The sequence below is a fragment of the Ambystoma mexicanum genome, chromosome 14 (genome assembly GCF_040938575.1).
Source record: "Ambystoma mexicanum isolate Mex_15411 chromosome 14, UKY_AmexF1_1, whole genome shotgun sequence".
Classification (NCBI taxonomy): domain Eukaryota; kingdom Metazoa; phylum Chordata; class Amphibia; order Caudata; family Ambystomatidae; genus Ambystoma; species Ambystoma mexicanum.
The window spans coordinates 225,323,634-226,477,066 of NC_090940.1; the positions used below are offsets into that span (position 1 = coordinate 225,323,634).

Here is a 1,153,433-nt window from a genome sequence, read left to right on the forward strand (position 1 = left end):
ACTTCTTGTCTCCCCCGGCTGGTTGTTTGTGTCCCCCCGCAAGGCAGGGCTATAGCGGCGTGTTGCGGTCTGCCGGTGACGACCGTGGAATCGTGCTGGAATGAGCCCAGGCGGGGGGACGGGGTCTTCTTTAATCGTGATCCGCCTCAGAAGCGTTCACCAGTTGTGGATTGGGGCCGCTGTGGGGGCGGCCGCCGTTTCTGTCGGCGCCGTTTTCAGTGGGTGGCCGCCATCTTGGATCCCGCCGAAGGTAGGGGGGGATCGTTACGATGGCGATCCTGCTGGTTTGGAGGCTTCAATCCCAACGAAAGTTGTGGGGTCGTGTCGGGGGCCGGTTCCGCTTCACTTGGCCAGCTTTTCTTCATCGCAGGTGTGATTTGGGTCAGGCAAAAAGGATCAAGATGCGGCGTCTCGGCCGGAGCATGGCGCCTCAGCCTCTACTCGCCATGAGCTCCAGGCCACGCCCCGCGGATCCTGAATTATAAGGACCGAGAAAATATTCTGGATTATTTCAGGTCGTGGGGGTACGATACAGCAAGCATAGGTGAAAATCATAGCATACCCTGACTACACTCTCCAAGTACAAAAATCCAGAATGCAATTTGCCTCCTTCAAGAAGAGACTCCGCGAATCCACTCTCAAATATATGTTGCTGTACCCAGCGAGGCTTAAGATTATACACAAGGGCCGAGATATTTTTTTTGACACCCCGGATGAAGCTTACAATTGGATGGATGGCGAGCACCTGCCATCAACAGCGTAGGAGGAAATAGATGACACGACAAGGGAGCAGTTGTCGGACCTCAGAGCTCGTCCGAGAATAGTCCGAATTGAGTGGCGAAGGAACCCGCATAAGAGTAGTGGCACTGACTAAAGATGGAACGTTTGGTTTGTGATGATACAAAGCACGGGAACTAACACTATGCAACCCCAGACGACAAAGGGAGGGAACGTGCTGGTGAACAGCCCTCTGCCCATATTTACGGTTTGTTTCGGATGCTAGCAGTTATATATCCGCCTGCTTCACAACCGACACCGCAAGACGAGCCTGGCCGGTGCAGAAGTCAGAAGCAGGGATGTCTGAGCATGGGGAACATAGCTGGGCAACTGTTGGGGGTTTTGGGTAAGTTGGGGTAAGAAGGGGAAGTTGGGGGGAGAGGGAAGTTAGAGAGTGGGGGAAATGTTCGGGGTTAGCCTACACAGCCACAAGAGACATTAACGATACAAGAGGCAGACAAATTGCGCCTAGGATGAATCATACAAATGGCAGGGGACCTTAAAGTAATTACTTGGAATGTCAGGTGCCTGAATGAATATATTAAGAGAAATTGCATAAGGACTTACGCTGTCACAAGGTGGATATATCCCTCCTACAGGAGACGCATCTAATGCCAGAAAAACACAAGGTCCTCACCACAAAATGGAGCGGTAGTACGATAGGTTCACCCTATTCGGCGTACGGTAGAGGAGTGCTCATATGGATTGCTGCGTCAGTGCCCTTCTGAGTACTTAAAATGGCGACAGACAAGGAAGGCAGGATGGCTATGGTTCACGGCTTCTTAGAAAAGCATGAACTGTGCTTCATCAACAACTACGCCTCGAATCATGACAGAGCGGAGTTCTACCACTCCTTGTACCCTAGTGTTGGTCTGTATAGACACTGTACCATAATTTTGGGGTGGGATTTCAATTGTACACGAGATCCTAGACTTGATAGATCAGACAAATACACGCACCCGGCCCCACCACCCCCAGCTAAAGCACTCAACACATTGGTTGCAGCCTTTGGTCTAGTGGATGTGTGGCGTAGCCTCCACCCGCAGGCTCGAGGAAAGTCCCATCATAGAGCCCCCCAGAAATAGTACAGTATTAACGGATAATGCACTGCTGCTGATCACATGGCAAGTGGTCCCACCTAGAGCTTGTATTTCGATGTGGAGACTGCAGGGAGAAGCCCTGAGAGATAGTGAATTCAAGGAGCACCTTATAAAGAGTACAGTAGACTACTTTACACACAACACGGGCAGCGTGTCATCAGCCGAAACATTGTGGGAGGCACTTAAAGTAGTGATAAGGGGACTAGCAATATCCAAGATAGGTGGGATACAGGCCATGATAACATAGGAGTTGTTAAGAGCAGAAGCCGCTTAAAAAGATATTGGGCAGCGCGAAGGGGAAGAGGGGGACTACAACATGAAACCAACAGAGTAAAACATGAATGGATAGGGCACTGGGATAGGTTTGGCAAGTTAAGCTACTCGAAATATGTCGAGAAACAACACGCCGAGGGAGACAAACCGGGCAGGATGCTTGCTTGGTTGTACAAGAGTGACACACAGCGACACATGATACGATCGATTGTAGGTAGCGATGGCACGTTGTGTATAACAAAAGCTGAGATAAATTAGAGCTTTTTTAAAATACTTTAAGTCTCTGTACGAGGCCACCGCAGAGATGCAGATATCAGATATAGAAGAGGCCCTTATGAGGATTGAGCTGCTCAGTTTGGACACTGTGGCAGCAGAGCTCTTAGTAGCACCCATAATCCTGGAAGAGTTAGAGGCTAAGTTTAGAGAACTCCCCATAGGCAAAACGGCAGTCGCCGATGGGCTGCCTGCCGAATTTTATAAGGAGTATGTTGCCGAGGTGGCACCCCCATTATTGGCTATGCTGAATGAAGCATTTGAGTTGGAAGTCCTCCCAACATCATTAAGGGAAACCATTATTATACCCCTTCTTAAGCCAAATAAACCAGACATGGATCTCGGGTCGTACAGACCTCTCTCATTGCTAAACCAAGATGGGAAGATACTGACACGATTGCTGTCGAATAGATTAAAAACTTCAATAGCCACATTAATACACCCAGATCAAACAGGATATGTGCCGGGGAGAAGTAGAACAGGCAATCTGCATAGGCTACACCATATAATAGACTACACCAAGGACAGTGCAGATCAGTATACAGTGGCTTTGCTGGATGCAGGCAAGGCGTTTGATTGCGTCAGGTGGCCATGGTTGTTAGCCTCTCCAAAGAGGTTCGGGCTGGTCCCTAATTACATTAAATGGGTCCAACTGCTATATAGCAAGCTGGTAGCCAGAGTTAAACTAGGCAGTCAGGTCTCAGAACAATGGGTCTTACGTAAAGGCGCAAGGCAGGGATGCCCTTGGTCTCCTATGCTTTTCGTCCTGGCGCTTGAGCCCATTGGCAAACTATCTCTGAAAAGAATATAAAGAAGCAGGAATAAACATACAGGGTAAGTGGGATTTAGTATCCTTATATGCTGATATGTTGCTGTACCTACAGCAACCTGAGACTAATCTACAATACGTACCAGCAGTGTTAAAGCGATATGCTGAACTCTCGGGCATCATGAGAAGCACACAGAAGTCGTGCCTGTTCCCGTTAGCAGGATACTGTCGTAAAACAATGTGGTTGTTGCCTGTGCTCCCGGTGAAGTGGGCGGTAGACTCTTTCCGGTATCTAGGAGTGGATGTATACCATGATCCTAAGGACTAACATGCACAGAACAAACAAAAGGTAGTAAGTAGGCTGACAAATTCCATGGACTTCTGGGCGAAGCTCCCTCTTTCACTGATGGGCTGAGCCTCACTCTTGAAGATGGTGGCCCTCCCTGGGCTTCTCCATTGCTTTGCCAAAATTCTGTACCATATACCCAGGAGCTTTTTCAAACAACTGTACACATTATGCAGGGGGTTCTTACGGCACAGTAGTAGATGTAGACTAGCCTTGACTAAACTGCAAGGCACGTATGAGCAAGGAGGTATTCTGGTGCCTAACTTTGAGATGTATTATGTAGCAAGTCAGCTGCAATTTGTTGCAGGTTGGCTTGCAGAAGAGCCAACCCCAGACACCCTACTATTACAACCAACTTGCAGCCCATACCTTTTGAAAGCGATAGTCTGGGTACAGGAATTAGGTTTGTGCAACCCACCCCTCCTACTAACACTAGGGAAAAACATGTCGACTAGAGCGTGAAAAGGGATGGGTATTAGAACGCCATATTCCAACCAGGTCCTGTTAGTGGCGCTGAAGGCCGCTAGCCATCAGCAGAGGATGATTGCGCAGAAGTATTGGGTGCCTGTCAGAGTGGCCACAGTAGGCAACCTTCTACATGACGGGAAACCCAGGGATTTTTACACTTTAGCCACTGCAGCAGGCCTATGCAGGGGCCAACACCTAACACACGCTTCTCTATTGAAACAGTAAAACACAGGTGGCCAGCAGTTGGCGAGGAGCTTATGGAAATGGTGGGGACAGAAACGATATATGAAACTTCAGAAGGGGGTCGTTCGGTGTCCAGAATATACAAACTGATTATAAGCCACCAACCTGATGGGACTACTGGGACCAGACAAAGCTGGGAGAGGGAACTCCAAAAACCATTTGGTGAAGGAGTGTCGGACAAGGTGCTCTTGTACCACAAACAGGTGTCTCCGAATGAGAATCTGCAGCTGCTTCAGTTGCCCGAAATGTAAACTCATAAATGCTGATATGGCTCATATGTTCTGTGCATGCCCAATGGATGTACAATACTGAAGGGAGATTGCACGGTTGATGTCCAAAGCAGATGTAGTATTGAATGTACACTCCCCCCTAGCTTGCCTGTTAGATATTTTCCCATGTTCTAAGAAATTGAAGCATGTAAGCAAGCTCAAAGACCTGGGGGATGCACTGGCTAAACGAAGGATAGTGATGGGGTGGAAAGCACAAGCTGGCCCAGACGCCAGACAATGGTGGAGAGACCTACAGAAATGGACATTGGCAGAAACTTGTGTGTGGCAAGAAGCGGTGCGTTTGGGCCAGGGAGAAGGAAGTACATGCATTGACTCCTGGAGAACTATGCTTCACGAGTTGTTTGGGGAAACACAGGTATAATCAAATACGGATACACTGGTTATAGGACCCACTAACGGAGTTCTGGACCCTTAAACATTATATGTGTCTTAATTTAGTCTGACCTTGTAGAGCTTAATAAACAGATGTCGTAGGCCGTAGGGCAGGGGGTGGGAGGGCGAGTTAGGGAGCCCGGAAACTAACTCTGGGTGTGCAATAGTATGTTGTTATGTATCAAGTCTGTTTCAAGCGTGATGGCACAGTGCCTGCTGGCACAAATGGGAACTGCAGCTGCACTCTTTGCATAGCTGAGCTGGCTGGAAGTACATCAGCCCTTTTCGATGTGTTTTGATTGTGTGGACAGTTTGCATATAGACAATTACCTCCAACCTGGTGAGGTGTGTGCAGTCTCACTATACTGTACATGCCTGTTCTTCTTGTTCCCCAAAGCCATGTGATACTTGCTAGGCCAACATCTGTGCCCATATTGTCTCCTGTGCCCCTTGCATGCCTTGTGTCATCAGACTTGGACAATTCAATGACTTTTACTGAGCATAAAGAATCGGAATCGTTGAGATGGTCCAAAAGATCCAACTATATTTCGTCAGCATCTACAGAAGCTCTACTGAACATTCCTGAGCAGTATTGACTGTACAGCCAGACTGAGATCTTCTTCTCTTCTCGGTTGGCCCTTGGTGTTCAAGCCATCCCATATGCAAAGTGGCTGCAGGTGATCCGTTGTGAACTTGCTTGTATTGTTTGTGAATTCTTCGGAGTCAGCTTTTAGTGCAATCAAAGAAGAACTGCAGGCCTTGAGGCTCTGAGCCCTGCAAAATAGGTATGACCTCTTAGCAGCCATGGAGGGGGGTGTGTGTCAACAAATTGGGCGCACCTGCTGAACCTGTGCGCCTCCTAGTGATTTGGAAAATGGAACTCTGACACAGACAATTGTGGCATTACATAACTTAAGGGGGTGGGTCATGGAGAAGGAAGCAGGGATTACAATTGACCCTTGGTTGGACACTCTTTACTCTTGGGTGCCTGCCTGGATGAGCATAGCTGTGAACATCCTCATGCCAATTTTTGTCTTTGTGCTCATTATATTTTGTACCTGTCAGATGCTCTTGCAATGCTGGCCTGCCCCGATACCCCAGATACCCAAGACAGCTACCACGATGACTGTGACCCTGTCCAAGGTTAGGACCACTGCCATTTCCTATCACAGACTGAGTTAGAAATTGATCCAGGGTTGGTTGGGATTCCAGATGCGGTCTCATAACCACCACCAAATTTGGATGATTGTGTGGAACTGTAATGATTTATTGGGCAGCCACTCTCACCTCGGGGAGTTCCTTCCCTCCCCAATCAAGGTGTCGAACAGTAAAACGTGTAACAGATTCAGACTTGATCAGGTTTCCAACCTGTGTAATACCACTCAGCTTCCACCCCAGTACGACCAATAAGCCAGGAACTAGGCCGGTGTATAGAAGTAGAAATATATATTTATTTAAGTTGCACAATTAATAATAGCTACAGCACAATAACACAAGCCACCAACTCTGTGGCACAGCACCTGACCAATGTTCTTAGATTAATAGACTGACATGTATTTCTTAATAGACTTTCAATTGCAACAAAAAAACACAGGTTGAATTTTAAATTGGATCACACAGAATATCTCTGCACATTAACACATAGGAAACTTTAAAAACACACCATCATTACTTTATTTATCAACATGCTCTTTTCTCCCCGCACCTCCCGCCATAGGCATCAGTTATCTATGTGACCCCTTGGTTTAAAGGCAAGGTTGTGGGAGTATATTGGGAATTTCGTTTGGCTTTTCAATTCGAAAGGCAGGGTTTTAGAAATGAAATCTATGAGAAAATGTGTTTGGAACAGAACACATTCAATCGAAAGGCAGGGTTTTGGGATTCTTGTTTTGAAATTAATGGGAAAATTCGATTGTGAACCCAGTACATACAAATAAAAGGCAGGGTTTTTAGGATTCTTGTTTTGGAAACAGGGACACCTCTCTTCTGTAAGGAAGTCAGGGGTTACAGGAAAATAGGGTCACCCAATTACTGTATCGGCAACACACTGGGAATGAGATTTGTTCATTTCTAATTTTAACAAGATCCCGTGATCTTTTCTAAAGGGAAATTAATTTAATTAATTTTAATCAAATGGCTAGGGGTCTGCACAGTTTCCCCCCACCCACAATTTAATGGAAAGGATTAAGGCAGGTAGTTTCCCACACACAATGGATAGCTTTGGGATATATCTACGTACATGGGAGAGCTTTATTCTTAGCACAGGAGACCAGCCAGAACCCTCTTTTGGTAACTGATAAGCAGCCCCCACCTCAGGCCTCTAGTCACAGCAAGGTCCGACCAGCCACAGGCCTCTCTCAGATAGGTTTCCCAATTTTCCAGGCAAAAGTCCCCAACTAGTGTTGAAGTATCTCCTTTTCTCTCTCACAGTCTACCTTCTGGCCTTTTTTCGGTCTTTGTTTCTCTCCTTTTTCTTCATAGGGAACTGCTATTATATAGTACTTATACATCAACATTATAACTGTTCTCATGTATTGGATTTAACATTGATGTAGAGCAGCAGCTGCATGCATCTGCAGGAAATCCCACCCCCCTACCTCCAGTATGTTGGAAGCCTGAGATTTTGCCATGCCTAACACCAGCAGTTGTGACCTTACCACAGTGAATATTCGAAAGACGATATCCACTGAGAAAACCCTAACAGATGTATTCCCAAAGAGAGGATCAACTGAGGGAGGAACTCCCTGAAGGAATATGAAAACAAGAGGAGCTGGTAACGTCACGAGAGAGGAGTGTGACGGCCTGAGCATACTGGCTGAAGAGAATGCAACAACCTTATAGAAACAGATGACGAAGTTAAGAATCAAGTAAACCTTCATATGCAAAAAGAAGATTGCATGTAGTGATGCACTGCAGAAAATGCAAGGCGTTCAATAACTGTATAGATGCAGCAACGCAAGTCGATTAAGTGATCTTAGAAGCTGGCTATACATAGTGAATAGACTGCAGTCGAAGCCGCCATTGTATAGAAGCTGGACATCGGTGTCATGAATTTAGTAAGCCCGGACCCATGGAGAAGAAAGGCAGAGAACTGTGTTGCAGCAAGAATTAGCGGAGATAGTGGATACGAATGGTGAGGCTGTTTGGCCTGGTGTCAATGTTAAAGCAGCCAAGGCTGGTTTTCTATTCTTGAAGGCAGTGAACGTGAGAAACTGAATCATCCCTTGTTAAGGTGCAAAGAAAGAACACCAGGCATGCCAAGTTCATTTCATTTAAAACATTTAAATGGTGCAAAACGACCAAATCGTAGTCTCCTGTCACATGAGCGAAGGATGGAAATAGAGTTGAGCTTGGAGTTCTAGAACAGCGATAGTGTGTGCTCGCACTCCCATATATTCTCACAGATAAGGATACTTTGCAAGGCCAAGTTCAAAGACAATCTTCATGGCAGAGGGAATGGGTGATGATTGGTGTTGGGCTAATTGGCAGGGGAGCTAAAGTCGAGTCCACCTCCTGGCAGCTGGGTTTGAGCTTACATGCTTCCAGACATGGCACAAGCGGGCCAGCCAATTATAGAAGGACATATAATGAAGGGCCTTATAGTTTGAGAGCCAATGATATACTGTGTACTTAATAGTGTTGAAGATGACATGTTTTAGAGGTAGGCATAAATTGTCGACCTGACAGTAGATATCCAATCACAATCCCACCCCTTTGTTCCCTTTGAGCCTATCACAACCCCTCGTAGGTTTTTCTCATTTGCCACGTAGTATGACGTCAACTATGACACATTTTTTTGTATATATATGTGTGTTTATGTGAAATGAACTGAGAGCTCTAGCAAAAGTCAGTTGATATCAGTTGTAACTCGCTGTTTAAACAATTGATATCAAAACAGCAAACTTTGCCATCTTCCGGAGTTGGTTCGATTATTTGGTTTCAGAGTTATTCTGCATCCCCATTCATTGCATGCACAATACCCAAAAGGGCTCTATGCTCATTGATTTTCGCCCCACCTCTCTAGAGCCTGCCTCTGGTAGCTGATAGGGGAAGGGGTCTTTTTAAAATGACATGAGGCCAGAATCATAGTTTTCTTATTAACTTAAATGTTATACAGCACAAAAAAAAATTGTATTTACATAGGACTGACAGGCTTTTGGTGATCTTCGAAATGTGTCCTGAATGAACCAATTACGACACACTGTTCTCCTGTTATTAATGAAAAGGTGTCCCATGTTATTTAAGTGGCAATACATTCATATGGGGCATACTTGAGTTTCCATTTCTCAAAACCCAGGCAGTTTCGTAAGTTACATGATCTGGACATCTGCTTATCCATGTTGGCTGTTCATGTAGCAGTATTTGAAGCTCCATTAGCATTCTCTGTTTGAAGATGTGAGGCAGTTTATTGGAGCCATGACAGTCCTGAAAGGTCAGGCCTGTCTTTTCTCATCTGACCCTTCGGCAATTTTGCGGAAACAGACCGGCATCCCTGGTAGGCTTCAGCCAAAGGTCTCTGGGGTCAGAGATCCAGCTACACAGCCCCGGACTTCAATGGGAGAAGCTACATGTATAATTCTGAAAGAAATTACATTTGAAATTGAAAAGAGGTGTTTTACATGAAACAGTTTACTGGTTGAGAAAGGTTGAAGGCTGGGGGAAGGCAGCGGGCAGCTGCGATAACATCAAACTGTCAGCTACGGCCAGGCTTGTGTTTTGATGACTTGATACTATTTTGGAGATGATAAATGGGAGCCCATTATTCATTATCCATGGAAGTCCGGCCACCTAGTATGGGCAGTTTGGGGCAAGGTAATAAACCCAGTGCAAGGGATGCTTAAAGGCAGAGTGAAGATATGGTTTATGGATTTCTCTCAGCATCTCAGGAATTACTAGGATGTGTCCAGAGGCCATATGTGCTGAAATGATAGTCGTTAGAGATTATTGTGAAATGAGGACATTAGCAAGTCTGGGCGGATAAGATACTTATTGCCATTTCAAAGGAAACTTGTTTGTTTCTCTTCTTCCTCGTATTGTTGAAGTATCCTTGGAAAAGCCATGCGCATCACGACCGGGGTTAGAGGTTACAGGTCCCCGACCAGTTGGAACTTGTAGTAAATTAGGATTGTTGTTCATATGTAACCATGTGATGATGATATGATTACTAAGGAAAGATCCTGAGAAGGGGTGTGCTGTAAATATGAGATGATGCAAATGTATGTTGATAGGGGATGGTGGTTAAATAAATGTGTCCAATGAGAGCGTGGGAACTAAAGCAAATTAGATTTCTTTGTATAGGGTTGACCATTCATGTTTGGGGGATGACTTTGTAACTAAATATGTGAATGTGTGTTAACTGTTGCAAAATTTATATAATGTAAGTTCTTTGTGTGGTTCGAGGAGACACAGGTTAGTGTGACTCTACGGCATCATCTAGGCTCTCCCGGCCGATTGTACAGAAACCTGCTTTACGGACAAATGTGCACTCGCTTCTTAAGAGGTGGGCCTGTTTTGGGGTAAGGAGATTGAAGGTCCGCCCCCACAATCCCTACTCCCTTGTTTCTCTGCCCCCCTCACCATGCTCTTGCCCCTATGATTGTGAAGTGCTCTGCTACTTATGAAAGGTAGGTCTGCACTCAATAAATACCCTAATAATAATAATGATTTATTTCCTCCGATTATCTTGATAGGTTTTTTTCATTTAAGATCCCCATTAGACTTTCTTCAAAAATGTTTTAAATGCATCCAAGACATATTGATGTGTGCTTTGTCACAAATGAGTCTTCAAAGCACATACTTTTCAGCTCTGCTCTATAATGCATGGTTCCATAGGGTGCCCTGGGGATACGGTTCAACAAAATCACTCACGATCTTTGGGAAATAGTGTCCCTGGGTATTTCTTTGAGAGTGGTGGGGTCTAATCCCCTGATACCTGGTTATAGCAAATTACCTGCTCCTTGGCCCTCTCCCCTTCTGGGATGGTTTATGGCCTCCATGGTCGTTGGACCCCTAGTGTGTGCATTGGTCTGGAGTAGGCAGGTGCATAGTTCTCCATCTTACTTTAGGAGGCCCTCTTGGCTTGGCTATTCTGGCTGGCACATTCAGGTAGGCAACCCCCCTCACCTGGATTTGTCTGGATAGGATTCCTGCTCAAGCCAGGTAAGAACTCTAGAGTATAAGGGTATTGATGTTACCCTGCTCACAAGTTTGAATCCCACCTTGTCTTTCTGGTACCACTGATAAAGGGGATTTAGCACCCCTGATTTCCTTCTGCAACCATCATGGTACTCTCTGACTGGTGTGAGAAACCTGAGGGAATTCTCACTCCTGAACCCCTTGGATCCTCTGTGCAGGTGGCCAGGGAAAGGCATCACTCTTGGATCCTGACCCTGGGGGTGGAGAAGCAAGGGAGGATCACCTGGGTGGAGGGTCCTTGGGGAGCCCTTGGGAAAGACATGGTATTCCCTTTCCCTCGTAATAACCAAACTAACCCTTCCCCCCGTCTTCCTGGGCTGTTATAAGCCAGTTTCCCTCTTTTGTCCACATTTGACACTTGACAGTACTGGGACGAAGAAGAGGCAACTCAGAGCAATGAAGACCACACCTTTTTACCACTCTAGTACTGGGACGAAGAAGATGCCTGCCAGGAGCTGTAAAGGTCAGGAATGTCCTGTTAATTGTGGCAATGCAGGGCTGATTGGACATCAACACCTGCATCCTGCTAAGGGGCTGCAGGTGTATACAATATATTTATTGTTTATTTATATACCGCTTGTACACTGGTGAGCCTGGCACCTGTAGGCTCTGAGGTGGACCAGGCAGCCAGTCAGCCAAAACTGAACAGAGTTAGGGAGGAGAAGGGGGTGGAGACAAAAAAAAGAAGATTAGCAGGAGAGAGGGAGAGAGAAGGAGGAGGAGAAAAGGAAGGTGTTGAGTTTCCAGCATTTAAGGTGCTCTGGTTCAAGATGGAAAGGGGCAGGGAGGCTGTTCCAGAGGGAAGCACCTACAGAAGATAAGGACCTATACCCAAATCTCTGTTTGTGAATGCGGCTCGCCCACAGTGAATTGGACGAGCAGAGGACTCTAGGGTGGGGGAGTATTTATGAAGAGAGTGTAGAGAAGGAGCCCAGTACCCCCCCTGCAACCACCTCGCCCATATTGCCTATATGTTGGGAACCAGAGTGTGAGACATGTGCAGTATCATTGAAAATACAGATACCAAGAAGAATCCTGGAAGCAAGGTTCCCATTGAGAAAGCCATACCGGCATGCACAACAGTATGATGGCCATTTGAATGAAATCCCAGAAGAAGCAGGACCAATAAATGAAAGAGAAGAATGGTGATTTCACACAAAGTAAGCCTGATGTACATATAAGAGATGCAGAGACAAGAGGATGCAGATATTCAGAAGGCATTCAGAAAGTATCAAAGATAAGTGAAATCTTGGGCTCAAGATGAAGAAACTTATGCTACAGAAACGATGAAGATATCAAGTCATTTTACACGTGTACATATGCAAAGAAACGCAAGCAGCCAAAGTATTCTTGAGGCTAGCTAAGTAGTGAATAGATTGCAGCAAGCGCCAATGTATACATATATAGGAGCAAGTAAAGAATGGATGATTCCACTACGTGTTATAGCAGTGCTAGACCAGAGAAGGAAGGCCTTTACAGTGTGTCGCAGTTGAAAAAGCAATTAATTCACATAAGCAGATCTCAGAAAGGCGAAGCTGGATGAACCCCAAGAAGTCAAGGCCGTCCAGGGCTGGGATGAGCAGACATTAGTTACAATCATGTGAAAGAATGAAAGTTTTGGTCAGAAGACATGGACAAAAACAAGGAAGATGCCAGAGGTCTATTAAAAAATTGTATTTTAAATGCACTAGAGCTCAAATTTGTAGTCTTCAGTCACATGGAAGGATGAAGTTGGACAAACATGACAAACCACACCTGCGCATGGAGGCAGAGCGTGCCTTCACCCCCCTGAATTCTCCAGAGCAAAACACATTTCCAAGGACAAGTTCAAAGCCTTAATTGACAACAGACCACTGAGGTGATGATAGATGACATGCTAATTGGTGGGAAGCAATGGTTATTTCCACCTCACCAGCGCCTGGAAGTCGATCCTGCGTGCTGCGAACTTAGGTGGAAAAGTACTGATGAATGTAAGAGTGCCAACCAATTAAAGGGGGCTGCGTAATTAAGGTCCATATAGTTTGTGTAACCAATGGGACGTTGTGTATTTAGTGACATTCATAGTGACATGTTTGAGGGGAAGGCATAGTTACCCACCTGATGTTAAGAAGCCTATCATTTTCTTAGACTAGTATGGAATGTATACTTCGATGTTCCCTGTAAGCCTATCACAATTGCTACTTTGTTTTTGTAGTTTGCCACGTAGGATGACGTCAGTAAATACGTAGGTTAACGTCATCAATGATGGGTTTTTACTATAAGTAAGATGTTTTTTCAGAAGCCAATTGAGAGACCATGCTGCAAGACATCCGTTGATTTCTGTTGCACTCCCTGTTTTAGATCATTGATATTAAAACAGCCAACCTTTTTGCCAACTACCCGAGTCGTTTCTATTACTGATGTTTGAGTACTTCTGCATCCCCATTCATCTCATAGTATTGCTACCTTGTCTTAAAGCGCTGGGGCGACCCCCCCAGTTCACGTGGTAGCAGAGAGATGATGGTTCAAAATCCATCGAGATAGAAAGTTTTGGGTTCCCGGCAATATCGAACGTCCTCTGCCATTTAACTGTAAGAACGTGAAGCTCCCTGTAGATAGCGGAACCAGTTTTAAACAAAAACCTAAGCCTTGCAAGCGCAGGTGAGATGGGTCCCTGGTTTTCAGGCAAAATCCCCCTCCCGACTTCTACAGGAAGCTAGACCAACAGAAGGTTGAAGCGGCTGATAAAGAGGCGACGATCCAGAGGGTGGGAAGTCAAAACAGCGAATGGTGAGGTGGCAAAATTGCGAATGGGCAGTGAGTGAGAAAGTGATAATGGAAAACGAGTAATAGAGGGAGGTTGGGGTAAAAGCAACTCGAGACAATGGGCATCAAGTTATTAAGTAATTGACTTGAGGAGGGGAGCCAAGCAATTGAGAAATGGTGAGGAAAGGAGCCACGATAGCGTAAGCCCAGTGTCCTGCGTCATAAGCACGTAATTGAAGGAACCATATCTCGAGTCCCATTTGCGGATTATAGGCTACAGACTTGTTTAAAGACAGTCCTAAGAGAACGGTTCACATCCCAGTCAGGGTATTTATTAGGGGCGAGGATAAAGTCTCGAGGATCGTAGACTGAGATATTTGTGGCCGGTCGAGTACATCTGTTTGTTTTATGTGATTGTATAGACATATATGTGATGAAAAATAATAGAGGAGTTAAGAGACGTGACAAGGGAAATGTGAGATGTAAGAATTAATTATTTATTTATTGAGATTGAAATTGATGGTGTTCAAGTTAAATAAGTAGATTGGAGTAAAAAGTGATATAGAGGGTTTGGAGCTGCAACGATCGGTGCACGCTCATATTGTATTTTCTTGAAAGTGCAAAGAGTAAAGGTGAGTATTGACAGTCAAGTGTGACGAGTCAAAATGGAGGATATTACTCCGCTTACACATCTCTGCAAACAGTTGCCGAAACACGCACCCAAGCTTAAACAGTATAGTGTGGAATGTGTTCAAGGACAGCAGATAAGATGTTCATGCCGTGGCCACAAGGGGGATCATTATCGAAGGCAGTTTTGCAGCAAATAATGACATATTTGCATGTACCATACACAGGAAAAAAGTTAGACAAAAGGTTAGCGAGCTTAGATCTCAGGAGGAAAAGGAAGAGCTGCCTCTTGAAGACTGGATACTTAACATATGCAAAGAGGGGTGTGAGGAGCCTTCTGCTCCCCCACCGTGCCTGAAATAAATGACGATAGCAAGAAAGATAACAGATTGTACCCATTAAGAGAGCTTAAGTCAGCGACGGGGTACAGCAACCTGGCATATGAGTCCCCTGCGCAAAGAATTGGTGAGCGTACAGAGAAAATTCCCGAAAAAGATATCCGGGCCCGATTCATGGAATAAATCTGCACCGAAAACAGGGCGCTTGCGTGCAAAGCGCGTGCAAGCACCCATTTTCCGATTCATGGAACACATTGCGCGTGGCTTACCTGAGACCTGTGTCGAAACTGCGCAGGTCCAACATGTCACTGCGACACTACGAACGCCTTGCGCGAGACGCCCATTGAAGGCACACACCTTAAAAGGGTGTGTAACACTTGCAATGGGGAACAACAAGCGTAAATGTGGGCATTACGTGGGAAGTACCAGAGTAAAATACTCAACGCCGACACGTGCGCTAACATCACGTATTCATGGAATTGAACTGGGCTCTCCTGCACGCGGTAAAAGACGCGCTAATCCGGAAACACGTCCACCAAGCGAAAGCAGGCATAAGTGTCAACGCGCACCTAAAACAATGCATAAAAAGCATGCGTGAACACAAACGCGCATATATAGCTACGATGAATGTACCATTCCTTGCAGCAGTGATCGTGGGACACCGCAAGAGGAGGAGGAAAGCCAGACCTTGCATTTCTTCAGTCTTTTTGGGATGGCTGATGACCAGGTCTATGGCAGGTATAGGTTTCCACCATATCATCCTAGACCTGGTCACCGAGTGGGAGGATGACCTCACATCACCCACCCTGTGCTCCCAAGAAGTGAGCCCCTTGGAAAAGGTGCTCAATGTACTGCATTTTTTGGCCACTGGGTCATTTCAGAGGACAACTGCCATAGTTGGGGGTGTTTCACAGCCCATGCAGTCACGCTGCCTACACAGGTGTTGGCAATCATGACTGCATGCCCCTCAGTCCGCAGGCACATATACATGCCCAAAACACCCACAGAAAGGCAGGCCGTGGTCCAGGGCTTCTATGGGGTGGCACACTTCCACAAAGTGCTTGGTGCCATTGATTGCACCAATGTGGCCCTACGTCCACCTATGGCCACAAAGCACATCTATCGCAATCACAAGCACTGGCATTCCATCAACGTGCAAGTTGTATGTGATGCCAAGGGAATCATCACCTCTGTATATGCGAACTATCCAGGGTCCACCCACGATAGTTTCATCTACAGAATGTCACCCTTACACCGGGCCCTGTAAACTGGGAGGCATGACAACACATGACTCATTGGTGAGTACAAATGGCCTGCCAATTGCATGCATGCAAAACACATCACTGACAACCCATCTCACCTCCACAGGGGACAGTGCCTACCCTCTGAGCACCTACATGATGACGCCAATACGGAACCCCACCACACCACCGCAGGTAAGATACAACGCAGTCCATATTGCGACTAGGGCCATAGTGGAGCGCACATTCGGAGTGCTAAAGTCACGCTTCCTTTCCTTTGACCACTCTGGTGGACAGCTACTACATGCACCATCAGTAGTGTGCAGGATCATTGTGGCAGCATGTGTCCTGCACAATGTTGCAACACGGCGGGGCGTACCGGTGGACATGGTGGTGTCCCCACATCCCCAACTACATGCACGGCGGCTGCTCATGGGAGGGGAAAGGGCACGTGGCGAGGATGCCCGTACCCAGCCTGTGGCACCATTTTTTACTTAAATCCAACCCCTGCGGAGTGCACACAGCCCTGGCACATGTCAGGCCACAATTGATGATGACAAAGGGACAAAAATCTGTCCTAGCCTTACCACTCTGAGAATGTGGCCTCGGAAGTGCCACATTGTGTGCATTCCCTAGCACTAAAAGCAACACAATCTGGCGTGTACAAAAGGGACTCATGGAAGAAGGAGCTTCCAACCACCACATGGCAAAGCGTCCACCAAAATGCTGGTATGTCACCCAAACCCCCACACAATTCATGTCACCTATCCCACACAACGTTACAAGGTATGCAATTCCCAAAGTGATGAACAATCAATGGACCAAGTCCATGAATCAACCCACCATGTCAACTGAACCCAACAATGTACACAGGAACAATTGGCCAGTACAACATACCAGACACACAGTAGCCAACATTGAAGCCTTCCTCCCGTGACCAGACACAACTGCACTCGTGCTAAAATGTGCAGCGACTTGCGCAGGTCACCCTTGGAAATACGCGTGTTCTAGAAAACCAAAGGGATCATCAAATTATACACAGCCATAAGGCCAACACCAATTTAGACAGACAAGCAAATAAATAAAGTTAACACACCAACAAAGTACGAGACTAAATGCACAAACCAAAAAAGGGACAATCATGATTCCCACTAGGGGTTTATACATATGTTGGACTTGAGACTGCCACATATATCATGGAAGCCCATTTCCAATGTGTAAGTTACTTTCACATGATACACTCCTTGCAAGCCCATGGAAAGGGGAAGCAGGAGGCGCAAATGTGTCTGGACCCCAAGGCACAAACAAGAAGGGTACCAACACGAGACAAGAGACAAGCCTGCATGGGTCCAGCAGGAAACAACAGTGTATGCCTTTGGATACCACAAAGCAACACACTGTCACATAAATGCACAATAGACAGAAAAAGAACAAAAAAAGAGAAACATCAAAATGGCCTATGTGGGACTTGGGGGTGCACACAGGAGGGAGGAGGTGCAGGGTGTACACCAACACCCACATGTGTAGATGATGTGTGAAAAAAAACCTCCATGGGTTAATGGGACGCGTGGCTATCAGGGATCAGGAGACCTGTCGTTGCTGTTGTCATACTCTGGTGGTGCATCTGAATGTGGAAGTAGCACGGGAGGTACACCAGTTATGGTCCTGGTCTGGTCCTCGATGGCAGTGGCCATGCGGGACTGAGATGGATGTAGCTGCAACCTGATGGCTCGGAGGTCTCCATGCAACACCTCACGGGAGGCAAGCAGTTCCTCCGTGATGGCACAAGTCATCAGTTGCAATTGCTGTTCAGAGCGCCTACTGCTGGATGCCTCGAGTGCTGCCAGTGTTGTCCTGAGGGACCTATACTCCAACCGCAGGGCTTCCCTTTGGGCCTGACCCTCTGCAGCCAAGGATGCACGCAGATCCCTCAGGTCCACCCGTCGGCTCCTGTTGCTGGCCAGCATGTGTGAGCGGCATGTGGACCACAGGGCCTGCTGCTGGTGCTCCACCTGTCTAGCCGGGGGGATCATCAAATTGGCCACCCTATCCATGCCCTGAGCAAACATTTCCTATGAAGCAGCCTGTTGTCATGCAACAGCATACATGGACTGCTCCCACACAGTAAAGCCAGTTGATGCACGGCCACCACGTTGGCGGACCCCATGCTCGCCCTGACTAAGGGAACCTGGCCCATCATGTGATGGTGCTGCCTGTGGCTGCAGGACTGCATCCCTCCCCTGCTCAGCTGGCCCAGGAGTCAAGACTGTGGAAGGTGGCCGTGCAGCCATAACCACCACGGACGGATGCACCAACACAGACTGGCCCTGTGAGGGTTTTCCCCCTTCAGATGCTTGGGATGCAACAGGATCAACACTCCATGCACTCACCTGCAACATCACAGAGGCATACATGTCTGTTTCACCACTGGAGCCTTAGGCATCTTCAGAGGCTGACTCAGACTGAGTCAAGTCGAGGATGGCTTGCAAAACCAGTGTATTGTCATGGGCTACCACCCCATGTCCTCCACTGGTGGTTGGTCGTGGCTCACTATACTGTACCTCCTCCACCTCCTCCTCTGCCTCCAGTCCCTCATCACCTGCACATAGAAAGAAAAACACATGATTAGTCATGGAAACAGCATAGACCACACATACACCATACACCACCACAATGTCGACATGCAAGACATCAACCTGCCCTGTCACAATCTCACACACGTACACAGTGTCAATACAAGTGATGGACAGCATGAAAGAAGACATGGACATGTGTGGGAAGGGCTAAACACATTTGGTGCATGGTGCCGAGCACCTGCTCCAACCATGGAGCACCTGAATGGCATAGTCCATACACCAACATCCATGATGTAAACATTCCACGTACCATAGCCTTGCCTTGATCTGCTAAATGCAACACGCATACCACTGTCAGAGAGCCATGATGAGGGATGCGATATGACATGTAACACAGAAACTCCATACACACAAGTCCCACAAGGTGGCGAGATACAAGGCTGCAGTGAAATGTTGAATGTGGACACACACGTCCCATGAGACCACGTCACATCGACACCAGTCAAGTAAAAATGCACGTTGGAGGTGATCCCAGTGGATATAAGTGGGAGTGGCCTGTGCACCACATGTGAGCGCCACACAAATCAAACACAACACACTGACAACCCATGGGAATGTAGCGGCCAGGTGGAAGTGGACGTGCATACAATATGTGTCAATAGTGTGAAGAGGGTTGTAGGTGTACATGCAACCTCCCCCAAGTGTGGTGTATGGCGTGCATGCAGTGCATGTGTAAACCTGTCATCTCAGATGCCTGTGCCTGAGGACAGAGTTTGGGAAGGTGACTAGTGCATTCCATCATCTATCGTGGATGTCAGCAGGGATGAGGAGTAGTGAATGCACAACACATGTCCAATCACGTTAAGAGGGACCAGACCTGGATATGGATCACCTCCAGTCCAAATCAGACACAGAGCCCATACCAGAGGGAGGCCACTGCCAAAGGGAGGCCCTCACCACCAACTGATCGCAATGTGAGAAGTGATTGACCCTGAGTGAACAGTGAAGGCATGATCACAGTCCATGATGGGTAAGCCAGTGCAGAAGATGGATTCGAAGTAACTGTGCCCACAGCTCCCAAATGTCCTTGTGGACATTGCACTGTGAAGGAAATCAATAGCTGTACCCTCTGTGACCCAATGCCAATATCACAGTCCTATGGAGATGCAACACTTGCCCCCAAGACAAAAGAACAAACCACATAGTCCAGCTCAGGATGAGTTGCTGAGCACAGTGAGTAGGAGCACATATATATTGCTAGAGGACTTTGCAGTACCACACCACATGTATGACCAGTCCCCTGGAGACTGTGGGCCGCCGTGGGGAGGTGGGGAAAGGGAGGCCACCCCAGCAGAGGTTCGGCTGGCAGGGTGAACAATCAGACATCAGAGATGAGCAGAGATAGGGAAAATGTTGAGTGGCATATGGTCATAGCTCATCAGACATCACGGGTTTGATCAGGAAGAGGGCCAAGAGGTCCCGGAAAGAGGATGTAACTGGAGGATTGAGCATGTGTGCAGATGTCCATTGTCAGGGAGTGCAGCACATCGTGCATGTGTAGGCTGCAGGACAAGTACGTGTCAGACCACCATGACATGGTACACCCATGGTAGTCATGTGAATGCATGCAGAACTGCCAGACAATCAACCCACGGCCATGACGCAACAGACACATGTCCTTGACATACACCCATCACCACTCACCAGACATTGCCTCATAATTTGGAAGGTCCCTCACTCCCTGGATCAGCTCCGCATCAATCATCTGACTAGCGATGTCCTCATGTGGAGTAAGTAATTCTTCCTCTGCTGCTGGTCCACCTCCAGTCACCAAAGTGGAGGAGTAGTTGGCACCCAGCTTACCTTTTGCTTGGCGCTGGAGGTCATTCCAGCTCTTCATTGCCTCAGAAGCTGTGTGCCTCTCAATGCCCAGGGTGCAGATGCGATCAGCGACACACTGCCAGTGGGCTGTACGCTGGGCGTGCATATGAGTGCTACCTGCCCGCACAAGCATGTCAGCCTTGTGTTCCTGCATGCAGTCCAAGAGGATCTGGATCTCCGCATCACTGAAGCTCCTCTTCCTCACCGTACGAGTCCCCTGTGCCATGCCTCGGGACTGATCCTGTTTGCCTACTGCCCGCTTATCCTTCCTGCAGGGTTGTGCAGTACCTGTGTGGCTGGGACCACTTGGGTCAGTAGGGGCTGGAGCACTAATGGCCGGGGCTGAGGGATCAGCCACTGATGCTGTGAGTGGAGGTGGCCCTGCAGGCATGTGTGCTGGTGGCAGTTCCCTGCAGCACATGCCTCTAGGCCTTGGTGACATGGACATGTGCCCCTTGGTCTCCCTGGGTTGGGGCCGGGACCACAACAGGCATGGCAGGAGGACCCTGAGCCTGGGTGGCTGGCGCTGCAGCTGCCCGGCACTTCAGCTGCAGGGGCAGCTGCCGGACCCTGGCTGGTCATGCCAGCAGATGGAATTGCTGGCCCTGGTTTGCTGGCGCTGGTGGCAGGTCCCTGCAGCACACGCCTCTTGGCCTTGGTGACATGGACATGTGCCCCTTGGTCTCCCTGGGCCGGGGCAGGACCACAACAGGCATGGCAGGAGGACCCTGAGCCTGGGTGGCTGGTGCTGTAGCTGCCCCTGCAGCTACCGGACCCTGTTGAGAGGGGGGCATGTCCCTCCCTGCATGGAGCTGGGAACCCCGGATAACTCAGCCACCTCTGCCAGCTCCAGCACCTCGGCCACCTCTACCAGCTCCAGCACCCCAGCCCATCGGCCACCTTTGCCTCCCTTCCAACCTTTTCCCCTCCCAGTCATGTCGTGGATGGAATGGTGCAATGGGGGTGCAGCAGACAATTGACCTCGGCAATTGGAGTGAGTGGGCAGGGTACGTGATGTTAAACGTACATGCATGCTCCAGCAAGGCTCAGTGTGACCCCTGCTGGAAAATGGACAGGTCGCACAATGCTCAGGCACCCCAAAAACAAAAATCAACATGTGCACAAACCCTTGGCAGGCCACGTGTGATAAAAAACATCCCGCAGTACGCTGTGGCACCCAGCAACACAAAAAATGCGTACACAAGGAATGCGTAGGCTACTATGCGCCCAAGAATGGGGTACACAACACACGGGGGAAACCACAGAATGAAAAATGCATGCGCGACTCACCGTCGGCCTTGTAAAAAGAAAAAAACACACGTGTGAGCGCGTAGGCAACTCCCCCACCAAAACAAGAAGTGCGCATAGTAGTGAACTATTCATGTGCGAACCCACAAAGAAGTAAAGTTCACGCGTCCGTCCCCACGAAAAGCACATACAGCGCACTGTTGTCCTATGCCGACCTTTAACCCGATACTGAATGCCAACGCCCAATGTCGAGCGCGTGTCAAGTAACTTACGCGCTTAGGGCCTTTCCTCCGTTTACACACTGACACGCTGTTTCCGCATGTGCGGAGACACTCTGTTTCCGGCTGGCCAAGCGAAAGAACACAGAAGACCCACGCTCCTGCCCACAAGGCCATTCACCTGCCTCCAACTGCCCTGAGCTGCCATCTAGAGCCATCTGCTGCTGACAGCCCACTCTGTGTGCCTGCTGCCCACGTGCCCTTCATTTTGGTGCCTGCTCTGAAGCCATTGCCAGTTATCCTGTTGTGACCATATCTGCTGATCCTGAAGACTCTCGACTGCCCTACCACCGCTCCACAGCCCAGCCCCAGGACCACCTTACCCATCTAGACCTGCCTCGGGGGGTTGCCATGTCTGACCCAGCACCATCTGAGGCAAGTGGCAACCCCCCGGCAGAGAGCTGTCAGTTCTCCTCCACAGAAGTTGGCATCCTGGTGGAGCAAGTCCTGGGGCATCATGATGCCCTCTTCCATGGACCATCGCGGGTCGACAAGGAAGGACGGAGGTAGATCTGGGGGGACATCGTGATTGCCATCAACACGGAGGGGGTGGCACCCCACGACTACCAACATGTCCATAAGCGCTGGGAAGACTTCAAGTCCAGGACCCACAACAAGGCCCGGCGCCTCCTCAAGGCAGTTGATGATCGAGCGAGGCACCAGGGCCGGTTGACCATCGATGAGATGAGGGTCCTGGAGCGCTTCTACCCAGCGCTATACCCCAAGGTCTTGGAGTTGGTGCTCCATCTGGAGTCGACTGTTAAGTGTTCATGGGTTCTTGTTCACCATAGTGCATGTGCATGTTGACGTGTGGCTGGAGTATGCACCCTGGTCTTATGTCTGGCATGCCCCCTGTGCAGATGTCTGCGTGCATGTCCCTGACAGTGTTGCATGTGAGTCCATTCAAGCGTGTGCCACATCAATGGTGTCTGTGTTGCAATGCATGATGCACGCCGGCATGTAACGAAACGCACATGTTTGCATACCCGTGTCTGGACTGGGGCATGCGAGAGATGTGACACATGGGTGCTTATGTCACCATTATTGACATGCATGGTGCACATGTGCGTGTGTCTGAGCAGTGACTGTGTGACTGGCCAACCCCATGGGTGCATGACACATGAGCATCTCAATGCGCGATTGACTCATGCGGCCCAGTTGTCCCCAAGTGCACTGTGAAGGGAGGTCTACATGGCCTGATGCATGACTGTCAGGTGATGTGTGCGTATGTGATGTACATGTACCATGATGCATGTGAGGTTCAGCCCCTCTTCTGATGTGCATGCAGTGCATGTGTGTTGCTTGCATTGACCTGGGTGTTGGGGAGAATGATGATGGTTGTGACGTTTGACAGTGCCACTCATGTGCATTTGCTTTGTGTCAAGCAGACATTTGTTCGGTACACTGATGCTTGTGTTCAATGTCTCCCTATCCACAGCGACGACGGAGGAAGAGGGCAGAGTTGTCACTGTGGAGCACCGCAGCAGGGATGCCTCCACCAGGCACTGACGCAAGGCCCAGTCGTCCTCCCATGTTATGTCATCTTCCAGGAGCGAGGAGGCTGGTGCCGCGTCAGAGTCATCGGCCGCAGCTGCTCATGGGAGGCCCAAGAGGGTGAATTTGGTCATGGGCTCCTCGGCGGTGGGAGGGACAGGTGAGACCACAGAGGGGCAATCCGATGCGGAAGACAGTGGGGAGTCAGCCAGGTTGTTGGTGGTGGTGGTGGTGGAGGAGGAGTAGGAGGAAGAGGAAGAGGCCACAGCAGTCCAGCACATGGGGCCCCGTGGGAGTGATGAGGTAGGTGTTCCTGGTGCAGTCCAGGGTCAGGGGCCGGAGGCAGTGCAGGTCACCGTGGAGGGGCCTGTAACCGCTCATGTCCCTGGAACTGTGACTGCACCAGTGTGCACCTGCGGGCATGCCTCAGGCCGGACCCATCCGCAGGTGGCAGATGCATCCACGTAAACGGATCTTCCACTACCTGCGGATGAGGCAATTCATTACAGGGTTGAACCTGTGCTAGTCGGTATTGCAAGGCGTACAGGCAGCATTTGTGATGATGTGCAGGCTTCCAATCGGGGGCTTGCACATAATCACGAGGAGGTCTGTCACCACATCAACTGTCTAGCACAGTTCATTGTCATGAATGTGCTATGTGTGCTGGCCACTGCCTCCCCTTCATCCTCTGAGCGCCTGTCATCCTCCCTGACGTCTTCCGGCCCAAATACCACCATGGCCCTCTGTGTACTTGTCCCAACCTCGGCTGCCAGTCTGGTGAAGACCACATCCCTGCCACAGTCGGGAGTCGAAGGAGGATCATCAGAGGTGGTCACTGCAGCAACAGGACCAATGGCAAGGGAGGAAGTGCAGGCACCAAGCAGCAGGGCACGTGCACAACAGCCCCGGGGGTTGTCATCATCCCAGAGGCTGTCCCGGAGGCGCAGGCACAGGCACCAGGCTTTTCACCGGCAGCAGGCTCGACATAGGAGGCAACAGGACTCGGGGGCCCCAACATCAGAGGGGCAGGTATCGGCCATCGGGCAGGAGGGAAAAGTGGACCTTAACACAAGGATGTCTTCAGTGTTGGAGTGAATGGGCCAGCAGATCGCAGCAGAGCGGCAGCGGGCACAGGGGGGGAACGACTCACCATCGCAAGGGCAGAGAACACCCTGCGTCGGGCAGAGAGGCGGGCCGAGTTCCTTGAGGAGTCTTGCAGGGAGTTTGGTAGGAGCAGGATGGAGTCCCTGCGGGTCCTCAAGGGGAGAGCACAGGCCTGCCTCAGGGAAATAGACACAGAGTTCGATGATGCCCTGGCCGAAACTCTTGGGGAAAAATGGTGAGTCGTAGGACTAGCCTGCTGCCTTTGTAAATAGTTCTTTGGGAGTAGGTTTCATTTGTGTTTTTTTATTTGGCGTTCATGCACTTTGCTCCACATCTTGTAAATAGTTATTTCTTCTTAGACTTGTTATGGATGTTAATTTACGTTTTGGGACCATGGACACTGGAGCTTTGTATATAGTTGGACAAATATATTTTAATTTTTTTGTTCACCATGGAGGATTTTTTTTTAATGATTTCTGTTTGCAATTTGAGAAGCATCAATGGACATGGACCACTTTTTTGAGTTTTTCATTTCTTACATCACATTTCTTTTTGTTTTCAATTTTATTTTCATTTGGAATACATTCACGTTGATTTTACTGGTTGTCTTTTAGTTAGTGTGAGTTTTATACATTAATACATTTTTATGCCTTAAAATCCAAGTGTTGTCTGCTCTCAATGCTTTGGTGCATGTCTCACTCTTCCTTGGCTCTGTTACATGTCCCTGCTGTTGAGCAATGTTGTTTATGTGTGTGCAAACAGGCATGTGTGAATTGGTGGGGGTGGGTGACAGGAGTCTGGACCTGCCTGCGGGGTATGGTCACATGTGATGGGGGTCTCTTGTGGTGTGGGCTGCCTGTGGGGAATGGTCATGGGTGGGTTGCCTGTGGGGTATGGTCACGGGTGAGCTGCCTGCGAGGTATGGTCACAGGTGATGGGGGCCCTTGTGGTGTGGGCTGCCTGTGGGTATGGTCACGGGTGACGGGGGGTCCCTTGTGGTGTGGGCTGCCTGTGGGGTATGGTGATGGGGGGGTCTCTTGTGGTGTGGGCTGCCTGCGGGGTATGGCCACGGGTGGGCTGCCTGCGGGATATGTTCACAGGTGATGGGGGGGCCCTTGTGGTGTGGGCTGCCTGCAGGGTATGGTCAAGGGTGATGGGGGGGGTCTCTTGTGGTGTGGGTATGCGATTTTGCAGGGGTGCAGATGGGGCATGTGCGGGTTTTTCCACGCAATTTGGATGGTGCGAGCGGGGTACACTCCGATTTTTCACGCGATTATGATGGAGGGGGGCTGTGTGCTGGGCCACGGATGGTGCGGGGCCTTGCGCCATATTGGCCATTTCACTGGCTTTTTCCTGCGCACACGGCGGTGTTGGGGGCGTTACTGGCGCTGCTTGCTGTTCATTGCGCCACGGTTACTGATGCCTTGAGAAATCCATGAATACGCGTGCCACGCAATTACTGGTTTGCGCCACGGCTGGCGCACACTCCTTCCGGCGCACGGCGCTTGCGCTGTTTCTGCACTGGATTCTATGATTCGGGCCTGTGATCTCTAAAGTCCCAAGGGACAAGGAGAGACGCTACCAGGAGAGAAGTGATCGACCAAGTACATTGTTAGCTAGAGGACAAGAAATAAAGAGATGGAGAGGAGAAAAGGATAAGGCTGATGAGGAAGTGCTCATACAGAATGAATGGATGGGTGGTCACATTTTGCTCAAACTTGATGGTAAGAGCATCGAGGACGAAAGGCAAAGGGAAGATTGAGACGAACAAGACAAAAAAGATAGGGACAGAGGAACGATTGAAAGAAGATGTGGCGAAAAGGAAGGATAGACGAAGACGGGAACAGTTGTATCAAGAACTAACAACTGAAAAAGAAGGAAAGAGCAGAGGAGCAAATAAAGTATGACAATAGACAGAGGGCAATCGAAGAGCAGGAAAGGATAGAAAGGAAGGAAGAGGAAGAACAGAAATGAAGGGATAAAAGAATACAAAGACAGAGATAAGGAAATACAAAAGGCAAATGAGAGAAGAGAAATGAAAAGAAAAGGTAGAAGACAGGGTGAGAGAAGAAGCAAGGAAACAAAAAGAGCTTGCTGATTAAATAGAACAAAAGAGGAGGCAGAGAGCACGCAATCTTGAGCATTTAGAAAAAGAATGAATGGATCCTAATCCAGTAGTGGCATGGGAGGACATAGAAGAATTCTTCCCGGCACATGAACCAATAGCAGGTCCGTCTAAAGCAAATTTAGAGAATGAGTTTGACTCTAGAAGCATTGGGGATGCAATTGACAAGGTCTATCATAATATGAGGACTAAGAAAGAACTGCAGGGAAAGGGTAAAAACAATCAACTTGAGAGTGTGCATTTGTATGACAGAGAGGGAGGCTTGTGTAGTTTTGAGCCTAAAGAGCTGTCTTTAGACTAACTCTGAATAGAGATGAAGAAGAGAGAAGCCACACAAGTTGGGGACAGAATGTGTCAGATGAGGACAGTGAAACCTTCCGTCGGGGGGAGGGAGGTAACGCATGTGGTCCTGAAGAATGTTCTCAATGGACAAGGAAGTAAGATGGTCGGATCTAGACCTACCCAAATCTCGGGTGTCAGAATGTCTGACGCGGCTAGATCAACCTAAAGGGCGATCCCATGGTGAGAGGGGGACTCTCCACATTATGTGAGCAGGTTAAGGTCACTGCCAGGAAGAAGGCGGTGCAGAACCATTGTCCCTGCTATGGACAGACAGACGATGGGAGATGAATGTGAGTTTGAGATTTCACAGTTTCCCTTGTTAGAGAAAAGAGGAGCCAGGTCACAATATATGCCTTGGCCACAAATGGATAAGGATAATTTAAGGTGTAAACTCCTGGGTTTATCTTCTGCCGCAGGGAAATGGATACATGTGTTAGAAAAAATTACAGGAGGAAACACGTTAGCTGTAGGGGGCATTAAAGGTCTCCTAGTCGCTATCCTTGGGGAGAGAGCTGATGACGTTTATTCAAGAGCAGGATATTCGAGTGGACAGCGCTTAGAGTGTTGTATCTGGACACGTCAGATGTGGGAGCTATAATGACAAAAAGATGCAGGAAGGGGATGATCCTCTTGTTTATATTCAGACATTTCAGGAGAAATGGCGCTTGGGGAAGCGAGAGCCGTGGGGGAAATCTATACGTGTATTTTATCACATTATGCCAAGGGTTGCCAGAGCCAGTGCAGAAGCAGCTCAAGAAATTAGTGGGCATGGAAGCAAAGCCATGGTCAGATATTCAGCTGACCATTGCGCGTTATTGCAGACCGTTGCAAGAGAAGAACTGAAAGAAAGATGATACTAGGAAAGGCGAATTTAGTGCAGAAAAAAATATCAAAGTACGCCATTGAAGGGGCAATGTTGACTTGTGGAGAAGGGACAGGTTCACAGCAAGCAGGCATGCCGCAGGTGAATAACCAAAGACAGTGGGCCTCATTAGGACCCTGGCGGTAAGGGGTTTGCGCCAGCGTTAGCTGCGCCGACCCCTTACCGCCAACTACGAGTTCCCATAGCGCCATGGTCATTTTTCCGCCCGCTTTTTGCGGGCGTAAAAATCCATGGCGCTATGGGACCTTGGTGTTAATTACGCCACCGTAATTTACGGTGGCGTAATTAACTCCTTCCCCACTCCCATTATACCCTATGGGGCCGGAATGGGAATGGGGAAGGGTAAATGGGTCAATGGGGACTTACCGCCCCGCCGACCTCGGAATGGGGCGGTAAGTCCACCATCCGCCATGGCGTAAACGGACTTTACGCCATGGCCGGAAAGTCCGTCGATGGCGGTAAAAATCCGCCAGGGTCGTAATGAGGGCCAGTATGTTGAAGGACATAGTGGATTTGTACCACGAGGTAGGGGTAACTTCTGAGGTAGAGGCTTCCAGAATAATCAGGGACATTTTAAGAATAACCAAGGTGGGTTTCAAAACACGCAGATTGATAATCTAGGCATGCAGGAAGGGCAAATTAGGAGACCTCCTATATGTTGGACATGTGATATGTCAGACATGTGCTATGTCAGGTATGGTATGTCAGGACATCTTGCTCGCATGTGTAGAAGCCAAGGGTTTGTGCAAAAAAGGGCAATTCTCAAGAGGGGATACTGTATACCCGCCTATATACACTCAACAGAGTGGAGATGGATTGGCTGAAAATCAGACAGTACAGCAAACACAAGCGCAGAGATTCGAGCAAGATTTACAAACGCATCAGTTAATAAATCCGCCGCAAGGGCAGTCACAACATTCACCCATGCATATACAGCAGGGCACAAGCACTGGACAATTGATGACTCAAGCACTGGACAATTGATGACTCCTACGATAGGTGGTGTCACTGTTAAGGGAGGGAATCCTTTTACAGGTACGGGGATGAGAATGCACCCACAATAGGACAGCTCACCTGGAGACTTGATGTGTTTGATACTATCTGCGATGCCCTATCCTCAAGGGTTGACGTCAATATAGGGGCAAATCCTTTTCTTTTTTAGTAGACACGGGTGCAACATGCTCATGTTTACGAGAGGGAAAATGTACAATGTCTGGAAACGCCATGAATACTCGAGGTTTCACAGGAGCTACAAGTAAAGTGCCTTTTAATGAAAAATGCCCAGTCTCTATAGGAGAATGTGACATGTCTGTGCCATTATTATTTTCGAGACAGACACCTGTCAATATATTAGGTCGAGATTTAATGACAAAATTGAACATGACAATTTCATTCACTGATGAAGGCATAGTATGTTAAACACCAGGAATGCATTATTTAAACGTGAGTGAGTTTATTATGGCGTTTGCAGGACAAGTGACCATACGAAGGGTACCATTAGAACCAGAAGTTTTTCACTATGGGGTACGCATTCTGTTAACATGGCTAGCAGGTTAAGTGGGTATAACTATGAGAATATGCAATGAGTTTTTATTTAGGCCAAAGATACCTATGGATGAAGAGGAAGGACAAGCAGCCATAGTGCGAGGAGAAATGGCTCTGCTTGATGGAACTGCTTGTGAAGGCAGACAATGGTGCACAGTGATTGCCATTGGGGAAGGTCATGTATTGACTGACGTCACTAATGAGGATATATTTAGAGCCCATACGTCTGATGACGAAGTGATATTTGAAATGAGTATTACTTTTTGGGTACAAGCAGTTAAACGTGAGGTTCCTCAGAAAATGATGTTAGCTGAGAAGCGTCCTGAGTTTTTTGATGAAGACATGGCGAAAGTGCCAGTTGTATTATGGACAACAGGCTGCTATGACGTAGGCCTATAAAAGGGAGCTGGGGAAGTAAAGATTAAATTGAAACCAGGAGCAATTTTACCTCGAGCACAACAGTATCCCATGTCTCGAGAGGCAGACAAAGGTATTTTCAAGACAATATCCGCCATGATGGAACAAGGTACCTTAGGGATGTCAGTCACAGTGTAATATGTCAGTGTATCTGTTTAATTCAAGATCTCAGCCCGATTAACCACATTGTAGAGGCCAAGTTACCTCTAGTTCATAATCCTGCGACAATCTTATGTAGTATCCCTGTTGAAGCATGATATTTCATTGTGATTGATTTTAATAATGCGTTTTTCTCAATCCTATTGCATAAAGACTTGCAGGATCTGACGTCATTTACTTTCTGCCAAACTCGACTGAAAAGTACTCGCAAGCCCAGGAGTACTGTGAGTCTCCATCGATTTTCAATAGAGTTCTGCAGATGGTAAGTGTTGTGTTGCAATACATAGATGACATATTGGCCTGTAGCACCTCAGAGGAAGAGTGTAGACACGATTCAGTTCAACTGATGATTATTCTTGCAGAGAAAGGATATAAAGTAGACAAAGAGAAAATGCAGTATTGTCAAGAAGAAATGTTATACATAGATCAGTTAATTTCACGTGAAGGAAAAAAGGTTACTCCTGAGAGAGCTGAGGCTATTTTGAAAACAGTCAAGCCACACACAATAAAGCAAATGCAAAGATTTTTGGGACTATGTAATTATGTGAGAGCATGGGTCTTTCACTACAGTTCATACAGAAGACTCTTGTTGCAAGCTCTGAAAAAAGCACAAAATAATTGTCTGGACTGAGGAAATGGAAGAAGGGTTTGATGAGTTAAAAAAAACTATTTTCACAGCTCCAGTTTAAGGGATTCCCATTTATACTGAGGAATTATTTTTGTTTTTGCACATAAATTTCACTGTTATGAGAACTGTACTCACACATAGAACCACGTTGGGGTACAAAGCCCTTGCATTTTATAGCAGGATTCTAGACCCAGTAATGAAGGGTCACTTTCCTTGCGAACAATCTTTGGCAGCTGCCGCATTCGCCATTGAGAAAGCTGCAAGCATAGTAATGGGATGTTCCATGATGTTATATGTTGAACATGCATTGTTTGCCATTTTGGAAAAACCTAAATGTACGTTGACTTCTCAAAGTGCTTCTGCCTACACGGTGGTTATATCGAATCCAGCAATTAAAATAGTTTGATGCAGAATAGTGAACCCTGCCATGTTTGGAGCAGAACCACTGGCAGAAGATGAACATGCACATGATTGCTCGAATTATGAGGAATTCTATGATGAACTCCCGAGGGTGAAGGAAAATGCGTTGGCAGCTGGGGAGATTCTCTTTATTGACGATTCTTCTAGAATAGATCAAAATGATGGACAAAGATATGCAGGTGCCGCTGTGGTAAAGCACATGGCCAATGGGGAATTTGAAGTATTGATAAGTGCACAAATATCGTCTCACTTTTCAGCCCAGGCTGCAGAATAAGTGGCGCTGATTATCGCACTCGAGAAAGACCAGACCAGGAAGTAACAGTGTTCAGTGACTCCGCCTATGTGATGTAGACAGTACACGCAGGGTTAGCACGTTGGGAAAGGAGGGGCTACCTCTGAGCAGATGGCATTCCAGTGTAGCATGCCGCCTTATTGGGCAGACTTATTAAAGCACTACAACTCCCAGTATCCACCGCAGTCATTAAGTGCATAGCACACACTAAAAGGGCAGATTTTATCTCACGTGGAAATCAAGCAGCAGATTAGGAAGCAAAACGTGTTGCATATTCAGAAGATATCATGACATTTGACACACCTGATGTGAATGAAAGCATCGTGGTGATGATGAGTGTGTCCGATTGTCATAGTAATTTGTCTAAGCTGGTAGAAATTCAAGGGGAAGTGCCTCAGGATGAGAAAGACCTGTGGATGCGGAGGGGATGTTCTTTCAGCCCTTCAGAAGCATTGTGGCAACAGGAAAGCACTGGTAAACTGGTGATGCCTGTAGCCTTATTAAGGGTGGCGTTAGAACAGCTATACTACCCTGCACATGTCACTAGAGAGAGACTCGCCGCAACAATAACTGAGGACTGGTTTGTGCCAAATTTAGTAGGGCACGTTGCATTTTATGTAATGAACTTGATCGTATATCAACATTTTACCGCCGGGCACACACTGCATACAGTTAGAGGAGTTATCCTGAGACCCAATGGTCCTTTTCAGCATTTGCATATCGACTATGTCGACATGCTGCAAGTCTATAATGGATACAGATATATGATTGTAGTGGTATGTGCTTTTTCAAGATGGATTGAGCCTGGTCCATGTACACATCCAGATTCCATCTGCACAGCGAAATTTCTAGTATGAGAAGTGTTTCCTAGATGGGGAATATCTGAAGTATTGAAATCAGATAATGTTGCTCATTTTGTCAATTAAGTCTTTGAACAGATAAGCTTGTTGCTTAGTATAAAGCACACGCTTCCATTGGCTTATCATCCATAAGTGAACGGAGTCTGTGAGAGATTCAATGGCCTGCTTAAAGAAGGAATAGCCAAATTGAAGCTTACCCTGAAGAAAGGATGGTTGCATTGCCTACCACAGGAATTGTATGCATTGAGGAATCAGCCAGGTTCCGACCATCATCTTACCCCCCCATTAAATAGTGACAAGGAGGTGGATGAGGACACCCCTCACTCCTCCATCTAGAACTAGAAGTGATGCCCAGACAACAGCAGAATTGTTAGGAAAGGAGTTAGGTGATTATTTAACATGTATGACTACAAGTATCTCTGTCATTTCAGATCAGCTCAAGTGAAAGAGGTTTGGGGCACAGAACACAGAAGGAGATGTTACAGCAACCGGAGTTGAAGAACTACGTCTTCCCAAGCTTTTCCCCGGTGATCAGATCATGATCAGGAACTTTACTAGGAGATGACATGAGCCACGCTTCAATGGGCCGTTCATTACAGAAGATGTAACACCATCAGCAGTGAAAGTGCAACGCAGACATGCGTGGATATTTCTCAGAGATGTAAAGATCTATGCTGGAGAAACCCCTTCACCGCCACCCCTATCGGAAGCAAGCATCGGGGAAGAAACTCAGCACGTGCAGACTAGATCCATGACGAGGAAGAAGGGTGCAGAAGCTGGACTAGACAAATAAGGCATGCATTGGACTGTGGCCTGTTTCGGGACACTCCTTTCAGCTAATAAAGGAGTTAAGGGAAGCTATTTGTTCTTGGGCCACAGGAGTTTGACGACATTGGACTGAGATATGTTTAAGCCTTGATCGAGAAGGAAAGCATGCCAGATTTGGAGTTCCTTTTTGACGACTGGAAGAGGGAACAGTTACCCAATTCCTTTCTCACCGAGTTTCTTTTCGGAGGTGCCCATGGTGGTGACCAATGACAACGTTCATCGCATCGTCCTTGCTGTTTTTACTTTCATTCATTGTTCTTGCACCTCCGCTGGTGGGGAGAACTTTTGATGTTCGTCATTTCCTGCAAGATCCTAAGTTTGGTCCAACCGTGAGGAGATTGCTCGCAGCCACAGTAGAGCAAGTTCTTCAGCTTCCTGAGTACAGTGGGGAAAATACAAATGCCCCCATTGGCTGACAATACGCATAGACTGGTGGGCACGATGTTTTACTATTTGATTGAGGAATGCCCACATTTTGTTGGAAGACAAACTGATGTTCGCACCTTCTTGAGAGACCCGAGGAATAACGTGGCACTTAATGAATTGTTACGAGATGATATTGAACAAGTCAACCTGTATTCTGAGAGAACATTTAAGACCTCCTGAATGAGGCTTTTGAGGGACGAGATCCAAAAGTCTACTGTTTAAAATACTTTATTTCTTGCTGCTGGAGCAGCAGTATTTCGTCTGGTGAAAGGACGATTCCTTTGTTTTCATTGGGCACTTTGTTAAATCGTCCAGCAGCAGCCAGTTGATCAAGGAACTTGTGGAGCAGACTCAACAGCTTCCAGAGTACTGCATGATGTTGCCCGATTAAAAATGTTTTTTTCCTTCCTTAAAAAAGATTCAAAATGGGCAGCGTCAATAGCAGCAATGTAATGGCCAACAACGAGAGACCTCCACAATGTGCAAGAAGCCATTGTTGTAAGAAGTGGGCATACCTATATGTCATTTACACATGCATTTTGTTTATAGTGATATTTCTCCAGCATTGGATCTTTCATGGATTCACATGCTTAGAATATTCCCCGTCGTCAGACTGGGACCCCTCGGTACACATATATAGCCTTTTCCAATAGGAAAACTTCCAACACTTTTGTGTCCTATCTACGTCCTTTTAGGACCCGCCTACGCATGCTCTGTAGGCCGTCCCAGTATAAGAGGCCCGCCCCCGCGGCTCCCCTTCAGATTTCAACCGTCTCCTCGCGCTGTCTTACTATTTTGTACAAGGTTGCATTACTGGAATTTGAGTACAGAAAATGTCCTCCGTGCCAGGAAAAGCGGTGTTCCGCCCATGCGCGACGTGCGGCTTGAAAAAAGTTTACGAGGGGGACGGACATATGGATTGTATATATTGCCTCCACCCTCATCATTCAGCGGATAACTGAGACATATGCAAAGGGTTTTCTCAAAAAACCCTCAAAGACCCCAGTCGACGACTGGTGGCATGGCTGAATGATGGAGCGGGGGCATACCCCCCTTCGGAGGTAGGCTCCACACAATCGGCGAAAACATCACGCCGCGCTACCTCGTCGGAACCACCGGCGAAGAAATCTCGACCGACGGAAAAAGAGTCGTCTGGAAGTCACTCAACTAGAGACTCTTCGTCAAAGAAATCATCTTCATCAAAAAAGTATGAAAAGGAAAGGAAATCCTCCTCGGGCGATCATCATAGATCGACCACGAGTCAAGAGTCGAGTAAAAGCAAGCCAAGTGTGGAAAAGGCGGGACCGCCAAAACCACCTGCTAACTCACCGTCGTCGACGGCGGCCCAGTCATCGGCCTCCACCCGGCCACTTACGCAGGTGGCATCCACCATCCCACCGACAACAACGTCGACGATGGCCTTGTCGACGGGGGTTCTACAGGAGGCCTGGAGGCCTGAAATTTTTGATCCGATCCCCCGGATACTTTACTACAAGAACAAGCTGTGTTGCTGTCCTCGGAGGACGAGAATGAGAGAATAGCTGGCCCAGCAGACCTAGGGCTACGAGTGGCTGACAAGTCGTCGACGAGGGGATCCGTTATACCGGTATCTGCCCCTCTTCTCAATCCTCAATCTTTTTTGTTGTTGGAAATTCTGTCCACGCTTCAGTCATTGTTACAGTCGTTGGACCAGAGACTACCTCAGGCAAACCTACCACAGTCACCCGTCGACGAGCCAGGCCCATCCCGTCAACCGACGCACCTACGCACGCCAATCTCAGCGCTGGCACAAGAGGAAGGTGAGCTGCCAGATTCGGAGTCTGACAGGGGAGCCATGTCGGATATCTCATCATCCCCCTCCAGGGATCCAACCTGGGAGTCAGAGGTGGAGTTGGAAACCCCTAGAAGCCCAGCTCACCCGTCCCCTCCGGACGACATTGCGTCATTCCATTCTATGATGGAGAAGGCATGCAAAGAATTTGGTTTGTCCCAGGAAGAACAGAAAAAGGACTGTTTTTTGTTTGACCACATGGGTAAGAGAAGGAGGTCTGTGTTCTCGATACCAATACTAGACCATGTATGGAAGGAGGGGTTGCAGACAATGCGTCACCCTTTTTCAGAGCCGGCAGTGAAAGGACGCCTGGAAAAAAAGTTTAAGGCTCCAGAGTCTACCCCCAAGTGTTTATCCTCCCAACCAGCGCCAGACTCGGTGGTGTCGGTGGCAGCGGCGAGGAAGGCGAAGCCCCAGCACAAGTGCGCGACTCCTCCTGAGAACGAAGCGAGACGCCAAGATGCCTTTGGCAAAAAAGTGCTATCCGTGGGAGCGACCACAGTAAAGGCCGCAAACTCTCTGGCAATTGTTGCCAGATACGATAGGGAGATGTGGCACAGGCTAGCTCCGTTGCTTGATCATCTTCCGGAAGAGCATAGGAAGGCAGCGATGTTACTCGTCCGAGAAGGTGAGGAAGCCTCAAATCACGCAATAAACATTGCGGTGGACCTCGCTGAGTCAGGCTTCAAGCAAGTCAATAATGGGGTCGTATTACGTCGACAGTCATGGCTTAAGTGTAACTACTTCAGGCCAGAAGTACAATACAAAGTTTTAGATATGCCCTTTGAGGGAGACCTTCTTTTCGGTGAGAAGGTGGACGAAGCCCTAAAGGGAATGAAAGAGGACTCGGACACGGCACGTTCATTGGGTGCCCTCCAGAGTGGCAGAAACTACAAGTCTTTTCGTCCCTTTAGAGGGGCTTAGGTAATTCAAGATTCTCTGCATCTGGAGACAGATCCTTTGGCAGATCAGCTTACCCCTCCCAGGGATACAGACGTGCCTCCCAAACGGCAAACCGTCGCCGGAACTTCCAGACTTCCAGGAAAAGACCATCATATCCGTCGTCGTCGAGAGACAAGCAAAATAAAGATCAGCAGTGACATACAACACACCGTTCTAGGGGGAAGAGTTTCAGCATATGTCGACGAATGGGAACGAATAACGACAGATCAATGGGTGCTGGATACTATAAGAAACGGACACTCTCTACAATTCAAACACAGCCCTCCGCAAATTCCACCTGCGTTCACCGCTCATTCCCATCTGAAGATACTGCAACAAGAGGTAACACTCATGTTAGCAAAGGGCGTGATAGAATTAGTTCCAACATCACAGAGAGGTCAAGGAGTCTACTCAAGATATTTTGTCGTGAAAAAGCCAAACGGCAAATGGTGTCCCATTTTAGACTTACGCGATCTCAACAAGTCTTTAAAGAGCCTAAAATTCAAGATGCTCACTCTGCAGGAAGTGATCCGCGCCGTTCAAGAGGGGGATTTTCTAGCGTCCCTGGATTTACAGGACGCGTATTTCCATATTCCAATGTGTCGGAAACACAGGAAATTCCTAAGATTTGTAATAGGGCGGACTCACTACCAATTCACGGTTCTTCCTTTTGGGCTCAAGACCTCCCCCAGAACGTTCACGAAATGCCTGGCTCCAGTAGCGGCCTGGCTAAGGAAGCAAGGCCACCATGTATACCCATACCTCGACGACTGGCTGGTAAGGGGATCCTCCCCAGCGTCGACCAACACAAGTTTACAAGCCACCATGCAGCTTCTACAACAGCTGGGATTCGCCATAAACTTCGAAAAATCCTCTCTGCAGCCATCGAGATTGCTGGTATTCCTGGGGGCACAGTTCGAGACCCAGTTAGGGCTAGTGAAACCTTCTCTCGACAGAACCTCAAGACTCAATCAACAAGCATGCCGACTACGGCGAAACACCAAGATCTCAGTGAGAAAATACGTTTCGGTCCTAGGGGCCATGGCATCCTGCATCCATCTGGTGGAAAACTGTCGCCTATTCATGAGGCCAGTCCAGGAATTCCTCGCGGACCGATGGACGCAGGCTCAAGGATCGTGGTCAGACAAGATAACCATCGACGACGACAAGCTGCTTCGGACCCTTCAGTGGTGGCAGAGTTTCCACAATCTGAACAACGGCGTACCCCTACAGGAGCCGGAGTTTCAGCGAACCATAGTCACGGATGCGTCCCTAACCAGATGGGGAGCTCACATGGGTGCTCTCCAAACGCAAGGTCGCTGGTCTCCAACGGAGTCACTCCTAAACATAAATGTGTTAGAGCTCAGAGCAGTACGATGGGCCTTGAAGGCATTCCTACCACACATCAAGGGCTCGCGAGTACGAATACTCACCGACAATACAACGGCCATGTTTTATCTGAGGAAACAAGGAGGGATGCGATCAAGAACTCTTTCCATAGAAGCCCAGAAAACATGGCATTGGGCATTAAAGCACGAAATTTCCATCGTGGCTCATCACCTTCCAGGAGTGAGGAACTCCCAAGCAGACTCCCTCAGCAGAAGCATGGCCCAGATACACGAGTTGGAAATGGACACAGTTCACCTGATGAAAGTGTTCGAGAAATGGGGTCACCCCCCTCTGGACGCCTTCGCGACCAAAGACAACAAGAAATGCGAGCAATTCGCAAGCAGATGGCCTCAAGAGGGCTCCAGGGGGGAGGCATTCTCCTTCCCATGGACGGACATGTTCCTCTATGCTTTTCCCCCGTTCCCCCTCATACGGCGGACAATACAGTGGATATGCAGATACAATTGCCGGGTAATTCTAGTGACACCATACTGGCCAAGGCAACCGTGGTTCTCCGACCTGCTTCACCTGTCGCTGGAACATCCCATAGGGTTTCCCAAAGCCCCGAACCTACTATTCCGGGAAAAAGGCACGGTGTGGCATCACGACCCGGACAGTCTCAACCTTACAGCCTGGCTCCTGACGTTTCGGAGGATTGTCAAAAAATTCTGCAAGCGGCTAGAGCCCCTTCTACAAACAAATCCTACTCCTATAAGTGGCGGAGTTTCTGTGAATGGTGTAGGGGACAACAGGGCCTACAACCGTTGTCGGTGACGCCGGAACAAGTTCTACCTTACCTGCTCCTCTTAGCGGAGAGGGGATTATCCTTCACATCGATAAAGGTGCACCTGGCGGCTATCTCAAGGTTCACAAGGAAAAGGCAGTTGTCTCCTCTATTTAGCGACAGACTTGTAAAACACTTCATGAGGGGTTTATTTCGAGCTTTTCCCCCGGAAAAACGTTTCCCCCCCGAATTGGAGTCTCAACACAGTGTTGGCAGGCTTAATGAAACCGCCTTTTGAGCCTATGGCCACGTCCGACATAAAATTCATTTCGTGGAAGTTGGCATTCTTGATTGCTATCACATCAGCTAGAAGAATCTCGGAACTGCAAGCGCTGGTCGTAGACCCGCCATACCTAAGATCCTTTAAGGACAAAGTAGTCCTGGCAACTAATCCTATGTTCGTCCCAAAAGTTCCGACAGTGTATCACAAACACTCGTCCATTGTTCTTCCTACTTTCTTCGCCACACCATCATCGGCAGCAGAAAAAGCTCTTCATACCCTGGACGTTGTTAGGGAGAATTCTCTGTTTAGGCTGAATTTCCCTACCTAGTGAGTCCCCCAGCAGCTTTGCTGGATTTCTGGGGTTTAATTTTTTCTCCTGCCAAGAGTGAGACTCTTTTACCCTCACTCTTGGACATGTTGAACTGTGTTATCTTGGTTAAACCTTGTGTTGAATGGGCTATGGGGTCTTTTACTCCATAGGGCCTCATGTATTTTTGTGGTGTGGGTCACACAGCACCCTCTGTGCCGTGACCCAGGGGTGTCCTAGGGACTCCCCAACATAGACTCCATACCCTGGGACTGACTACTGTCTCCCAGGGCATGTAAAGTCACCAAAGACTTTGCTAGTCTTGAATCCTGAACAGAACCAGTACAAACCATCATATTGTGGACGTACTGGCTGGGGCAATTCGATTGCCCCAGGGTCTGTTAGTCGAGGGGGCACGTCTCCGTCCCCCCTGATCGAGTTTTGGCTGGTGGCAGTGGAAACTACTTTTTATATTCGACCGCGAATATTTCCCTATGGGATTTCCCATTGTTTTAGGCTAACACATTTAATTATTTATTTACGGTAGCCTTAAACATACCGCCGGTTTATATATTTATTTTTATAACTCCGGTTGGGACTTTTTGCCAAAACTTGATTCTAAAATGGCGTTGGTGTTCGCCTCTGTAACTCTGACCCAAAGTGGAGCCCTTTGTTCCACTTTTGGCGGGCTTCTCCACAGAAGCCCTCCAAAGTGGTGCCACTCTGTCTGGGGTACTTAGGAGGGGTGGAGGGGGATTTAGGCACCCTGGACTGAGTTACCTTGGTAACTCAAGTCGCACTCCGTCCTGATTGGCCCAAGTGGTGAGCCGCCCGGCTCACCACTTAGCATGGTTGAGTGACAGCTAGGCTGGGTGAATGGGGGTTTGCTGCATAAAAGCAGGGCTTTGGGGACTGGGACTTCAGAAGTCGCCACAGGACCAAGAATCCGACGAGGGAAGAGCTGAGCCGACCTGCTTCGACGACACCACCCGGTGGAGCCCTGCTGAACCGTCTCACCACTTTTTCCCGACGACCGAGGAGAACTCTTAACGGAGTGGCTCCTTCCCTTGACTGGTGGGGACAACCAGTTTTCGCCTTCTTTCCGTTCTTTGAGGTATCTCGTGGCCGCCTTGCCTGTGCCAAGCACCCCGGCAACCGGAATACCACACTTTACCCCCATACCGCGAAAGTCGGTACCAACCCTTTAACCGGAGGACTCCGCGGCTGGTTTCTTCCCGGGCAGTGCAACGACCCTCTTCTTCTGCTCTTCAGCGAGAACTTCTTCTCCCCTGACCGACGTCGAGCCCTGCTGCCACTGCCTGGAACAACTGCCACCGCTGGAGGATCCTTTCCGCTTAAGGTACTGTGTTCTGCCTGGCTTCCCTTGCTACCGACTGTACGGGGTAGATTTAGTCCCCGGCTTTCGAACCTGGGAGTGCCTGGGACACTTTGGCTAAACTTTCTGAGCCACTCTAACCTCTTTTTGACTCTTTGCAAGACTTTGAATCTCTAACTAACAGTGTGATCTTGGGCACATTTTCGCTCCGGCTACTCTAAGAGTGGGCCCTGCCTAGTGACTTTTGCTCACCTGTGACTTTATTCTTCTTTAAGCCTATTGCAAGTGCTCTGGACCTTAGAGTGGTGTGTCTAACCCATTTCTGCTTTTTCTCTCCCTTTCTTGGAAACTACTAGAGTGTCATCTAACGTTAAGCACTCACCTCTGTTTTAATTAAGTGGTGTTTACTTAGAGTTGTCTAGATAGGAGAAAGGATTGAATCTACTTTCATTATAACTGTGTTGAAGTGCTTTTACTATATTTTTGCTAGAGTGTTTTTAACTTATGTGTATTTTAAATAAATAACTATATACTTTTGAAACCAAGCTCTGGTCAGTGTTTGCTTGTGCTATTGTGTTTTGGTACATATTGTGTATACTTTACATACTGCCTAACTCTTCTTGAGAGAAGTCTGACTGCTCAGCCACAGCTACCAGGTAAATCTGGGTGGTACAGACTGCTACCAAAGGGGTTTACTGCTCTACCTGTAGTCTTAAATCTTTTGCAGTGTTCCCCAAGGGAACTGCACAGGTTTCTGCCTAACACTGGTGTACAGCGGTGGGATTTGTATTGAGTATACATTTTATTGTGCTTTAGATACCTTAGTGCAACTAACCACAAAGCTTAGCACTGAAAAAGTAAAACCTCTAACATGTCAGTTATAGAAAGCTATAGTCAAGAGTCCCTTGCAGCCAAAACTGCTGATTGTTTAAGAGTGCTCTGTAAACATAAGGATCTCCTGACTAAGGGCAAGAAAATGGAGCTGATTGAAAGATTGTTAGCTAACCAAAGTCTGGGTGATGGTTCAGAGGAACCTACCACTCCAGCAACTGTAGATGACAGTGTTGAAGTTAACATGGAACAAAATGTTGATGTTTCTGAGGAAGAGTCAGAAGAGGAGGGTGAGGCTGTTGTAACTGTCCCCCCTAGGCCTCTGCCTGCTCTACCTGCTGTGCCTACTGGACCTTTACCAGGTCCCACATTTAGTCCTCAGTACTTTGAACTAGAGAAAATGAAGCTAGAATTGGAGTATAAGAAACTGAATGCTCAAACTGACAAAGAACTAAGGCTAAGGGAAATGGAGCTCAAGTATGACTTAGAAATGAAGAAATTATCTGTTGAGAATGTTTCTCTCTCTGGCTCCTCTAGAAGTTCCAGTCCTAAAAGACCCCGGATGCCTAAAGAATTGGTTGGTATGTATGAGCCTAAGTTGGATGTGTTGGATTGGTTGTCTCTGTTTGAATACAATCATGGGCTCCAGAACATCACAGGAAATGACTTACTCACCTGGTTGTTCTCTAGGCTTCCCCCTGTTGCAACTGATGTGGTATTGGAGATGGGGGAGGAGGATAGGAAGGACTATGAATGTGTGAAACTAGCTTTGATAGCTAGGTTTGGGAAGACCCCTTCCCAGTATCTTAAGAGGTTTAGGAGCCTCAAAAAGCATGATGGTACCCCTTGGGCTACCTGGGTGAGTGAATGTTTGAAAAACTTAGAGGGATGGATTAAGGGTTACAAGGTGAACACTTATGAAGGTATGAAGAATTTGTTTATGTTGGAGACTATTTATGATGCCTGCTCTCCTGAGCTCAGACAACACTTGGCTGATTCCAAGGAATTAGATTCCCGGAAACTAGCTAAGGCTGCTGACTTGTGGGTTGCCAACAGGGCCACTCACAAGGATTCTGGGGTAACTCAGAAGAAGGATGGGGAGAAACAGCCTAAAAAAGACTCCAAAGAGAATTCTAATAATTCCTATCCCAAAGAGGGCCCCAAACCACAAAATAACCAGGGTAAGCCACATGGGAAACCTAGTCAGGCTACTGTACCTTCTGGCCACAAGCCAGAAGGAGGTCAGAACAAGCCACCCTTCCATAGAGCATTTGGACAATGCTATGTCTGTCAGGGTACTGACCATATCAAAGGAGATCCCAAGTGCAAGGGTAAACCTGCAGGGATCAGCACAGTCTCCTTAGCCTTCACTCCTGAGGATGAAGTACAGATGGCTAGTGCCCACTTTGAACTCTTTGCTGAAGAGCCCTTGGGTCTTCAAGCAACTGTAAACTTAGAGCCTATGGGTCTGGTTAGTCCCCAGAATAGGGTTGTGTATAACTCCCTACCTGTTAACTCTAGGGTGTATTATGTGGACAGTGTTCTTGTCAATGGCCAGGATACTCCTGCCAGGAGAGACACTGGGGCCAGCAGAACAGTAGTGGATGAAAGCTTCTTTCAACCTGAAGATGTGGCCAAAGCACCCAAAGGTCCCACTAGGATGTCTGGAGGCCCTGTCCAAATGGTTCCTATTCTACCAGCCCTCATTCAATGTAACAACATGACAGTAAGGATCCCTGTCAGTGTTCAGGCTGAGGTACCTGGGAAGGTCCTGTTAGGGAATGACCTAAGAACTCTAGGAGTAGTGTCACATACCCCCAGGCCTCCCAGTATGGAGAAGCAGAACTTAACCAAATTGGCTAGGAAGGCTACCTTGAAGGACCCTTCTAAGCCTGTGGGACCCTCTACTGAGAACCCCACTACAAGCCCTGGTGTTAGTAAGTTGACCTCTAACCCAGGCACATTTCAGGATAGTATGCTAGGAACATGGGCGCCCCAACCAAGCTCCATCATTGTTCCCCTAGTCTCAGAGTCTCTGACTCCCCCTGCTTCTGAGGAAGAGGTGGATAGACCAACTAGGCCCCTATCTAGACCCGAGAGAACTGGTAATTCTCAGTGCTGGTGGAAAACCAGAAAAGAAAAGTCTAAGGCCAAAAACCTTCAGACTGTTGGACCTTCTACTGAAGACCCCAACTCAAATCCTAATATTAGGGGGGAAACTCCTAAAATAGGTAAGGGTAGATCTAAGAGGAAGGGGAAGCAGGTACATTGCCTAACCCCAACCCCTCCAACCAAGAGGCCTAAGACCCAACCTGCTCCCACAAGAGAGGTGGTGAGGAACCTTGGAGGCCCCTCTAGATCTAAGGGAATCCTTTATAAGGACCCCTTCAAAAAGCCTAACATAGGTTCAGAAGTTGTCCCAACTTCTGAGGGACTGGTCAACCAGATCCCCTATAACAAAAAGACTGATGTTCCTCAAAGGGTTTGTAGGTCCTTTAGCTTGCAAAAGAAAACCTTTGAGTTCTCCCTTAAGCAAAGGTCAAGGTGTCACCATCAAAATGCTGATGGACTCTCTAGGATGTATATCATCGACTAGAGGTATGAGGTTCATCCAGGAGTGGATTAAATCCTCCTGTCCCTTAGTCTGGGGGGGGCGAGTGTTAGGGAGAATTCTCTGTTTAGGCTGAATTTCCCTACCTAGTGAGTCCCCCAGCAGCTTTGCTGGATTTCTGGGGTTTAATTTTTTCTCCTGCCAAGAGTGAGACTCTTTTACCCTCACTCTTGGACATGTTGAACTGTGTTATCTTGGTTAAACCTTGTGTTGAATGGGCTATGGGGTCTTTTACTCCATAGGGCCTCATGTATTTTTGTGGTGTGGGTCACACAGCACCCTCTGTGCCGTGACCCAGGGGTGTCCTAGGGACTCCCCAACATAGACTCCATACCCTGGGACTGACTACTGTCTCCCAGGGCATGTAAAGTCACCAAAGACTTTGCTAGTCTTGAATCCTGAACAGAACCAGTACAAACCATCATATTGTGGACGTACTGGCTGGGGCAATTCGATTGCCCCAGGGTCTGTTAGTCGAGGGGGCACGTCTCCGTCCCCCCTGATCGAGTTTTGGCTGGTGGCAGTGGAAACTACTTTTTATATTCGACCGCGAATATTTCCCTATGGGATTTCCCATTGTTTTAGGCTAACACATTTAATTATTTATTTACGGTAGCCTTAAACATACCGCCGGTTTATATATTTATTTTTATAACTCCGGTTGGGACTTTTTGCCAAAACTTGATTCTAAAATGGCGTTGGTGTTCGCCTCTGTAACTCTGACCCAAAGTGGAGCCCTTTGTTCCACTTTTGGCGGGCTTCTCCACAGAAGCCCTCCAAAGTGGTGCCACTCTGTCTGGGGTACTTAGGAGGGGTGGAGGGGGATTTAGGCACCCTGGACTGAGTTACCTTGGTAACTCAAGTCGCACTCCGTCCTGATTGGCCCAAGTGGTGAGCCGCCCGGCTCACCACTTAGCATGGTTGAGTGACAGCTAGGCTGGGTGAATGGGGGTTTGCTGCATAAAAGCAGGGCTTTGGGGACTGGGACTTCAGAAGTCGCCACAGGACCAAGAATCCGACGAGGGAAGAGCTGAGCCGACCTGCTTCGACGACACCACCCGGTGGAGCCCTGCTGAACCGTCTCACCACTTTTTCCCGACGACCGAGGAGAACTCTTAACGGAGTGGCTCCTTCCCTTGACTGGTGGGGACAACCAGTTTTCGCCTTCTTTCCGTTCTTTGAGGTATCTCGTGGCCGCCTTGCCTGTGCCAAGCACCCCGGCAACCGGAATACCACACTTTACCCCCATACCGCGAAAGTCGGTACCAACCCTTTAACCGGAGGACTCCGCGGCTGGTTTCTTCCCGGGCAGTGCAACGACCCTCTTCTTCTGCTCTTCAGCGAGAACTTCTTCTCCCCTGACCGACGTCGAGCCCTGCTGCCACTGCCTGGAACAACTGCCACCGCTGGAGGATCCTTTCCGCTTAAGGTACTGTGTTCTGCCTGGCTTCCCTTGCTACCGACTGTACGGGGTAGATTTAGTCCCCGGCTTTCGAACCTGGGAGTGCCTGGGACACTTTGGCTAAACTTTCTGAGCCACTCTAACCTCTTTTTGACTCTTTGCAAGACTTTGAATCTCTAACTAACAGTGTGATCTTGGGCACATTTTCGCTCCGGCTACTCTAAGAGTGGGCCCTGCCTAGTGACTTTTGCTCACCTGTGACTTTATTCTTCTTTAAGCCTATTGCAAGTGCTCTGGACCTTAGAGTGGTGTGTCTAACCCATTTCTGCTTTTTCTCTCCCTTTCTTGGAAACTACTAGAGTGTCATCTAACGTTAAGCACTCACCTCTGTTTTAATTAAGTGGTGTTTACTTAGAGTTGTCTAGATAGGAGAAAGGATTGAATCTACTTTCATTATAACTGTGTTGAAGTGCTTTTACTATATTTTTGCTAGAGTGTTTTTAACTTATGTGTATTTTAAATAAATAACTATATACTTTTGAAACCAAGCTCTGGTCAGTGTTTGCTTGTGCTATTGTGTTTTGGTACATATTGTGTATACTTTACATACTGCCTAACTCTTCTTGAGAGAAGTCTGACTGCTCAGCCACAGCTACCAGGTAAATCTGGGTGGTACAGACTGCTACCAAAGGGGTTTACTGCTCTACCTGTAGTCTTAAATCTTTTGCAGTGTTCCCCAAGGGAACTGCACAGGTTTCTGCCTAACAGACGTTAAGAGGGCTCTGAAATTTTACCTACATCGTACACAGGAATTCAGGTCTACTAGACAACTGTTCGTCGCGTATGGTCCGTCGACGAGAGGAAAATCAATCTCTAAACAAGGTTTGGCTCGATGGGTCTCATCGACGATTGCGTTTTGTCACTCTAAGGCCGGAAGGCCACTGCAAGGACATCCTAGAGCCCATTCTACAAGATCGATGTCCTCCTCAACAGCTTTATGGGCAGGAATTCCGTTGACGGACATATGCCAAGCTGTGGCATGGTCAGTGCCCCACACGTTTACTCGCCACTACTGCCTTGCCAGGCAGCATGCGGACCAGGTGCAGATGGGAAGAGCTGTCCTGCGCCATCTGTTTCAGTAAGGTAAGCTCCATGCTGTGGAGAATCGGTTGTCTACCTTTTAATGACAGTTTATTTTATGTGGATAAGGTTATTTGAGGTAACTTATTCCTACTGTACATATGCATTGTGTAGTATGTTGAGGGTATATTACATTACATTCTCACCGCCGTCTCAAGTGTTACTGCTATACAATCTATTCTAAGCATGTGAATCCATGAAAGATCCAATGCTGGAGAAGGGAATAGTTTCTTACCTGTAACTCCATTTCTCCAGCATTGGTATCTTTCATGGATTCACATGCGCCCGCCAACCTCCCCGGAATGTAATGTATTTGATTGATAAGTCTAACCCTTCCTACTTTGGAGGGGCCGAAATCTGAAGGTTAGCCGCGGGGGCGGGCCTCTTATACTGGGACGGCCTACGGAGCATGCGTAGGCGGGTCCTAAAAGGACGTAGATAGGACACAAAAGTGTCGGAAGTTTTCCTATTGGAAAAGGCTATATATGTGTACCGAGGGGTCCCAGTCTGACGACGGGGAATATTCTAAGCATGTGAATCCATGAAAGATACCAATGCTGGAGAAATGGAGTTACAGATAAGAAACTATTCCCTTCTCTCACTTACAGTGCACACTACTTACTATGTCAATCCAAACAGAGAAAGTATTCCTGTGCATCTTCCTATGCAGAAGGAGGGTACAGATGAGGCCACTACTAGACAGCCGAGACCTTATGTAATTGTCCTTACTCCAGTAATCCATGTAGGAGTACCTGGGTCTATGACAAATGTCACAGCCATCTTTCCTTAGAAAAAGGTGTTATAGAGATTGTTCTTGAGCACCAGAAACGGGCTTGAAAGACACAGAAAGAGATTGTCTATGAGCAAATCTACACAGGTAGCACACGTCAAAACACCAAGCACATTGACAAATGTTCCTACGATTGGTCCAGTAGGAAGGAATTATGCTGACATACTTCATGAGATGATTATAGAAGCTCAGAAGAAAAGAATGAGACCTGGGAGAAGTGCTATGTAGGATGATTATGGGCTAAATGATTACCTGGATAGTACAGCACACTTGGGGAATAACATATGGTATCAGCATATGAAAGAAGTGGGAAGGAGACCGTTGAAGGAGGGATGTTTTGTATGTGCACTCCTGCCTTATGGCATGGGGAAGTCTAAAATCTTTGTAGCTATTGAAATAGACATCCAGACGGCACATTGTCTATCACACATAGCACTCTGCCATACAAAAGGCCAGTTCATGGGTCGAACAGCCCATCTCAAATGGGCAACTGAATGGACAGATCCAGATGAAGATGATTAACTGAGCATGTGGAACTGTCCCCCTAGCTTGTTGGAAGCAATCAGAGAGTTACACTCCAACACCTCAATTAAGATTATATTGGACTCCAAAGGCACGTTATCTACTCCAATTTGTACATTCAAAGGCGTCAAACAGGGCTGCCCTTTGGCAGCCATTATTTTCAATTTATTTCTATCTGATGTTAACGATGTATTCAATGGAGCAGCTACGTTTCCACCAAAAATCCATGGCTCTCATATTGATTACCTTGCTTATGCAGATGACCTTATTCTATTAGATCTGAACCCTAGAAGGTTTCAGCGCAAACTTGGGTTCCTCAAAACCTATACAACAACTAACGGTCTTTGTATCAAGAAACAAAAATGTGAAATATTGGTGTTGGAAAAACTGTCAGGGAACTGTGGGAGAAGTAAAACATTCAACTGGAGTCTTGACAAGGAATCTCTGAAGACTATACAAAACACTACCTATTTAGGCATGAGAATTAGCGCTAGTAGAAACGACGCGCCATGGGTCGAGGTTACAAAAAGCAAGTGTCGACAATTGGCATGCCAAGCTTCTATGATTAATGGAAAATATGGGAAATTTTCACTGAAGCTAGCAATTATCTTTTTCCAACAAAAAGTTGTGCCAGCACTGATCTATGGTGGAGAAAATGCCTTTGGTTGTGCAAATGATCTGTGGAACACACTTGAAAACATCTTCTGGACCAGAGTGCTTCATTTACCTAAGGGAATTTCAACAGTATGTATAAGTTACGAACTGGGCCTCATCTCAATTCAAGCAAGAGTTTGTTGTCAACCTGTGGACCTTGTTCAGAAGAATGATGTTAGAGGTACCAGTGTCTCAAGTAAAAATACTGCACAAGCCAGATATGGACAAAGCATATACTATTCTCTCTAAGTGGAATGCGCAATGTCTTGAAGCTCTGAAAGATCATGGCATTACTATACAAACTTTGATTGAAAATCCAGACCTGGCTAAGAAAAAGCTATGGAGATCTGATTGGATCGACACATGTGCCTTAAAATCTATGATGAATGAGGTCCCTGGTGAAGCAAGAGCATACGGCCAGCTCCAACTCTATCTAACTCGCTTCCCAGATCCTTATATATGCAATTCAGGCTTAATGCGTTGGCAACAAAAGAACGACTAAGCACCTGGACTCAGTTCGCTGGATCTAGACCTTACATGTCGCTTTTGCAAAGTCAATAGGGAGACACTGAAACATCTAACGTTGTCTTGTCCAACGCTTCCGCACCAAAGAACAAACATTTTCGGCCCTGTGATTAATAAACATCAAACTCTGAGTGTCGAAGACTGGTGGAAAGCAATGTTTGACGGGTCGAATAGATCAGTGCCGTTTGCATTAGTGACCTTTTTGCGAGTTCTAAAAGAACGTCTAGATGCTGAGCAAGTAATTTAGAGCTCAGCTATTAACTGAAAGGGGATTTTCTTTTTTGAGAACATTGAAATGTCACATAATTTAAGTTGATTGCTAAACCTTGATCAGATGATGGAAAAGTGTGGGATGTAAAAATGTGTGTTTTTTGTAATGTTTTTAAAGGTTTTGTCATGATGCCTACCCCCGGTGCACCAGGCCAGGCCCAGCACCCCCGGGAGCAGGCATCATGCCCCCGGGTAAAAGCCCAGCGGCCCCTTCTAGGGGCTCTTTGGACTCTGTCCTGGCGCCTTTGGCGCCAGGCTCATAAAGGAAGGTGTTTTGTGCACTTACCTGATGCAGACCATGCTGCAAGATTCAGGCCTCCCTGAGACCTGAAAGGGACTATTTTTTCATTGGGACTATTTTGCCACTCGGGCGTGGCCAGGGAAGGATACTTACCTGGAACTACTTTGGGGGCTATTTAAGCCACACCCAGACAGTAACTCACGCTTCGCGTTGTTCTGCATCCAAGCAGCTGAACGCTCACTGTGTCTGCTCCTGCATCTAGTCTCCAGCCACGCCCGCCTCGATCCTGGAAAACCTGTAAGGAAAGAAGAGAAAAGAAAGGTGAAAACCAAGAATTTTATCAAACTTCTTACCTGCATCCGGAACCTTCACGCCAGCGTTCCTGAGAAAAGACTTTCATTAAAAAGCACTGTGTTGCTCGCTGCAGCGCCGCGCTTCACTCACCTGTCCTCGGGAGTTCTTCTGGCTCCACCGCGACTGTCTGCACCGGTCGCCACATTTCTGCGCCTAGGGGAGAGAAAAAGAGACAAAAGGTGAGCAGAAGGAACATATGAGGAAAGCCTAATTTTCCGCCATAACACTTACCGGTCTTCTGTTGGTGGATCATTCCTCATTTCGGGTCTGCGCCGCTTCGTTGGCAGGTACCGCACCCTGGCCCCTATGGGGAAAGGACAAAAAACATTACTGGAGGAATATAAAGACATTAAGAGGGATCGCCCCCATCGCTAACTCACCTGAGTTTACCATTGGCAAGTCAATCCCTCAACGCATCGCCTTCATTCTGCACCTGAAATAAAGGACAGATCACAGGTTAGGAAGGCAACAGAAAAGGAGGCTCAACACTTGAACTTTTGTAATCTTCATACTTACGGCGTTCCGCTCGGAAAAGTCAAGTGGATTTTGCCAGCGCCATTCTGAAAACCAGTGAAGTAACTGGACAAACACGCGCCCCTGCACCAGAAGCAGGATGGAGAGTTCATCCTTTCAAACCATAAGGTGAGCTTCAACCGGGGACTTCGGAGGAAGTTAGAGAAGGGGGAAGGGGGGAGCAAGCACACTATTCTGCAGACTGTTAATCCCCTTTCTAATCTGCAGAAGGATATTCCTACGGGCCAAACAAGCAAGATTTGAGGGTCCTGTTCAGTCGGTGTTCCGAGTTCTGCGCATCACGCTCAAAGAGGCCACAGCAACCCAGACCAGACCAGCGCCTCCGTGGGAGTCAGGTGAGCTTTACAGAACGCGAAGCCTTCCTACAAATTCCCACCCAGGCGCTATGGAAACTTCTGAGACTGATCAGTTGGCCCAACTACAGGGGGAATTACGGGCCGAAGTACACACCGCTCGTCAAGAGACTAATGCTCTCAGGAGGGAAGTGATTGTATCAAAGGAAAGAACTGATGACCTGGCTAGACAGTTTTTGCAAGGTGAAGCTGGACACACTCCTCTACCCGGTTCCGGGGGGAACCCCGCTCCTGTGGTTCCCAGTAACCCTGTGCAGATTAATCTACCTGGAAACATGCCGCTGGCCCCACCCAAACGCTTTGCTGGGGACCCCAAACGATTCGCCATATTCATGAATCAGTGTCGTTTGCACTTCCTATGCAGATCTGGGGACTTCCCTAATGACCAGACCAAGGTAGCCTTTGTATTGTCATATCACAGCGGCTGTGCTGCCGATTGGTCAGTTCCACTGGTTACTCAAGATGACCCGATTCTCCGTGATTTTCAAGGATTTCAAGGAAGCATGGAAAGGTTATTTGCTCGACACTCTCAGGGGCAGGCTCTGGATGACGAACTCCTATCCCTGCGACAGGGCAATCAGGACCTCCTATCCTACATTGCAACCTTTAATAGACTAATTGTGGAAACTGGGTGGCCAGAGGATAAAAGAATCACGTTATTTTATCGAGGTCTACGCGGAGAACTTAAAGATGTCCTGGCCCAAGTTGTAAATCCGCCCCAAGAATGCACAGAATATATAGACTTAGTGGTCCAATAGGATCACAGACTTCAAAACAGAAAAGCAGATCGGTCCAAGTTTGAGACCCGGGTGTTGGTCAAGACCCATGCTAACCCCAAGGGTGGTGATGTCTCTGAGCCTATGCAAATCGGAGGGGTTAAAGGACCTTTAACTCAAAAAGAACGGGAAAGAAGACGGCAGATGCAATTATGTCTTTATTGTGGGTCCTCTGGACACCTTCTACGAGATTGCCCGGCAAAACCGCCCAAGAAGGTGGTAGGAGCCGCTGATAAAAACCATGAAGACTCTGTTTCGGGAAACGGCCACGCCCGACAAGCGTAGGGGTCCGCTTGCCGAGCTTGAAAACTAACTCTCAGACCTCGCATTTCATTGTGCCAATGGTCCTCGTAGATCCGGAACAGCCTAAGCGGTTGCATGCAATAAGGGCATACATCGATAGTGGGGCTATAGGAAATTATGTGGATCGTGAATTGGTCTCTAGGATTAACCTCCCTCTGCGTCCTAAAACCAGCAAAGATGTCATCACCACAGTCGATGGAAGCGAAATTGCCTCTGGACCGGTAACACATTCCACTGCTGAGGTGACACTTATAGGTCCGGACGGCCATCGGGAGGCAGTTGTGTTTGATGTAATCAAGGCTCCACAGTTTCAGGTTATTCTCGGAATCCCTTGGTTAGAGACACATAATCCTCGAATTGATTGGCAAGCGAAGAGAATAACCTTCCCGGATTGTGCACAAACCTGCTACCCAGAAAATCTGAAGATTAGTCTAGCGTCTGTAACCTCTGTCTCCATGCAACTACCTCCGGAATACCAAGACTTTCAGGACGTCTTCCAAAAGGAACAGGCCAACACGTTACCTCCCCACCGATCGTACGATTGCCAAATCGATCTGGTGCCCGGTGCACAACCCCCTTGTAGCAGGATTTATGCCCTTACTGAACCTGAGAATCTGCATTTGAGACAATATTTAGATCAATACCTAGCCAATGGTTTCATTCGCCCGTCAAAGTCTCCGGCATCCTCGGCTTTGTTCTTCATGCCCAAAAAAGAAGGCGACCTTAGAACTTGTATCGACTACCGCGCATTGAACCAGATAATTGTTAAAAACCGTTACCCTCTGCCTCTGATCCCTGAACTCCTTGACCAGGTGAAGGACGCTTGAGTATACACCAAGTTAGATCTCCGGGGGGCTTATCATCTGGTGCGAGTAAAAGAAGGCGACGAATGGAAAACGGCCTTCCGTACAAAATATGGATTATTCGAATACCAGGTGATGCCTTTCGGGTTGTGCAACGCGCCTGCTGCCTTCCAATTCTTCATGAACGATGTCCTTCGGGAACTCATCGATGTTTGTGTTGTCGTATATATCGATGACATTCTTGTGTACTCCTCTTCGGAATCTGATCACAGAAAGCATGCCAGGGCCGTCCTTGAGAAATTGCGCCAGCACTAACTGTTTTCAAAGCTGGAAAAGTGCATTTTCCATACCACCGAGGTTGAGTTTCTTGGATTCATCCTGACACCTAAAGGGGTCCGAATGGACTCACGAAAAGTGGATGCCATCCTCAAATGGCCATCACCTAGTTCGGTGAAAGGTGTCCAAAGCATGCTTGGTTTTGCCAATTTTTATCGCAGATTTATCCCGGAATTTTCACGTGTGGTACAACCCATCACTGCACTCTTGCGGAAAAATAAACGCTTCGAATGGACCGAGGAAGCCGAACAGGCCTTTCAGGAATTGAAAACTAAATTCACGTCTGTACCTATTTTGAAGCACCCGCGTCCCGATCTCCCATATATAGTCGAAACCGACGCATCCAGCTTAGCCATGGGAGCGGTCCTGTCTCAGAGAGACCCTGAAACCAACCAACTGCACCCCGTAGCATTTTGGTCCAGAACGTTCTCGCCGCCTGAGGTAAATTATGCAATCACCGACAAGGAATTATTAGCCATTAAGTCCGCCTTTAAGGCTTGGCGGCATTATCTTCTTGGCACCAGGCATACCATCACCGTGATCACTGATCACCGAAACTTACAATATTTAAAAACTGCCAAGGCTCAATCGTCACCTCAGCTCCGATGGGCTTTGTTCTTTGCTGAGTTCGATTTTGTAATCACTTACCGCCCCGGCTGTAAGAATGGCAAAGCGGACGTGCTATCTCGAATAGGAATGGGAGAAATAGACACAAACTCAGAACCTGTACCGATAATTCCCAAACAAAGAATTTTGGGGATATCCTCTTTACAAACCCTTGAAGACATTCAAGCACGGGTAAAACAACTCCTGGACTCTACAGCCTTGCAGGATTGGATCCAAAGGGGGTCTTACTTTTCGGTCAACGATGGCCTACCTTACTTCCAAGGACGCTTATTTCTGCCAGAAAAGGAATTGCAAGAACTGGTTATTTCCCGTCATCATGATACCCTGATGGAAGGACATCCTGGCATTGCCAAAACTGAGGAAAAAATTAAACGACAATTCTGGTGGCCTTCCTGGCGAAAGGATATTAAATCTTTCGTGATGTCCTGTGGAGTTTGCGCCCAAAATAAAGGCCAAAAGACAAAACCCGCCGGTCTTCTTCAGCCTTTAGACATTCCACCAGCACCTTGGCACACCTTGTCACTAGATTTTATCACGGACCTGCCCCCTTGTAATGGATACAATACTATTCTGGTTGTTGTGGATTTATTTTCCAAGATGGCCCATTTTATTCCGTTGAAAGGATTACCTTCAGCTTCTGTCCTAGCCAAGGAATTCCTCGAAAATATCATCCGTTTGCATGGATTCCCGTCCATACTAGTCTCCGACCGGGGAAGCCCGTTTATTTCTCATTTTTGGAGGAAGTGTTGTCAACTGGCACAAATTGACGTAAGACTCTCAACCAGCCACCACCCACAGACCGATGGTCAGACGGAGAGAACGAACCAGACCCTTGAACAATACTTACGATGTATGTTGCACCAATCGGAGGGTAATTGGAAGGATATTTTATGGGTGGCCGAATATGCATACAAAAACTCAGTACACTCTGGAACTGGACAAAGCCCCTTTTATACTCTATATGGACATCACCCTCGTACTTCAGACCTGGACTCACCTCTGAGCCTTGAAAAGCCCGCAGTGGACCATTTGCATTCCACGATAACTCAAGCCTTCAAGGATGCACATTTGCAACAAGCGAAAGGGAAATACAAAAAGAATGCGGATCTGCATCGGAGTGAGGCGCCTCCATACCAAATAGGGGATCAAGTATGGTTGGCTACCAAACACTTATTGCTCAAGGGACCTCAAACTTTTAATCCAAGGTATTTGGGCCATTACTCGATCAAAGCTATAATTAACCCAGTGGCAGTCAAGCTCGATCTACCAGCTAGCATGCGGATTCACTCCGTTTTTCATGTGTCACTTTTGAAACCAGTGCAACCAGGAACCAGATTAATAAAGCCACCAGAACCAATCCAGATAGATGGGGAGCCTGAATTCGAGGTGAAGAACATTTTGGATTCTAAGATCTCAAAATCAAAACTTTTCTATCTAATTGAGTGGAAAGGGTACAGGCCTCAGGAAAGGTCTTGGGAACCAAGCGACCACGTACATGCACCTCGGCTGGTAAAAAGGTTCCATCGGAATTTCCCAAATAAACCGAAACCTCCAGAGGGAACAACCTTGGGAGGGGCCTGGGGGGGGGGGGGTGCTGTCATGATGCCTACCCGCGGAGCACCAGGCCAGGCCCAGCACCCCCGGGAGCAGACATCATGCCCCCGGGTAAAATCCCAGCGGCCCCTTATAGGGGCTCTTTGGACTCTGTCCTGGCGCCTTTGGCACCAGGCTCATGTTGGACATCAGTCCTGGCGCCATGGGCGCCAGGCTCATAAAGGAAGGTGTTTGTTGTACTTACCTGATGCAGACCATGATGCAAGATTCAGGCCTCCCTGAGACCTGAAAGGGACTATTTTTTAATTGGGACTATTTTGCCACTCGGGCGTGACCAGGGAAGGATATTTACCTGGAACAACTTTGGGGGCTATTTAAGCCACGACCAGACAGTAACTCACGCTTCGCGTTGTTCTGCATCCAAGCAGCTGAACGCTCACCGTGTCTGCTCCTGCATCTAGTCTCCAGCCATGCCCGCCTCGATCCTGGAAAACCTGTAAGGAAAGAAGAGAAGAGAAAGGTGAAAACCAAGAATTTTATCAAACTTCTTACCTGCATCCGGAATCTTCATGCCAGCGTTCCTGAGAAAAGACTTTCATTTAAAAGCACTGCGTTGCTCGCTGCAGCGCCACCTGTCCTCAGGAGTTCTTCTGGCTCCACCGCGACTGTCTGCACCGGTCGCCACATCTCTGCGCCTAGGGGAGAGAAGAAGAGACAAAAGGTGAGCAGAAGGAACATATGAGGAAAGCCTAATTTTCCGCCATAACACTTACCGGTCTTCTGTTGGTGGATCATTCCTCATTTCGGGTCGGCGCCGCTTCGTTGGCAGGTACTGCACCCCGGCCCCTATGGGTAAAGGACAAAAGACATTACTGGAGGAATATAAAGACATTAAGAGGGATCGCCCCCATCGCTAACTCACCTGAGTTTACCATCGGCAAGTCAATCCCTCAACGCATCGCCTTCATTCTGCACCTGAAATAAAGGACAGATCACAGGTTAGGAAGGCAACAGAAAAGGAGGCTCAACACTTGAACTTTTGTAATCTTCATACTTACGGCGTTCCGCTCGGAAAGGTCAAGTGGATTTTGCCAGCGCCATTCTGAAAACCAGTGAAGTAACTGGACAAACACGCGCCCCTGCACCAGAAGCAAGATGGAGAGTTCATCCTTTCAAAGCATATGGTGAGCTTCAACCGGGGACTTCAGAGGAAGTTAGAGAAGAACGAAGCGGGGAAGGGGGGAGCAAGCACACTATTCTGCAGACTGTTAATCCCCTTTCTCATCTGCAGAAGGATATTCCTACGGGCCAGACAAGCAAGATTTGAGGGTCCTGTTCAGTCGGTGTGCAGAGTTCTGCGCATCACGCTCGAAGAGGCCGCAGCAACCCAGACCAGACCAGCGCCTCCTGGGAGTCAGGTGAGCGTTACAGGTTTGAATAAACCAAATTAAATAGAAAAAAAAGAAGATGATTACATCCAAGACACAAAGACAAGAAATAAGGTGAACACTAAGAACCATGTGATCCGATATGAAAAGCCTGGAGTAAAAGGAGGTGAAATAATACGGGAAGTAAACAGAAGACTTGAAAGTCCAGGAAAATTGCAGAAGACGTTTTTAGATGGAAGAACAGAGGCCAGATGAAAATTTGGGGATCAGTGCTATCACCAGATGCATGGGAAGGAGGAGTGGTTATCTGCAGAGCCTGGGTGGTCATTGGTTGTCATCAACCAGCCATTGACATAGTGCAGAAGGAATGTAAGCCTCCATGGCCAAGATTTGGTAAACTACTGACCTGGGTCAAAGATAAATGATGACCTTTACAGATAGTGCCTTTGTAAAGTGCAAAATTGTGCTTCAGAAACAATGGCCCAAGAAAAGTCAGAGAGAATCAGAACTGTGGTTGAATCTTTGATGTACCAGGAATGAAAATTGAAACAGCAGTAATCATGGATCACTATTGGGCTTGTGGATCCAGAGCTTATATGAAGCTACCCAAAGATTGTGGAGAACGATGTTCACTAGTAAATGTCCATGTTCCAGCATTGGTGATTCCTAAAATTGACTCAAGCCTTGAAGGCTTTCATAAAGCAGATGCTCACCTGAGGAACAAGGGATCTTTTGAGCTGATAAATCGAATGAAAAGAGAACCATTTCTCAGCCAAGTCAATAGAAGCCTTTGGATTCCATCCCATATGAGCACAGATTTTTCAGCCAGACTTTGTTGATATTCACGTTGATCTTTATGCCGAGTATCCAGGTTGGAGCAAATACTAAATGGCTGCAGATTACCAGATGGGAGTTGCTGCAGACAATCAATACTACCGTAAAGGTATTCAATGCTATCAGAGAAGAGATGAGAGCCTTAGGAATGATGACACTACAGAATAGATATGCCCTGGACATGATTAGGGTGTTCGTGCCAAAATCGGGGAATCATGTTGTACATTCACACCTTCTTTTGACGAAAATGGGAATTTAACAGAGGCCATAGAGATGCTGTCAAAGCTACACGGGCAGATGACAGACGAAGTAGAAGACATTGCTGATGATAGCTGGTTTGGAGCGCTTTTTTCTTGGGTTCCACAATGGATGGCAGACATGTTCAAATTCCTTGGAGCCCTGATCGTGATGGTGTTGCTTGGATTTTGTGTGATTAGGATAATAATCTCACAATGCAAAAAGACTGCAAAGAAAGCCATAGGGATGAAAATCATGATCGATATTGAATCAGGCTGGAAGGCCAGAGATCTGACAGATGAAGAAATTATTGTGAAGGCCAGTATCCATGTACCTGAGGGAACGATATTCCTGTATCCAAAAAACCATAAGAAATTTGTGGGAAAATTGATCTTTTGCAGTCCAAGTGGACAGTGCATGCCCATGACTTGGAGCAAGGATGAGCATGTGAAATCAGCTGGATGCCTGAAAGGAGTCAAAGATGTGGATACCAAAGAAGCATTTCTTCAGACAATGATGTCTAGATGTGAAGGATGATGGGAGAGTGGTCGATCAATCACCCAGAGGGGGGAGTGTAGAGAAGGAGCCCAGTATCCCCACCTCAACCACCTCGCCCATATTGCCTATATGTTGGGAACCAGAGTGTGAGACACGTGCTGTACCATTGAAAATACAGATACCAAGAAGAATCCTGGAAGCAAGGTTCCCATTGAGAACGCCATACCTGCATACACAACAGTATGATGGCCATTTGAATGAAATCCCAGAAGAAGCCTATTAAAAATAGTATTTTAAATGCACTAGAGCTCAAATTTGTGGTCTTCAGTCACATGGAAGGATGAAGTTGGACAAACATGACAAACCGCACCTACGCATGGAGGCAGAGCGTGCCTTCACTCCCCTGAAATACTCCAGAGCAAAGAACATTTCCAAGGACAAATTCAAAGCCTTCATTGACAGCAGACCACTGAGGTGATGATAGATGATATGCTATTTGGTGGGAAGCCATGGTTATGACCAGCTCACCAGCACCTGGAAGTCTAGCCTGCGTGCTGCTAACGTAGGTGGAAAAGTACTGACGGATGTAAGAGTGGCAACCAATTGTAGCGAGCTGCGTAATTAAGGGCCCTATAGTTTGTGTAACCAATGGGACATCGTGTATTTAGTGACGTCCATATTGACCTGTTTGAGGGGAGGGCTCGACCTGATGTTAAGGAGCCTATCATTTTCTTAGACTAGTATGGGACGTATACTTAGATGTTCCCTGTAAGCCTATCACAATTGCCACTAGGTTTTTGTAGTCTGCCACGTAGGATGGCTTCAGTAAATACATAGGTTAACATCATCAATGAGGAGTTTTTACTATAAGTAAGATGTTTTTTTCTGAAGCCAATTGAGAGACCATGCTTTGAGACGTCCGTTGATATCAATTGGACTCCCTGTTTTAGATAATTGATATTAAAACAGTCAACCTTTTTGCCAACTACCTGAGTCGTTTCGATTATTGATGTTTGAGTAACTTCTGCATCCCCATTCATCTCATATTGCTACCCTGTCTTAAAGGGCTAGGGCGACTCCACCCATTCAAGAACATTGTAGACGGAAAACCTTGTGGATTATACAGCGGGTCTTGAATTTGATCCTTGCAGCCAAGGGGAGCCAGTGGAGGGATTTCAGCACCACAGAGATGCAGTCCCAGGGCTTGAGGCCAAGGATAAGTCTTGTGGTTCTGTTCTGGATGAGTTGTAGAGGACGGAGAGTAGAAGTAGGAAGGTTGAGAAAGAGGCTGTTACAATAGTCCAGCCTAGCTAGAACCAGGGCTCTCGAGGTGATGAGCCTCTGAGGGAAAGTGAGAAAAGGTAGAATACCTCTGAGAAGGTGCAGTTGATAGTTGGACTTTTTGGAGAAGTCTGAGATGTGTGAAGAGAAGGAGAGCGTGGAGTTGCAGATGACCACAAGGTTTTTTGTCTCATTGGTAGGTGATGGCGCAGGGCCAAGGGAGGCAGGCCAGTGAGAAAGTGGGAAAGCGGGAGCAGGGGTCCCAATGAGGACGAGCTTTGTCTTACTGGCATTCAGGAATAGATCATTAGCAGCACAGAAGCCTGAATTGTGGATAGTCAGGGATGAGGAAGGAGGAGAAGGAGGCCAAGGGTAGCCTGAAACAACTGTGTGTCATCCGCATAACACTGCAAGTTAGAGGTAAAGGTAGAGATCCTGTGGGCCAAGTGGGCCATGTAGATATTGACAAACCAGGGGGAAAGGTTAGAACCCTGGGGGACACCACAAGTAGAGAGAGAGGTAGAGGAGAGAAAACGGGCCTGAGTTCTACCTGGGAGGGCCGGTCAGAGAGAAAGGAGGCAAGCCACGCAAGGGCCTGATTTGTGATGCCCAGGGTATCATGGAGACGGGTGATCAGGATGTTGTGGTTTACTGTATCGAAAGCAGAAGAGAGGTTGAGAAGAATGAGGACAGAAGGGGAGTTGGAGTCAAGATTTGAGAGCAGGTTTTCAGAAGGGCAGTTTCCATGCCTTTGGATGCTCTAAAGCCAGACTGATGGTCATGGAGACAACCAACAGATTCAGTATGTAGGGTAAGTTGAGTGATGGCTAGCTTTTCCAGGAGTTTAACCAGGAAAGGAGTGGTGGGGATCGGGTGATAGCTTGCCGGAATGGACGGGTCGGCACAGGGTATTTTGAGTAGAGGGTGCACAAGACAGTGCTTGAGAGGAGAGAGGAAAACTCCAGTGGTGAAAGAGAGGTTGAAGAGGTTGGCCAAGGCTGGAGCGAGAGTGCCAATATTGTCCTTGATGGTTTTGGAGAGCCAGGGGTCCACTTGTTTGGAGGAGGCTTTCATAGACTGGATTTATCTAGAGACCTCATTAGGTGTGGCAGAGGAGAGGGAGTGAAGAAATGGAGGGGTGGGGGTGGCAAAGGGGGGGCCCAGAAATGTTGGTGCAGGGGGGAGCAGAAGAGAGAGAGGACAGGATGTGTTTTGGTGGTGAAGTATGCAGCCAGGGCAGAGCAAAGGGCCTGGGTAGGTGTAGTAGAGAATGCAGCTGCGGTAGGGTTGGCCAGTTCCTTGCAGACTTTGAAGAGTTTGGCCATGCTGTTCAACGCCGCAGAGAAGCAGGCTTGAATGTAGACTCTTTTCTTGGAGCGGATGCAGAGTCTATATTGCCTTTGAAGAAGGCAGCATGCCAGTTTGTCAGAGGGTGCACCAGAAAATCCCCATTTCCTTTCCGCTGCTTGCGTTTAAGGGCAGCCAGATCAGAGTCGTACCAAGAGTTGCACTTGTTGGTAGGCTTCAGTCGGACTCTCATGATAGGGGCAAGAATGTCAAGAGTCTTGGAGATGGAACAATGAAAGTTGGAGAGAGCTGTATCAGGGTAGGAGTCGGCCACAGGAGTGGAAGGACGGGAGTAGGTGGAGAAAAAGGCGGCCGCTGACACTCTTTTCATCGGTCGGATGACCTTGAAGGCAAGAGGTGGTATAGGGTGTGCTATTGCCAGAGGAGAAGAGAGAAGAGAAGGATTAGTCCATGAGAGTGAAGTAGTGAGAGGAATAGAAAGTGGGATGTCTGTGGTAATGAACATCCAAGGTGTGGCCAGCAGTGTGCGTTGGACCAGAAGGTGGAATGGAAAGAGAAAGGGAGTCATGTATAAGTTCCGGAAAGGTCCTGAGGAGTCACGAGAGTCAAGATGGATGTTAAGATACCCCAGGAGGACGAGGTGGGAAGAGGAGGAGAGGAAAGAAGAGGCCAGGTCAGCCCATTCAGAGAGGAAGAGGGTGGAATGGCACGGCGGCCAATAGAAGGTGGCCAGAGTAAGAGAGGTGAGAGAGAGAGAGCCTGCAGACTAGGCATTCAAAGGAGGAATAGACCTGAGTGGGAATAATGGAAACAGGGACCCACTGAGGAAAGATCAAGGCAACTTCATCTTCTGGCCTGTTGGACCTGGGCACAGAGATGATCTTGTAACCTTCAGGGAGGAGTGTCAAAACGCGTGAGAGCTGTCTTTAAACCATGTCTCGGTGAGAGCAAGAACATCAAGGTCCAGGAGTTCCAGGAGGTGGCAGATGTCAGAGCAGTGCTTGATAGCAGAACGAGAGTTTAGTGTGGTGACATGAGCAGGTTACCACTTTTGAAGGACATACGTGGGGCATACAGGGGACAGAGATCCCCCCCGCAAGCGGCAAGTGTTTATTTATTTATTTGTATTGCGCACCAGACCCGGAGATATCAGGGCGCAAAAGTTACAAGGAGGTTCACAGCTTAGGTTACAACATTAAATAACACATGGCAAATATGGAACAGTCATGCAAAAGGTCACAATTACAAGTCATCACAAACAGAGCTAAGAACACAAACAGGAGCACACTTTCTAAGACCTAAGAGCAGCATTTTAAAAGTCAATGTACAGTGTAGGGAGGGTGCCATGCCTTAGTGGTCTGTTGTCTTAAGCCAATTAATGTATCTATGTCTAAAGTTCTGGTATAATTGATCTGCTCGCAGTGAGGTGGCAGGGAATTCCAAAGCTGGGCCGCTTTGACAGGAAAGCTGCTGCCCCCAACCTTTGAGAGTTTAAACTTAGGAATGGACAGGCAGTTAGTGTTGATTAGTCTGGAGGGTCTAGAGGAGGTCCTTCTGTGGAATCTCTAAAAGAGAGATAACTAGGAGCAGCATTATTCAACGATTTGAGAATAAGCAAAGCAGTTTTGTCACCTGATCTCGGATATATGTTCTCTCCTGGCTATGCCGAGCGCCGCTCTAAGGGCGTTATTTTGGAGAGTTTGGATTATCCTAATTATATATTTGTTGCAACCAATGTAAGGTGTGTTGCAATAGTCCAGCCTGGACAATCTGAGGGCTCTAGCCAGGATGCTGCAACTGTTATTGGAAAGAAATGGTTTGCCGGTTCCGATGAGTTTATAAGTGTAACCGGTGGCAGAGGCCATTGCATTAACTTAGTGAAGGGGAGAGTGGAGTCGAGGTAAAAGCCAAGGGTTTTTACCTTGTTGGCAACTTTGAGGAGGTTGCCATCAATTATGAAGGAGGCATATTAATGGCCGAGGCTTTTGAAGTTGGAGGAGGTACCCAGGATGATGAGCTCTGTTTTGTCATCATTCAGGCATAGACCGCGAGTTGCCATCCATGTCTGGATGATGAGGTAAACTCTATTCACCAAGGCCAAATCCTTATCATAATCCCCAGAAAGAGGGAGGAGAATCGGAGTATCATCTGCATAGTTAGTGTAGGTTATACCAAGATGGTCCAGATCGTCGAAAAGGGGCTTAGTGAATATTTTGTACAAGGTGGGAGAGACACAAGAACCCTGGGGAACTCCGCAGGTAATGGGAATAGGGTCTGTGGCTGCTGAGGGGGAGAAGACCCTAATGGCCCTATCACTCAAAAATTACTCGATCCAGACTACAGCCTCCTTGGAGAAGTGCACGGCTGAGTCTAGATGGCTGCAGGAGACCTTATGATCCACAAGATCAAATGCAGCCGAGAGGTTGAGGAGGAGGAGGAGGCTGATTTCCCCTTGTCCCTTAGCTCATCGACTAGGGCCTTCAGGTCGATGAGGGCGGTTTCTCTTCCATGTTGGGGACGGAAACCTGATTGGCGAGCTCCTAAAAGGTGGTGCGGTTCCAGATATTTCTGAATTTGTAGATATGCGACCTTAGCCAAGATTTTTAACAGAAATGGTACTGTTGTGATAGGCCAGTAATTGGTTGGTATCAATGGGTCCCGGGTTTTTTTTTTTTCTAGCAGTGGGAGCACCCACGATTCTTTGAGGTTACTGGGGATGGTGCCAGTCATGAATGAGGCATTGATAAGCTTAGATATGAAGGGAGCTAGGTCCCTAGCTGCATCCTTGATAAGCTGGGCTGGACAAAGGTCACCCTGGAAATTAGAGGGTTTGAGAGATAGTATGACTTTCCACCTCAAGAATAGAGGTTTTAGAAAAATATAAGCGAGTGGGTGGGCTATCAGAGGTTGGAGAAGTATTGTTGGGGGGTGTTAAGGTAGCTAAGAAGTTAGGGATGCTTTATTTTGGGCTATTTTTTTGGGAGGGTGGTCACTTTATTAGTTAGCGCTTGCTGGATGTCAGAGCACCAGATTTTGTCTTTGGTGCAGGAGTCTGGCATAGGGGTTGGGGTATCTAATTCTTTTAGGATCGTAAATAATTCCTTCATGTTGGAATTGGCTTGAGAGATACAATTGTTATAAGATTCTCGTTTGGCCAGGCATATTTCTTTTTTGTAAAGGGATGAGATCTTGGGAAGCTTGATTCTGTTTTCTTCTGAGGGGAGAGGTTTCCAGGAAGTTTCGCAATTTCTTTTTTTTTTTTTTTTTATCTGTGTGTCTTTTAGATGTGGGTTGAACCATTTGTTTAAGTGAGCTTTAGGCTTACTTGGTCTCACTTTGAGCGGGGCAATGGTGTCTAGTGTGGTTGGCATGATTTTATTATACTCATCGACAAGCAATCCGGGATCGGTGCTTTCATGTAGGGAGTTGAGAGTAGGGAGAATAAGAGGAATGAGGCTATCTGCTTTAATGTTCTTTTTGTTCCTGGTTAAGGTAGGTGGAGCGGTGCGAATGAGAATAGGGAGTGGTCTAGCGGTAAACAGTGTAAATGACAAAAGGAAATGGTCAGTCCAGGCTTGCGGGGAGATGGAAATAATGTTGGCGTTGCAATTAAAGTGTCACCCAATCAGGTATTCTCCCTTTATTATGTGTGGGCGCATGGATTCTTTGGGTAAGGCCTAGTTCAGACAAGATATTGGCTGTTGAAATAGCGTGTTTATCAAGTAGGTTATTAAAGCCCAGGTTAAGGTCGCCTAGTAGGAGTACTTGTGATGTATTTTCGAGGTTGTTTGAAAGAATGGTGGAAATATACTCCTCAAAAGGTCCCAATAGGGCCATGGGGTCTATAAATAAGATGAATGGTAAGGGTCTGGGAGTTACCTAGGGGTAATTTAACTGAGAGAACAAGGGTAGGCTGGATTTGAAGATAATGGCAATGCCTCTGCCTCGCGCTTTGTGTCGAGTAACCATTGGAAACTGCTAACATGAGCATAGCGCCTGCTGCAGCGTGCAACCATGACTCAGTGATGGCAAGAAGGTCAAGATTTTCTGCCAGAATCAGATCAGCAATCTCTGTGGCATGTGCAACCAGAGATCTAGCGTGTATTAGTGCCCCTTTGAACAGGGGGCATAGGGTGAACTGAGGCAGATATGGGAGGGTTTTTGATAGCTACACTCTTGGATTGTATAGCAGTACGGTACTAAGGAGTAGTGGGGGGAGGTGCCCAATTGTCGGGAGGTTTGACACTAGTGGGTGTTTAAGTGTGCCTGAGAGATAGAGGTAGGAGGAGGCAGAGGAGGCAGAGGAGGCAAGGGGGCTCCAGATGCAGTGGCAGTGGGTGGCCGTGGCAGCAAGGTTGGAGGGGGCTGATTAGGTTGTCAGGGTAGTGCGAGTAGGCAATGGAGCCTGTACAGTTGAGAGTGACAATGGGGGGTTTGTGAGGTTGGTAGGAGGCAAGGACGCCAGGTTGGGCATATAAGGCGAGGAAGGAGCCTATGAAAAAGTACGAAGTTGGGTTGAGGCCCTTGTACTAGGATGGTATCATTTCGATAGACATTTAGGAGGGCCCTGGAGGTGGGAGATCAGGTAAGAAGGGCTTCCCAGCGGGTAACACCATTAATGTGTGAGGATGAGTAAGGAGAAAGAAAGACCGCCATATGGAGAGTCCATAGGTCGGGAGAAGGAACAACAAAGAGGATGTTGGCGAGAGTCTCTATAGCTGAAGCACTGACGTAGGTGTCAGCGATAGCGAGGCCTGGTTTAGAGGCAAGTGTGTCCTTCTTGAGTTTCTTCCTGCCAGACTTAGTGAGTGGTGAATGATAGGAGATGGAGAAACAGTTAAGAGTAGATGGGGAAGATAGAAAGTGCCATAGTGAGAGGCACAGGGTGTGGTGTACTTAACCAGGCAGAGCAATTTAGGTACGTGAGAGGAGGTAGGCAAGAAGGGAGCAAGCGCACAGGGAGACACAGACAGGATAGGAAAGAGGCAGTGGGAGAAAATGAGGGTAAGGGAACAGATAGACTAGACAGAACAGGGCGGTAAACCTGTCAACACCTTCTCATGAAAGCAGGATGTGCACACAGCTAAATTCGATTTTAGACAGTAGCAAGACTAGCAGGATGTGTACGCAGCTAAATTACATTTTTAAGCAGTAGCAAGACAATCAGGATCTGCACACAGCTAAATTCGATTTTAACCAATAGCAAGACAATCAGGATGTGCACACACCTAAATTCTATTTTTAAGCAGTAGCAGGACGATCAGAACGTGCACACAGCCCAATTCGATTTTTTTTAAGCAGTAGCAAGTCAATCAGGATGGGCACACAGCTAAATTCACTTTTTAAGCAGTAGCAAGACAATCAGTATGTGCACACAGCTACATTCGATTTTAACCCGTAGCAATACAATCAGGGTGCGCACACAGCTAAATACGATTTTTAAGCAGTTCCAAGACAATCAGGATGTGCACAAAGCTCAATTCCATTTTAGACAGTAGCAAGACAATTAGGATGTGCACACAGCTAAATTCGATTTTTAAGCAGTAGCAAGATAATCAGAGTGTGCACACAGCTAAATTCGATGTTTAAGCAGTAGCAAGACAATCAGGATGTGCACACAGCCAAGTAAAATTTTTAAGCATTAGCAAGATAATCAGGATGTACGCACAGCTAAATTCGATTTTAACCAGTAGCAAGACAATCATGGTGTACACACAGCTACATTCCACTTTCTATTTTTTTTTTCTTTGTTGTTTTTAAGTTGAACAGGTGTAGCGGCACAACAGTAAAGGGGTGTAGGCAGTGGCTGTGAAATTCAAGGAAGGAGGTGGGTGTTACGGTTTGGTTCTTTGAGACAAAAAGAAAAGAAGAGAAAGTGCCTTCTGAAATTAGTTTATAGAGTAAGTCAGGAGAGGCACAAAGTCCAGAGGGTGATGAAGGCAGAATAGAAGTAGTCCACACTTACGTGATAGCTGAAGGTGCGATCACATAGAGCAGGAACGCCTGGACCCAGCGTCCAGGTGTATATTGAGGGGTTGGCCAAAAGTAGTGGGGCCCACAACGCTAAGCCATGACCGGACAGGAACTGACAGGAGCCTTAGGAGTGTGGCCTTAGGAGGCGACCGGCATTCACCTGCCGGCTATGCTGATTGGGCCTTTCAAGGACATAGGTCTAATCAGAGTGAAACAACAAGAAGGTCAGGCACTCCAACTCCTGCAGAACCGAGCAGCCATGATGAAAAAGGAGGCCAACTACAGCCTCACAGAGGATGCCAGGCACACGACAACAACAAAATGCAAACCTTGAAGTTTCAAATTAGTATTTTTTCATTTCCTTTATTTCGTTTTGCAATATTGATCAGACACCATTCAGAAGGCTCTTGTGCGCCGCATGCGCAAGGTGGCGTGGTAATGGCTCCCAAGGGTTCCACAAGGCCTACCTGTGATAAGGAGTGGGGGCAGGGTGAGTCCCAGTCTCGTGGGAGCAGGAGACCATCAGAACAATATGAGCGAGAGCGAGGAAACCTGAGCGTGAAGGAGTGACCACAGCAGCAGGAAGGCCGGTGAAGGTGTGGCGTGGCAGCTGGGATGCAGTGGAGCAAACTGAACACTAAGAAGGGAGCCATGTGGAGAGTCTGTCCCTTTCATATGCTTTCAGGATGCTTGTTTCCCTGTGTTGGAGCATCGACACAAGGGTGCCTGAGGGGCAGGAGTGGGAGCCTTGAAGTGAGGAGCAAGAGGACAAATGATCTAGTCTGCTGGGAAGCCTTCACTCTTGACCAGTGAGTTTCTAAGCAATGCGAAACCAAGTAAGCAGGCGTTTGTTTGTTCAAGGAATACATTGTATTGGAATGGTCGCATGTTTGCTGAAGCACGTTTTTCGAAGGTCTCTGATCCAATCCATTGTTAGACAGTGAAATACTATGAATACTTTGTATCTGAGTGGTCTCATGTGGGAAGAAACACATTCTCGAAAGTCTCTCAGTGCACAACCCTTCGTTTGAAGTAAATTAAAGGAATACAACCCAGCAGGTTGAATGGAAAGTGTGCTCTTAGTGCCAACCGTGTCTTTTGAATACCAAACTAAATGAAAACCTTAATCAATACAACAAATATCTATTGAATGCTGAACTGAGGGAAAACCTTACTAATTGCTACATATTAAATTCAAAAGTGAAACGAAACTTTACATTCGAGAAGACACCATCAAATGCTGAATTCTAAACAAAACTTTAAACCTAAGTGAAACCTACATATGCTGCATTCAAAGTAGAATGATGTGAAAACTACATATAACATTCAAAGCAGAATTAAGACTTTAAAGTTTATTCGAACACCGCTGCAATTACTATATGAAAAACCAACCATACCACGAAGGCACAAGAGTAACAAAGAACTTTAAAAAGAGTAACAAAGAACTTTAAAAAGACAAAGGATATTTTGTTGCTGGAATTAAGTCTTGGGGAAGGAACCCAAGACTTGGGGAAGGAACCAGTTATTGCCTTGGAATTGGATTATCAACGTTCTTTTGTGCTTGGAACTGTGTTATTTTGTACTTGGGAAGGGAACCCAGAGTATTGGGTAAAACTATCATCCTGCGACCCTCTCCCTCACAAACCTAGTGGAGACTGGGTATCTTCTATGCTGCAGGTAATAGGGAGGTTGGTGCAGCAGGGGCATGGATTGGTTAGCAGGTACCCTCCTGGTTTTCTCTGGCCTTTGCACCCACCTCCTCTAGGTGAGGGGAGGGTTTGACTGGCATATGCCTGCCATGTTAAGGTCAGACAGGGGTTTCATGGCTGCTGTCGGACCCAGTGTTCTGCCTGGCAAGATCAAGCTTTAGCTGCTTCAGAAAAATATTTTTTGTCGGCAGAGGGCACCGTGTGTCGAGACAGTCGACTCGATGCCCCTCAAGGACTTCCATCTAGCTGACGTCATCGTCAAGTACATATACCACGAGCAGCACCCATTGGCTTTAGTTCAGTTTTTCTGCAATAGTAATTGCTTCATGATTAATGGCGCACTTCAGTTTTCTTCGAAAACCTGTCAATATGTCCTAGTCTTCTACTCGAGTACTCCGAACTCTGGCTTCAAGAAGTGTATGCAATGCAGCACCATTATGTCCATCACGGACCCACATAAAGTTTGCCTCTGGTGCCTGGGCATCGAATACATAACTAGCAACTGTTGATCCCGTCAGTCGACTGGTAAGGCCTTAAAAGAGTGCAAGGATAAATTAGCAGTGAGTAGGAGTGTTCCCAAATCCCCGTTCACTCCTAAATTGATATTGAGTCAAGAGATTCCTCGCCTCACAAAAAGACATAGAAAAAATGATCTCATTCAAGGAGCAAACATTCTTCGTCATCATCCAAAAAAACGGAGAAAACACGTATCACTGTCTTCATCCTTGTCTTCATCAGAAAGGGTAGTCTGCCCAACAAAATCTTCTTCTAGAGAGGAGTGGGAACTCTTATGGAGAAAATTAAATAAGATCTTTGATGATCAGGCTCAGATACCTTCGAAGCACAAGAAGACTGGCCATGCTATGGTTGCTGACAGTATGAGTCAAAGGCTAAAAACCATGCGCCCTTGGGCCCGGCTAAGCCTAAGACTACTTGAGAGTCTTCGAGCACTCGACGAGACAAGAAATCAAAGAACTTTTGAGTTGATGGCATAGCCCCTCGAAGTATAAATCTAAAAATAGGTCGACGCCATAGACACCTTCGATGTCGATACATAAACCATCGACGCCATCGATTAAACCATCGACATATTCTGTTCAACCTTTGGGAAAAAGTCAACAAAAGGTATTTAAACCCTTACCCCAAAAAGGATTTTTTCAATTCACTAACTTTTATTTATGAGGGATATGAAACTACTTGTGAGACACCTCCAGGTGGTCTCCAATTGGATCCAATTAATGTCCAGAAAGATTCTGTTATACCTGATTGTTTTCTTTCAGAAGAAACTATAGTCAAACAGCTTTAGGACTCATTACAAACAGCCAGTGGAGTTGACGCCTACCCAGAACTAGACTTTGTAAAACCAGATCCTGCTGAACATGCAGATGCATCTTACATATCACTAATGTCCACGGTAGTAGATTTCCTGGGATGGAGCAGGCCAGCTCCTGTATTTGAACAGGACGACATAACAGACATTCTGGTCAAGGGGCCACAGAAAGACCCTATCTTACCCTTCCATCTGGCACTGCAGAAAAGAGTTGCAACAAACTGGGAAGCTCCAGAATCCAATCCCACAATAAATAGAAATTTAACAATAAAATATAGACCATCAAGTAGCGATCCTAGCTACCTTTCAAGTCATCCAACCCTGGAGAGTCAAGTAGTTTAGGCTGCTACTCCTAACTCCACACGAACAGCGCATCCAACCATACCGCCTGATAGGGATGACAAAAGATTGATTCTTGGCCAAAGAAGGTATTATCTGCTAGCAGCATGGCCTTAAAATCTGCTAATTCCACTTGTGCCCTAGCAAAGTTTACACACACCCTGTGGGACTGTGAGCGAAGATGGCTGATCACATCCCTGAGGGTGAGGAAAGAGACAGCGTCTTGAACCTGACAAGGATGGCAAAGAGTCTGCATGCAAGTCTCTGCAATCAGGTCTGGATACTGCTGGATGTGTTTATGTTTATGTTTGTGTACTTATATTGCTCCAAAAAGCCACCGGGCATCAGGGCGCAGGAACAAATAAACCGACGGACGAGTTACAACAAATAAAACAGGTGGCTAGCGAAGCTGAGATGTCGAGTGACAATTATTGAAACAAGTGCATTTTCAATAGTTTCCTGAATGTCTGGTAGTTTTCCTCCAGCAGAAGGGTGGAGAGCAACTTGTTCAAATATGTGGCGGCTTGCACCGGGAACGATCTACTGGATCCTGTAACCCGGTTGAAATGCGGCACATTAAGCCAACCCTGCTGAGCTGATATTAGCAGACGCCTGGGGATGTACCTGGAGAAATGTTTCTTAAAATAGTTGGGTGCAGCTCCAAATAGGCATCTGTGCACTTGTCGGGGGGAAATTCTGCCGGGGTCGGCCGGGCCGTCCGCAGACCTCCAGGCAGGGAGGCCCCAACTCCTCCCGTGTATATCCTAGATGAGATAGAGTATGAGACACACACAAGGAGCAAGGTGACTCTGCTGTTTATTAGACAAAACGGCAGGGATGGGTCAAGGAGCGTACGCGTCCGTCCTGACACACACACAATCGTGGGGCTCGCAGGCCCTTTTTACTGTATTATGACGCGCTACTTGCATCACTTCAGAAAGTTAACAAAAAACCTATCGCCACTCTTAATTGGTTGCTCGAGTGGTAGGGTTAGTATAGCACACATATAGAGAACAATGTTAGTGGACAAAGGGTAGTCAGGTGATATATCTGGGTCGTCCCTACAATTAGATACATGAGAATTGTTACATGAAGACTCCTGAGGATTGGTTAATATTACTGTCGTCAGCGATAGGAGCCCCATGTTCTGATTGGTGCGCCCGTGAGCCTCCCAGCCTGGGACCACCGCCGTTCCCAGCTCTCGGTGTACCTGCAATTTGCAACAATGTTTCATTATGGGTACGTGCAGACAATGTGAGGGTTTATTCATAGCTGGAAGGCTGACCGCTCCCACTGTCGCAGATGTTCATTGCCTTTCAAGTGTATCTGCCTGTGTCTCGTAGCGAGGGATCCAGACGCCTCTTTTCTCCTGGGTTTGGCACCTCGTCAGGTTCGGCTTGGTCACGTGGGGAGGGACCGTGTTTGAGGCAGAATTCTGCATAATTAATATTGCTTTTCCACTGTGTGTCTGGTTTAATTTGCAGGTGTGACCTTAACGTTGGTGCGCGGAGTGCGAGGTTGCAACATCGTGCCTTTGATGCTTTGCTCTTGGAATGTGGGTTTGCAACATTGCGACCTTGGCTGGTTGTTCCACCCGGCTCTTTCTGCAGGATCAGCAACTTGACTCTTGCTTTGTTAATGTCCATGGGAGCTCTTCCTTGCGGCCTACTCAGGCCTAGTATATAGGTGGAACCGTCTCATGCACAGGCACTTTAGGTTATAGTCTCATATTGTCTTATGGCCAGTATCGTGGTCTTTGTTATAATTCTCATTACGGCACCTAAGTGTAGGAGAAGCGTAAGCAAGCTCTTTAGATGAGTTCATGATGCGTCTTGCGTTTCTGCATTTCTGAAAGCCTATATGGAAAACAATAAAGATGCACGTCCGTGAGTATGTCTGTCGCCTACGTCATAGCACTGAGTATATTCTTCATGTAGATTGGTGCGGGAGTGTCCAGTGTGTATGTTGGCACAGGTGTGCTATCCGTTGGCTATGTCGTCATGGCATCTCTAACGACGTGTAGATTTTAGTCTAGTTGGTCCGTGCCGCAGGCATCGGCATGGGCGGGGCGGGCTGCTGGGCAGGCAGATGGACACATCCGTATGTTCCTGTACCAGGGTATCTGGTCGTCTGGTAGATGGGCAAACTCTTCTCGTGGCGGGTGCTTGGGCCGTGAACCTTTAGGCCAAGCTCGAGAGGTGAAGGACGGAAGCCTGGTCTTCCATTCTCCCACTTCAGTCCCCCCTCTGGTCGACTTGTCGACCACAAACATATCCTTCTCGTTATCTCCTCTTACTCGCCATATCTTAGTTATTCCTCCTAGATGTCCATAATGATTCACATGATCTTCGAATGACCAATACATATATTCACAGGTTCCTCCAGGAGTACAGTATACCCATTTCCCTATGTAGCTCCTGGGGTTTCTTGGGTTCTCGATCTTCACTGATGGTGGGTCTGGATGGTTGGTGATGATTTGGGTGCGCAACTTCTCCCTCTCCTGTATTATCACACCTGTATGTTGGCCGTCATCTGCTGGCATCAAGGGGTGCATTCCCACCATTTCGAGCAACTCGTCAGTGGTACGTGCCTTCCGGGCCTTCCAAAATCTAATTATGATCAGCGTAGCTCCAGCCAAAATAGTACACCCCACTATTATTTTTAGTCCATCTGACAGCCAGGATGGCATCCATGACCATAATAGTGAGAACCAGCTCTTATCCTTGTTTACACCGTTACTTTCATCCATCATCTTGGAGTGCATCTGGGCCAATTGTGAAACTGCTTCAGTCAGTGTACCATTGTCAGCATCGTTGGCAGGTATGAACGTGCAGCATGATTGTCCTATCTTTGCACAAACTCCTCCTTCCATTGCTGTGAGAAGGTCCAATACATATCTGTTCTGTAGTGCTACCATCCTTATAGCTCGCAGCTCCTCTTTTATTGCGTTGAACCAATTTACTGTAGAATTGATGGTCATCATTAGTTCCCATCTAGTTATTTGGAGCCATTTTGCGTTTGCGTAAGCCTGCAGTCCCGGATGTATTATTGAGGAGAAGAACATTGCTGCTCTGCTGAATAGTCTGTGTTCTGGCGGTATTGAGGTTAGTGCCGTTTCCGACCTTCCCCACAGGTAATTTCCTGTCAGTGGCTCTCCTTGTCTTTTTCTTCTATTTAGGACAGTATCATTGCTGTTGGTCCTGTTCCCTTGCTCCTCCTGAAGTGGTGCAGACCTCTTTTTTCTTTTGTCCCCTTCATCCATTTTGGGCTGTTCGCCACATTGACATGCTTCTTAGGTACCACTAGTGATGGTACATTGACGTGCACCATTGTGCACACACCATTCCACAGGGGAGGCAGTGTATGGTATGCCTTTTCTCCACAAGCCCAATAATGGTCCATTATTACTGCTGTTCCTGCTCCCCCCTCAGGTAACTCCATCACACTTGCACAATTGGTGTTATATCCTACGTCCACCTCTCCTTTATGCTGGTAGCATACCTTGGGCGCAGTCAACGGTAGTATTGTTATTGGGTCTTCATCTGTTTCTACCCACGTGAGCATTGGTACATACTTGATCCACGTCGTCCAACATCGGTGATTGTGTGCCTCGATAGTTGAGATAGTTTCTTTTGTTACCATGTTGCTGCCAATCACTCCTATCTCCCAGCTGTTGTCCAGATACACCTTTCCTGTTATCGTCACCAGCGGCCTCTCCCAGCATCCTTGTTTACCCGGAACTTCAGTGGCGTACCAATCACATGGTAGATACTGCAGTGTTACTTTCTTTGTTTCTCCTTTTGCGGGGCCACTTGTTATGTATCTGAATGCCTCAGCATGTAAACTGCTCTTGTGGTAACTCAAATAGGTCTTGAGGAAGTTGTTTTCATATGGGTATGAGTCTCGTGTTTTCCATGTCATGTGCACTACTGTCCCTTGAAATCTTCCTTTCGTTTGGAACAGTGCCAAGTATATTATGCACTGTGCTGTCTTTTCATCTATTTCTGTGGCAACAAATGTTCGTGAAGCACTCATGGCGTATGGTATTAATGAGCAAACGTAGCAGCTGTCCTCAGTTGTCTGCTTACCAATGCGGGTCATGTGTTGGTACCATATGTTGTTTGTGACGTGTGCTGAATCTTGTATATAATTATCAATACCTTTATTTTCTGAGTATGTGTTGCGTTTAACTCTATCTTGCTTGGGTGCAATGTTACTACTATCACCTGACGTAACACCTGTTGCAGCAGGGGACGGGGGTATATTAGGTTTGGGTGCAGCAATAAAATCAATAGCATAGCTGTACTGCCATACAGAGGCAGCCAAGAACCCGGTGATCATCAAAATCCCTATTACTTTTATTACATATGCTACTCTCACCGGCATTTTTGCTCTTACCTTGCTGCAGTCCTGGCAGCGTATTCTTGCGACGTTAAAGTTGCCCGCCTAAAAATTCTCAAAAATGCTGGTTATTTAATGTTAGTTTTTTGTTTCCTTTAAGCTCTCCCTATCAAATAGTCATTCAGTGCCCAGGCGAAGAGCTGTTCCCACGCTACTCTAAGCGATCTGTCTCTTAGGACCGGCAAGTATTGGCGGAGGTGGGGCATGGAATATTCTATGGCCAAGAGGAATGCTGTGTAGTAGACACGTACCCTTCTCTTTTTTAGGTATGTTGGCCTTTTTATTTCGTATACAAATTGGTGTGACAATTCTTCTGGGTAGTCATCGTCTGGGAGTACCATCTACGCCTGGGCAGTGAACTTGTCAGTCAGATATTTTCTTAACAATACAATAATACGCAGTTCCTGTATGTGCGAGAGAAAAAAGAGAACATTCACATGTTTACATATGTATTTGTGCAGGCAATGTCTTTCAGTTCAGTTATAACTATACTTGGGGGTCAATGGGCGGGGGGTTTGGGCTCAGATGGCGGAAGTATTTTTACTCTTTGAGCGTGTGACCATGGGGTGGGCAGTATGGGGATCACCCCTTTCTTCGTCAGTTATTGTCTCCGGGGAAGCTGGATAGTGACATGGTAAGGGAACAATTGGGTCATTGTCTGTGGTAGAACTTCCTTCCGCTGTCAGGGATGTTGTTGCTGTTCTTCCAATGGACCTGTCGTTGGCGCTGGGGCGGGTCTGCAGTTTGTAGATCTTTACATCATGTAGGTGATTCCAGGCACGCTTGTCCTTCAGTTTTACTGCTCTTGTTGATACGTCCTCTACCAGATGGGGGCCAGTGAACCTCCTATCGTTCCATTTTCTATTGAAATTGCGGAGTAGCACGTGGTCACCTTTGGCAAGTTTGCACAAGTTCTCCTTTTCCAATTCTGTACTGGCGCCTTCTTCTTGATTGCTGGTAGACCCGCCCCGTGTGCGCTCGAGCTGTTGAGACACAAACACAACACTAGTAATCAAAGACACATATTGATACATTACATCACCTAACACACTTGCTGAACTTTCGTGGTCAGTGAATGCCCTTGACGTTGGCGTTAGGGGAAGGCGCATTTGACGTCCAGTAACCACCTCGTGAGGGGTGAGGTGGTGGTCGGACCCTGGCCTATTCCTTAATTCAAATAGGGCTAATGGAAGGCAATACAACCAGCTTTTCTTTGTTGTTTGTTGTATTTTTGCAATTGCCTCCTTCAATAGGCCATTCAGGCGTTCACATACACCATTAGCCTGTGGGTGGTATGCACATGCAAATTTGTGTTTTATGCTCAGTAGGGATGTGATATGCTGGAACATTTCGTTTGCGAAATGCGGGCCATTGTCTGACCTTAAAACTTCGCACACTCCCCACCTGGGGAAGACCTCCCTTACTAGGAATTTGGCTGCTCTAAATGCATCTGGGTGTGAACAGGGCCCTGCTTCAATCCACCTAGAAAATGGGCATACTACTACAATCATATACCTATTACCTTGACATATGTTGATCATATCAACATAGTCAATATGGAGATGCCGAAAAGGTCCCTCTGGCCGGGGTATGGTACCTCTTATCACCTTTAGGGTATGACCGGCCGTAAACTGTTGACATGTGAGACAATTGCTGATAAAATTCGACACATGAGAATTTAACTCGGGACAGAACCAATCTTCTCTAATTCGTGCTGCAATTATTTCCTTGCCTGTATGGGCTGGGTGATGTAATTGGCTCAGGGCGGTGTTTAAAAGTGCCAATGGTATTACAACTTTTCCAGTGCCACCCTGGCGCCATAGTGCGTCGGTTGGTGACATTGTACATCCTCTTTTTACCCATATTTCTTTTTCGGCCATTGGTGCAGCCGCCTGTAGCTCCATAATCTGTGTGGCTGGGAGATGGGTGTACCCTTCTCTTATCAACATCTCCCTAGCCATTCCCCTCCCTCTCCCTCTCTGTGAGTCTGTGGGGTTCCATATCTCACCAAAGTATGCAGCATATTTCGCGTGTGCATCTGCTGCTGCATTCCCTTTTGAGACGTGGTCTTCACCATTGGTGTGTGCGGTACATTTGACTAGGGCTAGTTCTTGGGGGTCGTTTATTACTTCAATTAGTTCAGCCAATAAGAGGGCATGTTGTACTGGAGTGCCATCAGCTCTCCTAAACCCTCTTCTTCTCCATTTTGATAGCCCTGAGTGGACAGTGGATGTAACATATGCACTGTCGGAATATATGGTTACTCGTTTGTCAAAACTTTCCTTTAATGCCAATATTAGTGCAACCAGTTCCGCGGCTTGAGCAGAGTAATGCTGTGGTAATTGTACACATTTCATAGCCACACACACCGGCGCCTCCATCATTTTTACCACTGCTGCCCCAGTCCTCCGTATCCCATCTCCTTGATCAATAGTTGATGACCCATCAATAAACAAAAGCTCACCTCCCTCTAGTGCGTTTTCTTCAACTTTTCTAGTACATGAGTACATTTCAGTTATTTGGGTGCAGTCATGGGCGTAATCTCCCTCCTCAATTACTTCTGCTAGGAACCTTGCAGGGTTAACCGTGCTACATCTAACAATTGCTAGTTCAGCTCTAGACAAAATGATCTCATATCCTGATGCCCTCTGTGTTGTTAGTGTGGACTTGGGTTTATTCAGTATTGCAAATAGTGCATGCTCCACAAACAGTGTAGTTGGACACCCCATGGTTATTGCTGATGCTTTTTCCACTGCAAAAGCAGCTGCAGCGAGGCCTTGTTCACAAGGGAAGTGACCTAACATCACAGGGTCTAAGTGGCCGCTGTAAAATGCTACTGGTTTATAGCCCATGCTAGTTTTTTGGGCCAATACTGCTTTCATCACTGCTGAGTCGCAATGTGAAAATATGAAAAATCGTCGCTCATAGACTGGGGATGCCAGTACTGGAGCAGTTGATATCGCGTCTTTCAATTCGTCAAAGGCCTCCCTCATTTCCATAGTCCACCCCAACTTTTTCTCCCCTTTATTTGCTTCCTTCAAACCCTCAAGCAGGGGTCCTATGTATGAACTGTAATCAAACACCCATGCTCTACAGTAGTTGCACAGCCCCAGAAATTGCTGCAGTTCTCTCACAGTCTGTGGCATTGGAGTGTTTGAAATGGCCTGTGCTCTTTGTGGTGCAATCCTTCTTCCATGTTGGGATATCAGTTGGCCAATGTAAAGTACCTGTTCCTGACAGTATTGTATCTTTTCCATGTCTACCTTGTACCCTTTTTCAGCCAATATCGTCAACATTTTTAACGAGTCCTCTCTGCATTTACTTTCGTTTGTACTGCAAATTATTATGTCATCCACATACTGTAACACTGTGCTTTCCACTTCAACCTTACCCAAATCCATCTGTATTACTCTATTGAAAATTGAGGGTGATTCACAATACCCCTGTGGTAGTCTGGTATGTTTCCACTTTGTATTTCGGTAAGTGAAGCTTGTCAAATCTTGTGAGTCTGGGTGTAATGGTATTGAGAAAAAAGCATTTTTAAGGTCAATCACTGTAAATCGTGATGCTTCTGCTGGAATGCCACATAATATCGTGGCCGGGTTTGCTGTTACTGGATACTCTGCTTCCACTATGTTGTTCAAGGGCCTGAGGTCCTGTATGAAGCGCCAAGACCCCCCTTTAGCCTTGCGCACTGGGTACACAGCCGTGTTACATGGTGACTCTGAGGGGACCAATATGCCATTGTTTATAAGGGCCGTTATGGTTTCATATATGCCCTCATCTGCCTCTTTTGACAGTGGGTACTGTTTCACTCTTGGTAGTATGGCACCTTTTTTTTAATTTTATCCTTACACCCCCTATGCTTTTTATGCATCCCACGTCATAAGGGCTAATAGTCCATAATGATTTGGGCACCTTTGACATATCCTCCTTAAAGAATGGGACTGGGGTGCATGCTGGTGCCTCAAGTGCCATTGCAATTTTCTGTGCTACTTGTTTGTGAGCCACTCTTAACCATATTTCTACACTCATCATGAACACCATTTCACCTTCCTCCTTTTCTTCTGAAAACAGCTCCTCATCTGACACCTGGGTCAGCCTACATCCTTCTGCTAGTGCTATCACTGCCCTCCATGCTCTCCCTTCTTTATCTTGGGCGTGCACAGCAATATAATCAGCTGTTGCAATAATGCTCTCAATGTCCATTACAAACACCTTTCCTTCTGGTTCATTAACAGGTGTTTCTGGTCGGAACAGATAGGCTGCTGGCCTTCTCCATATTTTCCCTTCTATCCCTGGCATCCATGCAAATGCCATGTCTGTTCCATACTGGAATAGCTCGCCATCTACTGGCTCCGCCCTAATCGCTGTCTGTCCACAGTATGCTTGCATAATTTGTCGTGCTGCGAGCATGTTAATCCCTGGAGTAGAGCAAATTATGCCATCCTCTGTAAAGGAGATCGTCATATTCAACCTGTTCATTATGTCCCTCCCCAGTATATTTACTGGTGAGGCACTATAATATAAAAGTGGAACCGACAGATCATAATCTCCAATAGATAAGGGAACGTTATCAGTAAAGGGAACCAACCCTTTAGCCCCAGAAAATCCTTGGGTGTTCATGGCTTCGCCTGACATCTTAAATTTACCTTCCCTTATGCAAGACCGGGTTGCCCCGGTGTCAACAAGGAATGATAATTTTTTGTCACCTATCGTTACCTCTATGCATGGCTCCTCCGCACTATTAGGTGTTACTGACAGGATGGGACACACCAAGGCCGTCTGTGGGCTGTCCTATTGGGGGTACAATGATTGGCCATTCCCCGTGTAAGGGTTGTGTCCCAACACCGTCACCCTACCCAATTGCGTTTGTTGAGTTTGGGGTTGTTGTGTTAGCGCTACTTGTTGTTGTGGCTGTTGTTGTGTTAATTGTTGTTGTTGGTCACTTCCTTGTTGTAACGTCTGCTGTTGTTGTATGCCCTGCTGTTCTTGTGAGGTCCTAGGTTGTGCCTGTTCATTCCATGCTGGTGTACCTGGCCTGACCCTACACGTACGTGACATGTGTCCTAATAATCCGCAACTCCAACACACGGGTGGTTCCCTGCTTTGCCATGGGAAGCTCCCTGTGTTATCCTGGTATACTGGTTGCCCTGTGGGGTAGGAATTTCTAAGTCCTCCCACCTGCTGTTGGGTATTATATCCGTATCCTCTTCCTCTCATTAATCCTCCTCTCCCTCTGTTATAACTATAATACCCAGCTCCTTGCATTGGGTACCCTCCTCCCATGTTTGGTGCGTGTAATTGCAGTGGCGGGACTTGTGTGTTATAGTCTGTGGAGGTGCTATTTGAGCGGGATCTTGTGCAGCCACTACTTGTATGGGGCTTTGGGCCATTGGTGTGGGCGTAGTTATTAGTGCCCCTTCCATTGTATATTTAGTAAGTTTTTTCTGTACTAGTTTAGCCTCTTCTGTCTTCCTGTCCTCTTCCTTTTGTTTCATTTTTCCTTGCCATGTCCTGCAATGATGTACTATAGTCAGTTGTATTTCTGGCCATGGTTTTGCTTCCATTCCCACTACTTTCTTTAGTTGTTTCTGAACCCCTTCTGGGAGCCCTTGTACTAGTATATGATAAAATATGGCTGGTGTTTTGTCCCATTGTTCTCTAGTTTCCATGCGCCACTTCTCTTGGATATCCTGGATATAATCAACAGGATCCTCATTCTCACGCATCTTACGGGAAGTAATTGCTCCTATGTCTGATGTGTCTGGGTACTGTACTCTCAGTGCCTGCCATAGCGCATGTCTGCAGTTTGCAAATGGTGCCCCATCATGCAATGTGTTTGTTATTGTTACCCCATGGAATCCCGCTCTCTTCCAAATGTCATCCGCTCTATCCCCTAATATTGATATTAACAGGCCCTTCACGTCTCCTACTGCTAGTTTCTGTCCTGCGGTGTGTTTTTCCATTTCATATATCCACTTACCCGCACCTCCACTTAGTGATGGGAGCCTACATTTTATATTTTCTTTATCCGTATGCTTCCAAGGGACGTACTGTGGTCTAACCCCTCCTCTCTCCAACAATGGCATTAAGTTGTGTCTTGTGTCACCCTTTATGTTCCATAATATCGAGTCCTCACACCCCTCCTCTTCTTCCTGTTCCTTTACCTCTTCAATCTCGTCCTTATTACCCCTGCTCCTAACTCCTTCTCCATCCTTTCCCCTCTTTTCGTCATTTCCTGTGTTTAATGTGGGCGTGTTTATTTGTCTGTCTTGCCTGCGACTAGGGAGGTCTCTAAGCCGACATGCATAGGGTGTCAGTTCGTCCATGAATGGCGCAAGCTTTATTTTGTGCAGCGAGCGTGCAGTGGTTGAGCATGTAGGGTGTGATGGGGGAGGGCGTGATGGAGATGGTGATGGTGTGGTTTCATGGGTTTGTGTTTCCACTAGTCCTTTCACTCCCTCCTCACTTCTCTCCAGTTCCTCCCTTCTCCTACTGATCCATGGCGAGTCTATGTTTGTTCGAGTGAGGTATAGCTTATCTAAGCTTTCCCTTTCACTCTTCCTTCCTTCCCTCTCTACTCCCTCTTCCTCCTCACTACAAAAATCATTCATAAATGGTACCCCCCACTCTGCCTTTTTCCCTTTTATTGTTACGGTTTCTAAATCTATTAGGTCTATTTCTCCTTTTCCTTTGCTACCCACTGCTCCCCCTAGTGCGGACGTTGTTGCTACTTCTCTACTTCTATATACATCCCCCCATTTTTCACTCTCCCTACTCCTCCCTTCTCTTTCCCCTTCACTTCTCTCCTCCATCTCCCTACTATTTTCCTCCCCTTTCCTTTTCAATTCCTCCATTACTTCGTTGCTCATCTGTTCCAGTATCCTTTCATCCTCCTTCTTCCTTTCCCATTTCACCCTTTCTCTTTCTACTATACTTTCTATTACTTTCCCCTCTTCATATTTCTTAGCTGTCTCTGATAGTACCCTCCTCTTCCATATTTCCATTTCCTTTTCCTTTTCTTCTTCTTCTTTCTTCTTCTCTCTCAGCACTACTCTTGATACCCTGTCTGCTGCTGCTTTTACCCTTTCAGCTTCTCTCCTTTGCTCCGCATTTCGTTCCCTTAATTTTTCCAATTCGTTCTTACCTTCTTTCCTTTTCCTCACTCTCTCTCTTTCCTCCCTCTCAAGCTGTTTGATCAATTCATTCTGCTCATCCCTTAGCTTTGCTAATCTTTCCTCCAAAATCTCTTCCCTTTGCCGTAATAGCTCCTCCCCCCTCATTTCACCCTCTCTTGCACTATCCTCGTCTGTTCTCTTTACTACCTCCCTCTCTTCTCCAGTTAGTGAACCTCGTAATTTTAATAATATTTGTGCAGCTACCCACTCATCATTTCCTATTTCTACAGTCTGTTCTTCTCCAATCCTCCCCTCCCCCACTGGTATCTTCCTATGAGCCACATATGGTGGAGAGCTGTATGACGGGTTTGAGTATCCTTCAGCCGCCCTTAACTGTCCTTCTATTTCTCCTAATTCTCTTAAAGGGTACAACCCTCCTCTCTCTGTTTTCACTCCCGGTGTTATGGGTATCTCGTTGCTTGGTTCCTTTTTTATGTCCTCTGATGTATCAATCTTTTCTCCTCCCTCTCCTCCGTTCCCTGTATTCTTTGTGCCTTCACGCCCCTTTTTCCCATCCTCTCCTTCTTTCTTAATCTCCTTTTCTTCCGGTGTTTCTCCCACAGTGAACATTCCATTTGGTCCTGGTCGGGACCCCTGGAACATCCTCCATAAGTTAAACACCTCCACATGGTTTGCCAACTTCTTCCCCTTGTATGTATTGTGCAGATGGTTTAGCAGTGAATGTTGGGCATATGGATCGAAACTACCATTAGGCGGCCATGGTGTTAACATTTTGTTATCCGTCCCCTGGGTCCACTCTATGCTATACTTAATCAGTTTCTCCCTATGGGGTGGCAGTGTTGTGCATATGTGTTGTAGTGGGGTAGTGAGGGTGTTCCCCCACCCTCCCGACCCTGTCCCATGTGACATAGTGGCGCTCCACTTGTTACCCTTCCCTACACTAGCAGTTTACAATATACAACTTTATATTGTTTACCTGGCCCCTCAAGTGTGGGGACTTACGACAATCCTTTGACAGATTATGCAATAAAAATTATTAAAAAAAATAAAATAAAATATGTATATATGTGTATGATTTTATTTTGTATATTCCTTCCCTTACGCCCCCCTGCGGCCGAAGCGCACGCAGCCCCCTGCGGCTGCGTACCCTTTACGACGCTCTTATACAGTCGTCCTGTTTCCCCGTCTCCTCCCCCGTTTACACTTGCCGTGGCCGGCGTTCTCCGTGCGCAGCCACGCCTCTCTCCCCTTCTCCTTTTCCCGATCCACTCGTTTATCGTTTATCTCCGTGTCCGCTCCCTTATCATATTTCTCTTCCCCACTACTCTCAAAACCAAAGTTCCTCGTGCTCGTGATATCCTATTAAAGCCCTACTGGTGACGTCACCGATTTCTTCGAGCTACTGGTACATTCTTCATATGTTCTTTAAGTTCAAAATACACTTGCGACCTACCCCCGCTAACCCTACAGCTGTCTTCCTGTCACTCCTGGAACAAGGTAATCAAATCAATAATATAATCGGACTGCGCACGCTGCGTCGCCTCGCGTGTGATACGCCCCTCAACAGGAGGGCTTAGCCAGCCAATTATCTTCCGTATTGGGCAACTAGGCAAATAGCTACCGCCTACAGGGAAACGTCATCTACCTATCGAGTTTCTTGCTCGAACAATAGGGATCCTCGTCTACTCATTGATCAATAAATGCCAAATCGTAGGAAACCACACACACCCACCCTTACACATAGTCGCGATTTAGGCCAATCAGTGTCTTGCGAGCGGCCGCACGTGAAGTTTTCGTGCTCTGCCCCCCTCTTCCGCGTAACGTAGCCGACTGCTCTCGCACTCGTTTCGCTACCATTCATTCCATTGGCAACACTAATTTGTTAGACCTTCGCCGTGCATCTGTACAATACCTCCCTCCTCCCTTATTTACTTCCTCCCCCTCCCTCACAATTTCACATTGCTTGTTGTGCGTGTCATGCTCACCAAGTTCTCTCGATGCAGGGCCGCTCGACTGCGTGCACCCCTCCAAGCGGCTCGCCACCTCCCCTCGTCTGGACCACGTCTGGACACTCGCCAACCGCGGGCGGGATACTTCTCAACCGGCTCCCGAGGGCCAATATCCGGATTGCGCTGTCCGGTCTTCTCGCAGCTCCGCGATGGTCCTGTAGTCCTCAGAAGGGGGCAACGGCAGAGGGGGCCACGCCGCCGGGCCTCCTCGCAACGGGAGTGCCTGGAAAAAGTAAAAAATAAAAAGTCGATCTTAAACAGATCTCAGCAGTGCCTCCAACTTGTCGGGGGGGAAATTCTGCCGGGGTCGGCCGGGCCGTCCGCAGACCTCCAGGCAGGGAGGCCCCAACTCCTCCCGTGTATATCCCAGATGAGATAGAGTATGAGACACCCACAAGGAGCAAGGTGACTCTGCTGTTTATTAGACAAAAGGCAGGGATGGGTCAAGGAGCGTACGCGTCCGTCCTGACACACACACAATCGTGGGGCTCGCAGGCCCTTTTTACTGTATTATGGCGCGCTACTTGCGTCACTTCAGAAAGTTAACAAAAAACCTATCGCCACTCTTAATTGGTTGCTCGAGTGGTAGGGTTAGTATAGCACACATATAGAGAACAATGTTAGTGGACAAAGGGTAGTCAGGTGATATATCTGGGTCGTCCCTACAATTAGATACATGAGAATTGTTACATGAAGACTCCTGAGGATTGGTTAATATTACTGTCGTCAGCGATAGGAGCCCCATGTTCTGATTGGTGCGCCCGTGAGCCTCCCAGCCTGGGACCACCGCCGTTCCCAGCTCTCGGTGTACCTGCAATTTGCAACAATGTTTCATTATGGGTACGTGCAGACAATGTGAGGGTTTATTCATAGCTGGAAGGCTGACCGCTCCCACTGTCGCAGATGTTCATTGCCTTTCAAGTGTATCTGCCTGTGTCTCGTAGCGAGGGATCCAGACGCCTCTTTTCTCCTGGGTTTGGCACCTCGTCAGGTTCGGCTTGGTCACGTGGGGAGGGACCGTGTTTGAGGCAGAATTCTGCATAATTAATATTGCTTTTCCACTGTGTGTCTGGTTTAATTTGCAGGTGTGACCTTAACGTTGGTGCGCGGAGTGCGAGGTTGCAACATCGTGCCTTTGATGCTTTGCTCTTGGAATGTGGGTTTGCAACATTGCGACCTTGGCTGGTTGTTCCACCCGGCTCTTTCTGCAGGATCAGCAACTTGACTCTTGCTTTGTTAATGTCCACGGGAGCTCTTCCTTGCGGCCTACTCAGGCCTAGTATAAAGGTGGAACCGTCTCATGCAGAGGCACTTTAGGTTATAGTCTCATATTGTCTTATGGCCAGTATCGTGTCTTTGTTATAATTCTCATTACGGCACCTAAGTGTAGGAGAAGCGTAAGCAAGCTCTTTAGATGAGTTCATGATGCGTCTTGCGTTTCTGCATTTCTGAAAGCCTATATGGAAAACAATAAAGATGCACGTCCGTGAGTATGTCTGTCGCCTACGTCATAGCACTGAGTATATTCTTCATGTAGATTGGTGCGGGAGTGTCCAGTGTGTATGTTGGCACAGGTGTGCTATCCGTTGGCTATGTCGTCATGGCATCTCTAACGACGTGTAGATTTTAGTCTAGTTGGTCCGTGCCGCAGGCATCGGCATGGGCGGGGCGGGCTGCTGGGCAGGCAGATGGACACATCCGTATGTTCCTGTACCAGGGTATCTGGTCGTCTGGTAGATGGGCAAACTCTTCTCGTGGCGGGTGCTTGGGCCGTGAACCTTTAGGCCAAGCTCGAGAGGTGAAGGACGGGAGCCTGGTCTTCCATTCTCCCACTTCACACTATTGTCAGACGTCAATTTGATTAAATCCTCAATTCTCAGCCAATGTAAGGATTTCCTTACTGCCGTTACATGCTCACGGTTCTTAATCCCCTTGACTATACGAACCGCATCATTTTCCATTATTTGGCATCTCTCAATTTCCTTCCTAGGTGCTCCGAGTAACAGGGCATTACCATAATCCAGTCGTGACAGGATTATAGCCCTGACGATAGTGGCTGTATTATCCTTGTTCAGTAAAGGTCTAATTGCTCTCAGTAGGTGCAAGTAGTAGGAATTGTTCTTGTGGAGATATTTAATCTGTACCTCTGGCCCCACTGAGGTTTCTACCATAATCCCAAGAGTTTTAACTTGGGTTGTTACTGGAATGTTAGCCTCTTTACTAACAAAAGCTTTGTATTAGTTGCCTAGCTTGGCTCTAGCCTGGCATGTTCCAAAAATCATCAACTCAGTTTTGGTGTTATTTAGACATCTCCAGTGTTGTTTCATCCAGTGGTCGATTATGTTGTAAACTTCTGCTATTCTGTCGCTATCTTTGTGAATATTAACTGAGTATCGTTGGTGTAATTTGTAAAGAACACACCGACACTTTCCAGTAGAGTACAGAGGCTTCTCATATAAAGATTAAACAGCAGGGGGGAAATACTCGCTCCCTGTGGAACTCCAAAGATAATGGCTGCAGCCTCTGAAAATGTATCTTCCCAATATATTCTGGCTCGCCGGTCCTTAAGAAAAGACGATAGCCAAGCCAACATGGTTGCTGAACAGCCTGCTATTTTATCTAAAACATTTTGCAGTAGCTGATGATCCACTAGGTCGAAGATAGCGCTAAGATCAAGTAACATCAGGATCCCTGCTTTGCCTTTGTCCGCTATTTCCAACATATGGTTCTGCAAATCCATGGATACATGGCAGCAAGCACTGTCATACGCAGATTTGCGTGGTTGAGGAAGTCTGGTTTTGCAGCGAATGTGCAATCCAGACTCATCAATTTGCCCTTTGATGGATCCCACCTATTTGAAAATAAAGCCAATGAGAGCCTTGAAAAGCTTCAGAATTCAAAGGCGGTAGCTAAAGCTTCAAGTGCCGCAGTTAGGCAGACGCAGCCTTTTCACCCCAGCGGATCATCTTGGAGGGGTAGTTTTTTTCGCTTCTATTCCTCAGTTGGAAGAGCGAGAGGGCAGGCTGGTTAAAGAGGACAGAGAAGATTCCCTCATGTTGGACGAGGGAGAGGTGCTAAATCCGCCCAAGCAGCGGCTGCTTTACCAACAGCTGCTGCTTCAGCCACCTCTAAACCACTCTGAGGTCTTGTCTCACAACACCCGCTGGCAGCCAGACGATCACAGCATTTGAAAGAATGGCAGGCTATTCCTTCATATGCATTGGCACTGTAAACAGTAGCCCATGGTTACTGCCTCCCTTTCATACAGAGACCTCAGGCTCATCCACCAGGAAACCATTCACTAAAAGTTCCAGAGCCATTCCTGTTGCAGGAAACTTTAACCCTGCTGGATAAAGGTGCTATAGAACCAGTACCTGTAATGGAGAGGAACAGAGGATGGTACCCTCCCTATTTCCTAATTCCCAAAAAGGACAGAGGACTGAGACCCATCTTGAACTTGAGATACTTGAATGAGTTCCTCAGGAAGGACAAGTTCAAGAAGGTCACACTTTGCAGATCCTTCAGGCCCTCCAACCCCAGGATTGGATGGTGTCATTGGACCTCCAGGATGCTTACTTTCATGTGCCAATCCATCACAAGCCCAGGACGTACCTAAGGTTTGTTGTTGGTGGTTCTCATTATCAGTTTTGAGGTCTGCAGTTTGGGTTAACCTCTGCCCTGAGGGTTTTTACCAAGCTGATGGCGGTGGTGGCAGCGAGTCTCAGGAGAGGGGGGGGGGGGATTTATGTCTACCTCTACCCTGACAATTGGCTTAGCAGGGCACATTCAACTGAACAAACCCTGGAACATCTCAGCATAACTGCCACTCTCCACAGACTGGGCTTTTCCCTCAATTACAAAAAGTCCAATATGATACCATCTCAAAGACTCCAGTTTATTGGAGCAGTCATGCATGCATCCCTGGGAAAAGCCTCGCCCCCCAGAGGTGAGGGCTCAAGACATTCTGCAGATGTTCTCCCAATTTACGCGTCCCAGCCTTCGTCTTTCTGAGGTTGCTCAGCCTCATGGCATCCTGCATTTTTCTGGTGCCAGAAGCTCTCCTAAGAATTAGATCTCTACAGTGGGCTCTCAGGACTCAAGTCTCAGGCAGGATGACAGATCTACTTCAGGTTCCAAGCAGTGTCGAACAGATCTCTTGTGGTGGCCTGGGCGTAGGACATGAGGGTAACAGGGGGGACAAATCCCCCCAAAATGTTAAGTGGGGGGGATATAATGGCATTTATCCCCCCAAAATGTCACCCCCAAAATTGTGTCTCTGCAGTATCAAAATACGTCTGCGGGCAGCCTGCAGACAGACTGCAGGCTGCAGCTGTCAAGTCAACACTGCGTGCATGCAAAACAGCAAAAATACAAGTTATAACTAATAAGTACTTCTGCTGCTCACACATGCGTGCCGCGTGCCTGCGCAATTGGAACATGCCCTGGCTGGGAACAAACTGCACGTGCCCCTGCGCAGTGCACTGCTGCGCAGCCTGAGCCTCAGCCATCGTTTTTCCAGAACGAAGGAGAAGTCAGGCAGCAACACGTGCTCATGCTGATTGAGAGGGAGAGAGAGTGAGACTCCGACTTGACCAGCTACTATGTACCAAGGTAAGTGAAGTGTAATTCTGTAATCTATCTGTACCCCGTCCTTGAGTTGGTTACTCGACTGGCCTGGGCATGACACAGCCTGTGTGTCCAGCGCATTGCGTTGGTGCCACTGTGCTGACCTCTGCGTTCTGGTGAAAGAAATATGTGGCCGCCCACAAAATACATTTCATTAAAGTTTAATGAAATGTAGTTTGTGGACGGCCACATCCCCACATGCCCGGTGTGGGAGTCTGGGGACAAGGACATGCATGTCCCAGGTCTGAACCTTAAGAGGGTCGCCTGCCTCACTCAGCCTTTCAGCCTCTACAGCTCTGGATAGTTAATTACGGAGATACCAAGGGTCGAAAACTGCGTTGGCTGCTGAATGTGTATATAAGATACAATCAGTAGCCGTACCGTCCATCAAGGTTTCACTGCAGAATGGAGGCAGTGCGAGAAGACATTGGATAACAGGCCCCGACGGCAATAGGAATCCCTCTGGCCATATAATGACACTGGCAGGTTAGCGCCCGTGGGACCTCTCCTGGCACAGGCCCTAACCTGCACTGCCCATTCTGTGTGTGGAGCTGCGGTCTTGGGCATGATGGCGGTGCCTGACCGGATTACCGCATGGTAAACACCCCACTCCCGCAGCGCCTCTTCAGGTCCACATTAAGGTTTCCTTGATGGGATTGGGCACCCACAAGGTGTGTTTATTTAGTGTGTGTCACGTGTTGTGGCGTGTTCTTTTTTTAGCAACAGACTATTGATAGATTGGCGAGTCCGTGTGGCAGGGGGTGTAAATGGGTTTTGCAGGAAGGCGATTACGTGCATTTTTTCTGATGTTTAAAAATCCAATTATGCAGCTGGGATCTAACGTGTGGCGGCGTCTGCGGTGTCCTTTGCAACCACAGTGGTGTCTGTGCAGAGAGGGAACGTTGCACTTCCATCGGAGCACACGTCTCGCATGAGTGCAGTGAAGACCCTCTACCCAGGGCTGTGTGGGGGCAAGCTGGGAGGGGCGCATGCACACTGCTTTTCAGACAAGGTGGGTGATGTGCGAAACTGCCCCTAACCCTCGACTCCAGAAATCAGGGCAAGGCAGTTTCAGACCAGAGGGCAAGTTATAAGCATGGGTGCCCCCCGCCCCTTCTGACCACCTGATTATGTGCCACAAGACTCGCCTTATATTGGCACATGCCTAAGCAGTGCACCCGATTCATTTATGGATGCCATGTTTGAAATCATTTTTCTTTAATGGATGGATGGAAAAGAAAAGATACAGAATTTTACGAAAAGTTATTTCAGAAGAAATTGATAAAAGCATAGGGTAGGGTGTACGAGCACTTGGAAGAAGTGAGATTTCTGCAACAGTCACTTAGCCTACTGAGCTAGCCCAGCTTTGGGTCTGAGGAGAGGATTCGTTGCTCAATTATCACAGAATTGTATCCTTATGGCCACTGTCACTCCATCGTCAGCAGTTAAGAATAATTGGATCATTATCACAGTGTTGTGTATTCCTGTATCTAGCGGTTCTGCCCTTGAGATCATATTGTTAGCGAGCTGTGCTTGTGGCATTTTGTTTTCAGTCACCTGGAGTTTGCTCTTAAATCCCACTCTGGGTGGAGGAACTTCTGCGCACAGGCTTTTCGCAGGGCATCTGCTTTGCCCTGCAGGTACATCGGACGCTGAGGCTTTAATTCCCCAAATGAACTCAGGAGCAGGGCCACCTGCCTCTTGCTTTGCCCCATTGCAGTCTCCACACTTGAGGTAGAGCTCATGTGCCATACATGGTTCTTAGAGGTTTTACACCATCCAAGGGGAGCTCAGAGCACCCTCACATTCGGCACCCACCGAGTGTGCGGTAGACGAAGGGTTTCACTAAACTAAACCGCTGCATAGAATGATAGGAAATGCATAGTCTACTGTTTTTAAACTTAACACTGAACATGGCCAGATCGCATAAATCAACACTGGGGCATTTTGTTCTGGTGTGTGGGTGGGCATGTGGGGAAGGGCGGGGTGGTCTTTGCTGGCAAAAGACCTGGTATTTAGCGGGCAGTAGCCCCAGGCCACCCATTGGAGGAGGCACACTGAAACCAACCAGGATTTTCATTGGGGACCATGATTCTTTTCTTCCTCCCTCATTGTGTCTACCCTACATTAAGTTGTTGCCACGTGCCTGTAAGCCTCTTAATGATGCCTAACTAGAGAGACTGATGCCTTTGGCTGCGAGTTGATTTGCTGCCACGCTGCCTTAAGCCAGCACGTCACAACCTACACAGCTCCTCGGTTTTGAAGTTAAGGCACAATCCCACTTTCCAGCATAGCTCCTTTTGGCATAACAAGGCGCACTGGGAAATCTATCATAACTGCTTGAAGGCTGCCCAGAAGACTTAATTAAGCGGGGCAAGCACTGTAGATGGCTTTCTCATGCTGCATGTTGGGGGTCGCCGGCCTTGTTCGTCCGGCAGGCGCCCCTGGGTGCTTTCTCTGCGAGTACAACACAGGCCCACTATGGGTGGGGGTTGGGGCCTGCCCTGGTCATCCGGCAGGCCCCTCGGCGTTATGGACATCAACGCCTTGGGTTTGGGGCACAGCCTGCCAAGCCGCTGACCGGGTGGACCTCGGCCGCCATCTGGACGGCGGGTCCCCCGGAATCAGGGCATACAGGCCTGTGCCTCCACGTGGAGGCCTGAGGCCTACATCAATAAGGAGACACGGACTCAGTCGTTCCTCTTTGGGAGTCTGCAGCCGCTCTGTCCCACGTGCCTGCAGGAGCTCCTTTTATTAGCTTGGGCCATGACACAGTCATGGCCCATCTTAAAGGGGCAATACACGTGGGAGGGACACATCCCCTTAAAGGGGCCATGCACATGGGAGGGTCACCCATCACACTCCTCCTTTTTCATACCAAACATGCACATGGGAGGGTCACCCATCACACTCCTCCTTTTTCATACCAAACAAACAAACGTGGCTAAAACATACATGCGTCCGCCTTTAACAGAACGACAAACTACTTCTCACTTCAAACCTTGCGGGATAACCAAATACTAAAATGTAACACTAACACATACCTAGCTAACTCACAATAGTTACAAATCTCACACATACTAACCCATTGTACTCATACTCCGCGGGTGACAGTCGCGGTGGGTGTGCTGCCGGTGGAACGTAGGCAGTTCTCCCCCATTTTACGAGACCCTTTATTCACCTGGGGTTCGGAGCTGCACCTACTGACAAAACGCTGAGGTCGGCGGCTGGCTCTACGCATACCTCACAACTGTGGGGCCACCTCTTCACCTTATTGTTCTTTACTGAGACCACTTTAAGCATGCGACTACTATGCAGGTTCACAGCAGCAAACGCACAGGATTACAGAGTCCTCTTTAAGCAATTGCAGGGCCGCAGGATACCAGTTCGTCTTCTATCAGCGTCTATTCAGGAGTCCCTTCCCGGGTCCAGGTCCAGCGAAGGTACAGTTCATGGCCGGCAAAGCCGCACCTGGCGGGTGCCAGGGGCCACATCAGCATAGTTCCCTGCTGTTCAGAGCAGAGGGACACCGGTCACGGGCGTCCACGCTTCTCCACGGGAGGTTGGTAGGGCACGGTGCTGTTAATCGGGCACGGGGTGACAGGACATCACTTGCCCCCTCTCCGGCGATGTTCCCCAGTCCAGAGCGTCTCCCCCCCATTAGGAGCGCAAGAGGGCACACAAGCACTCATTCTGAGCTGCAACCCGTTTCAAGCCTGAGGTACTGATTCCTGGGGTTGGGGTCCAGGGCTGCCTGGTTCCCTGGTCAGACACCCGTATTCCAAACTCCGGGGTCCTGCCTGTATCTCCCCTCCCCCAACACCGCACTGAGCCAGGACTCTCGACTGCGTGGCATGCACGGTGTCTCCGGTAACCCGCAGTTGGGGCCCACCAGTTGGCACACAGGGTGTCTCGTGTTCTGCTGGCACCAGGCCGGGAAACGACCACCTCTCCGCTGGTTGCCCTTCCATTTTTCTTTGCTGTTGCAGTGCACCCGTCCTTGTCTGGCTGGCACCACTGGGCTGGATTGGCGTCGCCGGTGGGTGGTGAGTGCCACCCTCCTGGATCATCTGACAGCACCCAGCGCCCCCTCCTCGGAGTTGGGGGCCCCACACTTTGTTCAGCCCTGTGGTACCCAGAACCCCGGATGCCCCGGTACTCATGACTGCGACCCGTGAGGGCATGAGGTGAGAGTTCCACATTGGCCATGGTGACGCCATGGTTGGTGCTGGGTCGATGCCGTGCTTCAATTGTTCAGGGCGGTCATTGGTGCACAGAGTCATTCGTCCATTCCGTGCAGCACTCTGGGCACTGCACTAGTGATGAGGTACATGATGCGCAGAGTGCAGCACGCTCAGGTGCACTGTGCCTGGAGCAATGCTGTGGTGCTGGTGGGTCAATTCTGCCCTGTGGCCAGTGTCGGCATGGTATATGTGATCACTCACATTCCTCTGCATTGAATGGACTCATCCCGACCTGCCCAGTGCACCGCTTCTTCATGGGAGTGTCAGGGTCACCTGTGTTTGCTGGTCCGACCCCATGGTGGTTGGGCTCAGTGGACCGGTAGGTATCTACCCAAAGCCCACGTTGGCCTGGTCCTTTGACCTGATGGCACGCTGGGAGATGTTGGCAGGCAGGGCAACCAACTCCTTGGTCCTCAGATGGTCTGATGGGGGACCTTCGTGGCAGGGTGTCGAGGCCACTTGCGTGGCCGGCAAGTGTCTTCCATGTTAGGGTGTCCTGTTTCCCCCATGGCACTGTCACTCCAGTGTACAGTGCACAGGGCTTGGGATGCAGAAATGTCGCAGCTCGGGGTTCCGATGCTCACACGGTGCAAGTCCCCTGTCCAACACAGTGCCGGCTCGTGTTGTGCACTGCCGCACTCGATCATCCAGTTGCTACCCATTGTGCCCCAGGTCACTTCTTTAGGCAGAAGCGCGCACCCGTGGCAGTGGGACACACGTGACAGGGCGATGCTGGTGATGTGGCGCTGAGGGTGGAGCGGGCAGCTACATGTTCCTTGTTCCGCTCTTCTCGCATGGGTGTTGGAGCCCTTCTTTGTTGACTTCGCTGGGCTGGGCTCATTGAAAAGGGCCCTTTTATCTCCAGCTCATTAGGCCCACCGCATGCAGCATTCCAGGCCCTGATGACACCAATGCCAACGCGCCTTGCACTTCAGATCTTGGATTGGAAAAACTCTGGGCTCGTAGTTTTACATTATTTAACTGCCCCCTGGCCCGGGATCCTACTAAGGCCTCTATCATCACAGTTCCAACACAGGATTGCTAGATTGTTCTCCTCGCCAATCACTGCGGGGCCATGTTTACACTTTAGCTTCTCCGACCCTCTGGAGCTGCTGGGATTTGCATCTATCTGCGGCCCAGGATCTCGAAGAGCAGCAGGTTCTTTTTTTCTGTCGCTCGGACACAGAGCTTTCCTGCTTTCTCACCTTCAGCCTGGCCCAGGCTGACATGGAGCATCAGGCACCTTTCCAGCTCTAACAGAGCGCCTTCCATTCACCCCCATGCGGCCCGAGATCACTGTGGGGACACCAGCACATCGACACTGCAGGGGTGTGCCGAACCAGCATGAGGCGCTTCCTATTCACACTGCCTTGCCGGCCAAGTAAGCTTGTTGGATGATGGGTCCGGGATCTTTGTACGGCGACATGTTCTTGGTTCTACATGGCTGTCCAAAGCCATTTGCTGTTGTCGCCACCTGAGCACGGAGTGCGCAGAGGGCCATCGCCATCACCTCCTTCTCCGACATGGAGCGCCTCAAAATGTGCTTCTGGGCGGCCTGGAATCGCACTGCCAGAGGCCTGGAAGCTTCCAGCGGACAGCGGGTGTTTCCGTCTGCCGAATGCACGGCGCCTCCTTACCGTAACCGCTGGCAAACCCAGGTTTGCTTATTGGGTGCAGCGGACAGCTACTTCCCGCTGACAGGGGCGAGGGCCGGGTTGGACTCTCGCCTCCCTCTTCCTTTGGGGCATGGAAACACTGCCCTCTCCCCAGCAGGAGACCCTCTTCCATCGCGGCATTGGCCGCTCGACTTCTTTTCTCTTCTCGGCGAGGGTGTCGCAGGGGTTGGGCTGACTCCCTCTTCTCTGCCGGCGGCATCAGCCGCCCGATATCTTCTTGGGGCATGGCCTGCCTCATCACGGCACATGCCGCTCAGTAGGCATCCACTGGGGGTAGGGGCCACCAGTTCTTCACTTTGTCGCCTTTTCCTGTTGCAGGGCACAGGCATGCTCCGCCCCCAGCTGCACGAGCACCCTCCTTGGAGGGCCGCGGCCAGGGCGGAGGCATGCAGGGCACATCCACTCACTGCAGCGGTGGCCTGCCGCTCCACCTCCTTGCGGCTGCGTTATTCTTCTCTCTCCGGTGCCAGGAGATGCTGCACCAGAGAGGGGGTGGGCCAGGAAGGGCTGCAACGAGACAAACACCCCGGCCGCACGAGCGCCCTCCTCAGAGGGCCGCGGCCAGGAAAATCCAATTGGCATTCTTCCCGCATCGGCTTCTTGTTGCATGGCGATGTATGCCACATGCCGCTTTGTTACGGCTTCTGCTCCCCCATGTGCGGCGATGGATGCCGCAAATCACCTTCCTCATCTCCTTGCGGCGGGACGCCGCCGGGTATGTACCTCACCGTGGGGCAGCCCGGGCCTACACAGCCCTTGCCGCAGCAGTGAGGCGCAGGCCACGCGAAGCCGCGGTGGGGCCGAACACTCCTCTCCCCCCATCTCCACTTACAGGCAGCAGGGGGGCAACGCGGACTTGTCGTCCTCGTCGCCATTGTTGGGGGTCGCCGGCCATGTTCGTCCGGCAGGCACCCCTGGGTGCTTTCTCTGCGAGCACAACACAGGCCCACTATGGGTGGGGGTTGGGGCCTGCCCTGGTCATCCGGCAGGCCCCTCGGCGTTATGGACATCAACGCCTTGGGTGTGGGGCACAGCCTGCCAAGCCGCTGACCGGGTGGACCTCGGCCGCCATCTGGACGGCGGGTCCCCCGGAATCAGGGCATACAGGCCTGTGCCTCCACGTGGAGGCCTGAGGCCTACATCAATAAGGAGACACGGACTCAGTCGTTCCTCTTTGGGAGTCTGCAGCCGCTCTGTCCCACGTGCCTGCAGGAGCTCCTTTTATTAGCTTGGGCCATGACACAGTCATGGCCCATCTTAAAGGGGCAATACACGTGGGAGGGACACATCCCCTTAAAGGGGCCATGCACATGGGAGGGTCACCCATCACACTGCAAATGGAGGCGAGCAATTACGTTTGAAACAAGGGCCATGTAAATAGGCACAACACGTGTCAGATGAGGCATCCGACAGCATAAAAAGATGCTTTGATGCAGCTTAAAGGATCGTGATTGGACCCACTGAAAAAGAAGGTGGGAGTTTCAGAATAAATACGTTTTCATTGGTGCAATCTAGGCGCCATGTCTATATGGGGTCGACTGTGATGGCCTCTAGCAAGAAACAGACAAATTATACATTCAATTACCTAGCTTGACCAGACAGCCGGCAGCTCATTACACATTTTCAGCCGTGTACATTCCATGGGGCTGTGACCCAAGGTGGCAAGTATAGCCCGTGCGGCCATTTATTGGTGTGTGCGCGAACAGGAAGCGTGTTTGAACATAAGGGATCCAGGTAACATATGGGAAGTGGTTGCAGGGCGTGGGGGCATATGTGGGTGTTCCAGAGTGCTCCCTGGAACAGCAACAAGGGGCAGTACTTTATCTTGGCTGGCCCAGTTGCTTCAGGTCCCACTGAAGGTCTCAGGATGCTAAACGTATTCTATTAAGCTCCAAGTTAAAAGTTCCGCGCATTTCAGTACGTGCATCTGGATGGATTTTCCTAAATGTTGCTTGTGTCGGACCTGGCTCTAGCTGGTTTCTGGCGGCAAGTGGACCCTGGACATAGGCTGGCGATTTCTGTAGGGATCAGCTTGTTGATAACTGTTGTGTCTAATACCACACGGGAAGGAGTACCTCTTAGTCTCACACTCTCAGCATTCACTCTACTGTATAGAGACACACACAGTATCACTGAACCTTATAATTTAATCCACTTTCCAAATCCGATTCCTGGACTCACTCTAGTAGGTGGGACTCCAAGGACAACATTCTGATGGGAGAACATTTTTGGCAACCATGGCCGGGGATAACGATAATAATGGACGCCTAATTCACAGGGTGGGGAGGCCATACCAACGATCTGACAATCTGCCGTCGTTGGTCTCTATCGGAGTCCAAACTACATATTAACCTTTTGGAGCTCAGGGCAATCAGATTACCACTGAAGGCCTTTCTGCCCTGTGTACGGGGAAAGAATGTCCTGATAATGACAGATAACACAGTGGCCATGTACTACCTCAACAAGAGAGCAGATGTAGGGTCACTACTACTGTGCAGAGAATCAATGCAGCTCTGGTATTGGGCAATTCAAGAAGGAATCTCCATATCGGCAGTTCACTTACCCAGAGAGGAGAACACGGCGGCAGGTGTTCTGAGCAGGCAGAGCACAGTCTCCCATGAGTGGGAACTAGCTCAATAAGTCCTTCAAGAGATCTTCACCCTTTGGGGAACCCCTCAAGTGGATCTGTTAGCGGCAATGGGAAGTGTGAATTGTACTGCTCCAGGGAATGTTCCCCAAGAGGAGCTCTAGGAGACACGTTCGTGGTGGACTGGGAATTTCCACTCCTGTACGCATTTCCTCCAGTCCCAGTCATTCCTCACATCATCAGGAGGTTGAGAAGGTTGGAGAAGAAGGCTTCGACCCAACGGACTATGTTGAGAATATGCTGTTACAAGAGATAAGCGGAGGAGCACTCACCCAAGGATTTACAGTGGAAAGGGCACATAGAGCCATGACCAGGTGGCCATGATCAGGAGCACCACCCCATCCACTTATAGCAAAGATATTGAACTATAAAGATAGGGAGAAGATCCTAGAGCACTTCTGGAAAGGGGGAACCATAAACAGAGGATCAGCGACCATCACGGCGTACCCTGACTACTACTCCTTGGTACAACGCCAACGATTGAACTATGTGTCCGTAAAGAGGAGACTGCGCAAAGCTGGGTACAAGTACATGTTGATATACCCGGCAAAGCTGAAAGTGATACACGGCAGCAAGGCACATTTTTTTGACACCCCGGAGGAAGCAATGACATGGCTAGACACACAGAACTGCACGACAGAAGCAGAGAAACAGATGGGAAGCAGAGGGAAAGAATAAGGGAGAGCCCCACAGTAAAGTAATGTAATATAAACAAGAGTGCAGTGCACCTATAGTGATGACATTGCTCTTGGACTAGACTATAGATTGCATTATGGGGAGCTCGGATTATAAGTACAAGGCCTGCTCTAACTATAAAGGCAGTAACGTGAGATACTGAGGGAACGCACTAGTAACCCCAATAACTAGTTTAGTTGGGATACTGGTAGGGTGGTATCCCCCCGCTGAGTTCCGAATATCGGCTACGCCGAGAAAGGGATTAGATGTGGGGTAGCCCAAGATCCAGGGATGGAGATGGGCAACAAGTTGGGGAGTTTGGAGGGGGGGGTTCAGTTGGGGACGGGTAGGGTGGAGGGCGGGGAGGGAGTTGGGGAGTATGGCGGGGTGTTAAGGGAAGTTGGGGATGGGACACGAGCTTACACCCACGCACTACTGTGCATGAAGCGGAAGACAAGGGAGGGTAGAGGCGGGACTGGATATGGATGAGAGATGGGAGAACTTAGGTTATCAACCTGGAACGTCAGGGGGCTCAATAGTTATTTAACGAGGAATAAGATCATGATGTATCTAAGGAGGCAGAGAAGAGACATCGCCTTACTGCAAGAAACTCACCTTATGAAGGAAAAAAAGGATGTGATAAGGAAGAAATGGAAGGGGACCACCATAGGGGCAGCGTATTCAGCATACACCAGAGTGGTAATCACCTGGATAGCACCACATGGCCCCTTTCAGTTATTACAGTCCACTGTGGAGTCAGATGGGAGGATGGTGGCAATACGGGGATTGATAGAAAATAGAGAGCTGTGTATTAACACATATTCCCCGAACCAAGATACTGTGGCCTACTTTAAGACCTCAAATAGCAAAGTTAGCCCGTACCTCAGGGGCACAGTTATATGGGGAGGAGACTTTAATTGCACGCTGGACCCCAGGGTGGATAGATCAGATAGGAAGCTAGATAGACCTACCCCTGCAGCCAAAACCTTGAGGACCCTACTGGGAGACTTTCATCTGGAGGACGTATGGAGACTGCACCACCCACATGAAAGGCAGTATTCTCATTACTCAGCCCCACAAAACTTGTATACACGGCTAGACTATATGTTTGCTACTCTGGAGATGACGGAGGAGCTAGTGCGGTCGGAATATAAAGCGAGGGTCCTCTCAGACCACTCGCCACTGATCCTAACATGGCAATATTTGCCTCCTAGAGCTAGGATCCCAACGTGGCGGCTCAGAGCCGAAGCATTGAAAGACAGTGTTCAGAGGGGAACTGAGAAAATAAATTATAGAATACTTTGAGAATAACACTGGCAGCGTAGAATCGGCTGGCACTCTATGGGAGGCATTTAAGGTGGTGGTGAGGGGAGCAGCTATATCTAAATCCAAAAGGTCTGCAAGGAGGTATAACGCAGGCGTTGCAAAAGGCAGAGGCGAAATTAGAGGCGATTATGCATAGAGGAGCGAACTCCCTTGAGGAAGCAGACACCATAAGTCAATTGCAGCAGGAGTGTGGAGGGCACTGGGAGAGATTATGCAACTTGAACTACAAGAAATACATAGAGAGGTAGCTTGCTGGTGGGGACAAGCCGGGGAGGTTGCTAGCATGGTTGTATAAAAATGAGACACCCAGACCAACGATTAGAGCAATAAAGGGGGAGAACGGACAAATACACGATACCCAAGAGGGCGTGAACGGTGGGTTCCTTGAGTTCTACCAACAATTGTATGGACACGTTGGAGGGGCGCGATTGTAGTGAGATGGTTGGAACATTGGAGGATATTGGCTTGCCTAAATTGGGAACTGAAGAGAGGGAGAACCTAGAGGCCCCAATTACGTTGGAGGAAATAGAAGCAGTGATAAAGCAATTACCTACAAGCAAGGCCCCGTGAGCGGACGGACTCCCCAGTGAGTTCTACAAAACATATAAGACGGAAGTGCTTCCCCCGCTACTACTGCCAGAATCCCTGAGAGAGGCAATCATTATCCTGCTTCTCAAGCCTAACAAGCCGATCATGGACTGCGGGTCGTATAGACCGCTATCCATGCTGAACCAGGACAGCGTGATTCTCACGGCTGTGCTGGCGAATAGACTGAGACAAGTGATTCACAAACTCACACATCCTGACCAGACCAGATATGTCCCGTACAGATGCATATCCAACAATCTCAGAAGGCTCCACCATGTCATAGAGCAAACAGAAAGGGACTTGCACAAAGTTGCAATTATATCATTAGATGCAGTGAAGGCCTTCGATTCTGTTAAATGGCCTTGGCTGATGTCAGCCCTAAAAGAATATGGAATAGGGCCCGGGTACCTGAAATGGGTGAAACTACTGTACAGTACGCCACTAGCCAGAGTCGAGATGGGAGCAATCATTTCAGAGAGGTGGCAACTCAGTAGGGGCACCAGACAGAGATTCCCTTGGTCCCTGATGCTGTTTATCCTTGCACTGGAACCCCTAGCTATATGTCTGAGGCAACAATATGAGGAGGTGGGGATGTATACAAAAGAAGGGCCACATTTAATATCGATGTATGCTGATGATATGCTGTTATATCTGAAATATCCTGAGGAAAACTTGCAATACATTTTAGAAGTAATGGAGCGATTTGCGGTGCTCTCTGGCATTACAGTCAATCCTAAGAAATCATGTATATTCCCCTTGGGGAGATATAAAGGGATTCAGCGAGAGAATCTACCAGTATTACAAATACATTGGGAGACTAGAACCTTTAGATACCTGGGGATTGATATTTATCACACAGTAGAGGATGAATAGAAACATAACACAGAGAAGGCAGTGGCAAAAATTAATAATAGCATGAGATTCTGGGCGAAGTTCCCTTTGGCCATGGTAGGGAGGGTGGCACTATTGAAGATGGTTGTATTGCCGAGGTTGTTACACTGTTTTGGGAATATACCATATATGATACCCAAGCGATTCTTCGTTAAACTTCAAAGCATATGTAGAGGGTTCATATGGTACAATAACAGGAATAGAATAGCCCTGTGGAAACTGCAGAACATGTATGACAAAGGGGGCATAAAATCGCCCAACTGTGAGGTTTATTATTTGGCCAGTCAACTACAATATATGGATAAGTGGTTAACAGAAGACTTGACATGGGAGTCTAGATTGTTGAGGTCTGAATGTGTTCTGTTTTTTTTGTTGAAAGATTGGATATGGCTGCCAAAACCAGAGCTGAAGGGGGGGCACAAGGATGTTAGAACTGGGATGGAAGATGTGGCGAGTAACTGAGGAAGACAATTCGTAAGCATTGGGAATGAGGGTTCAGAGGTAACACAAAAAAGGGTCCAGGAATGCGAGGTTGCAACAGATCCAGCTATATGTTAATCACAGAAAGAAAAAAAAGAAGAAAGTAGTAAAAAAGCAATCAAGAACCATGTGTGTGATCACACGCGGGGCACACACGTCCCTGATCCGAAAATCAATAACTATACACTGGCCTCTTACCAGACTGAGTCTGCCCAACGAACTGATACCTCGGTTCGCATAGAAACGAGGAAAAAACCTAAGAGACCAATTGGTACACTCTAAATTTTCCAGTCCAGCCCCGAGACTGGGACTATAGAATTTGAGGTCCACAGTGGGACACTTTCCATGTGGTAACTGCACCTCATGCAAATTTACAAGAAATTTCCAAGAAAGATTAAGGAATTCAAGATCAATGATAGACAATGGAGCCTCAGGAATCTGACAAATTGCAAAACCAAAAATGCGACATATGTGATTGAATGCCCATGTGACCTAAGATATGTGGGTCAGACTGAGCGACCGATTCACATAAGAATCTGTGAACATCGCTCAAGAACAAGATGCAAGAACACAAGTGCACCACTCGTAAATCACTTCTTGGAAGCAAAACATACAGCTGATGACATCCTGTGGTGGATAGTGTATCATCTGCCAACCTCACAATCAGCTTATTACAAAAAGAAGCCAAATGGATCTATAGATTGGACTCTTTCCAACACGGTCTGAATGAAGAATTCATTTGCCCCACCTAAAGTTTTTGTTTGACATGCAACCCCCTTTCTTGCTGTGGACTCACAGCCCTCAGTGCCTGTCTGAATACAATATATTTTTTCGGAAATTCATCTCTGATGTTTTTTCTTGATCCTCGGTGATCTACCTCAGACCCTGCATTCATGCAGCATCTGACACACGCAGTGGGCCTCCCCTTTGCATCAGGTTCAGTGTTCCCCTTACACACACATAGATGGGTGTGTCACATAACATGTTTTGTGGCACATCCTGTCTACTTCTGTCCGTGCCCAATGCCACACGCGCTAAACAATCATTCCTCATGCACTCTTTATTCGTGCAGCACTTCATTACAACGTTTACCGTTGCATTTTACTTTACTTCTGGTACTGTTGCCAGCCCTATCTGCATGGCGACACTTGTTTCTTGTGCTGACGCTCGCAACGCTATGAACGGTCGATGTCAGGAGCATACTATGTGCTCAGCGAGGCACACCCTTGTTTCTTTCTTCCCTTCTCATCTCCGTTCACCCACGCACATAACATGTACTCACTGGCATGGTTTGTTTTCTTAACTCGTCTCGCCGTTTTTTGATATTTCAAAACAGGCGAACTGAGCATTGTTTTCGGGTGCAACATGTCTCCACTCCATATGTTCACCCCTAGTACCACGAGTGGTCTGCCCCAACCCGCGGAATCATGGGACCTGTTTCACGAGGTCTCTATGACTACGAGACGCCCTGAGTCATTTGCAGACTTCACAGCGAACAGCTCCTTTGCGTTTCTTGTTCACAGATTCCCCTGCGCCAGCGATTCACACACAGTAAGTGTGATTTTGTGCCTCTAAACTTACTTCCACAGCCTGAGTTGACAACCTTCCTAACTCAGCCCCCGTTTGATGCCTTTTTTTCAACAGGCTCGCCCTCACAACGCGCCTTAACCTGTGCAGGTGCACTTTTCACACAAGGCAACCGTAATGAGCAGTCACGCCCGTACATCCAGCATGCAACTAACCTTGTAGGCTTCAGTCAATTCGGATTCAGGAAAAAAATCTCCCCCTGAACGCCAGGTACATGTGACTTTTTCTACTCACCTCTCCTCCTCTTTTTTTCTACCCACCTCTTCTCCTCTTTCTTCCCCCTTTTTCTTCCCCCTCCCAGTCCCTTTTCTTACTTTCCTTCTTTGAATTTTCCTTTCCCCCCTTTCTTTTCCCTCGCTGGTTCCTCTCTCCCTTCTCCCTCTCTTCTTTTCTCTCTCTTTTTTCCTAACCCATGCCACGCCATTCATGTAGTGGAGCATTCTCTTGACTGGAGACACTTATTTAGTAACTGTCCCTATGAATGATTACTTCATCTGCGATGTGCATCTCCTTTTTCTGTTTTTCCTTGTACACAGAATCATACGTTGTCCATGCAGACGACTTCCCGACCGACACACCGGCCATATTTGATGTCCTTCAAGGAAACATCACCAGCTGCGGTGATCTTTAATCACACCCGCATGTTTACAACCAGTCACAAATATATTTGTTTGGTAAGAGGCCCTTTTATACAACTGCATTTAACTTCAAAAGACCCCGAACTGCTGCTGTGCCTAAGCATCCTAAAGGGACGTGTGACACAAGTAGATGTGATCCACACCTTCACACCACTTTCTGTTCTTTTCTCTCTCCCCTTTCCCCCTTTGTTCCAGACTCCCTAGCTTCCCCCGTTTTGTGGACCCTTCAGTGATCCTTGCTGAGTGTCGTGAGACCCTAACCCGCAGGCCCCCCCCTGGGGTGAGAGGCATGTCGCCTGCAAACCTAAAGGCTCACCAGTCTGCATACCCCTGTTCAATACACAGGGTGAGTACTATGCAGGCACCCTTTCCTCAAACCAAAGCAGTATCGTCCCTACTCCAAAAATGTTTTAACTTTGGTAGGAGATACTGTCTATATGCTGGAATAAGACTACATTGATACAATACATATATCTGCCTTCTTTTTGTTTCCTGGACTATTTCTAAGTCAATTTTGCCCTGAGGAAGGCTTTGAAATCCGTGCCAACAGAGATGGCGATAGCCGAAACGTGTCTTCAGTACTTGCCTATTTCAAAGTTTTAGAGCAGCAATACTGTAATAATCACCCTTTGCTTAAAAACAAGCACGTTGGCAGAGTACAAAATATGATCACGTACTGATCATGATACACATTAAAAGTAGAGAAATCTGTGGGAATAGACTACTTTAGTAAACTGTGTAAACAAATAAATATTAAGTCTATCACAGAGTAATTTTGTATATTGATTAACTGTTTGTTATAATTCTTTGCCTTCACTTTTGTCTGCACTTTTTTGTAATGTCTGATATTTTATTGTTGAATATGATATGCTTTTTGACTTTGCTTTCTACGCTTAGAGAAATGTATGTCTGATTGTGTTGAACAATTTATTTTCAAGCCTTGTTTAATTCACTTTATCTGTTTTTGAATTCTCACATTTCTTTCATTAATAAATGGTTATCCTTTTTTTCCAGCTGCTTTTTTTTGGTATTCTCCTACTACAAGTGTGACTCTTTACAAGAGAACAGAAACATTTTTTGGCAAAAATAAGTAAAACTAGGACAATAATCTTTATGTCCAACTACAGTGTGGATCGCTCCTTTTTGTCGGTTTCATAATTTTGCCCTGAATCCACACCTAACACCCCAGGGGCCACCCTACCCTTTTGTAAAACACATATGTTACTGACAGAGCATACATGACTCCCCAGAGGATTGCTCAATTCAAGAACGCAGGGATACAAACATGTCCCAAATGTGGGGAAGTGAACGCAGGGATGATGCATATGTTCTGGGCATGCCCGGAAATTGGAAAATTCTGGGAAGAAGCAGCCCACCCCTTTACCGAGAAAGGGATCACACTAGATGTGAAATCTGTGTGGGCATGCATGGTAGGGGGAGTTTCTAGACTGCGTAAACTGAAACATGCGAGTAAACTCAAGGACTTGGCCTATATACTGGCCAAGCACAGAATTGCCATGGGTTGGAAAGCAAACATTAGACCAAAGGTAGATGTTTGTGGCACAAACTCCAGAAATGGGCAGAAGCAGAAACGGCGGTATGGAATGAAGCGGCCAATAGAGGGGGGGGGGAGGAGGAAGTAGAAACTCTGATGGCCTGGAGACATTTAGTGGCCACACTGTCTGGGTCCACCCAAGCCTACCTAAGTGAACATGATTCCTCCACAAATAAAGAGGGGGAGGCACCCCTAGAGGAAACAACGGCAGATGGCGAAGTGGAGTAGGCTCGAGTTTGTGGGGGAGGGTATTTTGTTTTTTGTTGATTGGTTGTTGTAAAAGGTAATAAAAATTGTTTAAAAAAAAAATCAGGAGGCTGAGAAGGTTCAGGAAATGAATGATCCTAATTGCCCCAGATTGGGCCAGGAAGACATAGTCCCCGGACCTTCTGGGCATGTCCTTCTGCCCTGCAATACATCTTCCAATAAGGACCGTCTCTTGCGAGAGGAGGGTCGGTATTCTCCATCTAGAGGTCAAGAAACTCAGCCTTCATGCATGGTTTCTGAGAGGTTGATGTACAGGGATTGGGATCTCCCGGATGATGTAACAGAGATTGCGCTTTCGCCAAGAAGGAGAGCAAAAAAATACCTATACCGCATTTCTGCAGCTGGTGTAGGGAAAAGGATGTAGACCCTTTTCAATATGATAAGCCTACAGTGTTATATTTTCTTCTATATTTTGCAAATCTGGGGCTCCATATTGGAACAAGCAAAGGCTATTTAGCTGCGCTTTCTATATTCAAGTGCACCTCGGCAGAGGAATCCCATTTCAAAATTCCCTTAATGAATTTCTTAAAGGACTCACAAATGGGTTTCCTCCTACACCATTCCATGTACCAACATGGGACCTTAACTTAGTTTTAAAGTTTTTAACATGTGCTGCTTTCGAGCCACTTCACTCCTGTCCCCTAACACTGTTAATTTACAAAACCATTTTCTTAGTGGCAATAACATCTGCCCGCAGGGTGAGTGAGTTGCAGGCATTATCCTGTAGGCCTCCCTTTAGCATCTTTTACAAGGACAAAGTTGTTCCTAAGGTAAAACCATTGTTTTTACCCATACTTGTATCTGATTTTCATTTTACACAGAAGATTGTGCCAGGATGGCAAAGTTAAGACAACATGATCAACTTTTTAATTGGTTATACAGGGCATAGGCCTGGTATGTCAGTCACTAAACAGACTCTGTCCAGATGGATTTTACTAACTATTTTGGAGTGCTACAGGTTAGCTGGGAAAGATCCTCTGGAGGGTCTGAGGGCTCATTCCACTAAGGGCATGGCAACTTCCTCTGCCCTTCAGAGGGGAGTCCCAATAAAGGACATCTTCGAGGCAGCTGCATGGTCCACCTTCCACATGTTCACAAAACATTACTGTTTAGACACTTCTAACAATGAAGGAAGATTTGGAAAGGCAGTGCAAGCTCCATTCTGGTCAAGCAATAACTCAATTCCTACTCCATCCTCCAAAACAACGTAATACTGCTTTGGGAGGCTATCAAAGATTAGGATATGTTGGAGGAACATCCAGTCGAAAGAACGTTACCAGGGCTAAGGAACTTGTTCTTCTTTGCCCTGTTGCGCTCACTGACAAATTGCTCACTTATTGAAGCTTCAAGACCTGTCCAGCACCTCCACGTCCCCCTGCCTAGCCATTCAGACTCATTAAGGGTCAAGGCAGCTTCTGCACACTGCCTCCGGGTAACGGTCTACTGAGGTATGTTATTGAAATCACATGGGGTGTCCTTTCACCCCTGATAGGCTATTATAGGAAGGCAATTCGGGAGGCCCATTGGCATCCTGTCCTCATTGAGGGCTTCTTCTGCCCATGCTGCACCAGCCAGGCACGTCGGATAGTACTGCACCCTGCTCCCACAACCTACGTGGAGTTACCAGGGCAACATAACATTTAATTTGTCCAATTCATGTGGAGTTAGTGGACCGACAGGTCAAAACTCTCTCTCACCAGACCCCACCTCATGAGATGGGTGTTCAGCGGTCTCCTTACTCTCTGACCCTTTTAGTCCAGTATTTGCCCATGTTTCTCATCAGGGTATGGGGCTGTTCGTGGTGTGTGGATCCATGCTGCACTAAGTCTCACCTTCTTTCCTGCCTTGCATTAGGTCTATGCTGCCCCAGGTTCTCACTGGGCATGAGCTTGCATTGCACTGGCAATTGTGAAGAATCCTATGGATCCCTCACAGAAACCCTTCCTAAGTCTCCTCCCAGGTGGGCAAGGAAAGGCAGACGCTTCCTGACCCTGACCTTGGGGGTAGTGTACTGCAGGTGACAGGGCATAGGGGGGTGAGGAGATCCCGTGGGATGAGACACAGTATTGGTCCTCTGAAAGAAAGTGCCTTTCTGGATTGCCAAAACAGGTAATGGCATATTGCCACATCTGTAACCCGGGGCAAAGCTCCGTTAAATCTGAACAAGCCTTATTAACAGAAGAACAAGTTAATCTCTTACCTGGTAACCTTCTTTCGATGGGCTGGTCCGACGACGTATTCCATATCTATGACAGTAATCACCACAGCTGTGCTGCTTAGGAAAATCTTTCGGCGTCTGCGTCCTCCGTCGATGACGTCGATACACCTCCCTCGAGGACCTCCTCCGACAGCCGATGTCACTGGATGTTATAAGTAGGACACACGACGCCCGTAGCCTCAGTTATAGTTTTTTCCCTAGAACGTGTGGCACCAGTCTTCTGCCAGTCTGACCACACAAAGCCTTGCGGAAACGTAAGCTGCAATTGCATAAGAAATTCTGTAGCGGGGAAGGCACAGAGGGAGCGATATGGAATACGTCGTCGGACCATCCCATCGAAAGAACGTTACCAGGTAAGAGAGTAACTTGTTCTTCGAGGGGATTGGGTCCTCCGACGTATTCCATATCTATGACAGACTCCCAAAGCAGTACCAATGCAAGGAGGTGGGAAAATAATTCAGCAAAAGAAATTTAGAATGCCCAATCGAATTGCGGAGCAAAGGACTGCCTTGCCAAAGGCCACATCCTGCCCACAGATGGAATCGAGGGAGTAGTGACGTACAAAAGTATGGACCGAAGCCCAGGTGGCTGCGTCTCTGTACACCCCTCTGTAGGGCAGTAGAGGCAGCCATACCCCTGGTAGAATGGACCCGTAAGCCGACCGGTGGGTCCTTACCCGCCAAGCGGTAACACTAAGAAATAGCCAGAATAATCCAGCGAGACAAAGTCTGCTTAGTCACAGCTTGTCCCAAACGCTTACCAGCGTAACCAATGAAGAGTTGATCGTCCACTCTGACCCGGGACATGCGTGAAATATAAAAGCTTAAAGCTCTCCTAGGATCGAGCCTATGGAGCCGCTCCTCTTCCTTACCAGCATGTGGAGGAGGATGAAATGCCGGAAGAACAATCTTCTGGCCTAAATGAAATTCCGACACCACCTTCGGAAGAAATGAAGGACGAACTCTAAGGACAACCCTGTCCTTCTGAAATACAGTGAAGGGTGGCTTAACTGAAAGTGCCTGTAATGCACTCACTCTGCGAGCGGAAGTGACCGCAACCAAAAATACAGTTTTAAGATTTAACAGTCTCAAAGGGCAAGAATGCAAAGGCTCAAACAGAGCACCCACCAGAAACTTGAGGACAAGGTTCAAATCCCAACTGGGCACCTGGAAAGGTGATGGAGGGAACACATTAGTGAGCCCTTTTAGAAACTGAAAAATTACAGGAATTTTAAAATAAGAACACTCTTCAGACGAGCGCTTAAATATGGACAGCGCCGCCAGGTAACCTTTAACCATACCCACATGCAAGCCCCTGTGGGCTAAAGAAAGCAAAAAAGACAGAACCACAGGAATGTCACATGCAAAAGGATCCACATTCTTAACCCTGCACCAGTCGCAGAACTTTCGCCAATGGCAACGGTACAGGGACTTAGTTGCGGGACTTCTGGCCGAAAGCAACACCTCCATCACGCCTTCAGGGAGGTCCCAATCCTTATACCTCAACCTTTCAGAAACCAAGCGTGAAGGTTGAGGGATCTGACCTCTGGATGGAGAACCTGACCCCCCCTCCCGTTAGAGCAGATCGTCTCGGTAGGGAAGACGACATGGAGGGCAGATGGACAAGTCCAGAAGGTCCGGGCACCACGTCCTCTGGGCCCACGCCGGAGCAATGAGGATCATCCGGGAACCGAACATTTGTAACCTCCGCAGCACTTGCGGGATGACGGGGACTGGAGGAAACGCGTACAGCAGTGGGTAAGACCACTCCACCACGAACGCGTCTTCTAAGGCTCCTTTTGGAGGAATTTCCCGCGAGCAGAACCTTTCGCACTTCCGGTTGACACTGGAGGTAAAGAGATCCACTTGAGGGGTCCCCCAAAGGGCGAAGATCTCCAGGAGAATCTCCTGAGCCAACTCCCACTCGTGAGAGATCGCGCTCTGCCTGCTCAGAGCATCCGCCGTCTCGTTTTCGTCTCCGGCCAGATGAACTGCAGAGATCAAAACTTCCTGCTGGATTGCCCAGAACCAGAGCTGCATCGCCTCCCTGCACAGAGGAAGTGACCCTGCCGCCCCCCCCTTTTTGTTGAGGTAGTGCATGGCCACTGTGTTGTCCGTCAGGATCAGGACATTCTTTCCTCGCAGTCGGCAGAAAAGCCTTCAGGGCAAACCCGACGGCCCTCAGCTCCAACAGATTGATATGGAGTCTGGACTCTGACGGAGACCAACGACCGCTGACAGTCAACTCGTTGGCATGAGCTCCGCATCCCGTGAGGGATGCATCCGTCACGATCGTTGGCCAGGGTAGCCAAAAAGGAGCCCCCTTCATCAGATTGCCTTCGACGGCCCACCACAGAAGGTCCTGGGCGACCAAGGACGGCACCTGAACAGGGTCCGACATCCTGCCGGAGGACTGAGACCACTGGAGCTTGAGTTCCCATTGCAAAGATTTCATCCGCAACCTGGCCTCTGGCACCAGAAGAATGCAGGATGTCATGAGGCCAAGCAATCTCAAGAACTCGAACGCTGGGAGACTCTGGGCAAGCTGAAACTTGTGCACCATCTGCTGAATGTGATGAGCCCTCACCTGGGGAGGAAAACACTGCCCCACGGACGTGTCGAGCACTGCTCCGATGTACTGGAGCCTCTGAGTTGGTGTCAAATGGGACTTCTTTAAGTTGAGGGAGAAGCCCAGCTTGTGGAGGGAGTGGCAGGTGACCGACGGATGATCCAGGACTTGCTCGGGAGAGCGTGCCCTGATCAACCAATCGTCCAGGTAGGGGTAGACGTGAATCCCCCCCCTTTCGTGAGATGCGCTGCCACCACTACCATGAGCTTGGTGAAGACCCTCGGGGAGGAGGTCAATCCGAACGGCAGGACCCGAAACTAAAAGTGCGAGTCGCCAACCGCAAACCTCAGGTACTTCTTGTGCTTTGGATGGATCGGCAGATGAAAATAAGCGTCCTTGAGGTCGAGAGACACCAACCAGTCCTGAAGTTGAAGGGCCTGGAGGACTTGAGAGAGAGTAACCATCTTGAACTTGTCCATCCTGAGGAGTTTGTTCAAACCGCGCAAGTCCATGATGGGTCTCAATTCCCAGTCTTTCTAGGAAATAAAAAAATAAGGGGAATACCATCCCTTGTTCCTCTCCGCTACAGGCACCAGTTCTATGGCGCCTTTCTCCAGCAGGGATTGAATTTCCTGCTCAAGGAGCAGATCCGGACTCTTCAAAGAGAGATTCCCCGGTGGATTGTCGTGAGGCCTCTGGCGGAAAGGAAGCCAGTAGCCGTGGGCTATGATCTCCAGAACCCACACATCTGAAGTAATGGCACGCCACTCTAAAAGATGCTGTGCCAGCCTTCCCTCAACCGGCGAACCATGGGACCTGGCCTCATGACTGAGCTGAAGCGGCTGCGGCGTTGCCTGAGGGCAAAGAGGCAACTGCCCGAGCAGCCTTGGCACCTCGAGTACCTTGTTTTCCACCTCTGGCACTCCTACGGTGGCCCCTTTGACTGGCAGCTCCTCTCGCTTTACCAAAGGGTGAGTAATAAAGAAAGGAACCTCCCCTCTATTGCTGTCCCCTAGGACAAAAAGGCGGAGGTTGTCGAACTGCAGCACCCAACGACTTCGCTGCAGCTTTGGAGGTCTGCAACCTCTTAAGGCTCTCGTCAGCCTTGCTGCCAAAAAGATGTTCACCGTCAAAGGGCATGTTGAGGAGCTGGGCCTGCACATCAAGAGCAAACCCTGACTTCCGCAACCACGCAAACCTGACGCAATCTGCCATGTCCAAACCCGACTGAATGGCCTCACACATGGCATCCTTGCTATCCTGAACAATGGCAAGGAAACCATCCTGTTCATCCCCTTCGGGAATATGTTCAGCCGCTAAGGAAACAGTTCCAGAGTGTGCGTGAAACGTGACAAGGCACATACGGAGTTGGCCGCCTGAAGCGCCATACCCCCTGAAGAAAACACTTTCTTCGCCCAACCATCAAAATGCTTGTCGTCCCTATCAGGAGGGATGGTAGGATAGGACGCCTGCTTTGCTGGGGCTGTAGCCGCCTGCACCACCAAACTCTCCGGAGTGGGGTGCTTGGTCAAGTAGCAGGGGTTGCTACTGGCTGGGCGGTATTTTCGTGGCAAAGACTTGCCCACTGCCGGGAGACTCTCCGGAGCAGTCCAAGCCGCCGCCACCCTCCTCTGTAGAGCCGAATGGAACAGCAGTACCGGGTCAGTTGGTGGACCTTGGTCGAGGATATCCATAAGGTCATCCTGAAGAAAATCCCCTGGGGGAGCAGACCACCCCAAGTACTCAGTGACCCTAGACTTAAGGAGCCGGTACGAGGAGTCGGCATGAGTGTCAGGCTCAGGCCTACAAAACTCCACCTCCGGAGAGGTGTCCAGACCACTGGCGTCGTGCAGGGACTGACGCAGGTCCTCAATTTGGCTATGGCCTGAGAGAATCTCATCTGGCACCGTATCAGGAACCATGCCATCATCAGAGCCCTCATCCATTTCTTACCGAAGGAAGCCCATTCCTCCGGCGTCACATGCTTGGTGGGATAAGCGACTCGCCGACGGGCGGAGTCCTCGGATGAGGACGGGGAAGGCGACCGATGACGGCGCTTCCGGGAGTGCCTCGAAGAGGCAGAGGAGGGACGTGACCTACTCCGGGACCGAGACCCGCTGGACTTCCGACCAGGATGCGGAGAGTCACCCCTCGAATCGTCCATCGAAAGCCCTGCAGACCTTGACTTCCGCTTGGACACCTTACCTACCGACAGTTTCTTCTTGCCCTGCCGCAAGGCTTTGGACGTAAGCGACTGGCAGTCGACACAATCATCCGTGTCATGGGCCTCCCCGAGGCACCAGAGGCAGGCGTTGTGCGAGTCCGTCACCGACATCTTGGACCCACACTCCCCGCACTTCTTAAAGCCCGGACGCGGGGTGGAAGACGAGGTAGACATCACGAAGGATAACTTCAGAGACGAACAGGTTCGAAGAAATGATAAAGAACAGAAACTCCAAAGAGTCGAGGTGCGCCGAGATCTCCTAAGCGAACACGTTCATAGAAAAAACAGAACTGAGGCTACGGGCGTCGTGCACCTACTTCTAACATCCAGTGACGTCGGCGGAGGTCCTCGAGGGCGGCGTATCGACGTCATCGACGCAGGACGCAGAAAGATTTTCCGAAGCAGCACAGCTGTGGTGATTCCTATCATATATATGGAATACGTCGGAAGACCCAATCCCCTCGAAAGATCTTTCAAGGTATCTCAGATTAAACACCCTCTTTACTCCCAAAGGTATACTGTAAAAAGATCTAGAGAAAGTGCCTTAAATCCAATGTCTTCCTCTGTAACAAATGCTAACAGTCCATCATTTAATGAGTTAAAGGGGAATAAATCTACCCATAAAAGGAACTGAATTGTTAAAAGAGCTAACTTTGCTGAAAGGGACTACAAGTACTGAGACGAGGAAGAGGGCTGAAGAGGCATGGAGTTGCAGTACTCAGAAAATTAAGCCTAACAGCTGTGAGGACATCTTGGAGTAAGACACAGACAAGGGATTCAAAGTTCAAAACGTACATGTTTATTAACTTAAATGTCATGATGGAAAAATGCCTATCCTGCCCTATACTATGTTTGGATTTGCCTACCAAACCAATATTAAGCAAAGTCAAAGTCCACAAGTTCAACCTAGAAATATGTCTATGTTCAAAACCTATATTTGCCCTCACAACTAATTTTATACAATGTGCATGGATGCCAGCAACAAACAAAATAGCGTTCAGCATAACTATCAGAGCTTGGTCCAGCTCACAGCTCCCTTCCCCAAGCATAAAGCGGTTCTAAAAAAGTCTTGGGCTTGTCTTGAGTTCCAAATCAATATAGAATGGACCCATACTCTGGATTCCCTTCCCCAAGTTTTAGAACACAGTTCAAACACAAAGTATCCTGAGGCTTCGTCCTCAAGACAATAAATAGTTCAAACCTCAGCGATCCCTTCCCCATGACATCATTTCAGTGAGGTTTTAATATGATGGTTTTTCACAATTTTCTTAATGTTCTCTGCCACACTTGTATTCTATGCATATAGCTGCTCTTTGCACCACAACATGTTTTGGCTGAAATTGGCAATTCAGTTAAATTCACCTTTTAAAGTTCATTTCCCAAAGTTCCATTCACTTTGGGTAATACTGCATGTTGGGTTTGCTGGCCTTGTTAAAGGTATATTCACTTCAGAGTTCACTATGGATGAGTTTCTTTGAATTAACACTTTTGTTGTGTACAAATAATTTAGGTAAATGCTGTTTGCAATGTAAAGTTCATTCACTTTAGAAGTTGACATACAGTGTATTTCGTTAGCTGGTAAAGCTTTATTTATTTTAGCATCTTCATAAGTAATGGATTTCTTTTGGTGCAGTATTCACACATTTGCAGAAATGTGGTTTAAACATTGGTTTTCTGTTCGGCATTCAGTAATGCTTTAAGATTCTCATGTAAGTAACTTTGTTATTTTCAGTTCATTTGGTTGTAATCAGCCTTTAAGTAAGCCCAGCATTCAGAGACTTTCAAAAACGTGCTTTCATCCGCACACGACCACTCTGTAACAAAGTATTCACTCTTTTTCCAGAGTTAACAAGTCCTATTGCTCGCTGGTTTGTAAGGATGCTAATAGTAGACCTTTGAAAACATGTCTCACCGTTCATGTGACCAATCTGATACAAAATATCCTTGCGCGTAGCATCAAACAATCACATACCGGGTTTATGTTTACTCACCGGTTGCTTCGAGAAGAGTTCCTGCAGCGCAGATATCCCGGCATTCTGGTCTTTGCTGCAGGACTCTGCATCCTGCCCCTCAGGCACTCCTGGGTCGGTTACTGGCCCCAGGAGAATGAGCACCTTTAGCAGTCGAAAAAATGCAGCCTTTCCGGCATGGCTCCCCTTTCATGCCTCCTTCGGTTCCACAGAGCCCCAGCTCCCGGGCTGCTATGTGCTGCACACGGACAGCTCCTCACTGCTCTCCTTGGCCTCTCTGCTGCTGCAATTTCACTGGCACTGCTCCGATCATCCCTCTCATTTTGTGGGGCTTTTTATAGACCTGCAGCCCTTTAACAGGCTGCAGGTGCAAGTTCACAATTAGCCCTGCCTGATCACCATTAAGGGGACATGCCTGACCTCTATTGCTCTCTGCAAGACTCTTCCTTGGCCCAGTATCCAAGTGGTGAAAGCAACTAGTCTTCATTACTCCTAGTTGCCTCTGTCATCTCAGTACTTTTTGTAGTCATATATGAAGTCAGAGGGGTTGATTTATAATACCCCATGAAGATGGGTAGAAGGGTTGGGTTGATCATTAGTAGGGAAAGTGGGATAGCAGGCCTCTGCCAAGGACATCCCACTCCTAGTCCCCACAGACCCTTCATCCATGTGATCCACTCTCGCTTGTCCACCCCCACGGTCCGGACCCAAAAGCGATGGCCTTTCCCTGGCCAGCTGCACAGAGGATCCATTGGGAAAAGGCGTGAGAACACCCTTGGGTTTCTCACGCAGCCCACACCTGAAGGAACCTGGGATGCATTAAAGGCCCCCTCAGGTGCAGGCAAAAGGAAGGAGCTGGTACTGTGACTGCAATGCAAGCTGTAGTAGCAGAAGGATGAGGGCACAAGGCTGGCAACCAAGCGGAAGTGGGAGAACAAGAGGTACGCCGGAGCGTGGGGATTGCAGATTTCACCTGCTTATTCTGAGAGGGTCCTATTCAACCAAACTCTGAAGTGCAGAGCCTTCACAGTGGAAGGCATGCAGGAGAGCCGTTTTTTCCCATGTGAGCCTGATTGCTGTGGTTGCCGTGCAGTGAACATGCCTGGAGACCGAGGAGAGGAGCAGTTGTCAAGCCGTGGATCTCAGGAGTGAGAGGGGCTCCATAAAGATTTGGCCAGTCCAGAGACACCTTCACAGATGAAGGGTGCGTGTCCCTAAGAAGCCAGAAGTAGTAGAAGTTGCGTCAGAAGTCATGGAAGGAGTGCGACCCACAGAGTAAGTGTTAATGAAGCCAGTGAGTGACGCACAGCCTTCTAATACCTTGCGCAAGCATTGCCGGCAACAGTATCCAGTTCCCAATTCACTTGCGTATGGTTTAAAGCAAGTAGATGTTGTTTGTTGAAGCTGTGATAAGCAAGTAGAAGTCGTTTGTTGAAGCTGTGATACATGAACAATGGGAATCTAGCACTCACGTATAATATGAAAACCCTTTTACTCTAATGAAAAGCAAATGCTGTTCAAACCCATTGTTCAACCCTTAAAAGACTGTTACTGCCTGAAGGAGTGGTTGCGTGTCACTAATTTGGAAGAGTGAACATTGTAAAGACCATTATTGAAAACTTAACCTTGATAACAGAATTGTTGAAACCATTAACTTGTGAAAACTACATCAAGGAGTGGTCGCGTGTGCCGAATTGAGATTCCCAGAGTACGACTGCACTCTATCCTTCACTTTCATATGGGAATACAATTCAATACCAATCTTTGAACTTTGAAAACTACATTGGGAAGTGGTCGGGTGTCCCTAATTGTGATTCTTAAAGAAAGACTGAACCCTATTCTTTACTTTAACGCAACATACTTTCCATATATAAGAAGTTAAAATGTATTTATCATTTAAGAAGAGAACAAGCATTGCCCAAGCCAAGAGTCTCCCCATATTAACAGTGACACCAGCCTATCTCAGAGTTAAAAAGCAATGTAACTGTTACTTACTGTGACGTTCACAACAGTTCAATTGGCTTAAGATACAAGTGTGCAAGCATTACCTGAACCTAAAACAGTGGTACCAAGGCTTCTGGGTAATTACGTGGACTGATAGCTGGCAGAAAGGTCCAGCTAAAGTGGGGGAAGGGAAACTGGCTGCTTGTAAAGACTATTTTTAAGTGGACACCACCTGTAGTGATAGAGACTGTATAAGATAGAGAGAAGTGAGTCTTAAAGGAAAACCCAGGTTTTTATTGTGGCAGACAGACAATAGAGGCCAAGAGGAGAGGCTGCCCCCTTTGAAGAGAGATATTCAAAGTAAGAGTGCCTTGCCTACTTGAATGCGTTGAAGTACTTTAAAGTATATCTTGTTGAAGCCTACCTAAAAGTATAAATCACTGAAGCTGTGGAAGTAGTCTCAAGTACTGAAGCTGTGGTGGTATATCCAGTTGTCAGTAGGTGCAATATTGTAGTAGTCTAAACAAGGTGGAGTACTGTGAGACAAAGGTGACTGTTCTCATGGTAAATCAAGTATAGGTGAATTTTCTGAAGTGGAAGCATCAGCATTGAGAAGTCATCCTGACAAATATACCATTGTGAATTCTAAAATTGCAACTAAGGAAATACTAACTGTTAATCAAGAACTATGATGTATCACTGACAGTTGTGGATATAGCATTTCTTTTTAACTGTGGCAAATCATCTTGAAGAGGTGACAAAGATTCGTGGCTGGGATTACCATTGGTGCTATTTGGTGAAAGTGGATATTTCACCAAGGAGAAGAGATTTGCTACCATTGGAACTTTGGTCAACAATCTTTTACTTTCAAAAATCAAGAACTGATTTGAGAAATGTTTTTCTTTTTTTTACATTAGCATAATAAATAAATAAAATTGATTGAATCCTGGGCAAGGGAAATTACCCAGGACATTGGATTATTCAGAAACCGTGAATGTTGTTCATGTCATGTTGTATTGCCATATATTTTCTTTGTGTATTTGTTTCTCAGTGTGAGGGACAGTTATCCTGTGTTAGGAGTATTTCCCCTTAGCTTTGGGTATGCAGGGAAATCCTCAGCAGAGTAGGGATAGCCAGGCATTGTTGATCATATTTCTTATAAGAATAAAATTGCATGTTTTGATAAAATCATCAAACAGTTCTGCGCCTCGCATTACTGACCCCTCACACTATCCTGTCCTCCAACAGATGGTTCGGCCATCTTTCGCGCTTTGTTCTTTAACAAGTCGACCAGCACATCAGATGATCTTCATTTCTCAAACATGAGGGTCTGTAAGGTCTCGTGTTGATTCTAGTGTGAATAGATCATGATTACAACGGAACAATATTAGTTCTCAGTGGTATTTGTAATATCTTAGAAGTGAATTAGCCAACACGTGTTTCGACTTCTTCTGGGCTTTTTTTCCAAGGATGTAACAATTGAAATATCATATATAACCCAAAAATGAAATCAATGTGTTGGATAACCATTTAACCCATTGCGTGCAACCCAAGTGAAGTGATAGTAAAAAAAAATCATGGAAACATAATTCAGACCAATAATTGATGGATGCATGGTGGCAATTATTTAGAAAGCCAGATATTATGAAAGGAAAATAAATCGATGGAGAAGGGTGGGTGGGGGGGAGAGAGAAAAAGAGAGAGGAACACTGTTAATAATGTATACATTATGAATTAAAGCATTTTTACAGAACAAGCTGGAAGGAAAACCAGGGCATGAATAGCCTTACCAGAATGTCAGTACATCCAATCTAGTAGAATGAGGATCCATGTACATAATAAAAATACAGCGACAGGATCTAAATGGAAAGAAACATGAATCAGAGACAGGCATGGGATCCATGCAATTATATTTAGGTAAGGGGGTGGAAGAAATTGATTTACTCGGAGTCTGTAGTTAGCACCTAAATGTGATTGGAATATCCATGGGACACCAGGATCAGCGCTGAAATATTGTACATTCTGTAATGAGATAAGGTAGTAAAAATACCATAAGTCTAAAGCAACGGGACCAAGATAAATATGCAAGTGTGAATATATTTAGAACATATCCTACCAAAGGGGAAGGTAATCTGTACTGCTCCTACTTTTCAGCATCAACTGGATCACTGTAGCATTGGGAGGGACTGTGATCGGTCCTAATCCACCTTTCTGCGTATGTGCCATTCCGCACGGCTTGCTGTTTGCCATATTTAATAAGGGAAGCAGGATGAGTGCGCTGCTGTATGTGACCGTATGATATCACAGAATAAACGCAAACAATATTGAAGTGGCGACTGCCATTGTGGAATGTTCATGTGAACGGCACATTGCCTAATAATTTAATTAAATAATGAAATTGTGCCCGCTATCGCGTGCCTGTCGCACTGGATACTTGGTGGAATGATACCCATGAAATGTATAAATCCCTGGTGATAAATGTGTTGGAACATAATTGGGAGAGTCACATATGATATTAAGGAAAAAGTGTTGGTAATTCTGATGAGAAAATATCAGATGCTTCATAGGCCAATAAAGCCCATAACTTTGAATAGAGAGGACTAGAACCATTTCAAATCAAACTCTGCTTAATCAGGGTGGCGCCTGATAGTAACGCATATATAGAGGTTTCCGGGAAGTTGAGGCATGCCCTGGTATTCCTAGCATCCTGTAAATAGACAAAAAAAGATCCGTCAAAATCATGGTTCTTAAGAAAACATTAAAATCGTGACCAGCATTCCATCCTTTGGCAACACATCTGAATTTGCAAATTAGTTTGGCTTCTTGTTGCCTGAGCTTGAGTTCACAGACCCCGCCTCTAATGCCACATAAGAGTTTCCAATCCATCAAAGCAAATCTTCTCGTTATCGAACTGATGCTTTTGTTGCCAATGGATGGCTAATGGATATTTGGGATCTTGGGAACTCAACATACTTGAATGCTCTTGAATTCTTGTTCTAAGTTCCCTGATGGTACTGCCAATATATATCGGCTTGCAGACACACACAATAGCATAAACTACACACTTGGTACGACAATTAATATGTTCACGGATAGAAAAAGAACCATATGTTATAAATTGCACTGTTTGAACATTCATTGCATAAGAGCACATTGAGCAGGTTCCACATTTGAAAAATCTGACACATCTGGACTTGGTAAGTCAATCTGAACTGGTGCTTGGAATATTGGACATAAATGAAGGAATAACTAAAAATCATAAGGTTGGAGCTCTACGGAGATAATGAAGGATGATTGTTGATACTGGATTTTAGGTCATCATCCAAAAGGAGAAAATACTAATGTTTCTTTAGAAGCTTTTGTATTTGACAACTGCTGGAATCGTATCTGGTGACAAAGTTAATGCTTTTCGGTAACAAGAATTTAGGCCTAGTCTTGGTGAATAGTAAAGTGAGTCGAGTCATTAGGAGGGGCCGCCCGCTTGGCCTGTTGTGGTATCGGCTTTGACTAGCCCGATTCAGAAACCTCTGTGCTAACAATTGACATTCAGCATCAAAGGCTGTCTCATTGTTACAATTCCTACAAGCTCCGATAAACTTTCCTTTGGGGATGTTTTTGATCACAGCACTCCAGTGACAACTGGATGCGTGTAGAACTGAATAGACCTCAGCGGGTTTCCTAAATGTTTGTGTCAAAAGTCCTTTCGGTGCAATAGAACAAATGATATCCATTTGATACGTGTGGAACAGGCGTGACCTGTGAGTTCAATACCAAATTGATTGGGATTTCTGTGTTCCCTGCCATATCATTATTATATCATCTATATACCTTATTTCGCCCTCCTCGTTGCTGGGATCTATTTGATCACTGCGGAAAAGAAACACAAAAATGTCTAAATTCATTTTTTCTTTTCACACATTTCAACATAATATGTGGGGAGAGACACCCCCTACTCCCCCCGCAACCACCCCAATACTGCCCTCAAATCATTTGTAACCCTAACCCAACCCCGACATATATTTGCACTCAAATGTGCAGTAAACAATACAGCATTTTAGGATTTGATATTTTTGGCAGCAAAATTATGGTGCGATACCTCGTTGTGCCTTAGGTTCTACTTCGCCATTTGCCTGTTATGCAGTCTCATTTCCATCGACCCGCTGTCCATTTTCAGTGCATTGTGAAAGGTGGCATCTTAGTAGGGGCTTCGTCGCTGACACCGCCAAACTAGGCTGCATACCAAGGTTTCTTTTCCATTTCACTGGTATCCTGGGATTCGCTGTGAGTCCCCCAGATTTCATGTTTCATTTTTAATTAGGCGGCTGGTCTGTCCTCACTCCAGAGATCAGTGATTCACCATCTTACCAGGACAGTTGCTGGCAATGCCCTGTTATCATTATCTCATAAGAAACATTGACATCTTGGAGGTTGCCAGGAAATCAGCTAGAATTTCTTAACATAGAGATAAATAGATTGCCCTGTTTATATCTTGTCTTTTTCCAAACACCTGGCTCCAATGGTGAATTGATATTTTCTGGACCTAACTGGCAACTCTAGGGGTTTATTGAAATTGTTCTGCAGATGTCTTTCCGGCATATAATGAAAAAGTTATGCATTGTCTCCCTCATTACTTTCCAATCAATCTGTAATCCTTTAGGACACAAACTTATTTTTGACACTGACACACAGAACCTCCTACAAACCCACCCCTATGTGTTTAATGGCAGACTAGGTAAAGGTGCTTCTAAAGTCAGTTACGCTAAAAGAAAAAATGCAGTTGAATTCTAATGATTAAGAGCTGTTGAAGGTGGCATTGGCGGATGTTTATCCCGAGGCCCTCCGCCCAATAGATTTTGATTGCTAGAAGATTTTACCTATCTAAGGAGGTTAAAAATATCTGTTCACTAAGTGCATAAGGTCAATGATCTCTGCTATAACAACATCACTTTTTATCGGGACCTATTCCTTCTGCTTCTAATAACAGTAAATATAGAGATTGCCTTAGTTAATGATATTTTATTTAATCACCATGGTGGGTTGAGGAGCTCAATAGGTCCTGCCTGGATTCAAAGCAGTGACTAAGTTATACACAGGACAGAGGCAAGCCTTTTACTTGCATAGCTTTGCTACCCACCTTTGAAAGGGGTGGGGAGGTTGGTCCTCAACAAGTATGTTTGCGTATAATACAGACTCTTAGAAGAACTAGATCCTCAAAAAAGCTTTCACTGATGGTCCTTGTATGGAAGGCTGATAGTGGAGTACAAATGTGTGTTGACCTCAGTGAGCTCAATGCCAGAATTGATGTGGACCAGCACTCACATCCAGATATATTGTAGTTTGCTGATCACGTTTGGTCCTGCAGAGTTGTTTCTACCTTTGATCTGCCATTTGCCTATCATGAGTTAGACTTCCATGGTGATACCAAGTATCTTATGATCTTTTGTGACATATATTGGAAGTACTGTTACAGTTGTATGTTTTGAGGGCTACGCTGGAAGTCTTAAAGATACAATTTTTGTTGTGTGTGATATTAGGGAGGAAGCATGAGTAGTGCCAATAAGGTTGTGTCCTATTTAAAAATAAAAAATAAAAGAACAAAGATTTAACAGAGTTGGTGCCATGTCAGGTCAAGGTTCCTTATGTGACTCATTTGGGGGCATACTACTGTTCCACTGTGATTTGGGAAGAAATAGGATGTGGTGGATATACATTTAAGGGCACAGTACTTCGTTTAAAGGACCAATTGTCCCAAAGCCAGTCTTTAGGATTGTGTATTATGTTAAATTTGTTGGCTAAACATGTGCTATGAGGCGTTTGATGGAGGAAGTAATCAAATATCATTGGCAGGAGAAACGTCAGCAGAAAATCCATAATTTGAAAGAAGCAGTTGATGGTGTCCCTGCCACGCCCTTCTCCCCACACACATTAAGTGTAGTCAGTATTAACTTTTTCACTGCTGGGGATGTAATTGTCATGCATCAAGGTACTCCCTTACCAGCTGCATCGGCGCATGTAGGGGGCCCGTTCCGGCGGCGGTGTGGGCCGTGGGTGCGCTCTGATTCCGCCTCTATCCAGAAGCTTGCTGAACTAGCACGCGGCGGCACCTGTGATGCTGTTGGCCCGACCCACGATGGGGATTACCATGGCGGCTAGGGACGTGCTGGAGTGCCGCCTTGTTTCCCTACCGCTCACGTGACCCACGTCTTCTTCCTTGACGGCAGCAACGTTCATGTGACGCCCGTACGACAGAAGGTGATCACATGACCAGGAAGTGCTAAATAAAAGGCGCCTCTTCCAGATACTCTGAGCTTCCCAGCTGTTTTCCTACGGCATTTTGCTACCACAGTGTTCCGTATACTCCTGTTTGACTTCCTGGATTCTGGACCTCGTTTCCTGGTTTTTGGACTGCCATTGGTTTTTGCCCTTTTTGGATTGGTGTGAATATATTGGATTGATTACCTGAACTGCTACTACCTTGGACTTTGCTCAAACTGGAGTGCTGTTTCTCTTACCCTTTGGCTCTGGCATTTAAGGACTTTGGTTTAGCCAAGAACTTCATTGAACTCTAGCCACAGTACCACGTAGCTTGCCATCATCCAAACCACGGTGGACTCTGAACATATCACAAATGAGGTACACTCCCGTCTCCTTTCTGACATCCCACAACACCTTTCAGGGGGAACACTTAGGTTACCAATCGTCATCGGTCATTCCCACGGGTAGGTGCTCCAACAATCTGTCAGCGAGTTGTTTATACTTTCTCCGACTGGTACTTGGGGACGGAGGTATTCTAATCTACCCGGACCTCGGTTCTTGACAGGAATGCTTTCGTATGGAAATTAGGATTTAAATGCATGCCCGTAGAGCAATGACACGGATATACTTGACAGTGGACACCACCATTCTTACCTTTGATTTCACTTGGGTAAAGTGGGTACTCATTATATTTCTTTTAAGTTTTTAAAAAGACTGTGCAGACTTAAGCAGTCACAGAAAGTGAGCTTTGGTGGTTTGCTAGGTGTAAGAGCAGTTCAGATCTCTTAACTTTGATGCTTGTTTTTTAAGGGTAAATTGGAGTCAATTCACCGTTACCATCGGTTTGCTGATGACCTGGAAACAGTACAATATCACCAAAAAAAGCCTTACAATTTCAGCAGGCGATCATGCACTCAAATGGGGGATATCTTGTGAAAATGATTGATCAGGGGGAAGCTGGTGAGTTATCAATGGTCTAGGCTAAATAATTGGGAAATCCTGCAATATTTGAACTCAATTCATATGCATGCTATGAAAGATTGGTGAATGCAATGCCCAATTATGGAAGGATGCAAAATCCATTTTAAGATTAGCATGGTAAACATTTTTGCATTTGTAATTTCAATTTATACATGTACTCATGTTGGGTTAAATACTGCTTTTTGACAAATGATTTAAATGTGTTTAATGGTGCCAATGGTAGATGGTTAACTGGAATATCTAGAATGGTACATTAACCAATCACCTCAGTGGGGGCGTGCCTGTAATGTCGATAAATGAAATACCATTACATTGGATAACGGCAGCTATTATTTCATGCATTGCTTAGACATGGGAGGAATCTAACATGAAGGGCTGTACACAAATCTGATTGTTTTTCAAGCTTTTAATTGTATATCATTTTTTAAATACATTTTATTATCCTTTTTTGGGAGGTTAAATTAATTGTTCAAAGGGAAACTGGAGGTATATTAGAGGCTAAAAGTGTCTACTAGAGGCATGGCAGTGTTAATAATTATTAATATACATGTTGTTTTGATTGTTTATTGATTAAACAAGTTCAACCTTAACAATAAAGTTACAACAGAATTTCAACAATACATCAGAACTTTTTTTAACACTAAAATCTCACATTTCCAATACGTAATAATACACTATCTGTAATTAATATGAATAAAGTAGAAATATAATAGCATCATTCTTTGAACCTTAAATAATACAACAAATATTTCTCTAAGAACCCCTTATTCATAATCTTTACACATTGGTATCCAATTTCCAGTGACAAAGATGTTGATCGGCCAGATAAACAGTCCTTCCAAAAACAGTCACAATCACGTGTGATGCCAGCATGCATAAATCTTTTAAACTATATAATTTGTAAAGGAGCAAGTGTTTTACAAGATATTAGAAGGTGTTTAGGTGTTACCACATCCCCTGCGGAACCGCAAAATCAACAACATAAGTTACCCTTCAGTAACTTCCTTCTGTTATGATTTAGATTCCACCTAAATCTTAAAAAGTCAGGCACTGCATTGGACCCAGGGAATAGAATTATTGGTGGTACCTCAATACCAAAACATTTATGTTCATTTAATAAATAAACCAAGCTGTTGAGAGAGTGCCATTTTTCTATTGTTTGACACCAGTCCCATTCGCATAGAGATTGTGTTTTTTTTAAACTTTTTCAGGTAATTCATTAGAAAGCTTTTATCCAACCTAACTGTTGTTAAAAAACAGTGCAATATTCTTCAAGAGCATTTAAAATTCCTTCAGTTCTTTTTTCATCACTTCATTTAAATTGGCATAAAGGGTGGTGACGTTTAACGTTAAGCTTTTTGCATAAAGGGCTTTTGCATTTTCCCAATTCCCAAAACCCTAAGTGAACTCCACCCAAGATTATATCTTATCAGAACAGAAGGAACCACATTGGGTATACATAGTATTTTTCGTTAAATTAAACTTTCCAAAGATTCAAATATACACATAATTTTTTCAAATGTCACTTCTATTCCATATAAGAGTTTCAGAAGCACGTTTCCTATATAAAAACTCAACTCTGAGGCAAAAGTTTCTACGGTTTAGGCTAAATCTATGGCCTACACGAGAAATTCTAACACGTCGAATGAAAATTCCATCAAACCTGAATTATTGTCGTTTTTGTCAAATAACTACGGTTAAAGAAACTCTGCAACATCTAATAATAAGGTGTCCAAAATTACTTTCAGAGAGATGATATACTTCAAGACCTTGGTTTGTATGTATGGTGACAAAAGTGATGATGACATTTGGCGGGTGTTATTTTCAACAGATAGACTAGCACTTATGAAAGCTATAACACAGTTTTTGGATTGTATTTTACCAGTGGAAATCAAACTCTAGTGAAAGAATAATGAAATTACTAATTTCTGTCCTTATTTACTTCATAGTGCTAGTTTTGTTTCATCTCATCACAATCATGTTCCTTTCGATTTTATTTTTATATTTTTCCTTCCTTTTAGAGAATATTAACTGTTTTAACTTAAGACCATTAATGTACCACCTATTCCAAACCTTATTAATAGATCTAAAATTCAAAATGTTGGATTTAGCAACATTGCACGATGCACTTGCACGATCCAAATGCAACGTGCCTGAAGATCGTTTGTCTGTTCTCCTGTCTTCTCCCCTTAATTGCACTGGTAAAACTGTAGAATCGCTGTCAGACCCATTTGCTATGTCTCAACTGTTAAATGTATTTTTATGCCCTTCCTCTGTCTGTGCAGACCACGACTGTTTTTCTCCCTGTTCCCGCCCCTCTTTGAGGGTTTTGAAACATGTTCCTTTGTGTAGGCGCTATATACATAAACAAAACAATAACAAGCGTGTTTTCCTCAGCATAAACTCTAAAAGCTGTTAAGTCTCTGGCGGCCCAACACCGTACAATTGGTTAAAATAAAATCTTCTAGGTAGGCCAACCAGCTTAATCTGATATTTCAAATTTTAGGGAACACAAATGCTGCCTTCTCAATGTTTTTACCCACATCAGAGATGTATAAATTAAAAAGGCAGGGTGCTAAAAAGCATCCCTGTCAAAACTATTTTTTGTGGTTATCTTTTAAGAATATGATCCTTCCATATTTAATCGTACTTGCATGTTCGACATTTCATGTAGTTTCATTAAAGGTTTGATAGCCCTGGGTGGATTCACCACTTGATAGTTTTCACCATAAGCGTTTACGACTAAATCAAAAACGCACAAGAAAGATCAATAGTGGCAGTATAAAACACGTATATTTTGTTTTTAACCAAATCCTGGAAGCATTTTAGCAAAACCCCATATAGGTTGGTTCCATGGGATTTACGAAATTCAGTTTGCCATTTATCTATTCTGCCAATAAAAGTCGCCCACTCTTCGAAATGTCTCACATTGGCCTGTATAGCTTCTTGTCCCACTCTCAAGTGATTGACCATGCTCCAAAAATTATTTGAGTCCATTTATTAGACATTTTATCATTATCTCTGAATCTCTTTATATTAGATTCAATTTAATTCCAGAAAGCCAATTTTTATATTTCTGCCAAACCCTTTTCACCAGCAAGCATTTGTTAACCATTCTCAAGTCTGTTTTTCTAATTAAACGTATTTCTTTCTTCATCTCTCATTTTTCCCCAGCAACCAATGGACAATTCACCTGTGTTTTCCTCTTTACTTGAAAACAATCGCCTAACCTGGGCCTCGTATTGTTTTTTTGACCAGCCAAAATCTCACATCAAAAAACCCTACAAGTTTCATGTGTGAATGTTCCGATTTATGTCTCCAATGTGAACACCCCCATAAATCGATATAATTCATTATTATTCCTAGTAGAATTATAGATCCAGATCACTTTATCTTTGGCTGGCTTTACCGTGAGATCTAAATGATTATTCATATTATTCAAGCCCAGGCAGAGTTAGAAGCAAGATTGTATTAAACTATGATCATTCTAATCTTTATTCACTATAACAAATTCTTGGCAACGTTAAACAAGTATTCATCAGTGAATATGTAGTCCAGTAGAGAAGAAGAGGATCCCCTATGCCATGTAGCGCACCCTGGCACATCACGGGGTATTGCACCATTCAACTTTACCAAACCCAAACTATGCAAGCAATCCAGCCGCTTGGCCCCATATTCGTCCGTCTTCCCTGAAATTGGTCTTCCTAATGTATGCTCAAAAGTGTAATCAGTAATTTCTCTAAGCAAACTGAATTGAAATCCCCTAGGACCAATACATAACCTTTGGTAAGTTTACCTCTCCATCGAATCACAAAGGAAGAAATACTTTCTAAAATTCTGTCAAGCAAACATACACCCATATGCCAATATATATTTAATAATGCAAACCATTGCATTTCCCCCTCCAAAAAACATTCAAATTCTACAATAAAAACACATTGACACAAATCATCCATGATAGAGTTGAAACCCACATTAGTCCCTTACAGTACCAACAGACCACCTGTAGGATGGAACATCTTATTTTTTTACTCTTGGAATCCAGTGGTATAGCCATCAACTCCTGGGCACGTCAAGAGCCACAACTCCTGTAAACAAATATCAACCTTTTCCATTACTATTCTTAATTGAAAATGATTTACTAGTGAAGAGTGGCCCCTGGTGTTCCATACAAAGAGCATCCCAACAACTCCTACTATTAAAGACCACTTACAGTCCATTCAGTCTGTTTTTCACTAAGGAGCTGGCCACCAACGTCCAATTCACATCATTTTTTTCCAACCTTCGTTCACTTCCAACAAATTGGTCCTGTCTCTGAGGTTTATTACCCATCTCACTTCGAATCACAACCACCATCAGCAGGATTACATCTCAAACCTTCCTTATTACCATTTGCTTCGCCCACTATAAAACCCAACTCACTTAAGGATTGTACTTCTCTTGGTATAAGCTCATACACCAATCTCGATTCTGTACTTAATATTACAGTGTTTGTTCTCGACTGGTGCAGAAATTCCACTCTCTTAATATCTTTAGTGGAGAGGATGTTCACGTTAGGGAGTCTGCAAATATTGAAAGGATGCATGATCGGTTTAAAATTAGACTAGAGTTCTCAAACATACTTTTTCATAGACAGTTTAAATGGTCAATTACTAATTTCCTTTCTACTCATTCGCCCATCACTTCTCCCAGGAGATGACCTTAGGAGGCAAAACATTTTTTCATGGGCTCTTTACATTCTTCCGTTCCCTTACCTCCCTTCAAAATACTGAAGGTTGTTCCTCTAGAAAAAATCCTGACTATTTACCTTACAAGTCCCCCTACCACACTCTTTTCCACACAATTGTTCAAGCAGGTCTAAAGCTTTACTTCTGGGCACGGTCACTGGTCTTGCAGTGATATCCTAAGTTTCCTCCCCTGAAAAAATAACTCTGGGCCCATTAAGAAATTCCAGGATTTTACCAGACTCTTACAGAGTGCCAACAATACCAACATCAGTTCTTTCATCTATAAACACATCTCCATGCTTATTGAGGGTTTTGGAGCCTTAAAAAATTCATACAGATTACCTACTTCCATAACTTTACACAATGTATTTCTAGTTCTCGGACAACTTCCTCCACACCATTTGAGTTATTCATACACTTATCCCCCATGATATGTTCACATTGCGTAGACGTAGATTTGTTTCAGTATTGCTCCTACACAATATTTCAAGGTGGGCCCCTTAGATATCTTATGACGACTAAATAAAATCAAAACTGGGCAGAAGACCACTCCCACAAGCCTGGTCCATGTTCCCAGAATACCCAATTTCTCCTGTTTGTAAATCACATTGGGTAGATTTTTTTGTCAATGTCATGAAGGCATTTTTTCCTGATGGTATTTCATCTTTTTCACAATTTTGACCTTTTACATTAGATTTATCTAAAGGTACACAGTTCTTTCCTGGCATTACAGATTGACTTTCAAACTGCATAGCAACCGTTTTATGTGCCACAAAAGTAGGACATGAGAGCAACACCCCATCAGATGTTAACATGTTACCCACCAACACATCTCCCTCACAATCACTCTCCGAAAAATTGTAGTGAATCACTTTCTTCACATTTGATTGATCTTTCCTTCTCCCCGATTATTCACATTACATGAGTTCACCATTTCAGGGATGGTAAGATTTCTAAGAAATGTACGTGATTGTCTGTTATTTTTTTTTTAAAACAATTTTTATTATTTTTTAACAACACATCCAACTTAACCAACACTTGAGACATTTTCGTTTACGTATGTGATTGTTACACTGCGTTTTAATGTTTTATTTCTCCAAGTTTGTCACAAGGTTCTTTCATTTTTGTGAAACCTTCTTTGGATCCAATTCCTTGTTTTTAGAAGTATCTTTTATGGGTTTCTGTACTGGAGTACAGTGAATTATTACTGGTCCCGTTCGGAGATCTTTCAATGGCACACCCGGCAAAATTGATTTTTTCCCTGTTTTCACACTCCAGAACATCAGGTTCCTGAGTCAGGCCCGTCAATCTTTGAAGCATTTGAATTGCTTGAGAATGGTCCAACATTCTACCCCGAACTCCATACTTGAAAACATCCCTTACAACTGTTTCTTTTGTCGTTAGGCCCAGTTTATTCTGAATGGACCCCAGAACAATAGTATGCATACATATTTCATATTTAATATCGTCATATAAACTGGAGGTCAAAATGTCTTGGTTCAAGGCTGCCCAAGCTGCCTCAGCGTTACCTTGGTTGTTTGGTTCCAAAGTCTGCAACGGAGAAGCACAGCGTTTCCTCTGCGCAGGGTGAGGCGCAGACACATACGAGGTATTTCATTCCTCTGTGTCCGTCCCTTCATCTTCAGAGTAGAGTATGGTGGACACTACTGGACCCTGGTTAATAATGTGCCCTTGATTATTCACAGCATCTACTAACTCCTCATCTGTAATGGTAGCTCTAACGGGAATATCCGTCTCTTCCTGGATGTCAGCAACACCATTCTTAGCAAGGTTTTCTTGAAGATCGGGTAGAACAGTTGGGCATTTAGGATCGCTTGGCTTTAACGCCACTGTGTCTTCACTCCCAGTTTTACTTGTCACCCAAGCACCGCCCCCTTCTACCAGACTGGCAGGAAGGGGGAACTCACTGGCCATTTCTAACATTTGCTTGTGTAAAGATTTGTCAGAGGGTCTCGGCAGGCTGCGCAGGGCATACATTTATAACCGATTTACGGCACGACAATAAGTTAGTTGTATAAAACGATGACACTCAAATTCATAAGGGCCCTAATTGCCCAATTATTTAATTTTTTTAACAACATGCTCCACTCCTACTGTGGGATCAGCAAAAGAGCCACTAAAGCTGCTGAGCCGCCCTTTGCATGGACAGTGTCCAGATGTCGACTTAAAGAAGCATTCTTCCCCTTGTATGTGTATATTTCCGAAGTGTGCACTCTCCCCTATGGCAGTCACACCTTGCTTTATATACGCAGGGGGAGGTCATGAGCGGGTGGACTCAAATGGGGGCAAAACTAAAGAAAAACGGGCCACGGCGCTCAAGGATCCACCTCTCAATTTCTGCTTGGGCCCCTAAGCCAAGCACCAGATCCTGAAATATGCCATTGCCAACACCGCCAAACCCCCTGGCTGGCTGCTCTGCCAAATGCAAAATGCAGATAGCAGGGTGTGGAATGCACTCACTGCACAGCGTAGCACAGCACTTACCCGGGGACAGGGTCACAATACCTTTGTAATAAGACCTCTAGGCCACCAAACCGCACACACTTCACCGAGGCATCATTCGCTTCGACACCTTAAGGCTACCGCCTGCTCTGCACCTCTACTCTGCTGCCCTCTGCTGCTACACCCATAACATTCGAAAAAATTAAGGAAAGGATGAAACTAAATGTCACCTCGTTGTCAAGCCGCACTGCCTCCGACACAGACACACACACGTGCACGAAGCCGCTTCCGACGGCTAGGATTCACAAAAGTAATATCCCACACAATTCTTATTAAGTCTCCCTTTAATTGCAATTCATTTTACTTGTGCTTCTCCGCTGAATTCATCGTCCCTCCCAACCAACAACTCAGACTTCAATTGGTTGTCTCAAGATTTTTTAATTAGCACCAAATCCATAGTTGTGTTTGCATTGGGTCAGGGCAGGATATTCTTTTATACCAACAAAAAAATGACAAAGAGAATACCTTGTATTTTGAAAGATGCTTCAAAGTGAATATTTGTAATCGTATCCCAATGAAGTGAGAATTCCTGTCCAATTGGATCTGCATTTGGGGAATGTTAAACCAGTTTCCTGTGCATAGCGTTTATGCCTGACACAGACACTGTACTTTACTGCCCACAAACATTATCCATATGGATAACTATCACATGAAAAGGACATGTACTCTGTACAGTGCTAACAGGGAGAGGAGTGTGATAAATAAAAGTACAGATCTGCATAAATATTCTCAGAGCAACCATGAACCTAACACCAAGTGCCTTTCATTTATATTATTTGCAGCAAAGGACGTTGCCTTCTGTTCATTCAGTTTTCAATCTACTATTATTGTCTAATATAGGAAGGGAAAGCTGAGTCCTAGTAGTTGCCTATTGTGCCCACTGCCATCTAATACCTGCAACCCAACCCCGATCTTTAATACTAGTTTCTCCACAAAGGGGTAAACCCTATAAAGCAACATTAGATACCAGAAAAGCACAGAGGCCTCAATGAGCTGAAATTGGCAATTTTATTTTTTTAATAAAAATCACAGCAGCTCCAACATTTTCTCAAAAGGTCAGACATTCCAAAACAAATGCATTTTATATTCAGTGTTTCGTTCTAAACATTAGAAGCAATCCAGTTATTCGCCAATAGTGCTTTAAAAAAAAGAAAGGTTTCACTTCCAAACAAATCCCTATCTAAGAGGTCTATAACCCTAGTGGAATTCAAATCACACACACTATAAATAGGAGGTATGTGGCCTTTTTCTAAGTGGGGTGTTCCCTGTAACACTTAAGGAATCAAAAACAGTCGCAACCTGAAGAGGCTTGTCTAGCAGTCATGCATATGAGTGCAAACATATTTAAAAAAAACAATAATAAACCTCTTTAAAGTGTATAGTTTAGCTTATAACATAGTGTAATTGAATCTTGGTCTGCTGTACAAGCTGAAAATATGTGCAAACAGGTAAGTCCATGCTGGGTTACTCTGATTGGTAGAACTTCGCGTAAGAGTCCAACAGTAACGTCAATCCCTCGACCAACGTCAGTTTAATTCAGCTACATCTTCTCATTGTTTGATGATTTGTTTTAAACGATCATCAGTTTTGTCTGCATACGCTGCAAACAGAAGTCATTTGTAATTGGCGAACTGGGATTTCCTCCAGGATTGATAGCCACGTAAGATTCATCAATAGCACATTTTTCATCCAAGGGAACAAAGTCTTGCTCACTGCTGCAAAAGCTTGTGCAAACCTTGGGGTTAAAGGGAATATTCATAGCAAGTTTGACCTGCCTGTTTGCCCTCCTGAGGTAGATAAGAACAAAGTTTATTTACTCCAATTCAGCATTGGGAAAGGTCATGTGAACACATGTGTAGCCGTGGCTTTCAAATGGCTGCTTTGCCCCATGCATGACTGGGTGCAGAAGACAAACAAAAGTGAAGACAATTTCAAGAAAGACATTTAAAAAATGAAAACAAACAGAAGCAAAATCATCAAACCAACGTCGTCAACGAATGCTGCTAAAATATATGACAAAAACTAGACCACGGGAAGAGGCAATACACAGCATATTTGACGTAATTTACACTTTTTGTGGATCATGATCATTTTTGACAGGTAAAAGGATACCCACTTACGCTAAGTCAGTCAACAAGTCATGGAATGCAAACAGAGTTTTGTATATGAAATGAAAAAATGCCACACAATCTAGGCTGTCATTTACGGTCCTATCAAAGGGTTCTTCAGAGATTGTTGCTTGCCAATATAACCATCTTAAGGATGGTTTCACCGTCTGGGGTCTTCCGTTGGGATGCATCATTCCCTGTACAAGATTATTTGAACTACTAAATACATTTGTACACATCGGCTAGTACACCTATCCATTTGGGACCAGAGTATCTAACATTTCCACCAGTGCTAAAAATTGAGCAAATGCAATTCGCACCAGTTTTGCAGATTTCTTTTACAATCCAAAATTGAGAAAATAGTTTTCCCCAATCCATATCATATGAAAATATTTGCAGTGGGACAAAAAAAAAGCAGCATCGTTTTTGTACAATATTTGCTGCTTGAGATGTAAAGAACTGCTTTTTCCAGACAGTCTTTACTTTCTCATTGGAACAGTGCATTAAGATTGTTATTTGTTCCATGGTCTCATACACCAAAACAATGCAAATCAGTTTGCGTTCTCAGTTTTCTGTCCTTGGTTCAAACGTTATTTAAAAGGCGCCAAGTGAAATGTGGATTACACCCTCTGTCTCCTGCCATGCTGGCAGCCAACATCGTTCCACTCCATCGCAAAAGACTTCAAATGATGTGAACTTGGGAAAAACCTATTCACTCCATTCCGTATTACACAAACACCCAATCAGTTTTGTCGCATCTGCGCAATTTCTAGCATTGGTACAAACGTAAGATAATCTGGCCCCCGGAATGTAAAAATATTTCTCCCCATTTCAACCATGTCACATGTAGCCGAGTACAAACAACTGCGTTATGAGAAGGCTCTGTACAAATGCTCAATTTCTCCAATGATATTAACTTTCACCCACAGCCCTCCAGGTACCAGATAGCAATTGTACTCAATTCAGGTCAACAAACGCTCATAACAAATATAAATAGGTAAGAGATAGGAAAGTGCACGCCCCTTGTTGCTGCCTAAACTGCTGTGTTGATGGGCTTAGAGCAGAGGCAACATGCTCCACACAGAGGAGGTCCAATATTGGGTTAACAGATTTGAAGGAACAATTAATTATGCCACAAAATAATCTTTGTGAAAAATGGATAGTGAAGAATTCTTCCAAAATGGTCCCTGTGGCGTTTATTATGATGTGTGTTCAGCATTGGAACTCTAGCTAGTGTATAGGTGAAGCGCAATTGAGCACATGAAGTGGCTTGGAGGCAAAAGCCGAAGCGCTTACAGCATTCTCGTATGAGCGGCACGCCTAAAAGAGCGGTGCAGTTGGCATATGTAGTGGAAAGAAGGAATATAAACATGGTTTTTCTTGAAGATGCGATGAACTGTTCATTGCAACACGAAAAACCGTACAAAGAATAATCCTACACTCATCATTCTATCTATATCAAAAAAACATCCGATAAAGAGAAGGGAGGCTTCTAGCCAATCACAGGCATTTGAGTTCAAGAAGATGTGAAGCCTGTCTGCTTTAAGATAAGTGATATAGATCCCTGGAGAGCCTCTGTTGAGGGGGCTCCATTTCTAATATTATACTTTCTATTTTGTTTCCTGGTATTTAGTTTATTTTGTAATGCGCAGACTAGTGTCTGCCTGCGGCCAGCTTTGTCATACAAGCGAATGTTTGTATTTGTGCCCATGTGGGAGTCACTATGCAAGTGCGAGCTTGTGTGGGTGGTACAGCCCTAGTGCCTGTAAGTGGCCACCTGTATATTTCTATTTGCCAAAGCTCCAGATTTTTTTTTGGGACAGAAGCATAGATTTACCTACGCTAGATAATCCTCAAGTGTCTTTTGAAACATCTTTAGGAGATGTATGCGCCATTCCGGTTAAGTGGAAAATCTAAAATAATGTTTTTAAAAAAAGAAAAACATCCGGTTATAAAAAAAAACACAATCTAATTTAAAGCAGCCAGCAGCTTTGTGACTGTCACCCTTTTTGCTTGCTGTGACAGGGAAATGGGAAAGAAGGACATGTCTGAATGTAATTCACCTGCAATTATGCTTAAAGTACCACGAAAACTGCAAAAGCTAATCCAGTAGCTGGGAAATTATTTACACAACTTTTTTTTTAACATTATATTACAGATCGCGCACAGCAATCTAGTCAAACAGTTGCAAACATGCCACAAATGTACAGTGGAAACTAGCAAACATCACTAGGCCTTCAAGGAACACCCTACTGATGTCCCCTAATGGAGGCCCATCGTCAATGACGACAGCTGTGCAGTAATTCTCAGGTGACTAAATCTAGTGTGGATATCAATGCCCACAACTATCCGATTTTTTACATTCCCACAGCGAAGACTCACAAATGTACCCTATTGGGTTCAGATCAGGAGGCAGAAACGCCACCCCCTTCTTCAAAGCGAAAGAAAGTGATTGCACTTGGAATCAGTCATACCACTACCATGGGGTCACACAACCTATGGGCACGCCCAGCATTCTCACAGGTTGGCCTAACAGTAAAATTAAGAATAGAGAAATTGCAGCACGCCCAATACTCCCCCTTTCGTGGAATTAAAAAATAAAATGAACATTCCAGGAATTGCGAGTAGAATGTTTGAATCAGGCACGGATATTTCTCTAGAAACTAAGTAGCCTTTTCAGCTTGCTTGAGGAAAGACGCACACTTGCTTTATATCCTTGCGATGGACTCGCCATCTAGGTCTTTGTCTGGTCCCATTTCTGCCATTTGGAGCAGAGACAGTGATCCGAAACAAGTCCTGCAGACCACTCCACGTAAACGTACACATGGTACTAGGTAATGCATTGTGATCCCTGTACATAAACGGTATACTATCAAAACATGTACAAAAAGGGTTTACCCTTAAATGTCTAAACTATGCCCTCCTTCGACATACCAGAAACCCTGGTTCGGCTCAGTCCATGATTCACGATCATTGTTTGAACAGGGTAAAAACTAGGTGGCAGCAATTGCAAGGTAGGCACCTTTCCTCCATGCCGATGTAGCATTAGAAAGTATGGTACGAATTCCTTGAAGCGCAGCACTGGCGTATAATCACTGCTCTGGTCAGAATGAACCAGCATTTCTAGTCCAATGATAAAGACCCCTGTCTTGGTAGAGTGTGCTTCAAAAATCAAATAAAACTGACGACTACAGCATTGGAGACCGACTCTGCAAAGGGTAAGACTTTGAGCTGCCTCACTGTACCCTTCCGCAGATCAAGATCACAAGCCCTTAGGCCATAAGGCGCTTGCATTTTTGTTCAGTCGACTACCTCAACGAAAAAGAAACGTTGAGGTAAATTTGCCTCTTTGCTCATTGGTGACTGCCCAAAAGCAGCACAAGTAGGTATAGCCCATGTAAATAAGCAGGACAGTGTTCCTTCTGTTTATGAATGCTCTACAGCAGCGTTGGACCTTTGGTGGTGCGACCTGTGGCTGGAAGGAAATAGCGGCTTTCAATTTCCCAAAGCTTCTTTGCCGACGTGTTGCTCAGCGGTGATGCTGCGCTTGCAGATTGTGGTGACAGAGTGAGGAGTTGCGAGGCGTAGTAGTTGATGTAGCTGGCAATTAACTGGGTCACCTCGACAATCTGTGAAGGGATTGCAGAGAAAAGATGGTCTTAGTCATACATTGGAAAGCCAGATAGTCACACCTGGCCAGATGCACAGCCTTTTATAGGATCTTTCTAGTCACAGTGACTATATAAACCATTTATGGTTTTTCACATTTTGTTTTTTTACTTTTCACAGGCTACGTTCGCTACCAAACTATGACAAAATAAAAACACATAGATGCAGCAAAACAATTTCCAAAATTACTCCATCCAGTGAAGTATGAGAAAAAGTTAATAAAAATGTGACTCAGTACTCAAATACTTTTGCAATATCAACCCACAATGACCAATGTGGAAACAGCTCTTGAGAAATTGACACATGCCAACATTTGAAAGAGATTAACTTGTATCTATTTTTAAAGAGGGTTTTTCACAACCTATTTCGAGAAGCCAACTTGGGATGCAAGAAAGTTCCACTTGGCTCTTGACCAAACTCTCAAAAGTAGAGTGACCGAGTAATCTGGGTTGAGCTATGGAGGAGGTAGGCTTGCTGTGAAGTATAGCTAGCCATTATCAAAATCTGTTAGGGTCAGACGTACACACAGGGAAGTACAAATATATATTATTTATTATCGAGGGCTGCACACATCTCTTTACTGCGCCACAATTCCTGATTGGTATGTGCTTAACATTTTTGTTTACAAATGGGTTCATGTATGTAATTTACGTTGTTTATGTGTCTAAATGGATGTTTTATTTACTATTTATTTTCTACTTTGGGGAATTCGCGAAACATATGAACTTAATATGATTTGTGCTCCGTCGTAAATGTAACGTTTGTCAAATTGACTTTTTGATTTTTTGTTTGTTGTTTTTTGTATTTGCCAAATCTCTAAATGTTATGTTATAAATAATCAGTGAATAGATATTGCCCTGATCTGAGGAAGGCACTAGGAGTGTGCCGAAACACGTGTTATCAAAAAAGGGCTATTAATAAACCTACTCTCACTATGACCAAGAGTCCAAGTTTTTGAAATACAATTGTGGCGCAGTAAAGAGATGTGTGCAGCCCTCGATATCTCTTTCACAATCGGAGTGAGGGAACTCTTTGTCTCCGTTTCTGCTGCACACACCATTGCGACACCACCAGATTTGGTGTACATAATTGAAGTCGCGGAGGTCAAAGAGTGATTTGCCCTAAAAAGTTCCCTATAAAAATTATATATTATTTATTAACATGGTTTACAACAAGTTCAACATTTTACTATGTAACTAAAATCACTATAAAACATATAAGCGTTCACAGTTTGGCAAAATACAAAAATGGATTACTACCATTTTAGTTAAAAAAAACACAGACATAGGCATATTCACTTAAGATACTTAAAGGTGGGGGGAGAAAAGTTTAGAGATAGATTATCTTATCCATTTTAAGGCTTGAGAACATGGCACACACAAATATTGCTTTGAAAGTCCATCCCTACCCCGTTCAGCAAAAGGCCTTACATTAAGCAGGTTTGTTAGGAAATTCAAAGCATAAAGTTCCCACTCCCTTCCCCAGCTATGCAAGAGTAAACTACCAGTACCTAAGCCCATACAATGCTGTGGAGAGGACTTCTGACTGATGCACCACCATCTACAGCCCTATATAAAGTAGCTATTTTTTTTCTTTTTTTTTTTAATTTGTTTTGGCTGAAAAAGCCTTTACAAAAGTAAATAAAAACAGTTCAACAACAGCTGACAAGCTTACGTTACAAGAAGTACAGATTTCTTTCACAACAAAATGATTATTTTCTTTGCCAAACCATGCCACTTTCAGATGTGGCCTCAGTAAACAATATTGTGTTGGTCTATTTTCCCAAAATAACCATTCAGATGACTATTTAAGCGATAAGGCCATGAGCCTTCACAGTCCATGAGCAGATGTTTTAGTGTTTGTTTGGCAGGGTTTATGCAAATAGAGCACAGTTTTTTAGCTTTTACCCCTTGATTTCGTTTCTCTAGGATTGCCCCACAATGGATTAAGTTTAATCTCATTCTGAGGAGATTTGAATACGATTTTCTGTCGGGAGATTTCATTAAATAACCTGATAAACACCCAAGTTTCTTCTCCCCCCTCAAAAAGGCACTTTGAACTGGATCCGATCTAACAGTTTCTATTGTTTCAATCCAGTCCAACAGTTCCAATTTTTTTTTTTATATGGAGTGGATTTTGGATCAAAGTTTCTACATCAAGATCTATTTTTGTCAGTGTTTTCATTACTCCCCCCGCCCCCCGAGTAAATTCAAAAGGGGCGATTTACTCTGTGATTTGTGAGCCCCGAGATCGCCATACAGGGAAGTCTTATTTGCCCATAATTATTTCTCGAAACAGGGAAATCAGCTTCCAATCTGCCATACACTTCAATGACTTTAAGCCCAATTCAAACCTCAAAAATTTTATAGATGTACAATTTGGAAGGCCCAATGCTCTTTTCCAAAGTCGACCCTCAAAGGTTTCCCAATTTGTTACCCAAAGACCCGGTTTAGCTTCCAGTCCATAGAGTATCACTGGTACTACTTTTGCTGAGCAGTATTTAACCAATGGGAGGATCAAAAATTTACAAAATTTATGTTTCAGTTTGACCATTTTTCGAGCCGGCTTGGATTACCTTATCCATAACCTCAGAGTATGTCTTATATTGGGCTGGTTTAGTGTGTATATTGTAACCCAAATATTTTATTACTTCTACAACTCTGATGCACTGACCCCCCCCCCAATTTCCAGCTCTTGTATTTAGTTTTTGTCAATGGGTGTTTGAAGATTAGAATATTTGATTTTGTAGGGTTAACTGTTAGTCTGTTTATTTCAACATACTCATTAAGTCTTGTTAAAAAAAGTCTTGTTAACAGATGTTGCAAGCCGATTGCTGTTCTATCGAGAAGTACTATATCATCTGCATAAGCCAGCCAACAGATCTTTCTCCCGTTTAAGGTCAGACTGGCCAACGCAGATGATTCTAGAAACATTCCCATATCTGCCAAGAACAGATTAAAGAAGAGGGGTGTTCCTAGGCACCCTTGTCTAACCCCCCTATTTACCTCTATACATTTTGACAGATGTCCCATTTCATCTAGGCGAACTCTTAAGTTTGTGGCTCTATGCAATTCTACCAAGATTGATAATAGTGTTTCTGGCATTCCCCACTTCCGCAGTTTTTGCCAAAGTAGTACTCGTTCAACCTGATCAAATGTACTCTATAAATCGATCCATGCTCCATACAATGGAGGAGAGTTTTTACTCCCTGTTTGTTCATTCAAGATATTTAAGATTAAGCCATTGATCGCTGTCGAATGTCCCTTCCTAAATCCTGTTTGAAATCGTGATAGAATTTCAAACTCTTCTACCCATTTCAGAACGTGGTTTAGTAGAAGTCTCATAAAAATTTTGCTTTTAATGTCGAGCAGTGCTATTGGCCTATAATTCGCAGCTGCCCGACGATCACCTTTTTTGAAAAAGGGTATTACCAATGCTGTTTTCCAAAAGATTGGAAATGCCCGTTTTTTAAGGATTTCCCTAAAGAGACAAGATAGAAGTTTTGACCATAGTATCGGTTCTCCTTTCAGTGTCCGATAGGTCAGGCCATTTAGTGCTGAGGCTTTAGATGTTGAGGAGTTGATTATTATTTCATAGATTTCTTCTTCTTTAATATTAAGTTCCCAGGGCATATCTGGTATGTTCTTAAAGAGACAGGTACTCTGACTTTTGTAGGTCTCTGTGGGGTAATCAATCCAATCTTTCTCAGAGACCAAGTTACAAAGGAAGTTACCTGTTTCCCCCTCAAATTGACTTAATGCTTCCCAGAAATTTTTACTGTTGTTTTCTCTTAATATTTTGAGGACATGTTCCCCATCTGTTTGCATCCGGATTTCCCTTTGTGAGATTGACCATGATTTATAATTGTTTTTTTCTTTCTTTATTTCTATTTTCAATTGGTCTACCGGATATCCTATTTTTTTGATTTCTCGCAATGCTTTTCTATGCTCTCTTTTTCTCCTTTGTGTTGTTTCATCAAAGGCATGGAGATGTTTTTGCTTGTCCCTCCCTGCTTAGTCTTCAGGTGCTAGTGTTGCCCAAATAAATTTATTAAACCTCATTGGATCGCATTCCAGTTTCCAGATTTATTTGGGGATCTCTTTTAACTGGCTGTTAAGCTTAGATCCCCCATTCTTGTATTTCCTGACTCTAATGTTCCCATTTTTTCCTTCTAGGTTCTGGGTTTCTCTCTCTGTTCTTGTTCCTACAATATTTTGGAATGTTAACTTGAGTCTGGAATGGTCACTACCCCCATCCCGTTTTAGAGTGAGGACGGAGGGTAAAGCATGTAGATTTTTAGAGACAAAAATAAAATCTATAGCAGAAGATGATTTCCCTCTGTGCCATGTTTTGTATATTCCTTGGACACCCTCTTGTGAGCAGTTAACCATTCTAAGGTCCCAACATTCCATACATTCCTGCCACAATCTACCCCTGCTTGTCTTCCCAGCGTTCAAATGTTTTGCCTCACATTTTTGTGAGAGCAGACAGTTTGTGTTAAAGTCTCCGGCCAAGATGATGTTGCTGGAGACCGAGTCCACCTTCACTGTTTCCAGTAGTAGGCCCAAATTTTCCAAAAAGATGTCCAATTTCGAACTAGCGGGGTTCCAGTAAATGTTTATCAAGACCCAAGTTTAGGGTTTCCCTTGTAGGTTTACATTTGCTCTGCATGCTTGAATACCTAATATGTTTTTCCCTATTTCTACTATGTTTCTGAAGATCTGGTTCTTCAATGCTATGAGCAAACCCCCTGCCGGTCGTCCTAATGGTTTTCGTGCTGCTGGTAGGCAGGAGACTGTATATCCTTCGATGTTCAATGGGTTCACCAACCAGGTTTCTTGAAGTAAGACAACATCACCCAGATTAAATAGATGTGCCCTTATTTCTTTTGCTCTTATAGCACTGGAGCCCCGCGAGTTCCAACTGAACACATTTAGGTCATCTTTTCTAAAGTTGCTGTGTTCCCAATCCTAGCTTCTGTAGTACTTGCGTGAGGATTTCTGGAAGAAGTGTGAGGGTATTTTCTTTTGTCTTTAGTTCCATCACTTTGCTTCCCTCTTTCGTCAGATTCTGTTAATTTGAAATGTCTCTTCCCTTGTTTGTTGATGGGGAGACGTTCTGTTGTTTATTGATAGTTTTTTTTTCCGAGTCATTGCATGAGACTTCCAGTCCGTAGGATTCTAGCTCCACCGACTCTTGTAGCATGATTTTTTTCGCATTCTCTGAGGTGAGTACCACTTCCACCAAAAAACGATCTTGTGACATTGGGAATTTGAAACTTTCTATATCTTCTGTTGATAAACAATGAAGGTTTTTCACTTTCTTCATCATACTCAAAATGACTGCCCTGCTCAATGATTTATGATGCCCTCTGTTAGAGCACAGTCTCAGCCACACTCTTTGGATGGTATGGTTTTCAAGTTGTTTTGTTCCAAACATTCACTGTTTTTTAATGGAGACTGCGATACCAAGCAGGTATCCTCTTGCTTTCCTGAGCGGTTCAATTTGACCGACTTTCCCTCCCCATTTCGAATATTGTTTTCAAATATGATGTTTAGTCCTGTTTCGTTAGCAGAAATGGGGGTAGTCGCATTTAACAAGGGAGCACTTAATTCTTTACCGATCTTCTGACTTTTCATTTCAAAGATAGGAGCAATTTTTAGCTTACGATCGCCTTGTGCCATTCCGATATTCACCGGACAATTGCTCTTTTTGCCAGATTGGAAGTCTTTTTTCAAGAGGATTGGGGCCCATTTTATTCCAATTTTTTTTTTTGAGGGGCTTCATTTAATTCTTTCCTTGCTCGAGATTTTTCTATTTTGGGTTTATTTTTCGAGATGCTCTTTTGCTTTTGTCCTTAGGTTACTGCTTTCCTCTACCTTGTTCTCGGTTTGAAGACCGATGCTTGCCTTTGTAATTGCTACAATTCCTTCCAGTTTCTTGCATTTTCCTGTTTTATTCCTTTCAGAGTTCTTTTTAGTTTGTTTCTGATTTTATTCTCTTGTGTCATCCTGTTATTCCCCAAAGGTGATTGTCTACCAACAGAGTTGTTTGTTGGTAAATCCTGTTCCTCGCTGTTGCTTGAGGTTTTAGGAATTGTCTGCGAGATTGTTTTTTCTGTTTTTTTCCCAAAATTTTTGTTTTGTTTCTTTTTTGATTTTTCTTTTTTTTGGGATGTACGGTCGTTGATCTCTCTCTTCCTGCCTCTTGATGTCTGGTCGCCGGCATGTTGCCATCCATGAGTTAGCTGTGTTTGCTTCTCATTTGCATTGTCTGACTGCATTTTTTGCGCCACTTCTTCAGTCTCCATTTCTCCTTCAACAATGTTGGCAAGTCTTCGAAACTCGTCCAGTATTGAGTCCGATAGTGGCGAATCATCTAATGAGTATTCTCGAGTATTTTCTATGTTGCCCTGTTCTTGGATTGTTTTCCTGTTTCCTTTCAGTAGTGAAAGAACCTCGCCCAATAACTCATTGTTTTGTTTCTCCATGAGGTTTTTTCCTTCAGACTTTGCTGTATTGATGAAATGTTTAGTCCTTGTTTTACCATTTCCAGGTTTAAATCCCAGAGCGGTAAAGTCATGTTGGTATTGGTTGCGGTTACCAAACCAACTAGGGATGAGTCACACAATGCTATTTCCTTGGACATCTCCAAAAGAGTCCCATTTTGTGCTTGTACCTCAATTTTTAACATTTCGAAGATTGAGACCAATTAACTCAGTACAAAGTTTAGGGCTTTCAATGTGTCTGAGTTGGGTTCTGGTTTTGTCTTATGTTCATCCTGGCGGGCAGTATCACTTTTTTCTTCTAAGTCGCATCCTATGTTTTCAGGCGACTGTATATCTTGATAAGCCGGTGTTTCCACATTTCCCTTCTCCCTTAATGGATCGGTTCTTTACCCCGATTTTGCTGGTGATGAGTGGATTTCCGTGCTAGAAGATGCAGTTTGTGGTTGCCTCGGATTTTCCCATAGAATTAGTGATTCTCCATTAACATCACTATGACTTTTATGATGTTTTTTCCCAAAATGGTTTTCTATTTTCTGTTGAATTCTTTTTGTTGTTGTTGTATACTCTAATCCCCGTTTCCATTTGTTTATGATAGCAGTGCTAAAGTTCTTCTCTTTGTGGCTATCTAAACAGATGGCCGGGTAATTCTTCTGCATGTATTTGTACCTGGATTTGCTGGGGAGTATGAAGATGTATGGTTTCCTGAAGTTGTAGGTTGGTAGAAATATCTATTTCCTGACTTCCACCGAGGTATGACCCGTCCCCTTCTCTCTCCAGGTCTTTGGTGCTGCGTAGTTTCATTATGAATGTGAGTCCCCACTCTGGCAGCAGCTTATCAAAGTTATTTTCAGATGTTCTTTTGTTGAATGCCCCTTTTGATGTTGCGAGACTGGTTGCCTGTGCGCCCCACACTGTTCCAGTCTCCTGCAGTGTTTAGATTTCCCAACCCTACAACGCACCAGGTTTTTGATTTAGACGGCTTCTCCGCCGGAGATTTAAACCGTTGATATTATGTTCTGTTGTGTTCTATGATGTGAGCGGGTTCAAGGGAGCTATCTTCCGCAGTCTCCCGCTCACACTGGGCACTTGCAGAACTTGCTGTAGATTTGCTGTGGGGATTAGAGATGCCAGCATACAAGTCAGTGAACGGGATCAAAGGAGCTAGCTGTCTCCCGCAGTCTCCCGCTCACACTGGGCACTTGCAGAACTTGCTGTAAATTTGCTGTGGGGATTAGTGATGCCCGCATACAGTTCAGTGAGTGGGATCAAAGGAGCTGTCTCCCGCAGTCTCCCGCTCACACTGGGCACTTGCAAAGTTGACTGTGGGTTTGATGATGCTCACCTACAGTGTGCCATGTTGCTTGTGTTATATTCTTCCCTTTTTCTATTTGTTGGGCCAAATGACTCATTAGTATTTCTGGGTGTGGTTCCCTCGTAAGCCAGCCCCCCAGTACAATAGATGTAACAGGTCCGGGCTCTCTGCCGCTCTTTTAAAGCACCTACAGATTTTATTTTGCAAGTGTTTACCGTATCTTCTCTGCTTGGCGTGCTGTATTCCACTTGAATGTACACGCACTATGACCCAGTGTTCCAGTGATCCAACGGCGGAGAACACGTCCGCCCTTTCGTTCTTCTTGTGTATGTTACTGAATTCCTTTTAGTGCCCCCAGGTGTTCCAGCGCTGGCGCCGTATTGCCAGAATAACTTCCCACTGTGTTTCACCTCCAGCGCCCAGCAAAGCAGCAAACAGTCAAACAGTCCTCAGACTGTTGCTCGCCCTTGACTCGCTCGGGCTTTATGCCGCAAGGGCGCCAACCTTCCCCATTTGTTCTCGCTTCCTGTAGGCGGGGGCTCACTGGGGGCTCCCGCAGGTCGGGATGTTAAAGGCACAGGCACAGTGCCTTCACAAACGTAGCTCTGCACATGCTCTCCCTCAGTGCAGGCGCATCGACACGGGACTTGGTTGATTGAATGGAAAAAAAACGATAATAAAAAGAAAGCTTTTCAGCTACACTCATTCGACGCAGCACAGTCAATCAGTCCTCATATACTGTTGCTCACCCTTGACTCGCTCGGGCTTTAGCTATTTTGAATTTTGCGTGCAACGCAAGTTACTGGGGATCAGGCACTTGAAGAGTTGGAATCTATCTTGACCCACAGACCCAGACTTGCGAAAGGAACACTTTGTGTTAAAATAGACTGCCAGAATCCACCCTGGGGTGGATTCTATGAAGCCCCCTATTATAGTGAACAGGGTTTAGACACTTAAGTCTAGCCAAACGATCACCGAAGCAAGCTGAGAAGTAAGGTTTACACTTCAAGAACAGTGGGAGTTGTGAAGTGTTAAAATGAGCCATACTCCGAGTCCTGAAATAAAACCAATCACATAGCAGAGTATACAAACACACTATTATATTATGCCTGGATACACTTTGCAATAAAACCAATGGTTAAGTATGTACCACACTAATATAATATAGCAAATCTTACTTAACAGTAATTGTTTTTCTGGGGCAGGTATCTGCTTAGAATCACAGCCTTCACAAAGGCCATCTAGTTGGTGCGGAGTATTACATCTTATTTTTTTAATAGAAAAAATGGTATTGCCACCTGCAACACTATCCCTACTCTACGTGTGCCGATACCCACGATTCTTAATGTAGTGAATAGACTGCAGGCAGTGCTGCGATAATATATATGAGTACATAATCTGGATGTTCCACATCGTGTTTTAGCAAACTAAGACCCCTTGAACAGAAGGGCTCAAAGTGTGGCGCAGTAGAAGAAAACAGCTGACGAAGGAAGCTTGGTTGGCCCAGTGTCATGGGTTGGGGCAGCAAAGAAACTGGTTATCTATTCAAGAAGATTCAATGAACTAGAGAAGTGAGGCGAGCTCCTGTTAAGGTGTAATGGAAAAACACTAGGAGTGCCAGGTTGTATTCATTTAATAGTGTTAAATATGAAAAACATGGTCTCCTGTCACATGTTCTAGATGGAAATAGACTTTGGGCAAGCTACATCAAGACTGAAGATAAGACCATGCTCCCACTCCTTTCTATTCTCAGGCGCAGTGATACTTTGCAAGGCCGAGTTCAAAGACAATTCGAATGGCAGCAACTAGGAGTGATGATGGATGATGGGCTAATTGGGTGGGGAGGCATGGTCAAGTCCTCCCACAAACACCTGGGGTACCATCTTGCGTGCTGCTAGCAATGGAATATTCCAGAAGGGTACAAACGTGCCAACCAATTGTAGAGGGCCACGTAGCAAAGAGCCCTATAGTTTGAAAGCCAATGAAACGTCGTGAATTTTATGACACTGAAGATGACTTGCAATAGGGGTGGGCATAGTTGTCCACCTGACTATAAAGACCCAATCACAATCCTATCCCCCATAGACAATTTGAATGGCAGACAGTAGGAGTGATGATGGATGATGGGCTAATTGGGTGGGGAGGCATGGTCAAGTCCACACACAAACACCTGGGGTACCAGCTTGCATGCTGCTAGCGAGTGGAATATTCCATAAGGGTACAAGCGTGCCAACCAATTGTAGAGGGCCACGTAGCAAAGAGCCCTAAAGTTTGAAAGCCAATGAAACGTTGTGCATTTTACGACACTGAAGATGACTTGCACTAGGGGTGGGCATAGTTGTCCACCTGACTAGAAAGACCCAATCACAATCCTATCCCCCATAGAAAGTATACCTAGATGTTCCCCGTAGACCAACCACAATCCAACTTAGGTTTTCTTATTTTGCCACGTAGTATCCCATCAATTATGAGTTTTTACTATATAACTGGTTTATCCATGTAAAACATTGAGAGACTTGAGCGAACGTCCATTGCTGTCCGCTGTACTCCTCGTTTTAGATAATTGTTAATAAACCAGCTAAAGTTTGCCAACTTCCCGAGTCGGTTTTATTATTGGTGTAAGAGTAAATTCTGCATCCCCATCCATCCCATATAGTGTTACCTCGCTTAAAGGGCCTACTTGTTCACTCCTTTAACAAAGATGTATGCATTGGTTCTGAAGAGACCAATTAATCTTGAAAGTGCAGTATTTAATAGGATAGTTGGGCATAGTTGCTCTTGGTTTATCCAACATGGAGAAACTGCCCTGCACCTTTAACAATAGCATTGCGCCAATCGCTCCAATACTCCTAATTTAGTCGCCTTTTAATATTAGCTGGGTCATGAGTCAGATCTTCCAACGTTCTAGAGATCCTAGACAGGATATCCATTACTTTGTCCTGAGGCACTTCATGAAGAAGTTAGACTGTCTTAACTCCTCCTCATGTCTGTGTATAAATAGGGAATTTTCCTTCGGCAGCTTGATTAGCCCGTACAATTCTAACAGTCTCTACTTCATGCTAGCTCTGAGTGAATTAAGGCCTAGCTCAAAATGGAGCAAGACTGTTGGTAGAGATTGCGGTAAACCCAGGAACTTTTTCCAGAACCTACCCTCCAGCTGATCCCAATCTAGATTCCACACCTGAGATCCAACATTCATACCATATGTTAAAGACGGTAGGACTTTAGCCTTATAAAACTTTACCAAAGGGATTATTGAAAATCTACTTAATTTACCATGAATAATCATCTGGTCAGAAAGTTGATCTATTTTAGCTTTTAAACCATCACCCACCAGTTTTATGTTCAGAATGGATGCTAATCTAAAGCCCAAATAGGTAGCCTCCAGGACCAATTCAATTGGTTCAGACTTCATAAACCACTTAGACCCTTAACCACCTTTCTTGATTGTCCCCCAGCCTCATAATATTGGTCTTGTCAGAGTTGATCATCATTTCATTCATGGAAGCATAATCAGAGATGGCCCCTAACAATTGTTGGATTCCTTTAGGGGCATAGTCCATTAACAATACATCCTCAGATTTTGGGATCAGTTCGGTAGGGTAGGCTCTGGAAAAAGGTGCTGGGCTTACCGCAATCTCTACCAATACTGCAATCTCTACCAATAGTCTTGCTCCGTTTTGAGCTAGGCCTTAATGCACGCAGAGCAAGCATGGGGTGGAGACTGTTAAAATTGTAAAGGCTAATCAAGCTGCCAAAGGAAAATTCCCTATATATGGATACCCATGAAGAGTCAAGACAAACTTCTTCATGAAGATCCTCAGGAAAAAAGTAATGGATATCATGTCTAGGATATGTAGAACAGTGAAGATCTGACTCAAGACCCAGCTAATATTAAAAGGCAACTAAGTGAGGGGGGCTGGATTTGAATAATTGGCACAATGTGATTGTTAAAGGTGAGTGACTGTTTCTCCATGTTGGATAAACCAAGAGGAACTATGACTAACTATGTGATTAAATTCCCAGATAGCCGAGGTAGACGTACCCTCTTAAGATTCCGATTAAATCTACTCCCAACTGGGGAAATTCTGGCATGTAGATCTAGGGTGAGGCCGCTAAAAGATCTCTGCCCTGCGTGTCAGAGTGAAACCAGTCAGTCTCTTGTTCCATATTTTTATAGAGTGCCAAAAATCAAGAGACTGAACGATAGCTGCATTTAGCCGATTTGTAAATGACCAGTGGTGGCTTCAGACCAGGGATTTCTGCCATTGCCTGCCCTCGGGCACAAAACATTTTTGTCTATTGAATTGGTAAAAGTGTTGAAAGTGCTGGATCTATATAAGGATATTCCCTGAGGACTGGTTGAAACCAATGCTCGTTTATATTCTGTATTTAATGTGATTTTAGTGGTGAAAGTTTTTGAATATTTGTAGTTTTTTTTATTTTATGTATTAGGAATATATGAAAAGTCAATTTATTGACTATGGCATAATAAATCAAATAAAATGAAAAAAGAAAGTGCTGTATTCACCCCTGGTGGGGTTAGCCACTGGGGATAGATGTGATAGACTGGTCATTTCCACCATGAACTTTTATTGTGATGTAGTGGAAGCTGCTACGTGTACTCAAAGAGTTGAAGAGTAGACCCAAATCCAACAGGTATAGTAGGTAGGTGGTAGCACAAAAACAACGGTTTTGTAGGAACATTTATTTAATTACTCAGAGTATCTGAAGCAAAAAACTGGGGGTTCATATCCTCGAACTCAAGTGCAAGGGGTGACAAGAGAGTGGCAAATCCAATAGGGTTGGTACATAGCTGTCCAGAACTGAAGATTAGATTCTGTAGCTGTGTGGTGGTAATCCGACCTGGATAAGGTCAACTGTTCATATTCTGTTTTCCTGTGTTGTTATTTTAATGGTTCCCGTGGGTCACAGGGAGTCAGGAATACTTGAGATTCAACGATTGGAAATGCACAAATTAAAAATGGCCAAGGGGCCAAAATGGTGAGGGAAAGCTCTTTTAAAAATTGCACACTCTTTCCATCTGGGTGTGCGCAGGAACAGTTGTTCTCTCGCAATATCTTATTCCTTTCCGTGAAGATATTTGGTGTAGGTCATGAGAGCCCTCATGACCTGTGGGGTCGACCGGTTTCAATGGCACTCATAATTAGGGCCATCTTCATCAGGACTGTGATTCAAAAAAGGGGGGTCAATCCGAAAGTTTCAGAGTGTCTGAAACGGGGACAAGTTCCTCCTGTAGGGATGCAGAAAAGGGGGGGGGGGAAACGAGGGGAAAGAATGAGAATACAAGGGCTTGAAAAATCTGGCCTTGAAGAGAAAAGTGATCTAAACCTTACCCCAAGAGTAAGAGGACCAGTGTGGATCAAGACACAATATAATGGAGGTGAGAATTACAGAAATATTGCTGGTGCCTGATCACCAGTGTCTATTAATGCCTCACCAGAAGGGGGGGGGGAGGGAGGAGTGGTGGGGTGAGGTGACCTGGTCACTAAGGGGAACGTGCTAGGTGGCATATGAAAAACAAATGAAACAAGAGAAGGGGGCCATGGGTACCTCTATGCACAAATTGTGTGCTGGAGGGGGTCTGTCACAGGCTGGCTGGTAACTCTGGAAGACAGGAAGGTAAGTTTGTAACAAACAGGCTTGAAACATATATGGAAATAAAACTGGAATGCAGGCTGCTCTGTTGGGCAGGGGCGGCAGCAAGGGCAGTACCTGATCTGCGTCTCCGGTGGAGGCGTCTGCTTCGTTCGGTGGAACCGCTCGGAATGAGCGCGATACCGAAGTAAGGCCAAACGCCTATAGAAACAAGGTTGCAGCGCGCGCCCGCCTAGCGTCAAGGTGACGTCGGCGGGCATCTAGGCAACGTCCTGTGAAGTGCGGTGTGGGCCCACACAGGGGTGACGTGCCCAATCGCCCATAGATAGATCAAAAAAACACGTGTGAACAGCTGATGAATTCTAAAGCTGTGTAAGGAGCTCGGAGGCTAAACGCACCAAGGAAAGGCATGACTCCATGTTGGGAAAGGGAGAGGGGTAGGGAGGGTGGGAGGAAAGGGGGGGGGGAAAGGGAAGGGGTGAAAGGGAGCAGAGAAAGAGAGGAAAGAGAGGAAAGGGAGGGGAGCCCAATGGGGTCGGGAAAACATGTCTGTGTAGGTGCAGCAAAACGGGGGGGGGTTGGGGTGGGGGGAGGTATAGGAACCATAGGGAATATCACTCAAAAGGGCTGGTCACATAGTGGGAGGTTACTGTGAGAAGGGATGGTCACTCAAAAGAAGGGGAGAGAGACGAGAGACAAAAGGAGGGAGGACTGGACCAGTACTATCAGCCAGGCAGCCTATGATAGCACCGCTAGGTCGTGCCACTGGATATTTTCATTCAGTCCTTTGGAGCATGTGTTGAGTCTGTAGATCCACTGCTGTTCCCTTCTGAACAGAATGTTGTTAAAGTTACCCTCTCTCACAGGAGGTGTGACCCTTTCTATGATGGCCCATTTAAAAGAGTCTGCAGTATGTCCTTCGGCTACAAAATGTTGGACTAAGGGAGCAGTAAGTTTGTGGGTGCGTATGCATGACCGATGTTCGACCATGCGTATGCGGACTGTCCTAGTTGTCATGCCAATGTACCTAAGGTCACAGGGGCACGTGATCATGTAGATCACTCCTTTGGAGTTGCAATTGGTCAATGTCATTTGCCTCCAGGGTGTCTGCCATCCTATGTCGATCTCTGTGGGGCGTGATGTCTGGGGGCACATGGAGCAATTGCCGCAAGGGGCATGTCCTCTGGGTGGAGCTGTGTTCCAGAGGGTACGCTGGCTAGGTCCTGTGATCGGGATATTGTGTGTTAGTGTTTTAACCACTTTATCTCGCAAGTTTGATTGTCTTTTAAGAGCAAAACGTGGTACAGGGATGGTGGTATGCCCTGTGTTCAAGATCGGCCATAAGGTCTTGACTTCTTTCTTGATCTTGTTAAGTAGGGGCGAGTAACTGAATACTGCTGTAATTCCTGTAGTGCTGGCTGGTTTTGTGTGTTGTTGCAGGGTTACAGATCTAGGAATATTTCTAGCTCTTTTGTAAGTGTCCCTAATGATTTTCTGAGGGTACCTCCTGTCTGCCAATTGTTCTCGTAGGAGGCTGGACTGTGTGGTGTAGGTGGGGGTCTGGCTGCACAGCCTGCGGTATCGCAAGAATTGTCCAAAAGCGAGATTGTCTCTGAGTGCTTTAGGGTGGTAACTGGAATAGCATAGAAGGGAGTTTCTGTCGGTGGACTTTTTGTAGACACTTGTGACTAGTCTACCATTGTTTGTGGAGATTGCAAGGTCCAGAAAATGAGTGGAGTGTTTCTCTTTGTCTAGTGTGAACTGTAAGTGTGGATTGAGTGAGTTAAGCCAAGCATGAAAAGAAGCAAGGTCCTGTTCCGTCCCTTTGAAGATTACGAAAATGTCGTCTATGTATCTACGCCATGTGCCAAGATTGGCAAGAAAAGGGTTGGTAGTAGGGTAGATATGTTCTTGTTCAAAGAGGTCGACATACAGGTTGGCAAGGCTGGGGGCAAAAGTAGCTCCCATCGCGGTACCGGATACCTGTTGGTAGAAGGTATTTTGAAATAAAAAATAGTTCTTGGTCAGTGCGATCTCTGCCAGTTGGTGGATGAAGGTTGGCGACACACCATGTAGTTCGATACCAGAATGTAATAGTCTGCTCAGCATATTCAAAGTCTCTTGTTGGGGGTTCCGAGTGTACAGAGACTCGATGTCGATTGTTACTAGCCATTCTTGTTGTGGATCGTACTGCAGGGTATCAAGTAGATTCAGCATATTGGTGGAGTCTTTGACATAGCTAGTCATTTTGGGAATCTGGTCCTTTATAAAAAAAAGTCTACAAATTGAGAGAGGGGTTCCAAAATGGAGCCAATGCCGGACACAATTGTACCCTCTTAAGGTTCCGATTAAATCTACTCCCAACTGGGGAAATTCTGGCATGTAGATCTAGGGTGAGGCCGCTAAAAGATATCTGCCCTGCGTGTCAGAGTGAAACCAGTCAGTCTCTGTTCCATATTTTTATAGAGTGCCAAAAATCAAGAGAATGAACGATAGCTGCATTCAGCCGATTTGTAAATGACCAGTGGTGGCTTCAGACCAGGGATTTCTGCCATTGCCTGCCCTCGGGCACAAAACATTTTTGTCTATTGAATTGGTAAAAGTGTTGAAAGTGCTGGATCTATATAAGGATATTCCCTGAGGACTGGTTGAAACCAATGCTCGTTTATATTCTGTATTTAATGTGATTTTAGTGGTGAAAGTTTTTGAATATTTGTAGTTTTTTTTATTTTATGTATTAGGAATATATGAAAAGTCAATTTATTGACTATGGCATAATAAATCAAATAAAATGAAAAAAGAAAGTGCTGTATTCACCCCTGGTGGGGTTAGCCACTGGGGATAGATGTGATAGACTGGTCATTTCCACCATGAACTTTTATTGTGATGTAGTGGAAGCTGCTACGTGTACTCAAAGAGTTGAAGAGTAGACCCAAATCCAACAGGTATAGTAGGTAGGTGACCACCTCTATTGCTGAACAATCGATTGGATTGATATGTTTCTGGTTACACCAGATTAGAAATCTCTTCCACTTGTTGAAATAAATGTCTGGTGTTTACGCCATGTTGATAACTGTAAGTGTCCAAATTCTACGACCTCTGGGCCAGGCAGCTAACTTTGTTGTGTAAGAATTTGGGTTTGTTATCGGACCTGCTTATGCATCAGAAGACTGAATTGGATGGCGTCTGATTGATGGACATGTTTAACAGGCGAGAGTACCATGCTTGAGTTGCCACATTTGTGCAATAAGTATCATTGTCAAATTTCCCTGGTGTCATTTGTGAATTACTTTTCTTAGCAGCGATGTCGGGGAGAAAGGTGCATGCAAATATAACAGACCAGTTATTCCTTTGAGCATTGCCCAGGGACCCCTGTTTTGGGTACCTGGATGCGAAGCTTGTGCATTTTTAGTTTAGACTGTTGCAAACAGGTCTATAGATGGTATATATGGATGACCTCATGTTGCAAAGATCTGCGAGTGTATAAGTGTTGAGGTCCCACTCATGTTCCGTTATAACTCTGCCTAAAGAGTCTGCCAGAGATGTGTGATCCCATGGAACATGTTGAGCTTAGATGTAAAGGTTTTTCTGGATGCACCTGTTCCAAATTCTCTGTGTTAAGCATGGGCGGATTATCTGAGTGTTTGCCACCTTGTTTGTTGATGTAAAACATGGCTATTGTGTTGTCTGTATTTCTGAGGATGCTCATTCCTGTTAGTATATTTTGAATTAGCAAAGTGCCATCTTGATCACTTGTAATTCCAACCAGTTTATGTGTGCTAGGAAAGTGTTCTCTCTGAGCAAACTTTCCTTCATATTCTATGCAAACCTTCTGCTTTTGTTTTACATTGGTCCTGACATTTTACAGTGAAGTGAAGCCTTCAGCTTCACCCCACTGGCCTTTTGCTAATTTGTTATGGGGAAACTGACCAGTCCTTCAGACTGCCAGTACTGGAAAACTACGTTTCCCTTTTTCTTTTTACATGTTATCTGTTTTGGGTACCTTTTTCATATTGCACAAAGCATCTTTCAATGCAGTACACTGGGCATAATTTTGTATCACCCTAGACCTACGCTCAAAGTATTTTTTGTTAATTTTAAACGTGCCTAAAGAGAAGCTGATGGGACCAACCCGACTCAATGTCTTCTTGTGTTTCTGCAGCCTAGAGTCTTCGGAAGCGGCCCTGGATCACCCGGTGGACTGACCAACTACGTTTTGGGCTACTGAAGCATCGCCATTCCACGTTTTCACCTGGGACTTCGGTTGTCTCTTACAAGTCCCATAAATCAACTTTCTGCAAAGTTTCTGCGTCTCAGCAACAACTTGTCCAGGAATGGAAGGCTTTTTTGACTGAGACTACTGAGACACCTGCTGTCGCCGTGCGCGGAGACAATCGCTGGAACCGACCATCCCGTCTGGTAGAGTGTCCATAAGTGTCCTACAGCCCTGCATCGGTGCCTGCTACATTCGTCCACTGGAAAGGATTGCACACAGCTCCTGGGCCCGACCAGAACTTTGCTTGCACCTGCAGCTCCTAGGCATCTGCTACTATCTGGCCGGCATCTCTTGGCACTCCTCCTGCTCCCACCTGTGAGGCTAAAAGCCTCAGGGTCATCTTCAACTCCACACTCTCCTTCTCTGCTGACATCTTCAATGTCTCTAAGAAATCACACTACCAGCTGCAACTCCTCTGAGGTATTCTTCCTTTCCTCTCCTTCCCAGAGAAGCTCACTTTCTCCAAAGCTCTGGTTCTCTCTAGGCTGGACTATTGCAACAGCATCTTTCTAAATCTGCCTGCTTCAACTCTCTGCCCTCTGCAACTCATCCAGAAAAGGACTGCGAGACTTGTCCTTGGCCTCAAGCCCAGAGATCGTATCTCGCCAGGACTGAAATCTCTGCACTGGCTTTCAGTGGCTGCGAGGATTAAGTTCAAAACCATCTGCATTGTCCACAAGGCCTTCTGTGGCCTGGGGCCTCAATATCTTCAACTCTCTCTTCCTAAATATCTTCCTTCTTAACCTCTTCGCTCATCCGCCTCCAACTCCCTCAAGGTCAGGTCGCTTCTCCAAGCAACAAGTTGGTGGTAGATCTCTCTCTTCGGCTGTGGCCTCCCTCTGGAACAGCCATCCTGCCTCTCTGACACTGGAGGAGAACCATCCTTGGTTCCGGAAGTACCTCAAAACTTTTCTCCTTGCTTCTGCTTTTTCTCCTCCTCTCCCCTGCTGATTTCCTGGCTGAAAGTGAAACTGCACTGGTTACCTGTTTACCCTCTGATCTCGGGCCCAGGTCCCCTCCCCCGCCAGTCGCACACCTGCACTGCCTCCCAGGCAACCCCTGCACTTGGGGACTGTTTTCTGTATCCCTACAGGCCCACTACCAGCACTCGATGCCTTCACTTACCCTTCACCCCTGCACTTGCCACCAGCTGGCCGTACTTATTGTTATTTATTCTATTCCATGTACTGCACTGTCCCTTCCCCCTTGCCGCCCGCACTTTCCCCCTTCCCATGCACGTGCACGATCTGAATTACACCTGGCCTAGTAGGATCATTGGCTGTCTTCCCTCTGTTCCTCCTCCCTTGCCTCGTCACGCTTTGAAACACTTGTGTATAGGGGCGTTATAAATGCCTTATCATATCATATCAAATAACTGACTGCAGGAAAACCAACCTCCAGCGACCTTCCTTTGACCTGCCAAGCCTTGCAAAAATTCAGAGTAAGGGTGGCGAGTAGTCGGCATACTTACCTGTGCCCCTATCGGCTCCATTATAAAGTTTGTGAAGAACTTGGATTTGTTTTACATTACTTTTGCAACACTTGTTCCACAGGAACATTTCACTATCTTTTCCCCAACTTACAAGAGTGTTGCGTCTCTCTGGACTACAGCTTCCTCATCCCATTTAAATCGGCTTCCCTATTAAAGAGACATCTGCATCTTCTAGTTGGAAATAACTAATGGCACCCTCTTCTTCCCAGTCTTTACTTTGTACGTCCCTCATGTTTTCTGATATTCCCCAGTTGGTCATAAACGAATTTGGGACTTCCTCAGTGGAACAGGAGTTATTGTCCCTACAGGGGGAGTCTATACTGGTGAGGTCCCACTTGTCTCGACCCCTTGAGAGGTGATGTGGAGTGGGCTCACCTACATAGCCTCACGGGGAGGGCGACTCCCCCTTTGGGAGAAGGGCAAATTCCCTTGATTCGTCACACATTGCAGACTTTTTACATTTGCTTGCGAGACAACCACTAGATTGTTACACTCACTAGTCTTTTGAGACCAGTGGTCTGCCAGCGCATGTTGCCGCGGGCATATAGAATTATAAAAATACGTGATGCCATCATGCTCAGTAGTTTCATTACTCTTTCGACTGTTACCAGTCGAACTGCTGCATAACATGGCATTAGTTCTCGCAACGCCTATATTCTTTCTAGAGGTGGATAAGCTACTGCTCTTTCAGTGTTTAGAACTGCTCCTACAAAGGTTTTCTTTTGACTTTGTAGCAGGCTGGACATTTTCTTGTGGATTGAAAATCCCAGACTGTGGAGTAAGTCTACAGTTTCTTGTGTGTGATATAGACACTCCTCAGTACTTTCCCTTGTTATCAGCCAGTAGTCCAGATAATAGTAGACTAATTGCTTTGCGATGCAGAGGCACCAACATGACTGCAAGCACCTTGGTGAATACGCAATTCCAAAAGGGATCACTTTGAATTAAAAAGGTCTTTGCTCTATTTCGAAACATAGATAGTTACAATAACCTGGGAACATTGAAATATGAGAGTATGTATCTTTCATATAAAATGTGGTCATGTCGTCTCTTTTCTTTAGCAGGGGTATAACCTCCTGCAAAGTAGTGATCCTGAATTGTTGGGGTTTTACACATTCATATGCTGGCCTTAAGTCTAGGACTGGCCTTTTGGATTTTTCTTTTTGGGGTACCACAATATATACTGGAGTATCTGAGTGAGTGGACATGGTTATATTTCTCACTTCAAGAGGAGGGCTAGGATCTCCTCTTGTTGTAGAATTGGGTGTTCCTGAGTAATCTTTTTGATCTCAGTGGGCAATCGCGCTGATTTAATACTAGCTCAATGTAGTACCCCTCCTTGACCATACTTAACACCCTCTGGTCTGATGTTATCTCCTCCCATGCATGGGCGTATAATCTTAAATGGGAGTGGACTACAATGCATGCCTCCCAATCCCACAACACTAGGGGAAACCCAGGGGAATATCCTTGGCCAGAACTCTACCAATCACGACCCAAAAAGAGATAGGATCAGGACTTTGCACCCATACATCCCTATGGCAGCAGGGGCTAGAGAACATATATAGGCAGGCTAGACTCCCTTAGTCTGATTCGGCTAGGAACCACCCATAGGGTTCCTAAATTGCTGGGCCCAGTGACCTCTGTGGAAGGTCCTGTTGCAGGGAGTCCAGAGGCTGCGGATGTAATTGTTACTTTAGGCATAGGTATTAGATCTGGCTAAGCAGTGGTTTCCGGGCTTCAGTGAAATGTCTCCCAAATCTTAACTGCTGGATGACCAAGGCAACCCTAGAGGCAGACCACCAGGGGCCCCACAACATCTGGAGAAAGCAGGCAGCAGCAATGATCATGGCGCTCAAGTAGCAGCTGGTGACTCTTGTTGCAAGCAAAAATAACTTGCTCCCGGAAGTCCCACTTCAAGTTGGAGAGCAGCAACAATAGGAAAAGCATTCTTGACCAATGAGCTGAGACCTGCAAGTTCCCAAGTCGAAACCTGGAACCGCGACAGGTGCACAGCAGGGGCCCTGAACAGAGCAGGTTAGCCCACAGGATAGTCCTGGAGAAGTTTTAAAGGCTCTGGAGGGCAGGATCCACATGCAGGGGGTCAAGGTTAATTAGTCCCACTAGCCCAAAGGTCGGAGCACCGTCGAGGATCTTCATTAGATCCATGCTTAGGAACAGGGCTTCACCAGGACTTGGCTGGAGGCAATGTCTTCAATGGCCATCCATGGGTCTTCTGCTGGCTTTAACTCTTTGTGGTAGTCTGAGCTCCAATGACGAGCTGAAGCATGGTTGCATAAGGAGTTCTTCTATGCTAGATATGAGCAGAGGTCGCCCCAAACCCTCCAAAGGAAATGATCTGCAGCATTCAAAGTGGCCGAGCCGTTCAATCCCAGGCAGCCTCTTGCCCCACACCTATCCAGCAACAGATACCCTAATGGCCACATTGCGGATTGAGACTGGACAGTCGCAGCCCCCACATCTGGCCAGGTGCACACACGGCCACCTTGCCCAGGAAGGCAGAGACTTTGCCTGGGATAGGGTTTGCTGTATATGGCATTTCCTCACCTGAGATGCAGGAAGGTGAAAGGACAAGATGGCCAAAGGGTAGGGCCAAAAACACATCGCATGGAGATTTTGATTATATGGTACTCAAAATGGCATTATGCGGCAAAATGCCAAGTGCTCGTGTGAAAAACACTGTAGAAAAATATTTGCTGCCACTAGCCCATCTTGGTCACATCATGCAAGTAACGAAAATGTTACTAAAAGGAAAAGGGAAACAAAGTACCATGGGTGTACTTCAACTTAAGATGTGTGCAACCTAAAAACAACAAGGCATTTCATGAAGGGAAACAGGATCCCCCTGCACTGGTAGCCTTACGGAATGACAAGTGCCCCCAGAATAGATGAGCCCAGCAAGGTAAGAAAAATAAAGAAGGATTTACTTGCCTTCCAAAGGTCAACTGAGGAGACAATCAATATCAAAATGTTGGGGGGCCCCATTGATGTCAATTGAGGGAAACCTGCAAAAACAAAACCTTTCCCAACGCCCCTGGGACAGAGCATCAGTGTGGGCGACTGGGCTCCCTGTATACTTAGTTTCTGAAGACTCATAGGCCACATATTTGAGGCTTTCAGTAACAAGTAGGTCAGGTCCTTCCAGAGACCCCTGCAAAGGTTAAAGACTTCTCGATTCTGGTACTAGCAACACGGGAGGGCACCTCAGGAGAAGCAGACAGGAATAGACTGTGACCTAGGGCAGGGTCAGCAGTTTCTCAGGAGCAATGTAGTGGGACTTCAGGTTCCAGAAGGCCCTTACTTTTGGTGAGAGGTAGCAGCAGCAGGTTCCAGCGACGAGGCAGAAAGGTGCCCATGCAACGGGCAGTACATTATGAGGGAGGTGCAGTCTAAATGCAGACCAGATGACGAGTCAGGCACTGGGTAGGTGATGGATGCAGAGGAGGGTTTCAGAAGGTTGGTCTTATAAGTTCAGAGGAGGGAGGCACCCAGTTCAAGTCTTCCCGGGTTAGTTAAAAGCAAACCCCAGGGACGCAGTTTGCCAATGCTGGTCTTTTCGGTAATCTCTGCTAGGTCTTTTGTTCTTTTTCTGCTTCAGATGATTGGATGTCATCATTGACTATCGCAAATTGCTCCAGGTCCTCTCACTTTAGCTATAGGGACTGAACTTTTGGGTTGAGGCCTCGATGCAGAGTGAAGTTGAGTGGTCGGCTTCGACAAGTTGTGGTAATCCAGCCCGAGTAGTTGTGCTCAACACCAAGCCAGAGTTATTTGGTGAGTGGGGATCAGTTTTAAGGTACCTCTTCCTGCCTTGGCAGGTTTGGTAAGACCGGTCTATGTTGTCCTCGACCTCAGCACCAAAGCTCCAGCTTTAGCGAAATTCTCGAACATCTAGAGACAAAATTACTCCTCCCCGGCTCGGCTGAGGAGAACTTTACCTGCTTCCTTTTGACTCGGATAAGGTATCCTTGGTGCAACGCCTTTTCTTTTTCTTTGAGGAGGATGAGGCAGAATGGCGGGATTCACTTTTTGACTATGGCCGCTCCCTGATCTTTTTTGTGCCTCTTCCTCAATTCCCCATCTGAAGAACTGTTTTGGTCAGCACTTCTCTCACTGGCCTCGGAACTCGTACCGCCTGACTATTTATGCCTCGACAGTGTAACAATGAGTGTCTTGGATGTGGGACAGCCTAATGCCAATTTGGCTCTCCTTTCTCCTTAGGGCCTTCAGGGTCATACATTGACACAAACTACTCCCAGACATCATGGTCTGTCCCCAAAACATTAAAAAAATTGTTGTGCAGGTCTGTTCCTGACACCTCAGAGATGTAGTCAGCACAAAGTTTGAACCCAGAGGCCTTTGGCGTGGACATGTTGGAATTTAATTCTAATTGTTTCTGTGAGGAAAAAAATTGATCAAGACACATTCCGTGAAGCGTGCTGAGCACACGGAAAAAGGAACCGAGGTCACAGGGCGAGGTGAGAGTCATATATAGCCACCCAACCTCACATGCATTTAGAGGGGAGGGGGACCAAGGCGCTGGTGTCATACTACACCATCTGCTGGAATATTTTTTTCCTGTGATTCATCTGATGCTGCCAAATATATCCAAAATGAGGAATCTATGAGAGGACACAATCCATTAAATTTACAATTTACATTTATACCCTACACAGATACAATTTTCCTTTTTCTTGATTAGTAATTTAAGTTTAATTAACAATTGAGTGCACTTTTAAGATACGCTGAACCACTTTTACTCCTAAGCCAATACATATCCTGCTCCCACAATCTCCTCCACAAGCCGCTGCCCCTTCCTTCCTTTCTGTCTTTCTTCTTCCTCCTGGTATCTTTGCTGTCCTTCACCTCCACATGTAACCTCGCCCAAAAAATCTGCACTTCCTGCTTCCAGTTACCGGTTCAAATAGCCGTCCCTCTGTGGGGGTTGGCTGTCTTTCCCTATGCTGTGCTTTTCTTCCTTCCTCTGGGTTTGTAGGTGTTGGAAATAGTCTGCAAAAGAGGGATATTCCCCCCCTGGACCCACCCCTCCCACTGCCTCTGCATGGGCTTGACGCATACTGCCCCTGGCGGCATAGACACTTACATGTCCCAGTTTGTGGCTCATTCCCAGAGACCGTTTTGGTAAATTTTGGGTAAAGGGTTTCTTTACCCCATCCCTGTCCGTGATGGTCTAGGGAACCTTTATCTGATAGTGCGAGTGGGTCGCCAGACTCTGCCGTGCTTACAACATGGATTTCCCTACTGCTACGGTGTGCGTTTGACTCTCCCTCTGGTAGGTGCATGACTGCGCTCGGGTCTCTATGGGGCTATGAAGGCTCCTCTTAGCTTCTCTGCATTACACGGACGGTTTGCTCTGGTGTTGGTTTACTCGCTTGGCCTTCATTGATGTTTCTCGACATCTGTGTTGGATCACCATTATCAACATCATTATGGGGTTTCCTGTAAGTAAGCATAAACGCTGGCGAGTATCCAAACCAAAAGGCAAGGCTGGAGACAAGAGTCTGCAAACATACATGCCAGCATGGGTGGGGATGAAGAGGGGGGATCTGAACTGGGGCCCTCTTTATTGTGTTTTCCCCTAACACGAGGGCTGGATCTGGATGGCCCCTTCACTCTCACCTCTTTCTCCCATATTGGACAATGTCAAGACCTTGCCTTGTCACACAATGAACAGGACATTAATGGCTCTTTTTTCTTCCTCAATGAAACAGCATCACTTGTACACAGCTAGTGAAGTGCAAGTGCCCAAAACTCCATCAACATATTTTAATTCTCACCTTTGGCTTTTCCATTGCGAAGATGAGCTTCTCTAAGGTCTTCTTTCCCAAACTGCCATTCCCTTGCTCCACTACGATCATGAAGTCTTCCCGATAGCCACCGAAAGTCATCACAGAGTTGTATGGGTGTGACATTTTCAAGTGCTGTGGGAAGCAGGCAAGTAGAATTGTCAGTAGCAAAAAGACAGAGGTGTTCATTTCTTAGAACCAGTCTAGACATGGATGGGTCAATTCACAAACGTTTGGGAAAATCTGAGAAACTTAATTCAAAGTATGTTTCTTATAGTTGCAAAAATACATACTTTTCCTTAGTTCACCACGTGTTAATTGACACACCATACGTAGCTCACGTGAAGGCAGGCGATTTACAGAAACAAGAAGCATTTTTACAACATCGCCTGCCAAGGCCCAAAGGCATTTTGCCAGAAAGGTTAATCTGAAATTGTGCTTTTGATGTACAACTTCCTCTTGATTTTAGGTAGGTGCCATCACCCCCTAGCCACCCACACACAGACACAACCGGTTAGAGAGATTTATCATGTTCATGCTTTATCCCCTCTTTTAGTGAGACCCCTCAGCACTTTTTGCTGGACTTCTGAACCTTTTTCTTAAATCCAAAATGAGTGGAGCCTTTTTCCACTCATTCATTCTTATGGGGTCTGTCTTTTTTAACTCTTTCCTTTGTGTTTTACTGTCCTATGGAGTCTATGTTCTCCATATCGCTTTTAAAGGTATATGTATTTTACTATTGCAGCACACAGCTCCTTATGGGCAGTGTTTCTGGGGACCCTTTGGGTCCTCCTTGAGATTCTTTTATATATCCTAGAGTAACTGCAGTTGTTAAGGATAGAGATATACTTGGTATCTCTCCTAAAACTTTATAGTCTGAGAGATTGGCACACAACACCTTATGTGGAGTGCCAAAAGGATACTTAGTATCCTCCATCTTTCTGCTCCTGTGACTCTTGTCACCAAGACCATCTCCTAGTTATGGCTGTTGGCAGAGCATTCTACCAAATGTTGTGTGAATTTTCAACCGCAGGCTATGTCCATAGCCTCGGTTATACACAATAGGGTCATCCAAGTATTAACTTGGTGGCTCCTTTCTTTTCTCCACATTACTAGCGTGGTTGTTCTTTGTCAGCCCTTCTTCTACCGTCCTGGGAAGGGGAGACCTGTGTGTGCATTTTGCCTTTGGCAGGAACTCTTGGGTGTCCACGCCTAGGCTCCAGTGAGTCTGGGCAGGCAGGAAGTGGGGGAGGAGTTTTCACTCCCCTGCCCTTTGTCTGCCTGAATGGAACCAGCTCCCAATGGGGGTCTGGCTGTCCGGATTGGACAGCCACCCGCCCCCTTCTGTAAATTACTGAGCGAGATTGCAGAGGAGTGTGTGCTGGAACTGTATAAAAGGTTAGGCTCCTGAGGTGAAAGGCAAGTCGACCACTGGAAACTGAAGTAACTGAAGAAGGAGATGACGAGAGACACATGCACACCCTGCCCGCTTTTTCTATGTGACAGAGGAACTCCGAAGTGGACGACTTCTTCCCTTTGACTGGCAGGAACAACCAGTCCCAAGAAAAACATCTCCTCTGGTGCTGTGAGTTTCCAGAGCTGTGAAACCCGAATACCAGGAGGCCTGCTGCCCATTCAGAGTTCATAGTCGTGGAAAGGCCAAAGTCGTCCAAATCTTTGTTGAGCCCTCAAGGACACTCCAGAGATCCAATCCAACTCACCCAGACCCCCTCAGCAGAGTGTGGGACTGTGAGAAGCGATGAAGATTGACCGGGCGAATCACAGCCTTTGTTGGTGCTGCAGAAACGGTGCCAAAACCGCAGAGTGACCAGAGAAGTTGCTGAAAGCCGTGTCAGAGGTCCTCCCTCGAGACTGCTGCTGAGAGATCCCATCCATTGTCCTGCCTTTCCATCATCAGACCAAGGAATCCGGAGGTCGGGTCCAGCACCGACCCATTGAGGAGAACCCAGCCACAATCTTTTCTTCTAACCTATGGTACTGTGGGGAGAAATGTATTACTTACCTTGATCCGTGAAGTCACTCTCGGATGTTGGAGTGCTTATCGAGGTGTCCATCGTAACCCCCTTTCTTACCACCAACTCAAGCCGCTGCTTGTGTCACTTTAGCGGGTCCTTTAACAGGCTCTCCAATGTTGGTTTAATCTTGCTACATTCTAAAGACTAGAGACTTGAAATTATCCACAGGAACGTTATGTATTCTGCTGCTTGTCAAGACTTTAAGCCCTCTACGAATTGCCTTTAGCTAGGGTTGCGGTTTGGAACTTAAAAGAATTGCTGTGCGAAGAAACTGCCTCTAAAACCTTAAGAACTGCTAGTGCTGCACTAACCAACAAAATCCAATATGTGTATGCAGAGTAAATGTCTTCACCGTATTTCTGAGATTCGCAAGTGCGCGTTATTACCGATAATACAATAGAACTGTCATTACTGTAACAAATGTAACCGTGAGCAACTACAAACTAAGCAGTGGCCTTTGAAAAGTATCCTAAAATATTTCCAAGTGTTTTGGTTCATGGTGCCAAGTAATTTAAAGTGACTCTTGTGTAAATATAATAAATCTATATTTTCATATACATTTAATATACATTTAAGTGTAATTGTTTCTTTGATATGCTTTAATAACTAGGTTCAGTGTAATTACCTACAGATCACATCTTCCTCTTATGATAAGCCTGATTGCTCTGCCACTCTACCAAGGTTCCAGCAGTAGTACAGGCCGATACTAAGAGTTGGGGATCTGCAAACCACTGGAATAGCTTACTAAAGTCTTGCCTCCAAGTGGGACTTCAGGAAAATTATTCTAACACCCACCTCCGTTGGACTTCAACTTTCTCCCTCACAGCCTCTGAAACTAACCTAGTGTTATGTTAGATTTTCATATTTATGCTAAAGCTCCCTCATCTGAGAGAGCCTTGGCACTTTTTGCTGGCCTTGTGGATTCTTTTTCTATGTTCCCGAGTGAGGGGAAACCTTTTTCCCCACTCACACTTTCTTTTACTATTTCCATGGAAGTCATTTTTGTGGCTCTCCATACATTATTTTTTGAATCATACTTTCCTATAACTTTTTGGGCATCTACATTTTATTATTGCAGCACTCAGCACTTGCTTTTTTTATTTTCTCTTGGGTCCCTAGTGTGAACTAATGTTTCTAAGGGTAGAAGGATACTTGTTATCTTTTCTACAATCCCCATTGTGAGATCGGCCCACCCCACCTTTTGTGGAGTGCTGAGGGGTTACATAGTATCCCCTTTCTTACTGGTTCTGTAACATTTCTGTTACAGTCCTTTACTTGATTTTGAAGAATTTCTTAAGCGCACCAGACAGATTAAACTATATTCAGGCGCAGATGACAACTAAAGGTCAGCACATGAAGAAGGCAGATTTTAACTAAAGTCAAGTATTACATTCATCTAAATAGAAAGGTTTTCAACCATTTTCTAAACAAGTCCAATGTCTCACATGTTCTAATCTCCAGTGGGAGTTGGTTCAACATTTTTGGCCCAAACACTCCAAATCTTCTATCTCCCTTGGAGACACAGTTAGACTGTGGGACACAGATAAAGAGTTTATCTCCAGAACAGAGCTTTCTAGTTGGGCAGTACTGAATGTTCTTCTCTGCAAGGTAATCAGGGGCAAGCCCCCTCAAGCATTTGTAGTCCAGACAGGCTACTTTGAATGTAATCCTATCCTCCACCATAAGCCAGTGGAGGGATCTCCGCATTGTAGAGACATGGTCCTGTTTCCTGAGATGTCAGATCACTCTGACTGCGGCATTCTGTGCCTTCTAAAGTCTAGCAGCTTGTTTGGCTGGAATTCCTGCTAAGAGGCTATTGCAGTAGTTTAGGTGGGGATTAGTCATTGCCCCCACCACCACTGCCTTATCCTCTGTTGGAATGAAAGGAAAAACATTCCTTAGTAATAGTAATGAATAGAAAACTGCCTTCACCTTCGCCCCCACTGGTGCTTCACTGCCCAGGTTCTCGTGCCATATACAACCCAGGTTTTACATTTTTTTGGCATAGTGAAGTTGTTCCCCTAAGATCAGGGGGGCGGAGGGTCTCCGTCTCTCTTCCAGCATTTTATTCTTTGGGCCAAACAATACAATCTCTGTCTTGGTTGCATTCAGCTGCAGATGATTGAAGGTCATCCACTCGTCAAGCTCATCCATACACAGATACATTTTTTCAAAAGCATCAACGATGTTCTGAATCTCAATATAGATCGGAGTATCGTCTGTATATGAATGAAACCGCAGACCATACTTCTTGAATATGTTAAATACTGGACAAAAGTACAGATTACAGAGTCCTTATCTTGTTCTCAAGGGAAGAGAGAAATGTGTATCCTCTCTACATTTTATATTGTGAGATCAGCACACACCAACTTAAGTGGAGTGCTGAGGGGATCCACTGCATCAACTTTCTCACCGCTCCTGTAACATTTGTGTTCCAGTGAAAAGCATATCTTTATGGCTGGTGCCGGTGGACGTGCTCTACTGACTTGTGTATGATTTTTACCTGCAGGCTGTCAACCCAGCCGTGGTAATGCACAAAAGGACCACCATTCATCTAGAATGGTGGCTGTATTCTTTTTTTTGCCATTTTTACTGTGCTTGTTCTTTCATGGTCTATCTGCCGTCCTAGGAGGGGGGGGGGTCCTGTTTCGTTATTGGTCTTCAGCAGGAATCTTTTGTGAAGCCCGCCGAGGCTCCATAGTGTCTGTGAAGACAGGAAACGAGGGAACGAGGGAGGAGTCTGAAACTTCAGTCCTTTGTCTTCTAGTAAGCCTGCCTGGAACCAGTCCTAACTGAGGCTGGCTGTCCACAGCCACCGCCAAACGTTTAATGTAGCATGTGTGCTGATTGACTAGTTTCCTGGATAAAGGTCCTGGATCTGGAAGCTGAAGAAAAGTCGACCACAGGAGCTGAATCCGATGAGGAAGAAGAGAACATGGCTGTAGCAGGTCCCAGTGATCAAGCTGGTTCCAGTGATCGGAGATGCCTGCTGTGTAACCGCTGCCTGTGCTGACCCCTTCTTTCATGCGATGGAGGAGCCCCAAAGACGACGACACCAACCCTTAGACTGGTGTTACTAATCAGTGTTAAGAAGACCTGTATTTCTAGCTATCCCACGATGAGCTGTGACCTTCCTAGGCTGCAAATCGGATATACCCTGGGACCTTGAGGCTGAGTGCTGTGCAACATCTTCCCGTGAACAAATCTCACAGAAAATTTGGTGGATTCCTGCTAAACCTCCAAAAGCAAGATTCCACTCCTTGAAGTCCCCTCATCAGAGTGCTGGACCGAGATAGTGAGGTAAATTGATCAGACGGCAACCGTTCTTCATCTGGTACCTTGAAAAGGGTACCAAATCCACATATCTGTGAGAAGCACTGAAGAATCCTCTGCCGGGAGCCTTTCCTCTCGATTGCTGCTGCAATTTCCCATCAAGTGTTCTTTCTTTCGTCACCATGACCAGGAATCTAGAAACCATCTCTCCTGTGTGGCTAGGGTGGTGATTTGTGCAGTTGCGAGTTCACCCATACCATTCGCCTAGACCTAACACTGGAATGCATTTAGGGAGCCTTCTACGAAGTCCCTGAACACTTCTACCAACTCTAAAGTCTGTTACTTGTTAGCTGAGAAATCCTCTGGAACTCTGACTTTCATACAGTTTGTGCCTATTCCTCTTCTGCCTACAGCTGGCCCTTGAACCACCAGGCCCCCCCCCCCCTTCTGCCTCTGAGAACACTCATGCCCTGAGATTAGGGAAGGACTGTGTAAGGCATCTGTAAAGAAATGATACCAAGTGCTGCAAAGTACTTACTTGCTATGTGTTGGTGCTGTAACTGTATATTCCCAAAATAGAATAAGTTACAAGTGTTCCAAAGTTATTACTTACCTGTGAATTGCTTGATGCAAGTACTTTACTTACCTTTGAATTGCGTTCCTCTATTCTAGAAAATAATGTTGGTGTAACTGCAACACATGTAACTTTTTCTGTTTCAGGAATATGCAAAGTACTTACTTGCTACTGAGGTAGGGTAACTGTAATATTCCTGAAAGAGAATATGTTACTTAGTATTCTAATGTACTTACTTGCAATGTCCTTGGTATAACTGTATTATTCCTAAAACGGAATACGGGACAGTTTACTACAAAAGGGTTTGCTTACCTTAAATTGCATACTGCTATTCTAAATGTGTTATATACTTTGGTTTACTTACCATAAGTATTGTGTTGGTTTTTAGATTGTGTTTATAACTTATAATAGTACTTACCTTTCTAAATAATTCTCTTTGCCAGTGTATATATAAAAAATAAACCAATATTTTTACAATACATCAGTGTATAAGTGTTTCTTTGGACCATATATACCATACAAGTTCTTTGTACCTTCCTATAGTTCTCTCTCCCTTCTAAGATAAGCCTTGCTGCTCTGTCATTGCTACCAACCTACTAGGTGGTACAGACCTGGACTAAGAGTTGTAGTTTCTGTATTGCCCAATTTATAGTTTTATAAAGTCCCTTACTTGGGTGGACTTTCAAAACCTGTCCCAACAACCTGCTCCACCCTTCCTTTTTTTCATTTTCCCTTCCAAATTGTGAACCTTAAAACCATTCTAATTGTTTGTTACATTTGTTTGTTCACATCTTCATTTTCTATTTTTGGATAGGACGCTGACTGTATTAAACTAGCTGGTCAAGTTGTGTTAAGGCTGTTTATATTAAGTAAACTTTTGTTATGCCATTTCCCCTTAATGTGAACTGTCAAGTGCTTTGAAGCAACCCTAGGGTGGCAGGTACCACTCCACAATATACCCAAATAAATAATACATGTGAATGGCACTCAGTTTGGGAAAAGAGCCGTAACACCCAAATTGACCTGCAAATGGAAGCGGATGAGCAGACTCCATTACGCTGTTGGATTTAAGATCTCCATACTGGCCTCTATTAGCAGGAAAATGTAACTGTAGCCCAGAAGAGAGGGGTTGATTATGAATAACAACTCCCAGAACTGCTCAGACTCATACCAGGAAGGGTCCTGCCACTTACGCCACTATACTGATCCCCATAAAGTTCGTAACAGCTCTCAAGAACTCCCAGATAGCCCTATCCAGGGCTTTGCTCCTATAGGGAGGCACAGTTCAAAACCCACCTTCATTTAAAAGTGCCAATAGTTCCTCCCAGCTTTCCAGACTATGGAATCTGGCCATTTGGGGGCATACAGAGCAAGTAGAATGGTGATTTCTCTCTTGTTCCTCTGTGCATCAGGCTTACAATCGCATCCTGCCACTGTGGAATGCTTAACATCCTGACCGCCCCTCAGCCAAAGAGACACTCACATCAGTAGACGATTTCACACAGAAGTGTGGCAGATTCACACTGCATACAGAAAGGCAAGACATTGATCCTTTTGCCCCTACCTACTCCGTCATACATCCACATCCGCCTTTCACACGGTCTTTTGAACACAGCCTATGTAGGGAGCTCAGGGTATATTTCCTCATTAAAGATGGATGCGCATTACTATACTTTGATAACTTACTCCCAAGTAAGGCACCACACTGTCTCACCATGAACTTAAAGAAAGTCTTGCATGACATGGAACTAACTCTTCCTAATAACCTTTAGGACAACAAGGTGCCAGACTTTTAGAATTGTACGCTATTAGTTTGACCACCCAATTCCCTTACCCTTCTATTGGCAATGTCATTCACCTTTATACACAGTCTATTAAGGACTAGGCCACTCTTGGCGTTGGCTTGACAGCCCCATAATTGACTTTCTGGAGTTGTCACTTGGGGTACAGAGTGGCTTGAGCAAATCAGCACCAAACCTCCAATATTGCCCGAGCACGCGCTGAAGCTCCTCATACATCCAACATTACATAGTGTACTGACCTACAATTCTCCAAATCTGCCTAGGAATCAAACTCCAGTTATCACAACAGTTAAGGACATATTCCCCATCTCTTCTGGTCCAACTAACAAGGGTGGAATGGACACATGTTATCGCAAAACATCCCTTCCCCGCTGCATAACTCCCTTCCATTCTTTGTAGCATCCATTGCCTGTTTTCCATTCCCCGTGTCTAGCACTGGCTCATTTTCTTTCTTCCAGAAGACATACATATAAAAACCCTAGTGCAGGCACAGTACACCACTTCTAGCCTAGGCGCTCAAACTGCGATGGTGGCGATTTGTCGCAGCATAACAATTCCTGAAAATGAAACCTCAAGATAGTAATACGCCTTTGCTTTTCGAGTCTGCTTTTTGGTTCCAGTGGCTGCAATAAGGGAATGTACGTGGGTATTCAACTCCTATAAGATTAGGTTTACGGGCAGAAACCACAACAAATCCGCCTCATGCATCATATACCACTTAGGGTTTCAGATGTGTTTAGCAGAGGCAGCTACAGATGCTGCAGGATTGAGCCAGCAGGCTTTGTGCAATGGTACACAAAAGCAGACCATGGGGTGTTCCTCAAACATCTTATTGATAAACAACTAACCTATGCTTATGACTGCATTCGCTAAGCAGAATTTTTACCTTTATGGCAGTCTTAGAAGGGGAGACCGTCAAACATGTGCAACCATGAGTATGTTTGTTTCATACTATTAGTTCTCATTTGTTTTTCTCCTAGAAAGTTTCAGCTTTCCCTCCCGTTTCTTTCAGTTAAAAGATTGTCCACTTTTCTGTTCCTTTGTCACTGTATTTTAGTCGTTAGGGAAGCTTTCATCAGTTGAGCAGGAAGCAGTTTCCCTTTGTAACCCATATGTAAATATCCAGTGCAGCGAAGCTGCTCCTGATGCAGTATCATGACATTGCATTGACGGTGAAGTGATGGACAAGGAAGGGAGTCCATGCTTTTCCCTCACACCTCTTCTGATCAGTCTATACCAAAAAATGTGAAGTACAAAAGTGCTCATTGGGAGGTGAGGGGAAAGAGTTAGCAAAGAGACTAGGCCTTGGTCTATTAGCTCAAATGGACTGAAGCTTCTGTCTAAGATTCACAAAGACTACCTGTAGAGTTGGGTATTGGTGGCCACCTGGTTGAGAGCCAGTGGGCCCTGGATGTATCATCACATTTTCCTTTTTCGTACCATAGTGCTGTAATCCAGTAAACTGATTCCGTCTTCATGGACTGCAAGCCACACTAGATTATCTTCCAGCGGGGAATATGGAATGATCTAGAGAAATCAGAGGAAACATATTTAAAAATATTCAGGTTACTAGTCCGAAGCAGCCAATACAAACAATTGGCACTGGGGACAAATAGATCTGTAGAGTACAGTAACTGAAATACATGCACCTGCTATAGTCATGCAAGTAAACCGGTTCTATTCTTACAGCAACATGCAGCCATTGTGCACAATTACGAGGATGATTCAAACTAGCAGAATATTAAAAGGAAGACACGTTAGAAAGAACAAACGAGTACTCCATCACCCTTCCTTGACCAGGGCAAAAAGCCACCAAAAATACCACAGTCACACAAATTTCATAGGAACCAGACGAAATTTAGCGGCCACTTGTAAAACCTTACACCCACAAAACTGCCTCCCACAAAGTGGGAGGACTGAGTGAAGTGTGAAGGAAGAGGGAACATAGAACAATAACTCCACATCAGATCCCCAAGGTAGTGCATGCAACCACTCAAAGTGGGCGGGCGGAGGAGGGGGGGGGGGTCAAAACCATTTGTATATTGCCCTCTTCCAACAACAAACAAACCTGTAAAATGCTGAGTTGGCATCACAATCAACAAAGGAGAGCCGCTTAGCCAAGAATGCCACTGCCAGTCTCTCGGGGTGCCAAATAGCTGCCGTAACCCCCCCACAGACACCAAGTCATTTCTATGTGGAGCATGTCACCTGATGTTGGGCGTTGGCACCCCTCCTCCTCCTCTCATTGATCGCCTTTCTGCTACATGAAGGGGTTAGGGATCCCCACTGGAGTAAACTGTGGCCATGGTTAAGCTGCTGCCATCTGTAAAGGTCCCATCTAATTGCCGGGGTGCAGACCAGCCGATTGCCCTGGAGACACTTTGCAGGTTCTCCAGCCAGGGCACTCTCACCGCCCCCATCTATATGTAGCACAGGGCAGCATAATCGCCATCTAGAGTGCACTCCACTGTCTAGGCCTGGGCTGCTCCACTGTGAAATCTGGTGAAGTTAAGGGCAGCTATGGTGCCTCACCCGACAGGCAGAATCACCACTGTGCCTGCAGCAGCTTGTGCCCAGTCAGCTGGCACTTGGTCAGTTACATGGCCCCCAGTGTCCGCACACACCAGGGCGGTCATTGGAGCAAACTCCTATAGTAGACATGTTGCTCAGTGTACTTTCACACAATTTAGCTATGAAACCTAGCAATGCCATAGGCTGCATTGATCCTGCAGGGCTGTATTGTACATAGCAGATTACAAATCAAACATTAAATAGAAAATAATTGAAAAATCTTCGCAAAATAACAAATCTTTAAAATGCTGGCTTCTATAGAATGTACTGTTAAACCTCCCACAACACTACCGCAACGTGAGGGGACTTGCAAGTAGCACAGTCATTTCAGCCAACAAAGCGGTTGTGTCATAATGTCGGTCTTTAAATGCCACCAGCAATTACCGCCACTGATGGCATGCCCTGTTTTCTTTGTATTTTTAGTGGTGTTGGGGAATGGACTCTGAACCCCTCTTGCCCCCCACCATTTTAACCCATACATTGGGAGAGAGCACGCCACTGGCAGAACTTTTGCCTGCAGCATTCATAAGCCAGCATACTGGCCTCTTATGCAGTCAGGTGTCAGAATACAGCTAATAACTCAGTTTTGGATGTAGAGCTTTGCCGGCATTTAAACATCCATCATGATTTTGGCGTGCTATGACCACTTGCAGTTAGGTTTTCTGATGGAGGACTGGAAGAAGGATGAACCAATGGCTTTTTACTGGAAGCTCCTGATCTCCAATAGGCTGTGGCCAGTGCCTTTCTGCGACCTATGACCATACTCCTCAACTATCAGCCTGGATCCCGTGCGCCGAGGCCTCCAGTACAGGGCACAGGGCTCAGTGTAAACCCCATAACATGGTCAACGTCTGCAGGCTCCCATAAAGACTGCATTGACCAGGAAAAATAAGAGAAATGTCTTATTGGGTCCTTATTGACCTTTGCCTCATTCAGTTATTGGGTTGGGTTATTACGCAACTCTTGCCGTTTTCATGGTCCCTTGGTGCTCTGTGACCCAATGGAGACCCGGATGGGAACGGTTAGTGGGAGCAGTGCACGATTGCCTTGCTGGCGAGTTGACGCATGCAGAGCGTAAGCAAACTGGGTATGGTCCTAGGAATTGTTGGTATGCAGTTTATTTAGCCACAGCCTAATTGGGTACACATGCTGTGTATCTGGTCAAAGTCCTTATGTGGCACTTTTAAGATCAAGGGTTGTGAGGGGGTTGCAAGCTAGTGCTACTTCAAGGCTTGTGTCTGTGTATGCGTGTTAATATAGGTTTGCTCAACACTTTGTGTTTGTGTCATCAGATCGGATGTGATGCACTGAATGCTGGGAACTCTGGGTTTGTCTCGGAAGTCACGTGCTAGTCTAGAACCTCCGAACAATGCCTGCTGTCTTCAAAGCTTTCACTTCTTTGTGCCAGTAAATGGACATATGGGCAAAAGAGAGACATAGCCACAATAGATGACGTAGGAAAGCAAGGATCTAAACGAATACCTTAGCAGTAAACAGCTTGGCGCCAAATAGTGGCCATTTACGTGCCACAGTCAAGTAAATTCGGATGCATTCTGCTGCGGAGCACCCTCGCAAAACCATCCACTTTGTAGCTAGTCTGTCTGCCAGTCGCCTGAAAAAATAAAGAACACATACAATCTGGTTGGGCATTTAAACCGGTTGTTTTTACATGGCTGTATTTGTTCCCCATTGCTTTGACTTAAATTGACCCCATTGTACATTATAAAGCTCCCAAAAGGAAATTGATGTGCAAAAATAACAAGTTACTTACCCATGGTTACGTTCTTTCGAATTGATGTTCCTCCCAAATATTCGTTATCTTTGATATTTTCCAATATCCAGCTTGCTGCCTCATAGTTTTATTTTCAGTAGAGGGCGCTGTGCGTCGATGCCTGGTCGAGTCAATGTCCCTCAGAGGCCTCTGCCTTGACGTCGACGTCACTGCAGGTATAAGTAGCATGCGCAGCGCCCACTGGCCGTTTTGACGAGTGGAGCACCGCCTTGTGTTCGACGGTTACTCCCCTTGAGGGAGCGTAGACTGCAACCACAAGCAAAGTTTTACTGCAGGGTAGGTTGGGAGTTTCGATAAGGAGTACGTGGGAGGAACATCCAGTCGTAAGAACGTTACCATGGGTAAGTAACTTGTTCTTCGAATGGATTGTGTCCTTCCACGTATTCCTTATCTTTGATACACTCCCAAAGCAGTTTACATAATTTGAAGGAGGGAGTAAAATTTAATGAGATCATGTATGCACAGAGTGCAATACTGCTTTTCCAAAAGCAGAATCTTGGCTCGTGGAGTACTCTAGACTGTAGTATTTAGTAAAGGTTTGCACAGACGACTGTGAGGCAGCTGCACATATATCCTTTATCTGAACAAGTTGGAACACCCCTGGTCGAATGAGCGCTTAGATGTTCTGGAGGGTCTTTACCGGCCAGTCTAACATTCTGGCATAGTTAAAATTATCCATCTGGAGATGGTTTGTTTGGTGATGGCTAGACCCAATTTATGACCTGAATAGCCCACAAATAACTTGTCATTCTGCTGGAGTTTTGCCAATCTGGAAATGTAAAAGTTTAGTGCATGTCTAGGGTCGAGTCTGTAGCATCTTTGTTCCTCTTTCCCCGTATGTGGTGGACGATAAAAAAGATGGTAATGTTATTTTCTGAGTAATATGAAACTCAGAAACAACCTTGCAGAGAAAGGTAGGCTTCACCTTTAGTACCACTCTGTCTTTCTGAAAAACACTAGGAGTAGGCTTGCAGGATAAAGCCTGTAGCTCACTCACAATTTGGGCTGATGTTATTGCCACCAAGATAACGATTTTCAAAGTAAGAAGTCTTAATGGACAAGAATGTAGAGGCTCGAAAGGAGAACCCATCAGAAAAATCAAGTTGAGATCCCACAGTGGGACTTGAAAGGGAGTCGGAGGTTAAACATTAGTTAATCCCTTTAAGAATTGTATTAACAGAGGAATCTTAAAATAGGAGACTTCTTCTGAAGTGCGCTTAAAAATAGAAAGCGCTGCCAGGTATCCTTTAATGGTACCGATCTGGAGACCCAGATTTGCTAGATGTACTAAAAATGATAACACCATTAGTGTGTTATATGAGAAAGGATCAACTACACTCTACACCAGCTGCAGAATTTATTCCATCAGCAGCGGTATAAAGATTTGGTTGCTGGTCTTCTGGCCCTAAACAAAACCTCCATTACATCGTCTGGGAGGTCCTAATCCTTCCATCTCAGCCTCTCAGAAACCATGTGTGAAGGCTGAGAAGATCCTCTTTGTGGAAGACGAATCGGAGGGCAGATGGACATGTCTAGAAGGTCCAGGTACCACGTCCTCCTGGCCCAGTCCGGGGCAAGTAGGATCATGGATTTCCTGAACCTCCTGAACCGCTTTATTACAAGAGGAATGACGGGGATTGGAGGAAACGCGTCGAGAAGTGGAAACTTCCAGTCCACCACAAACTCATCTCCTATAGCTCCTCTCAGGGGAAATTCCCTTGAGCACAGGACAATTCGCACTTCCTGTTGGCACTGGTCGCGAACAGATCTACTTGAGGGGTTCCCCAAAGGGTGAAGATCTCCTGAAGGACTTCCTGAGCTAGTTCCCATACGTGGGAGACTGTGCTCTGCCTGCTCAGAGCGTCCACCATCGTGGTCTTCTCTACGGCTAAGTGAACTGCCAATAGATAGATTCCTTCTTGTATTGCCCAGAACCAGAGCTGCATTGCCTTTCTGGAGAGTGGTAGTGACCCTACACCTCCTCTTTTGTTGCGATAGTACAGGAAATTCTTTCCCCGTACAGAAGGCAAATAGGCCGGTTCCATGTAATGTCCCTGCAAAAATGTCTCCCGACAAATAAGTCGCAGTTTTTTGCGGAGACATTATTAAATTGAACATGCGGGGTACACCCCTGCAAACCCTCAATATATATATTTTTTTTTTACAAGGTCACCATACATAATGTCACCATATATAATGTCGCCAATGGCTTTACCTGGTGACATTATGTATAGGGACATTATTTTGATACTAGAAGGCCTTTCATCGCTAGTCTGATTGCACTAAGCTCCAAAAGGTTGATATGTAGTTTGGACTCCGATGGAGACCAACTGATGGTCAAGTCGTTGGTATGGACTCCCCACCTCGTGAGTGAGGCGTCCGTCACTACCATTATCTTCGGCCATGGTTGCCAAAACGGTTCTCCTTTCAAGATGTTCACCCGACAGGCCCACCACTGAAGATCCAGTGCGACTCTGTTTGGGATTTGTAGGCGATCCGACACCCTTCCTGAGAATTGTGACTACTGGGTCCTGAGAGCCCACTGAAGAGATCTCATTCTCAGGCGAGCCTCTGGCACCAGAAAATGCAGGCTGCCATGAGGCAGAGCAACCTCAGAAAATCAAAGGCCGGGAGACTCTGGGCATTCTGGAATTTGGTAACCATCTGCAGAATGTCTTGAGCCCTCACCTCTGGTGGCGAGGCTTCTCCCAGGGATGCATCCAGGACTGCACCAATGAATTGGAGTCTTTGTGATGGTATCATGTGGGACTTCCTGAAGTTGAGGGAGAAGCCCAGCCTGTGAAGTGACAGGTGGAGTTGAGATGTTCCAGGGCCTGTTCCGGGGAAGAGGCCCTGATCAGCCAATCGTCTAGGTAGGGGTAGACATGAATCCCCCCCCTCGCCTGAGACGTGCTGCCACCACCGCCATTAGCTTGGTGAAAACCCTCAGGTCAGCCCAAATGGCAGAACCAGAAACTGATAATGAGAACCGCCAACGGCGAACCTCAGGTACTGTCTGTGCTTGTGATGGATTGGCACATGAATGTAAGCATCCTGAAGGTCCAATGATACAATTAAATCCTGAAGCTCAAGGGCATGAAGGATCTGAGAAAGAGTTATCATCTTGAACTTGTCCTTCCTGAGGAACTTGTTCAAGTCTCTTAAGTCCATTATGGGTCTCATTCCTCCGTTCTTTTTTGGAATTAGAAAATATGGGGCGTACCAACCCTTTGTTCCTCTCCGCTTCAGGTACTGGTTCTATAGCACCTTTCTCTAGCAGGGTTAAAATCTCCTGCATAAGGGGCGGATCTGGAACTTTCAAAGAGTTGTTCCCCGGTAGATGACTGAGGTTCTTGCAGGACGGGTAGGCAGTAACCTTTCCAATGACCAAGAATCTGAAGTAATAGCCTGCCATTCTGTCAGATGCTGTAATAACCTGCCTCCTACCGCAGTCTTGTGTACGAAGACCTCGGTGAGGTTTTGGGGTGGCTGACGCAGTGGCTGAAGGTAAATCAGCCACTGCTTATGTTGCGGTCTTAGTTCCTCTCACTCGTCCTCCACGGGGGAATCTTTTATGTCCTCTTTGAGCTGGCTGTCCTCTGCCCCTACCGAATGTGAATAATAGCGAAAGGACCCGGGGCGTGGCCAACCGCCATGTGAGGAAGCCGTACCTTGGAAGGAGCTCCGTGCAATACGCTCAATGATCCGCCGCCAACTATAGATACAGATCGCAAAAAACGCTTGAAAATAGTCTCATCGGACCGTGAATGCCCGGGGAACTTGCAGCCGCGGCTTGGAGCGGCTCCGTTCCCTCATTTTGACACTGCGACGCATGAGAGGAGAGAGACGCCGTGGCCGGAAAATGGCAGCCGCATAGATATCCGCCGCTCTGTGGATACCAGCGGCCTGAATCGAGCCGCCGCCAGACCGGGGGAGCCCGGCCTCTGCCGCGGGGTGCGGGTGTCGAGCGATCGGCACTAGCGTGCTGAGGAGGGGGCCGGTGCCCGGGTGTACCCAGTCGGCAGAAGCGTGGCCGCAGAGAACGGAGGGAGGAGCGTGGAGCCAGCCCAGCGCTCCCCTGATTGCCCAGCACCCCGGGACGGGGCTCCGGGAGGCTTTTCGGAGCAACCGCGAGGTCCGGAGGCGGGAAGAGCCGCTTGCGCTGGCCGGGACGCCCCGCCACTGGATGACCCGGTGGCGTTCCCCGCTGAGCGCCTCGGCTTCACAACAAGGTCCCTGACCGATAGCAGGAGGAGACAGCGGAACGACTGAAGAAGGGCGGTAAGGAGTCTGAGGGGGGGAGCTTCCAAAACCGAGAGCCCTGCCCCTCACGGCCCCTAGACCTGTAGGGCCTGGCACCAGGAGGCGGAGCGGCGCGCTGGCGTGGGACGCCAATAGGGGCCGGCGTGGTGGGCCCCAGCGTAAACAGTGGCCAACACAGGGTATGGGCTCCCCCGGTGACCGGAGCGGGGCGACCAGTTAAACGGAAACAAACGTGAACCCCTGGGGTGCCGAACCTCGGGCGCTACCTGGCGGCTGCCCCGGTCTGCGCCCTGGCTGAAGCGGAGTGACAAGACACCACGACAAACCATACCCTAGACAAGACACCAGCCGAACTAGGCATCGGTGGGCCGTTTCCCCCGGACTTGATACCCAAGCTTAACCTCTGAACGTCTCCTTAAACCAGCCTGCAGAGGCCTCCGCGCCACAAGCGCCCTCACGCCCCGGCTTTGCCTCGGATCACCCCAACCCGACTGCAGCAGCCCTTAAGGATAGTGGGCAATGCACTCGGCCATATAACGTAGCACTGCGCTCCCACGAGACAGATCACTCCGACTACCACCCAGGGCCAACAGAGTACTCGGCAGGCCGCCACACCACTTAAGCCATGTCGGTTAAAAACGCCAGAGGCAAACATAGACATACCACTATGGAATCATTTGCCGCCTCTGGGGCACCCGGCCCGGACGCCACCCACGCCAGCAATGAGGCACCAATGCAGAAGCGCCCGAACCAGCGAATTCGCAACTTCTGGAGGCCATCATGACACTCCAGAAAACCATGGAAAATAAGATAGACGCTGTGGCCATAGACTTGAATCTGCTACGGCAAGATGTGCGTTCCATTGCCAATAGAACAGACACCCTAGAAACCCAAATAAAGGAACACTATGAGTCCAAAGCTAAACTCTCAAAGGAAGTGGACGTCCTTGTACAGAAGGTAAAGAACCTTGAAGATAGAGCCGAGGAGGCAGAGGGAAGGGCCCGCAGGAGTAACATCAGAATCATCGGCCTACCCGTGGGAATCGAAGGCAATGACCCCACGAACTACGTCGAAAACCTACTTATACACGAGATTGGCGCGGGGAAGCTGTCTCAAGGCTTTACTATTGAGAGAGCCCACCGATCCCTAGCCAGACGGCCGCCACCTGGAAATCCGCCCAGGCCCATAATAGCCAAAGTACTGAATTACAAAGACAGGGAAGCAATCCTGGCCTTCTCCAGGCTGGGCGGTTCCATACAGAGAGACTCCGCCAAGGTCACCATCTACCCAGACTACACCCTACAGGTCCAAAGAAGCAGGGCTATGTTCAACCACACCAAAGCCAGACTACAAAATGCAGGGTTGCGATACATGCTCCTATATCCGGCCAGATTAAAGGTCCTTCACAACAACAAAGCCCATTTATTCGATACTCCCGCTGAAGCGACCGAATGGATGGACAGAGCACAGATCCCTGATTGGGAACCGAAACAGCGCTCGCCTAAACCGCCCGATTCATTGGAGATCGCTCATACCATCCCCAAGCAGCATCTACCACATACTCAGAACTACTAGATAATGAGCGGCAACCCAGATGCAACCGGAGCCACACCGACCACGGAAATACTTTGCACTTGTTACAATCAGGAGGTGAAGCCACACCCGCCCTAGAACTATCTTTTTTTTTGGGTAATTACCCGCCCGTAGGGCACCTAGGGACTTAGGTCCATGGGGCGGAAACGGGAATGTCAGAACGGGGGATACCCCGCTAGACGAGTTATGTTACAAGTTCAGTTAACAGTTAATGTTTATGGGGACAAAGAAGATCAAGACCAACGAATACACCGCAAACCACTAAAACACGCAAAGACGTCAACGGAACTGACCAGATTCACTCGCCACATGACAGGCCACCGAACCAAGAGCCAGGCGCCGCTGGGCAGCCCACCCAGGTACTCTCACCCACACCACATTCATGGCTAATGCGATTAGAGTAATGACATGGAATGTTAGAGGGTTGAACAGTTATATTAAGCAACACAGAGTCTACACCTTCCTTAAACGCCACAAGATAGGCATTGCCTTATTACAAGAGACCCATCTGAACGCACGGAAATTAGCAGCATTGGCTGGGGTGTGGAGGGGGACCCTAATAGGCACCACGTACTCCAGCTACGCCAGGGGGGTGCTAATATGGATAGCCCCTAACATTCCCATCAAGGTGACGCACACTAACATCGATGACGAAGGTAGAATGGTCCAGATACGTTGCACCATAGAAGACAAGGAACTATGCTTGGTCAACACTTATGCCCCCAACCACGTCGCCACGGTCTTCTTTAGATCATTGTATACCCAACTGAGCCCAAGCCGAAATGGCACGGTCATATGGGGGGGGAGATCACAATTGTACTCTAGATCCATGCATGGATAGATCAGACAGTAAACCTTATCAGCCCTCCCCGCCCGCAAAAATATTAAAGGCCCTTACACAACAATATGCCCTATGCGACCTCTGGAGAGCACAGCACCCTGAAGGCAGAGCCTACTCCTTCTATTCACCACCGCATGCAGTACACACTAGAATAGATAGCATACTGGTTAGCGATGAACACTTAGACGCGTTTGAAGACGCTCAATACCTGGCTAGAGTGCTGTCGGACCACTCCCCTCTGATGACCACATGGTCCCTAACTGCACCCAGACCCCCTATACCCACATGGAGGCTCCGGAGTGAAGCGTTTCTAGACAAGGCATTCTGTGAACAAATAGGGCAATGCACATCCGCCTACTGGCAAATAAATATCGACAGTGTCCAGCATATCAACACTGCCTGGGAGGCATACAAAGTAGTGATAAGGGGGGACATGATAGCCGCTGCAGGGGGCGCCCAAAAATCCATCACTTCCCAGCCGACGCGTGCAGAAGACGAGCTACAACACCTAGAGGCTGCAGCCTCATCGGACCCTGCCCAAATATGCAGAGCAGTCGAACTAAAGCAGGCCTGCCTGCTGCACTGGGAGGCGCTCGGGAGGCTCAGCTATGCCAAACACATTGAAAGAAGCCATGCCCTAGGCGACAAACCTGGGAAGTTGCTAGCGTGGCTATATAAACGAGAAGCCCCTAGACAACCCATCTGCCAAATCCGGGATGCAGTAGGGCTAGACATATACTCACAAATGGATATCAACCGCACTTTTGCAGAATACTACCAGAAGCTCTATACTGACCCCTCACCCCCCACTGACATGGCAATAGAGGATGTGTTAGACATCATTAGGCTACCACACCTCGAGGAACAAATGGCAGTGTCCCTGGAAGGCCCTGTCACCCCCGAGGAGGTACCGACCGCCATCAGATCGCTGCTCTCCGGGAAAGCACCGGGACCAGACGGACTCCCAGGAGAGTTCTATAAGACCTATGAAGATACACTGGCCCCGTTATTGTCCCAGGTGTTCAATGAGGCATATGAATTAGGCCACCACCCGGACACCACGAGAGAAGCAACCATCATCCCACTGTTAAAGCCCAACAGGGATGCCACAGACTGTGGGTCATACAGGCCCTTGTCCCTATTAAATGTGGACAGCAAGATTCTGACGGCAATACTGGCCATGAGGTTGCGCAGAGCCATCCCGATCCTAATCCACCAAGACCAGACAGGGTACGTTCCGGGCAGAACCATCACGGAAAACTTGCGCAAACAACACCATGTCATTTACAGTACCGAGGGTAGACAAGAGAAATGCGCAGTGGCGTCTCTGGACGCCTCAAAAGCGTTTGACTCGGTTCGCTGGAGGTGGCTTCTAGCTACCTTGTCCAAAATGGGGATAGGGCCTACCTTTATTAAATGGGTTACACTCATTTACACCAACCCAGAGGCTAGAGTGCGCACCAACAAAATTTATTCGGACAAATGGAGGTTATCCCGAGGTACTAGACAAGGTTGCCCCCTGTCCCCCATGCTATACATTCTCGCCATCGAACCCGTTGCAGCATACCTCAGACAGGAATATGGAGACGTAGGCATCGAGATAGACGGTGTATCCCATTTGCTCTCTATGTACGCAGATGATATGCTCCTCTATCTGAAGAACCCTGAACACACACTGCCCTACATTCTAGAGACCCTGGAGGGGTTTCACAGAGTCACTGGCATTCACATCAACCATAGCAAATCCTGCTTGTTCCCCCTGGCGGCCTTGAGCGGGCTTGAAGCCAACGAGCTCCCCACACTAGAATTGAAATGGGAACCCACCTCCTTTAAATACCTGGGCATCATGATCCACAGAGACCCTAAGACGGAGCACATCCTTAACACAGTCAGGGCAAAGGAAGGCCTAGCGAAATCAATGAACTTTTGGGGCAGGCTGCCGCTTTCGGTGGCTGGCAGGGTGGGGCTGCTCAAGATGGTAGCATTACCCAGGCTGCTTTACCATTTTACCAACGTGCCATACAACATCCCACATCAATTCTTTAACGACCTACATAAGCTGTGCAGAAAATTCCTGTGGCAAGAAGGAAGGCACAGAGTGGCCCTGGGCACGCTGCAAAGACCCTATGACAAGGGCGGCCTGAGGGTCCCCAACTTTGAACTTTACTATTTGGCCGGACAGCTAAAACACGTGATCCAGTGGATGGCGGATGGCGCTTCTACAGACACCCGCCTGCTGCAGCCAAGCATCGCCCAATCGCTACTGAGAGACCTGCTGTGGGTCGAGCCATGCCAAAAACACCAATACCCATACTTAGTCCAACTTGGAACTCAGATTTGGAAAAGAGCCAGCAAATCCATGAGCCTCAAGGACCCCTACTCCCCACAGATCCCGATAGCTGCGCTCATGGTAAACAGACCGGGGAGTCGGAAAATAATAAGAGACACATGGGAGCTGTGCGGTGTTGCCACCCTGGGGGACCTAGTGGATGACCAAGGCATCCTGACCTTTGCCGAACTGCAGGAAATCTCTGGATTACACACGGGTCAATTCCCTCTGCACAACGCTGTAGTGCAGAGGGTTGCTGCGCGCTGGCCATCTGTAGACAACTTGGACACAGGACATGAAAGGATCGAGAGCCTGCTGGCGGCGGCGGAAGGGGGCCACGAGACCTCCAGGGTTTACGAAACATTGCTAGACAGTACTACACAGCACAGCCTCAAGTGCAAGGCAAAGTGGGAAACGGAACTTGGACAGCAATTTGAAGACGCTGAGTGGGAATCCATCACAAGATACCACAAAAAGGTATCTAGAAACGCCAGATTTCAGCTTATACAGTTCTACATAACGAACAGAGCATACCTCACCCCAGCAATCATTTCCAGATTCAATGAAGCCAACAGCAGGGGATGCCCCAAGTGTAACGAACCCCACGCAGATATGACCCACATGTTCTAGGGGTGCCCCGCAATACAAACCTTTTGGACACTAATCAAAACCAAAGTGGCCGAGGCTGACGTCACCCTGCAGGTGCATACGCCCACAGCATGCATTCTGGGAAGATACCCCAGGAACCGGAAGAATAAGACACTGAATAAGCTAAAAGACCCAATGTACATACTTGCAAAATGACGCATCGCTATGTGTTGGAAACGCCCCCAGGCCCCGTGCTTAGTAACATGGTGGGAAGACCTCTGGAGATGGACACAGGCCGAAACAGGGGCCTGGGAGAACGCCCGAAGCCAGCAAAGACTGGACACCTCTGCCGACCTACTCCAATGGGTGGAACTCACGGTGACGCTATTCAGCCGCAAGATGGTGGACTCATCGAGTGAAAGTACGATCACTGTGGAATAAAGCAGAAAAGGACCTTGCGGTGCAGAGCGAAATTGTCTTGAAAGTTGGGAGGGTGGGAGGGAGGCATGGGGAGGGGGGTGGTGTTCAAAAGGTGTTGTATACGGCCAGTTCAAGGCCCTGCTGGTTGTATATTTAACTAAATGTAATAAACAAATACAACAAAAAAAAAATAGCGAAAGGACCCATCCCTCCAGGGCGCAGCTGTAGGGCTGTTTGGAGTTTGCCTTATTGCAGCTCCAAGGAATTTGGCTGCTGCCTTGGAAGTTTGCAGCTTCTCCAAACTCTCATCAGCTAGAAGTGTGCCGTCAAAGGGCATGTTGAGATGTCTGGATTGTACGTCTGGGGCAAATCATGACTTCTGCAACCACCAAATCTGCGGATCACTGTACTAGCCACCATAGCTCTTCGGCTGCTGTCAACAGAGTCAAGACCAGTCTGGAGGGATTCGCACATAACATCTTTCCCATCCTTGACAATGTTAAGGAAACCGTCTCGTTCCTCCCCTTTTGGGGATAAGGTCAGCCGCCATTAAAACAAATTCCCAAAGGGTGTGGGTAAATCTCGCTAGCGTGAACATAGCAATGGGAGATTAAAAGCCACACTGGCGGCCGAGAAAACCTTCTTGGTTTTGGCGTCATAGCATTTATCATCTCTATCCTGTGCTATTGTGGGATAGGCATTTTGTCTACCTGAGGAAGTGGCTGCCTGCACTATCAGGCATTCTGGTGTAGAATAGTTTGAGAGTATAGAGGGTCACAACTAGAAGCTCTGTATTTGGCTGTTAGTTTTTTTATTTACGGCCGGGACAACTTCGGGTGTTTCCCAATTGGAAGTCACTCTCCTCTGCAAAGCCTGATAGAAAGGGAAAATTGGTCTTCCTGTGGTCCTTTCTCTAATATATCTTTTAAATTGTCCTGTTCAAAAACAGGCGTGGGTCTGGACCATCCCATATACTCCATGATTCTTGTCATGAGCTGTCTGCACGTTACTTCAGCATGGTCCCCAGGATCTGCCTTTCCAAAATCGCTTTCAGGAGAAGTATCAATACCACTCGCTTCATGAAGTCAATCTTGCGAGATTCTTCGGATATAAGTTCATCCGGCACAGATGGTGACCCATATTGCAACCCAAAGGGTCTGTCTTCCTGAGAGAACTCATCTGCGTCTTCATAAATTGAAGATAGTGTTTTAAAGTACTCTGTACGTGGTTGTGGTGTATGCATTTTTTTCAAATGAAGTAGGTATTATGGAAGTCATAACCGGGGCCAAAATCATGGCCTCGACACAAGTGCTGATGGCTTCGATGGATTTGACGATGGTGTTGATAACTTCATCGTTATTGCCGATGTCGAAGGGATTGACGCATGCAGTGCTGAGGAGGTCGATACTCAAGGCTTCGATGGCTTCTCCATCAGCGCGGACGGCGTCAAAGACGCACTCTTCGGACCTGTTGTATAGATTTCCTTTGCCATCGATGAGGTCTATTTTTTATGTATTGAGGATACTTTCTCTCAACTCGAGGGATGAGATCGCCCTAGAGGAGGTTTGATGGCTGGGTGCGAAGACGCACGGGTTTTGTGCTTACAATGTCTTTCGATTGGAGCATCTCCTCTAGGTGTTGTAGAGGGGGTCAAGGCCCTGTTCTCGAACACCATCATACGGAGTCTAAACTCCTCCCACTGAGCCGGGGTACTAAATTTCGAAGAGCAACGACCCGTTCAGGTGAGCCAGATGACACAGTGGACGGTGACCTATGGCACCTCTTCTTGCGATGCCTCAAAGACGAGGAATTATGCGAACCACTTCTCGAATGGGATTTAGATGTTGGTCTCTACTCGTCTGACGATTTATGTTTAGAAGGGGTAGAAGGGTATTTTTGAGGCTTACCACTCGCCAACTTCCCTCTGCGCTCTCTCAAGGCCTTGGCCATTATCGACAGGCAGTCCTCAGACTCCAAACACGGATGGTTTGACCTTAAACACCACAGGCAGATCCTTGCGGGTCCATCACAGACATTTTAGCGGGCTTGAGGCGAAGGTCAGGCTGTTGAGCTTTACACACAGGAAAAAAGCAACAGATGGCAAAATTAAGCCATGAGTTTTCCGGGTGCCTATCTGCTGTAATGTACACTGAGTGCTAGTTCGAGTCAGTCTTGTGAAGTTATACTGCAAATGCAGACCCTGCATGCTGTGCTAGGAAGGAAACATGCATAATATGATAAGTCATTTATACCACGCCTGTACACAAAACAAGGGAGGGAAGACAGAGGGTGGACAAGACAACCAATCTTACTAGGCCTTGTGTCATTCAGATTGTGCAAGTGCGAGAATGAGAAGTGCAAGGCGAAAGGGAGGGGGAAGTGCAAGGGAGAGGGGAGGGGAAAACAGGGCAGCAATGCTCTGGGTAAATGCAGCCAGGGCAGCGCGGCTCTGGGTAGTGCAAGGAGAACAAGGGATTGTAGGGTTACAGTCCCTACGTGTGTGGTAGGCCCAGGGGCAGTGCAAGGGTGAGTGATCAAGAAAGAGCCTGGTACACAGTGAGACTCTGAGGGTAGCTAGAAACCAGTCGATATAGCAGACAGGTAGGTCGGGAGGGAGAGAGGGCGAAAGCAGAGGCGAAGAGGAAGGTTTGGAGCTGCTTCTGGAACTTCAGGTGGTCCGGCTCAAGTTTGAGAGGAGCAGGGAGGCCATTCCAGAGGGAGGCACCTGTAGATGGGAGAGATCTACCCCCCACTCTCTGCCTGGAGAAGCGTCGAGCCATTAGACCAGTTTGAGGTTGCTGAGCAAAAGGCTTGAGAAGGAAGGTATTTTGGAAGAGAGCTTTGGGTGTAGTGCGGGCCCTGGCCCCAGAAAGCCTTGTGGACAATGCAAAGGGTCTTGAACTTGATCCTTGCAGGCACTGGGAGCCAGTGGAGAGATTTTAGGGCTGGAGAGATGCAGTCCCTGGGCTTGAGGCTAAGTATAAGGATAAGTCTTGCAGTCCTGTTCTAGATTAGTTGCAGAGGGCAGAGAGTAGAGGATGGCAGATGAGAAAGAGGCTGTTTCAGTAGTTCAGCCTAGAGAGAACCAGGGCTCTGGAGAGACTGAGCTTTTGGGGGAAAGTGAGAAAGGGAAGAGTCCCTTTGAGGAGATGCAGCTGGTAGTGGGACTTCTTGGTGACATCTGAGATGTGAGGAGAGAAAGAGAGAGTGGAGTCGAAGATGACGGACACCAAGGTTTTTTGCCTCACAGGAAGGCGAAGGTAGAGGGCCCAAGATGGGCAGCCAGAGTGAGAGAGGGAAAGCAGGTGCAGGGGTCCCAATAAGAAGGATCTTCCTCTTACTGGCATTAAGGCAGAGATCGTAGGAGGCGCACCAATCCTGAATCGCGGACAGACAGGAATGAGCGAGGGGAGCCTGAAGTGTCATCCGCATAACACAAAGTTAGAGAAGGTAGAGATCAGATGGGCCAAGTAAAGGTTGAAAACCAGGGTGAGAGTAGAGAACCCAAGGGAATGCCACAAGTAGGGAGAGAGGTGGTGGAGAGAAAGGGACCAAGTTGGACCTGGGAGGGGCGGGCAAAAGTAAGGAGGTCAACCACTCCAGGGCATGATCCGTGATGCTGAGGTTCTCATGGAGTAGATATATCAGGATGGCGTGTTTTCCGTGTCGAAAGCAGAGGAAAGATCAAGGAGGATGAGGACAGAAGGAATGCTGGAATCAAGGTTAGAGAGCAGATCTTCATGGGTGTTCAGTTGAGCAGTTTCCGTGCCTCTGGCAGCTCTGAAGCCAGACTGATGATCATGAGACAACCAACAGATTCGGTGTGGAGAGTAAGCTGGGATGGCCAGCTTTTCCAAGAGTATGCCCAGGAAAGGGGTGATGGAGATTGGGCGATAGTTTGCCGGGCAGGTAGGATCGGCAGACGGCTTCTTGAGGAGGAGGTGCACATGGGAATGCTTAAGGGGAGCAGGGAAGGTTCCAGTGGCGAAAGAGTGATTACAGAAATCGGCCAAGGCTGGAGTGAGGGTGTCAGTGTGGTCCTTGATGTTCAGAAGGAGCAGGGGACCTGTTTGGATGACACTTTCACAGATCGGACTTGTCTAGAAACCTCATCAGGTGTTGTCCGATAGAAATAGGTGAGGGAGAGATGGCCAAATGGGGGCCGAGAGTGGAAGAGGAGATGCAGTTCCCGGGTGTAGCACAGACGCACCATACAGCCCTGGCAAGATGCACCATCACTCCATGCAGTTCCTTGGTGTAGTACAGTCAGTCCACGCAGCCCTGGCAAGAAGCACAATCACTCCAAGCAGCATCCAGGTGTAGTATGGTCACACCATGCACCTTTGCAGCCCACGTTACATGGATAACATAAGAACATCTGCACAGAGTGGATGACCTTGAGAACTTGGTGGAAGGCATGGACAGTTTATGCCCGTTAGTCTGCAACCATGAAATAATCATGTTGGGTCACTCCTTCAGACTAGGAGCCAGCAATTTCCATTTTATAGATTATGTTCACCTGTGCCTCCCATTTGGGATACGTTCTACGCCTCAAGATCTTGTCCCATTTCTCAGTCCCTCTTACGTACTGAAGGATGATCCTGTAAACCAATCCCATGTGAGGTGCTGCTGAAGCAAACGGACACGGACACCACCCGGTCTTTAAAATGTAACTTCCAAATCTGCCAGAGAATACAAGAATTAAACAGAACTATGGTTTTCCAGGTGAATACCAGGTTCCCCTTCGGAGTAGTGGTTTAAATGCAAAATATGTGTGTGGTGATGCTGTATCGCAGAGCCCTCAGATCTAATGTACAAGGTAGCCCACCTGCACTTATAACCTATATGCTGATCTTGACAGTGCAGCTCAATGAAAGTGGTCAAACTGATGTCAAAGGAAAACAAAGCATCAGTGAGTTTAAAATGAATTCTGATTATAGGATAGGCTGGCACTCTCTTTGCAGATACATTTCAACTTTAAAGCAAACATACAAAATATTGCTCATATCATCTGTGGGAAATCCACAAGCAGCCTGGACAGAACGTTGTAGGAACCCTGCAGGAAACCACAGCCAATGCCTCTTGTGTGAGGGGTAGGGAGGCTGCAGGGGCGGGCTGTATAGCCTGATTCAATTTTCATTTAAATACCAGTCATGAAAAATAGACTTTTGTTTTTATGTGATTGATATACTTTCTCTCATGAATAAATGCAAGGGTCTGAAATTGTGTGATAGGAACTAAGTAGAAATTTCAGCTGCAAAAAAAAATAGACTTTGGTGTGCTTTCTTCATGCGAAGTTGGGTGTCATGTGAACATGTTTGGCCATATCTGCAGAACTCAGTGGCAAGCGTTCGCTTGGTTTCCAATTGCAGTAGTCATGGCGACATATGTTAATATTCATTGAAGGACAACCTAGCAATGGAGAGAGGAGAAAGACTGGCCCCTCCCACTGACGTCATCGGAAATTGCACACGACCGTGTGTGGGCATCGTGCAAAATGAAGATACATCTCAGCTGCATTGCTGTGGAAGGCATGATTAGATATTTTTGCCATTACCCATTGCTGCATTCCCTACCGCCCAGAAACAGAAGTACTCTTCTTGGAATGGCATCCTCCCCACTGCCTCAGACAGCATACAAATAACACTGCATGGTGACTCCACATAGAAAGACCTAAATCTCCCACCCACCCACTGCTTGCTCCTTCGATGCTGAGCGATGGCGGTCACTTGAGTAACATTGGCAATCATTTGTGTGCATCCAATAATGACTTCTCCATGCAAAAATGGCATCTCCCCTCCAGCATGCCAATTCCTTTTCCTTGTTTTACAGCACACTTGATGGATTGTTGGACATTATACTGTTAACAAATACACCCGTAACCTTCACTGAATCCCTATGGTGGGACAAACACAAGCTATACAAATAATACTTCAATACTCCAACCTGTTTTGCTCTGGTGTGAAGTTCTGCTTGTAGCGCTTGGGGTAAAACTTGTCCAGGACCTGCTGGAGAAGGTGCCCCATTTTGGATTGGGTTGTCCCGCCAGGGCTTGATGGTGCTGGTCGATCCAAGTCACCATGCTCCACCTGAGAAATGAATATTATTTGTTATACAAGATTCACATAAAATGTTCCAAGTATTTTGGTATGATTTCTTGTTTTTATGGACAGTACAAGTGAGTGTAGGATAGCTAGTGAGTACCCTTCGATAAGTACGTATTACAACAAACCGTACTTTTTAATTGTCTCCAGAAATCATCAGAGATCTTCTAACTCTACATTAGTACATTTTAACTATCTGTATTTTAATCTTCCCACTTTCTGCTTGTCTGCATACAATAGTTCACCAGGCAAGTCACCATTTCTGCGTGGTTCTCCTGTTGCTTTGAAGTTGCCTGCCTTAGCTTACCCAAGTGCCATTGGAATTTCCCGCAAAATACTTCTGGTACTTCAAGTACCTTTAAATTATTACACAGATGCAAATTCTAACTCTTGCGCGCGCTCAACTTGCCAGCATGAGCCTAGATTAATAAGATTTATTTTGACAACCTCTGTTTTGGCACTTGATGGCTGGAGGTCTGCCGCCTGATGGAGGCCTCTGCCTTATGTTGACAGGGGAGCCCAATTTTTGCACTCTGGAGATGTCTTTCCCCATGCTTCTCTCCCAAAACAAGTCTTTTTAAGTCAATGAGGGGATACGTTTGAAAAGGTTTGCTTTGGGAGCAGTAGCTCAAAAATAACACTTGCACAATTGATCCAGGCAGTTACGCCAGGAGGTCATGTCATCACCCACTCCTTGTGCCCTGGCCTAAGAATATCCAGGTCTAATGTGCCTTCTCTCCAATTCCTATACAACTACCAAGCAGAAGTGCAATTACAATTGAACTGGCGCTGTGGGAGTAGGGGGTAGTCATAGCAAATGGAGAGAGCTTTGATGCCACACGTGTGTAAACTTGTCTTATGCATGCAGCAAGCTCCCACCAGTCCTTGTGTTTGGGAAGATTTCAGAGTATGAAACTAATGGCAGTTTGGAAGCTGCACAGAGCAGATAGGATTCAGATGAGTCTATAAGCCCTTCCTTTTCATACAGAAGTGGAGCGATTGTCAACGGAACAGCGATAGCATTAGAGATATAGAAATGCTTCCTCTCCATGCAGATGTGGAGCGATTGTCAATGGAATAGTGATAGCATTAGATATCCAGAAATGCTTCCTCTCCATGCAGATGTGGAATGATTGTCAATGGAATAGCGATAGCATTAGAGATCTAGAAATGCTTCCTCTCCATGCAGATGTGGAGCGATTGTGTAGACAAAAGAGGGGTGGGAAGGAGCGCAACTGAGTCCCAGCTGCAATCAGCTGAACAGTCCAGTGATGATCTACTCCAAGCGTGCTTTCATGCCTCAGCAGTCGTCAGGGAAGCAGAACTGATCCAGGTGTGCAAGGTTGAATCCTACTGGTAAGTGCTAGGATGTTACAGCAAGAAATTCTATTCTGGTTCATGTACTGGAGCCAGCCAGGATCCAACTCCCCCATTATTCAATGTTTGCCCTGAGTCTGGCGGTGGGCAACCGTCTATGGGTTAGAGCTTGCTGAATGTATGGGATGAGGGAAGAAGGTACAGAGGCTGACCCGCTGATGAGTATTGAAATCGCAACGTACTTTCAAAATGTCTACCTCAAATCAATGGCATTGTTAAATTAGATTGAAAAGCAACTAAAGCTGCCCTTACAATGCAGGTATCAAAAGGGAACCTCAAGGGAATGAACAGGAGACTACCCCAACTGGTACTGCAAGCCTAATATTCCTTGGTTGAGGACCGCAACTAGGGGAAGACTTAGTTTATTTTTGTACAACTGAAGCAGCATTTCAGGACAGGGCAGTTAAGGTCTCAGTTGCCATCCGTAAAGGCAGAACATATGGTTTTGTTTGCTAGTACGATAACAGAAGGAGGTGGTGGTAGCGAGAGGTGCTAAGGAAGGAGTGGTGAGAGAAGTGGAGAGAGGAGCTACAGAAGGAAGATCAGGTGGAGAATAGAAGTGTAGAAGGGGAGGAGGAGAGAGACAAGATGCAAGTGGGAGCCTTGGAAAGGGAGAGGAATAAGCCTGAGGTGAAGCATGGAGGAAGGACAGGCGATTACATATTATAGAGAGAATAAAGAAATAAGAGGTTACCAAAGTGCAAGCAAGTGGCAGAACGTCAAGGAAGAGAGGGAGAGTGATTGGGTTTGAACACTGAAGAAGCTGTACCGTGGGAGGAGGTGGTGGTGAGGGGACTAGAGCAGACCCTGTAAAAACCTTAGGGTAGCTTTCTGCCTTCCTGTGGCTCCCGCCCATGTTTGAGACCAGCTTTGAAGGCAGTGGCGATTAAAGAAGTGCACATATGGGAGCCGGGAGAAGGACTACCCATGTACACCAACTACACAAGGACATCATCAAGGAAGATACTGAGATTTGACTGTGGACATAGACTGCAACAAAAATTGGGAGAGCCATTTTCTTGGAAGTTCTGGTTTATTTTGGGACATTCAGTACACCAACCCATGTTGTATTTATTACATTAAGCTGCCTGGAAGGACCAGGTCCTAGGCTTAACGAGAACTGAAAGAACGTGTGCTTTGCATCTTTGTTAACCTTGCCAAAAGTCCCGGATGCTTATTTTGGCACACAAAAATCCTGAACAGAGTTCTTTTTATGTGGGAATTCATTTTATGTGTCTTTGTATGAACCCTAACTAAGAGCTGTACTTAGCTATATTGCATATCTGGCCTATGTTTGTTCTCTGTGAGCACGGTTGATACTGTTCAAATCTTGGAGACGTACAATTCCCTAGAAATAAATGATATGGGTCCCTTAGAACCCACGGCTGTTGACATATAGCTACGTGGGGAAGCATAAAGAGGAGGCGCTTGAAAGGTGGAATAACAAAACTGTATTGCTCACCACAACATGGAAAATCAGAATGAAAAAGGGGAAGACATAGCACAAAAATAAAGTCTAAACAGATCAGGCTTCAAAGTCTTAACTCCCAAATCAGTTTGGGTTAGTTGTGTGTTTTAAGGTCCCTCAAAACCTCCTCCTTTCAGAATCTGTTCCAGCTTTAGGGGTTTGCTGCACTCCCCTTCTCTTGTGGGTTTCAAGGTTTTCCTGAACCATGCATCAATTCACCTCCTTGCTAAGTCTCCTGGACACACTTCTGTCTGCCAGACAAGCCAATGGTACAATAACGGTTTCTCTGCAGGTTCTAGCTTGAGCCACAACCATTATATTGTGCGCTCTCCTCCCAAAAGTCTCTGAACGGGGCTTGGACACCATCCATAACCGGGATTTTGAAGTCTCTTCTCTCCACCTCCCCCAACAAGGCACCTCTACTCCTTCACTGATCTCCCTCCTTATTGTCAGACCAGAAGCGTGGGCTTTCTCCCACCTCTAGTACCTGCCTTAAACCAACCAGGCCATTGGGTGCCTTTCTGATATGTCTGCCAGGACTCCCCCCTACAGCTCCTCCTGATGCCATCTACACTCCTTACTTTTTACAACCACCTTCTAATTGCCGCAAACCACCACCTTCTTCGCAAACCATCAACTTCTCCACCTCTTGCCTCCAACCTCCCTTCCAAATTCTCCTCACCATTCCTTCTAATGCTTGCCAACTTGCTCCATCCGCCTGTAACACCCTAGTCTTCCCCAAACTAACACCAACTGACTGAGCTTGTGGGCTTTTATAGGGCTTTGTCCCTATATTCTATCCTCTCTCTGGTGAAAGGTGCGTTAGCTGGGTTTGGCTCTTGGGCTCTCCCCCCTTGGGATGCAAGATAGCCCTAATACAGAACTTTGAATTTGCGCATCCTTCCCCTTGAGCGGTCTCTGCCTGCCACACCTTGACCTTGCCTACCAACCTGTCTGGTGAAAGAAGACTCCTATGAATTATTCCAGGCAACTGGTGTAGCTGCCCCAACCCTAAGGATGTCTTTGCATTCTGATGTGGGACTTTAGGATGGCTAGTCCCTCCTCTTGGGCAGCCATCACAATGATTACCACAAACTGCCCCTGCCCTCAGTGTAGACTGATCTAACCCATCTGCTCCTGGCTGTATGGTAGTATAGGCCTACTGTTATAGCTGGCTGACTGACTGCCGAGTTTCCTGTCCAAATTCATGCTCCCCTCTCTCCCCCTGTAGATTTGTATGCAACTTCTGCACCCCCACGAGAGGAGCCAAACGAGCAGGCTCTTCTGGTTCTGCAGGACTACCGTTCCTCAACTCGCTAAAAGGGGCAGCAGTGTCTGTCATGGCAATGAGACTGTCCTCAGCCATGTGACAGGGGCTAAGGGGTGGTTACCAGGGGATCCACCCCATATTAACCACTGACCCATCATCCTCTATATTGTGGAGGCATCAGGTGGCCCTTGGTTACCATCCTAGAAGTCCTCAGAATCAAGAAATGGATTTGATCACACTCTCCATGTGAGGGGGCACAATGACTGGGGAAGAGGAGATGCCAGACCGGGGGGCCTTTATTTTAAAATAATAGTACAAGTGATTGCCTATATCAGATGATCGATGCCTGACAGAAGTAAGAAACAGGATGAGGCGCTCACCTTTTCTCTGATGTGCCTTATTACCTCATGTCTTACAGAAGCTTCCAAGCTGAGCTTTTATACAGCATGACTCTAAGGCACAATTTGATGTACACATGAAAACAGGAAGGTAGATGTTCAAGGGGCACACATCCACATACTTTAGAGAAATGTGTTGATTGCTTACAGACACTCACCTGCGCCATCAAAGCTGCCATTTCCAGTGCTAGCTCTTTGTTGACTGGAAACCTCCCGCTGGTTATTTCATCGCTGACTTGGGAAGCTAGCAGAAGGCGCTCTCTATCCGTTTCACCTTTCGCTTGAGCTCTGAAGTATATTCTAAACCAAACATATTCATATTGAATAAACTTCATGAAATGGGACACTTAACTAACTAAATATTAGAAAACAAATCACCTTATCATTTGGAAAATCTTGGAGAATAATGGAAATATAGATGTGGGTATAAAAACAAAAAACAAAGGCTGCACTGAAATGTTATATACCACAAAGAAAGTCAAGATGATATATATTTTTGGTTTCCAAAATTGCTGCAGTTGACTATTCCCACTTTTAGTATTTTCTGAAGGTTGCATCTAACTGTGAATCCTAATTGTGAGCTATATGTGCTTTTGTTTCCTAGGTTTAAAGACACACACAGTATAAGGAAATATGTGACTGTTCAATAGGATAAACTTTTGCTCCTGAAATCTGTGCACAAGCCACAGTCCCTAGTTCAAATGATGACATGGCTGCACTAGTTCAAATTCTGATAAGGTCATCTCAGCTTTTCATCCTGGGTGTGTAGTGTGTAGAATGCAGAGAAGTGATACACAAGAGTCGGATCAGCGTTGTTAGTTAGATTTATTTAAGGAGTTGCTGAAACAGGGTGAAGATGGACAAATGACTATAGGACCTAAGGATTGAAGTTTAAAAGTAAGGGTCGACTCAGCAAAAAGTGCAAAGACAAGGATAGCATAAAAGTGGGGTTTTGTAGGTTATTGTTAGGTAAGATTTTCATATCCATGATAAATCTTCCTGACCTGTGTCAACCCCAAAACGTTTCGCGCTGACTGGGTAACTATTTTACCTTGTCCCTAGGTGAAGGGGAATCTTTTTCCTTTCCCTCGCGCCTAGTCTTTTACTCTTTTTATGGGTGACCATTGTATGACTCTCCATAGCGGATGGCTGAAGTTATAGTTTCCTAAAACTTTTGGGCTTAGGCTGGGTTGCCGCTATGGGCTCCCCTCTTAATTTCTCATTCATGTACTTGGGTGAACTACAGTTCCCAAGTAGTAAAGAGGGAGGATTTTCACCCCCCTTTACATTTTATATAGTAAGCCAGCACACCCCATCTTATATGGAGTGCTGGGCGGGATAACATGTATCCCCCTTTCTTACTTACCCGATAACATTTTCTTACAATTGCAAGTTTCATTAAATGGCTGGTGGCAGTGTAACTTCTTATATGGCTTTTTAGTCTTCAATACTCGCAGGCTGTTAATTCAGCCTCTGTAATGCACAGAAGGGTTACCATTTTTCTAAAATGTTGGGCTACCTTTCCCGCCATTTCTTGTGTGCTTGCTGTTTCTGAAGTCTTCCCCTGCAATTCTATGTGGGATCTACTTCAGTGGTTGTTTTGTCTTCAGCGGGAATCCTGTGGATTCCGCCGAGGCTCCAGTGTGTCTGGAAAGGCAGGAAGTGAGGGAGGAGTCAAAAACTCTGCAGCCCTTTGTCTTCCACCTTGCCTGAAAGGGAACAACTCACAGTAGGGGGCTGGCTGTCCTGATTAGACAGCCAGACCGCCCCTTGATTTAAAATGTGGGGAGAGAATGCATAAGTTGTGGTGTAGTTCCATGCCAAACCTGGAAGTTGCTGACAAATTGACCACTGGAGCTGAAACCGAAGAGTAAGATGAAGAAACAATGGCAGTATCTATTTCCAGCGACCAGAGAGCCTGCTGTGTAACCGGAGCCTGCTGTAACACTTCCTTCCAAGCAACCTGCGGACTCCGAAAAACAACAACCCCAACCCAGAGCCTGGTCAGATCCACTAGACTTAAGAAGACGTGCATTTTGCGCAATCCCACAGTGACCTTGAAAATGAAAGAAAGAGTAAGTCTAGTTCTGGTACATGTTATCGCAAATGACAGTTTTAGCGATAATATGTACCAGAACTAGTCTTTCCTCTTTCTTTCTTTTTATGAGCATTGTTGTGGTATAAGACATGGTCACTTATGTTTACTAACCTCACAGTGGTACAGAGTCTTTCATAGAATAACAGCATGGGGTGTCCATGAGGGTTGACAAAGGGTCTCCTCTATTGTCGTGTATGCAGTCTGTGTACAATATGTAATTTATAAATCTTAAAATGAAATTTTACATCGTTTTTAACAGATTTCTGGATGCTCGCAGTGGATTATTTAACCATTGTTTATTGAACATAGCTGAAAACGATTTAATACGTGGAAAAGGGAGGGGCAGCCTGCATGCTTTTTGAGCATTTTTCCTGCATCCATCTTAGGGCCAGGGAGTTTTAGGCCAGAGACTAGAATTTTAGCTTGCACCTGTAATTTGTAATGCATTTCTAAATTCTTGGATTATAATGCCTGATTACACTATTTCTAGTGACACTATCTTTGCCTGGTAGTGTAATCTGTGTTTGATTGCTAGGCTTTCTAGTGTTACTCTGACTGCCCATCCCGCTGACGTTTGACCCATCTCTTAATTGGACTGCCTTCCCCTAAATTGCTACTAGGCCGCCTTGTGACTTCCTGTGCATTTTCTCTGTGAGCACCCCAACCCACCCCCTGCACCCACATCTGTAATCATGGTTCTCTCCATCTTTCCCCATCTACTCAAATTGCTGCTCTATCACCTATCTTACCTCTCATTCGAAGCCTGGAAGGAAAAAGTTCTCTGGTGCCACCAACAACACGGCTGAACTCTTCAACATCTATAAGGAACTTGCCAATCTTACTGTAGTCTCCATCTCACCTCTTGCATCCCAGGCCTTCTGTTCTGCACTAGCCCACCATTCCACTACCAAAACCCAGGGCATCCTGTCCTCACTCTCCTCCACCCCCTCCCTACTCCCCTACCTACTTTCAAGCCTCCATTGGTACCCTCTCTCCCTCCTCTCCGATAGCACCAAATGAGGTCTCTAAAGCTGTCCGCTCTATGAAAGTCTCCTACAAACAGGTGCTCCCCTGAACCTCCAGGACTATCATGGACAACATCTCCACTCTTGCTCCTGCCTTGTCTGATTTCTGTAACCATTCCTTTGCCACTGGCTCTATCCCTCAAGCACTCCCTTGTGCATCCTCTCCTAAAAAGCTGTCCGCTGACCCCTCCTGCCCGGCTAACAATTGCCCTATCTCCACTACCTCCTTCCTGGGTAAACTCCTGGAGTAGTTGGTCATCTCCCAATTGACCCACCACACTGAATCTGTTGGCTGCCTCCATGACCACCAGTCTCGCTTCAGAACATCCAGAGGCACGGAAACCGCTCTCCTGAACACCCGTCAAGTCCTGCTCTAAAACCTTGATTCAAACTCCCCCTCTGTTGTCATCCTCCTTCAGCTTTCCTCTGCCTTTGACACAGCCAAGCATGCCACCCTCTTAAAGCAGCTCCACAACACCCTTGGTATCACGGACCTTGCACTGGATTGGTTGACCTCCTTCCTTTCTAATCGACCTTCAGAGGTGCAACTGGCCCCTTCCTCTCTTCCACCTCTCACTCCACCTGCGGCGCCCCTCGGGGCTCTATCCTATCGCTGTGGCTTTTCAATATCTACCTTGCCCCTTTGGCCCACTCGATTTCCTCCTTCTCTCCTCATTTCCAGTGTTATGCTGATGACACTCAGATCTTCTTCAACCCCCCCCCCCCACCTCCTCTCCCATTCCTGACTGTCTAAACTGCTATTTAGGCATGGTGCTTGGCTAATGATCCCCGTCTTAATGCCAGTAAAACTGAGATCCTTCTCATTGGAACAGGGTCCCCTGCACCCTGCTTCCCTCCCTCTCTCTGGCCACTGTCCTTGGATCCCCTCCCCTCACCAGCTAGTGAGGTAAACACACTTGGTGTCATCTTCGACTCTGTGTTCTCCTTCTCCCCTCATATTACGGACCTTGCCAAAAAGGCTCACTTTCAACTTCACCTCCTCACAGGTATTCTCCCCTACATTACATTCCCCCAGAAACTTAATGTCGCTAGAGCTCTAGTGCTCTCTAGGCTGGACTACTGTAATAGCCTCTTCCTCAATCTATCTCTTTCCACTCTTCACCCCTTCAACTTATCCAGAATAGGACTGCATGACCTATGCTTGGCCTCAAGCCCAAAGACCGCATCTCTCCAGCCCTTACATCTCTCCATTGGCTCCAGCAGTTTGCAAGGATCAAATTCAAGACCCTCAGCATCACCCACAAGGCCTTCTGTGGCTTGGGACGACGCAACCCCCAACTCTTTCTCCTTAAATGCTTCCCTGCTAGAGCCCTTCGATCCTCTAGCTCAAACTCTCTCCAGATCAGACGTTTTCCAATGAGAGAGTGGGGCGTAGATCTCTCTCTTCAGCAGGTGCTTCCCTCTCGAATGGCCTCCCTGCCCTTCTCAGACTTGAGCCGAACCTACTTAAGTTTCCGGATGCTTCTAAAGATTCTGCTCTTCTCTACCTCCTTACCTTGTCCTTGCTAAATACCCACACCCGCCGCTGCAACCAGTCTCCACCAGCACCACATAATCAGCACTGCCCACCTCTGGACTCTTCTATGATCAGCCTGGAGGGTTGACACCCCCCTCTCTTGCACTTAGACAGTGGCTCTTCACTGCCCCCCTCCAACCCCCCGAGCACTTGTCTGGCCCTGGGTCAGGGCCCTCCCCTGAACACTTGCCTGGCCCCACTCCTCTACTCCCCAGCAGCACTTCTTCCTGCACTTGCACGATCCGAATGTCATAAGGCCTACTAGGACCATTACTGTTTTCATCCCCTTTTCTCCCCCCCCTTTGTCTTGTAGTGCCTAGACACACTCCTGTTGTACAGTGCACCTTATAAGTGCCCAATAAATAAAATAATTTAAAATCTCTGGTGCCATCAGCCTAAATGTAGTTTTTCCTTTGGTGGACTCTGGCTGCGAGTTTCAATTACCCTCTTCCCTAGACCCTATATTGACTGAGGTGCAAATTTGTATTTTCAAAATACTAGGTCCTAGAGGTTTAGGGTCACAGTGACTTATGTTTGGCATCTGGGGCCACTGTAATGGCTATTAATACTATGTGGCTTAATGTCGGATTCCCCTCTCCTCCCAGTCCTTCTCTCTATATGTACTGTGCCTGTTACTAGGTAGCAGACATATAGAGCCTCATTACACGGATGGCGGTAAGGATTTACCGGTACTGGTAAAATACCGGTACCAGTAAATCCTTACCGCCTTACTACGAGGTCCCTTTGCGGGTTGGGGGATTTAACACCTGCTTTTTGCAGGCGTTAAAATCCAACCCGCAAAGGGACCTCGGAGCTAATTACGGCACCGCAAAATTGCGGTACCGTAATTAGCGCCTTTCCCATTCCCATAGAGCCCTATGGGGCAGAAATGGGAATGGGGAAGGGCAATGGTGGAAGGGGGATTTACCGCCCCTCCAACCTTGGAATGGGGCGGTAAATCCCCTTTCCACCAAGGCGGTGCCGGTATTTTACCGGCATGAGCCATGGCGCTAATAGCGCCATGGCTCACCGCCTACCGTGTAATGAGGCCCATAGTATCGGCAGGGGATGTGCCTTATGAGATTTTACTCTTTTTCCACATACAGTTAAAAAAATCCTAGTGTATGTTATATCTGTGTGACTTAATAAAGGTGTGTCTTTCAGTATACTAGTGTGGTGTTCTTCTTTTAGATAAGTGTTGGACTGACTATCTTCGTGTCAGCTTACTTCCTGCCTCTAGAGTTGAGCCAGACTGCCATATCACACTACCCAAGACAGTGGGATCCAAATCTTACAAAGTGTTCACTCTGTGTGAGAACCAGGTGGGGCACTGTTAAACGTGGGCAGCAGTTTGGGGATAGTGAACGACCCACACACAGGCCCAAGGAAACCATGGTGTAATCTAGTGGCCGCCATTGATAGGAATTCCAGAATCCAAGATTGCTAAGGCCGCAGTGGCAGGCAACAAGCAATACGAGCATCAGTAGGTACACATGGTTTGGGAGAGGGACCAATGGCCAACAAGCAATTCAGGGTCAGATCCATCAGTATTGGCCAGATGTCACCAATATGGCCCTCATTATTACAATCTCAGTTAGAGCCTGCAGGAAAAAGCCAACAGTGGGGCATTTGGAGATTGGTCAACAACAAGCGGGTGCGTGGAGCAAGCAACGAGTGCGCAGGAAAGACCAGGGAGAGGACAAAGTCTGAGGCTGGCACAACCAGAAAAGAGAACGCAGGAAGAAAGACCAGTGAGAGGATGAGTTGGAGGCGGGGAAAGACCAGAGAGAGGAAAGAAGGACAAACTAAGGAAAGAATAGAGTTGGAGGAGGCCAAAAATCTGAACGGAAGAGAAAGGATGTGGTTAAAGGAGGCAGAAGATATTGCAGGAGAGCAGTGGAGAACAAAGGTGGTTATTGGAGGCAGTGGAAAGTTGGTGACGGAGCATGGTCAGAGAGAGGTGGCATTCAATGACCAAGTCAAGGGCGTCAAGGGCTGGAAGGGGTTCTGATAGTCAAACAAGTAAACCAGTGGGACGAGGCAGAGGTACAGTCAGAGTACAAGGCCAAGTGAAGAGAAACGCCTTAATAACGAGGACCCAGAGACTGGAAGGGTAAAAGCCTAAAGACACCAAGAGAAGCAGAAAAAGGAAAGGCCTCATGTGAGCCATGAGCCATGTCCGGAGTTTGGTGTGAATGGAAAGCCCACGATGAAAAATAAATAAGACTTGCTTCGGAGAAACAGAAGAAGTGTGAGAAAAAGAAAGATAGATGCTAGCTGGAATCTATAGTCCCATTTTTGGTGGGACTGACAATTTCACCACTGAGGTTAAAAAATAAATGTTAAATAAAGACTTGTTTAATGACTCATTGTCAATCTGAGCCAGGAGATTTTGGTTGGAATCTGAACCAGGAGGGATCAATGAGAATCCGAGGGATTACTGAAAACCTGAAAATGAAAGACTACCAGAGAACCCGAACAATGCATGCTCAATTCAGAAGCTGAACTAGGTATGCAGCAAGAATGAGGCCCTTTGGTGGGGTGACCTCAAAAGATGGATAGCCGCTGAGACCGCGGCCTGGGAGACAGCGATTCAGGTACAGAGGCTGGACTCCAGTGATGAACTACTCCGATGGGTGGCGTTAACAGTGCCATTGCTCCACCCAGCGGCTCATGACAGCACCTCCGTCAGTACGGACAGTCCCGGCCCGACGCAAGGTCCAGAAGAATAAAGGGGATGTACCTGAGGTCTCGGAGGGAGGGGGGGGGGGGCGGGAGAGTTGGGAATGTTATGTTATTTTTTGCATTATGCATATTGCATTGACTAATCAATGATCCTTTGTTGGTCACTACTTGTTGAAAATCCAATAAAGATATTAAAAAATAAATAAGAAAATAAAAAAGGTATGCAGCAAGAATCTGTGCCTGGAGGACTCATTGCCACGCAAGCCAGTAAGGCTTTGGAATGACTGAAGCTGGAAGCAGACTGTAAACTAGCCACACCACCATTTGGGATCATGAATAATGACAGCACCCTGAACATCTTCCTGAAACAGGCATGGACTGTTTTATTGTCTTCTGGAAGCAAAGCAATTAAAGGACAGGAGGGCCGACATCTTCAGAAACCGCTACAAAAGGGTCCTGGATCAGAGTGACTTTGTATGATTCTGTCACATTACAGGTTAAGGCAAATGGACATGGGATCACGTTCCTACTGTAGAATAGGATTGGTTTCTTCAAACATTCTGTTTACAACCTATATGAATCATAAGTCATCTGTTGAGCGCTCTTACCCAACATCATTCTGGTAATGCTTATTCCCCGCCGGTGTGGAGTATACTGTGCCACCGAGGGTCATTCCGCTGCGATAAATACCCTATCCATCATTATGAAAGCAGGCGGTAGAGTAATTGCAGCCTTCAATATATGACAGGGCGGCAGTCGCCGCCCTATAGTTAATCTGAGCCGAACTCCCATAGGAAACCTGAAAACATGTATTGCTAATAATTGACTAATGCAATGTATTTTGGCTGAAATTCTGAAGATAATTAGGGACACGCGAGCCCCCCCCCCCAGACTGCAAAGTTATTAAGAAAACAAAACAAACAAAAAATAAAACAAAGTTGCGGCTATTTTCCCGCAGACAAAAATGGTCAATTTGTGCCAGACCGCACAGCCCAAACTAAAGGATGGATTTAGACCAGGTCTGAAACAACTTGGGCATGAAGCGTTGACTCAAGGCCTTTTTGTGGTTTGCGGTTATTTCGTGCAGTAGTTTTTTTAAATATTGGATGGAGGAGGGGGTGACCTCTTCTCCAAAATAGATATCTTCATCTCTGGTAAATTGCCAAGAAACCATGTGTTTATAAATGAAACGGCTGCCACATTTTTTATTTCTTGATGCAAGAGATAGACGCTGCTAAGCCGAGAGTATCGGAAAATGAAACAGAAAATGCCATTTTCAGGTAAAAAAAAAACATGCAAATGGTATCAGGCTAGAGGTGGGGGAGGCAAGAGGACACCAAGTGAAATTTGGGAGTTGGAGGGGGTCTAGGGACTGAGTTTGCATCACAAAGCTTTTCTGTAACCGCAAATAGCGGACACCTCAAAGCTAACCATCACAGAAACACTATTGAGGGGTCGGAAGAGTCGAAGAGGGCCGCAGAGTGGGCGGCGCTGGCACAGATGAGGAGGGCACTTGGTGAGGGACTGAGGTCAAGAAAGCATTTTTTGTCCCCTCTGTTTTTCATGATAACCGTGGGTATAAGGACTACAAAATAATAACCAATAGTTCATAGCAGAGGTTACAGAAAAAAAAAGAGACAACTATATATATTTTTACAGCTAAAGTGATGGCAAGGGTGAAAAACAACTGTCCGCTAGTGATACGATGGGCTTCAGGGACTCCCATCCATGCAGAAACCAGGACCAACCCTGCTTAGCTTCAAAGCTAGGAAGGGGCCTGCCCCCTTAGGCCATGTTGCCTAATAAATTAGTACAAGTTACCAGACCACTTAGACCAACATGGCCTGAGCGGTCCGGGCCCTTCCTTGCTTTGAAGCTAAGCAGGGTCGGTCCTGGTTACTGCACGGATGGGAGACGGCCCACAGTCATGGATGCTGTGTGTTTTCTTAATATCTCATAACACAGCATCTGCATTATTTTTTAAACCGTGCGACTGTCGGTCCTTAAAAGTATTGCACTCCAAAGGTCAAGCTGTCATGAGGCCCACATGAAAAGAGCTTCTATCTCGAGGTAAGGAGCTGTGAATACATTAGAACTGTAAATGCAGCTTGCAAGTGTGAGAAAACTTTAGTTTCAGGGACCAATCCACCTTAATCTCACACCCCTTGTTGCGCAGTCTATGATCACAGATCACATCACTGATGACATCACTTATTACATTACAGTAACTTGCAATAAGCATGGCCTTCAGCCGGTATCCAGTAATAACGAATAAATGTTAACAAATGTATTTTATTTAACGAATAGAAAATAACGAAGAAACACCATGGGCCTCATCACGAGTTGGCTGGTATCCCCAGCGGGATTACCGCCGGGGCTATTAGCGTTACCGCCAAACGTCCCGGTGCTATTAGCACCGGATCACGGGTTTGTCGGAATGGTAAGTCCCCATTGGGCCTATTCGGGAATTCCCCATTGGGCCCAATGGGGAATTTTCTGCGCTATTAGCGCAGCGGTAATAGCACCGGAAATTGGTAAAATCCTGGCGGATTTGCCCCAGCTCAGAGCTGGGGGTAAATACTGCCAAACCCATGATTTGGTGGACCCTTAAATGCGACGGTAATAGCGTTACCGCTGCACTTAAGGGTTACCGGCAAACCCGTGATGAGGCAGCAAATGTTTTATTAAAATGGGTGGGGAGAGGGTAGGGTTATAATCAGAGAAACAGGGTACTTGGGGGTGGGGGGTGTGACTCACCCATAAATAATTAGGTATTTATTTTCCTTCAAAATGTTTTAGTTAAATTCACACATAGATCCCTTCAACCATGGCCATTGTGCACGGCCAACTATATTTTAACACATTAATGGGTAACAGTCATGGCCTTCAGTTATGGAAAGTGGTCTCACAACCTTCACCCATGTGCACTGAATATTTTAAAACACTAACAGGCTGACAACCATAGATTTTGGCATTTACCAGTGGATACAGATTTCCACTGTGTCCACTGTATATTATATACACTGGTCAGGCACTAGCCATGGACTTTAACACAATACTGGCCAGTGGCCACAATCTTTGGCTGTGCCCACTCTATATTCAAACATATAAATGGGCCACTAGCCATGGCCTTTGACCCTGAGCAGTTTGTACATCTTTTGGCCATGTCCACGGTATATTTTAAAATAAAATGCAATAAGTGCTGGCCTTCGGCTGTGCCCACTGTGTATTATAAAACACTAAACCAGCCACTAGCCATGTCCTTCGGTCGTGCCCACTGTAGATTATATACACTAACCAGCCACTAGCCATGATCTTCAACACAATACTAGCCAGTGGCCACAGCCTTTGGCTGTGCTGACTGTATATTCTAACATATTAATGGGCGCTAGCAATGCCCACTGTATATTTTAAAACAGTGATGGGCTACTAGGCATGGCTTGTAACCATGCACATTGGTATTTTTGAACACTAACCAACCACTAGCTTTGTCCTTTGGTTATGGCCAGTGACCACAGCTTTTGTGTTGGCCAAGTCCACGGCCTAAATTATTAAGGCAATCAAAGTTTTCATGAGCCAACTTATAAATGATGTTATGTCTAATTTCATTACTGATGTAATCAGTTATATACAATGAAATCTGTGTTGTCACCAGTGATGGCATCAGTGATGTGATTTGTAATGTCATCAGTGCTCTCATACAACATGTAATTAGTGATGTGATCTGTGATGTCATCATTGTGATCAAAGGCTGCGCAACAGGGGGCGTGAAGTTAAGGTGGCTTTAGCTGAATTTCAGGGGTTTTGTTGCATTAAGTTCTCACCTTAACATCCCTGCAACTAAAGTGTCTTCCTTGAATTTCAAGGGTTTTGTTATGCTATAGATTTTTAGAACGCTTCCAGACCACTTGCACGGTCTTCGTCCATGGTCAGTGGCCATTGGCTGTGCCCACATACATGTTAAAAGGCTACAAGATCACTCGCCATGGCCTTTGGCCGTGGCTGGTGGGCACGGCTAAACACTACCAAACCACTATTCATGGCTTTTGGCCATGGTCATTGGGTATGAACACTATACTTGGAAAAACTTGCAACCCATCGCTCAAAGAGTTTCATCAATCACAAACTGATTTTGTCCTGTTTTGTCAGTGGTATTGTTATGTATAAAAGATTGCAGGCTTTGAGAACTCACAATGTTTTAGGCAATGCGCAGTGAGAGTAAATGATTTGTCACGGACCACACACTTTGATTAAGCAGCATGCTCCAAGTTTTATGGCCGGTCTCTTGGCGACTGTTGTGATACATTGCACAACCCCAATTTACCACATTTAAGCAGCACAGAAACAGGGGAAAAATGACTGACTGCAAGACTAACATATGCCCAGGTACTTTTTGCACCCATAGCGAAAATCAAAAGCTGGACCCCATGAATATACGCACAGTAGGTGAACATATATCTTAAAGTCAAATATGCATATGTAGTTAATTTGACCTTTCCCCTAGAAGAAGGTGTGCAAGACAAAATAGCATTGGACTTTAAAAATAAAAGTAATGAACACCATGAAAATAACCTGAGAGAGGAAATATTCTAATAAATATGCTGGCAAAGTATAACAGTTGCTCACCTTTTAAAACCAGCAATCTGTTGTGAAATATTCCATGGAAAACAAAATCCCAATACGAAACAAGTGCTTGGGGTCTTGTTAAGTGTCTGCACTGGGAACATGACAAACTAAGTACAATCCTGGTAGCCAAATACTTGAGCAAGCCTGCCAACCTAACAAAAAAGCATGCATTGCGTCCACCCTTTGAAATAAAGTTACGCTATTGATCCACATGTGTCCTTTACTTGTGCCCTGAAAAGCAGCCACACTCAGGGGAGAATAACTGCACCAGTGTCCAGAATTACAAACTCTTGCCACATCGTGGGCAAATACTCATGACTTACTTGCCCTCTCATCATTTCCCCTCCTCACCCTCATGTCCGGCTTTCGACAATACTCTGCTTTATGAAGTTAACTTGAAAAGGATTCATTCCATGGTGTCACTCAAATACATAAATCCTTATGGAACTATGTTAGGCAAAAAGTGTACAATTGTGCCATTATCCCCCCTCCCTTGACTGGCAGACTACAAGTACCAGAATGCAATTCAGCAAAAGAATTGTCTCTGGGTGCAATACTTTCAAGGACTGACAGTAGCACGGTTTAAAAAAAAAGTGGATACCATGTGTTTTCTTAGTGTGTTATGAGATATTTAAAATGAAGAAAACACACGGCACCAGACTGTGGACTGTCTCCCATCCATGCAGCAACCAGGACAAACTCTGCTTAGCTTCAAAGTGAGGAAGGGCCCGGCCTCCTTAGGCCATGTTGCTCCAAGTGGTAACTTTGCCTCACTTATTAGGCACCATGGCCCGAGGTAGCTGGACTTTTCCTCGCTTTGAAGCTAAGCAGGATCGGTCCTAGTTACTGCATGAATGGGAGACCCGGGTCACCTGCGATTTCTCACCCCCGATGTCACTGTAGCTGTACAAACATATATAACATAGGCCCTTCCCTGGGTGGTACCATTGTTTTTTTTTCTCCCTGTTACCTCTCCACCCCCATACCACCAACCCCTAACCAAACCGCCACACCTCCCGCCACAATAGAAATGGAAAACTAACAGTCTCTTTTCCCTATAGCGGCGGCGATCTTCGTTTCTTTTTTTCTTCATAGATTGGCGTTGCATGCGGCGCCATCCCGGAGGAAAAAAAAGAAAGCCATTCCCACCCCAGGGTGCGAATGGCTTTCATTTTATTTTATTGAGCATTTGTAAGGCATTTGATCCAACAGAGTTGGGTTTCAAGCCACATGGCCGGTAACTTCCCACAGCCCGAGCCGAGGTCATGGCTCGGGCTGGCGAGCCGCTACTGACCATGTCAGCCCTCCAATCGGGGCATGAAATCCATATTCTTGCACAGGCTGACGAATGTTGGCATAAAGGGGAGAATGGACAGGTCTGCGCAGTCCAGACACAGTGGACGGGCTCCTGGAAGGGAGAGCCAGAGACAGAAAAAACATTAGCAAAACGGTGGAAGAAGGCAGCAAGGGAGCAGGAAGACTGAACAGTGGCTCTCCAAGGGGTTGTGGCTTTGAGCGCCCCCACTGGGCCTGTGTGACATTGTTGAGCCAGGCCCCATATTTCAGGGATAGCTCAGAGCTGGAGCATTGGCTGTGTGTCTGATGAAAAAAAAAAAACGATGGGCCATGAGTGCATAGCGCCTAGAGCCGAACAGGCATAAGATCATCATGTCCTGGGCCGCATGAGCGATGTGTCCCAGGGAAAAGACAGCACCCCAGGCCAGGTGAGCTGTGTGTCCCTGGGGAAGAAAGGCAGCCTGGCGGAGTGTCAGCCATCCTGGGGGCTAAACAGGGCGGGCTTCGAATAACACTTCCCACTGTGCCGTTTAAGTGAGGCAGTCCGGGACAAAGATGGCAGCCTCTGAGAAGTCAGCCCCCACGCCCCCCGGTCCAGTAAATCGGTGTCGCAATTGTCTCAAATGACACTCCAACTTTCAGAGATGAATCAAGGATTTTCATTCATTTCTTTGGTAGGACGCTAGGGCCGTCCCTTACTCTCGCAGTTAGAGGCTGCATTTTCCACCCTAACCCAAGCGTGCCTATTCCCCAGGTTAGTATATATAGAATATTGCCCCCCTACCCCTCACTGTCTAATTTCTTTATGGCTAGTAGGGAGAACCTAAAGGCAATTGACTTCTCCATCTAGCACCCCTCTCCTACCCCCCCGACTTCTAACTTGCCCTACCCTAAATTTTGGTAGTAACTACAGAGGTTTGGGGAATGTGCATTCCAATCCCTCTACCAGACTGTCTTCTTCCTCTCACACCCTGATGTTCCTCTCCCTGTCTCTGGGTATTATTCTCAGCTCTGTTCTCCTGCATCAAACTCATCCCACCTTCTCTCCTTCACCGTACATCCTCCTCCTCGGTCCATTCAATGTCTCTCACTCCTTCTACTCACCTCCACCCTTCGATGTTACTACTCCTCTTGCACACTACTCCTCTCTCCTCCACACTATTCCCTGCCTCCACACTACTACTGTCACCCCTCTTTCAATCTCGCAACCACTCACTCCCTACACTCCCTCGAACAGTCTCACTCACCCACCTTTCACGCACTCACCACACAGTACTACTTGCTCTCACCAACCAACGCCAACCAATACCTCACCTCTTCCTTCATGGATTCTTGCTCTGCCACCCCCTCTTCCTCCTCTGACCTCACCCAAACAACCCACAACTTCCTGTTTCCTGGTACCCCGCTCATCTTCTCACCTCCTTCTCCCATTTGATCACTGGCCCTGGCCGATCTGGTCCGGTCTTCCCGATTGGGAGGTGTTCCAAACACGGGAAGTTACAAATACTGGGGCAGAACGCTCATTCTCTTACTTCCCATGTTCAATCCTGTTTCTACAGGATTATTCCCCAGATCCTGTGTGTCTGACGGAAACGTGTCACTCTCCACATTGGTCCCCACTGTGGAACAGTCCCTCCCAGATGGTTACGACATTCTCCTCCTTGATAGTTCACCTGATCATCCTGGGGGTGGAGTTGCCTTGTTATTTAAGTCTGTATTTATGGATAAGACTTTAGTGCTGTTGCATAACATCAAGATGGAAGCATACGTTCGCCATCTGCTACTGTCCATATATTGGATGTGTACCGTTCCCCGCAGACAGACCATGCTTTCTCAGTTAGGTAATACTACAGATTTTATTTTCTCACCTGAAGCAATGGCCTCTATTGTCCCTGTATTTCGGGTGACGAGGACCGGCTATTTTATTATTCCTTTGCTCATTGATTTTAAGTCTTACTTGCCTGCTGCTTGTACCCACAATGTTTTGAAAATGGAATTGGTGCTTGGTCAATGTAACTGACAGCTTGTCTTATATCAATGATTTGTGTGCCTCTTCCAAAGCTACTGATCCTACTATTTTAACTCAAATACTTACTTCCACGGCTGACTTTTTAGCTCCATTGAAAAATATTCAAACCTGGCAGCTGCGATTCAACCGCTGACAAGCTGATTGTAGGTGCCATTCCTCTTACTGCTTGTTTTACAAGGTTATGCTACGCCCAACTACATCAACTCATCATAGAACCATTTTCGAAGCCAAACGCATTCTACACAAATCGTGTGGAGAATGCTCTCAATTAGCCTAAGGAACGTTTTAGGCTTGTTCGTTCACTTTCTTCCAGCTAGACTACTCGGACATTCACTTTCTTCCAGCTAGACTACTCGGACATTAGCCCCTTCTTCTCAGGCACTTTCTGATTCACTAGCTACTAATTTTACCCAGAACATCATTGATATTCTCGACACGATTTCTCACCCAGGTCTGAATACTGGTACATTTGCAATGAATGCTGTTAATACTAATCTGAGCCTGGGTCGTTCTTGGTCACATTTCCCTGTTTTTACACCTATAGACATAATTGTTACCACCAATAAAATGAGTTCTGCTTCACCCACTGATACTATTCCTTTGGCTATTTTAAAGGGTATCATGCCTGTGATTGCTCTTAGACTGACCCAGGCAGTAAACCACGCATGTGCTCCAGGCTTCATCCCTTCAGTAATAAAGCATGCTCTAGTGATTCTTCTCCTTCTAAAAAATCTTTCCTGAATCCAACCATTCCTGCCAATTTCCATCCCACAACTCTCGCCATTTATTATGCAGTTTTTGGAGTATTTGATCACTCCCTTGATTGGTGAGTTCCTGGAGGGAACCCAATCTGTTGACTCATTCCAGTCAGGCTTCCGCCCAGGGCGTTGTACTGAAAGCGTGTTTGTGTCCGTGGTCGGCGATCTGGCCTGTCTTTCTGATCAGGGTGGTGTGGGTACCCTGATTTTCCATGACCTGTCAGCAGCATTCGATATCATTGACCACTCTACCCTGCTCCACCATTTAGCTGGGTCAGGCCTTTCTGGTACGGTCCTATCATTTTTGTCTGATCGAGCCCAGCCCCTTTCATAGACATATTTGCGGTCTGTTCCAGCCCCTTTTACATGCAGAGTCCCTCAGTGCTCTTCCTTCTTTCCAATCCTCTATAATGTCTACATTCAGCCGCTGGTTGAACTCATCCACTCCTATGGCCTCTGCTGTTACTCCTACGCCAATGATATGTAGATCATCATTCGTTTAAATCTTCTGAACGATGCCTCAGCTGAGGAGTTTTTTGGAGGCTGTGGGGTGTTGGATGGGCGATAACTGCCTTAAGCTGAATGGGGACAAAACTGAGGTATTGGTTATTGGCTCTCCTTCCATGGTTTCACTGTGGACTCCAGCTTTCTGGCCCTCCTATGATTGGCCCTTTCCCCTCCCCAGTCCCCACTGTTAATAATCTGGGTGTAAAATTGTTTGCCTCACTCTCATCTGAAGCCCATATTAGATTGGTCTGCCAGTCGGGTCATTTCCAGTTCAAGACATTGTGGAAAGTTCTTCCCTTTCTACCACCCCATATGTGGACCCTGTTGTTGCTTCTTTGATTTTTCGCATTATTGACTACTGCAACTCCTTATATTTGGCTCAACCAGGTTATTTGATTAACCGACTTCGAATCTTGCTGAACTCAGATGCCCGGTTGGCTACTGGCACTCCCATTACGGCTCACAATTCTCCTGTTCGTCAGTCCTTACATTGGCTTCCGGTTTCCAAACGTATCCTTTTTTAATCCCTCTGTATTGTACATTGTGCGTTCATCAGCAAAGGTGCAGAATATCTGCAAGCTAAATGTTTCTTCTATGCCCCTCAGCGATCCTTGCGCTCCCAGAACGCTCAATTTGATGGAGGTCCCCCGTTTTCAATATTTCTGGGTGCGAGGACGCGCTTTCTGGGTAGCCACAGCCAAGATTTGGCATGCCATTCCTTATGTTCTTCGAGCTACTGAGAACCACCTATTGTTTTGTCGGTCACTAAAAACCCACCTTTTTTAGGTTGTCTTTTCTGCTTTTAGTCTTCCTGTCCGATTTCTAGCGCCAAGATGTCTTTGGGTGAACGTTTCGCTTTACACAAAACAATAACATAACAGGCACTGCCCACTTTCTCATGGTGAACCAACGTGAGGTAGCAACGGTGATCCGTGTTAGAAAGTGTTCATGTTTGTGTTCGGGGGTCCTTGGCATGGCTGACCCCAAGGTATGTAAAGCCTTGTTACACAGTTGTTGCTCCAGTAAAAGTCCCTGGTGTTCTAGGGTGGCTGCAGTGGTTTTGCTGCTGCGTACACCAGGGAGAAAGATGGGCAAGATCGCAGTTTCTTCCGTTGTAGTTTCTCACTCTCCTTATGATATCTGAGGCTCCGCTTGCAGCACATAGAGAGTGTGGAGTACAGATGAGTCATAGTGCTGCAGGTGGTCTCTGTTCTGTTGCTGCCTCACTGGTGGTTCTCTAGGAGAGAAACAGAAAAAACGGCCAGTACTGTCTTCCAGAGGTATGGTGTGTTGCAGGTTGGTTACTCTCCCCTCATGACAAGGTCCGATTACTGACAGCAAACAAGGATTTGTGGAACATTTTAGTAGGATGTTTGGTGGATCAGAAGGACACGGTAAAGACATTTTTATAGTGAGGTTTTTTTTTTAAAGTAAAATAAGGCCTATCTTTCGCTATGACTATGGGGTGTTCCCTACCTATTTTTACTAAGGTGCTCTACAGGCAGTGTAAATGTCCAAAACAAGTCCATCCACTGTCCAAATCTATATGACCCTACCACTAATATAACTAAGACCAGGAGAATGACTCCCTTCACCTGGTTATGTGTTCTTCACAGAGATTCCTTTTTGATGTGTCTGTTCCACTCAGTAGACCAAATGCAAACTGTCTTGTTATAATTTCTGTAGCTCCCTTAGGGGACTGGTAGTTTACTTTTGTCAAAGTGAGAAGTTTCCAACTTTTCTTCCCTCCCACTTTGTAGTATTTGTGCGTCTTTCTATTTTGTTAACACAGTTCTGGTTTCCTACTTAATTTTAAATTACCTTTACACCAACACTGGGACAAGTTTAGTTTGCTTTACATCGAGCCCCTCTTGCCCTTCCAGTATTCCCGTATTAACTTCTGTGTTCAGGGGAAACGTGCCGGTACCTGGTGGAAATCAGATTCCCTTTCGCCTGCTTTGTAAGTGCATGGCTTACTTTCTGCAGCGTCTCTTTCTTCTGTGCCTTGCTCTCATCTTCTAAATGTCACTAGTGCTAGGACTCAGATTGGGAGCGATTTCCTCCCACTGGTGGTGTTGGTTTTGTATGGGTGGACTGCCCACCATGACTGCTTCGTGGTCATGCCACCACTGAACTCTCTCTTCCACCGGACTTGGATTTCCTTCACTCTGACACATCTGTCTTCCAGCATTTCTCACTCTGCGGTGGAGCAGCTCTGGCTTTTGCTGGCTTCGCGTTCTAGGACATCCCTGCCTTCTTCTATTCTCTTACGTACAGGGGGGTTCTCTCGGTTTTCTGCCCACTCTCACTGGTTCTCTGACATATCATCCCTCATCTGCCTCCTTCGCACAGTCCATTGGACTGATTTAAAGGGATTTAAAGGGATATCCTCAGTTTCTTGTTGCTGATGATATCGGTTCACTTTATCTTCATGAAACTGATAACACTCTGGTGTATTATATAAACCATCACGTGGAGGGCCTCAGGGAGTTCCTCATGCGAGTACTTGTCTCCTTGTCCCCAAAGGGGGAGTCTTTCCCAGTAAAGGCCCACTTGCCTTGCCCCCTACGAATGGTGTTGTGGAGCAGGCTCACATCCCTAGCCTCACAAGGGGGGCTCCCCCTTGGGGAGAAGTGAAGAGTTCCCTCGATTTGTCACAGATGGAAGATTATCCAGGGAAGGTGTGTGTCTGTTGTAGGTGGAAGAGATTATGGATTGAAAGACTCCTACAATCTGGATGGGCCTCAGGCAACTTCCAAGTAGACTGTTTCTTCCAATTTCCTGTTTAAATTAATTTAGCATCAGTGTTCACTACAGTTGCATCAAGGCGTTTTCATTAATTTACCACTATTCTTGTGAAAAGGTATATTTTTTAATAATATTCTGAGAATGCCACTCTCCAGTGTTCTAGTGTGACCTCTCATTCTAAAAAGAGCTTTTGCTGCTTGATCTGTGTTCAAACCCAAACCATGAATGTACATGTTATTGATCACACTCCATATGAGAAATGATATTCTCTTGAGAGTGTGACCTTGAGAACTGAACATAGTACTCATAATGCAGGGTTACAAGCAATGTATACAGTGTCAGGTAGGTGACACAGATCAAAGAACAGGCCAGAACTGGATTGGTCGGGATCATACCGGTCAACCCACAGTGTAGCACAAATTCTGGTATAAAGAGGCTCCTGCACCCTGTGTGTTGTTTCATATCAGGGTCGCTGCCTGTATAATCTTAAATGGTTTCCTGCACACTTCTTCTCAGGGTGAACAGGAACACTTGTATAGCGTACACTGCGCAACTAAACTGTTTCCCAGAGGCAGACTTCAAGAGGACCTTTGTCACCTGCCTAGATAGGGATCTCGACACATTAACCACTCTACTCCTGTTCTGGTCCTGCTCCTCCTTGATGCAATGCCACATGCTTCTTCCTTCTTCCTCCTCCCACTGTGGGCTTGACCTCTTCAAATCAGGTACCCAGCCTTTACCCCCTGTGCTGAGACTAGCATACCCCTCATTCCTTTCTGTGATGGTTTGCTGTGGCCTTACTTTACACACGCACTTCCTCTGGATGTTTACCTCCAGCCTTCTCGTGGGATCTCATTTAAATTCTTCCTGATGTCTCCATTCAATCTTTTGGATGTCTCCACCCAACCTCCTCCTCCTCCTCCTCCTCCTGATGTCAGCCGCCTTCTGCTGTCTCACCCAAATGTCCTCAATAAGACTCTGACCAACCTTCTCCTGTCTCAAACCAACCTTCTCCAGAGTACTCCTACCATTCTCCACCTTATGTCTCATTCCAACATCCTACAAATGATTCATATCCCCCGCTACACTCAAACCACCTCATTTTCCCACTCTTCCTCCAAACTCTTTCCTCACCATATGACTCACTCCAAACTCCTGCTGCCAGCTTCACACAGTGTCTGGCTGAGATTATGGGTTCATATAGCCCTTTGAACCCTTCCCTGGGCTTCCAAAGAGTATCTGCACATGTGGACGTGAATGACTGAGGAACTGTAACTGGTTATTCCTAATTGATTTCTCCCCGGTCTACTTTGGAAGTTTGGGGTGGATCAATTCTTTAAAAGGCTGATCCACATTGTGGATTTTGGTTTCACGAATGGCAGGGTTACGGACACTGAAGTCTGCCCAGGGTGTTCCCTCGGTTTACCAAGTACTAGAGCATTTGCTTGCATTCATCTGAAGAGTCAACTGATAGTGGAAGCATTTTTGAAGTTGTTGCTGTATTCATGTGTGCTACTGGACTTGTGCTGTAGGTAAAATAACACAGGGTCTGTATCTGGAGTGGATGCCATGTTCGGCTGTTATAGGAAATGAGCAGACTCGCAGAGTGAGTGCCATAAGAAAATGTATTGTGCCTATGTTGTCTGAATGGCCGTTCGGTACCAGGCCAAAGGGTTTAATTCCTTTGCTACGTGATTTTGTTCTTCTCTTACAGAGTTAGATTATTTCAAAGGGATAGTGTTTAAAAATTCCTGTGCTACAGGAATAGAACATTTTCTTTTAAAATGGGGAGAGCACCATAATGCTGATGTTATACTGTTTCAGATCACCAGGTGTCAGAGTTCTTCCTTAAAGGGACAGTAACCTCAAATGGCCTCATGTTATGGTGTTTTGACTAAGGGCCAGGGATTAAATATGGGTGACCAAAGGATCCTCCCCAAACCAACCTCACATCTGGGCCCATCATCGACTAGCTCGGGGAGGCACTCCGCCTCCTTGGCAATCCCACTAGGTGTCCCCAGAGTTAGGAAATCTGGCTTTGCAAAAATTGTTTTCCTTTACTTAAACTGCACATTCCCAATTTAACTTTGAGCTTTCATTCTGACACACAAAAAGATAATCAAAGGTATTTCTGTCTTTAAAAATTCACCTTTTCACAGGATATGCTGTGTTTATCCCTGATTTGTGGTGCTAAATCAGCATAGAAATCCCTAAAATAGTATTTATAGAAAGTAACAGGAGTTTGGTAAGGCCAGCATCACTGTGGACTTTTAGAACATGAATTAACTGCACTTGGAAGCATTGTTAGGCTATTGCCAAAGAGTGTAATATGTGCATACCTGCTTTTGTAGGTCAGCCGTACTATTTTGGTGCCTTCATATTTCCCAGGGGGCAACTCTTTTAGAGCTTGTTCCCATTTTGAAATGACATCACAAACCTAGGGGATATAAAAGGCCATTAGTGACTATGTATTTAGAACCCAAAAGTGATACAACTGCTATAGAGGGGGGGAAAGAAAATGAGGAGATGCTGTATGCATAAAGGGATGGGTCTAAAGAACTACAGATCATGAGATGCACACAAAGTAGTGGATATTCAGGTTGAGATAGTGATGTAGTTTGACATATTGGAGAGACATATTGATCAACGTTTGGATTACCTTCACATTCCCTTGTAGGCAGTGCTCAAGGTCTTTGCCAGAAGGGTCATCCGTAAAGAGCGAAAATCCTGAATGGGAAGGCTTCCTCATTCCAGTCTCTTGGTTCAGCACCTGGAGGAACTCATCCACTGTGGTGGAGCCATCGAAGCCCACGACCTAAGCGAGGGGCGACAATTTAGAAACATTAGGTAAGCACATCTCAAAGAAAATATAGCTTTATCCCTTGGAACATTGGTCTACATGACTGTCTTTGTGGTGGAATTCCCTTTCAGTGGCCCTGAACGGGCCTATTATTTTTCCATCTTCTGTCAAATTTGCGGGTTGTAATATTGCTTGCTCGGCTTAGTGTTCTCGCCCTTTAGGTCAGAGTACATCACCCAGAAACAGTTCTCTGGCAGTAGCTGTACTCGTCTTGCATTCCTTTTCCGCTCTCGCTTGAAAGCAGCGTTCTACCATGGCTGAGGGGCCTTTGATGTCTTCTTCAGACTCCACCGGGGCAGTGTCCGACATCAGAGACCACTGTTGGACTCAGCCTTAACTGCCAGGTCTGTCCTGGAACCGCAGCCAACAACACAGCTGATTATAGTTTTCCCCTCCTCTTGCCTATGCTACTCGCAGGAGACGTCCAACACTACACGCAGCTTTTCTCCTGCAGATGTAACATTACACTTTACTCGCTTCCTCTCAAGTGAATTGGGGTTGGGCCATGAAAGCTGATCAGTTGCCCACTTCCTGTACAGATATGTCACCGTCTCATGGGGAGACAGTTTGAGCACAAACACCATGAGTATTACATGTTCTTGCACATTGGAGCTTCAGATTCCTTGGCATACTATTTTGAAGTACATTTAGTATGGCGCAAAGTCGTCTTGAATTTGCACAAGTATCCCTAATCCTTACACTGGTCTAAAATTGCCTCAACAAATATATATAATGGACTTAAATAGATAAAGGTATAAACTTTAAAAAAGAAAGTCCCAAAAATATTGCTATTTTATAGTTGCCAAATTACATTGTCCCTGGTATTTCTGCAGGGGGTGTTTTCTGGTGGTGTGGAAGAGGCAAGGGGGAAATGTCGGTTCTAACCTAAAAACAGGATTTGGTGGGAAGACGACGAAGAACATTCCCTAGTATGTGTAAGCGGGCTGGGGGTGGTGCTGTTTTTTTTTGCAATATATGTTCACCAATATTTCTTTGGGTACCTTGTTTTTTTCACGGATGTAATAAGAGACAACTGAATTGTTCAGCCAATGAGAATCACAGAAAGCAAACTAGAACAAAAACATTTAAATTGCAACAAAGAAAGATACTTTGCAAGAAGAACACAGTTAACATGATTGGCCTATGTCCAGTGCATCGATTTCAGCCGCTCCCCCCCTCCCCCCACCCCTCATACGCTCACCTGGTAGGTCCCATTCATGAAGTGCACGGGGATGCTGAAAGGCATAGAATGGTGATAGGGGTGTCTCAGCAGGATCGACACGATCTCCAACCTGGAGGGCTTGGCTTCCCGATCCCCAGTCTGCAGCGTGCGCTCCACTGATCGCTGACAGTAGATGGAGTACTTGCCAATTTCATTTCTAGTTGAAAGGGATTGTGCAAAACAGAAGTTACTGACAGACTGACCTGTGGCTCCCAAGAGATAGAAAGTGTTGGGCTGGTGCTGCAGATGGTACTCTGAAGCACTCTGAAAAAAAGAACTTGTTTTCACTCCGCAGAGCTCAACTAGTAGACAGTTCCTAGTTACCCCTTTCAACCACTCTTGGTTAGGCCCTCTATCACACGCACAAGGACTACACACCTTCGACTCTTGGTCCTGCCGAGAACCAGGTCTTCCTAATGCAATAAAATGTGCAATAAAATGTGTATACTCTGCAGCTGCTTCAAAACACAGCTTACTTTCAAAGTAACGCTCATGTTTCTGTGGACATTAGCCTTTGTGCAAGGACAGTGGCCAGAAATATTCCATATCTATGTTATACAACTGAAGCAACGTATGTGGACCACTAGTGTTTTTTGTGAGATTACACAAGTCGGTCACTATAATGCAGATGACACTTTGATGATAACTGTGCATATTGACAAAATAGAATTTAAACCTATGGACTAAACTCTTAAATCTGACTGCAAACATTTAAGTGGTATGGGGCAATTCCTGTCATACAAATGTAGCTACATCGAAGCCAGTCTGTTGTCCCACTAAGAGACAAGGTCTTAAGCGGTCATTCCAGCCCTGTGTAACCATGTTATATTGTCTGGCTGCATTGCTCACAAGTAAAGTACAGGTCTCTGACATGGTGGCAGCCTGCACTTCACAAGTTCGATTCCTTCAGCAGGGCTGAGCCAGCACTTCATCCTTCTGGGGACGATCGATGGGTACTATTAAATGGGGTAGTAACACCTGCCACCGTGCTTGGATGTGGGGGAATCTGGCATGAAGTGCTATATCAGATTTAGTTTTTTAAAATATATTTAATGAAAATTACAAGGAAAACAATGCATTTCTTGCACAAAACTACATTCAAAACGTTTTAACATTGATTTACAGAGCGGAGGAGCAGTGGTCTTAACAATGGTTGAGAGGATATGGATATAAAACCATATGATGCATAGGAGGGACCAGGGACAAGGACAGTAGAGCATGATATAGGAATGGGATAGTGGAGGAAATGCTATGTTTTAGGATGAAGAGGTGAGGGATAAGTGCAGTGGGGTTGTGCAGTGGGGTTGTCGTAGAGAGGTAGGGGGAGAGGAGAACATTGAGATCACACATTATTAACTCTGATTAGTTAACAATCTCCCCCAACCTGTCCTAGCTTGAGGACACCTCAGAGATGTTAATTTTGCATGTGCCCCTCCTTGAGTCCCACATGGTGTTGGGAAGGAACAAGGGTTCTTTTAGGTGCCATCATGGCGAGAGCAGGGGCACTGGGAAGGTTCCCTTATGCAAATATAATCATATACACAGACATGGGCAGGCACTGAAAAAAGGTAGTTATTGTTTAAAATATAAAGCACAATTAAGTATTAGCTGGATAGATTTGTAATGTTAAATCCTATGCTTTTCTAAAATCTTAGAACGGTAGATGCAAGCTCTCTCCCGGAAAGAATGCAGCCTGTGCTAAAAATAGACTGCAGGCTTCCGTGGTGCTCGTGCTAGCACACACCAGATGTTTACTGTCCGTCAAGGGTCTATGAATAGGGGATTTACATGCCCAGTGCAGAATTACGAAAATAAGATTTAAAGGAGATTACAGGACCAGATAAAAACATGTGTAGAATGAGTGACATATGGAGAGAATGACTGGAAAGAACAAGTTACTTTCTTACCTGGTAACGTACTTTCGATGGGATGGTCCGACGACGTATTCCATATCTATGACAGGTAATGTCCACAGCTGTGCTGCTTCGGAAAATCTTCGGTGTCTGCGTCCTGCGTCGATGACGTCGATGCGCCGTTCCCGAGGACCTCCTGCGACGGCCAACGTCACCCGATGTGATAAGTAGGACGCACAACGCCCATAGCCTCAGTTGTAGTTTTTTCCCCCAGAACGTGTGCCACCAGTTTTCTGCCAGTCAGACACACAAGGCCTTGCGGAACGCAAGCTGCAATCGCAAAAGAAATTCTGCAGCGGGGAAGGTAGGGAGGGAGCGATATGGAATACGTCGTCAGACCATCCCATCGAAAGAACGTTACCAGGTAAGTAACTTGTTCTTCAAGGGGATTGGGTCCCCCGACGTTTTCCACATTTATGACAGACTCCCAGAGCAGTACCAAGCAAGGAGGTGGGAAAAGAATTTAGAACACAAATTTAGCATGCCCAATCAAATTGCGGAATAAAGGACTGCCTTGCCAAAGGCCAGATCCTGCCCTCGGATGGAATCGAGGGAGTAGTGCCGTACAAAAGTATGTACTGAAGCCCAGGTGGCTGCATCACTGATGTGACGAAAAGGAACACCCCTCTGCAGGGAAGTAGACGCAGCCACTCCCCTGGATGAATGGGCCCGCAAGCCAGCCGGAGGGTCCTTACCCGCCAAGCGGTAACACTCGGAGATAGCTAAAATAATCCAATGAGACAAAGTCTGTTTCGTCACAGCTTGTCCCAAACGCTTTCCAGCGTAACCAATGAAAAGTTGATCGTCCACTCTGACCCGGGACATGCGCGAAATATAAAAGCTCAACGCTCTCCTAGGATCAAGCCTATGGAGCCTCTCCTCTTCCTTACCAGGATGTGGAGGAGGATAGAACGCCGGAAGAACAACCTTCTGGCTCAAATCAAATTCCGAAACCACCTTCGGAAGAAAAGAAGGACGAACTCTAAGGACAACCTTGTCCTTATGAAACACAGTGAAGGGTGGCTTAACTGAAAGTGCCTGTAACTCACTCACTCTGCGAGCAGAAGTAACCGCAACCAAAAACACAGTTTTCAGAGTCAACCGTCTCAAAGGGCAAGAATGCAAAGGCTCAAACGGAGCACCCATAAGAAACTTAAGAACAAGGTTCAAATCCCAACCGGGCACCAGAAAAGGTGATGGAGGGAACACATTAGTGAGCCCTTTCAAAAACTGAGAAATTAAAGAAATCTTAAAATAGGAACATTCTTCAGACGAGCGCTTAAATATGGACAGCGCCACCAGGTAACCTTTAATGGTCCCCACTTGCAAGCCCCTGTGGGCCAAGAAAAGCAAAAAAGACAGAACCATGAGAATGTCACATTCAAAAGGATCCACATTCTTAACTCTGCACCAGTCGCAGAACGGCAATGGAACAGAGACTTTGTTGCCGGCCGCCTGGCCGAGAGCAACACCTCCATCACGTCTTCAGGGAGGTCCCAATCCTTATACCTCAACCTTTCAGAAGCCAAGCGTGAAGGTTGAGGGATCTGACCTCTGGATGGAGAACCTGACCCCCCCCTCCCGTGAGAGCAGATTGCCTCGGTAGGGAAGACGACTTGGAGGGCAGATGGACAAGTCGAGAAGGTCCGGGTACCACTTCCTCCGGGCCCACGCCGGAGCCATGAGGATCATCCGGGAACCGAACCTCCGTAACCTCTGCAGTACTTGCGGGATGACGGGGACTATAGGAAACGCTTACAGCAGTGGGAATGACCGCTCCACCACGAACGCGTCTCTTAAGGCTCCTTTTGGAGGAAATTCCTGCAAGCAGAATCTTTCGCACTTCCGGGTGACACTGGAGGCAAAGAGATCCACTTGAGGGGTCCCCCAAAGGGCGAAGATCTCCAGGAGAATCTCCTGAGTCAGCTCCCACTCGTGAGAGATCATGCTCTGCCTGCTCTGAGCGTCTGCCGTCTCGTTGTCGTCTCCGGCCAGATGAACAGCCGAGATCAAAACTTCCTGCTGGATGGCCCAGAATTCGAGCTGCATCGCTTCCCTGCACAGAGGAAGTGACCCTGCCCCCCCCCTTTTTGTTGAGGTAGTTCATGGCCACCGTGTTGCCCTTTAGAATCAGGACACTCTTTCCTCGCACAGTCGGCAGAAAAGCCTTCAGGGCAAGCCTGACGGCCCTCAGCTCCAACAGATTGATATGGAGTCTGGACTCCGACAGAGACCAACGACCGCTGACGGTCAACTCGTTGGCATGAGCTCCCCATCCCATGAGGGATGCGTCCATCACGATCGTCACCTCCGGCCAGGGCAGCCAAAATGGGGCCCCCTTCATCAGATTGCCTTCGACGGCCCACCATAGAAGGTCCTGGGCAACCGAGGGCGGCACCTGACCAGGGTCCGACAGCCTGCCGGAGGACTGAGACCACTGGAGCTTGAGAGCCCACTGCAAAGATCTCATCCACAGACAAGCCTCTGGCACCAGAAGAATGCAGGATGCCATGAGGCCGAGCAGTCTCAAGAACTCTGACGCTGGGAGATACTGGGCAAGTTGAAACTTGTGCACCATCTGCTGAATGTGAAGAGCCCTCAACTGGGGAGGAAAACACTGCCCCAGGGATGTGTCGAGCACTGCTCCGATGTACTGGAGCCGCTGTGTTGGTGTCAAATGGGACTTCTTGAAATTGAGGGAGAAGCCCAACTTGTGAAGGGAGTGGCAGGTGACGGACAGATGATTCAGGACTTGCTCGGGAGAGCTCCCCCTGATCAACCAATTGTCCAGGTAGGGGTAGATGTGAATCCCCTCTTTCCTGAGATGCGCTGCCACCACCACCATGAGCTTGGTGAAAACCCTCGGGGCGGAGGTCAATCAGAACGGCAGGACCCGAAACTGAAAGTGTGAGTCGCCAACTGCGAACCTCAGGTACTTCTTGTGCTTGGGATGGATCGGCACATGGAAGTAAGCGTCCTTGAGGTCGAGAGACGCCAACCAGTCCTGAAGTTGAAGGGCCTGGAGGAGTTGAGAGAGTAACCATCTGGAACTTGTCCTTCCTGAGGAGTTTGTTCAAACCGCGCAAGTCCATGCTGGGTCTCAATCCCCCGTCTTTCTTCAAAATCAAAAAATAAGGGGAATACCATCTCTTTTTCCTCTCTGCTACAGGCACCAGTTCTATGGCGCCTTTCTCCAGCAGTGCTTGAATTTCCTGCGCAAGGAGCGGATCCGAACTCTTCAAAGAGAGGTTCCCAGGTGGATTGTCGCGAGGCATCTACCGAAAGGGAAGACAGTAGCCGTGGGTTATGATCTCCAGAACCCACACATCTGAAGTAATGGCTCGCCACTCTACAAGATGCTGTTACAGCCTTCCCCCAACCGGCGAACCATGGGACCTGGCCTCATGACTGAGTGGTAGCGGCTCTGGCGTTGCCTGAGGGCAAAGAGGCAACTGCCCGAGTGGCCTTGGCACCTCGAGTACCCTTGTTTCCACCTCTGGCACTCTTACGGTGGCCTCTTTGACTGCTAGCTCCTCTCGCTTTACTGAAGGACGAGTAATAGCGAAAGGAACCTCCCCTCCATTGCTGTCCCCTAGGACGAAAAGGCAGAGGTTGTCGAACTGCATCCCCCAATGACTTCGCTGCAGTTTTGGAGGTCTGCATCCTCTCAAGGCTCTCGTCAGCCTTGCTGCCAAAAAGATGTTCACCATCAAAGGGCATGTCGAGGAGCCAGGACTGCACATCAGGAGCGAACCCAGACTTCCGCAACCACGCAAACCTGCATATTACGGTGCTCGCCGCCATGGACCGGCTGACACAATCTGCCATGTCCAAACCCGACTGAACGGCCTCACACATGGCACCCTTGACATCCTGAACCATAGCAAGGAAACCATCCCGTTCGTCCCCTTCATGAATATGTTCAGCCGCTAATGCAACACAGTTCCACAGAGTGTGTGTGAAACGAGACAAGGCACATATGGAGTTGGCCGCCTGAAGCGCCATAACCCCTGAAGAAAACTCTTTCTTCACCCACCCGTCAAAACGTTTGTCGTCCCTATCCGGAGGGATGGTAGGATGCAACGCCTGCTTTTCCGGGGCCGTAGCCGCCTGCACCAAACTCTCAGGAGTGGGGTGCCTGGACAAGTACCAGGGGTCGCTACTGGCTGGACGGTATTTTCACGACAAAGACTTGCCCACTGCCGGGAGACTCTCCCGAGCAGTCCAAGCCGCTGCCACCCTTCTCTGCAGAGCCATATGAAACGGCAGTACCGGGTCAGTGGGGGGACCAAGATCAAGGATGTCCGTGAGATCATCCTGAACGAACTCCCCTGGGGGAGCCGACCACCCAAGTACTCGGTGACCCGAGACATAAGGCGCTGATATGAAGAATCGGCATGAGTGCCAGGCTCCGGCCTACAAAACTCCACCTCCGGAGAGGTGTCCAGTCCACTGGCATCATGCAGTGACTGCCTCAGGTCATCAAACTGGCTATGGCCCGAGATAAGCTCATCTGGTACCGTAACCGGAACCAAGCCTTCATCAGAGCCTTCATCACCCTCTGAAATGTACTCCAGGCGGTGAGAGGAAGACATCTGGGGACCAAAGCTGTGCCTGACCTTAGCCAGAGCCTTTCTAGGGGCTAACCCCGTGCCACGGGGCGCCTCCGACACCACCGCCTCGAAAGGCGTCGAGGGCGCCAAATGGGTCGGCGTCGAGCGAATCGGCGTCGACGTCAGCTGCAGCGCCGCCAGCATCGATGGCGTCGACACAGGCCTCGAAGCCGGAGCTCCGAGTGTGTCTCTCGCCGACCTAGGCGCCGACAGCGTCGACGACCCCCTCGGAGGCGGTGCCTCGAGAGAAATCGTCGACAACCTCGGCGCCACAGGCGTCGACGTCTTCTTCGAAGACGGCACAGGATCACACGGTCTCGAGCGCGTCGAGGACCGGGACCTGGAACGGGCATGGCGAGAACGGCTACCCTTGTCCGAGCAGGACCTCTCCTGCGAGCTGTGCCGACCACCCGAGCCCAAAGGCGTACGAGTGGTGTCTCTCGACCAGTGCCGACCGACTTCACTCGGAGGCGCGGACGGACCGGTGCCCTGCGATTCAAGAATCGCTAGCATCTGCTTCCCGAAGGAAGTCCATTCCTCCGGTGTCGCTTGCATGGTGGGATAAGCGACCCGCCGACGGGCGGAGTCCTCAGAAGAGGACGGGGAAGGCGACCGATGCCGGCGCTTCCGGGAATGCCTCGAAGAGGCGGAGGAGTGGCGAGACCGACTCCTGGAAGGAGACCCACTGGACTTGCGATGATGACGCGGAGAGTCGCCTCTTGAGTCATCCGTCGAAAGCCCCTTAGACCTCGACTTCCGGGGCTTAGACACCCGACCTACCGACAGCTTCTTCTTGCGTTCCCGCAAGGCCTTGGCAGTGAGCGACTGGCAGTCGACGCAGTCATCCGTATCGTGGGCCTCCCCCAGGCACCAGAGGCAGGCGTCGTGCGAGTCTGTGACCGACATCTTGGACCCACAGTCCCCGCATTTCTTGAAGCCCGGACGCAGGGTTGAAGACGAAGTAGACATCGCCACAAACAGGTCTTCACAAAAAACCGAACAGGTTCAACGAACCGAGAAGAAAACAGCAAACTCCAAAGAGTCGAGGCGCACCGAGATTCACGAAGCAAACACGTTCGCGGAAAAAACGGAACTGAGGCTATGGGCGTTGTGCTTCCTACTTATCACATCGGGTGACGTCAGCCGTAGAAGGAGGTCCTCGGGGCCGGCGCATCAACGTCATCGACGCAGGACGCAGACGCCGAAGATTTTCCGAAGCAGCACAGCTGTGGACATTACCTGTCATAGATATGGAATACGTCGGAGGACCCAATCCCCTCAAAATGTTTTTATATAAAAACATGCATAGGTAGCAAATTCTAATTGAAGGAAAGCATGAGCTACAGTTTATTATTTCATAGGCCATCAAAATGTAGAACAGCATGTTCTGACAATGAAGAAAGGAAGGCTTTGGAGCATCCCTTGTATTGAAGAAGGATGGATTGGGATGGAGCCACAGCCTGTATCCAGCGACGCCACTACAGAAAAACTAGACTTTATAAACTGCTGCCTTGCACCAGTTTGGCAGGAGAAAGGAACGGATGAGGGACAGAAGAAGACCGTTCAGGCAGCAGAATTCTTTGCTTAGCATCCTCATTTTTGTAAGATTAAACTTGTTATCCTTGTAAGATAGACTCTTGGCCTTACTTCCCTAGAGGGGTTAATTTATTCTGGTGTGAGCGTAATTAGGGACAACCTTATAATTAGAGCCACCCTTACAGTGGTCAGAGTACCCTGGCTGATCAAGGGAGGCAATACTGGTTGGTGGTAGCCTTTACCTAATTACGAGATGTTCAGTCATGGTGGACTGGCAGCCCCCACTGGAAATTCCACTGCAGAGTCCTGCAGCCAAACAGGTGCGTTTCAGTTAGCTTTAGATCCTGGTTTGGTTGGGGGGTGACCGGGGCGAGTCTTGAGATAATGCCACCTCACTTCCCTTACCCGGATCAGCCTTTTCGAAGCCTAAACATATTCAGCCATCAGTGAATCACCAAAGCACCACCCAATGTCCCTGAACTTTGAGGAGTGCCCTCCTAGCCATAGTACAGACACCCGAATCTGCCTGCATCCTTCCATCAGATGGGTCTGGCCCTTACCCCAGCTCTATTATTCAAGTGGCTCCTAACTGTTCCTGCTGTGTTAAGATTCTCCCTGATGCCCCTAGAACCTCAGGACTTGAGACGGTGCTTCTGCAACCTCAGAACTTCACCTACCACATACATGCTACAGCCCTGGTGGAAAAACACTGAAGGTTCCAAACTACGAAGTACCCGAGTGTGAATCCCGGATGATCTTCCCAAGTGTTGATTATCCAAATGCTTGGCACTTCTTCCTGAGGTGCCCGAGTTGTTCTGAGTGAGACTTCTAGACCCATCTACCCTTGCAGTAGCAGGCCAGTACCCCGCTCCAGTAATCAGAATTTTGTAGGTCTGTTAATTCTAATGGAGACTTGTACCACAGCTGAGCAGGGATTTGCTGAATGGTCCCCAGGCACCCATTTAGAACAAAGATTGTACAGAGCCCTGCTAAACCATGACCGAGTGGTAGCTAACGGTTAGGAACCTATGAACGCTTACAACCAAAAGACTTGGGACTTAGGCCCTCATTACGACCCTGGCGGAAAGGGGTTTACGCCGGCGTAAAGCATGGCGTACCTTTCCGCCTGACTACGAGTTCCTGTAGCGCCATGGTGCTTTTTTCGCCTGCTTTTTCCAGGCGGAAAAATCCATGGCGCTACGGGACTTGTTAATTACGCCACCGTAATTTACGGTGGGGTAATTAAAGCCTTCCCCACTCCCATTATACCCTATGGGGCAAAAATGGGAATGGGGAAGGGTAAATGGGGATTGGGGACTTACCGCCCCGCCAAGGTCGGAATGGGGCGGTAAGTCCGCCAACCACCATGGCGGAGTTGGCAGCTTAGCGCCATGGACCAGGGTGCAAATTGCACCATGGTTCTCCGCCAGGGTCGTAATGAGGGCCTTAGAGTTTACTTGCCTTTCACTGTACATACATATTTCCTTATCTGCCAGAGATTTATGTATATAAAACATACCCCTGGAGTGAAAATTAATATTAACCTATTACCCTGTATCACGGTCTACCCTGCACCCATCCCAAGTGCTCAGCCTTGCCTGCAATACACGGCTGACAAAAGGCGAGACAAGCAATGCCCCTTTCTTGCCTATATTAGAGGTCCACCAGACCCTTCAATAGGGCTCTAGGGAAAGCGCTTAACACTCACCGTTTCTCTGACTATGCTTTGGCTAGCCGAAGGGGTCACATGTTCCAGCCAAATCTCATATCAATTCAGTAGACAATACATTTCTGATAAAGTGGTTTAAGTCACATTTTCGGAAACAGCCAAATCACCAAGACCAAACTTTACTTTCAATATCTTTCTCTGAAAGTGGTTAAATAACTCGTTCACTTTAAAAAAAAAAAAAAAATACGATCTGCCCTCTTAGGCCCAATTTTGTGTGCATCACATAAAACCCCCAATTTAAAAATCATTGTACTTGGAGGCAGGGCTTCAAGAAAGTACGGAGCCAGCCAGGGCAGAGCCCTGGCAGTCTCCAAAAAGGGCTCATGAGCTGCGGCCCAACCGGGGCTCACCTAATCAATTAGCCCCAGATACGCTGACCCCTTCAGCCAGCCTGTTTAGCCAAAGAGCCACATGGTTAAAGGGCTCCTGCAGGTGTTGGCCAATGCCTCTCCTTTTCTAATCAGAAGCACTGACACCTGCAGGCAACCCTTTAACCATGAAGCACCTTGAGTGAAAGGGCTGCCTGCTGGGGGTTGCCTCCCCATTCTAAGAAACAAAAGGAGAGGCAGGGCTGCCCAGCTCTCCTTCTGTTTCTTAGTGAGTGGAGCTAATGCCCAGCAGGTAGCCCTTTCACTGCCTGGGAGCCAACCAATTACCAGGCCCCCCCACACTCCATAGTCAAAGGAGGTCTCTAGTTAGGGAGCGTGGCCTAAGTACGGGTGGGTGTCGTAACCCCAACCACTTGTACTAGGCCACAGCCACTGACTAGAGCTCCCCCAACGATTCTGCCTTGCAGGTGAAAAGCTTAGGAAGTGCAAACTGCTTCTACAGACACCTTTCAAATAGCCCACACATGGGCTTTACAATAGAATCGCACATGCAGCCCACAGTTTATGCCCACTCACCTTTCGCCCACAAACGGACCTAATTCACATCCAGAATATCTGAGAAAGGTGCTGGATAGTGGGCCAAAAATATATTGTTTTTCCAACGATTTTTTTTTTATAACGATAATATGATATGCTGTGTACCAATCACAGAAACCTGTCATTCTGCTTGGGGCCAGTCGGTGCAATGTCGGCCAACAAAAGGATCTGGGGCAGTACAGATTTCTAGTAACTGTACACAGTCTAGAGTGATTACCTGGGATCTGCATGTCGCTGCAGGTGCTGTTTCAGGTACCAGAGAAAGTGGTGCTGAGGAAGAAAGATGGCGGCACACAGTGCCAGTAGCTGCCAGCACTGGGTGGAGAAACAAAAGAAACAGAACACCATAAGGTCCAGTAGACACGAATAGGTGGGCGCGATACCCAGGTCTAGGCAAAGGGTAGGCACACCACCTGCCATTACCTGCATGTGCGGAATTAGACACTCTCTTTTCTACGCTATTTGTGCAGTTGGTAGTTTTGCTTATTTATATTATGGTCACTAAAGATTTCACTCTGGTCTGCATTATTTATAATACAATATTTCAAGCTGATGGGGTGATCCTTTACGGAATTGCTCTATATACATTTGTGTTAATCTAGTATACACTAAAAGGATGAAATTGTCAATGTCACAATGAAGGGCAGTCCCCTGATTCTAGGCGTTTCTTGAAGGGGATTCGCGACTAATGCTTTTTGCCCAGATTAAATCCCCCTTAACTTTTTTGGAATCCCTCATGGTTGTTATTTATAGGAGTAGAGAGATTTACATTTGAAAAATCTCTTTTCGTGGAGCTACGACATGGCAGTCATTGTCCAAGTCCTCTGAGTGTTAAAATCGGTGTAAAAACCTGGTGCAATAGGTCTATTCCTGGTTTTGCACCAGTTTTAAAACGTGTGTCGTTTTTGGGCAGGTGCAGAAGTAGGGGCACGGTACAAATTTACCATTTTCACCTACCAAAAATGATGCATGAATGCCAGCCTAACATTTTCCTTCTGCTGGTAATACATCGGTTTCCGATGTAATCCCCTTTTTGGCACCTGCGAAAAGCAGCCAGTTTCCAGAAGGATACATTGTGAATGTCTCCCAGCAGCTTGGGAGGCATTGTCACTTCTTTGCACTACAAATGATCTCGCAGATTTATCACACATTTTTGCAATCCGTGGTGCAAATGACCACATTTTCTCAGAGGACCACTGCAAAACGCAGATTGGTGATCCTCCATGTGCAATTTACACACCATTGAAAGACTCTGTGACCCCGAGAAGACGACCTGGGTCATCTGGGAGAAGGCCTGGCAAACACAATGAGCTTGGGAGTCTGGTGCAGAGCGACAAAGGAGCAACGATTCAGCCAAGAATAGGCTTGGCTGTAGTTAACCCTCTAAAGATTCCTGGGGCCCCACTGCCTCTATTGTGCTCCCACACTGTCACTTCAGAACTTTTATTTGATTATACCTCTCAACTTGCATGCTTTTGGCAGGTGCCATCCACCACGGAGTCGGCTCACTTCCCCGCTGGTCCCCTTACCCGTCCATAGACGTCCATGTGCTCCCACTCGCGAAACAAAATCCTCTATTTTCACCTGCCCTGGTGACTCAAGAGGTACGTATAGGGCAATAAGTACTATTATGGCCTCTTGCTTTTCACTCCCTGTAGCAGGGCTGTCCTCTCAGTGAACGTGGAAGCTCCCCTCTATAGATAACTGCATCCCAGAGATTCTCAGTGTAGAAGGACCCGAGCACCTTAATTTGAGTACTTTGGGACGATGAAGGTCAAGTCATCTGAGAAAATACTAAAATATGTATTAGATCAGTGGCTGTATATCTTTAAATAGTGCACTGAAATAGAAGACGTACTTCCGGGGGGAACATAACTCCATACTTCGTGTCTGGTGTTTTACGGTTGCCTGGCACCACATCACTCACCTGAATGACAGAGTGGTTCTGGGGCTGGCGGCAGCTGGTCTGCTTTATTAGTTGAGAGTAGATTTCGTTCTGCAGCTCGGCGTGCGTCAGACAGACCTGCAGCGCAGTCTGGGCCAATGACACGTGATAATCAATGGACGGGGCTTCCAGGGGCACGTTTATGAACAGCTGACAAGACTGCAAGAGAAAAACAACAGCGAGAGTCAGCACAGGACAACAAAATGAATGAAATGAGCAAAGGGGAGTCATTTTACTGAAACAGTTGAGTGGGACTTGATAATGAAGTAAAGTTGCGAGGCAGTGAAAAAGTGGCGCAACAAAGGACGGGGGTGGGCTATTAGAGGGGGCAGCCCCAAAGCAAATTTTGCAATAAAGCATTTGAAGTAGTGTATTCTGGGCCAATGTCTTTCTGGTGCCAGTGGTTGCATTCATACATGCCAACATTTCAACCCACCTCTGCGGGAGATTACGTCAGAAAAATCGGGAGCCAAAGATTTTCCCATAGGAATGCATTGGGCAAAGATTTATTTTAGGCGGGAGAACGTGAAAAATAGCATTATTTTTCACTGAAAAATCGGGAGGGTTGGCATGTATGTGCATTAGACCTCAAATGATCATTGCAAAATAAAATAGCTTAGTGGGTTGAGCACCCGTGATTAACATGCACCTATGATTAACATGCAGGTATAGTAATGGCCTTAACATGTGAGGACCTGGCAGTGGTGGACAGTGTGATACATGGTGCAAAGAGCGGTCAATGATGGACAGCGTGTTGTGCCTGCACTGTCTGACAGTGTGATGATCTGGATGTGGTGGGACAGTTTGTGGAGATTCAGTTCAGCAGAAAGAGCAGGCACTGGATTTAGCAATTCTATGACAAGACTGGAAGCGAGTATTATGCTTCAACTTCTTTAATTCACTACTCTTCAGCAGTTTCATCAGAACTTCAAAAACCGTAACAAAAACACTGAAAACAGTCTGAACAGACTTTTCCTTTTTTAGAACTACAATCCCCATAGTCTCTGTAGTCCATCACACGCCATGCCCAGTAATAACCACTTTGTGTCCCTGGGCTCCTCCTCTTCTTTTACTGCTCTTCAAGCAGATAAGTACTATTTTGATTCTCTCCCTACTTTATGTGAGAAAGTTGTAGTTCCAGCTCATGTAGGGTTAGATAAAGCAGGCTAGAGTACTCAGAGAGGTTGATTTTATGCGATTGTAAATCAGCAGAGTTTTATTGCATGAGTATGTGTGTTTTAGTGCCGTGGCGCGTTGCATTGTGTAGCCGAGCGTTTTACATCAGGATTTAGGGAGCCCGTACTTCCGGGCAGCCTTTCCGCGGATCACTCTCCCCGTGACGTATGACCGGCACATTAGGGGATCGATCGCGGGCAAGGGAAAGCATCTGGAATCCAGGACGGAACTAGAATGGTGGTTGCAGAATATGGACGCCTGGAATGGTCATGCCATTTTCAGAGACAGACCGGATCTGGTCATAGAGTATGACGCCAGCCGGCTAGGCTGGGGCGCAAGGTGCAGAGACCTCCAGACAGGAGGGAAATGGAGCGAGGAGGAGCTCCGCTTACATATAAATTGCCTAGAGTTTCTAGCAGGATCCTTCGCCATCAAAGCCTTCACGAAGGAGAGGATGAAATCGTGTGTACTGCTTAAAATGGACATCATATCAGCAGTACAGTACATAAACCACCTGGGCGGCACCAAATCCAGGATGCTAGCCGAACTAGCGAAGGACTTCTGGCATTTCTGCCTGCAGTCAGAGACGTCTGTCACAGCAGAATATCTTCCCGGGATGCTTAACGTCATAGCGGACTGGAACTCTCGGTACCTCACGGATTCCAGCGATTGGAGGCTGGATCCAGCAGCGTTTCGGAGGATGACCGAGAGATGGGGACCAGTACACATAGACCTCTTCGCATTGGGATTGAACGCACAAACAGCGGAATACTTCAGCTGGCGGCTAGACCCGGGAGCACTAGGGACGGATGCGTTCCTGCAAGAATGGGTCGAAGGCCCACACTACGCATCTCCCCTGTTCATGATGCCGAGCAGAGTTCTAGCGAAATGTCGGAGTTGCGATTAGTAGCGCCGTGTTGGAAGTCGCAAGTGTGGTTCTCAGCTCTCATGGTGCTAGTAGTGGATTACCCGAAGATGCTCCCAGAAGGGGAGCACCTGCTCACAGACCCAGCTGGGTCATATCACCCTCTGAGAGTGAAGGGGGCTCTCCCGCTCGTCGCGTGCAGGATATCAGGAGACGCTGGGTGTTACCAGGCATTTCGTCTCAGGCTGCACAGCTCATCGCAGAGTCCTGGGCTCCATCCACTAGGAGGAGCTATGACGCAGCTTGGGCCAAGTGGACGAGCTGGTGCAGAGGGAGAAGTGTTCATCCCGTTTCTGCGCCTGTAATGGCTATATTGAACTTTCTAGTTCATTTGTTGCAAGACGGGAAAAGCATTCCGTACCATAGGAGTGTACAGGTCTGCCATATGCGCAGGACACCTCCCTATCGAGGGAGTACCAGCGGGCGAGCACCCAGCAGTAGTGCGGCTTATTCGAGGAGCAAAATTTAGAGCCTTTCTGCGCAGGGAGTATTAATTCTATTAAAGACTGGGAGGCAAGCATTAAATTCCCACCCAATTCTATGTATTGTATTACAATTTGTGAGATTGCACATAGTAATGATATTATGATAATGTCAATACATAGACGCCAACCTGATTTTTCTGCTTTCTGTTATGTCTAGGAGAGGAGCAGAAGAACAACTGATGTAGGTGGTTAGCGACAGGAGCCATCTGCAATCGAGGAAGTTCGATATTTGGTTGGAGTGTTTCGAGTCGTTGCTAGTTGCAAGGCTTAGTGTGATGTTCCCAATGAGACTTTCAGAGCGAGTAAAAGAGGAGGAGCCCAGGGACAGGAAGTAGTTATTACTGGGCATGGAGTGTGCTGGACTACAGAGACTATGGGGATTGTAGTTCTAATAAAGGAAAAGTCTGTTCAGACTGTTTTCAGTGTTTTTGTTATGGTTTTTGAAGTTTTGTAGAAACTGCTGAAAAGTAGTGAATGAAAGAAGTTGAAGCATAATGCTCGCCTCCTAGTCTTTAATAGAATTAATACTCCCTGCGCAGATAGCAGGGGTGATCTTCATTCTGAATAGATCACATAGAAACTAACAACATTTCCACTACAAACAGTTAAAATGTTCAAAGCAATTTCGTCATACTCTTAAATTGGAAGAATACTAAAATGTATTTATTTATTTTTACATTTATTAAGCATGCAAAACCTATGGAAATCAAGGCGGTGCTACAACCAAGTACTCTTACACTGAAGACAGTCAGGAAGGAAGTTGAACATATATCAGATGCTGTAGGGACAGAATATATGGAAATAGAACCTGTCAGGAACACAAGTAGCACAAAGTGCCATGCTGAGACTAGCATGTGGCTATGGGTCCATTGATCGCCGAGCACCATGCTACCCGGCTTGGTTTTGATTCTCCCTCACCAGACTCACTCAATCTGCAGCAAAGGGCCTGCAGGGAAGCAAACAGGCTGAGATCCAGCCTCCAATCTCGCTGTGAAAGTGGAGCGGGTGTGGCGATGGGGTTTGTTGGGAGCGTGGGCAGGCCAGCAGGTGGCATAGTTCCACTACTTCTTGTTGTACACTTTGACCACTGCTGTCCAGGCACAAAAGCTAAAGCTCCCTCACCAGATCCGCTAGACCCTTGGATGGTGTACCTTCAGGCAGTTGATATAACAGACATCTGAAATGTTAACAAAAGTAAGACAGAGCAGTTTATCTTATGCCTTTTAAGGCTTTTCAATGTGAAGGAGCCCGCCAAAAGCTCCAGGCAGTTGATATGGAGAGTTCACACTTCCTATGACAATTTCCCCCTTCGCGCTCCCCACCCCAAATTGCTGCCATACGACTTTGAAACTCTGTCTGGAGACCGACCAAAAGTGGCCTCTCATTTCAGGATTCCATGAGCTTAAGTCACCAAATAAGTTCTTCTTTGGCATTTGAACAGGGACATATCAACTGGGCACAAAACAGGCTCCTCTACAGTTGTCTGGCTTTGAGCCGGTGGAGAACTCTAATGGAGGGGCCAGAGGAGCTTGAATGGATGCCAACAACATCCTCACCTGTTCGGCCAACTCTCTGAGGGAGAACAACTCTTTCTTTAGAATGAATCTCTTGACTGATTCTGTCCATCCTTTTCTTCTGTACAAGGAGGATGCACATCCGTGAATATTTATCGAAACTATAAGCCTATCAGAGGAGGAGGCCAGTGTGTTAACGAGGTACCATTCATCATTGTCCATAGTCTCCTGGACAAATATGGCCATAGACGTAGAGGGGGAGGGGGGATAAGGAAGGACCGCTGACCCTGCTCCCTGAGGCAAACCCCCAGCCACATCCCATGTAATAGCAAATTGTTGGGAACATCTAGCAGCCTCACTGCTAGCATTAGGCATATTCCCTTCCAAGCCTCTAGAGGATGACACCTTAAACAACTTGCTCGATTGCCCCACAATGTATTGGCACAACTGTAATCCATTAAGAGAAAATCACCCAATGAGAGCGTTATGGCCAGTAATGAGGTGCGACCTGCGATGGGCATGAGCAGACACCTGCGCTGAAGAACCCAGCGCACATCAAGCAGACAAAAGAACACAATCCCCTAATAACAGAACTCAAACGAGTGATAGTAACTAAAGGTATTAGTCCAGTAGCACTATGGAAATGGGAGCACGATGAAAGGGACGGTCTCCACAATGCTCTGTACACATTCAGTTGGTCACTGAAAGCTGCACAGGGCATCTATGAATGGACCAAAAGGTCCTTGATTGGGCGCTCACACATATTGACACGTTGCATGTAGCCCGAGCATCAGTGTCACACCAAACTCATAGAGAATTGTTTTTTTTAATACAAAAAAATGTTTATATTTGGAAAAGTGTTTTTTCTTTGCTGCTGGCTGTTCGTGGTAAATAAATTAATGCATAAGTAGTCTCCGGGCTTGAGGGAAGATAGAATTCCAGATGGAAGATATGTGGGGGCTTTCGGATGCAAAAGCCCCCATCAGCTCTCATCACCCAAGGGTTAATGTAAAAAAATTGGAGGACTTGCTGCCATTCACAGCTGACAAAGAGCTGCTGTTTCAAATATGTGGATTCATTGCACGGATCTGGGATTCGAACCTCCATTGCTCTGTGTGGTCTTGCTTCCGAGACCAGCACGTTGCCCCTGTGCTAGCCTCCGTTCACTTATAACGTCACTGGATAACTTAAGGGATCTGCATGGCCCTAATGCCAAGTTTGGGGCAGACCTATTTAGGATACAGCAGCTTCCTATTCAAAGTTTGCAGGTCAGTGGGGATGCAAGCCCCCAAGGAGAGCAAGGCCCTGGGAAGCCGCAATGATAGCCCATGAGCTAAGGAGGTAACAGGAGGTCAAAGCCCTGTGACAATTTACAGAAGTCGACTTAATTAAAGCCATTGTAAGCTGAAGAAAGGTTTGCTTTGCGTTTTAAAGAATCAACACTTTAGTAACACAATTACCTTTTTCCTTAACCTGCCCTGCCTGCATTTTGTACCCATTAAGGGTCAGTTGGCAGCTATGCTAAACAATGGGGAGGGGTGGACAATCTCCAGTGCCATCAAGTCTGGGTGTCTGCCCCCCCCATAAATTACACCCATGAAGGTGCATATTTCAGGTAGTATAATCAGTGCCTTAAATGGGCAGATACTTGCCAGTCCCGAATACCTGCACTTTCTTTATTTTACAGAAACTTCACCAAGAAACCAATATTTTTAATGGAAGAGTACCATCCTTTCTCAAATGTAAGCAGGCACTCTGTGACAGTAAGTACCTGCACTTCTGTATTTTCATTTCAAGCATGAGCATAACCAATAACCCACATATTTTTCCAATTAAGTATGATTCACATAAGGTAACTGCCACAGTACTTCTTAGCCAGTGTGATTTCAAATCTAGTAACTTATTAAAGTAGGATTGTTTTATTTCGTATCTCTGCATGTATTTCATTTACTACAATTCTGTGTATTTTGTTTATTAATATTTAATTGAAGTTCACCTTAGATTATCTTCTAAATATTAATAACATTTTGATTAAACAGGTAGCTATGCACCTCATATGCCTTCTTTTTGAGAATTGTTCAACTAAGGGAAAATAATCTGGGTCGGATGAGTTGCCATCTCGCCAGATCACGCTGCTACTGGGTGAACATAGCCATGTGGGAATTTATTTATATTATTGTGCATTTGTAAGGGGCTATACAACAAGTAATTTGTGTTTCAAAGCGCTCACACAGTAACAGGGAGGGAACAATGGAATGAAAGGCAAATATAACAATGAAAGAGAGACGCGGTAGGCCTTGTGAGCATTCAGACCGTGCAAGTGCAGAGAGAGAAGGGATGGAGGACAGGGGTATGGGGGTTAAGTGCTAGGATTACTACAGAGGAAAGTGCTAGGGAGTAAGTTGCAAGAAGATGTTACGTGATTGGCAGGGATCACTTGGTAAGAGTGGTCAACTGCCAATAAATAAGTGCAGGCCTGTAATAGCACAGGCCAGTGGGCACCAAGGCAAGTGCTGGGAGTGGGCAAAGGGTGATGGCGATTGGGGTGGGAGGCCAGTGCCCAGGAGGACACATAAGGGAGCCAGCCGTGGAAAGATTTCGGCCACCTGACATAGGAACATAAAGATCTGGAGGGAGAGTATTTAGTAAGAGCCAGTTGGTGAACTTTCCAAACAAGGCGTAACCCTGAGTTTATTCATTTGGGGGGATTGCACTAACTGCCCATACCACACAGGAGAAAGGTTAGGAGAAGTTATGTCCTCAGCCATCTTTGGCATCCTATTAACCTCTGGGCTCCCACCCAGTTCAGATCTTGTATTAAGTGTCTCTAGTGGTATATATGTACTAGTGTGCTTCCACCTGACACATTGAGCGCCCATCTATCCTCAAAAGATCAGCTGCAGCAGGCATGGCCCCCACAGTTAATTATAGGATACTCCCACAGTTTGGGAAAGATTCCCTTTTTGCAACTTTCCCTCCATTTATTTCAATGGAACCCCCAGCATTTTTGTCTTTGACTTGGTACCCTGGCTGCTTTTGGATGGGGTGGGGGAGGGTGGGGAAGGAGAAGTTGTCTTTTTAGCCTCACTCATCTGACATTTTTGGCAGCACTCGTCATTCCCCAACCGTGCCAGTGTAGGGAGAGTTTTTCTCCTATTAAATGTTGTTCTGCATTTTTACTTTGTAACACAAGCCACCTTCAGTGGAGTGTTAAAGGGACACTGTTCCTTTTTCCTTTCACTTGAACAATTTGTGTTACTTTAAGATGTTGCCAGGATAGGATGGACACCGTGAACTGTTTTACTTTTTATTCCAGTGCATACTGTGCACCATCTTTTTCACTGCAATAATGACATTTTGAGTACAATGTACTCAAAATGGCTGCTTCTCATGGTACAAGTCCTGTCTCTTTTGCCATCTTACTTTTTGGCCTTTTTACTGTCGCCTGAGGTGAGAATGCACTTTTACACGATCCAGCCCTGGATGCCTGATCCGTGCTGTGTGTGCCTGGAACTGGTTGGACCTGGGAGAGGGACAGTCTGGTCAAAATGATGTCTGTTGCTGTGCAGATGTTGGGCAGTTGGCCGTCCTTTATTGGAGAGCCACTGCATGTTTGAATGGTGCAGACCTTTCCCAGTGGTGGGATGGGGCAGGCCCCAGCTTGGATTTTGAGATGAAAGGGCCTGGAGCTATTATGGAGGTTGCCCACAGGAGCAAAGAGTACAAAGAACAAATACAATGCAGAGAAGACCTGAAGCACTGCTACTGAGACACCAAGCATTTTGAAAGCCAGCCACAGGAGAAACTCTCTCCATTATCCTGCAACCAGGGAAAACCTTTGTCAGTTCCTTCCCTTTGCCAGCCTAACCTGTCTCGTGTCCTGCCATTGGTGACCTTCAGAAATATTCTTGGAGTATCCTTGGGGAGGAAACATCTACTGCGCTGTATTGTTGCGGCCCTGGATACCATCTCACCTAGAAGCAACGCATAGCAGATCTTTGACTTGTGGGCCAGGAACCCCCTCGCCTGCAGCAGCTGTTCTCCACTGAGAAAAGGGGCCAGTCTGGAGCCTGGGTTTCAATGTCAGCCACACCGGAACCTGCCCGACGCTGATCATGGTCACCTTCCCAACTGCCAGTGCCTACAGATCCCTGGGGTCATCCATCATGGGAGTCACAGTGGTAGTTGTGAGAAAACTGAAGATGTCTCACTCGCTAGTCCCCAGGGATCTGTCATTCAGGTGGCCAGGACACAGCCATCGCTATTGGATTCAGTTCCTGGGGGAGGACCAGTGCGGGAGCATCACCTGGGTGAGGGGTCTTCGGGGAATGGAAGTGGGACACCAAAGGGTGAGATGCGGTACCCCTTCCTTATGACACCTTTTCCCCATCCTACCCCGTAGGATATCTAGAAACTCCCCCACCCCGCCCCTCGACTTTCTTGACACAAACACTTTCTCATAGACCAATTACCATGAAAGACAACGGACTAACACCAGAGCCTTATACCTGACATGTCCCAACACAAGGGTCAGGCAGAGTCAGGTAATTGCAAATAATTACACACACCTGACTTCCGTTCCCTGCCCTTCCCTTTCCCCATAGTGATAAAAGGCAGAGCATGAAAGCACACACTGAGCAAGGCCAAACGCATGAGGAAGCAGCTATTCCAGGACGACAGTTCAAACGGACGAGAAGGGCGGTGAGACCTGAAAGGACGACGAGGAGGGAATTGCCCTTGCTCTTTTCATCCCAGACCAGTGGAGGCTCAGAAAAGGGAAAGGTAAGGTCAGGAACTGCAGCTCGCGAATGGTGCAAAGGATGTCAGCAGTACATGGGAACCTCCCGCACGGATAGCCAAGGCGGGGAGAAGCGATTGCCATCGTGGCACTGTCCTTGACTCCAGAGGCAGGAGACACCAACAGAGTTCGGCACAGCCGATGAGTCGGAAAGACTTGATAATAGATTGGACTGTGTTGGCTCAAGGTTATGAAGAGTAACATTGTAGGAAGAAAGAAGACTAATGTACAAAGGTCTTTTGGTATCAGAGTTACAGTGGTCCGGCGTCACATAGGCGTACATTCGAAGGACTGACTGGTGTCTCGCTCCTGAACCAGGAAAATATGTTGAACTGAGAACTCGAAGAGCTCCTGCAGCAGGTTATGTTAAATCCTGTGTATGGTCGTATGTCTTTGGTTGTTGTAGAGACTACAAGTACCAAGAGGACTATGGGGAGGTCGGCATGAGGTGTCAAAGTTGTCATACGAGGGTCAAGCCAAACCCCTTGTACAGTTGAGTCTTTGGGACATTGTGGAGGCAAATGTGAACCCGGACTGAGGGATGCCTGCGAATAAGGGTGAGCAGTAATACACCTGTAAACATAGTGATGACAAATATGAAGCCGACTGAGGGATGTCCACAATGAGTGGTTGGTCTGAGCCAGACTGAGGGAGGCTAACGTTGAGAGAAGGATCGGAGCCCGGCTGAGGGGGATGCAAGGGTGAAGAGTAATCACCTGACGTGAAGATTAGCAGAAGGAACTTTTGTTTTGTTGTTAATGGCATATCAAGCCCTCTGAAGCAAGAGACTTTGCATGAAAGAGACTTGGACACAAAAGGTCCTGATACTGAGAAATGGAACTGTAACCTTGTGCCAGAGAAGCCCAGGAGTGTGCTGTGCTCAAGAGTCCTGCCTTGTCACATGCTAAAAACGTGGGGGAAGGGAGACCCCGGCCATAACATCCTGGTTTATCATTTTGTAACACTTTTCTTGTGAACGTCATCCCACACTATTTTTGTAGCATAGTGTGAAGGATTAGCAATACGTTTTTAAGTAAAGGGTTTTTTATTTGACTAGGCTCCACTTGGACGGTATTATTATTATTTTTTTTTTTAAACTTATATTTATTAGTTTTACATAAATATTACATGGAGAAGTTAACATTGAATCTTATAACATTCCCTTCCCCCCCTCCCCCCTCCCTCCCCACAGGACGGATGGAGTCATTTTGTCCAGGGATCCTGTTATGCGTTAAATATGTCTGAGATTTTTATGTTATGGGGGCACCATTGCTCCATAAAGTCTGACTGGATGTATTGCAGGGTCCCTTCCCATTCCTTTACAAATTTGTCTCCTGTTCCTTGGAGTTTGTGGGTAATTTTCTCCATTGTTATATGGGCCCAAACTTTCTGTAGCCAGGTGTAGGTCAGTGGGGTATTTTTATTTTTCCAGTTCTGTGCAATGGTGGTCCAAGCTGCAATGAGTAGTCCCATGAATGCTCTCCATTGCGTTTTGCTGTATTGCCTTGCTGTGTCGTCTTTGATTCCACAGAGCCACACCTTCTCCCCCATCAACCCCACATCCGGGAATATTTTGCCCATCTCGTTTTTCACTTCTTCCCAAAAGGGTTTTATGCCTTTACAGTCATGCCATATGTGTCTCCAAGTTCCCACTTCGTCACATCCTCTCCAGCAGTGGCTGGACGTGTTGGGGTACATTGTGTGGAGCCTCTCTGGAGTGTAGTGCCACTGTGTCATTATTTTGACCCACATCTCCCTAGTTTGTGCCGAGCGGGTCATTCTGGGGATCTGTTTCCATAGGTCCTCCCATTGTTTATCCGTTGGTTCCTCCCCCAATGTTCTGCCCCATTTTATTCTGTATGACCATTTAATGCTTTCCCCTTGTGAGTTTATGTATTTGTATAACGTTGATACCCACTTTCTCTCCCCCGTGTTGGATATGATGTATGTTTCGAACCCTGTAAGGTCCCTGGTTGCTGCCTCGGTGATTATTGGAGAGTTGAGCCAGTGTTTTAGCTGTTCATATCTGTATCTATCGCTTTTAGGGATTCTCGTGGTTGCCACGCACGACTCCAGGGGGATGATTTCCTTGTCCATAAACATCTCTCCTATTTTAGTAATGCCCGCTTTCTCCCAGGTGTCATATGCCCATTGTTCCATCCCCGGTGGAAATAGTGGGTTTCTACAGATGGGTGTAAAGGGTCCTATCGCTGTGGTCATTATGCCTTTTTTTGTTTGGCTATCCCATGCTTCTAACGTGGTTTTCATGATTTCGCTTAGCCTTAGATTTTCATGCCTGTGCTGCTTCTGTTTCCAGAGAAGTTCTACCAGTGGGGTCCTTGCTACTGCTCTGTCTTGTTTGGCCCATATCTGTTGCGGATCCTCCCCCACCCACTCCCTTAGAACTTTAAGCTGTGCTGCCTGATAGTATTTTCTAAAGTTGGGTAGCGCCATTCCTCCTTCTCTGGTTGGGGCCGTGAGGACCTTCCTGGCAATTCTCGGTGTTTTCCCTTTCCATATGTAGGACAATACCATTTTTGTTAAGGTTTTGAAGAACGTGTCTGGGACCCCCACTGGGAGAGCCTGAAAATAATATAGTACCTTTGGGAGGATGGTCATCTTGATTGATTGTATTCTACCCCACCAGAATATCTGTAGTGGGTTCCATCTGTTTAATTCTCTTCGGATGTTTAAAATTAGCGACGGGTAGTTTTCCCCGTAGAATTGTTCTATTTTTGGGGGTACACTCATTCCCAGATATTTAATGCCTTTCTGTGCTATCTTGAGGTCCAGTGTTTTTGCCTGCTTTTCTATGTTCGTTCTATCCCCTGCCAGGATGAGGATCTCTGATTTTTTCCTATTTATTTTTAGGCCAGAGATGGTCCCATAGTTTTCTAGTTCTCTAACTGTGGCCGATAGAGTAGATTCAGGGTCCTCTAAGGTTATTAGCATATCGTCTGCATACGCAATTACTTTGTGTTGCTGACCCGCCATTTCTATCCCTTTAATGTGCATTGACTCCCGCATTTTAATTAGGAGGGGTTCTAAGAAGAGAGCGTACAATAGTGGTGATAGGGGGCAGCCCTGTTTCGTTCCTCTCGTTATCGTTACCTTGCCAGTAAGCTCGCCATTAATGGCTATTCTGCTGGATGGGGAATTGTAGTTTGCTCTAATACTCGCGATATATTTTTCCCCAAACCCCATGGATTCCAGAACCCTAAACAGTATGGACCACTCCACTCTATCGAAGGCCTTCTCGGCGTCTACTGACAGTAGTATCGCTGGGGTGCGGGTTATCCCTATTTTTTCGATCAGGTGGGCTAGTCTCCTAGTATTATCGTGGGTTTGCCTGCCTGGAATGAAGCCTGATTGATCCTCGCTAATCAGTTTAGGGAGGAGCGGGAATAGCCTTGTTGCCAGGATTTTAGTATATATTTTTGCATCTAGGTTGATTAGGGAGATTGGTCTGTATGATGTGGGATTAGTTGGATCTTTGCCTGGTTTATGAAACACCAGCACCTTCGCTTCATTCATTGTGGGGGTCACATTACCGGTGTCTTTGAATGAGTTTAGGAGTCTTTTTAGGGTCGGGGTTATTATGTCTGCGTATTTTTTATAAAATGGGGCCGTAAACCCATCCGGGCCTGGAGCTTTGTTACTTGGGAGTCCTTTTATGGCTTTAATGACTTCTTCTTCTCTAATTGGGGTCTCTAGTGCCTGCTTGTCTTCTTCTGAGATTTTCGGGATCTTTAGGGCCTCAAGGTATGAAGTCTGGGCGTTTATATCGGGGTGCTCTGTGGAGTAGAGCGTTTGATAATATTGCCTCATTGTTTCCCCCCATGTCGTGCGTAGAAGTATGAGTGGCGCCTTTCGCATCACATATGGCCTTAATCGTTGTTTCTTTTTGTTTCGCCCTTAGTTGTCGTGCCATGAGTCTGTCTGCTTTGTTCGCTCTTATATAATATCTCTGTTTCAGATAGAGTAGATTCCTTTCTGCGCCCTTTGTACGTAACATCTCTAGTTGGCCTTGTGTATGTTTCAGAGATTTTTTTAATATCTTTGTGGGTTGAGTCGTCAATTTCTCTTGGATCTCCTCAATTGTTTTTTCCAGCTCTTTTTCCCACTGACCCTTTGTTTGTCTCTCGTGATTTTCATCGCTATCATCTTCCCCCTCAAGACTGCTTTAAACGCGTCCCAGACTGCGCTCATTGCGACCTCCCCCATATCATTTTGTAAGAAGTATTCTGCTATCATTTCCCTTATGGCCTCCCCTGCCACTGGGTCATGGATCAACTCCTGTGGTAACCTCCATTTCCATAACCCGCTCTTCCTCCCTGAGAGAGTCACGTCCACCCATAGAGGGGCATGGTCCGAGAGGGTTATAGAGCCCTTATCTAGCCCTTGTATCTTTCCCAGTAGCCCCACTGACACCCAGAGATAGTCGATCCTGGACATAGAGTTGTGTACATGTGAGAAATAGGTGTACCCCCTCTGTTCACCCTTCAGTTCCCTCCAGACATCATTCAGAGCCATTTGGTCCATTTGCTGTTTCAAACGTTTTGATGGCGCCCCCTGTCCATGTGTGTTTCCTGCGCTCCTATCTAGCATTGGGTTCCATGCCAGATTAAAGTCCCCCCCCAATATCACCTCTCCTCTAGCGAAATCTTCCAGTTTCGATAGTGCGTTTCTGAGGAAGCCATCCTGTCCCTGATTGGGTGCATATATTGAGGCGAGCGTCATGCAACATCAATCAAGCTCTACGTAGGTATAGGCGTACCTCCCTTCCTTATCAGTTATGGTGTCTAGTGGTTTTACGTCCTTTCCTTCTTTTATCGCTATCAGGACTCCTGCTTTTTTTTCTGTTGTCGTTGCCTGTGCCCATATTTTATATCCTTTTATCCGCATTTTGTGCTTATCTTTAGTTTTGGTTTCCTGGAGGAGCAGTACATCCGCCTTCCCCCTTTTGAATTGTTTCTCCAGTTTCGTTCTTTTTGTTGGGTGGTTCATGCCTCTGATGTTGTAGGTCATAAAGCGTATCATCCCCATTCTATTTTGTTTGTATGCCATTGCCTCCAGTCCCCTTCTGTTCCCGATTCAACTCTTTGTTTCTTCCGATCCCTTCCCATCCCTTGAACTTCCCTTCCCCCCCAACTTTGAACTTTAAACCAACCGAACTGTCCCCCGAGTAGGGCAAGGGTTCCTATTGACGCTAGGGCGTTGCGCCCTTCGCTCCCTGCCCTCCATACCCTCGGGGGGTATGTTATGGGGATTCCTAAACCCCACTGAACCATTTGTCTTTACCTGGTCCCAGACCGTTGGGTCTCAGCCAGGCCGCCCTCCTTGCATTGTCCGTTCCGCTCCCACGTCCCCCCCCCGACTGGGTCTTTAGTGGCATCGTATCCATGTCTGTTCCCCAGGCATGTATTTTCTTGTCTTCCTCATGGCACCTTTCTCTGGGTGTCTCTCCCTGGATTTGCATTCTTCTGCTTGGTGGATTCCCAGCCCATCGGTTTTCTCGTTCGGGCTCTCCTGTTTGTGGCCTCCCCCTGCTCCATCTCTTCGTCTTGTAGTCCCATCGTGCTGAGGCCTTCTTCCAGCGTGGTCACTCTTTTCTGTTTTCCTTCCCATGTGAACAATAAGCCAAACGGGAAGGTCCATTTGTAGCGAATTTGTTTTTCAATGAGCACTTTCACCAGTGGGGCCATTGCTCTTCTTTTTTGGAGGGTTATTAGTGCCAGGTCCTGATACAGTTGGATGTCTTGCCCATTCATTTTAATATGTTCCAATTCCCTGGCTCTCCTTAGGATCTGCTCTTTCTGCGGGTAGGAGGATAGCGCCACCAGAACATCACGTGGTCTTTCCCCTGGGGCCCCCGCTCTTTTCGGTCCTACCCTGTGGATTCTGTCGATTCCGATATCCTCGATGTCTTGTGTTCCCAGGATGTCTCTGAAGACCTCCTTCACCGCCTCCTTCAGATCTTTGTCCAGCACTGATTCCACCATGTTCTTGATTCGGATGTTGGAGCGTCTGGAGCGGTTCTCTAAATCCTCACATTGTAGTTCCAAGTTGTGAGTAAGTGTCACCAGGTGTTCTTGCATTTCACTTGTTTGTCTCATGTCTTCTTCAAGATTTTGCACCGTTTTTTCCACAATATCTGTTCTTTCTTCTAGGTTGTTTATGTCTAATCTCATATCTTGTACCGCCTGTTTCATTTCGTTCTTCATGGACGTGAATTGTTCCTGAACTGTGGCCATGAATTTCTCCTGCAGGTCCATGAACCAGGTTTGCATGTCCTCCCTGGTCAGTGGTTGCTGTTGTTGGGATAGTGGTTCTGCTTCTCCCATGGGGTCTCCCTGGGTTCTTCCTCTCGGTTGTGGTGTCCCCTCTGTTGACCACATTTGTAGAATGTCGGCCCCTTGTTTCGCTGTTTGGGGAGTTTGCTGGATGGGGTTCCCCTTTCCTTTTGCTCTAGACATGGTAGGTCTCTCCGTCTGATAGTCTATATGGTTCCTGCGCCCTCTTGTGACCCTTCGATGGGGCCTCTCGCTTTCCTGCCCTCCGAGGTGTTCTTAGTTGTTGTGGGTCCTGTGGTCTTGTGCTTCACCTTCCTGGGTTCCCCCCTTTCTTCACCCCTGTCTTGTTGGGGGGACTTGTGAGGTGGCTCCTAGTGTCCCAGGGGGAAAAATGGTTGGTGCCAGAGAGAGTGCATCACCTTCCTGGGTTCCCCCCTTTCTTCACCCCTGTCTTGTTGGGGGACTTGTGAGGTGGCTCCTAGTGTCCCAGGGGGAAAAAGGTTGGCGCCAGAGAGAGGTTTTTTTTCTTTTTCTCCTTCCTGTGAGTCCCCCCCCCTCGGGGTATGTGCGCACGGGCTGGCGCTTAGTTTCTGGCCCCCCCCGGGCCTGCTCACCTTCGTTTCTGAATCTTCCTGTGCGCTCCGTGCAGGGCGGCCCCCGCGGCGCCTCACCCGCGGTCCGCCCTGCTCGCGCTGCTGTCTCCCGGCGCCGCAGCCGCTTCGCTGGACGCCGCTCTCCCCTCACCTCGGGGCGGCGCGGCGCAGGGGCGGCTCCGTTCCTCGGGATCCGCTGTGTCCTGATCCCGCTCACGCGCTGGCCGATGCTGCACAGTCACCCGGCGCCGCGCCGGAGGGCCCCCGGCGACACGGGACAAGTTCTTTCGGCGGCGCTCGTCCGTCCTCAGCGCCTGTTTCCTCGCTGGGGGGGGGGGTAGGTGGGGGGGGTATGTATATGGGGGGGCAGCTAGGTAGTCTGGGGGGGCCGAGGGACGGCCCGTCACGGCTTCGGTCGTGCTCTTTTCGGTGGCCTGGGCGGAGCGCTGTTTAGCTGCGACTCCTCACCCCGGCGGCCATCTTAGTTCCGGTATTATTATTTTTTGATGGTTGTAGCTTGCTCCCATCTTAGATTTAGGTTTAGATGAGGTGTTTATCTAACACATTTGTACAGTTTATTAGTACCCGACGAGAGTCAAGCAGAATGCAACACGCATTCCGATTGGCTCTCGCCGGGTCCTTACCCGGCCGAGAACCCTTCGATTATCGGCCGGGATTCCAGCTGCCTTGTCCTCGGCTGGGTGGGGGGGGGCGTGGCAGCCCCTCAGCCAATGAGGAGGCTGGAAGTGGGGCCATCCCCGCTCCGAGCCTCCCTGCAGCTGAGAGGCTGCCTTCGCCCCCCGCCGGGGACTCGGGTAAGGCTTTTTTTTGTTTTTATTCCCTTTCCTCCCTCCTCCCCCCCACACCGACTTACCTTCTTGTTCCTGCTTCCCCAGAGAGGGACAACGGAAGCCTCCAGCCGTGTGGAGACTCCGAGCTCCGTGCCTCCACACGGCCGGAGGCTTCCCTCGTCCCTCGCCGGGGATGCAGGTTTACTTTTTTTTTTTTATTCCCGTCCCACTCCCGCCCTCCCAACCCCATTTACCTTCTTTTTGATCCTTTTCAGGGAGCGGACGTGCTGGGAACACTCTTGCTTTTAGTGCCCCGGTCACGCACATAATGTGGGGCCGGGGTATTAATAGCAATATGACCCTCGCGGCCGGGGCATTACCGACTCAGGTAATGCCCCGGAGCCTATAACTATGGGCCTGTTTGGAGGCGGAAGGGGTTAAGTGCCTGGAGAGCAAATATTGGAGCTTTTCAGTGGAGTTGGCATTTGATGGAGATCTTTGGAGGAGAGTTGCAATCTCAGAAGAGATCCAGCAGGCTCGTTTCACACATGCAAGAGAAAATTCGGGACAGTCCCCTGTAATTCAAACAAGGGCGGAACACTGTAGTGTCCTTTTTGGGGGAAGAAAATAGAGACACGCCAGCAGGTGATTTTGATTTGCGAATAAGGCCGTTTTCCAGGTTGGCATGTAAGTAGGCCTTCAGAGCAGTTTTTTCCGGGGCTGAGAGGATAAACATATGCCCAAAAGGAACAATGGCATTTGGCAAGGTGTCTATGCATCAATCTTCCAGACTATGAGGGGTAAGGGTTTTTATAATTTCTTCAGAGAACACATCCTGGAATTCCATAATTCTTTGGGAATATACTGTATGTGAGCCACTGTGGGCGGTACTTCTGAAGGAATCTCTGATAGACAAGGTAGGGGCTCAGCAGGATGTGCCTCAGAACAATGCTCGACACAGTATTCGGAACCAAGAAACAAGGTACCAGCAGACCAGTTTATGAAAGGGTTGTGAAACTGTAACCAGGGAATCCCTAAAACTATGGGAAAGTGGGCAGCCTTGATGAGAACAAAGACTATGTTTTCTGAATGTTGTGCCACTTTCATGTGAACAGGGATGGTGTTTTCCACAATTGGTCCAAAAGACAAGGGACTTTCGTTGATGCCTTCTACGGGCTGAACCTCAGTTTTCCTTTGAGTTATAACGTTATGTAGTCTTGCCCAGGTGATATCCATGAAGTTCCCAAGAGCTCCACAATCCACAAGTGCTAGAGCTGAAACAGGATCTTGGTTAGCGATGCAGACAACCAATGACTTTTTGGTTACTGCTGAAAGGAATATTTTGTCGGAACCGGTAGCATTCTCCCTGTTCTGTGCTCCATCTAAGAAAGGGAGGTGGCGTTTCCTGAATGCATTTGGGGGGTGAGGGGCTATCAGAAAATCTTTTACAAGATGTGAGCGTGACGTGCAATACATACATAAGCCATGTATAATACGGGTTTTTCTTCTAGGGTCAGAGGACCTCTTGCATCACCCAACTGCATGGGCTCTGGTTCCAGTAAAGTAGATGTTCCAGAGGTAGGCTGCATAGATTGGTCTCTTGGAAAAAAGTAACAGGTCTTCCTCCGTTCCTGACGCCTTTCCTAGAGTCTAAAGTCTATCTGCAGAGCTAGTGAGACCAGGGCATTCAGGTTATCTGGCCTTGGAACCCTGGCTAATTCATCTTTGAGATCGTAGGCGAGTCCTCTCCTATATAGGATGCAGCAAGTGTCATCTGACCAGCCAGATTCTTTGGCAAGCTGTCGAAATCTTGCTGTGTAGGACATGACGTCCTGTGAGCCTTGTTTGTAGTCCAAGAGACTCTCCTGGGAGGACAACACCATATCGGGGCGATCAAAAATAGCCCAAAAATCATCATATGCAACCAGAGGCATAGCCCAGGATAAGGCGTTGCCAGTGAGATGTGAAACAACAAATCCCAGTTTTGCCCTATCTAAGGTTTATAATAAGGGCTTGAAAGTGAAATGCACTGTACATGAATCTAGGAAATGACAGGATTTCTTGGGGTTCCCATCATATTTTTCTAGTACCATGCCTAAGGTGGGTCTGAACCTTGGCTGACAATGCTTGCATGGCATGGATTAATTTGTCTGTTTCCTCCAAGGTTTTCCAGCATGTCAATCTGTCAGGTTTGTACCTCACCTTAGCCGTAGAGCAGGAAGATGAGGAAGCTTGCTTTTTGCGATATTTCAGACATAAGTTGGAATCTTGTAGAAATGGACGTTCCTCCCCGGTCGCCACAATGACCGGCGAGTAGACCGCCGGTCTATAACAGTTGGACGGAAACTCTGAATACACGTGGAAAAACCCTTGGCAGGGAAAAAACACACCAAGGAAGGTGTCCAAATCCTTGTGAATATATCAGGAAGCGAGTCCAATTTGAATTTGGTAACTTAATAGCCGGGCCAGAGGAACAGACAAGCAGACTTGAAGGAGAGGGAGTAAGCAGTATAAGGGAAGGAGCAGTATGCAAGAACAGAAGGGCAGAGGAGCCAGAGACAGGAAGAAGGCAAGGAAACAAAGAGCGGCGAGCTAAGGAAGAACCATACTTTAGCGTTGAGATGCGCTGTGTGTTCTGCGGCGGTATGTTTTAAAGCCGGAAAAGAATGGGTCTCCATGGAAACGTGAGGTCTTGCGAGAGTGAGAATGAGGCACCCAGGAAGGAAGGGAGAGGCCTCTGATATCAGTTAGTGTGGCGGGCATCTTAACAGGGAGTCTGCGAGGCATCTGGAGAACAGGGAAGCCGCCACCTATCCCAGAACAACCAGGACGCGCAAGTCATGACAGCACCTTCCCATATAACAGGTCATTAAGCTGTGTACTTTCTCGCAGAGGGGCGCCCATACCTCTTTTTCTGTCTTTCCCAGGTTTAGTTTTATCTACGAACGCCACGCTGAATTCAGATGAAGCACCTGGTGATAAGTTGCAAGACATTGCTATTACTAGGAATGTCCTTGCAATTGCACCTAGCTTTATTCCTGAGTGACCACCCCAATGCCACACCAGTGATTGTTAACAAGGACTCCAGTACACATGGCAGCTCTATATCCGATGTACTTGATGATACCTCTAATAATGCTCTACACAGTCCATCTGCTAAACACAAGGAAGTTGACATATTGAAGGTCGCAATCCTTAACACTCGCTCAGATGTCAGACATGCCACTGCAGTGGCCGATTTAATCCTTTCACACGATTTGGATATGTGTTGCCTGACAGAAACATGGTTTTTTAGCTTCACCAACCATGCAGCCGCTCGGTTATAATATTATTTATACTACCAGTGAGGAAGTTAGGGGAGGAGGTGTAGCAATTATTTAAAAAAATTGCCCCATTAGTCACTCTCTTACCCCCCCAATACTTTAGATAATTGTGAATATTCATCCATAAAATTACAGATTGATCATAACACTTCCACCAGCATTTTAATCCGCTATCGTCCTCCATCTGAGGCACCCACCTTCGAAGAACAGCTTTTAGCTCTCAGTGCCGATATAGCAAAACACTCATCCCCAGTCATCGTCTTTGGAGATTTTAACATTTGGGATAACAATATCAAGGGCTATTCTGCAGTCTCCCTGCATTCTTCCCTTTGGGTCATCGGATTTAACCAAATCATCACTCAGCCTACTTACAATGCAGGCCATATACTTGACTGGATACGGACTCAAAATCTGGAAACCTCAGTTCCCAAAATCTCGTTATGCCCCTGGTCTGATCATTGCCTTATAACCTTCGCTGTGCTGCCTCCTGCTCCCTACCAAAAGGTTAATACTAATCAAAGACAAAAAATGAAAACACGAAACTTGCGTAAAGTCACTGAAGATGCTTTTGTCACTCCTATGTTAACTAACATTGTCCAAACCAATGATATGCACATTTTTACTCACAATTTCTTGGACATTACTGCCTCAGTTATTACCAAACTCGCTCCAGTGGTTGAAAAACACTAAAAACTGAAGTGCGTAATAAATGTTGGTTCTCCATAGACATTCTTCGCTGTAGATGAAATAAGAGGCTGCAAGAGAGGTCTTGGAGGAAAAATCCTTGTCCCTCCACTCATGCTGAATATAAAGCCGCTGCCTTGGAGTACAAACATGCCATTTTGTCCTCAAAAAAGGATAGCTTTAATTCTCCAATATCCGTGGAAACATCTGACAAGAAAGATCTTCTTAGTTGTTAAAGAATTGGAGGGAAAAACAACTCCTTATGCGGCAATGCAATTGAGTGATACTTGGTGTACGAGTCTTACCAGGATGCCATCATTGCTCGATGCCAAGGCCTCGCTAACCACGACATGCCTACCCCAGTTATTTATGACACCTCTACTATTGGCTCCACCAACCTTTCTCCCTCTATACCCATTTTCTCTCTCAGACATATTACGAATGATGCCCTTCTTGACATCATCTCTGGACTGAAACCCACTGTCTGTCCTGGCGATATCTGCCCTGGCACCATTGTTAAGGAATGCATTCAATGCCATGCTCCACTAATCTTGAACATTATCAACTCCTCCTTTGCTCATGCAGTGGCCCCCAATGTCTCAAGGAAGTCTGGATCACTCCAGTCCTTAAGAAGATAACACTTGACCTTGAAGTTATAGGGAATTACCGTCCCATCACAACCGTTCCCTTTTTACTGAAGGGCCTCGATAGGGCCTGGTATTTTCAAATACAAAGTACATTCATGAAAATAACGTACTGGGTGTCCATGAGTCCGGCTTTCATGCCATGCATTGAACTGAGACTGCTATGTTAAATCTCAGACACAATCTGATCGAAACCGCTGCAAAGGGCAACATTCAACATTACCTTATTGCTGCTATTGGAGCTTTCAGCGGCTTTCGACTTGGTGCATCAGTCCCTGCTTTTGGAGAGACTGGGCAGCCTCACTAATTGGTCCAAGCCAACTATAGCATGGATGTCATCTTTTCTTAACCCCAGACTAGCTAGGGTTACCACTGGTGGGTTTCAATAACAGCTGTAGACTTTAGCATGGGGTGTTCCACAGGGTACATGCCTCTCGCCTACTCTCTTCAACATTTGCTTGATGGTATAGACATAAAATACACAAATTACAGTGATGATACGCAACTTGTGCTGGAGCTCTCTGGCAATTATGAACTTGACACAGCAATTGTGAATGTTGTCTACGACCTTATCCAAAGAAGAAAACCAAGCTGATGCTTGTTGGCTTTGCCAATGAGTTAAAAAAAAAGTTGGACATCAGATAAAGCCATCTTGGAATTGCAAACTGCTCCATTCAAATCAGTCCTCAAGTTAAGGCACTCTGAGTTCTTTTTTTATCCGGGCTTAACATGCAGAAGCACATTTTACAGGTGAAGGTATCCTGCACCTATGCGAGTAAACTCTTACATCAGATTAGACTCTACCTTACCACTGTGAACGTTGCCTCCGTCACATCTGCTCTTGTGAATACCCAGATTGACTATTGCAATAGCCTGTTGATCGGTACTTGCAAAAGTAACATTAGATTTCTCCAGGTTGCACACAGCAGGGCCCTTAGAGCCGTCTCTAGAAAAAACCGAGAACACATCACTGAAGCCAGAAGATCCTTGCACTGGCTTCCGGTTCGTCATCCTATTACATACAAGGCCCTCACTCTCACCCACAAGTGCATCTCTGGCAAGGCTCTGGATTACCTCAAAATGCACATCCAAAAGCCCCCTGAACTTAGAATCTTACGTTCAAGTGGTACACAAACTCAAAAGCTTTGGAGCAGAAACTTCAATGTGTGTGCTCCCCCACTCTGGAACCAGATTCCGCAAAGTATTAGCAAAATACCACGCCTATCCAATTTTAAAAAGGGTGGAAAAACACACCTGTTTAATTCTAAGGATTACAATGTTGCCCCTTTCTACCAGGCTATCTTCTTCCCCTGACTCTGTCTTTTTCTGTTTTGTGTGCACACTGAAGCACTGTGTTGCACTTTACAAGAAACATAATAATAATAATAATAATAATAATAATAATAATAATAAACGGTTTAAAAAATAAAGGAAATGTAAATGAATTAAAACAACTGCAAACGGGGTTACATAGGTCAAGGTGAAAGGGATTCTGCAAAGGGTTTCTTCTTTCGGAGCAAGGGGGGGGACGAAGGGGGGTAAGGCTTAAGACCACCAAAAAACTGCCACAGAAAGGTTTTCACAAGGTCTCCTATTTTTTCAGTAGAAAAAGGGAGGTTAAGGGAAAGTGTTTAAAAAAATACACATGGGGTGTCACAATTATTTTTTGGGGGGTTTCTAACAAGCAGTCTATTTTTTCAGTTGGAGGAGTAAAGTTAAGGGAAAGGGTTTTAAAAACTTCACGAGGGTTATCAGAAAGGGTTTCCCAGGGGCTTTTTTCCTTTTCTTTTTTGGCTGGAAGGAGAAAGGGGATTTGTTTCACAAAGATTTTGTCGAATGGAAGAACTTCAGGCAATTCACAAAATAAAAACTAAAAGTCTCATAGAAGGACACCGCACACTTGCCTGCTCTCTCCTAATGTGGCTCAGCCCTGGTTTTCTGCCTCTAACAGCCAAGCTTAACCCTCAGAGGACAGGTCGCGTGGGATGCTTTTTATATTGCCACCGAACCCCAGTACAGATTGTAGGGCTCTGATTGGCCTGCTGAATCTCTCCGAGAGCCCACCCGCCAAACTCGCAAGCACTCAGTGATTCTCTTAAGTCTGTCCAGTCTTGACTATCCAATTCAGTTCAATGTGCGAATTTGGCAGCTCAAAGTTCGCCCTCCACCATTTCCTAGCTGCAAGGTTTCCGAAGACTACTGGTGCAGAAACCCACCCTTTACATTTGTTCCAATGGTTTGATATTTCAGGCTGCAGAAACGTTATTGCAGGAAAATGGGAGAGTTTTTAAGACAGCAATACAGGAATCAAATTGTAAACATAAAGGGCCTGATTCATGGAACGTTTTCCAATGGGATTGTGCCATTATAAACATTTTCTGTGAATCTGGCCCAAAATGCTTTTCAGATGACTTCCAGCATGCACCTCACTTCTCCAGATAGGCGATATGTTCAAAGTACCCTCGCTGTACAGCCGGTGTCTATTAAATACCATATCTTGTAAACTGGAAAACACTGATGAAAGTAAAATAAACATAAATAAAAATAGAAAACCTATCCTAGGCAGATGCTTACAGGTCAACTGCTGCCTTTCTAGGCCTATCACATACATGCACAGACATGCATAGATCATCTACTTCAGGAAAGTACTGGCCCTTCCCTGCACCCAGGCACGCGTAATCAAAGCCACTTGACATACACGACAACAACCCTGTCAGCACCTCCCACCCTAATATCCCTGAGCGCCCCTCCCCCCAACACAATGGGCACTGCCCCTCCTTCAGCTCCCCCACCGCACCTAGCAATATCGACTAGACAATCAGAACTCTCCCATGCTGGGAATTGAACTCCCGGGGGAATCAGATAGACCAGTGATTGCTGTCTCGCTGGATGACTCGCAGTGAATGAGAAAGGCATGCACGCAGACGACGAGCTCAATTTCCATAGATGACTATGCACTCTCTCCACCAGGCCCAAAGCAAATCCACTATCCATACTCTACAAAGAGGTTACAGACAAGAAGACTTAATAAGGGTGATACATGTGTCCTAACTCACCTTTATGCATGTAAATGCATGTCAACTGCATGTTCGCTTCGAGGCAGGTATCCTGCACATAATTAACAGCAGAGCCTTCAACTGTAGACAGTTGCCCTGGGACCTGACAGACTTCTGACTTCACCCTCGCCCTCTCGTGCGTTGCAACCCATAGAATACAGCGGAGTCCCTATACCTTTGCAATATGCACTGCATAAATGACAAACGTAGTCATCTCTGCTCATCAATGTTCACATGCATTGTACAGTAGCTGTCATTTACATGTTTGTCAGACCACGGTCTTCCAAAGGGCGTTCATCCACCACAGCGCTTCGAGGCCATATACAAATTCAAATAACAGGTCCCAGGTGTTACCTTGAAAAGCTTCAGAGCCTCGGTCTGCAGGGCTTCTGATGGCAGGGTGGTAAGGGAGCTCTGCAGGCCATCCTTACTGTAGCACAGGGTTGGGTGTTTCCATAGTGGAGAGGCTGTCACGACAAACGGAGACACAACATTTATGTTGCTTGACCTTGTAAGCATTTCTTTTGATGTTTAATCATCTGTGTGTGCAACACATTTTGCGTGTGCGTGTTCTATGTTGTGCGATTGTGTTTTGGTGCACATCATACCCAATCCTTCACAAGCACATACATTGTAAACATTTCCACTTGAATTATATTAATACTGAACTATTTTTAACATACTTACAATTCATGCAAACAGTACCTGCTCCTGGAATGTTGGATTTAAGGTGTCACTGGCAGGCATCCCATGCATGATCATTTTGGTGCATTTGGGAAGATGTGGTCTAAACACAGTTGTAGGCATTAAGCTACAATTGGAAATATATCACCATCAGCTGAACCAGCACATGTATGAAGCTCCCAGACCCATTTGTTAGAGGATGCTTGGAGAAATATTATGAGAAACAAATGCACTGTTTTAGGAGGTGTAAATTACTAACTTTGTGTTGGTACTTGTGCGTATATTGTCCACATTGCAAACTACTTTTAAATGATCAAGACACGGTGCAGAGAAGCAATGTTCAACGTGCAATGGGGGAATGCAATGTTTGCAGAAAGCAATGTTAGTACAAATATGGGAGAGTGCACTACTGGGGGGTTCACCATATGTCTAGTGAATGGTGAACTCGGTTCCATAGGGGAACACAGATCTGCAAGTATTGCCCTTTACAGTCATGCTTTCAGCTGAGTGTTCGGTGATCTCTTTGCATTCATTGCCAATACTTTGGAGTGGTATAATTGTGAGACATTTGCACCACCAGTCATCGTCAAAGGGAGAAACTTTAAACACACGCCCATGGTCACTGTTACATCTTCAACATTGTGAAAAACAGGATGCAGTTTCCGACAATAACCATTTGGTGATGTTTTCTGCACATCACACAGCTCTATAACATTCACATTGCAACACTAATGGGCTAATTTTGATGGCCTGCAAAACGTGTGGGATGTGGTAAAACACAGACAAACTTTGCCGTTTTTGTGCAGTGTGGCCCATTTGGATCAAGATTTCATGGATGAATCCGGCCTAAACCTACTCTGAGAGTTTCCCTGCTCTCTGCAGGGAAACTGCCATCGTCTCCGTCTACATCACATGCACAGAGAGGTTGGAATTCATAGGGATTTTACCTGCTGTTTTGTGACGCAGTCTCTAGCGATACCGCCCAACGATGACTGCCATGTTTATACATAGAGGCCCCCCATCACTGGCGACTGTCCTGCGTGCGTGCGTGGCGTGGTTATAAGATGACTTTACGTAAGGACAGGATAATGGTCCCGAAACTTGGGGCTGTCTATATTCCTGTGGCCTTAACCTTTCTGAAAATGATCAAGATCCGGCTGAGTGGATCCTGGACATGATCGTGGACATCGCCCGGGTCTGCTCTGCTGGATTTACACAGCTCATCATAGTGAGCCTGCATATGTAAAGGATATCATGTAAAATAAATGATTACTTTATAAAAACACATCATGGTGTTCTGGGGATGGGGATTCTTTGTGTTCAAAGCGCATCAGAATGAGGAAAACATAACCAGCAACGAGGCAATTCAGTGACTCAAAGGACACTCTTCTGTGCTTGTAAGCAAGCTCGCAAACACAGACAGGCAATAGGGACACTCCGCTCTACAGATAAGGGGTGTATCGGCCACTTTTACTCCCTAAAAATCGTCAAATACGTCCACAAAATAAAAGTAGAGAGTAAAAATATTCCCAACAAAAAAATAGGAAACCGACACACAGAACCTTGTGCCCCTGCTTTCACACACACACACCGCCACTGATATGTTTGGACCAGTAGTTCATGTTGTACCACAGGAAGAAACTGCGATTATTACTTTTTGATGGGAAGAAGTAAACATGCATCTTTTAACACATTTCTGTTTTCCAGTTAAAACCTATTTTCACCTGCTTACAAAATACACCCATTGGAAATTGTACTTACATTGTTACTCCCTAAAAAATCATTTTACTCCCAACTTTAAAAAACGAGGAGTAAAATACTCCCACATCCAAATCTTATCTGGAGCGCTGGACCGGATACTTACAAGGGTCTCCCTCCACATCCAACAGTTTTCCAATCAGCTGCTCGTATGGGGTGCCCACTTTGGCATTGCCACTTCCAGCCGCCACAGTCAGGTGGTACAGCCAAGTGTCCTTGAGTAAACAGGATGAAAGTACGATTTAGAACAACAACAACCAAGTCAAAGCGAAACTGTACAGCGCACACCAGGCCTATAAATTAATTTATTTAAAAAGAAAATTATATTAAAGAAACATTGTGCTCGCTTTCTTTCACGGAAGTACAGTGGCACTTTGCGAATGAAGGGCAGCTGGCAACAAAGGGAAGATCTGAGACTGAAGCTTGCAATCAACAAACAGGATCAGGGCTACGCGCACGTGCATCGTGTTCAATTGGAATGGGTTTAGAGGTATCACACCTTCTCTAAACACGGGGAGTGGAGCAGCAAAGTTCAGGGAAGCCAGGCAGAAGAGTTTTAAATCCTCTAGGGAGTCACCTAGGTATACTCTGGGAAAAGATGTACACTTCCATTTTCTGAACAGATTTACCAAGTATAGGTGTGAGGGCTTTGTCCAGAAACGCTCTGATGAAGGGTTTCAGAAGAGCAGACCATTGGTGTCACAACAGGAAAGGGTTCGAAATTGACAGTGGTCAAAGTGAGCGGGAACGGTCGGGAGCGGTGTTCCACTACTTTTATTTTCGACTGTTAACAGTTACACTTTTTTCAACCATTTTCTCCATTCCAGAACTGTTTTTTTGTGAAGTTAAAGCACACTTCTCAACTTTACCACTCAATAGTACTTACAGCTAAACTGATAGCTGTTTCAACTCAATTGGCTTTCAACCAGCATGGCTGCCACCCCTGAAGAATGTGTTGTACATTGCCTCCCTCCTGCCTTCTCCGTCCCCCAGAGGGGTCACAGTTCCACTACCTTCTTTGGTACACTTCTACCACTGGACATTGATGGGACCTGGGAGTTATTTAGCTCCTGCTTGTAGCCTAGAATAGCTTGAGACCAACAGCCACCAGGAGCGACTTTTGGCTCCCCAGTCCGACTGCTGCTTAACAAACACACTTATGCGAATTTAACTGCATTTCGGACAGTCTATAAATGAACATTAGGACACCTCTATACATTTAAAACAAAAGGGGTCTTAAATAATGGAAAAAATATGTTTCCATCTCATGTGGAAGCTAGGTTTGCTGAACGTTATGCACTAGTTCCTCGTTCCCTAGTGGTAGCCCCTGGTCACTGATTAATGCTGGACTCCTGCTTATTCTTTTTTTTATTATTGTTTTTTTATTAATTTTTAAAACAAACAAACAATACAAACCAAACTGGCAGCGCTTTTTGCAATAATCATATGATCAATTAGTCAAGACCACTGCTCCCCCAATCCCTCCCCCCTCAAGAGCTTGTTTGTCCTTCACTTTCCGTATCTGCTACGTGTGGCAGGGTATCACCTCCTTCTGAGTCTGCAGAATCCGTTATTGTTCCAAACAGTCCTGCTATTAATACTCTCCATGCCATCAGGGTACCCACTTCTTCCCCACACATGCTACATGCCTCCTGCCATACCACCGTTTCAGCCTCCGCCCATTTCTGCAATTCCCACCACCATACCTCCACCCGTGGCTTATGACACTGCTTCCACTGCTTCCATCCCATGGTAATCCTTCGTTTTGCGAGCACATATGCCAAGTCCTTCAATTTCCCAACAGGTTTAAGTTTCCGTGGTCTGGGAAACCCTCCCAACAGGCAGGCCCAGGCCGTATCTATAATGAGCGTGACCCCTTTGTCCGCTAGTTTTTGCGCCACTTCTCCCCAGAAACTCTCAATCACTGGGCAAGACCAAAACATGTGTGTCATATCAGCATTTTCCTTATCGCATGTTGGGTACGTTTGTCGTCCCGCATTTACAAACTTCGATATTCTCATCGGGGTCATGTAAGCTCTGTGCGTTATATACAACTGTATTTGTTGTAATCTAGCATTTCTTGACACCTTCTTGTGGTATCCCATAGCACGCTCCCACATCCCATCCTCCATCTGTGCTCCCACCTCTGTTTCTCAATCCAACCTCAAATGCGTCAACTCCTTCCCAACCCGGGTCATCACCATCTCATACAATCTAGAGATCTCATGCCCCTTTCTGATATGTCATATATTGTCCCCATAGTGGCATCTGGTTCCTCCGCCAATACAGTCTCAGGCCAGATTTTACGACTATTCTGCACCAGCCTTAGGTACGTGACATACTGGCCCCTATGCAAGCCCGCCTCTTCCCCTAGTCCTTCAAAATCCCTAATGGTCTCCTCTTGCCAAAATTCCCCCAATGTAACCAGCCCGACCGACTCCCAGTAGGTCCTGATTATCATCCTTAGTTGCTTATCTTCCCCTGCCAAAGCAACCAACGGCACCTGCGGGGAACACGGGTACGGGTCCTCCATCATTCGACATACTCTACGCCACATCTTCCACCCCAGCAACATCATTCCCGGGCGCTCCTTCATTTCTGACCTAGGCAACCAAATAATTTCCTTCAGGTAAAACGGAGTGCAGTCCTGTCCAAACAGCCTAAATTCGGGAGTTACCTCATCAGAGAGCCATTTGACCACGTATTGCAACTGACCAGCTACATAATAGGCCTCAAAATTAGGCAGCTTAATACCTCCCCTCTCATAGAAATTCTGCAACTTCCATAGCGCCACTCTATTCCGGGTGCCATGCCATAGGAAGTCTCTGCACATACTATCCAGCTTGGCAAAAAACTTCTTAGGTATCATATACGGAATATTGCTGAAAAAATGCAAGAGCCTAGGCAGGACCACCATTTTAAGCATCGCCCCCCGTCCCATCATCGCCAACGGCAACTTCTCCCAAAACTTCATGCTTATACGGATTTTTCCCACAGCATCTCGGTGTTATGCAAATGTTCCTCCTCTGCCGTGTGATACACATCTATTCCGAGGTAGCGGAAAGAACCAACCGCCCATGGTATCGGCAACACTGGCAACCGCTCCGGAAGGGTTCCTCTGTAGCTACCCAATGGGAATATGCTTGATTTTTGGGGGTTCACCGCTATGCCAGACAGTTCTGCATACCTTTCCATTACCTCCAGAATATATTGAAGAGTTTCCTCCGGATATTTCAAATATAATAGCAAATCGTCAGCATACAGGGATATTAGGTGTTTCTCTCCCTCTACCTCAATGCCTATCATGTCATATTGTTGCCGAAGGTACACTGCCAGGGGCTCCAGGGCCAGAATATATAACATCGGGGACCAGGGGCACCCTTGTCTGGTGCCTCTGCTAAGTTGCCACCTCTCGGATATCACCGCTCCTGTACGTACCCTAGCTAGCGGCTCACTGTACAGTAACTTCGCCCACCTAATGTAGGCCGGCCCCATCCCGTATTCCCTCAGGGCCTCCAGCTGCATGCTGCCTCTCAACATACTTCTTATAGTTTTGGTTGCAGAGCCTTTCCCAAAGTTCTGAAGACCGCTGCTGTAGTTTAAGTACTAGCTCCGCATCCCCCCCTCCACTATTGAGTTCCCTTTCCAGTTCATCCTCAGCTCCCCCTAACTCCGTCAGGACCCCACACTGCAGGCCCTTTGATTTAGCAATGGCAGCACCCCGCAACACCACCTTAAAGGCTTCCCAGAGCGTGCCCGCCGAATCCACACTGCCAGTGTTCTCTTCGAAATAATGTATAATCTTGTCTCTGAAGACCAGATCCTTGAGCGCCTCAGCCCGGAGGCGCCACGTCGGTATCCGCGCTCTGGGGCGGCAGTACTGCCACCCCAGGACCAGAGGCGAGTGGTCCGACAGTACCCTCGCTTTGTATTCTATTTGGGTGGTCTCTACCACCACATCTGGCGTGGCAAAAAAAATAATCAAGTCTTGTATGCAGTTGTTGCGGGGCCGAGTAATGCGAATACTGCTCTCCATTAGGATGTTTCAGCCTCCAAACATCTGCCAGCCCAAAGTCGTCAAGCAGCGTCTGCAACGCCCTGGCTGCTGGGGTGGGCCTATCAATCTTATCATCAGCTCTGTCTACCCTGGGGTTCAACACACAATTAAAATCCCCTCCCCAAATAACCGCCCCACCCACACACGTACCCAGGTTGGTACACAGAGTCCTAAAATATGCCGCCGTGTTTTGATTGGGGGCATACTTATTTACAATGCACACCTCTTTATTCTCCACCAGTGCCTTCAATATAACCATCCTCCCCTCTGTATCCACCACCTCTTGTGTAAGTTGGAGCGGAACGTGCGGTGCCACCCAGACCAACACTCCCCTAGCGTAGGCAGAATACGGAGAACCCACTACAATACCTCTCCACTTCTTCCCCACCAGTTCCAACTTTTCCTGAGTCAGATGCGTCTCCTGCAACAGTGCAATATCAATCTTCTGTCTTTTCAAATACATCATGAACTTGTTCCTCTTTAAGTAACTATTGAGTCCCCTGACATTCCACGTTACGATCTTAAGATCCCCAACAGCTCATAAGTATCCTCCTCCCTTCCGTGCAGCCAATCCCACCTGCCCATGCGATACAGATACAGCCCTCTAGCTTTTTCTTGTAGCCTCATGTACAAACTCGAACTCCCCATAACTATGAACACCCCAAACTCCCCACTTCCCTCCCCACCCTCTACCCATCCCTTCCCCAACACCACACTCCCCAACTGCTGCCCAGCTCCATCCATGGAACTCAGGCACCCCCACATCTAGCCCTGCAAGCACCAACCAATGCCCAGAGCTCAGTAGGGTGAAGTCGCCCTAATGGCCACTTAACTAAAGGTTACTAAGTGGAGTAAAGAGATCCGCTCTGCAAGGCTCCCCTAAAAACAGCAATAGTCACAGTATATTGTTTAACAGTCTGATCTTCTCTGCCTAGGGCCGCTCAAATGACTATAATCAAGTCCCAGAGTCCTATTCCGCGCCATCTTGTAGCGCCCTCCTCGTGCACTACTTACCTCCTCCATCTCCTCTTCCCGTCCGAACGTCAGGCTCCTGGGGGCATCCCTGCGCGTCAATCCATCCCATGGCATCCTCCGGAGTCTCAAAAAACAAAGTCCTGTGTTTGTGAAAAACTTTCAATTTCGCCGGATACAGCAACATGTATTTATGGCCCGCCTCTCTCAATTTCCGCTTTACGGTCTCAAAGTTCATACGGCTACGCTGCACAGTCAGGGTATAGTCCGGGTAGGCTGTTATGTTTGCCGCCCCTCGTGTAATCGTTCCACCCTTGCGGAAGTGTTCTAGTATCCTCTCCCGGTCCCGGTAATTAAGGATTTTGGCAATTACTGGCCTAGGTGGGTTTCCCGGCGGCGGCTTCCTTTTCAGAGCTCTATGCGCACGTTCCACCGCGAATCCCTGAGATAAAGCTCCTCCGGGTATCTCCTGCAACAGCATAGATTTGATGAACTCTGTGGGATCGTGGCCCTCTGATCCTTCTGGCAGGCCCACGATGTGAATGTTATTCCGTTGGGCGCGTCCTTCCGCTTCCTCCGCCCTGTTCTCCAAGTTGCCCACTCTCTGCACTAGGGCATGCAATTCGGCCTTATGGGAGGCACAATCCGCGGTGATCGGGCTCACCTCTTTCTCGAGGGTCTCAGTGCGCTCCGCCAGAGATCTGACGTCCTGTCTAAGTAAATTCACCTCTTCCTACACCTCACCAACCTTAAGGTCCAATGCCGTTTTCAGCTCAGTAACGGCTAGTTCAAGTTTAGCCTTCCAGGCCACCTTCAGGTCCGCAATCGCAGCCAGGATCTCTTGGTTAGTGCCCGTCACAGGCATGCCGCCTGCAGGCGACTTATCCTTGCTCTTGGAACTTTCCGGACCAGGGGACGTCTTGGCAAAGTCGTCCAACGTGAGCTGCTTCGCCTTCGGTCTCACGGTTCTATTAGACATGATTCTGCAGCCATACAGGCCGATTCGCGTTAGTATCTCAACATAGGGGACCTGCATTCCACGCAAGTTACAAATGCGCACACAGTCCGCTCCTATCGCCCAACCACCGTGCGGCCTATTCCTTCCTTTGTTCCGGTTGTTGATCGGCCATTTTGTTTTGTCTTCCGTCTCCGGCGCTCCATATCTTTTTCGCACAAAACTCCACCACCATTCCTCCCACGCCTTCCAAAAGTTCACCAAGCGCAGTCAGACCGTTCACACACCAACATGTGTGTTTTCAGCAGTCATAGGCATGTTGTTATGCACTATTTCACCAGGATCATTTCAGGATCTCGGGAGCTCCTCCAGATCGCGTCCTCCTACATGGCCCTCATAGCCACGCCCCCTCCTGCTTATTCAATGTTAATTTGGAGACATGCGGGTATCCATCAAGTTAGTCTGACCTCTCTAAATTGGTACTACGACAGAGCAGTCAGGCTTCATTTTTAAGGGGAGAAGGGCTGGTATCAAAATGCAATTAGGTCTGTACACTCACAACAGAGCCCACAAAAAGTAATATACTGAAAACATATACACACGCCATTTAAAAAGTATTGCATGAAAGTTTAAAACACTGTTCAATGAGTTCTTTCGTGAGACATGCTCACAACACCACAGTGCGTTTATTAAAGCACACATTGGCAAGGCCAACAGTTTGGGCTTTTCTGTAGGCATGAGGAGCGGCATTTGCCAGCCACTGCCACAATTGTACTACCTAGTATACGATGGCAACAGCTGTAAAACACTTTGAGTAATGAGGAATAGGATGTCAATGCCTGACAAATGCCCATCTCCCCACCTAATACCTATAAACAAGCCAACATTGTTGGCTTTGTCAATGCTAGTTTTTAACTAGACTTCAAAGAACAGATGAACGGATACACATATTGCTTATAAATCAAGTGACTGAAGGCACATAGTGAAGGCGTTATTACACCAGGAGCTGATTTGCAGCATCAATTAAGTTATTGCTATCAGATGATTGCATAGAAATAACACTGACAGGCCCTACACAGCATAACGCATGATGTTACTGCGTGACATAACTACCTCACAAAAGAATCCAGGAGGGTGTGTTTCAGGCAAAGAAGGTCAGGTAGAAGGTGGGAATGGCCATAGGATTAGAATGTCATGGGGGGTCAATTGATGGGTAAAAAGCCAAAAATCTACAACCTATGTGTCCCATCTCACACCTCACCTCCCTCCTAAGTGTATTCTAATGCAGTGGTTTGGCTTGTAGGTGGCGCTAAAGCACCACTTAATAGCAGTAATGAGTTGAACAAGCATTCCCTACAAACTACAGAATCTAGTACAATAGGCAAATCCTAACAGCTACATTCTTTAGACACTATAGGTGAAAGAAGTGGGGAAAATGGTTACATATACTTCTACACACTCGTACAACGAAGATCCTAATTCAGCTACAAAATCCAGTAGAAACCAGCAGTAAAACTGAACTAACTGAGCTATTTTAGGCTATGTGAAAGAATGGTTAGCAGCAATTTATTATCCTACAAAGGTTATAAAATAACAGCAACGCGTAGCCCAAAAAAATATACCTACTATCCTGGTAAGGCACAAGGAAAGCAGGCCTGGGGGTTCTAGCAATGAAGGTGGGCTACAAGCAACAGACGAGGCCATAAGGGCTACTGCCAGCAGGCAGGAGTCAAAGGGGCTTTGACAAAAAGACGGGGACTCGCCAGGAAAAGGAGGCCATAGCAGCCTCAGGAATCCTCCGGTATTGATATCTTTCATAGATTCACATGCTGTATGAATTTTTCCCGTCGTCAGACTGGGAATCCTCGCAAACATAGAATATTTTATTTTAAAATGTTTAAACTGCAGTCACTTCATTGCTCTAGCAATGTCATGTTGTCCCACAGCCAATAGAAAGGGCTCCCTAAGCACCACCCCTGGATGCCATCTTCAGATTTGGCATAGCGCATGTCAAGTGGCAAATATGAGCTAAGAAGAGCCAAGCGCGGTAGGCGCATATGAGTCTATGAAAGATACCAATGCTGGAAAACAGGAGTTACAGGTAAGTAACTTATTTCTCCCCCCTGGGTTGGATCTTTCATAGATTCACATACTGTATTAATAAATTACAAAGCCGTATGACATAACCACAAGAGGCTGAGGTATGACCCCTGAAGAAACACTTACCACTGGAGGCACTCACCTTACGTAAACAGGTTATGCAGAACCACCTGGTCGACCCTGGACCCTTCTGCAGAATCCCCATCGACACAGTACAACCTTGTGAAGTTATGTACTGATCTCCAGGTCGCAACTCTGCAGATGTCCAGCAGGGGGACCCTGAAGAGGAATCCTGTTGTGGCGGCAATGGCCCTTGTATAGTGAGCTCTGGGCCTGCCTGGGAAAGGTGGTATGACAGAAGGAGATGCAGGAGGAAAGCCATCTGCCAATCGATGGTTTGGTACGTGCACTTCCCATTCCAGAGGGACTAAAAACCATAAATAGTTCAGAGGACTCTCAGAATGTCTTCGAGCAAGAGACATCACATTTTAAAGTTTGCACCACATCTAGAGCATGTAGAGAGATTTCCACAGATGAGGAAGGTGAACCAAAGAAGACAGGCAAAACCACTGGTTGATTAAGGTGAAACTTCGAAGGGACCTTAGGCATAAAAGGAAGGGTTAGTGTCAGTGCCTTAAGTGGCACTACAAATCGAGCCGGGGCTCATCGAGGGGGCGTGGCCTAACAACGGGGGTCTTGATGGCCCATTAGGCCACGCCCCCTTGGCGAGCCCCGGCTCAATGGGCTACTGGCACACCTGCCAGGCAGCCTTTTGTAGAGATTAGGACCCTCTCCCCTATTGGGGAGAGGGTGCTGATCTCTGCATTTATTTTGTTTAGGCTTGCCTGGCAGGGGACAGCGCCTCGCCTATTCAGCCTTAATGGTGGTGCTGCCCCTCGCCAGCTGGGGAGGGGCAGCGTCACCATTAAGGCTGAAAGGGTGAGGCCACTGCCAGCAGAGGCCTTTTTCCCAAATACTGAAACTCCCGCGAATCCGCGGGAGCTTCAGTATTTAGAAAGCAGGCCTCTGCTTCCAGCGGCCTCACGTTTTCTCCATAATGGTGGCGCCGGCCCACGTGCATCACTTGATTAAAGGGATGCCTCGCAGGTGCGGCGCCACCATTATGGCGAAAGGCATTTTTTTCTGAAGCCTGAAGCTCTCGCACACGAGCGAGAGCTTCAAGCTGTAGAAAAAAATGCCTTTTTTGTGTTGTGGCCGGGGCTGCCAGGGGAGATTAGTGGGCCCCGGCAGGGCCCCGCCTCAAAACGAAATTTCAGAGCCTGCCGGGGCCCAGCCCCGGCAGGCCCCGGCCCACTTAAGGCCCTGGTTAGTGTGCATCACCACATTGGATTTGTGCAAAATCACATTCATCTCCCTCGCTGGGGCCGGCACTGGACAGGTGGGAAGGAATGGAACATTCCTTTGATGAACTCTTTGATTAATCGGTGTGATCACAGAAATGGTGTGGAAGAGGAAGTAGTAGAACGTAAAAATGCAGCCAGGTGCACCTTCATGGAAATATGAGCCAGATCAGCCTGAGCCAAGGATAGCAGGACCTCTTTAGATTGGACATTGAAAGGGTCAAGGCCCTGACCCACAGACCAGCAGGAAAAACGTTTCCATTTGCTCGTGTTACAGGAAAGCATGGAAGAAGCGCAAACTCAATGTTCTTACAGTCCTGTGGCAGCGGTATATTGCCAAACTGAATGTATGAGCCAGGCCATCAGATTCAGAGACGCTGGGTCGTGGTGCAACACACTGCTGTCCCTCCTAGACTGAAGAGGAGGCAACTTCATTGGCAGGGCAGGACACAGAATGAGGAGGTCGGAGTACCTTAACTGTTTTGCCAGGCTGGGGCCACTTAGATCAGTCTGTACTAATGTTGTTTGAAAATATTTAATACCCGAGCCACCACAGGAATCAGAGGCAAGGCATACAGGAACTTCCCTCCTTGGGGAATGTGCAGGCATCCCTGAGACTCTCTGGGTGATGGAACCTTCTTGCAAAGGACACACACGTCCTGCTGGTTTGGGTGGTGAATAGGTCGATTTCCAGGGTGCCCCGTTGATGGAAAATTAAGCATAGACCTGAGCCTGGTAGAGCTCTTATTCGTGGCAGGTGCCGAGTTCCCTACTGAGGGAATCTGCCATTTTGAGACCTTTTGGGTGAGTGATTGCTCTATATAAACATGTTCTTAGTTAGTGTTTTGAATACCTGGCAGGTGAAAAGGAATGAGGAACATGTTCTGATATAATGCCCAGTGCCACAGGGCTTGAGCCCCCGCTGACAGGGAGAGAGCCATCTGGTGCCACCTTGTTTCCGGATATAGAACATCATGGTTTTGTTGTCTGAATATCCACGCAACTTGCCTTTGAATTGCAGAAGGAATGATCCGAGAGCCCATAATACTGTGTGTAGCTCCAGGAGACTTATGTAGTCTTCTCTTCTGCTATCCAGAGACCACTGGCGTGCAGATCCCCCGTATGTGCACAGCAGCCTTTCAGGGAGTCATCCATTGTGACAGTGACCGGATGTTGAGGTAGATGAAAGGGGGCATCCTGAATGAGATGGGCACGGACCAACCACTAGTGCAGGACCTTCCTGAAGTGCTGCGACAAATAAGAAGAATCTAGTCCTCCCAGGATATTGAAACCTGCTGCCACTGTGCATCGAGGAACTCCTGGAGAGGCTGCATGCAGAGCCTGCAATGCCGAAGGAGAGGAATGCACAAAGACTCATCCATAGGTGAGATTTTAGATGACAGACCAAGGTCACCGTCATTCAGGAGACAAAGAGGGCCTTTGCAAGAATGGACCGCCCCCTTTCTTCAGAGGGATCAGCTATTTTGAGATGGGGTCAGACAGAATTTTGCAAAGTTCCCAGTGAACCCTTGCAAATGTAAGCACAGGATCATTGTTTCAGTATGGCGGGTAGTCCGTGAAAGGGAATCCACTTGCACCAACCAATCATCGAGGTACAGGAAGACATGTTTTCCTGAGCGACAAAGGTGTGCTGCCACCAGGGCAAGGCATTTGGAAAAATACCCCCCGGGCTGAGTTAACAAAAGGGAGGGCCTTGAATTGGAAATGTTGAACCGCCAAAGTGAATTGCAGGTACTTGTTGTGCCTTCGATGAATTGAGGTGTGGAAATCAGAATCTTCGCAGGTCTAAGGATGCCAGGAAGTCCTGCTCCTGCAGCTGAGATAAGATGTCACGCAGCGTAACCATCCTGAAGGCTTGAGCCTTGAGGAACTTATTGAGAATGCGGCGATCGAGGATTGGTGTCCAGCCTCCAGGCTTCTTTTTGACTAGAAAGTACCTGAAGTGCACTCTCTGTCCCCATTGATGTAAGGGGACCTTTTCAATAGCACCCTTCACCAGGAGTGATCTTACTTCCTCTAGTATTAAGGGGACATGCTTGTCGACCTTGTGTAATGGAGGAATTGTGGCCAGGCATTAACTCCAACGTGTGACCCTACTGGGTAAAGGTTAACACCCATCCATCTGTGGTGATGGCACACTACTGGTCAACGAATTGGGAAAGTCTCGCTTCTAGTGGGGTGTGAAAGTGGGGAGCTCCCCCCCCAAGAGGGGTCATATTTGTTTTGCTGGTTGGCTCCTGGTGTGTGAGGAGCCTTGGTGGTGTTGATTTCCACTGTAAGAGTGGGACTTTGCCTTATAGCTGTCCGCCGCAGAGTATGTGTGGGGGTAGTATGATGGAGGCCAGCAAGGGGGACTGTAGTCTCTGGATGTCCTTGAGAAACGGGATTTCCCAGACATAGTACTGCTACCATTGCTGCAGCGTGCTGAGGGAACATACTGTTTACGTGTCCACTTTAATGGCTTGTGGGGTGTTGTCCACTTTCTTCCCACACAGATCCATGCCATCAAAGGGCATGTCCACAACCTTTGCTTGGACTTACAGCCAGAAGTTGATGGCCTTTAGCCAAACTGGTCTGCGCAGGACAGCGCAGTTTCAAAGTTGTCTGAAGCCGGTGTCTGCAACATCAACTAACACGGATCTTGCATGGTCAGAGGCCTTCGCGAAGCAGGGCAAAATCCTCATCCTTATCTGGAAGAAATTCTAGGATTGGGCCCAGGTTAAACCAAAGTTCCCTGTCATATCTCGACAGAATGGCCCTGGCATTAGCTTCCTTGATGTTGGGGGTGGCTGTTGATATGATGCGCATGGCAAAAACATCAAGATACTTGCCCTCTTTGCCAAGGAGGTACGGGGGGGAAAGGGATTGTGCATGGCGAAGGATTGGCAGAGTGTTTTTGGGCTGCCGCTGACACCATAGAGTCCGGACTTGGTTACGATCAGAGGTATTTGGTGTAGAATTTGGACCTTGCACTTCTTGTTGAACCTTTCTTTCTTGGGAGGTGCAGAGGATCAATTGGTCATGGTCAACAGACCATCCTCTCATACAGCTTTCAGTACTAGAATGACAACCACCGATTTCCTGGGTTGCCATCTCCACTGATAGAGGTAACCCTCCTTTTTCTGCTCCTCAGGAACTAAGCCAAACATTTTCGTGGCGATGTATATCAGAGCATAAAAAGAGCTGATTTCATCAAGGGGAGCATCACAAAGAGGAACATGATCCAGTTCACCATTCCCTGGTACTAGGTCGTCAAATTCATCATTGCCCTTTGGTGTGCGTGGAGGCATCACCCAGAGATAGGTTTTCCTCAGATTCAGTATCCGTAAGGTTGTGCGCAGGAAGAGGTGGTAGCTGTTCCCTGGGAGGATGACGAGGTGCATCCATCGGTCTAGATGGGTCTTGGAGTTTAGGAGCAGCTGGAACAGGCAGCCTGTGTTGTAGCTCAGACACCAAGGACTGCAGAGTGGTTAAAATGCCCATGAAGATGTCCCTAGGAGGTTGCAATGGAGTAGGATATTGACTTGGAGGCAAAGCAGCGGTAGACGAAGGCGGCAACCCAACCAGAAGCAGAGCTGCCTTAGGGAGAAGCTTGGTCGAATTGGGAGTGGAATGTAGAACTTCCATTTCATTATCAGAAGAAAAACGTTTCTAGTCCTTCAAAATCAGCGTCAATGACACGCTGAAGAATCTTTAGGAAGGATCGTCAATGGACTCGCTACAGCAGGAGTCCCTCCAGGGGCCTGGACGAAACTGATGTAGAGGCCTTGGTAAGGCTGCCAGTGCCAAACGATGTTGAAGGGTACCTTGCATGGATGAAGAGGTGGTAACCGTTGACAAGGCATGCAATGGCTGAGACGGGGTTGCCAACGATTGACAGATCAAACAGTCTTCTATGTCGTGGCCTGGGTACAACCAGAAGCAACAATCATTGTGGAGATCCTCCAAGTAGATATTCTTGAGGCCGCATGTCGCACAGGCCTTGAAGAGACTTTTCTTTTTGGTGCCTGCCATGAATGGATGAATGCCTTGACCAGAAAAAGTCAAAATCTGCTCCCAGGTGGCGACGTAGTGGAAGAGGAGTAACTCCAGAGGGCGCTGTATGCAATAGTCTTCACAATCGAAGAAATATGAAACTTTGTAATAAAGCAAAGTATATTGTTGAAGAATTTCAACAGATTTCTGAGGACTCCCAACACAACGTGCAGTAAAAACATAAATCTGAAAATGGCCTGTAGGGGTGTAGCTACGGGACCCCTTTCTATTGGATGTGGGACAATATGACCCAAATGACTCTCCTAGAGCACTAAAGTGACTGCAGTTTTCAATTTTTAAAACAATCTGCTCTATGTTAGCAAAGATTCCCAGCCTGGTGACGGGGAATATTCATACAGCATGTGAATCTATGAAAGACCCAATGCTGGAGAAACACCCTCACATAGTGGCTGGATAAACCAGTCCACTAATTCCCATCCAGGAAGCACACAAAGGTTTTGAGGGCTGGACAGAAAACCTGACTAATTACTCCCACACAGGATATTTATTGGGTTGTCAAATTTACATGGATTTAAACTCAAACAGATTATCCCTTTTTTTAGTTCAGGAAGAGCCTATGCCAGCAAAACTGATATTTTGGCTGTGCCTCATCATCTACTCGCCTCAAACTAAAATGGCCAGGGGTAAAACCTAGAGATAACACACTTCTATTCCAATGTTCACCATGTAAGGGCATCAGTCTCCTAATGCAGAAACATGATACAGTCATTGTGCAACCAAAAGGAAATTACACAGCTGCCACCATCCTATGCCCTGGTTTATAGAAATTACCAAGAGACCATAAAGGGGTGGTTAAAAAGCACTGAGCCCGTCTATATATGGGATACATTACTCACCGTAATCGTATTTCTGATGCTTGTATCTGCTTAGATTCACATGCTGTGCATAGGCCGACATCTAGTGGAAGCTGCGGAGTATTACAGTTTGTTTTTCGAAACTCGAAAATGGGCGTCGACACAGGGCGTGCCAGTAATACTATCCCTAGTGTGACGTCCACTGTACCCAAGATCCCTCACGCGTCTAGGATCCTCAGATTGTATTTTTTCTGACATGAGGTAGCATGAGGAGTAGCGTGAGTACAGATAATCCAAGCAGATAGACAGAAAGGTAAGACTACAAGCAATCATGCGCCTTCTCTCGGAGGGGAGGAAGGGTGGGTCGCATGTGAATGTAAGCAGATACAAGCATCAGAAATACGATTACGGTGAGTAATGTATCCCATCTGAGGCTTGTGGAATCTGCTTAGATCACATGCTGTGCATAGATTAGCGAGCAGTACCAGAAGAAGGAGATGGGATGTGAGAAGGGTCATGAGCAAATAAGTGTCTTAGAACCGCTTGTCCCACTTGTGTATCTGTCTTGGAATGGGTGTCAATGCAGTAATGCTGAGTAAAAGTGTGAATAGAGCTCCAAGTAGCTGCTTTGCAAATGGTGTCAAGGGGTACATTTGCAATGAAAGCCAGAGTGGCCCCAATGCCTCTAGTAGAGTGGGCCCTTGGCGTAAAAGGCAGAGTCTTTTCAGAGAGTGAGTAACACAGCTGGATACAGTTAATAATCCACTTCGAGATGGCACCTTTAGAGACGCGATCCCCCTCTCTGCCTGTAGCTACGGAGACAAACAGTTGATCTGTTTTCCTTAGCGGTCTGGTTTTATTTACATAGTAGAGGACCGCCCTACGCACATCTAGGGTGTGTAGTTTCACCTCAGCCGAGCTTTGCGGGTTCTGGAAGAAAGCCGGAAGCTTGATGGACTGGTTTACATGGAATTTTGATATAAATTTAGGCGAGAACCTAGGGTGTGTGCGTAAAACCAGTTTGTCTTTATGGATAGTAAAGAAGGGATCCTGCACTGACAGAGCCTGAATTTCACTGACCTTCTTATAGAAGTAATAGCTACTAAGAAGACCGTTTTATAAGTCAGGTGTTTGAGACTGCTTTTATGCATGGGTTCGAAAGGGGGGCCCATGAGCTTGGCTAGCACCACATTAAGGTCCCACCCTGGTGGTGGGTTTGAAATAGGAGGGTGAAGTCTCTTTACTCCTTCCAAGAAGGCTTTAACTACTGGTACTTTCCACCACGAAACCTTGCTATGGGAAGTGGTGTAAGCCGAGAGGGCTGCCAGGTGTACTTTCAGTGAGTTAAAAACCAATCCTGCATCTAGCAGGTGGAGCATGTATGTAACAATAGTGGAAGGAGTGCAATCAACTGGGTTGATTGGTCTACTCTGACACCAGATAACGAACCTCTTCCACTTGTCAAAGTAACAGTGCCTTGTGTTTGGTTTCCTAGATTCCTTTAGGATGTCCATACACCTCTGTGGTAAATTGAGGTGTCCAAACTCTATGACCTCAGGAGCCATTTTGCCAGGTTCATTGAGTTGGGTTGCTGGTGCACTGTTTGACCTTGGTGCTGGGACAGTAGGTTGTACCAGGCTGGAAGTTTGATGGGCTCGCACACCGCCATCCTGCGTAGGTGTGGGAACCACGGTTGTCTTGCCCACATGGGAGCAACTAGGACGAGCGTCATCGACTCCCTGTTCATCTTGTTCACCACTTTCCTGATGAGAGGAGTTGGTGGAAAAGTGTACGCTAACATCCCTGACCAGTTCATCCACAGGGCGTTCCCCTGGGAGTCTGGTTGGGGGAACCTGGATGCAAATCCTGGGCATTGTCTGTTTTCGCTTGTGGCGAATAAGTCTATAGTGGGGAAACCCCACTGAGAGAAGAGATCTTCTACGACCTCTCTGTGAAGAACCCATTTGTGTTCCTCTGGGAGGGAGTCTCTGCTCAGAGCATCCGCTAGGGAATTGAGCTCCCCTGGAACATGTTGTGATGACAGGAAGATGTTCCGTCTGAGTGCCCATATCCAGATTTTCTGGGCAAGCTTAGACAGATTTGGCGAGTGAGTCCCTCCTTGCTTCTTCAGGTAGAACATGGCTGTAGTGCTGTCCGTCCGGATTTGCACTGACAGGTTTAGTAGGTGGGGCTCGAACGCCTGAAGCGCTCTGAATACTGCCAGAAGCTCTAGCAGGTTGATGTGGTTCTTGGCCACTGAGTGAGACCAGAAACCCTGAGCTGTGTGGTGGAGATGGTGAGCTCCCCACCCCGTCAGACATGCATCTGTAGTGACTACTGCCTGTACTTCGGGATCGTAAAAGGGTTTCCCCTGTGCGAGATTTTCTCTTGTCCACCAGTGAAGGCTTTGTACCAGTGTTGGCGAAACGACCACTAGATCGTCCCACTGACCACTTTCCTGAGACCACTGTTTCGCCAACCATTCCTGCATGGGGCGCATGCGCAGGCGCGCGTGGGGGACCAGGTAAATGCATGACGCCATCATGCCCAGTAAACGCATTGCTTTGCGTACCGTTATTTGTTGACCGGACTGATAATGCGGAATTTGCAGTAGTATATTCCGAATTCTTTCTTCTGAAGGAAAGGTCAACCCCTCCTGGGTATCCAGGATTGCTCCTAGGAATTGTTTTGAGGTGCTTGGCACCAGGCTTGACTTCTTCTCGTTGATTGAGAAGCCTAACTCGTGGAGGAGGTCGATAGTCCTTTGAATGTTTGTCCTGCAAATTCCTGGGGTTTCCCCCGTTATGAGCCAGTCGTCCAGATAAGGGTACACTGGGATTGCCTCCCTGCGTAGGTGTGCAGCCGCTACCGCCAGTACCTTGGTGAATACCCTTGGTGCTGAAGCTATCCCGAAGGGCAGTACCTTGAATTGGTAGTGCCGACTGTCCACCTTGAAGCGCAAGTACTTTCTGTGCGCTGGGAACATGGAAATATGAAAATAAGCATCTTTCATATCCAAGGTTGCCATGTAATCCCCCTTTTTTAGGAGGAGGATTACCTCTTGTAGCGTGGTCATATGAAATTTTTGGGGCTTGACATACTTGTTGGCAGGCCGTAAGTCCAATACTGGGCGCATTGTCAAGTCTTTCTTTGGCACAAGGAAGTAAGTTGAATAAATACCCTTGTTTACCTGGTGTCCCGGGACGAGTTCTATTGCGTCCTTTTGTAGAAGAATGGCAATCTCCTCGAGGAGAATCTTCTGATGTTCTAAGGAGTGTACTCTTTGTCGTGGAGGATGGTTCCGGGGACGCTGCAGTAGCTCTATACAATATCCCGTGGATACTGTTGACAACACCCATCTGTCTGATGTGATCCCTTCCCAAGCCTGGGTGAAGTATGAAATGCGTCCCCCTACTGGGGTTGCGTGAGAAGGGACCCTGAACTGAGCGTCACTGCTTTGGTGGAGGCGTGCCGCCTCCCTTGCTGGGGCTGCCTCTGCCTTTACCACGACCTCTCCTATTACCTCTGCTGCAACCCTGGGTAGACTGTTGGTTGTTGTTCCACTGTGTACCCTGCCCCTGGGTATAGTTAGATCCTCTCTGGGAATTTTGGCCGCGTAGGCGACGAAAATTACTATTCCCTCTCTAGTTAGGGGGTTTATTGGTTAACTGGCCAAGGGATTTGAGTGTCTAGTATTCGTCCTTGGCATTTTTCAGTGCGTCTTCGACTGCCTTGCCAAACAACAGATCGGCTTCCACCGGTTTGTCTAACAATGATGCCTGAGTTTCTGCCTTAAAACCAGACTGCCGTAACCATGCATGTCTCTTGATAACAGTTCCTTCTGCTATCAATCTGCCTGCGTTGTCCGCAGCGTCGAAGGTTGCTTTCAAAATGCAACCAGACACGGCTCTACCCTCTGCGGAAATCCGAGCTAATTGGCCCTTTAACGGTTCAGGAGCAGAGGCTAAGAGAGCCGCGACTTCTTCCCACTGATGGCAGTTGTAGCTGGCCAACAGGGTGGTGGAGTTAGCAATCCCTGCTTGATAGGCGGACGTTGAGGCTACCTTCCTGCCGAAACCGTATAGTTTTTTGCTCTCCTTGTCGGGAGGAGCTTCTGACGAAGACAAGGGTGTTCCAGCCCTCTTACGAGTGTTGGTAACAACTAGGGAGTCTGGCTTCAGATGTCCTCTTATATAGAGAGGGTCAGACTGAGCTGCCCTGAAAAGTTTTTCAACCCTGGGATTGACTGCTCTGGTGAGGTTTGGGTTCACCAGGGACGGATCTAATCTCCGCTGAATGGATTTAAGGATAGGGATGGTCTGGGCAACAGACCTCCTTTCTCCCACTAACTCTTCTGTGAAGTCCCTTTCCTCCTGTACACCGTGGGTGTCAATGTGGAAATGTTCTGCTGCGCGAGCGAGAACCTCATTTAGGAGGGGTTGGTTATCGACCGGGGAGTCGGTAACCGGGGCTTCGTTCTCTACCGGGGAATCTACTCTGTATGTTTCCGGGTCCTCCTCTTCTTCTTCCTGGTCCTCATCATCCCCATAGTTGCCCGTCCCGGTTTGCTCTTCTATCATACCAAATTCTTGGTCTCCACAAAAGGAAGCCTCTCCTTGATACCGTGAGTATGGTGTTGCGCAAGGTTGAACCTCGAAGGGTTCAGACCTCATGGGGGTTTCAAACCGGGCCTTCTTACTCGGGGGGGATAGGATCAGTAGAGCCTGAGGGTGTGGCCCCTTGTGGATCATACGAGAGGAAATGTTCTGGATTTTTATCATAAAAATCAGCCAAAGAAGACATTCTTGACATGACCCTATCTATGTCTTCACTGGACCATTTTTTGGAACTGGAATGATTCTCTCAGCAAGTCTATGGGATTTATCTTGAGTAGCTTTGCTGGTTGTGGACCTATCAGCAGACCTGGGCTTGTCTGTCTGTTTAGGGGGGGTGGAGTGTTTCACAGGTGTGGAAGAATGTACAGGTAGTTTCTTCTGTTGTTTTCCCCCCTCCCCGTGCGTAGAAAAATGTTTTCCCTGTCCCTTAGTGGCACCGGAGTTTTTCGACGCCTGGCGTCGAGCATCGGGAGAGGTGTCCCTGTCCTTCGAGCGTGGGGCCTCGCTGGCTTTAATTGCGGACTCCGACTCCTGGAGCGCGGCCTGGGGGTGGAAGTCATCTTCGTCTTCTGACGATCGAACTTCTGTTAGCCTAGGGAGCGAGGCACTCTTGGCAAGAGTGGATGATTGCCTGGAGTCATGCGGCGATCTTGATCGAGAGCGCCCAGAGGACACCGAATCGGACCGTTCTGTCTGTGCCTCTTTCCGAGAACTCGACGTTGTTGAGTCTCGGTTGGACATAGTGTGTTTAGTGTGTGTAGTATGTGAAGCGCTTGTGTCGCCGGGGGTCTTCCCCATAGCCGCCCTGCCGGACGACCTTCCGAGGTCGGGGACCTGCGCTCGGCTGTCTTTTGATGCCGTAATGCCCTCGCCGTCCGAAAGTACGGCGTCGCTGCCATCGCTGAAGGCGCCCTCCGCTGCCATGGCCGCCTGCCTGGCGTGGTGGGCCCAACGCTTCGTCGAACGGTCCTTAAGTGTCTTAGGTTTAAACCTACTACACGCTCTGCAGTTCGCTTCGGGGTGGTCCCTCGGCAAGCAGAGATTGCACGTGGCGTGCCAGTCGACAAGGGTATTTGCGATTGCACTTGGGGCAGAATTGAAAAGGGGTACCCTCCATACGCACCTTGAGGCAGCGGGCTGTTAAGTGTAGGAAATGTATAAGGTGTACCAATATACCAAGAGTGTAGAGTATGTACCACCCCCCACTCTCCCTACTTGCAGGGCCGAGGCCAGCGGCCTACCAGGCCCTGGCCGAGGCCAGCGGCCTTCCGAGGCCCAAATCCGTCGTGCAGCAGCCGACGGTCGATTTCTTCTCCAGCTGGCGTCGAGTGTCGAAGTTCGACGTTGGGGTGGGAAAGGATGTCAATAGATTATTATTTTAAAATTCTAGCAAAAGTATGGCTAAGGCCAGGGGACTCCGCAAAATGCTTCCGACCAGTATGGCGGAAAAAAACAATCTGAGGATCCTAGACGCGTGAGGGATCTTGGGTACAGTGGACGTCACACTAGGGATAGTATTACTGGCACGCCCTGTGTCGACACCCATTTTCGAGTTTCGAAAAACAAACTGTAATACTCCGCAGCTTCCACTAGATGACGGCCTATGCACAGCATGTGATCTAAGCAGATTCCACAAGCCTCAGAAATATATATATATATATAGAGAGTAGTAAGGCAGCACATCAAATAAAGCTTGCAGTGTCCCTCTGAGTCACAAAAACAAATTCAAACATTCTTAGAAGCCAGCAAAAGATTTGGGGAGAAATCAGGAGTGGGAATGTAATTCTCCCCCAACATTCCACACATCCGCAGTGTTAGCACGAAAACCCTTAACTGTTGAGGTCGATTTCCTGACGTTTTTGCTTTTTTCCTCCAGGTACACCAAACTCTTTTTCCCAGGTTGTCACCAGCCAAAGCCTCTCTGGTGATGTAATGAGGTGCGCCTGGGCCCCTTTTGAGCCCTTAAGACTCCCAGGCCATCGTGCCCCGTTGCCAGTTCTCTTGAGCATGTTGCCATGCTCGGCTCCTTGTGTAACTCACTGGGAGATGGCAGCACTTTGTTCGTTCCGAAGACACAAAGTTGTTGCAGCCATTTTGTGATCAGAGTGCAACGTGTTATGCCCTGTGGGTCCCTACTGAAAAGGTAACGTGGGTTTAGAAGCAAAGTGACAGGTCACAACGAGACTTTGTTTATCTAGTAAGCTAGAAAAAAGGATATCACATCGTCGTGGACTTCCTACGACTCCAGATTTGGAACCAAGGAAAGCTGTGATAAGATCTGGTTGAATGTATTAATTGGCAGCTGGGCTGGGATTCTATGCCGATTACACATCCAATTCGCTGCCCATTAAGGTGTGAATGTGGAAGATGTGTGGCAGCAACCAAATGTTTGATTGGTGCAGTGTGCAGATTAGAACTCACGTGTGCACTACAGTTAGGGTTTTTCGCACCAAACCTTTGTGAATGACAGACTTGTCCCAAAGCAGCTGGAAGACAAATTTACACAAAGACGACAATGGCTTTGCTGAAGGATCTGCTTTGAATTTTCGATCTGAAGGCCGAGTACTGATGCGATCTGCACAAGGAAGACTTCTCTGCCACACGATCCACAGGAATCATGACAGCTCTTCCTTTCCACTGACCCAGGAGTAACAGTTGGGTTACTTACCTCTGTGACTTCCTGTTCCTTGGCAACACATCTATTGGCCTCTAGACAGCTCACTTCAGGTATGGAGCATGGACTTTCCTACGGGGACTGTCAGTAGGTAGGATCTGCGACTTAAGACTGCTCGGCCGACAGAGCTTTGGCTATTGAGACTGTAATTTTGGCTACTAAAGGAGCTGCACTATATCCCAGCATCTGGTTCATCACCCAGCAATGATCTCCAAGGTCCTTGATTCACACTCCCTGTCCATGAGTCTCACCGTGCAAATTCCTTCATCTACTAACTGTAACGTTTCACCCCCGCCTTTGCCCCACATAACATTGGCCCTCATGAAATCATTGGGTGTGAACTGTACAAAACCACAACTTGTGTTGACTGAAAAACATGGACTGCTTCTTTTACATGAATTCAAAGTTTTCTTTTTGGCTTCATGCATTGAATAACATTCGGTATTTGCCTCAATTCTAAAAACATTATCAAAAACACCATATTTGGACTCAAAACGTAATTCCTGAACGTTTAGTGGCTTCTGTGTACTCTGGAATTGAAAGTTACTTATCTGTAACACACAGAATTGTCTTTTCTACACAAAAGCCTATATAAAGGATTTATTTTACTGATATATTGTGTGAGTCTGTGGCTCTGCAGAAGTGTTGGCCTGCAACTCCCTTAAATGGTGAGGAACTCTGGCAGGTGTAGTCCACAATATCTGAGTTGCAGACCCTTGCTATATTGCATGCTGTTGTATGTTACACTGTAGCTCCTCTCCTCAGAGTGTAGCCTCAGACTCAACCTACGCATGGATTGATCTACCTGAACTCTACACATAAGGACTAAAAACATTGTTCTCCCACTCACCACTTGCAGGCACTTGGTAAAGGATCCAATGAGCTTCTTCAGCTTCTCCACGAGCATCAATGCCAGGAAACCATGTCTCCTCAAACATTATTGCCTTTTTTATGGTACATGTATGGCATGTATGAAGAGCATTGTGATAGGACTTTGTGAGAATCTCTGGGCATAACCCTTTCCAAAGATGTTGACAATTCCTGTTGTCCTGAATGACCTTCCTGGCTTCTGGAGTCATTTTCACACCGAATGTCCTTCCAGTATTCGGTCGGGTGTGCCTGAACAGCCACCTATTGACACTCATTTGGTTGCTTATCAGTTAGGATTTCCTCCAGCAACACTGCAAAAGTCCAGGCCCTTTTCACCAGCACCCTGACTTGTTCAATCTGGTCAGCTTGTTTTTTTTCTTCTCTTTTTCTTCCTAGGCGTGGATGCTGCTAGAAAAAGTGAGCCGGGGGTCTTGGACCAGGGAAGTATTCTACTTTGAAGGCATACTCCTGTAACTGAAGGTCCCATTTCTTGATACACATCGGTGGTCTTGGAGCAGATCCTACGAATAGTGGTTTTAAAGACTTGTCTGAAGGTTGATAGAGAACCCCATCCAGCGACTGCCTCCTCCACTTCCCGAGCCAAAAACCTCTGAATAAAAAGATGGTTCAAATATGGATAAATCCTCAGACCCCATTCCAGAAATAATATCCCCATGATGGGCGGCAACTTTATGGCTACGTCCTCAGGCCCTCTGTCTGCATCATCCCCAGTATCTTCATGTAGACCCTGGGCACTGACCTGAGCACCACAAACTGAACTGACGGCCTGCAAGTGCAGGAATATGTGAAGGTCCAGATGAATGGTAGTGTACAGATGCGCTTCGCTGAGATCCAGTGAGGCAAACCAATCTCCGTTCGAGATCAGTGGGATGATCTTCTGCAGGGCCACTATCTTGAAAGTGATGTTGTGCACAAAGATGTTGACGCCTTTCAATTTCATGACCAGTCTGAACCCCCCTCTCTCGCCACATGACCCTTTGGGACAGGAAGATCTGGAAGTAACACCCATGTCCCGTGATGCCAGAGGGACTGGGCAGATCGCTTTCTTCTGCTGAGGAGTCGGAAACCCTTCCTGTAAACAAATCCTCTTGCAAAGATCCAGAGGCCACACAACCTCTACTACTCCAGTGTCTGGGGTTTGGAGAAAGTTCTATGCAGTACACTTCCCTCAGAGTTTCCAATGTCCAAGGATCTTTGACAGAGTGCCAGATAACACTGAAGAGAGTGAGCATTCACTCCACTGGCGCTGCTAGAAGAGGGCTTTCCCCAGACAGGCGCAAGACGTTTTAGGGTGTTATGCTCTCAGCTTCCTTCCTCTTGAATGAGGGAACATAGAATGACCTGAAGAAGAAGGGTTGTGTCTTGCTGACTTAAACTTCTGCTTTTTCCTGAGGGTTCCCATGCATTGTTCTTGCTCGTGTAAACAAAGAACCTTCTCCAGTTCACTGCCAAATAACTTAGCCCCCTGGAAAGACACTGTGAGGCCAATGTTTTGTGCACATTTTGAGTGTGCCAATCTTTAACATGAACTTATCTTCCAACTGCCACTGTGGTGCCAATGGTGTTGGATGCTGCTCAGATCCATCATAGGCTAGATCCGGCAGGAACTCTACCTGATGGTGCATAATATTAAAGATTGCTGAACATTTGTCTATTCATGAATATAGTATGTGAAAGTAATCCTGCAGAGCCCAGAGGATGCGAACATGGATGGTCTTAAGGGCAGTTGAGCTGCTGCATAATTCTTTCTCAAGACGAAGTCAGCCTTTTGTCAGTTGGGTCGCGAATAACTTCTTTGGGGGACACGGATGGATACCCAGTAAGACTGGACAATAACAAACCAATCTCTAAAGAAACGTGCATGGTCATCCCTTAGTGGATACAATTCACCAACACACCTGGGAAGAGATTCGATTGGGCCATTTGCATTCCAGCAAAACTTTGTCTCTTACATCTCAATCAGAGGCCCTTCTTCAGCATCTTGTTAAATTGGCGCACTGTGGGTCTTGGATTAAGAGAGGAAGGGGCCACCTGAACGAACTGCGTTAGATGCCACACACTCCAATACTTTGCCAACCGCCTCCTGGTCTAAATACTTTCTCTTAGGCTCCTGCTCCTCGTCCATGGGATGTAAAGACTCAGCGGCCGAAATAGATCAACGGTAGAGGGTAGAAGGGGAGACTTTCTTGCACTGGTACACACTGTCCCTTAGGTATTTTCTGCTCTTCCTGCAAAGGTTCTCTAATCAGGCCTTTTAGCTTTGCTTGAGAGCACTCCTTTCGCCTATGTTGCGACTCTGAAGAGAGGGAAGAATCACTGATGAGAAGGCATCAATGCGTCTCCTCTCTGCTTTTTGTATGGGAACCCATCATTCACCAAAAATAGCGATTACTCAGAAGTCACCGAACTGGCACACTCAACATCTCCCTTACCTTGTCCCCTCGTGAAACTTTCACCTGACTGGAAGGACCCTATATAGCTACACCATCAGTATGTGGAGGAAGAGGCTACATCGACCACTTGTTACGTAACCAGGATGTCGGCCTGTGAAGTCGCTGGACCAGCCTGCACTGCTGGCCATGATAAGGGCCACCGAGCCAGCTCCCAAGCACTCAGTCCTCTGGTCCAGCTTGAAGTCCTCAATGACCCTACTTACCCTGGATTCCACCTCTCCCCAAGCCCAGCAGAGGGGGCAGGAGCTCCTTAATAAATTGTTTTACTAAAACACATCCCAGCAGGACCTCATCCAGAAAAGGCTGCAATGCAGCACACAAAACGATTTGGTGGCGGTCTCCCCCATTATACCCTTCGGCGAGGGGTTAGGATACGATGTTTGGAAGTGTGGATAGGAAAGGACAGGCGAAGACTGACATCCTTCTGATAAGGAAGGACTGTGAAGTGAAAGAAGGGACATGGGGGTAATGCTGCCCATCAGTTAATAGACCATAGAGCGCTACTTATCAGTTAGATCACATCACAGAATGTGGTCTACTGGCAGGTGATATAACCTAGCGTGCAGCTAAAGTCAGGAGCTAGCGACTAGATTGGCTGTTAACGCGTGCATTGAAGGCCTCCACTAAACAAGGGCAGTATGAGGGCGGAGTGCGTATAACATGCTGTACACCGCACAGCTTCCTGCTACAAGGCTATTAACAGAGTCGTATGGTTATAAGCACCAGGATCAACTGCCTATGGGCTTTGAGTTTACTTTGGGGAAACATGTTACATACTTGGAGAGTGAACCAACATGGGAAGCTTGGCCGCCATATGAAACAAAAAGGGGCTGCTTCACAAATGAGGCCCCTTCCTATTTCCATGGCTGAGAATGCACTAGTGTGGACAAGTGTAGATGCTGAGGGGAAGATGGAAGCATTTTGGATGGAGCCAGGGAAGGTAACCAAACAAAGAACAGCTTGCAGCGTCCATCAGATCGCTTGGAACTGCAGTGCAATACCATTAGTTATTGATTCTGAGAAACCCAACGGGTTGAGGAGCAACATCCTGGGGCCGGACTATATTTCGTGCTTTCTATGCCATGTGCAGCTGTGCAAGTCTTCGAGCCAATAGTGATATTTCTTTTTCTGCTGATTGCACCTATGTTTTTGTAATAGGTTATACAGGGTTTTTTGCCGCATGCGCACTAACGGGTAAATAGTTAAAGATTTGTTATGCCCTGTGTCACCACCAAATTGACCTCATAGGTCGCTCTCAAATGGAAATGCCCCAGTAGGCGTCTACTTACCTTTTCATGTTGTGTACCAATAAGCAGGTAGGTGGGGCTCTGGTCCACAGGATGAACGACCAATGTAAAGTGAGAGGAGAGCAATCCACGGCCCGTCGCCTCATAATCCTCATCTGAATCGCAGGAGCGGTCCACCTCCTCCACTTTGGCCTCACGGATCTGCACCCGCCCGAGGGGACACTGCAAATAGGATAGAAGCGCGGTCAGAGGCTGCGTACTTGTTAGTGGCTTGAACAGATTATAAAACCTCAATATACAATTTAATTTACACCTGTATCTTGGCTTGAACAAGTGGCTTGCAGCTGCCTAATTTCAGCAGTATATGTGTAAATGGCTAAATGGATGGCAACTTTATCTTAAAACCCTACTTACGTAGGCAATACTCCTAGAGATGTGGTGCATTGGAAAGACAAAGGCCAGAGCCATTGCTCAATCACTGGGGTCTGGGTTTGAGGGATTTTCAAATTGTAGTTATTGGACTAAGCCCAGATCAGGTGGGTAAGCACCAGAAACTGATACCAACCAGTATTTCGATGCAGCTGGACTGAATTCAGTAAGTGAGCCTGCTCCATTGCTAATGTGAAATTGTTCACATAGTCAAACCTATGATCACAACTAGTAAAGACAGAAGATTGGCTGATCACCAGGGCGAGCGTCTAGTCCTTTGTGTTCCCATGTGAACGCTTAGAGCAATTGTTAGACCACTCTGCTGGTGTAATGCAGGGGTCCGTTAGGAAGCACGGACCTGGACTCTTCACAAAATGATTTAGCCTTCAATGCTCTTTGACATACATCTCAGGGGTCTCATCACCCACCTTCAAGCTACGTCACAGCCCTACTTCCATGTCCTAATCAAATGGTCCTAAGAAACTGCTAAACTGAGGTGGGGATGCGACCATAGCACACATTTTCAAACGTGTACGTTTTCTTGCATAGGGTTTTAGTAACATTGTTACTTCCTGCTACAAGGCCACTGAGGGTGTTGGGTTCTATGTGAATCGAGTTACAACCATGTGATAATATTGTTACTGTCTGAGCAGGAGATTACTTTGTATATAGTAAGTGACTAACACAGCTATTCATAAAAGCACAACCCCAGTCGGCATAAACTACTTTGGGTTTGTAACACAACTACAGGTTAAAGGTCGAGGAACCTTCCTGCTAATGCTTATTAGTAACCCGGCGAGAGACAATCTGAATGCAACAAGCATTCTGATTGCCTCTCACCGGGTCCCAAACCGGCCGGGAATCCCTCCGTCGGGATTCCACGGCCTTTGTCCCCGGCGGGGGGCATGGCAACCCCTCAGCCAATGAGGAGGCTCGAAGCGGGGCCATCCCTGCTCCGAGCCTCCCCGCGGCTGAGAGGCTGCCTTCGCCCCCCGCCAGGGACTCGGGTACGTTTTTTTTTTTTAAATTCCCTTCCCTCCCTTCCAACTTACCTTCTTGGTCCTGCATCCCTGGGGAGGACAAGGGAAGCCTCCAGCTGTGAGGAGACTCGGAGCGGGGCCATCCCCGCTCTGTGCCTCCACACGGCTGGGGCTTCCCTCGTCCCCCGCCGGGGACGCAGGTATGTTTATCTTATTTTTTTTTCCCCTCTTCCCCCCGGCCCACTCCCGCCCTCCCAACCCCACTTACCTTCTTTTTGATCCTTTTTCGGGAGCGGACGCGCTGGGAACGCTCCCGATGGCCGCCATGGAAAGGGAAAACAGACTGTTTTCCTTTTCCATGGCGGCGGCCATTTTCTTTCTTTTTTTTTTCTCCCGAAACGCTGCAGCTTTTAGTGCCCCGGTCACGCAATTTTTGCGGGCTGGGGTACTAATAGCAATAGAACCCTCGCGTCGGGGGCATTACTGACTCTGGTAATGCCCTGGGGCCTTCGGTAAGGCCCTCGCTTCGCTCGGGTTCTATTGCTTAATTCCTGCATGAGGGATAACAAATTATCAGCTAGGGAACTTTGAACTCAACCATATAGTACCATCAAATTCCTTAAATCTTTGTACCTTCCAGTCCAGCCTTCTAACTCTTGGGGCAGTGGTATTGAAAATGTTGGCCTCCTCGACCATTTAGAAAGCATAAAATGTGGTGGCCAAGTCCCAGCGTGCCACACATTTCCACAGTGATTTCAACCCTTGAAGGATGGTGACACCCTACTGCAGGGGTGCAGAGTATGTGGGTGCGCCAGAGTCTGCCCCCCCAACCCAGGCAGGGGCCATCTGCATGAAAGTCCTTATACTTACAATGGGACTTTTTTCTGTGCCGCCTCTCCAACTCCCGAGAGCCCAGCCCTAATGCATTATAGCGATTGTGCAGAAGCCCGCCTACCAAACAATGAGAAGGTGACCAGCATGAAGTGCTGGCATGATAGAGAGCAAGTCACCACCAAGAGGTGGAGATAACAGCGAGCAGGTGGGACTCCCCCAAAGTGGGAGTGGAAACTCATTAAGGAGGAGGGAGGGTCTCCCGTGTTATTCTGCTGCAGTGTCAGTGCAGCTGGTGGGTGTCTGATGAACGAGGGTGAAAAAGGCATCAGGGGGCTCTTGTGAATCGGTTGTGTGGTCAGTAGCCACAGGAGATTATAGTTTCTGCTGCCATTAGCTCTAGAAACCGATGACCACCTAGCATACTAGATTAAAATCGAGCTAATTATAGCTGCAATTGTCCCCTGTTCCTTTTTTGGGTCAAATTCTCAGCATACAATTTAGAACTGCCTCAGAACATGACCTCTCCTTAAAGGACTGCAAATAAGAAATGTGCTTCAGGTATAAACATCTGCTTTGCTGTCCTACGGCCAGAGAGTACTGCACCTGTTAACTACCGGAGTCCTACATTTAAAAGAAAGACGTACCTTGTCTTCGTTATTTCGGTAGTAGTACAGCATTTTCCCAAGCAGGGCGCACCACACCAGTTTGGAGTGTCCATGTTTTACCTGCAAGTAAACAGACAGTAAAACCAGAGAGGTCAGTTATATGCTGCAGCGAGCATGGATCCCCAATGAACCTTGAGCATCACACATATGGCTGGGTTCCTGCGCCCAAACCTCCCAAGTGTGATAATGAGAACCCCAAATAAAGACCCATCCAGGAAATAAGACCACAGACAACTATTAAATATTCTCCAGTAACAAAGGAGCTGATGGGTAATTTTACCAAAGGGTTCTGGGAGAAGAACCTCCCACCACTCTTGCATTTCCAGACAAGCAGAAAAGGCTTCAGAATCAAGTCACGCACCCGCTGGCACTGTCAACACATCCTCCCACTCAGGCATGCCAATGGGATCAGAGTCGTTGGCCAGAAGGGAAAACAGACTTCCAGAACTAGGGAATAGCCTGTTGCACGGAGAACTTCTTTTTCTCCCAAAGCTGATTGATAAGGGTATCTCTTTTGTGGTTACAAGTCTCGTGATGGTCTATGCATGTATGAATGAGGAATGATATAGCACAAGCATAGCTGGCCAGCAACGGAACACTGTACAAGTACGGCCCTGTATAAGTACACCCAGGATCACAAAATTAGTCAGAATAATACTCAATGATGGAGGACTCGGGTGCACGTCAAAACCAAGCTATCCTCAAACGACGAATGCAAGCCAGGACAGCATACAAGCATTACGTTCTCATTGCTCTCAACGTTTTCAATGACTGCACCAAGTTTTGTACTACAATTACACCAGTAAGGATGTCACATTATACTATTGGTTTACAAACCCTACAGAGAAATTGGGCTGGTTAGTGGCTCAAACTACATATAGAATATATATGGGTAAATTACTTTATTGGTCAATACCTATCGGATGCCTCCGCCTGGACCCATCTTACTAGTGATACCATTTCTAATACATTGCTACATGGATAGCTAATTGGCTTGCATCATCCATCATAGGCAGCGTGGCAAGGGGACTTCTTATTGGTTGGCATCTAGCTTACCAACCTTGGACATTTTGACAAAGCTCAAGATATGAGCGAGACACAAATGGGGGGAAGAGACCTCTGCAGTCTGCCATTATTTTGATTAAAGAATACTCCTGATCATCCCGAGGCAATGAGGCCTTCCCTTTCCTTTGTAGTTGTCCTTGTGTGCTGTCTGCACCTGCACTGAGGGAGTTCTGCAGGTGTCTTATCTATGTTTGTTGTGTAATCAATATCCAGTGTTTCTTGTATCTGGATCACATGTTAGTGTACCGTGTTTGAGAGTGGATGTCCTATTTATTAAGGTTTTAGCTCATTCAAACGTGCATCTTGTGTTCTTTGTGGCCACTAGTTATTTACTTTTCTGTAGTCTCTTGGCTCACTGATCTCGTGCACCTGACTAATCTTGGGAGTCTACCGCTCCTCGTCCATGTGAATGGTTATCTTGTGCTTGCGTTCCATTCCTCTTTTACTCCTTTCCTAGTTTCTGACCTTGGCTCTGGCCGTGAGCTACTTTCTGGACTCTGCACGCGTTTCTAGAATGTATGTGTTTTTGTAAGCTCAGCATCTTGGGGTCTGAGGCCTTGCTAATTCTGAGACCTGCTGCGGCCTTTGTGTTAGGAAAATGACTGCACTCCTGTCTTCCCGTCACCATATTGGCAAACTATTGCGCCACCAATTCATCTTGTGAGTCTGCCATACGACGATGTCCCTGCCCGTGTATCCAGCACCTTGTCTACCTATAGTTCAACTGTCCTATCAGTGCAGTGAGACCCTTTCTTGGTACACAGGAACCTCCCGTCTTCTTTTTTTTTTCTTTTTTGGCGTTTAAGATTTTAATTATAAATATGCACAAGTGGTCACAAAGTGAAGTCCTTTTACAGTGCTCCCTGCAGACACTCTGGCTTTGGAATCCCAGTTTATTGCTCCGGTTTGTGTTTGTAGTCCTCCAAGTGGGCCAAGATCCAGCCGGAGGGAATCAGGAAAGTGAGAAAATGACACTGAGGGCCTCAGCTTGATGCGCCGGGGTCACAATCTCCTTGGGGGGCTTGGCCGAGACGGCCCTCTGCACAAGCTGCTGGCGGGTAGCGCTCCATAGGAACCCTATGGTGAGGGTGACAGACAGCATGGCGGCAGCTGTGTCGCAGGGAGAGGCTCTCGGTGTCTCCTGTCTTCTTATACCATGTTGTACTATGTATACTGCACACATTTGTGCATTCTACAAACAACGTTTAGTCCTTACGTGTGTCACACATCCTAACTAATTCTTTATGGCAGATTGCCTATACATTCGCTCTGGTTAAGCATACTGTTTCATGGTGCTCAGTTTAACTCATTATTAACCACCCCTATGTTCATCGGGTGGTAAGGCGGTCTCAGTAACGTTTCTCACCTTCGCGGTACTGGGGTGGGGTCGGGACATAAAGTAGTAATGATGTTTTCATCTCCATCATCACAGCCTCTTGGTTTCGCAACCATCCTCAGTTTTGCTTTGTGGACCACTACAATCAGTTTGGGCTGAATGGTTAGAAGCACTGAGTAGCTTGTTTGTCAGCAGGCAGCATTACCACTAAACACATGTTCTAATTAACTGCAGTATGATGGTGCATGGAACAAAGTCATACCAGTGGAGACTATATGGGAGGCTGGGGATCTTTGGGGCAAGGGGAAACTGCAAGCTACATGATGCGACCCCTGTATTTGCCACATGCAGGATCTCCCAAAGTCCCCCCTCATCAACCCTCCTGTGGATACCACCATGTGCTGTGTAATCACCCAACTAAGGAAAGGTCTATAGTATATCCACCCAGGAAACTTCTCATGAGGCATGAAAGAAAGTGCCCAGTACTAACCATCTGTGGGGGGGGGGGGGGGCAGTGAATAGTTTACCAGTCAAACAGTTGTCAATATAATTTGTTGGTAGCCCGGGGCCCCATTCCAAATTTACAGGTGGAGCAGGAGTCTCTGATGTGCACACCCTGGATGTGCACTGCCCAGTGTATCGGTTAACAGATCCTGAAGGGAAATAGACACCAGCAAGGAAAGCAACACAAAATAAATGTTCACATTACATTTCACTGATCCTAGGAGCATGTATAATTTAGCCCTACATACATTAAAGCAAGTTGATTTAGAGTTTAGCCATCTTACTAATTCTGGGTCACTTCTTAGAATGTAGACCATGGATGGAAATAGCCAAAGGCACAGCAACAGACCTGCACGCATCTGCCATCATACACCACTTGAAGACACTTCGAACAACACCTCTGCCATAAGAATGCAGTTCCCATTCACGAAAGAAATGAGATATGTAGATGCACACAACTTCTACCCCGCTCTCGCTTACCCCCTCTAGACCACTTATCACCACCCATCCCCATACCAGCACTACATGGGTGGCTACCGGGGACTTGGCAACCCCTCATATCTTAAGCACTGGCCAATATGCACACACGCATACCAACACCTCCTCAAATTAATTCCAATACCTGGACTCTGGTCCCCTGAGGCCGTTCAACCTACAGTGTGTTGGGACCATACTAATGGTGAAAGGTGCTATACAAATGACCCACTACTACGACTACATACTGTGCAAATAATGCCGATAGCAAGCAGGAACATGTGCCAATAGCCTACCAGACGGAATGCAAGGATGCCGGACCATAATGTAGGATCCTAAAATGGCTCATAGGCTAATTTAGCTCTTGGACCATGTGGGACAGGAGAGGGCCTCCAATTGAGTGGTATTATTAGCAAAGGAATAACACCTGAATATAAAGGCAAAAACGAGACATGCACCAATCACAAACTCAAGCAAATGGTGAAACAGACCCACCAACCTGAACTCTCATTACAACAATTAGTGCACAACATAACATATGTAAAGGGGCTGAAAATATCAGCATGTGAGTGGGCTCAAATGGCATTCAAGACAGTGGCTTTATATGGCAGTAAGAGGCGCTGGGGAAGGGGGAGAGAATAAACAGGTGGCTGGGCCAAATAGATCACAATAATAGAAACCACAAAGGAGCCAGAGAACGCTGAAGAGAAAGAGCCAGAGTGGCCGAACAGGGGACCACTACTCCAGATCCTGGTGGCAGCTGCAAAGCCAGCAGAGGTAATGAAGAGGTGCTTACTCTCTGAAGCCGAGTACAGCCTATAGCAGGCTCAAGCCCTTGAGGGAGACCCTTGGCTGGATGGCTATAATTACGGTGGCCTGATAAGAATCCCGACAGTGATGGGGGAAGAGTCTACCTAAGCGTGCCTAGGGCAAGAAGGGGGGGTGGGGTAGTACATGGGCTTGCTGTGGTAAGAGTCACACTGACCCTTAGGGAAGGGGAAGAAACCAGAGTAGTCTTGCCCCGAGAGGAGTGTGACATAAAGGAAGAGTATCCTCGAGGTGGGCTAATCTTTTGGATCAGAGGCTGTGAGGATAGCTCAGAGGCAACACGCTTGTTTTCGACGCAAGACAACACTGAGCAGCATGGGTTTGAAAACCGGACCCATGTTTATAGGCTGGCCTCTGGCATGAAGCACCATATAAGAACCCTAGTTCATTTTTTCTTTAACCCCTGATCGCTTCAACCCTCACGCCCCCTCCCCCCCCCCCCCCCACCAAGACCAACTAAAAATAGGGATTGCACATTCGACTAAGGACACTTGGCATATTATCTTATGAACCCTTATCACAGACAGTTACCCCCCCCCACCCCAACACAGTTTTACAAGAATCTCCCAAACTCCCACAGGCATTTCCTGTAACTCCTCCCTGCAGTGGTCGATGATGTTGAACTATATTTGTGCGTCGCATTCTCTGCTGCGTCCACCTGGGGGCATGCATTCGGGGGGGCTAGATGTTCGCCCAAGGCCCATCACGTGATAGCAGTACCTCTATGGGAGCATGAGTGAGCGACATTCTCTGTGAAGACAGAAGTTACATAACCGCTGCTGTAGCGGGGGCTGTGGGGGGGAGGGTGTGTGGGGGGGGGGGGGGAATTCAGCATCATACTCACTTCTAAGCCACAACACTCAGTCACTAAAAGCCAATGATGGTCCTATGTAGGTCTGTGGTTTAAGGAGGTGGTCATGTGCCATTATTTTAGCGGCGTGCAGAGCTCTCAAGTGTCCCTTTAATGGGCAAGAAAGCCATTAAGTACTGATATTTTCTCTTGGAATTTTGGGATTTGCAGTGCTAAATTCAAAATGGAAAAATCAAAACTACAAGGCGCGGAATTACAAGAAAAAGAGACGGGATGGTTTTCTTAACCATGAAACTGGGAAACTTGGGAGCTGTGCGGTATGTCTTTATTGGTAGAAAAGATAGCACAAGGTTTGGAATTTGCCTTTTCTTGCAATGCAATATTCAGTTAAAAAAGTAAAAGTGTGTTTTTTTAAATAAATGAAAGGAAGATGGGGTGGGTGAGAGGTTCTGACATCCCAATAAAGATTTTTAAAAAACCAAGAAAAGAAAATGGTACTTACATTATACTTTTTTGCCGATAACATAAGTTCAAGCAGACCCAACATGGAAAAATGCACATTAATCCAGTGTGAAAAACAGTTAAACATTCCCATACATTCGGATTAGACCATTCCATCGAATCCATTCCAAGTGTTTTGGGGGGTAAAAAGGGGTATATACCCTGCATTAGGAGGAAGGCGGGGGGTGGGTGGGAGGGAGGCTGCTACCACCAAAAAAACACGCCCATGCATGGGGTCACCAGGAAAGGTGCACCCCTCCGCAGTGCAGTAGCACCAGATCAGACGGCAGGCAAACACACAGTGGTATTAAGACCAATTAGAATTTTCGGAATGTATTCCATATTCTCCGGTATAGGCCTCATTCCAAACCTTCCGACTGGAGAAGTAGCCTAGGATCATTCACTTATTCGTCAGTTGCACAAACCCTAATAGTCTTTTAGACTTCAGGAGGGGCCATTATCGCTCGGGATCAATCAATTCTTTTAATATTATGATCCCCCCGTTCCTGACTATTGCAAACCTTTACCACGAGGTGGCAGCATTTCACAAGTTTGGTTGCAGGAGAGGCGGCCTACATTCAAACTATTTTCAACCTGCGCCGTTTCCACATTACAGGGTATTGCAAAATTGAGAAGGGCAACCTTGCTTGCTCCCAAGTCAAACAAAAGTGGAATACGTCATACACATCCACCAACTACCCCAACTACCAGGAGCTCAAACGTTTAACCTTGCGTGGGGCTGTTGGAGGGGGGTCGGGGGGTGGGGTGGATGGACGGGACGGTATGGGGCGCCAGGAGCCGTTTGAAAAATATTCAATATTATTGCCACACAATAAGACTCGTAAGCCCATTGCTAGCATGATACTGTTAGCAGCACATGGATTGACGTGGCTGCACTTTTCTTAATATTAACCATTTTAATGGCAAGCAATGACTTGGCCTAGAACACGTTCTCTGCAGCGTAAGCACGGGTCTGAAAAACATGCAACTGCAGAGCGCTATCTGCCCCACGCCCTTTGGCTGTGCTAATTGCCTTGTCTCTGCGGGCCGGCCCGTGGCCTGGGGGGTTTAGGTGGTAGGGGGGTATTGGGGTGTGGGGGGGCAGTGACATTACTAGAAATCCGTATGGGGGTGAACTGGGGCACAAATACAAGGTGGGGCGGGCTGGTGGCATGTTCAGGATAGGTTTAGAGCAATAAAGGTTTTGCATCAAATTAATATACATCCTAAAACGTTAACCCATGTTCACAACAGTTGCAAAAATGCCTTTACACTCAGCAAGAGACTGCATTCTTTTAACTCAAGCAGACATCACTCCCAGCCCAGTTTCAAATAATGTGCAGTCAAAAGAGTCCGTTTATCAGAAAATCTATCACTCATACCTCGGCTTCAGAGGATGGTCCAGTGCAGTCTGAGAAGATCTATCACTCATACCTCAGCTTCAGAGGATGTTTATGAGAAGATCTATCACTCATTCCTCAGCCTCAGAGGATGTTTATGAGAAGATCTATCACTCATACCTCAGCTTCAGAGGATGTTTATGAGAAGATCTATCACTCATACCTCGGCTTCAGAGGATGGTCCAGTGCAGTCTGTTTATGAGAAGATCTATCACTCATACCTCGGCTTCAGAGGATGGTCCAGTGCAGTCTGTTTATGAGAAGATCTATCACTCATACCTCGGCTTCAGAGGATGTTTATGAGAAGATCTAACACTCATACCTCGGCTTCAGAGGATGGTCCAGTGCACTCTGTTTATGAGAAGATCTATCACTCATACCTCGGCTTCAGAGGATGTTTATGAGAAGATCTATCACTCATACCTCGGCTTCAGAGGATGGTCCAGTGCAGTCTGAGAAGATCTATCACTCATACCTCAGCTTCAGAGGATGTTTATGAGAAGATCTATCACTCATTCCTCAGCTTCAGAGGATGTTTATGAGAAGATCTATCACTCATACCTCAGCTTCAGAGGATGTTTATGAGAAGATCTATCACTCATACCTCGGCTTCAGAGGATGGTCCAGTGCAGTCTGTTTATGAGAAGATCTATCACTCATACCTCGGCTTCAGAGGATGGTCCAGTGCAGTCTGTTTATGAGAAGATCTATCACTCATACCTCGGCTTCAGAGGATGTTTATGAGAAGATCTAACACTCATACCTCGGCTTCAGAGGATGGTCCAGTGCACTCTGTTTATGAGAAGATCTATCACTCATACCTCGGCTTCAGAGGATGTTTATGAGAAGATCTATCACTCATACCTCGGCTTCAGAGGATGTTTATGAGAAGATCTAACACTCATACCTCGGCTTCAGAGGATGGTCCAGTGCAGTCTGTTTATGAGAAGATCTATCACTCATACCTCGGCTTCAGAGGATGTTTATGAGAAGATCTATCACTCATACCTCGGCTTCAGAGGATGTTTATGAGAAGATCTATCACTCATACCTCGGCTTCAGAGGATGGTCCAGTGCAGTCTGTGTATGAGAAGATCTATCACTCATACCTCGGCTTCAGAGGATGGTCCAGTGCAGTCTGTTTATGAGAAGATCTATCACTCATACCTCGGCTTCACAGGATGTTTATGAGAAGATCTAACGCTCATACCTCGGCTTCAGAGGATGGTCCAGTGCAGTCTGTTTATGAGAAGATCTATCACTCATACCTCGGCTTCAGAGGATGTTTATGAGAAGATCTATCACTCATACCTCGGCTTCAGAGGATGGTCCAGTGCAGTCTGTTTATGAGAAGATCTATCACTCATACCTCGGCTTCAGAGGATGGTCCAGTGCAGTCTGTTTATGAGAAGATCTATCACTCATACCTCGGCTTCACAGGATGTTTCTATCACTCATACCTCGGCTTCAGAGGATGGTCCAGTGCAGTCTGTTTATGAGAAGATCTATCACAAAGGCGGCGAGCACAGGGGGGAAAGGAGGCAACTGCTCCCTTGGCTCTTTAGCAGTGGTTGCAGGAATCTCACTGGCTGTACATCCCAGTGGCGGCAGGTGATTTTTTTAATTGGAGGGGCGTACATATTCCCCGAAAATATGCCAGTGTGATGGAGCGTAGCAAGGGCGCCCAAACTAGTTAAGAGATGTTGGAGGGCTGCTCTCCCGCCCACAGAACATTTTTAAAGAATGGATTGAAATGGTGTATTTTACAGCAGCCTTTTTTGAAAAATTACGTAAAACGCAATTTAGCAATTGGTTTTGTAGGGTAATTCATGAAAAAATCTAATAGATGCAAGTCACCAACAGCGCAGAGGAGCATTTCGGCAACACATTTTCATGATGGCATTGCCCATAATATATGCCTGTATAAAAACATGTAAGCACATATTCGTGTTTGCTTTGCGCATAATGCCAGTAATGCTACTATATGTCAATGCTTGTTCTGCCAATAAATTGCAGTAGCCCCACTTAAGAACATACTCCAGTTGACTTTACCATTAAAAATGCCAGGACACAGTATGCAAACATGTCCAAACTGGCTACATCAAAATGCCACTCTAGCCATGTAATAACAATTATCATGCTTGCTTGATCATAGATGCCCAATACAAAATATCATGGCATAGTAAGTAATGGCTAGACTGGGTGCATTAAAATGCCAGTTCAGCTACATAATAACATTTATCATGCTTGCTTTGTCATAGATGCCCAATAAGAAATGCCATGTCTGCCCCCGGGCCCCCCAGCTTATCGCACACCCACACAATTTGTATGTGTGCATGCAAGGCGCTGTGGGGCCCAAGGGGCAGGCATCATATTTTTAACTAAGCATCCATCAGATATTCTTAGTAAAAAAAAAATACCAGGCCTGCCCCCTGCACCCGCAGAGCCTCGCAAAGGGACATGAATTTGTCTGGTGGGGAGGGGGGTTGTGCAACAACCACTCTCCTGCCAAAATCAGCCCACTGCCCAGTACAAACACACACGCATACACACACATCCTCAAACTCACTCATTACACACAGCACAAGCATAGACACATACATACAAATATTTAAATTAACGTACCTTCTGCTCTAGTTCCTGATGTGTCCTCCCAGCACTCCAGCTCCCACGTACTACAAACAGGAACCAGGAAGCAAAGAGTGCTTCCTGGTTCATGCACATATGAGCATGAACGCTGAGGACAAAGCGCCCCACTCCACTTGTATGTGCGAGGAGGTGCAGGAGCCCCTTCCTCGCAAATACAAACATGCAGTCCCTCAGACAGCATCCCTAATGGGCCATGCAAGGTTGCGGAATCAAAAACGCCCCTGGCTTTGCATGGCGCATTGGATATGCGAAGCTGCGGAACAGAACTGTCAAGCAGAAACCACATTTCCCTTTGACAGTTCAAGCCAGTCGAGGAGCGCCCCCTCAACTGCAAAAATCATCTAAGGGAGTGCTCAGTCTTTACACTTGGCTGGCTTCTCGGCTCCTCCTTAAAGGGTGATGGTTGCCAGGAGTCAGCGCCCCCATGACCATTATCAAGAAGCCGCCATTGGTACACTGTCAATGAATGTATGCACTGGTTCACTGTGGCTGGAGATTAAATACTGTTGACTTTGAAGTCATGTAAACGAGCTGCGCTGTTGGTAACACAATGATTTTGAACATATTAAAAGATCCATAGACATGCCCTACAGTAGAAGGCTACCAGGGTAGCTCAGCAGGTCGGGTGACTGTTGCTAAGATGTTATATATTGAAAACTGTCCGTAAATCTTATGACTTTTTTGCAATTCCTCATTAAAAAACTTGTTCGGCCAGGGGATGGGTTGGACTGGTAGCTTGCTTATATTCAGTGCGAGGATAGGGGAATTGCTGCCCCTATACTGAAAAATCAAAAATTGGCACCCATGAACCCACAGTTTAATGTCCTAATAACTGCTGTCAGCACAATAGAAGCATTTATTTGGTATTAAGCAATTTGATAAGAATCTAACAGATTTAGAAATATATTCTGTGATCAAACATAAAGGAAGGGGCACAGTTATCACAGGGTATTTGTGTGGCAGTCAGAGAAAAACAATTCATACATTTGAAAGAAAGCTAGTAGTAGAAATGTACGTTTAAGAAGCAGGTTTCAGTTTGGAAATGTCTTTGGGTTTTTTCTTGACAAGTGTAAGCTGCATATATGGAAAACAATTGTGTGCCCAGCATGCAGGTAGCCTGCTTTTAACGGTAATGGCCCGACCCCAGTGATATTGAGGGCCCATTGATGCCTCGGGCTAAGCAAATAATGCCAGCAAAGGCGCGAATGATGGCTGGGTGAAAAAGCATATGGCTCCTGGAAAGAGTTTTTTGCCAGAGTGGGGGCAGGCCACCAGTTAGGAGGCGGGAAGCAGCCAAAATGGGAGGCAATTGCCCCTCTTTGCTCCTTTCTATTGATGCCTATGGGGGAGCAGTGACCACACACTGGGAGCGAGCCCTAACAACAGCCGAGCAGCCTCTGAGCCTTTGATTAGACTGCCCACTGGGCGAAGGCCCATATAGACCAACGCCCAATCCACCGTTGGTTCAGCTGTGCAGTTACTGATACCTGTTCATACATACCAGGCTGGAAATGGCAAAAATACACTGACTCCCCCCCACTCACAGACACCTCATACTAGTGGGGGGGGCGTTGATATCTGGGTGGTGCTAAGCCCGAGCAGCGCCCAATCTCGTCAAGGAACCCAATCCTGGTGATTTGCATTCAAGCACAGGGGATTTTGGGAACAGAAGAACGACCACAAATGTTTATATTCGAAATAGATCTTTGTTAGTAATTTGAGTGAAACCTTTCTGAGCAAGTAATGGAAATTGGGCTCTCTGCTCTTTTCACTGTCACATTAGACACCAGAACAGAAAAATGGCTATAAACCAATGGACATATAGAATTAATTTGGACAATGCTTAGGTTGGGCTGTTTCAGCACCGAGTTTGTAAAATAATCATGCGCTCTTGTTCACTTGAGGCAGAGTACTGCTGATGCTTATCGGGGGCGGGGGGCGGGGGGATTTTGAAGCACTCTTGGGCTAGCATGGTGGGGTGTCTGGGCCTTGGGCATCCGTGGAACAGCACTTTCCGTCGTTCCATCTTATTCCGGCACATTTCCTACCCTGAAAACCAGCTAACATGCCCTACTCCATTCGAGGGGTGCTTGTCCAGTCTTTTTCTAGTCCTCGATTTCCACATTATAAATCCAGTACTAAAAGTCCCAGATGACGAAGAAGAAAACAGGCTGGAATAGCATATCCTGGATTTTGACATGTATGCAATCAAGTGTGAGACTAATGTATTCTAAATAGTAACATTTATAAACAACATACCTTATTGCACTGGTTATTTGGTGATGGGTTAGAATAAATGCATTTTTTATGAATTCCCAGGCGGCCTTTTGATATCTGGCTTTGTGTCTTTGGATGGGTTAGACCCTTGAGTGGGGACCTCACAGCCCTAACTCGAAGGAAGAAAACCCTCCCACAAGAAGCCGCAATGAATTTGGCAAATCTAACGGCGCTAAACCGCAGTGTCAATTCTCTGTCCTGATCCTATCAAGTATTCAGGAAAGGTTGCAACGGGACTTACTTTTGTGAGCCAGCCTCGCACGGTGGGTTTGATGCAGCTCTGAGCAGCGAGGGGACTCGCCGCTTGCACCTTCAGGAGGCTCTGCAGGGCTCGGATCCACTCCTCTAGGATGTTCGGCGAGTCCGCGGTCAGGTAGTAGGTCTTCTGCTCGGTAATCAGCTGCAGTGGAGAAGGGGTGGAAGGAGAGCTAGGTTAATTTACAGATTTCTAGCTTTTGATTAAGATTGAAGAACCAACAGGCCATCTGCAACACTTAGAAACAAGGTCTTTCTAGATCATGGTTACTTTGTGAACATCTGTTGACGTTCTCCAAAAGCATAACATGGTTTATTAACATTTTGCTTTATTTGTCTTCTTTTATTTTAATCTTTGATCTTCTCATTTATACCATGTGTTTTTGAACTTTACTTTAATTTTATCTAATGAAAAACTGTCCAATTGTACTAATTTACAAATTGTGCAAATGCTAACGGATGTTATACTTGTTGATTACGCCTCATAGTCCGCTGACTCGATAACTCAAAGAGGCAGCACTTAATTATGTGCATGATGAATATGTAAATGCCTTGACAAAGCCCAGAGGGCGAAACTGATGCCCATGCAGGTGGCACAGTTATCTTGCCATACTACTCCCTAGTTTCACTTTTTGACTTCAAAATTGTGACATACATGGTCTTGATTTCACTTCGACTAACACACTCACAAACTTAAATGCCGTGATGTATGGCTTCTAATACAACTTAGATAAACCTGACCTTGTGCTATCTTTATTCTGAGAAATGCTTAGCTCAAGGGATATTATCTTTTACTGGCCACACTGGGGCATGGCGTAGAAAGGAAATGGCTTGCTTTACAGTCCTAAGCGGCTAGCCACTCGTTCTTTAAATCATACTGGCCGACGCACAAGAGGTGAGCCCATGCTAGCAGTTCCCGCTTTATCAAGCCACCTCCTCATCTATCTAGCCCAGACTCTTGAACAAAGCAGTCCAGCACGCATGACCACCTAGAAACAGACCTGCACACAAGTACTTCCCAACTGAACACAACACAGCTGCAAAGCAATCCTTTCTGTAGTACCCCAACCCACCACCCTCTTTCAGATCCGCCAGACCACCTGGCGACCATGAAAATGGCAGCGGTGCACATTATACATTCCAAGAAAAGGCAAGAGTTAGATGGTAAATAATTACAGACAGAAGCAGTGTCAACCACCTTGGACTTGCGTGCACAAGGTGCCCAGGTTAAAACCTTTCTAATCCAGGACTTTCCTTTTGCAAGTCACTGGTGCCAGGCGCTAAAAGTCCAATTTGTTAAAGTAAAGTCAACCGAGACAAGAACTCCCGAATTGCAGTAATTTGCCAAGGATCATACAGTTTGTCACCCTGTGCTTCAGCTGGAAAATGCGTACAATGTGAAAGCCAGCTGTTGAGTGCTGCCTTGTAATGTCTTAATTACATGTTTGTACCCAAGGTCCCAATCGCATGCTGGGTGCAATAATCCGGTCTCAGTTGAACCCCCAATCCCTGAAAATGCGCACGCGTGCCACAGACACACAATTTTCTGCATACTCTGCTAACGGATGTGATCATTAAATCAAGTCAGAGACCAATTGATAAATATCTGATATTCTGTTTCTTGGTAGGACAACAATTATCAAATCTTATCGGGGCCTTTCCACAGTAGTTGGTGTATATATCGACCAAATGACCAGAGGATTAACTTTTCTGAAAATGTTGAGGGGTTGGGGGCATGACCTTTAAATAAAAAGGGGCCCCTGCCAAATAAATGAGTGGGCCAAAAATGTTGTGCCGCAAAAGTTGGAGGGGACAAACACCCTTGTGTCCTCCTAAAATTACACCCAGGCAAAAGACTGCTTTTTTCCAGAAGGTGTGTGCTTAAGGTGCTCCATCTAGCGGCCAGTAGTTATCCTGTATCCTGCCTGACCAGCATAACCTAAGAGTTTAGTGGAAAAAAAAAAAAACAGCAGACAAGCCAATTATTTACCGACTGAACAATCTGTTCCACAGTTCGGATCAAGGGGAGCAGGCGGCCATTTTAAATACGCATGTATTTGTATTTTGTATTTATTTATTTGTATACCGCCTCAAACCCTGGGGCAACTGAGCGCTGTTCTTACATTTTATACAGTCTTCCAATTAGCAATCAATTATATACAGACGATGACACTACAAGTTAGTGGTCGTAACAGTGAAAGATACAGTAAGGCATAATAAAAGTCATAAATCTGTACATGTAATGGCATGGAATATACAATTTAAAGTCATATATACAACAGTGTCAGTAATGTTTTGGATCATAAATTATGGAGTAGGTAGGTTATGGCCCTGGTCCAATAACTACGTTTTGACCTTATTACGGAAGACCAGGAAAGATGGTTCTGCTCTTATGGAGATGGGAAGAGTTCCATTTTTTTGCGGCCAGGACTGGGAAGCTAACCCCACCTGCCCGTTGTTGGTTAAACCTTGATATGACGATACAATGTGACTGAGCAGTTCTACTGTGCCGTGATGATGTGTGACGTGAAAAGGTGTCACAGAGGTATATGGGTGCCTGGTTATAGAGGCACTTGTGTGTTAGTGAGAGTGATTTGAGATCTATTCTTTGCTTGATGTTCAACCATTTTAAGTTCTGACTGGCTGTGGTAATATGATGCTTCCTAGGGATATTGCATGCTGATCTTACTGCATTATTCTGCATGACTTGCATTTTTATTAATATTGTGTTGTGACGTTCCTAAGTAAAGCGCATTGCAGTAGTCTAGCTTAGGTAATACTAAGGCTCTTGCTACTGAAATGCAGTTGGTAGAGGTTGGATACGGACGGCGGGCTGTGATAAGTTTACATGTATGAGATGTTGCTGACGCGAAGGCATTAGTTTGTCTAGTGAGGGATGGTGTGGAATCAATATAGATACCGACTATTTTCACATCATTAGCTACTTTAATAATATTACCGTCAATATTGAACGTATTGAATGAAGTTCCTAGCTTAATCAGTTTAGTTGGGGAACCAAGTAGGAGTAGTTCGGTTTTGTCATCGTTTCGACAAAAAACATGTTTGGCCATCCATATTTGTATAGTACTGTAGGTGTCATTCAGTGTTTTGCTATCTACAACGTAGTCACCAGTGATAGGGATGTGTATCTGAGTGTTGTCTGCATAGTTTTTATACCTGACACCCAGATAATCGAGTATATCAAATAGAGGCTTGGTGAAAATGTTACAAAGCGTTGGGGACACACAGGAGCCTTGTGGGACTCCACAGGAAACTGGCGTAGAAGAGGCTGATGCAGACCGTGCAAAGACCCTCATAGATCTGTTACTGAGGAAAGACTTAATCCAAGAGTTGGCTTGGTCAGTGAAGTGTGCGGCAGATGACAGACGTTAACATAGAATTTCATGGTTCACTAAGTCAAATGCCACAGATAAATCGTAGAAGGGCAGATTTTACTTTATTTTTTGGGTCTGGATTTGTGTCGTTAAGTCAACGGGTGCAGTTTCAGTCCCATGTCTTGGTCTAAAGACGGACTGTCTTAATCCCAGCAAATTATTAGTTTCCAAGTATTGCTGGATCTGGAGGTATGCTGCACGATCTAATATTTTCAGCAGGAAAGGGACAGTCGTAATAGGTCTGTAGTTAGACGGATTGTTAGGGTCCAGCGTAGGTTCTTTTAATAATGGGAGTACCCATGCATCTTTCAGATTAGTAGGTACAATGCTAGTGTCAAATGATGCATTAATTAATGTGGTAATAAAGGGAGCAGGGCAGTGGCAGCTTCTTGAATGAGTGTAGCCGGGCAGACATCACCCTTGCAGTTGGAGGGTTTAAGTTTGAGTATGATAATTCCTACTTCTTTGATTGATAGTGGTTTGAAGTTGAATTGTGGCATTGGATGAAGTCTTGTAGGCGGGTGTATTCATTTACCCTGAATTGGATAATGTATTTACATTGGAACACTGAATGCGAAGCGGGTGTACAAATGTGGAATTATTTGAAAATAAATATTGTGATATTCACCATCGTCTGAATACATTAGTTTAGTCTGGGTGATTTATAATGAGGCGCTTTCTTGCTCATGAAGCAGGACCGCTGCCTGATGAAGAGATCCATGCGGCAATGAAAGCTGGGAGACAAACAAGTGGAAACTTCACCCAATAAAGTCGCAATTGCTGCAAGATCCTGTGTTTTTGCTTTGTACTGTTTGGAGGGCGAACACTGTATTCCTACCTCCCAATAAAACAGTAATTCTATATACGTGTACATCACTGATGAGAAAGTGACTTAATGATGCTTAGAACTAATAAAAAGAGTTTATTTGATACGATTTATTTACAAGATGAAGAGGTTGAAGCAAATGTGTTTACATCATAAGTACTCTTGCGGTGGCTGTTTATTTTGATCATCGTTCAGTCTTGGATGGAGTCACCAACTTGTTTATATATATTTCCCGGAACCCACTGAAGGCAAGCGTCCAGAATGGTTTGTGTGTGGGGCATGCATTTAGAATGGTTTGTGTTTGTGGGACATGCATCCAGAATGCTTTCTGTGTGTGGCATGCATCCAGAATGGTTTGTGTTTGTGAGACATGCATCCAGAATGGTTTCTGTGTGTGACATGCATCCAGAATGGTTTGTGTGTGTGTGAGACATGCATCCAGAATGGTTTCTGAAGGTGACATTCAACCAGGTCATGCTCAATCGAAAAGATGTCTATAGTTTGGAAACCCGGCAGTTGAATTAATCCGAGGCGGCTGCTTACCAAGCACATAGTATCTGTTGCAAATGTACACCATTAATGGACCCCTGCGATTGTTAGCTTAACCGTCATGGTTGCTCTGCTGTTAAATGGTAGATTCTGCAGCGTGTGTATGCACCCATTGAAAGAATGGAATATTCATCCTTAGCGAGGGATTGAGAGGACAATGGCTGCCTTGTACTGGATCTTTCTTGAAATGGCCCAAGAGGATGCACAGCTCTGCTGACGCTCAATGGACAATTGTTTACATATTGCTCCACCACATTCTACAATGATCTTATCTAATGCATGTGACCCCGGAACGGATTTGCCCCTACCATGTGCTTCTGCAACAGTCATGCTATGGCCTTGTGATCCCCACCCTTACACCCTAGGGTTTATACACTGGAAATATGCCTACCGTACACAAAGCAGTTTTCCGTGCTGCACATCAGCACTTAAGATCACCCAATCTGATGCCAACATATTAACAGCCATTGTAGGGGAGGATTAAACTGCTGGATTTGCAGATGGCAGGATGTCTTAATTACAGTAGGGTGCATAGCAGAAGGCGGCACAACTGCTAGTGACCATTAGCAATCAGAAAATACAGAAAGAAGCACCCACAGCAAACTGAAACCAAATGACCAGGGCTCTTGAAACAAAGCCCCCCAATATTAAATGAATGCAACAATGCAAAAAAGAATAACAAGAACTACTGTAGTAATCCCAGGCAACCATTGTGCGCACTCGGCAGTAGGCATTGGAGGGTTCCATGTGTTAAAATCGCATCACAACAAATTGCGGCAAAAAGGCTGTGGTTTTGCCACTGCAATACATGTAAAGGATGCGGGGGACACCCCCGCATCCCCCAGTCCCATTATACCATTTAAGGGGAGCCGGGGACACCCCCGCAACCCCCACTCCCCTTAACTGTATAATGGGGTACACCTTTACCGGGTCAAACCCTGATTTTTTGTAAAGGCGACATTTTTGCTGCAATTTTATTACTGCATACCCATTGGAGAGTTGTTTACTCTTGTGTGCCGTGCGCTCGTGGACAACCAAGGGCGCGAGTAACTTTCAATGCAGGGCTATTAGCGGGACACTTTCAACGTTTACCCCATGTCTAATGGAAGAAGAAAAGTGCATTCTTCTAGTTAAATAGAAACAAACCACTGAAACCAATCGACCCCATTAGACACCAAGATCCAGCTCCAAGATGCAGCTCTAACTGTCAAAGTGGAATTTCCGCCCGATGACCAAGTGGAACGTTAGGTCTTGGAGGGGCAATGGATGAGTGGATCAGCAGCTTGTCTGGAGGTGCATGGCCTCTGAGTCAACCTGTCAATGCCTCCTCATTTAGGCAGTCAGAGCTACAATGGACAGGGCACCACCGCACTGCTTCTCACACTTCCCGCTGAAGGGTTAACGGATGCGACAGGGAACCAGCTTCTCCCCAGACCTTTGAAGAAGCCCACCCTGTCATCACCCCCCACACGGCATCACTCACAGGGGCTGGGAACGGCTACGGGTGGAAACAGTTTCTTCTCGCTCACCTGGAAAGTTTGCGATGCTTCCCCTCGGACGATGAGGCAGGAGGAATTCAGCTCAATCTGCCCCTGGGGCTTCCGGATGACATCACTCTGTGGGGAGAAAAAACAGGATTTCCACAGCGCTGTATGCGACGGGCCTCTGCGCCTGGTGGCAGCCACGCACGCATCGAGTTCAACAAGAGAAGGGCCGGCTATGACATCCGGCATGCAAAACATTTCTGGCATTCCACTGCATGAAAGAAGTGGCCCTCAGGCCAGCTGGAGGTTTGCGGTTCCCAGGGAGCAACGACATAGCCACAAACACCACCAACTCTGTTCTGATCATTGGCTCAATCTCTGGCAATACCACGATGGGTGGTGAGGCTCTCTGCCCGCTACTACAAGATTACCTTTCACAAGTCTCAGTGCTCAAATCCTCAGATGCTTCAACTGCTGGCTCTCCTCATGTTTTGAACTACAACTCCCATCCACCCTGGGCAGAATAGTCAATAGAAACGTTTATGGGTGTTGTAGTCAAAAACGTCTGAATAGCCGCAAGTTGCAGGCCCCTACAACCAGGGCCATCTTAAGCACTTTTGGGGCCCTGGGCACGCACATCTTTGGGCCCCCCTCTCCACCAAATCAAAGGTATTAAGGGATGAAGAATACTGGTCACGCCCCCCACCCGTCGCGCTCACAACCTATAGGTTGATATGCTGTCTCACAGCATAATAAGCACCTTTACTCCCTTTAAATCCCCTTGCCCTCTTCATTCTTGCTCTAATCAGAATGATAAACGAGTAGCATTTGAAGACCAACCTTAGCAGTCTACAAAGGGGTTACTGTTCTAGTACATACAGGATACTTTGTATCAATAACATCCAGGAAGGTAGCTGTAGTATTAATGCAGGATCGTATGTAAAAGGTACATTTAACCCATACTAGACAAAAACCCACATAAGCTGCCTCACAGAATGCAAAAGTGCTCATGCATGGATAGAGACCACCAATTGGAAGGAAGGAGAGCGCTACACATACCGTAGCATGGATAGTGGAGGCAGATTAGAAGCTACCAGAAAGGTGTCTTTATCCAGACAGACTAAGATTAGAAGTGGGAAATGGTTTTCAAATAGTGTTGCTAGAGATCAAAAGGAAGAAATGCCTGTGGTGTGCGATATAAATATGCTCACTATTAACACGGGATGAAGACCAGAACCTGATATACAAGGAAGATCGGCGAGTGTGCAATTTAAAGAGATATATTTTTGTTTGTTCTCACTTATGTGCTATCTTAATAAATTTAATTCACAAGATTTATATTTAAAAATGTTCCTTTTTTTAAAAAAATCACATTGTTTATTGGTCACGAGAAGGTGCTGTGCCTTATTCGTACTCCCCGATTCTGTCTGGCTAGGGAAATAAATGAAAATCCACAGATAACAAGTGCAACATACTTGATTCTGAATGGATACTGTGACAAAAGTCCTCTGTCTTGTTATGGGGACCTATAGTGGGGTGATCATGTGAGGTGCGGGGAGGAGTCAAGTGCCTCCCAAGCTAGTGGATGTGCCAGGCATGGTGTGGGGAGAAGCCCGTGGTCATCGCCATTCAGCCCACTATATAGTGCAGGGGACAGTCACAAGACAACACCACAATGACACTGGCCCTTTAAGCCACATCCAAGAGGCACCCTGGCCGAGGAAAGGTCTACAACCCACCCCTTTTCCAGCACGGCTGTGACTATAGGGTCAAGTACACCCCATTTTCTATGAAGGACTGTTTCAGCAAAACTGCTCGTTAAAGAATGGGGAGTCCGAGCCGTCCCCGGGAAACAGAGCACACTGAGGGAAGAGTCAATGGCCCATGCTGGAGCTTGTACAGACATTGGCGGATCCTTTGCGTATTCTTGCAGAACCTCACTTGCAGGCTCAAGCAGAACTCAGGTGTTAATGAAACCCTCCTCTGTTGCCCATGGAGCGAGTTTACAGGCAATCACAGTGTGGGTGCAATCACAGCAATTAGCAGGAAAGTAGTAGAGGTTACAACATATATCCAGACCTTTCTAGCATTTGAAAACACCAGATTCAGGGAAGCATCACACCACAGCTCCCTGCAGGCCACTGGAACGACCTAGATGAAATCCAAGATGGCGGACCAGACATTTAAAGACTTGGTCCACCCCCCCCAGTCAATTAGTGAGCCCATTAACCACAGCCAATCCTAGTCCCTCACCAACTCATCATCACATGTGCAGACCCTCACAGAGAGGGTCTGGCCCATTGGGGAGGGGGTAGGGGGGAAAGGAGGAGGTGGTTACAGGGCTATACAAGACCCTGCTCACAGTCTGTCAGTGTAGGTGTTTGCGGTGTCCGGTCAAATGTCCGAATCAAAATGGTCGAATGACAAAAGGGTCGAGTCAAAACGACCAAAAACAAAAGGGTTGACTTTTTTTATGTATTTTATTTTGTTGCTTTAGTATAAGTAAAAAAGGTGTTTTTACACCAAAAACAGGAACACAGGGGTTTGGGGGGCCACCCCCCCGCCCAAAAAAAAAATTGACCCTTTATTTCGGTCATTTTGACTCAACCCTTTTGTCATTCGATCATTTTGATTTGAACATTTGACCTATAACCGGTGTTTGCAAAACAGCTACTGGTGCACGTTTGGAGGGAACTGGAGATAGGCAGGCTCTTCTCTCCTTCCAGTCTAAGAGGAGAATCCTAGAGCATGTTGGGATAAAGCCGGAATTGAGAGAAGAGGAGGGAAGTTAGAGGGTTTCGAGGAGTGGAAGAAGGAATTGAGGAGGGTGGCCAAGGAGGTGGAAGAAAATGAGGAAGGTGATCAACATCAGAAGGAGGTGGTGGTAGAGTCGGAGTTTGGTGGAGATTACAAGGACATGCTAGAAACAGTAATTCATGGAAATCAGGAGGAGGTAGAAGAGGCAAATTGTGAGGAGGTTGGTAAACATAAGGAGGAAGTGAAAGAAGGAATTGAGGAAGAGATTGGTGAACTTCATGCAGTAGTCCTAGAAGAGGAGGTTAGTGGAGATTTGGAGTAGGTGGTAACCAGGAGGAGTTTGAAGGTGTACAGGAGGGACGAGGAGAAAGGCAGCACAGGATGGTTTGAGGATGCCAGTTAGACCCAAGGCAGGGGGTGAGAAGGGAAGACCCCAATCCGAAGGGGTTGAACCCATGGAGGGAGGAAGCATAAAGAGTGTGGAGCAGAGTTAAGGAGGGCCAGACTAGCACAGAGAGACATCCAGGAGGGGAGACTAAAAGACTTTCGAAAATCAGACTCTTTTGTGGGTCACTGGGAAAGGCCAGGCTATTTCAGGCTCCGCGGCTCTAAAAAACGCTCCTTGAGAAGTGCCTTCATATTTGTTGGATCTTAATGGAAGCACATTATCACCTACAATAAGGCTTAAGCAACAAAGAACGGATAGGAACTAAAGCTAGAGATGGAGAAAAAGAATGCGGGAAACTCTCAATCCCGAGAGAGGATCCCGAGCCCATCATGTGTTAAGCCCCAATAAACGTTTAATTCTTAGTTTAGTCGTTGTCTGGTTTCTCATCCCTCCCGCCTTCCAGACTAACTTGTTGACTTACGCCCAGAAAAGAGAAGTCAAAACTAGGGCCTTCTATATAATATAAATGTTAAGTCGAAACAATTTAGAGAAGCCTTCTAATTGAGTTTCCTACATTATAATGGTGTTGCATTGAAAAACTATCTTGCTTCTTATTTGTGTGCTACCTTGAAAGAAACTGTATTTCATTTGTAAATCAAACTAAGGAACTAGCCCTTCCTCAATGGGTGACTCACCGGAGACTTGTAATACATGATCTCTCCATTCCTCAACACAAACCAGCGCCTCTTCCAGGTCTTCACCTGACTGCCCATCTTCAACAAATAGCCAGACTTCTCCAGCGGCTCCTACATAACAACAAAGAACATATAACGCAACAGAGAAAGACACACAGTGGGATATCAAGGCCGGGACAGTCTGGTTGAAGATCGCTCTCAAGCACGGTACAGTACAGAGTGTGGATTACTGGACCAGAGCCAACTCTGCTAAAACCAATGGCAGACAATGCAAGGTAAAGAATAAACAAGCACAAATCATTTGTAGGCACCAACAGCTACGTTTCATAAAGAAACCATGTGGCCACACAAGCATTATTAGTTTATAAAGCACCATTTTGTGCTTGTGCAACTGTGCAAGTCACCTGCATTGCATTTGTTCTTCAAAAATATTTCGATTTGTTAATTTCATTTATTTTCAATGAGAAATGCTTTACTATTCCAATATATTTCATCAGCCTTCACCTAGGGTTGGCGGTGGGCCTTAACTAGAAAACGTATAAGGCCACACCAAGAAAGAACATTTACTTCTCAACAATCACCAACGGTCAATGCAATGGTAAGTACGTAAAAAACATCCCTTCTGATGTGATGGGTGGGGATTGGAGGGGGTTGTGGGTAGAATTATGCAAATCCTATAGTCGAGACTGTTAAAACCTGCAATCTGCAAGGCAATGTGTATACATTACAAATAGACGCATGAATTAAGTTCCAATACTAAACCTTTGAACAATTCTTACAATAATCTTAATTGTAATGCATTTGAGACCAATGTGGGACCCTGCAATGGAGTTCAGATAAGATTTAAGTTCAGAACTATAAATAAGTGTGAGGTGCTACTTTTTAAAGTGCAAAATGCAGACTGGACTCACGGATCGGTTTGATCAGGGCACAAAAAGGGCATCTTGGCAGGCTGGCCAAAATGGCTTGCCCTTGGTGGATGATTCTTCAGGGGACCTGATCTACAGTGTTAGGTTGAGGTTATCCGGACACTCAAGGGTTAACAGGCTTTTATTAAGATAGTTACTATACATAAAGACCCCCAGCAATGCCAGCACAGCACTACCAGAGATTGCTGACCATCAACTGACTACTATAGAACCTCAACAGAAAGTAAACAAGAGCATCATAACTTAGAACAATGACAGCAGTTGATGACCTGCTAGCATTTCAGCAATCAGCAGCATTGCAATTAACACCCATAAAGAACTCATTAACATTGGCTTTCAAGCCAACACTAGAACATACAGCATAAATAAAAAAAGTAACAAGCAAGATCACGCCCAGATGGAGTCCAATTTTAATGCACTGAAGGCTCATGGATTTGCTCAATAAAATCCTCCTTCCTTGTTTGCTCATGCACCCACAGGAACCAACCAGTGACGGCCATCGCAACGGAGAAACCATGCTCTCGCTGCTATGACAACTACTCAACCCATCATTTACAGATTCCAAGGATCCAAGTCCTTCTAAAAATAACCTGCTCCAATCAGAGCAGTGAATTGCACAGGGGGACACACTGCTTCAACTGCCTACAATAATCATATGAATGCCCCATCAGAGTAGCCAAAGGCCAGAAACCCAATGAAGCCAGATGTCGCTGCCTGTCCCTGGAACGCACACCCTGTATATCACAGGCCGCCCCAACTGCACTGGAGTCTTTCCAATTTAGGAAAAGCTTTGAGAGTCCCATTTTCGAGGTTTGCGGGGCCATTGCACAGGAGATGAGCCTTTGTTTAAACCACTTAGTGATATCAACAGTCCATACATTGCTGGCCTCCACACAAGTGGACCAGTGACGTAAAGTATCCCATAATCCACTTTGCAGGTACAGAGTTCTCTGTACAGGACGCCCAGTTTCCCTCAACTCTAGTAACTGCTCAGTGGGGGGGGGGGGGAGGGGGTCATTGGTCCAAATCATTACTGGCTGTTCCTGGGGCATGCGTAGGGCCCTCACATAATGCTGGCAAGGAGGAGACTGACCACGCAGAGGAAATGCAACACGCAAGACTGGGATTTCAATTTCCTTCCTGAATAGTGGGGGGTTCCACTTTGTCCCCTAATATTTGCCCAGAACTGGAGGGTTATAGCGGAGGGTTCTACAAACCAAGACCGTCCCAGTCTTCCTTTGCCTTAAGGTTTGACCAATCACCTCCTGCTTTCTCCCAGCCTGCCCACTGGAAAACACACACTCTCCCGAAGAGATCCCCATCCAGTTCCACTTGTGGCTCCTCTTAAAATTAATTTCTAGAATCTGGCCTGGTGGACAGATTTTAGGAGGCCACCATAGTTGCAGTGAACAGGGATCTTTGATAGGTTAGCCAAAATCCAAATCAAGGTAGCAACCGAGAGCAGTCATTGCTATCCTCAGGAGTGTGTGAGTGGGCTCAGAGTCCCTCAATGAGTCCACACAATAATTCAATTTAGACAGGTAAGTATATCAATACAGTTATTTATTCTAGGCCTTTTGCATACGCCGAAATGTTAAACTAACAGGTGATATCGCACAATACTCAATAAAAATGACAATGCATTACTTACTGTAAAAGCATTTCTGATGGTTGTATCTGCTTAGATTCACATGCTGTGCATAGTCCGACATGTAGTGGTCACTGCAGAGTATTGCATTTTGTTTTTCGTAGTCGAAAAGGGGACATCGACATGGCGTGTCTGTAACACTATCCCTATAGTGACGTGCAGTGTACCCACAATCCCTCACACGTCGAGGTCCCTCCGTTTGTATTTTTTCTGCCCTGAGGGAGCCTATTAGACGTGAGTGAGTACAGAAAAGAGAGATATAGAAGAAAGTCTATGTTCCTTCCATCCGAGCTGGGAGGAAGGATGGGCGCATGTGAATCTAAGCAGATACAACCATCAGAAATGCTTTCACGGTAAGTAACGCATTGTCTTCTGATGTTTGTTAATCTGCTTAGAATCACATGCTGTGAAAGACTAGCGAGCAGTACCCGGAGTTGGAGGTGGGTTGTGAGAAGGAATAGTAGAGAACAGGGGAATCAGATCTAGAGTGGGCATGTAGACAGTAGTGTTTTGTAAAAGTGTGAACAGAACTCCAGGTTGCTGCTTTGCAAATGGACTCAAGAGGGACATTTGCAATGAAAGCTATGGAAGCCCCGCCGGTGCCTCGAGTGGAGTGTGCTCTTGGCTTGAAGAGTAGTTCTCTCTTAGCAAGAGAGAAACAGAGAGTGATGCATTGTACAATCCATCTAGAAATAGTGGATTTCGAAACTGCATCTCCTTCTCTTCCTGCTGCCACCGAGACAAAGAACTGATTAGTCTTTCTCAATGGTCTAGTTCTTTCCATATAAAACATCACTGCTCTGCGAACATCCAGTGTATACAGGCTCTTCTCACCTAAATTTGAGGGATTTTGAAAGAACGTTGGTAGTTCTATTGACTGGTTGACATGAAATTTAGAGATACATTTTGGTGCAAACCTAGGATGTGTGCGTAGAACCACCTTATCCTTGTGAACTGTAATAAATGGGTCTAGAACAGAGAGCGCTTGTAGTTCACTTACTCTCCTAATGGAGGTGATAGCTATTAGAAAAGCAGTCTTAAGAGTGAGGTCTTTAAGTGTTGCTTTGTGCATGGGTTCAAAGGGAGACCCCATGAGCCTGGTTAGTACCACATTTAGGTCCCATCCGGGAGCAGGGTTAGCTATGGGAGGGTGGATCCTCTTCACTCCTTCCATGAAGGCTTTAATAACTGGGACGTTCCAACATGACACTTTAAATTGGGACGTGTGTATGCGGAAAGTGCAGCTAAATGGACTTTAATAGAGTTGAACACCAAGCCTGAGTCTAGTAGGTGAGTCAGCTACAGAACAATTTGTGTGGGAGAGCAGTCAACTGGGTTGATGCTCCTTCCCCTACCCCAGATGACAAATCTTTTCCATTTGCTAGAATAACAGTGACAAGTGTTAAGCTTTCTAGCCTCCCTGAGAATGTCCATGCATCTCCATGCGGGAGTTGTAAATGTCCAAATTCTATGATCTCAGGAGCTAGGCTGCTAAATTCATGGTCTGAGGGCATGGATGTAGTGTCCTGCCCTTGTCCTGTGACAGCATGTTGTACGGGCAGGGAAGTTTCACTGGAGGAGATAGGGACATCTCCATCAAGTGAGCGAACCAAGGCTGTCTGGCCCACATAGGGGCCACCAGTATCATGGTAACTTGTTCCTGGTGCATCTTGTGCACTATCTTGTTGAGAAGGGGAGTCGGGGGGGAAAAGCGTAAACAAATTTCCCTAACCATGGTATCGATGGACCGCTCCCCTTGGATTGGTTCTGGGGGTACTTGGAGGCGTAATCTTGGCATTGCAAGTTCTCCAGAGTTGTGAACAGATCTATTTCTGGGAATCCTCATTGTGTGAAGAAGTCGAAGACGATGTCTTCGTGTAACCGCCATTCGTACTCTGAGGGCAGAGGGAAGTCTCTGCTGAGTTCGTCTGCTAGCAGATTGAGTTCCCCTGGTACATGTTGTGACAGTAGGAACATGTGTTTGAGAGCCCACTTCCAGATGTTTTGGGACAACTTGGACAGTCCCGGAGAGCGAGTGCCCCCCTGCTTGTTGAGGTAGTACATGGCTGTGGTGCTGTCTGTGGGGACCATCACTGTCTTCCCTTACAGGTGTGCCTGGAAGGCTTTCAGTGCCTTGAACACAGCTAGTAGCTCCAGTAAGTTTATGTGCTTGGATGCTACGCTCGGAGTCCAGACTCTATGAGCAGTCTGATGGGATAGGTGAGCCCCCCATCCTGTGAGAGATGCGCCTGTGGTTAGAGTGGCTTCCACTGCGGGGGTGGCGAATGGTTTCCCTATTACCAGGTTTTCCTTTGAGCACCACCGTAGCGAGAGAACCAAGGCCTGCGAGACCACCACTAGATCGTCTCTTTATCCGCTGGCCTGACACCACTGGCTGTTGAGCCACTCTTGCATTGGGCGCAGGCACGCGTGAGGTACCAAATAAATACATGACGCCATCATTCCTAGTATGCGCATTGCTTTGCGAACCGTCACCTCTCGACCGGCCACATATTGAGGGATTTGAAACAGCATGTTTTGGTCCCTCTCGTTGGAGGGGAAGACGAGGCCGTCCTTTGTTCGAATTAGAGCCCCTAGGAATTGTTTGATCTGGCTGAGGTCTAAGCTGGACTTCTTCTCGTTGATGGAGAAGCCCAGTTGAAACAAAAGGTCTACAGTCTTTTGGGTATTTGAGAAGCATGCTTCGTAAGAATCCCCTGTTATGAGACAATCATCGAGGTAAGGGTATACTGGGATGGACAACCTGCGCAGGTGGGCCGCTGCCACTGCCAGTACCTTCGTGAATACTCTCGGTGCTGATGCTATGCCGAAGGGTAGCACTCTGAACTGGTAGTGTTTGCCCTCTATCATGAATCTGAGGCATTTCCTGTGTGCTGGCAACATTAAAATATGAAAGTATGCATCTTTCATGTCCAGTGTTGTCATGTAATCTCCCTGTGAAAGCATGGGGATTACCTCCTGTAGAGTCACCAAACGAAACTTTTGAGGTTTGACAAATTTGTTCGCTGGGCGCAAATCTAGTACAGAGCGCATGGTTAAGTCCTTTTTGGCTACAAGGAAGTACACTGAATAAATACCTTCCGTTACCTGGGATAGAGGCACAACCTCTATAGCTCCTTTTTCTAGTAGTTGGTCCACTTCTTGAAGAAGGATGGCGAGGTGTTCTGGCGACATGCGTCCTCCCCTTGGGGGTCTGTACGTAAGGGAACTGTTGAATTATATACAGTAGCCGCGGGCTATGTTTGATAGTACCCAGCGGTCTGATGTTATACCCTCCCATGCTGGAAGAAAGGATGTTAACCGGCCCCCGACCAGCGAAGCATGGGAGGGGACCTGAATATTTGAGTCATTTGGTGTTGGTGTTGGTGGCTTGGGAACCTCTAGGGGTAGGAGCATGACCTCTTCCCTTGCCACGATGTTGTCCTCTTTGGTTTTATTGTCCACTGGTGCCTTGGTTAGAGGACCAGTTACCTGCAGAGTATTGCTGTTGCTGTTGTTGCTTCTGGCGTTGGCCTCGAAAAAACGTTTGTTGCCATAACCACGTTTGTTGGGAGGCCTTAAAATCTGATCTAGCGTCTTGATTGTGTCAAATTCCTTCTTTGCGTTCTCTAGTGCCTCATCCACTGCCTTACCATAGAGGTTTGCATCTTCTATAGGTTTGTTAATAAGAGATGCTTGTGTCTCAGGTTTAAAGCCTGAATTGCGTAGCCATACATGGCGTTTGAGTAGGATTCCTTGGACTAGGGAACGCCCAGCCGTCTCTGCAGCAACCAGAGTATTTTTAATGATGCTTTGGTTGACTAAGGTCCCTTCAGTCACAGTGGGTAGTGGGTAGAAGACGAGTACGTAGGGGTTCCACTACCTCCTCAATGTCCTTACGTAGTTTGCTTCATTGTGCATCTGCGTAACTTGCCAGCAAAGAGTTGTTGTTGGCAATTCTTGCGGAAAAGGCAGATGAGGCTGTAATCCTCTTTCCTAGGGCATACAATTTTTTACCCTCTTTATCTGATGGTGCCTCGCTAGTTGACAGCGGGACCCCTGCTCTCTTCCTGGTATTTGTCATCACTAAGGAGTCTGGTACAGAGTGGCCCCTGATGTATAACGGGTCCGATGGAGAAGGACTAAATAATTTTTCTATCCTCGGGTTGACCCCTCTGATCAACGCGGGAGTGGATAGTGAAGGAATAATTAATCTCTTTACTGAGGCGAGGAGGGGAATGGTTTGGCTGACAGGGGGTTTCTCCTTAATGATCTTTTCTACAAAGTCGATGTCAGGAGAAGTTACCCCGGTCTCGATCTCGAAATGCGTTGCTGACTTGCGTAGCAGTGCATTAAAGGTAGGCTGATCGTCTATAGGAGATGTATTCCTGATAGGTGAGTCTTTGGGTGGGGACAGATTAATGGCTTCAGGGTCTGAAAACGCTGATGGGGACTGCCAGGGCTGTGAAGCGCCTTCTTCTGGGTCTTCTCCGAAGCTCCCCCCACCCATATCCGGGTTGTGTTCAAAACCTTCCTTCCTCTAGGTTTTGTTCCCTTTCATTGCCTAAGAATTTGTCATCATCCTGAAAGTGGGGGTCCTCTCCAGTGAGGTCATATAGATCTACATCCTCTTGGGGGGGGGATCAAACAGCCTGGGGTACTTGGCCCTCTCTTGATCTCTTGGGTGTTGGAAGGTTCCGAGTCTCCATAATCCTCTCCATTTTGTCCATACAGAACTGGAGTCTTTCTAGGGTTTCTTGAGGTACCCCGGAGCGGTCAGGGGGAGAGAAGGGAGGGCATTCCGTTAGAAAACGCTTCGACCTATACTATAACGTCGAAGAGAGGTTCCCCTCGCCTTCTGAAAAGCCTTCTGGTAGGATAGGAGTCCCTCTCGACTGAGCGGGCGGTTCCTGCCTTCCTTCTGACCTTTTCGGCGTTTCCCGGACCTTATGAGCGGTAACCGACGTCTCTTTCGCCGTCCGTCTCTGGCTATCGGTGGAAATAATCCTCGCCAGGCTCTCGACAACTAAACTGTCTGTTGAGGGTACCTCCGGCGTCGATGTTACAGGCGTCTCTTGCTCTACGCTGATGGGCGCTCTCTGCCGGTGCGCGTCGTCTGGCGGTTTAGTGATAGTGCCCTTATCTGGGGGTAGCCCAGACGCTAGTTGCGTTTGCGGTTGCGAGGGAGGCTTCAGACTCTTACGGTTTGAGGAGGCCGCCAGTAGGACCTGCGTCTCCGTTGGCGCTAATGCTCTCTTCGTCTTCAATGAGGAAGAGCCGTGGGTAGTATGTTTATGGGAGTGTTTTCTGTGTGCGTCCTTGTCGCCGGGGTGTTCATCCCCATAAGCAGGGTATGAGCCGAGCTTGTCGGGGCCAGGGACGGACGACGAGGAGCGTGAACGCTCCTTAGAGAGGACTACGACTTCCGAAACGGACGTCGGGTTGTCACATTCCTCGTCACTTTCTGCGGCGGCGGGTGATGAATCAGACCTAGACATGGTGTAGGCTGCCCACCTCTTGACCCTACGGTCTTTCAAATTCTTCGGCTTAAGGAGCTGACAGGCCGCACAGCCGTCTTCTTTGTGGTCGAGGGGCAAGCAACCGTTACACCGTTTATGCTTGTCTTTCTAGGTAAATTTGCCTTTGCAACGCGGGCAAAACCTAAAGGGTGTCCTCTACATAGCTGCGGAACAGATTGCATGTGACATGTGAAAGGGAGGGGAAAGGCATTCTCAAAGAGAAACAATAAATGTCCTACGCCCCCCACTCTCCCTACTGTATTTGGCCGTCAAGGCCAGGCCACGTGTTCGGCGAACGCCGAACAACCTCCTCCGTCGAAGTCACCGCCGTCTGAGATCTTGATCAACGGTGAACAGCTTTGCAGCTACGATGCCGAAGGAGGGATGTAAGTAATAATATAAGTTAAAGGCGACCAAAGGTCGAATGAAGTTTTTTGCAATGTCTCTCGAGGAGCTCCGCGTATAGGCGACCAATATCTGGGCGGAAAAAAACAATCTAAGGGACCTCGACGCGTGAGGGATTGTGGGTACACTGCACGTCACCATAGGGATAGTGTTACAGACACCCCTTGTCGACGTCCCCTTTTCGACTACGAAAAACAAAATGCAATACTCCGCAGTGACCACTGGATGTCGGACTATGCACAGCATGTGATTCTAAGCAGATTAACAAACATCAGAAATGTACATTCACCATAGATTCATAAATGCATTAAAAGTCACGTATTCAGCAAGCAGGTAAGTATATTAAATGCAGTAATGTTGGAACCAAGTGACAAGTTAATTCCCTAACTTAAGCAGTCCAAACCTTAAGAAGAATGTGGTGTTGTGCCCAAAAGTCACAAAAGCCACAATGCTTCTTCCCAGAACGATTGTTTGCAGGTAAGGTATAATTTACCAATTGGTGATGGATTGAAACGTTCTTCAACAATTTTACTAAGGCAAGTAAAAGTTCTTTTGTATTTTGTATTTTAGTAGTTACTACCCAGGTTCGAGGAAGGTTAGGAGACAAAGGGACTTGTTCCAAAGTTATCCTATGGAGGATAGGGTGGGGGCACAGATGCACTGCATTTACGTTCCCCCCATGACTCTGATTTTCCCAATGTAGATCTTCAGGGGAGGGGGGGGGTCACTGAAGGTTGGATTTCCTGCCGTTGGTTCCAGTGAGAGGTGCCCAGGAGCTGCGGGTACAAGGATTCTTCCAGTCAGTACAGATGCAAAATGCAACCCCCGGAGAGCATGAAATGCAAGAACCACCAGTTTGAGTCACAAAAGCTTCTCTAGATGCTGGGATGCTGAAATTCAGAGGGAAGGCGACTTGGGGCACAAGCTCATGAGTACCAAAGTTCCGGGTGCAAACGTGGAACAGCAGCGGTTCTGGCTAGGTACCTCATGAGAGAGCTGCTCCGTCCACCGGGTGGTCCAGGGACACTCCCGAAGGTTCAGGATGGCTGAATCCTCAGGAAGGCGTCTAGACTAGTTGGTCCCATCAGTCCAAGGGCTGCAGTATTGCAGTCTTCGGAGATCATGTAGTCCAACAGGGCTTCACCGGGCCAGACATAGAAGGGGATGCCAGGCGTCTTCAGAAGCCATCTTCAGTCTGCTGTTTTACTACAAGGGGTTCTTGGCTCCAACGCTGATCTGAAGAAGTTGCTGTGCAAGTCCTCTTCTTATATTAAACTCATGCTGGAAGCAAGTCCAAGCCCACCAAAGGATCTTCACCATTCAAAAAGCCAGTAGTTGTCCAATCAGGGAGAGCTACTGGTGTTGCTCTTGCCCCACACCCAGACTCTCTGGCACCATGGATGTGGAGTGGGACCAGAAGGTCCCACACCCTTCCTGGGCCTCATACACACAAAGGCATCCCTAGCCCGTGAAAGCAGCAGCTTTCGCGGTCAAATAGTAGTAGTAGTTTGTCATTTATATAGCGCCTTAATCCCATTAGTATGGTCTCAACGCGCTTATGGTGAACGTCCTCGGGGACCGGTGTCCAGGTACGTAGAATGTTGGGACAGAGCAGAATGCGGGTGCGCATTGGTCAGAGATAGGGGTTAGGTGGGTTGGCCGTGCTCCATTAAGTGCAAGACCTTATAAGAGATTTCCTGACCTGGCGAGGCAGGAAGAAGGCCGAACCACAATATGGTCAAAGAAGCAAGAATACATTCGGCGGCACAGCTATTTTAGGGCACTAGCCATATGCAGTAAACGCGAATGTGCACACTAAAAACAATGCAACCATTGTAAAAATGATTCTGCTGCCACCAGCTTGTCTTTAGGCACATATAAAAGTAACCAAAAATCCCAAGTGTAAAGGTATCCCCATTGCTCTGCACTGTAAGATGCTGTGTGCAATAGTCAAAAAGTACAGAATGCAACAGGTAAACAGTCTCCCAGTACCGATAGCCAGATGGACTGATTCGTTTCCCCAGAACATGTGAGCAAAAGGCAAGAGAAGTGAAGCCGAAGGCTTTACCTCCCTTCAAAAAGTCAGAACCGGTTCAGAAACAGAGCACAAAGAAACAGGGTCCTCAGAAACTATGGAAGGAAAGTTGCAAAAAGAGGAATCTTTCCCACCAGCTCCCTACAAAATATGAAGAGTAATGGGGTGGTGCTCGCTCTTCTTAGGCTGAAGGACTGGGGGCTGGGATCCCCTGTATACCTTTTCTAGGCAGGAGGTCTTAGGGGCCCGGAGAAGTGGTAGAGTGCTCCTACAATTTCCGTTTTGGTTGGTAGAAGTAAGGCCTTGCTCCATCCTGCAAAGCTCAAGGAGCGGGCGCCTGCTAGTAATCAGATGACCTCAGGATGTTGGTTCGGTTCTTGTGTGGCATGAGTTCTCAGATGGAATCCTCAGCTGACTCAGTGCGCCTCTTTCCAGAACGTAGACGCCCAGGAAAAATGGGCCTGTCTATTGGTGCATTACACAAGTCCCTATAAGGTTAAATGGAACAGAGAATCTGCCTATGGTGGAGGTAGGCCTTGATGCCAGAGGGGGTGAAGGGCACCTCATGTGATACCAGTCAATGCCATGTAACTGCTCTGAGGGTAGCAGAGGTGCACATCTGGATCGAGAGGAGTGCAATTGGATGGGAACTCCAACTACCAGCCCAGCAACACCCACTCCATGGACCTCAAAGTATGCTTGGTTCAAGGAGGCACCGCCACACAGTTACTGGGAAAGATGTGTGGGCGATAACTAATTTTGAACACCTTCAACAGCCATGTAAGTGCACGTGGAAAACCATTACCCAAAGTATGTGGGGGCTTTCATGCAATTCTAAAACATGCAACATACTCTTATGTGGCTCCAAACGTCACTGAAAAGGAACAACAATTCTAGGGCAGCGGGAGAGGCCGATGGACTGTGGTTCCCCACGGGTGTAGTCACCACAGGAAAAGAGTAGCTTCAAAAATCGAAGTGGTATAAAAACAACCCATCAAATGACATAAGAAGAAAATTAATATAAAATAGTAATCCCCGGATCCTGCTCCTGGGACCACTGGCATTCCCTGCATGGCCGCAATCTTTACAGTTCGGATATGTTCATCAGAAGCATTGTGGGTGCACTGCATACAGAAATATGGCTCACATGCCCTCCCACAGACAGGGCACCGGAGCAGGGGAATGCGTGAGCATTAGCTAGGGCCAGGTGCCCACTCACACATGCATGCATACACCTACCGTCTCGGGGTTGTGGTGGAAGCATAGAGTGCACGCTTGTTTTCTTTGGAAGGCAAAGTTAGGTTTCTCGGAGATTAAAATCACAATATTTCAATTATGTCAGCTGGACCAGTAACAGGAAAAGCCATAGGTTTTCTGTTTGATGCCCAGCAGGCTGGGAAGGACTGAATACCACCTGTTCCTGGTTTAGGAGAGGGTTTTGGCCCAGGCCTCCGTGTCTGCATTATTTTAGCAGTTCTGGCACACGCAGGGCTCTCCAAGCATAGCATATAGCTAATGAATGTGCAAGATTCCTTTTAATAGGCCTAGAGCACGCTATAGAAGTGTGACACCGCCCCACGACACAGAGCGCTTCAAGATGTCCTGTGGGTACGAGTGGGTGGGGTGCAGGCTGAGTGGCTGGAGTTCTCTACCGGTCTACAGCAAAACATTCACATTGTGCGCCTGATATATTCAGCCCTTTGGATACCGACAGATAGTTCACAGCTATGCCCATTTCTTTTGTTTTGGGAATTAAGTAGATCACTTTTTATTCATGCTCGTATATTGTCCCAGAGTTAATGTCTATGCTGCACACAGTAATGCAATTGACAGGTCCTATTTTCATGGTCAAATGTTGGACAGCATCTTGCCACCTGTCTTATTTCTGAAAGATTCTGGGCTTACCACCCTTTCCAATGATCCTCCCTCTCTGTGGTCCGTGCGTTAAGTATTCTCAACCCAAACAGACTTTCTTGTTGTCGTACGGACCCATGAGAGTTCACTTTAAAACAAAGTTTGATCAATGCATTTTCCTCCTTCTGTAATGACACAGTTTTCCTTCGGTCAACAACATGTTTCAGCATCATTGGTTGTGGCTAAATGATGGATTGGAATTACATCAATTTGATGGGTCTGATGGAGATACAACTGGGCCCTACCTCCTTCTTAGAGGAAGACGTCTTCACTGATGAGGATGTGGCTGGCATGTGCTAAATCCAACTTCAGGCCTTCAGGGCCGGATCCATGTCTGATTTTGAGCATACCCCTCATTAATATTCATGAGATCAATTTGCATACAATGACTCTAAACGTATGCACATTTTTGCTCATGCACATTGTGAGGGATATCCTGAAAAGCAGTCTGGTTTCTGGCCCTTGAGGCTTGGAGTTGGACGACCCTGCACTGGATGATCATGTCTACATCTACTCAGGGACACCAATTGACAACACATGGTTCAGTAACGAACAGGTTTGGAACCTCCACCAGGACACTGGTGGTGGAGACCAGATGTGTGCACACTTTGGGAGCCGCCACAAAATCAGAGACGAGGGTCAGTTTTGCCAGAAAAGTGGTTTCTTGTAGATGCAATGCCATACTAGAAATGTAGCAACCAGTGGCACAGTGTTGCTGCCAAAACACGAGTAATCATCAAATATGGCTCATCTGGCTGCAGTGTGATGGGCAGGTCTGCTATGCTGGCTCCATCTGGCCATTAAACTTGATGGTCCTTCAGCAAATGGAATTGTGTGAGGAGCTCGAAGTGTATTGACAAGTCTTCCAGATGGACCTTTACACATGGGAAGTGGTATCCACTTTGCCATCTATGGTTTCCGAGGCGTAGCCCGGACTTGAAAACAGTCCAGTGGACATTTAATGCAAGCCCTGGCTGTGCAATTGCTCATCTGTTATTAGGGGGTGGTTAAAGAGGAACTGGAGTTTGCTATGAACGAGAACCACACACTTACATTGCATATGCCATCTGCAGAATAGGACGAGGTTCGCAGCACCTTGTGCTCGGGCTCCGAATAGTCACTGTCCAGGGAGCAGGCATCCGGGGGTATGGCATAGTCACTCTCCGAGCTCATCGACGACATGGAGACACCTGGAATAGTCAGAAACAACGTCACATCAGGGAGAAAACCCAGTGATCAAGGCAACCCACTGTTTGCACGCCAGCCATCCACCCTGGGCCACATAGCGCAGTTATAAAGACGAGGAACGCAACAAGCTGCTGTTTCAATAGTCTGTTTCTAGCATTGCATGTACTGGGTTGGCCTTCTGGAGAAAAAACATGTTAAAACTTCAACAATGAAATCACCATCTAATCCCATCTCTCTAATTCTCATGGTCCCTTTTAGTGCTATGTATATTACCGCGTGCCTGCCTCAGCATCTCAGTGGCCCCCCCCACAGTTAGTAGCGCTTAATGCAACACCACAACATTGCATACGAACCTTCATATCAACTTACCCTAAGGACGGCAGGGGGTACCCCGATTAGGTACAGATGAAAGACTAATCAAGACCAAGAATTGGGAGAGAAATTGTGAATCTTTAAGGATATACTTAACATTTATTCAGCAAAATAAATGGTAGAAAGACTCAACAAGCAATGACAAAAACGGCCCCTTCTTCAGCAGGAACTTGCGCTTCGGTCGGCATACTGTTGCACATATTCACATCTGGCCTCTGCACAGTTTCACAGGGAAGCCATTCTTTGGGAAAACCAGATGTACCTCTCCAGCCAGAAATGAGAATAGAAATATCTCACAAACATCTGAGCAATGACCTCACCAGCAGGAGAGATTAGGAGCCAAGGGTGTTGGGGGGGGGGGGGGGGGGGGGCGTGGGTGAACGCTTGTGCTATCGGCGAGCAGCATTGCTGCATGTTTTGCTAATAATGCATAAGGCCTTGGCACAGTGCGTGTAGTTGTTGGCAGGCTAATTAATGATCACTTATTTGCTTCAGTAGTTCCAAGCTGAAATCACAGAACAATGTCATAATCCGAGGTAGTGGCACTTTAAGTGGAGTTCTGCCAGCCAAAAACAAAACCCTTCTCAAAGATGTTGAACACGTAATAGATGTGTTTGTATGGAGGAGGGGCCTCCAGTGAACGCGCAATCCCACAGTATAATCGCCCATCTCGTTGTGGTCGGTCCCCAACCTCACTTGCTCACTCTAATGAATTCACTTTTGGCAAATTCGGCTCTGCGCGGCCTACTCCATGTAGGGATTATTATCCTGCCTGCTCCTTCATCTCCTCCCATCTACGCCATCAATCATGGCTCTCCTCAGCCACCCAGCTACTGATGAATAACATGAGTCACTGCTCGCGCATCAGGAGAAAAGATCAAACCCTGACTCACCTTAAAAAGACTCTTCTGAAAAGAACCTCTAATCAGAACACCGATTTCCTCTCACCACCTGCATGATTGTACGGTATCCCCCATCATGCAGGCGATGCTCAGCCATCCCACCCTCCTAAGAACTGCTCTATATCTTCCTCCATCTCCACCAATGACTTTGCCGCTACTTCTCTACTAAACACACCAACATATGTGACACTGTGTCCAACCTTCTATCTCCCCCATTCCTCTCCCTACTTCTCCCCATGGTCTATCTCCCCCACAATGTCATCACTATTCTACTTCTCCCTCCTGAGTCTTTAACCATCCTGCACTCCAATTGATCCTTTTGCACCCCTAAACGATCAAGGAATTTGAACCTGTGACTCTCTACTCATCTCACAACAACTCTTTTTAGGCCGGTCTCTCTCTTAACACACTACTCTAAAATCCAAGAGGGGCTGGTCTTCAAAAACATAGTCCACTATCTATACGTACAGTCACTTTGAACACACTAGACTGGATCCCGGTCCAAAACACTTGGTTGACACCCACATCTTGATTTTCTTAACCACAGTCTACCGCTCTCATTGCTCCCCTATTTTCATGCTACTACGCCTCTCCTCACCCTTTAACTTCTCAAACGCACTCTTTTTTAACCTTCAATGATCCTACCTCAACCTCTAAGCAATATACACCACAATGGATGGACCCCCTGGCAAAATCGCAGTAAGTTCCTGATCCTTGTTTTTAAATCCACCCACGGTCTTGCACCATGCTACCTTACTGGATACTCTCACTGCGCTGTCCTGCTAGGTCCCCCCACTCTTTGTCTCTCTGCAATCTATCAGACCCCTGCCTCTGTGCAGTCTGCTGCTTTTGATCCTTTTCTCTAATTGACCAACACAAGGGAAAGGGGCAAAACGAAAAGGTGATGGCTGGAAGGTTTTGAATAAATCATAACCACGGCCAAATCTCTGGGCAACCCTCCAGACCATCGTTTTTCAGTCTGCCAAGCCATTGCAGAAGGGGAAAAACCATATGCAAATCAGGCTTGGTCCTACCCCAAAAGGAGCGGTCCAGCCAGAACTGCTAGGTCACATCCCTTCTGCACGAGACCACAAGCATCCCCAGACATGTTTCAGCCTTGTTGGGCGTCATCAGTGAGGAGTAGCTTGGGTCTCTAGGCCCGGCAGACTCGGGATCCACGTCTGGGCATACCCGTCCCACTCGGGGTGACTTTAGCAAAATGAAAAGGTGATGGCTGGAAGGTTTTGAATAAATCACAACCACGGGCAAAGCTCTGGGCAACCCTCCAGACCATCGTTTTTCAGTCTGCCAAACCATTGCAGAAGAGGAAAAACCATATGCAAATCAGGCTTGGTCCTACCCCAAAAGGGGCGGTCCAGCCCGAACTACTAGGTCACATCCCTTATGCACGAGACCACAAGCATCCCCAGACATGTTTCAGCCTTGTTGGGCATCATCAGTGAGGACTAGCTTGGGTCTCTAGGCCCGGCAGACTCGGGACCCACGTCTGGGCATACCCGTCCCGCTTGCGTTTCCGTGCAGAGGGGACCTGGTCTAGCAGTTCGGGCTGGGCTGCTACCATTGGTGGCAGTACCATACTGATTTGCATATGGCTGGACACTTTTTGCAATGGCGCAGACAGGCTAAAAAACAGTGGTGTCGAAGCTTGCCCAGAGCAATGCCAGTGGTATAGATTCATGCAAAACCTTCCACCCATCACTTTTGTGGTCACAACACAAGGGAAATTCTTCTCCCGCGAACATCAAAGCAATTGCGCTACGTAACCCGTTAGAATGTAAATACTAGCCCTAGGCTCTTAATGTCAAAATACTTGTATCGTTGTCTCAGTGTCCCTGGTTTATGTCCCCATTTTACAACTCCATCACTCACCTCTAGCACAAACCCGTCCAACTGCGCATATTGTAAAGGCACGCCTACCCAGAGAGTGACCACTGTTACGGCTCAAAATGAAAGCTTGGTTCTGCATGCCAAGGTCCCGGTACCTCGTGGCGGTTTAAAGAACAAGCAAACACATTCTGCTGCTCATTAGAGCTACACCAATTTCTGCATTCCATCCTTGCCCGGCAGCTCTCAGCATACATGCAGTCTTGTGGACAACTGTGAGGAAGTCACTAGCCAGGTACAGGTAGCAGTGAAGGCAAAAGGCTTAGATGCACTAGATTCAAGATTTTAGGACATCCAAACTTGCTTAATCACACAGAGCAATCAGCCAAACAATATGTACTGTTCATTGGCTCTCAATTTGGTAGCTTGACTGAGCTCGAGGCTGGCTTACCCCAGCAACAGGGGATGGAGAATGGAAGAAAGAACATGCGCTGCTCAAACAATTCAGATACACAAAGTAATGCCCACAGAGAGGCACTTCCATAGAAAGCAATGTATTAGCCACAAACTACTATACTATTGCAGAGGTGAGCGACTACATTGGTTAGAAATGCTATATATTGTTTAATTGTGATGAATTGATGTGTAATTAAGTATGAAATGTTTGTTGTAAAAAGTTAATTATGTGAGCTAAAAACAAATAAATTATTACTAAACTATTGAGGAAGCTCAAGAAAAAAAGAGCTTTTCACCCGGATAGAACAGATCTTTATAGTATAAAGGTTTAAGAAATGGGTAGGTTTGCTCTGGGGCCTTTTAAACCTCTTAGGGATGTAAACGATTCGAAGAGAATGTTTCAGTAACGCTATGCATCCTTTTTTGGAATGTGTGGTAGGTAGGGTGCAGGCCTGCTCTTGTAGGCAGTGGCCAGTGAAGCCTGAAGAAGAAAGCGGTCTGGGTGGGAGTTGGCGCTGCCAAAGCCTGAAGCAGGCAGACAAGGAAACACACCGAGTGAGTGTTCGGCTAGGCCAAGTTATGCAATGTTACCGGGCTTTATACCGCACGCCACTGCACTCTGCATGCAAATAACCTTTACACGCACTACATGGCTTGGCTTGGAAGTCTCCAGTCTCCTACGGATTCCTGCGTTCCTTCTCTACAGCGCCAAGATGCCTATCCAGGTAATTGCTCTATAAAGCACCCAATACAGCGCTAGGTTTGTAAACTACGTTTAAAATGAAAGGTTAATGTCACAATCATAAAGCTGTACCAACACTATATCATCTTGCTGCCACCAAAACTCTGGGTGCATTTTAATTTGTGCGTGACAATGAAAATGCGCGTTAGGCGCCGGCCTCTGCCACCAGATGCAGGTCAACCCATCTCTCACCTTCGACGCCGCATGCAGAAGGCCAACAAGTGACAGAAAAGATAGAGGCCTCAAGTTGCCGTGTCCAGCAGAGTGCAAAATGCACAGCCAGGGGGCCCACTAATCGCTGCTTCCATCAACATATAAAGGCATTCGTGCATGGAGCAGCGCGAGTTAGGGACAGCAAACGAGGTGAGGGCGGTGGGGGGGAGCCCAGGCACAAAATGGCCGCATCTACAGACCTATCCGCAGCCAAAGGACTGTCAGGTGCCATTAAATCCTTGGGAGGCGAGATGACCATTTGGAAAGGGAATTTCATGGCAAGGACACGGCTCAAGAGCAGTCGTGGATTATACACTACATTCCAAAGCATACTCAATGCTGCCTCGGATATTCGTGTTTTCTCAATGAGTGACTGGGTTTGGACTTTTTCTTGTTTTCTTATCCGGATGTGCTCTTGTTATGTGATTTTAAGGGGAGGGAGGTTCTTCGGGTAGATGCACAGTACCCAACTGTTCTCTCAATAATGCCCATGGAGGACTTGGAACCCCCGGGGTATGTGGCAGCCAAAGTTTGAAATGCTGTTAAAACTGGCATGCGAAGAGTAAATGAATTATTGGGCATATATAAGTCTAGGAGTGCACCATTTACTATTCCAGATCTACCCCTTGAAAGTTTGGGATTTTGGGATCCCGTGTGTTGAGCTACATGAATTCCCTTTGGGGGACGTTTTAGAGAAAACTTGGGTAGAGTGATCAGGGCAGCCTGAGGTGCGTGGATAAGATCAGGGAGCGCCCCCCACTCCCCCGCCCCAAAGGGTTCTATGTTCTGGATTTCCATGAATAGTTTTAAATATATGTTGAATACCTTTAATAAATAGATTTGGGGAAAGAAGGATCCAGCGCTGCTGCCAGTGGGAAGGAAGACCTAAGCACTACTCAACATTTCCTTACCAGATTGCGATTTAGCCAGATGTGCACGTGGCCATCTTTGGAGAATGTTAGTCAGGAATTTGAGGTGAAAGACTCTTGTTTGGCGAAGTTGGCTGAAGGGAATGTTTACCGACCAAATATTGGGGTTAGGAACTTCGCATTACTGATTTGCAATTTGGAGTAAGTAACTCACGTTCATTTACTTTCCCCTTTAGCAGGTTCTGCTACTCGAACCTTTGGCAGAAGTGACCGCTTACCGTAACCTCAAAGAAATTGTGCCCAGCAGCAACAAAGTCAGGGTAAGAAGCAGACAATGGTTTGGCTTCTGAATGGGAGCAATAATACAATCGAAGACACTACTTAGTATCTGCACAAGATAAAATGGCGGCTCTACCTTCTAAATTACACAAAATGGCAGATGAAGGCTAAAAATGGAATAGGCCAAAGCTGTTCTTACCTCGTTTCACTGCCCTGGGGCTGCCCGGCGTGCTGTTCTTCTTGGTCTCCGACCCTGCGTTGGAGGCCCTGAAGCTGGCATGGGAGCTGCAGTCATCATCGGAACCGGATGACTCATCCAGCAACGGAATGCTGCTTATCTGGGTGGCTCTCTGCAAAATAACCCCCCAAAGGGCTAGACAGTCAGCGAGGGGTCATTCTGACACAGACACACAAATTCCAAGATTTCCATTTGACTTTTCAAGCCAAGAGCACTAGCGGAGCCCAGCAGGTTATGTCTTCCCTCGGACCTTTTGCCACTCGCATGGGTTCCATTTAAGGTTGCCCCTTGGCAAACGTACACACATATGCAGCACTGGATTGATGAGCATCCCCCCATCATATCATCCAAAATAGATGCTTTTACTTCATGAAATGATTCTTCTAAAGGAACTTTATAAAAAAAAAGACAGCAAACACTACAAACCAAAGGCATTTCGAACCTTTCTAAACACACGGCACATGCGCGCAAGCCAACACTGCGCCCTGCGGTCGACGTGGGAGTATAAGTAGTATGGCGCACTAAAATACAACAAATATTCATATATTTCTGAAGGTTCTGCAATGAACCAATTCTCAAAAATAGGAACTTTTAATTGGAACACTAATCCCGCAGTAAAACCCGACTATTTTCTACAACAACATGGGATATTTCTGCTTTTCAACTTCTATTTCAAAACTTGCATTTACAGCAGTGGTGGGCAGCCTGCGGCCCTGCCAGTGTTTTAGCCTATAAATCCCATCAGCCCTAGCTAACAGTGAGCAGTTGTAGGGCAAAACATCTGGCAGGCTAGATGTTGCCCATCACTGCTTCACAGTATTGTGAACTATGATATAATGAACACGAATTAAAAAATCTAAGCAATCTGGATTACTTAGTACAAGAAGGTAAAAGGTATACAGAGGGACGGGTTAATTACTAAAAGACACACACTGAGTGAAATGTTTTCCCTGGGTAGGCATATTTAGTTGAAGTGAGTCGGACTCCAATAGGAACCCCTCAAAATTCTATTGTTAATAACTTTTGATTCGAGTTATGGATTTGACCTGAATCTCAAAAGTGATTAGGGACTCGCCACCTCCTTACCCCACAGACTGCAAAGTTTCATAAAGATACATTAAAAATAATAAAGTTATTATGAAGCATCTTTTTTTCCAAAGTTGCAGCCTACTTCCAATTCATTTTCCCATAGACAAACAAGGTCAATTTTTGCAAGAGTGCACAGTCCAAAACGCTGGACGGATTTGGGTCAGGTCTGAAACAACTTGGTCATGAAGCGTTGACACGTAATCCATGCATGGTTTGGGGTTATTCCATGCAGAAATTATTTAAATATTTGACGGATAAGGGGGTGCCCCCTTCCCATAAAGGGATAGTTCCATCTCCCATGATGCATTGCAGGATCATGGTTTTCAGAAAAGAAAAAGCTTCCGACTTGTTTTTCTCTCGATGCAAGAGATATTCAAGTTTATAGCCGAGGATATGAGAACATGAAACTCAGGAAAAAAGCTATTTGCAGGTCAAAAAACATGCAAATGCCATCAGGCTAGAGGTGGTGGTTGGGGGCTATAGGGAACCATGTGAAATTTGGGAGTTGGAGTGGGTCTAGGGACTAAGTTTGTAACACAACGCATTCTGTAGCCTCGGCTATAGCCGCAAATAGCCGACATCTCAAAGCAAACTGCGTCACAGAAACAGTGTGCATTGTGGGGGAAACGGTAGAGGGCAGGGTAGGTGAATTGGCCATGTGGGGGGAGCTGGCACAGTTAAGGTGGGCACTTAGTGCAGGAAAGCATTTCTTCACGCGTTTTTCTGATATTCGCAGCTATATAGGACTACAGACAGCCGAGGGTACGTGTAGTTCAGTACCCGCGGTTACAGTTTAAAAAAAAAAAAAATAAGCTATTTTTACAGCTTTAGTTATACTGGGGGTGATACATCGCTGACCATGGCCAGTGACACGATTGCAACACAGGTCTCCCATCCATGCAGTAACCAAGACAGACTCTGCTTAGCTTCAAAGTGAGAAATGGGCCAGCCTCCTCAAGCCATTTTGCTTGATCAAGGAGCTAAAGTTACAAGACCACTTAGATAAACAGGCCGACCCTTTCCTTGCTTTGAAGCTAAGCAGGGTCAATGCACCTTTGAGGCTAAGCAGGATCAGTCCTGGTTACTGCATGGATGGGCAACCGAATGGGCATCCAATTATTTTTTTTAAACCATGCTACTGTCAGTCCTTGAAAGTTTGCACTCTTGCACTCTGACCATTTTTTGCTGAAATGCATCTTTGTATTTGTAGTTTTCCAGTCAAAATCTAAAAAAAAAAATGCGTTTACAGCAACAGTGAGTTTCTCATCCCTGCAGTACCTGGGACAAACCCTGCTTAGCTTCAAAGCAAGAAAGGGGTCAGCCCCCTAGGGCCAGGTTGCCTAATAAATGAGCCCACCTTACAAGACCACTTAGAGAAACATGGCCTAAGGGGGCTGGATCCTTCCTCGCTTTGAAACTAAGCAGGGTAGGTCCTGGTTACTGCATGAATGGGAGGCAGTCCACAGTACTGAATGCTATGTGTTTTCTTAGTTTTAATTATCTCATAACACACGGCATCCACATTCTTTTTTTTAAATGACCCTACTGTCAGTCTTTGAAAGTTTTGCCCTCAGAGACCATTTTGTGCCTTTTGCTGAATTGCATTCTGGTATTTGTAGTCTCGCACTCAAGATGGGGTGGGGGGGAAATAATGCCACAATTCTACACTTTTTGCCTAACATAGGATTTATATATTTGAGTGACACTATGGTATGTGTACTTCTCAAGTTTGCTTTATAAAGCAGAGTATTGTTGAAAGCCAGACATGGAGGAACAATGATGAGAGGGCAAGTAAATCATCAGTATTTGCCCACAATGTGGCAAGAGAGTTTGCATTCCTGCACACTGGTGCAGTTATTTTCAGGGCACCAGTAAAGGACACATGTGGATGGACAGCGTATCATTTTTTCAGAGGGCAGACAACCCCTTGGGTTTCCATTGAGGTTGGCTAGCTTGCTCAAGTATTTGGATACCAGGATTTTACTCAGGTTCTCATGTTCCCAGTGCTGAAACTTACCCACAAGAGCACAAGCACTTGTTTCGTACTGGGATTTTGTTTTCCACTGAATATTTCACTACAGATTGCTGGGTTTAAAAGGCGAGCATCTTTTATATTTTGCCAGCATATTTATTGGAAGAAAGCCTCTCTCAGGTTATTTTTCTGGTGTTCATTACTTTTATTTAAAGTCCAATGATATTTTGTCTTGTGCACTTTGTCAGGTCAGATGAACCACATTTGTATATTTCACTTTAAGATATATTTTCACTTACTGTGGGTATATTCATGGGTGCCAGCTTTTGATTTTCGCTATGGGTGCAGAAAGTACCTGGGCATATGTTATTCTTGCACCCGGTCATATTTATTGTTTCCGTGCTGCTTAAATGTTGATAGTTGGGGTTGTGGAATGTATCACAACAGTCACCAAGAGACCGGCCATAAAACAAGGGGCTTGGAGCACGCAGTTTAAACAAAGTGTGTGGCCCATGGCAAATGTTATTTCACTGCGCATTGCTTAAAACATTGTGAGTTCTCAAAGCCTGCAATCTTTTATACATAATTAGTACCCGGCGAGAGTCCAGCAGAATGCAACACACATTCTGATTGGTTCTCGTCGGGTCATTAGCCGGCCGAGAATCCATCGTTTCTAGGCTGGGATTCCAGCCTCCTTGTCCACGGCGGGAGGCGTGGCAGCCCCTCAGCCAGTGAGGAGGCTCGAAGAGGAACCATCCGTGCTCCGAGCATCCCCACGGCTGAGAGGCTGCCTTCGCCCCCTGCCAGGGACTCAGGTAAGGTTTTTTTTTTTCTCTTTCCCTCCCCTTTCCTCCTTCCTCCCTGCCCTCCCCACCCCACTTACCTTCTTGCTCCTTTGTCCCCAGTCGGAACGATGGCAGCCTCCAGCCATGTGGAGACTCGGAGCGCGGCCATCCCGGCTCCACGCCTCCACACGGCTGGAGGCTTCCATCATCCCCCAACGCAGGTACGTTTTTCCTTTCTTTTTTTTCCCCCTCCAAACCCCACTTACCTTCTCTTTTTTTCGGGAGCGGACGCGCTGGGAACACTTCTGTTTCCAGCGAGTCCGCTCCCAATGGCCGCCGTGGAAAGGGAAAACTGACTCAGTTTTCCCTTTCCCGGTGGCCATTTTCTTGGTTGTTTCGGGACAGAAGAAAATGCTTTTAGTGCCCCGGTCATGCAAATCTTGCGGGCCGGGGTACTAGAAGCAATATGACCCTCGCGGCGTGGGCATTACCGACTCAGGTAATGCCCCAGAGCCTTCGTTATAACTATGGGCCCCGGGGCATTATCCGAGTCGGTAATGCCCCCACCGCTCAGGTCATATTGCTTAAAAATACCACTGTCAAAATAGGACAAAATCAGTTTGCGATTGATGAACGTCATTGAGCGATGGGTTGCAAGTGTTTAAAATAAAGAGTGGCCGTGCCTACTGGCCATGGCCAAAGACCATTCTAGTGGTCCGGAAGGGTACTTAAAATCTATGGAATGAAAAAACCCTTGAAATTCAATGAACGAACTGCAGTTGAAGGGCCATTAAGGTGAGAACTTTATGCAACAATACCCCTCAAATTCAGCTAAAGTCCCCTTAACTTTGCTCCCCCTGTTGCAGAGCCTATGACCACAATGATGACATCACATATCACATCACTCATGACATGTCGTATGAGAACACTGATGACATTACAAATCACATAACTGATTCCATCACTTGTGACAACACTAATTATATTGTATATAACTGATTACATCAATAAGGGAATTATACATAACATCATTTATAAGTTAGCTCATGAAAACTTTGATTACCTCAATAACAATTTAGACCATGGGCTTTGCCATGACAAAGGCTGGGGTCACGGGCCAGCACCAAGGGCCATTGCTAGTGGTTGGTTGGTGTTCTAAAATACATACCAATGTGCACGGTTAAAAGCTATGCCTAGTAGCCCATTACGGTTTTAAAATATACAGCGGGCAACGTTGAAAGCTGTAGTTAGTGGCCATGGCTAAAGGCCATAGCTAGTGCCCATTAATATGTTAGAATACACAGTTGGCACAGGCAAAGGCCGTGTCCACTGACTAGTATTGTATTGAAGGCCATAGCTAGAGGCTGGTTAGTGTTTGTTTGTTTGTTTTTATTATTTATAATGCGCACATAACCCAAGGGTAACAAGGCGCAGGAGTAGCAAGAGGATTGTATAGCTTAGTTACACAGGGCCTATTGGATATCGTCCTATATGGTTACAGTGGAGGACGGGTTAGCCAAGACAGTTTACATGTGGATAGAGTCATTACAGTAATTCTCTATACATATGATAACATGCAGCATTCACAAATTACAATTTGCAGGTATGGAATTGTGTCGGATTGCAGGGCAGGAAGGATGACAATGTGTTAGTTGTCATGATCCTTAATCCATTGGATAAGCTTCGTCCTAAACTGTGGATAAGGGAGGTTTTCTCTTAGGGGTGGTGGTAGTGAGTTCCAGTGTAATGCTGCTTTGACCAGGAAGCTGCTCCCTCCGGTCAGAGTGCGTTTGAATCTTGGCACTAATAGAAGGTTGGCATTGGCCTTTCTGGAAGGGCGGTAGGATGACTGTCTGGTAAATCTCGATAGAAGGTATTTAGGGACCAGGTCATGAAGGCATTTGTGAATCAAAGAGACAGATTTAAGGAATATCTTATCTTTCATGGAAAGCCAGTTGACGGATCATCTGGTATCTGAAATGTGGGCTTTCTTTGGGAGACTTAGGGCTGCTCTTAGAGCGTTATTTTGCAGGATTTGAATCTTGTTTATGATGTATTTATTGCTACCTGCATAGAGGGCATTGCAATAATCCAACTTGGAAAGGATCAGAGCTCCAGCCAAGGTAATGCAGCTGTTGGGGTGTAGGAATGGCTTGGCTGTTCTGATAAGTTTACAGGTATAGGCGGTGGCGGATGCCATTGCGTTTACCTGTTTTTTGAAAGTTAATGTGGAATCTAGGTAGAAGCCAAGGGTTTTTACCTCCTTGGCCACAACTATAATGTTGTTGTCAATTACAAATGATCAGTAGTTTTGGTGATGTTAGCTGAAGTGCCAAGAATGAGGAGTTCTGTTTTGTCATCATTCAGGCATAGTCCATGTGAGGCCATCCATGCCTGGATGATGAGGTACACTCTGTTTACAAAGTCCAAATCCGTGTGATAATCCCCCGTCAGCGGATGAGGTTCTAGGTATGATTGGCATAGTTCGTGTAGGTGCTACCCAGACCATCTAGATCATCAAAAAAAAGGGGCTTCGTAAAGATGTTGTACAGCGTGGGCCAGACGCAGGAGCCTTGAGGCACACCGCAGGTAATGGTCATGGGGTCAGCAGCTGCCAGTGGTGAGAAGACTTGCATTGTTCTATTACTGAGGAAGGACTGAATCCAATCTATTGGCTCTTTGGAGAAGTGGGCAGCCGACTCTAGGTGTTTGCACAGGATCTCATGGTCGACTAAGTCAAATTCTGCTGAGATCAAGGAGCAGCAGTAGTGCTGTCTTAACCTCATCTCTCAGCTCGTCTATTTGTGACTTCAGGTCTACCAGAGCAGTTTCAGTTCCGTGTTGAGGTCTGAAACCTGATTGCCGGATTCCCAGAAGGTGATTGTGTTCTAGATACTGTTGGATTTGTAAGTAAGCCATTTTGTCAAGGATTTTGAGCATGAATGGCACTGTGGAAATGGAGCGGTAGTTTGTAGGAATGGAAGGGTCTAGGTTTTGTTTCTTGAGAAGTGGAAGGACCCAGGACTGTTTGAGATTGTTAGGTATTGTGCCTGAGGTGAAGGATACGTTTATTAATTTAGAGATAAAAGGTGACAGTTCACGAGCTGCATCTTTTATGAGTTGTGCTGGGCATAAGTCGCCATGGCAATTCGACGGTTTGAGAGTGAGGATAACTTTCTCAACCTCTTTGATCGAGACTTTGCGGAAATTGAAGTGTGGGGTGGATTCATGTAGAGGGGTCAGGGTGGAATGCGTCATTGTCAGGTTGCTAATGCTAGGTTTAGAAGTAGCGCGAAGAGTGTTCTTTTTGTGACTAATCTTGGTTTGCAAGGTAGTTATTTTATTGGCCAAAGTATTCTGAATACTTGTGCACCAGTTTTTATCCTTAAGGCATGAATCTGGTGTTTTGATAGGAGATTCTACCTCTTTCAAGATTTCAAAGAGCTCTTTAGTATTAGACTTAGCTTGCGTGATTCGGAGGTTGTATGAGGTTTGTTTGGCGGATATTATTTCTTTTTTGTAGGGGGCGGATTGCTTGTTTAGGTTTTTCTTATTGGTCTCTGTTGGATCAAGTCTCCATATTTTCTCGCAGCGACGTTTCTCAAGTCTAATTGCTTTTAGTTGTGGAGAGAACCAAGTGTTCACATGTTTGCGGGGTTTGCTCTTTCTCATTTTTAAGGGTGCTATGGCATCAAGGGATGACAGCATCACTTTGTTGTACGAGTCTACCATATTAAATGTGTCTGTATGCTCTGGGATAGTTGAGAGTAGGTAGGATTATGGGGATAATGTTTTCAGGGGTTATGTTTCTTTTATTTCTAGTGGGAGCTGCTGGGGCTACACTGTCAGTATACAGAGGAAGTGAAACCTCTAGTGAGAACGTGATGGTCAGTCCACGACTGGGGCAATATGGATAAGACCGTGATTGGGCAATTGTGCTCAGCAATCCAGTCAAGGGTTCTACCCTTCGTATGGGTGGGACATGTAATCTTTTGGGCGATTCCTAGTTCCTCTAGGGAATTGTTAATTAAGGTGGCATTGGAATCTATAGGGTCATTAAGTCCCAAGTTAAAGTCTCCTAGAACAAGTCTCTGGGAGGAGCTTTTCAGGTTGTTAGATAAGATGTTTGTTAGTTCTTCTTCGAAGAGTCCCAGAGGGCCTAGGGGTCGGTAAATAAGGTGGATAGTTACAGATTGTGAGTTGCTTATAGTTAGCTTGGCTGTAAGGGCTTTGCAAGAGTCTGTATTATGAGGTGGGATAAGTTTCAATGTGAGGTTGGTTTTGTATATTATGGCCAGACCTCCGCCTCGAGAGGTGGTGCGATCTGTTCTAAGGAGAGTATAGTCATCTGGGATGGCTAGCATAATTGCTGAACCAGCTGCGGGGTGGAGCCAAGATTTTGTGATGGCTAGGAAATCTAAGTTTTCATTTAATATTAGGTCTGCAATCTCTGTTGCATGTTCGACCATAGAACGTGTGTTTATAAGTGCACTGTTTATCGTTGGCAGAGTTGGTTGGGGCAGTGCCTTAAGAGTACATTTTCGGGGTCGTAGTAGTCTCTCGGAAGAGTCTACTATTGAGTTGAAGGTGGTGTCGGCTATTTTTGCAGGGGCCGGCAGTAACATTATTAGGCACTTTTTTAGTTAGGGGGTCATACAGTCTTGCGCGTAGTTTAATGTTCCTCTGTATTAAGGAGCAAGGTCTAGTAGTCATGTTGGTATGCTTGGCGAGGCTGCGAGCAGTAGACAAAGGTGGTAAATGTTGTGACATGGTGGAATCTTGTAGGGTGATTATGTAAAAGGAGAGCTCTTAGTAAGGTTGTATATAGCGCTGGTAGGTACATGGCGTATGCGTGGGGCTATAGGTGTAGGGTGGGCGGTAGAAGTGAAGACTGTGTGCTGGTGTGCCATCTTGGATGAGACCTTGAGCGAAGGTGCACAGTTCTGGAATTTCGAGATAGGACGGGGCGTGCAGAGTGGGTGGCACTGAGAGAGGGGAGGCAGGGACTTCCGTCTATCAAAGCGCAAGGGTAGGTGGTGATAGCGGGCTAAAGTGCAGTAAGGGCTAGTGGCTAAGCCGTCACGCCGCTAAACTAAGGTCATAGCAAGGTAGGGTGCCGTATAGGTAGTTATCTGGCAAATCGTGTAGATGGCCTAATAGATTATTGCAAGAGACTAATGACTAAATGGTCGTACAGGGTAAAATGATAACAGGGTAGGGTACAGTTAATTGGCAAAGCACATGGATAGCATGATAAAGTGTAGCGAGAGGCTAATGACTAAGTGGTCACACAGGAAAAAATGGTAACAAGTACAGATATCTGGCAAGACACATGGGTGGCATAATAAGATGATGCGAGAGGCTAATGATTAAATGGTCACATAGGCAGAAATGATAGCAACGTAGGCTACAGATATTTAGCAAAGCACATGGATAGCATGATAAAAATGTACAGCACGAGGCTAATGATAGGGCATTACAGTGATATTGGGTATCATGCAGCGTGGGGGGCTACTGTTTGATATATCACTTTGATTGAGTCATAAGGTGCGGAGCAGCGAGGGCTGTTCGTTGGAGAGTCATGCGGGTAGAAGCACGTAGTGTTAATAGTGCCGGGTAAAATGATATGATATGATATGGCATTTGTAACGCGCCTATAGACAGGTGTTTCAAGGCGCGACGAGGCAGGGAGGGGGGAACAAGGGGAAGACAGACAACGATCCTACTAGGCCAGGTATCATTCAGACCGCGCAAGTGCAGGGGTAGGTGAAGGGAAAAGTGCAAGGGGAAGGGGAGGGGGGAAGTGCAATACAAGTAAGTAGAATAAAAAATAAAAAATATAAAATAAATAAATAAATAGGGCCAGCTGGTGGCAAGTGCAAGGTAAGTGCAGAAGTGCTGGGAAGGGGGGGCTGTAGGGATACAGAGACAGTCCCGCAGTGCAGGGGTTGCCAGGGAGGCAGTGCAAGTGGAGAGTGACTGGGCCCAGGACCGAGGTCGGTGAGAGTGGGCCAGTTGCAGATTCAGTGCAATTTCAATGAAGAATTTAGCAGGGGAGAGGGACAGAGAAAGCAGAAGCAAAGAGGAAGGTTTTGAGGTGCTTCCGGAACCGGAGATGGTTCTCCTCAAGTTTCAGGGAGGCAGGAAGGCTGTTCCAGAGGGAGGCCCCTGCCGCGGAGAGAGATCTACCCCCAGCTCGTTGCTTTGAGAAGCGGCTGACCCTGAGGGAGTTGGAGACAGATGAGCGAAGGGCTCGGGAAGGAAGATATTTAGGAAGAGAGAGTTGAAGGTATTTAGGCCCCAGGCCCCAGAACGCCTTGTGGACAATGCAGAGGGTTATGAACTTAATCCTCGCAGCCACTGGGAGCCAATGTAGAGATTTCAGTCCTGGAGAGATACGGTCCCTGGGCTTGAGGCCAAGGACAAGTCTCGCAGTTCTGTTCTGGATGAGTTGCAGAGGGCGGAGAGTGGAGGCAGGCAGATTAAGATAGAGGCTGTTACAGTAGTCCAGCTTCGAGAGAACCAGGACTCGGGAGACAGTGAGCTTCTGGGGGAAGGAGAGGAAGGTAAGAATACCTCTGAGGAGGTGCAGCTGGTAGTGTGACTTCTTAGAGACGTCAGATATGTGAGGAGAGAAGGAGAGTGTGGAGTCGAAGATGACCCCGAGGTTTTTTGCCTTGCAGGTAGGAGCAGGAAGAGGGCCAAGAGAGGCCGGCCAGAGCGCTGCAGGGCAGGATGGAGTGGGTGTGCCGATGAGTAGAATCTCAGTCTTACTGGCATTAAGGCAGAGGTCATTGGCGGCACACCAAAATTCTGGATAGCAGACAGACAGTCAGAGATGAGGGAAGGAGAGGAGGAGAGGAGGAGGCCGAGGGCAGCCTGAAAATGAGCTGGGTATCGTCTGCATAGCACTGAAAGTTGGGGCAAAGGGCGGCGATGCAGTGGGCAAGGAGTGCCAGATACTGGTTGAAAAGCCAGGGAGAGAGATTAGATCCCTGGGGAACACCACAGGTGGAGAAGAAGACGTCAGAGAGGAAGGACCCAAGTTGGACCTGGGAGGGTCGATTGGAAAGGAAAGAAGTCAGCCACGCCAGAGCCTGACCAGTGATACCCAGGTTCTCACGGAGACGGTTGAGCAGGATGGCATGGTTGACAGTGTCAAAGGCAGATGAGAGATCGAGCAGAATGAGAACACAAGGGGTGTTGGACTCGAGGTTCAAGAGCAGGTCCTCACGGATGTTCAGGAGAGGAGTTTCCATGCTCTGAAGCTCTGAAGCCAGATTGATGATCATGAAGACTGCCAACAGATTCAGCATGGAGGTTAAGCTGGGAGATGGCCACTTTCTCCAGGAGCTTGCCCAGGAAGGGAGTGATGGAGATTGGGCGATAGTTAGCCGGGCAGGAGGGGTCGGAAGAGGGTTTCTTAAGAAGAGGGTGCACAAGGGAGTGCTTGCGCGGGGATGGGAAGACTCCAGAGGCGAAGGAGTGGTTGCAAAAGTCAGCCAGGGCAGGAGCCAGGGAGTCGATGTGGCCCTTGATAGTTTTGGAGGAACATGGGTGAACCTGTTTAGACGAGACTTTCCTAGATCGGACTTGTCTGGAAACCTCGTCAGCAGAAAAAAGGAGAAAGGCAGAGAAGGAGGGAGGAGGGGTGGCTGCAGAAGGGCCAGAGGAAGAGCCGGGAAAAGAGGGAGGGAGGTGATAGGAGGAGAGTGAGGACAGGATGTCCTGAGTTTTAGAGATGAAGTGAAAGGTCAATGCCGTGCAGAGGGCCTGGGAGGGGACAGGAGAGGTAGAGACTGCAGCAGGGTTGGCAAGCTCCTTGCAGATTTTAAAGAGTTCAGCCGAGTTGTTAGATGCCGCAGAGATGCGGGCTTGAATAAGGGCTCTCTTCTTGGCGAGAACAGAGAGACGGTATTGCCTTTGGAGCAAGCGGCAGGCCAGTTTGTCAGAGGATGAACATGAAGCACGCCATTTCCTCTCTGCCACCCTGCACTTGCGTTTTAGGGTGACGAGATCTGAGTCATACCAGAAGTTACATTTGGATTTGGGCTTCAGGCGGATTCTCATGACAGGATCAAGGATATCAAGAGTATCAGATATAGCAGAGTGGAGCATGTAGAGGGCTGTGTCAGGGTGGGAGTCAGCCGAAGGGGGAGGGGGGGCGAGAAGGTGGCAGCGAAAGCCTCAACTGACACACGCTTCATGGGTCGGATGGCCGAGAAGGTGGGTGGCGATGAGGAGGGTGGCTTTGCCTGAGGGGTAGGGAGGGTGAGGTGGGAGGATAGGAGAAAGTGATCACTCCAGGAGAGAGGAGTGGAGAGAGGGACGGAGAGGGGAAGGTCAGAAGAGATCAGAGCATCAAGAGTGTGCCCTGCAGAATGAGTAGGTCCAGACGGGAGAATAGAGAGTGAGAGAGAGTCGCAGAGGTCACGAAAGAGTCCAGTGGGGGGACAGGAGGCATCCAGGTGGATGTTGAAGTCACCAAGAAAGAGGAGTTGAGTGGTAGCGGACAGGAGTGAGGAGGAGAGGCCAGCCCACTCAGAGAGGAAGGAGGAAATTTGACCAGGTGGCCGATAGATAATAGCCACGGTAAGGGAATGGCTAGGAGAGAGAGAGTCGGCAGACAAGACATTCAAAAGAGGAGTAGGTCTGCGTAGGATGACAGTGGCAGGAATCCACTAAAAATGCAGGTGTGCGCGGTACGCGATGCACGCATACAAGTGTGGGGTGAATGGGCAGGCTGGAGTACACGTGCGAAGGGGAGTAGTAAGCATACGCAGATGTAGCGTGGTATGGGCGGCTAGGTTAAATAATACAGTGAAGCTAGGCAGGTCGCTAATGCAGGCGCATGGAGCACATCTGCAATGGAATCGCGGGGGTCGCGGTCATGCAAGCCTTATATCCGAGCGTACAGTACATCATAAGTGGTAAGTACAAACAGTGGTTGTTGGCAATATGGGTGTAGTACAAGTCTGTTGACTATATTCATTCTGCTACCAATATAGTTGGGCGCTTAGTTTGGGAGAGAGCTGAACTTGAGCAGCTGTACCTTGAGTTAATTGTCAGATAATCCACACGCAGTTCCAGCGTGGCACGCCGACATGCCGGTGACGCTCAGTCAGCTCAGTCAGGGGGTGGCCTTCTCTCTGGCCTTCCCTCGCATTGGCCAGCTCTCGCCTATCGGTGATAGGTGGCAGGCTATGTTACTAGTTTCAACCAATCCCAGGACAACAATGGGTAGTATGCAGTCAGGCATACACTTGGGACAGAGTCAAGTGCGGCCAGCACAAAACAGCTGCCATCTTAGAAGGCTCTGACCAGGCTGATTTCGGTAATCACGATCAGCACTAAGGTAATTTACATGTGGGAACAGCAGGCAGTGACGTAGGTAACTTGCCTGATTATAGTGGGCAGCGTGCTTCTAGATAATATACAGTGGGCACGGCCAAAGGCAATCGCTTATTGCATTTTATTATTTTCAAATATACAGTGGACATGGCCAAAATATGTACAAACTGGTCAAAGTCAAAGGCCATGGCTAGTGGCCCATTTATATTTTAGACTATCTAGTGGGCACAGCCAAAGATTTAGGCCACTAGCCAGTATTTTGCTAGAGTCCTTGGCTAGTGCCTGATCAGTGGATATAATATATAGTGGGCCCGGTTGAAAGCTGTATTCACTGGTAAAGGACCAAATCTATGGTTGGTAGCCTGTTAGTGTTTTAAAATATTCAGTGCACATGGGTGAAGGTTGTGACCCCTGCCCATAACTGAAGGCCATGACTAGTACCCATTAATGTGTTCAAATATATTTGCCCTTGTGATGTTACTATCCCTAGGATGCGGTGACAAGCCGCTTATCTAGGGTTAGGGGATAGGGAGAGGGAGAAAAACTGGCCCTATGTCACGCTACATCAATAGATTTTCACAAACCTAACGATTGATGTGACAAATACATTGCTGATGAAATTCTTATCTTTATTCTTATTCTCTGCTCAGTATTGTCACACTAGGAAGTTTAAAAACTTTTTTATTTTATCAGGTCAAAAAGATTTATGATTTATTTAAGACCTCTGACCAGGTATTCTTTTTTTAAAAAGAAAGGGAAAGGTAGAGAGAATATCCTTTCTAATCACCTTGTTTGTGAATGCGCAACTGTTTTGAACACCGTTGCGCTCACACCCTATCTGGGTGTTTTTAAGCTAAAATGCTTCGCACAATTTGCTTCAAAAATGTGAACCCCTTCTCTTCATATCTACTTTTTTTCAAAAAGAGAGGGGCCACACCTGGCCTACTGGTTTCAGTGGAGATAGTCGTTAACCCACTTTCTTCAGGGCCACAACACGTTTTATAGTTGTTGTCAAAACAAAATCTCTGTGAGGGGTACAGTTCTCTCAACACAAAGCCCCACCCTTAACACTTTGTTTGTAAGGGATGCATGAGCTGACTGTATATCACACTCGGATGCCTTTTAATCTGCAGCATTCTGGCGTGCCCTGATCTATCAGGGATAGCGTCTCGTTCCGGTTTCTGCATACGCTGGCTAATTACCGACCGCCGACTTTTCCGCAAGTGGGACGAAACAAATCCAGAATTTGCAGCAATATTTCCACTTCTACGGAAAACTTCAGTGCGCATAGATGGAGGCAATCATAGGGCATAAAAGTTAATCGGGAAGCCCTTCAATCGTACATATGCAGACTAGCGAACAGACCCGGGACTAGAGCAAGAGCATCACCTTACCCCTTTGAGTGTCGTGTAGACTGGGACTGCAACGTTTTTGTAGATGAGGTGCGTGAAAGGGCCCGGAGCAGCACACACAGGGAAAGTGGAAACTAGGAAAGAGGAAATACAAGTTACAATTGCACAGGAGACACACTCCAGGACTGTTGTGAAATATCATGTTTATTTGTCAGAAGTAGCCCTTCACCTCTTCAGCAAGGCCAAAGTATGGCCCATTTATGGCAAGTGATGACGGAAATCCAGGACGAGGACACCAGGAAGTACCACGCTCCGGTTAGCCCATGCTCAACAGTCTGTGCAATTGAAATTGTAGAAATGCAGCCACAGCGATGGTACAAAACATAGCTCTCAACTGACACGCTTTTGGCGGGTGTCACCCGCCTTGTAAAGAGCTGACTCACCCGCCAAGCCTCCTGCACGCCCATTCATTCCAATGGGCGTCTCACCCGCCAAAAACATAATCGGGTGATTTCACCCGCCCTTGAAACACAAATGGTTGAGAGCTATGACAAAATGTGTAGCAAACACAATCTGCTGGTACTTCCAACTTTGTATATCTTGGTTAGGCATAGAACCTGTCTCTGGAGGATAGCTCAGGGGCAATGCGCTCGCCTTGGAAGCAAGACGACACAGAGCAACACAGGTTCGGTCCCCGGGTATTGAGCGCGTTATAAATAACCCATCATATCATATATCATAACATGTTCTGTTATATTACATTAAATGATCTTGATATAGTGCGGCTACCACCCAAAGGTATCTTGGCGCTGTAACAGAATATGCCCAACGGAAAAAGACTGAGGGAAGACAATGCCCAACAACTATTGAGGGTAAAGAAATGGTTTACAGGTTTTACGGAAACCATTGTGTAAAAGATGAGAGGGCGGGATAGAATATCGTACAGAAGCCAAAGGCCCAATTACATTGCACAAAGGTCAAGAGCCAGTAGAATGGTTCCTCTGCCACTCAACGGATATTCTGTGCGGTCATCCATCCCCATTCCCCCCCAGCATAGGTGAACACTTTGCTGTCTGTTGCTGATCTGGGACTGCTTTCTGGTGGGACCCGAGTCCACTGCCCTACCTTTGCTCTGTCCTATAACCAGTGCTGCAGGTGGGGTAAGCACACATGTTCTGGGGCAGAGCGGATGTGTCAGAATGATGTATGCTGCCCATTTCAGGTCTTCTGCTACTCCTGCAACCTACCTGTATCCCCATAGATGCATCCTCTTCATACAGTAGCTTTGCTTCCCAGCTGGGGTTGCTCTTTATAAATCCCATACACACATCTATCCATCCATCCATCCATCCTGGCAAAGTGACCACACTGCTGTGGGTCAGGTTCCCTTCTCAGCTAGCTCAGTTACGTATGAAACACATCCAGCTTGCGTGTAGTATACATTAAAAATACACGTATAGTGGAGCAAACATCCTGGGACCCCGAGATCTAGAACACAAACTAGAAGGAAACATACAGGAGGGCAAATGGTTTATGCTGGGGCACCGCGAGGAAAGAGAAGAGGACCTATTCTGAGGACAGGACTCTTGGCAATGTCAAGTCGGAGGGCTCCCACACAGCTTTACCCAACAGGACCTCACAAATCCTAAAACTGACTCCACCTGAGGAAGTGGGCAGCAGGTCTTAAATGAACTTGAACAATAAATGGAATATTGACGAGGAAAGTCACAGAGATAGAAAGAGGACAGTGTAGCCAGCCAAAGAGTTGAGCAACTTCAAATCAAGCATCAGACATGCTTGACGACATCTTGTTGTACAACAGAAGATAACACGACAGATACGTGTTACAGTGATATTATTAGCACATGCTTACACACCTGTCTCAGCTGTTATTACTAGCTTAAAAAATGATACATGTATTTACAAAATGCTTAAATGCCTAATTTTGAAGGCCTTCTCCCCAAATAGTGGCTGCCATATAGGGATGGATATCCAATCACTTGCAAAACATTTGTTTTGATTTTAGCATTTTGTGTGGATGTAAATGACAGCATCCAAGGCCACCACCATCCACAATACATAAACGAATTCTCTATCGTTTGCAAGTCTTGTAGACCAGTCACGTTTCAGATGCCATGTTGCAGAAGATAAAAGATTTGCCTAGTTTTTATTTTGTAATAGTAACATGAAGAAATACTACATTGTGTTTTTACTGCACTTGATACCTCATTTTCTTGTTTGTAGCATTTCTGATAACTTGTGCGGATCTTACCCAATTTAACAGTACTCAACAATAATGGGAGGATGCCGGGCGGAGCCGAACCCTAACAGGATTCGAATGTGCAGGTCACACAGATCAGCAGCGGGAGCCTGTTCCATGATCCGGGACTGGGTTTGAGAACATCGCAGCTGTTTTTCTAGTTTCCCATGCAAAGAACACATGTGAATCATTTGGATAAAGTATTCAGGCAGCCGGCCGAGTCTGAAAACTGTTGTGTAATCTGGTCCACGCATCCCTCATGCACAAGTATGCTCGACGTGGGTCCCAGCTCACTGTAGATAGCGGCGCAAGGTATACCGCACTGACTGTGACCAATAAGGCCGAGACATGTCTGCGGTTGCTGTTTGTAAAGATGGATTTCTGAACTCCGACCTGGTGGGCAGAGGTTCAGGAGGCCAGCCTAGTTTCTTGGAACAGGGTAACCTTCTGGACAAGCCAGACAAATCAAGGTAGCTTGGCAGTGGTCAAGACTAGGTCTCAGGAGGGGTGAGGGTGACTGAAAGACCTCAATGAGCACACAGAGTAAAGGGCACTACAAATCACTCCCAGGCAGGTCTATCTATATTAAAAAATATAAAGTACATTTATTCAAGGGCTTTGAAGTTCAACACACAGTAATAATCAACAGTAATACTTTTAAACCAACACAATCCCACTAAAATACAGCTATACAAGACCAAGTGGCATAAAGGGTTAAACAAAAGCATAGAATGGGTCTACAACCTGCAAGGGAAGGAAACTGGCAGTGCGAACTATCTTTAGGCAGTTCTGCAGTAATCACAATCCTAACAAAGGCAGCCCAGTCCCTAAGAAGAGGGGAGCCTATTGCTCAGATGTACTTGCAATGCTGGCACAGGCAGTAGTGCAGATGGGCAAACCGGGGTCTCTTTGTAGGGTCTGTAGCAGCTCAGGAAGGTGGGTGAAGTGATGCAGAATAAGTTCCCACTATTCGTGGAGGGTCTCTCTAATAGGGCAGGGCAGATTCCAAGAGTTGGGAATGGTTCGATAGCTCAGGCTATCAGTGGAAAGGAGAGTGGCCCTCAGGGGACACTCGTGCGTAAAAATTGATGGATGTGCTACGGGCCTCCGGTAAGGGTTGCAAGTACTCACCGACCCCCGGCGCACTCCGGACCAAACTTCAGCAGTCGAGTCTAAATTGGTTGCCAGTTCAAATGCGGCAAATGTGCGGCTCTGCGGTTTTCAGTGGTGAAGATACAGCAATGATTCCTCAACGGGACAGTGACAATTTCTCCATTCCTGGTGGATGCATCAGGGCAGTTTCACTGCAGCAGGCTTCAGGGCACAGCAGAAAGCCACCTGCGAAGTTCGTCACCACGGTGGGGCAACAAGATAACTGCGTGTGCTCCGGTTCGGGCATTCTTCTCTTTACTCCAGACCTGGGAATGCCCAGTGTACGGAATTCGGTGCAAGAGTGCCATGAACACAGCTTGCGATATACCAAGTTATAAGGGTCTCCTCGAAATGGCGGTGGTGTCAGAGCAAAGGTCCTGCGCAAGCTGGTCAGCCCACTGATTGGCCCAGACACGCTTCCAATAAGGCTTTCTTGCAAGGTTTGATGAATGTGCTGAGACTAGTTAGTCACACTATTCCAATGGGTCAAAGTGTCTTCGCAGGTCTTCTAGTTCGATCAGATGCAGAGGGGTCCAGCGGGCTCAGCGTGCCAAACCTTTCAGCGTGTCACCAGCGGTTCCTCAACTCGGCCTCTTGGTTTCAGGATACTTGGATCCTATCCTTCGTTCAGTGGGAACTCAGGAGACTGGGTTTGGTATGGTATGGTTTTCTAGTTTCCCATGCAAAGAACACATGTGAATCATTTGGATAAAGTATTCAGGCAGCCGGCCGAGTCTGAAAACTGTTGTGTAATCTGGTCCATGCATCCCTCATGCACAAGTATGCTCGACGTGGGTCCCAGCTCACTGTACATAGCTGCGCAAGGTATACCGCACTGACTGTGACCAATAAGGCCGAGACATGTCTGCGGTTGCTGTTTGTAAAGATGGATTTCTGAACTCCGACCTGGTGGGCAGAGGTTCAGGAGGCCAGCCTAGTTTCTTGGAACAGGGTAACCTCTGGACAAGCCAGACAAATCAAGGTAGCTTGGCAGCGGTCAAGACTAGGTCTCAGGAGGGGTGAAACATGGTATGGGTGTGGAGCCTTCTCTAATCCAGAATCTCCTTCGCGCCAAAACAAAGAGGACCCAATGGGAGATCTGCTCACATACAGGCCTACCATATGTGGACCAATCACAGACTACAGGGGTCCCAGTCATTCACAGCACACCAGACTCTCTGGCATTTAGGATGTGTATTGGAACCAGACAGTCCAACCCATATCCTGGAAGCACACACACAAGGAATGCAGAAGCCTGCGAAAGATTGGCATTTCGGCAGGAGAATGCATGCCCAAATAAGGACTGACCCGTGTCGGCTCGACCTGGGGAAGGTGAAGGGGCAAGATTTATTTTTATTTTTCAGATTTATAAAGTGTGCTAGCAGCCCAGAGGTATCAAGGCGCGCATGGCCAAAGGAAAGGACAAAGAACCTCGTGGCAGGGCCATTTTGGAGCCAGGACACCTTTCTGTGCCAAACACGGTAAATGTGGTTTGCATGGCCTCAAATGGTTAAAAAATATATGAAAAGATAAGCTGCCACCAACCCTGTCCAAGGCACATCTGCACATCTCCTAAAAAATCCTTTGAGGTTGTCTAGGGCCTTTAGAAAGGAGAGGAAGACCCAAGTGCACTGTAGCGTAAGGTACATTGTGCACTTGCAAAGTGTTGCTGAAGAGTTGCATCATTGGAAAGGACTAAAGGAAACAACGTCTCCCAGTACGGACTGTCTTTAAGGGCATGCCAGTTTCCCCATAACAAAGTGAGCGAAAAGCCCAGGGGAGTGCAGCTGAAGGCTGTGCTCCACTGGCAAAGTCAGACTATGGTGTTAAAAGAGCAGTAACAAGTTGGGGAGTACACAACTGGAGGGAAAACTTCACATAAATGGGAATCTTTCCTAACACTGGTGGTACTGTGGAAAAGGGAAATTACCTTGCAGTTGAGTTTGACGCCCCTACCATCTAGGGAAATGCTTGACAAACTCAATCAATTGCAAAATGCAAACAAGAGAACGCCACTTAACCCAATCAAAATGCATGTCACGGCATTTACCCATGGTTCAGGTAGGTATAAACCTTTTCCTTAGGCTGACGGCTGAAGTGAAAAAATGAACCAGTCTGTGGCCACTATCCTGGGTTAAGGCTCCGAAACCTGTTACTCGCTGGATGTTTTGGACTATGACTCCCTTGACCCCTCACAATGGACTATGCTGGCTAGTGCTCTTGATAGTTGTGGCCCAAAACACCCAGAGGGGATCCAAAGGTTGCAGACGCGTCCGTAGGTAATCTTAATGCTTGAAATATGTTTGGTTGCTAAGAAGTGGACATAGTTATAAGGGTTGTTAGTATTGTGGGTAAAGGTTTTTGATACAAGGTAAGAAGAGATATAGGACTGGAGACACTTCAAAGAATGCATTAAAGTCTGGGCTCTGGTAAAAGGACCACTGCAATGTGATCACCACTCTCCGGCAGACCACGGCCATCAAGCCAAAATGACACTCTGAAGCCTTTTTGTGTGATTCTCTCCAGGAAGCATATGGCCTTTTTATCTAGTATTGAATAAGAGTTGCATCACTATTTTTTAAACTTACATCAGGCAATTGTTTTGGGCAGAGAGCTAGGGAACAGAGATGGCTTCCAAGTAGGAGGATTTTCCATACATTAAAGAACTCATTATGGTGTAACCCTCCACAAAAGCTTTCAAGAGAAGCAGTTTCCTCTATATCCACTGGTTGACTAAGCCACCAGTCTTACTGGTCCTGGGAGTCAGTCTAACCATTGGAGTTACTGGTCCTAAAAACCAAGTAGTAAATGTTCCCCATCTCCATTCACTATGCCTGCCCCCTTATATAAGTAATTCCAATAAAGGGCTCAGAACTCCAGTGTCTCTTGTACTAACTGCTCTAACCCTTGCTGGGCGGCGAGTCCACAGTGAGCACACATTTAACCATGTGCAGAGCTGGCATGAGCAAGATCATAAAAGACAAGGGCTAGAAGAAAGATGCAAGTCCAAGAACACGCCTGCCTCCGAGAACTCATACCTACACATTGGGCGTCCATTAAAGCTAAGCTGGGAGATGAGATGTTGCTCAAGGAATGGCCGGGAATGACCAGTGAAATCCCTGACAGTAGAGGCCAGACCAACATCCAAATACTAGACAAAAAGTCTTAAATATGGAGGCAGTTCGGCTGGTCGCGCGTTGGATGGAAAAAAGGACAGGTTGGGGTAAATTGCTCAGCAAGCATGAAGGAGGCAGAGTCCGGCACGAATGGAAGGGGACTACATACGTGACACACCAAACCTATTCTCGGTTTGGTACTGGTAAAAGGCAGTCTCTCTTCTTGCAAGCTGGGGAGGTTACTTTTGCAAATCAGACAAAGGAGTGAGCAAGGTAGTGAAGCGAAAAAGGCAGATTTACACAGCTTAGTATGCCCCGACGAGTTCCTGAACCCCATTTAGTTTGGTCTTGTTGTAGCAGGAGGTCCAGCGTAAGCCTCATGTTATTCCCTGCCATGCTCCATGGAAACTAGTGGTAGCACAATATATGGAATGCAAAACTGTAATGCTCACCACAAATATAGAAGGCGAGAAATAGGGCAGAGACTAGGGCATGGTTGAGAATTACCGAACGTGCGATAACGGAGGTATTTGGGATCATTCACTGGAGAAGGCAAAGGAAGAAGCAAGCATCTCGTGTAAAAGCATATGGAGAGCGAACCTCTCCATAGATAACGATCTCAGAAAACACTGTATCCCAGATTCGGAATCAGGTAGTGAAATTACTGGTCCTCGGAGCAGAAAGGAAACTAAAAGAAATTCCGATTCACCATCTCGATAACTCGCAATCCTTGTCTAGATTAACGCATTCATCAGATGAACAAGTAATCCTAAACTGCCACAATCCAATGAGTGTATATAGAGTGCAGGCTATGGGTACAAAACAGTATTCCTACAAGTCTGTGGATGTACCGATAAACCTGGAGGGAGAAGAGAGTGGCTGTTGGAAGCCGTGCAAGGCAAAGGGCAGGGTTCCTCAGACTGTTTAAGGATTACTGTTTGTTTGTGCGTCAAAGTGCGAACACAGTCACTTTGTAGTGTTTCAAAGGAAGAGGAGAGGGCGCCTATGTCCTAATGATACACAACCTTCAAAACATAACTGATGAGGTCAGTACATTGAAAGGGCAGTGCTGGTAAAGGAATACAAAAAAAACAGAAGTGAGTGCATGGTGCAGAGTATCATGAGCAACACAGAAGAGGTATGGTGGTCATGCAGGAATATCGTCAAGAGTCTTCAAATGTCACCCTGAAGAAGCTCTCAGGATGCGAACCATGATCGTGCTAAGATACATTTCATTTGATCGTTATGGCTATGTGATATGTATAAAAAACAGCAATGCTCGCTGTTAAGTATACTTCTTGCCTGCTGATCTAGTGTTGGGGGAAGTGCTTGTTCTAACTAGAGTGAGGAAAAAGCTGCAAAGGGAGATATATGGGTATATATTAGCGGGTATCCCAAGAAACTGTGCTGGCCCTTGGGGCGTTGATGGGAGCAGTTTCTGCAGTTTGACCGACAGGGCTAACTTACCAGAGAATAGAAAGCAGCCTGCCGGGCATATACATACATACATACATATGGTATTCAGCATTTATTTGACCACTGCTAGGGGTTCAAAGGTCTAGAACGGCAGTTTATATGTTTTGAAGAAACAATGCAACAATTATTTAGAATGGGGGAAAGTAATGGAAGCTATGTAACAAAGCGCTTTTTTAAGTAGTTGTATAATTTCTGGTTTTCTTCAGTGCAATTTATCATGGTACATTTTTGACAGGGAACCGCAACAAACCAACTCAATAACACAACCCATACGCAATGGGGTTGTCGATTAGGAAAAAGGGGTTGAAAAATGAGGGGAAAACCATGGACTGTGATGGTGTGCACTGAAAAAGAATGAGACCTGAGCAAGAGTCACAGGTCTATAATTTCATACATGCAGTTTCATGTATTTTCTGGGGCGGTTTACTCCAAACCCCCATGCGATTTAATATTTTAATATTTTCACCGCCAAGCAAGTCCAAATCTCTGTGGAATTTACCCTTTGTCCCAAAAGCTTGGTCTATAATTTCCTTTTAACCCTCAGAATCTTGTGTTGGCGGAGAAACAGGTGCATAGGGTATGGCTTTTTTTCTGTTGACATTGAGAAGGATATGGGCGCTTGGGAACGCTCCAAAATCACTAGTTTAACCTAAATGCCTTGGATAATGTGGCATTAGTCCTACATCGCTTGAGATCAAGTACGGCTTTGCACCGCCATGATTCAGTGGGAATCCAGAGCACGGGAAGTGACTACAGTGCAGTGATGTCAGGAAAGGAGAGCCGTTCCGGACTGATAGGGCCGGCGCGTTGTACACGATCTTCATTGGTGTACGCAAACATGGCTGAAATTGATCATTTAAAAGCAAATGTGCAAAAACCCCCTGTAATTTGCTGTTTTAAAGAGGTCATTACTCAGTCTTAAAAAACACATGAGGTCAGTTTATGGAAGGCTTTGATGTTACTAGAGCCACGAGGCCAAAAGACAACTCGGTTTCAGGACCAAAGAAGCTTTTGTTCCACTTGAGGAAATGCAACTTCTTGGGCTGCACTGAACATCTGTACTTGTTTCTTAATGAAATTGGCCCCTCTGCCAGGTTACAGTTCACGGATGTTAAACAAATCAAAAGCAAAATAGGTGTAATCTTAAAGTGTTGTAGCACGAGTGCTTTTGCATGCATCAGTTATGAGGTGCTACAGGGAAACAGATTGTGTCGCGGCAGAGGAGAACCAGCAGTCTAATCTTTCAGCCCGCGTTACATTTCTCATTAAAAAAAGCTCACCGGATGCAGAGTGGATTGGGAAGCGGGGGCCCACTAGGTCACGTTTTTGGTTGAAAGGGAGATGAAGTTCCAGTGGAGAGATAGGGTATCAGCGTTTTACCTGTCATGTATGGTTCTTCTGACTAGATTCCAAGCTCAGGAGACAGCACTGGCTAATTTTTGGGGTAAATGATGTAAAGTTGTGACTGCAAGGGTTCAAGTTTGGACATTTTATCGTTTTTCAATTTTTCTGGGTACTCTTGCTGGTCTTTTCCCTTATTGCATGTGTGATAGGTAATGGTAACCGAGCGGCAAATGATGCAGTGCTCATTATGGCAAGCCATTTCAAAATGGCTGCATTTCATGAATTGTACTGGCTCCCCCCCAATTCAAGATGGCGTACGTTGACTTTCGAGTCTCTTAACAAAAACCTTTAGGTTTGTTAAAGAACTGTTCCCGCCTCCAGACACCTAGGTTTCCAATGGGTGTCCTATTGATACTAAATGTTCGGGGGATGCCTTTCCTGTTTTTGTCCTCAGAAGATGCTCAACGATATGGTTTCCTTTTATTTATGCACAATTGTTTAGTTTACCTTGATGGAGTTGCTCTGCACATCAATGTTTCTTCCAAATTTGCTTGTCAATTTACAAACAGTATCTTCGCCCTGGATTAGCCTTTTGGTGTCCTGTTTTCCTTCCACTACAATACTGGCCTCTGCAGATTAGTTTAGCAGATAAAGTAAAGTGAAAAGATGTAGGAGATGGCTGAGGATTTGGAAGTAATGCACCCAGAAAAAAAATTAACACGTGACCTGATACCATTGATGAATTGAGCAGGAAGAGGGATCACGCACAGGTTACGAGAATGAAGCGAAATCTGAAAAGTGATCATGGCTAAATTTTAGGGGGGGGCAAGGGTGTTTGTCCTGCCCCAACTTTTGTGCACACCATTTTGTCCCACTCATTTGGCAGACGCCCCTTTCATTTAGATGCCATGTCCCCCCGACATTTTCAGCAAAGTTACTCCACTGAAAGTGATGCATTCTTTAGAAGCGCAAATGTTAGGTTCGGAGTAGGAGCTTTGAGAGCTTTTCCCCAGTTTACTGTTGGACTTACAAAATACGGACACCTTCCATGCTGAAAGCCCTGGAAGGCTTGCTGCATGGAAGGTGTCTGTATTTCCTAAGTCTAACCGGAAACTTGGGAGAAGCACTCTAATAAAAAAGATAGGTTGCAGTAATGAGAAGAAAAAAAACATGCCACCAAAACATACAGCCTTTACTAGATTCATGGACTATCAAAATGTAGCATTTGAGCGTACCAAATCCGAAATGGTTATAGATTGAATAGAATTATTAAAATATATAAATTGCTGTGGTCACTGGATATAGGGAGCTACGCACAGCACCTTGTTAAATTGTTTACCAATAATTGAGCTTTAAGCACCTGTTCCAAGGGCTGTAACAGGTGTTAACAGCCTGGGGCCTAAGTTAAAGGCCTGAGTTGAAGGCCCGGCTTCGCTCAGGCCTTTAACTCAGGCCCTGGGCCATTAACACTCGTTCTAGCCCTTGGAATGGGCGCTCAGCGCTATTAGCAACGGGGCTAATTTTAAGTATTTTCCTTTTGTGAATGGGATGCCTCGCAGCGTCCTGTTCACGGAATGAAAATACTGTACCAAGATGTCCTCCATGGATCTGGAAGGCAGGGCTCCATATGGAGGCCCTCTTCCATGTCCATGGTGGTCTCACGCAACAATGAGCTAAGTGGGTAGGGGGTTTGACAAAAGGGTAGGGGATGGGGGAGTGAGAATCCTAGGGGTATTCTCCCATGTAGACCCCGTAAAATCCTCTATTCAGGTGGGCCTGGCTATCACTTTTGGATCCCAAACCTGGGGGTGGACGAATGAGGGAGGATCACCTGGGTAGAGGAACCGAGGGTTCTCTGAAGGGGGATAACCCAGGTGAGACGGGGTATCCTAACGGGGAAATAGGGGAGGAAAAGGAAATCCCGGAGGCCTTTGTGGGCTATGTTGATTCCTACAACTCAGGAGTCGTGGCCAGCGATTCCTATCCTGTCATTTGTGACCCAAAGGGGAGAAAGAGGCGAGTCAGTTGCACACGAAAGGGGAGGAAGAAGCCCCAAGTGACACAAGGGCAGAGTTCCTGTATTGCGATCCCTTCATCCTCTACCTGACCGGGTCGTGAACCTCCTCAAGACTCCTGTCCCTATAATCACCCCGCAGACACAATTAAAAGATTGTCCTATGAATCCAGACCAGTCCCTGGATGGATGGTGGGAACGCAATCTCCTCTACAATTCCATTCTACCTCAAAGCCCTTTGCCTCAGATTTTAGGGGGCATTTCCAACTCCCCCCTCCCCATTTCCAACAAATACTGGGACGAGGAAGAGGCAACCAGGAGCAGTGAAGATTTCCCATAGGAATAACATGGGGAGTGTAAGGGAAACCAGCTGTAGAAAACATATGTTTCAGCATTCATAGAGTCGGGCATTCACTAATTATCACCCACATCTGATTCCACTTGACTGCTTTTCCAACTATAAAAGGTGTGGTTCTGCACAGCTGAAGGAGTGAGCTGGGGACGTTGTTTGGACTGGAGAAGGCAAGAAGCAGAGAGCAGCAAGATTGACGGCTCAGAGGAGAACAGTGTGCTGAGACGCTGGTCTGGTGTTTGATGGGCTGCAGTGTGGCTAGGGAGCTGTCCAGAGAGCCGGAGCGAAGAATCTTGCAGGCTGCTGTTGGTGGTTGGAACACTGCTCAATCCCTTGGTATCTGTGCCGGCACCAAGGGTGTCTGAGGGGCAGGTGGTGTGACCCTGACCTCTGGCCCGCACAACCAGGAGGGACTGCTCGTCACCGCGCTGCTGCCCGGGTGAGTCTCGTGGAAATAAAAGAGAGAGACTCGGAAGCATGCGACTGGCTGAAGCGGAGCGGGCGAAAGGAAACGCATAAAGCGGCACAAAGTGGAAAAGAGGAAAGAAAAGAAATTAGTGTAGATTGAAAGAAGAGTGACAAGATTGAGAGAAAGTAAGAGAAGTCAGGAAGCAGAGCGGACAAGGGGCGCAAAGGAAAAGGACTATATTAAAAAAGGTGCAAGTAACCCAAAACGACAGAGAAGGGTGCAAGCGACACGGCAGAGTGGACAAGGTGCCAGTGGACATGGAAAGGTAAAGAAAGTGCAAGTGTGCACGGGAAAGCAAGGAGGGAGGTGCCAGTGGGCACGGAAAGGTAAAGAAAGCTCAAGTGTGCAGGAGAAGGAAAGAAAGGTGCCAGTGGGCACGGAGAGGTGAGTGCAAGTGTGCAGGAGAAGGAAAGAGGTGCCAGTGGGCATATGAAAAAAAGTCAAGAAAAGAGGGGAACAAGAAGGGGTGCAGAAAGGCCCTGAAGGAAAGGGTAAATAAAGGAGAGGGGTTACAGCTTGGAGTGGCTGCAAATAAATTACATGCACTTTCGAAAGTCTCTGATGCTAACCCTTTGAAAGAACTGTATAGGAAGAAAAAGACATACTGACCGACTGAACTTGTGTTTTCTTTTTAACTCAAGATGGGCCTGAATTTGGGGAAAGGAACTCTGAGAGGCCTAAGAGCTGAAATTGTGTTTGAATTTGAAAGAGACCGGATCTTGGGGAAGGGAACCCAGAGAGGCCCATCAAAGTGGAATCTTGATTATGTTGTGTTACTGAAGGAACTGAAGCTCGAGGAAGGAAACCTCAAGGCATTAAATATATTGACATTGTTTGAACCATGGAGAGGGTCCTACAAACAGTCTTTTTGATTGAACTCATCCTTTTGAAGCAGACCAACCCACATCTGCTGAGAAGACCACCTGAAACCAATACTGGGTTCCCATTTTTGTTGAACCACCACTTTTTGCTTTTGAAAGACTTTCTAACACATTTTTGTCAAAGAGTGTGGGCGAACATAGGTTTAGACACAGATTTTTGTTTTGGACTTTTAGACTTCGACAGCCCCTAGAAACATCAGTTATGGGAATCAACCCTTTAGTGTTAGGGCCAGTTAAGCATTACACCAACCCAGAGGTCGAAGTGGACAGGAGTGGTGCGCCTATACTGTTTATTTTTAAGTTTCACTGTTCCTATACTTTTATTTTAAAAAGACACCGTTCTGGAATGGTTAAGTTTTAAAATAAAAGTGTAGGAAGAAATTGAAGCTTCCACTTCAGTGCACAGCACTGAACATTCCCATAAACAGCAGGTGTGTTTCTTTGGGGGTTTTGATTGTGTCTCTGAGGGGGTGCGGCGATGGGGTTTGTGGGGAGCGGGGGCAGGCCAGCAGGGAACATAGTTCCACTACTTCTTTTCGTACACTTTGACCACTGCACCAACCAAAGAACTTTAAGAAACAAAGGTTTTTAAAACTTACCTTTGAGTCTGTGTCTATCTCGATACCATGCCTGTCTCACAGGAGGAAGATGGTGGGTGGGGGAACCGGCCATCAGGTGGCTTGGAACGCAGGCTAGATTGGTAGTTTCATCCCACATTCCCAGCCTCCTGATTGGCTTTTTCCTCCACACAAGGTGCTAATAAGCTATATTGGACAACTTGATGCCGAGGCCATGGTGTGTGCTGATAAAAATCTATGAAATGGTTTCGTTTCATTTCACCAATAAAATGAAAGTAGAGCTGCTGTAGTCCTTTCATTTATTCCATAGGGGGTGGCGTTCCCTCAGATAACCGATCTTCTGGTAAGGCTGTATACATTACGGCTTCTGTTGAACCCATGGGCAGCTAAGCCCCAAATTAAGCAATTGCAGTCTCCCCAAACAGTAAGGGAGGGACTGAGCTGAAACTATTCCTACCTGCGGGACTCATGAACCATTCAACCAGCCAGCTGCGATACGATGGCTTCGTGACTGAAGCATGGATGCTGCGGCCCTAGAGTACCTTATTGGCCAATCAGCTTGGGATTCATTAATGTTTCACATTCTGAAAAGGTACTAGGCTATTTTGCTTCCTTCATCGGGTTCACAACACTCCGTCTTTTCTACTCACCTTCTCTTCACACAGCTGCACAACCTCTCCATATTTATGTTATGATAGGCTATTTATAACCTGCTCAATACCCAGAGGTTTCTAAGCGCGGATCCGGGGATCGAACCTGTGTTGCTCTTGCTTCCAAGGCGAGCACGTTGCCCCTGAGCTATCCTCCTGAGATGTTGTTTTCCATACTCCACCCCAACTCTGTTCCCAATGCCATTCTGTCAAGGAGCTTCTCTGTCTAGAGGCCCCATAATGAAGCAGAACAGTAACTTGCAGCTTTTGAAATCCTAGTTGACCACGTTGCCGGTGTAGGGCCCAAAGACACATTAGGAGCCAAATTTATACTGTACAAGTGCTTGGACAGGCATGGAGTCATCACCCCGCCTGTAAGGTCCTTGCATATGTGCATGGCCACAGCAGTGCAACAACCGGCAGTGCTTTGAGACTCCCAACATGGCCTCGACATCTCTGAATCCAAACTTTGGGCTGCTATTCTTCAGTGCATTACGCAAGACAAGGTTGGTGGCCCTGGCCCGGTTCCCAATGGGTGTGCTAGGCCTGTCTGTCCGCCATCGAACCCACTCACAAAACAGTCAGCCCAACCTGGACCAAATGCAAAATGAACAAAAATGCACTGGTGTGCTTCTCATCTGACAGACTCGGAAACTCCAGGAATGGGAGAGCCAGCAAATCTCTCTCTCATGCTCACTCACTCAAGTACGGGCTGCTTCAATGAAGGAGGATTTTTAAACAACGGAATTACATTTTCATATTTGACCTGGTTTGATAAAACCAAGACTTCATAGTGCCCTTTAAAGTTACTTTGGGCGGTCATACATGATGTTTCCATTATGCCAAATATGTGTCAATCTGCCTAAGTACCGTCATGGGGTACCTTTGTGCTTTGCCAATGCTTGTGTTTGGATCCACCAAAGCCCTCTGGTGTTTAGGAAGGTATGGGAGTTGCGCTTCCTTGAAGTTTTTTCGGAAGTGGTGGTATGTGGATTTTGAGCTCTCCTGTCAGCAGAGACAGGAAGAGGCAATCTCATCCAAGCCCGGGCCCACACTCTGCAATATGCAGGGCTCTGGGCTCCTCGCAAGGAGGCACTGCGATGAACATAGACTAACTTGCAGCTGGAAATGTGTCTGAGGTCAAGGGAATTTTTAAATAAGTGATGCCAACTCCACCTGGACCTCTTCCTGTTGTTGAGCTTCCTGTTGTGCGGTCAGCTGCCCCTCTACCTTAATTCCAGCTTTGATTTCTGAACCTTTATCGGAAGAAGCCCTCAGTATGGCCACTCCCGGCCACTAAGGTCAAAGGGGTTGGATCGCTGAAGAGGTGGGTTGACATTGTAAACTATTTGGAAACCCTTCCTTTCCTCTTTGTGTCAATTATACACGTTTTGTAGATCATCAAGAGTCGGAATAGCTGAATTTTAGTCCTACTTCAAGGGACGAAGCCTGGGTAGAGAATTTTAGACTGTTTCCGATCTTGCAGCAAGCTCAGCTCTGTGATGAGTTGAGGCCGAGGGCTCCCTGCTTGATGGATCCAAATTCCTTGTGCAGATGGTACGGCCTGTGAAAAGGTTGGGTGAGCAAGAGCGGCTAGTTCCTCCCACACATGCCCAAACAACATGAAACACAAGCTCTTATTATTCAGATGATAAAAACAGGTGGTATTCTACCAGACGTTACTAGGAATAGTCGCATCACCCCATATTTTGGGGAACGCCTCTTCTTAATTACTAACATTTCCGCCCATTTGTACCTCTATGATAAAAAAGGGCAGCTATACTTTGAAACACTCAGGAAGCATATCAAATCATTGAAGAGCGGGGACAAAAATGTGAGAGTGGGGCCCAAAAGGGAAAATGGGGGCATGCCAGATACCTACATGCACACCCAATTTGCGGGCCAATGCACAAAAGGGTCACTGCATACCATTTATCTGCTTTAAAAAAAAAAACAAAAAAAAACATGGTACAGCAGCAGTGTGAACTGCTACTGTTCCATACTTATGACCATCCCTAAACAGGGAGGACATTGGATTTTCTTTGAAATAATTTTGTAGCATTTTCTTTTTTTGTTGGTGTACAAAACATGACCTAATTATCACTCACCAACGGCTAGTGCGGAGTGCAAATTATGCAGCCTGCTAGAGTTAATCGCATTTTTATTTCCAGGGACACACAGTACAATCTATTGCTAAAATGTTTTCTTCAATGCATAAGGCATCCTATGACAGACCTGGAGAAATAAATCAGAAAGGGGTGCGTGTGATCAGTTCTGAAACTGTTTTGGGCACATGGGCATAATTTTAGGGGGGACACAGGTGTTTGTCTCCCCCCCCCAAAACTTTTGTGGCACACCATTTTGTCCCACTCATTTGGCAGGGGCCCCCTTTCATTTAGATGTGTACCCCCACACCACTCCCCCAACATTTTCAGCAAAGTTACTCCCCTTCTCGGACAGCTCATTTTAAGTGAGGGGTCTTTGCTGTTTTTCCTATCGATTGCTCACCTCGATTGGGCGCCTCATATCCAGGAAGGACTTCCGACAGCCTCATCCCAGACTTTGCCAATGCATAGATACGACTCTCCTGAAACAAAATCATCAACGAGCACACATTAAAAATGCATAGATTAAACACTGTGCTCATCAGCTAGCCTTAAATAGGACGACGCATTAAGAACTGAAGCATATATGAGTTTTTAAGCAGCGCTACTATCTGAAAATTTAACAAATGAAAGTGATCAACATTGACCTTTTCTGATCCTATTTTCATTTCTGTCCACATGTACCCTCCCTGTACTCCCCATGGTAAGATCACTTTTTGAAAGGCTACTTTTTCTGCCATTTGACTAAACTTCAAAACACACTCCAAAATATATATTTCTGAAAAGGCAAAGGTCCATGTGGGTCCCTGGTGAGAGTCTCTGTACTTTTTCCAGACTGTTTTCCCAAACCCTTTTTTCTTGATGAGCCCTAAACAGATACCTCATTAGGCAGGCAAACTTGTGATGTGTCCCTGAGGGTCCCTTGGCAACACACGATTAACTCCCCATCGCTGTCCAGATCACCTCCCAAGGTTAGCTGTGCGCTCACCTGGCTGGTGACCGTGTACAGCTTACATTGTGAACAGTGGGATGCAGTGTGCGGAATCCGGAGAAAGCAGTTGAGGACCCTTCTGGGTGAATGAACAGTGTGAGGTTACCAGCTTCTTTTTGTGTTAAAGTAATCTGTAGCCATATATGGGCATGGCCTCTGTATGTCCTGGAAGATGGAGGACAGCAGATCCAGGGCCATATCTGCCTGGATACTTGAATGGTGTCTGGGCTTTTTGAGCAGACTCCATATCTTGTGTTTTTGGCCTGGGCAGCAGCATGGGACAGTTTCAACATGGCAACCACCAGCGAGCGGGTGCCACCCCAATGTTTAAATGAAGAACCCATCATGACTGGAATCAGTTTGCACTGACCACCCAAAAGTACTATATAACCGCATAGTCTCCTCAACTGCCATGTGTATCCTTGAGACGAGCACAAGAAGAACGTCACACAAAAGACGTTGTTGAGGAAGCCTTGCTTTTGCAACATGTCAAGACATCTGTGGTGAAGCTTTGCCTAGGACAACATATACTGGGCTCCTCTAAAAACCAGTGGAAACCTGCCGATCGGGGGTCCCTTCCCCTACCCTTTGTGGGCGCAGCGCTGTTGAACATCTTAAAGGACCCCCGATACACGACAAGCCTTGCTGCTCCTGCCTGCATGGATCAGTCGCAAGAGGCTGATTGGAGCACTGGAAAGCCTAGACCACCAGTAGCAGATTCCACTCAAACCCATTGTTATGAAATCAAAATAACTACACAGAACTTTAAAAGGTTCACTGGGACTCCGAGAAGTCCATGTGTTACCTAATCAGTGACCACGGAAACACGCATACCTCTGACAGATACTGGAACTGTACCACGTACAAACAGCAGGGTTACACCATACCAAGTATCAAGGGTGCGTCCTTTCTCACGTTCCGAACTTTCCTCATTGGGCTGCAGTCATCCTGCCCCCGGTAGCACATCAGCGATGGTTCTGGTAGTGGTGATGAACTGAAGAGCGGCACTGCCATTGGTCAATTTGGCCTTTTCAGATTGACAAATTGTTGCTAGCATTAGCCTACCCAGAGTGCAAACCTATTTGATGAAGCCCTACACTGAAAGCTGGTCCCATCTTCAACATTGCCATCTACTTCTCTCGTTAACGGCGGACTCCTGGCTGCACGCACAGGCACAAAGGCACATTGCCTCTACAGAGGATCCAACTCAAAGGTTTACTTTCTAAACGTATTTTAGGGACAATGTACTTAAAAGGACAGAAATAGTAAATCTCTGGTTCCAGGCGAAAAAACAGACTTCCTTCAACAGACTCTCTGGGTCTCTCCCCCAGGTTAGTCAGTCTCTTGCAAATGTCCCCGTTTCACCACAAAGACCTTGCAGGCGAGGCAAACAGTTGAGTAGCTTGGCACACGAATATCAGCAAGTCTCCTCGTAGTTCAGTCGTCCTGATCAAGCTGGACAGCTTTCCCCCAGAAGTGAGCCTCACTGGGGAGGGTCTACGCGATTTCTGGTGGGTTTATCATCTCATCCCGAACCCAGGAACCTGAACCCACAATTGTCCCAGCCTGCTCTTCCTTTCCTCCTCACCAGACCAGAATTCACTCGTGCCTTTGGGTCTACAGCTTTGGGTCAAAGCTCTTCCTTGGACCTTCTTTCAAGCCTCTTTGAAGCCCTGCCACAAGCCTGTTTCTCCTTCCACCTGCTCCACACAACCTGTGTATGTAATGTGGGTCCGACCTCTACTGTGGCTCCATGTTCTTCCAAGGGGGTCTCTACTCTCCTCTCGTCTTAATCTCTCATTCATTTCCACTTGTGATGGTCAGGCAGGGGCCCTTTTCATGGTATTCCAGTTCCTAGGTACCCCTGTGATCCCGACTAATGGATTTGGTTCATGAATAACCTTCCGGATATTGGACATGGCGGTCACCATAACTGGCAATTTTATGTCTTCAGAATGAAAAATAGATCTTCCTATAAACTTTTATTTGCATGTAACCATCACCAAATATAGTTCCTGTCACAGATAATGATTATTTCCATAACATCTTTGTGTCAAGCACTTACTGAATGCTTTTTTTTGTTATAGTGCATATTTGGAAAACTTAGGAGAAACCCTGTTGGCTAGCTCTGGGCCAGTCTCCCACATTCCCTGCACACAGAAGACAGAAACTAACAGAACATTTCAGTCTGATTTATTTTTTAAAGGGTTTCATAAAGTTCCATCCGAGGCGTAGGACCAAAGGAAAGGGCAAAGTTGGAAAGCCGATAACTTTCTCTCCCACAAACAGAACTATACGAGAAGTTACATGAAACCCTCTTGATATTTCTGAAAAGATTAAAGAGGTTCTGCTGGGGTGGGCTGGACACAGTTACAGGGGTAGAAGGGTACACATAATACAGTTCCCTGGTGCTGGGAAGCAGTGCCATTGAACGTGGCATGGTATAAAACCCCCAAAATAAATCAATACATTTCTTTGTCTAGTCCCTAGCGTCGAGCAAAGAAAGACAACCACCAGAAATGCCAGAAAGGTCTTCCTTAACCTCCCAGTACACAGACCTATTCCCTTCTGCGAAACAGACATGCAGTTCACACATGAATAACACAATCTTGGAATGGGGAGGGGGGGGAATCAGACATGGTTTTAATGAGGATTCTACACCACGAATGGGTAAAACACCAAGAGAACCTCTATTCCCAGAAGTTACATCAGTAGTATTAAATCATGGCAAACAGAGCTTCATGTCAACATATTTTGATTACCATATGTTTACCTGGTTTTAGTTCCAAAGACCCAAAAATAAGGTAAGATACAAGTGTTTAATGTATCCTCTACTTTTTGCATCACTGTCTCCCCCTTCCTCAGGCACGAAACGGGGGGGGGGGTTCATCCCCAGAAGCAGCACACACAGAAATGTGATCATGCACATTTTAACCTTGAAACACCCACCTATGAGAACATGAATTTACAGAACAAGGACTTAATGTGAAGGTCATAGTACGTTGAATATGACAGTCGACTAAGCAAAAGAATCTCTTAAGCATGACCACCGACACATTTGGCATGGTTTAGCACTAGCTATTTTAGCACAGTTGCAATGATTTAAGCATGAGTGATGTCAGCTAATGACAATTTCCAGACGGTACAATAATAATGAAACTAGACTTAAAATGGCATTCTTGCCATCAACCCAAGGAGCTCCACTTGTGACGCCGGGGTTCCATATAGACCCAATGGAGCCTTGGATCTATTGCTCATTAGGCAAGTAAATTTACAATCCAGGTACAATTCACAAAATAGAGACTCCTTACCCAAGATGGAAATCTATGAAGTGGTGGTGTTGGAGGTTTGCTCCCCCGATCTACGAAGGCTTCTGCATCTGCATAGTCCTCGTCGGTCTGAGCTAAGCCAAACAGGGGCGTGCTGGACTCTGGAGCTAGTTCACCTTCATAGCCTTCCTCAGTCTCCATGTTTTCTGGCACATCATCAATGTCAGTTTCCTCCACTTGCACCACTTGTGGAGGTAAAATGATTGGTTTGAAGGAGCAGATATCAATGTTTACAATGTGGTTTAAACGGTCAGCACCAGGCTGAGGTTGGCTATAATGTTTCTTGGCTAACTGGATGCTGTCTCTTGGAGCAGAGGGTGTTCTCACCTTTGGCAAGGTCATGCTGTTGACCAAACTGCCATCCCTTGCTGGGAAGCTATGTTGTATCGATGAAGTTAAGGTCACAGTGGGTGCGGAAAGTTTCACGGTCATGGTTGGGGTCAGGAGAGGGCTGTGCATGGTCATTTCCCCTGAAGAGGATGACGAGTCCAATCTCTGGGAGCGGAACTTGCTGTTCAGCTCATCCGAGGAGTTTCCGACGTCGGACGTCTGGTTGGAAGAGCTGGAGTCGCTGGAACTGCTTTTGGTTTCCAAAGAAGACTTTAAAACCAGGGTCTCCTTGATAGTCCTCAGTGGGGTCACAGCAGGGTCATCTGTTGGCTCTGGAGAGGGGTTCTCTGACCCTAAACAGGTTTCGGAGTTCACTGTAAAAGCGTCTTTCAAGCAGGCAGCAGTCCTCAAAAGCAAGACTTCATCTGTAACCCTAGTTGGGCTGTGTAATGAAGTTAACATATTGGCTGAGGCAGCTTCTTTTCCATCAGCAGGCACTCCTGTTGCAGACTGAGCGAGAGCTTCTGTGCAGTCCTCGTACGGCTGAGCCCTCACAGTACAGGGAACCCAGGGATTCTGAACAAAAGGCACCGATGATAGCGTAGAAGTAGGCAAGACACACCCATCAAAGGACTCCACAGGAGGAACCTTGCTCATACCTGTAGAACAAAAAATTCAAAATCATTAATTTTTTAAAACTTTTCTAAACCGACATTTTTTAATTATCGCAAACATAAAACGTCTCCATTTTTTTTGTTGCTTTTCCCCTCTTTTTCCCCTGCTCCTTTGAAAGCTTCCTGTGCCTCTCCTCCCTCCATCTGTATGGCTCCATCCTTCACTGCCTTTAAAACTGCACGTTTGCCCTTGCCTACATCTTTACTCTTTTTTTTAATGCTTTTTTCGCCTCGCTTCCAGCCTCCCCTCGCACCAATGCAGTACCCATGCAACTCGACTGGACGGATCAACTCCTGGACCTCTCGGCGGCGTTCAAAACCATCGATCACAGCATCCTCATTGAGAGACTCCACTCCCTCGCCATAAGGGACACAGCACTAAGGTGGATTTAATTATTCCTCGCCAACAGATACCAAATAACCCTCCTCTGTCCCCCCTTCATCTCGACTGCTCACCCCATCAACAACGGAGTTCCACAAGGCACTTGCCCATCATCTCTTCTGTTCAACCTCTGCATGTGCCCTCTCCCCGCACTCATCCGCTCACACAACTTCACCTGCTACAACTAAGCGAAAGACACCCAAATCATCTTTAAACTCCCCAAGTTAGTCTCCATCCCGCACCCTGACTTCGCATCCTGCCTCACAGACATTGACCATAGGATGACGGCCAACCAACTCCTACTCAATCCCAGAAATACAGAAATCATGCTCTGTGGAAAGACGACTCATCCCTCAACCCACCCCCTGGCCTTCTTCCCTAGGCCACCGCCGTTCCCCGCTGCAGCCACCACAGTAAAAACCTGGACTACAACATGACACTCAACTGTCACTCTCACACCACATTACCACTGTGTCTAGATCTGGCTACCTACACCTGGTCATTCTCAGATGCATCTTCTTACGTCTCCCACCCCCACAGAGTCACTGCTATCTTGTCCATTGTCCTCTCCCGCCTAGACTAGGTCAACTCCGTCTACCTGGGCGCCCCTGCCTATGAACTCAGAAAGTTCCAAAGGGCGCAGAACTTCACAGCTATGCTCCTCCTTTCTCTCAGCGCCAGAGAGTCATCACCCCCACCCTTCATGTTCTGGCTCCCGGTCGGATGCCAGGCTGCTTTCAAATCCACTCTGCCCTCCGCAAGACAGGCCCAGAATACCTACAACAGAAAATCACCCACTGCCAACCCAACAGAAATTTGCATTCAGGCACTGCACTCCTCCTTGTGATCCCGACTTTCAAATCAACCAGAATACGAGGCTCCTCCTTCTCCGTCCAAGCCCCCACTATTTGGAATTCAATGTTGCTTAACATTCGACACAGAGGACAACATGACTTTCCGGAAGGCCTTCAAGGCACAGCTATTCCCCCTAGAACCCTGACAAACCCTACCCTCTTAAGCTAATCAACCGCTTCAGGCAGGCCGGATCACCAAAAGAACTTCCATGTAAGCACCGAACGAAGGTATGAATGATCTAATATTCTCCAGCACAACACAGGAGAGAGTCCATGCCCCATTGACGAAATAAATGAAGCCAGTCAGAACACACTGTTCATATCACACTCCATTCCTATGGAAGATAGCCGAAGGCAAGGCCACTTGCCTGCACACATCTGCAACCATACACCACACCCAAAGACACATACAACACCTCTGTCATTAGAATGTAGCCATCCCCCACGACAGAGATTCGGACTAGCTGGACACATAATAAATCTACTACTGTTGCATACTCTCTGGTCAACTTCAAAGTACCCATCCACTTGCCAGCTCGATATGGGTAGCTAGTAGGGACCTGGCCACCAATACCCAACTTTGTTTTTGCTAAAATGCATACACACATTCTAAACTCCTCTGACCAATTTTCCAGAACCTTGGATTACGGTCCCCAGAGGTAGTCCACCTACAGCGCTTTCAGGCCATACCAATAGGATAAAGGTGTTATACAAGTGTCAACTTACTTACTTGCACAGCCATAGCAATCAGGCTCCAGCACTCAAATCCATCTCATCAAGGGCAACTGAAAACAAACACTCTTCAAGGCCATGCCTTTGGACACATTTGAAGAAAACCTCACCCATCTAGCTTTCACACTTCATCCCACGTCAACATCCTTCTCAACCAACTACTTCACTCAACTCGGGCTCCAACATCCATTCAGCACTCAAGCTACACACCAGGAAAACTGAGCCATTTGCACCCTAGCATACACATGAACTCGCCTGCAGCAAGTGTGCCATTCGCAAAGAAGAAAGGATCTGGAGAAAGACACCTACAAGAAGATCCCACCACCTTGAAAAGCATTCACATAACCCTGAGGAACCTCACCACATCATCCAAAACACATTACTACACAGAATCCATAGCAGAATCCTCCAACAAGGGAGCCGTGGTAAAGGCAGTGTGACACTACATCAGCCCCTTAAGATGCCCTGCAGTACACGAATACAGGGAGAGATGCAAAGCAATCAACTTGTTCTTCACAGACATAATTGACAAGATCTTTGGCCGCATTGATGACACCCTACCACTATAGCCCCCCTGCTTTAATACCATTCCATGTTCTAAGATGGTCGGAATTCAAGACCCTTTGAGACAAGCATGGTATCAAGAGAGACACAGATTCAAATGGGTTCTTTTGAAAACCTTTATTTTCTAAGGTTCCTGGGTTGATGTAATACCTGACTGGCCCTAACTCTTTTGGGGTAATTCCCTCAACTGATGTTTCTAATGGCCGTCGTCGACGATTCCAAAGTAAAAGTCTGTATGTGTCTAAACTTATGCTTGCCCTCACGCTATACAAAAATGTGATGGGAAGTATTTTTTTTAAATAAGAAAAATAGTGGTTCAACAAAAATGGAAACCAGAATTGGTTTCACGTGGTCTTTTCACTGGGTGCTGTAATGTCAAACAAATAAATTCAATCCACAGAGCTATACGGACAACCTTCTCCACAGGTGCCTTCTAGTTATTCCAACTACCTTTAATGTCTAACTGCTTTGGGGTTCCCTTCCCCAAGCTTCAGCTTCTTCAAGCTTCAAAACGCCATTCAAAAACAACAACACAGTTCCTTTTGCAAGCTTTCCAGGTTTACCATCCCCAAGCTTCGGTGCTCTAACAGTTCAACAAAACTTAACAAGTCTCTAACTTGGTTAGGCCTCTTGGGGTTCCCTTCCCCAAGCTCAGGCCTCTTTCAACTTTGAAAAACAAAACTCAGTTTCTTTATCAGGGTGTACTTTGATTTCTTAAATAGGCCTCTCTGGGTCTTCTCCTTTCACCAAGCTCTAAGCCTCTTCCAGCTTCCAACCACAACATATGATTTATTACAATTCTGTCTTGAATTCATAACCCATTCTTTCATGGGGTAGAATCTGAGGCTTTCGAAAAGCGGCAGGGTTTTTGCTTTTCCTAGGTGCGACCACTCTGCCCCTCTTGCCCCTCTCTTTGCTCTCACGTTCTTCTGTTACCTCTTTATTTCCTTCAGATGCTCTTTGCATCCCTTTTCTCCCGCTTTCCTTTCTGTGCACACTTGCGCCCTCTTTAACGTGTGCCTAGCCCTTTACTTTCTTCTATTTTTCTTTCCGTCCACACTTGCACCCTCTTCACTAATCTGCTGTCCTTTCTGTGGACCTTTGGACCCTCTTTTTGTTGTGTGCACACTTACACCTTCCTTTACATGCCCCAGGCATTCTTCTTTACCTTTCTGAAGCCCCTTTCTTGTTTCGGGCCATTCACTGTTTCTTTTCCACTTTCTCTCATCTTCCGCTTCGATCAGGCTTTTATTTGCCTTTCGCCCTGATCTGCTTTTCTCACTGCTTTTCTTTTGCTTTCTGCCTCCTTGCAGCACTTTCAGCCTTTTCACTTTTCTTTCACTTTTAACTTTCACACTTTTCTTTCTTTCCAATTCTATGCCACTTTTGTTTTTTGTGCCTTTCTCCTGCTCTGCTCTCATTTAATTGCACTCTCCCAGTTTCTATTACATTCTTTCATGAAACTCACTGTGCAGCATTGTGTAGAGAGTCGGATCCTTCAGGCAATACGGATGAGATCAGGGTCTCACCACCTGCCCCTCAGGCACCCTTGGGGTCAGCACTGGCCCCAAGGGAACAAGCACTTTGCTGAGCCTCGCCTGCGGAATGCATGCAACACTTCTAGGGCTTCTTGGAGGCACGGCTCCCTTGCCACGCTGCAGCAAACACACAGGGCCAGCGTCTCCTCGCACCATCTTCCTCCTGCCTGCAGCTTCTGCTTCTCTCCACTTTTAGGATTCACTAGACCAGACTGCATCCCCAGCACGCTCAAGTTTCTGTGACTGACCACACCTTTTATAGCTGAACACACAGTCAAGCGGAGTCAGGTGTGAATGGTTATCTAGCCATGCCTGGCTATTAGTGGGTCAGTGATTATCATTAAGGACAATTGCCCTTACTGTCCACATGTTATTCCTATGGGTAATCCTCATTGATGTTAGTGGCCTCCTACTCGTCTCAGTCTTTCTTGGAAATGGGGAGGGGGAGATGAGGCGAGAGTGTAAACACCCCACAAAGGCAGAGGGAGTGTTTTTAGGATTGGGAAAATACCATGTCTTGCCCTCTGGCATTCCCCTCCCAATCCCCAGTTACCCTCCACTTAGGTGATATGATATTTATTTGTAACGCGCCAGGAGGCCGCAGGCTTCAGGGCGCACATGCACACAAAGACAACGAAAAAGACGATGGGAAGGAGAAAAGGAGAGCGGTCATAGAGCTCCTGAATCCACTACTTGAAAAGTGTGGTCTTCAGTGTTTTCCTAAAAGGGAACAGATTGTCCACCAGTCTCAGGTCCCAGGGGAGAGAATTCCAAGTCTGGGTGGCCCGGACTGGGAAGGGGCAACCAAGACCCTTTGCCTTTTTGAAGGTCATGGAGGAGACCAGAGCCAGGTCAGATGAACATGGACGTCTTCCGGGTGAGTAGGGAGTCACCGCAGATTTAGGATTGGAGGGGGCGTTGCCAAAGAGGCAATGGTGGACGATGGTACAGGTTTTGAATTTAATGCGGTCCTCAATGGCCAGCCAGTGCAGATCTTTCCGATGTTTTGAAATGTGCTCTTTCCATGGGCCATTTTTTATGATTCGCACTGCATCATTCTGAATTCGCCGACATCTTTTTAGACTGGTGTTATTTGCCCCAGGCCCCAGAAAGCCTTGTGCACGATGCAGAGGGTCTTGAACTTGAAGCCAGTGAAGAGATTTGATATATCATATTATGATGTGGCATTTATAACGCACCTGTATGGAAGTGTTTCTAGGCGCAACAAGACAAGGAGGAGGAAACAAAGGGAGGACAAAATAGTCTTACTAGGCCTTGTGTCATTCAGATCATGCAAGTGCGGGGAGTAGGGAAGGTGAGAAATGCCAGGGGGGAGGGAAAGAGGGAAGTGAAGTTAACTCAAGTGCAGCCAGCAGGTGGCTCATAAGTGCAGAGAGAAGGGACTGTAGGATTGCAAATACAGACCCTTAAGTGCTGGGGAGCCCGGAGGCAGTGTGAGGGCAACTGGACATGTAGGAGCCTGGGCCAGAGTTCAGAGGGTGACCAGATGACCAGTGTGCGGAGCAGTCAGGTGCATCAGCAGGGGAGAGGAAGAGAGAAAGCGAAAGTGAAAAGGAAGGTCTTGAGTTGCTTCCGGAACCAAGAGGTGGTTCTGCTCAAGTTTCAGAGAGGCAGGGAGGCTGTTCCAGAGAGAGGTCTCAGCCGAGGAGATAGACCTTCCCCAAACTCTCTGCATGGAGAAGCGTCAGACCATCAGAGAGCTGGAAGTGGATGAGTGGAGAGCTCGAGAAGGATGATGTTTTGGAAGAGAACGTTGGAGGTAGAGCAGTCCCAGGCCCCAGAACGCCTTGTGGACAATGCAGAGGGCTTTGAACTTGATCCTTGCAGCCACGGGGAGCCAGTGAAGAGATGTCCTGAGCTGGAGAGATACGATCCTTGGGCTTGAGGCCAAGGACAAGTCTTGCAGTCCTGTTCTGGATAAGTTGTAGAGGCAGGAAGATTTAGAAAGAGGATGTTGCAATAGTCCAGCCTACAGAACCAGAGCTCTGGAGATGGTGAGCTTCTGGGGGAAGGAGAGGAAAGGAAGAATACCTCTGAGGAGGTGCAGCTGATAGTTTGACTTCTTAGAGAAGACAGAGATGTGAGGAGAGAAAGAGGGTGGAGTTAAAGATGACACCAAGGTTCTTAGCCTCATAGGAAGGAGCAGAGTGGGCGACCAGAGAGAGAGAGAGAGGAAAGGAGGGAGCGGGTGTCCCATTGAGGAGGATCTCAGTCTTATTGGCATTAAGGCAGAGATCATTGGTGGCACACCTTTCCTGAATTGCGGCCAGTCTGGTATAAGAGACGAAGCAGAGGTGGCTGAGGGGGAGCCTGAAAATATTGAAAATTGGAGCAGAAAGTAGCGATGCAGTGGGCAAGAGGTGCTCGGAAGTGGTTGAAGAGCCAGAAAGAGGTTAGACCCCTGGGGAACACCACATGTAGAGAGGGGGGTCGAAGAGAGGAATGACTCAGTTGGACCTGAGAGGGTCGGTCGATGAGAAAGGAGGTCAACCAGAACAGGGCCTGATCAGTAATCCCAAGGTTGTCGCAGAGGTGATTGAGCAGGATGGCATGGTTGACCATGTCAAAAGCAGCAGATAGATTGAGGAGAATGAGTCCAGAAGGAAGATTAGAGTCAAGATTGGGGAGCAAGTCTCCACTGGTGTTCAGGAGAGAAGTTTCCATGCTTCTGGGAGTTCTGAAGCCAGACTGGTGGTAACGGAGGCAACCAACAGATTCAGTATGTAGATTAAGCTGGGAGATGGCCAGCTTTTCCATGAGTTTGCCCAGGCAAGGAGTGATGGAGATCGGGTGATAGTGAACCAGAGAGGAAGGATTGGCCGAGGGCTTCTTTAGAAGGGGGTGCACAAGAGATTGCTTAAGGGGGAGGGGAAGTTCCAGTGGCAAAGGAGTGATTGCAGAAATCGGCCAAGGCTGGAGCAAGGGTGTCGATGTGGTCTTCGATAGTTCTGGATGAGCAGGGGATAACCTGCTTTGACGAGACTTTCATAGATCAGACTTGTGTAGAAACATTGTCAGGGTTTAACAGGGGAATGGAGGAGGAGAGAGAGCCTCAGACAGGCCAGGAGTGGTAGAGGGGGAGGAAGAGGAAGTAGAGGAAGAGAGGGTGGGCAGGATGTTCTTAGTTTTAGTAGTGAAATAAGAGGCCAATGGCGTGCAGAGTGACTGGGATGGAACAGGAGAGGTAGAGCCTGCAGCAGGATTGGCAAGCCCCTTGCAGATTTTGAAAAGCTCAGCCAAGGTGTTAGATGCTGCAGAGATGTGGGCTTGGATGTAGGCTCTCTTCTTGGAGAGGACTGAGTCTGTACTGCCTTTGGAGCAAGCGGCAGGCCAGTTTGTCAGGGGGTGCACCCAATGACCTACACTCCCTCTCCACTGCCCCACACTTGCATTTAAGAGTGGCGAGGTCTGAATCGTACCAAGAGTTTCACTTGCATTTGGGCTTTAAGCAGATCCTCTTGACAGGGGCAAGGACATCCAGAGTGTTACAGATAGAGAGATGAAGGTTAGAGAGGCTGTGCCAGGGTGTGAGTCAGCCAAAGGTGCAGGAGGAAGAGAGAACGTAGTGACAAAAGCCTCAACTGACACACGCTTCATGGGTGGGATGACCGAGAAGGTAGGCGGCAATGCTGGAGTCGGCTTGACCTGCGGGGAAGAGAGAGAGCGGTGGGAAGAAAGGAGAAAGTGATCACTCCAAGAGAGACAAGTGGTGAGAGGGTTATAAAAGGGGACGTCTCAGGAGATCAGAACATCCAGGGTGTGCCCTGCAGAGTGAGCTGGGCCAGAGGGAAGAATAGAGAGAGAGAGAAAATCGTAGAGGTTGTGAAAGAGTCCTGAAGAAGGGCTGGTAGCATCCAGGTGGATGTTCAAGCCTCAGAGGACGAGATTTTGAGAGGTAGAGGCAAGGAGAGAGAAGGAGAGGTCAGCCCACTGAGAGAGGAAGAGGGCGACCTGGCCAGACGACCTGTAGATAGTGACCACAGTTAGAGAGAAGCCAGGAGAGATATAGAGCCCACAGACCAGGCATTCAAAGGAGGAGTATTGCTGCATTGTAATGATAGAAGCAGGGATCTACTCTGGGAAAATCAAAGCTACACCCCCACCGGGACAGTTGGTTCTGGGTTTGGAGAGGATCTTGTAGCCATCGGGAAGGAGAGTGTCGAAACTCATGTCAGAACTGGCCGTTAATCAAGTCTTGGTGAGACTGAGGACATCCATACCAAGCTCTTGCAGGAGATGGCGGATGACAGAGGAGTGTTTGACAGCTGAACGAGAGTCGATAGTAGCGATGCGGAGCAGGTTGCCACATTTGAAGGACTTCCAGGGAGGGGTAGAGGCACTCCCTGTGAAAGTGTTCCTCCCTCGCTTGCCCACCCCCAGGGTTGCGATCTAAAAGCAATGGCCCTTCCCTGGCCACCTGAATAGAAGAACCTGAGGGTGTGGTTGGAAGAACACCGTCAGATTTGTCACAACCCGAACAATGGAACACTGTACAAACATGCGTGCATCATTCAAGCCCACCTCCTTTGAGGATGATGCCATCCCAACCTCCACTGTGAAGAACAACTCAGGAAAGGCTCTCATTCCTTGACTCCTTGCGATCAATGCCTCACTTATATATGGCATCTTCCCTGGCATATTGTAACCTGGGAATATGCACCAATTACTAAAGAATCCCCACACTCTGCCTGGGCGACCTAGTAAACTCCTGCCCCCTCACCCATCTACCCTTCATTGGCAAGATCATCGAGAAGACAGTCATGTTTTAACTACACAGAAAGATCACCAAACACAGCCTTCTTCAAGAAAGCCTGCCCAGGTTCCAACCAAGATGCAGTACAGAGACTGCCACCATTCCAAGTCATCGATGAGCACTCATCATAGACAAAGGGGACCTGGTCCTGCTCAACCACTCTGCCCCACTTGACATGGTTGACCACAAGGCGCTACTCAACACTGTTTCCTCCTGCCTGGGATTCCATGCCCTAGGCTTTGACATCTTCCTCAACAACAGACACCAGCAAATCCAGATGGGTACCTGCGGGTGTCCCAACAACTATTCTGCTGCACTCCCGAAAGCTGTCAAACACGCTGCAGCATGTGTCAGTGAAGGACGGAGTACCTTTGACCACATTTCTCCCACTCAGAAGGAACTACCCTGGTTATCCCTCCAAACTTGCATCACCTTCAAAACAGCATCATACTTAGCTAATAATATCACCATATCAGGAGGTCAATGCAATAGCAGGAGCCAGGATATCACCAGACTGGACTCTGAGAAGCGCAAGAAAAAGACCAGAATACAAGTATTCTCCTGCTACGGTCCCATGCTGTCGAACAACCTTCGGGCTAACATCAGGCTCTTCTCCCTCCTGCGCGTCAGGAAAGATCTAAAGACCATGCTCCCAAGGAACACTTCCCTGACAAATGAGGATCATAGATCGAAAAGACGCATATGGGGTATGTTTTACTCCAAGATAATGGGGGGATGGGGAAATCAAAGCAATGAAAGAAAAAAGGAGATATGTTGAACTTGATGTAGTCTTTAATCATAAGCCATGCTGCATAGTCTCTGGTTCACACCACAGATCAACCTGATCGCTGAATTTTGTGTGCTTTGCAGCTTGGATATGGCTTTGGCAGGTAGACTTGAGTAATGTTTATTGGCAGAACCAAGCCAGGCATTCATCGCAGCTCCGACGAGTAGGGCGTTGTGCATTTTGCATAGCAGAAGAGTAATTAATTCAGCGGTTTGAGCTGGAACAAACAATTGCTTATCAGAGCATCAATCTGAGGATAAAGGGACAATTTGTGATCAAAGTTGAAACCCAAATTCTTCCCTCTGGAGTTTAAGGGTAGAGTCTCCCCCTTAGAGGGGTAATCGGAGGGACTGAAGGTTGTGGTTCCCTTTAGACCGAACGAGAATAACTTCTGTTTTGGACCTGCTAAATCACAGGCCGGCACCCCCGCCCCCCTATGTCACCGCCCCCCCCCCCCAAACCAGGAATGAATGTCCCCGAGACATGTCTGGAGGGGATGGGACTCATTCTGGACAACATTAATCCACAAATATATATCAGGGGTGGTTGGCGTATGAGAGAACTCTGATGACTGGATGAGATTTAATGATTTTAAATCCCAAATAGACTTTAAAGTGAACCAGTGCTCTCGTGGAGCCCTACATGACCCCAGGCTACTTCCCTTGAGGAAGATAGGCAACCACCAAGTTTGACTCATTGACAGTGATTTCCCAAGAAGGACCAAATCCATCTCAGGGAGTCTTGAAAGTAGTGGGCCACTGTGGCCAATCTCTGGAGACAAAGGTCCTGGTCCACGATGTTGATGGTGGTGGCATGATCCAACGTAACCAAGAAGGGTCCCTCAACCTTCGTCCACCATGGTCAGTCCCCCCCAAAGCCCACCAAGGCTGTGTACATCCATTGTCTGGAGAGGAATCCCGATTGAAGAGGGGGAGAGGGACGTGTTTCTCTAGAAAACTCAGTAGTTGGAATGAGGCAATATGCTCCATGATTTTGGAATTAATCTGTAAAATGGGGAGAGGTAGAACATTTGTCAAAATACTAGAGCCTACAGGTTTTTATTAACCAGGGTTGTACGATACCCTTTAACGCATGGAGCCCTACTGCTGACGTAAAGCAGTTCTTTATCAATGCTGTGAGTAGTGAATCAAAATCGGTAGCATGTGTTCGTTATAACCAGGTTGTGAAATAACAGTTGGGCACCCAATAAACTTTGCTACTTCGGAGATTTAGTAGTTTGATTGGCACAAAAACGCCACCTGCCAAAGGACTGCTGCAAAGGGATTTATTTCATGTAAAAAATAACTGTGCACTAGTCAGTTGCTAATGGGGCCATTTGTAATGTATTTTGTAGTAATTAGTCATAAGACTTACAAATTGGGTGCCTACGTTGGGCTTCTCTCCCAGGAGGAGGCTGTAGGGGTATTCCCTTTAATTAAAGACAAAAAACTTTTTCACCAGCTACAAAATCTTAAACGAACTATCTTAGAGAGAGTATTGAGTGAATGATTTTAAGGTTGCTACTAGTTTTTAGGAATTGTATTTAATTATTGTATACTGATTTGATTCACGTTTTTAAATTGTGCACTTGATGGAGTGGTTATGTAACAAATATGGAAGATTTTAAAATGATATGTTGTATATACAAAGCCAGTTTGGCTATGCGTATATTAAATAAATAAATACAATCTTAACAATATATCAAACACCTGGAATATCTGCGTTGATATGAAATAAAGACATGCTGTGATTAGTCAGATAGTACTAAAAATGACAAGGGAATCAGAGGGTTATTTCCATTTACCTTTCGGCTCTAAAGATGTTTTAGAGTACAACTTCCATTAACTCTACCCAGCATAGTCAAGGTGATGAAACCTGATAGTCGCAGTTCAAAACAGCTGGAGAGCTGCAAGTGGCAGAGCGCTGGAAACCAACACTATGTAAAGAAGCTGCAGAATGTCTTGGAAATGGTATGTCTGAATGAACAAAACAGGAACCTCGTATTAGCCATTAAAGACTGATTACATTTTTGCAGAAATTGGTTTTTGCATTTAGAGAAATTGCTCTAGGATTAGTGGCCAATTAGACTCATGGAAATGGAGCACAATTTAGCACGCTTGAATCAACTCCCTAATATACACAAAAACACAAAATAAAAAAGTTGATTTATTGCCAGCAGCCAGGGGACCCTGGGGGATGGGACCAATGGTCCTGGTTTAGGAATCAGAGGACTCGGAGATGACATCTCACGGTGGCCATACACCAGTTTGAGATTTAGCTTTTGGCTCCAGTAGGTTGCAGGACAAAGGCACTAGGACACAGACAAAGAAGGAGAAGGAGACTGCAGACCGGTCACAATGAAGGAAGGCATCCCAGCAGCGAGAGCACTAGGGGGATGTGAGGAGGATAAAGTAAAGTCGTCACAGGCAGCTCAGATGTTGACAGTGATGATCCAGGCAGCAAGAACGGACCAATGAAGAACAGCTCCGGGGTGGGGGTGGGGGGGCACAAAAGGCCCCATGACAGAGCAAAGTCAGGGCGGAGGAGTAGCAAGGAGTAGCAAACCACGGTGCATTCCAGCAAGGCAGGAGAGAGGATTTCCCCTTTGGTCCAGTGAACCCTATGTGGACAGGAATGCCTCACGAGAGAATCAGAGGCTGCACGCTTGGAGTTCCAGCATGCAACACTGGACGGAAGTTGAAGAGTAGACTACAAAGGGATTATTACAACACTGAGATGTTCACAAAAGGACAGGAACTGGCCAGGACAGCAGGGTTCAGGATGCTCAGAAGCAGCCCAATTCCAACAGCAGGTGTACCAGTAAGTTGAGATTAATAGAATGGCACAGTGTCTCCTACTGCCATGCACCTTTCAAAGATTAGGCGGCTATCCTGTCCTGGCTGGCCAGCCCAACTCCATTCACCCAGTCACATGCCCAAAGATGTGCAGTGGGATGTCTGACAAACCACTATCCAGTCTGAACTGGAAAACCATTCAAACCAAGAGGCCTTTATGGACTCTGAAAACAGCCTATATAGGCAGGCTATTTTGGCTAACCCCCATGGTACAAACAAGAAGAAATACAAGAAACAAAACAGCTGCGGTGTATGTCTAGTGAAAATATAGTAGTACCAACTGGCTGTCATATATGGGCATTAGGCGTCTTCTACTGCAAAATTGCTACAGCATGTGTAGCCATAAGGTAGCGCTATTCCCTTAGGTGGGGAATGCGATTGCAATCCTAGCCAAAAAAAAAACAATACATCCAGCTGCCACCAAGACTACTTCCAACACACATTCTGGCCGAGGGAGCCCATCCAGGACCAACATGGGGTGCATTAAATACACCGCTGCTCTGGTAGCCATACGGGCTACAAAGGACAGCACAACATAATGAAACTGCAAGAAGGGCAACTTCAGTAGAGGTTCTTCTGGTAACAAAAGTGTAAAAAGCAAGAACGCCAGTGAAATGTTTAGTATCTCCCAGTGTTAGAAAAAGGACCCTGGAAATTGAAATCTGCACTAACACCTGTAGGTGGGATTGTAAATCCGCAGTGCTGTTTGCATCAAGTTATACCTGAAAAATGCCTTTTTAAGACCATCTTGGAGCAGCTTCCCCTAAGTTGAGTAAAGCCTTGTTATGCGGTTGCTGCTCTGTGGTCTTGGTCAGTGGCAGAGGGTTCACTGGTGCACGTGCCAGCGCTGGGGAGTGGTGCGCGACGCTGGGGAAATCCACTGAAGATCTGTTCCATCTCTCATTGCCGTTCTCTCTCCGCATGAACTATGCAGCTCTGCTTCCGGTGTACAGGTCGTGTGGGCGCGCTGAAGGATTATAGTGCTGCAGGTGGTTTCTCTGTACCTCACTGGTGGCTCTTGATAGAAAAAGAAAACTTTGCCAGCACTAGAGTACTACGCAAGGAGCGTTGCAAATGATTACTGCACCCAAACAAACTGGCACATGGGGACGGGACAGGAATTTGGCCATGCCCAATTGCCTTTGTCCCCCCCCCCCCTTTGCGCCCCTCCCTGGTAGGCCTCCCGCTCCAGGCTGACAGGGGTTCCCATCCACTCTTAAGGTCAGAGTACTAGCCTTCTCAGACAATCCACGAAGAACTGATGCTAAAGGAATTGGAGGCGATACAAATTGCAAGCAAGAAGCAATCTAGCCTCAACAAAAAAAAAAGTGTGTGTGTGTACAAGCAATATTCAGTTTAGAGGTTGGGCGCGGAGCCAGACTAAGCATAACGTAAAGGGCCGCCACTGCTCGCACGTCATTTCAGCCTGCCAAAAGGAGACATCGGGGAAGACTTCTACTCTATTTCATAATGCAATGCTGGTTATTCAATCAAGTGGACCTGGCGGGGAAAGTACAATCACGCCTGGGAGAATGCACTTGGAAAAGGGCCTGTGCTATAGGCCAGCCCAGTAAAAGGGCCGTTGGGGGTGAAGGGGTGACTGGAGAGACCAATCTTAAATAAAATAAAAAAAGACAAAGAGATTGAATCTCCGGTGTTTGCTGAATTCCAAGCGACCCTCACTGGTTTTGGAGCCAACCGTTCTCGTTGGCTGCTCTCTAGACCGGACGCAGGATCAGCCGGGAAAGAAGTAGAGGCATATGGCGTCCAAGGTCCGGGTCAGAACTGGGTTACTTGCGGCTCTCTACTGAATAATCTATTTACAGCTGTTCGCATTTAAGGAGCGTTCATGTCTAGCTGCAAAAGAACGACTTCAACGGCTCTGCGGACGAACGCAGGCCTGTTTTTTTGGTGCAATTTCAAGGAGATAATCTTGAATTGTGGCAGTAAATCTGAGCACGTTTAATCCCCCCTGATAAAAGCAGACCAACATAGGACATATAAATGGCTCGCGCCTGATAGTTTAAGGCTGGATGCTTTGGAAGAGCTGATAATTTCTCCGACCGCCCCAGCCACACACAGCGCCGTAAGGCGGTGGCAGGAATACCGTAATTCGGAATTTCCTGCGACGCGTGTGGATTCAGTGTGAAAGAAATGCATAATTATTTTGGATTGGCTCTTTATGGGGGTTTCAAAAGAGTAGCCCGCCCATAACAGTCTATTGGTCCAATCATCGTCTCACTATTATTAATAAATGCCGCCCCCTCCTGGTTGTTCCGTCCCTCTATTCCTGGCAGAATCCCAGTATCGCATTGGCTGCTCCTTCTTGTATGAGGGACCAAAGTGCCTTTCTATCATTCATGCGGTCCACTCTTTCCAGGGGTTGCGGGGGAACACCCCTGCAGCTGACCTGACTAAAAGTAAAGAAAAGAAAAGGACCCTGCGGCGCCCTTTCCCATCACATATGCGCATCTACAAACCAAGGCAACAGATTATTTTTGTACCCGCAATAAATATGGCGACTTTACTGTAACACAACGTCGGCCGCCTGTGGATCGGATTCGGGTATCAGCCACCGCATGGAGGGTCCACGGTGGACACTTGGGAAGCACAGGCAGGCCTGGAATATCGCGGAGCAAACACTCCTTTGTGTTTATTATCCATAGAGTTAAAGGCACATCGCACCATATGTCCCGGCCGAATGCCTGACTCATTCCCCCCCTTCAAATCCCCCCCAGCCCACATTTCTGACTGTGAGAGAGTGAGAAAGGGAGAGGGAGGGAGGTGAGAGAGAGGAGAGAGAAAATAAGGGAGAGAAGAAGGCGCGAGGAGAGAAGGGGAGAGAGCGGGGAGAGAGGGGGAAGCGGGGAGAGAGGGGGAAGGAGGGAGAGAGAGACCCCGAAAAAAAGAGCGCCAAAGTACTCGTTTTTACATGTTAATCAGGAAAACCTTTGAATGATAAGCTGATAGACACCGGGGACTTCCACATCCGTTAAAGAAAGTCAGCGCATAAGATTGAATCCCAAAAACGGACGCATGGAAGCGGACTGTGCACTTCCGGGGACATCAGGTGTCAGCATTTCCACACAACCAGAAGAAAGGGCACACGAAGTGCGGCGGCGCTTACCTTGCAGCGCGTCCTCCAGCGCTTGCACCTGTTCCACGTGCTTTTGATTGAAGATTTTCAGCTGGTAATTTTCTATCTCTAGCTATGATGGGGAGAAAAATAAAAAAAATAAATCAACATCTCGCCTGTGCACTTGTCTGACATTTTAATGAACATGCCAATACACAGCACAGGACTTGGCGCTCTGCACCGATTTTCTTCAACGCAATGTCATGTTCCAATGCATCTCCTGTCCTGAACCTCCATGTGTCATTCTAAATACATGCTCAGGCCTTCCAGCGTTTTCCAGCTGGCCTCCTGCACTCTGCTGCTAGGAAGCTATCCGAAGGACTTGGTCTCCTCTTGCATCCCAAGTAATGGGATCTTACGAGCCTTCGTTCACACCCTGCCTGATCTCATACCTATCTGTGTGGCACCCTCACCGTTGACTTGACCACACCACCATGCCCATTCTACCTCTTCTAGAGTGAGCTCTGCACCACCTTGCCACTCCCCTCTCCATTTGCAATCCTCAGTATATGATGTCACCATTCCACCTTGCACATCGTGCCTCTTCTCAACTCCATGGGCCTCATTACGACCCAGGCGGAATGGGTTTAACAGCGCTAGTAAAGGTGCCGGCGCCGTTAAACCCATTCCGTCCTATTACGAGGTCGCCTTGCGGGACCCGCTCTGGATGTCTGGTCAGACCAGACGTCCTTTGCGGGACCCGCGAGGGGACCAGGGAGCTAACACATTGTTAGCTCCCTCCCCATTCCCATTGAGCCCTGTGGGGGCTCGAATGGGGATGGGTAAATTGAACGAGGAATTACGGGGTCCCCCAAGGTTGGAATGGCCCGGTAATTCCTCATTCAAGGAACCTGGACCCGAGTTTGGAGGCAGCCATGCCCTTGGTAAGGGCATGGCTGCCTCCAAACTCGTAATGATGCCCCATGTGTTACCCTCAGAATATTGCACATCTTGGCTCCTCGCTTATCTATTTGGAAGACTCAGCCTATGATCTCAGCCCGCTGCTTAAACACGATGTGCCTCCTCATATTCCCCTTTGGCCAAGCGTCAATGTACAATCCCATCATGTCTCATTGTCTACCTTCCTGCCTCTTCACATCTCCCCTTTGTGTGCTACTTTTCATTGTCCGACTTGACCATACAGTTTTTCTCCTTTCTAGCTCGTAGCCCAAAATAGGTTACCCTCAGTGCATGAACCGACTAACACTCATTCTCCAACTCTTTGTATTTCCCTCTATGTGCTACTTTTCAGTGTCGGATTTGCCCCTCTGGCTTTGTCCACCCTTCCTCATCTCCCTCCATGTGTTTGTCTCAGATGATCCGACAGTCTTCGTTTGTCCACTTTTCCCAGCCTCATATGCCTCCATTTGGAACCCCTCATTCTACGCTCTGTCTTCTCATCTTCCGCTCTGGGCAAGGATCATTGTATGATCTGATCCATGCCCCGCAGTCCGTTCTGTCCGTGCTCATTCACCTCTTATTCTCCGTCTTGCCTCTTCTCATCTCCCTTTGGTGCTATTTTTCATTGTCCGACTTGACCATTGAGTTGTTCTCCATCCTACCCCACCTCTGACAATGTTACTCTTTGTGGATGATCTGACCGCCACAAATTCTCCACCCTCTTACCTCTTCACATCTCTTCTTGCGTGCTACTTTTCAGTGTCTGACTTGACCATCTTCCTATGTCTACAATTCCTCATCTTCCACAATATGGTACAGTCTGGGTATGAGCTGACCACCCCTCCTCCACCTACTTGCTTCCTCTCATCTCCCTTTGTGCACTACTTTTCAGCGTTTGACTTGACTACTTGGATTGGTCCACTCGGCCTCAAAGCTTTATCCTCATTTAGTACCCCCCCCTCCATCCCCCTCTTCTCCCTCATCTCAACTTGTCGATCCAGCTTCTCATCTCCCGCTTCACATTTACGAGTTGGTCCGTTCCCTCCCTCTCTTCCTCCCTCCCTTTTCAGACTGTCTCTCACCCATTCTATAAAAAGACTGGGAACCAAAACAACAAGTCTTAAATGGAGCAGCTGAAAACAAAACCGTGCTTAGTGTAAGCAACATGATGACTGTTTGTAGATAAAGAACCCATGAAACCTCGTATTTGGCGGTGCATGCGCTCCATTCCCACCGTGTCATTATCTAGAGTTACGCGGTGTGCCGTGATCAGTGGAGACATACCTCCTTCAGCTTAAACGTTACCCACTCCTTTATCTTCGCCGCCTTCTCCTCAATGATTTTGGCTTCCTGAGCTCGTAGGTGCACCTGAGGTAAACAGGGGGATTAATCGGATTATGTCAAAGGCCAGGCATTCAAACCAACAATCAGTCCCTGTTTAGAGAGCAGCTTTAATAGCAGTCTGAAATGGAGCTCCCCAGAATGTCCTTAATATTATACACCCTGAAGGCCAGGATTAAATGAACATGCAGGGCTGAGTTAAGTCTGCAAAGGTACATCCTGTGGCCTAGAAAAACAAAGGTCAGAGAAAAGCCAACGTGAGGATTTCAGAAGGTTTCTTAGATATCCAATGTGCGATGGGAAGGGGGAGGGGGGACTTTTGACTTCCACTTCAAATGGTTTCAAATGCATAGGTCTACAGCAGAGCAGATGCGGCCAGTGTGGGCCCCGCCATTCAGATGTATGCACACTCCGACGAATCCTCTTCATACACTGGACATCTCAATTGACTTCACCATCTACTCCACTTACCGGCAGCAACCAGACCTACTTTTTAAGGGTCCACACCAGATATCTCTAAAGGTCCTATCCTGCTAAACTGCCCATACAAGCTCCTAAAGTGACACTTGGCACACACCGCTTCAGGGCCCCACCTGGCTCCGCCTTAGGGTTATGTGTTGGTAGACTCTTCTTTGCGGTCTGGGCTTCTTTCCATTAAGCGCCCACCAGCCCGTTTGGCCGGGTTTTCCTACTCTGCAGTATTCTGCCCAGCCCCTGTTCTCGACGCCGCCCGTCCCAGCAGTTGGGTATTAAGTATGGCGAATACTAGTATTGTTTATGTAGGGCTGTGGGTAGATTAGCTAGTTAAGGTGGCAAGTAGTGAAAGGCCGGGTTTTACAATAAGAGATTAAGAGAGATCGGAATAAGTGTATGCTTGATCCGAAACCTATTTTACAAATGGATACTTTTTGAAGTCTTAAATATCTACATCATCTACACTGAATTCACTGTGTATTGCTTTCCCTCATCGGGGGTTAGTTGAGTAGTCCTTGCCTTTCTCCCCAGAATGCAACTTTGCCTAATCTTTTTTGGGGGATTTTGTAAGTACTTTTTTCTTTTTACCTCAAAACGACCGATGGTAAATTTGAAAATCGTAGATAGAAGGGGGATAGGGGCAGGGGTCTCCACACCTTGTTTTTTTATGGCAAAACAGTTATGCAAAGGTGCATTCAGCGAAAGAAATGCGAGAAACCCTCATAGCTCTGTTGGTTGTATTGTGAGATTCTGTGGCGGCCCTTGGATGCGGGCGTGGGGTGGCATCTGGCGTCGACCACCACACAGGAATCCACAATCCAAGGCGAAGCAGGCAGGACTGCACCGCTTCCGTCCCTGGCCCTCGCCGTAGTCTTCATTCTTTGGCACTTGGAGGGGGGCTCGGGTTTTAATGATATTCGAAATCCATTTATTTGCGTGAAGTTTGAAGAGGAGAGAGCTGAAATATAGGGGGACCTTTGGTTCTACCCACTTAAGAAGGTTTAGGCCCACACAAAACACGGATTACTTTCGAGAGAAAATCCAAGACCGTCAAAAGAGATTTTAATGTAGAGTTGCAGATTGAACAATATGGGTTTAAGGGAAACAGAATTGCAAGTTTCGTTAGTTTTCTAGCAAATTATTAAAGGGAGACAAATAAAATGGAGGTAAAAAGAGAATCGAGGATGCAGAACACGAGGCTTGGAGAGGTAAGGGTACAAGAGCATGATAAAAGCATTCGCCATGCGCTGCCATCATGGTACTATGTGGTAATAAGATGGTAACAGCTGGAAAATGGTGCAAGTGCTTCAACATATATTGGCTGTGCTTGCCATGTGCCTATATAATACTTATACACAAGCCAAAACTGTTGAATTTCCAATGCTCATTTTTAATAGGACTTCAGCCAAGAAGCGCATACTGCTTATAAATCAAGGGGCTGAAGATACAGTTGTTGAAGACATTTTTATTACACCACTAGTGCATTCATCACTGCAATTAGACAACTATCAGAAGGCTGCTTTGAAAAAACACTGGCAAGACGCTTAAAGCAGCACATTTGATGTTATTGCTTGATAAGTCTAGCTCAAAGAGATCCCAGGAGGATGCGCTTTGGGCAGGCTATAGGGATTAGCATAGGCATTAGCAGTCAATGGGTGGGTAAATATCCAAACACTACCAAGTGGGTTGTCTCTCCTCGCATCCCATTTCCCTTCTAGCCTAATTTAGCGCCGTCTGATAGAATAGCTAAAACTAAAAACTTGACAGGGAGGAGCAGGTAGAAATAGAATAGAGGGTTAAGCAGGCAGAATGAGGGCAGGCATGAAAGAATGAAGGATATCACTAGAGCTAGGGATGTGGGAATAAAGTAAGGTGTGTTCTTCACAACAAACGAACAAGAGAGGAGAAACTAAAGGGAGGCGGGATGAGAGAGGAAGTGAGAAGTAATGAGACAGTCCTGTATAAAGATAAGGAGAGGAAGTGGAGCGCTTGCGGAAAGTGAAGCAGTTTGAAGAGCTAGAAGTGGGCTAAGCCATATAAAGACCAGAGCAGGGCAGGAACCTCCCATAGGGTGGGATCAGCACTTCAAGGAGTGTTAGCACTTCTCAGGAGTGCTTGCTGAGCAACCAGTTTAACAGCGGATACTACACACAGGGCAACTTAATGAAGCCATTCTAACCGTACACCCTTTCCTCATCATCTCGTCTTTGGAGGACTTTCCATGAGAGACATCGCCTACTCAAAATACACCGGGGCCGGTGTGGAGGAGATCCCCCCCCCCCAGGGCAGCAGGAGCAGCCTCTGGTGTACATTCAGATGTGTGGCATTTTAGGCAACATAGATGCCCGTCTCAACTACCAGCTACTTTGACGCAGCCTTGTTCCTCGCCCTTGCGGCAGCAGGAAAGTGGACGAGTTGAACATCAATATTACAAGGGACGCGGATAGATCTTCGTTGGGCTGTAAGCAGCATCCACTTTCCCGCAGATGACGCAAGGCCATTCACCGCTAGTTAGGAGCACTCAGGTGGTCTTTTTAACTATTGGAATCTGAGAGGTTGCAGAGCTTGAACGCTATGCAGCGGGAAGGGTCACAAAACAGTCAACCTCCTTTGTAGAGGTTACATGTGAACCTGTAACTGCTTCCAGGAGTTATGCGGATGAACATCGCTCGGCAGAGGCGGACACCCTGCCGGATTTGGTGGCACACAAGACTATTAGCAGAGAATGGCCATTCCTGTAATCAAGCTTCCAGTGCCTTTGAAAAAGAAATCAGCTTCTAATCGGGCAGGAGCTCCTTCTAGCCAGCTTTACCCCATCACACCGGTTACAGCCTCGGGAGGATAGCTCAGCGGAAACGTGCTTGCCTTGGAAACAAGAGGACACAGAGCAACACAGGTTCGATCCCCCAGTCCGCGCTTAGAAACCTCTGTGTATTAAGCGTGTTATAAATAACCCATCATATCATACAGCACTCAAATCTACGACCACTGGAGGATTAGTGGTGCCCATTGCACAGCTACAGTGATGCACTAGGACGACTGATCATAGGACTCAAAGGACACCATCTACCATGCTCAAAAACCGTAGGCTGGCTGTGGTGATCCTCCGAACCAACAACAAGCAAGACAGCACTCCACCCACTCCTCTGTATAGCGGTGTCCGACTAACTAAACCATGCCTTGAAATTGCACAGCCAATCTCTTTTTCTAACCATGTCCACCTCATCAAAAGCTTGGACAAGAGACGGATAATGGCGACACATCCCTTCCCTTTGAAGCCGTCCATCTTCATTGGATAACAGACCGGATAATTGCCACAATCCCTTCCCACTTGAACCCTCAAATCGCCATATAGATCATCCAGTTTCAGACCCTTGTATGCAACAAAGGTCTTTAGGACAATCGGCAATCGCACTCTCCAGAGACTGTCCACCCCTAGATGCCTAAAACCTTGTAATCTCCACTACTAATCCAGCATTCCCAAAATTATTGTAAATTAATAAGTCCCTAGCAGTCCGCGAAGCGTGCCCATGGAACACGTTCTGCGCCACAGTGGAAACATAAAAAATAAAAATAAAAAACACATTTGCTACCTTCAAAATGGTAAAAAAAACATGTTTGTTTACACAACCACTCCTTAGTAACCTGCAAAACCACATTATTGCCGAAAAGCCACACAAAGCAGACCGGTGCCCTTGAAAATAATTAACATTACATTAAAAAGTGGAAGTGCAACAGTGTATTAAGGTGTTTATGATGTACCACTGAAGGCAATGGGACCAGCTGAGAGGACAGTATAATCATGGTCATTGTTTATATGGTAAAATGATTTGGACATTATTTAAATTTATATACTATTGTTAGTAAATTGAGCAAAATGTTTATCAAAAAGATATCAGTGCCATAATATCTACTATACAACAAAGAGAAAAAGATCAAGCTTCTATTAAATAACTGCATCACGAGTCAATCTATCTCTAGTCAGGAAAAGCTGTCAGAAACTGGAAATGAAGAGGAACCTGGCAGACCTGTTTCTCCATTTGTGTCTCCAGCTTCCGAACGAGGTCCTCTTTATCTTGCACCACACTGGCTAGTTCTTGGTACTTCTTGTACAAAGTGTTCTCTGATTCGTTGGTCTTGACATCAGCCAGTTTCAGCTTCTCCTCCATCACTCGCAACTGAAATTGAATCCCAAGGGTAAGCAGCGAGTGGGCGAGGGCAAAGGGACCATGATACATTCGAAACTATCAAGAGCACATGCTTAAAAACGAGCATGCAACATGCAACTGTTACGGACACACGCACTAGCCTTCCACCCTCCTCAGATTCCATCGTTTTTATGTTGTGCATTTAGTAAGAACTGGAAAAAGCAGTTTTTAAAAAGCTTCCTTTTTTATTTTAGAAAAGAAGGGCAAGTTATAACGGAATCAATAACAAAAAGAAAAAGACATTGGGCTCCATCACAAGTTTGTTGGTAATCCGGCAGTACATTCACAGAAATGCTGGCAACCACTTTCACTGTTACCGCCACTCGGACCCATGGCATTATCAAAAGATTATGGGCTTCATTACAAGGTTGCCTGTCTGGTAACAACAGTACAGGTAAGCTTGCTGGTACCATTGTTACCGGACCGGCAAACTACGAGGTCTGCTCACAGGTGCCTGTCAGCCCAGCAGGTCTGACCTGCCGGGCGGAACGGCACCCGTGAGCAGACCTACATGGTAGTACCGGAACCATAATTACCGAGAATGGGCAATTACCGGATCCGGCAGGGCGGAATGCCCCGGTAATTGCCCATTGCCAGTAAAAACAAAATACTCTGGCAGCAGCTGTGCCGGTATTTACCGGCACGGCTACCGCCTCAGTCATAATGAAGCCCTATGAGTGGTGGTAGGGTCGAAAATCCCCATATTTGCAGTCCATCAGTGTTTTCGGGGTAAAGAGGTACTTCCTCCACTTTACCTCCAAACCTGTAGCACGGCGATGCAATAAAGTGGCACTAACGGAATTACCACCACTTTACTGCTGTTTGTCCGACAGTGCTTGATTTGTAATAAGGCCCATTGTATTGAAAACATCAACAAAATAAGTACCGGACGCTTGCAGAAAGGCTGAACATAAATCAGACTACACATAATGTACCACAGACCAAGACATGAGATGCATTAAAACTTACATCCACATAGCATCACAAGCAAGGTGAAAAGGAGCCCATCATTACGAATGTTAGGAAAACTTTCCCTCCATAGTTTAAATGGACCCCCAACCTTAATGCTTTGTTTTTCATCCTGCTTGCTCATTTGTTATGGGGAAACTGATCAGTGCTTCAGACTACCAGTACCGGGGAAACTATGTTTTCATTTTTACCTTTTGCATTTTGTGACTTTAACTTTGTACACAGAATCTTACAATGCAGTGCAATGGGGATACTTCTGTATCACCTTAACTTTTTATACATGCGTTTCCGGTTATGTTTATATGTGCTGTGAACCATTTACAGCGCAACCGCTCTGGAAAAAAAAGTAAGGTAAGTGGGGTTGGGAGGGCGGAAGGAAAAAAGAAATAACAAAAATAAAAGCAACCTACCTGGGGTCCCCGGTAGGGGATGATGGAAGTCTCCAGCCGTGTGGAGGCTTGGATCAGAGTCTCCACAAAAAAAAAAAAAAAAATACCCGAGTCCCCAGCGGGGAGGGGTGGGGGCGGTCGAAGGCAGCTTCTCAGCCGTGGGATAGTTCGGAGCAGGCATGGCCCGCTTTGAGCCTCCTCATTGGCTGAGGGGCTGCCACACCTCCTGTCAGGAACAGTGGCTGAGGGATTCCCGGCTGGGTAATGCCTCGCAAGGGCCAGTCAGAATGGTTCTTTCATTCTGATTGCGCCCTTGTCGGGTACTAATAAGTAAAAAGGCCTCACTGTCCCTAATCTATGGGTATTGCCTACCCAGCAAAAATACTAACTAGGGTGCTTGTTGTCTGTCGTGAAGCCTAAAACAAATAGTCTGTCTTCCGTCACAAAACTAAGCTATGCTGTCCCTAACACTAAGACAAATAACTAAATTCCAGGAGAATGACTCCCTTCTCCTGGTTTGGCTTTCCCAGGCTTACAATCTAAACTGTAGATGCTTCTTGGCTATTTCTTTTATTAGGTTGTTCAGTTCCTTTAGGGGACTTTTCTAAGTCTTTGGTTTTCCTGTCCCTTGGGATTGAACACTTCTTCTCGAGGTTACTGCTTTTTCTCTTCTTATGTTTCTCTCTCTGTAACTCTTTCTCTTGTAATTACATCAAATCCTTGTTTATATCCTTCTGGTTCTCTTTATCTTTCTGTGTATTTAACTGCTCCAGAGTAACACATCTATTCAGGATTTTCCTTCGCTTTCTCTTTGGGGCAAGTATTATAAACCCAACAGTTGTACTTGCTCTCTTGACCACTTCTTGTAGTACTGCAACGAGTGAGATGAATTTCGTAATTATTCTTATTATCTTGGCCCTCCATAGTATCACTGGGACGAGGGCTGCAGGTCCTGTAGTAAGTTTCAGTCGCTTGTTTTGTTATGCTCTTTCTCTTATCACTGGGACAAACGTGAGGAGTCCTGTGATGTGTTTCACTCTCCCGCGTATCACTGCGACTGGTGTATTTGGCCAAGTAGCGATTTTTAGTCTTTTGGTTCGTTTGCTTCCCTCTAGCTTCTTGTCTACCTCTCGGTCCACTGGGGCGAGTATGATAAGTCCTGTGAAGGGTTTTACTTTCTCGTTTATCACTGGGATGAGTATGAGGAGTCCATTGAAATAATTCACTCTCTAGCGTATCACTGACACAAGTGGAACAGGCCCTGTAATAAGTTTCAGTCTCTTGTTTCATCAGGCTCTCTCTCGAATCACTGGGACGAGTATGAGAAGTCCCTTGATTTGTTTCACTCTCTCACGTATCACTGGGATGTGTAGATGGGACCCATGATGGGCTTCACTCTTGCATTTCCCTCATTTCTCTGGGACGAGTAGGATGCTAGTACTAGTTATTCCCATGCTCCCTCACGGGTCTCGCGCCATTCCCCTTCACCTTTCTCCGTACAGGTTGGCATCACAGAGCCTGCATGCAAAATAATGGCTCCTTCTCTGGTCAGGACAGCTTCCACCTTTGCTTCGATTCCATCTACTTCTTGTACCAGCGCTGCAGCGGTCTCAGTTTCATTAGCAGACTGCACAGTCCACCCCTCCTGGGTCACATCACCACCTATGTATGACTGCTTCTTTCTCATGGGTTTTCGTTCCCCTTTGGTCTTCTTGTAGCTCTCTTATCGCTCCTCCCACATGCCGGCAGGTTGCCTCCTCTTGGCGGAGGTTAATACGTTCTCGTTTGGCTTCAAGGATGCTGCTGATGCGAAACACTGGTTTCGCTTCTCATTGGGAATGGTCCTTCTTCCCTTTTTATGTTCCTTGGAAGGATCCTCTTTCAACTGCACATTCTACATTATTTACCCACTCTTCTTTGTTACAGTTGTTGGGATGACCTCCCAGGTATGCCAGAGGGACACTGGAAGTCCGCAGACTTGGAGAGCCCAACTCCCTCCATCCCAGACACACGGAGTACTCAGTCAACGACAAGTTCAAACTGTGGTTTATACAGGCAAAACCAACAGGACTCGCAGTCTGGTTTTACACTACAATTACGTCGGAGTGACGTCACAACATGGGCCCTTCTCCAGGAAGCCTATCGGGCCACACAATTGGGTATTGAGTATTTTACCACCCATAGTGGTCTATATAGTTGTCACTCTACTGGCTATCGCATGTCAGGTGGCTGGCCTGGTCCATCCCCAAGTTACTATCTATAACAATGTTGTGATGCGGTGGACTTACCATAGGTTCTTGCCTGTTGCTACTCACTCCTAGGGTACTAAACTGATTGGCTAGAGAGGGCGTCCCAGGCCTGGGACTCGCAAGAGTTCTCATCACTCTGTGTACCTCTTAAAGGTACAGGAGCGACTATGTGTCTGCCTTGTAACTTTTGTGTTACACCTTAGTTTATGAGAGTGCTCTCCTGCTCAGCGCAACACTTGTAACATTTGTTGCAAGCTTGTTGCTGTCAGTGTCTAGCAGCCTGGGACCGGTGCTTCTTTCCCACGGCTGATCGTGGTCTATTGTCCACTTCGGCCACGTCATGTGTTCAGAGACCACAGATTTGAGCTGTGCAGCTCAAAATTATGAGGATTTATTTGCATTTTCTGCAGCTGGTCCCCTTGTCATTTGTGAATTGGAATGTCACCCAGATCATTTGGCCTTGGCTGCGGGTTCTGTCTCACACATCTTGCTCTCTGGGCAGCTTGACTTTCAGCTCAGCTCGTCTCTTGCTGAGGGGCCTGTGGCCTGCTGTACTTTTCCTAAACCATTATAATGCGGTTTCTACAGTGTCCATGCTATACTACTTTCTCCATAGTTTAGTCACACTTGGTTCTGTCCGGTCCCATAGGTGCTCCTGCAGTTCCAGAAGGTTATTTGCATGTAAGCATCTGCAAGCTTTGTTCAGGATCTCTTGCTTCTTGTGGTTTCTGCGTGGCTGCGTTTGGCTAATAGCAAAATAATAAAAGCAATGACAGTATGTATATGTATCTGTCCACTAACTACCGAACTGTATGCTCGTGTCCTTCATGTATTCAAGTGCGTGTCCCGAAGTGCAGATGGCACATGTGCTTCATGTCTAACGCTGCTATGTCATGGGGTCTCTGACAACGTCAGCAACATGGCTTCTTGCTGCTTAGTCCAGGCTGTCGATAGAGGTATCTTTGATCATGGCCTTTGGCTCTTCTTCCACACTGGGGTAAATCTGCACTGCACATGGTCTGTAGGGTTGGCTAAGGGGATATTGTTAGCTGAGGGGGTATCTCTCCACATACTTGTCAATGATTGGACCACTTGGAATCGGTCCGAAATAGAATGGGCGATTGCAGTGTTTCTTGGCCTTCTTCCTCGTCATGAATTTTGTAGGAGGGGGTGGTAGACATCCCCATCCCTCTTCACAGAATGCTTAGTTTCTATGCACAGAGGGATCGTTAATAGTCGCTTCTTCTTAGCAGTTTTCCAAAACATTTCTTCAGGTGTGACTTTTGAATTTATGGCACAATAACAAACTGTGGCTTTGTTAGGTCTTGTTGTAGCCTTAATGTTGCGGTTGGACCATTTGAGAGGGCCTTAGGGAGTTCCGATGCAGAAAGGGATTCCTTGTCCCTAAGAGGGTAGTCTCTCCCTGTGAGATCCCACTTGCCGCCATCCCGAGGGGGAATATTGCATAGCAGACTCGCCTCCTTAGTCTCACAAAAAAAGGCTCCCCCTTGGGGAGAAGTGACTGAATCCTGTGATTCGTCAGAGTGCCTAAAGACAAGCTAGTAGCAGCCGATACAGTTTTACAATTTTTCCATGATGTTTAGTGTGCAAATTCTTGTTTACTGTGTCTGGCTACAACGCACAGCTACTGCCCTACCATGGATGTTGCCCTTTTCCCAACCTTGCCAGGTAAGGAAACCCCATGTAAGGTCATGAACTTGCCTGGGAAACTTGCTTTCGCGTGCCAGTAATGCCTTTCTGTGTGTGTGGCCCAGTGGTGTCAGAGAGTCTGGGTTGGGGCATGAGTGAAACCAGTAGTTGTCCCTGATTAGAAAATTACTGGCTGTTTGAATGGTGCAAAGCCCTGCCTTTGGTGAGCTTGGACTCCCCCTCCCACCCCCACCCCACCTGAAATTTGGATAAGAAGAGGACTTTTGCAGTCATTTCTTCAGATCATCGTTGGAGCCAAGAATCCCTTGTAGATGAACAGCCAACTGAAGACAAGCCTGGCATCCCTTTGTGCATCTGGCCCGGTGAAACCCTGTTGGACCACGAGATCTGCAAAGGCCCTGTGTGGTGCTTCAACCCTTGGACTGGTAGGATCAACCAGTCTCGCTGCCTTCGAGCATCCAGCAGTCCAGAGCCTTCGGAGGTGTCACTGGACCACACAGTGGACTATCCAGCTCTCGCCATCAGTTTTCTTGCCAGAAGTGTCTTTGTTCCACAGTTGCATCCACAATTTTGGTAGTCGACAGTATGTGGTACAAGTCGCCTTCCTTCTGGATTTCAGCATCCCAGCATCAAGGAATCCTGTCTTAGAGAAGCTTCTTCAACCACGACTGGAAGTACGGATGCTGTTGTCTGTGTGAGGTGGCTGTTGCCCGAAGATGCCTGCATCAATGAATCTTGCATTCCTTCATCGCCAGGGCATGCATTTTTGCATCTGGACCCGGCCAGAAGAATCCTTGCACCCACAGCTCCTGGGCCCCTCTCACCGGAACAAACAGCAGGAAATCAAACCTCAAGTGACCCCCATTTGACCCATTAAGACATCTGGGAATATCAGAGCCAGAGGGGGAAGAAGTAAACACAAATTGTTTGTCTCCCCCCCGTCATCCATAGGATAACATTGAGAACCAGTCTCCTTGTAACCTGCCATTCCATTCCACTGCATGTTGGTCATCAAACCTGGGTAGTATCATCTGAAAGATAAAAACACAATCTACTTACCAGTAACGTTGTTGCATCTCTTCTTTTAAACTACAGCACCCTTGGCATTGTGTGGAGAGGTGACGGAAGTAGGAGTTGAAGATGCAAATATGAAAGGTTAGGTTGTGAGAAAGAAGACACACTGCACATCAGTCATTAAAAATCTGAATGACATCACCTTCACCTAAATACTTGTCAAGGACTGCTAAATCCAAGGGTACGCGAGAACAACTCTGAAAGGTGACCTTCATCTAGACTGAAAGGGCCCGAGCAACGATCAGCCTGGTTCTGAAGGGTGGAGTAATTGCTGGGCTATGGACAGAAGACGGGCAATGGTGAGTTTTGGGATCCTTTACAGAGGAGGGCAAGCGGGTACTAGGTTGGCTGTATGGCCTCAACAGAGTCTATTACAGATATCGCAAAGCACCGCTAACTGGATCTTTCGTAAATCTGACTCGGTGATGTCCATTAAAGGCACTGCTGCAACCTATTTCTTATGGAAATTGCTAACAGCAGTTGTCGGAGGACTGCAAAGAAACTGTTGTTACTTTCCCATATTGAATCTTATGGAACACAGTGTCAGTGTCCTATGCATAATCAACATTAGAAATGCCATGCATAAAACATATTAGACACAGGGGGTGGCGATATTTAATCAAAGAGGACTTTACAGATAACAAATCAATTCATTGTGAATCCAGGAGCTGAAATGGCATGGTTACCTTTCAAGTGGAAGCCTACACTCACCAGACACTCAAAAGCGGCACAGCCCTCCTTTACAGAAAACGCCTGTAGTGGGCTGCACCTTCTCAGTTGCATCGCTCCGAGCTCTATCAATCACTGCACGCCAATAGAAGCTACAGGATACCTCTTCCAGTTCAGGAAAGGCAAGAACACCTGCCTCCTGCCTTTATAATCTGAATGTTATGGGTTTTCTACTGCGCTCCAATTGCCATTTGCATGGTCCCTTGGTGCTCTAGGGTAGAGTTTCGCCAGTGGGGAAATGCAAGGTAGCTGGGCTGCTGCGTTGATGCATGCAGTTCGGAAGTACCAATATTGTGTGTTGGTCCTATTCTAGGAGGTCCATGTTGACAGCACTTGTGGTATCTGTGTCCAATGGGGAGATCTGCGTGGCCATAGTAGAAGGTTGCGTTGGATGGGAAAGATATGGATGAGTTGATTAGAGAGATGCAACATTCTGAGGATTGATGTCTGTTGGGAGGGTTGTTACTTGACAACTGTGGGTAACTTAGTTGGTGGTAGATGTATTGTGTGCTGGAGCGTGGCATTAGAGCATGTTAACCAAAACTCTGACCCCGCTACTCTCCCATCACACACTATAGTCTCAACTACCAGCCCCATGGTGCCTTACTAATGAGAGATGTGGAAGCATTCACTGATTTTAACACAGAAACATGGTGCTTAAGGATAATGATTACACCGCATGAACCATTACTCAAACAGCAGTCTCTTTCACAAACCTTTCCAACCAAGACTTCTGGGCTTTGAAACCCCAGTTATGTTATGTTATGTTACTTTGCATTTATATAGCGCCTTATGTACCATTGGTATGGTCTCAAGGCGCTGGTCGGTTGAACCCCCCCTCGGGAACCGAAGTTCAAGTCAGTAGAGAGAATAGAGAGAGTCAAGGTGTGTGTGAGCACCGGATGTGTGTGCAGCTGGTGTGGAATTCATGTGATAGCTGCTTCTTAGCGGTAGGTGTGGTGGTTGAGAGATCAGGAGTATTTGTTCGTACTGGCTGGTTTTTATCCAGAATGATTCTGGCTGCGTTTGGCCTGAGGAGAACGCCTAGGCTGGAGAGTGTGTAACCAACAGTGTTTAGTTAGGGTGATGGGGAGTACGAGGCAGATGATGGTATGAGAACAGCTATACCAAATGGTGTCATAGTATCGCTGTGTTCTAGTTGAGTGGTGGTGTAAAGAAGAGAGTAGGCGTGGAGATGTGATATGGTGGTTTACCTTAGGTGCTTGAGATCGACCTCACTCCAATAGTTCCATGTACTCCATCTGTTCCATGTACTCTGACTGTTCCATGCATTGGGACCGTTTCAAGCACTCAAAACTGATATTTTGATGAGTTCATTGCACCTGCATAATTAGGCTGCTTGTGACCAGTTCAGTCATGTTTTAAAAAGCGCTGGAATCTTATGTCGGGCAGGGTGCAGAAACTATCAGGATTGTCTGAACTCTCACAATAAACCAAACCCGATCTTCTCTCTATCCACATGTCTACATGAATATTTATTCCAAAGTACTCTTTAAAAAGCCTATGAAACCTCCAACATGTGGCGACCCTGGAAGAGCGCCAATGGGCGGGATTCAGTGTTAAACAGTGAGGTTACGCGCCTGAACAGAGTGCGCGTCTCCAGACCAGGAGCAACCCTGGATAAAAAAAGGTCAACATGAGTTTTGGGATCTTTTTTAACGCATATTTTGCTGAGTTTAAGCAAGAGAGCAGAATATGAAAGTCTGAAATTATTAATTACCTATTCTTAGAGAGGAATTAATTGGGTTTCCTATATTTTTCAACTTGGTTAGGAAATCTTTCTTTACTGTAGATTGTAGGCAAGCAATGCAGGTGTTCACTTCGAAATGTTAATTTCGATGCTTTGTGCAGTGTAAGGGTGCAGAAAGAGGAGACTGACACAGTGGTTACATGTCATTTCATCACGGGATGTTTTTTCGCTGTTTTTTTTTACAACAGATTTGTTTACGAAGAAACTCATCGGATATTTTATTTTTATTTTTGGGAGGGTTCCCATCAAAACCCCCATCCCCTTTAATTTTTTATATTCACAAACACCCAATTTATATTTTTTTGTAACCACCCCCAAAAATTCGATGAGTTTTTTCAGCAAAAAATTTGCTGTAAAAAACCCACGAAAAAACACCCCGCGATGAAAGGACGCTAAACTGACACAGTAGTGACTTTTTGTTTGCATACACTTATTTTGGCAAAATTTAAGTGGAAGCCTATCTTTCCCTAACACTAAGGGTGTCCCTGCCTCAACTAAAGCAAAGGATTCAGTCAGGAAGTCAATACAAAGCAAATAGTCCTCTGTCCTGTGTCAAAACCTATTTCCGGCCCTCACAATCAACTAAACTAGAAAAGGATGTGGGTCTTCTTGATCCAGAAGAATGGGTTAACAGTTTCAAGTTGCAGGTGGGAACTTTGCCTGAGAAAATGTCTCCCTTCCCCAGGCCTCGGTTCCAAGGTATAAAACAAAGTTGCAACTTGTGGTGTGTTAGAATGCAAAACAATGTTCAAAACAAAAGCTCCAAAGTCGCAAAGTTCTAATACGAGTTTGAAGACCAAGAAAGGCCTCCTTTCTCTTAGGTTTTCTCAGGCTCCAAAGTGCCAAGATGAATTTTCTCCTCTCTTTGCTTTTCACAGTTCTCAATACAACATTGGGGAAGTGGCTCCCTTCCCCGACCTTTCTCATGATTCACAATGCCAAGAGGATGTTTCTCTTCTTTTCGCTGTTAGGCTGTGGCAAAACTCTGATTCACTATCCTGCTTTTTTTCTATACCATGTTTCCAGTTGACTAGATGGGTGTCTCAGATCCATATTCCGTCCCCTTTGGGAATTTGACATCCCCAGTGCATTAACCTCCCAGGTACTGCCACAAGGAGGATGACAGCATGCAATCTTGCCTTGCTTGTGGTTCCCAAACCCTTATCTCCCCTCTTTGGAGTTCTAACAGACCTGGTGCACCACCCTCCCAGGTAGCATCGCGAGGAAGATGCCCCTGCATGCAACCTTGTTTTAGGTGTGGGTCCCAGACCTGTGTCTCCCCTCTTGGGAAGTTTGGCAGACTTGGTCAACTCACCTTCCAGGTACTGTCACGAGGAGGATGCTTCTGGATGCTCCCTTGCTTTAGTTGTGGGTCTCAGTACGGACTTTCCTTTTGAGATTCCCAGCAACCGTCCCCGTCTCCCAACCCTCTCTTGGGAGCTTACCCGTCTGTTGGTTGCTCGTGGGTCTCCAATTCCTGGTGTCCTTCTATCCCCCTCTCCCTCCCTCCGCCCGCGGTTTTTTAAAGTGCTCTCTGGTTCTCACTCAGTGCAACTCGCGTTGGCCCTCTCCATGGTCCAACGACAATGAACCTCTAGGGGGATGGCTCTACCGATGGGCCAACGTTCTGTCTTTTGTGGGCCCCACTCTCTTCTCCCTTTCATGGATTTCGAACTTCTAGGTTTCTTGGAGAAACAGTCTCCAGTGGCCAGGTGGAGCAGCTCCCCACCAATGACCTTGCCCTCTGGATAGGGTTCTGTCTCCCTTGAATCTTGCAGACTGCTCCAACTCCCGTGCTGCTCTGCTCCTGGGTTGGCTTGCCTCCAGGACTGCGTGTGTTTTGTTTAAGTCCTTTGTCCGTCTGTTTTTATTTCCTCTTCCTGTCTATACATACATGGAGGACTAGACTGCTGCTCTGGGTTTATGGGAGCCTTCATCATGCCTCCATATAACTCATTCATCTGAGTAGAGTTTAACCCCATGTCTATACAAATGTACATGGGTTGGTTCTGCGGGACATTCTTTATTGCTCTGCATCTCTTCCTCATCTCAGTGGATTTACAGCAATGGAGGAGGAGAAGGAGGAGGAGGAGGAGGAGGGAAAGGGAGAGGGAGAGAATCTCTCTCTCGTTTTCCTAAATGGTAGTCACTTGTCATGCACAGTATTTACATCCACATGAGATCCTCCTGCTGAGTAACACCACCAAGGGAACTAACGGGAAGCAGCCTCACTTCCCTGGCCTCATGGGAAAGGGGCTCCCCCCCATTGAAGCACTGATGACATCCTAGGATTGCTCACAGCAGGCACACACAAAAAAGAAATCGCAAGAAATATCCCGCCTCTTCCAAAAAGCAAGAGGCTATTGAAAGCAGCCTGTTCTTTGAGAAGCAGAAAGTCTTATAAAGTTTCCATGAAGGTAGACCGGCTCGGGAGTACGTTGGACTTAATCTATGGTGCAATCGCTATTGTTTGCCTCTTGTTGAGCAACAGGTTTCTATTGTAGCATTGACTACAAAGACATTTGGCTGGGGAAAGTGGTCCAATCCCATCAATGGCGCTGAAACATTAAAATATTTCTCCTTTAAAGTTTTCCACATTGTAATTGTGCCAAGTCCCCCCAATCCTGTAAAATAATCAAGCCACTGTTCTCTTAAACTTGAAAAAGCACCGCAGATGCATATTCAGGGAGTAAAAATGTAAATACTGGGATGCAAGCTGTCAAGTCACTGTACCTGTTTCTCTGCCTTCTCTGCTCGGAGTTCAGCCTCGAAAACTCTCTGCTCCAGCTCTTGCATCTGAAAATGGACAAAAAAGCAACTTCACTTTAAAAGATCACATCCATGTTCCCACCATGCAATGAACGCAGTATTTTTCATGTTAGTAGCGCAGGCTTCCCCTTACTAGTCTTTCTTCCTGATCACTCAGATAATGTCCCAAAGTATGGATGGTACTTTCATTGTTCTCATACCTAAGTCATTAAATAATCCATCATCCAATTCACCCCAGAATACCGTTGGACACATCGAGAACACAAATGCTGGGAAGCAAACAAAAGGGCAAACTAGGATGAGAGCTAACCATTTCAGGGCATCCAGGGTACAAACACGTCCGAATCCCTGCACGTAATGCGTGGTTTACATAGACTGATTTGCTGTACAAATGATTGAAAATGAGTTCCCGTATAATATGTTGTTTATTCTTTTTGAATTTTCCTCTTAAAATCTTTCAGTTTGGATTTGGAAGATAGAAAGAGTGATCAAATGGAAGGCCTGTGGGCATAGCCAGATGGAAACTGTCCCTTTTCTGTGTTGATGATGCATCATATTATGGTAAATCAGATACCACCCACAGTAACAAATCATACCAACAAGTCGCTGCCTCCACATCTGTCCATCACGTTACAAGGCCTTCCCCAGTACCCACAAAGCACTGCCCTAACACAGGCCGCATGCCACACTCCCAACTTCTCCCCACCTGGAGCGGGCTTGGCTGGTGACAGCATGCAAAGTTTCCTTCCCAATCGAGTGGCAGAGATGGAATGGGGGACAATCATGCAGCTGTAAGAACCATCACAGACTGTGTTGGTGGATCTGGAGTCAACCTATTTCGCCACCGTATCTGTCTCTGGTAGAGAATTCAGGAGAAAATCGGTCTTTGCGCTCGGATATTCGGCCAACTAACCCGTAGATCAATGGCAGTGTTGGCAGGATAAAGGGATTCTTAGAAATGGAGTTAAGTAGATACTGCCGGATCGTGCGCGAGAGATGGTCACGGTCAACATAAGCCTTTTATAAACTGTTGCACCCTCTGTTCACTATGCCGCTCAGCAAAGTCATGGGAACAACTTTCGACACCATTTTAGATTATGTTGCTGGACACATAGCATAGTAGGGTCATTGACCAATGAGGCGGAAACACAGCATGCCGAATTTATGAAGAGGCGCTCAACTGTTCATAATACGGCAATGCTTCGTCTAGTGGGATTCAAGTACAAGCAAAGGGCATGAAATGTTCCCTTTAAAAGGCCTGACCTGCATCTTTTGCAGCATTAAAAGTATCCCACTCCCTCCCCTTTCTCCGGCAGCCCTGCCCGCCTTTGCTCTTTTCCGCCTTTATCCCTCCCCGTTTCCTCCCACACATGCCTCACAGGTGATACAGTTACAAATCCTATTAATGTTTACGAGACGATTAGCACTAGCAGCCAACCGTGCACACAGACCCACACCCACACCAGCCACATGTTCAAAGTAAGCTGTACCCTTACTCAATTTCATCGTTTGCTTTGAAATCCCCCTTGTTGCTTCGTTCCGAGCTATGCAACCATCTGCAATGGAAACTGGTACATGGGCTGATGCCATCATAGGAGACTTTGCTTGGCCAGATGTTGCCCTGCGATCACTGGAGGCTTGTGGGGGTACAACCCTGGGCAGACTGCAGGAAATTGGTGGTCCAGTCATGCACACCCTGTGGGGCTTGGATCCGATCCAGAATGGGACTAAGAGCCCTTGGATAGCTCTGTGGTGGAGACTACCATTCCTGACCTCCTCACCCTTGACCAAGTTGGCTTGGGCTGATGGGAGTTGTAGGCCAAAGCATCTGGAGGGTGACAGGTTGGTTACCCCTGTTTTAGAACTTGGATGTGCTGCATAGAGAGACCACTAGTTTGTGTTTGCATAGAAATGGGCCTAGCTGCAGGACGCAAACGTAGAGGATTGAAATGGCCTGGGAGAAGTTCTAGCCCTATGCTGAGGCAGCTTCTTGAGAATTCCAAAAAGGGATCTGGCCAGTGGAATCTGATGAGAACACCCCTCGTGTTATTGCAACAGTGAACAGTTCAATTGAAGTGCAGAAGGTGGACATTAATGTTAATTCTGAACCCCAAGTCCTAGAGTGTGAGTGTCTTGCCTGGTTTCAGGTTATCCATCTATTTCCTCCCCACACTCCATGTTCGTCCCTAACCAAAAGCCCCTTCAGACATATTCACCTACTGTTTCACCTACTTGTTCATGGTTTGGTAGTTAAGAGGCACTTTGAAGCACGTCAATGTCTCATGATCTGCATTCGGTAATTTTGATTATTTTGGTCTACGAGGGCTGAGGCAAATGGGGCAGCTCCGGCACAAATCTCACAAAAGTTGCACTTCAAATGCACTCTAGTCACAGCTCATCGGACACCCTCATGTTTTCATACTGTGAGGGCTCCTAGGAGCAACTTCACAGACCTCACATCAGCGTTTCAAAGCTCCAACAAAAAGAGGCTTTTCTGTGTCTCACCAGGGTGCCTTTAGCAAACTGCCGTCGCCTGCTCAGCTTTGGGCATCTACACCTCCCCCCCCCCCCACCGAACCTGCTGTACCCCACAATCCATTTAAAATAGATTTGCACGCGCTCACTCGGTGTCCTTTCGAACATTATTTGCACACCTTATCGCCTTTCAAAAAGCCCAGCCAGCCGTGTTGGAGAAATCCTTCCGCTCACCTTTCTCACGACCTCTGCCGTAATGAGCGAACAGCCCAGTCACTAATGTCAAGGGCGCGGTGTGATGGCGTGATAGCCTCGCGCCCACCCCCCTAGATTCTATCACAAGCAGAGAACTGCGTTGGAGTGAAAATTCGAACAAAGCGGCCATTAAGAACCGAGGTAGAAAAGGCGGGAGAAATGGAAAGAGGATATTTTTGAAATCACAAGCGGAGCCCTTCAAAGCACGAGCCTAAGCTGCGAAAGGGGGAGGGAGGCTTCAGCAGTGGGCAGAGAAGGGACCCAGGTCTAAAAGGATGACTTTAGAGATAATCCTGGAGTCATCCGATGATCATGGCACTACATTAGAAGTCATTCCCACATCATCAGAAGTCATCAGGCTGTTAAAGTCATCAGCAAATGTCTCCAAATGGTGGGTGATGATTTGGAGATGAGCTTAGGATGACTTGCTGATGATGCCAAGATCATCCGTATTTTAGAAAACTTTGTTCCTGATGATTTTAGGATGACTTGCCGATTACTTCAAAAGCATCACCTTGTTTGCCTCTGATGATTTGGGGATGATTCTGGGATGACTTGCCGATTACTTCAAGAGCATCACCTTGTTTGCCCCTGATGATTTGGGGATGATTCTGGGATGACCTGCCGATTACTTCAAGAGCATCACCTTGTTTGTCCCTGTTGATTTGGGGATGATCCTGGGATGGCCTACTGATACTCCAAGAGCATCGCCATGAAACATGTTTGTTCTTGATGATTTGGGGATGGCTAACTGATTTCTTAAGAGCATCAGAGTTTGTAGGATGATTTGCGGACTAATACTGATTGTCAGTCAGCTTTTGCTTAGTTGCCCTTGTGCTGAATGATTTTCAAATGCTTTGCTAAGCACACCTATTTGACTATGTTGGGCGACAATTGGAAGCCACAGGCCTACACATAGCATGCACCCCCTGGGTGAGAGTCCTTTGCCATCCCAGTCAAAAGCAGGCCTCCAGTACCCTCAAAATCCCCAATGTGGCAAGGGTAAAGCTTGAGACTATGTTGGGCAAAAATGGAAGCCACAGGCCTTGACATACCATGCACCCCCTGGGTGAGAATCCTTTACCATCCCAGTCAGAACCAGGCACCCAGCACCCTCAAAATCCCCAATGTGGCACAGATAAAGCTTGAGACTATGTTGGGCGAAAATGGAAGCCACAGGCCTTAACATAGCATGCCCCCCTACCCCCCGGGTGAGAATCCTTTGCCATCCAAATTGTTTTAAAAAGGCATCCAGCAACCTCAAAATCCCCAATGTGGCAAGGGTAAAGCTTGAGACTATGTTGGGCAAAAATAGAAGCCACAGGCCTTAACATAGCATGCACCCCCTGGGTGAGAATCCTTTGCCATCCCAGTCAAAAGCAGGCACCCAGCACCCTCAAAATCCCCAATGTGGCAGGGGTAAAGCTTGTGACCAAGCCTCTCACCTGTCCCTGTCATATAATTCAATGGACTCTCACCCGTCCAAAACAAAATCATCTGCTTTCACCTGCCTTGGGGCTCTGAAAGGTTGAGAGGCATATGGCTTGGGTGGTGGAGTTGCTGTTGGCAAGGTGGGCGGTGTGGGTCGTTCAGAGCAATGCAAGGTGATGTTGGGAAGTACGGGTCGGTGAGTTACTGCAGACCTGCCTACATTTGAAACCTGCCTACATTTGAGACCTCAAGAAGTGCTTGAAAAATCAGAGGATGGGAGGGGGGAGGGGGCACCTGGAGGTCCTGGAGGTTAGGCAAATCTGATTTTACTGGGGTAGCTACTTGGGGCAATGGGGTCAGCTGCTGTGGTGAGGTAGGGTGTTTGGGTTGCCTAAGTGAGCTGCTGTGGTGAGATTGGTGGTGGTGGCATAATATATGTATATAGAGAATTTTGCCTCTGAGCTATCCTCCCGGCCCATGAGGTTGTGTGGTGGGTCTGGGTGATCGATTTGCTTGTGTTAAATGCCAAGTGTGGTATATCAGGAGAGCCACTGGTGAAGCCCAGGAGGAGAGTAGTTTGAACCCAGAATTTTCACTTGTGTGGTTCCCTGCACTGGAAAGGGAGATATCAGGACCATATGGGAGGCAAGGAAACATTTGAGCAATACCATGATTGAGGCCTTTTTAGAATTGTGTTCCCTACAAAATAATTCACTCCCAGGTACCTCAAATTTTGTCAGCCTAGAAACAGCAAGATCTAAATGATTTTCCCATGATAAGACATTTTAGGCAAGTGGCGAAATCAGGACTGGAGTCCAGTCTTGCAATTGAAGTACTTAACCACATATCTACCCATCTGCAGTTTGTGGACATGGTTGGGTTTTGATGGAGATGACTTAAAAAGTATGCAAATCACATGATAAAGCAAGCTGACAAACATAACCTTTGTGATATTTTTCCTCATATGTTGTCACTTGTGATTTGTGCGACTCCTGCACCAGATGTGATACTTTAGACTCTTAGTTATTTAAATCATGAATGGTTTTATTTTTCATGTATTATTTTCATACATTCCAGTCATCTAAGTTTACATGAAAACACTTTTATTCTGCCAACACGTGTTTCACCACAGCTTTTAGCCGTGGTTCCTCAGGAGAGATTCCTTTCTTTTTTTCTGAAAAATAGTCGTTTTTTGATTTCAAAACTTGAAAAGTGGGTTTCTTTTATGCCAAATTGATAAATCTTAATCTTCTTGTTATTTGCCAGGTCCGATTGCCTTAAGCATGCTCGCCGGGATCACCTTTGTGATAATAAGGTCACCTACTTTTAGTCATTGTTTGATGGAGGCATGCAGCTGGTTAATAAAGAGGATTTCATTTAACTGTGCTGCTCATAACAAAGCAAGTTTTTTTCTTCTCCCCTTAATTGCACTGGTAAAACTGCAGAATCGCCGTCAGGCCTATTTGCTGTGTCTGAACTGTTAAATGTATATTACACACTTACTTGTCTCAGAATTTCAAGGGCACTGAGCGACTTTTGTTTTTTCACCATGTTCCCACCCTCCTTGAGCACTTCCCGGTGTATAGGCGCTATATAAATAAACAATACAATACAATAGATGGTCAGCCAGAGGGAGCTGAAACATTAAATCCCCACTGAAAAGCTACAATTCCTTCTTTTTATTGTAACATAGTGTGTGTGTGTGTGTTCTCTATGTTTATGATATTGTCTCTTTTGAGACGCACCCACACCGTTTATGTGTGCTTGCTTTTTTTGGATTATTTTGATGGGAGTCAGGGGCTTGTTTCAGAAAGAGATGCAGCTTGTTTTTTCCTTCTGACCGGAAACACGTATAAATAACACATCATTATCATTATCTGTGGGCACACGTCCTGATCTGCATGTAATGGCACTGCCTCTGTGAGCACCCAGGGCGCATCTGCGAGCACATACTAACGCTCTAACTGCTAACTTACTCCCAGACCCTACCTCTTTTGACCATCAAAACCCTTATTACTCTTCCGATCTCCCACTTCATCTTCGTCCTCTTGACCTCTCTAATTGCCCCTCTCTGTCCATTTGTACTCGAATCTAAAGCCTGCATATATATATATCCTGCATTACATCCTCCAGGGATTTCTTTGTGACGGCTCTATCAAGCAATAGCATCAAACTTCACACTGTAAACGCCTGCCAGTGCAATTTCTAAACAGTCTTCTGAGATGTAATGCCTTAATCAGAGTTGTAAAAGCTAATCTGGTTTAACAAAAATGTCTTAGCCAAGTGTGCCTTCAGCCACTTGATTTATAAGAAGCTTGCATGTTTGCGCTGAAGAGTTTTTGGCTTTTTTATAGGCATTATATAGATAATTGTCTCACATTAATATCATATTTCCGTTTACTTACACTATATTGGATGAAATAGTTGCACGTTGTTAGGCAATGTGGCACAACACAAGGCAAGACACCAACGGACCGCAAAAGCGCAAGCTATTTTGGTGAATGGTGAAATGATATGATTATACCAAGTGTCAGAAAAATAAAATGCATTTTATTAAGTCATTTTTTATTGTAATATGGTATGTCTATGTTTTCTATATGTTTATGAAAAATTGTGCTATGTTGCTTACTTTTGAAACCCATCCAAAGCGTTTCTGGTGCTTTCTTTTTCTGCTTTTTTGGATGGGAGTTAGTTTGTTTTGGGCTTTTTTCGGAAGGACATGCGGCTTGTTTTTCCATTCCGACTTCCGGCCTGGCAACAATTGCAGCAATGGCGAATGATGAGGAATCGAGCGTGGGCCGGCGCTAAGCCTTAAGGTAAGGATCGGGGTGTTGAGCACCTTTCTAGGCTCGTTTATTTCATAGCTATTGCACGTGTCTCTCCGCACACGAGGCTAGCTTGATTTATGAGCTGGCCTTTTAATGGCTGGGCCAGAACAAACTGGACATAACGCGGGACACATGTTGCAACAGCCCCATGGTAGAGGATGGGTGATGGCACTTGGGTGACCTTGAGGACTGGGAGCCACCACTTGCTCCTTGAAGATTGCCTGCAAAGGATACTCCGAGGTTCCCGCCCGATCCCCAGTCCATCACCAACCTCGTAATAGGGGAGTCCTTTAAGAGCCCCAAAGAAAAGAGTATGCTACGTTCCGAGAGACTGAGGGCAGGATTTCCAAAGGGTACTCTTCCCTGGGGAGGAGGGAGGGCCAGAATGGAAGATCACTTGACAGGAAGCAAGACAAGGGGGAGCCCAGACCTATCTCTATCATTCAAGGCCCCAACAGACCTTGCCTGGTATCCTGGGAGGGGTAAGGGCCAAACCAAGGGCCTGTCTATCTAGAAGGAACTCCAACCCATCACTGGCTTGGCCTAATCACCTCCACAGCCCCAGCGACTCCCTGCCAACTTGTCTGTTTAGAAACTCCTGCCCCCATTCAGGAAGGAGACGTTACACACATTGTGGGCCATAATCTTTGTAATGAGCAAAGCGACCTTGCTATCTTTCCTGCAGAAAATGTCACCTGTACCAAGCAACCAAGACTGACTGTCTTTGGAAAATAGAAAGACCAGTTGAATAACAAAAGGAGGGCCCACTGCAATCCCTGGCAAGAGGGCCCTCCTAAGCTCTTTGAAGAAGTCTGTGCTGTGCTAGCAAATCCGTGGACAACACACATTTGCAATGCTTAAGACGATTATGCTTTTTTGTAAGGGTGTGCCGTGTGCTGCACCAGGTGATGCAGGTTTTTGAATGAAGCCATACCCCTTTCTCATAGGATACAAACAAGATTGCTGTGGGGGCCTGGCTACCAAATGTATGTTCCAGCTGCCAGTGTGCGTGGCCAGTAACATTATGTGCATGCCAGCGGCAGCTTCTGGTTCCGTCAGCTCCTGAGGGGGCACTGTCTTTGTAAGTAATTCAAGGTCAGTTACAGCAGGTGAATATTTCTAGTGGAGGAGCATTAACATCTCCCACGAGTTAGCACACGAGTAATGTAGGGACATTCAAGGGGGTCCTTCTCCTTAGAAAACTGTTGAAATGGTGCATTTGTTAACAAGGGTTTTGAGAAAAATGAGGGGGAAAGCCATACAATTGACAAAGGGTTCACTAGGGTAACCTATGAAAGCATCCAGTAGATGCCATGCCACTAACAGCACACAGGAGCATTTTACTACATTGTCATGATGCATGTGTCTACAAGAGATACCAGCAGTGCCATTGTAAGCCACGTTCATGTAACTGTGCCCACAGTATGCCAGCATCGCCACTGACTATCACTTTATGAAGCATTTCCGGATTAAATCACTTTAATTTTGTAGGCACAATCTATGCCAGTATGTTCACTGTATATCACTTTCATAAAGCTGTTGATGGAAATGGTAAATCACGTTCATGAACTTGTGGCCACATTCTATGGAAGTATGATGTGAAACCAAAGTATTTTTGATTATTATTGGAATACAATGATGCAAGTAATTCCATTACCAAAATGGGGTCTGCTAATGAGACCACCCCCTTCAGAATACTCTATGCCAAAATTATAGTACACACGGGGGCCTTCCTGTAATCAGTCGAGTGACAGGACAGCACCAGCTCTGCTGGGTTCAAATGTTATCTGTGCATCCCCGACTTCTGCTGCAATACCAAGTCACTGGAGGAAGCAATAGCAATTTGAAATTCTGCACCTGTGATTAAATTAGAATAATTGTCTGCTTTAATCTGTCTGGTGGCAGGGAAATCTCGAAATATAAGCCATGCCAGGGTTGTAACGTGGTGACTGATAAGAGCATAAAATTATACAAGCCATAGTAACCTGATATCACACCACTGTCCACTCTGAGCAGATCCCAGATGTGACCAGACTGATGTGTTTCGAGGTAAGCAGAGTGGCTCCTAAGCTCCGTTGTGGGGCAATGGCCAGGATGTTGCTTCTTTTGACTCTCCAGGAGAAAAGACGCCTTCCCCCAGGGCAAAGAAACTTCTCTCAGCAGGTCCCCTGGGAATGGAGTTTCAGAGAAGCACTGGTATAACAAAGAGCCTTAGACATGAGTGCTCCTCACTGGAAAATCTTTGAAGCTAGCAGGCATGGGAAGGGGGCAGCAGACTTACTTTGAATCAATACCCAGTGGTATTTTGCTTTCAAAAGGAGAGGGGCACCCATCATTCCTTGATTCGCCAGTAAGGAGAATACACCTTTAGACCTCCATTGATGGTGCAGCTATTTCAGAGTCAACTGCTACAGATGGGAAGACAGGAGGCATCTAAGGCAGAGGATAGCTCTGCCTCTTCACCATTCCTTGGGGACAGCACAGGTGAATTGCTGTGGACCAAGGCCTCACTGCTGGCTGCACTAGAACAAGGGCCCTTTCTATTGGAGTTGAAGGGTCTCCTGTAGGTGCCGGCCAAGTTCACTGGGGTAGAAGTGCAGCTGAAGGACTTCCCTTGGCCTTGAGCCCTGGACTGATACTCACTGCAACTTCAGAACTAAGGACGTGACCCCTGGCTCTCCTGAACTGCATCAAACGTTGGTTTGTGCCTCTTGAATGCTGTCTATGATGCTGCTGGAGAACCAGAGTCCTTGTTGACCTCAACGCACAACTGTCTCTGCATCTTCGCATTTGCTCAGTGCCAAAGCTCTGCCATCTCTAAATCGGAGATCCACTGAGGCTTCTACCATTCCCAACTAAACACCAATGCCTACACACTAGCTACTTCAAGCTGCAACCCAATTCCCTGCAGTGCCCCGATTCTGCAGAGCCAGCCGAGCCCGCTCACCGTAGGCAGATCTCTGCTTTATCATCCCTGAGGTCACAGAGTCTTCCAGCACCACTGGCTTGACATGGCCCTCAATTCAGAGCGCCTTCGACCCGTACCGCTGTCGAATAGCACCACATTGTTGGGACCCATCGCCACTGCTCCACTACTCGACACTGGCCCGGCGCCAAAAGCATCCAGACTCTTTGTTCAACACTGCGAAGCCTGGTTCAATGCTGTTGAGCCCCAAACAAAGAAGTAAGGTACTGTGAATGAGGCTTTTTTCCCCCCATGTCCACTTTTTGAGACCATTTTGACTTATAAGCCCTCCTTCTATGCCAATTTCTTGCAAGACATTTTCTTGAACACTGACATTGTACCAATTGAGTGCATGAACACCCCTGCTCATCTACCCATAGTGCTATTTTACAATAGCTAGTATTTTCTAGGTTTCTTTACAGGGTATTTTTGATTGTTTTTAAGTTATTTGAATTTGTATTGTTTCATTAAACATTTTTACAGAACCTTGATTGGACATTCGTTTATTTTAGACTCTTGTAATTCAGCTGTGAGGGTTGCTACTGCTTTCAACTCTCACCACTCCTGAAGACACAGCCGCCCCTTGGCCTGCAATACCACATAAGGTGAAGGAGGTATACCTTTAAGACAGAGCTTGTTTCACCTTCATGGTTGGCATCACTACTGGCGTAGTAGTAGTGCGAGGCTGGGTATGCAATTTAGCCAGTACTCATCCCTGTACTCTTGCAGAGCTGTAGTCATTTTGTCTCTTGGTCAATGTAAATCTTTCCTACAGCTGTGCCCACAATCCATGGCAGTAGGGTAACCGTAAATCGTGTTCACGATCTATGTCAGGAATGCCCACTATAAATCACGTTCATGAAACTGCACACACAGTCTATACTAGAATTGGCAATATGGTACTTCGGAGGATGTTGCACATAAGCCAGCATTGTCACTAATTAACTTTCATGATGCAGCCTTCAGCAGCCAAACATGCATGCATGCATGCATCGCTCTAGCAGAGACACAAACGAAATGTGGTTACTCAGCATGCTCTCAGGTGATCTTGTTTGCATCCAGTCAGCATATTGTAAATATATATCTCCGGCTCAGTTTGTAAGTAAATCACTGTTAATATTCAAAAACACACTGACTTGGTATACAAACGATTCCAACCGCGTGGAAATCTCCCTCATTCTGTAAATAAATCCCCAACGTGAAAGAGTATGGGGATAAATAGCAAAATAGTTCTTGGCTGCTTGCCATAAAATTAAAAAGCATTAAATGTAACATAAGAATGAGCACTTTTTAAAATATTTATGAGTGTGTGGTCGTGATTCAAGTATGGAGATCTTTTGAACACATAATGCACCATGGGTTGGTGTTCACTTAATTTGTTAATATACTCACCCCAATATTTGCAAGCAACGAATCATATATATTCATTTGGGCAGCCTTAGATTTTGCGTGTGTACGATGGCGTTGCATGAGTAGCAAAGGACAACTTCTCATTTCCCCAAGTGCCTTTGTTTCGCAGCTTGAAATGGAATTCTTGCCTGCACAGGAGAAATGCCTGTGGAGCTCATTAACGGGGGACAGGGCTCATTACGTTGGCCTTACTCCATGCACCACCACGGGGGGCCCACAAAGTGAATATGGCTGCTACTACAAAGGCTCCTGAGCTAAACAATAAAAGGTTGACAGTGATTTGAACAGACAATCCTTGCTGGCAATGCTCACTCACAGAGGTGCCTGCAGAACCAGACCACAGGGCTTTGCCGGAAGCAATGTGTCACAAGCAGAACAAACATCTACCACTTGACAGACTGGCTCTTCCAACACCTGGGTCCCCACACCCCCAACTTCCCACCCTACCTGGGACTGGGTGATCTGCTCCTCACTGTTCGCTCCCCTGGTGGCTTGTAGATCTTTTCCTGCCAAATTGCCCGGCCTCCCTTATTAGCTCTACGCACCCCATTTCTCTGCTTCTTTCACTGTGTACTCCCCCCCACCCCATAACAGTAAAGCACTTGGTTGTTTCCAGAAGCTAGGTCCGCCCTCAAATCCCATAATAATAAGAGAAGGAACCAGACATAACAGAGCAGCCCGACCACGTACTCTCCAAGGATGGCTTCCAAGATGGCGGTCTTCTTAGTTAAAGGCTTGGGTCGCAGGGGACCGTGAGGAAATGGCACAGATTGAGAGGAGCAGTGAGGAGGTTGCAAAGATGGATGAATAAGAAGGTGGAGGAGGGTGTGCAGACAAAATACAAACAGATAGGAATCCTACTTTGTCCTCCTGTCCAATTACCATACACCACACAACAAAGAAGGGTGGCGTGCTTAATGGTCAAAAGGACATAACTTGCCTTATAAGTTGAGAAGAACGATTTATCAACACGTCATTCCTTCTCCGATTACTGCCAGAAGATCACTGCCACTTATTTCCTAGTTTGCAGCCATTGGATTGAAGATGAGATGGGCACTACATTCAATGCCCGGGTGTGTATAACCTTAAGAGGAAAAAAGCGGTCATCAAGTGACCGGTCAGCCCAAGAGCCTTGTTAAGCAAGTACCCCCTGGCCACGAAGACTCATCATTCGATCCTTTGTTTTAAAAAGGTTGGCAAGGTATGGTTCCAAGGGTTGTAATTTTTGCCCTGGGAAAACATTGAGGTCTTAACCTAATACTAGTAAACACTTAAACACTGCAGCCAATGTACTGTAAATGGCATCGTTGAGGGATTAAAATAGGTCGGACTACGCGATTGGTGTAAAATGTTTCCATTTTCTTGGTCCCAAATTTTCGGGATGAGCTGAAAAATGCTCTCCTTTTCAAAACAAAAACGTCAATTAGAAGTTAAGGAACTTAAGTTAAAGTGCGATCACAACTTTTGCAAGCTCATCATTCTCCCTATTGGGCGAGCCAGGGTGGGAGGCCAGGTTTCAGTGCCACGTGTTGCCACTCGGTCACTTAGTTTAACTACCAATCCTCTCATCGCATCTTTAGTTTTATACCAATATGCAATGCGTTCTGCCCAGCTCTCATTCAGAAGCCAACAGGTCAGATGTCAGAGCTCGCTAGAGATGAATTACAAATCAAGCAATCACATGATGACTGAATCTATGAATAAATAGGACATGTTGGAGACCCTGACGTTATCCAGAATGAGTAGGACTCTCTCGCGACAGGAGCTAAATCACAAAAGTAATAGACAGGTTAAAATGCATCAGTGTTGTCCTCTATACTGTAGTGCCAAGCGTCAGGAAGTGAAAGCACTATTTTATGTTGAAATCGGCGAGCTCTACTAATGGAACATGACTAACTACTTTAAAGGTTTACATACTTGGTCAAATTGAACATATTATCTGAAACTGAAAAGCCTAGGCAGCGCTTATGGTGGTGATTTGGGGCAGTGTGAAAGCCTAACGTAACATAACATGCATACCGATAAAAGTGATGAAGCTTGGTCTCAGGACTCAGGCGAGTGATCTGCAAAGTTCATATGGCCGTCTCAACTGCATTTTAGGTCAGCTGTGAAAGCTGGCAGCTTTGCAGTATCAGTCAATCATTGGGCAAAATGGCCTGGAAGAGACAAGACAAAAAAAGCCTAAAAGAAACCTCTGGCGGGCAGTGAGACCCACTTGGCCACTATCTAAATCCTTTGCTGACGTGGATATGCCAGCCCTCCGTTGCCAGTCGTGTTGGATGGAAACGTCTGAGTGCATGTCACAGATAAGGCCTCGGTCTCCCGGCTTTGAGAGCAGAGCCCACTTTTCTGCATGTGGTCCTAGGATGCACGACTTTTAGGCAAAGATTGGGTCAGTGGTGCCAGGGGTGTTGCTAGGTCTGGAAAAGATCAGGGGCTAAGCTAATGTCGAGAATGGCGGGATTCGGGCTAGTTATAGACTTTTGCTTGTAGTCCCTGAGCTTCTATCCGGGGCTACAACTAAAAGGCAAAGGGCTATAGCCCCCTCAGCTACCCCTAGCAACGCCTCTGAGTGGCGCAAACTGCTTAAGCCAGGCTGTGCCAGGGCTCATAGCACCTGGACAGACCTCTTATTTCTTTGGGGGCTGCCCCAAGAGCAGTTACTTGTGAACTCTTGGTTTGCCCGCGGAGCCCTCTCTTACAGCTATTGCCCGGGGTACAGACCAGGGGCTTGGGTGGAATGGGGTCTCTACGGGTAGCTTTCGAGCTTCTCATTCATGATTCTGGGTTCTGAATCATTCCAGATTCTGCCCCGATTTGGGTCCCCCTACAACCAACCCTACACCTACACACCCACACACACACCCCCACTCACCTCCGAAAATGTATTTTCCAGAAAAAAAACCTTCCCTGCTCTACCCTACATTTCTTATAATGGGAGGTGGACCTGCCAGTCCCACCTGTACTCCATGTTTTCCTGACCCCCCCGCCCCCCATGACTACCGGCAATTAGCGTGGGGGAAATGTCCCAAACTCCCACTGCAGACAAACTGGCGAGTTCAGGGTAAAATGTACCCACTTCCCCAAATGAGTGGCTCCCCTGAAACGTTTCAGGCTACAAAAAAAACATTGTGTAAAAAATCAAAATTTCGGGTGCCTTCCTAACTTATATGTCGAAATAAAATGGCAATATTACGCAGGGAGAAAAAAGTCGAATTTCAGGAAAGTTCTATTTGCCTAAAAAACTCCCACCGGAGAAACTGAATTGGAGGCAAGTTTTACCAGTGTTGTTCTGCCAGCGGCCACACCCACCCCTACCCAGCACCGGGCTGCCTCGCGTTTCCTACATCCTCTTGCCCCCCATTTCCCTCGCCCCGCCACACCCTGCACATATGGTTCATTTGTCAGCCCTTGCCCTGCAACACTCGCCCCTAGGGCGCCCCAGGACCGCCTCGCCTCTCCTTTCTGTCCTCGCGCCATGCAATGGATAATGGTCTACGCAGGGTTCCTTTCAATGTTTTCTGAAGGCACCCCATTTGATCACACTTCTTTCGGGTAAAGCATTTGAACAGGGGCTCATTAATCAGCAAAGATGCATTTTGTCGCGATTCTATATTTTCCGACAATCGTGAAGGCAAAAGAACAGCATCAGTAGCAACCCCCTGCATTCGATCATACAGGCTGTGCCTTGGCCATACGCAGGCAATATTTTGGGGGGGGCACTACAAAGGTTCATATTCCAATGCCTCGGGCCAAGTCACATGTGTACTGTGACAGGGTCAATAGTCTGTCCCTGTCAAGAGTGGACATGGACCAGTCTCGGCCTGTGTTGGTAGGCCTACAAGGATGGAAAGCAGGGCCATTGCAGAGGGGGAAGGTGGCAGTTGGAAAGGCATCAGTCCCCGTCTCAGTACCATCCTTGATCACCCCATACCGCTTTATGAAGATGCTGGCCAGTCTCTTTCTTACGTGCAACAAACCTCATGTACCAAATTCCTGGCAGATCACCATTGACAAACCATCCCAGCGGAGTCTCCAGCGAGATGGCTCTCGTCCGCGCTTTTCCTCTGGGAAAAGTGAGAAAGTGAACGGCTATGCGATGCAGCACAGACAATTGTGACAAGCGGCAGCAGGCTGCACGCCTGTGCAGACTCGCTCACCTGCAGACTAACCATGGAGAGACCACATGCGGCACTCTCGAACCCTGACAAAAACGTGGCCATTGCTCAGTGCTGACCACCATTGACGAAAGCTGGCGGACCAGCGAGAGGAATATGGACGGGCCTAGCCCCTTTTGATTCATTTACCGGTCTTTGACCTCCCCCGGGTGGGGAAGATGGGGACCGATTGGTCCGGGTAACCAGTTACCCCAATGAACAACGGGAGGTAGGATTAGAAAATAAACAGGAAATAGGAAGTTGTGGGTTGCTCGAGTGAGGATAGAGGAGTTGGAGGTGGAGGACCAAGATACCAGAAGGGGAAGGATGGTGTAGAGGAGATTTCTAGAAAAGGTGAGGTATTGTGTTGTGTTCTGCATTCTTAAACGGTCTTCTATTCTTGTACATTGTACCAATGTTTACGCTTGTGCTGGGGATTCCTTTTCAGTTAGGGGTATGGCTGTTGGAATTACACCTCACCCCGCAATCTTGATATTAAAAACACTTACCTGTGTGCCACGGTCAGCCTAATCTTTTCAATTGGCAATGAGTTATAGACTATGTAGGGGGCAGATCAGAGCCTGCGCAGGCCCAGTGAGGTTTCGTCTGAGCAGCAGAGCAGGAGGAGGAGGGCACTGATGTGCCGGCGAGAGCAAAGTCATGCTGACGAGAGCAGAGTCGGTGTTCCCTGTGGCTCGTTGACATATGACGGAGAGCATGGTCAGCATTCTCTGCTGGCTATGGACAGGTGCAGCCATGCCTGAGGGGGGCTCTAGGAGCTCCACAGGTTTGTTTTTGGGGAAGATAGCTGTGCATGACTATAGTGCTCGGGAGTGTGAAGAATCCTACGGATCCCTCCCTGAAACCCTGCCTCTCCTCTCAGATGGCCAGGGGAAGGCAGACGCTTGCTGATCCCAGCCCTCGGGGTGGTGTACTGCAGGAGGATCACCTGGGAGGAGACAGGGCCCAGGGTGGTGAGGAGATACTGTGGGATGAGACAGTATTTTTCCTCTGACCGAGAGACTCTTACCACTGTACCAAAAGAGGTCATGACCTATTGCCATTTTAATATCTCTCAACCTCATATTAAATCTAAGGTTGTGAACTCTAATGTTATACATTCAGAACACACTATACCAAAAGCAAAACCCTTATTGGTATCCCAAACTAAATACCCTCCTCAATCCCAATGGTGCAAGGTAAAGGATTATGGCAATTCTGTGTTCTTCCTATGTAAAAGCAAAATTGCACAGCCCCTCTGCTGAAAATATTAAGGGAATTAAATCTTCCCTTATAAATAATGTAGAAGTTGAAAAACCTAATTTCAATGGAAGAAACTATAAGTCCCAGAATCCTAGAGGGACAGACCAAGAAGAGGCATGCAGATGTAGCAGTCAGGCAATTAAGCCTTGTAGCCAGGGCAGGAGTCAGGCAATTGAGGCTAACACGGTCTGTAGTGCAGTGCTGCTCGTTTTCCTCTTCGCACTCACACGCCCACTGGCATTGAATGTTTCTTATTGTCCATGCACCAGCTACTGAATACCCGGATGCATGCTCTCTGACTATAGCTTCACCATACTCCTGGTTTTGATCATTTCTTTCTGGATTTGTAGAATCTCTACAGGCACTCTGCCCATTCTCCTGTGAGATACCAAAGGGTGTCTCACCCGCTAGTCCTCAGGGTCTTGTCAATCAGGTGGCCAGGACACGGCCATCGCTTTTAGATCCAGTTCCTGGCGGTGGATCAGTGCAGGAGGATCACCTGGGTGAGGGGTTTTCAGGGAGTGGGGGTGAGGCAGCCGATGGTGAGACGCGGTATTCCCTCCTTTTTTGTTCATCTACCCCATCCTATTTTGGAGGATTTTCCAAAGTCCCAACTTCCGCCCCCCTTTTTACACAAAAGCAAAGTCAGGCACTTTACACTAAGTGCATACACCGGGTACCAGTTAACTTTCTTCACACTAATATAAGGCAATACCTAAAGACACACTCTGAGCAAGGCGGAACACGAGTACGAGCAGACCCTCCAGGACAAAGTCACACCTACGGGAGTAAACAATGGCCCAAGGGACGAGGGCAGTGGGCCGAAAACCCCAAGGCTTCCCTACTGGAGGTCGTTGCCTCCGACAGACCGCAAAAGATACGTGGAGAAGGCCAGATCCCACAAGTGAAGACTGCATTGTGTCTCAAGGATGCCAGTGACCCTCCCGGGTGAACGGCAGAGTTGGGGAGGCGAGGACAAGCATGTGGTACTAACCTCGACTCATGAATTGAAAATAGCAAAACAAAAAAGAAGCACACACAGCCAGTGAGTTGGCAAGCGACCTGAGAGACCTGTGTGTGTTAAAGCGTATAAAGTAACAACATTTTTATCACAAGTGAAAGCTGCACGTGTGTGGATGAGACAAGAAGAAAGGCAGACCTGTGAATGAACTTTGAAGTAAAAGGCAGCTGTGAGATCAGCGATACTAAGTAACAGAGTGGTCCGGCGAAAGGAAGTAGCCCATTCTAAAGTCTCTGTGAAAGGTACATTATTAGAAGCTATAAATAAAACAAACAGCAAACGTGAATTAAGGGAGCGTAAACAAGTGGTCCTACGGTGGACTGTAAAGAGAGCCACGCACATTTGAATGTCTTCGACATCCGAAAGAGGTCAGAGCCCGCTTGAAGGAGACCCAAAGTACAATAAGCGTGGGGAAGGGAGCCCTCTTGCTAGTTTGTGTTGAACTGTGACGTGAGAGGTCCGAGCCCGACAAAGGGGGACCTTTGTGAACTATACGTTGGAATACAATTTTGAAAGTCAGATAGAGACTTTAAGCTGCAAGGCCAGGTGGGCCTCAATCCACGGGTTGGAACTGCCTAGAGTGTTAGAAACCGAGCCAGAGTGTGTCACCCTCCCTACAAGGACAGCCTTACTCCGCGAGGATTAACGTGAGGAGGAGAGCTGGCTCAACTACCTTTATTCTGCTTTTAACACCAATTTTTACTTCGCATAGATTTCTCCTTTTTACACTTTTTGTACAAGAGAAAGGGCAGGAATTAGGTTTTGTTAGCATAGGCCATTTTGATTTGACGGACTCCACTAGGACTGTTTTGTTTATCGTTTGATGGTTAAGACTACACCCATTTTAGTTATAGGGCAAAGTAGGAGTTTCTCCAGCCCCAACATTTTCAATACAGGTTTCACAAATTGTATCGTGTCAGTGTCATACCATGCCTACTCTACGCTCCTGACATTCATCTTCTCAAGAGGATCTACAGATCATCGTGCTGCAGCAACATCAACATCCTTGCAGTGCTGCACCAAGTTCTCCAATTGGGTTTTCTCCCCCAGGAGGTGTTCCCAGATTCCACGCCGAGCTCCGTGTTTTTGGCTTACCAGATATCAGTGGCCACCTTCACCTTTGGCAGAGGCTACGAGACCCAGGTAAGTGTTCATTGTACTCTAGTAAAGATAAAAGCTTTGTTGTCATAACAGAAAACAACGCTCATACTTTACAGTGGACCAGCAGATCCAGCAGTTGCTGCTGGTATACAAAACCTGACTGCCGAAGTCCAGAACTTAAAAGCTGAAAATACAGTGTTCAAACAAATGATTGCCCATCCTCAGCTTCCCCTAGAAGTACCGCCAGGATCGCTTCCTGGGATTAAATATGATTTGTAGCATTCTGTGATCACTTTAAAGTAACCTCCAGCATTTCTCGTCTCACCTGGGGGGTTAATTTTTGCTCCGTTCTGGGTGACTTTTGGAACTTTTCTCCCCTTCGTACTTTAGCTTGCAAAGACTGACGGTCTGACAGGGCATGGTTTATAGGCCACCCAAAAGGTTTGTTAGAAATGTGTAATAAAGGCTGCTCTAGATACCCTACAGATGTTAGATTCTCGCCACTCTGACACAAATATGTATGCAAGCTTTGCATCAAGGTTTTTCCAGGATTTCCTGGCAGGTTGTTTCTGAATGTTTCTCTCTGGCCCATGCCCACTATGTTGAAGGCAGGAGGGGATTTGGAGTCCCAGGTCTGCTTTCCTGATGCATCTCGGGACTCGTGGTTCTGACGTCTCCCTAGCCATCCTGATGCATTCTGCAACTGGGAGTCCTGATGACTGCGGTTAAATAGCAACTTATCAGCTGGCTGTTCTTCAATACACTTTCTTTGCGGTGAAGGGAGCCCTAATAATGACATTCTCTGCACCTGCTGGAACGCACCACAGGTAGCGTTCTGCCCAGCCCAGGCCTCAGTGGTTTACTGCCCCCATAGGAAAGGATGGGGCGTTCTTCTAACTCACCACAAGGCATAGTTGAAAGGTGCTTGGAGGATAAAAGGAATACACTGGAATGCAAGGCATGAAAGATATTTGAAGCAAATATGCATGGAAGGGAATGGATGAAGGCATGTCAGAAATTGGAGGCGTGGTGGGCATAACATGTCAGTTAGGCCTTTAGGAAGCATGAGCAAGTAGGATAAATCGGGCAACCAGAGGTGTGCTTTTCACATAGGAGGGGGCTTAATTGGGGAAAATACCCCAGGCTGCCAATTACAGCTTTGTGGCTCTTCTATAGCCCTGATCCAGTCTTTCTCCCCAGTATTCCAGGTCTGCTTCACCTTCTTAGTATGCCCAGGTGTAAACCTGCACCCCTTTCCATGACCACCTCTGTTCATGCCTGAAAGGAGAAAAATCTATCTGTGGTAATGGAGTCAGCCTTATTTTTTTGCCCAAAAACCACTCTCTTCCACTTTGTGCGCGCACTGGAAGAGACAAGGAGCCAATGAATAAAAGGGGAAGTCAATGCTTCAATGGTTTTAGATATCGACATCAACTAGGATATTCATACATTTTTAATGACCTAGAGATTGCCTGTTGACCCTGGTGCACTGAGGTTTTAAAAAACACAAACAAGCCATGTTTGTACAACAGAACAACATGAAGACAATACACACTCCACTCTTCGTCTCAAAATGCTAATGATTAGCGAAAAGTGGGGTTGGGTAAAAAGATTGTACACATACAATAGGTCAAATTAATGGCTCTTAGGTGTATCAATCACCGTCTACTGGTTTCAGTGGCATGAGTCATAGTAGAGCCACTTTCATTAGGACAGTCTTCGGGTTCCCTGAGCTTGGTAAGTCCAAATAGTACCTGCCAAGTACCGGAACCTTCAAGAGGGTGGGGTTATACTTTACCACCTTCTTAATCGTGCCATGGGACTGGATCAGTCAAGAGGCGAGCCTGTGGGCAAAAATAATACACCACAGTCACCTGTAGGCTAATAACTGCCAAATACATGTCTATGAATAAGCACATAGTTCATTGCTATTCATCTCATCAACAAGGTGTGATATGAATAACACGTTTTACCAACAATTGCATCAAGCTAGGACATCATGTGCCCACTCTCTTAGAATATTTTCTCATTAAAGATGCTGCCCGTTAGCCTCATGGCTTCTCGTTTTTCTAAGTACCTAATAGGTAAAGGCAATTTGGAGCCGTAAAGGACATAGAAAAAGACAGTGAATCACTGACCTTGTGGAACAGACCCTATTCCTATTGGGGTACAGACGTGGTTTTTCAAATATGTTTGATGTGATTCCGATCATCAGTGGGTGCTCTCTACCTAATTGGAAAGAGAATGCCATGTATAAAGTTGTTCATCCATGTTTTTCAACAATCAAAGCTAAGGTTTTATGAGTCAATCCAACAAACGTATTCATGAGTCTCTCTGGCCGTATTGAGCGTGCCAATATAACACGGTGCGCCAGAGCGGTGTGCCCAGTCTGCATCCCTGAACGTCTATTGCCTGGCACACCCGCTGTCAAATGGTGTAGACACAAACGGTAGCGAACTTACTTGATTTGGTATATAGTTCCCGACGTCCCATCCGACAGCTCACTGTGAGTCGCGGCACGGAGATGATGTGCCTGTCGCTTGTTGCGTGATGTACATAACGTCACATTTGGAATGTAATATGTGACGCGGAAGTCAGGCGAAGCCTGATCAGTTCGTATCACAACGTCCTGGACAAACTCAAGAGGACCCGCCTTCTTTTTTACACTGCTTAGCTTTCTCATTAGGAGAAGCGAAGAGCCCGATATAAGAGTGCTTGGATCGGAGTGATTTGCTGGCATACATGCGAGCCCTGCAGTCTATAGTTTATCACAACAAGTGTCACCCTACCATAACAAGATTTCCTATTGTGGTCATAAAAATGTGGACACGTTCCTTTTTAAGGTTGACTCTCCTATGTACGGAGGAAATCAAGTTTAATGATGGTATTTGGAGATAGTGGTTTGCTCTGAAGTGGTGTATTGCCGGATATAATTGGTCTCTGGAGAATCTTACATGAGTGCATATCATTGCAGCATCAGTATGAGTTGTTAGCCATACCAGGAGCATGAGTCGGCATATTAGGTGATTACAGCTAGTGACTGCCAAGGAATATTTTCATTCAAGCCAGTTTGGTCTGTCTTGAGGCGGAAGACCCATTTTTGCTCCCTTTTCGGTAACAAATTAGCCATGTCGCCCCCCTCCACTAGGACAATTCACTTTCTCAATTATAGTCCATTCCAGTTCCAAGGGTCTTGACGTGTTTCGAAATTGGTATGACAGTGCCGTCAATGGAGAATGAGGAGAATGCCAGGACGAGATTTTTGAGCCGGTGAGGAGCTCCCAAAAGGAGCATCTCAGTTTTGTTGTCATTAAGACAAAGGTTGTGGTTGGTCATCCAGTTCTGGATGATGCTGTAGGTCTTATTGATAGCATCGTTATCAACAATGTAGCATCCTTTGATGGGAATGAGGATCTGTGTGTTGTCAGCAAAGTTTGTGTAGCTGATGCCGAGGGCATCTAGAAGGTCAAATAGGGGCTTTGTGTACATATCGTAGAGGGTAGGTGAAAGGCAAGAGCCTTGGGGGACACCAAGAGGGGCAGTGATGGGACGTGGAGGGGGCTGGGTTCTCTAGCTCTTTGAGAATTCAGAAAAGTTCTTTAGAGTTGGAGCTGGCGGTAGTTATTCTGGAGGTTGTAGGAATTAGCTTTAGAAGTGATCAAGGCATTTTTATAACCTTTGGTTGCATTAGCAAATATTTTGCAGTTGGAGGGGGTGGCATGCTTCAAACATATGTGTTCCAGAGCTTTCTTCTGTCTGCAGAGTGCAATGAGATTGTCCATGAACAAAATGTTGGCTGGCTTGTGAGGTTTCAGTATTTTATTTACCTTAGTAAGCACCTATAGAAATTCGGAAAATGTTCTAGAAACAATAAAGCATCCCTTTAGTGTCCGGGGTGGCAGAATAAAGTAGGGTTCTTCAAGTGCTTCCAGTAACACAGGATAGTGAGTCCTTTCAGCATACAAGTCTTAAAGCTAACCTTACAAGCCTCTGTGCCTCCATGGATGGCATAGCCTAGCAACAAATGCTCACAGCTGATGTACAGCATAAAAAGTTCAAACCAATTAGACTAAATGCTTATCCTAAGTTACAATTTGTTCTCCAAATGTGGCCATCAAAAGTGTTCATAAACCGAACCATCAAATGTCATCCTTATCTAGAAACAAACATACAATATACTTTCCCTGGCCTCAGGGGATACTAACAACGCAGCTGCTGAATTACCTTTTCCTTGAAAAATGTCTCTGTGTATCCAGGAATCCGTTCAAGGAGCATGTTTGTTTCCGCCATAGTCTTAGCCCCTCTTTGGCGGTCTACATCCTCTTTTATAGTCCTGGGCAGTTAGCGGTCTTTGTAAGCCAGCCCAGCATTGGTCTTTCCACAATGCAGATTGTTTTGAATTCTTTGATTGGCTTTGTTTCCCACGAGGTTTCACTTGAATGGTTACCTCATTATTATTCCTCTTCTGGTTTTGGCCTGGATTTCATTGCTATGCACATGTTTAAAAATTGGTGACAAGCCAGGCGCTCTGTTTCCAGTCAAGTTTTCCTGCATTAGCTTCTCCTCCAAAAGCATGTTTTCATGACTCCATCAATCTTCAGGGAGGCTGTTTCTTTGCTTTAGGCATGTCTTCATTTCCTTTTCAGGTGTGGCAATTTAATTGACTAAGGATTCTGGTACTTGTATTTTTCGCACTTAATTTTTCTTGCAGGTGGCTGGAAACAACTCCCTCCATAGCACAAATCTTCCCCTTGATGGGGAGAGGGGGAAAGCCATGGTTGTGGCTCTCCATTGTAAGGCATGATGGCCCTGCTGCTGCTGCCTTTTGAGCCCGGGACTCCTGGAACAATGTTTAAAAATTGGTGACAAGGCAGGCGCTCTGTTGCCAGTTTTCCTGCATTGACTGGCAACAGAGTGCCTGCCTTACCAATTCTTAAACATTGCTATGCACATGACTTAACTCTTCAGCTTCATTGCTTTAAGTATGTGCTGGGACAGCAGTGCCACCTTGGAACTGCTGATCAGCAGTTTTGCGGCTCTGCAGTGTTCTGTGGCATTCGGCATTCTCCCAGTAAGCATGGCATGCAGTCCCACCTAATCTTTGTAAAATGGTCTTCACTTCTGACCTGAAGGTACAGCGCTGGTCCTTGTGCATTCTCGGATTGACTTCCTTCAGTATTCGGTGCTCAGAGGAAGCTCACGGTTTACTTTTCCTTCACGACTTTGCTAAAGATTTGCAGTTGGATTCAACCCTGTGGTTGAGTTCTTTGCACACTGGGTTTTTAATTCCTCTCTTCAGTGAGAGTTGAGGGAACATTTGCAATTCGAATATTCTCTGCGGTTTGACTAACAATCCCATGGTATGCTTGCACTTGTAGTCCCTGCTCATTCTTTTTTGGCGCACTCGTGGGGTTATTGAAACACCCAGTCTTTGAATCGGTTATTGAATCCCACCCTATCCACCCTCTGGGAGTCCCATTGGGCATCTTCCAGAACAATGCAGTCCCCTATGGCTCGGCCCCTCATATGAAAGGATTGGGAAGTTAGTCCAACTCACAACAGGCCATAGAGGACAAATAATGCAAGGGGATGAGAGGAAAGGCATCAACGATAAAAGGCATACAAGTGTGTAAGGCCTACCATGGCTCGGGCTGGCAGGCAGTTACCGGCCATGTCCGCCCTCCCGCCGGGGCATGAAAGCCGTATTAAGGAGAAAAGGTATGGAAGGCATAAAAAGGAATCAAAAGGATGGAAGGTGTGTAACGCAGCAAAGTAGTGTAAGGAAGCAAAGGTGCAGGAGGCATAAAAGGTGTGAAAGGCCTAGGAAGCAATAACGGCATTAAGGCACGAAATGCATGGCAGAGAGAAAGGCATTTCAGGCAGAAAATGTCACGGCAGGCATAGAAAGGCTAGCGAGGTCAGACAAATAGACATGCTCAGGGACACATAGGCAGGCGCGTGACATAAGGTAGGGGCAGTAGGGACATAAGGGCGGGGGCCGGGACTAGAAAGTAATGGCGTAGATGATCAGCAGGAGCAGGGGGCATGGCAGAATTATACTCTGCCAACAGAATAGTGAAAGTCGTTTCTCGTTTGCACTCTTTCCGAGAGCAGGGCTGCCACCACATTATTATCATCATCATCATCATCATCATCATCATGGTATTTATTCATTACGGACCTGGCTTGAGAAGCAACAGAGCGCTTTACAGAGGTATACAACAGTACATATGCATAACGGAGTGCTTTTCAGAGGTAACAACAGAACAGATATACAGCAGGAATGGGATACAGAGGGGCACATAGGAAGGATACAGCTGTTCTGGGTGGCTGGGAGGAGAGGGGTTGGCGGCATCTAGCGAGTCTGGTGGTGCGATGGGGGATGTGATGGACTCAGTGTTGAGGGAGAGAGATTCCTCGAAGAGGTGGGTCTTGAGTTATTTTCTGAATGGTAAGAGCGTGGGGGCGAGTCTGATGCGGACGAGGAGGAGGTTACATAGTCTTGGGGCGTACGCAGGGAAGGCTTCTTTTCTGGTCCTTTGCTTTTTGCAGCAGGGGATTTCAAGTCTGCACACATTAACTCTTGCTTTTTCCATCAAGCTTCTCGTGAGCTCTAACTCTCCGTGTGCCTTACCTCTTTCGCAGTTTCAATTCCCAAAGGCCCTTGATCAGATGTCCTGTAGCTTTATTTTAACCCACAGATGATAATCGCCTGAAGCTTGAAAATATGCCTTTTGCAGGTTGTCTACAGTCTTCAGCTACAGAAAAGACCTATCATCAACACTGGGAAGCACAGGATAGGACTGTGCTTACAGTACCCCCCCACAACCCCTTCCACTATTCAGTCGTTCACTCTGAACAAGCTGGAAAGCAATTTAAACACCTGTATGGAAAGAAAACAATAAAATACATATCCCCCATGCAACCTCCAACTGCCCAGTAAAGCTGTTCCCTAATGTCCACAGTATGGCTTTTTGTGGCTTAGAAACTTTGATGTCATTGGATGGGCTACCATACGATGCCTCTCCTGTGAGGCGGCATTCGTCATCTTGTCTGCCTTCCAAGGCGTTCTGTAGACAATACGATTTTTTAAAATGTTATCTACATTTTGCAGCAAATGGATTTTCTTACCCCTCATAAATCCCTTGCGGAAGGTCTGAAAAGCAATGAAGCTAGTTTCTTTAAGGGAAGAAATAAGCTTGGTTTAAGGCCAAGCAGGGTAGGGGCTATGGATTAATGCGTGGCCAACCAGCTACATTTGGTACACCGCTTTTTTGGATTTCACTTTGCAAAACAGTACTCTTTTGTATAGTACGCAACACAAAGATAATAATGCCATCGCGTATAGTAAACACAAACCAAATTGTCTCCTGTCACTTAAAAGATGTCACCATAGACGACCTGGCCATTTGTATTCTGCATTTTCTTCAGAAAGGATGAAAACATGAGTCGGCTCACCCTGGGCACGAATTGGAGACCTGCAAGCCATGGCTTTCAGCAAGTCCACAAAAAGTGATGCATTGCCTACAGGAAGACTCCTACTCAACTTGTAGCCACCCTTTAGCTTTCAAGTGAAATCATTTTATGATGGTCAGAGAGTTTCAGGGCTAACTTATCGCAGGTCACCTTTCCGTAGACCTCCATTCCTTCCGCATGTCGGTTACTGTGGTGCCACTGTGATGAACTGCTATCTGGAAACGGTGTAGAAGCCCTGGCTTTATGATGTGCTTCATTCCATCTCAGAACGGGTGGACTGCTAAAAAGACCCTTCCTTTCATAAACTCCATGCCAAAAGCATAACATACACCTGTGCCCTGCTGGATCAGTGACTTGACCTGCAGTTCCTGCTCTCCAGTGGCACAGAGCAGGTGCAGAGGTGACAGGCACCCTGTTTGACAGCTGCTGTGACAAACAAGGGACTGCAGTACAGAGGGTGATATAAGTTTACACCTATATTTCAAATTCCATCCGATTATGATAAACTCCCCTCTGGCTGCAAGATAATCTGAAAATATAAGCCATACCCCATGTGGTACAATGGTGGAGGGTTAAACACCACATCTAAAGTGAATCCTACACATGCACAGACTGGTATTACCCAAATTGTTCGAACACAATTGTTCGAATTACCTAATTGACCGAAAGTCGAGGGTCCGAATTGACCTTTGCACAATTGGCCATTATATATATAATATAATGGGGGGTTCCGGGGGGGGGGGGGGTTTCCCCCCGCATATATGTAACAATTGACCTTCACAATTCGGACAATTGTGCAAAGGTCAATTGTAATTCGAACAATTGTAGTTCGAACAATTCGTATCCAACCGCACAGACTAGCTCATGTGTATTCTATTTGGAAAGACTGTCCCTGCAAACCAGTAGCAAAACAAAAGAGGTGATGGCTGGAAAGTTTAGAATTCATGTTAGCCTCTGGCATCGCTCTGGGCACCTTCTAGACCATCGTTCCTCACCTGCCAAGCCAATAAAGAAAGTACCCACCAGCAGATTAGTCACTGACCCCATCAAACGGACACTGGTGGCTTCCTAGAACAGCAACTCTCCAACACTATCAAACTGTCTCAACTAGTACTACGTATCAGATCACCAGCATCTTCGCTGAACCATCGGTCATCTGCTAAATGAACATTGGTGGCCCTCATTATCGGCATGCTTGAAATGCCACTTTGACCTTCTGCTCGACCCAAACTCGACACTAGTTCCCCATCTGGAGCATGGTGAATGCTGCATTCACAGCACCAAGAAGCTGGTTTGATACTGTTGAACCACCCTAGAACAGCGAGAAGGTATTATTGACTGCAAACTGTAATCCTGGTCCAATTTCGGCCCTAGAGACTGGTTGGGTCACTTTTGATCCTTTTTCTCACACAAGACCTATCCTTTTACAAACATTGTAGTTATTCATTGCCTTTCACCAATGTTTCATTGCCCACAGTGCTACATCCTATCTCTTTCATATTCTGTGTTCTTCCCAGAGGAGTGAGTTTTGTTCCATTTAGAGGCTTTTCCATATGGTGCATTTCATTAACTTTCACACCCCTCTTAACTTTATAACTTGCCCTCGGTACACCTCACCACGCTGCAACCCTCCTGCCACACAGGGTCAGCGTCCCGCTCTCCTCCGGACACTCCAGGCTTCTCATGCTGCAGCCTCCACGTTTCAACCTGCAACCCCAGCTCGCTCATCTTTTCTGACGGAACCACACCTTTTATACCGAGGGTCAAGTGGAGTCAGGTGTGAATGGTTATGGTAAATTGCCTGACCTTGCCTGACTATTAGTGGGATAGCCTAGTGGAGTAATGTGGTAGGCTTCTCTCTGCTTCTCATGGTTAGGTCTATGGGCAATCTTCACTGCTCTTGTTCACATCTTCATCCCAGTATATGTTGGAAATGGGGAGGGGGAGATGGAATGGGATTGGAAATATCCCATAAAAGCTGAGAGGGGGCTTTGTTGTAAAATGAGAAAAGGGGGAATACCATGTCTTGCCATTCTCCTCCCAATCGCCCATGACCCTCCACTCAGGTAATCCTCCCTCACTTGCCCCTCCCCTCCACCCCCTCAAGGATCGGGATACAAAAGCGATGGTTAAGTAGGTGGGAGAATACCGTCAGGTTTCGCACAGCGGGATAAAAGGGGATTGTTTTGTATGGTTGTCTCGGTTGACAGAGCCTTTTCTTGCCTTTTTGTGGCTACACCGAGAGCCAGTGAGTTCATTTGTTGACAAGGGCATGCTGCGAGAGCAGGGCAGGGTAGCATATCTGCAATTAGGGTTGCTGGGCAACGCTGAAGTTACATTGCTTTTGCAAAGGACAGGCTGTGTCCGTGATTGATTAATGGGAACGTTATAAAAGACAGGAGACGGGCTTTGCGGGCAGAAACCGGTACAGATATCTTAAAAAGTGAGGGTCAGATCAAGGCTTGGCATGGTCCCAGCCAATTTGGCGGCAATTATTGCCCTAAACACAAGGAAAAGATTTGAATATGGTACGGAGCTCTTTAACAGGGAGCACCGGGGCAGAGCAAACAGAGAGGGGCACAAGAGAGGCAGAAGGACAGCACTGAGGGACTTCCACCCTCATGGCCCAGGAGGTAGAACCTAGCACCCAGGGCTGCTTTCCCTCCGGCCAAAAGAAGGAGGGGCGGTAGCAAAAGAGCTCCTGCCCCTGGCATACCAGTAGAGATAGTGGAGGTAATGCCACCCACACCTGCAGGACAGAATGGGCTTTGCTCAGGGGTTACAGACAGTGCCAGGGCAGCAGGAACTGGGGACCAGGGAGCACCACTAGTAACAATACCACCGTCTGATGCAAGCAGGACAGGGGGACCCAATGTGGGGGTCTGTGATAATTGGGGGAACCCCGGGTGGGGGCCCCTGGGGGTATGGTGGAATGGGGCATTGAGGCCCTGGGGGTATGAATAATTGGCAGGGAATGGGTTATGGGTGGGGCACCCCAATTCCCGGTCCATAGGGCGGAGGAAGAGGAGGATGGCCACCCAGGGGTAATTTTGGAGGTTGGCAGAGGGGCCACAACAGCAGGGTTGGTCTTCACCGGCTGGGCCTACCTTTTCACAGGGGGGAGGATCTCAAGTGATGAGGGTAATGGGCAGCAAAATGGTTATGGGAGGCATCATGGGGAGCACAAGTGGGCAGCCGCAGGGAGCAGAGTTTTCACCGGCGGTGCGGTCTGCCGGGGTGCAGAACATGGGACCGATGGGAGCAGCGGGGTGAGTTGGGGCCAAAGCGCGGACAACAGTGATGGATCTGGTGGGAACAGGTGACCCAACGGTAATTGCGAATACACCAGTGGCGGGGAATGTGGCGGTCAGTGAAAAGGGAGCCATGGTCTCAGGTTTAACGGCAACAAGTTCAGCGACCATGGTGTCAGCGGGCAGGCAGGGCTGGCCTCTGCCCCAGTTCAGGCAGCAGCTTCATGTATATTCACTTGGCATGTGCCACAAGACACTAATGAAAAAATATGGAAAGAAAAGTATATTAACATTTTCTTTCTTGGATTCTAGGAGGGTAGAGGAGAGCAAGGAGGTGAAGGGGGTGGGAAAAGAGGGAACAAATTCTTCATGGAAAGATCTCTGCCAAATTGGGCAACAGGGTTTTCAATATTCTCAGCCATATTGCTAAAAAAAAAAAAAAACTAAAAAAAAACAAAAAAAAAAACAAGCAGAGCTTCATCAAAAGTTGTGGTTTTGCAATCATTTAGTGTTAACGATGTATCACGATTGTACATTTGGGGCTTCGTTGGTATATGATGAAAGGTTCAGGAGCACCAAGACCAGGAATACATTGTTAGATTGGGGGTTTAGGGCGATGGATTTGTGGGCCAGTTGCATGGTGGTGCGCCTGTCGACCAGCAAGGGGTTCATGACGGGGAGTGCAACTCAGCCCTTCCGGAACAGCGGGGGAGTGGAGGGAGTTGGGGATAAGCATGGAGCATGCTGGGCATTCAACAAACTTGTGAAAGGCCAATCTTTTAATTCAAGCATGTTCGCTGATTCTGCGGGATGTTGGGACACTGGGAAACAAAATGTGTCAAGCACAGCAAGGAGCACAAGTAGGGCCAATGTTCTTGGGGTGCTCCCCTTGCCCGTGCAGGTAGGTGTTTTGTGGGCATCAGAAAACTGATTTCCCAGAGGGGGGGTGCGGAAAAATATTGGAGGAGGTTTTTTCATTGGGGTTTCAGATCCAGGTGCAGGGCTTCTCTCCAGTGCCAGTCCCCGAGAACCAGAGATCTTCCCGGTCACCACCGGGGATACTAATGGACAAGGTTGCAAATAGCTTAAATTGGGGAGATTTTCAGGGCTGTTCACACTCTCCACCCCCTACAAGATTTGGTGTGCTTCCTGCAGAGCATTGTCCCAAAGAAGGAGCCAGGAAACTATTGATCGATTCATAATCTATCATTTCCCAGGGGGGCATAAGTAAAAGGTCACCATTAATGATTACTTGTGTTCCGTAGGGTACGCCTCTTTTGACTCCACCGTGGCGCAGCTACAGCAGATGGGAAAAGGTGCACTATCAGTGCACGTGGAGGACTATCATCTGTTGGGCTTCCTGGTGGAGGGAGAGTATTACTACGACAGGTGTATGCCCATGGGCTTCAGCACAGTCTTGGAATGGGTAACGAAGAGGGAATGCAAAGGAGCGCATGTTCTCCATTATTTGGCCCATTTCCTTCTTATGTGCAAAAAGGACCCAGATGAGTGCGATGGCGTTAAAAGCATTTCAGAAGGTGGCAGATGAGATGGGGGGCCACTGGTAGCGGAAAAAACAGAAGGCCCAACCACTTACCTTTGTTTCTTGGGGATTGAAATAGACTCCCGGAGGACAAAGTGTGGGAGTCCAGGGAGACGGTGGCTAGCTGCCCGTGGGCTAAGAAGGTGACAATGGTCCAGCTTCAGAGCTTGGTGGGGCAGCTGAACTTTGCGCTCAGAATAATTCCCATGGGGAGTCCATTCTCACAGGCAATTGCCAGGGAAATGTCGGGGTTGAGCAAAACACACCACCACACCAGGTTGTCAAGGGAACTAAAGCAGGACGTTGTGATCTGGGGCAGTTTTTTGAATGATTTTAATTGGGTGCAGGTTTGGCCAACAGAGGTTAAGGAAAATAGTCAGCTGGGCCTTTTCACTGATGCAGCAGGTAGCGTGGGTTTTGGGGCCATTCTGGGGAATAAGTGGTGCAGGCAGCGTTGGCCCGGACAGCTGGGAAAATGAGTGACTGACCAGGAACATAACCTTTCTGAAGCTTTTCCCAATAGTAGTAACACTAACCATATGGGGAGAGGAATTGAAGGGTAGGTATGTGTTTTGTCAGACAGCATGTCGGTGGTCTGCTCCATCAATAGCCAGAGGGCGGCTTGTCCAATGGTATCGAAGTTGTTAAAGAGGTTGGTGTTGCTATATCTCAAAGGGAATATGTGCTTCCAGGCAAAACATGCACCAGCTATCCTTAACAATGCGGCTGATGCTTTGTCCCGTTTTAAACTACAAACTACAAGAGTTCCAGTGGTGGCTATCAAGGGCAGATTCTGCAATGTCACCTTTCCCCGAGATACTATGGGAACTTGGTGCCGGGACTTAACATCACTGACTGAGGTTTCGGTGTCGAAAGGGCATATGAAGGAGCATTTAAGGAATTCAGGGATTTCTATGAGGTGCAGGGACTGGATGACACATTTCACCGGAACGCTATGATCAAATTCCTGGGTCAGCTGCGGGCAGAGTGGGTATCGGTGGGGATGGCCAGAACAAAGATGGCTGTCATCTGGTTTTTCAGAGTTGCCAGGAAGGTCCCTGCTCTCCACTGACTTTGCCATAAAGAAGGCCCTTGCTGGAAAAGGGCAGTGGTACTGGGGGAGGGAGTGGAATAGTAGACGACCCCTAGACCCAGCGATCGTACTGGGACCGGGAGGGGGTTTGTAAAGATGACTGGTAAGTAGCATTGTTCAGGGCAGTCTTTGTGACAGCATCTTTTGGCGGCTTCAGAATAGGGGACGTAGTGGGTGCATCCACATCTGACCTGCTGTGGGGTTCAGGGGGGTTGTCAAGGGAGGACCTTTCGTGAGGGGGGCGGTGTCCTGGCCCACATATGGTTGAGAAGGTCAAAAACGGACCAAGGTAAGGATCTATGTGATGGTAGCCACCTGTCCATAAGGGCGGCTGCGGCCATATCTGGTTTACAGGGGTGGAGGGAGGGGTGGGGGGGGAGGGCCGCTTGTTTTTACACAGGGATGTGGTTTATAGTGATTGTTTCGAGAAAAAAAAAAGTTTAGAATCACTAAAGCCTTGAAACAAAAGTTAGGAAAACAAAAGCTTTGACAAGCTATATTTAACATGCAAAAGTGCATTTCTATCGAAACCAATCCGTCGACAATAGACATGGACTGGTTTCAATAGAAATTCACTTTTACATGTTAAAAGTAGCATTTCAATGCTTTTTTGTAACTTTAAAACGTTACATGGAGCTGTCCAGTGCTGAAATTTCAGCACTGGCCAGCCCCTTGTTACGTTTTAAAGTTTGTGTATATTGGAGGGGTTCCCTCCTAACCCCCACGCCACCCCTCCAACCCCCAACCCTATCCCAGCCCCAACCCTAACCCTAAACCCTAGCCCTAACCCTAACCCTAACCCCAACCCCAATGTAACCCTTAAAGTAACCCAAACCCCAACCCTAACCCTATTTTAACACTTAAACTAACCCTAGCCCCAACTGTAACCGTAACCATAACCCTAGCCCCAACCCTAGCCCAAATTTAACCCCTAAACTAACCCAAGCCCCAACCCCATTTTAACACTTAAACTAACCCTAGCCCCAACCATAACCCCAAACCCGAACCCTAGCCCCAACCCTAACCCTAACCCTAATTTAACCCCCCAATGTAACCCTTAAACTAACCCAAGCCCCAACCCTAACCCTGGCCCAAACCCTGCACTAATACTTACCTTCATTTAGATACCATATTTGCATTTTTTTCGGAAGAATGTCTTTTCGAAAGAATGGCTTTTCAAAAAGATGTATTCTCAGGATTTACATTCGAAACTTTGGGCTTCGACAAAATGACTGGATACCGGGTCATGTCTATCCAGGTACCGGTTCCGGGAGATTTTTGAAAAATCATTGGAGAAAGTGGGGCTCGGGGGATGGGATTTGCCCCACACTCCTTCCGATTTGGGACAACCACCACCAGCGCGAGGAAAGGCAATAAAAGGGGTGGCAGGACCGGGCAGGTGGGCCTGGTGAAAAGCGGCCGCCTCCCGGTAACACCTCCCAAGAAGAGCATGTGGGGAGGGGACAGGGAGCCATGGTCTGCCTGGACCACTTGCCAGTAGAAAGATGTTGAAAAATGTATAATTGTTATTTATGATTGTGTTATAAGGAATGTCACATTTTTGGTGTTGAATTAGGGTTGCTGTGGAATTAAAAATGTGTCCGGATTGGCACCCAAAGAAAGATAATGCGTCACGTGTGTTCACTCTCCCCTTGGGTATGCCCCCTGCTCCGCCCAAGGCAAATGAGGCCTATTGCTTACCTGTGCCCGGTTCACCTTTACGATTGGGATCACTCTTGTTTTGAATAAGTGTGAGTGCTGAGTAGGCGGTTTAGCCACTATTCATCTTTTTACTCCTGCAGGGCAGACGACATTTCATCACAGGCATCCCTCAGACTTGCCCATCCAGACTCCTCCACCAATCTTGGCGCGGTTGCCCCTTGCTCACCGTGACCTGGGGCCCCACCTACTTCTGCCTCTGAACGCTGTCTCACTTCCTTCAGAGGATGTTTCCTTCCTGCCTCAGAGAGGTGGCCATTGTGCTCCCCTCTGGGACATGGTTGCCATTTAATGGCTAGCACAAAGGACACAGTATAGGATGGGAAGAGTACATGGAGATATATAAACTCCTGCATAGGACGGGTTAAAAGAGGAAGACAGTGCTGGCACAGATCCCGAGGTTACCCATGAACATTGACTTTTTAATTTCAGCCTTTGTCAAATATGAGAGATTTCAGGAGCAAAGCGGGATTCCTCTCAAGTACCTAGATGTCATTTGCAGGGCACAGACTCGTTTTGGAATCTCTTGACCTGGGCAGGATGAGGATGGCAGGGAATCACTCTATGTCTTACGGGGGGTAAGACATGGACTTGTGGCTGCAGTAGATGGTGCCCATGAAGCCGGAGATGGTGGCCCACTCTGCCAGAAGCATGCCAGTTCCCTACACACCCTTTCAGGCCAGCCAATCCAAGGATGCATGAATTTCTCCCCAATGTCATGTGCATGGGGTGAAAGAGGACACTGAGCCTTTAACAAAGATGCATACTCTAGTCGTTTGTAGATTTAAACACAAGTACACAAGAAGTCACCCTTTCGCTATGGGCAAGGGTGGACATAGTACAGGCCAGGCGTGATCAAGGCCCCTATGGGAAAGGCCTTCTACACCACTGAGGCTAAATCAGAGGGCAAGGATTCTGGGCATGTGCAACTGAAAACAGTGACAGCTGCCAGCGTGTGGGCAGTGCATTAAATGCTGCCCTAACGTGGCCCTTCTGGAGAAAGACATCTGAATACAGAGTCAGAAGTTGGGCTTCATGGCAAAGTATCCAGAGAACGAGTGAGCAAGGCATGCAGATCTAATACATACACTGAGCCTATTTGAGAGAGCATCCAAAACAGAGCAGTACCTGAAACCGGCATCTAAACACAACACCAAAGGGGGAGCCATGCATCTAAATAAAGCATTACTAGTGGGCCATGTGACTAAGCATACAAACAGAGCATCCACACCGTGGGGTGTGGGCAAAATCATGGGGCCTTGTGATCAATGTATCTGAACACACAGCACCAGCAGAAGGCGTTTGGGCAGTGCTAATAAATATAGCATCGGCAGTGAGGCGTGTGGGCAGTGCATCTTCAGGTAGTACCCGCAGCACACTTAATACAGCACTGGCAGCTGGGCTTCTGGGCAGGGCATCTCAATACAGTACTAATAGTACGGCTTAAGGGCAATACATCCAAATAAATGCTAAGAAGAAACAATAGAATAAGGAGGGCCAACTTGGGCCCATCCATTGTGCCTCTTGGAACACCAGAGGCTTCCAACATTTGTTCACAAAGGATAGTAGCTTCCTGGCCAAATATGACCTTATTTCCATACAGGAATCTTGGCTTCGTGAGCCACCTGTATGTGAAGGTTATGAAGTCTACATTAATCCGGCCAAAAAGGGTCCAAAAGGAAGACCATATGCGGGCCTCATGATAATGAAGAGATTGGATAGCCCCTTACAAATCCTCGAACACTCCATCCCAAATCCCTATGTGCAAATACTAAAAATAGCATATAAAATAGATGAAAAGGTGGAGCTGGCAAAAATGCACCTGATAAACACCTACTGGAGCGAAAAAATGCAGAGTCAGGCAACCTACTTAAAATCCATCATGAATGAAATTGACAAATCTATGATCGAGGAGAAAGACCAATTGATATTGCTAAATGGGGATCTAAATATCAACTTGTTGGACAAAGAGGGAAAAATTAAAGAAATAGAAAATCTACTGGGAAAAGAAAAAATATGGATAAAGGAAATGCAAATTAGAGATATGAGGATGTTAAATAGACAAACAAGAGGAGACCTAATGGGCGCTAATACATGGCACAGCGGAAAATCTGGAGCATGCCTCGACTACTGCTTCGTGGATGGCAACACACTTGCCTGGATACATTTGTTTACAATAATCAAACAAGCAAATAGTGATCATAGCTTGCTTGGGAAAAACGAGTGATCACAGGGAAAAAAAGAATGATGGAAACTGAAGTATCGTGGGGAAGAAACCGACTAAGGCTGAAAAATCAGATCATACCAAAATTGGTACAGGAATATAAGGAAGCTACAGAGCTACGAGACGAGAGGGTCGAATACAAATGGCTATTGGAAGCCTTTGTGGTGAAGCACGATCCAACTAAAGTAAAACAAATTGAAAAAAAGCATGCCTTTGATGAACTTGTAGTTGCCAGGCGAAAACAATATAGAGCAGACCTCAGACTCATACACCAGACCAACAGCATTGAGAAATGTGAACTTCTGAGAAAATGCCGGCAAAGATATAAAAACTGGCTGTGCTCAAATAGACATCTGAGACTACAAAGAGATGCAGAGAAGATGCTAGCTGCACTATCGACTAACAACACAAGAAGTACGTGGGACCTAACAGGGACCTGAATGAATCGGCTATAGGTGTGAACCAAGTCTCGGAAGAAAAAGTGGTTTCAGCACTATACCTCATTATACGAAGGGAAAACCCAAGGAAAAACCATAGAGAAGATCCCGGCTGCTACCCCATGGGCCTTGATATTCGATAGAGATGACATCCTTATGCTAATTAAAAAACTTAGCACTTCTAGGGCGGCAGGCACAGATGGCATTTCGAATAAAATGCTGAAAGACAACTGTGAAGATTGGTCCGATTTAATACATGCGCTCTTCGAACAAATAATAAAAGCAAGGCAAATCCCAACCACGTGGACTGAGGCTTATATTGTGACTATCTACAAAAAGGGGGATCGAGGGAATCCCAGGAATTACAGATCGATAGCGTTGTTAGATTCAATCGGCAAGCTATTCGCGTCTATCCTCCTAAGGGATCTAAAAAACGGGCTACCCAGATTAACATCCTGGATGAGAGACAAACAGCTTTCGTAAGCGATGTTGACACCGCCCTCAACTTATTTCTGATCAACTTATTGAAGGCAAAGGCTTTGGAAGGAAAAAATATGACCTACCTGGCCTTCATTGACCTTGAACAGGCGTTTGACGGCATAAATAGAGAGCGCCTGTGGTCAAAATTGAGGAATTGGGGGTGCCCAAAGGATCTGCTGGAAGCTATCCAAGCCCTATACACCGATACCTCGATACAGATCCAAATTACTGCTAATGGAGGACTTTCCAGGAAGATAAAAACTTTGAGGCATAAAACATGTGCTCTAGCCCCCTTCCTCTTTGTCCTTTATATGGCAGATATGAAGACCACCCAGGATCAGATCCGGGCTTTCCCTCCGAAGATCAACGGAACTGAGGTACCATGGATGATGTATGCGGATGACGCGGTATTCGCAGATCAAACGCCGATAGGACTACAGCGACGGATTGTGGCCTTTAATAAGTATCTAAAAAACAACGACATGAAGATCAATGTAAAAAAAAAAAAAAAAAAAAAAAAAAAAAAAATCGATGATTCTAGCCATGAGGGCCTGCCGTGGAAAAAAATCATCAGGAAAAATCCAGACGTGGTCCTTAGACAAGGAAAAACTGGAGGAGGTGGATACCACAATATACCTTGGGATAAGGATTAATAAAAACAGAAATGAACAGGCACATTACATGCTGATCCGAGAAAAACTATCAGCCTTGACCAACCAAGGAATACTTCTACACCGTAGATATGGCAAATTCTCACTGGCTCCGGTAACAACTTTTTATAAACAAAAGGTGGTGGCAGTAATCACGTATGGAGCAGAGGCACTTCTGGCCTTAAGATGGGAAGTTTGGAATTTATGCGAAGCCTACTTTTGGCGAAAGATCTTACGCCTCCCGAACTCTCTCCCGATAGAGATCATAAGGACAGAATTAAGGCTCCAATCTATGGCTTCAATCGCAATATGGAAAACCTTGTCCCTCTATAGAAAGTGCATCCTTGACAGCCCAGCCCAGCCGTTTAAAATCTTAATACAGACCGAGACGCAAAATGGAGATAAGATCTTACACGAATGGAAGATAAGATGTGAAGCGACTTTGGAAAAGCTAGACATCTCGGAAGAGACCTTAAAGTGTAATCCAGATAAGGCCAAAAGATCTGTTCGGGAAAAGGATTGGGAAGAAACACAGGAGAAAAGCCCGTCAAGGAATCTGTGCCATAACATCATCTGGGAAAGAAAGGGTTTAAATATGCTCCCACCATACTTGCTGAAATTTCCATCTGCCCATTACAGACACTTGCAGGCTTAATGTATGGTATTCCCGAGAGGTAAAATGGAGAAGACGACTTATTGACAAATCGATGGCATACTGCAGGTTCTGTAAAAACAGGATCCAAATAGAATCTATCAGACACGTGATGCTAGTTTGCCCGACGCTCGCACTGAAACGACAAGTATACATGGGAAGCTATACCAACAATATTACCGAGGAGACGGAAGAGGAGTACTGGGAGCGGCTAATGACAGTTGAAAAGGTCGGTAAGACCTTAGATGCATTGAAATTTGTCGAAGCAATAAAACTGGACCAGGAGGTTGACGATCCTGAAGTGTGAGCTAAATTGACTAAACTGGACAGACCAAGAGAATTGGCTTTGGGAAAAGTCACTGCATCTACGTAACTTTGGACATGCACTCAGCTAATATTGATGAACTGACATGAAGGAGTGTTAAAGGTTTAAATTTTAATTTGATTAACCAATAAAACAAAAAACAAAAAAATACACCCAAATACAGCATCGACCCCGAAGTTTGCAGGCAGTGCACTTAAATAGAGCCCTTACAATGGGTATTTATTTATACCGTGCCAGAGCCCGCAGGCATTAGGGCGCCACATGTACACGCAGTATCACATTAGACACACAGGTCACAGGACAACATGAGTCTATAGATTTTCAGGCAGGCTTTGGATTAGATTAAGAGTTATCTAAACAAGTGGGTGTTGAGTTTGTTTCGGAAGGTACTGTATGAGAGCTCTAATCTTATTTGTGGTGGAAGGTTATTCCATAAGGTTGCAGCTTTGTTGTGAAAGGCTTTGCCGAGTCCGTTGGTTTTTCTGAAACTGGTTGTTACGAGGTTGCCCTGAGCTTCAGACCGGAGTATCCATCTCGGTACATAGGTAACCAGTTTCTTCTTGAGGAATGCTGGGGATTTCCCATGGACGCACCTATGGGCTAGCGTCAGGCTTTGAACTGAATTCTATCTTCGATAGTAAGCCAGTGTAGATTTCTCCCATCTTCACTGATGTGTTCAGTTTTCCTTTGATGATTCTCACAGCCCTATTTTGTATTTTTTGACATTTTGCAATGTGCCTTTTGTTTGCTCCTAGTAGCAGGGTATTGCCGTAATCCAACCTGGACAATATGGTGGCTCTTGCTACTGTAGCGCAATTGTCCTCGCTTAAATAGGGGCGTATTCTGTATAAGGGTCTCAGGTAATATGAGCAGGTCTTAGTCAAATGCATGACCTGGGACTCTGCGCGCAGTGATGCTTCCAGGTGCATCCCCAGAGTTTTGACTTTGTTCACAACTTTTATTTGGGACTCATTGATGTTGAAACACTCGTATTGATGGTTCAGTCTGGCTCTAGCTGCGTTGGTACCAGAAATCATTCATTCTGTCTTTTTAGCGTTGAGACAAAGCCAGTTGTTGGTCATCCATATTTCAATTAACTTGTATAATTTTTTTAATTGCCACTGTCTTGGGTGTAGTCACCGCTCAGTTCTATGACTAGTTGGGTATCATCGGCGTAATTGGTGAAAAAAACGCTGATTTTCTCCAGGATCGTACAATCTAAAGGCAGCCCCAAAAAGGCACCCACAGCTGGGCTTGAGGGAAATGGATCTAATTACAGAGCCAACAGTGGTGGTTCTGAGCAAATGAACACATAGTGCAGTAGCTACATGGTCAACTATTGGCTAACACACAATGCTAAAACCAAAGCTTGTGAGCAGTGCATGCATGTACCATACCAAGAGCACAGCTTGGGGGCAGATCACCTATAGTGGCGGTAGCAGGGCCTGAGAGTAGTGCCCCTATACAGAGGTCCGACAGCAAGGCTTGTGGACAGAGCATCTAAATGCATACCAAACGATGATGGTTTTGAGCAGTGAATGCAAATACAGCATGAAAAGGGGTCCTTGTCGGGAAGACAAAGATAGTGCAAACATGGCTACGGATCGACATGTACTTCCACTTTTGAGAAATTACTGAGTGCTGTGCCAGGGAGTTTAAGTGCCCTCACCCACTGCTAGTGATGTGCAGTGTTTAATTGGTGGGGGTGTTTGCCATTGCTCAGCCCTGGCACTTATTTTTGAGCCCCGACTCTCATTGTCTCAGACTCTTTAATTATGAAGTGGTGATTGTCAGTGCATCCATCAACCACAATGAGCAGATGTGAGCTGTAGTGTAACCCCAAATATGTTGACACTGTGGGGAGCAGCTATCGGTGATGGCTGCAGTGGTGGGGAATTGCCCACCCGCAGTGCCACAGGAGTGCTAGATAATATTTGGGCCCTACCACTTCTTTTCTTTTACAAATTAAGTACTGTTGATGTGCAGGTAACGTGGGAGGACATTTTTTTGCAGTTTTTTTGCAAAAATAGATGGGGGTTGGGTAAGGGAATAAATTAAGTTAGGGTAATGGGGAGGCTTACAGAGGTCTGCACTGCATCTAAAATTTTAAAAAGTGCAAAAAAACGAAAAGGCTAATTCGATTAAAATAGATTCTGTGTTTTCGCCTCATTTTGATACGGTATTTCATGAGCCTGAGTCAGCTGACTGGTGCTCCGCGGCCTGCAGCCCCTCCTCTCCCGCTTTAAAGGGAGAGGAGGTTCGCCGCCGGGCAAAGGCCTGAGGAAAAGGCCTCTGCCCCTCTCTGCAGTTCCGCTGCGAGAGCCCACAGTGCCTCCAGGACGCAGGAAGACCCACCCGCCTGCAACAGTAGAGACGAGAGGATCCCCCGCTCTGATCATCCACGCGGCCCCCGCCGCAATACACAAACCGGAGGAGCCCCGCCGCATCTCTATGGTTTTGGGACACAACTCAGCTGAGCCTGAGCCAGCTGACTGGTGCTCGGTGACCTTCGGCCCCTCTCCTCCCGCTTTAAAGGGAGAGGAGGTTGGCCACCAGGCAAAGCCACTTTCGGGCAAAGGCCCGAGGAAAAGGCCTCTGCCCCTCTCTGCAGCTCGGCTGCGAGAGCCCACAGTGCCTCCAGGACCCAGGAAGACCCACCCCGCCCGCAGCAGCAGAGATGAGAGGATCTCCCGCCCTGATCATCCACGCGGCCTTCGCCGCAATACACAAACCGGAGGAGCCCCGCCGCATCTCCAGTTGACTGGTGCTCCGCGGCCTGCAGCCCCTCCCCTCCCGCTTTAAAGGGAGAGGAGGTTTGCAGCCAGGCAAAGCCGCTTTCGGGCAAAGGCCTGAGGAAAAGGCCTCTGCCGCACTCCGCTACTCGACGGTGCCTGAGGTGGCCTGCTGCCAAAAAAAGGTAAGGCCGCAGGAGTCATCCCTTGGCGCATGTATCCCCCTAGGGGAACGCTGGCCACTCAACCCCCGTTAGTCCCCCCCTTGTCACATCAGGAATACGCGACTAGGGTTGCGCACCCGCCCTGCCTCGCCCATCTCCTACTTCCCCTGCACCCAAGTTCGCAATTCAAGGCTGGGAGTTAGGTTCCTTCCATGTGCGCATGTCCGCCCAAGACACCGGCACCTAACAAGGGTTGCTGCTCCCTCAACACGCACTGCGACCCTACATGCCTCAAGCAAAATGTGCCCCAATCACTCCCACGTGTCCAGTCACACGAACCGTATACAACCCATGACTACTACAAAGACTCCTCTTCAACCTATGGATAGACGCTTCAGCTGCTCCACCAACACAGATACTGACCTCACCAAAGACACAGTATCACCCTTTCCTATCAGCCGTGGTCTGCCATTAACTAAGGATGCTCTGTTCAGGCCTGCTTTGCGTGCCCTACGCACACATGCCTATACTGTTGAAGGCTGCTCTGTGCCTACCATCCCTCGTACGGATCAGGTCACCACTAATATGCCCACACCTCATGTTACTAGCCCTACTATGCTTGCGCTTCGTGCTGTGCCTGTGCCACTACCTGTTGATGCTGATGTTACTAGCCCTACTATGCCTGCGCATCTTGTTGTGCGTATGCCACTACCTGTTGATGCGGATGTTACTAGCCCTACTATGCCTGCGCATCTTGTTGTGCCTATGCCTACGCCTGTGCCCTTGCCATTACCCGCACGCGCCACCATTGCCTGCCCAGCCATGCCTGCACCCCAGCTCAGCCCTTGCCATTGCCTACCCCCACCACTCCTTCGCCCACCAATACACTCAGCTGTGCACTCATTAATGCTCATTAAACCAGCTCATGCCTTTGACATTAATGACCTCATTATCAAGGATAACCTCGACCTCTTAATAACAGAAACCTGGCTTAACGAGGGCTCTGGTCCCGCTCTGTCACTTGCCATCCCTACAGGGTACACGATAGTTAGAAAAGACCGTACTCCTCAGAGAGGTGGGGGAGTTGCCCTCATCGCCAGGCATACCCTTGCCATTAGGGAGGTTGAAGGTTAGCATAGTCACAACTGCGACTGCCTCTGACTTAAACTTAACATCTCCCACAATTGCACCATCACCATGCACATTGTATATTGTCCCCCTGGTCCTATCGCTGACTTCCAGGAAAACCTCATCCTCTCCTTGTCTCACAACATCAAAAAGACTTCCCAAGTCCTGCTTCTGGGCAAGCTGAACTTAGGCCTCAACGACCCCAAGGACTCCCATGCCAATACCCTGAACAAAGCCCTTACCACGCTAGGTTTCTCCCAATCCATCCGTGAACCAACCCACATTAAAGGACGCACCTTGGATTGGATTAGTCAGCATAACTGCACCGTCCAAATAGCTGCCAACACGCCTCTCCCATGGTCTGATCACCATCATATTCAATTCAACCTTCTATCCAAAAAAGGCTCTTCTAAACCTACTGCCCCCTGTCCAGAAGTCCTGGCAAAGAGCTCTCGTCAGCTCACTGCTGAAAACATTGCACCCTTTCTAATGGTGCCAGCATTGCAGGCCACTTTCTCCGATAACCCTGAAATTCTAGCCAACACCTTCAAAGACATCAAGCTGTTGACGCTATAGCCCCACTCTCCCTTAAGAAAGCGAAAAGAGTCAAACACTACAATGCCTGGTTCTCCAAGGAATTGCCTGACAAACGCACTAAAAAAAGGTCAGCACTCTCTGCCTGGAAAGCCAACCCCTCGGATGCTACCAGGGGTGCCTTCAAAGCCATCTCTAAAACCTACAAAGCCAACACCATCCAAGCCAAAGCTGCATCCTTTAACTCAAGGATTAAAGATGCTAAATATGGGTCCAAAGAAATCTTCACAATTTTTAGAGAGCTGGAAAAGCCTTCCACCGCCCCGCCCACTCTCCTTAAGGACGAAAACTGGTGTAACATCATTCAGTTGGCTATGCTAGACAAACTGAATACTCTCCAAACCAACATTCGGGGCCATCACAAAGCCCTTAGCTGTCTCATAGCCAACTTTCACGGCGACCAGCCTGTGGTCACCAAGTCTAACTCTGCCACCCCTTTTGACTTTAAAGAAATGACGGAACTTGAAGTCATGGCTTTGCTATAATCCATCAAACAGTCTAATTGCCTGCCTGGCCCAACTGATTAAAGACTCAGCAAACCTCCTCGTACCCTTCATAACGGCCTTCATCAACAACTCCTTCAAGTCTGGCCGCGTCCCCAAGGATCTCAAGGAAGCTTGGGTTTGCCCGCTCCTTAAAAAACCTTCCCTCAACCCAACGGTCGAAATTTCTGGAAGCTGACCGTGTCTTTGGCCTACGGCAGTCTGGCTTCCGCCCACGACATGGTACTGAAACGGCCCTTCTTGACCTAAAGAATCAAATGGACGATCTTAGAGACTCAGGCAAACCGGCGCTCCTATTGCTCCTTGACTTGTCGTCAGCCTTTGATTTGGTGGAGCATAACACCCTTTGCCGCCACCTCGCCACTGCAGCCAACTTCTCCCCCAAAGCATGTGCCTGGATCACTTCCTTTCTTCAAGAGAGGGCTATGAAAGTCTTCTCTGACTTAGCCTCTGCCACCCCTAGCCTCATCAAATGCGGAGTCGCTCAGGGCTCCTGCATTGTGCCCACCCTATACAACCTCTTCACGAGGCCTCTGTTTAGGATCCTCGACTCCTTGTGCATCTCGTATACCAACTATGCGGATGACACACAGGTGCTTATCCCACTCACCGGCAATTACAAAGAGGACATGATCACCCTCACCACCATATACTCCACAATCCAATCTTGGATGGCGGATAATTGGCTGTGCCTCAATACTGAAAAAACGGAAATCCTCCCGATTGGTTCACTCACTACTCTGGGCAATCTTGACCAGCAGTACGTGTCTTTCACCATTGACAACACTCCCATCAAGGTATCCAACAATATCAAGATGCTTGGAGTCTACCTAGACTTGGATCTGACCATGGACAAACAGGTTAACGCCATTGCCTCCTCCTCGGCTTACTACTCCGAAGTCCTTAACGCGGCCAGACCCTTCCTATCCCGCCAGAATTGCCTTACCATCGCTGGGGCAATAATTGGCTCAAGGCTTGATTACTGCAATGCCCTCCTCGTAGGGACTTCCTGTAAAAACATAGCCAGGCTCCAACTGGTGCAAAACAACGCACTTAGGGCTGCCACGGGCACCTCAAGGAAAGACCACATCTCCGAGGTGAGGAGGCAGGCTCACTGGCTACCAAAGAGAGGATCGTCTTCAAGGCACTCTCCCTGACCCATAAATGCCTCCATGACCTGGCCCTACCCTACCTTGCTCAAAGAATCGTTAAACACACATCCACAAGACCACTCAAAAAGGGGTACTCTAACATGGTCATCACTCCCAAGACGCTGAAAGTACGCACTGGGGGTCAAGCTTCCCCACGATGGCCGCATCACACTGGAACGCCCTTCCATCCCACCTAAGGATGATCGAGTCCCACCATGCATTCCGCAAAGCTATCAAAACCATGCTTTTTGTCTAAACTGCTTGGCTAAAATCGTATATGTTCTGTTATCTCTGCTGTAATACTATTGCTGTCACACTTTTCATGTATGCAATTACTTACTTGTCTTACTTAAAGTCACCTACCTGTATTGCACCTATACCCAAAGAGACCACTTCGGTCACCTGCATCCACTGAATCAAAATGTCCTACAAACGTCTTGTAACAGCGCCTTGATGCCCTTGGGCTGTAAGCGTGCTATACAAATGTAAATAAATAAAATAGAACCTTTTCTACAGGTTCATAGAGAAAGGGCGCTGATCAAATGATGTTGGCCAGCTGTTTGATTACGTAAGAACACTTGGCCTTATGTAAATGTAGTTAAATTGTGATAGAGCAGGAGGTACTCCTTCCGGTCAATGGACAGTCTTAAAGGATTATGGGAGTTGTAGCGGTTCTTGCTGCTAAAAAATACAAAGTGCATGCAAAATACTCTCAACCGTGTCCTACATCCAATTTCAACTTTTCTTTCCGTTACGGGCAAAATCATAATTTGTGTTTGTTGGGAGCAAATAAAAAGGATTTCAGAGGCAAAAGAGCGCTCATCCAGTGCTTCCCCTACTGTACATTATGACACAATAACAGAAGCAGCATTAATGACATCAAGATAAGCAGGTCAACATAAATCTTGCTATCATGCCTTCTCCAACACGTCAACACACGATCATGCCAGAGTTGGCACTTGAACGTACAATGGACTATTATGCCATTGTTCGCATAACATCCAACCCCGGTCATACAATCATTTAATGTTCAACCCACAGTCAAGCTATCTTTGACACACCAACATACGCTTCACTGTCACTGATGCATCAATATAGAATCCACTATCATGCATTTGACGACAGGTCAATATCAAACCCACGGTCATGTTATTTTGACCTGCCAACAAACAACCTGCAGCGACATTATGGACACTACCTCAGTTCGGATGTTGGCGGGAGTTACAATGGTAATTCAGGACAGCATATACACCATTGCGCCAGATAAGATTTTGAAGTGGGAGTATTTTACTCACTATTTTTTAAAGTTCAGAGTACAATGATTTTTTAGGGTTTAAAAAAGTAAGACCAAGTCCCAATGGGAGTATAATAAGCGAGTAAATATATGTTTTATCCATAAAACAGAAATGTTTTGTAAGAAATATTTCTCTGCGCCAAGTTTTTCATGCACATTAAAAAGGTAGACCTTTTACCTCCAGATCAGGTAGTAATAGCAGATCCATTTACTGTGGAACTACATTTACTACTGGTCCGAACATATCCATGAAGCTGTGTGGATGAAAGCAGGTGGGCATGCAACTTATCCATGAAGCTGTGTGGATGAAAGCAGGAGGACACGCAACACATCCAGGAAGCTGCGTGGATGAAAGCAGGGGGCCATGCAACACATCCAGGAAGCTGCGTGGATGAAAGCAGGGGGACATGCAACACATCCATGAAGCTGCGTGGATGAAAGCAGGGGGTCATGCAACATATGAAAGCAGAGGGCATGCAACACATCCATGAAGCTGCATGGATGAAAGCAAGGGGCAGGCAACATATCCATGAAGCTGCGTGGATGAAATCAGGGGGACATGCAACACATCCATAAAGCTGCGTGGATGAAAGCAGGGTGTCAAGATAGCCTGCTCAAGTTGCCCCCGTAGTGTAGAAGAAGAATTCTACCCTACAATGTAACCCTGTGTCTGGATACAAATAAACCAGCACCAGGGGTCAATTGTTTGGAAGAGTGGACCCAAACGCGTTGCAGAGGACTCACTTCGTATTATTGATCGAATTCCAAGATGACACACTTTGTTTTGTAACAACATCAACATCAAAGGAAAGCCAGAAAATATCTGTTACAATAAACAAGAACATAGAAGGCTTAGTACTTACAAAGGCCAAACTGGATAGTGAAAACAAGAATATGGACAGACACTTATTACAATGGGATGGTCAGATGATATTCCAAATAGAACAAATGCTCCCAGTAAGACCGCCAGGTACAGGGTGGTATGGGAATATTCCCGCTGGCACGCGAACGCCTATGGGTAAGGAAGTCCAGCAAGGAATACCCGACGAAACTAGAACGCTCCACCCTCACCCTGTGATGGTACGCCGGCAGTCTCTAGTCCGTACCAGGGTGAGGTGAGGAGGAAGGTACCGGCAGTCTTATGGAGTCCTTGCAGTCGTGTAGATCCCAAAGAGTAGTAAACAATCCAAGGAAGTCCGGGTCGGTAACGAGCTGGCAATAGACGGTGATCAAACGCGAGACAAAAGCAGTCCTGAAAGCATTCCGGGTCAGCAACGGGGATATCTTCAACAATGACAAGACGTGAGGCAGTAGACAGTCCTGGGAAAGTTCCGGTTCGGCAACGGGAGATCACACAGCAAGAATGAAGCCTGTTGTAGTTTTGGGGGAATTCCGAAATGGTAGCAGGAAGGCAACAGGTAAGGGGCAGGAACACAATGGACGGGTAAGGCAGGACGGGTACACAAGGAATGGAAGACTTAACTTTGTGAAACCAAGGTGCAGGAAACTCAAACAGGGGAATAGAAGACAAGGCTAGAATTACCAAAAAGGTCAATAGCAGAAACAGAGTCTTGATCAAAAGAACGTAGCGCACTTCATGCAAAATCAGAACCAATGAACTCCCTGCAGACTAGAGTTTATCAAGTGACGGTCACATGACCATAACGTGCGTCTGACGTAGAGGTAGTCAGTGTCCCTGCCCCAATTTCCATGGCAACCACCACCGCAACCAGAAGGAAGGATAACTTTTTACGAACTTGGTGCGGCAGTGAGTTAACCCTTTTTCTGAGGGAAACCACGAAACTGTACCAATGATAGATGGTGTAAATGGTGCATTTTGGAATGTCCCTGTTGCGTCTGACAAGACGAGGACGCCGCTTGCCCTGTTCGATTCTTGTCACGCCAACCTTCATTCCTGACACAGGGGGACATGCAACACATCCATGAAGCTGCGTGGATGAAAACAGGGGGACATGCAACACATCCATGAAGCTGCGTGGATGAAAACAGGGGGACATGCAACACATCCATGAAGCTGCGTGGATGAAAGCAGGGGGGCATGCCACACATCCATGAAGCTGCGTGGATGAAAACAGGGGGACATGCAACACATCCATGAAGCTGCGTGGATGAAAGCAGGGGGGCATGCCACACATCCATGAAGCTGCGTGGATGAAAACAGGGGGACATGCAACACATCCATGAAGCTGCGTGGATGAAAGCAGGTGGACATGCAACACATCCATGAAGCTGCGTGGATGAAAGCAGGGGGGACACACAACACTTCCATGAAGCTGCGTGGATGAAAGCAGGGGGGCATGCAACACATCCATGAAGCTGCATGGGTGAAAGCAGGAGGACATGCAACACATCCATGAAGCTGCGTGGGTGGAAGCAGGGGGGCATGCAACGCATCCATGAAGCTGCATGGGTGAAAGCAGGGGGGCATGCAACACATCCATGAAGCTGCGTGGGTGAAAGCAGGGGGGCATGCAACACCTCCATGAAGCTGCGTGGGTGGAAGCAGGGGGACATGCTCCGATGTGTCCCTTTCTCATTTTTTGATGGGAGCATTTGCCTATTTTTAGGGAGTTAAAGTGGCCGATACACCCTGTATCTGTAGGGCTAATACACACATCATAGCATGCCAGGTCAGTTCAATGTAGCTCTGCATGGGTGGGAGGAGGGAAGCACATTTGTAAATTTGAAACTCTTAGGATATAAGAAAAAGAAAAAGCTCAGCACCAATTGGCTTTCATTTTGTTCCTAAATAGAGCATCTCCGGATATGGCAAGGATGTAAAAAGCAGCTGCCAGTGACTGGGACATCTGTGTTTTGCAGGAGTTTGGGGAAGGGGCGGGGTGGGGGGATGTTTGGGCTGGTTTGTTGTACATTTGAAAGGGAATACACGTACTTTCCAGACACAGCTCCGGCCAGTGACGGTCTCTGCTACAGCACCTCTTCAGCGCATGGGCCAGGCACTTTGAAGTGAGTGCATGGACAGTGACCCCGTTTTAAGACCAGTGCTAGTTAACCCCGAAGTACTTGCCTGCCCCCAAAGCGGCAATGGACTTAAACAAGAAGCCCTGCGCCGCAATATACATGCGATATCAGCGCTAGTGTCTGAGCCCTCAGGGCTGCATGTGGCGCAGTAATTACAGCCTGATGGGTTTTGCTCCTGCTGTTTTATTGCTCTATTCGGCGAACATACGCTCCTCTTCAAAAGAAAATCAGCATCATCGCCATTTTTTAAATACATGTAGCAGGACGCCCTCCAGGTACGCGTGGAGGTTTTTATTGGCCTAACAAAACAGAATTTAATGGGGGTCAGAAATTGTGAAATCGACAGTCCGTGTCCTGCCATGAATGGACTGCTAATGGCTGTTCTGTCGCATAAATGGGTAACAGCTGTGGTGGCGGTGCCCTGTGGGGTCGGCGCCTCCTGCTCACTTCCGGCCCTCGTCGCTCGTTTGGGGACATTATGCTTTTATGGCCACTCTTGTCGATCGATACCTTGTTGTAAAACGAGCAGACTCCCCTCAAACGTCACATTATCGACAGAAACGCAAATATTCTCTCCATTAACGGCGGCGGGAGGTAAGGGGCGCTCAAGGGCGGGAGGAGGGTGCAGGGGGGGGGCCCCGCTCGGAGCTTAAAAGATCGTGAACTTACCAAAGAAAGATGATGTTGAGTGGCGGTAGTAAACAGTTCGAAAAGCAGGGAGCGAAGACAAAGTGGCGAAAAGGTACCCCGGTGTGGTAAGGGGAGAGCATTCCCCTTTGGAAGTGATGACCCTGGAACGAGGAGGTACAGTTGTTGAGGGACCTGAGAAGTAAATAGGAGTTTGTCCTTTTATATAGCGCTTCATGCCGGACCCCTCTAGCTTCCGAGTGCAATTGTGACCCATTTTAATGGTACTCAATGTGAAGGATGAGGGGCTGTCGAGGTGGCCATCTGACAGGATTGGAATTTGCTAAGTGTGGGCTGGCCCTATGCCAGAGATGAGCGCTTAACTTGTGAGCTATCTACCTGTGTACACAAGGACAGCATGAGCATTCAAAGGAAGAGAACCTGCAAGAGAAAGGGAGGCAAAGGCAGACATCATGCCAGTACCATAGGGGAGGGAGGAACTTGCTGGCATGACTAATATTTCCATAATGGGAGCGATGCCATCTTCGGATCCTCCATAAAGCACATTGGTGTGCGATTGTAGTCTTACGCGATCAATGTCACTTTCAGGTGTGACATTAAACACTAATGTACTCTCGCCCCTGGTGCACAGCACAGCACAGCATCACACTTCTGCCACTAGCTTTTCCTGAATGGTGGGATTCTTTCATTGCAGACATCGCCCCATCTCAGCGGCTTCTTTGGTGGAGAAGCGCACAACCGGTATGAGACAAACCCAGTGCCAAAACTCTAACACTGACACTCGCACAGTACGACCCAGTGTCATTGCAAACATTCCCCAATAAGCCACTTCCACCAAGCGGCGGCCTGGCGGGGGAACAGCGGATGCACTTACTGCGCAAACGCCACTGCACCAGGAAGTGGTAGCAGGCGAGGTAAGCAGGCTTGCTCGGGCCTACCGGGCGATAGGGCAATGCCCAAACCAGTTTTTTTTTTATAAAAGTGGGCCACTTTTTTGGCCATGTGGGACAGTTTGATAAGTTACTTCACCATCCAGCTAGTAGTTTTGACCAGTGTCACTTAATAAATATTCTTTAAATTGCACAATTTGCACCACATGTTATGAACCCCCCTCCCCCTTGAGTATGACTCAAACAGTCTGTCATAAAAGGAATGAATTGCCATTTGCCACTGTATGCCACTATTTCATAGGTGCCCAAGACGATTTTATGCCACAGTCCGACCCTGGAGTAAGGACGGGGAATGGGAATTGGGTTGTGGTGTATATATATATATATATAGAGAGAGAGAGAAGGGGGATGGGAGTCAGGAGTCTGGGGTGTGCCCTGGGGGGGTGGGGAGTCGGGAGTCTGGGGTGTGCCCTGCAGAGCACAGGACAGGGCGTGGGAGGGACACAGGGCTGCAGGGTATCCCCTTCATTGGGAGAGGACAGGGAAGGGACTTCTCTGAGGATGTGTTTCCCAGCAGCATGGAAACCGGGTTTGGGAAACCAGGTTTCGATGAAATCATTGTGCAGGGAAACATAGAACTAAACCACCCATGATTCCCTCAACATTAAATATGCTGGCTGGAACCAAGGGGTGGTGCAGTTCAAAATACGTGGAGAGCCAAAGATTGCAGACCCACGACTGTGGGATATAGGCAGAAATCACCATTGTAGGATTGCACCTACCAATAGGCAGCACCCGCCCACTCAGGAATGTGGGTTGTGTGAGGGCATCACGAAGCAGACACAGACAACAGAATCAAGTTTGGTCTACAAACTTTTATTAACTCAAAATGCAGGATGGAGTAAGGCCTAACTTCCAGCTTTTCAAAATTCAATTGCTTGGGACACTTCCCAGCTCTTCTGATAGTTACTTTTCAATAGTTCCCATAAGTAGTTCAGCTTCTTGACTTCAAAATCACATGCACGTTTGTTGTAGTTCAAACACAAGCTTCTTTGTGGGTGCTTTCAGTGGCTTTTCCATACAGGGGTGCACTCGGTCGAGGTGCAGTTGTCGGACCACACAGTCCACCCATAGGTCACGCAACCGATGGACAACGCGTTGAAGCACAGGTTTGAATCTAGATCCTGCGCTAAAAACCAATCTCTGGTATTAAGTGCATTATAAAAGAACTATGATAATAATTATAATACCTCTTTCCATCAACACTAGCCCACTTCTTCAACTTGACAGGGATGCTTGATTTAGTCACCTGCGTCACACTCTCCTGACACTGTACCGTGGCTTGGTTGGCCACCATGAACTTGTTACACTTCCTTAAATTTTCTTGGCTCTTGCCAATGCTGGTTGCTCATAGCATACAGTTCTTAAACTCTCTTGCATTTTGCCAATGCTTAGTTTTGCTTATAGCACATTTCTTTCTATCAGGCAGATTCATAAGCTTTTTCACTCTGATCAATATTCAAAAGTGCTCAAACTTGCTTTCATTCCGATTTGGTATTTGTAGAAATGTGTTGTATCTGAAGTGTAATGTCTGTGCTGGGAAGTGCACGCGCGGTTCCTGGATATTGGAATGTTGGTGTGTGATGCTGGATGACGTGCGTGTGTTCTGAGGGTTGACGGTTGGAGTAGATCTAATGCCTGCCGGGTAGGGTGCCGCCAGTGTCTCTCCAATCATACCAACTTACATGAAGAGTCAATAAATACACTAAAAGTACCACATTGTGTTCTTACCCGCTTGCTATCTTACGTTTCTACACTGGCGATGAGGATTCGTGCTGCTGCGGAGGGGCAGCGGAACGGAAGAGGATACTGCCCTCCAGCGTGGTCATCCCACCCAGCGGGGCACTGGGCCAGTCAGTCGGACTGTAAGGTTAGTCCGTGGTGCAGCCGAGGGTGATACTTTCTGCCTCCGGCGGGGGTCCAGTGGGGGAGCTCCTGGGTCCAGTACTTGAAGGCCCAGTGCTGGGACTGATGTGAACGTGCGGGAGCTCGTGGGTCCAGTACATGAAGGGCCAGTGTTGGGACTGATGTGAACGACTCCGTCCGGTGGTCTGCAGTGGGGGTTGCATGAGCTCATGGGTCCAGAGCCGGAGAGTCCGTTGGTCCAGTACCAGCCCAGAGTTCCCGGTGCTGTTGACAGAGCATTGGACTCCGTCCGGTGGTTTGCAGCAGGGCTGGCTGGAGCCCTGGGTCCAGAGCCGGAGGGTCCAGCAGAGTCTGGCAGTCTGCAGCGCACCTTGTGTGAACTATGTAGTGTCCTTCAGCCACTTTCCGAATCGTCGCTGGTCTGCAAAAACAAGCGAATTATGGCCTCGCCATCATCAGAGAGACATGCAGAGCAGAGCCAGCGCGGAAAGTACTGTGGAACTGGTTCTGGGGCCTGTCCAGTGGATTCGGAGCCCGACGACAGCCCTGGTTGTAGCCTTGGAGGGAATAGCCAAGGCACATGTGCTCAAGTGGAGCGCAACGCACGCCCTGCAGTGGAACACAGGGTTGGTGCGTCCATGGGGCGCAGCGCTTTGTCCCGTTCAGGGAGAGACTTCCTACGTTTGTGCGAGAGGTGGCAGAGCGAGTTCCAGGAAGAGGAAGCATGGGGACGGACATTCTTTGGTGCTTCAGTCCAAGAAGGAGTGTTTTCATCAGTGCACTGTGCGTGAAGAGGATGGTTGCCTTCACAGGTCCTTTTGTGCTTCATGCCACGATCGTCTTCGAGTTCTCAAGGAACTGGATGAAGAGATTTACGACTTTTATATGAAAATAAATAACCTTGCAATATTAGAGGTTTAACTGTTTGGTGTCGTCGCAGGCCAGCATGTAAGTGTGTGTTATTTTTCATGTTGTGGCCTTTGTCCTGGTTGTAATTCGTTGGGCCGTGGTGGTGTGAGTGCTGTATGACTGTTGTTGTCGTGGCCCATTGTCATGGTATTGGTTTGGTTATCTTAAAAGGATGTGATGTTATTTACTAGTTACTTGATGTTTGCCTTTCAGGTGCAGAGGGGATCCATTGTACTAATTTTGTCTCTATTCTTGGGAAATGGCCGGACTCGAGGGAGCTGGACTCGGGATGGGGTTTCCTATTTTTAAGGACATTTACAATTTGTATGCGTAAGAGTTTTTCCATGCCCTTGGGACATTGGGCTGGACTTGAGGGTGATGTGCCGACGGGCTCATGGGAAGCGTGTCCAAGGAGTTTTAATTGCTTCTTTAACTTCCATGTTATAAGTTCACCTTTACAGTGAGTGTATGCTCGTGCTGTTTACGCGAGTTGATGTGCCTGCATGTGCATTGTGCAATTGTAGGTACGTGCGCAGCGATTTGGGTGCCTTAAGTGTAGTTCTGAGTGCAGGGTGGGCTTAGAATACGTGGGTACAGTTTATTTATGCCGCGTTTTGATGTTCTGGGTTTGGAGTTCTGAATGCCGGGTGGGTTCGGACTATAGTGCAGACTAGGTTGGTGCAGGTAGTGTTGCCTGCATTTTATTGTTCTAGTGATCCAGTTACTGGTATCGTGTGGGTTCCAGTGGTGTTCCCTGTGTTGTTTTGCTGATTTAACACTAGTTAGAGAAGAGCTAGTACCATATGTTGGTAATATGGGTCTGAGGTTTTGTTGCCGCTATTGATGGCTGGGTGGATCTATCGCAGCATTTGGGTTCCTAATGAGTTTTCTCTGGCTAGTATGGTTCCTGCCAGTTCTCACATGTTTTAAGGTGATGTGTTTACGTTAACTGGCACGTGTTGTTGGTGGCAGTGCATATTCATTATGGCTTCATGCCTGGTTTAGTGAAAGGTTATTGGGTGTGGCGAGTGTGTGGGGTGTTTCCAGTGCGCATGGGTTTTTGGCTGTTTGGTGGTTTTCAGCTCATGAGAGGGTGTTTGGTTCCTTCTTTGGTTTTTGTCTAAGGGTTTCTATTGCCATCACGGGGTCAGTGTGTTATGCTTGTTGTGGGTCGTGGATAGCCAGTTGGGTCCATTGGCCGGTTGGTTAGTGCTCTGGTGTGGCAGGCTGTAGGCCCTGGGGGGCAGATCGGGCGGGAGGTGTTAAGTGTGCACTGGTTGTTTCGGGGTGTTAATTTTGCTATTCAGTGTGTCAGGTGTGGCAGGCCTAAGCTCCGAGGGGCAGCTCAGGGTTTGGTGGTAGTGCACGGTTTTATTGTTTTATGTCCTCGAGGGTGTTGGCCCCGTTGGGGTTTGAGTAAGTAGGAATTGGGCCGGTTGCCCGTCTGTCCGGCTTACATCAGTTTCACTGTGTGATGTGATTTTTGACAAGTGAAGGTGGTCTTTCACACTGGAGCAATTTCCAAAGGTCCTGGTTAGGTTAACTGCACTTTGAGGAAATGGGTAGCAGCCCCATTTATCACCACTGAGGATAATTATTTGGTGCTTCATACTAGATTTGCCCCGTTTCTAAGCGTGGTATCTGTTGCTATCACCATTATTATTCACTCGTGATACTTAGTTAATTGAACTCAGGAAGACGAAGGGTGGGATCTGCCAGACTGGGGTATTGAACTCATGTCACACGGCATCACCCTGCTCCTGAGTCAGCATGTTGACTTGAGCTAGCCGGAATGTCTAAATGTGACCTCAACTATTGTCAGATATGCTTAAAGCACACCAAAGAGCATGTGGAACGTTTGTAATGTTTAACAAAAAGCTTCCCGGACCCAAAATTGGAAAAGCGAGGGCATAAGTAATAAGTGCCAACACAGACTCCAATACCTAGCACGTCTGTGACATAACACAGGAAATCAATTGCTCAAAGATGAATGTCTAAGAGCGCTGAAGGAGTGCTCTGCAGATGTGGCACGCCTAGACTGCATCAACCAGGGGCTGGCTTGATACACCAAGTAGTCCTTTCTGAACAATCTCAACAGGAGCCCACTAGAGAGAAGAAGGTTGAGCCATAGTGGATGGCATTTAACTACGAAACTGCAGGAGTGGGCGGGGCCTACAATGATGCCTTATTGGAATTCATAACGAACATAGACAGCTGTTGAAATGCTCAGTAATTAGTAATAGACCTCGAGAGCTTGGGAGGGGCTCGGTGGTGGCTGTGCTCAATCTGGTGGCAATTTCACTTCACGAGTACAAAGATTGTACTGGCTCCATATGCTATATATATATATACATATACACTGTACGGACATAGGAATAACTGAGGCACTGTGCACTTTAAGGTATTGATATAGGAATGTCTGGAAGCAAGTGATTATGTTGCACTTTTAATGCACTTTACTGGATTTGCACTATGCACTTTACTATGCCTAAATAAGCCACAAACATGGTAATTCCATATGCCACTGTCAGCTATGATATATACAAATGAGAATGATATTTTAATTGTTGCTTACTCATGCCTGCACAGTGTAGCGTTTCACGAACAATATGCATAAATATATGACAGTTCGGTAATGCACTTGTAAGTTACTAATATGATTGAAGCAGAGGGTTCACAGGGTAAGATGGTGGACTTTTGGCTTAATATAAGCAATTGTATATAACTAGTCCCTTCTTTACGTTTGGGCTTTGCCCATTCAAACATGGCGGACAGCTAACCACACGGCAGAATCAGTCCTTTATCTGTGTTTTAAACCGTAGCTCATGAGGTATTTTAACTGTTTGGTAATACAGATCACCTGTTGTGATCAAGCGGTGAGGAAACCGCGAAACGTTAACTCGGCTATGCGAGGGCCGTATGTTCTGGGAAAACCACAATGTTAGTGGATTATACGAGCCACATGCTGCGCGATTGTATTGAATAAAGACTACCTTTGAAACTTTTTTCAAAACTGGTTTCCTGAATCAACATTGAATGACTGGGGGAGTGCTTTCCAATGGACTGGAGAAATAACAGTCATCTGGATATATATATGATACATTACTCACCGTAATCTTATTTCTGATGCTTGTATCTGCTTAGATTCACATGCTGTGCATAGGCCGACATCTAGTGGAAGCTGCGGAGTATTACAGTTTGTTTTTCGAAACTCGAAAATGGGCGTCGACACAGGGCGTGCCAGTAATACTATCCCTAGTGTGACGTCCACTGTATCCAAGATCCCTCAGGCGTCTAGGATCCTCAGATTGTATTTTTTCTGACATGAGGTAGCATGAGGAGTAGCTTGAGTACAGATAATCCAAGCAGATAGACAGAAAGGTAAGACTACAAGCAATCATGCGCCTTCTCTCGGAGGGGAGGAAGGGTGGGTCGCATGTGAATCTAAGCAGATACAAGCATCAGAAATACGATTACGGTGAGTAATGTATCCCTTCTGAGGCTTGTGGATCTGCTTAGATCACATGCTGTGCATAGATTAGCGAGCAGTACCAGAAGAAGGAGGTGGGATGTGAGAAGGGTCATGAGCAAATAAGTGTCTTAGAACCGCTTGTCCCACTTGTGTATCTGCCTTGGAATGAGTGTCAATGCAGTAATGCTGAGTAAAAGTGTGAATAGAGCTCCAAGTAGCTGCTTTGCAAATGGTGTCAAGGGGAACATTTGCAATGAAAGCCAGAGTGGCCCCAATGCCTCTAGTAGAGTGAGCTCTTGGCGTAAAAGGCAGAGTCTTTTCAGAGAGTGAGTAACACAGCTGGATACAGTTAATAATCCACTTCGAGATAGCACCTTTAGAGACGCGATCCCCCTCTCTGCCTGTAGCTACGGAGACAAACAGTTGATCTGTTTTCATTAGCGGTCTTGTTTTATTTACATAGTAGAGGACCGCCCTACGCACATCTAGGGTGTGTAGTTTCACCTCAGCAGAGCTTTGCGGGTTCTGGAAGAAAGCCGGAAGCTCTATGGACTGGTTTACATGGAATTTTGATATAAATTTAGGTGAGAACCTAGGGTGTGTACGTAAAACCAGTTTGTCTTTATGGATAGTAAAGAAGGGATCCTGCACTGACAGAGCCTGAATTTCACTGACCCTTCTGAAGGCCGTTTTATAAGTCAGGTGTTTGAGACTGCTTTTATGCATGGGTTCGAAAGGGGGGGCCCATGAGCTTGGCTAGCACCACATTAAGGTCCCACCCTGGTGGTGGGTTTGAAATAGGAGGGTGAAGTCTCTTTACTCCTTCCATGAAGGCTTTAACTACTGGTACTTTCTACCACAACACCTTGCTATGGGAAGTGGTGTAAGCCGAGAGGGCTGCCAGGTGTACTTTCAGTGAGTTAAAAACCAATCCTGCATCTAGCAGGTGGAGCATGTATGTAACAATGTTGGAAGGAGTGCAATCAACCGGGTTGATTTGTCTACTCTGGCTCCAGATAACGAACCTCTTCCACTTGTCAAAGTAACAGTGCCTTGTGTTTGGTTTCCTAGATTCCTTTAGGATGTCCATACACCTCTGTGGCAAATTCAGATGTCCAAACTCTATGACCTCAGGAGCCATGCTGCCAGGTTCATTGAGTTGGGTTGCTGGTGCACTGTTTGACCTTGGTGCTGGGACAGTAGGTTGTACCAGGCTGGAAGTTTGATGGGTTCGCACACCGCCATCCTACGTAGGTGTGGGAACCACGGTTGTCTTGCCCACATGGGAGCAACTAGGATGAGCGTCATCGATTCCTTGTTCATCTTGTTCACCACTTTCCTGATGAGAGGAGTTGGTGGAAAAGTGTACGCAAACATCCCTGACCAGTTCATCCACAGGGCGTTCCCCTGGGAGTCTGGTTGGGGGAACCTGGATGCAAATCCTGGGCTTTGTTTGTTTTCGCTTGTGGCGAATAAGTCTATAGTGGGGAAACCCCACTGAGAGAAGAGATCTTCTACGACCTCTCTGTGAAGAACCCATTCGTGTTCCTCTGGGAGGGAGTCTCTGCTCAGAGCATCCGCTAGGGAATTGAGCTCCCCTGGAACATGTTGCGATGATGGAAGATGTTCCGTCTGAGTGCCCATATCCAGATTTTCTGGGCAAGCTTGGACAGGTTTGGCGAGCGAGTCCCTCCTTGCTTGTTCAGGTAGAACATGGCTGTAGTGCTGTCCGTCCGGATTTGCACTGACGGGTTTAGTAGATGGGGCTCGAACGCCTGAAGCGCTCTGAATACTGCCAGAAGCTCTAGCAGGTTGATGTGGTTCTTGGCCACTGAGTGAGACCAGAGACCCTGTGCTGTGTGGTGGAGATGGTGAGCTCCCACCCCGTCAGACATGCATCTGTAGTGACTACTGCCTGTACTTCGGGATCGTAAAAGGGTTTCCCCTTTGCGAGATTCTCTCTTGTCCACCAGTGGAGGCTTTGTACCAGTGTTGGCGAAACGACCACTAGATCGTCCCACTGACCACTTGCCTGAGACCACTGTTTCGCCAACCATTCCTGCATGGGACGCATGCGCAGGCGCGCGTGGGGGACCAGGTAAATGCATGACACCATCATGCCCAGTAACCGCATTGCTTTGCGTACCGTTATTTGTTGACCGGACTGATAATGCGGAATTTGCAGTAGTATATTCTGAATTCTTTCTTCTGAAGGAAAGGTCAACCCCTCCTGGGTATCCAGGATTGCTCCTAGGAATTGTTTTGAGGTGCTTGGCACCAGGCTTGACTTCTTCTCGTTGATTGAGAAGCCTAATTCGTGGAGGAGGTCGATAGTTCTCTGAATGTTTGTCCTGCAAATTCCTGGGGTTTCCCCCGTTATGAGCCAGTCGTCCAGATAAGGGTACACTGGGATTGCCTGCCTGCGTAGGTGTGCAGCCGCCACCGCCAGTACTTTGGTGAATACCCTTGGTGCTGAAGCTATCCCGAAGGGCAGTACCTTGAATTGGTAGTGGCGACTGTCCACCTTGAAGCGCAAGTACTTTCTGTGCGCTGGGAACATGGAAATATGAAAATAAGCATCTTTCATATCCAAGGTTGCCATGTAATCCCCCTTTTTTAGGAGGGGGATTACCTCTTGTAGCGTGGTCATACGAAATTTTTGGGGCTTGACATACTTGTTGGCAGGCCGTAAATCCAATACTGGGCGCATTGTCAAGTCTTTCTTTGGCACAAGGAAGTAAGTTGAATAAATACCCTTGTTTACCTGGTGTCCCGGGATGAGTTCTATCGCGTCCTTTTGTAGAAGAATGACGATCTCCTCGAGGAGAATCTTCTGATGTTCTAGGGAGTGTACTTTTTGTCGTGGAGGATGGTTCCGGGGACGCTGCAGTAGTTCTATACAGTACCCTGTGGATACTGTTTGCACCCATCTGTCTGATGTGATCGCTTTCCAAGCCTGGGTGAAGTTTGAAATGCATCCCCCTACTGGGGTTGCGTGAGAAGGGACCCTGAACTGAGCGTCACTGCTTTGGTGGAGGCGTGCCGCCTCCCTTGCAGGGGCTGCCTCTGCCTTTACCACGACCTCTCCTATTACCTCTGCCGTAACCCTGGGTAGACTGTTGGTTGTTGTTCCATTGTGTACCCTGCCCCTGGGAATAGTTAGACCCTCTCTGGGAATTTTGGCCACGTGGGCGACGAAAATTACTATTCCCTCTCTGGTTGGGGGGTTTATTGGTTAACTGGCCAATGGATTTGAGTGTCTCGTATTCGTCCTTGGCATTTTTCAGTGCGTCCTCGACCGCCTTCCCAAACAACAGATCGGCTTCCACCGGTTTGTCTAACAATGATGCCTGAGTTTCTGTCTTAAAACCAGACTGCCGTAACCACGCATGTCTCTTGATAACAGTACCTTCTGCTATCAATCTGCCTGCGTTGTCCGCGGCGTCGAAGGTTGCTTTCAAAATGCAACCAGACACGGCTCTACCCTCTGCGGAAATCCGAGCTAATTGGCCCTTTAACGGTTCAGGAGCAGAGGCTATGAGAGCCGCGACTTCTTCCCACTGATGGCAGTTGTAGCTGGCCAACAGAGTGGTGGAGTTAGCAATCCTTGCTTGATAGGCGGACGTTGAGGCTACCTTCCTGCCGAAACCGTATAGTTTTTTGCTCTCCTTGTCGGGAGGAGCTTCTGACGAAGACAAGGGTGTTCCAGCCCTCTTACGAGTGTTGGTAACAACCAGGGAGTCTGGCTTCAGATGTCCTCTTATATAGAGAGGGTCAGACTGAGCTGCCCTGAAAAGTTTTTCAACCCTGGGATTGACTGCTCTGGTGAGGTTTGGGTTCACCAGGGACGGATCTATTCACTGAATGGATTTAAGGATAGGGATGGTCTGGGCAACCGGCCTCCTTTCTCCCACTAACTCTTCTGCAAAGTCCCTTTCCTCCTGTACACCGTGGGTGTCAATGTGAAAATGTTCTGCTGCGCGAGCGAGAACCTCATTTAGGAGGGGCTGGTTATCGACCGGGGAGTCGGTAACCGGGGCTTCGTTCTCTACCGGGGAATCTACTCTGTATGTTTCCGGGTCATCCTCTTCTTCTTCCTGGTCCTCATCATCCCCATAGTATCCCGTCCCGGTTTGCTCTTCTATCATATCAAACTCTTGGTCTCCACCAAAGGAAGCCTCTCCTTGATACCGAGAGTATGCTGTTGCGTAAGGTTGTACCTCGAAGGGTTCAGACCTCATCAGGGTTTCAAACCGGGCCTTCTTACTCGGGGGGATAGGATCAGTAGAGCCTGAGGGTGTGGCCCCTTGTGGATCATACGAGAGGAAATGTTCAGGATTTTTATCATAAAAATCAGCCAAGGAAGACATTCTTGACATGACCCTATCTATGTCTTCACTGGACCATTTTTTGGAACTGGGAATGACTTTCTCAGCAAGTCTATGGGATTTATCCTGAGTAGCCTTGCTGGTTGTGGACCTATCAGCAGACCTGGACTTGTCTGTCTGTTTAGGGGGGTTGGATTGTCTCACAGGTGTGGAAGAATGTACAGGTAGTTTCTTCTGCTGTTTTCCCCCCTCCCTGTGCGTAGAAAAATGTTTTCCCTGTCCCTTAGTGGCTCCGGAGTTCTTCGACGCCTGGCGTCGAGGATCGGGAGAGGTGTCCCTGTCCTTCGAGCGTGGGGCCTCGCTGGTTTTAATTGCGGGCTCTGCCTCCTGGACAGCGGCCTGGGGGTGGAAGTCGTCTTCGTCTTCCGACGATCGAACCTCTGTTAGCCTAGGGAGCGAGGCACTCTTGGCAAGAGTGGATGATTGCCTGGCGTCATGCGGCGATCTCGATCAAGAGCGCCCAGAGGACACCGAGTCGGACCGTTCTGTCTGTGCCTCTTTCCGAGAACTCGACGTCGTCGAGTCTCGGTTGGACTTAGTGTGTTTAGTGTGTGTAGTATGTGAAGCGCTTGCGTCGCCGGGGTCTTCCCCATAGCCGCCCTGCCGGACGACCTTCCGAGGTCGGGGACCTGCGCTCGGCTGTCTTTCGACGCCGTAATGCCCTCGCCGTCCGAAAGTACGGCGTCGCTGCCATCGCTGAAGGCGCCCTCCGCTGCCATGGCCACCTGCCTGGCGTGGTGGGCCCAACGCTTCGAACGGTCCTTAAGTGTCTTAGGTTTAAACCTACTACACGCTCTGCAGTTCGCTTCGGGGTGGTCCCTCGGCAAGCAGAGATTGCACGTGGCGTGCCTGTCGACCCAAGGGTATTTGCGGTTGCACTTGGGGCAGAATTGAAAAGGGGTACCCTCCATACGCACCTTGAGGCAGCGGGCTGTTAAGTGTAGGAAATATATAAGGTGTACATATATACCAAGAGTGTACAGTATGTACCACCCCCCACTCTTCCTACTTGCAGGGCCGAGGCCAGCGGCCTACCAGGCCCGGGCCGAGGCCAGCGGCCTTCTGAGGCCCAAATCCGTCGTGCAGCAGCCGACGGTCGATTTCTTCTCCAGCCGGCGTCTCGTGTCGAAGTTCGACGTTGGGGTGGGGAAGGATGTCAATAGATTATTATTTTATAATTTTAGCAAAAGTATGGCTAAGGCCAGGGGACTCCGCAAGATGCTTCCGACCAGTATGGCGGAAAAAAACAATCTGAGGATCCTAGAAGCGTGAGGGATCTTGGGTACAGTGGACGTCACACTAGGGATAGTATTACTGCATGCCCTGTGTCGACGCCCATTTTCGAGTTTCGAAAAACAAACTGTAATACTCCGCAGCTTCCACTAGATGTCGGCCTATGCACAGCATGTGATCTAAGCAGATCCACAAGCCTCAGAAATATATATATATATATATATATATATATATATATATATATATATATATATATATATATACACACACACACACACACATTTTTAACATTGGACGACATGTGTCCAGTGCGGGAGGGATTAGGAGAGTGGCGGGGGATCCAAGGCAAATTCCACTGGTTAAAAAAGTAATACAGATAAACCACTGAGACCATGGACCAGTCTGAACATTCATTGCAAATCAGCAGGAACCTTTGCCATAGCAGTTTAGCGTATTTCCAAAAAAGCAAAATGCCAGCAACTGAACTCAGTAGAAATCTCCAGTAGCTGGTAAAGTGGATTTCCACCAGAGTTGGCTGGAATTCTCTTTGACCATCAACGATCAATACAATACTTTAAGATGTCTATCGGCTTTTTCACCTGAGGGCTGGCCAGCACTGAGACACCTATAAACCCCTCCTTGAATCCAAAGAATACTACATGGCATGAACAGAGAAGCACATTGGGGGATTCCATGTCGCCATCTGTCAGTGCCAACCAACCAGCCAGCCAGTCAGCAATTCTCCACTTAAGAATAAAATGTGAAATAGCTTGTTCTATTGGCTGCGATCCATCCAGGACCTCAATCACGTTTTTGTTCTTTGTGCCACCGCTAGATAAGAATAAAAGGCATCATCAGTCCAGCCTGAAAAGCTAGGCCAGTCTATGGGTAATGTGACAAATGGCTATCCGAGACAAGCGTCTAAGCAGCCTTGGACATCATCAGTTAGATTCAGCTGCTTCTCTGGGCTGATCTTTCTGGAGGGAGAAGCGGGTGTTCGACATCACAATGGCTACATATCGCCACATTTGAATTTTCCTTACTTAAACACCGCAGAATAAGGCTTTTGCCCTGGCAGTGATTTAATTTCACACTTCGCCGAACTACGCGAGAGGCATTGGTCCCTTAGCTCTTGAGACTCCGTTTGGCAATGGGGACCAAGGACACACTGGGGAGGGCTGTGTTCCTCAATTGAGATGAGGTCTATCTCAGATCAATTACATGAACAGTGACACCATGGTGGGCCGCATTGGTTTCCCTGTTTGCAAAGCTAATTTGCAGTGAAGAAGGCTGTGCTACCTATCATGTCTATGGCCATTTCTGCAGCCGAAACTCGAATTGGCAGGGTCGACAAACATATGTAGTGAGAAGCGTTTCCTTCTGCTCCTGCTGCAAATCATATGACCAATTAATCATTTGATTATGTGTACTTAATTTTGTAAGGAACTTGTATTGCTCCGCATACCTGTTTTCACCCTTGGCTGCAGGAGTTGATACAATAGTACGACTCCAGGGGGGCTATATCGGAGGGTTCTATGTAATTTCAAGTTTTAAATGAAAACACTCAAAATTATTTTTATTTTGGGGGGTCCTCCCCCCTGAAACGCCCATCCCCTATTGTTTTTGTAACTATTCCTGACCCCACTCCCCTTATATACACTTTCCCAACCCTCCTATATATGAGTTTTTTCATTAAACAATACTCGTAAAAAAAATATGAAAATAAATCGAAATTACAACTGTCGATGAAAGGACATTATACCAAACCTGTTTAACGTATAAGCATTTTGTCTGTTACTTCTGTTTTTTTAATGTTTTTTGAACTGTCACTTTGTTATCTCTCCACAGTGTTATGTGAGAAACCTGAAGGTGTCTCCCTAACTAGTCCCCGGGGGGGATCTGTGATCCAGGTGGCCAGGATACGGCCATTGCTATTGGATCCAGTTACTGGGGTGGACCAGTGAGCGAGGGTCCTGGGGGAGTGGAAGTGGGACACCGACGGGTGAGACGGATGAGACGCAGTATCCCCCTTCTTCCAACACCTTTAACCCATCCTACCATGTAGGATATTCAGAAACAGTGCCTCCACCCTTTCCCCACATGAACACTTTCGCACACCATGAAAAACAACGGACTAACACCAGAGCCGTTTACCTGACATGTCTCAATACAAGGGTCAGACAAAGTCAGGCAACTAAACAGAATCACACACCTGACAACCCTTTCCCTTCCCCACAGGGATAAAAGGTGGACCACGAGAGCACAGTACGAGCAAGGCAGACCGCACGATGACTCAGCTATCCAAGTATGGCAGTTCAAGAGGAGGAGAAAGGAGTCGAGAACCGAAAGAGTGACATGGAGAGAAACAATCTACCCTTTCTGACTCAAGCCCACAAAGCCTCTGTGGAAGGAATCGGAAGACCGCGAACAATAGCCAGCGTGTGCTGCAGCAGATGTCAACGGTACACGCGACCCTCCTTCGCTGATAACCAAGCCAGTGAGAGACACTTGCCACTGTGGTACTGGCCTTGACTCCAGGTGAGAAAAGCCAAGCGGTTCATCACAGCCAGTGAGTCGAAGGGAGAGCTGATAAGAAACCGAACTGTGTTGAACAAAAGTAGCAAACGGCTAATTGAAGAAAAGTACGAGAGGGGAAAACCAGCTGTAGAGGAGTCTGACACTACGTGGGTGTTCACTCAAGAAATTCTGGGCGATTACCCTGTTGCTGAAACTACTATCAGAAGGCCTTGGGAAAGAGGTGAAAAAGGGGTCAAAGTGGTCACACAGAGGTCTGGCAAAATCCTCTGCACAGTCGAAAGTCTTTAACCGACATTAGATTTTAATGCTAAGGGAAATGAATCGTGCATCGTAAGAAAGTAGAAGAAATTGTGTAATTGGCAAAAGTTGGCACAAGTGAACCCGATGGAGGGATGCCGATGGAAAGGGGTGCAGTCTAAAGTCCCTATGAACAGTGTGTTGACAAAAGTGAACCCGACAGAGGGATGTCCATGGTGAACTGTTTAAAAAGGCATTAAGATTTGCGAATGCTATAAGTAAAATTGAGTGACACGTGAATGCCGTAGTGAACCCGACAGACAGAGGCAAACATTCGAGAAGGGGCTGAGCCCGGAAGAGGGGGATCCAGGGGCAAGAAGCCATCACCCCGACACGTGAATACAACCAAGAAATCTTTTTGAATACAAGCCAGAGGGATCCCGTTGGGAGGTGAGCCGATATTCGAGAGGGGTCTGAGTCCAGAAGAGGGGGATCCAGAGGTGAAAAGTCATCACCCAACGTGCATATAGAAAGGAACTTATTTGTTATTTTGAATACATCAGGTCCTCAAAGGCAAGAGACTCAAGAGAAGAGACTTGACCATTGACGGTCCCGATAGCCGAGGACAGAACTGATGTCTTGTGCTGGGAAAGCTGGAGAGTGTGCTGTTCTCAAGAGTGCCCCTTGTCCCGTGCTCAAAACGTGGGGAAAGGAGACCCCCCGGCTACCACATGTGAACGCTTCTTTCTTTCTTATTAGCACTATCCCACACTCTTTTTGTATGTAGAGTAATGATTGGAAAAAGGTTTTTCTTAGTATAGGCCCTTTTTTTTTTTTACAATACGCCACTAGGACTGCCTTATTTTTCATTTGATGGTCGTAGCTTGCTCCCATTTTAGCTTTAGGTTTAGATTAGGCACTTTTCCATCCCGTATATCCAGTTTAATAAACACCCTTGAACTGTGATTCACTTGTGTCTGTTTTTACTGTTTCCACCATGAGTTCCTTACAGTTGGTACAACCGACTTGGGTGTGCACAGGGAAGGTTTTCTTTTGTGCTGCCTGTGGTTCAGCAACATATGTCTGTATAATCTTATACTATGTTTAAGATTGTGATGCCCATATGTATGCTTTTTTTTAGCTATTCAAAGAAATCGAGTTTCTCTCTGTTACTTTATTCTTGTTTTCTACTACGGATCCCACTTGGGGTGGCTGCCTTCATAACTAAAGTGGGTGGGTGACCTTCTGGTTCTGTTCTCTGGGCGCAGTGATCAAGGGGCCTATGGCTTCCCATACTCATTTAGAGTGAAGTCCCAAGTGATCAACAGTAGCTAATAGAGGGGCAAACCCTCATACGTGAACAAGCACAAAACAAATAGCTTGGTCTTTATGGATGTAACCCCCCACACAGGAGGACTTGCGTCACTGTTTAGGTCTCCAACGGAAGAGTTACTTCGTGAATACATCTCATTGCTTCTAACTAGGACCATATACAAACACACACTTTCATTCCATTCAGACCTGCACCGAGGAATGATATTCCAATCCATTACGCACCATGTTTTCTTCTTGTAGGCAAGGAAGGGAGCAAAAAGATTTGGCAGTGATTTGGCATTCGCCAAAAGAAGAAACATCTGATTTGGTCCATTCATGGTTTCAGGAGCTGCAAAAAAACTTTGTTCAAAGTCAAATTTGCACAATGGTTTCTTATGAGCAATACGGCATGGATCACGATTTCTTTGTGCACATTTTTAATAATCGCTATACTAGGCCCTTGCCTTTACATATTTTACCTACCAACATGATGGTGTTAAGTAGTGACACTGGGTAAAGTTTACATGGTGATGAAACTTTTGTGTTTGTGTTGTGAGAGTATGTTGTGTAGAATGATCATGATGGGGTTCACGGATTTTGATTCAAGTGCTCAGAGGTTGCTTGAGCCAGTTCTGGGCCTTTATGAACTGTATATGCTGAGTGGTTCCACTGAGCAAAGTGGGTGGCTCTTCCAAAGAAGTTGATGCTCCATCTGACCCCAGGAAAGGGCAGTCCACTTGGTCAGGGAAGGTGGACTTACTTTTCATTAGGAAATGAGGTCGCACATCAAACAGCAATGAAGCAAACATCAGATGTTACTGTTGGGTGCAAGAAAAGAGTACGGCCAGGTCGTGCAATCACAGAAGTCGTAATTTGAGGATGATCTAACCGCTCTTTCGTCCCACAATTTAGCTGAAAGATAGTCCTTCAGTTACTTGCTTTCCCCTGTGGGCCCACCCCCCCCCCTCCCGGTACAAACAAACATCAGCACTAGTTTATGTCACCAAGTGTTAGGTGGTGACACAAGCAGCCCTCGATATACCTGCTCGTGTGATCGGAGGTTTAGCATGGATACATTTTGGAAGCAAAAAACAAGGGGCGTCCTGGGAGTCCCTCTGCCAGACATTAGTACTGGTTACGAGAGACTTACCCAGAGTCTTTAGCTCACTATCTTTTTTATGTTGGTACTCTTGTTCAGAGGAGAAGAGCTTAGCATTTCGGTGCTGGACTGCCCCAGGGCAGGACAAAGACTGATATTTTGGATATTTCTCCTCTGTGAAAGATAGTGAGCTAAAGACTCTGGGTAAAGCTCTCGTAACCGGACCTAATGTCCGGCAGAGAGACTCTCCGGACCACCCTTGTTTTTTACATTCTGTAAGCTACATGGAGAGAGCCTAGAGTTGTATGCACACGATTTTCAGTGTCTTGGTCCATGTCCAAATCGTATTTGCACACCAACCTCATATCATATGTGGTTCCTGTATTGGGGCTCTGGTACCTCCATTCAAGTTGTACTACGTAGGCATGATGAATTTGACCAACGTTGTCATATTTGATCAAATGTGCTACGCTTACACAGGGCACTGTGGGAATTGGCCACTGCCGTCGGGTATGATTACATAACTCCGTGGCACCCGTGTTAGTGGTCATGTCTTACTAGCGAAGAACGTAACATAGTGCAAACACTAATTTATCCATTTCTATCCACCATTAGAAAGGCGGCATGACAGCATCACTAGGAAAAGTCACACCAAGGCAGCGAAATGTAGCTTCTTATCCTGTCCTTCATCTGGTCCTGTGCTCATATGCGAGAATAGCACTCTCTTTTCACTTCTGGATGAATGTTGGATGTGTTGCATCAAACCTTTATTATCGATTATTGTGTAGTCTATATTTGTCAGATTCCATGTGTTGATAACTAATGAAACTATAACGAATGAAATGATAACGACAAAATAATAACGAGAAATACAGATTCTTTTTAATTTGGGGTTTCCCCCGCTAAGCCCCCATTTGTTTTGTTGTAAACCCTACCCCAACACTTATATCCCTTTTTCTTATCCCCACATATATATTATTTTTAAAAAGAAAAAATAAGCTGAAAAAAACAAAAGAGGCATTTTTTCTTTATTAATTTTTGGTTCTATTTCATTCGTTATATTAACTGTATAACATTTGCCAGGGCTTACCCTGTTTATATCTTGAAAAGACCCCCTATAACCGATTTGTCCCTGGATAGACCAAACATATCCACAACATGCAAATAATCATAAAAACAGGGGATGCATGGCCCCGTTAACATAAAGTACACTCGATGCAAACTCCTACACTGGGATCTCCCACACGGCCCAGGAATGGCTCTCCTGGTTTGCATCTGACAGACACTCATTTCTCTACTTGAAGAGACCTTAAGATAGTAGATGACCGCTAGATGCCCACACCAGTGTCCAACAATCTTGCAATGATCCTTAACATCTGTATGGAACCAAAGGGGATGGGGGCTTCTCTCCAGCCACATTTACATACACTGGTAAGCCGGTGAAGGGGTACCCTTCATTTGAGATCTCACAAACACTAATCTACTAACAGTGTCTAATGGAGTCCAAACACTAGCAAGGCAAGGTATATGTGGTCTTCTGAAAGATGAACCCCAAATATAACATTCCTCCTCAGCTGTGGCTAGATCCACTCACAGATCCAACTGTAGCTTACAGATATTGGCCCATAGTGGGTCTGCGCCACTCTTACTAACTGCACTAAATCACTGAGCTTCTTCATTTATTTCAACTTGTCCTCCAAGGACCACTAAAGGAAAACATCTCAGGGTACCTGGCTGCAGCATGTCACCAAGGAAAGATTAAGCACTACCTACTAGCGGACAGTTTTTGTGCAACCATCCAAAACCTTGTGGGTCAGTGCCTTACAGGTTGGATTCACAGCAGCAGTTATGTGGCATCTGCAGACACGTCCCTTTGCTGCTAGGGAGCAAAGCCCTAGTCACTGAGGTTATTGGACAACTACCACTGATCTGATGTGGGTTCATCTACCCGGGGGGGGGCAAACAGCATACAAGGAAACTACATGACTAAGAATGCACCACCAGGATCTGAACTCTTCCCCACCCCCGCCCCATTGATTCCCCCATTCTATGGAAAGCGTCCTTCAGCCCTCAGATGCAGGTAAACACTGCATAAATACCCTAATAAAAGAATTACCATTCTGGGTGTATTAGTTAGTGCTCCTTGAACACAGATATTTGGTATTATGCTTGTTGCAAAGCCTCGACTAGAGAAAGCCGAGCACTGCAGCCTGCACTGAAATCTCACACGGTCCATGGGACAATATTAGATTCAAAACACAGTGAATCGAAGAATTACCCATTAACCCGCAAGCAACCACATGGAAACCAGAAGAGTTGCTGGTCTGTGGCTCTGTGGGAACTTGGGCTGTTTGCGCAGATGCGACCTTCCGCTTGTGGTCAATCATTAAAGAACAGTCTTAGCATCGAATACTTTCTGTAAACAGTGAATACACAACCCTGCCCCCTTTGATGAAAGGCCCATTCATGCGTGTCTAAATGGAACACTCGCGCTAACCACTGCGTGTCAGTCGAATACCCACTGGACTTTTGAACCTGACCGGAGAACCCCTGCACTTGGACGAGGAATCCGAGTTCTTTTGGACTTCAAACCCTTTTCAATTGATTTGCAAACTTTCTCCTTAAAAGAAAATACAATCTCCAGTGCAAGCACTATGTCTAATGATGATTTTAGGACTACCCGCACTTGCTAGAAGAATTGCCCGCTTGGTCGCCTTCAAATGTTGGATAGCATGTCAGAGCCTAGAAAAACATAGAAAACCCTTCATTTGACAGAAAGTGAACCACTCAGCTTTGGCACACAAGGTTCCTCTTCCCACGAGGAACTTCAGCGAGTGCCAGTGGAGCAGATTTCAAATGCTAGAAGATATCTTTATGGCCATACAAGCGAAAGAGGGAGAAACAGTTCTTCATCCGTGGACCTGGCAAACCCTCGTTCAAGCCAGAGAGCGTGCCGAGTTACGCACTGTGCATCCATGTAACACGGTTCTTCGCATCAGGAGTCCAATAATGAAACTGTTCTTACAGACATATTAATGGAGAATTCAGTAGTCTCTCAACTAAATCATATGGAACCATTAGAAGGCCCATGAAAGAAATATACATTCCTAACACTTTTATTTTTCAGGCACCCATCCACATTCTTGAAACGTGCTAATGCCTGCTAGCAATCCCGGATCCCATGATGGCAGTCAATGTAGTCGACAATAATATACTCTGGTTGATTCGAAACATCGTTAAGCCTTTGATGTGCTGATCCTGAACTCAATTGATTCCTTCCAAAACAACTCAATTTTTCCAAAGCAAGTCCACTGCTTTACACCTTTCCTGTAGAACCCAAAGCGTTATCTTGCCACCCATGTTGTGATATGTGTACATGGAGCCAAAGGAAGTGCGAATATGCAAGCTGGAATTTGTGGGTGACGCTCTGCTGTATGAGAGTCGGTTTTCCACTGCAGACACCAACTTGCCTCGGATTCAATTCTGAAGGCAGTCTGCTCCCCTGAGTCTCAACACTTAGAAGATCGACTTTATTCAGTTGCATCTGGAGGAGAATCCGGTGTACGTACAGAGTCCGCTGAGGGAAGGCCGGCATGCAACGGTGGCGCAGAGACTGGTGGGCAGTGAGGGGGAACCTTTTCCCGCAAAAGAGGCAGGCGGAGGCTTAAGGAATAGTGCCAGAGTGCATACCACTTCAGGGAGGGACGGAATAGGGCATGCAAAAAGCGGATGCCGACCAGAAGAAACCCCCTACATGCATTCATATTGGTCTTTTTCAAGCATCTCAAACACTAGCATCCCAGAAGTCCCCCGAATTACCAACTGGTCCCCTTGTCCTTCTACAAAACCATGTGCCTAACCTCTCCCAAACTGGCTTATACCATTGTTGTCACTTGAAGGTCAAACCCGTAATCGTTCTGTCAGACATTGGCCTCCCAGGCAAAGTCCAAGTTCCACCCACATTAATGAGAGAAATGTTTTGCGCTGTGGCACTTGCCCCAACAGCTGTTCTCTGAGAGGTAGTCTGTGTCATGCTCATCACTCAGATCACACCACCTGCCTGCTGTGTACTCTACAATCTACAGTGGCAATTTACTAAAGAACCCAGGCAAGGCTAAACGGATTTCTGTATTGCAGTTCTAGGCCATCAGCCGGATCCAACCTGAGCCCGGCTTGCCTCATTTTGGAGCTCACACCCACCCACGGCCAATCCACATTCAAATCCAAAAGCTAGATGGCCTGCCAAAGTTTGCTTGGGCAGGTTGTTTTATTCCCCATGCTGAAAACAATCAGAAGATCCTTATCAGTGATGGATAGAAGACCTTTCAAAAGAGGGTGGGGCAGCAGCAATCAGCCATTACACGGAAGCGGAAATAGACTGCATATTAAAGGTGCATGAAGTGGACAGGATGCCGCTTATCTGCTCTGTGGGTATTTAAAAGACCCGCAGTAATTACTTCACGGCTCTTTCCCTTCCAGGTCATCGCCATGCTAGAGCAGCTGATGGTGTAAATGACATGGCCGTCACCACGGCAGGGCTCTCGTTCTTAAAGGGGAAGCAGGAAGTGTGTTGATTCGAGGATAGAGCTGTAAAAGGCAGCTGTGGCGACCGGGCTTTGCGTTGCCAGATGTGCATACGGAAATTAGGCTGTTCCCATCAGACCTTCATTATAAGGGGCCTACCCGGCCATCACTGCTGCCAGCTTGTCCATGCCATCAGGCAGGGCAATGAAGTAGTCCTGCTGGCCCATACTTCTAAAAAGGGGCTGATTTCCATGTCCCAGGTTCCAAAGTGAACGCGAGGAGTGCTTCAAGGTCTTGCAAATAATCTCGTTCTTCATGTGATTTCATTGCTCTGCCTCTCCACGATCATGATCTTTTTCATATAAAACTGTCCCTATCAATTTCTCATTTGTTCCTCATTTCCTCACTCGCATCACCCTTTTACCATTCTCTACGGTCCTTGTCCCCTGCGCTCCACGCATCGTTCCCTTAATTCTGCTCGCTCCAATTCCTACTTTTCCTCATACTTCTAAAACTGATCATTTTCATTGTTCTTTTTCTTTGATCCTTTCTTTTACTTCTTCTTCGGCTACCTCTTCATCATTCACTCGATTCTCTTTGCTTACCAAGGATTCACAGCCTTCCTTGCTCCAACGGGGTAACCCTACTGCTGCTCCTTGTGACCTCCTTCCTTCTCGTAAAACTTTGGAATAGCTTATATTTCCCCCATTCTTAACTTCTCTTAAATTTTTCTCTGTCACTGATGATTTTTTGTTGCTTCGTTTAAACACACTGTTCCTTCCCTTCCTTCTGTCCTATTTCTCTTCCTTTTCCATCTAATCTCCTGGAACCGGAAGCCTATTCTCAGGTTTATATCAATCTAGCAAATACTTCTTTATTTCCCTCTCTCCAATCTGGGCTCTGCCCTACTCATTCTACTGAACACCTGCTAGACATCTCACCCACTCCCTTACTTCTTGTCATTTGAAGCAATCCTTCTCGATTTGTCCGCCGCCTTCGATCTGGTGGACCATACTACTCTTCACTCTTGTGTACGTTTTTTCGACACCTCTGCGTCTTCATTTTCGTATCATCTTTTTGATCATTGACGCGCTGTTTCGAGGACTGGGAATGCGTCTTCCCCTCTTCGCTTCACCATGGGGTTCCACAAGGTTCAGCCGTTGGTCCGCTTTTCTTTGTATACCATTCCTCCCAGTGGAACCAGAAACTGGACAGGTGCTTATCTTTCAGATGCCTGTTGAGCACACTGGCTACAGACACAGAAAACACGCAGCAACATTAAAATAGAAGGTCTAACACTTATAATGGAGTAGGTCAGTTGCTGTAGGTCATGGAGGAGTACCTGCAAGTCTTCTACCCATGTGTCAATGTCTGGGCTGCACTTAGCTAGACGCTCATCCAAATCTCTATCTGGTGAAGCTGCAGAGATCTGGCGAGAGAGAGGTTTACCACCATTGTTTTTAAATGGTAAATATAGTCTCTTCATGAATGGGCACCAGGTGAACATACTCTCAGTATCAAACGACAGTGAAATAACATTCCAGGGAGGAGAGGAATTTCCTCCTCAGATAGGAAGGAACAAGTCATATTGACTTGACATAAGGAATGGCTGTTTGTCTATTGCTCATTTATATTTGGGTCGAATTCCAACTGCTCGAATTTAGGTAGCATTTCTTTTCATAGAAAGAGGGGGTGGGGGACGATTCCCTGCAACCCCGTTCCCCCCACTAATATTGCCTACCTCAGCCATTCGATGTACATGTTTGGTGTGGGCATTGGATGGAATTCGACCTATTTTTGGCAGAGCAATAGACCTTCTTCTGAAGGAATGAGAGTGATGAACCCAGACATTGTTATTGGGTAACGTTGCACTGTTTTGGTCTGAACTGGTTCCTTCTGGTCTCCTGTTCTGGAGATTTGCACACGCGCCCCCCTACCCCCAGTAGACACACATCAAACTACTCAATTTGGATTAAAGTCTCCACGCCCACCATACCACTCCCATCTTCAAGGGAAAGTGATTTTGAAGTTTTTCAGGATTATCTTCCTTCACATATGGTGGAGTATTGCAAAAGATTTTTTATCCATGTACCCAGCCCTACAGATAAGAGTGTTTCAGACACATGTAGGCCCTAATAATAGGTAAATATGCCCCATAAAGAAAAATAGGGAGTACAAATACTCCCAACCAAAAAATAATAAACAGACACATGGGAGCCGCTCTCCCTGCATTCACCCATGGAGGTCCATGAATATGTTTGGACCATTAGTACACAGTGTGCCATGGAAGAATCACTACTATTATTACTCCCCAATATGACGAGGTAATAATGCATCTTTCAATGATCCTGAAGTCACATTGTAGGGTCAAAGGACTATTTACAACAAAAACATTTCCGCTTTAGAGTTCAAACATATTTTTATTCACTTATAAATACTCCCATTGGTAATGGGGCTTGCTTTCTTCTGATCTGAAACACTGCTTGAGCCTTTTCTAATCCGGGAAGGTACAAAATGCTAGGGATTTTTCAGCTTCTCCTGAATCCGTTTTCTAGAGCTCTGTTAAGTCAATGTATGAATTCCAGGAATAAGCGTCTAGGTCTGCCTAAGGGTTATAGGTCACCATTTGTGTTACACATGCAGCTCAAGACCATTGTGCCTCATGGACTCTGCCTTCAAAGGACTCGGTGTTGTTTTCAAAGCCATACATCACAAAACCCTAGTTTACCTTCACGACAAACTTACACCTGTCACCCACACCAACACCAGACAAGCAAGCCACAATCTCCTACACATTCCACTCTGCAAACTAAAATGCACACAAAAGCAAGCATTTGGCCACTGGGCTCCCAGGGCATGGAACACCCTACCTCTTCATATCCGCACTGCACCCCCCATCACTACTTTCAGAAAGAGCCTCAAAACATACCAGTTTCCCCACACATAATCCAGTCCCTCCATCTGCACCGCTACCACTTGTCTATCCTAATCTTTCAATTCTATCATGAACACATTTTGTAATTTGTGTTTCACCCCCCCCCCACCCCCCACCTTTGCAACCTTTGAACCTCGGAGACCCGATGGGTAGGGCCAGCACTGAACACAATTCTAATAAATAACTATGGACACCTGTGCCTTAGTTCTTATAGGGCTGGCACAATCTGACCCATACCCCCCAGTTCCGTGCTACCAACTCCTCTGCTGCCCAACTTCCTGTTCCACCACGCAGACCACAGACTGAGACAGAGGGAGGACGTATGGAATTTAGCTGTGCGAAGTGGGGTGGAGGTGGTATGCAGTGTTGGGGCGGTGTAGGAAATGGACACAAACACTATCCAATGCTTGGACTTAATCTGGTGGAGGTAGCCTGAAGAAGCAGATTTTGGTGCCATAGGTGGCAAAGGGCTCCACAAGGAACACCAGTCACCAGCATTTTAATACTTTGCAGATGGCAGGGACGCGCGCATCGGGATCTGAAAGGTCTCCCTTGGTGAGCGACGGCGCACCCCATTCCTCGCCTATTCCCCTAGCTCTGCCTCTTTTGCAGTGTGATGAAGTCACATGTAGAGCTACCCTCTGGGGTGTAAGGAGGCTCTGCTTAGTTTTCACCCCCATACCCAACAGCTGTGCCAGGCAAGATCCAGGCAGATGATAGTAGTAGGTACAGAGGTTTACATTGTAAGAACCCTGAACACACAGGTTGTGAAAAAAAAACAAAAAAACACAACAAAAAAAAGAGTTGATGGTTGGAAGTTTTCAAATTAATCTCAACCTCTGGCATTGCTCTAGGCAACCATCCAGACCGTCGTTCTTCGCCTGCCAAGTCAATACAGAAAGGAGAAAGACCATATGCAAATCAGGCTTGGTCCCACCCCAAACGGGGCAGTCCAGCCCGAACTGCTAGGTCACACCCCTTCTGCACGAGACCCCAAGCATACCCAGACATGTTTCAGCCACATTGAGCATCAGTGAGGTGTAGCTTGGGTTTCTAGGCCCAGCAGGCGTGGGACACACGACTGTCACCCACTCGGGATGACTAAAGCAAAACAGAAGAGGTGATGACTGGAAGGTTTTACATTAATCTTAACCTCTGGCATCACTCTGGGCAACCCTCCACCCAGGTTAAGCAAACACCCGCGGCCAAAAATATTTCCTGGCGGAGGTTGGATTCTTCATTAAAACATGGACGTTTGTTTCTCCCCACTGTGCTCGAGCAGAGAGATTATGGTTGGCTGCACAGCAGTGGCGGGAGAGACATGTTGGCACAGGATTCCCCACATAAGGCTTGCCCTGTGTCCCCCCCTATCCTCAGGTAGAGGGTGCTGCTCATGAGTGCCCTTAGGACTAGTTCCTGAGGCCAGCGGAGAAGCTGCAGAGGGCCAAACCTACTTCCTGCTGATTATGGCGGACCAATTCTTTAATCCCACCGTTATGCTAATAAAGCGTATCAGCATGCTAATAGCGGGGCGGGGGGGAGGGGTTAGAAGTAAATGAACATCACCAGAAAAACATAAGGATGAAGGCAGAACACATGAAAGGGAGGAGGGGAAACTGGAGCAGGGCCAATCCCATGCCCCAAAGGGAAAGAGCAAAGCAAAAAGGTAATGGCTGGAAGGTTTTGAATTAATCATAACCACAGGCACAGCTCTGGGCAACCCTCCAGACCATCGTTTTTCAGCCTGCCAAGCCATTACAGAAGGGGGAAGACCATTTGCAAATCAGGCTGGGTCCCACCCCAATAGGGGCAGTCTAGCTGAAACTGCTCGCTCACATCCCTTCTGCACGAGACCACAAGCATCCACAGACACGTTTCAGCCTTGTTGCTTGTGGTCAGTGAGGAGTAGCTTGGGTCTCTAGGCCCAGCAGGCTCCGGACCCACGTCTGGGCATAGCCGTCCCACTCTGGGTGACTTAAGCAAAACAAAAAGGTGAGGAGCATTGGTGGCAGTACCCGACTGATTTGCATATGGCTGGACCCCTTTTGCAATGGTGCAGACGGGGTAAAATACCCTATGTGAGAGAGGGTATGCCCAGACGTGGGTCCCTTGGGGAACCAAGCTGCACTTCACTGAGGAGGCCCAAAAAGGCTGAAACCTGTTTGGGTTGCTTGCGTTTCCGTGCAGAGGGGATCTGGCCTACAAATTCGTCCTGGGCTGCTACCATGGGTGGCAGTACCTGACTGATTTGCATATGAATGGAACCCTTTTGCAAGGGCGCAGAAGGGCTAAAACACAGTGTTGTGGAAGGTTGCCCAGAGCATTGCCAGTGGTTCAGATTTATTCAAAACCTTCCACACATCCATTTTTTGGTTCTAGTTTGTCTCCCACAGGGAAAGTCGACACTGCTCAATAGTTTAGGGGACTGGCCCACCAATCAAATTGAGACCCAGCCCTAAAGAAAGGGACCAAGAAAGGGCAGAGATTGGAAGAGTCTGTACAGAGGTCCAAAGAGGAGAAGGTGCAGTCAGAGAGGAGGAGATGCAGAGAACTCTGCACAACCCTTTTGGGGAAAGCAGCATCACAAGGAGGTGGAACAGCAACAGCCTGCCGAGGGCTTTCCCCAAGACTGACGGACATTTAAAAAAAGAAATTTAAAAAAACGAGGTCCATGTATTGCTGCAAGTCTTCTGGGGGGCCACCTTCGTGACCCTGGGAGGAGGCCGAGACTGGAATAGAAACAGAACATCTTAGGGTATCAGTCCCGTGAAGATTACCCTTGGCTGGTGGTTGATAACTTTAAGCAAATTTGAAGGGTGAGGGCTGGATGGTTTTGAATTAAAATCATAGCCACAGTCATTGCTCTGGGCAACCCTCCAGAGCATAGCTCTTCAGCCTGCCAAGCCATTACAGAAGGGGAATGGCTGTATGCAAATAAGACTTGGTCCCAAACCAAAAAGGGAAGCTTAGCTAGAACCGTTAGGTCACACCCCTACTTTACAAGAACACAAGCAATTCCAGATGGCAGTTAGTATTACATAAAACTGTTTTTTATATAAGTGATTGGTTTATATCAAACCTTAAAACACTATCAAAGCAATAATCCCCCTTAAAAAGTGTCACACTAATAAGCAATTGTAATAACAATAAAAACTGTACATGGATTAAAATAATGAAATTTGATTTCCTAATTTCAGCCGTTAAAAAAAAATCGTTCAGATCCTAAAAACAGTTAATTGGTTACAGATCCGTTAAACACACTTTCTAGAAGAGTTAAGCAGCTTAGTGTATTGGGTCCAAATAGGTTGTAAGTTCTCAGCGGAGCCCGGTTCTTCATAAAAATGACATATCCGAAGCGCTTCCTTCACGCCCTCTCTCGCTCCCTATAGCTTCCAGGCTAGACAGTGGGTCCAGAAAGCCAGCATGCCGAAACTTGCACTGCTCTTATTAATGCATTTAGGCAAAGAAAGCCGTGTAGTTCGGAATGTGGCCAACACCGTGATGTGAGCCGTACATTCATCGTTCATTCTCCAGTCCCATAGATGCTAAATAAAATGACACTCGTGTCAATATCACTGAGTATTCACTCATCTCTCTCTGATCAAGGGGTTGATCGGCAATAAACACAATGGTTTCTTAACATTTCTTTTAACAAATTGATTTTAACAAGCCCAAATTCTATACACAGGCAGATGTGGGCTTATTCTTGAGGAATGCTTGTAAAAAGTATCTCTTAACCCCTTAGGTGTTGAGGGTGTGCATGTCCGCCCTGAATTTCCCATAAGGAATCATTGTAGGCTCCGCCCACTCCAGCAAACCACCAAGACTTTGCTGTGGCAGAAGAGGTCCACTCTTTGGAGGGCTGTCCACCAGGTGAAATGCTTGAAGCTTTCCATAATAACGAATCCCAATCGCTCCATACACAAATACGAGCCGCAGGGGGGGGGGGAGATAAAACTGTTCGCGAAATGTAACCTTATGTGGCATTTGCAAAGCTGCTCAACTCATTATTCTGGCCTCGAAGCCTGAAGAGGAAGTGATCCCTGATTCTGGATGACCCTGATTGGACATTGCATTACAGAATCAAGCCACACCCTGTATACCAGGGTTGGCTGCACGGCAGGTAGCACTACACACAAGTGACAAGAGTCTGGTTGGGATGTTATGTTATGTCATGTTGATTTATACCAGGCACCGCTGCCATTTACATGGCCTCCAGGCGCTCAGGATGGGCTGTGTGTTCACCTGTGTTCAGGCGATGGTGCTTGAAGGTCAAAAGTGCACCAAGAAGCATTATTCGGCCTTTCATAAAGTGCAGCTGTGCTGACGAGTGGTGCATGCAGGGTCAGCTGATATACTGGCTATCTAGCCCGGTGCAGCTGGTTGGAGCGGTAAATTCTGCATAGGTAGGAAAATAATTACATTTATGTCAAATGAGAAAAAATATACATTTCCCGTCTGTGTATTTGCGAACTGTTGCCCGAGGGGAGGCACAATTGCCCCAGCACCACATCTGACCAACTCGATAATCCGCAGTCAGGAATGGTCTGCGTTAGTGCATTTTAAGATGCACAGTTGTGGTAAAAGGCACATGGCAAAATGCATGGGGTTGCCAACATGAACATGATCCATTCCAATCTGTAGATGCATATCCAGTCCTGGTTTTTTCTCTGCATTCTAGAACGTGGCGTTCTGCTGTGCCCGTTATAAACGACAAATCCCAGAACTAAAAGAAGAAAAATAAATAAATCAGAACTGGATAAGAATTTACATATTGGAATGGATCGTGTTGGCAACTATGCAAACCATTATAAATGAAGTGTTTCCAGGGCAGTTGCAATAGTACAATGGCTATTTTGAGGGCACACTGACAGAAATTGCGCCCTTTCTGCTCCACTGGGCGGCCGTTGCATGTGTTGGTTTTTTTGGAGTGTGAGGGGCGACAACTATTCATCGCGAATATCCCTCGGGAGGTCTACCATAAAGTCAGAGATTACCTCACGACATGACAGCTGAATCTCAGCACCTCACCGGACAAAGTGATCAAAGGACCCCCTCCGCTGACCCAATGCCTGCAAAGGCCCCAAACATGTCTGATCTTGGGGACAATGGGCTCTGTAAGCCAGTTTAGACAAGCCGGCTTTGTGCCGATTCAAGCAGAACCGCTGTGTGCGATATCGTTATGGGTAACGCCGCCCACATGCTCGCACGGGACAACACCAAGGGCAAATGCCAGTAGTGCTCCTGTGTCCACTGGATCCAGTTGCAGGCATATAGGTTTTTGTACAAAATTCCAGTTAGTTCCAAGAATGGTGGGCGTGGCCTTCAATTGGATTTTTTTATTTTATTTAAACGGTAGACGTCTCTCGTTTTCATATTGTTCAATGCACCAATAACCTGGTAGCCCCAGGTGGATCCAGTAAAATGATAATCTAGGACCCTTTTGAGAAAATACCATGCACCTAACTCCAAATGTAAAAGCTCAGGTAAATAAAACTGACCAATATACATAGACAGGGGAGGGCTGGGTTGGTCCCTAGTGACGGCGACATCACCAGTAAGCCAAATTCACATGAACTGTGCATAACAGCGATGATCAGGCAATCTAGGCACGAACTCCCATTGATGCATTACAAATCATTTTTATTTTATTTATTTCTACCGCGCCATAGCCCGCAGGCATCAGTGTGCAAAACAGACAACATGAAAAATACTAGATGGGAAAAGTTAAGTAGTTGAGAGGATCAGTTTATTCGAACAGAGTGGTTTTCTAATTTTTTCGGAAAGCAGAGTAACTTTCCCCTGAATGCAGGGATATCAGAAGTTTATTCCAATTTGTTGCCGCTGTAGTAGGGAAAGATCAACCGTTTCCACAAGATCTTTTGGCATGTGGGATGACCAAAAGGTGAGTGGCACTAGAGCGCAGAATCCTGCTTGGGGAGTATTTTCTTAGAGTTTGTTTTAGATAGACTGGAGCTTCTCCATATAGGCATCTATGGGCCAGAGCCAGTGTCTTAAACAGCACTGGAAACCAGTGAAGCTCCTTCCTGTATTGTGACATGGGTTCCTTCCTAGTAACGCTATGGATTATCCTGATGGCGTCGTTTTGGACAGTCAGATGTTTTTGGATATTCTATTTACTTGCTTTGCATGATAAGGCATTGCAGTAGTCAAGCCGGGGCACGATTATGGCTCGAACCAAGGTTTCACAGTTTTTGCGTGATACCAGGGGATTTATCTGTCTCAAGATTTTTAGGTGGTAGTGTGTGTTTTTGGTCACACAGTTGACGTGCGCATGTGCATTGAGAGATGCCTCAAATTTAGTGCCTTTTGTTTTTACTTTTTCAGCCACCTTGATGGTGCAGGTGTCTAAACTAGATTTTGTGTATCGTGGATCTAATTTCATTCTAGCCTGGCTGGTTCCAAAGATCATGAGTTCTGTCTTAGACCAGTTACTGGTTAAGGGGGTTTGGAGAAAGGACTTGCATGATCATTAAACAAAAAAAAAACGAACAAGGAATTGCGCCTGAAACCAATCAACCCTTTAGACACCAACAACCAGCTGTAAAATGCAGTTGAAATCAAAGGGAGTGGTGTACATAGAAATTCAGTGTGTGTACAAAACCCCATATACCAGTCTCTGATTGCGCAAGAAATCATTGGCAAGTGGTCGTCGGAGGGCCATCATGTTGCCGGGCATGGCTTCCGTAGGATGTTGTTAGAAACTAGGTGTCCTTCGGAATGCTGCATCCTCCTACTCGGACGCCATGGAAGAGGATTGTGACCTTCATAATCACCTGCCATGACATCACAGAGGGGGATACCGCATACACTCTGCTAAGTACTTCTCTCTATTTTTTGGTTTGCTGTGGGGTGAGAGGAGAGGAAATCTATAAACATGATTTTTTTAATGCTGTAAAGAGTTCCCTCATGCCTCCCTTTTCCCCACCTTACTGTGGTGGCCCTTGATGAGACAGCGCAGGGAGTGCAAAAGGGACGCATGGGGTTCAAGACTGATATAAAATTACACATGGGTAGTTTTCAATTACAGAATTCCAAGTGGCATCACAGACAGCTCTAGTATTGTACCTGGGTGACTATCAACTATGGGGAAATATTCCATGGAGGAGTTCAGAGTCACAGCAACCAGAACAGCGAAGCTCGAGTTGTCTAAGATGGGACTCAACCCAGAGATGGAATGTTTCTCCTTGTTGTTAGTCACCCATGTGCAATTTTATGGCTTTCGACCAATTCAGCATTTCAGACTAAAGTCGTGGTCCTTTTCTTTAAAAGGGCTGTCACTTCCTGTTTTCTGCACGGCGTGGGGTGCTGTGAGGAGTCAGCAGGAGCGACGTGAGGAGTGTGGTGTAACAGTTTCCTTGTACTCCAGGATGTAAATGGTTATGTGAATAAAATGTGAAGAGACCCTGCATAGGCTGTAATGCTCAAAGTGGACTCAGTAAAATAGTATATGGGAAACAGTGATCTCGCCTATTGCCTGCATGCTTAAAACGTGCCCAGTAACCCAGCGTGTCATCAGGGGGTGCCACCAACAGTCTACCAACTCCCACCATCACCCGCAAACGAAGTAAAGCGACGTCTAATGGTAGTTGTGGGTGTTTTCATGTTTGTAACTGGCCGAGTCTTAATGTATGTGGTTATTGTTTACTCCACAGTTCCCAAGTATTGCTGTTCGTGACTGTTGATTTATTTAATGTTCATTGATGTCATCTTTATTTTGTTTATTAAAAAAAAAAAGAAAAAAAAAAAGAGCCTCAGCCTGCACATGGGACAGTATGTGGCAGACTCCATGACTGGCACTTCCGTCTCTGTGCCTTATTTGGGGTTTGCAGGTTGACGCTGTGTGATCACGCTACTGCAGCGCCCTGCAGATCTGGGCGATCCTAGCTCTGGGTGTATGGCCTGGGTGCCCCTGGCCACTGTCCAGCCGTCTGCTCACGGCCACAGCAAGAAGTCTGGGTGCCCCAGGCAACCAAGTAAGTCTGTGTAACCACAGCAACCCAGCTGTTAGCGCTGTGTGTCCACAGCAGTATCCTGGCGTGCTGGGTGTCCCCAGCACTGATCTGGCTGGCCTGTGGGACCACGGGCCCAGCCCCATAACAAGGAGCAGGGCCGGTGCTACCGGTAGGCAAGGTTCGATGCTTCACTATAATATGAAAATGCTAGAGCGGCAAATGCAGCCAAAGGCAATAAACACTTATAGATTTATTATTCTCTCTCTCGAGTCATGAGGTGGGTCGGGACTCTGGTGTGGGCGTGTACGTGGCACGCTGTGCGCAGGGCCTCAGTACACACCTGCGCATTAGCACAGCATGTGCCCTAGTGACTGAGGCTTGTGCGAATGTTCATCTCTTCTGGATGGTCAACTGGTCAGGATAGTCCGTGGCCCGCCCTGAATACTGGCTGCAGCCTGTCGCAGTGGGTGACGGCCCTGCCTGCTGAGACTCGGACACACGCACAACACAGGCAGGCAATGGGTGCCCTATTGTTGTAATTGTTCTGCTTCTCAGTCTCTGGGGTGGTAATAGCCGAACTGGGTGGGATAGAGAGTAGATGTATGGAAGCGGAAGGGACAATGAGTCTACATGTATGTGTTTATCAGTGTGACTCCTGTGCCTGTGGGCTGTAAATTAACTGGGGTCTACTTGACCAATTCCCAGGTCACATGTCAGCAGGGACAGGGCCTTGGGCACGGGGCCAGTGCCGATGTTAGAACTGCATGCATTGCATATAGCTGCAAATATTGCTTTCCTATTCAATAACAGTCTAAGAAAGCAGGAACTGAGTGACACACACAGCAACGTGAACAATTCAATCTCTTTTCCGGTCTACATACGCTCATTGCCCCCATAGGCTCCTTTTCTTTCATTGTTACTCTGCTTTGAAACCTCTTGTCTGCGGCTCTGGCCGCTAAACAAACATAAGTACAGTTGTGCCTGTGTTTTTGGTACCGAGGTGTGTGTGTCCATCTGCCCCGCTGTCTGTCACTAGCTTTGTCTTTGACCATAGCACAGGTGCCGACAGCCAGTCTGCTGTACCTGGCCTTCCAAGGCTAAGCATGGAGACAGACACATGGCATAAGTTAACTTGGGCCTGTTATATCCAGCCCATAAAGCTGCCTCATTGCAATTTACCAAATGTTTGAGGTGGCACTGCAGTTGCAACCATACATCAAAAATCAGGGCTGTTCTGTACACCGATGTTATTTATTTATTTACTGTGCCTAAGGAGTGGGAAATGAGGCTATGTTTTTTTTGCCCCCGCCCGATCTTCCTTAGTTTTGTGGGCTCGTCTTAGTTGTCTTCTGCTAGGGCCTTTCAGTCTCATCATGGAGACCTAATAAATTCAATAACACTCCCATTTAAATAAACTTTTTCACAAGGAGTTGCTAAGTGGCTCGTTGCTCTGCCCAAAACTAAGATTAAATGATCACAGGCTTAGGCGATAATACTGTAAGTCACACTGTGGAAATGAAACTGAGCCAGCTCTTGACAGGGTTTATTCAACTAAGGAGGATGGGGCGTGAAAAGAGGTAGAGGTGCAGAGGAGCATCCTGCCTTAAGCCTCATGTTTGCAGAAGTAATTTCTTTCAATGCTGCTACTCAAGTGCTTCAAGATGTGTATTTTATTACATAATATAAAGCCCTTTTACAAGCTTTGTGGCAGGAAGGATGTTCAAATGAGCGAAAGTAACTTCTCCCTTCTAACTAGTGTGTCACTGTTCCGAGTCGTATTTGCAGACCGTCCTTCTGTTTGTCAGTGTCTTTAACAGCCTAAATACTCACTTTTTCTGTGTGGCTGTTCACAACAACCCTATAACTGGGGCCAGGCAGGTTGCAGCAATTGATAACAAAATGGGGACTGTTGGTTGAGGGGCGCCAATCTGACACTTTGCCTAGGGTGGCAAAATTCCTTGAACCGGCCCTGACAAGGACGTACCCGTACCCGGTGAGTGATTGTTCCAGCCATTATATGTTATGTGGGCAATGGGCATGGGAGGTGGGGGGGGGGGGCTTCACCAGGTCCAATAGAATCGCTTTTCACAATGCAAGCATTGCGCCTATTTTGTGAGCAGCTGTAACAAAGTGCCTCGGGTTTAGTTGACAGCTACCCTTCTATAATTCTATATAGCTTGCAGAACCATGTCCCTTCCATATCCGCAGCTTTTCAGTTTTAAAATGACCACTTGCCACACCCCGAAGTTATGACAAATAGCCGCCGATGGTCTTGGGCCCCAAAGACTGAAGCAATTTAACTTGCTGAGAAGGCACCATGTATGTTATTTGATATTTATATAGCGCCTACTGCCATTGTTATGGCTTCTAAGCACTGTGGGGTAGCAGGCCCTTTGGAAGACCGCAGACCGAGCATGGAAATAAAAGTGTGCTTTTCACGTCAGTCTTTCTTTTCTTGAAAACACAAAAAAAGGCAACGAAAAATGCAACTGTAGAGGCCTGGACGGACAAAAACACAGCATGTGGTATGGAAACCTATCCACTAACCACAACACATCCCTCCCCCTGCATAGGAACATCCCCCCTCCCCCGATCGCTGGAGGGAACAGACTGACCTTTGACCTTTCAGGAAACCACTCCAACAAAGCCCGAATACTGGGTTACAGAGTAACCCGAGCTCTCAGGCTGCTGCCCGATTCAAACAAAGCTTCAAAACAAACTTAAGAGCAGGCTTAGAATAATTGCTTCCTTTCCAGGAGGGGCTATTTCAGAGAGGGAGGGGGGCGGGGGGGGGGGGGGGGTTATCCACATCCACGCCTTCAGGTCAGACATTAGGCTTCAACTCTTGTGGGGAAAGACCACTTGAGAAGGTTTTGGTTATGCTTTCGGGATAAAGCAGTAGAGCGATCACATGTATTTGGATTAGTTATTTGGGATTTTTTTCAGACCCTTTTTTATATTTTCTTTATTTTGGTGTATGCTTTGGGGCTTATAATGCAGTAAACGCTTGCCATTTTTTCTGATAAGCTCATAGCGCTGTCACGGCTGCACTTAACATTAAAGATGGTGAGCCCTGGGGGGCTCGGGTCGGTGGTGGGCTACACTGGGGCTCTGGCTGGCCTGACCCTCCGTTCATGCCAGTACTTACCAGTGGCAAAGGGCCCCGCAGGCAAGACTGACAGAGGGCCATGGGCAGGCGGAGCTTACGGTGGGAGGAGTTCATGGCCATCACAAGTGCGACATATATGAACTTAAATGACAAATGTTCCATGCATTGTAACCTGTTAACATCACTCATCACCTCCCTTTGTAAATGGCGTGATTGCTGAGCCCGTGAAAAGGACTGATCTCAGTGGGAGGCCAGGCACATTTCAGGTTGTTTGCCTTTGATGTCTGAAAGGGAAAGCACCCCCCCCCCCCCCGAACCCCCCAACTTCCCCCTCCCGTGGGCATTTGTCTCTTGTCCAAGTGTTGCATCTGCCTCTGATACTTACCCAAATCAGGGACCACAGGGGTCCCAGAACTGCGCCCCTGTCACAGAAATAGTTGTTTTAAACAATCACAAAAATAGTGGCTATCCTGATGTGATAACTGGTCCAACAAGAGTGCTGCCGCCAGACTTCCTTTCCCGCCCCTTCGGTACTCATTGATTGGCTGGGGCCCGACAGGTCCACGTCACCACTTCCTGTTATAGCTTGAGGGAGCAGCGCAGCTAGCCTGGCGGCAAGGGACGCAATCTTTCACCTTCAACCGACTTATTCCTCAGGTGAGTTGCATAGAGTAAGCAGGGGTAAAGCCGGAAACCATAAAAAATCCGTTTGGAAAAAGTACTCACGAGCTACGTTACACAAACCTTCGTTGCGTTCGCAGACGAGCCCATTGGCTACATAGGCTCATTTCAACAAATACATGCCCGTCCTTCTTACAGGATGCAAGTGGTTTGAGTCTTTGGACGAGACCAATGCGGAATAAAACGCACCAGGGAACGTGCTCATCCTGCCAAAAGGATGCTTCCAATTTTGCGTGGAGGGTGAACGAGATGTACAAATGCACCTCCGTGGGAGACCAGCGCGAGCTAGCAGGAACGCTGGCAGGGCAAGACTCGGCCACATTCGGATCACTCATTGGGGTGATCACGTGATCGACGTCACATTTCCCTTTGTCCCCCTCGCATTACCTCTCGGCTTCTCCTTCAGGATCAGCTGGTGTCACCAAGCTGTGGGCCTAGGTGAGCTACGATGCCTTGTGCACTCTTCCTCAGACCAATCATTGGTGCAACTCCCTCCCCATTTGTGCCAAAGTCTGTGTAGAGGCTCCTTCCAGGGCGATGCACTGACAATCGCGCTCTCCCATTGTCCAAATAGGGCAGACCTGTACCTTCCATGGACCGGTGCGAAAGCATAGCCCGAGCTCCCCTCTATTCCTAGTAGAAAGGCGGCGCGTCGTGTACTCCTATGGTTTGGAACGCCTTGCACCAAAGGTTGAGCATGGTCCTTGAGATGGAGAGGTGGAGGTGTGTCTCTCCAGCAGCAACCATGATGCTCTCCAACCTCTACCTACTCCCGCCTAAGTAGTGCCCCTCGTTACCACCAGTTCTTCCCTGGACTGGGCCAATACACCCAGCTTCTGGAACTCCGGGTTCTGCGTTGCCACCTTCCCGTGCAAAGGTGCCACAGCGCCCTCCAGGCGGTTTCCGGGCAGGGAACAACGATCACGGTTTATCATGGGACTTGGCACCGATTACTCTCAGCCTCGCACAGATCAGTACATGTGTTAAACATATACATGTTGTACTCTTCAGTGCAATGGATAATCTCCCACCGGAGTGAGGGGATTGCATCACGCCAACAGAGCAGGCGGGGTCCCCGATATGTGCCACAGGCCATGCCGATTTCCATACACTGGTTCTCCTATCTGGCAGGTTTAGGCATGGACCCGTGGCCAGAGCTTTTCACTTCTCCCACAGTGGTAAAAAAAAAAAGCAAAAGTGAGCATAAAAAGTAAAAAGCCGACCTGCAATGAAAGGATCCCAGGATGCAGCGATTACTAGAATACATTAATGTGTCTCTGCCAACCCAACTCGAAGGAACTCTGTGGGAGGACTTCAGGCCGCCTTAAAATATCCTTCGCAGAGGCCAAGTTCACTTGGTTTAATATGTTCTATGCCAAGATGCAACACTTCCTTTATTAGCCGAATGGGAAACAATGTAACAGCTGCAATTAGATGGCCAGATGTTGAGGGATCAGAGGAGGTGCTGCTAATTAATTCCCCAAATGGTGAATTCTCCTACGACAACGTTTATTGTTAACAGTTTGTGTGGCCCAGGACTGTAACTGGCGCCCTACATAAAAAAATATTTTTTTTAAAAAAAACTCATTTTGTCAGTTCCCTAGTCATTATGGTTAGCAGCCTGGGCCCGCATTTCTGCATGGCTCTACAAAAAGTGAGTTTTATCACTTCCGGGCTCGGGAGGACAGCTCAGGGGTAATGTGCTCACCTTGGAAGGAAGAAGAGGAAGACGACAGAGCAACGCAGGTTCGAACCCCGGGTCCGCGCTTAGAAACCTCTGGGTATTAGGCACGTTCTAAATAACCAATCATATCAGCCCTCGATAACAAATGGTAGAAGTTGCATGAGCGGACAGCTCTTTGGTGTCATGGCGGGTGCACAATTTTTGTATTTGTCTGACCTTCACCTATGGGACCAGACCTCCCAGACTGCGGCAGCGCAGGGTTCTCTGCATCGCACTGCAGTATGCCTAATCACGTCAGCACGTGTGGCTTCCCACTGCGCTTACTGTTGAGTTGGATGCCAGGGGCAGTGTAAGCAATGAGGTATGGCCGTCAGAAAAGAGGCAGTCTTGCTTAAAGTGGGCGAAGGATCTACCGGGCAAGCCATAGTGTAGGCTCCATACCCTGAGCAGATTCAGCTGTTGCCAGTGAAGAGGTTTCCCTAGACGGGTTCAGTAGAGTATGGCATCTGTTGCTGTGTGCCCCTTCACAGTAGTCCTCCCCATTGCATGCAGAGCAGTAGACGCCCCACCACCCAACTACTGTGGGGGGAATGAGAGGTGAAGTTCATGATGGAGGGATCGTCTGTGCAGGGTCATTGAGGTTGGCAGTAAACACCATATAAAAAGGTACCAGCACCTGTTAGGTGGCACAGCACAGTTGCACAAAGTGCACCACCATCAAAGAGCTCTTCAGAACTCAAAAGCAAGCACAATCTCCTCTGTCCTATGAAAGTACCAGATTCTACGACGTGCTTACAATATAATTGAGCGGTGCAGAACAAGCAACACGTTTTACTGCGTGAAGGACGTCTGTGGCAAGGAGCACAGTCAAGCAGTGCCTTCAAATCTACAGAGAGGACATTTGGGTATAACCTCAATCAACTATATGGCGGCTTTAGAAATTTTTGTATTCATTGATTGGTTGGTTTACAGCATACATTATTACAAATTTGGGACAATGCCTCACAGCACAGGGGTTGGGGAGGAGTTGATGTGCGGGTTAAGGAACGCGAGAAGTTAAGCATGGATGGAGAGAAAATGGGTGTCATCTAAGCGATTGTCTGCGTTCCGTGTCTTCATGGATTGATACTTTGAAGTAATCCTTCAAGCAGCCCACAAAACCCATTCAAATACAAACTTTACAGGGACCCACATACCATTAAAGGTTTAACTGCGCGTACAGCATTTTCCCTCCAATCCATTACAAGAACTCTAGGTCACCAAGGAATGTAATAGAAACACAAAAATCCATTCTCACAATCATAGGGATTGTCCAATCATTCACATAACAAACACATTCGACCAGAAACCGATAGACAGCCTGTATTGGAATCCTCAATCAGTTCACAAAGGAACTGTATGGGAATCATCAAATGATCACAAAAGAATTTTCTTGGGACCAGCAATATAGGTTACCAATAAATATGGGAGGTAGTCCTGATTTTCACCATTCAATCGCTCCCTGTCTCTCTCAACTATCATCCGCCCAGCCTGCTACAAAGCAGCCACAAACATACCTCCACTAGAGAATCCCCCTGCTGACACCAACAATCCCTCATTCTACAGACCAGTCTGTCTCAGACCCGACTACTAGAGAATCCCAGAGAGGATTGTCTTCAACTGCAAAGTCAACTATCTTGCAAGTACACTCTGCTACCCCCTCCAATATAGATTACGGACCAAGCCTTCCACTAACTGCTCCCACACAGGTTTCCAACTTTATAACCACTGACCATCAACTTCATCCTTCCTCATCCACATCCTCATTCTACTATACCTATGCAGTCTTCAGCACTGTGGATCACCCCTTCAAACCCGTTCCCCCCCCTTGGCACTATGTTTGACTAGGTGACCCATCTCTGAAGATTCCTTCTTCATCTCATGGCACTCCAACACCCTCTCTCCTACGACGTGCTTTGCAGTCATTGCTATGGATCAGCCCTACATGCTCTCCCCATCACCATTTTGTGTCCCTTCCTGGGTAAAGACATTTTTTTCTTTTGGCATCGAAATAACGTCTTCGCTCAAGATACCCAGATCGTCTCCTTTCTCCAAATCATCTCCTTGCCCCCTGTCACACTGCAATCTCTGACTGTATAACCTTTCTGCCTAACCGTCATACACCGGTGGATCTCCTTACGTTGTCGCAAACCTGACCCCTCAAAGACACAAGTCTCATTTCTCACATTCTCCAATGCCAACCCCACTCTCCTATCTCACATCTCCGCTGCTCCAGATTTCCTAACCCATGGCTTGTAATTTTGGGGTTATCTTTTTGACAGCAAGCTGAACCTCTTCCAATTCATCACAGCCACTCCCACCGCAGCCAGGCTCTACCTCCTACATTTTAGACAAATCCTCCAGCATCCCACACACCACTCTATAAAACTCTCATCTCCACTATAATGCTTAGCAAACTGGACCACTCAGATTTTCTTTGGAGAGCTCCTCTATTCCTCGCTTCTCAACAACGTCCAAAACTGTTCGGCATACACCCTTTTCAACCGACGCAGATCCTCCCCCACAAAAACCCACCAACAGCACGTTGGGGGACTCTCCAAGCAAAATCACTTTCCCTTTAAGTCCCGCTCCCAGAATTTAAAACCATCCACGGGCCTGCCTTCCATGGCTCACCGATTACATCACACCGTACTCTCACACTCAAACTCTCAGCGCCACATTCCCCTGCAACGGCTCAGCCTCCAGGCCCCCATTTCTCAGCACACTTTCTGTGCTTCCCTCACTCCCCTGGAATGCTCGCCTCCCAACCATTTCTTGGAAGGAACTGTTCAAAACGCGCCACAAATCCACCCCCTAGTGACAGAAGAAGCCTTGAAACGCCCACCTTCCAATCCCAACTGACCACTTTACCAATCCATCGGATCTAAGCCACCTCTCTTGCTTTTGTCTCATAGAATTACACACTAAAATGTAATTATGTCAATACTGGTCCTAAACCCCGATTGTCAGATTACGTTGTTGTCCTCTTGACCCTGGTCTATATTCTCATATCACCCCTTCATCACCCAGTCTACCTCAACCAGCCCAACAACGAATGCAGCAAATTCTGTGTATTATTTCTGTACCAAACATCCAGCTTCTTCAACAAACACAATAGGGCAAATTACAAGTACACTGGAGTGGGATCAAAGTGGAGGTAACGGATTTACCGCCACTTTTCCTGCTCCTCCATACTACATGTTTGGACCTGGAGTGGGGGATTTACCTCCAGCAACATGCCGGAGGTTAATCCTCCCACTTTCTGCTGAAAAATCATCAGAATTACTGCAGTAGTTATTCCGCCAGCGGTAATTCTGCCGAAATCCCCAAATTAGTGAGGACTAACACCACCACCACCTGTAATCTGGCAGTAAAGGTCATTTTGTTGGGCGGTATTCTGGGGATTTACCGCCAGAATACCACCCAACGCGTATAGAGGCCCCATATCTTTCTATTTCATGCATGCGCTTGTTGGTTGGGGCGAAATGTAGCATGAAAATAGCAGTAAGAATGTTTTTGATGAAATAGTTCTTGTGCAAGCTCGGGTGCATGCATTTTTATTTCAATGTGTATATGAAGGTTACAGTGAGGTGCGGTTTTAGAACATCTTTCACGTTTGCTATGCATCTTGGGGTATTTTGTAAAGATATACCTACAAGCCTAGGTGCTGGGAAACGACTGCATTACTAACACATGTGGCCTAGGGCGTGTGGCGCAGTATATAAAAATTCAAATAAATAAATAATTGTGCACTGCTCTTACTTTCTGACTCATTTGTGAGGGCAAGTTAAGGATCCCAGGATGTTGGTTTTAATTTCGGTTTAGTATTTAATAACAGGCAGCTGGAGTCTAAATTTGGCTTTCCCAATGTTTAAAGGCAAACTTTTTGTAGACATATTGACAATTAAAAAGAGATCCCACTGATTTGCTTACTTTTTTTAAAATGTGGGAATATTTTATGATTTGCGAGTTATGCCATCTGATTTGTTTGGAGTCGAAATGTTTTAAACATGTGCTCTTTTTTAGAGCATTTCCTGCACAGTTTTTTTCCGGTGCATGTGGGGGGTGGTGATTGCTCTGGTCAGTTTCAGGGTATATTTTTTCTTTCCCCAACATTCTTATTTTGGTTTTTCACTCCAACCCTACTCTGCGTGTACAATGGGCTGTAAAGCACATTGGGTTCATCAAATCACCGTATGCATTTCACTATAGTTTTCCTTTGGCAGTGTGTTCTTTGACTCCATTTTGTTCCTCGGTGCCCACTGAACATGTACGGAAATACAGGATTTTCTTCGCTTTAGAAAATGTTCCGTTTGGCTGATCTGATTTTCCACATATTTCAAAAAGGTGCACCCTCAGAAGAAGGGCTAGGTGGAATATTTCGAGATATGGGGAGGGGTGGGGGTCGAGGGGCAGGATTTTTCAGCTTCTATGTAAATGATCCCAATGCAAAACAATGCGATGTTTTTTTCAGCAATGTCTTTAGGCCCGAAAATAAAAAGTGATGACACTTTGCCAAATTTAGTTAAAGTCTTCGGATTTGCCACATCATTTGCACCCCAAAACCGGTGACCCTTCACAGTGGAAAAACTAATGTTACAGAGGAAAACATGTTTTCATTTTCCGATGAAAAGTGTGATGTGTCCTCAACTTCAGGGTTAGTGGGAGGCAATGCACACAAAGAGTGTGTCTGTGTGTGTGTGTGTGCGTGCGTGCACACCGAGTTTGGCAGCACGCGTGGAGGAAAACAAAAGACTTTTTGCATAGGGGTGGTCCTGTAAGCCCCCACGGTGCAGCCGTCCTCCTGGTAAAATCACTGCCTGTCGTGTAAGGAGGCTCGCTCTCAAGAGCTCCGAGGAGACGCTTTTAACCCCATGAAAGAGCACAGGGTTTCCTTTTGGAGTAATTCGCGCGCTTTGAAAGATAATAACTATTTACTATGTGAGCAACCTAAATACATGTTTCATCCCAAGGTTGTGCCTGAGCTTTGCCAGAACGGTTCCCACGTTAGTGGATGAATAGCCGGCTATTCACAGGGATTCGGTGCATTAAAAGAGGAAATCGAGAACAACAAGCCGGCTTTTCCCTTCTCCCTCAACAAGATAGCCCGTAGAACCCATAACAGAAATTACATTTCACCTGAGCTGTCAACGCCCCTGACCCACCAGCTCCTTATCCCCTCCCATTATCCCCCCCCCTAATAATTTGCCACAGTTTCTGAATGCACTCGTGAATTGCTGAAACCTTGCTCACTGCAAACAAACAGTTTGAGCACACGTTCCTCAACACAAGTGTGTGTTCTCCTGTTCACATCTTTGACTGAAACGTCGTGTGCTCTTGCAACAAACCTTGGGACTCATCGGGTGGTTGGTGGCAATTGTGCGATTTTTCCATTACCGGTTTTTCTTTTACCGTTAACGCCACTTGGTCTGGGAGACATACCACTTGGTTCCCAATGCCAGGAAGGCAGTGTTAATTCCCATTTTCGGGGTAACTTGGGACTTTACGGGGGGTTGCGTTTTTCTTTACCTTGAGCAATAAGTAGTCCTACAGATTTTAGGAGGTACAAATTGAGGATTTACCTCCAGTTATATGCTTGTGGTAAAACCGCCACAGAACCTACAACTCTGAATTTGTCAAGCAGGAATGTGGCAGTCATTTTGTTACCGTACGCTTTCCGCAAACCGCCAAACTTGAACTGAGCCCCTTTGGTAGCAGTTCTGTGGCAACAGGCATTAGGAGTACTTTTGAAATAATCTTGTAATTTAAATTCTGGGTATGGTCGATGATCGACAACCAACAAGCAGGCTATGGACGGGAGAAATGTCTAAAAGAACTAGGGGTTGATCTTTAACCAAAGACAGTTTCTCGTCTAGAAAATGGTCTAATCAGCAGTAATAAGAGGGACAAACACTAAGTGTCAGGGATCTTTCTGGTGTGGGAATATTGGTACCACCTAGGTTCCCTAAAAGGAAGACAGACTTATTGAAATAGTGCTTAGTTGCCTCTGTGCTGCCGCAAATCCTCTTTGCGGGATTATAGGGCCGTGCACGCCATTTGTAATGCACCCAAGAAGTCTAGTACATGGCTTCCTGCGAGGATCCTTCAGCTGCCGCACGTCTTCATTCGATAATTCTCCCCCTCCGCTGTGGCTCCAGGATGCCCTGAAACGTTGAAAAGGTAGGTGGCCATCATTACTTCGGATAGACGCGCCACCCTTCCTTGTGGTCCGCGTTAGAACTCTGTGGCAACTCAGCCTCAGGTTTCCGAGGCAAGGCCACCTTCACAGGGCATTTCCACTGCTTACTGTAAGGGCTCCCTCTCATCCTTGGACCTCGGGTAAGGGGTCGGTTTCCCAGGATCAGGATTTTTCCTTTGGCTGGGTATTTATTTCATAGGTCTTGGGTGCAAACTGTAGTGCTCTGGAGCAAAAGGACTTGAGCTACCCTGGATAATGGCACAGGGATATTCTCCACACCAACTGTATATCTGCATCATATGGGTTGCTAGACTTGAAAAAGCCAATCGCTATGCATGCAACTGCAGTATTCTCACAGATCTGCATGTAAGCACTAGAGAAAGGGTAGCAAGATGATAACAGTGGGAGAAGCCGTTGCTCTGGGTTGGAACTCTAATCCTTAGGTCAGGGCAGGGCCATGAAGACAGAGTAGCTCCTTGCGGCTCCCTTCTGAATCCCGTCCGGGTAGTTCATGGCACTGGATACACTGCCCTGGTGATCTGGCTTTCCTGGACTGCAAAGACCCCCTATGGGTCTTGGGGCAAAGGAGGAGGCCTGGCCTGGTCTGGTCACAGTGTACTGTGATTGAACGCACTCTTGTAATCGGGACAGCCTAGAATGCGATCCTCTCCAATGCGCGCCACTGCTTCTTGGAGTGGAGTTCGCACTCCCTTGAATTAGAACTACAAATAAGCAGTTTAGTATCGACACAGTAAGACACCACAATAGATAATCTCTGCATCAGGAGCAGCTTTGTAAGAATTTTGCCTGAATTAACGAATTAAAAACCTCGGGTGGATTCTCTGTCCAACACAAAACCCCAATTTTAGCCACACAGTTTACTGCTGGCCTCAATATATTATCCTACTCGACAAAACACATGCAATGAAATCGGAGTGGGTGGAAAAATACATTAACGTAAAAGACAGTAAATATTCCCAGTTATATACAGAGCACATGCTTTCCCACTGCGGTGCTTCACCAAGTGAACTCACCTCAGAACTAAGACAAGGGTTGTAGTTGTGGGAGGACGACAAAGCACTCCTTAGTGGAAATTACGGCGCGAGACCAGCAAAAGGCTGCCATTGGGGCCAGGAGGAGCATATGGGTTTCTGTGGATTGGAATGTATATGGTTCAGCAGAAAACTCAAGGGAAATTATACTGGCACATGCACTAAAAAGAACTGGAATTATTTCTGTGGCAAGTCCGAAGATCTCCATACACCCAATGTACCCGCAACACAGTACAGTAACATATTCCCTCCAAGAGGGAACCTCTTCATTCTCATACCTGCTACTTGTGCCTCAACTGTGAAGGGTTACTGGGTTTGTGCCTTTTTTTCACTGTCTTAACGCAGAATGCCATGGAGACAAAGGATTAATGGCTATGGCAAACCTTCCTCTAGGATAAACACGAACACAGGACTAAGCAGAGAGGCAAGGGTAGGACTAAATCAAACCGGTACATCTATCTACAAGGCCCAATACTGGGTCAGACACATTTTGGCTGGTCCACAATGACAGCAAGAAATGTGACCCTAGGTCAGTGGTGGGCAAGTTGTTGCTCACCAGATCCTTGAGCCTATAACTCCCCTCAGGCATAGCCAGGGTAGTGGTAAGGAATTGGAGCAGTGGGCCCAAACACCTGGGAGGGTCGCAGCTTGTGAACCACTGCCCTGGCTCATGAAATGCATTTCCCTGCTGTGCATGTGTCATGGCCGAGGGATCAACAGGAGACTCCAATCCAAGCAACATTCAAAAGGTTTATTATATGTACTCTGACAAAGCTCTTTGCCTGACCGTGCTGGCGGGGTTGCCACGGAGGCTAGGAGGCACCATAGGCAATAGGATGCTGAGCCCAGTGTCAACATAGGGGGGGGGGATCCCGCGGCTGATGCAGAGAGTGGCAACAGCTGGCCTGGAGCGAGCCTTTATGAATCTAACTGTGACCAATGAGACCTTGGCGAGGGCCCAGGAGAACACTGGGAGGTAGAAGAACCTGAATATCACCTTTGAAATACACTGGCTGCTCCAATTGCATCACCCTGCCTCAGCCTCCCGAATAGGGGCACGAAGAGGGCTCATGGAACCGGGCAGAGCTTGCGCTCCACCCAAGGAACCGGGAAGAGCTTGCGCTCCACCCAAGGAACCAGGAAGAGCTTGCGCTCCACCCAAGGAACGGGGCAGAGCTGGTGCTCCACCCAAGGAACCGGGCAGAGCTAGCGCTCCACCCAAGGAACCGGGAAGAGCTGGCGCTCCACCCAAGGAACCGGGAAGAGCTGGCGCTCCACCCAAGGAACCGGGCAGAGCTGGCTATCCATCCTTTGCTGATCTGTCGACTTCTGTAGCTTTCATTCTACCCCGAGATACCTCACTGTTATTACAAGGCAGCTCCAGTCAGTCATACCTTCCTTGACAAAAATGTCCATCATAACTTTTAAAACCATGTAATGCCCTCCGCTGATCCTATCCTTGTGGCACTTAGTGAGCGCTTGCCAATGGCACTGGAAAGAACAATGCAACTGTTATCAAGTAAACGGCTGCGGTCACCTGCCGTGGAGTATTTCACAATCACTGTGGCGAATTTAGCAGTTGCTTTCCTGCCTCAGAGTGCCAACTTGCTAATTCTCTGCATCCGCTGTATGCCACCACACTAAAGAGGATGCATCATCCCTTCCTCCACCCCTGGACCCACTTATCGCGTCTGGTCAGAGGCGGTCCTCAGCTGCATCCCCTTCCATGGGACAGGCCTCCTAGTGATCTGTAGTACACCCCACACAGAGGGGCTGAGCAGTCTGGGCACTGTGCCACCCTACGGTGCACTACCCGCGATGAGGATTACTGCAAACGTAAAGGGGCTCAGTTTACAGTGCACGTCTGTGGCTAAACCTTGACACGAAGCACCTTTTCTCCTCAGCACTGGCATGAGGTGAACAGACACCGTGGACACCACACTACTCTATGCCCTCCACAGTCAGAGGCTCCACCACCCGCTGCCCCTCAGACGGTGACCCTTCCGACATTGCTCCTTGTGTCATGGGATGTCGCTTTGCACATGGGCAGGTGTCTCACTGGGGCGTACCACTGCTCGCCCAATTGGTGACACTTACCCACTTTGATCTGGCACTCTTCAGCCCATTCTTGGAGGCCGTTGGGGTTGCCCAAGGCAGTTGCCTCGACGGTAACGGTCCTTTCCTTCCATTTTATGTGCTGGTCCAATGATCCAGGACTCAACCGTTCCCATGCAGGCACCAATGGCCTTCCGTCATCCTCCCTTATGCCCCCGAGAAGCGCCTCCACAAGGCCGCACTCCTCTTCAAGGGTCTTTGCAGATAAAACCACATCACCCCGGCCCTCATTGACCTTCACTGGCTCCCACTGCACTCACGAATCACCTTCATGTCTTGCTGCATCATCTATAAGGCAGTCACCCTCAAGTCACCCAGCTCCACGCAGAGAAACTCTGAATCTCCGGCAGACAGTGCACCACCAGAAGCCAGGACACATGCAGACTTGAAATCCATCTCTGCAAAAAGGAAAGGACCAGAAAACAAGCCTTCTCTGCCAAAGCCTCAAGAGTATGGAACCTCCTCCCTGTCAGCATCAGACTCGCCCCCATGCTCCTACAATTCAGAAAAGAACTCAAGACCCACCTCTTCATGGAGTCTCGCCTCCTCAACATCTAGGCCCCCGCGCCAACTGACTTGCTGCATGGCATCTGCCCCTCTCCTCCCCACCAACCTGTACAGCTGTACCCCTACTGTGTGCCCCTCTGTATCCGCCCCCCGCTGTAGATCTGTTCTGTTACCTCAGAAAAGCGCTGCGTTATGCACCTGTACTGTGGTGTACCTATGTAAAGCGCTCCGTTGCCTCTCAAAGTTTGGTCAGCGCTCAAATATCATATTAATAAAAAATAGTAATGTGTAAATAATGACTGTAGATAACAGTTTACAACACACTTAAACCAACAGTGCAAGATGAAATACAGACAACTGCTAGATTTGGCATTGTGCATGTGTGCATTTTCCCCCCACACAGCTAGCATGTGGTAAGAACACTATGTACACGTTTTTATATTGACACTGCAGGGTTGCACACATTACAAATACATCCATCCTTGAACTAATGGGAAAACTACTGGCCTTCGAAAAAGTTAACTGCCGGTCTCCTCTTGTATGCGGTTTTGTAAATGTTAGCATGCTTAGTGGCAGAAGGGGGGAGGGGGAGTAGCTTGCAGCAGTTTACAACCCTATGCAATAAAGCCAAATAAAGCCATCAAAATGCTCACTTTGTTCAAAACAAACTAATTATAGTTTAAGGCAAGAAAAGACAGGGTACGGAGGTGGGAGTAAGGATGTGGACATGGCTATGACAGGGTGGTCTAGAATTCGCCCTGCTCGTTGCCCCCACATAGCTAGGCGCAGCCGCAGAATTAAGTAGGATTTATACGACATACAAATAAAAGAGCAAGCGCATTTAACTTGCAGAAAAGTATGAAATTACAGGCACTGCAGACATGGACAGGAAAAGCAAAATATATCCAAATCCACATCATTATTTTCTCGTTGCAAAGTAAAGCCAAGATGGACAAAGTGGCTCCTTAGGCCTGCAAATGATGTCCTCTGCATAAGCAACTTTTTCTCCATCACAGGAAGCCTGGCCTCTACAGGAAAAGGCAGGTATTTCAGCCTATGAGAGGGAAACAGGAGTGAGCGCAGGCTGCGATTGGAGGAGGATAGGACTGGAGCCCGAGAACTGGAGGAGGGTGAGAAACCCTGCTGTTTCCAGTAGTAGATATTTAGTGGTGTATGTGCTTGTGGCTCAAAAAAAGAAGACCCTTATACACGCCCACCACCGTAGTCCAGGGTCGGACTGGGGCATACAATTGTTTCCTGCACCAATGAAAAAGTGTCCGACAGTTGAAAATGGCAATTCATTCCTTTTGTGACAGACTGTTTGAGTAGTACCGAAGGGAGGGGGGAGGTGGGGTTGTTAAAATGTGGTGCAAATTGTGCATTTAAAGGCCATTTATTCAGTAACACTGGTCAAAACGACTAGCCGCATGGTGAAGTAACCTATCAAATTGGCCCACACGGACCGAAAAAGTGGCCCACTTTGACGAACAAAACTGGCCCACACTAGCATTTTGTGCTTTTGGTTCGGGCATTGCCCTATACGCCAGTGTGAGCCTTTTGCCATTTTCAGAACAAACAGGCCCCTCTCCCATTTGATATCATGTAATTTGGTAGTATCGTTATGCCACTCATGGCACCTGATGGTTGGCTCAGTTCACGACATTACATGCTATGTCTCCCCCATTGTATCTTCTTTCTCCCTCCTTGACTCAGATGCCATCTCCTTCCTAACCTGTGCCCACGTAACCGCTTCGCCTACGGCCCCTTTTCCGTCTTCATTAATATCGGTCTACCCGCATCAGCCTTCCTATCTTGCCTGTCTCTTTAACCTCTCTCCCTACACCACCTCTTTTCAGTCTTAATTTAAACTTGCTATCGTCATTCCCATACTGAAGAAGCCTTCCCTCGATCCCTTGATATCATATACGAAAGGAGAATGAAAAAATAGCCAAAAATAGAAGAACGGAATAGAAACAAAACCAGAGGCAGGGAATGCTGCTGCTGCAACCGATGCCGCGACAAAGCCAAGGAAGAACCACCGCTCCAACCAGTTCCAGAAAATGGGGATGGGAAAGTGTAACGGGGAAACGCTCTCAAACATCAAGTAGTAGACTTCATGGTCCGAGTCCAGAAAGATTCTCCAGCTGGAAGAAAAAAATATTTCAGAGTTGCCAACTGGACTGTGTCGACAGTCACTTATACTCCAGTCCTGGCTTTGTAGTTTGCTGGACTTTGATGCTGGGACGTGTAGGTCCAAAGTAATAGTGGGCATGAGGGGAAATGAAACTAGTCACATTACGCAAAGTGCTGTTTGTTAGAAATCCGGGATTGGGTATAGAGAGGTTGATGGCATGGGTCCTCTTGGCAACTTGGAGATCCCACTTCCACCAAATAAGCCTGAGGCTTATTTGGTGGAAGGACATTTGGTGGTGGACATTTTAGAGGAGGCAGTATTATTTAGGGCAACAAGGCCAATAATATATCTTCCAACAAATACATCGCCAACAAACACCAATTGCTCCTGCTTCTCAGCATGTACAGGAACTGTTCCTATCCAGGCCTACTTATCGAAAGGTCTCGGTCATTTGCTTACTCAAGTGAACCTTTGTCCACTGTAAGGATACAACAATGGCAGGCTAGTCATCAGGACAAAGATCTGGGTACAACACGTCCTCCAAAGAGTCCTACAATGGCTGTCCACCACACACACTACATTGCCCATCCCACGCATGTAATAACCATCCATACGCATCCATCACGTGAAGCAACTCATCAGATATGGCCTAACTGGACAGAACCAGCTCCTCTCACCTTCTGCACAAATTTCAAACCTGGATAAAGAGAAGACCAGGCACCAATACTTCATTACAATGGGGTGGCTGGGGAGAGGAGCTGCAAATAGAAAATACTCCCACTGGAAATCCTCATCACCACCAGCTAACTGCCACCATAGGAAAAAAAACCCGTAACCTCCAACTATCAAAAGCACCAACCTACCGAAACAAGATATCTTAACAAAAAATACAGTAATAAACACAAATATAAATGAGTTTATCAAAAGCACCTTTCTAAACATTCTCATGTAAAAAGGCATGGTAGTCAAAAGTTGGCAAACAATAGGTTTGTAACCAGAGGAGAAGGAAAAGCATTCCGTTAGTGATCAGAGAAGAAGGCAAATACCTTTTTATGGAGGGATGGAGAGGACAAACCATTGGTTAGTGAACCGAGCAGTAATTGGTTTGAACTTAAAAATGTTCAACAAGTGTCCAGCAGGTCGGAGTAAGCTCCAAGTGCATGGCCAACATCAAATTTATCCGGGCAGGAAATCAAGTGTTGTAAAGTAAAACGAGAAGAGGGAATCGGTTACACATTTGGCAGCAGAGTGATGGGAGGATTCAGATAGTTTGCACAGGGTTTTGCCCATGAGATAAACAGAAAATGGAATTTCCAGGACGGCTGTTAGTGTTTCTATTGGCTGCTGAAGATGGATTAGATGTCTTTGCTATCATGATCAATTCTCAAACAACCGAAGCCGCACATCTTTTAGTTGCATTGATGCGGACATTAGCACAGCAGTGCAAAGGCCCAGAAAACCACATTTTTCAATTTAGTGTGAACGGTAACGAGGGCTTCTAGCAACGGGACCAACTAAACACTTCATACAGAGTAGATTCCAAAAAGAGTCGCACATTTGGTCTCTGCACATAATTCACGTCGAGAGACTTAGGAGACATCTGATGGTCTTGGTGTACTAATCGTTTATCTACCAGCAGATCTAATAGAAAGCCATATTAAGCCCTTAATCGAATTTTCCCACCGAAACTCTGTTCTACTAAAGAAATCGTAAGATATTAGGTGTATTAATACAGGTAGCTGAAACAAGGATTGGCTTTGAAGGCGAGAGAGGGGAGGAATGATAAACCATGCTTTTGCTAAAAAGAGACAAAGCAGTATCATGAATTAGACTTTCACGTACCTAGAATTTATTTTTCTGTTAAGAATTAAATAATGCTCAATAAATAATTTAATACAAATAAATCAAGTTGTAGCAGTAAAGCTATGGACTTTTACAGTTTGAGAACTATGAAGTGCTTGGTGTTGGTGACTAGCAAACCTTGGTCAGACATTAGTCCAGATCTCGATATTAAACTCCATCCATTGTGAACGGAGGATAGCAACAGGGGCAACGTGCTGGTCTTGGAAGCAAGACCAAGCAGAGCATCAGCGGTTCGAATATTAAGCTTGTTATAAAAAAAAAACGATTCAATACAACTATAAATCCTACACGTAAACTGAAGGTTTGAGGAACACGATGCAGAGAATACACCAGGCAGAATACCAGGCAGAATATGGGAAACACCTTAAGCAGATAACTAGAACTAGCTTGGTTTCCTACTCTGGGAAAAAAAAAAAATCAGGAACTACACAAAGTAGCCAAATGTGTAGTCCTGGATGTCTCTGTAATACTTTGAATGGGCAGTGTCACCCTTCTTGATTATTAAACATATACGTTCTTCCTATTAGCACGCCCAAGGTTTCATAAGGTCAACGCCAAGGATCGAATTTGCTGGGTGCTAATTAGCTCCTGAATAGGGCCTAGAAGAGCCTGGGCAGCCTGACACCAGCAGCCTTCGGCTCCTGAAGCCAATTGATGCCATTCAAATATACTTATCCGACATTAACTCTGTGTGTTTAGGGAATTTTCATTGATAAAGCTCTAGAAGACCTGCAAAGCAGGAATGACCATATGTACTACCCACCAGGTTTGCTGCTGCGTCTCATTTCGAAGCTAGGTTTGTGCATGACATGTATTAGTGCCTCATTCTGCAGCAACGTGGGTAGCATCACAGAGGCAGAAGCAGAGAGAAAAATGTGACGTCAGTAAATAGACATTAACGGATATTAATGCAGTAACAGATCTACTGGTAGAGTTATGATGTATCAGCAAAGATATTAAAGATTAAATGAGTGATGGCAGAAACATGGTAGAACTGACAGAAAAATAAATCTAATAGAAAAAAAAGTGAATTTAAAGTGACCGTACAAAGTGCACACCAGCATAGCAAGAGACTGAGCGATCAACAGAGACAACAATAGAGTACAAGACATAGTAACATAGCAAAAAGGAGGGGTTCAAGGCATGTGCATTTTTGGATGCATACCACAGTTTGGGGGGAAAAACAAGAACCACCATCTCACAGGCACTCCATTAATGAGACTGGACTTTAATAGCTCCTGGGCCACAATGATTGACTCCTGGTCAGAGAAGAATCCTGACACCCAAGAGCTACTTTCAGGACCTGCTCCATGAATTCCAATTGCAACCCCTGAATGCCATTCAAACAATGTATTTCAATCTCCAGCAATTAAACAAGGTTTGAACAAGCGATATCATCGCATTCATGCAACATGGTTTACACAAAGTAATCTGTTAAGCCTTACCTTCTCCGCCAGCAGTTCACGGATCTTGGTGGCCTGCAGCCGGAATTTGTAGAGTTGCGTCTCCAGAGCAAGGCAGCGTTTCTGCCAATCCACACAGTCTCCATTTTCCAGCATAAGGTCTGCCATGTTGAAACCTTTTGTCTATTCAAGCAGGTCCTTCTTAGGCCCTAGAGAAATCAGGTCATAGGTCAATAAAGGTATCCTGTATAATTAATTCTTAGATTCCAAATCTCACTGATTTTATATGTTACTTTAGAATAATATTCTCTCTTAAAACAGTGCAACGCCCTGCAAAAATACTTGTGATCACTCTTTGGTTATTAATACCAAGAAAACAAATATTATGGTATTTAATGATAACGTAAAAACAGATATAAATGGTCTCATAAACAAACTTGATATAGATTGTTACAAATGTGCGGTTAATATGGGATACAGGGCTGCGCTTAGGTATAAACTATTAGAAATAATTAGTCAAGAGCTGGATAGCTGCATTATCTGGTCATGTCAGGCTAACCCCTGCCAGATGAACGATCAAACAAACAAAATGTCTTAGACCAGACAAATTACAGTACAAAGTATCTCATATCAGCTCCCCAATGCCTCCACATTCAATATCCCCAAGTCTGAACCAGATTAATTGGTGCGATGTAGCAATTAGGTTGCATCAAGTTTTGCTAGCATTTGTTAATGTTCTTTTAAATTCATGAAAATATATCCGCCCTGGATGCCTTTTTATGGTGCATCCCCTGCAGTCAAGCAGCCTGCGTGCTATACTATATTGAAGAATATCTCTGGTCACATTTGTATAAGGAAGTCAATGATGTAACTTGCAGGAAATAGAAGCCCATTGTTTGTCTTGACAAAGACCGATCAGGTCGAAATACATGTTGGTGGAGGCATTTGAGGAATTTTGAATGTTAGATCACAAATGTTATTTAGGTTATTTGTTTTCATGGATTTAGCTGATGAAAAATCTTTACTGAAGACAGCTAAATGGTGCAGGCAAGATGGCTGCCTGATGTATCCCTCCTTGGCCGTCCGGGATATAACAACCTCAGGCAGTGGCATGAATGGCCGATGAGCTAACCTAGAAGCACACGAGAGTGTGGGAAGCGCCAAGGCACATACGGTCCAAAGGAGAGCACCAGGGGTGCGCGGGACGACACACCGCCAAGCACCAAAGACAATGGGCTACAATAGCAGACATGAATATCGAAAGCCGCTTCCTAGACCTGGAGCAGCAAGAGGCAGACATAGCTCCGAAAGTTGACGACCTAGAAAATAGAGAGCGACGCACGAACATCAGGATACTTGGATTAAAGGAATCCCAGGGGGAAACCCCTCAAGCTTTGGAAAGAAAAATCAACGCCCTCGTTGAGTCCCTCTTTGATGCCCCTCCAACACCAGCCATTGAGTTCTACAAGGTGCACAGAGGAAGCGGCCCCCCCAATGGCCCGAGGTCAGTGATTGCGAAATGCCACCACTACAGGCAGAAAGCGGACATCATCGACAAAGCGACAAACCTAGATAACATCCAATTTGAGGGTTCAAGCGTACGCATCCATCAGGACTTGTCGTTAACTACACTCCAAAAAAGAAGTGACTGTGCTCAGCTAACAACATGGCTTTGGGAACAGGGACTGCAATATCGTTGGGGATTCCCCTTCTCGCTGAACTTTGAACATAGGGGAGATGACTACAGAGTCACGAGTGGCGAGGAGACAGCAGGGGTCCTTCAGAGACTACAAGGCAAGGACAGAAGCGCTACTTTGGGCGAAAACATGAGAGGCACAGACCAAAGAGGCCTGCGAGCCGAACACCTACCAAAAAGAGGCATAATACCCCATGATGAACGTAACCTCACCATACAGAGTGAAAGTAATTTACCATCTCTGCAGCTGTAGGCTGCCCACACAGAGGTGATGCACTTACCAGTCTTTCTTCCTGACTAAACCATGGCTAGGCACCGGATGACAAGCACAGAGTGAAAACCCCCAAGTAAGCTCTGCCGAATTACATGGGATCAATGCACAAAAGACTAGCCGATGCAAGAATATGGTATTGTAGCACCCGAAGGGACAGGGATCCACCAAATAGCAGCCCTTGTTTTTTTAAGGCATCTCTCCGCTTTATTGTCACATGTTCTGGTTGACTTTTTTCTTTTTTTGGTGGTGCGGGGGCGGGGTGAATGAAGCAAGGAGGGTTGTGGGAAGTTTCAGAAATGGTACAAGCAATAATACAAGAAGGGTACTCTCAGGGAAGCATTTATTAAAAATGTAACACGCTTCATGCTGGGCAATGGCTACATCCCTGAAGACGTATTGGGTCATAGGACCCCAGGGTCAGTAGTCGTCAAAAGTGTATCCTCGAAAAGCAATGTCGGTTAGCAATCTAGTTAAATGTGGCACACTGAATGTTAAAGGACTCGACTCCCCTCAAAAACATTCAATGTTAATGAGAGAGTTTAAACTCTCGAAGCTTGATGTCTTATTTGTACAGGAAACCAAATTTAAACAAGGTGAAGAACAACTGTTCAAAGGAAAATACTTGGGAGGGATGTCTCGACTTCCAATTCAGTAAAAAAGGGGGTAGGCATCTTGTACAAAGCATCCCAAGGTCTCTCCATCACTAACATATTTAGGCACGAGGAAGGTAGACATGTAGCAGTCAAGGGCTCAATTGGCCACACTAGGGTCACCCTTGTTTCAGTATACGCACATAATCGACAACTCACCTTTTGCAGACTGGTCTTACAAAGCATACACAATTTATTTGCCTCCACCCAAGACGTATTCCTGCATAGATTATATTTTTATTGAAGCTATACAAGCATACAAAGTTGCCTCCTCAGACACAGCAATTGTGGGATGGTCAGACCACGACCTTGTAGTGTTCACCTTAGACCTCGGCTCCACTGAGCCACTATCCCAAAGGTGGATATGTAATGACACCCTCAGCCGAGATCCGTGCATAGCTGTAGGAGCGATTCAGTGAATTTCTTTAGATCAACAATTCAGGGTGAAATAGCACTGTACATGGTTTGGGAAGCAGCAATGGCAACCTGGAGAGGTGTGCTCATAGCAGAAGGGATGGTCAAAACTAGAATCTGTAAATTACAAGAATCTAAACTAAAACAGGAAATCACCAGCAAGGAGGCCTTGCTGCATACACATGTGGACCCGCCTGAGGAAAAGGTCAAAGAAATAGAACGGCTCAGGAAAGAACTAGCGAAATAGGAAGAGGGAAAATCTTGACCCAGCTTTGCTATTTGAAGCAAAAAATATTATGGAAAAGGTGACAAAGTGCACTCAATGCTGGTGGCTAAACTGAGAGAGCAAAGAACAGACAGAGCAGTGTTAGAGATTAAGAGCTCATCTGAGACCCCCCCATGGTCTCCCCTTTAGTAATCATGCAACACTTTGCCCAGTTTTACACCACACTATAGAAATCAGAAAGTCGAGAAGACCCCACTAGCACAAATAAATACTTAGCAAATTTTCCGTTCAGGTCAGCCACTTCTGAAGACCTTGAAGCCCTGAATGCGCCAATTAACAAAATAGAGGTCTTGCAAGCGATTTTCAAGCTCAAAGCTGGGTCATCACCCAGCCAAGATGACTATACTCCAGCCTTTTACAAAACGTATGGTCAATCCCTAGCCCCATTTTTAGTTAAACTATATAATAACAACATACTGACAACAGGAGAGGGACCAACATCCTTCACTCAGGCCAGAATAATAGTCATACCGAAAGAAGGGAAAGATATAGCAGAGGGTGCTTCATACCGCCCAATTTCTCTAATCAATGTGGATGCAAAGATATATGCGAGTATCCTAGCTAACCGCCTAGGCAGCATTTTGCCGAAGCACCTACATAATGATCAGACAGGATATGTCCAGGGTAGGCAAAGCTCGGATAATATCCGTAAAACTCTAGACCTTATATCCGGCTTGGGCAAAGATGATAGACCCATGCCTCATCTCAATTGACGCAGACAAAGCATTTGATTTTGGAATGGTCATTCCTAAGTGCAGTTGTCAAAAAAGCAGGCTTGGCACGGCAATGGATCACAGGGCATTGGTACTATACAGAAACAACAGTACAAGTGATAGTAAACAGCATTGCATCAGGAAGCTTCCAACTAAGCAGGGGCAATCAGCAGGGATGCCCCTTAGCCCCATTACTATAGCCCCCCTGATCGAGCCCACAACACCAATGCAAGCGGTTTTAAGAGAGGCAGTACCGAATATAAATTAGCCATGTTTGTGGATGACATACTTGCATATGTCACGACCCCCAAAGTTACAATACCGGCCTTGTTACAAATGATCAATAACTACGGTCTGCACTCAGGGTTCCGAATGAATACATTGTACTAATTGCATACAACACCCTGCTTCTCCCAAAGGAGGAGGGCAGACTGAGCTACCCAGAGATAAGCGAGTACTATAAAGCGGCCCAACTCAGAATAATAGCTGACCACTTGAGGGAAAACAAAGAGAAACAACGGGTCACTCTTGAGAACACACGTTTTGCTCCGGTCACGGTGGGGGAATGGTTGTTGGTCACCACAGAGCAGGCTCACCAAAAAGATCAGGACCCAGTATTAGAAGTTTTCTGGGCGATGTGGTGACCAGGAGCAGACACGAAGGGTACCACTTCATGGCCCTCCCCACTGAGTTGCATGTGGGCACCCCAATAAGAGATCTTATGATAGACTTAGAATGTTTCTAGGAAATGTCTGATGTAGGATTGATAAGAGCGGGTCAAATGTGGAGCAAAGGCATGGTTCAAATCTAAAGCTGAACTAGAACAAGCGCTGCAGACACAGCATATTCCCATGCTAACTTACCTACAGCTTAGATGGGTACTAACTGACCATCGCTGGAACGACCAATTGAAGAGACCGTTAATCCCCTTTGAGCGCATTCTCGACACACACATGGGCACGAAAGGCTCGATATCAAAAACGTACACAGCTAACCAGAAGTCATCTACCTAACAGGCTAGCTGGGGGAACTACTTAGGCCTGAGGGGTGAGGGGAACTCTGGCCCACGTTGTACAGGGTGGCCTGGTCATCAACAGTTGCGATGCAGTATAAAATGTTAAATTGTAGACTGACCCCGCTCAGTCTCTCGAAAATGTATGCAGGAGTCAGCCAGACTTGCTGAAGAGGCTGTACACAAGTTTCTGATTATTGGCATCAATGGTGGAGTTGTCCAAAGGTGCAGAATTACTGGAAGGAGGTGCTGGGTTGGGTTCACACAATTGAAAAGATAGACTATGCTCCTCTGTTACTGCTGTTTGAGGTTGAAAGAAGAGACAATGGCTATTCTTTGCTACGCCACATGTCTCATAATCTCCTTATGGCCACCAGAGTGTGCTTAGCTCAACAATGGAAAAGAAAAAAAACACTCTCCCGTCCAAATTAGAATGGCTTAACAAAGCATTTGACATTTACGAAATGGAGTGTCTTACGGCAACCCTAGTGGAAACACACACATATTGATGCAGAGGCGCTCCCCTTCATGGACTATTATAGGAGCGAGAGAGAGAGAGAGAGAGATCAGGAGGTTTCCAGTCACAAGCCACCAGATGACCAAAGAATTCTGATCTACCTGCATGACTCTACGGTGCCACTGCCATCCACAACGAGAGACCATAGTTTGGAAGTTCCTCAGAGAACCCTGAAGTGTCAGGAGGAACTCAATTTCTTACAATGGCTTCACGTACAGTCAATTTACCAATGCTACAAGTCCAGATTTCGGAACAGCAATCATATTCCTGTCCCGGTTTTGAGGAGGGGGAAGGTAGAGGGGGGTTGCTTTTAGTTTGTTGGTAGAATGCAACTCAACTTCCAGAAATAGCGCAGCTGTTGTGCAAAGCTTTATTATATTATGGTTAGGTTGCATATGAAAAAAGTTTGAACATGACAGGTGAGATCATTATGGGATCCATACTGTCTGAACAATGTGCATTTCTCATTTTAGGTTGCTTGTCTAAGATTATTTTGTTGGAAATACAAAAAAATAAGGTCACTAGTCTAATCGATTGGCTAAGCGCAATTTGTCTGGTTCAAGACATTTGATTTGTTTAACAATTGATATAGAACCAACTTTCTCAGAGTATATATTGTGGGTGTCCAGTCAAAGGATGTAAAACAAATGGGTCGAATGCCTTTTGTTCGACACCAAAAGGACCGAAAAAAAGGGTTGAATGCTTTTTGTGATTATATATATATATATATGTTTGGTATGCATAAAAAGAACTTAAAAAGAAAACGGGGTTGTGGGGGGAACCCCCCCATAAAATAAAATTTAAAAATAAATAAAATTCAACGCTTTTATTCGGTCCTTTTGGTTTAGAAAAAAAGAGCATTCAATCCTTTTTTTTCGATGCTTTCACCTACAACCTATATTGTGTGGTAGGTCAGAAGAAGGAGACAGTCCTATTCAACAAGTGGTTTATTAAAATAATAAGAAAGTGACAAATCCATCTCCATTCTATGGTTTTCCCCACCCAACAAACTAACAAGTGTTCTAGTCATCAGTAGGGAAGCCCAAAAAGTAAACGGTCTTGTCCTCCATCTCAAAGCTAATTCATTCTGGCCCTGCCACCAAGGAAAAACAACAAGAGTACAGGGGAAGGACTCCCTTCTCTGTGATAGGCTGTCCGGCCCAAATAGATGATTTTCAAATAATTCTTGGCTATCTCTTGGATTAGGTCCTTTAGTTCTTCTCGGGGACTTCTCCTACCTTCTGCCATCCCCTTTCATTTTAGAGATGACCATTTTCTGCTTGCAGTATTTGAATGTTCACACCTCTTGAAGTATCTATTTAAGGTTCCCTTCCCCAACAGTTTAGAGGAACCCAAAGGTCCCTTCTCTTGATCTTGACTCTCAGTACTCCTTTGCTTCTTTATTTCCCCATAAACATGCTTTACACATATCTTCTATTAGTCTGTTAGACTGACTTTCGTTTTGGACTGAATCAGGTATTGCCCACCACTGTGAGGGTTTCGTTGTTCAGTTCCTGTCTTGTAGTGCTTAACGAGAGAGGTTCCAATATAACTCTTTAGTGTTATTGTGGTCCAACGATACGTGGCCATTCACTGGGACAGATAGATTGAGTCCTGTAGTTATTCTCACTCACACTCTGAGTCACTGCAACGAGTAGGCCGAGCCCCCTGCTCCTTGTATCCCTCTACGGGTCTCCTGCCTCTCCAGTTACCTTCTTGTTCGCAGGCTAGCATCACTGGATCTCTCTTTGGGATTGGGATTACTTTCTGCGCCAAAACAGCTTCTGTCACTCCAACTCTTCTTGGTTCTTAGGTGTGGCCCTGTGTAGCCACGGCTGCAGCGGTCTCAGCGCTGTTTCTGAACTAAACAGTTTACCTTTCCCAGGTCACGCCACTGCTAACTCGTTTCTCCTTTCATCGGGGTTCTCTTCCCCTGCCCGACACGCACCTCTGTCTTCCCTTTGTCTCTTAGGTTTACCCACTGGCCAGGTCCTCACAATCGGGGATCACTCGGCTCTCAGAAGCTCCCAACTCTTCCCAGATTTGAACTTCCTGGGCTTCATTCTCCATCTTCAATCCCTCTTCAATTTTTATATCCAAGTTCTGGGTCCTCCCCAGCAAAACATCAAAGTCTTTTCTTGCTCTTTGATGAGTAATCTTTCGTACTCGTCTAGGCTTCTTTGTCACAGTTAGGTTAACTTTAGACCTAAAGTCGCTCAGTTGTAACTCAGTTGTAACCCGCTCATCTCTCTTCTTTTTATCAGTGGTTTTGTCAGACATTTCATCAAGATTAATATTAGGGCTAACATTACAATAACAAACAATGGCTTGTTCCGATAGAATTCTCTGAAGCATATATGTTATTGATGGTTCAGAAGAGAAGGTTTCATGGAATTCCTTGATGGAATGGGAGTCCTGTTCCCCAAGAGTGGAGTCTCTTCCTGTGAGTTCCCGCTTACCACCGCCTCATGGGGAATGTTGCGTAGGGGGCTCACCTCCAAAGCCTCACAAGGAAAGGCTCACCTCTAGTGAAAGAAATGGCGGAGCCCTGCTAGTCATCACAATTGATAATGGGCTGAAATAGAATGACCATTTCAATCCTGTTCAGTGAACAATTCTACATTATTTGATGCAATCGGGACATTCGCGATCAGAAACTGTGGGTTTACCTTGAAACCACTAATATACATCTATAAAATAAAACTAGTACCCATCATGTTATATTGAACAGGGATATGCCGACCATGAAAGCAGAGAGTCCTTGCGCATTCTTGATAATTATTGCATTAAGAAACTGTTCTTCAAAACTCCTGACTGAATACAAGCCTGCTGAATTTGGCCTGATTTCAATGGATTTTATTATAATCAAGCTGATCTTAAAAGATTACAATAAATCAACATTGTTTCAAACTCATACTTTGACATTTTGGCGCATGGGAACTCCACTCTTGAGCAGTTACAGTGCAACAACCTTCATTGGCAGCAGGATCTTATGATGTTTGATTTAGATAGATCTGCAGTTGGTTATACATTTTTGATACAAAAAGAGACTAGCAGAGACAACGTTTGAACTGAACTAGATACGAACATACACTCTGGAGACTACGGGGCTCATTATAGGTCCCCTAGTCTGGAAAATATGCCAGAAAGAATTCTGGTAATACTGGCACCAGCATTTTTTCCAGACCGGGGAAACATAGGTTTGCCTGTGGAGGGCAGTGATCTACTGGCAGGCCTGACCTGCGTGGAGTTCAGGCCCCCTACCGGCAAACAAATGCCAGAATCACCAGCACTGCAGACCTACCATTGCTGGTAATTCCAGCAATCCCATCTATGGCACTCCATGGAATGGGAACTTACTGGCGCCCCCCCACCCTGTCCGTAGTATCCGGGTAATATTGGGATATAGGGTGGCAGAAACAGTAAGGCAGTTTTGCCAGTATCCCCACCGGAATTACCGGTGGGATACCGGCAAAACCTTAATGAGGGTCTATCTAAATTTTGCAACTGCTCCATTCCAATTACCACTATATGTGCTACAATTACCCAACAATAAGCTCAGAAGTGGTTACATGCGGCTTAAATTTAATGCATTGCCAATAAAAGAGATTGTTGGCGCTTGGCATAACAAGTCTATTGATAACTGAAAGTGTTGAATATGCGGTATTGAACGGGTTGAGGCTACTACACACCTGCAACTTTATGTAAGAATGTGGAGTGTTTAAGAATGAAAAACCTTAGTGAATAGCATGCATCGCATTTGGATTTGGGCTTTAATGACGGTTAATTCATTGTGTTATTCGATTATGGTACGAGATTGCCAAATTCTTAGTGACTGAATGTATAAAAAGAACTTGTGACCTACAGACATTGTATTGCCATTCTTATTTACTTGCTTTATGTATAGCTTAATTCTGTATAAAAACCCATGACTTAATTATATAGCGCTACACTGCAAAAAAATTAAATAATATTCTTTCCTTTCTCTTAGTGTTGCAAAATGTTCCAGCTTGTTCACAATGTTACACTACTGGGAGTACACACAAATGCAAAACATAATGTACACGCGTGACTAAGCATACATAGGAGATTCTCTACGGTTAATCTTGACAATTTTGCGTATATATTTTTGGTGATGCCGTTGCGCTTTAGCGGATACTATATGCCGAAATGATTGCATTGGCGCACAGCTATGGAAGAGAGGATGAAGGAGTTTGACTCATCCACTGACCGGTCATGGCCTTGCTGCTTCCTACTCCATTCCTACCCACTACCTGCACCACTTTGCCAAAACACACCCTCCTTGGATCTCTTTAAGCTCCATCACGTTTCAGTATTATACTACGGACTGTAAAGAGCCTGCCGGTGTTATTTCTAAGCAGTCTTCTGGGAGTTAATTTATTTATTTCAATTTATAGAGCACATTGCAGCCCAAAGGCATCGAGGCACTTTACAAGAAAGTGTAAGCAGGCTTCACTGATGGAACAGAGAATACATTCTTGGTTACAAAGCAGGTTATAGCAATTATGAAAGGGACAAAGTCAAACTGAGGACAAGCATAACAGACAGAGACTGCAAGAAGTACATGTTGAAGAGTCAATCAAATAGCCTCGTTTTGATGGCTTTGTGGAAGGCCATGTGGGAGTCAATCATCCTGAGGTGCGCTGGAAGGGCATTCCAGAATGCAGCAGCCATGGTAGGGCTGTATGGTATGGCTAACTTGCAGCTGTAAATGAGCTTGTTTGTGGTATACGCCTTAACCAAGTGTGCCTTCAATTGCTGAATGGATAAATAATAATAGGTGTGCCCTTAGATCTGTTCCTAGCACTGATGTGCAGTTAAAAACAAACATTGGCAAAGCCAACATGTTTTGTCTTATGTCTTATGCACATGGTAAGGTACACGCACCATTTTACAGCTGTTGCCACCGTACTGCCAAGCAACATCATTATGACGGTGCCTGGCAAATGCCCATCCTGTTACTACACATAAGCCAAAACTTTTCACTTTGCCAGCACTGGTTTTGGCACGATGGCTTCATTTCACCTCAGACACCATTTGCCAGCCCTAGACATTTTTGCACCAATAACTTTCTGGAGATGAAGCCTTGGCTGACTTCAAGATGCGCGAGTCCGTGACTCTCCAGATGGATGCTGTTTTTGCTCGATTCACCAATGCCCTACAGGAATGGACCAACACTCTATCCATGGGGAAATCCCCCGGACACTCAAGGGAAGCCCTGCTTATACTTTTCTCAGCTGATCGCTACAGTGCTCTGGTTGGACACCCGCGACAACTGTCTCGGGCCCACATTGCAAGACCAACAAAAGCTGCAGCTTCTGCAACAACACGCCAAACTACAGGCGGCCATTTTATGCAGCTGGGATGCTTATGTCCCAGAGGAAGACATCAGTAAAGTGCTCCTTCAGTGGTGTCAGGACTCCACCAGAGGCGGATCTAACGGTCGCCAGGCAGACAAATGGCGACGGGGCCCCTGCCCCAGGCCCCACCCCTTCCACACAGCAAAAGGCCCTTTCTGTTGTGATGTCACTCCAGTTCGAGTTGTGTCGTGTGTGCGTTTGTTCTGCCCTTCTTTCACAGTGTCAAAGGTTTAGCCTAAAATTGTGAAAGAAGAGCAGAACTGTTCAGGGTGTGCATTTGTTATTTTGGGAATGGGGAGGCAGGCCACCAGGTAGGAGTTACATGTTGGCTGTGTTGGAGGCAGGGAACCAAGTAGGGGCCAAGTTTCTTGTCTTATTCGCTAGCGCCGCGGTTTCCTTCCCTAGGCGCTACACTACAGTCCAAAGCCGTGAAGGGGACTACATTCTTGGTGGGCTTTTCTTGTGAAAAGCACCCTGAGCTGGGGACAGTCATGAATGAGAAAGCCTCCCACTCCCCCATCACGACCTGCACCAGTGAAGGGAAATGCCTGCCTTTGGCTGGATGGAGTGAACACAGGCTGCGGCCCCGAATAGTGCCAACTGCACTGATGTGCGCCCTGAAGTTGGGGGCTGCCCCAAAGGAAGCCCCAGGAGAGGGACCATCCCTGGCCTGGTAAGTCAGAGACTCAGGGCCCGGCTCAGAGGACCGCAGCACTGCGTATAGCAGCTGCACGGCTCCCCTGCAGCACACAGGCTGCCCTCAGGGGCCCACCTCGTTACCTCTGTGGCTCTCTAACTGAGTGCGTTTCTCTATATTTCTTGTCCTGCCCGCCTTATTCTCCCTTCCCCTCCATCGCCCTATCTAGTTTTTCATCTGTTTCTCTAGCATTCTCTCACCTGTGTTCTTCTCTAACTCCATCGCCCTTCCCCCACGACTTCCTCTTCCATCCTATGTTCCATCTTTCTTTCTCTTTACTTACTTTATACATACTACCTCTCCCAGCCTCCCTGTCTTTACTTATATTTCTTTCTCCTTCGTTCTCATCCCTTCATCTCACTTCTCCCTTGCCCCTCTCTGTCTCCCTCGCCCCTCTTTCTCATCGTCCTGCTCTTGTGACCACACTTAACTCCGCCCACCTAAAGCTCCGCCTCCATGACCCGCCCACCTAGGGCCCACACCAGGTGCTCCCCACGGGGCCCTTTGCCTTAAATCTGCCTCTGGACTCCACCACATTAAGTGGTCCTCTGAGTAAAACAAACCTGCAAAATGGTTCAGTGCTGTTCCGGGGGGGGGGCGGAGGGGGGGGGTGGAGGGGTCAGGAGACGGGGGGGGGGGGGCAGGGGGCAGGGCCGGGGGCCGTGGTTGCTAAGCGGCATTGAAGACTGCATAGAGGAATGTACCACCTGTGTTCGTCAAAATGACACCAGACAAGCACCCGCGGGTCTCACACAACTCTTGGAGAATTCCCACCCCAGCCCTGGAAAAAAACGTACCTTGGACTTCATGACGTAACTGCCTCCCGAAAAGAAAGAAAAAACAAAAAAAATAAGGGGGGCTAATGTGGACAGATCGGGACACCTATACGAAGAAAGAACATGTTGTCGCTCTAAGTAAGCTACCACCAGCAAAAAACGCAGTGCAACGTCTTGTGCAACAGGCCCATAGTTCACTACCAACTTTGGGCACGCATTGTATATGGTAGTAAGGCTTTCCACAGTGTTTCTCGCACAAAGCGATGGCCAAACAATGTTAAATGTTAATAGGTATTTGTACCGCGCACCGCCACCAACGGAATTGGTCCCCAGGCGCTCTGGCGGATCTGTAAATGATAAGGGGGGGGAATTGATTAGTAAGGTGAAGAGGGAGTAGGATAGTGAGAGGAGTGGTTTTCTGTTGGCAGCTTCAACTCAGTATACACCGGGTGCTGAGCTTTGGTGCGGGTATTGGATCGGTGTCAGTCCGCATGTGCTATTGCTCCGGCTTATGTGTTGTTGCAGTGTTGTGAAGTGCGTGCGGCTTGTTGTGCGAGAGATGGTTGTGTGAGTTTTTTGAGTGAGATAAGTATGCAGAGTTCGAGGTTATATTGGTTAGTGGGTTACCTGACCTTTAGCATGCTAACATTCACAGTTTTGTCTAAGTGTGGCACTTGCTGACCTTCACAATCCCATCTAGATGCGGCGCAGGCCAATGTTTAGAATTATATCTAGGTGTGGGCATGCCAACATTCACAGTCTTATCTAGATGCGGCGCAGGCTAGTATATCTGTCTAGGTCAGACAATATATTTGCGATTTCATACCTAGACTGACTTCTGCCCGTAGTCTGGAGTCTTTTGGGCACATTTCTCACCCCCCCACCCCCATGTGGATAGGAACCAGAGATGGACACTCTCCTTCCATCCCTCACCAGGTGAGGAACTGCTGAATGGCGGCAGGCAGACCCGTGCCCAGGTTGCCCCTTCAGGCAGGAGTTCTTACTTGCTGTGGCGGCAGTACCACCCTGTTGAGGCTCCTTGCTGCAGGAGTTGGCATTTGCAGCGATTGGGGCCGTGCAGTGCCTCGAATCCCTCTGCTTCACACATGGTACTTGCGTTGGAACGGCTGCAGTGAAGGCCGTGCTGTGGCCAGGCTCGCCCCAGTCAGGAGCTCTTCCTGGCCTGCCTTCTGCCTGGCCACACGATCACTCTCTTCAGGGAGAGCCGTGTTCTTGCTGGCTTTGTAGCCTCCCTCAGGCGGGAGCTCTTCCTTGCTCTCCTCTGATGTTCTATGTTAGTGGTGGCGGCGGGGACATACCCTGCTGCGTGATCCACTCCTGACCCATTGGCCGCAAGGAAAGGCAGTTACTGTAGTGGCTTGCGTGAAACCGTGGTGGCACCAGTTGTTGACACCCTCTTCTTCTCCCTCAGGCAAGTGTTGACTGCAGCCAGTTTGGTCCAGGCTCGCTTTCGTGCTCAGCTTCTGCTGACCACACAAGCACTCTCCTTAGGGAGAGCCGCGGTCATGTCAGCGTCGTGGCAGGGAGTCATGGTGCTTGGGTGCAGGATGGACAGCGGTCCATGTCGTGCTCTCTGCGGGCTCCCTTCCAGCCGGGAGTAGCTTGAGGTGCTTGGGTGCAGGATGGTCAGCGGTGCATGTCGTGCCATCTGCGGGCTCTCTTCCAGGTGAAAGTGTTCACTTACAGCCACTGCACCAACGGTTCTTGTCGTGCTGCTCTACTGCCGTTGAATGTTGGGGACATGCCGCCGTGCATGGCCGCAAGGATAGGCAGAGTAACTCTGGTGGCTTCCTGGGAAAGCCGCTGGAGCGCTGGTTCCTGCTGAGCCGCGCTTCTTCAAGCTTCTCCCCCAGTCAGGAGCTGATTTAGGCAGCGCACCTCTCACCCAGACAGGAGTGCCTTGAGGCAGTGCACCTCTTCCCCAGACTGGGGTGCCCTGTTTGAGGCAGTGCACCTCTCCCTCTGGCAGGAGCGCCAGTGTTCAGTGGGCCATGGTGCTCCTCTGCCTTTTACACCAGGCAAGAGCTTGTGGCGCTGTTGTGGCGTGGGCCTCTTGTTCTCCCCCAGATGGGAGTGTCCAAATACACTTTTGCGGCATGGGCCGCTGTCCTCCCCTAGGCAAGAGTTCATAACATCCTTATGCAGCATGGGCGGCCTGCTCTCCCCCAGGCAGGAGTATAACATGTCCATGTGGTGGCATTGGGCACCTGCTCTCCCCCAGGCAGCAGCATGTCTCTGGATCAGCATAGGCTACTCCTCCCCCCCCCCACTCCCCCCCCCGGGCAGGATCTTGTGTCGTCATGATGGAGCACTGTGGGCTGCTCCAATCCCCCTAGGCCGGAGTTTACTTTCCACATGGTGGCATGGGCCACTGTCATCCCCCAGTCAGGAGTGGGTCATTCTGCCAGAGAAGTACTCGCTGCTCTCCTTGCCCAGGCAGGACTGGCCCAACTATAGTGGGGGCCTTGGCAGTCAGTTCCCCCCAGTCAGGAGTTTATTATTAAAGGCAGTGAATGTGCCACTGTCGCTCTTTCAGCAGCGGTCCTTACCGCTGTGCTGCTCACCCTCCCTGGTCGGGAGTTCTAACTGCAGGCAGCAGTGTCGACTGGTGCTCCGTCTCCCCCCCAGGTGGGAGTCAACATTTAATGAGTCTGCAGCAGGAGCTGCACTTCCCTCTCCCCCAGACAGGAGGAACGTACTTTATTTTTCTTTCCTGCAGCGCTGGGCGCTACGGAGCTGCACTGCCCCCCCCCCCCCCCCAGGTGGGAGACTTCAGCTCTTTGATGTGGCAGCGAGGACGCACCGCTCCTCTCCTCCCCATGTGTGAGCTTCATTCTTCATTGCTGCACTGTGGCGCATTGAGCAGTCGGACACATTTTCGTTTCCTCTGGAGCTGTGCTGCGCTCCTCTCTCTGAAGCAGGAGACCAACATGCTTTTGCTGTGGCCTGCGCCGCATCTGCAGTGCAGCGGTGGGTTGCTACTTCGCTCTGCCTGCAGGAGGCGTGTGGGCCTGTAAGCATGCCCCGTTTGCCCAGGCAGGAACATCTATTCATTCATTTTTTTTTGTGTCCCGCCTTTGTCACCAAATGTTACGGGGTGCCGGGGTCTCCGGCCCCTGCCATGAAGGTGGGCGGGGCCCCTCAGTGTGTGGCGTCCCAGTGGCCCAACGGTGCATGCGGGACACGACTTTATTGTGTCACTGTAACTGCCAAGCAGGAGACCGCTCAGCGCCTTTATTAGTGCGGGCCACATGTCTGCACACGCGGACCCAACATGCGACTGTGCACGAGCCACAATGCTCATGCTCACATTACAACACTGCCTAATAATGCTTCACCCAAGAGTGTTTTGCCCACCGACATGCCCTCCACATGTCCAGTTCCTACCATGCAAGAGGTCACCCAGAAAAACGGTAGTTGTGCGGTGATGCCCGGGATAATCTGTCAAAGGCCAAGCAGGGCTGTAAGGAACATGCAGCCCAAAAGGCCACCCCTACCGTATATAGTTCAAAACCACGTGTAGGGCTCCGCCAAACCCATCAACCTCCCACAGTGCCACAAACGGCTTAAGCCTAGATCTATGGGTCCTTTCCGTACTGAAAAGGGGATGCCGCCTTTTGCTATGAAGGTGCTACTGCCAAGACGCCGGCATCTTGGATTGCCGTTACTCGGGTGGTACGATGGAATGCTCAGTCCATGGGACGGGTTGAGAAAGAGGAATGGTCCTGGGAATCCAGAAGATCACTCACTGTTCCGTGGTTGGTTTATTGTTTGCTGTGGTACTCTTGTTCAGAGGAGAATTGCCTAGCATTTCGGTGCTGGACTGCCCCTGGGCAGGACAAAGACTGATATGCTGGGAAATTTCTTCTCTGAGAAAGGGACAGTGAGCTAAAGACTTGGTTGAGACTCTCCTAGGGGCCATCCACCCAAGAACAAGTCAATGGGCTGTGTTCCTGCTGGTAGAGAGTTTCCCAGACCTCCCTCTGTTTTGCATACCAAGTAACCTTGGGTCTCACCCCAAGTTACAAGGGGAATCCAGACGTGGACCCCTTGCTCACTGCTCTTAGAGAGGCACAGCTTCACCTCACTGATGCTGCCCAACTAGGCTGAAACACGTGTATGGGGTTGCTGTGGTACTCTTGTTCAGAGGAGAATTGCCTAGCATTTCGGTGCTGGACTGCCCCTGGGCAGGACAAAGACTGATATGCGGGGACATTTCTTCTCTGTTCAAGAACAGTGAGCTAAAGACTTGGTTGAGACTCTCCCAGGGACCATCCACCCAAGAACAAGTCAATGGGCTGTGTTGGTGCTGGTAGAGAGTTTCCCAGACCCCGCTCTGTTTTTCATAATTTTGATGCCTGCCATCCTCTAGTCTGGAATTTCCAGGTGTTTTTTATTTTATCTGTGCCACACGGGTTGGCCGCACATCGAGGGAGAGCTCAATGTACAGTGGTTCCATAGTTCCTTCTGCTTAGCCCACTTAGCCGGTGGCATTGCTCCTCCGTCACCAACCCCACTGATCTCCCGAGTTCACCATCCATGGCATCCATCATCTGAACCATTCTTCAGGATATCTCACTTCTCTGATACCCCAGGGACTCCCCACTGATCAGATCAGCACGATCCCGGCCCCTTGCGTGCCCCCTCAGAACTCTCATTCAGGCTGGATCACAGTTTGTGGTTTTACCTGCCGGACCACTCCACGGGAGAACCCCATACCCTCAGTGTCTGGTGCAGTGGGAGGTACCTGGAAAGCACCAGCACGTACTAATCGTTTGCTCCTTGACTTCACAACATCACCAGTTCCCCGATAGCTCCTCCGCTCCCAGAAGTTGGCCCAAGGCTCACTTCCTGCCTCGCCCACTCGCTTCAGTTTTATGGACATATCTTTAGGCAGCGCCGGCCCATGGGTGCTTCAGATAAGGGGCCAGTTTGCACTTCACGAGTTCAAAGCCTGGTACAATCCCTGAATTATTTAAACATTCACACATCCACTTGTATAGCTGGACCACCCCAAAATGTAACTTCGTTTTACCACAACACTAAAGCTACTGTACTGAAATGTAGAAAAGCAAAGAACATTACAAGTCTATACTTTCACATTACAACAGAGTTCACATCAGGCTCTGCAACCTTTGTCTCGTCAAATGTTTTGAAATACAACTCCCACCAGCCCAGCCTGCAGAGCCAATGCTGAGGGACCATGGCAGTCCTAGTCCAAAACACTTGGAGGGCCACATGGAGCAGACCTGTGCATGGAGTCCATTTTCGGGGCTCAAACCCCCAAAAAACACAAGCACATTTAAATAGAAAAAGGGAACACACATGAAAAAATACAAAATATAAATTCCACAAAATAGAGTAAGCACATAGCAGTATAATAGCATCCACAAATGACCCGCATTTAATTATAGATACGTGCATCAAGTACACAAGGCGATAGTATCCCCATTTCTTAGATCCCCTTGTCCTCCTGTGGCCTTATCACACATTGCCACTATTATTCAGGATACTGTGAAGACTTTTCCTGCTTAAATGATCTGTGTAGGAATTTGGCCAAATTGATTAAGTCATCCAGCATCAAAAGTACATTGGCTTTAGTTCTCTTGAGTATGCTTGTGAAATTCTAGGAGAGGTGGCCAATAAATGTGTCATCTCTACCCACACAAGAGAAACATCGAATTCTACAACTGCTGTTAGGGTAATTAAATATTCTTCAAAGGGTTTTTCTCTCTCTCTCAACAAACGTACATTGCTCAACGCTTTGTGTGAACGCCTAACTTATTGTTCCCGCTCTTCTGAGAACATTAGTCTTTCAAGAACCAGTTCTTAAATATCCATCGCGTGCTCCTTCTTGGGATGACTATAGCAAAACAAAAGAGGTGATGGCTTGCAGGTTTAGAATTAATCTTAGCCTCTGGCATTGCTCTTTCCAACACTCCAGAACATCATTCTTCGCCGGCCAAGCCATTACAAAGGGGGAAAGACCATATTTGTATTTGTCATTATATATTGCTTTACTCCAAAGCGCTGTACAGAACACACTTCTCATACAATTAAAAAAAAGAGGTTAAAAACTACAATACTATCAAGATCAACAACAGGAGTGAAGGAGATGTCTCTTGAGGGTAGTGCGAAATAGACAATAAGAGGTAATAGAATGAAGAGAGAGGGGAAGAGCAATCCAATAGAGTGGAGCAAGCAAAGAAAAAGAATGAAATCGTGATTGTGCACATGGGGGACGGGGAACTGATTAGAATTGAAATGGAGAACGGAGTGAACAAGAAGGAAGATAAAAAGACAAGAGATGAAAGCAAGGAAGATGCAGGGCCATATAGAGATTTAAAAATAAAAGGTATTACCCAAATTAATCACATATAATTGATCAAATGGTACATTTGACCGAATCCGGCCAGTACCATTCGATCGATTATAAAAAATATCAAACATGTGGAGCGGGGTTGCAGGGGTGTCCACCGCTCCTCGTGTTCAGTAGTTTTGGCCTTTGGGGATTGCGGGGGTGTCCTCGCTTCCTGAACATTGGAGGAGAGGGACAGAAAATGAAAAAACTAAAAAGCAAAGGGGACCCTGTGGCGTCGCATCCGACCCACGTTAGACAAACGGAAACCGACGCCCCAGGGTCAGGCGAGGCGGTGGACGGAGAACAGGTAAGTGGGGAGGTTTGAGGGGGGGTGCACTGTGGAATTGGGGGGGGACATGGGATGGTGTGTTTGGGCACGGTAAAATCATATTCGCAGTGAAACTGGCTAGGGCCAATTCTGCCGCAAACAATTCTGCTACGGTCAAACAACCCAAATCCCAAAATAATGCAGAGGAAACTGAATTTAAGGCATGAATGAAAAGAAAGCCAGCCTAGAGAAGATAGAGACAGTGAAACTGAGTCCCGAGGAGAGAGCGAATATAAAAGACAAATGGAAGCATTAAAGACAGACTTTAAGGGAGCTAAGCAAGAAACAGGAAGACCAAAAAGTGCAGAAGAGCAATAGAATAGACGTGAGATAATAAGTGATGACATCAAAAGCATAGGAGCATTAAACGCCAGAAAGGGCAAAGCTTTACAGATGTTAAAAGAGATGATAACGATAGGAACGGGAGATGACGGGAATGTGATGAGGGAAAGATAAATCAGTATCAAGATGGAGGCCAAGGTTCCGAGCAGTGAGAGAATCACTCTAGAGACTAAAGAGGTAGGGGAGGGCAATGGGAATAGTATTAGTGGGGAAAAGGAGAACTTCGGTTTTGGCTGCATTCAAAAAAAGAAAATGATCTGACATCCAGAATCTGATAGCTAGAAGGCAGGGAATAAGATTGCCATGGATAGAAGGCGAAAAGGAGAAAATGTGGAGAATCATCAGCATAGATGTGATGAGATATCCCAAAAGATGAAATGATAGCAGCAAGAGGAGAAGTATAAAGGGCGAAAAGAAAAGGGCCCAAGACCGAGCCTTGAGGAACACCATGAAGAAGAGGTTAAGTATCAAAAGGAAGACCCAGCCCAAGATACAGAGTACGTACGATTGATAAGATACGAACGAAACCAAGATAAAACAGAGCCAGAGATACCAAAAGAGAAGAGGGAAGATAAAAGTAAAGTATGACCCACTGTGTCATATGGAAATCAGGCTTGATCCCACACCAAAAGGGGCAGTCCAGCCCAACCTGCTTCGTCATATCCCGTCTGCACGAGGTAAAGGACAGGCCATTTAGTCTTGTATCAGTCTGTAATGTTATAAATACCATTTTAACAATAAGAAAATAACAACTCCGGCTGAAATATTCCACCCACCTGCCGCGGGACTGCAAGCCCCGTTCTTGGCAAACATATTGGAAGGATTTGTTGAACTCAATGCTCAACTACTGCACCATATTTTTAGCCCTGGCATAAATGGGCTTGGGACTGAGAAGGGGAGTGGGGTGAAATGATTCCGTGTATAGGGAATGAGCCAAGAGTGGGAACGCAGCTGGTAACTACCACCCGCCTGAGCAGAAGCATCCGCCCACTCCGTGCACACTCTACCAACTATTACCATAACGAGTTTCCCACTACTTGGCTCTCCATTTGAGGAGGACCAATATGGAGGAGTCTGCATTCCAGGTTACCTTTCAAAATGCGCTCTCTGGAAATGTAACTACGTTTAGGCTCCCTATTTAACAGGGTAACTTTATATGGTGAGCCATTCTAGTCTTCACTACTCAGCTAAAAAAAACAAATGCTCTATTAATAACCAATTAACCTTGCTCATTAATAGTTGTTTCTATGTGTTCAGGACATAAGAGGTCCTTTATACATATAACTACAGTGGATTTCTTTCCAAAATGCACCTCGAATTGAGCTACCTACATAAATAAATGTTTCGTAACAAGCTTAACACCAGAGACTAGTCTCCAAGTGTGGGACTGGATTTTAACCTGTGTTGCTGGGCGTCATCTTGCTTCCAAGGCGAATGCGTGGCCACTGAGCTATCCTCCCGGAGTACCTACTACTCTGCATGACCTTAATGGAGTGTAGCCAGTACTCTTCAAAGTCAAAGAGACAGAATTGGCATTTCGATACGTTGTACACTTCCTTTGTGTCTACCATGTTTCAGTTAATGTGGGGTTAGCAATCCGCCCTGTCCACTGGGTGGGGAAACACTAGAATAATTGCAGTGGTGTCATAGGAATTCATAGGAAGGGATGTCTAAACTTACAAGATCAAATTCAACACCAGGCTGGTGTGTCCAAATCCCATGTCAGCTTGGGGGAGGGGACTCCAATTCTGCTGAGTGGACACAAGGCCCGAAAGCCTAATCCTTTGAACTTGTGGTTTCAGAAAAACCCTGTGAAGTCTGCCTGTACGATTGTGCCGAGGTTTATCCTGATCCTACCAATGGATAGGCCGTTGGATCCAAGGGAGAGCAGCTTGTAGGACAAAAGAATTTGTGGAATTGGAGATTCTGTGTTAGTGCACTTCGGGTATTCGGCGTAGTGTAAATCCCTGCGGACACGTCAGCTTTTGGTATGGTTAATGATTCTAAAGAGTTGGAGTGAGGTAATGTAAATAAAACCACAAGGAAGAAAGCATTTGACCGTGTTAGAGTCTGACCACAGTGGTTGTTCATTACAAGCTGGCAAATGATCTAATGCACTCGCTTAAAGAGTAAAGACCATGAGCAAGGAGCAGGGTTTCGGATTGCTCGGTGCCGGCATGATTCCAAAATGCCCATGACTAGGACTACAGGGACTATGCACTGCAATGGGTCACGTCAGCCGTTACCACTATCCCATTTCCTTTCATGCCAATTCCCAATGTGCGTACAGTGTGCCGATCAATGGGTTCAGGGGCCATTAACTTAACCCATCTGCTACTGTGCAGGCATTGATCCAGTGGATGCCATCACAGCTGCTGACAGAGGCATTGAGAACTGCTTCCAGTTAGGAAGAAGAACACCCAAGGTACAGATGGTGATGCAAGAGTCTGCCAGAGATAGAGGCCAAGCCCATTTATCCCAGGGTTCAAAGTCCCCCTTATTGAAATGCAATTACCACCATTTTAAAAATGGGACCCTCCCTATTCTCGAATGTCTAACCTTGTAGGAAAGCAAGCCTCCGAATTATGAGGTGTAACACCACTGTTTGCACCAAGATTGTCACGAGGTGCAATACCTTCCGTCAACCACGGTCATCATGGCAGAACCTTTTCGTACACCACAACCATGGCTGTAAGGCTAGACAGCGTCATTACTTCAGTTCCCTAATTGGTAGGGAATGCCTCCATTGTGCAATGACATTGTGAGTTTTGATGCCCCTTTTCACACTTGTTTAACTACAACTGCCCACTGGCTTCACTCCATACTGGCTCCTTACCAATGGATTGCAATCAGTATATCAACTTCTATGGAATGCCATGGATCTCTTGCTAGTGGTCAGTGGGATATCCTGCCAACCGTACCGTAAATTGCCCATCCAAGGAGAACAGAGGTGAGGGGCCAGAGAATTCATTACCCTGGCAGAGCCAGGGGCTCTGTTCTGCTCCTAAGGTTCCAACACGAACCAAGCCCAGCTGTCAAAAGACCAATGGTGCATGTCCTTCCTAGGCTTCTTGGCTCCCCACCAAACAACAAAATCCAGATATGGCATCATTCCTCCACACTCTTACAACACCAATAACTACCATCCCGCCTCCCGACCAACACGAAACGCAGACTTTGCATCCTGCCTCTCTACCCACAATAACTCAAACCCCGGACATGACATGTTGCCTCACCGTAACTATAACCGTTGTTGTGTCTCAACACCACCCGGAACATAAAATCAATAATAGACATCCGGCCCAACCGTAACAACACAATCCATACCTGGTCTCTTGCTTTCACACCCTGTACAACACAAAACCGATAACTCCTGTACCAATTGTGGCAGATGCAGCATATTTGGATACAATGATTTCCCCAGGATAATATGTTGAGATGTTGCTGGGATTTGAACCCAGTTTCCACTCTAGACTCTTGCCCACATATAAACGGAAAGAGTAGCATTTAGCATTGTAGTGTTCATCCAGGTAAAATAAAGCAACCAGTAACCCCTGTTCAGCCCCCACATCCATCTCAGTAACTTCTCCACTGCCCCCAAAGAACAAAGCTTGATTGCTGTGGTCCTTGCAGCACTGCTTCCATCTGGGGCTGGTACCTGGGTGAGGAGTATTTCAGTGCAGTGGGTTGTCTTTCGCTGTGCCAGTTGTCAGCTGTGATCTTAAATGCTGTGGCCACAGTGAGCAGAGAATGGCCCATTACCCATGAAAATCCCCTCAACTGTAGATGCTAGTCACCTAGTGTTCACACTTGGAGGACTTTTCACAGATAAGGACACATTTCCTGCTCACAGCAGCTGATGCATTGTAAGTGGCAGCTGACAACAATGAGAGGTTAGTATCTTCAAGTTAGTGGCACGGCTATGGGTGCCACTTTGGCACCAGCCAAAGCAGATATTTTTATGCTGAAATTTGAAGATTAAAAAACACATTGTCCGGCTTGATACAAATACATCAAGTAGTGGGGCAGATTTATAGACTATGTTTTCATGATCTGGACAAGTACTATTGACATTTTAAATATCTTTCTTGGGTACCTAAATGCAATAGACAATCGTATTCAATACGAGATAGGTAATCCAGTTCTCAGATGTACAAATTGAGCCCCACACATTGGGCTTTAAAACCAGCCTATGACACAAGCCAACAGATCGGAATAACCTTTTGCATCGCCTGAGCTTTCATCTACCATGAACATTGAGAAGCCTACTGTACAGCCAATTTTTAAGGGTGAAACGCATTTCGAACAAGGATGAGGAATGTGCACAAGAATTCACAAGAATGACTAATCGTTGCTCAAAAAGACGGTATTATATTAGAGAGCTGAAAGATGCACAAGATAAGGTTAACCTCCGTTCTCCAACTTCCTTACTGGATGTTCAAGACAAGAACAGAGGTTCCATGCCACTAGTACTTGTTAGTAAGTACAGCACACAATCCCATTAGATTAAGAAAAGCGTGCTCAAACGTTGGTCATTACTAGAATGTGACAGTAAATTGCGCAACTGGACAACAAACCTGTTTCTCTTACCAGAGAAGGAGGAATCTGCCAGACCACTGGTCAAAATCTGTTCGGACAAGGTATCTCAAAGTAAAACAAAAAAAAAAAACAGGCACCTATCCCAGTCTTAGTTGTTGCAATGGCAATAAAGTCATTAAGGGCAACATAGTGTTGCAACCCAGGACGAGCGAACACATTAGATTACGTGACTATGCCACATGTGACTAATAGTTTATGGACCAGCACTAGCAATATAGCACGCACCATACAGCTATATTTTGTTTGGTATTTTTCCAGAGTACTCCAGATAACCACAAGACCCAGGTAGTCCTCATTTTCCACTAGGATTGCTCTGGATTAACACCATTTTTCAAGAGAACATGCTCTAATTTTGTACACAGACTCTTGAATGGTGCTCACATTTATTACTCAGATGACGGGTATGTCTGACTAAATACCAGGGATTTCTTGTTATATGTCCAATCAATATCCAATATATTGCTGTACGATTGACTTCTTTTTTTATTGTTACATTATTTTTGATAGATAGTTGTTTGTAATGAAGGGTGCAATCAGAAGCAGGTACGTGACGGTAGTTTGTTTTTTAGTTCAGTCAGGAAACATTGTTAATCATTTAAATTAGAAAACACATCTGCTACAGACATAGGTACTTTTTAATACATTTTTTTAATCATTTGTAGACATAGCCCTGACGATGGACTCGTAGTATGAAATGCAACAGCTTCTGTTTCTGCATCTCCAGCTGTGAAGAAGTTTGCCATTCAAGATTGACAGCGTGAAGATCTTATCGCGTTTAGTTTTGTTCAGTTAAATGTCTTTAATGTTGATGTACAATCTGATATAGTTGCAATTAATACAGTATGTACTACACAGGTGCTCACCAGAACCGGTCTCATTGGTCATTACTACAATTTGTTTTTCTCCAGGTAAGGTGTACTCTAGGATTCTGGTTGAGACCAAATGCCAATATGTTATTTAAATAGGCATATTAGAGCGCCAACACGAACACGGGGAACCTGCTGCTGCTTTTCGTTTTGCTTTTCTTCACCAATGAGAGGAGGAACATGTTACTTAGGAAACACCTTGCTCTGCAAGGAGGACAACGAAGGCAAGCAGGGATGAGAGGCGTGTGCTATGGGGCAGGACAGGATGTCAGCCAGATGCCACCTACCCTCAGACAAAGACAGGATTTGGCATCAGAATATTTTCTACTAAATCCTAGAAGGTAGCGTTGAACTTGGTTCTGTTAAGAAGGATTTCTGAACTCTGACCTGGAGGGGCAGAGGTTCAGAAGGCCAGCCTAGTTTCTTGGAACAGGGTAACCTCTGGACACGCCAGACCAATCAGGGTAGCTATGGCAGGCAGTCAAGACTAAGTCTCAAGTGGGTTGAGGTTGACTGAAAGACCTCAATGAGCATACAAAGCAATGACACTTACAAATTACTCCAGACAGGTGTTATATTAAAAATATATACACATTTATTACAAGGCCTTTGTAAAATAGACCATAGCAAAGAATCACAGTATCACTAGAGTGAACCAATACATCAATATCAATACAATATATATATACAAGACCATTGGGGTACAAGGGGTTAAAAGCACAAAATATGTAGACCACCTAGATGCAGAGGAAAACAGGCAGCACAAATAATCTTTAGACCCAGTTCCACATCGAGGATACACCTAACTTAAGAGGCAGTCGAAGCCCTACGAAGAGAGGAGCCTTATACTCAATAGTACATGTACGCGCTGGTGCCAATGGACAAAAGAGGGTCTCTTCAAGGGTCTCTAGCAGCTCAGGAAGGTGGATAAGGCGATGAAGAACAAGTTCCCACTATTCAAACAGGACCTCCACTTGAGGGCAGAAGCAGAGAGTTCGGGATAGAGTCGCTATTTCACAATAGCGGTGGAAAGGAAAGGGGCCCTCAGGGGCCAGTTTGTGCGTAAAAATGGGCTACAGCGCTAGGGGCCACCGGTTGGGGTAAGGATTACTTACCGGTCCCCGACGCAGGCAGACCCAAACTTCGCCAGTACAGTCCACTTCGCTGGCAGGTTCGAATGCGACAATCAAGACGTCTCGACACCGTGTAGTTCCCGAGATGCAGCGAGGATTCCCAAACGAGACAGTGGTGATTTCTCCGCACACGGTGGAAGAATCGGCCCAGTTCCACTGCAGCAGGCTTCAGGGGCAAGGGGGTCGCAAATGCAACGAACTTGCACAGGTCGTTGCCACAGCAGGGCAACACGGCAACCGCGTTTACTCCGGTCCGGATACACTCGTCTCACTTCAGACCTGGGAATGCCAAGTGTACAAAATTCGGTGTGAGGGTGCCGTGGACACAGAGTTAGCAGTATGCCAAGTTTCGAGGGCCTCCTCGAAACAACGGCGGTGACAGAGCAAACGTCCCGCGTAAGCTGGTCAGCCCACTGGTTGGTCCAGGTACACTTCCGAAGAGGCTTACTTACAGGATTTGGTGAAGGTGCCGAGAATAGTTGGTCCCACTATTCCAATGGGCCGAAGTGCCTTTGCAGACCTTCTAGGACGACCAGATGCAGAGGGGTCTCACGGGACGACAGCAGGCTCAGGGTGTCAAACCTTCCAGTGGTTCCCCAGCGATTCCTTGACTCAGCTTCTGTTGCAGGATACTTGGCTCCTTATCCCTTGTTCGGTGTGAACTCGGGAGATCGACATGGTAGTGGTGTTTTCAGCCTCCTCTTATCCAAAGTTCCCTTTGCGCCAAAACGGAGAGGACCCAATGGGAGAACTGCTCACAAACACTCACTCCATACGTGGACCACCTCTGGCACCCAGGATGTGTATTGGGAACAGACATCCCAGCCCACATCCTGGAGGCACACACACAAGGCATGCAGAAGCCCGCGAAAGTATTGGGTTTCGCGGGAAAGTGCATGACCAAATAAGGACTGACCCGGGTCGACTCGACCTGGGGAAGGTGAAGGGGCAAGATTACCAAAGGACAGGACAAAGAACCTCGTGGCATGGCCATTATGGAGCCAGGCCACCTATTCGAGCCAATCGCGGTTAACGCGGTTTAACATGGCAAGAAAGGGTTAAAAATATATGTAAACGATAGCTGCCACCAGTCCTGTCCCTGACACATCTGCACAGTTCATAAAAAGTCCAGTGACAGTTTCTAGGGCCTTTGGAAAGACTAGAGACCCAAGCGTACTGTAAGGTAAGTTACTTGTTACATGTTGCCCAAAAGTTGCAACATGAGGAAAGGACTAAAGGAAACAAAGTCTCCCAGTACTGACTGTCATAAGGGCATGTCAATTTCCCCATAAAAAGTGAGTGAAAGCCCAGAGGGGTGCAGCAGAGGGCAAAGTTTAGTTACAGGTGTTTAAACAGCAGCAAAAAGTTTGGGGGTTGACACATGGAGGGAAAATTACATTCAAATATGAAATCTTTCCTAACAGGTTCCAGGGTGCCAGTGGCTTGAGATCATGGTCAATCTTTAGTCAGCCGCATTGGCCGAGACAGCTCAAGCACCCCCTGCCTGCCCCACACTATGCTACTGAAGAATAAAAGAAACGAAACATTAGACAATCCCTGGAATCTCAATTTTCAGTTAGTTGGACGATGTACCAAATTTGGAAGTGGACTACAATTTTGAAGAACTGGCCTACTCTACTCTCACACCAAAACAAGTTCACACGTAAACTCACATTGCGTTTACAATAGGAAAAGGCGCTTACTCAAGCCTCCAAGACTGCAAGCATACACACCCTCTATTGCATGGACAAAGTTCAGAGGGGATGACGGCAGCACACTTCTCATAAGGCAATGCAGGTTGAGATACGACTCGGAAGGAAAGGCAGCCAACGAAGGCGCACACTCACTGACAATCATCCAAATAGCTCCTACCAAGGCCTTCTCTCCACGGTGCACAAAGCCACTTTCAACACCCCAAATGGGTTGTAAAGACACTACCTTCTGGATTCTTTGCTGAGATTGAGAAGGTAGCTGGGCAAAAAGCTGTCGCCCCAAAATGACACTACAACATAAAAGTCACCATGTCTGCATGTTGAATGCCTGCATAGATCAAGCATAATAGTCATCATTTAGGGTTGCGGATATGCAAAGCATTAATGATATGAGTCAAAGTTTGTGAACATTTCAACATAGTTAAAAATATATATGTGCACAAAGTTTTAATTGAAAAGACCATTTGGTAGGGAAAATGTGCATAATTTGAAACAAATAAAATTATTAAGCAGCAAAATTCAGGAACAGGGATGTAATCACCAGGAATGAAAATACGCCGAGGGCTGGAAGGGACGAAATGGAAGGCATCAAGTGGCAGCAAATATGCACGGAGGATCATTCTCCATAAAAAGAAAAAAAATCCACGGAAAATGTATGGAACTTATGCTCCTATGCTTTTGTACAGCACCAAATCACTGACAGAAGTATCAGCGTGTCTAGGCTTACCCAGGGAGTGGTCTGCTGTGCCCTCACCGGCGTATACAGACCGTAGTTTGCTGTATAAAAGTAAATGAGTGAGGGGGAAGATAAGAGGATGGGAAAGTGTGAAATAGATGCTACAAACACAGAGAGGGAGCTTTTCAGAGTGGGAAGAATGTTCTGCGGTAGAACCGGGGCATGTCGGTCCCGTTAGGGGCACCATAGTTCTGGAAAAGGGAGGAGGTGGAGATGACGTAAAGTGTTGTAAACGGCAGAATTTGGAGTTAGTACAGATCATAATGTTGGATAAAGTGACAATGACGTCATAATGAAAACAACCCCACAGGTCAACGTATTAGTGGCCGACTTTACGGCCATTATAAGAGAAAAAATAGGTGATGTTCTAGGTAAGAACAATTTAGCATTCTCAATTTGATAATTTAAGATTTGCTTGTTCACAACGAACCACTGAGATTCCTCGAGTCGCTGAGCAGGCAGCCAGGGACCTGTGGGTTATTGGTCTATAGCTCACAGGAGTGAAGTGGCCTTATCGATATGAGGTAATTAAAATGGAAACTGTGAAGTGGTGCAATTGCATAGCCACTTTTCACCTGCATTAGAGCACCACCATTCCACACATTTTGGCAGTACAGTGAAAGTTACCTCCAGACAAGAGCGGACAGTAAATCATCCACCTTACTACCCAAAATTGGCAGATTTACCATGTGAAATTAATGCTCGTGGTAAAACCACTAAATAAAATCTCCATTTGCTCCTGTGGACTCCGAAAATGGGACCAAAAGCACAGTGATGTGGGGTTCCATGTGATGATGTTGCCTGGAAAAAGTTGCCAGCTAGACAACTTTTTTCCTGGCCCCTAAAATACTTTCACCAAATATTCGAGGAGGGGTATCATTTTATATTATAAACTCACATTGTAGAATATTTGGGGAAAGCGGTTGATTTTTTTATTGATGGTCTCAGCAGTTACATTGGCACCCAATTAACACAGTTTACAGTCGCATATACAACAATATTACCATTGAGTGTTTAACAATCTGTCATTTACATGGTTGTTTCGTTGTCTGAAAGCATATCACAGAGGTATGCCCTGAAGGGGCCCCAGATGTCCTTTGGCCTGCTCATACTTGGTTGAGTCAGTACGTACTGCTCCTCGCATTCATTAATGTAGGTTAACTCACGCAGGAAAGTGTCCATGGTGGGGGTGTTCGGGCTCTTCCACGCTTTCAGTATACATCTCTTGGCTATGACACATGACACATTGAACAGCCTTCTGATTTTCTCTGAACATTTACCGATATCACCAGATATTTTTGTGGGGTCAAGTGTGGGGGGGGTCTGTGTAATTTCAGTTAACATATCTGCAACCCTCTCCCAGAACCGTGCAACAGCTGGACACTCCCAATACATATAATAGGATCCCGCTGCCGGGGACCCATACTTAGGGCAGTTGCCTGGATCGTCAGGCGTAAATGTAGCGATCCTTGCGGGGGTATAGTGCAGTCTGTTTAGGATTTTAAACTGTATTTGGCGCAGTCCCGCATTAAGGGACACTCTCTTCGTGAGTGTGCAGTATCTTGCCCACTTATCTTTGGGTATTGGCATTTTCATATCTGCTTCTCATTTCTCCTTCACCTGATTGGTCGTAGAGGAGTAAGTCTGTATTATCTTGTAAAGTTTGGAAATTCCCAGTCCACCCTGTGTTGTGACCAGCTGTACGCACGGGTGGGAAGGGGGTTCATCAGGGAAGGATGGCCAGCGTGCTTTATATGCGGACCTCATTCGGTAGTACTGTAGTGTCCGGAGTTGCCCACCTCCCATGCCCTTCGTGAACACAGCCAGGGTTGCAAATTTTCCCTCTATGTACATGTCTCCCACTTTCATCTCTGTGTTCGGGTCCCAAGCTTCCTGTATACTGGTGTCAAATGAGGGGGGGAGGGGGGAGGTTGGGGTATTTCCACAGGGGCATGTCGGGGTTATATAGGATCTCTATTTTCAGTTTTTTGTATATAGCTCCCCAGGCCTTTACCGTGCAGCTCACAGGGTCAAATTCACAAGAGTCCTTATGTCGAGCGCTGAAGATGGTCGACCTAATGTTGGTGGGCATCGTGGTGTATTCTTCTATTCGCGTGTGAGGTGAGTTGTCCGATTCATCGTACCAGTACCTTGCAAACTGTGCCTGTGCCACCGTGTAATAAAGCTCAAAGTCTGGTGCAGCTATACCCCTCGTTTGATATGGTTCTGTCATTCTCTCCCAGCTGATCCTAGCTGTCTTCCCGTTCCAAAGAAACAACACCACCATGGATCGAAGCCTGGAGAAGAACTCCCTCCCCGGCCATATAGGGATATTTACAAATAGATATAGCAATTTTGGAAGTACAATCATTTTAAGAATGGCAATCCTGCCGTGTAATGAAGTTGGGAGATAACACTTACCTCCAAACCTGCAGTTTAGTGTTAAGTGTTTGTAGCGACCGATCATGATTATCAGCGTATAAGGTTTGTTTATTGCTAGAAACCAGTACCCCAAGGTATCTGATGTGGTGTTCAGACCATTTGAGGTAGCACATTTGAGTTGGGCATTTTGTGGAGGGGGTGAGCGGGAATACTTCTGATTTGGCACTGTTGACCGTATATCCAGATTACTCTGCAAATTCGTTGATGGCTGTCATGATAGGGACAATGTTTTGTCGGGTTCACGGACATAAAGCAGTGTATCATCCGCGTATAATGATATTATTTGGGTGGCTCCCTTCAGCGTTATGCCTCTGTTGTTATGTCTTAACCGTATTGCTGCCGCCATGGGTTCAATTGTCAGGGCAAAAAGGATAGGGGAGAAGGGACACCCCTGCCTGGTAGCCCGGCCTAGCTTGAACAGTTCAGATATAGTCCTGTTCGTGCATACTTTCGCACATGGAGCTGTATAAAGCAGTTTGACATATTGGATGAAATACGGCCCACCCCGAACGCCTCCAATACCAGAAAAAGGTACTCCCAGGAGACCAAGTCAAACGCTTTCTCGGCGTCAAGGGATATTGCTACTGCTTGCTTATTTGGATTAATCTGTGACATTATGCCGAATAGCCTGCGTAGGTTTAAGGCAGTGGATCTTTGGGGAATAAACCAGCTTCGATCCGTGTGTACTAGTGTTGGTGTTACGGGTAGCATGCGGTTCGCCAGTACTTTTGCAAAAATCTTGGCATCCATGTTTATCAGGGACAGGGGTCTATAGGATGACATCTTGTGGCGGGCGTCGGGGTTTGGGCAGCACTGTAATTATGGCCTTGCGCATCGATTGTGGCAAAATTGGTTTACCCAGTGCCTCTCCCCACACTTCCAGCAAAACGGGGACCAGTTCTTCCCGGAATTCCTTATAAAATTCCACTCCAAGGCCGTCCGAGCCCGGCGCTTTGCCAGACGCAAGCCCCTTGATTGCCTCAGTGAGCTCCTCTGCCGTGACAGGTTGCTCCAATATTAGTTTATTTTCTTCTGTAAGTTTAGGGAGGTCCAATGTAGCAAGGTAGTTTTTAATCTCATCTGGGGATTTCCTATCTTTATTCGCTTATAGTGTTTTGTAAAAATCAACAAATTCATCATTTATTCCCTGCTCGCTTGTTATTATCACGTTTTGTGTCGTGTGAATTGATGCGATCAGGGCCATTTGTTTTTCATGCTTAACCAGATTGGCCAGCATTTTCCCTGCTTTATTCCCTTCACCATATCTGCGAGCCCTTGCAGGGGCTGCTATATATTGTACCTCCCTTACTGCCAGTCGGTCAAATTCCCTAAGAGATTTGTGTATTTCAGCCAGGGTGTCTCCACCGTGCGTCCAGTGTAAACTTCCTCTAGTACGTTCAGTTCCTTCTCCACCCTCTCAAGGTCCCGTCGTACCTCCTTTAGAAGGCCCGTAGTTTTAGATATCAGGGTCCCTCTCGCCCAGACTTTAAATGCTTCCCACACCGACGAGATGTGGTCAACAGACCCGATGTTGTCTGCAAAGAAATTGGCAATTTCTGTGTGTAGGGTTTCAGCAACGTTTGGGTCTTTTAATATATCTCTAGGCATTCTCCATCTCCTAGTCGACCTAGGGGCATTTCCCAGACTAAGTTCCAGTGTCACCGGGGAATGATCAGATAGTGTGGGGGGAAGGATTTTGCAATTATGTAGGGCGTGTGTTGTATTTGAGGGGACGAACCAGTAGTCTATGTGCGACTCACGGTCATGTACGGAAGAGTAGAACGTGTAGCGCTTGCTTGTTGGGTAAAGCACTCTCCAGGCATCCAGCATGGATAGTTGCTGGATGATCTGTTTCAAAGCTAGCACCGTCTTGGAAGGCGGCCTGATTGCCTTGGGGGATCTGTCCAGGGTCTGGTCGAGCACCACATTAAAGTCCCCTCCACATAGTATAGTTGCCGTTTCATGCTTAACAAGGATCTCCAGTAAATGTAAGTAGAAGTCTGGATCATCGAGATTGGGGCCATAGGTGTTCACCAGGGTCGTGTGTTCCCCCGCAATTTCCCCCCAGACAACACATATCTACCCATCGGGTCCACAAGGTGGCCCTTGTCGATGAAACCTAGTAATTTGTGAATAAGAGTGCATACCCCTCTGGACTGCGAGGAGTAATTCGTGTAATAGCGCTGTTTGCCCCATTTTGCCAGTATTTTCTCATTAGCCGAGCCCTGTGCATGCGTTTCTTGAAACATTAAAACGTGGGGCCCATGTCTGGTGACATAATTACCAACCTTCCTGGCCTTCATTGGGTTATTTAGGCCTCGAACATTCCATGACATTAGTTTAATCTTCAACCCGTCACCCAATTCCTATATATACACACTGCAATGTATTATAACAACCATAAATGCACGAGTGACCAGAACTAGGGTAGCACCAGTACCCGCGAGACCTTATTTCAACAAACCAACAACCTTCAACAGTGCAAACTCTCCTCCCAGACTTAAACTCGTCCGGTTGGGTATCACAACAAAAAAAACTTCCCTCTTCGCCGTATCCCACCCTCCACCCACATCATCTGCCCCAACTTGACGATGGACCCAAATAACCAGTTGGAACATTCCTGAGGGTGCTTCGTTGCCGTCCAATGACTAGCCGTCTGATCGCCCACATGGGAGACTCTACGGCCCGATAACATCGGATCTTAGTCCAGTACAGCTGTGTTGACTTTGCGGAAAGAAAAGCATGTTACTGCTGCAAAGGAGGCGCAATTCATCCGTCTATCGGATCTCCTCTGCCTTCAACCGGGTCGGGTCTTGCATTTGGGTCCCTTATGTGATCTCGGGGGGGCAGTGGAATGGAGGCCTCCACGTATGCCATTGCCTCTGCAGGGTTTTCAAAAAAATGGGCCCTGCCTCCATGTTGGATTCTCATTTTCGCAGGGAAAATTAGAGCATAAGGCGTATTGCGAAGCCGTAACTGTTTCTTGACCAGCTCATAGGATCTACGTTGCGTTTGTATGTTTTCAGAAAAGTCCGGATATATATGGATCCTGTTTTCTTCATGGTGCAATGTCCCTTTTTCCCTGGCCAGACGGAGTATCGTGTCCCTGTCCCTATAATTCAGGAGACGTGCAATAATGGTTCGGGGTGGAGCGCCCGGCTTGTGGGTTGGTGCAAGGGTGCAATGAGCTCTTTCAACGAGGAAATGGTTTGAAAGAGATTCTTCCCCCATAACGGATTTCAGCAGTTCTTCCACCTGCCTTTCCATGGAGCCTTTGCCAAACACCTCTGCCACCCCTACAATGCGGATATTGTTCCTGCGGGACCTGGATTCGAGATCCTCGCACTTGTTCTGAGTCTTGCGTAGTTCCGTCTGGAGTAGGGCTATATCACGGCCATGTTTGCGAAAGCACATTTTCATTTACACCTATGCTGTTTTCTGCTTCTGAAATGCGTGTGCTTTCCTTTTCCACTCGCGCTTTCAAGGATCCAATTGTCGCCACTATGTCATCCAGTTTTACGTTGACGGCAAGGAACCCATTCTGCACAATTGTTGCCAGGCGGTCCAGGGGATCTGTGTCTCGATTTTCCAGTGTTTGTGTTGCCCCTCCTGTTGTCACCTGCGGCTGGGAGTTGGCGAAGGAGTCCATTGGGCCTGTCTTTCTGCCCCCTGTGGCCTTCTTCTCAGTGCGGCCCATTAGGCAAAGTGACCACCTGCAGAATGGATTGTGCTCTCCCACGTGAATGGAACCGCTGTCCCTGCGTTCAGTTATTGCCCACTGTGGCTACAATGGAGGTTGACAGTGCAGCCCCTGCCCTGATCCACAGCCAGGGTGCGCCGCAGTACAGGCAGGAAACTGGGCCTTTGTCGCTATGGGCGAAAGATCTTCACTGCAGGGGCCTAGTTATGGAACCACACAGCTCCGGCGTATGAATGGGTATTGGCCACAGGGTATGTCGTCCAATCCAGTGCCAATTCATCTGGCGTGCGGTTCCCTGTCTGAAGGATCGTGACAGTGCCGTTCTCCAAGTTGGTGAGGTACTCTATGTGTTAAGCAAATTTCACACCCTGCGGCCAGCAAAGCACCCCACCCCTCCTCCGAGCCGCCGCCAACGCAGGGAGGCCTCGGTCTCGTTGATGCGTATACTCCCCGTGCCCATGCGACCCAGGCTGTATCGCAGGGTGTCTCGCCTCTCGCAGTACCTCCCCTTGGTGTTGGCTGCCCGATGTTACAGGGCCCCCGGCGCTTCCCGCCTCCTACAGCAGCCCACTTACTTCACTAGCGCGCCTCTGCTGGACTTCTGCCGCAGGGGTCCGGGGCACGCGCCGCAGTCCCGGCCGTCTTCAGGCACTCGGTGTGGGCCCTCACAGGCCCGATGCGGAGGGAGCTGCCCCAAGCTCTCGTTCGGCAAAGAGAGGGAGCCGGAGCGCCGCCGCCTCTTTGCAGCGCCCGTATGTTGGTAGGCCGCACCTCCCCCCTCCGGGCTCACGCGGTAGCCGCGTGGAGCCCAGCAGTGGTTACGTCTCAGCTCTCAGAGCGCTGCGACTTCACCGACCAATATCTCCTCAATCCCAGTGTCGGCGAGCTCTGTTTTTTAAGGGGCACTTCCTCGGGTCCTCCGCCACCATATTTTGTAAATATTTTCTGAGCAGTTGCTGACTGGAAGGATATTCGGGGTAACAGGATTTCGCTCGAGCTGGAGCTCTCCACCTAGGCGGCCATCTTCGACGTGCGCAACAGCGCCCCCCGAAAGTGGTTGATTTTAATGAGGGTGAATGTTTTGTGAAATGTCGCCCCCTGGTGGTCATTTACCAGGCAACTACCACTAGACACCGTGCTGTGGTAAGTCCATGGGACCAAGTGGCAGTAACTGGGATCTGTTTGGTGGTAAAATGGCAACTTTATCACCGATTTACCGCCTAACTAGTAATTAAGACCATGGTCTTTAAAATATAAGAGATATGGGAGGACTGTGCACTCCTGATCTCCTGCCCTGGGCAAAAGGCACGATTCTGAAGTGCAAGTGCTTTACTGCCCATTTCTTTTAGGTTGAAGGAGGGGCAGCCAGACATCTTTTTTTCTTTTTAAATAGCCATCATTCTCAGTCCCAAATGTTTTTTTTGTATGCAAGTAAAAATAAATCTTAAAGATAATAAAAAGCTATCTTCTTGGACGCCATACGTCATTGCGCTAGTAATTGATGCACGTGAAAAGATCATTTTTACTTCATGCCTCCCCCTTTCCTGCCACACTTCGCACGAATACGTGCATGAACCAGTGCCCCACACGAAACACCAGATAGAACGTCCGCTAGTTAGCTCCCAGTGAGTTGGCAATCAAGCGGCGTACTGGCAGTGGTAGCCGCACCTTACTGGGAACAACATACGGACGAGGAGGAGAGAGATAACCTACTATGGTGTTGGCGGTTGAATTCAACCAGCAATAACTACCACACTGTGACAGGCACTGCCCCCCACCTCACTCCAACAAAACGGTCAGTGACAGGGGCGTCCATCACTAAGATAGAAGTAGCACTCAAATGAAAGGAGGCGGATGAGAATGATCCTTACAGGAAGGATGGCAAGTAGTGGCAGCTAGAACCTTATGGCTATACGGTGATCAGTGCTCCTGCAAGAAGCGAAGAGCATTGCAGTGAGATGGGCTCCATTGCTAGCGGCAGCTAGTACGAGTGCATCAGCGGTAAGTGCAGTGATTCACATGGCATGGGCAACCATGGACATTAATCCAGCTACACCTGTGCTGGTAGCACCTGCAGCAAAGGGTTTTACCAGTTCAGGAACCAGAAGCATGCAACTAGCAGGCATTTATCCTACTCACTGGTGTAGGCGAGTCTAGAAATCCGGTGTTGGACAGGGAACTGTACACACGATGTGAAAATGGGGTTTGGGGGGCTCTAAACACCAAAAGGAACCACAGTCAGGAACTTGCTGAATGGGATGAAGTGTCCATGCAATTCCCATGGACGCCCCCCCCCCCCGCAGCAAGGTGGTGCAGGTGGATCGGAGGTGGCCGGTAAAGGGAAGGAGTACACCACTACACACAACCATAGGCTTACTCAAAAGGCACACCCATTGAGATTTGAAGTGGAAGTGGTTAGTAGGCTTGGTCATGCACACCACCTTAATGTGCTTCCAAGGCCTATGTCCTAGGACTGCCATACTGGAGGTGAAATGCCTAACCACAGTCCCGGCGCCATGTCCTGGTGACAAAGGCATGAAACCGAGCACAGACCCGGTCGTGAAGACAGTGTATGCCGCAGACGAATCAAGCATGGCTCAAAAACCAACATCACATTGAAGAGGGCAAATGCGGAGGACGGCGACAAGAAACTAGGAGTTAGGAAAACTAAGCAGGCGCCCATTTGAGAGATTCAAGAGGTCCAGAAAACCATGCAGGGCGTCAGTTTCTCAAGATGAACAACCAATGGTAGGCCACCATTCTAAGAAAGGTTAGTTCTTGGTTGCTAAAGATACGTAATGCAGCAGAATGTACAGCATCTTCACTGGTTTATGCGCTTGAGCCAACGTCACAACAGTTTTTAAACAACTACGTTGGCCTTGGAAGGTGGACGGCGGGGGTTTTCAGGGTCGATGTCCTAATACATTACAAAATCACAACACTTGGCAACCTGTGCCTCTATGGAAACTAACCTAACTGAGCAAAAGTAGCATTTCCATCAGGTCCAGCACCTTTGAAAACTTCACATCAATACCCATGCTTACCAAAAAAGCCATCAGTTTGAACAGGACGACAGGTTAAGTTTTCCTCCAAAACTTTGGAACAACCTTTCCATCAAGCTTTACATAAATCCCGACCCGATGAGCTCCCAGCTCTTATTGAAGATGGAGTTTCCAGAACCTTCACTTCTACTCCAAAAATGGAGCTTGCAGCGTTGCCCCTTTTAGCCAGCCAACAGCATAGAATATAAGTTAACATCATAAAATTGCTGCTAAAAGGTTAGCCCGTGGCCAGAGGAACCTCATACGGAACAACCACATGTATATCTAGACTCCTCGAGACACCACGTTAAGGTGGATCTATATGGAAAAGCACTAGAGAGAGGTCAACTCCATCTTGAGTGACGTAGCTCTTATTTACCCTAAAGTAAAGGACCACTCTGCAGCCAAAAGCATCTAATTCCCTCCCATATGCTCCCCTCCCTCTTTCCCGAGGACCCCCGCTCCCCTTTGTCCCTAGGGCATAAAAAGAACTGGGGAGGAAGGATAGCTCAGGGGCAACACATTTGTCTTGGAAGCAAGGCATTGCAGTGCAAAACAGGTTCGAATCCCAATCCCGCGCTTAATAAAACAAATATATAAAAGTGAGGTTGAAGACCCCCAGATCATTTCAGTTGTGGGTGTGCAAGTCAAGGATCCCTGACATGTCTGCTTCTATGTTATATTTTTCAAAAGGACTCTTCTTCGTTGGCCCTCTTTAAGCAGAGCCACTATCACCCAGGTGAGGTACTTCACTGCCTCTCCTTTCAATTTTGTTTTATTTATGTAACCCCAGGCTCACTTACATAGAGGTGGTGGTATCCACCACTATGAGGGAAAGTGCTTGGTATAGAGGATACGCGTGGGCTCGGCACTTTATTCTGGAATTCGCGTTGGGAAATATGTATGCCAGTAACACATCTCCTGAGGAATCCAAATCAGTGTTGCGTTGAGGCAATTTAGGACATCCATTTCTGCCCGCTGAAGCACGTGCCAGACATTAAGCAGCTATTTGTTCAATAAAACATTCTTAAGTGTGGCTTCTGCCATTTGACATTTAGGAAATACAATAGCCCTAAATGAAGGTACTTCACAGGTCTCATTTTTTTCTTTTGTACAGAAAGGTAAAGTGCTATGAATATCATGCGGGTGATTTGTGGATCAAATTGACCAACAAAAGATATGTTTTACCAAGACAGTTATGGTGGGTTTAAACCGCTTGCAAAAAAAACTTTTACCTATACTGTGAAAGTAGGCTAATCCACTTGAGCAAAGGCACACATGCCACAACACCACCTAGACAACATAGCTGGAAGTTCTCCTCCAGTTCAGAGCCACATCAGCAAGGCATTGTGGGTATGGAAATTAGCCCAAATGCAAGCCTTTTGCGCCAGAAAATTGTATTTGTCTTACAGGGCAATGCCACTTTATACACCGCCCTATCAACCGAAGCAGACATTGCTCAAGGCTGCTAGACAACCAGATCCCCTTTTAGGGATCATCAATGCAGTATAGTCTTAACGGCCTTGTGGCTGGAGCAATGGGGCATGTTTGAAAAACGCCCAAAAAGTTATGGTGGGTTTAAAAAGGCTTGAGAAAATTCCCTTTCACCTGAAATCTGAAAGTAGGATAATGGCTACTAGGTGGCGTTGCAGCATGTGGCACTTTGCTCAAATGGATTATTATAACAGATCTGCAGCCAGAAAAGCTTGCAGTGCTGGGTTCCTTTGCCATCGCGTGTGTGGTTACATTACCTAGTTTCCTCCCAAGGGTTCCAGCTGACCTAGGGGACGCACGGAAGGTGTAACCCAGCCCAGTGCCATATATGAAGCATCCTTCATACACAAGGAAGATGTGTACACTTTATGCAAGGGGAGAGTCCATACAAAGTGGAAGGATATGGGGACAGGGCTCAGTGACACTAAGTGATGCTAGAGAAAACCCCAAACCACCCTTAATGGTTAGGAAATCAGGAGATCAGCTGAACCCCTTGCAAAGTGATGACCACAAAATCTGTCCTGTGCTGGAGAAGAATGGAGCACCAGGTTCCTCCATTTTAACCCCTTTTGCACATTAATTGTAACTGGTGCCATTACAAAGCACCACACTAAGGACTGAACACTCCAGGGGTACTGCTTCACCCCTAAAACGGGCATAACCCATTAATCTTAAATCATCTTGGTTTAGTCTGTGCATTTTCAAAGTAATCCGGTTGTTTCACGCTGGCCTTGGAATGGCAAGCCTCACATTCATACCCGGCCTTTTCTGGCAAACGCTCACTGCATCTCATTTGGTTCAGCAAAATGGCTGTGTCTGGGTCTCCCTACAACTCAGAAGTTGCAAAAAATGTTTACCACCTTGAGACATCTGCGAGCCAGCTCGACCGCTGCTAGAGGTCCCGCAGCGCTGCTTTAGTACTCCATGCTCTACAAAAAGATAACCCGATCTTTGAGCCATCCAGACAGAAGCTCAAAGATGTCGTGTCCCACTGGTCAACCTTAAAAAGGACCATGGTGACTTAAGCCATCCTCCCTTGCCTTTGAAAGACAACCTTCAACAATGACACTGCTGCTGAACTCTTTTGCCTGAACACCCCTGCTTATCAACCAGAGTTTCATTTCTTCTCAATGTCTGTATTCTCTGCGTTTCCTTTCCAGTGGCCAGTCTGATGTTTTTAATAAGTTTCCTGTTTTAATTGATTTTGTTAAAAGTTCCGATTTTTATAGTGCCTTGGTTGAACATGCCTTTTTTTTGGTACCACTGCAATATTTTTGTTTTGCTGCTCAGCACACACCCCTTCCTGAAGATGTAACCTGCCCTTGGGTCTGCGCTACCAAAAGAGTCGAAGGAGGTATACCCGTCAGGCTGTGCTGTTCTTACAATTGGGGCCAGGGCTGTTTTAGGGTTGGTGTGGGGCCGAGTAGCTGGTTTATACTCATCCGTGTACTTCTGCAGAGCAGTAGTCATTTCGTCACTTCAACCCATTTCAATGATGAATTTAAACATTTGTATAAGCATCCACGGCTCCACTTAACGTTTTAGTAGAGGAAGTCATTCAATTTAAAGCTCAAATATGTGGAAGTCAATGTTTCTGGAAGTCAATATAATTCCATGTGCACATTTTTGGCAGTAACCTATCCCCATTACAAGAAATGTAAGCCAATCGTTGAGTAACAAACCGAAAGGTAGAATTATCTGTGAGGATAGCTCAGGGGCAACACGTTTGCCTTGGAAGCAAGACAACGCAGAGCAACACAGGCTTGAATTGTGGTCCGTGCTTAGAGACTGTTCTCTGGTAACGCGTTACAAAAGATTCTGCCATCTTTGTCTGAGATTCAAGACAAAGTAGCAATTGATGTTGTCCCCATCGGATGCGAAAAGATTCTCATTGAAGATTTCTCCTTCGGGGGAGTAGGCTCTGGGGGAATCAAGGAAGCCCACCTCCTAGGTGCATAACTATCTGGAGGTAAAACATATGCGATAACCCAGAAACACTCCAACCTCCCCGGTTCTTCTTGTGTGAGGTCAGCAGCATGAGGGGTTTTAAAAGAGCCTCTCCTTATTCAATCACCTGAGCGAGCTAGCCCAAGTCTACACAGCATTCCCATGGATAGGGCAAATGTCCGCAAGCTACAATAACTGATCTCACAGATTTTATGGATCAATATGCAAGCACTGCTTTGACAACAGCACTGCCTCGCGAGTATAAAGTAAATATCTTCACCTTTATTTTTAAAGAGGTCACATTCGAGTAGACAACCAAAAAGGGGAGTCAACTTAGTGCTGTGGCACCACGCACCCAACGCTCTACTTCGGCCGGTCTTCAAAATGGTGGATGAGCTTTTTAAACCTTAGGCTGCCACCACAAATGCACCAATCAGCGATAACTGCCAGGGGGGAATGATTAGCATACTCATAATAGCCTATAGCAGGGAAAGAGAAACATCTGGGAAGGAACACCCAGGAAGGAGGCATAACAAATCTTGGCCTTGAAGGAGGAGAAATGTAAAGAATAACCAATCTTATGCTTCATTAAACAATCAGACTCATTATGTGCCCTATAAAAGAGTTCACTGCTCTGCAGTAGGTGGCACTGCTGACTGGGCTGCAGACTTGAATGAAGAGGGAGGTGATAAGGGGCCCCCGAGAAGAGCAGGACCCCCCCGGCCCCAAATGTCGCAGACGAGGATAGAAGACATTAGCCCAGGATGGTGACCTGTGCCTACGGGGCAGTAGTATCTCAGCCCGAAAAAAACGAAGCAAGGGGGAAGAAATACCTTGTGGTAGGAGTGGGTCAAAAGGTTTTGGTACTGGCACAAGGTGCTGATCCACGAATGGAGGGTGAGAATATCTACACCTGAAAAGTACTCTAAAACAAAGTAGGAGAAGTTACTTCAGCAATCATCTCAGTCATTAAGGTGAAAGGGGCACAAACCGACAGGTACAGCTCTTTGGCAGGGGATAGGCGATACACTTCAAAAGGCATGTGAGCCGGCAAAGAAGCATCCAAACAACAATAGTACTGTGGTGTCAAAATAAATGAAATGTCCAATCAAGGTTCTATAAAAACAAAATAGAAGGCTACATTAAACTAAAAATCCCAAAACATTAAAATTCGACTTAAATACAAAAAACACTTAATAAAAACACTACTAACCCTCACATGTAAAAGGAAGACCTAGGATATGCAGAACTTCGGAACGAAAGGAGCAACTCTTGGCATGACAGACTATAGTCTTTGCAGCATTGTTAACGTTTGAAGTATGCGTCTTTTATAAAGGAACAGCATGGGGTCTTAAATGTAAAATGAGGCTCTTAAAACCAAGCCTGAGGGACAGAACCACTACAGGATACCCTTCAGTCTCATTCTTTGGGCTCAACAACATCGATCCAGCAGTTTGAGAGCTTTCTGAGGCAGTGATTCGGTGTCGGATTGGCGAGTGTGTCGACTGGGTTCAACGCATGGTGTGGTTCAACAAATATCAGCGGCACTTACCACAAAGAAGCGTGGGATAGGTGGGTGATGTCTGAGTCAGCATAGCTCACAAACAGTCTGGTTCCCACCCAGGAGTCCACAGCTGTTACTTTGCCCCAGGTTATAAGACGCTGTCCAGGTTCTACTAGGATAAGGTGAGTCCTTATTCTAGCACTTGTAGGGACGCCTCTTCCAGTAGGCTGAGTCATGGCCACCAATGTCTCGGGAGATGGTCAGGCCTAGTTCCAGCAGCAGGTCAGCCGAAGCATCCTATGGGGATGGTTGAGGGGAAGGTCTTGCTCTCTCCTTGGGAGGCTTTACCTTCAACTCTATGGCAGAGAACTTTGGGGAGACTGTACCCCAATAACGGTTCTGGTGAAATCCTCTTTTGATGTCAGAAGATAATTCAACTTAAAGGGTTGGGGGATGTCACCCCACTTTTATATTCCATTTTCCACAGTGGATTTGTCAACTTCAAGCCTTCTGTAAGGGTTCATCCTGGCTGCTGTGACAAGAGTCTTTGCCTATTGTGCTTTACCTGTTCGAAGTACAGAGGGACCACCTGGCACGTGAGCAGCCCCAGAAATCCCAAGTTGATAGAACACCTATCAGGGCTGCAACTGCTCTGTTGGCCTGCTCCACTCCTCTCTCCTGTGTCGGTCTACATCAAAGCGTCTCTAGAAATGTCCACCCTGGAGAGACCACTTCATTGTCCTAGCAGGGTGTGCCTTAGAAACAATGGGCCCCAGCTAACCCCCGCTGGGGTTTTTATTGTCCTTTTGGGAAGGTGACAAACCATCCCAGAGAGAACAAAGAGGACTTCCAGGGCTGGACCCAACTAGGTTGCTTTGGGTGACCAGGCACACAAAACTGAAAGTTCAATGGGTCACTAGCAACAAGGCTGGCAATCAAACAAAATCAAAAGGGTTTTTTCCAAGATAATTGTATATTCCCCATAGAGCAGCAGATATGGTTTAGATGTATTTATTGATCTGCCACCAAGCTATGGTGGCACACAATTATATATAATTTGGACCAGGGCAGCCCCTGGATATTGGAACATGGGATCCGGCAGGCGCTTTGCAGGAATGCACATGTTGGCCTATGTGCTGAACAGCTATGTTGCCAAAGTGCAAGGCAGCTTCTGCGGGAGTCAGTAGACCGCGCTAGCAGAGATCCGTATTTGTACTATACTCTTTAGCATGGAGCATTCTGCCAGCGAGATTGGATAAGCATATTTCACTTTCTAGCGAAACTTTCCTTCATTTGCCATCAAAAACCAAAAAACCTCAGGATAGTTCGCCCTCACAGTTGGCATTGTGTCACAGCAAACTAGGCACTATATTCCTGGGATTCTATATTGCAGTAGGAAATGCTGAAGAAGGCCTTTATACCCATAGTTACATTGAGTTAACCCACCCGAGGTTAAAATAGATTGTGTGGACTTTGTAGTTGACTAGGAAGTGTTGTGGTAGATTCTGTGCCAGCCATACCGCGATCAACGATGGCAGGGACTTTGGGGGCGATGGCCAAGGACAAGAACACTATTTAACAATACTTTTGAGGCACCCCAGCTGGAATCGTGTTATATACAGAGTGCAATCTATCCCTGGCTTCTGTTTTGAGGAAGTTTAGTGCTTTTCATAAAAATGGCGAAAGTGAAGCACTCCAGGCATCCTGTTGTGACCAGCAATCGGCGCAGAAGGCCAACTTCTAAAATGACTCTCCCCACTTAGCGTCCATTGACTAATTCCCGTTGAACGCTTATAATCCAACAAAGAAATCCGGCCATTAATTAAAAACCTCAATCAGGATAACGCTCAGCAAATCCAACAAAAAATGAAGTGATCGAAATGGCGGCTCCCCTGCTCCCGCAACATGAAAGAAACCCGTCAAAGGGCCATTGGGGTTAAAACAAGCATGCGAACAATTGGGGTGTTAGCCGTTCAGTCTATAATTTACTAAGCAGACGTGAAACGGGGGCTTGCAGGAGACGCGTTGCCAGCAGTTTCTCTGCGGCGGGCAGCCATGCGTGAGAGCCTGCCACCGACTGTTAGGCCTAGGCCTGCGCGTTTGCCAATAACGCATGCGCACGGACAGAAAGTCCCTTTCATTAAAGCCGGTGATTTAATTGACCTGATCCGCTCACAATGGGGCAAGTGTCTTTATGCATGACAGACATATTAGGTCAAAGTTTTGGCTACAAGGTATTAGCTGTAGGACAAACCGTACTCCAGGGAGGGGCAGAGGGCAGGCAGTCCTATTTTTCAATGTTGAAGCATCCTCCCAACCCCAGTTACACAGACCACTCAGCCCCGTGCAGTGCTTTATCAAGGAAATAAGGTACAAGCAGAAGCTAGGCGGGTGAAAGGCTTCACCCAGATATACACTTATGCCTGAAAGATACACAAAAGCTCTGCTGTGGCCTATTTTTATTTAATTGTTTTTTTAATAACTCTCTTAATACCCGAGTTCAGTTTCTAAGCGGGGATCTGGGATTCAAACCTTCGTTGCTCGGCGTGGCTTTGCTTCCAAGACCAGCTCATTGCCCCTGTGCTATCCTCCGTTCACCAGTGGCTGACTTGCTGAACCCGCAACCAGCAGACATGGGTTCGAACGCTGGCTTGAACACTTGGGTCGGAAAAGGTTGCCTTAAAAGGGAAAATGTGTGCTCAATAAGCATAACAAAAAAATACCAGGCATGCACTGGGTGTGGTATTGTACAATTGCATATTTCGCTCCCATCACATTCTACAGTCTGCACACTCCACCACAGAACAGCCCCTCACACAACCACCCATGCTTGCAGGGCGGAACTCATTAGCAAGCAACCGAGCAGAATAACACCTGGAGCTTTCCGCCAACACAAACCCCACGTGCCCTAACCTGGCCCAGCTAGAATCTTGCCAGCACTAAATAAGGCGATTCCTATCTGGAGGGCCCAATCCATCAGGTTTTCCATCTCCCAAATACCTTTAAGCAGACTCCGTTTTACAGAACCTTGTGCCAAGAGGCCATGAAAATAGCAAAAGACCCTCTATACAAGATCTGCTTAAATTACACTAACCAGATTACAGCAAGGAATGGCTCCTCCCTAACACCTAGGTCCACATACCATAGGGGAGTGGTCTTCAAACGTTTTTGGCCTGGGCCCCCCCTGAGCAAAGTTTGGACAGGCCGGGCCCCCTCCAAAAGTGCCAGATGGACAGTATGTAGAAATCGCTATGAACCTTTGCGTGCCGTCACCGCACCCTACTCCCAGTACAGACCCTTAGCTCTCCCCACCCTACTCCCACCACTATCCCATTGCTGCCGCCCATCCTGCTCCCACCACAGTCCCATTGCTGCCGCCCATCCTGCTCCCACCACAGTCCCATAACACAAGCATACACACATCCATACACATTTAAATAAAAAATAAATCGTCGTAAATGTACCTTCTGAAGGGGCCTGCGTGTGGTTGCTAAAATGCTCCGCTCCAGGTTGCACTGCCAGTATGTGCGAGGAGGCGCAGGAGCCCCTCCGTGCGAGGAGGCACAGGAGCACCCCCTTGCACATACATGCATGCAGTGCCCCAGCCAGCATTTCCAATGAGCTATGCAAGGCTGGCGAAGCAACACACCCCCAGCGTTGCATTGCTCAGTGATCATGTGCCGCTGGGGAAATGAACTGTCAAAGGCAAACAGTGTTTCCCTTTGACAGTTCAGCCAGCCCAGGAGCACTCGCTCAGCTGGAAAAAGCAGCTGAGGGAGTGGTCAGTATTTCACTGGGCTGGCTCCTCGGCTCCTCCATAATGGGTGAGGTGGCCAGTGGGTGGATGCCCCCTCACCCATTATGGATGGGCCGGCAGGCTTGGATTGGCCTATAGGGCAATAGAGCGATGACCGTACCAAAAATGCAAAATGCTAATGTAGGCCAGTCAAAATGGGCACTTTTTTGGCCAATGTGGGCCAGTTTGAGGAGTTACTTCACTATGCAGCTAGTAGTTTTGACCATTATTGCTGAATATATATTCTTGAAATATCACAATTTGTTTACATTTGAACAGAAAAACAACCCCTTGGGTACTATTCAAACAGTCTGTGACTAAAGGACTGAATATCCATCTGCAACAGCTGGCCATTTTTTCATTGGTGCCTAAGACCGTTTTATGGTCCAGTCTGACCATGTGAGCTGCCCCTTCCCATTCCTCCAATCTAAAAAAAAATTAAAAATAAAAATCTTTTTTTTTTAATACATTTCATGCTGGGCTCTGGCACCCCCCCTGGGAGGTGGTCGCGCCCCCCTGGTGGGGCGCCCCCCACAGTTTGAAGACCTCTGCCATGGGGTTACCAGACAGGCCATAAACATAGAAGCAGGGTTACCGTAAATACAAATGAAACTGTAGTCCTACTTCTATGCCGCTGCCTGTTTGCGTGTGGCGGGGAGAGGGGGTGCTCACAGGCACACTCCTCTCATTGGAGGAGAGCACCGGGTAGGGGAAGGGGGAGGAAATGGGGGCGTGAAAAACATTCAACACCCCCATTCGCGCAGGAAGCGTTGCGCCCGGACCTGATTTCGGGATTTTGAAATCTGGTCCCTGCAAAAACCGGGACTGTAGCCACCCACCCTTGTAAACCCCGGACAGAGTTTTTAAAATGCAAAAAAATCCTGGGACGGAGGGAGATTTCCCCAGACTGTCCAGGGAAAACCGGTACGTCTGGTCACCCTAACATAACATCCACTCCCCCCTCAACCCAACGCTGGGTGATCTGCTTGCCATGGTTTCCTCCCATGGTTGCTTGTAGATCCCTTGCTGCCAATTGTCCACCCTCGTGCTCCCCGGTTAGCTCCCCACTTCCCTCGCCATGTTCTTCCCCCTATGATTGTAAAGCGCTCCATCGCTTCCCGCAGCTAGGTTTGCACTCAATAAAGACCCTACTAGTAATAAAGATCAGGTGTGAGGTGCTGCTGCTACAACAAGAAAGGCTCCGTGGAAAGCGTTCATCCGCTAACAAGTAAAAGCCAGTCATGCTTTCAGAATATACAAAATGAATCTAGGTTTGTCAAACGTGCATATAATGAAGCCCAGTGGAGCATATGGTGTGGGTCAGGGATATGCAACCCTTGGCTCTCCAGTTTGCACTACATCTCCCATCAGCCCTAGCCAGCATAGTCATTGGTGAGGGGTCACTGGCAATTCAGTTCAAAACATCTGGAGAGGCACAGGCTGCAGACCCCCGGTATAGGTTCTTGGTCATGCCGAAAAACCCACTGGGTTTTTCAATGTGGTTAAAGAGCACATCCCACTACATGCCTACACCCACACTTCGTGAAAGTACCTTGATTTCGGGGTGAAACCCTAGGCATGATGCAGCGTGTGGCGTCTGTGCATGCTCTCTTTTCAAATGAAGTGGATTTTCTACCCCTTTATTTCACTTGCCATGACCTTTGCACCCCGTTATTTCACTTGCCATGACTTTTGCATAGCTTGCGGCCTACTCCTACCCGAGGGGGTCAGCACAGCTTTGTATATTTAGACCCAACAAATGCACCTGTACCTCAGCTTCGAGTGCTAGATTCATGAGCCAAGCAGAGAGGTTTAAGCAGCACAGAGGATACAGAGACAGCACAGGTGTTACACATGTTACCCTTGGTGGCCCAGAAATGACCTATGTAGGGTGGACAACTTAACAAAATGGTTTTGCAGGACACTTTAGATGCGAACGGGCATTGGAAGCAGTGTGACGTATGCGCTGTTCTGTACTGAAGGGGCATTGTAAAGAAGGGGCATCAGAAGCAGTGTGATGTATGCGCTGTTCTGGGCATCAGAAGCTGTGTGACATATGCGCTGTTCTGTAAAGAAGGGGCATCAGAAGCAGAGTGACGTACGTGCTGTTCTGTACAGAAGGGGCATCAGAAGCAGTGTGACGTATGCACTGTTATGTACAGAAGGGGCATCCAAAGCAGTGTGACGTATGCGCTGTTCTGTACAGTAGGGGCATCAGAAGCAGTGTGACATATGCACTGTTATGTACAGAAGGGGCATCCAAAGCAGTGTGAAGTATGCGCTGTTCTGTACAGAAGGGGCATCAGAAACAGTGTGATGTATGCGCTGTTCTGTAAAGAAGGGGCATCAGAAGCAGTGTGACGTATGCGCTGTTCTGGGCATCAGAAACAGTGTGACATATGCACTGTTATGTACAGAAGGGGCATCCAAAGCAGTGTGAAGTATGCGCTGTTCTGTACAGAAGGGGCATCAGAAACAGTGTGATGTATGCGCTGTTCTGTAAAGAAGGGGCATCAGAAGCAGTGTGACGTATGCGCTGTTCTGGGCATCAGAAACAGTGTGATGTATGCGCTGTTCTGTACAGAAGGGGCATCCAAAGCAGTGTGAAGTATGCGCTGTTCTGTACAGAAGGGGCCTCACAAGCAGTGCGACGTATGTGCTGTTCTGTAAAGAAGGGGCATCAGAAGCAGCGTGACGTATGCGCTGTTCTGGGCATCAGAAGCAGTGTGACGTATGCGCTGTTCTGTACAGAAGGGGCATTAGAAGCGGTGGAAAGTATGCGCTATTCTGTACAGAAGGGGCATCAGAAGCAGAGTGACGTATGCGCTGTTCTGTACAGATGGGGCATCAGAAGCAGTGTGAAGTATGCGCTGTTCTGTACAGAAGGGGCATCAGAAGCAGTGGGAAGTATGTGATGTTCTGTACAGAAGGAGCATCAGAAGCAGTGTGACGTATGCACTGTTCTGGGCATCAGAAGCAGTGTTACATATGCACTGTTCTGTACAGAAGGGGCATCAGAAGCAATGTGAAGTATGCGCTGTTCTGTAAAGAAGGGGCATCTGAAGCAGTGTGACGTATGCGCTGTTCTGTACAGAAGGGGCATCAGAAGCAGTGCGACGTATGCGCTGTTCTGTACAGAAGTGGCATCAGAAGCAGTGTGAAGTATGTGCTGTTCTGTAAAGAAGGGGCATCAGCAGTGTGACTTATGCACAGTTCTGTACAAATGGGGCATCAGAAGCAGTGTGAAGTATGTGCTGTTCTGTACAGAAGGGGCATCAGAAGCAGTGACACGTATGCGCTGTTCTGGGCATCAGAAGCAGTGCGACATATGCACTTATGTACAAAAGGGGCATCAGAAGCAGTGTGACGTATGCACTTTTCTGTACAGAAAGGGCATCAGAAACAGTGCGAAGTATACGCTGTTCTGTAAAGAAGGGGCATCAGAAGCAGTGTGACATATGTGCTGTTCTGGGAATCAGAAGCAGTGTGAAGTATGCGCTGTCTTGTACAGAAGGGGCATCAGAAGCAGTGCGACGTATGCGCTGATCTGTAAAGAAGGGGCATCAGAAGCAGTGTGAAGTATGCGCTGTTCTGTACAGAAGGGGCATCAGAAACAGTGCGACGTATGCACTGTTCTGTACAGAAGGGGCATCAGAAGCAGTGCGACGTATGCGCTGTTCTGTACAAAAGGGGCATCAGAAGCAGTGTGACGTATGCACTTTTCTGTACAGAAAGGGCATCAGAAACAGTGCGAAGTATACGCTGTTCTGTAAAGAAGGGGCATCAGAAGCAGTGTGACGTATGTGCTGTTCTGGGAATCAGAAGCAGTGTGAAGTATGCGCTGTCCTGTACAGAAGGGGCATCAGAAGCAGTGCGACGTATGCGCCGATCTGTAAAGAAGGGGCATCAGAAGCAGAATGACGTATGCGCTGTTCTGTACAGATGGGGCATCAGAAGCAGTGTGACGTATGCGCTGTTCTGGGCATCAGAAGCAGTGCGACATATGCACTTATGTACAGAAGGGGCATCAGAAGCAGTGTGAAGTATGTGCTGTTCTGTACAGAAGGGGCATCAGAAGCAGTGTGACGTATGCGCTGTTCTGGGCATCAGAAGCAGTGCGACATATGCACTTATGTACAGAAGGGGCATCAGAAGCAGTGTGATGTATGCGCTGTTCTGTAAAGAAGGGGCATCAGCAGTGTGACGTATGCACAGTTCTGTACAAATGGGGCATCAGAAGCAGTGTGACGTATGCGCTGTTCTGGGCATCAGAATCAGTGTGACATATGCAGTTATGTACAAATGGGGCATCAGAAGCAGTGTGACGTATGCACTTTTCTGTACAGAAAGGGCATCAGAAACAGTGCGAAGTATACGCTGTTCTGTAAAGAAGGGGCATCAGAAGCAGTGTGACGTATGTGCTGTTCTGGGAATCAGAAGCAGTGTGAAGTATGCGCTGTCCTGTACAGAAGGGGCATCAGAAGCAGTGCGACATATGCTCTGATCTGTAAAGAAGGGGCATCAGAAGCAGAATGACGTATGCGCTGTTCTGTACAGATGGGGCATCAGAAGCAATGTGAAGTATGCGCTGTTCTGTACAGAAGGGGCATCAGAAGCAGTGGGAAGTATGCAGTGTTCTGTACGAAGGGGCATCAGAAGCAGTGTGAAATGTACAGCATCATTCACTGCCCATTATCCATTTTTATGGAAATATTAGTGGCAAAGGCATTTGAACACAAAAAATGAAAAATAAACAAGTTTGTAGGACAGCCTCCCACTGCGGCCCGTGAAGAGGATTGCCCTTCGTTTGCTCGGATAACCCTTAGGATCCACAGCCTCTTGACACGCACGACAGGCGTTTACAGTGGACGGCAGTGTGTGAACATTTCTTTCATTGCATTTGTGGCGTTTACCATCGTGCCAGCAATTTGCGGTTGTTCTCCATGCAACAGGGGAACTGGAGCCCTGCGGCAGGTTAACCCGCCCCCGTCCTTGTGTTGATAATAAATGCTAAAGACGGCTGTGCAGTGTAAACATTTCTACAGTAAAATTTGCACCTCCAGAGGTTTTGAACACCGCACAAATTGCTTACAAGTGATAAGAAATTGGTCATGCTGATCAACTTTTGGGGTATTGAGTCGTTTCTGACCTCTCTTGAAGAAAGTTGTGTCCTGAGGATGGCCAAAAAAGAAAAGAACTAAAGACACTAGCGATAGTGTCCAAAATACAAAATGGCCGAAACATGTCGACAGTGATCTAAAATACCCATATGAATCACTGGTGGGATTTTGATGCAAACAAAGTGTTAAAAATATATAGACTTTGTGTTGTTTACACCCCCTTCTATACTGGTGCATACTGCACTTCTGTTTCTCTTTTATCAAAAAAAAAAGTTTAAAAAAAAAGTTTGTTGTGATTTGTCTAACTGTGCAATATCTTATTTGTGTGGCAATTGATGCCTTTTTATTGATATACAATAATGAAAACTGAATTTATTTTTGTAACCAGCCGGGTCCGTGACGTCTCATAGTGATAATACCATGTCGGATTTGTTTAATCTGTAATTGTAGGTCACTTTGAAACATTGGGGCAAGGGAAAGAGGGGTAATCAGGCTCACCTTCATGTTTTCTCTCGGACAGTTATGCATACAGGGAATAGTGACCCCTTAATTGCATGTATAATGACATCATCAGAAGTGACATCACAAAAAACAACATTAGGAGGGGTTATCAATCTATCACACTCTATACAATCAAAAAGGCTTCCATGTGTGAGCCAAGATCCACATAACTTGGTGGTGTGCAATATGTGAATGGTCACTATTGTTGTACATGTAGCAAGTTTATAGTCCAGTAACCCATGAAAGCAGATGTATTTTTAATAGAAAAATATGCAAACTGAATCACTTCTAGGGACTCCCAATTTCGGCAGATAAGGCAAGGTGAAATTAAACCTCTGCCCAACATCAGACACTTTAGTGTTGAAACCAGGATTTGGGCCCAGCCTGCGCTGTAAGCACTTACATTATCTTCTGAGCTTTATTTCATATCAATATGTATTAAGGTATGGGGATAAAAAGCTTTAGTTATTTTATAGCTCTGCCTTGAGAAGTACAGAAATGGCATAAGAAACTAAACTGAGAATATATAAATGAGAATATATGAATTGTTATGGAAACACGTGGAGCAAAAGGGAACGGAATGATAGCTTGACATTTTCCTACACTGTATGGAAAAGTACAGCAGCAGCCATAAATAAAAGTAGGCCAACCTAAGCAAATCCCCTTTGGGTTTTAAAACGGTCTTTATAGCGAAATACAATGCAATGCAAGGGGAGGTCATCTGTTGGAGTCATTGCACACAGCCTGCAGCGCGTGCTCCCCTCCCAATAATTATCACCCAACATCCCACCCCTTAAGGGAGAATGCCCCCGTTCCCCTTCAATTCCCACAACATCCCTATTTTTTTATTTTATTTTTTTATTTATTCTTGTGTTTAATCATTTGAGATTTTTACACGTCTCCTTGGTGAATCAAAGTTGGTATTTTGTACTTAAGTCACCACTTGTTGGGAAGAAGAAGAAACGGCGCCTGCAATCTTTGTCAGCGGTAGTCAAACCAAATATTGATGTGCTATTGGAAAGGGACCGTGTTCCGTTGGCAGGAAGCAGATTGCAGATTATGCAAAGTCTGTTAGAGTCGGTAGATATTTGGTCTTTTTAAGAACCAGATCCAGGAGTTTTGCAGATGCCATAGACCATCTTGCGCATTCCCCCGCCATTAGGTGGCGCCAACAGGTTTCTTCGTCTATGGCAGATGGATATGGGGTAAGTGGTGACGAGTACGCTTCTCTCTTCTGACTCATTTGAGGACATGTCATGAGTAAGTGCCTTATGGTTTCTGGTTGTTCGGGGTTTGCACAAAGTCGACAGACATTTGAGGATGCCATAGATCTGATGACCAAAACTTCCCTAGTTGGTAGTAAGTTAAAACGGGCTCTCATGAAGAGTTTTCTCGATGTTTTTTCTGGGAATTTTTCACAGTACTTCAGCAGGGTTTTGAATCTGTTGTACATGAGTGAAAGGTGTTGTAGTAGCTTGTTGGCAGAGGCCTTGTCATTTGTCGTAATCCAGTCTTGCAGCTCGATCTTGGTTTTTTACTCTTAGGGGATTGGTGATAAGGAGCTCTTCGGTACAGGCTAAATCCTGTCGTTTTTCTTGGAGGTTTTTTACCCAGACGTTGAGCGGCTTACAGCCACCATTTTTAATTTCGGCCGCCACCACCTAGTATACTGGGAGAATGTCCGTCTGCAGAATCTTTCTGTAGAGATGCATGGCACTCTGTTCAACCACAGCTGCCAAAGACGGATGGCTGCCATGGAAGTTGACTTCGGGAGCCCTAGAACCGACTTCCATAGGAAACCTTCCAATTGCAGCCAGATTCAAGTGGGCATGCTTATGGTGGCATTCATTCCGTATGTCAGTGTCAGCACGACTTTGGACTTGTAGAATTGTATGGCCGGGATTAGGGAGAATTTGCCGAATTTTTTGTTCACTTCTCTGGTTTGAGCCGTGAGATTTCTTATTTTGTCCCATAGAGATTTCTACATGGAGATTTCTTTTAGCGAACTGTTGATCGATATGCCCAGATATTTGTATTCTTTGACAACTTCGATCTTGATGTTGTCCAGGTACCAGGCTGGGTGTTCTTTGTTTTTTCCTTCCCTGCCTTGTGGGGTTTTTGTAAATAGTAGCACTTTACTCTTCAACTTGTGGATTTCGAGGTTTCTTTTCATGTACGTTGCGAGGTTCGTTGCTGACGTTGAAGCCCAATTTTGGTCTGGTCCAGTAGGATCAGGTCATCTGCGTACATCAATCTCGACATGTTGACCTTGCCTACTTTGGGAGGGAAAGATCGGATTTTGTTCTCTGAAGTTTGGAAATCTCCCAGGAAGGCGATGAACAGTGCAGGGGCGAGCGGAAAGCCTTGTTTGACCCCGCGCTCTGAATGGATGATGTCTGAGAGCAGTCCTTGTTGACTTAGACGGACCAGCATGGATGTTTTTGTGTGCAGTGCTATTATTGGCGCGAGTATTGCTGGGGGGCATTCCCACGTTTTTAACTTGGACCACAGTTTGCTGAGGTCGACCTTGTCAAAGGCCTGCGATAGGTCCACTAGTGCCAGGTATAGTTTAGGCGCGCCTGACTTCACATTTGATTTAATTATATTCAGGAGCAGTAGATTGACAGCCGTGCTGGCTTCCTTTAGAAATCCTGTCTGGAATAGATTGACGCTTGGAGATCTTCTTGCCCATTTCTGGAAATGCGAGAGCAGGAGCCTTGCAAAAATGTTGCCAATGATGTCAAGGAGTGCTATAGGCCTGTAGTTAGCCGGGTTTTCTCTGCAGCCTTTTTTACATGTAGGGACGACTACAGCTTCTGTCAATGATGTTGGGATTAGCTTGGATTTTTCACATTGGTCGAAAATTTGCTGATTACTGATGCCCACTCTTCTGGATATCTTTTTAGGTCTAGGTTTGTGAGGCCATCTGGGCCTGGGCCTCTCGGGGTCTTAAGTTTTGATATAGCTCTTATGATGTCTCCTTCATCTGTCAAGGACACCCAGGCTGTCTGGCTAGGCTGGGTGAGAGTCTTTACCGATAATGGCGGGGCCGGAACAGATCTGTGAAGTATCTGACCCAGTTTGATTCGGAAACGGAGTTTGAAGATGGATTCGCTTTCTGACCTTTTACACTTTTGAGAAGGTCCCAGAAATCTCTCGATTTTTTGGTTGCCAGGGTTTTCAACATTGCTTCGGCGTCGTTCTGATACAGAATCAATCGATGGTGCTTGATCCACGATTTGTAAGACGTTGCTTCTTTGAAATATGTTGACCATGCTTCTTCTGTTTGCCGGGCCAATGCGATTATTTTCAGATTTCTCAATTGTCGGCGCTGGCATCCCTATTCTTCCCATCTAATCAGTCACACCACTCTCTCCGCTAAGGAGCACTATTCTGGAGCCTGCACTTAACTACGGCTCACTTACTCTGTCCCTGTGGCTCACTAACTCCATCCCTGTGGCTCACTAACTCCATCCCTGTCCATCCTGCAACTCTTGTCCAACGTCTCAAGGTTACACGTGTAAGTGACCCGCTATATTCCTGTTTTGCCCTGGTCTGTGTCCCATTTAATTTCACCTCCATGCATCAGTTGGGAACCATTGACCACGTGCCTCTGCAAGCCACTTATGTTCAAAGCAGCATTTCTATGTAGCAAATAAATGAAAAAAAACAGAACATTCCTAAGCCATGCCAACAGGTATTCAGCACAGGCACGGCACAGAGATGGTCCTCCATCCGGAATTCAGACAACATAAAGAGAGGCTTGGGATATTATTTTCAACCACAGGAACAGGTCCCCAGGACAGAACACTAAACAAAAGTGTTCCTATGGTTCTCTGTCACTCCTATAACGGGTACTTCCACAGACCTTCAAAAAAGCCTACCGGACTTGTATACAAATATTTTAATCATTTTCAAGTATTTTATTTAATTATATTCATCAAAAAATTCATGGTCATAGGATTACCATCACACAATTTAAACAGGTAAGGTGAATACGTAATAAAATACAATGCACAGCAAATGACGTTAAACTAAAAGAACAGTGTATATCACACTAAATTTGTCACCACTTACACATGCATCCAGTTCATGCAATTCATGAACTAATACTCAAGCACCCAACATGTTTTATTCCTTCCATTCACTTACAAAATATATTAGGAAATTCTTCAGTGGGGCCATGTGCGACGACTACCACATCCTATTCTACATTCACTAGTTGTCCAAAACTGGCTCTAACCCAAGCAACGTCTCTATAGAGTGGCTCTCTCCCTTAAGAGCAATCCCTCCTAACCAGTCAAGCATGTCTCTATGTTCCTGCACTGCGCTTACATGCGGGTTAATGCAAAGCGCCCCCTTATCACCCACCGCTTCAACATCTTCAAGCTTTCTTTAGTGCGGCTAATACACAGGAACCCCAACCTCTTTCTCTTACATTAACAAAACTCATAACTACTTAAAGATTCCAAATGAATGCTTCTCCCACATAGGCACATGCCTTCATGCCATTACAGATTGGATGAAACCAGACCGTGTCATCCATGCCCCCATCATCTTCTGCTTTCACCAACTTGCTCACCACCACCTTCTTTGCTCTTTGAGGAACTCCTTGACTTCATAGACCATAGGATAGTTCAAAGGCAACATGCTTGTCTTGATAACAAGACAACACTGAGCAGTATGGGTTTGATACCCAGTCCCAGGTTTGAGGCTCTGCTCCGGCAAGAAGCAGTATATAAACATTAAAAAATACCAAAAATAACATAGTACTAGTATTCAAGAGTGCCTTCTATCAACTCGGTCTTCTAGGAAGGGCTATCTCATAAACTGACATGCTCCCACACACCATCATTAGTGGCGTGCTCATACATGGCTAAACTGACTAGACCAACATCCTCTAAATTCTCCTCCCAGAGATTTAGCTAGAGAGGCTCCAAAAGACTAACAGACAGTTGCCAGACTGGCAACAGGATTTAAGAAACGACAGCATAACACATCTACTCTGGGCAGCCTCCATCAGCCCAACAATTACCAGAATTTAAATCAAAGATAATTTGCTGGACCTTGCACTGCCTGACAGTGCATTATATCCCTCCTGAAACAAAATCTCAAGGTACCCTGCGGGGACAGAAACAGACGATTCCAGTCTCCAACTGCCAGGGGTGTTGCTAGGTCTGGAAAAGATCCAGGCCTACATCAATGCCCGGACTGTCGGGACTTGGGGCTAGCTAACCTTTTGGTTGCAGCCCCTGAGCTTCTAGCCGGGGCTACAAGCAAAAGACCCGGGGCTATACCTCCCTCAGCCCCCCCGCATCCCAAGTAACGCGTCTTTCAACTACCCCGAAAGAGGACACAGATGCTGCTCTGTTCAAACCTCAAGATTTATATGAACAAGGGCGCTCCGAAGTGATCTGTGACAAGGTTCTATTTTGCCTTTAGCCTTCCACCAGCGTAGTACCCAAAAATCGGCAGAGTAGTCTGGGTGACTTCTGCCCAACGAATCCGATGGGCAGAGGTAACGTAACTAGATGTATCTTAGATATACTCTCACTGTACGAAACATAGAATCCTGTAGAGGTTAGCTTGAGTGTCAAATTTAAACCTTAGGTACTCCTAGGCCCACAGCCACCGACACTTTTTAAACATGTTTTATTAGTAGTTGTTTTAGCCGATTATCAACTTTACAACTTATTAAAAAAATTAGCAAATAAATGTATTAATACATTCCCTTTTGTTATAAAATCTGTACATAAAAATGTGCATAGACTTAGCAAGTAGAATAGAGTCGCATCTGTCACTTATATGAAAGTATGGTTACATAAAGATACACTGTTCCAGACGTCCTGCATTACATCATACTTTAAACAGTGCTTCCAAAAATCTTTGGATGGCTACATATACAGGTGTTTGATTTGTTGAAAAGAATATACTCCATCTCTCTTCTTGATCAAGAGTTTCATATTGCTGACAGTATTTATACAAGAATAGTTCTCGCTCTCTCAACACCCCTGGACACTCCATAAACAGATGTCGTAAAGTTTCCTTCACTTCTATGTCTTCACAAAATCGGCAGAAGTTTAAGGATATGGCGATTAGTTTTCGCTTAGCCATTAACGGCTGTGTTGGCCATAAATTTAATCTGAATCGTAATATGGCTGAGCGAAGTGACATAGATGCAGACCGAATTAAGGAAGATTCCCAATCACCAAACTTTTTAGTTGCAAATGGGTTGTCTCTGAAATCTCTGTATGCACCACATAGTTCTCTAGTTTGAATCCAGTCATGCATATATAGTTTTTTTTTGGCTCTGTCAGGATTTTCCAATAATGTCTGCAATGATGCATCTGCAGCAGCCATTGCCTCATACGCACTTGTACACCAATTGACCGGAAAACTGTGTGCTGATTTCAAGATGTACGATGCAAGAGAGAACAGCAAGGTATTGGGTTTGTCAGCAAGAATACATTTTCTCAGCAGAGCACACTGTCGCCACTGGAGTCTAACGTGCAAGGACAGTAAGCCAATTTCATGTCGTATACATACAACTGGCGTACACTGACTAGTTGAATTTTCCTCCAGTATCTCCCCTCCAATTTTTGCAGAGTGATTTGTTTCAGATTGGACCATGTATCTAGGCCATACAGAAGTATTGGTACAGTCTTCTGATTATAATAGGTAATGACCGTTTCTATGGAAAATTTACCATAAGTGCGCAATATTAACTTCAATTGCGAAATTGCCACCGTCAGTCGTTCCTCCAGTGCTTTTAAGTGTGCTCCGTTGAGTTGGTGCTCATCCTTTCGCATTCCCAGGTATTTGTACCTGGTCACAACCTCTATCACTGTATCTTGTAAAACCCATTTGTAACTATTAGAACCCTTCTTGCGAGCATTACAAACCCTAATTTTGGTTTTATCAATGTTCACCGGGAGCCGATTAGCATTAATATACGTAGTCACAGCATGTAGTAAGTTTTGTAGGCCAGTAGGTGTTTTCGAAAGTAGAATTAAATAGTCAGCATATAATAATGCAGGCAATGGTCTCTGACCCAAACTTGGAGCATCCGTGATTACATTTTGGAAGCCATCGGGCAAGTCGTGAATAAAAAAGTTAAAGAGGGCCAAGGAAAGGATACATCAATGCCTCAACCCTCTTTTGGTCCACAGGGGAGTTGACAGGAGACCCTCCATATTCAATCTCACCTGCAGCGAAGTGTCTGTATGCAGCTCATGTATAATGTCCAAAATAGTGCTTGGGCATTCTGCCCTCTGCAATTTAGAGATTAACAACCCTCGGGACACAGAGTCGAATGCTGCGTGGAAGTCTATATATGCGAGATACAACAGTTGTTTCAAAATGTAGGCCTGCTGTTTAATAGCATAAAGAGACATCAAATTGATGCCTGTACCCATCCCGCGGATAAAACCAGTTTGGCAGGGGTCTCTTTTTTGATGTTGTATAGTCCACAGATTAAAGTCTCGTAGTACAAATCGTGCAAATACTTTCTCAGCGACATCAAGCAATGATATCGGTCTATAGTTAGACGGGAGAAGACGGTCACCACTTTTGTAAATTGGTACTACCACTGCTTTGCGCCACGATTCCGGAATGGTTTTTGTTTTTAGGACATTAACAAAGATGTTGAATAGGATCCTTGCCCAATCATGAGGAAAGGCCCTGAGCATAGCATTGCTTAAACCATCTGTGCCCGGAGCCCGTGAACTGGAGGACTTGTTAATCAAGCCCACTATGTCTTCCACCAAAATATCCAGCTGCCAGGTGGTACATGTCGTGATCGGATCCTGTACCATGCTCCATTTCGTTGTACTGTAAAGCTCCTGAAAATTTTGTAACCAGCAATCCTTCGAGACTCAATTAATCTGTACCAGTCTTTTGTTGTCTCCAGACTTGTTAAGAATTGACCACATAAGAGCTGTGCTTTTAGATGTCCAGACTCATAGCATTATCTCACCATCTCGCTGATATTTCATCGCGCTCCAGCTACGGGTCCAGTTTCTGTATCAACATTTTATGGAGCGTAAAGCAGTTGATCTATCAGGCTCAGGAATGAACAGGCAGTTTTTTTGTCTCTTCTCATTTGAGCTTTCGTATTCTTCTGTTCTGGATCAAAGGAGTGGGTTTTCTGAAGCTTTGGCTCACTCACCGGCCCATTGAATCTAAATGGGAAGAGAGCCATAGTGTACAAGGTCTTTTCATCTTTGAGTAAGTTCTGTAATATAATTTCATTCAGTTGTCGTAGCTTGTATTCGTTCCATCGAAATCTGATTTTTGCACTGTTTGTCTCCAGGGCATGAGTGTAGTAATTCCTTGCCTCAGGTGCTTTTCTCGAGTTTGAGTTCCAGAGCATTGTTAGTATGTTGTGATCGCTAAAGGATTGCTCCAACACTTGAAATCAAACCGTCTGATTATACAGGGCTCTGTCGTCATATATGAAATCGGTTATGCTGTTTGACTGGACCCAGGACCACGTAGGTCTTGGTGGTAGGTCTCCAGGGAGTGATCCATTAATCATGAGCAATCCTCGTTCTCTCATTAATACAGTCCACTTGGACACATCTGATCTTTTTTGTGCAGCTTCGTCAAGACAGCGTAAATTTAAGTCCCCCACCAAGATTGCAGTGGTCACTTGTGTATCAAGAGCGATTTCATCCAGCATATTTATCAGGTCTTGATAGAACTTGGATTCTATATATAACAGTGCTATCACTTGTTCATGCTGAAAAATCTTGACCAGCTGGATATAGTTATTGGGTATCAAGCATGGTTGCAAAATACATCCTGTACTGGCTTTAGTCGCCACCATTAGTCCAGATGTGGGTCAGCCTTTGGTGCCAAGAGTCGCAGGAAGTAGCAAAATATTATGGTAATTCCACACTAGGTCATTTATTAACCACGTCTCTTGGAGTGCGATTATGTCAAAGCCTTCCAATTTACCACCCAAGGATTTAGTGAAGTGGGAATGTCCACGAGTATTCCAGCTGGCTAAACTAGTCTGTTTCAATCTGATATCCTTGTCATGATCGCTTAGTTTATGAGATCCAAGTTATGTTTGGCAAGTTCCCCACTCTGTGTCTGTGTTATGTCCAGCACTGACGTATTTTTCTGTTGACGGTCTCACCAGGTTTAAAGGCTCATAGCCTTGATTATCTTGCAAGATGATAAAGCCCAATTCAAACAATTCGAGATTCGCATTACAAATTGCCTGAGCCACCATGCCTGATGGAATCCACAGCTCAACAGTCTCTGGTTTATATAGGTTCAGGAATTCTACTTGCGCAATATCAACTGAAGCAATGCTATTAAGTGTCCTTAAAGATGTTTAAAATATTAGCACAACACAGCGTAAATTGTTTGAAGGGTGCTGGACGACACTTCATAATCAATGTGTGTTGAGCCGGTTTGGTTTTAGTATCTGTATGGTTGACGTTTCTCTGATTTCCAGCAAGACCACTAGTGAGGCTTTGTCTCAGAAACTAATGAAGTTCTGACTTGATCAATGCCCTCAATTGCCCCCTCCTCCTCCTCCTCACCTGTGCTGGTTTCTTCAGTGGAACTCTCCGTGGATATTGCTCTTCTTTCCCTCCAGGTGGTGTCCTGTCTTTTTTTGTGAGTTTAGGACGAGCTCCACTGGAGGCCACCTTGCCAACTAGCTAACTGCCAGGCAAAGGGACCCTCAGGGAGCCTGCCCCCAAAACTAGGGAAAAGCGTAGCTAAAAAACCCTGGAGGACTGGGAAGTCGACAGTACTGTAGATGCCTTGGAAGGAAGGCTTGAAGGTGTTGCTCGCAGAGAGAACTCCAGCTCCCAGAATGCACTTCAGGAATCCAAAGGTTGTAGTACCAAAGAGGACGTAAGGATGCGGGGTAGACTGGAGGCCCCCGGAGCCAGGGACAACAAGGAAAAGGACTCCGAGGAGGGGGTGCGGACAGAGGATCGGGCGCCGCTAAGCAGAAGGCGGGCGGAACCCTGGACAACAGGAAGGTAGGCACGGAATGGAGGCTCTTGCGCCGAGCCGTAAGAAACGAGGCTCGGAACTCACGGGAAACACAGACAGACAACGGGCGGGTGGAGGGTAGACAAACAGAGGGAAAAATCAGAAAAACAGAGGCGGATAGGAAACACTCAATTCTGGAAACCGAAGGAGGGTGTATCACAGCGTGTTAACCCATAGAGGAAGCAGGGTTGCAACGCACCGGCACTACTGATTGACTCTTACTTGTACGCGTCTCTCTGTGCGTGTGTAGAAAGACTAGACCGCTGCCTGCGGAACCAAGTCAGCCCTTCTTCCATTGCCTCCACAGTTTCCATGGCGTGCACGTTGTTAAGACGGATTTCTGAACTCTGTCCTGGCGGTGCAGAAGTTCAGAAGCCCAACCTAATTACTTGGAACAGGGTAACCTCTGGACAAGCCAGACCAATCAGGGTAGCGATCGCGGCCGTCAAGACTGGGTCTCAAGAGGGGTGAGGGCGACTGAAAGCCCGCAATGAGCACACAAAGCAAGGACACTTACAAATTACTCCAAACAGGTGTTATATTAAAAATATATACACATTTATTCCAAGGCCTTTGCAACAATGACCGTAGCGAGAAATCACAATAAAACTCTAGTAAACCAACACATACCAAACCAATACAATATATATACAAATACAAACGAGTCTAAAGTGTTAGATGCACGAAATGTGTAGTCCACCTAGAAGGGGAGGAAAACAGGCAGTGCGAAATAATGATTAGACCCAGTCCGCCTTCAGAGGCACCTAACTAAAAGGAAGTCCAAGCCCTACGAAGAGTGGAGCCTTGTGCTCAAAAGTACCTGCACACACTGGTGCCAACGGGCAAAAAGGGGAGTCTCTTCGAGGGAATCAGGCAGTTCAGTTCGGTGCACAAATGAAGAAGAACAGAGTTCCGCGACTCAAGCGCAGCCTCCACTGTGGGCAGAAGCAGAGTGCGAGTACGGAAAGGCGTGCTGTTTGACACAGCGGGGAAAAGCTATAGGCTCCTGCAGGAGGGCGACCAGTTCCTAGCTATGCTACTCACCTGTTCCCGAGGCAAGCAGACCCAGGCTTCTCTGCGTCAGTTTCAGTGCTGGCAGGTTCAGGGGAGCAGGGAACGTCTCGTCGTCGTGTAGATTCTGCAGCAGCAGAGTTGAGTTAAAGATGTCCCAAACGAAGTGAACCCGCACAGTTTGTTACCACAGCAGGGCAACGGAGCGGCCGTATGTATCTCAGCCAAATGTACACTACTCACTTCAGTCCTGGGAATGCCAAGTGTACGAATCATGTGAGAGTGACAAGGACTCGAAATACAACACAACCTGGCGGCGGTTATAGAGCAAAACTCCTGGGTAGGCTGGTCAGTCTGCTGGATGGCCCAGAGACACTTCCGAAGGCTTACGTGCAGGAGATGGTGAAGATGCCGAGAATAGCTGTCCCTATTCCAAGGGTCGAAGTACCAGTACAGGCCTTCTGGTTTGATCAGAGGTAGAAAGGGTTTCACAAAGCGACCGCAGTGCAGAGGAGCAGTCTTTCAGCGGGTCACCAGCGATTCCTCGGTTCAGCCTCGTGGTTGCAGGATACTTGGCTCCTGTATTCCTTTGTTCGTGAGAACTCAGGAGATCGACCTGGTAGTGGCGTTTCCAGCCCCCTCATATCCACGGTTCCCTTCGCGCCAAAACGGAGGGGACCCAATGGGAGATCCGCTCATAAAACACTCACACCATACGTGGACCTATCACGGTGGTCCCAGGCATTCATACCACACTAGACTCTTTGGCACCCAGGATGTGTATTGAGACCAGACATCCCAGCCTACATCCTGGAGGCACACACAAGGCCTGTAGAAGCCTGCGAAAGCATCTGTGTTTCGCGGGAAAGTACATGCCCAAATAAGGAAGGCCCCGGGTCGGCTTGACCTGGGGAAGGTGAAGGGGCAAGACGGTCAGCAGACAGGACAAAGGAGCCTCGTGGTCTGGCCATTTTGGGAGCCAGGCCACCATTTTGGGCTAAGCGCGGGAAACACGCTTAAAACGCCAAAAGGAGCTCAAAACACAAGAAACGATCGCTGCCACCATTCCCGTCCGTGATTCACTTGCACCGATCAGTTACAATCCAAAAAGAGTATCTAGGGCCTGTAGAAGGCTAGAGACCCAAGAGAGCAGTAACTTAGCTTACAGTGCCCTCTTGTGTCATGTTGCACGAAAGCTGCAACATGATAAAGAAACTACGGAAAACAGCGTTTCCCGGTACTGACTGTCTTAAGGGCATGTCAGTTTCCCCGTAAGAATGGAGCGAAAGCCCAGAGGAGTGCGGCAGAAGGCTGCACTTTACTGGCAAAGTCTAGATCATGGTGAAAACAACAGCAAAAAGTTTGGGGGTTGCCACATGGAAGGAAAATTACCCACAATTAAGAAATCTTTCCTAACACACGTCATGACACTTTGCTTATACAAGTCTGTTGCTGTTTTCGGAGGCATGTTGTGCCCTCCTTCATGCTGCAGTTGACTATATGCTGGACTAGGCTGGTTTGTGCGTTGGCAGCTACATTTCGAAGCTTGCTCAAAGAGAACACAAGGTGGAGCATTGCTAGCACTGCTAAATTGAAGCTCATTGTTAGGTTTAGTTGTCAGCAGTATAAGTGATGGATTGTTTTTATCCTCTGGCAATCGCCGATTGCGGGGTTGATCCCCCTTGCTGTTTGTCATTACGACCACATTCTGAGTGCTGAGAGTGGTTGGCACGGACTGACATATTACTTTCTGGCTGAATACTCTGTTGGATATGTTAGTTTCTTTGGGAGCCTCTTGGATTTCTTTCCTTTGGGATTCATTTGCCAGCCTGTCAACTTCTTTACTGTCAATTTGATCCATTTGTTTTCCCTTTCGTGCATTAGTTGGCTCAGATCTAGCTTCCTGTGCAGGATCAGGTTGTTGTTTAGATATTTCGTCAACCAGTTGGTTTAGCGACTCGTGTGTAGAAACTCGAGTCAACACTGAGCCTTCCCGTTCTACTTCCCTATTTTTCCGCATATTTTTGTATTTGTTTATAACAGCAAAACTGGCATTCTGTTTTTGAGCTAAAACGATTTTCTTTATGAACGGCTTTGCTGCTCGCTGACTTACAGTTTTGACGTTTTTTATATTCTCCGTTTTTTTCTTCATTTCCACTTGTGCATTATTTTTTTTTATTTTTATAGATCCTTTAGAGGCATGTATGGCTTGTGAATCTGGTTGGAAAATATTGTAAATTTTTTGGGCGGTTTAATTTACACTCACAACTAGTGGGCTCTTTTTTCCAATGGCAGCTCCAGTGGTCTGCTCTACAACTGATCCAATTATTGTGTCGAAAATCGGTAAAACTGGAACCAAAGTTATGTCACTCTGCAACTCCTGCACTGGAGCACTGCCCATTCTTTCTTCCCCCACAGCTTTTATCTGATGTGAGTGGACGTACTTCGGTTTCCTTTGTAGGTTTTTCCCTTAGCATCCTTTCAGTGATTTTATCTATTTGCATGGTTTGATGCATGATTTTTGCGTCCATGGTTTTGAATAGTCGCCCCAAACCTCAATAAGGCATTGTTAATCGCCACAAGGGTGATTTGCAACAGCGGCTGTTGGGGATTCGTCTCCCTTAAGAGGGGCAATGTTGTAGGACGTCTCAGAGGGGGGGGGCGACAAATGATACTGAGACTGAAGGTGAATAGGAATCTCCTGTCGGAGATTCGAGATGAACTTGATGCCTCCTGCTCCTGCAAGGGTTCCGAAAAACGTGCATGTAACGACAAATCAGATAGTGTTGTCTGGGCTAAGTCAATCGTGGTAAACGTGTGGATGTCCGGCGATGAAATAGCCTCTATGGTTTCTTCCAATGAGTGAGGTTCGCATAAGGATGCTTCAGGTTTATCCAGGTAGGCTCTTTTATGTTTGTTCCCTCTTGTTCTAGAATGGATAGGTGGGGAGCTTGGTGTTCTTGGTACGCAATTTTCTCCTTTCTCCGTTTCGCTCCCACATGTCGTCTGCTCCAAGTCTATTGTGATTGGTATCTGTACATCATGTTCGCTTGTTCTGCTATGTGTTTGCAGTTTTGTATTCGGTTTTGCAATTTTTTTGTACAAACTCGAACCAACACAGTATTTTCGAATGTCATTCATAACAAGGGCTTTCTGGTTTGCCAGTGTTAACGGGATAGCTTTTTTGGACACCTTTCTTAGTGTGTGGGGACTGGGGTTGGTTGCCAGAAATGACACTATAGCCGTTGCCGGCATGTTCATTTTAAGTGTATATAGGGTATATTGGCCATAAGTAACAGTTTTGACAGTGAAATCAACACAAGAGGAGACACGCCAAAATTATTCACGCAGTTACCAACAACCAAACAAAGAGAACTGTGTGGCTAAAAACTCACTTGTAACAAGCATGCAATCGTTTTATAGTTCTCAATGGGCATGCGTCATTGACTCTCAACACGAAACATACGCTCGTGGGATCGTTTTAGAAAGTAAAACAGAAAGGCAGTAAGAACCCACTTTATCGCTGGCTTGACTTTCAAAGGGTGCCCCCACCACCCTCACCAGTCGTTGACAGCCGTAGACAGCCCTTACTAAACAGCACTAACTTAAAAGCGCACACGCAAAAAGAGCGAGGTTTTCACTCTATATGGGTTGTGGGTAAAAGTGGGCGGAGACCAAAGGACTGCAAAAAAGTTCCAAATATGTTCTCTTTCTCTTTCCTACGGAAAGGAGAACAATAGAGTCACTATTAAAGTCAATCAGGCATAAGCTTCTACAGCGTCCTTTGTTAAGTTCTTGCAATCGTATCAGTGATGTTGTAGCAGCTTTCTCGGCATGCAGCAGGTGGGAACCCAAACGAACAGCGTCCCCAGCCGTAGACAGCCCTTACTAAACAGCACTTCTTAAAAGCGCGCCACCGCCACTTTATTGAGTGCATCTTATACATCTACCTTTTTCAAGTAGGCATTTTCTCAAAGACTAACTTAGAATGTGGTTTGCAAAGGTAGCGGGCGCCCCTCTCTCGACAGAACAAGGCCTGATAACCTGTTCAGTGGTTATTAACCACTTGAGAGTTCGCAGCCACTGCTTTTACTCACTGTGCCTTTCACAGATGGGAAATATCCATTTGCATATCAGTCTTTGTCCTGCCCAGGGGCAGTCCAGCACCGAAATGCAATGGCAATTCCAACCTGAACGAGAGTACCACCAGCAACCCCATACACGTGTTTCACCCTTGTTGGGGATCATCAGTGAGGTGAAGCTGATGCCTCTCTAAGCACAGTGAGAGGGAGACCACGTCTGGTTGCCCCCAGGAGACCTAGGGTTACCAATCCCAGGTTCCTTGAAATTTAGTTTGCAAAGGTAGCGGGCGCCCCTCTCTCGACAGAACAAGGCCTGATAACCTGTTCAGTGGTTATTAACCACTTGAGAGTTCGCAGCCACTGCTTTTACTCACTGTGCCTTTCACAGATGGGAAATATCCATTTGCATATCAGTCTTTGTCCTGCCCAGGGGCAGTCCAGCACCGAAATGCAATGGCAATTCCAACCTGAACGAGAGTACCACCAGCAACCCCATACACGTGTTTCACCCTTGTTGGGGATCATCAGTGAGGTGAAGCTGATGCCTCTCTAAGCACAGTGAGAGGGAGACCACGTCTGGTTGCCCCCAGGAGACCTAGGGTTACCAATCCCAGGTTCCTTAAAAAATAGTTTTACAAAGGTAGCGGGCGCCCCTCTCTCGCAAGAACAGACATGATAACCTGTTCAGTGGTTATTAACCACTTGAGAGTTCGCAGCCACTGCTTTTACTCACTGTGCCTTTCACAGATGGGAAATATCCATTTGCATATCAGTCTTTGTCCTGCCCAGGGGCAGTCCAGCACCGAAATACAATGGCAATTCCAATCTGAATGAGAGTACCACCAGCAACCCCATACACGTGTTTCACCCTTGTTGGGGATCATCAGTGAGGTGAAGCTGATGCCTCTCTAAGCACAGTGAGAGGGAGACCACGCCTGGACGTCCAGAGTACCACCAGCAACCCCATACACGTGTTTCACCCTTGTTGGGGATCATCAGTGAGGTGAAGCTGATGCCTCTCTAAGCACAGTGAGAGGGAGACCACGTCTGGTTGCCCCCAGGAGACCTAGGGTTACCACGCCTGGACGTCCAGGCGTGGTCTCCCTCTCACTGTGCTTAGAGAGGCATCAGCTTCACCTCACTGATGATCCCCAACAAGGGTGAAACACGTGTATGGGGTTGCTGGTGGTACTCTCGTTCAGATTGGAATTGCCATTGTATTTCGGTGCTGGACTGCCCCTGGGCAGGACAAAGACTGATATGCAAATGGATATTTCCCATCTGTGAAAGGCACAGTGAGTAAAAGCAGTGGCTGCGAACTCTCAAGTGGTTAATAACCACTGAACAGGTTATCATGTCTGTTCTTGCGAGAGAGGGGCGCCCGCTACCTTTGTAAAACTATTTTTTAAGGAACCTGGGATTGGTAACCCTAGGTCTCCTGGGGGCAACCAGACGTGGTCTCCCTCTCACTGTGCTTAGAGAGGCATCAGCTTCACCTCACTGATGATCCCCAACAAGGGTGAAACACGTGTATGGGGTTGCTGGTGGTACTCTCGTTCAGGTTGGAATTGCCATTGCATTTCGGTGCTGGACTGCCCCTGGGCAGGACAAAGACTGATATGCAAATGGATATTTCCCATCTGTGAAAGGCACAGTGAGTAAAAGCAGTGGCTGCGAACTCTCAAGTGGTTAATAACCACTGAACAGGTTATCAGGCCTTGTTCTGTCGAGAGAGGGGCGCCCGCTACCTTTGCAAACTAAATTTCAAGGAACCTGGGATTGGTAACCCTAGGTCTCCTGGGGGCAACCAGACGTGGTCTCCCTCTCACTGTGCTTAGAGAGGCATCAGCTTCACCTCACTGATGATCCCCAACAAGGGTGAAACACGTGTATGGGGTTGCTGGTGGTACTCTCGTTCAGATTGGAATTGCCATTGTATTTCGGTGCTGGACTGCCCCTGGGCAGGACAAAGACTGATATGCAAATGGATATTTCCCATCTGTGAAAGGCACAGTGAGTAAAAGCAGTGGCTGCGAACTCTCAAGTGGTTAATAACCACTGAACAGGTTATCATGTCTGTTCTTGCGAGAGAGGGGCGCCCGCTACCTTTGTAAAACTATTTTTTAAGGAACCTGGGATTGGTAACCCTAGGTCTCCTGGGGGCAACCAGACGTGGTCTCCCTCTCACTGTGCTTAGAGAGGCATCAGCTTCACCTCACTGATGATCCCCAACAAGGGTGAAACACGTGTATGGGGTTGCTGGTGGTACTCTCGTTCAGATTGGAATTGCCATTGTATTTCGGTGCTGGACTGCCCCTGGGCAGGACAAAGACTGATATGCAAATGGATATTTCCCATCTGTGAAAGGCACAGTGAGTAAAAGCAGTGGCTGCGAACTCTCAAGTGGTTAATAACCACTGAACAGGTTATCATGTCTGTTCTTGCGAGAGAGGGGCGCCCGCTACCTATGTAAAACTATTTTTTAAGGAACCTGGGATTGGTAACCCTAGGTCTCCTGGGGGCAACCAGACGTGGTCTCCCTCTCACTGTGCTTAGAGAGGCATCAGCTTCACCTCACTGATGATCCCCAACAAGGGTGAAACACGTGTATGGGGTTGCTGGTGGTACTCTCGTTCAGATTGGAATTGCCATTGTATTTCGGTGCTGGACTGCCCCTGGGCAGGACAAAGACTGATATGCAAATGGATATTTCCCATCTGTGAAAGGCACAGTGAGTAAAAGCAGTGGCTGCGAACTCTCAAGTGGTTAATAACCACTGAACAGGTTATCATGTCTGTTCTTGCGAGAGAGGGGCGCCCGCTACCTTTGTAAAACTATTTTTTAAGGAACCTGGGATTGGTAACCCTAGGTCTCCTGGGGGCAACCAGACGTGGTCTCCCTCTCACTGTGCTTAGAGAGGCATCAGCTTCACCTCACTGATGATCCCCAACAAGGGTGAAACACGTGTATGGGGTTGCTGGTGGTACTCTCGTTCAGGTTGGAATTGCCATTGCATTTCGGTGCTGGACTGCCCCTGGGCAGGACAAAGACTGATATGCAAATGGATATTTCCCATCTGTGAAAGGCACAGTGAGTAAAAGCAGTGGCTGCGAACTCTCAAGTGGTTAATAACCACTGAACAGGTTATCAGGCCTTGTTCTGTCGAGAGAGGGGCGCCCGCTACCTTTGCAAACTAAATTTCAAGGAACCTGGGATTGGTAACCCTAGGTCTCCTGGGGGCAACCAGACGTGGTCTCCCTCTCACTGTGCTTAGAGAGGCATCAGCTTCACCTCACTGATGATCCCCAACAAGGGTGAAACACGTGTATGGGGTTGCTGGTGGTACTCTCGTTCAGATTGGAATTGCCATTGTATTTCGGTGCTGGACTGCCCCTGGGCAGGACAAAGACTGATATGCAAATGGATATTTCCCATCTGTGAAAGGCACAGTGAGTAAAAGCAGTGGCTGCGAACTCTCAAGTGGTTAATAACCACTGAACAGGTTATCATGTCTGTTCTTGCGAGAGAGGGGCGCCCGCTACCTTTGTAAAACTATTTTTTAAGGAACCTGGGATTGGTAACCCTAGGTCTCCTGGGGGCAACCAGACGTGGTCTCCCTCTCACTGTGCTTAGAGAGGCATCAGCTTCACCTCACTGATGATCCCCAACAAGGGTGAAACACGTGTATGGGGTTGCTGGTGGTACTCTCGTTCAGATTGGAATTGCCATTGTATTTCGGTGCTGGACTGCCCCTGGGCAGGACAAAGACTGATATGCAAATGGATATTTCCCATCTGTGAAAGGCACAGTGAGTAAAAGCAGTGGCTGCGAACTCTCAAGTGGTTAATAACCACTGAACAGGTTATCATGTCTGTTCTTGCGAGAGAGGGGCGCCCGCTACCTTTGTAAAACTATTTTTTAAGGAACCTGGGATTGGTAACCCTAGGTCTCCTGGGGGCAACCAGACGTGGTCTCCCTCTCACTGTGCTTAGAGAGGCATCAGCTTCACCTCACTGATGATCCCCAACAAGGGTGAAACACGTGTATGGGGTTGCTGGTGGTACTCTCGTTCAGATTGGAATTGCCATTGTATTTCGGTGCTGGACTGCCCCTGGGCAGGACAAAGACTGATATGCAAATGGATATTTCCCATCTGTGAAAGGCACAGTGAGTAAAAGCAGTGGCTGCGAACTCTCAAGTGGTTAATAACCACTGAACAGGTTATCATGTCTGTTCTTGCGAGAGAGGGGCGCCCGCTACCTATGTAAAACTATTTTTTAAGGAACCTGGGATTGGTAACCCTAGGTCTCCTGGGGGCAACCAGACGTGGTCTCCCTCTCACTGTGCTTAGAGAGGCATCAGCTTCACCTCACTGATGATCCCCAACAAGGGTGAAACACGTGTATGGGGTTGCTGGTGGTACTCTCGTTCAGATTGGAATTGCCATTGTATTTCGGTGCTGGACTGCCCCTGGGCAGGACAAAGACTGATATGCAAATGGATATTTCCCATCTGTGAAAGGCACAGTGAGTAAAAGCAGTGGCTGCGAACTCTCAAGTGGTTAATAACCACTGAACAGGTTATCATGTCTGTTCTTGCGAGAGAGGGGCGCCCGCTACCTTTGTAAAACTATTTTTTAAGGAACCTGGGATTGGTAACCCTAGGTCTCCTGGGGGCAACCAGACGTGGTCTCCCTCTCACTGTGCTTAGAGAGGCATCAGCTTCACCTCACTGATGATCCCCAACAAGGGTGAAACACGTGTATGGGGTTGCTGGTGGTACTCTCGTTCAGATTGGAATTGCCATTGTATTTCGGTGCTGGACTGCCCCTGGGCAGGACAAAGACTGATATGCAAATGGATATTTCCCATCTGTGAAAGGCACAGTGAGTAAAAGCAGTGGCTGCGAACTCTCAAGTGGTTAATAACCACTGAACAGGTTATCATGTCTGTTCTTGCGAGAGAGGGGCGCCCGCTACCTTTGTAAAACTATTTTTTAAGGAACCTGGGATTGGTAACCCTAGGTCTCCTGGGGGTAACCAGACGTGGTCTCCCTCTCACTGTGCTTAGAGAGGCATCAGCTTCACCTCACTGATGATCCCCAACAAGGGTGAAACACGTGTATGGGGTTGCTGGTGGTACTCTCGTTCAGATTGGAATTGCCATTGTATTTCGGTGCTGGACTGCCCCTGGGCAGGACAAAGACTGATATGCAAATGGATATTTCCCATCTGTGAAAGGCACAGTGAGTAAAAGCAGTGGCTGCGAACTCTCAAGTGGTTAATAACCACTGAACAGGTTATCATGTCTGTTCTTGCGAGAGAGGGGCGCCCGCTACCTTTGTAAAACTATTTTTTAAGGAACCTGGGATTGGTAACCCTAGGTCTCCTGGGGGCAACCAGACGTGGTCTCCCTCTCACTGTGCTTAGAGAGGCATCAGCTTCACCTCACTGATGATCCCCAACAAGGGTGAAACACGTGTATGGGGTTGCTGGTGGTACTCTCGTTCAGATTGGAATTGCCATTGTATTTCGGTGCTGGACTGCCCCTGGGCAGGACAAAGACTGATATGCAAATGGATATTTCCCATCTGTGAAAGGCACAGTGAGTAAAAGCAGTGGCTGCGAACTCTCAAGTGGTTAATAACCACTGAACAGGTTATCATGTCTGTTCTTGCGAGAGAGGGGCGCCCGCTACCTTTGTAAAACTAACTTAGAATGTGGCCATATTAACTGAAGTAGTGAGCGGCCCCTGCCGGTAATGACCTGCTGCCCAAGTTAAGGGCGCGGGCTAGGTGAAGGTCTTTGAACCTGAGAAGCAGTGCTGTTACTGGCAGTATAGGCCTGCTGTCCACCTTAACAGCACAATATATATATAATAAAAAAAAGTAAGTAGCCGGACAACTCATTGTCCTGTGCTGGGGTCACTTCAGGCCATGACCATCATTTAGGCCACATCCCCTGGGTGCAGCCCCCCCTTCGATTTCTCACCCCACTTAAAGCACTGGCCGGTGTGACAGGACTGTGGGGCACAGGGCCAATCAAAGTGCAAGAGAATGCAGGCTTTTATCATACTTGATTGGCTGTGCCTACCCTTCAGGGTGCTAATGACTTAAGTAAATTGGGTCATCGCCTCCAAAAACCTACTGGTAAGCATGGGGCCAAGTCAGTCGCATATCAGCCAGACATGTATACAAAAAAGGTAGCAGGCGCCCCTCTCTCGAAAGAACAAGGCATGATAACCTGGTCTGTTCAGCCAGACATGTGTTTGCATGAAGGAAAGAAAGTGTTCCTAGGCCACCTTCAGATACCGCCAAGACTCAGTTATGTCACTTTGTAGGCTACAAGAACAGACCTGCATAACTTACTCACTGGAGCAGACTGTTGGTTTTTTGGGGTGCGGGGTTAGTTGGTGGGAGTTAATCTGGACACTGGTGTTTCATGGTTCGTGCCGATTGGCAAATCTGGACTATTGGGAAATCTGGCCTGGGATTAATGACCTTAAAACCTCGTCCTCTTCTGCTTCACTTCTGTCCTTGCTCATGCAACACCCCTTTCCTAGCTCCCCGCCATAGAATTGAATTAGAGAAAAAAATGTGACCTCACTTTCCTGCGAGGCCCAGAGTTCTATGCACTAATACTGTTTCTTCACTGGAGAAGCATGTTGTCTTTAATTACTCGGTACCACCGAAAGGATAAAAGGCATGGGCGAATTTTTGGCTGCATTTGCAATTCCACTGGCTCAGTCCGTCATTCAAAATGGTCCCAGAGTCCTTTCTGTGCTAGGTTGTGTAGAGTGTTGAGAGCCGGGCTGAACTTTGACCTTATTACAGAGGTGCCTCAACAAGTTTCAACAGAGGCCACCCCCCCCCCCTCACAAAAAAGGTCCCTGAAAGGCAAGCAGAGTTCAGCGTGTTAATATCTGCAATAGCCTGGGAACCCAAACTGAACGCACCCCTCCCGGAGTGGGCAGACCTGCCACCTTCCCACCAAGCTAGTGGCCTGTCAGGGCAGGCTAACAAGGTCCGACTCCTACAGTCCATCCATGAATCTAATTGGCTAAGTCGTTACAGGTGGGCCCTCCTTACCTCTGATGACTGAAAGGCTGAGTTGGCCAGCTGGTGTCTGAGCGGGTCAACATCCAATTATTGATCATAACATTTTTGTCATTACTTTACCACAGTGATTTGACAACTGCTGTAGTTGCAGCACGTTAAGGCAGCATTGCACGCTGGGCTGTTTAAATAGGTGCAAATTCTGTACAACTTCAGTAGTACTGGAAGCAAACAGTGCTTCCGGGTAGTGTGTTGCCCGTGCTAGCCAATTTGCAGTTACGTGGATAACCATTGTGGGGTATCCTCGTTAATCTTAGTCAAACTCTTCCTCGTCCCAGTACTAAGCCCCGAGGTGCCCCACCTTCCACTAGAAACACCTTTTTTCCCAATTCTTCATTTGGCCCTACCTCCTGCTGTTTGGGCATATCAGTCTGCCTCCGCAAAACCTCCAGTAACTACCTACTGCCCTGGAAGGGGACTCAAACTAGATCCTGTAGCCCCAATGAAGTAGCTGGTTGGCACAGGCATCGCCAGAAAGCCAAGTCCACTGGGTCCAGAAGTGGATCAGGCGACCCACAACAGGCCTGGCATCAGCACTGCTGTTGCCGGGGTGGGAACAATCGTCTTTAGTGCCAATCCTGCACCATCAGCGGCCGGCCGCGATTGCCTGGCCTTGCACCCTGGGATTTCATAGGCTGTCGAGCCAGGGAGTGAGAACCGGGGAATGGCGTCCAGTTTGTTCTACAGCCTTCCCACATGTTTGGCCTCCGAAAAAATAAATAAATACATTTTTAAAACATTAAACATCGATGAACCTTATCTTCAAGGAAATCTCCAAACAGCATGCAGCCCTCAAAGGGAATCTCCAAAGCAGTGTTCTTTTGGTGGGAGTACGTTCTCGAATGCCGAATATGCAGGTGCCTTCGTCCCGTGATCACAGCACCGATGGACATAGACGCTGCTTTCACCCCATCATAAGCAAGGTCTGGCATGAGCTCTACTTGCGATCTCACAGCCTTTGATGGCGTCCTCCGCTGACACAGGCGACCACACTTCCAGGCTCAAAGGATCTCGTCCACCCGGACGACTTGCAGCACCAAATCCTCCTCTCCCCTCAAAGGATGCAGCTTCGCCAAGAAGCTGGGTACCAATGTCTTGTTTGGCCCAGTCCATTGTCTCAGGATTTAGTCTTTGATCTCTGTGAGGAGGCGGGAAGACCAGTTTTAAGCAGGCACGCTTCAACTGGGGATGATGGGGTCTCGTAACACCAGGGAGCACCGGAGGGGGCTCAGAGTCCTGACACCCCATGTAGTGAGCCACCTGCATAAGGACACTAGCAGCAGCTTCTTTATCAAGGTATTTGCCCTTGAAGTCCTCGCTCCGAGCAGAGAGGGAGCCGTTAGAGCTAAGGTTTGAGGAATTAGACGAGGAGGGGGGGTGGGGCACCACCACATTGGTGACCCCTGATAACATTCTCCTTCAGTGCTCTTTTGAAGATCTCCAGGAGCCGGTCATCAGAGACCATATCTCGCGGTCTCCTCTTGGGTGGCGGAACGGGAGAGAACAGGTACAGGAGGCCGGCGCCGCGACAGACCGACGCCACTTGCAGGCCTCACTGCAATTTAAATAGAGGACCCTCCATTCCCTCGCAGGGAGAGCAGGGTGTACCGGTTGCTTAGCAACCCATGCATACTTACCGCTGTGCTCCTTTTTTTTGGTTCCACCACACCTGTGCCCAGGTTGCAATTGTGCCGGACTGCTATAGCTTCACCGGAGATCTGCTCCACGGTCCTGGTGGAACAGTGTCCTCCTCCGATGAGAAGACCCTCTCAACCGGTGCCTGGCAGGATGAATGGGTGACGGGAGCCCGTGGGCCCCGGGCCCTATACCCAACCGGGAAACCCTTCTGAGCAGGGATTCCCAATAGCAGTAACTGTGGGCATGAGACCGCCTGCCCAGCAGGGGGCATCCGGCCTGAAATACGTGACTCCCCCGGCTATGCTAGGGGGAAGGCAGAAACACCACCCAAGGATTCCCTGCCAAAGGCAGGACCAGAACAAACTTCAGTGTTCAGAGGAGGTGGGCAGTTATGCCCAGAGAGCGGGAAGCAGGCAGAAAGAATACAAATAAAAAAGAAGGGGTTCCGGGCGTGAGGTGGGTAACTTCACGTCGTAGTACTGGGATGAGGAAGAGGGATGTGGAGGTAATGAAATTTGATTAAAGTTGCGATATGGATATAATCTGTAGAATTTCTCCTGTATTTTTCACTGACCCCATATATAGAATCAATGTCTGAAAAGATTATTCCTAAACTGGATCCAATAGAAACGAACTAACCAATTGGAATTTCCACCAGCAACCTAGAAGGGGTGGGGGTGGGGGCAGGGGGGAGGGTGGGGGTTAAGTTATATGAAATCTGGGTTCCATAAGAATTAAAAGATCAAGGGGTGGTGGGCCATGTTGTGACAGAGAGGTTTCCAAATGTGAGTGACAGGGCTTACACCCCACCCTGCTGTCTTTCCCAGCAGTGTGTGTTGGTTTAGCAAATCTCATCACCTCACAATTAATTGACACCAATTGTCACTAAGGATGATCAAAGGGCTAATAGTTTACTTTTTGACATCAGCAAGCTAAGTTTATGGAGTTTTATGCACCTAACATAAAACCAAACCATACACAACCAGACCTCAACACCACATGACGGCTACCTACCGAAAATGCGCCAACGCTCAGTGACCGGATCTCCGAACTGAAGCTGCCAACAGCACATCAAAGTTCTCTTGCTCTTCTCCCTCTCACCCTCACTAACAAACCCTCAAACCCCTACAAGTGGTATTAACTGACCATCAATGGTAGCAACTGCAAAATGGTGCAAGAACCTGGCCATCTAATAGCACTTGCTGACAAATGCCTAATATTTATACACAAGCCAAAACTGTTGGCTTTGCCAAGGCTTATTTTTTACAGGATTTCAGTGAAGGACACGCATCCTTATAAAAATAGTTGACACAATAGCCTATACCAGAGTCCAAGATTATCGAGAAAGGGGCCAGACAATCAGGTTTCCAACCTAAACACAATACAGAAACAGCCCTACTAGACCTTAAAATCCAGATGGACACCATAAAAGACTCTGGTAAGCTGTGCATCCTCCTTCTACTTGACCTGTCTGCCGCATTTGACTTGGTAGATCACGACAAATTGTGTATTGCTCTTTTAGAAAACTTTAATTTCACCACAGATGCCACCCTCTGGGTTAAGCCCTTCCTATTGGAATGCACTTCAAGAGGGCCCATTGATGATGAGGGGGCTGACCCCATGCCAGTATCCATAGGGGTTTCCCAAGGCTCCTGCCTTTCGCCCACCTTACACAACGCTTATATCAAACTCCTATTTGCAGACGATACCCAGATCCTCAATCCCATAATGGTAGACTATGATCTAGACACCACAAACATCATCAAGAGCTATGCCATGATACAAAATTGGATGGCTTCGAATAGCTTGTGTATCAAGGATGAAAAAACAGATTATCATTGTGGGTCCCCCCTCCTGACTAAAAACTCTTCACACCGATTACTCAGCCATTATCATTGACAGAACTTCCTTCCATCCCAGTACTCAAACAGGTTAAAACACTGCAAGTCTACCAAGCTTACTATGACTAAACAGAACTGTGCCCTCTCCTCTGCTATGGCCTTGTTAGGCAGAAACCTGTGCAGTTCCCTCTGGGACCACTGCAAAAGATTTAGGACTACAGGTGTTTGGCAGTAAACCCACTTGGCAGCAGTCTGTACCACACAGATTCACTTGGTAGCTGGGGCTGAGCAGTCAGACTTCCCTCAAGAAGAGTTAGGCAGTATACAGAGTATTCACAATAGGTCAAAAGAACATAGTAGAACAAGTAAACACTGACCAGAGCTTGGTGTAAAAAAAAGATATAATTATTTATTTAAAAGCACATCTAGAAAAAACACACAGGCACTAATAGTAAGCAATTAAAAAACATGGTCACTAAAAGATATACACTCCCTTAGAAGAATATTAGACAAGTCTTAAGTAAAGCCCCCACTTATTTTCAGACAGCGTTGAGCGCTTAACACAGATGGCACTCTAATAATTCGTTTAAAAAGGGGAGAGAAAAGCAGAGAATAATATGAAACAGATCCCAACACTTTAGTAAGATCAAAGCAAGAGAGGAAGGCAAATAAAACCGCGAAGTTAGAGTTCAGTAGGCCGGATCCACTTTAAGAGGATCAGAACTAAATGTGTCCAAGGTCACACGGTTGAAGTGCACAAGAGTCTTGCAAAGGTTCAAAAAGAGTTGGACCAAAAGAAAGGGACCAGTTAGAGGGTCAAGGCGGCCAGCCCAGTCCAGAAGGTTAAGGGGTTATTATTACCTTGTAGCAATCTTTAGAAAGGGAGGCCTGGCGGACACGGTACCTTAAAGTGGTGAGAATACTCCAGCAGGGGCAGTTGTTCCTGGCAGCGAATGCAAGTCGGTGCTTCGTCCGGGGGAAGAGAGGATCTCGTCGGGGAGGAAGACAGGAGTGCACTGCCAGGGAAGAAACCAGCCGCGGAGTTCTCAGGTAAAAGGAGCGGTCCTTTTATTCGCGATCCAGTGGTAAGTGGCTATCCGGTTGCCGGGGTGCTTGGCACGGGCAATTCGACCACAAGACGGTCTGGGGTGCGAAGAGAAGAAGGTAAACTGGTTGTGCCCACCAGTCAGGGGAAGAAGCCTCTCCAGCCGGGAGATCTTCTCTGTCGTTGGGAAGTGGCGAGTCGGTTCCGCAGGGCTCCACCGGTGGCGTCGTCGTGGTTGGTCGGCTCAGCTTCTCCCTCCTCGGATTCTCAGGTCCTGTGGCGACTTCTGAAGTTCCAGTCCTCAAAGCCCTGCTTTTATGCAGCAGACCCCCATTCACTCAGCCTAGCTGTCAATCAAACATGCTAAGCGGTGTGCCCCGGCCAATCACACAAGAGTGTGACTTGAGTTACCAAGGTAACTCAGTCCAGGGTGCCTAAACCCCCTCCCACACCCCCTGTGGTGCCCAGACAGAGTGGCACCACTTTTGGAGGCTTCTGTGGAGAAGCCCGCCAAAAAGTGGAACAAAGGGCTCGACTTGGGTTGGAGTCACAGAAGAGAACACAAACGCCATTTTTGAATCGAGTCCTGGCAAAAAAAACCAACCAGCGAATTAATATTAAATAAATAAACCGGCAGTATGTTCGAGGCTATGAGAATTAAATAATTAAAGTTGGTAGCCTCGAACAATAGGAAAATCCCATAGGGATATATTCGCAGTCGAATATAAAAAGTAGTTTCCACTGCCACCAGCCAAAACTCGATCAGGGGGGGAGACAGTGCCCTCTCGACTAACAGACCCCGGGGCAATCGAATTGCCCCGACCAGTACGTCCACAATGTGATGGTTTGTACCGGTTTCTGTTAATAATTTGGGACTAGTAAAGCCTATGGTGACTTTACATGCCCTGGGAGACAGTAGTCAGTCTCAGGGTATGGAGTCTATGGTGGGGTGTCACTATGACACCCCTGTGTTACTGCACGGAGGGTGCAGTGTAACACACATAGTAAAAACACATGAGACCCTATGGAGTAAAGGACCCCATAGCCCATAAAACACATTAACAGTCAAAGGAACACCATAAATCATGTCCAAGAGTGGGATAAAAAGAGTCTCACTCTTGGCAGGAGAAAAAAACAAACTCCAGAAATCCAGCAAAGCTGCTGATGGACTCACTAGGTTAGGAAATTCAGCCTAAAGAGAGAATTCTCCCTAACACAGCCAAACTCATCGTACTCAGCCGCCAATTTCTCACCCCACAAAACTGCCTAACCTTAGCTCGAGCCCTTATACTCTCCAAACTTGATTATTGTAATATACTCTTACTAGGAACTACTAGTACCAACTTGGCTAAATTGCAACCGTTACAAAACAAATCCTTACGGGCAGCCGTTGGATTAAAAAGAAATGACCATATCTTCCACATTAGGAGAGGAGTACATTGGCTACCCATCCAAGCTAGAATCATATTTAAGTCTCTGATCATCACACACACACACACACATCACCAATGATGCCCCCTCCTAAATAACTGTCACCCAAAAAAGCTCAACTAGATTCCTCAGATCTCGCTCGAGCACAGACCTATTCTTCCCGAGTATCAAGAGCTCCAGGGCTGGGGGAGCCAGCTTCCCAGTAGCTGCATGCAAGATCTGGAACTTCACATTAGAAATGAGCCCTCTCACCAGCGCTTTAAGAGAATCAAAAAATGTCTCTACAACACATTTTACCCAATAGTACCTCACCATGTCACTGAGCACATTGCCCCACTGTCTTCTGTAATGCAGCATCTGTATAATAACCTTTCCTATAAATAACCTATCATATCCTGTACCTCGATATGTACTGCTTATACTGTAAATAACTATGTATCATTTCTGCCTGTATGCTACTAACCTTGCAACCAGACAAGCAATCCATGTAACCTACGCTGTGATACCTCCGGGTTTGGGCGTGTAACAAATGCTATAATAGTGCTTATAAATCACTGTGCCTGAAGACAAACCTGGTTAAGACATTGTTATTACACCAGCAGAGCCTTCAAAGCTTCAATTAAGTCATTAACTTTCAGAAGACTGCTTTAAAAATAAAAAATAAACACTGGCAGGCAATATGAACACAAAGTTTGTTCGGCAGGCTTGTTAAACCTAGCTCAAAGAGATCTTAGGAGGATGTGTTTTGGGCTGGCGAGGTCAGGAACTGGGTGGGAATGGCCATGGGGATGAACATGGCCAGTCAATGGCTGGGTAAATAACCAAACCACAGCTACAAGCTTTGTATTCCTCCTCACATGCCATTCCTCCCTAGCTGTTCTCGAATGCAATAGTTTTGGCTTATAGGCGTCACTAAAGCGCCACCTATAGCCAAAACTAAAAACAAGGAGCATACATATTTGTGCATAAAACAATAAGGAATGGGCACAGATGATGATGTCTCTTGCTTTCACTAACACAGATCCAAGGATATGTTCTGATCAGTGGCACTAACAGAGTGGTGTTGAAGGAAGGAGATTGAAATTACCCACAGATCTCCAGAGGAACTGCAAGGTAAACATGCAACAAGGTGTGCTTTCAGAGTTCAAATATATGTTTACTCTCCAGAAAAAGATTCCCATTGTGAACGGAAATTACTTTTTTTTTTTAACTCTCTAAAATAATAGCTAGTAAAATATCCTTACTTCAAATTCCTACCTGAAGCCTTTTGTACAATAACGGCAATTCAGATTGCGATTTAACACGGATAGCTGAAGAAACATATGAACACCTTTATGGTATTTAATAAATAAATAAATAGAAGAGCACTGAAGAACACTTACTTCATCCCAGGAGGTTATGGAGGGGTCGCAAAAGAAATGACATCCAATTCAAGAACAGGAATATCAACGGGTATCGTATACACGACCAATACAAGAGACTCCATGCTGGGATGACCATATGATAAGGAGCGAGAAGAGAAATCAAGCTAGATCCAAACACCTGAGTGCAGGAAACAGCTATAATGAGAGAGAGGTTGGAGGACAATTAAGAGAAAAAGAAGAAAGTGTTCAAACCGCCCACAGCGGAGAGTACGGACTGTACGTGCAGAATATCAAGCGCAGGGAGTAAGCAGTGCCAGGCTGCAGAGGCACCGCCAAGGGGGGCCACGGCCACCCTTATAAAAATGCTGACACCCCCACCGGCCCGCCTGCCGGTTATGGGTTTGTTTTGGTGTGCCACCACAGTGACCCATCCGGCCACCCCTATGAAAAATATCTGGTGGCGCCACTGCCAAGCTACTTAAGACCAGTGGCCATAACATAAGACATCTCGGTAGCAAGTTGAGCACATGTAGATGTGTGCCGTCTCAATCCAGAGGTGGCGGGAGACAACTTTCCCATATCGAAGAGAAAGAACATCATGCTACCGCTGCTCGGAGCCAAAGTGTTCTCCACATTAACCATAACTAGTGGCCATCAGGTAAAAACGTCACTTGAATCCAAGCCTCTGTGATCCCCTTTGGGACAGTCCAATATACGCAAGTGACATTCAGCCTGTGCTCCACTGCCTCAGTGCTGCAAAGAAGAACAAGAAACAACTTAGGAGGGGTATAGAGAGTGAAGTGAAGGATGACCAGGGCTCAAGTCGAGTGTACACGCAGGGGGGCGGAGTACACCCACTTCATTCAGAGTGTGGACTCAGTCCCCCCCAGCTAAAAGATACACATTGCATGTCCTCTTTGAATTTATTAGTTAAAACCCGCAGCAGTCGTCAGGTTTGTAGGCCAGCCACTTCACGACTGCACTATATAACCTGATGAAAAATAACTAACAACTGACGGCGAAATGTCCCATTTCGTACTGCATATTCCAGGGAAAACATGGTTGTTGGTTTTTGCAGTTTAAAACATGCAAACCTTTTAACGTTTTCAAAAACACTATTGCCATTCGTCCTGTGAAATTTGGGTGGTTATGAAGCCAATTTAATGAAATGTTCATATTTCCCCTTGATATCCTAAATTCTGACGACATCACATCCCATTGTGTTTGTTGATGAGTCCCCCCACTTTAATTTTTGGGACTTGGCCCCTGAGGATGACACCCTGATGCATGGAATCAGTGTGCAAAAAAGAGTGACGCAAGACCGACCTGAACCGCACCCCTGCTGAACTGCACCGCTGCAGAACAAAGAGCTGCAATCTGAGGCATGGACTGAAATAGGGGTAGACTTAGGTTATTCGGATCACATTAAGGAATCGCAGAAGTGTTCAATTGTAATGGTGGATTATTTATCCAAATGGCTCAAAGCTAAATGAATGCCAGAAATAAATGATGAGCCAACAGAGAATGCTTCACCTAATTATTCTGGAGATTGATTGATTATTTATTATGTGCTTATACACAAGTGTTTCAAAGCACAACCATGCATGGGAGGTGATGACATAGGGATCACAAGACAAACAATCTTACTAGGCATGGTACATTCAGATCATGCAGGTGAACAGAAAGAGGAAGTGCGTGGGGTAGAGGGGAGGCAACGTGCAGAGAGATACCACTCTTATGGGTCGTAAAAATGAGGTGAAGTAGTGCTATGGCAAGTGCAGGAGTCTGGCGAGGAAGCTTGGGACCTGTGAGGCTCCGAAGGTGCACCAGACTGCCGGTCGGCAAACTGAGCAGGAGTAGAGGAGAGAGAGCGAGAGAACAGAAAGAGGTGGTAGCAAGCGAGGGGGAGAGAAAAGGAGAAGGCAAAGAGGAAGGTCTTGAGGAGTTTCCGGAACTTAAGGAGATCCGGCTCAAAGGGAGGCAGCTTCAGTGGATAAAGCTCTCGCCCCAAGTCTCTGCTTGGAGAAGCGGCTCATCCGGAGGGAGTTGGAGGAAGACGAACAGAGGGCTCGTGAAGGTGAGTATTTAGAAAAAGTGTTGCAGGTAGAGTGGGCCCTGGCCCCAGAAAGCCTTGTGGACAATGCAAAGACCCCACTTTTGAGAAGGAAACAATTTTGCAGTGGAGACCAATGTCCAATTTACCTGTGAAGAAACATATAAAGCACTGTGGAATAAATGGACCAAAGATATCCCTCTATTCTCTAGAATGGAGTACACAAGTAGAGAGAGTGAATGGATACAACAAGAGAATCATCCAAGCAGCGGATGAGAGCAGGGTATGCTATGCTGTAGGGCTATATAAATGAGTAGCCAAACATAGAAATACTGCCAACAGAGTGGCAAGCGTCTTCAATTCTATATGTTGATGAGAAGGCATGAAAACACCCTCCTATCACCTCCTTGGACGACTGAGAAACGGTATCATCGGCAACAAGGAAGTGCGAGATGAAGTACAAAGGGTGTAGACTAGAAGAAAAGAAATGGATGATACAAGTGAATCAAAGAATACAAACTCAGAGAGGGAGACCCATCAAAGTGAAACCACCACACAAGGATCGGCACAGACCAAGTACAGTGCTCTACAGCAGAGGTACAAGGGACAAGACCATTGCATGCACACTACAGATGGTTAGTAATGGAAGATAGAGTAGCACTGTACTAAAGAGAACAAGACGACAACGCTCCTCAAGACAGTACTACAACAGAAGAACAACCTCCAAGACCAAGAGGGAGGACATTCCCTGCGGATGCCTGCTGCCAGGGAGAAATGGCTAATTTGCAAGTTATCCAAAACAGCGCTGTACGTCTGGTGGAAGGAATAGGGAAGAGAACATATCTCGCAGTCCAGAAGGGCACTTCATTGGCTACCAGTTGAAGCTAGGATTGCACACATGCCTATTTGGCAATAGCCCTAGCTACTTGCCAGAAAGGTTTTCCCCGTTTAACCACCCGTAGGAAGCAGAGATTCAATTCCACTAATTTATTGTCTGTTCCGAGACCCAAATGAATTCTGGTTGGCCAACGTGTTTTTCATTGTACAACACCCAAACTTTGGAATACTACGCCACCAGATTTGAGGGGCTGGAACTCGCGGATCGTTTAAGCGAAACTTGAAAACCCACTTATTTGCGTGAGCTATTTTCAAATCTCGTAATGACTTCCTTTATAGGATTTCTTTTAGATTGATGAACCTGGGCTTGTTTATTTATTTGTCCTTGTGACTGGCCCTATGCTGCTGGACTGGTTTTTGTTTACCACTACAAGTAATAAATAAATAAATAGACACAGTAGCGAGAAACACTGATGCCAGATCTTAAGAGCAACGCTGATCGAGAAGATTTGAGAAGCCGCAAGAGGACCAATGGGAAAGACCGCCCCAAAAGATAACAGAGGAGCCAAAGAAAACTACCACCAGGCACAAAGGTGCCAGGATGTTATAATGCACTGGCACGTTGCCCTCTCTTAACAAAGGGGGATAATGTAGTGATGTAACCCCACTCAATGTCTGCAGGTTGACGTCAGATGGAAAAAGTCACAATGGTGGGGGCATGGTGTGTCAAAAGGACAGAGGCACAGTGAACTCAAAGTGGCAGTTCTACCTGTTCAAACTGCAATGCGTGTGAGCGCCTTAGCGCTTACTGATTTCAATAAAAACACGCAAGTACAATTATGGACAGTTTATTTTTTCAGTGCACCTGGTCTATCTTTTCAGGGGATTTCTAGAATCTGGCCTGGTGGAAGGATTTTAGGTGACCACCCTAATAATAGTGAACAGGGAACTCTGGCAGGTTAGCTAAAACCCAATCAAGGTAGGTTGATGAACAGTCAAGGCTTATTCTCAGGAGAGAATGAGTAGGGTCAGAGGTTCTCAACGAGTCCACGCTATATAATACACAATAATTCTATTTAGACAGGAATGTGTACAAATACAAATATTTATTCTAGGCTTTTTACACAGACTAAAAATATGAAACAAACAAGTGGTATTATCACACAATACTCAATAATACATTTTCGCCATAACTTCTTAAAATGCATTCAAATGACTTACTCAACACAGGAGGTAAGTAAAGCGATGTAGTAAGGATGGAACTAAGTCCCAAGTGAATTTCCCTACCTTCAGCAGCTCAGTCCTTAAGAAGAATGTGGCCTTGGCCCCAAAGGTCACAGGAACCCCAATGAATCTCACCAGAATGTGTCTTTGGAGGCAAGTTCTAATTTACTTGTGTTAGTGAGTGTCCAAAGAAGATATTCAACAAGGTCACTAGGTAAGTAAATGGTGTTCCAATCCGTCAGAAAATGCTACCCAGGTTTGATTACCAAAAGGCAGTGGAATGGAAGATTAGGATACAATGGGACTGGTTTGCAATATTATCCTATGGAGGACCGGGGTGGGACAAATGTTGTGTTTACTTATTCCCCTAACTCTGATATTCCCAGATGACTTGATGGGTTCACTGGGAATGGATTTCTTGCCGTAGGTTCAGGGGACAGGTGCCCAGGAGCTGCAGGTGTAAGGATTCTTCTGGTCAGGTCCAGATGCAATATTCAACCCCTGGCGATGAAGAAATGCAAGATTCACTGATGCAGACCTCTTCAGGACACTTCACAGGATGGGGGGGAGGCGTGTTCCAGTGATATCCACCGCACACAGATTGCGGCAGGTGTCCTTCCAGTTGCGGTTAAAGAAGCTTCTCTAGGACAGTATCCCTTGAAACTGGGACACTAAATTCGCAGGGAAGGTGACTTGTACCACAAGCTGGCGACCAGCGAAGTTCCGGGTGCAACCGTGGAATTGCGACGATTCTGTCGAGGTAGCCCACGAGAGAGCTGGTCAGTCCAACGGGTGCTCCAGGGACACTTCCGTAGCCGGAGGATGGCTGGATCATTGTGAAGGCATCAAGACTAGTTGGGTCCCCTAGTCTCAAGGGCTGAAGCACCACTCATGGTTTTCGAAGATCAGGTAGTCCAATAGGGCTTCACCAGACCAGATGCAGGAAGGGATGCCAGACCTCTTTAGGTGTCTCCTTCCGATCTTCAGTTGGCTGTTTGTGTATGAGGGACCCTTGGCTCAAACATTGATCTGAGGAAATGGCTGCCGGAGTCCACTTCTCATCAAAGATCTAGCGTGGAAGCAAGTCCAAGCCCACCAATGGTAAGCATCTGCAACATTCAAACAGCCAGTAGTTTTCCAAGCAGCTACAACTACTGGCTTCACTCATGCTGCACACCCAGATCGGCAAAGTTGCCGAAAATAAATCTTTCCTAAAATGATTCACCACAGGCTAACAGAGTAGCAACCATATATAATTATATAATTATGGGCCCCAGGATCTTGTGGCGGACGACAAGTCCAAATTTAAGCTAAGTCTGTTTATGACAGGGATAGCTCTAGGACTCGACAGTTATACTGACAAAAACCTACCGAGGTCATTATATTAAAAGCTTGGTGTGTATTCTCTGTCTGGGACTGTGTTTCACCCGAAACATCATTTTAGCCCTGGTCCCAGCACACGTCTGTTTTTGCTAGAAAAGGAAAGCAGGAACTACCCTATGGGCAGCGAGTGGAACAGCTCTTCAAATGGCAGGGTCTGCCAGGCCTAGGGAAGTCACATCAAGGTGTTAATAGAGACCCTTTGATGTGGGCACACAGAGGAACTGGAAGTAGAGTAACCTAGGAGAAACTTTCCAGTTGGAGGGCTTCCACCATCTTGGATTTTCTGAGGGCTCTCAAACTTCCTGCCCGCTACCCATTTCCTGTAGATAACAACGAACTAAGATTAGATCATCACCACACGAGCCAATCCCGAAACTAGCTGTCAGGATTGGATCCCTTGCAGAAGGGAATCGATGCACTGTGGTGTTTTACCTGTGTAAGGTAGTTGGGCGGAGCTCCCTTTAGTGGATTCTTCTTTGGACACTCAAAGGATCAGTTGGAACCTGGTTGTGAGTGCAGTCTACTCTTCTGACAGAGGTGAAGACCAAGCTCTTCTCCCAAACCATCCAAAGTAAGTATTTGGGGTGACTGCTGGCTGGACAGGGCATACTGCAGCTGAGACCACTGGTGCCGAGGACATACCCGATTGCTGCAGGTGACCAAATCCTGCAAGGGCTCAGCCTTCCTGGCTGGCAAGCAAAGAAGAAATTACCTGGTCTTGGGTCACCCTGGATGGGGTACCCAGAACACAAAAGGCAAGTACCAGCTCTGGACCCTGTTTTCCACCTTCAATCTATTTTTGCGCCAGCTTGACCACTCCCGAGTCACTTTGAGCTACTGAAAGCACCCAGAGCTTCCTTTGACAATCAGCAATTTATCGATCCGCTTGCGAGCCACTGACTTGACCATTTACCTGCCTGCACTCCAGCGTTTGAGCTGATCACCATTAAAGCGCATCACATTGTCCAACCCAGTCGAGATAACTGACCAACCCTGTTGAGATAGTCGGTCCGATAGCACAGCGAGTAGAGCGCTCGCTATGACATCTGTGCAGAGCCTGCTGATGCAGGTTGGAATCCTGGCAGGTCCAAACTCAGCCTTTCACCCTTCCGAGGTTGATAAATGAGCCCCACACACCGTGGGCAATAATAAGTAGCGCTCAGATGCCGGAGGGTTCGTAGCGCTATATAAATGCTACATTATTATTATAACTCAACCAATTTGAGATTACGACTCGACTCATTCCCACCCAATTTCTTCATCAGAATTCGAGCCAAACACTGCTATATGAATGCACTTCATCGTTCAACCATCTCAAACAGACTTGAAGCCTGCGATCCCATGGGAACCCCAGAGACAAGCATTAGAAGGTATATGAAGTGGTCCTTTTCCCCCGACACACCTTAAAAGGGCCTTAGTGACTTTTTAAAAGACAAGTTCAGTAACTTTGACAATTACTGATGAAATCACTTCCTAGGCCCCCCCCCAGTCTTCATACCCAGTGTGCCCCTTTATTCCAAAGTCTGCATTCTTCATTGTCCCTTACTCGGGACGGCATTAGTGTTTTGATTAGTTGTGTGATTTTCTGGTGTAATTAAAGTATCTTACATTTGGTTGGACATTCATGAATTTGTGTACCCTAGTATCAAACGATTTGGTTTGCTCTTGTACCAGCTCGCAGTCCTCCTGAAGAATATAGCAACACACTACCCTAAGAGGAAAAGGAGTTATACCGGTTGGACTGTGCCCTTATAAACCTCACGATTGAGTCCACTTCTTGATAAGTAGTAGTGTGGAATGAGTAGGAGTTTCAGTTCACTTTCCATCCTAGTATTCCTGCAGAGCAGTTGTCATTTCGTCACAAGGCTCATATACATAAAGTTGTTCAGTAACGAACAGGCATATTTTGGGATGGTCTTTAATGGGGGGTTGGTTAGGTTGGCGGTTCCCATGATGGAGAGGTCAGTGATATAGAGGTCTGTGCTCTTTTTTCCTCGCTCTTTATACTGACACATCTCTAATCCAGTCCCCAGGAGGAGTGGGTGAGTCGTTGATTTTGCTCTGCCCCAGACCATAATGACAAGATTTCTGCTCCAATGTTAGCCGATAAAGAGTAGCGGAGTCCAGTAGGTCCAAAACATTCTATGTGCCCTTCTTATCTGGAATATTCAGCCACTAAGATGGATTGCAATTCTGGGAGGGAATAGGGGGCCAAACTCTTATTCCACTCTGTGGTTGGATTGATGGATGAGTAACACAAGTCAGATTTTGCACCCAACCTTTTACCCAGTGAAAGGGTCAATGTCCGAAAAGTAGATCTCAGGCTGCAGCTATTTAGAACACCAATGATCATGTGTATGAGACTTAGGCATGTAATCCTCAATGAAAATATTAGTGTTGCGATTCCTTTTCACTCTTCTCTCCCTAGAGTGCATTAAGAGTTACAACATGGTGTATGTTACTGTGTCTGCTTTGGGGGCTCACTCTTCTCTGCAGGTCAGGATCACACCTGCGAGCCATAGGGATAGGTGAGGAGGGTGGGTAAGAGCAGATATGTAAAAACAGAGCAGTTATGGGAGGAACAGACCACCTGTGGAAAGAACTGTGGGAACCTTCTGAAAAGGGGGAGATACTAAGACTTGAACATAAATCTCAGAAAGAAAAATGTATAAGTAATTTTAGACTCGGAAGGTGGAAAATTGGGAAGAGTGCATTGAACCATGAAATCGAAAAGGGTTTTGTTAATTTTCCAAAAATATGCAAAGAGCCCCCATTGCAATTCACTATATTTGCATGTTTCGCAAATATATGAATTGTGGGTGAATATCCTGAAATCCTAACAAGATTGTAAATCCAGCCCTAGTGGAAAATGTCGATGAACCAGAGAAAAAGAAGGATCTGGAAGGAAGATTTCAAGCAAAGGTGGAGCCTTTCGCTAGCGAAGGAATCGGAAACGTATTCTAAACCATTAATGTGGATAAAATATAATGCCATCCCTGTGTCTGTAATCACACATCTTTCAGATTATAATACAAATAAAATGCCATTCAGCACATCCATTATAAATATCATTGTGACAAATTACTGGTATTTGTCCCTATTCGTCCCTCCGGACCCGCATGGGGACTATTACTTCTGTTCCTGCGAGGGACTCCCTTAGCCACACCCCATAGTAGCATGCATGGGACTATCTGCTACAAAGAATAATATGAGCTCTGCATATTTGGCTAAAGGCAATGCTGAAACAAACCAACCTGAAAAAGTAAAAGAGGTGTCTCGTTAAGAAGAGATGTGTACTTAACTGAGACGAGTGGAGTACCAAGGAGAAGCAAGGAGTATTGTACGCGGGGGAAACCCCTCACGTGATCATGTCTTGGAAAGGTAGACCTAAGACGGGCCATGGAGTCTGTGACTCGAGAAGGCGAAGAACGGTAGTCTGAAAGCTGGCAGCCCAGCGTATCCCACAACGGAGAACCCGATGTGGACCAAGAGAGCGGATTCCGGTACCAGGTCGTGACGGGACCACGCCCATATTGTGGTGGGTAGGACACCCAATGAACCACGCCAAGACCATCAGAGAGAGTGTGAACTGCTTTGTAACGCCAGCGTCCGGATGTGGAAGCAGACAATGAGAAGTGGGGAACGGGAGACTGGCTTAATCAAGGAATGATAAGACAAAACACTGAAGAGGAATACCTGAGCGAATGCCATGCCCTGCCCTGCAATGTTCCCCTGCATAAAGAGTTAACTGGGAGAAACGGTAGGCCAGCAGGGCAACATCATATAGAGAGAGAACCTTGTTCCAGTAATAACGACAAGATACTTAATATATAAGTGTTGAATTGGAACCTCGTGCGGGAAGTAGATAAGAGACTAGGAACAAAGACCAGTGAAAGAAGGGAAAATACCCTATGACTCAAAAAGTGAAGAATGGATAACGCATGGCATACACTTCTGTAATAAAGGCGAGGAAATAAGGCCATGAAGTAATCACGATAGTTACAGAGAGAGATGTTAAGAGGGCAGAGATCCCAAAGTCGATCAAACCATAGCCATGCTGAGAAAGCCTGGATTAACAGACTGTAAACTCTATACATTCAAATAAGAGTGAGGAAAAGCGGTCACAAACGTCACTAAAAAGAGTGCAAGCCTCAAGAATATTGTGGAAGAACTACAAGAATTAATCAAAGAGATATCCAGAGACCGTTATAGAAGATTGTGTTAGGAAACAAGCACTTGAAAGAGAGACCTTGATATAAAGACTGCCAGACGATACCTGAATAGCAGGAGAAATAAGCCATCCTCCTGGCCTCATTTAAGTTGGTTGTATTAGTACTAGGGGTCAGGTAGAATTAGATTTGGAATGAGGACATTATTTTCTTTTAGACTTCCTGACAACAGACGAGCACCTTTAGTTCCTTTAGATGGGCAGGGAAAGCCCTCTAGCAGTCGGGAAAGATAGGCTCTCTTATACGGTTATTAAAAACAAATCACGTGTCTGAATCCTTCCTCCAACCCACCACATGCTCCAAAGTACATTTTGGTAAATCAATGGATAATTTCAGGGTGTTCGAAAATCGTCAATGCCAAAATTAGATTAAAGTCGCATGCTTCCTGATCACTTTCAAGCCTAAATATATGTGTTTGAGAGCGGACACAGGGGCAAAGTAAGGGTGGGTAAGAGCAGATATGTAAAAACAGAGCAGTTATGGGAGGAACAGACCACCTGTGGAAAGAACTGTGGGAACCTTCTGACAAGCGGGAGATAGTAAGACTTGAACATAAATCTCAGAAAGAAAAATGTATAAGTAATTTTAGACTCGGAAGGTGGAAAATTGGGAAGAGTGCATTGAACCATGAAATCGAAAAGGGTTTTGTTAATTTTCAAAAATATGCAAAGAGCCCCCATTGCAATTCACTATATTTGCATGTTTCTCAAATATATGAATTGTGGGTGAATATCCTGAAATCCTAACAAGATTGTAAATCCAGCCCTAGTGGAAAATGTCGATGAACCAGAGAAAAAGAAGGATCTGGAAGGAAGATTTCAAGCAAAGGTGGAGCCTTTCGCTAGCGAAGGAATCACAAGAAGGTATAGTGATCCTTACTGGGAACGGTGTCTGCACCCGATGATTAGAGTGCAGCAGTTCAAAATTAGATTTATTTTGAGCCCATCGCATAAGCTAGCCCCTCCCCCCCCACCCAAGACTTACCCTGTCAATTATCATGATTAAAAAAAGGACATTTTATGGGGAATCATTTTTTTTTAAATAAAATGTATTCTCTGAACAAACAGTGCTTGGCTGTAATTTCCTGCGGATTATGAGTAAAATAACGTATTCCTTAATTTAGGGTATTAATAAAGAACAAAAATAGACCAGTGAAGTGCTCTCTTGGCACCAGAGGGTAGATGGTAATACTGCATCCGATGATGGAGGCATCTTGTTGACCCAGCGCCGGTCATGGTGTTTTTAAGGAATCAGATCTAAAGGGAGCGAGAGAGCCCGAGGGAAGAGGAACACTGATGCACAAGACAAGGCCACCAGCCGACCCCTGCAATGCTGCAGAGTCTGCGGGAAATGTGATGGAGGGGAGCAAAGAGCTTTGGCAAGAGTGTAGTGACGCCGTTTTTGGATCCAGGAGGAGAAGGTGAGCTCATTAATGAAAGGCCCAAAGAATAATGCAAAGGTCCTATAATGTTTAAAATGTAATCTATCAATTGTTTGTAGGATTGCAGAGGCCAATTTAAATTGTGTACTGATCTGCTTTCTATAGATAACACCATGGTAATTCCCGAATACCAAACAATATAGACATTTTGAAAAGGTTCCATAAAGATTGATGAAGCCTGTAAAACATTCAAATAGACCACTTTTAATAACTTGCGGTCCCGTTCTTTCCGCCCCCAGAGCGTGATCAGACTGGTTTATGAATGCAGTCCGTCGCAGGTCCAGTTTGGGCTCCTTTTCTTAATTATATTTTGTAATCTCTTTGGCACAGGACCGTGCATAGTTCAAATGCTGCCCCATGATCCATGAACCTCTGGGCCAGGTGCCCATCCATGTACAGTTTTGTTACCAAGCAGAACAAAATGCGAGGCGTTATGTATACGTTAGGGGTCTCTCCCACTCCATCGGCATGAAGAACGCGTTTTCAGCTATACATTTTACACCACTTCTCAGACTGCGAAGTTAACGGCTTCCTACAAGGCTCCCAAGGTTCCACCCTGATCCACAAAATGTCATCTCGGTTCCAATTTACCACGGTTACCAACTTGTTCTGCTTGCGCATCGCTTGTTGCATTTCCAAGCTCTACTACTTTGCCGTCTCGAGTACTCCAGAGATTGAGGCCTACAGACTCCGTCCTTTTGCCTTCTTTTTCTGGTGCATCCAATGAAATCACATGTGTGCCATGGTGTTCCCACAGGAGGTCCAGTCTCCCTAAGTTAGGCTTTATAAATTTGCATGCATGCTTTGAGAAGAATGGACTCCATTCTCAAGTTAGGCCCGGTTAGCTGAACGCAATGTATTACTAAAACACCAAGTCTATAAAATTCACCTTGCCTTGTCTAAGAAAGAACTTAATCTTACAGGCCACACTCAATTGCTTAGACGCCTGGTTGCACTTCGCATGTGGGGTTCGATAGTATCCTGTAGTGAACAGCCAGATTGGGAGTTGATTTGGCAGTCACTGCTAAGAGGACTAGGTTCCAGAGGTGAGGAGGGAGCACCTGGAATGGCTATCTGCAAGAGCAGGTCATCTGAAGTTTGGGATTTTGAGAAGGCAGGAGCGAGCGAACATGAGGGCTCCTGCTGTGGTGCAGGGAGGCAGGTTCTTGAAGACACATTCTTTGCCTGGAGTATAGACAGCCCTGTACACCGTCCAGGGTACCTTGAAGACAACCTCCTTGATAAAGTAGCACCGCTGCAATGTCCTCAAGGCCAGTGTAAGGTGCGCACCTGTACAAAGAACGAGTGGTTGGTGAGCTGCCAAGTTCTATAATGGTCCTAGTCATCTTAAAATGTGTTCACAGGCCAGGAAGTGACATACTTGAACATCCACTCTTTGACGAGAGTCAAGATAGGAGGTGGATTTCCCCAAGCATAGGAGTTTGAGACAATCCATCTTTAGTTACTGTTCTGATCTGAAAAGATCACACACATTACTGACCAATGGAGCATCTTTTGGTCATAGTCAAGAAAGGGGGCTCCATAGATGGGGTGGATGTGCCCAAATTGGGGGCCAATACGGAGATTGTGGTCTTTGCTAGGTTAAGCTTTAACTTGCAGCTGCATGCCCAAGTGGTAATTGCCCAAGTGTTATCAGTGCAATTATGCAGGCAAAACCTTTAATCTAAAGTGCTTTACACAGGATATATTTACATACATTACTATTATTACCCGATCGCAATTGGTACTCATTTATCGACCTCGGAAGGATGAAAGGTTGAGTTGGCTTTGACGGGATTTGAAACTGCGACCTGCAGATCAGAGTGTTTAACCCGCTGAGCCATTTTATTGGCCAATTTAACAGTGTAACTTTATAATATGATCAGTACATCTGCATACAGTGGTACTCTTTAAGTGGATAGTTGGGAGAAAGACAATTTAAAATACAGATGACAAACTTACATTCCTGGAACAATTAGGCAGGCCTGGTCTTGAGGACTAATGCCAATTCTTTTTTCCGAAAATGTATTTATGTTTTCAACAACGAACAACAATGAAAAAACCATTACCACTTACTTAAAAAAGACCATCTGTATCAACCAAATCGCGAGACTAATAAATGACTCACTCACCTTCGAGGTTCCAGCGGACAAACATTGCAACTCTTTCCTCTAGGCCAGTCCCACTTACTGTTGACTTAATCCCTACAGAGTGCAAGTTGATAGATTGTACATTACTAGGGTACCCATACAAAGCACCCCCTCACACCGGAGTCTATTTTTCTGTTCTGGAAATTAGGTATTTTCCATTGGTTCGCAAGAGATCTGCTAAATATACCCTACTCTTCCCAGCTCCAGAAACCACAGCCTTTTCTTTCAGTAAGCCCGCCCACACCACCTCCCAGGAGTCGACACATTATTTCTGGAAGTATGACCCCCCCTCCACCCCATACCAACCAGATAGGAAGTAACTTCAAGTTGGCGATCCTATGATCAGATTGCCCTGTACCAATACTCCTAGACAATGAGGCCTTCTTCCTTCGTAGGGCTTCCGGAAGCTTCCTTATGTCACCATAGACTGGTCCAATTGTCCCTTTCCCTTCATAGTCACCTTCTACATTGCGGCCAGTCCAGACATCAAGCCCAGTGCCACAGGGCCATCTTTCTTCCCCCTTCGGGATGGCTCTCGTAATCCCATCTTCTAGTGAACTTCTGGGCCTCCTCCTAAGTGGACAGGTCATTAAATAGAATCAGAGGACCAACATACACCTTCTGCGCCAATTGGACACCATCTTCACCCATAGTGTCAGGTCGCCCCGATTTGGAGCCAGAAAACTCCTCAGTTTTAGGGGTGAAAAGCATACTTGACATGCCTGGATGCCAGGGTTAATAGTGTCTGGGGTAATAGCAGTGTGTATCCACTGGCCTCCCCCACCCCCCAGCCCCTTCCCGAGGAACCTTTTTCAGGGCATACACTTTTCCAAGGATTCGCAATGAAGAATTTGTCCAGACACTGTGTTTATATTGTATTATTGGGAATACTATTGTTTTGATGACGTTTTTTCTGGCACACAGTTTGAACTTGAGGTCCAACCCTCTTTCCTCATCTTCAGTCATGCTTCCCTGTAGTTTGTCCAGCTTGTTTGAAAGGCCTGCCTTTTCCCCGATTGGCAGACGTCAACACCCACATATCTAAATGGACCCATCTGACACTATGAACGGACGTTCCAAGGCTGGACAGTGGGTCACCTTCTTAGTTTGCTCTCCGCTCACAATGTTCCAGAAAGCAGGCCATTTACCTGCACCGTCACACATGTGTTCTCATACAGAGCCCGATTTCCCATTATTAATCTTAGTTTGAAGTGAATGCTCCCCTGCACTGCATCTTAACTCTCTGTATCCCTGCATTCCCACTACCAGAACTTGAAACCGGATGTCTGCACTTACCCTTGCACTTGCCGCCACCTGGCCGTACTTTACTATTATCCCATGTACTGCACTTTCCCCTTCCCATGCACTTGCGCGATCTGAATGGCACCTGGCCTAGTAGGATCGCTGTCTGTCTTCCCTCTGTCCCGCCTCCCTTGCCTCCTCGCGCCTTGAAACACTTGTTTATAGGCGCGTTATAAATGCCATATCATATCATGGTCAGAATCTGGGAAGGGACCTGGCCATCCAGTTATTTCAGAGTTTGATGAAGATGATATGATGATGGTTATTGGCCAGTAGCTTCTGCCCGGCACACGATTCCTCTTACTTCAGTAATAGTCTGGTCAAATTCTTCTCACCTTAGGCAATATGCACAGCAGTACCTTAGGAACCGAGCGACAGAGGCCTCCAAGGTTCTGTAAACATTGCACAGGGTATCGGTCTCCTCCTGGGGATTTGCCACAGTGAATGTTTTTTTTTAAAAAAAATCTCTGCTTCCATTCCAGGCCCGTCTAAAAAGTTCTCAAGTTTCACTGATCCGTGGGTGAGTAGGTCATCCAGGCCTGTTTTTTCCTTTTTCATTATGAGACTTGTAGCCCCAACTTTAACACAGAAAAGCAAAACTACGAACCTACTTAAGGAAAGTATTGGGAAACTTTAGAGCCGCTCATCCTTCGCTTTATGCTCTTTAGTCTTCAGTTTCAGAATATCCAGATTACTAGAAAGGTTTGGTCCTCTCAGACTCATTCTCATCCTGTCTTGCTTGGAGACTCTCTAGGAACCGGTCAAATGATTCCCTGATGTGTACTGGTCTGGATGTCTGGTGTCCACATGCTCATTTCTTTTGACTCAACAAGATTCCAGTTCTGTCTCTGGTTCACTCTTTATGTCACTGTTGCGTCTCTGGTTCACTCTATATGTCACTGTTGCGTCTCTGGTTCGCTCTATATGTCACTGTTGCGTCTCTGGTTCGCTCTATATGTCACGGTTGCGTCTCTGGTTCGCTCTATACACCACTGTTCGGTCTCTGGTTCACTCTATACGCCACTGTTCGGTCTCTGGTTCACTCTATACGCCACTGTTCGGTCTCTGGTTCACTCTATACGCCACTGTTCGGTCTCTGGTTCACTCTATATGCCACTGTTCGGTCTCTGGTTCACTCTATACGCCACTGTTCGGTCTCTGGTTCACTCTATACGCCACTGTTTGGTCTCGGCTTCACTCAATATACCACGAGCTTTCCACATGAATCTCCTTACTCCAGGTATTTGATGCAATGTCTGATCAAGGAGCAGATATAACCTGTGTATGGTGGGCCAACCCTGAAGGTAATAGCCCATCACTCGATTAAAAAGGCCTAAACAAAGCAAGGGTTCCTTAACATGTGCAGCAGCGCCATTACAGCCGGCATTAGTGATGTGATCACACACCCTGGACAGCGTTTAACCTCCAGCACCGAGCTCACCTCATAACGAGTGTAGTTTCAGTTTCTAAGTTTTGAAGACCCTCTTCTGGTGTCAGGAGGCCACAACACAGGAGTCAATGTGCCACAAGTCAAGCTCGGCTGCACAGCTCAACGGAGAGCAGGAAAGAGGAAAATGCAGTAGTTTGGCACATGCAAATCTCTAGAGCGTAGTGCTTCTTAAAAGGTGGTCCCCTACCACCGAACCCGATGGAGTTGGTAAGAATGCAGTTTGCATGGCAGAGAGTAGGAGGAGACAAACACAAAGGGCCTTGAACACCTCGAGGCCTCTACCACAACCCTAATTCCAGCTGCCTGCTGAATGATGAGCCAGCAGCCTGTGTCCAGCCATAGGGGTATGGGTACAGTGGTCTAGTAAACGGATCATCTGACTCGCTCTGCTTTCTGTCACCTGTAGGCGATTCAGTACCAAATGGAAGGGCTTAGCAGGCTATGCTCCAATACTAGACACGGCAGCAGACTCAGCTCAGCTTGCTCGACAGAGCCCTGCTACGGCCATTATATGCCAAAGTACTGGACCCATTCGCCAGGCATTCATTCTGACGTCGCACTGTACTAAGTGGGCACCTCTGTAATCCAAACGGTGCAACTGGGAACATTTAATTCTGCAAACACGTGACATTATTATTATAGCGTGGAACTAGCTCGGGAGCCAGGAGTGCAGGTCGCAAGAGCAAAACATCAGTTGAGAGAATTGAACAGGGGCTTTACTGCATGGTAAAAACTCCGTTCGGAGCCTCCTGAGGTGGAGCCCACCCTCTTCCCACGCCGGGCCCAAGGTAAGCGGCCCCTGCGCTCTCCTGCATTCCCTTTGCCACATATTTAGCCCCCCCCCCCACACACACACACTTACCTGGCACTTCCCAGTCCAGCCCAATGGCCGCCATGGAAAGGGATAAGGGACTACGTGCAGTTTCCTTTAGCCCAATCCATGGCGGCCATCTTGTTTTCTAGTTTTTTTCCAAGTTGAGGAACAGCAAAACACACTGGATCTCAACTTGGGGGGAAAAAACGGATAGAATTTGGTACAACGTGCTGGGATAATGGCAATAAACCCCTTTTGGCAGAGGGGTATTAGCGGGGCAGGTAATGCCCTGGCTATCATTAAAACCCTCGCTTCACTTCAGGCTTCTAACTGCCCCGGGGCATTACCTGGCCCAGTAATGCTCCCACCATCAGGTTTTATTGCTTAATTAGCGTCCAAACTATTGGCTTTGTAAATAATTATTTCCCATGGTATCAATCGACTGCCACTTGCATGGCAGCTGACTGACAACATGGATAAAGAGTGCAGAATGGGTGTAGATTTGTTGGGGACGGGAAAGTAATGGGTGGGGCAACCCAAAGCCATATGGATGCACAGTGCGTGGGAGACTGGGAGAAGTGCTCCTGTGCACATCCTTGTGCAAGTGCCTCCTCGCTGGTCCATCTCCTTCTCCCACTCCTTCAGTCTCTGAACTTCCTTGCCAAAGCTTTGCCACGTTTCCAGCTTTGGACAAAACCAAAACGATCACCTTGAAGATATTGCTGAAGAGAAACCACAGACTTTATTTTATTTTTCATCCTTAGGGCGAGCAAGGGTGCTTTCGTAAAATGGCCCAAACTATCATTTTATTAATTTGTTGTGGCAAAAGAAGATTAATGATGTTTTACTTTCCTGTCTGATACTTCTGCCTCAACAAAACGCCGAAAATATAAAATGAGATAACAGCTCTGCTAATAGTCATTTATAAATGCATTGTGCTATAGGCAAAAATCCTTCAAAGTGGCACTCAGCTTTGGAGCGGATGTTTAATTACGCCCTGTAACAAGGATCGAGGGATGAAGCCCTTCCCTTTAAAATATACCCTGCATAGCTGTAGAGAGTTCTTACAATCAAAAGTAGATATTCGACGTGGAGGGTAGATGGACTACTTGAAGTCTCAAACATGATCAATTGAATTTGTCCTGTGTTATGCAAGTTGAGGCCTCAAACGTTAGTCTGTTTTGCTCCATGTTACGTACCATGAAATAAGGCACCAAAAATATATGCATACCCCCCTCAATGGCTGATGCTCGCCCCTGCATGCCCCTAAAGAAACCATAGATACAGACGCTGAGATTGGTGGCCTGGGCTCTTATTTGTCCTTCTGGGTCGGGCTCTTATGTGTCCTTCTGGGTCCTAGCCTTCCGTCCAATCACTTTCAGCCTTCCACCCTCTCCCAGCACTTGCCTTTGGGCACTCACTAGCCTGTGTTGGTTCACAGTCTTGCACTTATTGTATTGGCAGTGCATCACCCTTTACCATTTAACCTCTGCCAGGCACTCGACTGTTAAATCACAAGTGACCCCCCCTGGCACTTACCCCCTTACCTCGTCCCTTCTCTCTCTGCACGTGAAGTTCCGAATGCTCACAAGTCCTAGCAGGACCCCCCTTTCCTGTTTATCAGTTTTATTCTATTTGCCTTTTGCTCCCATGCCCCCCCCCACCCACCCTCACCCCTTTTTGTCCTGTGGGCACTTTGAAACACAATTTCTTGATGCATAAGCGCCTTACAAATGTACAATACATTAAATTAAATAGATCAGCGGTATATCAGACTAGGAAGGCTATCCCTCCCTCTACCAACCTTAAAAGGATTGGGATTTGCCACCGCAGAATCTATCCGGCCATCAGGAAAATTCGTTTTCAGGGTCAAAAATACACAAAATAATGCTTTAAGTCACTCTTAAATTGGGTTTCAACATCACAATCGCGCATGAATAGCTTTTATGACTGGTTCAAATAATGCACGTCACTACACAGAATGTGTTACTACTACCACAAATAACGGTTCCAAACGGTAGCAAGATATATTGGGCCATGGGCGACTAATATCCAGGCCTAGTTCCTGGGAAACAAGAAAGCCATGGTACGATGCATGCTCGGTCCGAGCGCTACAACTCTACCTGACGTCTCTTAGAAGAGCAACGCACCTTTACAGTGTGAATGCCGCCCGACGCCCTACTAAGACCTTTGGTTGGCCAACCACGCATTGGTGTAAACCAGCCACTCTCACTTAGCATGTATCAGCAGGCTAACCGCCTCATATTCTGGTCTAATAGTATAGCGAAGACGTATGCTCTTTGCTGCGCCCAAAAAAAAGACAGCAGGAATCGTTGCAAACCCATATATAGGACTAGGAGTGGCGAATGTGCCGCACAGGAGTGGTGGGCAGGGAAGAAGAGAGGCAGCAACCTTGGAAGGGTGAGACCACAAGTGTATCTCACCCGGATAGAGGGCCGAATGTGGAGACAGGGGAGGGAGATCGGACCACCGAGGGTGTGAAATGTGTCATACATAAAGGAATGCATTTGGGGGCAGAAACTGTGCAGCTCAGGGACGGATCACGAGGCACAGGTAATACAGCTCTTCTGGAGGAACTTGTGAGGGTGACAAATGCCACGGCAAGGGACATAGGTTGCGTTTAGTCGGGACGTCGGGGGTAGGAAACATATTGCCACTAACTAACCGTACTAAAAGCTCCCCCTCCTGCATACACCTTCTCAAACTTTGAACTAAACACAACCATACCTTTACAGCACCACAAACTGCACGCACTTCACAACACCACGACAACTAAAGAAATCATACAGAATGTCACCCAACGCCACATGGTGACTACCAACTGAAAAACACACCTACGTTCAGTGACCAGTTTCTCCGAACCGAAGCTGCCAACAGCACATCAAAGCTCTCTTGCTATTTTTCCAGCTCAGTCCTACTAACAACCCCCGCCACCGTCCTTGCATTACAGATCTGCCAGAGCGCCAAGAGACCGTGCAGGTGGCATCAGTGCGCGATGCAAGACCCTTTAACATAACATAACCGGATCGCTGTGTTGCTTGAATGGATACTCCAAGGGTGGGGGCCTGCTTCTAGCAGAAAAGACCCCCAAGGCAAAGCAGACTTGACTAGACTAACTCAAGACCCTGTGATCGCCCCCAACGCTGCAGTAGGAAAATGGGACCGACTCCGTGCTTTGTCCAATAAAGGCGGCATATGTACCTTGGAACCCGCCCGCTGGAGCACATGATTCCCGGGCCCAACCCTAGCATTACTTCCTTCCACTTTACAGTGTTAATTACAGGCTCCCGGCAGCCAGTCGGTCCCAACAAGAGCCTTCCACCGAACACTGCCCTTTAATAAGCGCCCGGCCCTCCCCATGCCCCAGGCGGCGCATAATGCGCCTTCGGTGGTAGAGGGGACAGGAGAGCTTTCTGGGGTTTAGTCCGAAAACTGTGCAGTTAGCTTAGATTGTGGAAAAAAGGGTCCATTCTTTTGAGGTCTCCTTCCAAGCATCACAGGACAGAACACGAGACACCACAAATCACACGAGTCATTCAGTTCAGACGAGAAGGCAGCCTTTTTGAACATGGATTTTGCTGAAATAAAATTCCGTTTGTTTCTATCCTACTCTCCCCCGCCCCCCTCCCGTCGGCACATATTCATGTTTCCCTTGCCTCCCGTCCCCCCCACATACCACGGTCTGGTTAATCCCGGGTAGGGGCACAGTATTGCCCTATTCGGACACGCCTCCTTGCCATGAGGCCCCCAAGATAGCGAAGGCACATTATAAAAGCTTATTAACAGGAGAGCACTCTTCTAGGTGCTCGCGAGTGCCCCACCCCCATCCGCGAACAGGCAGGGGCCAGCGATCTGAATTAATGATTCAATGACTGCCTGATGGCTTACCGTGTGCTCTTGGGCAGGAGTGGAGGGGGGGGGGGGGTGATCGGTGTGATGCAGATAGTAGGAAGCATTGAATCACCAGACTGGAAAGAGGGCCAGGGGTGGACTGGGAACCCAAAGAACCCCTGGAAATTATTTTCAAAGTGGCCCCATATTCCATATTTGGAGCACGCACAGTCCTTTTCCTATGAGGAAATTTGGAAACAAAATAGATAACCAGACAAGAGAGGCCCAGGGTGCAGAGGGCCACTGGGAAATCTCCAGAGTTCCCTATAGGCCCGTCCATCCCTGGGGAGAGCGCCCACGAGCTCGGATAAGACCACGGAGCATCTCCCGTTAATGGGACAGTTTCACTTAATGTCAGGGGGTCTACAACCTTTGGCTGTATTGACTACAAATCCCATGATCCCTCTGCATGAACTATGTGGCTTAGTGCTGATGTCCTGGCGAGGTAAAGATTACAGATACCTGCCTTAAGTGTGGGCACCCGAGGGGGAAGAAACCCCCCCCAAAGTCGACACCCACACACTGCTATTTTTTGGGGGACCTGGACTAATATTCGCTACCAACCTCTTTTCCACACCGTCCCCAAAAGAGGACATGTATGAAGAACATTGGAGCCGGGTGTGCCGTTCTTGGAAACATGAAATCAGGATTCAATGGGAGACTGCAGGCTTGACTTATTAAACATGAATGTGTTGCAACCAACAACCACTTGGAGAAAGAGTTCATCTCCGCAAATGGATATTTGCATTTTTAACAACTGTTTTTATATGATCTCACTCCTGTAAACATAGTTGCTGCTTTGTGGGCAAGTGTGCAAATAAATACTCGTCCTTTCTGCCCACCACAATATTCCACTTTTTGGCTTTCTAGTGCTGAACAGTTTCAGGCATGACGCCCCAGGGACGCTATGGGGTTCTTCTAATGTCTGGAGTGGGCTATGTAAGCTTCCATGGATGCTACTCCCATAGGGCCTTATTAAGGCAGAGCAGAGGGCCAGACCATGATAATATACACGGGGGATTAATCACATTATAGCCTACACGCAGGTGTAGCCTGAAAAAAGCTGATGCGTATTTTATAAAATATGGGTACTTAATATACACCTTTAGGGCTTATCCACGCTCAAATAAAACAAAAAAGCAACGAAAACACAAAAAAGTGTTAATAAAATCATGTTGGTAACCGTAACGTGCGTTTCCATTGGATAATATAGGGACATACAAACCGTCTGACACCGCATATTGTTCGGTGCGTCACGCGCCGCCCACTCAGCCTTACCGAATAGCCACTGCTCTCCACACACTGCTCCCCTTGAGCTTGCGATCCTAGCCCCACTGGAACTTACCATGTGCTCACCAAACAGTGACAAGCGCCCAGATGCCTCTGGGCCAGGGGCGCTATAGAAATAAAGAAATACAAATACATCCAGCTCCATGCTCCCGGGTTCAGATACCTTTCATCAGTGCTGGATGTGGAAGTTTTAGTTTTGCTATTAGGTGGTTACTTAAGCACCACATATAAGCCAAAACTATTGCAGTGGAGTACAGGTACGAGGAAGAGGACATGTGAGGAGGGACACAGCTTGTGGGTATTTTGGTCATTAAACCCCCTATTGACTGCCCTTGGCCATCATCACACACTGCCTGCCCCTCCCCGCCCAGCAAACATTCTCTTGGGATCGCTTTGAGCTAGCTCTATTGAACAATAACACAAGCTTTGGCCGACCAGTGTTATCTAGAAGCAGTCTGCTGAGAGTTAATGGCTTCCTTGAAGCTGTAAACAGCGATTGGTGTAATCAGAAGGTTTTAACCAAGTTGGCCTTCAGCAACATTATTTATCTATCTTCCTTGCACCGAAGTATTGTTAAAAACAAGCATTGACAAAGCTGACAATTTTGGCTTGACACATTAGACAGGCTTTTTCCAGGTACTGCCATCATAATCACTCAATTTCCCAGCTGTTACAATCTTACGGCCAGGGAGTACCGTTATATCAGAGCCTTGCAAATAGCTGTCAAATACCTACACAAAAGCGCAAAATGTTGAATTTGCCAATGCTTATTTCTACAGTGGGATGCCACCCGGCACCAGCGAGAGGCGGGTGGGTGGTTGGGGGGCAGGGACCTCAGCAAATTAATCATGAACACCTGGAAAATAGCGCAGTTAACTATGATGTTGTAAGCAAAGTATAAAAAGGTGCACAACTTTTAAACCTAAAAAGTTGAACTCAAATATTTGCTGTAGAGTGCAATCTTACTCAAGGATTTCACAGGGATTCCCAATCAGAGTCTCAAGTGTTCTGGTGGTGAAGCGTCTCTCACTCCTGCCTGACCCGAACGACTACGGTTCGAATCCCAGTATCAGCACTGAGGCATAGTTTTAAGCCACCCAAATATGCTCAAATAAATGTGCAAACGGATTATCCGTGTTTCGCTGGATCACTGAATGATTCAGCCCAATGCCAGCACTGCCCTTCATAGATAAATAGCCTCTAAAAGCCCCCCTGATGGTGCTTTATGTACCCCTATACCCATTCATCTTGAAGATTGCTTAGTGGTGTTAAAGTCTGAGGACAAAATGATTAAAGTGCTTGTCCGTTCTTACGCGGTTATAGGATTCAGGTGCTCTCAGTGCCTCTGGTTGGTGGTACTTTCAGAGTTTGTAAAACCTCAAATTTTCATGCACTTTGTGTTCTTAATGCCCCTCTGCTTCTAGGTGCTCCCAGGTTTCTCGAGGTCTCTATGGTTGTAGGCACTTTAGGGTTGCCAATGCCTTCTAATTCAAGGCACTTTGAAGGTTCTCAACACCTCCACACCACATGGAAGCCACGTTCTATCTGCCTCACAGGACAGAAGCTTGATGCTTCCACCTCTAGCACTTAACTACTGACCCTTGCTTGTTAACGCTCTCTTTTTATAGTCCCAAATGGTGCGGCGGTTCCCATTGGTCTAAGGGTTAAGAGTCCAGCCTCCTTCCCAGTCATGATTGTTCACTTTGGCCCCTGTTACTTGACATGGGAAGACCAGTGATATCATGAGGATCAGCCAGTCTAAAGTTTCCAATGAACAGAGCGTCAGCCTCTTAGCTCTCCTTCATAACAGCTCCTGGTTTCTTCCCGTCCTACAGGGCTCTTCTTCAGGTGAGAATCTTTCTTGGGCATGGCGCCAGTGAAGCCAAGTCACTTGTGGTGTGGTCCTCAGGCAGCTGTTTTCTTCTCGATCAGCATCGAAACTAGAGGACATGTTCCATCGTGTTGTGCAACACCTGTCTTTTCTGGAGTGTCATGGCAAATCTGTAACTGTGTGAGCCGTTGCCTCACCTACTTCTTGATGCGTTCTACACTTTTCCCCCAAAACGTTCTTAAATTTGCAAAGTCAAACCTTCTTCTTGTAGACCGCATTTGCAAAGTTCATCTTAACAGTATAAAAGGCGAGATGTCGGTTTGTCTGATGCTGTCATGCACAGTAGAGGCTGCCTGAACGTAGAGAATGCTCTGCTAGAGGGAGCGTTTGCCTAAGGAAATACATTGGTCCAGTTTGCATAGCTTTGCCTGTTGTCAGTGGTCCTGCTGTGTTAATGAAAACCTGCACTTTGGCTCGAGTACATGGGCCTGTACACTAGTATGGTTATAAATGTACAGGCGCCAACAGAGTACTGTTGAAACGATGCGACAACTCCAAAAGATCACATACTTTGTGTGATAAGAAAAACCAGAACTAGGACGAGCTTTTCAAAAGAGACCGCAGCTCATTTACCGGTTCTCCCCGTAACTCCTGGGACATGACCGTTCCATCTGGAATCAGGCACGCTGTTGGTTTGCCGCCTATGCAATATGTTTAATTTGAAAAGTTAGAAGATCGGGGTTCATTGCCACCTCCCTTGAGGTTACCTGTGCTTCTCGTCAATTATCCTGGTCCAAGTTCCTGCTCTTCGTCGACACATGCTTTTGAGCTCCTTGAAGGCCTGGCCTCGCAGGCGGGCGCATTCATATATTATGGGTATCTGCTTGCACTGTGTGTGGAAGGCCAATATTTTGGCCTTGAAATGGAAGTGGTCTGGGAGTCTGAAATCCCCTCTCAGCCATGTTTCCAGCGTGCATTTAAACAGGTCCTACCTTTGGAGATGAAACTCTCACTTGAGGTCAACAGTCCATTTCATGTGGCACCTTCCAATGATATTTTTTAACGCACTAATTCCATGACGGTCCCAAATCCCTTCAATAATATCCTTATTGAAAAGATGACTCGGTTCCAACATACAGTTGAGTTTCCAATGTGAGTTCCCTTCCAAACCAGTCGGGATGAGGCGTCCTTACTCCACGGGTTTCTTTTAATGTTTTCCCTGATGGGTTTAGGATGAAGCAAACGGGTGAACCTTGATCAATTTCCTCTCTGGGCGCCGTTTTTCTTTTGGCGAGGCCCCAGAGTTCCCCAGAAGCGCTCTGCGACCGATCTGGGGACCTAACGCGCCCTCACTGTAGGGTTTAGAAATGGGGAAAATATGGCATTACACCTGGGTAAAGCAAGTCACAGTATACATTACCCAACTCTCCCCGACATTGTCCCATCAGGTTCACGTGGTGCCGCTCCCTAGACTCAACAAACTTGGTAAAGCCAACAGTACTGCTGTTGCCATATGCCAAGGCAGCACGAGAGGCAGGTGCCGCTAGTGACTAGCTATGCCGCTCTCCCCTCGCAAGCACACAGAGGGAAACGAGGCGGGAAAACATAATCACTGCTCGCGGCACTAGTCTGTCAGGTGACTTGTCAAGTTGCGCCTGCGCCATTGCGCATGGTCTTCAACCAATAAATCTTCGTTTGAGGAAAGGACGTGCGAAACGCTGCTTGATTGAGGTGACCTTCAGCCTGTACGCTGGTTGGTCACCTCATACTGTCACAGTTGCCAAGTTACTTTCCGATAAAGGAAAAGGACTACGCTTGAAGTGGCAAGCGATGGCACGAATGTGGAGCGAGCGGGACATGGCTGAAACACTGAAAACGCTGTCCCAGTCTACAAATGTCATCTGTCACTTGCTCCAAACTGCAATTGCTTTTATTTAGGCTTTTTGTGGGAGGGGATTGGGGGCGAGGAAGGGGGGGGGGGGTGATAAAGTGCCACCCATGAACCAAACCAAATCTAAAAACGCCCATCCTAGACAAGCAGGCAACGTTGGGGTGCAATGATACACGGTAGGCAAAGAGCAGCGCCGGCTCAAGGGGCAATCAAGTGGTGCAGTGGCACAGGGGCGCTGCAGATAAAAGGGTGCCGCCAGCTTTCACAATTGCAGAGGCAACGGGTTCGAGGAAGGGAAGCTGCATGATCGGCAGGCTGTGGAAGACAACCTTCTTCCCCTGGCAAAATGAGAGCCCATGGAACAGTAGTTGGTAAAAACTTGCCCGAGGTAGGGGGACGCAGAAGGAGGGGAGGAGGTGGAAATCTGTGAAGCTTTCTGAAACGATATGCATTTATGTTTCCTCATTAGAAAGAGTCTACAAATAAAGGAATGCTTTGGGGAGGAAGGGGTTGTGCCAGTATTGGGTCGAAGCGACCATAGATCTGTGAGCTTACTGGATTGAAAGGTATTACCCAAATTGTTCGAATTACCGAATTGACCGAAAGTTGAGGGTCCGAATTGACCTTTGCACAATTGACCGTATATATATATTGGTTTGGTAATATATATATATATATATATATATATATATATATATATATATATATATATATATATATATATATATATATATATATATATATAATGGGGGATAGCGGGGGGTTTCCCCCCGGATATATGTAACACTTGACCTTCACAATTCGGTCAATTGTGCAAAGGTCAATTGTAATTCGAACAATTGTAGTTCGAACAATTCGTATACATCCGGATGAAACAGACTGTATTTTTAATGAAAAAGAAGGTTACAGTCAAATAATGATTACAAAAAAAAATTAAGAAATCAACTGATAAAACAGAATAAAAGTGCTTCACTTTTTTATTATGAAAATCAATCAGTGCTGAATTACAGCGGGCTGGACTGCTTCGCCCCTAAACCGCCTTTTTATAAGCCCTGAATCTGTCCCACCAGCATAACTGGAGCATATAGAAGCGTGGAACAAGGCCCATCCGGACAAGCACACACATTAAGGCAGAAGGCGCCTCTTTTTTAAGCGGTCCTCCTGCCTAGAGATGTTAGTAGCAGATGCTTATGCTTTCCTGGTACATGCAATGTGACCTCAGAAGTGGTGACACTCGCACTGCAAGGCTTCAATAGATGATCTGTGGGGTGCAGTTTTAAAATACTGAGTTGTAGGCAAATGGGGGGAAAAAATGGAAACAGGGATTGCATATTACCGGACACATTCCTTGCAGCATTTCCCTCCCTCCTCTGATAGCAGTTACCTGGTTGTTGGGGCTCTATTAATCCACTTTACAGGTGTAATATAGAGTTTGCGTGTTTTGGGTAACTGCATCAACAATAAGTCTATTTCAATGTGTCTAGATGGGAGCAGAGACACAGGCTGGCATAAGTTGGCATTTTCTCCTGGCGATTGCCAGGATCCGAAGCACCATCTCCAATCAAAATGTCAGGTCATGGGGTCAAGTGATGCCTATCCCCAGGATATCATCATTGCGTTAATTGCTATTTTTGAAGATTGAAAAATCCTCATTCTTTTTTGGTGAAAGAAAGTTGGCAAGGACGCACACGCAGCTGGAAGAATCAGTGAACATGGTTTTGGGGTGCCCGTCACAGCTTAAGATTTTTGTACTGCGCCAGCTCACCCTCGTCATAGCCTCAACGCGTGTAAACCTTGCCCAAATTAATGATTATGATGTGTTATTTATATAGCGCCTTAATCCAAAGCGCTTTACAGAGCACATATTTACATACAATATCAGCCAACCGAAATTGGTACTCATTTATCGACCTCGGAAGGATGAAAGGCTGAGTTGGCTTTGCCAGGATTCAAACCTGCGACCCGCAGTTCCCGCTCAGATAGCAGCAGCGAGTGCTCAACCCACTGGGCTATCTTACCGGCTGCATTAAGTCCAACTCAGGGACCAGGGGCGCCAAGTACACTGGTGCTCCGGCCCCTGCCCCCCACCACAAGAAAGGCCAATTGTGCGACAGTCCCTAAACGTTACATTGATACATTTTTTGTCTATGCCCCTGTCAGGGACAGTAGGCCCCTGGCCTGCGTAGGATGCATTGACCGGAAAATAGTGTCATACTAAAAGAGAGAGGTGTGTATAGGTAAAAATTGCGCTAAAAGGTTTGGAGAAGATGGCTCTTCAAAGCATAACACTTTTTGGGAAGCAGCGGCTCTCGGTGTGGCCTGGGAGCAGGGATGCGCTAAAACCAAGGTTACACAACAAACAAAGCAGAACAAGGCAGGCATTTCCATTAACGGGCGCGCTTTGCCAGACTCCTCCGCAAGTCTTCAGATAAAAGAGGATTCCCCGCCAGCCAAGTGTATGCTCGAGGGGAGGAGGGAGGGGGACGAACAAAGACGGCACACACGGGTGACATCATGCTTGCAAGCAGCAGACACCAGAAAGTCACCAGGTGTTCCTGCCGCTGTGGCTCCAGGCTCGCGGGCCTCGCCAGCAACGGAAGAGAAGGGGAAAACACGCAGCCCGAGAGGCTTCAGACTGGCGAGGTTTCCCTTTGCTTTAAAAGGAGAACTGCAGCTTGTTTAAGAAATTCCTACCTCCACGCACGGTGTGCTCTTAGTACTAATTGGCATTTAGAGAAAAAGAAAAAGGAAAAAAAAAAACAAACAGACTCATCTTCACAACACAATCGGGGTCTACAAGACCTGACGCGTTTCCCTCATCAGTACAGCAGCAAAGACAAATCCAAAAACTGTTTGCGACGCCATCACGGTGTGACGGCATTGCCTAAGGCCGGTCAGAACGTAAATGCAGCCAGCCCCTTAGAGTCCTTGGGTCCCAAGTATAGACCAGCTTTAGATCTTCTCATGTGTACCTACCAGTGGGCTTCTGACCTAAATATTATGTATCTTTGTGTGGAAGTCTAGCCTTCCCGACCAGATCCTTTCATTATATGAACAGAGAAGTACTGACTAGATAACATTGTACTGTTGGAGTAACTACTAACAGTGTTTGTAATTATATAAGGTTTGAAAAATCTATTTAAGCGCGATTGTTGAGCGATTAGAAATTATGAGGGCACAGAACAAGCTGTGTGAAACAATCACTTTTTGTCTGTGTGAAATTGTCATTAATTTGCACTGCATAGCTTGTAGGTTTCCATCCAGAATGGGTGAAATAAAGCTACAATCATAGGGGGTCATTTTCCAAGTTCTGCACAGTGGAACATGTGGCAGTAAAAGCATTTTACCACCAGTCTTTCCACTCTGCCGAACTTGGAAAATTACCTTTTGTTTTTCTTTTTTTTTCTTTGATTGTAGCCTTATTGGTAAAAGCAGGCGGATTCCAGGGTTTTGGAGGATAGATCTATTTGCTGCTCTTCTATCAGGGAATCGACAATTGACATAGGAAAATCCTGTAGCCTGGTTTTCCCTCAAGGGGATGGTTGCCCCGTTCCATATTCTTGATGGTTGCAAACATTTGTTTTGCTGGTGTTCCCTGCGATTTAAATTGGTAGAGGATGAATGGATATTAACGTCAGCCTCCTGGCTTTGTTATAGTTGCTTTTTCTTCTTTGCCCATCTTGGGCAAATTGACTCTTTCCCTCCTCCCCCTTGGGTCATTGATGATGAGATTAGAATTAGGGAAAATGAAACCTGGATTAGGGTGAAGGGACTCAGCGTATCCCAGGAAGGCGTCCGCGACTTCCTCCTCCTCCTCCTCGTCGCCCCATCAGAATACTGTGTCTCGCTTGGGGTATTCCCATGAAGGCAACCCCGGATTCCCTACCCAAGTGATCCTCCCTCACTCATCCATCCCCAGGGTTGGGATCCAAGAGTGCTGGCCCTCCCGTGGCCACCTGAATAGAGGGCTCTCGCGGTCTTAATGGGAGAATACCTTAAGGTTTCTCACATAACCCATCCGGTATTCTAACACCACATCATAGCCCTCAACATCTCCACCAAGGTCTGTCAAATCAACCCTCAGAGTTTGCACAGTAGACCCTCATGTGGTATTGCCCTTTTTAGAGTGTGGGTCCCGTTGTTAATAAAAGTAGCAGTGCACAGCAGACTCCATGAGTGGCAAATTGGTGTCTGGTTTTACTACTGTGGGCCTGCCTTGTGATCACGGCCTGTGCATTTCCCCTGGCACTGTGTGCCCACAGGGCCAGGGCCTGTCTGCTGGGTGATCCCAGCTCCCTTACCTAACCAAGTGATCTCGGATGCAGCAGGGAGCCCTCTGCCTTGGTGGCCGCGGCATGTGGGGTGCCCCTAGCAGCTGAGTGCCTGGCTCACGTGACCCCTAACCAGACACAACAGCTCTGAACATTTTGCTAGCCGGGAGGTCTGCAACCTGTGTCCCTCCACATGTTTTGGACTATGGCTCCCATGATCCCAAACAAGGTAATGAAACTGTCAAAGCTTCATCCGTCACATCTGGATGCTAAAACACGTGCAGATGTATCTTATGCACACTGATCATGTTGCAAATTGGCTCCGTGATCAGTTTGCGGTGAGATGACGTTAACGCTTTATATTATGCAGAACTACCAAAATACTTGTTCCATTGTCTTCAAACTACTAAATATGAGGCAGTGTATCCAATTTTTAAGCTTCCCTGGTTTGGTTCTATTTCGGCAGACAGACGCTCCTTGCACTAGCTACCAATAGGCATACTCGTTTTGCTTTTTTAATGTTTACATGGTTTAGCACCTCATTAACTCGCTCAGAAAAAAACAATTCACCACGCTTCCCGGTGCTTTTCTGGTGGATATTCCCACCTCCCTACCAGAGGTGATAGACGGTTTTCTGTGTTGGGCCCTCCTCTGTGAAATGATTTCCCTCCTTATATTCGAATAAGTCTTCAGAGCTTCAAAGGAAATTCACACCTGTGGAAGGGCGCTCAGCCAATCAGGTGGCTGGAACAGCGGGCAAGAATACATATTCACTGCCTGCTGTTCCATCCACCCACAAGGCTCTTCCCCTGGTGGTGCCATTTTATTCATTTATTGTGGGGAGGCAATAGGGAGTCTTCTCCCCACTGCCCAAAAACAACCAAACCCCTTACCCACCCAACTCCAACCCCATACCTCTTCACTCACCTGCTGGAACAGAGCTTTGTGCTCCGGTCCCAGTGCTCCTCCAGTCTCCCAGCTGCCACTGAAATGGAAAAGGGACTTAGTCCCTTTTCGCTATGTTGACGGCCATCTCTTTGTTTCTTCTTCTTCTTCTCTCTGGAGAAAAAAGAAACCATTCACACCACAAATAAACCCTGGGGAGCGATTGGCTTGCACCCCTGCTGTGGTGGGGTGGACATGGCCTTAAACGGCCCTCACTGAGGCTCTTGCTACGCTCAGGCCTACCTTGTAACCTTTTGCTCAATCATGTTGTCTCCGGGACCTTAATACACAGGATAGAATGCCTTAAATGTCATATGATTAGGATGAATCACTAAAAGTGTTTTGTGCCATTCAGTAAAAATTCTCACACTACTAATCAAAACACAACCTCCGATATGCCACACCACACCTACTTGAAATCCCTTTGTCAAGAACCAACCTCATGGAAAGCGCTGCATTCTCTGCACAAGCACCAAAAATCTAGAAGTCTCTGCCCATCAACGTCCACTCTTTAGAGGATCACATCCTCTCCAGGAAAGCTCTCGGGACATAGTTCTTTACCTCCCCTCCGCATCCTGAATCCTTGCACATTACCACCTTAACCAACAAACGCGAGAAACGTAATGTCCCATGCCCACGACATCAACCAATTCCCTCAATAACCAATTGCGTCCGGGTAGGTTACATGGAAGCCTAGCAGGAACAACATGACCAACCACAGCATTGACTCATAGCCTTCCTTCCATCCCTCCAGATCAAGCCCAAACAACGGAACAAATCTCAAATCTTCAAAGATTCACCCAGCAAACCAGCGACACAAACAACCAGGGTATTCGGGTCAATCCCTCCACATGACCCAACTCAAACCAGTAAGTTTACCTCAGATGTCCACCCGACAGCAGATACCAGACCTTCATCAATCCCACCTCCCAGGACTTGACTAACCTCAAGGGGCCAAACTCGGATGCCAGCTCTGACAGAAGGAAATCCTTTGATTGGATCCAGATTTCCTGAAAAAGCACCCTCGTTGAATAAAGCACACAGGCTATCAGCTTCAACCGAATCTGCAGACTGCAATGCTAAGTGGGGTCCTGTTGTTAATGCCACATTATTACATTCATTAAGCCAGGCTATATGAAGACACAGATTTTTAAATAAGGACCTGTATAATCACTAAAGAACATGTAAAATAATCTACTCAGGACCTGTAATCCTGCTCTTCTGTCCCGTCACTTCATGTTGTCCTTGTCTTTATGTAATGCCCGTCACTTCATGTTGTCCTTGTCTTTATGTAATGCCCTAATGCCCGTCACTTCATGTTGTCCTTTTCTCTATGTAATGCCCTAATGCCCGTCACTTCATGTTGTCCTTTTCTCCATGTATTGCGCGCTAATGCCTGCGGGCTTCGGCGCTATAGAAACAAATAAATAAAAAAGTATTTGCACAATGCCCCCAGTGGCGGGTGGTGAATGTTTTAGTTGGAGAGGCATAGCGTTCTGCCACACATATGGGAGATCGACCGAGCATAGCGGGGGAGCACAAACCAACCAAAGGAGAATTTCAGTGGGGAGGAGGAGGGGAGAATCCCCCAGAGAATATTTTTGGAATAATGGTGCATTGTACAGCACACCGTCTTTATAAAAATGGTAAAAAGCATAGATAGTTTGCATTCAGTTTTGTGGGGTAACTCATGAAAAAAATCCAATAGATTCAAGTCAACTTGAGTGCAGGAGCATTTTCCAACCCAATTTCATGATGCCTTTCCCTACAATATATGCCAGTATAAAAGATATTTTTTACGCAGTCGGTACCCATATATTTCCATGCTGGCTGCACCAATATTTGCCATTATTCCCTCATAAGAACATAAGCCTGTTGACTTCGCACGGTTGACTTTGCGCATAATGCCAGCAATGACACAATATGTAAACATGTCCAGGCTGGCTCTGAAATATATGTAAGTTTCCTTACGTATGAACATACTCCGGTTGACTTTGCCATTAACAATGCCATGACACAATAAGAAGTCATTTACAAACTGGCTGCGCCAAAATGCCAGTCTAGCCAAGTAAACACCTCATGCTTGCTTTATCATAGATTCGCAATAAATTTTTTTTTTTAAAAAAGCACCCTCCCTCCTCCTGCCCCACCCAAATCAGTACCTTTTGTCCCAGTTCGGATGCTTACTTCGCCACCTCCCAGGAAGCCCCCTGGCTCCTGCAGCACAAACAGGGAGCAAAAAGCACTTCTGCCAGAGAGCCCCTAAGCCACAAAACCTAGGCCGTTTGAATGTGCGGGAAGGTGCAGGAGGGCACCCTACGTACAATCAGAGGTGCAGTTCCCGAGCCTGCATCCCGAATGTGCCATGCAAGGCTTGTGAGGCAAAACGCAAACAATGACAGTTTAAGCCACAGCTCGTCCATATTGGGTGATGGTATTGGTGGGTCGGTACACCCTCACACCCATTATTCACGAGATGCCCCTGGATGCCACCTCATGCTCTAAAATGTATAGTGTTATCACCAGCTCATACACACCAATGATAACGCAACATGAGCTACCCCATTAAGGGGCCTTGGAAGCCACAGCATCCAAACCAGGAAGCGCTGAAGTCGAGAGCAAACTAGACCTACCTGCTAATTGAAACAGGCCTACATCACCTCAACAGGTGCTTTGCTTGTTCACTGACCAGGTGAAATGTGCAAAGCAGAAACCCAACACAAAGGTACGGCTTTTGAGGGCGTCAACAGAGCCAATTGATTCTGTGGGGCGGTTGGTACTTTGTCACCAAATACAAAAAGATACAGCCATAGTATAAAGCCGTTTGCCATAGCACATTGTACCTTTTACCATGTAGGTTATTTAATAGCACAGTTTATCAGGTCATGTAGGTTTAAGAAATAATGTTCCTACATCTATATACACCCAAACGCCAGTCTTCCGAACATGTATTCAGTACAGGGTACTGTTTAAGATATAATGTTTATCAAATATGAATGCAATGTAAACCACTGCCTAACAAACAATACCAGATCCCTCAACTCCAATCAGTTGCTCTGCAGTAATAGAGGGTTGCGCATTTCGTTGCTGCGTGCGCTACCTTTTAGTGCAGTGCCCTCACATTAGTTGGCCAAGTCCCACGCCAAATCCGTTTCACGTGCCACCGCTCACTTAATCACACAGCACCCGGTACTCCACACACAAAACTCCAAAATATAACGTCCCACTACAAGTCATCGCTGCCCAAAACTGCCATTTCATGTAAAGCATGCTAGGTCCCTGCCATGCAAGCTATTGTTTGCCATGCATGTTAGGGCTTCCGATCTCCCTTGGCTGCTCCCTTCCTAATGGACAGCCATGCGGTTTAGATCTCCCTTGGCTGCTCCCTTCCCAATGGACAGCCATGCGGTTTAGATCTCCCTTGGCTGCTCCCTTCCCAATGGACAGCCATGCGGTTTAAATCTCCCTTGGCTGCTCCCTTCCCAATGGACAGCCATGCGGTTTAGATCTCCCTTGGCTGCTCCCTTCCCAATGAACAGCCATGCGGTTTAGATCTCCCTTGGCTGCTCCCTTCCCAATGGACAGCCATGCGGTTTAGATCTCCCTTGGCTGCTCCCTTCCCAATGGACAGCCATGCGGTTTAGATCTCCCTTGGCTGCTCCCTTCCCAATGAACAGCCATGCGGTTTAGATCTCCCTTGGCTGCTCCCTTCCCAATGGACAGCCATGCGGTTTGGAACTTCCCTCTCAATACCAACATATTGCGGCATGTCAGCTTTAAGACGTTCTGAAGGACCTGGATGGCTTAACCACCACCACAGGGTTCCAAATTATAATTCGACGAGCAGGAGCTAAAAGTAGCTCCTGCGTGCCATGCATAACCCAGCAGGCAGGAGCTACCATTGGGGAACCAGAAGCCAGTGCACCACAGATCCAGCTCCCAAAGGAGAGGCAAAAGTTAACCTTTTTGCCCATTATGTTTAAATGTGTCCCAATTCTTTTTTTTTTTTATTACCCTTATCAAATGCTCATGCTTAATGTCACATGTGCAGGTTTGTAAGGCACCAGTAAGCATGTGGACCCAAATGTAGCTCCTGGTAGCCCTGGGTTTTAAGCCAACCAAATTCTCCAGGGCTAGAAGCAGAGCTAAATAGCTCCCAGAAGATTCGAACCCTGCCTCCATCTTTGATGAGATGAAACTACTTGCGGACAGTGGTGGACTAGGGGCTCTAATCCGGCTTTGCCCATCTGCGGAATTTAACATGGTGGACTACCACATTCTCATCTCGAGACTCACGGCCAATTGGACACAAGGCCCTGTCCCATCCTATTTACCCCCCTGCTCGCAGACTGAAGCCAAACCGTCTCCATCTATCCACCTCACCCTCTTTTCCAATCCAAACCACAAAAGCCAGAGGTGTACCGCTAGGGCCGCCCCTTCCTCCTGCTTCAGTATAGGTCTGCAAACCACATTCACACTTGCACCCTTTTGTTCTTATATCCTCTTCATGCACGGATATCGCCAGCATGATATGGGGATGGACACAAAGCGTTTCTCGGTGCAGACATCCTACATCAATGCACAACGGTAGCCACAGCTGGATGCATGGCAAGTGAATAGTACTTAACCTTGGTCCTCATAATAAACTACAAACTCCACCTTTGGCCTTCGTTCATCCAGCTTACCACCCTGGACCACCATCCAGAACCTTCCCCTGCAGCTAAAAACCTGGGCTTGAATCACAAAGCTGAACTCTCCTGAGCCCCTCAAACAAACTCTGTGGTTGGAGAGCGCTTCCTTCGTTTTCATACACTCAAGAGAACTGAAACCTACTGGATGGTCTCTGACAAGTTGACCGTGATTTAAAGCCCTCATGTCTTCCAGATCTATGGTAACAGTGCATGCCTAGGCCTTCCACCGTTCCTTAACCGAATACGCCATAGAGTGCAGAACGCTGTAGCTCATTCCTAGTAACCTCAAAAGAAAGGACCAGATTGCTCCAGCATCATTACCCCATCGCAGGCTATCCATCTCCTAGCGCGTGCTATTCCAATCCCTATTCATTGCTTGTGGTGCATTCTACAAACCAGTACCTGCGTCGCACATCTTAAAATTACAACAATACCATCCCGCGAGAAGACGTTGCGCTGCATCAGGACGTTTTACCTAAAACACAACTTGAACGACAGAGTCGCTTCTGTACCTAGTCTCTGAAAATGGCAAACAGGAACATGTCCAACCCTCGGACCTTCCGAGGAACTGGCTCCCCCATCTAATCTGACTCCTACGGCTCACCATTTTCATCATCCTCGTGGGCTGAGCACCAAGAGACCAACTTGGTAGCGGATGTCAAATGCATTCTAAAAATCCTTAGAATACGGATAATGAGAACATTAACCATAGAATGATCAGGTTTCTGTGATTTATCAAGTATTTGGGAAGTTTAGCCGGCATCTTCAAGAGATATGTGCAGATGGACTCAGAAGATCCATAATGGACCCGTTTAGTACATCGCTTTTTAGAATGATTCACTCCATCTCTCAGTCTTCTGTGTATATTGCGCACAGGTCTAGTTTTATGATTTCTTGTGAACTTGGGTTTTGTTTATTTTGGTGTTTTATACAGCACCGACCTGCACCGCCCCACTGCTTACAAGTGCCTGGAGACAAGAAGCCATGATGCAATGCCAGAAAAGTGCAAGATTCAGACAGCTGCAGTAAAGGGAGCGAACATCAGAGGGTCCGGCTGGGGCCCTCGACACCTAAGAATGCCTGGAACAGACAAAGGCCCTGGACGGTCCTGCTCCATAGAAGAGAGGGTGGAGTGACCTCGAGGACACACTGAATCAAGGGTGTGATTCAATGCATATATTTGCAGGAAAGCCACCTACCCTCCCAATGTCCTTTTTGGATTCCACTAGTGTTGCGAATACAGGCACCTTTTAAGCCACTTCTGGACTCTTCTCGCGTAGTCGTCGTGCAGACCCCTTTTACAAATCACTCCTTACAGACATCAATCTAACGAAAGCTCACATTTTACACACCACCATCACAGCCAATGCACCCTAACACCACAGCACACAAGGCTCCCTTCTGGTGCACGTCAACACTGACTGCGCAGACACAGATCTGCAAGCAGAGCCCCTTTATTTCCAAATTTGTTGGGACCCAGGGGCATCGACTTCTGATTTTCCAGGGGGGGGTGGGTGGCGCCCAAAAGTATAGGCACTCTTATGCAGATTGCCTTTCTCGGTACGCAGATGGCATTTCCCCAATTTCCTGGGGGCGGGGCTAGCCCTGGACGCCGGAGCACCCACAAACTCGGCCCCCTGGCTAGGAACAACATAACAGCAAAGTTAGCTTGCATTTTCCCCATCTCGCCCTACTACCTACCCCCCCTTTTTTCAGATCCACCAGAGAGCCTAGAGACCATGCAAAAGGCGGCAGTGCACAGTATACATTACAGTAACATAACATCTGCATATGACTCCTGTCCAGCCACTCCCCCCACCCCCTGCTGTACTGGAGTGACCTCCTTGCATTAAAAAGGGGGTGCCAGAGTGAAGCATGGACGTGTACCTAGGGGATTGTGTCACAATCCCTGAGAAGAAAGCCCTTTACAGAAGAGATTTTATTGTACAACTACAGTAATAAAGTATTGGTCCCCAGATCAGACCAGATGGAGGTGTAAAGAAATAACAGGGTTTGAAATTGAGGGGAGCTGAGAGTTATTTAGCTCCTGCTTGTAGCCCAGAAGAGCCTGGCTAGCTTGACACCAACAGCCACCAGGAGCTACTTTTGGCTTCCCAAGCCAACTGATGCTAAAAAACACACCCAGGTGAATTTAGCTTTGTGCATTTAGGACCATCTATAAATAAGCATTAGGACACACCTAAATGACATTTAAAGCATAAAGATTCTCAAATAATGGACAAAAGGATATGTTTGCATCTTATGGGTCAGTTAGGTTTGCTCCTCGTTCCCCAATGCTAGCTCCTGGTCCCGGGTTAATGCTGGTACCCAGGAGCTGCTTTTAGCTCCGGCTTATCCAATCTTAATGGGACCGCCTGCAGTCCAGGAGAGCAGCAGGGCGACCAGCGCATGAACACAGCTCGGCTGAAGAATTGTGGGGGTCCATTTCAACATAATAGTTGTCCACCCCTTCCACCCTCTCAAGTGCTTAGAGCGGAAAACTGTCTGGGTCACCTGTACAGTTGCATACATTATAATGGAGACAAGGGTAAGGTTAATAGCCGGTGATTATTACGAGATGGCTAGCTAACAGAAAGCTGAAACACTAAATGCCCACTGAAAAGCTATAAATCCTTCTTTGGCAACAAGTGGCAGATATGTAGGAGCCGGTGTAAGTCAACAAGGCGATGACACATCTGTATATACAGAGGGAAGTGTCCGCTGCCAGCAATCCCTTGTAAAACGAGAGCTGCAAAGCGCACCTTTAAAGTCCCAGAATGAATGCTGTAAAATAAGACCGCTGACTGACAACTTGGGGGCAGTCGCTAGTGGCCCCCTGAGGGCCCTTTCAACTGAAAAGGGTCAACAAGCTCCTTTGTTTAACCCACCGCACTGCCTGATGCTTCCCGCGGTGCTTGAAGCATTTTTCCAAAAAGCATAATAAATGATACAGTTTAAAAGAAAAAAACTTAAACTGAACAAACTGGACTTAAGCACGGCGTATTTATTATTTGTATATTTTTGCTATTTATAATGCGACTATACACAAGTGTCACCGGCATTTCTAAAAGAAAAGCCCCCGATACGTTTTTAAATTCAGAGAACCATCAAAATGCAGGTCGGGGGTGGAGGTATTAACCCCCCCCCCCCAACCCCACACCTGAAAAAGATCCCATTTACCAAACTTACTATATGTACCAAAAAATAAACACTAAAAAGTATATACTGTAGATTAATTTCTTGGCAATTAATATTCTGCACTGAAAAATGTGTGCGGTGGAAACTGCAAGGAAATCACTGGGTACCATCTTTTGCAGTCTTCAAGCAACCAAGTGAACCCCATAGTCCGACTGCCCTAATCCTGCCAGTCCTTACCTGGCGATCAAACACTCACTGTTTTTACCTCTTAAAATTGTGTTTTTTTTTAATTTGTTTATTAAAATCTTTGTAAAAAGAAATAGATATAATACAATAAAACAACAAGATAAACAAATAAATCCAACAAACAAATAATATACAACTTCTTTCAACTCACTTCTTTGCTCATATAAAATCCTCTCTCTTCCTTTCTTTAAAATCTTTTAAGAATTATAAGACTTAATTCAATACAACAGTCACTAATCAGCCCTCCCCATTGGGAAGCAGCCTATTATGTCACATTGCAGACAACCTTCAAAAAGTTAATTACAGCAATGTTTAGCGGCATTGAAGATCCATGTAACATCTCATACCAAATAACATCTCTTTGTACTTTTGAAGTATCATGAACAAACTTAGAAAAGTTTTGTATGCAGTCCTAACCCCCTCCTCCCCCCACCTGCTTTCATTTACAAACAATACCCCTGTCAAATGTATATACTTTTGTGATCAAGAATTTCATTTACATAAACTTTTATTCAGAATCTCAAGTTGTGACATGACAGGTGTGTGAGCAATGTGTCCTATTTCTCCCGTGCATTGTGGTACTTGTAGGCTTGCTGTTCCCCATGGACCATAACTCATCATTGCAATGAATGAACTTCCATGACACCTCAAACAAGAAGCGCCGAACTAGAACTGCTAACAAAAAACAACTCATCCACAAGAAAACAAGTATAATAGTCAAACAAGGCTTGAAGGCACAATGCTTTAAAGGGAGAGCGGCGTGCACAAGTGTCATCTGACAAGTCAGGCACACGCCAACAGCAGTAAAACCAAAGGCTCATTTAAAAGGAGGGGGGGGGGGGCTGCACAGAGTTTCTGTCCTTGCTTAAGTACAGAGCATTCCGTTGAAAATAGGTCAAGGTGCTCAGCAAGACCATGAGCCCACCTCCAGCACTGCTGCAGGGGCGGGGGTCCCGTTGCACTGCACTATTAATTGCCAAGGAAGGATTGCAGTCAAGCGCCGGCACCGACCTTGCTCCTGCCTGTGCGGCTCCGGGCTCAGAGACAGCCCCCCATTGTCCGGTGCGTTCTCGGTCACCCTGCGGGCTGCTGCGGGAGAGTCCAGTGGAAGGCTGCGCGCTGCCTCAGCCCCATTCAGCCGCGTCCCACTCTCCGCCTCCCTCCCCTCTCAGAGCGAGAGGCTGGCCTGGCTCGGGTGTCAGAGCCTGCCCTCTGCAGGAGCAGAGGAAGTGACATCACTCACTGCTCTCCTTCACAGACAGGCACCAGGATGTCACCGGAGAGGAGGGGGCGAGGAGACCACCCTCGGAGCACCTGGGCTGCAAAACAGAGCGCCCCGAGCCCTCTGCTGTGTACTACCAGGAACCCGCAGCCCCTCGGGCTCGGCAACCGGCTTCGGGTTCCGTCCGGGGAATGCAAGACGGGTGCTCGGTCAATCCTCTGCTCCCCGTCCCAAGCCCTGCTTAGCACGTGCCCAGTATAAACAGTTTACACAATTCTCAAGATGGAAACGTGGAAGTGATTGGGAAGTTACTGGGAGCAGCCAATGAGCTGTTAAAGGACCGCTGGCAGGCAGTGCAGCTGTGCAGAGCGGGAAATAAAGTTGCATTTGCCGCAGAAGGTGCTCCCATCACGGAATCAAGGTGCAGTCTTATTGCGAAGCAGTCCGGTAGCTTTACTCAGGAGAGACAGGGTGGGGCTTGCGTGGGCATTTACAGATGTTACTGGGGACAGGGTCGGCATGCGTCATACAATTGCCTCAGGCACCAATGAAAAACTGACAAATAGCTTATTCCTTCCTTTTGTGACACTGAATAGTAGCCAAGGGGGAGTTTTTTGATAAAATGTGATGGAAATTGTGCATACATTTTTTTTATTTTTTATTCAGCAACACTGGTCAAAACTACTAGCCGCATAGTGAAGTAATTCATCATACTGGTCCACATTGGCCCAAAAAGTGGCCCACACAAGCATTTTGCGTTTTTGGTTCGCCAATGGGCCTATTGCCCTATAGGCCAGTCCGACGCTGACTGCGGAGGGCCCCACTAGTTAGACAATCCTGGCTATGCGTCTGCAGCCTAATTGATGGAAAATAAGTCGGCCCATTGTTACACAGCGGACATTAGCCTTTAAAGTAAAACAAAACCGAAGAGACCACATAGTTCCGCAAAACATACTTCCAAGTCTCTGTAGTGTATGAGGAACTCTCCACAACAATTTTCTTTTTTTAAATTGCTTTGGATTTCTTATACAATGAAAACAAGTTTTATATCAAAAGCGCTAGCACAGTCTTGCGGCTGCATAGTGCTGTAAATTAAAGTTCTTAGTCAACAGTACTCCTTAGGTGTGCGGCTATAGGTATTATCATAGCCGGCCTCATTTAGAGTTTCGCGGTAACAACTCTGGTAATACCGCCAAACGTAACTACTGTTACTGCATGTGGTATGAATGCTGGAACAGGAGGCATCTGCATGACCCTTCAATTATTCCCTATTTTGGACACCCATAGGGCTCCGTGGGGATTGGAGATTAATGCATGTGGTAGTTACCACACGGGTTCATAATTTTGCATGGAGGATATTTCCTCCCCACCAAACGAGGCCGTTTTTAGAGATTTTCATTTTGAAACTATGAATTTGGCGGTGCAGTGAAAGTGGCAGTAATCGTGTTACTCCCAATTTTTCACCCCACCTCCAAACCATAAAGCCCTAATGCTCTGCAAATTGTACAAAATGGATATATTCGGAAAGAGTCTGCCAGGGAACCCCAGATTAAATGATCGAGAAATGGGCATCAGGAACATTCAGATGTGTTCTTGAATGCTGCGCTAAAAGTTTGATGTAGAACTACGAAGTTGCAAAGGAGGTAAAGTCCAGCAAGCTTTAGTTCATGAAGCAATGAGTAGTGGTAACATAAAGAGGCACTGTCCTCGTCACATTATGGAAAAAAAGAACCTTTCTCTCCTGGATATCCCGGACTGCGGGTCACAGAAAGAACGAGTTCCAGTCCATGCAAATGGCAGCAGTGTGCAGTATATCCATGTAACAGAGTAGAACATGACTATGGTCCAGACCTGCCTACATTTGGGAAAGAAAAACCTGGAGGATGACGTCATTGGACGCTTTTTCTCAGAGACTCCACCCACATAAAAATAAATCAGTATCAAATGATGCCAATTTGAGCGAGATTTACGCTCAATACCTTGTCTCGGCCCACACCTCAATAGGATTGGCCACAATCGGTCTGTTGGAGCCAAACACATCAAGGTGTGGGCAGAGTTATTCAAAGGGCAGGAAATACCGGAGACTCTGCACTGTTTCCCAGAGACCCAGATAAGAGTGTAATAACCCTTGAGTCTCCCGGATAAAACCGGGGTCTAGGCAGGTTTGCTATGGTCCTAAATTTAACAATTTCACCAAAGTATATACATTGTAACAGCTAGTAGCTTTGTCACAGAAAATTAATTTGGCTGCATATTTTGCACATTCTAAGAATTATGAGGAATTATGAGGAACACAAGGAAGCTGGAGACAGTAAGAATCCATCTTTTGAGAACATAAATTACATTAACATTTCAGAAAAACACCTGCACATTTTTGAAATCCTCCAGCATTGAAAAGTAAAATAAACTTAGGGAGGGAAGAGAAGAGTGGGATAATACTTACCTCTATGTTGTTAATAGAATCCTGCCTCTCAGTTGTAATTTACTAGGAATAATTGACATTCTATGGCATGGCATGGAGGATTCCTAACATGCACGTTGTCGGTCGATCCAAAACTTCTCTTGAAGCATGCAACACAGGTTTTCTGTGGAATACATGAAACACGTGCTAATTTGATCAGCCTGCCAACCTAAATATGCACTCGAACGTGGATCTAGCAAATTAGAGCAAATGCCACCCTTGAAACAGTGTGTGCCAAACTACACCTGCCTGAGACGTGATGCACCTTACCCATCTGGCTGAGTGAAAGGGCTCACACAATTAGTTAAAAAACTGGTCGGATGACCTTTGTAAGTTGGCAGTATGAGAGTTGTATGCACAGAGGCGATTGACAGCACAAAGACATAGGAAATCAAAAATATGGAAACTCAGCAATTCTGAAACCCGACTTAGTCCAGTGATGAATGTGGAAAGTTGAGCAAAGAAACACAGAAAAAGGTAGCTCCCTGAAGTATGCCACCCTCATGAAGCACACCAGGTACATAAGCATTGCCAATTAAGCAGCTAGCGCTTGCCCAGGAGGTTATCAAGCCAATCCCTGAATAAGCAATGAACTGAGTTGACTTCCCTTTGGCAAGACTACTTAGGCTTAGGGGGATGATGTACCCATAAACCCATTGTAGTGGGGCAGTTATTAACTAGACAACACGTTCAAGCTTTGCCATCTGCCTACCCCAGAAGAAACACAATTATAAAATAAGAAAGGACACATTTGAAACTGCACTTTGACTTCTCCTGGAAATGCAGCTGTCACAAAGAATAGTTATTTTGCGCAACACAAGTAGGGAACAGAGAAGGCATTAGCTTGCACAATGAGTGTGTTTAAAATAGAATTGATTAGGTGACAGGAAGGCGTGTACACAAGATAGGGACTCACTACACAAGTAGGGCAGAAAATTTGAGGTAGATAACGTTGCTGCTACTCATAGGAAGGGAAATAATATGACAGGCATGCACCAGGAAATCGGTAGAGAGCAAAGCAAATGTGTCCTGGAAAGGATGAAAACGTGACAAGCAGTTGCCAAGCACAGCAGAGAATAAAGTCTATAGCTTTAAGAAGGCCTTGCAGCTAAGCACGCTATTTGAAACAAATACATTTAATTCAGGAAAAATGCTGCAGTGGCTGGACATAGGTTCCTCAAAGGAATGTTCAAAGCCAGGACACCAGAGGCGAGGTTTACATATGATATGACAAGTTATTTATAACATGCTTAATACCCAGAGGATTCTAAACGCGGTCCCGGGGATCGAACCTGTGGTGCTCTGTGTTGTCTTGCTTCCAAGCAAGCTCATTGCCCCTCAGCTCTCCTTCCGAGACATAATGGAACAAGATACCAATGTCTGGGCAGCGAGCGTTCAACCATTAAGGTAAATCGTTTACAACAACACAGCAGACTATTTGAATTCCATGGGACGAACGGAGCATCTCAGGAAATGTCCTGGTAGTTAACAGATTAATGCCTCAGCATTCAGCTAGGCATGACAAAGAAGCAAGTGCGGCTAAAAAGACAAAATAATTGCTTCGACAAAATCTTAACACAGTGGAAGTAGCAAGACTCATAACAGTTATTCATAATGTGTCAAGAACAGAATGGCACGTTTACTGTTGCAAGACAGGGAAGGCTGGAAAGCTGGAATTTGGGCAAGGACAAACTCTTTGAAACTCCGAGATAACATGGGCTGTTTTATTTAATTAAGAACAAGGCGATATATGCTTGTCCTCCCCTCCCATCTACATACACATGTCATCATGTCTCCAGTTCACGGAGTGTGTGGCCTCATGTTAACTGATAAGCATATGTCCTTTTCACAGCAGAAGCCATTTAGAGCTTACCAATAATAGTTAAGCATGATGAGGCCGTACATTTTATGGGATGTTTTATGGGTGGGACCTCAGATACAGAGAGTTACCCAATCAGTAGTGTGGGACATATATATACTATATGTAGCTTAGCAACTAGTATCAATGAGCACTAGAGATAGGTTTTCATAACTCTGTGATCATGATGACATCATAATGACTCATTTGTATTATATAAACTGTGTTTTCTGTTCAAACAATGAAGAATTTGAGAGAGAGAACTTGCCTGTTGATCTTGTTTCATCCCCAGCTTTTGCATATTTCCAATAAAGCTGGATTGCCTTGCATTTGGCATACCACCATCCACTCTGTGTTGTCTCTTTATTGGCAAATACCAGGTAGAGGGCTGTTCTGTTTTGTGCCTCTGTTCTCACCATCAACAACCAATAGACTGGAGGATGCTCAACCAGTTCAAAGCCATTAAGCACCAGATCATGCCTAAAGGAGGTGCCAAATCTTTCAGTATTCACAATATGACAACATTTGACTGTCAATTCTGCTAAAAGAAATTACCACCCGAGTTAAATCCACCCAAGAAGGATCCAACATCTTGGTAAATGCCAGCATAGCCAGAATTTTCGGACAGAATCATAAGCTCTGATAGTGGTGCGGGTCCAAGACTGGTGTGTGAATACAGAATCCTCTTGCAAAATTTCCTGGGTCGACCATCTACTCCTGATACCAACCAGACCATCAACTGAAGAGGGCCCTCCAGAACTAATATTTGGTGACAAAGATCTAGCAACAGATCTCTGAAAATAGGAAGAAGCATAGGCCTTTCCAAGGTCATGTCCTGAGCTATAGGATGCCAAACCGGAGATGGACAAAACAGGGCAATCATAACTAGGCCCATACCCTAGAACTGAGCATTGAATTGAGTTTGAGTTAACATGGGAAAGGAGAGAAAGCATAGTGCTTTTTCCTTCCCACGCCTGAAAAAAATGTGCCCATAGCCCTGGTGAAAGGGTCGGTCTCGATCTGGAAAACACTGGACTCTGGGTATTTAGAAGCGAGATGAATAGATCTCCCTGGAATCGCCCCCCCCAATAAGTTTGAGACCTCTGAAAAAGAGAATTGTGAAGTCTCCAATCTCTGGCATAGGATCACCGATTAGTTGTCGCACGCCTCCCTTCTTAGCTTCTATGGGGGGCATGGAAACTAAGACGCCATTGATTGTTCCAACGTTCTTTTTTCACTTCCTGGTGTGCGGGTCTAGTTTCTTTTCTTCACAGAAGCTTCGGCTCTTAAGCCACACCCCCCTTTGCAACTGCGCGTTGCAACCATTGGCTTCTCCCTGGGTCTACACGCTGTGCTTTTTGCCTTAGCTCCGAGTTACCCTCGAGTCCTCCTTCAACCTTTTTTTGCCTTCCCTTTTTTTTTCTGTTCTGTTTTTCTTCCGCAGCGTGTGTGCGCCCTGTGGCTACCGCCCTCCGTTAGCCGTGGTTGTTCTTTTTTGTTTACCTTTGGTTTCGGTTCTCTTTCGGGGTCTGTCTCCCTTTCTATATTTCCGTGTCTTGTCCGTTCTGCCTTTTACTTACCTTCTATCGTGACTCCTGTGTCACATCCCTCTGTCTATTCTTATCCATAATTGCCACTTCTTCCTTCTTTTCATCTCTGTATCTATTTCTTTAACTCACCTTCGGTACACCTGCTTAACTGGGAGTTCTTCAATCATCAACAATCTTCTGGCTGCCTTTCTTTTGGGATCTGTGGACTGCCAGTACTCTTCATTTGCTCCCCAAGTCTTCATATTCAGCGGCAATCCACCTTCTTACCTGATTTCCGTTTGTTTTGGAAGTACTGCAACACCCATTGCTTCCCGATTACATCCATTCCATCAAGCCTAGTTCTACAACACTCCTGAGAGTTTTTTTCTGCCTTTGGGCTTTTTCCTCTCATTCGGCTCTCGCGGGAAGGGGTCCCCTGCTGATCCTCTCTCTAACGAGACGGCAGGGTGGCGTCTACCCGAGGGAGACCATACCTCTACAAGAACAAACATTCATTATGGAGGAGAAAGGGGAGAAAACATACAACCTCTTCAGAATAAGATGCAGGTGAGGAGGAGGGGGAGAATCTAGAATTTACATATCTTAATAAGCGTGATATTAGTGCACCAGTCTACTGGCAGATTCAGAGTACCTAGTTAGAGAACTGCCTAAAACTTGATGTCATACGAGTGGCAGGACTCCCAAAATCTCTTGGCCATTTGCACCAGAGATGTGGAGCACATAAACTAGTTTGTTGATGTACCTGACTGTTGTAACGTTGTCTATTAGCAGCCTTATATCATGATGGGTGAATCTTTCTGTAAGGGAACTGAGTGTAAAGGACCATGACAGCATCTCCAAACAATGTTTATACCAAAGGGACTCCTAGGGCGACCATATCTCTCCAGTCAAGGGCGTTCCACATCTGGCGCCCCATCCCTGCAGAACTATGTCTGATTCTAATTGAAGAGTAGGGGATACAATGCAAATGACTCTGCCATTCAAAGTGTCCAAGAAAATTATTCTCATTCTAACTCCTTCTTTGCATCTATGCAAATAGGGATCCAATTTGAATACCCCAAACCAGGAGTCTGAATCCTGTAGCTATCCAGATGTTCTGGACTACAGCTCCCATAATCCTCCACCATTGGTGAAGCAAGATAGGGATGATGGGCATTTTAGTCCAAAACATCTGGAGAACCAAAGGATGCAGCCCCCTGCCCAAAACCTTGACATATAGCCTTTTTTGAATCTTTGAAGGGCTCTGCACTGCAGGGGATCTGGAAAGATCACTAGAATTGAGGCAATCAATATCTCTGTATTCCACACCTGCTTTGGCACACCCAATCTCACAGACGTGGTTGCACAACTACTACTCATGCCAAATGTGGTAACTGCTTACCCTTGAATTAAAAATCTGCGGGGAAGTAAGCTGCATCCGTGACCTTTCCTGTCCATTCGAGATATATTCAGGCTCGGAGGGGTACACCTGCCATTCCTGTTGATTAGCAGTGAGTTCCCAAGGAATCATCAGGTGCTGCCTCATACTCACATGCCACGGTACAGGCTCATATGATGGGTTACATGTTCATCTGTCCAGCTGGAGCCTCACAACTCAGGTACAGCTATCATATGGCAGGTACCAAATACATTGCTCTCCGGACAATTCTCAGTGCAGTAAGACTACTATGGCGGTGATAGGAGCAGTATAAAAGCTGAGTGATATCACATAACATGACATGATAGCACATAAAGGGTGATCCGAATACCTCGCTGTCCGAGAAGACTATCTTGGAAAAAAAGCTTGGCAGTCATATAAAAACTGACTGGCAGTGAGCATCTAGAGCACTCACCTTACAACTAGATTGAGAGTCAATGCTGAAAGTACTTAGTACCAAAAACTCTAGAGCATTTTGGGCTTTAATTAATGGGCAGACAGGCTCTCAATCAAGGAGAATGGTTAATGCAGTGGGAGAAGTGGATTGGGTATCTCACGTTGATTGAAATATTGTATGTTCCTTCCACTTTGTCAGGTCCTAGTATTGGTAAAAGTCCCTCCAAGGAAATTGTAAAAAAAAGTTATTTTGGCTTGAGTGCCTCCCGGGCCCAACAAATTGTCGAACTTCCTTTTTAGATCTAATTGATGGCTGTGGTCTGAGGTATTCACAGCCGGTTTCTGTATATAACCACGACAGAAAGATTTTCAGTGACTTGGAGTCAGGCCCATGTAATTCCTATATACAAAAAGGGCACCAGATCGTCCTCCAGCAATTACCATCCAATAGTGTTGATGGATGCCAACTCTAAAGTATTTGTTTCCGTACTGTTAGGGCACTTGGGGCAGTGGGCTACATCTACAGGAATCCTCAGCAAGTGGCAACCAGGATTCCGTTGAGGGATGGGATCTTCCCTTAATGACAGAATTCTAAAATGCATCCAACATTCAGCATGGGCCAAAGATGGAAACCTGGATTATGTAGCCTCGGTTGACCTGACGGCTGCCTTTGACGCAGTTGACGGCCCATTGATTTGGTAAAAACTGCAGTTGTGGGGCATCCCAGTGGGTCTGATGGGACTGCTGGTAGGCCTGCATGAAAACTCCACAATTCAAGTATGCTTAGATTGGCAAGGCAAATTGTCCAGGCCCATTAGAACTCGCTGTGGTGTTAGGCAAGGTTGCATATTGTCCCCTTGCCTTTACAATCTATACATGGCAGACATTAATAGATATCATAATAAAATAAAATCATATTGATGGAGAATTGGCGATCTTGTAGTTCAACTTCAATCTGAGATTCGTTACCTTGGATACCATCTAAGTTGTGACTCCTCCATTTGCATTTGGAAAGAGAGGTTTAATCAGAAAGCTTGTCCGTTAGGAAGTCAAATGAAATTAATTTTCATCAACTACTGCCAATTCTCACTAATCCCCCTATGTGATTTTCTCACTATGAAAGAGCAAGCTGCCATTATTTACATCTTAGATATATGCTCCTTTGATTTAAGAACCTACCTCGATTCTTTGCAAGGTCATTTACTCAAAGGAGCGTTATGTATGGCATTGTCTATCCCTAACTGCATGATTAGACACGAGTTGCGTCTGATATCGGTATCAGGCAGAGTGTCATGGCGCTTGCTGTCCATTTATGCAAAATTTTTGAATCTGCCTAAAAATTGTTTATTTAAAGATCTGCAAGTATTGATGGAAGAACAATCAGTAGGCTCTATTAATAAGTTTAAGGTCCGCATGCAAGTGATTTTAGGTCGACTTGGGGTATAACATGATGATCTATGCTTTCGACCTGGTTTTGTTAAAAAACAATTCTTTGAAGAAGATTGGATATGCACTTTAGATCAACTGAAACTTTATTTTTCATATTGTGAATATGCCAAATTCTTATGAAAACATGTACCAGGTATTCCCTATGTTGCCATATTTCCTTGTCCTATTATAAGAGGTTTATTCATGCGTTTTAGGATGAATCAATTTCACACTAAAGAACTTGTCACAGATGGACTGGTCTGTCAATTACTATGCAATCTATGGAATGTAGGTTTCCCAATTGTATGGAACACTATAAAAACCCTTAAACATCTGGTGCTCGAGTGTCCACATTTGAAAAATTTGCACTCACTTTTTTTTAATGAAATTTGTTACTGTTGAATTTACTGATTGCCCTGAATTTTTATGGGACAGATTTATGAATGGAACATATTACTCTCTAATTCTAGCATTAGGCAATTTTTTAAAGATTGTGGAAGAAGAGCTTGCTCGATTTGAAAGTTAAGATGGCATTGATATATCTCTATAATGTCATTGAATATAACGGTTGTTTTAAAACTAGAACTGCCAAAGGGTCTTGTATTCATGGGTTTATGTGTTTTATGTTTATTTTTAAAAATTCTTGTGAATATATGGGGCTAATGTACAGCCTGTTAAGAATGCAAAGATGGTTAAGAATATTTTAAAGTTTTATGTTGTATGAAATGAATTTGATGTTAAGTAAAGTTGTAATTTTGTAAAGGTTTATTATAACCAAACACAAATAAAAAAATTAAAAAAAAGATATCTGCAACCAAGGGACTTGGTAACTCTGAAATTGCATCATCTTTGCCCCTTGTGGCTGTCTTATTTCTATGATTTCTTAATATTCGTGGGCGCCCTTCTATATCTGGGCTTCCTGGTAAATTCAAAAACAGCAGGCATAATCACCAAGAACTGGTTTCAATCCAAAGCCACAGGACTGGCTAATCAATTACAGAGAATAGACTAAAAATTCGGGAAATTTTCTGTTACACCTTGTATTTATTTCTACGATTTAAAAGTTGTCCCGAAAATCCTGTATGGGATTGAAGTGTATAATCTATCAACTCTGGGCTTGGAGGGACAGATTTGGAAGGGTGTTTTCCGACTGCTGCTCTCTTTTCCTCTGGCTGTGGTCCGAAACGATTTGGCTTTGATGCTATTGGCTAGAGCCCAGTGGAAGTACTTGACATTATAATGGACAATCTTGGTTGTAAAAGGTGCATCACTTTATGCCGACCTTAATTTGCTTATTCAGGATAGGGGTGCAAAGATTCTGTCTGAATGGGCAGACAACTGTATCCAGCTTCTCCTAGACATGGGAAGCTCTCTTCAAGAGCTGGTGGGAAATCCTGGGAGAGTTAAGAAATCCTTGCTTAATTGGGATTGGATCCAAACAATTGAGGCCTTCCACGGGTATCCTTCCATGACGCATCTCCATAGCAAACACAAGAAAAGAGGCATTTTGGCCCAGTTTCTGGGGATCTATCCTGACAGGGGAGCATAGAAACAGTTTTTAAGATTTTGCTCGAATATTCTGCATACCAAAGAAATCTTGCTACGGTATGGGCTTTATTGTAGCTTTTGTCAAACCAAGTCGGAGAGTGAATCACTAAAACATTTGTTGACAGAATATGTTGCACTATCATAAAAACGGGCCAAGGCCTTTAGGGACAGCTCTGTCTGTTTCGCGAGAACAGGTATTGTGCATTTGTGGGAACTTTGTTTGGCTGGCCGCGCCACTTCTATTGTGATAGCGGTGGTGAATTTTGTAAACCTTTTGAACCTATAAGAATTGTTATGTTTAAGGGAAATGAATTTATTAACAGATGTGGAATTTTGAGGTTTCTTTTTTTTTCTTTTTACTTAGATGAGATTATTTTTTTTTGTTTCTTTCTTTTGTTTGTTGTAAATGTGTACTTATTTCTGATTTGTTAGTATGACATGATTCATTTGTTGTGTTTTGTTAAAGGTTATTGTTTTAACCAATGCAATAAAACATTTTAATAATAATAATAGCACAGTCCCATGTGGTCACGTGCTACCATCTTGTGCTAGATTCTGTAGTGTTACAGCAAGTATGAAAAACTGATTTAGGTATTGCCATTGTTGAATCTTGGCGGCAGAATCCCAAGCAGAGAGAACTCTCTCACCCGCTCAGTCCCCTGCCTTCTCCCACTGCACACATATGATTTAAGGCATTCTAAGGTAAGGTAATATGCCACCTAATAGTTGCCCACCAGCAACTTTAAAGATCATTCCAGCATATTGCTGTATTGTGTCCTTTGTGTTTTTTAAGGCACGAGTTTTCGTTTTAATAGTCCAATGGTTTATAGTTGCCTAGACATAGGATGGGGGGAGGGAGTCTGGCGGCTCAGGGAGAGCAACACACACTACACATGGCTGCACCGAGGTAAGAGGCCTTCCCTTGATCTCCTGAATTTAGCATCTTTTCTTTTTCCTTTGCCCAGTTCTTTGTGCAACACTCGTCAAAGCATCACAAGTTACTGGCTTGTGCTCAGTGAACACATGTTATGTCGCTGCATACCCAACATTTTGTCCACTCACGTTTTGTTTACCTTTAGTTGTTGCAATAGCACATAGAACCCCCTCGCTTGCTTTCCAATTCTGCAGCACTGAAGCGTGATGCATGGGAGCTTTGGAATAAATTGTGTCCTCTGGCAGGCTTTGGCCAGATATGTCTCGGGAGTGTAGCTCAGAGGCACCGTGCTCGCCTTGGAAGCAAGACGACACGGAAAGACGACACGGAGCAACACAGGTTTGATCCCTGGATCCACGCTTAGAAAACCCTGGGTATTAAGTGTGTTATTAATAACCTATCATATCATATGCAAGCCATAATTTCTCTGAGCTCCATGCCAATACAGTAGGGGGAAGTGCATGCGGAAATCAGGCACGGCCCCACCCACAAAAGGGGTGGTGCCATCCCTTCTGCAGGAGATCACAAGCAAAGCCAGACATGTTTCTGCTTCGTTGGGTGTCATCAGTGAGGTATAGCATGGGTCTCTAGGAGCAGCAATCTTGGGTCCCACATCCGGGCAACCCGTTTCACTAAGTGTGGCTAATGAAAAACTGAATAATAGATGGAAAATTCTGAATAAATCATAACCTCTCTAATTGCTCAAGGAAACCCTTTTTGCCTGACCTTAGAGCTGGGGAAGATCATGTGCAAATACATCTTGGCACCACACCAATCTTCTTAACCTAGGCCACATGTTTGGGGTGCAAGCTGTCGTTCATCAGAGAGGTGTGTTTGCGTGGTCGTTCCAACAAGAATATGAGTCCACTTTTCTGTACGCACCCTCTGTGGCGAATCAGCTTCATCGAATCACAAAGAGAGACTTAAAATAAGGATACTCCCGACTCGTTGCCATGGTGAAAATCAAAATGCCTGAAGTCACTTCAGTGACTTCTCCATGTGACAGGCAAGAACTACCAACGGAAGCTGGGTAAGGGGCCTGGAACAAAAAGCCCCAAAGCGTATCCCTGTTGCGGAAAGGAGAAGGCAGGCGCCATATCACAGGTGGCATTGGCAAAGCCAACAGTTTAGAATTTTGTGTAGGCATTTAATAGGCATATGCCAGGTACTGCCACAATGGTGCTGAATGACCATAAAATGGCAAGTGCTGAAAAAGGGTGTGCTTATTTGGGCATACGATAGCAGTGTCTGGCAAATACCTATACAAAAGCCAAAACTGTTGGCTTTCTCATTGGTGTTTAACGAGACTTCAGTGCAATGAAGAGATTTGAATCAAGTGACCAAAGGCACACTTGGTTAAGACATTTTTAGTACACCAGTAACACATTTCTAGCTGCAATTAACAACCCATTAACTCTCAGCAGACTGCTAAGGAATGACACTAGCAAACCAAGGTTTTATATAACTAGCTCAAAGGGGTCCCAGGTGAATGTGTTTAAGGCGGGGAGGGCAACCAGTAGATCGGAGTGGCCATAGGGATTAGCATGGCCATGGGCAGTCTTTGGGCCTCATTACACGGAAGGCGGTGAGCCATGCCGCTATTAGCGCCATGGCTCATGCCGGTAAAATACCGGCACCGCCTTGGCGCAAAGGGGATTTACCGCCCCATTCCAAGGTTGGTGGGGCGGTAAATCCCCCTTCCGCCATTGCCCTTCCCCATTCCCATTTCTGCCCCATAGGGCTCTATGGGAATGGGGAAGGCGCTAATTACGGCACCGCAATTTTGCGGTGCCGTAATTAGCTCCGAGGTCCCTTAGCGGGTTGGTTTTTAACACCTGCAAAAAGCAGGCGTTAAAGCACCAACCCGCTAAGGGACCTCGTAGTAAGGCGGTAATGGTTAACGGTCACCGTTACCATTAACGGTGGCCGTTAACCATTACCGCCTTCCGTGTAATGAGGCCCTTTGACTGGGTAAATAACTAAACCAGAAGCTGTATGCCCTATCTCATCATGCCATCTCCTTCCTAGTTGTACTCCTTAAGCACCACCTAACTGCCAAAACCTAAAAGGGAGAACTGGCATTGCACATTTGTTAGCTACTGGGAAGCAGCAATGGTAGCCATATCAACAATGAACCCCAGACCGCAAACAGGTCACGAGGAGAAGAAGTAAAATCATACCCTCTGATTACAAAGAAGCACGTCTGTCCGCCCCACACCTGAGAAGCTTCACTACGTGCTGCTGAAGTCTTGGAGGGAACACATTCCTTAAAAAGCCAAAAGGTTGGTGAAGCCTCTGAAGAAAGACTTGCCTGTTAATGTCCAAAGACTGCTGAGGTTTCTGAAGAAAGGTTAGCCCGATCAAGCAAGGAGATTGGGGAAGTCTCTGTAGGGCCATTTGCCTGATGCTTGACTCATAATACAATCTTCTCTCATCCACCTCCAACTCCCTCAGGGTCAGTCGCTTCTCCAAGCAACGAGTTGGCGGTAGATCTCTTCCTTCGGCTGGGGCCTCCCTCTGGAACAGACTCCCTGAAACTTTGAGGAGAACCATCTCCGGTTCTGGAAGCACCTCAAGACCTTTCGCTTTGCTTCTGCTTTCTCTCCTCTCTGCGGCTGAACTCCTGGCTGAAACTGCACTGGTTACCTTGGTACCCTCGGATCTCGGGCCCAGGTCCCCTCCCCTGCCAGTTGCACACCTGCACTGCCTCCCAGGCACACCCCGCACTTGGGCACTGTTTTCTGTACCCCTACAGTCCCCTCCCAGCACTTGACACTCGATGTCTGCACTTGCCCTTTGCACTTGCCACCAGCTGGCCGCACTTCTCTTATTGTTTTATTTATTCTATTTATCCCATGTACTGCACTGTCCGCACCCCCATCCCACCCCACACTTTTCCCCTTGCCCCTTCCCCTGCACTTGCGCTACCTGAATGACACCTGGCCTAGTAGGATCGTTGTCTCTGTTCTTCCCTCTGTTCCCCCCTCCCTGCCTCGTCGCGCCTTGAAACACTTGTGTATAGGTGTGTTATAAATGCCATATCATATCATATCAAGCGTCTGATAAAGCCTTAGAAGAAATGCCATTAGGCTTGTGAAGTAATGATTAACAGACAAGAGATTTGGAAAGTCTATAATGGACAAAAAGATGGTATAGTCCATACGGAACTGTGGACCTGACCGAGCCGAGAAAATGGTGAAATCTCTCTGGAATGCACTCAACAGTGGCGCGTCCAGACTCTTTTGACAGGGGTGGCCCAAGTGGGGCACTGACTTATAGAGGGGTGGCATCAAGTACGAGCGCACACACACACAAAATGATCATAGTGTAAGCATATGCCACACTTAGAATTGAGAACATTAGCCTGCGCCGTATCTAGATAATATTGTGAATGGTAGCAGGCGCTACACTTAGATGGAAGTACGAAGGCTAGCCAATGACACACTTAGATGGAATTCTCAATGTTAGCATATGTCACACTTGGAATTGTGAACATTAGCCTGCACCGCATCTAGATAGGATTGAGAATGTTAGCATCTGCCACACTTAGATGGAATTGAGAACATTAGCCTGCGCCATATTTAGATAATATTGTGAAGGTTAGCGCGGTCCACACTTAGAAGGAACTATGTAGGTCAGCAAGTGCTACACTTAGACAGAACTGTGAATGTCAGCATGTTAAATGTCATATAACCCACTAACCAATATAAGCTCAAACTCTCTGCATACTTATCTCACTCAAAAAACTCACACAACCATCTCTTGCACAACAAGCTGCACGCACTTCACACTACAACAACACATAAACCGCACCAACAGCACAAGCGGACTGACACCGATCCAATACTCGCACCAAAGCTCAGCACCCGGTGTCTACTGAGTTGAAGCTGCCAACACTACACCACTCCTCTGACTATCCTACTCCCTCTTCACCTTACTAACCCATCCCACCTTCTCGTTTACAGATCCGCCAGAGCGCCTGGCGACCAATTCAGTTGGTGACGATGCGCTATATAAATACCATTAACATAACATAACATAACATAACATAGTTTAGGATAATGGGGTGGCACCTGGGCTGGCCAATCAGATTCCAGGGGTAGCATCTGCCACCGCAGGCCACTCCCTGGACACGGCACTGCTTTCCAAAACCAACAGAACTGTAGAGAGTGTCTGAAGAGCAGTTACCTGTTACACCCCAAGATGTCAAGGCAGCTGCTTCACCCCAGTTGTCTAAGGAACCAACACGGTTGCTGAGAGCTTCTGGGGGACAAGCGACTGACCCAATCAAGCAGCGGGAAGCAGAGTTTTATGAATCATTTGGTGTGGCCCTCAAAAGGTCACATAAGGACCCTGGGAAACCAAGATGGGCAAGGCCCAACACGGAGACCCTTGACTGAACTGCCCTTGTTTTCAAGAAGACGTAAAACGTAACGTTCAATTTTCAGCGAATATTTTTTTTAAAACTTGACCAAAGTAAGCCATTATTTTCCTTTACTCTTTTCTAATTTTCCTTGTTTGTGGTTGACCCAATGACGCACCACCTTAATAATAAACCCTCTTGATTCAGCCCTCTTTTCTTCTTTCCCTTTTCTTTTCCTTTCTTTGTTCCTTTTCTTTATGCTGGGTGATTATTAGGAGACATCACACCCCCTGTGGATGGACCTGGCACTCCAAAAACTTCAGGACTTCTTTTTCTTCCAGAGTGGAAGACTATGTTCAAAACCAGGTATACATAGGCCTGTATCTATACACCTCGTTAGGAAGTTGAAATATTTATCAATACAAATTGATCTACAAGTTTCTCTGACTTGGAGTCTGTATCTTTGGTCCCTCCATAGGCACGGTTGCCCATGCTTGACACCGAGGTGACTCTGACGCCTAGAAACCCTGTCTTGAAGAATTTTCCCCCCTGATTTATTTTGGGTAAGGTTCCTCTCTTCAGGACAGTATTACTGAGTAGTCTCTAGAAAATAATTATTTTTAGTAACAATTGTTCAGATAATTTGGCAATCTGAGATTTTCATTTAAGAAATATATGGAAAGTTAAAACCCCCTCTTTTTCTTGCAATTTGCACTGATTTGTGTCTGCTTCCCTGCAGGGATTATCATTATTGACTCTTCCCTGAGGAAGGCGTCTCTATAACACCAGTGGCCTTACAGGCGGCTCGCCGAAACGTAAATGTGGGATTCTTTACAGCTGGAACATCAACCTAGTTCCCAGCATTATTTCTTCGAATTCCTCTTTTCTATTTGACCATTGTGAAAAGTTTACATTGGCAGACCTGTATAAGTGAATTTACACTTTTGCATAAGCAAGGCATATATGTATAAGTGATTTCACACTTTTGCTTAAACAAAATTGCACTTCATGTTTTTCCCTTTTATATATATTTTCTGTCTTTATTTAAATGTTAAATTATGGCAAATTTGTTATTGTACACCCAGACTTATATGCTCTGGAATGTTTATTTCTCACTGTAAATTTTATGTCACTTCAATATCATAATTCTTCTTGTTTATTTTTTGTAAAATAAAAACAAGGGAAAAAAACCCTTTCTTTTTGGTATTATATTTCTATTTGATTATCTCAGTTTGTTTCAGGTTAAAATAATTAGGATATCTCTTATTGGATACCATGTAAATTAGGACTACGGTCTATCAATGTATTATTTCCTACAGCCTTTGAATTTCTTTGTGTGGCAGAAAAATAGTTTAAGCAATTTCATAAAAGGCATCTAAAAAACGTTTTTGTTTTGTGCTTTAAAATAAGCAACAACATACAAATTCTTGCTCCCATGCATTGAACTGCAACAGTGGCCAAAATAAGCATGCTACCTTAAACTGTTCCTTCAAAGCAGGCGATTTTTAGAGGAAATTAATTAGTAAAACGTGTCACGGCTTTCATTAAGAGGCACAGTGGCAGGTGGAATTCTGTTCTTTGCCGGCTCATGGAGCAGGCGTTTGTGATGTCACAACTGAATCGTAATAGCTCATTACAGAGTAGTTGCGATGTCATTTTCTTATTACACGGCAGTCACATCATCTTTGATATCCTGGGTGTTAGGCAGAGTAGTGCATGGTGTAGGCCCGAATCATGGTTGATTAGCTTAACGTAACTGGTGAATTTCTTCAGTTTTTCACTTTTGCGCTGCAGCCATAACACCTTTTCAACAATGTTCTTTCTCAGAATTTCTAAGATTTCTATTAGAGAAACTTAACCATAGCATCCCTTTCCACTGCGTTTAACACTTTTTTTAGTGCAGTGTTATCATAATGGCCCTTTAACAAAGTTTTGTCACAGAGTTTCAATGGTTTCGATGTTCCAGTATTGTAAGTTATTAATAATTAAACTTTTAACATACATCAAAGAACTGTAACTCTCCTTACACAAACATCTTTTTTGCAGCGCATACTGTCGTGTGTCACTTTCAGCAGTCCATCTTGGGGATGCAATTCATGGGTCAATTGCCTAGAGCATGAGGATCAACCATGATCCGGCCCCACCCAGCCACTCACAATAGCCCCTGGACCTAGAGTACAACCCGGTGCAGTTCACACTATACCATAATGCGTTCCTGTGCCACTGTCCACGGCTTGTGGCCATGGCTGCAAACCCTGGGGTATGGCAATCGAAGATGTTTCCGACCCTACAAAGCAACCCATAGTAGAGGATTGGGTCTGGCCTGCAGCCTGGCGCAGTGGGTACTATAGCCCAATTTTGGGACAGTGGCCACTGTCCATGACATACGCCCACTGGCTCCAATCTTTGGACCACGAGATTCAGCCATGTTGCTTGCCCCATGAACAAACCCACAGCATACATTGTCCATGGTCTGTAGCCTGGCCAAGTGCCACTATTCCTCAAAAATGGGAATGTAGGCCATTGTTCATGGCTTGTAGCTATGGCCAGTGTCTACAATCCCTGGGAATTGGGCTTCAGCCATATTGCAGGTCCAGCTATCCACCTAAGAGTAGACATTATGCATTGCCAAAGGCCAGGCCCAGTGCCCACTTTAACCCCATAGCCAGTCCCCAAGTGGCCATGGTCAGCAGCCATGTCTCAGGCACCAAAGTTATGTCAGTATTTTTTGTACCTACATTTTGGCAATAATATAATATAGGATGGATTAACTCCAGATATGCCAAAGCATGATTTCGAGTCCGGCCCGAAGCTGGTTGTGGCTCTAGCCATGAGTAAAATCTGGTTCCCTTTCAAGTCTATCCGGATTTAAAAAATGTGTGGACCCCCCTACAACTTTGCCCTCCCCTTGACAAAACCGCACCAAACCTTGCAAAAATATTGAAAGTCAAGACTATATTGTTTTAGCAAAGCTTTGTGTGGATTTGTCAAACAGTGCCAAAGTTATAAGCTGCCCAAAAACAGCTCTTTTCTGACCCTAACACCCTTACAACTTTGCCCCCCTTAACGAAACCATACCAAACTTTGCAAATATATTCAAAGTCAGGTCTATATTGTATTTACACAGTTTCGTGTGGATTTGTCTAAAAAAAAACCTTGCCAAACCCTGTAATGTATAGATGTATTCATACATGAATGTCCTTGAATATTTGTTTACGAACATCACAGCAATGTCTCTGAACATCTGAGATGTTCGCAGACTTCAGAGAAGAAAAAACACCTGATCTGTGGTCTTTTCTGAACATATTCCACCCCATCCTTACCACTCCTCACCTCCCCAGACGTTGTTTCATTTCTAAGACAAATGTAATGTTGTGTTCTTTAATATGTTTTACAGCAACGTTTGCAGATCACGGGCGCAGTTTACGAATCCAACATATCGTCGTTTTGAAATGTTTTGATGCACCTCACATTTCTCAATGAACCAATTAGTGCCTTTCTGCGATGTTTCCAAACGTTACGCGGCTTCCTGATTGGTTCCAAGGCATCCACTGACACTGAATCAGGAAGTTAGTCCGGATACTGAGCCAATATATATCGCTAATTGTTTTACCTACGTTTTGCCCATTTAAAAGACAATCTCCTGTACGGATTAACACCAAATTTTCAAGAGTACACTTTCGGGACCAGGCCACCTCTCTTGATACAGGTTTGGTGCAAATCCGTTCCAGGGTTCTTAACCATATTTGTTTCCCATTCAAGTCTATCTGGATTGTGAAGAGTTTGGGACCCCCATACAACTTTGCCACCCTCTGATGAAACCATACCAAACTTTGCAATTATATTCAAAGTCAGGTCTATATTGTTTTCACACAGTTTCGTGCGGATTTGTCCCATGGCGTCAAAGTTATATGCTGCCCAAAAACTGTTCTTCGCCAAGCCTGTAATGTATAGATGTATATATACATGAATGCCCTCGAATATGTGTCAAGTTTACGAACATCACAGCAATGACCCTGGAACAGAGATGTTTGCAGACATCGAAAAAGAAAAAACACATGATTTGTGGTCTTTTCTGGACATATTCCACCCCATCCTTACCACTCCTCACCTTCCTAGACGTTCTTTCATTTCTAAGACAAATGTAATGTTGTGTTCAATATTTTTTACAGCGACGTTTGCAGATTACGGGCGCTGTTTACGAATCCAACATGGCATCCGTTTCAAAAGTTTTGATGCACCTCACATTTCTCAATTAACCAATAATTGCCTTTATGCGATGCTCGCAAATGTACGCGGCTTCCTGATTGGTCCAGAGGCGTCCGTGGACACAGAATCAGGAAGTGAGTCCACGGACCAAACGATACATCACTGATTTGTTTACCTATGTTTTAGCCATTAAAAAAAAAAATTCTTCTGGATGGATTAACATCAAATTTGCAATAGCACACTTTCAGGACCATGCCACCGCTCCTCATACAAGTTTGGTGCAAATCCGTTCAGTGGATCGGGCTGTAGCCATGAGACAAATCTGTTTCCCTTTCAAGTCTATTCAGATTGTGAAGAGTTTGGGACTCCTGACGAAACTGCACAAAACCGTGCGTGAAAAATTCAGAGCCAGGTCTATATTGTTTTTGCAAAGTTTGGTGTGGATTTCATCAAATGGCACTGAAGTTATAAGCCTCCCAAAAACTGCACTTGATATGGGAAAGTAAACTTAACTAAACCATAACTACAGCGTCGCAAATTGCCCACCCTGCTATATAGTACATTACATAAAAATCACGGTTAACATTTGCAGAGAAAGGCTACATGAGTACAGGCATTATTGGAAAGTTGTAAGCAGTGGTTGGTTAGAGTGGTCTGCATATGCACCTGTGTCTGTTTATGGTGATAAAAAGGGTGAGCATATGCATTGGAGGATAACACGATCAGTTGATTAGATGATGATGTGCTTTAGGTCATGAGTCAAGTCATCTCGCACATGTCTATCCAAAGGCTGAAGATTACAGCATAAGGTCCACACCAGAGAAGATGTTGACCTTAGAAAGAGAGGTAACCAGGACAGCTGCGGGACCCTTCAGGAAAGATAATGCTGGGGCGAGGAACAAACAGCAAAAGAGCAAGCATCAGACAGATGCTCCACTTGTGTGGTATAAGGTAAAACATTAGTTACAACCAATTACTTGAGGTCTTGGTGGATAGGTAGTGCAACGGCTGTAATCCTGATAGTTTAGACTGAGGGCCTGCTACTGGTGTTGGTGGAAAATAAGAAAAGTGTTGCACCGTGGCAGAACTACACTTTTCGTAAATGTATATTGTTGAGATGAACAGTGGGAACTGCATACAGTGGCACTTGTATATGGAATCCTTGTTTTATGGTTCAGCCAAGGTCCCAATAACCATTGCAATCGAAGCCGGTAATGAGTGAGTCTATTTTCCTGATCCACCGCCATAATGACTCCTTTTTTTTCTCTTAATAGTATTCCACCCTTTCAGTTATCGTACAGTAGGAGCATGTTCCCCCTCGTCAATGCTCCATTGTCCTGCAGTCTTCTTTGTAGCTGCTCCCTGCAGTCTGCATGAGTGTACACCCCCACTGCCTGCCGTCCACTGTCCATTAGCCATCAAACAAGGCCCGATTCTTAACTCAGAAAAAAGTAGTGTGGAAAGCCAGCATTCTCTTCTCCAGTTTCTTGCACCACCATTCTGAGGTGGGTGGAAGGATTGGAGGGGAGCTGTCGTACTTTACAAAAGCTGCTAAAATCTATCGTTGTGGGGGCAGCGTGTGTCCCAGTGTCGCTGCGAGTATTTTTAAAAAGTCTGCCACTTTTCTGAATTACGAAAGGCTCCTTGAGCCTTCAGTAAATCAGAAAAGTGATGGGAAAAGCCTAAAATACTAGTTTCAGCATCATGATGCAATTCCATTTAAAACAAGCATTGGCAATGGTTACCGTTTGCGCTTTTGTGCAGGCATGGGAAAGGAACTCGTGCAGCAGAAGAAGACCAAGTGAGATACGAGGTCACACAGCCGCTCTCACAGGAACCCAATCCGGGTTTATAAGTAGACGAAAATAATTTCAACTTCAATTAGTTAGTAAAAATTATATATTGTTGATTGAAGAATGACAACGTTCAGGTTCAGTTGTGTTTCAACATCATTTTATCAAAGAAAGGAATCTCTTATGCGAGAAGTCACTAATACACTCTTAGTGAGGAAGAAATTGCCACATCAAGTTTTTCAATCAGACCAAAAAATTGCCAATGCATTTCGGAATAACATTTCCTTCATCAGGGCAGGTCTATAAATAATGTATACCAAATCATCAAATAAAGTTAACCATCATCATGTGACAAAACACATTAACACATGTTAGTGTCATATATATATATATGAGAATGTAAAGAACATACCATTTGGTTGAAGTAACAGTAGTAGATGGTAAAGATGAGGAAGCAAATTTGAGAAAAAGAAAATAGAAAATGATGAGACTCTATACGATATGAGTTAAGGACAGTGAGATAAAGAAAGAAAAGAAAACGTTTTACCTGAAATAGCAAAATGTGTGTGGTGTTGTCAGCTATTTAGAATTCAAAACTGCCTGATGTAAAATCAGCGCAGAAGAACATTCTTCAGCAGTATGTCTGTAATCAGAAAGCATGTGTGTTGGTAAGCGGGTGAAATCCGTGTATCGGAAACAAAATGTAAGCGTTAAGACAAGCTTACCGTGCTGGACACGGGGAACTGTGGTGCTCCCGTTGCCTGCTTGCGAAACACTGCGGCTGTAGCATCAAGGCGTCGCTAGGGCAACGCTTCCTTTAAAAGACACGTGACCGCAAGACAGCCCAAATTGGTGCGCGGTCGAAAATGTGAGGCTGCATTCAAACCCATGGGTTTGTTTAGGACAAATATTAATATTTGTCTGGCCTCATGGCTATTAATGAAGAATAGTGGAGTGTTAAAAAATGGAAAACCAAAATTGAAATGATAGAAATAAAAGAAATACTATGCTAAAGTCATGAATGTAAATGTCAGTCTGGCCGTGCCAAGGGCTGATGACCCCTGGTGAGTGGTGTGCAGTAAAAACATTAGTGACATATAGAGGGCAACTCTTGAGTTCACACATAAGCATATATATACTGTGTTATCGGTGGGGAAGGCCAAGGGGGACCCCTTTTGGTCCAAACATGATACAGTGACATTTGTCGTACATAGAAGAAACCCTGATCACATGGTTATATATTGTAACGCTTTCAATTTACATATCTAGACCCCTGCTACGGTTGGTGTCGTCAAAGGCGGCACCTTGGGTCCCAGACAATTTGTCCAGGAAATGCAGCAGGGTAACTTATAGGTCCACATTCATAGGGTACAAAGAACATATCAATCAAAACAGATAAAATTACGGATCATAAGAAGCAGTGGTAATTGATTTCTTCATTAATTCCATTTGGGGCCAGACTACCAAGTTTGTCGATCCAAAACGTCTCTCTGCGGTTCAACCGCTGGTTCAAGTCCTCGTGTGGATTGATCCTCGCGATTGCTTCCAAAATCACGAATCTTATTTGGGTCAGATTGTGTCCATTTTCAATCCAATGTCGTGCTACAGCTGAGTTCATGTTTGCATTCCGGATGCAAGACCGGTGTTCGTTCCATCTCGTTTTAGCCATTCTTGTGGATTGGCCCACATACAACTTTCCGCATGGGCATTTGATGCCGTAAATAATGTTTGTGCTGTCAAAGGTTCCGTAGGTTTTTAGGAGAATCTTTCTTCCTGTTCTTGGGTGGTTGATGACATTCCCCTTGATTATTGAGTTACAGCATGGGTGCACAACATACGGCCCGCGGGCCAGTTGCGGCCCGCCATGCTCTTTTGTCCGGCCCGCGAGGCACAAAGACTTTCCTAATGGAGGGCGGCCCGCGGCCGCCCTCCATTAGGAAAGTCTTTGTTGTCTTCCGGGCCGGACAAAACACTGGCCGTCATTGGCTCAGCACACATGCACCACGTTGCTCCTACGAGCCACGTAGTGTGTGTGTGCTGACCCAATGGAGGGCCAGCACTACGGCTGGCGTGGTCCATAAGGCTTGATGCCGGAAGGCATTTCAGCCTTGGACCACGCCAGCCGTAGTACGATTCCAGCGTTCCTGCTTACCTGCCGCTTACCTGCCTTCCAGCACGTCTCCGGTAAGTGGTCTGTTTGCGTTTGTGTGTCGGGTCTGTTTTACTTTATGTTTGTGTGTGTATGTTGCGATGGGGGGGTGTCGGATGTGTATGAATGTTGGAATTTGAATGTATTTTGTGTGTGTGTTGAGATGCGGGGATGGGTGTCGGATGTGTATGAATGTTGGAATTTGAATGCATTTTATGTGTATGTTGAGATGCGGGGGTGGGGGGGTGTCGGATGTGTATGAATGTTTTGATTTGAATGTATTTTGTGTGTATGTTGAGATGCGGGGGTGGGGGGGTGTCGGATGTGTATGAATGTTGGAATTTGAATGCATTTTATGTGTATGTTGAGATGCGGGGGTGGGGGGGTGTCGGATGTGTATGAATGTTGGAATTTGAATGCATTTTATGTGTATGTTGAGATGCGGGGGCGGGGGGGTGTCGGATGTGTATGAATGTTGGAATTTGAATGCATTTTATGTGTATGTTGAGATGCGGGGGTGGGGGGGTGTGTCTGATGTGTGTGAATGTTTGTATTTGAATGTATTTTGTGTGTATGTTGAGATGCGGGGGTGGGGGTGGGTGTCGGATGTGTATGAATGTTTTGATTTGAATGTATTTTGTGTGTATGTTGAGATGCGGAGGTGGGGGTGGGTGTCGGATGTGTATGAATGTTTTGATTTGAATGTTTTTTGTGTGCTGAGTTGGGGGGTGGGGGTTCGGGTCTGTATGGGTGCATGTTTGTGTGTGTGCTGAGTTGGGGTTGGGGGGGTTCGGGTCTGTGTGTGCTGATTTGGGGGGTGGGGGTTCAGGTCTGTATGGGTGCATGTGTGTGTGCTGAGTTGGGGGGTGGGGGTCCAGGTCTGTAAGGGTGCATGTGTGTGTGCTGAGTTGGGGGGTGGGGGGTTCGGGTCTGTAAGGGTGCATGTGTGTGTGCTGAGTTAGGGGGTGGGGGGTTCGGGTCTGTACGGGTGCATGTGTGTGTGCTGAGTTGGGGGTGGGGGGTTCGAGTCTGTATGGGTGCATGTGTGTGTGCTGAGTTGGGGGGTGGGGGGTTCGGGTCTGTATGGGTGCATGTGTGTGTGCTGAGTTGGGGGGTGGGGGTTCGGGTCTGTAAGGGTGCATGTGTGTGTGCTGAGTTGGGGGGTGGGGGGTTCGGGTCTGTAAGGGTGCATGTGTGTGTGCTGAGTTGGTGGGTGGGGGGTTCGGGTCTGTATGGGTGCATGCTTGAGAATGTGTGTGCTGAGTTGGGGGGTGGGGGGTTCGGGTCTGTACGGGTGCATGTGTGTGTGCTGAGTTGGGGGGTGGGGGGTTCGGGTCTGTATGGGTGCATGTGTGTGTGCTGAGTTGGGGGGTGGGGGGTTCGGGTCTGTAAGGGTGCATGTGTGTGTGCTGAGTTGGTGGGTGGGGGGTTCGGGTCTGTATGGGTGCATGCTTGAGAATGTGTGTGCTGCGTTGGGGGCGGGGGGTTCGGGTCTGTATGGGTTCATGCTTGAGAATGTGTGTGCTGCGTTGGGGGCGGGGGTTCGGGTCTGTATGGGTGCATGCTTGAGAGTGGGTTTGGGGTATAGTGTTTGGTTGGGGGTGAGGGGGCCATGGGGCATAGTGTTTGGTTTGGGTGAGGGGGCCATGGGGCATAGTGTTTGGTTGGGGGTGAGGGATAGGGGGCATAGTGTTTGGTTGGGGGGTGAGGGACAGGGGGCATAGTGTTTGGTTGGGGGTGAGGGACAGGGGCATAGTGTTTGCTTGGTGGGTGAAGGACAGGGGGCATAGTGTTTGCTTGGTGGGTGAGGGACAGGGGGCATAGTGTTTGCTTGGTGGGTGAGGGACAGGGGGCATAGTGTTTGCTTGGTGGGTGAGGGACAGGGGGCATAGTGTTTGCTTTGTGGGTGAGGGACAGGGGGCATAGTGTTAAGTTGGGGGTGGGAGCCATGGGGCATAGTGTTTGGTTGGGGGTGAGGGGGCCATGGGGCATAGTGTTTGGTTGGGGGTGAGGGGGCCATGGGGCATAGTGTTTGGTTGGGGGTGAGGGACAGGGGGCATAGTGTTTGGTTGGGGGTGGGGGCCATGGGGCATAGTGTTTGGTTGGGGTGGGGGCCATGGGGCATAGTGTTTGGTTGGGGGTGAGGGGCCCATGGGGCATAGTGTTTGGTTGAGTGTGAGGGGCAGGGGGCATAGTGTTTGCTTGGGGGGTGAGGGACAGGGGGCATAGTGTTTGGTTGGGAGCCATGGGGCATAGTGTTTGGTTGGGGGTTAGGGGGGTGAGGGGGCCATGGGGCATAGTGTTTGGTTGGGGGTGAGGGACAGGGGGCATAGTGTTTGCTTGGGGGGTGAGGGACAGGGGGCATAGTGTTTGCTTGGGAGCCATGGGGCATAGTGTTTGGTTGGGGGTTAGGGGGGTGAGGGGGCCATGGGGCATAGTGTTTGGTTGGGGGTGAGGGACAGGGGGCATAGTGTTTGGTTGGGGGTGGGTGCCATGGGGCATAGTGTTTGCTTGGGGGTGAGGGACAGGGGGCATAGTGTTTGGTTGGGGGTGGGGGCCATGGGGCATAGTGTTTGGTTGTGGTGGGGGCCATGGGGCATAGTGTTTGGTTGGGGGTGAGGGACAGGGGGCATAGTGTTTGATTGGGGGGTGAGGGACAGGGGGCATAGTGTTTGGTTGGGGGTGGGGGCCATGGGGCATAGTGTTTGGTTGGGGTGGGGGCCATGGGGCATAGTGTTTGGTTGGGGGTGAGGGGCCCATGGGGAATAGTGTTTGGTTGGGGGTGAGGGGGCCCATGGGGCATAGTGTTTGGTTGGGGGTGAGGGGGCCCATGGGGCATAGTGTTTGGTTGGGGGTGAGGGGGCCATGGGGCATAGTGTTTGGTTGGGGATGGGAGCCATGGGGCATAGTGTTTGGTTGGGGGTGAGGGGACCATGGGGCATAGTGTTTGGTTGGGGATGGGAGCCATGGGGCATAGTGTTTGGTTGGGGGTGAGGGGGCCATGGGGCATAGTGTTTGGTTGGGGGTGAGGGACAGGGGGCATAGTGTTTGGTTGGGGGTGGGGGCCATGGGGCATAGTGTTTGGTTGGGGTGGGGGCCATGGGGCATAGTGTTTGGTTGGGGGTGAGGGGCCCATGGGGCATAGTGTTTGGTTGAGTGTGAGGGGCAGGGGGCATAGTGTTTGCTTGGGGGGTGAGGGACAGGGGGCATAGTGTTTGGTTGGGAGCCATGGGGCATAGTGTTTGGTTGGGGGTTAGGGGGGTGAGGGGGCCATGGGGCATAGTGTTTGGTTGGGGGTGAGGGACAGGGGGCATAGTGTTTGCTTGGGGGGTGAGGGACAGGGGGCATAGTGTTTGCTTGGGAGCCATGGGGCATAGTGTTTGGTTGGGGGTTAGGGGGGTGAGGGGGCCATGGGGCATAGTGTTTGGTTGGGGGTGAGGGACAGGGGGCATAGTGTTTGGTTGGGGGTGGGTGCCATGGGGCATAGTGTTTGCTTGGGGGTGAGGGACAGGGGGCATAGTGTTTGGTTGGGGGTGGGGGCCATGGGGCATAGTGTTTGGTTGTGGTGGGGGCCATGGGGCATAGTGTTTGGTTGGGGGTGAGGGACAGGGGGCATAGTGTTTGATTGGGGGGTGAGGGACAGGGGGCATAGTGTTTGGTTGGGGGTGGGGGCCATGGGGCATAGTGTTTGGTTGGGGTGGGGGCCATGGGGCATAGTGTTTGGTTGGGGGTGAGGGGCCCATGGGGCATAGTGTTTGGTTGGGGGTGAGGGGGCCCATGGGGCATAGTGTTTGGTTGGGGGTGAGGGGGCCCATGGGGCATAGTGTTTGGTTGGGGGTGAGGGGGCCATGGGGCATAGTGTTTGGTTGGGGATGGGAGCCATGGGGCATAGTGTTTGGTTGGGGGTGAGGGGACCATGGGGCATAGTGTTTGGTTGGGGATGGGAGCCATGGGGCATAGTGTTGCACTCCAAGAGTGAACTCAATAATAAAGCTAAAACAGACACAGTTAGGAGATGTACATCCTTTGCTTTTTTGAGGAAACCTGACTCAACGAAGGCCATACTCCTCTTGGGTAACCCTAACAGCAAACTATAGCAGTCCAAAATAACAGAATGTCCAATCAAGGGTCAATAAAATATATATAATTTAATTAAATAGACGATATACAATAACTAAATCGAAATAAATGATAGCAATGGAAAATGTGTAGTACAAAATGTAAGTTTGAAATGCAATAAAAATCGTTACCCCTCAAAAACATCTTTTTCCATGTGTTTAATACAAATTGGGGGTTGAAAAAGCCTCCTGACATGTCCCGCCTACCGCCCGGCCCACTTTTACTTTTCGGCCCACTATAGCACTCATGTAAGGTACTTTCGGCCCTCTGTCAAAATCAGTTGTGCACCCCTGAGTTACAGTTACTGCAATGAAAACAAGGGAATGTACCAGTTCTCTGAGTTATGGGTTCCTTGAGAGGCGGTCTAGTATGTACCAGTTCGTCCCTGAGATTCTTGCTGCGCTGGTATGCAAACACTGGTAATTCACTAAATAAATTCTGTACCCTGGTGTCGTTTTTCAAGATCCCCCAGTGTTTGCTGATGGTTTTCTTAATCTTATTGCTTTGGATTGAGAATTTGGAAACATAAACAGGTGACTTAAGTTCTCTTTTGGTTTTAGGATTTTGGGTTGATACCAGAGTTTCGCGTGCCATGGCGCTCACCCTGGCAGACGCCAAGTCGAGTTTCTTCTGTTTATAACCACGTGCCAAAAACTTTTCTTTCATCACAAGCTGTTGAGCTGTGCAGTCCTCTGGGTCACTTACAATTTTCTTTACCCGTAACAGTTGGCTATATGGAAGATTTCTGAGCAAACTAGGCTGATGAAAACTCAAACGATGTAGAAGATTATTGCGGTCAGTTGATTTGCGGAAAAGAGAGGTGCTGTAGCCGGTGGTTTGCTTTTTGATGAGGACGTCCAGAAAAGTAATAGTGTCATGTGAGATTTCCCTTGTGAACTGAATACGTTGATCGATGTTATTAAGGTATTCAAAAAAAGAGTCAAAATCAGCCCTCGTGCCTCTCCACATGCCGAAAATGTCATCTATATAACGTGTCCATAAGTGTATGTCTTTATTCCACATCTGTTTGTTGAGTACATTGTCCGTTTCAAATTTAAACATAAAGCAGTTAGCATATGTGGGTGCCATAGTGGCCCCCATAGATGTTCCTGAAGTTTGTAGATAGAACTAGTTACCGTATTGAAAGTAAGAATTTTCTGAAATGAACTGTAACAGTGCCAGTATAAACTCCTTTTGTGCACTGATTTCTGATGCTTGTAATAATAGCCATGCAACTGATTCGATGCCCAAGTCATGTGGTATAGATGTGTAAAGGCTTCTGACATCAATGGTGAACATCAGGTCATCCTGTTGAAAAGTGGTGGAGCTAAGTTTTTGAAGGAAATGGGTGGTATCACGAGTGTATGTGGAGGTTTTTTATATGAGAGGCTGTAAGAAGAAATCTATGTAAATACCCAATGGTTGGTTGATGCTTTCCATACCTGCAACTATAGGTCTCCCTGGTGGTTTAATGGTGTCCTTGTGGATCTTGGGTAATGTATAAAAGTTCGGGATCCTAGGGTGATTATTGAGCAAAAACTTGTGTGTGTGTTCATTGATCCATTCTAGCTCAAGAGCTTTATCCAGCAGAGTCTTCAGATTCAGTCTTATTGCAGTGGTTGGATCATGGTCCCAGGTAGTATATATTGTTCTATCTTGAAGTTGTCTGATACATTCTATTTCATAATCCACTGTATTTTGGATAACTAATGCGTCCCCTTTGTCAGCTGGGCGAATAGTCACACTCTTGTCACTGTAAAGATCCTTAATCAATCTCATTTCATGAGGTTTCAAATTCCTATGTGGAGGGGTTTATAGCTGATCCTCTCTAAGTCGCGGGTCACTGCCAGGGTGAGCGCCATGGCAGGCGAAACTCTGGTATCAGCCCAAAATCCTAAAACCAAAAGAGAACTTAAGTCACCTGTGTATGTTTCCAAATTCTCAATCCAAAGCAATAAGATTAAGAAAACCATCAGCAAACACTGGGGGATCTTGAAAAACGACACTAGGGTACATGATTTATTTAGTGAATTACCGGTGTTTGCATACCAGCGCAGCAAGAATCTCAGGGACGAACTGGTACACACCAGACCGCCTCTCAAAGAACCCATAACTCAGAGAACTGGTACATTCCCTTGTCTTCATTGCAGTAACTGTAACTCAATAATCAAGGGGAATGTCATCAACCACCCAAGAACAGGAAGAAAGATTCTCCTAAAAACCTACGGAACCTGTGACAGCACAAACATTATTTACGGCATCAAATGCCCATGCGCGCCAAATTGGGCTGTCTTGCGGTCACGTGTAAGCTTGTCTTAACGCTTACATTTTGTTTCTGATACACAGATTTCACCCGCTTACCAACACACATGCTTTCTGATTACAGACATACTGCTGAAGGATGTTCTTCTGCGCTGATTTTACATCAGGCAGTTTTGAATTCTAAATAGCTGACAACGCCACACACAGCACACGCATTTTGCTATTTCAGGTCAAACATTTTCTTTTCTTTCTTTATCTCACTGTCCTTAACTCATATCGTATAGAGTCTCATCATTTTCTATTTTCTTTTTCTCAAATTTGCTTCCTCATCTTTACCATCTACTACTGTTACTTCAACCAAATGGTATGTTCTTTACATTCTCATATATATATATGACACTAACATGTGTTAATGTGTTTTGTCACATGATGATGGTTAACTTTATTTGATGATTTGGTATACATTATTTATAGACCTGCCCTGATGAAGGAAATGTTATTCCGAAATGCATTGGCAATTTTTTGGTCTGATTGAAAAACTTGATGTGGCAATTTCTTCCTCACTAAGAGTGTATTAGTGACTTCTCGCATAAAAGATTCCTTTCTTTGATAAAATGATGTTGAAACACAACTGAACCTGAACGTTGTCATTCTTCAATCAACAATATATAATTTTTACTAACTAATTGAACTTGAAATTATTTTCGTCTACTTATAAACCCGGATTGGGTTCCTGTGAGAGCGGCTGTGTGACCTTGTATCTCACTTGGTCTTCTTCTGCTGCACATGTATTTTGGATTTGGGTGTCTCCGAATTCATCACAGCCAGCTCCTTTTTGAAAAATAGGATAAGAAATATTTGAACTAATCGACCATTTGGTTTACGATTTTTGAAAATTGATACTCGCTGATCTATTGTCAAGTGGTGCCCACTCATTTCTCTTCTTGCTCATGGGAAAGGAACTCGCCATGCACTGCCATAGTGGTATTAACTAGCCATTGATGGTAGCAGGTGCAAAATGGTACGAGTACCTGGATATCTAATAACAGTGCCTGGCAAATGTCTAATACTTATACACAAGACAAAACTGTTGGCCTTGCCAATGCTTGTTTTGAACTGGACTTTAATGATAAGACACTCATAGTGCGTATGAATTGAGTGGCTGAAGGCAAAGCTGGCTAAGGCATTTTTATTACACCAGTAGCGTGTTGCGATGAGTCTGGACGATTCGTCCCTTCTCCCCAGAGGAGAGCCACCACCTTTGAGGCTAGGGAGGTGAGCCTGTGACGCAGGACCCTCCCTATAGGTCTGGGCAAGTGGGACCTCACTGGGAGTGACTCCCCTCTTGGGGACAAGGACTCCCATTCCAGAATGGAACTCCCCGTCCAAGCCATCTTGTCTGCATATGTGAATATGGAAAGGTACTTGGCTGCAGGTAATGCTGAATGCCGTGCTGAACGAAGAAGAACACTGTTCACATTGTTTCAGTAACATGTATAAGAAGAGGACGGATTGTGAAGCAAACAGAGTCTCCTACAGAAGCAACGGGACTGCTATGCAGAGGCAAGCCTCTGCAGGATTGATGTCCCTGAGAGGTGGAGCCATGCTGGGCGAAGGTGCCAGTGGAAGCAAAGAAGGTGAGCGCAAGCTAACCAAACACCTACAGGTTGGTATTCTCTTCGACTAAGAAGCCGAAGTCGGAACAGGAACAGAGATGGAAAGACACCCGTCTCTTCTGGTGGCATGACCACATAGATCTGTGGTGGCCCGGGAGGCCGGTAACAGACACTGACACCAGACCGTATGGAGGAGCCCAGATCCACGAGCTCTGTGCACGTTAGACTGTAGATACAGAGATACATAGTCATAGGGAAAGCCAACACGTTTTCGGGAGCCTGAGAAACCCGACAGAAGTCTTACCGCTACAAGGTACGAACATTGTGAATAATAGCCGGGGAGGCTATCCAGTGTGATGAATCCTGCAGAGTCCTCGCAAAGACCCTGCCTAAAGTCTCCTCCCAGGTGGCATGGGAAAGACAGACGCGCTCTGGTCCTGACGCTGGGGGTGATGTTCTGGGGGAGGTTCACCTGGGAAGAGAAAGGGGCCAGGGGAGCAGGAGGAAACTGTTGGGTGAGATGCAGTATTTATATTCTTATAAGGAAGAACTATAAGTAATTCCAAAATCTGAAATGGCTTGCTGCCAGAGAAAGTTTTTAACCTCTCAGGTTGAACATCTTAATGTGGTTAAAAACATTCATAAACCCTTATGCATTGGTAGAAATGGAACCCCTTCTAAAAACACAAAGACTCATACAGCTAGATGCTCCCCTGCCTCCAAAAGAAACAGTAAAGCTAAGTTTTTAAATTATACCAATTTAGACTGTACAGATCTTTATTCCTCTGTACAACCAAATCTTGTGATCGATCCTTATGACGTGCCTGTAGGGAATATTATTAGGAACAGAAGTGAGCACCAGATCAGAATAGAAGAAGTTAGAAAAACAGACTTTTGCATACTGAACAAGTCTTATAATCCCCATGGTAGTGGGACGAAGAAGAGGGCTGCAGAGGAACACAACTGCACAGTGCAGCTTATTAGTGGAAATGACCTACATCTGAGGGAGACTGGGAGGCTCAAAAGACCCCCTCAGGTGCAGGCCATAGAGAAGGAGAAGAAGCAGAGCAGTAGTCATAGGTGGAGTTGTGAACTCTTCATGTTGCAGCAGAAGCAGAAGGAGGAGAGAAAAGAGGCAGGGGTGACTGTCGAGTGTCAAGCAGTAGCCAGTCCTGAGAGGGTCTTCATTTCCAGAAGCCTTAATTGCAGAGGTCATGCAGCGGGAAGCATTGGAGAAGGAGGCTTTCCCCCCTTGGAGACCTGGACTGCAGAGGCTGCACAGCAGAAAGCGAACGGTTAGAAAGCTTCTCCATAACAAGGCTGTCTCCAGTGGCAGGAGAGCACCGGAGAGCAGTGGCGAGCACAAAATGTGGGGGCCCCCATGCAAGACCTGTTGAGGACCCCCCAAAGCTTCTCAGTGTAAAGGAAGCAGCCCAGAGATGCCTTAACAACCAGCCTTAAAGACGCCCCAAAGAGACTGTATGCCAAGTTAGATCTGCCTCGAGGAACTACACTGAAACACGGACGGTTTCCGGATCGGGGGGGGGGCGAGAGGGGAGGCGGGTGCAGGGGGTTGGGGGGAATACAGAGGGGCTACGTTGTTGTTGTTTAAAAATGCTAATAAAAATGTATCCACATTTTTTTTAAAAGAAGAGTGTGTGCCAAGGACTCCAGGAGCTGACCTCAGCCCCCAGGCATGGCAAAGCACAGATGACTGTGCTGCTGACGGGAGGTAATGAGCACTGCACTAGATGAAAGATGTATAACATTTTAATCAAACCCTACATCATTCTCCCGGTTTTAAGAACAAGGCAGTGGCGTGGCGTGGCGTCTGTCCCCTGGTGTCCAAAAGTACCAGCCACCACAGTGCGCAAAGCAGTACAATTATTATGCACATGCTAATTGTCGAGTCAGCTTTTTGGTTCCGGGGAGGGTGGGTTGATCCTGGGTGGACGCTGGCTTTGTAAACAAATTGAGGTCAGAGGTGGCAGGTGAATATTTTCAGTGGATGGCCTGTGTGAGTCGCCAAGTGTAACAAGGGGGCCCTAGTAATGTAGGAGGTGTAGGTGGCGCTCTCGCTAAGAGGTTTAAAGTAATGTTTAGAAATGGTCCATTATATGGCAACATTCTTGAGAAAAATGGGGTAAAAAGCCATGCAATTTACTATTCTCTAGGATAGTACATGAACAACAATTGAGTAGATGCTTTTTCATCAATACTACTTGGGAAGTATTTTACATTTCCATGATGCCTGTGCCGCAACATATGGAAGCATTGCCACTGTAAATTACTTTTATGAAACTTAGGCCTCAATCTATCTATGCAAATATCTGTCACTATAAATACATTTCAGAAAGCTGAAGACACAGTCTATGCCAATATAGTGACTGTATATCACTTTCATGAACAAACGATGCCAGTATAGGGATTGGCAAATCACTTTTCCATGAACATGTGGACACAGCATATGCTAGTGTAGTGACTGTAAAGCTCTCCTAAAACTGCAAAATCAACCGATTTCAGAACCGGGCAATAAAATCACTTATTTTTTCACCCTCCACATAAAAAAACATGTACATATCTGTCACATATGCATGGATGGCAACAGGGCATTTGAACCTTTTCAGTTGAAATGGATTCAGAGCAGCTGCCCCATGTTGGCAGCCATAAGACACAGCAACGTACTCCTTTACCACAGGAGTATGCTTTGCAGTGTGCACATTCCAGACTGTCTTTGCTGGTGTCCCAAGGCCATCACCACCCTCAGGCCTCTTGCAATATCCAGCAATGTTTTAATCACCTTATTGCCTTTTTACTCTGGTATCCTCTACATTAGAGCCTTGCTGTCAAAAAGTGATTCACCCTTTTCAGTGAACATTTCACTTTTCAGCTCCCCGCTGGCTGTCTGTCCCCTTATAATCAGCAGCAATTAACCCCCTTTCTACATTCTTTTCACTCCATTATAATAAACACCTCACAGGTGCCTTGGATTGTTTTTTCCAGCTGCAGGGAAGGCCCCCCCAAAGCTAAAATATGGCTTACACATAGCCACTAAAATTCAAACCATGACGAAATGATGAACAGGGCCGAACAGTTGTTTCCTGATTTGTGGACCTGATAAGGGAGACAATGCAGGCCAAGCCCAAGGCCATCAATACCTCCTGCGAAGAGGCAGCCTCCATGAAGCCCCACTCAAGTCTGGAGAGGCTTGATTTAACAAAAGGACATGTTCTAATGTATCAAGAAAAACAAAGAAAGCCCTCTGTATATGCAGTGGCGCAGGAACGCACACACTCATTAGTATATATTCACACGAATAGCCTTCTAGTTCCGGAAACATTTTGTTTTGCTGATGTTAATTTAGCTGCTAGTTGTTGACAGAAATTGTGAAACAGATGACAGGTACAGACGGCGGGAGCTTCTACCCAGAAAAGTGAGTGCCGCGTTAAGAGCAAATGCTAAACTCCCTCCTCATTTTTATTACACACATTAAAACGCTACAAAAAAGAACTGAATAAAGGAGTGGCGCAGGTATTACAGGTGTACTTTCTTTTTTTGTTATTATTTAAAGCATGTATCAGCTGCCACCCTGCCTGTATGCAGGAAAGGCATCCAGGCCTTTCAACATTTCCAGTTGAAATGGGCCTGATACTTAGGGGGTACCCCTGCAGCTGCCCCCACATTGGCAGTCAACAGTCCCATGAGACTACACGATGCTACTTTCATTCAGGACTTGCACATGCTACAGTCTGCACTTGCCATTCCCTTCAGAGGCCATCACCCTGCTTGGTGTACAGCAACGCTTCATCACCTCTTTGCCTTTTACTCAGTGGTCGAGGTGAGCGGGAGCGGTGCTCCTCTACTTTTCTTTATCAGTATTTACTGTTCCTATCCTTTTATTTAAAAAAGAAACCATTCCGAAATGGTCTCGTTTTAACATAAAAGTGTAGGAAGAAGTTGAAACTTGCCCTTTCAGTGCACTGCACTGAACGTTCCCTTAAACAGTAGGTGCATGTGTTTATGGGGTTTGGATTGCATGTGTGGGTGTGTGGCGATGGGGTTTGTGGGAAGCGGGTCAGGTCAGTAGGGAGCATAGTTCCACTACTTCTTTTTGTACACTTCCACCACTGCTTTTACTCCACTTTCGTTTACATTAGTCCTTTGATGACAAAGACTGATTAATTGCGTTTCAGTGAGCATTTGGTGTTTCAGCTCCCTGCTGGCTGTCCATCTCATGATAATCTGCAGCTATCAAACTTCAGCCCCTGACTGTGTCCATTATAATGTATGCATGAGTGTTTGTGGTGGCCGTGCCCAAGCCCTCCCCTTTTTTACCATGCACAATTGTGCCATGCCCCCTTTTCAGAGGCCCTGCTGTTTTCATATACACTTTAAAGCACTGGCCGACCCCCCATCAATCAGTGACATGTCTTCAGCCGGCCCTGCGCAACACACACACAAACGCGCGCGCGCGCATGCATGCACACGTGCACACGCACGCACGCACGCACGCACACATGGACGGTGTCAGGGCCTTTCAATCCTTTCAAATGAAAGGGGCCTCCAGTCTCAGGGAGCCCTCAGCAACTGCTTCCATGTTGCCAGTTAGCAGTCCTATAATACAGGAATAGATTCCTTTTTTATATCATGTTTGTCATGGGGCTTTATATGTGCGCTTTGCAACACTCGCCTTCCAAGTTTTATTTGCTGGAGCCCTTCATTGCTGGAGCCCTACAGGCCGTCACTTGGAAGTGATGACCTGAAGGGCTCCAACAAATTAACTTTGTAATGTGAGCGTTGCAAAGCACACATTTAAAGTAAAGATAAACACTCAGTGTTAATAGCCACCGACTAACACTAGACAACCAGTCAACTGGGAGCTGAAACACTAAATGCCCACCGAAAAGCTATACGTTTTTCTTTGTCAGCAAGGGACTGATGTGGAGAACCAACTGTTAAAAGACAACAAGCTGATAATCAGTGGGCATTTAGTGTTTCAGCTCCCTGCTGGTTGACCATCTTATGATAAGGGGCGGTTATTAACCCCTAGCTGTATTTGTCTCCATCAGTGGCACAGACCGGGCTTTAGCCCTCCTCTCCCCAAATTGTTGGATTATGCTGACTTGACCTGGCTGACCTAAAAAGCCGAGGCAGGACAGGATCAGACACAGATAATAAACAGTGCTTGGAGCTGCACTGTAAACAAAGTCTCGGCAATTATTATTGTAAAGCGTTTCATTGTTGGCACCTGAATTCATATTAACAGATTTTTAGGCAATTGGAATCGTGATGTGGGGTTAGTGCTTGCATTTCAGGGGAGTGATTGGAAGGGTAGGGGTGCAGAGAGACAGCTCATTCTCACAGCAGTACCTAACTGTCTTTCAGACACAGGGAGAGTTAACTGCTTGGAACATTTAAGCTGCAGTAGAATATTCTAAGAATATGTAAGACGTTGGATGCATTCAGACAAGCAAGTTTGCACCTTCCCACACAGTCTCTAAAGTTAGCCCCCTTCCAAAATGTTTGACTTGTTGCACACCTGGTGCACACACGGGTGCACCAGACTGTTTTCCGCTCTGAGCAAAGGGGAGGCGGTAACCATCATTTTGAAATGGGCCCGATACGTGAAACATACATACATATACATGCATTACACATTTTACAAACACACAGAAACATACACTGTCTGAAACATTCACAAACGATACAAACGCTTTTTTTAAAACGTACCTGTCCATCCATTGTGCTTTAACTTCACAAACACTGCTTCTGGTTTTCGGTCTGGGCCCAGGGTGGGAGAATGTCGGAGATGCTTTTCTCCCGTTGGCCGGTGCATGGGTGGGCTCTAGGTTGCATAGCAACCAACAAAGCATGCTTCCCGAAAGGGAAAGCAAGGCACGACCTCCGCTCAGAAATAATAAAAAATGAAAAAGTTGACTTTTTCATTTTTTATTCTTTTCTTTAGAGAAAGCCCAGAGCCCGGCTCGCACTTTATGTTTTCTTGGGGGGTTGTGCATGGGCAACATGGGGCTACCCACACAGCGGGGGACGTGGGGGCCCCTGTTAAGCCAGTGCCAGAGAGCCTTTGGAGCAGAGGAAGCTGGTGAGGCAGAGGACCTGGGAGCAGCGCAGGAAATGGACGCGCATGCCATACCCGGTGAGTTCACCAAGCTATTGTGACATAGGAGCGCTCCGTGATCGCTCGCATGCTCAGAACAGGTACTTTAACACTAGAATGCTTAGAAAGAAAAACATGAAAGAAGACAATTTTGAACACCGAACTCGCAGAAAGCAGAGTAAATGTTATTTGGTAAAACAAACTGACTATGGCCCTCATTCCGAGTTTGGAGGTAAGGGAAAAACGATGCCGGTTAAAGGATAGTTCTGGGACTTTTTTTTTATTGTCCCTACGGTTCGGCCATGTGTTTTTAAGCATAAATCGGTAGATCGTAGGAAACTTTCCTATGGACCTTACCCGACTTTTCGTCCATTAACGCACTCGAAATCAGCCGCCATTTTCTGATAATCCTATCATTTCCCCCCATCGACCTGGCTCACCTGCTTTTGCGGCACTAAATCAAATATCCCGCCCCTGAAACAGACATCAGCAGACGCGTACCGCCCATTTCCCAACGCCAAAGCACGTTTCGTGTCAACAATCGCTGCGCCTCAGCTAATGACGTGTCGCCATGGAAATGGCAGGACGCCTCTTTCCTCAATAAGTATAAACACACCGTTTCACAACACACAGCAGCAGATTTTCGATTCCATTACTCTCTCTGTGTTACTTTGAGTATTCTGTGACTCGTTTCTGTGCTCTGGTCAGCTACCTTCGCCGCTTCTAGGCCTTGTGAACACCTGTACCATCTCTGTAAATTATTTTACTTTCTTTACCACACAAGGGCTACAATAATGCCATATATGTACAAGCCCGAGTACACCGAGCAAGAACTACTGGAAAGGCAAGCACGCGAAAACGATGGGGATTCGGACGGCAGTTGGGAGGACCAGTCAACGGATGAAGAGCCTGGACCATGTCGCATGGACGGCGTCTCCACCTGGTGCACGTGCAATCGGTGCGAGCTAATGCCAACTGAGGAGGAGAACTGCTGCTGCCGTGAAAATTCCGGGTGCTTGGCCTACATTTCGGAAGGCGAACCAAGTCCGCAATGCATCACCGAGCTGCCAGAGTTCAGGGAAGCCTGCCTCTCACGGACCGTGTTGAGGATGATGATGGTGCTTATGCACGAACTTCGCGGCACTGTTCGTCCGCGTAATCCGAGTAACGAGTAAGTATACTCTGGTTGTGATGTCAGTGATGCCACTTGGTTCCATATTGTGCATTTTCTAGATAGAATTTTTTTCAAAGCAGAATGACATTTTTTACCTGAATCGACATTGATAAGAAAGTTTTGTCATTTTAATACAGTTTGCATCTTTCTTTTTCACAGGTGGTACAGGCTGGTGGCCTATCGTTGCTTCACTTGGTGGCTTCACGGGAGGCTCGGACACCGCGTTCGGAGAGTAATACCTGCCTGTGCGGTACTTGCCATTAGACAACATTTCCCCAGCGACAGTGGACAATACCGCGGATTTTCCCTGGATGTGCTGCAACCGGAACTTTACAATGTGTAATGTTTATTATTTATGTTCAATTGAAATTAAGATCTAAAATAAAACCCAACATATATTTTAACAATGGTTGTTTTGATTTTTTAAATGAATCTAGTGTGTCTCCATTGAATAGAATAGTCTTCCTGTGCCTTGTCTTGTCACACCACATGTCTCCGGCCAGCATCCTCCCTCACGCTGGCCGCCCACCTTCAATCCACATAACCGTTGAACCCATATGCAGCAGACATACATATGTTATTTTGCGGGTTGGCATCAAGCCTCCCGGCCTTGCCTCCTCCCCCAAAAATACTTACCACACCACTTTGTTCAAGCGTTGGCAATAAAAGGCCGTTGGATTTTATTGATACAAAACATGATTATAGGTAAATAATCAATATGGTTGATCATAATAAATCATCCTTTTGGGCACCGGGTACAGAGATGACCCCCTCTGGCCCGTGCCGCCTTGCCACCACAGGCCAGCCTGCTGCTGACTAACTGCCTAGGCATCCAGGGTCTCCAGGGTGAACTGCACCCATATATTCTCCTGGGAGGGTGAAGTATTTATAAACTCACCACCCTGCCTTCCATGTACTAGATCCTGCAGCCTGCCTCTTACATGCAGTTAGATGGCCTCTCCTTGGTGAGGCCCTGTGGCAAACGAGTCTTGTCTGCACGACCACCGCCCCAATCTACCCCCGCCCTATCAAAGGCAGTTCGCACCGGGGTACTTGCGCTGGCAAGTGGAGCTGTCAGGGAGCGATAAAGGCCAAGAGGTGCCAAAGACCATGTACACTTCAAAGTGGTCTATAGAGCATGGGTTGTTGTTCCCATGTCTACCTCCAGACCCCGTGTCTCCTGCCAAGCATCCCCCCTCACGCTGAACGCCCCCCTGCAATCCACATAAGTGTGTCTCCATTCACGAGTCTTCCTGTGTCTTGTCTGCACGACCACCGCCCCAATCCACCCCCCGCCCTATCAAAGGCAGTTCGCACCGGGGTACTTGTGCTGGCAAGTGGAGCTGTCAGGGAGCGATAAAGGCCAAGAGGTGCCAAATAGCATGTACACTTCAAAGTGGTCTATAGAGCATGGGTTGTTGTTCCCATGTCTACCTCCAGACCCCGTGTCTCCTGCCAAGCATCCCCCCTCACACTGAACGCCCCCCTGCAAACCGCATAATGCCACGACATATACACGTCATTCATTCACAAACACACCCCTGTTTCGAATTCTTTATAACCCACTTCATATTTCTAATGAGAACTTCTTTGCGCTTTGCTAGTCAACCCGTGAAGGTGCTGGTTATCTGCTCTTCGTCTCTGTGAACTTCCGTGACCACTTCGAGGAAACTCGTCAGTTTGCAAACCTGTGAACTGCTCCCTGTTCTACGACAAGAAACTACTCTGATCCCTGCATCTAACTGTTTGTTCGTCAAGGTAAGGCCATGTACCATAATCATTTTGCGTCCAATTTCTTTTCGTTCAAGACAGTACATGCAAGGAACTAGTCACATGTTCTGTGTTTAGTCAAATTATTTTTCTATTTTTTTAAAGTCATTCAAATACTTATCCGCATGTGAATAACGTGTATAGTTCCAAGAACCAAAACGAACCTTGCATTGAACCTTTTATGTGTCATTTAATTTTTTAACACATTGGTATTCATAGAGAATTGTTGATCTTTACTTTTCAGAACTTTCCACAATGCCTGCCTGTTCCATTGGCGGTTGCCCTTCGAAGACCCATAATAAATCTGAAGGTACTATAATGCATGTTTTCCCTAAGACAATAGATCAGATAAGAGAATGGGTCCGATATTGCGGATATCCACCGTCTGAGCTTGAAAGTAGAGTCCTAGAAGTCTTTGCGGACAAGAGGGGTGATCGATACCGCATCTGCAGCAGGCACTTTAGCTCAGACATGTACTGCACATCATTGCTAATAAAGAAGAACACACCGCGAGCGAAGCGAAAATTGCTCTCAACCGCTATTCCCACTATATTCGTCCACATCCCTCCACTGGTGAGTCAAGTTTACGTATTTATCTCTCGGCCTTGCGGTAGTGTGTAGCATTAGCTAACAATAATTTCCCCATTTATGTATCCACTCAATATGAAGGCGGAAGATTCTCCATCCGTGTCGTTATTGCAGTCATCAGCCACTTCAAGCGCCTATCGGGTAATCTTACTTAGCTATTCTGCCACTGACTTGTTTTAGGCATGTAAATCAATAGTTTTAATTTATCGTGTGATTATTTTACCTAATGGTACACCCTTGTACTCGTCCTCTAGTCTTTGTTTTCAGTTATAATTATTGTTATCCAAAATAATGCAAGTACTGTCTTTCAGGGAGATGCTGAGGAGTCCAACGCATTGACGACAACCGTTGATGTCACTCAGATGCTCGAGGTACGTTTCCGGACAGTTCCATCGATGGAGATCATCAGATCTTGCATTCTTGTAGCGTGATTGTTACACACAATGTTTCTTTCGTTTTTAGCCATTGATATGTCCTTCTGTCGTCGCCCTCCTATGTGTTTTCTTTTTTCAATATTGTGTTCATTACTAATGAAAGTCCTATGTTTCAGGGAGTCGATGGAGCATTAGTCCAAGAAGAAGGGGGAGCATGCAGTTACGGGTCGGCGCAACAGCTTGCAGAAGTGTGCACCGCAGTTACATCGTCCCTTGATGTTCTTATGCATTTCGAGGTATGGATACTGACAGTTCGATCAAGCGAAATCATATGACGTGATTACATCCGCTATACTTCCTTCTTTATTAACGCAAGTACTATGTTTCAGGGAGATGACGGAGCTTCTTCTACAAGAACATCACCCCTAGTAGTTGATGCAGATCTCTGGGTGGTGACACTTCCAACGATCGAGCAAATCGAATCATATTTAGATATCCATTATTTATTTTAGACAACTGATCATTTGTGCAGGTCTATTTAGATGAGCCGTTGACGCCTGCACAAAGTGTATGTTCTTTTTAACAAAATAGAAAACCATACTAATGCAATTACTGTGTTTCAGGGAGTTACTGAAGCATCATCTTCAATAATATCATCAATGGAAGTCTATGAGGAGCCCGAGGTATGGATCTTGACAGTTCCATCTAACTAGATCAACAATGCTTGAATAATTGTCGTTTGAATGTTCTACACAAAGCGTTCATTCGTGTTTTGCTATTGAGATGTACGTGGGTATTGGTCCCCAAGTACATTTTGTGTTTTCAATATTATTATACATACTAATGAAAGTTCTATGTTTCAGGGAGTCGATGGAGCGTCAGTGCGTGATGGATGTGCTTATCATGAAAATATAGTCGTTGCAGCGCAAGAGGAAGTGGAGACATGCACACACGAGTCGGAGCAACAGCGTCCCGATGTTGCAGTTCGAGGCAAGAAAGTTTCAAAGAAAAGAAAGCAAAAGAAGGTTAGTGTCCTGGTCACTATATTATGTTGTTTTTCACTGTTAATAGTTCAATACTGTAAGTTGTGTTTAAACTGAACATCCCTTTTCCAATCTGTCCTCTAGTTGCGAGTGGGTGTACGAACTAGATCTACACAGACAGTGAAGCGAATGAGAGATGTTGCTTCTCAAACCTTTTGGCAGGGACTTGAGACTGGAGATGCATCGTGCCAATGGGAAGAATATGAAGTGATTGACAACGGAGCTATACCACATCCAGCCATTGATAGTGAATGTCCTCCTGGTAGTTCGGATGCAGTCGGAGATCAATTCACAGAATCCACACCCACAAAAACTAAGACCGCGAGAAAGTTGAAGAAATTGTTTTATTCACCCATCGCCGGAGAAGGAACAGATGTTGCAATGGAAGAGAATGAAGTGGACGACAATGAAACACCATCAATATCACTGAACATAGCGGAAGACGATATCAGAGATTCTACCTTTCATGTGAGTGACATGTCCTCAACGTTACAGGCCGAACCAGCTGGGATGCAGAGTGACAGTATAAGAGGCCAAATTCATTGTATTCGATAGTTGTTTGATTGATATTATTATTCAGATGAAATGTGGGCATTCGGTTGGTGGGGAAGTATGTGGGGAGCCATTGATTAATGTGACTCGTGCAATTCGAGGCACTAACCTTAAAATACATGCCACCTGTACAAAATATCATCCTTTCTCATGGTCTGCACAACCGATGCTGGGGCAACTGCCAGCAGGCAATCTACTTTGTGCAGCGGCCGCACTTTTTAGTGGTTCAAGTTTTAAAAAGTTAGAGTCTTTCTTTCAGTTTGTGGGAATCCATTTCATTGCGAAAACTCAGTTCTACAAATACCAAACCGATTATCTATTTCCAGCCATTAGCGAAGCTTGGAGAATGGAAAAAATGTCTATTGATAGTACATTCGCGGGCAAACGGTTCAGGCTAGCCGGTGATGGACAGTGCGACAGCCCAGGATTTTCAGCCAAGTACTGCACCTACCACTTTCAAGACATGGAAAGTAAGAAAATTGTGAGTTCGGTGGTCGTGCAGGTGTCACAAAGTACATCCTCAGTGGCCATGGAGAAAGTTGGCTTTGTAGCATCATTGCAAGAACTACAATCGCAGGGATTGGTGATCGACCTGATAGCCATGGACAGACACGTTTCAATTGCCAAGACAATGAGAGAAGAGTACAAAAATATAAATCACCAATTTGACGTTTGGCATCTTGCAAAAACAATCAATAAAAAAATGTCGGCTGCAGGTAAAAAAAAAGATATGCAAGGTATTTCACAGTGGTCCAAGTCAATCAGCAACCATCTTTGGTGGAGCTCAAAAACATGTGGAGGGTCGTTGGAAATTCTACTGGAAAAATGGCGGTCAGTAATGTTACACTGTAGCAACGTTCACCGCTGGACCACAAACCAACATTTCCACAATTGTGAACATGGCCATTTGTCCACAGAGGAGGCACGGAAGAAGAAGTGGTTGATTCCTTCATCACCCACTCACAAAGCCATTGAAAAGATTGTATTTGATAAAACTATAACAAGAGATTTGAGGGGACTCACGGAATTCTGCCACACAGGAGATTTGGAGGTGTTCCACAATATGTGCCTAAAGTACAGGCCAAAACGATTGCATTTTGGCATGGAGGGCATGATAAATCGGACTCTTCTACCGGTCTTGGCACATAACCATAATGTTGGCCGTCAACAAAGTAGGACGACCGGAACTTTAGGGACGCTTCGCTACAATAAGGCCTTCACAAAAAGAAGTAAACAATGGGTTATCAAACCAGTGTTTGAGGATATGCAATATTACTTTATTGAGAGACTTATTGTTGATGTCCTAGATAGGCACATACATGGAGTTGTGAACGAACCTGTGCAGGGGACAACTGCATTGCCACCCAACATTGCCTCTGTTCCATGTCCACCTAAAGAAGAGCTCATTGAGAAATACACATCACGGTTTAAATGATTGTAATTTGATTGTCTGTTCTCTCGAGTCTCCTCATGTCGCAGGCCCATTGAATATGTGTAGCTATGTATTGTGTAAATAAAAGTGATTGCTCTGTGAGTCCTGTGAGATGGCCTTGCACTGAATGTAGCTAACTAGGAATGTGTGCTCGTTCAAAGTGAAGGTCAGCTGCTTTGATTATTTTCTCGGGTGCCGGAATGGCCCACGACTCAGTATAAGGTTCTATTGTTATTTTACCTTCACAGGCCGGGACCATCCCGAAAGACTTCTTTTTGGGGGTGTGGGGCAATAACGTAAGAAACGATAATGAATATAATTTCAGAAACTAAAGCCATTTAATGTTCGTTCATTAGAAGAAATAACGTCGGCATAGAAGGAGTGGTATTTCGGGGCTGCCCTACGCACAGACACAATGGAAAATGCAAATATAATGTAAGTAACTCTTTAGATGAGTTTATACCGCAATTTAATTACTATACAGTAGCTTTAAAGACGGGTTAAGTTGTACTTGTTCGTTCTATGTGGCATATTGTTTTGTACCGCGCACTATCTTGAGGAGAACCATCTCCTTTTACGGAAGCACCTCAAAACCTTCCTCTTTGCTTCTGCTTTCTCTCTCCCTCTCCCCTGCTACAACTGGTCCACTGTCTGCGACCTCGGTCCTGGGCCCTTCCATTCTCCACCTGCACTGCCTCCCTGTCAACCCCTGCACTGGGGGACTGTCTCAGTATCCTACAGCCCCCCCTTGACGTATAATACCCAGTTGCACTGTCCTAGCTATGAAATAATTTCGCGACCTAATATATAAAATGAATAATTTTAATAAAGATCTGATGGTGAGACTAATTTCATTTTTTATGTTTTTAAAACAGGTACATCCTTCATTAATGTATGTGTCACGAGTACCAGACACCGGCGGATGGCTTTTTCAACTGCCAGTTTCTTCTCCGCGTGAACAACGTTACCACCCTGACCATTTTATGGGACGATCGCCAAGTACAAGTATGCCCTTACGCGGTACTAACGGCTAGATGCAACATACAGACTGTTGTGGTGGCCTAGTGCCTCGTTGTTGGAACAGCCATGCGATTATCAGTGCGACCGAAGAGCTTATTTTATCGTAAACCAACACCCTGTGTACTGCACACGAACATCGCTTGCCTCAAGACGAACTATTTTGGATCGAGAGCAAAGAAAAATGCAAATCGCAGAATATTCTCTAAACATTTGATGTCCAATAAATGTACTTTGCCAAATGGACAATCTTGCCATTTGCTTTTAAACCACAGTTTCATATTCCGAATTGTGGCGCTGTATTGTAAGATGATCTAAGACCCTGTGTACAGCAAAGGAACATCGCGTGCCTCAAAACAAACTTTTTGGAACGTGAGCAAATAAAAATGCAAATCGCTGAATATTCTCTAAACATTTGATGTCCAATAAATGTACTTTACCAAATGTACCGTGTTGCTGTTTGATTTTAAAGTACAGTTTCATATTCCGAATTGTGGCGCGCTGTGTTGTGAGCTGTTCTGTGTTGGTTTCCGGGTTCTGTGTGGAGTCGCGTAGAAGACGCCTGGGCGCGTTTGCCTACGCAGCACAGTCACATCACGGATAGAGGCGGGGAATATGAATGTTTTGATAAAGTCTGTTTCAGGGGCGGGGGATTTGATTTAGTGCCGCAAAAGCAGGTGAGCCAGGTCGATGGGGGGAAATGATAGGATTATCAGAAAATGGCGGCTGATTTCGAGTGCGTTAATGGACGAAAAGTCGGGTAAGGTCCATAGGAAAGTTTTCTACGATCTACCGATTTATGCTTAAAAACACATGGCCGAACCGTAGGGACAATAAAAAAAAAGTCCCGGAACTATCCTTTAAGGATTACTGGATGTTTACCGCTACGGGCTATTCTGACCAACCAGACCGCTATTAACGCCATCATAAAGTACGATGCCGTAAACAGCGGTCTGGGCGCACGCACGTGACACACCATGCCGGCATTAGCGGCATGCCGTAAACCGGAGAAGATCGCAAGTGAGGCGGACATGCAAATAATGGCCTCATGAGGGTGGAAAAAGTGCATACCGGCATGGCGTAAATACCGGCATCGCCGACCAGGCGTAAAGAGCCCTGAGCAGTGTTTCCAACTGCCGCAGGTGCACACAATCAGCACAAGTGGAGGCAATGAAGTCAGGCCCAGTACAAAAGGAGCACACCCACACACCACACCCCCTCCCACACCAAGATGATACCAATAGTAGTAGCATTATTGGAGCTGGAGGCCCTGCTTGCAATGCCTCAACATCAACAACAACAGCTGCCAACACAGAGGAGATGCAGGAGGAGAAGGAGGGTGAGACAGGCCCAGCATGCCCCACCAGTGCAGCCACTGTTACCACCCCGGCAGGCCACAATCCCTTGCATCAGAGACAGTCCATTCAATCTAACCCCTGAGTAGATCCACACCCTGTACCGTCTTGACCGGGACACCATCACCACCATAGTAGACCTGATACACGACGACATAGTGAGCCTCATAGAAGGTAGTGTCTGTGCTCTACTTCCTTGCCACAGGCACCTACCAGCACACAGTGGGGCACCTGCATGGCATATCACAACCCTTATTTTCCCGGATTCCGAACCAATTGCTGGATGCCCTCCTCAAGCACACAAGGGACTACATATCCCTACCACGGACTCCCCAGGAGATATTCGATACAAAAGTAGCCTTCCATGCACTGGCAGGCATGCCAAATTGTGTAGGTGCCCTCGACTGCATCCACGTGGAGTTGGTGGTCCTGCATGCCATGGAGGTGGTGTATCGCACCCGCAAGCAATACCACTCCATCAATGTGCAGATGGTATGCAACGCCAGCAAGATCTTCACACATTGCTGTGCCCGATATCCCGGATCAACTCATGACTCTATGGTCCAGCGGAACTCCACGCTACCACGCTTCATGGAGCGACATGCTAGATGACGTGCCTGGCTGCTTGGTGAGTTGCTTGACTGAGCCATGGCAGTGCATCGGGGTTGTGAGGTGGGTGGATGCATATTCCACCTGGGTGGGAAGGGGGGGATGCATACTCCTCCTGGGTGGGAATGTTGATGTCAGTGCACGATGTGCACATCACCGAACACTGTGCCCCAAAGCATCAGAAATGGTACATGACACCCAAATCCCATAGTGATGAAGTAAGGCCGACAACTATCATTACATGACTAACAGGTAACCAGCCCACATCCCACAACACATGCACCACTCATCAGCTGCCCTCACCCACCGTAAGGCCATCCTGCACCATGCAGTGCATATGCACCATGTAGCTGTCTCCAGCATATCACCACACAGGACAAACATCCCTGGGAGTGCATTGAACTGAGCCAACCAGGGATTCCACAGTGTGTCACTGGTTCAGCACATCCATAGGAGTGCTGAATGTCACCATGGAAATGATCAGTGCAGAATGCCCAATATTGTACAGACTACAGCCAACGCTCCCTACTAGTAAATGTCACAGAACACAACACATCACTAATTTTACTCCAACACTGCTGTATGCATCTATGATGCATGTGCAACAAGATGTCAGTGCACACCATGAATCATCTTGAAGATGCATCCCACGCCATTAGTCCATTGCACAGGACACATAGCGGGACCTGAAATGGGGTCAATGCATCCACGGACATGTGCATGTGGGCACCAATTACCTGCAGCCATGTGGGACTAGTACAGTTGTGCAACATGAATGTGTGAACATTTACCTTATTCCCCTCTCATGCAGGTGATGGTGGCTATCCCTTGAAGCCGTGGCTCCTGACCCCTGTCCGGAACCCACAGAACAGGAACGAGGAGGACTACAATCGTTCCCATACCCGTACACGTGTGGAAATTGAGCAGACCTTTGGCCTGTTGAAGGCACGATTTTGCTGCCTCAGCCGGTCGGGTGGGGCACTCCTCTACAAACATGAGAAGGTGGCTAAAATCACCATAGCATGTGTAATGCTGCACAATATGTGCATCCGCCGGAACGTGCCCCTGCCCCCTGACATGGAACACCTACCACCTGATGAAGAAGAAGGGGATGATGAAGATGTGGCAGGACCTCATCACGGTGGCGATGCACAAGGGGGATGTGCTGTGGGCCAGTCAGTGATAGCCCAATATTTCTGACTTACATGTCAGCAGAGGGTGACATAATGGTAGGACATAGGGCACTGGGTGTGGGGGTACATCTACACTATGCACTGTGCAAGATTACATGACACATGTGCAATGATGAATGATGAATGTCCACTCTGGTTCTTTTTTTTTAACACAACCGGTGTATTGAAAGTAATGATAGTAACGTGAATAACAAACCCTCCACCACCCTCACCCCCCTCCGCCTCCCCTCACAACTCCCCAAACACCCTCACTCCCCTCCCCCTCCCCCCACAACTCCCCCACACACCCTCACCCTTCTCCCCTTCCCCCACAACTCCCCCACATACCCTCACCCCCTCCACCTCCCCCCACAACTCCCCCACACAAGTCCCATAGGGTCCACGGAGCCCACATGAGGCTGCCAATACAGTCCCTCAGCACTCCCGGAGCCAGAGGGAGGCATGTCCCGGACTAGTTGTTCACATAGAAGCACTAGTCCAGACATCCCACTTCTAATTCACTATTCCTCTCCTTCATACCAAAACATTCCATGTGCATGGGGACACTTCACTGTGCATACTGTTCCCATTTCGTTACTGCAGATTTCTTCGAATACCATTTCCCCATATGAGATTTCACTGAATATATTTCACCGAAAAAAGTAGCGGAAATGGTATATGAGTAATGCATAATAGGTGGGGTGTGGGGTAAGGGTATAAGTTAGGGTAGGCAGGGGTAAGGGGAGGTGAGTGTGGTCTCCCCAGTAATACAAAAAAAGTAGAAAAAGTAAAAAGAAGATCTGTTCCATTCTACCTGCTCATGCAGTCCTTTATCAAAAATATTGAATTTAAGTATTGTGGTGAAACACCCTTCATGATAAGTCAGCCAACCGAGTGTTTTTACAGTGTTTATGATAATCTGGGAGGCCTCTGTTCAGGCAGCTCATGGATTCCATGATACCAGCTCCCACAGACATACCCACCACAGGATGAAAGGAAAAGAGGATAAGACAAGGTTAATAAGTGTGCCATATTAATGAAATGTTTGGCATACTTATTGGCAGGTTACGCGGATACCTGTAGTTAGTAACTGGGACACCAAATGCCTAAGGACACAGATGGGAAGGAGAAGGCAGGCAAAGTAAAAGACAGGTAAGTGCAATGTAGGTACAGGGGAATCCCACCAGGTCGAGGACGTGAGAAGCCAATCCACAACAAAATAATTAAACAAGGATGCAAAAAAGGAAGCAGCACACGACAAAACAAGGAAAGAAGTACACAACTCCCAATGCATGAAGACACAAGAAAAGAAGTCCATAACACACAACGAATGAGAAGGCACAGAAGGAAACATGCAAAACCAAAATGCCAAACCCGATGACAATCCATGCAAGGCAGGGCAGGAGAAACCAGAACAACTTTTGGAGCAAGAATTGGCATGTTGGGAGGCAGTCCAAAGTCAGAACCAGAGAGTCAGCAGCAGAACCAAAGAGACAATCTGCAGCAGATGGAGGAGCGCATAAAATGGTTTCCGCTTCTATTCTTAAGCGGATGATACGCAGATCCTGGTTCGCCTTGATCTCTCTCGCCCTGAAACTGCCTCTCGGCTTAGAAGCTGTCTAGAGGATCTGGGCGCCTGGATGGCTAATAAATCGCTAAAACCCAATGGCAGCAAGACTGAGGTTCTTGTGGTAGGCACGACTAGTCCACTCTCTGGAGTTTTGGCCAGTCTCTCTTGGCCCGTTCCTCTTCCATCCCCTTTGGTGAGAAATTTGGAGATGAAGTTCTCAGCTTCCCTTTCTATGAAAGAGCAGGTTGGTGCAAAATGTGTCCACTGTGTTCCTTCTCGTCCCCTCCGTTCTCAGACTGCCCTCTTGCTATCAGTACCTCTTGTTCGACGGTCACAAACTGGTGGCCATGCCTTTTCTGTAGTGGCCGCAAGGGCGTGGAATCAGCTGCCCTGGGCTCTCTGAGCTACTACCAATCATTTGGCCTTTCGGCGTTAATTGAAGACCCTCCTTTTTTAGGTTTTATTCTGTTCAACCACTTCCTCATCTCAACTGTTTAACGCCAAGATGCCCATGGGCGTATGTGCGCTGGATAAATACATATAACATAACACAACATAAAATAACACAACACATAGAAACAAATTCGAAATAGGCATTGTATCATCAAGTAAGGTAAGTGGTCTTGTAAAGGACCCCTCTGCCAATAAAGTTGGCCTCACTGCATGCTGGGTCTGTAAAAAATATGGGGGGACTGTTAGTGGGATAGAGGGAGAGGCAGATGCAAAAAGGTGTTGTGTTGATGAGTGCAGGTTGGAAGCCCCCGCTACCTGTGTAGCAGTAGAGATACACTGTGTTCAGGGGGAGAAGGAACGCTGGGTGGGTTATCCATTCAGAGTGGCCTCAGGGTTGGGAGAGATATGATGGATGCAGTGTACACCAAAAGGAGCAAGGATATCTAGGACTTCTGGATTGTCTTAGCAATGGGATAGGTTGTGTCCATGCGCACAAGTGCACAAAGAAGCCACAGCCATAGTCCTTGACCGGGTTATGGTGCAGACCCAGATCTATGTACATTCCAGGGAATACACCACGCTAACCTCCGCTCCATATACCCATATGATGAATGGAGTACCAGGATCCAGCGACATGGTTGGTGGTGAGTGGGTAGAGGGTTAGTAAGAATTTGGGGGTATGCTGGGCCAGAAGGAACATGTCCAAGCTGCCGCCAGATGCACACAGGACCTCTGTGGCGGTATGCTACCCTTGCAGAACTGTGAAAGAAAGAAGAGCGGTAAAAGGCACAATGTCAGGAACCAACTGAGGTTTTCTTGTACATCACTGGATCCACAGGTTACAGTGCTCTCTGGAAGTACTGCATGGGTTAACGCTGTTTGAACTTCTCTGCATGTGCCCAGTCCTCATTAGAAGACACAGCCTACTTGTGAATGCAATCAGCTACCAAAGCTGCCTCTCTTACCAAGCCCTTGGCCTCACAATGTCATCGGTTCTTTTTCCACCTGGCAAGAGTCCAGCAAAAGACTTTGCCCTCTCATGCTTCCCCTCTGTGACCCATCCCTGCTGCTAACTTCAGCCACGCTCATCACATCGTACCCCAGTTCCTGCCTGTCATCACCAGTTCTTCTTGAGCCCCAGTGTGTTTACCTGAAAGACCATTCACCTTTGGTGAATCTTGGATCTGCCAGAGGCCTGAGCACCTCGGTGGTGGTAGGATTCTAGGCAAGGCCTTAACTGACTGATCCATATCTTTATCCACCTCCACTGGGGTTCTACTGCAACGCTGCTGTCCCACACCTTATACCCAAGGGAAGATTTCCATCCCTGTCCTGCCCTGATGGTCCCAGCCCACTGATGTTTCCAGAGCACCTCATAATCTCCCGGTGAAGGGCTTGGAAGGTGAGAGGGCCCGTGTCCGCTCACATCAGTTCCTGGGTGGTATTGGTGAGTCAAAAGCCCGAGACAGAGAGTGGGGGAGACCTGCAGATGCTGATTGTGAGAGAGGTAAGCCTGAAAATCAGAGTGTACACGGAGGGGAAAACTGTCCAAGGAGACATGGAGCCTATAATCAGCTCTGAGGCAGACATAGGTGAGATCGGATGAGGAAGACAACGTGAGACACCACAGAGCGAAGCAGAAGTTTGGAAGAAAAACATTGAACACCACAGCGGCACACTTGTGAAGGAAGTTGGCATGGGGGGTGCTGGAGGTCGCCAGATTTGGAAAGGAAAGTTCCTAAAGCCCCTCAAGAAAATGATTGGCCATGAGAATCACTCCATGTTGGAACTTGAATAGAAAGTTCCCAGAGCCCTTGAGAAAGGCTTCGGCCAAGTGAAACACCACCTGCTGGAACCAGCGCGGCGAAAGTTCTTAGTGCCTCTAAGAAGGGGTTTGGACATGCTGGAACTAAAAGGCACAATTCCTAGAAAAAACAAAGCGACTAGTAGATAGGAAGAAGGCTAAGTTTTGGAATTTCCCATGGACATTTCACCAAGAACCTGAGAGAGAAAACTGTGGTAACCCAAGAGAAAAGGGTTGCATTCCAAACCACTTGACAACATGTGTGATACAAGTGTTGTACTCTAGTCTATTGTCTGCCAACATAATTTTACCAAGTTGCCACAGGATTCATGTTTGTTCATGCGTCAGGATTTAGGAAGCTTACTTAACGCTTCTGTTATCTCTTTTGATGACTTCCAACACCGCCGATAATATATCCTATCCATTTCGGTATGATTATGCATGCCATAAACATTTACCAACGGGGCTTGCATATTACCTGGCCTAACTCGAGAGCGGCCTTCGCTGAGGCGTATAGTTGCTGAATGGAAACTTATGCTAATGTGTGAAATAGTTTAGAGGGTATTCAATGGAGTGATCAGTATTTTTAGTTTGTTAGACACCTTGATATCTAATATCACCACTGATAACCATTTATTGAAATTCTTGACCAACCTGTAAGAGTTACAGGACTCGCATGGAAAGTGCCCGAATATGGACGAAAAATGCGCATGCTAGAAGTAATGATTTTTTTAGTACTTTTTTTCTTACTCACCAATTGGTTCTAAAGGATATCCTGCAGTTGTGCACATTGCTGTTCACCGGTGGGTGCTTTGGTCTATCGGTTTTGCAGTGATGTTTGAAAACTAAACACCATCCTGCACACCAATCAAAACGCCCAAAGAATCCAGCCTGTTTGTCAAAAGCAATAAAGAATTCCAAATTGCAATCTTGTTTTTTCATATCAGCAGGGAACGTTCTTAATTGCTTTGACTCTTTGACTCATGGCAGCCAGTATGCTTCGGTTGGGCTGCCAAGGGGAGGCGTCGAGGTATGTATGCGGAGAGTGGTCCGAGAGAAATTAGCAAGAGTGGCAGTAGATAGGAGGGTAAACATCTCACAAAGGAGGAGTAGGAAGAAGTTTAACTTACATTTTCTTTCTGTTAACTTGGATGTTGAGGTGATTTGGGTCTGTGGGGTTGGGACAGCTTTGAGTTGTTGCTTTCACTGCACTGTCTAGCTCGAGGGCCGCAAACCTAATGGATTTTCAGGATAATCCCTCATTAATATTCATGAGATGCATTAATATACATTTGGAATCATTGTATGCAAATTCATCTCATGAATATTAATGAGGGATGTCCTGAAAATCTGACATGTTTCCTGCCCTCGAGGCCGGGGTTGGACAACCCTGGTCTAGCCTCATGATTGGAGGAGGGGCTTCTCGTGGTTCTCATGTCATATTCGTCTGCACCATTCTCTAGCGAGACACATGATTTTCTCTTTTTTCTGATCTGGGTTGAGGAGCGAGAAGTTGTTGATTCCGAGTCTCTTTGAAGGGTAGCAAGCATGATTTATGCGTCTTCTTAGTGGTTGTGCAGAGCGCCAGTGCAGCTGCAAACTGTCTCCAGCGAAATCATTGCTTATTCAACTCTATTGTCCCTGTGTATCTGTTGTCACAAAGACGGAAGAACAGAACACCCTGAGACCAGAACTTGGAGTCCTCGCATACGTTTCATTTGCACACATCTAGGAATCATAAAAAAGAAATCCCTTTAGGCAATAGGGTAATAACTTGCAAATGTATAAAGGCTCCCTGCACTCAACAGTCTCCATAACAAGGTTCTGGCTGCCAGAAACCCGCAGGCCCAGCTATCCAGACACTCTAGATCTCACAAGAACTCCAAGAGGAGCTACCCTTTTACACAACAGAAGAGGGCCGCCCCATCTATTCAAACTAGACAGCCCTTTTAGAAAAAATGCACATTGCCTACAGGAGACCACCAGCAGTAGCCAACGCCAGAACCTATGTGCCATTGGGTTTCCTGCACGCAGCTTTCTACTTTTGCAAAACGGAGCGCTCAAATAAATCACCTTTATTCCTTGATTACATGATCCGATTTGAGAAATAAAAAATGCTGCCTGCAATTCCACTTTGCAGATGGCATTAACAAGTGCCAAAGGCCGGCTGATTGCGTAGGAATCCATTGGCTTAATGCAAGAATGAAAATACATGCTTGCAGAAACCCTCTTGTGTTTGAAGGTGGAAGAGAAATGCATGGCAGAAAGCTATGTCTGCTCCATGCCCCTTATGCACTTTTGAAAAAAATAAATAATGTTCAGAACTGTAAAAGTGAGAGGTACATGGCTTACATCTTGCTTTTAGGCCTCCCTTATGGACTTTCGGGACATAGAACAGGAATCTGTTAGTGTCAGGCTGGGTCAAACATACACTATATCCCTCTGCTCTCAAAGGAACAATGGCGCTCTGTCCAGTACAGGCCCTGTTCTAGAAAGCAGGGCACCTGAGGGCACAAGCCTGGGATAAAGTCCAACTAAGTAATTCACAGTCTTCAGGATGTGCATTGTTCCTTCACATTCCTGGAGGGCCTGGTCCTCCGAAGCCCCGGTGGAGGTTTAGTATCTTGCCTTTGACACATCCTCTCTTAGGATGTTGAGCTGGTCTTAGATGGCGGTGGAACTCCTCATCTTATCAGGGCTCTGGAATGGGCAGGCGTATAGTTCACCCGCCTGCATGTTTTGCCTTACACAACTCTGTCAGTATTCCCACCTACCGGGGTTAGTCCTGCTAGCACCCCCCCACTTTGATACTAGTTCTGAGGTATTTGCATAGTTCTGATGGCTTGCTCCTTGACATCCTTGTCTGAACCCCATTCTGTCTTTTTGTTCTTGTTGGCCCTGGGGATATATCACCCTGCTCTGTCAGACACCCTTAGGGGATATGTTGCCCCTGTCTTGCTGTCAGCATGAGTAAGGTTCATAGCACTCCTGACTCATTTCAGCAACCTTAAGGAAATCTGGCGCCACTGACATGCCTCAGCAAATAGACTACTGTTTAGTCTCTCCTTGCTTCTGTCCCCGGGTCCTCAACAGTCACCCTTTCTGCCCGCATTCCCCACCTTATGATCTTGCCATGCACTTACTCATGCTCCTCACTCCCTGCTACAGCTCGTGCTAGTTTTTCAGCACCCCCTCCTGCTATGTGCCTGCTCCTCTTCCTCTGGCGTTTGTTCTCCCTTCTCTTCCTCTAAACCTCTCCCTCTCTCTCTTTATTCTCAACCTCCTCCAGTAACGCACAAGCTCATCCGTCTCTCTCCAAAACCAGCTCGCAAGAATGCCGTCTTCTCTCTAACACAGTTGGTTGAGACTGACTGCCTTTTATAAAGTGGGCAATAGAGTGACCAGGGCAATAAGGGCCCTGATTGGCTGGCTTGTCCCTTCCTGGTTTTGCCTGCCCCTGATTGTGCCTGGCCCTGTGTGCTCACCTTCATCCATTTTGAGCCTGAGCTGAACCTTTTCCATTCGTTATAAATAAAGTTAATTTAAAACATCATCTAGGACTATGCGTTACATTGAACCCGCCTCAACCGTGGGATATTTGGTGTCAGAAGTGTGATCAATTGAAATGCTATAGATGTTAGACCACCCCCTACCTTGAAAGTGGTTGGGGTTACCAAAAGTGCCAAGCTTCCCTTACCCGCCATTCCAGAATCTGCAGGCTTTGATCTCTATATTGTGGAACAAACTGAGATGCCTCTTGGGGGAAGAAGGCTCATTTATTTATTTGTTTATTTTTTTTGCGGGTATATGTTTTTTATTCAAGAAATCGATGCACAGTCATACAGTAGAAAAGCAATACAATACAACATAAAATCAATAGTCAGTTTCAACTAATACACCCCATAATCATTAGAATAATTCAAATATTTCATCTATGCAGCATACAACTCCTAAACACAGAGAGATTTGTTTTCCTGCCATTATTTGTGACCAAAATTCCTCTAGGTCAAATAACCTTAGGTCCGAGATAAAAGGACGGCGATATCAGATTCTCAAGGCATGGGTACATGGACAGATCAATACCAAATTAAACAAAGTTTCGATCTCTCCATGCACTTCTCAGAGTCTGCAAGTCCGCTCATCCTTATCCAATCCCATCCTTGCACCTACAATTTCAAAAGTAGGAAGTAAATCTAAGCAAAATCGCAAAAAAGTACTTCTCCACATTGCTGATGTGAACTTTGGTATATACAACCCAGGAACACAGGAAGACTTAGGAACCCCATGCATATCCTTAAAGAGGGAGTATTTGGATACCAACTCAAGTGTGGAAATGCAGTGATCTTCTTTAAGAGCATGCTTCACCTTTCCAGGATCAGAAATTAACAAATCCATTCCACGAATGAGTTCCAACAATTTAACTTGGTTTACATCTACCCACAGGGATAAACCTGTTACTATATTGCCCTTATCAATCAAACTAAGTTTATAAAACAATGAATTCACTTTTTGATCTTTAATTTTCCTCCGCCTTAATAGACATTAGACCAAGCTCATGCCTAATCACAGCTGCCGGAACACCCTTAGGCAAACCCAGAGCAGGGCGCCCTATCATTCCCTCAAACAAACTCCAGTTCGCATGGGAAGACAGGGACTATAGATTAAGATCATACAGCAGCACCAGCAAGATCTTGGCCTCATATAGCGGTCATTAAAGAAAATGTGCCCAGTTTAAAGATCAAACGGCTCAACTGGCAGAGAAAACAATACATTTCCTCTTCAAGAGATCCAAATGGTCAGTTTTGGATCTACCACTACACATTGTGAAACCTAGATAAGTACACTTATCTACTCTCCCTAAAGAAATCCCCTTCACCCTTCACACAAAGGAGGCGTGATTTCTTTTTTCTTACTACCACATACCATGATCTTGGTTTTAGAGATATTTATCCCAAGACCATGGGCATCCATCAATAAGGATAACATATCCAAAGAGCGCTGAAACCCTATTGGTGTCTGATGCAAAACAATTAAATCATCAGAATAAAGAAGATAAAGGAAAGGCTGAAGACCCATCCCCGGAGGAACCAACCCTTGCCCAGGCAACCAAGAACCCAGGTCTGAGAGATACAAGTTAAAGAGCGTTTGGCCAAAATGCAGCTCTGTCTAACTCCACGGCGCATCTTAAATAGCCCTGACAACCTTCCCCACCAGTGAATCAGACCTGGGTACTCGTATCCGTGTGGAGAGACACACGAATATCCAACATAGAGCTTGGAATATCCCCAGGATTTTATTTTTTTCTAAAGAATTCACAAAACCATTCACAAGGTTACCAACACCACCTAGGAAACCTGATTGATTTGGATCCAATAGGTCCGCCCCCGACCCCCATCCATTCATTAAGGGCCTACAAAACAATCGAAGCAAAAATCTTACTGCTTTAATCAAGTAGGGTGATTGGTCGGTAGTTAGATGGTAAGGACCTATCACCCTTGTCATACATTGGGACCACAATCGCCCTCCGCCAGGACTCAGTAATCAACCTTTTTTTGAACACTTCTTCTCTAATTAAAGGCTAAGAATTTTTGCTCACAGTTCAGAATCCTGCTTCATGACTACAATTGGGATCTCATTGAGCCCCGCTGCCCTCAAGGGCCTGGCTTTCCTAATAAAGTTTCAATAGGTTCACTATCAACAGCGAGATTCCAACTCACCAACCTCTTGGGGGAAGAAGCCTCATTTATACTGAGCTTAGTGCCCAGCTTACCAATTGTACCTATCGGGGGCTTGCAACCAAATCAGGCCAAGCAATTATGTTTGGCCTTTCGGTAGGGTCTGGACTAATAATCAAAAGTCATAGGGGGGCTGTCACTGTGGTTCTCTTCAATCATGGCACAGAAGTGTTTCCCATTAAATAAGAGGATCATGTATCCCAAATGATTTGCCTGATATCGTTGATGCCTGCACTTCAAGAAGTAATTTTACCAGAGAAGTGAAAGGGTGGTGAAGGGCTTTGGGTCTTCTCATCTCGAGTCTGTTTCTAGTAGGAATGCCGCCCATAGACCTCTGTCAATGGGGAAGGGGGTGTAGGAGAGGTGCGCAGGAGCAGACGAAGTTAGAGGAGGGCGGTGGTGAAGCAGGGTTGAACAGGTAAGTGATTGATGTGGGATGGGTGGGGGGCTTGGAGGGGCCGGGTGGAGTCCCAGGGGCTGTTAAAATGGTTCTGGCGGGGTTGAAGAGATGGGCAGGCCTGGGGAGAGCGAGTGACAAAGGCTACGTGGCCAGGGCTTAGGGGGAGGAGTTGGGAGAGTTTTGTGTGGGAAGGGTTCAGGTGGTGAAACTCCCCAATGATTGCAAACTATTGGTAATAGTTGCCAATTTGAAGCAACTCTGAGGTGACCAAAATGAAGGAACAAATTACTTACCTGTAACTCTTGTTCCCCAGCAGGGATGTCGCATGGATTCACATGCTCATGAATATTCCCAGTCGTCAGGCTGGAAATCCTCTGTAAAAGAAAGCAGTTTTGCTTTAAACTGAAACTGCTTGCATCCTCTATAGCCTATCAGTGTCCTTAGCATCATACTGCCCCCAGCCAATGACACTTGTTCTGCTAAGCTCCACTCCTGGTGGCCATCTTCAGATTTGGCAGTGCGCATAAAGTGGCAGTATGAACCAAGAAGAGCCAGAGAAGGGAAGGAGGGAGGGTTTGCGTGTCAATCCATGCAAGACCCATGCTGGAGAACAAGTGTTACAGATAAGTAATGTGTTCTTTCTCCAGAATGGGGTCTTGCATGGATTCACATGCTCATGGATTCGATTACACATCAGTACATATACACAATTGTAAGGAAGGCATGGTATCAAACAGTAAGACAGACACAAGTGATCCCAGTTCAAGGGTGTTTATTGAACTTCAAAAGGGTTTGAAAAACGCCTATCTAATCCTAAATCTAAAGTTGGGAGCAAGATACGACCATCAAATAATAATAACGCAGTCTTAGTTGTGTCTTGTCAAAATAAAAGGGCCTTAACTAATAAACCTTTTGCCAATCCTTACTTCTAAATACAAATATGCAGAAAACAATGTTATGCAAAAGAAAAGTGTTCAAGAAATGATATGTCAGGATATTCAATCCATTGGCTTCGGTTCCCCACGTTTTTAGCACGGGACAAGGTGGCACAGTCAAGCTTAGCACAGTCTCTGGCTTCTCTAGCACAAGGATGCGGTTCAAAACCTAAACCTCATGGCCTTCTGTGCCAAAGTCTCTTTGCCATTTAAAGTCTCTTTTTCAGAGGGCCTGATGCAACACGGTAAACAGCAAAGTTGCTTTCTTCTTAGGATTTCACATTTACCAATTCTCTGATGATTTTCTGTTCTCCCTGGGTGCCCCTCCGCCAGGCTCAGACCCACTTTAACACAAAGACGTTTCGGGTGATTTTCACTTCACCCCGGGTCCCTCTCCTCCGGGCTCACACCCACTTTAACACAAGCTTTCACTTCATATCCCTCTACCGGGCTCGGACCAACTTTATCTACTTTGCCACAAACCTTCTTTACTGTATCAACATCGAAGACTTTCGACTGTGCGCAGGATTTATCTTGACCCGTCGCAGGACCACTTCGATTCACAATTCTCTACAACTGTTTCACTTTTCAGCCTGATACCTTACAGAGACCTTCGATTAAGCACACACGCAGTGCCGGACCACTCTGTCAAAGGTATCGTATCTTAGTTTAAAAGTTCAATCACTCATTAGCAGCTCAACTTTACTTGTGTCTTTTATCACACATATTTCAAACAATGTTTGTGTCAGCGCTCGCCATACAATGTTGCCACTTGCAACCTTAGGTTTCAACACAGACCGGTCTTGTATCTGTCTCCCCAACTCACCGGCTGTGTTGATTTTACTGACGCTGCTTTATTCTTGGAGCCAAGGACAGTATCACTGCGGCTGGTGATTCTCCCCACCTTGATTATTTAACGCGGGAGGGCCCCGGGTATCTCCGACACACAATGCAGCATTCTTCAGCCTGTTTCCCTGGTCTTACGCTTTCCAATCTCGAAAGTTCATGAAAGCAAGGGTTCCTTGCCGAAAAAGTCAAGGGAATGTCCTTCCTTGCAATCCTCTTCTGTTTTGCTGTCTTTCTTCTCTCATTAAACTGCCATCTTGGAATTGTTGTTTCCTCAAGTGTTTTGCCTCGCTCAGAGTGTGCTCTCGTGCTATGGCTTTGTCTCGGGAGGATAGCTCAGGGGCAACATGCCCGCCTTGGAAGCAAGACGACATGGAGCACCACAGGTTCGATCCACGGATCTGCGCTTAGAAACCTCTGGGTATTACGTGCGTTATAAATAACCTATCATATCCATGTGGGGAAGCTTAATGGAAGTCAGGTGTGTGTGTGATGCTCAGTAATTGCCTGACTTTGCCTGACCATTGTATTGGGACACATAAATTATACGGGTCGCATGTTAGTCCATTTTCTCTAATATCTGGCTTTCCATGAGAAAGTGTTCATGTTGTACGGGGTGGGGTAGAGTTCCTAAATATCCTACTTGGTAGGATGGGGTAAAGGTGTTATAGGGAAGGGGAGACCGGGTCTCACCATGCGGTGTCCCACTCCCACAAGACCCCTCACCCAGGTAATCCTCCTGGAATGGTCCACCCACAGGAACTGGATCCAAAAGCGATGGCTGTGTCCTGGTCACCTGGATGACAGATCTCCGGGGACTAGTGGGTGAGACACCTTCTGGTTTCTCACACAACGCTCCCATGGCAAGGCTCATAGAAGCAATTCACTTGCCCCTGGAACAGACTCACCTCAAACAAACAGGTTGTGCAGCACTGCCTGGCTGACCCAGGACTCCTCCATGGAATCCCTGTCGACACAGTTGAATCTTGTGTAGGTTTGGGTAGACCTCTATGTAGCAGCCCTGCAGATGTTAAGCAGAAGAACACCAGAGAGAAACACTGTCGTTGCTGCGATGGCTCTGGTGTTGTGGGCTCTCTGCCGGCCTCAAAGCAATGCATGATACAGCCAGTGAGCCACCTGGAGATGGAAGCCTTAGCCAGGGGCTTCCCGTGTCCCACAGGTCCAAAGTTGATGAATAGCTGAGACGTTTTCCGAAAGTCTTTTGTGCGTGCTACATAAACCTTCATGGCACGAGCAAAGTCCAGCGAATGCAACACCCTGTCATCAGGCAAAGAAGAGTTCGCAAAATAAACTGGTAGGACTAATGGCTCATTGAGATGAAAGTCTGAAGGCATGAAGGCAGGATGAGTCCGTAGAACCACTTTAGTAGCTGGAAACGGCAAAAACGTCTGCTTACAGGAGAGGGCCTGAATCTCCCTGACCTGCCTGGCCGAGGTGAACAGCACCAGGAAAGTGGTCTTCCACGATAGACACTTCAATGGGACACGATGCATCGGTTCAAATGGAGCACCCATGAGCGTAGACAGGACTACGTTTAGTTCCCAAGCTGGGATGGGAGCCTTCACTGGAGGGAAATTCATGAAAAGACCCTTGAGAAACTCCATTATGAGCCTGTGCGACTACAGGGCGAGCTTGCCTGGAGCACGTGTGTACCGGGATATGGCAATCAGGTGCACCTTTCTTTATTGTGCATTTGTTAGGTGCTTATACAACAAGTAAATTGTGTTTGAAAGTGCCCACAGGGCAACAGGGAGGGAAAATGGAATTGAAACAAATGAATATACTGGCGGATAAATGCAGAACTACTAGGCCTTGTGAGCATTCAGAATGTGCAAGTGCAGACAAGGAGAGGGGTAGAGGGAGTGGGGGTAAGTGCTGGAGTGACCATGCTCTTGAATGAGCAGCAGGTGTAAATGACCAATGTAAGAAGTGCTGGGCACATTAGGCTGCAATACATCGGAAAGTGCATGCCTACAGTGGCGTAGGCCAATGGGTGCCAAGGCAAGTGCTGTGGTCGGGCTGAGGCTGAAGACGATTGGGTGTGGGAGGCCCCGAGGACACATAAGGGTCCTGGTGACCAATCTCAGCAACTGTGGGATTAGCAGGGTAGGGGAGAGGGAAGGAGGAGGAGAAAATGAAAGTCTTGAGGCGCTTCCAGAATATGAGGAGATCCGGCTCAAGACGAAGAGGAACTGGAAGGCTGTTTCATAAGAGGGAGCCAGCTGAGGAAAGAGATTAGCCACCGGCCCTCTGTTTAGCGAAACGCTTGACACACAAAGAGTTGGTACCAGAGGATCGTTGAGGTCTAGAGGGAGAATATTTATTAAGAGCAAGTTGCAGATGGAATGTTCCCCGGCCCTGGACAGTCTTATGAATGATGCATAGGGTTTGAATTTGATCCTTGCAGCAACCGGGAGTCAGTGAAAAGTGTTTAGGGCAGGAGAGATGCGGCTCCTGGGCTTGAGGCCAAAGATAAGTCTTGCTGCCCTATTCTGTATTAGCTGGAGGGGTTGCAGGGAGGAAGAGGGTAGATTCAAGAGGATAGGATTGGTTTAGAAGTAACTTGAAACGCGCACTGCCAAAAAAAGATTATTTTGTGCAAAACAATCCTATTTACAAATCATGTTATGGTTACATATACACTTGACTGGTTTGCACAAGAAAATGTAATCAGGTAATGAAGAGCCGACACATGTTTCGACCTAAACAGGTTGTTCTCAAGGCTGGCTGTAGAATGTAGAACAAAAGAGCGATAACCACAAGTAATTCAGAATAAGCAATGGATGGACAAAGTAAAAAGATTACAATTCACAAGTTAGTTGTTAAGTGTGAAGTCCAATTGAGATCACCATTCAAATTGTAAAACAGAAACAAGAGCAAAAAACAAAAGGATTATCAGACCAAAGAAATAATGTAAAACAAACATACCTGCAGAGCAGAGGTTGCGTTCAGGGGATGCGGAAGGCGCACATAAAAAACAAAACAGAAAAGAGAAAAAGAGCAGCTGAAAATGGCAACCATAAAGAGAATCCATCAGGACCATGATAGGTCTTTGAAACGAAACTGAACCTTATTTGCCCCAAAGCCACTGTGTTAAGAAAAAGGTCAGGTCTACCAAATCGACAAACCCTAATTAACGGGCTCAGGGCCATTGTGCTAGGGGTGGTGAGAAATGAGACTGTGGAGATGAAAAAAGTGATGCGAGAGACCATAGAAAAATCAATATAAGTGAAAAGAAGTGTGCAGCACCTGTTTAGACATGCATCTAGTAACCTTCACCTGCTTTCATGGATGTAGGCTTACCCTGATTGTCAGAATGGATTGGAATACCTGTAGGTCTAAAAGCAAATAAGGGAATGGGACAGATGGGAGGATTAGAGGATTGCTGGTTATCTGAGGCAGTGTTGCCAAAGAAATATATGCAAACGACCAAAAGAATCAAGCTGCAGGTGGTAATAAATCATGGAGTCGTCAGGGTACTGACTTCAATTAGCCTCTGTGGGATGAAGAAATGTTGGTCACAAAAAACGCCTCTCAGGATTCGGGGACTTACTGCTAAGATTCATACGGAAAGGAAGAATAAAACGACCAATAGCAAGCATCAGTTTCCCGAAAAGTCAAACATTGAAAGAAGTGAAAGAACACACAAGAAGCATGGCATAGAACACATAATAAAGAACAATTGGTAGTGAAGTTCATACGGTTCCTCACCAGTCGTGTTGTGATGAACGAAGCTCCTCTGGTGGATGCAGAGGGGGGAAAAATCTATAGCAACAAGAGATTGTTTCTTCAAATCGCGTGGAGAAACGTATAACGTGCCTGTTTAACGCAAACAGATGACAAAGTGCATAGCGTGAGGTAGTTACTAGGGTGTGCTCTGGCCCTGAAAACAGGGCAACGGGATGTGCAGATGTCGACGATCCAAAATTAGATTTGTTACTAAAGGTATGGTGAATCAAAGTGATTCAGTCTCACCTCTAATGGCATGTTGGGTGCAGCTTTAGAACGGAGTGAAAAGGGTTAGATCCCTGGACAGGTTGCGCAGGAAGCCCGAGACCCGTACTGATGTACGTATGAAATGTCTTCTTCTTCCTGTTAGGATGTCTCCAGAAACCCGAAGCCGGCGATTTCCACCTATTAAGATGATGTTCGCCAAAATAAGCACCAATCAGCCATCCACCTCCACTAGATCTCATCCCACTTCCCTGTCTCCCGTACAAACTGAAGCAGGAACCTACACTGTTCATCCACCACCCCTCTTTTCCAACTGACCAGATCAGATAACTCCTGTACAACCACCCCAATGCCATTCATCCTGACTCTGAGCGATTCCCGCTGCACATCAAGCCTCACACAGTCCAACATATAATGAGGCACCATCTATGGGCATCCGCAAGCCTCACACGCCGCTGATGCAACTCTACTCATCAAACACCTCCATCCCTCCAACCCCGCATGACCCACCCTAAGGCGATTCAAAATAGTTTCCTGCCTTCGTGTCATCTCCACCCCCCCTCAAACTCCCGAACCCGCACTTCCTGCACACTGCATACAACTGCCGTCCCTTCAAACTCATATCCCACTGTTCCTGCCACACATCCTTAATTTTTCCATGCACCATCACCTGCACCTCAGCCACACTCAATGGGACTTTCACATCCATCTCCCCCCGCAATGTGGCCCCATACGCAGCCCGATCCACCAACTCATTACCCAAGACCACACAATGACTGGGAACTCAAGCCAAGTCCACCACAGTAACTCCTGCAACACATGCCTCTAATCGCTATGTAATGAGCACAACTATATCCCTCCTAATACAATTCCCCTCCTTGATAGCCAACAACGCAACCATCAAATCCACAAACACCACCACCCTAGCCAACTGTTTCTCCATAATCCGAAGCACTGCCATATTAACAGCCATCAACTCCGCCATGCAGTTGGATACATCATCCGACAACCTAGCCACCCAAAACTCCTCTTCCGCCTGAAAATAGCAAGCCATACTAACCCTGTTCCTCTCCGGATCCCTGGAACCATCCGTATATACTTGAGCGCCAACTTTCCCCTTCACATACTGCACTGCCAATCTCTTAATCACCCCTCTATCACCACCCTTCTTGATCACCACCTTGGCTAAATCCAAACAGATAAATGGATCATGCTGCATCCAAATCGGCCCTACAACCCTATCCACATCTTCCACCATACACAGCCCCTCCACCCCCAATCGTTTCACCAGCCTGTCCGCATGAAATCCAAAAGTCCCCCCTTTCCTCTCCCAACTCCTACTCTTATAAGCATGCATCCAATTAACATCCAAACACTTCTTCACAGGATGCCACACACTGAGGGACTTACAACGCAACCAATACCTAGCACTCAACTCCTCCCTTCTCAAATCCAACAGCAACATCCCTGCCAACACTTGTACAGCCTCTGTGGGGGACGACCGAACAGTCGCAGTCACAATTCTCAATGCCCTTGCCTGGACACCATCCAACATATTAAGCTGAGTCCTACTATAACTGCACTGCAGCAGAACTCCGAACTCCAGCACACTCCTGACCAACCCCACATACAACATCCTCATACTCCTCTGTCCTCCACCCCACTCCTGACTCGACACCGCCTTCAACAAATTAAGACGCTGTTTACACTTTGACACCGTCTTTTCCACTTGCAACCTCCATGACAGGCGCTCATCCAAGAGCACACCAAGATACCGGAATTCCGACACCTGGACCAACACATCCCCTTTGTACTTGAGATCCAAACTGACACCACTACGTCACCTGTTAAACAACATACACACCATTTTAGAGGAGGATACCTTAAAACCCCAATCCTGACACCACCTTTCCATTACCTCCAAAGCCTCCTGCAACCTTCCTTGAATCACTCCTCCCACCTTACCCCTAACCCAAATCACTCCATCATCTGCATAGAATCCCACCTAACATCCACACTCCCGAACTCTCTCTATAAGGCCATCCATCGCTGCAAGAAACAAAATAGAGCTGATAACACTACCCTGGGGCGTCCCATTTTCCATCAAAAACACTCGGGGAAAACACATCCCCAAAATGCACCCGAAACACCCTACGTATGAAATGGTTTTGGAACGGAGAGGAACACGTCATTCCACGACGTGAGACCGCAATGACGTCACGCACAGACATGCGCGTGACATCATATGTAAACAAAACATGTCATGTCCATAAGGGACTAAAAAGAGATACATCAAGTTAAATGAGGATACTGGGGGATATGTGAGTTTCATAGACTACAAATTACGCCAGATGGCTTTGGGAATGATGAGAAAGTGAAGCACACAAAATTTGAAAATTGACACTCCATGAGTCGGCAGAAGCGTCTGCTGGAGAACCAGGAGTGAGTACACAATGCTCTGCAAATCTTGCTTTCACATGAGGTGCACTCCTGAACATTTCGCCCATTGTGTACGATCCATTATATTTAAATCCGTCCCAATTCTTCTTTATTTACATTCTTAAACACTCAAAGTTAGTGTCATATATGACATATTGGAAGGCACTGGTTTGCCTGGGGAGTCAAAAGTAGCTCCTGTTAACTGTTGGGTTTAAGCTAACCTGGCTCTCTAGGATAGAAGCAGGAGCTAAATATCTCCACGCAGTTTCGAACCCTGGATATCAGTTGCTCACTAATGTGGAGAAAAAACAAGTTTCCACCAAATGATTTACATGGTTAAATACAGGTCTTTAAGTGGGCCAGGAGTATTGAATATATTTGTTTTCATCAACATTTTTACACACATTAAACATATTTAAATGCATCTTAAACCAGAATATTTGCCCTATCATTGCACATATGTCTCATGTTCATCATTACCATTTCTTTCTTGGATGTGGATACTAGATTGTTTGTGTTCCCTGAACCTCGCCGTCACTTTCTTCCAGTTTGCAAATCCTTCTTGCTTTGGATCCGAAAATGCCGGCTCACAGCCTTTGTCATGGCGTTTTGGCAAATAACCAACAAGGATGGCAGAAGGCACGTTTTGTTATGGGAGAATATACCAGACAAGTCCGGTAAAGTGCCATATCATTTTTTAATGCGTCATTATACCATTAACCTGCATGAATTCTCTTCTGGCAAGCTGCACTATCTAAGAGAGAAACATTAGTTTCTGATTGATGACCTGTTTCAGAGGAATGTAAGCCCCCATCTGCCTAATTGTTTGGAGCAATAGCAATGCCTTGGTAGGGAGGCCTGGTAGATGTTAGTATGCGGGGTTAACCTATCTCGCCTGAAAGTAATATTGCAGTAGTAACAAACAACGTTTTCATTGGGCCACAACAGATTTTTTTTTGGTTGCAGTCAGTGCAGAGACTGATGTGTGATGAAACTGCTACCCCCTGAAGCAGCAAAGCACCACATATGTTACTTTACTTGTATTTGTAAAGTGCAGTGCATTTGAATGATTTGGCCTGTTGTTCCTGAAGTATCTTTTTTTAAATTTTATTTAAAATGATATAGTTTAAGTTTAAACTTTTCATTTATCACTTTTATCTTTAAAATCCTCTTAAGATTCCCTTCTATTTCACCAATTTTGATCATACTGATCATATTCAGACTCTTCTCGCTGCTACCTCCTCAGTCATCTTCATTATGTTATTCCAAAACTGGATTATGAGGAAGACCCATTTTTTGTCATTTCCCAGTAAAATCTGCGCCCATCTAGTCTCTGGTTCCATCTGTTGCTGAAGTATCGTCTGAGGCCACAATCTAACTGTTGGAAAAACACAAGTGAATATGTCATCCTAAGCTACCTAACACATTTTGGCTTGCACTTAAAACAAATAACACACAGACCGACGCTATGTAGCATAGTCATGCAAAAATAATTATCACTATTTTCTGAAAGATCCATTGAGAACTGTTTCTGCTTTCATTTGAGCGGCTTATTTCACCACATAACGTTACCAAGAGACCATTTATGACAATACATGTACCAGTCAGGCAGCCATCAGAAAATGTGTGTATCCATGTCAATCTGTGTTGCCACGCTGGCTCTCTTGCTTCTCTGCAACAAGAGACCCCAACAATGAAGGCCTACATGGGTGTACTTAAGTTGTTAATAACACAACATAGAGGTAGGAGGGAAAAATTACATTTTAGCCTGCTCAACAAGCATCAACCCTCAAAATAGGTAGTTAACCTTTAACAAAATACACAAGGGCTGGCTTGTAAGCAGCACTCTAATTCAGGAAAGAGCACTATTCCTTCAAGATCTCACAGGGACACAAACTTAAACAATGAACAACCCTGATAGTCTATAGGAAAATTCAAACTGCTACCAGTCAGATAAATTATCAAAAATATTCTGTTTTATTCATAAAAACATCAAATGAAATTCCATTGTAGAGGACAAAAACAATGAATAATTTGTCAAACAGTAAATATTGTGCATAAAGACAAAGAGAGGACATAAAAAAATTATTGTGGAAGTAAACAGTTCCTTCTACCATCCAACAAGGCTACAAATTAGATCCTTGTAATCAAAAACAAATTTCAATATTCAATTCACTCACAGTCAAACCAATACATACCCACTCATCCCAACATGTTTCATTCCTCACACACTACTCATACAATAAAATCAAGGGAAATTCATCAGGGGAACCTTTTGTCTGGAAATTATGAACAATATACAACATGTAAAAAGCCACAAAAACAATTACTTTAACTACAGCTTGAATGACGAGATCGGCTGCTTAATCGTCCAATTCGAAATCCTCCATTCTCGACTACAGCATCAAAGTTTGCTGTATCGAACGAGAAGGTAATAGTAGTTCTTGCCTGAAAAAGAGATGGAACATAGGTATAAGTAACCCTTATGTCCACGAAGTAAATTTGTTTACACAATTGGTGAATCAATGGTAAAAATGCATGGTTTAACAATTTATACCAACAATACTTTAACACAAGCTGGCTAGAGGCATAGAACAGCGTGCACTGTCACACTTCCTGTACTTTGGTTCACACATGAAAGAATTTTAAAAAGGGGAAAAGAGGTGAAAATATTAAGGTAAATAAAATGTTTGTAATGAAATTGTCTTCCTAAGCCTAGAGAATTTACTCTGGTAGATCTACATGGATCGAGAAGGGGTATGCAATTACCCAACAGCGGGATGAACTCAATACCCCACAATGCATAGCTGTTGGAACAAAAGACTGCATGGTAACAGCAATTAAGTTGCCTAAAAGGTGATCAGGTGGGCTAAGCCCATCGGTAAACACTCACCCAGGTATTGTTGTTAACCGGTCTAATCCAAATGTGGACGAACAGTGGAACAAGGAAATGAGCAATGACCTGGTTTTCGTCGCTCCCGGTCGGTGAAACTAGCAACCATATCGCGATTTCTTCATCAATCAAAGGAGAAAGAGAAAACACATGTTGGAGCTAAGGCGGGACAAAGAGCTTATTCTCGTTCAATTGGAAAATGAAGCGTGTACTCTGTAATCACCTGAATCTCACGCCGAACACAGGTAGTTCCAAGGTGGCATCCCGTGCGCTCTCTTTGGAAAACATTAGACTGCGTGTTCTCAAACTTGCTACCAAACACGTGGAATTGGAAAGACAGAAAGACAATTGTCACAAACTGAGTTATGTGATTGCACTGGCCTAAAAAGAGAGACCGAAGCTTAACGCCGATCACCCGAAAATGGGTAGAGCTGGTGGTGGGTGTACTTAAATCACACTGGTACACTTAAGATCTGATGGGAATTGGCTGATTGGCATCTAATCCAAATATAGCAGCACCCAGTATTTGAAAGACACGTTGCATCGAGCTGTTAGCAAATGCGTTGTCCCCTGGTTGCATATCGATGGTAAAAGCAAAAGAGAAGGCTAATGCCACCTGGACAGGCGTGTGAAATACAATCTGGTGTTGTGAGTGAGAGCCGATAAACAGACAGGCAAGTTGCGGTTTACCGTTTGGAAGGAAGAACAAGACCAGAACGAATCTGTACCGCGATCACAGCTGTGTCAGCACAGGAGATGGGGAACGTCCTCCTCTATCCTCTCGTCAACAATGTGGCTAGAGGAAAGAGTGGTGGCGTTTGCAATTTATGTCACTGTACCAGGAGTTCATCAGACCACGTAGGTGAATGGAGTCCATTAAGGGAGGAGTTACTTCATCTAGTTCCGGCTGGAACTAAGAGCAATGAGTCTGGTACCTGTAGTCACAAAGTCATCCTGCCGAATCATCAAGGTATGGTTAATACAATAAAAGGTTACGGCAAGAGCCCAGGAATGAAAATGTCCATCAGTTGCTTTGCATGTCGAACGTTATGAAAAATCGTCCTTTAGACACACCGAAAGAGAATGTAATTACAGGATCGGGACTCTTGACAGGCAGCCATGTTGGGTGATGTCACAATTTCCAAAATAGCGCTTCCAGACAAAGTTGGATGGATAAAGTCATGTCGAAATGTCAGAGACAAGTTGTTTACTAACAGGGGCTGCATAACTTGTCAATCTCAAATAAATGGATAAGGTAATCTGACCATCTTTGAGATAGAATCAGGGGGCTGAAAGAACTCTGTAATCGTTCACCCGAATTATGTGAATGATTTGGAATTATTGGCATCAAACTGTCCAATCTAATTTATCATTTAACCTGTTGACCGTAGTTTTCGTCAGGTAAATTAATCTTTGCTCTTGTTGAGTAACAGTCTTTTGTCTCTATTTGTATCAGAACTTGGGTTGAGTTTCCAAATTACCGTCCATCGCAAGTCATCCGGTTTATGTAAGTACTCTACCCAATGGTCAACCAGAGGGGCATTGTGAGTCCGGTTATGGATACAACTCCTATGCTCGCCTATCCAAAATTTGATTTTCCTTTCTGTTAATTAGAATGTCTCTGAACACTGATAAACTGTTAGTACATGTCGCCTCTGGAGCAAGGAAAGAGCTGGGGACTATGCTCATTTTGCTGCATCAAGCATAGGAATGAGCGTGCATTTACAATCGCAATGTAAAAATAAATGCGCCAGAAACAGAGTGCCACAGGAGGCTTCTTAGCCACTTTTCAAACAGCAATCTGCCGGAGGAAACCAACCATGTGTAACTTTACAGTACAGTTTATTTTATATGTTTACAACTATGGACAATAGAATATTTCCCCCCTAAATCACTTACATTTAAATTGATGATGTGGTGTCAAGCTTTAGTACTGGTGAGAGTTCCTAATCATATTCTCCCCCGCCCCCTTGCTTACAAATGCCTTTCTCTGACTGTTAAAACAAGCATTGGCAATGCCAACTGTTTGGACCTTTGTGTAGGCATGGGAAAGGCACTTTCCAGGCACTGCTGTAGTGGTATTAACTGGAAATTTATGATAGCAGGTGCAAAATGGTGCAAGTACCTGTGCATCTAATAGTAGTGCCTGGCAAATGCCTAATATGTATACACAAGCCAAAACCTTTGGCTTTGCCAATGCCTGTTTTTAACAGGACTTCAGTGATGCACACGCATAGTGCTTATAAATTGAGTGGCTGATGGCGGTAGCGGGTCTAGAGATCCAATTAAGTCATTAACTCTCAGAAGACAGCTTTGAAAAAACACTGGCAGGCAATCTGAGATGGTAAGTTTTGATTAAAGTGTGCTGAAAGAGTTCCCATGAGGATGTGTTTTGGGCAGGCACTAGCTGGGTGGGAATGTCCATAGGGATTAGCATGGCCATGGGCAGTCAGTGGGTGGTGTGAGAAATCTGAGGGCTTTCTCACTTATGGACCCCAGGACATTTTTGTTCCTGTGGCCATGGCATAGCCATTGCCTTTGGAACCAGACCCTGGGGGTGGACCAGTGCGGGAGGATCACCTGAGCAGGGGGTACTTGGGGACAGTTGGAGGAATGCCTTTGGGAGAGACGCGGTATTCCCTCTTTTCTGAAAAACATTTCCTCTACCTTTATAGGTTGCTATGAATCCTGCCCCGTTGCCATCTGCTCAATTCCAACAGGTACTAACATTAAAGGGAGGCATAGGAGAAGAAATATATCCCTATCCGACATCCCCACAGTCACTATGGAACATTACCATCTAAAATCCATTCACCTACAACCACACATCTACCCCCTTCGCCATGATAAACACTTACAGAAGTTTCCCTCCTTCATTAGGGAAAACTACAACTCCCATACTTCCTCCCCGTTGCCTTCTTTCAAAACCACTGGGACAAAGAAGAAGAGGAGCAGAGCTATGCAGATTGCCCATAGGAACCAATGAACCCTGGAAAGTCTGGAAGGGAGCCGAGGGCCAAGACACTGTTCCAGTGTTGTTGAAGGGCACTTCCACTGTTCCAGGAGTTGTGCCTTCCAAGATCCAGAGAGGTCAGATCATATCCTGCTGACTATGTACACAGAAGTACTCGTTTCCCCTGGGCATGTGAAGGGAAGTCCAGGTACCTGCGGGGTAAGTGGGAAGACCCTGACCTCGACCCAGAGAGCTCCAGAGAAGTTGCTCGCCAGAGCCGCGCTAACCGGGTGAGTCTCATGGCAAGAGGCAGGAAATACCGGTGAGCATGTGTGTGGCTGGAACATTGAATCTGAGAAAGAAAGCAGGAAATAAAAAGGCCCATGAAAGGCATTATGGGACTTGAAGTTCTTTTTGAAATGAAGTGAAATTGAACTGTAAAATAAAGTAAGAGTGGTACGGCAGAAAACAAAAGTATACCTATTCGAAAGACTCTGTGCACTGTGTTTAGGCTCGACCCCGAACGAGGGAAACCTAAAGGAATTGAGCTATTACAACCTTTGGGAACAAAATGGGTCTGAGCCCAAATGAGGGAGACCCAGAAATTGTGTTTAAAGAGAGACATTCTTTTGTTAGAGCCAAGGCTGAAGAGGGCCTGAGAAGATTGTGCAAACTGTTGAATCTTGTCAAATATTTGAACTGTGTAAAAGCCCACCAGTACCATAAGACATAGCAAATGCTAAAGAATAAAGCTAGGGGAAGGGAACCCTGAATAAGTCAAGTGAAACGGGTTGAGCCTGAAAGATGGGAACCAAGGAAAGAAATTGAAAGTGAGAGGCTGGGCCCCGGTTGAGGGAGACTTAAAATACATTTTCCTTTGGAACTTTTGTGTTTGTGCTGAAGAGCATGGACCTTTTGTGTTGGTGCTGCAAAATGCAGGGGATTGTCTTGGACTTGGGGTAAAAAGGAGAACTGAGAGGTCAAGTACATGAATGCCAGCCAAGCAGGCTCTAGAGGGCCGAGCCAGCTACCCCAGGTGTACTCGCATTGCAGAGTGTGACCATACGTCAAGTGTTCCACCCCACCCACGTGTTATACAACATGGGCAAGAATCTTTTGATGCTAGTCTATCATCCCTTTGTTTCCCACTGATTTTCTGTTTGAATTTAATTTCCCTATTTCACTTGTATGGTATTAGAGTGAGGGCAGGCAAAAGGTTTTCTAGTTTAATTGTTACTCTTTTGGACTAACGACGGATTGGAACTGTTTTCTTTTTATTTAGACGGTAGAGTGTGCTCCCATCATTAATGCTAGGACAAGATAGGAGTTCCTCCAACCCCTTTTTGAAGTAAATGCAACTGGTGATTTGTATCTTTTGTGTCCTCGTCCTGCTTGTGATACCATGTCTGCCTCACAGTGGGGAAATAACCAAACAATACCTTGAAGCTGTGCGTCCCTCCTCATATGCCATTTCTCCCTATCTGTACTCTAATGCAATAGTTTTGGCCTATAGGTGGTGCAGGCGACACCTAATAGCCCAAACTAAAAATATGATGTGCCATTAGAGGACAGTCAAAGAAACATAGTAATTGCCTTTCCTCGGAAAAGTGATAAGCCACTTTACAGCCCCCTCTACTACCATCATAGGTCAGCTCCTAGGCAAACACAGAAGATCATACCACAGTAAAAAAAGGGCTAGCCTGGCTGCCCCCAAATGCCAGTCTAGCCAAGTAATAACACATACAATGCTTGGTTTATCATGGATGGATGAACGTTAAAAAAAGTGGCAACGCCATTATGGCACATCGCCTCTCAAACTCCCACCCCCCAAAATGTGCTCCTCTGCTGCTGGCCCAGCACAAATGCTTGAACACACCCACCCAGTCACACAACATTTACTCACTACACATACATCATAAAAGCATAGCATAGCATGGATACATATGCATACATGCACATACAAAATATTTGTTTTCATACCTGCTCCAGAGCTATTGCTCCGTCTTTGCCAGAAAGAAAGCTTGGCCAGGCCTCTACTTCATCCTGTGACCCCCTTGCTTAGCTGACTCCAGTCTCAACTAAGCAGACATGAAAGCAGGAAGAGCTTCCTGGTTTCCTGTCATGCGAAGGGGGCCGGAGTTGGACAGAAAGTAACGTTCTAGTTACAGGGCGGTAAGCTCGCAGCCACTAGAACGTTACTTTCATAAGTCTGACTGTGCCCATTCGCTCTGACTTCAGAAAGAGGTCAGATCATTTCTTTCTCATCTGACTTCTTTCTGAAGTCGGGTGATTGCACTCAGGAGGCCGAGCAGAGCACAGCAAAACTGGTGTCAGTGCCCCGCACCGCTCGACGCTGCTTCAGGGGCCCAGAGCAGGGCGGGACACTGACACCTGTTTGCTGTGGTGATCTCCTGCCAGGGTTGTCACTGGGTGTGGGGAGGCCCAGGGCAAAAAATTGTGTCGAGGGCCCTTACTATTTTCTGCACTGCATAGGACTACAACAGCAGGGCATTGTGGGTCTGAATTTAAGGGTATTGGTAGAGCTGGATATGGCGGTCAAACACAGGATTGGCAGGACGTGCTGCTGCACCTCAGAACGGAGGAGCTTTGGCAGAGCTGTGTGTGGATCAGGAAAGGTGCCACGGGTCAGGAATGAGGTGTATTGGCAGAGCTGTGATTTTAGCACTGGAACAACCGAGGGTGGGAACGGGGTGCATTGGCAGTGCTATGTATGTATCTCTGCTGTGGAACAGAAGACAGTGTTGAAGGGCGTGGATAGGTTGCATTAAAGGCCAGGAAAGTAGTGCTTTTTTAGAGTGGTTCATTCATCTCAGTGAACGTTGGGAAGGTGGGGAAGGGGTGCATTGGCTGAGCAGGGATCGAAGCACTGGAACAGAAGATGCTGCTGGTTGAAGGTGGGGGAAGCAGTGTATTTTCAGAGCTGTGCATGGATCTCAATGCTGGAACAACAAAGAGAGCTGAAAGGCATAAAAAGGGTGCATTGGCAGAGTTAATATGTATCACCATGCTGGAATAGTGGGGAGTTTCAGCAGGTGAGAATTAAGGTGCATTGCAAGTGTGTGCATTGCAGAATTGAAATAGCAGCAGTTGCTTCATGTTTTGTTAGGCATGGTCCTATTGCTGAAATGTCAAAGAGCACATCACTACTGGGATGCAGTCGGAAAAAACAGTGTGGACTCCAGTGCCGGAGAGCAGTGGGTGGTGACCGATGTGATAGAGGACCTGACCAAGCTATCTCCAGCAGATTACTGTTGTGGGGTGTCAGGGGAGTCTTACGTTTAGAATTGAAGTACACTGCTAGAGATGTGTGTGGGTTACAAGGTTTGGATATCGGGGAGCTCCAAGTCAGGACTGGGGTACACTGGCTGAGCTATGTGTTGATTAAAGTGCTGGGATATCGCAGGGCCCTTCAGTCAGTATGCAGGTGGACTGGCTGAGCTGCATGCTGATTAAACTTCTGGGCTATCAGTTAGGTTGTGTGACCGGGATTGAGTTAGACTGGTTGAGCTGAGTGTTCATTAAAGTTCTGGGCTATCAGGGGAGCCTTCTGGTCCAGAATAAGGTGCAATGACCCAGCTTTGTGTGGGATGTGAAGCAAGATCCACAGGAGATGGTTGGGTTGTTTCGAGTGGAAAACCATCTCATCAAAGAGCGTGGCCTTACCGTGAGTTGCTAAAAGCGAGGCGCAGGAAAATTGGTGAATCACCTAAAGAGACAGGCTTTATACATATATAGGTTTTATGTACGTACAACGGCACCACAAAATATGAAAATAGCACAAAACACATAATGAAGCAACCGGTCATCAGGCTAACGAGAAACACTGCGCTCTTCAAATGCCGCATAGTGTAGATGGCTTGCAGCTTTGTACGGTATCCAGCCATTTTATTGCAAACATTACACAGTGGTACATAACAGAGCGGACAATAACACCGAAAAACACTGAAAAGATTAAATAAATATGTAAAGGGTACTGGTGTAAAGGGTTAAAATGCATGGGAATGTGGTTGGGGTTATAAGGGTTGAAAATTGGGGGTCTTGGAGGCAGGACCCCCCAAATAAAAAAATAAAAACAAAGGCCGTAAGTCTAGTGTTCTGCATTCGATCTAGAAAGTCTTCTCTACGTTAGCATGCAATTTCTGTTCTTAACTGTGTAAGAGACTCACTGCTTCATCATTATGTTATCCACGTTCTGTACTTAATCGTGTGAGTATTCTAAGCTATGTGTCTGTCAGCAAGTTCTGTTGAAAAAAAGAAACGAAACAGAACTCAACTATCCTTGTTCCTATGCAGTGTTGCTTTCAATCCCTTTAACAATTGTCCTGATTTCTGAAAATTGCTTTAAAGACATTGGGTGACTGGAAATTAAAATGGTTGTTGCTTGCAGCCAATATGATGTTGATGCTGTCAAGTCTAAATTCATGAATAGGGTAAAATAACAATTTGCAATGGTCGTATTTGGTGTTTGCTTCAAAGAATTGAATGGTAATATTTAAATCTTTAATGCAGCCTAATTTTGGTTTGTCTCATCGTTTAGCTCATTGCGCACAGTGTTGAACTCAAACAAAAATGGATTACTTATTCGTATGGTGGAGCTTGGAGCAGAATAAAGGGGATACAGAGGTGACACCACAGAGGGGATGCAGAAGAGGCAGGTGAAGGGAGGGGCAAGAGTGGCTGCCTGAATGTCTGTGTTGGGCTGCTTTCCAGAAAGCCTTCTCAAGGTTTGAGAGTGCCCAGAAACAAGCCTCAAGTCATTTGGGCATAGGGTTCCATCTCAAAGCAATACAAATGAGGTTCAAAGGCACCGGAATAATGAGATGCTGCTCCAATGTGTGAACGTCATATTCAATGTGTGAGACTTTAAAGTGACTGCCCAGGTCTCATTTTGTGCCGGCTATTACCCTTCGCTCTCTGGTTCTGTCATATCATCAACAGTGGTTTTTACGACGGGTGTTTTTACGAACGAATTTTGCTGAAAAAAAGTCATTGGGCCTCATTACGACCCTGGCGCTAATGGGTTAACGGCAGCGTAAAAGGCTGCGGCGCCGTTAACCCATTAGCGCCTTACTACGAGGTCCCTTTGCGGGACCCGACCTGAATGGCTGGTCTAGACCAGCCGTTAAAGTAGGGACCCGCAAAGGGACCTTGGTGTTAATTACGGTACCGCAATTTGCGGTACCGTGCTTAGCGCCTTCCCCAGTCCCATTGAGCCCTATGGGGCAAAAATGGGAATGGGGAAGGGCCAATGTTCAATGGGGAATTACCGCCCCACCAACCTTGGAATGGGGTGGTAATTCCCCATTGAACATTGGCGTACCCGTTACGTACGGGCATCAACCATGGTGCTAATAGCGCCATGGTTTAGCGCCAGTATCGTAATGAGGGCCATTGACATTTTGTTTTAATAATTTTGGGGGGATTCCCCCCATGGACCCCTCCCCCACCTATGTTTAATTGTTCCCGACCCCCCAACCCTTTATCTGCCCTTTCCCATCCCCCAAAAGAATTTTTATTAGTCTTTTCGGCAAACGGTTTTCGTAAAAACACCCGATGAAAACACGACTGCCGATGAAACAATGTTGTACCCTCTCCATTTTGGTCCTGAACTCTCTGAAGGATCCTCATATCTAGGTGGATCATCAGATTTCTGCACAGAGTATTATTATGTTTTAGGTAAATGTGCAAGCCCTCTACTCCCCACTCCCCCATGACCTTTATTAGTTTTGGCTACTAGGTGGTGCAGCTATAAACCGAAACTATTGCATTGGAGTGCAGCTTGGGGGAGGCGGCATATGGGGAGGGGCACACAGTTTATGGGTGTTGTTTGGTTATTTACCCATCTATTGACTGCCCATGGCTATGCAAATGCCTTTGTTCATTCCCACCCACTTCCTGCCCCTCTCCGCCCAAAACACATCCTACTGGGATCTCTTTGACCTGGCTTTTCAAGCCCAAACATCAGCCTTTGCATTGAAACAACATTACCAGGCAAGTGTAGTCTTTTACTGAGAGTTAGTGGCTTCATTGGAGCTGTTGCAGCAGTGACCGGAAAATGTCTTTCCCAGACCTACACAAAAGCCAAAAAGGTTGGCATTGCCAATGCTTGCTGTTGATGCCTCTGTACCCTGCTGCACGGACATAGCTTCATGTTTTCGCCTGCAAGGCTATTCCTTTTAGCAAAACATCAATGTGTTTGCAGTTTCTTGGCATCCTTGTGGATCTTCAACTCTTTAGTTCCTCCAAATTCACTCAATCTATTTCTCGCAATTGCTTATTGAAATTTGTTATTTTAAGTCTACACATAATTATCTGCAAACTACCCTAGCCTGGAGGTGCTTGGTTGCAAGGAGCAACTGCATGCGCACATCTAGAGAGTGCCAGGGTCTGACCACGTGATTAGTACACTTATAAATGATGTTGGTGAATCCAACCTCCCCATTCCCATTCAGCCCTATTAAAAATATCAGTTCCTTGAGTTTCTTTTGATCAACCGAACAATTGGTATGCAAAACAACTTGGCTGTTTGTCTGAACCTTGGTAGGATACCTGGTTTGCTCTCCTGCCAGGTTTCCTCTCCTCTTTAATATATTACAACACAGTCTTTGGTTACTCCTGATGTATACTTATATCAGAACTTCCTTATCTGATGTACTTTACATACTGTCCAACTAGACCTTGCCTGGTATACTTTCTTGCCAGGACTTTCTCATATGAACACACTTACAACTTGCACTCTGCCTGGTATGCTCTCCTGCCAAGGCTTTTCTCATATGCACACTCTTCCAAACTTGACACAGTCTCTTATATTTATTCCGTTCTGTCTCCTTAAGAAATATCAAGTATGTACTTTTAACAACTAGAGCGCAGCTTGCGCTCCTGGCCTTCATTAAGCCTCATTACTGGCTCAGCTTTCTCTTTACAGTACTTTTGCATTCAGGGGAAGAAAAGTCAGTTGCATAATAAGTAGCAGCAAGATTAAAGAAAGTGATGCGATGAGGCTGTTGAAAAGACTGCTACACCAGGAGAATCAAGTAAAACCTCTGGGATTCTTTAAGTTATTTTTTTAGTGGTAGGGTTGGTGTAAAACTAGATTTGGACAGAGGACTTTTCTTTCTTTGGGACTTCCTGGTGACAGACACACACCTTTAGTTCCTTTACATAGGTAGGGAAATCCTTTAGAATAGGGACAGTAATTTGGAAATGTCCTCAAAGAGTCAGACTTCGTCTTCCCACTCACCACAGAGTACAAAATGTTAGAACACTTTCCGGATGGGGGCCCAGCAGCCAAAAGTGCTGAGTTGGAGTCTCATCGCTGATGTGCTCCCTTTTTTATTTATTTCAGGAATTTAACAATTAAATGCTGATGACATTACTTTATGTGGCCTGAACCATTTAATGGGTCACACTGAACAACTTTTGCAACATATAGTTCTATCCCACTGATGCTATTTTTTTTAAATATTAGTCTGGTCAATGGCGTTGTTCAGCCCGTCAAGTCTTCAACAATAAATATGCTCTAGGCAGCTGGTACTTAAAACATGGCTTGCATGTTCAAGTAGGGCATGGTTGGCTTCAGGGAACTGGATGAGTTCTGAAAATGTCATCATTAGACAGAATTTAACCATTCCCATGACTTCCCAGTTTATTCAGTCATACATGATCACTGCTTGAATGAGTCTCCTTCTGTGAAGGTCATCATTAATTAAAATTATTGAAATTCATATCTATATTCTCAGCTCTGCCATCTTTAGTAAACTAACTCCTTTACCGTATGTTTGTTTTGGGTGAGTAGTCTTGTTTCCCCGTGTTCAGATAAGTGCCTTCGCATATGCAGGGGGTGATGCAAGTGTTTATCTACAGCCACAGCATCCTGGGCATCAGCCGGGAAAGTCTCTTCACATTTTCCAGTTGGATGGAGGAAGGCAGCAATGAGCCTAACATCTGGTGAGGAGTTTTGCTCACATGAACCCCTGTCATCATCAATAAACACTACTAGTAAACAGTAAGTATTTAAAACCCCGTGTGCTTATTCAAGCAGGGCACTGTTGGCTGATATTGATATTGATATTTTATTTATATCGTGCTCGTACTCAAGTGTTTGAGAGCGCGACAAGGCACGGGAGGGGAACAGGGGAGAACAAAACAGTGATCTTACTAGGCCCATTGACATTGAGAACGAGCAAGTGCATGGCAGAGGGGGAGGGGAAAAGTGGATGGAAAGGGGCAGAAGTGGAAAGTGCGAAGCAGAGGTTAAACAGATAAATAACAATAAATAAATAAGGAACTGGGTGAGTTCTGAAAATATCATCATTAGTTAGAATTCAGATATGTCCATGTATATCCCTGTTCGATCACTCCTACATGGCTAATGCTGGTTTAGGTCTAAATTTGTAAATATTTTCTTAGTTCGGCCACACCTGGTCAACCAATGCTCTTTTACACAATGTTTTTTCTTTGAGGGAGAGTTCAGATGAAAACAATATTTCACTGTGATCGGTTGATTCCATGTACACAAATGTTTGTAGTCATTTGGGTGAGACTAATGAGATGTTCGGAGCAATGCTGCACAAGACACATTATTACATTTCACACCCTGCTGAGTCTTTATTCAACATCTTTCTCAGGTAGGGGTTAGATGAATGCCTACAGGTTCTGGGAAATTATCAAAAGTTACCTGCGATAAAGTGTGCCACATGCCTCAACATAAAGCGTGACCCTCCACAGGTGCAGTACACCAAAGGTGCTTTTAGTCTCTGTGATGGATGATATTCCCTAATCTTACATCAGTCTCAGGGCCTCATTATGAGGATGCCGGTAACCCGCCGGTGCTACCCCCGGGTTACCAGCAACCTTGCATTACCGTTTCTGCCGTCTGACATCCCGGTGTTACTGGGAATTCACAGGTGGCGGCGGTACAGTTAGTCCTCATTCCCATGGAGTTCCATAGGTCCCTCTTGGACATTAGTCACATGATTCAACAAGGGTCCGTCTGGCCATGGGATTTCACTCTTCTCAAGTGGTCCCACACCTGGACTTGGTGTGATATGTTTCATAAATGATCCCTCTTAGACCCTGTAGTTTAGGATTTGCAAATGGTCCTTTCTCGACCTTGCCGTTAATGCTTCAAAAGCGGCTCTTTCATGACCTTGGAGTTCATGACTCACAAGCAGTCACTTGCATATCTTGGAGTTCAGAATGTACACATGGTCCCTTCTGAAGCTAGGCTTTCATTATTCATGTTCCACCTTGAATGGGTATTTCTCCCACTCACTTGAGCTCCTTCTCAGGCAGCCAACAGTGTACCTACCCTCCTACCACAGCCACAGTGACCTTCCCAACTGCCTCAGAGGTGCTGATGAATAGTTTATGGTTTGGGCCTTTCAGTTCCCTCAAGGTGTTGGAGTGATGTGTCAGAGTATCTGACCAAGAGGCTCTAGCAAGGACTCTAGGCGTGGATTGTTGGTAGTAGCAGGAAAAAAGGAACCCACCTTGTGCAACCTCAGGGAGACACATCGGGTAGCGGCCGGACCAACCCTGTCTCTAGCAGTCCTCTGCCTCCACATGTTAATATGTGGAGGTCAGGGAATTTACCACACAAGCCACTGCCTATCTAACCACACAAGTACTACATAAGGCTGGGATTTCATTTCTCCACCAAATTCATTATGGGACCAAGTGTCACATCAATTGAATACCGTAGGACCTGACCAATGCTCCAAATATTATTATTAGGATTAAACCTGATATAAATAAATTGCATGATAGAAATGTAAAGATTCATCCTGAGATAATACTTCCATCATCCACATGGCCGAAGTGCGGTGCAGCTCAGATTTTCTTTGCAATCAGATCATTAACAAACCCTTCAATCATGCAGTGCGCTTTCATTGTAGCCATTGTAGTGCGAGAATGCAGTAACTGAAAAGTAATCCGCCAAAAGTCCCTTGTTTATGTTGGATACGTGTACAACAGTAACTGCTTATTATTATTTTATTTTTTGCATAACAGTTAACGGGACAGTAGATGATGCAAATGTTGTCGATGGCCAAAATATTGTGCATGGGCAAGGGGGCTTGCATCACACAGTAGAGCGAGTCGAGCGATGCACTTCGTTTACCGTTTGGCCTATTGTCAATGTTGGAACAAAATATATTGGTGGTTGCTTGCCGAGATACAGGGCCTCATATCACCCACTGTGTTTCAGACAATATTACAAATGTGTATGACAAACACTGCGGGAGAATGAAACACATTGTCTGGATATTCACTACAAAGAAACATAGCAGTATTTAAAGGAGGATGACTAGTATAGATAGTGGGAATAAACATTTAATAAAAGTTTTTAGGTTACTACCTATAAAAGGCCAAGTCTTCAAACACAATAATGGGTGTCCATGTTCGTAGATATGTATATTACACTGTGCTTAGGTATATTCTAGTAGAATACAAGATTTCGATTGGATGTTCCAGGTAAGACTTCCTTTATAGAGCTTCTGCCTTTATTTTGTGGAGAAATCCATCTATGCGGGAGGTTGTTGGGTGATGTGTAGATTAAAATGAAAAAATGTTTTTTTAAAGAGTTTCCCTATTTTGTTTAACGCATCCTATGTTTGGCAACGCCTTTATTCAGTAACATCATCTCCTCTGTGGTTAGGAATCTGTCTGATAAGTGCATGACTAGGTTGTTTATTTCTTCTTCTTGGCCGCCTCTCTTGCGCCTGCTCTCGTCAGTCTCCTGTAGTTTTCGAATGCTCCTGGATTTTCAACATCTGCCTCTCCCCCGGCTTTCTCTCCTCCTGATATATCTTTGCTCTTGTCCGTATTGATCGGTAACTGAAAACGGACTTGCTTGTAATTCGTATTTCTGTTTCATTTCTTAAATCTGCGAATTTGGTTCAGGAATCCCGCACGTTCCTTGCTTTTGTCTCCTTCTCCTGATGTCTCTTCGTCATTTTCAGATTCCACATCTGAACTCGCAGACAAGGTATTCAGAGTACTTCCTCTCAACAATGGTTTAGTGTATTGATTGAACTTTTCCTGAAACGTATACACCCTATCCTCCTGATAATCACGTTCATCCCTAAAATATTTACGTAGTTTTCTTAGTTTTATCTCATCCTGGTCATCTTTGAAAATCTCGTGCATTTTTTGATAATTTTTTTCCTTTGTGGGCTCTAATCCTTTCATCTCGGATATCTCCTTCTTAATTATTTCTACTTGCTCTGTTGCTCGCTTGTGCTCCCTTGTGGCGTGTTCTACCAATAGTTCCAGCATATTCTTCGAGCTGGTGTTAAGAGTATGTTCCCATTGCTCTGCCAAATCCTTACCTTCGCCTTTGGAAAAGTCTGGAAAAAATCAGTATCTACAAACCTCTTGGTATCTGCTTGTTGGTTAAATAATTCTTAAGCAAGATCATTTCCCAGTATTTCTCTTCTTGAGACCCTTTCCAGTTTAATTAATTTAAATCTTAAGTCTTCATGTTTGGGGGTCACATTTGCAAACACTTGTGCCATACTGCCCCTCGGGGAGAACAGATTTGTGGCTTCTTCCTCTCTGTTTAATAAATACTCAGCCATTATTATTAACGTTGTTTTCATAAATACGGTCTGCAGAACTGTCGATATACTTCTTAAGTACAGAGTTGCATATGAGAGCGGTAGTAGAATGATAGTAAGGATTACATTTTGGAGTTAAGATCTCTAATATGAGCATGCTGTTTATTGAGTACAAACCAGCATTTTTAGTGAGGGCAACAAATCGACGAGGTGCATATATACAGGATTCCAATGGGCGAAAGCAAGTGTGACAGGATTTTCATATTTAGAATCTAGAACAGTAATAAAAGTTGATAATCAGTTGGAGGATAGGAGTGGTTACCATTTAAGATAAGAAACTATTGAGGTACATAATGAATGCGCCATTGTTGAAAGTGGGACATGACATGACATGAAATGATGTGTTACAGATGGGATTGGAACCCGTGAAATGTTACGGACCAGGACAATAGCAAAGAATGAAAGAGAGAGACACGTGGTAAGATTTAAGAAATGATTTTATTTTCGTACATCACAAATGGTTGAGTGGTAAGAATAAAGATGGATAGCTGTTCTGAGTAAATGGGAAGGATTCTATAGAAACTTTTATTTGTAGACCAAATATCCAATAATAACATGGGCAATGGTAGTAACACACAACATCACAACAATTTGGTACGGGAATGACATAAGAGGAAACTGTTGAATACACCTTGCTGGTGTAGACCAAGCAGATATTGATGACAGGTCTAATGGTTATTGGTGTATGTAGGACAGCACAACACCAATGGACTTTAAATGCTGTGATTTGAGCATTCTTTTACATTCACATTAATTGTTTGATTTTTCTGTGATCTCTCTTCTGACCCTAACTATCCTCCCCATCACCACTCCCTAATGTCTGTCATTATATATCACAACATGTGTGTGCACAATTGTGGTTGTATCATTATGTTATTGTTTTAGCTTGTAAAATCGCATGTGCTGATTTGAAAAAGGCACATGACGTGCCGAAACATGTGTCATCTAAAAGGGCAATACATCATATAAAAAAGATTTTTGGATCAATTTTGTGGCGCTGAACCTAATGGGTTCCATGTCTTAAAAAGGGCTGTCAATACAAAATATTGCGGCAAAAATGCTGTGGTTTTGCCGCCACAATCATGTAAAGAATGCGGGACACACCCCCGCACCTCCCAGACCCATTATACCATTTAAGAGGAGCGGGGGACACCGTCACAACACCCGCTCCCCTTAAATGGCATAATGGGGTAGGTCTTTACCAGTTCAAACCACAGCATTTTTGCTGCGATTTCTTGTTTTTTCTTTTTTTTTTTTACCAGCGACATTTTTGCTGCAATTTTATTACCTGATACCACCTAATGTAGTTGGGGCCACTGCAGTGACATTAACATCTATAAATGCCCACACAGTGGCGCTGAGATGGCATTTACAGATTGATTTTGGGTGGGCCCTGCCGGCTCGGGCCCTACCCTGTCTGCGCCACTGGCCTGCAGGCCCTATTGGAGCCTACACATATGTCCTAAGGCTTACGGTGCATATACGCTCATTCTCTGTACCGTAAAGGGTAATGCTGCAGGCCACTGCTTCCCCTGCTATTATGCTCCGTATGTTTTCATCTATTTGTTGTTTGTATTGTCTATTGTTTGTATGTATTGTTTGTATTATTGTGTATAGCACCATGAAACTGTTTTACATTATCGTAATCTGATGCGCTCAATGAATCATGTTCCTACTACTGCTTACTAAACAGGTGGTGCCGGGAGGCTTGTGTGCCCACAATGACCCAGGGAACAGCTGCCAAGCATTTTTTGAACGCAGAGCTCTGTCCCCCTTTGGAAGCCAAGGAGTTAATGGCATTGAGATCAAGCTGCTCCTTCAAGCTTTTGTTTGTTGTCATTGTAGAAGTATATGTGCTTGCTTGCTTGAATGCATGCAGTGACCTACAGAGCACTGTACGTACAATTATCAGTATATTGTATACACGGGAGTGGAATTTATAATATATTTACTGCTGTATCTTTGGCAAAGTATAAATCAAGTACATGCAATATATGTACCTCAAAAAAGTATTATAGCCCAATCTGCATTTAGTTTGTCCACTGGACTGGAGAACTTTATCTACAGTGTCCAGGCAGCATTTATACAAATGATGCAGTCTAAGAGTTATGTTATCTGGGGCACAGATGGCGCGTGCTGTGGGCGCCATTGTTCCCCTGTAAAGGTCACACATGTACTTATCGTTCATTAAAAGCCTGCCACAGTGCCCGAGTGGTTGCCAAGCAACACTGGCAGTCGCAATACGCACTGTGCCCGGCTCCCGGACCTTTGCTGACGTGATTTATTGCGCAGGTAATATGCAGTGGTATTTGCTAGGCTGGCGATGCCGTAAAATTATACACTAATTAGCCCCGTTTGGCGAATGGATTTTCCAGCTGAGGATGTCCTTTTAGTTTTTATTTTTTCAGCAGAGTTTTCGGAGAAAGAAACTAAAAGCGTCGAAGTTAAATCGGGAGAATAAGTTGAGCACTTTCTCTGACTTCTGTCTGGAGTAAATTCAATGACGTGCGTTTTGAAAAATACCCGTTTCTGGTGGCGTGAAAGCTGCTGGGAACATAACTTTAGTGGGTGTTGTGCTAATGGTATTTCTAAAGCGGAAACAGCTTGGAAACCGCAGAGACCTGGACTGTCTGCACAGAGGTAAATAAGAGGTTTATAAGAGTGCAACATAGAGGCTCATATTGGAGTTCCCCGTAATTCGGGGGGCGGCACCTGTTAAGTTTGCACTTTTGACTTACTGCACAAAAGCCCAGACTCGTTTAGAGTTGAAAAGGCTGCTTTAATGTGACAGGTCAAAGCTTACAAATAACCGCTTACCTGGCTCCCTGGCCTTACAAACTAACAAACTATTTAAACAAACCAATTAATAATTAACACTTTCATTTCCCCAACAATTAAATAATTACTTAAATAAATAAATCCACTTCCTCCCCAACCATCCCCTGGTCCCTACCTTCTCCTTACCACTTCTCAAGGCGTCCCATTTTCTCCCCGGGGCCATGCCCCATCAGGTTCAATACCTGTTCCCTCTGGGGTAGCCCGTTTGTGCAAACAGCACCAACCCCATCCTTTCTTGCGCCATTCCCCCATTGTGCTTCCCTCCCCCCACATCAAAAGGGGCCATGCCCCCGGCAACCAAACAACTTCCCAGACCCATAAAAAACTCCCCTCTACACCAATCTCCCCTTACCTATGACCTGCAGCCAGTCTGACCTGCCACATCAGCAACAGATATTAAACATCACAACTTCCAACTAGTGCCCCAACCTGTCACACAAAACTACCGAAACAATACAAACCTTGAGCGGACACTCAAAAACCCCAGGAAAATTTAAAAGAAATAATAACCCATCAGAAACCGAATTAAAAGAGGCCAGCCCCGCCATAATATTAAAACCAGGTACCTGGAACAACCCAAAAAGGGGGTGGGCAGGCGGGTCAATCTCCAGTCCCCAACTGTCGCCTGCTTCCCGAACCTTCCCTGACCCTTAAATACCCACCTCGCTGGCCTGTGCAGCATCAAAATAAACCCCGGGGGAAACGCTTTGCGTTCCTCCCTGGGCCCCCCTTTTGACTTACTGCACAAAAACGCAGACTCGTTTAGAATGGAAAAGGTAGCTTTAATGTGACAGGTCAAAGCTTACAAATAACCGCTTACCTGCTCCCTGGCCTTACAAACTAACAAACGATTTAAACAAACCAATTAATAATTAACACTTTCATTTACCCAACAATTAAATAAATAAATAAATAAATAAATCCAGTTCCTCCCTAACCATCCCTTGGTCCCTACCTTCTCCTTACCACTTCTCAAGGTGTCCCGTTTTCTCCCCGGGGCCATGCCCCTTCAGGTTCAATACCTGTTCCCCCGGGGTAGCCCGTTTGTGCAAACAGCACCACCCCCATCCTTTCCCACGCCATTCCCCCATTATGCTTCCCTGCCCCCACATCAAAAGGGACCATGCCCCCGGCAACAGAAAAAAAACCCCACCGAGGTGTTCTTTCTGCCCCACCCCTACCAGTTCTCCTCACTTCCAACTCTTTAACATATCTCCCACCAACGAGCTCAAGTCCACCAGATAGTGACTATTCCCGAAAACCGACAAGTGGACACCATCCTCTCTAAATATCATGAACCCTTCATAAACTATTTCCTTGTGGTCCAAAACCTGTACCGCCGTCGAGGTACAACATTTTACCATCTCTTTGTTTATCCCCTTCTTGCCCACTCTATCGCTCCCTCACTTCTTGCTCCCCTCCAAACTCTCAGCGGCAACAACTTAGTCTAAACTACAGATGCTTGAGGCCACATTTCTTGGACCCATAACAAATCCCTTTTCATTTTCCTCAGAAGAGCCACACCCATATCTCTTAGCAGGTCATTTTCCCCAGCATGAAGAATCACCCCATCTGGAGACCCATAGCATTCCCTCAACCCAGCCAACATAGGAAGCAACTGATCCCAGCAAAGCCCCTCTAACCCGGACCATCTTACCAAAACAGTTTTATAGCTACAACCCAATTGCCTGCCAAAAACCCCTTTCTCAGCTTCTTTCCCCTCCCACTTAACAATAGAATGTCTCACAATCCAGATTTGTGACATCTGCCCCGGCCTCCGTGCAGCATCTGAAAAAGAAATTACAAAATCACTTACAAATAAACAACATCCTACTAAATGCAACACTTCTGCTGACCTCTGAAAAGTTCTTTCAAACATCCCGTTTGCCCAAGTCCCTGACATACCCTTTGTATCTCCCTGACTTCCATCGCCCCAAACTTTTCACCTTCTCCTCTGAATAGCCCAGCCTGCTACCTTCAGATGCTGCACCCATCCTAAATGAATGAGTTACAAACTCCTCCACCTTTTCCCCTAGTGCTACCAGAACCTTTCGAAGTACCCCCAAAACTTGTGGCACCGATACTGGCTCCCCATTCTCATGCTGAAAAACCAAACCTGTCCTCCCCCCACAACGCTCCTTCCACAACAAACCTGTCTGAACCGGGCATAACTCCTTACTCCCACGACCCAGCAAAACCCAAGAGCCCTTTCCTTTTTGATCCATCTTAGACCTCCTGATCTTGATGTCCAAATCTAACTCGGTAAACTAGACATCCTCCCATTGCAGCCCACCTACTCCACTTCTCCCCCCCACCAGCTCAGAAACCCTAAAGCCCCAAAGAATAGCCAAGTAAAACAGGTTGCAAACAATTCTCCTTCCCAGGCCGACCAACAAATCCCCCCCACCGCCTGACACAACCTAGCTAGCAATTCCGCCGATACCGGTCTCCTCTTATCTTTTTCCCTCTTACTTTCCCTTGCCCATCCTTCCAACATCCTGTTTGCAATTTCTCCACCGCTCGGCTGAAAACCCCAAAACCACCTCCCATAGAAAGCAATCCCTGCCATTTTCCCCATTATGGTTGCTCTAGACCAGCCCCTATCCATGCACCTCAAGAGGAAATTAGAGACCTCGTCCCTTCTCCGTTCTTCCGCATCCCCCCCATACTTTCCAACTACAAGCTCCCCCTCCTATAAAATCCTCCCAAGCTCTCCTGTAGGCCTCTCTAGATGCAGGAGCAAGAGAACCCTCCACCAAAGCAAGCGCTCTCAGCTTCCTATTTTCCACAGCTTCTCCGGAATCCGCTGGCCCTCCTGATCTGCATCTGGAGCCAATCCACGGAATCTCTGCCATTGAAAACGAGATAATGCAACAGTGATGCCATTATCCTTCCCTGGCAAATGTGTTGCTTTGAAAGCCACATTCCATTCCATGCAACGCAAAACAACCTCTCTCATCAGCCTCTCCACTCTCTGATCCCTTGCTGACTGCCGATTCACTACATGAACCACCCATTCGTTGTCAATATTGAAGTTCACTTTCTTGATTTGCAACTCCTTCCCCCACAACTCCAATGCAACCAACAAAGGAAAGAATTCCAGGAACGCAATGCTCCTTCCCTCCCTCAAACAAAGCGATGGCCACTTCTCTGTGCACCGCTTTCCTCCCCAAAACACTCCAAAACCTCCTGCATCTGCTGCATCTGAAAAAATCTCAACTTCCCAAGACACCGGATCTCCCTTCAACCACATGGACACTCCGTTAAAGCTCTCCAAAAAATACAACAAATTCTACAATCTTCCCACACTGCACCTGTTACTCTTATCCGATGATGTGGGCACTTTGCTCCTGCCATAGACCGCGCCATGTTTCTGCAAAAAGTTCACCCTGGGGCCACTACCTTGCATGCAAAATTCAAATGCCCCACCAAACTCTGCATTTCCACTAGCATCAATTTCTTGGCCCCCACCGCTTTCTCCAGCAGTCCTAAAATTTGCTCACCTTGTCGTGCGGCAAGCGTGAGGTCATAGCAACTGAATCCAGTTCAATCCCTAGAAATGTCAACACCACTGCCGGCCCTTCTGTTTTGTCTTCTGCTAGAGGTACACCCAGATCCCCCATCAAAACTTGGAACAACTTTAGTATCTCTTCGCACTCTCTTTCTCCTTCCGGCCCGCTTATAAACAGAAAATCATCTAGGTAATGCAGCACACTTTCACAACCGGAACTGTATGAAAAAAAACACTGTAAGAAAGAACTGAAACGCTCAAACAAAGCGCAGGAAATTGCACACCCCATTGGCAAAGCTTTGTCGATGTATATCCTGTTCTCAAATTGCAAACCCAACAGCCTCGCTGGCCTGTGCAGCGTCAAAATAACACCGGACGTTCCCCCCGGCCCCCCCCTTTTCCGTGAACAGGTCCACGTTGCCAAATTTTCCTCATTTGCACAGCGGAGTGCAAAAAGGGAGTGGAAAAAGGCAGCGTTCATGCGTGTACGCTGCTTCTTTGCACTCTGCCATAGAAATGAAGGATATGCCGCTTGCCATGTACACATGGCAGGCAGCGTTTACAATGGATTCCGCTGGAGCTGGCCTCCCTTGCTGGTGTATAAAGCAGACGGGCTCCATAGGAACCCACCGCATTTGCACCACCATGGAAATCCACGCTGGTGCAAATGCTGTCGTATTTGTGTCGCAGAGAGGAAGGGGACTGTGGAATCGAAAGTTACGACCCGACCCACCTCTCTGCCTTACAAATTAATGAAAATGTGGCGTGACGTAAATGAAAGGCGTAAAAACCTTACACACGACATTTACACCTTTCATTTACCTTATACCACGCAGCAGAAGAATGAGCTCCATAGTGGCCGTCTCCTGGGATGACAGAGGGGCATGTTCAAGCCGGAGAAATATATTCACAAAAACCTGAATGCATTCTAGTTACAGGCTTCATTTTTTAATAATACTAATATGCATTTATATAGTGCTACGAACCCTCAGGCATCAGAGCACTGCTTATTATTACACCTGGTGTGTGGTGCTCATTTATCGACCTCGGAAGGATGAAAGGCTGAGTTTGCCACTGCCGGGATTTGTACCTATGTCAGCAGGCTCTGCATGGATGTCAAAGCGAGCGCTCTACTCGCTGTGCTATCTGACCGGTGCAGGATGGCGTTTGTGCAATAGTGTTGTCGAAATGGAATTTCTTGTCATAAAAATTCCATTGGTGATTATTTGGGAAATTAACACAATTTCCCCAAAAGCAGTGCCAGGCCACTCTTTCTCTCACAGTGACTGTAGGACGTTAGGTTACTTTCACAACTTTTCTGAGAATGCAGTGCCAGTGCTCTTTTTTCCGCATTGTCGTGTGACAATGCTAAAGGGTTCTCTCATTATCGGATATGTTCAACTGATGTACAACACATGGATCATATTCACTCTTGTGTACATTGGACAGGAGTCCGTACACCACATGACATGGTTCACAAGGGGCAATCATTCCAATGCAGCCAGATGTGCACCACAACCATACATCTTGGTGATGCTTTACTTCATGTACTCATGATGCACAATGTTGGGCACTCACCGGGCGTGTCCTCATAATTTTCCAGGCCTCCCATGCCTTGCGCCTGCTCCATTAGAATAAATTGGCTCATAGCCTCTTCATGCTCGTTCAGCTCCTCCTCCTCTGGTGACCCCCCCTCCAGTTGCCAGAGCAGAGGCTAGGTTGATACCCAGCTTGGACTTAGGGCGAAGGGTGAGATCATTCCAGCACTTCACTACCTGTACATCAGTGAGCTTCTCAAACCCTAAGGCGTTGATCTCATCCCTAATATGCTGCCAATGCACCACACGCTGAGAAGGTGCATGTGTGCTCCCCGGTTGATGGCACATGTCACGGTGGTGAATGGTCACGTAGTCAATGAGGATCTTGAGTTCTTCATCATGGAAGTTCTTCTTCCTCAACATGCCAGTGTCCTGTGCCGTGTAATGGGGTTGAGCCTGTTCCTGCTTTGCAGGCTTTTCCTTCTTGCCACAAGGTGTTGTTGCCACCCCTGTGTGGCTGGGACCACTCTGGGGTCCAGAAGCGGACCACAAGTGGCCCAGGCATGGGGTTACTCCCTGGGACTGGTGCAGCTGCCTCCACAGCACGTCCCTTACCCTTTCGGGCTGGGGCAGCTGCTTCCGCAGCATGTCCCTTACCCTTTCGGGCTGGGCCAGCTGCTTCCAAAGCACATCCCTGAATCTTGGGTCTGGGGCAGCTGCTTCTGCAGCACTTCCCTGACCGTTTGGGGCTTGGATATCTGCTTCCGCAGCACGTCCATAAACACGGCCACGTCTGCCCCCTTTTCCGCTTGGGGCATTTCCACTCATGTTCCAGGTGTAACGGAAATATGGAAGGCACACCAAGTAATTGTCTTGGGCAATTTGAATGATTGGGCAGTCTACATGATGGAAGATGTAGTTCTGTGGTCCAGCAAGGCTGAAATGTACCCCAGGTGTCAAAAATACCATATGCGTAACGCACAGGCAAACCAAAAATAAAAATAGATGCGTACGCGATACCAGGATAGCTTCAGAAAAAGAAAAAAATCAGTACGCGATATGCAGTAGCACCCATCAAAACAAAAAATCAGTATGCACACCCCGAAAAGCTACCAGAAAGGTAAGAGTAATGGTACGCGATACACAGGGGCACCCAGAGTTGAAAGAAATGCATACGCGTCTCACTGTTAGCCTCCCAAAGATCAAAAGTAGATACGCTTATGCACGGAGGCAAATCCCCCACCAAAATAAGAAGTTTGTACAGTCCCTGAAGTGAAAGGATTGTGTGGCACCCCAAAATATGCAGTACTCCACTTTGCACGCACGTTCCTCCACTTCTACACGTACTAATGTATCCCCGAAATATGGTACCATGCAATATGGTGCCACGTAAGTTACGCGCTGAGGGCCTTTCCTTGGATTTCACATCTCCACACTTTTCCAATTTTCTACGCGCAAAGTCCCTTCACTCTGTTTCCAGGCTGCCTACATTGCGAGACACGGAAGACCCACGCTCCTGCCTCCGTGCAATTTTACCTGCCTCCTACTGCCCTGTGCTGCCTCTAACTTAGTCATCTGCTGCTGCCTGTCCAGTGTGTGTGCCTGCTGCCCACCTGCACTGTGTTAGGAGTGCCTGCTGTCCAGCCATTGCCTATACTCCTGTCTTTGGCCCAGTGACCACTTCAGCTGATTCATTGGACTCCCACCATGCCATTCCACCACCACCGCTCCACAGCCAAGCTCCAGGACCACCTTGCCTGCCCACACCTGCCTCAGGGGTTGCAATGTCAACACCATCATCCTCTGACCAGGGTGGCAACCCGATGGCAGCGAAGCAGAGGGCTGTCAACTTCACCGCCAGGGAAGTTAACATCCTGGTGGAGAAGGTCCTGGAGTATCATGATGCCTTCCTACACCCTGTGATGCAACGCAGCAAGGAAGAACGTCAGCAGATCTGGGACGGGCTAACGGATGCCATCAATGCGGAGGGGGTTTGTTTGTTTGTTTGTTTGTTTATTTATTTAGTATAGCGCGCAAAACCCAGAGGTAACAGGGCGCAACAGAGGTCAGGAAGATAGGATTACATAAAAACTTGGTTACAGAATAAGATAGGCATGAGAAAAAGAGCATTACATTTACAGTTACATTGTGTGGGATGTGCATATATACATATAATTGAGCGAAAGCTTACAAATTTACATAATTAGTGCTGTGCATAGGGGCAGTTCGGTTGCATTTACATATTTACATATTTAAGGCTGTGCATGGTAGTCAGGTTATAGCACTGGCATGATCAGATTAGATGGCAGGGTTAGTCGTGAGGATCATTGGCCCGCAGCCAAGTGAGGGTGTTTCGCCTGAAGCTATAGTAGGATTGGTCTGTCCTAATGTAGAGTGGGAGGGCGTTCCAGTGTTGGGCTGCCAAGACAGGGAAGCTGCTGCCGCCGGTTTTCTTTTGTCTGAAATTGGGTACCTGCAGGCAGTAGGAATTAATCGATCTGGTGGGGCGGGTGGACGTTTTTTTCTTTATTCTGGATGCGAGATAGGGGGGGGCTGCGTTGTTTAAACATTTGTAGGTGAGTGATGCCGTTTTGAGGGAGATGCGGTCGTGGATTTTAAGCCATTTGTGTTCTCTCCTTTTGTTGGAGATGTGTTCCTTGGAGGGTAGGTTGAGGGCTGTTCTGAGAGCGTTGTTTTGTAGTGTCTGTAGTTTGTTGGTTATGCATTTGTTGGCTCCTAGGTACATGGCGTTGCAATAGTCCAGTCTGGATAGTATTAGGGCGTTGGCTATGATGATGCAGCTAGCTTGGGTGAGGAAGGCTCTACTTGCCCTAATTAGCTTGCATGTGTAGGCGGTGGAGGATGCTAGTGAGTTAACTTGTTTTTTTAGTGACATGGTTGCATCAAGGTGAAAGCCTAGTGTTTTCACTGTTTTGGCCACTGTGATGGTGTTGCCATCAATGTTGAAGGCCTTATAGTTGGAACTGAGTTTTTTGAGATTGGTATTGGATCCGAGGAGCAGGATTTCGGTTTTCTCATCATTTAGACATAGACCGTGTGTGGCCATCCATGCCTGAATGATGAGATATATTTTGTTTACCAAGGCCGTATCTGAAGCGTAGTTGCCTGAAAGGGGTATGAGGATCTGGGTGTCATCTGCATAATTGGTATATGAGACACCCAGTCTGTCCAACTTGTCAAATAGGGGCTTGGTAAAGATGTTGTAGAGGGTGGGAGAGACGCAGGAGCCTTGGGGCACCCCACAGGTTATTTTAATGGGGTCTGCTGAGGCTAGGGTGGAGAAGACCCTCATAGTTCGGTTGTCCAAGAATGATTGGATCCAGGCTATGGCCTCTTTCGAGAAGTGGGCTGCTGAGGCCAGGTGTTCGCACAGGACTGCGTGATCTACCAGGTCAAATGCTGCCGACAGATCGAGGAGTAGTAACATGGCAGTGTTCCCTTTGTCGTTAATCTCATTGATCTGGGTTTTAAGATCGATTAAGGCTGTTTCGGTGCCGTGCTTCGGTCTGAAGCCTGATTGGTGGGTGCCTAGTAGTTTGTGAGTTTCAAGATATTGCTGAATCTGCAGGTATGCTACTCTATCTATTATCTTTAACAGGAATGGCACCGTGGTGATGGGCCTGTAATTGGTGGGAATAGCGGGGTCTAGGGTTTGCTTCTTGAGGAGAGGCAGGACCCAAGATTCTTTGAGGTTACTTGGTATGGTGTTGGAGGAGAAGGATGCGTTGATCAGCTTGGTTATAAAGGGGGCTAGATCCCTAGCAGCATCCTTGATTATCTGGGGAGGGCAGTTGTCGCCTTTGCAGTTAGATGGTTTAAGTGAGGCTATAACTTTTTCTGTTTCTGGGATAGATATTTTGGTAAATCTGAAGAGATTCTGGCCTGGACGGTTGGCTGTTTTGTCGTGGTTGCTGGGAGATGCTTCATTGGTGGTGAGAGAGTCTTTTTTCAGAGCGATTTTGGTTTGGAGAGTTTTGATTTTATTAGTTAGGGCGTTTTGGACGCTGGTGCACCATACTTTATCTTTAATTATATTGTCTGGTGGGGGTATAGGGGATTCTAGTTCCCTTAGTATAGCAAATAGTTCTCTGGTGTTGGAGCTCGATTTTTCGATTCTTTCATTGAATAGTTTCTTTTTGGTGAGTAGAATTTCTTTTTTGTAGTTGTTTGCATAAAGTTTGAGTTGTGATTTGTTCTCTTCTGTAGGGGAGTTGCGCCATTGGCTTTCAAGTTTTCTTTTGTGCAGTCTAAGTTCTTTCAGATGTGGGGTGAACCAGGTGTTCAGGTGGGCTTGCTGTTTGCTTTTTTGCAGTTTTAGAGGGGCAATGATGTCTAGTCCTTTTTTTATGGTATTGTTATAGTTTTCTACTAGGCGTTCTGGTTTTAGATTATCGGGGAGAGCATTGAGGGTTGGCAGTAGTAGTGGTAGGAGGTTGTCAGGGGTTATGTTTTTTTTTGCTCTAGTGGGTAGTGGTGGTGCCATGATTTTTCTTTTGTTGACTTCTTTATTGAGAGATAAGGTGAAGTCAATGAGGTGATGGTCTGTCCAGTGCTGGGGAGTGGTTTTGGTAATGACGGTGTCGCAGTTTAGAGTGGCGATCCAGTCCAAGGTCCTACCTTTATTATGGGTGGGGGTGAGCACTCTTTGGATTAGGCCGTGTTCATCTAGCATGTTGGCTATAGCTTGTGCTGATTTGTCGTCAGGGTCGTTTAGTCCTAGATTCAAGTCGCCTAGCAATAATATTTGGGTGGTGTCTTTTATGTTGTTGGCTAGGAGGCTGGATAGGTCTGCTTCGAATGAGCCAATGGGGCCGGGTGGCCTATATATTAGAAGGATGGTTAAGGTGCGACAGTTGGAGATGGGTAGTTTGGCTACTAGGAGTTCGCAGGATTTGAGAGGTGCTTGAGGCAGTGGTCTTAGCTCGAGGTTTGTTTTAGCTATGATGGCTAGGCCGCCTCCTCTGTTGTTGGGCCTGTCCATTCTGATTATTTGGTAATTTTCTGGAATGGCTATTGAGAGTGCTGGGCCTGCTGCTTCGTGCAGCCATGATTCAGTGATAGCTAGGAGGTCGAGGTTGTTTGAGGATAAGGTGTCTGCTATTTCTGTGGCGTGGGCCATTATCGATCTGGCGTTGATCAAAGCTCCGGATATAGTGGTAGTGTTGGGTGTATCCTGGATTGTTATAGGGATGAGTTTGGGTTGGGTGGAGTTGTAGCAGGGTGTGATGTGGCTCGGGTGGATTTTGGTGTGTTGCAGGGTGGGTCTCTTGTTGTGGTAGATGGGCTCGTAGAGACGGGGTAGTCTGGCTCGTAGTCTAGTGTTTCTTTCTAGGGTTGGACAGGGTGCATTTTCTGCAGGGTACATGGTTATGGTGGCAATGAAGATGGTAAGGTGTAATATATGTATGAGGAGATACAGTAGGGTGGCTGTTTGGCTCTTGCTGAGGTACATTGTACGGTTTGGCATGTGTAAATAGACAGGGGGTTTACCTGAGTTCACTCAGGCTAAGAAAGGCATGTGCAAATAGATGCAAGTAGGCAAGGGGTTCACCTAAGAACAGTAATCACATTTGGGCTAAAGGTGGCATGTGCAAGTAGATGCAAGTAGGCAAGTAGTTCACCTAAGAACAGTAATCACATTAGGCTAAAGATGACATGTGCAAGTAGATGCAAGTAGGCAAGGGGTTCACCTAAGAACAGTAATCACATTTAGGCTAAAAATGGCATGTGCAAGTAGATGCAAGTAGGCAAGGGGTTCACCTAAGAACAGTAATCACATTTAGGCTAAAAATGGCATGTGCAAGTAGATGCAAGTAGGCAAGGGGTTCACCTAAGAACAGTAATCACATTTAGGCTAAAAATGGCATGTGCAAGTAGATGCAAGTAGGCAAGGGGTTCACCTAAGAACAGTAATCACATTTAGGCTAAAAATGGCATGTGCAAGTAGATGCAAGTAGGCAAGGGGTTCACCTAAGAACAGTAATCACATTTAGGCTAAAAATGGCATGTGCAAGTAGATGCAAGTAGGCAAGGGGTTCACTTAAGAACAGTAATCACATTTAGGCTAAAAATGGCATGTGCAAGTAGATGCAAGTAGGCAAGGGGTTCACCTCACCATCAAGACCATGCACAATTGCTGGGAGGACCTGAAATCCAGGACCCATGGCAAGGCTCTGAGCTACGTCCAGGCCGGTGCCAACGTGGAGATGCACTGTGCGTGCAGGTGCCGGATGTCGGCTAACAACATGCAGGTCCTGGGGAAGTTCTACCCGGTGCTTCACACCTAGGTCTGCGAGTTACGAGAACGTCTGGTGTCGATTGTTGAGTAGCCATGTGGTGCAATGCTCTACGGTGCATGTGCTCTGTGCATGTACCAGCATGTTGGCAGTGAACCCCTTAGGCTTGCAGTAAGTATGTTTCTGAGACGGATGTCTGCGTGCATGCCCCAGACATTGCTCTCCATGTGTGCATTCAGACCTATATGTATTTTAAATGTGCTATCACTTGCATTGTGTGTTGTAGTGCTGGCTTGCAGACTGTGCACATGCAATGTTACTTGTGTCTGAGACGTGCCAGGGTGACAAGTGTGACCCGCGTCATGTGCATGCATGATGCTCATGTGTATTTGCCAAAAATGGGAATGTGTGACTGGGCATCACGCACGCCTGGATGCAACACATGCATTTGTATGGCTGGCTTAGTCACCTTGAGGCATTGCAGTTCACAGGACTCTGACATGATTGGTCATCACACTGCTTGGGGCCTCTCAGTTGATGTGTGTGCATGACATGTGTATGTGCTTCTTGCTGTGGCATGCTCACATGCACATGTACAAATGATGCATGTATGTATAGCATACACAATAGATTGGTTGTGACATTGGCAAGTAGCTTGATGTGATTGTGTGGAGTGATGGCCAGGCAGGTGTCTGCATGGATGTGGATTGCATTTCCATGTGTGTGGGTGTGGAGGTTGATGTTTGTTCCCTTGACAAGTTATTTTCATGTGAATGTTGTTGATGCCACACCCAATTTGGTGCAGTACACTGATGTTTCTGTTCTGTGTCTCCTTTTCCGGAGTTGCATCTGATGAAGAGGGCGGAAGGAGTGCTGTGGAACATGTCTGCATGGATGCCTCCTCCAGGCAGAGGCACAGGCCCCAGTCACGCCCCGTAATAGCTCATGTTCAGGGAGCGTTGTGGCTGTGGCAACACCGGTGACAGCAGGTATGGCTGCTGGGGGTGGGTCCAAGAAGGTGAAGGTGGGAGGGGACTCCTCAGCAGCAGTAGGGACATGTGATGCCCCACAGGGACCATCCATGGCAGAAGACGCCCCAGAGTGATCCAGGTTTACAGAGGGGAGGGAGAGGAGGTGGCCATTGTAGACCAGCCCATGGGGTCAGGTGGGGGTGTTGAGGTGGGCGTGCCTACTGCAGTCCTGTCCCAGGGGCATGAGGGTGTGCAGGCCACCATGGAGGTGCCTGTGCAAGATCTAGTCCCTGGGCCATCAGATGCAACAGTATGCGCCTTCTGGGATGCCTCCACCCAGACCAAACATCCTGTGTCGGCTGATGTGTCCACCCAGACCGACATCCCGTTAACATCTTCTGTTGCCTTCTGGAATCATGTGCTACCTCTACTGGCCGGGTTGACGAGGCGGACAGCTGCCATTCGTGATGATTTGCAGGCTGCTCGTAGTCTGCTTGCACATCATCACAGTGAGCCAAACCACCTAATCGGCTGGCTTGCAACATGCCTGTTCCGTGATGTTCTCCATGGGATGTTCACTGCTGCTGTCCTCCTCTGTGCACCAGTCGTCCTCCGGGGTGCCTTCTGGCCCAGATACCACCAGGGTCCCCAGTGCACCAGTCCCAACCACAATGCCCCGTCTGATGGAGACCACATCCCTGCCCGAGTTGGGAGTCCAATGCACATTATCTGAGGGGGTCACCGTGCCTACCCAGACATCGACAGGGGCATCGGCAAGAGGGGTACAGCAGGCACCCAATGCGCAGTGCAGGTGCTGTATGCCGCCGGGAATCGTCATCAGCTCGGAGGGCATACCCACATAGAAGGCACTGGGCACTAAGGCAGCAGGTGGAAACCAGGAGGAGGCTATTTGTTTCAGGACACTCCACTGAAAGGAGGCAGGTGCAAAGTGTGAGGCAGGTGGCACACATGGACAGGATGTCTTCCGTGTTCCGATGATATGAAGAGCAGATCGGGGCAGAGAGTCAGCAGGCTCAGGAAGCGAGGGTAGTGATGGTCAGGGCTGAGATTGCGCTGCGTCAGGCAAGGAGGTAGGCTGCCATTCTGAGGCCATTTGCAGGGACGCCCGAGTGATAGAGACACAAATGCTGGAGAACCTGCAAGCCCTCCAGGCAACAACGGAGGCCCGCCTGAGTGGTGAGGATGTGGCACTGGACTCAGCCCTTGTGGAAAGGCTCAGTGAAATTGGAGAGGAGGACTAGCCCACTGCCTTTTTACATAGTTATTTAGGTGTAGGTTTCCTTTTTTTATTTATTATTTTCCCCAGACTTTGAAGACTTTCCTTCCCAGTTTTTATTGTATATAGTTGTTTAGGCTTAGGATATTTGTTTTAGTTCATATTTTCCCTGGACTACTTTGAGCTTCATTCCCTGTTTAGATTTGTACCTATTTTTATCCAATACATTGTTCTGTTTGTTACATTCCATGCTTCATGTAGTTCATTTGTGTGTCAGCCTCTTTGATAGTTCTATTTTCAGCCAGTGCATTTCTCCATTGCAAGTCATGTGTCTTGTGGCATGCATGCTTGTGTGTTGTTGTTGCTGGGATGGTTGCGGATGGAAGGATGCACATGTGCCTGACATGTGGCGCTGGGTCCATTAGACAACTGGGTCTGTACTGTATGTTTTCATTTGAATTTACCTGTGCAGTATCACTGTGTGTTTGGCATCAGTGCGGTTGGGGTGGATGGAGGTGGGCTCATTGTAGAGGAGTTCCATGGTCATGTTAATAGCACGTTTGTTTGTCATGTGACTCACGCTCTCTCTGAATGCCCTAACATCACCCATGAATGGCCCTGTCATGTGATTGTTCCATGACAGGTATTCTGCCACCCATTCCACCCAGGTTACTGATGCTCAGGCTGTTGCACGCTTGGCCATTGTTTGTGTATCTTGCAACATCTTTTGGTAGGCTTGCTTCTGTCGTGGGCACACATTCCGTTACTGTGCTTTGATGCCTTGGCAATGTGCCATGGACAACATGCACATGAATTTGCATTCACTTGTCACATGTGGATGGGGTGGCTAGTTAAGGCCTGGAAGGGTGTGTGAACAGATGCTCCACTCATGGATGGACGTCTGGTGCTTCCAGTTGGTCGTATTTGCAAAGTACATGTTGGTGCTGCACTTCCTGGTGCTGTCAGACCACAGAAGGTAAGGTGAGCTGCAGACATGCATTGCACTGGTATTGTGGGAGACTGTCAGGGGGCTGCTGTTACGTTCATCTTGTCTCTGCGGGGGCGTCGGGCGCTGCCCGGTGTGGACCTCTACTGGATGCCGGGTTTGGTCGCTCTGGAGGCTGATTTGGCTTGGGGGTCTGCACCTAGGATGGGTGAGGAAAGCAGTTAGGAAGGATGCCGGTGATTGGTTGGGTCCACACTCCCTCCGCAGTCACTGCCCTTCCCCTTGTGTGAGATTCCCCCCTGTAAATGCTCCTCACCTTGTATCTGTATTTGGTAGGCTCGCAATCTTGCTTGTTTTGTGCAGGGGCACTGTTGCAGTGCGCTGACTTTGTGGGACCGAGTTGCGTCACTGGTTCTTAGAGTTTGTTGAGTCGAGCCCAGACCCGCTCTGGCTGAGACTCTCCATGCCCTGTCTTGCTGTTTCAGTCCTCCCAGTATGACTGGGATTGTCTTCGCTCTCTTGTCTTCCTTATATATGTCTTTTCCTTCTTATCTATGTCTTTTCCTGTTTGCCTTTCCTTTCCCGTTTGGCTTTCCTTGTCCTGCTGTCCCCTTCGTGCTTCCTAAATGTTCTTAGATTGCTTTTCTAACTTGTGGCCTTTTTCTGATTGCTCCTTGTCTCTGCATATGCCGGGATGGAAGTTGGAGCTGCCCAGGCAACCCGCAAGTGACGGCTCTGCTCGAGTGCAGATGGGCGTTATGTGGAAAAGCGAGGCGCAGAGCCCAACTGGGATGACAGGTAGGAAGTGGGTGTACGAGGCGCTAGCGTTGATGCTTCCGTTTTCTAACCTGTTGCTTTCTTTTCAGGCATTACAGAGTAGCGGCTCCGCGTGGCGGTGACGAGTAGCCAGGTTCCACATCGAGCGTCCGGGACACGATGCTGGAATCTCAGGTGAGTAAATGTTGATTCGCTACTGACTTCTCTTGTGTTTGTTTTCCTTGCAGCAGACGGGTGATCTCGGAGAATCTGCTGGAGTCCGTGGAGTGCAGGGAGCTGATTACGGTGAGCGTTATGCTGCTGAGAAGCAGAGCAACGCGAAGCATGCTTCTGGGCCAGGGCATGGCTTATATAGCCAGCCACACCCAATTGTCTAACCACACCCAAAACAGTAGTCTACATAGTCCTACACAGGGAATAGGGCTGATTTAGTGCCCTCCATGTTTATTGTCCAAGTTCATGCTCTTGTTGCCATGCACTGATGATGAGCCTGGCGCCAAAGGCACCAGGACTGGCACCAAATGATCCTTTTCCGTTCTCTGGGGGCCGCTAGAGTGATTCTCTGGCGTGGTGATCCCAGTGCAGCTCGTGGCAGTGTTGCAGGCGCTTGCCATGTCCAGTGATCGTGACAGCTGCCTGGGGAGGTGTCCAGTCTGGAGTGGGCTGCCTGTGGGGGGTGTCCAGTCTGGAGTGGGCTGCCTGTGGAGGGTGTCCAGTCTGGAGTGGGCTGCCTGTGGGGGTGTCCAATCTGGAGTGGGCTGCCTGTGGGTGGTGTCCAGTCTAGAGTGGGCTGCCTGGGGGTGTCATAGGTGAGGGGGCTGGGGGTGGTGTCCAGTCTGGAGTGGGCTGCTCCAGTTCAGTGGGGGCTGCCTGTGGAGGTGTCCAGTCTGGAATGGGCTGTCTGGGGGGTGTCAGAGGTGAGGGGTGTGGGGGCGGGGGTGGTGCCCAGTCTGGAGTGGGATGCCTGGGGGGGTGTCACAGGTGAGGGGGCCTGGGGGTGGTGTCCAGTCTGGAGTGGGCTGCCTGTGGGGGTGCATTGTCTGGAGCAGGCTGCCTGGGGGGATGTCCAGTCTGGAGGGGGCTACCTGAAGGGGTGTCACAGGTGAGAGGGGTTAGTGGGTGGTGTCCAGTCTGGAGGTTGCAGCCTGTGCTTGCGAGGTGAGGTGCGCAATTTCGCTGGGGTGCAGTGTGTGCTTGCGAGGGGGGTCCCGCGTTTTTGCTGGGGTGCAGTCTGGGCTTGCATGGGAGAACCCGCATTTTCGCTGGGGTGCAGCCTGGGCTTGCGAGGTGAGGTGCGCGATTTCTCTGAGGGGCAGTCTGGGCTTGCGAGGGAGGACCTGCGTTTTCGCTGCGGTGCAGCCTGTGCTTGTGAGGTGAGGCATGCAATTTCGCTAGGGGCAGTCTCGGCTTGCGAGGAAGGACCCGCGATTTCGCTGGGGTGCAGCCTGGGCTTGCGAGGTGAGGTGTGCGATTTCGCTGGGATTCAGTCTGGGTTTGCGAGGGAGGACCCGCGTTTTCGCTAGTGTGCAGTCTGGCCTTGCTAGGGAGGACCTGTCTTTTCACTGGGGTGCAGCCTGGGCTTGCGAGGTGAGGTACACAATTTGGCTGGGGTGTAGCCTGGGCTTACGAGGTGAGGCGTGCCTTCTCACAGGGGTACCGGATTGTGGGCCAGGGGTGGCGCTGAGGCTTGCACCGTATTTGTCCTTTTGCTTGCTTTTGGTGTGTTTAGGGGCATGTTGTGGGCGTTAATCGTGCAGCTTGTTTTTACTTGCACGACGGCTAGTAATGGGTCTTTAAATCCATGAATACGTATGGCGTGCCAAAAATGTTCTGCGCCGCAGCTCGGGCCCTAGGCGCGCAGCCCCTCGCCATTTCTGCGCCCGATTCCATGAATTCGGCCCACAGTCTTTTATACTCTCTAGTCTCTTGCACATACCGCCACTGGTAAAAGCCACATGCACACATGCACAGGCATACACAATTTCTCTCTTGCTGCTCTCTCTCTCTCTCTCTCTCTCTCTCTCTCTCTCTCCCTCTCTCTCTCTCTCTCTCTCTCTCTCTCTTTCTCTTTCTAACTCATTATCTCTGTCTCTTTCTCTATCTCAGATAAAGGGCCTTGTAGGAAAGAAGGACATGAGAACAAACATTGGCAAAGCCAATTGTTCTAAACTTTTCTATAGGCAGACATGTTCCACCATTCCGGAATTTTAGATATGAAAAGTTTAAAAAACGATAGTCTACAAATGATCTCAATTTAAAAATATGTTGTTATATGTCTTTACCTTTTTTGTATGCAAATAATAATAGTAAGAATCCTGTTGGCCCGAATTGAAACTTGGATCGGGGAACAGTCAGTTCTATCTGACATTCAATTTGGGTTTCGCCCTGGAGTGGGCACAATAGAACAGAGCCTTAATTTATATCTGCTGGTGGCTAATTCTGTGTTTTGTCAGGGTGAGGCAGTGTATTTGGCCTTTATGGACCTAAGCACTGCCTTTGATAAAGTAGACAGAGCTAAACTCTGGGCAGTGCTTCGGCCCTTAGGGTGCCCAGGGGAAATATTTCGGGTACTGGTTGACCTCCAAACGGATAACGAGGCCTGTGTACGCAGCGGTCCAGGGGGGCACTGCACGGCCTGCTTTCAGGTGGGGTGTGGTGTGAGGCAGGGTTGTGTATTGGCCCCCATTTGCTTCTGCCTATACATTAATGGCCTCTCACAGGACCTGATTGGTATATTGGCTGATTTTCTAGTTTTGGGGCCGAGGGGGTTCCCAGTATAGGCCTATGCGGACGATACTGTTCTTCTTGCAAGAACTCCTAGGGCCTTACAGGCTTTGATCAATGCCTATTCAATGTTCATGGACAACTTGGGCCTAAAAATAAATACTAAGAAATCAGCAGTAATGGCGTGCGTTGGTAGAAAACGTTCTGTGCCCATGAAACCCATGTTGTGTGCAGGAGAAATTATTCCCAGAGTTAAGACCTTTGACTATCTTGGAATTAGTTTTTCGGAGGCCTTAAATGGCAAGGACCATGTGGCCAAACAATCTGTCAAGATGAGTCAACAGATAGGCGGAATTTTCAGGTTTATGTCGAAGTGTGGATGTGATTCTCAAGATTTATGGCACCCAAACTGCGGCATCCACCCTGTACGGCGCAGCTATTTGGGGCTTCCAAAATGTGGCGGAAACCCAGACAAAGGAGAGTAAATTCTTTAAAAACCTGCTTGGGCTCCCGTCCAGTGCTTCTGGAATAGCCATCCACAGGGAGTTGGGTGTGGAATTTTGGGAAGACCAGTGGGCGCTGGCCCCTCTGTTATTCTGGGTCAGGCTGTGGGCTAATGAGCACGCCTCTTTGTGTCACACTATTATACGCACTGTGTTGGGCAAAGCTGGCTGGAACAAAATCCCCTGGCTAGCGTACGTCTTTTCAACCTTGGGAGAAGTTAACTTAGGTGCCCTTTTTCCGCCTGATACACTCATCTCTAAGAGTGAGGGGACCGCATACAAAGCAATGTTAGGTGAAATTAAAGTAAGAAAAATAATTCTGTTAGAGTACGGCCTTACTTGTTAAGGAGTACGCTGAAAAAGGATAGGTGGTTGATTAAGAGGGCACGGTTTGATTGCCTTCGGCTACAAGAAAACACATACAAGTGGAAGGGTTTTCCTGACTCAGCGGGCTGCCCGGTTTGTGGTCACTGTCGAGAGGATCTCTCTCATTTGCTGTTCTTTTGTATAGGGTATTTTGGCATTCGTAAACTGACCCTGATTCCCGCCCTTAAAAAGACGGCGATCTGCTCACATAGAGCCGCACTTGTGTTTCTCCTGAGTGCCGAATCAGTTTTTACAGCTTGGGCTCTTTTGACGTTCTTGAAAAGAGCGATGTATTTTAGAAATAGTATTCTGAAATTACAAGATGGGGAAAGTCAGTGGTATAAAGCATAATTTCATCCGCATTGGGATAAAGGTTTGAGTACTGTCTTCAGTATGATTCCCCTCTCAACTATTTTTAATGCAGCCACTGATGAGGCAACCATTTGATAGCTAAATTCTACTTGTATGATGCTTTTGGAAATGTTCATTGATGCTATTTTTTATGCAAGTGTAATTTTATGAATTTGTAACCTGGATTTGTGCAATAATGTGTATATTTGTTGTTTAATGGTTGTTTTTATACATCTGAATAAACATGTTTGACCTGACCTAATAATAACATGTCACTTCTATTCTTTGCAGTTTTTATACAAAAGTAAATGAAAATAATATAAGCTAAGTACTTTAATTTAGGGCTGTGTTGGGATGGGAAGCTGTTTTGCATAGAAATTAAGTTAATGAAAACACTTGGCAATGAAGTTTTATTACACCCGAAGTTGCCTGAATACTACAATTAACTAATTAACTTCCAGACAGATATTTCAGCAAGCGAAAATAGCTTTTACCAGCCGCACTTAGCGGGACCCGCTAAGGGACCTTGTAATGCGGCGGTAAGGGGTTAAAGGCACCGGCATCCTTACCGTCGCCGTTAACCCCTTACCGCCGACCTCATAATGAGGCCCACTGACTTGCAATTACAAGTTAATCCAGTGAGTGAGGAAAATTGGTCTAAATATTTCACTGCTAGTATGTTTTCTGATGAATGTCATCCCACAGTTAACATTCCCAATCCATGTGGCCACTTGCGTACTCTAAAACCAGTGTTGTTAAAATAATTGGGAAGCTCAGTAATTCCCGAGCACCCGGCCCTAATGGTCTCGCTTCATTGGTTGTGAAGCATGACCCGCTTTTGTGGTCCCAAGTGCTCTGTGTACTGTTTGATAAGATATGTGGCCAATGTAGTGTCCCTGACTCCTGGAAATCAGCAATTATTATTCCAGTATATAAATCTGGAGTCAGAGAACTGTTGTTAACTATCGCATGCTGTCAATACTCGACACTACTAGTAAGATCTTCTCAGCTATCGTACTTGACCACATATTAAACTGGACCAAAGTCAATTCTATTATGCACCCGTTACAAACTGGCTTTAGGGTTGGCGCTAGTACCACTCATAATATACATCTTCTTGATGCAAAACATCTCAAGCCAAAATTGCTGGTAATCCATCAGTCTATGTAACATTCATAGACTTTAAATCCGCTTTCAACAGTGTTAATCGATCTATGCTGTGGGCTTTACTCAAACACTTGCAGTGCCCACTATGGCTAATCGACATACTAAAAGTACTTCATGCTGAAAATACTGTTCAGGTTCGCTTGGACAACTATGGTCGACTCTCTAAACCCATCAGAGTTAACAAAGGAGTTAAGCAAGGTTGTTTATTAACTGCCTTTCTTTTTAATGTGTATTTATCACAGCTAATAGGCCGCCTATAAACTAAGGCAAACTGTCCAGCAAAATTTGGCAAATAATTAATTACAGCTATTCTTTACGCTGACGACCTTGCAATTGTCGACCATACAATTTCAGGTATGAAGTCTGTTCTTGAAGAGCTGGGCTCATTTGCTACTGAAGTTTCATTAACTATCAATCTCAAAAAAGCTCAAACCATGCTCTTTTCCTCTAAGCTCATTTATCGACCCAAAATGGAGGTGTCTTGGGGTACAATTGAGTACACTAGCAGTTACAAATACCTGGGCATTATGTTTAGCAGTTTAGGCGGATCTGACCTGATAATTAGTAGTAAGACTCGGGGGGCTGAACAGATAACGCTCTTAATTAAGAATTTTGTTAATCAGCACGCTGGATACTCACTAAAGGGAATTATATTGTTGTTCAAACAATGGCTAACCCCTGTCGTAACTTATGGTCCTGTTACGCTCACCTGGTATCCACAGGGACGCCACCCAGCTGGGTTACTCGCTGGTATGCTTCTCAGCTTTGCCCTGATGTGGTCTATGGGGAAGGTTCTGCCTTGTGGTAGAATTAGGCGTGCTCTCCATCCTGCCTTCTTTGCAGGGGCGCGTTGTCTTTCATGGGCGAGTGAGGTCCAGTTACTTCAATGATGCTGGCCCGTTTGATATTGTTCAGGTAGGTCTTATTGCTGTTCTTTAGTTTTGTTGCTATCCTGCATGCCTTTCTTTGTTTAAAATGTCTCTTTTCTCTCCCTTAGGTATGCAGAGCTTCAGCACGGCGAACTGGCTTGGTTGAGCCCTGCTGGTAAATGAATGCGCATTAAGAGCGCTATGATGCGGTAAGTATGCACTATGCGCAGCGCTGCGAAGTCTTGCCTTTGCTAACCTGTGTTTTCCTTCCTTGTAGGTCGCAGTGTTCTTCAGCGCGAGTGGAATGTCCGAAGTGGTGCCAGCCGAGAGGCGACCAGCCAGGTAAGCCTTTTGAGCAGTTCGTAATTTGTAAATGTCTCTACAGCTTTCTTTAATGTTGCCTCTATCTTCCTCTCTCAGGTCGTTCTGTCCGGGAGGCGTGCAGATTCGAGGAAGCTGTTCTCAGTAGCTGCGAGTGTTTAAAGATAAAGACTGCAGGTAAGATGCTGCTGCTAATGATGTTCCTTTTGTCTCCTTGCAGGTTCTTCTTCCCCGAAGTTCGAGGGAATAGCTGGACACGGTGAGTGTCACGTTGCAAGCTGCAAAGTAACATGAAGCATGTTCTGCAGTCAGGGTGTGGTTTATATAGCCCAGGTAAAGTAGTACCAGGGAAAGTAGTTCCAGGCCTGCCACACCCAAAACACTAGACCGCATAGGTTGGTTCTTAGGAACCAAGCTATGTGGATGCCTCCATGTTGGCTGACAATATAATAAAGTAGTGCCAAGCACATTGTTGTTCATGTGTATGAGCCTGGCGCCATAGGCACCAGGACTGGCCCCATGAGGACTTTTGAAGAGGATGCCAGGCTCTAGAGGCCCGAGTCCTGACTCCACCTGGCCAATGGGTTTGCCAGAGGGGGTTTAGGGCAAGGGTCGTGACAGGTCTTGAAGCTATGTCTATGACAAACTTATCCTGGCTTGACAAAATTGAAGGCTTCTTTTGGCGTATCATATTGGCTTTACCTCCTTCATGTCCAATTCAATACGTTAGGGCAGAATTTGGTCTTCAGTCCCTTAAATCAATTGTGTTGCAACAGCATGGCCTCCTCGCCCTGAAAAGCCAATGTAATCCCCAGAGTGATCTCCTGCGTTTGATTGGCTCTAACTTGATTAACATGAAAATTGCTGACACCTAAGTTTGCTCAATCACGCGATACACTTTTCTGTGAACTTGGTTGGGACACTGAGCGGAGCTGCTGCAGTTTATATGAATCTGTCAAATCCATCTTTAAACATAAAGTGTGCATTAATGACTGGCTGGCAAATTTTGAACGAATGCGTGAATTGCATAATTATCAATACATTAAAGTTATATACCATACTTACCTATGACCCCAGTTATATCTTATATGTTGTCCTGACCCCTGAATACCTACATTTTGCTTACTTATGAGGACCAATCAACTTCCTGTGCGTGCCACTCATGGTACCCAATGGAAATTAGCTAAAGGCCAACGCCAATGTCGGATATGTAATAACCATGAAGTTATTGAAACAGTGAGACATGTGTTGACAAATTGCATGATAATGAAACCTACTTATGTTTTGTATTGAGGCCGCTATGTACACAATTGGGTTTTTATTTCTTCTGATTATTTTTTGGCAGCTATGTATGAATTCTGTATCTGAAGCATTTTTAATAGCCTTGTACCAGGTATGGTCTGCAGCCAAAACTCTTTTGGATGAAAATGGTGGCCATTGAGTTGTCATTCAGATGTTTGTTGATTCAGCAATGGACTTTAATGACATGATATATGACCAGTTGATTGATGATGTCTGTCTTTTATGTTTTTTATAACCTTCATAATATTATATCTGCATTTCTTACCTAACATGTTAAGTATATTTCTGTTATGACTCTTGCAATTATTTACTAACAACAAAGTTTCTATGAATATATTTTTAAAGAGGTTCACTGAACCCTTACCTGCGAAGAGGGAAATGGGTAAGGATGAACAGTGGGGAGCTTTCCCAGCTCCACCTGTGACCTCGATAAGGTGAAAACAAGATCCTAGGTAAAGCAGGGGAAACCCTCCTGGGGAAGAAAACCCAAACGTAGAGTCAGACTGTAGGTCCGGAAGCAAAGTTTCCTATCTTTACGAGCGATGCAGAGTTTTGTGCGGATTTGCAGTGTTCTGGGTCCAGACGCATAAAGAGAAAGAGAAACCTTCTTAGTATTCTTGTTACAAGGATAAAGGGGTATGCAAGGGAGAATAGCAGCCAAAACAAATCAGGAAAGCAGTCAGTGGACTTACCAGTTGCAAGATATCCTTTGCTTTAAATTAACTTTTTGGTGCACGTGTTGCGCAAAGTAGGAAGTCTTGATCGGGTGTGATGCACAAAGTAGTAGATTGTCCTGGCGTCTGTGAGAGGGTGTTTGCCTTTATAGCAAATATAAATTGACTGTCTGACAAATTAAACAGATTGGCAAAAAGTCCAATGCAGGGTTAATCCGACGAGTTCAGAAAGAAATTCCCCTTGGAAACACTGTGTTAGAAGTCACACAACAAGAAGGGTTTTAGATACGTATTCCTAGTTTAATTTTGACTAGAATTACAATAAGAGTTCAGAGTGGCTGAATGGCAGTGAGTATGAAAGGCACTGCTTTTCCGTTTGAAATTATGTGTTAATATACACACGGAGTATCTGCAGCCAAAGTCTCGCCGGGAACAAACTTTGAAAGGATCCCAAGATTAGTTCCGGAGTCGTAATCCAAACAAACTAAGCGAATGGGAAGTGCTGAGCAAGCCACGGGGAAGCCGTGCTGCAGCTCGAGTTACAGAGCAGGGAGAAATGAATGAGAAAAGAAAGGAAAAAAGGAAAGGAGATAGCACTTACTTCGCCCGGAGATCCATTAGTTTCACAGAGTTAAGTTTGAAGTAACGCGCCGTTCTGGGTTGGAAAGCTAGTAATAAAGGAGGAGTTAGAAGCGGCCATTTTGGAAGAGACTAGACCAACGAAGATGTTAAAATAATCGCAGTGAAAAGAATCCGCCATGTTGGGGAGGTGATTCTTGGCTTACCGATGTATTCTCCACCTTCTCCATAGGGAATACCTATGTATGACAGTATGCCCCCCTTGTGAGGGGTTAGGACCGGGTTTCCAGGGACGTGACCTGTGAAAACGTCGAATACAATCCGGAGCATGGACCTGTGAAGCAGGTTCCCATGTACGATCAGATATAGCATATCCTTTCCAGTCAATTAAATACTGAAGTACACCACGAAAGTAACGGGAATCACAGATGCCGGCCACTTCATATTCAGGCCCAGACTGAGTATCGACAGGCGGTGGGGATGTTATGTGCTTTCTCTGGAACCGATCCGGAATATAGGGTTTCAATTGTGATACGTGAAATACAGGATGTATTCTGGACCAGGAAATTGGCAGTTTCAGTCGGTAGGCTACGGTTCCAATGGCTGATAAAACAACAAAAGGTCCGAAATATCTGGGTGAGAGTTTGGAAGGTACCAGGTGGCGGGGGAGGAATTTAGAAGCTAACCAGACCTGGTCCCCTACTTGAAGAGGTGGAGTATACATTCTTTTTTTGTCAGCCTGTACCTTTTGTTGTTCTCTCGAATGGGTTAAAGCGGTAAGGGCCTTTGAATGACCTATCTTAATGGAATCCATCAAGGAAGTTATCGAGGGACTATGGGGACTAGAGGGAGTGATGGTAGGTATGCTGGAAGGGTGGTAACCATACGTGCAACAGAAGGGGGAGGTGTTGATGGAACTATGGTGGGTGTTATTATATGCAAATTCTGCTAAGGGTAAGAGTTCTGACCAATTGTCTTGAAGGGTTGACACAAAGCATCGTAAATAGTGTTCAAGGGTTTGATTTAGTCTCTCGGTTTGGCCGTTAGTCTGGGGATGGTACCCTGAACTTAAGGCACGTTTGATGCCCAAGGTTTTACAGACCAGGGTCCAATACCGAGATGTATATTGGGATCCGCGATCCGAGATTATGGTGTCAGGAAGGCCATGTTTAGAAAAGATTGAGTGGAGAAATATAGTGGCCATTTGGGCTGCAGTTGGTATTTTGGGAATGGCTACAAAGTGAGCAAGCTTGGTGAAGTAGTCAACAGTAACCATTATGGCTGTGTGATTATTGGAAGGTGGAAGATCAATAATGAAATCAGTTGATATTTGTTGCCATGGTTTGGTGGGGAGAGAAGGTTGAACCAGTAATCCAGAGGGATGATGGCGGGACGTCTTAGTTTGGCTACATACTGCACAAGAATTTACATAATCTTGCACATCTTGAGAGATTTTAGGCCACCAAAAGTGTCGGTTAATTAGCAACAAGGTTCCTTTCACGCCTCGATGTCCAGCGATAACGGAGTCATGATTCATTTGTAGAGCTTCCTTTCTTAATTCTTCCGTGGGAAGATACAATTTGGAATCATGGAAGTACAATCCATCTTCTGCGATGAGATTGAATCTTTGCTTGTCAATGGTGATAAGGGGTTCCATTGTGGAAGTTACATCCTTGATAGTGGATAAATAATCTCTAACAAGATAGATGAAAGTAGAGTCTGGGAACATCTTTTCTTTTTGAAAGGAGTGTTGGTGAGTGATGGGTTTTCGAGATAAGGCATCTGCCATGATGTTGGTGTTGCCTGGGATAAAAGTGAAATTTATCCGATAAGATGAGAAAAAATGAGCCCATCTGGCCTGTCGGCTATTTTGTGTTTCTGTATATTGTAGAACTCGTAAATTGTGATGATCGGTTCTTATCTCAATGGGGAATTGGGCTCCGATCAGTAAATGTCTCCATTCTTGTAAGGCCTTTTTTATGGCCAGAAGTTCCTTTTCTAGGACGGTGTAATTGACCTCTGAGTTGGATAAAGTCTTGGACAGATAGGCGAGAGGATGTTCTCTTCCGGCCGTGTCCATCTGTTTTAGTACCGCTCCTATGGCCTTGTTAGAGGCATCGGATTCAACTATAAAGGGTAGTTTTTGATTTGGTAGTCTCAAGATGGGGGCTGTAGTAAAGGCCTGTTTCAATTTCAAAAAGGCTTCCTGGGTTTCGTTAGTCCAGTCAAATTTGTGATTCTTCTTAAGAAGTTTAGTGATGGGAAGAATGGTACGTGAGAATTGTGGAATAAATTTGCGGTAAAAATTTGAAAACCCCAAAAAACTCTGAATTTCTTTTATGGATTGTGGTATGGGCCAATTTAGAACTGCTTGTACTTTGATGGGGTCCATTTGTGTCCCTTGTGCGGATAGTATGTACCCCAAATATGGGATTTGGGGTTGATGAAATACGCACTTTTCTAGTTTGGCAAAAAGATGGTTCTGTTTAAGTCTTCTTAATGCTTCCCGAACATGGATGATGTGATCAGGGAGGTTCTTGGAGAAAATCAAAATATCATCGATGTATACCACTACCGTGTGTAGTAAGAGGTCTGAAAAAACATGGTCTATAAACCTTTGGAAAACGGCAGGTGCGTTGGAGAGACCAAATGGCATAACCCTGTATTCGAAATGTCCGAATGGGGTTCTAAAAGCAGTCTTCCACTCGTCGCCTTTGCGTATTCGGATGAGGTGATAGGCGCCTCTCAGATCGAGTTTGGTGAATATGGTTGCTCCTCTCACGGCTTCTAGGATGTCTGGAATAAGGGGCATGGGGTACTTATCCGAAATGGTTATTTTATTTAACCCTCTGTAGTCTATACAGGGCCTAAGTTCAGTTGTATCCTTTTTTGGGATAAAAAATAACGACGCACCTGCCGGTGAATGAGATTCTGTGATGAGTCCGTTACGGAGATTGCTTTCCAAGTATTCATGTAGGACATTTTTTTCTGTTTGAGACAGAATGTACATCCTACCGAAAGGAATAGGTTGGTCTGGAATTAAGTCAATGGAACAATCGTCCCGACGATGGGGAGGGAGTTCTTTGTACTCAAGATCAGAAAAAACTTCTTTATAATCATGATAATGGTTAGGCAAGGTTGTCATCACTTTGATGGAGGTTGATTCCTGAGACTGAGGTATAGGCGGGAGGGTGTGAAACCCTACTGATCCCTCATTTAAACAATGGTTTACACAATGTTCTGAACCTAGAAAAAGAGTTCCTGCTGTCCAATTGATAAAAGGGTTATGTAGTCGGAGCCATGGAAGACCCAAGATCACGGGATAGTGGGCTGCTCTTATGAGGTCGAAAGCTATGTCTTCTTGATGGGTCGAAATAGTCATGTTTATCAGTTCGGTTTCTTCTTTGATAAGTCCCGAAGAGAGGGGGGTACCATCCACTCCTTCTACGGGGATGAATGTAGAACGTGATCTACGAGGGATATGATACTTGTGGGCCCAGTGGTCATCCAGGAAGTTTCCTGCGGCTCCACAATCGATCAGAGCTGGGATGTTGTCAAGTAGGTGATCTTTCACTCTCAATGATATTTTGATGAGCACCATTTGGGTAGAAATTGGAGAACTGTGTTTTCCTTCCCGGATCATAGTTCCCCTTATGACCGGGAATTTGCGTTTCCCGATCTTCTAGGAGGGACCAATGGGCAATCCTTTAACTCGTGTTCTTTGGAGGCACAGTACATACAGAGACCCAAAGTACGGCGTCTGGTTCGTTCTTCTGTGGTTAAGGGGCCTCTTGCAGATCCTACTTGCATGGGTTCTTCTTCTTTGGAGGATTTGGGATGGAATTTAGTATTTTCAGGTAAGCGGGGGTTTCTGGATCGTTTCTTTTCTGTATTACGTTCTTGTAGGCGGTAATCTAGTTGGAGAACCATAGTGATCATTTCCGCGAAATTCCCAGGTCGAGGCAGTCTAGAAATCTCGTCTTTTAGATCTTCGTTGAGTCCTCTACGTAGTAAGGTAATTAAGGCATCATCAGACCAGGCAGTCTCATGGGCCATTTGTTTGAATTGGGTTATAAAAGATAAAGTTTCCATAGACCCCTGTCGAAAGTCTAATAGATGCTCTTGTGCTGATATGATTACTTCTTGTCTTCCAAACATTGCCCTCAGACTATTGATGAATCCAGGATAGGAATCTAAAATTGGATTATTGGTTATCACTAGTGGGGTCGCCCAAGCGAGGGCAGCTCCTACAAGATTCGAAATCATATGGCCTACTTTAATGCGGTCTGTAGGAAAATAAGCAGGTTTAAAGGCGAATTGCACTACACATGAGTCTAAAAACTCACGAAGTTTTTTTGGATTACCATCATATTTACCGCCCGGTAATGGGCCTGGTGGTAAGTCGTGGTGTTGCATCATTAATTGTCTGAGAACGGCATTATCGTTTTTTAGGGTCTGGACCTCTGTGGTGAGATTTTGCAATCCCGCCATCATTTGTTGTATTTGTTGGTCCATTTATTCTATTATTTTAGGCGTTACTTTCTGTTATGACTCTTGCAATTATTTACTAACAACAAAGTTTCTATGAATATATTTTTAAAGAGGTTCACTGAACCCTTACCTGCGAAGAGGGAAATGGGTAAGGATGAACAGTGGGGAGCTTTCCCAGCTCCACCTGTGACCTCGATAAGGTGAAAACAAGATCCTAGGTAAAGCAGGGGAAACCCTCCTGGGGAAGAAAACCCAAACGTAGAGTCAGACTGTAGGTCCGGAAGCAAAGTTTCCTATCTTTACGAGCGATGCAGAGTTTTGTGCGGATTTGCAGTGTTCTGGGTCCAGACGCATAAAGAGAAAGAGAAACCTTCTTAGTATTCTTGTTACAAGGATAAAGGGGTATGCAAGGGAGAATAGCAGCCAAAACAAATCAGGAAAGCAGTCAGTGGACTTACCAGTTGCAAGATATCCTTTGCTTTAAATTAACTTTTTGGTGCACGTGTTGCGCAAAGTAGGAAGTCTTGATCGGGTGTGATGCACAAAGTAGTAGATTGTCCTGGCGTCTGTGAGAGGGTGTTTGCCTTTATAGCAAATATAAATTGACTGTCTGACAAATTAAACAGATTGGCAAAAAGTCCAATGCAGGGTTAATCCGACGAGTTCAGAAAGAAATTCCCCTTGGAAACACTGTGTTAGAAGTCACACAACAAGAAGGGTTTTAGATACGTATTCCTAGTTTAATTTTGACTAGAATTACAATAAGAGTTCAGAGTGGCTGAATGGCAGTGAGTATGAAAGGCACTGCTTTTCCGTTTGAAATTATGTGTTAATATACACACGGAGTATCTGCAGCCAAAGTCTCGCCGGGAACAAACTTTGAAAGGATCCCAAGATTAGTTCCGGAGTCGTAATCCAAACAAACTAAGCGAATGGGAAGTGCTGAGCAAGCCACGGGGAAGCCGTGCTGCAGCTCGAGTTACAGAGCAGGGAGAAATGAATGAGAAAAGAAAGGAAAAAAGGAAAGGAGATAGCACTTACTTCGCCCGGAGATCCATTAGTTTCACAGAGTTAAGTTTGAAGTAACGCGCCGTTCTGGGTTGGAAAGCTAGTAATAAAGGAGGAGTTAGAAGCGGCCATTTTGGAAGAGACTAGACCAACGAAGATGTTAAAATAATCGCAGTGAAAAGAATCCGCCATGTTGGGGAGGTGATTCTTGGCTTACCGATGTATTCTCCACCTTCTCCATAGGGAATACCTATGTATGACAGTTTATTGTCATCTGTATTTGATTTGTTGATAGTTGTATAAGTTCTGTGAACTAAATAACAACTAAATAAATAAATAAATAAATACACTGATTCTTTTGAACAAAGAATTTAATTTTGTCCCAACATATTCAACAAATAGTTTTCAATTGATCAAATAAGATTAACTTTAAAACTTGTTTAGTGAATTACCAGTAACCCAGACACAGGATGAGGAGGAATATATTGAGTTTAAGAAGAAAAGTATATTAATTCCACCGGTAACAAAACCATTGGTTGATTATTTCAACAAGTTAGTGCTCAAAGATGTTGACAATGTGGGGTTTAAACCTCCTCATTACGCTAGCCTTAGGAAAGATGAATTGAAGATGGTAAAAAACCTATACTGTGATAAAAGCCTAATTATTAAACTAGCTGATAAAAGCGGCTCTGTTTTCTTCACAGGGTTACTTGACGATGAAAAAACATATTTAAAACTTGAAAAAAGTTCAGAGTCAGATATTCAGAAACACCTAGAGGAACTCTTGAAGGATGCCAAAGAAGTGTGGTAGATTAACGACAATATTAAAGATTTTTTAATGGTATCCCATCTATTGACACCTCAATTTTACATATTACACAAGGCATATGAGTGTCTTCAGGACCCACAAGGGCACCCCACTGTAGCGGCCAAAGAAGTATTAATATAAGGATTGGGTATTTTTATTGATTATTTTCCTAGAGCCTACAGTGCAGACCATGAGTGTTACATCAAAGACGCTACACATATTATTGAACATCATAAAAGATTTCAAAATGGAAGCTGATGAAAAAATGTTCACAATTGATTTTAAGAATATGTAAACGGCTATGCCCCATGACATGGGGATTGAAACTGGAATGAGTATTGTCAAATACAGAATCATTGACATTTTCAATGTATTATATTTTGTCATGATGGCTCGCTCCTACACCAATTTATTTATGTACAAATTTGAGATGGACCACATTTTCTTTACATCAGACATAGACGGGCCACATCAGGGAATGGTATAGATATATTAATGACATATTTGGTATTTGGCATGGGACTTGACAAATAATGGAAGGCATTTTCAGATATTTGAATAGCATCAATTATCAAGTCCAATTTACATGTATTACAGGAACACCTGGTTTGCAATTTCTAGATGTGGGTGTCAATGTCATGGATAAGAGGATCACGAGTAAATTGCTTAGGGAAGCCCCATATCATAATAATTTGCTGCATCGAATAGTAATAATTTGCGGCATCTAATTGGCATTCAGCCTATTTCTACACTACAGGGATTACACTTGAGTCAGATGATCAGAGTTGAGTTTTGAGTGAACCGATCATCTGATTTCATGAAAGGGGTTAATATATTGTTTTATTTATAGTCATTTGTCTATAGTTCAATTAGAACTTTAACAAATCGTTAATATAAACACAATCTCATAAATCTATTAAAATACAATACAATTATTACATCCGTTATTACAATCTAACAATATTATCATCTAGCAGACTTATTAATCAATATCACTTCACAGGATTTAATACTTTTCATAAATATGGGAAAAAGTTACAAAATATGTACTAGCCATTGCATATTAGCAACTACTGGCTGTTTTTGACATGAAGGGGTAGGCTAGTTGCAGATGACTCAGTACTAAGTATAGATAATCCCTCTAGTCCCATTTATAATGGGTTCTTAAATCAATTTGAATTGGGGTACTTTTTAAATCTATTTTTATTGGTTCAATATTCTTTTAGAGTTTGTTTTAGATGATAAGGCCTCAAGGAATGTTGTAATTCTTAACCCATATTTATGAAAACTATTAAATCCTGTGAAGTGATATCAATTTAATAAATCCGCTTGATGGTAAACTTGTTACACTAATAATGGATGTAATAAAGTTATTGTGTTTTAATAGATTTATGACATTGTGTTTATATCAACGATTTGTTAAAGTTCTAATTGAACTATAAACAAATAACAATAAATAAAAGTTGTTACATTGATGAAATTATACAAACACGATCAAAAGTTTATCGGATACCAAGAAAGGAACTATTTTGAAAGAAGTCAACTATCAAGAAGGTGAATTTAATATATATGCCAAAATAATTAATTGAGAGTAGGAAAATCAAGGAGATTATTTATTAACTCTGGAGAATTTCTAAAACAGATTGCAGATTACGGACAACATTTGCACATATAAAAAAATAACAATATTAAGTGAATGATATTGTACACCACTTGACAGACAAAGGAGGAAAAACAGATTTTTTCAACACAGAGCACTGGTACCTAACAATTTTTACAGTTTAGCAACTGCAACAATGTGATAAACGGTCCCATCATTTAACATGCACATTCGGCCAAAAAGATTAAGATACAAAGTTTTGTGCTTTGTGAATGGAAACATGTGATTTATACTATTAAATGTCCCTGCCTAAAGTATTACGTGGTTCAAACCACAAGGAAAGTAATGGAAAGATGGAAGGAGCATAAGTCGAACGTGAGAATGAAGAATTGCAACTGTAGTGTCGCTAGTTATTTACGTGAAGCAGGTCATCAAGTGAATTAGGTGAAGTTTCAAGTTGTGGAAACTGTAAAAATTTCAAAACGAGGTGGTGACCTACAAAAAACGCTACTACAAAGAGAAGAGAAGCGTTCTGAATTGACCATTTGAACACAGTATCTCCATATAGGATGTATAATAATGGCAGTCTGTCTTGTTTCATACACATTTGGTAATGTCTTGCATATCACAGGCTCGAAGAAATGCATGTATGTGCTTTTCAAGCACTGATGTATACATGTGCATCTAAAGAAATGTGTTGTTTGTATGTTTTGGTTACATTTGGTTGTAAACACATTTTCTGCCAGTTTTTTGTGATATCTCATTAACACTCCTTCAAAAAAAAAGCTAGATGTTTCTTCTCCAACATAGGCCAGACATCGGCCATGAATTAGGGAAGGCTACGGTAGCGATACAAGGGGATTCGCAACTGACAAAGCACTATCGTAGACGAGAGGTGTTGACAGCCGCTGCAACTTTTCTTTGTGAATAAATAATATATGGAAATGGAATTTGGACACAGAACTCTTGCGCACATGAACAGGTTGTGAACGCAGGTAAATACACAGTGACGCTGGTGAAAGATTACTATTATCGACTCAGGGTGGTATCGTGCTGTAGACATGTCTGCGCTGTATGGGCAGGGGCATATAGAAGCTTAATGCCATGGGAACAGGTGACAGAAATTCTTGTGCAAGTTCTCTTTTTGCATGTTGAAAACATTTTGATTAGTTGGTGATGAATTTTTAGTTTTATAGCCTCTTGGTCCTCCTGATGATGATCCATGTATAGAGGGAAACATGTTGATGAATTATGGGCTGCCCTTTAAATTGTTTATTATACACTTTTTGAATGAAATTGATTAACTGATATTGTTGCCACAAACTTGATACCAGGATGAATGCAGTTTTTGGTAAAAAGAAAAAGTATAAGGCTTTTTTGTTCCTTAACACAGTGTGTGGGGTTTTGTGTCAGTTGGGCAACTCTTCTGGATTTATTTTATTATAAACTGGGATTTAACCCACAATTCTTGATTGTAGGGTTTGCAATTTAGTCAGTATTGTATTGTATTTTATTGTATTGTATTTTATTTATATAGCGCGCCAAGCCCTGAGGCAACTGGGCTCTTTTCTTGGGTACAGAGGACATAATTATAATTACAGATACAGGCATAGTAAGTCACATCGTTTACAAGTACAGTCATGGTAAAAGACACAACAATAAATGCCTGGATAGGCATATACAGGCATAGAGAATACATAGCAGTAAGTATGTACAGTAAAGATAGATAACTATCTACAAGACTTTTTAAAGCAAAGTAGTGTTTGTATGTTGGCGAGGAGGCAGCTTAGCTTTCGTTCAGACAAAGCCAGGATTTAGCCATTTGTCGGTACTCCAAATGTCCTCTTGTCTCATCTTTAGTTCTACGCCATAGTCTAATTCTTTCTGCGCAGTCCTCTTTCATTACCCAAAATAGCTCTACACTCAATATGACCCACAATGCACTAAACCAAATCACCCTGATATGATCTAAGATATATTTTTACATGAACATGTCAAGCCAAAGTAAGCATGATTCTCTCTGAAAGCGATCACGCACCCAACAGAGAACGTGTTTCAGCAACGTTATTTCAAAGTAATCCAGAATAGGACATGGATTAAAAGAAGCATGGAACTACCGCAAATGCAAGTATGACAAAACATTATTTGCCTCATTACGTGTTTGGCGGTATTACCTGTGACAATACCGTCAAAATGAATGACTCTTACCACCTGCAGTAACGGTGATCTGTCACACAATTTAGGGTTGGAGATATTCCCTTAGAGGCCCAGAGGTGTCCATTGGGGGTAGGCGGAATTACTGCATGCAGTCATTCTACATGGAAAGTTACTGCCACTTTTCATGGAGGTATTAATGCTTGGTCAAAGCAGGCTGTTTTGATTCCAAAACCCTTTATTAGGTAGAGAGATAAAACAGGCGGTACTTCGAAATGGTTCCATGTGATAATGTCCCCGCAAAAATTTCGCCATACAAGAATGGCGCCTTTTTTACTGCGACATTATCATATGGAACCTGCGGGGGACACCCCCGTACCCCCCACATTTTTTAAAATGGAGCCGGGGTTCATGCTGCAACCCCCGCTCCCATTTACCTCACATATTATCCTCATAACTAATGTCTCCTATGCCGTTTCCCGGTGACTATATGTACAGCGACATTATGTATGGGGATAATATTACCTGATACCCTTCAAAATGCCACCTATTTTACCATGATTGCCTTACTTGTAATAAGGCCCTATGCATAGCTTACAATCATAGAACTCGACTGATTGACCACACGTTTTTGAGAAGTTAACAGTCGTGGTCAAATAGATCATATATGCATATACTAAAAGAGGTAATCAACATACCATGTTATAACAATTTCTGTTTACAAAATAATGTGACAGAAGGGCCTGGTTTTCAGGTCACGTTGATGACCTGTGGAGGGTACACAACGTGAGAGGGCCGCAGACCCAACTCGTCTTTACAGCAGCCAGCTGGTGCCGCTTGTTACTAAACATGAGTGATTGCTCGGCAAGGGCACCCGCAGCCAAAGGAGAAAGGAGTCAGAAAGGCAGACACGGAGCTCTCGCCTGTTAGGAACTCACCCAGTCCCCTTTCTTAACATTGCTGTCAGCACAGCCTCTTTAATTGGAAAAGCACAACTACACGCCCCAGGATATAAAGAAGAAATATATATATATTTATTTTAATCTTTTTATTCATTTTTCAAGCATCAGTGTCCAAATCTTTAGTCGAAACATGCGAGTTCAGACATATTCAAGAGTGCACGCCAACAACCAAATGAACAAAATACAAACAAAAACAACAGCTTGTCAGTTTCTTGCAAGTTTACAAACGTTAAATCCTGTTTATGCAGGAGAGCCCACCGTTTGCATATGAAGTGTTTTCCCCTTCACACCCATCCCATTGCCCACACTGCAGTATCATCGAACATGCCGACCCCAACCCATCACTATCCATCCCCTCCAGTATTCTTCTTTTGCTCACAGTGGTCTGTCATCCGAAGGGCAAAACAAGACTTGCATTAGGGCATTCCAGGCCTCCATATAATCTGTATTCTCGTGGTATCACCTTTTTTTTATTTTTTATTTTTACTTTTATCGATAGGCGAACGTAAGTAGCAAGTCCACATCGCAAGCATTTTCATTTTCTTACACAGTTATAGGACATTCATGATACTGAGTAGTACATATAGGCGCGATTACTTAGTACGTCATAGTTTGCTGACTTCATGTTTCGAGTAAGCCCTGTGTGGACGGTGGTTCAGGAGATTCTGGTTCTAGATCAGTTTGTCTGTTAAGGTAGCTACAAAATGCAGTCCAAACATTTTTCAGGCGAGAATGCGAGGGGAGGGATTTAATGTATTCCTCTTCACAAGTCTGCGTCCAGGTGAGTGCATTCAGCCACATATCATATGTAGGGGGGCAGGGACGTTTCCAACATTGTAGTATACATTTCTTGGCCACCATGTTGCCTATATTTAAAAAAGTATTTCCTTTACTTCAACCCCGCTCCACATCCCAACAGCACATCCATCGTATCTGGATCAACTGCAGTTCCCACAATCTCAGTAAGGGTCCCCAGAACCTCACCCAGAATGTGGCAAGTGTATTACATTACCAAAACATGTGTATGTGATCAGTGTTCTCAGAGCGTCATCTAGGGCAAACGTGTGTCTGGTTTTGGGCAAATCTGGTTACTTTATGTGGGGTGTAATATAGTCTGTTTAGTAGTTTGTACGGCATACAAAGAAATCTAAAGTTGGGTGAGACTCTGCGTGTATGTGAGCACATTTTCCTCCACACTCTGTCCGTGATCTCGAGGTAAAGCTCTTCAGCCCATGCGTTGCGCGCCCTAGGAGGTTGGTCTGGGGACTTTGCCAGCAGTATCTTATACAGAGAGGAAACGAACCCCCGGCTATTACCAGAATTGGCTATTTATTGAATGTCAGGTGTGTCAGGGGACTCGCCTGGGTATGATGGCCACATGGTGCGGACTGCAGCCCTTAGTCTATAATACTGCAGCATTTCCAATGCCGATCCAGTGTGGCCCAGGCACCACGTCTGTGGAGTGATAAACTTCCCCTCGGGAAATAGATCTGTCAATGCTTGGTATCCCAATTGAAGCCAGCACCGGGGGAGAAGTTAATCATGTGTGGGCGCTAGCCCCGGAAATCCCCAAATAGGGAGCCATTTGTAATAGGGCCGCCGCTCTGAACCCTATCTAAGTAGCCGGTTCCACGCCAGCCACGTGGTTGAGACGGGGTCAGATGGGGCATTAGCCTGGTAGGTACTATGGAGAAAAAGCGACATGATATTTACTTCAGCCGCCGCTAGTCTTTCTAGTTTGACGTGGGGGGAGCCGTCGGGTTCTTGTACCAATATGCGGCATATTGGGCTTGTGCTGCAACCCAGTATCTGGTCAGGTCGGGGGCAGTAAATCCCCCTTCTCATAGGGTAACGTCATGTGTTGCCATTTTTGCAGACCGCGCCGGCGTGCTATAGAAACTGTGTGCACATTTTATTTAAGTTGTAAAAGTATTGCTAGCGTGGCCAGACTGGGACGTTCGCAAAGACGCATAGAAGTTTAGGGACCATCATCTTTACCAGCGAGAGCTTACCCGCCAGTGAAAGCAGGAGAGAGCGCCATCTCACTATCTTTGACTCAGCGTATTACTTCACCGCAATATAGTTATCGGTCAACAAAGTCGATTTGGACAATGATATTTGAACTCCCAGGTACTTGATACCACCCGGGGACCAGCGGAGAGGATATTCAAACGTTGGCTGCTGGGTTGCAGTAGTGAGCGGGAATATCTCAGATTTAGAATAATGGTGAAGCCGGAAAAAGTGCCTATCTTTATTATGTCACGAATAATGGGGTCTAGGTGAGCAGTCGGGTTCCTGATGTATAGCAGAAAGTCGTCTGCATACAGTGATATGATCTCAGGGGAGTCTTTTAAGTGTATGCCCTTACGGAAGTGCCGTGCTCTGATATTATCCGCCATTGGTTTGATGACCAGTGCAAAGAGGATGGGGAGAATGGGCAACCCTGGCGGGTGACCCTCCGCAGTAGAAAGGGTAGCGAAGTTAGGGAGTTGACCAAGACTCTAGCCATGGGGCATGTATACAATAGTTTAATGTAAGATATCATATTCAGTCCTACCCCCATTTTCTCCAAGACTACCCACATATATTGCTAGGAGACCATGTCAAAGGCCTTTTGAGCGCCCAATGTGACCGCAATCGTGTCTGCATTTTGGGTCAATCCTAGACATAATGTTGAAGAGCCGTCTGATGTTGAGGGCCGTCGAGCATCCAGGGGCAAAACCGTTCTGATCCTCGTGAACAACACTATGTCCAACAGTGACTCTGACTTAAAACGCCAGGTAGAGCGGGCAGGTGGGACGGGTCCCAGCTCCACCAGCACTGTCACTGGGGCATAATCAGAAAGCGTGCGGGTGAGTATCTGGGTATCTACAACCTTGCCTATTAGCCCGTCTGTTAATAGAAATAGGTAGATCCTGGATGAGCTATCATGCACCGATGAGTAATTGGTATATTCCCGCCCATGAGGATGAAGAGTCCTCCAGACGTCTCGTACTCCCAACGAGATCATATGCGTGTGTAGTCTATGAGCCGCATGGGACATGGCCCTAGGCGACGTCCCCGACCTGTCCAGATCGTTGTCCAGTATCAAGTTCATGTCCACTCCCCAGATGATTGGAACCCCGATATAACTCATAAGTAAGGAGACCACCTTGTCGAAAAATGTGGGGGTATCAACATTAGGACCGTATGTGTTCACAAGCAGACACTCCACGCCTGACACTACACAATGTAGGACAATTTATCTACCATTGGAGTCTATGTAGCTCCTCTTCAAAAGGAACTTTACAGATTTGTGAATTAATGTCAAGACACCCCTGGATTGTATAGAGTATATCGTGTAGAACCGATTGGAACGCCAGGACGGTGCTAAGATTGATGCAAGGTGTCCCGAGCCATGATTTTCCTGTAATAGGAGTATCTTCACCCCATGTCTTTGGGCATAAGCAGTGATTCTACGGGCCTTCGTGAAATTACTTATCCCCCGGATGTTCCATGACATTAGCCTAGTAGCCATATTACTGCTTCAAGGGACGCCTCTCGACATATAAAACTGTGTAAACATTAAGTACAAGTTGCTTACTTGCTACGTGCCGTGCCACGTCACCTTCGCCACTTTTAGTATAACATCCCCCAACATTGCCACCCCCCACCCTCACTGCCCAACCCCAACCAGCAGTGTAATTCCACCCCCCTTTGACGCGTCTACCTGTGTGCCACCTCCGACTTGGCCCACACAGGCCATGGGCCCAACAGATAACCATTGCAGCCGCAGTGGGTTACGCTGCTGCCACGTGACCAACATTTGCATAAGACGTGGTGTAGACCACTTAACTTTACGTATTTAGGCGATTCGTGTTTTCACTTTACACTATGAAACTTTAACATCAGAAAAAAAGATCATCAGAAGTACAGCTGATAATTGCAGCGCTCACTCAAGTGATTCGGTACAGCCGCCTCGACACCCAGCAGGTCGGTGTGGCTTGTATAGGTGACACCCACTGACTGATAGGTATATGGAATACTGGAGGCTGCAGTGAGGTCCAGTATTTTGGGCTGCCACTTATATGTGATAGTGTAGCGTGCAGTACCAGAGGCTGGTGAAACGTATCTGAGGCTCCAGCAACTCATGAACAGAAGGACATAAGAACTTAATGGTGGGTCCTTAGCAATTGATGGATGGCAACATCCCTCCTCAGTCATTTTCCATCAGATCGTCGGCAGGGTTGTTCAGTGGGATGTGTACGTCTATACATTTCACTGCTTCATTTGGGACTGTGAAAAAGTACAATTTGTTCCGAAAGGTGAACTTTAGATGTGCAGGAAATAGCATTGCATATCCAACATCTCTTTCTTTCAGCATTTTCTTTAATCCATTGAATTGTCGTCGTTCCTGCTGCACTCCTGTCGAGAAGTCTGGGAAGATTCTGATAACTTGTGAGTCCAGCCTGAGTTCCCCCTTCTCACGTGCCAAACGGAGTATATGATCTCTGTCCCTGTAGCTTAGGATCTTTGCAATTATAGGCCTTAGAAAATCGGCAGTTTTGGTTTGCAGGGCCAGGGCACGGTGACCATGTTCGACTGCAAAGAAGGGAGATAGCTCGGGATTGTCCAGTAGGTCCTTAAGAAGGTTTTCAGTTGCGAGTTCCATGCAGCCTTTGAGCGCAGTCTCAGGAACCCCAATGATACAAATGTTGTTCCTGCGCGATCTGGACAAATTGTTGCATTTTGTTTTAACGAATTTCATATCGCGGGCGAGAGTAGCCACAGTGTCCTGTAGTGCATGTATCCCATCCCTGTTCGCCCCAATCCTAGTATCAGCCTCGGTGATCCTGGCTCCCTGTCGTCCAGCTTTTCATGAAAGGATGCAATGTTTTTAGCCATGGATTCCATCATAGCAGTCAAGTCAGGAAGTGGGGCGTCCACTGGCATGTCAGCGTTCTCCTGGCTTGTCCAAGATTGCGCTTGATCGGATCAGGGTGCTGCCTTGGCAAATTTATCCATGGCACCGACCTTGTTGGCCCCTCGGGATCTGTTAGACATTATGTAGGTAGGCGAGTATGATCCACAGGCATTTGAGTGGTTCACAAGCACAATTGGATCACACGGGCATCATAGCCGCTTAGCATCTTAGGTCCAGAGATTTAAGCTGAGTAATGGGGTCCCCACCTCAGTGCAGAGGGCATGCACTAGGTTCAGAGATGGGTGGCTCCCCAGCGTGGTCAAGCCAGGAGAGGATTATGTAGAGCTCTTCAGAGGAGTCCCCTCAGGAGTCGGGGGTGCGAAGGGCCGTTAGAGCAGGAGTTTGGGTGAGGGAAGGGGGAGTGCTAGACTGTGTATCACTCTCCGAGTAGCTGTGTGTCCAGTCCACTTGGTCGCCTGAGCTGATGGCAGCGGGGCCCTGACTCAGGGGGTAGTCCACCAAGGCCCCAGGTATTGAGGGGATTATCTATCCAGTGTGGGTTTAGAGATCAGGCGTAATCCAGGCTGTGAAGTGCGCAAAGTAGTAGTCGGCACCCCAGAGGAGAGATCAGGAACTGGTGCTAGAGGGTGCAGCCAGGCCCTGACCGACCCAGGGACCCAAAGCCAGCATGCCTCAATATACACTCAGAGGGTGCCTGCAGTGGAGCACAAGCATGGTGATTGGTGTCCACGAAGGGGCACAAGGCCGTAGTGTCGGTATGGCCACAGCAGCGGCCGCTACGAGGCAGGCAGAACGTGGGGGATTCTCAGCAGCTAGCGCAGTCCTGGAAAGGTATATTGTGGCGGGGGGAGGGATTGGGAACTATCTCAGCTGACGCTTCATGTTGGCAATATTGAAGTCACCCCGGGTGGTAACCAGTGTTTGAGGCCCGGTGACCAGTTGTTATTGTAGGATGGTGTCAGCCTGCTTATGGCGCGCTTATGGCACGCTTATGGCATGCACCAGTACACTATTGTTACCGGGAGGCAGGGGGCACCTATGTTAGCTGTAGGGGCCTCAGGTGCCCAGCAACATTCTTCATGGCCTGGCGTTAATCTCAAGGTCCAGGCCAGGGCCTCACCCGTATCCCACCCCCAAACATGCCCCTACTTGATATTAATCGAGTCCTCGCATGCCCGCCATCTGAGCGTGCTCTGCAGGATGTCGTGTATGGCAGCAAGGGATAACAACACAGCCGGGCCACCACCCAGCCTCCGCTTCTCTGTGGTAGTGGTGCGGTCCGAGGCCAAGTGCAGGGCCCACCCCACGCAGTCTGCAGTGGTGTGGGAATTTGTGCCAGTGCACCACGATGGGCCGCCGGCAGCAGAGCCTCCCGATCAGGTACAAGGTGCTGGTATAAGCACGAGATCGGGGCTCCTGGGTAGGGGCAGGCGTTCACCGGCAGGAACAATGCTGACTCCCCACCGCCCCAGGCCTGGGTCCACCTCTCCCATGGCATTCCTGAGTGACCATCGGAGCCGCGGGAGATCAGGTAAGTTGCTGGATACGCCGCCGCGGCCCTGCAGTAGACACAGGGCCGGGTGAGTTCCCAGACTGCGGCGTCGGCGGCGGCAGCCGCAGGACTCAACACTATTCCAGGGGCACTCTGCCACCAAGGGCCCCTCTGGTTCGACTGTGGTATCCCCTTTTCAATGCTCTTTATCACTCTGCCATCTCAGCCACGGACCACTGCTTCATATCTTCCCACGATAAATCAAAAATCGGACCAGAAGTATTTTTCCACGCTGGGACTATCCTACGTTTTGCCCAATATATAGGCCAGGATCATTCATTTCACCACATGTTTATTTTTCTGTGGACAAGGGTACACACCTAGTATTCATACTTCAGGGGTTCATTGGAACATGGCCACACCTGCCCTCGCCAGGGACTGACCAATCAATCCCCAATACTCTTGAATCGTGGGCACTTCCATAATATATGTGTGAGTTCTGCAATATCATTATCACACCAAGGGCAATTCGCAGACATCTGTGTGTTGAATCCCGCTACACTGTGCAGAGTCATGTATGTTCTATGGAGCACATTTAGCTGCACTAATATATGTCAGGTATTTCTAGAGACCCACTTCATATAACTCAAGGCCCTATCCCAGTCTTCATCCTTTATGGTCCAGTCCACATCAGTCTCCCATACTTGCCTAATCCGTAACATCTGGACACACACATACATGCCAACCCTCCCGATTTAGGTGGGAGAGTCCCGATTTTTCAGTGAAAAATATTGCTATTTTTCATGCTCTCCCGCCTAAAATATCCTTAGCCCCAATGTATTCCTATGGGAAAATGCATGTCTCCCGATTTCCTTGGGGAAATCTCCCTCCCAGGTATGTCACAATGTTGGCCTGTATGCACACATGCCAGTCAGCAACCTCCCATATAGTCTCGATACTCGTCTCCATCCATCTTCCAACTCATACTTTAATGCAAGTGTGTCATCAGTCCTCGGCTTCCCTGCCATTCCATCCACTTCCCCTTAAAAATTCCCACTAACCTCATATACATCAGAAACTATAGTCCATAGTCTCCCACCAACTCAGGGAAGCCCATCAATTTCCCATCCTTGAAAACGTCCCCCCAGGTGGCCAGACCCAAGTTCTCCCACAACCGCAAGGCCTTGAGTTAACATTTATTTCTACATATACCTGTTGATAGTGGGATATGCAGTGAATATGGGTCACGTACATTGAGCTTCTTCAGTTTCCCATTACAAATCCTTCTACCAAGCAATACAAGAGAAGACCTACACGGAAAACACTTCTCCGGTATCCACAAGGCCTCTTTCAGCATAACCGGTCTGATGGCTATCTGCAACAATCTGGATCTATTAAAGCCTCGTCATCAGCCAAGCACAGCCAGTTACTGTAGCTGGGCTGTTAAGTACTATAATTCGAACCAGGGCAGCTGCACTCCTTAATCCTCTTAAATTATACATAAAGTCGTTAACGCAATCTTGTGCCACCCCAATCCCCCCATACTCCCTCCAATCAGAGTCCAACAATTTTAAAAAGGCCCTAGGGACATCACACGGTACATTTACGAAATGATATAGTAGGCGAGGTAAAATAACTATCTTAACCAATGGCACTCCACCCATCACTGACAATGCGAGTTTCTTCCAAAAGCCCATAGATTTTAGCACACTATTAAACGCCCTAACCGTATTGCGCTCATACAAATTCGCAATATTATGACATATATTAATTCCCAAATACCTAAAGGAATCCCTGACCCATATAATACCTAGCTCAGATAACTTGTCCACTCATTTTGTGTAGAGTTTAGCCAGCAGGAAAAAACATGACTTATCTCTGCATTGTGATATACCTGAGAGCTTAGCAAAGCTATCCAATGCATCAACATAACAAGCGGTAGGTTATCTTCTGGTTCCTAAGCTATAAAAGCATATCATCTGCATACTATGATATCAGGTGCCTCACCCCATCCACCATGATTCCAGCCTCTTCAAACTCCTTCCGCAGGTACACCACCAGCGATCCGGTGCCTATATGAATAACATTGGCGACAGTGGGCATCCCTGCCTTGTCTCCCTCTTTCACGTCCATGCTGCTGATGTACACCTACCAGTTTTAACCCTTGCCATAAGCTTAGAGTATATCAATTGTACCCATCTCGTCAACCCCTGCCCGACCCCAAAAATACTCAAAGTGGCATACATCCAGTCCCAATACACAGAATCAAAGACCTTAACAACGCTCAGGGAGGCTATCACACAAGAAGCAGTGTGAGAATGGGCCCTATCTATGACGTTGTTGAGCCGCCTCAGGTTCAGGCCGGTGCTTCTGTCAGGCACAAACTCAGTCTGATCTCTATGTATAATGGATCCAATCACCTGCCTCATTCATCACGCCAAGATGGCCATCATACCATTTACATCCTGATTCAGCATCGATAATGATCTATGCGATTCACACAGTTGCTCTCGTTTTCCAGGCTTTAAAATTGGCACAGTCACAGATTCTCGCACACTTGCAGGCAGGCATCCCACTTAATATGCTGACTCAAACACTCTCAATAACTGCGGGGCTAACACTTCTGCATGAGTCTTTTCAAATTCAAACTGGAGCCTGTCTCCCCCGCTGGCGTTTTCCCAGTTTTCATAGAGGCAATTACCATTCTTAGTTCCTCCTCCATCAAAGGGGCGCCCAGCAATTCCCCCTGTTCCAGCGCCAGCCTACGCCACGTATAAAGAGGAAATATAGGATGAGGTGAACTGCCCCAGGAACTGGAGAGCTCTCCAGAAATGCACAGGATGAGGAACCATCATGGTGTCTATTGTTTCGGTTTACGTACTACAAAGTTAGCTAGGAAGCAACTGAGCACTGCACCAGTAATGAAAGGGTTAGCAGAGGTCAATCCATCAGGAGACAATCAAAGTGCAGTTGATCGCCATTGGAAGTGAGCCCTGCAACCTGTGTGTTGCACTTGAAAAACTGCCTGCTCCGGCTTCAGATGAATGGACATATAGATCCTTTCCATAGGAATCAGTCTGGGCAGCTCATAACAATAATTTACCTAACAAGTTAATTGGCTACAATGGGCAGTTTAAGGTGGATGACGAGGTGCACTGGAAGCAAGTGCATGCCACAGGCGTTAGGTAAAATATGATAAGAGGCATATATTGACATGTCGTTATGTAAATGCACCCCTGGGTCGTAGGCGTGGCTCGGGCAGTGGCAGGATCGTTTTAGAGCACTGTTAAGAAATTTAAGTAACAAGGCCTCCACTCTGCCCCAGCTGGCATGTGTGGCTGGACCTGCCCCTGCACTCTACTCAGGATCCTGTCCAGTAGAGCTGCAGAGTATCTCTTCCATGACGTTATCTGTCCTCAATTGGACCATTTGCACCTTGCCTGCTCTAGCCTGTATCTGGATCCAAGCCGGCCAATGAAATCTACTGGGCCAATCGCACTGTGCCTGCTCTAGCCTGTATCTGGATCCAAGCCGGCCAATGAAATCTACTGGCCCAATCGCACTGTGTCTGCTCTAGCCTGTAACTGGATCCACGGCGGTCAATGAAATCTACTGGGCCAATCGCACAGTGTCTGTTCTAGCCTGTAACTGGATCCACGCCGGTCATTGAAATTTACTGGGCCAATCGGACTGTGCCTGTTCTAGCCTGTAACTGGATCCAAGCCGGTCAATGAAATCTACTCAAAGCAGCAAAAAGGAATCCACAGTACCAGCAGGAGAAATATAGAACCATCTCAATGTACGAAAAGCAGGTTGATGAATAGTTCTACCTGACATGCTAGCGGAAAGCAATGACTTCGATAAAGCCATGGGGGTTGAGGCTGGTGATATTAGTCTGTAAGGGGGCATTTCAGCACAAAGTCTGACAGCATTACATACTTTGTAAAGTGCAGATGGGTTGGTGAAAAGACCTCGCATAAGGAAATGAACTCCGCATGTTAATATAATTGTGAACATGGTCTGGAAACCTGAAGCAATGTACAAAGTTGGACTTTCAGAATCAGATCTCTGTTGGAAGTGGATGACCTCCAAATGTGTCACGTCTCCCGGCTCCTCAACCCCTTCCAGATCCAGTGGTACTTTCCCATCACAGCGTTTCTGCCGTTCATTACAGCATCGAGCCACTGGTAGCCCTTTTTACTTGCGCTGGAAGCTGTTTGGCATGTTGCCATGGCAGCGTGTTGCTTAGACAAGACGCACTCTGAGGGTGCCGCGCGCCGGAGCCCTCCACGGTCATGTGATTCAGAACGCAGCATCGCCTTGGCAACGCCACATCACAGGCACCCATAAAACTCTGCCTATCCCACAGTCGGGTGCTTCTGATTGAAGTTACTTCGTGTTTTTTGTTCCTGCTTCTGTGAAACGTATTGCTTCATATCCCATTGCAGACCTTGCCTGTGTTTAGACTTCTATTGTCACTGCCTTTGTACCGGCATTGCCAGCCCCCTTGTTACGCCCATTGGCTTGTCCCCGGATTCCTCTTGCTTGCTGTTTTTGTCTTGGATCCTGACCGCACGTTGATCACTGTGGCGCTGCCCCGTGACGGGATGCGCACACGGCGGTGTGACGTTGCACGCCGCTGCGTGCTGTATAAATAAACGGGGCGTTCCCGGCCGCGTCAGAGCGACCGGGAAGCCCGAACTGTAAGGACGTGTGCTGTGTGGTCCTTACAGGGTGGGGGCTTACGGGCATCACGCGGGGGTGCTGTACCCACCCCCAACAGTGGCGATGAGTAGAGGCTGATGCCCGGGCCCGGCGGTGAAATTATGTATTATTTTTTCTTCCTGAAACGGATCGAACAAACGCTTTGTTTCATGCCGTGGCCATGCATCACTCACGCGGCTGGTGGCCATTTTGTCTACAAGGCCGTGGAACTTCACTGAGCTCCGGTATGGGCGGTGAGTGGCATCCAGGCCTAATTTTTGGATACACTGCTAGCAGGCAGGTATACCTGCATGCCCATGCCCAAATTTTGTATTTTTTCCAACATTTGGGCTTCCTATGTCGAGTGTAAGCTAGGAGAGGGGCTATAATGGCTGGGCCTGCTTCGCCCAATTCTCTTTTCTTGGCTCAATTTTTGGGACTCCTACACCCACTGGGTGCTGTTACAGCGAGGTGGCTGGTGCTTCTTCATCCCCTTCATCATCAGCCTGTTGAGGCCTCATCTTCATCATCTGGGTGGATTGCTGAAGTGGCAAACCCTGTGAAGTTCCACCTTCTGCCCCCGGCTGAACTTTTATTTGCCTGGGTCGGGCATCAAGAATGTGCAGAGGTGGTGGGTGATTGAGTTGCGGCTCCCAGTATCCAAGGAGGGGGTGCCTGTGCGCTCAAGCCCATGAGTGACTCGGAGGATCAGGAGGACGGTGGTCAAGCAGCAGCTCAACAACAGGCCCCGGTGCCTCCAGTGCAGCCACAGGCGGCTGCTCCACAACAACTCCCTCAAGCCCAAGTCGGTGGTCAAGCTCCGGTGTCGCCTCTGGCACAGCCAATTGCTCAGCAAGGACTTCCCATCATGGGCCAGGCACGTGCCCATGCGTCCCTGCAGCCCATCCCTGAGTTCAATGTATAGGGCCCACCGTCCAGCATGGGGCCCAGGTGGAAGAGGTGGGTTGACCGCCTTGATATGTACTTTAGGGCCACACAGATGACGGATTATGACAGCAGGGTGGCGACAATGCTGTACTCGGCGGGGCCTTCGGTCCAGGAGATTTTTGAGTCGCTTCCAGCAGGGGATGGCTCCTACGATGCGGCAAAGACTGCCCTCCAGGCTCACTTTCTCCCTCTTGCCAACTCGGACTGTGAGAGATTTGTAATGCTGTCGGCCAAACAAAAGGAGGATGACACGCTGGACACTTTCTATGGACGCCTGCGCCGCCTCTCTCTGGCATGCGCATGGGGAGACGTGGAGGACATGATACGCACCATGCTGATCCAGGCCTGCTTCTCGGGCAAACTCAGAAGGCAAGTCCTGAGGGAGCCAGGAATCACCCTACCCTGCATCCTCGAGCTGGGCCGGTGCCACGAGGTGGCGGAGGCTCGGGCATCCAGGATGGAGGCGGGGTCCTGCTCAGTCAAGTCTGAGGAGGTGTGTGCCATGTCGCGGGGTGGTAGAGGATCGAGAAGGCCTGGGGCAGGACCCCGTGACAGAGCAGGAAGAGCAGGTGAATCTTGCCAGAAATGCAGATACGACCTTCCGAATGTCCGGCGGCCGGAAGAACGTGTGGTAGGTGCGGACTGCCTGACCATTTCTCTAGGGTGTGCAAGGCAGCCCTGCCCATAATGGTGCTGAGAGGCCCGGCTTCGACCGGGTTTCAGCGCCAAAGCCGCCCACCAAACGTGGCCCAGGCGGACCAGGGCGGGGAAGATGCCCACGTGGAGGAGGCCGATGAGGAAGAGAAAGAGAACATTTTCTTTGTCTCTAGTGTGGGGATCCTGAGGGGCAAGACGGGAGACAACCGAGGTGCGTGGTGGAAGTCAATCAATCGCCAGTCCCGGTCCTGGTAGACACTGGAGCATCAGTCAATGTGATGGCCCAGGGGCATTATTATGCTCTGGACTCGCCCTCCAAGCTACTCACACCGAAAGCTCGCATATTTTCATTTGGGGGACTGGAACCAATCCCACTGGATGGCGCATTTGTGGCCAAGGTGGAACACGAGGGCTTGCAGATCAAGGCCCGATTCTATGTAACGCCAGTGAGTACCAACACGCTCCTGAGCTGTGCCGCCGCTGAGGCTCTCGGAATTGTCACCTTCGCATATTCAGTGTACCTTGAGGACATCAATGATCTGCTCAACAAGTATGCCGCCCTCTTCAGTGGAATTGGACGGATGACTGGTGACCCGGTGAGGTTGCATATTGATGACTCTGTGCAGCCCTTTGCCCTGAAACACCGCAGGGTGCCGTTCCACCTCCGGGAGCAGGTGGACAAGGAACTGGATAACCTCGTGAGCCTTGATATCATTGAGAAGGTGGAGGGCCCGACTCCCTGGGTATCCCCAATTGTGGTTGAGAGGAAGCCCAAGCAACCTGACTCTGTCCGTATCTGTATAGTCATGAGGCTGCCCAACAAGGCCATTAAGAGGGAGCGGCATCTCACCCCCACCATCAATGACATTATTGCAGAGGTACAAGGGGCTCGTTTCTTTTCTAAGTTGGACCTCCGAGCGGGCTATCATCAGGTAGTCCTCCACCCGGAATCGAGGTATATCACCACATTCACCACTCACCGGGGGTTATACCGCTACAAGAGACTGAGTTTCGGGGTGTCGTCGGCAGCGGAGGTGTTTCAGAATATCATCCGGGGCGCCCTGGCAGATCTGGAGGGTGTGCTAAACATCAGCAATGACATCTTGGTGTTTGCAAGGACCGAGGTGGAACATCTGAGAAGGCTGGCGAAGACAATTGAGAGACTGCAAGTGCTAGGCCTCACCCTTCATAGAGACAAATGTGAGATCCTGCGCCCTTCCATCGAATTCTTCGGATTCGTATTCAAGGAGGGAGGGGTATCGCCAGACCCGAAGAAGGTCCAGGACATTAAGAAGGCGCAGCCGCCTGAGTCCGTATCCGATGTGCGGAGCTTCCTTGGCATGGTCACCTACTGTGGGTGGTTCATTCAAAGCCTCGCCTCTAGGTCTGAACCCCTTAGGGCTCTAACGAAGAAGGAATCCGCCTGGCACTGGGGCCCACTTGAGCAAGCTGCATTCGAAGACATCAAGGGTGCCCTGGCAGCTGAGGACACAATGGCGTTTTTCGGCCCGGCGTTACCATCCGAGATCATTGTCGATGCCAGCCCATTTGGTCAGGGCGCTGTACTAACCCAGGTAGACCGTGACGGGGGTGTTCGGCCAGTGGCGTACCCCAGAAAAGCGCTGTCTGAGACTGAACAGAGATATTCACAGATTGAGCGGGAGGCTCTGGCTGTCCTTTGGGGCTGCAGACACTTTTGGCTCTATGTTCCGGGACGCCCGGTGACGGTGGTGACCGACCATAAGCCCCTGCTTCCCATTCTGGCAGGGTCCTCTTCAAAGCCACCGGCCAGGATCGAGCGGTGGATGCTCGCTCTTCTGGAGTATGGGGTCACCTTGGTGTATCGGCCGGGGGCCAACAATGCAGCAGACTATCTCTCCCGGCATCCGGGAGCACGTGGGGGAGTAGAATATGACTCCTGTGCTGAGGAGGCCGATGATCATATTCGAATGGTGGTGGAGGCGGCCACGCCCAACGCAATGCCCTTGTCGGAGCTTGAGACGGCAGCTGCCGAGGACGAGTGTTTCCAAATCCTCAAGCACTCCATGCAGCAGGGCTCCTAGAAGTCAGTGCTGGAGTCCTTGGCAGGACGTGCTCAGGAGGCCAAAACGGGGCTAGAGCAGCTATGGAAGATCAAGGAAGAGCTGTCTTTCTCGGCATCGGGCCTGTTGCTTCGAGGCAACCGGATAGTGGTCCCACAGTCCAAGGTAAAAGATGTGATCACCCTGGCCCACCATGGACACCAGGGTGCCGAAAAGACCAAGGCAAGTCTGCGGCTGAAGGTTTGGTTCCCCGAACTGGCGCGGAAGGTCGACGACTTCGTGGCGGCATGTGTCTGCTGCCAGGCGGCATCTCTGTTGCAGCGAGAGCCAGCCATCGAAGCGATGCCCCGGGGCACGCTACTCTGGGAGGTGGTCCATGCAGACTTTGGATCGACGACCGTAGGCACCCACTTCCTGGTGATCGTCGATGAGTATTCCTGATACCCGGAGGTGGAGTTTGTGGAGTCTGTGGCTTTCGAGCACGTGGTGGTGGCCGTGGAGAAGGTGTTCGTGGCCCATGGATTCCCCCACACACTGTGTTCGGACAACGGCTCGCCCTTCCAGAGTGAACGGTTCTCTGAATTGATGGAGAGCTGCGGGGTCCAGCACCGGAAGGTGTCACCGCTGTGGCCCAGGGCGAATGGAGATGGTGAGAGACTAATGCGGACACTCAATAACACCTTCTGGATCGCACAAGGGCAGGGACAGTCCCTCCAAAGAGCCATGTATCAATTCCTGCGGGTGTACCGCACCACCCCGCATGCATCCACAGGGGTGGCACCGGCTGAGGCCCTGTTCAAGCGCTGCCCGCGGAGTCTGCTGCCCGAAGTGGGGGAGAAAGAGCCTGGGGTGATTGACAACCAACAGGTCGAGGTGGACCGGCGGATGAGGATCGATCAGGAGAACTTGCGAAGGGGCCTTCGCCCTCAACGGCTGGAGCCCGGTACAAGGTCCTCATCCGCAACAGACACCCCCATGGGAAGCTCTCACTCCCCTATGAGCCGGAGCCATTGGGCATTGTGGCCGTAAAGGGGTCCATGGTGACTGCCTCCGACTGAAGATCTGCCGTCACCCGGAATGTCAGCTTCTTCAAGAAGCTGGGGGATCCCAGAACTGAACCCCCCTTGGAGCCGGACGTGATGGACATGCCGGATGATGGAGGCGGCTCCCTGAGCATACTCAAATCCCCTGTCCGGGGGACGTCTGTGGAAGGACCTCCGGTGCCGGAGGTAAGCGGGAGGTACCACCAGAGGGCTGGGCGAGGGAAACTGGTTTACCTCAGCGATTACGTTAGGCATATCAAACCATCGGGAGAAAGGGTAAGTCATTGATCGTTGTCCTTCAGCCGAAATCCCTGGATCTGTAGTGATCCTGGGTTGGAAAACAAATTAAATGAAGACCAAGAATTGTGTTGTGATTGTGCTTCACTGTATGGCTGGATGGATGCAGGTTTGGCATGTATGAGGTCAGAGTGAATGACGGAATGTGTACATGTGAGCGTGAGAATGCTATGTCCCTGGTGGTCCACCACTGCCAGTTGTAAAGATGTAGCCTGGGTAGTGGGAGACAGTGGGGTCCTGTCTAACAGACTTGGACTTGTCATGGAACTTGATAAAGGACTTTTGGTTTTTCATCGATTGATTCACCCCTTTGCTACATACCATTTATCAGCATTTCTTCCCACGAAGCACTTCCATTCTATCAATGTACTGCCTGATTTCCTGTTGGGGTTTATGCAAGTTCTACCATTGCCCCTTTTTGTATGTTTTTCTCCCTTTGTCTGTTATTCTTCTTAAATGAGCTTGAGACAAGCTGTGCCATCAAGACCGAGTATGAAGTATGAAAACAACAGTGTACGACTACCAGGAGGTCTGTACTTATCTATTTCTCATTTCCTGAGCATCTTCATTAGAAGACGTCCTGTACATAGTCTGCAACAAGTAACCCAAGGGGTGCACTGTCCATAGTAACCAGCAGTGAGAATAATGATAGGGAGGCACGAGGAAGTCAAAAGAGGAAGTGAGTAATTTCCAAACTGGTCTAGTGAGTAGTGGCTGTGAACCCGTGGCCTCAGCAATGGCGGGTGATGGGGCAGCACACTCTTTACGTAGGAGGAGGCAGCATACAAGGGTATTCTTTCTGTCTTTCTGGGCGTAATCACTTTTAGTCCCACAGAAGGGTGTTCGTGTGGTGGGGTGCAAAGATGGAAGACGGTCTGATCGTTGAGGTGGCACAGGAGGTTTTGGACATAGATGCAGAAAGGGGTGGGCATTTGAAGCAGGCACATTGGGGTACAATGGAAGATGGTTAAGGGGAGGCTGGGCATGCTGAACGGGGCAGGTGGAAACGTTGAGTAATTTGTTAAAGACTTGGAAGGGGTAAAGTGGGGCATAAACATTGAGAGTGCTGTAATTATCCAGCTTGATGAGGACGGTGCCCATGTAGACCTAGAAAGAGAAATATCTATCACTTGCACACCATTTGTAGCTTGAGTGTTATTTGTTATATAAAATAGGTTGAAAGAATTACTTAGAGATTTTAAGGTGCAGGGGAGAAGAAGTGCAATCCTGGTATATGGGCTGTATAATGAATAGAAAAAAGATAAGTTCTGCATTAGGGAACTCCCGTCCCCTGCACACTAGCAAAGGCTAAGGCAGCCAAACATTTTCAGGTAATGATTTTATACATTGTAAAAAGTTCTTTTGAAGTTTATTTTCGTAACACACATTTATGAAAAAGTGCATAAGTTGTAAGAACAAGTTATCTGATTTCGTGCAGAATATATTTATTATATAATGGGGGAAATAAGGTTTCTACAATTCATGTATTAATTTACATCAAGGGAAAAAATCCACATACAGGGTCTGGGTCTAAATAGATTGTGAACTCAAAATATGAGTCAGATACTCTTTACCTGAAACTACCCGAATTGGGAGAACTGCATGACCTATTCAATATGTTTATATAACATATTTATATAAAGTATACTGTGTACATTTTAAAAATCATACTAAAAATATTTCCAAAAATACTGTATAAATGATGTAAAGACTGGGAACTCAAGTGAGTCAGACAAACAAATTTCCTTGATCAGAATGTCTATCCAAACAATGTGACCTCATCAATACTTCTGCTTTTTTCCCCCTCAAAACAAGCAGAAATATTGTCGCTAATTCTAATTCTCCTCCTTGGATCTTCTATAGTTCAGCCAGTAGGCGTTAGGAAGAGGCCACAGTATATTGTTAAAATACTAAGTTACATATTGGATAACCTTCATTGCAGGCATTACCTCTTTTGATCCTGCTTCTTAGAGACAAGTTCCTTTATAGAAACCAGTACTGTAGAAACCAGTACTGCAGACATTTCAGTCATTTTAATTAGATCACGCATCTTTCATCTGACTCAGTCAGAAACTTCCTGGTGACTCTACAGCTAGTAAAAAGTATTAAGTTCCGTTTATAGAGACCATTACTGCAGACACTTCTTGTCTGACAGCTGAGTTTATGGCCATTGCCATCAGATCACGTACATTATCCATCAGATATCTCATGGATAAGCTTGTGCCTCTCCATGGATAACCATGTGATTACTTACACAAAAATCAACACTGCAGACACCACTGCATTAAAGCAGCCATGGCAGTTGTTGCTATACTTTATCACATGTCCTAACTACTTTTACTTACTAAGACATTCTAGTAATCTTATTACTATTCCATTTAATTTTCCCCTTTTTTAAAAAAAAAGCCAGCTTTAAAAGCAGAACACCATTGAAGTACATGCTCCACACGTCACGTAAAAGTTTGTTTACAAATATGATGTAATCCGCATCATCAGCGCGGTTTGTCAATTCCGGTTTGTCACTTCCGGGTTGGCACTTCCGGTTCGCGGCGCAACCAAACAAATATAAATGGCAGTGCTGCCATAACTAAAACAACTCACCTTGGAGCCTGAGGCAGCCCTCCTGGATTCCTAAGAATGCTCTGACGCCCAGGAATGCTTCCTTGTCACCACAAGTAAGTTACCTAGGCTAGACCTTGTATAGAATAGCAGAACACCTCTGCTACCTCTCACCCTTTTTTCTTAAATGTATATTTACCTACCTATCCTACCTGATTTCTGGGACCATCTTATGTCCTCATGACTGCTGGTCTGACCTTTCCACGCATCCCATTGGCATTGCTAGTGAACCTGCATGAAGCAAAATCTTGAGTCAACAAATACAGATTTTTCTGATAAGCACCTATGCTCCTGTGATGGTAGGTTCTTTTTCCTTTACTTATAAATATGTTCTTTACCTAAAATACTGTAACATCCCTGATCTGGATCCTTTAACTTTCCTTTGTAGATCCAAGCCGCCACTATTGTGGATGAATACACATACCACTCTTTAACAACCTCTTAAGATATTATCTGTTATATCATGATGATCCCATGAATGGCCGTTTCTCCAAACCTATGATTGTCTATTCAACATGCCTGTGGGAAATTTTGCTAAATATCTTGATTTATGCCATTACTGAATGTTGATATGTATACTCTTTAAATCAGTTGATTTCTAATCACATACATGTTTGATTGTTTTTTGATTAGATTGAAAAAATCTGAAATTGTATTGGTCCCTGAAGAAGAGAGCAGATCTCAAAACGTGTTGGGCATATTACGCTCTTGTGAATAATAAATATATTCTGCACTAAATCAGATAACTTGTTCTTACTACCACATGTAGGCCTAGCCAGAGTGAAAGGTGAGAGTTTTGTATATATTGAGCAGGTGCAGGTAGCGAGAGGTTGGGGTCCATGTGAGGGGTGTAAAATTGGATCATGTAGAGTGAGATGGGAATATGAGGACATTTTGGGTTTAATGGACAAGGGGATGTAACTGGTCTTATCCTGGGCTTTGCACAGGATTAAGCAGTGTCTTACCATCCAGTTTTGTGTGGTAGAGGACCAAAACAGAGCAAAGAATGAGTGAGTCCGTAAAAGAGGGAAGGGAATGAAAATGTGGGTGTCAAAGCGGCAGAGACAAGCTGATTACCAAATATGCATGTTTCGGAAAAGCTGAATGGAAAATGAAAACGGACTGGGGAATAAAATACAAGATTTGAAGCATTGTTAGTGAAATGTGGCTTCCACGCATGTTTGGATGCAATTACAGGTAATATTAATGAATTAGTAAAATTAATATTTACCTACCGACCACAACGTACAGTCACTGTTTAAATATGATATTCATATGTGTACAAGCATCAATATTAATCAGAAGCTGAAATACAGCCATATATTTGCTTGTTTTGGGGATTTCTATAGTGCTCACCTGCTGCCTTTTGACTGTTTCCAAGCACATTGAGACACCTCAGCATGCTGCAAAGTCAGGAACAGGAAATGATAAAACATCTGTCTCAAACAGATGAAGTGTGAGTACATATCTGTTATGTCCTGATTCCTTGAATGCATGAGTCAATGATGCCACTGTGGGAACGTGGAGTAGGACCTCCTTAAGTTCTGGGGTGGCTGGAAGGATCAAATTCAAGCCCCTCGGCATTATCCACAAGGCCATATGGGGCCTGGGACCAAGCTATCTCCAACTTTCCCTCCCTGAATACTCCCCTGCTAGAGCCCTACGCTCCTCTAATTCCAACTCTAACTGTCAAACGCTTCTCTAAGCAGAGAATGGGGGGCAGGTCTCTCTTCTCGGCCAGTGCCCCCCTTTGGAACAACCTCCCTGCCCCTCTCAGACTTGAGCCGGACCTCCTTAAGTTCCGGAAACTGCTCAAAGCTCTGCTCTTCTCCACCTCTTTCCCTCTTCCCTTCTTACAAATCACCTCGCTGCCGCTCTGACCGGTGGCCTGATCGTCATGAATTCCACAGGATCTCAGACCCTTCCTCCTAGTCAATACCAGCACCCCTGCCCCACTGCATTGCCCTGCGGGACCCTACTTGGTGGCTCCACATGCAACCTAAGAGTCGCCTGTACCAGCACTTAGTCTGAGGTTCTCCTCCTTGGCTGCCCTTAGCACTTACCTCCCGGGCCCTCCTCCAGTACTTGTCCACTGCTCTGTGTCCCCTTCTATCCCCTTCGCCTGCACTTCTCCTCCATGCACTTGCACGGCCGAATGCCACAAGGCCTAGTAGGACCACGACTGTATATTATTGTTTTTGCCATTGTTATTATTTCCCCTGTTCCCTTCCCATTTAGGCGTGTGGCGCTTTGACACCCAATTCTGTTGTATAAAGTGCCTTACAAATGCTCAATAAAATAAAATAAATAAATGTTGATGAGTGCCTGGAATGTTTGGCTATGAATAGTTTTCATAGTGAACTTACCTGCTGTCTCCTGGAGTTTACTTTACAACAGTAAGTATTGAGATAAAATGTGGGTGGCCAGACAAAATGTCCTTGCTCTGAGATGAAACTACAATTCGAAAGACTTGGGGTAAAATCCTGTGAGGTACCTGGTGTGCTGAGAAGAGAAGCTGATTAAATAGATAATGTCACTAAGGGAGTTAGTGTAGAGGGGGAATAGGAGATAGCGGGGGACAGAGCTTTGGGCAAGCACGGCGGTCATGAGCTGGCTTCCAAAGATACCTAGCATAAGAACATTGGGTAGAGATCATTAGTAAGTTAGGAGCAGAGCCAGGAGAGTTTATCCTGTGATGACTATGGCTATCAGCAGTTTATCATTGTAAACAGTATTCGAGGTAGCGGAGTAGCGCAGGAAGATGACCACAGAGTAGAGGTGGATAAAGAAAATAGAGGCTAGAGACATAAGAGTGGTCTTCATGGTGGTGAATTACAGGGCAGGTTTACTTAAGAAAGTAAGAAGGAGATGGGATGATAATGTGAGGGGAAAAGGGGACCACAGAACATGTTCAGATTGCAACAGTCGTTTTGAAGGGGGGGCAGATTATGCAGAGTAATTGAATAGGAATAGGACGAAATTACTGCGGTGGAAAAGTCTGACCACCAAATGTGCAACCCCATTTATTCGCATATGTATATGTGGGGTGGGGGGGGGGTAAAGTTAATAAAAATGTATAGGTGTAAGGTGGGGGGCTGTTGGGGGTCTCCCCCACACGTGTATATATATATATATATATATATATATATATATATATATATATATATATATATATATATATATATGTGAAAAATGGGGGGGGCAGACTTTTGGTGGTCAGACTTTTAAACTCTGTAATTTCACGCAGATCCATTGACTAGAGGTGAAAAGGAGAAATTGAGAGTTTACCACCTGCAAAGACCTCAGTTTGGCCACAGGAGGAATGATCTGATAAAAAAAAGTATGGACAGGTTTATACACTGGGAGAGTGTCATGATTCACTCATTTTGCTCTCCTTTCCACTGCTTGGGGTATGAGGGCTCCTTCAGAATTGGAACTCGTTTCCAGATATTGTGCCATCTGACTGCAGAGGTGTGGAAGCTCTGCGAAGACATTTGAGAATTCTCTTTTAATCTGCATCATTTTCAGAATGTTGGCAGCCAGTGTGCTCTGTTATGATAATGTCGACATGTTCTTATGCACCCTGTGGTGGGGAGCCAGCCAATTGGGAGACTGGAAACACTGGCTGAATCTGCCGATCTAGTCCACATTCCAAGCCACCTGATGTCCGCTTCCCCCGCCTGCCATCTTCCCCCCACCACCAGTCCATTTTTCTCCCAATTTACCTCATTGCGGCTGCGGCCGGTGCCCTCTCTCCGCTTGTTTTTTTCAGCTGCCATGGAAATGCAAGAGTGGCTATGTACGGAGCCATGCCTTTCCAATCCATGGTGACCATCTTGTTAAAGGATTTTCTTTCTGTGAATGGACGTCGCAAGGAGACCCGTTCACAAAAAGGAAATACTTTAAATTAGCCCCATCCCAGCCTGTGGGGTGGGTGCTAAAAGCATTAATCACCCGTTCCAAGGGCTGGAACGGGTGGTAACCTCCCAGGGCCGTTACCACCCATTCCAGTCCTTGGAATGGGTGGTTAACACTATAAATGGACCTGCACACTTCTTTGTATCTGCCCTTACTGGTCAATGATGGGTGAAGACACAGAACACCTATGGTTGGCAGAGGCTAACATTACTCACACCTGAACCAAGTTGATTTTACAGACACACTGCGCGCACCCACAAGATAAATTACAGTTGGTATATGTTTATTTCCCAAGAAGGTAGCCTGACACGTGTTTCGAGCACTTGCTCTTCTACTGAGGCTACAGGTTAATGTACATGCAGAATAGGCCAGTACATAGAATTACAGAGTAATGTATTATACATGAAATCAACCCAAGCAAGAAAGCAAAAAGAGAGTGGCAAGTTCAACATACAATTGCACATCAGGCATATGAGATCAAAAGCAATCATATTAAACACAAAGAAGCAATCAAGGACATGAAAAGGTAATTCGATTGCCAAATAAATTGTGCCAGTGCATATGGGGACAAAAAAGGACAAAAAATTATTCAAGAAGTGTGCTATTTTATTTGCCATTTCTTGAATAATTTTTACACAGAAGTGTGCCATTTTATTTGCCATTTCTTGAATAATTTTTTGTCCTTTTTTGTCCCCATATGTATAATACATTATTCTGTAATTCTATGTACTGGCCTATTCTGCATGTACATTAACCTGTAGCCTCAGTAGAAGAGCAAGTGCTCGAAACACGTGTCAGGCTGCCTTCTTGGGAAATAAACATATACCAACTGTAATTTATCTTGTGTGGGAGCGCAGTGTGTCTGTAAAATCAACTTGGTTCTGTCTTATTGGTGGAGGACTTGACAAGTCCCCACATCCACACTCACCCGCAGCGCTCCTCACACCACTCTTTATAATTCAGGTCCTTGCGCGGAGTCCTGCCTTCCTTGTTTGCCAACCTCGTTTACTTATTACTCACACCTGAGGCAAGTCATCATTTAGTCACCTTCAAAAGCCGGCAAAAAGTCCAGAGCTCATCGTTGATGCAGTGTGTCAGTTGTGACGTCCCCTTCCGTGCCTAGTTTTTCTGAATTTCGAGTTTGCTGCACTCTACGTTGTTTTTGTTTTTCTTGCACTGTACTGTTTAGCACCCTCTTGTTCCTAATCCAGCTAGATTCCTCCAGCAAGATTCCATTGTGCCCCAATTCCGGGACAGCTCTGTTTTTTCTGATCCTGCACTGTTCTGCAGTGACCTCCTGCTTCCATAGTTTTCTCCACTTGGACGGTATTTTTGTTCCTAATTTAGGCTCCCTTCCCCCTTCCTTTGCTGAGTTTGAGTGGGGTGGGGTTGCATTGAGCGATACATTATTTTTATATGGGGCTATTAGGTGGGGCTTGCGCCACCTATAAGCCAAAACTATTGCATTAGTGTACAGATAGGGAGAAATGGCACATGAGGAGGGGCACAAAGGTGTTTTTTGGTTATTTATCCACATTGACTGCCGTTGGTCAGGCTAATCCCTAGGGCCATTCCCATCCAGTTCCTTCCCCTTCCCGCCCAAAACAACACCATATGGGAAGTCTTTATTTATTAGGTTTTTTCACTCTTTGTTTGTGTAGCCTTTTGTGTACAAGCTTAATCATCAGGTTTCATTGGCATTGCTGGCATCCCAGGTGGTGTTTCTGGTTCATGTTAATAATATCACCAAATGACCTTATACATTATCACCTAAAGTGTCAGCTCACACCCCCTGACATTGCGTGTCCTATCAGTGGACTAGCAGAAAGTAAGGCAAATTGGGGGTGGCTAGCTCGCTGAGTTTCTGTGTAATCATAAAAGTATCTTATTTCTTACCCTAAATCCCTTTTAGTATTTCATCAATAACACTCATATTTAACACAACACGGGTCTTAATCCATATGAGATATTGATTTCTGAATACCTAGTATTGATAGGCACAGATTTTATGAATGATCCTGGACACATTTTCCCTGCTACTATCCTCCGCCTGGTGTATGGTTTTAACAGCGAGGGAGGAAGCCGGGTTAGTATCGAGTGGTTTAATGTTTACTGTGTACAGTGATAAAGATAATTATGTTTTATGTATATACCGCTCTCGCCAAAGCGCTTTACAGAGAACATATTTGCGTGCAATATCACCCAACAGAAGTTGGTACTCATTTATCGTCCTCTGAAGGATGTAAGGCTGAGTTGGTCTTGCTGGGATTCAGACCTGCGACCTGCAGATCACACACAAATCACAGCAGTGAACGCTCAACCCACTGAGCTATCCCAGCGGCATAAGAAGGCAAGGAAGCATACACCAGAAGCAAATGAAGGATCTGGAACAGTTGGAACGAGTAAGGCTAAAGAGAGGAGCCAAGTGTCAGAAAGTAGGAGGGTTTGAGAAAGTCAAGGGGTAAGGTGAGGAGCCAAGTGTCAGAAAGTAGGAGGGTCTGAGAAAGTCAAGGGGTAAGGTGAGGAGCCAAGTGTCAGAAAGTAGGAAGGTCTGAGAAAGTCACGGGTTAAGGTGAGGAGCCAAGTGTCAGAAAGTAGGAGGGTTTGAGAATGTCATGGGTTAAGGTGAGGAGCCAAGTGTCAGAAAGTAGGAGGGTTTGAGAAAGTCAAGGGGTAAGGTGAGGAGCCAAGTGTCAGAAAGTAGGAAGGTCTGAGAAAGTCACGGGTTAAGGTGAGGAGCCAAGTGTCAGAAAGTAGGAGGGTTTGAGAATGTCATGGGTTAAGGTGAGGAGCCAAGTGTCAGAAAGTAGGAGGGTTTGAGAAAGTCAAGGGGTAAGGTGAGGAGCCAAGTGTCAGAAAGTAGGAGGGTCTGAGAAAGTCAAGGGGTAAGGTGAGGAGCCAAGTGTCAGAAAGTAGGAAGGTCTGAGAAAGTCACGGGTTAAGGTGAGGAGCCAAGTGTCAGAAAGTAGGAGGGTTTGAGAATGTCATGGGTTAAGGTGAGGAGCCAAGTGTCAGAAAGTAGGAGGGTTTGAGAAAGTCAAGGGGTAAGGTGAGTAGCCAAGTGTCAGAAAGTAGGAAGGTCTGAGAAAGTCACGGGTTAAGGTGAGGAGCCAAGTGTCAGAAAGTAGGAGGGTTTGAGAATGTCATGGGTTAAGGTGAGGAGCCAAGTGTCAGAAAGTAGGAGGGTTTGAGAAAGTCAAGGGGTAAGGTGAGGAGCCAAGTGTCAGAAAATAGGAAGGTCTGAGAAAGTCAGGGGTTAAGGTGAGGAGCCAAGTGTCAGAAAGTAGGAAGGTTTGAGAATGTCATGGGTTAAGGTGATGATGGCAGCGAAGGGAAAATGTGTACATAGCAGGAAATCAAGACTGCAAGGTATTTTTCTTACCTGCAGATATAGGTGTGAAATTGGATCTGCAGTTTGGGAACGACACGGGTGATATTGGGTTATGGGCGAGGCACAAATGGGTGAAGGTGTGAAGAGGGATGTGTTAAAGGCACCATTTGAGAGATTGTTGAAGGATTGAAAAGATTCACAGACATGAGATGTGGCAGCTAGGCGAGCAGTAAGGAGCAGCATACAAGATGAGTGGCAGGTGGTAGAGAGAGCGCGTGGCCTAGATTCCATTAAAGCGTGTGCAAAGGCCTCAGCACCCATCTTCCCTTTGCAGTATTGACAACATGATCACAGGTGATGATATGCCGGCAATCAGACCGCTGCCCAAAGCTGTGTGGAAAAAGAACACACACAATTATTACAAACAAAAAAGAATAAAACAAATGATATTATCATATGCGACAATGAACTCCATGAGGCGGGCTGGAGCAGCCAGGAAGTGAGGATGACAACCCATCTGGAAATCGCTCCCTCCCGAACAATCATGAAATTGAACAAGAGGCAATTCAGATGGGAGGGAGTGAGGAGAGTTCAACAGAGGTAGCAGTCATGGCAAAAGGAGATAGGCGGCCATGGGGAGGGAGATTCAGTGACTCACCAAAGCACAGGACGAGGGGACAAGGTGGAGCAAACCCGCAACCAGGCCTGGGATCAACCCAGTGAGATAAACTAGATAGATCGAGAAAGATATACACCCCATGAGCCAAAGAATATGCAGGAGCAGGTCACCAGGAAGATTTACCTTGCCATGTCATGGTTCACAATCTGAATCGCAAAATGCTGCACAGCAGAGTGTGAAAGGGAGAATGCACTTATGCATAGCACACACGCCGGCCAAGCATGGCACATCATGGCAAGACGTAGTTCTGGGTGACGCTGATGATGGCCATGCACGCACAGTGCCAGTCACGAGGTTTGCAGTGCACATTGTCCTGGGCACGGCACCACCACTACCATCTCGGTTTGCATGTAGGCACAGAGAACGGCTGACATGCACAGAACCTACCCACACTGGCTCCAGCAAGTGACTGAGCAAGGAGTGTGATTGAGGTGAGCAACCGAACAATGGCCTGGCTGTTTCTCCGGAGAGAGGCTCGGTGTGGGTGGAGATGGGGGAGTGCCATGAAGTGATGGCTCACGGACACCTAATAGCGACACATCCCCCAGCCTTCCGAAAAGGACCACAGACCCTGAAGTGATGCAGAAAACAAGCAGGAATGAAGGCAACCAAACAAGGAGTATGAATAAAAATGGCACTTTCCCACGAATAATGTTCAGGTCCAAAGAACTTTTGTCAAGTTTTGATGACCATTCTTTGACTAATGAAAAGCAAAATTATCGAAGTGCACTGGTAAATGCAGTTACGGCAGAGGCTCCGGTTACAGTGCTCTTCAGCTTAGGAGCGTGTGAAGCCACATCTGTTTGTCCGTGTGTGCTGCATATTGGTGGTCAGTAGTAAGGACTACCAGGAGTCTCACCTTTATTTTGTCTACTCAGACCCGGCGAGGAAGAGCTAGGGTAGGCTCTATAAGACTGATTTCATGGCGGGAAGCGCCCGCGATGTGTCCGAGAAGTGCACTGGTAAGTGCGGTTGAGGCAGTTGGCCCAGGAGAGAAGATTGTGGGGTAAATTCCTCTCACACCATGCCTACACATTCCCTTAGAGGTAAAGCCATGATGCAAATGGGAGGGGCCCCTCTTGATGATCAACTGCTCGAGGGAGGGACTAGTACTCCTGTCTCCCCTGCGGCTCGACTGAGTTGCAGCAAATCCCTTTCTACTATTCGGAAGGACAAATGCCTGCCGAAAAAAACAATTTATTTTTCTAAGGCTGTCCGAATTCATCCAGGCATGTGGGGCATGAACTGGTATGAGCCTGTTTCACCACCGAAGATCTGGGTCTGCCTGACGAAACCGGTATGGCTCCTGTCTTTCTGCCTGATATACAGCAGGACTGTTCTAGATCTACCTTTAAGATCATGGCTAAAGCCATCTGATATGGGGAAGGGGGAAAGCAATAGAGCAATAGAGCGATAGAGCTAGATTATCCTTTATCTAATTATCCTCCTCCCTTCAACATGTAGTCACAGGGCACAGTGTAAAACCCAGGAGTGTGACAATGTTTCTTACAAGAATCTGTACAGATTGAATGCATCCACTAGGAGTTTGGCATAGCCACGTTATAGGCTACAGAATATATGCATGGCAGCTTCATGTCATTTATTTTAAAATGTATTTATTAGTAAAACAGTACATGAAAAACCGACATTTCAGTAATTTGCACAGCCGGTATCAATTACCTACAATATGGGATATCAAGGCATTATCCTTCATCAGTAGAGTCTAGACAGATAGTTAGTATTTAGGTATCCCTGAGCTACCAATGTCAGTATCAACAGATGTTGGGGGATCTGGTGGGGGGGAGGAGAGTAGGGTGGGGAGGCACAGAGAGGAGCCACTTCCAGTTTGGTAAAAATGCCTGAGGAAGAGTGGGCACTGACGGGGTATCTCGGCCACTTGCGTGTTCAGGGAAACTTGCAATCAATATATAATATTTATAGAGCCCAATATTCACGGGGGTCTGCCATCAGATGGCTGAGTCAATGCCAGAAGGGGCTTCCATGCCTCCATGTTGCCTGTTGACTCCCTAAGCCTCATTGTTTGAGCCCTCTGCTAAGCAGTGGTCTTCACCCAACTCCATCTCAGAAAATCCTTGAACCACTGGGAGAGCTGTGGGCCCCCTTTATGTTTCCAAGACATAGCTATGCATCTCTTGGCAAGGATACATACTAGGCCCATCAGTTTGAACACATGTTTCTGTTTTTCCGGTCTAGGATAAATCCTGAGTAGGCATTCCGCCGGGTCCCATTTATAACGTACTACCCCAGCCTCTTGACATGTTTGTTGTATCTGCTGCCAGAAGGTTCTCACCTGTGTGCAATAACAAAACATACGAATGATGTCTGCAGAATAAACATGACACCATGGGCAAGTAGAAGATACATCAGGATTAAATCTAGCCATTCGTCCAGGTGTCATGTATGCTCTATGGAGTACGTTCAGCTGCAATAAACTAAATCTCATATTACAGGAAACTTTTTGGGTAAACATTAGGGCCATATCCCATTTAGAATCACATAATTCAATTCCCAGATCAGTTTCCCATTGCAGTTTCAGGCCCTCATTCCGCAGACTAGATGTTCCCAGTAAGCATTCATACAAACGGGACACCGGGCGGCAGCCATATTCCAATTCATATAATGCCATTAATAGAGTATTGGATCCCAGCTTCTCTGGCCAGCACGTCAATTTCCTCTTCACCAGAGACAATAGCCTTCGATAAAGTAGAAACTGAACCCTGGCAAGGCCCTCTGACTGCACCAGCTCCTCCAGGTCCCTGACTCTTCCATCTCTATACATAGCTCCCCATGTAGCAAGCACAACTGCCTCCCAAATCCTAGTTGTCGCTATCTCATTCCCTACCGAGCATGGGTCTGCAGGTAACGACATATATGGAGAATAGGGGCTATGGAGTTTCAATATTTTCTGTGGTCTCACCCATATTTTTCGTCAAAGTGTGACCTATAGGAGCATATGACCTATGCAACATTCCACCACCCATAGAGCCTCCTTCAGTACCGCTGGAGAAAGCACAATACAGAGTAGCGCGTCTCCGTATTAGGTTCATCTGGATTTGCACCGCTAAATAATAAAACTATAGCTGCGGTAGTTGCGCACCCCATCCTCATATGCCATGCTCAGTGTCTCTTGAGAGATCCTATGGGTCTATGACCCCCAGAAACTACCTTAGTAAGTGTCCAGTTGGCAAAAGAAACTTCTTGCAATGAGGTAGTGCACATTGGCAAAGAAATAAAGAACGCGTGGTAGTACTTACCGCATTTACCACAGAGATTCTGCACAGTAAGGGCAGCTTATACCAGAATAACACTGACCGTTTCACCCCTTCCAGTGCCTGACTGTGTTTTTAATAAGCATATCTTCGGGCGCATGTGCTATATGAACTCCCAGATATTTCAAGGAGATGGTCTCCCAGTGAATCTCCAGATCTGGCAGATCACATTGTTGCAGCCCCACCAATGGAAAGAGACAAGAGACAAGATTTAATGTGCTCAATGAATTTGTCCTACATTCTTCCGTATACAGTGTTTCTTCACTTCGTTACAAGTTTCAGCATGCAGTTTCTTTCCATGTTCGCTTTCTCAGGGGGTTGCTTCTTCAGGGCAATGGCCCTTGATTCTCTCTCCCAATGCAGGCCCCCCGGATCCTCTCTTCCATTGCAGGAACATTGCCTGGGCTTCTCTCTCCTGTTTGGGTGTCTGCCTGCAGTTAATTGCTCTCTACATGGTTCTGTGCTTTGGATCCTCATCTCCTGGTCTGTAACTCTCTGCAATACTTATGGTCAGGACTCCAGTGGCTTTCCTTGGTCCCAGTCGCTGGCTGCTATCTCTGCCTGCTCTTGTCTCCTCTTCGCCTAGCATCATCTTCTTGTGGTTGGGTTGCGATTTTCCTGTGGTCCTGACTGCTGCTTGGTGGCTCCCTGATTATAGTATGTAGACTATCACTAGTTCAAGTGTATCTTCTCCGGAAATACACAATACGATGTTGTAAATTCAAGAAGTAGCTGGAATAAGGCCTTTTGGTAAAGGTGGCAAAGTATGGTGAAAGTCGAACTAATGGTATTGTTACAGACACAGATTTAGGACCCAATTTTTTGCGTGGTCACTTCTCAGTTTCTTATCTCGCACACACAACAGCCATCGGGCCACTCCAAAGGACTTAAGTCAAAGTGGAGCATGGGTGAATATCAACAAACACCCTGATTCACGAGAAGTCCAAAGTGTATTTTTGCAGTGCAAAGTGACTTTGCACTGGTGCAAAAGTGGGGCGAAGTTAATTTGCATTGCAAAAATATACTTTGCACTGCTCTGTGAATCAGGGTGCTTGTTGACAGTGTTAGGACTGATTTTCTTTACTCTGGTCTGGTGGACAGATGAATAGAAGGCCAACCTATATTGTGACAGGAACAACTCTGGGAAGCTGTAGCCAAGCCAGTTTTGGTAGCAGTGACAGGCGGTCTAGGCTAAGTTCTTCAGAGGTGGTGAGCCTGAGAAGGGTCCCCAATGGGAATCACAGATTACACTTAGACAGGATGTATTCAAATACAGTTATTTATTTATGGCCAAAACACACTATGGAAAATGTCTACTAGCAAGTAGCATTATCACAGAAGACTATTAAACTAAATAAATATATACATTCATTTTGTTATAGGGCACAATACACTTCTGAAACTCCTGCAAGGCAAAGGTTACAATAATATTATACACACAAGGTCCACAGAGAAGATCCCTAACTAAAATTGTCCAGCCCTAAGTTTTCTGGGGCCTTTGCCCAATAGTTCAGGTAAAAGTTCCACAGAAGTTATGAAGCAGGAAAAAATGCAGGTAGGGTCTCTGTGGTCCAGTGAAGGGTTCTTAGGGTTAGGGTTCAAGTTAGACTAATGCCCAAAAGTAGCCCCAGCAGTCAGATGTCTTGCGCAAGCAAGCAATGGCAAAGCCAAAAGTGTTAGAATTAAGCTTTATTATAATCCGATTGACTTACAATGGGAGTATAGGGGTAGGTTAGAAGCTCTGTAACTTACCACCCGTACTCCGATTCTTCCCCAGACTTGGCAGGAGAAAGGAAGAGTGTTGTCCAATGTTGTTCTTCCCACTGAAAATCACAGTCCTCGATTCACAGGCGTTGCAGGTTCGAGCTGATCTCCAGTTGGTGCCTTTCACTGTTGCAAGTACTCTCGGTTGAATAATGCAGCAAAACTCAATGCAGAATCCCTCTCAGAACTGGACTCGGGTCAGGTAATCTATTTTGGATGGTGGTCACCGCAGCACAGTCACGCAAAAGGACTCAGCAGCCACGGTCAGACTTTCCCTCCTATCTCATGTCCACTCAATGCTAGGACGCCAAGATATCGCAGGAGGTAGTCTCATGGGGCTCAGCTGAGGATCCCCCAAGTTTCAAGCCAAAACCCAGTATGGTGATGCTGGCAGCATGGTAGTCCAAAATTGAAGTAGGTCAGCCACAGGACAGCTCCAGGGCATTTCCGAAGGCTTCCTTTGGCAGGGCACCGAGCAGACATCAGGAATGGATGGTCCCTCCACTCCAAGTGTCGCAGCTCATTCGCAGGACTACTAAAGATCATGAGCAAGACAGGACTCCTCCAGGACAGCAGAAGTTGGTTGCCAGGCCTCCTTCAGTCAGGTGTTAGGTTTCTTTGCAGGTCTCACAGCGCGACAGGATACTTGTCTCCTTCAGGTTTCTCCCGGATCTCTGAAGAATGGGTGCAGGGGTCCTCTAGTCAATAGCTGGACTAGCCCACACTCACAACCCAGCAGTGGTCCAATCAGGACCACTGGGGGGAACACTCATGCATATCACTCAGACACACCGAAACCAGTTTGTGGATTGGGCCCAGACAGTCCCAGCCCACATCCTGCTGGCAAACACACACAGCCCTCCAGTAGCCTGTCAAAAGCCTCTGCTTTCCCGGGCACTGGAAGTCCTTATAAGGATATTCCTGGCCTCTCAGGCCAGGAAGAAGGCTAAAGAAGAAGATGGCAAAAGAACAAGCGAAAAATCTTGTGGCACGGCCATGTTTGACCAGTTGCCACAATTAGTAGCCAAATGCGGTAAACGTGGTAAGGCTAAAATTAAAATTCCACAAAGTGTGAAAAAGTCACTGCTGCCACCAGCTTGTCCTTTTAGCAGACCAAAAATCCTCTGAGTGTTAGTCTAGGGCTAAACTAAAATGCACCCTATTGTACTGCAGGGTAAGCTGCTGTGCACAACAATAAAAAGTTACCACAAGTGATACAAAAGTAACCAAAAGTAGTAACACAGTAACACGACTAAGGGAAACAATGTTTCCCAGTGCTGACAGCCTGAAGGACGTGTCTGTTTTCCCATGGCATATGAGCAAAAGCCAGTGCAGTGAAGCTTAAGAATTCACTGCACTGAAAAAAGTACAGGTCGGATTAAAAAATAAAAGCAAAAAGTTTGGGGGTTCCATAAAGATGGAAGGAAAGGTGCAGTAAAGAGAAATCTTTCCTAACAGATAGTGCAAAGTGACTTTCCACCGTGCCAAAGGTTCCATGATTTAGGCCCTTAATGTGTTTGGGTCTGTCCATCTGTCTGTTGGTCATAGCAAGAGAGACAGATTTCTGCGAAATAAATAAGATCCACCCACACACTTGAAGCAAATTTGCATCTACCGTCTGATATAAAAGTGCAGGGATCAATGAGTATGTGAAATGTTCTAAAAGAGCAAAGCAGCAAAATCTGTAGCTGTCATGTTGTCTTTGGAAGGCAGGAGCTTCTCCCCACACCCATTCTCCACTTTAACTAAAGTGCTTTGGGCGGCCCGATGGCTGTTGTGTGCGCTCTATAAGAAACTGGCATGCAAACATTCCCTGGCAGACATACTCAAGCAAAAACGTGTTCTTTTCCTTGGCATGCAGCATGTTCCAGGGAAAGAAACGAAAATCAAGGAAAGAAAAAGAAGATCCATATCAATAAAGAAAAGGGTATGGTATATGGCTAAAAGTTCAGTACCTGGCAACTATCAAACAAGCACCAGTAAGATAGATCTGTGAGTTAGGCTCTTAACCAAGAAATCTGTGGAGTGAACTGCAGTGTTGCAGTGTTTCGGTGTGATGGCGTGACAGCATGACTGAGTGAAGAGCACCCTAAGGAAACTTGTGGCTGTGATACCTGCGATCCCCAAAGCTTGTGTGAAACCCATGCGGAAATCCCGTGAAGCGTGAATAAACTGCTGGCCCACAGCAAGTGAGGAGGACCAGCGGGTGGGGAAGTGTGGTATAGTGACTGGTATGCCAGGATTGGGCTTGTGGACCCGCCTCCAACTGAGGTGGCAAGACCAGGTGGACCTTTTGAAGACCCTATTGCCGCAGGAAGCAGGCATTTGGCTAGATCCTGCCCCTTTGGACCTGGATTCTCCGGGCTAATCACTCCAAAAGGAGCAGGCAGGAGTAGAACCCCAAACTCCAGAACCAAATCTAGAACCAGGAACCGGGGGCAGTTTTACAACTACACCAGCAGATTTAACCCCGGAAAAACATTAGGACCAGGTCATAACAAGGTGCAGTGCTGAGCTGTCTAGTGATCAACTTGGAAACCAAACAGATCAGCAGCCCCGTGAGGACCTGCAGAACATGCAAACAGCCAGCAGTTGCCCCCTGAGATCAGGATTGGCGGATACAAAAAAACAGTGTACGGATAAAAGTAGGGAGGGGGATCTCCCATGCTACATGGAGATCAGAGATGGGGAGCACTTACTGCAGGAGGGTCCAAAGGTTGAATTCAATGAGGCAATGTTGAACGAGGTATCTCGGCCCGCCTCGATAGAGGACATGGGGTCCGCGGTTGGACTACCAACCACTCAACAAGGCTCTGGTGAAAGGGATCTGGAGAGTGACGGTAGTGAAAATAAAGTGAGGCTTCAAGGGTTGAAATAATTGATGTTGGTGGCAGGCCTGTCCAAAGATATTCTGAATATTACATCTGGAATTGAGAAACAGATACATCTGAGCCTGGCAAGCCTTAAAGAAAGGCTAGGAAATGATTTTTGGCTGAGCCTAAAATCCTGCAATCAGCCCCTCAGGTGGAGAGGTCTTTCACCCTAATCAAAGGAGCCGCACTTCATCCTGAGAGGCTTCGGGTGGCCTGTGGAGACGAAGATCAGAGTAAGGAAGTGAGCAAAGATACCTGTCAGTTATCAGGATGACACAGTCTGAGATTCAGATAGTTGTCTGTCCTCAGCATTGATTGATGAGAGGAGACGAGACTACGACCTGCATGCTGAGGCCAGAAATGGAGGGTCTCGCATTACAACAGATTTGGCACATTTGCAAAACACCTTAATGGCGACGCTCACAATGTCGCTGGCCCCCTTTGGAAAACTGTATGAGGGCCTCAATGACTCTTTGAAAGATCAAGCTACTCGATAGCTATGGCCCACTCAAAGATGAGCTATCTAGTGGGCTTCATAGTAAAGGTCCTGGAGCAGCTCGAGAAGGAAGCAGAAACATCTTTAAATTGGCAAAACCGCCTTTGTGACTTGGCAAGGAGAGGAGAGATGGATAAGTTAACTCTGATGGCAGCCGTTCTTGAAGACTGCAAATGGATGCAGAGCCACTTTAAAGAGTTACAAGGATTGAGGCGAAGGGAAGGCAATGAAGTGAGTATGAGTTCCCATGATATGAGAAAGGAAACACATGGGGCGAAGTTTATGGAGAAGTGTAGAAATCCGGGGGAAAATCTGGCCCCGGAGACAAGGAAGAAGTGATGAGGGGACGAGGAGGGTGGCCAATAAACCACTGCCACATTGTGGATTTAGAGGAAACAGCCCTAATTGTAGCTAAACCCTTGGCCCCCCTGAGGCTACCTCTGAAGTAAATATCTTTTCGATATTCCAAAGCTCAGACCCGATGGGGGAAGAGTGGGCTCTCTGGGCAAAGTACCCCAATAAGATTTTAAAAAATCAAAGAATATGAAAAAAGCAGGGAAGCGAAAGTCAACTGGCTCATGTGCCTTTATGAGAATCCTCCCCCCACGCCTCCTGCAAGCCCCAAATGTGAAGCAGCCAAAAAATGACGCATCAGGAGAAACAAATGCATTGCAAAGAAGGCAGGATTCATCTATAACAACAGGAGAGAACCACAAGCAAACTGTACAGGAAACTGGAGAGCCTGAATTGATGTCGGACTCATGTCTGAGTGATCTTGCGGAAATAATCTGCGGAGAGGAAGAGGCTGAGGAGTGGAGAAATGTGAGCAACTCAGACTCGGCAGAAATTGATCGACATGTTTTGCAGATCTCAAAGGTCTGGTCGACCAACCCCCTACCAACTGACTGACGACCAGGGAAAGTCACAAATAATGAGGTAAGGACCTCCCAGTTCAGGACCCAGGAAGCAAAGAGGGCGAGTATTGGAAAAAGATCAAGGGTTGAACAAGAGGAGATTACTAGACAAGTGGAGTTAAAGGGCCCTACGACTGCAAAAGGCAATTTGAAGTGCAGCACGATTAACGAGGTAGGAAGGAATCGTGAGGCAACTAAATGTGAGAAACCAATATTTGTCTCGATGACATCCCAATGGGGTAACAAGAGGGAATTGAATCGAGTATACCTGGATTCCCTAGCACCTGTGGGCGACTGCCTGATTCTGAATCGTCGTAATGTGATGATTTTGTTGCACAATATTCCTAGAATAAGAACTATCACTACAGACGACATTTGGGTCGTCCAGTTTGTAGATGAGACGTACAGATAGGGTCATCCTACATCTGCCATTCAGTGTTATTGTGTTATTAAGTCATCGTAATCTCATGCTGCCGTTGGGCTTTGAGCTAAGTAACTACACAGATCCTCCGCTAAAACCCATGGACCATGTCACCCGAGTTGAAAAAAATACCAACCTGTGGTTAAAGAGGGATCAGGCTCCAAGTGCTCTGACTGGTGTTGAGCCAAAAGGCTGAAGTGTTAGGTCACAAGCCTTCCGACCACTTACGGTTACATTTGTAAACCAGACAGCAAGGGGGTAGCAGGTGGCAGAAGATCAGAAGTCCCTACCTTAGGGGGCTAAAAGCTAGAGGTGGGACTGGTTGGCAGCTGCTTTAGTGGGACCACGCAACCACTAGAGCCAGGAATGGAAGGAGATCCTCCAGATACACTCTTGGAACATGAGAGGATTTGTGGACCTTTTTGAAACAGAACTTGGGCCAGAACCACTTTAACCTCATCTGCCTTCAAGAGACTTGGTTGAGGGCCAAACCTAACTGTGCAGGATATACTGTTTTCTTGAATCCGGCTGGGAAGGGTCTATTGGGACGGCCTTTCTCGGGTTTGTTGACATTAATCAAAATGGGTAGGGCCTTAGGGGTGATTGATGCTTTTAACCCCTCCACGTACATCCAGATTATAAGATTGGAACGACCCTCCCCTACCTATAAAAAAATCCCTATCGTCCTCATAAATGTGTATTGGAGCCAGAGTATGCCCTCTGATTATGCTTTTGTGGACTCCATTTCTTCATTAATAGATGATATACGGATAACGTATTGGGTGAAGTGTAGGACGCAGCTTTCTTGGGGGAAAAACAGCTACTATTGCTCAATAAGGCTAGGTCTCGAGACTTAACTATGCTGAATGGGAAAACAAGGGGGGATATACCAGGGGCTGCTACCTGAAGAAGAGGTGCTTTGAGAGCTTGCCTAGACTATTGCTTTGTCTCAGAGGGAATTGCTGCGGCAGCAGTAACATTTGAGATCAAGATGATGAAATCAAGTGATTGTGATCTGATGGTAATGAGTTGGGAATTGGCAGGCTGTAGACAGGTTGCAAACATGGTTAATCCAGTCGAGGTAACGGGGGGGCAGGAACAGACTCAGAATGAAACCAGTGAAATCCCAAAGATGACAGCATGTTTTGATCAATACGTGGCAGAAAATCCAAAAGGAGTAGAATATGGGTGGATTCTGAGTAGCTATAAGGAAAAACCGGGAGCTTTTAGAAGACCGGATTTTCAACCAATTTGTGTAACTAGTAAAGAAGTGGGAGCGGCTAAGAGGAAATTAAGGGCTGATGTTTGGAAATTAAGGAAAGTAAATACACCCAAAATGCAAAATCTGAATAGAAAAAGGAAGCAGCAATATAGATATTGACTCCTAGCATCCAGGGCGAAAAGAATACAGCTGGATACTTAACAGATGCTGAGAGCAGTGTGTAAGAACAACACGAGGAGCCTATGGGGCCTACTGAATAACAGGGGAGGTCTTGACTGGGCTCTGATGATCAGCCAGATCAAAGAGGTAAAGGGGATTCATTTCTACACTGAGCTGTTTGAGATGAGGGAGTCTGAAACTCAATATAAATACAGGGAACTGGGTGGAAGCTGGGAAATTAACATTGATCGGTAAGACATTAGGTTGAAGATTGAGGGACTAAGTACATCTAGAGCAGCAGATCCCGATGGCTTGGCCAACCACATGTTAAAAGAGAATGTAGATTTGTGGACTGAGTTTGTAGTGAGAGTGTTTGCCCAGGTTTGATAACTAAATAGATCCCGGGCCTCATGGAATGAGGTGATTATAGTGCCAATTATTAAGAAGGGCGATCAGGAAGATCCTAAGAACTAATGCCCGATCGCACTTCTCGATACCTTGGGGAAACCTTTTTCATCTATTTTACTGCGTGGTCTGAACACTTGGGCACAGGAGGTAGACTGCCTCAAACCCCTCGCCAGACTGGATTTGTGAAGAGGTGGGTACTTCCCATAACCTGTTCATGCTCAATCTCCTAAAGCTGCGATCCACTGCGATAAGGTCAAACATCTACTTAGCGTTCATGGATCTTGAGCAAGCATTTGATGGAGTGAGCAGAGACAGGCTTCGGGCCAAACTGATAAGCCAAAATTGCCCTATAGATCTGGTGGAAGCGATCATGGCCCCCTACATGGATATCTTGATCCAGGTGTGACTACCGCTGCAGGGTGCCCTCTCTGCAAAGATTCCAACATTCAGGGGACTTAAGCAGGGCTGCTTGCTAGCCCCTTTTCTGTTTAACCAATATATGGCTGATTTGGGAGATTCTCAGAAGTCGGTCTGGACCTTCCCCCCCAAAATCAATGACACTGAGGTGCTGCGGGTCCTATATGCTGACGTCCTGGTCTTTTTTGACCAAACACAAATAGGGCTAGAGCATAGGTTGACCGCCTTCCAATTATATCTGAAGGCCAATGGTCTATGAGTAAACGCTAAAATATCTAAGGTCCTAGTGATGTTGGCAGCCCAAAAAAAGCAAAAGGGGCGGTACTCAAGGTCTATAGGAGGGGAGCGCCTGGAGATTGTGGAAACAATAACGTATCTAGCTAAGGTAGTAAATAGGAACATCAATGATGACCAGGTGCAACTTACGAAACTCTGGGCTAAGGTTAGACAGTTAGCGGCTCAGGGAAGAGCCCTCAACAAGAGATATGGAACCTTCCCACTGCTCTCTATGATTACCTTTCACAAGCAAAAGGTTGTCCAGATTGTAACATTCGGCGCAGAAGCCATGTTGAGTTTGACATGGGAAGCGTGGGGCCTCTTAGAGGGTTACTTTTGATGAAAGGTCTTAAGGCTACCACATTGTCAACCAGTGGCGCTATCCATTTTGAATTAGGGCTCCAATCCATGGAGTCGACTGTAACATGGAAAGTAATATCATTGTTTAGGAAGTGTGTGACCTCTACTAATGTACCCAGGTTTGAAGTCCTCTGAGATAATGACTCAAAGTTAGGGGACAAATGGGTGGGGATTTGGAAGGAGAACTGTAGGACAATTCTTAGACATAATGACATCCCCTTAGAAATGTTAATAGGAAACCCCATGAAGGTAAAAAAGGAAATACAAGAGAGAGACTGGATCCTCAATCAGGACCTCAGAAAGGATAACAAACTAGCTTTGGGGCTAGACTGTTGGAATAAGTTATTAAATCAAACCCCTAGGCACTTGTTGACAATTCCAGTCAGTCCATTACCGGGATCTATTGATGAGAATGCGCTTCAATATCCTGCCGACAAGAGAGGTCAAGTTGGCTAGGAAACAAGTGGGGAAGCAGGGGCAGTCTGTAGACATTGTCGGGAAGGTGGGTGTGTTGAATCACTATTTCATCTGATAGCGACATGTAGCCAGCCGGTAAGCGAAGCCGGCCCACTCCCATCAAGGCCCAGGACAATAAGGCCAATTCCTGTCTTCGCCTGTCCTCAGCCTTCCTCGCCGTTCGCCCAGACCCCCTGCCGGATTCCTGACCCATTACAATGGTGAACTCAGCCTCGCTCAGGGGGCCCGTGAGTAAACAAACTGCAAATGACTTTTGATAAGACTATGTCGCCGTAAATTTCATATTGCCATTATTGTGCACCCGCGCCTCACTGCACGTTGTATCTGTGCTTGATGATCCACCCTACTGTAATTGCCCGCTCCCCCTCGCTCAAATCTATGCGCATCTACCAATGCCCAATTGCCCTGCACGTCTGCACCTTCCTAGCTTCTGGGCACCCTGATACTGCTCACCGCCTGAGCGCCAACCTCTAGCCAACCTCCTGCATCTGCTCTGCCGCCGCCCCGATGATAGCGATGACTGATAGCTGGTAATTACTTATGTGCGACAATTATATGTATCCTGCCAGACCCTGTCCTCACTATTGTCTCCATTACATGCGCATCCTCACTGCTCTTGCTGGCTGTCTGTGCACATAACTGTTGATTACATTGGGGACATAGAAGCATGTGACTTTGTTTGTTCTTGCGACTCCCCTGCTCGCCCAGCACTCACGGCACCCATGCTCCACTTCATCTACTCGACCCCACTCTGTAGATAAATCCACTAAGCGCCAGTAACTGCCTGAACCGTCTCCATGCGCTATGCTTAATTACTGCAATACTTTGCCATGATTGCCTATATGCTCGCTGCCTGTATGCTTAGCCGCACTCACACTCTCTGCCAACTTACATCTAACATAACTCATGTGCCGTTCTATGTATTGGTAGCCAACTGTTGTCACCTGATGTTACATATTACATACGGCCACGTTCGTGTCACCTCTTGTATTTAAATGAATTAAGGTTAGCCATCACACCTGCCAGACTGCCTAACCTGAACTACGTGTTCTCAATTGAACTTATGAACCACTAGCCTTATGCCATCACGTGATGCTATCTATTGCATTCAGACATAGTACTCACTACACACTCTGAGTCCTCCATCCCTGCGCACTGGCTTAGCTTACTTCCACTATGTATTGGTGCCTGACCACACTCCTCCACCTAATGTATATTTACACTAGACGTTGGACAGGCCAGCCCTACCTACATACTAACCAACACACACACACTAGCACACCTAAATTAGCTATTACCCACACCACCCAATCAACCTTGCGCTATTACTAATAGAAACCTCAGACTCAATTCTAGAACCACCCCACTAAAACAACGTCCATACTTGAATCTTTATAATAGCTCATCCCTATCCTGTAACATCACTAACAACTACGCCCCAACCTTACCATGCTCTTACCACCCAAGCATCTCAATTAGAAACTTCAGACTAGGAGCACAATTGCGATTCAAAAACCCCCAACCACACGCCCACAAGAGCAACAAACTTCGGCGCAGTAACAATACTCTAGCTAATCTGGCCACTGATTTAGACAGCAAGCTAGCCCCCATCACCATACAAGGCCCATCTCTACCATCGCAAAACACTCCTGCAAAAGACACATTCATCAAAGCAGCCTTGGTGAATACTAGGTCCCTATCCGCCCACGCACTGGGCATAGCTGACTTCATAACTCATGAAAAGCTTGATCTCCTCGCAGTTACGGAAACCTGGCTTAATGCAGCCTCTGGACCATCTCTGGCCCTTGCTATACCAAATTACTATGCTATCATAAGATGTGATAGAAACACCAACCAAGTGAAGGGAGGCGGACTTGCCTTCATCTTCAGAAACACCTACGACATTAGAGTCATTCAGGACGCTCAAATTCCCTCTGCCGAATCCCTGTCCATCAAACTGCCACTATCACCTAACCACACAGCAATAGTGCACCTTATCTACCGACCACCAGGACCCATTTCCTCATTCATAGAGGATATTGTATCTCTTGTATCCACCGACATTAAACCTAATTCACAAACTATCGTACTAGGGGACTTCAACCTTGGTTTTAATGACCCCACGAATAATAATGCCAGTGATCTAGCTAACGCCCTATCAGATTTGGGTCATACCCATATTATTCATGAGCCCACACATATCAAAGGAAGAACATTGGACTGGCTCACCAACCATAACTGCTCGATCGATCTTCTATCCAATGATCCATGTATTTGGTCGGATCATCATAAAATAACCTTTTCCATCAAAGCCAACACACAACACCCTGCTCCTATCATCGCTCCAGCCACCCGCACTAGAAATAAGAAAGACATTACACCAGATAAACTCCTACCGCTATTACTTCCCCTTCTTGACAACGTGGCCACCTCCGACCCCACAGTCTTAGTAGACATTTACAATCAGGCAATACTGAAAGCCTTGAATACCATTGTCCCCTTAAAATTGCGGAAACCTAAACCACAACCTCACCTGAATACATGGTTCAAGCCGCATCTTAGAAAACTACATAAAACTAAGAGAACTGCAGAAGCACATTGGAAAAAGTGTCCTTCAGTAAATAATAAAAATGAACTAATTCTAGCAACTTCTAGCTATAAACAAGCTATTATACTTGCCAAAAAAGACACCTATAACAAAAGGATCGAACAAGCGGAATCTAACACAAAAGAACTTTTTAAGATTCTAAAAGAATTAGAATCCCTGATTGCCCCTATTGATAAATGTGTCACAGATGCACTATGGTGCAGCAACATCCACAAGGCACTTCTAGATAAAATAGCCCGTTTACAATCTAAAATCAATGCGAGAAAAGACCTGTTACTCGCTGACCTTGATCACAAACAACTTCCTAACAAGTCACCTACCTTTGAGCCAACCTGTAAACCATTTAGTTTCTCACCCCTCTCAATTTGGGAAGTAGAAAACATCATTAGGAAACTTAAACCATTGAATTGCCAAGGCGACGCTTGTCCTGCTCCAATTATCAAAGCAGCAGCTCATGAACTGGCACCATTCATTACTAACCTTATCAACGCCTCCTTCAAAATGGGAGTAGTGCCTGATAACTTAAAAGACGCCTGTGTCATCCCACTAATCAAAAAACCCACTCTTGACCCAGCCAACCCGTCTAACTATAGGCCGATAACAACTGTACCCTTCTTAACAGACCTTCCAGGATTTTGCGGCATGAAATGGCAAATTTTGCGGCATGAAATGGCAAATTCTGCGGCACAAACCTTTATTTATTGCAGCATTTTTGCAGGACATTTTGTATTAACTGGAGGGTGTAAGATTGCCACATTGCAGGAAATAGGCAGAGTGCAAGGCTACAAGAGAGCCAGGGTATCATTATTATGTATCTTTTGTATTAATTTAATAGGAAGAGTCCCAGATGTCTCTGGCTTAGCAGAACAGTGTTTGATTTGGCTACATTTCTGGTTTAATGTTCATGTCTATTTAATAGTATTAACCAAATTTATCATTATCAATTGTAATGCTGAAAATATTCCCCTTCTATGTTCTCCAAACCCCCAAACACCCACACACCTCTCTGACCAACACACATCTCACCAACTCTCCTTCACAACTTGCATTCCTTAACCTCTCACTCGGTCATACAACTCACGTGCTATGTCACACTGTTAAGTCACAATTTGCACTGCCCAGCCCCTGCCACACTCCAAATCATACTCCCAACTCACACTCTACAATTCCTCCCGCAATATACAGTCCTTCATTCTGTTGTGCTTCTTCTGCATCTTGCATCCTTTCTCCCATTCTATCGCACTCTTCCCTCATCCTTTTTCCCAATCTGCAGCTCACTGCCTCTTTCTGGCCAACCGCTTCCTCTCTGGTTTCTGGCTCACTGACCACACGATCCCTCTACTTTCTGTACCTCTGCTCGCTCTCAGATTTCTGGCCCACCGTATCACTGCTTCCTCTGCTCTCTTGTGCAGCACTTCCTCCTCTGACCCACTGCTCTCCCTCTGCTTTCTTGCCTATCACTTCACATCTCACACATCACTCTCCCTCTCTCTCATAGTGTAACCATTTTTTATTTTTTTTAAAATGTAGATTTTGACCCAGTTCCTCAAATAATGGGGCATTTTAAAAAAGAACAGAGGATATGCTATTTTTAGACAACCCATTTTTGGAAATGAGCAGGTCACCTTATTCTCAAAGGTGACCAGCGCATTTCCACAGGCTTGAGCTATAGTGCAAATTGTGCGCTGGCCAGCTGCCTTGAATGGTGTTCTGGGTTGTTTGACCGAAGTGTAATTATTTGCGGCGGAATTGACTGTAGTCAATTTCGCTGCAAATTGATTTCCACTTCAGCCAAGCAACCCAAAATGTACCTTTCACCACCACCCCACCCCCTCCCCTACTTAACTGCTTGGTCGCTGCCGCTTCCCCTGCAACCCTGCTGTGCCAGATCCGTCCCTCTAACGCGGGTCAGATCCGACTCCGCAGGGTCCCTTTTTCGTTATTTTCTTTTTTTTCTATCCCCGCCTCCAATTTTGAGGAAAAAGGGGAAAACACTTATGCAACCACCCTAGACCAAAAATATTGAACATGGGGAGCGGGTGACACCCCTGCAACACATGTTCAGTATTTATAAAAAAATCGATCGAATAGCACTGGACGAAATAGGTCAAATTGTAACATTCAATAGATTTTTGTCATCAAAATGGGCAGTACTTTTAATAGAATCGCTCTCCCGACAGTGTTCTGCAAGCTCCCAGCGCCTTTCACAGGGACAGGCCCTCTAGGTGCCAGCCGCTGTAAAATGCGACCCAAAAAATGCATTTTTATCCTGTTTGAGGAACAGAAATGCAGGCGACACAGCAGCGGTTCATACCTTAAAAGAAATGCATGACATGGTCAGGAAAGACCCTGTCATGCAGTGGCAGCCCCACATCCTGTGCGCGTAGGGTTGCCTGCAATTGCTGCACATTTAAAAGTGCATCTTGCTTGGAAATGAGGGATGCGCTTTTAAATTGACAGAAACGCCACTTTATTTGATCAAGGAGGTGAAAAAAGGCCATCTGAATGGGCGCGCATATAAAATGTGCCCATTCATGTGTCCCTTGTGGATTGGGCGGCACTTTTTTGGGGTGCAAGTGATGAGATGTGTTAGCGCATTTCATTTCTTGTGTAAAAAAAAAGTTGAGAACCTGGCACCCTGAGTATTATTTTTTTTTAAAACAGTAATTTTTGCAGATAAAAAAAAATGTAAAATATTTTATTTTATTTTAAAGATGCTGTTTTTGCACAAAACGGTAGTTTCTGTGGCATTTTGCGCAAAACGGCCGTTTTGCGGGATTGCAAAATCGCTATAAACTGGAGGGTGTGACTAAAGATACTAGATAGAGCAGCCTACCTGCAAATACAGGCTTATCTAGAAACAAACAATCTTCTGGGACTAAGGCAATCCGGCTTCCGACCTAGACGTGGCACGGAAACAGCCCTAATAGATCTCACTACTCAGATTCAAATTTTAAAAGACAATGGCAAACTAGCACTGTTCTTATTGCTTGATCTGTCAGCAGCTTTTGACTTGGTCAACCACCAAACGCTTTGCCACCACCTGAAATCTGCAGCTCACTTTTCCGACACAGCCACTGCCTGGATCAGCTCCTTCTTGGCTAATAGAACCATGAGGGTCTTTTCTCCTACTGACTCGGCTGAACCCTCACCAGTCCCGTGTGGTGTCCTGCAAGGCTCTTGATTGTCCCCAACGCTCTATAATGTATTTACAAAGCCCCTTTTCAATATCCTTGACTATCTGGGTGTCACGTATACTAATTATGCGGATGACACCCAGATACTCATTCCTATCTCTGGCGACTATGAAAGTGATAACAAAACCCTCAATGAAATATACGCAGTAATACAAGCGTGGATGGCACACCATGGACTTTGGGGGTCATTACGACCCAGGCGGTAAGTACGCCAACTTTACCACCATGGTGTGAACTATGTTTACACCATGGTGGATGGCGGATTTACCGCCCCATTCCAAGGTGAGTGGGGCGGTAAATCCCCATTTCCCATTTTACCCTTCCCCATTCCCATTTTTGCCCCATAGGGCATAATGGGAGTGGGGAAGGCGCTAATTACGCCACCGTAAATTACGGTGGCGTAATTAGCACCAAGGCGGTTTAGCGCCATGGATTTTAACGGCTGCTAGAAGCAGCCGTTAAAATCGGAATCAGGCGTTAAGGGTTAACAACGGCGTTAACCCTTAACGCCGGAGTTGTAATGAGGCCCTTTGTCTCAATGACGAAAAAACTGAGTTGATTATCCTTGGTACTCATGCTAAACTAAAAAAACTAAATACTGCTTTCAAATCGTTCACTATTGATGGTAACCCCATCCCTGTCTCTAATAATACTAAAACCCTTGGTATTTACCTCGATGCCACATTATCCTTCACCAAACAAACCAATACAGTAGCGTCTTCAGCCGCCTACACATGTAAACTTATTACCGCATGTAGGCCGTTTATCTCCACTCCCAACTGCATTACTCTTGCTAGAACGTTAGTCTTGTCCAAAGTAGATTATTGTAATGCCCTCTACTTAGGCACTAACTGCAAAAATATTACCAAACTACAAGTAACTCAAAATAACACCATTAGGGCAGCCGTCAACATCCCTAAGAAGTCGCATATCTCTGAGACTAGACGTAATCTGCATTGGCTCCCTATAGAGCACAGAATATCCCTCAAAGCTCTTGCCCTTACCCACAAAGCCAGGGCTAACCTCGCACCATCCTACATCTCTAACCAACTTACCCCACACACATCTACAAGACCACTTAGAACAGCTCAAATTAACACTATGTCTATACCAAGATTCAAACTCCATAACTCGGGAGGAGTTAGTTTCCCTGTACAAGCCTCAAAGCTATGGAACACAATACCTGTTCCAATCAGGTCTGTAACCTCCTTCAACCTATTTAAACGCAACACCAAACGTTGGCTTCATGACCTGGACACATTGACAGCTTAACATCCTAGAGCTTAGATTTACTGCCTACCAACTGTACATATTGTAAATAATATTACTATCTGTCTCATCTTCGGCCCAACGCCTTAATTACAACATGTATGCTTGTACCTGTAATACCAGTGTATGTATTTTTTTGTAACCACAACTATTGTAACTGTTGCCTACTGCTTGCTAATGTAACTGTACTCTTATGTAACATGATCAAAAAACGTACGCGCCCGTATGCCCCTGGGCCTGGTTGCGCTTTATAAATAAACCAAATACAAATAGAGCTCTGACAGAGCTAGGTCCCGCAACTTAGGAGCCTTCATAGATCAGTCAAAATCACTATCAGCGGATGAATGGTGGGAAATGGTCCTAATGGGGGAAAAGGTAAGCATATTTCTGGCTGGTATGAAATTTTTAGAGTGTATCTTTTCAAAAGAATGAAGGGGTAATGTTTTTAATGTTTTTAGGAGGCTTGAATGAAGGAAACTGTTGAATTTTAAGGAGATGTATGATTTAATAGTGAAATGTATGGAGATGTTTCTATAATTGTAAAAGGTTTACTTAATTTCAAAATACACCAAACAATAAAAAATAAAGAAAGAAAGAAATCTAAGTCAGACAGAAAATCACAGATCTAAATCTGAGCAGAGCGGAACCCAACCTCTTCATTCTCCTGTGGCCCAAAAATGTAGCACTATTTAAAAGGGCAAACATAACAGCTCTCTCCTATCACATAGAAAAAGCTGTAAGAATCTGGCATGAAGTGCTGCATACAAAACTCATTATCGTTATGAGTGGGGCAGACAGTAATTAGTACCATGCCATTTGTATGTATGCATCATTTGACAGAAGCATTGTGCTTACGTTAAACATCTTTCAAAAGTGTTATATAAGAAGTGTCACATGTTCACTGCATTAGAAAAGGAAAGGAGAACATGAATTGAGAAGATCTAGGAATTATTCCACCTGTAAAAGACTTACTGCCAGTTCAGCAAAGTGACCTACTAGGTCAGAGGTGTGCAATCTTTGGCTCTCCAAATGTTTTGGACTGCAACTCCCATCAGTTCTAGACAGCCTAGTCAATGGCGAGGGATCATGGAAGTTGCATTCCAAAACATTGGAAGAGATGCAGGTTGCAGGCCTTTGTACTAGATGGAGAGACAAAAACACTGTATGACTTAGACTGCCTCTAACTATTGCCTCTGAAGCTTTCTCCTCTTCTCATCCTTCTTTGCATGCTTCTAGGAACCCTTACATTGTTAGGCAAGAATAAGAGGCAGTTTTGTCATTGATAATTATTTTAAAGGTCCTGTGAGATAAAGATAATTTTGTAATGCCATAATACTTGCCTTTTGTCTTTTTCCACGCAAGAACCTCTCCCAACTGGGAATGTTCTTTAAACACCTGCTATGTGCTGAGTTAACTAGCAGTTCCCTATGTCAAGGTGGCCCCTTGGCAGCCTTCCTGACCACTGTTTCCAGCCTTCCATGCCATTTCTGAAGTGGAAAGATCATATGCAAACCAGGCTTGGTCTCATACCAAAAGCGGCGGTCCAGACTGAACTACTAGATCACATCCCTTCTGCATGAGACCAAAAACCAACCCAGACATTGTTCCATGGTTTCTGGATTTTACCTGTTTGGAGATCTGATCGGCCCCATGCTCAGGTACATGGTAACGTGTGCTGGTGATGACAACTTGGATCTGCTGCATGGCTCTGCAGGAGGGCTTCCCATTCTAAGATGCTTGAGATGGCTGTGGAGTTTCCAAAGCATTATAGCACTGGTGTACTTCTTCCTGTCATTGGCGTTTCTGAAAGTACTCAACAGAGCTGCTTGGAAGGGAAATCTTATTTCAACTTTTCTTATTATCATGCACCTATGATGGGTCCAATGTGGCTTCTTTCTGGCTGATGTGTCCTGTGCAGACATGTTTATCTTAAGGGATTCTCTGTAACAAGGGGCCTCATTCCGAGATTGGAGGTAGTCATGGTGCTATTTGCGCCATGACTGCCTTCAATAATGGTACCGGCACCGGTATGGTTCAATGGGGACTTACCGGTGTAGCCCGACCTTTGCAGGACCGGTAAGTCCCCATTGAAAAAGCCATTTCCATTTGAGCCCCCATAGGGCTGAATGGGAATGGGGAAGGCACTAATAACGGTACTGCAAATTGCGGTACCGTTATTAGCTCTGAAGTCCCTTAACGGGTCCTGTCCATAACGCCTGGTCAAACCAGGCGTTAAAGGAGGGACCCGCTAAGGGACCTCGTAGTAGGGCGGTAAGGGATTACCGGCACCTGTCTCCTTACCGGTGCCCGGTATCCCTTACCGCCCTACTCGGAATGAGGCCCAATATCTCTGGAGAGTGTTTGACAGAAAGAGAGGGTCCTTAAAACAGCAGGTAGCACTTGGACAATATCAAGGCACACTCCTAGCTTGAGTATAGATTTAGAGGTCTCCTTGATGGATGAGGCAGGATGATGGACACAGAGGAACCTGTGGTTCTGCAGATGTTGAAGTGCTTTTTATAAGTATGTTGCCGAGATCCAGCTTTTTTACGACTAGAAATGATACTGTTGTCTCTGAGACGAGTAACCGCTGGTTGGTGTTGGTAGCTATGATGTATGATGTTGTGTGTCAGTCTGAGATCCATGTAAGTGTATTACTTCACTCTGTATACCTGGTGAACAAAGGCTACTGTCAGATGGCAATAGTTAGTGATTTGCATTGGGAAATGTACTGATAGCTATGTAGTCTGTACACATACGTAGGTCCCCTCCATTTTATGGGACAAGAAATAGTGGGAATGGCCGTGGCTTGGATTTTGGTTGACATTGAAATATGTTTGGAACAATCTCATGCAGATATATTCCAAGATGCATATATTTCTACTTGGTTAATGCACATATCCTGCTATGCAATATGTGGGCCAGGGCTACTATATATACAAAGGGTCAATCTTCTAGAGAAAGCAGGAGAAGCATGTCTGCTTTCTTCTTTCACTAAACATGGTCAAGTCATCCGCATCAACTCAGGGGATTAGATCATTGGCGATGGGGGATGTTAACAACCAAACTCCTGCCCTAAATTGTGTTAAAACAGAACAAAAAGCAATATCAGAAAAGGCAAAAGAAAGCACACAAAACAACTGAATAAACCAATAGGAAACAAGAAAGTACTTGATGCAGGGTGGAGCAAACAAGGAATGGATACGACAGCCAGCGAGACAAAAATATCCCAACATTTAAAGAAATGTGACACAACATTTTCCCTGACAACACTACGAAGGAACAAGGCCCAAGAAAACTGGAAGAAGTGGAGGACGTTTCTGCGGAATCCTTCAGCACACCAATGAAGTGAGTTAGTGAAAAGCAAATCTAAAGAGAAGAGAGTCACGATTGAGGGTGGAAAGACAGTCACTGTCCAAAAGACAGCGCAATATGTCAGGCAGCATTTACAGCTCACTGAGCAGCTATCGATATTACCGTGAAGCACACACAGAGTATGGACCAACATTTCATCATTAATCAAGTGAAACATTGGCTTATTATAGGCAATTATGTTAGCAGATATGTCTATACAGATTTAAAAGAAGTATTAGCAATAATTTGGAGGTTGCTGGTTGGGGCGGACTGTGTATTGTTTATGTTCAGGTTTTAGTGATCAGGTGAGAGTGGAGCTACATATACGCATGCCCAATGTCACAAGTTTAGTAATGCTGCACATACGTGTGTGCGTGAACAATAGGTACCAGATCTAAACGGCCAGTGCAGCTGATTGCAGCTGTGGGGAGCAAACACACTTTTTGCGTATGTCTGTGTTTGCTTAAATACAGTGCCAAGCCTCACCTCATAACAAGATATATACCTCACAGGTGGCAAAAACACTCCCTGCCAATGCAGTGGAGAAGAAATAGAAAAGTGTTACCACATGAGGCATTGATGAAGTTCCCTTTGAATTGGCAGTAGATGCTCTCCATATGTACGCTTGATCCCAGAAAGAAACTGGCAGATAGCACCCACAGCCAATCTCTACCACAAATCAACTAAATGAGTTAATTTGTTTTACTGCAAACCTCTGACCTCCTTATGCGCAATTCACCGGGGACCTCTTTGGTTAACTATGTCAACTGATGCCAGATTTCATACCTCGCTCACCAGCTACATGCATACGTTCCCACTGGTTTATCAGGCATCACTTCTACATACATGTAAAACAACATTTATACTTGTAAAGGAACTCCTGCTTTCAGATTAAACACCTGCATCTCTCTCCTTCCTTCAGACCTTTATTCGACTACTTTAAATACTTAGGGGATCATTATTTCCCAGCATACACCACCAGGAAGTTCCATTAGGCAAGGCTGTTACCTTGCTTAGGTCTGTCAAAGCATTGGAGATGCGCCTTGCCCAATGGCACCGACCAGTTCTGATCTTCTCAGAGCCCTTGTATACTTGAAAGAAGTCCTGGGAGGGCACCGGGAAGTGGTTCTGTGTTGTTCTTTTCCCAGGGTTAGCCTGTGTGCAGGAATGTATGTTTCAAAAAATCAACACCTGTGGGTCTACAGCTTGCATGGAAAAGGTTGTATCATAAATCCGCTCATGATGATAATAACTAGAAGCATCACAAAGAAGAAACAAGGAAGAGAAATGACTATCAGGGAAGCTGTAAGGGGATATGACATGTGAATTCAAATATAGGAAGCATTTTCAGAAGGTGTAATCAAGATCCACGCAACAATATATCTGGTTAACATTTTTATATTTGATACTATACATGTTAAAAACTACATTGGTATCCTCACCCAGAGTCCTTCAACATCCTGACCTGTCAGAAGACAATTAAACACATCACGCAATTACCATTTCTTTTCTTTTGTGGCTCCGTCCAAATGAACAGTGGAGTTATCAGAACACAATTATCATCTATAGCATCTATAATAATGCTGCAAATGATCATACTAGAGAACAAAGGAACACAAAAATACAAAAGCACAAACCTTCCTGAAACACACAATTACAAGGTCTACGGCGCAATTGAATATTTTTGTGGACTGTGCAGGACTCTTAAGGTGCAGACTTCCTGTGGAGCCACAGTTTATGAAATAAAACTTGCATTTACTTATGTTGTGGTCATGCAAATTTTAACATTGTGTTACTGCTGATATTTGTAATATGAAAACTGTGATGTATATATTCTTTCCTGGCAGGTCTGAGATGGAGTGGGTGTTGTTTTCTTTTCCTTTTTTTTCTTCTCTTTTTCATTACCTTTCTTCCCTATAGATTTGTTCCACATGTTGTAGATACTTGTTTATGGAGGGGGATATTAATTCAAAAGCTGTTTTGACTTTGGTGGAGGGGGTTATGAAGTATATTTGCTTTTTGATGTCCTTATTTGTTCTTTGTTATGGGAAATATATGAATAAATTGGTTCCAAGAAATAAATAAATAAATAAATAAAAAGACTTCAATTTACAGCCACTTGGGGCCCAAAATTCCATTCTGTCACTAAAGGCTGCACTAATACCTGCTAAGAAATTGGAAGCTGCAAAGAATAGGAAACAGAACTGGGATCCGCTAATAAAACTAAATACCACCATCCCCTGGGGTGGTGTCTTTGAGATTTCAGAACAGCCACACGCCCACCGGGTCTTTTTCTCTAATCCTTTGGAAAGGGAACCTTTCGCCTTGGCCCGAGCAAATGTGTTGGTCTTGTCAACTTTCATAGCCACTAGGGTCAAGGAAGAAAGTACCACTGGCCCTTGTAGTAGGAACTGGAAGGAGGATCTAAGGCATTTCATCTTATACTTCAATGAATATGATGACGTTCATAAACCAACATTTTAGCTTGCTGAGGAAATATGGTATTGGGTCCACCAACAGAGCAAACCTTTACCCCCTAAGTGACTTGAATCACATGGTTACTGGTTCAACAGCTGGATATCTAAGAGAAGCATTGGGGAAAAGGAGAACGTGCAAGAGCTCTATTGAAGGTTAGGTGTGGTTCCTGCAACAACAAAAACACAGCTGCAAAACTGCCTTTGGACTTTTTTAGTGGTGTCAGATTTTCTTGTAAATTTGGTTGACATTTTTACATTTTGTATTGCGGTTCTCCTTCATGAAAGGCCACATGGCTCGAAAGTGCTAAAGAGACTTCACGTCCTAAAACACGCCTTCACAACAGTCTTGCCAAATCCCTAAGGCGCCTCTCAGAATGCACTTCCAGCTGACATGGTCATGAGGGATTTCAGCCACTCCAAAGACATCCAGCTGCACCATGATAATGGTGCCTTCATTATCGCAGAGACTATTGGACAGGGAAGCCTGCTTGATTTTTGTCAGCGGAGCTGGAGTAAACACACCCGGGTTCTCATAGCAGATCCTTTTCCCTTTTGCAATAGGATAAGGCAGTAACCATCCAGTAATCAGGCAAGTGGTCAAACCAGTAGAGTAGGTGAGGTCTCGGGAGGATAGCTCAGCTGCAATGTGCTAGCCTTGGAAGCAAGACGACACGCAGCAACATGGGTTTGATCACCGGGTCCGAGTTTAGAAACCGCTGGGTGTTAAGCGCGTTATAAATCATAACTGGAGGGAGAAGGGAAGATCCAAAATAAATGCACCAAGGAGATATCCAAAAGAAGACTATGAGGAACACCATTACTGTCCCACGGAGAAGCACTGTCAAGACCCCAAAGCACTGCACAAGAGAGAACTCATTGAGTCGCTTGAAAGAGAGCGTGTCCACGGTTTAAAAACTGTGTATGGGGAACCCACCAAACACACATGGCACACTGAGGCCACAGAGAGTCATGGAAAACGTACTAGCAGATGACGTTTGTCTAAAACTCATGCCGCCAGATGCCAGGTTTGCGGCCTGCCAGGATTGCCATGTCTTTTCTACACCCCCACCAGAAAATGCTAGCAGACATGAGCCTTTCTATGGGAGTTGCATCCCACTTAAATTGGGTGAGATAGTGTTTCAGGGGTGAGTCAGAAAATCAAAGTCAGACATGCTATAAAGTGTTTTGAATGTAGCAATCACCCTGCTTAGGGCATACAGGGCCTCAGCGAGGGCTCAGGGCCGTTAAGGCCTTGTACACTGCCCTAGGCAGGGGTGACTGGTATTCCCTCAATCTCCTGTAAAAAAATAAAACAAGATGGCCGCCACAATAGTAAATAGAAAAATGACTGAGTCTCTTTTCTATTGCGGTGGGTGGGAAGGAGCGCTGGGACTGGAGCACAAAGTTCTAGTCCAGCAGGTAAGTGGGGAGGGATCGGGGGAAGTGTGCAGGATATCTTTCGGGGTCAGGGTGGGACCTTGGGGAGGCTACAAGGAGTGATTCCCTGTTGCCTCCCCATACTCAAAATGACGGCACCCGCGGTAGAGCCTCGGGTGGCTGGAAAACACACCCTTTTCAGCTGCGAATACAGAATGGACAATGAGCTGTTTCAAAAGCTTCTGTTTCTTAGCAGTGACCTTTCCAGTCTCCAGTATCATTAATAAGCAGCATATGTTGCCCGAGTTGTTTTCTCCCTAAATCCTGCGCGTCCTTCTCCTAATCCACACGTGTTACTCATTTAAAAGGCCCAAAAAGGTGTCCTTGAGGTATTATTGCAACCTTTCCAGTTAATTAGCAGGATTTGCTTTGGACGTAAGGGAATAGCTGCTTTGTGTGTGTACGTGCGGATGGATGTCTGAGACAGCGAGCCTCGTAGCCTATCAACAGTGAGGACTTCTAAAAACAACAACACCAGGTGCATTGTGCCGTCAGAAGAATAATGATGTGTCTGTCTCCCTATTTTTCGATGACTGTACAGCCAAACCATGAGATCAGCCAGGGACACTGTAATCTCTCGTCCAGGGTCACTCTATGACAAAGTTGCAATCCTCTTTTTAAGAGGACGAAAGCTTATTGTGTGGAGCTGTGTTTACAGAGCCGGCAGTGTGGGCGTCAGCAATCCTTGCAGCCAGGTGGCCCAAATGAAGGGCGAGCACTAGCCAGAATGTGCTGGTGGAGAGCAATAATAGGCCTTGCCACAAAACAGGGGCATACTAACACTTGAGTAGTGTAAAGGGACACATTTTTGGTAAAATGGGCGCAAAAAAGTGAATTTCAAAGCTCATTGGCACGCATCATTGAAAAAAACCTTTGCACTACTCACAGACCCGAAGTTAGGGCGTTTCTTACTTTTCTATTAAAAGAGGGCCCCACACTTTGATAAAGAAACCTTAATAGCTTTTGTAGAGCCGTCATTTAGGGCTTTTGCTCCCTGCTGACTGCATTTCTTTGTTATGCTGTGCAGAGGCCGATAAACCTGCCCTGTGATCATCTGCAGCTACTAAACCCATCCCTCCATTGACTTATCAATGATTTTGACACTGAAAGAAGCCATAGGGTGGGACTGAAGTTGGGCGCATATTTCCTAATGGAGCATTGACAAAAGGCTGTGGCATTTTACAGGTGCACTTTCTGGCCAAAGAGATACCACTCGCCAAAGTGTTCAATACTCATACATGTGTTCCACCCTGCTTCAAGCTCTTTAGTGTCAGGCAGTGAATATGCTTGAAGATTAATTAAGTTCAAGGCGGAGTTCATGTTTGACAGCCTCAGTCGTCAAACCAGTGACATCTCCCATTGCATTATGCAGTGGGAAACTATCTATTTTAATCTATGCACCACACAGCTACTCCCCCAGGCTTTCGCCTAGGTTGCGCTAAATGCATTCTTCCCATTCCTTATCACATATTGATTGTGTTATCAGAGATGTGCTTCAGGGATACAAAACGGCACAACTGATACTCCTTGTGTTCCAAAAAGAGAACTTTTCTCCACGTCTCTTTTGCATTAGAAAAGCTCAGAGAAAACCAATTCAGTTGGGCCTCATTACAAAGTTGCTGGTCTGGAAACAACGGTGCTAGTAAGCTTACCCACCAGCACAGCAAACTTTGACGGAAGCACCAGCACTGTTGCGCACAGTGCCGCTGCTTCCGTCCTGCCCATTCCCATTGAGTCCTATGGGACTCTAATGGGAATGGGGAGTAACATTTTCAGGCGCCTGGCTCCACGGAACGCCGAGACTGTAATGCCCTGGTGATTCCCTAAAGCCAGGCGTCGGAAAAAAACACAACATCCGGCGGCAGCCTGCCGTTTTTACCGGCACAGCTACCGCCGGGGTTGTAATGAGGCCAGTGCCTTACTCTTATTAACATATGCAAGCAGGTTTTCCTAGCAGTAGGGAAGGGAGTGCCCCCAGACATCTTTTTAAAATGTGTCCCTCACCTTCTGACGGCCCTAACTCTTCACTCGGCTGACCAACACTGGCCTACAACAGCCAGTTTGGCTGGCCTTATAGGATATTTACCTTACTGCTTTGTTGGCTTACCCGAGCTTGGTGGCAGATTAGGTGGTTGGAGTTGATGCTTTCTCAGACATCCATCATACTTTCTTTGTCCCTCGAAGCTCCTGGCATTCAACCTGTCATCACATCATCAGCTGAGTCAGAACTAGTTGGCCAAAGATTTCTAGCAGACACACTAGAGAAGAAGCAGGTTAGCATGTCAAACGCCCTTGGAGCACCACCAGGCAGGCTCGGACTTGCCTTCAGGGCAATAGGGCAATGCCCAAACCAAAAACACAAAATGCTAGTATGGTCCAGATTTTTTGGTCACGTGGGCCACTTTTTGGGGCAATGTGGGCCAGTTTGACGAGTTACTTCACTATGCGGTTAGCCGTTTTGACCAGTGTTACAGAATACATATTCTTTGAAATGCACAATTTCCATCAAATTGTATCAAAAAACTCCCCTTTGGGTACTACTGACAACGGCCTCTCACAAAAGGAATGCATTTCCATTTTTCACTGGCCACTTTTTCATTGGCGCCCAAGACAATTGCATGCCCCAGTCCAACCCTGCCACCAGGTGTAAAATGGGTCTATGGCTAGGGTTGATTTCTCTAATGCTCGGTCCACTCGGATAGACATGAGCACATCATGTACACCTGGGGGTGTGGGTGGAGTGGGGCGTACAATAACATCTTTGGCTCAAAACGTGTAAGTACCTACTCTACCGTTCGGCACTTTTCGTGGATGCATTCACAAACTTTCAAGACTCTGTGGTCCAGTGGTCTTCACACATTGAGGGCCCTGGTGCAACACACACACACTCTCTCTCCTCTCTCTCTCCCCCTCCTTCTCTCTCCTCTCTCTCTTCTCTTCGCTCTCTCTCTCTCTCTCTCTTCTCTCTCTCTTCTCTCTCTCTCTCTCCCCCTCGTCTCTCTCCCCTCTCTTTCCCTTTCTCTTCTCTCTTCTCTCTCCTCTCTCTCTTCTCTTCGCTCTCTCTCTCTCTCTCTCTCTCTTCTCTCTCTCTCTCTCTCCCCCTCGTCTCTCTCCCCTCTCTTTCCCTTTCTCTTCTCTCTCTCTCCCCCGCTCTCTCTCCTCTCTCTTTCTCCCTCACTCCCACCCCCAGCTTTGCCAGGGACCTCTGGTGGGTCTTCCTTTGCTCTACAAGGGACATCTTTGCTACCCTGCCATTGCAGACCTCAGGAAACCTTCATATCAGTCCTATAGTTGTCTGGACAGCCCCTGATGAATTAGAGGTACCAGACTACGACACCCCCCACTCAGCACCTAGTTTCATGTTAACTTATTCTGCACTCCTAAGCGGCACCCAGGGTGGTGCATTATAAATAGATAAGTATATAAAGGCCGACATTCACATGAAAATTGACCACAATCTTCCCAAGGTTTCCTTTTGAAAAGCCGTTTTTTTTTCCGTTTGTGTTATTTTGTTTCCTCCCATACCAACCTTTTCATTGCGTTTACTTTCCCTTTTCTGTAACTACCTCTCTTCTACCCCAAACATTTTTAGCCTACTGAGTTTATGGCCCTTTGGAACGTGCATATGGTAATGGTAGGGATTACACCAGAGTAATTCTGAGTCCAAATAAGCGGACAGATTCAAGAATATTATTCAAGAATATGGCAAGTCGGCTTTATTGACAAGTATCTAAAACAGGGAGGTTACAAAGAACATCAACGGATGTACGCTCAGTATCTCAATGATCTTCACACAAAATATGGTTCTTATACTAAATAATGCATCAGAGTGATGTTATACTACGTGACAATAGTGAAAACCCTATCAAGTGTCGAGATTGGTTAAGGGAAGCATCTAGATATATACTTCTATAGGAGCTAGGATTGATATTGGCTTTCAGATATCAAGTGGACAACTTATGCCTACCTCTCAAAACATGTAATTTCAGAATAAATAGATACATAGTTTCTCATTGGTCTACAAACCATAAGGTTCTTCGTTATGCGGACTAATACAATTGGTTGGCATGCTTGTGCCATGTCTGGAACATTTGGTTCAGTTAGCAACATGTAAGCCCAGACCCAGGTACAGGGAGATAGGACATGAAGCTACCTCACCACTCAATTAGTCTTGCATCTCTCATCACGCATGCCTTCTGCCATGAAATTGTCTCTGTGCTTGGCCTTGCAGAGTATCCTTGTCTTTGAGAATGCACAGCAGTGAGGGCACTCCCTATCGTGTCTCGAACACCAAGTTCAACTCTATTTCCATCCTTGGCTCACGTGACAGGAGACCACGATATGGTCCATTTTGCAGTTTTTAAATGCTCTAAATCAGGGGTCTCCAACCTTTACGTTAGCTAGAGCTACTTGTAGTGGAGGCCAACAGTGGAGAGCTACTAGTGGGCGATATCGGGGTGGGGATATGTATAAACCTCAGAAATTTTACCAATATTTTTTTGGCCCGATTATTTCCCCTCTATAAACAGTTGGAATAACATATGCCTTCACGATTATAAAAACTTCAAAAACCTCTTTGTTGCATTATTATTTATTAGTATCTGTTTAAAAAAAGATAGATATTTATTGGACTACCACACAAATATCTTGTAACTTTTGTGCCCCTTCCTTTGCATTTTATGCAGGCTTTCTAAATGCTAGGCACACTATTGTTTTCCAAAAGTAAATTTCACACTTCCATAAAGTAATTTCCAAATTGAAAAATGCTGCTTGCGTTCAGTATTTTTCTTTGAAATGTTTTTTTGTCAGACACCACACATACTCTGTTATTTGTGTGCCCCTCTCTGTTTTAGCACAGGTTATATTTATAAAGATGTTATATGCTTGTCAAACTGGTTAATCACAAATACATGCTTATGTTGTGCTGACAGCAGTTTCTGTATATATGTGTATTAACATTGAAATAGAAACATTAATAAAAATTCATGAAAATATGATCAAAATAAGTGGCAATGAATGGGGCTAGAGCTGATGCATGTATGATCATGCATGGAATAAATCGAGAACAGAGACAGACTTTAAAAATGTGTGGTTTTTGTTTACAAAATAGTATGTTTTGTATAGTAGTAGAGTAATTTTGGTTCAACATTGTTAATAGAAAGAGTATTATAGTGATTGATTTGTCCATTTTGGAAATATTCATATTTTGTGTATAAGGTTGTTAGTGAGCCAGGGGCTGACTCACACCCTTATATAGCCTTGAACCAGAACTCATTGAACTGACTTTAGTTTTTTAGGGGGTTTTGTGAAAAACACATGTAATGCTTGTGTTTCTTGAGTAGGAAAGCTCAGCTTTAGGTCCATATGACAAACACAAGTTGAAGAAATTGACAATTAAGTACGTTTTGAGGACAACATTTTTTGTGGAATTTGTGTATGTCATGTTGAAGCCAAGTGCTAGAAGAGCACTTGATTGAATTATATGAGCGTATGGGGTGGCTAAGTCCTTGGTTGTTAAATATTGTTGTTTTGCCAAGGAAGCTATATGTGACTAAACCATATTATGAGTTTACTGTTTTACACTAGAACTTGTCCCCAGTCATTGCACATATGTGAACTAGGTTGGTCCCATTAGGTAACCTTTTAAAATTACACAAGCCACTTCCCATTATAAAGGGTTTGTTAGTTATTATGGAATTAATGGCAGGTACTTTCTCTGTTAGGCGCACACTGGAGTGCCCCTGATTTGTTAATCTAATTTTAAAGGAATATAGGCATTTTTTATTTGTAATAAATGGGAGATTTTGAAAGAGCATATTTCATAAAGCATGCATGGGTCAATCACACAGATGAGAAAAAGGCAATGGAAAGAAACCATTAAATAAATATAGACACATTGATGGAAAGTAATTGGGAAAAGGGAAAGGTGCTTCACTAAAATATTTTAGTGCGATACCAAAAGGAGCACGTTTATTTTCATAGAATTTGTATCAAAAAGCGAGGAAGTATGTCAGCAGAAGGAAATGGGAAAGTGATTGCAGATGGAGAGAAGGAGGATCAGAAAGGGACACAAAATGATTGGGACAGCAAAATTAAGACAGAGATTGCAGATGAAAGCCCAGGAGATGCTATAAGTAACCGGAACAGGGAGAATATTGGTAATTAAATTAAAGACAGAGAAAGGAGGAATGGGATATGCACCACAATACAATACTAACTCACAAGGATATTACACATGCAGACTCAAGCATATGCACCAAAGCTACATCAAATTAGGCAAACTTCAAGAGGGGGGACAGCATCTCCCCCACAGCATAGAGGCATTAAATATATATATATATATGCCCAAGATCACACAATTTGTGAAAAATGCGCTGAGAATAAAAATGTAATTATGAATTCAAATTACATTAAAAAGTAGGTTAACATGATAACAAATTATACTAGATTAAGCACAGTAAATATTTATGGGGAATAGCAAGAATAAATAAGATAAAACACCTTTTTTCAGCAACAAAGTTAAAAGTGCATGCATGATGGAAACATTTGTATTTAGAATGGGGTAGCAACAAGTAATGAGAGGAAGTGCTCTCAAACGCACCAGGGCTAAGGTTACAACACATTATAGATAAAAAAGCATGATATGTTTTATAACAAATTAACTGTTGAATTCAGGAAAGATCTCAGTAAGTAACTAGGAGATAACATAAACTTGTTTTAGGGATTAGTGTTACGCTCACCTGGTATCCACAGGGACGCCACCCAGCCGGGTTACTCGCTGGTATGCTTCTCAGCTTTGCCCTGATGTGGTCTGCGTGGAAGGTTCTGCCTTGTGGTAGAATTAGGAATGCTCTCCGTCTTGCCTTCTTTGCAGGGGTGCGTTGTCTTTCATGGGCGAGTGCGGTCCAGTTGCTTCATTGACGCCAGCCCGTTTGATATTGTTCAGGTAGGCCTTATTGCTGTTCTTTCGTTTTGTTGCTATCCTGCATGCCTTTCTTTGTTTAAAATGTCTCTTTTTTCTCCCTTAGGTATGCGGAGCTTCAGCGCGGCGAACTGGCTTGGTTGAGCCCCGCTGGTAAATGATGGCGCATTAAGAGCGCTATGATGCGGTAAGTAAGCACTATGCGCAGCGCTGCAAAATCTTGCCTTTGCTAACCTGTGTTTTCGTTCCTTGTAGGTCGGGTTGTTCTTCAGCGCGAGTGGAATGTCCGGAGTGGTGCCAGCCGAGAGGCGACCAGCCAGGTAAGCCTTTTGAGCAGTTCGTAATTTGTAAATGTATCTACTGCTTTCTTTCATGTTGCCTCTATCTTCCTCTTTCAGGTTGTTCTGTCCGGGAGGCGTGCAGATTCGAGGAAGCTGTTCTCAGTAGCTGCGAGTGTTTAAAGATGAAGACTGCAGATAAGATGCTGCTGTTAATGATGTTCCTTTTGTCTCCTTGCAGGTTCTGCTTCTCTGAGGTTCGAGGGAATAGCTGGACACGGTGAGCGTCACGTTGCAAGCTGCAAAGTAACGCGAAGCGTGTTGTCTTGCTCGGGTGTGGTTTAAATCGTCCCAACAAAATAGTCCAAGTAAAGTAGTCCCTAGGCTACCACACCCAAAACACTAGATCGCATAGCTTGGTTCTTAGGAACCAAGCTATGTGGATGCCTCCATGTTGGCTGACAATACAATAAAGTAGTTCCCAAGCACATTGTTTTTCATGGTGTATGAGCCTGGCGCCATAGGCACCAGGACTGGCCCCATGAGAGCTTTTGAAGAGGATGCCAGGCTCTAGAGGCCTGAGTCCTGACTCCACCTGGCCAATGTGTTTGCAAGAGGGGGTTTTGGGCGAGGGCCGTGACAGCACTCCCCCCTAAGGCCCCTCCCATGGTGTTCCTTCTGTCTGGCCCAGGTTTGGTTGGGAAGTTCCGATGGAATTTCCTGATTAGACCTGGTGCGTGGATATTCTCACTGGGCTCCCAGGATCTATCTTGTGGTCCAAATCCTTTCCAATCGACAAGATAATATAGCTTGGTCCTAGAGTATTTAGAGTCCAAGATATCTTTGACTTCGAATTCTGGTTCTCCGTCAACAAGTATGGGCTTAGGTGGTGTCCCAATCCGTGTGCCGGGTTGCATTGGTTTCAGGAGGGACACATGGAATACCGGGTGGATGTGTAGATTAGGTGGTAAATCCAGTTTCACGGCTGCTTGGTTGATAATTGCCTTAATGGTATAGGGTCCTGAGAATCTGGGATGAAAGGTCCGGGTTCCCTTGATGGGTACGAATTTAGCGGCTAACCAAACTTTGTCTCCTACTTGATAATGAGGGGCCTTTTTCCGGTGTTGGTCGGCGAATCTCTTTTGTTTTTCTTTGGCATGAATAAGGTGTTCCTTTGCCCTTTTGAAAGCCTGAGTAATGGTTGTGTGTAGAGTCTTTACCGCTGGCATTTCCAAACTGGCTGGAAGGTCTAGTTCAGAGGTACATGGATGTCTGCCATAAAGGGTATAGAAGTGCGTTTGTCCTGTGCTTGAATGCAAAGAATTGTTATATGCATATTCGGCTATCCATAGTAGGTCCTTCCAATTCCTTTGTTCGTGGTGCAGCATGCACCGTAAATATTGCTCGAGTGTCTGATTGGTTCTCTCTGTTTGGCCGTCCGTTTGGGGATGGTGACTGGTAGATAACCGAATGTCGATCTGCGCCATTGCACAACATTTTTTCCAGAAGTTTGAAACAAACTGGCTGCCTCGATCAGAGACCAGAACCGAAGGGAAGCCATGTAGCTTAACCACGCCTTCCAGGAACACTTTTGCTAAAGTGGCTGTGTCGGGGAGGCCTTTGAGAGGAATAAAATGGGCCATCTTTGAGAATAAGTCCACAACTACAAGGATGGTGTTGAACCCTTGGCTTGGAGGTAGATCAGTTATGAAGTCAAGGGAAAGAGTGTGCCATGGAACTGCAGGAATGTCCAATGGTTGTAGGAGATCAGATGGTTTTTGTTTCTGTGATTTATTTTGTGCACAGACACCGCAGGACTGAATATACTGAATGAAGTCCTTACGCCAGGTAGGCCACCAAAAGTTCTCTTTGACCTTAGCTAGGGTTTTGGCGATCCCAGGATGCCCTTCGATCAGTGAATCGTGATAGTTTGAAATAATATGCTGTTGTAATTCCTTCTTGGGTACATATAGGCAATCCCTAAAAAAAGGGTAGATGGTCCTTGATGGTAGATTGTTCTCCTTGAGTTTGCCATACGAGGTAGGCATCAGGATTCAATGTCCGTTGGATTTCTTTTCGTAGTTCTGCTTGTGTTAAGGCTGTCGTGATACCCAAGAGTTTGTCTTCAGGTATAATAGGTACTGGGTCTGGAGTTGTATATACTATTTCATCTATGCCCATGCGAGATAAGACATACGCCTTTCCGCTTCTGACTCCTTGTTGAAATGTGATTATATAATCATATTTGGCGAAGAAAAGGGCCCACCGTAATTGCCGCAAGGACTGGGCCTTGGTTGTTTTGAGATATTGCAGGTTTTGGTGGTCTGTGATGACTGTAATGGTGTGTCTGGCCCCCAGAAGGTAGTGCCTCCAGGCTTTAAAGGCAGATTTGATAGCCAGGAGTTCCTTGTCCGTGATGGCATCATTAATCTCTGGAGGTGAGAGCTTTTTCGACCAGAAGGCCACAGGATGTAGCTGGCTGATTTCCGGGTCTCTCTGTGAAAGGACAGCCCCCATTGCGAGACTGGACGCATCAGTTTCAACGACATAAGGGAGGTCTGTACGAGGATGTCGCAGGATTGGAGCATAGGTAACCTTTGTTTAAGTTCCTGAAAGGCTTACCCTGGCTGTGCACTGGGTTACTGGTCCGGAAGCAATTTCTGACCCATCCACGGTGGTTACCTTGTCCATAGTTGGCTTAGAACACAAAGGAAGCCCCATCACTGCTGCCAGTTCTTGATCAATATAATTTCCAACTGCTCTGCCATCGATGTATGCTTCAACGGCATGCATTCTTGACGACTGTTGGTGGTTAATTAAGATCACTGGTATTGCAAAGTGCGAGGTCAGCAACTCTTTCGTCTCACTCGACAAATTGACCTCTACGTTTGTCGAGCTTGGTAGTTTTCCGATTCCTTAGCTTCATCCTTCTCTGTGGCCCCGACTGTTCTTCTTGGGAGTTTTACTGGACAGTCCTTCAGGAAATATCCTGGTTTCCCACAATACAAACAAAGCTGTTGTTGTCTTCTTTTATCCCACTCTTGTTTTGTTAATGAAGGCCGTATCCCTCCAATCTGTATGGGTTCTACATCATTTTCAGGTACACAGGGTGTGTTTTCCCTTGGTCGAACATACACAGTCCGAGGGTCCGTCTTAGACCGGTCTGCCTTTCGGTCCTGCAACCGGTGGTCTAGCTGTACAACCAGATTTATGAATTCTGCACAGTCTCTGGGTGGATCAAGCACCTGGGCTAAGACGTCCTTTAATTCACCTCGTAAGCCTCGATGGAATAACGTGGTTCTTTTGTTTTCTGGCCACCTAGCTACGGCAACCAGTCTGTTGAAAGTAGCCATGTACGTTAACAAGTCCTGATTCCCCTGTCGGAGGGACAAGAGTTCATTGTCTACTGCTTGTTCCTGTGTATGGCAAGCAAAAAGTTTTTCCATTTCCCTCTGGAACCCCCCAAAGTCATGTAATAGAGGATCATCATGGGTTACCAACGGCACCGACCAATCTGCTGCACTACCACTCAGGTATGATAAAACAAAAGCTAACCGAGCTTGGTCGTTTGGAAATGCTCCAGGCCTACAAAGAAAATGAAGGCGGCACTGACTGATGAATGCCGCATACTTCCGTGGGTCGCCTGAGAACCTTTCTGGTGGTGCCAGGGGCACTGTTCCAGGTAACGTGATCTGTACCGGAATGGGTGGTATGGTGGGGTTTTGCATCGTTGGATTGCTTCCCGGTAGAGGCGTCTGTCCTGCCTGTGATTGCAAGTATTGCCTGCTAATCTCTTCAGTGCGTTCTTTGGTCACTATTAGGTCTCTCCGGAGGATATTAGTCACTTGTCAGGCAGATTGAAACTCAGCATGAAGCTCTCCTAGTAATTGGGCCAATTGGCCCATTTCTGATGTCGGAAAAAGGAACAAACCAGTCTGACTACCCCTCTATAGGTCCTATAGAAAAACCAAATGTTTTTTCTGATGTCACGCATAGTACTAACAACTAATATGCTTAAAGAAAATGAAAATTGTTGAACCCTTAGTTCACAGAACGAATGAATTGGTATGAAAGGTATGAGTGGTATATGAAAAAGCCTACAAATGTATTGTTTTAAGATGTGGTTTTTAATCAACTATTAAAGTGATTTATACATTTATAATTAAACCGTTTCTGTTAAATAATTTGCTCTCCCAAGCGGTAGTTACTGTAGATTCAGACTGGTTTGTTCCTTTTTCTTCCTAGAATCTCCCTGTTTACAGTTCTGACCCCCCGAAAACAAAAAATTGGGAGAACCCATTGATATAACTACCATTTCTGATGTCTCCATGGCGCCCAGGTGGATTTGTTATGGTAGGCTTTGCTTTCTGTTATGCTCACCTGGTATCCACAGGGACGCCACCCAGCCAGGTTACTCGCTGGTATGCTTCTCAGCTTTGCCCTGATGTGGTCTGCGGGGAAGGTTCTGCCTTGTGGTAGAATTAGGCATGCTCTCCGTCCTGCCTTCTTCGCAGGGGTGCGTTGTCTTTCATGGGCGAGTGCGGTCCAGTTGCTTCACTGACGCCAGCCCATTTGATATTGTTCAGGTAGGTATTATTGCTGTTCTTTTAGTTTTGTTGCTATCCTGCATGCCTTTCTTTGTTTAAAATGTCTCTTTTTTCTCCCTTAGGTATGCAGAGTTTCAGCCCGGCGAACTGGCTTGGTTGAGCCCCGCTGGTAAATGATGGTGCATTAAGAGCGCCATGATGCGTTAAGTAAGAGCTATGCGCAGCGCTGCGAAGTCTTGCCTTTGCTAACCTGTGTTTTCCTTCCTTGTAGGTTGCAGTGTTCTGCAGCACGAGTGGAATGTCCGGAGCGGTGCCAGCCGAGAGGCGACCAGCCAGGTAAGCCTTTTGAGCAGTTCGTAATTTGTAAATGTCTACTGCTTTCTTAAATGTTGCCTCTATCTCCCTCTTTCAGGTCGTTCTGACCGGGAGGCGTGCAGATTCAAGGAAGCTGTTCTCAGTAGCTGCAAGTGTTTAAAGATGAAGAATGCAGGTAAGATGCTGCTGCTAATGATGTTCCTTTTGTCTCCTTGCAGGTTCTGCTTCTCTGAGGTTCGAGGGAATAGCTCGACACGGTGAGCGTCACGTTGCAAGCTGCAAAGTAACGCAAAGCGTGTTGTCTTGCTCGGGTGTTCTTTAAATAGCCCCAACAAAATAGTCTAGGTAAAGTAGTCCCTAGGCTACCACACCGAAAAAACACTAGACCACATAGCTTGGTTCTTAGGAACCAAGCTATATGGATGCCTCCACGGTGGCTGACAATACAATAAAGTAGTTCCCAAGCACATTGTTTTTCATGGTGTATGAGCCTGGCGCCATAGGCGCCAAGACTGGCCCCATGAGAGCATTTGAAGAGGATGCCAGGCTCTAGAGGCCCGAGTCCTGACTCCACTTGGCCAATGGGTTTGCCAGATTGGGTTTTGGGCGAGGGTCGTGACAATTAGTTATGAGGACACACAAGGGATCACACTAGTATTTTTAAGGCCTGAACATGTAAAAAAGTGTTCTATTAGGTTAAAGGGGTATTGTTTATAGAGCATGTGATGGTGAAGAAGTGGCAGCCACCCGAGATACTGTGTGAAGGGAAGGTACGAAACAGAACAGCAGGGAGGGGTGTAAACCAACGGATCAAATAATGCTACCCTTGAGTGAAGCAAGTGAAATAAAACACATACGGACTACATATCCCAGAATGCCCCACCAAATATGGCATCAGTATAAAAGCCAGAATGGGGGAAAGGAAAATAAGCAAGGAAGACGGGAAAACACGCTTCCATATTCAGGCAGACCCCCACAGTCAGTGACTAAAACCAAGGCTAACACCTCGAGGGCTGAGAGGGGAGGAGGAGGGGAATTAGCCGCAGGTGTGGGCAAACCATTGCTGGGAGCACCCGGTGGTAATCACTGGGGAGGAGGGGCACCTGGGTTAAAAGCATCACCAAATCACTCAGAGAGGGTCTTGTCTTGCAGGAGTGGAAGGAGGCTGACGGAGCTGCCCCGGAGTGGAGCGAGACCAGTCCCGAGTACCAGTGGGCGTACTAGGGAGGAGTGAAAGATCCGCCGGAGAACACCCTACCAGACCTGCGGTCAAAGTCGGCTGCGCAGTGGAGGAAGGGCCTGAAGGGAAAGGAGCCTTAAGCATCGTGAGGACGGACACGGGGAGGTGTCTGTTTGTTTTATGTTTCTTCGATTTCTGGGGCCAGGCGGACCAGTGGGCTGAGTCTCGGAAAGCCCACAGCCGCACGCCTGGTGAAAGCACTGAAGGAAGTGCGTGACATTTACTTAAAGAAACGGCCTTGCGAAGACCACGCCCGAGCTGCTACAAACTGAAAAGCTGCATTCACTTGAAGCGAGGAAGTCCCGTATTTTTTGGGTTTTGCTTACAATAGCGTGAAGACTGGTGAGCCGTGTAATAAAACCATTGTTGAACACTTTATTGTCTCTGGATCACTACTTAACAGAGCACAACCCCTGATTAGCATGATTTTCAAGAATAAAGAGTGCATTATTTAGATTTTTGCAGGGTTTGTTTATATGAAACATATTCATGAATAAGTGCAAGCAGGCTGAGAGCTGGCACAGAGACATAAAGGAGGGATTGGCACAATTATTGAGCATGATATGGATTACTATTATGCATGATGAATTGATCTATTAGGAGTAGGGAGAAGTGGAATTTGGAGATATGAAAAGAGAAGACATTTTTCATAACATTGGGAACAAATAGAGATAATTAGGTTAGAGTCCCTGTCAAGATATGCCTATGGGGAAGTGATATACACACACATACATGCACACACACACACACACACACACACACACACGCACACACATATACCCACACACATGCAGACACACAAACATCTGCTCACACACACACATACATGTGCACACACATACACAATCGCGTGGAAGCACATGCAATCAATGGATCACAGACTCAATTCACATAAAAATACATTTGGGTAGTCAGAGAAGGAATTCAATACTGCAATTAGAAAACACACACATATAGGCAGCTTTCACTTTACATTAAGAACACCAGTTAGAAACATGATATCCTGCTGAAACAAAATATGAGAGTAGCTGGATTTTTGGAGACTATAAATGGAAGAGGGATAGGGATACCTTGAATTTATAGGTTCAAGAAGATACAGGACGGGTACACACTATAAAACTTCATTTAAAGAGTGGTAAGGATTCCTACTGGAAGGGCCAGGTAGAAGAGTGCATCAAATTCCCAGAAAGGGGTAACAAAAACAGAAGACAATAAACCCACTAAGACAATGGAGAAAAATGTACATAGGGGACAAAATAAAAGTATACACATGTAAGGGATTATAATTTGTCATGTATAAGAGTTGGTGTTGTGTTTAGACTGATTAATATAAGATTATAATAAACTGTTAAAACTAAAGCGCTGAAGTAAGAAGTTCCTAATCAAAAGATTGACATCAATCCAGGGGGTGGAATCAATAAATAAAGAAAAAAATAATGACTGAATGGATATTAAAGTGACAAAAAATACAAATTGATAGGAGGTGTAAATAAAGGAAAAAACATAACATTGTGACACAAGGTTGATGGAGGAAGGTGTGAATAAAATATTCTGATTTTCAAACAATGAGCAGCAATGGATAGTGCCTGTTTAAATTGATCAGTGTAGGATATTTGATAACAATAAGTGTGATTAATGAAAGGCCAAGAAGGTATGGGCGGCCAAGATTGGTCTAGCAGTATGAAAGAACTTTTAGCAGAAGTGCACATAATAATATATGAGAGTAAGTAACAAGAACATTGTTTGTGTTTCTGTGAAAATGTTGATTTATGTATTACAGATGAAAAGATTGTAATTTTGGGAACGCGGGAGGAATGTCTATCTGACCTTAGCAGAGTTTAGCGATATAATGGGAAGAAACATTATGACAAAGGTAAGTACTAGTGGACAAGTAGAGAAAGAAAAGGTAAGTACCAGTGGATGCAGTAAATGTGTTAATAACTTAATTGATCACTTTTAGGAGTAAGAGGAACCAGATGAGTACAGAAAAAGGTAGTAAGGAATACAGTCCTTTTAACTAGGTAGCATTTTTCCCAAGAAAGATGTAACCAGGTGTGAGCACAGAATAGTACATATATGCGAGTATGACCATATCTAATGAAGAGAATGAAGAAGATTTTTGGGTAAAAGGTGGAATAAGCTTTTTGTAATCCTGACGATAAGGAATGTCAAATATGTATATTTGGCAAATGCATGAAACTTTAGGGATAGGCAAAACAGTGTATGCCTATATGCCACATTTGCATGAACTTAATAGGATCGGTGCATATTTCCAAATATCACAGGTAGCTAAGATTAGTGTAGGAAGGGCAAAAAAAATGTTAATTATGTCTCAACAGCAAGAAGAGACAGGAGTCACAAGCCATAATGAAGAGGACTTCAAAGTACAGAGAAAATGTTCAGCATAAGCAGAAAAGATTAAAAACAGGCCTAACACTAAACTTATTATAGTTCAAAAAAAGAGACTAAAGTGCACCATCGCTTCTATTTTTCAGGAAAGCAACCTTGCATTTTATTGAGCTGAGGACACAAAGAGATGACCCCAGCAACACCATATTGAAGAAAAAAAATGAATAACCAAGGCCTATTTTAAGGAAATATTTGATCGCTTTGCTAGCTTATCATGACTTTGCCCTATTTTGATTTCTACATGGAACAAGAAACCATTTAAGCTATGGATATGCCAAGAAGAAAGAAGGGGAGCGGCTGAAAAAGACAACATCCTTTTTTTAAAGAACATTTTGAATTTGTTATGTTGTCTGTTTTGTCTTTTATTATTGTTATCATAAAGAAGGAGACAGTGTAACTCTGGTGGTGTGAAGAATGACACAACCACAGAGAAAAGTTTTCCTTTGTAACTTTGAAAATAAGCACACTATAACGAAAGAAAAAATAAAGTGTGAGCCCATGATAAGATGGAGCAAGTAAAAGAGAAACAATTACTTATGTGCTTTATGGTCTCATGTCATAGACACACCGAGGTATCAGCCAGTATAAATAAGCATAGATGACAATAAGGTATACATGAAAGGGAGAATAAAGCAGCCATTCTATTATATTAGGAAAAGAGGAAATTCAGTAACCATTGTTTTTAGGAGATAGGAGTGCTTTAAAGAAAGGGATATTGTCCCCATAAGGTTTAGGTTTGAGGAGGAAATACTAATGATAAAAATGTACATATTCTTCAAGAAACTCAACTAGTTTTTATATTACAGATGACCGGAAATACCTGCTCTCCATGTGATTAAAGGCAACCAAACCTGTGAGCAAGGAGAAAAACCCACGTTGTCATGAAAAGGGTTTTTGAGAGACCCAGCCAGATGCCCAGTAGCAAATAAAACTGAAGCCTCTCTTTATGAAATGTCCCCATCCTTGTGTTCCCCAAAAACAATCCAATGCCCCCCAACTGATTATTTTATTCGAATCAGAAGAATGAGGGTTTGAGTTCTCCGTGGTCACAAAACAGTCGATCCTAAAAGTCTGCCCTATGAATTAAGGGGCCCTTAAACTTGCTGCAAAGCATCCCAAAGAACAAATATATATAAAATATGGACTAAATTGAGAAAGTCCTTGGAATTGGAATAAGGAGAATAACAAATCGGGTGGAAGATGTGCAGATGGAAGATGAATAAGATGAAGACAAAACTGAACGTGCATGGCGAGAGGGCAGGAACCAAGGAAGTGTTGTGGGGTGGGAGGAAGAAGAAAATGTATATACATGAATAAAATGTTACATGTGGAAGGAACAGTAGAAAATGGGCTGGTGGGTTCCCTCAAGGAATGAGCAAATATTCGAATGATCTCTTCCGATTCTCATGATGGCCGAAATCACTTGCTGTGCATGTTATTTTAACTTTTCAATAGATAACAGGGGTGGGCACCAGATGGGCGCAAACAAAGTTACTGTTTGGGGATAGGTACATACAAGGATTAAAAGAGGGCAAAACATATGCCATCAACTTTTGACAAAAGAGATACATATATATCTTAGATTAGGAGAATACAATAGGGTTGAAGACAATATTGATTCTTTACAAGATCTTTTATGGTACCTCCCATGTTGAGATAGAGCTTTGCATTAAGAGGGGGTGGTGACTGAGATAGGGATGCATAGGTACACTGCACATGGGGAAGAGTGGAAACTGGGTGCAGTGGTTGAATATTGAACACTGGTCGAATATCGACCAGAGGGGCAAAATGTATAAGGGGTGTCCACCCCTCCCCCACAACTGAATATACATAACATGACAGGCAGATCAAAAGGTTCCATCATTGAAGGGATCAGGATTAGATTGCCTTTATTTAAGGTAAAGAGGTGCACATGGCCCTGGACATATTTAGGTTAGGATGACCCAGGAAATGAAAGGTGCTTTAAATATAACACAAATACCATAAGGGTATATGGATGTGTTATGAATAAAGGCTACAAAGTGAGATATGCTTAATTAAATAAATAATAACTCCCTGAAGAATAAATACAGTGTCAGACAAAAATATATTTCAAAATGGATAACTCAAGTGCAAAATTGTTTCCAGGCCTCAGCCAGGTGTGGGAGACTATCAAGGATGCCAAGAGCTTTCCGACAAGCAGCAGAGGCTTGTACATTGGAGATAGTCTTTGGCAGTGAGGTAATTAGGTTATTTTAGTTAGGTTAAAATAGGAATTTGGCAGGAAAAGCAGACACTATTACGATGAAGCCAGATAAGTAAGGGAGGTTTTAGATAAATGTATCTATGTTCTTATTGAAAAGGGCACAACGTGTGTCATGCAGACCATTCTGAGAGACCAGCTGTATTATTTTGGCAGCCAGAAGATCTGCTCTAAGAGTGTTAAATACTAAACTAACTTGGCAGGGCCTCGACAATCAGATAAGGAGTAGACATTGATGAGATGAAGGTGTTCTTGGCACGGGTTGAACACTGTCATAGTTGTGTCCAGCCAAGTCTAAAATGAGTTTATCAGTTTTATGCATCAGAGAAAATGTTGCATCATCCAAAAAGAGTATAAAAGAAGGTTAAGGAAAAAATATCTTTGAGTGTGTCTTGTTATTACAACCAATAAAGACGGCTGAAAACTCCCAGGCATCTAGTTTTCGGTTTGCCTACTGTCTGGATTAATGAAGTGTTCATGAATGACTGCGGCTTGGTGGAGGATGGGGACCAGAGCCTTCAGTTCAGTTTCTTCTGAGGTATTGGGATCTGTGTTCAGGGCACATACCCCTGCATATTTGTTTTTAAACATTGGTCAAATCACCAATTGAACCTTGCAGAACAATAATAGGGTTGTACAAATACCTCCCACACTCATCTGGCATGTTAGTAGACCAATGAAATATTGCACTGTATCTCATTCCTTTTCTTTGAAAAACATACACTTTTTTCCTTATCCCATTGTGGAAAATTATGAACAAATAATTGTAGGCACTTTGTAAAATGAGTGAACATTAGTGTCTTTCCAAGTATTGGGCAGGAGTCTTCCCAAACTTCAAGACCAGAGTTTGCTTTAATTTTGCAATGTCTTTTCTGTCAGCCTCTGGCATTTCCATAATGGCACTGCTGCCAGAATGGTTTAGTCTACTGGGCAACCATGCAATCTTATCAGCATCCACAACTTCTTGTACTTCACATGCATACTGAAATGCAGTTAACCAGTCCATGATGACATTCGTGTCATCATACATACTAAGCAGATCTTTTGGAAAACCTTGGATGGGAGGAGGAGCTAGACCCATTACCAGATCATCTAGAGGAGCCATTGGCAGCTTGTAACCTGGCAAACTCCAACTGGGGATCCCTGCCCTTTTGTTTCTCTGCTTTCTCCAGTTCTAGCTTAGCCATGCAAAATTCAAGCTTGGTTTTCTAAAACAGAAGCTCTTGTGTTTTGAATTCCTGCATGGCCTCAGCCTCAGAGCCAGCAAATGAAACATCAGACTCTACATCATCCCTATCTTCATCAGTCTCCTCTATGACGGCAGCAACAGTTCTTTCAGTACTGTTCCTGGGAGCAGCCCAGCACCGTCTGCCCTGTCATAAGAGGGACAAGCTGTGATTTGGCTTGCCTGACAATCCATGATCTTTTGAATCATTACAGCTTTGGTGCCAGAAACTGACAAGCCTCTTTCTGCACAGATCTTCCTTAGTGTCTCAGGCCTGGAAGCACTTAAAGTTACATTCACAATTTCTTCCATGCTATAAGTGAGGCAGGTGGCTTACGGTCAAATTTAAACTAAGGTCACTGTGTTTCTTGTGTAAGTGTAACATGGGTATTTCATTAGTGTGCAACACTGGGTACTTCCGATCGTATACCACCTCTGTACACCAATTTGTTAAGATAGATTTCTAAAGTCTGACCTGGTTGGCAGAGGTTTAGGAGGCCACCCTGGTTTAGTGGAACAGAGGAATCTTCTGGACAAGCCAGACGACGGTAGCTTGGCACGCGGTCAAGTCTAAATCTAAGGAGGGGTGAGAGTGATCGGAAGCCCACAATGAGTACACACAGTAAAACGCCACTGAATACGCTTAGACAAGTGTATATCAAAAATACATATGCATTTATTATAGGCCTCATAATTAAACACAACAGTTACCAGACATGCCTTTCGCCTAATGCGGTAAAGGGGAAAACACAGCCACAACCTGTAAGAGAAGGGTAGGTTAACACAAATATAGCATTACGCAGTTCTTCAGAATCGATCCCTAACTTAAGCCATCCAGCCCTACAAAGTGGGGAGCCTTGTGCTCAAAAATACAGTAGTGCATTGAAAATGCACGGTCGTGCGTAGAGAGCGAAAGTGGGTGCTCTTCAGGGATCTGTAGCAGTTCAGCAAGGGGCTTGAGGTGATGAAGAACAGTCTCCTACTATTTGAGGAGGGTCTATACTTGCAGACAGAGTGACATTTGAGTTTCGGAAATAGCTAGGAAGTGCAGGCTAGCCCAGCTAAGGTGAGTACCTTTTTAGGGGTTCTCGTGCATGAAGAACAATGGCTGTGCAAGGGGGCCACCGGTAAGTGATGCAAGTACTCAGCAACCCTTGACACAGTCCAGGTCAAACTTTGCCAGTCTAGTCCACGTCACTTGTAGGTTCAACCCCTGCAGTTGCACGTCGCTCCGGCTCTCAGCGGCTGTGGAACGGGACAATCGTCCATGGCAGGACAGTAGCCTTTTCTCAGCTCATGATGAAGAAAAGAGGACAGTTCCAGTGCAGCATGTCTCAGGGCACAGGGCGGCAGGCAGGCAAGGTGCGCTCTGAAACACTTGTGTATGAGGGCGATATAAATAAAATATCATTTCATTTACAATGACCGTCAGAACAGCAGAGTGAGACAGGGACTGCAAATGCTTGTGGCGTGGCACCCTCTCCTAAATCGGGACCCAGTTGAGCTATGACTATGAAATTTGGCAGGGAAGGGCACATGACTACAAGCTAGCAATTCCCCAAGACTTGAGTGTCAACTCAGGACGGCGGCGCTCCTGTGTGATATGCCGGGTTCATGCTGGTCAGTTCACTGGATGGCCCAGGAACACTTCCGATGACGATCCTTTGGAGGGTAATCAAGAGGTGCTGAGATTGTTTGTTCCCACTACTCTAAAGGGTCAAATCACCCTTGCAGGCCTTTTGTGATCGATACAAATGCAGGTGTCGATGGGACAACAGTTCCACGGGTTCGCTTTAGGGGTTCACGGTACTTGGTTCCTTCTGTAGTTTGGAGAGAACTTCAGTTGATCGACCTGGAATGGATGCAGAGCCCTTTCTCTCATCCAAGATTCGTTTCATGCTCAAATCTAGGATAACCAATGGAAGATCTGCTCTCTTGCATGCACGCCAGGCATGGGCCAATCGCAGCCCACGGCGGTTCCAGTCATTCAGGCATACCAGTCATACTGGCACCAGTAGTGTAGATTGGGACCAGACAGTCCCAATCCTCTTCCTGGACACTAGCAGACGTGGCATGCAGGAGCTGATTGCTCGGGCGGTTGCATGCTCACCTAAGGAAAGCCCGGGTCTGCTCGACCTGGGGGAAGGAAAAGGGACAAAATGGGCAAAGGGCAGAACAAAAGACTTCATGGCACGGCCATTTTCGGCACCAGCCACAGTCTTGAGCCAAATGCGGTAAACACAATATGGTTCATTAAAAAGAAGAAAAAACACTATAAAAGTAAAATGCTGCCACCAGTTTGCCATAGGCACACTTGTACAATCACCAAAAATCCTTAGAGTGTGTCTTGGCAGGGATGTCATTTGGGGGTCACCAGAGGTCGCAAGTGCGACCTCTGAGGTCTCCCTTGTGACCTCTGTGGTCTCCCTTGCGACCTCTAAAAAAAAGCTCCTGGGCTGTGGCCAGCACCATGTGGCTCTTTAATTCTGGAGTGGCTAGCTTTCTTGTTCAGGCCCTGTGATAATTCAGCTAAATGAACTTGAAGGACAAAGGAGTCTTAGCCAATGAGTAGTTTGTATGGACTAAAAGAGAGGCAAATTCATTTATTAACCATTTTTCATCTTTTATCTCTAGATATACTGAAAAGGATACGTCTTCTCATCGCCTTGGAATCTTCATGGAAGATTTAATGACTGCAGACAAAACAAGTAAGTTCTTTGTGGTCTTAAAACTTTTAATATTGTTCTTTCTCCTTTACTGTCTAAGTTTCTCTCTTTATTCTCTTCCAAGTATCTTCAACACTGGTTCTTCTTCTTTCCTGTTGTCTACTACTCATCTCTGTATTTCCCCTTCTCTTGTCTTGAAACAACTTGTCAGAAAAAGAAAGTCTCTCTCTCTTTGTTTCTATACTTGTACACGCTTGCGTTTTAAATATCACTGCAGTGCTTCACCAAGGGATCTGAAGCATAAGGTCTTGGAGGCGACTTGTTTTTATCTACTTTCAAGCTCTGCCGTTTTCATGCTCTCTACAAGAACCTTTTCCTCGAAACTTCTCTCTCTCTCTCTCTTTCATTAGCTCTCTGTCCCTTCACTTGTTTCTGGGAGGCCGTTTTCTAACACAGCCTTCGCTCCAGCTGCTCTTCAGACACTCTCGATCATTTGTTTGATCAGTAATGGCCTTTCATGTTTCCCTTAGATTTACGCTCATACAAACTACTTTCCCCCTCTCCATTAACATGACTTAGATGACACGCCTCCACTTCCTTCACTCGTCTCATGAATACTTTACAGTTTCTGGTGCGGCGTAGTATCCGATTCCTCTTCAATTCCAACCTCACCAGAGACTTCGGTTCTGCCTCTTTCCTTTGTCACTGCGCAACAGCGCTCCTCCGTCTTCTTTGGGATACTGACAACGATCATTACCCTTTCGCTGGCACAGGCAACGGCGCTACTTCATTAATTCCTTACTACGAGCGACAACGGTCGCCTTATTCTAATTACTTGTAGTCGAGCGCAACGGCACTGCCTTTCCTGCTACATACACGTAGGGTTGCTGTGAAACTAAATTCCAAAGCCCATTTTGTAATGTGGATTTAGGCTTGGCTCACTGAGACATGAGGGCCTTCTTTTAAAAATACAAACTTAAATACTTGTAGAGATCAAATTGTGGTGTGGACAAGATAAATGCAGCTCTGTTCCCCAACTTTTATGACCCAGGTCACTTAGGTCACAATAAAACTTGCCTTAGCTGGCCACTAGCTTTTGGAATGCGCAAGCTAATCTCAACACAGGACCCCTCTTGACGTCACAGCCAGGAATAGGCACATGGCAAGTGTGGGGGCCAGGTTTAAGGAGTGTAACACTCGCCTGGTATCCATGGGGACTTCACTCAGCCTGTTCTGACCTCTTACGACCTCGAACTGGATAGTGTGCTCTCCGTCCTTCTCTCAGCACAGGGGCGCGTTGATTGATGCGGGCTCGTTGCTGCCTAGTTACTTCACTGGCAAGAGTCTGACAGGTAAGTATAATGAGTCTTTTGAATAGTTCTCTAACTTTGTTCCTTTCCTTCCTTAGATGATGGCTGGCGTCCGGGGATGGCAGCATGCTGCTGAGATGAGTAGCACTGAAGGCGAGTGAGAGCACGATGCGCGATGCACCCCTTTCATATTTGTATTGAACTGAGTTATTTTTCTGTGTCTTTTAGGTGCTGCAACGTTTTCAGCGTGGATGCCGGTTATGAATACCAAATGCGGTGAGTAAGCGCAGTATGCGGCGCCTCTAGAGGTTTCCACGCTAACCTGGAGTGTCTTTTCCCTCTTGCAGATGGATGAGAAGTTCCAGTGACAGAGTTCCCACAGAGCGGCTGGGATTCAGGTAAGCGTTTGAAGCTCGTATAGTATTTAAAAATAAGCGAAGATTTGCAGAATGCTTACTAATGCCTTTTTTCTGTTGTTTTCCCTTTTCCTTAGGAAGCGGCGTGCCGGAATGGGGATGACACCGCCGAAGATGCCCGCAGAACAGAAGGAGCGATGAATGATGTGCAGAAGCGCTGCAAGGTAAGGCTGTTCCTAACAGTGTTCTTGTTCTTGCAGGAGCTGAGTGCAGAAGAAAGATGCAGGCCTACTGGAGACCGATCCGAACACGGTGAGTGTCACGCTGCAGGTGCAGAAAATGCAAAGCATGTTTCTCAGCCTGGGCGTGGCTTAAATAGTCTCTGGGTATCCCAGGTGTCTCTGGGCTGAACCACACCCAAAAGATAGACTGCACATGCAGTTCTGGGAACCGAAATATGTGGGGGCATCCATCTTGTCCCCATCAATGCACTACAAGTCCAATCCCCAATGTTATCCTATGGGAGTGAGTGAGTCTGGTGCCACAAGTGCCAAGCCTGACTCCAAGTGGGTCTTTGGAGGGATGGAGAGGCCCTTGAGGGCCATGTAGGTGATCGTGGCCTGGCTCCAGCCTGACATCTTGGAGGGCTGGGGACATGAGGGGCAGGAATCATGACAGCACTCCCCCCCCAATGCCCCTCTCAAGGTGGCTCTTCTGTCTGGTCCTGGTTTGGTTAGATAGTTTTGATGAAATCGTCTAAGCAAGCGAGGTGCATGGATGTACTCACAAGACTCCCATGTCCTGTCTTGTGGACCATACCCCTTCCAGTCTGCTAAGTAGTATAATTTGGATCTGACGTACTTTGAATTTAGGACGTCCTTGACTTCAAATTCTGGCTCCCAGGCGACTACTACTGTCTGTGGTGGCATTGCTACCCGGGTCCCAGGTTGAACAGGTTTAAGGAGAGACACGTGGAAGACAGGATGAATCTGCATGTTTGACCGCAAAGCTAGTCTGACCGCCACAGGATTTATCACAGAGGTGACGGTGAATGGACCCAGGTATCTTGGACGGAAAGTTTGGGTTCCTTTAATGGACACGTGTTCAGACGCCAGCCAGACTTTGTCTCCCACTTGGTAGTTGGGGGCCTTTGCTCGGTGTTGATCAGCAAACTTCTTTTGGCGATTCTTAGCTTGAGGTAGGTGTTCAGCTGCCCTTTTAAAGGTTTGAGAAATGGTCGTGTGTAAGGTTTTGACTGCTGGCATTTCCAGGGTTGTAGGAACGTCCAACTCCGAAGTACGTGGGTGCCTGCCATACATGGTATAAAAGGGTGTCTGCCCAGTGCTGGTGTGTAGGGAATTATTATAAGCATATTCAGCTATCCATAATAGGTCGAACCAGCTTCCTTCAGCTTGCTGTAACATGCAACGCAGATACTGCTCGAGCGTCTGATTTGTCCTCTCAGTTTGACCATCCGTTTGGGGATGGTGACTGGTGGATAGCCAGATGGCGATCTGGGCCATAGAGCAGCATTTTCTCCAGAAGTTAGATACAAATTGAGTACCTCGGTCTGAGAACAAAACTGAAGGAAACCCATGGAGCTCTATGATGCCTTCAAGAAATACCTTTGCCAGAGTGGAAGCATTTGGGAGCCCCTTAAGAGGAATGAAATGTGCCATTTTTGAAAATATGTCCACGACCACAAGAATAGTGTTAAACCCTTGAGTGGGTGGTAAGTCAGTAATAAAATTGAGGGACAACGTGTGCCAGGGTGCTGGTGGGATTTCCAATGGTTGTAATAGCCCAGCCGGTTTCTGCTTGGATGACTTGTTTTGAGCACACACTCCACAAGATAGGATGAATAGGATAATGTCTTTACGCCACGTGGGCCACCAGTAATTTAGTTTTACCTTGGCTAGGGTTTTAGCGATTCCGGGGTGGCCCTCGATCAAGGAATCATGATAACCGGACATGACTTGTTCTCGTAGTTCTTGGTTTGGTAAGAATAAACGATTCCTGAAGTAGGGCAACTGATCTTTTATCATGTGATGTTCTCCTTGTGCACTCCACGCTTGTAATTGCTCTGGACTCATCAGGTTTTGGATTTCTTCATGTAATTCTTTCTGAGTTATGGTTGCTGTGATTCCTAGGAGCTTGTCACTTGGGATGATTAGTTTAGTTTAGTTTATTATTTGATAATGCGCACCAAACCCGTGGGTAGCCGGGCGCAGCAGGTACATGGTTACTTAAGCTTAGGTTACATACATAGGATAAAAATCAAACCAATACAATACATACAAGTCAGTACAAGCAGTTGGAGTGAAGAGCTAGCATATTACAGTATTACAAGAATGTACCAGTTAAGAAGGGAGAAAGCAGCATCAGTATAGTCTTAGACTGGGGTACAAGGGTATCATAGCTGTAGGGTGCCGCGTGAGTTAATTGTCGTTGGACCAGAGCCAGTTTTTTACCTTCCATCTGAAGTTAGAGTAGGGTAGGCTAGCTCTCAGTGCAGTGGGCAGTGCGTTCCAGGCCTGGGCAGCTCTGACAGGGAAGCTTGCTCCACCCGCTTTAGATCGTCTAAATCTAGGCGTCTCGAGCAAGAAGTGGTTGGTAGCCCTAGTGTGGTGGCTAAAGGTTTTTCTGATAAGTCTAGCTGAAATATAAGGGGGTGCTGCGTGGTTGAGCCCTTTGTGGGTGAGCGACAGTGTCTTGAGCAGGATTCTGTCGCTGATTTTAAGCCAGTGGTGGTCTTTTCTAATGTTGGAAATGTGTGCTCTACGGGGTATGTCAAGGGCTGCTCTGAGAGCGTTATTTTGAAGGATTTGCATTTTATTTATAATGGATTTGTTAGCACCTGCATAGAGGGCGTTGCAATAGTCCAGCTTGGACATTACTAATGCGTTGGCTAGCAAGATGCAGTTGGTTTTAGAGAGGTAGGGTCTACAGGTCCTGATTAATTTACAGGTGTACGCTGTGGAGGATGCCAGGGTGTTAACTTGTTTGTTTAGGGATAGGGTAGAATCGAGGTAGAAGCCTAGAGTTTTTACCTCAGTAGCCACCTTAATTGTGTTACCATCTATGTTGAAATTGCGATAGTTGGGACTCAGTTTTTTTAAGTTGGAGTCGGAGCCCAGGATCAATAACTCAGTTTTGTCGTCATTTAGGCAGAGGCCGTGGGAGGCCATCCATGCCTGAATGAGGAGATAAATTTTGTTTACTAAAGCTGTGTCTTCGACAAAGTTGCCTGATAATGGTATGAGGATCTGCGTATCGTCCGCATAATTAGTGTAAATTACCCCTAATCTGTCAAGTTTGTCGAAGAGAGGCTTAGTAAAGATATTATACATTGTCGGGGAGACACATGAGCCTTGTGGGACACCACAAGTGATCTGGATTGGGTCCGCTGCCGCTACAGGGGAGAATACTCTCATCATCCGGTTAGATAGGAAGGATTGTACCCATGCTATAGCTTCACTTGAGAAATGGGCGGCCGACGCTAAGTGGTTGCATAATACTGCATGATCCACCAGGTCAAAGGCCGCTGATAGGTCAAGGAGGAGGAGCATAGCTGTACTACCTTTATCCTTCAACTCGTCGATTTGTGTCTTGAGGTCGATAAGGGCCGTTTCAGTACCGTGCAGAGGTCTGAAGCCAGGTTGCCGTGACCCTAATAGTTGGTGTGTCTCCAAATAATTTTGGATTTGGAGGTAGGCTACTCTGTCTATAATTTTAAGGAGAAATGGGACTGTAGTGATGGGCCTGTAGTTAGTGGGGATTGCTGGGTCAAGTGTCTGTTTTTTGAGTAAGGGCAGTACCCAGGATTCTTTAAGGTTAGTAGGTACCGTATTCGTATTGAAGGAGGCGTTGATAAGTTTCGAGATAAAGGTGCTAGATCTCTAGCTGCATCCTTGAGGATTTGCGCAGGGCAGCTGTTGCCTTGGCAGTTGGACGGTTTAAGGGAGAGAATGACCTTTTCAGTTTCTAATATAGAAATATTAGTAAACCTGAAGGGTTTACAGTTGCTCTGGGTGGATGTGCTGGGTATCTCTATCAATGGGGTGGTATGAGTTCCGCTAGGGATCAGGGACGCTTTTTTCTTAGCAATTTTGGATTGAAGGGTAGTGATTTTATTTGCTAAGGCGTTTTGGATGCTAGTGCACCAAGATTTGTCCTTGGGGACATTGTCTGTAGGGGCTATTGGGTTTTCCAGTTCCCGGAGAATGGTGAAGAGCTCTTTGGAGTTCGAGTTGGCTTTATTGATTCTATCATTGAATGATTCTTTTTTAGTTTGGATTATGTCCTTCTTGTATTTTTTGGCAAAGTTGGCAAGTGTGGTTTTGTTGTCAGCAGAGGGAGTGTGCCTCCAAATAGCTTGGAGTTTGCGTTTTTGGATACACATTTCTTTGAGGTGGGGGGTGAACCAGGAGTTAAGGTGGGTTTCACGTTTACTTTCATGGAATTTGATAGGGGCAATCAGGTCTAGGGCTTTGGCCATGGAGTTGTTAAATGATTCAACTAACTCGCTAGGGTTTGGTTCATTGGAGCTGTTTATTGTGAGATCTGGTAGGAGAAGTGGGAGTAGTTTTTCAGCTGTGATTTCTTTTTTGCTTCTCGTTGGCAAGGGGGGTGCTATTTTATTCTTGTTAGGTTTGGGAGGCTCGATGCTGGCTGTAAAGCATATCAGATAGTGGTCTGTCTATATTTGAGGTAAGACACTAGAGATGGTGATGTTGCAGTTGTATCCAGTCTAGTGTGCGTCCTTTTGTGTGTGTAGGAGTTGGGACATTTTGGGTAATGCCGTGGTTGACTAGAATGGATTGAATATACTGGGCTTGTTTATCTTCAGCATCGTTAAAGCCCAGGTTAAAGTCACTTAGTAAAAGAAGCTGAGTGGAGTCTTTAATACTGTTGGTGAGGAGGCTGGAGAGGTCTTCCTCGATGTTGCCTAGTGGGCCTGGTGGTCTGTATATCAGAAGTATCGTTAGAGTGCTATTATTAGAGATAGGTATTTTAGCTGAGAGAAGTTCGCACGATGTAATTGTTGGGTGTGGGATGAGTCTAGCAGCTAGCTGTGTTTTGGTTATGATAGCCAGGCCACCTCCTCTAGAGTTAGGTCGGTCGACTCTTAGGATGTTGTAGTCGTCTGGAATGGCAGTCATGAGGGCTGGGCCGGCTGCATCGCGGAGCCAGGTTTCAGAAGCTGCAAGGATATCTAGGTTGTCCATAGCCAGTATATCGGCTATTTCAGTATTATGTGCTATAAGGGACCTAGCATTAATAAGGGCTCCTGATAATGAAGGAGTTGTAGTATTGTCTTTGGCAGACCTGGGGGTAGGGCGGATAGGTCTCCTCTGTTTGTAGTATGGGACATCATGTGGTTTCCTCTGTTTGTAGTATGGGACAGCATGTGGTTCAGGACGATGTAACGTCGCTGAGTCTAGGAGGTTAAGATTAATGGCAGTGGAGGTACTTGTGGGTACTAACAGGCTGGTTCTTTTATTTTCGATGTCATAGAGTCGTGGCAGCCTAGCTCTGAGTCGCAAGTTTCTCTCTTGCAGGTTACAAGGTATGGGGTTGGTGAGGGCCATTGTTATGGTGATGGTTAGAAGAGTCCAGACTAGGGAACCGCATGTGAGTGATAAACATGTCTTAGTGGCGCGCATGTTGTGAACGTGGCAGGATGGCGCCTGTGTTAGGCAGGCCCGGTGGGGACTAGTGCGTGGTTGTGCTATTGTAAATGCACCTGGATTGGGCAGTCCTGTTAGTGTCTATGGGGCAGACATCCTATGGTCTAACGCCTAGCGTTGAGGGTCCTAATCATGGCTAAAGATTTATACATACTACAGCCTAGCACCTAAAATTGAGAGTCCTTTTCGTGACTAGAAATGCAAGCACCCTATAACATGGCACCTGGAATTGATGTAGAACATAGGGCACGACACAATTTAAGGTGGTCTGGAAGCGACCGTAAGGCACAACACAATTTAAAGTGGTCTAGAAGCGACCATTAGGCACATCACAATTTAAAGTGGTCTGGAAGCGACCGTAAGGCACAACACAATTTAAAGTGGTTTAGAAGCGACCATGAGGCACATCACAATTTAAAGTGGTCTGGAAGCGACCATGAGGCACAACACAATTTAAAGTGGTCTGGAAGCGACCATAAGGCACAACGCAATTTAAAGTGGTCTGGACGCGACCATGAGGCACAACACAATTTAAAGTGGTCTGGAAGCGACCATAAGGCACAACACAATTTAAAGTGGTCTGGAAGCGACCATAAGGCACAACGCAATTTAAGGTGGTCTGGAAGCGACCGTAAGGCACAACACAATTTAAAGTGGTCTAGAAGCGACCATTAGGCACATCACAATTTAAAGTGGTCTGGAAGCGACCGTAAGGCACAACACAATTTAAAGTGGTTTAGAAGCGACCATGAGGCACATCACAATTTAAAGTGGTCTGGAAGCGACCGTAAGGCACAACACAATTTAAAGTGGTCTGGAAGCGACCATGAGGCACAACACAATTTAAAGTGGTCTGGAAGCGACCATGAGGCACAATACAATTTAAAGTAGTCTGGAAGCGACCATAAGGCACAACACAATTTAAAGTGGTCTGGAAGCGACCGTAAGGCACAACGCAATTTAAAGTGGTCTAGAAGCGACCATAAGGCACAACACAATTAAAAATAGACTAGGAGTGACCTTGAGGGTCTGAAGTGACTGTCTGATTGTGGCAGGCGGTATACTGCGCATTGCCTGATGTCAAGGACAGGGCAGTTGGATACTAGGCTTAGTGGGAGCCCCGCGGAAGGCGAGCCGTGCAGAAAAGGGTCGTAATGCAACTGCCGCTCGGGAAGTGGTGCTGAAAAGTTTGTAAAACTAAGTTAATATGTGTGTGCTTACCAGGATGAGGTGCCAGGTCGTGCCGGGCGGCTGAGTGTACACTCACCATTGGCCTCAGACGCTATGAGGCGGTAGTGAGTGGTCCAGGGGTAGCGGGTCCTCAGTGCTGGTGCTCACCTGTGTGGGCCAGGGGGATTGGCAGAGGCAGAGTCGGCACGAACAGGCACAAACAGGTGTTGGCCTTACCTCCCGTGGGCCTTAGAAAGTGTGGGCCGGCTTCGCCTGCCGGTAGCCAGTGGGTGAAGAGATGGGCCCAGTGGCCAATCAGATGGCTGCAAATGGCTCAGTTAGGCAGAGGGGCTTCGGGCAACAAAATGGGCGGCCATCTTAGTGTTATCAGGTACCTCGTGTACCTTAATGGTGGCAGGGACTTCTTTATGCAATCTGGCGATCCTCATGCAGAAAATGGGTATTACGGTGCTGGATTGCAGGAGATGCAGTGCGCAGGCTGCAAAAGCGCTTTTTCCAAAAAGCGAAGCGTAAGGGCAGCGTCACATACAATAATCAGCTGATGGTGAAAGTAAATAAGGTGGCTGACCTTATATGTCCGCTGCTCCTGCAGGGACTCGCTCTGGAGCTCCTGCTCCTCCGGAGGGTGGTGGGAATGCTATTGGGTCAGGGGTCTGATACCTTTGCTCTTCCACCTCCATACGGGAAAGGGCATCGGCCTTCCCGTTTTTCACCCCTGGTCGAAATGTAATCACGTAGTCATATTCAGCAAAAAAAAGAGCCCAACGTAGTTGTCGTGAGGATTGGGCCTTTGCCGTTTTTAGGTACTGGAAGTTCCGGTGGTCAGTTATTATGGTGATTGTGTGTCTGGCGCCCAAGTGGTAGTGTCGCCATGCCTTAAAGGCTGACTTAATGGCCAGGAGTTCTTTGTCTGTGATAGTGTAATTGAGTTCAGGGGGTTTGAATTTACACGACCAGAAGGCAACAGGGTGTAACTGGCCCGTTTCGGGGTCCTTTTGTGAGAGGACGGCTCCCATAGACATGCTTGAGCCGTCCGTTTCCACCAGGTATGGGAGATCAGGGCGAGGGTGGCGTAAGATTGGGGCAGATGTGAATCTTGCTTTGAGTTCCTGGAAAGCCTCCTCGGCTTCTGTTGTCCACTGGAACTTTTTGTTGCTTTTCCTTAGTAATGACGTGATGGGATGCACGATTCGCGAAAATCCTGGGATGAACCAGCGGTAGAAGTTTGCAAAACCCAGCATACTTTGAACCCCCTTGAATGAATTTGGGGATGGCCAGTTCAGGATAGCATCTACCTTGTGTACATCCATTCGGATTCCATTCGGGCTGAGAATAAAGCCCAGGAATTCCACCTCGGAAACGTGGAATGAGCACTTTTCGAGCTTGGCGTAGAGCTGGTGTTGACAGAGTTTCTCCAATACGGATCGGACGTGTTTAATGTGGTCCTGCTTTGATGCGGAATATACTAGGATATGGTCGATGTACACTAGAGCACAGACATCAATCAATTCCCGTAGGACATCATTCATGAAGTATTGAAATGCAGCAGGCGCGTTGCAAAGGCCAAAGGGCATTACTTGATATTCGTACAAGCCATATTTGGTGCGAAAAGCGGTTTTCCATTCGTCCCCCTGTTTTACGCGAACAAGGTGATATGCCCCCCTCAGGTCTAGTTTTGTGTAGATTTGGGCATCTTTGACTTGATCAAGCAATTCAGGGATCAGTGGCAGGGGGTAGCGTTTTTTTACGGTAATCTGGTTCAGGGCGCGATAGTCAATGCACGTTCTCAAGTCCCCCTCCTTTTTCGGTACGAAGAATAGAGGACTGGCTGCTGGAGACTTCGAGAGACGGATGAACCCGTTCGCCAGGTATTGGTCAAGATAGGCCTTCAGGTGCTGGTTTTCTGGTTCCGTGAGTGCGTAAATTCGCCCACAAGGGATTTGTGCACCGGGTATCAGGTCGATTTGGCAATCGTATGGTCTATGCGGTGGCAGGGTATTAGCCTGTTCTTTCTAAAAGACATCTTGAAAGTCCTGGTATTCACTTCGTAGGGTGCCGATTGCCACAGTCGCAAGCGTCGAGGTTCTGGTGTCTATTGGTTGTTTCTCTTGGCGATAACATGTGTGGGCGCAAGTCTCAGGAAAGGCCAATTCTTTTGCTCGCCAATCGATTAGAGGATTGTGAGCTACCAACCATGGCATTCCCAAAGTCAACCGGAACTCTGGTGCCTTAATGAGGTCGAAAACAATAGATTCTTGGTGTCCATCCTGGCACAGAAGGGTTAAAGCTGCAGTGCATTGGGATACTGGACCAGAAGCTATTTCCGTGCCGTCGACAGTGGTAACAGTGTCGTTGGTTGATTTAGGGCATAACGGAAGCCCCATCTTTGCCGCAAGATCCTGGTCGATGTAATTCCCAACGGCTCCACTGTCTATGTACGCTCTTACTGTGTGCATCCGAGATGGTTGTTGGTGATTGATCAAGACCACAGATAGTGCAAAATGGGAGGTCTGTAGTTCACTTTCTTTGCTCGACAAGTGTACCCCTACACTTGCCGGGCTGGGGAGTTTTCCGATTCCTTGATGGTATCTTCCTTGTCCGTGGCCCCTACCGTCCTCCTCGGTGGCTTCACAGGGCACTCTTTAAGGAAATTAGCTGACCTTCCACAGTACAGAAATAACTGCTGCTGTCTCCTTTTATCCCTTTCCCCTTTAGTCAAGGGGGATCTGACCCCCCCCCCGATTTGCATTGGTTCTCCTGAACCTTTCCGTTGTTCGGGCAGTATTGTCCTTTGAACGCACATACATAGGGCGAGGGTCCGGTCTGGTTCGATCTGCTCTTCGGTCCTGCAACCTATGATCCAGTTGAACAACAAGGTCAATTAATTCTGAGCAAACTTTCGGGGGGTTCACTACTTGTGCGAGAACATCCTTGAGCTCCCCCCGCAACCCCTGATGAAACAACGTGGTTCTCTTCTCCACTGGCCCTTCTGCTTCAACTACGAGTCTATTGAACGTGGCTATGGCCCTCATTACGACCCAGGCGGTAAGTATATGACATTACCGGCATGGCGTAACTAACGTTTACGTGCTGGGTCAAAGCCGTAAAAAGCGGGACATTACGACCCATCGTGCACGAGCATTACGCCATGCCGGTAATGTAAACTGCGCCATGGCGTTAATGCCCCCAAAACGGCACCTACCGGCATCATATGCCACGCAAGGTGCACTACCGCCACCCCGACCACCGTTCATAGCGGTGACCGTAGTTAGCGGTCACTGCAACTAGCGGTCACTGCAATTAGCGGTGACCGTAAATAAGCGGAACCGGAAGTAGCGTCATCGCGGCGGAACGGGAAAGAGCACAGCGGCCATCGTTAAAAACACAATCCATTGGCATCCTCCGCAACCACTGGACATCCGAGCCTGAGACCCGGCAAATACCATCAGCAACCTTCTTCCTGCAAGAAAATGCCTAAAGTTGTTCAAAAAGCCTGTGACCGCCAGCGGCAAGACTGTTTCACCAGAGAGGAGCTTACCATGCTTGCGGAGACCCTCCAGGAGAACGCTGCAGTGGTATTCTCAAACCAAATTACCAGACCGGCCATAGCAAAGAAGAAGGCCATATGGGCCCTGGTAGCTCAGCGGGTTAGTGCTGTGGGAACAGTACCCCACAATGTGAGACAGTGCCGCAAGCGGTGGGACGATCTCCGGCTCCGAGTCAGGAGCATCCTATCGGCAAACAGGAACCTGGGCACGGCAACAGGGGGAGGATCGGAGTCCCCTATTAAATTGCAGCCATGGGAGGAAATCTGTGCCTCCACAATTGGCATGGAGAGCATAGAAGGAGTAGGAGGAATGGAGAGAGGAGCCCCGGCATCAGGCGATGCAGGTAGGTGGCTCAAATCAAGCCATGCAAAAGTCACCAAAGTCCATTCATGTGAAGTACAATGATGCCCTATAGTGTAAATGCAACACATCAGCAGGAGACTGCCCACAGACACATCCAATCTCCACCCTGTACACATGCAGTATGCACACCCTAACTGCAGGCACCCACATACCTCCATGCTACTTCCACACAAAAGGGAGACAACCTGTATGCCCCTGCCTCAAATGTGCCGCATGTACTAACTGATAAGATGTCAGTCGTCACAATGCCCGCCCAATGTCTGCAGACCCATCAATAACACTTTCCCTCCTTTGCTCCACCACAGGCTCAAATTCCGACCTTGAGGATGAGGACACAACTGCCTCCACACCTACCAAGAGGGTCAGGACAACTGTGCCAACACCACAACCCTCCACCTCTGCAGTACCGAGGAAAACCCCACAGCAGCCGAAATCCGTGCCTAGAAAACAGGACAGGGCACTGACAGCCACCCCAGCAGGCAGCACAGAAGCAGCAGCAGCAGCGGACATTACCCAAATCGTGCCCACAGAAGGGACAGGCTCTGCTGCAAGCAGCACTATTGGGGAAACTGCTGCCATTGCAGCCTCCTCCGACAGCGAAGCAGGGATTATTGAGGAGATTGATGTCGGAAGCCCCACTGCCCACCCTCACTCCCACTACCTGTCCCAAAGCAGCCCGCATGCGGATGCCACACAGGGGCAGTTAGAGGATGAGGATTGGCCAGGCTCTCCATCCTCGGTGCAGGAGGTGAGCAGCCCAATGGGAATACCACTGCCATTATCCATGGGCCAGAGAAACCAACAAACGCTGGAGGAGATCGTCACCCGGCAGCAGGAACTATCCTCGCTCCTTACTGAACATGTTGCAGAATGTGGGGGGCAAGGGCAGCAATGGAGAAATGCGCGGAGACAGTGAAGGCTGCTATAGAGTCCTCCACAAAGGACATCTGCGCAGAACTCGCCGCTGTGCGGCACGTCATCTCTGAACTAGTGCAGACAATTCGGGACATGCGTCCAAATGAGCAGGCAGGAACCTCCTCGGGTGCCAGTTCGACACCAAGCAGCCCCATCCGCCGATCGGGGAGGAAACTGCGTAGCACAGGCAGGGGTGCCCCGGGGGCCAGGGGAGGGGGCTGCCAATAGTGGCCGCACAGTGGAGAAATCCTACATCAGACACTGCTTCACAGACTTTCTCACACCTTTGTAGGGATTCCAGGGGGGAGGGTGGAGGGGGGAGTGGGTGTGTTGGGGAGTTCAGGGTGGAGGGGGGAGTGGGTGTGTTGGGGAGTTCAGGTGGGAGGGGGAAGGGGGGACTGGGTGTGTTGGGGAGTTCAGGGGGGAGGGGGGAGTGGGTGTGTTCAACAAAATCACTTTTACAATACACTTTTCTTATTTGCACAAATCACATGTGTGGACATTGCTCATTGCGTATGTGTGATTTATTGGTAAACAGTCCCCAGTGTCCATATAACAGACGCACACAGTGCCACAATCGTCATCTCCAGGTGACACCCCCCATCCGCATGTGCTAGAATAATTGGTTGATCAGAGTACTACGCATTTCACACCCCTCCTGTGCATCGCCGCCTCCATGAGGTGCTGCCCGATCCCCACCCTCATCATCCTCATCGTCAGGTGGTTGCAGTTCTGCATTGGGGGGCAGGGGCACATTTCGTCTGATGCACATATTGTGTAGCATGACACATGCCATGACGATCTTTGCCACCTTCTCATGGCGGTAATAGAGTGCCCCACCAGACCTGCTGAAGCAGCGAAACCATGCCTTCAATAGGCCAAATGCCTGCTCAATCACCACACGGGTACGTGTATGTGCAGGGTTGAAGTCCTCCTCGTGCTGGTCCTGTGGGTTCCGGACTGGTGTAAGGAGCCACCTCTTCAGGGGATAGCCTGCATCACCTGTATGTGGGCGAGAATGTATGTGTCAGTCATGACGTCTATTTCAAAACATGACGTGCCACCATGGCTTGCATCCAACTGTTACTTCGGACCTCTTTTAAATGCACTAATTGATTCACACTATGCGACCAGTATATGCTCATGGCTCTTATGGACTGTTGTGCATGCCATCAACCAATGTATGCAGGGGGGTCAAGTGCCTTGTGAGTGCCCATCCACTGTGTTCCTTCATGCCGTTTGTTTTGGTGGCCTGGCACGTGTCCTGTGATGTCAACGCTCACATCATTGCAACATTGCTGTCAGCCTCATCATGACCCCAGTGAGCAATACTGATGTTGATAGGGACATTTTGTGGGCCTTGCTGTCTGTGTGATGGTGTGTTGATGTTTCTGTCCGTCATGTGCCTCCTTCGTGCGCCGTTATGGGGGACAGGCCTTTCAGTTGATGGTGTTTGGTGACGTGCATGTAGGTGCATTTCGTTGAAGTCAATGTGGTGTGAATTGGTACAATGCACTTGCAGATGGTTGTGTCACGATTGGGGCACACCTTCATTCACGTGGTGGGGCTGCATACATCGGGCATTAGGTTTAGTGGTGTCAGCTGAAGTTTGTGCTGCTTTAGGGTATGATCTGGCTCTGTTGTCTCTGCTACTCACAGCCAGGTGGAGTATGCATCATCCCCCCCCCTTTCAGCCAGGTGGAGTATGCATCATTCCCCCCCGTTTCAGCCAGGTGGAGTATACATCATTCCCCCCCCCTTTCAGCCAGGTGGAGTATGCATCATTCCCCCCCCTTTCAGCCAGGTGGAGTATGCATCATTCCCCCCCCCACTTTCAGCCAGGTGGAGTATGCATCATTCCCCCCCCCTTTCAGCCAGGTGGAGTATGTGCATCATCCCCCCCCTTTCAGCCAGGTGGAGTATGGATCATTCCCCCCCCCCTTTCAGCCAGGTGGAGTATGCATTGGTACGTCGTTCACTTACCCACTTCACATTTCCATGGGCATGACATGTGACTCACCGAGTAGCCAGGATCTTGGCCCTGCATGTCGCTCCATGTAGCGTGGTATTGTGCAGTTCCGAAGGACCATTGAATCATGGGTTGCTCCGGGGAATCGGGCACAGCAATGTGTGATGATCCTGTTGGAGTAACAGACCATTTGCACGTTGATTGAGTGAAATAGTTTACGGTTGCGGTACGGTACCTCCATGGCATGTGGCACCACCAATTCCACATGGGTGCAGTTGATGGCACCAATGCAACCAGGTATGCCGGCTAGTGCATGGAAACCCTACCTTCAGTAGGGGTGGGATGGCGGTTGGTGTTTCTATCATGCTGACGATGTCGTTGTGTGTCATGTCTACGATGGCGGTGATGGTGTCCCGCTCCAAACGGTACAGGGTGTGGATCTGCTCAGCCGTGAGGTTGAATGGACTGGCTCTGATGCGTGGGATTGTGGGCTGCCTGCGTGGTGCCACTGGCTGTGCTGGTGGGGCTTGCTGGCCCTGCCTTGCCCTCCTTCTCCTCCTGCGTCTCCTCTGTGTAGCCTGTTGTTGTTATTGTTGTTGTTGTTGTAGTTGAAGTTGTAGCACTTGCATTGCTATCAGGTCCTCCAGCCCCAACATTGCTAGTCCTATTGGAATCATTGTGGAGTGTGACTGGGTGTGGGAAGCGGTGGGGTGTGCTCTTTTTGTACTTCCTGAGTCTGTATTGCCTCCACCTGTGCTGATTCTGTGCACCTGTGGCAGCTGGAATCACTGCACAAGGCCCTTTACGGTTGGTTCGCGATGGCGTAATTAGCACCATGGCGGTAAGGTACTTAATGGGCTGGGTGATGGCGTTAGGTGCATGTCCGCTTGGGTCGTCATTCGCGTAGCTTTGCGCCATGCCGGTATTTACGGTGTGGCAGGTCACGTGCGCGCGTCCTTGGTGCAGTTAGCGGCAGCGTTAACTACGATGCCGCTAATGGCATCGTAGTTAACAGTGACGGGTCATGATCGGACCTAGCGGAAAACAATGCCGGTAATCATTTACCGCATCATTTTTCACTTACCGCCTGGGTCGTAATGAGGGCCTATGTATGTTAATAAGTCTTGATTCCCTTGGCGTAGGGACAGAAGTTCGTTGTCTAATGCCTGCCCATGAGTACGACGGGCGAACAGCTTTTCCATCTCCTGCTGAAAGCCCCTGAAGTCATGCAGCAAAGGATCGTCTTGGGCCACAAAGGGTACAGACCAGTTCGCGGCGCTACCACTCAGGTAGGATTGCACAAAAGCGACCCGTGATTGGTCATTCGGAAAGGGGATCCCCCGTAAATCGTTTGGGCGGGGCCAAGGGAACTGCCCCAGGAAGGGTTATCTGAACGGGATTGGCTGATGGCGCTGGCATCGAGGGCACGCTTCCCGGCAATGGTGCATGCCCTGCTTGTGACTGGAGAAGTTGCCGGCTTAAATCATCAGTTCGTTCTTTGGCTACTATCAGCTCTCTCCTCAGGGTGTTGGTCTCCTGCCTGGCTGCATGTACTTCGGAACATAGCTGCCCGAACATGTGGGCTAACTGGTCGGTTTCTGACGTTTCCATGATGCCCAGGTGGATTTTGATGTGAGGCTTTGCGTTCTGTAACGCTCACCTGGTATCCACGGGGACGTCACTCAGCCTGTTCTGACCTCTTACGACCTTGAACCCTTCCCTGGACGCTATTCGGCTGGAGACTGGGCCTGAAACACAGGATTGGTAGAGTTTAACTCCCTATTGTCTCTGTGTACTTGAACCCCTTCTTCCCCGGGGTCCAACCCTTCCCTTTGATCCACAGCTCACCTTGTTTTCTTGGATAGTGTGCTCTCCGTCCTGCTTTCAGCGCAGGGGCGCGTTGATTGATGCGGGCTCGTTTCTGCCTAGTTACTTCACTGGCAAGAGTCCGACAGGTAAGTATAATGAGTCTTTTGAACAGTTCTCTAACTTCGTTCCTTTCCTTCCTTAGATGATGGCCGGGGTCGGGGGATGGCGGCGTGCTGCTGAGATGAGAAGCGCTGAAGGTGAGTGAGAGCAGAATGCGCGATGCGCCCCTTTCGTATTTGTATTGAACTGAGTTCTTTTTCTGTGTCTTTTAGGTGCCGTAACGTTTTCAGCGTGGATGCCGTTATGAAGAACAAATGCGGTGAGTAAGCACGGTATGCGGCGCCTCTAGATGTTTCCACCCTAACCTGGAATGTCTTTTCCCTCTTGCAGATGGATGAGAAGTTCCGAAGACAGAGTTCCCACAGAGCGGCTGGGATTCAGGTAAGCGTTTGAAGCTCGTACAGTATTTAAAAGTAAGCAAAGATTTGCAGAAGGCTTACTAATGCCTTTTTTCTGTTATTTTCCCTTTTCCTTAGGAAGCGGCGTGCCGGGATGGGAATGACACCGCCGAAGATGCCCACAGAACAGAAGGAGCGATGAATGATGTGCAGAAGCGCTGCAAGGTAAGGCTGTTCCTAACGGTGTTCTTGTTCTTGCAGGAGCTGAGCGCAGAAGAAAGATGCAGGCCTACTGGAGACCGATCCGAACACGGTGAGTGTCACGCTGCAGGTGCAGAAAACGCAAAGCATGTTTCTCAGCCTGGGCGTGGCTTAAATAGTCTCTGGGTATCCCAGGTGTCTCTGGGCTGAACCACACCCAAAAGACTAGACTGCACATGCAGTTCTGGGAACCGAAATATGTGGGGGCATCCATCTTGTCCCCATCAATGCACTACAAGTCCAATCCCCAATGTTATCCTATGGGAGTGAGTGAGCCTGGTGCCACAAGCGCCAAGTCTGACTCCAAGTGGGTCTTTGGAGGGATGGAAAGGCCCTTGAGGGCCATGTGGGTCATCGTGGCCTGGCTTCAGCCTGACATCTTGGAGGGCTGGGGACATGAGGGGCAGGAATCATGACAGGAGTGGTTTGACTGTCCATTGTGTAAATGGAGAGAAATGGTTTTCATCTTTTAAAGTTGGTAATATTTGTAGCTCAATAGTCATGGTAGGAATTTTGAAAAGATGTTAGCAAGCCACTTCTCACCATCTAAAAACATTTTTGTGAGACCAACATACCAAATGTTATTAATAAAAACTTAATGTGACCCTCTGTACGAATGTGAGAACCATAAAAATGTGATAAAACATGTAAACACTGATATAATTCTGGAGTAAATGAGGAAAAACTGTAGCTCCACACAGGAATGACATACAAACTCCTGAGTCACGTCATTTGACTCGCAGAAAAATATAGGTTTCAGAAATGCATTCATATGTGTCAAAATATGGAGATTAAGGGCACTTGTCATGCAGTGAGATTTCTATGTCCCTGAACCAGACCAAGCCTCCTGTCGAAGGAAGATGATAGAGTGGTCTCCTCCCCTGGTTTCCTAAAACACTCCTACATTTTCTGGACCTATCAGCACACAGATGGGAGTGGTCTAGTGACATAGAACCTATCCCTTCTGCAGAACTATGACACATTTGTGATATAATTTGCCTTATAAATAAGTCACCCCGCCTCAGATCAGGACTTTGGCCCACTAACCTCTGAGGTGAGCTGCTGCCGAACGCTGATCCATCCCAGCACTAGCAGTGAGGCCTAATCTTGCAGAGGAGCCAGGAGGCATTTATTTCACAGGATTTGTATGGTTGGAATTCGAAACCAACCATCATCTCCCAGTGCCTTGTGAACTGGTATAGTCATAAAGTGTTGCCCAAAGAATTAATCCCATTGTCATCTGAGAAACTAATTAGGTCCTGTGCTTAAATTGTGCCCTGCTAAACGAATTTCCATCTGCAGCTGTATTTTCCCATTGCATCTGTCATCCTAACCAAAAACCGATTTTCCTTTTGTGAGCTACCCCCTTTCCCAGAGGCTACCTGTCATTTTCAGCCTCAGTAAAAACAAATTCCATTTGTATTTTCTTTCCCATTGAAATTGAGCTTAACATCCAGAAAAACTATTTTCCCCTTCTGTTCCTCTTTCCCTATTGTGAGGTAAAAAACAAATTCCATTTGCATTCTCTTTCCCATTGAAAGTGTGCCGAACATCTCAAAAAACGATTTTCCCCTTTTGGGCTGACAAGTAGTCTCTAAAAGCTTTGCCTGTCTTTTTAAGTATAAGCAAGCGAGTTCCTTGTCTTTCTATTTCTTTCCCATAGCAGTTGTGATAAATAATAAAAAATCCCATTCTTCTATTGTGCTCTAAAAACGAATGTTCCCCTTCTTTGCTGGCTCCCCATATTGCTTCTGTGGGCACCACGCCAAAACCAATTTTCCTCCTGTATTCCTACTCTCTGCCACTGCCTTCCATTCAAAGGAATCAAGTCCAATTGATGTTTGGGGGTTGAGTGTCTCACGGGGAGTGCTTAACTCTTGTGCTATCATTGTGTGTTGAATTGTTCTTCTTCTGTTTTGTCATTAAAAAGGAAATATTTGTGACAGTATATCTTAACCTGGTCGCTTTATAGAAGTCATTGCATTTTTGTGTTGCCACAACATTGCTAGCTGATGTAATTGGTTGATTCTTATTTGCCAATAAATAATACATGAATAAATATCTTATTGATACACACCGGCCCGGTTCCTAGTCCATTATGACACAGGGTGTTTGTAGAGGGTGTGTGCGAGACGGGTTGGAAACCTGCTCAAAAGAATCCGAGGTGTACAATTTTTTTATTGTTTTTATTGTGCACCACATTCATCGTAGGGGAAGGAGATCCCTGGTTTGCGTGTGCCATGTAATAAACCGGGACAAACTGGGGGCTTGTGCCGTGATTGAGAAAAGGGTATTAATCTGTTACAGTGTGACAGAGCAGACTAGTCATTCAAGGTATTGTTACATTTAGTGGATAGAAAGCTGGGTTGCATTGTGAAGGCCCCATCCAAACCATGGTTGTGTGTGTAAATAAAATATTGTGAGCACAAATTAAGCAGAAGCAGGGTTGAGATTTTCCCCTTGCATAGAGAACCTAATGGTGGACTTGTAACAGAAGATACCCTGGCTCAAATTTGTATATAAGCACATGTCCAAGGCAAACTTGGCGGCTATGCCACCTGCAACTAGCTTGTTTCAAACCAGAGAGGTAAACTTCTTTAAGAAGGTGGTAATCAGGGAACAAGCCGCTACTCGTACTAGTGTAGTTCGGCCTTCGCAGGCTGATGTGCATCACATGTTAATTAGAGGTTTGCCTACTATTCAGCCGTACCTTACTTGGGCTAGGGTGGGTGACCACAGCTGGCTCATTACCAGGGCCCGCTTTGATTGCCTGATTTTGAGGGGGAACACGGCAAAGTGGCCAGGCTACTCGGACGATTCAAGCTGTCAAGTCTGTGGTGCCCCCTCTGAAGATTTGGCCATTTTATTTTTTTTTTGTCCTGGCTATTCAATTATTAGAGAGCGAACCATTTTGCAAGAATTGAGATGTACTGGCTTACATTTATATCGGCCGGCGCTGATGCTTCTATTAAAGGCTGAAACGAAATTTGCTGCTTGGGCCCTGCTCTCAAACTTGAAGGCTGCAATGTCTTTGAGACGGGGTGCCATAAGAAGGCGTGTGCTGGTTTCTTAAATTAACCTGTAATATGTGGTTCTGTATTGTATCAACTGTTTTTGTATTATAGATGACTGATGAATTGCCCTACTGTGATATTTGATTGGTGCTTATGAATTATAATGTAGATTGTTTTATTTTATGGACCAATGCTCCGTTAGTGATGACGAGTATATTTGTCATGCTTTTATTGTGAAATTTTCTGATATGTGTTTAATGGACATTGTTTTGCCCGAATAAACCTTTGAAACTCAACAGGTGCAGAACACATTTTATAATGAAAACCATAGAAATTACCATGGCTAGGAAGCACCTTCTATCCAAATTGTTCATTAAAGGTGAATGGGCAGAACAAGAGCATGAAGTGTGGCAATATAGAATGATGCAAGAGTTTACCTCTATAAATATGGATGTGTGGCAGGATAACGGCCTGTTACATCAAGCCCTGGCCGAATTTTAATATGACACATACCACCAGAGATGAGCAAATTAAAATGGCTAATATGTGTACTTCTATATGATGATCATGGAAGAGAGATACCAGGAAAGTGTAGGCTCTGTTAAAAAAAAAAACAATCTGAGCTTTTGGCTCTAGCACAGAGAGAGTTAAGGCAAATAGAGGAGAAAGTGCAGCAGAGTCAAAATGCTGAATTAAAATTAGAAAACATGATTTAGCAGCTAAATGATGAGTTGGTAGCACAGCAGAAAATGAATTGAGAGAGAGAGTCCCAATTCTCTGCACTAAGAAATGACTGTCAAGAAGGTGTTGAGAACCTGAGAGAGAGTCAACTAAAATTGAGTCAACAAGTTGTGCGCAATAGGGCCTGCTTAGAGGACATCTGTGCATTTCAAATGCAGATTAAGCAATTGAAAGAGGAGAATAGAGCTGATCTAAGGGAGGTCCATTCCCAGGCGGAATTTGAGAGATCACCTCAGCAAACAGAATACCAAATTGAGTGAGGAGAAAAGTGCCCTGTGTCAGGAAGTGTGCCAGTTAAAGAGAGACATAGAGAAAAACAAATCATGTTTTCAGGAACTGACTGACATAAAAGTAGACATTTCTCTTTTTTTAACTTAATTTAATTTGTTTTTTACAAACCTTTTAAATACATATCACATCACATTTAGTTATTGACTTTAGAAGTAGAAAATGAAAAATGAATGGGACATGTGAGACTAATAGAATTTTACCTAGAGCAGACAACAGAGACCAAAAATGCACTGAGTGAGGAGATTAGTGTCCTGCAAAAGAAGAGGTCTGAGTATACCCAGATAGTACAGGCTTCTCAGAGGTAAAGTTAGGCCCTTTGTGAGGACAACAAGGGACTCCATGGCCAAGTAGTTGCACAAAGCAAGATCATAGTAGCTACTCAAGCCCTGGTAGCAGAGCTCAAAGCTCAGGCCTCTATATACCACCAAGAAATAGGGGCTGAAAAAGATAAATCAGAGACAAACCAATGTCCTCTTTACCAGGGGCCTCAAGCCAACTCACCACATTATATACGCAGGGCACTGCTAACTCCATGCCTACCAGTTCACAACAACAGGGAGGCATGAAGCAACTGGACTCATTCAGGCCTAGTCCCACTGAGCTGGAAGGCCAGTCCCTATCAGATATCGATGGACCTTCATCTTTATTTAGGTTTACAAATATCTTAGCAAAACATCTGACAAGGAGGGCTTCTATGATGAGAAGATCAGGGAGCTGGACTGGCAGAAACAAAGGTTACAAAGGGACCATCTGATCCACTTTGCAGATAGAGATGAATCAGAGCCCAGGCCTCAAAATAGCATCTTGAAAACCTCCACCCATTCAGGGAGTTGGGAGAAGTTCTCCACCACACCCGGAAGAAGGGAGGAGCAAGACCAGTACTCCCCTTTGTGAAAGGGGGAGCCCAAGGGAAGTGACCCAGAGAGCCCACAGTACCACAGGGGAGAAGAGACCCGACCGCGTCCTTCTGGGAGGGATTCCCAGTCTCAAAGAATCAGGGAGCGCCGAGAGGGCAGGGAGTGTACCACAAATAGTAGCAGCTCTGAGTCTGAGGGCGAATGGACTCAGTGCGGCAGAAAGAGAAAGCTGCCAAACAAAAGAGAACTCTCGTAAAAGACCCAATTCGGCAGATCAAAGCCATCAGAGGCTTCATGACTCCCTACCACAAAAAGGCAAAATACTCAGTATGGGAGCATCTGGAGCTGTATGACCAGATGATGATGTCATTTGGCATCAAAAATTATCAGAATTCCATGTAGTTTGTCAAGTGGATATTCTCCCCAGAATACTCCAGCTTATTTGCTGGGCTGGAGGATCAAGATCGTCAAAGATGGTCTACCTACAAGGCAGCCATCTCGAAACACTTCTCTGTGCACAGGAAACCTCAGGAGGCTCGCAAGGCAGCCTACAACCTGCAGTGTGTGGAGGACAAGGCACCTAGAGAGTTTGTGCAAGAACTGAAGCGGGCATTTGCCCAGACCTCTAGACGGGGGCGCACCAATAGCAGGGAGTTTATTAATATGTATTTTCATGCCCTCCCTAAGTTTATCATGACCCAATTGGTAAAGGACTTCCATGAGCAAAGGACCCTGGATTGGGTAATAGAACATGCTACCCAGATCTATGAGATCCAAAAGCCAGTTGAAAACAAAATAATCCCAAAATGCCCAAACCATCCAACACCCCCACTGCTGCCAAGGTGGCGGAGGTGAAGAATGCCCCCATTCTGGACTTAGAGATGGGGGGCTAAAACTACTCATCCCTCTAATAAGCCAAATGAGAGGCAGAGGAGACCCTCTGCTCAATCCTAAGCGGGTGGTAGCCAGGCAGGGTATCCAACAAATGTGTCACATGACTCTGTCCGAGATACAAGGGTCACAGACCCATCTTGGGTATGTATGGACTCCCCCGGCACAAGTGGGGGTCCAATCAGGTAATTACAGCCCCAGGGATCTTCCCTCAGCTCAACTCCAGGGCCTGGTACCCCAGAGCAATGACAGGGAGAAAACCCTGACAATCAACAGGTTCCAGAGGAGGAGGCCTGGAGTGAAGGGGGATGCCAATCCCTAGAGGAAACTTCCTTCCTTACCCGAGAAAAACCACTAGAAACCTCCGAACCTGAACCCAAATCTCCTATCCCCGAAAAGCTGGAACCTAGGGAAAAGAGGGTAAGTAGGACAAACCAAGGGACAAAGAAAACCCAATTCGTGGAGGAAGTCCGCGTTATACAGTTTGAAGGGGAAGAATCCCTGGAGGACTCAGGGAAGAAATTCTTCTCTTTCAGGGATGGGGGGATTCCTCCCAAGGAAAAATGGGTCCCAAAAGACCCTAACTCAGACTGGGTAAGAGTGGGCACTGACCCAGAACCACCAATTCCTGAACCCCAAAAATGTCGCCCAGAGGACTCTAAAATCAATGAGGGATCCTCCCCCCAAATCAGTTCAATTGACTGTCTCCAGGAAAAGGGGTGCAGTAAAGAGTTAGGGGGAAAAGGGGATTCCACAATCCCACAAATATCTGGGTGGCAATTTATTTACAGATTCCCGGACTCCAACACATAAAACTGCCCAAGATCTCATGGTGTTGGAGTTCAAAATAAAGAAATTAACTGCCAGATTGGCCCAAAATTCCCATTTCCTTTATCCCCTTGAGGAGAGAGAAGGCAGATTTTATGCGTCCGTCAAGGTACAGGGCCAAGGTGCATTTTCAGCACTGGTGGATACAGGCTCCCAAGCCACCCTTCTGTCCAAAAAGGCATTTGACCAAATGAATTCAGGATGGGGGGAGTCACCAAATTCCCCTCGCACCTCTTCCTGTACAACTCCAAAACTTCAATGGAAATGACATTTCAGTCAAGGGGACTGCGGTTCTGGAGATCAAAATTGGGCGACATAGGGTGAAACACCCGGTGATAGTCGTCACTCCAGAGGGCACACCTTGTCTCCTGGGGAATGACCTCCTCTGGAGGTTATCGCCCCTGATTGACTGTGTGAGCAAGGTCCTCTGGACACAGACTAACCTGACAATAAAACTAAAACGATGCACAAACTACGTAAGTTTAAATGGCACATGCCACATGACTGAACAGCGGTCTGACAAAATCAAATTCCACTTTAGGAACAATCATGTCCCTGACATCACTGTCATCTCTGTAGGAGAGCAAATTGGTGACGGGAACCCTTCTCCAATTTTGAAAATCAGCCTTCCTCCCAGTTTCAGGTGGCATTCCACACTGGAAGGAAATACCGTGAAATTTTATACCGATCCACAATCTGAAGAAAACACAAATCCCATATCAAATCAGAGTTTAACTGACATCCAGAAAAAGGGTGAACAGTTGTTTTCCCCCATTCAGGTAAATGAGGCGGGGAGCCTGTTCTCACCAAAGTATGCCTGAATAATGAAAAAAGATTAATCAGCGAAGTGTTATTCATGAAACTCCCAAAAGATCAGACCATTCCCACATTTAGGTTCATTTATAAGTGGGAAATGGGCCTGGAAACTCCAAATTCTAAACATCTCCTGCCTAGCAGGTGCATGCCAAAAATGTCCATTGGTGACTAAAGCATAGATCATAATTGTTGTGTTGTGAGAGATGTCCCCTCTGCATTTTACTTAGGCAGTGACATTCTCAATCGATTCACAATTATTTAGGACCTAATCAATTATTAAGTCTGGTCCCGACTGGGGGGTAAGCCCATGGGCTTTGACAACACTGAGAAAGCATTTCAGTCAGCTAAATTGCTGCCGTATACTGTTGAAGTTCAAACTGGAGAAGAGGTCACCATCCCAGGACTGGTATGACAATTCACAGTTCCCCTAAAAATTAAGTGAGGACAGAACCTCAAAAACCAGGATGCTTATATCAATTTGAATTATCACATTCAACAGCAGGGGTTGTATTTGAACCAGAAAACACTAGTTGATCAAGAACACAAAACCATTCAAATATTGGTGGATAACAGTGACCTTAGAAGTATCACTCTGGGTGCAGACAGCTTGATTGGAATGGCAGTTGATGCCCGACATTTTTCCATTAACTTAGGAAATGAGATGCTGGGACAGATTCCAAATGGCTGTTACAATTGTGACAACGACATACCTTCGGAAAAGATTTTCACCTGGCAAGGGGGGAATTTCTTGGTGTACTCTTCCTGTCCTTATGATGGGGAAGAGGTAACCTGTGACATCAGAAAGGATAAGGTGGTATTTCAAGTCAACAGTGGCTACCTTCCCTCCTTGAAACCTCCTGTCCAGGCAAACACCATAACAAGCGCTTTCTCCACTCAACTGGAGGATATCATGGAAATTTCAAAACCTGAGGTATTTCCAGGTGTCAGGCAAATGGTTGCAGAACTAATCAACCTCGCTGATGCCTGTGAGTCCGAGGAGCAAAATCAGAAGCTGAAACAGGTGTTTTTAGATTTTCAAGAGATCTTTGCTGTGGACTCGTACGACTGTGGTCGCACCGAGATACATTCCACCTCCATACCAACGGACCCTGGAATGGCTCCCATATTTGTGAAGCAATATCGGTTGCCTCTCGAATGTATGCAGTCACTCACAGAGATAATAAAGAACTTAAAATCCTGTTGGATAATTCGTCCAGTCCACATTACCTTTAATAACCTGGTACTGGGGATACTAAAACCCAATGGCCAATGGAGAATTTACACAGATCTTGGGGAGTTAAACAAATGGGTCCACATGTCCCGATGATCTCTTCCCTACATCGATCAGGGACTGGCCCAGATCCAAGGTTTAAAGGTGTATACCGCCATTGACCTGACCATTGGTTACTGGACAGTACCCGTGAGTATGGAAGACCAGTACAAGCTTGCCTTTATCTTAGGGGGGCCGCAGTACACGTGGACCCAAACCCCCTTTGGATACATAAAATCCAGCAATGAATTTAACATCTTTCGGCATAAGGCCATGCCCGACGTGGCCGACAAGGGAAACCTGGCCTATGTAGACAATGTTCTAATCAAAAGCTCAACTGTGAAGGAGCACATAGCTGTAATACACTATGTTCTGACCCAGTTGAAAAAAGCTGGAGTGAAACTGTCCTTCCAGAAGACACAGTGGTGTAAGATCTGCGTGTACTTCCTAGGGCATGAAATCACCCCTGAAGGTCTCAGGCCTCAGGTGAATAAGGTGAAAGCCTTACTGAAATTAAAAGCCCCTATGACTCTGCAGGAACTAAGAAGCCTTCTTGGGCTTACTAATTATAGTAGAAAGTGCATAGAGGACTACACAGAGGTCACAAGACCCTTGGTCCATTTACTAAAGACCAGGGTCAAGTGGGAGTGAGGTCCAGAGCAAGCCAAAGGCACTAAAACAACTCAAGAGAAGCCATTCGCAAGTGCCTTGTTTGGTATACCCCATCGAAAACAAGGAGTTCTTCTTGGAGACGGGTTCTCGAATACTTGTTTAACAGCAGTATTATACCAGAAGCATGACAAGGTCAACAAAGTAATCTCGTATGCGAGTAAGACTTTGTCCTCTCTGGAGGAAAAAAATCAACGATTGTGAAAAGTCACTCCTGGCAACGGTGTGGGCATTGAAGAATTACCGCTCGTTCATCCAGGGGGAGCACATCATTGTCGAGACTCCTCACCAGACCTTGCAATATCTCCAAAGTGACCGAATTTGAACAGGGAATGTGAGTAATTCTAGGATTACTTCCTGGATTCTGTCAATGCAAGGCTTTCCCGTGGAGGTCAGATATGGCCAAAATAAGAAGAGTCCCCTCGCGCAAGATCTGACTGACTTGCATGATTGCGCTCAAGAAAACTGTCTTGAGGATGAAAGTCTAAAACCCCAATCGAAAACAATGGTTTACCCCATCGAAAACAAGGAGTTCTTCTTGGAGACGGGTTCTCGAATACTTGTTTAACAGCAGTATTATACCAGAAGCATGACAAGGTCAACAAAGTAATCTCGTATGCGAGTAAGACTTTGTCCTCTCTGGAGGAAAAAAATCAACGATTATGAAAAGTCACTCCTGGCAACGGTGTGGGCATTGAAGAATTACCGCTCGTTCATCCAGGGGGAGCACATCATTGTCGAGACTCCTCACCAGACCTTGCAATATCTCCAAAGTGACCGAATTTGAACAGGGAATGTGAGTAATTCTAGGATTACTTCCTGGATTCTGTCAATGCAAGGCTTTCCCGTGGAGGTCAGATATGGCCAAAATAAGAAGAGTCCCCTCGCGCAAGATCTGACTGACTTGCATGATTGCGCTCAAGAAAACTGTCTTGAGGATGAAAGTCTAAAACCCCAAGACAACATGGAGGCGTACCTGACTTCCCAGCACAAAGTCTATGATGAAGACACCTGCCAGGGGATACCCACAGTTTATGTGGATGGGTGCTCCTACCATGTTGACAACAACAGGGAAAAAGAACTGGTGCTCGGGTTGGGAATGCCTAGATGGAAGATGCCCCCGAAGACCTCTGCTGGGTACAAGATCGGTCCCCGAAGTAGTCGGGTGGCAGAGTTGATGGTGGTACATCAAGCCATCCTCACTGCTGTGCAACACCAACTCCAGGAACTGGTCGTAATCACTGATTCAGATTATGTCAGGAATGGGCTTGTGGAGCACCTGATAAATTGGATAAATCGAGGCATGCTGTGTGCAAACAACAAACCGCTCAAGCATGGGAAATTAATACAATCCACTGATGATCTGGTCACCTCTAATGAGATGACCATCTATTGGAAAAAGATAAAAGGTCACTCCAAAGTGGAGGGACCAGACAAAACCAGAAATTACTTGGCTGACAAGTTGGCCAAAACCGGAGCCATCCACAGGGATCTCATAGAGATTGAATCCCTGTTGGGGGAAATCCAGGTTGCAGCTGTCATCAGGTCCCAAACACTTGCCCAAAAGGAACTCTCAACTGGCCAGTGGAGTAAGGAAACCCCAGATGCTGATTTCATTACGGCACAAAAAGGGGATCTGATTATTGGGAAATGTTATCAACACATTGAAGACCCCCGTGAAATTCCCCATGACCAAATCCGATTACATCGGGACAGAGGATCTCCAGGTGTTGATGAAGTTTTCCAAAATGTTACGAATCCAAGACAGTTTATTGGTACAGAGATCCATCTCTGGATGTGACCAGTGGGTGGTACCTACCTCATTCCAAAGCCTGATGTTAAGTCACCCCCATGACACGGCCACAGCCGGTCCTAGGGTGTTTCATACAACTTTGAAAATCTTGGGAGAGGTCGCATACTGGCCACACATGGGTCAATTCCTCGACCATTACTTGAAGGAGAGTCTTCTGTGTGCGCAATTTCAGCCAAGTTCCCTCACACACTGAGCTCCTCTACAGAAAAGGGGAATGACACAGCCTTAGTCAGATTTGCAAGTAGATTTCATCAGGCCCGTGATTTGCTCCTCTAGATGAAACAAGTACATGTTAACCGTGACATGCTTGTTTACCAATTGGGTGGAATGTCTCCCAGCCCCAAATTGCAAGGCAGAAACAGCATCTGCCCTGATGATCAATGACATTTTCTCGCATTTCGGCCTTTCCCAAAGGATTGAGTCAGGCCGAGAAAGTAACTTTACCAGTGAGTTGATGACAAAGATGTGGGAGATACTCAGGGTAAAGAGAAAACTCCACATTGCCTACCACCCAGCCTCAACTGGGAGAGTTGAGAGGTACAATAAAATGATTGTGGGCATCCTAAAGAAATTTGTGGCAGACTCTGGGCCTAGTTGGGACATCCGACTACTGCTTGTCCTGATGGCCATCAGGTCTACACCATCTTCTGCGTCAAAAATATCTCCATTCGAGCTCATGACTGGACGAAAAATGGTGCTATCTCAGCATCTGCTCTACAGAACTCAAGAGCAGACCCTGATCAACACGTCCATGACCCATGAATACAATTTGCGCAAACACCTTCAGTATGCTTTTGGGTACGCTCAGCGAAATCTGAAAAAGTCAGCAGAGGGGATGAAAACCACTATGATTTAAAGACCACTAAGAAAGAGTACCAAGAGACAAGGTCTACTTGTACAATTTTCAAAGGAACCAGACCAAAGAATGGAAGTTACTCCCCTCCTGGCACGGGGCCTTTGATATTGTAGATACAATCTCACCTGTCGCCTATAAGATCTGCATCCCTAAAAGGAGAACAAACTGAATTGAAAGGGGTTCACATCAATCAGTTGAAGAGCTGTTATCCCAGGCAGAACTTGCGACTGATTGAAGAACCTAGTGAGGCTAAAGCCAAGGAACCATCCGAAGAGTAAAAGTAAAGAATGGGAACCCGGATGAAGAAAATCATACATTTGCAAAGAGTAGAACCATTATCCTTATTTTGAAGTGCTGGTAAATGATTGGCATGTAAAACAATGTTTGTAATGTTATATGTGGTGATATGTCTCTTGTTCTTTTGTTGTCAATGTTCACGTCCCTATCAAGGAAAATAGTATAATATGCAATACTTAATCTCTCTGTTCTTCTTGGCAGGTTAAATAACTCTTTGCCTCTACAGGCCAGAGGGGAGCCGCTGGAACGGGAGAGGCTGAGGATTAAAAAGCTAATGGAAAAATAAAAATCCGAAAAGTGTGAAGGACCGACCAGAGCACCACTCCATCCAGACCAGGAAAAGAGCAGACACCCTCCGAAGGAGAGTCTTGGAGAAATAAAACAAGAGCAGGCGCGCTCTAAAGTAGATTCCTGGGACAAACCCAGGCACCGTGAAATGTACACCCCACTCTCCCCTAGCTATTCTCTCTGCATAAATCCATCAAAGATCCAGGAGGGGGGACTTGTGGGGTGAAATAGCCCCTGGATGCCATAAATAAAAGGCCAGAGTCAGTGGGGGACATGCCCCTAAGTAAAAGTCAAGGCATTTAAGAATGCCAACTGCCTGGCATAAGGGAAAGACATGTGGCAAGGTTTGCCAAATTATTGGAGAGCTGAAGTAACATTCTCAGAAACCATAGTCCGCAGAACCCTCCATGGCATGTCAGCATTGTATGGAGTTGCAGTGAAGCCGATTGCTTTCTGTCATGAACATTAAATAACATGAATAATTCTGTTTTTTCCTGTTAAACTAAAATAAAGGTCATCAAAATGTGTGCAAGACTGTCAAATATGAACTTGGTTTATGTCCCACAGAGGAGACAACAGTGTCCAGAATATATAAGGGGATGTTGAACTGCAGTAAAATGAAGGCCTTTCCCGGCTGAAATCAACCAGCATGACATTTAGATTGTGCCTCTAAAGTGACACTCTGCACAGCCAGATGCGCATCAAAAGTGCCTAAAAGTGTAATTATGATGCCCTCATGTAACCACTGTATGCAGGGACATTTATCCATGTTAAAATTGTGTGCCTTTCAAGAGTCATTTTAAAGTGAAAATGTGAGTTAAAAGGTAATGTTGGCTAAGTGGGTTGCTTGCCATTGGTTTCATTTCTCTCTGTGACTTCTTCAAATGTGAAACTAAATTACAAACCCATGTTGTCATGGGGATTTAGTGTCACGCCGCCCAACCCGGGCTTGTTCCAGCCCACTTACCTGATGCGGCGTGCCACGACTTGGAGGGTTTACCCCCGCTTTCGCCTGGGGGGTACGGGGCGGTCCTGGGTACCGGTTGCTCCTGGATCTTCGGGACGCTTGGTCTCACGCGTACGCGGTCGGCCGCTCCGGTTCCCGCGCTCTTCCGGGTTCCCGGGGCATGCCATTCCGCGCATGCGCGGCCAACCCCTTCCCGTTTTCCACGCATGCGCGGTACACGATGCTCTCGGCTCCCGGCCGGTTTGCGGCCCAAGCCTCGCTTTGGGCCTCCCAGCACCTGGGAAACAGCACGGCTTGCGTTTCAAGCCTCCCGGGTGTGGGAGGCCCTACTTAAGGAGCCCGGCGGTTTGATCAAACCGCGTCTCAACGTGGTCTGACCGGATCGTTGTTTTGCTCCTACCTTGACCTGTGTTCCGCTCTGTCCTGCCTGGTCTTTCCAGTCCCTTCTGTATAGACCTGCCCTTCCTTGCCCGGGTAGGGGGTCTCCCTGGTTCCCTTCTCCTTGCTCCCTTCCTGCTGGGGTGGTTCCCCCTTCTCGGTTGTTCTCTGTTCTTCCTCTGGGTTCTTGGTCTTCCTTGGTTCCCTTGCCTTCCCGCCTTCCCTTGCATTCTGCTGCCTCCTGGATTCGACTCGCAACTCTTCTTGCTCCAGTTGTCTGCAGAGAACTTCTAGCCAAAGACTATCAGGCTCCCCCTGTCAGTGCTTGCACTGTCCTGATGCCACATTAATCAGGGGTGAGCTAACCTGTGGCATCGGGAGCTGGTTCACCTCCAGTCCAGTATCCATTTGGACGGGAGTTGGGCTGGTTCCTTGTGCCACTCTCACATCACCACAGAACTTCTGGCATTTTGGCATCGTCTACTAAGCCGACTTCCGGACGAACAGGTACGCTGCGCCCTAGTGACGCCATCTTTAACAGATTGAGACGCCAGGCTTCAGGCTCTTCGGAATCGAAGACCAGTCTTCGTGATGAGATGCAGGCCTTACGTGCTGAGATGATTGCACTCCGCCAGGAGAACCAAACCCTACGCCAGATGGTAACCCAGAGCTCAAATGTTGTTCCTCCACCTGAGAGCACTATGGCACACACCACTCTCATCAAGTTCGATGGAGACCCCAGACGTGTGGGGGAATTCTGCAACCATTGCCGGATACATTTCCTGTATCGTTCAGCCCACTTCAATAATGATAAAGCCAAGATTGGATATATTTTGGGCAATTTGTCTGGCAACGCTCTTGCTTGGGTGACACCGCTTGTGGTTTCTAACAGTCCCATTCTCGGCGATTTTGTGGCCTTTGAAAAGGCATTTCTGGAAGTGTTTCAGTCCCCCAATCTGGCTTCAGCAGCACAGAACCAGTTAATGGATTTAAAACAAGCCAACACAGACATAATCTCTTATAAAGGCCTTTTTCGCCAACTAGCAACTGATTCCCAATGGCCTGAGGTAACACAGAAGACCTTGTTTCGCCATGGGTTAAGAGAAGAGTACAAGGACGAGCTGTTACACATTCCTGAACCCGAAGATCTACTACAGAAGCTCATTGAACAGGTGCTAAAGATTGATCAGAGATTGGCTGAGAGAAGAGGCGAAAGGCGCCGTTTTGAGAAATCGGACCTCAGACCTCCAATTCCGCCTGCTGGGACACTAGTGTCCTCGAACACCACTAAAGGAACCTATGCAGCTAGGCGCCGTAAGGGGCCCTTTGTCTGAGGAAGAAAAGAAGCGGAGGAGAAGCCAACGCCTATGTTTGTACTGCGGAGCCACAGGTCATTTTCTGGGTACTTGTCCTCTACGACCAATCAAGAAAGGGGGAAACTAGGTGACCTGTCGTGCTCCGGAAAGGCCCCGACAGGTCTGATTAAACCACCAGTCCTTTCCTGCCCTGAATCTGTGTTTCCACCCATGTTTCCTGCAGTCCTAATGATTCTGAAGGTCAGTCTCAAGTGGCTGAATAAGACAGTCGAGATCCATGGGTTGTTGGATTGTGGGGCCTCTGGGAACTACATTGATGAGCGCTTTGCCATCAACAACGGCATACCATTGCTTACCAAAGAAGAAGCAATTCCAGTAGAAGTCATTGATGGAACCCCATTGGCTTCTGGCCCCATACGACTACATACTGTGGGTATGTTGTTACGCATCAAAGGACATGAAGAGAGAATCGCGCTGGATGTTATAAGGACACCTTCATATCAAGTGGTCTTGGGGCTACCTTGGCTTCAGAGACACAACCCCACAATAAACTGGGAGACACGTACTCTGGAGTTCACCTCCTCTTTTTGCCTTCAAGAATGCTGTAGCCCTAACACGTCCTCAGAGACGTCCGTCTCGACAGCCTTAGTCCCAGGTAGAGAATCATCTGGTTTGTGTTCCTTGTCTATGATACCGTCTGAATATGCTGACTTGATGTCAGTATTCTCCGAACCAAGGGACATCGCACTGCCGCCTCACAGGCCTTTTGACTGCTCCATAGACTTGGTTTCCAGAGCCGTGATGCCACATGGAAAGGTGTATGCCCTCACCCAGTCTGAAAAACAGGTCCTCCGGGATTATCTCGATGATTGCATCAAGAAAGGGTACATCGTTCCTTCCAAGTCACCTGCAGGTTTCCCATTGTTTTTTGTGAAGAAATAGGAAGGCTCTTTACGGCCTTGTATTGACTACCGCCAACTGAACGACATCACCCTTAAAGACAGGTACCCGTTACCATTGATCCGGAATATCATGGAGTCCTTACGTTCAGCCAGGGTCTTTACTAAATTAGACCTCCGCGGAGCCTATCATCTCGTCAGAATCAAGGAGGGAGATGATGGAAGACGGCTTTCAAGACACCTTTCGGGCACTATGAATACCGGGTAATGCCCTTCGGGCTGTGTAACGCCCTGGTTGTCTTCCAACGGTTTATGGACTATGTTTTCAGCGACTTAATTGGCATCTCTGTTTGGGTGTATTTAGATGACATCTTGAACTACTCCGACAACCGAGAGGAACACATCTCCCACGTTCGTGTAGTTCTCCAACGATTGTTACAACATCATCTGTTTGGCAAAGCTGAGAAATGTTCCTTTCATCGGGATGAGATGGAATTCCTGGGATATGTAATCACTGGTACAGGAATTAGCATGGATTCCGGTAAGGTCCGGGCTATTCAGAACTGGAAACAACCACAGGACGTGAGATCACTTCAGCGATTTCTGGGATTCGCAAACTTTTATCAGCGTTTCATTCCGCAATTTTCACGTCTCACAGCTCTATTGACGCGTCTGACCAGTGTGTAGATACCCTACCTCTGGGATACTGAGGCATCAGTGGCGTTCGATGCCTTGAAGTCTGCATTCTGTACTGCACCTGTACTTTGTCACCCCAATGATGAGATGCCTTACATCGTCGAAGCCGATGCTTCCAGCTTTGCTGTTGGCACAGTCCTGTTGCAGAAACATCCCTCTACGGGTGACGAACATCCTGTGGCCTATTACTCACGCAAACTCTCTCCTTGCGAACAGAACTACTCAGTCATAGAAAGAGAGCTATTGGCAATCAAGACAGCGTTTGAGGAATGGAGGCATCATTTGCTTGGTGGTCGCTTTTCAGTAGAAGTCCGCACCGACCACTGCAACCTGCAGTACTTGCGATCTTTGCAGTGTCATACCGCCCGTCAAACTCGATGGGCCTTTTTTTTCTCCCACTACGATTTCAACATCACGTACATTCCTAGTGCCCGGAACTTAAAAGCCGATGCTTTATCCCGCTCCTTGGAAAGAGAGGTGGAGGAAGTCAACCAACCCATTCCATTGATTTCCCCCAAGCACTTTCTTCTCACGATCTCTCCCCATTTGCAGAAGATCTTCCAAGAGACTCAGACAGACCCAGACCGCACCAATCTACTGAAACGTCCACAAATCACGGAACGTGAAGGTTTTCTTTTCTTCCTACACCGGTTGTACATAGCATCGAGATCTCTTCGCTTGGACATTCTCCATGGGTTCCATGATTCGCAAGTAGGAGGTCATCGTGGCATCAAGGCGACCCAGGAGTTGATTGCCAGGCAGTTCTGGTGGCCAGGTTGGGCTAAGGAAACCAAACTATATGTGGAGAGCTGCCCAGTTTGCGCCCAGACCAAGACGCCCAGGAGAAGACCTTTGGGGTTGCTCAGACCCACTGAACTACCACCCTATCCCTGGCATACCATAGCCACTGATTTCATCGTCGAGCTTCCACCATTAAAGGGACACACCTGCATCATGGTAGTGGTGGATTGTTTCACTAAGTCTGCGCATTTCATTCCCTTTTCCAGGATTCCTATTTGGCTTTGGCTTTTCTGCATCACATCTACAGTTTACATGGGTTACCAGAGAAGATCATTTTAGATCGTGGGTCTCAGTTCCTCTCCTCCTTTTGGCGTCAGTTGTGCAGCCACCTTGGAATACGCAGAGCTCTGAGTTCGGGTTATCACCCGCAAACTAATGGGCAGACTGAAAGAACGAATCAGACTTTGGAGCAATACTTACGTTGCTACGCTAACGCCACTCAATCCAACTAGATGAAGTACCTGGATTTGGCGGAAGTTTCCTACAACAATGCAACCCACGCGGCCACTGGTGTCAGTCCTTATATTTGCTCTACCGGACAGCATCCTAAGCTGTTTCCCTTTTGTCCTGTGCCACCCAGTGCCGTCCCATCGGCTGACCAGATGGTCCGTGTTATCCAGAAGCAGCATGATTTGGCTCGGGGTGCCCTGGCAGATGCTCAACAGCGCATGAGGGAGCAGGCTAACCGGGGAAGGACCATTGAACCCAGATTGCAGGTAGGAGATCAGGTTTGGTTGTCGTCCAAGAACTTACCTGTACGTAATCTGCCCACTAAACTGGTACCTCGGTTTTTTGGGCCTTTCAAGATTTCCAAGTGCATATCTGCAGTAGCTTTTCGATTGTATTGCCCCAGTCTTGGCGGGTACACCCAGTCTTTCACGTTTCCCTGTTAAAAACCTTTGTGAAAGACACGTTTGGACGTTCCAGCCCACGTCCGGCCTCAATCCAGGTTCAGGGGGTTCCGGAATTCGAAGTGCAAGATTCGTCGAGGTGTGCTCCAGTTTCTGGTAGATTGGAAGGGTTATCCTGCTTGTGACCGTACCTGGGAACCGCACGGTTTCGTGCATGCACCTCGCCTTGTCTGTGACTTTTTTCTCCGGTTTCCTTGGAAGCCTGGGGCCCCGGGTCTTTCTGGGAGGGGGCATGGTGTCACGCCACCCAACCCGGGCTTGTTCCAGCCCACTTACCTGATGCGGCGTGCCATGCCTTGGAGGGTTTACCCCCGCTTTCGCCTGGGGGGTACGGGGCGGTCCTGGGTACCGGTTGCTCCTGGATCTTCGGGACGCTTGGTCTCGCGCGCACGCGGTCGGCCGCTCTGGTTCCCGCGCTCTTCCGGGTTCCCGGGGCGTGCCGTTCCGCGCATGCGCGGCCGACCCCTTCCCGCTTTCCGCGCATGCGCGGTACACGATGCTCTCGGCTCCCGGCCGGTTTGCGGCCCAAGCCTCGCTTTGGGCCTCCCAGCACCTGGGAAACAGCACGGCTTGCATTTCAAGCCTCCCGGGTGTGGGAGGCCCTACTTAAGGAGCCCAGCGGTTTGAACAAACCGAGTCTCAACGTGGTCTGACCGGATCGTTGTTTTGCTCCTGCCTTGACCTGAGTTCCGCTCTGTCCTGCCTGGTCTTTCCAGTCCCTTCTGTATAGACCTGCCCTTCCTTGCCCGGTTAGGGGGTCTCCCTGGTTCCCTTCTCCTGCTCCCTTCCTGCTGGGGTGGTTCCCCCCTTCTCAGTTGTTCTCTGTTCTTCCTCTGGGTTCTTGGTCCTCCTTGGTTCCCTTGCCTTCCCGCCTTCCCTTGCATTCTGCTGCCTCCTGGATTCCTGCTCCTGGATTTGTCTCGCAACTCTTCTTGCTCCAGTTGTCTGCAGAGAACAACTAGCCAAAGACTATCAGGCTCCCCCTGTCAGTGCTTGCACTGTCCTGATGCCACATTAATCAGGGGTGAGTTAACCTGTGGCATCGGGAGCTGGTTCACCTCCAGTCCAGTATCCATTTGGACGGGAGTTGGGCTGGTTCCTTGTGTCACTCTCACATCACCACAGAACTTCTGGCATTCTGGCATCGTCTACTAAGCCGACCTCCGGACGAACCGGTACACTGCGCCCTAGTGATGCCATCTTTAACATTTAGGCCTGGCTCACTGCAGACATGAGGGCCTTTCTTTAAAAATACTAACTTAAATACTTGTAGAGATCAAATTTGCGGTGTGGACAAGATAAAGGCAGCTCTGTTCCCCAGCTTTTATGACCCAGGTTACTTAGGCTGCAATAAAGCTTGCCTTAGCTGGCCATTAGCTCTTGGAATGTGCAAGCTAATCTCAACAAAGGACCCCTCTTGACATCACAGGAGTGGTTGGACTGTCCATTGTGTAAATGGAGAGAAACGGTTTTCATTTTTTAAAGTTGGTAATATTTGTAGCTCAATAGTCATGGTAGATTTTTTGGAAAGGTGTTAGCGAGCCACTTCTCACCATCTCAAAACAATTTCGGTGAGACCAACATACCAAATGTTATCAATAAAAACTTAATGTGACCCTCCGTATGAATGTGAGAATCATAAAGATTTGATAAAACATGGAAAATTAGATTCATATGCCGGCCGCCAAGGGAAACATTTATCAATGATATAATTCTGGAGGGTGGGGCGTGGCTACGAGAGCCATGTAGGGGGATGCGTTCCAGCGGAGCTCCCGAGATCCTGAACAGATCCGGGCAAATTAGTGCGGTGTGACTGCTTATTGAATACCGACGATACGCATGCCAGCGTGTGAAAGTGCTACCTATGCACTGTGAACATTTGGAGGACATAGTAGCTACGGCGGCGAAGATTGGAGAAGAAAAGTCGAGAGACGTTGAGGACAAAGGGCGACTCAAAATGGCCGACATAGGCCCGAGACGGAATAGAAAAGAGTAGCGGGAAGACCTAACCAGGCCAGCGTGCAGTGCGCCCACTCATCATTCGGAAGACCTGCACATCCCCAGAACCATGTCAAGTAAGGCAGTGCGACCCAAGGCGAAACAGCCCACGCTGGACGACTTCACCAAGACGTCCCCGGGCCCGGACGCCACCAAGAATAAAGATGCATCGGCCGTGGGTGGCGCGACGCCTTCGAGCTCTAATCAAGAAATCCTGGCGGCGATTGCGGACCTGAGAGCAGCCTGGGAGTCGAAATTAGAACTGGCTGTCTCTGAATTAAAAACGGCATTGGACCTCAAAGTTGGGGAGGTCCAGGAGGACGTCAATCTGCTGAGACAGGACGTTAGGGTTCTGGCAGAGCGCACAGAGTCCCTGGAAAAAGAAGTTGGCCCGAATACGGCGGACTGCGCCACCCAAAAGGCAAAACTGCACGCCCTAATTCAAAGGGTGGGCAACTTGGAAAGTAGAGCGGAGGAGGCGGAAGGACGAGCCCGTCGCATCAATATCCGCATTGTGGGCCTACCGGAGGGGACGGAGGGCCGTGACCCTACTGACTTTGTTGAGACCATGTTACTGCAGGAGATACCCGGAGGGGCCTTATCCCAAGGCTTTGCAGTGGAAAGAGCGCATAGAGCCTTAACGAGGAGGCCGCCTCCCGGAAACCCGCCTAGACCCATCATTGCCAAAATTCTTAACTACCGCGATCGGGAAAGAATATTGGAACATTTTCGAAAAGGAGGCACGATCAAGAGAGGAGCAGCAAACATCACGGCGTATCCGGATTACACTCTAGCTGTGCAGCAGAGCCGCATGAATTTTGGGACTGTGAAACGGAGGCTGAGGGAGGCAGGTTATAAATATATGTTGCTTTACCCTGCAAAACTGAAGGTTATATAGGCGCATAAAACTTTATTTTTCGAGACCCCAGAGGACGCCATGGAGTGGCTCGACACACAGGGGTGCCCCCAGGAATCGGCGGACCGGCCCCAGAAGGACTCGGAGGAGCTGCGGAAGGCGTAAAATGGCGTCGCAAGATGGCGCGACTCATGGACTTTGAGACTTGATTATAGTCGGTTCGGAACCTTCGGTATGGAAGGTCAGTTGGTTGTACTGTTTGTCGCAAACACTGGGATTATTATTGAATGGGAGCCCCATGGAGCGATACTCTTTCCCCACAATAGCTTAGGTTAGGTGGCCATTAGGGCGACCTCACCCTACTGGGCTCCGTGCACTGATCGGTGATTGCGGAACTAGATGTGGGGGTGCCTGAGCTCTGTTGTTGAAGCTGGGCAACAGTTGGGGTGTGTGGTGTTGGGGGGAGGGCGGGTGAGGGAGGGGAAAGGGAGTTGGGGTTTGGTTGTGTGTGTAGTTAGTTGGGGAATGAGCTTATTCGCGGAGTGGCTGCAGTGGGACGCCTTCTGTGTCATGCGAACTGCTGGAGGTTCCTGCAAATGGGGTGGGAAGACACATAATTGCCATGGGTGACCTTAAGATTGCCACCTGGAACGTCCGCGGACTCAATAATTACCTGAAAAGAAATAAAGTCATGTTGTATCTTAAACGACAGAAGATCGACATTGCCCTGCTACAAGAAACGCACCTGACCCAACATAAACTAGACCTTGTAAAGAAAAAATGGGGTGGCACGGTGGTGGGCTCCCCGTACTCGGCCTATGCCAGGGGTGTGCTGATCTGGGTGGCCCCGCATGTCCCACTCAGAATTGTACGAGAGGAGGTAGACACGGAGGGTAGGCTGGTAATACTAAGGGCACTGATTGAGAACAGAGGACTGAGTATTATTAATACATATGCCCCCAACCAGAATACTACTATATACTTCAGGACTTTATGTACACGCCTGGGCCCGTGCGCAGAGGAACCGATTATCTGGGGGGGGGACTTCAACTGTGTTCTTGACCCCAAGATAGATAGGTCCGACAGTAAAGTGGACAGGCCCACCCCGGCGGCTAGGGCTTTACGGGTACTATTAGACGATTTTGGACTAGAAGATGTCTGGAGATTGAAACACCCCACTGCCTTGCAGTACTCTCATTATTCGGCCCCTCAACAGTTGCATACGAGACTAGACTATTTCTTTGCCACCCCAGAAGTGGCGATAGCAACTACTCAGATTGAATACAGAGCGAAGGTCCTGTCGGACCATTCGCCCTTGGTGATGGCCTGGCAATATGGCCGCCCCAGAGGGCGGATACCAACATGGCGCCTTCGGGCGGAGGCGCTCAGAGACCCGGTCTTCAGAGAGGATATTAGAGAGGCGATTATAAGGTACTTTGAGGAGAACACGGGCAGTGTAGATTCGGCTAGTACACTTTGGGAGGCCTTCAAGGTGGTATTGAGGGGCGACGCTATTTCCAAATCAAAGGGCCTTCAGGGGGGGGTTCTAGCTGAGCTAGAGAAAGTGGAGAAAGAATTGGAGCGTGAATGTACCAGAGCGGGGGGGGACACAGACCTAGTACTCGAATTACAGCAACGATGCTCGGAGCTTTGGGAGCGGCTTTGTGACCTCAACTACAGGAAATACGTGGATAGGCAGCATGCAGGCGGTGACAAAACTGGTCGCCTACTGGCATGGCTTTATAAGAGGGAAACCCCTAGGGCCCCGATCATGATGATAGAAAGGGAAAATGGGGAGGAGGCTCACACTCAGGAAGAGGTTAACGCTGCTTTCTTAGATTATTATAAAGCGCTGTATGAGGACAAAGGGGAAGACAATCTGGATAAAATCAGGGACACACTGGAAGATATGGAATTGCCTAGAATTAGTGCAGAGGAAAGGGAGGAGTTAGATGGTCCCATTACGCTAGATGAACTGGAAGAGGTGGTGAAACGGCTGCCTACTTGCAAGACCCCGGGCACTGATGGACTCCCGCGTGAGTTCTACAAAACATATAGCACAGAGATACTCCCCCCTATGCTGGAGATGTATAATGAATCATTTGAGGGAGGCCGATTGCCGGACACGCTCAGAGAGGCGCTGATTGTGCCGCTACCCAAGCCTAACAAGCCGAGACAACACTGTGGGTCGTACAGACCGCTGTCGATGTTGAACCAAGACAGTAAGATCCTGACAGCGGTCCTGGCGGACAGGCTACGCAAGGTCATCGGCAGACTGATACACTCGGATCAGACAGGTTATGTCCCTGGCAGGAATATAACCCATAATCATAGGCGGCTCCACCGGGTGATCGAAGAAGGGAACAGAAGAGATGAGGAAATGGCAGTGATCTCCTTAGACGCAGTCAAGGCATTTGATTCGGTGAGGTGGCCGTGGCTGTTCGCGGTCCTGGGGGAATACGGGTTCGGGCCAGGCTATATCAGATGGGCGAGGCTGCTGTATAGCCAGCCAATGGCTAGGGTGCGCACGGGATCGGTGATATCCGATAAGTGGCGCCTAGGTAGGGGTACTAGGCAGGGATGTCCTTGGTCCCCGATGTTATACATATTGGCCCTGGAACCCTTAGCGGTATATCTTAGACAGCAATATGACCTGGTGGGCATCGAGGTGGGAGGAGAGAGCCACTTGATATCCCTATATGCCGATGACTTGCTGCTGTACCTAAAATATCCGGAGGAGAACCTCCAGTATGTTTTGGAGGTCATGCAGAAGTATGCTGAATTGTCCGGCATAGCGGTTAATCCCGGCAAGTCGAGCATGTTCCCCCTAGGGTATTATTCGAGGGTCCCCACGGAACGCTTACCGGTATTACCCGTGCCTTGGGCAACCGAGTCCTTCCGATACCTCGGAATAGACATATATCATACTGTGGTAAACGAAAATCTGCACAATACTGCAGTTGCTGTGGATAAAATCCGTGCGTCCATGCGATTTTGGGAGAAGCTGCCGCTGGCGATGATAGGGCGGGGGGCGTTGCTTAAAATGGTTGTCCTGCCTAGACTGTTGCATTTCTTCAACAACATACCATACTTAATACCTAGGAAGTTCTTTACCAAACTCGACAGTATGTGCAGGGACTTCCTATGGCACGGCACTCGCAACCGAGTGGCACTGTGGAAGCTGCAAAACTTTTACGATAAAGGAGGGATCAAATTACCACATTTTGAGGCCTATTATGTAGCGAGCCAATTGCAATATGTTACACAGTGGCTCTCTGATGAGGAATCTCCCGAGTCTAGGTTGGTTGGGACAGATTGCACCCCGTTTTATTTGAAGGAGATCATCTGGGTCCCTAGACAGGACTTAAATCTTCGCCCTGGCATGCTGTTACTTGGGTGGAGAATGTGGCGTAGAGCATGTCGGCTACTGGAAAGCCTGGACCCGTGTTCGCCGCAAGTGCCACTGGTCGCCTTGACTGCGGGGCATAGCCAACTTAGGAAAATGATCAGAATATACTGGGAATCGGTTGGGTTGGCCACGTTAGGAGATATATGGCAGGATGGGGCCATCAAGGATTTTGCAGACCTAGAAGAGGAGACTGGGTTACATGGGGGCCAATACGTTACATACCTCAGGTTGGTACGGATTATCCGAAAATCTTGGCCTGAGACGGTGTTAGCGGAGGATCCGGACGCCCTGATTGACACGATATATGATATATCAGAGGGCGGACACGAGATTTCCAGATTGTATGAGGTGGTGATGTCCCGGGTGGGAAAGGACCTGATGGATTTGAGACTAGAATGGGAAACGGAGGTGGGGACTCAGATGACTGATGGGATGTGGGAACGGGCTATGGGATATCATAAAAAAGTGTCCAGAAATGCTAGATTACAGCAAATCCAACTATATATCATGCACAGAGCGTACATGACCCCCAAAAGGATAGCTAAGTTTGCGAACACAGGCAGACAAGCATGTCCGAAATGTAACGAGGAGGACGCGGACATGACGCATATGTTCTGGTCCTGCCCAGTAATCGAAGTCTTCTGGGGAGAAGTGTCACAGAAGTTAGCAGACAAAGGGGTCCCGATAAGCATTGACACGGCCTGGGCTTGCCTCCTAGGGGGGTTCCCCAGACCGAAGAACACCAGACATCTGGGGAAACTGAGAGACCTAGCATATATACTCGCTAAGAGGAGGATAGCCATGAACTGGAAGCAATGCTACAAACCCAGGATAGAGATGAGGTGGAGGGATCTGCAAAAATGGGCGGAAGCTGAAACCATGGTCTGGCAAGAGGCATGCAGTAAATGCGGGGAGGAGGATGTGGGCAACCTAGTAGCCTGGAGGTTGTTAGTTACTGGTCTGTTTGGGGTGCAAGGGGAACCTACTGCCTCGGAGGAGGAAGACACCCGGCCACTCCAGGTCGATACAGAACTACCCTGTCGATAAGCTCTTGGGGGGTAGGGGGGGAGTGCAGTGTTGTGTTTTCTTAAGTGTCAATTGTCCTATTGTACATAATGCCACAAGTTTGTTTTGTACTGTTTTCATTTAAAATAAAATAAAAATATATTTAAAAAAAAAAAAAAATGATATAATTCTGGAGTAAATGAGGAAAAACTGTAGCTCCGCACAGGAATGACATACAAACTCCTGAGTAGTGTCAATTGACTCGCAGAAAAATATAGTTTTCAAACATGCCTTCATATGTTAAAATATGGAGATTAAGGGCACTTGTCTTGCAGTGAGATTTCTATGTCCCTGAACCAGACCAAGCTCCCATGTCGAAGGAAGATGATGGAGTGGTCTCTGCCTGTGGTTTCACAAAACACCCCTACATTTTCTGGACCTATCAGTACACAGATGGGAGTGGACTAGTGACACAGAACTAATCCCTTCTGCAGGAACTGTGACACATTAGTGATGCCATTTGCCTTATAAATAAGTCAGCCTGCCTCAGATCAGGACTTTTGCCCACTAACATCTGAGCTGAGCTGCTGCCGAACTCTGATCCATCCCAGCACTAGCAGTGAGGCCTAAGACATAGTAGCTGACATGGGTTCCCTTGGAGGAGATCGGAAATCTTTGACTGACACCATTGGCTGTCCCAGCAGTAGTGCTCTGACTCTCCCTGGTGTCCAGTCCAGACTTCTCCTGTAAGTAAACTAAACCCCAGAAACCATAGAGTGTTTAGGTCCAGTATTCCTGTAGCATTGCATTAGATAATCCCCCTACAAAACCTCCATTTATCTGTATTTTAATCATTGCCCTGTGAAGAATCCCCATTTGCACGTGTAAATCCTTAATATATTTCTTTAAGCAAATCAATCTATTTTCCCATTTATTTCAGGGGATTTGTATGGTTGGAATTCAAAACCAACCATCTTCGCCCAGTGCCTTGTGAACTGGTATAGTCATAAAGTGTTGCCCAAAGAATTAATCCAATTGTGTTCTGAGAAACAAATTTGTCCCTGTGTTTAAATTGTGCCCTGCTAAACGAATTTCCACCTGCAGCTGTATTTTCCCATTGCATCTGTCATCTTAACCAAAAATCGATTTTCCTTTTGTAAACAACCCCCTTTCTCAGAGCCCACCTGTCGTTTTCAGCCTCAGTAAAGACTAATACTATTTGCATTTTCTTTCCCATTGAAATTGAGATTAACATTCAGAAAAACGATTTTCCCCTTCTGTTCCTCTTTCCCTATTGTGAGGTAAAAAATGAATTCCATTTGCATTCTCTTTTCTATTGAAAGTGTGCCCAACATCTCAAAAACTGATGTTCCCCTTTTGGACTGACTAGTATTCTCTAAAAGCTTTGCCTGTCTTTTTAAGTATAAGCAAGCAAGTTCCCTGTCTTTCTATTTCTTTCCCGTAGCAGTTGTGATACACAATTAAAAACCCCACTCTTCCATTGTGCTCTAAAAACGAATGTTCCCCTTCTTTGCTGGCTTCCCGTATTGTTTCTGTGGGCATCACCCCAAAACCGATTTTACTCCTGTATTCCTACTTCCTACCATTGCCTTCCATTCAAAGGAATCAAGTCCAATTGAGGTTTCGTGAACAGAACCCCTAAAAAGGTCAGTCACAGTGGCTGTAAAATATCCCATCTACAACATAGGTCGACCATTATCGTGCCACATTCTCACAACCTAACCCCTGGAAGCCTCTTCCCCAGTCAACAGGAGCAGCTGAATGATACACCCAGAACCTAGGAGGCCATGATCTCACCTTTCCCCAGTACCTTGAGTTTTGCATGCCTGTCCACATCACCAGATTTGCAAACGCGGTGAACAACTGAGCATGTAGGAACACTGTACACTCAATGTGGAGCATGTGACTAAACATCAAAACACCCCCCCTCCCCAATCCTCTGTACCATCCCAACACCCCACGACAGGCTTGTACCTTACACCAGCAGCCCTCCTTTATTCTGCAGACACACATCTGAATTCCAAAATGGCTGCCAGAGTAACAATAGAGTAAGGCCAGCCTCAGTTTGACCCACAGGAAGCTGGAACCAACAACCACTGGATGCTGAAACATGCAGCCAATTCCAGCTCTCTAACATTTGGGGACCACAGCTGCAGATCCTTAATCAGAAGACCACCCAGGGGAGACAAGGTATACCTCTATAAACTGTCCAGCCCAGTCTAGTGGTGTGTGTTGCAGGATCAGGAGACCCATACTTGGTGAAAGATGGAGGCTTTAAGTGGGAGGAAGTGGAGGGCAATAGGAGTAAAGAAGACCGGAGAGTTGACGTACTTGAGAGCAGGTGAAGGTGGTAGGGGCTGAAGGTGTAGAGAGACAGGAGAAGGCAATAGCTGGAGTACAGTGGGAGTAACAACAGTAAAAGGAAGGAGGGAAGAGATAATATCAGAAGTGGATTGAAAGGAGGTGGGAAAGGAAGGAAGATGGTGGTAGCATCTGGATAAGAGAGGAAGGGTGGATATAATAGAAGAAGAATTGCGAGGGGAGGTACCATCTGCAGTACATTGATAGGAACTGATAATAACAGAAGTAGAGAGGAATATCAGGAGCGGGGAGGCAGGAGGTCATACTAACAAGAGCGCAAGAGAAGGAGGTGGCAATATCCATGGGGTACAGGGATTAGGTTATACCAGAAGTTAAAAGAGAGTAGGCAGTAATATTAGAAGAAAGTAAACATAAGGGAAGCAGTGCAGTTGAGGAGGAAGTCAAACTGGAAGCTACATCTTGGAAAGCAGAGTCCTGGAGAGAGACCAAACCCATAGACACATTATGAGAGAGTGCTAAAGAGGAGGTGAGGAGGAGGCAACAGAGACCTCGCAACCAGAAAGTCTGTGATAAGTATCAGGATCTAGCCAACCAGAACAGGCAGTCTCCTGTGGACTAAGTCAGCCCTAGCTAAATCCAGATGGGGAGAATTACATAGTCAGGGGTCAGTGAGAGCATGGTCAGAACTGAGAGGGGGAGGGCAGAGTCTCTAAGGTTTAGTCATCCTGCTTGAGGAAACCCTCGCCGGCTCTCCCTGCAAGTGAAGCTTGCTGGAAATGCAATAAATTGCAGAGGAAAAATTGGTTTCCTTATATGGTTTTGCCCCAAGACAGAACACTTCTGCAAGAGCACTGGGACACGAGAATCAACCTGGTGCTGTAAAAACCATTCCACTGAAGCCATCCTTCTACTTGGTCTCCAGATGACCAATGATGATGGTCTGCAGATGACCAATGATGCAGCTGGTTAGGAACATTGGGAATTGCAGTAGCCCAGGGGTGTGGGACCCCAAAAAGCCTACATCCAGAGCCGACCAAAGAAGAAGGATCAGGATACCCTGCATGTCCACAATAACAGCACGGAAGGAGGCAAGGAAACCTCCCATGACTACTAGGGACTGGGACCTTGATGCCAAGCCAAGGATGCAATCCGACAGGAAATACATTCATCTGGAGACGTCCATTTGAACTGTTTTGATGTACTTATTACCTTTTCCTTTGTAGTGGAATTTCACCAGTTACCTTTTTAGTTATCCACTGTACACAGTATTCAATACATCTATGAACAAACTGCTTGGTCTTGGCATTCTTTTTGGATGTTAGGAACTCCATCCAAAATAGGCATGTCCCTCTTCTTCCTGCTCACCTATGGCAACCACGTTGAGCATGCGGTTATCTGGTGGCAGTCAGACAGGTTTCTATTTGCATACCTTCACTGACAAATACTTATGACCATGCCAAGATGGTTGCCGAATTTTGTCATATGACTTTCCAAGATGGCCATCATGTACAGTCTTGTGCCCATCCCAATATGGCCGACAAAGTCAGGCAACATCAGCATGGTCCCCTGACGTGCCTCTTGCAAGGCTCAAAGGGGGAAAAACCAGTGACTCTGCGTCTTACAAACGCAACCCATGCCACAGTCCAGATACGTTATGTTCCAGCTTCTAGTTAATTAGCCTTCTCTCTTGCTAAAACGATTGATCCAAATCCCTTAAATAGAACCAGGGAGTTTGTGGTAAAGGGTCCACTGAAATCAAAGTATTTTCTGGTGCACAGCCATGCTCCCAAAGCTTTCCTGAACTTGTGGTGACAATACGTCTGAAGCAAGTGTAATGAGGGAGGGTTTCGAGGGTGATTCCTAGCACAGAGATAGCTGGGCCTTCCCTACAGCCATTTTGGAAACACAGCCCCAAACAAATGAGTGAGTATGAGGAGCTCCGGTTGGGAGAGGGATAGATCTGTTAACATGCTCAGGTAGAAAGGAGCTACTGATCCTGGACGGTCTACTGCTCCACATTGCATCTGTCTGCACCTCTATATAGTTACTGAATATATCCCGGGATCTTGTTGGCATCTGCTGCATTGCTGACATGTGTGAGGATCTGCACCACCTACAGACAACACTGTCTCCTGTACAACGTGGAAGACTGCACATACTCTGAATATAAAATGCTGTGAGTGGCCATGCCTAAGAGCCTGGGTGGGACCTGACACATTCCTGGTGACCGAAGTTAAGGCATGGACTGGACCTGGTGGCCTACTAACAGTGCTGCAATAATATTCACCTGACCTCGATTGATTGGAGTACGAGCTCCAGCTGCATCTAGATGCTGAACAGGGTCTACTTGTCACCAATGCAAATGCACAGAAGGAATTTGGTCGATAGTGAGGCTTGCTGGAAATGCAATAGTTGTAGAGGAACAATTAGTTTCTTTATATGGTTTTGCTCCAAGACTCAACACTTTTGCAATAGGACTGGGGTGAAATGATCAACCTGTTGCTTGAATAAAAACATTACACTGAAGCTATCAATCTACTTGCTTGGGTTTGACAAAGCTCCCCTGGTGCAGTCCAAAGCAAAGAAAGTTTGGCTTTTCACGAATGGGGTGAAGGCAAAACATTATGATACCGTGAAACTGGAAGACTTTTACAGGCTTGAATGTGGAAAGCTGGGTTAATGATAGAACAGGGCATTTACAAATATATGGGTGGGGTATACGATATATGGTTAAACCCTAATACAGGGTCCTCAAGGGACTTATGGAATTTCACCCTTGCAGACTGCCAGGTATGATCCAGACCCCATTCTCTTCTTCCCTGAGCTATAGCCCTACACTTTTCTGGTCCTCAGCACATCATCTGCATGTTTTTTAGTCTGACCACCCCGTAGGGATTCACATGGTTGTTAGTGCTATATTGTTTATCTATTATTTTTATCATATGATAGTTTATACAATGGTTTATTGATGCTTTCCTTCAAAATGATATTTGAATGTGTGTCTAGGGGTATATGTCTAAATTCTAGATGTAATAAAACGTTTGAATTAATGAATCTGGTATAACGGACTTAACCACCTGTCTCTAAGTGCGCAATCAGGATTTGAAGCTATGTGGCTCTGTGTTGTCTGTGTCACTGGAGTCGATGCTTGAACTTTTTTTATCAACTCTAGTTTTCTTTTTTGTTTTTTGATGGTCTTATGAACTTTTGGACTTCTTTTCAGGATTGCCCCCCCTACCCCTGTTGTTTTTTATGTTTGTGTTGGGGGCGGCCTGATCTTGTGTTACACATTGCAATTTGCTGCTTGACTTTTGTTATTTTTCGTCTTATGTTTACCATCTTAAGTACCATGAAATCATTTAATATCAGTTTTGGTATTCTTTTGACCTGTTTTCTCTCTGATCTGTTTCTTATGTATTTCTTGTCATTAAATCATTATTTGTACAAATTCAATCATTTCATAAAGCACTTTGGCGTAAAGCACGGAACAAGCATATAAAACAAACAGTTGTTTGTGGAACACTGACAAGGCAATCCAAGTGAACCCACAGGGGGCCCTTTTAAATCAGTAACACGTCATACAAGGATGGAGATGCAGAATAACTTTTACACCAAATAATAAGACCGACTCAGGAAGTTGGCAAAAAGTCTCCTCTGACTGTTTCATTTTCAATTGTCTAAAACAGTGAGTTACAACGGACATCAATGGACGTTTGATCGTGCACTCAATCATTTTGCATAAAAAACATACTTAGGTACTAAACATTCGTCATATGTGACTTCATACTACGTGGCAAACTAAGAAAAACCTATGGGGAGTTGTGATTTGTTTAAGAGGAACATCTAAGTATACTTTCTTTAAGGGATTGGGTTGTGATTGGGTCTCTACAGTCAGGTGGACAACTTATGCCCACCCCTATTGCAAGTCATCTTCATCTGTTAGTAGATACACGGTACACCATCGGCTATCAAAGTATAAAACCCTTGATTATATATGGCCTTCTACAATTGGTTGGCACGCTTGTACCCTTCTGGAACATTCTGCTCACTAACAGCACGTAAGGTGGTAACCCAGATGCCATTGAATGGACTTGACTGTGTCTCCCCACCCAATTAGCCCAACATCTCTCATCGCTCATGTCTTCTGCCATTCAGATTGTCTTTGAACTTGTCCTTGCAAAATATTACTACTCCTGAGAATAAAAGGGAGTATAGGCACACTCTTATCGCAGTTCAGGTTTGTACGCCCAACTCCTATTTCCATGCTTGACTCACGTGACAGGAGACAGTATTTCGGCCTGTTTTGCAGAATTTGATTGTCTTGAATTAATAAACTTGGCACTCACTGTGTTCTTTCTTCCACCTTAACAAGGGCTCATTCTGTTTCTCACGTTCACTGTTCTTCAAGGATAGATAACCGGTTCTTGGCCGCTCCATCCTTTGACACCAGGCCAGACAACTATTCCAGGCCTTCTTCGATCTTCAGCTATTTTCTTGCTGCAACACAGCTTTCTGATGCTTCTTTCTTCACTGGTCTGAGCTTACCAAATATGTAACACCGACGTCCAGAATTCTATATGATGGTGGCACCGCCTACAGTCTATTCACTACATATAGCTAGCCTTTATGATCACTTAGTCTACTTGCGTTGCGGCATCTGTACAGTTATATAACGGCTTGAATTCTCTGCAGTGCTCTTCACATGTGCAATCTTTATTCTGCATATTAAAGTTTATTCAAATCTTTACTTCGTCATCAGATTCTATTAGGTCTTATGCATCATCTTCATTTTCTTCTTTGACCATTCTTCTCAGTGCGTCCCGTTCATTTCTAGTGACGTCACCAGCCTCTTTTTCTGTCATCTTCATATTCCTTTAGGCAGGGGAGTTGCTAGGTCTGGAAAAGACCCGGGGCTAAGCTGCTGTCGGAACTGTTGGGACTGGGGGCTAGCTAGTCTTTTGGCTGTAGCTCCTGAGATTCTATCCGGGGCTACAACCAAAAGATCAGGGGCTATAGCCCCCTTAGCCCCCCCCTAGCAACGCCCCTGCCTTCAGGGATCTCCTCCAAGAGATTGGCATCTTTGTGAGGGTCCATCATATAGGGTCTTCTTAATGGATACCTTTTCTCAAAGGCTCTCTGTGGAACAAGCACAATCACTGGCGTTGTGCATGTCGCAATTTCCAACTTCCAGCATATAGGCAAGATGGGGGCGGGACTTCCTGCAGAGGCATTCAGCCGCTCCTCTACACAAGTAATATCCAACAAGCAATATCTTCATACCACCAAACACTGTAAATGCACAAGGAAACGTTTTTCAGCATGGCTTAAAGAATTTTGAGGACAAATTTACAGTATCTAGTGGGAGTCTGCCATCGGTGTATTTGCTGTGGCAAAATCATGGTTGTATTGTGCCATAATCACAGGGTATCACATTGTTTTGCTGACAGGAACTCTACCAAAGTATCTTACTTCACTAGAATTACCGCTGACAAAACTCATCGAAAAACAAAGGGGGGTGGGATGGGGTTAAGGGATTAAAAGTGGCGGGTGGGGCTTGGGGTAGGGTGAGTAGCATAGGGAAAGAGGGTTTCAGGGAACCCCCAAATTAAAATGCAAAAAATAAAAAAATCTATCAGTTTTGTCAGTGGAATTCCGGCAAAGTGAAATACTTCGGCAGAATTCCTGTCGAAAACACAACATAGAACCAGTCACAGCTTTTGGAGGTAAAATTGATTGTTTAGAGTTACAGATGTTTGAGTTCAGAAGATTTTTGGGAACGTATCAACAGTTTACATGTTTATAGTTTTCCAGTAAGATTAGCATCTTCACTAACGAGGTTGACAGCTTCTTGGAGCTGAAACGACTCTACTTAGGTCCGGATTCCCCCTTTTCCTTGATTCTCTCTGGCCTCCTTTCTTTTTTCATCCATGCATGCTTTCCCTTTCACCTGTAAAGGAGAGTTCCCTTGTTTTGTCCTGTCCAGAATCTCCTGCCACTCACAGCAAACCCCTCCCCCCCTGCAGTGTGTCCATACAGAGGAGCAGGGCGGCTTCCTGAACCGCGGACGTGACATGTGGCGGCTGTGACGTCGCTTTCATTTATCAGGACCTATGCAGGGATTGAAGACGCCTGGGCGAAGGGCTACTTTGCCGCCCTCATTCCCGCCTTACAATAAGACCAGATGTTATGTTTTGGGGCCAAAACAGCATCCCCTTCCAAGTGCAGCTCTGCTGATGCGCCCTAGACAGCTGCCTAGAAACACCTTAGTGTAGCTGCGCCTCTCCCAGTGAAGGTGCAGAAGTTCTCCATAGCACCTCTATACCTCAGAAAATCCAAGAACAGTTCCTACACAGCAGGGTTCGACAGATGGAGGAAGGATTTCAGTTACGGTTTTCCAGTACCCGACATTTTTTTTTCAACTCACTTCTTTCTCTAGTTTTTTCCGTTTGCTCTTTCATTTCTTGTCTGCCTTTTCTGCCGGTCTTCTTTTTGTGTTGGCTTTTCAAGCCCCCTCCTCTTTTACTTTTTTATTTTAGTTTTCTATTGTGATTACTAAAACGAACGTAGCTTTTATCCACCCTGTTTTTGCTGCGCTCATTATTCCAGAAAAAAATAGCGTCGCTGAAAGTGCCACTTTTGTACAGTGAAACAGTGAACGTGTGTCACTCTTGTTACATCTTGTTATGCCAAGTCTTATCTCTTCCTTTCTCCTACCTTCTCGCAGTAGAAACTAGTCAGACAGTGGCACCCGCCCCATAACAGAACTTTATTTTGCGCCGTGACTAAAGGGACATGTATTTTTCTAGGGGAGTGAGGTCGCCATGGCATACGCTAGTACAATACCCCCAGCCCAGCCTGCATACCTCATAACAGCGTTCTGTTCCCGACCACTTCCAAAGAGGCCTTTGTTTCCCAGAAGTGGCCTTCCAAATCCCCCTCTTTTATCCCAGGCCGCAAATCTCTCCACAAAGGTGCTGCCCGCCCCCCTCCCCCCACGGGCACGATGGGTTCAAGGCGGTCTCCTATTCTTACGTTCACAGAACACCAAGGAGGGCTGCACCACTGTCAAGCCCACACTATTGTGGGGTGATGATTTTCTATAACCCCGAAATTCAAATCATCCTGATGCCAAGTTGAACTCCAAGTGCCCTCGAGCCAGCCGACCTTAAATGTGCAGGCCTTACAAAGATCTTTTAACGAGTACGTTCGTCCGTTTTGCATAGACTTGCATAATAAACTGGCACTTTTTTATTTTTATTTTTATTTTGATACAGCTGAATAAATCAAATTTTCAAAATTATCAAACAAGTGTACATTTCCAAATTCATTCAACACAATTAATAACAATAATTTTAACAATAATAAAAATAACAATGAGGAACATAAAAAATGAAACAGAATATGAGCAAATAGTGGAGCAATTTAAAACTTAAAATCTTATACATTTCAATTAATTTCTCAAAAGCACAAAAAATACTTTAAATATTTACAAATAATGGTCACTTAAGGGGTTAGGAGTTTAGTGTGGTCATAGCGCCAAGAGGCCTCCATAATTGGTGGAAGTCGCGCAATACAAGACCCACTTACATACTTGTGTCTGCCCTTATAAACACTTCCCTCAATGCTTGAACTAAAGTAAACATTGCATGCTTCTTTAAAACAAGGAGGGACAGGCTCTAGCCCAATCACAGGGTAGAGAATGGATGCTACGTTATCCTGGGAAAATAACGTGTCGGCTCAGTGCGCACAGATACAAAAACTCAAAGCCCTCGACTAGGACCTGTTTGACATATTCATGAATGTGAGCCAGGGGAGGACTGGCCTATAGGGAACTCTGGAGATTTCCTGGTAGGCCTCTGGACCCTGGGCCTCTTTTGTGTGGTAACCTATTTTATTTCCACATTTTGTCATAGGAACAGGGTTTGGCTTGCATAAAATGTATATTATTGGGCCACTTTGAACATGATTTCCAGGGCCTCTTTTGGTTCCCAGCCCACCCATGATGTGAGCAATCGTCTTTGCTGTAAATAAAATGTAAGACAATGGTGGCTGGTGAAGTTTTTAACTGGAGGGGCGTAGGTATTTTTCCTGATATGCCTCTAGAATTTGTTTTAAACAATGGGTAAAAATTGTGATTTTTAGACCATACATTTTACAAAAATTGGGTAAAAAGCCGAACAGTTTGCAATTGGGTTTTGTAGGGTAACTCATGAAAAAAATCCAATAGATGCAAATCACCAACGTGCACAGGTTTTTCGGGATGCCTTTGCCCACAATATGTGCAAGTATAAAAAGATTTTCACGCTGGTTGTACTCATATATTGATATGATCACAAATTAGTCATGGGCGCCCCCCTATGAGAACAACCAAGGCAAAAATGGCGTGTTCTTTGGGATGGTACCCACTCTGGAGTCCGCTGCCACACTTTAGCTCACTGTACCTTTCACAGATGGGAACTATCTATTTGCATATCAGTCTTTGTCCCACCCACATGGGCAGTCCAGCACCGAAATGCTATGGCAATTCCCTTCTGAACAAAGGCAGAGAAGGAGTGAGGAGAGGTGGCCGAAGAACGGCCAGCAGAAGAGCAGAGTAGAGGGAGGAGGGGGAGAGCAATAGAGAGAGGACAGGATGTCATGAGGTTTAGAGATGAAATGAGAAGCCAGAGCCGTGCAGAGGGCCTGCGAAGGGACAGGAGAGGTAGAGACTGCAGCAGGATTGGCCAGTTCCTTGCAGATTTTAAAGAGTTCGGCCGAGTTGTTAGATGCCGCAGAGACGCATGCTTGGATGTGAGCTCTCTTTTTGGTGCGGACAGAGAGCCGGTATTGCCTTTGGAGCAGGCGGCAGGCCAGTTTGTCAGAGGATGTACCGGAAGCACGCCATTTCCTCTCAGCCACCCTGCACTTGCGTTTGAGGGTGACGAGATCTGAGTTGTACCAGGAGTTGCACTTGGCTTTGGGCTTCAAGCGGATCCTCATGGCAGGGGCAAGAAGATCGAGAGTATCAGATATAACAGAGTGGAGCATGGAAAGGGCTGTGTCATGGTGTGAGTCAGCCAAAGGGAGGGGGTGGGGGGAAGTGCCGGTGAAAGCCTCAACTGAAACGCGCTTCATGGGTCCGATGACCGAGAAGGTGGGTGGCAGTGCTGGAGTTGGCTTGGACTGAGCGGTAGAGAGGGTGCGCTGGGAGGAATCGGGAAAGTGATCACTCCAGGAGAGAGGAGTGGTGAGAGAGAGAGGGGAAGGTCTGAAGGGATCAGAACATCCAGAGTGTGCCCTGCAGAGTGAGTCAGGCCGGAGGGGAGAATAGAGAGTGAGAGAGAGTTGCAGAGGTTGCAAAAGAGTCCAGAGGAAGGACAAGAAGCATCCAGGTGGATGTTAAAGTCTCAAAGAAGGAGGACTTGAGTGGTCAAGACCAGGAGGAAAGAGGAGAGGTCCGCCCATTCAGAGAGGAAGGAGGAGATCTGACCAGGTGGCCGATAGATAGTAGCCACAGTAAGCGAATTGCTAGGAGAGAGAGAGAGTGCCTGCAGACGAGGCATTTGAAAGAGGAGTAGGCCTGCGTAGGAATGACAGAGGAAGGAATCCACTTGGGGAAGATCAGGGCTACACCCCCTCTGGAATGTCTTGTAGCCATCAGGGAGGAGAGTGTCAAAGCTCGTGACAGAGCTGGCCATGAACCATGTCTCGGTGGGACCGAGGACATCAAGGTCAAGTTCCTCCAGGAGGCGGCAGATGTCAGAGGAGTGTTTGACAGCAGAGTGAGAGTTAAGAGTGGCAATATGGAGAAGGTTGACACCCTTGAAAGACTTCCGGGGAGGGGTACGAATCAGAGGTACACCCTGCAGAGGTGTAGAAGAGGCCCGAGGGGGGGCAGAAGAGGAAGGAGAAAAGGGCAAGGTAGCCAAGGAGGAGATAGCAGGGGGAGGCAAGGAAGCCATGGATGGAAGAGAGGGGACAGCAGGAGAAGGAAGGAAATTGATGAGGCGCGGGAAGCGTCTATCAAAGAGGAGAAGTGTGGCCTAAGGGCCTTGGACCAAGACGGTACCGTTCAAGTAAACATTAATGATGACCTTAGAGGAGTGGAAGGAGGCCAGGAGGGCCTCCCACTGGGTGCCACCATTAATGGGAGAAGAAGAGAGCGGAGAAAGCACACAGACCATATGAAGAGTCCATAGGTCTGGCGAGGGAACGACAAAGAGGATGTTGGTGAGGGTTTGCCTAGAGGAGGCACTGTTATAAGTGTCAGCTAAAGGGAGGCCTGGGTTGGAGACCAGGATATCCTTTTTAAACTTCTTCCTACCAAGTTAGAAAAGATAGGAGAGACAGAGAGCACCATAGAGTAGGTGGGGATGGGCGAGAAGAGGAAGGGGGCATAGGAGCAGGGAGAACACTAGGGAAGGACACAGGGAGTGGCGCAAGCAGACGAGACAAGGAGTGATGGGACAAGTCGACAATTGGACAAAACGACAGGCGCTCAGATACTGGTAGAAAGTTTGCTAGATGAATGCTTTGCTAAGAAGTAACCACAGAATGGCACTACTTTCACAATGTTGGATATAGGGAAAAACATACCTAAGTATGAGAGTCCTGAATAAGGGGAAAAGGGCCTAGGTTTCGCAATGCAATTTTTAAATACATTCACAATGCAATTTTTGAGCAAACCTAGAAAAACACACCTAAGTGTTTCCAGTCTCATGAAAGAACAATATGTGCTGCTCTTGATGTCATGAAACTATGTTCCACTTAAGCAGCTTTTGTGGTGGTTGTAACCTTTTTTAAGAGAAGGATTCTTTTAAGTTAAGCTGCTCTGGTAGTGCATACTTTGTTTCTCTTTTTTATGGCGCTTTGTACAGAAAAGCTGGCTTAGTCAGCACTTTTTAGTGCAATGGAAGTTTTCAAATCCGCTCTTGTATATATTTTTCGAGCGTGTTTTTTGATTATCTTTTTAAATTCTCATTCATTATATCGCACCATGATTGTATGATATGTTTCTTTTATGGTGTTTTAAATAAAGGATGTGATGGTGATGATGAAATACTGTATAAGGAGCTTCCTATGGGTTGGGTTGAAGACAACTTGGCCAGGACAATAGCATTGTTTGTCCTGTTTTCAGGGCTGCCATAATCTAAGTGTTGGAGCACTAAAACCTGGGAAGTGTTATCTGCGCAAGGACCCTTGATTGGAACAAGGTAACCATACAGGGGCTGCCTGTCCATAATTAAAAGTAGGGTGTCGACCTTCCACTCATTATGGAGGATCCAAAGGGCAGGCCCAGTGAAATTTGAGTGCTCCCTCAACTACAGCAAGCAGATGAGCAAGCGCTCCTGGGCAGGCCAGTGTTGTGAGGGAAACCGGGTTTCACTTTGTCTGAGTACCTCAGCCGGCACATGACCAATGGGCCAAACAAGGCCAGGGGTGTTTTGCTTCCACAGACTTGCTTCACCAATTGGGCATGGTGGCTGGTGCACTGCAGGCTATAGTAGTGCAGGGGTGCTCTTGTGCCTCCCCACGCTAATGGCCTGCAGGGTGCCTCAAAAGGTTGGAGCTCAGTAGTGGTCTGCCGGAATCAGTACTCAGGCAAATCTGTGATTGACACCCTCTCCTACTTCCTGCCGGTGCCTGGGCAGAGCATCATCAACCCTGTGGAGTCCTCAGGCTGGTGGAGCTGGCAGCAGGAAAGTAATATAAAAAATAAACCAAAATCTATACGTTTTTATGTCTGTGTGTGTTTGTATTCATGCTTGCAGGTGAGCGGTTTCGTGTGTGTGCCTTTTTGTGCACGCGCGTCAATGTGCATGTGTGTGAGTGTGCATGCATGCGTTTCAGTAGGGATTCTAAATGTAAGTGCATGCAGCTGAAAGGCGGCCGGTGGTTGTTGTGGATAGGGTCACTGCAAGATAGGACCAGACAGGAGAGTTTTTCTTACCCCATGTAGGATTTCTCATCGCCAATAAGCTGCTACAGAGATGACCAGTGGGCGTATGGGTGGATACAGGCTCCTGGGTGTGCGGCCTCCTGCTGGGCCTCGAATGGGTCCTTCTTGATAGTATTCACCAGCACTGATCCATTGACTGCAAGTGACATCACTCAGCGCATTAATGATCCTGCAGCTGAGCTCCAATCAGCATTTCATTATTTCGAAAAGACCATAGGGCATTGGCATCCATACCCTGTGTAGCATTTGCACATTGAAAGTCAAATCAAACGTGCTTTTTACAAGTTTAATGTACCGTGTAATTACACTGCTCTATGTCATGTTTCAAGTAGGAAGACAAGAAATGTGTTAACGGAAACTTGGAAATTGAGGGTAGATGTTGCTTTCAAACATGTTTTAATCCCGTTATTACCTTCCCCCTCCCCCTCTTCCTCACTACAGTCCTAACATATTGAGGCCCCCTGCTTCAGGAGCAGGTGGTAAATAAATAAAAAAGTAAAATACAACATTAGAAATATTCCCCCGAGGGAGCGGTATAAGAGTAGGCAAAACCCCAATAAACACGAATTTTCTCCTATCCTGCGCTAGGCGAGGGGTGCTTTGGCAAAGTGGCTATTTGCTGTTCTTTTCTCTAATTGCTGTTTGAAGTAATTTCTACAGGATGGTTGCCAGTGGCCCTGCCTTGAGTTATCACTTCTCTCTGCCATGTTAGTCAGGTGACCCCACCTTGCCCTGACCCCGTTCCACAAGTGTTGAGCTCAGCGGCCCGTCTTGCAATGGTTGTGCTCCCATCGGGCTGTGCCGAACGGCCTGCTATGCTGGCCTCGCTCCCCTTCCGCTGCACATAGTGCCCACCAAAATGCTGACCTCGCTTGCAACCACGTTCATTGAGGAAACTCTTTCCAGACCATTTCCCGATCACTCCCCAAGCCAAACCCTATGCAGAAGAATCACAGTACGCACACTGAGTGGATACAAATGGCGGAAGATTCAAGCGATACTGACAGTCCTCTGTGGTTCTCTCATTGTTGATCTGCATGTGAAATGGAGCAAGAGAGCAGGGGAATACACTCCTGGTACCGTCACAGGAGAGGATTCGGGACTTTGGGCCATAGGAGGTCCAGAAGCAGGTCTCCTTCAAGCAGAAGGCCTCACTCTTGCCCAAGACCAAGGGAGGTTCTGAGGGCTCCACTGCCTCCCTTCTTTTTGTGCTCTGAAACACTTGTGTACGAGCGCAATACAAATAAAATATCATATCATATCATATCTGTGTTACCCTTAGTTTCTATCACTGACTCTGGAGAGCAATTGAAAACACTCATTACAGAGACGATGAACTCTGCTATCGATGTCAGACTTCCCCTCCCTTGCCTCCATCCTCCTGCTCCTAATCCAGCTCGTGTTATGCAGCCATAGATGCCCTTGGGAAGACGGGAACAAGAGGAGCCTGAATGGGATATATAAGAGGCATGTTTTTGAAGAAGGAGGTTGTGGATGAGTTTACTGTGCACCTGTTTCTGAATATGAAGCTCAAGGATGTCTGACAGACAGAGCAAGTGACGCAAGATGCCTACAGCTGCTACATCACTACCCAGCCTTGACGTCTACCCTTCCTCCAAAGCATGGGAAGCATCCCCAACAGGAAATGGAAGGATGCCGAGAATGCAGATATCCCTACAGGTTTCACCTAGATTTACATTGTTTTGGGACGGAATGTACAGACACCCTTGAGATAGACTCTCTTCTTCCTTGTTTCACGGGACACTGATCTGTGGCCGCTGAGGATGCTGCTCTCGCTGATTGTGCCGATAAAAGAATAGAAGGAGACCTACCTTCTCCCCTAACTCTCTTATTGAATTGGCATCCGTTCTTCACAGTGCCAACTCATTTTTCTCTCCTATTGACCCTTCTACTCCCCAATGGTCAAAGTTTTTTTTCAATCACTTGTCCTTATATATCTGAGCTCTGTAACCTGTCTTTCTCTCCACTGGACTCTTCCCTGTCTCCTTCAAATCTGCAACTGTCTTACCCCTATAGATGAAACCCTCTGCTGACCATATGTCCCAGCAATCTATCGCCCAGTTTCTCTCCTTCCCTTTTATTCAAAGGTCCTTGAGCAGGAGGTCTTCACCGGATCACTAATTACCTTGCGGATAATGGTCTTGGAAATCCATTTAAATTTGGCTTTTGTAGTAAGTACTCCACCGAGACTGCATTCAACCAAGTCTCCAACTTTCTCTCTAATGCTCACCACTCCAAACTCTCCTCTATACTCATTCTTTTGCACCTTTCTGCCACTTTTGACACCGCCAAGAGCTCCTCCCTTCTCACTCTGAGGTAAATCTGCTTTAGCTTGATCCTCTGGAGTATAAGCAAATAGAATCCACCCTGTAATTGAGAGACGGTGTTGCAGGACTCGGGCAAGCAAGAGAATGATTCACTATAATGGGAGGACCGTAAGTAATCGCTGCATTACCTGTTAGTCTCTCTTCTTGTCCCTGTCCTAACATATTGAGATCTCAGAAGCAGTACAAGTTGATATTGATAAATTCGAGCCAGACAAGGAAGCAGTGAGCATAGGATATTTATAACTGAAATAAGTCAATCATTTACACAAGAGAGGATCGCCAGAGCCGTATTGTCCTCTGTAGGCTTCAACATTTCTCGTTCTTAACATCTTGCTGTGACCTCAGGAGGAGGGGCCTATTGTCTGGATAAGAGGTTTTTTTTAAAATTAACCTCTTATCCAGACAATAGGCCCCTCCTCCTGAGGTCACATCAAGATGTTAAGAACGAGATTGCAAAACTGGCCACTGGGTTCAACAGGTAATGGTATTGCTGCCAAAAATGGAATAATGGAATTGCTCTTTTTCAACGGGGGTGGGGGGCTGCGTTTGCCTCATTATGTTAGGGTTGGGATGAGGAAGAGAAGGGCTCTGTGTAATGGGTTTACCCGTAAAGTTGATCCATGTGATTCCATCGACCACAGTTAGTTTGTGGTCTTCAAGCTCAACTCTTGAATGTCGAATTTTTCACCTCATGCTCGACCTCTCTACCCCTAAGCTTTCTCCCATATTAACACTAGACACACAAGTGGACACATATGTTAAAAAAAAACAGTTACTAGATTGACAGCAACATCAGCGCTATTTTCAATGAGAGAGCAGCACATGCCAACAATCCAAGCTTCGCCACCCCGGTCAAGCAGTGATTTTCAGAAGTTATTGCATAAAGAGCACACACCCATGGCTTGGCTCTCTTGCCAAGTCTAATACCTGCAGTGCCCATTAGTGGCTTGCTGCTGTCATTTTTTCTGTCAACTATTTACTGGGACATTATCTGAAAACTTCTCATCATTTTGTGGCATAGTTTCTCAGATAGTAGGGGTCATTACAAGTTTGGCGGTGCAGTAAAAGTGGTGGTAAAAGTTGCTGTCATTTTGCTGCACTGCCAAATTACAGTTTTTCCTGTGAGGGTTGCCTGATTTACCTCCAGCAAAGAGCTGGAGGTAAATCAGGCCCCCACCAACAAAAAACAGCTAGTATTGCCTGCAGCGGTATTCCGGTCCCGGTAATACCAGCAATCCCCTCCATGGACTACTATGGGACTCCATGGAAGGGGGATTTACTGCCCTTTTCGCCACCTGGAATATTGGAATATCCCTGGAATACCGGGATATCAGGGCGGGTAAACAGTATGGCAGTTTGTCGGTATCCCGTCAGAATTACCCAGGGGATAACAAGGAGTGCAAAACCGTCCTTTGTTAGTTTGTTGGAAATCCAGCCAGCAGTTTCCAAAAATGTTATGACGATCAGGGTGCCCGGTACCAAAAGCGTTCATTTATCTCCCATGGTGCTTTGCAGCACCTGAGACTTTTCAGAACCAAAAATATGCCATTTTCTTCATCGATGTATGGCGTTCTACCGAGTATTCTTGCAAGAATTGAAAATCACAACGTTCTTAAAAATATAAAAGGAGGGGTGGAAGGGGATTTTTGCCTTCAGGGCGGATGTGGGGCAGGTTAAACAGCAGCAATCTGGATGCTTGAGAGTTTGTAATATGCTAAGGAATACTATTGCTTTCAGTAATTTTCGTATTTTTGAGAAAAAGGAAACATTATCGCACAAATTTAATTCACTGTTTGAAGTGTGTCATGGGAATAAGAATGTGGTCAAAATGTAATTAACAGGGTGTGTTGGTGCAGTTTGCCTCGGGTCGATGTAGAAAGGGGAAAAAAGTAGCATTCAGGCACATTTAACGTTTGTAGGGTGGCCTTTTTAATTCATTTTTCTTGTGATTTCTTGTGCGAGGTATCCTCGCCATAACTGGAAAATTGTTACGCTCTTGTGAGAAAATCTTGCGAGATGAGAATAGGGAGACACAAAACCCCTTTTTAAAATGTCTGCAAAAAACCCATAAACGTGCACATTCTCATCCTGATCCGCCATTATCGCCAATTGGCCACAAACCCATAATGGGCCAAAGTCCTATGGTGTTTAGTTTATAACGATACTGATAATACTCAATAGGACATATTTGATGATATACAACCATAAACATTAGTACTAGAGGTTGTGTGAGATATAGCATAAGAAAACCCCTCAATTTCTTTGAAAAAAGTTTAGTTAAGTGGCATTTAAGTGGATACAGTTCATCGCAAAAAACCCTTGAAAGTCTGTGAAATAACTTTAGTTGAAGTGAAGTTAAGGTGACAATTCAATGCAACAAAACCCTTAAAGTTTGGCAAGTGTTGGAATCTACCCCACCTTAAATCTGAGCCACCCTGTTTCTCAGCTCATGAGTACACTGATGAGATCAGAGATGACAGCACAGATGAGATCATCGAGAATACCTCACGTTGAGCTTCCCTTGCTGCAGTGACATCATAGGGGAAGTGCCCCTACTTTAATGACATAACAGTTGGAATTTCCCTTATCTACATCACAGTAGGAATGTCCTTTACCTCTGTGGCATCTGATTGTGAGTTGTCCTTAGTATAGTGTATCAAACTGAGACTTGCCGTCGTTGTCATGGCATCAAATGAGGAAGTGTATTTACTGCAGTGATATCACCTGGGAGAGTGCTTACTGTGGAGGAACTGAAGATTCTACTTAGTCACCAGCTCTATCTTTGCTCTCACACTATGATCACTGTGTGTCTGCCTGAGGAAATATGTTACTGACCTTTCCACCACTAACCTGGACAGTATCTCAATGACATGACTACCCCCTTCTGTGGATAAGAATCCCCAGAGGTCAGCAGCGTGTTTCTAGGATGCCCTGGTGCGTGTGGAAGCATTAAACTTACCAGGGGACAGGGGTCTCCCCATTACAGAAGGGTGAATGCAATAACTGTGGATTATTGAAAAGGGAAAGATGGAAGCTCCTTCAATGTTATACATGTTTATCACAAATCCACCAGATAATGCTTCTCGGCACTTGAGCCAAATGATCACATACAAGAGAAATGAATGAAGGTGAAGATTACAGAGAGAATAGCCTGGTCTTTATTGTGTCCTTGGAGAGGTGTGGGGTTACACTGACAGCAAGAAAAAAATGTATTGTGGGGAAATACTAGCACATATTGGCACAGCCAGCATGTCCACATATTCTTGCAGTGGCATTACTGTTACGGACAAAGCAAGCAGGAGGGTGTTCTAACGTGGGAATATGGGCATATATTGGTGCAGTCAGCATGGATATATATTCTTATAATATGGCATTACGGCAAAGCCAAAGTGAGGGTTTTCTTACAGCGGCAATACTGATATTATTAGGCAAAGCTAGCATGAAAATGTCTTCTTACACTGGCAAAATATTGGCATATATTGTGGACACAGCCAGCAAGAAAATGTCTGATATATTGTTGTCAAAGGCATCCTTACAATTTAATGGAAAATACTCTTGTGTACTGTTGGTGTCCCGGCATCTAATAGATTTGCTGATGTGTTACAGTACAAAACTGACTTGTAAATGCATGGCTTTTTATTCAATGTTCACAAAAAGTGTGATGTAAAATGCACCATTCAAATCCATTATTTAAAAAATATTATTGAGGGGGAGACCCCTGTATTGGTAGGCCAGAGAGGACCAGGGTAAATGGAGGACTCAGCCAAGGGCAAGTTAGAACTGTCCTTTATTTTCCATAACAATCATAGTAGACTGGGATCATACAGGAAAGACGTTTCCAGCAATCACAGCTCCTGAGCATGTGTCAGGAGTTTTTGTGCCATTCTCACAAATCAGGGCTCTTCCCAAAAAACCTAAGAGGCCGCCTGATTGGGTGATTGGGGTGGTGTCACCTATGGCCGGCACCTACAGAAGTTATTCTACTGGCCCTCGCATGTCTGGTGGCCTGCCTGACCCTTCCACAAGAACTATCTATTACATTGTTGCAGGGTTGCAGGATTACCATTGGCACTTGCCCTCTGCCATCCACCCCTGAATTTATGTTCCCTGATTGGCTGGAGGTGATCGCCCCAGGACTGGGACCCAGCTCTGTGCTCAGCGCTCAGTGTACCTTCTCAAGGTGATGAGAAAGACTATGGGCCTCATCACAAGTGTGGCTCTCCACCAGGCTATGTCATGAATTCAGCCACATGTTCAGCCAAGTTGGGACATAACCAGTCCTCTCCTATATGAGCAGTAAGTACCTGCTTCCCTATATGGGTAGGATGGTGTAATTGTGTCAGTGCAGTGTGTAATAATGCGAATGGCATTACCACTTTTCCTGTGTTATTTTACCACCATAAGGTGTCTGTCGGAGACACTGTACATCCCCTCTTTATACATAACTCCTTTTCTACTGTGGGCACAGCTCACTGCAGCTCCATAATCTGTGTCACTGGTAATGTATTATATCCTTCCTTTAGAATCATTGTTCACGCATATTTGGGCACTCGGGATGAAGCATCCATTTCTAAAATTTCCCCAAAATAAGCAGCACATTTTGCTTCTGCATCTGCTGCCTTGTTGCTCCTAGAGACAGGATCCTCCCCTCTGTGTGTGCCTGGCACTTCACCACTGCCATGCACAGTGGGAGGTCTATTGCCACTATCAGTCTGCCCAAAAGGAGTGTGTGCTATACTGCTGACCCATCAGCATGTCTGAAGTCCCCCTCAGCCAATGTGAAAGCCCAGAATGCACCGTGGATGTCACGTAGTCTGAATCTGAATACACTGTCACTTCCTTTCCTCTGCTGTGCTCCAATGCCACTATTAACTCTACTAATTCTGCTGCTTGTGCTGAAAAATGTGGCAGTAGATGTGTGCTTGTCACCACCTCACTCGTCCCATCCCCTCTCAATTTCACTACTGCTGTCCCAATATGGCTTTCCCCAGTCATTGATGACCCATCTATATAAAGTCCTGGATTAGTCACACCTTGATTTGGTGGACACAGAATCATACAAAAAATTGTAAAGAAATTTCTGTATACTGCAGTTCAGATTTAATTTGTTTGCAGTGAGTGTTAAGATACACTTGTATTTCTAGAGCATAGGATATTCAACATTACAAACTTACACGGTGTAGTACCTGAGTTACATGGATCAAATGTCAAATATTTGAAGGACAAAGTTCTATTGCTTATACATTCTCTATGTGTTCCTTGGGAAGGAAAATAGAGAACTTAGTGGAGTAATAGCATGGTAATCAGCATAATTGCGTGGAAACAATCTAGAATTGAACAACAACAACAAACAACAGGTCAACGCGACAGTGTTTCGGCCATATTTAAAAATAAGCTTGGTGAGCTTTGGTGGTTTTGGCCTTCATCAGGACGGGATATTCATGTGGAAGAAGTATCCTATGTCGTCTGATCCGGGGAGCGCAGTGGCTCAATGCATCTTAGTGTCTATGTATACTGAGGAGGGTTCATTCTCCTATTGGGAGCCTGTTGACAGGATGGAGTTCTAATGGCAGGCGGCGTAATAAATACAGCTGAAGTTCTGGGAGAGACCAATTGGAATCATCGCTTGTGTGAAAGCTAATTCAAAACGGGACCGCTGTGCAAAGGCTGTCGGCGGTCGGTGTGTCTTCTCCAGGGCGGCTCATGGTGCGTCACCAAATCAAGGTGTGACTAATCCAGGACTCAGTTGTTCTTTTGTCAGCAGTTAGACTTGCATGACCTTGCTCATCTGTGTTTTAAAAAAATATAATTGTACCTCCCTGGGCAGAGCAAGGCATCAACCGTTGAATACCCGTCAATATAAAGCACATCTCCCCCCTCAAGTGCGTTCTCCTGTACTTTTCTAGTGTCACTGAATTCTTCTATGTTTGCTGTGCAGTCGTGCACATAGTCGCCCTCCCTTAAGGGGTCAGCGATGAAAGTCGCTGGGTTGACAAGTCTGCATCACACTATCTTGAGAGCTGTGTTTGACAGGAACACCTCGTACCCTGAAGCTCTCTGTGTGTCAATATACTTTTCTGTCTTTCCAGTATTGCAAACAGAGCATGCTCTACATAAAGAGTGGTGCTACATTCCATGGTAATACTCGCTGATTTGTCTACTGCGAATGCGGCGGCAGCCAATGCCTGTTCGCATTAATAGTGTCCTCTCACTACTGGGTCTAATTTACGCTGTAATATGCTAAAGGTTTGTGCCCCATGCTTGTCTTTTTTGTCAGTACTGCAGTCATAACCACTCAATCTGAGTGTGAGAATAAGAAAAATTCACTTTGATAGTCTGGGATCCCTAACACTGGAGCTGTACATATTGCGTCATTCAGCTCCTCGACTAGTCGAAGACCCATGCCCTGCAGTAGTTGCATAGTCCTAGAAACTGCTCCATTTGTCTAATGGTTGTAGGTTTGGCTGTCCTGAGTATTGCCTCTGCTCTTTCAGGTGTCACCCTTTGACCGTCTTGTGATATTAGCTGTCCAAAATACAACACCTCCTTTTGGCAATATTGTAATTTGGCCTTGTCTACCTTCCACCATTTTTCTGCTAGTACTGTCAACATGTGTACTGAGTCATTTCTACTCTGTTCCTCGGTCTTGCTCCAAATCAATATGTCATTTACGTATTGTATAACCATGCTCTACATCTGTACGTTGCCTAAGTGTATTTGGAGTAGCCTATTCAATATGGAAGGTGATTCACAGTACCCTTGAGAAAGTCTTGTATGTTTCCACTTCTTATTTCTATATAGAAATGAAGTTAAGTCTTGTGAGTCTGGGTGTAATGGTATAGAGAAGAACACATTCTTCAAATCTATGACCGTGAAGTAGGTAGCTTCCGTGGAAATGCTACACAAAAGTGTTGCTGGATTTGGAACTAAAGGAAATTCTGCTCCTACAATATGGTTCGGAGGGCGCAAGCCCTGTATAAAATGCCACAACCCCCTATCACCTTTTAGACAGGGTACACCGCAGTGTTGCATGGTGATTCTGATGGTACTAGGAGGCCCTGCTTCACTAGTGCTGCAATGGTCTCATAGATACCCTTGTCTGCCTCCCCCAACAGGGGATATTGGTTAGCTCTTGGTAAAATGACTCCTGGCTTCAATTTGATGCTTACTGTTCCTATCCCTTTAAGAAACCCCACATCATAGGGACCTTTGCCAAATCTTCCTCGAGAAATGTCGGTGGTGCTTTTAGCATCATCGCCATTGTCTGTGGGATCTCTTTGTAATGTATTTTCACCCAATATGTGATGCTCATTTTGAACACCATCTCGTGGTCTGATCTGTTGTCTTTGACTAGTTCTTCATCTGTAACCATAGTCAACCTGTATCCGTCTACCACGGTGATCACTGCTCACCACGGTCACCCTGTGTCATCTGTCCCATGCATTCTTATCCAGTTGTCCCCCACTATTACTGCCTCTAATTCTAGTGGCACTATCATCCCTTCATTCTTGTCTAATAATTCTGGCCTGAACAGGTACTCATTTGGAAGATGCCACATTTTTCCATGAATCCCTGGGACCCATGCTATTATTATTTCGTCCCATATTGAAACAGCTCCTTATCTACTGGCACCCCCGCTGTACTGTGCGTCGACAATAACCTCGAATAATCTCCCTCACGTTTAGAAGGTATATCCGTGGTGTCCCCTTGTCAGTGAATGAAATGGTCATGTTAAGTTTGTTCATGATGTCCTTCCCCAGTATGTTTACTGGTGTCTGTCGAGAATACAGTAGGGGTAGAGCTAAGTTGTGTTCCCCTATAGAAAATTCAATATCGTCTGTAAAAGGAACCAATTCTGTCACCCCAGAGGACCCTTGAGCATTCATGGCATCACCTGACATACTATACTTCCCCCTCCCAGATGCAGGATCTAGTCACCCCTGTGTCTACATTTAAGGAAAAAGTGCTGTCACTTATTGTCACCCCTATGTGTGGTTCCTCTGCCGGGTTGGATGTAATCGATAGGATAGAACACATCAGGTCCATCTATGGGTTGTCCTATTGAGGGTATAATGACATTCCTATGAATGGGTTGTCCCCCACCACTGTAACCCCCCTTGTTTCCTGATGGGAGTCATTGTCATGGAGTCCGTGAATGCCACTGTCCTGTCCTTTGACTGTATGCTGTTTTGCATCTGCGGTATCTGTGTGCAGTGTATGATTGCTGTGTGCTACCCTGCATCTGCAGTATCTGTGGTGTTTTTGCGACTAATGCTGCACAGATGCCTGCATTTGTGATGTCTGTGTCGTGGGCTGGTGTGACTACAGGTATGCGTTCAGTGTCTGTCCTTGTTGTAGTGTCTGATTCTGTGCATCAAACTCATTCTGTTCCCCTGGATATGTTCCCCCATTCTGTTGCATTCCTTCCTGCTTCTACATACCTTTGAGATGTGTCCTATCTGTCCACACACCCAGCACTGGGCTGGTTCTATTATTTGCCTCCGATACCCTGCAGAGAACCCCTCATCCCCAAAAATCCCTCTTGGCCCTGTTGCATTCGATGCCCATAACCACGTCCCCTTGGTGGCCCCCCTCTTCCTCGAAAACTATGCTGTGCATCCCCCCGACCCATGAACCCTCCTCCCGTGGGCGGTGGTGCGTACTGTGTCTGTGGTGACCCTTGTCCTTCCTTGCTTGTTAATACTTCCCCTTCCATGGCCTATTTGGACAGTTTCTTCTGCACTAACTTCGCCTCTTCCTGTTTCCTTTCCTCACGCGTTCTCTTGCATTAGCCTGCAATAATGTACTATTGTAAGTTGTATTTCTGACCATGGTTTTGCTTCCATCGCCACCAACTTCTTTACTTGCCTTTGCACCTGTTCTGGTAACCCTTGGCATAGTATATGGTAGAATAATGCCACTGTTTTATCCCACGGTTCTCACATTTCGAGGCGCCATAACTCTTGAATAGCCTGAATATATTGTAAGGGGTCTTCATCTTCACCCATTCTGCATGCCATGATTGCACTGATATCTGAAGTGTCTGGGTATTGTGGCCGTAGACCTTGCCATATGGCCACCCAGCAATTAGTAAACAGCAAACCATTGTGTGCTGTGTTCTTTGTTACTCCTTGGTAACCCACCCTTTTCCATACGTCATTAGCAGCCTCTATGAGGACTGCCACTAGTAAACCTTTTACGTTCCCTACTGCTAATTTTTGTCCTACTGTCATCCTTTCCATTTCATATATCAATTACCTTACACCCACGGTCAAGGAAGGTAACCTACTCCTCAAATTCTCATCGTCAATATGTTTCCAGGGTATGTACTGAAGTCGCCCCCACTCTTTCCCAGAAAGTAGAATTGTGACATTCCTGCCCCCTATCCAGTCTCCCGGTGTCTTGGGTCGATGTGAGAGTGCTTGCCGCTTCTCCCCTTCTTCATGCTGGAACGTCTCTAAGTCTTTGTACATATGGGGTTAAGTCATCCAGGCTGTGCAATATAGTCCTGGACTGTCGTAGTCTCTCGTCCTTGTCACCCCACATTCCCTCTGTGTCTTTATCTGCTCCCCACATGGAGCTCCAATCAGTGCTTCTCCCTGCCGATCGACAGTCAAGTTGCCCTACTCCCTCGTCCTCACTCCCTACCAAGTCATCATCTGACTCAGTGTCTTCCAATTAATTGCTGAAATCGTCATGGAAGCTCAGTCTCCTCAGTACCTTTTCTCCCTTTTATTCCCCTTCTAGGTCAATCAAGATCCCGCAGCCCCCATCATGGAGGACCCTGTGTTTGTTTCGTCTGGCAGCATAGCTGCCCTGTCACGTTTCTTGCTGTGATCTTGCTCTGCTTGCTTATCATTTCCTTCGCTGTTGTCAAAAGTTGTCGATCCCAACCTTAGACTTTTGTCTCTCACTCCATACTCCTCTTCCTCCTTACGTTTGCACTCTCTTGTGAGCCGGTCTATTTGCCACTTCCTCGGTTCCCTCTTTACTAAAACGTGCCTTTCCTTCTCGTCTTCCTCCCTTCTCCTCTATATGTCTTCAAGGTCTCTTCTCCTTCTCATCTCTCGCTGCTCCCGCACCTTCTCTTCTGCTATTAGCTTCTCCCTTCGTGCTTCATCGCGTTCTTCTTGTTCCTCTTTTTCTTTTCTCTCCACCTCTTCCATTTTCTCTGCTCACTGTCATGCTTCCCTGCCCTCTACAACCTGCTACTTCCATACTCGACCCTCCTGGTTCTCCTGCTGTCTTCCCATCTAGTTTCAATAGTATTTGTCCTCCCACCCACTTGTCCGATGCTATATTCTCTAGCCCTTCCTGTGTCTCGTTGTGTACCCCTTTTCCACCTCCTGTTTATGTGGCCCCTTTCTGCCCCTCCTCCTTGGTATATGGTGGAGTTTTGAATATTGGATTTGAGTACCCATCCACTGTTTTTAACTCCAGTATAAGGTATAATCCATGTGTACCTGCTGCAGTCTCTTTGCTCTCATGGTCAGGAGGAAGCATGGGTGCGAAAGCCGAAGGCGTCTCGCCCGGGGTCTCCTGTTGGCTCTGCATCCATTGATGCCTCGCCACATCCCCCGTCATCCTGAAACATTTTCCAGAGCTCAAATATTGCCATACGATTGCTCAATGTCTTCCACTACAAACCTCTTGCAAATGTGTGTCTAATGGTTGCCGCACATATTTGGAGAAGCTCCTGCCCTTTGGCCATGGCTTAGTCAATTTACCTTCCATGCTTTTCGTCCATTCCGCACTATATTTACAAATCTTGTCCTTATATCACAGAAGGGACTTATATAGGTGCTGTAGGGGCATGTCCCCCACACCTTTACCACAATACATTGCTTTTAATACCTACTTGACCTCGAGGCAAGGTTTCGACAACTCTGCAGTTATTTTACAAAATATGCCTTGTCATGCACACTGTCAAATTTCAAGCCTCTCTGGCTCTAAACCAACTTTCCAGATGTGCTCCACGCACCGCCCCTGTGTGACTCTCTGCCTCCTCAGGCACACCCACCAATCTTGAGCATGCACCTTCCGCACACGGTCAAAGAACAGCTTCCTCTGTAAATTCTTTCGATGACCAAAACCGAATTCTGCACCTCCTCGTGCTCTCCTAATCCTATACACAGACCTCTCTGGTGACGTCACCTTTGTACTAAATAAGGGAATGGTAGAAATGAATAACGGAGCTCACAACAATACTTTCTCAATACACAGATGTTTTCAAAACCCTGACATGTACCCACAGCCGTCATCCTGACTCCTAACAGGAAATACTCATATTTCACATGCTCAATCTCTACCTACAGCATCGTCTTGTAGATAAAACGCCTATGCAAGACTTACCCAGAAGAACACCTTCTGCAATTACGCTAGCTCCATTTGCTAAGCCCTATATACGGGGATGCCATCATCCATGACCCGAGCTAAAACGCCCAATCCACAGGGAATCCAATATTTACATAACTTCTGTCATCCCTACCCTTAAATTAATAGTCTAGGCTATTCGCCCAAACCTTTTACCTCAAGATCGAATGTTCCCTAACCACAAAACTGACATCTACCTCTGCTCCTTTCTCTTCTATACTTCACGATGCTTGACAATACTACACTGAAACAAAAAAAAAACGACATTGATACTCAACAATACTCATCAACCTCGACATTTCTTTACCACCCCCCTCAATTGCTGTGTGGCTGTGTAAATACTTACACTCCGTGATCCACTGATGCTGCTCGGCCTCTGGCTCCGCCAAAAGCTGCCACACCACCCTTCTGGTCTGCTGGGCTCCTCATGGACCGTGGGCAGGACATTACCAAGACGGCTCTTGGTGGCCTCTGCAAGAGATGCACCTCCTCCTGGCACTGCAACAGAAGAGGTGGATCTATGATGAACAGGCGTATCTCTGCTGCCACCGTGTGTGGGTATGCCAGAAAGGACTGGGGTTCACACCACGCAATCACCATTCAGAGCACCCAGGGCACAATGAACCCACCCCCGGCATACAAAGGACTGAGGACTCAGCCAAGGGCAAGTTAGAACTCTCCTTTATTTCCCATAACAGAAAGGGATCATACAGGAAAGACTTTTTCAGCAATCACAGCTCCTGAGCCTGTGTCAGGAGTTTTTGTGCCATTCTGACATCACAAATCAGGGCACATCCCAAAAAACCTAAGAGTCTGCCTGATTGGGTGATTCTGGTGGTATCACCTATGGCCTGCACCTCTACAAGTTATTCTAATGGCCCTTGCATGTCAGGTGGCCTGCCTGACCCTTCCCCAAAAAAGATCCATTACATTGTTGCAGGGTCACAGGATTGCCATTGGCCCTTGCCCTCAGCCATCCACCCCTGGATTTATGTTGCCTAATTGGCTGGAGATGATCTCCCCAGGCCTGAGACCCAGCTCTGTTCTCAGCGTATGTGTTCCCAGTGTATCCGTCAATATTACCACTTTGCCTTTGAGAGTGCCTGTAGAGTTGCAAAGTTGTTGAATAACACATGTGTTACTTTGTGTCTGTGTCACTGGGAACTGCTCCTCTTCCCACAGAGGGTGAGTGACCATAGTTCGGCTCGGCCATACCACGTGGCTGAAGACCGCAAAATGTAGCTTTCTGCTCTGCAATTAGTGAGGATTTATTCTGCTTTTTGCAGGCGGCTCCTTGTCTTTAAGGCTTAGGAATGTGCTACTCAACCCCTGACCTTGGCTGTGAGCCGTGGCTTGGTGCTTCGTGCAGCCTGATTCTGCTTTGCTTCGTCTCTCGTTCTGCAGCCTGTGGCTTCATGTAATTCTATTATACACTTTCTAAATGTCTATATTGTGCTATTCGTCTTATAGGTTAGTAGTATTGTGGTATTTCCAGGTTCCTTATACGATCCTGCAGTTCCATACAGTTAACTGCAATAAGCTGCTGCAACAGTATGTATATGTATCTGTCCTTTATCTACAGAAATGTGTAAGCATGTTCTTTGTGTGTGCACGTGTGTGTCCATGTAACTTTGTGCATGGATGCAAGTGTGCTTCATGGCTAACTCTACTATGTCGTGGTATCTCTAATGACATCAGCACCAAAGGATATTTGTTATTAATCAATCATGTCCATCGAGGCGGTTGGATCCACAATCAGTGTTAGGGCACCTGTATCCATGCTGACGTTAGCAGAATAGGGTTTGAGTGGCTGTCTGAGAGAATATCTGTTCGCATATGTATTTGTCACTGGCCCCCCTGTGGGCTGTCCAAACAGGGACTGGCATCTTGCATCTCTCATTCTTCGGGATGTTATGCTTACAGGGGCATTCCCAGGACCCTCTCTTCACCCATCAAGACTCTCTTGATTGGTTTGGTCTTTTTCACTACTCTCAGGTGCTTGCACACCTTCGTTGGAACTATTTATGCCCCTCTAAACAAAATAATCCCCAGCCACCACTGTATCCATATACATTGAATATGTATTTGGCTATTCATAGAGTATGCACTCCGTACACAATAGTTTAAGAACATTGATGATTTGATTTTTCAGAGATGGGGTTCACGCACCTGTAATAAAGTAATGATTTGTTCCATGGAGCCGTTTTGACATGTGGTGATGAAAGATTGTAAAATGGTGAAATGATAGTTTGGTATAAATAGTGGATTGGAGTAATTCATAATAGATATATTTCCACCGGTTAGACAAGACTATAGATTTAAGTTAGACCTGAACCAGAGAAAACAGGCCATCCACTTGAAACTTACATTTAATCCTGTCCTTTGACAAACCCTGTGAGTTAACAAGGAAACAACATGATCAACAAGTTTCAATCAGAATTCAGGTGACACTTCATTCCCTGGACCGTACAGGAGAGTCATAGTCCAACAAGCAAGGGTGGCTGCCTCCCCTGCATTAAGGATGAGCTGAAGGGAAGGTTGGGGCACAAGTTACTTATTGTTGCCTAGGTAGATATTTTTTCTGTTTGTTTTGTTTTGTCTCTGGTATATGTCCCACTTTTTTGACACCCTCATAAACTGGCTCACCACTTGTTCTCATCTTTGTGCTGTTGCACAGGCACTTTTTACGGGAATGCCTCTGTCCTCTGTAGGTGCGTATTGAGTATTGTAAATCATTTCTGATTTAAATTGACATCTCTGTTCATCATATAAATACAAATAACTACAAAAAAGTTGTTTTTTCCTTAGGGTCGCTCATCAATTTCTGTATCTCAAGCCATCATATTTGTAGAAGAGGCTAATCGCAATCCCCACCACTTTTCCCGCAGCCTGCCTCACTGAATCAACATTGTATCCTCTGGGTATTTTTGTGGCATGCAGAGGTGACATGGAGTGTCCAGATTTATTACATGGGAGCTGCCTCTCCTTTAGACACCCCTGAATGCCAAAGCCGTCGCAGCTCAAACCTACTGTCAAACCCGTTTCACTCTCCAGGGTGGGGGAGTAAAAGGACTAAGTCAAATAACCTCCATACCCGTCAATTGCTTTTGAGATCTACAAAAGAGGAAACGAGGAAGAACAAATTACCCCTTAAGTGTCAAGCAATCAATCATGGAGGTAAATGTTGTGTGTGCCCTTGACCTCTCAACAATTGTCCCGCTTTGAATCAGATTCTATCAGTCTGATGTACTTTCCCATTCATACTTCGAGGAGATAGACATCTTTAGCTCACAAATTATTCAAGCATTGAGGTCCAGCATCTGTACGCTCAATTGGTGCCAGGAGTTCTTAACCTTAAAAAAAAAAGAATTTCCTTACAAGTAACTTCTAAAAATAACTGTTCCTAACTTGGCTGGACTATATTCTTCCCTGTATATCCCGAACACTCATTACATGAATTTGAACTTGTCCTGCTTAAGGTTGCTTATGATTCTTTTTTATAAACATTATTGTAAGGTTAAGGTTTTAAAGCTTGCTTCCGTTAATTGGGGATTGTGAGATGAAGGTTCTCATTCCGGGTACGGTGATGCAGGAAAATGGTGTCAGTAACAGAATACCTGCCCCTTTTAATACACCACCATATTTGGAGTTTGGGGGTGATTTGGAGGAAAATCTTCCAGCACTTCGCTGGAGGCTATTAATCCATATCACCTCCAGAAAACTGAGGATTTGTCGGGGGCAGAATTGCCCACAATAAATGCTCCAAATCCTCAAAGGGGTCTTATGGATTCAATGAATGGAGCTACCTCTGCCTTAGCACCACTCGTAATTAGGTGGATTTGTAGCCAAAATGTATGGCGGTAACAGTATAAGACTGCAGGCTTCAAAATTAATGGGAGCTTGGAGCTATTTAGCTGCTGCTTATAGCCTAGAAGAGCCTTGTTAGCTTAAAACCAACAGTTAAAAGGAGCTACATTTGGTTCATCAGGCCGACTGATGCAGAACACACAACTAAGTTAATTTAGCTCTGTGTATTTGGGACTATCCATAAATAAACATTAGGACACATCTTTATGACATTTGAAGCATAAGGTGCCATACATAATGGATACAATTATATGTTTGCATTTTATGGGGCAGTTACATTTGTGTAACACTATGTACTAGATCCTCGTTCCCCAATGGTAGCTCCTGGCAACCGGTTACAGCTGGATACCGGAGATGTGCTCGTAGCTCCTGCTTATCCAATCTTAGGTCTGAGCCCTGTAACAGTATGGTAGCTTTATCACAGGAAAACCCACCAATCTTGTAATGAGACCCCAGGTCGATGTCCTATGACACACTGAAGGAAAGAACTTGAAGACTGCAAGAATATGTCTAAAAAACTGAAAGTTAATCATTTAAAACATTGCTTTCATATGGTGCTTAGAAGAGATTGGCCAAAAATGATCAGGTGCGGCTAATAACTGAGTTGTGTGCAATTCTGCCACACCACAGAGGAACCAGGGTCTGCCACCACACTTGCACCAGTGTCTCCGCTGAGGACTTAGAAAGCGCTGCACTGCATTGGGTAGCCATTAGAGTGAAGCACTCTCACTGCTTCATCCAGGAATTGTAGAATAACAAACAAATCCAGCAGTGAGTAACGTCACTGTCTGCGACCTGCACACTGTTGGGTAGAGATCAGAAGCAGTGTGCAGGAACTCAGGCAGAAGAAGGAAAGTAGTGGGAGCACAATTGGGAGGAAACTGTTGCATTCCCTGGGCACAGCAGGAAGAGGACACAGGCACCAAGACAGGATGCAGTTCAATTTGAGGGTATCTACTGGACAAATCAATCATTGAGAAATACAGTGCACTATGCAAAAGAAAGATCCTCTCATGGACCTCGGGTAAGCGATGGTGGTCAACCCAAATATTATTTTTCAGGTCAACACACATTTTTATGGTTTTGTCACTTCTTTTGCAGTGACCACTGGAGACAACCACACAGAAGCTTCAATTGGTTTGATAAGCATGCTTTCACAAAGTATGTCAAGCTCACCTCTGAGTTTTTTTTCCCTCAATTTTAGGCGTACTAGTCTGGCCTTGTGCACAACGCGTTTGGCTCCCTTTTTTAGGACTATCGTATGGCAAGAATTCTTCAAACCACCAATCTGATGAGAAAACACATTCTTGAATTTGGCACATAAATCATCTACTAGCATGACTTGTTCAAGACCATTGGGATTCAAAACAATCAGCAAGGCTTTCTGATGCTGTCAACTCAACTGGGACCCACCTTTGTCAGCCACATACAAACCACATTTGATGCCTCTGCCTTTAAACTCATGGCCTACTAATATGGATCCCAGTGTCTTAATAGGAGTACCTACATACCTATTTGGACATATATCAGGTGCTCTTCAGTCTGTTAGAGCAAAACCTAGATGTTGCAAATTATCTGCTCCTATTAGAGTATATCTCGACCCAGAATCAGCCATCATTTTCAAATCAAGTCCATCTATTTTCACAACACACCACGGTGCATCTACATCTTCACTGTCAATCATGGCAATCAACAGGTGCCCCACGCCCTCCTGCAAGAGACTGTCTTCCTCCAAATATCCCAGTTCATCTCCCATTTCAACTCTGCAAAGGTTTGCAATGTGCCCACGCTTATTATACTTTTTGCACACCATATTCCTAGCAGGGCAGCGTAAACTTGTCGAGATGTGGTCACCTTCTCCACATGCATAACATGTCAGGTTCACCCTTGTCTCTCGAGGCCTGACGCTCCGGGGGAGGGAATCCTTTCCCTTTTCTCTTGGGAGTATTCTGGACGCCATTTTTGTTACTCATACCGTTCAGCTCTCCCTTGGATGAGCTCAGAGTCAAGGAACACTCAGAGAACTGTTCCGCCAACTTGGACATCTGGATGGCCTGTTCCAGGGAAAGATCCTTAACCATCAGCAACCTTTCCTGCAGCCTCTCAGCCATTGTGCAGCAAACTATCTGATCCCTCACCAAGCTATCAGTGACAGTTTTAACGTCACACTGCTTAGCCAGACCCATTTGAGGCCGCCACATAAGCATCCACCTTCTCTTCAGACCCTTGGGAGTGGCAGGAGAAAAGATGGCATTCCATGACAATGTTTATACAAGGCCCAAACGGATTGTGAAGGGTGCGTTCAGTGGCTTGATAAACATCCTGAGCATCACCTTCACTATTGCCAATGGGCAGTAAGGGAAGAGACTTGAAAATCTGTTTTCTCTCCACTGCTAGAGTGGGAAGCAAAATTGCCTGCTTTCTCTTGGGGTCAAGTGTCTTCCCACCTATAGCAATCAGGTAGGTGTCAAATATCTTCTTCCACTCGGTCCAAACAACAGCTAGCTCAGCAGGAGTGGGTTGTAGAACAGGCGGTGCTTGTATGGTTGACACCATGTCGACCCAATAACAGAAATTCAATAACTGCCAGAACAGTTGGCGGTTGCCTATCTGGCACGGTGCAACGCTGTAACTTGTAACTTCCTCTTAAAACATGCGCCCAGATGCCCCGGGGCAAGATGCGCACTACAAATAAACAAAATACAAATACTATTTCGATTACAGGCTTCTTCACAACTAGGTGGCAGTGCCTCTTCACACAGGGCACTCACAGCTCCTGCAGCTCTCTTTGCAATGCTGCCTGTTCACACTAGACGGCAGTGCCACCTTATGCAAGGCACCCACAGCTCTTGTAGCCCTCCAGGCAATACTGTCCCACAGCGAGGTGGCCTCTTCCCCGACTCCTGTTCCGAGGGACCCTCCTGAGTTTGGAACCACCACTCATCGTCAACATTTTGCATTCCCTGGGCACAGCAGGAAGGAGGACAAAGGCACAGAATGACAGGAGCCTCATGAGTCAGGTAAGTACTTTATTTAAGGAGCTTCCCTCTCAACATGAGAGCCGCATCATCTCTCTGCCTGCAACTACTCTCTCCCCAGTCGCCATTCACTCCTGGCACCACACCACACAGAGAGCATTCACACACGCCCTAGACCATGCCAGACCCCACTACAGAAACAGCCCCAGGAACAAGGGGCTCTAAGGCGACCATGCTGCGGAAGAGTCTCTGGAGCTGCTACTATTAACACGGGTGGCCCACTGAGTAACATGAAACTAACTTTCTGGAAATGCAATAGTGAATATTGGGCTGAATTCTAACAGAAACAGAGGTAAGGTCTGCTTGGGCCAAGTTAACTGATGAAAAGCAATTTTGATCATGTAAGGCACTCTCTTGGCAGGTTGTGTCTTGCTCACTGTTAAGGTGGTGTTTTACCATCCACTGTTGAGGATGCTACAACCACTAACCGTAGGGGGAAGGCCCACACATCTGACTAGAAAAGAAAGGCAAACTTCTCTTAGTGTAGGTAATATGGTTAGATCAGCAATGATTATCTCTCAGGTAGGGGTAGTAGGTCAATAGAGAGTTACAGTCAGTCCTCACACATTACTTTAGAAAATACACTACTCATTTGCACTGAAGAATATCTAATTTAATAAAGTAACACACATTAAACTATCAGTTCAGATTAGTACTTTGGAAATTAATGCAAAGTATTGAAAAGATAGCAGGATATTACAAAAAACAGCAGTGCCTATACAAGGGCTCTCCGAAAGTCAAGGTCTATATGTTGACCCTACACCAGAGGTGAGCATCCAACATGAAATAACAGGGGGGTTTGGAGAACAAGGGAACTACATAATCTAACAAGCAGGCAAGTACAATTAAGTACAGTGTCCTAAAGACACACCCCAATCCCAGTAATTGTGGAAGTCCCCAGACTTAATGGTCAGCACATAACACATATGGTGGGTATGGGATCAAAAGGGAAAGACAATTTTACCATAAGGAAAAATAGGTTACAATTCCCTAACACCTATAACATGAATCATCAGTCATTTAGACTCCCAGGTGATTATATGTGTATTAATTCAGTCACATATAATAATACAGAAGAGCCACAGAGAGCATTTAACAGTTGTAAACCAGAGCCAAAGGCTTCTAAGAATTAATAGAACATCTTTGTAACAGTTACCTTCCTTAAACATTTCAGGGGCCAATGTACACATTGTTGCCAGAAATAGTCACAGTGTTGCAAGTACATTTACCTTGACAGAAATGCTGATTATGACTTTAAACATGAATATAAAATCACAAGTAAGTGCAAAGATTGTGAAACCTGGTCCAGAGCTCACTGGACTCGTGGGAACCAACCAGGACAAATATCATGGGTCAGGCAAGTACCACAGAGTCATTTTCAGGAGAGTTCCAAGTAAGTGCACAGCTCCAAACGAATGAATAGGAAAAGTTTCCACTTTAATGGAGGTGAGTCTGTTTGACCCCGGTGGTGGGGATTCTGTAAAGGGAAACACCAGGAAAGACCACAGGAGAACCCAAAGAAGTGTTCCAGAGGATGAAGGATGGCCTCAGGCCCCAGAGGGAGAATGAGCACTACAGGAGGTCCCTCATAAAAGTCTATTGCGAATTACAGTAAAGGGTTTCCTCACAGGAATCTCTGCCACTGACCAGGTGGAAGCTTGGTGACGAGTATCTCGAATAATTGCCCACCCCAAGACTCGCATGTAGGTACTCACATCAATGGCTTCACCAAAAACGGCCCCAGCACCCGAAGCAGCCCAGTAGGTAAAAGGCTCTTTTCCAAAGGTGTGGTTTTCAGGATCAGGTTTTCCTGGACTTGCACCTAGGACCAAGGGAGATCCCAGCTTCCAAGGAATGGAACAAAGGCTCTTCCTGGGACATCTACCTTCAAGCTAGGAGTGTAACAACTGGCGAGGAAGACTTCAGGAAGAAAAGAGAGCCTGAGAAGATGGCTCCCACCAACTCAAGGCAGAAAAGAAGGTAGCAGCACAGCAGCAAACATTCCCTGGATGGAGACATTGGATGATGGCACCCTCAGACATAGTAAGCTGGAAAACTGTGGGGTGTTGAAGTCTCAAGTTACCTCCAGAATCCAGCAGTGACCCACAGCCACGTGGAAGATTCTGGCAGTAAACAGTAGGATGCATCGGCAAAACGGCCAAGAAAATCGTTCAAGATTGGAGGGCTCGATCCAGAAGATGCAAGCAGTCACCAGGAGTCTACAAGAAGCCCACACTGGACTTCTCATAGCAAAAACCCCAAACCTAGATATGCCCAAGCCATTGCACTTAGCAAGAATTACCAGGTGAGGGCTTTTAAAAAAAAAATGGCAGAAATGGCAGGAATCAGTGGGAAAACATCAGCAGGTTGGCAGACCTGGCACCTCCAAGTTACAGTAACACGAAAACAGGAGAGTGCAACAGGACAGGACAAAGCCTAAATAACCTTGCACAAAGGGGTTGCCACCCAACCAATCACTAGAATTGGCTGGGGCTTATGGTCAAATGACCAACCATACTGGTTGGTTAATGGAACTGCCACGTAACCTTAGCCACCCCTAGAGGAACTGAGAGGGATCGTTCAGGGACCCATACTGACCTATTAGGACCAATATGGAGGCTGCTGTCACAAAGCGCATGAGTGGTCAGAACAGCCATTTTAAGCCTACCTCATGGACACCTAGACAAAAGAAAGCCATGAACCACAAACAGGCCTTGAGCAGGATTTAAAAAAAAGATTAGTACCCCAATGGTTACTAAAAAGGTTCACAGGGCTACCAATGCAGTAATATGGGTTGCACCCTTGGTGAAGACAAAATAAAAGTCTAGCTGCCATAAACCTACTGCCTAAAACCTGTGAAGGGTGACAAAATCACATAGGGTAAAAATTAGGAGCCCGAGGGGTACTCCTGGTAGTCGGCACCTTATTATATGGGTTCTATGTCATTTCATCACTGGATGTTTTTTCGCAGGGTTTTTTATTGCAATTTTTTTGGTGGGGTTTCACCCCCAACACCCTGATTTTCAAAAAAATTCGATGGGTTAAAAAAAAAAAGCGTTAAAAAACCTGTGAAAAAACATCCCGCGACGAAAGGACGTCGTACCATTATATGATATGATAGGTTATTTATGACGGGCTTAATACCCAGAGGTTTCTAAGCGCGGACCCGGGGATCGAACCTGCGTTGCTTCATCTCGTCTTGGTTCCAAGGCGAGCATGTTGGCGCTGAGCTATCCTCCCGAGAAGGGGCTACTGAATACCATACACCTTATATGAGGCAAAAAGGGGAGTAATGACAGGGGGACTTAGGAGAAGTCCCTCTGGCCACCAAAAAGAGTTCATGGAACCAAAAAAGATTGTGGGAAAATGCAAAAAAAGCCGAGGAGCCCCAGAATGTGGACCTTGAGTCCCCAAAATAGGAATTCTGACTTAACACTCACTTATACAGCTCCCTTGAATGCAAGCAAAGGGAATCTTGAAACACCATGCAGACCACAAACACCCACTTTGAAAACTAATCTTTCCCTAAAACACATATCCCCCAAAAGCTGTTCAATACCTCAGTCTAGCGGCCTTCCTGGACCAAAGTTGCATATTCCAGGCTAGTCTATCATTACTTTCATGACAACTGCACGGCAATGCCTCTTCCCAGTTCCCCTCATCCTCGGGACGGTAAAGTAGGTCAGGTAAAAAGGAAAAGCTAGCCATGTGCATGACCCTGATTGGGATGTGGCATAGAGCCCTGCACATTTAAATGCACATATAGTGGTGTAGCCTGCCACAGGGGCACAGCGGTACATTGACCCTCTTCCTCGCTATCCTGAACGAGCTCAGAGCCAGGTTTCACTCTGATGCACCTAATGTAGTGTGACTTACAAACCAGCAATATTCTACGGAGCCGTGTATGATGACATTTTCCAAAACACCAAAGCAGATGTTTCAAGCTTGTCACGTGTGACTGTATAACTCTCTATTTTGCGCCCTCTAATCTTAGCCGGGCTAGGTATTCCAGTAAAAGTGCTTTTAGACACAGAAAAAAAAGAGTAAAATGCTATTTTCCTTACATAAAGATTAGTATAATTGATTGCCGCGGCAGATTTTCCAAGGGGGAGGGGGAGTCTGACTCACACCCCCCCTCAGACAGCTTCACTCACACCCCCTCAAACAGCTGTTGCCTTTGTACGTTTATTAGAGAGCCGAGGCTCCTGTGGAAAGGTGGATCCAGAAACAGAATTTCTCATTGTGCAGATTTGTATGTGAAATTCCCAGAACCCTCAGGTACCGGTAGACCTGCACAATGTCTGCTTGCTCATGGCCTCTAGACTATAATTCCCACCTGAGGGTACATTTAGGCTGTTTAAAGGTCCTTGAGTGTAATTCTTGTTCTAGATTGAGCTCTTAACTTATGAGTGCTGAGCAGGGGTGTTGCTAGGTCTGGAAAAGATCAGGGGCTAAGCTAATGTCAGGACTGGCGGGATTCAGGGCTAGCTAGCCTTTTGGTTGTAGTCCCTGAACTTCTATACGGGGCTACAACCAAAAGACCCGGGGATATAGCCCCCTCAGCCCCCCGTAGCAACGCCTCTGGTGCTGAGACCTAGAATGCAGCTGAAAGGGCTCAAGGGGTCCTCCTTATGATCAGCCGACGTGTCGCCTTAATGATCTGGCCTCTTTTGGGAATGGAGTCCCTGGTGCTGGTCAAAAGCAGAGCCATGGGGGGGTGGAAAGGCAGTCCCATCCCGGGGCTTCTTTCAGATCCCCATACCCCCGTATACCCCTACAGTAATGAAAGGCCACTGGCCACTGCCCAATGAGGGGACCTTCACCCCATCTGGCATCAAAAGCTGTCCGCGACCCTGCTACGGCTTTCAGTATTCCTCCCACAGACCTTCATGGACACTCTTCGGCTTTGGATTTCCAGAGATTGCATTTAGCAGGTGATCTAAGAGTCTCACTTGGAGTGTTTGTGATATTTGTCTTGATCCAGTCAAGTGTCTTGGTCCAATAACCAACCCTGATAACCAGGCAAAGAGTTTTATATTTCAAACATCACTCTATATCAGTCTGCCAAGCATTGACTTAATCTGAGGACGGGGACCACTCCTCCAGAGGCCAACATTCTGAATACTTTGTAACCTCTGAATGGGAAAAACTGCTTAGGAGGCCCTGCGATTTTGGGAACATCAGTTTCAGTGATCAAATCCCTACTTCCATCTGTGGAACGATGCAATTGCCCACTTGCGGTAATACAGATGATTTGCATAACTGATGGCCTTTGGGATCTGAGATATCCTGTGCCAGGGGTGGGCTGGCCTACAGGCAACTCTGGAGATTTCCCGGTAGGCCTCTGCACCCTGGGCCTTTTTTGTGTGGTAACCTATTTTATTGCCACATTTTCACATAGGAAAAGGTTTGACTTGCTGAAAGGCGTAATATGGCCACTTTCAAATGTATTTCCAGGGCCTCTTTTGGTTCCCAGCCCACCGCTGAACTGTACAGTGGCCGCTGTGTTTTGCTCCTAGGCTGCCCCCTACTGTGTTTTCCGTTACGCATTTGAGACTTTAATCTAAAGTTGTACCCTTTAGTGGTAGGCCTCAGGTGGTAGGCCAACAGCGATTTGGATAACAATGTTGCCTAAATTATTGTTCAAGGATATTTGCTCGATGCTAGCACCAAGAAGGCTTGAGATCCTAGTCTGCCAGTGGTGCCAGTCTGCATTACGTGACTTGTTGATTGTTGCACATGAGATAGACAGCCCTTATTACAATGGAGGAATATCCCTCTACCCAATCGCCACACCAGCAAGTGGTAGGTATGGGCCTTGCAACATACTTCGAAGTCTAGCTTCTGCAGAATAGTACACAATTCCATTCCAAAATATTGATTTCACACATGGCGTTAAATAATTTTTGTCTCTACAATTATCCCTCTCATTTATACACAAACATTATTTTTGTGCTTCTTGTTCACAGAATATTGCCCTGACAAAGACGTGGCTATAAGCTACAGGCTATTACTTTGAAACCTGCCAGCGTGCTCTTTCTACAACATTGATTTGTTTTCTTACTCCAGTTGGGTTTCTTGTATTTTTCTGTATTTGTTCTTATATGGCAGTATTTCTGTGTACAAGACTTGTAGAGTCTTCTAGCGTTCCCAACTGGACAACGCAAGCCTGTTTACCAGCCTCGTCAAGCTCCTATTCGTCTCCGCAGTACCACAATGCCGTGTGGAGTGAGTCAGGCGGCAGCCCAATCGCCGATGATAACAAGTTCAGACTTCTCAGCAGTCGTCCAGTGCCATTGACCCGACACAGTCTACAATCCCAACCATTTTCAAAATGCAAGCCGTCGCCACTGGCGACCCACACTGCATCGCTGGAGCCCATAACCGCCCATCCCCGACTCGCACCTGGAACGTGCTCAAAGTGCCCAGAATCCTGGTTCGATGTCCCAAAGAAGGTATTGAAGTGGTTCTGACCGCGGTCCACCTTAAAGGACCCTAGTGACATTTAAACCCCCTTTTTTTTACCTTTTGAATGACATACTAACTAATGTTGACATGTTTGCCTGATAACCTCTGTCCACCAACCCAGAGTGCTCCTTTATATCAAAGTCTGTTTTATCTGTGTTCTCCCTTGCAGGGGTGGGCCAGTAGTGGTTTGATTAGTTGTATTTTTAGTTTAATAAAATATCTTATTTTTAAAGAACCTTTGTTGGACATTCTTTTATTTTGATGTCTCAGTACTATTATTTTTTGTGTTGCTTCTGAACCAGCTCAAATTCCTCCTAAACAGTAAAGCCTGCACTCAGACCATGTTACTAAAAGAGGCGAAGGAGGTATACCCGTCTGGCTGTGCCTGTTTCACCTTTAGGATTGGGATCACTGCTGGATCATTAGGGGTGTGAGGCTAAGTCGGCGCTTGAGCCTCTACTCATTCCTCTACTGCCTGCGGAGTCTTCGTCATTTTGTCACAGTAACATATGAATGAATTCAAGTGATAAGTTATTTATAATTCTCTTAATGCCCAGAGGTTTCTAAGCACGGACCCCGGGATTGAACCTGTGTTGCTCCGTGTTGTCTTGCTTCCAAGGTGAGCACATTGCCGCTGAGCTATCCTCCCAATAGCGGATAGCTTTTGCTTTTTGGGAATTTTGCTTTTTTAGCCCATAATTTAGTATTCTGTGGTTGTAAATAGAATACCAACAGCAAATACATTGAACACATGATCTCCCAGGAGGTGCACAGCAGAGGAACAGCAGCTCTATAAAAGACGTCAGATTCTGTTTCAGAGTGTGCGTGTTCGGAGTTGGTGAGAGAGGCACGAGGACATGGAGAGGGGTTGGTGGCAGAAAGGGAATAGGAGTTGAAAGAAGACTGGTGGCACAGTCTGTCTGGAAAAAAGGCAAGAGAGATGAAAGTGGGTAGCAGGAGGAAGGTTGGAGAGAACACCCAGAAGAGATGGTTGGCCAAGCTGGTGATTGTCAGAAGCTGGGAGAAGCAGTTGGGCAAATGGAATGAAGAAGGAGCTTGAAAAATTGTTGAGGTGGTGTGCAGAAGAAGTAAGGAGGAGGTTGTATAAAGTTGTTAGAAGGGGCGGGCAGAAGCTGACAAGGAGGTTGGCAGGAGTAACAAGGAGAAGGGCCAGAGGAACTTCAGAGAAGAAGCTGGATATAGAGATGAGGAGAAAGTGATAAGGAGTTGTTTGTAAGGAGGAATGAGAAGAGAGCACTAAGTTTGAGGCGATGAGGAAAATCAGGAGTAAGGTGCAGAAGTGTACCATGGAGGACTTAATGTAATACAAATGGTCTTGTATGGTGCCTTTTACCACTACTGGTGGCCTCGCTGTGCCTGGCTCTGTAGGAGAAAAGTGATGGCAAGGTTCGTTAGTCGGACCGTGGGAAAGGCAGATGCGAAACCTGTGGTGTTGATGTGTGCAGGTCAGAAGTGATTGGTTTCTGAATGCCAATCTACTGGGGTTGGCGGATAAAACTTGGCAGTATGTTATCCATAGTGCAGAACCCAAGATCTGATACTCTACAACACTTTGGGTCTGATTAACGGCTGAAGTGGGAGAGTGCAACAGGGCTAAAGGGAAGAGCTTAGTCATGGCTCTGTTAGTGTTGATGTGCTAACGGCTAGGCCTGTGGTGGCCTTCTGTGGGGGGTTTGTGTGTGTAGTGTAAGTTGATAGGAGATCTTAGAGGGGAGTTGGTTAGTTGGGGGAAGTTGGTAATAGACCTTACAAGCCAAAACAACCTGCAGCCCTGCACTCCATCTGCGAGCAGGTTAGGGAAAGAGTCAGTGTGGAAACTCAGATATTGCCATAACCTGCTAAGGCTTATGGGAGACAAGAACATAAGGTTCAGTGGAAGTGCACCTTACAATTTGAGGACCGCTGTCACCCATTTCTCCTTCCTTAGTATGCTGGTTATCAAGCTGCGAGAAGACTCAAACCATACACTAACATACTCAGGTGCTATGCTCAGTGGCCTGCTGGGACATTAGCCCTTTGAGGGCATGTCAAGGTGTTTTTCAGGCGCTCGTCAGGGGATTGGTTGGGGTAGGGCCAGACTCCCTGCTCGTTTTGCCCAGTGGTCTACACTGCTGTCTCCTACAAACCCCAAACTCTTCTCACACAGTCCAAAAGGAACCCCCTTGGCTACCAACAGCTACAACACACCATGTTTCGATGCAGCACCAGGCCTTTGGTATTAGAGTGATGCTGCAACCTTGCAGGGGATTCTTCACAACGAAATGAGGATCAGAAAAGAATTGATGGTGGAGTGTGGATTCCAAGTTTTGATGCAACAGCAGTGGTGGTAGAATGATAGAGGAAGCCTTGAGCGATTGGAGACAGAACTCAGGAGACACAGAAATGACAGGAGGGTGAGGCAAATGAGAGGATATGGAAGAGGGAGGCTTTTTTAGGAACAAGACGATTGTGAGTCATTGAGGAGGAAAGATGGGGCCAGTGGGGTAGGGAAATTAAGATTGGACCTGGGCTCCAGAAAGTCAATGAACAAAAGAACACTGAGGGAGTGGTGGTGAACAATCAAGAGATGGGAGGTCTTGGTTAGCAATCCCATGGTGGAGCGTCTGGGCCCCTCCCCACCCCCTTAGCTGGCATGAATCACAGCACCACCCGTTTTGAGGCCTATTGTGCAGTTCACATGGGCCTTGAGGAAGCTATTACAGGCCTTATGCAATTATCGAAATGAGAAGCAGATGACCAGATTCCTCAGAATCAGGAGGCAGGAATGATGTGTCAGGTACACTTAAAACACCCTGGATGGTGAATGACTATGAATGTACTAGTCATTCTGGAAAGGGACCAGGATTGAGGTTTGCAAAACAATAGAGTAGGGATTACAAGGAGGGATGCCCTAAAAGTATTGGACTTTATGACAATGAGCTCAAAGAGGACATATTCCGTGAAATGTGTTGAGGTTAGTGACACTAAGTTCAAAGAGAAAGTATCCTGTGGAGGTCATCAGACTCAGGTCGGGGAGCACTGTCTGGGACTCGGTTGGTGAGCAGTTTTTAGACTCTGCCAGGGCTGAGACCAAGAGAGCCCTTGCCTACTTAAATCCCTGGTTGCACAGCACTTTCACAAACTCCACTGTTTAATTTTCCTGGCATGAGAGCAAGCACAACTCTCATGAATCCATATACAAAGAGTATGAACAATCGGGAGGTTGGGAGCCGGCATCAGATGTTTCAAGTGTTGTCAGGAGCTGGGAGCCATTTTGGATTGACAGGTGAACTCCTCAACGTGGCTGTGGACACTGCTCAGTGGCAAGAGTATGCCATATATGTTGTTTGTTTCCGGTTATAATTGAATCAAAAGGGAAGGGGGGATAAAAACCAGAGCCAATGACATTGTGGGTAGTGGTAGAATACATTTTCAGAGTCAGTGTTTTGCTTTTTTGTGGCATTCCTTTTTTTTCTTTGAGATGATGCGGGCACAAGCGTCCCTGTTACCCAAAGCGGTAAATTGTACTTCAGCGTCTTGTGTATATATCTGAAGCGAGCTAGTGTTGTTAATGAGTACTTTAATTTACATGTGTCTGTATAGGGCGGTGGTCACCACAATTAATCAAAGAAGGGTGATGCGTGATTGCTGGCTGTTAGCAGCTACCTCAAGAACTTGACGCCACTGAAGACACCGAAGATTCTGAAGCTGAGTTGTTCTCTTTGTAGCTGCCACACAAGGAGTCAGTGCAATTGATTAGAATTACAGCAGCCAACCCAATCATGGGTCCCATCGGTGGTAACTTGTCAAGGAAGGATTAGGTGAAAGAAGTAAAGTGGAGAAGGGTTCCTACTGAAACTTCCTCTAAGGTTTGAATGTTTACCAGTTCAAGGCCAGAGCAATGTGCTAGGGCTTTGGATGCATTTTTGAAGGATAAGAGTAGGTGTGCGGGTTATGCATGTCCTCTGTTTACAATGAATCTGAGGTGATACTTTAAGTTGGAAATCAGATTTGAAAGATGGTGGTGGAAAACATTTTGGAGTAGGCAGGTATGGGTTTTGTGAATCTTTGAATTGTTCAGAGATTTTCTGCTTATGTAATGTGGTAGGGTGACAAAACACGTGACTCCGCAAGGGAATGTTTGGGTTTAGTTTATTCACCAAGAGGAACGGTTTGAGATAGACGATCATGGGATGTAGGGGTTTATCTACAAAAGGACGGAATTCCTTCTTTGGGATTCGTCTACCTCAAAAGTGACAGAATGGGACAAAAAAGTGTCTAAGGTCTTCACTGTTGTTGGGATACTGGTCTAACCAGGTCCTCTAAAGACAGCACAGTCTTAGGCACATAGCACCCAGACACTTCTGGGCTTCAAGTTACAAATTGAAATGGGGTAAATACCTATGCGAACTAGGGATTTATCGGAAACAAAATGGGGATTCAATTCTTGGGAGTGGTCTGATGCAGTGTTAATATGGGTTAAATAATACACTGCCAGGGGTTTCTATAATGTGATTTCCCTCAGGTTCTCTAAATACGACACAGCCTCTTGGATATAATGACCAGCCCTTACTTGGCTCAAAACTCAATCCCAGGATAGAGGGCACAGACAACATATTATGTCATGTTACGTTCACAGGGATATAGCGCCCAGTCACTTCTTTGCAACATGCACTTTCCACAAAGACATAGCACCCGGCTCGCTTAATGTAATGCTCACCAGGACGATAATGCCTATTCCACTACTTCCTGATCTGGGGTTACAGTACTCCAGTTCACTATAAGTGAAATTGGGTCCTTCTAGGGGTATGGTGCTCTTTCCACTCTAACGACATATAGTGCCCTGATCACACTATATGATCTAGGGAGACAAAACATTGTCATCCCCACAAGCCTCTCCTGTAACTCCCACCCTCTCTGGCTCAATACTCTAGCCTTACATTACCCTATACTACATCACTTGTTCTCTGCGGCCTTCAGATTAGCCCAATCATAATTGGTGGTGCCCCATGCCATGCCTTTTTCTTCTAGTGATAAGGGTTCATAGCTCAGTAAAATTATAAAAGGCCTGCACCTAGCTTTAAGCCAGTTGGAAGTCCAGTCCTTTCACTGTCTACATTTTCAGGGTGCTCAACTCAACAGTTCTCAGCCTCCTGTTCTTCAGCATAGTTTTGGTAATTCAATGTGGCATTCCTAGCTTGCAGACCAGGCCCGATGTGTATGCGCTTGGCAGCATCCCTCTTCTAGCTTTGACAGCTTGTGGCAAGTGATGGGTACCCATTCCAGAATAGGCTGTCTTGCTGATTCTTATCTGTTGACAAAAAGGTTTCCATTGATGGTTAAGTTGTTGGCGGCAGGTAGTGCTTTCACCCTTAACCTTTTCTAGCTCGAATTGTCCCCCACAACCAGTTTGGGAGAATTTTCCACCCACCCCAAATCGAGCACTCGCAATTTATATTTATTTAATTTCTTTTTATGAACCTGAGACATGGCAGTATAATAACATTGATTACCTACAGCCTCCCACCCATTTTGGGACAAGAAAAACACAAGTTTAGACAGAAGGTCTATTTAAGAACAATAGACAGAATCATATCAATGTAAATATAAACCCAATGTACATCTATGAAATGTCAGCGGTTGCCAGGTTGAAGAATTATCAATTTGATAGCCAATTCAAATGTCAATGCTTTATTTACCTGAATATGGATTTTTGTAAGACACACACCTCACCATATGTATACTTGGTTTACCCCGAGTGCACGTTCACCATGGGTTGAAAATTGTACGAGGGTTCAGGATAAAGCTCTTATTTGAAAATGAAATCCAAACATCCCTGCCTAACTACATTTCTATATTTATTTGGAGTAAACACCTCTTCTCTATCTAGTAGACAAGTGGGGCTCTCAAAGAACATTCCAATAAACTACATTTTAAAACAGGCTACTTGATATCCCCACATTTAAAAAGTCTACTTGATATTCCCATATGTAAATTGTTTGCAAAAAAAATGTTTAACATGTATGTTTGCTAGGTTCCATTAAATGCTGTTTCTGATGTATTCATGTGTAAATGTGTACATTGGTAATTTGCAAAGGGCAACATATAGGTGGGAAATGCGTAGAAGTTAATAACCCTTTCCCTTTTGTCTGGTGGAGTGGTTCAGCCCTAGTAACCTTACTCTGCTTGGTGTAATTAGAGATTGACTTTAATTACATTATTCTTTTAGGTATGTGCAAAGTGAGATATTATTTAGGCTTCCAATCAGTGCTTGCACATTGCACAGAGGAGGAGTCAAGGATCTCCCAATATACACACTATTGGACCTATTTGATCAAATCTATAATTCCAGAAGCACATACGCCTTTAAAATATTTACTAATTTCCCATGATGTACAATCAATTTATATACCCCCTTCAGTACTTTCACAAACAAATAGGGCAATGATTTCATATATTTCCATTTAGAGTATACTTCTCTTCAGTCATTACATTTCCCTTTAACATTATAACATTATACCTGCATAGAAATATATTTTGGCTGTCTAACAGAGAGGTGGGCACCAACTTAAGGACTGGTTTGCCTCTCCCCTTCTGGTAACAGGTGGGGGGCATCAGTCAGCAAAATGCGGTCAACTTCCCTCCACAGCCTGTCTTTTCTCATTCTGTATTGAGCATGTCTGCCTCCTTTTCCACTGAAGAAGGCCTGGGGATTTAACCTCTGATGTGCCTTTCTTTTTTTTTTGTTTAGATATTTTTATTGATTTTCAACATGAGAGGCAATATGAACAATTATATCAACAATTAATTCCATTTTCTCCAAATCAACAGAACACTCGTATCCCAACAATTCTTCAATATTTCACATACTCAACATAAATAACAGTGTTGAGTACAAATTATACATTACACTATTACCTCAGTTAGTTAATTTGGGGTAATAAGAGAGGAGATGGGGAAGGGGAAGGACAAAAAAAATAAATTCACCAAGTTGAGTTCATTGGGTCAATTATCTCTCTTTTAGCCAGTCAAAACCATGAATTAATTAAGGAGTATTAGATATCAAGAGTTCATAAACATAACTACCATTGCAGTTCATTCTCCGTCAAAAGTGCTTAAGTACAAAGCTAGCAGGACTATAGGCAATTCAAGAATTCATAAAGTGCTTCAAGAGTTGTGGTCAGAAGAACATATGTTCTTTATCAGAGACAAAGTCCAGAAAGGGGCGCCAGATCTTCTGGAATCTCGAGAGTTTTCCCTCCATCACTGCTGTAAGCTTTTCTAAACCCAACAATTCCCACAGTTTCATCCACCAGTAGGCCAGCTGCGGGCCTTCCAACGTTTTCCAGAATCTAGCTCTGGTAATGCGGGCAGCCACTAATAGGTGTGAAATCAAGCTTGCTTTATGCCCTGACATGGGGAAGGATCCATCTTCTGGGGCATCCCCCAGCAGGAACACCCTAGGGTCCATGGGGAGCAGAGAGCCCGTGATTTCCTTGATTCTAGACCTCACCTCCAACCAGTATGACTGAATAATCCGGCAATGCCACCACATATGAGCCATGTCTCCTCGCTCACCACACCCATGCCAGCATGTGTCCAGATACTCTGGATTAATGGAGTGGAGTCTGCTGGCGGGGAAGTACCACCTGAAACAGATTTTGATGGCATTTTCTTTTACTAGGACACAGCGAGAACTGGTCTGAGTTTGGTGCCAGATTCGTTGCCAAGATTCCTCCGAAATCTCCAGGCCCAGTTCTCTCTCCCAAGCTTTCATATACGGGAGCTTCTCCTCTATGGAAGCTTTTTCTAAGAGTCTATAACATAGCGAAATCTTGTGGGATTGGTGACCTTCAAGAATTTTCAGTTCTATGCCCAGAGGAGTCATTCGAGCTGCCCTGCGGGTGTCCCTATTAGTGACCCTGTGGCGTAGTTGTATATATCGAAAGTGTTCCGTTTCTGGGAGATCAAATCTTTCTTTGCATGCCTGGAAAGTGAATGGTTCCTGGTCTGCGTACAGATCTCTCAGGCGCAGAAGTTTGTCTCGACACCAGATTCGGTACGTTGTGGGTGAGAGGCTTGGGGTGAAAGCCGGGTTCTGGGTGATAGGGGACAGTGGCCCTAGCCCCAATGGGATGCCCCTCTGCGATCGTGCTTTATCCCAACTCAGTAGAGTGGACAAGGTGGTTGGTAGTATTCCACCCCTGTAGTTAGGCTCCTCCCTCTGAAGGAACGGAAGGTGAGCCAAAGGGAGCAAGGCGGCAGCCTGCTCTATCTTTAACCATTTAGGAGGGTCCGGGGAATCTCCCCAAGAAAGCATTATGGCTACTTGTGCAGCTCTGTAGTAGCGCGGTAGCGAGGGCAGGCCCAGTCCCCCTAACATCTTTCCCCTCGTCAAGAGTTTACTAGGAATACATGGCTTCTTCTTCTTCCAAATGAACTGGAATATCTCCTTTTGGAGGTTTATAAGTTCAAATTCAGGGATGGCTATTGGCAAGGAGTGAAAAGCGTATAACTTCGGAAGAAGTGTCATCTTAAACGCATTAATACGGCCCAGCCTTGAAATTTCCTGGAAGTCCCATTGCTGTAGTCATTCCTTCGATTCTTTAAACAAAGGGGGAATGTTCACCCTGTAGAGGAACGCGTATGTTGGGGTCAGCTTTACCCCCAAATACGGAATCTCCGTTGGAGACTGGGGAAAGTTTGTCATTGTTCGTATTTCATCTAGTCTATCAAAGTCCTCAGACAGGGGCATGCCCACTGATTTAGCCGGGTTTATCTTGAAGCCAGATATCATGGCAAACTGGTTTAAGAGACCTAAGAGGGGTGGGAGCGTGTGGGGGGTATCCCTTAGAAAGCAAAGCAAATAGTCCGCGTATAGCGCGATTTTATGGGATTGTCCCTCTACCTCAAAACCCCAAATGTCTGGATGCAGTCTAACATGCTGAGCAAAGAGCTCCATTGCTAAGGCAAATATCAACGGGGACAAAGGACAGCCCTGTCTCCTGCCCTTGGCTGATTCAATTAGGGGAGTCCAATTTTTGTTAACTTTGATTTAGGTCGAGGGAATTTGAAAATTTGAGAATATTAGTCTGGAAAATTCCGGGCCAAATCCAAACCCTTCTAACACTAATTCCTGGTACCCCCAAGACATACTATCGAAAGCCCTGTGGGCGTCCAAGGACAGCAGAGATAAGTCGCCTGGGATCTTCGGGGCGAGGGCAATTAGATTGATGGCGCAACATAAATTATCATAGGTGGATCGATTATGTATAGAGCCTGTCTGATAATTATTTATCAAAGACGGGAGAACCGGACATAAGCGATTCGCTATTATTTTCCCCAGCAATTTAGCGTCTGTGTTTAATAATGCAATTGGCCTGTAGGAGGCACAATCTGTAGGATCTTTCCCAGGTTTCAGCACCAGTGTCGTAGCCGATTCAGCCATAGATGCTGTGACCACCCCCGCCTTCCATACCAAATTAAATAGTTTTGTTAAATGGGGGGTTAACTCCTCCCGAAAGGTCCTATAAAACTTATTGGTAAAACCATCTTGCCCCGGGGCCTTACCCAGTGGGAGGGAGCGGATTGCCCTTTCTGTCTCCTCCATGGTTATTGGGGTCTCGAGGCATTTCCGAAACTCAGGAGATATCTGTGGGAGGTCAGCCCTCTGAATAAATTCTCTGGCTAGCTGTGGGTCCATTACATGGGCGGCGGAGTGGTTTCTAAAGAACTCTTCCACAATTCGAAGCTTCCCTGACTCAGTGAAAACCTGCCTCCCCCCTGTGTCTTTTAGAGAGTTGTGTTTTGCCTGCTGCCTAAGCTTAGCTGCCAACAAGTGATTCGCTTTGTTCCCTTTAGAGTAGTAGTATTGGTTTGTGCGCATTATGCCTAGGGCTGCTTGGCTCATATGGTGGGCTTCAAGAGCTTTCTGTGCCATGCGGACCTCTCTAAGTGCACGTCTAGAGGGCTTCCCCTTATGTGCCTCCTCTGCCTCGCGGAGCCTCGTCTCCAAATGGACCTGGGTCTGTCTATGAACTTTACTATGCTCGATTGTTTGAGCTATGACTTGACCCCTGGTAACAGCCTTCGGCGCATCCCACACTATCGCATATTCCAGCTCCTCCGTGTCATTGTCTGCAAAGTATTGGTCTATACAATCAGCAATGCAGGAGCGGGCCCGAGGGTCCAATAATACGAGTTCGTTCAGGTGCCAAGTTCGCGGGGGTTCTGGAGAAGCACTAGGCGGAGACATGGAGACCAATACTGGGGCATGGTCAGATAGGGTTTTGGGAGGATCTCTACTTCTGTGACGTGGGGGATAAGGGTATCGGAAAGAAGAAACATGTCTAACCTAGAGAACCCTCTATGCACAGGAAAGAAAAAAGTATAATCCCGCTCCCTCTGATGAAAAAACCTCCATCCCTCAATCAGCGAGTGTTCCCTGAGGAGAGAGGTTAGGGTCATAAAATTCTTCTTGTCAGTTAGAGTTGGAGGGAGAGACTTGTCTTCCAAAGGGTTAACCACCATGTTAAAATCACCCCCAATTATAAGGTCACCCTCAGCATGCTCACTCAGTATTCCAGATATGGCGGCAAAGAACTGGTGTTGATTGACATTCGGTGCATATATCGACAATAGAGTCGCCCTCTTCCCATATAATGTGGCTATCACTAAAACATATCTTCCCTCTTTATCCAACCTGGTTCTATGGATTGTCAATGGGGTCCCCTTTCGAATAAGAATGGCCACACCACACCTCTTCGTCCCTGAGGAGGCGAAAATTTTGATTGGGTAAAGTTTGTCATTCAGGCGAAATTCATCCGCTGGCAACAGGTGAGTTTCTTGCAAAAATAAAACTGTGGGATTATATGTCGCCAGCCGGTGAAATAACGCTATTCGCTTAATCGGGGAGTTGAGGCCCTGAACATTGAGGGTAATACAAATTATATTCGGTGCTATTATCTCAGCATTCTCCCGTGCACTACACACATCAAGAAGAAAATAAATAAGAAAACAAGTTGCACTGTTGAACAATATGATGTAACATCTTGAAGTATGATAAACCAGAAGCTGTAAACAGCTTTCATTAACCTTAACTTCCGTTTAAACCACAGTTAACCTTCAACAGAATCGGGCGCATTCCGACTTAGGCGCCCCGACTTTGAAACCATATGTAATCTTGCACATTGCATAAGCCTCCCTCAAGGGGGATCTCTCTTACGATCATCCAGAGTCTCGAGACCAACAAGGGGGCTTGTACGAGGCTGCGTGGCCTTTGGTCTTTCCCCACAGAAGCGGGCTCACCAGTATCTCTCAAGTCTGCCAGGATTCCAAGGCACTCCATAAGGAGCCAAATTCATAGGATAAATCAATCACTCAGGTTGCAGTTCCACCTCCAAGTTCTCCCCAGAAAAGCCGAGAATGTGCCACCTGCGTCATTTTTGCTTTAATTTGCCATCAAGCAGGAACGTTGTCAGATCGTGGAGGACTAGAAGACTTAGAGCGGCTATTTGGGCTGTCCGCAGAAAGGCGAGTCCGACCCTCAACTGTAGCTCGTTCGATATGAAGAGTAGGACCGCCTACTCATCGCCAGCCCCTAGGCTTCCTTCTTCTGTCTATCGAGATAGACTGCAGGCTGTGATCCCCGTCTGATGGAACCTCTCGATCCAGTGCAGATGTCGCAGCAATCTCCACCATCAGTTCCCTCGCTTCCATCTCTGAAGAGATCGCGTAGTGTTGATTGCGAAAGTCAAAGAGGAGTTTACAGGGGAACCCCCAGCGGTAGCGGATTTTCTGGGACTGAAGCCATGTAGAGACTTTCTGCAGACAACGATGGCAGGCTAAAGTATATGGGGAGATCCTGAAATAGTCGAACTGACGCACCTCGAAATTAGACATATTCTGATTTTCTGGCTGCCATCATAATCTCTTCTCTTTTTGACGGAAGTAGTGGACCCTGGTAAGGACGTCTGGGAGAAGATTTCTTCTCTGTTGGGCAGAGGAATACACACAGTGAGTTCTGTCCAGTATCAGGGTTTCAGAGGAGGCGAGACCCAGGAGGCTTCGAAACAGGTCGCTAACATAGTTGGGTAGTTCTTGATCGGAGATTTGATGGGGAATACCTCGAAGGTGCACATTATTGCACCTAGACCTATTTTCGAGGTCCGCCTGTTTAGCTAAGAGCTCCTCGAGATGGTCCTCGATCACTCGCACCCGCTCTGAGAGCACCTCAGTGTCATGTGTTAACTCATGTGGTATCCTCCAGATCATTCACTCTGGTCTCAATACCGCCCAAATGGGAGGTTAGTTCTGCCAAAGACCTGGCCAGTGTGTCCTTAGAGGTGGTTATCTCTGTCTTGATGTCATGAGTGATCTCCTGCTTGAGGGCCTCAGCATATCTTCTAAATCTGACCTGGAGAAGGACATGTCCGCTATGGGGTCTATAGCAGGGGCTGGGTGAATGTCCACTGATATTGTATGTCCCTGGGGCTTGGGAGTCACCTGGGATGTCAGGAGAGCCTTTATATCTTGTGCTTGGTCTATCTTTTTAGTTCATGCTTTGGGCATAGTTGAGGAAGCAAAACTTCAAATGGAACGTAGTAGGAGAACAGAGGGTCCGCGGAATCATCAGCTAGATGTGAGTGGGCGTCAATAAGGCCCCGGAATGGTTCCCGGAGGTGGTATCAGGCACTAAATAGTCAGAGAAGGGACCAGTGATGGGGTGTATAGTGAGGCGGGGGATTTTCGCAGGAGACATAGACAGCCGCCGCAGGCAGAGCCCAGGAAGCCCAGCAGTCCTGCGGGCTCCTCCGCCTCCCGAACTGCAGCGGGCGGAAGCCAGCGCAGCACCTCCAGGCCTCCTCCCCCCGATGCAGCAGATGTGGCTCGCTTTCCCTCTCAGCGGGCCGGCGACTCACCTCGGGTCCCAACGCCGCGTGCTGTACCACCACCTTCTCAGGTCTTAGCAGATTTCCTCTGGCTTCCCCCTCTCAACGGCCGGAGGGCGGAATCCCCTGCCTCAGAATGGCGAGGCGCCCGACCCAGGAGATCCCTGGTTCTAAAATCCACCGGTTCCCGATGCAGGGTCTGGAGGTCCTCAACGTTTGTCAAGTCCAAAGGGCTCAAGGTGCCCCGGCTCACCCCACCACCCGCAACCGATGCATCGGCACACGACTCACTTCACCCGTCCCTCCAAACCGGCGTAGGGCTCAACCCGCTCCTCCTCCGAAGCTTCTGCCACAATGGTCGGGGGCGGGGAGAGTCTCCCTCCCGCCGGGTGCACAGGCAGGTGAACAAAGCTCCTGGGGGTAACGAAGCTCCGGCTCCACTGCTGCAATAGTATTCCGGGGCTGCGTCTCGGTCGCTCTTCCCGCTAGGAGGCAGGGGGAGTCCTCAGATTCTCCTCACACCGAGGCTGAGGATCGCAGCTCCAGGCACCAAAGCCTCCTCCGGCCGTTTAGCGAAATGGCGCGCGTCGCCATATTGACTTCAGCGGTCGCCGGGGGGGCTCCAACTTGTTCCAGCGAATTCCCTCGCTTCCATGCTCCGTTATCACTCGGGACCACAAACCATGGGGTCCCGCCAGGTTTAATCTTCGCTCTCATGCATTTGGGGGCAATACATATGTGCAAAACTATTAAAATAACATTACTAAGGGGGCCCGTCGCCGGAGCTCACAGCAGACACGTCCTCCTCGTGTGCTGCCTAGCCACGCCACCCTGATGTGCTTTTCTTATAGCTCACTGCTAATAATCTGCTAGTAATCCAAAATGGGTCCATGGGAAAGCAATCTATTCCATTCTTCTTCCTGTTGTTGTCAATCCTCTCCTTCTTCACGTCAATCTGTCAGTCAGCAATTTTATCTTTTAGGCCAAAGTTACAGTTTCATTCACAAATGTACATTTTTTTTAAATGTCTTTATTTCAATTTTGTTAACACAAAAACGCACTTATCTGCACATAGTTAAAATATAGCCAACTGGCATGATGTCAGTTTAAGATCCAAATAACAGGCCCCAACTGGCCAATCCACACTAACCTCCTACGCCCTCACTCCCTCCATACCTCCCTGGCCTGTATGATTTTCTTCTGCTACCTCATTCTCAACCACTATTGACATGCCATTCCAGCCATACCCAACAGTTGAAATATACAGTATCAAATGGAATGTTTCAAGTCATTTTTGTTTTCCATCTTTCCACACTGTACTTTTCATTTTAAACTTGGGCAACATTATAGAATGTTTGCAATCATGCTGCTGTTGGTCAAGATTTACACTTCCAGTGGCTGTATGTTTCTTTTTACAAAGCTGATTGTCAGTCCTGTAAAGAAGCAGAAATGGTGAGGCCTTAATTCAAATGTTACTCTTTTATAACATGTTGTTCTTTTACATCCCAGATTGGCTGTTTATTAAAAGTTTGCTGGATACTTTCTGGTAACCGGAAAGATATATTTTGGGCCTTGTCGGTTACTTTGGTCATATACTCTTGTTTTAGATGGACTACTGACTGCACAAAACTTCTTCGCACATGTCTTTTAGAAATGTTTTGCTCAGGATGTATTTCACATGTTTTGAAACTGGGTGTTTTTATCTGCATTCTTGTATAGATTTCACAACAGTGGTCTGCATCTTATCCTTATTAATATTATTAAGGTATTTATTGAGCACGGATCTAGCTTCGAGAAGCAATCGAGCGCTTTGCAGAGGTATACACCAATAGAGGTACATAACGGAGCCCTTTATAGAGGTGTACAATATAACAGTTGCATAATGGAGTGATTTTCTGGATCCACACATGATCACTAGTGACACAGTATCACCCCACAATATAGGCCAATCCCTATCCTGCCTAATCAGAGTCAGAGATCATGTCACTCCGTTCAGGAAATGACTCTTAGGATGGAGGGGTTCTCAGATCCACTTGAGAATCATCACATCCCATTTCATTCGGGGCAGCTTCAGTTATTGCCGGGTTTGAATTCAATGGTGCTTGGTCAGTGGAGAATCTTTTGGGAATCACAGATTTTCTTTATATCAATCTCTTGGAGCCCAAGTATGAGAACACATTTGACCACATTCGGGAAGAAATATTCTGTACTGCTGGAGGGATTTTGGTTTGACTTTTCCCTTAGGGATGGCACATTTTCCATCTGAGGCTAAATCCTAAAGAGACATTAATGTATATGGATCTGCACTCTTAAGGGGCACGCGTTGATTGAAAAATGCACATTGGTTGGAAATTGTTAAATGTTTTCTAGGCCTCTTAAGATTAAGGACTTTTGGGGTGATGACATACCTTTAAAGCAGTTTCTTCAACATCATTGATTAGGGATGGTTAGATGGGCTTGGAATTGATCAGAGGATATGTTTCTGAATTTTGACCTCATTATGCTCAAGAGTTTGTGGACGATGAACTCTAAACCCTTGCTGTTAGGCAGCAGATTGGAGATTTTCATGAAGTAAGTTCTTTGGTTTTCAGCGGTATGACATTTGTTTTGAAAGGCAAAATGCTTGTTGTTCTCTTTCAGAATTTGGCAGAATTTCTTTTATTTGAAAAACATGAGTTTGAAAAAATGATTGAAAACAATGATATACAAATGATGTAATGGAAATATAATAATTTAAAATGAAATTTAAGAAACAGTGAACAAAATACATTTGTGGAAAACATGCATTGAATAGGTTTGAAATAAAATAGGTTACAAAAATGGGGGTAGGTAAATGGAAGGTATGGGCCCGTTTACATTCTCAGTAAAAGTTTAAAGTTATATTAGTTTGTGGAAAAATTGAACTTTGAGAATTACTTTATGTAAATAAGCATAAAAGAGGACAAATGAAAACATTTGCAAACCTTTTCAAACATTTTATCCTTTTCATAAAAAGCAATTCTTTATAAACTCTTGATTTTTGCCCAAATGCTTTCAAACATGTCCCTTTTCAAATAAAATATTTTGACAATTTCAATTACATTTCTCTTCACCCTCTGCGGTCAAGTATTTGTTTTTTAAACAGAGCACACATTTGGTAGGTGATGTTGTGAAAAGCTTTACACAAGCTATGTGTGTCTGTTTATGTGCTTGAATTTTTCACATTGCTAACTATCGTGGAGGACGCCTTTATTCATTTGAGGCAAATGTTATACCTACCATAGTTTTCCCCCATTATTATGGCATAATTACTATATTTCTTTTCTTTCTGAACAATAATATGAAGAATGTATTAATACATGTTTTGGTTTCTAATTTGACATGCACAATACATACCTTTGCATATTTCAGATCATGTTCCAAGATGAAGTTGGTTTGATCTGGAATATTGTGCTTATGAGGTCATTTTCTTTAGTCTACGTTTTTAAAAACCTTGGAAGACAATTCAGGAATAACTGATAAATTCCCTTTCCATTTTACTTTGCTTCCGTCTAATGAGGTATTAGGAGGGTGGCAGGGTCTAGTGAGATCACTTACGGGCTGTAGAGTCTGCAAAGACTGTAATACTGTTGAAACCATGAAGTATTTATATACATCTTATAAAGGCCTTAGTGCGTTGAGAACACTACACTTTGCTTATGTTGTGCATAATGTGATGATGTTGAATACAAATTAATTTTTTGTAAGACTAATTAATGGCAGACAAGTTACCCTTGTATAAGTTTTATGCAGATTTGAACTGATGTTTTTAATCCTGTTATCAAATGATTAATTGTTTAAGTTTTACATTACTTGATGCAGTGTCAAAGTTATATTTTCTTTTGGAATTTGTGAAAGGTTTGCAATAAATCAAAACAAAATAATAAAAATGAAAATTCCATTTTACTCCAAGAAAAGACCCTACTAACACCCTCTTTGAGACTCATTTATCACTATTTATTACATGTTGTAACCACATTTCTGACTGTAACTCTCCATTGCATCTCAAGAAACAGAGAAAATAAGGAGAGTACAGGAAGTACAGGAAATGAATTTGCCTTACTGCCGCAAATACCTTTAGTATCATCTCTCTTCCAACATGAACTCAACTCTCCTCTCATAGAACACTGGGTATTCCAACATTTTGGATGCGCTGCCAGAACAAATAGTTAGAACAACTTGATAGTAAAAAGTCCTCATGCACAATCAATGTACAATATATGTTACAAATAACACGTGAATGAAAAAATTGCGAAATTTAATGTTCTTCACATCCAGTATGTGATAGCACATGACAGAGTGATGTGCCAACACGTGTTTCGACCTCTCTCGGTCTTCTTCAGGGCAAAACTCTGTTCAACAGTTATTGTGTACAATTTTTCAGTGCATATAAGAGTCTCGATTTATAAACCAGGATACATGAAATACAGAAAACACAACAAACAAGAATGTTGAAATGTGGGGGTATACATTACCAGAAGAATTGGTAAATCAACATGTCATCGGCAGCACATGGAAAAAATAATAAAATAAAGAAAAAAAATATATATATAATAAAAATAACATATTACAACATTACATACTCAAAAGATACACAAATTGTACAATCAATGTGCTGCCAGAATCGTGTGTCACCTATATCAGCACTATCCCACATAAAGTGAATGTGATGTGCAGGGAGATCTCCATGCACTATTTGCAATGGCTATCTATTCTATAATTCAATTCGTGCGTGCCACTGCCAGGGGCCAAAAGTCACCAGTTCAGCACCTTTCACCGAACCCAGTGGGTCAAAACTTATAACGTGTCAAAGTGACCTCTGAAATATCAATGTAGAACCAATTCAAACTGGTGAGCACAAAACGGTTCCAACACCACACCAATATCGTGCCAAATTGCCAAATGGAATTTAACAAGTTACTGTTTATTTAGGATGCCACTATTTGGGTATCTGAGGGTGATAACCAAGGGATTGACGTTGCATCGTGGCATTGCCTTAAATCATTTCTCCAACTCGGAAAATCTGGAGAAACATATAATAGATGAATCCAAGTGGTGAAAAGCCACTAGAAACAAGTAAAGGTGATAAAAGGTAAGCCATTACCTTCCTATTCGAAAATGTGGATTGGGTTGAATCAGACATTCTAATTCAGTTCAAACATCCCGCCTCAATTGGCATGCCTTTTAAAGAAACCGATGCATATTTAAAGTGAAACAATTGTCCAGTACCGAAGCCCATTCCGTCGTAAACACTAACCCATACATAATGTAGAAATCACTTACAACCATAATCTCTCGTCTGCGGCAGTCCATTAGAATCGAGACATGTCTAAACGCGGTTCAGCCCGCGTATCGTATAAGAATAAGAATGTGGAGAAAGGCACCTTACGGTCACGTGATAGTTAATCACGTGTTCGGCGCCGAACAAACGAAACGCGTAGAAGTCAATGGAGAAAAAGTTCCGGTCACGTGGTAGTTAGTCACGTGTTCAAACATTGATCACATGTGAAGATAGTGAGTAAACAAAAAGGTAGTATCTGTCAATCAACCAGGTTAAACTGAAATACGACTACTCCAGTGTGTATAATATAAAACACCCGAAATACTTGAACGACACATTTGATGACACATTTGAGAATTGCTTAATTCATTGCTACATGAACTTAGCAATTAATGGGCAAATTATTAGCAATCAGTCCATAATATATTTGATGATAAAAGAAATAAATACCAATCTGCCAACGTGTTGCGAAATTGGGTGATTGTAGTAGCAATGTACCTGGTACAATGTAATGGCGATGTCAACTCTAATCCTAATTGTTGATTCAAACAAAATAAAAAATAAACCAGATCAAGTAAGAAATATGGCTATAATTAAAATAGTGCTGTTCCAAGTTCAATTTGGCCCATGGATACTGCGATGGTGCCTTGCCAGTCCGCTCGACTCCCGCAGTGGCACACATGAACAATGAATCCCACGTTTGCCACATTAAACCTGACTATCTCCAAGGAAACATGTAATTCCGTGTCACTGTTGAGTCCCAAAGTAGTGCAACGTAACCTACAAATAGTTTGTGCTTCTAATTGTCGCAATAATGCAGAGCGGTCCCCACCTCTAGGATGAGGTCTCGCTTGCATTAGGCCTATAAACCTGATTTCACTCACATTTTCCATTTGATGATGTTCCCGCCAATGTGTTGCTAGGGGTAATTTGGAATCAAATTTTCTCAAGCTTGCAAGATGTTCCCTAATGCGTATCCGTAATTCCCTAATGGTCGAACCCACATACACTTTACCACAAATACAGAGGATTGCATACACCACAAATTTCGTCTTGAAGTTCAAAAAGTCACGTATTTGAACTTATAAACCATTATGACAAACAAAAATATCAGACTGAATAGCAAATGGACCAAAATTCCACGTCCCACATTTGAAAAAGCCCTTTGGCTTAGAGGGTAACCATGATCTGGGGTTGGCCGAGTTGATTGTTGGAGCTAAAAAAGAAGGACACAGATGCCCCTTAAGTGTGCGATTCCGCAAAAAAATAAATCTATGGTGATCAGCTATATAAGGTGTGATATTGGGATCAAGTTGTAGTAAATGCCAATGCTTGTTCAATAATTTGTATAGCATCTCCGAGTTATGAACATATTTAGTAATAATACGTACATCAGAGAAACCAGTAGGTCTTTGCCTCCCCTGGTCCATCAACATGTCCTCGCGTGATATAGCACTCGCCCGTTGTATGCCATTTTGAATACTGCGATTGGAATTACCTCTCTGTTTGAACCTTGCTCGAATCTGTACCACCTCATTAGTGAATTCCTCCAAATTACTACAGTGGCGTCGGGCACAATAAAATTCTCCAAACGGTATGTTCTCTATCACTGTGCGTTTGTGGCAACTTGTGGCTTGTAAAATCGAATTCACAGCTGTTGGTTTTCTGAAAGTTTGAGTGTATATTTGGCCATTTACAATAGTAATGACGAGATCCAAAAATTCCATTCTAGTGGGGCTCATATGTCCCACAAATTCAATCCCAAATGTATTATTGTTCAAATAATCAGTAAATTGTTGAAAAGGTTCTGTAGACACGCTCCAAACCAACAAAATATCATCAATATATCTCTTCCATACTACAATATAGTCTTGAAATATATGAGTGCTGTGTATATAATGATGTTCAAAAAAACCCATGAAGAGATTGGCCAATTTGAGGGGGCATATTTAGCCCCCATGGCCACTCCTCTAGTTTGTGCATAATACTGACCATTAAATAGAAACTGGTTATGTTGAAGTGTGAAAGCCAAAAATTCCTTGATCATAGATATATGATCAGCATAAGATGCCGAATGATTTCTAAAGGAAAAATCTATGGCATCAAGCGCTAAATTATGCTGAATAGCAGTATATAGTGATTTAACATCATAAGTTACTAACAAAAAATGTTCTAACCACTTAATGGAAGTTAAAGTCTGAAGAGTGTGTGTAGTATCTCGTAGCTAAGCAGGCAGTGTGGCAACCAAGCTTTTAATTGCAGTATCTATGTACTGTGAAAGCCCTTCTGTGGCCCAACCTAAACCACTTAGAATCGGTCTCACTTGTGGTAGCTGAGTATATTCTTTATGAATTTTGGGTAAAAAGTACATAGTGGGCATAACTGGAGCCGTCCGGTACAAAAAGCGTTGTTCATCATCAGTAATGAGTCCACGTGAGTGCCATTTTTGAATAAGGTTAGATAAATTGGAGACTGTTTGAAGAGTTGGGTTCCCTGGCAATAACTGATAACAACCTGGGGTAGCAAGATGATCATTTGCCATCTGAATATAATCGTCTCTGTTTAGTAGAACTATGTTACCGCCTTTGTCGGCTTCCTTAATAACAATACTCAAATCCAACATCAAAGTAATTAAAGCTTGTTGTTCTACGTCGGAAAGATTGTTGTAATGTCGCAATCTATTCTTGGGGTGATCCATAAGATAATGTAAATCTTGTATGACAGTCTGGTGAAAAGTGTCTATTACACTCTCATTATGCTCCATTGAAATCTCATTGTTAACATATGCTTCTCATACATCACCCACACTGCATTGTCTTTCACCGGGTCTCACTGCTTCAATGAGCGCCAACTCCATACATCCATACCTTCTTTGTCAAAAGAGTACTTCTCTTCAGCTACGGGTACAGCAGCAGTTAACTGCATTACATGTCACTGAGAGAAGACTCAGTTGGTCTGCATATCCTCACCCCCAATCTTCCTGAAGGTTGCTGCCACTGTTGTGTCCATCCTACAACCTCTGCCCAATAAGCGAGATGCCTCTAATTGCACCTGCATCCCGTTGTCATTTTTGACCTTTTTCTACTCTTCATTTGGTTGCATTTTCAATTGCAGAGCCCATTCTTGAGTTATTCCCTCAGCTGGGGGTACAGATTAGCTGTATACCGACGTGTCTGACTCTATCACCTTGCCTAAGTATTTGTGTATCACCTGGAGGAAGCACATGATACAGCAACCTCGTTCTGTTAGTACGTTTGTGAGAAAACAAAGGGAGTTGGCAGACAAGTATGTGTTAAAGTTTTGAAATAGCAACATTTTATCACAAGTGAAGGCTGTACATATGTGAGTTAGAAGCGAGGAAAGACAGGCCTGTGAATGAACTTTGAACTTAAAGACAGCTGCAAAATCAGCGATGCTAAGTAACAGAGTGGTCCAGCGAAAGGAAGTAGCCCACTCGAAAGTCTCAGTGAAATGTACATTTTTCGAAGTGATAAAGTGAAAGAACAGCAAAAGTGAAAGAAATAGATTTAACTCCTAGAGAAGAGGAGAGTGAAAGTTGAACTGTGAATCTTGAGTCGAAGTGGTCATGCAGTGGTCTGAAAAGTAGGCCACTCACATTCGAAAATGTCTTCGACATCTGAAAGTGGTCCGAGGACGACAGAGGGAGACCCGAAGTGAAGTAAACTTGGGGAAGGGAGCCCCCTGACAAGTTCGTGTTGAACTTTATCTGAAAGTGGTCCGAGCCCGACACAGAGACCCGAAGTGAAGTAAGCTTGGGGAATGGAACCCCCTTACAGAGGGGGACCTACGAGAACTGTGTGGTGAAAGGTCTGAGCCCGACAGAGGGGGACCTTTGTGAACTTTTTGGTTGAAACATTATTTTGAAGTTGAGAAAAGAGGCTTGAACGTGGAAGGCCAGACGGACCTCAATCCACATTCTGGAACTGTTTATTGTGTCGGAAGCCAAGCCAGAGTGTATCATCCTGCCTACAGTCACTGCCTTACTCCGTGAGGTCTAACGTGGGGAGGGAGCTGGTTTAATCATCTTTATTCATTTGAACACTGCCTTTTCCTTTTTGCATACATTTCTCCTTTTTACACTTATTGTACAAGAGATAAAGCAGGCATTAGGTTTTGCTAGCAAGGCCATTTTGATTTGACAGACTCCACTAGGACTGTGTTATTTATTATTCGATGGTCACGACTACACCCATCTTAGTTATAGGGCAAAATAGGAGTTTCTCCAACCCCAACAATTTCAACAAAGGTTTTACAAAGTGTACCCAATGTGTCAGTGTCATACTTCTGATACCATGTCTCCCCTACAGTGTCCAGTCTTACTTTTAAACAAATCCACTATGACATCCTATTTAATTTACATCTTGGAGGGGTTTGGGTAAAAGGACTAACTCTAACCTCACATGCACTTCTCACTTTTGTTGGGAAGGGGGCGACCCCGTCCCACCCCCCCTAAACGCTTTAGAGTAAGACAAGCTGCATTCGAAGCACTCTGATGGGGCAGGGGCGGGGGTGGGGGCGGTGGAAGGACCACATCCCAATATAATCAACTCACATAGTGTTGCCCAGGACACGAGCAAGACTGCCATTTTGTGTAGATGTAAGTGCATTTCTGCGTAGATGTTAGTAATCATAGTTAGGAGACAAGGCCTGTGCAGTGAATGCAGCATTTCATGCACTAAGCCCTAATTGTGAGACGAGGGAAACCTCCAGCCATGCCCGAGCTCCCATGAGGACAACCCACACCTCCAACTGCCATAAAGTTCATTTATTGTTTTAACAGTATTACAAAGATGTTTTTCTATCCGAAAGGAATGTGCCCTACAAGGCCATGATAACAGACCGGTGCCTGGTGTGCATGTTATCTCGAACTGGCCAAAATCTGACTTGGCCCACCCCCAGGCGATCACAAGTTATTGCCCATATAACTGACTAAGCCCCAAAACCCCTGACTTTCATGGCACCAGGTGACCTTCGACCATCACCCCTAAAGTAACCAGTCTTGAATGTTCAAAGAGAAAGGACATTGCAAGTCAGTGTGCTACAATCATGTGATTTGTATTGAGAGGTGCTGGGAGGGATAAACGAGGGTGGAGACCTTGGAGCCAAATGGCACGAAGGGGAGTGAGTGAAATGTGTGTGTGGAGGTCAGAATGCCCCAGAACCTCCTCTGTGCCAGTCTTAAAGCCTGCCAGGTGCACAGCATAATGATGAAGTAGCATTGTGTTAGGAGTGTAGTTAATTTGTTCTTTGACCTTCGTCGATGAGAAGAAGATGTTCTCTGCAGCACCCACGTGATGGAAGACGTACGGACTGGGCTGGAACCAATGACCTGGCATCCCTTATGGCAGGCGGATCCTGTATAGGCACACACCAACCAGCCGTGCAGGTTTTTACTGTATGTATTGCATCACAATGATGATGTGTCCCCTCGTCAGCCTATGCTTGTACCCTCTTTCAGCAGAACATTATTAGCAGCAGAGTTCTTTGATGTTGCTCTCATGTTTGTGTGAGATTAAAACTTGTTATCCTTACAAGATCAACTTGGGCCTTTCTTCCCTAGCGGGTTGTATTCGCTATGGTGTGAGCGTTCAGGGGCTTGCCTTCACTTTTCCATTCCACATGTGGAATAGCCTGGTCGCATCACTTATTGTCAGAAGTATATCCATCCTTTTGACCACCAGGGTTCAGGACCAAGACCTGTCGGTTAGGGATGCTCAAGATCCACCATTCTATATACCATTCTATATATCACAGTGCAATTGTTGAATAGCGCTCAGTCTGCATTTACTGTGATGCATCCCGTCCTGTAAAGCACAGTCTAGAACTATCTGATAAATTATGCTACTGGGATTTATACTGCCCACCACTGCCATTTGCATGGTTTCCACTTTTCTGGGGGATCTGAAAGAGAGGGAGACTGGGTGTCCACCTGTTCTCTATTCACTATGCTTTAGGCACACTATGCTGAAGTAGTGAGGCTGAGTGAGCTACTGCCACAAGCATTAGCTGTCCCCATCATCTTGTTTCTTCTGCAACAAGAAAGCTCAGAGAGTGAAGCGCTTGACCCAGCCATTGGTGTTCTACTTGCAGACCACACGTGTAAATCACAACTGACTCAGCACATCCGAGGTCTATAATGTGAATACCATTAAAATGGGTATAGTACCCGGCGAGGGTCAATGTGCTTGTAACAACTAAGCTCATTGGCCCTCACTGGGGCATTACCCGGCTGACAAGGACTTACCTGACAAGGGAGTGCTGCGCGTCCCTCACAGTTCCTTTTCATTCTACCGTCAGGCTGCCATGGAGAGGGAGAAGGGACTACATGTAGACCCTTCTCCCTGTTCCATGACGGCCATTTTTTTATTTACTTTTATTTCATGTGTTTTAATGGCCGCCATGGAAAGGGAGAAGGGACTATGTGTAGACCCTACTCCCGTTCCATGGTATCCATCTTCTTTGTTTACCATGGCTGCCACGGAAAGGGAGAACGGACTACGTTTCTGAATACACAGAGGCCATTTTCTTTTTTCCAGTTGTGAAACGCAAAGCATCGTGCAACCGAAAAAAACACTATTAGTACCCCGGTCTAATGGTTCGGGGTACTAATAGCAATAAGCCCCTCACCGGGGGCGACATTAAGCTCGGGCCAGTAACTAAACCCCGGGGGCATTATCTGACGTGGTAATGCCCCCCCGGCTCAGGCTTGTTGCCTAAATAACAACTGCTGACAAGCACGAGGAAACCAGCAAGAGTAGCTATATAAAACATGATATCATGACCTGTGCTATTGCCTAAAAGGATACTTTGTTACTTTCTTTGGTTCTGGATGCTTTGTTTCTCAGTTGTTAAGTCACCATGCTTTTGTTCCCCTCCTTATATCTGGTCAGACAGGACCCCTCCTAAAACTATGGCCGTTGCTATGTCAAAAGCTAGTGTAGTCATAGGCCTGCATGGTGGGGAGAAAGAAGGTTTTCGTTATCTGGCATCAGTGGCCACTGGAATCACCCTGATGCAAACACTGGCCTCATTCCGAGTTTGTGGTGCGTTGGTTATCGTCACTTTTTGTGGTAGCAACGAAAATTGGTGCCACTTTTATCGCAACGACTGCTGAATTCTGAGTCTGCAGGTAAAGTGGAGGATTCGTCTCCAGCAAAAAGCTGGGGGTAAATCCTCCATGTCACTTTCATAAATCGGCAGATTTACAGCGCAGTATTACTTCTCGCAGTAAATCCGCCAAAGGTCCCAATTGAGTTCTATGGAAGCCAGAAATGGGGATTTACACTGCCCTACCAGCACTCATAATCCAGTGGTAAAGCCAAGGAACAGAGCAGTGCTAACCGTAAACGAGTTTGGCAGTCAATTGGCAAATTGACAGCCAAACTCGTAATGAGGCCCATAGCTCCCAGGACATCTTGGGAGTTGTGATTTTCTTGTGATTTTCTTTATTTATTGATAGGCAGTGACATGACGGCCTTTGGGAAGACTGGGCTTTAGCCTCCCCCTCGAAATGTTTGGGTTCAGTTGACTTGACCTGGTTGGCCTACATAGCCGTGGCAAGGCAGAACAGGACACGGACAATAAACGGTGACAGCGGCTGCACAGTTAACCAAAACCCGGCAATTCTATGTCCAGACCGGAGGCTTCCTAATATGCAATAACTTCTTTGCTCCACAACCAGCAGCAACATTATAAATATGTTATCACTCAAACCAAAAACATTTAAAAACAACAAAAAACATTTTGTAACCTAGGGAAAGACCCCCAGTCCAAGACGGCACCATAGGCATACATTAGGCAATGAAGTTCTTTCCCCAAAGTCCATTGTAATTAGTCCCTCATCCTCTTCTTTGCGGCTCGACCTGCAGATAAGTCATTTCCTACTGTTCGAGCACTGTGATGCTTAGTGTTTGAATATGTTAATTGCATGGTTTATTATTGCTAGATACAATGTTATCTGTGTTTCTTGGTGCTTCTTACAGTTGCTTGAGTTTCTGACTTGGTTGGTTTCAGGAGCTCCAGCGCTTCTGAGTGCTGTGCTCTGTGCTCCGGTTCCCTACTAGCGCCGTGCGGCATCTGCATGCACACATGCTGGGAGCCGCAGGGGGAAAGACAGTGCTGTCACTCAGCACTCGCGCTCACAGACGTCGTGAGGGGCTTGCACGCTAGTGAATGCACAGTAGCAACATGTAGCGCTATTTTAGTGGCGTTTTGGACATTCATAAGTAAACGCTTGGGGGTTAGGAGTTTACATCCCTTCCATCACCTGCTCAGTGTAAGTGCCTGCTGAATCGCCCTGCTCGGCCTCTGGGCAAGAGAGGCCCTGGTTCTTCTCACTGGTTCTTCTCCTCACTGACAAGGCCTGGTCTGCCCTTTTCCTCTCACCCGTAAAGCGTGGGCTGCTTGGGTTGAGGGAAGACCTATGCTCGAGGTGAATTACTGTGGATGACATTATCTCCCTGCCCTCCCGTCCTCCGTTAGCTTTCTAATATACAGAGTCATGTCAGCTCCTAGGGGCAGTGAAGTACAGGACACTGAGGGGAGGCATAATTATCCACTGTTCCAGTTCCTCTGAGGAGGATGGGGTTCCAGTTAGGCTACTGCCTTCAGTTAGAAGGTCTAGCTAGTGCTGGAGATATTCATAGGATTGTGCAAGAGTCTATGGATAGTGCCTTATGGGACCTTAATAATACCCCTGTCTCCGCCTTTGATCACCTTATAATGGGTATTTCCGATTTCCAGGAAGAGGGTGCAGCAGTCCCATTGGCGGGCTCCTCTCTTAAGGGAGCTAAGCAGGATAAGTGTGTGGCCAAAACCAAGCATATTGAGAGTTTATCACCATCAAGGGGGAGTCCCTGTAAGGGTCCCTAGTCCTCATTCCCATAAGAGGAGTAGGGATTCTTCTCCTCAGGATCCTCATCTTCATTGAATAACTCTGATTCTTCACCCAAGAGGTACAAGTTAAAAAAAGGAGGAGTCCCATGATGAACAAAGGGCTTGTGGGATATGCTGGGGGAACCTTTCTTTGATCCCACACATAAACAACATCTGTGCTCGGCGGAATGGCACCCTTCAGAGAGTGTTATGTTATGTTATGTTATGTTATGTTATGTTATGTTATGTTATGTTATGTTAGAGAGTGTGAGTTCCTTCGTGAAGCACTGAGTCAGTAACCCATGGAAAAAGGAAACCTTAATAAATTGTTGAGACAGAGTGCCCATGCCCTAGTCTCCCAAACAAGGTTAGCCAACCACCTGAAATTCATCTAGCCGTCCCTTTCAGGGCTCCCTCCGTACTGCACAGTTTGCTTCCAGGGGGATGCACGCAGGGTACCTTCTTCCCACAGCATAGGACTCAGTGGAGAGGTTGGTCACCCAGAGGAGTAGGTCGATCACAATATACAGCAGGTGGGCATTTTATGTTTATCCACACGTAGATGGAGTTCTTAACTTTGGCTTTCATTGTATCTAGATAGAAATATGAATGTTAGCATGCGCCACACTTAAATGAAACTGTGAATGTTAACAAGTGCTTAGATGGAATCGTGATCACTAGCCTGCCTCACATCTAGATAGGATATTGAGGGTTAGCAAATACGACACACAGATGGAATAATGAATGATAGCAAGCATCACACCTAGACATAATTGCAAGGACAGCAATGCCAATTAACCAATCCACTAACAATTACACCCCTCTGCATACACCTCACAAACTCTAACCAAACACAACCACAAGCCTAAAACACAACAATCCGCACAAACTTCACTATATTGCAACAACAAAACAAACAACACATAGACTCGCACAACAGCACACGACGACTACCGACCGTAAAACACCCCAAGCCCAGCCAACGGACCCACCGGGCTGAGGCTGCTAACAGCACATCACTGCTCTCTTGCACTTTTCCAGCTTATTCCCACTAACCCACCCCCCTTTTCAGAGCTGCCAGAGCGCCAGGGGACCACTGCGGTGGTGATAGTGCACGGTACAAATATCCTTTAACATTAACATTATCATTAACATTAAATGTTTATGTTTACATTTTTCTTCCCAGGGAGAACTCGTTTTGCTCACAATTGGTCTACCCTAAATACAGATGCATGGGGCCTCCAGAAAGTGATGGGGTTCCGTAGTTTTATTACCCCCCGTCAGATGGTTCTCCCCCTTCCATTGGTGTTCAGTCAGGAGAAACAGGATTTGGTGGACACAGAAGTGTGGGACCTCATTCAGAAATGGGCGGTGGTTCACGCCTCTCTCGAAGCGTACCCATTTCTCAGTTCCATCTTTCTGTTTCAAAAGTCAGACAGGGGTTCAGGCCAAATATCAACCCCAAGACTCTCAGTTCTTTTGTGGTCTACCGCAACTTCAAGATGGAGGGCATTCATTATTGAGGGACTCCTTCCTTCAGGGAGATTGGATGGGCAAGATAGATCTGAAAGACGCCTACCTGGTGGGTGCTGTTTACCCTCTTCACCAGGGGTACCTTCAGTTTCAGTGGCAGGGTATTCGTCCGCAGCTCAGATCTCTCCGTTTGGCCTGTCCTCAGCCTGTGGTGTTTCACAAAGCTTCTGCACCTGTTAATGACATTCCTCAGAGCCAGGGATGTGAGAATAATAGTGTACTTCGATTACATGCTCATTTTGGTGCAGGAGAAGGAGTTACTGCTATCACATCACACAGTGACGATTTCTCTCCTCCAAGATCTGGAGCCGGCAGAAGTCCCGTTTGATGTGGGAGGAGGCAAGTATGATACGTGGGGATGTACAATTGATATGGGAAAGCCTACAGGCCACCGGACGGCGCTGTGCACATGCCCTGGGATGTGTAACTTGTCCGACAGTGCTGATGGCACAGAGGGTACGTGAAGGGCCATTTCAGAGTCACTCACCTTCTCCCTGCAGGCGGCACCGGAATACAGCGACTTTGTGGGTACACGCACACCCTCTACCACCACCACTTCCGCAAGCTTGCAGCAAAGCTGCCCAAGGCAAATGTCCCTGCACCTGTCGGGCTCACCTCAGAAGGGCAAGCCAGGCATGAAGAAGCCAGGAAAGTGAGCAGGATTGCTACAGGAAATATGACACTGCTGTTTACGGTATGTTATGGAGATGGTGTGCCTTTGCAGTTCAACCAGGGAGTGTTAGTGTTGGGGAGGGGTTTGCTGAGGGGGAGTTGGTATGGGTAGTTGGTGGCTCAGTGGGAAGTGGTAGTTGTTGTGAGTTGGGGGCATGGTGGAGGTTTGGGGCGGGGTTAGGTAGGGGGTGCTGGGCCACATGTTTGATGTTTGAATTTCTTGTTTAATACATATGCTGCTGCATTTCAAATCATGTCTGGACATTCAGTTTGTGCTCAAGTGTTTTTATTAGTGCACAGTTTCACAGGCAGTGTGTGTGCCCATATGCATGTGCAGGTGCCGTGTACTTAGAAGCCACTTCTTATTAGTTCCTGACGGGCTGCATGCCCATCCATGTCCTCTCTGTCATGGTGTTGTTGCATGTGTGCAGCTGCTCTCTCTTCGGTGTCATCTCCATCGTCTGCTGCGGGCATGTCCATATCCGGGGCAGGGGAATGTTGCGCCTGATGCACATGTTGTGCAACATGGAACAGGCCAGGACTATCTTGCCAACTTTCACAGGCCTGTACATCAACATCCCTTCTGAGCGGTGAAGGAAATGGAATTGTGCCTTCAACAGGCCGACGGTCTGCTCAATTAGGATGTAGGTTCTTTGACCGAATCCATATTTTCGAAAGAGTAAAGTGACCAAATCTTTTATTTCTTTTTTATTGCGGGGGGAGACCCGTCGCAGTGCCCTCTCCATCCCCCTACCTTTATTAATATCCTTACCCCACCCCCACATATATTTTATTAAAAAGGTTTTTTTTGGTAAACATTTTTTTAAGAAATGTGGTCACTTCTTCCTCGAAAACATTGGATTCGGTCACTTTACGTATCGGCTCAATTGTTGTCCTTGTACGGATGTGTGCATGATTGTAGGCTCCGTCATGGTGGTCCTGTGGATGCCTGACGGTGGATGCCTGACTGGGGTCATCAGCCATGGCAGCAATGGGTATTGGGAGTCACATGCATGGAAAGGGAAACAGTGAGGGACACATCAGTGCAGTAACAGTGCAGTGCGTTCAAGGTGGATGTGTGACACATGCATCTGGGTCTGTGCACTTTCTGGCCGTGTGAGACCTTGCATGTCTCCTGACAGGTTCTGCTGGTCATGACATGTGTGGGATGGGTAAACCGGGGTGGTGTTGGTGGGTGGGGCTTCGTGCCATGCGAGTGATGGATTGTGGGACCTGTTGTGCAATACATGTGCCTGTCCACCCGTGCCCAGGTAGTGCTGGTGTGTCACTCCACGCAAACATGTGGAATGTGCCAGTCATGGCCAGCCACTCCTGTCTGCGGTTGTGTCACTGATTTTGCGTGGTGCCTGTGAGGCATGCACTACTGACAGTGTACATCCCTCCCCCCATTCACTTCACATGAAATGTGGTTTCTGTTGATCATTTTACTCACCCAATAGCCAGGTCCGCTGTCCAATGTAACACAACATGTAGCCGGGCAACGTGCAGTTGTGCAGGACCATTGAGTCGTGTCGATCGTGAGATTCGTGCGCAGCAATGCTTGATGATCAACTCGGAGTCAAATACAACCTGCACATTCAGGGAGTGGTACATCTCTCTGTTATGGTACACCTCCTCTGCGGTGTGCCCTGCCACTAGCTCAATGTGTGTACAGTCAAGTGCCCCAAGCACATTGGGAATGCCAGCAAGGGCATGAAACCGGATCTTGGTGGCATTCGCCTGTGCTTGCGTCATTGACAGGGCAATGTGCTGGGACACATGGCAGAGGATGGCATCCGGAACCTGCACCAGCACTTTTGAAACGGCAGGCTATGAGATTCCATGCAACTCACCAACTGTGTGCTGAAATGTGCCCATGGGAAGGAAATGCATCACAGACACCTCCTTCAACAGTGGGGGTATGGCAGTGAAGATTCCAATGACACTATGGATGTCGTCCTGGATGAGGTTGACTGTTGAGAGGATGGTCTCCCTGTTCAGCTAGTAGAGTGTATGAATTTGGCTGTCTGTCAGGGTCCAGGGTGTGGCCCTTGCGCCGGGTATGGGTGCACAACGACATGGCACGGCTTGCTGTGCATTGTTACTCGCCATCATCATTAACCTCCTCCTCCTCTGCTGCCTGTCTGCTTGTTGCCAGTCTTCAACCTCCTGTGCATAGAGATGCACTCCTGCATGAAGCACCTCCATGTTCATGGCTGCTGCTACAATCGGCAGCATGGCTGTGTTGCTGTGTGTTTGAGGTGTGGGTGTGATCCTTTTCTGCAGTCCCTGTGCTCATTGTGGATTGGGTGCACCTGTGGCATGTACCTGCACACCTGGGCCTGGTTACTGCCCGGTTGGCGGTGCTTGTGTTACTGGCAGGGTTTTCCTGATGCGACTAGCATTTCTGCGTCTCACTGGTTGTTATGTGGTCAGAATGGCACCTTCTTTCCTTGGTGCCAGAGTTTCTGGAGGTGCCTTTCATGTGTTCCCCGGTTTACATTGCCATTGCTACCGTCGACTGTGTCACAGTTCACGCAGTGGCCAGCAACGCTGTTTCCGTAGTTGCCTCTCGTAGTGCGGTGGTCCAGAATGTGTGCCGGTTATTGGAATTACAAGCACGTTGTTCCCAGACCGCCACACTTGGAATGAGGCCCATTGCATTACATTTTTGGGCCTTCGTTATACATTCGCAACAGTGTCAGCTGCTTCTTCCACAGAAACTAATGAAGGGTATTCGGCTCCAGATCAGGTCCATTTTACGAACAAGGTTTCTCTCTATCCGGGTTCTCGCCCGGGTCATAGGAACGTTATCTGCCTCGGGTAAGGTGATGTTTCCAGCCCTGAAAACATTACAGGGCTCTTCAGATATTGAAGACCCGCCATCTCCAGTGGGGGACTCCTTAATCACAAGCTGTGCATCTACCCCCGATGCGACAGACGTGTTACACTGGTGGATTCAACACATGGAGCCCAGGAATGGGAGGGCTATCTTCGGTTTCGCACCCAATATGGTGGCAGAAGCAGATGGCAGTCTGACAGGTTGGGGAGCAAGAAAGCAGGAGATTTCTTCTGGCGGGAAATGGTCCACTCAAGAACAGTCATTTCATATCAACAAACTGGAATTATTTGCAGCCTCCTTTTCTGTAAAAAGCTTAGTCAAGGACAGGATGAACTGTTGCATCCAGCTAAGAATGGACAATGTATCAGCGCTGAGGTACATCGATAGGCTGAGGTAACTCGGTCCAAGGGTCTAGCAGACATAGCAAGGAATTCTAGGCATTTCTGCCTCAATCGCAGGATTATGCTTCAGGCAGAATACCTCCCGGGCTTAGTCAACACGGTAGCGAATTGGAACTCTAGGTTCCTGCGAGACAGAAGCGACTGCAAGCTGAACGGTAAAATGTTCCTTCTGCTAGTGGATATTTGTGGTCCGTTCCACATGTATCTCTTTGTCTCTCACCTCAATTGCCAGGTTACACGTTTTTTCAGTTGGTGTCCAGATCCAGAGGCAGTTGCTGTGCATACTTTTCTCCCCGACTGAGTATGCGTTTCCCCCGTTCTTGCTCATATCAAGGGTTCTGCTCCAGGTGCGCAGGCAGGTGGCCTCGATAGTTCCCCTGACGCCCTCCTGCCCATCCCAGGTGTGGTTTCCGGACCTGCTAGAGCTATTAGTAGATGTCCCAGACTTCTCCCGTCCTTTCCCCTTTTCATCACCGATCCGGGGGGAGGTTACCATGAGTTTGTTTTTCAAGATCAACTCCTGCTCATACCATGGAAGATTTATGTGAGTCCTGTTAAAGTCACGATCTTTCGAGAGACGCTTGTCAGGTTATCAGGGACTCATGGTCTAGATTCACTCAGGTGTACTACTCATCAGCATGGTCGCGTTGGGTGGGCTGTTGTGTGGAATGGGACATCAATCCCATTCTGCCCTGCCTGTGGAAGTAGTTAACTTCCTGGTATCTCTATTCAAGGAGAGAAATGCTTACAACATTATTAACAATTTCCACTCAGCTTTTTCCACAGGTCATATTTTGGTTAAAGACTTGTTGGTAGACACTTTCTAGTTAGGAAAGCATTGGGGTCCATTTGGATTAAGGTTCCCCTTAAGGATAAGTATTCTGTTTTCTGGGATATTCATATGGTTTCAGTTTGTTTCAGTCATGGCCTTCAAATGAGAATTTGTCGCTTCAACAATTGTCTGCAAAGTTGATTTTGCTGTTATGCCTTATTTGCATTAAAAAGGTTTCTGATGTTAGAGATTTGGATGTGGATAACAAAGCTTACTCTCCTAATGGGGTAACCATTTTATCACTCACAGAACAAAGTGTTTGACTACCTCGGTTTCTCAGAAACTATGCGTGGTTCATTGTTTACAATGTTATGTGTGCGTGACTGGCCTATTGTTGTCTATGGCCACTTGTCAGCTGCTAATATCCATCAGTAAACCTTTTAGGGCAGTTTCCTCAGGCACTTTGGCTCGCTGGGTTCGATGAGTTATCAAGGAGACGCAGGTGGATGTTTACATCTTTGGGGCTCATTCCGCTATGGGGGCTATAGCTTCTAAATTGGTGTTGTTGGGACGAAGGCAGGAAGGTATTTTCTGTGCAGCTCATTGGTCTAAAGAGTCTACTTTTAAAGCTTTTTATCGTAAAAAGGTTCAGCATATGGTACATGTGGTGTTGCAAGAGCTTTGAACTTGCATAATAGGAAGCCTCCGTTATTGACATAGAATGGCCAACCCCCCTCACTAACTTCAGTGGGGGTTTAGATTCTATAAAGAGACACAGAGATGAGTATTATCCCTCCCACCCTCCCTCATTGTTTGTTCTCTCTTCCTTCAGTCTTTGAAGAGAAGACCAGCTGGATACATTTGGGGAGCTTGCAGAAGGGTCAAGGCTTCACTTGGAGTTCGATTTCTGGATGAATGGCGTTTCTCGTCTGGAATGTGGTCTAGCAGATTACAATGGTTTTTATAGTAGGGAAAGACTCTGATTGGCTAATGGATGCTTATGGCTGCCATCTTGGACTGGTGGTCTTTACCCAGGTTACAAAACGTTTTGTGTTGTTTTTAAATGTTTTTGGTGTAAGCGAAAACGTGTTTAAATCTTTGCTGCTGGTTGTGGAGTAAAGAAGTTATTGCATAATACTCGACTTTGTGTCTCATAATAGAATCTAAACCCCCACTCATGCAAGTGAGGGGGGGGTTGGCCATTACGAATGTAAGGTGTTTTCATTGTTAACACATGTATTCGTATACATTACATTTTTAGGCAATTGAAAATGTGATGGGGTGTTTCACACTTGCGTGTAAGGGGATCGATTGGAAGGGTCGGGGCATAGAAGACAGCTCATTCTCACAACAGTTCTTAAGTGTGTGGTTTCAGACATGAAGGAGAGTTAACAGCTTGTAACATTCACGCTGCACCAGAATAGTCTCTTTGGAATATGTAAAGACTTTAGATGCCCCCACACAAGTAAGTTCACCCCTCCCCCACAGTCTCTGAAGTGCTACCCCTCCCCCACAGTTTCTGAAGTTAGCACCTCTCCCTACATTTTAGGGGTAGCCCCCAAAATGTGATCCTAGTTGCACACCTGGTGATCGGAAAATAACTTTTTCGGTATAGTACTGTATTTCGTGTATTTAATAAGAGTCAAGATGACCGTCAGGGAAATCAACCAATTAAGCACTGCTAACGCTCTACAATTTCCTACCTCATAAAGTTAGCTCCCTGCTGGGTGTGTCCGCATTGTATCTTGTTTCACATTTTTTAGTCCGCGCTGAAATTGGAAGAGAAAGTTCCACACCAGGGCTCAGATATCTGGCTGACCTCCTTGTCGACACAAGGCTCAGCGAGTGGCTTGCACGTTTTTTGCTGCCTTCAATTCCACAAGGACAGCATAGTCATCTTTTTCGCAGTATTTCGCTCATTTCGACTGGAGAGAACTTTTTTTTTACGTGTGCGTCTAGCCTGGCCCCGGGCCCAGTCCGGGGAAGGCTACAAGCTCCGCAGCTGGCAAATGTTTTGCTTCTGTGGGTTCTGGTATCTCTCACATGTGTCAGCGGAGGGATCTCAGCAGGATGATGTCACCCGCTCGCGCAGGGATGGGAGAGCCCCGCGTGCTGCTCCAGCCTCTCCCACGTGGCACTGTCGACTCAGGCTCACCCCTGGGAGGTCAACCACAGTTCATCAGAGCCCCATGAGTCAGAGCCCAGGCAAAAAGTTATTTCAGCAATGTCACAGCAAGAAAGGGCTCATTCGCGCACATGCACAAGGGACTGGAGAAGGCATGCTACAAAAGGCACCCATTAGTACCATTTAATGGTCTGTCTTTGGAGATCCCATGGCACATAAATCAAGTTAAAGTAATGTAGCGTCCGGGATAGTTTAGTGGGTTGGTGCGTTTGCTATAGAAATCCATGAGTAACCAGTTAGTCAGAGACATCTCAACCAAACCCCTGCCATGTTGTATACAAATACAAAGCTTGCAGAACCGCGGTTGCAATCCAAGTTGTTCATGTCTAACTGGTTTTCTTCTTGGGGAAGTCTAAAAAAATAGATTATTACCATTGAGCCAGGTAAGAGCAACACGTGTTGTTCACCATGGTAGTACACAGTTGCAAGATTGTGTCAGCAGGTCGTATTCAACACTGAAAAAACAAGCTATACACACTAAAGGTATTTGTTCTTGCTTTGATATGGTACACAGGCCTAGCTTTCATACATCTGTATCGAAGTCTCCTTGGTGATAATCATGTAACATAGGCTCAGGCACAATATACACATACAAACTAAGCTATTGGCTGACAGCTATTGCATAACTCTGGCAACAGACACCAAACATCAGAAGGCTCCACCTCTTCAGTCATGTTACATATCATGGTCCTGGTAAGAGCCGGCCTTGGGGCATGGCGGGCCGGGCGACCGCCCAGGGCGCCATGGTGCCCCAGGGTTCCACTAGCTCCCTATGGCGCCAGCTCGGGGGAGCCTTTCAGGGGCTGCCCCGAGCTGGCGTGGTTGGAGAAGTGTCATTTTGAAATGAAATGCGCTCGCGGGAGCGGGCGCATTTAACAACAAAGGGGGGCTGGCACCCTATTAAGATAATTACCACCCTGCTCTGGCACGGGAGTGGGGCGATAATCATCTTAATAGGGTGCCACAGCACCCTATTATTGTTGCACCCTATTATTGTTAAATACGCCTGCTCCCGCGAGCGCATTTAATTTCAAAATGACACTTCTCCCACTTCAAAAGAAACATTTGCCGTACCCCCCATTTGACCAGGGGCGCGAAGGGAGGGTCTGCCAAATTGTTCTTTTTCTGCCCTGGGCGCTGCTACCACTAAGGCTGGCACTGATCCTGGCCAGTGCATTTTAGCACCACAGGCATGCAAAGTTCCCCTCTGGACACAAATGCCTTTATGCTCTTGACACTGGACACTTAGAAACAGACATACACACAGAGCTCCAGATGCTTCCAGTCTGCATGCATGACAACTGCAAAGCTATCTTACATTTTTCTTCTCCTCCTACAGGGTAAAAAAGTCCAATACATTAACATAACGTGACATAACACATCATACCATACATGCAACTTCATATATTAAGCGGCCCGCTGTAGCGGTTAAGTTGCTAAACCCATAGGAAGACCTCTTTTTTGGCAGTTTATAACTTCGTTCCCCCTGGATGAATTCTCACCAAACTTTGCAAAACAAAGTATATGGCCCGCTCTGAATTTCTTTGCCAAGTTCGGGGAGGTTTCTTCAAGCGGGGGAAAAGTTATAGGGGGTCCCAAATAGACTGAATGGGTGAAAACTTTGCACATGCCTACAGCCCAAACGGCTGGATGGATTTTAACCAAATTTGCGACAGGAGCGGGGGCTTTGTCCCGAAAGTGTGCTTTTGTGTGTTTGGTGGAAATCCGAGCAGTACTATTGTTGCAAAGAACTGAAATGTACGTCTCAAAAAATTAGTGATATCTGGCTCGGCTGACCCATTTCCCTGTTCGCTCCACGGTCAGAAGTTTCATTGGCTTGCAGTAGGCCATGATGTCGGCGAACATTGGACGCAGCCGGTGGTTGGCTGGAGGGAAGCGTGCTGTGTGTCAACATTTTTGGGAAATGCTGCCATGATGTATCGGAGGACAGTGCAGTGGCGAAAGGGTCTGGCAATCATACTTTACGGCATGTGGTGTTGGGCAGAAGGGATGAAAGGGTGGGGGAGTGAGAAGTGGTTCATGAGAGGTATGTCAATATTAAGTGGAAGAAGACAGTGGTGTGCCTGCAGTATCCGTGCATACAGCGCCAAATCACGGGTCCCTCCACAGGCGACTCCCATGTGTGCTGAATGCAAGCAGTCTTCATTACGGGACAATAGCTTGTGAGCCGTCCTCTTACCATGATGACTGGTGGCAGTTGAATTGCTGAAGGGGATTCCATTGTACAAGACATGAACATTGTAACACAGTGTTCAGTACGGTGTGTTGCATGCGGTAAGGCCATAGGCCATTCGATGCTGGGTGGAGGCCTTGCACTGACAGATGTGCACCTTGGTTGCAAGTACTTTTGACATTGTTGCCTTGTATGTGTGGTTCATCAGCTTTGCCTACATTGTTGGTTCCATGAGTGTGGTGATAGTGAGCACATCCTACAGTGTTTAGTCCATGGCTGCAGCTAATGAAGTGAACAGTCCTGTAGTGTGTGCAGTGGGTGCAGTGTTGAAGTACTGTGTGGACAGAAGTGGATAGGGTTAAATTGCATATTTCATTGGCTTGGGTAGTGTTTGTTTGTTACCAAGGGTAACAGGGCACAGCAGTAAGATGATGCGAAGCTTACAAGGTTACAAAATATTTCGCATTACGATACAGTAAATTTACAGGTAAAATTACAGAGGCAATATTGCAGAGGCATAACAATGTCTCATAGTATGTATACAAATGTACAGGTTATAAACAGGTTAGGAACTCCATTTGACTAGGTAGTGGAGATGGACTAGGCATCCCCGATGAGGCAGGTTCCGCTCGTATGGCTAGTGTTCAGTAGAGTTGAGCAGGTTGATATACTTCTTTCTAAAATGTAGATACGGTTGATCTACTCTAATCTCAGGAGGCAAGGAGTTCCATAGTTTGGCCGCCTTCATGGGAAAACTGTAGCCGCCAATCTTGGTGAGTCTAAATCTTGGTACCACAAGGCAGTTGGCATTGCGGGCTCTGGTCGGTCTAATAGAAGTTCTTCCATTCAGTCTGTCTATTAGGTAGCTAGGGCTGCATTAGGTAGTACTTTATTGGTCAAGGATGCCGTTTTTAACTGTATTTTTACCTAGTTTATACCTAGTGCAGCTCTCAAAGCATTGTTTTGAAGGATCTGTAGCCTCTACATAATAGCTTTGTTAGCACCACTGTAGAGAGCATTGCAGTAATCTAGCCTAGAGAGTATTAGTGCTCTAGCCAGGGTCATGCAGTTGTCATTTGAGAGAAATGGCTTACCAGCTCTAATGAGCATACAAGTGTAAGCAGTGGTAGAGGCCAGGGATTTTACTTGTTTATCAAAGGACATAGTTGAGTCAAGGTAGAATCCAAGGGTTTTTACCTCCTTAGATACCCTAATGATATTTCCATCGATGGTGAATGAGGAGTATTCATGACCCAGTTTATTGAGGTTAGAGTGTGTACCCAGGATTATCAACTCTGTCTTATCATCATTCAGGCATAGACCGTGGGTGGCCATCCATGCCTGGATGATGAGATATACCTTATTCACCAACGCCGAGTCTCTGCCATGATTCCCGGAAAGAGGGAGGAGAATCTGTGTATCATCTGCATAGTTAGTGTAGGTGATACCCAGAAGGTCCAGATCATCGAACAAGGGCTTGGTGAATATATTGTATAAAGTAGGGGAGACACAGGAGCCCTGGGGTGCACCACACTGGGTAGGGGTAGGGTCTGCCGCTGCTGATTGGGAAAACACCCTCATGGTCCTCTCGCTCAGGAAGGATTCTATCCATCTGATAGCCTCTGTGGAAAAGAGAGCTGCTGAGTCCAAGTGTTTGCATAGGACCTTATGATCCACTAGGTCAAATGCAGCTGAGAGTGTCTATTGTGCGGAGTGCACACTACTGTATTGCACTATGCAGTATTTGTTTTGTGCATTTAATAGAGTGCTGGGAGCACGGCCATGGTTGTGAAGATTTTGTCCTTTGCTTTGTAGTGATACACTTCTATGTGAATGAAGTGGGTACAGTTGCCCGACACTGTGCTATGTTTGTGGATTCTGCTAATTGTTACTTGTTTGCATGTATCGTTGTATTATGGTGCAGGGGTTGGGTAGAAGTGTGACTGCGAATGAAACTTTTGTGGATTGTGGTAGGTAGGCAAATGTTTGCCTGCATGGCTCTGTTATGTTACACTGGATGTGGGCAAGGGCTGGACTGTTGGGTGCATGGGAAAAGGCCATAGGCCACCACAACATATTGTAGCCATGCACTTTGAAGTGTGCATCTCTTCGAGGGTGGTGACCTTTAAAGAACGGTCGAGGAGGACATTTTCAACTTGGTAGAACAGCACAAGTGAGGTGATATGCGTACAGTAACATATGGTGTAGGTCATTGGACGTGTTGCTCATTAGGGAACAACATGTGAGCATGCACCCAACAGCCTAGGCTGTGACGACAGCCACCAGAACATAATGTACCGATGCACTTTGAAGTGTGCATCTCTTCGAGGGTGGTGGCCTTTAATGAACCTCCCACATACCGTTCCCCACATCCAATGCAAAGTGACACAGCCATGTATGCAGACATGTGGGCAGGGTGGAAGTTGGCAGGCTCAATTGCAGATGGGGAGTGAATTGTACATGATATCAGCATTCCCAGATAGGGTACACTATGGTGTGCTGTGTATGGTGAGGCCCTAGCGCCTTGGATTCATGGCAGCAGTCCTTGCACCGACAACTATGTGGCCTGCATTCAAGTAGGTTTGACATTGTTGCGCTCTGTGTGTGGTTTGTGAGAATTGCACACATTGTTGGTTTCTTGGGTGTGCTGATTGTTAGCACATCCTACAGTTTTCAGTCCATGCCTGGTGGTGATGGAATGAACACTCCTGCAGTGTGTGCAGTGGGTGCTGTGCTGAAATACTGTGTGTATAGAAGTGGATAGGATGCAATTGGATATTTTATGTGCTTGGGTAGTGTGCATTGCGCAGATTACTGAGTACTGCACTGCACTTTGAAGTATTGATAGCTTGCACGTACTAGAATGTTGGGAGCAAACAAAATATTGCTACCTGTAGTTTGTGGTGATGGGTACCGCTCTGGGTGAATCTGGATGCTGGAAGTGTGCATACTTGTGGCGAGCTTGGTAGTGGAGGTGCTTTGAAATAACACAAGACATGTACTCTTACTGTGCAACGGTCCGTATGGAGTGCTGTACAGAAATTATAGTGTTCGATGCAGAGGTCTTGGATGTTATTGGTGTATGCCTGTGTGACTATTTACTAGTACGTAATGAGGGAGTGTTGCAACAAGATTAGTGGAAATGGAAGAAGGACTGTCACTGCTTCACTGCGGCAGAGCACTCGCTGTAGCTGGGAAAGAGTACATGCCACACCCTGCCCTTTTTAACATGCTGGGAATGGAAATAGAACTGTGGGGATTATCCAATCATGTGTCGAGGGTGTAGTTTATAGGAAGGGCCAGCACTATTTATTCCCAATAATTTGTGGGCTGCGGTAGGCAGAAATTGAGAGATGCAGAGTGCTGATAGTGGGTGATACCTTTGTTTAAGGTCTGCACAGGTATCCTGTGCAAAGAGGGATGGCTGCTAATTTTGAGTTGGAAAAAGTGGAGGCTTTTTGGGGCTCTCTTTATGAGTGCAGTTTCCGCGGTATGGTTGACCTTTGCAGATGTGTGGCCTCTGTCGCCCCAGCCAGAGGTCGGAAGGTGTTTCATAAACATCATGCACCATCCGTGACCAGTTTGCTGTGAAGTTCTTTTTGTACTATCAACAAAATGTCGGGCGCGATGCAGCGCCAAAGCGAGCCTCAGATTACCTAGTTTCTATAGCAACTTGTCTGCATATTGAGCAGCAGGTTCCGTCGGCAGGCGGAAGCGCCGGCCAGTGAACAAGGCCAGATAAAGACCCTGTTTGCTCTTGGACACACAGTTTCTCCCTTATCGTGAGGTGGAGAGGGTAGGAGCCCACCTTCCCCACCCGAGCGCCACCTTCGATGTGAAGTGGGAAAATGGGAAAACACTCTTACCCCATTCTCATCCAGACCCTGGCCTAGAGGATCACGGCCAAACACCCCCGCGAGAGGAGTTTGACCCATTCGCTTCCTTACCAGACGACAAGGTGCCGTGTGTCCGCGGCCCACACACATGAGGAGCATGTCCAATACCACACCCTGGTCAAGCTGATACCACAAGTGTCAACATCGTTAGAGATGCCATGACGACATAGACAACGGACAAGAACACACGTGCCACCATGCACACTGATCGCTCACACACCAACCCACACGAAGAACACACTCAGTGCTATGACGTAGCGGACTGACACAACCACAGATGCCCATCATTATTATTTTTCACATAGGCCTTCTACAGCACCGCAGAAACGCAAGACGCCTGAAGAGCTCGAGTATACATGCTTGCAGATGCTTTCTCGCTACCTATTCGCATAGAGATGCCAACTTACATATCTACTACTGCTTGTGACACTCTGTAACCTTGTGACTCTATATTATGGATTATACATCGCCACCCAGAACTAGGCCCGAGTAGGCCTCAAGCAAAAGTCCCCAGGCAGGAGCCTCTCAGACGAAAATCATCCCAAAACGAAAAGGCAAAGCGCTGACCACGCAGAACGAGCCCTAACGAGAGCTCACAGTCAAGGCCGCAATGTTGCAACCCACACACCGCGCTCCTAGCACCAAGGTTACACCTGCTGCTGCCAAGCGCCCCTCAAAGCCGAAATACAAATCAAATGCTCATAATTCTGCTCCAGCTACGGTATCTCGACACGTGACCAAGCCAACCTGACAAAATGCCAAGCTCGTGAGACAGAAAATCGCCGGGGTCCCATGTCTGAGACACGGGTTGCAACAACAAAGCGACAAGTTGGACACCTACAGCGATGGGAAAGACATGATAATCAGCCACTAGCAAGACCTGTCCATTGTCCACCACTAACACATAGTTGCACATTGTTGCCAATACCAGGTACATCACGAGCTGGGAACGGTGATGGTCCCAGGCTTGGGGGCTCGCGAAGGAACCAATCAGAATACGAGGGGCACCTCATTGACGCCATTTTAGTTAGCCAATCACCAAGTGTTCCGTTGTAACTAATTTGTTGTAGCAATTGTTAGGGACAGCCCAAGTGTACCCCCTGACCCGTCCTCATCCACTAATATTCCTTTCTATATGCTCCTATACTAAACCTACCACTCGGGGAGCCAACCCGAAGTGGCGTTAGGTTTTGTGACGATTTTCCCAGGTGACGCAAATAGCGTGTCATACAACGGTAAAAAGGGCCTGCGAGCGCCACTAACAGTGAGAGCGTCTCCCCGGATGCATATGGGCCGAGAACAATCCCTGCCGTTTCTATAATAAACAGCAGTAATTACTTTGCTCTTGTGCGTGTGTCATACTCCTTTTGGGACGCGGGAGGAGTTGGGGCCTCCCCAGCCCTGGAGGTCCGCGGACGGCTCTGCCGATCCCCGGGAAATCACCCCGACAAGTTGGAGGCACTGCCGAGATCTGTTTGAGGTCTAACTAAGGGCATCACTACCAGCCCTCTTGCAACGAGGCAACCCGGCAGCGTGGCCCCCTCTGCTGTTGGCCTCTTTTGAGGACTACAGGACCATCGCGGAACTGCGAGAAGACCAGACAGCGCAATCCGGACATTGGCCATCGGGAGCTGACTTGAGAAGTATCCCGCCCGCGGTTGGCGAGTGTGCAGACATGGTCTGGATGAGGGGAGGTGGCAAGCCACTTTGGAGGGGTGCCCGCAGTCGAGCGGCCCAGCTCATGAGGACTTGGTGAGTATGGCACACCCAACCAGCAACGTAATGTTGTGTGGGAGGGGCGAGGAATTGTAAAGAGGTAGGCGGGTGGTTGTAGCAGTGTGTAGAAATTGATTTTGACTATTCTGCGGCGGCAGAGGTGTGAGGCGTAGTGGGACAGGCACGAGGGCCGTCCTCTGCAGCGTCACAAAGTGAATTGGGTGGGGCCTCGGGCACCCACGTACAAATGTTAGAGGGCGCGGATTGGTTTAGGATCACGGAAACCTGTGTAAGAGGGGGGTGGGGTTTTCCTATGAGTTGATGTTATAGATCAATGAGTAGATGAGGATCCCTACTAATTGAGTGTTGAAGCTAGTTAAGTAGATGATGTTTTCCCTCAGGAGGTAGCTAGATTGTTCCCGAGTGCGGAAGATAACTGGCTGGTTAAGCTCCTCTGGAGAGGGGGCGCATCACACGCGAGGCGACGCAGCGTGCGCAGTTCGGTTATAATAAGTAATTGATTGTTGATTTCCCCTCTCCAGACGAAGTGGGAAGACAGCTGTGGGGTTAACAGGGGATACAAGTGTGAAAAGATAGCGCGCGTTCATAAAGTTCTAGAAGTTGTACGTACTTACAGCATTTTGTAGAGGTTGGTGACGTCACCCATAGGGCTTGTATAGGACATCGCGACCATCTCACATTCATCTGGGGTGGTCGGGATAGAGGGTACGAAAGGGTAGGGGTAAACGGGGAGAGGCGGCAGGGCACGGAGAACGCCGGCTGTGCTCAACAAAGGGGTTGCACAAGAGGAGGAAGAGGGCTGAGCAGACAGCGGGTACGGGGAGGAGGAAGAGCGAAGTTGAAGGTGTGCCAAGTACAGGAGGCACAGGAAGGTGGGGCAGCCCAGCACGCCTCACAGGGCACACAGCCGCAGGGGGCTTTGTGCGCCACGGCCGAAGGGGGCCATAGTTATAAGATCGGGAAGAAAGGAATAACAAAACATACTAGTGTAACATTGGAAATTGCTTTCTCTTTCAGCGGACAATCGAAAGTCCCCAGTTTACGGGGCCAGGTAAAAGGTTGATGTTGAAAAGTAAAAGTGTAACATGGCGGGTCGGGTGCAGGAGCAGGGTTGGGGCTCAGACCAAGCGCTTTAACTACACCACTCCAACACATTTGCGCGACATTGTCACCACATAGAGAAAAGATTATAAAATATAGTATTGAATGGACACACGGAACTCATAACAAGATAAGGGTACCGTGGCCACCCAACGGCAGCTTTGACACATACACCTAACACTACCTACTGACATACTTGCATAACACTTATAAGGGGAAAAAATTAGCAAACCACTTAGCGGTTTTTGATATGTGGAAGATGTTTCAGGGAGGCACACCGGGCGCCCCAGGTGTGTACGCGGTACAGGCGGTAAAGGAAGAGAAGGTGAAAAGAAGGGGTGAGGGTGCGACATGCGGAAAACCACCCAGCACTGAAGAGAGTGAGGAGGAGGCAGAAGGATCATTCGCGGTAGCAGAGGCAAAGGTTAAAAAAGGAAGGGGCAGGGGAAATGCCGATGGCTAAAGTAGTGAAGAAGGAGGAAGGGGGTTGTACCCAATAACAGAACTTAGAGAAGCCACCCGACAACAACTAACGGCTGCTGAGGGATACCCCAACCCCGCATACAGCCCCCCACCATACGCACCCGATTGTCAAAAAAGGATGGGGGCGGCGAGTATGGTAGATTCGACCACAACACCAGCAGGAACGGGGGGAGACAGGAAGGCCCTAGGGAATTTTGCAAACATAGGGCCAGATGAGTGGGTTGCAGAACAGGTACTTCTGAAGCTCCGGGGAACACTAACGGAGGCAGAGGAGGACGCAGTGAGAAAGGTAAATAAGGAAGAGAAGGATAACACACAAACAGGGTGTGAGGTAAGTAAAGAAAGAGAGGGGCGACTCTCATACGAGGAGGAAGAGATATTGAAGGAAAGGTTGGCGGAATTGAGAAACATACAAAGTGCGCTGATTAGGCAGTTCGAGAAGGAAACATGGAAGAGAAAGGAGGAGAAGAAGGTAAATAAGGCAGAGATGGCGAGAATGAAGGAATAGGCGGAAGGAAGGAAGAAGAACGCATAAGAGCAATAGCGGAAAGAATGGCGCGCGCAGAAAATAGGGAGATGAGAAGGAAGAGGAGAGGGAAGAGAATGATAGGGAAATGGGACTGTGGAAAAAGAAGATTATATCAGAAAGCGCACGGAAGTATGAAGAAGTGAAGGTTATAGAAAGCATACTGAAGAGGGAAGGGGGAATATGAGGGAGAAGCAGGACGAAGAAAGGATAATAGCAAGAGTGAGTGCAGAGGTATTAGAAGAACTACACAGGAAACGAGAGGAAATAGGTGGTGAGGGAAGAGGAAAGAGGAGATAGGAGGGTGGAACATGGAGCAAAAAAGTACACACGCAAGGACAAGGAGGTGGCATCAACATCAACACAGTAGGATGCGGTTAAGAGAGATGAGTATGCAGACGAGGACTTAATAGATTTAAGGACAGTGACAGTGGGGGGGAAACACACAGAGTGGGGATTAGCATTTCCTGATGGATTCTGCAGTGACGAAGAAGAAGGTTCGAGCGATAGTGGAAGAAATGGCACCAGAGAGAGTTTAGACAAATTATACATAACGTGCGCTAACTGCGAGTCACCGTGGGCATGCGAGACATGGGGAGAAAAAGGCGCAGGAGAAACTAAGGTAAGGGAAGCAACCAGGAAAAGGCCACACCCATTAACACCAACCCCCGTACACACACCATTTGTTGGCAGACTTAGGGACCTCCCAGGACACAGGCAGGAAGAACGAGCCAACACGTCAATGGTAGGACAGGATGTAGGAGGGGAGAGGATAAACTACTGTGACATTGACAACACTGAAGAGTTACAAGACATGGAGGAGAATGATAAATACACTAACGTAACCATGCGCAAGCGGACTCAGGGGAGGAAAGGGAGTACAATTTAATGCCACTACTAGAGAGGGGAGGAACCAGACCACAATATATCCCCTGGAAACATGCCGATAAGGAAAATATAAAATGCAGACTTCCATCCCTAAGTGGAGGAGCTGGGAAATGGATATGTGAAATGGAGAACCAAACCGCGGGGCAAACATTAGCGGTGTGAGACGTGAAGGGGCTCCTAATTTCCATACTGGGGGATGCCGCTGATGACATCTGGAAAAGGGCAGGATTCCCAGGGGTGACAATAAATAACATGGCACATGATGGAGCTCCATTCGCCAACTGCAGACATGCACTCTGGCAGGCGTTGAGGGTTCAATTCCCAGACACATCAGACATAGGAGCAATCACCTCACGCAAAATGCGTGAGAACGAAGATCCTGTTGAGTACATCCAGGAGATTCAGTAGAAGTGGCGCTTGGAAACGGGAGAACCGTGGGACAAAACACTAGCAATTTATTACCACATACGAGTACAAGGGCTCCTAGCGCAGGCACAAAGACAGTTGAAGAAGTTGGTGGGAATGGAAGCAAAAGCATGGCCAGAAATACAACTGACAATAGTGCACTACTGCATGATGTGGCAGGAAAAGATGAAACAAAAGGAGGAAGATAGGAAGGCAGAGGAAGCGAAATTAGTTCAAAAGAAGTTATCAAAATATGCAATGGAAGGAGCACTGATAACAGCACCCGCATCCACAGAGACTACAGTGACACAAGACACAATACGACAACAGGTATTACCAATGCAGCAAGCACAGGTAATGACACAGCAAATGCCTCCACCCCCATCGTTCACAGCACACATGGGAGGGGGTTATACGCAAATGGGAAATGGATACTCACATAACTACAGAGGGAGGGGTGGACAAATGAGAGGGAGAGGATATGGCCTGCCCACACAACAACAAGGGGTAGGGTTCCGGGGTTACACTCAACAAGGACAACAGGGGTACCAGGACAACATGGGAGGACTCCAATGGCAAGCACGGGACCCACCAACATGTTGGATATGTGGGATGGTGGGACATATGTGTCATGAAAGGAGGTTCATGGAAGATGTGGTCCCGGTGGAAACTCCGCTAGTCCTGTTTCTATCTCTCTGCAACTATGTATCTCTTCCCCTTTAAAAGCAGGGAAGCCACGCCCCCTCAATGCGTTGCAGCTGTGTTGCGGTTTCCTCGCTCTCTGGTTCTCTCGTAGTTCCAGCCTTCCTTCGTTTCTTCCTGAAAGCCCTCCGTAGCGTTTCTTCCTGAGCTCATTTCTTCCTGCCTATCTGTCTACTGTTGTTACCTTTTTCTGCACGCAGTAATTCGAGGTTTTCTGACATTGTTTACTTTCACTTTCTGTCACGGCGCTCGCCGCTTTTCTTACTCCGCCTCTTTCAGTCCCTTTGATTACCTTACCTTCCTTACAGGAGTTCCCAGGTATCCTGACCACTTTGCTCCCGTCTCGGTGCCTTCATTCTTGGGGTAAGAAGTTTTCCACTTGCAGGGGTTTCTTTTTTACACGTTAGTACGGTGACCTTATGCGCTTGTACCATTCTCTCCTTCTTATACCAACTTAACCTCCTTCTATCTTTTCCCCTGATATTTTCCTTGGTTTCCTTTCTCCTTCTATTTTTCCACCGAAGTTTCATCTTCCTGTCTCTGGTCCTCTTCCGCCCTCCATTTTTTTCTTCAGAACTACATTTCCCAGTTCGCATCTTGCCTTCAGAGTTTTGTCTCTTCTTCGTCCGCTGGATCTCCATCATACCAGCCTTCAGGATCATATTTAAAGAAAGAACAGTTACTTTTCAACTTACCTGATTTATTCAAGTCATTCTACTGGATCGGACAAGCCATCACCTCCACACCTTCTTGCCATTCCATCTATAGGGGTTTTTTGTGCCACAGGCTTTTTCCCCTCCGTGGTCTGCACAGGGGGATTGTCATTTCTGTCTGTGACCGTTACTCAGCACGACAATTGTGGCAAACTCCCGGAACAGACCTTACCTCTTCACAAAAAAAGGAACGCCTGATCTCTCGGCAACGACTCTTTCCGGATCCGACCTCTCCTCCGGCGAATCGGATCTCGAAGCACAGGTGAGCCCCACTTTTGATGACAGTTTGCAACGCCTAAAGATGGCTACGGCAGAACAGGTCCAGGAGTTGCTGAACGCAGTTCAGACCCTGTCTATGGAAGTACAGGGGGTTAAGGCTGAAAATGCAACTCTTCGCCAGATAATCGCTGCCAGAGACGCCCACCAGACTGATCTTCCACCCTTGTCTTTAGCAGTTGGGAAGTTTGATGGAGCACCCAAGAGGGTTAAGGAGTTCCTGGATGCCTGTATGGTATATTTCACATTTAGACCGGCTACCTACGCTTCGGATCGCACCAGAGTGGGTTTTCTCATCTCTAACATGATTGGAAATGCCCTGGCATGGGCCACTCCATTGGTTACATCCAATAATCCGATTCTACAAGACTACAACGCCTTCACTACGCTTTTTCGACAGACTTTTGAGAGACAAGAGATCGGAATCGCAGCCGGCAAAGCCTTGTTTGATAACAAACAGGGTACAATGGATCTTTTGTCATATATCTCGAGTTTCAAACAACTGGCTGCAGAAGTAGATTGGCCTGAACCGGTCCAATATACAGCATTCAGAAGGGGCTTACATGAGGATCTGAAAGACGAGTTGGGGCGCGTACCCAGACCTACTACCTTGGCTGATCTTTTTACGCTCGTACTTCAAATCGAATACAGGATATCGGAGCGTAGATCTGAGAAAAAGAAGAGTCGAAACCCAATGTTACCTATATCCGGATCTCCTTCATCCCTACCACTATCTTCAAACCGTACTGGGGACGAACCGATGCAAATCGGCACGGCCAGGGGACCTTTGTCATCTACAGAACGAAGCCGACGCCGGGACAAGGGTTTATGTATTTACTGCGCCTCTGATTCTCACCTGTTGAGGGATTGTCCTGAGGTTCCCCCACGGCGTCGGGGAAACGACGGACCCCGGTCTTAGAAGGAGCCGCTTACCGGGGTTCAGTCAAAGGCTCACCTTGTGCACAAACATCAGGAGAGGACTCTCGCCTCATGGTTCTTCAAGCAACCATATCCAAGAAGAACCAACAAAAAAAAATGTCTTAGCCCTTATTGACAGTGGAGCTGCAGGAAACTTCCTTGATATCCATTGGGCCAAACAAGAAGGCATCCATCTTGTTGATAAACCGGAAGAACAGAAGGTAGAAGGTGTGAATGGCCGTCCGTTAAGTTCTGGACCTATTGTTCAGGCTGCAGTGGACCTTCAGCTTTGTATCTCCCATCATCATGAAACCCTCGCTTTTGATGTTATAAGAGCAGCTCACTTCCCAATCATTCTGGGAATTCCGTGGCTTCGCAGACACAACCCGACGATCAACTGGTCTCTTAACACCCTGAAATTTGAATCCGAGTACTGTGATCAACGATGCGGAGTTTCCCGAAGCGAGGTTTCCAACAAGATGAAAGAAGCTGTGGTGACTTTTCCGTCCTTCTCATCAGATTCGCTCCCAGTCCATAATATTCATTCTATCTTCCAAGAGTTTGTCGACGTATTCGAAGACAAGGGACCTAAGGCTTTGCCTCCACGCAGACCCGAGGACTGTGCTATTGACATTCTGCCTGGCTCTTCGGTCCCATTTGGACGCATGTTTTCTTTAACCATTCCTGAAAAACAAGCACTAAGAGAGTATTTAGATCAAAACCTTCAAAACGGTCTCATCCGACCATCTAAGTCTCCAGCTGGGGCGTCTCTATTTTTTATTTCCAAGAAAGATTCGAAAGAATTAGGTCCTTGTATTGACTATAGGGGCCTGAATAAGATCACAGTGAAGGATCGCTACCCAATGCCTCTAATAAGGGATATACTGGAAGCCGTAGAAGGATCACGCTTGTTCAGCAAACTTGACCTCAGAGGTGCCTACCACCTTCTCAGGATTAAAGAAGGGGATGAATGGAAGACGGCGTTCCGTACTCCCTTTGGACTGTACGAATACCGGGTGATGCCCTTCGGCCTAGTCAACGCCCCGGCAGCCTTTCAGAGGTTTATGGACCACCTTTTTGCTGACCTTCTGTTTGTCTCAGTTATTATATACTTAGATGACATCCTGGTTTTTTCGCGACACCCTCACCAACACCAGGCTCATCTCACGGAGGTCATGCAGCGACTAAGACGTCATCAGCTGTTTGCAAAACCGGAGAAATGTCTCATTGCAGTATCTTCAGTACCCTATCTAGGTTTTCTACTATCCGAACAAGGAGTTGAGATGGATCCCAAGAAGGTTTCCGCAATTATTGCCTGGCCCTCCCCTTGCAATGTGAAAGAGGTACAAGCCTTCTTAGGTCTTTCCAATTTTTACAGGAGATTTATCGCCAACGTCTCAGAGCGGGTACTACCTATCAAAGCCTTATTAAAGAAAGATGTTCGGTTCGAATGGAATTCTTTAGCAGAACAGGCATTCTGCGGGCTTAAGCAAGCCTTTTGTTCTGCACCCATCCTGAAACAACCCGATCAGAGTCGACCTTTTATTGTTGAGACTGATGCCTCTGCTGGAGCCCTATGAGCCGTGATTAAGCAAGAACATAATGGAGTGGAACATCCGATCGCATATCTCTCTCGCACTCTATGTCCCAGCGAGATCAATTACTCCGTAATCGAAAAGGAATAGTTGGCCATTAAACAAGCCTGCTCTGAATGGAGACATCTTCTCCAAGGATCAATACATCCGTTCGAGATACGCACCGATCACAGTAATCTCAAGGTGCTTCAATATATGGAGTGCAGGAATTCCCGCCAAGCCCGATGGGCATACTTCTTTGCTCAATATGATTTTTACATAACATACCTTCCAGGAAGTAAGAATATCCTAGCCGACAGTTTATCTCGCAATCCCAACTCCTTCAATAATCCACCTTTTGAAGGCGAGGTGTTGTTTCCTAAAGTCCGTTTTATACAGGTCATTTCGAAATTCTTGATAGACGTCAAGAAAGCCTCTCCACAAGCCCTACTTCCGCTTCCCAGAAGTCTATCAAGCCGATTAACTACCAAAGAAAATCTATGGTTTTACCAGGGGAGACTTTTCATTCCGGACACTAGGTTACGAGCACGAATCCTTCATTGGGGTCACGATTCTAAGATAGCAGGACACAGGGGTGTCACCGCCACATCCGAACTCATAAGTCGGATGTTCTGGTGGCCGAAAATGCTTACAGACATCAAACTTTATGTACATTCCTGTCCTATCTGCGCCAGAAGTAAGGGATCCACATCTAAACCGGCGGGTTTGTTACATCAACCAAGACTACCTTTGACTCCATGGTCTCATGTCTCTACTGATTTTGTGGTGGATCTTCCCAGATCAAAGGGATTCACAGCGATCATGGTCACAATCGACAGTTTCAGCAAGATGTGCCATTTTTCGCCCTTAAAGGGGATTCCCTCTGCTCCCGAAATGGCACAAGTGTTTTTGAGAGACGTGGTACGTCTCCATGGTCTCCCAGAAACGATCCTGTCAGACAGAGGTTCACAATTTACCTCAACATTTTGGAAGATTTTATGTGCTATTTTGGGAGTAGAAAGAGCTCTTACTTCCGGATACCATCCTCAGTCCAACGGCCAAACAGAGCGACTCAACGCAACCATGGAACAATATCTGCGTTGCTTCGCCAATGAACAACAGGACAATTGGGCATCTCTCCTCCCCATGGCAGAATTTTTGTACAATAACACTGTTAATTCTGCTATCAAGATGTCCCCGTTTTTATGTGTCTTTGGTCGTCATCCTCGTTCTTTCCCTTTGAGTAACATCCCCAGTTCTTCTATACCTTCGGTGGACTCTCTTCTTGATGATATTGCTAGGATACAAAAGAATTCCATCACTAATTTACAGGAAAGTCGTCTCCGATATAAGCTCCAAGCAGATGCTCACCGCACTCAGACTCCAGGATGGCAAGTGGGAGATAAGGTAAGGCTAACAACAAGATACTTACCTAGATGGACTTATCCCTCCAAGTTGAGCCCCAAGTTTTTGGGTCCCTTCCCCATCACGGCCCGCATCAATCCGGTGGCTTTTCGACTGAGACTGCCTTCTCAGCTAGGCAGAGTTCACCCAGTCTTTCATTCCTCCTTGTTAAAGACCTATCTCCCGGATCTCCACCATCGGAAGAAGGTCTTTAAGTTGCAAAATAAGAAACCGGAGCCAGAAGTCTATGAGGTGGAACGTATTCTGGACTCTCGTTACCATAGAGGTAGACTACAGTACTTGGTTCATTGGAAAGGATACTCTCACGCGGAAGACTCTTGGGAACCTGTAACCAACATCTCCGCCCCCAGATGTCTATGACAGTTCTATGCCCTTCACCCAGGTAAACCCGGGCCCGTCGCCCCAAGAAGGGGACATACTGTCATGAAAGGAGGTTCATGGAAGATGTGGTCCCGGTGGAAACTCCGCTAGTCCTGTTTCTATCTCTCTGCAACTATGTATCTCTTCCCCTTTAAAAGCAGGGAAGCCACGCCCCCTCAATGCGTTGCAGCTGTGTTGCGGTTTCCTCGCTCTCTGGTTCTCTCGTAGTTCCAGCCTTCCTTCGTTTCTTCCTGAAAGCCCTCCGTAGCGTTTCTTCCTGAGCTCATTTCTTCCTGCCTATCTGTCTACTGTTGTTACCTTTTTCTGCACGCAGTAATTCGAGGTTTTCTGACATTGTTTACTTTCACTTTCTGTCACGGCGCTCGCCGCTTTTCTTACTCCGCCTCTTTCAGTCCCTTTGATTACCTTACCTTCCTTACAGGAGTTCCCAGGTATCCTGACCACTTTGCTCCCGTCTCGGTGCCTTCATTCTTGGGGTAAGAAGTTTTCCACTTGCAGGGGTTTCTTTTTTACACGTTAGTATGGTGACCTTATGCGCTTGTACCATTCTCTCCTTCTTATACCAACTTAACCTCCTTCTATCTTTTCCCCTGATATTTTCCTTGGTTTCCTTTCTCCTTCTATTTTTCCACCGACGTTTCATCTTCCTGTCTCTGGTCCTCTTCCGCCCTCCATTTTTTTCTTCAGAACTACATTTCCCAGTTCGCATCTTGCCTTCAGAGTTTTGTCTCTTCTTCGTCCGCTGGATCTCCATCATACCAGCCTTCAGGATCAGATTTAAAGAAAGAACAGTTACTTTTCAACTTACCTGATTTATTCAAGTCATTCTACTGGATCGGACAAGCCATCACCTCCACACCTTCTTGCCATTCCATCTATAGGGGTTTTTTGTGCCACAAGCTTTTTCCCCTCCGTGGTCTGCACAGGGGGATTGTCATTTCTGTCTGTGACTGTTACTCAGCACGCCAATTGTGGCGAACTCCCGGAACAGACCTTACCTCTTCACAAAAAAAGGAACGCCTGATCTCTCGGCAACGACCCTTTCCGGATCCGACCTCTCCTCCGGCGAATCGGATCTCGAAGCACAGGTGAGCCCCACTTTTGATGACAATATGTCATGCACATGAGGAATGAGACAGGCACAGACAACCTGGGGAGAGCAAGGGCAGCAAGGACCTATGGGTGAGCAACAAAGCTACACACAACAGCAGGGGACGCAGCAACAATTACCACCACACCAAGCATAGGTGTCACAGCCACAATCACAAACGTACACGCAACACCCACCACTACAACAACAGGCAATAGAAGCACACACGCAAACGCAGCAGCAGCCAACTGCAACCCAACAACAGCAGGTCCAAACTGTACAGCAGCTCACACAAATACAGGACAATGCAATAACCCCCACTGACACACCTGTAGCACAGACACAGCTGGGGAAGGTGACGATATTGGGTCACAACCCATATATGGGAAGTGGACAGTCACTATACCCACAATAGGACAGCCCTCCGATGTCTTTGATGTGTCCCATCCTATCAGTAACACCTAACCCTGCAGAGGAACCATGCATACAGGTGACGATAGGTGACAAAAAATGTTCCTTCCTAGTTGACACGGGGGCCACTAGGTCGTGCATAAGGGAGGGGAAGTTTAAATTGTCAGGTGAAGCCATGAACACTCAAGGATTCTCTGGGGCTTGAGGGTTGGTTCCATTCACTGATAACATCTCCTTATCTGTAGGAGATCACGATATGTCTCTCCCACTCAGACCCCCTCAAGACAGTCACCAGTAAACATACTAGGTAGAGACATAATGAGCAGATTGAATATGACAATCTCTTTTACTGAAAAAGGAATAATATGCTCCACACCAGGCATCAACATGCTCACAGCACGACAAATACTGCAGGAATATAGCGGCAAAACAGTAGTGAGAGCAGAACCAGTAGATGGAGAACTATTCCAATATGGGACAGACATGGCAATAGCATGGCTACCAGGAATTGAAGGGAACATTTGGAGGAGGCCAGCAGCTTACCTTTTTAGACCCGAAACACCAGCCAGCGAGAAGGAAAGGACAAGGATATCACTGAGCATTGAGAGCATCGTAGTGACACCAGACTACATTGCAGTTCATGCCCAAGATAGGGAAGGGAGAGCCTGGAGAGCAGTGATAGCACTCGCAGAGGGGTGCAGACCAAACCAGGTATCTGATGAGGAACTCTTCTCGGATGATAATGGTGAGGGGGAAATGGTGTTCGAGATGAGCGTCCACATCTGGGTGACAGTGACATACAGAGATGTAGCGCAGACGATGGCCCTAGCGCTAGAGGCACCGGTCCCTACCGCTGTACCATTTTACGAGGAAGATCTGGCAGCAGTACCTGCATCCCTATGGACCACAAGTCCATACGACATGTGATGCATCAAAGGCATTTGAGGGGTGAAAATAAAGGTGAAGAAAGGACCAATACTACCAGGGGTAAAGCAATACCCACTATCAAAAGAGGCAGATGAGGGGATATATGAAACGATAACAGCATTGATCAGCAGAGGTATACTAGTACCATCAGAGTCTCCATGTAACACTGCTGTGTACCCGGTACGCAAGGCTATGGGAGGGTCTTGGCGTTTCATCCAGGATTTAAGACCCCTTAACCACATTGTAGAAGCAGAGTACCCTATAGCGGCTAATCTAGCCATTATACTATGTGGAATACCAGCAGAGGCGTCACGATTCACTGTGATTGACCTCAAAAATGCATTCTTCTCAATACCTCTACACCCTGACTCACAAGACTTGACAAGTTTCACATACCGTAACACAAAATGGAAACACACGAGCCTGCCCCAAGGGTACTGCGAGTCACCATCCATCTTTAAAAGGGTGATACAAATGGACTTTGCTAACATTGAGATGGAAGGCACGGTGCTGCAATATGTAGATGACATCATCATCTGCAGCACCGCAGAAGAGAAGTGTAGGAGAGACTCCATCAAAATGCTCACAGTGCTAGCAGAAAAAGGGTACAAGATAGACAAGAAAAACTGCAATACTGCCAAGAACAAGTGCTCTACATAGGACAGCTCATTTCATAAAATGAAAGGAACATTGCACCACAACGGGCACAAGCCATAACGAACACACCACAGCCACAGACAGTGAGAGAACTGCAGCAGTTCTTGGGCCTATGCAACTACTGCAGGGCCTGGGTTTTTGATTAAAGCTCATATATAGGACCACTGCTTGAGGGCCTCAAAGAAGCGCAGAGGGGGGAGAAGAAGTTGAAGTGGACACAGAAATGACAGAGGCATTCCAAGAATTAAAACATGCCATATCCACAGCACCAGTACTGGCCACCCCAAATTATGAAGCACAATGTTTCATCTTTTCCCATTGTAGCTCAGCAGTAATGAGGGTGGTGCTGACTCAGAAACCTAGCCTGGGACACAAACCATTAGCATTCTACAGCGGACACCTGGACCCTGTAATGTTAGGCCACTTCCCGTGCGAACAGAGCTTGGCTGCCGCAACTTTAGCGGTGGAAAAGGCATATTCGATAACAATGGGCTGCCCAACCACACTGTACGTGGAACATGCCCTTTTTGCAATACTGAATAAACCAAAATCAACCTTGACTACTCAAAAGGCATCAGGGTATGAAGTAATTTTATCCAGGCCAGAGGAAACAATTGTGAGGTGCAGCAACGTGAACCCAGCGAGGTTCATAGCAGAGGTAGTAGAAGATGGCAATTAGACAGTCTATTGAGACTTACTCCAGCACAAGAAAGGTTGAGGAAAATGCTCTAGAGGGGGAGAGATAATGTACATTGACGGGTCCTCAACAATTGACCAGAGTAATGGGGTACGCAGAACAGGAGCAGCAGTGGTGAGAATGACAGAGGATTGGACATATGTTCCAGTGAAATGCGTTCAGTTACCACAATACTACTCTGCCCAAGCAGCAGAAGTAGTGGCCCTAACATTGGCACTGAAAGAAAGCAATGACAAAAGAGTAACCATATATTCTGATAGTGCATAGGTCACATCAAGTGTACATTCTGGGTTAATTAAGTGGCAGCGAAGAGGGTTCAGAAGGGCAGATGGCACCCCAGTGCAACACGCCCTTCTACTTGCTGAGCTAATTGAAGTAATTGAAGACCCCAAAGAACTAGCCTTGGTAAAGTGTCAGGCCCATACAAACGGGGATGATCCCATTTCCAAAGGTAACGAAACAGCAGACACACATTCTAAACATGCTGCGTATTTCGGTGAGACATGGACACCCACAGAAAGAGGAAAAGATAAGGGGAGGGAGGGGGCAAGACAGATGTTGATGAAGGATGGGTACACCCATATCCCTGAGAATCAAATAATGGAATTACAGGCAGCTGCACCCATGGCAGAAAAGGAGATATGGGTCAAAAGAGGATGTACAATGTCCCCCACTGACCCATTATGGCGACAGAACAATACAGGGAAATAGTAATGCCCCTAGCCTTATTGAAAATAGCCCTGTACGAACTACATTATCCCGCACACACAGGAAAAGAGGTGATTGCAGCACGAATAAAAGAGGAGTGGTTCTGTCCTGAGCTAAATTCACATGTTGCAAACTTCGTTAGCAATTGTCTCACTTGTCAACAATTCACGGCCGGTCACACGCTGCAAGTGATCAAAGGTGTTATACCCCAGCCGGAAGGACCCTTCCTGCACCTCCATATTGACTACGTTGACATGATCAATGTATGTCAAGGATACAGATACATGATTGTGGTAGTATGTCAATTCTCAAGGTAGATCGAGGCCGGTCCATGCTCCCATGCTGACGCTTTCAGAGCAGCAAAGTTCCTGGTGAGGGAAGTATTCCCACGGTGGGGGGTGTGCGAAGTGTTGTGGTCTGACAATGTACCAACCACAGGCGAATGGTATTTGTGAACGCCTCAACGGCCTCCTGAAAGAAGAGATAGCAAAAATTGAGCAGTCCACCAAGAAATGTTGGCTCTATTGCCTACCCTTAGCCCTATTTGCGTTAAGAAATAGGCCAAGGTCGGATCACCACCTCACACCCCAAGAGGTGGTGACTGGACGCCAAATGCACCTCCCACTGACACCACCATCAAGGGCTATAACAGACTGCCACGCATCTCAGACTATATTTGGTGAAGAAATGTACGAATATGTCTCTTCTTTGGTTACTAGTGCCGCCTTTATCTCTCAACAGATCGAGCAGACGCGGGGCGGGTCAAAGAACACTCAACAAGAAGAAAGAGCAGAAGAAGAGCAGGAACAAGCAACACAGTGGACTGTAAGGGAGGGGGACAGTGTCCTCCTGTGAAATTTCAACCGCCGGTGGAATAGCCCCCGTTTTAATGGGCCCCACCTGGTGGAAAAAACGGCTCCTAGAGCAGTGAAACTCCAAGACAAGAACGTGTGGACGCATTTGCATGACATCAAGCCCTACAAAGATCAGACCCGCCCTTGCGTCGATGACAGGGCCAACGCAGCAGCAACGACAACCAGCGACAAAGGCAACACAGCCCCTAACCCCTCCCAAACTCCAAACACCCCCAAGTACTCAAATGAACAATTACCCATAGCCCACCCCACGGTCACAAGATCCCAGAGCAAGGAAACACGACCCCTCAAGCCCTGACCAGATAAACCCCACCCAGCCACTACCTAATTAAAGGACATTGTTAAGATATCTACCATTTTACACCACACTGTGTAGACACATGCATGTTCTCTTCTTTTTTGTCTCGCACATGCAGGTACTGCGCCGTACTGGTTACTGTTTATGTTAAAGAATTGAATAGAGGTACTAACGCATACATTTTGCCCAGAGGTAAATGCTACCCACGGATGACAATACCCCAGAAGCACTGTCGCACAAATTTGTATATGCTATGAAAAGACCAAAGTACCTAAGGAAAAGAAGAATACGTGTGTATTATAACACGTTTATTTTGATTATAGAACAATCATTCCCGCATCTCCACGAGCACCTATCGGCCCTGAGAGATAAGACGCTAAGGAAAGCGTGGGAAGAGCTTTTGGCCAGGGCATTAAACGACTACATGATAGGGAGTGCTTGAATCCACAAAACTAACAAATTAATGCTTACTTTTTAGAAATGTTCAGGCGGGCATCTATATCATCGTAAGTAAAAGCTGCAGGACAGCAGCAAAGGTAAGACTCAAAATGCCAGTGATGTTAACTATTGTAATAAAAATGATAGGTCTGTTGTTTATCACTGGACTACTTGCTGCCACTGTCTGGCAGGCACACTATGCTTCCTATGTCTTGGCTGCACCTTCTACTAACATACCCCCAACCACGGCTGCAACAGGTACGGTGTCAGGTGGCATAGGTAATACAAGAGTAAGTGGGAAAAGCATTAAACGTAGTACATCAATCGATAGCAACGGGGTAGAAACATACCTTACAGAGTCCGCACACGTCTCCAATAACATGTGGTATTAGCACATGTCCAAAATTGGTAAGGGGAAAACTAAGGACAACTGCTATGTGTGTTCATTGATCCCATACGCCATGAGCGCATCCAGAACATTTGTGGCTACTGAGGTACCCGCAACATCAGTAGAGTGTCTGATATATGTGGCCCTGTTCCAAACAAAAGGACGATTTCAAGGGAGGTTTGCAATACTGCAGTGGAAGACAAAAGACACATACCCATATGAAAATAACTTCATTAAAACACTTCCCATGTACAATAACTACTGGCAACTAAGACAAGGGCTCCAATATGTGACGGGTGGACCAGACAAAGGGGAAACAAAAGAAGTAACATTGAATTACCTACCATGTGAATGGCGTGCAAGAGAAGTTCCTGGAGTAATGAGGTGCTGGGAAAGACCGCTGAAAGCAATATATGGGAAGGTGGACACAAAAGAAGGATGGGCAGACGGGGTTGTAGGAAGCAATATGGTAACATTGCCAAAAGCAACTGTGTCCAAAATGGATGAAGAGAACAATAAGTGTTACAACAGATGGATAAAGAACGCAGCACTGGTAACATGGCTAGAGAAGGACGAGGATCCAATAACAATACTCCCACTAACTGCACCTACACTATGTTATCAACACGACGGAGAGGTTGAAGTTGGAAGGAACAGCAACTGCAAAAGAACAGTAACGATAACAGAGGAGGATGCGGTATAGCAGTTATAATAGACCACTATTGGGCATGCAGAGGAAAGGCATACCACAGTTTTCCGCCATCTCGGAACGGAATATGCACCATGGTACACATTAACGACCCATCCCTAGTAGTGCCACAGAAACATGTCAACCTGGGGAACTTCCCTAAGATGGAAGAAGGGAATAAAAGGAAGAAAAGATCAGTGACGATTGGAGAAGGACAGGACAAGACCGGCACAACAACATTGTCGAGAGTAAAAAGGCAAGGAGAACCACTGACGGGGAACTACCTGTGGGGAAGATCAGAAACAGCCCTTAGTGACATCCCACCCGAACACAGACTGTTTATCAGAGCGGCAATGTTCTTTTCATCCATAATACATCCAGGAATGCAGGCGTATGCAAATGCGAAGTGGCTCCAAATAACCAGATGGGAGCTGATGATGACAATAAATTCCACCGTCAATGGATTCAACGCAATAAAAGAAGAACTGAGAGCAGTATGAATGGTACCACTCCAGAATAGGTACGTGTTGGATCTCCAAACAGTAATGGAAGGAGGAGTTTGTGCAAAAATAGGAAGTTCATGTTGCACGTTTGTTCCCGCCAACGATGCAGACAATGGCATGCTTTCTGAGGCACTATCACAACTTGCCAAGATGCATGCGAAAATGGAAGAGGAAGCAAAGGGAGTGAAGAGAGATGGTAGCTGGTTTTCCTACTTATAGTCATGGATGCCATCATGGTTGTCAGATGGTCTTAAAATAATATCTGGATGCATAATACTGGGAATGGCCGTACTGTTAGGGCTGAGATTGTGGAAAGCAAGAACGGCACGCACAACTGATGAAATGATGGAAATGATTGGCATGCACGCCCTGATGCCAGCAGAAGACAACAAGAACATAGATATAATAATAAAGGAACGCAAGATGGTGCACAAGCAAATATTAGAAGCAGACTTGAAACCCCCGTCACTGAAGGTGGAGAACCCAAGGAACCCGAAGAATTATGTTGGAAAATGGGACTACTGCAAACCCAGCGGTGGGTGCGTATGCATGTACTGGTCGTTCGAAGACCATGTGAACCAGTATGGACACCTAGCTGGAATAACGAAGGTGTGGAGAATACGCAGAGAAAAGAGAGCGGATCATTTTCTGGTTGACAAGTCGACCAGAGGGGGGACTGAAGTGGGAAAATGGGAAAACACCCTCCCCCCATTCTCATCCAGACCCTGGCCTAGAGGATCACGGCCCAAGCACCCCCCACGAGAGGAGTTTGACCCATTCACTTCCTTACCAGACGACAAGGTGCTGTGTGTCCGTGGCCCACACACACGAGGAGCATGTCCAATACCAAGTCCTGGTCAAGCCGATACCACAAAAGTGTCAACATCGTTAGAGATGCCATGACAACATAGCCAACGGACAAGAACACATGTGCCACCATGCACACTGATCGCTCACACACCAACCCTCACGAAGAACATACTCAATGCTATGACGTAGCAGACTGACACTTCCACAGACGCCCATCGTTATTATTTTTCACATAGGCCTTCTACAGCACCGCAGAAACACGTGACGCCTGAAGAGCTCATGTATACATGCTTGCAGACGCTTTCTCGCTACCTATCCCCATAGAGACGCCAACTTATATATCTACTACTGCTTGTGACACTCTGTAACCTCGTGACTCCATATTATGGATTATACATCGCCACCCAGAACTAGGCCCGAGTAGGCCGCAAGCAAGAGTCCCCAGGCAGGAGCCTCTCAGACGAAAATCATCCCAAAACGAAAAGGCAAAGCACTGACCACGCAGAACGAGCCCCAACGAGAGCTCACAGTCAAGGCCGCAATGTTGCAACCCACACGCTGCGCTCCTAGCACCAAGGTTACACCTGCCGCCTCCAAGCGCCCCTCAAAGCCTAAATACAAATCAAATGCTCATAATTCTGCTCCAGCTACCCGTCTCTCCACATGTGATCAAGCCGACCTGACAAAATGCCAAGCTCATGAGACAGAAAATCGCTGGGGTCCCACGTCTGAGACACGGGTTGCAACAACGAAGCGACAAGTTGGACACCTACAGCGATGGGAAAGACATGATAATCAGCCACTAGCAAGATCTGTCCATTGTCCACCACTAACACATAGTTGCACATTGTTGCCAGTACCAGGTACATCGCCAGCTGGGAACGGCGATGGTCCCAGGCTTGGGGGCTCACGAAGGGACCAATCAGAATATGAGGGGCACCTCATTGACGCCAGTTTAGTTAGCCACTCACCAAGTGTCCCCTTGTAACTAATTTGTTGTAGAAATTGTTAGGGACAGCCGAAGTGTACCACCTGACCCGTCTTCATCCACTAATATTCCTTTCTATATGCTCCTATACTAACCCTACCACTCGGGGAGCCAACCCGAAGTGGTGTTAGGTTTTGTGACGATTTTCCCAGGTGACGCGAATAGCGCGTCATACAACGGTAAAAAGGGCCTGCAAGCCCCACTAACAGTGAGAGCGTCTCCCCGGATGCATACGGCCCGAGAACAATCCCTGCCATTTCTATAATAAACAGCAGTAATTACTTTGCTCTTGTGCGTGTGTCATACTCCTTTTGGGACACGGGAGGAGTTGGGGCCTCCCCAGCCCCAGAGGTCCGTAGACGGCTCCGCCGATCCCCGGGAAATCACCCCGACAGATGCCTACAATGACACCGTGGAAATCAACAGCATCAAGTATTTGCACTTACCTACCTGCATCCATATTGATGGTGAGGCAATCCGGAACTATATTATCCTTATTTCTGAGTTTTGAAGCCTGCTGGCTTCCATCACGCACCATCCGTGACTAGTTCGCTGTGAAGTTCTTTTTGTACTATCAACAAAATTTCGGGCACGACACTGCTCCAAAGTGAGGCTCTGTTTACCTTGTTTCCATATTTCATATTGAGCAGCAGGTTCCGCCGGCAGGCGGAAGCGCCGGCCAGTGAACAAGGCCAGAAAAAGGCTGTTTGCCCCTGTTTGCCACGGGGAGCCAGGAGTCTCTGCCTACGCTCACAAGTCGTAATGAGATTGTATTCGTCCCATTGCTACTTGTCTTTGCTGCGCTGTGCAGGTAATGCTCGCACCACCAGTCATAACTTTTGAACTTGCCCGGCCTAGGAACACTGCCACTTGAGCGCCAGTCACACTATCCCACTGTACCGAAACTGGTACCAAGCCTTAAAGCCCTAAATTGACACTGCCGCTCCACATGCTTTACTGATTGTTAAAATGTCAGCCCTTCCCAGTAGACTGTGCTCTACTACATCCTGCCTTACTAATACTGAACTAACCTATTCCTCCAGATTGCAATTTGCCCCTCTGCTAGCAAACAGAACTATTCTGTATACTTTTCCTCCTTGTTTCGCAAATGGAAATAGCCTATTACAATAGACTGCACACTGCCTTGCTAAAAGCAACTAGCCTGTTGTACCAGTTTGTATTTTGCCCTACTTTTAGCAAATTGAATTAGCCTATTACAAAAGACGGTGCTTGACTGCACACTGCCTTGTGAAAACCAAGTTAGCCTTTTGCACCAGTTTGCATTTTACCCTACTGTTAGCAAATTGAATTAGCCTATTACAATAGAGGGTGCTTGACAGCACACTGCCTTGTTAAAACCAAACTAGCCTTTTGTACCAGTTTGTATTTTGCCCTACTGCTAGCAACCTAATCTAACCTGTGCAGTTTACCTTATTTCGGCAAAATTGTGGCAGCCCTTCCTGGCTGACTTTACACTTTCGCACTTTGGGCCTGATCACGACTTTGGCGGTAATGTAATTCCCCATTCTCCATTGAGCCCATTCGGGAATGCCCCATTCCCCATTGGGCTCAATGGGGAAAATTTGCGCTCTTACCGCCAGCGGATTTCCCGCCGGCGGTAATAGCGCACATTTTCGGCAGATTTCCCCCCAGCTCAGAGCTAGGGCGAAATCCGCCGAAGTCCTGATTTGGTAGACCCTTAAATCTGGCAGTAATAGCACGACCGCCGGATTTAAGGGTTACCGCCAAAGTCGTGATGAGGCCCTTTGTCTTGATTAACTGAAATAGCCTATTCTGCTAGACGGTGTTCTCGACATACTCTAAATACTCAAAATACGTACTGTACCTACCATACACTCATGGAACCAAATCTCTTGCTTGTACAATACTATACAGTAACTGACCTTAGGTGAACTATGTATGCTACTGTCCTACTACATTCAGTCTTACTGTGGGCCATACTGGTACTTGGTTCACTGTCTAGCATTACAGGTCACTTTACCTTACCCGCACCAGACTCCACCACAATGGGTAATATGGTAGCCATAATGGGTGCTACACCTACCCCACCGTTACCCCACCGTTACCCAGCAATCTGGGCCAACAACAACCGCCAGTCAACGCTGATCGCACCCAGGATCTACCCAGAACTAATAGACCTTGCAATACATCCTCTAGAAACATCAGACTCCGTTCTAGATTGTCTAAACTAGTCGAACCACTTGCTAGTTCGATGACTAATATAGGCCTTAGGAGAAAATGCCCACATAATAAACAAACCACCATAACTGAAAATATCAGTCCCATCACTCTACCCATACCCAAGACCTACAGTCTTACCCACAAAAAACATCAGCAGAATAAACCCCATGCTGCAATATTGGATGATGAAGCAAATAACTGTACTTCACCCAATCCATTGACAGTTAATCATGCTCCAGACCTCAAGGAGGCATTAATAAATGCTAGATCATTAGTGGCTCATGCGACGCAGATAGCGATCTAATCCTGACAGAAAATTATGACTTTGTAGCCATTACTGAATCTTGGCTACATGCAGCAGCAGGCCCTACCCTCATGCTCACGGTTCCTGACGATTATACTATTCTTAGAGCAGACAGATTTGAGGCACGTGGAGGAGGCATAGCTCTCATAGTTAAGTCTAATTTAGCCATGAGACTATCCCCTTCTCCTGATGTTAAATCCTGTGAATCCCTCTCTGCTAAACTACCTATCTCTGACTCCCAAATGCTCACTATTTATCTGCTATACAGACCTCCTCCAGGCCCCATCTTGTCATTTGAGGAGGACATCGCCACCATTCTCTCCGACAACTTAAAAAAGACCTTGCAAGTACTCTTGCTAGGGGATCTCAATCTGGGATTTAATGACCCCAAAGACCAGCAAGCAGCAGTAATCGCCAATGTTCTTACTGAACTCGGCCTCACTCAAAGAGTGACACTACCTACACATGACAAAGGAAGAACACTTGATTGGGTGGCAGATTACAACTGCAGTGCCTCTACCACTGCCATAATTCCACAGTTATGGACAGACCACTATCTTTTATCATTCATATTAGCAGCTAAAACAATCATAAGCAAAAACAACCCTTCTGCTCCTCCTACCCTAACGAGGAATAAAAAGAACATCACAGCAGATAAACTCTTACCCCTAATATTACCGACCCTTAACTCTCTACCGGATACCACTGATCCCACTACTTTAGTTAACGAATAGAATAAAACTATGACTGAAGCCTTACACACCTCTAAAAATTAGAAAAAGTAAAGCCAAAGATCATTTGAACTCTTGGTTCACCCCACACCTCAAAACCATGAGAATGGAAAAAAGAAAATGTGAAGTCATTTGGAGGCAATTACCCTCTGATGAAAACAGAACTACCTTATCAATATCTCATCTCTTTATAAGAAAGAAATACTTCTTACCAAACAGGAAATGTACAACAATAGGATCCTGCAAGCAAACTCAAGTACAAAGGAACTTTTTAGAATCCTAAAAGAACTTGAAGCCTCGTTCCCTGTGCCAGACAACTGTGTGAAGGACAACATCTGGTGCTCCAATATACAGAAAGCCTTATCTAACAAAGTAGCCACCCTTCAGGATAAGATTGGCAAAAAAAAGCCAACCTACCTAATATGGTCTCACCGGCCTGTACTCCCACGTTTCCTCATAAACCATCACATCGCTTTAGTTTTTCAAAAGTGTCAATTCTCAAGGTTGAAAAAGTCATCCTCTCCCTCAAACCTACAAACTGCCAGGAAGATAAATGCCCAGCCCAAATCATTAAAGACACCACTAGAGACTTGGCACCCTTCATATAGAAGCTATCAATGCATCATTCTCTACTGGCACTATCCCTAGCTACTTAAAGAAGTCTTGAGTACTCCCTCTCCTCAAAAAACAGTAATTAGATCCAACTATACCCACCAACTACAGGCCTATTACAACAGTGCCAGTTTTACTCAAGATGTTATACAGAGTGGCTCATATCCAAGTACAGGAGTATTAAAAGCACTACCAGCTCCTAGGAGTCCGTCAATCAGGCTTCAGGCCTCAACATGGCACCACAACTGCGCCGAGTGATCTCAAGGCCCAAATCGACGAGCTTAGGGACAAGGGGAAATCAGCCTTACTACTTCTTCTTGATCTGTCGGCTGCGTTCGACTTGGTGGACTACAAGGTCCTGTGCAATCACCTTGACTCAGCAGCCCACTTCTCTCAGGAGGCCATAGTCTGGATCCACTCCTTTCTGAGCAATACGACTATGAGAGTCTTCTCACCATCAGCAGTGGCAGACCCTATTCAGATTACTTGTAGAGTGCCACAGACAGAGCTCCTGTGTCTCACCCACAATGTACAATATATTTACTAAGCCCCTTTTTGATTATCTGGACCTTCTTGGTATCATCTACACTAACTATGCAGATGACAACCAGATTCTCATACCACTTACTGGGGATTATGATTTGGCCTTGGTAAATATAATCTAACTCATCATCCAGGCATGGATGGCTGTCCACGGTCTAGGACTGAATGATGACAAAACTGAGCTCATCATTTTGGGAACTACTTCCAACCTCAATAACCTTGGCCACAAATACACATCCTTTAATATCGATGGCAACACTATTAAAGTTGCCAAAGAGGTAAAAACTTTAGGCTTTTATCTAGACTCCACCCTCACCTTTGCCAAACAGGTTAATTCCATGGCCTCTGCCTCTGCATACACATGCAAGCTAATTAGAGCCGGTAAACCATTCCTATCTAAGAATAGCTGTACCATTCTGGCCAGATCTCTAATCTTGTCTAAACTGAACTACTGTAACTCCCTATACCATAGCACCAATAAGTATATTGTCAGCAAAATTCAGATTGTCCAGAATAATGCCCTTAGAGCAGCCTTGGATATGGCGAGAAAAGAGCACATCTCAGAGGTAAGGAGACAGAATAACTGGCTCTCCACCAGTGACAAAATTCTGCTGAAAACTGCCTCGCTAACACACAAGTGCCTAAACAACGCTGCACCCCGCTATCTCATAGAGAGATTCAATAGAAAATCCTCCAGCCGGCACACTAGAACGGCCAACACAGACTGTTTGATTGTGCCAAGGTTCAAACTGACTAAAGCTGGGGGGAGTAGTTTCCCAGTCAACGCTTCACAGCTTTGTAACTCCCTACCCCCCTCTCTGAGGGCGAACCAAACCTACCTAAACTTTAGATATAACATCATTAATTGGCTTAAAGAAAATGACCACCAATGCACTCCAGTTACTGTCCTCTTGTCTCAACTCTTTATCTTGCACTGTAAATAGATATCACAGTGCCCTGTTGATGTTGAACCCTATTTTAATTATGTAATGATGTATTGTTTATGCCTATTGTATGTATATACCGCTCAAATAACCTACTGACCTTATCCTTTCTGCATATGCTTGTCGCTCGTTTTTATATAACTGTGTAACTTAAGCTGAAAGTACTCATGTATCCTCTGCGCCCTGATACCCTTGCGTCTGGTGCCCATAACAAATAAATAAAACAAACAAACAAATCAGAAGCATGTGCCAATTTATGTGCAATGCTAGAATGTTCTCCACCAACTATGACATCATTAATGAGAGAAATTTGCACTGGTTCCATGCAAATGGCATTTCTTTTACCGCCATTGGCAATGCTGTTTTATTTTTACACTGCAAGGTAAAGTGTAAGGAGGAAAACCAAACAGACACTGATATGAAAAGAAAAAAGAAGCAAGGGTCCATGGAAATGGCATTTCTGTAACCACCATTGGCAATGGTGTTTGGGTTTACACTGTGCAAGAAGCGTTTACAGAGTTCCCTTTTGGTTATTGCAATGGTTGATATGGGTAAATGAGTACGTTGAAAGCATACTCCATTGCAGTGCCACCTGATGGTAGGTGGTGGGAGGAGAAACAGCACGTTTTTTTTTAAGTAGGCTGTACACGTTTAGTGGCACACAGCCTGCTCAGAGGCACTTATAACAAAGTTTTAAAATAGTGCACACAAAATGTTTTTACCTGTACTTTGTGGTGATGGGTGCACATGTGGATGAATGTGGATGCAGAAATCTTGGATAGTTGTACAGAACTTTCCACTGGAGGTGCTTTGCAAGCACACGCCACTTGCACTCTGAATGTGTAACGGTCCATGTGAAGTGTTGCAGCAAACTGACAGTATTACATGCTGACATTGTGCATGTGAATGGTGGATGCGTGTGTGGATATTTAACAGTATCCAATAAGGTATTGTTGGACAAAAATTAGTGGAAAGGGAAGAAGGAAAGCTTCTGCTTTACTGGGGTGCATCCTTCAGCAGTACTTGGGGAAGCGCACATGCCACATTGTGCGCTTCTCACCGTGCTGGCCAATGGCAATGGGACTGTGAGGATTATCCAATGAGGTACTTAGGGTGTGGTTCACGGGAAGGGGCGGTCTCACTGTTTTTTTATTACTCTGCATAGTGAGGAGGGCTGACATGGAGAAGAAGGTTGTGTTGATTTTGGATGATCCCTTTCTAATAGATCTGCACAAGTATGCCCAAGAAAGACACTTTGATGACGATTTCAGTTTGGAAGGAGTGGATGCAGTGTAGTGCGCTGTCCATGTCCGTAGTTTCAGTGTTTTCCATGACCTTTGCAGAAAGTGGCCAGTTTTGCTACTGTTAATGTTGTAGTCGTACACTATGGCGCCATGCATTTGGGTTACGCAGCTTGTTCACGTTTGTTCCATGACCTCAAGTGGTTGCTGAATGCAGCGAAGAGGCTTTTTCCCCACTGCCCAGGTGCTTTTCTCATCCATGCCACCACAAAGAGTATGGGAGAATGCTAATGCATGTTGTCCCAAGCCAGAGGTTGGAAGGTGTCTCATCAACAGAAGCATGTCTAACTTTTGTCCGCTGGCGAGATGTTCTTCTGCAACAATGACATGATTAGTTGTCAAAATGCAGAGTTTTTCGATGCAAATGGCATTTCATTGTCGCCCATTGATAATGCTGTTTTGTTTGCCAATCTACAGGATGCGCTGAAGAGTTTACTGTAAAAATGTGAGGAGAAGGAAACACAGAATCATATAAAAACAGAAAAGAAGCTGTTTGTCTAGAAGCATGTACAAGAAAAGAAAAGAAAATACGTCTTATTTCAGAGCCAACTCTCAGCATGCAATCCCATACCTTGGTTTCAGTTTCTTCCCTCAGGCCCGCACACAGTACGAAAGGCACATCCGGGGCTTTTGAGGATGGAAACCATGGAAATGGGACTGTGGAGGCTAAGGGATTGCATAAAAACGTTTCTGGGTGTGGTGTGTACGCAGAGGACTGTTGCACAGAACTGATAGTGTTAAATTGAGAGCTCTTCAATGTGATTGATGGATGCGTGTGTGAATATTTCACAGTACCCGGTGAGGTTGTGCTGGAAAGAACATAGCGGAAAGGGCAGAAGGGCTGCTTCTGCTGTAGTGGGGCACGGCCCTCGCATTACTTGGGGAAGCTCACGTGCCACATTCTACCGTTTTCAGCATGCTGCAAATGGGAATGGGAGAGTGAGGATTGTCGACACTGACGGTGTGGTTGATAGCAAGGGGCATCAATCATTTTCTCCATTACTGTGCGTAGTGAGTCGGGCTGACATGGTTGCTATTACGTGGAAAGGTAACGTAGCACAGCAGATTTGGGCCGGCATCAATTATGGCGCAAAGCTATGTGGCCAGCTATTGTGTGCTGAAAAGCTACAAACAGATTGCGGAGCACCTCTAGGGTGTGGATTTTGCAGGGTTGCTCTGGAGACCGGGCACCCAGAAAATAGGCTTACATCATTCAAACAAATACATACATGTGCAATGGCAGATTGTGCGGTGTTTGTAAGTGTGCACTTTCTCAATAACGTTCCATAGATAGTGCAACAGTATACTTTTCCACTATACAAGGGTGCGGATCGTGCCCACCAAATAAGGGCCCACGCGCAGCGTGGGTGCGGTCGCATGGTGAGGTTTCCAATGTTCTTGATGGGCACGGCTGTCCGCAGGACACTTTTTGTGTGGCATAATTTGCGTGCATGTGGATAGGTGTGCTATGCATACCATTGGGTTTTGTGGCCTGATTAATAGTGCGACACCTGCGCCAACCATATTGGGACAAGCTGGGTGTTGATAGGGTAAAGTAGGTGGCATGTTTATGTATACAACTACCTGCAGGACATGCGTTTGCGGCTCCAATTAATCAAAGTTTGTTACAAGTTTGTTGCCATATGCTGGACAGGGCGGTGTCACCAGCAGACAGAGAAAGACATACGCATGCGCTTACTTGTGCAACGAACAAACGTCCGCTCCCACGACTAATTGTAGGTGGTGCACAAGATGTCGACATGCAGGTCATACTGGCGTCCTACGGATGCCTCTATTGTGATTGCGAATAGGCCGTCCAGGTGTGGTGTCAGTAGGGTACCTCCCTTTTCCTTAATTCCTGTCATTCCCACCAGTACTGTGCGCCACTGCGTCATAACAGCATTTTTAAAAAGAAAGGAAAGGGCACAAGTACACTGAACAACAACTTAAATGTGAACGTTCACTATCACACATTTGTACATACTATTAGTAAAGAGAAGGGTTACCAGAAGTGCATACTTATGGTGGGGAAGTGGGGGTTTGTACAAGTTTGTAGAGAGGGGAGGAAGGGATTGAGGTATAATCGTACCGTCTGTGATCACACAGATTTTGAAGGGTTGGCGCCCTGTGAAATGGGGAAGAGGTACACGTGTGGGTCGGGCAGAGGTATTTTGTTTTGTCCATAATCTGTCCTTGTACATAATCTTTTAAGGCAGAAAAACTGTTCACCAGTTCTTCAGTTTTGGCTTCCAGGCTCTCCACACTGCTATTTGTAGCGTTTCTTTCCTTTCTTGTGACCGTATGCTGTTGTGGAAGGGGTGCCGCTTCTGCTGCCTTGTTTCCCTTTCCAATATTTTGTTTTACAGAAAGAAAAATCTGTTAGGTGTACATGAAGCAATACATATGAAATATTTTACGTTTCAAACTGCTGTGCATATGGGTTACTATCATAAGTCATACTGTTATGAGGGAAATGTTCTTACAGCCACTGTAAGGTGCTTGCCATTGCTGCATAAAGAAAGCAACGTTATGCTTATCTACTAATGTATACTGCATCACCTGGGCAATTATCAGACAAACTTTACTGTGCTTAGTACATTGTACTGCCGGTCTGCTGTTAGTACTTTCCAGTCCTTACTCTACCTGTTCGTTCTTTGTTCCCTTGTGAAGTCGCAGTGCGGTAAGATTGTTGAAGGCAGATGTCACTTGTCTTGTTGGTGCATTCTGTTATGGTGCAGCCGCAATGCCTTTGTGCTGTTTGTTTCATAAGTGCACAATTTGAAGACCTATTGTATTTTCCCTTGCAATTCATGTACATCGTGCTGTTTCTATATGTTGCTTGTGTTTGCTGAATGGTGCCACTATGTAGGAGAGCCTGTGGCTTTCTGAGCAGGTTGGATGCCATCCGATGTCCGCAACCAGACGCATACTTCGCGACTGCTGTGCGCATTAACATGCTGCTAGCAGGTGCAGCATGTTGTACCATACATCTTTAAAAACTAAGGGTATCCTGGTAAAAACCTAGGAAATTCACTGAAAAAACGTTGTTGAAGGGACGTTATGGTTAAGCTGCACTAGTAACAACCTATGCAATTCAATGGAAAAACGTTGTTACATGGACATTATGGTTACAGGTAAAACCGAAAACCCCCAGAAATTCGCCAGTTATGGTCCGCTAAGCAACCATAACTTGTGCTACCACTGTGCACTGCAAGGATTAACACCCATGACATCAAGGATGACATCACAAATGTCATTGATGACATCACTGGTGACATGACATGTCAGGTTCCCTCTTTTTTTGTTCAGTGACATATGTACACCAAGTGCTTTTCTTCACTGACAGTCAGGAAGTAAAAAATCAAAAGGTACTATATTTGTAGACCTTACCCTTCTGATATGTCATGTCATCAGTGATAACGGAGACCAGTCCACGTCTTTCTCAACCAGTGTGTGCATTACTGCTGGGATATGAATGGCGGCTCTGGCAGGGCGTGGGTCCAACAAACCGACCCAATAAGAGAACATCCCAAAAAGACTGATTGGCTATCCCGTAACCAAGTCGGGATACGTGTACACGAAGACACGGATGGTGGGTCTCTTTTCTCATACAGATCGGTCAACAACACCATCTGCCAACATTGGCAGAAGCAGTAGACATAGCTTCAGTATACCAGAAGGCCGGCTATAGCAGGATACCTGTATTAGGAGTATAACCCAGACCAGTTATGCCAATCACAGAAATACAACTGCGTAAGGGGATAAGAAAAGCCTTTCTGAGATGGAGGCAATCCGCTGAACATTCCGTAAAGCCAGAACAAACAAAGCCTGGAGGCGAGAGCAGAGTCCCTACCCTAGGAATGGGATACCACCAACCCCAGTGCTTTGAATGTGGGGAGTGTTGGCATATTGCCCGTTTTTGCCCAAAGAAAAAAGGGGTAGAACCCATGGAGATCGGATACATGAGGGGAGGAGCAGAACAAAATATCTCTGGCCCGTAAAAAGTCAACGTGCGAGTCAATGGAGTACCTACTCAAACCCTGCTGGTTAGCGGAAGTAGACAGACGGCCATCTCCCCAAACGCGGGTGATTTCTCTTTTTTACATAACAAGTTGATACCTATACGCTGTACACATCGGGATGTCAAGTCCTATCCAGTGAAAAAGGTTCATATCGAATTTCAAAATCAAGCAGCAACCATACGAGCCGCCGTTTTGCCCTTATTATCCACCCCGGTTGTAATAGGAAGCGACTTGCCTCTGTCCGAACAAGTGATGAAAACCACTGACAACAATTGGTGGAGTGAAGCCCCCTATGTACACGAAACAATAAAAACAGGTGAGGGGAAACCTAAAAAAAAGACGAGAATTAAGGGAGAACGGCTAGAATGGAGCTGGTTTGTTTACATAACCCGAGCCATCAATTGGGTCCTTGAGGACTACGAGGACTCCATCCGTGGAGAGACTCTTGTGGATCCAACCCCCAAGGTGGCCAGGGAAAAGGCCTTACAAGGAGGCAAGCCTGACGTAGAAAAGCGGTCTGGGTGCAGCTACTGACGTGGACTGCTGTATCGAGCCTGTAAGGCAGAAGACAGGAGCAAAAAGGAACAACTAGTGATATCAAGGGCCCATCGCATGGTAGTGATTCAGTTGCCTCACAATCACCCATGTGGAGGGCACATGGCTTCGCTCAAGTCTTTTTCTTTTTTTTCGCTCAAGTCCCAACAAAATCTGTTGAAGAGGTTTTATTGGCCCGGAATATACAGCAATGTGGCCAAGTTGTGCAAGGAATGCGCAACGTGCCAATTAACCAGCGGAACTATACAAGCAAGAGCATAGCTACAACATGTGCCTATGAAAACCGCCCCCTTTCAAAGAATCGGCATTGACAGTGTGGCCTCTTGAGCCAGCCTGCAGGAGCCATAAATATCTGCTTGTAACCGTTGACTACGCAACGAGATATCCTGAAGCCTTCCCTCTTACGGGTATTTCAGCATGACCAGTTTGTGACCAACTGATCCCATTCCTCACCCGAGTTGGGCTGCCGGATGAGATTCTCATGGACCACGGAACCAATTATATGTCAACAATGTTACACCAAGTATGCGAAAGGCTGCAGATTAAACAACTCAAGACATCCTTGTACCACCCTCAAACAGATGGCCTTGTTGAACGGTACAACAAGACCATAAAAAGAATGTTACCAAGAGTGGCAGGACCCAAGGGAAAGCACTGGGATAGAGACCTCCCTTTGATTCTCATGGTGTTACATGACATGCCACAGTCCTCTACAGGATTCTCGCCTTTTGAATTATTGTTTGGTAGACAACCATGTACCAACCTGGTCCTTGTAAAAGAAAAGTGGGAGAACCCAGAAGAAGTGAGACTAACTGAATACGTTAAAAAATTGACTGAACATCTGGACAGCTTACAAACCTTGGCCAAGGAAAACCTCGGACGAGCACAAACTAATCAAGAGAACTGGTACAATAAGAAAAGCCAGATGAGAACTTTCAACCCAGGTGACCAGGCACTGGTGTTGTTACCCACTAGCACCAAAAAGCTGCTAGGCCTGTGGAGGGGCCTTTATGTATTAAAGGACGTTATAGAGTAGATCAACCTGACTGAAACCCATCACAGAAGATTTACCACATAAACTTACTAAAGGAATGGTTGGGGCTGACCCTGATGGCTCTGATGACCACTTCATAGCCAGACAAAGAAGTACAACACATATGCAAGTCATCCTCCAGTTTGGCAGATGTACAGTGGGGAAGCTCTCTGCCTGACAAAAGAAAAGGAAAACTAACCAGCAAACTAAAAGGATACACAGAGACCTTTTCAAACATCCCCGGTAGGACAAGACTAGTTGAACATTGCATTGATACAAAACCAGGACAAATCATTAGACTCAGGCCGAACCAGATCCCGGAGGCCCTACGACAAGTCATACAGGATGAAATAGAGGAGATGTTGCGCATGGACATAATTGAACCCTCTACCATTCCTTGGTATTCCCCAATCGTATTAGTGCCAAAACCAGATGGCTCAACCTGGTTCTGTATGGACTATAGGCAACTAAACTTCATCTCATGTTATGAGGCCTACCCAATGCCTAGAGTGGATGAGCTACTAGAGAGACTTGGTTCTGCATAGTACATCAGCACCAGAGACCTCACTAAGGGCTACTGGCAAATCCCACTGAGACCGTCTGACCAAGAGAAGACAGCATTTGCCAGCCCAAGGGTTGATACCAATTTAGAATATTAAAACCCAATGCATCCCAATGAGATGGCAACATTAGGGAACACTTCGCACCTCCATGTTCATTTCCCATTGCCTTGAAAAGGTATACTCAGTCTGGCAACTGTCCAGGGTCCCAGGGATGTGGGGAAACATTCTGTCCCATCCAGATTCACCTTTCACGCCGGGATATAATTTGTTGCAAGGGCCAATGGTCTCTCTGCGACCCTGCAACATTGTAGATTGACATTAGTAGAGGTGGCCCTAGGGGGGGCCCTAGACATGGCTATCCAATTGTTGAACTAACTGTATATCTTCTATATGTATCCCACCCAAACTGACCAATGTAAATGTGTGATAGGTTTCTGGGATATAACCTGGATTTGTGACATCACATCAGGATAAATCCTGGTGAAACATGCTCAGAAGACGAGAGCTCCGGAGGATTCTTGTTTAACTGGTGTGATCCCTGTCATTTTGTTTGCCAATAAAAGATAGTAATTTTACCCCATGGCTGGGTCTTCTGTTCTTGTAGTGGGGAGTCTTTGATGGGTCCCGAGTGTTCTCTGCTGATAATTGGGGTGACTTCTAGAGGACCCTGGCCTCACCTAATCAGTCTTTCTTCTTCTTCTTCTTCTTCTTCTTCTTCTTCTTCTTCTTCTTCTTCTTCTTCTTCTTCTTCTTCTTCTCAGTCTTTACCCACACCACAGTACTTCAATGACTTCTACCTGGTTCAGACACCTGCCAGGTCTACTACTACAAAGTCCCTGTCCTGATATTGTCACCTGCCAGGACCAATGAAAACTTCTAACACTATATATTTATATTTAAAATGTATAGAGTACAACTATACTGCACTGCAAGTACTTGTGTGTTAAAGTCTACTTGAAACAACTTTGCAAGATCTTTTGATTTTCCACAACATCAAGTTTGACTACATCTTCTGGGAAGACATGAATCACATTGGTGCTGTTTTTCCCACACTTGTAATTGCCGCATGCAATTCAGGTTATATTCCTCTCTTCTTGAGAAGATCAGGAAAGCAGATCTTCTGCCATTCTTGTTTTCCCACTCTTATATTAAACAAATGCTGAGAATGGTGCTTGCTCCAACTTCTTTGGCTTAGACAATGCTTGTTTAGGTCATCTACAATAATTACTTCTTTCTCACTCTGGCAATAAGGTTTACAACAACGTATTTCTTAATTGCTCTCTCTGGGCTTTGGCAATGTTGGTTCTTATAAACTTGCTTTGATATTGCCCTCTTTGGGGTTTGGCAATGACTCTGACCTTTATAAATATAATGATACCTTCCTTGTTTGTTCCAAAAGTTCTTATTCTGCCACTTTAGCTTTTTTGTATCAGTTCGGTATTCAAAAGCATTATTATTCTGCCACTTCAAGTTCTTTACATCAGTTCAGTATTCAAAAGTATTAGATTTAGCCAGCGGGCGATTATTGAGCGTTCCGGGGTCACATAACATCAGTGTACTCAATGGGTATCGCATACGTGTCTGCTCACTCCACTGCCTCCAGGTCTTGCTTTTTGCTGTTGCACTCCGCCAGGCAAACTGCTTCTTTTCACTTCCCGTGGTCCACGCCGGTCGGGAAAGGAGTGTTTCTTGCTCCAGGGACACTCCGGTGCTTGCCTGTCACTGGGGTACGACGTCCTTTCATCGCCTGCATTTTCATCCCATGGCATTTTAACTTGCATATTACAACAAATATGCTCATCGAATATTTTAGGAGGGTGGGAAAGGGAAGATAAGGGTTTGGGCGGGTAGGCAATAGCCAAAAATAAGTGTGGGAGGGTGCTTTGGGGGTGGGGGAACCCCCCCAAAAAAGAAAACGATGAGCATTTTGGTAGGAATGTACACGTTAAAATGACAGGGGATGAAATTGCAGGCGACAAAATGAAATGGAACCGTCACTGGAGCCCACTTCACAAGGGGGAAAGCCTTTCAACTTAACGCTTCCCACCGGGTGACTTCTGCATTTATAGTTCTCAGAGGGAACGCTTTCACACACAATGCTTTCCGCTGCGCAACCTCTGCATTGCATACAAGGTCTTTGAAGATAGAGACCCTCTCATAACCGGCATCTGATCTGCAAATCACGGCAGCTCCGGCGTCTCTGCTTTCCTTCTACTTCTGCTGCAACCGAAATGTGGAGTTACTGCGATCACTCCACCTCCCACTACTGCTCTCTATGGCCTGCACCTAGGGGCTATTTTATACTTCCCAGGCACCCTCGGGTGTGGGTCAATAGCACTATTTGCCTGCAACTTACAGTGCAGTGCCTCTGCATCCCTCTTATTCATCCCAGTACATTGGGCATTATGGGACTTGAAGTCCCTAATGTGCAAATGACCCTTTTCTTTCACAGTCTCAATTTTACAATAAGCCATTAAGATGGTGTGGTCTTTGGGGAAGTTATTAAATGGATTTTCCCATTCCTCCTGACCTGCTCCCCCCCCCCATGTGATCCTGCCGCAGAACACCACCCCCAGCGTCAAGATCTGGAAGCATCTGCCTTTGACTTGCCACATGCCACATGAGAAGGATCCCATGCAAGGTTTTCTGGGGCAATCTCCTATTCATCACAGCACACACTAGATAGCCTTTGAATTATTGTGCGCCCTGAGGCCCACGGGCATGTTGGCGCTTTACAAAAATTAAAATAAATAAATAAATAAATACATGCATGTTTTGGTCTTGACCCATGTGTGACCAATAAGCAACCTCACGTAAGAGCTCCATTGTCTTTTGAAAACTCAGATGAGCAGCTGTTACTGCGTCATGGGCCTGACAAAGCCAACAGGTTAGGCTTCTGTTCTATTAGCACTGGGATTAGGAATTAGCTGTGCTGAAGGAAGAAACATGGGGGGAAGGATAATGGAAGATGGAATTTAGGGATGGCGCATGGAGAAGAGGGCGAGGAGCAGTGAGACGCTGCAGGAGAAGAGGCACCGACGAGAAACACAGAGGAGGCCTGGGGCGGCTTCGTATGACCATGTACTGTCCAGTTACCTAGGTGGGGCCTCGCACACAGATACAGGCGTAATAGGACTAAGTGTAGGATTAACGAAACTGCCAAGCCTACCTTTTTGGAATTGCGTTTTTCTGAAAGACTGTTCCTCACGTCACATGGATTATAAATGACACCCTCATTTTAGTGTCTGACTTGTATTAATTCTAAATTAGACTATTGGAATTCTCTTTACTTGGGAATCCCAAAATACCAGTTGACATGATTGCAAATGGTCCAATACTCTGCTATCCACCTTATTTTTTTAACCTAACTAGGTCTACCCCATAGCATCTTTGCATCAATGTTTCCACTGGCTCCCGGTATGATGGAGCATCTTGTTTAAGTTCCCTGCCAGGACTTTTAAATGTTTGTGCAGGCTGGCTCCTAAATACCCACTACATAAGACTCTGCGGTACATTTAGTGGTGAAGCAGAGGCCCCCACAGCCTCTTTGGTCTGGGGAGCCTCACTGCCACATGTCTGGGCGGGGAGGTCCTCAGAATTCAAAAAGAAAGTTTCTTTTTGAAGTCACTCTGACTTCATAAAGAAGTTATTTCTGATATGATCATGTATCAGAAATAATTTCTTTATGAAGGCAGAAGGACTTAAACAAGAAACATGTTTTTTAAGTCATGGGCATCCCTCACCTCATGACATGGAGGTTTCCAGAATGGAGGACCCCATGTCACGGGGTGGGGGGAGCCCTATGACTTCGAAAATAAATAGTTTCTTTTTGAAGTCCTTCTGTCTTCATAAAGAAATTATTTCCTTTACAGGACCCTATCGGAAATAATTTCTTTATGAAGTCAGAATGACTTTAAAAATAAACTTTCTTTTTTAAGTCATAGGGGTCCCCTTCACACCGTGGCATGGAGGCCATCCAGCTCCATGAGGGGGACAAACGTTCCTGCTGCAGGGCGCTTGAGGCCTCGTTCCCTGTCCTGGGTCAACAGTTACTAATAAGAAAATGTACTTTGTGTAAATGGGTGTGCGTACATGTAAGTGTGTATATGTACATAATGTAATGTGTGAGAATGAGTGAGTAGTGTATGATGTAGGGGTGGCTGCCTTGGTGTGCATGCGTGTGTGTGTATGGTGAAATGATGAACATGTAAATGTATTGGTAACTGGGTGTACGTGTGTGAGTGTATGGTGAATGGTCTCATTATTTACTGGTAATCATCATTACTCCTAGTCCAACTTGCGTAGGTGGCACTTTGCCTCATACACAAGTAATGGGATGAGGTAGAGGGATGTGGATGTAATACCTGGCTTGATTAGCTGTACTTTTTAATACTGCTAATCCCACTCTTTCTCGTCCCAGTACCTACCAATGAGGCAAGGTGCCTTATAGGTAAAATGAGGCAAGGTGCCTCATATCTAAGTACTGGGACAAGGAAAAGGAGCGTGGAGGTAATGGTGTGTGTTTGGGTTTAATGCCTGGGTAACTTAGTGGTAATCTTCATTACTCCTAGCTCTACTCTTCCTCGTCCCAGTACTTGTGTATGAGGCAATTTGCCTCATGCACAATTACAGGGATGAGGTAGAGGGACATGGGTGTGATGCCTATTTTAGTCACCTGTAATCTTCATTGCTCCTAATCCAACTCTTCCTCATCCCAGTACTTAGCTAGGAGGCAATGCGCCTCCTTGGTAAGTACTGGGACGAGGAGAAGGAACGTGGAAGTAATTCTGAGCCGAGGAGCTGATTTTGGTGTAGAGGTGGTAGTTTAGGCCAGCCCAGAGTGTAGTGCGACTTGTGATTTTTTGCAGAGCATGCCTCCAAATTTTGTGATACGCCACTGGCATTCCTCCCATGCCCGTTGCTCCCAAAACATGGGGCTTCTTGCCATGCCCAAAGCTAACCTGAAATAATGTGGTGATAGAAGATTGGCAGGGGCAGGAATCTCCCCTATGTGTTACGCTCCCCCTGTCACTGTGTCAGATGAATAACTTTGCCACATTTGGTAAGTAACTTAACACTTGCCTTTTCTATTAACTTCCTTAACCAATCCACTTTTGCTGGCACATTGATGCAGTTCAGTCTGCCTGTGACGCGGTAGTAATCACTTCAGAAATAGAAACAGAAATAGACATAGGTGCTGTCATCTATGTCCACTTAGTCGCCCAATGTTTCAGGTGGTGGCATCATATCAGCAGGTACTAAGGAAGGAGCAAGAGTGGGGGGGCTGAATTAGTGGGCACTAGTGTAAGAAGGAGACAGTGACTCAGGGTAGGGAGGTGGGTTGAAAATAATGTTTTAACGGCTGGAAAAAACAGTATGAGACAGCAGACCGAGGGGTGGGATATGGAAAGTGTTAGGACTGAGGAGGGTGCAAAGGAGGAGAATTGGTTGGACATGGGACAGACGCAGGGCTGAGGAAGGGAGTGTGTGTGTGTCCTAGGCACCTGTCGATTTAAACAAAATGGTACTGGACCAACGTTCTTTAAAATGTATAATTTCAAAACATTTTCACCAAAAATGAACCTCCACTACCACTGAGAGAGTTTGTAATGATAAGAAATGAATTGCCATTTGGGAATGTTGGCCATTTTATTTGGGTGTCCAGGACTATTTTATGTCCCAGTCCGATCCTACTCTCCCACCACTTCCAACCATCCCGTCCTCATCAGTCTGTTCCTCGTCTACTCACACTTCCCAATGTCTGACGCCCCTAAAATAGGCTTTGGCGTTATATGGTGTGCATGGACCATCCTTTTTCGAAGGAATGTTTATTTATCTGGCTCTCTCCCTCTTCCCCCAAGCCTGTTTTTGTTGCTTCTTTATTAAACTACCCCACTGACTGTGACTTCTTCCCAGTAGCACCCTGTCTGTCCCATTCCCCTCTGCAACTTTCCTGCTTTGCAATGGACCTCCAGCACCACCCACTTTTGCAGCTGCCACCGGTGTTTAGGCAGGTGCCCCCGCAAGATATCCTACAACCCATTCTCTATGCAACCCTCTGCACCCAGGCTGTTAGTGATGTCTCCTAGTCTAGTCTTTCCTTTCAGCCTGGCCTGTTCTATATTGCGGACCACTTGGCTTGGCCGCCTCCTGTTCTGTATCTTTCCCAAAAACGGCTAACTTGGTAGGTCAATGCAGGTTCTGGCTTTCTTCTCCACGTACCGCAACACATCTGACACTCTTGAATTCCATTCCAACATCCTCAAAATCAGAATGTGTCTGCCCCCTCTTTCGACTGGTGTTCCAGTGGTAATTGTACCAACGAGTGACCTGGTGAATGGGTCCATTTCCCCAATGACAGGTCTTTCCCTAATGGTTCCCCTTACCCCTGTGTGTGTGGCTTTATTTAGTCCCAGGTGTATTTGTATGTGTTAATAATGGGAATCGGCCTGCCCCTCAGCTCTCATGGTCCAAGAGTACAAAAGGCATTTCTGCCATGCTGGGATAGGGCAATAGTGTCATGGCGGCATGCTGATTCAGTATTTATGCAACCTCGTTCACAAGTGGGTGTTTTCCCTTCTCTTACCACCCTCAGACTGCACACAGATTCTCGATCTTCATGCTTTCGCCGATTTCCACATGATTTCTGTTTGGTTATGGTGTGCGTTGCGTGCTTTGGCTTTTGCACCCGATGTACATTCCTTGCTCAATCCCGCTCTGTGCATGGTATCATGGATGGCACCAGAAATGGCTGTCAAATTCTCTGCTTGTGTCACCCTCGTGTAAGACCTTTCTTACGCATGATTCTCTCATCACTTTTCTCTTGGGTAGTAGTGCTGCCTCTCAATGCAATCCTTCACCCTTTCTTTCCTTCCCATGAGGCACATTATTCCTGGGATAACATGAGGATTCTTCCCTGACCTGGACACCTGCTGTTAAATCTTTGGTGGGACTCTGGACCTAAAAAAAACAACCCTGCACAACAGAGGCGTTGCTAGGGGGGGGGGGGGCTAAGGGGGCTATAACCCCTGGTCTTTTGGCTGTAGCCCCGGATAGAATCTTGGGAGCTACACCCAAAAGGCTAGCTAGCCCCCAGTCCCGACATTTCCGACATCAGCTTAGCCCCGGGTCTTTTCCAGACCTAGCAACTCCCCTGCTGCACAATATGGCGGGTTCAATAGAGGGATGTCAACACTCCTTAGACCTGTGCTCAACACCACCAACCCAACCTAGGGTAGGTCCTAAGGCTGCACCAGCCTGTGTCCTTGCTACAGTGTATGCATAGCCATTTTAAGTGTAATGCCCACAGTTGTTTAGGTTCCAAGTATACTTTCTGTGCATTTTGTGTTTATATTCAGAGTGTGTTGTAGGTGTGCATTGTGAGGGGTCAGAAATGAAAGGCGCACACAAAGTTGTTATTTTCTCAACATTTTACATGTTTATTAAAATGAAAAGGATTACTTAAGTGGATTGTTACATCCACTTAAGTAATCCTTTTGACATCTTGAGAAGAATATTTCTTAAGAGAAACTGTTGCTTGGGTTTTGAACAAGTGTTCTATGGAAGAGACATTTACTTTGGCAGTTTGAGGGAAATGTTTGAGGAAAGAGACATTGAATAAACTGAATAGAACATTGTTGGAACAGAACTCTTTCAAAACACTTCCTGGATTGATTCAGGGCAAGGGAGTCAAACCCTGGACGAACGGATTGCTTTGTTGGAGTCACACTTGTGAACTTTTGCACATTTTTGTTGAACTATAAACAGACACATTTACCTTACACATTTTGCTTGTATATGTTAGTGTGAGAGTCAGATATATTTGGACACAAGGTCAATATTCTTTAGCTTTAGTTTGACAGGCAGGAACTTTCTTATTAGGATACGGACAGATAGGCCTTTATCCCACCCGGGCGTAATGAAGGACCTCATAAACCGATCAACTAGCCCAATTGTTAGGAGAACTTAGGGCAGAAGTGCACTCCGCGCACCAAGAAACTAATGCCCTCAGGAGAGAACTGATTGTGTCAAAGGAGCACACTGATGATCTTGCCAGACAACTGCTGCAAAACCAAGCCAGGCAAACACCACTACCTGGACTTGGGGGGAATTCAACCCCCGTTTCATCGAGCAGCCCTGTGCAAGTGATTCTAACAGGGAGCATTCCTTTAGCTCCACCTGAACGCTTTGCTGGGGACCCGAAAAGGTTCGCTGTGTTCATGAACCAATGCCGCTTGCACTTTTTATGCAGATCAGAAGCTTTTCCAAACGGCCAAGCCAAAGTAGCCTTTGTACTGTCATACCTTAGTGGCAGCGCAGCGGATTGGTCAATTCCATTAGTCAACCAGGATGACCCTCTTCTTCGGGATTTTCAGGGTTTTCAATTGAGCATGGAAAGACTATTCGCCAGACATTCACAGGGACAGGCCCTGGATAACAAACTTCTATCCCTACGACAAGGAAATCAGTATCTGCTAACTTATATCGCAACCTTCAATAGGTTGATGGTGGAAACCGGATGGCCAGAGGTAAAGTGAATTACATTATTTCATCGTGGACTTCGGGGTGAACTCAAAGATGTTTTGGCCCAAGTTGTGAACCCACCTCAGGATTGCGCAGAATATATAGACTTAGTGGTCCATCTAGACCACCGACTTCAGAATAGAAAAGCTGATCGAGCTAAGTTCGAGAATCAGGTATTGGTTAAACCCAATGTTACTCCCAAAGGAACAGATCCATCAGAACCAATGCAGATCCGGGGGGTTACGGGACCCTTAACTCAAAAAGAAAGAGAAAGGAGACAACAGATGCAGTTGTGTCTGTACTGTAGGGCATCAGGACATTTTCTACGGGATTGCCCTATAAAACCATCCAAGAAAGTAGTCGGAGTTGCTGATAGAAATCAAACAGAGCCTGATTCGGGAAACGACCAGGCCCGACAAGCGTAGAGGTCTGCTTGCCGAGCTTAAAGAAGGACACTCACACCTCGCACCTAATCATACCAATGGTCCTTATTGATCAAAGGCAGCCATCACGTATGCACGCAGTTAGGGCATACATTGATAGCGGGGCCGTAGGAAACTATGTGGACCACAAATTGGCTTCTAGGATGAATCTACCTCTCTGCAAAAAGACCACTTCGGATGTTATCACCACAGTCAATGGAACTGAAATTGCCTCTGGGCCTGTAACTCATTCCACCACAGAGATGACACTGTTGGGTCAAGATGGGCATCGGGAGACTATTGTGTTTGACTTAATCAAAGCCCTGCAGTTCCAAATAATACAGGGGATACCTTGGTTGGAAACACATAATCCTTGTATTGATTGGCGAGAGAAGAGAGTAACCTTCCCGGAGTGTGCACACACCTGTTACCCGGAAAAAACCTTGAACAAAAGCCTGGCCACAGTCGCTAATCCAGTCATGCAGTTACCTCAGGAATATCAAGAATTCCAGGATGTTTTCCAAAAAGAACAGGCAAACACCTTACCGAACCCGAAAACCGTCACCTACGACAACACTTGGACCAATACCTTGCTAATGGCTTCATTCGTCCATCTAAGTCCCCCGCATCTTCAGCTTTATTCTTCATGCCCAAAAAGGAAGGTGACCTCAGAACGTGCATAGACTACCGCGCATTAAACCAGATCACGGTGAAGAACCGATATCCATTGCCTCTGATCCCTGAACTACTAGACCAAGTAAAGGATGCTTGCATCTATGCTAAATTAGATCTTCGAGGGGAATATCATCTGGTACGTGTAAAGAAGGGCGACGAATGGAAGACCGCTTTTCGCACCAAGTACGGATTATTCGAATATCAGGTGATGCCCTTCGGGTTGTGCAATGCACCAGCAGCCTTCCAGTATTTTATGAACAATGTCCTTCGTGAACTCATTGACGTCTGTGTTGTCGTATACATAGACGATATTCTAGTGTACTCCTCCTCAGAATCAGACCATGTTAAGCACGTTCGTGCAGTTCTTGAGAAACTACGCCAGCACAAGTTATTTGCAAAATTGGAAAAATGTGTTTTTCATGCTACAGAAGTTGAATTCCTTGGATATATCCTGACTCCAAAAGGAGTCCAAATGGACTCTCGAAAGGTGGACGCAATTCTCAAGTGGCCATCACCCAGTTCAGTTAAAGGGGTGCAAAGCATGCTTGGATTTGCTAATTTCTACCGCAGATTTATTCCTTACTTCTCATATGTTGTATATCCCATCACAACACTTTTGCGAAAAAACAAACGCTTCTTGTGGACCGAAGAGACTGAAAAAGCCTTCCAAGAACTGAAATTGAAATTCACGTTGTCACCTGTCTTAAAGCATCCACGCCCCGAGCTCCCATACATAGTTAAAACCGATGCATCCAGTTTAGCCATTGGGGGCTGTCCTGTCCCAGAAAGATCCGGAAACCGGTCAACTTCATCCAGTAGCATTTTGGTCCAGAAAATTCTCGGCCCCCCGAATTAAACTATGCGGTTACCCATAAAGAGTTGTTAGCCATCAAATCCGCCTTCAAGGCTTGGCGGCATTATCTTCTCGGTGCCAGGCATACCATTACTGCAATCACCGATCACAGGAACTTGCAGTATTTAAAAAACAGCCAAGGCCCAATCATCGCGTCAACTTCGATGGGCCTTATTCCTTGCCGAATTTGATTTCGTGATCACTTGTCGACCAGGTTGTAAGAATGGTAAGGCAGCCGCTTTATTCCGAATTGGGATGGGAGAAGCATATTCGAACCTGGAACCGGTGCCTATAATTCCTGAACAAAGAATTCTTGGGATAACTACTCTACAGACCTTAGAAGATATTCATTTAAAGATCCAACAACAGCCCTGCAGGACTGGGTTAAAAAGGGCCCAGATTATTCAGTTGTCAATGACCTACCTTACTATCAAGGGCGTCTATTTCTACCACACAAGGAACTACAAGAACAAGTCATCTCCAATTACCATGAAGCTCTGATGGAAGGGCACCCAGGTATTGCAAAAACTAAAGCTAAAATTAAAAGACAATTCTGGTAGCCCACCTGGCGAAAAGATGTAAAGTCATTTGTACTGTCTTGTGGCATCTGCGCCCAGAACAAAAGTGAAAAGAAGAAACCAGCTAGTCTTTTACAACCTTTAGATATTCCACCCACACCATGGCACACTTTGCCTTTAGACTTAATTACAGATCTGCCGCCATGTAATGGATTCAACACCATTCTAGTTATTGTGGATCTTTTTTCCAAGATGGCCCACTTTATTCCTTTAAAAGGATTACCTTCTGCTTCAATCTTGGCCAAGGAATTTCTTGAAAATATTGTTAGAATACATGGATTTCCTTCCGTATTGATCTCTGACCGAGGTAGTCAGTTCATTTCACAATTTTGGCAGAAGTGTTGTCAATTGGCACAAATCGACGTAAGGTTATCAACCAGTCACCATCCCCAAACCGATGGTCAGACGGAGAAAACCAACCACACTCTTGAACAATACCTACGTTGTATGCTCCACCAAACCGAAAGTAATTGGAAGGACATTTTATGGATTTCTGAATATGCATACAATATGGACATCATCCTCGAACCTCAGAACTCGACTCGCCCCAGCATTTAGAAATGCCGGCAGTAACTCATCTGCATTCCACTATTACCCAATCTTTTAAAGAGGCAACAAAACATTTGAAACAAGCAAAAGAGAAATACAAGAAAAATGCTGATCAACATAGAAGTGAGACCCCACCATATCGAATCGGAGACCAGGTTTGGCTGGCTACAAGACATATACCTCTGAGAGGAACTCGGACTTTTAATCCTAGGTATTTGGGACCTTACACCATTAAGGGCATTATCAACCCGGTGGCCGTCAAATTAGAATTACCCTCTAATATGCGGATTCATCCTGTCTTTCATGTTTCACTTCTAAAACCAGTTCAACCCGGGACAAGATCAACCAAACCACCTGACCCCATCCTAATAGATGGAGAACCTGAATTCGAGGTAAAAAACATCCTGGACTCTAAAATGGTTAAATCAAGACTTTTTTATTTAATCGACTGGAAGGGTTACGGACCACAAGAAAGGTCATGGGAACCTAGTGACCACAATCATGCTCCTCGATTGGTGAAAAAATTCCATCGAGACTTCCCAGACAAGCCAGGGCCAAGGGGAAGAACAACTTTAGGAGGGGCCTTGGGGGGAGTGCTGTCATGATGCCTACCCCCGGGCATCTGGATCGAGTCCATCAGCCCCAGGAGCAGGCATCCAGATGCTCATTAAAACCCCAACAGCCCCGGCTGGGGGCTGTTTGGATTCAGTCCTGGTGCCGTAGGCGCCAGGCTCATCATAGAAATCAGTCCTGGCGCCATAGGCGCCAGGCTCATAGACTTTACTTATCTTATGCAGACCATGCTGCAAATGAGTCCAAGCCAACGTGAGGCCTGGGTGGGACGATTTTATTACAGGGACTATTTTTTACTTGGGTTTGGTTCTGTGGAACTTCTTACCTGGGACTACTTTGCAGGCTATTTAAACCACGCCCGAACAGCAGCTCATGCTTCGTGTTATTCTGCATCCAGCAGCGTAACACTCACCATGTCTGCAAGTCAGCATCCAGTCTTCTGCCACGCCCGCCGCGAATCCGGAGCTACTAGACAAAAGGAAAAGAAAGGAGAAGAGGTTAGATCACGGACATTATTTGATTCCTTACCTGATTCCGGACCCAGCACATCTCCAAGCCTGGAAAGGACATTATTTCAGCACGCGTCGCTTCGCCAGCAGCAGCGCCGCGTTATACTCACCAGTCCACCGCATCTTCCAACTCGGCGCTGCCTTCATCATTTTCTTCGTCGAAACCCAGCACCTGGGGGGAAAACAAAAGGAATAACAAGGTGAGCCGAGAAAACCGACAAAGACAATCTCTTTGCCACCATAGGCTTACCTGCTTTACCACCAGAGGTATTATCCTTTAATTCGCTGCATCTTTCTATGCCGCACCTATAAAGGGAGAGAAAACAGCAAGTTAAACTCATGCAACTTTTACCGGACAGTGTTTGGTAATACAGACTCTTACCTGAACGCGATCAGCTGCCTCCAGGCATTATTCTTTTGGACCCAGCTGCAACCTAATGAGGGAATGGAACAAGAGTGAACATTGGACATATTGAACTCTTTGAACTTTATAGACACTGGAGTCAATATTCCTCCGGAACTCTTCTGGTACCTACCAAACCAGCGAAGTAACTGGTATCTACGCGCCCCTGCATGCAAAGCAGGATGGAGAGCTCATCATTTAAAAACATAAGGTGAGGTTACCAAGAGGGGATATTGGAGGTGATTAGTGGGGAGAACGAGAACAGTTGGGGGGTCATCACTAAAGTCCACGGGTGGCTAAATCCCTATCTCCACTTGCAGGAGAATACTTCTACGAGTCCAGCAGACAAGATTAGGCAGGCCAGTCCAGACTGTCATCTCTTCACTCCGCATCACGTTGGTGGAGACCGCAGCTGTCCGGGTCCGATCAATGCCCCTGTGGGAACCAGATGAGCGCAACAGTATTTCATACAATGTTCTTTGGGTTTTAACATGGAAGGAACTTGTGCAGTGTCAGCATGCCATCAGGTATTTAGGGATTATCAGATCTTCATCTTTACAGAACGAAGAATACTGCATCTCTCCTAAGGGAGTCACCACTTCTCCCTAACAGCCATCTCCTCCCATGTGATCCTCCCACATAATACTACAACCAAGGTCAGGATCAGGTAGCGGCTGCCTTGCCCTGGCCACATGTGAGGAGACTTTAGGCTGGGGATCAGTGATGATTCTGCAGGATTCATCACAGTAAATATTGTCGGGTAGGCATGGTATCATAAGTGTCGCAAAACAAAAAGGTGGGTTTCCCCTACTTCGCTGGCAGAGGGGAAGCAGCGATCAATGTAAATGGAGGTCAGGCCAGCGGAACAAATCAGAGACACTCAAAAAGGTCGCAATCAGACCACCAAAACGGGGAAGGACCCCTAAGGGTGACAACGCAGATCAATCCACTAAGAACAAAACAGTCATTAAAAATACTGTATTCATTAGAATTTGTACTTGTTAAAATAAGTATTAAATCATCTGAAATTCTATACAAAATATGCAAGATAACAACATTAATATATCAATAATAAAGTGCATCGTGTAAAGTGACTAGATGATAATTTCACTGTTGGCTGTAAATGAAAAAGTCAGCGAAATAAATCACAGTAGACCTAGATGCTGCTAAATTGATCCCAAAAAGGGGTTTCCCGTACGAGTGAGGAAAGTCACTCAATAAGGGAAACCACAATTGCCTGTTCAGATCTAAAGGCAAAAGGGCCAAACGATAAATCAGCATAGGGCAATCTGGTCACTAATAGATCGTGCAGCCAACCGCAATAATTCGTTACACCACTGCACAATATTATGAACACATAATCATTGAAAAAAACGCTAAAATTAGCCAAGGGATGCTATGCGTCGACTACTCTTGTGTCAGGAGAAGAACAATGAAACATACAGTAAAATAGACCTGGCACAATTAACAGATGGTAGTTTCGATGGAAAAAACACATCTAACTAGAAAGCAGATGATATTCATCTTCATCAGGACGTGGCATTCCCATAGGCGTGATAATTCTTTGAAATTCATCTGTGTCTTTATTTACACAATGTATTAGAAAACAAGACTAAACATTTCGCAATATATAAAGCACACCTAAAATATAAACACAAACGACAAAAGAAAAAAGTCAGAAAATTTAAACAGTTGCATCAACAATGTAGAAAGTAAGCATATAAAAGTGGAAGATCTGTGAGTGAAACCCAAAGGGCCTAACCCGTTCTCCGCAGCTCAAATGCGTCATGAGGTCTAAACAACAATATGGGAGAAAATGTATTTACCATAGTCTCAACCATTTAGGCTGGTCCCGGAATCCTGTCGATAAGTTCAGGAAGTATTAATCAGGCCGTGCCGAAAACTAGATCTCTGTAAGTTAGACCTGGATGCAAGGATGCAGAATCACACATGAGAATGTCTCCAATGGTTTATATACAATGAAGCAGGAGTATCCAAAATGGTAAGTTCAGCTACATATAGAAATAGATAAATAAGGAAAATGGATCCCAAGAAGCAAAAAAAGAAGAGAAAAGAAGAAAGAAAAAAGAAAAAGAGGGAAGGGATTTTGTGTAGAACCATTTATGTCCTAAAAGCACAATGGGGAAAGGGACCCCTCCCAATTAGAATACCATGTTTAAAAAAATACATATTAATCCGAACATTAAACTCACCAATGTAACGCTGGACAAAGTCCATAGAGTCAATTTGGTTCCAAAATATACGGTTTTCTATGATTTAGAAAAGATAGTGTAGTATGAGCAGCATCCGAAGAAGTGCCACCAATGTAGCTGTTTCTGCTGTTACAGTGGAGGCCAACTTTGTTAAGCCTCAATATTCCAGCTGTGTAGGGATAAGTCCATTGGAGGGCTGTGAAGCAAATGTTCACAAAGTGCTGTAGTTAGAATGCACTAATTAATTGTAGAGTTGACAATAATGTATTAAAGGCAAATAGCCGCCTCCAGTTGCCCATAGCATACGGTTGAAATTCCTAACGGATTAACCGTTCCAAAAATAACTTAAACGTGTACACACGGAATCTAAATTGCTAACACAGGTCCCCAAAACAAAAGAGAAATCGAAGCGGACCGAAAATCTGCTCCGCTGAGAACCCCGACCTGAAAGCGGCGTGTAAACAGTTGCCGCGGAACACAGCGGCTTTTAGTACAAACTGCGGTGGAAAGCATGAATGGCATAAGTACCCTCATTAACGCCGACAAGTCAAGATGGCAACCTGGAACAAAGGAAGATAATAAATTAACCGCACTTGGAGTGGAGACTAGCTCAAAGCGTACACCTACAAGTGTCCTCAGCCTTACCTTGAAAAAAGTCCAACGTGCACTAGCGGAAGCGGGCCCGGAAATGACAAGCTGCCGTGTGACGCCTATTCTTTCATTTAAAAGCACGTCAAGCGCATAAGTGCGTGTCCAGTCTGGTGTTCCGTAAGGAAGAACGGAATTAGACTGCTCACGGCACTAAAAGTCATGTGCTTGTGAAAGACAACGTGCCGTGGCAACAGCAAAGTCAGTGAAAAGTGTACTATTTGAATGATGGGATGAATTCCCGTTTTCAAAACCGATACAAATCAGAATGAGGTAATAACCAAGGGGTACAGGCTGTCAATTGATAGAACGTTCCCAGGAAGGCTCAAGACAAAGTGTGGTAGCAACCAAACATAGCAAGCTGACAATTGATCTAATGTGACAAGGAAAACCTATCTCGCTTCATAAAAGGCTCATTACATCTAGACGAATAAAATTGCCTTCTGAATAAGTATACCTGATCACTGTTCATAATCTCCCAACCGAGACAAGGTCCCCTGTCAACACTAGTATCTGGGAGTCCTGTTAAACACTGATTGCCATTCCTCCTGAGCATTTAATCCTGATATATGACTTTGAGTATTATATATCCACCAGTGTTCACGTGAGGCAAGTCTATTAGCCGTAGCATATAGGTCAGGCCCTGAAACACGTTCTAGGCACCACCATTGTAAGTCCTTGCAACTGTGTTGGTACTCAATGAAATGACCCCCTAAGGGCGAAGACAAGTTGTGCATTCTAATGCGGGACCTGTGCTCTGAAATCCTCAATTTAATAGGTCTCAATGTCTTACCTATATAGGACTTCATACATGGGCACGTTATAACATACACCACATTCTTAGAATTGCATGTGGTGTGGTCCCTCAGTTTCTAGTGCTTGTGGTTAACGGTGACGGTATTGGTATTGGTGGCAGTAGTAAATCCACACTGGCAACACTGCCCACACGGGTAATGGCCAGTGACCTTCTCCATGCCCCACATTTGAGTAATGGTTAATGGTCCCTTCGTAACATGCAACCTATCTGCCTGCTCCAAGTGCGGTTAATTTATTATCTTCCTTTGTTCCACGTTGCCGTCTTGACTTGTCGGCGTTAATGAGGGTACTTATGCCATTCATGCTTTCCACCGCAGTTTGTACTGAAAGCCGCTGTATTCCGCAGCGACTGTTTACATGCCGCTTTCAGGTCGGGGTTCTCAACGGAGCAGATTTTCGGTCCGCTTCGATTTCTCTTTTGTTTTGGGGACCTGTGTTAGCAATTTAGATTCCATGTGTGCACGTTTAAGTTCCTTTTGGAACGGTTAATCCGTTAGGAATTTCAACCGTATGCTATGGGCAACTGGAGGCGGCTATTTGCCTTTAATACATTATTGTTAACTCTGCAATTAATTAGTGCATTCTAACTACAGCACTTTGTGAACATTTGCTTCACAGCCCTCCAATGGACTTATCCCTACACAGCTGGAATATTGAGGCTTAACAAAGTTGGCCTCCACTGTAACAGCAGAAACAGCTACATTGGTGGCACTTCTTCGGATGCTGCTCATACTACACTATCTTTTCTAAATCATAGAAAACTGTATATTTTGGAACCAAATTGACTCTATGGACTTTGTCCAGCGTTACATTGGTGAGTTTAATGTTCGGATTAATATGTATTTTTTAAACATGGTATTCTAATTGGGAGAGGCCCCTTTCCCCATTGTGCTTTTAGGACATAAATGGTTCTACACAAAATCCTTTCCCTCTTTTTCTTTTTTCTTTTTTCTTTTCTCTTCTTTTTTTGCTTCTTGGGATCCATTTTCCTTATATATCTATTTCTATATGTAGCTGAACTTACCATTTTGGATACTCCTGCTTCATTGTATATAAACCATTGGAGACATTCTCATGTGTGATTCCACACCCTTGCATCCAGGTCTAACTTACAGAGATCTAGTTTTCGGCATGGCCTGATTAATACTTCCTGGACTTATCGACAGGATTCCGGGACCAGCCTAACTGGTTGAGACTATGGTAAATACATTTTCTCCGATATTGTTGTTCAGACCTCATGACGCATTTGAGCTGCGGGGAACGGGTTAGGCCCTTTGGGTTTCACTCACAGATAATCCACTTTTATATGCTTACTTTCTACATTGTTGATGCAACTGTTTAAATTTTCTGACTTTTTTCTTTTGTCGTTTGTGTTTATATTTTAGGTGTGCTTTATATATTGCAAAATGTTTAGTCTTGTTTTCTAGATACATTGTGCAAATAAAGACACAGATGAATTTCAAAGAATTATGACGCCTATGGGAATGCCACGTCCTTATGAAGATGGATATCATCTGCTTTCTAGTTAGATGTGTTTTCTCCATCGAAACTACCATCTGTTAATTGTGCGAGGTCTATTTTACTGTATGTTTCATTGTTCTTGTCCTGACACAAGAGTAGTCGACGCATAGCATCCCTTGGCTAATTTTAGCGTTTTTTTCAATGATTATGTGTTCATTATATTGTGCAGTGGTGTAACTAATTATTGCGGTTGGCTGCACGATCTATTAGTGACCAGATTGCCCTATGCTGATTTATCGTTTGGCCCTTTTGCCTTTAGTTCTGAACAGGCAATTGTGGTTTCCCTTATTGAGTGACTTTCCTCGCTCGTACGGGAAACCCCTTTTTGGGATTAATTTAGCAGCATCTAGGTCTACTGTGATTTATTTCGCTGACTTTTTCATTTACAGCCAACAGTGAAATTATCATCTAGTCACTTTACACGATGCACTTTATTATTGATATATTAATGTTGTTATCTTGCATATTTTGTATAGAATTTCAGATGATTTAATACTTATTTTAACAAGTACAAATTCTAATAAATACAGTATTTTTAATGACTGTTTTGTTCTTAGTGGATTGATCTGTGCTGTCACCCTTGGGGGTCCTTCCCCGTTTTGGTGGTCTGATTGCAACCTTTTTGAGTGTCAATAATTTGTTCCGCTGGCCTGACCTCCATTTACAATGGTATCACAAGTGTGACACTGACACAATGGATACAATTTGTAAAACCTTTATTGAAAATGTTGGGGTCGGAGAAACTCCTATTTTGCCCTATAACTAAGATGGGACTAGTCTCGACCATCAAACAATAAACAAATAGTCCTAGTGGAGTCTGTCAAATCAAAACGGCCTATGCTAACAAAAACGTAATGCCTGCCCTATCTCTTGTACAAAAGGTGTAAAAACTGACCTTGCACGTTAAAGACTCTTTCTTGATTGTATTCCAACGTAAAGTTCACAAAGGTCCCCTCTGGAGGGCTCAGACCTTACAGCACACAGTTCACGTAGGTACCCCTATGTTGGGCTCAGACCTCTCACATCACAGTTCAACACAAACTTGCCACGGGGCTCTCTTCCCCAAGCTTATTGTACTTCAGGTCTCCCTCAATCGGGCTCGGACCCCTTTCGGATGCTGAAGACTTTCAAATGTACGTGGCTCTCTTTACAGACCACTGCAGGACCACTTTGACTGAAAGTTCACATTTCCTCTTGCTTCATTCACTTTTTAGCTTCAAACAATGTACCTTTCACAGAGACTTTCGAATGGCGTACTTCCTTTTGCCGGACCACTCTGTTACTAAGTATCGCTGATCTCATAGCTGCCTTTTACTTCAAAGTACATTTACAGGTCTGCCTTTCCTCATGTCCCATCCACACGCGTGCAGCCTTCACTTGTGATATAATGTTGCTACTTCATTCGCTTTAACACACACCGGTCTTTCAGGTCACTTGCCAACTCACTGGCTGTGTGCGCTTCTTTCTTGTTTTGCTATTTCCAATTCAAAAGTCAAGGTTAGTTCCACACGTTTGGCCTCGCCTCCCCAACTCCGCTGCTCACTGTCGCTGGCGTCCTTGAAACACAATGCAATCTTCACTTGGGGGATCTGGCCTTCGCCACGTGTCTTCCGCGGTCTGTCAGAGGTAATGACCTCCAATAGGGACCCCTTGGGGTTTTCGTCTTGCTGCTCTAGTCCCTTGGTCTGTTGCTCTGCTCCAGCAGGTGTGCCTTTGTCCCAGAGGTTCTGCTCATACTCGTGTTCCGCCTTGCTCAGAGTGCGTCTTTAGATGTTGCCTTTAATTTGTGTGAGGAGAGCTAACTGGTATTAGGAGTATGCGTTTAGTGTAAAGTGCCTGTCTTTGCCTGACCTGATTAACGGAACATGTCCAGTGCGTTGTGAGAGAGGTAGTCTGGTTACTCTCAGTCGCCCTCTTCCTCTGCCCAGTGGTTGTTTAAAAAGGGGGGGGGAGTTGGGACTTTGGAAATTCCTACAAAGTAGGATGGGGCAGATGAACAAAAAAGGGGGGAATACCGCGTCTCACCATTGGCTGTCTCATCCCCTCTCCCTGAAGACCCCTCACCCAGGTGACCCTTCCAAATTGGTTCAACCCCCAGGGTTCTGGATCCCAGGGCGATGGCCGTGCTCCAGCCACTTGATAGAGAGATCCCTGGGGACTAGCGGGTGAGACACCCTGTGGTGTCTGACAATATATCGGACCGTATTGTCAAATGGTTAAAATCTGATTTGAACACTCGATAGCATATCCAACCAGTTTGAGTGACAATAAAGGTGAATCAGATATTTTAATGCACAGTTTGAATTTGCTCCCTAGTTAGGTCATTAAGGGTATGGCTGATTTGAACATTTGAAATGATTCAAACCATAATTTCAGGTGAACACTTTAAGGACCGCCAACACGAATTAATGAATTCTGGGATAGGAAGAAACCAAAAATTAGAAGGAAAATATCTTGTCTCGTGACTTCAATAGCTGGAGTCAATTCAACGCATTTCAAGACAATGGTTCCTTTTGACTCAAATCTTGTTGTTGAATTGGCTAGGGCTAGTAACATTATATGAAAGGGCTCTGCAACCTGAAGCTCTCCAGATGCTTTGCACTATGATTCCCATGATCCATCACCATTGACTATGCTATCTAGGGCTAATGGTATATGTAGTCTGAAACACTTGGTGAGCCAAAGGTTGCCGTGCAAACCCCTGCTATAGGATGATGTATTTCCACCTTGTTTGCTTTCTATGTTCGATCAATTCATGCTGCATTTGAGTTAAATCAGGCATTTGAGGCTAGGTACAAATCTCTTTGTGAGTCAGCTCCACAGAGGTTTGAATAATCCAAGCTAGTTCAAAATATGTATTCAATAAGATTTGAGTCAGGCATTGTAGGGCTCATCCACTGGTAAAATAAGGAAGAATCAAATTATTCAGATAACTGTTGACATAGCTGAGTGTGTCATAAGCTCCTGCTGCTAAAATTGGCTTTCAATGTGCAGGTCAGAGGTTTGAATACTGTCAATGCTGCTCAGACATTTATCCTTCCAAAGACAGTAAATTTAGTATCAATAATAAATCAAGTGCCAGGAAATAGCAATAACGGTCGTGCTAAGAGGTAAGAAGATCTCCTTGTCTTTGCATTTAAGAGCCGAAGCAACCTCTGAGATAGGCTGTCTCACTCATTAAGGAAGAAAGAAACAAGTATCTTGTCAGTTACCAGTCTGTGGGTTTGCCACATATTGTGGGACATTTTCTGTGAAGAAATTGTATTTTTTTGTGATTCTACAGTCAGGATGGATACACTTGTGTATGAACAGATTAATAGGAAATTGACTAACTACTGTCTGCTCAATAATTGTAACCAGAATAATGTACCCATGCAGCTAAAACATTGGGGAGACCATGAGACCAGTAAATAAAGGAATGGGAGAGCACCAGTTGAAGAATGAAAACTCATAAATTACAGGCCCCTTTAGGGCACCGTTATATTGAATTTGATCCTGTCAAAAAAGACATTAAGTGGATTGTGATAGATTTAATGATGCCAGATGAACTAAATATTAATACTGATAGAATTTTGTCAACAATGGATACTACACCCTAAAACCCATCTGCATGGCCTCAACGAGGTGGTTGAGGGGACAGTATTCATGGGAAAGAGAAGGGAGTAGTCAGCCAGTCAGTAAACTTTATTGTCCTTATAGGTGCTGCAGGGAGTCCAGTTGGTGTTTCCGGATCACGCACGTGAAAACAAATGTTGACATCTAATCCCTTGTCATGTTGCAAATCAACTGCGTACCTGACCTTTGTTTACTAGAAGATATTGTGGTCGAGTTTTACAAAATAATTGTAATTGTCTAAATGTTCTTATTTTGTCTATTTTCCTAGAATAAATTTGTTTTTACTCTATTCTTGTGCACTACTGGTGTAATCTAATTCTGTTACACTAGGCCCCAAAATCTTGTCTACAACTGCTCTGGCGCTATCAGGGAGATGTAGCCTTTGACTCAGTCTCTGCTCTATTGATATTGTTATAACCCTCATGAGTCATTCCCCCCTTTACCAAAAAAAGAGGGTACCATAGCCTTTCTTTTTTGTCAGTTATATAGTAGTGACAAAAATACAATGAAAAGTACAGTTAGATAGTGGCAAGCAGAGAAGAAAAGTATATAGTACATATGAAACAGGATATACATTAACAGATGCATGGTTATAGGAGACAGTATATTACAGACATGCAGTAGCTATATACAGTTCATCTATACACAATTGGGTGGGCGAAAGAGTGAGCCATATATGTATAACAGGGCAGTAAGATAGACAAAGGCCGTATTATTGCTAGTAGTCATTGGCTTTGTACCAGTTGATGATGTTCAGTATAAAGTTGGAATAGGTTTGGTCGGTTCTTAGAGAGGGGGGAAGGGAGTTCCAAAGTTGGGAAGCTTTAACTGGGAAGCTGTTGCCACCAACTTTGGTCATTTTGAAAGTGGGGATTGTCAGACAGTTGGTGTAGACAGTTCTGGTAGGTCGGAGGTTGGGCTTTCTATTGATCCTGTCGATTAAGTAGCAAGGTGCCGCGTTGTTTAGACACTTGAAGGTTAATGAGGCAGTTTTTAGTCTAGTTTTGTCAATGGTAGAGAGCTAGTTAGTCTGCCTCCTTACCTCAGAGATATGGGGCCTCATTACAGGCCGGGCGGTCCGGAATAAACAGTGGCGGTAAACCCGCCGCCACTGTTAATTCCGGACCGGCCGATCCCGAGTCCTGCAGACGGGAGGTGATCTTCCCGCCAGGTCTGACCTGGCGGGTTGAACACCTCCCGCCTGCAGACGGACGTGGAAACACCAGCACCATCACGAGATGGTGCTGGTGTTTCCACTTCCCCATTCCCATTGAGTCCTATGGGACTCAATGGGAATGGGGTTTTACACCATTCCGCCTCCGGGATTCCCAGGACACCAGGGTCGTAATGCCCTGGTATTTCCGGGAGTCACGGAGGCGGAATGGTAATATGAGTCCGGCAGGAACCAGGCGGTTTCACCGCCGCAGTTACCGCCGGACTCGTAATGAGGCCCATGGTCTTTTTTAGGTATTCCTAGAGCTGCTTTCAAGGCGTTATTTTGCAGAATTTGAATTGCTCTGATAATGTATTTATTGAAGCCTACGGCATTGCAGTAGTCTAATTTGGACAACACATGTGCTCCACCTAGTGTGGTGCAGCTACTTGTTGAGAGAAAGGGTCTGTAGGATCTAATTAGCTTACATGTGTAGGCTGTGGAGGATGCCATTGCACTCACCTGTTTCGCCAAGGTAAGGCTGGAATCCAGATAGAAGCCCAGGGTTTTTACCTCCTTGGCGACCTTGATCGTATTGCCATCTATGTCGATTGAGGTGTATTTGTGGCCAAGTTTGCTAATATTAGTTGTAGTGCCAAATATAATGAGTTCTGTTTTGTCATCATTCAGGTATAGACCATGGAGTGCCATCCATGCCTTAATGATGAGGTATATCCTATTTACCAAGGCCAAATCCTTATCATAATCCCCTGTAAGCGGTAAGAGAATCTGGGTGTCATCTGCATAGTTAGTGTAGATGATACCGAGACAATCCAGATCATCAAAAAGGGGCTTGGTAAATATATTATACATAGTGGGGGAGACACATGACACCTGGGGAACTCCACAGGTGATGGGAATGGGGTCTGCTGCTGCTGAGGCAGAGAAGACTCTCATCGTTCTGTTACTTAGCAATGATTGGATCCAGGCTATGGCTTGTTGAGGAAAGTGAAGAAAACAAGAAAAAATTGCTGCAGAATATTCGGTACTGTTGGCCTTAGAAATGTGCTAAATGAGTCAAAGTACCTCTCACCAGGGTTACACTAAATCTAATGCCTGGCTGCTGATTCAATGCTTAATTTATGTAAAAGAGCAGCACATATGCCGTAACATTTTGGATAAACAATTATTGTAATTATTACTCATAACAACTTACATAACAAATTACATAAAAGACAATGGCCCTCATTACGACCCAGGCGGTAAGCGGAAAACGATGCTGGTAAATGAATACCGGCATCGTTTTCCGCTAGGTCCGATTATGACCCGCGAAAGTGCAATTAGCGACATCGTAGTTTACGGTGCCGCAAACAGCACCAAGGTCGCGCGCGGGCGACCCACCAATGCCGTAAATACCGGCATGGTGCAAAGCTACGCAGATCACAAACCAAGCGGACATGCCCCTAACGCCATCACCAAGGCCGTTAAGTACCTTACCGCCATGGCGCTAATTCCGCCATCGCGAACCAACTGTAAATTGCCATGTGCAGTGTTCCCAGCTGCCACAGGTGCACAGAATCAGCACAGGTGGAGGCAATACAGACTCTCCCAGTGCAAAAAGAGCACACCCTACCCCTACCAGCCCCAGTCACACTCCACAATGATACCAATAGGACTAGCAATGTTGGGGCTGGAGGACCTGATAGCAATGCGAGTGCTACAACTGCAACAACAACAACAACAACAACAACAACAGGCTGCACAGAGGAGACGCAGGAGGAGAAGGAGGATAAGGCAGGGCCAGCAAGCCCCACCAGCACAGCCAGGGGCACCACGCAGGCAGCCCCCAATCCCACGCATCAGAGCCAGTCCATTCAACCTCACCGCAGAGCTGATCCACATCCTGTACCGACTGGACTGGGACACCATCACCAACATTGTGCACATGATACACAACGACATTGTCAGCATGATAGAAACACCCACCGCCATCCCGCCCCTACTGAAGGTAGTGTCCGTGCTCCACTTCCTGGCCACAGGCACCTACCAGCACACAGTGGGCCACTTGCATGGCATATCCCAACCATTATTCTCACGTACACTGATCCAAGTGCTTGATGCCCTCCTCAAGCACACAGACGACCACATCTCATTGCCACGGTCTGCCCAGGAGATTGCCAACACCAAAGTGGGTTTCCATGCACTAGCTGGCATACCTGGTTGCATTGGTGCCATCGACGGCACCCATGTTGAATTGGTGGTCCCACATGCCATGGAGGTACCATACCGCAACCGTAAACTATTTCACTCAATCAACGTGCAAATGGTCTGCGACTCCAACAGGATCTTCACACATTGTTGTGTCCGATTCCCCGGATCCACCCATGATTCAATGGTCCTTCGGAACTCCACAATACCACTCTACATGGAGCGACATGCAGGCCCAAGATCCTGCCTACTCGGTGAGTCTAATGTCATGAGCATGGAAATGCGAAGTGTGTAGGTGATCGACGTACCAATGCATATTTCACCTGGCAGAAAGGGGGGGGGGGAATGATGCATACGTCACATGGCTGCGACTAGCAGTAGCCAGATCATACCCTGAGGCAGCACTCACGTCATCTGACAACTCTATTCATGATGCCTGATCTAATCAGCCCTAACATGTGAATGAAAGTGTACCCCAACCATGACACAACCATCTGCAAGTGCATTGTACGAAATGGGACCACATTGACTCCAAAGGTACGCACCTACATGCACGTCACCAAACACCATCAACTGAAAGGGCTGTCCCCCATAACTGCGCACAAAGGAGGCACATGTCGGACAGGAACATCAATGCACCACTACACAGACAGCAAGACCCACAAACTGTCCCCATTGACACCAGTATTGTTCCCTGGGGTCATAATGAGCCAGACAGCAATGTTGCAATCATGTGAGCTTTGACCTCACAGGACACGTGCCAGGTCACATAAAATAACGGCATGAACGGACACAGTGGATGGGCACTCACAAGGCAATTGTCCCCCCTGCATTGTGTCTTGGCATGCAAAACAGTACATGAGAGCCATGAATATATACCGGTTGCATAGTGTGAATCCATCAGCACAACTAAATTTGGTGCAAAGTAACAGTTGAATGCAAGGCATGGTGGCGCGTCATGTTCAGAAAGCAATCTCATTCCTGACACATACATTGTTGCCCATTTACAGGTGATGCAGGCTATCCCCTGAAGAGGTGGCTCCTTACACCAGTCCAGAACCCACAGAACCAGCATGAGGAGGACTTCAACCGTGCCCATGCACGTACCCGTGTGGTGATAGAGCAGGCCTTTGGCCTACTGAAGGCACGTTTCCGCTGCCTCAGCAGGTCTGGCGGGGCACTCCTGTACCGCCATGAGAAGGTTGCGAAGATCGTCATGGCATGTGTCATGATACACAATTTGTGCGTCAGACGTAACGTGCCTCTGCCCCCTGACGCAGAACTGCAACCACCTGATGATGAGGATGATGAGGGTGGGGATGGGGCAGCACCTCAAGGAGGCAGCGATGCACAGGAAGGGCGTGAAATGCGTCAGAATCTCATTGACCAATGCTTCTAGCACACACAGCGTGTGCGTGTAACTTGTGGACGGCACTTGGGGCACTGTGTGTGTCTGGTATATGCACACTGTAGACTGTACAAAAATAAAGCACACATACACAATGAGCAATGTCCACACATTTGGTTTGTGATAAACGAAAAAGTGTATTGTGCTTCTGAAAAGTTATGACGCACCCAATCCCCCCTCCCCCTCCCCCCTGAACACTCCAACACACCCAATCCCCCCTCCCCCCTGAACACCCCAACACACCCAATCCCCCCTCCCCCCTGAACACCCCAACACACCCAATCCCCCCTCCCCCCTGAACACCCCAACACACCCAATCCCCCTCCCCCCAGAAATCCCTGCAAGGAAGTGCCAGTGCCCGTGGTGAAGTGGGCAATGTTTCAGTGGTCCACTGGGCGGGCACTATTGCCAGCCCCCTGTCCCGGAACCTGGGGCCCCCCTGCCTGTACTCCTTCGGGTCCTGGATGACCTGCGGACGGGGCTGGATGGGGCCGAACTTGCAGCTGAGGAGGTACCGGCCTGCTCGGTACGCCGTGTGTCCATGATTGTCCGTATCAGTTCACTTATCATATTCCGCACTGCGGCCAGTTCTGTGCATTTGTTCGTGCTTGCTGATTGGATGGCTGCCTTGATGCTCTCGGCACACCTCTCCATGCCTGAACTAGCACCTCCACAATCAGCAACATGCTGCGTTAGGAGTGACCCAAGTTGTTCTTGCCTCGCTGATATTTGGTCCAGCACCTGGCTGAAATCAGGCACAATGGGGGTTGCAATTGCAGGCCCAATAGGACTACTCCCCTCTTCCCCTACTCCAACTGGGCTTGGAGTGGCTGGCCATGAATTTCCAGGGGATTGCCCCTGTGTGTCCTGTCCATGCAGGCTACATGGGGACAGGTGTGGGGAGGTAAATTGGGTGTTGGGGGGACCTTCCATGACATCATCCACATTTGCCACATCACTGTCAGAACAGGCTGCGATGGCTGCAGTCTCCCCGACTGTGCTGCTCCCCGCAGACACAATCCCATCAGTGGGCAGCAGTGGTAGTGTGTCTGCCGTGGGTGCCATCATGTCCCTTTCCTCGGGGGGAATTGCTGGCCTGGGCTATTTGATAACAGGAAATCGGGCCTGCTGTGGGTTGGCCATGGGTCCAGCAGAGGTGGATGGTTGGTGGCCTCTTCCCTCGGTCCTGGGCTTCTTGGATGGGGTGGTACCACTCTCGTCCATGCCGGTGTCCGAGTGTGAGCCTGTGGTGGAGCAGAGGAGGGAAAGAGTTATTGATGGTTCAGCGGACATTGAGCAGGCATTGTGATGAGTGCCATGGTTTAGATGGATAGATGGTGGACTTTGTAGGCCGTGACATACAGGTTGTCTCCCTTTTGGGTGGGTTGAGCATGCAGGAATGTGTGTGCCTGCTGTAGAGTGTACATGCTGCATGTGTGCAGGGTGTGGGTCTTCTGCTGATGTGTTGCGTTTGCCATATGGGGCGACATTGTGATTCCCATGTAAGTGTGATTCAGGGTGTTTTGCAAGGCTGAATTGGTGGCACCTACCTGTGTCTCCTGATGTTGGGGCTCCTCTCTCCATGCCACAGACGCCCTCAATGCCCTCCATGCCGATCAATGAGGCACATGTCCCCTCCCATGGCTGCATCTTCAGTGGGGAGTCTGCTCCACCGCCAGTTGCCAGTCCCAGGTTGCGGTTTGCTGACAGTATGCCCCTTACCGGAGGTCATCCCACCTTTTGCGGCACTGTCTGGCGGTGCGTAGGGTGGTACCTACGGCACTGACGCGTTGTGCCACGAGTTCCCATACTGCTTTTTTCCAGGCTACGGCTGGTCTCGTCATCTCTGATGAGAAGACGATGTCTGCCTTTTCCTGCAGCGTTTCTGCAAGCATAGTCAGTTCTTTGCGACTGAAGCGGTCCTGCCGCTGCCTGTCGCAGGCTTTTTTAACAAATTTTGGCATGGTTGGGTGAGGAAATGGGTGGGTAATGGGATTCACAGGGTTTCAGGGTCGATTGTAGTGTGGTTGGGTAGGATGGCAATGGATTGTGTTTTTAAAGATGGCCGCTGTGCTCTTTCCCGTTCCGCCGCAATGACGCTACTTCCGGTTCCGCATATTTACGGTGCCCGCTAATTACGGGGCCCGCTGATTACGGGGCCTGCTGATTGCGGGGCCCGCTGATTGCGGGGCCCGCTGATTACGGTCACCGCAATGATGGGTGGCGGTAGGTCACCTTGCGCAGCGTTCGATGCCGGTAAGGCCTGTTTACGCCATGGCATAGTTTACATTACCGCCATGGCGTAATGCTCGTGCGCGATGGGTCGGAATATGGCGCTCTTTACGCCATCGGTCCATGGCGTAAACGATGATTACGCCATGGCGGTAATGTCGCATACTTACCGCCAGGGTCGTAATGAGGGCCAATAATTAACAGTGGATAACTTAGAAAAACATCCAGTCTCATTCTAAAAAAAAGGGGGGGGAATAGTAAGGAGTGGACAGAAACCCAGTGCTTAAGGGAGGAAAAGTAGTGTCTCTAGATACAGTAGGACAGAAAAGAATTACTAATCTTTTTGTGGTTGAGTTCTAAGCAACACAAGAATGATTTGACAATTGCATAAAGACAGTATTGATCTCGAATCCACAATCGAGAAGAAAATAATTAATATTCTTTCTTTGGTTGAATTGTACACAGCATAAGGATAATTTGACAATTGCATAAAGACAGTATTGATCTCAATCCAATGTATTAAAAAAAAAGGAAAAAGTTATCATTTCTGTTCCAATGAATAGTTAGCATGGAGGGCCTTCATTGCGTCTGCTTATTGTTGTGGAGTCCAATTAATGGTTTTTGAGGAAAGTGAGCTGCTGAGTCTAGATCGTTGCAGAGGACTTTGTGGTCCACCAGGTCGAACGCTGCTGAGAGATCAAGAAGTAGTAGGGCAGATTTACCTTTGTCTCTCAACTCATCGACCTGAGCCTTAAGGTCGATAAGGGCAGTTTCCGTGCCATGTTGTGGCCTGAATCCTGATTGCCGGACACCAAGGAGTTGGTTCTGTTCGAGGAATTTCTGAATTTGAAGGTAAGCCACCCTGTCTAAGATCTTTAGAAGGAATGGCACTGTTGTAATGGGCCTATAGTTGGTGGGTATGGAAGGATCTAGCGATTGTTTCTTGAGGAGTGGGAGGACCCGGGACTCCTTTAGGTTGCTTGGGATGTTACCAGTGGTAAATGACCCATTAATAAACTTAGAGATGACTGGTGCTAAGTTTCTGGTCTGACTGCGTCTTTTATAATTTGGGCAGGACATTTGTCTCCATGACAGTTAGATGGTTTAAGCGAGAGAATATTTTTTTAGACCTCTAGCGTAGATACTTTAGAGAAGTTGAAGCGTTGTGTTGGTTTGGGTAGCGTAGGCGGCGTGCACTCTTGTGAAGTGGTCATTGGTATGTTTAGTTTTTTCTTAGAGATTTTAACCTGAAGGGTGGAGATTTTGTCTGTGAGGGCCTTCTGTATGTCAGAGCACCACGACTTATCTTTAACACAATTATCAGGAAGAGGGATAGGATTCTCAAGTTCTTTCAGAATTGCAAACAGTTCCTTGGTACCTGATTTTGCTTGCAGGATCCTATTATTGTAAGTTTCCTTCTTAGCGCGCCGTATGTCAGTTTTGTATTTGATGGAGATGTTAATGAGGTTAATTTTATTTGCTTCATATGGCACTAGCCTCCAGGTGGCTTCACTTTTGTCTTTTTCTTTTCTGAGTGTTTTTAAGTATGGGGTAAACCAGGCATTAGATGTGCTCTAGGTTTGCTGTTCCTCTTTTTTAAAGGGGCGATAGTGTTTAGGGCTTCTGTCATGACTTTGTTGTATTCATTTACTAGGTTCGATGGATCGGTAGTATCAGCTAGTGAATTTAGGGTGGGGAGTATTAGTGGTAGCAGCTTATCAGTGGTTATATTCTTTTTATTCCATGTTAGGGTCGGGGTGCTATGGGGTTATTTTGAACTGAGGCTTTAGCGTCTAGTGAGAAAGCTATGAGTGAGTGGTCAGTCCATACCTGCGGGGTAAATGCAGTGACAGTAGTGTCACAATTATAGTCAGCCACCCCATCCAGCATTCTGCCCTTCTCATGGGTTGGTAACGTCACTTTTTGAGTGAGGCCTAGTTCAGTAAGTACATTCGCTATGGATGTTGCTTGAGGGTCTTTGGGGTCGTTGAAACCCAGGTTCAGGTCCCCCAGTAGGAGTACCTGTGAGGTATTTTTGAAGTTTTCGGAGAGGATTATGGAAATGTCCTCCTCGAATGTGCCAATGGGGTCTGGGGGTCTATATATTAGGTGAATAGTAATGGTTTGGGAATTTGATATAGGTAACTTGGCCTTAAGGGATTCACAGGAATTGACATGCGGTGGGGCAACTAGTCTCATTGCTAGGCTACGCTGGATACCCTGGATTGGGCCTCCCAGCAACCAGGAAGTCAAGGAACAGCTTTGGGCCCTGATTCGTGGACAGAACTGCTTGTGAGCTGCGCAGACATTCCCTGCCTGTCCCAAGTTTCTTAGTGCAACGTACCGTTGATTCTTGGAATGCACAAAGTGTTGGACCCAGTCGATAAACTCACCAACCGAACGATGAATCTCCAGCTCAGGAAGCTCCTAGATTCCTGGCTCAAGGCTCTTTAACCCCAAAGACAGGAATAATGTACTGTAAAAAGGCCCTGTCCCCCTGGTCCACTTTCTGGGACCATTGTGACTTTTAAGTCCCCCTTTTGCACCTTTTCTCGAAAAGACATGTCCTTTAAAACGGCATTGCTATAATTAGTTGCCGCCTGATCCTACTGAAGTACCCAGAGTGCAATTGCTGCAAGTTCTGCTTTTTCTGTGTTCTTTCACAGGGTTGTGATTTGTTAGTGATTTTAGTAAGTTATTTGTATTTTGATTATTTAGTATATTTGCTTTATAGAACCTTGATTGGACAATCTTTTATTTTGGAGTCTATTACACTATTGCTGTTTGGGTTGTTACTCTTATCACTTCACACCCCTATATAGCGTATAGCCCGCCCTCAGCCATTACCCGTTGGGGCTGTGTCTGTTTTAACTTTATGATTGGGATCACAGCTGGTTTAGTAGTACCATGAGGGATCTAGACAGATTAGCCGCTACTCATCCCTGTTTTCCTGCATAGCCGCAGATATTTTGTCACAGTTGAGCCCTATATTAAAATAACAAACTCAATGAGACACTGCTAACAAAAATTGCTAATATATTCTCTTATTTTTTTTACCAAGAGCATAGCGCCCCCTAAACTCATTCTGATCCCCCTTAGGTGGGACAGTGGCAGAGGCGGGGGGCAGTTAGCCCCCCTGGCTCCACCCTGGTGCCCGGTGCGCCCCCCATTTGGCTGCCGAGGGCTGGCGTGGTGCGCTCCACTCATACGGTCTCATCCACCATGAAGTTAATTTCAGTGTATTTATTTAACTGGGCGCACCGTCATGTATTGTGTCTGTGTGCCACGAACCAGGCTGTGCTGCGGACGCTGGGCGTAGCAGCTAACTGAGGATACAGGTACTGTCCGTTTGGTGTTAGTTAGACTGTTAGTTAGGTGTTCCCCCCTCTGGCCCAGGGTGCTAAATCGCATTATGTTGTGATGTGCGTCTGTTGTAATGTGTTCACTAGTTTTGATTTCCCTGGGCCCAGGCACCAGGACCAGATTATCTGAGGCCTGCCTCGGCCTCGCCCCTCAGCTCAGTGGGCCCACGCAACAACAAGGTCAGGACAGGCCATGATCTATCATCCTATCCTCCACTCACACGTCACGGATACACAGGCAGGAAGGGCACATTTGCTACTATGTAGCAAATGTGCCCATAAACAAGCAGCTGCCTGGTTACGAGCACACGCAGTCCACGCACTAATTCACTTCAGAGTCAGACTCAGACCCGAGGCACCCACGGCCACAGCAGCAATGCCTCATTTATTCCTGCCGCGGTGCCTGGACTGAACTCAGCCTGTGCCTTGCTTGCAGCCTGATCGATTTGCCCGTGCCACTGGTAGCTGCAGAAGACAAAGACTACACTGAGCTGCTGCGCTTGCGCACACACAGGTGAGTCACACTAATCATACTTTTCCATGCTCAGTGCTGACAAGTTATTCCATTTAGGTCCCTGGGTCCCTCAACACTCCTAATTGCTCTCTTGCTTTGCTTTCTGCGCACCTTAACCCTCCTTATCTCTCTTCTTTTAGTGGATCCCCCACCACGTCTTCTGTTCATCCACTTTCATCTTTCTTTGTCACAGTCACTGTTTAAAAGGGGTACAGTTCTCTCCCTGCTGGGCGCTAATTACACTTTCTTGGGGCCGCAGGATGGGAGAGGGATGGAAACGGGACGAACTCTGAGTAACCCGTGGAGCCAAAAGGTTAGTGACTGTCCACCATACTTCCCTCAGAGACCACCAAACAACATTGTGTAAGTATTGGCAATACAAGGCCGTGGTTTTTATTGCCCATTTTGTAATAATACACAATCATCATAATCATCATAATAATACATAATGTCCACTTCTGGCATGGGGTCCAGGGTTGTGCCCTTTGGCCCGTACCACCTTCCTCTTCCCACAATGATGTGGGCCCCTTTCATTGCTCTGCATCTCTTTTCTTCTTTCTCTTCCCTTTTTTGTTGGGTGGGAGGGTTCCTGGGAAAGAAAAAAGTATTCTGCGTACGCAGACTACTTGTTTGGTGCTCCGTGTGGAGTCCCAAATAGGATTGTACTTTTTCTCCTTATATTGGGGATAACTAGCCCTAGGCTATGTCTGCTTGTATAGGGGCTCTGACAAGCCCCTGGCCGGCTGGTGCCGACAGCACTTCGCACCCTGGGTTGCTTTTTTGTTCCCTACCTGGGGGTTTCCTGCCTCCTGCTTTTGGTGCTTGGCACCTTCTCTTGTTCTGCATTGGCCCATTGTTTCCCTCTTCCGCCCCGGCACTGTGTGTCTGTGGCAGGGACTGGGGAGAGGTGTTGCACTTCCCCTGAGTCACAGGTTGCTGCCTGCCAGCCTGCGATCTGCCCCTCTCCCCTATTGTCCCATTTTGCCCCACAGGTTACTGGCCCCAGCTTGTTTAGCTGCATGGTGCCCCCTCCGCAGCACTGTCCATAACCTGTGGAGCCAAAAGATTAGTGACTGTCCCCCATACTTCCCCCAGAGACCACCAAACAACATTGTGTAAGTGATGGCAATAAAAGGCAGTGGTTTTTATTGCACATTATATAATAATAATACACAATCATCATAATCATCATAATAATATATAATGTACACTTTTGGGCACGGGGTCCAGGGTTGTGCCCCCTGGCCCGTGCCACAACATTTGGGAGGGTTTTCAGCCTGCCAGGATCCCCCCCAAAAGGTGCTACCTGCATCCTCTTTCTGCTAGGTTGTCTATTATTTCCCTGTAAAGATGTTCCATCCCTTTTTCGGACAGATGGGTTCCATCTTTGTGGAAATGTTCCGGGTTTGCTAAAGATATTGCGCTGTGCCTAATAAAATGTATCCCTCTGGTTGCACAGAATTTCTCTATCCCTCTGTTTAACTTCTTTCTCGCTATATCAATGGCCTTATACAAGTTTACATCAACCATGTTTTCCTAGGCAATATTGCAGAATAAAAAATGTCTGTCTCCTTCCAGTTGTGGGCTGTGCCCGCTAGCGAGGTACATACACCAGCCAATAGTTGCTTTCTCCCCAAGGCCACTAAATAATTGCCCCCCAGATATACAATTAGAAATTCCGGTCGGTCCCTGAAAGCCACCAGATCAGCTAGCCTGTTGTGAATGTCTGGCCATTTTAGGCCTCTGTAGCCCCACAACGACGTGATGGTGTTTTGAAAAGCTTTCCTGTCTTTCGTTTCCTCTGACCATCTGCCTGTTCTGAACACGAAAGAGTGTCCTATTATCCATGCAGATTTGAGGGGGGCGTTGTGATCTGTGCATGGAGAAAAAATAAAATTAGCTCTGGTTTTATGTACTGCTTGTAACATTCTGATTTTCATCCCCATATTGCTTATAGTTGTTGCGCCCCTAGCCCCCCTTGACAGGCTGAGGTTGCTGCACCTATTCTGATTGAATGGGTGTCATATTCCTTAGTGTCCCACCCGGCTTTACCCATGGCCTTCATGAGTACTGCTTTGAATTGAAACTGGCTTAGAGCGGATGCGTCCCTATGAATCAGGAAACGACCCCCCACTGGCAGATGTTGGTCATTGTATTGGTTGGTGATGCACACCGGGCAGTTGGTAACATCTTCTATGCAGTAAATATTTATCTACCTGTTATTACCTCCACATGTGTTATACCTGTAACCTTTAGTGCCGTTTCCAGACACTTACTATATTAGGCAGTGGTGTTGGTTGCCAATGCCTTCCTGGCCAGGTCTTAAAGCAACCCCGTTGCAGGGTCTGTGGTTTTTTGCTGGTAGAGAACTCCTGCTGTCACCCGTGCTGAGGTGTGTGTTGTTGTTGGCTGTGCATCCCGGCTCCAGCCGTTCGGCGTTGGCGTTGATGCAGCATTTATCTGTCTGCCAGGATATCCTAGCAGTCCTTTGGAACTTCCGTCATATCTCTCTGGGCATTTGGGGCCATTTGGCGAAATTTGCTCCACTGAAAATGAGATAATGCATCTGCAGTGTTATTATCCGTCCCGGCAATGTGTTTCGCTCTTATCCCCATGTTTTTGTTCAGAGTAATCCTGTTAATTGCTCTTAAAATTCTTCACAGCAGATGGCAATTTGTTGTCCTTCTGTTAATAATCTCCACTATTGCCATGTTATCTGACCAGGCGATTAACTCTGTGTTTGGTAGCTGGTCACTCCAGATGTGCAGTGCCAACCAGATAGGTATGATCTCAAGTAGCGTAATATTCCTGGTCCAACTTGCTGCATGCCAAGCAACTGGCCATTCACCAGCGAACCATGCCGTGCCCATAATTACCCCAAAACCGTTGCTCCCTGCAGCATCAGTGAACAGTACCCTCTTATTGACGGTGTTAAATTGTGTGCACCATATTGTTGTTCCGTTGAAATTTGTAAGGAATTCTTCCAATGTCAGTAAGTCTTTTTTTTATCTCTTCACCTATTCTTAGATGCAAATGTGGTTTTTGAACCCCCTTTGTTCCAAACTTCTTGCACATTTTTTGCTCTGCGGTATCAACCTGGTTGCAAACTGTAGGCTCCCTGCTAGAGACTGAATCTCCTTGACTGTGCTTTTGTTCCTTACTGTCAAGTTTCTGATTTTTTCCAGCAATTCTTCTGCTTTTTTCAATTGGAATCCTGCATTCCCCTGCTCTTGAGTCTATCTCTGTGCCCAAGACAATTATGTTAGTTGCTGGGTTGGTTGTTTTTTCTTTTGCTGGTGGTATGCCCCACATCCTGCCATCCCCACGATTTATCCAATGCATTTTCGCATTCCTCTGTTCCTGGGTGGCCTACTATCATTAAAATGTCCAGGTAGTGTACTACCTGTGCCTCTGGTACTTGTCTTAAAAATGCCCATTGAAAAAGGGAGCTGAATTGCTCGAAGAGGGCGCATGATATTGCACACCCCATTGGCAGGCATCTGTCCACATAAAACTTGCCCTCAAATGCAAACCCCAGCCAGGGTTGGGATTTAGGGTTTTCTGGTAGGAGTCTAAAAGCTGACTCAATATCCAGTTTTGCCATTAGAGCCCCCCCCCCACATTTCTTGATAATTCTGAGTGTCTTCTGGAAATGGGTGTAGGTCACCACAGTTTCAGTCTCTGGGATCCCGTCATTCAGTGTCTGCCCTTGGGGGTAGGATAAATGATGTATCATCCTCATTTGTCCTGGTTTTTTCTTAGGTTCCCGGCCTAGCAGGGCACATATGTATTCTTTAAAAGGCATTTTATCCCAGGGTCTGCCAATTCTGCCTAGTTTTAGTTCTTTAAACATTTTCTTCCTAACTACCTCTGGGTTTTCCCTTGCCGATTTCAGGTTTTCTGGTATCTTTTGGTAGCCCTTTCCTTCGAATGGGATGCTGAACCCTTCTTGAAACCCCTTTTGTATGCTCTGCCTGATGTTCCTGTCTGGGTAAGTCGCCAATATTGATTCAAATTCTCTGAGCTTAATTGGGGTTTTCCCTGGTGTTAATATGATGCTGTCTTTAAGACATTCATTGTTCCTCTTTCTTGGACCACATGTTAGGTAGTCAGGTGCACCCACTGATGGCATGGTCTCCCCTGCATTTTATATATGCGTGCTTGTACCTGCACTCCTTGCCCCATGCACAGTACCCCCAGGGACGTCATTTCACCAAATTGCCAGGGGTAGCGGAAGTGATATCACACGACCCTTGACCCCCGATGACATCACAGGAAGTGATGTCATGTGACCTCACCCTGAAGTGATATCGCGGGAAGCGATGGAACACGACCTTTCACCCGTTGACAAAACAGGAAGTGTCATGCATGGCAGTCAAGTCGCATCTGGGCCTATTACACACTCTGCGCATAGACTTGTTTATGCCCATAGAACCGCAAAGCCTTTCTATTCTAGATGGAGGCTATTTGATATCTTGACCGGAAAACGACGTCTGCATTATACACGTCGTTAGTATCACGTGATTTGAGAATGTCAGGTGGGTTCCACTTTAAGTTTATAAGCAGCGGTTGGATGTCGCTCGCTGCTTCTGATTGAATAAACATTGAGTCCTGTACCTGAAACTTTGATCTGCGTCCTCGCATCTCTTCAGCAACTTCTTTGGGTTTTTTTCCGCGTGTAAATCCCACGCATGAACTCCGGTAGCCGCTTCCAAGAAGAAACGAGTGGTTGTCCTTGTCTGCGTGTAATTTTCTACATGCTTACTTCTGTAGCCGGGTCCAAGAAGACCAACGTGCGGCTTTCCATGCACACGCAAACTCTTGCATTACAGGCTGCATGTTCTATTGCTGCGTGTCAAATCCGCACGCGGTTTCCTGAACTCTTGCTGTTGCGTGTAAAAGTTTAACATGTGGCTTTCTTGGCTGGGGGTACTATTGCCGCGTGTCAAATCCACACACGTTTTGCTGAACTCTTGCAGTCGCATGTAAAAGACTAACGTGCGGCTTTCCTGGCTGCGTGTACTATTGCCGCGTGTCAAATCCACACGCGGTTTCTTGAAGTCTTGCTGTCGCGTGGAAGAAAATCAATGTGCTGCTTTCCTCGCTGCGTGTACTTTTAACACGCATAAAATCCACATGCAAGTTATTGTGCTACGGTCTAATTGAATCCTGTCACCTGTGATGACACAACAGGGGGAATTCTAACTTCTCTATTAACTCTTTATTTTGTACTACGTGGGAAAGGAAGGACTGCCGACTACTATGAATTAGGAAGGTGATCGTGCACATTACTTTGGACGCTATCCTGTGGTGCACCAATCCGGTATCTAGCATGACCCTCGTGCCGTTTGGGATAAGTTTCCCTTACTAACCTTCCCTCCTTTTTGTTGGTTCTATATTGGATTACTTCTGAGACCTGTTGTCAGAGCCTCCAGTTATCACCATCCAAAGGTTAGTGTTGTTGTCCTAATTGTTGAACTATTAGTGAGAATTAATGTTGGGATACATATTCATTACTCCTTAATTTATCCTAGGCTGACTTCCGCTGGTTTTCCCACACCTTTTTCAGTGATTCCTCCCTCTGCCTGTGTTATTAGTCAGAGAGTGGTATCATTTGGAAGGTCTATTTTGACTTCACTACCCTCAAGTAGTTTGCCTCAAGGATCCAGAAGAACCCTATCAATGGTATCCTTTATCATTATACCTGTATCCTTTACTGGGCAGTATATGATACGTGGTTGATTTATGACAGAATCAGAAGCCATGGAGGGCACAGATCCTTTAGCGGTCTTGAGCTAGTTAATCACTCATTTGAGAAACCAAATGATTACGGCACAGGATACATTGCGTCACCGCATGGATGTTATGCAAGATGCCATCCATGCCTCTTCCCAAGGAACGGAGGCACCAGTAGCCACAGCGTCTGGATCTGGGATATCCACACAACAACGGGAAGCCGTTCAAGTGGTCATGCCAACACAGTTTCCGCTGGCTCCCTCAGAAAGGTTCACTGGTGATCCTAAAACCTATAGAACCTTTGTCAACCAGTGCTGACTCCATTTTCTTTGCCAACCTAATTTGTGTCCTGATTTAACTACAAAGGCCGCCTTTGTACTTTGCCATTTGGGGGGTACTGCTGCTGCTTGGGCAAATCCTTTATTGGAGATAAATAGTCCATTACTTTACGATTGTGATGCTCTTCTGGCAGCCATGAGTAGGTTTTTGACATGAGCTATGCCACTCAAGCCACAGACTTGGAGTTGCTTAGTCTACAACAGGGTAATCAGACTTTACTGGCATGCATAGCCAGATTGAATCAATTGTCAGCCGAGACCCAATGGCCTGAAGATAAGAAAGCGGCTGTTTTTTTACAAAGGTCTTTCGGAAGAATTGAAAGATATCTTATAAACCATTCCTGTGGTCCCTGCAGGGTTCACAGAACTGCTTGAACTAATCTTGCAAATCGGCACCTGACGAAATGCCCAAAAAGGGGAGAAAAACCATTTCTGCAAGCATCTGTCCGTACTGATGTACCAGCAGCTCCATCCATTGAGCCTGAACCAATGCAGATTGGAGCCGTGAGGGGTCGATTATCCAATGCAGAAAGAGAGAACCGAAGAAAAAACAACTTATGTATGTATTGTGGTTCCTCTGAACATTTGCTGGTTGCGTGTCCTAAGAAACCAGTCAAGCGTTCGGGAAACACCAAAACTCCACATTAGCAGGAGTCCCTGTGTCGAGTGCTATATCGGACTCCCATACACGTCCGGCTTTTGCTCCTATAGCCGTGGAGGTGACATTACAATTTGCAGAACCAAGAAATGTGTTCCAGGGCTATGGTAGATTCCGGAGCCACGGATAATTATATAGACATCACATTTGCTAAGAACTGTTCTATACCCATGATAACCAAGGACAAACCTGAAACAGTGAGTACTGTGGATGGGTCAGTACTGACCTCGGGAATGGTAACTAAAGAGACCGTACCTACTCGGACGGTTTTACCGAACGGTCATTCAGAGGAGATGGTTTTTGTTGTCATTGCGGCTCCTCATTATGGACTCTTACTTGGTCTTGCATGGTTTACTCTCCATAATCCAACTATTGACTGGGTTACGGGACAGATTCAATATCCATCTGCTTATTGTAATGAGCATTGTTTTCTCAATCAGGTGGTGTCAAGTAAATCCCATATTCTGGCCTCCATGGAGGAAGGTTCCGCTATCATCAGTGAAGGACATCAGGGGGGTTCACACATACCAAGCAAGTATATTGAATATGCAGATGTATTCAACAAAGGCAAGGCAGAACAGCTGCCTCCACATAGGCACTATGACTGTCCGATTGAACTGATTCCTGGGGCCAAAGTCCCTACTGGCCGAGTTTATTATTTAACTCCCAAAGAAGACGTTGTCTTGAAAGAGTACATAGACAAAGCTCTCGATATGAGGTTCATACTGCCATCTCAGTCGCCTGCTGCATCTCCATTATTTTTTGTTCTGAAAAAAGAAGGAGACTTAAGGCCCTGCATAGATTATAGAGCTCTTAACGACATCACCATAAAGAATCAGTATCCCTTACCACTGATAAATGTGTTGTTAGATCAGCTAGGCACTTCTACCTATTTTACGAAATTGGATCTACGGGGAGCATACAATCTGGTCCGCATTCGCAAAGGGCGATGAGTGGAAAACCACTTTAAAGATGCGTTATGGCCTTTTTGAGTATCTTGTGATGCTGTTTGGCCTCTGTAATGCCCCCGCTACATTTCAGTTTTTCATGAATGACATTTTCAGAGACATGATGGACCAGTTTGTGGGGATCTATCTGGACGATATATTGATCTATTCCTCGTTGTTCCCAGAACATGTGGGTCATGTGTCAGCTGTCCTCCAAAGACTCAGAGAGAACAAACTCTTTGTCAAAGCTGAGAAATGCGTCTTTCATACGCAGGAAGTAGAATTCTTGGGTTACGATATCACTAACAATGGAGTCCGAATGAGCCGTTCCAAAGTTAACGCTATAATGACCTGGCCTATTCCGCGTAATGTCAAGTCCTTACAATCTTTCTTAGGTTTTGCGAATTTTTATCGCAGATTTATACGTTCATTCTCTAAAACAGTGGCCACATTGACAGCCTTAACTAGTTCAAAGGTACCATTCTGTTGGAACCAGAAAGCACAAGCATCGTTTGAAACGCTGAAAGAGGCATTTACCACAGCACCTGTACTACAACACCCAAATCCCGATTGTCAGTTTATGGTAGAAGCAGATGCTTCCAGTGTTGCTATATGAGCCATACTCTTGCATGTTTGTACAGAGACCAAGGAGGAGCATCCTGTGGCGTTCTTTTCCCCTAAGCTAACTCCATATGAGCAGAACTACACCGTTACAAAAGGGAATTGCTTGCAATCAAAGACGCATTCCGGGAATGGCGACATCATCTTCTTGGGGCAGAACATCAGGTGGGTTTGTATTCTGATCATCGTGATCTCCAGGCTTTCAAAACTATGAAATGCCTTACAGCCCGGCAGGCCAGATGGCATGTGTTTTTGCTCAATTCGATTTTCAAATCACATATCGCCCTTCCAGACAACATGTCAAATCGGATGCTTTATCCCGCATTAGTGAGGATCTGAAGGAAGCACCGCTGGGCTAATGTACGTTGTTGGCGGATCATGTTATATATAGCTGTTCTGCACAGCCATCCTTAAAACAAGTATTACAAGAATGGGTTGTACAAAACCCACGATTGGTTTAGGAATACAATCTGGATATACAGAACGGCTTACCTTTCACACAAGGGGTGCTTTATCTACCAGCAGACACCACTAGGAACAAGGCCCTCAGTTGGGGACATGACTCCATTGTAGCAGCCTATCCGGGACAAAAGAAAACTCTAGAGCTGCTAAAGAGATGGTGTTGGTAGCCTTCAATTGCACGAGATGTGATTGACTACATTTCTACATGTTTAGTATGCATCCAATGCAAGAACACTCGTGGCAAGCCAGTGGGTTTGTTACAAACTTTACCTGTTCCTCACAAACCGTGGCATATGATATCGATGGATTTTGTGGTTGAATTGCCATGGAACAATGGTTACAATACCATATGGGTTGTGGTGGACTATTTTACTAAACTGGCTCTCTTTGTTCCCTGTATTGGGTTACCAACAGCTCCTGTTTTTGCCGATGTATTCATCTGGAATGTGTTTCAGTTTTTTGGTTTACCTTCCATAATAATCACAGACAGGGGTTCACAATTTGCATCACGCTTTTGGAGAGCACTGAGCTCTGCGTTGCTTATAGATGACCGGATGTCCAGCACTTACCATTCACAAACAGATGGAAAGAATGAGAGGGTTAACAGTACTATGGGGCAATACCTGTGGTGTTTGTGTCTCCAGTTTCAATCAGACTGGATAACGGTTCTCCCAGCTGCAGAATTTGCATACAATAATACGCACCATAATGCCATAGGTACTTCACCTTTATATGCTTTGTATGGGCAACATCCCAGATCTATTCCTTTGGATTCTGGTTTGTCTATAGATACACCAGCAGCAGGGCATAAGGTCAGGAATCTCATCAATTTGCAGTCTAAAGTGAAACAGCAATTGGAGCAGGCAAAAAGACAAATGAAGAGCTGTGCTGATGCTTGCAGAGTCCCTGCACCAGTTTACAAACCAGGAATGAAAGTATGGTTATCTACCAAGAATTTGCGTATACCTGGTAAAAAGAAGCAGTTGCCTAAGTATATCGGTCCATATGAAATAATCCACGTGATTAATCCGGTTGCTGTCCATCTGGCATTACCACAGCGATGGCGGATGCATCCCGTTTTTCACGTGTCACTCATCAAACCATGCTCTGATAATACTAGATTGCCTATTCGGCCTGTAGCTGTTTCAGTAAAAGGTTCAGATGAATATGAAGTACAAGAAATTCTGGATATGCGACTTTGTTCTGGTCAACCATTTCATCTGGTGGACTGGAAGGGATATGGTCCTGAAGATAGATCCTGGGAACCTCTTTCCAATATCCATGCACCTGCTTTGTTATGTAAATTCCACTTAAAAAGGAGTGTGGCTGCCCCTTTGGGGGGTGGCACTGTCATGCATGACAGTCAAGTCGCATCTGGGCCTGTTACACACTCTGCGCTTAGACTTGTTTATGCCCATAGAACCGCAAAGCCTTTCTATTCTAGATGGAGGCTGTTTGATACCTTGCTTGGAAAACGACGTCTGCATTATACACGTCGTTAGTATCACGTGATTTGAGATTGTCAGGTGGGTTCCACTTTACGTTTATAAGCAGCGTTTGGATGTCGCTCGCTGCTTCTGATTGAACAAACACAGAGTCCTGTAGCTGAAAGTTTGATCTGCGTCCTCACATCTCTTCATCAACTTCTTTGGCTTTCTTTCTGCGTGTAAATCCCACATGCGAACTCCGGTAGCCGCTTTCAAGAAGAAACGAGCGGTTGTCCTTGTCTGTGTGTAATTTTCCACACGCTAACTTCTGTAGCTGTGTCCAAGAAGACCAACGTGCGGCTTTCCATGCACACGTGAACTCTTACAGTCCCGGCTGCGTGTACTATTGCTGCATGTCAAATCCACACGCGGTTTCCCAAACTCTTGCAGTCATGTGTAAAAGACTAACGTGCAGCTTTCCTGGCTGCGTGTACTATTGCCGCGTGTGAAATCTACACGCGGTTTCCTGAACTCTTGCAGTCGCGTGTAAAAGACTAACGTGCGTCTTTCCTGGCTGTGTGTACTATTTCCGCGTGTCAAATCCACACATGGTTTCCTGAACTCTTGCAGTCACGTATAAAAGACTAACGGGCTGCTTTCCTGGCTGCGTGTACTATTGCTGCGTGTCAAATCCACACGCGGGTTCCTGAACTCTTGTAGTCGCGTGTAAAAGACTAACAAGCAGTGTTTCTGGCTGCGTGCAAAACCAAATGCGGTTTCTTGAACTCTTGCTTTCACGTGGACGAAAATCAACGTGCTGCTTTCCTGGCTGTGTGTACTTTTAACAAACATAAAATCCACACACAAGTTATTGTGCTACGCTCTAATTGAATCCTGTCGCCTGTGATAACACAACAGGGGGAATTCTAACTTCTCTATTAACTCTTTCTTTTGTACTAAATGGGAAAGGAAGGACTGCTGACTATTGTGAATTAGGAAGGTGATTGTGCACGTTACTTTGGACGCTATCCTGTGGTGCACCAACCCGGTATCTAACGTGACCCTCGTGCAGTTCAGGATAAGTTTCCCTTACTAACCATCCCTCCTTTTTCGTTGGTTCTATATTGGATTACTTCTGAGACCTCTTGTCGCAGCCTCCAGTTATCAGCATCCACAGGTTAGTGTTGTTGTCCTAATTGTTGAACTACTAGTGAGAATTAATGTTGGGATATGTATTCATTACTCCTTAATTTATCGTAGGCCGACTTCCGCTGGTTTTCCCACACCCTTTCCAGTGATTCCTCCCTCTGCCTGTGTTATGAGTCAGAGAGTGGTATCATTTGGAAGGTCTATTTTGACTTCACTACCCTCAAGAAATTTGCCCCAAGGATCCGGAAGAACCCTATCAATTGTATCCTTTATGGTTATACCTGTATCCTTTACTGGGCTGTATACGATACGTGGTTGATTTATGACAGGAAGTGGCATCACATAGCATTGTGACACTACAGTATCACTATAATGTGATGTACATTTCATACAAAAATGGATCGCCATATGTATCGTTAAGATCAGTGTGTATAGGCCCATATTACTGAATTTTAAGGGTCCGTCGGATCACAAGTCCAAATACCGCCGGCGCCATTACAGCCGGCTGTACAAGCGCCGGCCATAACAGCGCCAGGGACCATTCGCGCTAAAAGATCAGCAATCACGAGTCCGGCGTAGGCGCTATTAGCGCCAGAAAAGCGGCAGACAATCCGCCGAAAATACCTCCAGCAAAACGCTGGAGGTAACAGAACACAGGCCACAGCAATAAGGGCCCAGGTGGAACCACTGCAAATCAAAGGTCTACAAAGGAGCCACCCATGCACAACACACCCTCCCCAACACCATTACACCAGCTGGAGCAGGGAGGATACAGCAATAAGGGCCCAGGTGGAACCACTGCAAATCAGAGGCCTACAAAGGAGCCACCCATGCACAACACACCCTCCCCAACACCATTACACCAGCAGGAGCAGGGAGGATACAGCAATAAGGGCCCAGGTGGAACCACTGCAAATCAGAGGCCTACAAAGGAGCCACCCATGCACAACACACCCTCCCCAACACCATGCTGCCATTTTGAGCCGGGAGCCTTGATGTTGACTTCTACCTGCTGCGCCTGAAGCTACAGAGGCCAGCCAACCAGGCCAGGGCCGTGGGAGTGCAGGGGGCAGTGGGGATGAGGAGAAGGAGGAGGAGAGCAGCATCAGCAAGGCGGCCAGCCACCCCCAGGGTCAGGCCAACACCCTGGGCCCTGACTGATGGTCAGTTGGTGACAGAATATCGGCTGGACAGGGCAACCATCACCCAGTTGCTGGACACAATCCAGGGTGACATTGGCAGCCGCATAGCCACCAGCACGGCAGTACCTCCTCTAGTGAAGCTTGTGTCTGTGCTTCAATTTCTTGGGTCTGGCAGCTACCAACATACCGTTGCCATGATGCATGTAATGGCCCAGTCCACATTCAGAGCCATGCTGGGACAGGTGCTTGATGCACTGTTGAATCATGTGAACAAACATATTGCATTGCCAGCCACACAGGCACAGGTGCACCAGCTGAAGGGTCAATTCTATGCCATTGCCCAAGTCCCGAATGAAATATCAGCCCTGGACTGCACACATGTGGCACTCGTACCACCCCAGGCACATGAGGCTGCCTACAGAAACCGGAAACAGTACCATTCTCTCAATGTGCAGATGACATGTGGCCCTGACCTCACCTTCAGCCACTGCTGTGCCCGCTACCCAGGATCCACCCACGATTCCATGGTCCTGCGCAACAGTACCCTGCCGGCGTACATGGAAAGGCATCGAGGCCAAAACACATGGCTACTGGTTGAGTACAAATGTATACCATAAAGCATGTCAATCCGCAACAGATGGTGCCTGTCACAGAATCCATTATTCCCAATAGGCAGCAGCATTACTGCAGCATTCACATTGAAGCACCTTGCACGATAAACCTTGGAAATGTCCAACACAGCAGAACACACCCATGCAGGATGTAAGACATGTGGCAGCACAGTGACATATGGAAGCCCCACTACAGTTAAGCCTCCTGTGTGAGTGGCACCATGGCTCCCAACACTGACACAGTACAGAAATCCCACCCTGCCCACCCTACAGTAATGGAATTCCAAACCATAAGCAGGCACATCCACAAATGCACCACACATAAGTAGGCACAGTAATGACAAGGTACATCCCACGAACAATGTCCCAGGGAAATGGCCAGGGAAATGCATGGAGATCAGTACAGAATAGTGACGACCAGCAAATGCAACACTAGCCAAACGGATTTGCAATGACACATGAGGCAGACACTTCTGTCATGCAGAAGTAGATGGAAGGGCCCCCTTATCCTGCGACAAGTGAACGAGTACTGTTACATACAGAAACTAGGCGTACCAAGTGGAGAGTACCACATTGATTCGATCGTGCACGTAGGACAACACGCTCAACAATGTTATAGGCCAAATGCTAAAAATGGCAAAATGACACTGATTACAGAGCTCTGTACACCCACTAGACTTACCATGTCCCCATACCGGCTTTCTGTCCCCTGCAGGTGATTCTGGATATCCCCAGTACACGTGGCTCATGACCCCTGTGTGTCACCCACACACAGCGGCGGAGCGGGCATACAACCTTGCCCATGCCTGTACACGGATCTGCGTGGAGAGGGCATTTGGACTGCTGAAGGCATGCTTCCGGTGCCTCGACTGCACGGGAGGGGCATTGATGTATGCACCAGAAAAAGTTGGCAAAATTGTACTGACATGTGCCATGTTGCACAACATCTGCTGTCGCAGAAATGTGACACTCATGTGCAGCCACCTGAGGATGGGAGTGAGGGCGATGAAGTGCCAGAAGGTGTTGCACATGCACAAAGGATTGGGCTGAGGGAGGGGAGGTTGGCCAGACAGGGATTGATTGATGGATTCTTTTAGAAATGAGTAACGGGTAAATTGGAAATATGTCACTTCAACATTGAATTGCATCAGTAACAATCACTACTGTCCATGCATTGTGAATTTTATAACGTGATTTATTTACCATCCAACAAACCCCCTCCCACCAGTGAACACCCAGCACACTAACCCCCCTCCCACCAGTAAACACCCAGCACACTAACCCCCCTCCCCCAGTAAATACCCAGCACACTTACCCCCCTCTCCCCAGTAAACACCAAGCACACTAACCCCTCTACCCCCAGTAAACTACCCCCAACAGTGCAGATAGGCCCATGTGTCTCATCAGGGCACCAACAATGATACCATGCACCACTAGGATGGCCGCGGGCACTTCCCTTTTCCGGGCCCCTCTGGTGTGCGTGCCCTTAGGTGGCGCATAGACAGGCCCCTAGGAGATGGCTCTAGGGAACCCTCCGTGGGTGTGGTCGATGTCGAAGGGACTGAAGCGGTGGCCATCATGTGGTGTCGCATGAGGTTGTTTCCCTCCCGTGTCTGTTCAGCAAGTGCTGAGACTGCCTCCGTCAACTCCCTCACTCGCTGGCCGAAGCCTGTCAGAGCAGCGGTACATTGTTCGCGCATTGTCCCGCGCTATGTACTTGCACCCATGCCTTATTGATGCACTGACAGCCTTGATGTGCCGGCTCTGCACCTTGGCCATCGATTCCACCCTGGCCTGTTTGGCCTCAATGATGTCGAGTCGGCCCATCACTGCTGCCCAGTGACGAAAGGCTCCCCTGGTGTGTCACGTGGTGGCCAGCAACTTGTGTGCTGTCGGGGGGTGCTGAATGGTAACATGGCGCCAGCCTGGACTGGGCTGCCTAGCTCAGAGTGCCGGTCTTCTGGGCTCCCATATGATGGCGTATCCACGACCGGCTGCGGTGTGCGGACACGACGCACAGGCACATGTCGACTTCCTGCATGCTGTGTGCCTGGCCTTGGGCTTCCCTAAGGTGTGATCATCCCTTCAGCCTCACTGCTTCCGGGAGAGTGTTGTCCTATGGCATGATGGCCACTTGGAGGTGTTGCTCCCACGTCGGGCTCCGATGCAGACCTCTCTCCCTCAGCATCGGGGCTGTGACTGGTGGCTTGGGGCGAGCTGGGGGTCGCCTCCCTGCGGCCATGTGGCTGCTGCTGCTGTCTGGTGGGGCTGCGTTGGGGTGAAGTGGGTGTTGGCCTGGGTCGTCTCCCTTCGGTGCGGCCTCTTTGTGGGGTGCTGGTGCTGGTGGAGGCGCGCTGCCGTGGGCGCTGTGTTGGTGTGGCCTCCTCCCCATCATCTTCGTCCCGTTGGGATCGACATGTGCCTGTGGGGTACATAGGGTGTGGTTTGAGTTCAATGCTACATATTTGTATGATGCAGGTCATGCCAACAAGTGTGATTGAAGACAGTAACAATCACACATTCTACTTGCATTCTGTTCAGTCGCCATGTGGTGCTTGTTGTGAATGTGTATGGGGGTACACTGCATGGGAATGTCGGAGTGACAAGATTGCATGTGTGGTTGGGGTGCACTGCGCTCTGGGTTTTGAGGGTGTATTCATGCACACTCCAACTCTACGTAGCTGTCCTATGGCTATGGAAGTCTATCCCCTGCCCCTGTCATTCATGCACTGCACGTACAGGGTCGTCTGGGCAGCACTACCGTTCTATGGATGTAGGCCTCACTTATGGGTGTATGCAGTACCTCAGACACATGTCTTCACATTCATTCACTCAGGGTCTGCATGTGTGGTACTTTCAGCTGCATGTATTTGGGGATGGGACTCACCTGCCGTTGGGTCGATGCCAGTGCCTGCCTCTGCTCCACCAATGCCCTCGATGGTGCCAACATCTATCAGGGCTGTCATTTTCTCTTCGCAAGGTGTGAGTTTGGGTGGGGGTGGGCCTCCTCCAGTGGCCCTGCTTGCACTCCTGTGCTGTGACCGGATGCCACGGACTCGCACGCGCAGGTCGTTCAGACACTTGCGGCAATCCTCCCCATCCCGGGGCACGCGCCCCACAGCACTGACCCTATGGCTGATGGTTTGCCATATTTGGGCTCTGCGCTGGCCACTTGTTTTGCGCTGCTGCAGCTCCTCGTGATGTATCTCAGCCTCCTCGACCAGTACTGCTAGCTCCTGGTCACTGAATTTGGGCTTTCTCACCCTTGCCCCTAGTGCGCTCCTGAGACATGGATTGCGTGGATGGCTTCCAGGGGCTGTGATATCCGATGGATTGTGATTTCCAAGATGGCCGCCGCTTTATTTCCCGTTCCTGCGGTGATGCGTTTCCCGCACGCTAAAGGCGCGCGCTCATAGCGCGCGCTATGAGCGTGACATGGCGGTAGCGCACGGTGCGCCGGATTTGAAGGTTCACGCTAACGCCATGGACCGGGGCGCGTGCACGATAACTCGTGATCTGGCGGATTATCCGCTGGGGGCCTTGGCGTTACCGCTAATTACGTCCGGCGGATAATCCACCGCATTACCGCCGAAGTCGTGATGAGGCCCTAAATCAGTTACTCACCCCCTGAAGTGTGCCTGAAATAAACCTTTAATTAGTCTAGCAATTATTGTATAGAATTCCAGAAAGACACATTATTTGGTATTCCTATTCTTTCTTATTTTGGGTCAGTGCTGAAAGTGTTAGACTTGTGGCACTCCTGGTCTTCTTTTTCTTTTTCTTTTAAGGCGCCTGAACAAGAAAGCCAGCCGCTCCAGAAGTAAAGAGCCACATGGTGCTGTCCACAGCCCAGGAGCTTGCATCACACAAAAAAAAAAAACTTTTTGTTTTCATTTTTTTTAGAGATCGCAGTTGCGACCTCTGGCAACCCCTAAATGACATCCCTGAGTACCCTTTCTCAAATTTCCAGCAGGTAGCATTATACCTGTTGGTGTAGAGAGGGCGCTAGAGCGCACGCGACCAATATGGCGGCTCTTGTGTGAGCTCCGGTGGCGCACCCTCATCAATCCTGTGAAACAACGCATCCAAGGGCCATCCAAACCTCCTTAAGTGGGACAGACATCCCTGGGCGAAGCGCACCTGCCCAATATCCTTTGGCAGCGAAGGGAGCGCCTGTGGCTGCCTAGTAGACTCTGGGCCTGGGAGAAGCAAGACCCCCTTCAGCTGCATCCTGCGGCGGCGTCCGTGTTGTGGCAGCGCCGCAGGGGGGTACACTGGTGCTCCCCCGTGGCATGGGAGACGGCAAATGGGGTTGTGGCTGTGAGGCCCCGTGGCCCTTCTGAACCCCCTCACAGAGGCCCATAACAGCAGCGCAGCCGCCCAGAGAGACCGCGCGAGGAGAGCGGGTCTGGAGGGCGGATCCAGTTGCCAGCAACCCACGCATCGGCCCGCGGGGAAGAGCAGGCGTTGGCGACGCAAAGACCTCGCGGAACAGCCCCACCAGCAGGACTCCAGCGCCGCATGCCGGACAGCAGGCCCTGAGGCACACAGACAGCGGGCCCGCCCCAGCAGTAGTTCGCCGCTCGGGCGACCTCCAGACTCGCCTCACTCCCTGGGGGCCCAGACAACAACACGTAGAAGCAGCAATGGCAGAAGCACGTCAGGTGATCCAGCCCTCCCCCAGCGGTCTCTGAGACAGGGAGCATTAATCCCAGGCAAGGCGCAAGGCACAGCAACAGGACCTGAGTCCGGCATCAAGGGGGTCCCCTCATACCCCCAGACATACAGCCCCTAAGAAAGGAGGCAGACAATAAGGGCAACCTAAGGCCCAACCGAGCACAGGCAAAGGCATCAGCCTGGTGGCCCCAAAGTGCGTACCGAACAAGTGGGAGCCCGCGACCTGACCCCCGCAGCGCCCAGCAAACCCCCACATGAGTGAGGCACAGGGCGGCTGACAAGAGAAATCCCCCCAACCTGGCGAGAGCCTGCTGAACAACGGGAGACACCCCCACTCTGGGCTACCACACACGAACCTTTGCAGGATCCGCCAACCACAATCACCGCCAATCACCCCCTAGGGGGGAAACAGATAAGGGAGAAGACCTACAGATAGTGCAACACAGCGAATCCGCCAGGATGGGGAAATCAGATACATCTCAGAGGAAGCTGACATTCGAGGCTGGAGACAACCCTTGGAAACTTTTTTAATTTGTACCTCCAATCTAGGGTACTTTGTCCTTTCTGTTATCACAGTCTATATTTAACACACAAAACAGAAATCGGAGAACAGCTTCTCTCGAGCTAGTTACTTACTAAGCAATCAATGCACAGTCCTTACACTCTCCTTAGTTGGAAAAATGTATCTATCCTGTCGCTTCGTGGTGCTACTGGCCCTAGGAAGCGCTGTGGCACCGACTATCAAAGAGAGATAGAAGAAGAGAAAAAATCTTCAAGTTAGGCGAGCTACAGAATTCCACGCACAACGAGAAAATCAGATATGACCATCTATACCTGGAACTCTCTAAAACAATGTCATATATTTACTGAGGGTGGGAGAAAGGAGGGGGGATTTAGCCTGTCCATTAATGTCTCGTAAGGGACTTTCATTAACTGAATGTCTTTTTTAAAAATAATAATTGTATAATATGAGATTCGTTAAAAATTGTCAAACACTCTATTTAAAACATGGGAGAAGTCATCCTGACCTTCTCTCTCTTTGCCCCACAGAATTTGCCGCAATTACACTTCTGAGGGGCGCACAGATTGGGTCTAAACAAAGAAGTAATGGGTCCTGATGAAGATGATACACAAAAGAAAATCATTGAAACTGGTCGACCAGATCTTTAGATGCCGCCTCATCAAGAGCGACACACAGTGGACTTGAGCAATTTGGATATTTGAATTTATGATGTGGACATTGTAAATTGTTTTTATGTGGAAATGACGTTCTCTCACGAATACCAAACCTTGTGTATACTCCAAAGGGAGAGGCAATGTGTGGGGGTATGACAACATGTTGAGAGAGTTATTTATATTCTTAAATGTTTTACATTACACTTGGCACAATCTGACATACTTCGCAGAGGGCAAAGAAATTGTCCAAAGGTATGAAGTCTAGTCCCACGTGAACTGTCTGATGTACCATAGTGTGCAGATAGGAGATAGGCATTCCTAAACTGCAATTTTATAATTACTTTGTGCTAAAATTAGGATATTGAAAAAAACTCATTTGGTAATAGTTGCTTGTAAATTACTTCACCGCATGTAAAGAATAGGGTGAGTTTCTCTTCTTCGATCTCTCTTTGATAGTCGGTGCCACAGCGCTTCCTAGGGCCAGTAGCACCACGAAGGGACATGATAGATACCTTTTTCCAACTAAGGAGAGTGCAAGGACTGTGCATTGATTGCTTAGTAAGTAACTAGCTCGAGAGAAGCTGTTCTCCGATTTCTCTTTTGTGTGTTAAATAAAAAAAAAGTTTAAAATTTGAGGCTGGGGCCATAGTTAAAACCCCAAAAGCAAACGAATGACAGGAGAGCCCAGGGGGGTCCATGCCCCAGGATGATGACCCCGCTCAAACCACAGATATCAGGGAAATACACCTCGAACTAAAAGCTCGGATTGGCAATATTGACAGTAAGCTTGATTCCCTGTCCACCAAAGTTGACCAGCTACAACATCGCTTTGACAAACACGGTGACAGGCTAGACACTGCCGAACAACGAATTTCCGATGTTGAAGACAATGTGTCCTCCATGACCACCAAAGTGTCAATTAGAAACCCAAATGAGAGCCGTCATTGCTAAAAATGAGGACCTCGAAGGGTGATCACAGCGGAACAACATTAGGATCCTAGGGGTAAGAGAGCAGCAAACCACAAGGAAAATGGAAGACTTTGTAGAAACATTATGTAAGGAGATATTTGGAAGCCCCGCGCTGTCCAACATATTTGTGGTAGAAAGAGCCCACAGGGTCCCGACCAACCAACCCATCCCCGGTACAGCCCCTCGCCCAATAATAGCTAAATTGCTTAACTTCAAAGACCGGGACACGATCCTCCGCCTTGCAAGGGAGAAAGGAAACCTACAACATGAGGGAGACGACATCCAGTTCTTTCCCGACTTCGCCCGTCAGTCCAGGTGCTACGCAGAACATTCACCGGGGTGAAACGAAACACTGGATACAGGACAACAAATTGCTATACTCCATGCTCTAGCCAGCCAAGCTGCGAATTCAACACAACGGCAAATCACAATTCTTTAACACACCCGAAGAGGCAAACTCGTTCCTTGATAAGCTGGGGTGCAAACAAAACATCGTCAATCCGAGACCACAAAGGAGAGATCGAGTGGACAGAGACCCGCCATGATGCCCACTCACGCCCATTACCAAGCTGCCTTGCTCCACCCAAAAAGATCCCCTGGAGTCTACAATCACATTCGATCTCAGGGTGCACCTGTCCTTGGAAGTTCCCTAGCGCCCCAAGCACATCTCTGTTATGTTTCGGGACATTGGGTGGGGAAATTTGATGGGCAAGTTGGGGGTTACCCGTGACTGGGAGGGAAATTGTTTAATGTTATGGAAGCGTGCTTATCAGGGGTCTGCGCCACCCCGCCAGCGCCCGGGATCACCCAATGGATGCACCAAGTTTGGCTCTCGCCTGGGAAAGCAGGAATTCAGGCACAACATCACTGGACTGTGGCCCGACACATTCAAGCGTTACCTCACCCCAAAACCAACCAAACTGTTAATGACCTACAACATTCAAGTTAGCTACTTGGAGCATTAAAGGGGGCAATAACCCGACCAAAATGAGAGAGATGACGCAGTACCTCCGGAGACACAAAGTGGACAATGCTCTGATTCAGGAAACTCACCTCCTTCACGGAACAGAGAATCGATGAGCCCGAGAATGGTGCTGCCATAGACGCCAGAGGGGTGGCAATCCTAATACATAGAGCCCTAAAATTCAAACTACTCACAGTCAAAAATGACGAGGAGAGAAGGACGCTTCTGGTACATGGGACCCTGGAAAACACAGAATTCATCATCATAAAATCCTATGGACCAAACACAGACGGATACAACAACTTCGACTGGGTAATGACGCACCTGGGAGAAGCGAGATCCTCAACAGTCATATGGGCAGTCGACATGAATACCGAACTCGACCCACAAAACGACAGGTCTCATTCATCGTCCACAACCGCCCCCAAAGCAGCCCTCCAGGTTCTCGAGATCTGTAAAGCATACGACTTGGTGTACATCTGGAGACGCCAACATGGTGAGTCCCGAGACTACTCATTCCACTCCTGGGTCCACTAGACTAGTTCCCGCCTTGATTACATATTGGTCTCCGCACACAGCCAAGTCCAATGGACAAATAGCCAAATATTGCCTAGATCACTGTCGGACCACTCGGTGGTCACAGTCGAGTGTACCCCACCAGACCCATCAGAAGGGAGGAGACACTGGAGATTCAAACCTGGATCCCTGCAGGACCAGGTGTTCGCCGACAAACTCCGTACAGGGATCATAGCTTTCCTCGAAATCAACCAGGGCTCGGTGGCATCTGCTGGAACCTTATGGGAATCCTTGAAATGTTATGTCAGAGTGATCTGCCTAACCAAAGAACAGGGAATTTTAAAACTCATTAGACGAGAACTGTCCTTGAGCGAGGCCCGCCTAAAGGAACTCGAGCACTTACAGACCACATCACCAGAGCCACACGTGCTGGCATCATTGAAGACAGAGCTAGACAAGTTCAGAGCGGCAGCGGACCGTGAACTGAAATTCCTATCGCAAGGCCACCGCATCTGACAATATGCAGAGGGGCAGAAACCGGGCGCCCACCTCGCGAGGCTGATAGCGGCAGACCGAAAACCCACACAGATAAAGCAGATCCGAAACCTCCAGGGCACCCTGGTGCATACCGACAAGGAAATAGCAAAACATTCCGAGCCTATTATCAAAACTTATACAGGGCCAACTACACCGCCACCCAAGAGGAACTGGTGCACTACCTGTCTGAAATAGAACTATGCTGGGTGGACGCCACGCTAAGGGAACCCCTAAACTCACCCATCACACCAGAGGAGATCCTCCAGGCCATTAAAGACCTACCAAGCACTAAGGCGCCTGGCCCGGATGGGCTTATTGGTGAGTTCTACAAAGCATTCGCACCCATCCTCACCCCACTACTGCTACAGGTTTTTGAAGAGGCACTCGAGACCGGTTCATTGCCCCCAACCCTCTGCGAGGCAAACATGATCCTACTACATAAAGCCAACAAACCCCCAGAAGAATGCGGCTCGTACAGACCAATCTCACTGATCAACCTCAACAATAAAATATTAGCCAAGGTCCTGGCCTCCAGACTCATTCCCTTGATGCCCGCGCTGGTACTCACAGACCAGGACATATTTGTACCAGGTCGCAATACAACATTTGGTATTAGACGCATGTTCGGAGTCATAGAAGCACTAGACCCCTCACACCAGGCGGTAGCGGTCCTCTTGGATGCCGAGAAGACTTTTGACTCATTGAATGGCCCTTTTTCTTTGAGATCCTCAAACGAATGGGCCTTGGCAAATGATTCCTCCAGCTAACAGCCCTCCTATCTAACCAACCCCGCTAACACATCATTCTGGGGAAAACCAGGTCAACGGCAATCGAGCTTCAGCGGGGACCAAGGCAAGGGTGCCCCTTATCCGCTTTGCTCTTCGTGCTAGTAATGGAGCCCCTCGTCTCAGACCTCCGAGCTAGACACATACCCAGAGGCCTGGCCTTTGGCCCCCACAAATTAATAATTTCCCTGTATGCAGATGACATCGCCCTTTACATACACGACCCAACAGCAGACCTGAATCCAGCAATACATGATATAATAAAATTCGGTAACTTTTCCGGCCTAAAGATCAACCACAGCAAGTCAATTATATTCCCGCTAACCCCAGAGACCCAAGAATTCCCTGATGACTTTGACTTCAAATGGGAACACACAAATGTCCGGTACTTAGGAATCCAAATGGCCCGAGACCATCAAGCTCTCCTCTAAGATAACTATGGTAAAGTAATTCAAACACTCCAGGGGAAAATTGACAGATGGAAGTCACTGCCACTCACCCTATAGGGACGTGTGTCGATAGTAAAAATGGTGATACTCCCCAAGCTCCTCTATCTCTTTGTAAATCTTCCCCTACTGGTGCCCCAAAAACATCTCCAACATCTGCGGAGCCTAGTCTTGGAACTCCTGTGGGTGGGCAAACCAGCCTGTATCGCCTACAAGTCACTAATCCAACCAGTAAAAAAGGGCGGCATGGCACTCTCTGACTTCGAACGCGATTACTGGGCAGCACAAGCCCAATTCTTGGGTCATTGGTACGCCACGCACTTCGTCCGCCCCCATGTCCAGCTAGAGCGAGCTCTCGCATCCCCTAACTTGCTCAGAGCAGCTATCTTTGGCCAGACACACACTCCACACAACACAACGGTTCTCTGCACCATAGCAATATGGAAAATAATTGCGCTGAAATTTGATATTCAGACCAGGTTCTCCCCCCTATTACCGTAAATGTATTCCTGGAATTCCCCTGACTTCAGAGAAAGTCTATTTGAACTGGGTCGATAAATTAAAATTAAAAACCATGGGCGACCTTTTCTTCGAAGGGCATTTCCTCACTCCCCAACAGGCCAAAACCTGCAGAGCCACCACCGCTCTCGACACGTTTATCTATTTCTGCCTCAGAAGCTCCTTTCAAGCCATACTACCTTAGTTCCCGCAACAACCTGCAACATGGCAACTACTGCATGGGGTCATCCAGTCACAAGGGGAGGGTAAACTAGTTTCGATGCTGTACAAATCACTGCTAACAGAAACATCCCCAAACCCAATAACTCCCAAAGTGAGATGGGAAAAGGCCGTCCGGATATCAATCCCAGACGAGGAATGGGAATACATTCTAGCACAAACCCAGAAGGTATCGCTAAATACAAGATATAAACTAATACATCTAAAATTCATTCATCAAGCGTACCATACCCCCGCTAGAATTCATCACTACCACCCCTCGACCCCCTCACTGTGCAGTCGCTGGGGCGCTTCGTCGGCGGACTTTGTCCACCTCGCATGGTCCTGCCCAGCCATACAACAATTCAGGGAAGTGATACTTGAAAAGACAGCTGTAATAGTAAGCATACCCATAGAACCCGACCCCAAGATCACCCTCCATCTAAAATTCATTCATCAAGCGTACCATACCCCCGCTAGAATTCATCACTACCACCCCTCGACCCCCTCACTGTGCAGTCGCTGGGGCGCTTCGTCGGCGGACTTTGTCCACCTCGCATGGTCCTGCCCAGCCATACAACAATTCAGGGAAGTGATACTTGAAAAGACAGCTGTAATAGTAAGCATACCCATAGAACCCGACCCCAAGATCACCCTCTTGGGACTCACTAAACACCTTCCCCCTTCAACATGCAAACTAGGAGGGCTGTTGCTACTGCTGACACGCAGGAGAATCGCAATGTCATGGGGAAAAGGACCCACACCGACCATACACAAACCCAGAAGGTATCGCTAAATACAAGATATAAACTAATACATCTAAAATTCATTCATCAAGCGTACCATACCCCCGCTAGAATTCATCACTACCACCCCTCGACCCCCTCACTGTGCAGTCGCTGGGGCGCTTCGTCGGCGGACTTTGTCCACCTCGCATGGTCCTGCCCAGCCATACAACAATTCAGGGAAGTGATACTTGAAAAGACAGCTGTAATAGTAAGCATACCCATAGAACCCGACCCCAAGATCACCCTCTTGGGACTCACTAAACACCTTCCCCCTTCAACATGCAAACTAGGAGGGCTGTTGCTACTGCTGACACGCAGGAGAATCGCAATGTCATGGGGAAAAGGACCCACACCGACCATACAGCAATGGCTGAAAGACAAAGCATACTGTCAGGACAAGGAATTGAACTTTATCAAGCTACTACCCCTACACACTCGACCACCCGATATATGGGGCCCCTACATCGCCTACTTGCTGTCCACCGCGAACATTGACTCCTCAAGGGAAACATCCCAAAGCCCCAACTGAATCACACGGGCACACATCCCATCCAGAGAACGGCAATGAACTGTTAATGAATACTAACTCATGCACGGGTGTATCCTGGCGGGTCGGGCGAGGGAGGGGAAGCAGTATACGAAGCACGTGTTACTTCCATGCTTTTTCTTTATGTAATATTTTTTGGTTTTTTTTTTGCTTATTGTATAATCAGTTGAATATACCAAAAATAAAGTTAAAAAAAAATGATATCAGTTGGTGTTCTGTGGCTTGCTGTTGCTTTGACTGATGTTTTCAAAGGGGCTGTTTGCCCCTGGTGTGGTTCTCCTGCTCGCTGATTTTATTGCTGCTTATATGTGCTGTTTTACCCTGTGCTGGGTTCTTCTCACTGCACCCTGTTGTTTTCTTGTTTAGCAAATCCTTTTGGCCTTCGTTCCATTCTATCTCTGGGCGTTCAGACATGGCTCTCCTAAATCTCTCATCATAGGTAAGCCATGCATCCCCCAAGAAGGCCTCCTTAACTTCCCTGATTTTATCTATATACGCAATTAATTTGCCCCCTTCATTTGGCATTTTTCCAAGATTACTGCGGCCATTATGGCAAATGCTTTTAACCAGTTATCCCAGTTGTGCTCCACTTGCCCTTTTCTTGCTAGGATTTTTTCTTCAATCTTTTGGGGTTCCCCAAAGGCATCCTATCCTTTTCCCCGTGCTTCAAGCAATGACAATATTTCCACATATACCTTTTTCCAAATAGCTTCTTTGACCACTTGTTAAATGTTCCATGCCAAGGACCTCTTGAACCGATTCAAAATATCGCTCTGTAGTGTTTTTTGTTTTTCAACTAGGTGTGTGTTTGTGACCATTTTGCTCTGGTCTTGTGGGCTTGCTGCTGTCCAACCCGTGGTATTGTTACCAGGTGCTGGTGCACCCCCTTCTTTCCCTGGAGTCAAGGCTCCAGGCCCTGTTGCGCTAGGCCCTGCTATCTCATTCTGAGTCTGAGTGGGATTGGGGCCTACCCATTACCTTATTGAGCCCTCCCCACGGGTCCCTTGCTCCGCTGACACCTCTGTTCCTGTGGTTTGGAGCTGTTTCTCCCCCAATTCTGTCATCATTTTTTCTAATTTATCAAATTTGACATTTACTACTGATTCCTGTTGCACCAAATACTTATTAGCAAAATCCTCCAACATTTCAGTCATAAAACCTTTCTTTTTACCTGGCTTGTTCTTTTCCCCAGGCGCTGGTGCTTTCTACTTCTTTGCTGTGTCCTGGGCTTTGCTCCCTTTGACTTTTTTCTTCTGTGGTACCTCTGCTTCCTCATGTACAATGATGGCATCATCCTCCTCTTCATTTGAACTGCTGTCCAGGCGCTTCCTTACCCATGCCCAGCAATATATGCCTTCCACAGCAGCCGCCCAGAGAGACTGCGCGAGGAGAGCGGGTCTGGAGGGCGGATCCAGTTGCCAGCAACCCACGCATCGGCCCGCGGGGAAGAGCAGGCGTTGGCGACGCAAAGACCTCGCGGAACAGCCCCACCAGCAGGACTCCAGCGCCGCATGCCGGACAGCAGGCCCTGAGGCACACAGACAGCGGGCCCGCCCCAGCAGTAGTTCGCCGCTCGGGCGACCTCCAGACTCGCCTCACTCCCTGGGGGCCCAGACAACAACAGGTAGAAGCAGCAATGGCAGAAGCACGCCAGGTGAGCCAGCCCTCCCCCAGCGGTCTCTGAGACAGGGAGCATTAATCCCAGGCAAGGCGCAAGGCACAGCAACAGGACCTGAGTCCGGCATCAAGGGGGTCCCCTCATACCCCCAGACATACAGCCCCTAAGAAAGGAGGCAGACAATAAGGGCAACCTAAGGCCCAACCGAGCACAGGCAAAGGCATCAGCCTGGTGGCCCCAAAGTGCGTACCGAACAAGTGGGAGCCCGCGACCTGACCCCCGCAGCGCCCAGCAAACCCCCACATGAGTGAGGCACAGGGCGGCTGACAACAGAAATCCCCCCAACCTGGCGAGAGCCTGCTGAACAACGGGAGACACCCCCACTCTGGGCTACCACACACGAACCTTCGCAGGATCCGCCAACCACAATCACCGCCAATCACCCCCTAGGGGGGAAACAGATAAGGGAGAAGACCTACAGATAGTGCAACACAGCGAATCCGCCAGGATGGGGAAATCAGATACATCTCAGAGGAAGCTGACATTCGAGGCTGGAGACAACACATGGAAACTTTTTTAATTTGTACCTCCAATCTAGGGTACTTTGTCCTTTCTGTTATCACAGTCTATATTTAACACACAAAACAGAAATCGGAGAACAGCTTCTCTCGAGCTAGTTACTTACTAAGCAATCAATGCACAGTCCTTACACTCTCCTTAGTTGGAAAAATGTATCTATCCTGTCGCTTCGTGGTGCTACTGGCCCTAGGAAGCGCTGTGGCACCGACTATCAAAGAGAGATAGAAGAAGAGAAAAAATCTTCAAGTTAGGCGAGCTACAGAATTCCACGCACAACGAGAAAATCAGATATGACCATCTATACCTGGAACTCTCTAAAACAATGTCATATATTTACTGAGGGTGGGAGAAAGGAGGGGGGATTTAGCCTGTCCATTAATGTCTCGTAAGGGACTTTCATTAACTGAATGTCTTTTTTAAAAATAATAATTGTATAATATGAGATTCGTTAAAAATTGTTAAACACTCTATTTAAAACATGGGAGAAGTCATCCTGACCTTCTCTCTCTTTGCCCCACAGAATTTGCCGCAATTACACTTCTGAGGGGCGCACAGATTGGGTCTAAACAAAGAAGTAATGGGTCCTGATGAAGATGATACACAAAAGAAAATCATTGAAACTGGTCGACCAGATCTTTAGATGCCGCCTCATCAAGAGCGACACACAGTGGACTTGAGCAATTTGGATATTTGAATTTATGATGTGGACATTGTAAATTGTTTTTATGTGGAAATGACGTTCTCTCACGAATACCAAACCTTGTGTATACTCCAAAGGGAGAGGCAATGTGTGGGGGTATGACAACATGTTGAGAGAGTTATTTATATTCTTAAATGTTTTACATTACACTTGGCACAATCTGACATACTTCGCAGAGGGCAAAGAAATTGTCCAAAGGTATGAAGTCTAGTCCCACGTGAACTGTCTGATGTACCATAGTGTGCAGATAGGAGATAGGCATTCCTAAACTGCAATTTTATAATTACTTTGTGCTAAAATTAGGATATTGAAAAAAACTCATTTGGTAATAGTTGCTTGTAAATTACTTCACCGCATGTAAAGAATAGGGTGAGTTTCTCTTCTTCGATCTCTCTTTGATAGTCGGTGCCACAGCGCTTCCTAGGGCCAGTAGCACCACGAAGGGACATGATAGATACCTTTTTCCAACTAAGGAGAGTGCAAGGACTGTGCATTGATTGCTTAGTAAGTAACTAGCTCGAGAGAAGCTGTTCTCCGATTTCTCTTTTGTGTGTTAAATAAAAAAAAAGTTTAAAATTTGAGGCTGGGGCCATAGTTAAAACCCCAAAAGCAAACGAATGACAGGAGAGCCCAGGGGGGTCCATGCCCCAGGATGATGACCCCGCTCAAACCACAGATATCAGGGAAATACACCTCGAACTAAAAGCTCGGATTGGCAATATTGACAGTAAGCTTGATTCCCTGTCCACCAAAGTTGACCAGCTACAACATCGCTTTGACAAACACGGTGACAGGCTAGACACTGCCGAACAACGAATTTCCGATGTTGAAGACAATGTGTCCTCCATGACCACCAAAGTGTCAATTAGAAACCCAAATGAGAGCCGTCATTGCTAAAAATGAGGACCTCGAAGGGTGATCACAGCGGAACAACATTAGGATCCTAGGGGTAAGAGAGCAGCAAACCACAAGGAAAATGGAAGACTTTGTAGAAACATTATGTAAGGAGATATTTGGAAGCCCCGCGCTGTCCAACATATTTGTGGTAGAAAGAGCCCACAGGGTCCCGACCAACCAACCCATCCCCGTTACAGCCCCTCGCCCAATAATAGCTAAATTGCTTAACTTCAAAGACCGGGACACGATCCTCCGCCTTGCAAGGGAGAAAGGAAACCTACAACATGAGGGAGACGACATCCAGTTCTTTCCCGACTTCGCCCGTCAGTCCAGGTGCTACGCAGAACATTCACCGGGGTGAAACGAAACGCTGGTTACAGGACAACAAATTGCTATACTCCATGCTCTAGCCAGCCAAGCTGCGAATTCAACACAACGGCAAATCACAATTCTTTAACACACCCGAAGAGGGAAACTCGTTCCTTGATAAGCTGGGGTGCAAACAAAACATCGTCAATCCGAGACCACAAAGGAGAGATCGAGTGGACAGAGACCCGCCATGATGCCCACTCACGCCCATTACCAAGCTGCCTTGCTCCACCCAAAAAGATCCCCTGGAGTCTACAATCACACTAGATCTCAGGGTGCACCTGACCTTGGAAGTTCCCTAGCGCCCCAAGCACATCTCTGTTATGTTTCGGGACATTGGGTGGGGAAATTTGATGGGCAAGTTGGGGGTTACCCGTGACTGGGAGGGAAATTGTTTAATGTTATGGAAGCGTGCTTATCAGGGGTCTGCGCCACCCCGCCAGCGCCCGGGATCACCCAATGGATGCACCAAGTTTGGCTCTCACCTGGGAAAGCAGGAATTCAGGCACAACATCACTGGACTGTGGCCCGACACATTCAAGCGTTACCTCACCCCAAAACCAACCAAACAGTTAATGACCTACAACATTCAAGTTAGCTACTTGGAGCATTAAAGGGGGCAATAACCCGACCAAAATGAGAGAGATGACGCAGTACCTCCGGAGACACAAAGTGGACAATGCTCTGATTCAGGAAACTCACCTCCTTCACGGAACAGAGAATCGATGAGCCCGAGAATGGTGCTGCCATAGACGCCAGAGGGGTGGCAATCCTAATACATAGAGCCCTAAAACTCAAACTACTCACAGTCAAAAATGACGAGGAGAGAAGGACGCTTCTGGTACATGGGACCCTGGAAAACACAGAATTCATCATCATAAAATCCTATGGACCAAACACAGACGGATACAACAACTTCGACTGGGTAATGACGCACCTGGGAGAAGCGAAATCCTCAACAGTCATATGGGCAGTCGACATGAATACCGAACTCGACCCACAAAACGACAGGTCTCATTCATCGTCCACAACCGCCCCCAAAGCAGCCCTCCAGGTTCTCGAGATCTGTAAAGCATACGACTTGGTGTACATCTGGAGACGCCAACATGGTGAGTCCCGAGACTACTCATTCCACTTCTGGGTCCACTAGACTAGTTCCCGCCTTGATTACATATTGGTCTCCGCACACAGCCAAGTCCAATGGACAAATAGCCAAATATTGCCTAGATCACTGTCGGACCACTCGGTGGTCACAGTCGAGTGTACCCCACCAGACCCATCAGAAGGGAGGAGACACTGGAGATTCAAACCTGGATCCCTGCAGGACCAGGTGTTCGCCGACAAACTCCGTACAGGGATCATAGCTTTCCTCGAAATCAACCAGGGCTCGGTGGCATCTGCTGGAACCTTATGGGAATCCTTGAAATGTTATGTCAGAGTGATCTGCCTAACCAAAGAACAGGGAATTTTAAAACTCATTAGACGAGAACTGTCCTTGAGCGAGGCCCGCCTAAAGGAACTCGAGCACTTACAGACCACATCACCAGAGCCACACGTGCTGGCATCATTGAAGACAGAGCTAGACAAGTTCAGAGCGGCAGCGGACCGTGAACTGAAATTCCTATCGCAAGGCCACCGCATCTGACAATATGCAGAGGGGCAGAAACCGGGCGCCCACCTCGCGAGGCTGATAGCGGCAGACCGAAAACCCACACAGATAAAGCAGATCCGAAACCTCCAGGGCACCCTGGTGCATACCGACAAGGAAATAGCAAAACATTCCGAGCCTATTATCAAAACTTATACAGGGCCAACTACACCGCCACCCAAGAGGAACTGGTGCACTACCTGTCTGAAATAGAACTATGCTGGGTGGACGCCACGCTAAGGGAACCCCTAAACTCACCCATCACACCAGAGGAGATCCTCCAGGCCATTAAAGACCTACCAAGCACTAAGGCGCCTGGCCCGGATGGGCTTATTGGTGAGTTCTACAAAGCATTCGCACCCATCCTCACCCCACTACTGCTACAGGTTTTTGAAGAGGCACTCGAGACCGGTTCATTGCCCCCAACCCTCTGCGAGGCAAACATGATCCTACTACATAAAGCCAACAAACCCCCAGAAGAATGCGGCTCGTACAGACCAATCTCACTGATCAACCTCAACAATAAAATATTAGCCAAGGTCCTGGCCTCCAGACTCATTCCCTTGATGCCCGCGCTGGTACTCACAGACCAGGACATATTTGTACCAGGTCGCAATACAACATTTGGTATTAGACGCATGTTCGGAGTCATAGAAGCACTAGACCCCTCACACCAGGCGGTAGCGGTCCTCTTGGATGCCGAGAAGACTTTTGACTCATTGAATGGCCCTTTTTCTTTGAGATCCTCAAACGAATGGGCCTTGGCAAATGATTCCTCCAGCTAACAGCCCTCCTATCTAACCAACCCCGCTAACACATCATTCTGGGGAAAACCAGGTCAACGGCAATCGAGCTTCAGCGGGGACCAAGGCAAGGGTGCCCCTTATCCGCTTTGCTCTTCGTGCTAGTAATGGAGCCCCTCGTCTCAGACCTCCGAGCTAGACACATACCCAGAGGCCTGGCCTTTGGCCCCCACAAATTAATAATTTCCCTGTATGCAGATGACATCGCCCTTTACATACACGACCCAACAGCAGACCTGAATCCAGCAATACATGATATAATAAAATTCGGTAACTTTTCCGGCCTAAAGATCAACCACAGCAAGTCAATTATATTCCCGCTAACCCCAGAGACCCAAGAATTCCCTGATGACTTTGACTTCAAATGGGAACACACAAATGTCCGGTACTTAGGAATCCAAATGGCCCGAGACCATCAAGCTCTCCTCTAAGATAACTATGGTAAAGTAATTCAAACACTCCAGGGGAAAATTGACAGATGGAAGTCACTGCCACTCACCCTATAGGGACGTGTGTCGATAGTAAAAATGGTGATACTCCCCAAGCTCCTCTATCTCTTTGTAAATCTTCCCCTACTGGTGCCCCAAAAACATCTCCAACATCTGCGGAGCCTAGTCTTGGAACTCCTGTGGGTGGGCAAACCAGCCTGTATCGCCTACAAGTCACTAATCCAACCAGTAAAAAAGGGCGGCATGGCACTCTCTGACTTCGAACGCGATTACTGGGCAGCACAAGCCCAATTCTTGGGTCATTGGTACGCCACGCACTTCGTCCGCCCCCATGTCCAGCTAGAGCGAGCTCTCGCATCCCCTAACTTGCTCAGAGCAGCTATCTTTGGCCAGACACACACTCCACACAACACAACGGTTCTCTGCACCATAGCAATATGGAAAATAATTGCGCTGAAATTTGATATTCAGACCAGGTTCTCCCCCCTATTACCGTAAATGTATTCCTGGAATTCCCCTGACTTCAGAGAAAGTCTATTTGAACTGGGTCGATAAATTAAAATTAAAAACCATGGGCGACCTTTTCTTCGAAGGGCATTTCCTCACTCCCCAACAGGCCAAAACCTGCAGAGCCACCACCGCTCTCGACACGTTTATCTATTTCTGCCTCAGAAGCTCCTTTCAAGCCATACTACCTTAGTTCCCGCAACAACCTGCAACATGGCAACTACTGCATGGGGTCATCCAGTCACAAGGGGAGGGTAAACTAGTTTCGATGCTGTACAAATCACTGCTAACAGAAACATCCCCAAACCCAATAACTCCCAAAGTGAGATGGGAAAAGGCCGTCCGGATATCAATCCCAGACGAGGAATGGGAATACATTCTAGCACAAACCCAGAAGGTATCGCTAAATACAAGATATAAACTAATACATCTAAAATTCATTCATCAAGCGTACCATACCCCCGCTAGAATTCATCACTACCACCCCTCGACCCCCTCACTGTGCAGTCGCTGGGGCGCTTCGTCGGCGGACTTTGTCCACCTCGCATGGTCCTGCCCAGCCATACAACAATTCAGGGAAGTGATACTTGAAAAGACAGCTGTAATAGTAAGCATACCCATAGAACCCGACCCCAAGATCACCCTCCATCTAAAATTCATTCATCAAGCGTACCATACCCCCGCTAGAATTCATCACTACCACCCCTCGACCCCCTCACTGTGCAGTCGCTGGGGCGCTTCGTCGGCGGACTTTGTCCACCTCGCATGGTCCTGCCCAGCCATACAACAATTCAGGGAAGTGATACTTGAAAAGACAGCTGTAATAGTAAGCATACCCATAGAACCCGACCCCAAGATCACCCTCTTGGGACTCACTAAACACCTTCCCCCTTCAACATGCAAACTAGGAGGGCTGTTGCTACTGCTGACACGCAGGAGAATCGCAATGTCATGGGGAAAAGGACCCACACCGACCATACACAAACCCAGAAGGTATCGCTAAATACAAGATATAAACTAATACATCTAAAATTCATTCATCAAGCGTACCATACCCCCGCTAGAATTCATCACTACCACCCCTCGACCCCCTCACTGTGCAGTCGCTGGGGCGCTTCGTCGGCGGACTTTGTCCACCTCGCATGGTCCTGCCCAGCCATACAACAATTCAGGGAAGTGATACTTGAAAAGACAGCTGTAATAGTAAGCATACCCATAGAACCCGACCCCAAGATCACCCTCTTGGGACTCACTAAACACCTTCCCCCTTCAACATGCAAACTAGGAGGGCTGTTGCTACTGCTGACACGCAGGAGAATCGCAATGTCATGGGGAAAAGGACCCACACCGACCATACAGCAATGGCTGAAAGACAAAGCATACTGTCAGGACAAGGAATTGAACTTTATCAAGCTACTACCCCTACACACTCGACCACCCGATATATGGGGCCCCTACATCGCCTACTTGCTGTCCACCGCGAACATTGACTCCTCAAGGGAAACATCCCAAAGCCCCAACTGAATCACACGGGCACACATCCCATCCAGAGAACGGCAATGAACTGTTAATGAATACTAACTCATGCACGGGTGTATCCTGGCGGGTCGGGCGAGGGAGGGGAAGCAGTATACGAAGCACGTGTTACTTCCATGCTTTTTCTTTATGTAATATTTTTTGGTTTTTTTTTTGCTTATTGTATAATCAGTTGAATATACCAAAAATAAAGTTAAAAAAAAATGATATCAGTTGGTGTTCTGTGGCTTGCTGTTGCTTTGACTGATGTTTTCAAAGGGGCTGTTTGCCCCTGGTGTGGTTCTCCTGCTCGCTGATTTTATTGCTGCTTATATGTGCTGTTTTACCCTGTGCTGGGTTCTTCTCACTGCACCCTGTTGTTTTCTTGTTTAGCAAATCCTTTTGGCCTTCGTTCCATTCTATCTCTGGGCGTTCAGACATGGCTCTCCTAAATCTCTCATCATAGGTAAGCCATGCATCCCCCAAGAAGGCCTCCTTAACTTCCCTGATTTTATCTATATACGCAATTAATTTGCCCCCTTCATTTGGCATTTTTCCAAGATTACTGCGGCCATTATGGCAAATGCTTTTAACCAGTTATCCCAGTTGTGCTCCACTTGCCCTTTTCTTGCTAGGATTTTTTCTTCAATCTTTTGGGGTTCCCCAAAGGCATCCTATCCTTTTCCCCGTGCTTCAAGCAATGACAATATTTCCACATATACCTTTTTCCAAATAGCTTCTTTGACCACTTGTTAAATGTTCCATGCCAAGGACCTCTTGAACCGATTCAAAATATCGCTCTGTAGTGTTTTTTGTTTTTCAACTAGGTGTGTGTTTGTGACCATTTTGCTCTGGTCTTGTGGGCTTGCTGCTGTCCAACCCGTGGTATTGTTACCAGGTGCTGGTGCACCCCCTTCTTTCCCTGGAGTCAAGGCTCCAGGCCCTGTTGCGCTAGGCCCTGCTATCTCATTCTGAGTCTGAGTGGGATTGGGGCCTACCCATTACCTTATTGAGCCCTCCCCACGGGTCCCTTGCTCCGCTGACACCTCTGTTCCTGTGGTTTGGAGCTGTTTCTCCCCCAATTCTGTCATCATTTTTTCTAATTTATCAAATTTGACATTTACTACTGATTCCTGTTGCACCAAATACTTATTAGCAAAATCCTCCAACATTTCAGTCATAAAACCTTTCTTTTTACCTGGCTTGTTCTTTTCCCCAGGCGCTGGTGCTTTCTACTTCTTTGCTGTGTCCTGGGCTTTGCTCCCTTTGACTTTTTTCTTCTGTGGTACCTCTGCTTCCTCATGTACAATGATGGCATCATCCTCCTCTTCATTTGAACTGCTGTCCAGGCGCTTCCTTACCCATGCCCAGCAATATATGCCTTCCACAGCAGCCGCCCAGAGAGACTGCGCGAGGAGAGCGGGTCTGGAGGGCGGATCCAGTTGCCAGCAACCCACGCATCGGCCCGCGGGGAAGAGCAGGCGTTGGCGACGCAAAGACCTCGCGGAACAGCCCCACCAGCAGGACTCCAGCGCCGCATGCCGGACAGCAGGCCCTGAGGCACACAGACAGCGGGCCCGCCCCAGCAGTAGTTCGCCGCTCGGGCGACCTCCAGACTCGCCTCACTCCCTGGGGGCCCAGACAACAACAGGTAGAAGCAGCAATGGCAGAAGCACGCCAGGTGAGCCAGCCCTCCCCCAGCGGTCTCTGAGACAGGGAGCATTAATCCCAGGCAAGGCGCAAGGCACAGCAACAGGACCTGAGTCCGGCATCAAGGGGGTCCCCTCATACCCCCAGACATACAGCCCCTAAGAAAGGAGGCAGACAATAAGGGCAACCTAAGGCCCAACCGAGCACAGGCAAAGGCATCAGCCTGGTGGCCCCAAAGTGCGTACCGAACAAGTGGGAGCCCGCGACCTGACCCCCGCAGCGCCCAGCAAACCCCCACATGAGTGAGGCACAGGGCGGCTGACAACAGAAATCCCCCCAACCTGGCGAGAGCCTGCTGAACAACGGGAGACACCCCCACTCTGGGCTACCACACACGAACCTTCGCAGGATCCGCCAACCACAATCACCGCCAATCACCCCCTAGGGGGGAAACAGATAAGGGAGAAGACCTACAGATAGTGCAACACAGCGAATCCGCCAGGATGGGGAAATCAGATACATCTCAGAGGAAGCTGACATTCGAGGCTGGAGACAACACATGGAAACTTTTTTAATTTGTACCTCCAATCTAGGGTACTTTGTCCTTTCTGTTATCACAGTCTATATTTAACACACAAAACAGAAATCGGAGAACAGCTTCTCTCGAGCTAGTTACTTACTAAGCAATCAATGCACAGTCCTTACACTCTCCTTAGTTGGAAAAATGTATCTATCCTGTCGCTTCGTGGTGCTACTGGCCCTAGGAAGCGCTGTGGCACCGACTATCAAAGAGAGATAGAAGAAGAGAAAAAATCTTCAAGTTAGGCGAGCTACAGAATTCCACGCACAACGAGAAAATCAGATATGACCATCTATACCTGGAACTCTCTAAAACAATGTCATATATTTACTGAGGGTGGGAGAAAGGAGGGGGGATTTAGCCTGTCCATTAATGTCTCGTAAGGGACTTTCATTAACTGAATGTCTTTTTTAAAAATAATAATTGTATAATATGAGATTCGTTAAAAATTGTTAAACACTCTATTTAAAACATGGGAGAAGTCATCCTGACCTTCTCTCTCTTTGCCCCACAGAATTTGCCGCAATTACACTTCTGAGGGGCGCACAGATTGGGTCTAAACAAAGAAGTAATGGGTCCTGATGAAGATGATACACAAAAGAAAATCATTGAAACTGGTCGACCAGATCTTTAGATGCCGCCTCATCAAGAGCGACACACAGTGGACTTGAGCAATTTGGATATTTGAATTTATGATGTGGACATTGTAAATTGTTTTTATGTGGAAATGACGTTCTCTCACGAATACCAAACCTTGTGTATACTCCAAAGGGAGAGGCAATGTGTGGGGGTATGACAACATGTTGAGAGAGTTATTTATATTCTTAAATGTTTTACATTACACTTGGCACAATCTGACATACTTCGCAGAGGGCAAAGAAATTGTCCAAAGGTATGAAGTCTAGTCCCACGTGAACTGTCTGATGTACCATAGTGTGCAGATAGGAGATAGGCATTCCTAAACTGCAATTTTATAATTACTTTGTGCTAAAATTAGGATATTGAAAAAAACTCATTTGGTAATAGTTGCTTGTAAATTACTTCACCGCATGTAAAGAATAGGGTGAGTTTCTCTTCTTCGATCTCTCTTTGATAGTCGGTGCCACAGCGCTTCCTAGGGCCAGTAGCACCACGAAGGGACATGATAGATACCTTTTTCCAACTAAGGAGAGTGCAAGGACTGTGCATTGATTGCTTAGTAAGTAACTAGCTCGAGAGAAGCTGTTCTCCGATTTCTCTTTTGTGTGTTAAATAAAAAAAAAGTTTAAAATTTGAGGCTGGGGCCATAGTTAAAACCCCAAAAGCAAACGAATGACAGGAGAGCCCAGGGGGGTCTATGCCCCAGGATGATGACCCCGCTCAAACCACAGATATCAGGGAAATACACCTCGAACTAAAAGCTCGGATTGGCAATATTGACAGTAAGCTTGATTCCCTGTCCACCAAAGTTGACCAGCTACAACATCGCTTTGACAAACACGGTGACAGGCTAGACACTGCCGAACAACGAATTTCCGATGTTGAAGACAATGTGTCCTCCATGACCACCAAAGTGTCAATTAGAAACCCAAATGAGAGCCGTCATTGCTAAAAATGAGGACCTCGAAGGGTGATCACAGCGGAACAACATTAGGATCCTAGGGGTAAGAGAGCAGCAAACCACAAGGAAAATGGAAGACTTTGTAGAAACATTATGTAAGGAGATATTTGGAAGCCCCGCGCTGTCCAACATATTTGTGGTAGAAAGAGCCCACAGGGTCCCGACCAACCAACCCATCCCCGTTACAGCCCCTCGCCCAATAATAGCTAAATTGCTTAACTTCAAAGACCGGGACACGATCCTCCGCCTTGCAAGGGAGAAAGGAAACCTACAACATGAGGGAGACGACATCCAGTTCTTTCCCGACTTCGCCCGTCAGTCCAGGTGCTACGCAGAACATTCACCGGGGTGAAACGAAACGCTGGTTACAGGACAACAAATTGCTATACTCCATGCTCTAGCCAGCCAAGCTGCGAATTCAACACAACGGCAAATCACAATTCTTTAACACACCCGAAGAGGGAAACTCGTTCCTTGATAAGCTGGGGTGCAAACAAAACATCGTCAATCCGAGACCACAAAGGAGAGATCGAGTGGACAGAGACCCGCCATGATGCCCACTCACGCCCATTACCAAGCTGCCTTGCTCCACCCAAAAAGATCCCCTGGAGTCTACAATCACACTAGATCTCAGGGTGCACCTGACCTTGGAAGTTCCCTAGCGCCCCAAGCACATCTCTGTTATGTTTCGGGACATTGGGTGGGGAAATTTGATGGGCAAGTTGGGGGTTACCCGTGACTGGGAGGGAAATTGTTTAATGTTATGGAAGCGTGCTTATCAGGGGTCTGCGCCACCCCGCCAGCGCCCGGGATCACCCAATGGATGCACCAAGTTTGGCTCTCACCTGGGAAAGCAGGAATTCAGGCACAACATCACTGGACTGTGGCCCGACACATTCAAGCGTTACCTCACCCCAAAACCAACCAAACAGTTAATGACCTACAACATTCAAGTTAGCTACTTGGAGCATTAAAGGGGGCAATAACCCGACCAAAATGAGAGAGATGACGCAGTACCTCCGGAGACACAAAGTGGACAATGCTCTGATTCAGGAAACTCACCTCCTTCACGGAACAGAGAATCGATGAGCCCGAGAATGGTGCTGCCATAGACGCCAGAGGGGTGGCAATCCTAATACATAGAGCCCTAAAACTCAAACTACTCACAGTCAAAAATGACGAGGAGAGAAGGACGCTTCTGGTACATGGGACCCTGGAAAACACAGAATTCATCATCATAAAATCCTATGGACCAAACACAGACGGATACAACAACTTCGACTGGGTAATGACGCACCTGGGAGAAGCGAAATCCTCAACAGTCATATGGGCAGTCGACATGAATACCGAACTCGACCCACAAAACGACAGGTCTCATTCATCGTCCACAACCGCCCCCAAAGCAGCCCTCCAGGTTCTCGAGATCTGTAAAGCATACGACTTGGTGTACATCTGGAGACGCCAACATGGTGAGTCCCGAGACTACTCATTCCACTTCTGGGTCCACTAGACTAGTTCCCGCCTTGATTACATATTGGTCTCCGCACACAGCCAAGTCCAATGGACAAATAGCCAAATATTGCCTAGATCACTGTCGGACCACTCGGTGGTCACAGTCGAGTGTACCCCACCAGACCCATCAGAAGGGAGGAGACACTGGAGATTCAAACCTGGATCCCTGCAGGACCAGGTGTTCGCCGACAAACTCCGTACAGGGATCATAGCTTTCCTCGAAATCAACCAGGGCTCGGTGGCATCTGCTGGAACCTTATGGGAATCCTTGAAATGTTATGTCAGAGTGATCTGCCTAACCAAAGAACAGGGAATTTTAAAACTCATTAGACGAGAACTGTCCTTGAGCGAGGCCCGCCTAAAGGAACTCGAGCACTTACAGACCACATCACCAGAGCCACACGTGCTGGCATCATTGAAGACAGAGCTAGACAAGTTCAGAGCGGCAGCGGACCGTGAACTGAAATTCCTATCGCAAGGCCACCGCATCTGACAATATGCAGAGGGGCAGAAACCGGGCGCCCACCTCGCGAGGCTGATAGCGGCAGACCGAAAACCCACACAGATAAAGCAGATCCGAAACCTCCAGGGCACCCTGGTGCATACCGACAAGGAAATAGCAAAACATTCCGAGCCTATTATCAAAACTTATACAGGGCCAACTACACCGCCACCCAAGAGGAACTGGTGCACTACCTGTCTGAAATAGAACTATGCTGGGTGGACGCCACGCTAAGGGAACCCCTAAACTCACCCATCACACCAGAGGAGATCCTCCAGGCCATTAAAGACCTACCAAGCACTAAGGCGCCTGGCCCGGATGGGCTTATTGGTGAGTTCTACAAAGCATTCGCACCCATCCTCACCCCACTACTGCTACAGGTTTTTGAAGAGGCACTCGAGACCGGTTCACTGCCCCCAACCCTCTGCGAGGCAAACATGATCCTACTACATAAAGCCAACAAACCCCCAGAAGAATGCGGCTCGTACAGACCAATCTCACTGATCAACCTCAACAATAAAATATTAGCCAAGGTCCTGGCCTCCAGACTCATTCCCTTGATGCCCGCGCTGGTACTCACAGACCAGGACATATTTGTACCAGGTCGCAATACAACATTTGGTATTAGACGCATGTTCGGAGTCATAGAAGCACTAGACCCCTCACACCAGGCGGTAGCGGTCCTCTTGGATGCCGAGAAGACTTTTGACTCCATTGAATGGCCCTTTTTCTTTGAGATCCTCAAATGAATGGGCCTTGGCAAATGATTCCTCCAGCTAACAGCCCTCCTATCTAACCAACCCCGCTAACACATCATTCTGGGGAAAACCAGGTCAACGGCAATCGAGCTTCAGCGGGGACCAAGGCAAGGGTGCCCCTTATCCGCTTTGCTCTTCGTGCTAGTAATGGAGCCCCTCGTCTCAGACCTCCGAGCTAGACACATACCCAGAGGCCTGGCCTTTGGCCCCCACAAATTAATAATTTCCCTGTATGCAGATGACATCGCCCTTTACATACACGACCCAACAGCAGACCTGAATACAGTAATACATGATATAATAAAATTCGGTAACTTTTCCGGCCTAAAGATCAACCACAGCAAGTCAATTATATTCCCGCTAACCCCAGAGACCCAAGAATTCCCTGACGACTTTGACTTCAAATGGGAACACACAAATGTCCGGTACTTAGGAATCCAAATGGCCCGAGACCATCAAGCTCTCTTCTAAGATAACTATGGTAAAGTAATTCAAACACTCCAGGGGAAAATTGACAGATGGAAGTCACTGCCACTCACCCTATAGGGACGTGTGTCGATAGTAAAAATGGTGATACTCCCCAAGCTCCTCTATCTCTTTGTAAATCTTCCCCTACTGGTGCCCCAAAAACATCTCCAACATCTGCGGAGCCTAGTCTTGGAACTCCTGTGGGTGGGCAAACCAGCCTGTATCGCCTACAAGTCACTAATCCAACCAGTAAAAAAGGGCGGCATGGCACTCTCTGACTTCGAACGCGATTACTGGGCAGCACAAGCCCAATTCTTGGGTCATTGGTACGCCACGCACTTCGTCCGCCCCCATGTCCAGCTAGAGCGAGCTCTCGCATCCCCTAACTTGCTCAGAGCAGCTATCTTTGGCCAGACACACACTCCACACAACACAACGGTTCTCTGCACCATAGCAATATGGAAAATAATTGCGCTGAAATTTGATATTCAGACCAGGTTGTCCCCCCTATTACCGTAAATGTATTCCTGGAATTCCCCTGACTTCAGAGAAAGTCTATTTGAACTGGGTCGATAAATTAAAATTAAAAACCATGGGCGACCTTTTCTTCGAAGAGCATTTCCTCACTCCCCAACAGGCCAAAACCTGCAGAGCCACCACCGCTCTCGACACGTTTATCTATTTCTGCCTCAGAAGCTCCTTTCAAGCCATACTACCTTAGTTCCCGCAACAACCTGCAACATGGCAACTACTGCATGGGGTCATCCAGTCACAAGGGGAGGGTAAACTAGTTTCGATGCTGTACAAATCACTGCTAACAGAAACATCCCCAAACCCAATAACTCCCAAAGTGAGATGGGAAAAGGCCGTCCGGATATCAATCCCAGACGAGGAATGGGAATACATTCTAGCACAAACCCAGAAGGTATCGCTAAATACAAGATATAAACTAATACATCTAAAATTCATTCATCAAGCGTACCATACCCCTGCTAGAATCCATCACTACCACCCCTCGACCCCCTCACTGTGCAGTCGCTGCGGCGCTTCGTCGGCGGATTTTGTCCACCTCGCATGGTCCTGCCCAGCCATACAACAATTCAGGGAAGTGATACTTGAAAAGACAGCTGTAATAGTAAGCATACCCATAGAACCCGACCCCAAGATCACCCTCTTGGGACTCACTAAACACCTTCCCCCTTCAACATGCAAACTAGGAGGGCTGTTGCTACTGCTGACACGCAGGAGAATCGCAATGTCATGGGGAAAAGGACCCACACCGACCATACAGCAATGGCTGAAAGACAAAGCATACTGTCAGGACAAGGAATTGAACTTTATCAAGCTACTACCCCTACACACTCGACCACCCGATATATGGGGCCCCTACATCGCCTACTTGCTATCCACCGCGAACATTGACTCCTCAAGGGAAACATCCCAAAGCCCCAACTGAATCACACGGGCACACATCCCATCCAGAGAACGGCAATGAACTGTTAATGAATACTAACTCATGCACGGGTGTATCCTGGCGGGTCGGGCGAGGGAGGGGAAGCAGTATACGAAGCACGTGTTACTTCCATGCTTTTTCTTTATGTAATATTTTTTTTTTTTTTTTTTGCTTATTGTATAATCAGTTGAATATACCAAAAATAAAGTTAAAAAAAAATGATACCTGTTGGTGTTCTGTGGCTTGCTGTTGCTTTGACTGATGTTTTCAAAGGGGCTGTTTGCCCCTGGTGTGGTTCTCCTGCTCGCTGATTTTATTGCTGCTTATATGTGCTGTTTTACCCTGTGCTGGGTTCTTCTCACTGCACCCTGTTGTTTTCCCGTTTAGCAAATCCTTTTGGCCTTCGTTCCATTCTATCTCTGGGCGTTCAGACATGGCTCTCCTAAATCTCTCATCATAGGTAAGCCATGCATCCCCCAAGAAGGCCTCCTTAACTTCCCTGATTTTATCTATATACGCAATTAATTTGCCCCCTTCATTTGGCATTTTTCCAAGATTACTGCGGCCATTATGGCAAATGCTTTTAACCAGTTATCCCAGTTGTGCTCCACTTGCCCTTTTCTTGCTAGGATTTTTTCTTCAATCTTTTGGGGTTCCCCAAAGGCATCCTATCCTTTTCCCCGTGCTTCAAGCAATGACAATATTTTCACATATACCTTTTTCCAAATAGCTTCTTTGACCACTTGTTAAATGTTCCATGCCAAGGACCTCTTGAACCGATTCAAAATATCGCTCTGTAGTGTTTTTTGTTTCTCAACTAGGTGTGTGTTTGTGACCATTTTGCTCTGGTCTTGTGGGCTTGCTGCTGTCCAACCCGTGGTATTGTTACCAGGTGCTGGTGCACCCCCTTCTTTCCCTGGAGTCAAGGCTCCAGGCCCTGTTGCGCTAGGCCCTGCTATCTCATTCTGAGTCTGAGTGGGATTGGGGCCTACCCATTACCTTATTGAGCCCTCCCCACGGGTCCCTTGCTCCGCTGACACCTCTGTTCCTGTGGTTTGGAGCTGTTTCTCCCCCAATTCTGTCATCATTTTTTCTAATTTATCAAATTTGACATTTACTACTGATTCCTGTTGCACCAAATACTTATTAGCAAAATCCTCCAACATTTCAGTCATAAAACCTTTCTTTTTACCTGGCTTGTTCTTTTCCCCAGGCGCTGGTGCTTTCTACTTCTTTGCTGTGTCCTGGGCTTTGCTCCCTTTGACTTTTTTCTTCTGTGGTACCTCTGCTTCCTCATGTACAATGATGGCATCATCCTCCTCTTCATTTGAACTGCTGTCCAGGCGCTTCCTTACCCATGCCCAGCAATATATGCCTTCCGCTTCATCAGCCCATTGCATGAGTTTTGACTTCTTTTGGGCTGCTATTTCTGACTGCTTTTTTTAGCACTAGGCTCCTCTTATTAATTCGAAACTCTGTTGTTCTGCGTGGTCTTGCTTCCAAGACCGGTGTGTTGCGCTTTGTTTATGCGATAATATATTTTCACTTAGGTCTAGCCGAAAATTGGGCTTCCCACTATTTGTGTTTTATTTTTTTTTCTGGGAGTCACAACAACGCCCCTATGCACTCTGCCTACGCTGTGTGAAAATGCGCCGCCCTCCGCTCTTGGTTTACAAAATAAAGCAAGTTACGAGCCCTCTGTTTGGAAAGCCTGTCAGTTTCACCTTGTGGTTGCCGTGGGAACCCTTGCCGGGTCCTTCTTTCTTCGCCGCGTCTTCCTCCGCTAGCCGTCTGTTACTTGTAAGTCCTGCGCGCTCCTGTTGCTGTGGGACGATTCCAGTGGTCTCTGCCTATGCTGGATGGATTTTCAAACATTATGAAAATCATGCAGCGCATTGTACTCATGTATGTCGGGGAGTAGCTGGACCGAATATCTCGTGGGGCTCAGCTGTATTCTATGGGTCATACTCATTCAAGTATATATATATATCAGGAAAAAAAATGCCAATTTTGCCTTGAATATGAAGCTTCCCAATAGCTAATCCCCCACACTAACGTGAGATGGGGGTTTAGATTCTATTAAAGACAAGGAGGCGATTATTATGCATTACAATCTTTACTCTGAAACCACAGCAGCAAAGAAAAAAACTTTTACAAACAAAAAAAGTTGAAATAACAGAACTAAATAGAGTTCAGTGTCAATGTAAGGGGAGCTCCCCAATCCATCATGGCGGACAGGTCATGCCCTGCAGGGGACCAATGAGCAGGGACCCTTCCTTATATAAGTCCATTACTCAAATCCCAACACCTCTTTCTGTAGCTGACTTCAACCAGACGTCCACTGCACCGATCAGATGATAAACGATGAAGGCAAATCCAGCGAAGCTCTCGTACTGCGCATTCCATAACTTGTAACTGCGAGCCACCCTCCTGATCAGAACCTCAACCCGTAGCTGTAAAAACAAGCAAGAAGGGTGGGTGGATGGGAAAAACAATAAACCAAAGAATGTTCTCTCTTGAACCATCTGTGCACATACGTGTCAAAACTGTCATATCATATTATATCCAGGGTGGGTGGGTGGGATAATAATCGCCTCCTTGTCTTTAATAGAATCTAAACCCCCATCTCACGTTAGTGTGGGGGATTAGCTATTCTATGACAAGACAGGAGGCTCATATTATGCAAGTTCAAAGCCCTTGCATCCCATTAGTACAACATAATCAATACAATAGACAATGTGATAAAATAATAGGAAAGAATGTTTTAAACGCTTTCATTAAATCAATCAGCTGACTGCAAGAGAATTGCCCAAGACTAGGCTGCCCCAAAAACCAACTTAAAAGGCATAGCCAAATCCACTGTAAGAAAAAACAGGAAGATGTGCTAATTCCAGCGACCCAACCAGCCACCAAACCAACTGGTTAAAAGAAGGAGAAAACATTGAACAAAGCTATCCTATACTTAACAGGTTAGGAAAAAAAACCCCTTCTGAAATAAAACGCATCTGTTGTCCAGTCAAACATTAAAACAGTCAAGCTCACACCCTCTTTGGGAACCTGGATAGCAAACCAAAGAAAGAAGCACCCAGCTCTACTGGAGATAAAGAAAGTACCCCATAGGGGTGAAAGGTTTGTAGGGCTCCCTCCCATGCGTTAAAGGAAGATATTGTAGTAGCAACAGCGCATGTCCCATAATTACACTGGGAAAACCAAGTGGGAGTAAAAGGTAATTTAATAATTTGTAAGAGGACGACCCATCCTGAGCGGAGCAGAAAACAATAGACTAACCCCCAATGTCTTAAGACATATGTGTATACTAAGGAAGGAAGACTTCTGGAGACAGAAGCAGAATTGAAGAGAGAGGGCCACACCTGAGAAGCTGAACCTGTCAAACCGTCAACACGGAGACCCACAGACCTCCCGCGTTCACTAAAAGGACTCTGCTACCATGACAAAAGGCAGATATTTACCCACCTGACCCCTAAGAGGCCAAACATTGCAAGGAGAAAAAGTATTTTACAACCAATCGTTCCCATCATATTGATATGTAAACTCCTTTGTATATATGCCCGGTGCTTGAACCTTGTTCTCTCCTCTCTGGGTGATAAAACCCCTAGAGGATCAAAAAACTAACCGAAGGAGAACTCCTAAAATCCAAAGTCTTAGCAAGACTGTAACTGCAAAGAACCGATCGCTAAGCAGTTAAACTGAAGTTGCACACCAGAAGAGGTCTAACCTCTATTTCATCTAAATTGAAGACCCCTGAAGCTCACAGCACCCTGAGCTGGCGTCGTATTGCAAAACAAACTCTTGTGAAAACCCAAAAGGTCCACCTGCCCTGCAGGTGACCAGGAGAAACCAGTCATTAACTAAATATATATATCCCAGCCCACTGGGAATCGCACTGACAGACACCTTCTGATAGTTAATGTAGAGACGCTGGAACGCATCTTGATAGAGGGTCATAATAATCTGATGGGAGATTAGTATCACTCCCAGACCCCACTATCCCACCGAGGGATATTGAGATTACCCAAAGGAGGAGGACCCTCCCCCCATATCCAAGGGAAAAACCCATGCAACCCCAGAAGAAGGCTACCCTGAGGACCATATTAAAGCCATGCTGTACCCCGCTAAGAGAAAACTAAATACACGCTTGTACTTCAGCCAACCCTTGACCGTGGACGGGTCTCCCTTAGTTTAAAGAAATATCAGGAAGTAGAACTCTGGGATAATTATCAATGCCCCGTAAATGACAGGTTGTGTAAAAAACCTGGGACCACAGACCCCTCAAACCCTGAGGTCCGAGTTTCTGAATCCGTGAGAGGCTGACTGGCCACTAAGGGAATCAGGGGAAGGAAAAACAAGCACTACAACGAACAGAGTGTGGTGCGAGGTGTTCACTTATCGATCACAGCAGGATAAAAGACTGATTTAGACCCTTCCCAATTAGGGACCTGTATCCATACGGTCAGCACGGATGTGAAAACTCCATCCTATCCACTGCACTGTAGAAAATAAAATATGTCTATATATATATAAATATATATATATACCCAATGAAAGAGGTTAATCAACGCTCTTGAGGGTACCGAAGCCTGCTTGAACTCCTCGAGCAGAGGAGAAATTGCAACACCTGTTAGACGGCTAGCTGAACCACAGGCCAAGCCTTGGGAGGAAATCCCTGGGCAGGCGCCATAAAATCATTATTTGGCAATTCGTCTGTTAGATAGCATCAAGTGCTTCCCAACACTTCCTCCAAGTAGAACCTGGTTGCTGAACTTGCCATGCCACACAACTGAACAGTTCCTCTCGAGCTGACCGTGTCTCCACCAAAAGTTCCAATAGAATAATGAATGTCCAAGGGACCAATAGTAAGGGAAACACATCCCCATAAAGAGAGCTTCAAGCCCTGCAGACCTCAAAAGAGGCATAACGCAACCTGTTTTCTTCCTCCTGTTAGGAGAAAATAGTGCAGCTTAATAAGCACAGGTATTGGGTGGAGCAATTGAAATCGGGAAAACAAAACCTAAGGAAAGGACTGAGTTGTCCTGAAACTAACCAAGGTAAAGGGCAACAGAATTTTAACTAAAAAGGCGACGGTGAACACCAGCGGTTAGAGAGGAAGTTACAACCTCCCACATGGGTCTGTATACAACAACCTCCACACACTCTTTTCTTTAAAGTACTTAATACATAAATAAATATATAACATGTCCAAGCAGAGGGGTACGCCCTCACAGGGGTCTGGACCCCCAGCCCTTATAGAAGCTGATACTTACTGAGCTATGCGGGCTACTGAGCATTCTGAACATGCAAATGTGTTCCAGTCATCACTTAAACCTAGTGGTTATCCAAAGTGCACTGAGTAAGTGCGTCTCAACTGCTCACCCTAGCAGGGTGTGGCAACCAGCAGTACACGAGGGAGTTCCTCGCAGTAGAAACCAGGCAAAGCCTGAAAACCAAGCAGGTTATGGCGTGCTTACGGAAAGACAATGACCTCTGCCGTATGCAGCACTGAAACAAAGTTGCCATCCTTAAGGGAGGAAAACACTGAGCAAGTGCACCTCCAACTGCGATCAACAGTACACGAGGGGGTAACCTCGCATTAGCACTCAGGCAGAACCTGAACCCGAGCAGGTTATGGCACAGCAACAGCCATATGCAGCACGCAACAAAGTTGCCGACTGTAAGCGAGGAATACACTGAGCACGTGTACCTCAAATTGACCACCACAGCAGGGTGTGGAACCAGCAGTATACGAGGGGCCACCTCGCAGCAAAAAAACACAGGTAAAACCTGCCACCGAGCAGGTGACGGTACCCTTCCAGGGAGAATATTGACATCTGCTCCCAGCCGCACGTAAACAAAAAACAGCCAAGTTTAAGGGAGGAGTACACTGAGCCAATATACCTGAAACCGCGCACCCCAGCAGGGTGTGGAAAACCAGCAGTAGACGAGGGGTTAACCTCGCAACAGAACTCAGGCAGAATCTGAAACCGACATAGGGTATCGCCCCTACAGTGAAGGCAAATCACCCATGCCCTGAGTAGCACTGAAATAAATAAATAAAAGCAGCAGAATGGCAGCGTATGAGGCTCTTCAATAGGCGAACTGGCGCAAATATAGGCTGAAAGTATCAATTAAAACAGCACATAAAATATCTATTTTTAAAATATATATAAATACACACATGTCAATACAAATAATAAGAAAGGTATAAATGCACATCCATATGTGTACACTGCCAATGGCGGCAGCGAGCCCAGGTCCTCTGCATGGAAAAACCATTAACCTTCCCTTTGAGCTATGTCGCCTGTGCGCGGCAACAGAAGCCTTTCTGAACCATAAACACATAATATATATATATATATACTAAAGAATAAAAGCACAAAACCAAGAAAACATGGCGTTTCAATGTAAGAGAGGGGACAGCAGCACGTAGGGGAAATGCTCATGAAAGAGCTCCACCAACGAAATGAGGGCCTAGGGAACTGCCTCCCAGCTGGGTCCCATCATGCATGCACCTCAATCCAAACGCGAGCAGCGTCTAAAAGAAAAAACGCACACGCGAAGCGTTTAAATTTGGCATTTAAATATATCGCTACGATTGGAAGGAGGAAAGGAGCTTGGCCCTTCCGGGATTCGAACCAGTGTCAGCAGGCTCTGCACCCATGGCAAAGCGGGCGCTCTACTCGCTGCGCCACCTTAACATCCGTGGGAAGGGAAAAACGAAAGCATTAGGAGCCGCATTGGAGACGTGACGTGACACGCGTCGGTAAGAAGCTGAGCTTCTAAAACAGACGGCGCGTGTCACCAACCAAGCATGTGTGCAATGCGCGCTGCCTCCGGGGACTGAAGGCAGCCGCACACGGAAAACCAGCCTTCCCTGAAGGGAAGAAATACAATGCACACGTGGGCAATGCGCGCGACTTCAGGCCGTGCCAAAATAAACAACTAAACAAACTTTCCTTGAGGGGAAAGAAAGAGAAGCATTTTTCCCAGGGACCCGTGGGCAAGGCGCGCTGGCTCCCTGGACTGGCCGCATGAAGATAAACAAACTTCCCCTGAGGGAAATAAATTCCACATGTCGCCGCCTGAGTTTAATGAGCAGGCGAAGCGACTGCAATTATCAGCGCTATAAATCACTTAATACATAAAGTAACAGAAAATAACATTGTAAGCTCCATAAATTCCACACAAAGGTAAGAACTAGGAGGAGTAACTTAGCTGTGGATTTCAGCAGCAAAGAAAGAGGTGTTGGGATTTGAGTAATGGACTTATATAAGGAAGGGTCCCTGCTCATTGGTCCCCTGCAGGGCATGACCTGTCCGCCATGATGGATTGGGGAGCTCCCCTTACATTGACACTGAACTCTATTTAGTTCTGTTATTTCAACTTTTTTTGTTTGTAAAAGTTTTTTTCTTTGCTGCTGTGGTTTCAGAGTAAAGATTGTAATGCATAATATGAGCCTCCTGTCTTGTCATAGAATTAGCAGTCTGCAGTCACAGATAGTGAAGGAGAATGCTGAAACATACAAATGATAGACATTGTTTTAATTTATAATGGAACACCAAATACATGCTGCAACATACAGACATAATGCACGAAAATGTATGCCTCCCTCTCATCCTAGTTATACCCGCATAAAATAGGGAGATGGGAGTGCCCGACCCCTCTGACCAGAGCCCCCTGAGGAGCACTTTGCCCCTCCCCCACCCCAAGACCCACATCAAAACCTGGCTCCACCATTGAGGAGAATAAGGTCAATTATTTGAAAACAATTGCCCTGGAGACATATCTTCAACAGTCTTCCCCCTCCACCCCCACCTAGCCCCTAGAATCTGTTGGGGGTCTAATCCACTTCCATTCCTGGCACTAGTCCATGCGTGTTTTGGCAGGCTACACCCGTGGTTCCTGCATGACAAAAACCGAAGAGTGCCAGTCACAAGTTACCTGAGTGCGCCATCTGTTGCCCCTACCTCTCGCTGCGCCTGCGCATTCACGGAGCAGGCGGACGGCCTGAGCCTTGCAGCTGTTGTCTGGAGGTCAGAGGTCGGATCGAGTGCAACACACACATCAATAACCTGCGAGATGAAAAGGCCTTGACTTTCAGAACAGATGGCCGGGGAGGGAGGTGAGATAGTGTGACTAACGCAGCCTCTTGTTTTCACCGCAAGTTGCCATTTTTGCTGCTCAGACGGGAAAGTCAGTGACTTGATGAAAGGTAAAAGCCTGAACGAAGAGACAGGCTGACATCAAAAACGCAGGTGAGTTAAACACGGCAGCGGAAAGGATGACGCGATGCCAGGCTGGCGAACCATGCGGGAGGATAAGGGGGCACTGCCCCCTAACTAGTGTACTCTTTTGTAATCAGGGGGAATAAACAGTAAAATGCACAAGGGCCTAGAGGACTCTTTTTTAGGAATTAATTAATTAATATTTTATATTGTGCTTAATGCCATAGACCAGTCTGTAAGTGCAGTTCAGGGATTCGAACCTGTGTTGCTCTGTTGTTTCTGAGCTTTTTTGCCGGCCCTTTCCAACTTTTATTTCAAGGAAGTTGGCTGAGAACCACAGTCTTGGGGTGTGTTACTTCAGGAACTCAAGCACTGATTTGCAGCACGATTTAATATCGATCTATATACAATGTGTAAGACATTTACATGTATAGAGTAGTATGCCAAACTGCAGGGCAGATTAAAAATAAAAAGCAGTAACAAGAAATTCATGAATAAAAGGTAGATGACATGATTCCTCATTTTCAGGAAGGCACAGTGGACAATGAGCTTTCTGCTGGGAGATGAGGGAAGCAAGAGTGGAGGGCATAACAGAAAGAGTAGGCTAGAGCATTTCAAAGGTTAGCAGGGGGCGAGGGGCAAACAGTGGAAGCAGCGCCGAACAGAAAGAGGACAGCGATCAGCTGATGGAAAAAAGAGATGATGGCTGAGAAAGAGCACAATGAACAGCTAATGGCAAACAGAGATGATGGCAGAGAAAGAGGACAGTGAACAGCTAATGGAAAAAAGAGATGATGGCAGAGAAAGAGGACAGTAAACAGCTAATGGAAAAAAAGAGATGATGTCAGAGAAAGAGGACAGTGAACAGCTAATGGCAACAAGAGATCATGGCTGAGAAAGAGCACAATGAACAGCTAATGGCAAACAGAGATGATGGCTGAGATGAGAAAGAGGACAGTGAACAGCTAATGGAAAAAAGAGATGATGGCAGAGAAAGAGGACAGTAAACAGCTAATGGAAAAAAGAGATGATGGCAGAGAAAGAGGACAATAAACAGCTAATGGAAAAAAGAGATGATCGCTGAGATGACAAAGAGGACAGTGAACAACTAATGGAAAAAATGCTATTTCTGATTGCTTTTTTTAGCACTAGGCTGCTCTTATCGTTTCGAAACTCTGTTGTTCTGCGTAGTCTTGCTTCCAAGACCGGTGTGTTGCGCTTTTTTATGCAATAATATATTTTCACTTAGGTCTAGCCGAAAATTGTGCTTCCCACTATTTGTGTTTTTTTTTTCTGGGAGTCACAACAACGCCCCTATGCACTCTGCCTACGCTGTATCAAAATGTGCAGCCCTCCGCTCTTGGTTTACAAAATAAAGCAAGTTACGAGCCCTCTGTTTGGAAAGCCTGTCAGTTTCACCTTGTGGTTGCCGCGGGAACCCTTGCCGGGTCCTTCTTTCTTCGCCGCGTCTTCCTCCGCTAGCCGTCTGTTACTTGTAAATCCTGTGCGCTCCTGTTGCTGTGGGACGATTCCAGTGGTCTCTGCTTATGCTGGATGGATTTTCAAACATTATGAAAATCATGCAGCGCATTGTGCTCAGGTATGTCGGGGAGTAGCTAGACCGAATATCTGGTGGGGCTCAGCTGTATTCTATGGGTCATAATCATTCAAGTATATATATATCAGGTAAAAAAACATGCCAATTTTGCCTTGAATATGAAGCTTCCCAATTAGCTGTCTGCAGTACTACAGAAAGAGTAGGGTAGAGCATTTCAAAGGTTAGAGGGGTATAGGCAAATAGTGGAAGCAACACCAAACAGAAAGAGGACAGCGAACAGCTGATGGAAAAAAGAGATGATGGCTGAGAAAGAAGAAAGAGGACAGTGAACAGCTAATGGCAACAAGAGATCATGGCCGAGAAAGAGCACAGTGAACAGCTAATGGTAAAAAGAGATGATGGCTGAGATGAGAAAGAGGACAGTGCAGCTAATGGCAAAAAGAGATGATGGCGGAGAAAGAGGATAGTGAACAGCTAATGGAAAAAAAGAGATGATGGATGAGATGAGAAAGAGGACAGTGAACAGCTAATGGCAAAAAGAGATGATGGCTGAGATGAGAAAGAGGACAGTGAACAGCTAATGGCAAAAAGAGATGATGGCTGAGATGAGAAAGAGGACAGTGAACAGCTAATGGAAAAAAGAGATGATGGCCGAGAAAGAGGACAGTGAACAGGACTGCTAATGGAAGAAAGAGATGATGGCTGAGAAAGAGGACAGTGAACAGCTAATGGAAAAAAGAGATGATGGCTGAGAAAGAGGACAGTGAACAGCTAATGGAAAAAAGAGATGATGGCCGAGAAAGAGGACAGTGAACAGCTAATGGAAAAAAAGAGATGATGGATGAGATGAGAAAGAGGACAGTGAACAGCTAATGGCAAAAAGAGATGATGGCTGAGATGAGAAAGAGGACAGTGAACAGCTAATGGCAAAAAGAGATGATGGCTGAGATGAGAAAGAGGACAGTGAACAGCTAATGGAAAAAAGAGATGATGGCCGAGAAAGAGGACAGTTAACAGGACTGCTAATGGAAGAAAGAGATGATGGCTGAGAAAGAGGACAGTGAACAGCTAATGGAAAAAAGAGATGATGGCTGAGAAAGAGGACAGTGAACAGCTAATGGAAAAAAGAGATGATGGCAGAGAAAGAGGACAGTGAACGGCTAATGAAAAAAAGAGATGATGGCCGAGAAAGAGGACAGTGAACAGGACTGCTGATGGAAAAAAGAGATGATGGCTGAGAAAGAGGACAGTGAACAACTAATGGAAAAAAGAGATGATGGCCGAGAAAGAGGACAGTGAACAGGACTGCTAATGGAAGAAAGAGATGATGGCTGAGAAAGAGGACAGTGAACAGCTAATGGAAAAAAGAGATGATGGCTGAGAAAGAGGACAGTGAACAGCTAATGGCAAAAAGAGATGATGGCTGAGATGAGAAAGAGGACAGTGAACAGCTAATGGCAAAAAGAGATGATGGCTGAGATGAGAAAGAGGACAGTGAACAGCTAATGGAAAAAAGAGATGATGGCCGAGAAAGAGGACAGTGAACAGGACTGCTAATGGAAGAAAGAGATGATGGCTGAGAAAGAGGACAGTGAACAGCTAATGGAAAAAAGAGATGATGGCTGAGAAAGAGGACAGTGAACAGCTAATGGAAAAAAGAGATGATGACCGAGAAAGAGGACAGTGAACGGCTAATGGAAAAAAGAGATGATGGCCGAGAAAGAGGACAGTGAACAGGACTGCTAATGGAAAAAAGAGATGATGGCTGAGAAAGAGGACAGTGAACAACTAATGGAAAAAAGAGATGATGGCTAAGAAAGAGGACAGTGAACAAAACAGCTAATGGAAAAAAAGAAATGATGTCTGAGATGAGAAAGAGGACAGTGAACAGAACAGCTAATGGGAAAAAGAGATGATGTCTGAGATGAGAAAGAGGACAGTGAACAGAACAGCTAATGGGAAAAAGAGATGATGGCTGAGAAAGAAGACAGTGAACAGCTAATGGAAAAAAGAGGTGATGGCTGACATGACAAAGAGGACAGTGAACAACTAATGGGAAAAAAGAGATGATGGCTGAGAAAGAGGACAGTGAACAGAACAGCTAATGGGAAAAAGAGATGATGGCTGAGAAAGAAGACAGTGAACAGCTAATGGAAAAAAGAGGTGATGGCTGAGATGATAAAGAGGACAGTGAACAACTAATGGAAAAAAAGAGATGATGGCTGAGAAAGACGACAGTGAATAGAACAGCTAATGGAAAAAAGAGATGATGTCTGAGATGAGAAAGAGGACAGTGAACAGAACAGCTAATGGGAAAAAGAGATGATGGCTGAGATGAGAAAGAGGACAGTGAACAGAACAGCTAATGGGAAAAAGAGATGATGGCTGAGAAAGAGGACAGTGAACAGCTAATGGAAAAAAGAGATGATGGCTGAGAAAGAGGACAGTGAACAGCTAATGGAAAAAAGAGATGATGGCTGAGAAAGAAGACAGTAAACAGCTAATCGAAAAAAGAGATGATGGCTGAGATCAGAAAGAGGACAGTGAACAGAACAGCTAATGGAAAAAAGAGACGATGGCCGAATGGGGCGAATAGAAGAGTAAAGGGAAACACGCCAAGAGAGATAGGGCGGTGTGTGAACACACCGATGCAGTATACAAAGAGAGCGAAACTTGGGACAGGCACCAGAGAGAGCCAGAGATGAGCAGCAAGGGGGCGGGGGAGGTGAGAACGGGGAGGGAGCAAACATGGAAGGCGAACAGCAGGTTGAAGATAGAGTCAAGTGGGGAAAGAGCGTTGGTGGAGGCGATCACGCAGAGTGGAAAATAAAAGGTCACCAAACCGGTTCCAAAACGTCATTCATCATCATTAGAAATAGTGAATAAATTCTATCCACACAATGGCACTTACATGGCCCGGGGGAGCACCGGAGACCCAAAGTGAAAGCCAAGGCAGGCACAAACACAACGCGGTTGTGTTTCCATGCCGCGGTGTTTCTGCTTACAGCAGCTTTCACTTTGGAACTCTCGGGCTCCCCCCGGGGAGCCCGAGAGCTCCAAGGTGAAAGCTGCTGCAGGCAGAAACACAAGGCGGGTGTTTAGAAATGCTGCATTGTGTTTCTGCTTACAGCAGCTTTCACTTTGCAGTTCTCGGGCTCCCCAGGGGGAGCCCGAGAACCCTAAAGTGAGAGCCGCTGCAGGCAGAAACACAACGCGGGTGTGTTTCGAAAACGCTGCGGTTTTTCTTTCTAAGTTTCTAAGGCTCCTCTGGCTCGGAGGAGTCTGAGAAACTTAGAAAGAAAAACCGCAGCGTTTTTAAACATAAATACGTTTTTAAAGCTGCGTTTTTATTTCTAAGTTTTCCAGGCTCCTCCAGCCCGGAAAAGGTAGAAAAAAAAACGTAGCTAGTGTTTATTTTTTTTAAAAAAAAAATAGCACTTACCGAGATGCAGCTGCAGCTTTTCTGCCTGTAGTCTCCGGTCTACGTCCTCCGAGTCCCAGCACCATTGAAGGAAAAGCCACCCAGTGGTAGCTTTTGTTTACTACAGCTGGCTGGGTTTTCCTTCATTAGTGCCGCAAACGCAAGCACAGGCGGGCATGCATTTCACAAAATGGATGCCCCCATGTGCTTCCTTTTGTAAAGTTTGGGCTTCATTTGCTCAAAACTTTACATAGGAACTTAAAAAAAAAAGTGTGCATTTTTTTTTTATTATTGCCCATCTTTTTGGCCAATAATAATTTTTGGGTGAACCATTCCTTTAAACAAAATAAATGTTCTTAACTTTTTGAATCCGTTGGTCCAGGGAACTAGGCCTTTAGCTCCCTCAAGCCGCCAGGAACACTTGTCCTGTCATTTGAAGAGGATCTGTAGGCCTCCATGTCACTCGGTGGGGGGAGCCCTATGACTTCCACAAAACAATTTCTGATTTCAAAAAGAAACTATTTCTTTTTGAAGTCTGAAGGGCCCCCCTGCCAGGACATGTGGCATCAGGGCCCCGTGCACCGCGGGGGCTGTGGGCCCCCCTCCACGACACCAGTGTCTGTGGAATCTGGTTGTCTGCAGTAATGGATCCAACACTGCATTGCTTTTGGGGGCAGGGTGAGGGATTTCTTTTGCTCCAATCAGAGTACAGTTCCCATTAAGATTTCAAGTGAATCATCTCGCTCTGCTGTCTTCCGGCACCACATGGGGCATCTCTCGCCAGAGCGGAATCCTCTTACCGACATGCCATGATGGAAAATTGTGGCGGCATGCTGAAGCAGATCCCAGGAGCACTCCTCAGCACATGGAGAGACTCCGATGAGTTCCAAACTGTGGACTGCCTGGAAGGGAGCTTTGCGTAACAAGGGGGTTGGTGCAGTGTTGGCCCAGCAGCAGAATCTGCAGATTTGTATCAATATTATTGGACTCTCAGTATGATTTGGGGGTTTCCAAGACCGGTCCTCAGGAAGTAAATCTATTCTACGTTTTCAGAATATCCATACAAAGGAAATGTGATTCTAGTGAATCGAAATGGGCCTTATTTTCATGGTCAGTGGTTATCCTGAAAATGTGGTGTGATTGCGTCTGACAGGACCGGATTTTGAGGACCATGGACTTCTTTGTCAGATGGCTGGAGGCAAATTGTTCTAGATAAAGTTTGGGTTTGCTGTGATTTAGATGAAACACATGGAGGTAGAATTAGCTGTGACAGGCATTCCTAAAGAGAGAAACTTGGAGCTAGAATAATTCCCGGAAGCGACTTATTCGTTGAATCACTTTCGAAGAAAAGTCACGTTAACCACAGCGAGGGTGGAAAGGCTTTAAAGTGACAGGCAAGGGAATAGCCAGGTCACACATGTTATATGTTGAAATTAAGCCAGATAGTTCTCCTCTGTGACCGCGGCAGATGTCTGGTGGCCGCGGCAGATGCAATACCCATTGCTTAGGACATCAGCAAAAAGTGGTAAGCTAGCATCACAACCACACAACCTCTGCATCCTCAACCTCCATCCCACTGTTGCTCCTCCTTTCATCGAAGCCAATCCAAGCCAACCCCCAGATAATTGAACGGCTCATGATGCAATATGAGATTTGATCATTCTATTCACGTTCTCCGCATAACAAAGTCATCTCCACGTTCTCAATGTTACATAGCCTACAGGCCTTACGCCTGGTTTCTGAAGGTGCAGAAACCATAACATACATTAGGAATATAAACTATCATGAGCTTCGCACTTGTAAGGTGTTAACCTGTGTTCCAAGTTACAATCTCCTTATCTTTGGATTTAGGATTCAAGCCAATATATACATTTATATATACAGCTGGTAATAACAACATTAAAACAAACACAACATTTTCAGAAGTGGACACCGGGTTCCATTGGAATCAGTGGAAAAAAGGTAAGTACATGAGTATGAAAATAAAGGCAGGGAGATGTTTTAGCAAGAGTGAAAAATTAGCATTGCAACATATAATAACATGGGTAGCAAAAGAGAGACAGTGCCTGACAGCATTATCTGTTATTTATGACAGCCCAGTGCCATTGCTGTAATACTCATTCTGCTGCTAAACAACCCCCCTGCTGGGCGTCAACCACCTCATTCTCTTCTGTCAAACCGCCACCTACGTGCTCCGCTCTGCACCCTATTGCATGTAGAAGTCATCCCTGCATTATCATACGCTGCATTCTGGTCCAACAACCCCTACCACCAATCCTTTTAGACACAATGTTCTTCCTAAAAGAAAATGCTGGTGCACTGGCAACCCCCCCACCCCTCCCTCAACTCTATCACAGACCACATGCTCATGAGATAGCCCGGGAGTTGGGGGAATGGCTGCTTGCCCTGCACCTCTCTCAGAAGTCAATGCCGGGGATACACAGCGACTGCACTTGGGTCTGTCCACTCCTAGTGGGACCTGCACCCAATGAGAAACCTGGTTGCTATCTCCGCCCACCCTCAACTCCATCTCCCTGGCCCGGGTTGGTCAACCAGAAGGAGGCCAGGAGAGAATAACCATGTGGAATCCAGGATGCCTGAGGTGCTGCACCTGTTTGTGGGTGAGCAGCAGCTGGGCACATGCACCACACACAATGCTCTCATTCAGATGCCCTTTGGCAATAGGGCTACTACTCCTTTTTTTGGCAAAAGCGATGCTTGTAGCACCCAAAAAAGTTATCAGCATCTGGTCCCACTGAATTCACTGTCAATGTTGATTCCCTCTTTTATTGCTTGTAATGGAAAACTCCAAGAAGTTCTCTCTCTTCGGTTCTGTTTGGTGTAGAAACCTTTCCTTTTCCTATAATTCAGTTGAATGGTGAGTTTGCCGCTGTTGTTTGAGCAGGCATTTTTGCTCACTGTTCTAATTCACCCCTATATTGGTGTTCATTCTTTTGCATAATATATATTTGTTATTTATTTATTGTGCATGTGATAGGCGCTTATACAACAAGTAAATTGTGTTTCATAGCACCCACAGGGCAACAGGGAGGGAGCAAGGGATAGAAAACAATGAATACACTAGCAGATAAAGACAAACCCACTAGGTTGTGTGAGCATTCAGAGCGTGCAAGTGCAGAGAGAGGAAACAGTAAGGGGAGAGGGGGTCAGTACTGGAGTGCCCATTCTGGTAAGTGAGCAGCAGGTGTAAGTGCCTCAGTGTAGGAAGTGCTAGGGAAATTTTATCCGTAAAAAATATAAATATAAATGGGTAAGTGCAGGCCTACATTGGAGAAGGCCATTAAGTGCCAAGGCAAGTGCTGTGTGTAGGCAGAGGCTGAAGGCAATGGGGTGTGCGAGGCCAGGGCCCAGAAAGACATATAAGGGCCCTAGTCACCAATCACAGCAACTGTGAGATTGCACAGGAGGAAAGGAGGAGGTGAAAAGGAAAGTCTTGAGGAGGTTCTGGAATTTGAGGAGGTCCAGCTTAAGATGAAGAGGAAGGGGAGCTGTTCCATTTGAAGGGAGCCAGCTGAGGAAAGAGATCGGCCTCCAGCCCTCTGTTTAGCGAAATTCTTGACACACAGATAATTGGTGCCAGAAGAACGTAGAGGTCTAGTGGCAGAGTATTTAGTAAGAGCAAGTTGCAGATAGCATGGTCCCCACCCCCGGACAGCCTTATGGATGATGCAGAGGTATTTAAACTTGATCCGTGCAGCAACCAAGAGCCAGTAAAGAGTTTTTGGGGCAGGAGAGATGTGGCTCCTGGGCTTGAGGCCAAGGATATGTCTCCCTGCCCTATTCTGGATTAGCTGGAGGGGTCGTAGAGAGGAAGAGGGTAGATTCAAGAGAAGGCTATTGCAGTAGTCAAGCCTAGAGAGAACCTAAGCTCTGGTAACAGTGAGCTTCTGGGGGAAAGTGAGGAAAGGAAGAATACCTTTGAGGAGGTGGGTTTCAAAGTTGGACTTCTTGGCAATGTCCTGAATGCGAGGGAGGAAGGAAAGAGAGGAATCGGAGATAACTCCAAGGTTTCAGGCTTCAGATGAAGGAGGAGGGGAGAGCCCATAGAGGATGGCCAGAGAGAGCAGAAGAAGTAGGGAGCACGGGTCCCAAAAGGAAGGATCTCAGACTTGCTGGCATTGAGGCAGTGATTGTTGGAAGTGCACCAGGACTGGATGGCAGATAGGCAGTCCGGGATGATAGAAGATGCAAGAGGGTCAGCAGGAAGTTTAACAAAAGAGTTGTGTGTCATCTGGGTGACACTGGAAGTTGGGGGAAAAGGAGAAAATGAGGAGTGCCAGCTGAGAAAGGTAAGTGTTAAAGAGCCATGGGGAGAGGTTGGAGCCCTGGGGGCACCACAGCTGGAGAAAGAGGTAGATGAGGAGAATGTGCCCAAAAAACCTGGGACGAACGGTCAGTTAGGAAGGAGGGCAGCCAGTCCAGTGCACTCTCCGAGATACACAGGGTATCGTTGAGCCATTTTATGAGGATGGAGTGGTTGACCGTGTCAAAAGCAGAGGAGAGATCAAGTAGAATGAGGACAGCTGGAGAGTTAGAGTCCAGAGATTCAAGCAGTTCTTGACAGGGATTTAGAAGAGCAGTTTCCGTGCCTATGGATGATTTTAATCCAGATGGATGGTTGTGGAGACCGCCAACAAGTTCTGTGTGTGAGGTAAGCTTGGGGAAGGCCAGCTTCTACAGGAAATTCCCAAGGAATAGGGTGATAGAAATAGGGCGGTGGTTAGCTGGACAGGTAGGGTCAGCTGAAGGTTTTTTTCAAGAGAGGGCGCACACGTGAGTGCTTGAGGGAGGAGGGGAACGAACCAGTAACAAAAGAGTGTTACAGAAATCAGCAAGTGCAGGGGCAAGAGAGCCAATGTTGTCCTTGATGGTTCTGGAGGAGCAAGGGGAGACTTGTTTTTGTGAGACCTTCTTAGAGCAGACAACTCTGGTGACCTCGTCAGGTGTGACAGGGGAGAAGGAGGAGAAGAGGAAGAAGGAGTTGACAAATAGTCCCGCCCACATAGATTTGATCAGAAATCCAAGCTGATCTCATATATCACGAGTCTGCTTCTTGTTTGATGGTCATTTCAGCAGTGTGGCCCGTCTTAACTGACACATTTTGTGTTCAGCGCACGTAGACACGAACATCACGTCTCACATTTGAAAGTAATCACCTTTTGAAGTTTCAGACATGTAATTGTGTGAATTTTCGCTTTTAAATAACTGGGTGATCCAAGAGACTGGCCTTGGACTGATCTTTCTACCGCTTGGATAACCTATTGAAGTTTATATCGGGCTTAGAGAAGCCTTTGGGTGCTTTGCTCGGGCACACATACTCCCAAATCAAATCATGTCAATTTAATTCTTCAAGCCTGGGCTCTGTAGAAGAAAATTCCAGTATTTTTGTAACAATTTGTATATCAAGTTACTTTGCATTGTATAGCATTTGTATGCTACATTATTGTTTTTTGACATTTGCATTCAACAGTTCTGTTGTGTGTCTTTGTTCTGCGTTTGTTATTTGCGTTTGGGGGAACATGACAGTAGGCACACAGCGTCATCACACTAAAGTCACTTTTGAAAAAGCATTCCCAGAGGATGCGTCTCCTTTCGAAGATAAACAATGAAATACAACAAGCAGATCCCTACACAAAAATAACAGGACTCGAGACGGAAAGCTTGAAAAAACGTACAATGAAGCTAAGTTCTTACCTGCCACATTATGTATTTCTGATGAGCATGCACGTCCCAAAGTATTGTCTTTTGCTGCCATCTGGTGGCTTCAATAAGGTATATCTTAGCACAACCTGATGTTCAAAATTGCATTAATGACTGATGAGCTTCACAGTGCTTAATTTGTAAAATAAATAGGTGTTCGGGCCAAAATATTTTCTAGCACGCCTATATATTGGTGCACCCCATGCTGGCTGCGCACCAGAAGAAAAAGGAGAAGTGCCCAGATTAACAAGGCCCTCCCTACATGTGGTAGCTGAGTGCCCAGGGATACCCCTGCCAAGGCACAGTTAGCGTCACACTGGCACATATATGTGCATGCCTGCCTGCCCGTTATCCTAGTGAGCTGCACCTTGTACTCTGGCTAACTGGATGATGCCTGCACCACACACCTTTGGAACCCTTCACCCTCTGCTGTGGGTGTGCTGTCAGTTATTACAGAATCAAATTGACGCCAGTGTCAGTTTCTGCACTTCTGTGCACAGAGTGGGCCCGATTCATGGAATATTTGCCCGGTTCAAAGTGAATTTGCACTGCTGAAAAGTGACTTTGCACTGCCGACACAAAGCCTGATACATGGAACTGTGCAAAGTGTATTTTTTCTGTGCAATTCACTTTGAACCGTGCAAATATTCCATGAACCGGGCCCGGTGAGTTTGGACAGTTCGTTGCTTTTCGTTTCTTGTATTCACGACACAGTTTTTGCATTTTCTTTTCCCCTCTCCCCATTGCATTCCCATTCCACGGCCCCGCTCCCTGCCCACTCCCTTCCTCCTCCCGCAAGCCGATAGGTCCGTGGGCTTGGCTCAGGTGCCCCATTTCGAGCCTTCATCTACTGCTGCTTAGGGCAACCTTCTCATGGGCAGCCAGCTAAGGGCCACAGCAAAGGGCGGCTCCCCGTTCGCCATAGGAAGCCCCAAAGACCAACCTACAGCGGCAATTCATTGAATGCTGGTATGGGCAGGGAAAGCAGCCATCACTGTGCTCAGTTAAAACCCGCTCTTTCTTTGCATTTCCAACATTGGACTGCTTTCACATTCTGCCCGATGGCTCACTGTGAGTTTGAATTCTAGGTGCACTTTCCCACTGCTGTGAATTTTAAATCTAGATGCATTTTCCCACTGCTGTATATTTTGAATTTGGTGTATTTTCCCACTACTGTGAGTTTTGAATTCTAGGTGTTTTTCAGGCCGGTCTCCCAGCCTTCGATGCTTGTGAACGTCCTTAGGAACCATGGAATGTGTCCACAACTGCCAAGGTTTGACAAATATGAGTAACAGTTTGAGCTCTGTGTATTGCCTAAGTTGTATATCATGTACCTCGCCCTCTTACCTATGGTCTATACTAACGCTGTGATACCCTTCGGTCTGGGCGTTGTCAAAAATATAGAAATAAATAAATAAGGTTACCCGTTCAACTCCTGTTTATACTTTACAAGACGAGAACGACTAAACATGGCAGGGGCGACTTATTGGTTGCGTCCCTTTTCTCCCCAGTCTAGATAACCGACACAGGAGCTGTGTACAGCGACAATTAGGAAGCATTTAGTAATGTGCCTAAGTCGTGTAATGAGAAATCTGGTGATTAGACTTATCAACAAGAAACAACAGAATACTTAGTTACCTGTCTTCCTGTTATGTCTTTCTAGAACCATCCGTTTGGGTAGTAATCCTGTTTGTAGCACAGGACAAGTTTGTGATGCATATAAGTGCAGTAAGGCAATGCTAGGAGTTAAAATGGGGGTTTAGGACTTGGCACTCATACATTGCTAATTGCTGCTTGGAAGTGAATAATTGGGACAAGTAAATGCAGGCATAACTCGTGAACCTCGGATGAGCTAGTGTTAATTAAATAAAAACAAGAAGCGCTCTCAAGGATATTGTTTTTAACAGTGCGAGCATTTCTCTGATACAAAACCCAGAACAGAGAAAATATACATTGGGAACATGGCATGGAACCCACCCCTCTTACCTGACTAAGTACCTAATCTGGAAACCTGGAGGAGGAGCGAGAGGGATCTCAGCGGGCAACGTGCAGTTTGTGAGATACCGATTGCTCCTTTCACTGCTTGTTATATGCGTGCAGTGAAATCAATCAGCCTTTCCTTGGTGGAGATCTTGAAAAATACTAGCCGTGCACTCCCTATACCCGACAGTGTCAAACTTGGCAGCCATATGCAATTCCATTGTTCCATTAAGAAATAACGGAACAAACAAAACATTATGTGAGGACCCTTGACGTTGTTTGTTGTGAATCCAGTGGCACACCGATATCGGCGAGTCCATCTAGGCTGCCACATTATCCTCAGCAGCAAGGGGGAAGTCCTCACACGAGCCCTAACATTTTCCCACTACTGTGAGTTTGAATTCTAGGTGCATTTTCCCACTACTGTGAGTTTGAATTCTAGGTGCATTTTCCCACTACTGTGAGTGATACATCTAGGTGCATCTTCCCACTGCTCTGTGTTTTAAATCAAGGTGCATTTTCACACTACTGTGGTTTTGAATCCGGGAGCATCTTTCCCAACTCTAGATGCCATGCCTCACACTGCCCAGATCAGAGCGGCAGGCTGGCGCTCCAGAAACCTAATGACCTACCCAGCCATCCTTGTCCCTCTTCCTTGACTAGCCCACCCCTCACTACCCTCCCGCACATGCAGCCCATGCTATACCCTTCACCACACCCAGTTAAACACTCCCCTACCCCCAAAACCAACCACCAACACTACCCATCCGTCCAACCTCGATGCACATCTAGCTCCTCCCAAATCAGAGCTGCACACTGGCGAGCTAGAAATGAAAACCGACCCCTCTAGCCTCTCTCCCTTCTCTCCTCTGGACTCCCTTTCATCTCTCCTCTCCAGCCCCTCCCGCCCAACCTCACCCTTAAACACACCCCCAACCATTTTCCACTTCTGCCTCTTCCCACATCTCCCTCACAACCCCCCCTCGCCCCAACAACTCACACTTCACATCGCTAAGTACAGCAAGGGCTGCCCTGGCCAACACACCAATCGCAACAGCTCCCTACACTCTCACCCACACCACTCTTGCCGCACCAACACCATGAAAGGACTATGGTCTCTGCCACCTCAAGACCCCAACCCCTCTCTTCACCACTACTCCATTCTAGATCCCAATCCTTGCCCTCTCTCTATCCTCCCCAAACCTCCTTACCCAACCCCAACCCTGTCCTAGCTCTATTCCACTTTCCAACAAAACACCCTAACCCCATTTGCCCACCCACTGCTCTCATTCCCTCCTCTGAACACCCCATCCTTTTCTTTGCTCTGCACTTCCTCACTCCTCCCACCACCCTATCCAACAACAACACACCCTGCAACTCAAGCCCGGTCGGGCCTTCCCACTCACCATTCTTCTCCAACAACTCATGCAACGACCCCTGCTTTTACCCCTTATAACTTCCCTCCCTAGAAATTAAACCAGTTCACCTGCATACTCATCAATGTCAGGTCTGTCTCCAAAAACAAAGTCAACATCTTTGAATTTATCTCAGGCGAAAACCTGGACATCCTCTTCACAGAAATCTGGTTTGCTGACGATTAGAAACCAATTGCACACAAGGCCTTTCCCCCTATGTAAAACCTGATTATTCAAAACAGACCCAGTAGAGGAGGAGGGCTGGGCATCCTACACAAACACCAGATTCCAGTCCTGCTGTTTAAGGACACCTTAGCCTGCAGCGTTGATTGTGAAACATTGCTTGTTAGATTCCAACTCTCCCCTGCTATCTCCCACAGCTTTTGACTCCTATACAGACTCCATGGTTACAACAGGAATTTCGCAGACTCCCTGAGTGACACACTATTGACCACCTTAAATCAGCATCCTTCTCTCACTATACTAGGAAACGTCACTATCTGGTTTGACACCCCCTCAAACTTCATGACCTGTTCTCTCATGGTGTGGGATATATTGACCCACTCAACAGCATTTTCCCACATCACCAAGCTGCAGTTGCACAGAAACCACAAAACGGTTGCACTGGCTCCTGTGAGCGCCATGGCTCAAAACTGCGTTTTGCAACAATAACCAAAATGACTGCACCGTCCTGCCAAGCACACATCGGGCAGGATGGAACAAAGGGGGCACATTGTAGGCGATTGCCAGTGTGTTCCGACATAAACAAAAGGAAGAGAGTGGAAAAAGCAGCGTTGCTTTGCTGCAAAAGCCAAAATCTCCATTGAAAAGAAAACCCTTTTCACCTTTAAAAATGCGACTTTGATGCTAATTCCCCCTGTTCCTTTAAGTCACTGTGATGAATAAGCCCTACCAAGCACTGTGCCTCAGCAAAACCAGGCATGATTCTGAATTGACAAGCCCTGTCAAACCAACTCTAAAAAATAAAATGAACCAGGAACTTTACTTTGACGTTCACAGGAAACGCAGTCATTTACTTTGCAAAAGTATCCAAAACTCAGCTGTTCAGAGAGATACTCTAACTAGCTGAGCCATGCCTGTTTCAATATATCCGTGCTTCAGACCAACTCCAGCATTTCAAGAGAATAACTATAGCTGCAAGACAGTGTGTGAATCTGCTGGAGATGAAAAGTTGAATTTAAGAAGGAAGGCCCGCTGCACCACGTGTAAAAAAATGGGCCTTTGCAAATTAAAGAAAAACAAATGCCTGTGTTTTGGAACAGGACACTGGTGGATGAAAGCCTGCCAGTCTTTAGCAATCGGAAGGGGTTTGTTGCTGTTCAGACTATATAACATAGGTTATTTTATGTAACAGGCTTGTTTTAAATCACACTTTAAAGACTTCTATCTCTGCAGCAAGACTTTGAAAAATTGTAAAAATTTGCAGTTTAAAAGTGATTTTTTTGTGCTTTCTTTTGAGACATGGTAGAATTCACTGACAACTTGGGGACAGAAAGGGCAAAGTATTGAGAATGAATAGAAAAGTATCAAGGTTGCAAACATACATTTGTGTATATACCTCCCTTGGGATTATTCGCATTTGTGTATAAAGGTATGGAATTTTAGGCCGAATCTTTCATGCTCATAATTACCAAAATGTATCAGAAGGGTGAAACAAGGTCCCATAGACTGGAGGATTGGACTGATATGTGCTGCAAAAAATATGTAAGCCGTGTAAAAAAATTGCTAAGAGATTGCAATTAGATAGATGTATGTTTTTGGCAAAATCAGATTTTAAGTAAAGTAATTGTGGGAGTGTTTGGACATTGTAAAACTCCCATCATAAATCTGAAATAATTCCCTTGGAAATCCAACCAGCTGAGAGCGAGGCAGAGACTAGCACCCATGCCCAATACAAGTAGTTTAGAGGCATGCTTAGTTAACCCTGCCCAGCCTATACTTTGATGATGTCATTATGCATTATAAATAAGGGTCCCTGACAAGACTCTAGAGACACACACTCTTCCTGATTTCCTGCACTGCGTTCCTGTACCCGTCATCTTCCAGATCCAGACTCCAACTACAAGGCCAAGCATTGCTGATCCAACTCCAGGGCCCACTGCAAAACCCAAGCAGTGCTGATCACCTTCTCAGCAAGGCCTCAAATCTAAAAAAACCCACTAAATTTCCCATTTGCAAGGGGAAAGCTGTGGTACCTTTTGCATCCTGATCCAGCCTGGCCTGCTGCCACTCACTGCATGCTGCTGCCATCCTGCTATCCGGATGACCTTTAGTATCCAGTGACCCGAATTGCCCATCCAGTCCTTGTCAGCTGGTGACCACAACCGCAAAGCTGTTTGCCAGATGCCCTGCCGTGCAGTGACCAGACACGGTTCACTGTCCAAAAAGCCCAAAACTAAAATGTGGATTGTGAGTATTTCATCACCCCATACAAATCCCTAGCATACCGTGTCTTGCATTGTCCTCATCCCACTCTATAAGTCACCCCATCATTATCCTGATAACCTGTCCAACTGTCAGAATTCTCTGTGCATTTTGTCATTAATTTCCAAGCATCAGTGCTACTTTTCTTTTCATTTATGTCTTGCATAGACCATATGTCATTAGCGATATTTTGATTAAATAAAGTAATTTTCCTTAAAGAAAAAAAGGGGTACACTGCGTGAAGGGTTACATCTGCAGCGTAACTTAGAGAATTCAGGGGTGGCATTCCTCTTTTCTTAGTCATTAAATCTTGTTTAAAGTAAAACTTTTCTTCTCACAACCTGATTTCCTTTCCAATTTCACCCTTCATTTTACTCAAAGAGCACCTCCTTCTATATTGCCTAACTCTTTCAGTTTACCAGCTAGAGACTTACTTTCACTTCCATTCAGTACCTGTGATATGTATCTATCCCACAACATAAAATATGCACTCCAAATTCGTATTTCACCCGTTTTTATTAAAAACCGTTTGGGTAATTTTAGGCGGGAATTGCAAAAGTGTAAATTTTAAACGTGTGATTTGACTGCAATCTGTTTTAACATTTCCACTAATTTCTGAACTATATGCTTTTGGTAATCCATTCTTTGTGATTGTTAGTATCTTTGCATTGTTGCTTTAGTAAGGATACATATTTGCTTCAAGGTTTTTAACACAAATTAATTATTGATTTATCCATTTCCGAGTGTCATTACAAGGGGTTTAAAATTTGTTTTCTCTCTTATTTAGGGAGGGAAGGTCAGATTTAGATTCCTTTTTTCAGTTTCTTATTCCTGAGTACCTGCTGCCTCTTTGTATACACTCAGAATTGATTATTGGTGGGTTGAGGGAACATTGCAGGGGGACATTCTAACGTGGGCGCTATCTGTCCTAAATCAAAAAGTGCTCCTATTCTGCTGTGCTGTGTATATGCTCCACTAAAAAGTCAAACCCAGTGCATTGCTCACATTCTCATTGTAGCTATCACCCCATTGGTGATTGCTGCCCCATTTAAAAAGTGTGTGATTTCTTTTGAATTTTAAATAAATAAATATTGCATTTGACCAACCAGCCTGGTTCATGGTCCATTGTGACCTGGGGTATTTGAAAAGGGTGTGTGATATGAGTGGTGTATCATCCCAAAATTGAATCTACATAAATAAGGAGAAAAACACCTCAGTTAAACTCTACATACTAGGCCTAGACCAAGGTGTGCGTGTCGCCTGATTGAAATACTTAACAACGGATAACGTAGAAGCCCTCAACTTGACACAACTCATATCCCTCCCCACCCACACTGATGGCCAAGGCCTCAATGCAGTATTTAGCACCAAAACCTTACATCTACCATGTTCCCAAATCTGGACAGATCACTCCGCAATGTTCTTCTCCTTCCTGACCTCCCCTCTGCCCCTCACCAGCCTGCCCTGTACATCCACACCCTCGCGTGTCCCTCTTTGGAATAAAGTCATCATTAAACCAGATCTAGCCAATTCCCTCCTCAACTCACTCCCAGCACTCTCAATCCAGAAAGGACCTCACCCCATTGAACTCTTCGATCACTGGCTCTCCAGCACCCTCATCTCCCTCACCCCAACAAAATGTACCTCTCAGCGACCGGGCCCTAGCCCCAAGTGGTACACAACCCACCTCAAATCTATCAAAACTCTCAAGCACTGACTGGAGCGGACTTGGAGAACCAATCCTCTCTTGCAAGACTTACAAGGGCCTATCGGTCAGAAATTAGGAAAACCAAAAATACCTTCTCTGGGAACCAAATCCTGAACTCCTGCAACCCAAGCAAGGAACTGCACAGAATAATCACAGAATTCAAGATGCCAGCTTGGTCAACCCCTCCTCCGACTTAACTCCCAATCTCTATGCAACACCCGTCTGAACACGTTCACAATATCGCTATTGATAGACACTGTGCCATCCTTTCTAAAATAGCACTGATGTCCCCTAGCTCCTCACCACTACCGAAACTGATCCAAGACCCACCTCCCTCTCCATGCCAGTCCTCTCCTCTTTCTCCCCCATCTCACGCCATGAGTTCCTCATGCTCTTTGTGCAAAACTGTCCGTCAGACTCTTCTGGAGACCCCTGCCCCCCGCTCTCTTAAAGAACATCCTAACAACAGCATGTTCAGGCAGCATTGCACGGTCAATCCTTAACCAGTTCCTCTCCTTAGGAATCTTCCTGAAAGTCTTCAAAACCTCCTATATCAAACGTCTTCAAACGTCTCCCCAAAAAACTCTTGCTCGTCCCACTCACTCCCCAGAACTACCAGCCTATCTCCAACACCTGCTTCATTGCCAAACTCCTGGACGGCACAACATATAAACAGCTCTGCCTCTTCACAGAATCCAACAACCTTCTTGACCCAGCCCAAACAGGCTTCAGACCCTTCTGAGGAACTGAGTGCTCCCTTATGTCAGTTTGGGATGATTTAAAAAGAACAGAGGATGCAGAAAGATGTGCAGCGCTCATCCTTCTCGATCCATCTGCCACCTTCAATACCATTGACTACACCATACTCACAGACAGGGTACACTCCTTAGGAATCAAGGACTCCACTCTAACATGGACCTATGTTATAGAGTCTCAAATCTTTGTTTGTCTATAAACGTTCACAAATCATGCTCCTCCCCCCTTTCTCCTCCCTCTCGTGCCCAGTGCCAAAAGGGGTTCGACAGGGAGCGTCCCTGTCTCTCCTCCTCTTCATTATCTACCTTAGCCCTCTCCCTGCACTCATCCAATCTCATAACCTCATCTGTTACAACTAGGCAGACAACACCCAAATTATCCTGAACACCCCTAAATCCCCGGCCTCCACCCACCTGGGACCTTCCCTCCTAACTTTCTGGTATCGAGCACTAGATGACAACCAACCACCTCGTCCTCAACCCTGGCAAAAGAGAAATTCTAGTATGCAGCAAAATTGCTCGCATTTCCCAACCAATCCCCTGGCCGCATGCCCTAGGATACCTTCCCCTGAGCCCCAGCAACATCCACCACTGTGAAAAACCTTGGATGCATGCTGGACTCAAATGTATCCCTCTCCCAACACATCAACTCTGTGTCCAGAACCTGCATCTTCCACCTACGCATCCTCAGGTGAATCTTCCTGTACCTCACGTAGCCACACTGAATCTCTGCCATCCTTGCCACCATCCTCTCCCACATAGATTATGTAAACTGCCTTTATATAGGGGCCCTGGCATTCCAGCTCAGCTCAAAGAATCTAACACGCTGCTGCCCATCTCCTCATTGGCCTCTCACCTAGAGAACATATTAGCACTGCACTCAGAGTCCTACACTGGCCCCCTATTGGTCAACGGACTACCTTTAAAGCCATGTGCTTCGCTCACTGTGCCCTCCACAACACCAGACCCAACTTTCTCCAGGATAAACGCATACACGATCAACCCAACAGGAACCTAAGATCTGGCTCTTCTCTTCTTGTTATCCTCTATTATGACTCCACTAGGTTGGGAGGATCCTTTTTCTCCATTAAGCCCCTTCTATCTGGAACTCGCTTCCTTTCCTCATCCTCTGCATTGATAACCAACTCTCATTCAGAAATCCCTCAAAACTTGGATCTTTCCTACTATAACTTGAAATCCTCTTCCCCACCTCATCTCCATCCCCATAGCCTTGTTCACAAGCACCAACCTCACTCTCATCGAAACACCAACAAATCACGTTTTGCAGCGGATGCCGGTTGTTGTCACGGTGGCCCACCTTACACACATCAATCACTGTCAACCCACTAACCCATGCACTAACCCAAAGGCGGATGCCGGCCATTGTTGCGGCGGCCCGCCCTGCTAACTCAACCCCCAGACTACTTTTACTGCTAGCCCTTCTCATATCAAACATTTAAGGGTATTGCCAAAAACCACCCAGAATGTTGGATTTGATGGATTGTTGGGAAATGTGGTGCACCTACTTGGATTTTTGGGGGTAGGAAGTGTGATGCACTTGGATGGATATTTGGGGGTAGAAAGGTTGACACACTTAGATGGATTGTTGGGGGTAGGAAATTTGGTACACTTATATGGACTTTGGGGGGGGGGGGTAGGAGTGGTGTAGCATTCTCTTGCTAGCCATATGCTGAGCACCCTTAAGATCATAGGGAGAACTGACCCAATGGGCCTCAATTCTTTTAAGGACAGGCTAGGCTGTGCATTGCACCAAGAAGTTGTTTCAGGATTGCCCCCTCTGTAATTAAAGGAGCTGTCAAGATAGCTTACCACTGCTGCGGGGCCTTGGTAGTTGAGCCGGCTCTTTCTTGCTATTTGTCCACTTATACACATACAATACCTGTAAGAACAGCAATGGGCTTGTAATTAGATATGCGGGTAGCATGCGAGAAGCATGCGAGAAGAAAGCACATGCAAGTTAACACATGTGTTAAATTTAGAGCATTTAAAGCTTTTAATGGTTTAACCCGGCTATGGCGCTCAAAGATATATGCTGGTAACCCTCTTTCACACTTGCAACTGCTTAGGTTAGCCATTGTAGCACACAGTGGTTATATGCAGAAATCCTTGATATCGCACCTAGTAGACTCCTTTGGTTAGCGTTACTAGAACTTGGAAGATATGCAGTAAGTCTATGAAAGTAACTTGTCGATTGTGCTTAGAGAATCCCATTATCCTAGTTTCTATGGTAGCCTGTCTGTCCAGCCTTGAAGATGTTCTAGGACAGCCAGTCTATTGGACTTAGTAGACTCAATGGTAGCCTGTCCAGAGTTCCTAGAAGAGTCTATTAGTAGCTGACTTCTTTCTTCCCCACAGAAGATCGGATGGTACAGTAACATCAAAGATAAGTTCTATCTGAGCTTAGGTTATGTATAAACGTATCACTTCGGTGGACATCTGCCGCAAGCATGGCTATCCACCCGCGTACTTTAGAATGCAACTACGATGACAAAAAATTCAGCTAGCTGGTCACATAACTGTTTCTCAATGAAACACCAGACTTGCCTCGACACCTCTGCCATTAGAATACAGTGATAATCTATGACAAATTTTGTCTTGCTGGGTGCATATCGAGTCTCCTGCACTAGCGCTTTGTCATGACCTTCCGCAGCACCGGTCTACATGCCTGATCTCTTGGGTTGCTGACTGGAGTCTAGCCAGCCCTCCTGAGTCCTAATCTTGGGCAAATGAACACACGCATCTTAAACCTCCTCTGAAAACTTTCCTATACCTGGACTTTGGTCCCTGAGGGTGTTCATACCACAAGGTGCTTTGAGGCTGTATACATGGGAAAAGACACTATATAAATCACTACTACAATTCAGTATGGGCTGTCTAGAGCAGTCTGCTGGCGTGACCAGAAGGAGCGCCCCGCGCTTTCAGTCTTCCAGCTGATTGTTGTTCATGAAACTGGATAACTATCTCAGCAGCGCCGGCATGGCTTTTACTGTTGTTGCTTGTTTGACAATGTAGAAATATAATTAGGGCACTAAAATGGGAGGTTCACGGTGCTTGATTAGGTGAAACTGGTGGTACCCTGCTGCATATGTTGAGGTTCTGGTGGGACTGTGGCCTTCTGTTCCTGGTAAGGTTTCAACAATTCAACACATGGGAACTCTTGTTACAGGCACCGGATACTTGTTTATTAAAGAGTAGAATGTCTATTATATTGACAAGATATTGTCTGGTTGATTTTGAGCAGCCTATATTTATTCTTTTAGCTGACACGTGTTCCGACCATCCTGGGTCATTTTCAAGGCAATTTCATGTGCTCAGTGTATTACTCAATGAATGAAGTTGCAGGGCGTAATTTCGGAAGATGGCGAGACAGTCTCTCAAGAATTTGTTAGTTGTCGGTAGGTGTGGCCGCGGTGAGGTCCTTCAGTGCAGACAGCCAATCTTGTTGATGGCCCCGTTATATTGACAAGTTAAGGGCAATGCGAGTGATCTGGAGTCTGGGGAGGCCGTGTCAGACTCTTCTCGTGTTGCCAAGAGACTTGCACTGCCATTAAACAATAATCAATTAACATTTATCCAGCGCATGTGACAAGGGTTCCCACTTGTTGAATTGTTGTTTGACCAAGACTAACAGTTAAACAAAATTGCCAAAGTACCACCTCCTTATCGAACTTAGTCTGAGACAACAGGTGCCGGTGCTCAGAAATAACTGCTTGGACTGAAGCCTCTGTTCATAGGAGCTACGAAATGGGAAATACGGGCCAAGGTGACGTTATGCACTATTGAGACATGGTTTTGAGGACCCCAAGTGATCAGAAGAGCCAGAGAAGTAGAGGTTGGGATGTTCAAAAATGAATGGACTGATACATGCACATGTATTTATGAAGGGCTTTCTGAGAAGCGCTAGCACAGTGATTTTTAGACAACACACCATTTATTAGTATGGCATTCCCCAATGGAGTGACTAAGACTCCAAAATGAGGAATAACTCAAGGGTCTGCATGGCTGAATCATGCATGGAAGCACAGGGGGATTCCAGTTAATCATCATGTACGCGCTTAAAAACCTCAGAGTATTAAGCGCGTTATAAATACGCAACTAAGAGACATATTCCTGTAACAGCGCCTCGATGCCCCCGGGCTGTGTTAGAGCTTTAAAAATGTAAATAAATAAATAAATAATGGATGCCCTGTACTGTGTGGAAGCAGATTTGCAGGGAGGCTGGTTCACTCATGTCTTGTAATCATCTGTACACTGCACTCATGAACCTGTGCAGTGGTCTTAAAATGCCAAACCTTTTCTGTGTGGAGGTGAAGTGTGACCCCGCCCAGGATGCAGACCATCTCTTGCTGGGGCAGGGTGCCACATCTAATTAAGCCTTGTAGACGGAGGGAGGGAGCTTCATCTCGAGATAACGACCCCTCCCTCTCCGCCTAGGTCATTGCCTTATCCGAAGTCAACGCCTATAAGTAAGTGAAAGGTCATTATCCAAAGCGTTAATGGACCCACGTGAGGTATTTAAGTGTATTTGCATGGGAGTGCACCACTAACAAGGATAGCACAGGGGCAACGTGCTGGTCTTAGAAGCAAAACCACACAGAGCAACGGAAGTTCGAATCCCGAATCCGCTGTTATAAGAAAATGTTGTTCATATTGTTGTGAAGGAAAAATGGCCACACCCAAGTCGCTTGCACACTTATCGTAATGACCAGGGAGCTGGTGACTATAGTCTTTGCTCATGGTGTGTTTAGTTGCTGTTCGTGAGCTTGGGGAATTGAACTGTATATGCTCTCATCTGCCTTTACACAGTTGAAGGAATTTCTCTCTGTTTTGCAAGTCCACACAAAACAGGAGAGTCAGAACTAGGTTGCTCGTTTCAGGAAGGTAAACAAGGGAAAGGAAAGATTTCTCTGGTAACTGGAACTTCTGAGGTCCTTCCAGCTTGGAGCAGCTCAGGCAGACCCATCACATGAGGATGGGGGGTGGGTGAGGAAACTGGGAACAGGGAGTGGCTGCTCCCACGCTCTTGGAATGGGGAAGAGGGTACCTGTCACAGCATTGGCTCCTAAGATTTTAAGTAACATGTCAAAGTTGGCAGATTTGTATTCTAGCATTTTCAGCAAGGCCGGCAAGTGCCGCCTTTCGAACCCCGACCCAAAAGACTGATTTATTTGATGCAGTGTCTTTAATCAAAAGAAAGTATATTCATGCAATTTTAAAACTACTGCTTGCAAAGAAATATCAGCACTACATAGCATGGATTGAAAATTAGCAAAGAAAATCTGCCTGGTTGTCTTGTAAACCGTGGTCGCAGTGAGCGGGAGCGGTTGGGAGCGGTCGGGAGCGGTGCACCTCTACTTTTTTAAATTACCTTGCACAGCTCCTATACTTTTATTTTAAAAAGAAACCGTTCCGGAATGGTTTCGTTTTAAAATAAAAGTGTGGGAAGAAGTTGAAACTTGCACTTTCATTGCACTGCACTGAACTTTCCCTTAAACAGCAGGTGCAAGTGTCTGGTTGTGTGTATTGTGTGTGGGAGAGGGCGTGGTGATGGGGTTTGTGGGGAGTGGGTGCAGGCCAGCAGGGAGCATAGTTCCACTACTTCTTTTCATACACTTCGACCACTGCGAGTCTAGGACGCTTTTATGGGCAACATAATTGGGTAGCCTTTTTATGCGACCTTTCCAAGAAACAGTCAATACCACTGCCTTGAAATGGCCCATACGTTTTAGTCTTATACATGCTATAGCCAAGATAAGCCTGATGTGCTGGGTTATGCACTTGCTTCTTAAAACAGTAACAGCCTTTTCAACAAACTAGTACTATTTTGACAAAAAACAAAGGGTTTGAGCCTTGAAATTAAGGTCACTTAAGAACTTTAAGAAAACAGCAGCTCATGTCGCTAACAGGCACCGGCTTCCCCCGATTGCCTCTTCACAGGCAAGGTTTCTGAAGGAGAAAAGGCCCTAGTGACCCCAAGGAAGTGATGCGGCATATGTGACTTGTAACACAGAAATGAAACAACCTTAATACCAAATAACTGCTAAAGCAATAAAACAGACTGTTTTTGTTACCCACCATATTTGAACCCGGGCGTTGCCTTCACATGCTATGGGTAGGGCCATGCTAGTGCAGAGGTGCGCTCAGCAGAATATGCATATGCCAGGAGCATCGCCGCCATATACCAATGCAGCCGTATATGGTCCTTTACTGCCTTTTATGCCAGTTATAGCATGAAAGGCCTGATATAGACATCCTGTTCTAAATGCATCCCCCCATTCCTAGGTACTGCCATGATATGCCAAGGGTAGCCTCCCAAACATGTAGACTGCCACTGTATGTTAGTTATTATCTCATATGCCATGTACAGTCATAACATGTCAGGCCCAGCATTACATATCTAGTCACTACCACCATAAGCCTCAACTGACCCAGTACTAACATTTGCATGCATGTAATGTTCTCTATGCCTGCAATTGCAGCCATATGCAAGGAGTTACCACAATACGTTAAGTGCAACCTTCAGCTCCCCCAGTAATGCCATCATATGCAGTTAAGGTTTCCTATGCATGGTATAGTTACGATCTATAGGGCACACACTGGCAGGTACTGCTATCACAAAGCAACACTTCAAATGCCTCAGTAATGCGGTCTAACGCCTCATATGCAGGGTCAATATTTTAAGTGTCACTCAATCAACACACACAGATGCACACTCTCGGTGTAAGACTCCCCCAGGAAGAGGAGGATGGGTTGTTGGATCAGGCTGTGGCTGATGGTTGGCAGAGATTGCTGTGTGTTACAAGGACTGTAGGGGAGAGGACGCTGTTTGAGATGAGAAGGGGAGATGGAACCAAGATTAGGTGGTGAGAGTCTGAAGGAGGTTGTAGCATCAGGAGGAGGAGGAGGCGATGAGAGTCTTGAACAGGTGGTAACATGAGAACATGGTTGTGAAGATCTGCGGGAGGTGTACTAGGAGATGGTTGTGAGAGCCCAGAGAAGGTTGTAACATCAGAGGGAGGAGGTGATGAGAGTCTTGAAGTGGTGGTAACATCAGAATGGGGGTGTGAAGATCTGCGGGAGGTGTACTAGGAGAAGGTTGTGAGAGCCCAGAGAAGGTTGTAACATCAGAGGGAGGAGGTGATGAGAGTCTTGAAGTGGTGGTAACATCAGAATGGGGTGTGAAGATCTGCGTAGGTGTACTAGGAGAAGGTTGCGAGAGCCTGGAGAATGTTGTAACATCAGGAGGAGGAGGTGATGCAAGTCTTGAAGAGGTGGTAACATCAGAACGTTGTTGTGAAGATCTGCGTAGGTGTACTAGGAGAAGGTTGCGAGAGCCTGGAGAATGTTGTAACATCAGGAGGAGGAGGTGATGCAAGTCTTGAAGAGGTGGTAACATCAGAACGTTGTTGTGAAGATCTGTGGGAGGTGTACTAGGAGAAGGTTGCGAGAGCCTAGAGAATGTTGTAACATCAGAAGGAGTGAATGTGAATATTATAATTGGAGTGGGAAATGGGGGGATAAAACAGGTGAGCATAAGTGTGTGTGGAAATATGAGGGCATGGTATGTGAATAGGAAACAAAAACAACCCGATTGATAGATATTCCAAATTGATGTTAAATTCTTGTGGTCATGCTAGTTATAAAAGTAGATTCTATGTCTGTATGTTTATATGTTTAACCCACATGTTTATTTCCAGCCAACTATAAAAGGAAAGGCTATTGTCATATTTTCATGTTTAATCCACATGTTTATTTCCCGGTTGTACTAAAATATTTATGAATAGTACAAGTGTGATGGAAATATTGTATAACCTTATTGCATAATCCACATTTTTCTTTCATGTAAACCGCCAAAAATAGAAAGGAAATGAATGAGTTTGGTGTACTTGACACTTAATCTGTCTGTTTCTCTTTTAATCTAGACATTGACAGCCTATTTTACCAGTGCTCCTGGATCCCCGGACCCCTGGATTACCAGAGGAGGCCCCTGGATGAACTGGAGCCCACTGGGAGAAAATAAACCTGTGAATTGAAGAAGGGGGAAAAGATAAGCCACTGGCGAGCCTGAAGGTAACCCCAAATACAGTGGACGAATACTTGGTTTCGCGTCAGGGAAATCTGTGGCATTGACATGGATCGGCCACCACCAATTTAAGAGTCTTCAATTTGTAAACATTCTTGTGTGTTTCATGTTTCCCTTGCCTTATCTATCCATTCTTTATGAACAATTTAACATGTATCTTTGGAGCGAGACACCCTTCAGCAAAGACATTGGTTTCAACGTAGTTAACTCAAAGTTTGGACTATTGCTGCAGTCATTCTGCCCTAAAAAATATACAACAATCATTAACAGGGATGGACAAACATTGCAGGATTTTATTACTTTGATTTTTCTTTTCAGCAAAAGGACTTGATCTAGTTGCGTGTTTGATCATTTATTTCATAGACAAGATTTTTTTAAAGAACTGAAAAAACCCACAACAAATGGAATTATCAATGAAAAGAGTAAACAAAATTATAAAAATAATATAAAAATGGTTATGAAAAAGGAAAGAAGAAAAGCAAGACATTTATTTAAAAGAAATCACATTATACTTCCAAAAACATAATTGTAGATCGCATGATATCTGATGAATTGAAAACATGTGGAAGGTACATTCTGTGAACAATAACTGATGATTTTTAAGTTAAAGAATGAAAATGCTGACATTTTTTTACAAATGTGCCAAGATCACATGGTTGATGGAATGATGTTTGTTTTGTTTGTTCCTGCAGTGGAATGGTTTTTGTTTTGTTTGTTCAAGCAGAGGTCCTTAGAAGCTCTACACAAACAAAAAGGGGGGAGTTATGTAGAATGTTTAGGTGGTGCAAATTTTAGATTGTGCACATTTCAACAGGCCAGGAATCGCAACTAAGACTCCAGAAGAAGAGCTGACTGCCCTTTGTGGATAAGGTGAGCATGACTTTTCGGTAAAGATAATAATGTGCAAGACTCGGTGCCTTGTGAAAAGATAGAAGTGAAATAGATAAACAGATGATAAAAACGTAGATAGCTTTTTGGAGTGTTTTTTTTCACCCCCTGCAATTTACCATGCAAACTGAAAGCTTACAATCCTGCCAAGGTAGCTAACAATTGTCAAGGTTTCAGATAGCAGTGCATTCCCAGCCAAACGGTAAAGTATAAGTACAGTCTGTTACGGAGGAAATAACTTTATCGCAGGGAGGGCAGTGGTTAGGAATTATATTTTCATCACTCCAGTGAAAAATTAGAGATTGCGACCTGTGCTTTCATTCTTGTATCATTGAAAATGTTACGTTGAGTTTATTACATTACACGCGTTGTTTTATTTTTCATGAACGCTGTGTGTTGAGCCGAGAATCTCAATTGCTTACTAAAAATATGTGAAATAATTGGAGCAGTGCTGGCCTGTTTCTTGTGTGCTCTATTTTTCAGCATAATGCATAGACAGATGCTAAGCTAAGGGGTATTATTCCTTACCGCTTGCGGTAAAAAGTAAAGTGCACCAAAACACTGTGATCTGAGTCAAATCATTGCAAGCTGATTTCTCATGTTATAAACACATCTTTTTCAGGGGACCTGGGTAATTACATAGCAATCCAATGTAAATAAGGTAGAGAAATTGTGCCACTAGTGCAGTCCTGTTTTTGTTTCCGTGAAATTGTCCTGATGCATGTTTAGCCCTGTGTTTCGTGGCAAGCTAAGAAACCTCATAAAATACCCTGCAAATCATAATGGCACTGCTAGGGGTACCAAGACAGTTACCAGGGAAACCACTACTTGAAAATTGCAACAATCTTAAAATGTTGCCTTGGAGAATGGGCAACAGCCAGCACTATCCAGCATTGCTTGGAAAGTCATCAAAGAGTAACTGCGCAGTTGTGTGAAACATTCCACAAATAGACTGTCTTCTGCAGTTCTAAAACTGGAAACCTTTCTTACATTAAATACATAGTGCTTGCATCCACAATTAAGACTATGCATTTATGCAATCACCTCTCTTTTCAGCAACCAGTCACCCCGTGAGAGAGGTGTTGGACTTGGCAGATTGTCTCCATGTACAAGAAATGCCTACACCCATGTGGGCAGACATCCTGTACCATGTGCAGGCAAGACCCCTTTCCTGGCAGTCACCCTGTAGGAAGGAACCTCACTTTATAGCAGGCTGTCATCCTATAAGAGTCATTCGGTGTAGAGCAGGTAGTAAGGATGCAGAGCATGTGCAGGTGTGGCACATGAGGTCTATTGACTTCTGAAGGGGGCATCGTGGCAAAGTGTGTCTTCACCTAAGGTGGACAAAACCATTCACTGCCCCTGCTGGGTTAACACTTGCATATATCCAAGCTGTTCTTATATTGTTTTTTCTGGACCCATTTGACCTCCCGATTGGTAATTCAATTATTTAATGATATGATATGTCATTTATAACACGCCTGTATACAAGTGTTTCTAGGCGCGACAAGACAAGGGAGGGAAGACAGAGGGAGGACAAGACAAGCGATTTTACTAGGCATTGCGCCATTCAGATCGTGAAAGTGCGAGAACGAGAAGTGCAAGGGGAAAGGGAGGGGGGGAATTCCAAGGTATGGGGGGGTGACAGGGCAGTAATGCTCTGAGTAAGTGCAGGCAGGGCAGTGCGGCTCTGGGTAGTGCAAGGAGAACAACGGACTGTAGGGTTCCAGTTACAGCTCCTAAGTGGGTGGTAGGCCCTGAGGCAGTGCAAGGGTGACTGATCAAGAAAGAGCCTGGTAGCCAGTGAGACTTTGAGGGTAGCCAAGCAACCAGTCGGTATAACAGACAGGTAGATCAGGTAGGTCAGCAGTGGAGGGAGAGAGAGAAAGCAGAGGAGAAGAGGAATGTTTTGCGCTGCTTCCCGGACTTCAGGTGGTCTGGCTCAAGTTTGAGAGGAGCAGGGAGGCCATTCCAGAGGGAGTGACCTGCGGAGGAGAGGGATCTACCCCCACTCTCTGCCCAGAGAAACATCTAATCCTTAGAAAGGTGGAGGTAGCTGAGCTAAGGGCTCGTGAAGGAAGGTATTTTGGAAGAGAGCGTTGGATGTAGTGCGGGGCCCGGCCCCAGAAAGCTTTGTGGACAATGCAAGGGGTGTTGAACTTGATCCTTGCAGCCACCAGGAGCCAGTGGAGAGATTTCAGGGCTGGAGAGATATGGTCCCTGGGCTTGAGGCCAAGGCTAAGTCTCAATTAGTTGCAGAGGACGGAGAGTAGAGGAAGGCAGTTTGAGAAAGAGGCTGTTGCACTAGTCCAGCCTAGAGAGATGTAGGGCTCTGGAGACAGTGAGCTTCTGGGAGAAAGTGAGAAAGGGAAGAGTCCCCTTGAGGGGGTGCTGCTGGTAGTGGGGCTTCTTGGCGAAGCCTGAGATGTGAGGAGAGAAAAAGAGAGTGGAGTGGACATGACATCAAGGCTTTTTGCCTCGCAGGAAGGCGAAGGAAGAGGGCCCAAGGCCCACAGCCAGAGTGAGAGACGGAAAGCAGGGGCAGGTGTCCCAATGAGAAGGAGCTCCGTCTTACTGGCATTAAGGCAGAGATCATTGGAAGCGCACCAATCCTGAATCGTGGACAGGAATGAGCGAGAGAGGAGAGGAGGCTGAGGGGCGCCTGAAGGAAAGCTGAGTATCATCCGCATAACACTGAAAGTTAGAGGAGAAGGTAGAGATCAGGTGGACAAAAGGGGCCTCGTACAGGTTGAAAAACCAGGGTGAGCGGATAGAGCCCTGGGGAAAGCCACAGGTAGAGAGAGAGGTGAGGGAGAGAAAGGGACCAAGTTGGACCTGTGAGGGGCAGTCCAAGAGGAAGGAGGTCAGCCACTCCAGGGTCTGACTCATGATGCCAAAGTTCTCATGGAGTGGATTGATCAGGATGGGGTGGCTGACCATGTCAAAAGCAGAGGAAAGATCAAGGAGGATGAGGAGGGAAGGAATGCTGGAATCAAGGTTAGAGAGCAGATCTTCACTGTGTTTAGGAGAGCAGTTTCCATGGCTCTGGCAGCTCTGAAGCCAGACTCATGATCATGGAAACAACAAACAGATTCAGTTTGGAGAGTAAGCTGAGAGATGGCCAGTTTTTCCATGAGTTTGCCCAGGAAAGCGGTGATGGAGATTGGGCGATAGTTTGCGGGGAGGTATGACTGGCAGATGGCTTCTTGAGGAGGGAGTGAACAAGTGAGTGCTTAAGGGGAGGGGGGAAGTTCCAGTGGTGAAAGAGTGATTACAGAAATCTGCAAGGCTGAAACGAGGGCATAAATATGGTCCTTGATTGTTCTGGAGGAGCAGGGGTGCACCTGTTTGGATGACACTTTCATAGATCCGTCTTCTCTAGAAACCTCATCAGGTGTTGTCAGAGAGAAAGAGGAGAAAGAAGGAGGAGAGGGAGAGACGGCCAAAGGGGGGCCGAGAGAGCACGAGGCAGAGGAAGAGGAGCTAGAGGACAGGATGTCCTGAGTTTTAGCAGAGAAGTGAGAGGCCAGAGCCATACAGAGGTCCTGGAAGGGAACATGAGAGGTAGAGACTGCAACAGGATTGGCCAGTTCCTTGCAGATTTGAAAGAGTTTGTACGTTTTGTTAGAGGCCGCAGAGACGCGGACTTGAATGTGTGCTCTCTTCTTGGACAGGACAGAGAGTCTGCATTGCCTTTGGAGCAGGCGGCAGGCCAGTTTGTCAGAGGATGCGCCCGAAGCCCTCCACTTCCTCTCAGCCACCCTGCACTTGTGTTTCAGGACAGTGAGCCGGAATCATACCAAGAGTTGCACTTGGAGGTAAGCTTCAGCTGGATTCTCATGACAGGGGCAATGATGTCCAGGATGTTGGAAATGGATAGATGCAGATTAGAAAGGGCTGTGTCAGGGTTTGAGTCAGCCGCAGGAGTAGGAGGAGCAGAGAAATTAGAGGCAAAGGCATCCAGTGACATATGCTTCATGGGCTAAATGACTGAGAAGGTAGGTGGCATTGCTGGGGGTGGGGTGGTTGCATGCAGGATAGAGAGTTTCAGATGAGAGGAGTATAGAAAGTGGTCAGCCCAAATGAGAGGAGTGGTGAGAGGATTAGAGCGGGGGATGTCTGAAGTGATGCGAACATCCAAAGTATGTCCGCGAGAGTGTGTCGGGCCAGGGGGCAGAATGGAAAGAGAGTGAGTGTCGCAGAGGTCATGGAAAAGCCCAAAAAGGTGGGATTAGAAGCATCCAGATGGATGTTGAGATCTCAGCGGAGGAGAAGTTGAGAAGTAGAGGCAAGGAGAGGTCTGCACATTCAGAGAGAAAGAGGGCGACCTGGCCATGTAGCCTGCAGATGGTCGCCACAGTAAGAGAGAGGCCAGGAGTGATAGAGAGCCTGTAGACCAGGCATTCAAAGGAGGAGTAGGCCTGCGTAGGGATGACAGAGGCCCAGGACCCACTCCCGAAAGATCAGGGCTACTCCACCTCAAGGGCGGTTGGTTCTGGGTTCGGAGAGGATCTTGTAGCCAGCAGTGAGTAGAGTGTCAAAACTTGTGACAGTACTGGCCGTAAACCATGTCTCGGTGAGAGCAAGGACATCTAGGTTGAGTTCTTCGAGGAGTTGACAGATGTCAGAGGAGTGTTTTACAGCAGAACAAGAGTTGAGATGTGGAGCAGGTTACCACATTTGAAAGACTTCTGGGGGGGTACAGGCTTGAGGTACACCCAGTGAAGGTGGTAGAGGGGCCCGAGGGTGGGCAGAGGAGGAAGATGAGGGTGCCAGAGATGTGGTGGAAGGAGTAGCCGGAGAAGGGAGGAAGTTGCTAAAATGCAGGAAACGCCTATCAAAAAGGAGGAGATTGGGCTGAAGGCCCAATGATGTGTTATGCTGGGAGTTTGCCCGGGCACCAATGATTGCCGTTCACAATTTCCCTGTACTTTTGAAGTTACTTGTGGTGCATTCTTATTTGTGAAGCTGCCATGCTTCTGCGGTGTCCAGTGATAAAGTCGCCTGGCAAATGGCCACCAGGGGGTGACATTTCCCCAAAAAAATGCACCCTAGTAAAATCAAACACTTATCCCAAATTTTGTAGATTTGGAGTTTATAATACTAAAGTATACCCTTCCTTGGAGTATTTGGGGAAAGTATTATAGGGGTCAGGGAAAAAAGGTCACATACCTGGCGACTTTTTCCAGGCAACATTATCACATGGAACCGATTCTGCTAGCTGGGTGAGTTCTGCCATATCACATAGCTATATTTCCTGATGCGTTTTATACCCTTATCATTGTTTTATTGTATTATTTTAATTTTATGTCATGTTCCTTGTGTAGGGTGGACGATTTCCTGGGCTCCCATGGGTACGGCTAACCCCCTTCAGCTTGAACCTGTTTTGTTCCTTGTACTGCACTCGAGAGCTGGACCCTGACTTGGCTCTGTGAGATCTGTTGAATTAACGTTGCTGTTCCCAGTGTTCAGTTGCTAATAAGGAGACCCATGACGCAGCCATGCATGCAACGCACACAGCCAGTGCAATTGAATCAAATCAAAGGTGGGCAAAAGGCAAGGCCACCTGCGCCTGCAGGTGCCGAGTCCCAGCATAAGGAACTGATTGCTGTTTATTTTTTAAACGGCCTTGTTTCCTACGCCATCACATTTGTGCACTCCCGTCAATTCATATGCTTTACTCTAACACAACTCTTAAGTTTCCCAAAGCCATGCATGAGGAAGCCATCCAGTCCTGTTGTTTCCCTTTGGAATCTGGGACTTGTAGTTTTTTCTTAAAACAAGTCCCTGAATTCAAAGCAAAAACAGCACTGGATGGCCTTCTCACGCATGGCTATGAGGACACCTGAGAGCTTGGCTCTTCCAACAACACACAACTTGCAATTGTGATGTGTTGGATCTTTTCTGTTCCCCTGACCCACCCTCTTTAAAAAATACCACTTGCCATGCTCTCAGCTCTTCTCAACATTTCTAGCCTCATGCTAATTTTCTCTCAATCAAACCCTACTCCCTTGATTATCAATGTACGATTATTTTTATTTTTATATTAGTGCTATTTTATATTTTTATGGTGTGAACCTAGCTTGGGAGCAATGGAGTGCTGTATAGGTCACAGAGGAAACCATTGGTAGTGAGAATTTAACATGTCATCAGCCAACCATTAGTAATCATGATCACAATACCATACAGGGAGGGTGCGTGCGTGTACAAGATCGCTGGAATCTTGGCCACACCAAGGTGGTGTTGGTAGATGCAGGTCTTCGGTTCTTTCCTAACCTTAAGGAGACTTGGAGCAGATGGATTGCCTCCTGGATGCAGTTCCAGAGGACAGGAGTGTAGCACGAGAAGAACTGTTTCCTGCTTGTCCCCTTGCATGGCCTTCTAGTTTCCATTCTGGTATTGTTCTTACTGCGAGATGACTCTTTGCTGTCTAATGTTTTTAGTTCGGGTGTCAGGTAGGTCGGTGTACCAGAGGGGGATGCTTTGTAGGTGAGGCATGGAGTTTTGAATGAGATCCTAGCTGGGATGCAGAGCCAGTCTAATCTGCACAAGGTAGGGGCGATGTCATCATTCCTAGAGACATTGATGAGGCAAGCCGCAGTGTGGTCGGCCACTTTGAGAGGGGCGGGGTAAGCAGCCAGCAGCCGTGCAAGGGGGCTCTACCCCTGTTGATATGCAAGATCACTACGTCCTGCACCCCCTTTCGGAGGACCTGGGGTGGGAGGAAGCGCTTCATCTTTTGGAAAACGGAGATCTGATGTTCTTGGAACGATAAATTGCTCTCCACAATGAAGCCTACAGATTTTCCTAAGTGGATGAAGTGAGGGTTTTACCTGGGTGAGTTGACAGGCTGCTTTGCAGCTCTTATTGTTATAATATATCATCTTCAACTACATAAAGTCATAAAGTAACTTCTTTTGCCAAACACATTTCACCTTAAAAACTGTTAAGTGAGAGAATTTCTTACATAAAACCATCCGTTACTTTTCTAATAAACATGTTTCACTTTAAATAATGATGAGTGAAGGAATCTCTTACCATCACTCTAATTACTTCCAGTACGTAAAGTGAATATTAGTGGTACTCTTTGTGTTCAAGTCCCTGAGTTTGAATCCCACCCTAAATAATGTATTCAAAGTAAACAAGCACTGATTGCCAGATAGTTTCACGATTTCATTGCATGCCAGTACTTATAGGGTGTCTGTCGCCTCTCTATTTTTCCGTTTAGGTTGAAAATGACTAACATTTGTCTTTGTATATCACTTGTACTAATTCCGCGACATATACATTTTTTAGAACATCTTAGTGTCAGATACTTAAATGTAGGTAATGCCGTGCGTGCGACCCAGGGAAAAGATGTGTTTTATTCTTTGGTTCACTATGCGGCCTTCTTTCACTCATCATTATTTAAAGTGAAACATGTTTGGTAGAAAAGTAACGGATGGTTTTATGTAAGAAATTCTCTCACTTAACAGTTTTTAAGGTGAAATGTGTTTGGCAAAAGAAGTTACTTTATGTAGTTGAAGATGATACATTATAACAATAAAGGCTGCAAAGCAGCATGTCAACAAGCTAATGTATTAGTACATGCATACACAATATGCATGTGAGGTTTAACATGCAATTAATCTGAGGTTCTCATTTTTTTTTTCTTTTGTTTCTCTATTTCCTAACAATCCTACCCTTCGCCCCTCCCTCATCTCAAATCAGATTTACACACTGCAATTATATTGTGTCTCTTAAAAAAGTAACTATGACCATAATATATGCCCTGTTTTGAGAAAGGCTCGGTATGAGCCAAAACACGTGTTAACAAATAAAAAAGGACCTCCTCCGGAAGTGTTCTGACATGTAACTGGCTTCTGCTGATCTTTTCTGATGGTTTACTAATCTACAAACACCTTTTTTTTTAATATATGTGGCGCAATCACAGTGGGACACCTTTGTCACTTGTCTAAAACCTCGGAGGAGGCGTAGTGGTTCCTCCGAAAAACCTTTCACACAGACGCGACAAGTTCGCCTTAAAAGTCAAAAGGGCACAGGCCTAAGAGGTTGACCTCAACAAAACTACCCAAATACAGCACCTTACCATTAAGTAGGCACTTGGCATCCATGTTTGAAGGGTTGCAACGCCTGAGAGAAGTGGAGCGATATTTTGTGGCCCCTTGATCTTTAGGTGTAACTGTGTATCATCTCTGTGCTACTCCCTGGTTAAGCACATACAATAGAAGTACATGAGTGGCACAATTCGCTTTCTGAGGCTCTTGTGCATTACTGAAAGTTGGATCTCCAACTCCTCAAGGCCAGATCTAGTTCATACCTCTGGGTACCTGATTCGCTGAAGAACATTTTGGAAAACCACATAGATTAAATTTGCACTTATGTGCAAATATATGCCCCCATGCGATTTATGTCATTTGCATTACATGTGCAAAACACAGGTTTAAGTGCAGGCATACTTGCCTGTTTTCCTTTCTTTTTTCACTTCCTGGTTCAAACTAAGTACATTCTGGCTTTGATTTTTGCATGGCAGGCAGTGTTTACAATGGATTCCTGTGGAATGCAGCTGATTTTACTGCCATGAATTGTCATACTTGTGCATCTGCAAGAGGGAAAGGATGTGGTATGGGGAAATGGCAATTTTGACCTGCCCCTGCCTCCCCTCCATACAGATTAATGCAAATGTGGAGTGGTGTCAAATGCATGCACAACATTTTTACTCTGCTCCTCTGAGAGCATGAACCCCAGTATGCCAGCCGCAGCACCTCATTGGGTAGAGGCATCGCCATTATGTTCAGAGACTGGTTTACATGCCTCCGTCGTGATGTTGCCGATACAGCAAAGGTCACACTCACATCACTATTCCAGCGCTCTCCTCCCTTTACCAGCCCCCACATCCTGCTTCTTCTTCTCCTGAACGGCTAAGGGACCTGGCCAGGCAGGGATTTCTTACCAACAGCCCCATCATTAGTTGGGGGCTTCAATAAATGGTGCAACAATGCCTCACTTCCCTCTACCGTGAAGGATACCATGTTTTCATCTGGATCATCGCCGGTGTTGGCCACCGAGCACAGTCGGTCTCCACAAACCTCACATTTAACCAGGACACCTCCCAAAACCCTTTAGTGACCCAATGGCTCAAATGGAAAATTTTGAAGCACATTTCCCAAGGATTTTGTTGAATAAAAAATATATTGTTTTAGCAGTTCATGAACTCCACACAAACCGGCACCCAGAACAACCATTTATGTGCCGGTGTGTGCTCAAGGTAGAAAATATTGAAACTCATGTCTATGTTAGTTGGATAAGCCATATACCTAGTAGTGGCAATTAAACAGTTAAATCAAGTTTTATAATCAGCCTTTTGCAAGAAAACGGTGGGTCTCTTGCGGAAACAGCAAGCCAAACTGGCCACTCTTTTTGGAGGTGAGCAGGACCTGCGACGAACACCAGGGTCTATTGGATTCTAAGTGTCAAACCTGTGGCTTCCTGGGCACTGAGAAACTGACACAGGAAGTTGATTTACAACTCCAGTATCCCCTGGGAGCAGAATCTTAAGCCGGGAAAAGAAGCATCACGCGCCCTCCACCTCCGCGGCACAATTCTATCAGTAAATCAAGATGTATAGAAATCTCACCCAGCAAGTGCCCCCGCCCTAATTCACACGGTGGGAACAACACCCAGCCCTCAGGTCAGTGCAGGCACCCTGAGAGAGGGTCAGAGGAGCAAGTCTATAATCCAGGATTGTGGACAGGCCTGATACAGGTATGGCCCAACCTCCTGAGTCGTGAACAGCCCCGGGTACACTATGGTAACCTCACCAATCCTGGCCTTCACTCAATCAACGCTCACAGGTGCAGACTCTCCGCGTAAGACCCACCCTGGGGGAGGAGGGAAAACAGTATACATGCAACCCTGTTGCTTAGGTTGCAATGAAGGGCCAACTTCCGTAAATATAAAGTGTCTCCAGTGCAGCTAAGAATAGGTACAATACCATCAGGGTACACAAAATACATCGTTCCAACTCCAAAGAACTCTCCAAATCGTCAGCCCTGGCTAACGCCATCAGTCCCGCAATCGTCAGCCCGGAGACTTCCTCACCGGGACTCAGATTTCCACACCAGGCATCTTGATCGCCTCGTCATTCTCATGGAGGCTGGCATTGTTGGCATATTGATCCAATTAAGAGTGCCCCCTCTTAATGGCCACTGCCATGTCTAAATGTTAAGAAATGCTTCCTTCGTTACTTTCACCTTTCTAAAAAATGAACCATTCTTCACTTTTTGCGTGGGTGGCTCGTGTTTCACCCCGATTCAACCCAGCCTACCTACACATTTTCACTGCATATTTATTTTATTTGAATTTATTTACAGCGCACATAACCCGTAGGTATCTAGGCGCTAGTTTAATTGCAGGTTATTTATAACACGCTTGTTTTTAGTTTTTTTCTCCCCAAGCGCGGGTCCGGGACTTGAACCTGCGTTTGCTCAACGTGCTCCAAGACCCACGCGTTGCCGCATAGCTATCCATGCATCCCACTTCTCCCATTCATGGCTGAAGGTACTGAAAAGGCTTTCACTAGATAAGGCAGGAATTCTGCTGAGTCCTCAGCCACCGGCAGACAGGGAGAAAGAGTCAGTCCTTCTTTCAGGTCTGGGGGCTCTCTGTGGTTGTGGTGCCTCGGCCCGGATATGCCTGGTTTCTTCGCTTCATTGAGCTGTCAGCCGTCTGTTGCTCCTCAAAAGACCACAGGCCGCAGGGATATAAGGCACTGCCCTGTCCTGAATTCAATCTTTTCTCTTGGCTAGAGCTCAGTCATACATCCTGCTTTCTCCTATGTCTCTCCTCTGCTCCCATGCAGAGTGCTGCCGGGTCCTCTCTCTCTTTCTCTGTTTTTATTTAACATCTATATCCATCCACTCACTGAACGTATTCATTCCTTTGATTTAAAGTTCCATTCCTAAACAGATCCTTCTCTGGGTGGGTGGTAACACCTGTGTTGTCGGAGAATGACTGCCATTAATGGCTGGATGGCAGGCAACTGGCTGACGCTAAATTCTGAAAAGCAAGAAGCAAAGGTGGCATGGAAGAGCTCTGGGAATACTCACTCTGACCTTAGGTAATGAGCGCTTGTCAGCCCCTGGATCGAGAACTTGGCATTTAAAACAGACCTTTCTTTGGTCGTCATTCAACAGAGTAATGTGGTAGCGAGCACTTTCTTTCCTCTCTGTATTTTGTGTCACATTCTGTGCCTCCACCTCACCGTCATTCAACTGTCAGTAGTAACATCGATCATCTCAGCCATGTTTGAGCATGGCGATCCACTGTCCTTGGGGAGTCTACTTTAGCTTGTTCGATGACTGGAGGCCAAGCAGAATGCTGCCGCTAAGACAGCCCCCAGCAGTGACTGCAGGCGTCCCATATCGTCCAACCTTTGCCACCATGACTGGTCCATAGCACCTCATTCGAGGCATGATCCGTTTCCTATCCTTGCTCAGCATCACTGCCCCTGGGCACCTTGTTTTATGGCTGCAGGCTATTCCAATGGCTCTGCGGATGTGCGTTATCATTGCGAATTCCGAAAAGGTTTGAACTACAAAATAGCGAAGCCCACTTTGTCGCATTTTGCAATTCGAACTTTTCAGAAATAGCACAATTCTCCCCTGCTTTCTCTTCCATGTATGCAGGGGGGGCCTCCGCAACCCCGTACCTAAAAATGCTGAACTGGCGTAGCAGGGGACACCCTGGCAACCCACCTTCGCCCCCACACATTTTGGTATTTTCGGATGTGATCTTTTTGACCTATGCCAAATGCGACCAACACTCGTATTCAGCATTTTATATTCGATCTTTTGGTGCAAACCCGGCTCTGCCAGGTTACCGGTGGATGCTCGCCACAGGCATCCTAGCCCTCCCACCTTGTGCCAGCTCCATAGGCACCTGCTTCTATGGCTGAAGGCTAGTCCAATGGCTCTGCCAGGTTACCGGTGGATGCTCGCCACAGGCATCCTAGCCCTCCCACCTTGTGCCAGCTCCATAGGCACCTGCTTCTATGGCTGAAGGCTAGTCCAATGGCTCTGCCAGGTTACCGGTGGATGCTCGCCACAGGCATCCTAGCCCTCCCACCTTGTGCCAGCTCCATAGGCACCTGCTTCTATGGCTGAAGGCTAGTCCAATGGCTCTGCCAGGTTACCGGTGGATGCTCGCCACAGGCATCCTAGCCCTCCCACATTGTGCCAGCATCATAGGCACCTGCTTCTATGGCTGAAGGCTGTTCCAATGGCTCTGCCAGGTTACTGGTGGATGCTCGCCACAGGCATCCTAGCCCTCCCACCTTGGGCCAGCTCCATAGGCACCTGCTTCTAAGGGTATCTAGTCAATTCAGCTAAACCCTTCTAATACCATTCCATCACATTTTTTCCATCTAAAAAATGTCCAGCTAATGCATGTTTTTGGGGGGTAAAGGGTTAATTTTTGTTCAGGTGTATTTTCAAGGGTAAAAACGGGGGTTTGCATTAGATGGACATTTTTTAGATGGAAACATTTCGATGGAATGGCATGAGATGCAATGGTTTTAGATGAAATGACCATAAACCGGTTCTAAGACTATTCCAATGGCTCTGCCAGGTTACCCTCAAGTGCTCACCACAGGCATCACAACACCCCATGCTTTGCCAGCATCGCTGGCCCATGCAATGTATCCAGTTGAAGTCACTCTCTTTTATTCACACAGCATTACATTTCTCTGGCCATAATTTCTTGCAGAAATATTCCAGCCCACGCTCTTCGATCTACATCCTCCAACCCTTCCCTCCTTTTGCAAGGAAAGACTTGGGGGGCTCTGCGTTATTTGTATTGGGCTTTGAACTCTGTTCCTCTGACAATCCGTTCTATCGCTGGTCAATTTTCTTTTCAGGCAGCAGTAAAAACTGTACAAAGTGAGCTTTTCCCCTACTGATTCTCCCCCCGCCTCTCGCCCCGAATCCCCTGTTCAAGGAGTGTGGCTGTAGCCAGTGATGGAAATTGAAACAATTTAAAGGGGGATCCCGCAAGTGCCGTGTTGGTGACAGAGTTTGGAGAAGGGGGCAGGGTTCTGAGGAGCTGGAGTTCAGAGGGGGTAGTGCTGGCAGTCGAACTCTGCTCAAAGGAAATGTTCGGAATAATAGTTTAAATAAAAATGGTGCAATTTCTTTAATACTGCTTCTTTCCAATAACTACGCTGGTGAAATATAAAAGGTGCCCACCTTTTAAACCCAGCAATCTATAGTGCAATATTCCCTGGAAAACAAAATATCCAAATATGAGACCTGTGACTTGATGACAATTTTGTGTGGTCTTGTGTCTAAGCGTCAACACCCGGAACGCGAAACCTGGGTGAAATCCTGGTAGCCAAACACTTGAGCAAGATGGGCAGCCTCAAAAACACCCAGGGGGTGCTGTGTCTGCCCTCTGAAAAAAAACGACCCTGTCCACCCTCATGTATCCTTTCCCTGTGCCCTCTTCCAGTCTCCAGAATTGTAAATTCTCTTGTCACATGACATCCTGGGCAAATATTCACGACTTACTTGCACTCTCATCTCCCTTCCTCACCCCCCTGTTTGGCTTTCAACTTTCAGCAGTGATCTGCTTTATAAAAGATGGCCTGAAACAACACAAATATATTTAAGGATTTATATATCTGTGTGCATACCTTATCATGGCTTGTGTCTTTTTTTAAGAAGAAAAGAGCTGGGTTGAGAGGCACTCCAAAGAATAAATAAAGTTAAAAACAAAGTTAAGTAGCCCAAAAGGGTCTTCCATCGTGTATATGATTGTAGTACGTTGTATTTCAGGTGCAGGAGGGAGAAACTCGAGGCCACTCGAGGTTCAGCAAAACTAAAGCAGAAAAAACACACCGACTGTTGCTAGTCTGTAACCCGCTGCTGCACTCCTAGCGGGAACTAGTCCCAAGTGGAAGTTAAACCTTGTATATATTAAAAACTCCAAGTTAGGAGTGTTAGATGTACAAGGATGAAGGTCAAGGTAATTGTTACCAATTTGTGATTAGTTTTATCTAGTATTCAAAAGGCTGACAGTCAATCTGGGGCTCTGTCAATCTGTAAATCTACAGACAAGAAAGCATCAGGCTGAGAGTAGACAGATATAAAGTAGACCCAGTAGGCAATATAACAAAACATAATCAATTTAATCTATAGCATACTACTCCATTAGGAGTGTGTACACACTGATTGCATTCACAGGTCAGTTTGTACAGGTCAATACTTCAAAAACAAAGGACAAAATTAAATTTGAGCTGAACACAATACTCAAACAAAACCTGTTTGGTTTAAGGAAAGAGCACATATATGTAGTGTACATTTACACGGTACCAATGGTACAGTAATGCATATGCAGGGTAATCACCACCTTTGTGTTACCCTGCTACTGAGCAGTTACATTCACTCTGCTCAGGATTCCTAAAGACACTCCTCTAAGGTAATCAGTGCCTACGCGTTTTGGATTAATGAGAATCCAACTTCAGGGCAGGACGTGTTTTAGTTTCATCAATGTTCAGTTGCAATTCCTACAAAGTATAAGGATACACTAATTAGGTATAGAGCGTATTGGAGGAATCTATCATTTAACTCCTATAAATGGAAGTACACTGACCTGCTCTTCTTGAGAAGCAGGATCAAATCATAATCACCTGTATGATTGAAATAATATGAAATGCAGTTTGTAAGAGTTGAACCCTGTGCGTCAACCATTATTAAAGAGATACTCATACTTTAAAATGTAAAATTTGGTTACTCACCCAGTCACAAGACAGCAGTGTCTCGCCGGGTGCAAGGACAGTGTCAGGCTGTAATGCCGGAAAGGAGTAGCTGGAGGCATTGAAAAGAAACTAGGTTACTGTCACCTCAAGGCATATAACAATATCCGTTCTATGAGTGTTGTAAACAACAAACAGAAAACACTGTGGGTTCCAAAGATGTTATCAATGTCAAATAACGTAAGATCTACATTAACCAAGGCTTCAGGTGAAACAACTCAGAGAGTCAGTGTCCCCAGTGGCGGGCGTAAACTGTAATTTCAGCACCAAGTGCTATACAAAGCTGGAGACTATTCGTTGTGCTCACACGACAATCGTGACCATCATTCCGTAAAAATCAAGCTACTTACAAGGAGCGGATAACCCGCCATACGCCAAAGCGAAAAAACGAAAAGGCAGCAGATTGCACGGGCGCGCTGCACGGCACTCCCAAGCTAAATTCGTTGCCATGGGAGCGGCGCGCAGACGCGTCCCCGCGCGGGGCGCCATCTTGGTGTGGGACAACAAGTCCCAGATTCGATCCAGCTTGAATCGAGCCACAACTGTAAAGTTGCATTCACCGAATACGTCGTGTCGCGCATGCGCGCTACGTGTTCTGTTGCTAGGGACGCTTTACGCTCTCAGTCTCTTGCATCTTGTATGGATCCACCCCGGCCCGAACAGAATGAGGGGATACCTCGACAGATTGTGTCTTTTTTAAGCCATCTTTCATAAAAATAAGGAAAAATATGGTAGGCAAAACACGTACAATTATGACATTCCCCCCATCCTGACTGAGAGACCACAAATACCAGAATCCTTGCTGGCATAATTCACTGAGCAACTAGCTCTGCTTGTGTTTCCTCAGTGAAGCTGGCGGCTAGGTAATGTAATCTGCTCTGCGTGAGCTCACACAGAGCAGATTTGATCACCGAGCGAGCCGCCCGGCTAGGCCGGGGCTGAGGCAGGCCAGTCCCAAAATCCGGGCAGACATCTGATGCTGAATCTTGGACCCGGCAAGAGCCAGCCCATAGGCCAGTGCTGGCTGTAGCCTCAAAAGTGCCAAAATACACTTGGCTGAACAAGTGATGTATAAGTTCATGTATAAATACTAATAATGCTAGATACATTATTTGTTGACCTCCGTAGTCTAGCGGATGGTATTGTTTAGTGGTAGACGAAGAGCAATGACATGGATTAAGTACCAGAAAGCTCAACTTGGTCTTGAGTGAAGCACGGGTCTGTAAGGAGGGCTGACTGTAGCAGCTGCAGGCTTGGCTGGAGTGTGTTTTGGGCTATAATACGCTTTCTAAAGAAGCAGAAAGGGGGCACGGTGCTGTGATACTATGAAGACCCGTCAGTGCGCACAAGGAGGACCCCACACAGATAGGCCGGTGCACTGTGGGAGCTTGAAGAAGAGTGCGCCTGCGTCAGGTTAGGTGAGGGAGCGGTATGGCAGTTTAGCAGCAATGGAGAGGCGAGACTTCCGGAAGGGGCGGGCACACAGGCGTCCTTGGCGACCAGCTCCACGCCAGGGACTATTCTGCTTGGTCCGCGGGCAAAAATGAAAATAGTAAGCAAATAGCCAGTAATAGTGTGCGGAAATTGCTAATGAAATTTAAAAAAAACATGACGAATTGGAGCACAAATGAGCAGAAGGGCGTCTCCAGATAATGAATATGCAAGGTTTTACTATGTTCTGTGCAAATTATCTTTACAGATACGTGTTCGAGTCCTCTTGAATCTTGAGCAGCCTATCTATACGTAGTACAAGGGACAAACAACAGTAACTGGCTCATTTATAGTATTTTATTGCCACCTTCTGGTTTTTACAGGAACTACATTTACACTTTTGGATTTTGCAACGTTATTTAACCACATATACCCACATCCCAAAAAATAAACTCTTCTATATGAATTAACCCACAAATATTAGTGGATTAAGGAAGGTGAATGGTGATGTGTAATACGGACAACCAGTGGATGTTCTACATCTATATTTAAATGCGTCTCCGCCATTGGATGGATACAAAACTTGGGTCAACTAAAGAAAGAATAAAATAATCAAAGGATGTCGGCTCCAATGAGACAAAAAGTCTAGGGGTGCAAATCAAAGTTCTCTCGATTTAATGCAAGGTCTCTTAATCTGGGGTCCTGACCTGCAAGTATTCATCAGCTCTCAGTCACTCAGTCTGCAGGTTTAGGGTTCCTGGCTTCCTCATGCTGGAGCTCCTTTTGTCATCCTGGTTGCTCAGGCTCTCAGGAGACCCTTCCAGGTATCAGGGCCTGAGTGAGCTTGAGAATTAGGCAGGCGAAGCAGCCAGAGGGAGGCTTGAGTGCTGCCATGCCTTCCCCAAAGGTTTCACCAGGGGCCAGGCCACCTAAACTGGTCTGTAAACTGGAGTCAGTGGGCCTCATTACACGTTAGGCGCTAAGGGATTACCGGCACCGGTAAATTCACCGGTGCCGGTAATCCCTTAGCGCCCTACTACGAGGTCCCACAGCGGGTCCCGTCCTTAACGCCTGGTCTAGCCAGGCATTAAGGACGGGACCCGCTGAGGGACTTCAGAGCTAATAAAGGTACAGCAAATTGCTCCTTCCCCATTCCCATTGGGCCCTAGGGGGCCTCGAATGGGAATGGGGAATGGTATTTGGAATGGGGACTTACCGGGTCCTCCAGGGTCGGAATGACCCGGTAAGTCCCCATACCGCCTACCCGGACCCGGTATGCGGTAAGGGAGTAGCCATGCCGCTAATAGCGGCATGGTTACCTCCTACCGTGTAATGAGGCCCAGTGTTGTTTCTCTTTCCCCTGGCTGGGGAACCAGGCTTTACCATGCACCGTCCCCCTTCTGCACTTCATGTGTTACTTTTCCATGTTTTATTGGCACCCCGATGTTCCATCACGGGTGCTTATTCCTTCTCTCCTCCTCACTTTCCTTCTCTCTGGTATGCACCTGCATCTCTACTCTGCATGTCCCGCGCCTTTCCTTGGTGATTTGTCTCCACCTCTTCTCCTCTGAGCTCTGTCCTTCCCACCTCGAAGTTGCCCTCCACCTCGTGATACTTCCCGTGCTCCTCTTCCTTCTCAATTTCTTTCTTCTCACCTTCCTCGTTTTTATCAGCCTTCTTCCCCTGAATGTTTCTTAGTCCCTGATTCATCACCTGATCTTTAGTTATCCGCCTCTCTCCTCCACTTCCTGTCCTCCACTTCCTTGACTTCCTGTAGCCCCTGGCCCAATTTGGGCCTGGCTACACTGGGCTACATGCTTGTCGCCTGAGGGAAATAAAGAAATAAAGACACAGACACCAGGATGTAAAGACAAATATTGTTTTTAATTTGTGTGTTACATGGATGGAATTACCTGGACTATAACATCCAGCCCACTGTGGGGCTTGGATGGAATGTAGAGTGCAGGTGGAAAAAAATAAACAAAGAAAAGGATCCGTTGACAGAGCTCCCCTGCCCAGGAGTGGGCTGGGCAGGAGAGAGAACATTCTACAAAAGGACTGCTAGACAAAATGATTGGGAGTGAGTGAAGAGGAAGAAGGAAGTGAGAGTCGACTCCCTCAGAGGAAGTGGCCTCGAGTGGCCCACAGGGGCTAGGAGGACTTCAAAGACCGGGCCGTGCATGCCAGGTGCGGCCCGGCATCTACCGTGGCTCAGGCTGCATTCCTGGAGCAGCCAGGGCTCTCACAGGGCAGTGGGGAGCTGACAGTCCACCCAGAGGCCAGGCTGAGTGGGCACAACCTCAAAGATTCAGGGCCACATGTGCGGGAGCCCGGGCAGAAGACCAGGGCAACTGGACTGAGCCATTTGTGTGGAGCACTCTGGACCAGGCGGGCGTGCCCCGTGATGGTACGCCCTGGGCCAGACAAAGCGGGCCCAGAAGACAAGTCCTCCTAGGCTGCTTTTGCCAGGTGCATCCCTTGAGGTGAAGCTGAGTCTATCTGGTGGAAGTCTGACTGGAACCTCCTAGTGTGGGGCACTGAAGTCGCAGCAGTAAAGTCTGACGCACTTGAAGAGAGTGTTGCAGTGAAGGAAAGCCCCAGGCCACTGCGTCCTTGTATCCCAGGTGACGAGGGGAGCTCCAGCACACTAGGCAGTGCCGAGAGAAAAGTGCAGCCCACCCCTGGTGCCACGCCATTGCAGGAGAGGAAGGGGGTTGCCACGGCCCAGCTGCGGTGCGTGGAGTATGGCAGCAAATGACAACGGCATCCCCATGGCAACAGAGATGCCGCCAGATGAAATACTGTGCTGCAAGCGCGGCAGTGAATGCGACGGCCCACCAGGACAGGTGGCCCTGATGAAGAACAGCAAGTGTGCCGTGGGTGAGGCAGTGAATGCGCAGCCCATAAGTCACAGGGCCGCCACTAAGAGTAACAGGAGTGCTGAGACTGCAGCCGTGTCGTTGGCATATGATTAATTAAGTTAGAGTTTATGTAAGGCTTGGGGGTGCATAAGGAGGGGCATTATGGAGAACCCTGGAGTGAGATAGGAAGGAGAGGCGGTGGCCTGCTGAAGGCTGCCTCAGGAATGGGACCAGGCACACAGGACATCTCCTGGACCCCCTCCACAGTTGGAGGTGCCAGGCAGCTAGTTGGGGTCTGTTCTGTCAGTTCCACTCTAAGGGTCTGCCTTGGAGCCCTTCCCGGAGAGTGGGCTGTTGGGGACAATTCCTCCGAGGGAAGTCACGCAAGGGGAGCAGAGATTAAGGTTTTTAGAGGGTGAAATGTTAATTGAGTTACTGTGGGTTTTAGTTGAAATAAAAAGGGGTCCATGTTGGCATCCCTAAAATACCCATGTTGGTGCCTGTGCCACATTTGAAGAAAAAAGGTATGACCTCGAGGCATAACCCATCTCCTGTTTTAAAATCAATTTTATTTGCAGGTTGAATGGAGCTCTTTCCTGATCAGCTGGGCTGGTGAGTGGGGGTGGTTGGCTTAAGTGTGGTACATTCCTGGACTGGGGTAAGAAGTGTGTACCCTTAACCCAGACCAGGGCCAGAAATTCAGGGGCTACACTCCTCTCTCCCACTTCTCTCCTCTCTAGCATCACCTCCTCCTCCCTGGCCCTGCTCTGGTCTCTCCTCCCCAGATCTGCCTCCTCCTGCTGTTTCTTCTTCCAACACACTCCACTGGTGTAACTGGGGCCTGCGCAGACCCCGTGGTGCGGGGGACCCCATGTTGCCCATGCCCCGCATTTTGTGTTATGCCACTGAAACACTCCTGAAGGCACCTCCACTGACACCAACTGCCCACCCTTTCTGACAATACTTTGTCCTTATATGGGTGTCTGGCCCTGCCTCCGGGTACCATCTTTGCTTAATTATGCTGAGGTGTGTGGGGTTATACAAGTGGGAACCTGATTGTCTATTTTCCTCTCCATTGTGGCTTCTAAACCATTCCATTGCCACCACCTCTTCCCTGTGGAGGGGCACATCCCAAGCCTTTATGTCAGATCACTGCCATATCTCATTGTGCGGAAATGAGTGGGCACAGATGAGCTACCCGCTGCGCAGTCTCCCCTGGCACACAGACTGAAACTAGGAAACACAAAGATCTTTTTAGTGTGGTAACAAGTGCTGACATGTGCGATATATTCTTCTATGCTATTGAATAATTATAACCCCAGGCCAGCCTAACTGCATTCTTCACACAACCCTTCCTCTTCCCAAAAATCCCATACAAGGTGTTCTTAGTAAGGGATTATCCCTGCTTTACAAGGCCTTCCTCTGAGTTCTCTACAACCAGGGAGGGTTGTATTTCCAGCCAATTTCTCCGTACCAACACATTCCAGCAAGTGTAGTGCCCCACGGCTTTCCATAGTGTGACCAGACCATGCCACACAAGGTAGGTGTGGCATTGCAAGTCAGAAGATCCTTCTCCCCCACCATCGCTTCGTGGGTGGTGGCCTCCTGCCCCCATGACTGCTGCACCATTAATTCCAATGTTCAGGCAGGGGACTTTGTCACCGAATGCGCCATCATAGTTGTCCTTTACATCTCAAGTTAAGAGTCCCCTATTGCACCAGAAAGTCAAGGACCACAGCACAGAAACCCCCAGGGTCTGGGTGTATATATGAATATAGTAAATCAATCAATCGATATATCAATCAATCAGACACCCTGCACAGTGACCAGACTTCTGAAGTTTCCCATGCCCATTTTTGAGAAGGCCATCCAGTCCTTTTTTTCTCTTTTGGATTTGGGGACTTGTAGCTTTTTATTTTTAATTTGAAATTTCAGAAAAACTACAAGTCCCAGAATTGCAAGTAAAAACAGGCCCGGGTGGCCTTCTCGATGTGGCCATGGGAAACCTACGAGCTCTGAGTGACAAGATTCACCCCTTCTCAAATTATGAGCCAGCAGAATCACCATCCTAATTTGAATCTCGGATGGATGAACAGACATAGGTTATTGGTCCGATGAGAGGGTAGAAGAAAGATCAAGTAAAATGCTGATATAAAATACAAATCATTACGATACGTGGATAGATGCCTAAAACCACTCTGTGACAGTAGGGGCATTTGGAAGATTCAAACTACACTGGAAAAAGTTTAGATTTAGGAATTCACTCATTTCAAAATGTTTGGACCTCATGTCACGACCAGAAGCTAGCATGATGTATAGGAAAATTTCAGAGCAGCGGTATTGCCGACATACCAGTGTTTGCAATGGAATATGGAGCACATTAGTAATGACTATTGCCAGCCAACTGTTATGAGGGATTTCTGGAATCGGGCCTGGTGGACAGATTTTAGGAGGCCACCCGAGTTATAGTGAACGGGGGGAAATCTGAGAGGTTAGCCAAAACCCAATCAAGGTAGCAATGGAGAGCGGTCAAGGCTGTTCTCAGGAGAGCGTAAGTGCGGTCGGGGGCCCTCAGTGAGTCCACACAACATAATACCCAATAATTCAATTCAGACAGGCATGTATAAACGTACAATAGTTATTCTACACCGTCAAACACACTGAAAAATGAAACTAGCAGGTGACATTATCACACAATACTCCATAATAAACATATATACTTTCACCATAGGGTCATAAAGGCATTCAAATGACGTATTCAAAAGAAGAGGTAAGTAAATAAAAATACAGTAAATGATGGAACCAGTTCACAAGTGAATCGTCGAACTTAAGCAGTCCAATCCCTAAGAGGAATGGGGCTTGTGCCCAAACAGTCACAGGAGCCACAATGCTTCTCCCCAGAATTGGGTCTCTGAAGGTAAGTTCTAATTTACTTGTGTGGGTGATAGTTAAAATGTTCAACAACCAAAAGGCAGGGGAATGGAAGGTTTTGGAAACAATGGGACTGGTTCCCACTGTTATCCTCTGGAAGACAGGGGGGACAAATGCTTTGCGTTTACATACCCCCCCTGACTCTGATTTTCTCAGATGACTTGATGGGTCGGCTGGGGTTGCTGGAGGTTGGATTTCCTGCTGTTGGTTCTGGTGAGAGGTTCCCAGGGGCTGCAGGTGCAAGGATTCTTCCGGTCAGGTCCAGATGCAAGATGCAACCCCAGGAGGTGATGGAATGCAAGATTCACAAATACAGGCCTCTTCAGGAAACTTATCAGGAGGGGGGAGGTGATTTCCAGAGACCGTCTCCACACACAGACAATGACAGGCATCCTTCCAGTCACAGTCACAGAAGCTTCCATAGGACAGGACCCCTTGATGCTGGGATGCTGGAATTCGGCAGGAAGGTGACATATGCCACAAACTGGCGACTACCAAAGTTGCGGGTGAAACTGCAGGACTGCGATTCTTCTGGCACGGTTGCTCACTAAAGAGCTGGTCAGTCCATTGGGTGGTCCAGGGACACTTCTGAAGGCTCAGGATGGCTGTATCCTCGAGAAGGCATTAAGACTAGTTGGTCCCATCAGTCCAAGGGCTGAAGCACATTTCAGGGTCTTCGGAGATCAGGTAGTCCAGCAGGGCTTCACCGGGCCAGACGCAGGAAGAAAGGCCAGGAAGAAAGACCAGGCTTCTTTAGGAGTCTTCTTTGGATCTTCAGTCAGCTGTTCATCTATGAAGGATTCTTGGCCACAATGCTGATCAGAAGAAATGACTGTAGGAGTCCTCTTCTTATCTAAAATCCAGGCTTGATGTAAGTCCAAGCCCACCAATGGCTAGGCTCTGCACTATTCACACAGTCAGTCATTGTCCATTCAGTGATAACTACTGGTTTCACTCATGCAACACCTAGACTCTGTGGCACACACAGATGTGGAATGGGACCAGGTCCCAACCCCTTCCTGGACCACAGACACAAAGGCAGCACTAGCCTGCGAAACCAGCAGCTTTCCTAGGCAAGTGCATGACCTTATATGGGATTTCCTGACCGGACAAGGCAGGAAGAAGGCCAAACCACAATATGGCCAAAGAACAAGCAGAAATCTCGTGGCATGGCTATTTTATGGCACTAGCCACATTTAGAAGCCACGCGTGGTAAATGTGAATGTGCACACTAAAAATAATGTAAACATTTTAAAAATGTATCTTCAGCCACCAGCTTGTCTTTAGATGCATATACAAGTAATCAATAACCCCAAGTGTGAAAAGCTAGGGTGATACAAAAGTATCCCTAATGCACAGCATTGTAAGGTGCTGTGTGCAATGCTAAAAAGTCACAGAAGGCAAAAGGGAAACATAGTTTCCCAGTACTGATAGTCTGATGGACTCATAACAATGAGCAAAAGGCAGGGGAAGTGAAGCTGAAGGCTTTACTTCCCATCAAAAAATCAGAACAGGTTAAAAAACAAAGCAAAACAATTGGGGGTTCCTGGGAACTAACAAGGAAAAGTTGCCAAAAGAGAAATCTTTCCTAACACCAACCATGCAGACTTCCTTTTTTTCAGACTGCTAAATATCTTTTTTTTCTATTGCCATCCTATAAGAGAATATGTGGGTAGCCGATGCATTCATGTGGGTGGAAAACTGTTCTTCGCATCCCCTCCTCCCCCTTAGTGGCCTTTATTGAGATGCCCTAGAAAAGTATTTTTAGAGAGTCTTTTGCAACAACATCACCGGAGCATCGCTTAGCACTCAACTGTGCACTTTGGCATCTCTCTCAAGATTCTGTGCCAAACACCAAATCCACCGCTAAGACAACCCCTCCCTCCGTTGTTCCTTTGCTCTCATGGGAACACCTGCCTCGTACCGGGTTTGTCAATAATGCAAACACAAATAAAAGCGACATCAGGGAGGCATTGTACCTATGTGCCAATGTCTCACCAAGTTAAGCTTTTGCTTTCTCTAACAGAGTCACTCAATTAGGAATGTTTTAAAAAAAGTGCTAAAGCTATCTATGCTTCTGCAGGAACACAGTGCCTTCTAATGGTATCAATGTACTCTATTATTGTATCCCCTTTGTACAGGCCTAACTGCTAGCTTTTTGACATTCAAAAATTGCCCATACATACACATACATTGCTCTCCACGGTATTAGCATAATTGACCCAAAAACATTTGACCTAAAACATTTGATCGAATTCTTTTGACCTTTTATCCAGTCAAATGTAATTAAATATGTATATGGGGGTGGGTAAGGGTATAGATTAGGTTGAGGGGAAGTGGGTGGGAGGTTGTGGGTGTCTCCCCCCACATTTTACACTGAAAAAAGGTCAAATAAACTCGACCAAATGTGATTAGGTCAAATGTTTTAGGTCAAATAGACCCAAACCCTCTCCACCACCTAAGGATTCAGACCTAGTATTCAGGTGTTCTTTAAAAAGATAAGATCTTGCCTAACATGACAAGGGATGCAAATGCCTTAGTCATGCATAGCCCTCCTCCAGTGGAGCCCTGGGAAGGATGAAGGAATTTCCAGATGAGATCATATTCTGGTCTCCAGCTGATTCAGAGACACAATACCACACTCCACAGTCCAAGAAGGCACATGAAAGTACCCAGGCTGACATTGCCCCTTCTAAATCTAATCATCAGTGACCCACATCATCTTTGTCCACAAAGAGTTCATTCTTTGCATTGAGGAACCGATGGTCTCTACTGTCATACAGGGCATGCCCTCAAAGTATCACGCTGTCTAAAATGTTACACAGGCATAATAGTATACTAAGGATGGGAAAATAATTTGTGGGCAGGATCTCCCCTTGCTCTCCTTGAGTAGAGCAGTGGCCCTCCTGCTGGTTCACCTCCAGTTGACTTCAGTCGAAAGCCAATCAAGTTAGAGACCCCACTGGGGTTGGCATGCGTGATGCTTTGTGCATGCATTCTCCACCCTAAGTGTGGGGCTCTTAGCCCATGAAGATTGTGGCAAATTATCTGCGGTGTAGCATAAATGCGTCTTAGATCCAATATGCTCGAAGCATGTTATGTTGGAGTGTGCCCGGTCAGTCCGGGTGGGCAAGGATGATGCCAAAAGATGATCCAGACCTGATTAGTTGCCTTCTCTGCCAAGACAAGACTCCATAGACGGTGTCAGAGCTCAGGCCTAAAATAAGCTCCTATATGTGACCCATTTTTCAGATTTTTCATATAGTAGAGGAATCTGTTGAAAAGGAGGTTGATTGATGTGACTCATTTATGAGGTTCAATAAGAAGTCCTTTTTCCTAGTAGGCAATACAAACCATGGCACGTGTCTTAACCGAGCAAGGGCTTCATGATAAACCAAGGATGAGCACAGTGAGACACATGCCTGCTCCAGTTACCACGGCAGACTTGTGCTCCAGGGCCACTTTTCTACCACATCAATGATTGTTGGGCCAAGTATAGAGTTCTGCTGCATCCCTGTGTAGTGTGACAGAGGCCCTTGCTTGGGCTCTGTGGGTGAATGATGGAGGAGACATGGCTGCCAGGTTCGGCCGCTGCTAAGCGATGCTGAGCCTGCGGGCAGGGTGGGGAGGATGCCCTGGCTGAACCTGCCTCATCCCTTTCACATAGCAGAGGCTTCTCACCTGGAGCCTACTTGTAATGCTGTCCCTTTAAGAGGCCCTGGTACCATAGCACTACCTGTGTGCAATGCCACCCTCCTAGCAGGCACTGAACCCCAATATAGGCATTGCTCCACACATATATCTCCCCCACAAGTCCCTGGCAGAATGGGAAGCACCTCTAGCATGGGCTTAGAGACAGTGCCAGACATGCTTAGCAGTTGCATGGAGAATCCCCCACCTCTTCATCCACTCTCCTTCCACCTGCCTGGTCTCCGCACTAGACTTGAACCTTTTCTTCTTTCTCCACCCTCTTAATGCCACCTAGGGATTCATCGCCATTTTGCATTTTTATTCATGATTTCTAGCATTCGCTCTTTTGTTCAGCGCTTAGGTGTAAGCGTGCTATAAATAAATAAATACAAAACAACAATTTTTAAAAAGAAAACAATTCCATGGAGAAGTACACACCTGAGTGTACATGCAGTCATTATAAGAAACCTCCTCTGTGCTGGTTCATGTTCACCACTGGGTGAACCAGGCAAGTTCATAGAGGACATATTGCCAATGTGCGAGCTCTCTCTGACACCTCCACAATGACAATAACATCTGATCAAAGTTGTAGTGCCAATATTCTTCCTGGATAATCCACTCCCTGAAACTCAACTCTCATAAGACTGAGGTCAAGGTCTTTGGAAGCACCCACTCTGTGGTCACCCCTCATTCGGCCTCCATCGCTTCTGCTGTAACTCAAACCCCCAGGTCGGCCATTAGAAACTTAGGATTCAAACTTAAAAACCAACTCTTCTTATGCCCATAAATCAGCACTGCGTTAATGGACAGGAAATGTAGAATTTGCGAGTGCTCGCTAGAGACCCCCAGGCATTTAATGACACAATTCACACTCTACAAGACACATTTTCATAGGTTCGTAAGCCACATGCAAGATGTTTCTGTAGATCAATATTGGTCTACAGTGATGAGTGCACACTCAAATGTGATATTAAATGCTGTGTACATGGTTTGCCATAGCACTTACAAGGCAGCAGAAGCTAAGGCACTAGAAGGTTAGAAGTCAACAATGAAGTAGCATGCATTGAACCATGCTTGTGCACTTCTCTTTATCTGCTATCAATCTTATTTTACGCATTTTTAACTGTATTTTTAATGTTATTGATATATTTGTAATCCTTTGATTTTGGTCCATGACAGTGTTAAAGTTTCTGATTAAACCAAATACCAGGGGTTTTGCTAGGTCTGGAAAAGACCTGGGCTAAGCTGATGTCGGAACTGTTGGGACTGGGGGCTAGCTAGCCTTTTGGCTGTAGCTCCTGAGATTCTATCCGGGGCTACAACCAAAAGACCAGGGGCTATAGCTCCCTTAGCACCCCCCTAACAACGCCTCTGCCAAATCCACTTAATTAAATCGGAGTGCTTCATTTAATGCTTTATTTTGTTTTTTATTTATTGAACATTTGTGTGACGCCAATACAGCAAAAGGTGTTTCCAGGTGCCACAAGACAAAAGAGGGGGGGGGGGAACAGAGGAGAGAAAAGAACAATACCGGTCCTACTAGGCCTTGTGACATTCGGATCGTGCAAGTGCAGTGCCACGAAGTGCAGGGCGAAGGGGGAGACCAGGACGAGGGGAAGGCATGGGAGCGGGGGGAGAGGGAGAAGTGCTGGAGGGAGGGGGCCCAGGACTGGGTAAGTGCTAAAGGGCGCCCAGTAAGGCAAGTGTTAGGGGAAAACAAGGGGGGAGAGGTCAAGTGCGAGGAGGGGAGTGGACCATCATCAGAAGGCTAGTCTGGGAAGGGGGCCCAAGGGCAAGTGCTGGTAGGAAGGGATGCAGGGAGACTGGTCGGGGGAGCACGACCCTAATACGACTCATAAGGGAGCACAGGAAGCCAGTCACAGTAGCAAGAGACTAGCAGGGGAGGTGGAGAGAGAAGGATGAGGAGAAAAGGAATGTCTTGAGAAGCTTCCAGAACATAACGAGATCTGGCTCAAGTTGGAGAGGGGCAGGGAGGTTGTTCCATAAGGCGGCTCCTGCCGAAGAGAGAGATCTACCCCTCACTCTCTGCTTGGAGAAAAACGTCTGACCTGCAGAGAATTGGAGCTAGAGGACCGAAGGACTCTAGCAGGGAGGAATTTAGGGAGAGAGAGTTGGATGTAGCAAGGTACCAGGCCCCAGAAAGCCTTGTGGATGATGCAATGGGTCTTGAAGTTGATCCTTGCAACCACCGGGAGCCAGTGGAGAGATTTTAGTGCTGGAGAGATGCGGTCTTTGAGCTTGAGGCAAAGGATAAGTCTCGCAGTCCTATTCTGGATTAGTTGAAGAGGGCGAAGGGAGGAGAGAAGCATATTAGGAAGAGGCTGTTACAGTAATCAAACCCTGAAAGAACCAGAGCTCTGGAAACATTGAGTTTCTGGGGGAAGCTGAGGAAAGTAGGAGGTGAGGAGGTGAAGCTGATAGTGGGCCTTCTTGGCAAGGTCCACAATGTGAGGTGAGAAGGAGAGAGAAGAGTCAAAGATGACACCAATGTTTTTAGACTCACACAAAGATGAGTGGAGGGGGCCCAAGCAGAGCGGCCAGAGTGTTGGAGGGAAGGTGGGAATAGGAGGCCCAATGAGATGGATCTCAGTCTTACTCTCGTTAAGGCAGAGACCATTAGCAGCGCACCATGCCTGAATAGCAGTCAGACATTCGGGAATGAGAGTGGAAGGAGAGGAGGAAGGGGAGGAAAGCTTAAAGGAGAGCTGTGTGTCATCAGCATAACACTGGAAATGAGGTGAGAAGGTGGAGATCAGGTGGGCCAGAGGGGCATGGTAAATATCGAAAAGCCACAGCGAGAGGATAGAGCCCTGAAGGACGCCGCAATTGGAGAGTGCGAATCCGAGTGATTTGCCCGCGGCTGAAATTACCACGGGCAAATCGTTCGCATGAGAAAGGTGCGAACTACCAAAAGTTTGTACCTTTCTCATGCGAACACACATACAAACTCACACCCACACACACAACACACCCATAACACTCCCCCACCCACACCCTCAGCACACCCCCACCCCCAACATAAACAAACCCCACTTACCTTCATCTTCACACTGGGTTCCCTGCAGCGCCAGTTCCCTTTCACTCCCTTTATAATGCTACCACCAAAGGTTCGAACTTTTGGTGTTCGAACCTTTGGTGGTAGCATTTTTAGAACAAAAGGTTCATGCAAACCTTTTGATTCAGGAAAATCGTCCTAAACCGAGAGTGCGGTAGAGGAAAGACAAGGGCCAAGTTGCACTTGGGCCGATTCGAGAGGAAAGAGGTCAGCCAGTCCAGCGCCCGGTCCGTGACACTCAGGGTATGATGGAGCTGATGTATGAGGAGGAATGATTGACCATGACAAGGACAAATCGAGGAGGATAAGGGCGGAAGGAGTGTTGGAGTTGAGATTTGAGAGCAGGTATTCACGGGTGTTAAGTAGAGCGGTTTCCGTGCCTCTGGCTGCTTTGAAGCCAGAGTGGTGGTCTTGGAGGCAGCCACCAGATTCAGTGTGATGGATTAGTTGGAAGATGACCAACCTCTTCAGGGGTTTGCCCAAGAAGGGGGTAGTAGACCTAGGGTGGTAGTTAGCCGGGCAGGAAGGGTCCGTAGACAGCTTTCCAGGAGAGGGTGCACAAGGGAGTGCTTGAAGGGTGAAGGGAAGGAGCCAGTGGCAAACAAGTGGTTACAGAACTCAGCCAAGGAGGGAGCGAGAGAGGCAATGTTGACCTTGATAGTTCTAGAGGAGCAGGGGAGCACCTGTTTGGAGGAGATGTTCATAGAGTAGACTGTCTTGGTAACCTCATCAGGTGCTATGGGTGAGAAGGAGGATAGAAGGGGGTAGGGAGAGGGAAGGCTAGGGAAGGACTGCATGTTGGAGGGTGAGGGAGGGGCGAAGAGGAGAGAGAGGACCGGATGTCCTGAGTTTTGGTTGTGAAGTAGGAGGCCAACACCATGCAGAGGGCCTGAGAAGGAAGAGGGGAAGTGGAGACTGCAGTAGGATTGGCAAGTTCCTTGCAGATTTTGAAAAGTTCAGCCGTGTTGTTTGAGGCCCCAGCGATGCAGGATTGGATATGGGCCCGTTTCTTGAACCGGATGGAGTGTCAGTATTGCCTTTAGAGCAGGCAACAGGCCAGTTTATCAGAGGACGTGCTTGAAGCCAAACATTTCCGTTCTGCAGCTGTGCACTTGCGTTTCAGCGAGGCTAGATCGGAATCATACCAGCTGTTGCACTTGGAAGCTGGCTTCATGTGGATCCTCATGGCAAGGGCAAGGATGCTTCTTTTCCTCACTTTTCTGCATAAACAACTGCTGGCACCACACTTGTGCAATCTCAGTTAAATTACGGTGTTTCTTGTTATCTTTGTCTCTGATCATGCAAAGAGAATTTCATGGAGCTAAAGGCCTGCATTTGGGCTAATTTGCATATCCACAATGTCTTACTGATCTGGCTCGGAACTGGAGGTGATCCAGCGATGTCTAATAGGTGGCGTTGTGGCATGTGCGATATGGCTCAAATGGATTATCTACTTTCTCAGATCATACAAAAGCCTTCATCTACACCTAATGCAACACACAGAATGTGGTAGCTTAATTGGTCACCAACACCAGTAAATATAACCACAGCACACCAATTTTTTATCTCTCTACCATGGCTCCCCATCCGCTCGCTTATTTATCTTTAAGAGTTTTCGTATAGCTCACAGATGCTTTTAACAAACCAGCACAACTTTCCTGACATCCTTTTTTAAAAATACACCCCATTCCAGTTCCTCCTCTCCATTCATCTTTTGGCTTTTGCAGGTGGCTAAATTGTGTTGCCCTGGAACTGAAGGACTTTCTTTTTGTGTACCTACTGCCCAAAAATGGAACAAGCTTCAATTCCACCTTCATTCTCTGTGTCTTAATCTGTCTTTCCACCACCAACTCAAATCTGTAGGGTATTTTGTGGAGATTTGCGGCCTGACGGTATTTTCTTACCGCCGAAAAATAACTTAGCAACAATCACTCCTTGTATTCAGATTGGGCCATGGACAACAATAATACAGTGGACATGCATTATTTCAGCACACAGACATGAGTATTTGGTATGCGTGGTTGGTATGCGTGGTTGGTGGTATTTTGGTGAGCATAATTCCCTTGTTTTATTTGTGGCCCCAATATCCAGAACCCCTTATTTTTGTTTAGATTTTTCGTGTAATCACTAGAGAGACCTCAGGCTTGCATTTCAAGAACACCACATTTTCATTTTTAGTGTGCCACCATGGGCAATTTCTCTCTGTCTTAGCTACGGCAGCGAGCTATCATGTGGTATTTTCACTATCTTATATACGGTAGTGAAATATGTCCCGGGCCTCCCTTTTTTGCCGACTCATAGACCTCCGACAAACTACAACACACACAGTTAGTTATAATTGCTCATACTGAATTACATTGTGCACACGGCTGCAGCCAAATTTGATGTTTAGCTACCTTGAAAATGACAATTGCACTGTCTAAACATCTCCCCACATCATCAGCACTGTATTGGTAAATATAAAACACTCCACCCGTCTGCTTTCAAATATTTTTGTGTATTATAAAAGTTGCATTTAAACACGATCTCACTTTTTACAGAAATAAATAAAATAGCACAGTAACAGCATTGTCTGTGATACACTGAAAAGAGAGTGGCGGAGACAAGAACTCAATTTTTAACATTAAACATGTGAGTAAAGCACAGGAATCTCTTTTCCTACACTGACTGAATATTCTCGTACACACTCAGCCCCCACACTTCTGTAATTACCTTATCTGTTCAGCATGAGTTTTCTCCAGCTGTTCTCTTTCTGAATTTGGCTCCCTTGAAGATTAACCCCAGTGAAAACAAGCGTCTTTCGTTCTCAAACCGGGGTTATTGCCTGGAATTCTCAGCTTTTGCAGCAGGAAATCTTCAGCCAGGAAACAGGTCCTTCTCCCAGCTCTGCCAAATCTCGATTGTCCTCCCCCTCTCCTCAAGCTCCCCCAGCAAAACTCTAATCACTGCCTCTAGCATGATACTTGCTATGACGCTGCTCCAATCAGAATCAATCATGCCATCTCCTCCCTCACTACACAATGGCTCATTTCTACAGTAACCATTTGTAACCAACTGATTCCCTGTTCCTTCGAGCCCTTTGCTTCCTGTAGTTATGTGGACAGAGCAGCAGAGAAAAAGAAAAAAATGAATGTGCGTTTAAAAGTTCACTTTCAGAGTAGGCCTAATTCTGCAGTGGAGACACATTTTTATTAGTGGGTTATGTTAAATGCAGTTTTATTAGTCAGGTTAGTTATTAATAAGGTTAGTTATTAATTTTCAAATGTGTCTCTTGCACCATAGGCATTTCAGGTGAAAAATAGTGTGCATTTTTTAATGTGCACGTGTGCTTTTAACTGTAAAAATAGATTTGCATCTTATATGTTAAAATCGTTTTTGACTGAAAAGCCTGTCTTTACTTATATGTCCATGTTAATCTGGCAACACATATAGCAATGCACCACACCCATGTGGTGGTGCTGCATCAAAAAAAAATTGCTACCTGTGCAGTAGTGCTGTACTCTGTGCTGTAACACGCCAAATATCCTTACAATTGTGTTGCCCTGGAACTGAAGGACTTTCTTTTTGTGTACCTACTGCCCAAAAATGGAACAAGCTTCAATTCCACCTTCATTCTCTGTGTCATAATCTGTCTTTCCACCACCAACTCAAATCCCATCTCTTCTCCTGTGTTTTCTTGTCTTCCCATGCTCTGATGTATTCTATAACATAACACAACAAAACACGACACAGCACAACATTGCGTAACTCACAGTTTAGGGGATTAAGTGACCCTGTATTTATTTCTTAGTTCTTGGTTTCATTGAGCACTCAAAGACCTGTGAGGAACGGTCTTCAGAGAACCAAACAACCAGGACTAGAAAAATCTGCCAGCAACAAAGGAATTCAAGAACCAAGAGGCAAGTGCTTGGCTGCTTAAACTACCAGACTGTGATTGACTGAAATATCTCTGGGGCAGGAACCCAAACTCATCCGAAGACGTTTGCCAAAATGGAAACCCTGATAAAAGCCATCCTGTGTTTATGTTCGTCTGACTTTTGTTAACTTGGAGCACTAGGAGACTCAAATGAACCTAAACAGGAGACTCTGCAAACTGGTTAAAACCCAGTTCCCACTTAACTGGAGCATTGCCCATAGTGGCAGGAGGGAGGCCTTGAGGTGCTCTATGTCCTATCTATGCAGAGTGTGAACATACCTAATGACCATCCTAAATTAAAACCTCTATAAACTACTAGTTATTGGCATTTGTGAGTTGTTGATCCCACTCGGCTTCGTGACAGTAGTAAGGATGCCCCCACGTAATCAGTTTTTCAAAGCTCAATTTTTGGAATCATTTTAAAGTGAGATTTAAGTCTATTTCTCTAGTCTTAGTTAGCTTGATAAGACAGCAGATGTTGCAGTTAGACCGATACACATTTTCTTGGAAATAATATTTCTTGCCTATAATGTAAGCCCATATATTGTCGCTTGTGCCCATTTTACAGAATAATTGAATGGAAGTCAGATCTGTGTACTGACTGACGCCTCGTGAACCTGGTTCACGGTTAAATGCAATTTCCTGATGTTTGAGTGGTGCCGGGAAATTAATCATCCACGCTTGGGTATTATTGTGATCATGCCATTTTAGAATGGGGCTGTGAGCCCCAGCACCCATCCGGGTATTCACTTTGTCCATACTGTTTGAATCCTGTTACGTGCACTTATCACCTTATCTGGCAATTTCTCACTAGGGACCGCATGCACACCGGTACGGTTGGGTGTTTGTGCCGTTTTCAGAAGATTGTGGGCCCTTTTTTGTGTGTATTGTCTATTCTGCAGAGGGATTTCTTTTCTTTCCCTCATTTTTTCTCACCTTCTCTAGCTTACCTGCTGGGTGTGGGGTTCATTATTTATTGGGCGAATTTAACCCTTTCGCCTTGTTTCTTATTCTGGTTATGTGTGTAGACTTTGACACCTCTCATTTCATTAAACCTCTGTTACCTTTTGATTAATTTGTAAATTTGTAATGCTACAGATTAGTGACAATAGTCAATTTACTTTTACTTTATAGGAATCTGAAAAATAAACACTGTTTGCCCTGATGAGACGTAGCTGGGCTTTCTTAAAATAATTTTTTCGAACTTACTGAGAACAGTGTACAGGACTGAATTTACAGCACCGGCATTGCTACGCCGAAACTCGTGTCAGCAATTGAAGACATTACTGTCCAGATATTTAATTGGTAATTGAAGACATCACTGTTCAGATATTTCTTTCTTCTCCATCATATCATGGATGATTTCATTTTTGGTTCAAGATTCAAGCCATTGCCCACACTATTGCGATAAGTCTAGTTTTGAATGATTGGACCAATGGCTGAATTTTAGACCAGGTGTTGACCATCTTTATACAATATATACAACATGATGTTTTTCCTGTAATTAATCAACATCACCATAATTATGTTTTAGTTATATAAATGAAAGTGTCTAACTTTTGGTCCTGGGCCTGTGGCGTTTTTGATGTCTAACATCCATGCGTGAGCTAGAGCGACATAGCAAACATTTTGAAGACAAGTGGCTAGATTCTAGCTCGGATGGTCAACATACTCATTTTTTGGCTAGCTAGATAAGAGGAGCCATACATTTGTGATTTCACAAAAAGTGAGACGTGTAGCATGATTTGAAAGTGGATGGGGGTCCAGCTTCTGCGAGGTGCCATCCTTCCTGTGGAGTGGAGAGTGAAGGGCTATCTCTTAAGATCTCCCCTTCACTGGGCCATCTGTCAGAGGGGACAATATTCCTGCACTGGGAGACTATACCTGCAATATGGATGTACACTGTTTCAGAGAAACCAGGCTCTGACATCGATTTCAGATAATGACAAAAACAGAAGGTTTTATTGTCGCTCTGTAAGACAAAAACACTGCATCCTGCATCTATCGGGCACTGACCGCTCTACCCTGACCAGTTCCTTGGACTGCTCACCTTTATATGTCACTGGCCACCTGACGGATTCCAAACTTAAGAACGTTCTGGAAAATGTCACTATGACTTCTGGCAGAAATGTCCTAACTCCCACAAACACAATACATCCTTCCGTTCAGGACAAGTCCTTCTTCACTATCTGGTTATAGCATCACATGATGAGTCCTCCTCACCTGCTTTCCACAGAAGGATGTATGTCCACTTCCCACTCTGTCATCACTTGTGCTCTCTGAGTGAGCGTATTTCTGACCAGGCACAACCAGTTTTTGCAGTCACATATGCCTAAAAGGACATTGGGCCTCATTCAGAGTTTGCCGGTATCATGGTGGTAGAGCCGCCAGGATATTGGCAAATGTAGATACCGTTTCTGGCACTCAGTCTGAGTGCCGGAGTGACACTGTAAATCCCCATTCATGGAGTCCCATAGGTCAATGCCGGTGGGGGTAATGAGGGCTTTTTTTATGGTAGGGTATCTGCCTTACCTACAGATTTTAGCTGAAGGTGACACAGGCACCCCACTGGCAAACCCATAGTTGGCCGGTCCGGTAAAGTGCTGGTATTCACGAATACCGGCACCTTCTTACCAGGCTGGCCGACTTAGAATGAGGCCCACTGTCTTCAGTTTCCTCAAGACAGCAATTTTCAATCCTGTGTTTTACACATGCTTTAAGAGTTCGAGAGAGAGCAACCACTACCCTAAGCCATTGGAAGGATTCATTTAGCAATTATACTAGGCATGGCAGCTTTAGGTGCATGCAGGATCAGCCTTCCCTTCAGCTGAACTAGAAGATGCCGAAAGGCTCGTCGTGCATGCGCCTAACGCTGCCATGCTTAGTATAATTCTGAATGAATCCTTCCAATACTGACTCCTCGCCAACTACATTACTTCACTCTGATATGCACTGTATACATTGTTGAAGAAAGATGAATTTCCAATCATTCGATACCTTAAGGGCTGCATGTCAAATTGCAACAGCTGCACATACTTTTTTCTTATTAGTACTGACCCAACTGGGCTATTTATCAAAGCTATCAACGATATAGATAGCTAGACAGATCTACCCCTCAGGTGGTTCTTTTCAACTAACGGTCCAGCCTTGAAAAAGACCTGTTTTATGGTCGAAACACATGTCGGCTGTCCATTGTAAATTGACCAATTTGCATATGCAGGCTCCACCTGCGTTGATGTTTCCATTTTTGATTACTTCAGTTTGATGATATATTAAATCATACTTTTTGTTCACAACACCATTTCCACGTGCATAGTTGTCTTGGGTAGCTGGACACTTGTCAAGGTTTTGTCTAGACCTTCAGGGTGTAGGTCTCTTACCCAGACACACGCTGTGTGAGGTATTTTCATATTAGCACGAATAACAGTAGACCCAGTGCAGGGGGTTCTACAGTTCATCGCCCACCTAGTAGTTTTCTAAACCCAAAGAAGCCTATCTGCTCTACTCTGTGTAGGACACACCACACATGCAGAGGCAAGATGGAGCCTGACCATGATCGGTTCACTCCAGAGAGCCACACAGGAAGGAGGAGGAGCAACAGGACTCGGCGAGTGGCACCCACAAATTCAAATACACCAACTCAATGAGACAACCCCCCTAAGCCAACATACCTGTACGTAATAGTAGAGGGAAGGTCCCAGGTGAGGAGCCGGGCCCCTAGAGTAGAGGCCACGTTTGGCAGGACAGGGTGGCAATTTGGAGAGTGGAGGAAAAAAAAAGGTGTATGACCCCGCTGACGTTATGATCCCCGCCTGATTCTTCGTGCTTCAGATACCTGCTAGTATTGCTGTTGCCTGTTTTCCGCACACCTCTTGGATTCTATCACTAATGATTCTCTATCTTTTCTTCGCAGCTCGAGATCAGACAGTCAGGTTCTTCTCCTGCCTACCTTCTAGTCTAATCCATGGATGGTTTCTGACCTTGACTCCACCATCTTAAGGACCGGGATGCCAGGTCCATGGGGGAAGCCTCACAGCCACCTGGGCATCCCCGACAGTTTCCATTCACCCCAAGAGAAGCCATCCTGTTATTTTGTCCTCTTATGGTTCCTTTTCACCCCAAGGACAACCACCCTTTTTATTTTGTTTGAAATAATAATGACCTTAACATATGTTCATTCAAAATAAACCCCCTGGAACTGCTACTTGGCTCTACTCTCCTCATTCATCCCACTTGACTTTGCGCCAGCAGTAAATGAATGCTGGCCCTATCAGCGTGTTGTTACATATTAAATACATATAGATTTTCCAAACAGTAAAAGCTAGGAAAATTGACAATCTTGTGCAATTGAAAGAAACTTTGATTGTTGATTTCTTTGTGGTGTAATAAATGTAGTAATTCTGCTACATCTGATGAAGAGGTCTGTGGGACCTTGAAAGCTAATATTTTGCTCCATCTCATCCATTGATCTTTCGATTAGTCCAGTAAAAGGTATCAAAACCTGCAACTTGCTTGATAGTATAATTTCTAAGACTAATGTGCAAAAATAAATTCAGTTAGAAAGAACCTTATTTGAAATTACCTTGACATTTGTGGTGACTGCAGATTTCCTCTTGAAAAACTCTTTCCTTGCCATTGGCCAAAATGGCGGCAGATTGGGACTGTCTTCCCTGAGCTCTGTGCCTCGCTTACCTAGAAAATAGTGTGCTCCGCTGGAGGGCCTTATTCTGAGGGCATTTATCGAACAGAGCAGCCCCGCGCGACAGGCTTCCCTGCGTTGTCGATGAGCCCATCTCATCCACACGAGTTCAGTTTCCTGCACTGAGCTTGAGGGAATGGGTCGCCTTGTGGCACTGATTACGGCGGTGGAGAGGGGGCGGGCGGGTGGCTGGGGACAGCGGTTTCCCCAATTATAGTCCCAACGCGCTTGAAAAAATCAATATCGGTTTTGGGCACCAAGTTTGACAAACTGAATGAAAAAGTGGCGCATCGGGACACAAGAACCTCAGTGCTTGAGGACAAAACTACCGGCTTGGATTTGCAGTCATGCTCCCAATGGGCCAGCAAATGTGTAAGGAAGTAGAAGCAGTTAAGGGCAGCAAGGTGATGGAGTCGTGACTTGAGTACCTGGAAAATGTGCTGAAGGCTAAGCTAATAAGGGCGATAGGGCTTCCTCCAGGTGCAAAGGGTGACAACCCCATTACCTTTGTCACCAATTGGCTCCTGGAATTGCTTGACCTGGAGGTGGACGAAGACCCCATTTTTGTGGACAAATGCTATAGAATCAAGATGACGGCCTCCAACAAAACCACATAATTGACCTGCGGGGCTCAACGTTAATAGTTACGTTGTCTGATGTAGGGGACAAGGACAGCATCTTAGGGTTAACCGACTTGGCACTGGCAACTGAAGGAAGAGGAGTAAACTAAACATAAGTAAGAAATCTTTTCCTGCCCGCAAGGGAATGGGGGGGGGGATAAAGCAAGCCTACTCAGACCTGCTAAGCTGAGAGTTACGTGGAAGGACAAGGAATATCTGTTTTGGGATGCTGAGAGGCCAAAGGAACCTTTAAAATCGATACCGGAATAAGCCACATCGGTTACATAGAAGGGGTGAAGGGCTTTGAGTTCATGCAAGAGGGGTGTTTTTGCTACTTTGAAAACGGTGGGACTCTAGGCTTAACTCAATCTGTTGTGGTGGGAGGCTGGCTGTGATGCTGGAAATGTGATGTGTTGTGAAGCGGAAGGAGGCCAGTGAGGGGAGGCTGCTGTTTGGAACTTCAGGGGTTGGAGGTCGACACCTATGTAAAGTGTTGCTATGATAGTGGGTGGCGCAAAATGCCTTGCTTGTATCTCTAAGTTCATGGGCGATTGGGTAATGGGGTATATACATGTCCATGTTAGTACTGCAGGTGGTAGCTGAGTCGCAAAGTCACAGTAAAATCCGTGGGGAATACTGGGCTGCAGACGAAAGTCAAACTCATTCTATATCGTTATATGCTGGAAATATAGTACTGCCCTACAGAATGTCCTTTCTGGGGATAATTTTCTTCCTTACACAGAAGGGGGCTGGGACGGCTCCAACCACATTGACTCATATTGTTTATTTTCCAGCCCCCCTGAATGTTAAAGAGGACTGTTGGTGAGGCTCCCAAAGGCCGGTGTGTATTAGGTTTTGTCTTTGAGTTTACATTGTGGAAGTCTCTCAGGTTGAGGGCGTGTTGCGCACAGGGGTAGACCTTAAAGGAAGCGCAGAGCCAAGATACGTCTTAACACCATCTTTATTCAACCAGCTCTCCCGCCCCCAACTTTCCCGCTCCCCCTCCGCCTCCCGCCCCGCCCCTCTCCCTCTTTCCCTCTTAACTTCTCTTAAAGGGTCAGTGTCCCTTTTCCTCTCACAACATCCCCCCCTTACTTATCAACTGAGGCCAAGTTCACATTTCTTTGATGAGTCTGGTGGGCCTCCTGGCTGACCGATGGGGCCATCCCACTGGCTCGTCCTCATCGTTGTCCCGGCCGGCCGGCAGGGGCTCCTCAGGTGGATCGGGTGGAGGCCCCGGATCCATGGAATCTTCTTCCTCTAAGGAATGACATGGGGTTAGTGGGTGTTACCCCTTGTGTTGCGGGTGCTGTGGTGTCCACTGCTGCGTCCACTGGCTGCGACATGTCGACTGGCTGTGGTTTTGATTGTCACGAGGACTGTTGCGTGCTTTCGGGCCCTCGTGTTCTAGTGGTTTATGACAACGACTGACGCTTGCTTGGTGTTTTTCCCCGCTTTCTGGTGACTGGTGACAGTGACCGATGCTTGCTCGGTGTCTTTCCTCGCTTTCTAGTGGTCTGTGACAATGACTGAAGCCTGCTTGGCGGCTTTCCTCGCTTTCTAGTGGCTTATGACAGTGACTGATGCTTGCTTGTTGGCTTTCCTCGCTTTCTAGTGGCTTATGACAATGACTGATGCTTGCTTGGCGGCTTTCCTCGCTTTCTAGTGGCTTATGACAATGACTGATGCTTGCTTGGTGGCTTTCCTCGCTTTCTAGTGGCTTATGACAAAGACTGATGCTTGCTTGGCGGCTTTCCTCGCTTTCTAGTGGTTTATGACAATGACTGATGCTTTCTCGTGTCTTTATGACGTAGGTTACAGTATTGCGGTTATGCAGCCCTTTCACTGGGCCAGGCTCCTTGTACTCTGTACCTGGATGTTTTCGTTTGTTCATGCGTGTCTGATGTTTCGTTCCGTGCGGTCCTGCTGCTCTCTGGCCGCGTTGCTGGGTCGTCCTCCTTTGGCCTCTCCCACAGTGCGGGCCTCCTCCGTGTCACGGCTCGAGTCCCTCGCTGACTCACGCTATGTGCTGCTACACCGGGTCCCTCTTTGACTCCGGATGTCTGCTGCGGTTGTCCTCCTGCGCCACAGGTCTGTTCGCGCTGGCGCCGACACCCTCTTCGGCTTGTGGTTGTAGTTTCCGTTCTGCGCTGCACCTCTGCTGGGCTCTGGAAGCATCGGGTCCCTCCTCGACTCTGGCTGCTGCGTGCACTGATGCCGACTCCCTCTTCGGCTTTTGGTCGAAGTTTCCGTTCTGCGCCGCACCTCTGCTGAGCTCTCGAAGCGCCGGGTCCCTCCTCGACTCCGGCTGCTTTGTGCGTCCTTCTGCGAACGGCCCCCTTCTGACGGCGGCCGCCGGGCCTCTTCACTGGCGTCCCCATCTGCCTCCTGCAGTGTAAAGCCCCTTCGTGGCTCAGCTGCATATCACGGTTCGTCTCCGTGTTCGTCGCCAGTTGTAGTGCACAGGGGTGGGCCTTAAAGGAAGCGCAGAGGCAAGATACGTCTTAACACCATCTTTATTCAACCAGCTCTCCCGCCCCCAACTTTCCCACTCCCCCTCTGCCTCCCGCCCCGCCCCTCTCCCTCTTTCCCTCTTAACTTCTCTTAAAGGGTCCGTGTCCCTTTTCCCCTCACAAAAGGGCGTGGCTCTTGTTATGTCATGCACCTTAAAATTGCAATAAAAAAGATAGTTTAAAAAAAAGACACCTCTTTCCCTAATCACTTAACCAACGGGGAGAAATTATGTGGTACAAAGTTTGCTTTGGATTCGGTGAATAAATGATGGAGAACAGGTGGTCTCTTCTAGGGGCGTGAAGGTTCAGAACTAGTAAATGTGTGACTGAGGCTCAACTGAGGGTCTGGAAGGCTAAAGATGGAGACAAAAATTGTCCTTGTCACATAATTCATTGACCTTGAAGGCTTGATCCTCCACCTACTAAAGTCATCCTCCGCTTTAATGACATTTACTACATTTGTGGTCAATTATATATGTTAATTGACCGTTTGGAAGAGATCAGTTTCAAATAAACAGAGGATTATCCAACAAAAAATACAGTGACTAATACTATTAGCAGAGAGTGCGCCTAAATTCAGAGTTTGGTGGTGTGGCAAAAAAGTGGCAGTAATTCTGTACTTTTTTTGGCAGTAACAGAATTCCCCCCACTTTTAGCACACGACTGAATTCTGAATTTAGAGGCATCATGGAAAATTTACCTTCAGCAAAAGGCTGGAGAGAAATCTTCCACTTTACCACCAAAATCCTGAAGATTTACTGTACAGTATAACCAGTCACAGCAAATCCATCAACAATTCCCATAGAGTCCTATGGACTACAAAAATGGGGATTTACACCACCTTACTACAATTCTGTAATCCCATGGTAATGCCATGGGACAGAGTGGTGGTAATGGTAAACTAGTTAGGCGGTAAAAGCACGGATTGTCCGCCAATTTACTGCCAAACATGCTTCATAAAAGGTTAAGAAAAAATGTTTTGCTAAATAAAAACATGAACTATCATTAATAAGGAGAACCCTTTTTTGGCATGTTAATCAGGTAAAATAGAAATAAGATTCATAAGTAACCAAACTGAGGTAAGCTAAAGCAAATACATGTTTGTGTTTTTAAAGTATTACTGTAGAGAAACTCGTGGAATATGACCTGAGTGAGAACTATACTATTTTAATTAATCTTATTAATACTGTCGATAATGGGATGAAGTGCCTCCGGATGAATGAGTAAGAACACATAAAACTTTATATAACACATCAGATACACATGAAGGGGGAAGTATTTTAGGCTTACAAGCCCTAGTAAGGTTGAAATTAAAGCTAACCTGGGGAGGCAAGGGGGAACATAGCATTTACCTTTAACCCAGCAGCTTTGGGCACAGTGTCCATCATATCCAAGATGGCGCCAGAAGTTTGATAACCTTTCTTGCATGGACCATGTGACCAGAGTTCTGAAACCGAGGGAATGAGCGGAAACAAGAAGCGGAAACAAGAAATCAGCAAATAAATGAGAACTTCAGAACAGATCATGGAGCTCCAAAGCTGTGGGTAGAAAACTGGAAAGGTAGTGGGAGGAAAGTGATGCGGCAGAGAGAGAGAAGCTGTGGAGAGAAGACTAGAAAGGTAGTGGGAAAGAAGTGACACAGAGGGAGAGGCTGTGGGGAGAAGACTGGAAAGGTAGTGGGAGGGAAGGGACACACTAAAAGAGAAGCAGTGGAGAGAAGACTGTAAAGGTAGTGGGAAGTAATGCAGTAGAGCGGGAGAAGCTGTGAGGAGAAGACTGGAAAGGTAGTGGAAGGGAAGTGACACACATAGAGGGAGAATCTGTGGGGCGAAGACTGGAAAGGTAGTGGGAGGGTGTTAGTGGCAGGGATGTGAAGCACAGAGAGGAAGAAGCCGTGGGGAGAAGACTGGAAAGGTAGTGGGAGGGAAGTGACATAGCAGAGAGGGAGAAGTTGTGGGGAAAAGGCTGTAATGGTATTGGGAGGGAAGTGACACAGAGAGGGAGAAGCTGTAGGGAGAAGACTGGAAAGATAGTGGGAAGGACACAGCAGAGAGGGAGAGTTGTGGAGACCTGGAGGAGTTGGGAAAGAGGCAGTAGCTGTAGGAGCCAGGAGGACCGATGCACCATAGGGTGCTGTTGGGAAGAGCCACTCTGTCCTTGCTTGGGCTAGACCCGCGTCTAGGGCTGTACAACAGTACCCATGTTGGTGGAGTGGCTTTAAGACGTAGGTCCTGTGCTGGGAAACCTTCAGAGAGTCTGTGAGAGCGCATTGCTTGAGGAGTAAGTGGTACTGGAGGCCCTGCGCCCTGGAGAAGGTAGAGGTCATGTGAGAGTTTGGAAGACATGAGAGACTTTTGGTGAGCAGAGTGGTTTGCTGTGAGAAGACAGGGACCCTTCCAAGGGAATTAGTGAGTTGAAACAGGAAGACTTGAGAGAAAGGGTGAGCCCTGATGCTGAATTCTGGAAACATAGTGAAAGTACCAAAATAACTGTGCGGGACAGAGAGTGTGGATGCTGCATTCTTGTAAACATAGCGAAAGTAGCAAAGCATCCATATTATTTTGTGAGAGAAAGAGAGGCATCACACTGCATTCTGGGAGACATAGTGAAAATATCAAAGGGTCCAAAATACATTTTGAGGGAAAGCGAGGACTGGCATTACATTTTAGCAAATGGGGTGAATTTCTAAAAGAATCACAAACAGAATGTATTAAAAGAAATGTAATTCTGAAAGTAATAGTAAAACAATTCTGTTCTGACAAATTACACATAAAACATGTCATTAGAATCCCCACACGCTGCATTTTGCTGAAGATCCTTTGAATCCTTTCTGTGGAAGTGCAATTCGTGGGTCATACATTTTTAAGGTGCATAACCTTGCTGAGGCCATTTGGCTGTTTGAATCCATATTACATGAAGAGGAGTGCTTACACTGCCTTCCCAGCTGCTTCTGTGATTGGCCACCCTCACTTCCAAAGAGCAAATCGAGGGAGCCGGCAGGCGAAAGCCAATCCTCTTCTAAGGCCCCTGTCTGGCCCTGTCTGGCCTAGACAGCTGCAACCACTGGTCCTCATGTCGCCTTTCCTGCATCCCTGCTGTTTTTCACCAATGCAACGTATGGCGCTCTTGCACTTTTGACAAAATGGTGAGCTCTTCCTGTCTCCTTCAATGTCCCATTTTGCATTTTATGCTCCAGCATGCCGGATCCTAGTGCCACTCCTCCTCCTCCTTCCCAGCCAGATGGTTACTATCTTGACTGCAATCTCTCACCAGAAGTCTTCTTCTACCGCCATTGTGTATTCTTAACTTTTGAGATCTGATTATATCTCCTACCTCTTGTAGTTCCTCATCTCACTCTGTCATTTGGCCCTCTGCCTCTGGGGCTTTTTTTGTACCAGGTGATTTTGAATTTAGACATTTGTATGGGCTCAATGATTTTTGAATGTGGACATTTTTGTGTGCTTAATGATTTTAGAATTTGGGCATTTAATGGGCTAAATGATTTTTTAATTTGGGCGTTTTAATGTGCTACATTAATTTTGAATTTGGGAATTCTAGTGTGCTAAATGATTTTTGAATTTGGCCAGCCTCTTGCTCCCTGAGACATTAAACAATGTGTCATTTGTATTATAGAGTCAGAGAGTAAGGGATGAAGTGGCTGCAACCAAACACTTAACCCATCCAAGATATCACAGTGAAGATCACCAAGGACACATTCTTAGGTTCATTATCTCAGGATACATGGAAGTGAATTGGACAATGCCATCACCTAACACTGCAGGAAACAGTGGAGAATGTGATGGCATACCAGCTAGCGGCGACCAGAAGACAAACACTCACTATGGTACCCTGCAGACCAGGAATAAAGGTCTTCAGTGGAAACACAGGACTGCCCAAAGCATTCCTGGCAAAGAAGGATACAGTTATGGTTTTGGAAATGTGAAAACCCCTGACAGAGGATATGATGGACTCTACACTCAGAGAAGTGAGACCAACACCTGTATTTCCCAGCACTACAACAATGGGGTGTTTTGCAAGTTTTGGGGGGAAGGGGGGTTTATATCTCCATAGCTTGTCCTCACAAAAAAACCAAAATCAATCAATGTTAATCTCATGGTGGCCTACCATCGATACCCAGAAAACTCTGAAAACTGACGTTACTCAGCCTACCACAACCCATCCATCGGATAGTTTTGAAGAAACAAGGGATCCAGTCACACTGCAGTATCAGGCAGAGGTGAGCACCTATTGTGTAGGTATGCTGTAAAGACTGGAGGGGGGTCTGTACTTCTGCTCTCTATATGGTAGAGGAGAGGCACAGAGGACCCCAACCAAGATTCTCTATTGTTGGTAGCAATGGATGAGCAATCCAGGCCTAGCTTCTCAGGAGGTGATGCAGGCTGGTTCTTAAGTGCAGTGTAGTCTCCAAGCCCCCACAAAGGAATGTCCACACACTGTATTAGTTAAAACACAGTCTTTATATAGTTAAGGTTCAAGGTTATATATACAATCACAATGACTCACTTTGCGCTCAGTAAATCTACAATGGCAAATATATGCAGTTCTAAGTGGTACCACAATTAGCATCAGATTTCATTAAAGTGCATGAACTGTACTCTGGTTAAATGTCACAAAAATCACTTAATAAAGGTAACCAACAATAGATATAGGAGGAAAGCAGTTGGTTAGAACAATTGGCAGAATACTGGCCCCTATCACTAGACACAGTTCTGTGTGGAGGTCCCCCCACCTGGGCAACCTGTAAAATAAAGATATATCACAAGCCCAGTCCATATATTGTTCTATAAATCTTATTTCCTTCTATAATGATTCTACCACCCCAATGTACCTGGAATAGCAGAGTTCGACGACGAGTCGTCGACGGATCCTTCTTGAGCAGCTCCCTTTAAAGCAGGAGCCATGGATCGCCGAGATCCCTCGAAGAAAGTGAACTCAGCACCGAGGCGGCAGATTCGGTCCCAGCGGTGCTCGTCGACGACGGAGCAAAAACGTCCTGCAAGGAAGAGGCGTGCAGGGCGCCTCGATGTCGATAGTTCAGAACCGTAAAGAGTTTGGGAAGAACTGTAGCCCAGCAAGTGCGTCAAGTCATCCAGCGTCTCTACGGTCTTTGGGTGGAGGGAAACCCAACGGCGGATGCTCCTCGGTGTGTCCACGGCCTGGCCTTCTCTGGCGGGATAAGGCAGGCGGCGGTACGGACGAGCACATCCGTGAATCAAAAGTCTTAGGCAAAGGAGCGTGCGGCTCTGGTCATCGATGGCACGGCATCAAGCGGTCCCCTCTTCTGGGCAACACAGCTTTGATGGGCCTCCAGCGGTTATGCAAACCGTGGTCGACTGCGGTGGACGGAATGTCCGGTGCTTATCTTCGTTCTCCTCGGCGGTCCCCGTCTCCTGTCGGCAGCCTGTCAAGGGTCTGAGTTCCAGGGTGCTTCGGCGAAGGTTTGCGGTGCTCGATGGTCCCTCGGAGCACGGGAAGAGGGCGCCTAACCAGTTCTTCTCTTGGATCAGTCTTGACGGCTTTCGGCTTTCGGATTTCGGCGAAGGGAGACAGCAGTCAACCTTCTTCTTCAGGCTCGGCTTCGAGATTCAGCTTCAGTTTCAACTCCAGCGTCTGAACGATTTCTAGCAGTGAGAGGCCCCCAGATATACTAGTTGATCTCCCATTCATTCTGCTGGGTCACACTCAGGCAACCAATCACTCAGAAGGGCATTCAGCAGTCAGTCAGCCAATCAGGCATACAGTGCATTCAGGCCATTCTCCTCCCTGTCAGACACTCACAAAGAGGAATGTGTATTGGGACAAATACCCAGCCATTCAACACTACACACTGCATTCATGCCAGTTTCGGGCAGGGCTGTCAAAGTCACTGTGTCAAACACCAGAAACCAGACATCCACAACAAGAAGTGCATATTGGTCACACACTCCATTCACCCAGGTCCCACCCCCCGGGTGTACCCACAACATACAGTCACTGGGAAGGCTCCAGCCAGTCTTGCCTGGACTTCACAACAACACCATATATGGGACTTCCAACCAACAGCCAGTCAGGGGGAAGGGACAGAGTCAGGGCTTCCCAGGACTTTGGGAAAACAAGGTAACAGGCAATAGAAAGCAAGAGGCTTCAGGGGCCATCTTGTTTCCTATCAGGAATGAACTGCTTCCAATGGCAGGGCCTGGGTATCCCAAAATGGAGGATACTCAGAGCACCTGTCAAATTCAGCATGAAGCTACCACCAGCCCATACTCTGCTCTGTGAGCCACACACAGGTGCCCAAAAACATACACTAGGGGCACAGGAGTGTACCCCCACCCATGGGCGCCATAAGGGTATCCCATGGGTCTGTACACCAAACTAAAAACAGCAAGAGCTGCACTGCCAGTAGTCCCACATGGACTCCTGGCAGAAAACAATACAGAACACAAATGAAAAAGGACTACAGGAAAAGGAAAGGGAGGCCCTGTCCCTTCAATGCATTTCCAGCATCATATATGGCCAATTCAGTTAAGCTTGAGGCATAAACGAGCATTGGATCCCGTTTAGATATCCGGGTTGGGGTAAAGCAAATGCTGTTCCCTCTCTCTTAAATTCAGGTCCACTTTCCTAGAGGTAATCCATCACTCGTAGTCCCTAGTGTTTATCGAGTTCAATACATTTCTTGGATTTTCTGAGTTTTCTTGGCTGCTGCTGGTGGTTGTCTGCGTCTGGAGTAGTTTCTCCCAGATTCTCATATCTGGAACCATATCCTAGTATCATTAGGTCATCCAACGAGGGACGATAATTGGAAAATTCAGTGGACAACAAGAACCCATGTTTAACAAAATTCCCTGCGGCGTTCTTTGTGGTGTTTATTTATTGTATATGCCAAAGCTTCAAAAATGTATTTTAAAAGTAAGAGAGTCCTTTTGCTGCATTTTTAGAAACATAGTAAAAGTACTCAAGAGTCAAAAAAGCATTATAGGTGAAAGAGAGCTCCGACACTGCTATCTGGGAAACAGATAGAAAGTCGGAACTGTCCAAAGACATTGGGCCTCACTATGATCCTTGCGGTCCAGAAAAAGGTGCTGTATTTCTGCACACCGGCACTTTTCCAGACTGGCAGAGTACAAGTTTCCTGGTGGGGGTTGACTGATTTATCCCCAGCCAAGAGCTGGAGGTAAATCAGGCCCCCACTGGCAAAAAAAGCTGGTATTACCGGCACCGTTGGGTGCCGGTAATACGGGCAATACACCCATGGAGCCCTGAGGACTCCACCGAATGGGGATATTTACCTACCATTGCCAGCAGCCTGTAATATCCTGGAAGTTCCAGGATATCAGGCTCCGGCAACGGTGGGTCCGGTCATCGATATTACTGAAGGGATACCAGCAAATTTATAATGACCCATTGTTAGATCATGAGTGGTCTGGCATTGCTTTTTGTGAAATAGAGAGAATTTCCCAAAGAATCACTGTGAGACTGTTTGAAATTAAATGTCATTCTGATCATCAAATTAAACAAAGTCCATTCCGACAACGTACAAATAAATCTCTTTATTAGACTCCACCCAAGTGTTTGTGAGCCTCTTTCGCCAGTTCGCCGCAGTGCACTTCCATCAAGACTTTAAGGCCAGGCTTGTGACTGGTTGTGCTACTCCCAATATTACCTGTGTTTTCCATCCCATCAAAATTCCACATAAGCAGCAGACTCTCAACAACTACAGGCTCCGCCCCCTGCAACTATCTACTCCTTAACCTAACCGCACCACTGCCCAAAGTGACTACGCCAGTCGAGCTAATGCAACAGACCACACACATGTCAAGCACCTAATGTCACATCCTACGCTTAGAACAAACCAAATACCCAAACCGTGTCATGCAAAAAATATGTTTATCAAACAAATACCCACAAAACAAGAAATAAATAGCACAAATACTTTATTTCAAAATTACATATCTGCAAGCACCAATAAGGCAATAGAAGGAAATACATTTTTTTCCAATTATTTTATTTTTATTTATATAGTGCTGAGACAGGGCCCACGGGCATGAGAGCGCTAACATGACAGACAACAAAAAACATAACCCGAAATGGAAGGCATCAGGGGGAGCAAACCACAAAGAGGATCACTAGTGCAGAGCTGTCTGTTATCCAATTTTAAAACTGCCAAAAGGGCGACAAGCCCACAGGTCGGGGTAAGGGCGCTCCAGAATTTCGGGCCGCATGGGGGAAAGACCCCTGGGCGACCATGGTCAGCTTGACCCTGGGAACATATAGAAGGAAAGAGTTAATAGATCTCAACACCGTTCAAGCGGGCTGGCAGGAGAGTCTGCTGGATAAATAGGCAGGACCTGTGTGTGATACAAAGCAAGCGGAAGGTAATTCTACTGGCAATGGGGAGTTAATGTAGAGCCTTCCTGGCCTCAGAGATATGATTTCTTCTGCGTAAGCCCTCCACAGCCTGTACCGCATTATTTTGCACTGTCTGTAACCAGACAATGGGGGTCATTCCGAGTTTGGAGGTAGCCATGGTGCTATTAGTACCATGGCTGCCTCCAAACCTGGGTCCGGGTCCGGGCTGGCTGAACGGGGACTTACCGGGTCATTCCGACCTTGGAGGACCCGGTAAGTCCCCATTCAGTGGACCATTCCCCATTCCCATTTGAACCCCCATAGGGCTCAATGGGAATGGGGAAGGCGCTAATAACAGGCCCACAAATAGCGGGCCCATTATTAGCGCCCTGGTCCCTTAGCAGTACCCGCTAAGGACGTGTGGTCTGACCACACGTCCTTTGCGGGTCCCGCTAAGGGACCTCAAAATAGGGTGGTAAGGGTTTACCGGCATCCTTTACGGTGCCGGTAAACCCTTACTGCCCAACTCGGAATGACCCCCAATTTCTCCTTTGCCAATACCTTGCAGTAGGCTGGAGCAATAGTCCAATTTGGCGCCAATTATAGCTCAGGCAATGGTGGCACAATTAATGTGGTTAAAAAAAGGTCTTAACTGAGCTAACACTTTAAGGTGATACGGGGAAGAAGAGACATGGCTATGCACATGTGCCTTCATGTTAAGTTCTTGATTTAGGGTTATACCCCAAGATTTCACTTCGGGAAGAGTGGCAATGGTACTGCCCGCTATCTGAAATTCATGAAGTCAATGCTCAGCTTTCTCAACTGGCTTGCCATGCCAGTTATCATCAGCTCGGTTTTGTTGAGCAAACAATGAACATGTCCGATTAACACAACCAAAATTGGCTGAACAGACAGAGAAAGCATTGATAAGAACAGATGCATGAGGGGCAGTAAACAGTAAATGAGTCCACATTATTTTCCCGCAAGCAAAATGTGAAAAGCAATGCATATTAGTACCCGTGTGGCATTGAGTGTTCCCTCACCTGCAGCACCTCAGAAAAATACACGTGACCAAATGCGTTGGCCGACCTTTAAAGCAATCCCTGCCCACCCAAAATGGGAGAAATTCCAACTACACCACACTGCTCCCAACCACAGAGCAGCTAGTGCCACCATGCTACCTACACAAACAACCTGGCAGTGCCACAGTCTGGACCAGATGCTCCAGTTTGCCAGTGTAGTAATGATATTGTTTGCACAAGGAGGACACACAGGCGGAGAACGTTCCACAAGCATAGAACAATGGCATTTTGCACTGACCGTGAATGCATACAGAAATACCAGGCCTTGTATGATACCCCATGTACACGAAGGAGGACCTCACACCCACATGCTAATTTTGCAAAGCTGAAATTGCTCTCAGCACTATGGGCCTCATTACAAACCTGGCGTTAGACCATGGTACTATTAGCACCATGGTCCATGCCGGATTCCGCCATGGTGGATGGCGGATTTACCGCCCCATTCCAAGGTTGGCGGGGCGATAAATCCCCATTCACCATGGCCCCTTCCCCATTCCCATTTTTGGCCCATAGGGCTCAATGGGAATGGGGAAGGCGCTAATTACGGCACCGTAAATTACGGTGCCGTAATTAGCACCAAGGTCCCTTAGGGGGTTGGACTTTAACGCCTGCAAAAAGCAGGCGTTAAAGTGTGAATCGGGCGTTAAGGGTTTAACTTCGCCGCAGCCTTTTACGGCGCCGTTAACCCCTTAACGCCAGGGTTGTAATGAGGCCCTATGTGTCACGACCACAGGCGCCTGGCGAGTTTGGCGGCGATGGAGACTCCGACGCCATTAGACTGTTCCGCCACGTTTTCTCGGAAACGATATCCGCGGTCTAGTCTTTTCCATCATGGCCGCCGCCTGAGTATATCACTATTCACTTCTCGCCGGCTCAGCGCGTTGCAACTGTGCTTTCCCGTGTTGCTATAGCGCTCCCAGTTCTACTTCCTTTGCGACCTGTTCGCCCCTCTCTGTTCCCTTTCAGTCCCCCTTTTCCTCCCTTGTTTCCTGTCTTGCCTGCCTTCCTTCGACTGGTTTCCTCCTGGTTCTCCCTGTGTTTTTCGCTCCTTCCGCATCGGTTCCGGTGCTGTTCGCCTTCACTTCCATTGAATTCTCCTCTGGATTTCTGCATTCCTCCCGGCTTGGACTTCGCTATCGGACCGTCTTCCACTGTCCTGTTTATCGGCATCGAGGGTTTTTGTGCCTGGTGGCTTTTTCCCCTCATCTATTGTCTGTCGCAGAGAGGGGCCACTGTGATTTTCCCTGTAAAGGGTCACAGTGACTTCCTTTCGTGGCAGACCGTATCTGCTCTCCAAAAAGAAGACTCAAGTACGACACCCTAGACGGAAGAAGCTCAACTATTCGTCTTCTTCAGGTGAGGAGGAGGAAGGTACTTTGGGGGAGCTCTGTTTATCAAGTGGCGAGGAGGATATCGCTGACCCAGTGGCCATGCCTATAGGACCGTCCACAGCCCCTGATACTATGCTTTTATGCGAGGCACCTTCTACATATCACAACCTTCCATCAGCAAAGCATTTTGAGAAGTGACACTGGGGCTCAAGCCACATGTGGCAAAATATTCTACCATTCCACATTTCCAAAAGATCATCAGTGCTGCCAAAGAAGCCTCCTGTGACATTTCCACATTCCTCATGGTGAATGCCATTGATGACACAAATCTGAGCATCAAAAACCTTGTTGTTGCACATTCCAAAAGAGGTGATGGTTGGAAGGTTTAGAATGAATCTTAATCTCTGCCATTGCTCTGGGCAACCCTTCAGACCATCGATCTTCACCTGCTATGCCATTACAAAAGAGGATAGACCACATGCAGATCAGGCTTGATCCACCGCAAGAGGGGCAGACCAGCCCAAACTGCTTGGTCACATCCCTTCTGCACAAGACCACAATCATTCCCAGACATGTTTCGACATTGTTGTGCCTCATCAGTGAGGAGTAGTTTGGGTCACTACTCCCAGCAGGCACAGGATTCATGTCTGGTCATACCTGTCCCACTCAGGGTGACTAAGCAAAACAAAAGATGTGATGGTTGGAAGGTTTAGAAATGATCTTAACCTCTGGCATTGCTCGTGGCAACCCTCCAGACCATTTTCCGTCACCTGTCAAGCCATTACAAAAGAGGAAAGACCATATGCAAATCAGTATTGGTCCCACCCCAAAAGGGGCTGTGATGCATTTGGCATGATGCTAGCATATTGGAGTTGAGCTGGGTATCAAGGTGCATTTGTAAGGATCGATACAAGAACCTTGTCTGTTAGGTAAATCAACATCTAAAGACACATGTGTAGGTCACTACACTTATTTCACACCTCAACAGGTTCTTCATTTCACTGGTATCTAGCTAAAGACAGACACCACCTATGCTGTGAAGTAACACCACCATCCTCTTTTTGTTTGCTTAGAGTTGACGGAGGATACTGTGAAGGCATCATGAAGTAAGCCACAGACACCAGACTTAAAGTTCAAAACAAAAGATATGTATTAACTTAAATGTCAGCATGATAGAAGGCCTAACTTGCCCTTTGCTAGGGTGGGATTTCCTTATCTGAACAAAACTAAAGCAAGTCTTAGTCAAATAGTTCAACCCTAAAGTCTGTCTTTGTCCAAACCCTACTCTTGCTCTCGCAGCTAAAGCTAACCAATGTGTAGGGATGTTACTAACAAAATAAACAGATTTCAACTCAAAGTTGGTGCTTCTTCCTGCTCGCAGCTTTCTTTCAGCTCCCCTTTCCCAAGTGCAAGAAAGTTCCACATAAAATCTGAAAATTCCCTTTCTCACGTTGAAGGCAACATAGTTCCAAATAATCCTCGGGGTTTACTTCCCCAAGTGACAAGCAACACAATTAAAAAAGCAAAGAGGTCTTGAGGCTTTATCCTCAAGACAACACTTGCAGCTCCTCAAAACCTTAACTCTGCCCACTTTATTTCAGTCTTTTCAAAAGTATAACATAACGCAATGGTCAACTTGACCCTCCTTGTGGTTTGCCTCCCATTTCACTCACAATGATTCTCCATGGTTTCTTTCACAATGTCTTTGATATCTCCACATTCAGGGCTCACTGGTCTGGGCGCAGTTATCAGTCCACACAGTCCACCTATCACGGGTCGCACAACCAGGGTCTCTAGGGCCTGAGGCCACACAGGTTCTTCAGCTCCTGCTTCTGTGTATTGCGTTACTTTCACTTAATTCCTCTTTGTTGGCCTCTTGGTTTTATGTGCCAGTTGTACCCTTCTCTGGCTTATCCTTGTAAACCTCTTGGTTCTGCCATCACTTTTCACACAACTCTTGCCAGTCTGTGGCCTTGCCGCATTGCATTCACTCATATGAGCTCACCTTCGTGGGATTTTATTCATATCCCACCTGAGGCACTCTTTCACACTTATGCCCTTTGCTGTAGTTAGTTTTCACATGGGTACTTTGGTTGTCTTTAAAGATTTGCTTTTGCCATAAAGTTTTTATTGCATTCAGTATTTAAATATATTCAACTTCAAGGTTTTATTCAGTTTGGGATTCAATATGCCTCTTTTATGTTTAATTTAACCTTTCCATTCAGTTCGGTATTTCAAATGCATTTATAAGGTTATATTTTAAGTTTTCATGCAGTTCAGTATTTACGATGCATTTGTTAAGCTTAATTTTAAGTTTCTGTTCAGTTCGGTATTCAATAGGTATGAACTTGTATTCACAGTCTGTTCAGAGCGCCCCAGTGCCCAAGTGCTCTCCTTGACAGTCACCGGCTCTTGCAGCTCCTGCCGATGGTCCCCGCAGCTTCCTCTCCATTCGCGAGACCAGCGGGCTGTCTGGTGCGAGCCCTGCCCACATGCCGGGCATTCTTCTCTGCATGCCAGCAATTGGAGAGGCTTCTCTCCCGAAGCAGACGGCGTCCTCTCACTCCTTGATTCACTTGCTTCACCGCAGTTCTGCGGCCTGCGTTCTGTGCTGGAGGCTCCCACACCTGGGGGCACGGCACAGCCCACTTGTCCTGGGCCCCACAAGTTCTCTGGGTTATCTGCCGGTGTGCTGGCTCATGCTCCAGTCCCACCATGGCTGCCTCCAAAGGGTCCTCTACTGGTCTCTACCATGCATGCCTCCCTGTTTCTCCTGTCCTGTTCTCTGACCCTCATTGTATACACCTACATCCAGTTAACAGGTTGCAGGTGTGTATCCTTAGTTAGGTTTTCTGGACAATGATTAAAGGGACATGCCTGACTCTCTGCAGGCATCTTCTTCGTCCGAGTACCAGAGTGGTAAATTAAAGGTGTAGTGTGCATTAGTCTCAGTCTCCTCTGGTTCGTCCCAGTACTTTCACAAGTCAAATGTGGGGAAATGAGGGGAGAGGTCTTGTAATAGCCCATAAAGGTTGGGGGAAGGTTAGGTTGGTCATTAATAGTGAAAGGTTGATACCATGTCTCTCCTGTGGGTACCCCACTCCCAATCTCTGAGGACCCTCCACCCAGGTGATCCTCTCTCGCTTCTCCACCCCCAAAGTTCGGTATCCAAGAGCGATGGCCTTTCCCTGGCCACCTGAGAAGAGAATCCAGGGGTTTTAGGAGTGGGAATACCCTCAGGTTTTCTCACAATACCCTCTAAAGACATGACTAATGGCACCATACTACAAGCCTACAGCAAAAGAGACGAAAAACAACAGCAGCAAGCATGTGCACACCAGATGATGCCCCATCAAAGGAGTTCTTTATTGGCATTCTAAAGCAACGCTTCACATCTCAGCATTAAGGCATGTGGCAAGTCTACTGCCACATTGAAGGCTGTCAGTCTACTGCAAGTCTTCCCCATTTTCATAAAACATGACCACAGATGTACCCTTACCATACTCAACCAGGGCAGACTACTAATACTGAAGGTTCAACTAGAGAGAGCCATACAGAGACAACCGTCACAGCAGCATCATTCAGTTGAGGGTGGGGAACTGAGGAGAGAGGCCATAGCCTCAGATATGGGATGAAAGCACAACAGGCACAGCAAAAGAACACTGTTCAACAGTGTCTCACTGTGTCAGCTATTTCCTCTACTGTGACCACAGGGAATAGTGGGAGTCCTGGCTAGAGCCCTAGCTATTTCATTACCTAGCACTGACAGAAGTATCACCATACCTATGTGTACCATAAAATGGCCCCACCGTTTACTGACACCAACTACTCAACAGTGCATCTGGCCCCTTATCACATCATTAGGTACCAACTCTTTCCACTGACATACATATACAGCATCTTAATTAATTCCTCACCTGGCCCGTTAAAGGGAAAAGGACAAAGAGCATCACTGCCTAATATGACAGACATTGGGTCTCATTACAGGTTAGGCGGTAGGGGGCTAACAGCGCAGGTATAGGTGCCGGCCCCGTTAACCCCCTACCGCCTCATTACGAGGTCTCCTCGCAGGACCCGCTAAGGATGCCTGGTAAAACCAGGAGTCCTTAGCGGGTCCCGCGAGCAGATCAGGATGCAAACAACGGGCCTGTCATTAACGGGCCCGTTGTTTGCATCCTCCCCATTCTCATTGAGCCCTATGGGGGCTCAAATGGGAATGGGGATGTACCGGGTCTGGGTTCCCTGAGTGGGGAAATACCAGGCCATCCAAGATCGGAATGACCCGGTATTTCCCCATTCAGGGAACCCAGACCTGGTACCCGGTATGGAGGTAGCCATGCCACAAATAGCAGCATGGCTACCTCCATACTCGGAATGAGGCCCATTGACTTAAATGTAGGTGCCTGTTGGAGGTGTAGAGATTTGTGGTACATGTAACATGGATCTCAGACAATTTTGAGCAAACATTCCAAAGCATTGAGGGCTTAACTTGATGTGGATTGGGTGCAACGGGGCAATCTCTACCCGTAGGCAGAATAGCAATACAGTACAGTATGTGAGAAACCTGAAGGTGTCTCACCCACTAGTCCCCGGGGATCTCTCATCCAGGTGGCCAGGACATGACCATTGCTTTTGGATCTAGTTCCTGGGGTTAGACCAGTGTGGAAGGATCACCTTGGTGAGGGGTCTTCTGGGAGTGGGACACCGGATGGCGAGACACTGTATGCCCTTTCCTGTAACACCTTTATTCCATTCCACCTCTTAGGATACTTGGGAACTCAACCCCCCCTTCACAACACAAACGCTTTCTCACAGACAGCTCGCTATAAGAGAAAATGGACTAACATCCGAGCCGTATACCTGACATACAATTACTGACCCTCACACACACCTGTCTTCCATTACATTTCCCCACACAGATAAAAGGCAGAGCAGGAGAGTACACTCTGAGTGAGGCAAAGCGCACAAGGAAACAGCAGTTCCAAGATGGCAGTTTAACACGAGGCGAAAGACAGGAAAACAGGAGGGGATCACTAGGAGGGAAGTTCCCTTGACCTTTTCGATGAGGAACCGTTACTTTCATGAAACCTCGAGAATAGAATGCTCAAGACCAGGAAACAAGGCTGAAGAATACTGCATTGTGTGTCAGAGGTACCCGGGGCTCTCCCGCATCGATAATCAAGCCAGGGAGTATTGCCTGCTGGCATGGTACTGTCCTTGGCTCCAAATACAAAGAAGCACCAGTGAAGTCAACACAGACTGTGAGTTGGGGAGGGTGATACCAGACCGGTCTGGGTTGAAGACAAGGTTGCAAGCAGCAACATTGTATGGTGAACGCTGAAGCGAACAGTGTATGAAGCGCATTTGATAACCAACGTGAGTAAAATTGGACAACAGATGAGTGATTGATCTTTGAAGCAAAGATACGATTCCTTAGACAGAGTGGTCTGGCACTGCATGCGTGCTCATTCAAAGTTCTCTGTAAGGTATGCAACATGAGGTGGCAACAGCGAAAGAGTGACAAAGAATTGTGAATCGAAGTGGTTCTGCAACAGGTCAAGTAAAATTCTGTGCACATTTGAAAGTCTTCGATGTTAATAGAGTAAAGAAAGTTGATGACAAAGTGCATTAAAGTTGGCCCGAGCCTGAAGAGGGAGATAAGCTGGGAGCTTCTGGTTAAAGCAAGTTTGTGTTAAAATTGGTCAGAGCCAGGTGGAGGGAGACTGATTGAACATTGTGTTGAAACAGATCTGAGCCCGGCGGAATGGGATCCGGGGTGAACCGTGAATCACCCAAGAAATTTGATACATGGAAATCCTATAAGCATTGTGTTGAAGGGGATCTGATCCTGGCTGAGGGAGAACCAAGGTGAACTGAGGGTAAAAGAACGTATTGTTTGTTTGTCGCATCAGGCCCTCTGAAAGAAGGGACTTGAAAGGCAAAGAGACCGGGGCACGGAAGGCCCTGATGCTAATGTGTGCACCCTCGTGCTAGAGAAGCCAGACACTGTGCTAAGCTTGAATGTGTCTCCCTGTCCCATGCTGAAAATGTGGGGAAGGGCGGCCAATGGCCTGAATATCCTTACTTAATATTTCTTGGACACTTCTTTCTGTTACTTAACACTGTTTCACACACTATTTGTATTTAGAAGTAAGGACTTGCAATAGGTTTATTAGTATAGGCCATTTTATTATGTCAAGACAACACTAGGACTGAGTAATTATTATTTGATGGTCATAGCTTGCTCCCATCTTTAGATTTAGGATTGGATAGACATTTTTCAAACCCTTTTTGAAGTTCAATAAACATCTTTGAATTGTGGTTACTTGTGTCTGTCTTACTGTTGATACCAAGCCTTCCTTACAAGCAGGTCTCCAACTATATGGAGACTTCCGACCCAAGAACATATGTGTACATCAATCAATGTGCTTATATATGTATTGTATGATAGCCAGTTGTTATGAAGAATATAAAGTTTATAGAAGTATTGCCTGCGTGGGGTCCCCGATAACTGTTATAGCCACCCCAACAACATGCATACGATTTATCATAACTCAGTTAAAACTCGGAAAATCTGCATGCGAAACCCCGTAAACTGTTCCTGCACCTCGCTACACAGCGTACACGCATCCCTAAGTCAGATCGGATCCCCAGCTGCATACCAGCACCCCTAAACCCGACACCCTTATCCTATCTCTGCATGGTGAATCCTATGCGCAAGTGTCTGTACGCCTGCCTTCGGGTGGCGGATAGTATGAGGGCTTTGCGTGGCCATCTCCCCGCTGAGAGGTTGCACACCCAGATCCATGAATATGTATCGTTCCACGCAATAGTGGGCGTGTGATGGACTGACTGCAACCCGTTCCTCGTAACGCTCAAATTTTCCATTGTTCTTCCTCATTTTTGGAGTTCCGCCCACTACGCTGCCCTCGACGCAAGCCATGCCCATGCTCGGCATGGTGTCTCGCGCAAGGCACAGGGCCTCTCACAGTGATGTGCCGAACCTGCGCGAAGTCCCCACAAAGTATGGAAAATGACCACACAGTTGATTCGATGAATCGGAAAACAGGACTTTGCGTGCTGTTTGGCGTGCAAAGTCTAAATTTTCCAAGAAGATGTTTCCATGAATCCACCCCTGACTCACTTTACACTTGCATTCCTTAACTGCAAGCAGTTGGCAGTAATGGTAGCCATTTCAAAGAACCCTGTAGTTCTTTGGATTCCCAACTCCAGGAATTGCTCATTTGCCAAACTTGCCAGCAAAGAAAACCTTTACCACTTTGAAGGTTAACTTTACCATCAAATAGAAGATAACGACATATGGCCTTCTCAACACCTCCCCCTTCCCTGCCGCCCATCATTTGAGGTGCAATATCCCAACACCACAGCAAATATGTATATTCATCACATTAGGTTACAACTGAAGTTGGGTATGTAACTTTGTCACTCTGCGCCACTACGGTCCACAGTGACTGTGGTGTGCTGCTTGTCGCTACTGGCGGGTGTCCTTAAGGCATACCATACCTTAAATGTAAAGAATTGTAATCACTTTCAAAAGAGGCACCCTACACGTAGCGCAATGCATTCTGCTAACTCCAGATG

The 1,153,433-nt window shown here is 46.5% G+C and overlaps 1 protein-coding gene and 1 long non-coding RNA gene across 4 annotated transcripts; both read right to left on the bottom strand.

Moving 5' to 3' along the window:
* Positions 1-131,049: 131,049 nt before the first annotated feature.
* PLEKHH1 (pleckstrin homology, MyTH4 and FERM domain containing H1) lies at positions 131,050-624,114 on the bottom strand. 2 transcript variants are annotated; one of them, XM_069638989.1, is made up of 29 exons: positions 623,548-624,111; positions 501,880-502,046; positions 397,602-397,664; positions 385,837-385,986; positions 381,278-381,361; positions 379,085-379,166; positions 362,450-363,456; positions 358,551-358,629; positions 341,793-341,884; positions 327,163-327,313; positions 321,151-321,287; positions 307,648-307,758; positions 303,853-303,939; positions 297,540-297,698; positions 285,433-285,513; positions 282,588-282,767; positions 256,455-256,563; positions 254,261-254,373; positions 229,607-229,783; positions 227,897-227,994; positions 216,942-217,119; positions 215,540-215,695; positions 215,220-215,317; positions 193,730-193,871; positions 188,901-189,043; positions 172,611-172,740; positions 169,998-170,084; positions 160,864-161,007; positions 131,050-135,797 (listed from the first exon to the last, which is right to left on the bottom strand). In XM_069638989.1, the coding sequence occupies exons 2-29, from the start codon at positions 502,003-502,005 to the stop codon at positions 135,606-135,608; spliced, it is 4,356 nt and encodes a 1,451-aa protein (XP_069495090.1). In that variant the 5' UTR covers positions 502,006-502,046; positions 623,548-624,111; the 3' UTR covers positions 131,050-135,605. The 2 variants fall into 2 exon arrangements, 1 of the variants encoding a protein (XP_069495090.1); XR_011283967.1 differs by lacking the exon at positions 131,050-135,797 and having other exon boundaries at positions 160,908-161,007; positions 169,918-170,084; positions 623,548-624,114.
* Positions 624,115-836,457: 212,343 nt separating this feature from the next.
* Positions 836,458-943,013, bottom strand: LOC138527278 (uncharacterized). Of its 2 annotated transcripts, XR_011283849.1 has the most exons (4): positions 942,698-943,013; positions 894,664-894,815; positions 880,588-880,732; positions 836,458-836,953 (listed from the first exon to the last, which is right to left on the bottom strand). It is a non-coding gene; the product is annotated as an uncharacterized lncRNA (long non-coding RNA). The 2 variants fall into 2 exon arrangements; XR_011283850.1 differs by lacking the exon at positions 880,588-880,732.
* Between the last annotated feature and the right edge of the window lie 210,420 nt (positions 943,014-1,153,433).

Excerpts from the sequence above, each read along its gene's own strand:
- PLEKHH1 (XM_069638989.1), bottom strand. The coding sequence starts at position 502,005 with ATGGCAGACCTTATGCTGGAAAATGGAGACTGTGTGGATTGGCAGAAA. Across the intron at positions 379,167-381,277 it reads TAACGTTTAAGCTGAAGGAG|CTAGAGATAGAAAATTACCA; the intron begins GTATGTCTCCAC and ends TCCCCATCATAG. Across the intron at positions 327,314-341,792 it reads TCTACACGACACTCAAAGGG|AGAGCCACCCAGATAAGCAG; the intron begins GTAAGGTGATGC and ends GTTATTTTGCAG.